Source organism: Pleurodeles waltl, chromosome 2_2 (genome assembly GCF_031143425.1).
Source record: "Pleurodeles waltl isolate 20211129_DDA chromosome 2_2, aPleWal1.hap1.20221129, whole genome shotgun sequence".
Classification (NCBI taxonomy): Eukaryota; Metazoa; Chordata; class Amphibia; order Caudata; family Salamandridae; genus Pleurodeles; species Pleurodeles waltl.
This window is the reverse complement of record NC_090439.1, coordinates 350,865,654-352,019,086: the sequence shown is the minus strand read 5'-3', so window position 1 is coordinate 352,019,086 and position 1,153,433 is coordinate 350,865,654. Positions and strand designations below refer to the sequence as shown.

General features: G+C 45.3%; 1 protein-coding gene across 2 annotated transcripts; it reads right to left on the bottom strand.

Annotated features, from left to right (window-relative positions):
• Window positions 1–258,536: 258,536 nt before the first annotated feature.
• On the bottom strand, window positions 258,537–1,091,901 carry GPLD1 (glycosylphosphatidylinositol specific phospholipase D1). 2 transcript variants are annotated; one of them, XM_069218887.1, is made up of 25 exons: window positions 1,091,756–1,091,901; window positions 995,495–995,550; window positions 863,805–863,883; window positions 846,619–846,716; window positions 802,658–802,768; window positions 783,266–783,314; window positions 667,056–667,110; window positions 616,463–616,570; window positions 610,795–610,822; window positions 610,439–610,578; window positions 523,052–523,117; window positions 484,754–484,868; window positions 440,319–440,461; window positions 436,726–436,912; window positions 423,225–423,335; window positions 406,699–406,773; window positions 388,503–388,659; window positions 356,631–356,760; window positions 351,887–351,989; window positions 351,701–351,794; window positions 337,719–337,895; window positions 301,619–301,776; window positions 291,416–291,442; window positions 291,276–291,326; window positions 258,537–258,809 (listed from the first exon to the last, which is right to left on the bottom strand). In XM_069218887.1, exons 1-25 carry the CDS (start codon window positions 1,091,847–1,091,849, stop codon window positions 258,732–258,734), a joined length of 2,490 nt encoding a protein of 829 aa, XP_069074988.1. In that variant the 5' UTR covers window positions 1,091,850–1,091,901; the 3' UTR covers window positions 258,537–258,731. The 2 variants fall into 2 exon arrangements, with proteins under 2 accessions (XP_069074988.1, XP_069074986.1); XM_069218885.1 differs by lacking the exon at window positions 258,537–258,809 and adding an exon at window positions 261,605–261,887 and having other exon boundaries at window positions 1,091,756–1,091,877.
• Between the last annotated feature and the right edge of the window lie 61,532 nt (window positions 1,091,902–1,153,433).

Below are 1,153,433 nucleotides of genomic sequence, written 5' to 3'. Positions count from 1 at the left end.
CAAGTCTCCAGATAAAAATGGTACCTCACTTGTGGGGGTAGGCCTAGCGCCCGCGAAAGGAAATGCCCAAAACTCAACGTGGACACATCAAATTTTTCCACAGAAAACAGAGGTGTTTTTTACAAACTGCCTACCTGTGGATTTTGGCCTCTAGCTCAGCCGGCACCTGGGGAAACCTAGCAAACCAGCGCATTTGTGAAAAGTAGACACCTAGGGGAATCCAAGATGGGGTGACTTGTGGGGTTCTGACCGGGTTCTGTTACCCAGAACCCTTTGCAAACCTCAACATGTGGCCAAAAAAACACTTTTTCCTATCATTTCGGTGCCAGAAAGTTCTCGAATCAGAGAAGAGCCACAAATTTCCTTTCACCCATCATTCCCCCATGTCTCCCGATAAAAAAAGTACCTCACTTGTGGGGGTAGGCCTAGCGCCCACAACAGGAAATGCCCCAAAACACAACGTGGGCACATCAAATTTTCACAAAAAAACAGAGCTGTTTTTTGCAAAGCACCTAGTTGTGGATCTTGGCCTCTAGCTCATCCGGCACCTAGGGAAACCTGGCAAACCTGTGGCGCAGTTTTGAAAACTATACACCTAGGGAAATCCAAGATGGGGTGACTTGTGGGGCTCTGACCAGGTTCTGTTACCCAGAATCCTTTGCAAACCTCACAATTTGGCCAAAAAAAACATTTTTTCCTCTCATTCCGGTGACAGAAAGTTCTGGAATCTGAGAGGAGCCACAAATGTCCTTCCACCCAGCGTTCCCCCAAGTCTCCAGATAAAAATGTTACCTCACTTGTGAGGGTAGGCCTAGCGCCCCTGAAAGGAAATGCCCCAAAACGCAACATGGACACATCAAATCTTTCCACAGAAACAGAGGTGTTTTTTTACAAACTGCCTACCTGTGGATTTTGGCCTGTAGCTCAGCCGGCACCTGGGGAAACCTAGCAAACCAGTGCATTTTTGAAAACTAGACACCTAAGGGAATCGAAGATGGGGTGACTTGTGGGCTATGACCAGGTTCTGTTACCCAGAATCCTTTGCAAACCTCAAAATTTGGCCAAAAAAAAACACTTTTTCCTATCATTTCGGTTGACAGAAAGCTCTGGAATCAGAGAAGAGCCACAAATTTCCTTTTACCCATCATTCCCCCATGTCTCCCGATAAAAAAGGTACCTCACTTGTGGGGGTAGGCCTAGCGCCCACGACAGGAAATGCCCCAAAACACAACTTTGACACATCAAATTTTTACAAAGAAAACAGAGCTGTTTTTTGCAAAGCATCTAACTGTAGATTTTGGCCTCTAGCTCAGCCGGCACCTAGGGAAACCTAGTAAACCTGTGGCGCAGTTTTGAAAACTATACACCTAGGGGAATCCAAGATGGGGTGACTTGTGGGGCTCTGACCAGGTTCTGCTACCCAGAATCCTTTGCAAACCTCAAAATTTGGCCAAAAAAACAGTTTTTCCTCTCATTCCGGTGACAGAAAGTTCTGGAATCTGAGAGGAGCCACAAATTTCCTTCCACCCAGCATTGCCGCATGTCTCCCGATAAAAATGGTACCTCACTTGTGGGGGTAGGCCTAGCGCCCACGTCAGGAAAAGCCCCAAAACACAACGTGGACACATCAAATTTTCACAAAGAAAACAGAGCTGTTTTTTGCAAAGCATCTAGCTGTGGATTTTGGCGTCTAGCTCAGCCGGCACCTAGGGAAACCTAGCAAACCAGCGCATTTTTGAAAACTAGACACCCCAGGGAATCCAAGATGGGGTGACTTGTGGGGCTCTGACCAGGTTCTGTTACCCAGAATCCTTTGCAAACCTCAAAATGTGGCCAAAAAAACACTTTTTCCTCTCATTCCGGTGACAGAAAGTTCTGGAATCTGAGAGGAGCCACAAATTTCCTTCCACCCAGCATTCCCCCAAGTCTCCAGATAAAAATGGTACCTCACTTGTGGGGGTAGGCCTAGCGCCCGCGAAAGGAAATGCCCCAAAATGCAACGTGGACACATCAAATTTTTCTACAGAAAACAGAGGTGTTTTTTACAAACTGCCTACCTGTGGATTTTGGCCTCTAGCTCAGCCGGCACCTGGGGAAACCTAGCAAACCAGCGCATTTGTGAAAACTAGACACCTAGGGGAATCCAAGATTGGGTGACTTGTGGGATTCTGACCAGGTTCTGTTACCCAGAATCCTTTGCAAACCTCAAAATGTGGCCAAAAAAACACTTTTTCCTAACATTTAGGTGCCAGAAAGTTCTGGAATCAGAGAAGAGCCGCAAATTTCCTTTCACCCATCACTCCCCCATGTCTCCCGATAAAAAAGGTACCTCACTTGTGGGGGTAGGCCTAGCGCCCACGACAGGAAATGCCCCAAAACACAACTTGGACACATCAAATTTTCACAAAGAAAACAGAGCTGTTTTTTCCAAAGCATCTAGCTGTGGATTTTGGCCTCTAGCTCAGCCGGCACCTAGGGAAACCTAGCAAACCAGTGCATTTTTGAAACCTAGACACCTAGGGGAATCCAAGATGGGGTGACTTGTGGGGCTCTGACTAGGTTCTGTTACCCAGAATCCTTTGCAAACCTCAAAATGTGGCCAAAAAAACACTTTTTCCTAACATTTCGGTGCCAGAAAGTTCTGGAATCAGAGAAGAGCCACAAATTTCCTTTCACCCATCATTCCCCCATGTCTCCCGATAAAAAAGGTACCTCACTTGTGGGGGTAGGCCTAGCGCCCACGACAGGAAATGCCCCAAAACACAACTTGGACACATCAAATTTTCACAAAGAAAACAGAGCTGTTTTTTGCAGAGCACCTAGCTGTGGATCTTGGCCTCTAGCTCATCCGGCACCTAGGGAAACCTAGTAAACCTGTGGTGCAGTTTTGAAAACTATACACCTAAGGGAATCCAAGATGGGGTGACTTGTGGGGCTCTGACCAGGTTCTGTTACCCAGAATCCTTTGTAAACCTCAAAATTTGGCAAAAAAAAACAGTTTTTCCTAACATTTAGGTGCCAGAAAGTTCTGGAATCAGAGAAGAGCCGCAAATTTCCTTTCACCCATCACTCCCCCATGTCTCCCGATAAAAAAGGTACCTCACTTGTGGGGGTAGGCCTAGCGCCCACAACAGGAAATGCCCCAAAACACAACGTGGACACATCAAATTTTCACAAAGAAAACAGAGCTGTTTTTTGCAAAGCACTTAGCTGTGGATCTTGGCCTCTAGCTCATCCGGCACCTAGGGAAACCTAGCAAACCTGTGGCACAGTTTTGAAAACTATACACCTAGGGGAATCCAAGATGGGGTGACTTGTGGGGCTCTGACCAGGTTCAGTTACCCAGAATCCTTTGCAAACCTCACAATTTGGCCAAAAAAACACTTTTTCCTCTCATTCTGGTGACAGAAAGTTCTGGAATCTGAGAGGAGCCACACATTTCCTTCGACCCAGCGTTCCCCCAAGTCTCCAGATAAAAATGGTACCTCACTTGTGGGGGTAGACCTAGCGCCCACGAAACGAAATGCCCAAAACTCAACATGGACACATCAAATTTTTCCACAGAAAACTGAGGTGTTTTTTACAAACTGCCTACCTGTGGATTTTGGCCTCTAGCTCAGCCGGCACCTGGGGAAACCTAGCAAACCAGCGCATTTGTGAAAACTAGACACCTAGGGGAATCCAAGATGGGGTGACTTGTGGGGTTCTGACCAGGTTCTGTTACCCAGAACCCTTTGCAAACCTCAAAATGTGGCCAAAAAAACACTTTTTCCTATCATTTCGGTGCCAGAAAGTTCTGGAATCAGAGAAGAGCCACAAATTTCTTTTCACCCATTATTCCCCCATGTCTCCCGATAAAAAAGGTACCTCACTTGTGGGGGTAGGCCTAGCGCCCACAACAGGAAATGCCCCAAAACACAACGTGGACACATCAAATTTTCACAAAGAAAACAGAGCTGTTTTTTGTAAAGCACCTAGCTGTGGATCTTGGCCTCTAGCTCATCCGGCACCTAGGGAAACCTAGCAAACCTGTGGCACAGTTTTGAAAACTATACACCTAGGGGAATCCAAGATGGGGTGACTTGTGGGGCTCTGACCAGGTTCTGTTACCCAGAATCCTTTGCAAACCTCACAATTTGGCCAAAAAAACACTTTTTCCTCTCATTCCGGTGACAGAAAGTTCTGGAATCTGAGAGGAGCCACAAATGTCCTTCCACCTAGCGTTCCCCCGAGTCTCCAGATAAAAATGGTACCTCACTTGTGCAGGTAGGCCTAGCGCCCCTGAAAGGAAATGCCCCAAAACACAACATGGACACATCAAATCTTTCCACAGAAACAGAGGTGTTTTTTTACAAACTGCCTACCTGTGGATTTTGGCCTGTAGCTCAGCACCTGGGGAAACCTAGCAAACCAGTGCATTTTTGAAAACTAGACACCTAAGGGAATCGAAGATGGGGTGACTTGTGGGGCTATGACCAGGTTCTGTTACCCAGAATCCTTTGCAAACCTCAAAATGTGGCCAAACAAACACTTTTGCCTCTCATTTAGGTGACAGAAAGTCCTGGAATCTGAGAGGAGCCACGAATTTGCTTCCACCCAGCATTCCCACATGCCTCCCGATAAAAATGGTACCTCACTTGTGTGGGTAGACCTAGCGCCCGCGAAAGGGAATGGCCCAAAACACAATGTGGACACAACACATTTTTCCACAAAAAACAGATATGTATTTTACAAAGTGCCTACCTGTGGATTTTGGCCTCTAGCTCAGGCGGCACCTGAGGAAACCTAGCAAACCAGCGCATTTGTGAAAACTAGACACCTAGGGGAATCCAAGATGGGGTGACTTGTGGGGCTCTGACCAGGTTCTGTTACCCAGATTCCTTTGCGAACCTCAAAATTTGGCCAAAAAAAAACACTTTTTCCTATCAATTCGGTTGACAGAAAGTTCTGGAATCAGAGAAGAGCCACAAATTTCCTTTTACCCATCATTCCCCCATGTCTCCCGATAAAAAAGGTACCTCACTTGTGGGGGTAGGCCTAGCGCCCACGACAGGAAATGCCCCAAAACACAACTTTGACACATCAAATTTTTGCAAAGAAAACAGAGCTGTTTTTTGCAAAGCATCTAGCTGTGGATTTTGGCCTCTAGCTCAGCCGGCACCTAGGGAAACCTAGTAAACCTGTGGCACAGTTTTGAAAACTATACATCTAGGGGAATCCAAGATGGGGTGACTTGTGGGGCTCTGACCAGGTTCTGTTACCCAGAATCCTTTGCAAACCTCAAAATTTGGCCAAAAAAACAGTTTTTCCTCTCATTCCGGTGCCAGAAAGTTCTGGAATCTGAGAGGAGCCAAAAATTTCCTTCCACTCAGCATTCCCACATGTCTCCCGATAAAAATGGTACCTCACTTGTGGGGGTAGGCCTAGCGCCCACGTCAGGAAAAGCCCCAAAACACAACGTGGACACATCAAATTTTCACAAAGAAAACAGAGCTGTTTTTTGCAAAGCATCTAGCTGTGGATTTTGGCCTCTAGCTCAGCCGGCACCTAGGGAAACCTAGCAAACCAGCGCATTTTTTAAAACTAGACACCCCAGGGAATCCAAGATGGGGTGATATGTGGGGCTCTGACCAGGTTCCGTTACCCAGAATCCTTTGCAAACCTCAAAATGTGGCCAAAAAAACACTTTTTCCTCTCATTCCGGTGACAGAAAGTTCTGGAATCTGAGAGGAGCCACACATTTCCTTCCACCCAGCATTCTCCCAAGTCTCCAGATAAAAATGGTACCTCACTTGTGGGGGTAGGCCTAGCGCCCGCGAAAGGAAATGCCCCAACACGCAACGTGGACACATCAAATTTTTCCACAGAAAACAGAGGTGTTTTTTACAAACTGCCTACCTGTGGATTTTGGCCTCTAGCTCAGCCGGCACCTGGGGAAACCTAGCAAACCAGCGCATTTGTGAGAACTAGACACCTAGGGGAATCCAAGATGGGGTGACTTGTGGGGTTCTGACCAGGTTCTGTTACCCAGAACCCTTATCAAACCTCAAAATGTGGCCAAAAAAACACTTTTTCCTATCATTTCGGTGCCAGAAAGTTCTGGAATCAGAGAAGAGCCACAAATTTCCTTTCACCCATCATTCCCCCATGTCTCCCGATAAAAAAGGTACCTCACTTGTGGGGGTAGGCCTAGCGCCCACAACAGGAAATGCCCCAAAACACAACGTGGACACATCAAATTTTCACAAAGAAAACAGAGCTGATTTTTGCAAAGCACCTAGCTGTGGATCTTGGCCTCTAGCTCATCCGGCACCTAGGGAAATCTAGCAAACTTGTGGCGCAGTTTTGAAAACTATATACCTAGGGGAATCCAAGATGGGGTGACTTGTGGGGCTCTGACCAGGTTCTGTTACCCAGAATCCTTTGCAAACCTCACAATTTGGCCAAAAAAACACTTTTTCCTCTCATTCCGGTGACAGAAAGTTCTGGAATCTGAGAGGAGCCACAAATGTCCTTCCACCTAGCGTTCCCCCAAGTCTCCAGATAAAAATGGTACCTCACTTGTGCGGGTAGGCCTAGCGCCCCTGAAAGGAAATGCCCCAAAACACAACATGGACACATCAAATCTTTCCACAGAAACAGAGGTGTTTTTTTACAAACTGCCTACCTGTGGATTTTGGCCTGTAGCTCAGCCGTCACCTGGGGAAACCTAGTAAACCAGTGCATTTTTGAAAACTAGACACCTAAGGGAATCGAAGATGGGGTGACTTGCGGGGCTATGACCAGGTTCTGTTACCCAGAATCCTTTGCAAACCTCAAAATGTGGCCAAACAAACACTTTTGCCTCTCATTTAGGTGACAGAAAGTCCTGGAATCTGAGAGGAGCCATGAAGTTGCTTCCACCCAGCATTCCCACATGCCTCCCGATAAAAATGGTACCTCACTTGTGTGGGTAGACCTAGCGCCCGCGAAAGGGAATGGCCCAAAACACAATGTGGACACAACACATTTTTCCACAAAAAACAGATATGTATTTTACAAAGTGCCTACCTGTGGATTTTGGCCTCTAGCTCAGGCGGCACCTGAGGAAACTTAGCAAACCAGCGCATTTGTGAAAACTAGACACCTAGGGGAATCCAAGATGGGGTGACTTGTGGGGCTCTGACCAGGTTCTGTTACCCAGATTCCTTTGCGAACCTCAAAATTTGGCCAAAAAAAAACACTTTTTCCTATCAATTCGGTTGACAGAAAGTTCTGGAATCAGAGAAGAGCCACAAATTTCCTTTTACCCATCATTCCCCCATGTCTCCCGATAAAAAAGGTACCTCACTTGTGGGGGTAGGCCTAGCGCCCACGACAGGAAATCCCCAAAACACAACTTTGACACATCAAATTTTTGCAAAGAAAACAGAGCTGTTTTTTGCAAAGCATCTAGCTGTGGATTTTGGCCTCTAGCTCAGCCGGCACCTAGGGAAACCTAGTAAACCTGTGGCGCAGTTTTGAAAACTATACACCTAGGGGAATCCAAGATGGGGTGACTTGTGGGGCTCTGACCAGGTTCTGTTACCCAGAATCCTTTGCAAACCTCAAAATTTGGCCAAAAAAACAGTTTTTCCTCTCATTCCGGTGCCAGAAAGTTCTGGAATCTGAGAGGAGCCACAAATTTCCTTCCACCCAGCATTCCCGCATGTCTCCCGATAAAAATGGTACCTCACTTGTGGGGGTAGGCCTAGCGCCCACGTCAGGAAAAGAACCAAAACACAACGTGGACACATCAAATTTTCACAAAGAAAACAGAGCTGTTTTTTGCAAAGCATCTAGCTGTGGATTTTGGCCTCTAGCTCAGCCGGCACCTAGGGAAATCTAGCAAACCAGCGCATTTTTGAAAACTAGACACCCCAGGGAATCCAAGATGGGGTGATATGTGGGGCTCTGACCAGGTTCCGTTACCCAGAATCCTTTGCAAACCTCAAAATGTGGCCCAAAAAACACTTTTTCCTCTCATTCCGGTGACAGAAAGTTCTGGAATCTGAGAGGAGCCACACATTTCCTTCCACCCAGCATTCTCCCAAGTCTCCAGATAAAAATGGTACCTCACTTGTGGGGGTAGGCCTAGCGCCCGCAAAAGGAAATGCCCCAACACGCAACGTGGACACATAAAAGTTTTCCACAGAAAACTGAGGTGTTTTTTACAAACTGCCTACCTGTGGATTTTGGCCTCTAGCTCAGCCGGCACCTGGGGAAACCTAGCAAACCAGCGCATTTGTGAAAACTAGACACCTAGGGGAATCCAAGATGGGGTGACTTGTGGGGTTCTGACCAGGTTCTGTTACCCAGAATCCTTTGCAAACCTCAAAATGTGGCCAAAAAAACACTTTTTCCTAACATTTAGGTGCCAGAAAGTTCTGGAATCAGAGAAGAGCCACAAATTTCCTTTCACCCATCATTCCCCCATGTCTCCCGATAAAAAAGGTACCTCACTTGTGGGGGTAGGCCTAGCGCCAACGACAGGAAATGCCCCAAAACACAACTTGGACACATCATATTTTCACAAAGAAAACAGAGCTGTTTTTTGCAAAGCATCTAGCTGTGGATTTTGGCCTCTAGCTCAGCCGGCACCTAGGGAAACCTAGCAAACCAGCGCATTTTTGAAACCTAGACACCTAGGGGAATCCAAGATGGGGTGACTTGTGGGGCTCTGACTAGGTTATGTTACCCAGAATCCTTTGCAAACCTCAAAATGTGGCCTAAAAAACACTTTTTCCTAACATTTCGGTGCCAGAAAGTTCTGGAATCAGAGAAGAGCCACAAATTTCCTTTCACCCATCATTCCCCCATGTCTCCCGATAAAAAAGGTACCTCACTTGTGGGGGTAGGCCTAGCGCCCACGACAGAAAATGCCCCAAAACACAACTTGGACACATAAAATTTTCACAAAGAAAACAGAGCTGTTTTTTCAGAGCACCTAGCTGTGGATCTTGGCCTCTAGCTCATCCGGCACCTAGGGAAACCTAGTAAACCTGTGGTGCAGTTTTGAAAACTATACACCTAGGGGAATCCAAGATGGGGTGACTTGTGGGGCTCTGACCAGGTTCTGTTACCCAGAACCCTTTGCAAACCTCAAAATTTGGCCAAAAAAACAGTTTTTCCACTCATTCCGGTGACAGAAAGTTCTGGAATCTGAGAGGAGCCACAAATGTCCTTCCACCCAGCGTTCCCCCAAGTCTCCAGATAAAAATGGTACCTCACTTATGCGGGTAGGCCTAGCGCCCCTGAAAGGAAATGCCCCAAAACACAACATGGACACATCAAATCTTTCCACAGAAAACAGCGGTGTTTTTTTACAAACTGCCTACCTGTGGATTTTGGCCTGTAGCTCAGCCGGCACCTGGGGAAACCTAGCAAACCAGTGCATTTTTGAAAACTAGACACCTAAGGGAATTGAAGATGGGGTGACTTGTGGGGCTATGACCAGGTTCTGTTACCCAGAATCCTTTGCAAACCTCAACATTTGGCCAAAAAAACTGTTTTTCCACTCATTCCGGTGACAGAAAGTTCTGGAATCTGAGAGGAGCCACAAATTTCCTTCCACCCAGCGTTCCCGCATGTCTCCCAATAAAAATGGTACCTCACTTGTGGGGGTAGGCCTAGCGCCCACGTCAGGAAAAGCCCCAAAACACAACGTGGACACATCAAATTTTCACAAACAAAACAGAGCTGTTTTTTGCAAAGCATCTAGCTGTGGATTTTGGCCTCTAGCTCAGCCGGCACCTAGGGAAACCTAGCAAACCAGCGCATTTTTGAAAACTAGACACCTAGGGGAATCCAAGATGGGGTGACTTATGGGGCTCTGACCAGGTTCTGTTAGCCTGAATCTTTGGCAAACCTCAAAATGTGGCCAAAAACACACTTTTCCCTAACATTTCGGTGACAGAAAGATCTGGAATCAGATAAGAGCCACAAATTTTCTTTCACCCATCATTCCCCCATGTCTCCCGATAAAAAAGGTACCTCACTTGTGGGGATAGGCCTAGCGCCCGCGACAGGAAATGCCCCAAAACACAACGTGGACACATCAAATTTTCACAAAGAAAACAGAGCTGTTTTTTGCAAAGCACCTAGCTGTGGATCTTGGCCTCTAGCTCATCCGGCACCTAGGGAAACCTAGTAAATCTGTGGCGCAGTTTTGAAAACTATACACCTAGGGGAATCCAAGATGGGGTGACTTGTGGGGCTCTGACCAGGTTCTGTTACCCAGAATCCTTTGCAAACCTCACAATTGGGTCAAAAAAACACTTTTTCCCCTCATTCCGGTGACAGAAAGTTCTGGAATCTGAGACGAGCCACAAATGTCCTTCTACCCAGCATTCCCGCATGTCTCCCGATAAAAATGGTACCTCACTTGTGGGGGTAGGCCTAGCGCCCACGTCAGGAAAATCCCCAAAACACAACGTGGACACATCAAATTTTCACAAAGAAAACAGAGCTGTTTTTTGCAAAGCTTCTAGCTGTGGATTTTGGCCTCTAGCTCAGCCGGCACCTAGGGAAACCTAGCAAACCAGCGCATTTTTGAAAACTAGACACCCCAGGGAATCCAAGATGGGGTGACTTGTGGGGCTCTGACCAGGTTCTGTTACCCAGAATCCTTTGCAAACCTCAAAATGTGGCCAAAAAAACACTTTTTCCTCTCATTCCGGTGACAGAAAGTTCTGGAATCTGAGAGGAGCCACACATTTCCTTCCACCCAGCATTCCCCCAGGTCTCCAGATAAAATTGGTACCTCACTTGTTGGGGTAGGCCTAGCACCCGCGAACGGAAATGCCCCAAAATGCAACGTGGACACATCAAATTTTTCCACAGAAAACAGAGGTGTTTTTTACAAACTGCCTACCTGGTGATTTTGGCCTCTAGCTCAGCCGCCACCTGGGGAAACCTAGCAAACCAGCGCATTTGTGAAAACTAGACACCTAGGGGAATCCAAGATGGGGTGACTTGTGGGGTTCTGACCAGGTTCTGTTACCCAGAATCCTTTGCAAACCTCAAAATGTGGCCAAAAAAACACTTTTTCCTAACATTTAGGTGCGAGAAAGTTCTGGAATCAGAGAAGAGCCACAAATTTCCTTTCACCCATCATTCCCCCATGTCTCCCGATAAAAAAGGTACCTCACTTGTGGGGGTAGGCCTGGCGCCCACGACAGGAAATGCCCCAAAACACAACTTGGACACATCATATTTTCACAAAGAAAACAGAGCTGTTTTTTGCAAAGCATCTAGCTGTGGATTTTGGCCTCTAGCTCAGCCGGCACCTAGGGAAACCTAGCAAACCAGCGCATTTTTGAAACCTAGACACCTAGGGGAATCCAAGATGGGGTGACTTGTGGGGCTCTGACTAGGTTCTGTTACCCAGAATCCTTTGCAAACCTCAAAATGTGGCCTAAAAAACACTTTTTCCTAACATTTCGGTGCCAGAAAGTTCTGGAATCAGAGAAGAGCCACAAATTTGCTTTCACCCATCATTCCCCCATGTCTCCCGATAAAAAAGGTACCTCACTTGTGGGGGTAGGCCTAGCGCCCACGACAGGAAATGCCCCAAAACACAACTTGGACACATAAACTTTTCACAAAGAAAACAGAGCTGTTTTTTCAGAGCACCTAGCTGTGGATCTTGGCCTCTAGCTCATCCGGCACCTAGGGAAACCTAGTAAACCTGTGGTGCAGTTTTGAAAACTATACACCTAGGGGAATCCAAGATGGGGTGACTTGTGGGGCTCTGACCAGGTTCTGTTACCCAGAATCCTTTGCAAACCTCAAAATTTGGCCAAAAAAACAGTTTTTCCACTCATTCCGGTGACAGAAAGTTCTGGAATCTGAGAGGAGCCACAAATGTCCTTCCACCCAGCGTTCCCCCAAGTCTACAGATAAAAATGGTACCTCACTTATGCGGGTATCCCTAGCGCCCCTGAAAGGAAATGCCCCAAAACACAACATGGACACATCAAATCTTTCCACAGAAAACAGAGGTGTTTTTTTACAAACTGCCTACCTGTGGATTTTGGCCTGTAGCTCAGCCGGCACCTGGGGAAACCTAGCAAACCAGTGCATTTTTGAAAACTAGACACCTAAGGGAATTGAAGATGGGGTGACTTGTGGGGCTCTGACCAGGTTCTGTTAGCCTGAATCTTTTGCAAACCTCAAAATGTGGCCAAAAAAACACTTTTTTCTCTCATTCCGGTGACAGAAAGTTCTGGAATCTGAGAGGAGCCACACATTTCCTTCCACCCAGCATTCCCTCAGGTCTCCAGATAAAAATGGTACCTCACTTGTGGGGGTAGGCCTAGCACCCGCGAAAGGAAATGCCCCAAAACGCAACGTGGACACATCAAATTTTTCCACAGAAAACAGAGGTGTTTTTTGCAAACTGCCTACCTGTGGATTTTGGCCTCTAGCTCAGCTGCCACCTGGGGAAACCTAGCAAACCAGCGCATTTGTGAAAACTAGACACCTAGGGGAATCCAAGATGGGGTGACTTGTGGGGTTCTGACCAGGTTCTGTTACCCAGAATCCTTTGCAAACCTCAAAATGTGGCCAAAAAAACACTTTTTCCTAACATTTCGGTGCCAGAAAGTTCTGGAATCAGAGAAGACACACAAATTTCCTTTCACCCATCATTCCCCCATGTCTCCCGATAAAAAAGGTACCTCACTTGTGGGGGTAGGCCTAGCGCCCACAACAGGAAATGCCCCAAAACATAACTTGGACACATCAAATTTTCACAAAGAAAACAGAGCTGTTTTTTGCAAAGCATCTAGCTGTGGATTTTGGCCTTTAGCTCAGCCGGCACCTAGGAAAACCTAGCAAACCAGCGCATTTTTGAAACCTAGACACCTAGGGGAATCCAAGACGGGGTGACTTGTGGGGCTCTGACTAGGTTCTATTACCCAGAATCCTTTGCAAACCTCACAATTTGGCCAAAAAAACTCTTTTTCCTCTCATTCCGGTGACAGAAAGTTCTGGAATCTGAGAGCCCAACAAATTTCCTTCCACCCAGCATTCCCCCAAGCCTCCAGATAAAAATGGTACCCCACTTGTGCGGGTAGGCCTAGCGCCCGTGAAAGGAAATGCCCCAAAACACAACATGGACACATCAAATCTTTCCACAGAAAACAGAGGTGTTTTTTACAAACTGCCTACCTGTGGATTTTGGCCTGTAGCTCAGCCGGCACCTGGGGAAACCTAGCAAACCAGTGCATTTTTGAAAACTAGACACCTAAGGGAATCGAAGATGGGGTGACTTGTGGGGCTATGACCAGGTTCTGTTACCCAGAATCATTTGTAAACCTCAAAATGTGGCCAAACAAACACTTTTGCCTCTCATTTAGGTGACAGAAAGTCCTGGAATCTGAGAGGAGCCACGAATTTGCTTCCACCCAGCATTCCCACATGTCTCCCGATAAAAATGGTACCTCACTTGTGTGGGTAGACCTAGCGCCCGCGAAAGGGAATGGCCCAAAACACAATGTGGACACAACACATTTTTCCACAAAAAACAGATATGTATTTAACAAAGTGCCTACCTGTGGATTTTGGCCTCTAGCTCAGGCGGCACCTGAGGAAACCTAGCAAACCAGCGCATGTTTGAAAACTAGACACCTAGGGGAATCCAAGATGGGGTGACTTGTGGGGCTCTGACCAGGTTCTGTTACCCAGAATCCTTTGCGAACCTCAAAATTTGGCCCCAAAAAACCACTTTTTCCTATCATTTCGGTTGACAGAAAGTTCTGGAATCAGAGAAGAGCCACAAATTTCCTTCCACCCAGCGTTCCCGCATGTCTCCCGATAAAAATGGTACCTCACTTGTGGGGGTAGGCCTAGCGCCCGGGTCAGGAAAAGGCCCAAAACACAACGTGGACACATCAAATTTTCACAAAGAAAACAGAGCATTTTTTTGCAAAGCATCTAGCTGTGGATTTTGGCCACTAGCTCAGCCGGCACCTAGGGAAACCTAGCAAACCAGCGCATTTTTGAAAACTAGACACCTAGGGGAATCCAAGATGGGGACACTTGTGGGGCTCTGACCAGGTTCTGTTACACAGAACCCTTTGCAAACCTCAAAATGTGGCCAAAAAAACACTTTTTCCTATCATTTCGGTGCCAGAAAGTTCTGGAATCAGAGAAGAGCCACAAATTTCCTTTCACCAATCATTCCCCCATGTCTCCCGATAAAAAAGCTACCTCACTTGTGGGGGTAGGCCTAGCGCCCACAACAGGAAATGCCCCAAAACACAACGTGGACACATCAAATTTTCACAAAGAAAACAGAGCTGTTTTTTGCAAAGCACCTAGCTGTGGATCTTGGCCTCTAGCTCATCCGGCACCTAGGGAAACCTAGCAAACCTGTGGCGCAGTTTTGAAAACTATACACCTAGGGGAATCCAAGATGGGGTGACTTGTGGGGCTCTGACCAGGTTCTGTTACCCAGAATCCTTTGCAAACCTCACAATTTGGCCAAAAAAATACTTTTTCCTCTCATTCCGGTGACAGAAAGTTCTGGAATCTGAGAGGAGCCACACATTTCCTTCGACCCAGCGTTCCCCCAAGTCTCCAGATAAAAATGGTACCTCACTTGTGCGGGTAGGCCTAGCGCCCCTGAAAGGAAATGCCCCAAAACACAACATGGACACATCAAATCTTTCCACAGAAAACAGAGGTGTTTTTTTATAAACTGCCTACCTGTGGATTTTGGCCTGTGGCTCAGCCGACACCTGGAGAAACCTAGCAAACCAGTGCATTTTTGAAAACTAGACACCTAAGGGAATCGAAGATGGGGTGACTTGTGGGGCTATGACCAGGTTCTGTTACCCAGAATCCTTTGCAAACCTCAAAATGTGGCCAAACAAACACTTTTGCCTCTCATTTAGGTGACAGAAAGTCCTGGAATCTGAGAGGAGCCACGAATTTGCTTCCACCCAGTGTTCCCACATGCCTCCCGATAAAAATGGTACCTCACTTGTGTGGGTAGACCTAGCGCCCGCGAAAGGGAATGGCCCAAAACACAATGTGGACACAACACATTTTTCCACAAAAAAACAGATATGTATTTTACAAAGTGTCTACCTGTGGATTTTGGCCTCTAGCTCAGGCGGCACCTGAGGAAACCTAGCAAACCAGCGCATTTTTGAAAACTAGACACCTAGGGGAATCCAAGATGGGGTGACTTGTGGGGCTCTGACCAGGTTCTGTTACCCAGAATCCTTTGCGAACCTCAAAATTTGGCCCCAAAAAACCACTTTTTCCTATCATTTCGGTTGACAGAAAGTTCTGGAATCAGAGAAGAGCCACAAATTTCCTTCCACCCAGCGTTCCCGCATGTCTCCCGATAAAAATGGTACCTCACTTGTGGGGGTAGGCCTAGCGCCCGGGTCAGGAAAAGGCCCAAAACACAACGTGGACACATCAAATTTTCACAAAGAAAACAGAGCATTTTTTTGCAAAGCATCTAGCTGTGGATTTTGGCCACTAGCTCAGCCGGCACCTAGGGAAACCTAGCAAACCAGCGCATTTTTGAAAACTAGACACCTAGGGGAATCCAAGATGGGGACACTTGTGGGGCTCTGACCAGGTTCTGTTACACAGAACCCTTTGCAAACCTCAAAATGTGGCCAAAAAAACACTTTTTCCTATCATTTCGGTGCCAGAAAGTTCTGGAATCAGAGAAGAGCCACAAATTTCCTTTCACCAATCATTCCCCCATGTCTCCCGATAAAAAAGCTACCTCACTTGTGGGGTTTGGCCTAGCGCCCACAACAGGAAATGCCCCAAAACACAACGTGGACACATCAAATTTTCACAAAGAAAACAGAGCTGTTTTTTGCAAAGCACCTAGCTGTGGATCTTGGCCTCTAGCTCATCCGGCACCTAGGGAAACCTAGCAAACCTGTGGCGCAGTTTTGAAAACTATACACCTAGGGGAATCCAAGATGGGGTGACTTGTGGGGCTCTGACCAGGTTCTGTTACCCAGAATCCTTTGCAAACCTCACAATTTGGCCAAAAAAATACTTTTTCCTCTCATTCCGGTGACAGAAAGTTCTGGAATCTGAGAGGAGCCACACATTTCCTTCGACCCAGCGTTCCCCCAAGTCTCCAGATAAAAATGGTACCTCACTTGTGCGGGTAGGCCTAGCGCCCCTGAAAGGAAATGCCCCAAAACACAACATGGACACATCAAATCTTTCCACAGAAAACAGAGGTGTTTTTTTATAAACTGCCTACCTGTGGATTTTGGCCTGTGGCTCAGCCGACACCTGGAGAAACCTAGCAAACCAGTGCATTTTTGAAAACTAGACACCTAAGGGAATCGAAGATGGGGTGACTTGTGGGGCTATGACCAGGTTCTGTTACCCAGAATCCTTTGCAAACCTCAAAATGTGGCCAAACAAACACTTTTGCCTCTCATTTAGGTGACAGAAAGTCCTGGAATCTGAGAGGAGCCACGAATTTGCTTCCACCCAGTGTTCCCACATGCCTCCCGATAAAAATGGTACCTCACTTGTGTGGGTAGACCTAGCGCCCGCGAAAGGGAATGGCCCAAAACACAATGTGGACACAACACATTTTTCCACAAAAAAACAGATATGTATTTTACAAAGTGTCTACCTGTGGATTTTGGCCTCTAGCTCAGGCGGCACCTGAGGAAACCTAGCAAACCAGCGCATTTTTGAAAACTAGACACCTAGGGGAATCCAAGATGGGGTGACTTGTGGGGCTCTGACCAGGTTCTGTTACCCAGAATCCTTTGCGAACCTCAAAATTTGGCCCCAAAAAACCACTTTTTCCTATCATTTCGGTTGACAGAAAGTTCTGGAATCAGAGAAGAGCCACAAATTTCCTTCCACCCAGCGTTCCCGCATGTCTCCCGATAAAAATGGTACCTCACTTGTGGGGGTAGGCCTAGCGCCCGGGTCAGGAAAAGGCCCAAAACACAACGTGGACACATCAAATTTTCACAAAGAAAACAAAGCATTTTTTTGCAAAGCATCTAGCTGTGGATTTTGGCCACTAGCTCAGCCGGCACCTAGGGAAACCTAGCAAACCAGCGCATTTTTGAAAACTAGACACCTAGGGGAATCCAAGATGGGGACACTTGTGGGGCTCTGACCAGGTTCTGTTACACAGAACCCTTTGCAAACCTCAAAATGTGGCCAAAAAAACACTTTTTCCTATCATTTCGGTGCCAGAAAGTTCTGGAATCAGAGAAGAGCCACAAATTTCCTTTCACCAATCATTCCCCCATGTCTCCCGATAAAAAAGCTACCTCACTTGTGGGGGTAGGCCTAGCGCCCACAACAGGAAATGCCCCAAAACACAACGTGGACACATCAAATTTTCACAAAGAAAACAGAGCTGTTTTTTGCAAAGCACCTAGCTGTGGATCTTGGCCTCTAGCTCATCCGGCACCTAGGGAAACCTAGCAAACCTGTGGCGCAGTTTTGAAAACTATACACCTAGGGGAATCCAAGATGGGGTGACTTGTGGGGCTCTGACCAGGTTCTGTTACCCAGAATCCTTTGCAAACCTCATAATTTGGCCCAAAAAATACTTTTTCCTCTCATTCCGGTGACAGAAAGTTCTGGAATCTGAGAGGAGCCACACATTTCCTTCGACCCAGCGTTCCCCCAAGTCTCCAGATAAAAATGGTACCTCACTTGTGTGGGTAGGCCTAGCGCCCCTGAAAGGAAATGCCCCAAAACACAACATGGACACATCAAATCTTTCCACAGAAAACAGAGGTGTTTTTTTATAAACTGCCTACCTGTGGATTTTGGCCTGTGGCTCAGCCGACACCTGGAGAAACCTAGCAAACCAGTGCATTTTTGAAAACTAGACACCTAAGGGAATCGAAGATGGGGTGACTTGTGGGGCTATGACCAGGTTCTGTTACCCAGAATCCTTTGCAAACCTCAAAATGTGGCCAAACAAACACTTTTGCCTCTCATTTAGGTGACAGAAAGTCCTGGAATCTGAGAGGAGCCACGAATTTGCTTCCACCCAGTGTTCCCACATGCCTCCCGATAAAAATGGTACCTCACTTGTGTGGGTAGACCTAGCGCCCGCGAAAGGGAATGGCCCAAAACACAATGTGGACACAACACATTTTTCCACAAAAAAACAGATATGTATTTTACAAAGTGCCTACCTGTGGATTTTGGCCTCTAGCTCAGGCGGCACCTGAGGAAACCTAGCAAACCAGCGCATTTTTGAAAACTAGACACCTAGGGGAATCCAAGATGGGGTGACTTGTGGGGCTCTGACCAGGTTCTGTTACCCAGAATCCTTTGCGAACCTCAAAATTTGGCCCCAAAAAAACACTTTTTCCTATCATTTCGGTTGACAGGAAGTTCTGGAATCAGAGAAGAGCCACAAATTTCCTTTTACCCATCATTCCCCCATGTCTCCCGATAAAAAAGGTACCTCACTTGTGGGGGTAGGCCTAGCGCCCACGACAGGAAATGCCCCAAAACACAACTTGAACACATCAAATTTTCACAAAGAAAACAGAGCTGTTTTTTGCAAAGCATCTAGCTGTGGATTTTGGCCTCTAGCTCAGCCGGCACCTAGGGAAACCTAGTAAACCTGTGGCGCAGTTTTGAAAACTATACACCTAGGGGAATCCAAGATGGGGTGACTTGTGGGGCTCTGACCAGGTTCTGTTACCCAGAATCCTTTGCAAACCACAAAATTTGGCCAAAAAAACAGTTTTTCCTCTCATTCCGGTGACAGAAAGTTCTGGAATCTGAGAGGAGCCACAAATTTCCTTCCACCCAGCATTCCTGCATGTCTCCCGATAAAAATGGTACCTCACTTGTGGGGATAGGCCTAGCGCCAGTGACAGGAAATGCCCCAAAACACAACGTGGACACATCAAATTTTCACAAAGAAAACACAGCTGTTTTTTGCAACGCACCTAGCTGTGGATTTTGGCCTCTAGCTCATCCGGCACCGAGGGAAACCTAGCAAACCTGCGGCATAGTTTTGAAAACTAGACACCCCTGGGAATCCAAGATGGGGTGACTTGTGGGGCTCTGACCAGGTTCTGTTACCCAGAATCCTTTGCAAACCTCAAAATGTGGCCAAAAAACACTTTTTCCTCTCATTCCGGTGACAGAAAGTTCTGGAATCTGAGAGGAGCCACACATTTCCTTCGACCCAGCGTTCCCCCAAGTCTCCAGATAAAAATGGTACCTCACTTGTGGGGGTAGGCCTAGCGCCCGCAAAAGGAAATGCCCAAAACTCAACGTGGACACATCAAATTTTTCCACAGAAAACAGAGGTGTTTTTTACAAACTGCCTACCTGTGGATTTTGGCCTCCAGCTCAGCCGGCACCTGGGGAAACCTAGCAAACCAGCGCATTTGTGAAAACTAGACACCTAGGGGAATCCAAGATGGGGTGACTTGTGGGGTTCTGACCAGGTTCTGTTACCCAGAACCCTTTGCAAACCTCAAAATGTGGCCAAGAAAACACTTTTTCCTATCATTTCGGTGCCAGAAAGTTCTGGAATCAGAGAAGAGCCGCAAATTTCCTTTCACCCATCATTCCCCCATGTCTCCCGATAAAAAAGGTACCTCACTTGTGGGGGTAGGCCTAGCGCCCACAACAGGAAATGCCCCAAAACACAACGTGGACACATCAAATTTTCACAAAGAAAACAGAGCTGTTTTTTGCAAAGCACCTAGCTGTGGATCTTGGCCTCTAGCTCATCCGGCACTTAGGGAAACCTAGCAAACCTGTGGCGTAGTTTTGAAAACTAGACACCTAGGGAATCCAAGATGGGGTGACTTGTGGGGCTCTGACCAGGTTCTGTTACCCAGAATCCTTTGCGAACCTCAAAATTTGGCCCAAAAAAAACACTTTTTCCTCTCATTTCGGTTGACAGAAAGTTCTGGAATCAGAGAAGAGCCACACATTTCCTTCCACCCAGCGTTCCCGCATGTCTCCCGATATAAATGGTACCTCACTTGTGGGGGTAGGCCTAGCGCCCGCATCAGGAAAAGGCCCAAAACACAACGTGGACACATCAAATTTTCACAAAGAAAACGGAGCATTTTTTTTCAAAGCATCTAGCTGTGGATTTTGGCCACTAGCTCAGCCGGCACCTAGGGAAACCTAGCAAACCAGCGCATTTTTGAAAACTAGACACCTAGGGGAATCCAAGATGGGGTGACTTGTGGGGCTCTGACCAGGTTCTGTTACCCAGAATCCTTTGCAAACCTCAAAATGTGGCCAAAAAAACACTTTTTCCTAACATTTCGGTGACAGAAATTTCTGGAATCAGAGAAGAGCCACAAATTTCCTTTCACCCATCATTCCCCCATTTCTCCCGATAAAAAAGGTACCTCACTTGTGGAGGTAGGCCTAGCACCCGCGACAGGAAATGCCCCAAAACACAACGTGGACACATCAAATTTTCACAAAGAAAACAGAGCTGTTTTTTGCAAAGCACCTAGCTGTGGATTTTGGCCTCTAGCTCATCCGGCACCTAGGGAAACCTAGCAAACCTGCAGCGCAGTTTTGAAAACTAGACACCTAGGGGAATCCAAGATGGGGTGACTTGTGGGGCTCTGACCAGGTTCTGTTACCCAGAATCCTTTGCAAACCTCAAAGGTTGGCCAGAAAAACACTTTTTCATCTCATTCCGGTGACAGAAATCTCTGGAATCTGAGAGGGGCCACAAATTTCCTTCCACCCAGCGTTCCCCCAAGTCTCCAGATAAAAATGGTACCTCACTTGTGGGGGTAGGCCTAGCGCCCGCAAAAGGAAGTGCCCCAAAACACAACGTGGACACATCAAATTTTTCCACAGAAAACAGAGGTGTTTTTTACAAACTGCCTACCTGTGGATTTTGGCCGCTAGCTCAGCCGGCACCTGGGGAAACCTAGCAAACCAGCGCATTTGTGAAAACTAGACACCTAGGGGAATCCAAGATGGGGTGACTTGTGGGGCTCTGACCAGGTTCTCTTACCAAGAATCCCTTGCAAACCTCAAAATGTGGCCAAAAAAACACTTTTACCTATCATTTCGGTGACAGAAAGTTCTGGAATCAGAGAAGAGCCACAAATTTCCTTTCACCCATCATTCCCCCATGTCTCCCGATAAAAAAGGTACCTCAGTTGTGGGGGTAGGCCTAGCGTCCACAACAGGAATTGCCCCAAAACACAACGTAGACACATCACATTTTCACAAAGAAAACAGAGCTGTTTTTTGCAAAGCACCTAGCTGTGGATCTTGGCCTCTAGCTCATCCGGCACCTAGGGAAACCTAGCAAACCTGTGGCGCAGTTTTGAAAACTATACACCTAGGGGAATCCAAGATGGGGTGACTTGTGGGGCTCTGACCAGGTTCTGTTACCCAGAATCCTTTGCAAACCTCATAATTTGGCCCAAAAAATACTTTTTCCTCTCATTCCGGTGACAGAAAGTTCTGGAATCTGAGAGGAGCCACACATTTCCTTCGACCCAGCGTTCCCCCAAGTCTCCAGATAAAAATGGTACCTCACTTGTGTGGGTAGGCCTAGCGCCCCTGAAAGGAAATGCCCCAAAACACAACATGGACACATCAAATCTTTCCACAGAAAACAGAGGTGTTTTTTTATAAACTGCCTACCTGTGGATTTTGGCCTGTGGCTCAGCCGACACCTGGAGAAACCTAGCAAACCAGTGCATTTTTGAAAACTAGACACCTAAGGGAATCGAAGATGGGGTGACTTGTGGGGCTATGACCAGGTTCTGTTACCCAGAATCCTTTGCAAACCTCAAAATGTGGCCAAACAAACACTTTTGCCTCTCATTTAGGTGACAGAAAGTCCTGGAATCTGAGAGGAGCCACGAATTTGCTTCCACCCAGTGTTCCCACATGCCTCCCGATAAAAATGGTACCTCACTTGTGTGGGTAGACCTAGCGCCCGCGAAAGGGAATGGCCCAAAACACAATGTGGACACAACACATTTTTCCACAAAAAAACAGATATGTATTTTACAAAGTGCCTACCTGTGGATTTTGGCCTCTAGCTCAGGCGGCACCTGAGGAAACCTAGCAAACCAGCGCATTTTTGAAAACTAGACACCTAGGGGAATCCAAGATGGGGTGACTTGTGGGGCTCTGACCAGGTTCTGTTACCCAGAATCCTTTGCGAACCTCAAAATTTGGCCCCAAAAAAACACTTTTTCCTATCATTTCGGTTGACAGGAAGTTCTGGAATCAGAGAAGAGCCACAAATTTCCTTTTACCCATCATTCCCCCATGTCTCCCGATAAAAAAGGTACCTCACTTGTGGGGGTAGGCCTAGCGCCCACGACAGGAAATGCCCCAAAACACAACTTGAACACATCAAATTTTCACAAAGAAAACAGAGCTGTTTTTTGCAAAGCATCTAGCTGTGGATTTTGGCCTCTAGCTCAGCCGGCACCTAGGGAAACCTAGTAAACCTGTGGCGCAGTTTTGAAAACTATACACCTAGGGGAATCCAAGATGGGGTGACTTGTGGGGCTCTGACCAGGTTCTGTTACCCAGAATCCTTTGCAAACCACAAAATTTGGCCAAAAAAACAGTTTTTCCTCTCATTCCGGTGACAGAAAGTTCTGGAATCTGAGAGGAGCCACAAATTTCCTTCCACCCAGCATTCCTGCATGTCTCCCGATAAAAATGGTACCTCACTTGTGGGGATAGGCCTAGCGCCAGTGACAGGAAATGCCCCAAAACACAACGTGGACACATCAAATTTTCACAAAGAAAACACAGCTGTTTTTTGCAACGCACCTAGCTGTGGATTTTGGCCTCTAGCTCATCCGGCACCGAGGGAAACCTAGCAAACCTGCGGCATAGTTTTGAAAACTAGACACCCCTGGGAATCCAAGATGGGGTGACTTGTGGGGCTCTGACCAGGTTCTGTTACCCAGAATCCTTTGCAAACCTCAAAATGTGGCCAAAAAACACTTTTTCCTCTCATTCCGGTGACAGAAAGTTCTGGAATCTGAGAGGAGCCACACATTTCCTTCGACCCAGCGTTCCCCCAAGTCTCCAGATAAAAATGGTACCTCACTTGTGGGGGTAGGCCTAGCGCCCGCAAAAGGAAATGCCCAAAACTCAACGTGGACACATCAAATTTTTCCACAGAAAACAGAGGTGTTTTTTACAAACTGCCTACCTGTGGATTTTGGCCTCCAGCTCAGCCGGCACCTGGGGAAACCTAGCAAACCAGCGCATTTGTGAAAACTAGACACCTAGGGGAATCCAAGATGGGGTGACTTGTGGGGTTCTGACCAGGTTCTGTTACCCAGAACCCTTTGCAAACCTCAAAATGTGGCCAAGAAAACACTTTTTCCTATCATTTCGGTGCCAGAAAGTTCTGGAATCAGAGAAGAGCCGCAAATTTCCTTTCACCCATCATTCCCCCATGTCTCCCGATAAAAAAGGTACCTCACTTGTGGGGGTAGGCCTAGCGCCCACAACAGGAAATGCCCCAAAACACAACGTGGACACATCAAATTTTCACAAAGAAAACAGAGCTGTTTTTTGCAAAGCACCTAGCTGTGGATCTTGGCCTCTAGCTCATCCGGCACTTAGGGAAACCTAGCAAACCTGTGGCGTAGTTTTGAAAACTAGACACCTAGGGAATCCAAGATGGGGTGACTTGTGGGGCTCTGACCAGGTTCTGTTACCCAGAATCCTTTGCGAACCTCAAAATTTGGCCCAAAAAAAACACTTTTTCCTCTCATTTCGGTTGACAGAAAGTTCTGGAATCAGAGAAGAGCCACACATTTCCTTCCACCCAGCGTTCCCGCATGTCTCCCGATATAAATGGTACCTCACTTGTGGGGGTAGGCCTAGCGCCCGCATCAGGAAAAGGCCCAAAACACAACGTGGACACATCAAATTTTCACAAAGAAAACGGAGCATTTTTTTTCAAAGCATCTAGCTGTGGATTTTGGCCACTAGCTCAGCCGGCACCTAGGGAAACCTAGCAAACCAGCGCATTTTTGAAAACTAGACACCTAGGGGAATCCAAGATGGGGTGACTTGTGGGGCTCTGACCAGGTTCTGTTACCCAGAATCCTTTGCAAACCTCAAAATGTGGCCAAAAAAACACTTTTTCCTAACATTTCGGTGACAGAAATTTCTGGAATCAGAGAAGAGCCACAAATTTCCTTTCACCCATCATTCCCCCATTTCTCCCGATAAAAAAGGTACCTCACTTGTGGAGGTAGGCCTAGCACCCGCGACAGGAAATGCCCCAAAACACAACGTGGACACATCAAATTTTCACAAAGAAAACAGAGCTGTTTTTTGCAAAGCACCTAGCTGTGGATTTTGGCCTCTAGCTCATCCGGCACCTAGGGAAACCTAGCAAACCTGCAGCGCAGTTTTGAAAACTAGACACCTAGGGGAATCCAAGATGGGGTGACTTGTGGGGCTCTGACCAGGTTCTGTTACCCAGAATCCTTTGCAAACCTCAAAGGTTGGCCAGAAAAACACTTTTTCATCTCATTCCGGTGACAGAAATCTCTGGAATCTGAGAGGGGCCACAAATTTCCTTCCACCCAGCGTTCCCCCAAGTCTCCAGATAAAAATGGTACCTCACTTGTGGGGGTAGGCCTAGCGCCCGCAAAAGGAAGTGCCCCAAAACACAACGTGGACACATCAAATTTTTCCACAGAAAACAGAGGTGTTTTTTACAAACTGCCTACCTGTGGATTTTGGCCGCTAGCTCAGCCGGCACCTGGGGAAACCTAGCAAACCAGCGCATTTGTGAAAACTAGACACCTAGGGGAATCCAAGATGGGGTGACTTGTGGGGCTCTGACCAGGTTCTCTTACCAAGAATCCCTTGCAAACCTCAAAATGTGGCCAAAAAAACACTTTTACCTATCATTTCGGTGACAGAAAGTTCTGGAATCAGAGAAGAGCCACAAATTTCCTTTCACCCATCATTCCCCCATGTCTCCCGATAAAAAAGGTACCTCAGTTGTGGGGGTAGGCCTAGCGTCCACAACAGGAATTGCCCCAAAACACAACGTAGACACATCACATTTTCACAAAGAAAACAGAGCTGTTTTTTGCAAAGCACCTAGCTGTGGATTTTGGCCTCTAGCTCAGCCGGCACCTGGGGAAACCTAGCAAACCAGCGCAGTTTTGAAAACTAGACACCTAAGGGAATCCAAGATGGGGTGACTTGTGGGGTTCTGACCAGGTTCTGTTACCCAGAACCCTTTGCAAACCTCAAAATGTGGCCAAGAAAACACTTTTTCCTATCATTTCGGTGCCAGAAAGTTCTGGAATCAGAGAAGAGCCGCAAATTTCCTTTCACCCATCATTCCCCCATGTCTCCCGATAAAAAAGGTACCTCACTTGTGGGGGTAGGCCTAGCGCCCACAACAGGAAATGCCCCAAAACACAACGTGGACACATCAAATTTTCACAAAGAAAACAGAGCTGTTTTTTGCAAAGCACCTAGCTGTGGATCTTGGCCTCTAGCTCATCCGGCACTTAGGGAAACCTAGCAAACCTGTGGCGTAGTTTTGAAAACTAGACACCTAGGGAATCCAAGATGGGGTGACTTGTGGGGCTCTGACCAGGTTCTGTTACCCAGAATCCTTTGCGAACCTCAAAATTTGGCCCAAAAAAAACACTTTTTCCTCTCATTTCGGTTGACAGAAAGTCCTGGAATCTGAGAGGAACCACAAATTTGCTTCCACGGAGCGTTCCCACATGTCTCCCGATAAAAATGGTACCTCACTTGTGGGGATAGGCCTAGCGCCCGTGACAGGAAATGCCCCAAAACACAACGTGGACACATCCAATTTTCACAAAGAAAACAGAGCTGTTTTTTGCAAAGCACCTAGCTGTGGATTTTGGCCTCTAGCTCATCCGGCACCGAGGGAAACCTAGCAAACCTGCGGCACAGTTTTGAAAACTAGACACCCCTGGGAATCCAAGATGGGGTGACTTGTGGGGCTCTGACCAGGTTCTGTTACCCAGAATCCCTTGCAAACCTCAAAATGTGGCCAAAAAAACACTTTTTCCTCTCATTCCGGTGACAGAAAGTTCTGGAATCAGAGAAGAGCCACACATTTCCTTCCACCCAGCGTTCCCGCATGTCTCCCGATATAAATGGTACCTCACTTGTGGGGGTAGGCCTAGCGCCCGCATCAGGAAAAGGCCCAAAACACAACGTGGACACATCAAATTTTCACAAAGAAAACGGAGCATTTTTTTTCAAAGCATCTAGCTGTGGATTTTGGCCACTAGCTCAGCCGGCACCTAGGGAAACCTAGCAAACCAGCGCATTTTTGAAAACTAGACACCTAGGGGAATCCAAGATGGGGTGACTTGTGGGGCTCTGACCAGGTTCTGTTACCCAGAATCCTTTGCAAACCTCAAAATGTGGCCAAAAAAACACTTTTTCCTAACATTTCGGTGACAGAAATTTCTGGAATCAGAGAAGAGCCACAAATTTCCTTTCACCCATCATTCCCCCATTTCTCCCGATAAAAAAGGTACCTCACTTGTGGAGGGAGGCCTAGCACCCGCGACAGGAAATGCCCCAAAACACAACGTGGACACATCAAATTTTCACAAAGAAAACAGAGCTGTTTTTTGCAAAGCACCTAGCTGTGGATTTTGGCCTCTAGCTCATCCGGCACCTAGGGAAACCTAGCAAACCTGCAGCGCAGTTTTGAAAACTAGACACCTAGGGGAATCCAAGATGGGGTGACTTGTGGGGCTCTGACCAGGTTCTGTTACCCAGAATCCTTTGCAAACCTCAAAGGTTGGCCAGAAAAACACTTTTTCCTCTCATTCCGGTGACAGAAATCTCTGGAATCTGAGAGGGGCCACAAATTTCCTTCCACCCAGCGTTCCCCCAAGTCTCCAGATAAAAATGGTACCTCACTTGTGGGGGTAGGCCTAGCGCCCGCAAAAGGAAGTGCCCCAAAACACAACGTGGACACATCAAATTTTTCCACAGAAAACAGAGGTGTTTTTTACAAACTGCCTACCTGTGGATTTTGGCCGCTAGCTCAGCCGGCACCTGGGGAAACCTAGCAAACCAGCGCATTTGTGAAAACTAGACACCTAGGGGAATCCAAGATGGGGTGACTTGTGGGGCTCTGACCAGGTTCTCTTACCAAGAATCCCTTGCAAACCTCAAAATGTGGCCAAAAAAACACTTTTACCTATCATTTCGGTGACAGAAAGTTCTGGAATCAGAGAAGAGCCACAAATTTCCTTTCACCCATCATTCCCCCATGTCTCCCGATAAAAAAGGTACCTCAGTTGTGGGGGTAGGCCTAGCGTCCACAACAGGAATTGCCCCAAAACACAACGTAGACACATCACATTTTCACAAAGAAAACAGAGCTGTTTTTTGCAAAGCACCTAGCTGTGGATTTTGGCCTCTAGCTCAGCCGGCACCTGGGGAAACCTAGCAAACCAGCGCAGTTTTGAAAACTAGACACCTAAGGGAATCCAAGATGGGGTGACTTGTGGGGCTATGACCAGGTTCTGTTACCCAGAATATTTTGCAAACCTCAAAATATGGCCAAACAAACACTTTTGCCTCTCATTTAGGTGACAGAAAGTCCTGGAATCTGAGAGGAACCACAAATTTGCTTCCACGGAGCGTTCCCACATGTCTCCCGATAAAAATGGTACCTCACTTGTGTGGGTAGACCTAGCGCCCGCGAAAGGGAATGGCCCAAAACACAATGTGGACACATCACATTTTTCCACAGAAAACAGAGCTGTTTTTTGCAAAGCATCTAGCTGTGGATTTTGGCTTCTAGCTCAGCCGGCACCTAGGGAAACCTAGTAAACCTGTGGCGCAGTTTTGAAAACTATACACCTAGGGGAATCCAAGATGGGGTGACTTGTGGGGCTCTGACCAGGTTCTGTTACCCAGAATCCTTTGCAAACCTCAAAATGTGGCCAAAAAAACAGTTTTTCCTCTCATTCCGGTGACAGAAAGTTCTGGAATCTGAGAGGAGCCACAAATTTCCTTCCACCCAGCATTCCCGCATGTCTCCCGATAAAAATGGTACCTCACTTGTGGGGATAGGCCTAGCGCCCGTGACAGGAAATGCCCCAAAACACAACGTGGACACATCCAATTTTCACAAAGAAAACAGAGCTGTTTTTTGCAAAGCACCTAGCTGTGGATTTTGGCCTCTAGCTCATCCGGCACCGAGGGAAACCTAGCAAACCTGCGGCACAGTTTTGAAAACTAGACACCCCTGGGAATCCAAGATGGGGTGACTTGTGGGGCTCTGACCAGGTTCTGTTACCCAGAATCCCTTGCAAACCTCAAAATGTGGCCAAAAAAACACTTTTTCCTCTCATTCCGGTGACAGAAAGTTCTGGAATCTGAGAGGAGCCACACATTTCCTTCGACCCAGCGTTCCCCCAAGTCTCCAGATAAAAATGGTACCTCACTTGTGGGGGTAGGCCTAGCGCCCGCAAAAGGAAATGCCCAAAACTCAACGTGGACACATCAAATTTTTCCACAGAAAACAGAGGTGTTTTTTACAAACTGCCTACCTGTGGATTTTGGCCTCCAGCTCAGTCGGCACCTGGGGAAACCTAGCAAACCAGCGCATTTGTGAAAACTAGACACCTAGGGGAATCCAAGATGGGGTGACTTGTGGGGTTCTGACCAGGTTCTGTTACCCAGAACCCTTTGCAAACCTCAAAATGTGGCCAAAAAAACACTTTTTCCTATCATTTCGGTGCCAGAAAGTTCTGGAATCAGAGAAGAGCCACAAATTTCCTTTCACCCATCATTCCCCCATGTCTCCCGATAAAAAAGGTACCTCACTTGTGGGGGTAGGCCTAGCGCCCACAACAGGAAATGCCCCAAAACACAACGTGGACACATCAAATTTTCACAAAGAAAATAGAGCTGTTTTTTGCAAAGCACCTAGCTGTGGATCTTGGCCTCTAGCTCATCCGTCACCTAAGGAAACCTAGCAAACCTGTGGCGTAGTTTTGAAAACTAGACACCTAGGGGAATCAAAGATGGGGTGACTTGTGGGGCTCTGACCAGGTTCTCTTACCCAGAATCCTTTGCGAACCTCAAAATTTGGCCAAAAAAAAACACTTTTTCCTATCATTTCGGTTGACAGAAAGTTGTGGAATCAGAGAACAGCCACAAATTTCCTTTCACCCATCATTCCCCCATGTCTCCCGATAAAAAAGGTACCTCAGTTGTGGGGGTAGGCCTAGCGCCCACGTCAGGAAAAGCCCCAAAACACAACGTGGACACATCAAATTTTCACAAAGAAAACAGAGCTGTTTTTTGCAAAGCATCTAGCTGTGGATTTTGGCCTCTAGCTCAGCCGGCACCTAGGGAAACCTAGCAAACCAGCGCATTTCTGAAAACTAGACACCCCAGGGAATCCAAGATGGGGTGACTTGTGGGGCTCTGACCAGGTTCTGTTACCCAGAATCCTTTGCAAACCTCAAAATGTGGCCAAAAAAACACTTTTTCCTCTCATTCCGGTGACAGAAAGTTCTGGAATCTGAGAGGAGCCACACATTTCCTTCCACCCAGCATTCCCCCAGGTCTCCAGATAAAAATGGTACCTCACTTGTGGGGGTAGGCCTAGCACCCGCGAAAGGAAATGCCCCAAAACGCAACGTGGACACATCAAATTTTTCCACAGAAAACAGAGGTGTTTTTTACAAACTGCCTACCTGTGGATTTTGGCCTCTAGCTCAGCCGCCACCTGGGGAAACCTAGCAAACCAGCGCATTTGTGAAAACTAGACACCTAGGGGAATCCAAGATGGGGTGACTTGTGGGGTTCTGACCAGGTTCTGTTACCCAGAATCCTTTGCAAACCTCAAAATGTGGCCAAAAAAACACTTTTTCCTAACATTTCGGTGCCAGAAAGTTCTGGAATCAGAGAAGAAACACAAATTTCCTTTCACCCATCATTCCCCCATGTCTCCCGATAAAAAAGGTACCTCACTTGTGGGGGTAGGCCTAGCGCCCACAACAGGAAATGCCCCAAAACATAACTTGGACACATCAAATTTTCACAAAGAAAACAGAGCTGTTTTTTGCAAAGCATCTAGCTGTGGATTTTGGCCTTTAGCTCAGCCGGCACCTAGGAAAACCTTGCAAACCAGCGCATTTTTGAAACCTAGACACCTAGAGGAATCCAAGACGGGGTGACTTGTGGGGCTCTGACTAGGTTCTGTTACCCAGAATCCTTTGCAAACCTCAAAATGTGGCCAAAAAAACACTTTTTCCTAACATTTCGGTGCCAGAAAGTTCTGGAATCAGAGAAGAGCCACAAATTTCCTTTCACCCATCATTCCCCCATGTCTCCCGATAAAAAAGGTACCTCACTTGTGGGGGTAGGCCTAGCGCCCACAACAGGAAATGCCCCAAAACACAACTTGGACACATCAAATTTTCACAAAGAAAACAGAGCTGTTTTTTGCAGAGCACCTAGCTGTGGATCTTGGCCTCTAGCTCATCCGGCACCTAGGGAAACCTAGTAAACCTGTGGCGCAGTTTTGAAAACTATACACCTAGGGGAATCCTAGATGGGGTGACTTGTGGGGCTCTGACCAGGTTCTGTTACCCAGAATCCTTTGCAAACCTCAAAATTTGGCCACAAAAACTGTTTTTCCTCTCATTTGGGTGACAGAAAGTTCTGGAATCTGAGAGGAGCCACAAATTTCCTTCCACCCAGCGTTCCCGCATGTCTCCCGATAAAAATGGTACCTCACTTGTGGGGGTAGGCCTAGCGCCCACGTCAGGAAAAGCCCCAAAACACAACGTGGACATATCAAATTTTCACAAAGAAAACAGAGCTGTTTCTTGCAAAGCATCTACCTGTGGATTTTGGCCTCTAGCTCAGCCGGCACCTAGGGAAACCTAGCAAACCAGCGCATTTTTGAAAACTAGACACCTAGGGGAATCCAAGATGGGGTGACTTGTGGGGCTCTGACCAGGTTCTGTTAGCCTGAATCTTTTGCAAACCTCAAAATGTGGCCAAAAACACACTTTTTCCTAACATTTCGGTGACAGAAAGATCTGGAATCAGATAAGAGCCACAAATTTTCTTTCACCCATCATTCCACAATGTCTCCCGATAAAAAAGGTACCTCACTTGTGGGGATAGGCCTAGCGCCCGCGACAGGAAATGCCCCAAAACACAACGTGGACACATAAAGTTTCACAAAGAAAACAGAGCTGTTTTTTGCAAAGCACCTAGCTGTGGATTTTGGCCTCTAGCTCATCCGGCACCGAGGGAAACCTAGCAAACCTGCGGCACAGTTTTGAAAACTAGACACCCCTGGGAATCCAAGATGGGGTGACTTGTGGGGCTATGACCAGGTTCTGTTACCCAGAATCCTTTGCAAACCTCAAAATGTGGCCAAAAAAACACTTTTTCCTCTCATTCCGGTGACAGAAAGTTCTGGAATCTGAGAGGAGCCACACATTTCCTTCGACCCAGCGTTCCCCCAAGTCTCCAGATAAAAATGGTACCTCACTTGTGGGGGTAGGCCTAGCGCCCACGAAAGGAAATGCCCAAAACTCAACGTGGACACATCAAATGTTTCCACAGAAAACAGAGGTGTTTTTTACAAACTGCCTACCTGTGGATTTTGGCCTCCAGCTCAGCCGGCACCTGGGGAAACCTAGCAAACCAGTGCATTTGTGAAAACTAGACACCTAGGGGAATCCAAGATGGGGTGACTTGTAGGGTTCTGACAGATTCTGTTACCCAGAACCCTTTGCAAACCTCAAAATGTGGCCAAAAAAACACTTTTCCCTATCATTTCGGTGCCAGAAAGTTCTGGAATCAGAGAAGAGCCACAAATTTCCTTTCACCCATCATTCCCCCATGTCTCCCGATAAAAAATGTACCTCACTTGTGGGGGTAGGCCTAGCGCCCACAACAGGAAATGCCCCAAAACACAACGTGGACACATCAAATTTTCACAAAGAAAACAGAGCTGTTTTTTGCAAAGCACCTAGCTGTGGATCTTGGCCTCTAGCTCATCCGGCACCTAGGGAAACCTAGCAAACCTGTGGCGCAGTTTTGAAAACTATACACCTAGGGGAATCCAAGATGGGGTGACTTGTGGGGCTCTGACCAGGTTCTATTACCCAGAATCCTTTGCAAACCTCACAATTTGGCCAAAAAAACACTTTTTCCTCTCATTCCGGTGACAGAAAGTTCTGGAATCTGAGAGCCCAACAAATTTCCTTCCACCCAGCGTTCCCCCAAGTCTCCAGATAAAAATGGTACCTCACTTGTGGGGGTAGGCCTAGCGCCCACGAAAGGAAATGCCCAAAACTCAACGTGGACACATCAAATCTTTCCACAGAAAACAGAGGTGTTTTTTACAAACTGCCTACCTGTGGATTTTGGCCTGTAGCTCAGCCGGCACCTGGGGAAACCTAGCAAACCAGTGCATTTTTGAAAACTAGACACCTAAGGGAATCGAAGATGGGGTGACTTGTGGGGCTATGACCAGGTTCTGTTACCCAGAATCATTGGTAAACCTCAAAATGTGGCCAAAAAAACACTTTTTCCTCTCATTCCGGTGACAGAAAGTTCTGGAATCTGAGAGGAGCCACACATTTCCTTCGACCCAGCGTTCCCCCAAGTCTCCAGATAAAAATGGTACCTCACTTGTGGGGGTAGGCCTAGCGCCCGCAAAAGGAAATGCCCAAAACTCAACGTGGACACATCAAATTTTTCCACAGAAAACAGAGGTGTTTTTTACAAACTGCCTACCTGTGGATTTTGGCCTCCAGCTCAGCCGGCACCTGGGGAAACCTAGCAAACCAGCGCATTTGTGAAAACTAGACACCTAGGGGAATCCAAGATGGGGTGACTTGTGGGGTTCTGACCAGGTTCTGTTACCCAGAACCCTTTGCAAACCTCAAAATGTGGCCAAGAAAACACTTTTTCCTATCATTTCGGTGCCAGAAAGTTCTGGAATCAGAGAAGAGCCGCAAATTTCCTTTCACCCATCATTCCCCCATGTCTCCCGATAAAAAAGGTACCTCACTTGTGGGGGTAGGCCTAGCGCCCACAACAGGAAATGCCCCAAAACACAACGTGGACACATCAAATTTTCACAAAGAAAACGGAGCATTTTTTTTCAAAGCATCTAGCTGTGGATTTTGGCCACTAGCTCAGCCGGCACCTAGGGAAACCTAGCAAACCAGCGCATTTTTGAAAACTAGACACCTAGGGGAATCCAAGATGGGGTGACTTGTGGGGCTCTGACCAGGTTCTGTTACCCAGAATCCTTTGCAAACCTCAAAATGTGGCCAAAAAAACACTTTTTCCTAACATTTCGGTGACAGAAATTTCTGGAATCAGAGAAGAGCCACAAATTTCCTTTCACCCATCATTCCCCCATTTCTCCCGATAAAAAAGGTACCTCACTTGTGGAGGTAGGCCTAGCACCCGCGACAGGAAATGCCCCAAAACACAACGTGGACACATCAAATTTTCACAAAGAAAACAGAGCTGTTTTTTGCAAAGCACCTAGCTGTGGATTTTGGCCTCTAGCTCATCCGGCACCTAGGGAAACCTAGCAAACCTGCAGCGCAGTTTTGAAAACTAGACACCTAGGGGAATCCAAGATGGGGTGACTTGTGGGGCTCTGACCAGGTTCTGTTACCCAGAATCCTTTGCAAACCTCAAAGGTTGGCCAGAAAAACACTTTTTCCTCTCATTCCGGTGACAGAAATCTCTGGAATCTGAGAGGGGCCACAAATTTCCTTCCACCCAGCGTTCCCCCAAGTCTCCAGATAAAAATGGTACCTCACTTGTGGGGGTAGGCCTAGCGCCCGCAAAAGGAAGTGCCCCAAAACACAACGTGGACACATCAAATTTTTCCACAGAAAACAGAGGTGTTTTTTACAAACTGCCTACCTGTGGATTTTGGCCGCTAGCTCAGCCGGCACCTGGGGAAACCTAGCAAACCAGCGCATTTGTGAAAACTAGACACCTAGGGGAATCCAAGATGGGGTGACTTGTGGGGCTCTGACCAGGTTCTCTTACCAAGAATCCCTTGCAAACCTCAAAATGTGGCCAAAAAAACACTTTTACCTATCATTTCGGTGACAGAAAGTTCTGGAATCAGAGAAGAGCCACAAATTTCCTTTCACCCATCATTCCCCCATGTCTCCCGATAAAAAAGGTACCTCAGTTGTGGGGGTAGGCCTAGCGTCCGCAACAGGAATTGCCCCAAAACACAACGTGGACACATCACATTTTCACAAAGAAAACAGAGCTGTTTTTTGCAAAGCACCTAGCTGTGGATTTTGGCCTCTAGCTCAGCCGGCACCTGGGGAAACCTAGCAAACCAGCGCAGTTTTGAAAACTAGACACCTAAGGGAATCCAAGATGGGGTGACTTGTGGGGCTATGACCAGGTTCTGTTACCCAGAATATTTTGCAAACCTCAAAATATGGCCAAACAAACACTTTTGCCCCTCATTTAGGTGACAGAAAGTCCTGGAATCTGAGAGGAACCACAAATTTGCTTCCACGGAGTGTTCCCACATGTCTCCCGATAAAAATGGTACCTCACTTGTGTGGGTAGACCTAGCGCCCGCGAAAGGGAATGGCCCAAAACACAATGTGGACACATCACATTTTTCCACAGAAAACAGAGCTGTTTTTTGCAAAGCATCTAGCTGTGGATTTTGGCTTCTAGCTCAGCCGGCACCTAGGGAAACCTAGTAAACCTGTGGCGCAGTTTTGAAAACTATACACCTAGGGGAATCCAAGATGGGGTGACTTGTGGGGCTCTGACCAGGTTCTGTTACCCAGAATCCTTTGCAAACCTCAAAATGTGGCCAAAAAAACACTTTTTCCTCTCATTCCGGTGACAGAAAGTTCTGGAATCTGAGAGGAGCCACAAATTTCCTTCCACCCAGCATTCCCGCATGTCTCCCGATAAAAATGGTACCTCACTTGTGGGGATAGGCCTAGCGCCCGTGACAGGAAATGCCCCAAAACACAACGTGGACACATCCAATTTTCACAAAGAAAACAGAGCTGTTTTTTGCAAAGCACCTAGCTGTGGATTTTGGCCTCTAGCTCATCCGGCACCGAGGGAAACCTAGCAAACCTGCGGCACAGTTTTGAAAACTAGACACCCCTGGGAATCCAAGATGGGGTGACTTGTGGGGCTCTGACCAGGTTCTGTTACCCAGAATCCCTTGCAAACCTCAAAATGTGGCCAAAAAAACACTTTTTCCTCTCATTCCGGTGACAGAAAGTTCTGGAATCTGAGAGGAGCCACACATTTCCTTCAACCCAGCGTTCCCCCAAGTCTCCAGATAAAAATGGTACCTCACTTGTGGGGGTAGGCCTAGCGCCCGCAAAAGGAAATGCCCAAAACTCAACGTGGACACATCAAATTTTTCCACAGAAAACAGAGGTGTTTTTTACAAACTGCCTACCTGTGGATTTTGGCCTCCAGCTCAGTCGGCACCTGGGGAAACCTAGCAAACCAGCGCATTTGTGAAAACTAGACACCTAGGGGAATCCAAGATGGGGTGACTTGTGGGGTTCTGACCAGGTTCTGTTACCCAGAACCCTTTGCAAACCTCAAAATGTGGCCAAAAAAACACTTTTTCCTATCATTTCGGTGCCAGAAAGTTCTGGAATCAGAGAAGAGCCACAAATTTCCTTTCACTCATCATTCCCCCATGTCTCCCGATAAAAAAGGTACCTCACTTGTGGGGGTAGGCCTAGCGCCCACAACAGGAAATGCCCCAAAACACAACGTGGACACATCAAATTTTCACAAAGAAAATAGAGCTGTTTTTTGCAAATCACCTAGCTGTGGATCTTGGCCTCTAGCTCATCCGGCACCTAAGGAAACCTAGCAAACCTGTGGCGTAGTTTTGAAAACTAGACACCTAGGGGAATCAAAGATGGGGTGACTTGTGGGGCTCTGACCAGGTTCTCTTACCCAGAATCCTTTGCGAACCTCAAAATTTGGCCAAAAAAAAACACTTTTTCCTATCATTTCGGTTGACAGAAAGTTGTGGAATCAGAGAACAGCCACAAATTTCCTTTCACCCATCATTCCCCCATGTCTCCCGATAAAAAAGGTACCTCAGTTGTGGGGGTAGGCCTAGCGCCCACGTCAGGAAAAGCCCCAAAACACAACGTGGACACATCAAATTTTCACAAAGAAAACAGAGCTGTTTTTTGCAAAGCATCTAGCTGTGGATTTTGGCCTCTAGCTCAGCCGGCACCTAGGGAAACCTAGCAAACCAGCGCATTTTTGAAAACTAGACACCCCAGGGAATCCAAGATGGGGTGACTTGTGGGGCTCTGACCAGGTTCTGTTACCCAGAATCCTTTGCAAACCTCAAAATGTGGCCAAAAAAACACTTTTTCCTCTCATTCCGGTGACAGAAAGTTCTGGAATCTGAGAGGAGCCACACATTTCCTTCCACCCAGCATTCCCCCAGGTCTCCAGATAAAAATGGTACCTCACTTGTGGGGGTAGGCCTAGCACCCGCGAAAGGAAATGCCCCAAAACGCAACGTGGACACATCAAATTTTTCCACAGAAAACAGAGGTGTTTTTTACAAACTGCCTACCTGTGGATTTTGGCCTCTAGCTCAGCCGCCACCTGGGGAAACCTAGCAAACCAGCGCATTTGTGAAAACTAGACACCTAGGGGAATCCAAGATGGGGTGACTTGTGGGGTTCTGACCAGGTTCTGTTACCCAGAATCCTTTGCAAACCTCAAAATGTGGCCAAAAAAACACTTTTTCCTAACATTTCGGTGCCAGAAAGTTCTGGAATCAGAGAAGACACACAAATTTCCTTTCACCCATCATTCCCCCATGTCTCCCGATAAAAAAGGTACCTCACTTGTGGGGGTAGGCCTAGCGCCCACAACAGGAAATGCCCCAAAACATAACTTGGACACATCAAATTTTCACAAAGAAAACAGAGCTGTTTTTTGCAAAGCATCTAGCTGTGGATTTTCGCCTTTAGCTCAGCCGGCACCTAGGAAAACCTTGCAAACCAGCGCATTTTTGAAACCTAGACACCTAGGGGAATCCAAGACGGGGTGACTTGTGGGGCTCTGACTAGGTTCTGTTACCCAGAATCCTTTGCAAACCTCAAAATGTGGCCAAAAAAACACTTTTTCCTAACATTTCGGTGCCAGAAAGTTCTGGAATCAGAGAAGAGCCACAAATTTCCTTTCACCCATCATTCCCCCATGTCTCCCGATAAAAAAGGTACCTCACTTGTGGGGGTAGGCCTAGCGCCCACGACAGGAAATGCCCCAAAACACAACTTGGACACATCAAATTTTCACAAAGAAAACAGAGCTGTTTTTTGCAGAGCACCTAGCTGTGGATCTTGGCCTCTAGCTCATCCGGCACCTAGGGAAACCTAGTAAACCTGTGGCGCAGTTTTGAAAACTATACACCTAGGGGAATCCAAGATGGGGTGACTTGTGGGGCTCTGACCAGGTTCTGTTACCCAGAATCCTTTGCAAACCTCAAAATTTGGCCAAAAAAACTGTTTTTCCTCTCATTTGGGTGACAGAAAGTTCTGGAATCTGAGAGGAGCCACAAATTTCCTTCCACCCAGCGTTCCTGCATGTCTCCCGATAAAAATGGTACCTCACTTGTGGGGGTAGGCCTAGCGCCCACGTCAGGAAAAGCCCCAAAACACAACGTGGACACATCAAATTTTCACAAAGAAAACAGAGCTGTTTCTTGCAAAGCATCTACCTGTGGATTTTGGCCTCTAGCTCAGCCGGCACCTAGGGAAACCTAGCAAACCAGCGCATTTTTGAAAACTAGACACCTAGGGGAATCCAAGATGGGGTGACTTGTGGGGCTCTGACCAGGTTCTGTTAGCCTGAATCTTTTGCAAACCTCAAAATGTGGCCAAAAACACACTTTTTCCTAACATTACGGTGACAGAAAGATCTGGAATCAGATAAGAGCCACAAATTTTCTTTCACCCATCATTCCACAATGTCTCCCGATAAAAAAGGTACCTCACTTGTGGGGATAGGCCTAGCGCCCGCGACAGGAAATGCCCCAAAACACAACGTGGACACATAAAGTTTCACAAAGAAAACAGAGCTGTTTTTTGCAAAGCACCTAGCTGTGGATTTTGGCCTCTAGCTCATCCGGCACCGAGGGAAACCTAGCAAACCTGCGGCACAGTTTTGAAAACTAGACACCCCTGGGAATCCAAGATGGGGTGACTTGTGGGGCTATGACCAGGTTCTGTTACCCAGAATCCTTTGCAAACCTCAAAATGTGGCCAAAAAAACACTTTTTCCTCTCATTCCGGTGACAGAAAGTTCTGGAATCTGAGAGGAGCCACACATTTCCTTCGACCCAGCGTTCCCCCAAGTCTCCAGATAAAAATGGTACCTCACTTGTGGGGGTAGGCCTAGCGCCCACGAAAGGAAATGCCCAAAACTCAACGTGGACACATCAAATGTTTCCACAGAAAACAGAGGTGTTTTTTACAAACTGCCTACCTGTGGATTTTGGCCTCCAGCTCAGCCGGCACCTGGGGAAACCTAGCAAACCAGTGCATTTGTGAAAACTAGACACCTAGGGGAATCCAAGATGGGGTGACTTGTAGGGTTCTGACAGATTCTGTTACCCAGAACCCTTTGCAAACCTCAAAATGTGGCCAAAAAAACACTTTTCCCTATCATTTCGGTGCCAGAAAGTTCTGGAATCAGAGAAGAGCCACAAATTTCCTTTCACCCATCATTCCCCCATGTCTCCCGATAAAAAATGTACCTCACTTGTGGGGGTAGGCCTAGCGCCCACAACAGGAAATGCCCCAAAACACAACGTGGACACATCAAATTTTCACAAAGAAAACAGAGCTGTTTTTTGCAAAGCACCTAGCTGTGGATCTTGGCCTCTAGCTCATCCGGCACCTAGGGAAACCTAGCAAACCTGTGGCGCAGTTTTGAAAACTATACACCTAGGGGAATCCAAGATGGGGTGACTTGTGGGGCTCTGACCAGGTTCTATTACCCAGAATCCTTTGCAAACCTCACAATTTGGCCAAAAAAACACTTTTTCCTCTCATTCCGGTGACAGAAAGTTCTGGAATCTGAGAGCCCAACAAATTTCCTTCCACCCAGCGTTCCCCCAAGTCTCCAGATAAAAATGGTACCCCACTTGTGCGGGTAGGCCTAGCGCCCGTGAAAGGAAATGCCCCAAAACACAACATGGACACATCAAATCTTTCCACAGAAAACAGAGGTGTTTTTTACAAACTGCCTACCTGTGGATTTTGGCCTGTAGCTCAGCCGGCACCTGGGGAAACCTAGCAAACCAGTGCATTTTTGAAAACTAGACACCTAAGGGAATCGAAGATGGGGTGACTTGTGGGGCTATGACCAGGTTCTGTTACCCAGAATCATTGGTAAACCTCAAAATGTGGCCAAAAAAACACTTTTTCCTCTCATTCCGGTGACAGAAAGTTCTGGAATCTGAGAGGAGCCACACATTTCCTTCGACCCAGCGTTCCCCCAAGTCTCCAGATAAAAATGGTACCTCACTTGTGGGGGTAGGCCTAGCGCCCGCAAAAGGAAATGCCCAAAACTCAACGTGGACACATCAAATTTTTCCACAGAAAACAGAGGTGTTTTTTACAAACTGCCTACCTGTGGATTTTGGCCTCCAGCTCAGCCGGCACCTGGGGAAACCTAGCAAACCAGCGCATTTGTGAAAACTAGACACCTAGGGGAATCCAAGATGGGGTGACTTGTGGGGTTCTGACCAGGTTCTGTTACCCAGAACCCTTTGCAAACCTCAAAATGTGGCCAAAAAAACACTTTTTCCTATCATTTCGGTGCCAGAAAGTTCTGGAATCAGAGAAGAGCCACAAATTTCCTTTCACCCATCATTCCCCCATGTCTCCCGATAAAAAAGGTACCTCACTTGTGGGGGTAGGCCTAGCGCCCACAACAGGAAATGCCCCAAAACACAACGTGGACACATCAAATTTTCACAAAGAAAACAGAGCTGTTTTTTGCAAAGCACCTAGCTGTGGATCTTGGCCTCTAGCTCATCCGGCACCTAGGGAAACCTAGCAAACCTGTGGCGTAGTTTTGAAAACTAGACACCTAGGGGAATCAAAGATGGGGTGACTTGTGGGGCTCTGACCAGGTTCTCTTACCCAGAATCCTTTGCGAACCTCAAAATTTGGCCAAAAAAAAACACTTTTTCCTATCATTTCGGTTGACAGAAAGTTCTGGATTCAGAGAAGAGCCACAAATTTCCTTTCACCCATCATTCCCCCATGTCTCCTGATAAAAAAGGTACCTCAGTTGTGGGGGTAGGCCTAGCGCCCACGTCAAGAAAAGCCCCAAAACACAACGTGGACACATCAAATTTTCACAAAGAAAACAGAGCTGTTTTTTGCAAAGCATCTAGCTGTGGATTTTGGCCTCTAGCTCAGCCGGCACCTAGGGAAACCTAGCAAACCAGCGCATTTTTGAAAACTAGACACCCCAGGGAATCCAAGATGGGGTGACTTGTGGGGCTCTGACCAGGTTCTGTTACCCAGAATCCTTTGCAAACCTCAAAATGTGGCCAAAAAAACACTTTTTCCTCTCATTCCGGTGACAGAAAGTTCTGGAATCTGAGAGGAGCCACACATTTCCTTCCACCCAGCATTCCCCCAGGTCTCCAGATAAAAATGGTACCTCACTTGTGGGGGTAGGCCTAGCACCCGCGAAAGGAAATGCCCCAAAACGCAACGTGGACACATCAAATTTTTCCACAGAAAACAGAGGTGTTTTTTACAAACTGCCTACCTGTTAATTTTGGCCTCTAGCTCAGCCGCCACCTGGGGAAACCTAGCAAACCAGCGCATTTGTGAAAACTAGACACCTAGGGGAATCCAAGATGGGGTGACTTGTGGGGTTCTGACCAGGTTCTGTTACCCAGAATCCTTTGCAAACCTCAAAATGTGGCCAAAAAAACACTTTTTCCTAACATTTCGGTGCCAGAAAGTTCTGGAATCAAAGAAGACACACAAATTTCCTTTCACCCATCATTCCCCCATTTCTCCCGATAAAAAAGGTACCTCACTTGTGGGGGTAGGCCTAGCGCCCACAACAGGAAATGCCCCAAAACATAACTTGGACACATCAAATTTTCACAAAGAAAACAGAGCTGTTTTTTGCAAAGCATCTAGCTGTGGATTTTGGCCTTTAGCTCAGCCGGCACCTAGGAAAACCTAGCAAACCAGCGCATTTTTTAAACCTAGACACCTAGGGGAATCCAAGACGGGGTGACTTGTGGGGCTATGACCAGGTTCTGTTACCCAGAATCCTTTGCAAACCTCAAAATGTGGCCAAAAAAACACTTTTTCCTCTCATTCCGGTGACAGAAAGTTCTGGAATCTGAGAGGAGCCACACATTTCCTTCGACCCAGCGTTCCCCCAAGTCTCCAGATAAAAATGGTACCTCACTTGTGGGGGTAGGCCTAGCGCCCACGAAAGGAAATGCCCAAAACTCAACGTGGACACATCAAATGTTTCCACAGAAAACAGAGGTGTTTTTTACAAACTGCCTACCTGTGGATTTTGGCCTCCAGCTCAGCCGGCACCTGGGGAAACCTAGCAAACCAGTGCATTTGTGAAAACTAGACACCTAGGGGAATCCAAGATGGGGTGACTTGTAGGGTTCTGACAGATTCTGTTACCCAGAACCCTTTGCAAACCTCAAAATGTGGCCCAAAAAACACTTTTCCCTATCATTTCGGTGCCAGAAAGTTCTGGAATCAGAGAAGAGCCACAAATTTCCTTTCACCCATCATTCCCCCATGTCTCCCGATAAAAAATGTACCTCACTTGTGGGGGTAGGCCTAGCGCCCACAACAGGAAATGCCCCAAAACACAACGTGGACACATCAAATTTTCACAAAGAAAACAGAGCTGTTTTTTGCAAAGCACCTAGCTGTGGATTTTGGCCACTAGCTCAGCCGGCACCTAGGGAAACCTAGCAAACCAGCGCATTTTTGAAAACTAGACACCTAGGGGAATCCAAGATGGGGACACTTGTGGGGCTCTGACCAGGTTCTGTTACACAGAACCCTTTGTTTGCAAACCTCAAAATGTGGCCAAAAAAACACTTTTTCCTATCATTTCGGTGCCAGAAAGTTCTGGAATCAGAGAAGAGCCACAAATTTCCTTTCACCAATCATTCCCCCATGTCTAGCTCAGCCGGCACCTAGGGAAACCTAGCAAACCAGCGCATTTTTGAAAACTAGACACCCCAGGAAATCCAAGATGGGGTGACTTGTGGGGCTCTGACCAGGTTCTGTTACCCAGAATCCTTTGCAAACCTCAAAATGTGGCCAAAAAAACACTTTTTCCTCTCATTCCGGTGACAGAAAGTTCTGGAATCTGAGAGGAGCCACACATTTCCTTCCACCCAGCATTCCCCCAGGTCTCCAGATAAAAATGGTACCTCACTTGTGGGGGTAGGCCTAGCACCCGCGAAAGGAAATGCCCCAAAACGCAACGTGGACACATCAAATTTTTCCACGGAAAACAGAGGTGTTTTTTACAAACTGCCTACCTGTTAATTTTGGCCTCTAGCTCAGCCGCCACCTGGGGAAACCTAGCAAACCAGCGCATTTGTGAAAACTAGACACCTAGGGGAATCCAAGATGGGGTGACTTGTGGGGTTCTGACCAGGTTCTGTTACCCAGAATCCTTTGCAAACCTCAAAATGTGGCCAAAAAAACACTTTTTCCTAACATTTCGGTGCCAGAAAGTTCTGGAATCAAAGAAGACACACAAATTTCCTTTCACCCATCATTCCCCCATTTCTCCCGATAAAAAAGGTACCTCACTTGTGGCGGTAGGCCTAGCGCCCACAACAGGAAATGCCCCAAAACATAACTTGGACACATCAAATTTTCACAAAGAAAACAGAGCTGTTTTTTGCAAAGCATCTAGCTGTGGATTTTGGCCTTTAGCTCAGCCGGCACCTAGGAAAACCTAGCAAACCAGCGCATTTTTGAAACCTAGACACCTAGGGGAATCCAAGACGGGGTGACTTGTGGGGCTCTGACTAGGTTCTGTTACCCAGAATCCTTTGCAAACCTCAAAATGTGGCCAAAAAAACACTTTTTCCTAACATTTCGGTGCCAGAAAGTTCTGGAATCAGAGACCAGCCACAAATGTCCTTTCACCCATCATTCCCCCATGTCTCCCGATAAAAAAGGTACCTCACTTGTGGGGGTAGGCCTAGCGCCCACGACAGGAAATGCCCCAAAACACAACTTGAACACATCAAATTTTCACAAAGAAAACAGAGCTGTTTTTTGCAGAGCACCTAGCTGTGGATCTTGGCCTCTAGCTCATCCGGCACCTAGGGAAACCTAGTAAACCTGTGGCGCAGTTTTGAAAACTATACACCTAGGGGAATCCAAGATGGGGTGACTTGTGGGGCTCTGACCAGGTTCTGTTACCCAGAGTCCTTTGCAAACCTCAAAATTTGGCCAAAAAAACTGTTTTTCCTCTCATTCGGGTGACAGAAAGTTCTGGAATCTGAGAGGAGCCACAAATTTCCTTCCACCCAGCGTTCCCGCATGTCTCCCGATAAAAATGGTACCTCACTTGTGGGGGTAGGCCTAGCGCCCACGTCAGGAAAAGCCCCAAAACACAACGTGGACACATCAAATTTTCACAAAGAAAACAGAGCTGTTTCTTGCAAAGCATCTACCTGTGGATTTTGGCCTCTAGCTCAGCCGGCACCTAGGGAAACCTAGCAAACCAGCGCATTTTTTAAAACTAGACACCTAGGGGAATCCAAGATGGGGTGACTTGTGGGGCTCTGACCAGGTTCTGTTAGCCTGAGTCTTTTGCAAACCTCAAAATGTGGCCAAAAACACACTTTTTCCTAACATTTCGGTGACAGAAAGATCTGGAATCAGATAAGAGCCACAAATTTTCTTTCACCCATCATTCCACAATGTCTCCCGATACAAAAGGTACCTCACTTGTGGGGATAGGCCTAGCGCCCGCGACAGGAAATGCCCCAAAACACAACGTGGACACATAAAGTTTCACAAAGAAAACAGAGCTGTTTTTTGCAAAGCACCTAGCTGTGGATTTTGGCCTCTAGCTCATCCGGCACCGAGGGAAACCTAGCAAACCTGCGGCACAGTTTTGAAAACTAGACACCCCTGGGAATCCAAGATGGGGTGACTTGTGGGGCTATGACCAGGTTCTGTTACCCAGAATCCTTTGCAAACCTCAAAATGTGGCCAAAAAAACACTTTTTCCTCTCATTCCGGTGACAGAAAGTTCTGGAATCTGAGAGGAGCCACACATTTCCTTCGACCCAGCGTTCCCCCAAGTCTCCAGATAAAAATGGTACCTCACTTGTGGGGGTAGGCCTAGCGCCCACGAAAGGAAATGCCCAAAACTCAACGTGGACACATCAAATGTTTCCACAGAAAACAGAGGTGTTTTTTACAAACTGCCTACCTGTGGATTTTGGCCTCCAGCTCAGCCGGCACCTGGGGAAACCTAGCAAACCAGTGCATTTGTGAAAACTAGACACCTAGGGGAATCCAAGATGGGGTGACTTGTAGGGTTCTGACAGATTCTGTTACCCAGAACCCTTTGCAAACCTCAAAATGTGGCCAAAAAAACACTTTTCCCTATCATTTCGGTGCCAGAAAGTTCTGGAATCAGAGAAGAGCCACAAATTTCCTTTCACCCATCATTCCCCCATGTCTCCCGATAAAAAATGTACCTCACTTGTGGGGGTAGGCCTAGCGCCCACAACAGGAAATGCCCCAAAACACAACGTGGACACATCAAATTTTCACAAAGAAAACAGAGCTGTTTTTTGCAAAGCACCTAGCTGTGGATCTTGGCCTCTAGCTCATCCGGCACCTAGGGAAACCTAGCAAACCTGCAGCGCAGTTTTGAAAACTAGACACCTAGGGGAATCCAAGATGGGGTGACGTGTGGGGCTCTGACCAGGTTCTGTTACCCAGAATCCTTTGCAAACCTCAAAAGTTGGCCAAAAAAACACTTTTTCCTCTCATTCCGGTGACAGAAAGCTCTGGAATCTGAGAGGAAACACAAATTTCCTTCCACCCAGCGTTCCCCCAAGTCTCCAGATAAAAATGGTACCTCACTTGTGGGGGTAGGCCTAGCGCCCGCGAAAGGAAATGCCCCAAAACACAACGTGAACACATCAAATTTTTCCACAGAAAACAGAGGTGTTTTTTACAAACTGCCTACCTGTGGAGTTTGGCCTCTAGCTCAGCCGGCACCTGGGGAAACCTAGCAAACCAGCACATTTTTGAAAACTAGACACCTAGGGGAATCCAAGATGGGGTGACTTGTGGGGCTATGACCAGGTTCTGTTACCCAGAATCCTTTGCAAACCTAAAAATTTGGCCAAACAAACACTTTTGCCTCTCATTTCGGTGACAGAAAGTCCTGGAATCTGAGAGGAGCCACAAATTTCCTTCCACCCAGCGTTCCCCCAAGTCTCTCGATAAAAATGGTACCTCACTTGTGTGGGTAGACCTAGCGCCCGCGAAAGGAAATGGCCCAAAACACAATGTGGACACATCACATTTTTCCACAGAAAACAGATATGTTTTTTAGAAAGTGCCTACCTGTGGATTTTGGCCTTTAGCTCAGTCGGCACCTGAGGAAACCTAGCAAACCAGTGCATTTTTGAAAACTAGACACCTAGGGGAATCCAAGATGGGGTGACTTGTGGGGCTCTGACCAGGTTCTGTTACACAGAATCCTTCGCGAACCTCAAAATTTGACCAAAAAAACACTTATTCCTATCATTTCGGTGACAGAAAGTTCTGGAATCAGAGAAGAGCCACAAATTTCCTTCCACCCAGCGTTCCCGCATCTCTCCCGATAAAAATGGTATCTCACTTGTGGGGGTAGGCCTAGCGCCCGCGTGAGGAAAAGCCCCAAAACACAACGTGGACACATCAAATTTTCACAAAGAAAACAGAGCTGTTTTTTGCAAAGCATCTAGCTGTGGATTTTGGCCTCTAGCTCAGCCGGCACCTAGGGAAACCTAGCACAGCCAATGTTTTCAATCGTGCTGCAAGAGTTTTGTCTGCCCTGGTGAAACACATGTGCAGCTACATAGCTTTCCCCCAGGTGGAAGATTTGGCCACTGTGAAGGCCGGATTCTATGCAATGGGACATATCCCCAATATTTTTTGGAGCGATTGATGGGACACATATAGGGTTTGTCCCCTCGACAGAATGAACAGGTGTTCAGGAATCATAAGAATTTCCACTCAATGAATGTGAAAATGGTGTACCTGGGTCGGATCATGATGCCTTTGTCTGAGGAATAGCAGCATCCAAAATGTGATGACCGAACTACAGAGGCACAGGGTGTGGCTAATAGGTGAGCCAGGGTCCCCACCCACTGTACGTTAGTGTATGCCATTAGGTGTCATCCACATAGCATTGTGTAAGTCTAAATGTTGTCCCTCAATACTTGCAGATGACTGTGGCTACCCAAACCTATTGTGGCTGCTGATCCCTGTGACGAATGCTAGAACAGGGGCTGAGGAACGTTATAATGAGGCACATGGGTGAACCAGAAGGATCATCGAGAGGACCTTTGGGCTCCTGAAGGCCAGGTTTCGGTGCCTCTATCTGACAGTTGGATCCCTCTTCTACTCACCCGAGAAGGTCTGCCAGATAGTAGTGACATGCTGCATGTTGCACAACCTGGCCCTCAGATGGCATGTACCTTTTCTGCAGGAGAAGGAGACTGCAAATGTCCCTGTGACAGCAGTGGACCCTCAGGACAGTGAGGATGAGGAGGCAGAGGATTAGGATGAGGAAAACAGAATATCAGTTACACGTCAATACTTCCAATGACACACAGGTGACACAGTGCAACTAACCATTCCTCTGACTATTGATGTTTTCTGTGTGGCTGTAGCATGATGGCATTAACTTCCATTGCATCTCAACTTGCTGTCACCTAAAACTTGTCATTTTACAGATGTTGGTGATATGACAACAGTGTCCTGTTGTGATGACTACAGACAGCTACAGGTCATTATTTTATGCTCTCACAGTGTTCAGATCATTTGCACTAGATGTGACTATTCCCATAAATGCACATTTTCAACACATAAAATACTGATAGTCAAGTTGTGTTCAAGGGTGTTTATTGTAGTGCTATGAAATTGAGGGAAAAGTGGAATGGAATGGGGTGATGATGAGGTAACTTCAGGGTATTGTTCAAGTCTGATTGTAGCACAGGTGCAGTATCCAAGGGGAAATAGGAAGGGGAGCAAAGGCAGTTCAGATTGAACAAGGTGACATGGTGGGACACAAGGGGGACAATCAGGAGAGTCACATTTTGTGGCATTGGACTTTGCAAGTGTCTCTGGCTTCTTTCTGAGTCACAGGGAATGTTTGTGGGATGGTACACCTTCTTCAGGGGCAGGGGTGATGGTGGCCTGTGGGTCCAATGGTGGGGCCTCCTGCCCACTAGCTGCAGCGGAAGTGGAGAGCTGGTCAATGGACTGGCTAGTGGTAGGGGCCGACTGCTGTGCTGTTGCTTCCCTCATTAAGTTGACCATGTCTGCCAGCACCCCTGCTATGGAGATCAAGGTGGTGTTGATGGTCTGCAAGTCCTCCCTGATCCCCTGATACTATTCGTCCTGCAGCCGCCTGTTCTCCTGCACGTTGTCTAGGATCTGGCCCATCGTGTCCTGGGAATGTTGGTAGGCTCCCAGGATCTTGGTGAGTGCCTCCTGGAGAGTCGTTTCCCTGGGCCCGTCCTCCCCCTGGTGCACAGCAGTCCCCCAGTGTCCCTGTTGTCCTGTGCCTCTTTTCCCTGAACAGTGTGCCCACTGACCCCAGGTCCCTGATTTTCTTGGGTGCGAGATGTGCCCTGGGGTCCCTGTAGTGATGGACACACAGCTGATTGACGTGTCCTGAGGACAGAGGCATGGGTAGACTGGGTGGGTGCTGTGTTTCCTGAGAGGGGAAGCTCTGTGGTGGTGTGGACTGTGCAACCAACTGTGCTGAGGTCCCTGATGGGCCAGGTTGGTCATCCAGATCCAGGGGACCAGAGTTGTTGTCATCACTGTGGGCCTCTTCTGTGGGGGGACTGGAAATTGCTGGCACCTCTTCTCCACTGACATTGGCTGGGATACCTATGGGGATGTATATGCAGTGTTATTGTTTCGGTGTGTGACATATTGTGCATGGGTGGGTTGCCCTCTTTTGTTGTATTTGCCCTAGCAGCTTTAACTTGTGTGAGTTGGTATGCAGTGGGCTAGCTGATTCTCTCTAGTGTGCATGCTTTAGTGATAGGTGTCCGTGCAGGTCTGTGGGTGGTGTCCATGCATTGGTGGTGCATGCAGGGCTTGGCATTGGGATGAGTGATATGTGATGGGGGGGTGGGAAGTGGTAGAGTGATGGGAGTGAGGGTGAGGGTGCGGGTATGTGATGGCATGCAGGTAGGGGGGTGATAATAGTATAGAGTTGACTTACCAGAGTTCAGTCCTCCTGCTACTCCTGCCAGGCCCTCAGGATGCATGATTGCCAGGACTTGCTCCTCCCATGTTGTTAGTTGTGGGGGAGGAGGTGGGGGGCCACCGCCAGTCCTCTGTATCGCGAGTTGGTGTCTTGCTGCTATGGAACGTACCTTCCCCCGTAGGTCGTTCCACCTCTTCCTGATATCATCCCTTGTTTTGGGGTGCTGTCCCACAGCGTTGACCCTGCCCATGATCCTCTGCCATAGTTCCATCCTCCTAGCAATGGATATCTGCTGCACCTGTGCCCAAATAGCTGTGGCTCAACCCTGATGATTTTCTCCACCATGACCCTTAGCTCCTCCCCAGAGAATTGAGGGTGTCTTTTTGGTGCCATGGGTGTTGGGTGTTGTGTGAGTATTGTGGGTGAGGGTGTGTGGGGTGATGTGCTGGGGTATGTGTTGTAAGGTGCATGGGTGGTGTATAGGTGATGGTGGTGTGTGGCTCTGGTCTTGTCTGTGGTGTCTATCTCGTGGCAATTGTTTGTAATCGTAAAGGGTTGTGGGTAGTGTGGGTGTGTGTTTTATAGTGGTGTGGGTGTGTGGGTGTGGTGTGGGTATGTGTGTCAGGTGTGTGTAGTTTGAATTGACCAATGTAATGTTGTTTTGTTTGAGTGTGTGTATTTTGAGTGCAGCGGTATGCACCGCCATTGGTGTACTGCCATTGAATGTCCACCGTGGTGATTCGTGGGTCATAATGTGGTGGGCTTAGTTCTGTTGGCGTAACGGTGTGGGGTTTTGATACCACCAGTTTATCACTGACCTTTGGTGTGGCAGACTTGTGTATGTGGCTGAATAGTGACGGATTGGTGTGTATGTCATAATATGGTGAATGGATATCCACGGCTGTGGCGGTATGTTGGTGACAGTCAGCGTTGCGGTAAGTGGGATTTACCGCCAATGTCATACTGAGGGCCTAAGTCTGGAACAGGTGTTAAGTGTCTTGGATAACCTGGCTTTCTCTGAACATTGGTATAAATATAGAACACCATGTGCAGTGAGGGTTAACCACATATCTGTGGTTGATTGTTAATTTGAATTTGCTACCCATGAAGTATATGGTATAGGGTCAATCTTGAACAGAACAAATGCTTGCTTTCAGGCTTCTGATGCCATGCTAGTTAAACGGGTAATCTGTATACAATAAGCTTGGATGATGTCATCAGTGATGCCATCAATGATGTCATTTGAAATTTCATCAGTGATGTCATAAATGACGTAATAGAAAATGTCATGAATGATGTAATATGTGAGGTCATAGGCACTTCTAGCAGACAGCCACCTGGAGACAGCCAACATCATGCCCTTGACGGCCTTTGCTCCTTTGTGGCATGGGGTTAGCTGTATGGCCTGTGTTGCAGCTGTGTGCCCCACCTTCCCAGCCCTGAAAAGTGCCTGTGGACCCCAATCCCCAGGGCTGTATTTATTTTTCAAGGGGAAGGGGAGCTGTGTGCCCCCTACCACAAACCTCATTAGTAGCTGAATATCCCCCAGGGCCTTCTTTATTTTAAAGGGGAGGGGGGCCTCATGGCCTCCTTCCACAAGCCTCATTAGGCCCTGGAAACCCCATGCCCCAGGGCTGCATTTTTGGTAATGGGGAGGGGACCGCACAGCCCCCCTCGTCAAGCCTTCTCAGGCCCGGGTACCGTATCCCTTTGGGCTTTCTATTTATTTGTAAAAGGAGAGAGAGGCCACATGACCTCACTCCCCCATTCTCACTGTATATTTTTTAAAGGGGAGGGGTGCCTCCCCTCCCTGATGCTCATTAGACCCTGGACACACATTCCCCAGGGCCTTATGTATTTTAAAGGGCAGGAGGGTCTCATGACCTCCCTCCTGGAGCCCTATTCGGTCCTGGGGACACTCTGCCCCAGGCCCTTGTGTATCTTAAAGGGGTGGGGAGCTGTGTGGTCCTCATCACCCAAGACTCATTAGGTCCTGGGGACCGAAAACCCCAGGACCTTATCTATGTTAAAGGCCAGGGATTCTATGTAGTCCCCCGAGCCATTTTCGTCCCCTGGGGAACCCATCCCGCAGGCCCAATCCATATAGATTATTTGTGGAATAATTTCTGAAAATGAAATAAAAGACTTTGCCACTCATGCTGGTTTTGGTGCAACTGTGGAAAGGAGACGAACAAAACATATAAATGCACACACTTGAATATAAAATATATATATTCACTGAAAAAAACAAAGATTAAAGGGACATCATAGTTTGGTGACAGTGTCATAAAATAACAAAACAACTGAAATTCACCAGTTATAGTTTTCTCAAGTAACTATAACTTGTGCCCAATGTAACTATAATTTGTGCCCCTACCATGTAGAAGGTTTTTATCATTGATGTAATATCCCATGTTGCAGTGATGTTATCAATGGTCTGACAGAACATGTCATCAGTAATGTGATATGTCAGGTAATTAACAGAGCATGGTTACTTTAGAGCACGAGTTATAGTTACTTGATATAACTATAACTGATGAGTTTCAGTGGTTTTGATCACTTAAAATAGTATGTTTTAATGATATTTTCACATGAATATAACGTCCCTTTAACTTTTGTTTTTTCATTGAATTTCAAAGTTTTTTTTTTGCAGTAAAATTACCCTTGTGCCACAGTGGAAGGATGTCAGGAGAGTTTTTGCACATAAAATACGTCCCTGCGTAAAAGCTATCCTTTAAGACTATTTCCTCTTTGTATTTGTGTTGTATTGTGTATTGTGCTGTAGAATGCATCACACATGCATGGAGGAAATATTGAGCAGAAATAAAGGCATTTCTCATTTTTACACCAGCCTCGAGCAAACACAGGAGGTTGGCCCAGATCCATGTTTACAAGTCTTTGTAGATATGGGTTTGCATCAAAATGAATAGAAGGATGCACGGATTTACTCAGGAACCACCTATTGAATGCCTCTGGAACGCAAACTAATGCAAGGTAGTGCAAGGTGCTGCTTTGCATTACTTTTTTTTGTTACAAAGCAATACAAATAACCATTGCCTTGCTTTGTAAATACCAAAAAGGATTTTGTGCCATGTCTTGTTAAAAAGTAAGGCAAATCCAATGCAAAACCTTTGTACATATGGGCCTATATTTTTAGGTTGAGCATACCAAAAATCGGAAGCTGTCTGGTTGCAAAGGACCTAATGTGGACTCACCAAGAACATACAGGCCTCCCACTGCCTGCTATTGGTATAGCTTTATTGTCACACTCAAGTGTTTGCTTCTTATTCAATGGCTTTCCTTTTCCCAGCATGTACACCTTGTGCCTATCCCTCCTCTGCAGCATAGTCTCTTTACCTTCTCTTTGATTGGCTGGCTTCTATCCTTCAACTGCATATTTACAGATCTGCTATTTTCTTTTTTCTAAAACACTCCAGGAGAGTGCTTGTTTTATAGCTCTCTCCTGTGCTTCTCGTCCTACCAAATACAGATGCTCCTGTGCTTCATGTTTCTTTTTTGCTCACCCCATCTCCACCTCTCCTCTGCTTACCTCATTCAGTCCTTTTATTTTTTTTATGCATTTGTTTTTACATTCCCTTCCAAATGGCCTGCTATCAGCTCTTGGGGCTCTCTTATCTAGCAGCCCAAGGTATCAGTTTCCAGTGTCTGCTTGACCTGCTCACACAGCATGAGCAAATGCTAATCAGTTGAATCAGATAATCAGCATTTGTGTTCTTACAGTGGTATGTTTTCTTTAAGGTTTTGGTGAAAATTCCACTTTCATCTTAAAACATAAACAAGATTTAATGGTGTTGTTTAGTTTTTATATAAATAAAGCTAATCTTGAGCACGTCTCAAATATATCATCAGTCCAGCTGATAAGAATTCATTGAATTGTCCCAAAGGCAGGGGAATATAAAGAGTGTGATCTGTTTTTATCCAAACTCCTATTAACTGATTACATTTATGCAAGAATCCCTTTGAACTGTGCCTTCAGCTACTGCAAAAGGAGTCTCTCAGAGCATGGCCTGGGCCCTCATTACCTTTAGGGTGTCAGCTGTAACTTTCATTGCTGTCATTGTTCCAGGATCTGTGCCCTGCCATTGTGACAGGAAGTAGTCCTCAAACGATTTAATGCCCCGTGTAGAAAACAAAAATCATCATGCCCCAGAAGTTGTCATTCTGGTCAAAACACTGTTATCAGCATGATGCTTTTCTTTTGACAATACTTCTCTGCCTATCATGCTCGTGCCTGCCCACAAGTCTGATCCACAACTCTGCTGCCACCTCTGGGAGCATAGCAGGTAGTCTCTGAAGCAGGAAGTCCTTGGGAGAGTACACATGATTCGCAAGCTGTGTGCTGCAAACTGTAAGCTGCTCCAAGCTGCTCAACTAAGGGGGCAGCTGGGGCCCACAGTGGGGTTTTTCAGCAGGGTTTTCATGGTTGTCTGCATATCCATCAGCAGATAGCACATTGGTGTAGTGTTGCGCCTGAGAAAAAATGGGGTCGCAAGCGCTACCCTGAATCCCTGATTGAACAGGGGTATTTGATGATTTGTGTGCGTATTATTATGTTTCAGCCCTCTGGCCAGCTGACCCAAGGCCAATAAAAAGTGACTAGGCCAGCAGGTGGGGCCAGAAGTACATCGAGTGGAGTGACCTGCCAGTCTGGAGTTGTTAAAATACATTGTGTGTGGCCTGAGGATTTTTTTCTAAGCGATGGCGACTCTGCAGCACCCATGCTACATGAATCGCCGAGACAACACTGGCGACAAGTAAGGCTTACATGTGGTCAGGTTCTGACGTGGCAGCTGCTTGCCAGAGGACATGGCCTCAGGTGTTCATGCACATCTGGAGTAGGGCCTGCTGTCTCTGTGGTGGTGGGATCAGAGCTCACCCGATCGCTGTTGCAGTTTTTCCCACCAGCGGAGCTGTTGAACCGTGTGTATGCCCCGTGAGAAAGAGCTGACACTAATTACTGAGAGAGACACGTTCTTAGGAGAACACCTAGGAGTTTAGCGTGGCCCCACCCCCTGCCTGCACGTGCAGCAGGCCACTCGGGGAAGCATCTTAAAGTGCTATATACACCCTGTGTGCCACACTATGTGGAACATCACCATTTTGCGAAGTCAGAGGAGACTAAAAACAAGAGAATCGTAACACAAAAAATAACTTAATCACCATAGGAAGGTGGGAAACAAGAAAACACTCAAGGAATCAACAAATATATATATTTTTTTTAAATACACCAATGAAGGCAGGCCCCACCATAAACAAAGGGACTATCCACTCATAGTGAAAGTACAACCATGGAGGCGGCACAGTTGAGTGATGCTACAATTAATAACACATCACAATGACCACCATACTCTCCTTTGAGCCGTTCATTGTAGAAGGTGGTCCATCAGCACAGGCTTCAAGATGGAAAGATTAGGTAGAGAGAGTGCTACTGTTTTTCGAAGCCACAAAAATTGAAAGTGTACGGAAGAAAGCCATGATATTACATCTCTGGGTTAAAGACATACACCGAATATCCCAAAAAATTGTGGAAGCTGAGCTGAAGGCCCACCTCACTCTCACTGCGGCCCTAAAGGCACACTTCCTACCCATGACTAACATTGACTATGAAAGGTTTGTGTTCAGACAAACCAAGCAGCAACCTGAGGAGTCAATCGATATGTTTTACATGAGGCTCAAAGAACTGGCCAGCATGTTCTGGTCTCAATAGTGAGAACAAGGAAATCAGGCGACAAATTATCTAAGGGTGTGCTTCACCAAAATTAAGAGAACTCATTCTAGAAGAGTCAGGGTGAGGTGAGGATATGTGTGGATATGAGGTTACCCACTGCTGCGATGAAGAGGGAGCCGCACCTTTCAGTGGAGACTAAAAGAGTACCCCAGCAACCCTGGATCTGAGTCAGCCTGGACTTCGGAAGTCTCCCTGATGGTAGATGCATGATGGTGCTGATCGATGATTTTTCAAGAGAAACAGAGGTGGAAATAGTTACTTCATTAACCACCGGGGAAATAATACCGAAGATTGAGAAAATCCTGGCTAACCATGGTCTGGTTAAAGAGCTCAAAACTGACGATGGTCCTCCATTTCAGAGTTGCGAGCTTGCTGAATATTTGAGTTCACTCAGAATAGTGCATAGAAATTACTCAAAGGTGGCCTCAGGTGAATGGAGCAGTAAAAAGGTTTATGAGATCTCTAAATAAGGTAATAAGAATTGCTTCCACCAGTCAGGTAGCTCCTGATCTCGCCATATATTCATTCCTGCAAGACTATTGTCAAACCCCACACTCTACCACTGAAAGAGTCCTGAGTCACCTCTCCATGGGCCACGTCATGGCTGATGCCATTTTTCATCATGAGTCTTGGAAGCCTGACCCTGTAGATGATAGGATAGCATAGCACAAAAGGAAGAACTCCAATGAGAAGGCCAGTCACCATCTGCGTGCACGCCCTTCCGACCTGCAGATTGGATATCAAGTTTTGATTAAGGACTGGTTCCCGGGAAGCAAGTTCCGGCTACCATTGGAGTACCATCTGTGGGTTATTATTAGGTGCCAAGGATACTTGGTGGTTGCTCACCGATGGCCTGAACAGGCAACTCACAGGCAACTCGTAACATTTCTTGGTTCAAGAGGTTTTACTGCCTGTCCCTGGTAACTGGGATTGTCAGTGGGGATAATTCAATGCCAGATGATGCTGACTTAAGGTCTGAGGCAGGGCAGTCTGATACGCCTGCACCCTGGCTTGACCAGCCTGGCCCTGACGTGGAGGATCAGGAGAGGGATCTTGAGCCTAGTTCCCTCAACTGCTAGTCTGCGTCACCCGTAAGTTGTGCCACTTGCGCCCAATATGATCTACAAAGTAATCCTGCACCTTCAGTCCATTTGTAAGATCACCTGTTGTGACTGGTGGGTGGGTATTTGTGGACTGGACGGTGGTATGTTGTTGGTTATTTTTGTTACACTGCCTACAATCGCTGAGGTCAATTTCATGTCACTGCTTAATTTCTGTCAGCCATACCTTTTGGTGAGATGACTAGGATGAAAAAAAATTGTAATGAAATAGACATATGTGAGATAGAGTTAGACCGTTTGGAAAATATATTTCTACAAAGAGGATATACTAGGAAAGTTGTATCTGCAGCTAGACAGAGGATTAACAGAATATCTAGGACGTCCCTATTAGATAAACAGAGAAAACAGAAAAGGCAATCATCACACAATTTTGTTACTTTCTGTACACCTTTCAGCCAAAATAGCGATGACATCTATAAAATATTACGTAAACATTGGAATGTCCTATGTATGGATGATACCTTATTCCGCATAATCCCTCATAAACCAAAGATGATACATATAAGAGGAAGAAGGATATGATTTGTAATAGCTACCTACCCCCCATGAAGGATAACATTGTAATGTGGCTACACACAAGACCTTTTGGATTCTATAAATGGAGTTGTTGCAATATGTGTAGCATAGCACTACATAGGACTTTCAGTTTTAGTTTTAATTGTAGCAACACTTACAAAATAAATACCTTTATCAATTGCAGTACAAGATATGTGATTTATATTCTACTATGTGAATGTGGTAAAAAATTATTTGGGCAGTACAATTCGGGCTCTGAAAGAGAGAATACAAGAACATATGCGCTCACTGAGGAATAATGACCCATCATCTCCCATGGTACGTCATTTTAGTGAGGAACATCTGACATCAGAAATCCCATTGATCAGCTATATGGGAATTAGCCTTACTACAGCAAACCCTAGAGGTGGAAATCGCACTTTGGAATTAAGAAAAAATGAGGCGAGATGGATCATTAGATTAAAAATGTTGGAATTAGGTTTGAACATAGATAACAAGATGCATCACTTCTTGTAACTATCTACTCAGTAGTTGTATCCATCTAATTTATATGTGACATGTTGGTTGTTTAACAATTTTTTTAAATATGTGACAAGGAACAAAAACTACTGAGGGTGAGAAAATATCAGTTAAAACTATATACAAAAACATGTTTTGGAAAATAAAGTATTGAATGTAATATTTACTTATGATATGTTTCATCTATGACTCAGACATAAGGCATGCCACATAATTTGGCTTTCCTATCTATATGGTAAGGGTGTTCCATCTGTTGACTAACCACTAATACTAACAATGTCAGTGTTAATCCATTATCTTGTCATCTATAGTCCCTATTATAGGTTTTTGAGCTAATCTTATTTTACTAAAGATGTAGTATTATGACATGTTTAACATCACAATTTAGTTTCACAAATGGTGATATAAACGTTTGTTTCCTGTTTGAAATATCTACACATTAATATTTTATAACGAGGATAATCGGCTGCGAGGTGTGATCACTCGTCCATATTATGATACACTTTTGAGAAGAATTGGATGCAATGGATTATACATATGGGTTAGAGTGTGTAATGCTATTTGAGTTAAGTTTATGTTGCCATTTAGCTACAATGATGGTGTGCATGCCTTTGTAGTTTTTAGCGATGGTTTTGGCAATTAACATATGTCATTTGACGGAGGTATGGACTTTAAAAATCGATACAAGATGACGATTGTACGGTATGTACGATGTGTGGCTATTTGTTTGATACGATGTCATGTTCCTGACATTTTCTTTGATACAGTTGGTGACACACAAGTTAGGAATTATATATCAGGATTTGGATCAATTATACAACAATTGATAATGAGTGGGTTCAATTTGGCTGTGGTATTCACATTTGCTCAGGAATATACTATATAGCAATAAAAGATGGATATACCAACGTATTACAAGATTGCAACCGTTTACGAACCTCAGCCACACTGGTGCAATCGATCTATGTCTTGAAGAAATTGTGACATGATTGGTTACTTGATGCTTTAAAGTGTGGTTGATGGAGACAAAGTTTTGCCACCCAACTGTGGAGACGCTGTGTATGAGGTTAATTCCTCATTTGGTTTGCGATGTTCAGAACAATACGGGAAAGAGTATTACCACACACATACATATGGTTATGCACTGAATAGCTTTATTTTTTCTATGATAGTGTTGCAACAGAGAGTAATTCAACACGTATGCAAAAGATATGGTAATGTTTCAAAGCCCAACCAGCCCTGAAGAAGTCCTATTGTAGGACGAAACACGTGTCGGCTATAATTTCCAACTGATTGGTCTGAGGATTTAATCCACAACTGATTGGACTGAAATTTAAATCAATCGTTGAAAATATATGTTTAGGAAATTACTTTTATCTTGTTGAATATGATGATGGTGACCGTAATTTCCAACTAAATGGCTGAGGATTTGATTCACAACGAATTGGACTGAAATTCACAATGATTGGAGTGCAAATTACAATAATTGGTTGTGAATATCTTTTTAGGAAATGGGCTTATATTTCTTTTTTTTAGATGATGGTACTGGAAAGTACAAAGTGATACAAATAATGTAAATAAAAGGCAAATGGTAAAAATATAATGCAAATAGATGTTTGTAATTATCCTTGACATACAAAGAAAATAGTGAATAACACCAGGATGTCCCGAAATAATCTGTAATGGAGGATTTAACGATTACACCAATGGTTTGAATTGGATACATAGCTATTTACATATGTGTGCCTCACAGTTTTTTTGTTTTGAAATGTACTGGTCTCTTTCGGTTCCAGTTTACCCACGTTGGCAGCAGGTGTGATATAGTGTTTAGAGCACCATATGTATTAATATTACAATCCCATAAAATTGCAGGGATGTGCAACTGAGGTAGTCATTGTTGCCTATATATGTCTAATACGTCCAAGGATGACTGCTTTCAGAAGACTCTGCAAGCGGTCAGCTCAAACCAATGGCATATTTTCAAGAAGCAATTGACATCACTCACACCAGCCTCGAAACGGATAATGGAAAGCCTTTACCATGTTCACAATGAACTATCTGTTGACCCTGATGGGTGTTTGCTGCGTGGCTGCCGGGTGGTCCAGTTAGCACACCATGGACACCAGGGAACGGTGAAACCTAAGAGTCATTTACGACCAAAAATATGGTTTCCCCTAATGGAAGAGCAGGTTCAGAGTGTAGTAAGGTCATGCTCATGTTATCAAGCTTCCGGGGATCCTAGCAGGCCTGTCCCTATAGAGACCGAGCCGGGACCACAACAACCATTGGTTTCTATCTCGATTTTAGGAGTCTACATGACACACCATGGAGATGATTGAGGATTTCTCCAAATACCCTAAGGTAGAGATCATCCTTGCCCTCACAACTGATGTTGTGATTCCCAGAATTGAAAAGATTACAGCCACTCACGGTCTCATCTGTGAAATAAGGATGGACAACGGTACTCCCTTCCAGAGCAAGGAGCTTGCATCGTACTTTGAGAACACTGGTATCCGGTATAGGCGGATCATACCGAGATGGCCCCAAGCGAATGGGGAGGTCGAGAGATTCATGAGGACCTTAAATAAGGTTGTTCGGATTGCTGCAGCAAGTGGACTGTCAAGTGAATATGCCATATATTCATTCTTACGGAACTATTGACAGACTCCACACCCCACTACTGGTCAAGCTCCTGGACATATTTCTCTGGGTAGAGTAGTTGTGGACTCTGTCCCTCAGCACCGGCAGTGGGTGCCTGAGGCCATTGATGGTTTTCGGGTTCACCAGAAACAGATCAATGTCAACCGGAAAGCTAGCTGCAGACGTCATGCATTAGAGTCAGATTTGCAAGTAGGAGACACTGTCCTATTATGGGAGAATTCCTTTGGAAGCAAATTCTGCCTGCCGTTCTACAAGAACCCTTGGACCGTCATCCGACGGAACAGATCCATGATTGTCGCTAAGAGAGGAGATTCCAATGTTACACAGAACATCTTCATGTTGAAGAAGTTTCACTCTTCGCTAACCGCTGGTGACAATGAATCCCATTCAATTTTGTCCGGGGGTGATCAGGCGGCTGCGCTTGATTCAGATGATGAGGCCTCAAATTCCCCCATCCGAGCGGGGTGCAACTGAGGTTCCACATATAGTTGCTTCTGACTGGGTTCTTGATGTCGAGAGGTCTACTCGTACACGTCATAGACTACGTGATAATCCTGCCCCATCTTAGCGGTTGAGTGATCATCTAGTATGAACTGCTGTTGTGTAACGTGGTTAAGTTTCTAGTCATTTGTGCTGTTTGTTTTTGTGAAGAATGTAGTGTCGCACCAGTGACCTAACTGGTCGCGAGGCACTGTCATCCTGAGGTGAGAGATAACCTGAGGGGAGCCTCTCCGACTCCCCTCCGTGTATGTGCTGTGTGGTGGTGACCACCAGGTCACGTGAATACTGTTATAAATAAACTAACGTCAAATACAAAAGGCCTCCGTGATTTATTTACTGCACCAGCGATAGCGCATGCACTAACTGTATAATACAGGCCCATGACACAAAACAGGGGGCTTTCTCATATAAATGGCAGACAATTGAGCGATCACCATTCTAATGCAACTTTCAAACCGACAAGAAAATAATCAATCATTGATTTTACATTTCGGCATGTCAACGATTTTGAAATATTACAGAATTTAAAAATAATACCTAGACTTGAAAGCGGCCACAATCCACAACACATCACCTTAAGAATTAGAACTGTGGAATTTAAAGCAGCAAGCACTTAGACTTGGAAGATTTGATTGTGAGGAAGGGGAGAAGAAAATAATCAATCATTGATTTTACATTTCGGCATGTCAACGATTTTGAAATATTACAGAATTTAAAAATAATACCTAGACTTGAAAGCGGCCACAATCCACAACACATCACCTTAAGAATTAGAACTGTGGAATTTAAAGCAGCAAGCACTTAGACTTGGAAGATTTGATTGTGAGGAAGGGGAGAAGAATAGTTGGGAATTACAGATGTAATTAGTTACAAGATAAGATCTGTAGTCAACCACAATTTTACAAACGTTTTGTCAGCTATAAAAACCCAACTTGGGGGATTTAGAAGTGATATTGATTCTTTACCATTCTTTTCACCCAAATATTCGACTTCCTAGCCACAGTCCCTTTAATAAATACTAGTAAGAGGAAATGCTGAAGTGCAATAGAGTTCGAAATTAACCTTCAAAAGACACAAGACAGAAAGGAATAAAACCAGCTGTTGAAGGTAGAAGGGAATCTACGCAATATACCCTCCATAAAAATTAAAATCCAAGCTAGGAAAAAACAGAACAAGAACGCAAATGGACAGAACTGTATTTAAAAAAGTCACACCAAAAATCAGAATTTTTGGTCCATTTTTGGTAAGGGTATCAAAACCCATAAACCTGGGTGTGACTATCAAATAACATATAATCAATGGGAAGAGCATTTGACATATATGGGTGTTAGAATCAGACACAACATGTAAGGCAGGCAAAGAACATAGGTAACAACTTAGAACCAGCCATGTAGACATTGTGAAACTAATTAAAAATTGTAAAACCACATGTGCACCTGACTCTAATGAGCTCCCCATTGCCCTAATAAAGTCTAACCCTGAAAAATGGGTCTAACTCCAATGTTCAACCCGATCGTACGGTCAGGCCTGTTATTACTTTCATGGAAATTTTGAATGCAGATGGGAAATTATTTGCTAAACACCTCCTATCTCACCTTTAGGTATGAGCTGGACAATCAAACAGAATACATTTCGACCAGTCAGGCTTCTGCCCTAAATGCAGTACGATAGACAATATCATAGCTTTAACTATGATCGGGCAGAAAGCCCACATTATGAAAAACAACTTTTCTACCTGTTTCATAGACTTTTCAACAGCCTTTGATAGGGTGGAAACCTTACAGCTAGCAGTGATTGTGACGGAGCTGCTCATTGCCCCGGAAGTGCTGCCCCGGAAACGCTGACCGTATGCCTGTGCGCTCTCTGTGTCCTCGGTGCCGCTGTAGCGGTTCTGCGGTGCTGAGGTTGGAAACCTGAGCAGGGGGCTTGAACCGGGAGCCAGATCCAGTGCGGAAACCCTGGGAGACCAGCGCTGCGTCACATTGTGGCAACGTCACATGCTGCATGACGCAGCAAAGTTAGTCCTCTCGCCCCCTTCTCCACCTCCAGCAGCATTGCATCTGGAACTGCACTGGAGTATTGGAGCTGTGAGTGGAGAGGGCAGGGAGCAAGGGGAGCAGGGAGCAAGGAGCTTCGGGTGTTGTGGGGGTCTACTGAGTGTCTCCTCGCTCACACGTTGCTGTCGTTTGCTGTCCTCTGCCCCTGGGTCTGGCACGTTTGACTGGGGAGAGCGGCCCGTAGGGGTCAGTACAAACACTAATGAATATAAAACAACCTTAAGTGACCTTAAGTGGTGCCCAGAACTTCAGATTCCCCATAAATGTGAGAGTGAGGGATGAGGGAAGAGAGTCGAGTAGTGCCAACTCAACAGGTTGAGCCCTGCAGTCTACAGAAGTGACCCATCTAGGTCTGGGTGCAGCTTGCGGTTAGGGGTGCGTTTCCGCCTTTCTGAACTCCTCTCCGAACTTCTTTTCCTTTCTCTTTTCAAAGGTGAAGGTTTTATTCCTAGTGTGAGCGGCAAAATCACTTTCATCGTTGGGATTAGTTGTTGTCAGCTCATTTTTGTCCCAGTTGTTGTCATGAATTTTGGCTTGCACTGGGATGGCAGCCAAAAAGTTGGGATCGGTAAGACTGATCACCACAAGATGTTTCCAAAAAACAAAATCTAGTCCATTAAGAAATAATGCACCCTTTCTTGGAATCATAAAGGAGAAATCATTGCTTCAATCCTATTTTTTGCACTGTAGAGGGTATTAGGGTAAGGTGGAAGCTGATTTGGCATCCCCAAGCATCTGACTGGTAAAAGAGGGAGCAGAGGGAGCAGGGGGAGGAGAACAGATGGTGATTCTTTATAGCTCTCTTATTAACTCACTGGGAGACAAGGCTCTATCCAATATTCTGTTGCTTACTTGGTGTAATATTCATCAGCAGATAATGACCAAAGAGCGTCTTAGTGCTGGTCCTCAAGGCCTGTACAGCTTGGGGTTTTTGTGTGAGAAGAACCAGATGTCTCCACAAGTATCCTGCCTTGGAGAGGCTTCGCTGAAATTTGGTTATTATCTCCCTTCACGGATGGTCCCCCTTCAGCCCCCTCTTCTACTACTAACATTGTGCCACCCTCACAGAGGAAGGGAAAGTCCCTGGAATTCTTTAGTAGTACTCCTAATATTAACCTCTCTTCCAGGTTGATTCTACTTTCTGGCTCTGGTCCTGAGCTATCACTTAACCCAGCTTGAGTCCGTTCACCGACTATGGACCTCATTGTGACCCTGGCGGTCCGAAGACCGCCAGGGCCATTGTGGTGGTCCCACTGCCGATTGGTCAGCGGTGAAGACCGCCACATTCTGAGTGTGCCAGCTTGGCCTCTGCCAACCCATAACATCCCTGCCTGTACCGCCAGGGCTGTTGGACAGCTGGGCTGGAGATTAGCATCTCTGACCCAGGGGTCCAATGAAGACCGCCTGCAGTATCAAGAGTTGGCTTTTCACCAGGGTTTCCGTGGCGGTATCACCGCCTCGAAAACCCTGGCGGAAAGGCTACCGGAGACAGGAAATTTATTTTCTGTCATCAGCAGACGACTCTCCCACCTCCCTGCAATCCCGACCCACCCTTCCATACCAGAACTCCCCACCCCCTGCCAGTACAGCACCCCCTCCCCACCTTCCGTCCAGAACAGCACCCTCCCACCCCACTACCAGATCAGCACCCCACTCCCCCAACCCCATTCCACACAAGCACCCCCACTAACAGAACAGCACCCCCCTTCCACACCAGCACCCCCTCCCCCCACATACACACACACCCCGCATACACTCATTCACTAACACTTACATACACACATTCACTTACACGCATCCATACATGCATTCACACAAAAGCATCCATACATGCATTCACACACATGCGTTCATACACGCATTCACATACATGCATCCATACACACATTCAAACACATGCATCCACACAGGCATTCACAGAAACTTTCCAACACGCCTTCAAACACCCATACACACATACATACACATGCATACACACTTCCATGCACACATGCAGACAACACCACCCACCCTCCTACCCTGTCGGATAATCGACTTACCTTTTACGACGAGGAGGTTGTCCGGCAGGGAACGGGAGCAGGCACTTCCACTGCTGGCAGAGCACTGCCATCAGCATACCGCCAGGCCATATTACAGGTCATAATACAGCTGGTGGAGTCCTTTTGGCGGGGTGGGGGCAGGTGGTGGAACCGCCTATGCCCCTCCAACTTTCAGCACTACTACTGGAAGATTTCCACCCAAATTGTGGTGGAAATCCTTCAGTACTCATGATATGGTGGTTGTAAGATCGCCAGCATTGGCAGTCTTCTGGCGCCCGTGACTTTGGCAGTCTGCTGACAAGAGAGCCGAAGTCATAATGAGGGCATATGTTTGTTTCTCTAGGACCCTTCGGTGTCTCAAGAGAATTTTGTCTTCTATTTTGCAGCTGCTGTAAAAAACTACTGAGAGTTCTGATGATATGCTGGACAACTTAACAATAATTTTGAAATAGCTGCTAATGAAATGTGAGGGGGATGCATCTGGTGGTGTACAGGTCGGCCCTGTTAATTGTGGCCCTGTTAATTGTGATGTAACAGTACAAGTTGCAGTCACAGCTCGCTGACCTGTAAAGGGGTGTGGCGAGTGCAGTGCACGTGCATGTGGGTAAAATTTAATTTAAAAAATAATAAAATGAAAACTTACCTCCTCTGTTGCCACGCCACTCCTCTCTCCCTCATCGTCTCTGCAGGCAGGCACAGGCTCCCTGCCTGCCCTGTGGCCAATTCTGATGCTGCTTAGAGCCAGGGCGCACCCAGGCAGACTCGGAGCCTGTGCCGGCTCTATCCAGCCCGGCAATACAGTGGGGCTGGAGATAGCCTACTGCGCATGTGTGCTTGGCCGGCCAGGGACGGCCAGCTAAACACACATGCGCTCCGAGGGGAGTGCTCTGTGCACTCCCCTTACTGCCCATCACCTCCATGGCCCACCCCTTTCACCACGAAGGGATCACCCTCGTGGTGAAAGGTTTGTAGGGGGTGGCGATACTCCTCCGCCATAATGGAGGAGCCGCCCCTGACAAGTTGGTTGTCTAACATTGAAATTTTTAGCTCCAGTTGATGAGTTTAAATCTGGGAATGGGAATGGTGAAATGGATCAATCATCTTTGGAGCTCCTTTTTAGGGAGGAAGATTGTTCCACAGCTGATGCTCTAGAGGGCGTGGGGAACTTAAGTCCCCTTGCACTTATTCCAGTGCTAACACAGTGTTCCCAATGTTAAAACCAAAGGGAATTGTGAAAGAAACAAACCATATTTATTCAGAGCTTATGGTAACTCCAGGGAAAAGATAAAAAAAGGTTGGGGGAATAGCCTGAAAGAAAGTTAAGACGCTTTAAGAAAAGAGGACCTAGAAAATTTAAATTACCAGATGAGTCCTCTTTGTCAATCGTTCCTGGGGAAAGTGAGCAGGCCAACTCGGAGTAGGAGGTATACAATTGGTTACCCGCTCTGTGAAAGGGGGGGGGGGGGTAATAGCAACAAAGAAAATATGAGTGCCCATGTTGGGGAGTTTGGGGTGGAAAAGGAAGTCATTTTGTCTTAAGATGCTGAGATTGACCCTCTCAAAACTATGGCTACAATACTGAATATTTTTACACAAAGGGATGACAAAGGCCCTAAAAAGGTGATAAGGTCCCCTCTGGCGATTATGAATTCCATCCTGCCAGTTTTGGTGCCCCAGAACATATCAGATAAGGCAATTAATAGCAATCAAAAATATCAAGTTTCTCATAGCACAAGTTTTAATAACTTAAAAGAAATTACATCTTTCGATTTTATTGCTTTATTTGTTGATGATTGTTTTTTTTTTAACCATTTGTTTGTGTTAAATCCTCTAATCCAAGATGCCAGGCAGTGATGGCAGGCCTCGACGCAGAGGGTTTACCAAGCAGGAGACAAGGTGGGGAAAGTGCTGTATTGGTTGGTGACCCGAGATGTTTTTGCTCGGTGGTGCCCCTCGTTAGGGACCGGGCTGCTGTTGCACAGGAGGTCCTAGAGGAGATAGCATGCACTTTTGCCTCCTACTATGAGGACCTCTACTCCTGAGTGCCCCAACACCCGGCGGAGCAGGAAAATCCCATTCTGAAAGATATTCCACTCCCCTCTATTCCGGCGTCCTTAGCCGTGGAGATGGACCTGCCTCTGATGGAGGAAGAGGAAGACTGTGCTATATCGGCCCATTAGGCCGGGAAGACCCCGGGCCCGGAAGGCTACCCCAAAGAATATTATCAGAGGTTTCGTTGGCACCTGGTTCCCAATTTGTGAATGCCTATGAGAAGGCAGCTCGACTAGGCGCGTTGCCCCCCCCCCCCCACGGTTATGGACTGCGCCACCATTGTGGTCATACCAAAGAGTGACCTACCCCGAGACTGGTGCTCCTCATACCGACCCATCTCGCTGATTAACGCGAAAGTTTTGGCCACTGCCCTTCCTTGTTCACCTGGACCGGTTTGGCTTCATGCCGGGTAGGGGCACGTGTCACTGCCTGAGACTGGTCCAGGTGGCACTCTCCCAGACGGATAGACTGGAGGGGGATTTGGCAGTCCTCCTAGTGGATTTCCACAAGGCCTTTGATACCCTGCTGTGGAACTTCTTGGAGGAGGTGCTAACCTGCATGGGTCTTGGCCCAAATTTCAGAGAGATGGTACACCTCGTCTGTCCAGACCTGTGTTGGCAAGTACAGGTCAATGGTATCTTGTCAAACCCCTTCCCGATCAGGAGAGGAACACACCAAGGCTGTCCTCTTTCGCCCTTTCTATTTGCCTTCTGTTTGCCGTGGCCATTGAGCCGCTGGCCCACCGGCTATGGGGGAGTGGATGAGAGGACCGTGTATCCCTGTACGTGGATGATGTTGTGGTGTTTCTAGGGAGGCCTTGAGACTCTGTCCCCGATGCCTTGATCTCCTGATGCTGTATGGCAAGGCATCGGGCCTGCACCTGAACCCAGTGAAATCATTGCTGGTGGACGTGCGGGGACATGTGGGGGGAAACAAATGGTGTCCTACCGTCCCAGTGAGGCATAATGGCTTTAAATACGTGGTAATGCACTTCTCGACAATACCAGAGCTAGCCTGGGAATTAAACTTCCAACCCCTTGCGCTAACCCTGTCTGGGGACCTGGCATGTTGCGATACCTCCTCCTAAACACCCTGTGCCGCTGCGCTCTTTTCAAGATGATCTGTCTTCCCCAATACTTGTACATCTTGACAAACTTCCCGTACTTAGTGCTTCGGGCCTGGTTCCGATCCCTTACTTCCAAGCTTATCTCCTTTATATGGGCTGGAGGGAGACATAGGGTGGCCTTTAGCTCGGCGTGGAACTCTCCATGTGAAGGAGGATGAAAATGATGGACTTGTGCATCTACTACCTGGCGGCCCAGATGGTCCCCATTAATGAATAGTTCAATGGGGGTTGTGCCGATCCGGCTTACCGGCTGGAGATCTGGCATGCGGATTTTGAGGGCCTTCTGGGACTGCTATACGGGGGCCGGATTCCCTGTGCTGCCCCTCACTGTACACAGGTGGCGGTGAAGTGCTGAAGGGCGGCACTGCGGTTGATAGGGTGGGAGCAACGCCTCACTAAATTGACACCCTTATAGCAGGGTACGTGGCTCTGGCAGGTCACTGAGTTAAAAGGATTTAAACAATGGGACAATATCGGAATTACTTATCTGGGTGACGTAACTAACACAGAGGGGCTTATATCGTTCCAACAGCTGAAGGACTATTATGCACTGGTTAACACTCAATTCTTGCGATTCCTCCAGCTGCCCCACGCCCTGTGAACTCATCTGTCTCCGGCCTTGTCCCTCCCTGACTACAGCCATCCTGAGGCAAAACGCTTGATGGGTAAACTGGGAAGGGGTGCCATTACCCAGACTCACCGATCACTAGTCACTAATGCACCAGATGGACTTGCCGGGTTACGAGATGGATGGGCGACCTGGGTGGGGGATTTGGATAAGGGCGACTGGAGGGAGGCCTACCTTGCATCCCGGGAGCTGGCTATACCAGCGCGTTTGAGGATGGTGCAGATGAACTACCTTCACATGACATACCTCACTCTGCGGCACTTGCGACACATGAGTTCTGGAACTTCTGTGGGGTGCGCGAGGTGTGTTCAGGTGGGGGCACCTTTTTTGCATGTCGCCTGGGAGTGCCCAAAGGTGCGCCCCTTCTGGGAGGGGATGGGAAGTTTCTACAGTACTGAGGTGCTTGATCGATTTGAATGTGAAGGTTGCGTTACAGGGCCTTTTGGAGGAGGTGGGAGGGGCCTGAACTGACAGAACTTTCATTGGGCTAGCCTGCCTAGTGGCCAAATGAGACATTGCGCAACAATGGAAAAGTCCCGAGATGCCGTCCGTCACGAAGTGGCGAGTGGAGATGGACTGGTGCTCTCAAGTAGAAAAACGGATTTATGAGGCGAGGGGCTGGCCTGGGAAGTATGAGGCGATCTGGGGGAAGTGGAGGGCACATCGTGGTCTGAACTACTAATTCATGTATTTGACCTGGGCTGCAGTGGTGGGTATTTGGTTAGCAATCGCAAATCATGTACGGATCCATCCAAAGTACTTGTGCTATACTGTACTCACTGTAATGTTGTTGTCTTTTGTTCCCTATTTCAAAAAAGAAATAAACTTGGATATCAAAAAGAAATCTTCTAACCCAGGTACATCAACTTAGATTGGTCAGGAGTAGTGACTTAGAATGAGTAGAACAGCTAGATTCTGGTAGATTCTGGTAGGGAGAAGAAACTACATGTTAATTTTAAGTCTCCTGTAATTGCAAATCTGATTTTGATGAATGGTGACCTTTTTTTGTCCCAAGCAATTGATATGGTTCCCTCTCCTCTTCAGTGGAAAGATTTGATGGAGGGCCTGGGAAAGTGTGTGTAATTGCCGTGTGCTCTTGAGGAGAGTTTAGCGTCAGAAATGAAGGTTACTGCTAAATTGACTGTGATCTCTTTTAAAGATGGCAGGCGACTGGTTGAATGTACTGATCAAAAGTCAGGTTTGTTATCCAAAAATGAAGATGTTTCTAAATGGGCTTGGCATGCTGGCTGTTCAAATATGAGAAAAACCTTTATTTCGAAGGTATTGAAGAGTGGGGTTTAGTAGTATGTTGGATAATAATAGAATACTATCATGGAATATTGCTGACTGTTGCACTAAGTTAGGGAAAATCTGGAATCTAGATACATAGGATCTCGCAATAATCTGCCTTCAAGAAACTTGGGCTCTTGCCCCTTTTGACGTTGAAAATCATTATGTTATTAGCAATCAAGCGAAAAAATCTAGGAGTGGCCATGCTAGTGGTGGCATAGCTACACTTCTGTCTACAAAATTTTCTTGGGTGTATCATGTCTTTAATCATTATTCCAATTTGTTACATTGTATTGGTTTACCTGAACAGAACGGGGATAGATGTCGCTTTGCTCCTTTTATCTTAGCTAATTTGTATATTACACCAGGTCAAGAAAACACTTATTTGCTGAATTATTTTTTTGATTACATTACCATGGTAATGGCTAAGGTGGGAACTTCTAGGGTCTTAATTATTGAAGAATTCAATGGCACTATTTTTAATCATTCCCTTGCTCTTTTTGCAGACAAAGAAAGGCAGCATGCGTTAAATATTCAGGTTGCCGTGCTCCCACAATCTTGTAGGACAAAGAGAAGGGTTGCTCTTCTGGAATGTTGGGCCATTTATCTATCTGAGATTTTTTGTTATAATTATTCAACAGGGATGGTTCCAAACTCCTGGAGGGGATGTATTATATTGCCGCTCCATAAGAAGGGATCTGTAAATTCTCAAGGCAACTATAGTCAGAACACCTTATTAGATGCCTCAGAAAAAATCTTTGCCAGATGTATTTTAAATAACATGCTAGACAAGGTAGAAGAAAACAATATCATTCCGTTCAAACAGGCTGGGTTTAGAGCTGGGCACTCGACCCTCGATAATATAATGGTGATTCATCTGCTGCTGAAAAAATATGTGAAGTGGAAGAGAATGTCTGCCTAAGCGGTCCTTATAGATTTATCAACTGCGTTTGATCGAGTAGACAGGCAGATTCTTTGGAAGAAGTTGAATGCCATGGGTATTCCCAAGGGTCTTTTAAAATGTATTATTGCCCTTCATACAGGTACATGGTGTCCTGTCATGTTAAGGGGTAGGTGAGGTATGACACCAAAAATTGCAACTAGAAAGGGGCTTAAACAGAGCTGTTAATTGGCCCATTTAATTTTTTCATTACATATGGCGGATTTAGCATTGGCATTGAGTATGATTGGCATTGAGTATGGTGGGGATGCCACAAAATTAGGTGGTTACCCTATGGGGACTCTGCTTCATACAGATGATATTGTTTTATTAGATTTGACTCCTAAAGGCCTTCAGAAGCATCTAGATGCTCTACCAATCTACTCTGATGCCCATATTCTGAAGGTCATTATCAATAAGACTAAAGTTTTGAGGTGCTATTTAAAAGGTTGTCAGAGGGGTAAAGGATATAGTTGGTCCTTTAAAAATATTCCCCTAGAGGTAATAAAATTGTACCCCGTACCTGGACAGAACCATCTCAGCAAATTTAGTAGATAAAGACCATATTGCCCATATCTCAAACAAGGTTTACTCTCATGGAAAGGCACTAAAAACCCTTTATGAGGCAAATGGCTATAGGCATTTTAAACATCTTTTAACAGTTTATAAAATAAAGGTTCCTCCCAATCTTCTTTATGCTGTTGAAATGATTAAAGTTAGTGGTTGGCATTTTATGAATAAGGTGGAAGGTAAGATTTTAAGTTCTATTTGCACTTTAAATTCCATGGACTCAGTGGAAGCTTTAGGATTAGAACTAGGAATGGTGAATAAGTATATTAGAGGATTAACAGCTATTTTGAGGTGGTATCATTGTATTTTACATGCTAATACTAATACTCAAAGGGGTTTTATTGCTTTGGAAATTCTTCTTGACTATGCATGTTCTGGGCCATTTCTATCTAATGTTCAATCTGCACTGGAGCACTTTACATTGTCAAAAATAGACATTCAGATTATAAACTATGTTCATTTTAAGTAATTTTTAAAATGGAGAATTCTCCCATGCTGTATGATATGAAGGTTTGTAACACCAACTTGTGTTTTGCTAATGTGACTCATTCATGTCTTCCAGCTATTACCCAGCAATATTTAGACCCTCATTATGACATTGACGGTCTGTCCTGAAGACCAAAAGACCCCAGCGGCGGAGGCAATCCGCCTGTTCAATTACAACGCATAAAAACAAAATCGCCAGAACACAAAACTGATACCGTCAGACCGAACAACAGTGGCAGAGATGCGGAGCCACCACCCACACCGCCATGGCAGAACAAGCCCGCACCCCCTAACATGACTCACAAATCAGCACAGAGGACATAGCAAGGCGGTAATCCATTAGTGGTTGGGACCGCGGTGGTCAAGATGGAATCTCCACTGCAACACCACATAGGCCAATTCGAATACCCAACACCTAAAACACATACACACAACACATCCCCCTCTTTAAAACACACACACAACCCACAACCCCTTACCACGACAAACAACTGACAGATATTGCACGTCCAAGCTGAAGCCCACACTGCACACAGACATCACAGGCACCTGCACACCTCTCACACATCACACTTCACATATCTATTTATCACTCACACACACATCACACTCATCATGTCCTGACAAAAGAACCTCCATTTCACTGATGATGAATTAAGGACCATGGTGAACGAAATCATCCGGGTAGAGCTACAGCTGTTTGGGGCACGAGTCCAGCAAACTTCACTGGCAAAGAAGATGGAGTTATGGTGGAGGATCATCGACAAGGTGAACTCAGTGGGAAGCCACCCACACACAAAGGACTACACACGCAAGAGGTGGAATGACATGAGGGGGTAGGTTCGCTCCATGGCGTCCAGACACCAAATCGCCCTCATGAAAACTGGTGCTGCTGGAGCTCACGTCATGGGAGAAGAAGGTCTTGGCGATCCTGCACCCTGAGGGTCCCAGTGGAATCACCGGAGGACTGGAAACTGGTAAGTTAGCTTTAGTCTCCTTGTATGAAGTATACCTGTAATGCATGCATCCCCCATCCCCTGCATGCCCACCCTACCCCACTAACACCAATCCCAAAGTCCACACTCCCAAATGCACCCAATGCATGTACAGCATGAGGCACTACAACTCCTACAATGCATCACCCTGTAGCCACCTAACAATGCAAATTCCCCTAGCACAACTATACCTGAGTCCTGAAGCATGACACATAGCACTCACCCTGCAGCCCCTGTAAAGTACATCAGGCAGATGCGAATAACAATCCCTGTCAGCCACATGTGCCACTGAGAATGTTGTCAGACAACCAGTGGCACTTACAGCCAGTCCCCGACCTGATGAAGACCCCAGTGATGACAGTGACACAGGATGTCTAGAACTGGAAAACCTTCTTGGCCCATCTGGGCTCTCTGGGCAGTCCACCTCTACCAGCCTCACCCAGAACACCATGGAGCCCCCACAACCGCTGCCACTACAACACCTGTCATCCAACACCTCCACACCAATGTCTCAATGTCACGTCAATCCACAGTGTGCCCACCTGTACAGGGACCTGAGTCAGCACCCACCAATACAAGACGATGAAGGTCCTGGTGTAAGTGGGAGTGGGCACACCATGCCGGGGAGACAGGTACAGGGCACTAGTGCCAGTGGGAGTGCACCTAGGGGTCACAGGGCGGGTCAAACTTGCCCATGAGGCTATAGCACAAGTCCTGGGAGCATACAACCTATCCCAGGACAAGATGGGGCAGTTAGTACACCTCTTGGGGGGAAAACCTGACCCAGCAGAGGGAGTACCACCAGGAGGCCATGCAGAAGTGGCATGCCCTCAATGCCAGCATGGCCTCCATAAAAGGCTTGATGCAGGAGCTCATCACAAACCTGCGTGAGTCCTCCATCCACCACCAGGTCCCATCCACTAGCCAACCTACTGAAGAGCGCTCTACATCTGCTGCAGCTAGTGGGATGATGGTCATGCTTGGGGAGTCACAAGCCACCACTGAGCCAAACCCTGTTGCAGAGGAACCCCACGCAAACATAGTCGTGGACCCAGACATCCTGTAGGGACAGAAGCGAAGCCAAGCCCACCCCCACTGCCAGGAAATGAGCCTCTCAAGAACTGTCTCCCTTGTGTGCCACTGAGACACCTTATTGACTTCCTACTGCCATAGCCCCATTTTCAAATGCCACATGGATACTGGACCTGTGCTACCAACTGCTGGGCCTTACAGACTGATGGAATCGATCCCCATGGTCCCACTGCTGTGCACCCTATCCACCCTTTGGTATACACAATACATTCACATAGACACAAGTTTTGGTGTAATATGTGTAATCATTGTAAAAGTGCAACAAATGTGTAACATGTCACAGAAATTGAGTCCTAAAACACATTGAATGTGTATGTATCATGATGTCATCCGGCTTCCTGCTGCAAAGTCTGTGTCCACACAACCCTGGGCCTCAGGTAGCAGACTGGGAAGAGTGGTGATACATAATCCATAGTACATCTGCAATTGATAGCACAGAATGTTCAACACTCATTATGTTCACCTTCGCCAACAGTATGTACCAGCACATCATGATGATTAAATGATTCACACTGTAGGTCCACACACTGATAGACAATCCAATGCTATTGCACACATGACCATAACCCTGTTCAGGTACAATTTTACTAGGTAATTGTTGGCTATAACAGCAATAACCTAAGCAATAGGCACTCATTGTAGTAGGACCACACAGCTCACACCCTTGGATGCCAAGTGTTGACAGCACTTGAAGTCACAAGAAGCTGCAAACTATGCCAATCAAAATGTGATTCCAGAATGGAGAAGTGACAAATATGTGGAGAAGTAGATAGGATATCAAAACTATAGGTAACCCAGACAGATGGACTAGCTAACATCACAGTGGCACTGTAGCCCTACTTGTCAGACCACTCCTGTATACATTCATCTGAAACCCAAATGGGGTCAACACCTACTGATATCAGGGATGTATAATGAAGTCACACAATCTGTACACCAACATGTGACATGTCAAATGTAGTGAAGTACCTACCAGAAGCTTAGCTGAAGTACTGCTGGATGAGATCTGTCCTTGTACCTACATCTTCCTCATCCCCATCATCGTCACTCATGCTTCCTCCCTCCTCTGCCACCAGATTGTCACCAACTCCTACCCCCTACAGCAATGAGATGTTCCTCCTTAGTGCCAGATTGTGGAGCTTGCAGAAGGCCACCACAATCTGGCACACATTCTACAGTGAGTACTGCAGGTAACCCCCAGAGATCTGCAGACATCTGAACCTTGCCTTCGAGAGACAAAATGTCCTTTTGACCACCCTTCTTGTCCTCCCATGAGCCTCATTGTACTGTTCCTCAGCCCTGGTCCTTGGGTTCCTCACCGGTGTCAGTAGCCAGGAGAGAATGGGATAACCTGAATCACATGTGGATAGGGTAAATCAACATTTACATTCCACACTGTCACATACAGACTGAGTAGTAAGGCTGGGGTAACAGTGATGACATATTCACTCATCAAACTCACCGATGACGTAGGCCCTCACTCTTTGTAGAGGTGCCATCAATCATGGAACACTGCTATTCCTGAGCACATACACATCATGGACAGACCCTGGGAACCTTGCAGTCACCTGGGAGATGTACTGATCAGCTTAGCAAACCATCTGCACATTCATGGAGTGAAAGCCCTTACGGTTGCTGTACACTTGCTCATCAGCCCTTGGTGGTGTTAATGCAATGTGTGCCGTCTATGGACCCAATCACATGAGGGATATGTCCCAATGCAGAGAAATCAGCCTTCACACTGGGCACATCTACAGGTTTAGGAAATTGAATGTGTCTGTCCATATGTTTGACTAAGGCGGACAAGACTTTCCCCAACACATTGCTGAACATAGGTTGAGACATGCCTGTTGCCATTACCACTATCCCCTGGAATGAGCCAGTGGCCAAGAAATGGAGGACAGAGACTACCTGCACAGTTGGAGGGATGGTTGTAGATTGTGAAATGGCTGGCAGCAGATCAGACTCCAACTAGGTACACAGCTTCCTGATTATAGCGCGATTCAGTCGATAGTGGGAGATGATGTGGCATTCTTCCATCATTGCCAAGTCAACCAGGGGCCGGTACACAGGTGCACACCTCACCCTCCACAGTGGTCGGCATCTACACATGGCATCCAACACAAGTATGTTAAAGATTACCATTCATGCATCCTATTGCAGGGTGACAAACGGTGAATCAACATCACATATGCTGCCAATTGTTGCATGCAAAGCAGACTTCAATATGTTGAGACGTTGTAATTCCCATGTCAGTTGCTCATACATCTGGTATTTACAATGGGTGACAATAGTGAGATGCTTGTCTGTCACGGCTACTGTACAGTCACAATCAAAATGTAAGAACATTCCCACAATGTCATGCTGTCAAGTTTATACTGCCTAATAGTAATTTTTTGTTCTTTTTTTTTTGTTAATATATTTTTATTAACATTTTGTTGTCTAATAAAACATTATTACAGTTGCAGAATCACTTAGTATGCATTACATTTGTACATGATAGTCTTAACATCACCCCTGTATCTGTTGTTTAACTGTACTACCTCGTAGTCAGTTAGCTTAAGTGTTTTATTCCTTTTATACGAGCGTTACAATGGTAGTTCAACTTTCCTATGGGATGTTCTGTAAGCTGGGTGTTATGATTCTGTGTAATTCTAGGAGTCATGCAACCCGGTTGGTGTCTATTCAACAGTTATTAACTCAAACTAAAAACTAGATGGTACTGTGGGGGGTGGTGGTTGTTGATGTAGGGGTTTGCTGTGTCTCTTTCCCTTCTCTCTTTGGGGATTTATGTGGCATTAGTACTCCTAGCCTTGGCCTGGTTTCGTGAGGGTGGGGTTCTTTTATGTCTGATTTGTCTGTAACTCAATGTCTGAACTCTGTTCATTGGTGGCTCGTCCCTTATTCAGTTCCCGTCTCCCTCTTGCCCAGTCTATCTGCATTTTGGTGAGTGTGGTAACGTCCGTTGATTCTCATTATTTACCCAGTTTCCCCTTCTGTCGCTGCGTATACGTCAGCATCCGCGTCTGTAACCCTTACTATGTCGCTCCATTTTGTCACCGCTATTTCCCATCCCTGTGCAACAGGGTGGCGTCGTAGACCTTTCCCCTCCTCGCTCTTAAGGACCTGGAGTTTAGCCCTAGCCCACACTGCAACATCTTGTCTCCATCTGACCCGGGAGGGCGAAGCTGCGCTTTCCAGTTCTTCGCAATTTGTCTCCTGTACAAGGCCAAGGCTAGGCTCAAGAATCGGATCTCGGCCCTTCCCTGTGGCAGTTCATCCCCATAGCCCAGCAAGCACACGTTGGGGGTTGGGCTCAAGTTCACACTTAGCAGTTTGGACAGGTCAGAGATCACTTCGCCCCACCCCTGCTGAATCTCAGGGCAGGACCATACCATGTGGTCAAAGTTTATGTCTGTGTTTTTACATCTGGGACACTTCCTAGGGTCTCCCCCATAAATTACTGTTAATCAGTGTGGGTTAAGGTACGTTCTAAGTAAGTAGTTGTATTGTATATACCGCAACCGTGTGCTGCGGGCAACATTCCGGGGATAAGCCAGGGCCCTGTTCCACTCCGTATCAGTCGGTTCCCTGCCAACTGTCCTCCCCCATCTCTCTCTCAGTGGTCCCAGGGAGTCTAGTGCATCCTCAATTTGAGCGCGGTTTAGTTTAGTGAACAAATTGGTCTCTTCGCCTGATGTCAATAGGAGATGCAATATTCTATGGGTGGGGGGCTCTACATTGACAGTGGTCCAGTGCGTTTTCAGCGTGTGTATCAATTTATGGTGTAGGAGGAACTGCCCCGGGGGGATTCCATCCATGACATGGTTTGCGAAGGATCTCAATATTCCCTCATGGAACAGGTCTCCAACTGTTTCTATTCCAGCTCTCCTCCAGGGACCAATACCTGGGTCCCTCAAGTTCCTCCCTTCGGTTTCAGTCACAAGTGCTGCTAGGGGCAAGGCTGGGGAGTACGGGAGACCCACTCCTACCCTTTTTGCGCATCTTTTCCAACATGCCAGTGCCACTCTTGTCATCTGGCTGTGCGTGTGAAGGGTAAGTTTCCTACATGTTAACCGTGCTACGAACCGGTTAATGTCCTCGGCCGCTGGTTCGATTAATCTCTCCAGTTGGCCCCTACCTATAAGCCACCTGGCTACCCACTGCAGCTGTGAAGCTAAGTAATAGGCTTCGAAATCAGGGGCTCCCAATCCTCCTTGATGGGCTAGTCTGCATAATATCGAGAGCGATGTGCGTGTCCGGCCATCATCCCATATAAGCTCCCTGAGTAGGGCATCAAGCTCCCGGAACCATGCTGTCGGAATCAGAAGGGGTAAGTTGGTGAAGTAATATAGGAGACGGGGTAGCATGATCATTTTAGATAATGCTATTCTGGCCATTATCGTTAGTTTTAGCGATCGCCAGAACCCAACTGAGGACTTCAGCGATCGTAGCGCCTTACCCAGGTTACCCTCGCGCAGATCTGTCTTGTCATGAAACAGCTGTATACCCAAGTATTTGAATGTTCGTGGGGCCCAGATCAGGTCCTCGGGGCAAGCTGTCGGCCGTTCGCCACACGGGGACAGGGGGAACACATATGTTTTGCCACGGTTAAGGCGTAACCCAGAGATGTTCCCATAATGTTCCAGCACTCCCAGGGCCCACGGGAGGTCTCCCTCTCCGTCCCGGAGATATACAAGTATATCGTCCGCATATAGCGAGATGATATGTTCTTGGTGTCCCCATTCCACTCCTCTACCCGCGCCATCCCGTCGCATCTGGGACGCCAGCGGCTCAATGGCCAGGGCAAACACCAGCGGGGACAATGGGCAGCCCTGTCTGGTTCCTCTATAGATTGGGTAAGTGTCAGATACTGTCTTGCCTGTTCTTACTCTCGCTAGAGGAGACGTGTATAATAGGTCAACCCATCTAACCCAATCCTCACCCATTCCCATACGAAGCATCCCTGCTCTTAGGTAGTCCCATCTGATCGAGTCAAACGCTTTCTCAAAATCTACCGCTAGTAACACCCCCACTGCGGGTCTCGCGTTACTAGGCATATTCAGGATCGCAAATAGGCGCCTCAGATTCAGAAAGGTGTTGGGGTTCGGGACGAAACCATTCTGATCTTCATGTACAAGAGTTGGTACATGATCAAGCAGCCGGTTAGCCAGGATCTTACTTAGTATTTTAAAATCACTATTTAGCATTGACGGGGCGGAAGTCAGTCACTGATGGTTGTTTTGTTTTGGTCTTAGGGAGCAGAATCACTAGCGCCTCTCTCATGGTGCCCGGCATTATTCCGATTCGTAGCGCTTCTGAGTATAACTCTACCAGCTGGGGAGCTAGTTGTTTCGCATATTTCTTGTAGAAATCCATGGGGAGGCCATCTGTCCCAGGGGTCTTCCCAGGGGCCAGTTGCGCTATGGCTTCGCTAACCTCCACCAGTGTTACTGGGCCTCCCAAGCAAGCCCTATCTTCAGCCGTCAGGCTTGGCACGGGTATCTGCCGTAAGTAATTATCGAAGATTTCCGTGCTAATTTCATCCGGCTTCGCATAGAGATAGGTGTAGTATTCCTTGAAGGCGTTATTCACTGTACATGGTCCACTTCTGCCTATCCCTTCCTTATCTAGTACATTTGTTATGGGCTCGGCCTCTCCCCCCGGTCTTACCAACCATGCTAGCATTTTCCCAGACCTACCCTCTTCTGACTGTAAGGAGGCGAAATATTTTTGTGTATGGTGGCATCTGAGTTGTTCTTCGGTCTGTGAGTGTTCCTTTCTTGCCTGATTGTACTCTTCATTCCCTGTTGTGTCCGCCCCCTGTCTCAGTTCCCTCTCATGTATTATCTTCTCTAGTCTGGTCAGTTCTCTTTCGAGTGTTCGACGAATTCTGACTGATTGTCCCATACAAAAACCCCTTGTTACCACCTTAAGGGCTTCCCATTTGGTTGCTCTAGTGGCGGTGGATCCGTTGTTAGTTTGAATGTGGTCAGTCAGGTGCTGCCTCAGGGTGTCTCTATATGCTGGGTCTTCAAGCGCCGACGGAGTTAGTCTCCAGGTCAGTATGGGGGCCTAACCTCTGTCGCTCTCCATGTTACTAGCAGGGGATTATGGTCAGATAATGTGCGACCTAAATATTCTGAGTGGGTCATCCCCCGCATAAGGTCTGCTGTACATACCACCCTGTCAATTCTGGTATGGAGTCGGTGGAGACCCGAGTAGAATGAGTAGTCCCTGTCGTGCAGATGGTGCTCCCGCCAGACATCCGATAGTCCCCATGAATTCAACCATTCACTGAGCTTCCAGGCTATCTTACTTGTCATTGCACCATGCAGCGGAGGAGTGGACCTGTCCAGGTCTACATCTAGTATACTATTGAAGTCCCCTCGGATCAGGAGCTCCGCTCTCCTTTGACGGGTGAGGTGGCTCAAGAGTTTTGTTAGGAAGGGGATCTGGTCCTGGTTAGGGGCATACATGCAGCACAGAACTATCGGTTTACTGTGCAATCTACCATCCAGAATCACAAACCTCCCCTCCCGGTCTATTTTGTAGGCTTCAATCTCTAGCAGGACCCCTGCTCAAACCCAGATCATTACTCCTCTCACGAATGCTGAGTACTCTGTTGCGTACACCCGCCCCCTCCATCTCCGTCTTAGTCTCTCGGGTTCACCTATTGCCAGGTGGGTCTCCTGCAACATTGCCACCTGTATATTCCTCCTTTTTAAGTAAGCCGGTATTTTGTGTTGTTTATTCGGTGACCCCATCCCCCTAACGTTCCACGTTAAGAAGTTGTATTCTGCCATTTTGCACTTTACCCCTTTTACTTTCAGCTCTCCCCTGTTCAGTAATGGAATACCACTATTTTCAAACCATTCACCACCCCTTGCCATCTTAACTCGTAACTGTTTCTCCCAACTCCCCCTCCCCAGGGCACCTCTCAAACAGTAGGCTGCCCATAACAGACAAACCTGTGCAACAGTGCAACTTGTGTCAACTTTTGGTTGCTGTTCTCGCCAGTCTACTTGTACGGACAAGATTCTAGTGGGGGGGTGGCCCTGCACGGAGGGGCCTCTCGTACATCAAGATCAGCCGCCTGAGGTTGTCCAAAAGAGCCTTGGGGGTCAAAGTTTGTCTGCAGTCTGTGGGGTCACTATTGGTGCTGGTACGTAGCTGCCCGAGCCCCCCGCCGACGACATCACAGTCTCGTCTGACTCTCCTCCAGAGCACTCCAGAGGGGACCCTTCTCCACTCATACGGGCCGCCGCCTCCAATGCCGCTCTTCTGCCACTCTCTTTTTGTTTTCGGGAGGGTGCCCCCCGGTGGCGACTTCGGGTACGTGGCCCTCGGGGGGGTCGAAGTGATCCCCCCCCAAGTGGTCCTCCCCTCACTTGCCGCTCCGTCTGTACTCCACGGGCTTCCAGTAATTCCCATGCCTCCTCAGGGGACTGAGGAAATGATGTTTTACCATCTAGTATTACCTTCAGTCTGGCTGGGTATAACAGTGAGTATTGAATGCCTTCATTCCTTAGGGCCCTTTTGACTGCGATGTAAGATGCTCTTTTATTTTGTACTTCTACAGTAAAATCCGGAAAGAGTGTGACTTCGCCATTTGCCACCTTGAACGGGCCTTCCTCTCGTGCTCTTTGCAGTAGTATGTCCCCGTCTCTGTAGTGTAGTAATCTTGCGATCACCACCCGTGGGGGCCTGCCCGGAGCCAAGGGTCTCGAGGGCACCCGGTGTGCCCTTTCCAGAGTGTAGAAGGGGGTCTGCCCATCTGGCGCCACTACAGTGCTCAGCCATTTTTAGAGGAATTTTACCATATTCGATCCCTCGGTCCCCTCCGGAAGTCCAACCACACGCACATTATTCCGCCGACTTCTCCCCTCTGCGTCCTCTTCTCTTTGCTCTAGGCGTGTCATTCTGTCCCTGAGGTGCGTCATTTCAGCTTGCAGGTCTTTTTGTTTTGGTGATTCTGTGTGACAACTTGCGGTGGTCAGCCCTCAGGAGGCCCAGCTCAACCGCGACCTGATTGATGTCGTGTTGCAGTGTCAATTTAGTATCTTCAATCGCGCCAAGGATTTTATCTAGGGTGTCCTGCATTTGGGTCTGCGGTGGGCTCTGCGCATCTCCCCCTCCGTGAACGGGAGCCGCCGCGTCGTCCATATCTCTGGCCTTGTGGCGGTTCTTAGGGGACATTTGGCTTGTGGGTGACCGCTCCACTAGGGGACGAACCAGAGACCAGCTCAACAGGTCCTAGTCCAAGCGCTATCCAGGGCCCCTGTGGCTCCCAAGCCCGATCCCAGTGGCATCAGAGTCGATGTTCTCGCTCTCCAGTTCACCAGAGGCCTAGGGATGCACCCCGCCAGCCCGAGGGGGTATCACCAACCCGTTTGCAGCAATCTCTGCCCCATGGCTTGATACGGGTCACATAAACAAGGCTCACGTTACAGGTCACTGCCCAGTGGATCTTTTGCAAGGGTGCACAAGTCCATGCCATCTGTTTCCAACGAGTCACCACGCAGCGCCATGCCACTATACCTTCCTCTTGGATCAGGGGCTGACCGTCACAATTCAGTTCCCGAGTGTTTTGTCCGCACCGGGGAAGGTCCGGCTACCCTCACCATTGGGATGTCGTTGGGCCTGTTCCGATGCCTCTCCTCTTAGGGTCCGTCAAGTAGGGCCCGGCCTCTAGTCAGCCCCACCGCTCTCACGCGGTGTCGCCCCAGGCCCTACCGCAAGATAGGCAGTTCCTCCTGTTCGCCTTTCTCGCCCCGGTCCATGCCCAGCGTTCTCCTCCACCAAGGGGGGCAAACCTGTTTTGCGTTCGCCGCGGCAGGGACCCCAGTTCTCCGCTAGGCCCCCCCCCCGCCTCGGTCCTCAAATCTCTTCGCGGGCCAGAGCAGCACGTCCCTTCAAGTCCCGCTCGCGGGGCCGCAAGGGCCACTATCCCGCAGGCCCCGCCCCTCTCGCCAGCGGCTCCCCCAGGGGCACCTCAGGTTCCGGCTCCGGTCCGGGATGCCCCTCCAAAGCGTCGTACAGCCGCATGGGTGGGCGCGCACCGGTCCTCTCTAGGGCGCGGCCTGCGAGGACAGCGCAGTGGCAGGTCCGAAGGCCCAGGAGTCTGCCGGAGGTAGGTAATGTCCCCAGGAGCGCTCGTCTCGGGGTCAGCTGATGCCCAGCGCCCTCACTTGGGTCCCCGCTCCTTTCCAGGCTTAGACTGCCCCGGGGACGGTATAAATGAAGGATAAAGTTCCGGCCCCTCCGGAGCAGCAGAATTAGGCGTGCGCCATTTTCAACCGATTGGCCACGCCTCATACTGCCTAATAATACTTAACACTGTCCCAGGGTGTAACTCATTACATGTCCATGTCGGAAATGAGTAGTGACTTCATTAACAAATGTATTCACTACAGTTGTATTGCAAAATGGCTGCTCCCTGTCCTGCATGCAGGGGACAGATGTCAGTGAGTTCATTCCACTGGTGTATGCCGTCATAACGGTAGGTGGTCAGAACCGCTGTGCAACTCCTCATTGGTTAACATTGATGTCTATGGCATACAGGGACCAATGAAGACTACCTCCGGTGGTGACAGTGCAGACCGCTGCGACCATGACTGCCATTTTCTACAGTTTTCTCACTTGACTCCTCACTCTCCAGCCATTAAGACCTCCACTGAGTGTGCTGCTGTGTAGTGTTCCTGGGAGCCACGATGGTGTGTGTTACAGGGGATAGGTACCCCGCTTTCACCTTGGAAGAACTAGAGAAACTTGTGGATGGGGTCCTACCCCTGTACACAAAGCTGTATTGGGCTCCAGAACAGCAGGTAGGTCGTATAATGGTTATGTATATTGCTACATGGCTGTGTAAGTGTGTAATAGTACGTGTATGCAGGACGATACAGTGGAGGGTGTACCTACGGATATGACTGCCAAGAATGTTGTGGAAGTGTGAAGTTGTGTACGATGCTGATTAGTGTACTGTTGGTAGGCTGATGAATAGCGTAGGTTGTTGTGCCTACATTAATGTTCCTTTCCTTCTGTGTCTCCCATGCAGGTAGGCTCCCATCAGAAGAAGGGATTGTGGAAAGCCATCGCCAAGGAAGTGCGGACCCTGGGGGTCCATACCCGGCAGAGCACCCACTGCAGGAAGTGGTGGGAGGACCTAAGACGCTGGGCCCTGAAGACCGCAGAGGCCCAGTTGGGGCTGTCCTCCCAATGAGGAAGGGGTGCCTGTTGGACCCTGACCCCCCTGATGGACGGCATACTGGCGGTGGCCTACCCGGAGTTGGATGGGCGCTTGAGGGCAACACAGCAGCCACAAGGGGGTGAGTGAAATAGTACATGTCCTCTACAATTTGCAATAGACTGGATGGGTGTGTTAACAATGGGATCAAAGATGTAAACTGTAGCTATAACAGTTATGTAGGTAGGATACAGTTGTGCTGTGAACAGAAGTAGCTGTGCCTGTGAGCATCTGAGCATCAGGTGTCCATGGCATTTTTACAGTGCAAAATTGTTTGACTTCACATGGACATAAGGGATCTTCCGTTGGTATCCAGACCCATCTATACATGTCCATAATGGGTGCCACAGGTAGGTATGACAATGTAACAAATGTCACTCATTGACCGGTTTCTCACAGTAATGGTCCTGTATTCAAGAGCCCTAACAGTGCAGAGTAGTACCTGAGTGTAATTGTAGTGGTATCATGATCGTGCATGCACATCAGAGTGTATGCATAGTGGGTATAGGGAAATCTCCATTGACATTGTAGGGGGTGTATTCAGGAATGTACATGGAAGCATGTTGTTGTGATGTACATACATGCAATGTGGATTGGTACTGACCCTATACTCCCATCTGTTTCACCCTGCCCCTCCTTTTTGTACAATCCTATCCTTGTGTGCATTAGCATCAGCAGGCGAAGGAGTAGGGGCACCAGCAAGCGGGGAGGCTGCAACCCACAGGACCCAGGACACAGAGATCACCGAAGCCGACGGGACCAGTGGGATGGAGAGTGAGGGGAGCACTATGGGGAGACTGCAGCTGAGACCACTGATACAGATTCCCCCTCCAATGGAAGCTTCCTGGTGGTGGCTGCACCTTGTGGAACCATCCCAGCACCATCCTCGTCTGCCATCCCCATTACCAGCACTGCCCTCCCAGTAGCTCCCCACCCAGTTACCGCCTGAGGACCATCTCATTAGGGCAGACAACCATTGTGAATGCCATCGAGGGCCTGGCACCACAGATGCAGCAGACTAATGCCTACCTGGAGGAAATTCACGGTGCCTTGACTGGCCTATAGAGATCATTTCAGGCTCTGGCCTCTTCATTGATGGCAGCCACTGTCCTTAGTACTTCCGTCCTCCCTCCTGCTACCTATGCCCCATCCTAAAGCCCTCTCACCTTTCCTAGCCAAGCCAAACATACAGACAAGCACTCACCCACATCAACAAACAGGATACACAAAAACAATCACAGGCACCACAAATCACATCACAAGAATGCACACACTCAACACAAAAGCAGACACAACATCAGCCACTACCTCCGCTGTCTCTCTCAGCACCTTCTCCCTTGCTGTCACAAATTCCACTCACACCTGCCAGCACTGCAACCTCACTCCCAGTCCCTGTCACCACTTTGCCCTCAGTCACCACAACAGCAGACACTCATGCATGCACACCATGCACCACATCCGCACTCACCACAACCACCATCAGTCACACATGCAGCACACCCACCTTACGTGCAGACACCACCCCAACATTCATCCACACAAACTGTCTGTCCACGCCCACCCTCCCTCCGACACCTCCTCCAAGGACGCATAAACATCCAAACTCAGACACTCATCATTCCTACACCTCACACATACATACTTTACATACATCTGCACCCATATCCAGAAACCTACACGTCCTACGACTACTCCCTCTACCTCCACTCCCAAACCTGTTTCCCATCCCCCTTGGTCCTAAGAATCTTTTCCTTTCCCACCTTGACCTGTTCTCTGTCCTACTCCATGTTGCACCTCACCCTCATGTTTGCCTCCCCAAACCATGTCCCTCCACCTCCAAGTCCTCCCTTGACCCCCTTCTACCTCTGCTGCCCTTCCACCTGCGAAGAAGCTGTCCGCTGTCCCCAAGAAGGAAGCTGGCCAAAAACATGGTTCCAAGGCCCTGCCCCTCCGTCAAGAGCAAGGGTGAAGCCCCACCCCTCCCAAGCCAAAGTCCAAACCCAAACCCCCAGCCCCAGACCCTTGAGGTGTCTGTCTGCCCCATTGATGCCCCTGCCTTGTGAGGCCATTAGGCTGTCAGGAATCAAGTTGGGACCATTGACAGGCACAGTTGTGCCCAATGGACTTTAGAATGCCTGACAGGCCTTGATGCTATATGACTTCGTTCACCTGCATTTGCCATTTATATGTTCATGTTTCCAATACAGGATTCCTGTTGTTTTACTTCACATACAGTTGTCGAGTATTTTTGTTCTCTGGTGAGTTTTCATCTATCTATCATGTGCTGTGAAATGTGCATTTCTAGGCATTTTTTATTCAGATTAACTGTTCTTTATTGTATTTGGGCATTGTATGTAGTGTTGTGCTTTTGTGTTGGTTTGTGTGTCTCTGCTTGTTGGTGCTATTGGTGTGGTTGTGTAGTTGTACTCCGGGGTGTGTGCATGTGACGTGTGTGTTTGGTGTTGCTGTGTTCTGTGTGTGTCTCGGTACGGGTGTTGTGTTGCGTGTGTGTAAGTGTGTGAGCGCTGGAGTTTGTGCATGGTATGTGTGTGTCACTCTCACCTTCACCCCTTGTATTCTTTGCAGTGTTGTATTAGGGTGGGCGGTGCAGTGACTACCGCCAGCCTGGGGATGGCGACCACCGGTGGCAGTGGTCTAGCCGCACTGGTGGTACTGTTGGCAAACTGGCTTGGTTTCAGTGGGTTGACCGCCGTGGTCGTAATATGGCGGTCTGCACCGCTGGCTTGGTGGCAGTCCATCCGCCATCACCAGCGTGAAGGACCTGTTGCCGCCAATGTCCTAATGAGGACCATAATGTGGAATTTGGAGCATAGGGTATGAAGGTGTATGTTGCTTTTCAGGATGAATTGTGTGTTGGTAAAGGTTATAACTGATGAAATGGAAGGGCGTTCCTAGAAAAGAAAGAATTCGTAACATGGTATTTAGATATTCAGACTATTGAGCATGTTATTTTTGTTTGCCCAGTTTTAAGGATACTTCAATGAAGATTTTTAAAACCATTGTTTAAAAGGTATGGAGTAAGAACTGCTAAGGCTGCTATGGATTTGTTAAATTACCCGATAAATGAATGAATGTGTGGAAAACGTTTAAAATGTGTTAATTCTTCTATGACTCTTTTTTGTTTCATATACTGTAGATCTCGATATAAGATATAAATCCTAAATAAAAACCTGAAGCAGACTGTGAGGGAAGCTTCCCCCCCTAGTAATTTTGATGTTTCTGCTCTGAACTGTTGTAAATTGCACACTTTTCTTTTGTGTCATTGTTTTGAAATACACTGGATCTGCCAACAATCCAGCAGTGCTGCAGGTGCATGATCCAGTGGCTTGGAGGCCCATTACTTCAGGAACTAGACTTTGACTGGTCACTGTTATTCCAACTGGCTTGGTTTTCCTGCATTCAACCCGTGCTCCGCTGCCTATGGTGTCCCTTTGAATGGGCACCGAACATCTACCTTGCTCTGCAACCTCCTGTTCCTGTGGAAATAAATCTGTTCACAAGTTCAGTAATGACCAATTTTGGGAGTTGTCCAATAAACTTGCGTTTTCTTGAAGTTGGCTAGTGTGGGTTTCTTCCCACTGGTGAGATGGGTGTATCAGCACCAAGGTAACTAATTTCTGACTTAGATAACACGGAGGCAGCTCAACCAACATTTCCTCAGCATTGGTTGATAATGAGGATCATATCTGTTCTCTTGAGCTTTTTCATGGCGCTTTTTGGCAATTATCTGCAGAGACGGAATCCATCCTGGATTCACTAACCATTGACTTGGTGGAAGAGATCTTGGATGCCTCCAGCTCCAACTAATTTGGTCAATTTTTTGAAAATCTCACTGGCCCTTTTTTAAATAGTTTTTATATTTTTTGTATATTACCCCTTCTAGTATTGCATTTTGTTCGCTTGGCTTATAATTTTGTTTTGATTCTATGTGTGTGCTATATTGCTCTTCCAACCATGGGAGGACATCATGGGGCCCATTCATGGGCTCACTATTGTTATGCCTCATTTCGCTTAAAATGTGTTAATTCTTCTATGACTCTTTTTTGTTTCATATACTGTAGATCTCGATATAAGATATCAATCCTTAATAAAAACCTGAAACCTGAAGCAGACTGTGAGGGAAGCTTCCCCCAGGTCTTTTACATCTGATAGAACTCGCAGCAGTACACTGTAATGCCACTTGTCATGAGATCCATTCATGGATTCACTATATTTATGCCTAATTTCGTAGCACTCTAGTAATTATGATATTTCTGCTCTGCACTGTCATACTTCGCACATTTTTCTTTTTTGTCATTCTTTTGAAACACACTGTAATGTCCCTTGTTGTGCAGCCACTTTTCTGGGATTCTGTCTGTACATTCGCTGACTGCTCAGTGGGCACAACATGTACCAGGTGTTGTTTTCTATTTGTCCAACATTTGTTCCCAGGCTCCGATAGACATAACACAGTAGCTTTTCACTGTATCAAACTAATGTTATAAATTAGGTACCCTGGTGTTTAGCTTTAGAAAGGAGGATTCTGGCAGAGCTGAACCGTCTGTGGAACAGGTGCCCAGCAGGCCATGCATCCTGTGTAAACTGGCTTTCCTATGAGGACCACTTGACTAATCAAACAGAAGTATGGGGTTTGCGGCTCCCCGAAATTACTCATAATATTAATTAATAGTCTTCCTGCGCATACTACAACAGGATAGGCTTAGGGCACTAGATTTGCATTATGGTGGCACTATTTGTGTTATACAGTTTAACTGCTATTCTGATTTTTATAATTATTGCCAGTATTGTAGTTGCATCTAAGTTGCTTCATAATAGATAGTTTCAATAAATATATTGTGTACTTTCATGGTGTCTGTTGCTTTGAGTATGTATGCCTGGAATAATGTACAAAAAGGACTGACCAGTTTCACCATGGTTCCCTTTAGGTTGTCACAGTTTCTTGCCACTCTGTGAGGAGTGCAAGTAAAACACTGTGAGCTAGCTAGGTATTGTGGTATGACAATACTGATTTGGCAAAAGTGGCACAGCCTCTGCATTCTGATGTTCTGTTGTCCCATGGCACAGTTCTGCAAAAGCAGAGCACCAGTGACATGGCGCTACTAATGATGTGTCTGGTATTAATGTACTGGTCACCTGAGTAGCACTCATCAGTATTCATAGTGCCCTCAAAATTTCAATGGACATGTCCGTGTTGTGTGGGATTTTTCATTCGTGGTATTTTTTAATTCAGGTGGTTGTCTGAGCTCAGACGTTTAAAAGGATTACCAATTTATGGTGTTACCACTTCTGTTTTTAAGATGGCAGCTCCACCACAACTGGTTCAAATTGCAGTAAACTGCAGGCTGGCTGTGTGCCAACATGTTACATTTCACTGCTTCACTAACACTGGCGATAATTATATTTCGTGGTTGAGGGACTCAATGGTTACAGAATGGACACTTTTTATTCTTGGGTCAACTTCCTGGCTGGCATGAATACACTAATATTGCACCACCTAATGCATGCAGAGCATATGCACTCTTAGAGGTACCATTTACACACTGGGAACGTAGAAATTGGTTCTGAGTCGCCCTCGAAAATGTACTTGCCTCAGTTTGCATGGGACTTTTTAGTAAAGAAGGGGCACTTGGCCTGCCATAGTTAGTTATACACCTTATCCTGATTTAGGCAACTTGGCTGATGCTGATCTTCAACAGTTACACACAAATCTTGTTCAACTTTACTGATGCCCAGTTCAGTTTGTTAAGCGCACTTTGGTGGCTGCTCCTGCACAAGTGGCAGCGGTGGGTGTATAACAGTTGCCTGCTGTTCCGATAATTAGTCCTGCGATTATCAATGCAATTTTGGAAATTCCCTTTCGTATCGACAAAAAAATAGACCAGATTGAGGCTGTCTTTCCCCTTACAGGGCCACAGGACAAGCACAGAATAATAACTATGTGTTTTACACTTGGGATGGTACCCCAGATAATGGACTCTAACAGCTGCTTCTCTTAGCCACAGTCTGTGCCCCCTTGGGATCAATTAAGGGCCCCCCAGTTTGAACACCTCTGGCCTAAAGTGAACCCTTTAAACCCTAAAACAAAACTGTTAAATTTATGAAGGAATTCTTTCTGGCACAAAAACGTGATCCTTTATTAGCCCATTACATTTAGTGAAAGAAAATAGATTTTGCTGTTCAAATTATCCTTTATTTATTTTTGCAATTTTTATGTAGCACTAAGCGAAACCATGGGCTTTAGAGCGTTTTACATGAGCACCAGATTACACATTGAATACGGCCACCATGGAACTTGACCGGTGTGCACGTGCACAGACACATCATTCAATTATTTTTCATTTATTTTATTTTTTTGCTGATGCTGCACAGCAATGGCAAAAAGCATTTTATTTTGCCAGTGTTGCATAGCATCATCAAAATCATTGGCAGGATAGCAGTTTGCAACAGGAAGGCTTATCGACTTTGCCAAAGCATGTTTCTTTCTTCATCCATCACGTGTAAAGGATGAATGCTCGTCTATTGGACTGTGCTCAATAGCCCATTAGCAGTAAGCTCAATAAGCTTGTAAAACATAAATCAGGACAACACAGAGTTGCTGGTTGAAGAAGAGGGGGTAACTAAGCGGGAGTAACTAACAAAGAGAGAGGGGTTATAAAACAACACAGATTCAGTAGTCCAAGCAAATTGTCAAGTCGTAGCCAAAACTGGGACAGAGGCGCCAAGACTGGGACAAAGGCGCCAGCTTTTCCCAGAAGTTTTCCTTGGCAGTAAAATGTAAGCAACAAAGGCAAAGGGTAACTTAAAAAGGGCAAGTGGACTGAGTTATGTTTGCTGTAACCTAACGGATCGAGTGAAACTTCTCCGCTCCTTGATCAAAGGCTTTCTTTGCTCGTCGCTTCTGAATATTTACCAAGTAAAACAAGTCTAACTGAGCCCAGTACATCGACGCCTTGTAAAAATCCAAAGCCTCGCAGGTATTATTGCTTGTGTTTCACATGAACGCTTTCTAGTATTTCCAATACAGTGCTTTGTTTTGTTGTTTTAATTATTTTGGAACAGCTAGTTAATACCGACATTTTGTTACTTAGCCATTTTAATCATCTCTCCGCCTAAAGAGGACGAATTTGGACGTCGGGTTCGAGTCCTTCCTTGGCTGAACATTCTGGGACTCTGAGCAAATCACTTAGGGCCATATTTATACTTTTTGACGCAAAACTGCGCTAACGCAGTTTTGCGCCAAAAAAATTAGCGCCGGCTAACGCCATTCTGAAGCGCCATGCGGGCGCCGTATTTATTGAATGGCGTTAGCCGGCGTTAGCCGACCGGCGCAGCCTGGTGTGCGTGAAAAAAACCACGTACACCAGGCAGCGCCGGCGTAGGGAAAAATGGCGTTTGGGCGTCTAAGAATGGGGCAAGTCAGGCTGAGGCAAAAAAAACGTCTTAACCCGATTTGCGCCATTTTTTAACGACGCCCATCCCCCATTGAAATGACTCCTGTCTTAGCAAAGACAGGAGTCATGCCCCCTTGCCCAATGGCCATGCCCAGGGGACTTCTGTCCCCTGGGCATGGTCATTGGGCAAAGTGGCATGTAGGGGGGCACAAATCAGGCCCCCCTATGCCACAAAATAAAATAAAAAAAATACTTACCTGGACTTACCTTAATGTCCCTGGGGTGGGTCCCTCCATCCTTGGGTGTCCTCCTGGGGTGGGCAAGGGTGGCAGGGGGTGTCCCTGGGGGCAGGGGATGGCACCTCTGGGCTCATTCTGAGCCCACAGGTCCCTTAACGCCTGCCCTGACCCAGGCGCTAAAATCCGGCGCAAATGCGGGTTTTTTAGACCCGCCCACTCCCGGGTGTCATTTTTGCCCGGGAGTATAAATACGACGCAATAGCATCGCAGTCATTTTTTAAGACGGGAACGCCTACCTTGCATATCATTAACGCAAGGAAGGTGTTCACGCAAAAAAATGACGCTAATTCCAGGAACTTTGGCGCTAGACGCGTCTAACGCCAAAGTATAAATATGGAGTTAGTTTTGCGTCGAATTTGCGTCGAAAAAAACGACGCTAATTCGGCGCAAACGGAGTATAAATATGCCCCTTAATGTGCCCATGCCTAAAAATATGTAATGTAATCTGGCGCACATGTAAAGCGCTGTAGTACTTGTGGGCTAAGTTTGCGCTGTAGAAAAAAAAACACACTACAAAAAATGACAAGATCCGTTAATACCATTCCTATCACTACAAAATCAAAATGTCTGGTTGTAAATAGTAGTTGCCTGACATAATCCATTACCATCGTTGTTTAAAGAACCATGAAGGAATATGTTTCATTTCTATTTGTGCTTAGAATACCACGCAGAGCTTCATTTAACTTTTTGTCAGTTTCATTATTATTGTTTAATACCTAAATTGTATAAGTTATTGGTTCCAGTATTGGTAGTCTAGATATTTAATGAAAGCCAAGACTGTTGTGGAAGACCTACTGAATATAAAACCAATACTTAGAGTGGGCTGTGGATCAGTTGATTGCTGGTCATTTGTTAGCTTTTTTGTCAATCTTATTTGCTTGCTTCTTATTCAAAGGCTTTCTCTTTCCTCTTCTTGTGCTTGTCCCTTCCCTTAAGCATTATGGGGGTCATTACAACCCTGGCGAACGGTGTTAAAGCTGCAGTAATACCGCAAACAGGCCGGCGAAAAAAAAAAGGCAATTATGACCGTGGCGGAAACCGCCAACATAGACAGCCACTTTAACACTCCGACCGCCACGGCGGTACAGACAAGCAGCGCGGCGGTCACCGCCAACAGACAGGCGGAAGACAAAGTACCACCCACACTATTACAACCCACCAATCCGCCACCTTTTCCAGGGCGGATTCACCGTGGATAAAAACACGGCAGAAACAGCTTTTGCAATGGGAAAACGCTCACCTTAACACACTCCACGAGGAAGGAGGCCACCATGGAGCCGGAACTCCAAATACTCCCTGCGCTTGTCTTCCTGCTCCTCTATGAACACCAGCAACGGCGGCGCCGAAGACAACGGTGAATACTGAACCTATGACATAGGGGAGGCAAAAGTCAGGGACACACAAACGCAACACCCCCACCCCCACCCCGACCCTCGCACACTACAACACACACACCAATGCATTTCCAAACATCACAGTAACAACCCCCAACCCCCCGGAAGAATGCAAAGACAAAACCAAATTACTTGAACCATTGTAATGTATCCAAATACAGTAAGCTCATATATACAGAAATATATACAAATTCCAAATATATAAATCACGATTAGTAGTGCAGGTATGCACATTTCAATGTCTGTGGACCACTGGGCCCACAATGCATGGGCGAGGCCCACACTAGATACCTGTCCACAAACGGAGAGAACACTGCAGGGGCATCAGATAGAAATACAACAGGCACCTCAGGGGGAAGGGAAGGGGGGCACCTCAGCCGGATGAGTGCACCAGGCCAGATCGACGACGGGGCTCTGTGCCCATTGATGTATCCTGGGGAGTGCAAAGCCACAGTCTCTCAAGTCTCTACAGTGGGTGGGTTGCCCACTGTACCATCCTTGGGAATGCAAAGCCGCAGTCTCTCAAGTCTCACAAGTGGGTGGTTTGCCCACTATACCATCCTGGGGAGTGCAAAGCCACAGTCTCTCAAGTCTCTACAGTGGGTGGCTTGCCCACTGTACCATCCTGGGGAGTGCAAAGCCACAGTCTCTCAAGTCACTACAGTGGGTGGGTTGCCCACTGTACCATACTGGGGAGTGCAAAGCCACAGTCTCTCAAGTCTCTACAGTGGGTGGGTTGCCCACTGTACCATCCTGGGGAATGCAAAGCCACAGTCTCTCAAGTGGATAACAGTCTCCACTGGTGCTGGAGGGGGACTGGTGCCCAGAGTGCTTCATCCTATGAAGGATTCAGGTAGTGGATGCAGTTCTCCACAGGTTCTGGAGGGGGACTGGTGCGCAGAGTGCTTCATCCTGTGAAGGATTCAGGTAGTGGATGCAGTTCTCCACTGGTTCTGGAGGGGGCCTGTTGCCCAGAGTGCATCACGCTCCCCGTGACGGTCCCAGTTCCGTCACTGTCCCAGCTGCACATGGGCTAACGATGCTTGAGTTGCCGGTCTTTGCCCTGTTCAGCGGTGCTTGACTTTGCAGTTTCTGATCTGTTCAGCAGTGCTTTGCCATGGCGGTCTTTTCCCTGTTCAGCGGTGCTTTGCCAGGGCGGTCTTTGCCCTGTTCAGCGGTGCTTTGCCATGGCGGTCTTTGCCCTGTTCAGCGGTGCTTGACTTTGCAGTTTCTGACCTGTTCAGCGGTGCTTTGCCATGGCGGTCTTTGCCCTGTTCAGCGGTGCTTTGCCATGGCGGTCTTTGCCCTGTTCAGCGGTGCTTGACCTTGCAGTTTCTGACCTGTTCAGCGGTGCTTTGCCATGGCGGTCTTTGCCCTGTTCAGCGGTGCTTTGCCATGGCGGTCTTTGCCCTGTTCAGCAGTGCTTGACTTTGCAGTTTCTGACCTGTTCAGCTGTGCTTTGCCATGGCGGTCTTTGCCCTGTTCAGCAGTGCTTTGCCATGGCGGTCTTTGCCCTGTTCAGCGGTGCTTTGCCGTGGCGGTCTTTGCCCTGTTCAGCGGTGCTTGACTTTGCTGTCTCTGACCTGTGCAGCGGTGTGTGGCATGATGGTCCCTCAGTGCCCAGTGGGGCTGTGGTTGCCGGGGCCCTCCTGGGCACGGACTCTGGCGGTGGTCTCGGGACCAGTGACGATAATGCTGCCCTCCTGGGCACTGACTCTGGCGGTGGTCTCCGGACCAGTGACGTTTGTTCTGCCCTCCTGGGCACTGACGCTGGCAGTGGTCTCCGGACCAGTGACGATTGTGCTGCCCTCCTGGGCACTGACTCTGGCGGTGGTCTCCGGACCAGTGACGATAGTGCTGCCCTCCTGGGCACTGACTCAGGCGGTGGTCTCCGGACCAGTGACGATTGTGCTGCCCTCCTGGGCACTGACTCTGGCGGTGGTCTCCGGACCAGTGACGATTGTGCTGCCCTCCTGGGCACTGACTCTGGCGGTGGTCTCCGGACCAGTGACGATTGTGCTGCCCTCCTGGGCACTGACTCTGGCGGTGGTCTCCGGACCAGTGACGATGGGGCTGGCGGTGGCGTCCTGGCCAGCGGGGAGGATGGCGGCCTTCTCCGCCGTGTTGCTCTTACCAGACTTTGGAGACTTCTTCTGCCCTTTCACCACCTTGGGAGGAGTCACAGCTAACTCGGCACTCCCCTCGGGACCCTTGTGAGCGGCTTTGCCGGCAGGATTCTTCACCCTCTCCCGTCAGGCACTGTCTAACTTCTGGTGCTTTACAGGGGGTGGACTGCCAGTGCTTTGGCTCCGTGTCACACTAGCTGCCCTGGTGCCCGCTGCACTCCACATATCTTTAACACGCACCACTGGAACCGGACTTTTTTTGGCTGAGGTGCTACTACGGGACCTATGAATTGGAGGGGGGGTGGTGGGAAAGAGGTCAATGTTGCTCAGGAAAAGTTTCTGACGAACACTGGGATGGGTAGCTGGAGGGGGTCTGGGAGTGGAGGAAGAGGAGGTGGTTGTAGGAGGTGTAACTTTAGATGATTTGGTTGCAGGTGCATGTTCTGGAGGCTGTCGTGAGGTGGATGGATGTTGGGTGTGTGGGTGCCCGCGTTTGTGTACTTTGGGGGGGGCGTCAGAGACACACTGGGAGAGGACACAGGGGATGTGTAAATGGTAGTGGGGGTGGTGAGTGCAGGTGAGTGGGGTGTGGTGCTGGGTGTTCTGGTGCGAGTCCTAGTGGCTGTAGATGTAGTGCATGCAGGTGAGACGGTAGACGACACTGGGAGGGAGGAGGGAGACAGTGGAGGCAGTGGATGTTGCTGTGTCTGTATGTGGGTGATGCTTGTGTGAGTGCCTGTGGGATGTGTGGTGCCTATGTTTGCCTGAGCCACTTTTGTGTGTTGAGGTGTGTGCATGCTGGTCTGATGGTGTGCTTGGGATAGGCTGGGGTACAGGGGATTGGGTCTGGGTGGAGGAAGTTGGAGGGGGGAGGCTAAACACAGGGACAATGGCTGCCATCAGTGCTGAGGCCAGAGATTGCAGGGTTCGATGATGGGCAGCCTGACCAGAATGAATGCCCTCCAGGAATGCATTAGTGTGTTGCAACTCCCTTTCTACACCCTGGATGGCATTCACAATGGTAGACTGCCCAACAGTGAGTGACCTGAGGAGGTCAATGACCTCCTCACTGAGGGCAGCAGGGGTGACAGGGGCAGGGGCTGAGGTGCCTGGGGCGAAGGTGATGCCCACCCTCCTGGGTGAGCGGGCACGTAGCGAAGGCTGAGGGGCTGCTGGGAGGGCGGTGCTGGTAGGGGGGATGGCGGTTGTACCTGTAGAAGTGGGGAGCACAGATGGTGCCGCCACCACAAGGGAGCTCCCATCGAAACGACGAGTCCATGTCGCTGTTTGCTGATCCGGTGACCGACGTGAAGCTCCCCTCGCCCTCCATCCCACTGGTGTATTCGGAGTCCGTTGTGTGGCCCTCCATGGCCATGTGGGATGCAGCTCCCTCGTGCTCTGGTGCCACTGTACCTCCGCCTGATGATGCTGATGCACAAAAGAACAGGGAGAGCACAAAAAGGGGGGGGTGACAACAGAAGAAAGACAGGTTGAGTGCATGGCTTACCGCTACCGTTCGCGGACAATACAGACACAGCAGCCCCCTGCACTATGCTGCGCTGTTGGGCTCTCCTGGGATATGGCCTACATGGCTATGGTGGACATCAGCACCCATAGATGATACAGGGGCATGTATACCTGTACTTGGCACTCTACAGAGGTGGGGTGGAGTGGCACATGGCCTGCATTCTGGAAGGGCCTAGCCTACGGAACTCGCCCTGGCCTAGGGAAACCCACAGCCCTCCTCCCCCACCCAGACCCTTCCATTGCGTGCAAAGTCATCAGAATGATGTTGTACTCACCCCCTTGTGTGTGCTGTGATGCCCTCCAGCACCCATCCAACTCAGGGTAGGCCACCGCCAGGATCCGGAACATCAGGGGGGTCATGGTGCGACGGGCACCCCTCCCACGTTGGGAGGCCATCCCCAGCTGAGCCTCCGCCGTCTTCTTGCTCCAGCTGCAAATGTCCTCCTATCTTTTACGGCAGTGGGTGCTCCGTCTCTGGTGGACCCCCAGGGTCCGGACATCCTTGGCGATGGCATGCCAAATATCCTTCTTCTGGTGGGCGCTGACCTACATGACATGTACAGGGGAAGAAGAGAAGTCATCAGCAACAGCACCGTCGAAGTGAGTGGCCCACATCCCTGCCCTTGCCATGTGGCGCATGCATTCACACTCCTTCATGCTCGCATTACTCTGCCCCCTTCCTACTTACATCCAGCCCTCTCCACCCAGGCATAGCCCATACAACTTGCACCCTATGTACTCACCTGTTGGTCTGGAGGACCGTAGAGTAGCGTGTACTTGGGGAGGACCCCGTCCACGAGCTTCTCCAACTCCTGTGCAGTGAAGGCAGGGGCCCTTTCCCCAGACGAACGTGCCATTGTCTCTTCCAGACCGAGGTCACAGCAGCACTTGCAGTGTAGGTCCTCTCCTGTCGAAGATCAGGTTTCGAGTGATTGAACAGATAGAAAATGGCGGTCACGTCCGCGGCGGTTACGTCCGCGGCGGTTACGTCCGCGGCGGTTACGTCCGCGGCGGTGCGTATCATCACCGCCGGCGCACTTCGTCATTGGATCCTGGAACCCATAGGGTCCTATGTTAACCAATGCAGCATTGCGCCGCGGTCTTCGACCGCCTACCGCGACGGTGTACAACACCAGAGCAGTTACCTCACATCCCATCGTCCCAGTTTAGAGGCCAGGCAGCCGCCATTTCAGGGGCCCACATGGCTTCATTTACAACTGCGTCACACATACCTAGGCCTGGACTCAACACACTTACAGACAACTTTTTGGATTATGTTTCGTGTACTGTGTAGTTGTGGGTACATACCTCTGAGTTGGTTGACTCTGTGGTCGGTGTTGTCCTTCCTAGGCACCGTCAGCTGGGACATGTGAGGAGATTGCGGAATCCTCCGGTGTACCAACCGCTGGTGGACCTGTTGACAATGGAGGAGCGACATTTAATCATCACCTACAGGTTTGACCGTGCCACAATCCAGGAACTGTGTACCCGGTTGGAGCCAGATCAGGTGGAGGATTTGGCTACAGTGAAAGGTGACTTCTATGCCCTTGGACATATCCCCAACATCATAGGTGCCATTGATGGGACCCATGTGGCTTTGGTCCCCCCCCCCCACAGGAGTGAACAGGTGTACAGGAACCGGAAGAGTTATCATTCGATGAATGTACAGATGGTATGTTTGGCAGACCAGTACATCTCCCAGGTAAATGCTTTGTTCCCTGGCTCAGTGCATGAAGCCTACATCCTGCGGAATAGCAGCATCCCTTATGTGATGGGTCAACTCCAGAGGCACCGTGTGTGGCTATTAGGGGACTCTGGTTACCCCAACCTGTCATGGCTATTGACCCCAGTGAGGAATCCCAGGACCAGGGCAGAGGAACGCTACAATGAGGCCCATGGGCGGACTAGCAGGGTGATCGAACGCACCTTCGGCCTCCTGAAGGCCAGGTACAGGTGCCTCCATATGACAGGTGGTTCCCTATTCTACTCACCAAAGAAGGTGTGCCAGATCATCATCGCAAGCTGTATGCTTCACAATCTTGCTTTGCGACGCCAGGTGCCTTTTCTGCAGGAGGATGGTCCAGATGACGGTGTTGTGCCAGCTGTGGAGCCTGTGGACAGTGATGAGGAGGAAGCAGAGGAAGAAGACATTGATAACAGGGACTCTGTCATACAGCAATATTTCCAGTGACACACAGGTGAGAATTTATTTTTTACTATTACATTTACTTTCACACTTCTACCTCTATCCTGTCTGTCAATTTGAAGCAGTATATCCTAACTGAGTGGTACATTTCCATTATGGTTTCACAGGTGTGGTTACCAACGTGTGTCATCTGCTTGCATCCTTCATGGGCTTGTGATGTGTGACATAGGTATGTTGACATTACATTTTCGAACTGATTTTGTCATTGTCATAGATAATACACATTTTCATAATCACAGACTGACTCCAGATTGTTTTGTGGTTCAAGGGTGTTTATTGAAGTGCTAATTATTGGAGGGGTTGGCAAAATGGTGATGGATGATGGTGGAGGAATGTCCATGGCAGAGTCCAGTCTATTAGTCTCACAGGTGCACTGCCCATATGGGCATAGGAAGTGGAGCTGGAACAGTTCCAATCTGGACAGGTTAACAAAGTGGGACAGTGGGATGACAATCAGGGTAGTCTCATTTCCTGGCGGGGGTATTGCCATCTTGCTCTGTCCTGTTCCTGGATCTCAGGGACCGCTTGCGGGGTGGTTCTCCGTCTGCAGGGGGTGGGGTGCTGGTGGGGTGGTCCTGTGGCGGGGCGTCCTGTCCACTAGCACCGGCAGAGGTGGTGGGCAATTCATCGTCCAGGCTAGTGTCAGGGGCCCCTTGGAGTGCCACGGTGTCCCTCATGGTCTTCTTTATGTCCTTCAGCACCCTTACGATGGTGCCCAGGGCGGAGCTGATGGTTCTGAGCTCCTCCCTGACCCCCAAATACAGTTTGTCCTGCATGCGCTGGGTCTCCTGAAACTTGGCCAGGACCGTCGCCATCGTCTCCTGGGAGTGGTGGTATGCTCCCATGATGGAGGAGAGGGCCTCGTGGAGAGTGGGTTCCCTAGGCCTGTCCACCCCCTGTCGCACAGCAGCCCTCCCAGTTCCCCAGTGTTTCTGTGCCTCCATCCCCTGGACCGTGTGCCCACTACCACTTCCCCCAGGTCCCTCTTGTTTTTGGGGTGGTGGGTTATCCTGGGTTCCCTGTAGTGGTGGACACACAGCTGATTGACATGTCCTGGGTACGGAGGTATGGGCCTGCTGGGTGGGTGCTGTGCTGGTGTTACCAGAGGGTGGAAGGTCAGTGTTGGGCTGTGCCTGTGCGAGGGGAACAGACTGTCCCGAGGCCCACGATGGTCCGGGCTGGTCATCTTGATCCAGTTGGCCAGAGCTGCTGTCGTCACTGTGGGCCTCTTCTGTGGGTGGGGTGGAGATGTCTGGACCCTCCTGTGTGGTGACGTTACGTAGTGGTCCTGCAGGGGTATAAGAGCATGATTATTGCATGTGTTTGTGTCATGGTGTGCAATGGGTGGGTGTGCGTGTACCACAGTGCAAGCATTCCTGTGTGTGGGCTTGTGTGATGATGGTTGAGGGGTTGTTATGTGAGGTGGGCATGCTTTAGTGATGGGTGTCCATGCTTTGTTGTGTCATGCAGGGCTTGGTGTTGGGATGGGTGGTTTGTGTTATTAGTACATTAGTGAGGAGTTGGAGTGATAGGGGAGGGGGTGAGGGTGGGGGTGTGTGATAGCATGCAGGTAGGGTGGGGGATATGATAGTTAAGATTTGACTTACCAGTGTCCATTCCTCCACCGACTCCTCCAAGGCCCTCTGGATGCATAATGGTCAAGACCTACTCCTCCCATGTTGTTAGTTATGGGGGAGCAGGTGGGGGTCCGCCGCCAGTACGCTGAATCGCAATGTTGTGCCTAGAGACCACGGAACGCACCTTCCCCCGTAGGTCGTTCCACCTCTTCCTGATGTCCTCCCGATTTCTTGGGTGCTGTCCCACTGCGTTGACCCTGTCCACGATTCTTCGCCATAGCTCCATCTTCCGAGCTATAGAGGTGTGCTGCACCTGTGATCCAAATAGCTGTGGCTCTACCCATACGATTTCCTCCACCATAACCCTGAGCTCCTCCTCCGAAAACCTGGGGTGTCTTTGGCGTGCCATGGGGGGGTAGGTGATGTGTGGGGTGGTGTATGTGTTGATGAGTGTGGTGATGCGTGGTGTTTTGTGCGTGGATGTTGTGTGGGTGATGGTGTTGTGTGCCTCTGTGTGGTGGGGTTGTCTATTGCTGTGCTCTCTCTGTCTCCTTCGTCTCTATTTTTTGGTCGTAGGGGTTTGTGGGTGATGTGGGTGTATGTTTTATATAGTGTTGGGTGTGTGGAAGTGGTGTTTGTATGTACTGTATATCAGGTGTGTGTATTTGGAATTGTCCAATGTGGTGGTGTTTTGGAGATGTGTGTGTATTTTGAGCGCGGCAGTGTGTACCGCCAATGGAATACCGTGGTTGAAAGACCGCCGCATGGATTCGTGGGTCATAATAGCATGGGCGTGTTTCTGTTGGCGTGACGGTGGAGGTTTTGTTTTCGCCAGTTTATCACTGACATTTGGTGTGGCGGACTTGTGTGGGTGTCTGAATTTCGGCAGATTCCGAGATGTGGGTCATAATAGCTGTGGCGGAATTCCGCGGCGGTGTATTGGCGGTCTTCTGCATGGCGGTAAGCGGCATTTACCGCCGATGTTGGAATGACCCCCTATGTCTTTACTATTCCTTTCTTTGAATGACTGTATCCAGCTCACACCAGGGAACTGCTTTTTACTTTTTCTTTGAGCACTTCATGGGAATGCATGTGTTTTCTTGCTCTCTTCCCAAGTGTTGCTTCCCCATTACATCCCTCATCCACCGACACTTTCGCTTTCATTGTTGCTCCCTACCCCTCCCATTTCACCATGAAAGTACAGCAACAGGTATATTTTTGCCAGGTTTGAATATACAGCACACGTTTTCATTCATCTCCTGCCTTACACATGTTGGATGAAAGCTCAGGCTTTGGCACAAAGAGGCATCAATTATGGTGCTGTAAAGGGGTATGCTGCTGCACTCACTCTGCCTGCATTTGAGGAAGGTTTACTTAGAGTTGAGAGAGGTCTCCCAGAGCCCCATAAATGTGCTCCAGGCACCAGAGCATTTCTTCCAGTTCTGAGTCATTTTAAAAGTAAATGGCACGTTTTCTTTGTATTCCTTAGCTGCAGAGGCTACCTCCTCCGGCCCCCACCCATCAGCACTCAGCTGTGTTTCGATGTTTGGGGCACTGCACGTAAGCCTTCAGATTTCTTTTCACAGAAGGTGTCCAGGCAAAATATGCACCATTTTCCCCCCATTTTGGTGATTCTAAAGGTTAACAAGGTTTGTGGATTCCCCAGGAGGGAACTCGGAAAATAGCAAAATATAGCAAAACGTGTGCTTTAGAAAAAGAAAACTGGGAGAAATGCTGTGCAAGAAAGTATGGTTATATCTTTTTACCCCAATTTTTGCATTTTGTACATGGTAGTGGATGTTTCTCATTGTTTTTTTGGTTTCTACTTACTTGCAGTTTGTGATGCAAATAGGTTGGAAATCCATTGGTGAACCTGGAAAGCTATACTTTTCTGAAAAGTAGACAACTCTCCAAATTTAACAGAGAATCATTTATGACATTCTGCCTCACGATGTTCCAAAAAACATAACTGTTGAAATGAAAAATAATGAAAATAGGTAGGAAGATTAAAAATTCGGTGACAACATTCTCATGTATAATATTTTGCGCCGAAGGTCAATTTACAAAAGTAATGTATTGTTACGACTGAGAGACCCTTCTGGTTTCACGGTTATTTAGTGTTTGATGTCCATAAGGATGTGATACTCAGAACCAACAACTGAGCTGCTGCTTATAATGATATTTTATGGTGTTCAATCATACCACAATTCATATGGTAAAATCTAATAAATGAAAAGTGGGTATGCAAGAAACCTATGTATTTTTTAAATGTGCCTAAGATTCTGAGTTTAGAAATAGTGGTTATGTGTACAACTCCAAATTTGGGGGCTATCCATACTACCATACGATTAAAATGGCATTTTGCAAAATGTTGTATTTCTTGAACACTGGCTTACATTTAGAAGCCAAAAATAGAAAAAAATGCCAATTTCAAATTTCTAATATTCTGTATTCAAACATTTCTCCGGCTAAACACGGTATCCCACTTGTGAGGCATGGCCTGTCAACTTCAACAGGAAAAGTGACAAAACACAATGTGGAGACATCAAACATTTTGTGTTACAAGTTGATCCATTTTGGCAATGTAGGTAGCTGCAGTATTTGGGGTCAGACATGGCCACATAATGACAAACATACTAAACCGTGACATTTCTGCAAACTAAACAATAAGGAGAGTCCAGGGTGTTGTGACTTACGCGCATACCACAACATTTTCTTACCACTGCAACTTTGAATTTTAGCAAAACCACATTTTCCTCACATTTGTTTGAAGGAACGTTCAGGAATCTGTGTTGATGAACAAACTTCCTACCATCCAGCATTCCCACGCCAATAAAAACTGCACTTAAATTATGTGGTGGAGCCTATCACCCGCAACACAATAAGCTCCAAAATGCAATGTGAAAAGATCAAAATTCTTGCTTTGCAAATTGAACCATTTTGGCAATGTGGATATCTTTAATATTTGGGTCATGGGCAGCTGCCTCCAAGGTAATCCTACTAAACCAAGATCTAAAAACTAGATGCTCAGAGGAGTTCAGGCTCCCAGAACGTTTTCTTACCTCAAAAGGTCTGCAAACTTCAAGCTTTGACTAAAATCTTACTAGTCATCACATTTTTGTGAGGAAAAGTTGTGGAATCTGTGGTGATACGCCAACATACCTATCATCCAGCATTCCCACACCTTTTCTGATAAAAACAGTACTTCACTTGTGTGGCTGGGCATATCATCAATGACACAATAGATGCCAAAAGGCAATGTGCAACATTATTCTTTTCAAGAAAAATTGACCCATTTTTGCAATGTGGGTATCTGCAGTGTATGGGCCCTGGCTCAGCCACCACTCAAGGAAGCCTATTAGTCCTAGATATTTCTGAAACCTAGCCACCCAGGAAAGTCCAGGGTGGTGCAACTTGTGTGAATCTCACATTTTCTTACCCAGCATCCTCTACAACTTCGGCTAGTTCACACATTTTCCTAACATATCCGAGGGAAACGTCCTTCTATCTTGTGTTTTCACACTTCTCCTGATAGAAACAAAACCCTGTTTGTGTGGCTGGTCCTATCATTTGCTATGCAAAATGCAACATGGAGACAAAAGAATTTCATGAAAGATCCATTTTTGCGATGTGAGTAGCTGCTATATTTGAGCCTGGGCTCAGCCACTGCCCAGGGAAATCTACTACATCTACACATGTCTGAAAACTAGCTAACCAGGAGAGTCCAAAGTGGTGTGACCTCCATGGATGCCTTGAGGTTTTCCTATCCAAAATACTCTGCAAACCTCAAACTTTGGCTAACATCAAACATTTCTTCAGGTTTCTGTAAGGGAAAGTTCTAGAATCTCTAGGGATCCATAGAATCACCCCAAGCATTCCTACACTTCTGTAGATTATGTCAGAGCCCCACTCGTTGGATAGGGCCTACCGCCACTACAGGTACAGGTGAAATTGTGACCATTTAAAGTCAATGTGGTGATCACATGGTCCCTAATTTGGTCTTCTCTTTTCTCAGTTGATCAGCTCAGCCACAAAAGGGGGTACTGTTTTTATCAGAAGAAGAATGTAAACTCTGAGTGTTAGGAAGTTTGGTTATTCCTGCAGATTGTGTGAGAAAAATGATCTTAGCCAAATGTAGACGTTTGCAGAGCATTCTGGGTAAAACAATGTAGTCAGATCCAGACAAGCCCTATCACCCTGGAGTCACCTATGTCTTTTGATTGGTTCATAAAGGCCCAGGACTTCTAGGGTTCTCTGGTTGCCATCATACACTTGGCAACTGAGAGGAAATGAACATTTACCACCTCTCTGCTAACCCATATATCAACAATATGCCCCAAAAAATCCAGATGACTTCCAACTTCTTATGGGGACGGGGATGCTGTAGACCCAAGGTGCAGAAGATTATTGAGGTTTAGATGTGAGGGTTCAGCCTGATGTCAGGAAGGGTGGACCAAAACCTCATTTTTATATTTATAAAAAAATTCTTGGCATCTAGTGGCCTTTCTACCCACCCATTCGCATGGGGGCAGAAAGATTGTTGAGGCTCTAGGGGTGGGTGGTATAGCCTAATTTGAACTGGCCCCCACCTCTTTCTTGTTTTATTAAAAACACCAATGTGTGTAGTGGTATTACCGTCACCCTCTGGGCAACATTGTGAGTAAACCACCCAATCTGGCTAACGGGGGGCAGAAAGACTATTGGGACAGTTATGGGGTGGGAGCACAGCACAGTGCTTGCGTGGGCTGCCCCTACCGGATATTATTTTTTCCACTTTTTTCTTGGTGTCTATTGAGCTTTCTGCTTCCTCCAAGGGGGCAGCTTTGGGGTAAACGCCCTTCATTCTGGGAGCGCTATCCGATCTTTTCTTTAAAAAAAAAATATATATATCCCTGGTGTTGAGGGAGCAAAATATGAAGGGTTCATTATGGGTTAAGGCACAGCAAGAAGCCTAGACGTGCTGCCACCACCCCCTCTTTTCTTTTTTGCTCCATTCTTCATGGTGTCTAGTAGACTTACTCCGTTTAGTAGGCTTACTTCACCCCGGAAGTCAGACAGATTTGTGGAACTGTTATGAGGTAGTCCCTGGTTTGATGCCAGGGTGGGATTTCTCAGTTTCTTCTTTTTTTACTTATTTTCTCTTCTGGCTAGGGCTAGTGAGCTTCTCATGTAATACAGGTCGGAAATAGAAGGCAAGGTCTGCCTGATTGTTTTTCTGAGGTGTGCTGTTTACTGATAAAGCACTAACTCAGAGAACTGTTGGGTTAAATTAATTCAGTTATGCACAACAGGTGCATTAAACCAGCAGTTGGCTGTGTACAGAGTTTGCAAAGCTCATCACAAAATGGCCCCTGAAGAGGGCTGCCCAAACAGAGGTGAGCAGAGTGATTATTCTGCCTTGTGAGTACACTGCATCCTTGTATTGCTTTTTCACCATTGTGGGGTTTCATGGTGCCATTTAAGTTCTGCCTTTTTTTATTTATTGTCTTTAACAAGGAAATTGTACTGCTCACAGAAATTCCCAAATTGTAGAGACAATCAGCATGGCCAGGGGCAACATATTATACTATGGGGGGGCATATGCAGAATATAATATTAAGAAATAACCTATCCTAAGGCACATCTCCCTGTGACAACAATAGCAAAGTGGGCAATCCTTCTCCGCATTAGGGATTAAGTCCTATGTTGCAGCAACACCAGTTTCAGCTCGACTAAGATATGCTTGATAGGGTTACCAAATGTCTCTGGGTCTGGAAGCTAGCGGCTTCTCCTCCACATATTGATCTGCTATGTCGCCACAATATGCAACCACTCAAAATCAGTATATAACCATGGGTTCTGTTATATTCATCCACACCGTATTCACCTGTCTCTTGGCTAGGACCAGCAGTATGGACATAAGACAGCTACATATGGCTCTGGAATTGCAGATGTGTCCCCTTGTAAACCAATCACAAGGGAGAGGAGTTCTTCCATTAATGCAATTTCTGTGAGTACTTGAAATACATATATCCATAAATAAATGGTGGACATCTATACAGTTGAAGGATAAATGCATAAAGTTAGCGTTTTCCATACAGGAGCTCTTGCATACACTAAATTCTATACCCCCAAACCTAACTAATCGTACAGTTGTGTAATAATATTGATGGAGATGTTTCAAGTGTATACCAATGTGTGCTTATAATTGAGAGGGGTGTATTTGACCTTTGCACAGCAATAGGCCCAGGTTCAGTCAGAAATTAGGCAACCCAGGGTGGCTTCCCAACGCAGCTTGGTGTCCCTCATGGGGCCATGAGCAGCCAAAATAGTAGCATGGAGAAAGGAAAAGGAGCGTCCCTCCTCCTTGCACAGGATGTATGCTGTGAGGGGCTGCCATTCAACAAGTTCTGCTGGATAAGTAGAGAAGCCGGTCTTAACAGCCAACTGTAGTATGTGGTGGGCTAAGGTCATAAGGGCAGAGTTGCCTCCTTTGTGCAAAAAGCTATTTATGGCTAAAACACTGTCATTCTCAAAGGATCACTCAGGGTGTCATTACGACCTTGGCGGTCTTTTCGCAAGACCGCTGAGGTACCGCCGTGCTGAAGACCGCCAGTGGTGGCGGTCTTCCGCACCGCGTATAATGACCACTGGCAGGCCGCCGTCCTTTTTCGTATGGAAAGCCGCCATACTGGCGGATGGCGGGAAAGTGGAGGTTGCTCAACCTCCACCGCCACGCCAACAGAACACCGCCCACTGAATCACGTCCCATGATTTGGTGTGGCGGTGTTCTGGTGACGGTGTTCTGGTGGCAGAGCTGCCCCCATGGATCTCGTCTCCTCCTGGAGGATCAACGGACAAGGTAAGTTGATCGTCCGTTAGGGAAGGGGGTAGGGGGTGTTGTGTGATGTGTGCGTGCATGGGGGTGTGAGAGTGTAGAGGGGGTGAGTGAGTGAGTGTATGCATGCAGGGGTGCTGTGTGTATGGGAAATGTGTGCGGGTCGGACGGTGTGCATGTCTGTTTGTATGTGTGTGGGTATGTGTTGTCGGGGTGTATGTGTGCATGTAGGGTTGTGTATATGTGCATATTCGGGGTGTGTGCGTGTCGGGGTGTATATGTGCATGTTCAGGGTGTGTGCGTGTAGGGGTGTGGGGAGACCCCTATCAGTGCCAGGGAAGGAATTCCCTGACACTGATAGTGCCTACCGCCATGGATCTCATGGCGGTTCCCAACCACCCGAGATCCATGGCGGTATGCAGGGTCCTGATACCGTCGGCGGTCTAGTGACGACCGCCGGGCTGGAGACTGCAATATCTAGCCCAGCGGTCTTCACCGCCATGGCGGTCCGGATGGTGAAGTGGCGGATGAATTTTTTTTCCGCCGGCCTGTTTGCGGTCTTACCGCCGCTTTACCACCGACCGCCAGGGTTGTAATGACCCCCTTAGTGTTGATAACCCAACTTTTCATAGCAGAGATTTACAGGTTGGGGTCAACAAAGTGTTATCACTAAGAGAAATAAGTGGAGAATATGGGTACTCCACTAAGAGTTTACCCACCTGAAGCCACCAAGCCTGGCATGTATTTGCGATCACTTCTATATCAATGCAAAATGAAGGGATAGTCTGGCTGAAACATCTCTAGATCTAGCAAGTGCCTGCTCAACTTGAACATGCGCTGCAGGTGGGGCAACAAGAATTCAGTAGCGTAAGTGGTGTGCCTGCGCGTCTCAATAATAAAGATAAAAATCTGGAAGAGCCAGTCTGTCCTGCCACAGTTGATCAACAAGAATCTTTCACCTCACCTTTGATTATTGTGCTCATCATACTAGCCAAAAAAGAACCTGCTGAAGCTGCTTAAAGAAACCCTGCAGAAGCAAAACCAGAATATTAGCGAATATGTATAAAAACTTCGGCAGGACCACCATTTTAACTTAGGATATATGACCCATCTTAGATGCGAACACAAAAGGATGATGGACGGAGTGCTGAAACTTATCAAACACTCACCCCCAGTCACCAATCTGGGTTTAATCCATCGTTCTTTTGCTCACCATGCCACCCCAGTTTGGACCCAGCCAAAGGCAAATCAGTCTTGACCCTGTTCCCCATGGGAACTGTCCAGCCTGAACTGCCAAGCCATGTCCTCCCTGGACCAGAAACAAGCATCCTGGGACCATGTAGTGCTTTCCTCTTATCTAGTTTCTAAGCACTAACATAACACAACAGAAATGCACTTCTGAGGTCAAAGAAGACTTTTATTGTTGTTAATTCTTCCCCAACCACAATATTTATGAATGACGAATTAGTAGCTTTCAAGCCTGCGTTAATCAAACAACGTTAATCAAACAAAATATATCAGTTTGCAATATACACAGCAGGTTATATTTATAAGATATTGATTGCAAAGCAAAACAAATACTTCAACGTGTGGGAAACTATTTACAGCTTCATCTTTCTAAGGTCTGCAAGCTGATGACCCCTGTCAGCCGCGAGAAAGAGATTCATCTACCCACACGGGATTGCTGGCAGCTGGCGCCAAGCTCCAGCACGAGGTCCGGCAGATTCGAATCTGACTCTCTGCAGCCTGTTACATTTGTTACAAAGGTGTGCCCCCTCCTCTCAGACCTGGGAAACTGAGCAAGCCTTTTGGAGACTGGCCAGGTCTCCAAGACTACTCCTGTTCCCAAGCTCAAGCGAAGAAAAACAACACCCATGTACTCTCTCTTATCATGTCTAGTCTACTGTGAGAAAAACATCTTGGTTCTCTGGTGCAAAAACACAGCTTGGAAAAATACAGCTTGGATTCTCAACTGCAATGTCTAACTCCACGTTAAAGGCAATGGGCAGCTAACCTAAATATCAAATGCAATGTCTAGTGTCATGTCAAAGCCAATAAGCATCTAAGCTGAATACAAAATGCAATGTCTTATATCATGTCAAAGCCCATAGGCAGCTGAGCTGAATACAAAATGCAATGTATAATATCATGTCAAAGCCAATAGGCAGCTGAGCTGAATATAAAATGCAATGTATAATATCATGTCAAAGCCAATAGGCAGCGGAGCGGAATACAAAGTGTAATGTATAATATCATGTCAAAGCCAATAGGCAGTTAAGCTGAATACAAAATGCAATATATAATATCATGTCAAAGCCCATAGGCAGAATATCTAATGGCATGTCAAAGTCAATAGGCAGCTAAATTGAATACATCATGTCAAAGCCAATAGGAATGCAATGTCAAAGCCAATAGGCGGCTAGACTGGATACAGCATGTCAAAGCCAATAGGCAGAATACAGAATGTAATGGCTAATGCAATGTCAAAGCCCATAGGCGGCTCAACTGAATACAGAAAGTAATGGCTAATGCCATGTCAAAGCCAATAGGCAGAATACAGAATGTAATGACTAATGCAATGTCAAAGCCCATAGGCGGCTAAACTGAACAAAACATACCATGTGCTACTGGTGAACATTGAGCAACTAATATGCGCAGTGGTGAAACACAAAGTCATTGGTCAAACAAACTCCATCAAATGGCAGTACATTCCGCCCTTTGACCAATGAATTTTTGTTTCACATATCTCTTGTTTCAAACAAAAACAAAAAACATCAGCACAAAAAAAAAACATTATCAGCAAATCAGATTTGAATGATCAAAGCAATCCCTGTAAAGCAATAGAAGTGAATTAACACATTGATCTCATAACCTTTCACATCAGATACATCTACATAGAAAAGACTGGGCAATTTTTATACTCTGAATGAGTCTCTAATTCAACAGTGTTAGCAATTTGATGTGGCATGAGTTCTACTCATGTAAAGGGGCACGGTCCACCTGAAAGGTTTGCTGGAAGATAAGCAAAAGTCAGAGTTCCATACGAGAGGGAAAAAAAAAAACACAGCTTAGTTCCAGTGGAAGAATGCAATCAAACAAGTTGAACTTGAAATGAAGGCGCAGTTTGCGCAAAATGGATCCATGGTGCTGGCACTTTACTCAGCCAGGTTCAGGTTGGGGATTCGGTCCCTTCCCCGACCCCACACGCACACACCGGAAGGGGGACCACACAGCACACTCAGGGACAGTGGCGAAACGTGGTAGGATCTGCAAAAGAAACAAGTATGACTTTTCTTGCAAATAACATTTAAACTGCATCCTTCCTCTTTCTTTCCCTGTATTATAATCAGCAGGACGTTTTTGGGGCCCTTTGTTATATTTTCTGCAGGTTCTGGAGGGTCACTTAGGGCTTCAGCCCACACATCAGCACTGAGGTTTTTATCTGCTGCGCCACAGCTTCCCTTTTCTTGCACTGTCAGAAGGGCTGGGGCAGACTCCTTCTTTACCAAACCTCCATTCACTGCATTTTTGCCAATTTGGGCCATTCTGTCTCCAATTTGTATGAATGAATCAGATTCTTTTCTAGGTATCAGCATAATTTCGATTTTTACTTGGTAATTTGCAGCAATCACTCTCCCTAAAACCTGATCACTTTCCCATTCCTGTCCTGGTAACTTTCCTCTCCCCAACTGCTCTGTGACTGCTTGCATGACAGATTGCTTTTGTGCGTGCTGCACAGTTTTTATCAAATCTAGGGGAATGTGCATCTCTCTCATCTCTGCCCACCTGTAAGTGGCTTTTTCTCTCAGCTGTTCACATTTCTGGGGCACCCACTTAGCCATCCCCACTAAGGCAGAATTCTGGGTGTACACTTCTCTCCCTGAATTTTTCTCATTAACATCTGCAAGGTAATTGAACCAGTTAGGTGCTAAAACATTAGCAATGAACCAAAAATCAGCGTAAAAATGACACATCTCACGTAGCTCTTGCTTTAAAATCTGACACACATTATACAACGCTGTTCCTTCTACTGTGCCAGAAAACAACATTTCAGTCAATGAATCATTAGTAAAACAAACATGCTTTTTATCTTCAGTGGACACGAATTCAAATGGTGCACACAATTTCATTGGTAATTCTTTTATCTGTGGTACTCTAGCCCTGTCTTGCAAGTACCAGATCCATTGTATGATTCTAGCTAGGGGCACTATTTTCTTCCCTTGTTCTTGAATTACATGTACATCAGTTTTTTCTTCTTGCACTGCGCAGAAACCTAAAGTCTGCATTATTTCATTTGCCAAATCACAAGCGCGCAACTGCATATAATTTTTCACAGTGACCATATACAAAAGTGTTAGGATTTCTCTCAAATGAGGGCTATTCTTTTTCCAAAAATCAAACAAGCTAATGAAACTCGGGGTGTCTTGCTCTAAAATCCTTCGTTTTACTTGTGCATTTTGCAACGGTAACTCGTAAATCACATTCTGGTCTCTCTCCTCCGTGTTATCAGTTAAGGAATGCATTTTGTCTGCCAAAAACCCTGGCTCACACGAAAACTCAGTGCAGCTCGGAGGTGTCTTAACCCCTTCATTACTGGAATGGGGAACAAAAGATTCTTCTAAACCAACATTTTTATGACTTTCAACATTATTTTGAATTATTGTATCCTGGCTAATTTGCTCATGTAAATTCCTATTTTCATGTTCCAACTTCCTACATTTCTCCTGCATTTCTCTGTAAGCAGATAAAGGTATCCAGACCTTTCTGTCATCATTACTTCCAAAAGACACATTTTCTACATATGTACAACAGAAATTATTTCTCAAAGCATTATCAGGCATTTTAGCTACACATGCATCTTCAGACATGGTCTGCAGTGCTTCTGTAATTCCCCAAACAGAAAACAATTCACAGTTTCTCCGAGCACCATCGGGCAGTTTACCAACACATGCATTCTCAGACATGGTCTGCCGTGCTACTGTGATTCTCCAAAAAAAAACAATTTCTGTAATTCTCCAAACAACAAAAAAACAATTACACTTTTAAAGTGTGCACTTAGAAATCTACCAACTCGTCAACACCCTCTTAATCACCTCTTAATGACCGACCCCACGCCTTCTGGTACCAATTGTAGTGCTTTCCTCTTATCTAGTTTCTAAGCACTAACATAACACAACAGAAATGCACTTCTGAGGTCAAAGAAGACTTTTATTGTTGTTAATTCTTCCCCAACCACAATATTTATGAATGACGAATTAGTAGCTTTCAAGCCCGCGTTAATCAAACAACGTTAATCAAACAAAATATATCAGTTTGCAATATACACAGCAGGTTATATTTATAAGATATTGAATGCAAAGCAAAACAAATACTTCACCGTGTGGGAAACTATTTACAGCTTCATCTTTCTAAGGTCTGCAAGCTGATGACCCCTGTCAGCCGCGAGAAAGAGATTCATCTACCCACACGGGATTGCTGGCAGCTGGCGCCAAGCTCCAGCACGAGGTCCGGCAGATTCAAATCTGACTCTCTGCAGCCTGTTACATTCGTTACAAAGGTGTGCCCCCTCCTCTCAGACCTGGGAAACTGAGCAAGCCTTTTGGAGACTGGCCAGGTCTCCAAGACTACTCCTGTTCCCAAGCTCAAGCGAAGAAAAACAACACCCATGTACTCTCTCTTATCATGTCTAGTCTACTGTGAGAAAAACATCTTGGTTCTCTGGTGCAAAAACACAGCTTGGAAAAATACAGCTTGGATTCTCAACTGCAATGTCTAACTCCACGTTAAAGACAATGGGCAGCTAACCTAAATATCAAATGCAATGTCTAGTGTCATGTCAAAGCCAATAAGCATCTAAGCTGAATACAAAATGCAATGTCTTATATCATGTCAAAGCCCATAGGCAGCTGAGCTGAATACAAAATGCAATGTATAATATCATGTCAAAGCCAATAGGCAGCTGAGCTGAATATAAAATGCAATGTATAATATCATGTCAAAGCCAATAGGCAGCGGAGCTGAATACAAAGTGTAATGTATAATATCATATCAAAGCCAATAGGCAGTTAAGCTGAATACAAAATGCAATATATAATATCATGTCAAAGCCCATAGGCAGAATATCTAATGGCATGTCAAAGTCAATAGGCAGCTAAATTGAATACATCATGTCAAAGCCAATAGGAATGCAATGTCAAAGCCAATAGGCGGCTAGACTGGATACAGCATGTCAAAGCCAATAGGCAGAATACAGAATGTAATGGCTAATGCAATGTCAAAGCCCATAGGCGGCTCAACTGAATACAGAAAGTAATGGCTAATGCCATGTCAAAGCCAATAGGCAGAATACAGAATGTAATGACTAATGCAATGTCAAAGCCCATAGGCGGCTAAACTGAACAAAACATACCATGTGCTACTGGTGAACATTGAGCAACTAATATGCGCAGTGGTGAAACACAAAGTCATTGGTCAAACAAACTCCATCAAATGGCAGTACAGACCAGTTTCAGGGTATCACTCTTCATCATTTTTTCCATCCCAGATAGGGGCAGGCAAAGCCACCTATCAACTTGGGCCTGTTTTATCCAGTGCCACCCCAAAATTGGCTTGTAGCAGCTCAGCATGATCATGCTTGTCCCACATTCTTACATTTTTAACTCCTTCCGGGCTCCACCTCAATGGTTAGTCCACAGTGGGCTCTGCAGTACAGTCAGAGACTGGAAACATTTCAGAATTGGCCAAATTGACATGGATGCCAGTCTACCTCTCTAAGAATGGGCGTCAGATTCCCCTCCAGTTTTTGAACACACAGGATGACATCATCCACATATAAGGAGATGATAAGGGAACCACTGCGGAGGCACAGCCTTCTATGAGCATTCCACTCTCTTATGCTACATGCTATGAGTTCTATTGTGAAAGCAAATATCAGGTGAGACAACTGGTGGCCCTTGCTTGTTCTGCAGGCTATCGTAAAGTTGTTAGAATGAAATACTTGAACCTTGAGCTTGGCGCTATGCACAGTGTATAGCAAGGAGATCAGAGAGAGGAAATAAGAACTGAGGCAAAGTTGCCGCAGTACCTTCATCATGTATGGTCATTCCAATGTGGCGAACACTTTTTCTGCATCAAGCAGGATGGCTACCGGGGCTAAGTCAGGATCAGTTCTGTGCAGTACAGGCATTAATGTTTGCAGATTGAAGATCTTTGGATTATAAAGCCAGACTGGCCTGGTAAAACTAGAAACTGCATGAGAGGCTGGGACAGTATGTTCACCAATATCTTATTATACATTTTTAACTATGAAAAATGTGTGTACGAAGAGGAGAGCTCAGGGTCCCTATCAGGTTTTAGTAGAACAGTAACAATGGCCTCACTTTGTGAGAGAGGAAGACAGCCTTTCACTATTGAAGCATTGTACGTACCCAGGAGTCTAGGGGCCAGCAAGTCAATGTACATTTTATAAAAATCAACAGGAAGTCCATCTCCACCCAGTGCTTTGCTCTAGAGCAGGATCATGATAACCTTCTTCACATCCAGTAACGTAATAGGGGCATAAGTGGGCCCTCTAACCAAGCCAAGGCAACCCTTTTGAGATGCAAATAAGTCTCTGCTATGTCACAGGCAGCCTACACAGAGAATAGACCCTCATTGTAAGTCCGGAACACCAACAAGATCTCATAAAGGGTCAATGGTAAGGGACCCATCACTTCCAAGAATAGCAGTGATGTTACCAAAAGAATGGTCAAGTTGGAGAGTAAATTGTGCTGCAGCAGACAGTGGTAGAAAATTATATAAAATCATATGTTGTGAAAGAGCAGTGTAGACCTAGATTTTGTGTTGATTCCAGAGTGGTGAAGAGTTCACTTGAAAACAGAATGCATGATCAGCAAGTTCATCTCTAAATGAAACCCTGTTTTGTGAGCCTGAAGGAATTTATAGTCTTAAAGCACACAGGCGTGTATTCTGTTGTCTCAGTAAATTACAAACGTGATTGAAGAATGTGAGCAGGAAATTGAATTAACCTGCAGTATGCAAACACTGATAAGAGAGCTTGGGAGCAGAGTGATAAGGCACACATAAATCCACATGAATTCAAGAGTAGTGAATAGTTAGTTTGTTAAGCATTGTTGGAACTGAAATAAAGAATGTGTAAGAAATAGGTTAAAGGTTAAGAATCGCCGATAATGTGATTTTGCAACAAGAATGTATTTGCTAAACTTACTTATTAACCTTTTGCAAATGTTGGTACTGCTATATATATGTTTTTATCTTAAGTCCCCCCACAAAATTTAGCGTGCCAGCCATGAGTCCCTTTTGCTCTCAACCGACTGCTGTCACTGGAATCCCACCTATCCCCGCTGCATTGATCATTGTGTATCTCTGATGAGGTAAGCAGAGACTGTGTTGTCTCTAAAGTTCTGTCTATTCATGGGGGCAGGTAAGGATCCGGTGATGAACATCTTTTAATGTGAGGACAGAGGCAGACTTCGTTCCATGTTTAGTATATATTGTATGACCTGTCTGTCTGGGAATGATAAACACAAATGCAACTTAGATATAAGGACATAAGAGTATTGCATGCAAGATTGTGTACATGTGTTGCACAATATAGTTAAGGTGCTGCATAGTCGGTGTTTATATCAATCTAATAAATTGGTTGTGGTCAATGTGGGTGATTCGAAGTTGTGTTTCCAATATATGTTCCAATATTTTGACATAGAAGGACAGCTTAAAAGCCAATGTTACTAAACTTTACCTCCAGATACAATCTGAACACTCGAATTACTGTCCTGGACCTAATGTCCAGAAGGCACTCCCTGGTCTGAGGGTTATCCTCTCTTTGAGTGCGGACTGGCTGCCAACAGTATTTACCATTAGGATTCAGAACAATTGTGATTCACCTTTAACAGTAGTTGAAATGTTCATATTTTTAAAATGTTGATGATGAGTGTGTGTATATGCATGTAAATAGAAATGTGGCCACAGAGTTATTGTTAATATTACTGTAACAGAGGGTCAGTTATGGAGATGCATAATGATATTTGTATAATGGTTTATTGAGTGAAATAAAGGTTTTACAGTCTTATAATCCTTTTCTTTCTTCCTGTTTATTTGGGTCTTTGTCTTTGCCTTTCCACAGGTCTTCACTTTTTCTCTCTCTTTGTATTCTTCTTTACCCAGATGGAGACTCAGGAGGCGCATGAAAAGAAAGAAGAATACAAGAAGGTTGGTATGTAGGTATGTATCACCACTACTGTTTCCTTTCTTTTGTTTATTTTTTTCCTTTCTCTTGTTGTCTGACTCTCCTCTCTCTGGTATTTTATTTCCTTTCTTTTCTGTGCTTTTTTTTCTTTTTTCCTTTTCTGAAGTTTTCTTCTTGTCTATCTGGTTGCCTTTGTCTGTCTCTTGTTATGATCCTTTTCTGTAGCCTCTCTGTCTTTGAATTCTTTTTCCGACCGAGTTTGTCTCTTTCTCTCTCTTTATTTTTCTGTCTGCAATAGCCCGCATTTCATACAACCAAAAGAAATAATCGAAGCAAAACCTGCTTTTAGTCTAATAAACAAACCCCAACAAAAGATTTATTAAGGGAACGAAAATAATATTGAGGCCAAATAGGACGGTGCCCTTTTAACTCAATTCCCCCCTCCCACCAACCCTGCTCTTTTGTTTCCTGTTTTTCCCTTTTTTTGCCGCAGTATCGTACCTGGTCAGGCCACACTCTTCCTAGAGCACGGCTGGTCTATGCGCGTTGTCGCCTCCAGCTCGTCTCGCCGGCAGTATCTCTCCGGGGTTCCTGGTTCCGGCGTTCTCCTCGGTCTTCTTCATTGCGGTCTGGCACTTTGGCATGCGTGGCGTTGAAGGAGTCCGGTGACTTCTCTGTGCGGCTGTCAGGTGATTTAAAAACCCCTCCTCCAGCTATCCGCTCCCTGCCATAGGGTGACGGGAATTGTGCTTCTGTGTTACCGAGTGGTGAACCGGAAGCACCCCTGGGGCATCGTAGGGCTGCGCTTGCAGGGAACGACCCGTCACAATTGCATTGTGGTATTAGGATGTATCATTTTCAATATTTAACTAAGAAGACACGTTGACGGATTTCTTGTTTGTAAGCACTAGTGTTAAAATTTTAAAAGGAGACATATTGAGTACACAGATAAAAGTTAAATAGCAAAAGTTGTTAGAAATACAGTGGGATTACGGAGAGTCCTTTAGAGCATATGCAAAAGACCTTTTCAGTTGACCAGAAAAAAATATTAGAATACATTGTGACAGACCTTGTTACAACTCTGTCCTCCCATCTCTAAGGGGCGCTGTAAACGGACTACCTGTAGCCTGAGAATTACCTTTCACACTCACCCAGAGTCCCTTTCTGACTCCTGTTTGCTTTCCTTTTCGATATGGTATGCGATTGAAGATCTACATTTGCTTCCATGAACTTCAGGCCCCATAATGCACTGCCTGGTAGTCAGTAAGACCTGTAATCTTCTTTCCATTGTTTCCTATGAGAATAGTCCTGAGGTCCTTTGTACTGGATTCTCTTCTCCAGGACTTGTGAGAGACTGGAACTGCACACACCTGTAATCACTCTTGTGCAGCCCAGCCATGTGACTCCACCCTGAGCTTGCTGCTGCCTAGAACTGCTTATAAGCTGCAATTTCCAGAAGCTCCTTGTCGTGCATTGGAGTTTATTTCCTTTGTGTACCATACCGCTTGTTGGCTAGTGTTCCAGTCCTGTTCCTGCTTTGCATCAGCTTGAACCTGCTCTCTGTTTCCCTGTCCTGTTCCTGTTAGTTCCAGCTCCCTGTGTTCCAGTCCTGTTTTCGCTTGCTTCAGTCAGAGCCTGCTCTCTGTTTCCTAGCCCAGTTCCTGCTTGCTTCAGCCAGAACCTGCTCCCTGTTTTTCAGTCCTGTTTCTGCTTTGCTTCAGCCTGAGCCTGTTCCTTGTTCCTGCTTTTGCCTCCTCGTTTATTCCTTCTGTTTCTGTTTCCTCTTGGGTTATTGTGTCTGGTAAGTCTACTAACAGTCCACTCTTGTGTATGAGTGTTTCCTTTGCACTGAGGTTGGCTCCGTGTTCCTAGTAGGCAATTCCTGGTGACTTCTGAAGAGCTTCCAGTTCTATTTGGGCCCCCCTACATGACACTATGCCGAATGGCCATGCCCAGGGGACAAAAGTCCCCTGGGCACAGCCATTGTGCAAGGGGGCATGACTCCTGTCTTTGCTAAGACAGGAGTCATTTCAGTGGGGGTTGTGCGTCAAAAAATGGCGCAAGTCTGGTTTTAGGCATGATTTTTGCCTCAAACCTGACTTGCACCATTTTTTGATGCACAACCCCCATTTTTCCCTACGCCGGCGCTGCCTGGTTTGAGTCATTTTTTTTTACTCTGACCAGTCTGCAGCGCCAGCTAGCGTCATTCCTTAAATAAGGCACCCGCATGGTGCATAGGAATGGCGTTAGCCGGCGGTAAAGGTTTTGACGCAAACCAGCACCGGCGCTGGTTTGCGTCAAAAAGTATAAATATGTGCCTAAATTTAGGAGGGATCCCAGGGCCTGACAAATGCCCAGACCAGTATTGGCTAGACAAATGGGCAGAAATATGTTGGCCAGTGGGATTAGGGTGACACTATGAGTCATTATACCCAATAGTGTCCCAACTGTGTTTTTAATCTTATCAACAGAAACCATCATTAAAGGTGTAAGATACACTGGTGATCTGTTAGGTAAATGAATTTTATTTCACACAAGTGGATCCCCACATTATCCAGAATAATATCATCTCAGCACTCCCTCAGAGTTCATTTAATGCCGAGGTTGAGTCCGCCCAGGTGGTATTATCCTACCTGGATGGGGATAGGTGGTCAAATGATGAAGCATGACACTATAATGTGTGTGAGACCACTTATTCCATAAGGAGGATTCCCCCAATAGATTCCCTAAACACGGTCATCACAACCATACCCCATCTTTAATTAGATCACGGAAAAGAGTGATCTCATGACAAGTCGAACTGGCCTTGATGAGTTGTTTGCTAGGTTCCCCTTATTGTTTTGTGTATATTGCTTTTGATTCAGGGAGGTAGTATGAGGACTAGACCCTCCCTTGTCTCTCTCTATGTGGAAAACATAAAAAGGGTTTACCTTGTGATGTACAAGACAACATTTATAATATAGTGGCATTGGAACCCAAGCCCTGAACAGAGATAGAGGCACACATAATCAATTTCTGTAGAAAGAATCAAGAGAAAGAGAGAATTAAGCAGGAGGTGACAGAGAAAGCAGCAGCTAAGTTAGTGCAGCAAACGTTGGCAATGAAAGAGGCAGTGGAAGGAGCTGTAGTAGCAGCTACCACTCAGATGACTGCGATGTCTATTGGATCAGTCCCAGGGACCACCCAAAAACAGTACCCACAACAGCAGCAGAATAATGTAAGGGCAAAAGGAAGTAGCAGAGAAGGACAAGGAGGAATAGGATGATGCAGGATTGGTCCTTAGAGGATGGCCAAACATGCCACTGCTGCCACAGATATGGACATTTCATTAACGATTGCAGGAATAAGTGATGGGATGAACAAAATGGAAGGACAGGAGTTTACAGTTGGCTAGGAAATACAGTAATGCAGCTATAGTCAAACCTTCAAATAACATACATTCCTCAGATGCCACCACAAAATGTGTAGCAACCAGCAATGCCTCATGTGCAACAAATATCACCACAGCACAGTTACCAAGCACTCCCAAGGGCAACTCCACCTCAAAGTAGACAGGGAGTTGGGATTGTGAGTAGAGGAAATCCTCTCTAGACAAATTATGTTGCGGTATACACACAATGAAACTGCCCACGGGGTAGTTCCATGTGCTCAGCATTGTCAATGATGCTCAGGCCAGATGAGGAACCCACTGTGATGTTAGTTATCATGACAAGAGGTATGTATTCCTCATAGATACAGGAGCAATCTGATTTTAGAGAGGGAGGCCTTCCAATTTCTAATAGATCAATAGACACACATGGATACTCTGGGGGAGTAATGTGGATTATGATAGATAACAGAGTATGTGTCAAACACTAGTACAACATAGGCAAAATGCATATTACCCCAGTAAGTCTTAATGTCAAGCAGAATGTTGCCCTGCCAAAGAACACCGCAGTGTAAAAACATGCTAGAAGGGTTGTAACAAAAGAGAAAAGTATACAGAAGTATCTAGACATTTGGCTCCAGGAGCTGGAAGATCCATTAATGTAGTAAAAATTATTGATACAATACCCAGAGTAATTTCGCTATTCAAATTTAAGGGTTCCTGAGAAACCTTAAAGAATGACTACCATATTAGTATATACAATAACAGCAGTGTGCCAAATTGATTGTGCCAAAATAAAACACTTCTGCTGACACTACACAAAGGACTTTTGCGATGTGTTTTATTTAAGATAGAAGCGGCCAGAGCAAATTCTACTCACCACACAGACAGACATTAGATGCACTGACCATCAGTATTACATATACCATTTCATATGAAGAGAATAGCACCATCCACAATGGTATCACTATTAGGCACCAACATAACAAAGACATCAGCACTAGTATCAGAACCTCTTAAGGACTGAGGAGGAACTTTTGAAAAGATCTCTGTGATATCTTCGGGTCTGGTGAAGGTAACTTTATTTTGCTTTAGACAAAGTAACTGTAAAGATTGACTGAGCGAGACAAATGTCTCAACAGTCAGCGAGTGATCAATTGCAGCAGAACCCTGAATTAATTTTCAATCTTTATAATGGTCAGATTGTCGCCCTCTCCAAGTGCACTGACCTCAGCAAAGTACCAATACCAGCACTATCTAATAATACATTAATTGGAGAAGTCCTTGAACGCCAATGTATTGACTGTACATTACCTTCACGTACCTGGACAACATACATCAAGATAACTGCACCCCCTCTGGATTGGGGGCTAGAATAATTAACACCCCAAAACACACAGATAGAGGAAGAATTATTGGACAGTATATGCAGGGATATAGATAACAATCTTGAGGGTGATTTTGAGTGGGACTTGGATACAGCTGGCATAGAGGAGTTCTTAAAAAGGATAACTAAATGAAACTTTGATACCACTAGAATAGAGAGGTTTGTTGCAAATTGTACAAATCATGTTGCTATTGTCCAACCGATTGTGAGGTATCCTCCAAAGGAGCCAAAGAATTAGTAATGGTGAGGAAGGGTATATATGTTAATTAATCCACCCACTCCTGTGTCACCCTGACCTGGAACAGTGGCCATCCTGGCCACTAAGATGCGGTTAGAAAGGATATTGATTATAACAGTACTGATATGGCTACTCTTCAATAATTGTGTATGTTGACCTCTTGTTCAAAGGGCGGATACATTTAGGTTTAGAGCACATGAATACAATTTTTTGGGGTCTCAAATTTCTCTTACTGACAAATGTATTGTTGACTCTTATCTGCAAGGGCACATGTGAGCTAATATTGTGGACAATAGATATTGTAACCAGTGTGTTTGCATTTATTAAAGTTGTGTGTGAATCTCCCACTTAAAGGCTATATAACTATCCTAATACAATTTTCACCTCTTTGTTCATGAACCTAAAAGATGTGCTTTTGTAGTCCTAACTCAGCAGGAGGGTGACACAAACTATATATATTTATATATGCACAAATTTCTCTAACACCGTAGATAAAAGTGCCAAAATTGCCTTTGTAGATGAAGTACCAAGGATGTGTACAGTACAGCATATTTGTCTGAGCTAACAATGGCTGCTAAGTTCTTCCTAAGTACCCAACAATGACCAGGAGGTCCACCCCATGACAACTAGCCAAGAAGGTTACATTCATAACCATGCCCTGAAAGGATCCCAAGTTCGACAAACTTTTTTTTGTAACAATGACTACTCCCACAAGCAGTCAAAATCAGCAGCAGGAAGCCATGGATCCACCTATCAAGCTACGTCAAGCTACCACCAAATTTGAATGGCCTATGTACCATGGCCACATTGCACGCCCCTGTTTTGGTAATGCCTGGATTCAATTTATCAATGCTTTATGGACACCCCATGAGCTGTCCAACAATTTTCTTACATCATTGCCAAAGGAGAAGAACTGCAGATTCTTATGGCACTACCACTTGTAATGATGTTCCCCTAGAGTACCAGTTGTTTAATGATACACAGTTGTTCTTTGGAAGCATTCTGCCATTTGTTCAGGCAACTGCTCGATGACTACAGATGGCTCGATGGGAACTTATGAAGTCCTCAAACACTACAAAAGATTGATTCAACACAAAAAAGGAAAAGTTGCATGCTATGTGGATGATGGGAATGCAACACCGTTATGTACTTGATCTTATGACGGCCATGGAAGGAGGAATATGTGGAAAAAATTGAACTGCTTGTACTTTAGTCCCAGCAAATGATGCGGACAATGGAACTTTGTTAGAGGCCATACAGACTTTGCATAATCCGAAGAAGAAAATGAGAGATGGAGTATCCCAGATAATTGGCTTAGTGGGTGATTTTCTTTACTACCATCCTGGATGTCGGGACTGTTGGGAGCCTTGTTGCCATCCCTTATGGCTCTGCTGATATGTTTTGGTATTCAATTAAGTTTAGCATGTTGTAGAAGGATTAGTACAAAGGTGGGAGGGATGTTTCCATTTAGGACACCAACACAAGTAGTAGATGCTCAGGGTATTATATATCACTTAGCGCCAAGTGCAGACCAAGGTTTAGATTAGTTGAAATATCAACTAGAGAGGGGAATGTTGGAGAGGATTGAAATGTGAAAAAAAAATTGAGCTACATCAGATACTGGTAGAAAACAATATATAGAATCATATGAGGTGAAACAGCAGTATAGGCCTAAAGTATGTGTTGACCCCAGAGAGAAGAAGAGTTCACTTGAAAACAGAATGCATGATCAGCAAGGTCATAGTTAAAGGAAAACTTGTGTTTCTGACCCTGAAGGAATTTATAGTCCTAAAGCATACAGGCACATATTCTGTTGTCTCAGTAAATTACAAATGTGATTGAAGAATGGGAGAAGGAGATTGAATTAGCCTAGGATAAGCAAAAACTGATAGAAGATCTTGGGAGGAGAATGATAAGGCACACACACAAATTCACAGGCTTGCAAGAGTAGTGAATAGTTAGTTTGTTAAGCATTGCTGGAGCTGCAATAAAGAATGTGTAAGAAATTGGTTAAAGGTTAAGGGACATCGGTAATGTGATTTTGCGACTAGAATGTAAATGCTCAACGTACTGTTTAAACTTTTGTAAATGTTGATACTGCAATATAAGTGTCTGCCTGTGAAGCAGCAAATTGAGACCAGCTGTCTACCTGTGTGGGGATAGCTTATCTCCCTGCTGCAACAGTAAATTAAAAAAGCTGCGTTTTGCCTTGCCAAGAGGAGTCTTGTCTTTTTTATCTTAAGTTTCCCCACAACAGTCACACTTAGTGACCCAAGCAGGGGTTTCCCCAGGACTATCACCCTCCCTGAATTGCAGTACTCTGGCTTTTTCGCCCAACTACAGTACCTCTCTCACAGCCTCTTTTCGAAACTCCCCTAGCACCTCTTTAGCTGCACTAATGTGCCCTTATCACCTGTGATTGCATAATGGATTTCAAGCACATGCAGCTCAGTTTTGAGACAATCATGTCTGCCATGGATAGACCTGAGGATCACAGTACCTTTTGGAATACACCTTCCCCCAGTGTTCTCCTTGAACGCTTCCCAGAGGTTTCAACATCAGCAACTGTGTTTCCATTCAATCTAAAGTATTTCATGATAGCTTCCCTTATTTCGTTGTGAAAGGCTAGATCCTGCAGTTCAGTGCTTTGTAACTGCCAGCTTTTGAAACAAGGAGAAGGAGTCAAACTAGAAAGTGTCATCAGGACTGGGGAATGATCCGTAATTTCTGACGATCGGAGCAAGGAGCCTAGCGATTTTGAAAAGAGGCACATGTACAGCTGAGAAACTACATCGTGCAGTTAAGAACGATAAGTGTACTCTCGGTCTCTCAGGAGGGGAGTATGCCAAGGGTCCACCATGTTGCATGGTTGAAATACCTGCTCAAGAGCCAGGCTGACCCTTTGATTCGGATGGGGCTTCTCCAAGGTTCTGTCCAACCACGTGGGTAGAGTTGTATTAAAGTCTCCCCCATATTGCTGCCCATTCCCTGTATTTCGAACAGAGGGTGATAATCTCATTGAAGATTTTTTGCGGAGTCCTCATTAGGACTCTTGCTGCTATTGCAACAAGTCTACCCATCGTGTTTTTCAGGATGTCTGCTATATTAAATCAATCTTCTTACGAGTATAACAATCCTATGTGCATCGGTAGAATACGAAGAGAAGTACCTGTGTTTACCCCAAGCAGAGGCGAAAGTAAGGGAGCCAACTAAAGAACAGTGAGTCTCCTGTACAGAGTCACTTCCACTCCACGTCGCTCTAGATAGGCAAGAACCTGCTGTGCTTCACTTGAACTACTCAGGCCCTGGACATTCATTGTAAGAAAATTAACCAGTATAATGATCTATTGTTGCGTAGGCTCATATTATTCTAATGAGACTACTGGATTTGAGCTGCAGAATTGCCTGCAGTGTGGGGGACTGAGCTAACCCACTGCATGTGACACCTGTCGGCCTAATCCAGGTTTTACTCCAGCTAACTAGCAGTGCCTCATCTCTACCCTCGAGCAGGGATGATTGGGCAGCCAAGCGCATGACACAATTGACTCCTCAGGGAAATCGTGGTCACTCAGATCGCATCCGTTTCTCTCATTTGCATTAGTCTCACATATGCAGGGACAGTCAGAGGCAGTATATGTTTCAATAAGGTTTTAATGACGCAACTGCATCTTAGATAATAAAGCATGTACTGCAATAACGAGGACGATGAAGCATGACAGGATTAAAATTGTGACAAGGAGAGTAAAGCATAAAAATAACGCTACCATGTTGTCACTAGAATCAATAAAGTAATGCCTACGTAGGCTATATTAAAGCACAGCATGTTAAGCTCTAGTTCTGCCCTTCAGGTTCCCCTGGGAAGAAATTGTTCCCCATACCTGAGCAAGAGGCCTGTAGCCTACAGAAGCAGCTGTAGCGAAGCGATCAGCAATCAGCATAAAGTCGTGGTCATCTGGCTGGAATCTCGCTCTAATGTGTATGGGACAGAGAAGTGTTTTTATAATAAAACAGCTGATGTTCTGAGAAAATGTGTATGTTTCTATGAACACTAGAGACAAAACTTTACCACGTTTACCAGCAACCTATCTTACTGCAGCCTTGAGAAAAGCAAAGAGTGAAAGAAATGTCTTGTTTAAGAACGCAGTGCTGGTCTAGGCAAAGAACAGCTAGATAGAGAGAAATAAAACAAGACCGCAAATGTGGCTATTGCTAAAATAATAAACGAAGCTGAATAAAATATATCTATGTTAAAGTGCACAACGAAAGGCCTAGTGTGCTAAAATAAGGTGCAGGGAGCTATAACTAAAATGGCTACACAACAATATCATACACGTTATGCCAAATAATGCCACAGTACATCATCTCCCCCTTAGCCAAATGTGCAAAAAGTGGAGCCTCTGATATGGTGTGCAGGAATAATTGAAAGAGATGCAATACAAACATAGAAAAAATAACCCCCCCCCAATCCGCCCCTTCCCCCTGACATCCCCAGTCATCAGTGAATACCCCCGCAGTACAAATCAAACCAAACTTAAAGTCCATGGGCTTAAAGGTTCAGCCCATGTGTGCGCTCCACACTTGTTGGGCCAAGGAGCACAGCCAGGTCACTGGCAAAGGCCTGCTGGAATGTGTAATATGACATTATTATCCAGTTCCCAATACCAGCTTCAGATAACAGTCTGCTCCGAGCTGAGGCACAAATCTGCCGACGTGGTGCTGCTGAAATGCAGGTATTTTAATCCACTGCAGGATTGTGAGAATTACAACAGATGTCGGAAAATGTCAAGCATCTCTCTGGGTGCACATAGTCAACCATTATCCATCTTTGTAGGAACATCTCATGACCGCCTGCCCTGGGGGACGTCAAACCCCTCTCCAGTGGAATATGCTGCTCAATAGAGCCCAACACATGTTTTGGCTTAAGGAAAAAGTGTGTTTTTCCTTTATATTCTAGTTGATGCTTGGCATGTCATTGAATATTTGAGGCTTCTGTTGCAAAGTATTTTCTTGACTTCAATGGAGGATCGTCTCACCTCTTAAAAAGACTCCATGAAGTCAGGGTAAAAAGAAATTGGCGAATTTTCAAACCGGAGCTTTAGATTAGCACCGTTTAACTTCAAGATGAGGCCCCTATGTCTCTAGCGGAGGAGTCTCTCAATTCTAGGTTTAGGAAATTACCCAGGCTAACGGACAGGGTCTAGTATACAATGCAACCTTTCTACAGTGACGGCAGTAGAGAATTAGGAGCGATCACAAAGGTATATCAATAGCTCCTCAATAAACAATTCTATATTGACCACTGTAGTTGATTTACAAATGGCTAGAATTTGAACATTATTCCACTGTGAGCACCCCTCCGGATTTTTGTTCTTGGCGTGGATTGCTTTTACATTACATAGCAGCAATGTCAATGACCAGTTTGCCTGGTGCTGGGTGTCCTCTATTTCTGATATTTGAACCTCAACCTGGGTGAGTCTGGTAACATGTCTATCAATCGGCTCCTGAAACTTGTCAAGGCAGGGCCGCCAGTGGGTTGATTATGGTCTCAATTGCTCACAAGCACACCTTCACATCATGCAGTGCAAACATTATTGGGTGAGCCTAGACATCTGGTGGGGTGAGGGAGCCCCTCAGAAGAATGAGCTGACAGGGGTTTCTTATCTAAAGGCAATTTGGATTGCCTATTATCAGCTTTACCCATGGTGAGGTTTGTCAGCCCAGCTCATTATGGTATCCTGTAAGGCATCCATCTCAGGGGCAACACAGAGGGCAGTAATGATGTGTTGGGTACCACCCTATGCTGAGCAACTGCAAAGAATTGTCCTGTTCCAAGCTGCCCACTATCCAGCTAGCAGGCAGTGGCAATCACTGACCCACTACCATCCAGCTCATCAAGGCCCCAGGTGCCTCCGAACCCGGGACTGCATTGTGGGGCAGCATATACTCCACTACAATACCAGCTTGTCCAACAAAAGTGAAATCTCTTGTACAGGGGCTGATTGCCCAATGGCAGTCAAGACCTCGATATGCCCCAGCTTGCTCCAATGTGCAGCTTCCACCCAGGGCAGAAAATGTGTAAAGGCCACAACCCAGACCCACTACTCAAGCACGCCCTTGCAAGGCTAAGGGGGCCACAATGGGGCAAGAAGTGCCCGGCTGCTGGCTGCTGGATAGCGGTGCAGGCCCAGACAGGCCCTAATGGTACCTTTCACTGGTTGACCCCAGCTACTCTCTCCACCAGCAGGCACCAGCGAGTGCCCCGTCCTCCAACACCGCCAGCATGGCAGATCATCAGGGACTGGCCACTACCTAAGGAGCGTAAGGAGGACCCAAAGCACCAGGTCCACACGTGGGCCGAAGTAGGCCACAAGCAGTATCCCCCCGTTCAATGAAGGTAAGCCCTGGGGACAAAAACAGCGGGAACTGGGCAGAAGTGCACAGAGAGCCTCAGGAGAGAGATTATACACCACAATGCCTGTCTCTGTGGAACTGGAGGAGCTATGTTACCAGTAGGGCACCAGAGACCAATAACTAAGTGGCCATCTTAGAAGCTGGCTCTCTGGGGCTTACCCTTCAAAATTCTGTCAGTGGTGACATTACACAGATGTTGCAAAGAAATGCCCAGAACGTAATTTTCCACTTCCCAGAGGAACTGGTAAGGGTCCCTGACTCTGCCTTCTGGTGCAGATCTTCAGCATCTAGCTGGCTTCTTGTTAGCTGGATCCAGAACTCAAAGTGTTAAATAAAAACACTCGCTCAGCCTACTCGAAAACTAGAACATGTTTATTACCAAAAGGTCAAGAAGTTTTTGATCACGAAACAACCCAACAAAGTGAATGCTAAGACCTCTAGAAACTGCATTACATTTATACATTTTCTTCACAAAGCAAAGAAGAAGTCACATGGTTGAAATGAGAATGTGGATAACATGAACCAAAACAAGTGCTCCTGGTTGTCCTGAGAATTTTTTCGAAAGAACCTTAGCAAAGATGCACAGCAGAGGCTTCTCTGATGAGCCAACAGGATTCCAATTATATCCTTTGGAACTCGTAATACGGCTGGTGGTATATCCGTCACTTTACCATCACTTTTGGCATGGATTAACACCTCCTCCAAAGTTGTAATCAGGCCCTTAATGTTTGACAATATTTTTCAAGCAACAGCACATAGGAGTTGTTCTGGTACACATATGGTCTCATCTCAAGGACAGGCGCAGTGCAGCTTGGGTTTACATCAAAATCTCCTCTGTTTCTTTTATGTGTTCCAGAGAAAGCCATAGAGCAAGAGCAGCAGCAAAGAGAAACAGACAGACTCATAGTCGGATCCAACATCGGAAGGTCGGTTTTCACTGCAGATGGAAATGGTAACTCCAAAAACGGAAGGAGGCATCTTGCAAGAACTCTCCAAAACTGGGAGAGATAAAGACAATCCCCTGGAAATGCTCGGTCCAGGATCAGGTCTGGAAATGGGAGCATAAGCGGTATCCAGCGGGCAGGTGTACACTTGCAGTGTGATGAGTGGATCCAGGAGGTCAGCCCGACACTTGACAGTGGTGTTCGTGATCAGCATTGCCTGGTAAGGGCCCTTCCATAGTGATGACAGAGAGGTTATCTTTTAAACAACTTCACATACACCCAGTTCTCAGGCTCTAAGTTATGGCAAGGATTGGATAGGCACCTTGGAAGGGCAGATGAGACTTGAAAATGGAAACTGCAGAGATAACGAGTAAATTGACTGCAAGCACTGCAAGACTTGCAGTACCATGTCATTATTTAACTGTAAAGTCAGAGCTGATGGTGGAACAGACAGATTGGAGGCCACTAAGTGTAGTTGGCCCATGGTTATTTCAAAGAGGCTCAGTTTTGTTTTGTGGGAAGGACTAGCAATGATCAACTAAAATGGCAAATGGTAGGTCATCATGCCACTTAATTTCAGTCTTTGAACATATTTTCCCTCATTTGTCTTGAGTTTGGAGTTGTTGCAATCTACTTTTTTGCAGATTTGAGTAATATGCACACTGCAAATATTTTCTCATTTGTAAGGCTTTGTAGGTGCACCCTGAACTATGGAGGAAATTAAATGTCACTGGGCAGTTTTTGTGGTACTTCGAAAATGGGAAAGAAGGCTAAATAAAATACAAACAGTCATAACATATATGATTAAGGGCATTTGGATAAAGTCCACCTGCAGATGGAAAAAGGAGCCCCAAGAAGGACGGTGTACAGTGGATGTGGTTTTTATTGTTGTCAACATTGTGGGCTTGAGAGATAGCACATGCATGGAAGTAATTTTGTGTGATGGAGGGAAGGAAAGGTGAAAAACAATGTATAGTCTCAGCCCATAATATACCATCCTTCCTGACATAGGGAAAAATATGGGACAATCTCATTAGGTTGGAGAGCAAATATTTTGTTGGGGTGTGTTAATCAAAAGCAATATTAACATGAAAAGCTTACAACATATTGTGTAATGAAGTTGCGTAGAAAATGTGTTAACATAGAAATAATGCACGCGTTTGAAATGTGCCCATGGGGAGTGTCTACCAATGTATTCGAAGACTAATAAAAGCTTGTTAATTCTGAATTATTATGCAATAATGTTTTGAATTGTATTAGCATATTATAATTAGAGTTATGTGGTAAGAAGTTGCTATTAATTGATAGGCCTTAGCTTAGCGAGGGTCTGTGCCTAGTTGCCTGGTCTTGTATTAAACTGCATTTTCTAAACGTGTAATGTGCTGTTTTCCCGAAGGACACAAAGCTGTACTTTTCCAGAAGTTAGATGTGTGTATGTAACCGTAGTAAATTATTTCTCATGAGAACTGACTTGCTCAAGGAGACATTCTTGCTGAATGCAACAGTGTAATTCGTAACATGTGCAAGGACAACAGGAGTAGGAGAAAACAAGGGAGACACTGACTGGAGCGCAAAGTGTAACTTTTCTTACCTGTCATTCCAACCGATGAAGACGTCAATAACATGGACCAATCAGCGACATGAGAACTGTGGTTTGTGGAAAATTCTGGCAAAGTGCGTGGAGAATTATTGGACAGAGATAATGATGCATCAATTATTATCCAATGAGGAGTTAAGGGCAAATTAGGCAGTTTTGATTTAACCGCACGACCCAAGGAGAAAGAAGGCCTTTTTCTTTTGAGACTTTGCTGTTTATTCTTCCTGTTACCTTAAACCATCCTCTACCCATTTCTTACTTATACTTACTTCTCCTCCCTATGAGGGAAGATCCTATTCCTTAGTTATGCTATATTGAGATGTTGCCCCATCCTATCTCTGCTAAGGATGAATTGACTGATGTCCTGAGGACAAAGACTGAAGCTGTTTGCAGATATGTTGGATTGGTAACTATCTGAAGCAAAATAGTCATTGTCTGTTTGCCTTTCCTTTCTGGGTACCAACTGCTATTTTGAGAGATTCCATAGTTAGGTGTTTTCCAAATTCGTGTTTGCTAAATGTTTTGCATAAAGCCCAACATGCTAATGCTAATTTGAGGTTAGTTAAGGCGTTCACAAAAAACCTTATGCAAATAGACAAGTGACTGAGTTCTTGCTTTGTTGAATCATGTATTGCTGAGACGTTGCTAAGTTGCTTCATATTAATGACGTGCCTAACCACTGAATAAATATTCTCTATGCATTGATTAATTGCGTTCTAATTGCTAATTAGATGAGTTCTTAATGAGATTGATTGCTAATGAGATTAACAGAAATGACATTAGATTGTAACCAATAGGGAAATAAATATCCTAACACTAAATTGAATTGGTGTGGTTATTTGTGTCTGAAAGGTCATGGTGTGGTAAATTTATTGATTTAGTCACTAAGAATATCTAGTGGGTTATTGATCCATTGATTTGTGATGCCAAAAAGATACCTCGTACTGGGAAGTCCTCGAACGTGGTCCAAAGGTTCATCGACCTATGCGTGTTCATCGACCTAGGCGTGTCTCCTTGTAAGTTTACTTATCAAGGCTCTGACGCGCTATCACTATCACTCCACCACTGCCATTCCTCCACACTTTTTCTGGGTTACTTTTACAATTCAATTGAATCCAATTATGTTTTCAGTATCTTGAGTGTGTGCCAGTTATAAGGCTAGGGACCCAATTTAGATGTCAGCAGAGGGAATACTCCGTCACAAACGTGACTGATATCTTGTCTGCCATATTACAGTTCCCACAGAATAGAATGGGATCATAATAAGGTGGGCGGGATATCTGTCCTGTTTGTGAATGAGTATTCCCCTCTGCCAACTTCTAAATCAGGCCCTAAGTCTTTATAGGTGGACACAGGGAACACATCAGACTATGAAAGATACATTTTAGACTCACAGGTAGGCGAAGGAGCAGTTTCCTTAGCCAATTGATCTGTGAGGGAATTTTCTCAGGACACTTCATCTGCGATGAGCAACACATTAAACAACAATGAATCTAGTAGACAGCAAAAGGAAATTCAGCAAATTTTCACCTCTGTGCCTTTAATGATAGGGGTCCCTGCAGGGGTCATGATTCCTTGTTGCATCCCAAAGCTGCCAAAATCATGGGTCACTCCAATACCATACTTGGAGTCTGTGAATATGGTAACAATCTTTTTCTGAGAGAGGATGCATACTCTGGTCATGGCTATAATTTCAGGAACTTTTGTAGGGTGAATGTGTGGTCAGCGTATGAATTCGACAACTTCATTAACAGAACGCACAGCATAAACAGCTGTTAGATTTCCAGCATCATCTCTATGACGAACCATAAATATAGTAAACAAGTTCCCTATTGGGTATTGATGTGTCATTGAGATCAGCGCAGGCCTTTGTGACATGCTCAGTGACAAGCCAATGTTGGGGTTCTCCCTCTTGGGAGGTGAACATCAAAGGGGATGGGTTCTGTGTGGTGCAACAACTTAGGGTGATATGAGAGGCAGACAATAAGGCAATAATAAGTCAATCTCGTCTTGGGCTAACCAAGCAATAGACAAATGTTGTGTTTTGATTATAAGGAGTAGAGCTGCAACTGAGTGAGGGACAGCTGTAGTCAGGAATTAATCCAGCACAATGTTTTCAGAGTCTGCCACAAGATAGGCTACTGCCGCCACAGAGTGCCAGTATGGAAGGAGCCATGCTGCTATGAGGTCTGTAGTGGACAAGGGATATGCAATTGCTATTTTCCAATGCTCATGATTTTGCACCAAGAGAGCACCCACTTCTTTTTTGGCAGTATGACTTAAATGGATTACTGTAGACCGGGAGCCCGAGTGCAGGTGCAGTAGCCAAACCTTCCTTCTCTTTCACAAAAGCACTTTCTGACATCTCTGACCAAGGCAAGGGATTTAGAGTGCTTTTCTTTACAACATTTTGCAATGAGGGCACAAAGGCAACATATCTTAGGATCCGCTGTCAATAGTTCCCAGCCATTCCCAAGGAAGTGCATGTATGAAACACGGTCATAGGGCAGAATAACTTACTGGTGGTGCTTGCCAGCAAACATTTTGTGACCTAAGGATTGCACACAAGAGAGATACAATTGTAATTTCCATTTAGAGGCTTGTACTCTTCATTTAGTGAGATAGAAATGAAGGCAGAACAAAGATCTGCTACCATCAATAACTGGACTGTGGCTAAAAATGCTGGAAAGGATAGTGGGGTGGTTAGGGACTTTGGGAAAACTTGGAATCACTACACTATTGATAGTGCACAGATTTCGAAACTGGGTTATTAGTTGGAAAGGGTGAGGGCACCCCTCAAGTAATAAACATAATTGTTGTCTCAGTGAACCACAAATGTCACTAAATAAACCTGTGTCTAACCCTCTAATAGGGTGGCACAAAATAAGTCAGGTTTAACTCAGAGGGAATATCTAAAGTATTTATGCAGCACTCAAATAGTAAGTAAGTGAAAAATCAACACAAGGAAAATCCCAAACCAACCTAGAAAAATAGAGTGAATTTTAATAAATAAAATGACACTAAAAAAATAAACAATCTAATCAATAGAACTGCAGTTATGAGTTTTAAAATGTTAAGGAAAAATAGCTCAAAAAGTCATGAAGCACAAACTGTGGGGGTATCTGGTTGCGCTGGACTGGGTGAAAGTCACAAGCCAATGGAGCACGCAACCCGTGATACAGGGCCAAGTGCGGTCCACTGAGAGTTGTTCCTTCTGTCCTTGGTGTGTGGGGGAGGCATAGAGCTGCAATGCAAGGGTCTGCATCGTTCTGCATCGGTTCTGGTGCAGTCACCTATCAGGAGCTGTAATGTGCTGTGAAGGAAGGTCCTGTGTCGGTCTGTGCCACACTGCATTAGCTCCGGTGAAGCTGCTAATCAGGAGCTGAGAGGTACTGGGGTTCAAGGTCCTCCGTTGGTCTGCACCATGCTGCATCAGTTCAGTTGGATCCGCTGATCAGAAGCTGTGAGGTACTCTTTTGTGAGACCATGCTTTAGTCTGCACCATGCTGCTTCAGTTTAGCAGGGTAGGAGTAAACTCTGAGCCAGAGTCCAGGGCCGAAAGGACAGCACTTTGCGCATCAGGACTCACTTCCACAGAGGCTAGCAGAGGTGCCCAGGTCAGAGCCAATTGAGTATAACAGCTGGAAGCAGGAGAGGCCTCTGGCAGCATGTGTATCCCTGTAGGTCCAACAGGAAGGCAGCAAATGACCCTTGGAGTCACTTCTGAGGATCCTGGGTTCAAGGCAAGCAGGTACAGTCCACCTTCTTCAGGCAGCAGGGCAGTCCTTCTTCTGAATTTTCCACATGTTCAGAAGTGTTCTAATGAGACATTCTAGGGTGACATTTCTTAACCCAGCACCAGCCTGTGGGTGGGGATGCACCCTTTAGCTAACCTTCCTCCTTTACTGGGTTCGGCTCAAAACCATCTTGGGTAACAAAGGACAGAGAGGCCTAAGTGTGAGCTACATTTGTCACTGGAAGGGCAGCCAGACACACAAATCAGGTGGGGTGGGGACGTCCCACAGGCTATCCTTTGAAGCTCAGGAAGGGCTAAGTCCATCCACTAGGCTATCCTGTTCAGGAGTGGGACACCCTGTTCCACACCCAAGGCCTGTTTGTCCCCATGTCTGGAAATAATACACAACATACCACAGAGCAATGGTCACTAAGCTTGGTAGCCATATTTATTTATATTCCACCCTCCCTTGAGGGCAGATTGGGTGTTTTTAGGCCAATCTGCACTCTGAGGTTTGATGGAAGGCCACTATACACGGGGGATTTTGTATGGTAGTACCCCCTTGGGCACAGATGGTTCTCCTTTGGGGCTATATCATTTTTGCCCCCTTGATTTGTGGTCTCTTTTGAGCGGATCGGGCCTCACTGTGGGTGGTAACACTTGAGTAACCTGGGAATAAGGCTATATATGTGGTGGGGGATTTACTTCTGTGATAAGGTTTACTTTTATCTGGCGGTGTCTTTTTTTGCATTTGTCACGCCTGCTTTCAGATGAATATCAGTGTCTTTTGATTGATAGATTGTTATCATTTTTATTTTATTTTTTATTTTATTTTTATTGTAGAGCCAATCTTTTCCTTTGTCTTGTTGGCAAATCCTGTTTGTGAGTGCAGCTTTAGCAGATATGTAGTTTGTGGAGTTGTGGTTGGTAAGCAACTCATTTTGGAATCTGTTCATCTAATGTATATCCTTGGCCTGTTTGTATAATTATTTTTGACTGCTGTACTAATGTTTAAATCTTTAGGTTTTTGTGTGATTGTCTTTCAAAGTAACGTATTGCTTTGTGCACATTCGTTACTGCCTTTTGATGTGCGTATTTCTTTCCTTTCTAGTGGGACTTCTTTGGTGCTTGATGTGTCTGTGACATGCAAGGTGCAGTTGAACCCCAGTCTTGCTGTCTCTGACAAGTGAGTAGGATGTATCATTTTTGAGTACAGAGGTCTTTGTGTGCTTTGTATTGAGTGACGTTTTCTTCCAGAATACTAAATGGCAATAGATTGACTCTCTGTTTGATAAAGCCACAGTTTATATAATACATATTTTACACAGTAATGCTTATTGTTGACTTATTTGTTGTGTTACTTTTATTAGTAAGGATTATGGCTAGCTGCAGGACGACCACTCAGTAGGTTGTTGGTTTGCTTTTTAAATCTCCTCTGACCATGGTTCTGAGACTGATTCTGCATCAGAAGAGGGAGTCCAAGATTTCGGCAGTGAATTTTCTGTTGAAAGGAATAATCTGATGATGAAGTCACTCTCAGTGGGGAGGAAGTGCCTCTTGTAGAGGACACTGATAGGCAGATAGTGCAGCAAGAGGCATCTGGATTGCAGCCTGGGGCTGAAAGGCTATCAATTGGAAGAGATGAACTCTAGGTTGCCCCAGGGTGGTGTCACAGGGAACAGAGTAAATACTGATAACATTTTGCTTATGAATATCAGTTGTTTATGGACAATGTAGACATTGTTGACCAGAATACTTTGTAAGCTGTACATCATTTGAGTGACAATAGTGCCACACTTAAGCCCAACTTTAGACCTACCCAGTGGACTCCCACCTATCTGGATGAGTTGAAGAAGTTCTTGGGTTTAACATGTTTGATAGGATTGATTAGGATGCTGTTGCTTGCTTCCTATCGGGCTACTAGTCCCTTTATGGCAACTGCTACATTTCCTGCAACCATGAGTCATGATTGGTATTTACTTCTGCTTGGGATGCTGCATTTTGTTGATAATGCTTCAGCATTGACACAGGATGACTCCGATTGTGACCGCCTCTTCAAGATTGGGGCTGCCCTTGACCATTTTGTAGATCGTAGTTCAGAGATCTATGTTCCAGGGAAAGAAATAGCTGTGGATGAGTCTTTAGTCCTGTTCAAGGGCCGATTGGTTTTAGGCAGTACATTCCTAGCAAAAGGGCACATTATGTAGTTAAGATGTATATGCTGTCGGAGAGTAGTACTTATTAGGTCTATAATTTCAGGATATACACTGGTAGTGATTCTACTATTGACCCCCCTGGTTGTCCATCCACTTTTGGGGTCAGTGAGAAAATTGTGTGGAAACTTGGTAGTGGACTTTTTAACAAAGGGCACCATTTATACATAGGTAACTTCTACACTGGTGTGCAATTGTTCAAGGAATTGCTCAAAGAGGACACTGTTACATGCAGCACAATCCACTATAACCATAAAGATTACCCTAAAGAGCTTGTTTGTGAAATAAAACATCAGCAGGGACAGTGCAGTGTCTGGCGTAGTGATGAGCTTCAAGCTGTGAAATTTTCAGACAGGATTGATGTCTACATGCTGACTACCATTCATGATGAAAGTACTTCACCTGCGACTCTTTGAGGTCAGGTTGCTGACGTGCGCAACCCTGTGTGCATTTTAGACTACAATAAGCACATGGGTGGTGTAGAGTAAATCAGAGGTTGGAACCTTACAGTATTGTTCATAAGTCATAGCTTTGGAAAGACTGACCATTTGTCTTTGATAGGTAGCCTTGATGTAGTGGGGCAGGCACGTGTTCCTAGAGCTGGAGTGGTGAAGGATGTGACTAGATTGAAAGATCACTAGTTCCTGATTGCATTCCTGCCACACAAAAATAACTTTCCCTGTAGGAGATGTAGAGTCTGTGTTTGAAGAGGTGTGCAGAATTTAAGTCATATATGCTGCCCCGAATGTCCTTCTAATCCTGGGCTACGTGTGACCCCATGTTTTTGATCATACCACATGCAATTCAAGTTTTAGGAGCAACCGTGAACTGACTAGTCTGTATCGTTTCATATTTTTTGTTCATATTACATGGTTGGCAGTGGTGTGATGTACTTAGTTAGAGCTGTTGTGTTTGTAGTCATAGTTTTTGTCTACTTCCAACTGGTTTGTGTTTTTTTGTTAAAAAAATATGATAGTTGTGTATGTGGGCTGGCGCTTGGATGGTGAAATGTGTAGACTGGTGCCTAGCTGGCGATGTGTGTGGACTGGCACCTGGCTATTAGTGTGTGGACTTTCGCTCGCTTGGATGTTAGTGTGTGTGGACGTGTGTTTGGCTGGCAGTGTGGATGGACTGGCGCTTGCCTGGTGGTTTGCGTGGACTGGTGCTTGGCTGGTGATGTCTGTGTATTGGCACTTGGTGGGCAGTGTGTGTGAGCTGGCATTTGGCTGGTGGTGTGTGAGTAGTGACTTACTGCAGGTAAACATGCTGCTAGACAAATGCCAGTCCACACACTCCGTCAGCCACCAACCGGTATGATAGCTGTGTTGGTTATGGTCATATGGGCATATGAAAGTGATGGGCCCTGGAATGGCACTGTCTGTTGATGTGAGTATTGTAATGTGCTGGGCCCATGGCTTGCGGTGTGAATCTTCTTGTATGTGTGACGCATGAAAGGTGTGTTACAGCCTATAAAGTGGTTATTGTCTTGACACGGCTTCACAGCTCACAGGCAGTGAGTCATTGGTTCCGTTTTTTGAACTTTCAATTATTAACAGTGTATTTCATTTTTGAGTAATTTCTTGTTAATTTAATTTATATTTGAAACTTTTCACTCACCCTTGTGCCATATCCAACCATTATGTGTGTGTACTTGTGGAATAGATGACGGTGCAGTAATATTTGTCTTTTCTGTCTTTCTATTCCAGGGTGTACATTGTCTCCACAGAAAGTCTACCAACTCTAGATATTTTTGCAAACTAGACACCCAGGGGAGTACAGGGTGGTGGACCTCTCATGGATCCCATCACGTTTTCTTACCCACAATACCCTGCAAGCTTCGAAATGTGACTAAAATTACATATTGTCCTTGCATTTCTGTGCTATATTCTTCCAGAAGCAGAAGGAAACCACAAACTTCCTACCACACAGCATTCCCTTGCTTGTCTCAATAAAAGTGCTTCTCCACTTGAGTGGCTTGGCCTTGTGCCCGCAATAGGAAGGGATCAAACTAACATCAATGGAAGTCTTTGCAAGACGACCCTCAGTAACCTTAGTTTGATTTGTTCTGTCACAGGCTCTAGGCCGAGCCACACAAGTGAGGTACCATTTTTATCAGAGGACTTGGGGGAATGCTGCATGGAAGGAAGTTTGTGGCTCCCTGCAGATTCCATAACTTTCCATCACAGAACTGTGTTGAAAATGTGTTTTTTAATTACATTTTGAGGCTTGCAAAGGATTCTGGGTAACACAGCCTAGTGTGAGCCACGTACGTCACCCCATTCTGGATTTCTAGGTGTCTAGTTTTCAAAAGTGTGTAGGTTTGCTAGGTTTCTCTAGGTGCCGGCTGAGCTATGGCCTAAAGTCCACAGCTAAGCACATTGCAAAAAAAAGGTCAGTTTCCAGTGGAAAAATGTGATGTGTCCTTGTTGAGTTTTGTCCTGTTGTGGACACCAAGCCTACCCACACAAGTGAGATACGATTTGTATCAGAAGACTTGGGGGAGTACTAGGTGGTTGGACGCTTCTGGCTCCCTGCAGACTCCAGAACTTTCCATCGCAGAAATGTGAGAAACTGTGTTTTCTAATCAAATTGAGGTTTGTGGGGATTCTGGGAAGCACAACCTGGTGAGAGCCACAGGATTTCTAGGTTTTCCTTGGTGCTGGCTGAGCTAGGGCCCAAAATCCACTTCTAGTGGAAAAATGTGATGTGTCCATGTTGCGTTAGGCCTACCCATACAAGTGAGGTACATTTTTTATCAGGAGACTTAGGGGAACACAGAATAGTAGAAAAATGTTATTACAAATAGTAATGCATTGCATTTGCACTTTCCAAATGTAAGACAGTGTATAAGAAATAATTAATTTTGAGAAATGCTCTTTAATTCACCTCAGTATGGGTGCCTACAAATTCAGAGATATGTAAATAATCACTGCTTCTAAACTCCATATATTGCGCTCCTTTTGGATATATATGGGTTACAGTGGCATCTCCCCCGCAATGGTGGAGGAGCGTCACCCCGCTGGCTAAAAGCCAGCAACTGAAAAATAAAATGATATTTAATTTTATTTTTCTGTTGCTGAGTCAGCTGAGCCAGGATGTGAAGGGAGCAGTGGGGTTGAGCCATGCGAGTGGGGAGGGGAGAGGAGCAGTGGAGTGCCCTAAGTATGCATGTTAGTTTGGCCGTCCAAACAGACATGCACACTTATGTTTCTCCAACTCGGCATTGTTACACAGCTGGGTTTGAGAAACTGCACAGACTCCATTGCAGTGTCTGAGCGGCAGACCATACCACTCAGACCAATACTGGCACTGCTCTCATGCTAAATATAGTATGAGAGCAGTGCCAGGATTGTGTGGAGAGCCTGTGCTGGTGCCCCAGGGACTGCTGGGACACAATCAGAAGAGGAGCGTAAGGCGGACGGCAGAGTTGGGAAAGGTACATTTATTTATTTTATTTTTTTATTTATCACCGTCCCGCACCACCCTCTGCCCCCACCCCTGTCCACCCCTTGAGATTTGCAGGGGGCACTCCTGATAGGTTTCTTTGATACTTATTTTTTACTGTTTATATTTTACTACATGAATTGCGGTATACCCAGTACACCATTGCACGGTGCAGTTCAGTTATTGCCTCTTTGTGCCTCTAGTTCTTCGAAAACCCATAAACTCTATATATCCCCACAAGCAGATGTGTCAGATGTAGTAGTATAGTGCTTTTGTAGATCAGCCATCCTGAGTGATGAGAAGTTACAAATAAAAACATCATCACAAATGCTCTTCTTTTTCAACTAATTTTCAATATATTTTTATTTCAACACTTAGGGCTAGATTTAAGAAAAGTGGCGCTACATTGCATGTAGCGCCATTTTTCTTGTGGCCCCTTGCACCTCCCTACTACCACCGCATGTGCGCGGTATTTGAAATACAGCACATCATGGCGCAGGGTAGGGGACAATAGCGTCAGATTTTCTGATGCTATTGATGTACTCTTCATGATTGGTGCTCAACAGTACATAGGGGTCCATTGAAAACAATGGCATACTCCCTTTTAACGCCTGCTCTGAGCCCCTCATTTTCTAGCCCCATAGCCTCCTCTTTCTGATTTCTGATTCCTATGGTTTCTTAAACTTTTCACTGTTTGTTGCATTTGTTGCTATTGTAACAACATGAACTTAGATCCATTACAATCATTCTTACACTCAGCACCTAGGGAGGTAGGAGGTCACACAAGTTCACAATCATCTTATGCCCCTTGGTCAAGGTAAGCGGCTCACCTTATGAGGTTGCACTTTTTTTGCAGCTTTTGTTGTAGCTTTTTTGGGGCATTCAGGATCAGTGAGCTCGAGGGCAACTCCAAGATGGATCAAGGTGGTGGCCTTTCATTAATTAATGCCCACAACTTCCTTTCTTCAGGCTGAGAGTTCAAAAACTGACCAGTGTGCACAAGGGGTCCTTCACTGTACTCCAGACAGGAGAGGGTTCCTCCATTTGTCCAGTCACCTGTATGAAAACTTACCTAGCCTTATGCCCAAACCCAGGGAACCCAACTTTATTTATCCATGCAAACACCAACTGCCTGTCAAGCTACCAGTTTTGAATGGTATTTGCTTCTGCCCTTAGGTCGATCAGGAATGATCCATCTAGATACTTGTCTCATTCATTCAGGATAGGAGTGGCAGCCTCCATGGCAGCAGCAAGTTATCTCCAACAGGAAATCAGGCATATTGGGCAAAGGACATCTGCACACCTCAAATGCTACATCTGCCCTGACATTGTTGTAAAATGTGCCTTGACCCTGCTGCAGCTGATTGCACAGCTTGCGGCTTATCTGTTGCAGCAGCTCTGTTGGCTGGAGCCACTAGCCTTGAGCACTGTCTTCTTTGGGCGGTTTGGAGTTGGAGGTCTCTGGATCCTTCAACTGAAGGCCACAAGGAACTTCAGTTCCTGGACCTAATTTAAGTACATTTGGGTGGTAATGAACTGATAAAAATGGGCCAGAAGTAAGTTAGGGAATCCATTCCGGTGGAGTTTGCATGGTTGGATTGGTCATTCCCTGGTGCACTCATTGCATAGTCCCACATGATTCCTTATTGCAAGTGGGGTGAGGGCACTAGGCCCAGGGCCATCAATGCATCTGTGTGGCGACTCAACACAGAAATGGCCAAACTGTGTCTGGGACCAGGCCATTTTAGTAATATTCCCCTTAAACTCATAGGAGGTGAGCAGATGTTCAATTGTGATAAAGTACACCTTTCTGACTCAGGGACAGATCTCTTCATTGAGAACATTTGGACAGTCACTCAGTCTGGTTCTTTTTTGGTGGGGAGGGTGAAGTACCTCATTGCCTTGGTAATTCTTGTGGTGGACTAACACCAAGCAACACCGACTCCTCCCAGGAATAGAAAGTTTTTCTACACAAAAATACCTCATAGGAGAGCACTATGGGAATGGACAGCAATCCTTAGTTCTGCAAAGGGACATCCACAACAGCTTGTGGGATTAGTCTCACAGTCACCAGTGCAGAGCAAAGGGCTTTATCCCATGTTCTTGCAGTCTGCCCATTTAACAGCTTTGTGTGGGGATGGCAAGACCATGGAAGGCAGTCCAGAGCACAAAAAATTGGGACTGCTCTCCAGGACTCTCAAAATTGTTTATATATACTGTTTGAAGTTTGTGATCGTCATGTTTGTAGGGGATAGTTTATAAACATGACCTTTTACCCATGGCGGGTAGTAGTGTCTTGTCACTGATTCATTTGAGTTGGAGGGTGGGGGGGCACTGTAGTTCTCTAACCTATAGGGGATGGGGTTACATGTTTTAGATTGATATCATTCCATGAGAGTAGTCCACCTTGTAATCATATGCAGCACGGATAATACAATGCAAGTGTCGGGGGTTTCTTCCTTAAGCCATAACCTTGAGATATCAGTGTTGAGACTGCTTAAATAACATTTATGGGACCCTTGTCAATTTTTGTAGAGAGGCTGCATCATTTTTTGTTAAACCCCTGCACAATACATGTCTAGTATGCCTTCTTTGTAATCTCTCACTGGAGATTTATACACATAGATGATAGTGGCAGAGAATGGCACATAGAAGTGCAACACTTGATGTTAATTTCGGATTAATCTCCTGAACAATAGTCCTCCTCGTTACGGTCCTATATGCCCTCTCTCCCACTTTCATTTGATTTCCCACCTAAGTGTGAATTATCCTCGCAGGAGGTTGGAGGTTGGCGAGCTGTGATGTGTTTTTACACTTGAAAAGAAGGAGTGTTATAGAAGTGGAGAAAATATTCTTCTGGGGTGTTTTATCTTATTAATGGGCTTGGGAAGTAAACTATCTCATGTAGGAGGAGCCAAACTCTAGAGTAACGACTGGGATCGGAATTATGTTTAGCAATTTGGAAGGGCTGCACTGTGTGCACTCTGTTGCCTGCCAAACAAAGCAAGACTAGGATACAAACTGCACTGTGTGCTGGCTTATACTAGACAAGGGAGAGCTGTGAGGTTTTCCGGCACCATGTGTCTTGTACTCTTGGTTTTCTAATGGAATGCTCTAGTCTACTAGTCCCAGAATTCAAAGAAAAATCTTGGACAGGAGCTATCATCATGCATTGGCCTGGCAAAATTGCATGGCTGCACAGGCAACCTAGGTAGTAGACAGCACAACTCCATGATTTCGACTGCTTCCGCATGCTGTGTTGCTTTCTATAATCCCCTGTGGCTGTGGGAATGATAGCTTACTGGGCCTTCAGAAGTGTCAGCTGCATAGGATATTGTGAAGAGCCCAGTACAGGTCAGGACGACTCTGCGGCAGATGTGTAGCACAATTCCGGTAAGGAGCGGCCCGTCATAGCTGAAAGTAGCTGATGGAAAGTGGTCCAGTAATGTGGCTCACCTGATTATGGTCTTCATCCAAGCAAGGAAACGTTGGAAGAGACACAGGTATCACTGGTGGTGGACGGGCCACTGAAAACTGGAACCAAACTCTAGCCTGAAGCCTCGCAAGTCGAGGTCCTGTTGGAACCTTGAGCCCATAATGAGCCGACCTTTCATGTGGCTTCTGCCTGCTTCCCTCCCTCTACCCAGGATGTGGCATTAATGTCATTACTGCTGACCGTGGAACTAGAAAACCAGGTTCGAGTCTCAGCATATTCTCAACATCCTGTGATTCTGGGCAAATCAATTAATGTACCCGTGCCTAGAAACAATGCAGGTGACCTGGTATAATGTAACTGATGCTCATGTAAAGTGCTTTAGTATCTTTAGATGTTTTTAAAAATGCACCTATAGGGATAAACAGAGCCTTAACAAGAAAAGACAATTAGACACCCATTTACTGGCTCACATTAAGTACTGCCCATTTAGTGATTGATTTGCACAAAGTGAAACCAGAAAACCTGGGTAAATCAAGGCTTCCCTGCTTAAATTGTGTGGTATTAGGAAAAAATGTATTTCACCAAAACACTTTTTTTCTTCATTATAGCGCATGAAAGCCTTTTCAAATATATGAGTTCAGAATACCAGTTGTACAAAACTATAACTTTATATGAGTACTTCTCAGTGCAATGCTATAATGTACCCTGTTAAAGTTTCCACATGTTAAAGAAATCCGAAGAAACTTTATCATATTTTAGGTGATGTTTGTCGGAATTGTAATTGTATTTATACAGCGCTTACTACCCCAAATGCTACTCCGGAATCAAACAGGAATTCGTGGTGGATTAGTATAGGAAATATGAGTACAGTATTAGTATTATTATGAGTTTGTTTGAGCAGAGGATATGTGAGTTTGTTAGTTGGATTGACTAGAGTAATGGAGGGTTAGAGGAGGAAAGAATCCAGAAGTGTTAATTGGGAGTTTATAGTAATAGAATGACGCTTGGAATAAGTAAAGGAGAGACAGAGGAGGGAAGAGTCTGTGGAAAGGGGTTAGGGAGATCATAGTAGCAGGAGGTGTTTTGGATGAGTCAAAAGTGAGGTAAATGAGGGAGAATTTAGTAAGGTTGTTTGGGAGATCATGGTAGGAAACTGAGGTTTGGGGTGAGCTTGATGCAGTAGAGGAGGGAAGAGCTTAGGCAGGGTTATGTTGGAGATGAAAGTAGTAGAATGGGTTTGTTATTAGTCAGAGTGGGGGATGGAGGATAGGTTGATAGAGACACAGGGTGATGGGGAGACAAAGTAAAGCTTACGAGAGAGTAAAATTTATATTATTTGTTATTTATTTATTATTTACATTTTTGGTTATTGATTTTGTATTTAATTTATTTATATTTTGAATTTGATTTATAGATTTAATTTTATTTATTTTTATTTATTTATTTCTAGTACAGTAGGACTAGAGTGATAAATAAATAGATATGTAAATACATAGTAAGAGAATATATGTGAAAGGAATATAATAATGGGTATAATAATATTAGAAGAAAAGTAGTATTGTATAAACACAGATTTTCAAGATTTGTAATATTTGAAGTTAATTAATAAGTGTACGTTTTGAACATTCATTTATCTTTCCTCAATTTTTGAATAGCGAAATTCTTGCTGTTAAGTAGTTAAGATAACATTTCCTCATTGTGATATAAAAAAGAAAGCAGGGATTCATATGCATCTAATATAACAACTTATCTAGGAGCTATGTAATGACCTATAAACATGTTAAGCATAGAATAATATACACATATGTATGTATAAACACAAACATATGTATATACACACATGCACACATACACATATACATATTTTTAACTGTGAGAAAATATACATTTGTTAAACATGCTTAAAGAGTATGTGTATAATTTACTATTATGAAATAGTAACAATGCATATTTCTTAAAGAACTATACATATCAAGAATATACACAGAATCAGATTATAAATATTTATCAATATAGGCATATGCAGTCCATTGCTGTTTGAATTTGGTGGTTATGAAGGAAAGGTCCAAATCTTGAGTAGTCTTTTGAGACAAGATAGTTTTCCGTGGATCTTATATAAGGGGGTAATGAATTCTATTGTTTGGCTGCTTGAACAAAGAAGGATGTACCACATATAGGGGCATATTTATAATCTGTTTGCGGCGATTGTGCGTCAAACATTTTGACGCACAATCAGCGCAAACATTGCCCCATATTTAAACGTTGACGCCCGAGCCCGCGGACGACATAACTCCGCCGTGTGCGTCATTTTTTGGATGGGGCAACCCGCCCTGCGTTAATGATATGCAAGGTAGGCGTTCCCGTCCAAAAAATGGCTTAAACGGCCGTGCGTCGTATTTATGCTTTTGGGCAAAAATGACGCACGGCCGGGAGGCAGAGCCAGAAAATTACGCACAGCCCGATTTGCGTCAAAAATTACCGCCTGGGTGAGGGCAGGCGTTAAAATGGGGCAAACACACCTGTATTTAATCAGAACACACAGAACAAACAGCAGAGCAGCAGAACAGCAACAGGGAGCCATGGAGGTCATTCTAATCCACCGTGCATGCAGACGCAGAGCCCAGCAGCAGCAACAGCAGCTACAACAACACGAGCAGGGACCCCCAAAGGCAGCGCAGAAGGCAGGAGAGGATATTACGCCCAAGAACAACCCTTCAGAGCCTCAGGGAACACAACATCATACAGAGGTACCGGTTGAACTGGCAGGCCATTCAGCAGCTGCTGCGAAACATTGAACAGCAGTTGGCCCCCACTTTGGTGACACCCCACACCAAACCAACAGAAACAAAGCTGCTTGCCGTACTCCACATGCTAGCAAGTGGCTCATTTCAAACAACTGGTGCCCTGGTAGGCGGAATATCACAACCATCATTCTCCGCATTTCTGCCCAAAGTACTGGATGCCATCATTCGCCTGACACCCCGCCACATCTGCTTCCCTAACACACTGCAGAAGCAGCAGGAAACTAAACAGGGGTTCTACGCAATCAGTGGTTTTCCACACATCCTTGGTGCAATTGACTACACACATGTACGCCTTGTGCCACCTGCTGCAACTGAACACCTCTACCGCAACAGGAAGCACACACATTCAATCAACGTGCAGGCCATATTAGATCACCAAGGAATGTTCACCAACATCGTGGCTAAATATCCTGGGATTGCACATGACTTATTCATCTTCCATCACTGCACCATCAACCAACACTTCCAGGATGGACGGTATGGCAATGGACTACTTGTTGGTAAGTACAAAAACCTACTTATATACACACTGCACAGCAACCCTCTAGAACACAACACATACACCACAACAGCAACATCTACACAGGAACACACTGAGGTCCTTACATCACTAGCCGTGTTTCTTAAGTCACCATTGAACCTGTCACACATCGGAATTTACTGTACAGCCTAATGTGAAGACATCAATGAGTGTGGTTGCCAAAATGTCACCTTGCAAATTGTAAGTGTCCCAATGACCTTTACATTAATACATTGCATAAGCCTAAAGGTATGGGATGTCCAGGGTACTTTAATATGGATGTGTTAACAACACTTACAATTTAAACTCTACATTGAACTATCAATTCACCCCAAGTGAAGACACAAGGACACCTGTATCACAAGTCACAATGCTAGGGAGGGCACACTGCACTGAAAATCCCAAAACATACTGATGACAAACGGTTAGCAGACAAACACTTGCTCAGCCAAGGAAACAACACAATGCAGATGGTATAGCCTACAAGTATAGAATGTCACATCAGTACACAAAAGAGTCAAAGACAACACAAGACAACTACTGCCATGAAAGGTCTTTTCAATAGTGCCAGCTACATCAACATGATCCCATTCTTTTTCTCTTTCAGCTGATCAGGGGTATGGCATCCAGCCATGGATAATGACACCATTTGGCAACACGAGTACTGCTGCAGAGCTTGCATACAACGAGGCCCATAAGAGGACACACAGCATTGTCGAGCGGAACTTCGGCATCCTCAAGTCAAGGTTCCGCTGCCTTGACATCACTGGTGGTACCCTACTATATTCCCCCGAGATGGTCTGTAAGATCATACTAACATGTTCCATCCTGCACAACATTTGCATCAAAAGGAACATTCCCCTCCTGGAACCAGACCCATACATGCCTGAAGACGAGGAAGAGGAGGATGCAGCCCTGCAACATGAGGGGGAACAACCAAACACGGCTGCTGGAGTGCGTAGGCGCCAACACATTGTGAACAATTTGTTTTAAATATTATCACCATCACCACTTAATGAACTATTGTAAATAAACACTGATAAGAAACACCACATCATGGTCTGGCTATTCATTTCTGCACACCTTTAGCTCTAAATATCAGAAGAAAAGTGTCGCCTCATGGAGCATTAATGATATAACAATCAGGACACAGAAAATTACACTACAAATGTGATGCCTATCATACAACAGTCACATACACACACAATGTAAATGACTGACATCCTGTACAGTTCACCTTTGAAGGGCAATAGCTGAGGACAACACCTATTACACACATACATGTTGGAAACATGGTTCATCGCAGAATATGGCACACAACTAAAACATCATCACTCAACTAGGGGAAAACAGGCCTCATACATCAGGCAGTTGACATGCTTTTGCTTCAGGGACAGGAATGTATGACCAGACTCTTGGCAGCAGTAATTCCAACTACATACAATCTTTGCAAAGACTATCTGTCACTAGAGTTATACATAAGCAGAACGTGCACAGGACAAGTGCCACACATATGACAATCATCCAGTACATCACATCCCATCTACATGTCAGCCCTTTTCTAAAAACCTTACACACCCATGCGCCTGGTCACACCCCACCTGTCTGAAGCGGTCCCTGGAATACTAATATGTGTACCCTGAGATTCCGTCATCTACACACACACACTCACAAGAGTCATCCAGTATGCCACACCCTTTCCTTTGGTCTACCATTGTCATAGTACTATCTCACTGCATGGAAGTCAGCTCAAATAATACACTGGCTTGGAGTTTTTAAGGCCTGGTATCACCTGTAGATTGCTTCCCGTGTGAAAGGTACTGTAGGCCATTTTAAAGCAAATCTCATCCGACAGGACTTGTGAGACACTGATGGAGGCTACACCAGTGATCACCTCCATGCACACCACCCAAATTTACATGCACCGTCCCTGCTGATGCCTCCTACAGCATAGATGTTGTCATTTGGACAATTACACCGTTAAGCATTGCTACTAATGTTGCCGTGTAACACTGTATCAGGGTTCATGTGTCACCTTCAAAACAACACAGGACATACACAGTGTGACATGTCAACTGTCTACTGCTCCCTCTGACCTGTCTTAGCCAGACCACTGATCATGTCAATTGTCAAAGAGCTGGCTCCTGATTGACCCAGCATCCTGTCAGCCTGACTGGCACCTGTCCGTGGGTCACCCTAAAGATATCCGGTGGCCACCTATGGACCACACTTGCTGTCCAAAACCTTTCTTTCCTCAGAGGCTAATTTGTCATTTGCCTCATCAATGTATACTCAAATACATTGTATTGCATCATCTGACTTTTCTTTGTATCATATTTGTGACAGTGCCCTTGAATAGCTAAATCATGGCCCATACGTTGTGTGGGCCTCATTAATGCCTAAACGACAAAGTGTGACAGTGTACCTGGGCCATTGCCTTTGATGGTGTACGTGGCCTCCAGCAGAACCAGCAACCTCAGATAATGTTCATGAAAAGTAGACTCATATGAGGACCCTGACAGTTCACACGCTGAGTAACATTGTTCAAATAATAGAGATGGCTTGTGTGTGGTGAATACCAGCCATTTTATTCTGCACAGAGGCTATGATGTTTCCAGATGCATTTCCATCCACAGAGGCCAACTTGAGTACAATTGTTGCAATGACACAGGTCGGATCCAGACACCTGAGACATTCTCTCACTCAGCACACCACGGTTGCCCAGTTGAAAGTCTCATTACACTTCTTCAGTGACAGGGTGGGACCATCCACGTGTAGGTTTACTTTACTCACATTTAGCTCCAAAGGATACTCATTAGATACACGATTAGCTGCCACTAACTCATGATGAGACCTGGACGTTACAGTGACAACATACACCTTAACAGATGATACAGGATCAACATTGGACCACACACAAGTACATGTACCATCCAATCAACAAAATGGTTGCAAGTAGCCTATCACAGTAGTGTCCCAATTGTAACCTAGCATGAGGATTGAAACATGCCACTAAACCAGGTAATGCATAAAGGGCCACATACATCAAAAACCTATTTGCTATCATGACATAAGGAACGTTGAGAATTTGCTATTAAATCAATGCTAAATGGTATGTCAGAATTCTCTAAAGAAGTAATAGTGCAAACTTCAAATGGGCAAATGGTATTACAGATTTGCAAAAAGAGAATCATACTCAATTTGCATCTATGGGCCTGCTGCCAATGGTTTAGCATTACTGAATTTGGGAAAACCTTTGATAAATTTGCAAGTCAGGAACAGCAAACCCCAGGGTGCTGGGGGCCTAAGTCCCCCTCTGCTGCACCCCAATGAAACAATTTTTACGGACATGTGAAGCACACACATGCTTAAGGGCCATGTGTGCCCTACATGTCAATAGTGAAACATATTTTAGCTAAATTAACTCGTAATTAGCACATGGTTACCCCCAAAAAATGTTTAGGCGACAATTGCATTACCTAAATGGGCATTTTGCTATTTGGATTAGCTTGATACATGTGCTCACAAATTAGCTAATGAAGACATCCTGTTAGCTCGTTCAAATTTTGAAAGTTGCAATCAGCAATTACCTACATTTGTGCGCAATTATGAGTAATATCCATTATGGCCAATCATTACTATTGCACTGTGAATACCTTCTATACATCCTATAAGGCACATTTGCTTTAGCTAACCCCAGTGTTTATCACTTAGCACCGTTTGGTAATGGAAAATTCCATTACTCATTTGGACATATGAAATACATATTTGTCATTATGCGTCATATTTTCACGCATACAGCTTGTGCGTCATAATTTTTGACGCACAGGAGTGCAAATAATGCAGAGTCAAATTATTTTTTAATAATTTTAAATATTATTTGGATGCGGCTTAATTTTCACCTCTGGAACTGTAAATTATGCCGCAAACAAATATTATTTACCAATTATTAAAAATAATTTGACTCAGCATTATTTGCACTCCTGTGCGACAAAAAATATGACGCACAACCTGTATGCGTGAAAATATGACGCATAATGGAAAAAAACGGCAGCCATGTTATGCAGGATGTGATGTAATAGGATATCCTGTTTACAGAATCTGTACAGTGGGTGTACTTTCACTTTCACTTTGCAGTCTCTGATTATTCTAGACTGTGTGGCTGTGTGCAAAGTGTTGTCCTGTGAATTTGTGCTTTTGTGTCCAGAGTGCCATCTTACTTGTTGTTTTGTCATCAATATATTGTTGTAGAATACTGTCTGAGTGTGTGTTGTATAAATTTGTCCAGTCCAGTGTTGTATTTATTGTCTTTGGGAGTCTGCTGTGGGTACTGTTATATAGGGGATAGTTGGGCTCTTCTATTTGTTAAGTTTTCTTTGTATTTCCTCACTCAAACTTTCCCCATTTTCCCCTTTATTTATTTTTTACCACAACTTTTCCCCTTTTTCTGTGCCTAAATGTCTGGTAGGCCACGTCTTTCCAGGATGGGTGAGGAGGAATTGGGGGGGTTCATATGGCTGGTTTGCCATTTCCTCCCACTGATACTGGAGGCTGGGGGTAGGGTGATACAGGGGTATCACACTGAGGCCCGAAAAGTCCGGTGGGGGAAGGTGTGCCATCACCTGGTGCGTCTGTATGGGAGCCAACGGAATGAGCATCAACTGAAGCACCGCTGGGCTGACCTGATCTCCAGGGAGCAAGATCTGCTGGACCACCTGGGAATCATGATTGGTGGCCATGTTGGTGAGTACAGATCATGTAAATGTGCACAATTAAAAGCTGGGTAGTGACATGAGATGATTGGTACCCAATCTGCCAGATAAGTAGCTGACTGTGTGTAATGCTGGGGAAACATACAGGGTAATTGATGCACTATGTGAAGGATGACAAATGCTAGCGGTCAGGCAGCTCATGTTTTTCACACTTACAGGTTGCTTGTTGCTGAATGTAATGTAGTGCCGCCTTTGTGTCAGACAAGCGAAACATTAATGACGCAATCAGGACTCTACAGGTCACAATTGCCAGTGAAGTATGGATGTAGTAACATCATACCTACATATGTTGACACTATAGCTAGAGTGACATTGGAAACCCTACATGATGCAGAAAATGAGTGCTGCCTTCACGTCAATTGATAATAGCAATGTGGCCCAGACATATGTCTCATGTGTGTCTGGTGAGTGTGTAGGGAAAGTGTTCACGGAAGTGCTATGCCTGTTCGGGATTAATGTGCTCCTTCATATTTTATTGATACATGCCAGATCTGAATATGAACAATATTTGGAAAGGAGTCAGGTGCCCTCAGCTAACATCTTAGACAGGTATTTTTTGTTACTTGTGCCAAAATCCGATTAGGGATGGCAGTCCAAAGGTATGGACTAGGGTGCAAACATCTATGTTTGGTGCCAATCACCTTTGTTTGGACACATCAATTTATGAAACTGTAACAACATGAGGTATTGCCAAAGTACCTGGCCCTCTGTACCATGTACCTATCTGTCACAAATGTGTCATGACCAAATAGGCTGTTTGGCAGGTCATGTAGTCCTCAAGTAACCAGCCTTTGGATGTCTCTCTTGGATGCACATGATGAGATGAATACACACCTATATTGTTGCTGCACACTAATGGAGGTGCATGTTTGCCACCACATGACAGTCAGGGCCACTGCATGTGTGTAGAAGTGTGTGTAACTGTAGCAGGAGACCCATCCTTTGTAAATGTTGGCCAGGAATTATTCCATGCAGTATGAGCATGTCTGAAAGTGATTCATTATCCATGTCAGCTTATCACATTGTATTTGTATTTGAAATTGTTTGTCAGTGCACTGATTCTGAGCATATTCTTCCTTCCTTGCTTTACAGGTGGACCTGCACCGTACACAGTGGGAGAGGTGGCTCATTTTGAGGACCCCGACACCTACAGTGAGTGTTGACATGTGTGTTATGTTTTGTGTTTGCTGGTGATGTGTGATGGACTCCTGTGTGTTGAACACATTGCAAGGTGTGATGCGCTGCCCAATCATTAGTCTTGTTCCATTAGTGGGATTTCAGTTATTAGAATATTTTGAGTTGACCAATGCTTATCCATTTGTCTGATCCTGGGTTTGTAGGCCTTTCCTGTAGGGCCTGCTATGGGAACTGGGGTGAGTCATGTGGAATACACTAGTTACAATAAGAGTTGCACTGGGACTCGTCTCGGACTGAGTCTGCATGTCAGACTGACATTCTCCCAGATAGCTTCTGCAAATGGCTTGTCTGAAGACTGCTGCTTCCCTATTAACCGATGTACTCAGTACACTGTAGGTTGGACCTTCTGGGAGCATGTACTTCCACAAGTTGTACTAGAAGTGTGTGGGACTAGAGTGCAACGGCCTAGGTGTGCATGCTATTCATGATCATGGGTGTTCTTGCTCCTCTGTGTCTGTTGAAAATTATGCCTCACTGGAAGTATGTGATGTTGACCTAGGTCAGTACATTTTGACATGTGTGGACCTTGGATAGGACAAGGTTTAGCTGACTCCAATTGGTTGATAGCCCTTACTGGTGGTGTGTGTGTGGAGCCAAAAACATGTTGAGCTTTCTATACACTCCTGGGTGTGCATGTATTTTGGGATTGTTTGTTGTTCTTCCCCCCCCCCCTCAAACACAGGCATGGGTTTGTGAATAGGGTACCTAGGACTGAAGTAACCAGTATGTTACACATACTTGTGATCATATGAAAAATGGTTTTGAACCTAGTGTACACACTCAGGTATGGCACATGAGTACTATACTAGCAAATCCCATTACAAATTGCAGACCTTGAAGTTTGTGATTGTTATCACATACACTGACATATGTAGTCCAGGCAATAGGTGGAGGAGGTGCAGCATGATTGTTAGCTGCAACTGTCAGTACTTTGATGATAAGTTATTGCCAGTTGTTACCCATCATGTAGATTTTGTATGTGCTATGTGTGAGATGACCTTTGTAGGCAGGCTTTTCATGTACTGCCTCTGAGACTTTCAATGATTTGTATGGTGATATGAGCTGTAACAAGTACAGTAGATGTATTGCCAGATTGACCACTTGTGCTATTCCACACAATGCAGTTCCTATGGTAAATAGTTGCCCTTTGTCTTCACAGCTGCAAACATGACACCCGCCCAGAAGCATGAATTTGAGAGGCGGGCCATGAGTTACCGACACATCCTGCAGGTGCAGTCGGGGTTCCGGAGGATGGCCCATAAATACCAGTCTGATCAGGCCTCCGGAGCATGGTGGGCTTCACCACAGGGTGGCCCAAGGTTGCCCACTACAGCCACCACCACCACAACCACCGGTTCTCCCCAGGTGGCCCCAGCCACAGCAGGGACAGTTGTCCCTACATCTGCAGCACACCCAGGCCCCAGCAGTGTGACAGCTGCAGGACAGTCTAGTGGGCTAGGCTCAACACGTCCACAGAGCACCTCTGCCGGGACCCAAACAGCAGCAGCACCACCAATCGATCCTGCGGCATTCCTGGCTTTGGAACGTAAAATGGACAAAGTTCTAAGGAAGGTGAACAATCTTAACCAGGATGTCGGCTACATCAAGAAGCGGGTCAAGTCTATCAGGCGGACCCTCCGGAGGGCCAACCTCTAGGAATAATTTATTGAATGGACATAATTCCCTCCCTCCTCTTTCCTTGTTATCATGATTAGTAGGCTTGGGGGATTAGTGTTAGGTTAGTATAGGTTGTTAGTTTAGTTAGTGTTAGGGAGGAGGGTGGGGGGTCCTGATTCTTTCTACTTGTCCTTATTAAGTGTGTGGGTGGGTGGGGGTCAATGTTGGGGATCCTGTGTGCTAGCAAAAAAAAAAAAGAATTCTAAAAATTACAAAAAAAAATATATGATTGTTTAGGATAGTATAGTATGTGTGTAGGTTAGTATGTGTTGTCCTGCATGTGTCCTGTCTCATAATGGTGGGTGGGGGGTTGATGTTTAGATCGATTCGTTATATGTGAAGAGTAAGTTTAGCTTAGGTTAGTTAGGGACAGTTGTGGGTAATGAGTAGTCAGGTTAGATTAGTGTAGGTATTAATTTTCCCTTAGTTGCCGCTGGTGTGATTAGTTTTGAATAAATATATAGATAACCCTTTGCATTATGTGTTAACTGCTACTTGATCATGGCCTTGCCATCAGTGTAGATGATTGTTGTTCTATGACATTTGTGTCCTATGCTACAAACAAATACAAACTGAGGTGTAAAATGGCAGCTACCCCAGTGCTACCTTGGTAAGTATCCACCATTTGTTAGAACCACCAATCGGAGTTGACATGGATCACAAAGGATTTTTGTCGATGAGTATGTTTTGTACGTCACAAAGTGTGCTTCTAGACTTGGTATTGTGGGGACAATTTTAGGTCGGACTGCAGTGTGATGTTCAGGGACATCTTTGAAGATGAGGTCTTGTTAACACTCTTGTCTTCATAACTGACATAGATCATTTGTGCAAAAATTCTGCATGATTACCTATTTGGATGTTTACTCAGAAAGGTTGATTGATGCTGTGTTTTGTAGTGTTTGCTTAGATTAGACTGCACAGTTCAATGTGTTAGTATTGCAAGGTGACAACATTTATCAGCCACTATTAGTTGACTTTGATTTCTCTTGATGAAGCATTATTCTGTCCAACACAGCATGATGGTGTGTGGTTTCTCACTTCATCAGTTATTCTCCTCAGGATGGGCAGGCTATGATGCAATCCTGGACACTGCACAGATGTATCTGACTACATGCTGTCAGCACAGTTGTATTGACAAGCTACATGATTGTCACACAGGCACATTTGTGTTATCTACTTCACAGCTGATGTGTCAAATTACACAGAGACATATTTGGTGTGCAAGTGCTATTTATTGATAGGTGCTGTAGTGCAATATGTACATTGTCCATGTCTGCTGAGTCCGTTCTAGTGAAATCTTACATGGTGATCCGACAGAAGGGGTGTAGATAATGCTACTGACATGCTGAGCTGATGTTACAGACAGTGCAGAGGGACAGGATTTGCCGATTAGTAGGAGAGTGTCATTAACTGGGCATGCTGACAAGTTATACAGTGGTTAGCAGAACAGTCATTGAGTATAGTTGTTGTAAGACTGGCATTTGACAAAACGTAGGACCTTGGTCAAAGTAGGCCATGGTGCAGGAACTAGTGCTTCCGGGTACTCTTCCGTGTGAATGTGATCTGTTCCATGTCTTCTTCTTCTGATGTGTGTGTTGCCTGCTTTGTCCTTGTTGTTGTTGGTTGTGAAGGGGCAACACACACCTCAGTGTTAGAAGACGTGGAGTCAGACATCCCGGTCGCTGCTCCCTGTGAAGGTCTTAAGGGCAGTACTGCAGCAAGGAGGGTCTGCTGGTTTTTGAGAATAGCAGCCACATCACAATGGTAGGCAGCCAGGTCAGCCCTGAGGGAGTCATGATTGCATTTGTGCATGCAGTGGAATGTTTGGGATGCTAGGTGTTGTGGCAACTCCCTTACTGCAGTGGTGAATTCCTTGACAGTTTCTTGTAGTCCTTGCAGTATGGATGTTAGGGCTTGCATAGCTGCTGCCTGATCTGCAGATGACATCATGCACGAACGCACCCCCTCAAGGCTGGCTGCCATAGTTTGCATCCCCACCCGCACCTCCTTGGCCAGCTCCCGCTGTACTCCAACTACAGTTCTTTCAAAGCTGGTGCCAGTGTCGTCAGAGTCCTCAGCTGTATTGGAGCTGGCAGTTCTTGCAATTGGGGTGGTGGGTGGTTCCTCTGCGCTGGCTGCTTGTTCTGTGCTCCTCCTTGTGACTGAAGGTGGGTCTGGAGGGTTTCAAGGACCTTTTGGATGGTCTCTTGGGGAATGTTTATGGGCTCGTCATCCATGTCATCAGGGAAATCTGGGACAGGCATATCGGCAGGAGATCCATCTTCCTCTGCAATGAAACAGGGTACAATTAGTGTGTCTGTGTTGTGACAATTTTGATGTGACGTGCCTGCCTTTTGATGAATTCACTTTGTGATCTTGTTTTGTATTGATATCTGCTGTCCTTCAGATGGGCATTGTTTCAGGCCTATGGCCCACCTGTGTGTCACATGTATGTTATTGAGTTATCAGACTTGTCAGCCTCATTGCCTCTAGGTGTTGCTTTATGCCAAATAGAGAATAGCCACCTTTTTGTCCTACTCGACCCTCCGTGTATATCCATTCTCATGGTGAGACCTTTCACTGGCTGTGGGTGTTCTGATGGTCCTGGCAGCACACTTGACTCTCAGGACCTGCCCCAATCCCTGAGCGTTCACATCGACTTAATTGTAATTGACATGTAGCATATCCTATGCATGGCAATGTTATGATGTGATATGGATGTTGATATTGTTAATGTGTCCTGCTGATGTTGGGTAATGTGTGTTACATTGGATTGCCCTGATAGTCGTATCAGTGTCCTATTTTGTCCTCTGACTGTGCAGGTGTATTTCATTGACCAGTTACATGTGTCCCCTCCTCAATGCTGTTGTCTGAGCAGTACATTTGTAATGTTGCCTTGTTTGCCAGGCACGGGATGGACCCTGACATATGCAGCATGGGTGTGTTCTTAGTGCTGTGTCACTCCTATTGTTGTTTACATTGGCTGATGTTTGTGACACCTATGGGCATTGACATTTGCGTGTACTGGGGCCTTTGTCTTGTTTCAGGAGATTGTTGCAGATGTCATCCTCACCCCCTAATTTAGGTATGTATGTTCCATGGGGAGGTTACTGCCATTGGCTACTAGAGCTGCACACAGATCAGAGGTGATAGTGGCAACTGTTGTTGCAGTTACATTGCAGTTGTCATTTTGGCTAGAGGATTGCTAATAGGGCCCTAGTTACTGTAGGAGATATGTTGGCTGACGAGTGCCAGGATGTAAGTTTGACGTAGTGGCCTTCCCTCCTGTCAAGGCTTTCCCTTTGCTCCATTGTTGGCATGACAGCATGCCCCCATGGGACTGTTGTTGATGTAGTGTAATGTTGTGCCCCAGCTTATGTTTGTGCAGGCCATGCCCCCCTGCAGTACCCCTTTACCCATGCCACTCCATGTATATGATGACTTACATGCAATGTGTAGTAGGTATTTACCCCCCTGCTTACAGTCAACATTATTGTATTTTAATTCCCCATGCGACTTACCCTGCATGTGCGTTGTCTCGTGGTAGTCTGCACTGTCCAGTCCTTGAATCCCTGTGATGATCTCCTCAGGGATGACGGCTGCGACCATCTCCTCCATGTGGTCCAGGGCCTCCTGGTGTGCTGGACTCCCACCTCCAGTCTGCAGTGCTGCCTTCCTGTTCCTGGCCATCTTTTCCTTTGTCCTGCGTTTGCAGTCATGCCAGCGTTTCTTACACTCGTTGTCTGTCCTGCGTACTTCAGCCACACTGTAAATCTTGTCAACAATTTGTTGCCATATGGCCTCTCTCCTACTGATTGGCAACTATGAGGTGATAAACAGTTGGTGCTGGTGTTCCGTCACCTCTTTAACCAGGATTTCCTGCTCCTCTGCACTGAAGCAACACTTTCTTTTCTTTCTATAAATGTCCTGGTTCTTGTATGGATCATCCTGGCTGGTTCCTGGTCTGCTGTCATCTTCCTGGGGTCTGTAGTGGCATCTGGGATCCATTTTGGCTCTCCTCTGGTGCACTTGCAGTGTTTTTTACGCTATTGCGTCAAAAAACGGCGCATATCCGGGTTGCAGTGTCGTAAATCGACCCACAGTCATTTCCGCTGCGTTAACGTCGTTTTCCTTTCTGACTTGACGCCGCGGTGTGCGTCAAAAATAATGACTCCCACCTGTTGATTGCGCCGCCGTGCGTCAAAGTATAAATATGACGCCCGCACGGCGCTACGAAATGGCGTTAGCCGGCGGTACATTTTTTGACGCAAAACTGCGGCGGCGCAGTTTTGCGTTCAAAAAGTATAAATATGGCCCATTGTCTTTTTCTTGTATGGTGGTGTTTGAAGACGGGGTGCCAATCTTTAGAGGAGGTTTCTTTGTTGAATTTATTTGGTTATTTTGTTTCTGATGAAAAGTGGTCCTGTTCCATGTATAACTTTGTGGGTGATACAAAGGAGCTTTAAGGTGGATCTTCTGGCAACATGTAGCCTGGAAGTGCTCTCAAGGCAGGGGAGATGTGGGCTTGTGGTTTTACATATAATAGTAGCCTGGCAGCTGAGTTCTGAATACGTTGTAGTTTTTTCATAATAGATCGAGATGATCCAAGGTAGAAGCCATTGGCATAATCCAATTTGGATAATACAACGCAGATAGTAGCCTGCACCTTGTGTGGAAATCCGAGGTGGGGGAAGATGCGTTGTATGAAGCTTGATGAAGCTTGATCGTGCTAATTTGTCCAATTGGGCATTCATCATTAACTTGGAGTCCATGGTAATTCCAAGGTTTTTACTTTCTTGGATACTTGAGGAAGTGTTTCGAGATTGTCAGGCCAGGCGCACAGTGGGTCATAATGCTTCCAGTCGCCGCATGTGGGTATTTCCTTTTCAGAAGCATTCAGTTTGATATGGCTCCAAATCATCCACTGATCAACGACTCTGAGGCACCTGAAGATTTGTGAGTTTTCAATGTCTTTGGGGTATTCCAATTTAAGTCGTATTTGTGTGTCATCTGCATAGTTGTAGCATGTGAGATGAAAATCTTTTATCAGTTCTGGTAATTACATCATGTGGATGTTGAAAAGCATAGGTGAGATGATTGATCCTTGGGGGACCCTTGCTTTTGTGAGGTAGGGTTTGGACGAGAAGGGGAGGGAGAATAGATAATATTAGTTCTGTTTTGAAGGTAGGATGTAATCCAGTTAAGAGCAGTCCCTTCTATGCTAGCTTCATGGAGTCTTTCAATTAGGGTGTCATGGTCAACAGTATGAAAGGCAGCTGAGAGGTCCAAAAGAAGTAGTGCAGCAACTCCTTTGCAGTTGACTGTGTTTTTAAGATCATCCCAGATTGCTATGAGTGCCGATTCAGTGCCTCTTCCTGGACGGAATCCAGTTTGGTAATCTGAAAGTATGGAATTGTCTTCAATGAATTGTGACATCTGGGTGAATGCTGCTCTTTCTATCAGTTTGTCCAAGAAAGGTATATTTGTGATTGGTCTGTAGTTGTTGGGGTCCTGTGGGTCTAGGTTTGTTTTCTTTAATTGTGGAAGTATGTATGCCTTTTTCAGGTCTTCAGGAAATGTTCCTGTAGTTAAAGAGTTATTGATGATTCTTTTTACAAGTGTGGCGGCAGATGTAGATGAAAGAATGTATTTGAGGATGTGTAGTGGACAAGGGTCAGAAGGCCAACCGGAAGGCCTGCTTGCTTTGACCAAATCCATAAATTCACCTTGTGATATTTGTTTGAAGGAGTGCAGAGGCTGGGTTAGTTTACTCTTGAAGGGGATTTTAGGAAAGGGGTGGTGCTGAAGGTTATTGTTCTGTTTTAAATAGGAGTCTAATGGTTCCGCCTTGGGTGTGTAGTGACTTGACAGTTTGTGAAATCTTGAGTAGTGGGATGACTTCTTTCCATGCATTTAGGTTTTTGAAATTCATTGAGAATTTTATAAAATTCTTTAGTTGCAGTTTTATCATTTTGAATTCTGTCTGTGTAGTACCTTTTTTTTAACCTTTTTGATTGATGATTTATATATTCTGCTAAGGTTGTGTGGCTGAAGTCTGTCCTGAATGTTGTTTGTTTTGAGCCAGGTCCGTTGCAACCTTCTGATTTGTTGCTTTATCTTTTTAAGTTCTGTGTTTCTCCAGGGTTTTGATTTTATATCGAAAGCTTCCTGTAGCCACTCATAAAGTTTTTGAACAGAATTAATTGTGTCTAGATCTGTGTTGGCTATTAGTTGTGTTTCAAAGTCTTCAAAATTGAGTTTGCTCCATGTTCGATAGATGTGTGTATGTAAATTGCTATGGGGTGTGTTGATTTGTGGTGTTTTATGTTGGAAAGATATCAAATGGTGGTCTGACCATGTGATTGCCGTGATGCTTTGAATGGTAACTAGTTCAGGCTTTGCAAAAATGACATCTAGGATGTGTCCAGCAATGTGTGTGGGATTGTGTTAATCTGATATAGATTCAATGTGACTAGGCCAGTGGTGATAGCTTTTGGATGGGGCATATTGTGTTTGTCATATCAAATGTTTAGGTCCCCATGAATGCATGGGTTAGAGTATATTGTTTTAAGGTTTGAGGCTATATCTAGAAAAGTGTCTGGGAATGTTGAGTTGTTAGGACAAGGTCTGTAAAGGAGGCTAAAGTTACAGGAGGAAGATGATGTAGGGTTGCATCTGGTGAGGAGGGCCTCACAACCTTGTACGGAAATGTTGTCTGTTTCACTGAGATGTATTGCTTGTTTGATTTTAATAGCTAGTCCACCTCCACTCTATACAGTTTTGTGTGATGGTGTGATAGCCTAGATGAACAGCTTCATGCAACACCGGGGCCATGTCATCTCCTAACCATGATTCGGCTACGAATAGTAAGTCAGGTTGTGTGTCTGTGAGGAGGTCGTAGATATGGTGCTTGTCTTTGGAGAGTGATCGAGCATTTTTGAGCAGGCAGTTTAGAAAATGTGTGTTTATGACGGTGTTGTTTTGTTTTGGAGAAGAGAAGAGTGAGCAGTATATTTTGAGCTTGTAGAGGGTGTGTTGTTAGTTGTGATAACTGTGTGAGGGTCACAATAGTCCTGTTTTTCAATATAGTGTTAATTTTTCAAGAGGCTTAAGAGGCATTTTGTTGGGTCTGTGTGTGTTGATGGTGGACTTAGTGGCTGAGAGTGACATGATAAGTGTAGGTTTTGTAGAGTAGCCTTATTGTTTAATAGACAAGGGGATGCGATGTTGTTAAGAGTTACATGTTGTCTATTTTGTTTGTGTCTGTTTTGTGTGGAAGGAGTATGGGTTAGGAGTGGTGGAAGAGCATGTGGACCATAATTTAAGGTCTAAATTGTGCAATGGATGAGAGGTGAATGAATGAATGTTGCTGTGTTGGGGTGCTTGTGGTAGATGTTTGTGAAGAGTGAGAATGTAGGAGTGAAGATTGGGCAGGATTTTTATTCTTTGTGTAGTCATGAGGGTGGGAGTGGGTGTAACGGAAAGTATTATGACAGTTTGCCTTATTTTGATGTGCTGATGTGTGTGGTCTGTTTTGTTTTTGTGGAATAGTGAGAGGAGATATTGATGTAGTGGTTTTCTGTGAAGGATTTGAATGTGAGTTAGTGCTGGTGAGTGGTATTAGAATATTACAGGGGGTGTTGATGTGCTTTGAAGAAGATTGCATTGGGTGTGTAAGAGGGGATGGATGTGGGTTTGGGGTACTTGTGTTAGTTTTGACCACTGGAAAAGGTAATATGTTTGGTGGAGTGGAGTGTAAGGATTGTATGGTTGTGTGTAATTGGTGAATAGAGGGGGAGGGTGTTTATAGATGGTGTGTTGAAAGGCTGGATTTACGTATTGTCATGATAAAAGGTGGGCTGGCAGGAGCAAATAGAGGATAGCGAGGATGGTTTGTATGAACAGGGAGTGTGTATCTGGATGGCTGAAAGTAATGTATAATGTGGGTTTGTGCTATGTTTTGGCGATGGCAGGTTGTGTTAGTGGGAATACACAGTGTATTGTTTGGTGTGAGAATGAAGGTGTCTTACTGCTGTGGGTGTGGTCGATATGTGTATAGGTGTGGAATGTGGGGTTTTGTGTTGGTTGATCAGACATTGCAATCTGTATTAGGTTTGTTTGCGGTGCATGGGATGTCTTTGCTGATATTGTGTTTGGATGTTGGAAGATGTGTAGTGAATAATGTCCTTTTTGGTAAAAGGAAACTTGGGAAGCATTTCTGGCTCTAGGCCCGACCAGTGCTGAACAGGTAACTGTCCTTGTCCTCTCCGCCCTTAACCTCAACACCGGGGCTGAGATGCCCTGAGCCCTAGGCTTAAATAGTCCTATTGGCTAATAGAAGCCTAGTCCCAACCCTAACCAATCAGATTTGTAATCCTAAACCCTAGAGCTTATGGGAGACCTAGCCTTATTAACCAGTCACACCCTTAGTCCTGACAACCAATCGCAACACTAACCCTAAAACCATGAACCAATAGGGATCCCAACCCTAGTACCAATCACAACACCAACCCTAAAATCATGAACCAATAGGAATCCAAACCCTAGTACCAATCACAACACCAAATAGGAATACCAACCCTAGCGCCAACCACAACACCAACCCTAAAATCATGAACCAATAGGAATCCCAACCCTAGTACCAATCACAACACCAACCCTAAAACCATTAACCAATAGGAATCCCAACCCTAGTACCAATCATAATGCCAACCTGACAATCATGAACCAATAGGAATCTCAACCCCAGTACCAATCACAACACCAACCCTAATTCTTAAACCAATAGAAATACTAATCCCAGCAACCAATCACAACAACATATGCAACAACCAATAGAAATGTTTATAAGGGCCAAGTTAACTGAAGCCCAAGCCCCTGTGGAAAGGAGGAGGGAGCTGCTGCTCTATTAAAAAACTCCTTGGATACAGACAGGATGAATCCACACTGCCAAGCTAGCAGAGTCTACTTTCCAGGTAAGGCAGAGATTGAAAAACACAGAAATACTGCTTGCCGTGCACTCAGATATTTGGCTTTTTCAAGGCAAAAACAAGTGATGCAGACACTTTCTAAACACAATTTAAATCACAGAAACAGATTAAACTAAACACACTCTAGTTAGCCACTGAGGTGTATGTAGCCTTTTTTCTTTAAAAAAGAGGGGGGATTGCCTTTATGCAGTCTTTTGCCACAAACTATGAGGGAAATGTCAAATATGTCAAACCGTCATGGCTAAAAGACAACAGGTTAAAAAGGCCAAGCTGGCTGAAACACAGGCAGCACACAGTAAACAGGCACAGGTAGCAGTACAAATACTTAGATGTTTTAGGGCGCAGGGAAAAAGCTGGGCTCACAACATGGGGGTGGCTGTCTTGAAGTTCTCTCCACAAACTTAAAGGCCCAGTGCAGGTGTTAAAGGAGGGCTCAGGTTGTCTGGGAGTTAGAGAGCTAACCAGCAAGACCAAGCCCCTGTGGAAGGGAGGAGGGAGCTTCTTTACTAGTTTACTGGTTACTGGTTTACTAGTGTTAGCAAATCTGGGAATGTGCCAAAAAACATGGGTGGATTTGTGGGAAAACCCATGCTCGGCCCATGGAAGGCATTCCTATGTAAGAGTAGGGCAAGTCAGTAACTTGCACTGCCCTGCATTACTCCAGATTTACTAAGCCATGCAGAGCCACACAAGCTGGCTTTGCATAGTCTAGTAAATCTCACTGAATCAATCAATCAAAGCATTTGTAAAGAGCAGCAGTATCACCCCTAAGGGGATCTGGGTGCTAAAATCCTTGCATTGCCTTGAGCTGCCTTGCATGACGCAATGGCAACACAAGGGTTTTGTAAATCTGAGCCATAAAGGGGACTGTCAATGTTTTGCTAAGGTGTCCCTTAGTTCTCTTGGTATCTTGGCTGAGCTCAAGGCTCTATACTGCTAATACTGCTGGGAGATTCAAAAAGGACACCAAAACAATATTAAAACAGTTACAATATGCATCCTTCAAGGTCCACGCCTGATTCACAAATGTTTTGCTGCACGTAACTAGATGCTGAAAACAGCAATTTAAGAATATAAAGCACCCATTCACAGAATATGGATTTGTGGATTTTTTAAATTTATCAAGTTTATTCTAGCATGCTGAAAATCTAATGGTATGACGGTATTGCTGGTTTCCAAAGTTATAAACTAAGGGTAAGAATGTGGGTAATCGTGACATTGCAGGTAGATTCTCACCCTAGGAACACCGGGAAACGTATTCCTGAAAAAGGCAGGAGTAATTACTCTTCCAGGGTAGTAAAGGGTGGGGAGCAACTCTTATTTTTAAGAACATAGGAGGAAGGAAAAGGTTTTTTCCTCAATAAGGAAAAATAATTTACGCAAAAAAATTAGATTTGAATTTTTCACACAGTAGTAACTTTTCATATATACTTTTTGCGCATTGGAGTAGTCCTGGAAATCTATGGATGTTGTAGATTTCCTGAAACACTCCTAGGATCCTTTGCAAATTTCAAAACATATGGAAATCTACTGACAACATAGGGGAAGCTCCTGGAAGCAGATTTGAGACCTTTCCAAATGCAGCATTGTGAATCTGGCTTGTGACAACAAGATGCCACTGAAAAGGTCAGGGATGGAAAAAGGAGCAACCAGGCAAAAATAAAGTTTATTATTGTAGATGGAGACTGACATGATAAGCACTAAAGGAGTTTATTAAGGTCCGTAGCTATGAAAAGTGATTCAATAGTTTATAAAGAGACAAACTGAGTCTTTCAGAGAGCACTGGGGTTAAAGAATATGCCTGGTTACTGGCTGGCCAGGTCAACAATGATATACATGCATCCTTCTACTTCTTTCAAAGGATCAGTGAAAATAAGTCCTGGATTCAATGCAAGTGTTAAAGGACATTTAGAAAACCTTGGCCCATATTTAGGTAAAAGTGGTGCATCAGAGCTGATCCGCCACTTTTTCTGCGCCCCCTTACTGGCACCTAACGACACCGTAGTTGCGCTGTATATATAACACGGTGCACCATGGTGGTCATTAGCATAATAGTGTAAAAAATATTGACGCTATTGTGACGCATTGCTACACTAACACCAAAAATGTTGACACTAGTGTAGCAAAGTGAAAGGAGGCCCATAGGTTTCCATGGGAGCATCATTTTAATGACTGCTCTGAGGAGGCGTTAAAAATGATGCCAAAAATGACGCAGTGAAATCTGTTACATTTCACTGTGGCATTTTTTGCAGGCCTCTTATCACCAGAACACCCCTTTGCATACATTATGCCCGGCGCAGACATAATGTGGCGCAAGGGTTTACAAAGTGGCGCAATGCTTGCATTGCACCATTTTGTAAATATGGTTAGTGGAAAAAGCCACTTTGGCACTAGGGGTTCTTATATATGCCCCCTTGTAAGCATAAAAAGCAAAATGAATGCATCTTGCCTTGACTCCGCTAAAATATTTGATCCCTTCACAGTTCTGGATTCATTGGGGTCATTAAGAGCTTGGTAAAACTGCAGCACCACAATAAATTGCCAGGATGAACGTGGTTCTCCAACCACATTTAGAGGTAGCAGAAACCCTTGTCCTGAAGGCCCATCTACCTCTGGGCCACCAGGTCACAGCTAGTCTCATCAAGCCGCAGGGAGGTTGGGGTCAATGTCGCTCATTTTCCACTACTGGTCTTTCATGGGAGGCATGGGGGACCATGGCAGGGAAAACTCCCAATGACTCTGTGTGAAGAGAGAACACTGTGTGCATCAGGGACATTGAGTTTTTTATTTCTCTTCTCTGAAAAAGAAAACAATTAGCGTGCAGGCTGAAAAGACACCTACCAGATCGGTCAGCACTGGGAAAGGGAAAAGTGCCTCATTCAGACTGCAAGGTGCGCTTCAAGGCAGGTGGAGCTCTCTTCATATGGCAGGTGGTCTTCTACCAGAGTAAGCACGACCAGGGCCTCGCCCACTGGGCCGGCTACCAATTAAGTCTAACTGACCCTGAATATGCACTTCCCAGTATGTTAATGTATATTTTGATACAGTTTGATATGTAAAACAGGCAAACGTTTTTAGTTAAATATGAGTTACAAAACCTCTGGAATTCTGTGGTCTTCTCTTTTCACGCTCATCTGTGCCCTAGAAAGGGTTTCAAAAGGCTTAAGTTACAAAATTCCCTAACTCTGGAGTCAGTCAGAGTGATAGCACACAAAGTGGTGCTTGTGAAAAAGGTAGGAGCACTTTGCCATAATAAATTGCTTGTCATGTGACAGTCTGTCCTTGAATGTACAGTAAATGCATCAAGAAAAATAAAAAATAAACGAGTGCCTCTTTATTTCTCCTTCTCCATCTGAAACCTATCAAGGCTATCTGGGGATGCTGTGGCAACCCAGCACATGTAGTTCCAGCTTCACTGGCTGCCTTCTCAAAAATGCTGTCTGTGCTACGCCATCTTCCCACAGACAAAGGCTTGAATGTGACTTCATTTACAACAGTACTACCTGCTGTCAAAAAGTACAGATCCAAGTTGTGGCTGACTTTGCCACAGCCATACCAACCTTTCAGAGGTGCAGGCCTGACTTATAACTGACTCTTCAATATCCCTACTTATATTTCAGAGGCCCAGACCTGTCTTTTGTGATTTTCTCCACTAGTGAACTTTCAACTGCTAAATCATGACTTTTAACTCACTCTGATGCTTCTATACCAATGTTTCTATGGTCCGGCCCTGTCGTATGATTGACATGCTACAACTGTACCTGTCTTTCAGAGGCCCTGACCTGTGATTTACTCCACTAGAGCACTAGTGAACTTTCAGTTGCTAAAGCCTGACTTGCAACTGACCCTGAAGCATCCATTCCAATGTTTCTGAGGTCCAGACCTGGCTTGTGATTCACATGCCACAATTGTACCGGTGTTTTGAAGCCACAGGCCTGACTTATGACTTACTTTGCTGCAGCCACATTAGACTTTCAGATCCACACTGATGACATGTGCCTCACTCAGTAACCAGGATGTAGCATTGGAGCAGAACTGTTTTAGGCTTTATTGCACTTCGTAGATGGGATTGTGGACCAGGCAGACCTAATTAATCATCTAACGGGGTGGACGACACATTGGGCCAATCAATGCAATTGGCATATGTGTATGACCCCCTAGACGCAGTTTTGAATTCTGGTAGGGCTACTCATACAGTTATCCTCCCAAGGTCAATAAAATGAGAACTCATGAGTTGCAATAAACATCTGCTAGATGGCCCTCAGCAATCCTTGGCATAAATGGGCACCGTGTAAATACACATAATGATGCATATATACAGAGTATGTTTTTTTGTTAGCACTTTGTACTAACCTGGCCACATCCTGCCTTCATCAACTCATTATATTTATGGCGCCTTCAAAGCTACACACCATTGTTGGTTCCAGGCTAAAGTTTGCTCTCGTTGAGTGTCTAGCTCTGTATTCTTGAGGATCCACATTCACTTTTGGGACTTGAGCCATCACAAAGTAGAATTTTAGCTTCCATGCTAGTTTGAAAATTTAACAAGGAATGGAGATAACTGCAAACAGGTATCAGCTCCCCTATTCAGTCAAGGTCAATGAATAACTTTGAGATATGGAAGACTCGGGGTCCCTCATCACACTCTACAAGGGTACTCATCATTTTGCATTATGCCACTGGACTGGCATGGGCTCTCCTTTCAAAAATACAGAAATTTTGTGTAATGCATTAAATGTGTACTTACATAGCATCAACTTGCATGCTTCTTGGTATAAGAAAAAGTAAGACCCCAGTGGATTTCTAAGAAATATCAAGGAAAGGTACACCCAAACCTGCATAAACATCACCAAAACCTTCCAAAAAACACATGGGACTGTATTTAAGAACTCAGTTGCACCTCACTTGAGGTGTGGCCTTTTGTTGTTGAGCTATTGCATATATTTTAATTGAACATTCCAATCAGTGGTTGGACCAGTTAGATGGCGTGTGATCAAATATACAGTGATTACTTGTGAATTTTACAGCATACTATTTTTGTCAGAATTTAATTTTATAATTTTAATCTCTCCTCTGTGCCAGGGCATTGGTAAATAATATTTTGAGTTAAATGCTAAACCCGCTGCCCTAAAAATGTCTTCCTCATTAAGTTGACTGCTACTCTCTGGAAAAGGTTGGACCATTCTCAATTCTACAAAAATAGTCCTTTCAGACTGCACAGTGCACACTGCAGCAGATCTATCTATCTATCCATCTATCTGTCTGTTAGACTTGGCATCCTTGGCGTGGTCTCTCATAACTTTTTGCCTCTATTTCCCAGGTTGTTGATGTGTGCTGGACTCTGTTTTTGCTGCTTTTGTTACTCTGGATACTTAACCAGTGCTAAAGTGCAAGTGATCCTATATAAAATGTGTATGTAATTGGATTTCCATGATTGACATATTTGATTTACTGATAAGTCCTTGGTACAGTGCACTAGAGGTGCCCAGGGCCTGTAAATCAAATGCTACTAGTGGGCCTGCAGCACTGGTTGTGCCACCCACATTAGTAGCTCTGTAAACATGGCTCAGACCTGCCACTGCAGTGTCTGTGGGTGCAGTTTTAAACTGCCAATTCGACCTAGAAAGTGTACCCACTTGCCAGGCCTAAACCTTCCCTTTTTATACATGTAAGACACCCCTAAAGTAGGCCCTAGGTAGCCCCATGGGCAGGGTGCAGTGTATGTTAAAGGCGGGACATGTATTTATGTGTTTTACATGGCCTAACAGTGAAAATTCTGTTTTCACTGTCACAAGGCCTATCTCTCTCACAGGTTAACAAGGGGGCTGCCTTTAAATATGATTAAAGCTTAGAACCCCTTTGGGAGCAGATAGACAAGTGGAGTGTAGGGTCTCTGAGCTCACAATTTAAAAACACACATTTTAGTAAAGTTGGTTTCTAGATTGTGTGTTTGAAAATGCCACTTTTAGAAAGTAGGCATTTTCTTGCTTAAAGTATTCTGTGACTCTGTGTGTTTTGTGGAATCCCTGTCTGGGACAGTTTGACAGTTGGGCTGCTTGCACCTCTCCCTAGACAGTGACACAAAGGCGGCTAGTGTGTAGCCTACATATTCTGATGAGCCATCTGTGCTAGATCACAATGCAGTCTCCGACCTCCTGGTGTGTGGCTGGGGCCTGGCCTGGACAAGAAAGGATCTCACAGACACTTGAGACTTTACTTTGAAGTAGGCCTACTTCAAAGGCAGAAAGGGGTATAAGAAGAGCACCCCCAAACCCCAGATTTTAGATCACTTCAAGGATTCAAGAGGAACTTCTGCCTGGAGAAGAGCTGAATAGCTGAGTAGATGTGCTGCCCTGCCTCAGACTGCGCTTTGTGGAGCTATCCTGCAGTTGCTACTTCTGACTGTGTAAGGGGACAGAGAATGGACTTTGTTGCATTCCTGCTTGAGGAGAGACTCCAAGGGCTTGGAGTAGAGCTTGCCTCCTATTTTGAAGCCTCAGGGACAGCAAAGGCTTCACCAACCAGACCTGAGTCTACTTGTTGTGGACTCTAGCTTGTCAGAGGGTGCCATTCCATTTCCTGGAACCCTGAAAGTACATTCCTGGTGAAAAAAGTCTACCGACTTTGGACGACACTGTGCGGTTTCGTAAAGGACACCGCTGCCCGAAACCGCAGCGCCGCTTGCCCCGAGGCCGTGGACCTCGCTGAAGTGCGAATCAGATGACCCTGTGAGCTGACGCCGCTACCCCAGAGCTGCGACGCCACCTGCCCAGAGGCCGTGGACTTCGTAGAAGCTCGACGAACCTGTAGACCTCGTGTCGCTGCAACCGCTGATCCTGCCCAACTTCCTTGACATCGGAGTGTCGTAAGTCCAATGATGGTGACCTTCCGACGCATCGCAGCGCCTGCGGCCCTGTGATGTCATAGCAACCCCGTGAGGTTGCTCCAAAGCATCGTAACTCTGACGGACCTCACAAATGCTGGAACCAAGGGACCAACTTTGCATCCGATGCCGCCTCAGCTCCATCGCCGTGTAGAGAGGATCCAACGCTGCTGCGAAACACCACAGTCTTCCTGCCCCGTGGCACCAGAACCAACGCCACATCGAATTCAGCGAAGCCGCTCTCCCCAACTCCGTGCACTGGCTTGTTTTCTGCTTGTTCAAAATGTACTGTACCTGGGGGGTGACCGCCTCCGTGAACGACGGCGTCACAACGCCGTGTTTTACCAACTTGCAGTGTTTACACCGCAGATCACTGTTTTCTTGCGTTTAAGTGCTAAATTCGTATTTTTAACTGTATATTGTGGAATTTTATTGTATTTGGTCTTGTTTATTTAGATAAAATATTTACTGTTTTTCTAAACCTGTGTTGTGTCATTTTATAGTGGTTCACTGTATTACTGTGTGTGTTGGTACAAATATTTTGCACCTAGACTCTGAAGTTAAGCCTGCCTGCTCGTGCCAAGCTACCAAGGGGGTGAGCGGGGGTTAACTGAGTGTGATTCTCCTTTACCCTGACTAGAGTGAGGGTCCTTGCTTGGACGGGGGTAACCTGACTGCCAACAAAAGACCCCATTTCTGACACTATCTACCAGGTTTGTAAATTGCAACAGCTACTCAATGAGTGTCCCGGCACTGACTGTACGGCTGATCCCAGTATGACTTGTGGATTAGAAACCGGACCCAAAGAGCCAGATTTTGAGGAGTCACTTAAATGTCTGGATGTCCTTTGTGACCCAAAGCAGTTATGAGAGGCATTCCAATCCCCCACAGCGAGCTAGGAATAAGAACTGCCACCCCACTTTTACCTTTTGAATTGAGGGATCACCACCAAGAGGGAAATGGAGGACTGGAGTGAACTGAAAAGTTGGTAGGGAATAGGGCCTGATTATGAGTTTGGCGATCAGACAGCCAGTCTGCCAAGGTGGCGGTCCCAAACAGACCTCTGAGTTGACGGTCTCTCGTTTGCCATATTACAATGTTACCGCTGGCCCAGCTGCGGTGTTTCTGACAGCGGTGGACCAACGGGGGACGCTGTCAGCAATAAGAGGTATATTTTTGCATTTGAGTCAATGCAGGTGTGTACATTTTGACGAAAAGGTACACAAATGTATGGCTCGTGCAAAAATACTATGTGCATGTCCACTCAATTGCTGGAGACTGGGCCCTATATGCCCAGCCCAGTCCAGTCATGGCAGAAAAATGATAATCATAATTACCTGTTTTTTGGGGGATTTTGGTAGAGGTGACATTGTTGCTGTGAAGGGGGGCCTGCACGAAGTGGCCCACATTGGAGACTGAAGGTAAAAGAAAGGAATGGGGGAGCTAGCACCCCATTTCCTTTGATTCCGCCACCTTGAAGTAGGCAGTCTCCCCGGCACAGTCTGCTCCATGGAAAAGCACATCATAATGTGGACGGCAGTACCCTTGTCTATATCACGCCCCGGCAGCTGCTTTTCCACAACCGCCGTCACAGGGGTCGGTGGTGTTGGCTGGACTCCGGCGGTCTCTTATTCAGCAAACTGCCAACATCATAATTCGGCTGATGGACTGCCTAGTCAGCTGTTGGGGTTTCCACGCTGCTGTTACGGTGGTGACAAGACTGCCAAACTCATAATCAGGCCCTAAGCCTATTAGATAGGTACTGAGGGCCAATATGATAAAAAGCTCTGTGTTTCAAAACCAAGCCTTTAAACCTAACACATTCCTTGAGAGGAAGCCAGTGTAATTCTTTCAGTTATGGTTGGATGGGGACTCTCCTAGAGAGCCGTAACAGAAGCCATCCAGCGGCAGTCTGAACCAGCTGTAGTCTCTTATAGAGATAGGCCGGAAGACCCCAATATAGTAAAAGAGTCAAGCCTAGAGTTGCAGTTGTTGAAAGTAATACATCAGGCTTTGAAGAAATAGTCTGGAAAATATGGCGGAAGTGATCAGTCTGGATTTAACATTAAAGGTAGCATTTCCCACAATATTTTGAACATGTCAAGAGATTTTGGGGAATAACTTGCCGATACATAATTTGTACTGGTCAGTACACATATTAAACTCTCAGTAAAAACTGCAATTGTAGAGTATTTCTGTGGCTACAACACATTTGTTCACCACGTATGCACTTTAATTTTCCACAAGCCAACCTTGCTGGAGACCAACTGAGTGCTGATTGAGGGGGGAGCAATAGGTCACGATTCAGGATTGTTTACATGAAACAAGATGCTCAATGGTCATGAATCCCATTCTGAGGATAAGTGAATGGCTTCAGCTCCTCTGTGAATCACAGAAGGGTGGGAGTAGGTCTGATGGCCAGGGGTGGGCTGTTCCAGGTTTTGGAAACATAGATGGAGAAGACTTGTTCTCACAAAGACAGTACCAGCACACCCTTGTGGTGACCTCCACAGGGGTGTGGAATTCCTTTAGCCCTACTCCTAGGACATTGTATGGGGTCAAGGGCAACACATTCTCATGTTTATTTTCTCCTTGGGGCAAGTAGGTCCACCACCTGCAACACACACCCTTTGGCTGCTAGTTTATAGTACTGCATTATGAATCAGAAAAGGGCATTGTCTGCAGTTAAGGTACTATTTCTGGTCATATGTTAATGCTGTTCAAACTTGTGTTTATGTTTCATTAACGCAAAGTCTTTATTATTAGGGTGAGCGCTCTAAGGAAATATTGCACACTCGGACTGCACTACTGACAGTGGACCCAGTATAAAGATGAGTATACATGTTTGCAAAGTTTAACAATATGAGGCTATGTACAATGCTCCCAGAAGGCTCTCTGGTTAGATGCAAATATTTGCAGAAGCTTGAAAGTAAGATTGATGAGTCTGCTTTCAAATTAAATGTTCACAAAAATGCATCTAGGGAAAAGATTTTTTCCTAAACTGCTGTGAAATGTCAAATGATTTACTTAACAAATATGTTCTGGACTCTGTGTGCGCAGGGGCTTCAAGATTCGAGCCAGACCCCTGGCTCTTCCTGTTAATTTGTGGGCTCGCCCACCTCTAACTTTCATCTCATGAGCCTCCCGTTGGCACAGCAGACCGAGAATTGCTGCAAAACTGTTTTAGTAATCAGGAGGCAGCATTGCGGGCAGTTTGAAGGATCGGCCCTCTAAATATTTAATTGCGCCTGTCGTGATGGTTATAATAACAAGGCCACTGAAACACACATTATTGAAAAATATAAATAAATTTAAAATAAAACACACGTTCCGATGTACGGAAATCACATAAAATCAAGTACAAGTTAGATTTTCATGCATTTTCTACTGTAAGTTGAAGGCTGGGCAAGAGAGAGGGAAATAGGGAAAATTCGGTATCTCCCAACCCTGTCACGTTGTCCGCCTGTGGCTAAACCACACTGTACCGTTTTTCACTTCACTTGTGACCCAAAACATCCTCTTTGAAGACATTAGGTGACTCTAAAGCTTTTGTTTAATGCCGCATTTCCCCTTCAGTTCTGCCCTGGGCTGATCAAAAGGCTGTTAGGTCACATAACCTACGGATTTCTCTCTTCAGGGCCCCTTGAAAGGCACAAACCCAATTTCAAGAATTCCACAAGGTTTTTAATGAAGTGCCCATGTCAATGGCTTATTTACACCATAGGTGACTGCAGTGTCACACACCTTTAAGCACCAAGATCACAAGAGGACAATGGCATTCACAGCATGCATTAAATCCTCGGAGGAGCGGCTTTGCTCCCGGAGGTCTCAGCTTTGTCTCCTAGAGCCTCGCATATTCTTGGGCTGATGGGGGAACTGTAGCCTTTAATTGGCCGGCTTAGTGCATTTAGTGTTGGCCAAAAGCCCTCTCCGCTCACACAAATTAGAAAGAATGAATGCACCGCCAGTGGCGTAACAGAAAATTATGCACCTTCTCCTGCAGAATGGAGAAGGGGCACCTGAGCTCACGTATCTCGCTGTTATTCAAAGATTTTATGCTGAATAGATGTCCCTCAAAGCGTGGGGGACCTCCTGCACCAAGGGGCGTGTAAGGCCCCGCGTTACGCCCCTGTGTGAAGAAAGTGCTGGTAGCGAATGATGCTTAGCAAATGTGGGCGTGCGGCATCCTCGGGTAGTCCAGTCTTCCAGAACGCTCTACAGTCTTCATTAGCACCCCGCGCCTCGTCACGGGTATTAAGCGCCACATAATACAAATACAATAATCCTCGGGTGGACGGCAACTGAGATTGTACGTATCACAAACATTCTGACAATGTAGATGTTGTCCGTCTCATAAATCACGTGCTCAGAAAACTGTTGCCAATAAAATGGGGAATGAAGTCAAAGGCTGGGCACGTGTCTATCTTGCTGACCTTCACTAAGATTGTAATGGTGCACAGGATGGAAGCCTTCGTGGGAGCACCTTCTGGCCCTGGAGGCATTGTCAGCCTTCGTCGAGGTAGGGAGTCAGAGGGCAGAATGGCACAGGCACAAGAAATGTAACTTGCAAGCCAGAGAATAACCGAAACCCTGTCGTCTGCTTAGTAGACAGCCTTCCAGTGATAGGGCGTCAGAATTTCTAACAATCACGATGGTACATAATGTTGAAACACATTATAACGCAAGCATGGCGCACAAGAGGGGCTGAGGGGCAGCGTAAAGGAAGAAGAATACAGATTGGTAGGGGCACTGGGTGAGAGAAAGCACATTATTTTGTGAAATAACCAGCATTTTTGAAGTATTCCCAAACAGAGTGAGTGAGTGAGAGAGTGTGTCTGTGTTTTTGTTTGTGTGTGTAAAATTCCTGGTGAAATCCAACAGACTCCTCACCACACCTGACTAAAAGCCCCTGTACCCAACTATTTATCACAAGATACATTCGTTAGAGGGTTTAACACCACACACTCCCTCTGAAGCTACTTCCCTGATTCTGCATCACACCAGGAGACAAAGCGATAAGAGAGAAACATACTTTTCAAAAGAAAATGAAGAAGGCCAGTGCAGCTTCTTAGGACCTCCTCACATCAATGAAGAATTACATTTCCTTATCTGTTCTATGGTGATGCTAAAGCTGTGCAGCCCATTTTACTATGGTCAATAATGCTAGTAGCATCACTACTACTGCTAGTACATCTGTTCCTGCTTCTGCTACTTGAATATCTACTGCCTCTACTACAGCTACTACTAACCCTATTGTTACAAGAACAATTACTACATCTACTTCTACTGCTACTTTTACTGGTATTACTACATCTACTTTTACCACAGCTGTTAGTGCTACTACTACTAACACTAACACTAACACTACCACTACTACTTCATCTAATACTACAACTACTACCATGGCTACATATCCTGATCCTCCTATATCTACTGATGTGACTACTATTACATCTTCTGGTGGTACTGCTTCTAACACTACTGATACAAATACTACTGCTGTTAGTTTTATTGTTATTACTACATCTGCTTCTACTACATCTGTTAGTGCCACTACTACTAACACTACTACTGCCACTACATCTCCTACTACTACCACTTTTGCTACATCTACTGATCCTCCTACTTCTACTGATGTGACTACTACGCCTGCTGTGGTACTGCTTCTAACACTGTTGATACAATACTACTACTGCTACTTTAACTTTTATTACCACATCTACTGCTACTACTACATCATTTAGTGCTGCTACTACTAACACTACTGCTACTACTACATCTACTATGTCTCCTACTATTACCACTACTGCTACGTCTCCTGGTCCTCCTACATCTACTGATACAACTACTACTATTATGTCTGCTGGTAGTACTGCTGCTAATACTACTGATATAACTACTACTACTATTGCACTCATGTTTATTTGCACTGTTTACTGTACAAATAAACATCAGTATAACACTGCTAATCATAACCACAAAGCAGTAATTGTAATTCTACTAGCAATGACTTGATAATGACCATAATCATGATGTTTCTTTATATCACCTAAAGCCTCACATTCTGTCATTGCTACGCAGTGTAACTGTGCAGTTTTACTTCAGACTGAATCCCTGCAGGGCAGGGATGGTGCCTTGTCTGGAGCCCCAGAAAGGGATTTCCTTCTCTCCCCAGTTCCGAGTTCAACAACCACCAGAGCACAGGTGAGACAACATCACTATTCTCACCTATGGAGGTCGACTGAATATTTGAACTTGGTGAAGAGTTTAATAGTCAGAATAATTCAATCACAAATCAATAAGATTATATAAAACAATACTAAACACCATAAACAATTAAAACACTCAATCAGACTCCAAGCCGACTAAAGTTTCAAAGCTTTATTATAATCCCAAAATAAATGTCACATATATGGTGCGCAAAACTAATTATAAACATACATGAAAACCAAAGTCTGAAAAGATTTAACCTACTAAACATCAATACTGTTAGACTCTCCAAAAGGATAACTACAGCACAATATGAACATTATTGTAAGAATTCAAAGCAGATAATGGAGACATCAGTAAATCATCAAAATACAGTTTAACATTCAATTTCAGATTTCAGGTTTCAGAGCTGGGGCATCCCTATCGCTAACACAAATTTGGACTAACATGTGTGGGAACGGGCTAACACATGCAGACAAAAGCAAAATAGAAAAGAAGGACAAAATTAATTTGGAAAAACATCTTACTAGGATATCTTACTATAAAAATATGCTGGTGTACGTCACAAATTGAAAAAGAAACAAGAAACCACATTTAGTTATACCTCTCCTCATGGGACAGCAGACAGTAATAGTTCATCATGGGACCTAGAGAATAGGACAGCAGATTTAAACGTTCTAGACAACTTTGAGGCAGGAGAAGAACTAACACAAATTTTCAAAGCCTCTCACTAATTAAAAATATGCACAATCCATTCATTGGCCCTTCAGGTGGATGCACTTCGGACATCAGTTTCAGCATCCAGTCACTGCAGATGGCACCACCAGTTCTGTTACTTTTCTGGATCTTCTCAGCAAAAGTGAATAGTCATTGAACGATTTCACATATTTCTTACAAAATATTATATTCTTGAATTATTTGTTACTGGAGATCTCCTCTCACGACACACAATAAACTCAACTTTTCACATGAAAACTACAAGTTTCCTGTCCCGCTTGACAGCTAGAACAAATAATATAACATGGTTGCATCTAAAACATGTCTCTTGCCTACAATACCATAGGACATTCAACATTCACACTAACAACCTAGGGAAAGAATTCAGGTCAGAGGGGAATGAATAAATAAAATGATTTTCCATTAGTGCTGCTAAAGGAATCCCTGGCATAGTCAAGCTAAAAAGCCTTAATACACATTAATACATTTAATACATTAATAAACCTATTGCACACCTTACAATTTATATATGCAAAGCAAATCATTTAATTACAAACATTATTCAAGACAGGTTAGAACTAATTTTAAACGTGTATTTATTTTTCTGCCCATGTGTCACTCATAATAATAAAATTCATTTAATTCAATATAAGTATGATTAATTCATATTCATTTAATACTTTCGATAACATTGGTAATATCAATTCACATTAGTACTTCATTTAATATGAATGCAAAATTCTCATGTTAAAACGTGGTGTGCAATACAAATGGTGGCAACATGGTTTCCCATAATTCAAATGTACACATTTTACAACTCATGTTACTTTAAATATAGATGAATTCATCACCTTATGCTAACTTGTATGCCACTAATATGTTAATAAAACTTGGTCTTTCTCGGCAGCCCAACCACAGGCCCGCTTCAGCCCTATTCACAACTTCTGTTACCAAAAGCTTCCTCTTGGATGGTATTGTACACCTAGAGAGAGGGCTTTAATGACGCCTTTCCATCAAGTGTTGCGTCAGGCTACTCAAGGGGCTGTTGAGTCACACAGTCATCAGTGCTCTCCTCAGGGCTCCCGGATGTGTGATGGCTTCTCATGCAGATAATGTCCCCACCAGCCTGGGACTGACCATCCCCTGCACCTCGCCCAGGTCTAATGCATCCTTACACTTCAGGTGTGCTCACTGTCTCATAGTATTGCTCATGAGGAACATTACAAGAAAGGAACCACGTTAAATTCTCAGGGGGGACTTTGCTCGCGGCGGCCACAGCTTTGTCTCCACAGGTGGAGGAGGGGATGAGGCCTAACAGCTGGCGCTGTCAATCTTGTAACTGGGGACCCGTGCTAGAGACCCGGACTTGACTTCACGCCATGTAATTATGGGGAAATCTGTAGCGTAGTTTGGATGCTATGGGCTCTGGTGCACATAAGGAACATGCAATCCTTGACTGCTTTTGGAGCAGTGAAATACAGCAATTATCAGGGTTCAATGAGCCTCTCAGTGCCCTGGTGCCTCTGCACCTGTTGCACCAATGAAACCTACATCCCTGCAGTTAACCTCCAGTGCCAGAAAGAAACATATGGTGCTGAGAGAAAATGGGATGAAGCCCCTGGGCCAAGTTCGTGCTACATAAAAGCAAGCCCTTTACACTATGGATGATGGTGGTACAAAAGACAAGATTTACGTCTTTGCTGACAATGAACATCTACATATTCCCTTATCTAACAGTCCAGAAGGTAATACATCAGTGACCCTGTTCAATGTGTAGGGTACCTCAGTAGCTTGTTAAACATATTGGGGTTTATACACAAAGGCATACGTACAGCAACATTAGTACTATTTACTACTCTTTTATGAATTCTACACTAATTTCTGAATTGGCCCGAAACATATAAAATAGGAATGAAATGAGAATATTCTGGGCATAATTATATATAGTTAATACAAATAGGAAGGAGGGCATCCATTTTGCACTTTTAATATTAGGGAGCAAGAAGTTTGAGAGCTGAATAACAAAGGCATGCAATAACACATAAAACAGTACTGCGAGAGTACTACTCATAACTGCTCTTGTGCATTGGCCTCATTAAGGATATCTTCCATCAGTAGCTTAAGGAATGTGTCACAAGGCCTAGTGCAAGGAAGGAAGGAAATGCCACCTTTACTGCTCATTGAGTTATAAAATGCAGCAATAAGGGTTCAGTGGACCAGTCAGGTGTCTGGACCCTGGTGCCACTGCATCTGCTGCACAAAGGGAAACTTCTCTTCCTCCTACACACGGCATGGAGCTCTTTCTTGCCTGTGTCCTTTTTGCTCTAGTGTGCTTTTCCCTATGCTGGCTTCTAACCCATGTGCTTATCCACTCCCAGTTCCAAGTGGCTATCTCTCTGGCCTGTTTGTTTATTTCACCTGCATTCCATATTACTATCTCTCTCTCACCCATTTACTTTTCTCTGACCCCCACCTGTGTTACTTCCTCCACCCATGACCTCTGTGTTACTTCCCCCATTCACACCCTTGTGTTGCTTCTGCCAGACTTAGGTTCCTTTGCTACTTCTGCCCTAGTACTGCTTTCATCCCTGTGTGCTTCCCCCACCCGTTTAAAAAAAAGCTTTTTGCATGTTTTTTTCTTTTTATTTATCAATCCAACTTGGATCGCTAAATAAAAATTAAAAAAAGCATCCATATCATTTTGTGGGTGCGCATGTGCACTGTATGCATGCCTTAAAAATTACATCACCGGCCACATCACAGGACTTATTTTATTATTCTTTAGCCATGCTGCACAGCATTGGGGTTTCTGTACAGCACCACTAAAGACACTAGCAAAGCCAATAGGTCCTAAAGGGGAGAACTATGGGCTTCAACAATGCTTGTTACTTTGTGTAGTAGAGCAGTGTGTGGGTGGGGCACAGAGACCTGTATTTTGCTGTGGAATGGTAGTCTTTGTTCAGGTATCATTAGCTCTTTTAGTTGCAGTACATGACACAGGATCTCTATAACCATTCATTGCACAAAAACGTTTGTGGATAGTTACTGCTTGATAAGACTGTGACGTTGATTGGTCTATTTTAATAATTTGTTTTTTCTCCGGATTTGGATTTTGAATGATCAAGACAATATGATCCTCATTACAAGTTTGTCTCAATAGGGTGGGCTATTTACAGGGCACAGGTCCTAAAACAGAAGTGGGGGGACTAACCTCGTTAGGCAGTTTGCAAGTGATATCACAGCACGTGACATCATGGCGTGTGACATCGCACATGGCATCACAGGAATTAACATCACAGCAAGTGGCATCACAAACAATTACTTTTCAGGATGTAGCATCACAAGAAGTGACATTAGATCTTAAGACCTCACATATAATGTTTAGCAGGTCTGTCATCAGTACATTTGAGCACATTACAGGTATACATGCAAACCATCCTGATTTAAGTAGAAGAGTCACACTTTTCTAAGCTACATCTAAAACAATGTTGCCTTCTGTCAGCATAAAGTTTCCTTTACCCAAGGATGAATAAACTATCTCCACCCCAGCCTACTCAACCAGCCATAATATTCCAAATGCAGCACAATTCCATGTAGATGTTATTGCTTTAGCTGCCTGCACTCTCCAGAGTGAGACCGATCTCCTATGCGCAGTATTCACACTCCGCTTTACCCACCTTCACTCATTTTAGGAGATTGAGGCTCATTTTTCACCAGAAAACCATGACCCAAAGCAAGATGGAAAAACAGAAAGGTAAGAAAGAGAGACAAAACACAATGGTGAAGGCACAAAAGGGGATGAAAAAAGAACCTACAGGAATAAGCAGTTGGAGGGTAGTGAAAGAAAAAGGTTATGGAAACCATAGCTTTCAACAATAGGATCCTAAGAAAAGGTTTGAGGCTCTGCATTTATGTTTTACAAACAACACACTGCTCCCCAAAACATCATCTTCACATTTAGCAACAGACATCTCTCATGTTCTGATTGTTGGCACCCTCACATTTACCAGCAGAACTCACCTTGGAATCAGTACCACCAGGATGCCCACACCAAGAATGGACCATCGATTTCACAGTAAGAGGTATCAGCTCTACATCAAACTAAGTGTAAGCCATACACTATCCAAGGATGAGAAGGGTGTGGTGATAAAGGTAACTCATAAGAAAAAGGCACATGCAATTCCAGTCCCAACTAGGACTTACAAGAAAATATTGGCCTTCGGAAATAAATATTACTAGTTTGCATAAAAAAACAACCCAAGTGGGGAGATGTAGGAACAGCGAGAGACACCACAAAGTATGGGCGGCAATCAGAATCTACACTAGACTATGCTTGCTAATAAGAACTATACATATCCTTGACATGTTACACTGTCAACACAGTGCTCTGGAGATGGCTTACTTGACCTACTTGTTTCCAGGTAACACTGACCTGTGGACTCACCTATTCACTGTAAACTCATCCTAAAGGAGCCAGCCCTAAGTAAACGCATTCTGTTTTTTCATTTCATACACAGCATAACACTGAATTTCATCAGTCTCCCAGACCTAACAGCATCAAAACAACAAAGCTATCCTTTACTGTGTTATAATACAGTGCATTGCAAACTTTGTACCATTGCTTTAGTAGGAAGGTGTGAGAAGCGCAAAAATGAAGACCGCCCATTCCTCAGCAGGGTAACAACCTGGCAAAATTTAACTCAGCCATATCCAGCGGTCTCGAATTTCAAGGGAATAAGCTCTTCAACACTTAGTGAATGGAACTGGTAAAAAATGTGTACAGATGCGGCATCTGCCTGCCACAGAAGCTTCAACCTCATGTGCCAAGAATTAAAGACAAAGCATTAACCTTTGATGTAAAGCAGAAGAAATAGGAGAAATAAAGCAAAGTCCATCTAATGAATGAAATGAACAATGTGAATTCCAAAATCATAGGATCAATCTCGGCTTCCCAGCCTGACCAAATTCTGTGATCCTAGGCAAATCTCTCTCTTGCATTTGATTTAATAAGCTTTAATATTGCACCATGTATAATAAGACTCTAGGATGCAGGGGAAAGAGGAACCAAATAGGTTCATGGTCGGGAACAGACCTTTGTTGAAAGTTTGACTACAAGGTCAACCTACCTCCTTCACTACATTGACCTAATTAGGACACTTGTAAAGAAATACGAACATAGGAACCAAATGGGTCAGTATATATGACATGTATGAGTATGGTGAATTGAAGTTTCACAACTGAATGCAAAGAACTTGATCCTGGTGAGGCCCTGATGAAAGGTAACTAGCCTGGTGAGGTACTGGTGTGATGGTTGAAACTTGTTGACCCAGGAATACAGAGGATACTGAGAAATTTTCTTGCTCCCCTTAGCACTCCCCTAACGCCACCATGTGTGCACCTTATTTAATATATGGCACACCATGGCGATAGGGAACTAGCATCAACATTCTTTACGCTAGTTTGGCGCTTTGCAGGATTAGTGTGAACATTTTTTATGCTAATCCTGCAAAGCACCCAGAGGCCCATTGAAATTAATGGGTGCCTCCTTTTGACGCCTGCTCTGAGTAGGCATTGAAAATACCGGTAGAAATTACACAAAGAAATCTGTTAGATTTCTTTGCGCCATTTTTACGGCCCCCCAATGGGGGAACACCCGCTGTGCATACATTATGACTGGCGCAGGCATAATGCAGTGCAAAGGGTTACAAAGTGGCCCAATGCATGCATTACACCACTTTATAAATATGGTGTGGCTTTTTTGACCTTCTAATGCCACATTAGCGTAAAAAACCTACGCTAATGTGGCATTAGGATGGCGCTAGGCCCTCTTGTATCTGGGTCTAATTTCCCTAGTGCAACCCACCTGTTTTTACCTCCATCAGGGTGCCCTTTAAAAATAAAAGCAAACCTCAGGACACCCTAGAGAAGTGGTCTTCAAACTTTTTAATTCCGCATCACCCAGTGGAAAAAAATCATCAGGCCCCCCTCCACATTTTTCACAATTATTCTATTAAATTGGCAGTGTTTAAATATGTCTAGACATATTTAAACATTGCAGTTAAGTTATGTTACCTTTTTAAAAATGCAATCAAATACATGATGCCATACATACTGTTCTGGTCAGGCAGGCCTTACTAACATGTAAAAGTATCCACAGGGTGATTGTTGGGAGTGGGTGTTTTGAAGAGTATTTGGAGTCCCTTCCCTTTTGACACATGCTCCCATTTTGGATATAAATGACAAAATTTGTTAGTGAAGACCCATAACAGATTGGTTTACTGCTGCTCATTTATATCAGCTTAAACAAAGCCCTGCCTTTCAGACTAAATACTGCTTAGCCTCGTTTAACTTGAAAGCGACGCTTACCTGTCTCCAGTCTTCGGCAGCCTTCTCTTCGCAGTAGCAGTCGTCTCTTTGCAACGGCATCCATACCTTCACATTGACAGGTTCCTCCTTGCCATGACGCGCTTCCTGAGTTCCAGTCTAGTATTTCCAATTTTCTCTGCAGTTACCACAGTACCTGTAAACGGTGGGCAGCTTGCAATTCATCTCTGGCATCGCGCTTTCTTGCGCTGGCAAAGATACACGAGTAACCCAAATAAGGTAATACAAGTTTTTCTGTTTAATTTGAGATCATGATCAGCACTGATTAATCAAACTTATCTAAAGCCAGAAATAATATTCAGATTTCCTGGATCTTGTGCTAATAGTTGGTTTTGAATCTGTGTTTTCTAAATCAGAATCTGATGTTGGTGTTCTAAAGACCTTTGGGACAATTGAGAACTATAATATGATTGCCACTACATACTTGAATACGAACCTTGAACTCTGAGACTCTTGAACTACTGAAGAATTTGAAATAGTTCTGTTGTGATTTACCCAGTTATTTTCTCTCAGTGGCAATCCTTGTACATGATACTTCCCGTTCATGATAATTCCTGGATAATTCTTGAATCCCACTGAGGAATGTTTCTAGTGTGAATTATTGGTTTGTTGATTTGACGTTAGTTAATGCCAAAGATCTGTTTAGTTCTTCCTGATTTAAAGTGTGGTTTCATTACAGGGAAATCCGAGTCCATATCCTTGTATATGAATAATCATGATTGCCAGTATCTTGAATCCAGAACCAGAATCAAGATATCCTTGAGCCCAGCAGTGCCTAGAGTAGAGAAATCCGAATACACAGAAGTCCTGGTATTTCTCTCTTTCTTTCTCATCCCAGCCTCCCTCCCCTTGGAAACTCCCAGGGTTGCAGTGTGTCCTTCATTGCTGCCCTCTCAGTTGTTATTGGGATTCGGGGATTATCGTCGCATCATCAGAACCACTTGGAGGTCAGGTGAGTGGCTCCCAACAGAAGGCCATTCCAAAAAAAAAAAGTGTTCCCGTTGGCGAGGACGTCACCATGGACACCTTACTCCAAGTCTTAGCAGAGAACCCTTCTGACACTACCCAGATAACTGATATGCTGCGCACGTTTTAGATAGAAGCACAGCACCTAAAGGAAGAGAATGCAAGGTTAAGGGAGAAGATAACCAGAAGCAAAACTGAATTCACACAGTGGAGGGATACTTTATAGAAAGAGAATCGCCCACTCTTAAGCCCACCTATATTTGGTAATACTTACAAACCCTCTGTGGCACCACATCCCTCATATCGCCCAGACCAAAACGTACATGTTACAGTCATGACTCCTAGTCCGGTTCTTCTGGCTAACCCATAAAGCTTTAATGGAGCTAGCCCGCAGTATTCGTGAGTCAGTGCCAATTACATTTCATTTGCAAGCCCCAGATTTTTAACTCCGATCTAGCCAACCTTGCCTTCTTTATTTCTCATCTGGGTGGTGTGGCTGCTAATTGGGCCATTCCGCTGATAGAAACTAAGGATCCTATCCTTTAAAATTTCACAGCCTTTAAGGCAGAGATAGATAGCCTCTTTGTGCGACATGTTTTCATTCAGTCCAGTGACAATGAGCTATTAAATTTGTGACAGCGCTCTAAAGATCTTTTGACCTACATTGCTCATTTTAATCAACTTTGTTCTGAAACACATTGGCCTGAGGAAAAACATACATGCTCTTTTTATGGAGGTCTTAAGGACAATTTAAAGGACTAACTGGCACACATTGTAGAATTACCTGAGAACTGCACATAATTAATTGATCTGGTTGTTAAACTGGATCATAGAGTACGTGAACGTAGAAGTGAGCGGCCACAAATGAAACAAGAGTAGTAGTCCTGAAAACACAAAGAAAAGACAAGGATGATAAGGCATCTAAAATAGAACCCATGCAAATTGGAGGTGTCAAGGGTCCCTTACCATCAGAAGAAAAGGACAGATGACATAAGGCTAACCTTTGTTGTTATTGTGCCAAGCCTATTCATTTTGCCCAAGATTTTACTGCCATACCCAAAAAGAAAAATACCGTAGCTTGAATAAATAAAGATGACACAGTGCAGGAAAACTAACCCTCTAGAAGAATGACAAGATCACCTCTTCAAGAGTTATAGTTCCTCAGATCTTGAAATATGTGACTAATGTTATTAATTGAGTCCTAAGACACATAACCACTAGAATGACTTTCATTCTATCTCCATAAAAAGTACATAATCTTCCTGTTCTCATTATCTCTGGGACCACTGGAAATTTCCTTGATCCATTCCTGGCTGAAAAATTGGGTATCTCCTGAGTGACAAAATCAGAACCAGAACCTGTAAGAGCAGTTGATGGTTCGGCTCTTTCCTGTGGTCTGATACTGTTTAATGCCACACCACTGACCTTTGTTGGGGATAACGGTCACACAGAACACGTAATCTTTAATCTTATTGACATACCGACTTTTGTTGTGATTCTAGGCATCCCCTGGTTGGCGCATCACAAACCAAAGATAGATTGGGTCCTGAGAACTATAATCTTGGATTCCACCTTTTGTAAGACAACATGCTATCAAGAATCTCAGGAACCAGTCACAACAATTCATTGTGCGCTTGTACATCATTCTCACTCTAACACATTACACAGGAATATCATGACTTTTCAGACATCTTTGATCCTATCAAAGCTACTCAGCTACCACCTCACAAAGTACATGATCGTAGAATCAGTCTCATTCCTGGGGTAGTACTCCCATGAAGTAGAATGTATGCTCTTACAGAGCCAGAAGCCCAACATTTGCGTAAATATTTGGATGAGATGCTAGAACTAGGATTCACAAGGCATTCTACCTCACCCATTTCCTCACCTCTCTTTTCACCCCAAAACAGATAAGGGAATTACAGGCCTGCATCGACTTTCGCGCAGTTAACAAGTCCATGATTAAAAATCGTTACCCATTACAACTCATTCACGTGCTACTAGATCACATACCTGGCTGTACTATCTATACAAAGTTAGATCTACTTGGTGCCTACCACCTCATACGTGGTAAAGCTGGAGATGAGTGGAAAACGGCTTTTAGAACAAAATGTAGCCTATTTGAGTATACTGTAATGCATTTTGGTCTCTGTAATGTCCCAGTGGCATTTCAGTATTTTATCATCAAAGTTCTCCATGGCTTCTTGGACGTTTGTGGCATTCTCTGTATGTTAAATTAAGTAAATGTGCATTTCACTCCAGGTCAGTGGAATGTTTGGGTTACTATCTGTTCCTGGAAGGTATAACAATGGCCCCAAAAAAGGTAGAAGCCATTCTTTCTTGGCCGTCGCTTACTTCTGTTAAACAGATTCAGAGAGTTCTTGGTTTTTCCAACTTTTATTGGAGATTTATTGCAGGTTTTTCAGATATTGTGGTACCAGTTACTCAGTTGTTAAAGAAAGGACAAATATTCTTGTGGTCAGAAGCGGCTGAACACGCCTTTGAAATCTTAAAGCAGAAATTTACTAGAGCCCCCATTTTTTCACCCCCAGAACATGATCAGCCATTCTTTGTTGAAGTAGACGCTTCACAAAAGGCCATTGGTGGGGTGTTATCTCAGAGTATTCCCAAGACTGGCCATCTGCACCATTTAGCAGGTTATTCTCGAAAGCTACTTCCTGCTGAACAAAACTAAACAGTGGAAGAGAGAAAGTTATTGGCCATCAAGCCGGTTTTTGCAGAAAGGTGTTATCACCTATTGGGGGCAAAACACACAATTACAATTTTCACAGATCATAAGAACTTCCAGTTCTTTACTTTAATAAAAGCTCTCACACCTCGCCAAATGCATTGCCCACACTTTTTTAGTGATTTCAATTTCCTTATTACTTATCGTCTTGGATCAAAGCAATTACAATCTGACATTTTGTCTAGGTTAGGGCAGAAAGAAGACAAGAATAACTCTACACGTCCCTTAGTATTATACCCTCCAAAACATTATGGCAGTGACAATAACCAATACCTTCTTGACTGAAGTTAAGAAGGCACTACAAACAGTTAGGACCCAGAATTGGTTGCTTAACCCAAATTACAGCATAGAAGAAGGTTATCTTTTTTCATGACCAAAAATATGTTTATACCACAAGGAGATTTGAGAAACCAAATCATAGAATAACACCATGACTCGGCCTTTGCTGGGCACCTGGGTATCCAGAAGACCCTAGAGAATGTTTTGAGAAATTTCTGGTAGAAAAATATTCAAAAAGAGGTTCAGACATGCAAATTCTTGCCCTGAATGTGCTTGTAATAAGACTCAAAACTTAGAACTCTAGGGTCTTCTACATCCATTACCTTTCCATCAGCTCCTTGGCACATGATCAGTTTGGATTTTGTCACTGATTTACCGGAATCTGACAAATTCACCAACATTCTGGTAGTGGTAGATATGTTATCCAAAATGGCCCACTTCATTCCCCTCAGAAAGATAACTTCGACTGTTTACTTTAGTGATATATTCTTACAACAAATTGTTAGGTTACGTGGATTACTACCTAAGATTATTTCAGATCACGATTCACAATGCACGTCAAAATGTTAGACAGTCCTATGTACTACATTAGGAACTGAGTTGGCTCTTTCAACATCCTATCATCCCTAAACAGATGGTCAAATGGAGAGTGTCCACCAATCTTTAGAGCAGATCCTTAGATGTTTAACCTCCACTCTTACCACTCTTACTAATCAATGGGACCAGGCCCTACCATTGGCAGAGTTCTCATATAATAATAGTGTTCATACCACCTTGGGGTGCTCTCCTTTCTTTTTCCTCACAGGTTATCATCTACGGTCCCTTCCAGTGATGTTACCCAAAACACCAGAACTAATGCGTTCAGTCTCTGAAAGGTTACTGACATTACAAGACACACAAGAACAAGCCTGTAAATGTTAAGCACAAAACAAACTAATCATGAAAGCACAAGCCGATAAATGTAGAACTCCCCAACCTAAATATAAGAAAAGAGGGCCCAAGGAAACTTCAACCACGATTCATACGTCTTTTTCTGATTATTGATATTCTGACACTTGTCACTGTACATTTACACTTACCAGATGAATATGCTATATATCCAGTTTTTCACGTTTCTCTTATTAAAACAAGTCATCCACACACACAAAAGGATATACCTCCTCCCCCATGGTAGTAGGAGATTGTTAGAAATTGGGTTTTCTGATTGGCAAGGGTATGCCCCTAAACTAGACAGAACCCACCCACTCTAGTCAGAGCAAGGGAGTTACACGTCCAAGAAAACCCCTGCTCACCCCCTTGGAAGATTGGCGCGAGCAGTCAGGCCTATCCCAGAGGTAATGTGTAAAGCGTTTACACAACACACACAACACACGTGATGCTCTATCCCCACCACAAAGGAAACACAACACTAAGTTATATAAAAATAAACTGCATTGTACACAACATAATTAGACCAAACACAACATGTCAGTAATACCCTGCTACTTAAGCAGTTGTCAGAACTTTACACAATAGTTACTCTGCAGAAACCAGCAGTAGTCACACATAACACACAGGGTACTTATTATTCTGCACAGAAAGTACTAAGGCACAATCCTCCTTCAGAAATGAGTTCCTACCATACGGAATCACAATGGTTAACAATATATAAAAGAGGAAGAAAAAAATGAGAAAAGAAAAAGCAAAAAGGAAAACAAAATGTTTTTTTTTTAAAATAGGAAAAATATGAAAAATACAAAGAATAAGAACGAGGAAAAATAAGCAAACAAACACAATCACTAATAACCCCAACAATATTGTAAACAATTAAATATTTATTTCAAAATACATTTATGTGTATCACACTTTAATCTATAGAAATGATATAAAGATGTTTTTATATATATCCTGGGAAACAGAACACTAAAAAAGTAATATGCACTCACGCAAATCCATCATCCAATTAAAAAGGATAACCAAGACAAGTAGCACAAAACAAGGACAAGGAACACAATCAGAATATATTTCCCTTAATTACAGACCACTTCCCAATATAGCAAACTATCAAATGGCACAGTAACAATAATATTCTACCATGACAGGATAATAGTATCCATATAATGTGTTTTGATGATATTTATATTGCTTTATATTTACATTTACCTTTATAGAATATTCTGAGATGATCTCCTTAATCCCGTGTCCAGGAAAGGGTTCATAAATGTGTGTTTATAAAACAGACCACGGATTTAGGTGTAGTTAGCTAACATACTCTAGTGCATGTGTTGCCAAAAGGCACTTACTACTCTCCAACAGGGCTCTTTAGGCTCCACTCATAATGATATGATGAGGGGTCCCTAATGAATCATTTGAGAATGTACCTCCTAGACAGAGGAAGCAAGAACAGCAAAACACATTGTTAAGACTTAGCTCGTCCCTATGTAGTCCCAATCAAATTCCTTTATACTAGGACTTCTTGTACTTATACTGTAATCAATTCTTCATAAGCCCTACCTCATAGGTGCTAATCCGAAGCATACTGTATGCTTTAAAGACATGGCCCGTTCTCGTAAACTTCCTCCTCTTCCACTCCGACTGACACAAGGGTCTGCAGTTGACGTGGAGTTGACTTCTTGTGTTTAAGCGATCCAGCAAATGCCGCAAACAAAGACCGGCTCACAAAATGCTATGAGCCTCAAATAAAAGTTTACAACCAGCGCCAGAAATGTAGGACCTCCATAGACGCCTACACCAAGAGGGCTTGTGATTTGGAACCAACCAATAGTGGAAATAGATAGTGAACTAAACAAGCTATTCTAAGCGGCGCAAAACCAAAGTCACCATGCTTGAGTGGTTCCTCATAGACGTGATGTTAACGATCAATCATAGAGTGGAGAAAAAGTCTACGCTTACATAGGCTCGAGATAAAGAAATCAGCTCGAACAAATTCATAAGACACAGACACCTAATAACAATCAAACAAGGACAAAACAAACTTGATTGTTATATTTTTGTAGTTTTAACGGAGCAGAATTCAAGTAAGCAAAAAGAGCTGGGAATGAATGTAGCTCGGCACCCATTCGCCATCTAGAAAGATTCCTTACAGCGCCAACTGTAATGATTAATGCCTCAAAGGTAACCGAATAGTGAGATTTGAACCGGGGCCTTGTTTGCAAAATAATGCCCTAGATACTTCTATCTAGGGATGAGGAAGAATTTTTTTTTGAAGATGTTGAAGAAATGCCTTTCTTCTCTTTTTAAATCTCTGCTGTCACTTCGTACCATACTCAATGTAGATCGCAAATATAGAGCCACTCCTCCACCACATAAGTTCAAAAATGTAAGAGGGCTAATTTGGCAAGAGCTAAGCCCATCTAAACAAAAGCTATATAGAGAGGGGCTGTACAGCCACTTACAAGCATAGAAGTACTGTATAGTTCTTCCAGAAATATTACATGATGGTTTATTAAATAAGTCAACCAAGGAGTATTCAAAGCAAAGCATTTCCCCAAGGTATTCTATCATTTAATCCTTGATGGACTGTATCCAAAAAGTATAATCAAAATACTTCTCTTTTCTTCCTATACTGTTCAGTATCTCCTTGTGATTTTTTAATTTTCATTAATATTGTCCACCTAAGATGTTCTTACTGGTGACCCATTTCCAAACAGTGATCAACTAGAGGAGATTGGAGGCGCCTATTTTTAATCACTGACTTGTGCTCACTGAAGGGTGTTCTAAATTGTCTTCCTGTCTCACCTACATAGCTTAGATGTCAGAGACACACAATGCAATATATTACATTAGAACTTTGACAGTTAGTCATGGTTCTCAACTGCACAATTCTTTTTTTGTATTGGAAAGTGTTAGAAACCATGGCTTGAGCACATACATGGCATACCCCACATCGATGATTGCCTAATACAGGATTGCTACCCGTAATGTTTTTTTGTATGAATGTGTTGTCATTTTTCAGTCGCGCTTGTACCAGTTTATCTCGCAGGTTGTAATTCCTTTTATAGGCAAACATGGGCATAAGGTGGGGTGTAGACTCTTCATTAGTGTTCAAAATATTCCAATATCGATTAATGACTCCCTGTATTTTATTATTGATGTTAGAATGTCCAATGACACATACCATCCAAGCTTGTTTGATCTTTTGGTTTTTCTGAGATGGTCCAAAAAGAGTGTTACGTCATAGTATTTAGATCTTTTGTACACTTCCCGAATTACCTGATATGGGTAACCTCTCTGAGGAAACGTCTTTCATTGTCTTAGCATTCCTATCATATTCACTTACATTGCTACAGTTCCTTCGAATCCTAAGGAACTGGCTAAACGGAATACTTTGTCGTTGACAACTGGGATGATAACTGTTGAAGTGTAATAATGTATTTCTGGCAGCAGGTTTTGTATATAAAGTCACTTGGCAATGTCTTTCTACTTCAAAAATAAGGATGTCTAAGAATTCTACTTTTTGGTTGTCTATGTGTGCAGTAAATTTAAGATTGTTATCGCATAAATTGAGCCATTCAATAAATTCATAAAGACAGTCCAAGACGAAAAAAATATCATCAATGTATCGTCTCCATTGAGTGATGTTCTAAAAAAATGAGGCAATTTCATTACAGATGTATTTGGTCTCAAACAAACCCATATAGATATTGGCTACACTTGGGGCAGAGGCAGGTCCCATGCTAACTCCTTTGATCTGTTGGTACATATCCCCATAACATTCAAAATAGTTCTCTTTCAACACTATTTTGAGACAATTTAAAACAAAATCCACTGGGACATTAGTAGTTTCCTCCAACAGCAACTGTTGCACTGCCATATAGGCTTCCTCTTGGGGAATATTAGTATACAGTGCTTCAATATCCAATGTTACTAAAAATGCACTGTCTGGATTGAATTGTAGTCCTTCCAATTTCATTATAATATGTCCAGTGTCTTTAATGTAAGAGGGAAACTCAGCAATCAAAGGTTTGAGAAAGAAGTCGATATACTTAAAAAGTGGTTCTATGGCAGAACCTATGGTGGAGTGTAGGCGGCTGGCCTGGCTTATAGTGGGTACCTTGTGGTACTTACACCTTGTGCCAGGTCCAGTTATCCCTTATTAGTAGAATAGAGGTGTTTCTAGCAGCTTAGGCTGTTAGAGGTAGCTATGGCAAAGCAGCTTAGGCTGAACTAGGAGACATGCAAAGCTCCTACTATACCACTTATATCATATAGCACAATATCATAAGAAAACACAATACTCAGAGCTACTAAAAATAAAGGTACTTTATTTTAGTGACAATATGCCAAAAGTATCTCAGAGGATACCCTTACTTAGGAGGTAAGTAATATACACAAATTATATGTACACAAACCAAAATCAGGTAAGTAACAGTTAGAAAAGTAGTGCAAACAATGTAGAATCACAATAGAATGCAATAGGTAGGCATAGGCCTAGGGGCAACACAAACCATATACTCCAAAAGTGGAATGGGAATCATGAATGGACCCCAGGCCTATGGGAAGTTGTAGAGGGTCGCTGGGATTGTGAGAAAACAGTAAGGGTGTCCAAAATACCCCACCCCAAGACCCTGAAAAGTAGGAGTAAAGTTACCCTACTACCCCAGAAAGACAGTATATTCGTGATAGGGGATTCTGCAAGAACCACAACTGCTACAAAAGCACTGAAGACGGATTCCTGGACCTGAGGATCTGTAAAAGAAGGGGACCAAGTCCAAGAGTCACGCAAGTGTCCAGGGGGGACAGGAGCCCACTAAATCCCGGATGAAGGTGCAAAAGGGCTGCCTCCGGGTGGAAGAAGCCGAAGATTCTGCAACAACGGAAGGTGCCAGGAACCTCTCCTTTGGTCAGAAGATGTCCCACGGCGTGCTGGAGGATGCAGAAGTGTTTCCCGCAGAGATACCGCAAACAAGTCTTGCTAGCTGCAAGAGTCGCGGTTGAGGATTTTGGATGCTGCTGGGGACCTGGAAGGACCAGGATGTCGCCCCTTGGAGGAGGAGACAGAGGGGCGCACAGCAACTCAGAGAGCCCCCACAGAAGCAGGCAGCACCCGCAGAAGTACCGGAACAGGCACTTAGAAGACCTGAGGACAGCAGTCGGCTCAGAGTCACAAAGGAGGGTCCCATTGGAGTCCAACTCAGCGAGTTGGGCACTGCAGGATGGAGTGCTGGGGACCCAGGCTAGGCTGTGCACAAAGGAAGACCTGGAAAAGTGCACAGAAGCCAGAGCAGCTGCAAATCACGCAGTACCCAGGTTTGCTGTCTAGTGTGGGGAGGCAAGGACTTACCTCCACCAAATTTGGACAGAAGGGCCACTGGACTGTGGGAGACACTTGGACCCAGCTTCTGTGTTCCAGGGACCATGCTCGTCAGGATGCGAGAGGATCCAGAGGACCGGTGATGCAGACGTTTGGTGACTCTGTTGGCAGGGGGAAGATTCCGTCGACCCACGGGAGATTTCTTCTTCGCTTCCAGTGCAGGGTGAAGGCAGACAGCCCTCAGAGCAAGCACCACCAGGAAACATTCGAGAAAGCCGGCAGGATGAGGCGCTACATTGTTGCTGGTAGTCGTCTTGCTACTTTGTTGCGGTTTTGCAGGTGTCCTGGAGCAGTCAGAGGTCGGTCCTTGGCAGAAGTCGAAGAGGGAAGTGCAGAGGAACTCTGGTGAGCTCTTGCATTCGTTATCTGAGGAATAGCCCAGAGGAGAGACCCTAAGTAGCTGAAAAAGGAGGTTTGGCTACTAAGAAAGGAGGCTTGGCTACTGAAAGAGGTAAGCACGTATCAGGAGGGGTCTCTGACGTCACCTGTGGCACTGGCCACTCAGAGCTGTCCATTGTGCCCCAACACCTCTGAATGGAAGAGGGCAGAGGTCTGGGACACACTGGAGGAGCTTTGGGCACCTCCTCTGGGGGAGCAAAGCCAACAACAACACTTGGGGCCACAAGGGACCTTGCAGTGTCAGGGGCCTCCAGTGAGGCTTCTGCCACACCCGCTGTCTCTGAAAACACAATTAGGGCTCCAGTGGGGCGGGGAGCCTCCAATGAGGCTTCCATCTCTGCCCGTCTCGCAACACACAACAAAGGGCCCTGATGGGGCATGGGGGAGCCTCAGATGAGGCTTCCTTCCCCCGCCCGTTTCCAAGGCAGCTGAGGGGCCCACTGGGGCGGGGAGTCTCCGTTGAGGCTTTCTTCCCTGCATGTTTCCTCCAGACACAGTGCCTCATCTGTGAGCAGGCACCAAAGTGGGTGCCTGCTTGTGCCCCGGGGATGCTCCTCAGAGCATACTTCGCCCCAGGGGCATGATAGGAGCTGGCTTGCTCCTTTTCTTTACTTTAGGGGTGCCCTGGGTGTCCCAGGGGCAGCCCATCTCTGACGTGCTTGGGTTTCCAGAGAGCCCGGTCGAGGCGGTGACCACTTCACACAACAATGCGCTTACCGAGCACTGGGGCACCAATTAAAGCGCTCATGAGGCGCTAGGGGCCTGAAAATAAAGCACATCACAAGGCGCTATGGTCCAGCAAGGACCACACAGGCAGAGCTCCTCCAGTGCCACCGCAGGCAGTTGCAGGGGTCAGGGGCCACAGCACCCAGCCACTGGGGGACACCGCAGATGGAGCACAGTACAGCAGGCCCCAACAGCAGGCCAGCACAAAGGGTAGCAGACAGTGACAGTTCCTTCAAGTCACCAAGAAGGTCACAGGTCAGCACAGTAGCAGCAGTCCCAGGTGGTTCCTGGTGAGTCCCTCCAGCAGCATTCTGTGTCCAGTTACAAGTAAGTTCAGAGTGTCTCCAAATTTTGGGGAAAAATCCCCTGTACTTGTACTCAGTTTTGCAGTGTGGTAACAAAGAAGGGAAGGTTCCAACCAGTTATAACTGGTTTGGGCGTGCCCCCTCTCTCCTCCACCACAGGCTCCAAACATCAGTTGGGGGTAAACAACCCTTTTGTGTGAGGCCGGGGCACAGCCTTTACAGATGCATGTGTGCCCCACCTCTCCCTTCTCTCAGCCCAGGAACACTATTCAAAATGCAGACGCACTTCTGTGACACCTTCACCCTCCCTGTGTATAGGTTGTCTGAAAAGTGTGCACAAAGCCCAACTGTCACTCTTCCCAGTTGTGGATTGGAGTCAAGCTGCAAAACACCAGTCATAAGCACAGGAAATGCTCACTTTCTAGAATTGTCATTTCTGTAATATTAATAAAAACATCCACTTACAGCAGTAAGCAGCATTTCTCACTACCATTACAACCATACCAACCATGCCTATGCTACCCTAGACATAAGGCAGGACATTTCCAATGCAATCCTATGAGAAGGCAGCACTCACAGCATTGAGAAACTAAATAGGCTGTTTGTTGCTACAGGCCACACTCCTAGGCACATGTCCTTCCTTCTATATACATGGCACCCTGCCCATAGGGCTAGCTAGGGCCTACCTTAGGGGTGACTTATATGTACTAAAAGGGGAGTTCTGGGCCTGACAACTGAATTGATATGCCAGGTCTCTGTGGCAGAAAACTGAGCATGCAGGCCTTGTGCTAGCAGGCCTGAGACAGGTTTGAAAGGCTACTTCAGTGCTGCAGGCCCACTAATAGCATTTAATTTATAGGCCCTGGGTATAGAGATACCACTGTACAAGGGACTTACAGGTAAATCAAGTATGCCAATTATGTATAAATCAATCATACTAACTTTTGAAGAGAGAGCACCTGCCCATTAGCACTGATCAGCAGTGATTAAGTGCTCAGAGTCCTAGAGTCAACAGCGAGAGGTCAAAAAAAATTAGGAGGAAGGAGGCAGAAATGTCAGGGGATGAACCTACCAAAAGGGCCAGGTCCAACACGACCCCCCCAGCCTAAAGTCAGAGGAGACCAATCAATGCCTTGATGGGCTTCCCTGTTTGGGGCGACAGAACATGGACGCTGGCCTGCAACTGCAGGGGCACTTTCCAGATCTATGCCACTCTGATCCCAGTTGAGTCTCTCTGTCAATGCTTCTCAGGCAACCTAGACTAACCTAATGGGGCTCCCTAGCTGCCAATGGCCAGAACCAGGCCCCAGGCCATCTAGGAGCTTCTAGTCTCTGAAACCACAATGAGTGGGGGGTGGTAACCCCAGGTGCATAGCAACCTGTCTCCACTCCAGTTTCAATCAGTTCAGGGAGTCTACCCTGCCACTGATCCACCAACCTAGGGTCCGCACTGTAGGAGGCTGGCCTGCCTTGTAGTGGGTACAAATGGTACTTACACCTTATACCCGGCCCAGTTATTCCTTATTAGTAGATTGTGGTAGTGTTCTAGCAGCTTAGGCTGATAGAGGTAGCTATTAGCAGAGCAGCCAAGGCTGAAGTAGGGAAACATGCAAAGCTCATGCAATACCACTTATATAAGTACTATATCATAAGAAAGACAATACTCATAGTTACTCAAAATAAAGGTACTTTATTTTAGTGACAATGTGCCAAAAATATCTCAGATGATATACTCTCTTGGGAGGTAAGTAACATGCACAAAATATACACAACTAACCAAAGGTAAGTAAAACAGTCAGAAAGTAGTGCGAACACTGTAAAACACAATTGGATGCAAGAGGCCTAGGGGCAACACAAACCATATACTAAGAAAGTGGAATGCGAACCACGAATGGACCCCTAAGCTACTGTAGTATGTAGAACCACAAATGGACCCCTAAGCTACTGTAGTATGTAGAGGGTCACTGGGAGTGTAAGAAAACACTAAGGGTGTAAAGGAGACCCCACCCCAAGAACCTGGAAAGTAGGAGTAAAACTACTATTTCCCCAGAAGCACACTAAAGTCGTGATAAAGGATTTTGCAAGGACCACAACAGACTGCAAAGCACTGAAGACGGATTCCTGGACCTGAAGACCTGCAAAGGAAGGGGACCAAGTCCAAGAGTCGCTAAAGTGTCCGGGGGGCAGGATCCCACTAAACCCCGGATGAAGGTGCAAAATGGCTGCCTCCGGTTGGAAGAAGCTGCAGGTTTTGCAACAACGAAAGGAGGTAGGAAGTTCTTCTTCATGCAGAAGATGTGCCACGGCGTGCTGGAGGATGCAGAGTCGTTTCCTTGGCAAAATACTGCAAAGAAGCCTTGCTAGCTGCAAGAGTTGTGGTTAAAGAAAAAGGGTGCTGCCTGGGCCCAGAAAGGACCAGGATGTTGCCACTTGGGAGAGGAGACAGAGGGGACTCTCAGCAACGTAGAGAGTCCTAGGACGGGAAGGAAGCACCCACAGAAGCCCTTGAACACGGGTTCAAGAGGTCTGAAAACGGCGGTCATCTCAACACTGCAAAGAGAGGTCCCACGACATCGGAGATCAACTCAGGAAGCTGAGCATTGCAGAACGAGTGCTGGGGACCTAGGCTCGGCTGTGCATGCAGGATTTCTTGGAAATGTGAACAGAAGCCCTTGTAGTTGCAGATCACATAGTGTACAGGATTACTGTCTGTGAAGGGGAGGCAAGGACTTACCTCCTCCAAATTCGGACAGTTGGACCACTGGACAGTCTGGGTCACTTGGATCCACCACATGTGTTCCAGGGGCCACGCTTGTCGGGATGAGAGGAGACCCAGAGTACCGGTGAAGCTGAAGTTTGGTGCCTGCTGAAGCAAGGGGAAGATTCCGTCGACCCACAGGAGATTTCTTCATGGCTTCCAGTGCAGGGTGAAGGCAGGCAGCCCCCAGAGCATGCACCACCAGGAAACAGTCGAGAAAGCTGGCAGGATTAGGCACTACAATGTCACTGGTAGTCTTCTGGCTACTTTGTTGCAGTTTTGCAGGCGTCCTGGAGCAGTCAGCGGCCGATCCTTGGCAGAAGTCGAAGAGAGAAGTGCAGAGGAACCTTGATGAATTCTTGAAAGTCGTAATCTAAGGAAAAGCCCACTGGAGAGACTCTAAATAGCCCTCAGAGGAAGATTGGCCACCTAGTCAGGTATGCACCTATCAGGAGGGGTCTCTGATGTCACCTGCTGGCACTGCCCACACACCTCTGGAAAACAAGATGGCAGAGGTCTGAGACACACTGGAGGAACCCTGGACACCACCCCTGGGGTGGTGATGGACAGGGGAGTGGTCCCTCCCCTTTCTTTTGTCTAATTGCACGCCAGAGCAGGGACTGGGGGTTCCCTAAACCTGTGTAGACTGGCTTAGGCAAGGAGGGCACCATCTGTGCCCTTCAAAGCATTTCCAGAGGCTGGGAGTGGCTACCCCTCTCCACCCTTGAATGCCTATTTCCAAAGGGAGAGGGTGTAACACCCTCTCTCAGAGGAAATTCTTTGTCCTGCCTTCCTGGGAAGGCAGAACCCTGTCTCTGGGATGGCAGCAACTGTAGCTGCAGAGAAAACCCCAGAGAGCTGTTTTGGCAGTATTGGGGGTCCATAATGGAGCCCCCAGGATGCATGGAATTGGCTCCCCAAGACCAGATTTGGAATGTGGGGACAATTCCATGATCTTAGACATGTTACATGGCCATATTCGGAGTTACCATTGTGAAGCTACATATAGGTATTGTCCTATATGTAGTGCACGCGTGTAATAGTGTCCCCGCACTCACAAAGTCCGGGGAAATGGTCCTGAACTATGTGGTGGCACCTTTGCTAGTGCAAGGGTGCCCCCACACTTAGTAACTTTGCACCTAACCTTCAGCAAGTGAAGGTTAGACATATAGGTGATTTATAAGTTACTTAAGTGCAGCGAAAATGGCTGTGAAATAACATGTGCGTTATTTCACTCAGGCTGCAATGGCAGTCCTGTGTAAAGGTGTGTACGAGCTACCTATGGGTGGCAAAAGAAATGCTGCAGCCCATATGGATCTCCTGGAACCCCAATACCCTGGGTACCTAGGTACCATATACTAGGGAATTATAAGGGTGTTCCAGTGTGCCAATTAGAATTGGTAAAAGTGGTCACTAGCCTATAGTGACAAATGTAAAGGCAGATAGAGCATGAACACTGAGGCTCTGATTAGCAGAGCCTCAGTGACACAGTTAGGCACTACAAAGGTATACACATTTAGGCCACAAACTATGAGCACTGGGGTCCTGGCTAGCAGGATCCCAGTGAGACAGGCAAAAACATACTGACATACATGTAAAATTGGGGGTAACATGCCAAGAAAGATGGTACTTTCCTACACGCACCCATAGGTTTCACAGGGGCTAGAGGCAAGGCGAGGCTCTCCTCCCTCTACCCCTTCTTCTGGGATCCCGCCCTCCTCTCCTAAGAGGGGTATCACCTGAATCCATAATTGCCAGGGTGCTGGGTACAGCCATCCTGCACAATTCTCCCACCAGCCCAGGATCACTACCTGGTGACTGGCCACCCAACCCAGGGTCACCACCCATGGATTGCACCGTGGTCCGGGGTGAGTTTCCCCCTCCTTGAATCCCACTTCCAGAGCGCAGCACTTCCCCACCGCGGGAAGTGTCTCCAGAAGTCACACACAGGAGGGGTGAGCACACCAACTACCCCCTCCAAACAGGTCAGAGTTTACCCCCTGAACCTGTCTCCCCAGTCCAGAGTCAACACCCTCAGGCTGGACCGTTGCCCGGTGAACCTGGACTTCCTGGTGAGCCAGGTCAGAGTTTACCCCCTGAACCTGACCATCCAACCCAGAGTCACCACCCTGCAGCTGAACCACTGCCTGGCGCACAAGGACTTCCTTGGGAGCACACCCACTCCCCATCAGGTCAGAGTTTACCCCTGAACCTGACTATCCTACCCAGAGTCACCACCCTGAGGTTGAACCACTGCCTGGCGCACAAGGACTTCCTTGAGACCACACCTACTCCCCATCAGGTCAGAGTTTACCCCCTGAACCTGAGCATCCAACCCAAAGTCACCACCCTGAGGTTGAACCACTGCCTGGTGCACCAGTACTTCCTGGGGCGGCACACCTTACCCAAGGGCCACACAAGAGTCTGGCCAGCGCAGGTCTCCTGACCTCTGCCCATCTGGCAGAGTATGGATACCCGCCAACTGAAAAATTGTCTCACCAAGGTCATTCCTGGGGGGCTCTTGCCTCAGAGCTCACCCCTGACCCTCCAGGTTCTCCACTGGGGCCCACAGCTCCCTCTCAACCGTATGCCTGGGTTTCTGCCTCTTCCACTCTGGAGTGAGACTACTAGACACCAGGACCGGTGGAACGCTATCACTAGCCACCCACCCTAGTCCTACAGGTAAAATGGGATCCCTCTGAGCAGCTGGTCCTACGGTGCTGTAGGAAAGTACCCTCTTTTTACCCCCATTTTCTGCCTGATGTCAATGTGCTTGACTGTGTTCACTGGGATCCTGCTAACCAGGACCCCAGTGATTATGCTCTCTCTGCTATAACTTTTGTCACTACATACTGGTAAGCCAGTATTTCATCCAAAATTGGCATACTGGTGCCCCTTATAAGTCCCTAGTATATGGTACCTAGGCACACATCCACTCTGAGGACAACACCCTAGATAGGGAACTCAGAAAGCTGAGGTTGGAGGAGGCCGGACTGAGGATGCAACAGCAACAGTTGGCCTTATCTAGGGAATCCCTAGCTGTGGAAAGGGACAGAGAGGGGTTGGGGTTAGTTCCCCATGGTAGCAACAGCAATAGCAGTTTTAGAAGATACAATGTCAGAGAAAACACATTTGACTCTAGACACTTGCATAAAAATGTTCCCCTTTACAAGGAGGGGGATGACAGATACAAGTGGTTTGCTGCACTTGAGAGGGCCTGTTATGTTCAGAGGGGGCCTCAGGGGCAGTGGGCTGCCATTCTCATGGTTTGGTTGTCCTTCTCTGGCAAGGGGAGAGACAGACTCCTTATTGTCAGAGAAAATGATGCAGACAAATACAATGTTTTGATGACATGCACTCTTAGATGGATTTGGGTTAACCACTGAGCAATACAGAATTAAGTTCAGAGAAACCAGAAAAGAAGCTTCACAAGATTGGGCAGACTTTGTGGACTGTTCAGTGAAGGACTTAGAAGATTGGTTACATGGCAGCAAGGTGTCTGATTATGAAAGCTTATATAATCTTATCTTGAGAGAGCATATTCTTAACAATTGTGTGTCTGATTTATTGCACTAGTATCTTGTGGACTCAGATCTAACCTCTCCCCAAAAATTGGGAAAGAAGGCAGACAAATGGGCCAGAACAAGGCTGAGCAGAAAGGCTCACACAAGGGGGTGACAAGGACAACAAGAAGAATGATGGTAAGTCACATGACAAGGGTAGGGGACAAAGATAAAAACTCAGTCTTCACCAGGCCCTCATAAATCCGCCGGAGGTGGTGGGCCCAAATCCTCTTCTAACCATCAGAAAAAGCCTTGGCATTATTTGTGTAAAATCAAATGGCATTTTGCAAGTGACCCCACTTGTCCCAAGAGAAACACCAGACCCCTCACCACTACAACTCCCTCTGCTTCCACTAGTGCCCCTAGTAATAGCAGTGGTGAGAAACCCTACAAATAGCCAATCTAAGGGTGTAGCTGGGCTCACTTATGGTAATGTAGTGGGGTTGGTATAGTTAGGGAGACCACTGAGGCTGTTTTAGTCTCTGATGGTGGCATTGACCTTGCCACTTTGGCTGCTTGTCCCCTTAATATGGATATGTACAAGCAACTACCCCTAATAAATGGTGTTCAGGTTGAGGCCTACAGGGACACAGGAGCCAGTGTCACTATGGTGATGGAAAAACTGGTTGCCCCTGAGCAACACGTACTTGGTCATCAGTACCAAGTTACTGACGCCCATAACAACACTGTTAGCCATCCCATGGCTGTTGTGAATCTCAACTGGGGGTGGGCTACTGCTCTTAAAAATTTGTAGTATCCACTGACCTACCTGCAGAGTGTCTACTGGCAATGATTTGGAAACTTCAGCTTGGGCTGAAGTGGAGTTGGAGGCTCATGCAGCAATGCTGGGCATTACAGGGCACATACTTGCTCTTATCAGGGCTCAGGCCAAGAAGCAAAGAAGACAGGGAAACTTGCATCCTGGAACAATGGACCAGGTGCTCCCAAAAACTAGGGGTAGAAAGGGCAAACGCTTGTCCACTTTCTCTCCCTCTCCAGAAGTTTCCCCTTTTGATGAGGAGGAGTCAACTCCTTGTGCAGAACCTACACCAGAGGAGCTTCGGGCTGACACTGCTGACATCTTGGGTGCAGGGGGGCCTGCCTGGGAGGGACTGAGTGTGGCACAGCAGACCTGTCCCACTCTAAAGGGGTTAAGACAGCAAGCTGTATAGGAACAAGCTGGGGATATCAGTGACTCACATAGGAGTTTACAGGGAGAAGAATCTTCTTTATACTGAGGCAAGGGACCCAAAACCTGGTGCTACTAGGAGACTGTTCATTCCCTTGCAGTATACGGAATTCCTCCTAACTCTTGCACATGATATTCCCCTGGCTGGATATCTGGGACGAAGTTAAACTTGGGACAGACTTGTCCCTCACTTTCACTGACCTCACATGTCAGAAGACACAAAAGAGTTTTGTCACTCTTGTGTCACTTGCCAGGCCAGTGGCAAAACTGGTAGCACCCCAAAGGCCCTTTTAATCCAACTGTCTGTGGTTGGGGTGCCCTTTGAAAGGGTAGAGGTTTATATTGTTGGCCGCCTTGACCCTCCAACTGCTTCTGGAAACAGATTCATGCTACTGGTGGTGGACCATGCCACAAGATACCCAGAAGCAACCCCATTAAGGACCACTACAGCCCCTGCAGTGGCAAAGGCCCTCTTGGGAATATTTTCCAGGGTGGGCTTTCCTAAAGAGGTAGTATCAGACAGGGGTAGTAACCTCATGTCTGCATCCTTAAAAGCAATGTGGAAGGAATGTGTTTTAACCTATAAATTCACCACCCCCTATCGTCCACAAACAAATGGACTGGTTGAGAGATTTAACAAAACTCTCAAAGGCATGATCATGGGACTCTCTGAATGACTCCGACGGAGATGAAATGTCCTTCTGCCATGCCTACTTTCACCTACTGGGCGGTACCCCAGAAAGGAGTTGGGTACAGCCGCTTTGAACTCCTTTTTAGTCACCCTGTTAGATGTCCACTTGCACTTGTCAAAGAACTGTGAGAGCAAACCTTGAAGTCCCCTAAACAAGACATTATGGATTATGTGCTTGGCCTAAAATCAAGAATGGCTGAGTCCATGAAAAAGGCCACTAAAATCCTTTAGGCCAGCCAAGAGCTTCAAAAGCAAAGGCATGCCCAGAAGGCTGTCCTAACTGAGTACCAACCAGGAAAGAAGGTGTGGGTATTGCAGCCTGTAGCACCAAGAGCACTCCAAGACAATGGACTGGACCATATTGTATTGTGGAAAAGAAGGGTGAGATCACCTATTTGGTAGTCCTTTGCACTCTCAAATGTCCCCTCAGGGTACTTATTGTCAACTGCCTTAAACCCTACAAGGTAGGGCAGATTTGACCCTACTCATGGCCACTGATAAGGGGCAGGAAGAAGAGAGTGACCCTCTCCCTGACCTTTTTACCAATACTGCAGCTGATGGCTCAGTGGAGGGGGTTGTCCTTGCAGACTGCCTTACAGCAGAGCAGAAGGAGGACTGCAAAAACCTCCTAGGCCAATTCTCTGAACTCTTTTCACTAACACCTGGTCAGACTACTTGGTGTGAGTATACCATTGATATTGGAGACAGTTTGCTTGTCAAAAGTAAGATTTATAGGCAGCCTGAAGATGTCAGAGGCTGTATTAAATCTGAGGTTCAGAAGATGTTTGACCTAGGAGTAATTGAGAACTCAGACAGCCCTTGGGCCTGCCCAGTGGTGCTTGTCCCCAAACCTCATAGTCAAAATTGAAAAAAAGGGAAATGAGGTTTTGTGTAGACTACAGAGGGTTCAATACTGTTACAAAAACAGATGCTCACTTAATACCCAGGGCAGATGAGCTGATAGATACACTGGCATCTGCCAAGTATCTGAGCACTTTTGATTTGACTGCAAGGGTGTTGGCAGATCAAAAGATGCTAAACCAAAATTGGCATTTTAAACCATTGGAGGGCATTATCAATTTATCCTTTGATCTGAAAAATGCACCTGCCCTTTGGTCTGCAAAATGCACCTGCCACTTTCCAAAGGCTGGTGAATACAGTCCTCCACGGTCTGGACACATTCAGTGCAGCATATCTAGATAATTTTGCTGTGTTTAGCTCTACCTGGGGTGACCACCTGGTCCACCTGTGGCAAGTTTTGGAGACCCTGCAAAAGGCAGGCCTTACTATCAAGGCTTCTAAATGCCAGATAGGGCAGGGGAAGTGGTTTATCTGGGACACATAGTTGGTGGGGAACAGATTGAACTACTACAGGGGAAGATCCAGACTATTTTAGACTGGGCTCCCCCTACCACTCAGACCCAGGTCAGAACCTTTTGGGGCCTCACTGGGTATTACAGGAAGTTCATTAAGAACTATGGCTTCATTGTTGCCCCTCTTAATGACCTCACCTCAAAGAAAAAGCCCAAGAAGGTATTGTGGACTGCCAGCTGTCAAAAAGCTTTTGAGGAGCTTAAGCAAGCTATGTGTACTGCACCTGCCCTAAAAAGCCCAAATTACTCTAAAAAATGCATTGTCCATACAGATGCTTCTGAACTGGGGTTTGGGGCAGTGCTTTCATGACTAAACTTAGAGGGCCAGGATCAACCTGTTGCTTTTATCAGTAGGAGGTTAACCCCTAGAGAAAAGCGTTGGTCAGCCATAGAGAGGGAGGCCTTTGTTGCGGTCTGGGCCCTTAAGAAGCTGAGACCATACTTATTTGGGACTCACTTCATAATTCAGACAGACCACAAATCTCTCTTATGGTTAAAACAGATGAAAGGAGAAAACCCTAAATTGTTGAGGAGGTTCGTTTCCCTATAGGAGATGGACTTTACAGTGGAACATAGACCTGGGAGTAACCACTCCAATGCAGATGGACTCTCCAGATAGTTCCTCTTAGACAATGAAAACTCATCTGGGCAGGGTTAGCCTTATTGTCCCTTGTTTGGAGGGGGGTTGTGTAGGAAAGTACAATTTTTCTTGGCATGTTACCCCCAATTTCTGCCTTTTTGTAAGTGTTTTTTTACGGTCTCACTGGGATCCTGCTAATCAGGACCCCAGAGCTCATAGTTTGTGGCCTATATGTCACTATGTCTTACTGTGCTGTCAGTGTGCTTGACCGTGTCACTGGATTCCTGCTAAACAGAACTCCAGTGCTCATGCTCTCTCTGTTTCTAAATTGGTCACTATAGTCTAGTGAACCCATATTTCACTCCAAATTGGCATACTGGACCCCCTTATGTGTCCTTATTATTTGGTACCTAGGTACCCAGGGCATTGGGGTTCCAGGGGGTCCCTATGGGCTGCAGCATTTCTTTTGCCACCCATAATGAGCTTATACAAACACTTCTTCAGGACTGCCTTTGCAGCCTGAGTGAAATAGTGCAAGAACTATTTTCACAGCCCTTTTCTCCACACCAGGTAACTTAAAAGTTACCTTTATGTCTAACCTTCAGTTCCTGAAGGCTAGGTGCAAAGTTACTGTGTATGAGGGCACTCCTGCACTAGCAGAGGTGCCCCCACATTGTCCAGGACCAATTTCCCAGATGTCGTGAGTGCGGGGACACCATTATAAGTGTGCACTACATATTTGTCAATACATATGTATAGCTTCACAATGGTAACCCCGACTATATCCTCCCAGAGTCTCTGGAAATGCTTTGAAGCCCTCCTGATATAAGCCAGTCTACACCGGTTCAGGGACCCCTAGTCCCTGCTCTGGCGTGAAACTGGACAAAAGAAAGCGGAGTGACCACTCCCCTGTCCATCGCCACCCGAGGGGTGGTGCCCAGAGCTCCTCCAGAGTGTCCCTGGGTTCTGCCATATTGTTTTCAGGATGGGCAGAGAACTCTGGGGGCATCTGAGTGGCCAGTGCCAGCAGGAGATGTCAGAGACCCCGCCTGATAGGTGCTTAAATGATTAGGTGACCAATCCTCCTCTCAGGGCTATTTAGGGTCTCTCCTCTGGGTGTTTCCTCAGATTCAGTTTTGCAAGACTCCAGCAGGAATCCTCTGCAATCTCTGCTTTATCTTCTACCATCGGATCACCCGCAGAACTTCTCCAGGAACTCTACAACTGCAACAAAGTATCCAAGAAGGCTACTGCAACTCTGTAACTTCAGCTCCTGCCAGAAACTGCAACAGTTTCCAGGTCGTGCATGCTCCGAGGACTGCCTTTCTTCATCCTGCATCAGAAGGACCGAAGGAATCGCCAGCGGAGTGACAGAGTCACTTCCCTGCTTCAGCAGACAAATCTCTGCAGTGACAACCGGTACTCTGGGACCCCTCTCCTGATGATGAGAGTGGATCCTGGAACACAGGTGGTGGACCGAAGTGACCTTGACCGTCCAAGGGTCCAACTGTCCCAATTTGGTGGAGGTAAGAGCTTGCCTCCCGAAGCTAGAGAGGACCCCTGTGCACCACATGTTTTGCAGCTCCTGGGGCTTCTGTGCGCTTCTCCAAGGAATCCTTTGGGCACAGCGTAGCCCGGATCCCCAGCATTCTATTCTGCAATGCTCAGCTCCCTGCGTTGTTCTCCGGCGGGGTGGGATCCCTTTGTGTAGTGATGTGATGACCATGATTTGCAACTTCATTGTCCCCGTGTCCTGGGACCCCTGTGGGTGCTATCTGGTCTTCTGAGGGCTCCCTGAATGCTGAGACCCACCTCTGTCTCCTCAGTCTGAGGTGAGACCCCCAGGTCCCTCCTGGGTCCAGGTGGTGCCTTTTCCTGCCAAATGCGTCTTTTGTGTGAGCCAAGGCTTGTTGGCGGAATCCAATGATGAAAATCAGTCTGCATTGTTCTACTCCACGTGGGACATCTCTTGCACCAAGCAGGAACCCGCAGCTGTCTTCTTTGGTGCATCTCTGACTTTTTCTTCTAACCGAGAATCCACTTTTGAACCTTCATCTGGGTTAGCAGGGGCTCCTGTTACTCCTGGACTCCTCAGCTGTACTTCGACTTGGTCTTCTCTCTCCACAGGTCTTCAGGTCCAGGGATTCATCATTGGTGTCTTGCAGTGTTGCTTGGTTTTTGCATAATCCTTCATCATGACTTCTAGCGTGTTCTGAGGAAACTTGCTGTATTTACTCCTGTTTTTCTGGGTTCTGAGTTGGAGTAGTTTACTTACATTTGGTGTTTTCTTACACTCCCAGGGCGCCTCTACACACTACTGTTGCCTAGGTGGGGAACTGACTTTCACATTCCACTATTTTAGTATGTGGTTTGTGTTACCCCGAGGCCCATTCTAGCCTATGGTGATTTTCACTATTTGTACTATTTTATGACTGATTTTGGTTACTGGTGTATATTTTGTGTATAATACTCACCCCCTAAGGGAGTATAGCCTCTAAGATATTTGTGGCCGTGTGTCACTAAAATAAAGAACCTTTATTTTTGGTAACACTTTATTGTATTTCTTGTGTGTGAGTACTGTGTGACTACAGTGATGTTGCAAGAGATTTGCATGTCTCCTAGTTCAGCCTTGGCTGTTCTGCCTACAGCTACCTCTAGATAGCCTGGCTTTTAGACACTGACTACATTTCACTAATAAGGGATAGCTGGACCTGGTATAAGGTGTAAGTACTTGTGGTACCCACTACAAACCAGCCCAGCCTCCTACACCCCTTTACTGCCATTCACACTGTACCAGGTCACTTATAAGTCACCCCTTCCATGCCCCCAACCCTGAGGGCAGGGTGCCGAGTACCTGTATGTGAGGACACTTCCTGCACTAGCAGAGGTGCCCCCACGACCTCAAGTACCATTTTTCCGAACTTCGTGAGTGTGGGGATGCCATTTTAAGCATGTACTGGACATAGGTCACTACCTATGACCAGCTACATAATGGTAACTCCGAACATAGGCATGCTTAGTATCAAACAAGTTGGAATCATACCCCAAGGCTTTTGCAATCATTGGTCTTATGATTCCATGCACTCAGGGGGTTCTTAGAGGACCCCCAGTATTGCATTCCAGCCTTCTGAGATTTTTGAGGCAGCCCCAGCTACTGCCACCTCTCAGACAGGTTTCTGCCTTCCTGTTGCTTGAGCAGCTCAAGCCCAGGTAGGTATAACAAAGTATTTCCTTTGGGAGAGGGGTGTTACACCCTTTCCCTTTGGAAATAGGTGTTACAGGCTTGGGAGGGGTAGCCTCCCCAAACCATTGGAAATGCTTTGAAGGGAACATTTGGTGCACTCCTTGCATAAACCAGTCTACATCAGTTCAGGGACCCCCAGTCCCTGCTCTGGCATGAAAATGGACAAAGGAAAGGAGAGTGACCATTCCCCTGTCCATCACCACCCCAGGGGTGGTGCTCAGAGCTCCTCCAGATGGTACCTGGGTTTTGCCATCTTGGATTCCAAGTTGGTAGAGAACTCTGGGAACATCTGAGTGGCCAGTGCCAGCAGGTGACGTCATAGCCCTCCCCTAATAGGTGCTTACCTCTGTAGGGGACTCTCTTGGGTGGTTCTTCCAAGACTCCAGCAGGAATGCTCTGCATCCTTTACTTCACCTTCTCACTGAAGAAACTGCATCTAGACCCTCTATGAGCTTCACAACCTCTAACAAAGAAGCAAAGACAACTTCAGAAACATTGTGGCCCTCATTACAACTTTGGCGGGCAACTGCCGCCCGCCAAGTTGTAACTGCCGTCTCACCCCGCGGTGGCCATAAAGACATCCCGCTGGACCGGAAGACGAGTTTCCGTCCGCCGGCCCAGTGGGGATGTTGGCCGCAACATGGGAGCCGGCTCCAAATGGAGCCGGTGGTGTTGCGGCCGTGCGACGGGTGCAGTTGCACCTGTCGCGCTTTTCACTGCCTGCTGTGCAGACAGTGAAAAGCTTTATGGGGCCCCCAGGGGCCCTGTGACTCCCCTTTCCACCATCCTTTCCATGGCGGTTCCTACCGCCATGAAAAGGCTGGCGGGAAGGGGACTCGTAATCCCCTGGGCAGTGCTGCAAGCAGCGCTGCCCTTGAGGATTAAATACGCCGTGACCACTGTGGTGGAAAACCGCCGGTCCTGGCGGTACGACCGCGGTGCTTCGTGCAACCTTCAAAACAGCCTGGCGGTCTTTGATCACCAGGGTTGTAATGAGGGCCTGTATCTTCAGCTCCTGCCAGCAACTGCAACTGTTTCCTGGTCGTGCATCCTCAGAGGACAGCCTGTCTTCAGCCTGCACCAGAAGAACAAAGGAATCTCCTTGGGAATGGAGGAGTCACTCCCTTGCTTCAGCAGCCACCTTTCTGCAACGACAACCAGCGGCATGCATCCTCTCTCCTGATGAGCTGCGTGAATCCAGCATGACGGGTGGTAGACTGAAGTGATCCCAATGGTCCTGACGTCCTACTGTCCAACTTTGGTGGCGGTAAGAGCTTGCCTCCCCACGCAAGACAGTACCCCTGTGCACTGCGTGTTTTTCAGTTGCCAAGGCTTGTTGGCATCCTTCCAAGAAGTTCTTCGTGAACCGTGTAGCTACCCCCCCCCAGCACTCTATCCTGCGATGCAAAGCTTCCTGGGTGGTTCTTCAGTGGCGTGGGTTCCTTTGTTGTAGTGCTGGTGGGCCTCCTTTTGCACCTTTTTTGTCCCCATGCTGTGGGACACCTATGTGCACTGCCTGGTCCTTTGTGGGCTCTCTGAGTTGCTGAGAGGACCCTCTGACTCCCCCTCCTGGGCAGAGTCCACCAGGTCCCTCCTGGTCCCGGGCAGCGCCATTTTCTTCTAACCACAAGCTTTGCGTGTGCCAAGGCTGGTTGGTGTAATCCGGCGATGCAAACCAGACTGCAATCTTCCATCCAGCATGGGACATCATCTGCACCAACCAGGAACCCACATCTTGGGTGCAGTACTGACTGTTGTACTTCACCGGTGGTTCCTCTTTTGCACCTTCATCCGGGTTAGCAGGGGCTCCTGCTCTCCCTGGACTCTTCTGTGCTTCTTGGCATTGGTCCTGTTCTTCCACAGGTCTTCAGGTCCAGGAATCCATTGTTTGTGTCTTGCAATCTCTTCTGGTTCTTGCATTCTCTTCTTTCTCATGTTCTTGTGTGTTCTAGGAAAGTTACTTGTGATTTACTCCGGATTTCCTGGGCTCTGGGGAGGCTTCTGTTACTTACCTGTGGTGTTTTCTAATACTCCCAGTGCCCCTCTACACACTACACTTGCCTAGGTGGGGAACCAACATTCACATTCCACTTTCTTAGTTTATGGTTTGTGTTCCCCCTAGGCCCATTTCTAACTATGGTGATTTTCACTAATTGCACTGTTTTATAACTGTTTTTACAGCCATTTCTGCATACTAGTGTGTATAATTTGTTTATTACTTATCTCCTAAGGGAGTATAGTCTCTATGGTATTTTTGGCATTTGTGTCATCAAAATAAAGTACCTTTATTTTTGTAACACTGAGTATTTTCTTTCATGTGTGTGAGTACTTGTGGTTTTGCATGAGCTTTGCATGTCTCCTAGATAAACCTTGGCTGCTCAGCTAAAGCTCCCCCTGCAGCCTCAGCATGGCCTCCTCCAGTCTCAGTTTCATGAGCTCCCTACCTATGGTTTCATCGCCTGGAGTGTGCCATAGGATCCCTCAGTCACTGAGGTGATATGGGAATGGGCAGAAGTAGATCTTTCCCTAACGTTTGTGACCCTAGTGACCTGACCTCTAAGTGTGAAGGGAGCCCTACCTGAGTGACTACCCCCCCACTACCAACTACACTAGTGGGTCTGCTAGGTACTAAGGGCCAGATGTATGAAACATTTTTACACTCGCAAATGGTGCGAATCGCAAAAATCGTCCGTTTGCGAGTGCAAAAAAGTGGTCTGCGATGCATGAAAGGCATTCGCAGACCAAAAATAAGAAAGCTTAAAATTTGAATTTTTTTGCGCTGCGACCTGGTTTTGCGACTCGCAATTTGCGAGTCGGTATTTCCAGGAGGAAATTGCGAGGCGCAAATTGCGAGGCGCAAAATCCAAGTCGCAAATCGATACATCAAAAAATCGCAAATTGCGATTTTTCGCAGAATGGCATTTTGCACATGCAAAATAACATGGGGGTCATTACAACATTGGCGGTAAAAGGCGCTTACCACCGTGCAGAAGACCGCCAATACACTGCGGCGGCGGCGGCATTCCGCCACAGCTATTATGACACACATCTTGGAATCCGCCGAAAATCAGACACCCACACAAGACCGCCACACCAAAGGTCAGTGATAAACTGGCGGAAACAAATCCTCCACCTCCACGCCAACAGAAACACGCCCATGCTATTACGACCCACGAATCCACGCGGCGGTCTTTCAACCGCGGTATTCCATTGGCGGTACACACCGCCGCGCTCAAAATACACACACATCTCCAAAACACCGCTACATTGGACAATTCCAAATACACACACCTGACACACATACAAACAACACACCCACACACCCAATACAATATAAAACACACACCCACATCACCCACAAACCCCTACGACCAAAAATTTGAGACGAAGGCGACAGAGAGAGAGCACAGAATAGACAACCCCACTACACAGAGGCACACAACACCATCACCCACACAACATCCACGCACAAAACACCACACACCACTACACTCACCACAACCATCACCACATACACCACCCCACACATCACCCACACCACCCCATGTCACGCCAAAGACACCCCCGCTTCTCCGAGGAGGAGCTCAGGGTCATGGTGGAGGAAATCATCCGGGTAGAGCCACAGCTATTTGGCTCACAGGTACAGCACACATCAATAGCCAGGAAGATGGAGCTATGGCACAGAATAGTGGGCAGGGTGAACGCCGTGGGACAGCACCCAAGAAATAGGGAGGACATCAGGAAGAGGTGGAACGACATACGGGGGAAGGTGCGTTCAAGGGTCTCTAGGCACAACATCGCGGTACAGCGGACTGGCGGCGGACCCCCACCTCCTCCCCCACAACTAACAACATGGGAGGAGCAAGTCTTGACCATCTTACATCCTGAGGGCCTCGCAGGAGTAGGTGGAGGATGGGACACTGGTAAGTCAATTCTTAACTATCATATCCCCCACCCTACCTGCATGCTATCACACCCCCCCTCCCCTATCACTACAACTCCTCACTAATGTACTAATCTCACAAACCACCCATCCCAACACCAAGCCCTGCATGACACAACTAAGCATGGACACCCCTCACTAAAGCATGCCCACTGCACATACCCAGTGCACCCCCCAACCATCATCACACATCCTCCCACTCAGGAATGCTTGCACTGGGTACACAAACACCCACCCATTGCACACCATTACACACACACATGCAATAATCTAGCTCTTATGGCCCTGCAGGAACCCTAAGGACCGTCACCACACCAGAGGGTCCAGACAACACCTCTCCACCCCCAGAAGAGGCCCACAGTGACGAGAGCAGCTCTGCCCTACTGGATCCTGATGACCAGCCCGGACCATCGTGGGCCTCGGGACAGTCGGTTCCCCTTGCACAGGCACAGCCCAACACCGACCTTCCACCCTCTAGTAACACCAGCACAGCACCCACCCAGCGGGCCCAAACCTCCCTACCCAGGACAGGTCAATCAGCGGTGTGTCCACCACTACAGGGAACCCAGGCTAACCCACCACCCCAACAACAACAGGGACCTGGGGGCAGTGGTAGTGGGCACACGGTCCAGGGGACGAGGCACAGGAACACAGGGGAACTGGGAGGGCTGCTGTGCGACAGGGGGCGGACAGGCCAAGGGAACCCACTCTCCACGAGGCCCTCTCCTCCATCATGGGAGCATACTACCACTCCCAGGAGACGATGGCGACGGTCCTGGACAAGTTGCAGGAGACCCTGCCCCTGCAGGACGAACTGTATTTGGGGTTCAGGGAGGAACTCAGGACCATCAGCTCCGCCCTGGGCACCATCGTAGGGGTGCTAAAGACATACAGCAGACCTTGAGGGACACCGTGGCACTCCAAGGGGCCCCTGACACTAGCCAGGACGATGTACTGCCCACCACCTCCGCCGGCGCTAGTGGACAGGACGCCCCGCCACAGGACCAACACACCAGCACCCCACCCCCTGCAGACGGACAACCACCACGCAAGCGGTCCCTGAGATCCAGGAACAGGACAGAGCAAGATGGCAAGACCCCCACCAGGAAATGAGACCACCCTGAGTGTCCTCCCACTGTCCCACTTTGTTACCCTGTCCATACTTAAACTGCACCAGCTCCACTTCCTATGCCCAGATGGGCAGTGCACCTGTGAGACTAATAGACTGGACTCTGCCATGGACATTCCTCCGCCACCACCCATCCTCATTTTACAAACCCCTCACATTTCAGAGCACTTCAATAAACACCCTTGAAACACAAAACAATCTGGAGTCAGTCTGTGATTTAGTAAAAATGTATTATCAATGACAGTGTCATAATGGGTTTACCATTGTAAAGCTAACATACCTATGTCACACATCACAAGCCCTTGAAGGATGCAAGCAGTTGACACGTAGGTAACCACACCTGTGAAACCGTAATGGAAGGGTACAACTCAGTTACCAAATAGTGATTTAAATCGAGAAACAGGATAGAGGTAGACGTGTGAAAGTTAATGTAATGCTAAAAATGAAAATGTTCTCACCTGTGTCTCACTGGAAATATTGCTGTATGACTGACTCCCTGTTGTCGTTGTCTTCTTCCTCAGCTTCATCCTCATCACTGTCCACAGGCTCCACAGACTCCACAGCTGCTACAACACCGTCATCTGGATCATCCTCCTGCAGAAAAGGCACCTGGCGTCGCAAAGCCAAATTATGGAGCATGGAGCAGGCGATGATGATGTCGCACACCTTCTTCGGTGAGTAGAATAGGGATCAACCTGTCATATGGAGGCACCTAAACCTGGCCTTCAGGAGGCCGAAGGTGCATTCGATCACCCTCCTAGTCCGCCCATGGGCCTCATTGTACCGTTCCTCTGCCCTGGTCCTGGGATTCCTCACTGGGGTCAATAGCCAGGAAAGGTTGGGGTAACCAGAGTCCCCCAATAGCCATACACAGTGCCTCTGGAGTTGACCCATCATATCAGGGATGCTGCTATTCCGCAGGATGTAGGCGTCACGCACTGAGCCAGGAAACATAGCATTTACCTGGGAGATGTACTGGTCTGCCAAACAGACCATTTGTACATTCATGGAATGATAACTCTTCCGGTTCCTGTACTCCTGTTCACTCCTGTGTGGGGGGGACCAGAGCAACATGGGTCCCATCAATAGCACCTATGACGTTGGGGATATGTCCAAGGGCATAGAAGTCACCTTTCACTGTAGGCAAATCCTCCACCTGAGGGAAAATGATGTATCTCCTTACGTGTTTCAGCAGGGCAGACAACACTCTGGACAACACGTTGGAAAACATAGACTGGGACATCCCTGATGCCATGGCCACTGTTGTCTGGAAAGAGCCACTTGCAAGGAAATGGAGCACTGACAGCACCTGCACGTCAGGGGGTATTCCAGACGGATGGCGGATTGGTGACATCAGGTCTGGCTCCAACTGGGTACATAGTTCCTGGATTGTGGCACGGTCAAACCGGTAGGTTACGATGACATGTCTCTCTTCCATTGTCAACAGGTCCACCAGCGGTCGGTACACCGGAGGATTCCGCCATCTTCTCATATGTCCCAGCTGACGGTGCCTACGAAGGACAACAGCGAAGAACCAGTCATTAATCCTCCAGGTATGTACCCACAGTTACACACAAGACTACACCACTCACAAAACCCTTCCTGTATGTGTGTTGAGTGTAGGCCTAGCTATGTGTGATGCAGTAGTAAATGAAGCCATGTGGGCCCCTGAAATGGCGGCTGCCTGACCTCTAAAGTGGGACAATGGGATTGTGGGGTAACTGCGCTGGTGTTGCACACTGCATTGGTTAACATTGGACCCTATGGGTCCCAGGACCCAATGAACAGGTGCGCTGGCGGTGATGATGCGCACCGCCGCGGACGTCACCGCCATTTTCTATCTGTTCAGTCACTAGATACCTGACCATCGACAGGAGAGGACCTACACTGCAAGTGCTGCTGTGACCTCGGTCTGGAAGCGACGATGGCTGCTGCGTCTGGGGAAAGGGCCCCTGCCTTCACTGCACAGGAGTTGAAGAAACTGGTAGAAGGGGTCCTCCCCCAGTACACGCTACTCTACGGTCCTCTAGACCAACAGGTTAGTACACAGGGAGCACGTTGTATGGGCTAGGCCTGGGTGGAGAGGGCTAGTTGGAAGAGGGAAGGGGGCAGAGTTCATAGAACATTAATGCATGTGAATGAATGGGCCAAATGGCCAGAGTAGGGAGGGACATCCCAGGAGGGCCCAAGTATCGTCACTGGTCAGGAGACCACCGCCACTGCCGGAGTCATTGACCAGGAGGGCACAAGTATCGTCACTGGTCCAGGGACCACCGCCAGAGTCACAGCCCAGGAGGGCACAAGTATCGTCACTGGTCAGGAGACCACCGCCGGAGTCAGTGCCCTGGAGGGCCCCAGATGCCACAGCCCCGCTGGGTAATGATGAAACGTCATGCAACACACCAGTGTCCAGTGTAGAGAACGTCATGCCACACACCAATGTCCAGTGTAGAAGACGTCATGCCACACACCAATGTCCAGTGTAGAGAACGTCATGCCACACACCAATGTCCAGTGTAGAGAACATCATGCCACACACCAATGTCCTTATCAGAACCGCCATGGCAAAGCACCGCTGAACAGTCCTGAACCGCCATGTCAAAGCACCGCTGAACAGGGCAAAGACCGCCATGGCAAAGCACCGCTGAACAGTCCTGAATCGCCATGTCAAAGCACCGCTGAACAGGGCAAAGACCGCCATGGCAAAGCACCGCTGAACAGTCCTGAACCGCCATGTCAAAGCACCGCTGAAAAGGGCAAAGACCGCCATGGCAAAGCACCGCTGAACAGTCCTGAACCGCCATGTCAAAGCACCACTGAACAGGGCAAGCACCGGGTAGAAATGAATAGACCGCCACATCAGGCATCTTTATCCCATGTGCAGCTGGGACAGTGACAGGACACGATCTTTCATGGGGAGACTCATCCAGTCTGGGCACCAGTCCCCCCCAGTACCAGTAGAGACCTGCATCAACTTGAGAGACTGTGGCTTTGCACTCCCCAGGATGGCACAGTGGGCAAACCACCCACTGTAGAGACTTGAGAGACTGTGGCTTTGCACTCCCCAGGATGGCATAAATGGGCATGGAGCCCCGTCGTGGATCTGGCTTTGCACTCCTGAGGTGCCCCCTTCCCTTCCCCCTGAGGTGCCTGTAGTATTTCTATCTGATGCCCCGGCAGTGTTCTCTCTGATTGTGGTCAGGTATCGTTTGGGGGCCTCGCCCATGCATTTTTGGACTGATGGTGCACGGACATTGTTATGTACATATCTGCACTACTACTCGTATTGTATATAATTATGACTGATTTTCAAATATATATCTGTATATTTTTGTATGACATGTATATTGGCACATTACATTGTTTGACCGATTTTCGCTTTGTGTTTTCATTCTTCCGGGGGAATTGTGGGTTGTTACTGTGATTTTTTGTGAATGCATTGGTGTGTATGTTGTAATATGCGAGGGTGGGGGTGGGGGTGTTTGGTGGGTGTCCCCCTAACTTTTGCCTCTCCCCTCCCCCGTGTCGTAGGTGCAGTATTTTCCGTTGTCTTCGGCGCCTACGTAGCTGTTGGTCATAGAGGAGCAGAAACACAAGGGCAGGGAGTATTTGGAGTTCCGGCTCCATGGAGTCCTCATGGGATATGTTCAGGTGAGCGTTTTCCCATAGCAAAAGCTGTTTCCGCCGTGTTTTTATCGACGGTGAATCCGCCCTGGAAAAGGCGGCGGATTGGGGGGTTGTAATACTGTGGGCGGTACATTGTCTCCCGCCTGTCTGTTGGCGGTGACCGCCGCGCTGCTTGTCTGTACCGCTGTGGCGGGCGGTGTGTTAAAGTGGCTGTCTTTGTTGGCGGTTTCCACCAGGGTCATAATTCCCTTTTTTTGTCCGCCGGCCTGTTTGCGGTATTTCCGCAGCTTTAACACCGTCCGCCAGGGTTGTAATGACCACCCATGAACTGTAACCAGGTGGTAACCAGGTGCAACCTATATAGAGAGGCCCAGAATGCCTCAGACTCTTTTCCACAATGGCTGCACTCTACGTAATGGCGAGTAGGATGAGGATCTTGGCAGGTCTGAGGAGAGGGAGGAGGAGACAGGAGCGCATTTTCAGAGTGCGCATTACACTTTTTAACCTGACAGAGGAGGAAATATATGAGAGGTATAGGTTGAACTCAGCCATGATACTTGATCTGATAGCTGAGCTACAACCCATACTGCAGTGCAGAACACTAAGGACCCACAGCATACCATTTGCAGGTATTATGCTCCCTCCACCTACTCGCCTCAGGGAGCTATCAAGGGGTCATAGCAGCAGCTGGAGGGGTCTCACAGAGTACCCTCCCCAGATTTTTCAATGCATTCATCAACGCCATGCTGAGCAAACTACAACAGTACATCAGATTCCCCACACCCCACAGGAATTACAGCAAACTAAAATAGATTTTTACCAGATAGCACAGTTCCCCCACGTCCTAGGTGCCATAGATGGGACACGTGGCAATCTGTCCACCATCAGCCACAGAGTATGTGTACTGCAACAGGAAATACCAACATTCGATGAATATACAGGTCATATGCAATGCCTCCTACATCATTACTGATCTTGTGGCCAGGTACCCAGGGAGCACACATGATTCATACATCTTTCGCCACTGCAGGATTCACACAAGACTGCTAGCTGGGGAGTTTGGAAAAGGATATCTACTAGGTAATGTCCCTCTGTACACTGGCGCATTGATGGAGTGCCGATGTGAGATGGCTCAGTTACTCATCATACCCTCTGTCCCTTCCAGGAGACAGTGCCTACGCAGTGCGCACCTACATGATGGCGCCCTGGCTCAATCCTGCAACACCTGCTGAACGGAGATACAATGCAGCACACAGGGCAACCCGCATTGTGGTGGAGCGCACATTTGGACTGCTGAATAGTCACTTCAGGTGCCTCCACAAAAGTGGAGGGGCACTACAGTACAGCCCAGAGACGACATGTAGAATAGTGGCTACTTGTGCAATCTTGCACAATATAGCTACAACCAGGGGCATACCTGTAGAAATATGTGATACTGAATCTGATGAGGATGATTATCCCATACCACCCCTACATCCAGCAGACAGGACCAGTGCAACAGAGGGAAGGCAAAGGCGTGCTGACATCACACACACCCATTTCAGACGTGAGTGTAAATGACAGAAATCCTCTGGCAACTGTACCTGTAGTGAAATAAATTTATTACCTTAAGTCAGGTAATGTACATGTGAGTAATAACAAAAAACAGGTTATGTGAGAAATTCAAAAAAATGAAGGACCAGAGTAATGCACTATTACTTCATAGTGTCAACAGAAGTCCAGTGGCAGCTAGAGTCATTTTTTGCGCCCACGCACACCACTCGGGTGCCCAGTTACATCACTGGCACCTCTATTGTCACCCTCAGTGGCAGTTCTGTGCCTGGCACTGCGCCGTCTGGTGTCCCCTGCTGGTACAGCAACACTGCTGAGGCTGGATCTGTCCTCAGTGTCCCCCAGTGTTAGCTCACTCGGAGTGGCTGACCTTGGTCCCAAGATGTGTTCGATCACCTTAGTGATCTGCACAAGTCCATTCACAACGTCCCTGCTGCTGTATGCTGCTTCAACCTGCGCAGCCACTGCACGACGGGCAATCAGTGCTGTTGAATTTGCCACCCTGTTAGACGAACGACAGAAGCTGCCAAACATGTTATGAAATCTGCGCTTCTGTCTGCGCTGGCTCACCCTCTCATGGCGCAGCTCCTGGCAGAGTTCACGGACAGCACTTGTGAGGTCCCTGGTGTCCTGTGATGCCTGCACCTGTCCCTCATGCAGCTGTACAATGTTATTATTAAGGGAGTCAAGTTGCCGATGCAGGCCCACCATGTTGCGGTTATGTTTGCGCAAGTTCTTATCTAATCCGAGGATCTGCTTATTTTGCAGACTCTGCTGCTGCAACATAGCAGCTTCTAGGCCACCAAATAAGGAGGGACCCTCACCTGCCTCATGCGGCTGTGCCCAGGAATCTGTCGCCATCCTGTGTGGTGCTGTGGTCTGATGACACCTGACCTCCTGCATCTGGCTGCGCCTGCCTGTTGCTGATGGGGTACTTGGCCCTTCCTGCTGCTCATCAGAGTCGTTGCTGAGCTCTGGCAATGGCAGTGCCCTGGGCCTGCGTTGGACAGTCGCAATGTTTATGGATCCACTGGTGTTTGAATCGGAGGCCAGATGGGTGTCTGTCACGTCTACCCGTGCTGATGTTAGTACCCCATGGTGGCAGCAGCAGCAGTTTCAGGAGTTATGGAGTCAGGGAGGACACTTTTGATTCCAGAAACGTGCACAAAATTGTTCCCCCATACAAGGTGAGAGATGACATTTACAAGTGGTTTGCTGCACTTGAGAGGGCCTGCAAAGTTCAGAGGGTCTCTGAAAGGCAGTGGGCTGCTCTTCGGTGGTTGTCCTTTTCTGGCAAGGGGAGAGATAGGCTTCTCCCTGACAGAGAAGAAGACTCAGACAACTACACTGTTATTAAGACTGCACTCTTGGATGTTTTGGCTTAACCACTGAACAATACAGGATTAAGTTCAGAGAAACCAGAAGCCTCTCAGGATTGGGTTGAGTTTGTGGACTGTTCTTTTAAAGCTTTAGAAGACTGGTTACATGGCTGATTATGAGGGCTTATATAATCTTTTTTTGAGAGAGCATATTTTGAATAACTGTGTGTCCGACTTGTTGTACCAGTACTTGGTAGACTCAGATCTGACCTCTCCGGAAGAATTGAGAGAGAAGAAAGACAAATGGGTCAGAACCAGAGTTAGCAGAAAAGCTCATACAGGGTGACAAGGACAAGAAGAAGGATTGTAAGTCTCATATCAAGGGTGGGGACAAAGATAAAAACAAAGAGTCTTCATCAGGCCCACAAAACTCTTCTGGGGGTGGATCTAAATCATCTTCACACCATCAGAATAAAAAGCCTCGCTGCTATATCTGTAGGAATAAAGACCATAGGGCAAGAGATAGTGCTTGCCCCAAGAAAAGCACCAAGCCTCCCGCGACCACAACCCCCACTGCCTCAACTAGTGCCCCTAGCAATAGCAGTGGTGGTGGGGAAAATAACACTAACAATATTCAATCCAAGGGTGTAGCAGGGCTCACTCTGGGAAGTGTAGTGGGGTTGGATTTGTTAGGGAAACCACTGAGGCTGCTTTAGTCTCTGATAGTGGAATTGACCTTGCCACCTTTGTTGCTTTTTGCCTTACTATGGATAAGTACAAGCAACAACCCCTAATAAATGGGGTTAAGGGTGAGGCCTACAGGGACACAGGTGCCAGTGTCACAATGGTGACTGAAACACTGGTTGCCCCTGAGAAACACCTACTTGGTCATCAGTACCAAGTGACTGACATCCATAACAACACTGCAAGCCAACCCATGGCTGTTGTTTAGCTCAACTGGGGGGGTTACTGGTCCTAAAAACAGTCGTGGTATCCACAGACCTACCTGTAGAATGTCTACTAGGAAACAACTTGGAGACTTCAGCTTGGGCTGAAGTGGAGTTAGAGGCCCTTGCTGCCATGCTGGGCATTCCTGGGCACACCTTTGCTTTGACAAGGGGTCAGGTCAAAAAGCAAAGAGGACAGGGAAACTTGGATCCTGGAGCAACGTACCTAGAGCTTCCCAAAATTAGGGGTACAAAGGATAAAAAGTTATCCACTATCCCTCCCTCCACTGATGATTCCCCCTTTGAGGAGGAGGACTTAACTCCCTGGACAGAACCTGCACCTGAGGAGCTGCAAGCTGACACAGCTGAGCTTTTAGGTGCAGGGGGGCCTGCCAGGGAGGAGTTAAGTGTGGCACAGAAGACCTGCCCCACACTTGAGGGTTTAAGACAGCAAGCTGTCAAATGAGATAGGGGATATCAGATGCACCCATATGGTGTCCTAGTAAAAAAATCTCTTGTATACTGAGGAAAGGGACCCAAAACCTTGGTGCCATCAGGAGACTGGTCCTTCCCTTGCGGTACAGAGAATTTTTGTTGACCTTAGCTTATGATATTCCCCTTGCTGGACATCTGGGGCAAAGTAAGACCTGGGACAGACTGGTCCCTCACTTTCACTGTCTACATGTCAGAGGACACAAAGGAGTTTTGTCGCTCCCCAAAGGCCCCCTTGATCCCACTGCCAGTGGTTGGGGTTCTCTTTGAAAGGGTAGGGGTTGACATTGTTGGCCCCCTTGACCCTTCCACAGCTTCTGGTAATAGGTTCATTTTAGTGGTAGTGGACCATGCCACTAGATATCCAGAAGCTATACCGCTGAGGACTACTACAGCTCATGCAGTGGCCAAAGCCCTACTGGGAATCTTTTCCAGGGTGGGGTTTCCAAAAGAGGTAGCAACTTCATGTCTGCATAGCTAAAAGCAATGCAGAATGAGTGTGGGGTAACTTACAAGTTCCCTACACTTTACCTCCCCAGACAAATGGGTTGGTTGAGCGTTTTAATAAAACACTCAAAGACATGATTATGGGACTCATTTTTGCCTACAGGGACGTACCCCAGAAAGGAGTGGGCTACAGCCCCTTTGAACTCTTCTTTAGTCACCTTGTTAGTGGTCCATTAGCTCTTGTGAAAGAGGGGTGGGAGCATCCCTTAAAACCCCCTAAACAAGATATAGGCCCTCATTACAACCCTGGCGGTCGGTGTTAAAGCGGCGGTAAGATCGCCAGCAGGCCGGCGGTAAAAATAATGGAATTATGACCGCGGCGGAAACCGCCAACATAGACAGCCACTTTAACACTCCGACCACCACGGCGGTACAAACAAACAGCATGGCGGTCACCACCAAAAGATAGGCAGAAGACAATGTATCGCCCACACCATTATGAGAGGCCAATCCGCCACCTTTTCCGGGGGCGGATTCAACGTGAACAAAAACACGGCGGAAACAGGACTTGGAAGGGAAAACACTCACCTCTACACACCCCATGAGGAACCAGGACGCCATGGAGCCGGAACTCCAAATTCTCCCTGCAATAGTCTTCCTGCTCCTCTACCAGGAGCACGACCGACGGCGGTGACGACCACGGTGAGTACTGCACCTACGACACCGGGGAGGGAAAAGAGAGTGACTCACACACGCAACACCCCCACACACAACAACACACACACCAATACATGCTGAAACGTTACATTTCCCCCCAACACCCCCTGGAAGAACGTAAGGACAAAGGGAAATTAGTTGAACGTTTGTAATCATGAAAAACCCATTACTCAAAAATATATATACACTATTAACAAATATGTACACCAAGAATTCAAGTCCATGTACTGCACCTACATAGTCCGTGGACCACTGGGCCCAAAATGCATAGGCGAGGCCCACACAAGATACCCGATCAAAACGGAGAGAACACTGCAGGGGCATCAGATCGAAATAAAACAGGCACCTCAGGGGGAAGGGAAGGGGGGCACCTCAGCCGGATGAGTGCACGACACTAGCTCCACGAGGGGGCTCCATGCCCATTGATGTATCCTGGGGAGTGCAAAGCCACAGTCTCTCAAGTCTCTACAGTGGGTGGTTTGCCCACTGCTTTATCCTGGGGAGTGCAAAGCCACAGTCTCACAAGTGTCTTCAGTGGGTAGTTTGCCCACTGCTTTATCCTGGGGAGTGCAAAGCCACAGTCTCTCAAGTGGATAACAGTCTCCACTGGTTCTGGAGCGGGCTTTGTGCCCAGAGTGCTTCATCCTGCCAAGGACAGAGGTAGTGGATGCCTTTCTCCACTGGTTCTGGAGGGGGCTTTGTGCCCAGGGTGCTTCATCCTGCCAAGGACAGAGGTAGTGGATCTGACACTCCACTGACGGTGGGGCAACATGGAAGCTGTCCAGGCCCCTGGTACTGACCACCAGCCTCGTACGAATGACCACTGGGGATGGCAGCCATGTCTGCGGTGGTGTCACTGGCACTGGATGTGGCATGGCCGCTGGCTGCGGGCTCAGTAGCGGTGGTGCTTGCGGCGATCATTTGGCAGCGGTGCTGGTGGGGGGCTCACTAAGCGTGCTGCTGGCGGCGGCGTCCTGAGTGGCGGTGCTGGTGGGAGGCTCACTGAGCTTGCTGCTGGTGGCGGTGCTGGTGGCGGCCTCACTGAGCTTGCTGCTGCTGAAGGGCACAGTGTCTGCGGTGCAGGTGAAGGGCACAGTATCCTGGGTGGTGGCGGAAGTGCCCGTGGCGGCGGTGCATGTGGCGGTGCCCGTCTTGTCCATCGTGCAGGTTGGCGGCGACTTCCCTTTCTTTCTCTGGCCCTTCCCCACCTTGGATGGTGGCACAGCTGTCTTGCCACTACCAAATGTTGTCCTGGCTGAGCCCTTGGTGGCAGGTGTTTTGGCCTTCTCCCTACAGGCTGTGGGCAACTACTTTTGTTTTGGAGGTGGGGGAATGTCCTTGGCCTCGCTCCTTGGGACACTGGCTTCCCTGCTGCTTGGAGCACTCCAGAAGCCGGTTACTGCTGGCACCACTGTTCCCGGTGATGTGGTAGCTGAGGTGCTGGGTTGGGACCCGGAAAGGCGGGCCCTAGGGGACAGAAGCAGTGGGGGAGGTGAAGGGAAGAGGTCAAGGTTTGACAGGAAAAGTTTTTTAGACACACTGGGACGGGTAGATGGAGGGGGTTTGGGAGTGGAGGAAGAGGTAGTGGTTGTAGGAGGTGTTCGTTTGTGACTTTGGGTGAAGTTGCATGGGCTGGAGGCTGTCGTGAGGTGGATGGCTGTTGGGTGGGCGTGTGACTGCATTTGTGTAGTTTGGGAGGAGGGTTCACAGACACACTGGGAGAGGACACAGGGGATGTGTGAATGGTAGTAGGGGTGGTGAGTGCACGTGAGCGGTGTATGGTAATGGGTGTGCTGGTGATGGAGGTAGTGGCTGAAGATGTAGTGCATGCAGGTGTGAGTGGAGACGTGACAGGGAGGGAGGAGGGAGACGTGGAGGAGGGGGACACAGTGGAGGCAGTGGATGTTGGTATGTGTGCATGAGTATGATGCTTGTGTGAGTGCCTGTGGGATGTGTGGTGCTTATGTTTGCCAGAGCTACCCTTGTGTGTTGAGGTGTTTGCATGCTGGTCTGATGGTGTGCTTGGGATAGACTGAGGTAATGGGGATTGGGTCTGGGTGGAGGAAGTTGGAGGGGGGAGGTTGGACACAGGGACAATGGCTGCCATCTGTGCTGAGGCCAGAGTCTGAAATGCTTGCTGTTGGGCTGCCTGGCCAGAATGAATGCCCTCCAGGTATGCATTTGTCAGTTGCAAAAGCCTCTCTACACCCTGGGTGGCATTCAGAATGGTAGACTGCCCAACAGTGAGGGATCTGAGGAGGTCAATGGCCTCCTCACTGAGGGCAGCAGGGCTGACTGGGGCAGGGCCTGAGGTGCCTGGGGTGAAGGAGATGCCCATCCTCCTGGGTGAGCGGCCACGGGGCACACGCTGAGGGGCTGCTGGGATGGCGGTGCTGGTAGGGCGGGTGGCGGCTGTACCTGTAGATGTGGTGGGCACAGAGGGGCCCTCCACCGCAATGGAACTCCCATCAGAGGAGGAGTCGGTCTCGCTGGTCTCAGCTCCTGTCCCCGCTGTGGAGCTCCCCTCGCCCTCCGTCCCACTGGTGAATTCTGAGTCCGTAGTCTCGCCCTCCAGGGCCATGTGGGATGCAGCTCCCTCCTGCTCCGGTGGCACAGCTCCTCCGCCTGATGATGCTAATGCACACAAGAACAGGGAGACCACAAATAGGGGGGGAAAGAAAGTAGAAAGACATGTTCAGTGCATGCAATACCGCTACCGTTGGCGGACACTACAGACACAGCAGCCCTCTGCACTACGCCATGCACTTTGAGTTCCCTAATTGATCACAGGGACATGGGGTACAAGGCCTATGCCCGATTGCTGCACACCTGCAAGTCACAGGAGCCTGACTAGGTGTAGATGGCTCTTACCACTGGGGTGGATGGGGTGCCACTGAGCCTACCTCACAAAGGGTCCTTGCCTACAAGGCTCGCCCTAGCCTAGGGGAACCCACAGCCCACCTCCCCCACCCAGATACCCCCAATGCGCGCTGAATCAGATGGATGTGAGACTACTCACCCCCTTGTGGCTGCTGTGATGCCCTCAAGCGCCCATCCAACTCCGGATATGCCACTGCCAGGATCCGGAACATCAGTGGGGTCATGGTGCGATGGGCACCCCTCCCACGTTGGGAGGCCATCCCCAGTTGGGCCACCGCCGTCTTCTTGCTCCAGTGGTGAATGTCCTCCCATCTTTTCCGGCAGTGGGTGCTCCGTCTGTGGTGGACCCCCAGGGCCCGGACGTCCTTGGCGATGGCACGCCAAATATCCTTCTTCTGGTGGGTGCTGACCTACAGGAATAATACAGGGGAAAAGGAAAAACAATAACCATCCGGACCGTCACAGTCATTGGCCCACGTTCCCAAACTTGCCCTGACGCACATCCACTCACTGTCATTTCATGCACGCCTCATTCCCCCAACCCTATCTCCCATCCACATCACTCCAAACAGGCATTGCCCATACAGCATGCTCACAGTGTACTCACGTGTTTGTCTGGAGGACCGTAGAGTAGCGTGTACTGGGGGAGGACCCCATCCACTGGTTTCTCCAACTCCTCCGATGTGAAGGCAGGGGCCCTTTCCCCAGGCACTTGAGCCACTGTCACTTCCAGACTGAGGTCACAGCAGCACTTGCAGTGTAGGTCCTCTCCTGTCGAAGATCAGGTATCAAGTGAGTGAACAGAGAGAAAATTGCGGTCACGTCCGCAGCGGTGCGTACAGTCACCGCCGGTGTACAGCGTCATTGGCTCCTGGGACCCATAGGGTCCAATGTTAACCAATGCACGATTGCGCTGCGGTCTTCGACTGCGACGGTGTACAACGCCAGCGCAGTTACCTCATATCCCCTTGTCCCATATTACAGGTCAGGCAGCCGCCATTTCAGGGGACCACATGGCATATATTTTAAATGTGTAACACATATATAGGCCTTGCATACACACTAAGACAGACACATTGCGGATTGACAAATGTGTGCAATAAAGTTTTTATTTCGTACCTCAGTGTTGGCTGACCCTCTGATCGCTGTTCTCATCCATAGAGCACATCCGCTGGGGCAGGTGAGGAGATGGCGGCATCCTCCAGTGTACAGACCGCTGGTGGACCTGTCGACAATGGAAGAGCGACATGTAATAGTCACCTACAGACTTGATCATGCCACAATCCAGGAACTGTGTGCCCAGTTGGAGCCAGACCTAGGCCCATATTTATACTTTTTGACGCAAAACTGCGCCAACGCAGTTTTGCTTCAAAAAAATTAGCGCCAGCTAACGCCGTATTTATTCAATGACGTTAGCCGGCGTTAGCCACCGGCGCCGTCTGGTGTGCGTTCAAAAAAACGACGTACACCAGGCAGCGCCGGCGTAGGGGAAAATGGAGCTTGGGCGTCAAGAAATGGGGCAAGTCAGGTTGAGGCAATTTTTTCGCCTCAACCCGATTTGCGCCATTTTTTTTCACTCCCAACCCCCATAGAAATGACTCCTGTCTTAGCAAAGACAGGAGTCATGCCTCCTTGCCCAATGGCCAAGCCCAGGGGACTTCTGTCCCCTGGGCATGGTCATTGGGCATACTGTAGTGGCATGTAGGGGGGCACAAATCAGGCCCCCCTATGCCACAAAAAAAAAAAAAAACACTTACCTGAACTTACCTTAATGTCCCTGGGATGGGTCCCTCCAGCCTTGGGTGTCCTCCTGGGGTGGGCAAGGGTGACAGGGGGTGTCCCTGGGGGCATGGGAGGGCACCTCTGGGCTCCTTCAGAGCCCACAGGTCCCTTAACGCCTGCCTTTTGAGGCGCTAAAAAACGGCGCAAAAGCGGCCGTACGTCATTTTTTTTGACCCGCCCACTCCCGGGCGTGAATTTTGCCCGGGAGTATAAATCCGACGCACATGCCTCGGAGTCGATTTTTTAGACGTGAACGCCTACCTTGCATCTCATTAACGCAAAGTAGGTGTCCACGCTAAAAAATGACGCAAACTCCATGGACTTTGGCGCTAGACGCGTCTAACGCCAAAGTATAAATATGGAGTTAGTTTTGCGTCGAAATTGCGTCAAAAAAAACGACGCAATTCCGGCGCAAACGGAGTATAAATATGCCCCCTAATGTCAGCTATCCGCCATCCCACAGGAATCCCCCTCTAGTGCAGGTCCTGTCAGTATTCCATTTCATGGCAAGTGGGTCCTTTCAAACAACAGTGGCCATTGCATCAGGCATGTCCCAGACAATGTTCTCTAACGTATTGTCCAGAGTGTTGTCTGCCCTGCTGAAACACATGCGCAGCTACATCGTTTTCCCTCAGGTGGAGGATTTGCCTAAAGTGAAAGGTGACTTCTATGCCCTGGGACATTTCCCCAACAGCATAGGTGCCATTGATGGGACACATGAGGCCTTGGTCCCCCCCGCAGGAGTGAACAGGTGTACAAAAACCTGAAGACTTACCATTCAATGAATGTGCAGATGGTGTGTTTGGCCGACCAGTATATCTCCCCTGTGAACGACAAGTTTCCTGACTCAGTGCATGACGCTTACATTCTGAGGAATAGCAGCATCCCTTATGTGATGGGGCAATTCCAGAGTGTGGCTATTAGGTGAGGACATGGACCCGATACAGTGTGAATAGTTGTCTGGGTCTGGGGTTGTCCCTAAGGGTTAGTGTGTGTTTAACAGTTGTCCCTCGACATTTGCAGGTGGCTCTGGCTACCCCAACCTGTCATGGCTACTGACCCCAGTGAGGAATCCCAGGACAAGGTCAGAGGAACGCTACAATGAGGCACATTGGCAAACTAGGAGGGTTATAGAGAGGACCTTCGGCCTCCTGAAGGCCAGGTTCAGGTGCCTCCATATGACAGGTGGTTCCCTATCCTACTCACCAAAGAAGTTGTGCCAGATCATCGTGGCCTGCTGTGTGCTGCACAACTTGGCTTTCCGAAGACAGGTGCCTTTTCTGTAGGAGGATGGTCCTGAAGGAGGTGTTGTGGCAGCTGTGGAGCCTGTGAACAGTAAAGAAGAGGAGGCAGAAGAAGAGGACATAGACAACAGAAACACAGTGGTCCATCAATACTTCCAGTGAGACACAGGTAAGAAGATATCACTGCCTCCTACATCTGATAAAATTGTTCGACCTCTCATCTGTCTGTCACTTTCACCCAGTGTATGGACGCTGATTTGTCACTTTCCCTTTCGATTTCACAGATGTGGGTCCCACTGTGTGACCTCTGCTATGTTACCTCATGGACTAGAGCTGTGTGACATAGGTATGTTGACAATACAATGGGCATTGCTATTTCCCTCAGTTATTGCAAATACACAATTGTGAAAGCACAGACTGACTCCAGATTGTTTTGTGATTTTAGAGTGTTTATTTAAGTGCTAAATGGTGGAAGGGGTTGTAAAATGGTCAGGGGTGATGGTGGAGGAATGTCCATGGCAGGGTCCAGTCTATTAGTCTCACAGGTGCATTGTCCAGAGGGGCATAGGAAGTGGAGCTAGGGCAGTTTAAGGATGGACAGGGTGACAAAGTGGGACAGAAGGATGACATTCAGGGTGGTCTAATTTCTTGGTGGGGGTCTTGGCATTGTTCTCTGTCTGTGTCCTGGATCTCAGGGACTGTTTGCGGGGTGGTTCTCCATCTGCAGGGGGTGGGGTGCTGGTGTTGTGGTCCTGTGGCGGTGCATCCTGTCTACTAGCGCCGGCGGAGGTGGTGGGCAGTTCATCGTCCGGGCTAGTGTCAGGGGCCCCTTGTTGTGCCACAGTGTCCCTCCTGGTGTTCACGAGGTCCTTCAGCACCCCTACAATGGTCCCCAGGATGGTATTGATGGATTTGAGTTTCCCCCTGAACCCCAAATACTGTTCCTCCTGCAGCCGCTGGGTCTCCTGAAACTTGGCCAGTACCGTTGCCATCGTCTCCTGGGAATGATGGTGGGTTCCTATGATGTTGGAGAGGGACTCGTGGAGAGTGGGTTCCCTGGGCCTGTCCTCCCCCTGTCGCACAGCAGCCCTCCCAGTTTCCCGGTTTTCCTGGGCCTCTGTCCCCTGAACCGTGTGCCCACTACCACTGCCCCTAGGGCCCTGCTGTTCTTGGGGTGGTGGGTTAGACTGGGTTGCCTGTAGTGGTGGACACACTGCTGCTTGACGTGTCCTGGGGACAGAGGTATGGGCCCGCTGGGTGGGTGCTGTGCTGGTGTTTCCTGAGGGGGGAGGCTCTGTGGTGGCCTGTAACTGTGTCAGGGGAACCGACTGTCCCGAGGTCCCAGATGGGCTGGTCATCTAGATCCAGTTGGACAGAGCTGCTGTCATCACTGTGGGCCTCTTCTGTGGGTGGAGTGGACATGTCTGGAACCTCCTGTCCGGTGACATTGGGTAGGGGACCTGCAGGGGGGTAAAGGCATGATTATTGCATCTGTGTGTGCCATGGTGTGCAATGGGGGGGTGACCCTGTACCCCAGTGCTTCCATCCCAGTGTAGGACCTTGTGTGATAATTGTTTAGGGGTCTGTGTGGGTCTGTGTAGTGGACATGCATTGGTGATGGGTGTCCATGCTTTGTTGTTGCATGCAGGGCTTGGTGTTGGGATGTGTGGTTTGTGATAGTGGGACATATGTGAGGAGTTGGAGTGATGGGGGTGAGGGCGAGGGTGGGGATATGTGATAGCATGCAGGTAGGGTGGGGGATGAAGTAGTTAAAGATTTAACTTACCAGAGTCCATTCCTCCAGCTACTCCTGCGAGGCCCTCAGGATGCAGTATAGCCAAGACCTGCTCCTCCCATGTTGTTAGTTGTGGGGGAGGAGGTGGGGATCCGCCGCCAGTCCTCTGAACCGCAATGTGGTGTCTTGAGACCACGGAACGCACCTTGCCCCGTAGGTCGTTCCACCTCTTCCTGATGCCATCCCGTGTTCTTGGGTGCTGTCCCACTGCGTTGACCCTGTCCACGATTCTGCACCATAGCTCCATCTTCCTAGCTATGGTGGTGTGCTGCACCTGTGATCCGAATAGCTGTGGCTCTACCCGGATGATTTCCTCCACCATGACCCTGAGCTCCTCCTCAGAAAACCTGGGGTGTCTTTGCGGTGCAATGGGGTGGTGTGGGTGATATGTGAGGTGGTGTGTGTTGTAATGTGTGGGGTGATGTTTAGGGGTGTGTGGTGTTTTGGGCTTGGATGTGTATGTGTGATGGTGTTGTGTGCCTCTGTATGCTGGTGTTGTCTTTGCTTTGCTGTCTCTCTGGCCTTCTTCAAAAACTTTGGTAGTAAGGGTTTGTGGGTAATGTGGGTGTGTGTTTTATATTGTATTGGGTGTGTGGGAGCGGTGTGTGTATGTGTATCAGGTGTGTGTATTTGGAATTGTCCAATGTGGTTGTGTTTTGTAAATGTGTGTGTATTTTGAGTGCGGCGGTGTGTACCGCCAATGGAATACCGCGGTTGAAAGACCGCCGCGTGAATTCGTGGATCGTGATAGTGTGGGCGTGTTCCTGTTGGCGTGACGGTGGAAGTTTTGTTATCGCCAGTTTATCACTGACTTTTGGTGTGGCGGACTTGTGTGGGTGTCTAGATTTTGGCGGATTCTGAGCAGTGGGTCGTAATAGCTGTGGCGGAATTCCACGGCCACGGCGGTGTGTTGGCGGTCTTCTGCACGGCGGTAAGCGGCATTTACCGCCAATGTTGTAATGAGGGCCATATTGGACTATGTGCTTGGCTTAAGATCAAGAATGGCTGAGTACAAGAAAAAGGCCACTAAGAGCCTTCAGGCAAGCCAAGAATTCCACAAGCAATGGCATGACCAGAAGGCTGTCCTGACAGTGTACCAACCAGGACAGAAGGTGTGGGTCCTAGATCCTGTGGCACCCAGAGCACTTCAAGGTAAATGGAATGGACCACACATCATAGTGCAGAAAAAGGGTGAGATCAATTATTTAGTTGACCTAGGCTCTCCTAGAAGTCCTCTTAGAGTACTTCATGTAAATCGCCTGAAGCCCTACTATGACAAGGCTGACTTAACCCTGCTTATGGCCACTGATGAGGGACAGGAAGAAGAGAGCGAGCCTCTCCCTGATCTCTTCTCCAACACTGCAGCTGATGGCCCAGTGGATGGAGTTGTCCTAGCAGACTGCCTTACTGAGTCTCAGGAGGACTGCAGGAACCTCTTAGGTCAATTTTCTGAACTCTTATCTCTGACACCTGGTGAGACTACATGGTGTGAGCACACTATTGATACAGGAGACAGTGTACATGTCAAGAGTAAGATTTATGGGCGGCCTGACCATGTCAGAGATTACATTCAATCTGAGGTTCAGAAAATGCTTAACTTAGGAGGGAATGAGCACCCTGATGGCCCCAGGGCCAGCCCAGTGGTGCTTGTACCCACACCTCACTCTCAGAATGGGAAAAGGGAGATGAGGTTCTGTGTAGATTACAGAGGGCTCAACACAGTCACAAAAACTGATGCTCACTCCATACCCAGGGCAGATGAGCTCATAAATACACTGGTATCTGCCAAGTATCTAAGCACTTTTGATTTGACTGCAGGGTATTTGCAGATCAAACTATCAGAAAATGCTAAACCAAAAACAGCTTTCTCAACCAATGAAAGACATTATCAGTTTACTGTAATGCTTCTTGGTTTGAAGAATGCACCTGCCACTTTTCAGAGGTTGATGAACACGGTCCTTCAAGGTCTGGAAGCTTTCAGTACAGCATATCTTGATGATATTGCTGTCTTTAGTCTACCTGGGATGACCACCTGGAACACTGTTGGAACGTTTTGGGGGATCTGCAAAAGGCAGGCCTCGCTATCAAGGCCTCAAAGTGCCAGATAGGGCAGGGGAAGGTGGTTTAACTGGGACACCTGGTAGATGGAGAACAGATTGAACCATTACAGGGGAAGATCCGGACTATTTTAGACTGGGCTACTCCTAAAACACAAACCCAAATCAGAGCCTTTCTTGGTCTCACTGGGTATTACAGGAGGTTCATTAAGAACTATGGCTCTATTGTTGCCCCTCTTAATGACCTCACCTCAAAGAAGATGCCAAAAAGGTATTATTGACAGCTGTCAGAAAGCTTTTGAGGAGAGAAAGCAGGCCATGTGCATTGCACTTGTCTTAAGAAGCCCAAACTACTCCAAGAAGTTCATAGTTCAGACTGATACGTCAGAGGTAGGGGTTGAGGCAGTGTCATCATAACACAATACAGAGGGCCAGGATCAACCAGTAGCTTTTATCAGCAGAACGTTGACCCCTAGAGAAAAATGTTGGTCAGCCATGGAGAGGGAGGCCTGTGCTGTGGTCTGGGCCTTGAAGAAGTTGAGACCATACCTCTTTGGGGCAGACCACAAACCTCTTTTATTACTAAAGAAAATGAAAGGAGAAAACCCTAAATTGTTGAGGTGGTCCATTTCCCAAAAGGGGATGGACTTTACAGTGGAACATAAACCTGGGCGTAACCACTCCAATGCAGATGGACTCTCCAGATATTTCCACTTAGACAATGAAGACTCATCTGGACAAGGTTAGCCTTATTGTCCATCATTGGGGGGGGGGGCGTTGTGTAGGAAAGTACCCTATTTTTGCCAGGGTTACCCATTTTCTGCCTGATGTCAGTGTGCTTGACTGTGTTCACTGGAATCCTGCTAAACAGGACCCCAGTGTTTATCCTCTCTCTCCTCCTTAATTTTGTCACTGCATACTGGTAACCCAGTATTTCACCCACAATTGGCATACTGGTGCCCCCTTAAAAGTCCCTAGTGTGAGAAAGTAGCCTCTTTCTAGCATGGTTAACCCCACTTGTGGCCTGTTTGTGAGTGTGTGTCAGTGTGTTTTTTCTGTCTCACTGGGATCCTGCTAGCCAGGATCCCAGTGCTCACAGTTAAAACCCCATTTGTCAGTGTGTTTGCCTGTCTCACTGGGATCCTTTTAGCCAGGACCTCAGTGCTCATAGTTTGTGGCCTAATGTGTGTGTTGTCAGTAGTGCTTAACTGTGTCGCTAAAGTTCTGCTAACCAGAACGTCAGTGCTTATGCTCTCTCTGCTTCCAAATTAGACACTATAGTTTAGTGACTTCATATTCTAATTCCAATTGGCACACTGGATCCCCCTTATAAGTCCCTAGTAAACGGTACCTAGGTACCCAGGGCATTGAGGTTCCAGGAGATCCTTCTGGGCTGCAGAATTGTTTTGCCACCCACAAGGAGCTCAGACAAACCCTTCCACAGGACTGCCACTGCAGCCTGTGTGAAATAGTGCACACACTATTTCACAGTCATTTTCACTGCACTTATGTAACTTATAAGACAACTATATGTCTAACCTTCATTTACTGATGGCTAGGTGCAAAGTTACTAAGTGTGAGGGCACCCTTGCACTAGCAAAGGTGTCCCAATGCTGTCCAAGGCCAATTCCCCGGACTTCGTAAGTGCGGGGATACCATTACACGTGTGCACTACATATAGGTCAATACCTATATGTAGCTTCACAATGGTAACTCCGAATATGGCCATGTAGCGTGGCCCCCAGTACTGCCAAACCAGCTCTCTGAGGCTTGCACTGCAGCTACAACTGCTGCCACGTCACAGACAGGGTTCTGCCCTCCTGGGGACTGAGCAGCTCAGTCCCAGGAAGACAGATAAGAGCATTTCCTTTGGGAGGAGGGTGTTACATTCTCTCCCTTTGGAAATTGGTGTTACAGGCTTGGAAGGGGTAGCCTCCCAGAGCCACTGGAAATGTTTTGAAGGGCACAGATGGTGCCCTTCTTGCATAAACCAGTCTATACCAGTTAAGGGACCCCCAATCCCAGCTCTGGTGCGAAACTGGACAAAGGAAAGGGGAGTGACTACTCTACTGTCCATCACCACCCCCAGGGGTGGTGCCCAGAACTCCTCCAGTGTGTCCCTGGCGTTAGCTATCTGGTTTTCCAAGGTGTGGGGACACGCTGGAGATCTCTGCATGGCCAGTGACAGCAGGTGACGTCAGAGACCCCTCCTGATGCATACATGGTTAGGTAGCCAATCCCCCTCTCAAGGCTATTTAGAGTCTCTCCTGCGGGTTCCTCTTCAGATATAGCTTGCAAGTTTCCACCAGGAATCATCTGCAACTCCTGCTTCATCTCTGACCATCAGATCAACCGCAGACTGCTCCAGGAACCGCTGTTACTGCAACAAAGTATCCAAAAAGGCTACTGTGATTCTGCAACTTCAGCTCCAGCCAGCAACTGCAACAGTTTCCAAGGTGTGCATGCTCTGAAGACTCCCTGTCTTCACCCTGCACCAGAAGCACCGAAGAAATATCCCAGTAACGGAGTCACTTTCCTGCTCCAGCAGGTACCTTCCAAGAAGATGTACTGTTCTCTAGGACTCCTCTCCTGACGACGAGCATGATCCCTGGAACACAAGTGGTGGACCCCTTTGACCCAGACTGTCCTAAGGTCCAGCTGTCCAAATTTGGCAGAGGTAAGAGCTTGCCTTCCCGGTTTATGACAGTACCCCTGTGCACCACATCATCTGAGGCTTCTAAGGCCTCTGTGCACTATTTGCAAGAATCCTTTGTGCCCAGCGTGGCCAAGGTCAACAACACTCCATTCTGCGACACATAACTCGCTGAGTGTTTCCCCGGCGGAGAGGGACCTTCTTTTATAGTGCTGCAGCAACCGCAATTTGCACCTTCTTTGTCCCCGTGTCCTGTGACTCCTGTGGGTGCTGCCTGGTCATCTGTGGGTTCCCTCCAGTATTGGGAGACTCCTCTGTTTCCTCAGTCCAAGTTGAGGCCCCCAGGTCCCTCCTGGGTCCAGGCAGCGCCATTTTGACGCAAACCGCAACATTGCTTGAACCAAGGCTTGTTGGATGAATCCAGCGCTGCAACTTGCCTGCATCCAACATTTCGACGTGGGACACCTCTTACATCACAAAGGAACCTGCAGCCATCTTCTTTGGTGCTCTTCTGCAGACTTCTTCTAACCGGAGAATCCTCTTTTGCACCATCTTCTAGGTTGGCAGGAGCTCCTGTCCTTCCTGGAATCTTCTGCGACTTCTGGACTTGGTCTCCCCTCTTCACAGGTCTTCAGGTCCAGGAATCCAACATTTGTTGCTTGCAGTCTTGCTTGGTTCTTGCAATAACTCTCATCATGACTTGTAGGGTGTCCTGAGGAAACTTGCAGTACTTTACTCCTACTTTCCTGGGCTCTGGGGTGGGGTATTTTACTCACCTTCGTGGTTTTCTTACACTCCCAGTGCCCCTCTACACACTACACTTGCCTAGGGGGGAATTCGTGATTCACATTCCACTTTCTTAGTATGTGGTTTGTGTTGCCCCTAGGCCTATTGCTTCCTATTGCATTCTATTGTATTTTCTACTGTTTGCACTACTCTGGGACTATTTACTTACCTGATTTTGGTCTCTAGTGTATATATTGTGTATAATACTTACCTCCAGAAGGAGTATTGCCTCTAAGATATTTTTGGCCTTGTGTTACTAAAATAAAGTACCTTTTAATTTTGGTAACACTGAGCATTGTCTTTTATTATAAGTACTGTGTAACTATAGTGGTATTGGAGGAGCTTTACATGTCTCCTAGTTCAGCCTAAGCTGCTCTGCTACAGCTGCCTCTAACAGCCTAAGCTGCTAGATCACTGACTACATTTCACGAATAAGGGATAACTGGACCTGGTTGAAGGTGTAAGTACTTAGGGTACCCAGTACAAACCAGGCCAGCCTCCTACACCTAGTATATGATACCTAGGTACCCAGGGCTTTGGGGTTCCAGGGGATCCCTATGGACTGCAGTATTTCTTTTGCCACCCTTAAGGAGGCCATGCAATGGCATCTGCAGGACTGTCATTGTGGCCAGTGTGAAAAGGTGCATGCACCCTTTCACTGCCATTTACACTGCATCAGGTCACTAATAAGTCACCCCTATAGCAGGCCCTCTAGCCCTGAGGACAGGTTGCAGAGTAGCTGTGTGTGGGGGCACCCCTGCACTGTCAGAGGTGCCCCCACAACCTCCGGGACCATTTTCCTGGACTTCGTAAGTGCGGGGATGCCATTTTACAGGTGTACTGGACATAGGTCACTACCTATGTCCAGCTACATAACGGTAACTGCAAACATAGGCATGTTTTGTATCAAACATGTTGGAATCATACCCCAAGGCTTTTGCCAGCATTGGTTGTATGATTCCATGCACTATGGGGACTCCTTAGAGGACCCCCAGTATTGCCATTCCAGCCTTCTGAAGTTTTTCAGGCAGCCCCAGCTGCTGCCACCTCTCAGACAGGTTTCTGCCTTATTGTTACTTGAGCAGCTCAAGCCCAGGTAGGTATAACAAAGTATTTCCTTCGGGAGAGGGGTGTTACACCCTCTCCCTTTGGAAATAGGTGTTACAGGCTTGTGAGGGGTAGCCTCCCCAAGCCATTGGAAATGCTTTGAAGGGCACATTTGGTGCCCTCCTTGCATAATCCAGTCTACACTGGCTCAGGGACCCCCCAGTCCCTGCTCTGGCGTTAAACTGGACAAAGGAAAGGGAAGGACCACTCCCCTGTCCATCACCACCCTAGGGGTTTTGCTCAGGGCTCCTCCAGAGGGTCCCTGGGTTTTGCCATCTTGGATTCCAAGTTGGTAGGGAACTCTGGGAGCATCTGAGTGTCCAGTGCCAGCAGGTGACATCAGAGCCCTCCCCTGATAGGTGCTTACCTGTGTAGCAGACCAATCCGCCTTTCAGGGGTATTGAGGGTCTCTGTCTTGGGTGGTTCTTCAGATTCGGATTGCAAAACTCCAGCAGGAATCCTCTGCATCCTTTACTGCACCTTCTCACCAAAGAAAGAAACTGCATCTGAACCCTCTAGAAACTCTACAAACTGCAACAAAGAAGCAAAGACGACTTCTGAAACATTGTATCTTGAGCTCCTGCCAGCAACTGCGACTGTTTCCTGGTTGTGCATCCTCAGAGGACAGCCTGTCTTCAGCCTGCACCATAAGAATGAAGGAATCTTCCTTGGAGTGAAGGAGCCACTCCCCTTCTTCAGCAGGCACCTCTCTGCATTGACGACCAGCGAAGTGGGTCACCTCTCCTGCAAGTTGCGTGAATCCAGCATCACTGGTGGTGGACTGAAGTGGTCCCGATGATCCTTACTTCCTACTGTCCAACATTGGTGGAGGTGAGAGCTTGCCTTCCTACGCAAGACAGTATCCCTGTGCACCACATGCTTTGCAGTTACCAAGACTTGTTGGCATTCTTCCACAAAGTTCTTCGTGCACTGTGTAGCTCCGGCCCCCAGCACTCTATCCTGTGACGCACAGCTTCCTGAGTGGTTCTGGGGCGGCGTGGGATCCTTTTTTGAATTGCTGCACAGGCCTCCTTTTGTACCTCGTTTGTCCCCATACTGTTGGACTCCTGTGTGCACTGCTTGGCCTTCTGTGGGCTCTCTGATTGCACCCTCTTACTCCCCCTCCTGGGCAGCGTCCACCAGGCCCCTCCTGGTCCCGGGCAGCGCAATTTTCTGCTGACTGCAAGCTTTGTGTGTACCAAGGCTTATTGGCGGAATTCAGCGATGCAAACCAGACTTCAGTTTTCCATTCGACGTGGGACATCATATGCACCAACCAGGAACCCACATCCATCTTCTTGGGTGCAGTACTGACTGTTGTTCTTCACCGGTGGTTCCTCTTTTGCACCTTCATCCAGATTAGTAGGGGCTCCTGTTCACCGTGGACTCTTCTGTGCTTCTTGGACTTGTTCCCCTTCTTCCAAAGGTCTTCAGGTCCAGGAATCTACCGTTGGTGTCTTACAGTCTCTTCTGGTTCTTGCATTATCTTATTTCTTGTGTTCTTGTGTGTCCTAGTAAAGTTACTGTGATTTACTCCTGCTTTCCTGGGCTCTGGGGAGGCTTCTATTACTTACCTTTGGTGTTTTTTAATACTCCCAGCACCCCTCCACACACTGCACTTGCCTAGGTGGGAAACCAACATTCACATTCCACTTTCTTAGTTTATGGTTTGTTTTCCCCCGGCCCATTTCTAACTTTGGTGATTTTCACTATTTGCACTGTTTTCTAACTGTTTTACAGCTATTTCTGCATTCTAGTGCATATAATTTGTGTATTACTTACCTCCTAAGGGAGTATAGTCTCTATGGTATTTTGGAATTTGTGTCACCAAACTAAAGTACCTTTATTTTTGTAACACTGAGTATTTTCTTTCATGTGTGTGAGTACACTGTGACTACAGTGGTATTGCATGGCTCCTAGAGAAGCCTTGGCTGCTCAGCTACAACTACCCCTAGAGAGTCTGGTTTCTAGACACTGCCTACATTTCACTAATAAGGGATAACTGGACCTGATATAAGGTGTAAGTACCTTAGGTACCCACTACAAACCAGGCCAACCTCCTACAGGTGCAGGCTAGGCTTCCCTCCTGGCTTTCATTCATGGAACCAACCAGGCTCTGAGACTGGGTCTCAGACATCCTGGGACACAGCCCACCTCCACTCCCTCTCCTTTGAGACAAGACATGGAAACCCAAACCCATCCCACTATACTGGGGCCTACCTGGGACACACGCATCTCCCACCACACCTGGCTGTTAAACACCTAGACCACTCTCTTTAGGGACACCCCCTAATGCTACACCAGACCCTCTGGCACTCAACCAGAAGTCTGCCTCCTTTGCAAGCTCCCTGGGGTGAGAGAGCTCACAGACTGACAGGTGTTGCCTGTAACCCTCAAAAACAACAACAAAGCAGTTGCTCTCTGACAATCAGATTAAACAGCCCTTCAAAACTGTTTACTGTGCTACCCTTCACCCATCCATCTAGTGCCATGCAACAATTCTCCACAAACTCCTCCCAAGACTGGTGGGACAGTTTCTTACAGCCCCTGAACCCCTTTCTGTATCCCTCAGGGGAAAAACCATACTTCCCAATCAGTGTGTTCTTCATAGTGGAATACCCCTTCCTGTCACTCCCTTCCAGAGCCAGTAGGACATCCCTCCCCTCCTCAGGAATATAGCTCCCTAGGGCAATCCTCCAGTCCTTTTCAGGGATCCTGCGCTCTACCAAAGCCCTCTCATATTTCTTCAACCACTGACGTATGTCTCTCCCTTCTTGGAACCTAGGTACCAGATGTGTGGGTATGTGAGGAACATCTTTACTACTGCACTCTACATTGCTGCCACCACTGACCTCCACCTGCAGTGCTGGTGACTCCAGAACCTTCAGACTGCGCCCAACAGCAATTCTCTCTCTGGCAGAGGCCTTCTCTGCCTCTTCCATCCTCTCCTGCACTAAGGTATTCTCCACCTCAGCCCTTCTCTGCACCACAGCTAGGAACGCAAACTGTAACTTCAGGTCTCTCTCTGCACACCTATCTCTTAGCTCATCAGGTGTCAAGGAATGAGAGGTAGCCCTGCTACTTACGATGGACCCAGCAACGGGCTCCCTCTAACTGGGGCCTTCCTGTCAACTGGCGTTCCCGCCAGTCATTCTTACCCTCCTGATCATTCTCTCCACCGCTCTCTGGGGATGAGGTCTGTGAGCCCTCCACTTGGAATCTTCACTACACTTAGGGTCCTTTGGGTACCCCCTAAGAATACTCTTCCCCTTGGCATATGTCACAAACCTTTCAAAGAAATTCAGAGATCTCCTGAGGTCTCCGCTCACTGGAAGTCCTCTCTCTCTACAGAACCCATCTAATTCCACATGCGTGTAAAATGGCAGGTCCACTAAATTAAAGGCTGGCCCCATTTTGAAAAGGTACAGTAAACACAATGTGACAACCCATATACCCAAGTGTCAGAACTGAAAACAGGAAAAATTACTAGTGAGAAAAAGTTAAGAGAAGCAAAACATGTGATGGTCTAAATGCAATTTTTGTGGTGCAATAATGAGTCACAATGGTATTTTGCAAGTACAAGTCCTATCCTCACCACTGCCACCAATGTTAGAAATGGGGTTTTCTGGTTGGCTAGGGGATGCACCTAAGCCAAGCAGAGCCCACCCACTCCAGTCAGGGCAAGGGAGTTGCACGGCCAAGATAACTCGAGCTCACTCCCTTGGAAGCTTGGCATGAGCAGTCAGGCCTATCCCAGAGACATTGTGTAAAGTATTTCCACAACACACACAACACATGTGACAAACTATTCGCACCACAAAGGAAACACAACACCAAGTTATATAAAAGTAAACTGTATTGTACACAACATAATTAGACCAAACACAATATGTCAGTAATACCCTGCTACTCAAGCAGTTACACAATAGTTACTCTGCAGAAACCAGCAGTAGTCACATATAACACACAGGTTACTTATTATTCTGCAACATAAGCAGTAGTCAGGAATCACATTACTAGAGAAATGCACTTGTCATAAAATTATCATGAATGCCCATACCAGGAACATTAGAAAACATATGGCAAGTCATAAAAATATATTAGCAGGCCATGCCCATAACAGAAACATCAGCCCATATATGTCAGATCATCAGAGAACCAGGAAAACATATCAGTCCATAATGTCCAAACTAGGAACATAAGAAAGGAATATGCGTCCATTAAAAATACCTGTTTCCATGATGGCACTGCACCTCTAGTGCCACAAAGCACAACAAAGGGGGCTCCCTGCACTCCTCTGTGCCAAATGGGGGCCTTGCTGTAATTTGGGGGAGGGTAGCAGCATGCATCCCCTCTGGTTTCCATAGCGGGCCCCTCCTGGGGCCTACAACCTCTGGACCCCAATGGGCCCTCCAAGAGGGGGGGGGCAAAGCAACAACAACACTTGTGGCCACAAGGGGGTCTTGTGGTGCAGGAGTCCTCCGGTGAGGCTTACACCCCGCCAGCGGTCACTGAAAACACAATTAGGGCTCTGGTGGAGCGGGGAGTCTCTGACAAGGCTTCCGTCCCCGACCGTCTTGCAACAAACAGCCCTGGTGGGACGGGGGGAGCCTCGAATGAGTATTCCTTCCCCCTGCCCGTCTTCAAGACAGCTGTGGGGCCCGGTGGGGTGAGGAGCATCCGATGAGGCTTCCTTCCCCACCCTTCTCCTCCAGAGACAGAAAGGCCTGTCCTGCCCGCAGCAGTGAGCAGGCACCAAAGTGGATGCCTTCTTGTGCCAAGGGAGTGCTCCTCAGAGCATACTTCATGCCCAGGGCATGCTAGGAGCGCGCTCGCTCCTTTTATTTACTTTAGTGGTGTCCCGGGGCTCCCAGGGGCAGCACGTCTCAGATGCATTCGGAGTTCCAGAGAGCCTGGTCGCGGCAGTGACCTCTTCACACAACAATGCGCTTACAAGTGCTGGGGGGCCAATTAAAGTGCACACGAGGCACTAGGGGCCCAAAAATAAAGGACTTCACAAGGTGCTATGGTCCAGCAAGGTCCACACAAGCAGCGCTCCACCAGTGCCACCGCAGGCAGTTGCAGGTGTCAGGGGCCACAGCACCCAGCCCCTGGGGGACACAGCAGATGGAGCACAGTGCGGCAGACCCCAACAGCAGGCCAGCACAAAGGGTAGCAGACAGCAGCAGTTCCTCCATGTGACCAGGCAGGTCACAGGTCAGCACAGCAGCAGCAGTTCCAGGCGGTTCCTGGTGAGTCCCTCCAGCAGCATTTTGTGTCAAGTTCAGTGTCTCCAAATTGTCTGGAAAAATCCCCTGTACTTATGCTCAGTTTTGCAGTGTGGTAGCAAATAAGTGGAGAGGAGGTTCCAACCAGTTAGAACTGATTCTGGGAGTGCCCCTCTCTTCTCCAGCACAGGCTCCAAACATCATTTGGGGGTAAACAACCCTTTTGTGTGAGGCCAGGGCACAGCCTTTACAAATGCATGTGTGCCACGCCTCCCCCTACTCTCAGCACAGGAAGCCTATTCAAAATGAAGATGCACCTCTGTGACACCTCCACCCTCCCTGTGTACAGGCTGTCTGAAAAGTATGCACATAGCCCAACTGTCACACTGCCCAGACGTGGATTGGAGTCAAGCTGCAAAACACCACAGTCATGTGCACAGAGAAATGCTCACTTTCTAGAAGTGGCATTTCTGTAATAGTAATAAAAAATGCACTTACACCGGTAAGCAGCATTTCTTACTACCATTATAACCATACCAAACATGCCTATGCTACCCCTCATAAATCAGACAATACCCCCTAGACATAAGGCAGGGCATTTCCAATGCAATTGTATGAGAAGGCAGCACTCACAGCAGTGAGAAACAAAATAGGCTGTTTGTCACTACCAGGACAGACCCCGCTCTTAGGCAGATGTCCTGCCTTCTCCATACATGGCACCCTGCCCATAGGGCTAGCTAGGGCCTACCTTAGGGGTGATATATATGTTGTAAAAGAGGAGTTCTGGGCCTGGCAAGTAAATTTAGATGCCAGGTCCCTTTGGCAGAAAACTGCACACGCAGGCCCTGCTCTAGTAGGCCTAAGAGAAGTTGAAAGGCTTCTTAGTGGGCGAGCAAGCAGCGCTGCAATCCCACTAGTAGCATTTAATTTACAGGCCCTGGGCATAAAGATACCACTGTACAAGGGGCTTACAGGTAAATTAAATATACCAATTAGGTGTAAGCTAATCATCCCAACTTTAGAAGGGACAGCACCTGCACTTTAGCACTGAACAGCAGTGATAAAGTGCTCAGAGTCCTAGAGCCAACAGCGAGTGGTCAGAAAAAAATAGGAGGAGGGAGGCAAAAAGTCAGGCGATGAACCTGCCAAAAGGGCCAGGTCCAACAGAGATCATAAAGGAAATTAAGTACAGCGTATCCTAGACACAAAACGCATTTGAGGATAAAAGTATTTTTTGATTGATTGGAAGTGTTACCCTCCCTTCTGAACGCTGTTGTTAACCAGCCTCCTTTGTCCATGACCCTTGTCTGATACAATGTTTCTATGCTCTGAACCACACTAAACCTGGGCTTGTTGGTCAGGATTTGGGAGGGACAACTGTCATGGTCCCAGCTGTGAGCAGGGCTAGTCATACCTTAGTCATGCCTTATTCCCGCCTTATAAGTGATATCAGAGATGTTGTTATTTTCATTTTATCACAGTACCAGCTTGAATCATGTTATGTCTTTGAAACCTTGTGTATCTTGGCAACTCAGTTAGTAACATAATGGCAGTGTTTAAAGCAGATCTAGACCAATGGTTGTTGGCAAGATAACTTCTGAACACCTGGGCCTCACCGAGGTAAGCCAGGAAGCACATGTCAACTGTTGACAACTGCAGGTTCTTTAATTGATCCTCCTAATGGAAAAAGACAGTTGAGAAACATGTGAAATTACAATAATGACTACTGAGTTCCTCTGTTTTCCCCATGCGTTTCCTTACACCCGGGTCAGGCCAGCAATAAAAAGTCCCTGTTTCAGACTAAATCCTCCTAGGCCTTGATAAATTGGAAGTGACGCTTACCTGTCTCCAGTCTACCTGCCTAAAGAGAGGCATTCCTCTCTTCACAGCGGCATCCATACCTTCACACTGACAGGCCTCTCCTCGCAGTGATGCACTTCCTGAGTTCGGAGCTCGTATTTCTGATCTTCTCTGCGGTTACCCCAGTACCTGTAAAAAGGTGGGCAGCTTGCAATTCATCTCGCACATTACACTTTCTTGCGCTAGCAAAACGACACAAGCCATCCCATATAAAACAACACGCTGGCAGTGCCGAGGCAAGATGGTGCTCACTTGGCAACGGCCGTCGGGCCCCGCCCACCACAGACACCGTCAGTTTCGGAAGCAGCAGCTGGGGATGGACGCGGTTGGGAACCTCAATGCACGTCTGAATTTCTTTTCTCTTGAGGGTTTCCCTTCCTTCCTGATACAGCTGAAGGCCCCTGGATCGGAGCCCTCCCCTCCCCGCTCCACCTCCCGAGGACCATGTCGCAACTGCCCGAAGTGATTACAGAGGGCAGGGAGGTAGCGCAAGCTTGGGCAGATTTGCCGGAGCGCCGTTACTATCGAGATGAGGCTGGGATTTTGGCCAGCAGTGGAGGCTTCTGAGGCACACCGTGTGAGACGCTGTCAACAATGGAATTGCAGCGCGACGCGGCCCCCCTCTTGTTTGTTTTAATGTGCAGTACCCTGACCTGGCTTGGCTATTAATGGGACACAGGAAGTGAGGAAGAGTGAGGTGAGGTGCCATATCTCCCAAATGTGATATTTTTGTTAACAGCAAGGTGTTTTTCTAAACGGATGGTGAATACTTTAGGAGCACACATAGTACTTGAACCAGGATAAGTTTAATTGGACATGTATGGCCAAGCCTTCCTACAGTTAGTGAACTTTCATCTCACAAGTACTTTTCGATTGTTCGTATGGAGTGTGGAATCTTGGTTAACGAGATTTGGTGAACTTTGTGACATATTTTACAGCAACTTTAGCATAATTATGGCACCAAAAAATAGCCGAAACTTCGGTGAGAAAGGGGAGGGTGCCCGAGCGGCGCGGATTAAGAAACTTAATGGGGAAATGATCCCCAGAAGTAGACGTCCAACCTCAACATTAGGGAAATTGAGTGGGAAATTCTCAGCAGAGCAATTAAGGAGGTCACGAGCATCATGCCCCCATCATGTTCCCTAGCGGAAGATAAGACACAACCCATGATTACGGGCTTTTGGAAAGGGGGGCCGCAAGAAAATAATCCTGAGCATATCGTGCCCCATCAAGTCGACACTCAACTAACACTAAATGGGAAGCCTGGGGCAGACAGCGGGGGGAAGATGCATTCTGACGGTGCAAGCAAGGGAATGGACTCTCTTCTAACTTGGTTGCAAGCTCCTGAAGTTCCTGAGGTCGAGTTGCTCGAGAATTTGTGATATTTTTTTACGCAAATTTGGCGCAAAACTAACTCCATATTTATATTTTGACGTTAGACCCGTCTAACATTAAAATATTGGAGTTTGTACCATATTTTAGATGCGTTAATCTACCTTGTGTCAATGAGATGCAAGGTAGGCGTTCCCATCTAAAAAAAGGTGATAACCCCATAGGACCATATTTATCCCCCGTGCTAAAATGACACACAGGTGGGAGGAGGGGGTAAATAATAGTGCCAAGCTTGCTTTACACCATTATTTAACGCCTGGGTCAGAGCAGGCGTTAAAGGACCTGTGGACCCATTTCCATGATTAAACCCCATGGAATGGGTCCACAGGTGCCCTCCTCAAGCCCCAGGAACACCCCCACCCACACCAGAGGGACACCGAAGGATGGGGGACCTCATTCCAGGTAACTAGGGTAAGTATAGGTAAGTACTTTTTTTATTTATTAAAGTGCCATTGGGGGCACAAGTTGGGGCTCCCTGTATGGCACAGGGTGCAATGGCAATGCCCAGGGGACACTGGTCCCCTGTGCTGGCCTTTGGTGTGGTGGGCATGACAGGAGTCATGTGGTATGGATGGTTTTGCATAAGAAAATGATGCTAGGCGGGTTAGAGTCATCCTTTTTTTACTCTAACCAGCCTAACATCATTTTTTGGTGCAAAACCCCCGTCTCCCATACTACCAGCCCCACCCGGCCAACGTCATTTTTTTTTACCATAGCCCACCCTATCCACTGGCTTGCGGCATTCCATAAATATGGTGCCCAGCTTGTGTTCAGGAATGGCACAGGCCGGTGGTAAACTTTTTTTGGTGCAAAAATGCGTTAGGGCAGTTTTGCACCAAAAGTATAAATATGCCCCTTAAAGCCTGATTTAGACTTTGCTGGATAGGGTACTCCATCTCAAAGGTGACAAAGTACCCTCTCTGTCAAACCTTACACTGCCCGCCTCACTGCAAGGTGGGCAGACCTTAAATTTTCCATTGACAGAGCCCTTATTAACTCAATTGATGGAAAACATCCTACGACAATCTGAAGGTATTTATAAAAATACTCCCACACCCTGAGAAAAAACTCAGAAGTTTGTGGGGGGTCATTAGTTTATTTGGAGTATATTTCTGACTAACAGTAACTTTGAAACAGCTTAGTGAATAGCTGTCAAACAGACAGTGGCCAGCAACCATATTTATTGTACATTGAAAGGAACCACCGTTAGTACGATTCTTTTCAATGTAAAGAGATGACCGCTTGGGTGGCAGTCATCTCTAAAGTTGACAGATGGTAAATCATCAAGATGGTGGAGGTAATGTCCTTCGTCACCCTATTGGACTTAGTACCCCCCTATCAACTCTATATCAGCTCCTTAGAAATATTAAAGGTAATAACATGAAAATAACACCCACCCTCTTTTGGCCATACGGCTTGGTAATGTTTTCAACTTTCAAAGAACTTCGTATTTCTGAAAATGTTGAAACCTTCTGGAGGATTGCTGCAGCTATGATGTATTAACGGCAGGGTAGCTATTTAAGTTATAGAAAGAAAACACAAATACACATGATTTAAGGTTTTAGCAAATAGCAGTAAGTAGTTGTACAATTGTAGCACAGTCACCCTAAAAAATTCAACCGGACCGGTCCCCGTAGCTGCTCAGCCTGCCTTTCTTATGTGATCCCACAACGCCCTTTCAGGGCTCATTTTGCTGATCACTCCAAGCTATGAATTAACTGCAATGACTGCACTTTTGTCCACTCTTTATGTGTCTGAAATTATCTTGGTACTTTCTTCCACCAATGTCGGCATTCATTAGTGAAGATAAGGCTGTAATTGAGGCAAGCAGTAAGTATAGGATGGCCATTAGATGCCGCACCCTATGGCATGCTGCTCTGGAAGCTTAGTGACTGCAGGTCACCAAAGGGCCTGTACAAACGCGTCCAGTGCGAAGCACTAGGCCCTGGGAGCAGGTTACCCCTACACACTCAACTCTGCAGGCGCTGCATTAAGCCCTTAACGGAGTTTAAAACGATAACAGCGGCATTTAAATCACTACATCATTCACGGTGCGAGACAGTGAGAGGAAGACTTCTTCACAACAACCATAAAAGCACGGCTGTCATTAGCCTTGAGGCCTGGATCAGTGCCTCCTCCTTAAATATCTGGTTTATGCCTAACCTGTAACTTTCCAATCGTTTGCCGTCAGACATTTGCTTGGCCTTTAACCTTCCCCCATTTGCGGAACTGCCATTTTTCTAAGAAAACCATTTGCTTCTTGTTTTTTTTAGTCTGTTCTTTCCTGCACTTGCCAAAGTCCTCGCAGCCTGTTCTGACGTAAAATGATATAGCACTTTTCACACACTTGAGAAGTATACTGTTGGCCACGGAATACAATACAAAAGGGGACATAGAGGGCAATTAACAATACTGTTTGCCACAGAATGCAAAGGGATAAGTAGGTTGGTTCAGGATGATGGCACTGGTAGGCGTATGAAGCAATGGTTGCAAAACTGGCAAAATATATTCAGAGCAACAGGAAACATTTAGCAGTCTCACTTGGTAGGCGTGAGCTAGGGGGAACATACTCATGAAGGAGTGGAAGGAGAATGAGGGACAAAAAGCAGACTGCGGATTCAAGTCTGGGCTATGGTCAGTGGACAAAGCTTTAGCCGCTCAGCATGATTACAGAAAACTGGTGAGAGAATCCAGACTATCAGAGCTGTGATTGCTATGAGGCTGGGGACAGCAGGGTTAGTGAAAAAATAATTGTAAAGAATTGACTTAGAGGTATAGGGGGTCATTCCGACCCTGGCGGTCATGGACCGCCAGGGCCGGGGTTGGAGGATGCACCGCCAACAGGCTGGCGGTGCATCAAGGGCAATTCTGACCGCGGCTTTACCGCCGCGGTCAGAATTGCCCTTGATGCACCGCCAGCCTGTTGGCGGTGCATCCTCTAACCCCGGCCCTGGCGGTCCATGACCGCCAGGGTCGGAATGACCCCCTATACCTCTAAGTCAATTCTTTACAATTATTCAGAAAAGGGAAACCTTCCCGCCGGTTTTCCCCTGCGAATCCTCCATGGCGGCGCTGCAAGCAGCGCCGCTATGGGGATTCCGACCCCCTTCCCGCCAGCCTGGTTCTGGCGGTTTTCACCGCCAGAACCAGGCTGGCGGGAACGGGTGTCGTGGGGCCCCTGGGGGCCCCTGCAGTGCCCATGCCAATGGCATGGGCACTGCAGGGGCCCCCTAACAGGGCCCCACATTGATTTTCAGTGTCTGCCTAGCAGACACTGAAAATCGCGACGGGTGCAACTGCACCCTTCGCACACCAGCAACTCCGCCGGCTCCATTCGGAGCCGGCTTCCTCGTTGCTGGTGCTTTCCCGCTGGGCGGGCGGGCGGCCTTTTGGCGGTCGCCCGCCAGCCCAGCGGGAAAGTCAGAATGACCGCCGCGGTCTTTTGACCGCGGTACGGTCTTCTGGCGGTTCCCGCCAGGTGGGCGGCTTCCGCCGCCGGCGGGGGTCAGAATGACCCCCATAGTCTTGAGTACTTAGAAGTAGCAATTTAACAGTGGCTTCACTTCTTTATGAACATTTAGGGTAAATTAGGCAATAAGCCATTAGGTGATACACATAATGGTCAGAAGAAATACCCAAATCAATCAAACAAGAATGAGGTCCATGTATGGTTTGATCATCTTATTATTATGTTGAGTGCAGGGCAAGCTTCTCTGCGCCTACCACTCTTTGAAATGTGCGATAGTTGGACTATTACATACAGAACCACCTCTCAGTGCGCACCCACATACCCTTGACTGCATTTAACAGATACTCATAGGGCTCCCACTATCCTGATGCTGTTTCCAATCACACCCATATGCTTAGAGTCACTCTTAGGATCTTCCAACTTCTCCATCTAACTGAGAATCTTGGCCATTGCATTTTTTAAATCATGCACAGAGTGAACTAAAATATGCTCTCTGGCTCATTCTAAAGCTAGCTGGCACAGCTCTCTAAAGAGCAGTTTATTGCCTCGATTACTTGTGGTAATCTTTCTTGCTCTTACTTCATTATTTCCTCATATCACTCCATGGCAGCGAGATATTTGTCTTTTCATCAGACATTATTAGAAACCGGAGGGATTTTTTATCAAAACAGCCTTAGGTCTATGTTTACTTCTTCATGAGTTACACTTCCTCGGAGCAACTCTGTCTCACTTCCTGTCGAAAGGAGTGGGTATTCTACCTGTAGGTAAGCATACTCACTCCTTTCAGCTCCTATGTGTGGTGCGGCAGTATCACCAAGACGCCTTCGGGCATTCAAGCACTTTATAAAAGTAAAAATCAAATCAAATCTTCATTACCTCTTCCTACCTTCATCCTCCTATCATTCCTTATCAGTGCGGATATACCTAATGTAGGAATCAGGCCTTTTATCTGGTATATGAATACTGTGTAAAGGGTCCAGGGGTTCCCCAGTGGGTGGACAGGTCTTGCTATGCAATCCCAAAGAGCTCTATTTAGGTATAGTGTGGTTGAGTAGCCTTAGACTTAACAGAGAGGTGTGCAAGACTTCTACAAATACACACAATAATCAATAAATAAAACACATGACCAGAGGAGAGCCACACCAATTCCTAAAAATAGCAAGTATCTTTATAAATGTTTAGGCATGAGAGAAAAATCGTTCAGGTAAGTACGTTTTTAAATAGGAATTCTTTTCACTTTAAAAAGAGGACACAGTGCAATTTCTGAGTCTTGCAATGTTATCCTGACAAGTAGAGACATACAAGACCAATCTCCAAGGGCTAAGGTGAGTAGTGGGAAAGGTCCAAGGCAGCACCCATAGTACATCATCAGCAGCACGGGGGCAGAGCGCAAAACACTGTTGGGTGCCCAATGCATTCCTATGGAGGCTGCAGGATCTAGTCAGGAGGCCAGTCAAGCTGTACCAACAGCGGGCTCAGGCCTTATGAAGGTCGGGCACAGGTAGGCCCCTTTGGTCCTCTTCTCCATGGCTCAGGAATGATGGGTGCAGAGGTATCCTTAAGTGTCAGGTTCCTCTGACCAGAGATGTTGTGGTGGACGGGGACTGTGTGCAGAGGCTGGAGGGATTGTCGGGGAGTCCAGGAGGGGTGAAACCGTAATGAACTCAGATTCTGGAGGCCTGGGGAACCTTGATAGCACCAGTGGTCCACTTCAACTCACGTCAGAGACGGCAGGTGCAATGGTGACTTCATGTGTCGGTTTTTGCGGTTCCTGAGGCTTCAGAGTCTCTTCTTTTGGATTTTGTTGGAGAATAGGTCTACTCTACACAGGAGGTCTGGAGTCTTCTTCAAAGGCAGTCAGTCCTCCCTGGTTTCTGGATTCACAGCTGCAGCACAAGTTGACTTTGGTGCAGATTTTGACGAGGGATGCAGACAGTTCGATGGGGTTGGTACTAGGTCAGCTGCTTCTTTTCTCCTCTTCCGCTGACACAGCTCTTCGGTGTCCTTGGTCTTCTTAGATCATCTGGGTCTGCGTTTCTGGTGCAAGTGGCTCCCCTAAATACTGAATTTAGGGGAATTAGGGATATGTAGGGTAGTAGCCAGTGGGGTACTCACCCTTGGGGTCACTATGCTCCTTATATGGACACTTCCTGTGGTAAGTGGGAATAAGCCTGTCCCAGAATTCCTACGTATGACATCCCAAAGATGGCTACCTCTGAAAAATCATGTCCACCTTGTGGTAGCTCACCTTAGGGGTAGTACTAGCCTGGAAGGGGCACGTTTACCTGACTAGCAAATTTTCTACGCTTATCCAGGTGTAAAATGGGCTCTGGACGGGGGCAGGGTGGTCCCCCTTTCCTGTGAGGCGATCCAGATTCACATTTCAAAGGTGACAGCCTTTGGCAGAAACTGGTCAGCGAGTACCCCAGAAGCCAGTACAGTTTTATGGGGCACCTCTAAGGTACCCTCTAGGTACATGCATTGATAAATCTCACACAGGCATCAGTGTGGATTCACCAATACGAAATATTTGATACCGAATGTCCCTATCTTCAGTGAAGCCATCATGTAGCTGAGTAGCTCGTGTTGACCAGTGTCCAGCAAATGCATTGAAAATGGCTTCACTGGTCACTTACTATGTCTGAAAATGGATAGAAATATAGCAAGGGCATATCTGCTCATCTAATACAAAGCACCCTGCCTTAGGACTGTAATGCCTGCTAGAAGGGTGACTTACATATATTGCATGCAGTGTTAGGGGACATAGCACAGAGGCTGTGTGCCGGGTCGTGTCTTCACTTTTGTCTGCACCAAGACATGCAGCCTACAATGGCAGCCTGTCGTGTTTGGTTAGGGGTGCCTTAGGGTGGCACAATTCATGCTTCAGCCCTTAGGAACCCGCTTTAGTACCCTAGGCCCTAAGTACCAGGAGTATCATTTACTAGGGATGTACAGACGGTGCTAAAGGTTTTGACAATTGGGGAAACAACTGTGCAGTTTTGGGAAAGAGCTCTGGCACTAAGGACCTGGTTAGCAGGAATGCAGTGCACTTTCAGTCAAAATAACATCTTGTTCCAGGTAAAAAATGGGGGGCAACCATGTCATAAAGAGGCACCTTCCTACACCCAAGTTCTGTGGTTGAAGGAACAACCAATAAAATAGAGAAAACTTAAACCACACTAGAAATTGAAATGCATTGAAATACAGGCAGATTAAGAGTACAAGGAATTCAGGCCATCATTACAACATCCGCCCGCCAAGGTTGAGCCGCCAAGCGGCTGCCTATGCGGCCGCAAACCCGCCAGCCACATTAGAACATCCCCGCTGGGCCGGCGGGAGGAAACAGAGTTTCTGCCCGCCGGGCCAGCGGGGATGTCGGCCATAACATTGCAGCTGGCTCCTTATGGAGCCGGTGGTGTTGCGGCCGTGCGACGAGTGCAGCTGCACCCGTCGCGCTTTTCACTGTCTGCTGTGGGTCAGCACCAACTTTCTTTGACTAATCATGGTGACTATTTCAATACTCCTTGCGATTTTTGTATGAGCCTTATTGAATTTAGGTTTTTACGCAGAATTTACATGGTTCAATATGTTTGTTTTGGCCAACATGAGTGAGCTATGGGCCATATTTTGTTATATCTCATCTGTTTGGGAGATTTGGGCTCTGCAACTTGATATTTTTCAATTAATTTTCTCTGTTTAGCCATGTATACCTGTTTCAGGGACGATGATTCCTATGAAGCCCATTCTCTAATTGGGGATGGTAAGCATGTTTTTTCCTTGAATGTTTGCAATTCTCACGCACACAGAGGTTACCTGCCTGAGCCATACGATATTTGTAATCACCTCTGCATGACACAACATTTTTATCAGCATATGTACTACTGATTTTTATATTCTACAGGGTGACTTGCTGACCGTGACTTGTTTTGACGAGTAGCTGGCATGAGTAAGTGATCAGCCATTTCTTTATTCTACTGTATCCTAACGTGGGTCTATACACTACTACTAGGAGAGGTTAGTTATTTTTCTTTGGTCCTGACGAAGCGTCACTGGATCATTTTATGGCCATTTGGACGTGAAACATGTCGACCTAGTTTTATAGGAATTTGGATATTGTTCATTTTCCTGACACTTTTTGTGTGTGAGTGCGGCCGAGCATTACCTCCAAATGCACTTCCCTTGTTTTTAATCTTGGCCTGGACCATTCTCTGAATTATTAAATCATGATGGTGATGGTTTAGAGTCAATTTTAAGTTTCACATTTTTTTCCTCTCTCCTATTTACACTTTCAACTTGTGTTCATTACGGGCATATTCTCGATGAGGAGCAGATCCTCGGGCTAAGAGCTACCCCCAGCTTAGATGGGGGTGGCCCGTCAGACATTGCACTGCCGGTCTGATGAGGAGCTAGCCCAGTGATGAAGCTTGACATCCTATTGGATGTGTGAGGGCTGTTCTGCTCCTGACTATTCTCGCTTTCCTGTAGAGTAGTTGTATCACTTTGGAACAGTGTACTTTTTTAGTTATTGAGGTAGGACCTGGCCAGGCAGTTTGGGCTGGACTGTTCCTATTGGAGCAGGGTCAAAACCGATTTTCATAAGACTGGGTCCAAACTGAAGTGGCATTGTGGACAAAAGAACAATGGTCTGGAGTGCTACTGCAAGTGATGCCAGTTGTTGGACTGATTGAAAGCATCTGCTCATCATTTTTTTATGTTTAATGTAAGGCACTGAGTGGCCAAGGGTAATTCTGGACATGGGTCCCGTGCTCACTCTGCCACTGTAATCAAACTAAAGTGTCTGAAGAGCCAAACAGGTCTTGGGTTGCTCGTGTTCCAACTTGGGGGAGGCGGTCTGGCTTGGCAGTACGGGCTGGACTGTTTCTATTGCAGCAGGGTCAAAACTGATTTTCATGTGGCTAGGTCCAAATTGAGATGGCATTGTAGGTAAAAAAAACAATGCGCTGGAATGCTATGCCAAGTGATTGCCAGTGGTTTCACTTATTGCTAGCATCCTCTCTTCACATTTTGTGTGCTTTATTCCTATCAAAAGACATATGGCTAGTCACAGTACTGTTGAGCGTTTACAGTGAGACCCAAACTCTGAGGTCCTATCTAGCAGTATTGGACCTGAAAAGTGGGACTGGAAAGGTACATCTTGAACATGTTTCATTTTGTGTGCACATATTTATAATATGACAATATCAAATAAAGATTCCCATTGATTAATGATTTCCTGAAATGGACAATGTCTTAATAAAGAGTTTGTGATTTCCTATGATATCTTATTGTGCTAAGATTGTTTAATATTGGGCAAACCCTTGCTCCTACTTTATATCCTTAACCCTAGCTACTACTTTATGTCCCTTACTCTAGGTCCTTCTTTATATCCCCTTCCTTAGCTCCTATGTTATATCACTAACTCTAGATCAATCTGTGTATCCCTTAACCCCCAGGGTGCCGCGGGCGAGCTGGTCTCGTCCAGGCACACAGTTCCCATGTGCCCTGGATGAGACCAGCTCATCCTGCACACGACCCACACCCCCCAGTCGAGGATGGAAGGGGAATTGCTTCCCCTTCCACCCCGACCCCCCCGGCAATTTGATGATGTCAGTGCACTGACAGCGCGCCAACGTCATCAGAAGCTGCCGAGGACGTGCTGGAAGCCACTTGCTTCCGGCGCGTCTAGAGAGAGGACGTCAGAAAGGTGAGTCTTTCTCTTTTTGGGTTTTTTTGGGTGAAAATAGACACAAGGGGGAAAGGAAATAGTTTTTCCTTTCCCCCTGTGCCAGTTTTCAGTGGATTCCTGCTCCACAATCACGGACGGGGCCCGCAATCATGGAGCAGGAATCCCCACTAGGCACCAGGGATTCTTCTTGAATGTTATTTAGGGGAGCGACCCCTTGGGCAAGGGTTGCTCCCCTGGGGGGACAATTATAAATCCAGGCACCAAGGCCAATTTCTAAGTTCTTGGTGCATGGTGTTTGTCAACTGGCGAAGTATTTGTATTTGTGATTATAACAGTTTATTTCTTCTTTTTGTTCTTGTTCAAAGCTTTTGCTTCCTTTGCTGTGGATCCTTGCGGTTTTGGCAGTAGTAGTCCTGTGGTTTGCATAGTTGCATGTTTTAGGTAAGTAAAAGCAATTTACTCCAAAGGAGTATTGTTGACATGCATGAATGGCATGTTTATAGGTGGTGTACTAAATGCAGGATTGTGTGTGAAATTGTCCTTAGATTTGTGCACAATGATATTTGTGTTGTCGTATGTCTAATTTGTTTTTTTCTTTTTAGTGGGATGTCATTGGTGATTGCTGTGTCTGTGCAGAGTAGTTGCCAGTGAGTAGCTTTTTCAGGCAAGTGAGTGGTATCGTTTTTTAGTACATAACTCTTTGTGATAAAGCTACACTTTGTTTATTACTTATTTTATTGCTGGTTGTTTTTGGCAATTCATTTGTTGTTAGAAAGGATCACGGCTAGCTGCAGAGTGACCACTCAGCAGGTTGTTGGCATGCTTTTTGAGTCATCTTCAGACCAGGATTATAAGACTGACTCTGCATCTGAGGCAGAGGAGGAAGTGAGTGTTCTGTCCGAGAGGATTCTTCTGATGAGGAAGCAACTCTCGGTGCAGATGAAGGGCCTGTTTTAGAGGAGGACATTGATGTGCCAAGAGTGCAGCAGCCTGGCGCTGAAGGGTTTCCCATTAGAAGACCTGACACCTGGATTGCTCCAAACACGGAGCAGCCACAGTTACCTGCCTTTACTTGTCTCCCAGAGTCAGTACGGAACACTTTTTGCCTTTCAATTTCTTTCACTTGTTTATGGGCAATGTATTTTTGGAAGAGATTGTGGAGCAGACTAATTTGTATGCAGAGCAATATTTGAGGGACAATGCTGCCAGGCTTAGGCCTCAGTCTAGAGCTACTCAGTGGGTTAGACATATCTGGAAGATATGAAAAAGTTTTTAGGTTTGACTTTTTTGATCACTGGCTTCTTATTGGTCTACTAGTCCCTTGATGGCAACGGCTATATTTCCTGTAACTATGACACATAATAGCTATTTGCTTCTTCTTCGTATGCTGCATTTTGTAAACAATGCTTTAGCCTTGCCACAAGATCACCCTGATTGTGACCGTCTTTTTAAGATTAGGCCTGTCCTTGATCATTTTGTAGATCGTTTTTCAGAGGTCTATGTTCCAGGCAAAGAGATAAGTGTGGACGAGTCTTTGGTCCTTTTCAAGGGGCGTTTAGTTTTTAAGCAGTACATTCCTAGTAAGAGGGCACAGTATGGAATAAAATTGTATATGCTGTCAGAAAGTAGTACAGGATACGTGTATAATTTCCGGATCTACACTTGTAGAGATTCCAGTATTGACCATCCTGGTTGTCTGCCCACTTTTGGAGTTAACGAGAAAATTGTGTGGGAACTTGTTAGGTGACTGTTTAACAATGGTTACCATTTGTACGTAGATAATTTCTACACTGGAGTGCAGTTGTTCAAGGAGTTGTTTAGAGTGGACACTGTGGCTTGTGGCACAATCGGTTCTAACCGGAAAGGCTATCCAAGGGAGCTTGTCTGTAAAAAACTTGAGAGGGGACAGTGCAGTGCCTTGCGGAATAATGAGCTGCTAGCTCTGAAATTTTCAGACAGGAGGTATGTGTACATTCTATCTACCATCCATGATGAGAGTACTTCCCCTGTGGCTGTTTGGGGTCAGGTTGCCGAAGTGCACAAACCTGCGTGCATTTTGGACTACAATAGGCACATGGGGGGTGTTGATAGAGTAGATCAGAGGTTGGAACCTTACACTGCTCTTCGTAAGTCTTACTTGTGGTATAACAAGTTGGCCCTACATTTATTACATTTGGCAACTTTTAATGCTTTTATTGTGTTCAAGGATTGTTCACCTGAGTCAAGGATGAAATTTGTAAAATTTCAGGAGTCAGTGATAGAGAGCTTTATTGTGGTGGAACAGGCAAGAGTTTCTAGAGTAGCAGTGGTGGAGGATGTGGTTAGATTGAAAGATCGCTACTTTCCAGATCACATTCCTCCCACTCCCAAAAAAGACTTGCTCACTAAGAAATGTAGAGTATGTGCCCGAACAGGGATCCGGAGGGAGAGCCGGATGTACTTCCCCGATTACCCTTCAAAGCCTAGGCTGTGTGTGGCCGGCTGTTTCAGAAGTTACCACACGAAGAAACATTTTTGGGAAATACTGTGAGCGTAAACTGCCTAATTTATATTTTCATATGTTCGGTTTCACGGTTGGCATTACTGTCATGTATTTAGTAAGAGCTTTTGTAGTTTTGTACTTATTTTATAATTAGTTAGTGGTTTCGTAGGGTCACCGCTCCAGCACAAAATTCCTACTCCCCAGTGTTCCCCTCAGTCTCCCAAGTAAAATGACACCTCACTTGTATGGGTCCCCAAAACAGAGTCAGCCTAAAGATGTATAAAAGAAGAATATGAGCTTATCAACTTGCTGTGCTATCCCCTCAATCTCTACAAGTTTTTGGCCTTTTTCTGTTGCAGGCACCTGGCCCATCCACAAAAGTGAGGTATCATTTTTATCGGGAGACTTGGAGGACTTGGGTGGAAGGAAATTTGTGGCTCCTCTCAGATTCCAGAACTTTCTGTCACTGAAATGTGAGGAAAAAAGTGTTTTTTAGCCAAATTTAGAGGTTTGCAAAGGATTCAGGGTAACAGAACCTGGTGAGAGCCCACAAGTCACCCCATCTTGAATTCCCCTAGGTCTCTAGTTTTAAAAAATGCACAGGTTTGGTAGGGTTCCCTAGGTGCCGGCTGAGCTAAAGGCCAAAATCCACAGGTAGGCACTTTGCAAAAAACACCTGTTTTCTGTGGAAAAATCTAATGTGTCCACATTGTGTTTTGGGGCATTACCTGTCGCGGGCACTATGCCCACCCACACAAGTGAGGTATAATTTTTATCAGGGAGACTTGGGGAACCCTGGGTGGAAGGAAATTTGTGGCGATCGGAAGGAGAAATTTTTTCACTTCTCCAACTTTTCACGCATCGAATGTGTGCTGCATTGTACAGCACACGTGTGGAATGTTTAAAAATCCTTCTAGGCATAGGAATATTGGAGAGTATGCTTCCAGTACAAATAGGATGCTAGACAGCACCTCTGTACTGTGGTGCAAAGGTTGCATTTGGCGCTACGACGCCCGTGTGCACACCAGCTAAGGTGCAGCAGGGAGCTTGTTCCCAAATTTAAGAAGGGCCTAGCGCCAACTATAGCTACATTAGGTTAATTTCTTTACGCTAATGTTGCGATAGTGTGGCAAAAAAGCAGAGCCATATTTACAAAGTGGTGCAATTCACGCATTGCGCCACTTGTAAACTCTTGCAGCACATTGTACCTGTGCTAGGCATAATGTATGGAAGGGGGACTTTCCCCCGTTAGGGTGTCCGCAAAAATGGTGCAGTGGAGTGGAAACTATGAGATTCCACTGTGCCATTTTTAGTGAAATTTTTAACATCTGCACAGAGCAGGAGTTAAAAGGAGCCACACCATTATTTTTATTGAGCCTCCGTGTACTTTGCAGGATTACCGCCAACATTTTTGGCACTAATTCTGCAAAGTACAACAATAGCATAAAAAAATATGACGTTATTGTCCTTGACCTGTGCCATTGTGCACACATGGTGGCCTTAGGGGGGCGGAATGGGCCACAAGAAAAGTGGCGCTTCATAAAGTGAAGCGCCACTTTTCTTAAATCAGGGCCTTTGTTTAATAAAAACGGCTATGTGTTGTTTTCTCTCCCTTGAACAAGGCAGCATAGTAATTATGGTTGCTGTGCTGCGTAGTGCTAAATTGTAATACATCCGCCCCTTCCAGTTCAGAAAGTATCTTATCTTATATCTGCAGATGAAATGGTGTGTATACAAATCATAGAGCTGATATGTCTAATAATACCTCTATTTATTTCAAAATTAAAAGAGGTGATATTCTGGCATCCACTGACTTAATGTATTAGTAAATAAGTATAATCATTCTATCAATCAAAATGTTGTTTATGATCCACCCTAGTTTTTTTTTGCTTATTTGTTTGTTTTATAATGTGTTACAAATTTGTAATATTGTATATATTTTTCCTTTTCCTTGTTTAAACTATCACTGTATATTATTGTCTTCTTTGTTTTCTCCCTATTTTCTCTACTTTAGCTTTTCTATTTTTCATGTTATTTACCATCTTTGCTACGGTTTTATGAATTATTTTATTCTCTTCAGTTGTTTAAACAGGTTGCACTATGTACAGTTAGACTTCTTAGATTCACAATATATTTTTCATTTTTACATATTTTATTTACGACTGTCATAAAGCACGTTGTGTCAGATTCTATTAATCTGTCAATGCTTATCATAAAATAACAATTATAGTCAAACTATAAATCGATTAAACTGAAAATCATCCCTCGGTACAGCAGTACAACAATCAGGAGCAGCGATTGGGTGAACTGAGTAACAGAGAGCGGCACTCTGGAGAGGTTTCAAAGGCTGTACACATGAATAACTCCGGCAAGTCTGGCTTTCCACGAACTTCTCTCAGCTGCTACCACCACTTGACTCTGAAAAATTACAATCAGAACATGTCAAAATGAGGTCTTCATTATGGTGTATTAATAATGCAAATGTGTACTCGGGCACATAACAGAAACATGTTTTTTGCCTTTTTGATATACTTTTTTCTTAGAAAATACAGCAATATTACTCTATCAAATGTGATAAACCAAAGTATTTGTTTGATATAACGTTGTTTTAAAGTAACTTTCTACTCATAATCTGTTATTAAGATGCAAAGGGAGAAAGGAAAATGTGAATCAGGAGCAATAACAACTTGTACTAAAGTTAGACATTTGGAGTATAGGGCCCCTAACCCAAATGATGTGTGAATGTTTGCCTATAATGTGGGGAGTAATGGGAAGTGTTGGAGAGAGGCGAATTTATGGTTGGGGAGGAAGGCCTCGGCGATACCAGGCCATATTTCTTTAACATGCAGAAGCTTTTCAACCTAATAATCAGATTATATATCTGCATTGAGAAGTATTTATGAAAAGGGAGTGTTTTCAAGCATGTACCAAAAAACATTCTTGCCCCGAAATTAATGACAATGGTTAGTGAACTAAGAGGCAAGTCAGTTGTCATGTCATGTGTGCAGCATAGTTGGGCTATGTTCTCATTATAGACAGAGCAACATAAAAGGCTATTAATCAAAACACGACAGTTTTTGTACAGTGCACATCTTCAGTTCAAGTATTTGAATGTTCTCTTGTATGCGATAATAAACAAAAGGGATGCTTGGTGAACTAAAGTATTTGTCTAGAATCACACAATTTGGCTAAGCAGGGAAGCTGGAATTGATCTCAGAGATTCCAGTTTGACAATGTGCGAATCAGCCATTAGGTGAGTATCTCTTTATGACACCAAAGAATAATGCTTTGCAAGCAGACCCCACATTGTTTTGGCATTTTTACTTAGCACAAACCTTGTCCAAAGGCATAAGAGCACTTCACAACAGACACACCTGAAAGCAACATTTTTGTTTCAGCCCAGGGAGATTTGCTGTGATTCATAGGATGCTTAGCCAAGGCCAGAATTTGAATTTGGTTCCCTATGTTGCTTGGTCGGCATCTGTAACCACTAGGCCATCATCCATTCTAGAATGGAATGTCTGTGAGTGGGTTGGCTTTTCTAGGGTGGCAGTTGTCATTGGAGGCTGTGGCTGAGGTGGCATTAAACAGAACCTGCTCTCACTGTTATCTTGGCTGGACCTGCTTTATTATTCCTAGCCCAACCTTTCTGTAGCTTTCCCAAACACTTCTTTCTATTAGAATCTATTTCCATCTCTATTTGCTGGCCACCATCCATGGTGCTGATCAGCACTCAAGTGCTGTGCAAGCAGGACTGTTGCAAATTGTACTGATTGGTACGTCCACATTAGACTCCCCTCTGTTGACACAATTATGAATTTTGCTTCAGAAACTCTGTTGACTCTCCCTAGACAATCACCAACTACACTCCTTATGCTCCATGTAGGCTGGCTCTTCCTGAAGCACATAGCCCAGTACACCCTGCTTACCCTAGTAATATAAACAACTTCTTCTAAGTCAATTTCCAGCGCCTTCAGAGCTCTTACCTAGTTACTATACACTGGAACGTGCTGAACATCTCAGGCAACAACTAAAATCCTGATCAGGGTGAACTACAAAGTTACTAAATTAACCTATGTTTAACCCTCTGGTAGCTTAGATCAAAACAGCCAGGGTTAACTTAGAGGCAATGTGTAAAGTATTTATGCTGCACACAAACAATAATTAAGTGAAAACATAACACAGGACAAAAGTCCCACACATTTTAGAAAAATAGAGTAAATTGCAATAAATAAAATGATACCAGGACAAACAAAATACAATGAGGAGAATCAGAGATATTACATTTTAAATTTGTAGGTAGATATAGCACCTAAAAACACAAAGCACTGTTAACGCGTCCCTTTATGTTAATTTATACACATTAGGACTCGTTTTAGGCCGATGAATCTTTTGACCCAGTGGTGAGACACCGTAGAACGAGATAACTGATCAATATGTCAAGCAATATGTCAATGATGTTATCAACATATATCACCACAATATATTTCACTTTAGACATTGGTTAAACTACTGACGCAACCATGACCTTTCAGTCATGAATAACCACACCTTTTTTGGAGTTTTGTGAATTTTTATTCCCTATTGATTACAATCTAATAGCAACAGCATTAATCTCAAAACCATGAAGCAAAGAGCATAGTCACGATATGGCAACTGTGATAAGATTTTGACAACGCAAAGATCACAAACATAAGACACCGATATATGAGGCACACAGATCAGAATGCATAGCACATTATATACGCCTTAACTCAACATAGCACAATGTCAGTCACGTCTGTTGGCGTCAGTCAAAGTGAACACCTAATCTAACCACTAATTGGCATCAGCATGTTGGACTTCATGCAAAACAATTTAGAAACACCAATTTGGAAAACATCTAACTAGGGTCTCTAACCAAAAATACAGCAGTTGGTACCTAGAAAGGAAAAGCACATAGACAAATTACGATAGCAATTGTCATAGTTACCCTCCTCGGAATGAGTCAGCATACAGGATCAGTCTTCGTCCTCAGGACATCAGTTAGAGCGCCAACAGTCTATTTCATCTAAGGACAGGGGACACTTCCCTCATAAGGAGGGAAGTATAATGGGGCAGTCTATGGATGAGGATGGTTTTGTCTAAGTCTCAAATCACCAAATAGAGTGACAGAGTTTCTGAATGCAATTAATATCATTCCCCAACTAATTCCCAGAGTCTCCAGTGTCATGAGTTTTTATCCCTTTTTCATAATACATTCCCCCAAAATTCTATTGGATAGTCACTACACCCCACTATCTTCAACCTATCAAATTATACATTAAGTAATGCATTTGTCATTCCATGATAAATTATAACACTTTGATTGGTCTTCATAATTGACGTCTTTGTAGGTGGCACATCCGGGGTTACTTCATTTTCTGGCACGTTCATCAGGTCAAAAGTTCCTTTGCCCATGGTCGAATGTCCTTGAAAGAACAAATGCTGAGTCATGGCCTTTTGCGAGTCAGCACACTGAAGAAACAGAAAAATATGCTTTAATATGAGAGCTACATGACTAAGTTTTCAACTCACGCTAACTTAAGACTCATGGATTTTAATAAACATAATCCTCGTAGATGTTAACTTTTTCAATTAATCATAATGCAAGCAATTATTTCTTATAATCGACATTAGTGTATGAGTAAAATAGCAGCTTCACACTTATAATTGCGTTAAGAATACATCCAAGCGAATAATATTTTGTTATCGTTTTTGTATGCAACATTGTTAGGTATAAACATTTCACGTCTAATATATAATATTTAAACTACGCTCTCTCAGTCCCTCCTCTGATGAAGCTCGTCATCACACAAATTTCTCTTCTTTGATCTTAATTTTTCACCTTGCGCATAATACGCATTTCAACATCTTGCCCTTTATGTGAGCTTTCCCATATCTCATTGAACATTTTCTCTCTTTCACTTTCTTCATTTCTTCTGGCTCTTTTGGTCCAATTTCTTTTTACCTTGTCATTAATTTTACATGCCCCCCATAGTCCTAATAGACAAATCAAAACAATCAGTAAACCCATGAGAATTTTTGCAAGTACCCCATTCCAAATGTTGGTAAACCAGCTTCCGACACGCGCAATTCCCTTTCCAAATTTCTCCCAAACAACAGGTTCTTTCAGATCTTTCAAATCTGTACTATCTCTAGTAAGGTTAGTAAGCATGCTTCTAATTGTCTTACTGTTATCCGGGATAAATGAGCAACAATGACGCTCATTAAGCATTTTGCAGACTCCTCCACTCTTTGCTAAAAGAATGTCTAAAGCAAGCCGATTTTGAAGAGTCGTAGCTCTTTCTGCAGCAAGTTCAGTATCCATCAGGAGTATAGCTCCTGTAAAATTTGTCAACATGTTATCCACTATAGTAGACAACTTTTGAATTTTCATGGAATTCAAGATAACCCCTACTGATGGGATTATGGCTCCAAATATATCACCAATGACAGCCGCCACTGATTCTCGTTTTTGTCTAGGATGTTGTAATTCAGACGTTTTAGGTATTTGTTTTAAGTCATCAAGCTGGTATATCTTTGGGAATACTATTCCCAAATAACATGTTCCATACCATCCCTTAGGGAGACGGTAATAAGCACTTAGCCCACAGATGTAATAGATTCCAGGAATTGCTGGATCTTGTCCATTCAACATAAAGGTCCACTTGCTCTGGAACAAAAACACATGTCTGCATTCACTCGTTCCCACAAACAAATGATCCTGTTCAGATTTTGGCCTATATATACAAAGCCTACCTACATGTAATGCATCTATAGATAATTTGCCTTGTGTTTTGATTGCAGTGTAAGCATAATCATTTGCATATGTACGTTTCTCTAATCCTTTTTCTAATCTTTCTTTCAGTGCTTTGCGTCTATCATCTGTGTGGTCTAAAAATCTTTTCTCTACAGGCGATAATAAGCAAGTCAAATTATTGCGGTGTGCATAAGCAGTGCCAAATGTAAGTGTTGGCTCAAAGAATCCTCTAACTATTTTTATATCGTGCTCTTTAGCTAATTTATTTAAGAACTCAATCACAGGCACAAAGGAAAACACAACATCCAAATTTGAATAAAAGTATTGCACATGCTCTTGATTATAGAATCTTGTTGGTAGCAAGCTGAAACTAATTCCATAAGTAAGAGGGAGGCTATGATAAGTAACCCCCTCCTGCACAGATGAAGGAATTTTAGTACATGCATAACAATCTTTCGCATCCATAGTTTCCACATACTCATTTAGTAAGCGATAGAAGACGTTAGTAGAGAGTTCCCCTTTTGCATTAGTTCCCTCATGCATGTGTCTTGCATCCTGCTCAAATCTCTCCCACGGTGTTAGTGCAGTAGTAGTTTCAGGTTTTGCAGTAGCGCTAATAGTTTCTTTCTCTATCCATGGCATTCCTACAATCACTTCCACTATTATCACTGCACACACAACACCTATTATAAGACCTAACCAACCACACACCTTACTTCCCTTGCTACTATTTCTATTGTAAGCCATGTTTGCATAGAATCAGAATAGCAGATCAACAATCAACTCGAGGATAAACCCTTTTTTTTTTCTTTTTCTTTCTGCGTATATTACCCTTTTCGTCAATTCAGGTTAGCAGCTTGTCGTAATCAGGTTTCTTTAAAAGTCAAATCCAGTTTTCTAGTGTCACTTCCGGTAGTTTCTAAGTCTCTTTCTTTCTAGTTTTCCATTTAGGCAAAAGATTTTCTTGAACTCATTCAGGTGCCGTAGTATTGGCCTGGTACTTCTCGATCAAAACAAAATGCTAGGAACTCTTGTTGCCATTCAGAGGTTGTAGCATATGCCCATTCGGGACCTGTTTATCTTCTGTTTGCAATTCTTTTTCTTTTTAATCTTCGTTCACCTTGTTGTTCTCCCTCACTCAGATCATCTGCTTGTGAGGTATCACTTTCTTCTATTATGGTGTCATTCGATACCTCCCTTATCTCAGGATGCGACTTGTCTGGCCAATTATCGCATCTATGTGTCTTGGTTAGATGTTTTCCTTCAGGACGTTGGACAGCACCCTCCTCTTGTGATATGGTGTTTTCTCTTGACGGACCTGCAACTGGTTCGAGAAACTCTGACACGTTTGTGTTTACAGTTTCTCCTTCTCCTTCTTCTTCCGGTTCTAAGTTGGGTTCGGGCTCTAACCCGTATTCGTCTACTTCTGGGAGAACCTCTCCTTGGCTTAGTCCTCCTGCTGCCTCTACTGAGATAGGCACTCTGTCACCTCTCTCGAACTCATTGACTGTTTGAGGGACAAGGCTGTTCTCAGTGGGCCCTCCAGTAGTCTCAGTTCCTTCTTGACTGTTCTCTGACCCTGAGACCTCTCCCTCCAAAGTTGCTGTGCCGGAAACTTCAAGTTCCTCTTCAACAGGACACGTTACCTTTTTCGTGTGACTGGCATGTATCCATTTGGGAACCCCGGCACACTTCACAGCAGTAGTAGTCGTCAATATTACTTGATATGGCCTTTTCCAGCGTGGTTCTAGACACGATTTTCTTACGTGCTTCTTGACAACCACCCAATCACTGGCTTGTAGAGAGTGGCCTGGATCGCCAATCGGCGGCAACGTGTTAGCTTCCACCTGGTGAGAAAAAGAGCGAATCACGTCAGCCAAACCTTTGCAGTAGTCCAACACCATATCATCTGTAATATTCACTAGTGCATTTGCAGGTACTGCTGGTAATCTTATAGCTCTGCCCATGAGGATTTCATGGGGGGACAGTCCTGTTTTCTTGTCTGGTGTGTTTCTCATTGACATCAACAATAGAGGTAAGGCATCTGCCACTTCATATTAGTTGCTGCGCACATTTTTGCCACTCGTGATTTCAAAGTACCATTCATCTGCTCTACTAGTCCTGATGCTTCAGGGCGATAGCTACAATGCAGCTTTTGTTCAATGTTGAGTGCGGCACACAGGAGTTTAATCACCTCATTGTCGAAGTGTCTCCCCCGATCTGATTCTATAGCAACCGGAAACCCGAATCTGGGTATCAGTTCCCTGAGTAGTAGTTTTGCAACTGTAAGACTGTCATTCCTACGTGTGGGATATGCCTCAATCCAATGACTGAAAACACACACAATCACCAACATGTACTTCAATCCTCCACAAACAGGCATTTCAATAAACTCCATTTGCATTTTGTTGAATGGACCTCCAGCTCTCCCAATGTGGCTCAAAGTTACCACAGTTCCTTTTCCAGCGTTCATCTGTTGACAGATGACGCACCTTTGGCAACTGATTTCCGCGGCATGTCTGAATTTTGGGTTAAACCAATCAATTTTAAAGGACCTGATCATGGCATCCCTTCCCAGGTGTGCCTGCCCATGGTAGAGCCGGGCAAACTGTGACAAAAGGCTATTTGGCAAGACCAATTTTCCCTCGTCTGAAACCCATAGATCATCAGCTCTTTGTACACATTGCATTCTTTGCCAGGAGCATTTTTCTTCCTTGCTAGCACGACCTTGTAATGTTTTCAGTTCGTCTAAGGTATCAACCACTCGTAATGCTAGATTTAAGCATGTGTCGTTTTCAGTCTGTGGTAACAATTCCCATTGCTCCTTAAACGATATACAGTTTAGTGCACAAAATCTTGCGACTTGATCTGCATAGCCGTTTCCCATAGACACAAAATCTTGTGATCTGGTGTGAGCACTGCACTTCACCACGGCAATTTCAAGAGGTAACTGAATCGTTTGTAACAAATCTCTTATCTGTTCACCGTTTTTCACAGGGGAACAAGAGGAAGTCATAAAACCCCTCTGTGACCAGAGTTGGCCAAAATCATGCACAATTCCAAATCCATATCTGCTGTCAGTATAGATAGTGACTTTCAAATTTACAGCTGTGTGGCATGCTTTTGTAAGAGCAATCAATTCTGCCACTTGCGCAGAAAACACTTTTTCGAGCCAGGAGGCTTCGACAATGCCAGTTATAGTACATACTGCATATCCAGCTCTCAGTGTTCCTGTAGAATCTCTTAGACAGGACCCATCGACAAACATGATGCAGTAATTTTCTTTCAATTGGGTGTCCTGAATATCTGGACGAGGTTTGGTACACAGTTCAGTCACTTCAAGACAATCATGTTCAAATTCTTCACCATCTTTAATTTCTGTATTTTCATTTGGAAGCAAAGTTGCCGGGTTCAGTACAGTGCATCTTTTAAGAGTGACATTAGGCTACCCCAGTATGGTCATCTCATACTTAGTGAGACGTGCATTTGTCATGTGTTGAGTCTTAGTTCGTGTCAACAGAATTTCAACTGAATGTGGGACCATTACTGTCAGAGGGTATCCCATGACTATGCCTTCACATTGTAAAAGGCTCTGACCAACTGCTGCAACTGCACGCAAACAACCCGGTAAGGCTGCTGCGACAGGGTCCAAGGTAGCTGAAAAGTATGCTATAGGGCGATTTGCATCTCCGTGGACCTGTGTCAAGACAGACAAAGAACAAGCATCACGTTCATGACAAAACAACAGAAAAGGTTTCTCGTAGTCTGGCATTCCCAATGCTGGTGCCCTGCACATGCATTCTCTTAATTCCAAAAATGACTCAAGTTCTTCTTTTGATAGTATATGGCTCATCCTTGACTTCCTTTCCTGTCAGTTTTATTAATGGCTTTGAGATGATTGAGAAGTTGGGTATCCACTGACGACAGTGGCCCACCATTCCCAAAAACATCCTGACATCTCTTTTTGTTGTTGGGGGATTCATTTGCAAGACAGCTGTTATCCTTTCTTTTGATATTCTTCTGGACCCTTTCTCAATCAAATGTCCCAAGTATTTTACTTCCTTGTGACAATATTGTAACTTTCTGGGTGACACCTTGTGTCCATTCTTTCCCAGATGATTTAGTAATGCAATGGTATCGTATTTACAACTGTCTCTGGTTTTAGACGCAATTAGCAGATCATCGATGTACTGCACAAGAGTTGAATTCAAAGGCAGCACAAGAGGTTCCAAATCCTTTTTCAATATCTGATTGAAGATGGATGGTGAGTCAGAAAACCCTTGAGGAATTCTGCACCAACTGTACACCTTATCCAGGAATTTGAAACTGAACAAAAATTTACTGTCCTCATGTAGTGGTATTGAAAAGAAGGCTTGTGATAGGTCTACTACGGTAAACCATTCAGCATCACAGGGAACCTGGAACATTATTACTGCTGGGTTAGGTACCACAGGGCAGCATTTTATCACAATTTCCTTTATTTTTCGCAAATCTTGCACAATTCGAACTTTTCCACAGGGCTTCTTTAAACCCATTATGGGAGAGTTAAACGGACTGCTCAAGACTTCTTTCAGAACTCCCTGTCTGAGAAAATCTGCGATTATTTGTGACACCTCAATGAGGACGTCTTGTGTCATGTGATATTGTGACACCTGTGGGAACACTGCATTCGGCTTGATCTGAACTTTGACTGGTTCTACCCCTTTTATTAATCCTACTTCTTTCCCGGTCAAATCCCACACTTTCTCTGTCACTGTTCCTTGCAATTCGACAGGCAGGTCAATCAAAGTATGCATTGGGAATAAGGTAATCAATGGATAGTCTTCATTTGTCCCTGCTTCCTCCTCTATAAATTGACTTTCATCTCCTTCATCGTCGCTATTTGTCTGTACTTCAATTCCATCGTTGGAACAGGTAATTGAACATTTTGTCTTACAGAGTAAGTCCCTTCCCAATAGGGATACTGGACTTGAATCACATACTACAAATCTATGTAGCCCTTGGAAGTTGCCAATTTCAACTTGAACTGGATCTGTAATCTGGTTAGTCAGGTACTGATTTGCTACTCCAACCACCCGTATAGTACGCCCTGAGAGAGGTAATCTTGGAACTTCTGCACTTCTAACTGTGGAGCGCGTAGCTCCTGTGTCAACCAGGAATGAAACCTTATAGCCCATCACCTTCCTTTCTACACATGGGCCTCTCTGATCCACCTCTAAGGATGCTGCAAGCCTGTACTCCTCACTGTCTGAGCTATCATCTGACCAATCCTCATTCATGCCATTTTCACCTCGTAATGGGAATTGTTGCACAGTATTGTTTTGATTTGTTACCTGACCTGTGACCTGCTGAGGAAGCATCACCTGTTGCTGTCCCATCGGAGCCATTGGTAATTGCATTTGCTGTCTAGGCGCCATAGGAATCTGCTGCTGCACTGGTTGCATTGGTATTGATTGGAAACGTGGCATTTGCATCTGCTGCATGGGCTGTACCCCTTGCATTTGTACCTGATTATTCTGAAAATTCGGGTTTTGATGTCTTATTTTTGGTGACATCTTTTTCACCCCTTGAACATCATTTTGGACAACAACATTATTCATGTCCAAACCACGGTTCACAAACCCTCGACCTCGGCCTCTCGGCTGTGCCTGAAACACACCATTCATTTGCGGTTGAAGCTGTATCATCTGTTGAACTCCATTTCCCTGTATTCCAGCCTGTGCAGCCTTTATCTGCATCACCATCACCTTTTCCCCTAACTTTTTCTGCTTCAACTCGATCTCATCACTACAGTACTTTGCATACTGCAATACCTCATCAATCGGTTTAGCTTACCAACAAATCAAATGATTCTTAATCATTTGGCTAACCTCTGGTCTCAACCCTTCGACGAATCTAAACACAAGGTGATTCATGTCCTTCAGTTCGATAGTCTCAGTACCACTGTAATGTTTGAACGCTTTTAACAATCTCTCGTAATAAGCATGTATTGACTCCTTAACCTCTTGAGAGGTCCGGTCGATTTTCTGCCAATCGGTCACCTTCGGCGACACCTTTTGTTTCAAGAACTCAATTACTTTATGATAATATTTCATCACCTCTTCTGAAGGTGCTCCAGTCACTTTATCTCTTTTCAAGTCCTCCCAAAGACACTTTGCAAGTTTCACAAACCTGTCCGTTTGTTGATACCACTCAACCGGCTTCTCTCTCAATCTAGGATAATCGTTCGTAAAAGATAAAATATCTCCTCTAGTCCACGGCACATGTACTAAAACACCGCCAGCTGTCTCTCTCATTGGCAATATTTTCACTGATTCCAGATCAGGCGAGGTCTTGGCTTGATTAGATCCTGGACTATCACCTTTTCCCTTATCCCTTTTCTTTGCCCATCGGCCTTCCCATTTTTCTAATGCACCCCAAATTTGTGCACTCTGCAACAGTTCTCTCAGATGTGCCTTCATGCCTGCAGATCTCATGTGTTCAAAATCTTTTGAGTCAAAATCTAGTCTGTAACTCCTTTTCAAATGCTTAGTGTTTCCGATATCAATATTGTATTTGTCTATCAAGTTCGCTAATCTCTGATGTACTTTGCCTACCTCTTTGGTAATCTTGGGACACAAGTATCTCAATTCTGCCTCAGTGTATGATTCCAATCTATTTTCTCCCATTGTCCCTTCCACTAACTCGGCAGCTTCTGCCCCTAGTCGTACAAAATTCAAGTATTCATCTTGTTTTTCTTTCTCAGGTTCAATTGTAGCCACTGCAGTCTTTTGTGAGGTATACGTTTTTTCTAACCATTCGTTTAACTGCTGTACTGTAAAGCCCTGCAGTGAAATATTCCCTGCATGTATCATTGGGGAGTGTGAGGTATTTGTACTCATGGTTTGGGTAGTTAAAACTCCATGACGCATCGCTTTGAGAGGAGCCCCTACTGGACTAAGGTCCATCAAGGGCCTGGGCTGTTCAATTACTTGTTCTCCAGGAGCTATTATCTGTGGAGTTCCCATAGACCCTCCTCTTATCGCTTCCTGTGTCATCACTCCCTGATCACACACCCCTGTTTTACCTTGTGCATACAATGGTACGGGGGACCAAAAGTAATGGGTAACGATATAGCGGCAGGTGTCTGACCTGGACCCAGACTTCTTGGGCCTCAACACCGTAGGTCTGTTCCAATGTACCCGGAACAGGTACTAACGGTGGTCCCGCTACAGGGTTATACCCTGGTATCAGCTGTGGTGGTGGTTGAGACATTAATTTCGGAGTCGATTCAATCTGTATTAGCTTTGACTTTGTGTATATCGGGTCTGGCTGCACTATCAAGTTTGTAGTAGTCTCAAGCACTGGAACATCAGGGTAGATTTTCTTTATCTGCGGTGGAGGCTGCAACTGTATCGGCAAGTCTGGTGCAGTGGGTACACTGACACCATTCTGTATCAAAGCTGTATCGCTAATCTGTACTGTATCGGTAACTCTCTTTTCCTGCGTCTGGTTCCCAGGATCCAAGCTAGTACTTGGAGCACTGTCGCTCACAGCATATGGTGGCGGACGATCATGTAACAATCTATCCATAAATTCCTCATCATCTGAATCATCTTCCTCTTCCCAGGACCTTTTATTTTCTTTAGTTTTGCCTGAATCTTTGTCGGTTTTACAGGAGGCTTTCTTTCCCTGCGTCTCTTCTCCCTGTGTTATTGCTGGGAACAACTTCAACCCGTCTACAATTCCCCGTCTCCACATTTTGCTCTCATTGTCCCATCTAGCCTCTGCATAGGATTTCTCTGCCCTTCTCAGTCTTCTCTGAAACCTTTCTTGTCTATGTTTAAGAGCCATCAAGTCCCAGATCGCCAAAGCCTCGTATTGTGCCGGTCTCGGAGGTGGTTTCTGCGTACTTAACATCCACCTCAAATTTTCTAGTACCTTTGGATTAAATGTCCCATGTTCTGGGAACGCTAAACACCCCTCTTTCTCTGTTAATTTGCGCCTCTGTTTCATCCATAAACAAGGTGCAACACCCTTTTCTTCCATAACCGTATAAGCTGGAGTACCCTCAGGTGGTGTAGGTTCCCCATCGGTTGCGACAATATATACATCTCCCTTTAGAGCGCTCTTGAATGCTTTGACAAAATTCATTTTTGTGATTCTCTTATTTCGTATTTAATCAGAAATGGCTTAGTTCCCAGGACACTCTTCACCCGCCCTTTCTCAACCTATTGCCTCTCACGGACGGCAGCCAATCCATGCGCGACCCCTCTCGACATCTGACCTATCTGACGTCACACTCACACACACTGCAACTGACAAAGTCTTGTGGCTTGTCTGCTCCTCACTGACCCCTACAACTCACACATATTAATGCAAATTATTGCGAGCACCTTAAAATGACAACACAAATCTGTCGGTTTACTACAGGAAGGGTAACACATTTGCTTCAGTGCTTTACAGAGATTTCACTTGAAGCCTCAGCCGCTACTCTCTCCTTATCAGCTCCCACATACGCAAGCAGAATTAGACCCGCAAATTCTACTCTCGACTTGTCAATGACTCCTTCTAGTGTACTTTAGAATTTGTCAAATCTCCATCGAAGGTTTCATACGTGCATTATAGCTCAAACTCGTCTTGTCAACCACGCCCGATTGACCTATTAAACCGCACAGATTACAACATAGACCACATTTATATTCATACTCCGGAGTCTTAGACCTCAACAGGTCCGTACACAACAACCAACCACGTGGATAATTTTGAGCAACAAGCGCTACATTCACATGAAGTACGCCGACTTCCCTACTCTCATACTGTGGAGTACACCCACTCCTGCTAAACAACACTTAATTTGACCTAAATACACCCAAATCTTCACAACCACCTGCAAGATGCATAAGCTTTAGGCAAGCGCAAAGACCCTAACCACGAACACTATGGCGCCGAGAACATTCTCAACTCATTTAGGCAGGCTCCGAGATCTCGGGAAAGCCATGGCGAACTTAGAAACCCATCATACCTCCGAATTGCATTATTACAGAAGAACAAATTAAACAATGAATCTCCGTCCTAGGGCCCCCAAGGGCCAAACCGTCGCTCTGCTACCAGAACTGTTAACGCGTCCCTCTATGTTAATTTATACACATTAGGACTCGTTTTAGGCCGATGAATCTTTTGACCCAGTGGTGAGACACCGTAGAACGAAATAACTGATCAATATGTCAAGCAATATGTCAATGATGTTATCTACATATATCACCACAATATATTTCACTTTAGACATTGGTTAAACTACTGACGCAACCATGACCTTTCAGTCATGAATAACCACACCTTTTTGGAGTTTTGTGAATTTTAATTCCCTATTGATTACAATCTAATAGCAAGAGCATTAATCTCAAAACCATGAAGCAAAGAGCATAGTCACAATATGGCAACTGTGATAAGATTTTGACAACGCAAAGATCACAAACATAAGACACCGATATATGAGGCACACAGATCAGAATGCATAGCACATTATATACGCCTTAATTCAACATAGCACAATGTCAGTCACGTCTGTTGGCGTCAGTCAAAGTGAACACCTAATCTAACCACTAATTGGCATCAGCATGTTGGACTTCATGCAAAACAATTTAGAAACACCAATTTGGAAAACATCTAACTAGGGTCTCTAACCAAAAATACAGCAGTTGGTACCTAGAAAGGAAAAGCACATAGACAAATTACGATAGCAATTGTCATAGTTACCCTCCTCGGAATGAGTCAGCATACAGGATCAGTCTTCGTCCTCAGGACATCAGTTAGAGCGCGAACAGTCTATTTAATCTAAGGACAGGGGACACTTCCCTCATAAGGAGGGAAGTGTAATGGGGCAGTCTATGGATGAGGATGGTTTTGTCTAAGTCTCAAATCACCAAATAGAGTGACAGAGTTTCTGAATGCAATCAATATCATTCCCTACCTAATTTCCCGAGTCTCCTGTGTCATGAGTTTTTATCCCTTTTTCATAATACATTCCCCCAAAATTCTATTGGATAGTCACTACACCCCACTATCTTCAACCTATCAAATTATACATTAAGTATTGCATTTGTCATTCCATGATAAATTATAACACTTTGATTGGTCTTCATAATTGACGTCTTTGTAGGTGGCACATCCGGGGTTACTTCATTTTCTGGCACGTTCATCAGGTCAAAAGTTCCTTTGTCCATGGTCGAATGTCCTTGAAAGTTTCCAATTTTGTTGCAAACGTATAAATCTTATACTGAAACATCTAGCAAGTGGATGGGAATATAACTAGCATTGTTACATATAGCGGAGAAAAGAACAAATGCTGGGTCATGGCCTTTTGCGAGTCAGCACACTGAAGAAACAGAAAAATATGCTTTAATAGGAGAGCTACACGACTAAGTTTTCAACTCACGCTAACTTAAGACTCATGGATTTTAATAAACATAATCCTCGTAGATGTTAACTTTTTCAATTAATCATAATGCAAGCAATTATTTCTTATAATCGACATTAGTATATGAGTACAATAGCAGCTTCACACTTATAATTGCGTTAAGAATACATCCAAGCGAATAATATTTTTTGATCATTTTTGTATGCAACATGGTTAGGTATAAGCATTTCACGTCTAATATATAATATTTAAACTACGCTCTCTCACCAAGCACCATACTCGATCATCTGGTCATACAAGACTTAAGTTTAAGCTGACCGCGATGGAGTGTAGGCTGGGTACAGGGACCAGGTTAGTCCTGGTGAAAAAGTTACCTTCTCAAAGTCATCCAGTGTAGCTGGTCAGCCTGACAGTTGCAGGGAGGCTTTTGGATCCTGTTGTGTCTCTGTAGTTGAGATTGGAGGTCAGCCAAATGACCATTGGAGTCACTCAGGTTAGCATGGGATGTAGGGAGCAGGCCCAGTATTCTTGCTCAGAGAGTGGGGCAGCTTCAAGCAGCAGGGCAGTCCTCTGGTAGTAGCAGGGCAGTCCTCTGGGGAGCAAGGCAGGCCTTCCTCTATAATGTCCACAGGTACAGGAGTGTACTGATAAGTGGCTTTGGAGGTCCAATATTTTACCCGGTGTCAGCCTTTGAAGTGTGGGGGTGGGATTTCCTATTGTTCCCCAACATATGGCTCTAAAAGGTTCTACTCTTCATCTGTCTAGGCTCCAAGAAGCCTGGGGTGTCTAAAGACTAGTGTCAAGTTCCTGTATGTGTGATGGAGGCAAAGCCATTTGAAATGTAAGTGGGGCTAGGTAGAGGTCCACTCCAACCCATCCTGGCAGGATAGCCCATTCTGTCCACACCTTATTCTCTTTGTGTCACTGTCTGGAACGAATATACAAATCTTAACAGTAGAGCCATTTGCAGTCATATGACCCAAGACGCAGACAAACAACACAAATAATTAGGACAAAAAAATGCCAACTTTCTAAAAGTGCCATTTTCAGAACTGAAACCTAAAATCCAATTTTACCATTAAAGAGGATTTTGAACTACAATTCATTTGAGTTTAAACACCATATCTCCATTGTTAAACCTGACAGCCTTTTTGCCCACCTCCCTCCATTTTTCTGACCCTGTTTTCGCTGGTTTTAGGACTCTGCTCTCTTTATCACGGCTAACCAGTGCCAAAGTGCATGTGCTCTCTCCCCCAAACATGGTAACATTGGATTCTTACCCAATTGGCATATTTATTTTACCTATAAGTCCCTAGTGAAGTGCACTATGTGTCCCCAGGGCCTGTAAAATAAATTCTACTAGTGTGCCTGCAGCACTGATTGTGCCACCCCCCTAAGTAGCCCCTTAACCATGTCTCAGGCCTGCCATTGCACGGCCTGTGTGTGCAGTTTCACTGCCACTTCGTCTTGGCTTTGAAAAGTACTTGTCAATCCTTAAAATCCCCCTTTTCCCGTATACTTTTAAGTGATAGATTCAGATCTGGAACAAGTAACCCTGTCACAGTGGCGTAGCGTGGGGGGTGCAGGGGGGGCCGGCCGCACCGGGCGCAACATCTTGGAAGAGACTAAATCCACGGGTTAGGGGGCGCAAATTACTTGCCTTGCCCCGGGTTAGGGGGCGCAAATTACTTGCCTTGCCCCGGGTGCTGACAACCCACGCTACGCCACTGCCCTGTCATGTTTAGTATTGCCAGAATGGTAATGGAAAATCCTGCTTACTGTTAAAGTTAGATGTAATATTGCTATTTTAGAAATGCTACTTTTAGAAAGTGGGCCTTTCTCTGCACTTCCGCCCCATGGACCTCCCTGCACACAATGACCGTGGCCTGAAAAGCAAGTCCAATGTTGCCGCAATGCAGCTGACGTCATGCACTGTGAAGTCGACTTATCAAGTCTTCACCGACTGGATTCCTTAACACCGCCGGTACACAAGAAACCGCCACCGATGCCGCACCGGCTCTCCCTGCAACTGAACGGATGCCTCGCCTCCCCTGCCTGACAGTGTGGAACCAAACTCCTCAGCTCCCTGGACGCTGTAAGGGACTGATGCCGCACTGGCTCCAGCGATTATTCATCTCCTTGACTCCATGCAATGCCTTTGTTTCTTCATTTTCAAAGGTACTGTGCTTGGTGGGGGGGTTCATGCGACTCCGTAACTGGCACACGTGGTGTTGGAGTATTGGAAATGACTCCGTCAATGATGCCGTGATAGCCCCAGTTGGAGCTGTTGAGTTTCTAAGTGCTTTAGTGGGATTTAATCTTTAAAAAATCATAACATTGTTTGTGTACATTGGATTTTCATTGTTTTGACCTTATTTTACTCAGATAAATACTCTCTATTTTTCTCAACCTGTGTGGTGTATTTTTGTGGTATTTTCACTGTGTTACTGTATGAGTTATTGCACAGATACTTTACACATTGCCTTCTAGGTTAAGCCTGACTGCTCTGTGCCAAGCTACCAGAGGGTGACAGGATAATTTGGGTTGTGTTGTGCCTTGCCCTGACTAGGATTGTGGTCCCTACTTGGACAACGGTGTATACCTCTGCCAACTAGAGACCCAAATTCTAATATGTATCAGCTCCCAATAAAATTCTTTATCCCTTATTAAATTTATTAAGGTAACAATCTTATCAATGGGAGAGATACCTTGCAACAGTGAAAAACGACTTTTTGAAATATGTTCACTGCAAAGACATGTAAAATGAAAATCCACATGCTCTACTCTCTTTAAATGCAATACACCCTGCTGCATGAGCCTTTAGCACCTACCTTAGAGGTGATGTACTAAAAAGCAAGGTTTAGGTCTGGCAAAAGGTGTATTTTGCCAATTCAAAATGGCAGTTTTAAAATTGCACCACGAGCTTCAGAGACATGGGTTAAAAGACTGCTTTTAGTGGGAGGCACAATGAGTGCTGCAGGCCCATTAGTAGCATTTAATTTACAGGCCCTTGGTGTATGTAGTACCATTTACTAGGGGCAAATAAATAAATTAAATGTACCAATTTTACACTGTTTTAGGGACAGAGCACAAGCACTCTAGCACTGGTTAGCAGTAGTAAAGTGCACAGAGTTCTAAAAGCCAACAAAAACGGGTTCAGCAAAGGAAGGGAGTGAAGGTTAAAAGTGTGGGGTCAGGTCCAACCGGCTGACACTTTTACTTCTGAATAGGAACCCAGTATTTCTGTTTAGTACTTTAAGGTTTTGGACACTTGAATGGCTCTCTCCATCCTATGTAATGCCTTTCTAAGTCAGTCCTATACCTCCCTCTTCCTTTCAGAACTAAAGCACATCATCAAAACCCACTTGCAAAAGTCTCACAAGCACGGTTTATTGCCTGCCACCACATTTCCTTGGTCAGGACTGGCATGTTAATAAATATACTGTACAATATGCTCTACATTTATTGTCCTAAGTCTCACCACTCACAAACAGATTTAAGGACCCTATCTCGATATAACACCTGACTACATTTTGTAGGACCCCTATGTAGCTCTATCAATAAATCTGAGGAAAAGGACCTTTCACCTTCAGAAATAGAAGCACAAACACACACATAAAAACCCCTCTCGATCAAAAAGTTTAAAGTAAGAACTGGAGACAAATATAAAGTCCCTGCCTCCCAAATGCATACCAATTCAGGAGCAGACAAATCTTATCTTTAGAAAACGGCCCCAGTGTTTCCTTTTCACATTTGTTCAGCCAAAATGATTGGAACAATCTTCAGGACTGTGTATATGTATAATGTTCCAAAACTCATGTCTTCGGTTAGAGAAGATGGGGATTCATTGGCCAATAAGTATTAAGTAAGTCTAACATTGTTATGATGTGATTTGTTCTGACATTGGGAAGGCATCAGGACAGTCTACTGACTACGATGCATTTGACTACATTACAATAGTGGTGAGAGAGCGTACCTTATATAATATATATTAACATGAAATGTTTATGAATTAATGGTGATAATGCCACATAGAAACTGCTTAGTAATGAATTTTGCTTAAACGTGCACTTGAAATGTGACCACGGGGAGTGGCCGTCAATGTATACGAGAACTAATAGAAATGACTAATATTGATAAAATATGATATTAAAGTGTGGTTTGTACTAATTATTAATGATTGCGTTATTGAATTTGTGCTGAAATCCTTGTAGGCCTTAAGTTAGCATGAGCCGAAGCTTAGCTACTGGGCTCTCATATTAAATGTATTTTTCCTATCTTGCAGTGTGCTGACTCGCAAAATGACATGACCCCTTGTTTTCTTCAAACTAGAGGCTGAATGTAACCATAGTAGATCCGTTCTCACAAAATCTACATTGCTTGTAGAGAATATTAGTCAAAATGCAACAGTGAAGATTAATGTAATGTACAAGGTCGTTTAAACCGGTGAAGACAATGGAGCTACTGACCAAAAGATGTGCAAAGAATTACAGAAGGATGAAATCATACTGGACGTGCTACCTCTGAAGACGTCAATCATGAGGACCAATAAAAAGCTTGTAAAATAATATGGGGTGAAAGATTAATGACATAATCCATTTTCTAATTGGGTAAAGATAGTGGGGTATAACGTTCAACCAATACAAATGTAGGGGAATGTACAACGAAAAAAGGGATAAAAACCCATGACACGGGGAGCCATTTAGGTGGGTTAGGGAATGCTATTGATTTTATCCAGAAACTTTGTCACTCTGTTTGGTGACTTTGCTGATTTTCTTAGAACCATCCTTTTCCTTAGACTTGCCCATTTACACTTCGCCTCCTTATGAGGGAAGTGCCCCTTTTGCCCAGAGCTGAGTTCTGACTGATGGTGAATCAACTGATGCCCTGAAGACGAAGACTGAACCCGAGTGCTGACCTAAACCTTGGAGGGTAACTATGACAATGATATTGTGATTTGTCTGTTTGCTTTTCCTTTCTATGTACCAACTGCTTACTTTTGACAGAGACCGTAGCTGGATGTTTTCCAAATTGGTGTTCTAAATTGTTTTGCATGAAGCCCAACATGCTAATGCTAATCAGTGGTTAGGATAGGGGTTCACTAAAATTTATGCAAATAGACAAACTACTGAATCTATGCTTTGTTGAACTGACACGTTATTGACACTCTCTGCTAATTGATCTATGTTCACCCCATGTTATATTTAGATGTGTGTGATTCTCGCCTTAATGAAATCTTATCAAAGTTGCCATATCGTGACAATGCTATTATGGTTCTTGGCTTTGAGATTAACACATATACTCTTAGAATTGTAACTAATAGGGAATAAAACTCATAACATTCTACTAAACTGGTGTGGTTATTCATGACTGTAAGGTCATGGTAGTGTTTTGAATTGATTAATGACTTTGACTAAAGTGAACTGTATTGTTGTGATAAATATTGATGACATTATTGACATATTGATTGACATATTGATTAGCTATCTCGTCCTAAGGTGACTCTCAACTGGGTCAAAAGATTCATGGGCCTAAAACGAGTCAAATTCTTCAGTATCATGGACCTTGCAAAATCTCGCAGAATTTGTAGAATTACATAGGAAGTGGTTTTAATTTAACTTTTAAACCAGCTCTGGCCCTCAAGGACTAGACTAAAGATGAAGATGCATATTGGGGGATTCCGGAATTGATCCCCCCTCCTAGAAAACCGCTCTCGCAGAATGCCTTGCAACTCATTGATATATAATTAACGAAAGGCCTATGTGCATGTAATGGCTGCTCCTATGATATTAATGTTAAACGAACTTTCAAAAGGGGGAACTGTAGAAGTTATATTGACTACATTTTAATAGATTTATGACTGTGGCCGTAAATAGAAAGGTGGAGAGTGACCATGATCCCATTAGGTTTAACTCTAAATTGTAACATCATTAAGGACCTCTTAGCTCTAGCATACCAGTGGGGAGAAGACATAGGGGGTAATTACGACCCTGACGGTCTTCAGAGAAATGAAAACTGCAAGATTCAAACCTAGAGCACAGTGAGTCACACCCTCCTCACACAGCTAGCAAACAAATGAACCTAGAACCCTGCCTGTAGGCTGCCCAACCACCATGTCCAGTAAAGAAGACCACCTTTTCAAAATCTGTTAAGACGCTTACAAAGACTCCAATCTACAAAGAAGGCATGCTCATTTATATACCTCTTTGAAGAAAACATACCATTGTTTGACATCGTCAAAAAATAGAAGGGACCCCTCCCCCCATTTTAACAAAGTCTCAGATAGGGAGGTTTTGCCAGCATTGAGGGTCACTTTACAACCGGATGGCACTTCAGCCATTAACAGCTGGCACTGCCACACAATATCACAACATGGTGAAAAAAACACAGTATGATTGCATGTCATGAATAACAGGTACAGCAAAATTTGTAAAAAGATACAATTTTGTAAAATAGACCCACGTATGTCCTCCTTATGCTCAAGCTGAAAAGAGAACACAACCTCATGCCATCTTAAAGAATCTCTCTGACACAGTCGAACATGTGTTTTTATCGCACAATCCTGCCTCATACACTACCGTTGAACGTAACCACATCACTCAGCTAGGTACTCTGTGCACAGATAACTACAATGCACCCAATTAAAGAAATAGCAAGATGATACTCTACCTCCACTGCGATAATCACTCATTGTGTCCAATACTTTCCTTCCTCAAAATCCTTGGGCTTAGTAACAAACAACAAAGCTTTTCCTGATGTTTTCTTTTTAATTTAATTACTTATGTCCTAATATTTGTGCCGGATTATTTAGGTCCTCTGTTTAGGAAGATTTCACTCTAAAATGGGGTATGTGCAGTGGTGCTTCCTTAATGGTAGAATGTTGACCATTCTCAGCCCATCTTCAGCATTAAACAGGGAATAACAGTAATCTCATACTAGCCTGCACCAGTCTCTGCACTGTTTACTGGAAACACCATTGTTGCTATTTCAGCCTACCGTGGATGTGTATGGGGGTTGGGTAAGACTGAACCCATCCCCACATAGGGGCTGGAATGCCAAAGGTCAGAATTCAAGATCCCACTAGAGTGCAGGGCTCTGCAGCCCCCTCCATTGCCTCAGTTTTTTCTTTAACCCCCCTTCTGTTTCATTTACGTCACAGGCTACACTGAGGTCAAGGCCACTGATCCTAGCCCTCACCTTTGACAAGATGGGAAATTGGGATGTCAGAAGAGGTGTGTTTCACACCACCCTCTCCCATCTTGTCAAGGACTGGGAGAGAGACCAGTACACCTGACTCCACCCATTCTTGTGACGTACCAGGCACAGATGTGGAAGGGTGTGGCTAAAGGCAGCTCCAGCACTGTCATGGACCTACCCCTGTTGCTCCGGAGATCCACACCAAAGACAATATTGTAGAGCTTGATCTGACAGGAGCCAACAGTTTATGATAAGTGAGCAGTGATTTGTCACAAAGGACCACCTCACAGGAAATGCAGCCTTATTTCAAACAAAAACAGTGACAATACCAGGCAGTCTCTTTTCTGGATAAGAACCCCCTCATTTTCATGAATCTCGCCTGAAAAGTTAGGTATGCGCGTTCTGAAAATCAGGTTTACCTCATGTAATGTTCAGTAGCAATGTAACTGGGTGCTGCTCCTTAAAGATTTGAAGACGTCTAGTTATTTGCTTCACAACGAAGCAAGAGCAGGTAGTCATTAAAACTCAGGAAAATAAGATGGTGAATTGGGAAATGATAGAGTATTTCCAGAATCTGGAAGTAGTGAACTGGATCATATGATTGCCATAGGTAATAAGTCCACAAAACAACTAGTGATTGGTTAGTAAAGTCAATCGATGACAGAGCGATATGAGATGATAACAACAGTTCTGAGCAAGGCAAACATGGGAACCACATATGAACAGTCTGTGCTTTATTATATGCATCAACTGAGCACACTGGGAAATTATGGTGTATGTTAAACTTTTAATGCATATCTCCATGAAATAGTGGTTCAAGTATCCTATAAAACAGAACAGACCACTGCTCTAATTGGTAAAGACAGCAAGCGTTGGTGTTTGATTTAGTGTGGATCTGTTCATAAATCGCATGAGCTGCTGTAATAAAGAAGGAGTCAGAATACTTTGTTAAAAATAATACATTCATGATATACTGCCTGACTTCTGGTCCCCGTGATAGGAAACTCTTCTGACTCTGTGAGCAGTTGGATACCGCATTGCATGTTTATCAAGACATTCACATTTCCTCTCGATATTTGTTGCTGTGCATTGTAATTCTGAAACTTATTTAAATATTCAATTTGAGGTTTCACAAACAGTTTTGAAGTAGACCTAATAGCAAGGTATGGAAGGTGTAAAATCACAAAGCTAGTATTGCTTGTTGGATAAAGGGACGTAATCACATAGGTAAATTATGCTGTGAACGTAAGTCTAAAAGACAAATGTATCTTAGTTACACCTGCCAGAAATCTACAAAAAAAGGATGCAGGGTAGGTGTACATTTTTTTGCCTGGTAGAAGATCTCTGTCTCAAGTTTGGAATCTCTGCACCTATAAATCCCACTCAAAGTGTGGGAGTGAGGGCTTTCTGGGAATTCAAAGGCGCGATTAGCCTTGGAAATTCGTGAAGGTCTAAAAGCAAGTACAAATATAGGCATTCACAAGGTACCACCTGCTTCCTTTCCAGCCTGAAAGGATTGTATTAACGGCTTAAATTCTCTTATCAGGGTTAGAATGGAAATGCCCCCCACCCCCCAAATTTGGTGGGACTTTAGGGGAAGAAGTTTCTCCACAAGTAAATATATTTTCCCTGTGGAGAAAAAAGAAAAATCAATGTACATTTGAAGGGAAACTCTGTACCCCCTGCACTGAGTACACCGCCTGGGTGAACTCCAAACACAGGAAACATATTACTAATAAGAACAGTGACCCCATATTTATACTTGCTTTGCGCCGAATTTGTGTCGTTTTTTTTAAATGCAAATTCGGTACAAACCTAACTCCAAATTTATACTTTGGCGCTAGACCCGAAATTTTGGGAGTGAAAATCATTTTTTGCTAGTAGGAAACAACCTGCGTCAATGAGATGCAAGGTAGGCGTTCTCAGGCAAAAAATTACGACATGGCCTTAGCGCCATATTTATCCCACGTGCTAAAATCAAGCACGGGGGAAGGGGGCTTTAAATAATGGCGTTACGCTTGCTTAGCGCCTTGATTTAATGCCTGGGTCTGGGCAGGCTTTAGGGGACCTGTGGGCCTATTTCCATGGTCAGAGACCATGGATTGGGCCCACAAGTGCCCTTCCCTTATCCCAGGGACACCCCCACCCACGCCAGAGGGACACCAGAGGATGGGGTACAGGTAAGTATTTTTTATTTTACTCCAAACTGCCATAGGGGGGGCCTAATGTGGGCCCCCCTGCATGGCACTGGGCCCAACGGCCATGTCCAGGGGACAAATGTCCCCTGAGCATGGCCATTGGGGTGGTGTGTATGACTCCTGTTTTTACTAAAACAGGAGTCATGTCCATGGAGGTTTTACGTAAAAAAATGATGCTAGTCTGGTTAGAGTTATTTTTTATGCCTCTGCCCATACTAGGGTCATCCTTTGATGCACAACCTCCTATTCCCCCTATGCTTCCCCCACCCGGCTAGCGTCCTTTTTTATGACGCTAGCTGGGCCTTACCGCCGGCTACCGTCATTCCATAAATATGATGCCCTGTCGGCCGGGAAAAAGTATAAATATACCCCTATGTTTTCTACCAGGTGCAGCTTTCCCCGTGGATTCCTTGGGGAATTTGTGAATTCAAAAAATGGAAATCTACACTCAGGTGTAAATGCAAATGTCCAAGAGTACATTTCCTACTTTTAGCATAAAGGCTCCTAAATACCTTAGCTAGATTCACCACTTCTAGCTTGTAACGTATCATGCCCAGGTCAGTACCCATAACACCCATGTAGATTAAACACTATCCCTAGACGTGTACCCATATTGGCCCAGTCTATATAGCACAATCCCAAGGACATGACCTGTAGTTTTGCAGTTTGTAAATCACCAGTCCCCAGGTCAGTACCCCTAATGCTTCTATACCCAAAGCATCATCCCTGGGCCAATATTCTTTATTTCACAGTATGTAAAACATTGTTCTTATTGTCAGTATCCACCGTGCTCCAATAAGTAAAACACCATCCCCAAGTTCCCAGAATTTCCCCTGACCAGTATCTGTAAGAGAAACATTATCCCCTGACCAGTATCTATAATGATTTCTTTATGTTAACACCATCCACAGACCAGTACCTGTAATTCCCCTATCCATACAACACAATTCACCAGTCCTGCCAGCAATGTAGAAAAGAAGCAGTCCCGACAGAGAGTGTTTGAAGCAGCTGGCAATATGTGTTACAGCTTGGTAATATATGGTCAGCCACCTCAAGCTGAGACTGTGCAGTATTTGTGCAGATGGGCAGATTCTGTGGCTCTCTTAGAAAGGTTGCCCATACTATTGTTGCCAAGGCAGTCTTTGAAATGCATGTTGGTTCTTCATCGGAACAACCAAGCCTTGTCTAACTAGTAGGCACCGTGGTCTTCTTTTGTGGTGGTCGTCGGCCTGAAAACTTAAGGGGGTGGCCATCTAGGTAAAGGTTAAACCGTACATGTGTACACAAGACACGACTGGTGGTCAGGTCATGCAGGGGCCAGAGAAGTAACAGAACACAGAGGAACATAAATAGGCAACAATGAGTAGTTGCAAGCTGCACCATGTGTGCATCAGTCAATGCTAGTCTAAGGAAGTACTAGGCATCCATATTCTGAATGTAAAAAGCTAAACAAAAGGTTTGGGGTGGGTATTGTAGTAAAATGTTTAGTGCCCATGTAGGCATGTGTGCCAACTTTAGCCTCAACTTTTGTAAGACACTGAGGTTGTAGTGCCAGCAATGTTTCAGCTGAGGGGCTCCTGCATATGTATATATCTGTAGTTTTCCTTATGAGAAAGAGGTGCCAGAAGCAAGACTATCTTCATCTCATTTCAAAATGCTCTATACAGGTGCTATTGCTGCATCACATCCAGACCAGTGATGATTTAAGGGATGCTGGCGGTGCTGTGACACACCCCCTCTACACCATGATGCCCTCATTGTGGTGAAAGTAGTTTTTAGCAAGCAAGCTCTACTATTTTAGAGGAGTGTGAATGTTCGCCTGTTAGCACTGGAATTACATTTGCACTGTGGGAGCAAATGAATTACTAATTGGGCTGAAAGTCAAACATTTTCTAAGCCTCATAGCCTTTCAGAGATGGTTGAAGTCCAGTTAGAGCCAAGAGTCCCAGGACCTATGCAACAGCAGTCAGGGGTCAAGTGTAAAACCAGCAGAGGCCACCAACAGAGTCTAAACCAGGTCAGGTGGGTACTTCAAGGAAAAGGCCTCTTGTAGCTTGTTGAGTCTCTGTAGCCACACAAGAGTGCAACCAACTGACTCTTGGAGGAGTCCACTTCTTTGTCCTGGTACACATGAGAGCACATCTAGCCCTTCAGGTTGTTATGTGGTCATTTTAGCTGTAGCTTTATACATGTTAGTTTAGCAGACTATGCCTGCCATTGTGCACTTTAACCTAGACATGTTTTATTCTAGCTTTGTTATGTTATGTTGACAATAGCCACATTTGCGGTCTTGTTTTATTTTCTCTATCTAGCTGTTCTTAGCCTAGGTCAGCACTGTGTTCTTAAACAAGACATTTCTTTCATTCTGTGCTTTTCTCAAGTTTGTAGTAAGATAGGTTGCAGGCAAAAGTGGTACGCTTTGTCTCCAATGTTCACAGAAACATGCACACTCTTACATGGGCATCCTTTCTTGGAACATCAGTTGTTTTATTATAAAAACACTACTTTCACCCATGTACGTTAGAAGGAGATTCCAGCCAGATGACCACGACTGTATGCTGATTGCTTCGCTGCAGCTGCTTATGTAGACTACAGGCCTCTTGCTCAGGTATGAGTTATGATGTCTTCCCAGGGGGAATCTGAAGGGCAAAATTAGAGCTTAACATGCAGTGCTCTAACATAGCCTAAGTAGGAAGTATCCTTCACAATCTTAGTGACACCATGGTAGAGTTATTTTTGTGTTTTACTCTCCTTGTCATAATCTTAATCCTATTGTGCTTCATCGTCCTAGTTATTGCAATACATGCTTTATTATCTAAGATGCAGTTACTCCAATAAAACCTTACTGAACTATACTTTGCCTCTAGTTGTCCTTGCATACGTGAGACTAATGTAATTGAGAAAAACAGATGACATCTGAGTGACCACGATTCACCAGAGTAGCCATTTATGTCATGCACCCGGTTGCCCCAGTCATCCCTGCTCTTGGGTGGAGATGAGGCACTGCTAGTTAGCCAGAACAACTGGCATGGCAGTTCGGGCTGGACTGTTCCCATGGGGAACAGGGTCAAGACTGATTTGCATATGGCTGGGTCCAAACTGGAATGGCATGGGCAGCAAAAAAACGATGGATTTAGACCCAGATCTCTGTACTGGGGGTGAATGTTTGACATTGTTCAGCATTCCGTCCATCACTTGTTCTTTTTGCATTTGTTGCCCTAAGTGGGAAGGGTATGCCCAGACATGGGTCCCGTGCTTCCCATGCCACTGGATTCAAGCAAGCCTGCCTGATGAGGGGTGAAACCCCGAAGCCGGTCCCTGGATGCTTGTTTCCAGTCCAGGGAAGACCTGGCCTGGCAGATGGGGTCAAGACTGATTTGCATATGGCTGGGTCCAAACTGGAATGGTATGGGCAGCAAAAAAACGATGGATTTAGACCCAGATCTCTGTACTGGGGGTGAATGTTTGACATTGTTCAGCATTCCGTCCATCACTTGTTCTTTTTGCATTTGTTGCCCTAAGTGGGAAGGGTATGCCCAGACGTGGGTCCCGTGCTTCCCATGCCACTGGATTCAAGCAAGCCTGCCTGATGAGGGGTGAAACCCCGAAGCCGGTCCCTGGATGCTTGTTTCCAGTCCAGGGAAGACCTGGCCTGGCAGATGGGGTCAAGACTGATTTGCATATAACTGGAATAGCATGGGCAGCAAAAAAACAATGGTTTTAGGCCCAGATCTCTGTACTGGGGGTGAATGTTTGACATTGTTCAGCATTCCATCTATGACTTGTTCTTTTTGTCTTAATCTCCATGTCAGTAAGGTAAAATCACATGAACAATTGGTTTTCTGAATTAGGTCCAACAGCTTGATATCAAACATTATGGCACTGTTCTCAAAATACACCCAATAAAATAGAATGTCAAAAAGGTGCCTTAAAAGAAAATTGAACAAAGTAACAGAAGTTTGGAGCAAACTAAATGAAAAGGGGATCAAATTGGACTTGCATTTGCTTTGCTCCTGAGCAGATGCTAATGCCACCTGAAGTTAATGTAACTTTCATGAGGAGGTGAGAGCACACATTGTAATCAACTTACTGCTGTGAAACAAAGAGTGAAAGTAATGGTTCAGCTCACGTTTTTACACAATTAGAACATATACAGAGTATTCAGACTGTGCATGGGTATATGCACCCATTTAATATTTGTATTTATAATCATTTAAAGAATAAACTCTATCCAGCAGTGTTTCGCAGAGCTCTATAGTGCGTGTTTAAGAACATAAACAATCATATGTTGACTGTGGCAGCATATAAACATTTGTCACATTTTTTTATAGTAGATGTATGACCTCGTTGCAGAACTGCCACATAAATGCAAAACAGACAACATGGCATAATTCCACAATATGTAATAAGGTTGAGACTGGGCAAGACTAAAATAGATGGATAATCAATGGAAAGCAGGAAGTGGTTATGAGGGACTAAGGCAAGGAACAAAAGCCTGTCACTTGAGAGAAATTAAACATTATACCACAATAGACATAACCAAGTGAATCATGTGAGTGGCAGAGTGAGGGAAGGAAAGAATCGTAACATGAGAGAATAGGCATGCTCTGCATTATGAGTTAAAAAAAGATTAACCATAAAATGACTGTGTGAGAAACTGGGTTGTTGGTTGGGGGGTTGAAACCCTACTCAAGCAACAGCCAGAATCCCTGACAAAGGAAAACTAGAAAAATAGAATAAAATGTAATAAATGATTTGGTACAACACCAACACAACAAAAATTCAATCAGTAACACCCAAGATATGCGGTTTTGAATACTTAGGTAAAAATAGTGCTGAAAAGCACAGAGTGCTAACTGTGGGTATCTATTTGGGCCAGACTGGGACTAAATCACAAGCTCAGGCGGACTGCAGTGGCCTGGGTACAGGGATCAGGCTAGGCCTTCTGAGAATTGTACTCTATGTCCTTGATGCTGAATGTTGCACTGCACAGCGGTGGTTCTGAGGAGCAATATGCATTCCTTCGTTGATTTGCACTGTGCTGCATCAGTTCTGATGACGAACTGCAAACGCTGTGATGTAAGTTGCATCACATTGTGTCGGTTCCGATGAGGAGCTGCGAGGGCTATGTTAGATTGCATCATGCACGCTAGTTTTGATGGGGACCACAGCTGGGCTGGCAGCGCACCTCTATCCTTCAACACAAAAAGTTTATGGTAGAAACAGATACTTCTTCCCCTATTTGGAAATACAAGTCAGAACCCTATTAGGACGTTGCAGGAATCCTGCCAGGTCACATGGGAACGCCATTTCTTTTGGGAGAGAAAGCCTCACGCACTTTTAATGTCATGCTTCATCATAGGCAACATCTCCCCACCAACGGCTGGGAGACAGCACAGTCAGCATTTGTGGTCTGGCATGATTGTGTCTTGACTAATATGTGACTATAGGAGACATCGTCCACTGCTAGACCGGGGAGCTGGTATCCCCTAACATTAGGGTGCAACATACTAATATCCAGGTAGGATTAATCTGGATGCTTGGTTTCACCAAGTTATTGCTGTTGGCGAATAGCCAAGTCCATTAGGGATCCTTGGGCCTGACAAATGCCCAAGACCAGTTAGGCTACCTATAGAGGTAAAGACATGTTGGCTTAGGGAGATGGTTTGAGCCATTGTTCTCAGTGACCATCTGTTTGAGGGTTTTAGATATACCTGGGGTGCCAATATTAAAGGTGATATGCCTGGATACCCCAAGGTATTTATAATGTATCTGGATCTCATCACCTGTCCAGTTGAACTTTATTTAAGAACTCCCTCCATCTTTTGAACCAGCCAGGAGGTTGAGCCTTCCCTGGTGGCATTGCCCTACCAGGGTGGGGAGAGGTTGACTATGATGAAGTATGACTGTATCTTTTTGTATTGAAGTATCTAGTTCAGGGAGGGCGAACAGTGGCACTGATCGCCCCTCTCCATTATGCGTGATTTAGGAAGAGCACTTTTATCTACACTTATAAGGGTCCAGAATTGGATAGGCACTGCTTTGGGGAGGGGGGGGTCTTTTCTGTCCCTGAGGCTCTGATAAGGAGGCCAGCCAACTAGCCTCTGGAGTCATTCTGGTGGGTCTGGATTCAAGGTGCAAGTCCAGTCCTTCTTACTCATACAGCTGTGCAACAGAGCAGTCCTTAATGCAGCAGAGCAGTCCTTCTATATGTCCAGAAGTGATCTGAAGAGTGGGTCAGAGGGCCCTACATTTGTACCCGGTGCCACATTTGAAGTAGGAGAAGTTTATAGAAGTCCCTCTTTCATAAGTGCCCGAAATGTGCCTGTCTATAGGCATAAAAGGCTAGTGTAAAGATCTTTGTGCAATGACAGGGCACACCCCATTGACATGCAAATGGGACTGTCCCAATCCCCTCACCTCCATCCTGCCTGGGATGGCCCATCCAGGCACACCTCATACCACTATTGTGTGGCTTTGTGGGAGGAATATACAAAAGCCAACTTCCAGCTACACCTAGTCATGTGACTCAGGAACAGGCTGCAGGCATAAAATAGTTGGGACAGGAAAATTCCAAAATTCTAAAAATGGCATTTTGAAAACTGTGACTTAAAATCTGACTTTACCATTAAAAAGGTTTTAAATTACAACTTCTCAGATACCAATCAGGATTCTCATACCTTTTCCAAATCAAATGTTAGACCCTATTAAATGTAATAAGGTAACCCCATGTTATCCTATTTGAGACGTAGGCTTCACAGTAGTGAAAAATAAATGTAGGAGTTTCTCACTACCAGGACATGTAAAACTTAAAAGTACATGTCCAACTCTTTCTTAACAAATGTACCCAGCCCTACCAGCTGTTTAGGACTTATCTTAAGTGTGAAATATGTATTAAAAAGGGAATTGTAGGCTTGGTAAAGGGGTTACTTTGCCAGTTCGAATGGACAGTTTAAAACTGCTGAAAGGCTGAAATGGCAAGCCTTTGCCCTGTTTTAAGGGGCTACTTGAGTGGGTTGCACAATAATAGCTGCAGGGACAATAGTTACATTTAATTTGCCAGCCCTGGGTATATGGTGTACCACTTTACTTGGGACTTATAAGTAAATTTAATATGCCAATCAGGTGTATCCTAACTGTACCATGTTTTAGGGAGTGAGCACAAGCACTTTAATACTGGCTAGCCGTCCTAAGGTCAACAAAAACTAATTCCACAAAAATAGGAGGTGTGAAGATAAACAGTTTAGGGGAAGACTACCCCAGGCTGACAGATCTAACAGGCTGCAGCAGCATCCAGTTACATTTGCCATTTTTGTAGGTAAGTAGTAAAAAAATAAAAATAAGAGCTGATCGTATATAATATACAGGAGCACAAACAACTAATAATTAGAAGGGTAGACAATATACAAGGACTAGTAACTTCTGTGGGACAAAGTGATATCAAACATTCAATTTTACATCTCAATACAGAAATTCCATTTAAGATTTAGAGGTAAAGTAGTGTGAGAGCAATAACAAAAGACACAAAGGCACTACTGCATTCTGAGACCTTGCTTGCCATGTGTAACTGTGAACAAGACCTACTGTTACTAATTCTTCAAAATATACATGGAGAGGGCTCTGGATCTACTTGTAGGGAGCATTATTCTCTCACAGTATTCTACTGCTTAGTTTGAGGTATCATTCCCCACTAAACGGGTACTTGCATTGCTATGCCCAAGCGACAGCTCAAAAATACACTGAATAATCAAGCATGAAATTCTTAATCTCATAAATTAACTGTATGCAGAAAACATGTTTTTTCTCCCTGCTGCAAACGTTTTAAAAGATTTACTCAGTACCCAAAATGAAAACCAGTCTTATTGGCTTTTCCAATACCTTACATGTGAAAATCTTTTGAGTGCACATGGAATTTCTTAGTGTCACTACCCCAAATTCTAAATGGATTATATGATCCAGAAATGTATTAGCGGAAAATATTATTCCGGATTACAAGCCTAATGCAAAAGGACATTCACAGAAGGAGGGAGATGTGGCCTAGATGTGCTGACTTCTTCACTGGGGAACCAGATTCAAATCTTGGCACTGGCTCAACATCCTGTGGGAAAATCACGTAATCGCCCAATACCACTTAGCGCGCTTCTCTTGTAAATTGCTCAGTCAAATGTCTTCAGGTCTCTTTCGCTCCATATTAAATTAAAAAAAGCCTTGCATTCCAATGCTTTAAAGTGGGTGAATAATGTATCTATGCAAAGCTGTTAATACTAACACACCAAAGTTAATTTGTATAACAAAGCTAAATTTCCCACCTTTTGTCTTGATTTTACAGCAACAAGAGATCTTCCAAATCTTGATTTCTTCTGAAATTTAAAAAAGTCTGTAAAGTATCCAAGGAGAACAGAGAATTTATACTAACACAGGTGGGCGTCAACTGAATATGAAAACATACCTCTGGGGAAATTAGCACGTACTGGGCCTGAAAGAAATATTAAATACAGTCAAGCAATTGAAAAATTTGTCGCTGTCACAACTGAGCAGAAAATTTTAATTTAATGTGACACATTAGGGTCAATCAATTAATATCTGAGAGAAGAGGTCTGTTTTCTACGATTTATATGTGCTTTCAGCATGATATAAGCACAACGGCCCAGATGTAAGAGGGCCTAGTGCCTCCTTGCGCTACATTAGCATAATCTTTTATGACGCTAATGTGGCCCAGCGAAGCCAAATTCACTGTGCCATATTTACAAAGTTGTGCAATGGAGGCATTGCGCCACTTTGTAACCCCTTGCACCACATTATGCTTGTGCAATGCGTAATGTATGCAAGGGGGGTGTTCCCCCGTTAGGAGGACCTAAAAAATGGTGCCGTGGAACCTAAGATATATTTATCGCTTGCACAGGGCAGGCATTAATAGGGGGCGTCCCACTGTTTCCATGGGCCCCTATGTACTCTGCAGGAATAGCGGCAAAACTGTTGGCACCAATCCTGCACAGTACACCATTAGCATCAACAATTTTGACGCTATTGCCTGTACCCTGCACCATAGTCACCATATATTAAATACAGCGCACACATGGTGGCAGTAGGGGGGCTGCAAGAAAAGTGATGCTACATGCAATATAGCGCCACTTTTCTTAAATCTGGGCCAACATGTTTTAGAGTGGATATATTATTGTGCTCCAAGAGGAACTTCATACATTTGAAATATTCAGGTTTGAACTTGAAAAACTGCAATGATATGAGTACTTTGAAGTTCAAAGTTTGGTATTTTTGCATAGCATACTGGCTATCTTGCCATAATGAGACGTCAATATTCAAATTTATGAACTTTTAAATGTAGCCAATTAAGGCCCAGATTAAAGAAAGCCTAGCACCACCTTAGCATCATTTTATTGAAGCTAATGTGGCATTAGGCTTGCAAAATCGCCACACCATATTGACCAAGTGGAGCAATGCATGCATTGCGCCACTTTGCGCCACATTACGCATGCGTCATGCATAATGGAAGCAAAGGGGGCGTTCCGGCACAAGGAGGCGCACAAAAATGGCGCAATGAAATCTACAAGATTTCATTGCACCATTTTTTCCCCTCATTTTTAATGCCTGCTGAAAGCAGGCGTTGAAAGGACAACCCATTGGAATCAATGGGCCTCCTTGCACTTTGTTCAACTAGCATCAAAATGTTTACCGCTAGTGGGGCAAAGCGTCACAAATACCGCCATGGTGCACTGTATCTTAAATATGGTGCACACATAGTGGCATTAGGTGGGTGCAGGGGGGCGCAAGAAAAGTGGTGCTGAATTGGATGCAGCACCACTTGTCTTAAATTCGTCCCAAAATAATTCTGATAAGTGCAAGCAATTTCGTCCAACATCTTATTTTGGAGGTAATATTGAATAACAGAAAATAAAACTGACAAATCTGTTTTGGGAGTTGACATGAATATTGATTACCAATTTTTGTGCCCTCAAAATCCTTTTTTTATACATATTTATTTAAGCATGGCACCAACTGTTAAATGGTTCACAAAGGAGTGACAGTGTTGGGCTCAAATTCAAACTACACCGGCTTGTTATAGCAAAGTATCACAGTTTTCTACAGCAAAAGAAATCCTTTGTAGCAAATAATTATATACACATGTTTTAATGACACAAAGGTAATAGCTTTTTTGCAATGTTTCTCTCACATTAACTTTTCTTTATTTTACTTTTCTTAACTAAGTTTCTAAGAATTCCTCTTCCAGATCTGCTTTCTGATGGAAAATGCTGTTCAAAACTAACTATGTTCTTTGGTATGCAATCTATAGCTGTCAGGAGACCTCAAGTTAATTATTATATTTTAGTCATTCTCAGGACGAGTGGATGAAGACACAGGACTGGCTAAGCACATCACATTATATGAGTCGATTTGACAGGTACAAAGTACAAATGTAATAATATGTGATATACATTCATAAAGCACATCAAATGCATAGCTTCTTGGTGCTAAGAGAAGGTAACATAAAGGTAAGACAAATGAACCAGAAAGGGAGATATTAGAATAGCCAGCTTTTTATAGCTTTTCTAAATGTGGTAATAGGGTGGCAATTTAGTGTGAATAGCAATCGGTAGAGAATTCCCAGTTTTTCTGCTGAGACCAAGAAGGCTCTATCCCCAAAGGTAACCTGTTGTGCGTAGGCCACTGTTAGTAACAAAATGGACTAGCTGAGTTCAAAGATCTATTCAGCTGATAGAGCTGGAATGTCGATATCAAAAATTGAGAGTTGAATTGATGTACAAGTTACTTACCTTCGGTAACGATATATCTGATAGAGACACATCCTAGTTGCAGACTCCTCATCTTTGAATTTCCCCAGGCGTCAGACTGGATCCGGAGATTTTTCTTCGAGCAGTACCTCTGCGCGCCGTCAGGTGCCATCAGTCGACTCCGTGTGTGTCGTTGGCATCATGTTCACTGTGATGACGTTGCGGTCGTATATAGACACCACCCCGGTGTGCTGACGTCAGTTTCTTTGCACAACTTTCCACGCTAGTAGCGTGCAGCCATGACGAACACTGAGAGTGGTGCGCCAAAACTAGGGCCCTTAAGGGGACGTTCCTGTCCCTAGAAATCAGTTTGAAGTGGGGGGAGGATGGGCGGGTCGGTAAGGAATCTGCAACTAGACTATGGCGGTCATTCTGACCCTGGCGGTCAAAGACCGCCAGGGCGGAGGACCGCGGGAGCACCGCCGACAGGCCGGCGGTGCTCCAATGGGGATTCCGACCGCGGCGGTAAAGCCGCGGTCGGACCGGCAACACTGGCGGGCTCCCGCCAGTGTACCGCCGCCCCATTGAATCCTCCAAGGCGGCGCAGCTTGCTGCGCCGCCGAGGGGATTCCGACCCCCCCTACCGCCATCCAGATCCCGGCGGTCCGACCGCCGGGATCCGGATGGCGGTAGGGGGGTTCGCGGGGCCCCTGGGGGCCCCTGCAGTGCCCATGCCACTGGCATGGGCATTGCAGGGGCCCCCGTAAGAGGGCCCCTAAATGTATTTCACTGTCTGCTGCGCAGACAGTGAAATACGCGACGGGTGCAACTGCACCCGTCGCACAGCTTCCACTCCGCCGGCTCGATTCCGAGCCGGCTTCATCGTGGAAGCCTCTTTCCCGCTGGGCTGGCGGGCGGCCTGAAGGCGACCGCCCGCCAGCCCAGCGGGAAAGTCAGAATTACCGCCGCGGTCTTTCGACCGCGGAACGGTAACCTGACGGCGGGACTTTGGCGGGCGGCCTCCGCCGCCCGCCAAGGTCAGAATGAGGGCCTATGTCTCTACCAGAAGGGCTTGGACTTCCTCGAGGAGAAGCACCATATGATCCTCGGATATTTGATTGCATGAAGGTGGCAATGCTGGAGGAGGTGTCTCAAAGGGGAGGGAGTAACTCCTTCGGACAATCTGGAGGACCCACCTGTCCGAGGTAATGGATTGCCATTGGGGCAGGTCATAGCAAATCCTGCTGCCAACTGGTTCCTGGTGTACCCGCGGACTAGGAAGGTTTGGAGGCTGAAGCGGGGGCTGGGGTGGACTGGGTGACCTGTTGGCTCCCTGATCCACGGGGCGTGGGATCCCGCGTCCGCGCAGGGGCTGTACAGCATGCGCTGGTCGATGGCCAGGGTGGAAAGGACTCTGTTGGGTGTCCCTCCTGTAGCCACGAAAGGGGTGAAAGGTGGACTGCTGGGGTCTAGAAGTGGGCGCAAGGCCAAGGGACCAAGCCGTGGCTTGGGAATCCTTAAAGCACTCGAACGCCAAGTCTGCCTTGTCTCCAAAGAGGTGTGTGCCATCAAAGGGCATGTCCATCAAGGATTGCTGGACATCCCCTGAAAAGCCAGACGTTCTCAGCCAGGCGTGGTGTCTCAAAGCCACCGTCGATGCAACCGATCTGCCCCGAGAGTTGGTCGTATCCAGTTCACAACAAATCATGAACTTCGCTGCATCCCTCCCATCTGTTACGGCCTGGGAAAGGATAGCCCCGGCCTCCTCTGGAATTCTAGGCAGCACTTGCATGACCGTATCCCAGAGAATATGGGAATAGTGGCCCAAAAGGCATGCGGTGTTCACGAACCGCAGCGCTAGACTGTTCCAGTCTTTTTGATTCCCTATCTGGGGGTGCAGCAGGGAATGTGCCAGATGAAGGGGAAGCCTGGATGACAAGGCTCTCAGGTGTGGGGTGTTGGGTGAGGAATTTTGGGTCTGTCTGCGCAGGCCAATGGCGGTGGGCAATCTTCCTATACAAAGGAGCCCCTGTGCTGGGTCTGGACCAAGTACCCAAAAGGATGTTTGTCAGTGCCTCATTGAAGGGAAGAAGGGGCTTGGAAGAGGAAGACCACGGCTGAAGCACGTCGGTTAGGATATTAGGCCTAACCTCCACAGAAGGTAGCTCGAGGTCCAAGACCTCAGCCGCCCTTCTCACCACCATGGAATATGAAGCACCCTTGTCCGTAGCCACGGTAGGAGGAGACAGCATACCAGTGTCCGAGGAGGTGTCTAGACCACTGGCATCACCCAAATCCTGCACCCAGTCCATTTGGGGGTGTAAGTGTTGGATAAGAAAGTATTCTTATATTCAGTACACTGATTGATATTAGAATTTGAGAAACCAAATACAATTTGGTTATCACCGCCATGGATGTTAAAATGGAACCCCAGTTGCACCGCAGCAAACAGTAATAAGAGACAAAATTGAACCCTATGGGAAACCCTAGTTCAGATTTTTAGGCCTTCATGAAAATGGAGGTAAAGCGGTATTTTGTTGATGATAAGATAAGAAGAAGGAAATTGATGACAATTGCTCCAAAACCAGCTCTCAACACAGCTTTTATTAATATAGAGTGGTCAGTGGTATCAAAGGTCACCAAGAACTTTAATAGTACCAGAACTCCTGTATCCCTGTTGTCTATCAAACCGCAGAGATCATCAAGAAGGGAGAATACCACTAATCATGTAGTAAGGCATGGTTTGAAACTTGCCTGAAGAGGTTATAACAACTTGTTTTCTTCCAAAAAGTGATAGCGTTGTTAAAAGATCCGCTTTTCAATTACTTTCCCAAAAAAGGTAGCAGGCTATTAAGTCTGAAATTGTTATGATTTTATGGATCTGGAAGCAAGGTTTTCAGGAAGAACTTGAAAACTGTGTTTTTCAGGCATTGGGAACAAACCCATTTCCCAGCAAGACATTGAGTAATTCTAATAACTGGACCTTAAAAAATGGTTATAGCAATGTTATAAATTTAGCAGGACAGAGATCAAGAGAAGAGCAATTAGCTCATAGTGGTGTCAAGTGTTGATAAACCTAAGGAAGCTAAAGTGAAAATGACCTTAGTTAGCATTGCTTGCATCAGAACCCGGGCATGGACTATCCAAGGACCAAATGTCAGAAATTAGTGTATTTTTGGTCCGAAGATTTTATTATGAAAGAAATTAGCAAAATTATTACCAAGATTTTGGGAGTGCAGAAGCACCATGTAGGATGTCATTCGGTTTCGTAATTTCAAAATACAAATCACAAAGTAGGTTTTCTGTGCCCCTAGTTTTTATTATATAAGTAATCATTAATGGAGTGTAGTTGGTTGCTATATTGAAGTAGTAGCTGTCATGTCACTGAGACATTGTCACTGCTTTGTGCAAGCGTTCAACACTGTAGTCTGCCACTGACCCTGACAGGCAGTGAGGTAGAGTGGCCAGGAAAAGTGAGTGAACACAAATGAGGATGAAGGGCAATGAAGAGAATGGATGAGAGGATAGCTCTTGCATCAGCAGGTTACATGTAATTAACCAGTGTTACCAGAAACAACAGGAACAATCTGTCTACCAAGCCTCCATCCCACGTGCTTCTGCACTTTCACAACTTCACAACTAGGGACGAAGGTTGTGAGATTATCCAATCTATTAAAAATGAACTAAAGAGAACACAACGAGGAAGAAAGAAGTCTAAGAGCTCCTACAACAGATGCTTGGCTTTGTCATCTTGGAAAGAAGATCAACTGACTCTAGAAACAGGGACAAAGTGCACTCCAAGGCCCATATTTATACTTTTTGACGCACAACTGCGCCAACGCAGTTGTGCGTCAAAAATGTTACCGCCGGCTAACGCCATTCCAACGCGCCATGCGGGCGCCTTATTTATGGAATGACGTTAGCTGGCGCTGCGGACTGGTGTGCGTAAAAAAAAATGACTCACACCAGGCAGCGCCGGCGTATGGGAAAATGGGGGTTGTGCGACAAAACATGGGGCAAGTCAGGTCTGAGGCAAAATTCAGGCCTCAAACCGGATTTGCGCCATTTTATTTTACGCCCAACCTCCATTGACATGACTCCTGTCTTAGCAAAGACAGGAGTCATGCCCCCTTGCCCAATGGCCATGCCCAGGGGATTTATGTCCCCTGGGCATGGTCATTGGGCATAGTGGCATGTAGGGAGACCCAAATCAGGCCCCCTATGCCACAAAAAATATCGGAATAAAATACTTACCTTTACTTCCCTGGGATGGGTCCCTCCATCCTTGGGTGTCCTCCTGGGGTGGGCAAGGGTGGCAGGGGGTGTCCCTGGGGGCAGGGTAGGGCACCTCTGGGCTCCTTTAAGGCCCACCCCCTCCTGTGCGTCAAAATGACGTCAGAGTATAAATATGGGGCACAGGCCTTAAAGTCATTTCTTGGAAGGGAACGCCTACCTTGCATATAATTAACGCAAGGCTGGTTCCCCCTTCCAAAAAATTACGCACATGGTGGAATTTTGACACCTGTGGGGTCGGACGTCAAAGTATAAATATGGGGCAGGGTTTGCGCCGATTGTGCGTCAAAATTTTTGATGCACATTCGGCGCAAACAGAGTATAAATATGCCCCTAAGAGACACAGCAATGTCTGAGGGTCTACCTAATGTACACTCGATTCCCTAATCTTAGAAGGAAGGGCTACACAATTCTGAGGCCTTGTGAAACACAAGCAAAGAAACAGAGAAAGGGCACTGTTAGAAATCAATTTTTTTTTAGGATATTTAGTAAAGACATGCATGAAAGGTGTTTTCACTGAACAAAGATAGAAATGCCAGGGACAACGAAACATCACAACCATGTCCACAGAGACAAAATCCGGGAAAGAGTCAACTGCAATTTACGACTTTCAGGGACGCTTCTCCTGACATCCAGCAGCAGCATGGGACCAAGATGGCTTAAATGTCTAAATGATTTTGACAGCTTCATTGAGGCAGTTGAAGAAAAAGACGTGAGTAAAATAGTGTCAACAATGAAAAAATTACTAGGCAAAGAAGTTCAGTAGATAATCAACAAACTAACACCTGACTAATCAGCCACATATCAACAGGTATGAGAAGCCCGCTATGCAAAATTTCTACCTAAGAAAACCATAGACTACAAATGTTACATGTTTAATCTGACCCAAAACAAAGGAGGAAACCATGGGCGAATTCATCACCAGACCTATTTGCCTGGTCAAATACTGAAAATTAGACAAATTCACAGATGAAGAAGCCATCAGCCTGTGGATCACAGAATGTTGCCAGACAGAACCACTTCAACACTGTGTGCTACAAACGAGTTACACACTGGAAAGAACTGAAGAAGAGATATGCTTATGCACTTAAGTTGAAACTCAGGCAATGAAGATCAAAGATCAAACAGGGGAAGTAGAAAGACAGAAACAAGCTTCCTGGCTGTAGAGTCCTACAGAAGAAATTCTGCAAGTCACTCTTGGCAAACCAGACTAAGGGGGTCATTCCGCCGTCAGGGCCGGGGACGGAGGAAGCACCGCCAACAGGCTGGAGGTGCTTCTGGGGCAATTCTGACCGCGGCGGTAAAGCCGCGGTCAGAAAAGGGGAACCGGCGGTTTCCCGACGGTTTTCCCCTGCCCCAGGGAAACCTCCACGGCGGCGCTGCAAGCAGCGCCGCCATGGGGATTCCGACCCCCTTCCCGCCAGCCTGTTCCTGGCGGTTTACACCACCAGGAAGAGGCTGGCGGGAACGGGTGTCGTGGGGCCTCTGTGGGCCCCTGCAGTGCCCATGCCACTGGCATGGGCACTGCAGGGGCCCCCTAACAGGGCCCCATACAGATTTTCAGTGTCTGCAAAGCAGACACTGAAAATCGCGACGGGTGCCACTGCACCCGTCGCACACCAGCAACTCCGCCGGCTCCATTCGGAGCCGGCTTCATCGTTGCTGGGGCTTTCCCGCTGGGCGGGCGGGTGGCCTTTTGGCGGTCGCCCGCCCGCCCAGCGGGAAAGTCAGAATGACCACCGCGGTCATTGGACCGCAGTGCGGTCTTCTGGCGGTCTCCGCCCGGCGGGCGGCGCCCGCCGCCCACCGGGGTCGGAATGACCCCCTAAAAGATCGGGGAAGATGCAAAGGAAAACACCAAGAAGAAAGACTGCTTTCCCTGTGGCCAATTATACCGAAATTCGGACACATGCTCTGCTATGGTACAGGAATGCCACAAATGCAGCAAAGACAATCACCTTTAAAATATGTCTACAGGTTTACATTACAAAACACAGGAAACACCATGCAAAAGCAATGCGGGACAATATCAACAGTTCAACCAGGTCTCTCACGACATTACACACCACAATTAGTTCAAGGAGGTCATCTCAAGAAGCTCAATAAGCAGTTAGACATGTCATATTTCCAGGACAGTGACAAACACATGGTTGCACAGTGGAAAAAAGAAATACCCATGTCTACATCTGAAGGGCATTCATCTTGCTTATTTTGTATTGATAAAGGAGCTTCCTTGAACATGATAACATGGACTCAAAGTTACACAATACATGTATTGATAAAGAATTGTTCACATGTCATGGTAACTTCATGCCAACACTTGCATACAAAGATTCCACCGCAGATACTGAAATACATGTCATAGATGACCCAAGTCCTTCTGAATATCACTTTAGATTGACCACAGCTGAACAGTTGAAACTGATTACTATACATTTAAGAAGACATTCCCCCAGACACCAGAACCTGTTCACTGGACTTGAAGAAATAAAACATTTTACTGTACAACTATACATAAATGGACACATCAATCTGATAGCACAGTATCACAGACAAAAGGTATTTCATCTTCAAAAGGCAGTGGAAGGAGTGTTGCAAGAACTGATAGCAACATTCATCACTGAAAAATCTCAAGGCAAGACTCCTCTGGTTGTGGTACCCAAAATGCAATATGAAGGGGAAGATGCGCCTCTGTGTCGACATGACACTACAGAACACTGCCATCCATCGCAAATGGCACAACATGCGTCATCTGTCAGACATGACCACAGTCCTCAATGGTGCGCAAACCTACTCCAAAATCCTATCTCAATAAAGGTCATCATCAGTTGGAACTTCACAAATATTCATGGTACATCACAACATTCACCACACATCTGGGTTTGTTTTAGTACAAACACCTCAGTTTTGGGGTGTTTGCAGCTGCTGAAATATTCGAGGAAGCAATTTGAAGGGTCATCAGCTCAATGATCAATGCCCCCAGCTACAGTGATGACATCAGAAGAACATGACCAGACCCTATAACAAGTGTACTAAAGACTACACAAAGCAATCCTGATTCTGAATTATGACCAAAAGTAAATTTCACAAAACTTAACTGAAGTTCTACAGGCACATAATCTCCAACAAGAGCATGCAGCCCGATTCTGACAAGAGCAACACCTTCAATCACACACTGACAACCAGAGACATCAGCGATGTCAGATAATTACTGGGAATAATTCCTGGGCATGTCCCTCAAAACAAGAGTTGGCTGGCTGTACATTTGGATCTAATAAATCAATAAAGATGCATTTGAGACACCTGGCATCATATGAGAAAGAGAAATGAGAGAAAAATGAGGTACGATGAAGGTTGATTCCATACTTCCATTTGATGGATTTAAATTAAAACGCAAGCAGTGGGGCTAGTTAGGAGGTGAGGTTGTGGAACCATAGATCCCTAACCCCGAAACTATCCTGTTATTTCTATACCTTTTCTCTCCCTGTTTATTATCTTCATTCCTATTGTATGGATACAACTACAACATTATCTGGTTAGGCCAGGCTCAAAAATATTTTCATAAGTACACTTTAAGACTGAAGAATATAAGTAGACATCAAGTAGCTTACCATTTCTTCTGGGCAGGGAGAAATCCAAGATTTGCAATGGTCCGTCACATGACCAGAGGAGGTTTTGTTTCCATTGTAAATATAAACACGGCCAGCCTCTGCCCCAAACAGTAATGTGAAGTCCGAACTTCTCATGGGGGATGCCACAATCACTTCATCTTCATGTTTTTCAAGAACAGAATAAGCATTGTGGAAAGGCAACACAATTAAAATAAAAGTAAAAGTAACAAAAATAAAATGTAATAAAATGTATTAACATCACACATAAATTATGAGCACATTTATTAATAGAGAAACTATGAAGAAACAGATGGGGGACTATTTCATTTCACATACAGTTGACACATACTTGGTGAAAAAGTAATCATTAGGTTTGGCATGTGCTTTTTTTGGGAGGAGTTCTGCTGCTCTTAGGCCCTAACTCAATATTGGTTGGGTAAATGCAGATCTTTGTCTAAAGTGCACATATATAATTCAAACACCAATGTTCAAAATTGAGTTGTACGTAAGTAAGGTTGTAAATATTTAACATACATTACCTTACATTAAAATAAACCTTAGAAATTCACAGAAAAACACAAAGGTTTAAGTGGAGTTATATGCAAGTCTTTTAATAACAAAAATACTAATTTCTAAAACCAAAATACCACTGAAATTCAACTGTTATATGTAACTAACGTAAGTATAGCTTGGTCTGCCATAGGTTTCAGATATCAATAGTGATGTAATACGTGCGCTCACATATCAACAACCAACAAGGAGTAATCTTTCACTGACAAAGAGGACAGGGTTTTTCTCAAACACAACACATCCTAGGTTTCGCCATTTATGACAGATAAAGCTACAGATAAATGTTGTACTTCCTGTTAAATAATGTTGTTACGTTACACCATAACAAATATACTCAAAAATAAATTATGCAAATATTGGGGGCTATTCTAACTTTGGAGGAGGTGTTAATCCGTCCCAAAAGTGACGGAAAAGTGACGGATTTACCACCAGCCGTATTACGAGTCCATTATATCCTATGGAACTCGTAATACGGCTGGTGGTATATCCGTCACTTTACCGTCACTTTTGGGACGGATTAACACTCCTCCAAAGTTAGAATAACCCCCATTATCTGATATTTATTTCATATTACTAATCCATAGTTATCTGTATAGTAATTAAAAACAGGCTATAACTCAAACATATCACCAGTTATTGCTATTTAACCTTACAAAAAAATGTTATGTATCAATAATTAAGATCTTTAAAATTGAGTACAAAAACTGTCTTAGTTAGTGGTATGTTTGGATTTTAGCATGTGTTTATTATTATGTATATGATTATGTATTAGAACTATTAAATAAATATGAGGTACCTCTACCAATTAAATGAACACAATCGGGTTGAGTTACAATACATTTCTAAGAGAGTATGTGGTCAGCACTGGCAGCTGTGGCACAAGCAGCAGGACATTTCCCACAGCACTATTTGTTAAGTACAAGTAGTACCAAATAATTTTAAACTCAATAACACAGCAAAATAAAGTTCCCAAACCAATTTAGAAAAAGCAAGAAATATTTCATGAGTAATAAGTCATGCATATGATTAAAATCAGATGACGGACACTAAGGACCATATTTATACTTTTTGACGCAAAACTGCGCTAACGCAGTTTTGCGTCAAAAAAATTCGCGCCGGCTAACGCCATTCTGAAGCACCATGCGGGAGCCGTATTTAATCAATGACGTTAGCCGGCGTTAGCCGCAGGCGCTGCCTGGTGTGCGTGGAAAAAAACGACGTACACCAGGCAGCGCCGGCGTAGGGGGATATGGAGCTTGGGCGCCAAAAAATGGGGCAAGTCAGGCTAAGGCAAATTTTTCGCCTCAACCCGATTTGCGCCATTTTTTTCGACTCCCAACTCCCATAGAAATGACTCCTGTTTTAGCAAAGACAGGAGTCATGCCCCCTTGCCCAATGGCCATGCCCAGGGGACTTCTGTCCCCTGTGCATGGTCATTGGGCATAGTGGCATGTAGGGGGGCACAAATCAGGCCCCCCTATGCCACAAAAAAAAAAAAAATGACTTACCTGAACTTACCTTAATGTCCCTGGGATGGGTCCCTCCAGCCTTGGGTGTCCTCCTGGGGTGGGCAAGGGTGACAGGGGGTGTCCCTGGGGGCATGGGAGGGCACCTCTGGGCTCCTTCAGAGCCCACAGGTCCCTTAACGCCTGCCTTTTCCAGGTGCTAAAAAACGGTGCAAAAGCGGCCGTACGTCATTTTTTTTGACCCGCCCACTCCCTGGCGTGAATTTTGCCCGGGAGTGTAAATACGGCGCACATGCCTCAGAGTCAATTTTTTAGACGGGAACGCCTACCTTGCATATCATTAACGCATAGTAGGTGTCCACGCTAAAAAATGACGCAAACTCCATGGACTTTGGCGCTAGACGCGTCTAACGCCAAAGTATAAATATGGAGTTAGTTTTGCGTCGGAATTGCGTCAAAAAAAACGACGCAATTCCGGCGCAAACGGAGTATAAATATGCCCCTAAGCATCTACATTTTTCTAAGTTCTGAGGCAAACCCTGCCAAAAAAACTCAAAGCGACAACTGAAAACAATTCACCGTTGACTAGGATCTACAAGTGATTTGAGGCAGATGGCGATGGAGTAGAGATTGGATAAGACAAACAGGTTGCCACAGTTAAAGTTTTTACATTGGGACTTGTAAGATTTTAAGGAACTCAAAGTTTTCCAATGGGATAAGGCAGAAAGCTGAGGCTGTCAAGGGCTCCTCAAAATCAGATACATTATAGTCAAGCTCATGGTGAAGCCTTCAGTTTTGGTACCAAAAGCTTTGAGTTGGTAAAGCAATATTTTGTTGTCATTGAGATCGCTGCACTACTGGGGTAGATTTATTATCTTGGCTCTGGTCAGGGTTTTAACTGTGCTGTTATTCACTTTTTTAGTTTCAAAAATCTTCATCGCACCTTCTTTATTGAACTTCATCCAGCTCCTCATCACCCCAGCTGGGGGACTCCGATGAAGTGACCCAACATCTCTACCAGAACGGGACTGGTGGTGGCAGGTCTGGGAGAACATAGGGTTTCCAGATGCTGGCTTTCTCTGCCTGTTGTGTTGCTACTAAGCTGATGGTGTTGTGGGGAGATAAGCCTGGTCATTGGCCGCTGGGCCCAATTGATCACCGTTGGGACTCCAGGGGCAGTTATGTTTATGCCTGGGTGGGGAGGAGCTGGAAAGAACACTCGTCCTGGGAAATGCTCATGAGGACTACAGCAGCAAAGCGTGACTCCACCACCATACATGGGCTGGAGACAGCTGAGGAAGTGTTCGCAAGCATAAATAACACTAATAAGGCAGACTCCCCCATTACCCTGTCTTGCAGAGAGGTAATGTTCTAGACTCTGAGAGAAGGTTTCTACTTCCTAAATGTAGATCTGATAAAGGAGGTGTAGGACTCTCAGCTTGTGATACCATATATTTGGGATAGAGTCTCAACACATCTGGGACACAGGCAATGAGGAGATGAAGGCTCCTAGACAGGAGGTAGTGACAATCAAGGACTATAACATGGATGTGGCCTGTAGAACAACATGGAAGACCTAAAGAATGGATCACGCTGCCACAACATTCAAAGTAGGGGATCCTCACTTGAGCTGAATCCTTCAACATAAAAGCCTGCATGCAGCTACTCAGATTGGGCATTCAGCTTACCCTTGCCAATATTTATTTTTCATGACACTCCGGTGGCGCTAATCACTGCTCCATATTTACAAGGAGGTGTAACGCCTCTTTTTGTGACGTTACACCTCCTTGTAAACATTGGCCCCTCCGACACAGTTTTCTGCATCAGAGGGGAGTGCAATGGATGCAGAAGTGGGCATTCCACCGCAACACCCATTGCTTTTGACGATGCCCCAGATTTACGATAAATTGTAAATCTGTGGCAGCACCAAAAACTAACGCCACCTCAGGGGTGATGTTAGCGTGGCAAAACGAGGAGGAATGCTTTTATTCCTCCTTGTTTTTTGCTTTTTTAAAAAAAAATAGAGCAAAATGCTATGAATCATTGGGCAAACCACAGTTCCTATTTTCTCTCAAGCATGAAGGGAGCACCTAGACTAGCCAATAAATCCTGTAGCAGTAATTGCTAATATATCATGCTTGAGAACTGTCAGAGCTGCAGTATCAGGCAGCTTTACGCCATTATTCTACATACTGTTCTGCCAAGAGCATGGCCCAATTCTGTCTAAAGTCCACAACAATTGTGCTGTGACAAGCTCTCTCACAAAGTTAGTGCTCAAAGCCTCTATTTCGGTCATACCGAAACAGGGGAATTACTTCTCACAAAGGATGCGAAGAAGGCATTTAAGCAGGGACAGTGACCCTACCTTAATGAAGATCTGGTAAAATAGGGCTTTGGTCCAAAATTCGGAACATTGATTAATTGCAGCTGTAACCACACAAAAGAGACAGTGATGGTAAATTGTTTGTGTACCACCAACCTACCAATCCAAAGAGGGACTAGGCATGGGATGCCCACTCTATCAGCTACTCCTTAAGCTTTACATGGAGCCACTGTGGGGGAAAGTGAGGAGAAATGAAGGAATCTCAGGGGTCAGGATTGTCTCCAACAAACACACACTTCACATGTACGCTGGTGATGTCCGAGCCATGCTGACTGCCCCAGTGAGGTCGCTAATTGTGTTATTTGAGGGAGTGAGAACATTTGGTACAGCTTCAGAATGTAACTTAAATCTTCAAAGAGATCGAGGATGGATGAACAGCAAATGCATAGGTACTCAGTTGAGGGTGGTCTGGCTGTCCCAGATGTCATCGAATATTGCGAAAGCTGGACAGCTCCCCTACATATCTGAGTGGCACAGGAACGAGTCAGGAGGCACTGGTGTATCATCGACCAAATGACTGCAGGCACCCATATCTGGAAAGTGCTATGGTCATCTAGAAAACATCACTCATGGGGCAGGTGCTCCTCGCCAATGTCAAAGGCCACAGTGGCACAGTGGGACTCAAAAGCACCATGATATGGCCTGACCACCTTTCCTGCAACTCTAACAGACGTACAGAATAATGTGGCATGCTCCCTGACCAGTCGAGGCGAGGACTGTGTGATGTGGAAGGGAAGAAACATACTGGGAAACTCATAGGTGCCTTATTTGATGACAGTGGGATCAAAACTTGACCAAATCAGGAGGGAGTATAACATTTCAGAGAGGGAGGGAAAGCACTATTACTAGATTAGACACTGGATGCTGCCTGTACCAGTTAAGCCCAATACCTTAAATCAGTTGACCGCTTTCAAAAATGACTCCTGTCTAAAGAGAGGGAGAAGTGAATACTCTCTGAGATATACCAATTGGTCTTTCAAGTGCATAAGACCAGTTTGTCTCTCAGACAGAAAAGATGGGAGAAAGAAACATGTATGTTATACAACCGCATGAAATGGTGATTGATATGCCAAAGAGGTAGATTGTCAATATGCTGCTCATACAGCAGAGGGCTCCTTACACACATTTTTCCTACTGTTGTAGACTCCTGTTGTACTAACAAGACTGCTGGATTTTGGGCGGCAGCACCATTGACTATGGGGTGCTGAGCCTGATCCTACACCGTGTGACAGCTGTTTACCTAACTTTTCTGGCTAGCTAGCAGCACCTCACCAATACCAAAGGTAAAAGGAAGCTTTGCTAAAATAATTTAAAAAATAAAAGCAAAATGTAACTAGATGCGAGGGCACAGGCCTCAGTCCCAGAGCTCAGTTTTACAGTTCAAGCATCAGCAGCTCCTCCTTCGACTCTGAAATCTTCCCTGGTTTCTGAGCTTTGGGGGCATCAGATATTTATGGGAAAGGGATACACAGCTATCTGCTTTGCACATGGCATGGGGTCTCTTTGCAGCCATGCGGTGAGGAGAAGAGTACTTAGCAACTGGGGAACCAAGCTCGAGTTCCAGCATCGGCTCACCATCCTGTGATTCTGGGAAAATCAGTGAATCTCCCTGTACCTAAAAATAATCTGAACTTATTTAATGTAATCTAATGCTCATGGTAAGTGCTCTGATACCTTGGGCAAGGCTGTGCTATACAAAAAACTCTTCTAAGATCAGCATTGATGCGCCACTTTTCTTGTGCCCCCCTAATGGCACCACAGGTGCGCCGTATTTACAATACAGGTGCACCATGACGCACAATACCAGAATAGCGTTTAGCTAAAAATCAGTGGTGGAGAGGAGAGTGGCATGGAGTGGCATAGAGTGAGATGGCAAAGAGTGGAGTAGAGTGTTGTGGAGTAGCAGCGAGTGTCGTGTTTAGGAGTGGCATAGTGTGGAGTCATGTAAAGTGGTATACTGTGAAGTGGCATACAGTAGAGTGTACGGGTGTAGAGTACATTGGTATAGAGTGTTGCAGAATCTAGTGGTGCAGAATGCAGTGGCATTAAGTGCAGTGGCACAGAGTCCAGCAGTGTATAATGCAGTGTCATAGAATACAGAAGCATAGATTAGAGTGGTGCATAGTAGAGTGCAGTGACGCAGAGTTGAATGGTGCAGAGTAGAGTGGCATAGAGTAGAGTGGTGTAGAGTGCAGTGTTGGACATTGCAGAGTAGAGTTGAGTGACATAGAGTGCAGTGGTGCAGAGTAGAGTAGCATAGAGTGATGCAGTGCAGAGTATAGTGCTGTAGAGTGCAGTGGCATAGACTAGAGTGATGCAGAGTAGAGTGGCATACAGTGTAGTGCCATAAAGTGTATTGGCATTGAATGCAGTAGTGCAGAGTAGAGTGTCATAGAATGCAGTGACGTAGAGTAGAGTGGCATAGAGAACAGTGGCATAGATCACACTGGTGCAGTGTAGAGTGCAGCGGTGTACAGATCAGTTGTGTAGAGTGCATTGTCATAGAGTACAGAGGTCTTTTAGTGCAGTGGCGTGGAGTGGGGCAGGATGGAGTAGAGTGGCATAGAGTGCTGTGGCATAGAGTGCTGTGATGCAGAGTAGATTGTTTCAGAGTAGAGTGAAGTTGCGTGGAGTGGTGCAGGGTAGAGTGCAGTTGTGTAGAGTGGCATGGAGCGTAATGGCATAGAGTAAAGTGGTGTAGAGTGCCGTGGTTCAGAGTAGTTTAGAGTGATGTACAGTGGATTGGCGTAGAGTGCAGGGACATACACTTGAGTGTTACAGAGTAAAGTGCTTTAGTGTAGAGTGTATTGGCATAAAGTGTAGTGGCGTAGAGTGCAGTGTTGCAAAGTGGCATAGAGTGGAGTTGTGCAGAGCAGATCGGTGTGGACTGGAGTGGTGTAGGATGGAGATGCACAGAGCACAGTGATGTAGAGTAGTGCAGAGTGCAATGGCATATAGCATAGTGGTACAGAGTAGAGTAGAGAGGTGTAGCGTGAAGTGGCATAGAGACCAGTGGCGTAGAGTGGAGTGGTTCAGAGTGCAGTGTCATGGAGTGGTGTAAAGTGGAGGGGTGCAGAGCAGAGTGCACTGGTGTGGAGTGGTGTAGAGTCAAGTGGAGTGGTGTAGAGTGGAGTATGCATGGTGTGGTAACAGACTACCATTACAGACACCTTTTTGATTGAAATGACCATTACATTTTCGCAGATATACAGTTTTACGAATAAAGCTATACAGTGCAAGGACAATGTGTGGAAATTGCATCACCTATTATATTGATTTGTTTTATTCATAGTAAAGTATTTATTACCAACACAGTTTAGTATTAACAGAAATGTGCTTCATTTGTGTTCTTAATTCATATATATTGTTAAACACATGCACAGTTCATTTAAATGTTATCACGTGATAGAACAAATCTCTTTCCTACCCCCGTACCGAGCAAGATTGTCACATAAATCCTCTCCCTTTGAAGTCAGAGAAAGAAAGTCCGGAAGGGCTAATCCACCAGCAGTCACATGTAGATTTAAAGTGGAAAGAGCTTTCCAACGGCTCCCCAGTGACCAAATCAGGTGTGGGTCATGTCTGAAGAAGGAATGAAGGATGAGCAGGGGAAGGTTTGCAAAATAATACAATAATTGGGGGAGCACACCATCTTCACTGGTGCCATGTGGCCCATTATAGAAAGCAGAAGAGAAGACAAAAAGCAAATTGGGCTCAGAGGGACCATGTCACTCTGCCCAAATGTCCATTGTGCAGATCAATGAGGAAGAAATGGTAAATATTAATCCATAGGTATCAAAAAGTAACTAGGCCCCAGTTCAACCTAAGGCCTAATTGTAAATGAATGGGAATACATTGCAATTTGGCAAAGAAAAACTAATTGCACTTTAAAATCTTTCTCATGTTCTTAAATTTTGTTTGTGCAATTTACATCCCAAATATTTTGAAGATTCTATGTGTACTTTGACACCTAGGCATAAGCCAGGTCACTGGGTTGGCCTTCGCTCAATTGCAAAACCATTTTATGACATAGACAGAGTGAGCAACGACCCAGCACAAGCTTATAAGGGGTTTGACCCCGCTCACCCTTCACAAGCACAAACAGCTTACCGATGCACCAGAAGAGTTCACCAGTGGGGTTGTGTGGTGCTGGTTCAATGACTTGACAGTCTCTCCTCTATTTCTCTCCTCTCTGCTGAGACAACTCCCCAGGTACACAGTACCTTCCTGTATTCTTGGGCCATCCATCCTGTCTGATTTTAGGAACTTTCCCACCTTGCTCTTCTCTTCCTTATTTATCTAGTTCGTAGCAACAACCCTTTGAATAAGTTGCCATTGATCCCCCATCTGATTTAGATTTCCCATCCTCCTCTTTTTTTCTCTTTGATTAGTAGTCTGGGCTTTCAGCTCTGAGATAAATGTAGAGTCCCGGCCTAGTGCTGTGAGACTACAGACAAGTCGTTGGTACCTCTATATCCCCACCATCAGCTCTACCTCACTAAGGCCCAGATTTAAGAGGGCCTAGCGCCTACTTTCACCACATTAGCACCACTTTTTACGCTAATGTGGCCGAATGAGGTCAAAATCGCCACGCCAGATTTACAAAGTGGTGCGATGTATGCATTGCACCACTTTGTAACCCCTTGCACCACATTATGCCTTCGTCAGCATAATGTATGATAGGGGCCATTACACTGTTAGGGGGCGCTGAAAAAATGGCGCAAAGAAGTCTAAAAGATTTATTTGCAACACTTTTTGCAACATTCGGAACGCCTGCTCAGAACAGGCGTTAAAAGGGTGGACACCATTGGTTACAATGGGCCCCTATGTACTGTTCAGGGTTAGCGCCAAGATTTTGGTGCTAACCCTGAACAGTACATCAATATCGTCAAATATTTTGACGCTACTGACCCCTACCCTGCGCCATGTTTCGCCATATTTTAAATATGGCACACACATGGTGGCGGAAGGGAGGTGCTAAGGAATGGAAGAAAAGTGGCGCTGAACTGCGTGCAGCGCCACTTTTAATAAATCTGTCCCTACATTTTGGAGGTTTTTGGAGGTTTAGGTGAGCAGATTTTTTCTGATCAACTTGTTTAAACTAGCATAAGGTTACTTATCTTAATGATTCACAAACAGTTTGCCATGGGTTTTAAAATGTTTAGAAACATAGTCAACATGTTGCTTTCTCTCCAAGAAAGATTGGGTATATTTGTGTAGGGGTGATGGCCCTTGCACCGTGCTCAAGGTCATCAATTGACTACTGAACAAGGACATAATGTGCCAATTGAATGTAGCATACCAGAAGACAATCAAAAAAATACCATATTGAATAATTAGTTCCATGGCTACAATAGTAATTAAATGTACTAATAATATAGTGAGGTATGGCCTCTCCTTGGATGTGTCTTTAAAACTGAGGTTTGTTCTTGAACTTTTGTCCTGAATTTTGACACTTCTCCTGACTTTTTGACCTGAATGTTGACCCTTTGTCCTGAATTCTTTACAATCCTGGTCTGAATTTGCATCCATGCCAGGTGGTCGCCCTACTGCTGCACGAAGAAGTTATTAACAAAAGTTGGCCTCACCCGCTGCGGCGCAACCGGCATGTTCTGCATAAAGGGGTCGTTCAGAAGGCTCACTGTTGCCGAGCACAATTTTAATGATCGTTTTCATCGTTTACAATTATCCACTGCCATCTAGTGGCATGAGAGAGAATCACCAAATTCCTTCTGTGTTTATTAGATTCTGCGATCTCCGCACGTCTTACTGAAATGTATGCATATTAATTCAATGTCGGATTTCTAAAATAGCAGGGACCGCCTCTCTGGGAGTCAGTTGTGTGGATGGGATTCTGCATTGCTTGGCTCATTGTAACAGGAGGGGATTTAAACAACATACATAAAGAAAAAGCAAACACCTACATCGGCATCATGCGGAATCGGCGTTTAAACTTTCCCTGGCACCGGTTGCAGATCATTGGATCAGTGGTCTCAGCAATATCTCCAAAAAGTACAATTCACAGAAAATGCTTTCTTGTTAAATTCGTTTGCATTTATGACCATATTAGAATATTTGCTCGCAGTTGAACCTGGTTTGGGAGTGAAACAACCTTTTCTGTCTGACACCTATGGTTATTTTTAAAATAGCTTTTTTCTACGTTGCCTTTTTAAAGGACAACAATAACTGGCTAGAACTCGAAAACAAAACTCAAACTTCGTGGAACGCTATTCTTTCACTTGAATGTTGTAAACAATTGGCATTTGGGCCCCACTGCCATTATGTCTAGAGGCACCATTTAGGCTTTGTGGTTTCGCAATATGTTCAGTCTAAGATCAGAGTGCTATCTAGACCACGGCTCACTGCAACAGAGTGACAGCACTTCTGAATCCCCCCACCCCGAGTACCAGATCTTCCACTTGGCTGTGGAGAGCACTGGTACACTGAGGTGCAGCTGCTTGGCTCATGCTAGCTACTTTTGCAAGACCAGGTACTGATTTGCTGCTGACAGAACTGTCAGTGAAGGGAATGTGGGCCAGAGCTACAAGAAACTGACACAGCCTGATGCTGCACCAAAAATAGCTGTGCCATGCAGCACCAGTATTGAAACGCAGGGATGCGCCATATTTACAAAAATAAAACAATCGACAATGGCAATTTGGCACTTTTATGTGTACTGCAGAATGCAGCAGACATAGAAGTACCAAAGTGTCATTTTTGAATGATTGTTTATGTGCAGGAAGGGACACCTTCCTGCCCATAAACAACCATTCATGGCCTTTTGCTCTTTCTATGTGTGCTGCAGAATGGAGCACACATGGATAAAGCAAAAAACAAGAAGAAATAAAAGTATTCCTCCTCATTGTGCCATGCTAGCACCATCCCTGGGTGGGGGGTGTTATTCTTTGGCGCTGCCACAGATTTACGCCTTCTAGTAACTCTGGTGCAATGTCAAAAGCAATGGGTGTTGCAGTGGAATGCCCACAGCAACACCTTTTGCACCCCCATCTGGTGCAGAAAATTGTATTGGAGAGGCCCACATTTACAAGTCGGCGTTAAGTCACAAAAAAGTGGCCTTGTAAATGTGGTGCACTGCACAGCACCATAGGGCAGTCACTAAAATTGATGATCCGGATGCTCTAGGGCCTTGTAAATCTGGCCCTATGTGTGCCACTGACAGCAAGAGTTAGCATATCTGTGTGTAACCAAAGTGAAACAGAACTCAATCCTGGCTTGCGTAGTGAGGGACAGTTACTTGTATGTTTATATTGCTACAATGTCCCAACCTTCACCTGAGAAGGCACAGCAAATATAAAGGTCATCATTTTAAAATTGCATTACAATTAATATGTGTCACTCGAACAGTCACACCTCTGGCTGTACAACATCACTCATAAGTAAACTGTAACCATTGAAATCACACAAATATGCAAATTGAAAACTTGGCAGCTATGGGCTTCTCATCCGTGGTCTAATATGTTGGAGTGGGTTGTGACCTAATGTCTGCTGCTCGATGTCATGTCATTGCTGAAAAACAGAAAGAGAAGAAGCCAATGATATAGTAGGAAACAAGGGCCCTTCACTCTGACCTCCTAGACAGCATTTCTTGCATGTGGGCAAAGACAGAAGCTGAAGGAACGAAAAGACACTTGGAGACAGACTAGCAAAGAGGACACGTGGTGGGAGGTAGGCTCCCTTAGAAGTAAAGTGCTAATCATATTCACACTGAAATCTATGCATTATAGCCCTCATCACTGTCAGGAAGCTTTGCGAGCAGAAATACAACGTGGAAAATCTGATGCAAATCAATGAAATTCCCCTCGTTATCAGAGACTTAGAATCCTTTTCCCTGGAGACTCCAACAAAAAGTATGAACCAGAGAGAATGCCGTTGAAGGATTTAGGAAGCGCAGTCTCCAGACGAAGGGCTGCATCATCAAAACTGACGGGAATGATGGCTGGTGCTTAGCCAGTACTTCCAGGTAGGTGAAACATACATATCAATAGACTCAATTCAGGCGGCAGATTCACGATTTTCTAAGCCAAAGTGACTTTATTTTGGCTGTCTCCCGCCTGAAATTGCCTCTTTTTCAATATAAATCTGTAGGAGATATACATTCAACATTTTTTTAATCTCACACATTCCTCTTATAAAATGTTGACATTTATGACGAAGAAGCGAATCTGCTTTCTGAGTTAATGAGAGAGCAGTCAAACGTTCCTCTTCCATGTCAGAACCCTGGTGCGCAAAATAATTAGAATAATTTGAAGGCTACAAGAATTCCTAATTCTAAAGATATCCACTTAAGGTCGCACTCACCCTTTTTCACCGAATATCGAAGAAAAAACTAGATACAAGTTAATGAACGGAGAGCCTGACTGATTCATAGTGAAGCCCCCTCTGAATCTTCTAACCCTTCAACAGGTAATTTCCTCAGGAAAGACCAAACGTAATTGACTGCATAGGGCATCTCAGAATTAGAGGCCTGAAAAACTGGATGTCATCAGGGGCCTAATGAAAGCCACTGCGGCAAAATGGGGCCCTCATCCTCCAGCCCATCAAGGTGTGCTAAATAAAGCCCAAGGCCGATAAATATCTGTGAAATTCTGCAGGGGGACCCCATTATTCTGTGTGACGTCACTGGTTGCAACACCTTGTAGGAAGCTGGCCTGGTGTGATGTGGGTACCTGAAGTACTTACACCTTATACCAAGTCCAGGTATCCCCTATTAGTGTAGTATAGGCGGTGTCTAGAAGACAGGCTCTCTAGAGGTAGCTGTGGATGAGCAGCCAGGGCTTATCTAGGAGACATGCAAAGCTCATGCAATACCACTCTAGTCACACAGCACTTACACACATAAAAGAAAACACCCAGGCCCTCATTATGACATTGTCGATAAATGCTGCTTCCCGCCGCGGTGACAGCTGCCAACATACTGCTTCGGTGGCAGATATCCGTTCGCCATATTATGACACACACACATCAATCTGACAGAATACTACCATATACATAAATCCACCAGCCGAAAGGTCAGTGGTAAGTGGTAAAGTGTTGGTACCAACACCCGTACTGTTACACCAACAAAAACAACGCCACCATATTATGACCCACGAATCACTACGGCGGACATTCAGTGGCTGTAAACCATTAGCGGTACACACCAGCACACTTAGAATGGACACCCAAATACAAAACAACACTACATTGGCCAAAACCGAAATCACACACCTGAGACTGATACACACACCACACCCACCCACTGTACCAGAAAACAACCCCCCACATTACCCACAACCCTTTACGAACACCAATTATTGCCACCAGACTGAAACCAAGACCACTGAGACAACTACACAGACACACACCACAAACACCCACACATCCATCATGCACCCCACATCCCACATCCCACCACAATACTCAACACCCTCCCACCAACACACACCACACAACACCCATGTCCCCACTAAGGCACCCTTGTTTCACTTATGAGGAGTTGTGGGTCATGGTGGAGGAAATAGTCAGGGTGGAACCACAGCTGTTTGGAGCACAAGTTCAGCAAATATCCATTGCCAGGAAGATGTAGCTATGGCAGAGAATTGTGGACAGGGTGAATGCTGTGGGACAGCATCCAAGAACAAGGGACAACATCAGGAAGAGGTGGAACTACTTACAGGGGAAGGTACGTTCCGTGGCAGCAAGGCACCAGCTCGCCATACAGAGGACTGACAGTGGACCCCCCACCTCCTTCCCCACAACACACAATCATGGGAGGAGCAAGTCTTGGCAATGCTGCATCCTGAGCAACTCACTGGAGTTGCGAGAGGACTGGACACTGGTGAGTCAATATTTATTACTTATCACCCCCATACCTGCATGCCACCACACCCCCGCACTTCATGCTATACCAATGCATGGACAGACCTCCCAGCCCTGCAAGGATACCCATCACAAAAGCATACACATCATGGAGACCTAGCAAGCCCACAATACATCACCATACACAAACAAAGTTAGCAGGGCAACAGCAACGATAGAGGGGAGCCAAGGATGTACAATTTGTCACAGACATGAAGTATAATACATCACTTACATCTCCACAGGTGGACCAGCCAATCTCAGAGGAGAGGAGGTGCCACATCTAACCAGTCCCCCAACAGAAAATGCCCCCAGTGATGACAGTAACTCTGGACTTCAGGATCTGGATGAACTACCTGGCCCACCAGGGACCACTGGTCAGTTGGACACCCCAGCCCACTCACAGTCCACAACAGAGCCTCCCCCATCAGTATCCACCACCACAACACCCACCCAACATCCCCACACCTCTGTCCCCAGGACACGTCAATCAGCAGTGTGCCCACCTGTACAGGGACCCCAGTCCATACCTCACCCATAAGACAATCAGGGTCTTGGGGTCAGTGGCAGTGGGCACACCATTCAGGGGACAGAGGCACAGGGGTACAAGGACACTGGGAGGACCTCTGTGTGTCAAGGGGAGGACAGACCCAAGGAACCGTCTCTCCAGGAGGCACTCACTAATGTCCTGGGGGCTTACCAACAATCCCAGGACAAGATGTGTCAGATCCTTACCAACATGCAGGAAAAAAAGCAGCTGCAGGAGGAACACCATCAAGAGATCAGGGAGGATTTTCAGGCCCTCAACACCACCATGGCAGACATGGCCAACACCATGAGGAAATGGACAGCGCACCAGCGGGCCCCTACCACTAGCCAGCCTACTGACCAGCCCTCCACTTTCGCTGCAGCTTATGCGCAGGAGGCCCTGCCACATGACCCTCAGGCCACCAGCACCCTTGCCCCTACAGAAGGTGAACCACCCTGCAAACATTCCCTGCAACCCAGAAAGAAGCCAGAGACACTTGCCAAGACCAAGACCACCGCCAGGAAATAAGACCTTCCTGAATGTTCCCCTTGTGTCCCACCCTGTCACCTCGTCCACTTTGAACTGCCTTTGCTCCCTACCTATTGGACACTGGACCTGTGCTAAAAACAGAATGGAACCATACCCTGGACTTTCCTTCCATTGCACTTTCCCATCAATTATTTGCACTACAATAAACATCCTTGAACAAAACTTGACTGATAGTGTTTAATGTAATGAAAATGTGCATTTATGGAAACAGTCATATTGAATTGAATTGAGTTATTTATAGAGCGCATTCCGGCGGGAGCATCGAAGCGCTATGCAGACCTAAATGCAAAAAAAAAGTTAATAAAGAAGGATACTACTAATTAGTTTGCGAAGAGCCAGGTTTTCAAGCACTTCCTAAAGGCCAAATGATTCCGTATTTGTCGCAACGGAAGCGGCAAGCCATTCCAAAGTCTGGATGCTTGCACAGAAAAAGCGCGCTCTCCCCATCTCGCTTTTTTGCAGCGTGGGACTTTGATCAAAAATCTGGAAGCTGATCTCAGAAGTCTAGGAGGTTGATAAAACGAAAAAGTAGATTTTAAATAGTCACATCCAGATGGCTGAAGTGCTTTATGCGTAAGGCAAAGTGTCTTAAACATAATTCTCTTCCGGATTGGGAGCCAATGGAGGGATGCCACGCACCTAGAAGCAGAGGCAAAATTGGGCATATTTAAAGTTAGGCGGGCCGCCGCATTCTGGATAGACTGTAATTTATCCAGCGAGGACTTATTCGCATTAAGCAGTAGAGAATTACAGTAGTCTAATCTAGAGGTGACCAACGCCAGTACCACCGCGTGTCTAAAGTCTTCCTCCAGAAGATGGAGAATTTTCTTGAGGGTTTTTAGTGCCCAAAAGCAAACCTTAACCAACTGATTGATCTGTGATTTAAAAGACAATAAGTCGTCAAACATAATACCCAAATTTTTGGCAGCTGATACTGGTGAGGGGCAGCCCCCACACACGAGAGGCCACCAGTTATTATCCCAAGGGGACACTTTGCCCCCCAAGTACATGATCACTGTTTTATCCCCATTAAGTTTCAACCAATTGCAGGTCATCCATTTATTAATCGCTGTCATACAGCAGTGAAAGTTTTCCTTTGTGTCCTTCACATTATGTGAGATGGGCACAATCAGCTGAGTATCATCTGCTTACGAGACGATCTGAGCCCCGAATGAGCGCACCAGGTTAGCTAATGGAGACATATAAAGATTAAAAAGTGTCGGACTAAGGGAAGAGCCCTGCGGAACACCACAGGGTAGTTGGAAAGGAGGGGTCTTATAATCCCCGCATGCTACCGTAGTGGTTCGGTCTGACAAAAAAGAACTAAGGATCTGCAAGGCCTTCCCTCTTACTCCAACTTGGGCAAGCCTATTACCTAGAGTAGAGTGAGAAATGGTGTCAAAAGCTGCTGAAAGATCTAATAAAACCAAAATCGAGCCCTCCCCCCATCTCCTCTTCTCCGGATCATATCTGAGGTGGAAATCAGTGCCGTTTCCGTGCTATGATCTCCCCGAAAACCATGCTGTGATGTGTCTAATCCACCATTCTCCTGTAGAAAAGCAGACAGCTCCCGGTTAAGATGTTTTTCAAATATTTTAGAAATCCCTGGTAGTAACGAAATAGGGTGAAGATTGGACAAATCTGCCACATCTTTCCCTGATTTTTTAATGAGAGGAATGACGGTTGCCTGCTTCCAGATAGCCGGAAAGATTCCTTCCTGGAGAATCTCGGCATACAACGGTTCCAATGCCTCAGCCATCATCTGGGGGCTAGCTTAAGAACCCGGGGAGGACAAAGATCTGTGGGTGCCCCTGATTTAAGAGTCAGAAGAGAATCTCTAATAGAATTAACGGAGAGCGGCTGAAAAATATCCAACGTGTTCCGAGGTTTAGCCGTACCTACGGAACCTATATTCACATCCTCTGTCCCAACGGGGAGTGAGGGACTAAAATTATTTAGCAAATTAGTAATTTTGTGATGGAAGAAGTTTGCCACTGACTGACAGATTTGCTGTGAGTTCTCCAGGGGGGTAGCTCCTACAGAAGGAGTGGTTAACGTACGCACTGTCTTAAAAAGTTCCCTCGGGCATTCAAGGCCCCTCTAATCTTTTTGGAAAAATAAGTCATTTTAGCTATCTTTGTGGCAGTTTTATAATTCCTCAGGGATTACCTCAGAAATCCCTTTTCAAGAGGGGATTTATTCAAAAGCCATTTTCTCTCTTGCTTACGATAATTTCTTTGTAAGATTTTCAGTTCCTCGGAGAGCCAGGGGGCAGAATAAGTCCGATGGCCATTTAAATTAGATATAGTCCTGGGAGCAAGCTCATCAATGGCCCTTTCCAGGCCGTATTCAAAACTCTCCAGTTTAGAACCACCTAATGGCTCAGCCATGTCCCAACCTGTTTTCAAGGCCTGAGGAAAATTGTTTTTATTAATCTTGAACCATGGTCTTTTTAAGGACATGTTGACTAGGGGTCTAGCTGGAGGGAGAGACCGCGCTAGCGTAAAAGATAGTAAAAAATGGTCCGACCAGTCTACTTCCCGAGATTCCCTCCTAGAGATCAAGTCAGGCCTGGAAAAAATGGCATCGAGCCTATGGCCTGCTCGATGAGAAGATATATTATCTCCAGATAGCCAATCCAGGCTCTGCATGAAATTCATAAAATCTTCCATGCTAGAATCCTCAAGGTCTTCTAAGTGGAGATTAATATCACCAAGAACCAGGGCATTCTTGACTAGCAGCAATGGTTCCACCATAGATGGCCATGCTGCCAGAAAGCTATTTTTGGGGCCTGGAGGTCTATACAACAACAAGCCTTCGAAGTCCTGGCTGTTCTGGGTTTTAATTTTAAAATAAGAGCTTTCACAGGTCTGGTTATGGCCTTCTGTTCCTCTAATGTGCAGCACAGTTCCTCTTTAAAGATAATAGCGAGCCCTCCCCCTCTTTTTCCTACTCTATCATGTCTTACGTAGGAAAAACCTGGAGGGGAGGTAATAAGGAAATCTGGATTAGAGTCTTCGCAGGCCCATGTCTCAGTGACAAACAGACAGTCCAAATTGTCAGTCTTAATTAATTCACTGATTTCCAGAGCATGTTTCACCAGGGAACGGGCATTAATCAGCCCCCATACCATGCTGTGCTTAGGAGACTTAACATTCCTCCGTGCGTCCAAGCTAACTACCTCTTCTGAATGAGTAGCGGCTTTCTAGAGACAGTGTTCGCAACTCTGACTTAAGACCTCAGCCGGGTCAATACGCCTTCAATTAGAGTCCCTGGGGGTTTTATTTAAGTAGCGCAAGTCACAATTAGAATATTTAATCAGCTGTTTTGTTCCATAGTAACCGGCCCCTGGCCTCTTCCAGGCGCGGACGGGCGCAGACGGGCTTGCCTTAGGCGCGCCTTCGGCGTGCCAGCGGCGCGTCCGCTTTCCTCGCAGCATTTATGCAGAATGGCCCTCAGAGACCCCGGTAACAATACACGTCAGCAGACAACTAGACTGCTGACCTCCGAATCCAGTGCCTACACAGAATGTCTGCTGCTACAGCCGCTAAGGAGGTGGGCTCTTACAGACCCAAACCTCACGGCAGGCAGCAACACCCCGTGGGACCAGGTGAGCACTCGGCACACCTCTATTAAAAAAAACACCGTTTTGAAAGCGCTCCATCGCTATTAAAATCCAGCCCTCCTCTGCCTTCCCTTTAAAAGCCCCCTTATAGGAGCGCCGAATCCAGCAGGATATACGTCAATAAGAGCCCCCAGCAGATTTATAAAAAGCTTTAAAAGTCTAAAAACCCTAGAGATGTGCAAATAAATAAAAACAGTTTAAAAAGATAAATCACCCAATTTTCACAAATTCAGTCCGCTGCGTGTCCAAATCATGTGCAAATGATCTGAATACTGTGATAGCATACAATTAATGACCTGTAGATGTCTGTAGTCATCACATCAGTACACTGTTGTAATATCACCAACATCTGCAAAATGAGAAGCCATAGGTCGTGGGACGCGCTGAAAGGAGACCAGCTGACACTTTGGCCCAGGAGGAGGAGGGGCTGCACTAGGGCACGGAGCCCTTTAAATTTCACTTTAGCGCTCCCGCTCGCTCGTGGTACGCGCTGAAAGGAGACCAGCTGACACTTTGGCCCAGGAGGAGGAGGGGCTGCACTAGGGCACGGAGCCCTTTAAATGTCACTTTAGCGCTCCCGCTCGCTCGTGGGACGCGCTGAAAGGAGACCAGCTGACACTTTGGCCCAGGAGGAGGAGGGGCTGCACTAGGGCACGGAGCCCTTTAAATTTCACTTTAGCGCTCCCGCTCGCTCGTGGGACGCGCTGAAAGGAGACCAGCTGACACTTTGGCCCAGGAGGAGGAAGGGCTGCACTAGGGCACGGAGCCCTTTAAATTTCACTTTAGCGCTCCCGCTCGCGGGACGCGCCCGGGCCAAGGGCGGGCCCGTCCTTGCCCGTCATTGACAGGAAGAGGCAGGGCTGGGCCTCCCTCCTGACATCCCCCTAAAGGATCTTGGATAGGCATCACATGGGAGTTTGGATGCCCGAAGGTACTGTTTGGCACTTTAATCCTTGTTCTGTAGTAAATGGACTCGGCTTTAGGTTGAGGACCCAAATTACCAGCTTTTAATTATTGTTATCAGGCTAGGTTAAATTTTCATATATCGCCGTAGCAATCGCACCTTTCCTTTCTTCCCCGCACATTTTTGGGACATTGAACTTGGGAAAACTTTTAACTCCAACTAGGATGGGGAAGAGGAAAGCTAGTGGCAATCCCACTGAGCAGGGAGGGGCAAAGAAAGTACCTCAGCACTCTGCTGAAAACTGTACACTGTCCCAAATTGACGTCCTCATAGAGGAAGTGGAAAGTTTGTTAGCTACCAAACCTTCAAAATCTCATAAAAAAGGTGGTAACAATACTACGAAGGATATAAAATCTTTCTTTACCCCTGTGGGTAGAGTACCACAGGCACCTAATTTACAGGTGCCTAATCTAGAACTCAATAGGTCAGGAAATCTCAATCATTCAACAGAGAGTTCTATTTTGTGTTCGCCCCCCCAATTGGGTGCTGTATCCCCTCTACTAAATTGTACTAATCCCTTTTCACCTCTCGCGTCATTGGTGCCTTGTGACCATGAGAGGAGTATCCTAAGGGAGACCGAGTAGACGTCAACATCTGCACCCACTCAGAGGGGAAATTCAGCGGAACAGCAACTAGTACAAATAAGAGCAGAAATATTGAGTCTCAAAGAATATCTTACATCCTTTAGCCATATGATATATGAGAAGTTGGATGGCATCTCGGCTATAGTTGGGGGACATAAGGAAATCAATACCTAAATCTGCCTTTAATCCCCCGGTGAAGAAAACCCACCTAGCCGAACCATCCATGACAGAATTGCTAAGGGGGAAAAGGACCGAAATGGTAATTCAGAATTCACATGCGGGCCCAAGTACTCCTTCTGGTGTGGACACTTCCAATAACTGGGAGAAAACCAGGAATAGAGATGCAAACCGTGAGAAGCATAGACTTCAACTTTTGGATAAAAGATCAACAGACCCTGGGAGTATTGTTCCCCCCCCACAAATTGGTCATAGTGGACATGATATATACATGACAAATGTTCCTAAGCTAAGCAACGGGTATAATGAGCCAGGGGATTCCCTTATAAACAAAGTAATCCACTGGATAAGGGGGACAAAGAAATGTAGATCCATCATAAGGGACGATATAGTCACTGCGCAAAGATATTCAAGAGCAGTATTGCCAACTGATCTCATAGGGTTTAAACTGAGGAGTCAGACCTTAGTTAAGGGCCTTCTGTCATTAGACTTAAGAATGAGACCTGGCGTTTCGTCACAAGTGTCACTTACCCAAAAAATCCCTCAATCATTGGAAAATCATTTTCCGCTAGAGAGACATAATACTCCAACAACTCTGTATACAGACACTTCCAGAAGGCTCCAAAGGAATTCAAAGTGCAGTCCAACTTCGGATATAGATTGACGTGAAGCCCTTATGAAAAAGGGTGGGAGAGAGGATAGATCCAGCACAGACTTCACTACAGCAAGCAACCAGACATTGTACACATGGAGAGTGGAGCCAAAAGTACATTGTAGTGCTCCAGCAGAGGGGACTGCGCATGGCCCCACGCTTCGCCTAAGTAAAAATGGAGAGAAACAAAATAGATAAAGGAGACGAACTTGATCCACCGTTTAGGCTCTTATCCTGGAATGTGGCAGGGCTGCTCCAGAAAACAATTAGCCCTGACTGGTGCAGTTTTATAGATCAACACCATATTATTTTACTTCAGGAAACATGGGCTTCATCTGTGATCAATAGAGAAGGTTATTGGACCTTCCAGAAGACCGCGCTTCCTTCACTGTCTGGAAGGGCAGCAGGGGGGTTGACAATTTGGTTAAAACATGACTTGTTTCCTAAAGTTAGGGAGCTAGTAACCCCTTCAAGGGATTTGCTAGCTGTGGAGGTTGAACTTAGTACTGCTAGAGGGTCCTTTAGTATGGTAATCGTAAACATATATGTCAGGCCTGGCACTCATTGGACCAAGACAGTACTGATCAATATTCTAACTGACTTTCTTAATTCGCTTTCGGGTGAGCAGGGCCTAATCATCGCAGGAGATTTTAATATGTCTTTAAATTGTATTGATGATATCCAACAAAAAGGAATTCAGTGTGCAGAAACATGGGACAAATCTGGGCCGGTCAGGGTTATAAATAAGAAAGAAGGGGGAGCGGTAGACGTATTAGAAGACCTAATAGCATTAAAGGGGCTAAGAATAGTAAATGGGAACACCAGGTCAGATACTCCGGCGTCACCCACATATAGGAGAGGATCATACTCTAGTCACCTTGATTATGTATTGGTAGATGATATTCTTTGGAAATCGCTCATAGATATGGTCATTCTCCCTCGTAGTGACAGTGATCATTATGCTCTGAGCAGCACCTTTTTTTCTACTCTATTCACCTGTAAAACTATGACACCATGGGCCAAAGGTTATGTTCTAGAAAAGACAAATGATTTTAAAAATGTGATATGGGAATGGGTGGAGGGTGATGTTAAGTTCCAAATATTAATCTATCAAATAGTTGCAAAAACATTATCCCCACTGAAGCATGCAAACATTATATTGGTGGACTTGATCAACTTGCACGGTGTCTTGACAAACCGGTTAAAATCGCAGTTTCAGGTAGTAAGGAGGAGGACACAGAATGGGACAAGAACGATAAGCTGGTTTTCCAACTCCTGCCGTCAGGCCAAATCACATCTATTGGGAGCACTGAAGGCAGGGAAGTCCAGAGAGATAAGAGAATGTAGGACTGCGTACAAAGTTGTACTAAAAAATGCAAAAAAAGAGTGGGAAACCAAATACTGGAATAGCTTGGTAGAGGCACTTCATGGGAAAGACTCCAAATTATTCTGGAAATTAGTGGCAGGTAAAGGTAACTCACAAGGTATGGAGAATCACCCTGGAATCCAGCCAGAAATTTGGGTGACACATTTTAAAAATGTATATAGGAAACCTCATACCAGCAGTGCAACTATCTCTCTATTAAAACCCAACGATTCTTACCCTAATTCATTAAATTCATCAACTTTGGGGGGTCTTCCATCACCTAAATTTGCCCTGGACCTTTTCACTTTGAAAGAAACTACTCTGGCTCTCCAATCTGTACGCAAAGGGAAGGCCCCTGGGTTGGACGGCTTTCCTGGAGATCTATTTCTGTCCAGACCTACAACTTGGTCCCTGTATCTTAATGCGCTTAGCAACGAGATATTGAGGGGGGGGGACTTCCCCCCTCGTGGCAAGGAGCAATAATAGTCCCCATCTATAAGAAAGGGCCAAGGGAAGAACCTACTAACTATAGGCCGATCAGCCTGCTTGATGTTAGTCAAAAAATATTTAGCAAGCAGGTGCTGAATAGATTACAAGTATGGATAGACGAATCCCATATTCTTTCCGACTTTCAGGTAGGCTTTAGAAAAGGAATGAGTACAATAGACCAGGTATTTAGATTCAATCTCCTTTGTTGGAAATACTTGTCACTAAAGAAAAGTCACATGTATGTAGCCTTTATCGACCTGAAAGCTGCTTTTGATATGGTCCCAAGGGACCTATTGTGGAATGTGTTGGAGAGCTATCAACTTGATGGCGAACTACTAGGCTTGATAAGGTACTTACATGAGGGGACGTATGCTAAAGTATGCTGGTCCCAAAGTGGTGACTTAACACAAGCTATACCTGTTAATAGGGGGGGTGAGACAAGGGTGCATCTTGGCCCCAACATTGTTTAACCTCTACATTAATGGCGCAGCGGACCAACTACTAAACTGTAACCATGATGCCCCAAAGCTAGCTGGATCTTCTGTTCCCATTTTAATGTTCGCCGACGACACTTTATTAATCTCAAGAACACCTATGGGCTTGCAAAATGAATTGAATGCTTTTTACCAATTCTGCATTAAAAGAGGACTTGAAATAAACCCAACCAAATCAAAGTTCATGGCTTTTAATCCGCACAAATCTTTTAGGGGGAAAATTAGTATAGCAGGTAAATTAGTAGAGAGAGTTAGTCAATTTGATTATTTGGGGATTAGATTAAGTGATGATCAAGGATGGTTGGCGCAAATTGGAAAGAGTTTGAAGGCCCTTAGGCAGAGGTCAACAGTGAATAGGGAGGAAAATTGCCAATATTTCAGAAGGGGAGATATCGCCTGCTATTACTGTTTATAAAGCAGCGGCAGTTGCAGCTTCAATCTATGGCGCTGAGCTTTGGGGACACACAAATTCTAGGTGTTTGACTGTAGTAGAAAATCGCTTTTTAAGAAACTTTTTACGACTACCAATGAGCACCCCTCTCATCCCCCTTAGACTTGACTTAGCTATAAATGAGATACATAATGTTATTGCATTAAGACCACTCAAGTATTGGGTTCGGCTTTGGACTTCTGAGCATTTATCAACTCTACAGACAGCATTAGAAGAGTTTTTAGTAGATGGATGTGTATCAAAGATCCCTTGGCTTAGACACATTAGAGATATGTGCAAATTTCTTAACATGGAAGAGGTGTGGAGTGCTCCTCAGAATCTGACCAAGGAAGTAAAAGAGCGCATAAATAGGTGCTATTGGGAGAATATTCTGGTCCAAACATGGTATATTAATAAAGGTAGTCGGACCCTGCAGTTTCTAGATCATAAATGTACTCCCAAATTTGAGGCCTATATGGACAATGTTAATCCTCCCTATACTAAAGCGCTCTATATTAAGTTCAGGCTAGGAATCCTCCCGCTCAAGTCATTCACTGCGAGATGGAGAGCGGAGGACCGGAATTCAATATTTTGCCATTTTTGTAAAAAAAACACAGAGTCACTCGCGCATTTTATGTTCTTTTGCCCTAGATATGTGGCCCCGAGGAAGAAGTGGATTGCCCCATTATGCAGATTATTGGGGATAAGGGAATGGAATATAGCATTGCGCCTAATGATAACTGATACAAATGATAAAATAGTTTTTTCAGTTGCAAGATATTTGCAAAGTGCATGGGCCATAAGAACTAGAGAATTGTTATAATTGTATGGTTTTAACATATTGGTCATAGTTATTTATTATAATAACTTGCTTTTTGATCTGATTGGAATAAGACATTGAGCCATTAACCTTTTATATTCAATATGACAGGATTTTAAGATTTTAAGAATAATAATGTTTGTATTGTATTTTCTTAAAATTATTTGATTTTAAAATTCATTTAGGGTTTTTAAATGTATAATGTGGTATTTCTTTTATTCTTCCTTTCTACAAACTGATATGTTGTCGAACTATGATATGGTGTCAAATTGTTCACTTTTATGGCTTTTTAGCCGAAATAAAGTACTATTGTTGGGAGAAGCCATAGGTGACAGTAAGTAGAGATGCAAAGGAAGTGAAGGCCATCTTGCTACAGCCACATAGAAAAAACAATAGTCAGAGGAATGGTCAGTTACACTGTCTCACCTGTGTGTCAATGGAAGTATTGACATATAACTGATGTTCTGTTGTCCACATCATCATCCTCCTCATCCTCACTGTCCTCAGGGTCCACTGCTGCCACAGGGGCATTTCCAGCCTCCTCCTCCTGCAGATAAGGCACATGTCTTCTGAGGGCCAGGTTGTGCAACATGCAGCATGCCACTACTATCTGGCAGACCTTCTTGGGTGAGTAGCACAGGGATCCACCTGTCAGATGCAGGCATCTGAACCTGGCCTTCAGGTTTGGGTAGCCTGAGTCACCTTCAAGTATTGAGGAACAAACATTAGCCTTACACAATGGTATGGGGTTAACACCAGAAGGCATACACTGACATACATTGACATACATTGGGTGGGCACTCAGGCTCACCTATTAGACACACTCTGTGCCTCTGTAGTTGTGCCAAACAAAGGTGTCATGCACCTATGCAGGATACTTGGCAGTGATGTGGTAGATGTACTGGTCCGCCAGGCACTCCATTTGCACAGTGAGTGAGTGGAAACTCTTCTGATTCCTGAACACCTGTTCATTCTGGCGGAGGGGACAAACGCAATAGGTGTTCCATCAATCGCCCCAAGAATATTTGGTATATGTTCCATTGTATATAATCCAGGCTCCAATTAGACACACAGCTCTGTGATTGTGGCCCTGTCCAGACTATAGGTGAATATTATGTGCCTGTCCTCCAGTTTAACCAAGTCTACAAGGGGTCTGTACACGGGGGCTTGTCTCCTCCTCCTATTCACCCGCAGCGGTAGGTATCTAAGGGACACAAGAGTGAGTAGGCTGTCACAATCTGAACAATGGAACCACCACCTCAATGCACATACAGCATTAATGTGATGGGACAGTTGGAATGGCAATGTACGTGCAATCATCAGCAATGACGCAGTTATGGATTATCTGAATGTTGTCCACCACCATTAAATGGTGACCCCCTGTCCTGTATGTAGGGTCCGGTGGAAGTGAGGTAACTCTGCCGACGTTAGGCGTTGTGGCAGGAGGTGGTCTTGCACACCTGTGCAATTCCTCATTATCTAATATGGGGCTCTATGGAGTACAGTGGCCAATGGGGATCAGCAGCGGGTGTGATGGTGCACACCGCCGCGGACGTGACCGCCATTTTCTATCTAAATCTTCATTTGATTCCTGACTTTCCACAGGACAACACCTACACTGCATGTGCTGCTGTGACTTGTGTCCGGAACCTACCATGGCTCCTGACTGGGGAAAGGGCCCCTGCCTTCCCTTCGGAGGAGTTGGAGCGTTTGGTGGAAGGGATCCTGCCCCAGTATGCACTGCTGTTTGGGCCTCCAGACCAACAGGTGAGCACACCTTGGACACAATGCATGTGCCAAGGTAGCATGGAGAATTGCGTAATTTGGGGGGGCATGGTATGTCTGTTGGCAGTGTACATGGTGGGCGCCGGGTGATGTGTGTGCCAATGGAGATGGAAATGGGATTTGTGGGCCAGCCTTGCTTGTGTAATGGTGTCCTTCCATCTGTAATTCCTCTGCAGGTCAGCGGCCACCAGAAAAAGGGATTGTGTCACGCCATCTCCAAGGACGTGGGACCCTGGGGGTCTACGGCAGGCAGAGCACCCACTGTCAGAAAAGGTGGGAGGACCTCAGACGCTGGGCACAGAAGGCCACGGAGGCCCAGCTGGGGATGGCCTCCCCATGAGGAAGGGGTGCCCGTTGGAACCTGACCCCCCTGATGGACCGCATACTGGCGGTAGGTTACCCAGAGATGGATGGGCGCTTAAGGGCATCACAGCAGCCACAAGGGGGTGAGTACAGTGGGCGTAACTACAATCATTGGTAGGTGGCATGGGATCCGGGTGGTGGTTGTGAGTCAGTGGGTGCCCCTTAGTGCCAGGTCAGACATTGCAGTGTGACCCAGCTCAAGGGTAATGGGTGTATAGCAAATTCAGGAAACCTAGCTAGTTTGTATTCCATGTCAGACATGTCTTAGTGGGTCCCAGGAGTGCTGCAGTTGGTGGTGTTTGGCCTCATCTTGCTGTGGCACCTAGCCAATTGATTGTCAGTGTGGTGCATAGTGCTCAATCCAGAACCCTGTGTGTGATGGTAATGTGTATGCCAACTGTGGTGTTGGCGCTGTAATTGACCCAGTCTTCCCTTTCTCTCTCTCTCCCCTTTTTTCTTCTGTCGTCCTGTCCATTTGTGCATTAGCATCATCTACAGAGGAGCAGGGGCACCGGCGACTGAGGGAGCTGCATTCCACAGGACCCAGGAGGCAGAGTCCACCGATGCCGAGGGAACCAGTGGGACGGAGGGCGAGGGGTGCACCACGGCAGAGACAGGAGGTGACAACACTGACTCTGATTCCTCCTCCGATTGGAGCTCCCTGGTGGTGGCGAACACCTCTGGAGCCACCCCAGCCCCAGCTCCAGGTACAACGACGTCTCCGTACCAGCACCGCCCTCCCAGTAGCCCGTCACCGAGTTGCCCATGCCCGCTCACCCAGGAGGGTGGGCATCTTCTTCGCCCAAGGCACCTCAGGCCCTGCCCCAGTGAGCCCTGCTGCCCTGAGTGAGTTGGCTTTTGACCTCCTAAGATCCATCTCTGTACGGCAGTCAACCATTATGAATGCCATCCAGGGGCTGGCAGCCCAGATGCAGCAATGCAATACCATCCTGGAGGGCATTCACAGTGGCTTGGCGGCCTAACAGAGACCATTCCAGGCTCTGGTCTCCTCTCTGAAGGCTGCCATTGTCCCTGTTCCTACAGTCCCCACTCCAACTACAACTTCCCTGTCCCAGTCTCCTCAACCCCAACCCATCCCATGCACACATGCAGACAAGCATGCACACAAAACATCAGACAAGTGTGGCACAGTCAAACACAGGCAGCACACTTCAGGCCACAAGCACTCACACAAACAACAGACAGTTGCACACAACAGCATCCACTGCCTCCACTGTCTCACCCTCCTCCTCCTCCCTTACAGTCACATCCGCACTCACACCTGCATGCACTGCTTCTGTGTGGTGTTTCCGCCAGGCTTTTGATGGGGTTGGTACCGCCCCGGAAATCGTGGCGGTGTGCTGTGCCATAATATGGTGGGCGGTACCTTGTCTTCTATCTGGCTGTTGATGGCTACCGCTGTGAACAGTGGTGTTTACACCCTGGCGGTTGGTGTGGTACATTGGCTGTCTATGGGAGTTATCACCCCCATGGTCATAATTCCAGTCTGTTGGCGGTATTACCGCCTCCTTATCACTCATCATCAATGTCATAATGACCACCTCAGTGTTACAAAAATAAAGGACCTATATTTTAGTGACACAATTACCAAAAAGTACTAGAGAGGCAGCCCTCCAATAGGAGGTAAGTTACACACTAGATATGTACACTAGTAACCAGCAATAGGCATAAAATTGATAGAAAACTGTGCAACTAGCAATAGACAATAGTGACTGTAGGGGAGCCCAAACCATATACTAAAAAAATGGAATGCAAATGCAGGACCCCCACCTAGGTAAGTGGGATATGTAGAGGGGAGCTGGAAGAATTAGGAAACCCCCAAAGGAAAGTACCACAGTGCCCCCCAGCGACTAGGAAGAAAGTAGTAAGTTGCTGGATTTTCCCCAAACCACCCAAAAGGACAAAAAAGAAGAAAGTGCAAAACCCAGACAGGACTGCAAGTAACCAGCGTTGGATTCCTGAAGAGGAAGACCTGTGGAAGAAGGGGACCAAGTCCAGAAGTCACAGAAGATTCCAGTGGGGGCAGGAGTCACTACCCACCCAGCTGTGGTTGCAGGAGTTGGTCAATGGTAGGACGAAGACGGCCACCAATGCAGTCCTGGAGTCGGTGAAGAGTTCCTGAAGGATGAGTTTGACATCGCATGCCAGATGGATGATTGCAGTCAGTCAGTGTTGTGGAAAAGCCAACAACAAGCCTTGGCAAAGACAGAAGTTGCGATGAATCCAAAGTGGAGCTGCCGGGGACCAGCAAGGTCTAGGAGGACTCAACCCACGGGGGAAGTCCTAGGGTGACCCTCAGCAATGCAGAGAATCCACAGAAGAAAAGGTATCCCCCACTGGAGGCCTATTGGAAGAGAGAACCAGGAGTCGCAGAGGAGCCCACGCAGCACAACTGGAGACGCCGTAGGAGAAGCACTCAGAGGCCTGTGCGTTGCAGGGTGGGGTGCTGGGGGCTATATGGAGCCTGAAGATCTCCTGGAGGAGATGCCAACAAGCCTTAGTAGCTGCAAGAGACACAATGCACAGGGGTACTGTCCTGTGTGGGAAGACAAGGGCTTTCCTCCACCAAAGTTGGACAGCTGGCAGAGAGGACCAAGACGAGTACTCCGGACCTCCACCTGTGGTGCAGGATCCACAAGAGGAGATCCACGCAGTCGGTCGTTGTTGCAGTTGGTGCCTGGGGATGCATGGGAGTTACTCCTTCACTCCAAGGGAGATTCCTTCTTCCTTCTCATGCAGACTGAAGACTTGCCACCCTCAGAGGATGCACATGTGGGGAAATGTTGCAGAAGCTGTAAGGAACCGTGGAAACAATGTTGCAAGCAGAGTCTTCATCGTGGATGCAGATTGTCGGTTCCTGGAGGGTCCAGTCACAGTTCCAATGGCTATAAGTCAAAGTAGAGGTTGCAGAGGAGTACTGTTGGAATGTTGCAAGCCGAATCTGAGGATCCACAAAAGAAGGAGACCCAAAATAGACCTATTAAGAGGGGGTCTGACCTCACCTGCCTCACCTGCCCACTCAGATGCTCCCAGGGGTCTCTGCCCTCCTTGGATTCAAGATGGCAGTATCCAGGGACCCTCTGGAGGAGCTCTGGGCACCACCCCTGGGGTGGTGATGGACAGGGGAGTGGTCACTCCCCTTTCCATTGTCCAGTTTTATGCCAGAGCAGGGACTGGGGGTCCTTGAACAAGTGTAGACTGGTTTATGCACAGAGGGCACCCAATGTGTCACGGATTCGGGCGGGTCTGATCAGGACTCTGGTTGGAAAACCCCTTGAGGTCACTGAATATCCTAAAGAGGTAGTATACTGGGGCAGAAGAGCAGCTAAAGGCATACACAGAAAGGACAGCTATGGACAGGCTCAGGAAAGTAAAAGCAGAGCAACCCTTGTGTGAACAAACAGGAAACAGATTACTAATGGAAAAACATGCTGGGGTTGTACACAGAGTAAGGCGCAGAACCTCCCACAGTGACAGGGAATGTCAATGCCTCTGTGCAGTCTGCTCTTCCAGATAGTCACCCTGCCAGCCCCATAGAAAGGAGGCAGCAGAAGTGATTCTGTCTCTGGACCCTAGAGCACAAACAAGGATACTACTTACATACAAAAGACACGCTCTTGTGGGTCCAGCTGGAAACACAGTGGCGATTCCTGAGAAAACAGCAATAGCACACTTTTATTGTTAGGCACGAAAGACAACGTATAACACTAGACAAGGATGGGGGCTGGAATTGCCCCCTGGAAACCAGGAGCCAACCCCAGTACAAAGGAGGACACTTATACACTGGTGAAGGCTAATAGAACACTTACCAGACACAAATAACCAAGAAGAAACAGAAACAGAAGAGAACAAACTAAGAGGCAGAGGCAAGAACTGGGAACAGGCTCAGGCTGAAGCAAAGGCAGGACTAGGACTGGAAAACAGGGCGCAAACTTCTGGCTGGAACAAACAGAGATAGGCCTGGGAAACTGAGAGAAGGCTCTAGCTGGAACAGGCAGGAACAGGAAAGGACAGGGCTGGAATACAGGCTGTAGAAATAAGCAGAAAACAGGACTGGGAAACAGAGAGCAGGTTCAGGCTGAAACAAGGCAGGAGCAGGACATAGAAACAGGGAGCAGGCTCTGGAAGAAACAAACAGGTACAAGGCTAAGAGACAGGTAGCAGACTCTGGCTGGAACAATCAGCAGCAGGGCAGAGAAACAGGAAACAGGAAACATGATAAAGCTGGAACAGAACAGGAACAAAACTGGAACACCATCCGATAAGGGGTCCGTAACACAAAGGAATCGAATTCCAATGCACGACGAAGGATCTTGAGAAAATGGCTGCTTATAAGCAGTTCAAAGCTGCAGAAAACCCCAGGTGGAATCACATGACTGGGCAGCACAGGAGAGGTCTCAGTTGTGTGTAATTTCAGACACTCGCAAGTAATGGAGGAGAGGATCCGGTGAAAAGGAGAAACTGGACTTCTCCCATGGAAAACAATGGGAAACAGAATCCAGGCTGTGCATTATGGGATTTGCAGTCCCAGGAAGCAAATGTAATATGACAAAAGTATACCATGGCGAAAAGAGAAACAAACAGGAGTCAGCAAGGGACTCTAGATAAGTGTTCAAGGTGATTCAAAGGCTTCCGACAGTCCCCTTACAGCGCCCACTAGAAATGGGACGACAGAGTCGTAACAAAATGTGCCCATCAAAGCATACAAGTGACTTGGGGAGGCTACCCCTCCAAAGCCATGTAAAACCTTCTTCCAAAGGGAGAGGGTGTCACCCCCTGTCCCAAAGAAAATCCTTTTTTCCGCCTTCCTGGGCTTCAGCTGTTCAAGCAGCAGGAGGGCAGAAACATGTCTGGGGGTGGCAGCAGCTTGGGCTGCCTGGAAATCTCCAAAAGGCTGGTAGGGAGAATGCTGGGGGCCTTTAAGGAGCCTCCAGAGTGCATGGAATCATACTTCCAACACTGTTCTTAAAACTTTCCGGGTCTGAGACCCAGAGGGACCCAGCCCACTTAAAGCCCTCCTAACAAACAGGTCATTCTTTCTCATGCAAAGTGAGTTATTCATAATTTAAACAATAACTGTAGCAGAGACAGGGCCGGACAGGCCATAGTGGCCAAGGGAGGAGGTTGGTTTCTCAGTGGTGGGGGCAGGTTTTGTTACTGGGGGCAGTGTGGCAGGAGTGCTGCAACATCGGCTCCTAGCAACAAAATAACAAAAGCAGCAGTGCTTTGCCACTCCCCTCCCCACACCCCTGGGCTGGTCTGGCAGAAACAAAATTGCCAGGGCTGCTTTGGGTTCCCAGACCAGCCCAAAGCAGGGAGCCCTACCCAGCAACAAATATTCCAGAAGAATTATTCTGATTTCATGCTTTAGTGCACTCCAAAATGTGATTGGAGATTAATAGGATGAGTTAGGTTGGCTTCAGGATGTAAGAGACTCAAAAACACAGGAATATACAATGCTTTGGACCCAAAAGGCAGATGGGGCGTGAAAAGGCCACAGAACAGAACTTTCTCTAAGCGCTTCATACATTATTGTCTGTAACAGTGCTGGTGCTGGAAAAATAATTACTCAGTGAACACATAAATTGCGCAGTCAGGCTAGTGTTGTTTTAAGGGTTTTTTGGGGCTCATATCAAGATATATTTTGGGCCCTCGTTCGTTCTTTTGCTGCACATTTTCTGCAAATTGAAGCCCACATGAATCCAAAAGAAACTTTCAGAAATGGGGTTCACACATAAACAACCAAGATATGTCTTTCCAGGGCCCCCAAAAATCCTTAAAATGGCACTGGGCAAAGCATAACATGCAGATCAGAGATTTTATTTTAAAGAGATAGATACGTGGCTTTCTGCTTTTGACACAGATCATTTTCGTACTTGCAGTTTATGAATTCCAATATATCCTAATATAGCACATAACAACAGCATCGAGGAACCACTGACGAACTAAGGCACAGACTTAGTACCTTATTTTTTCCGATCTTTCGTTGTTTAAAGGCTAACTAATAAGAGTTACTTTAGGTAGTAATAGAGTCTTAGTAGTATAGACAACCTCTACCACTGCATTACGTTTTGAAAACTCACTTTGTGTTTCTCCCGAACCAGGGTCGAACTGGACTTTAGGATAATCAGGCAGTGCCTGAAGGGCTCCTCCTACAGGTCAGTCAGTGTATGGGCCAGTTTTGTTCTGCCTCTGGGCCTATTTTGAGATCACCTGTGACCCATTTTACAGCTGATTTCCTGATATAAAAATTCATTGTCTGCAGCAATCTTAATTCATGCAGTCTTCAATATCATACTTATACAGCACGTCTTTACCAGTTCCAAATTGCCCCAATTCTTCAGCTATCTAGTTAACTAATTGGGGACACTTTTATTTTGGTACCCAAGCCTATTTTCTGTCCCAGTCCGATGCTGCTCTTAACATAAATTGCCTACCAGTAAGAAAGATATGTCTCCTACACCTTGTAAACTTTGTCTTAAACAACATTTTCTGTACATTAATTTACACATTTGTATGATACACTGAATCTGTATAATTTGTGTGTGACGTAAAGCTCTGTGGCACCCTACAATGAGATAAGTAGCACTCTAAAAATTTAAATAAAAGACATTAAGCACTAGTTAAATTGTAATTTGGGGTATTACTTATACAGACAAAGGCACCTTAGAAAGTCTTGCATTGCACACATTTCTCTTAAGTACATAGATTGAACAATGTCAAAAACCTACTTCCAAACCTTAGTTTCTCTTAAGAACTTCGGCCCATATTTATACTTTTTTAGCACCGCATTTGCGTCATTTTTGTACGCAAAAGCAGTGCAAACCTACAATATACAATTATATTTTGTTAGTTTGTGTCGCTTTTACGTAAAAAATTACGCAAATGTGGCGCTAAAAAAGTATAGACATGGGCCTTGAAATGATAACAAGATGTGTGTGGGCGCTAAAAAGGATAGAAATGGGCCTTGAAGTGATAACAAGATGTGTGCCTCTGTTTCCATCCAGTGCATTGGCATGTAGGTATTAGGTTTAGGATTGCTTTTAGCCAGTATGATGGGCTGGGTGCACTTTAAAACAGGCCTTTGTTTTGTGGCTAGCTGGAAAACAAAAGGGCATATTTACAGTAGACTTGTTTTCCAACATTTTAGCATCATTTATTTTGAAACTAAAATGGTGCAAAGTTAACTCCATATTTATATTTTGACGCTAGACCCATCTAATGTCAAAATATAGGAGTTTGTGACATTTTTGGGATGCGTGAACCCACCCTGCGTCAATGAGATGCAAGGTAGCAGTTCCGATCCAAAAATTGACACTAAGCCCTCAGCGCCATATTTATCCCCTCGTACAAAAATGAGGCAAGGGTGGGAGGTGGACCCAAATAATGACACTAAGCTTGGTTAACGTCATTATTTAACTCCTGGGTCAGACCAGGCGTTAAGGTACCTGTGGACCCATTTCCATGGCCAAACACCATGAAACTGGCCCACAGGTGCCCACCTCAAGCCCCAGGCACACCCCCACCCGCACCAGAGGGACATCATAGGATGGGGGACCCCATCCCAGGTGAGTAAGGTGAGTATTTATTTTTTTTATTTTTTTTATTTTTTATTAAAGTGCCATTGGGGGCCCTTATTTAGGGCCCCCTGCCTGGCACTGGGTGTAATGGCCATGCCCAGGGGACACTGGTCCCCTGTGCTGGCCATTGGGGTGGATTCCATGACTCCTGTCTTTCCTAAGATAGGAGTCATTTTTGGGTGAGTGTGCATCAGGAAATGACGGTAGGCTGGTTACCAGCATTAATTTTGCCACTAACCAGCCTTCTGTCATTTTTTGTTGCACAACCAACCTCCTTTCCCCATACCGCCACCCCCACCCGGCTAGCGTCTTTTTTTGTGACGCTAGCCCAAGCTTAGCACTGGCTTGCGCCATTCCTTAAATATAGCGCCCGGCTGGCGCTGTAGAATGGTGCAAGCTGGCACTATACTTTTTGATGCAAAACTGCGTTAGCGGAGTTTTGTGTCAAAAAGTATAAATATGGGCCAAAGTCCCCTTTCCACCTGCACTTTGCTGTTTTGAGCGGAAAGCAGACAATATGCAGGGGCTGCTAAATGTGACCTGGTGTCAGCAAATTACACTGGGGCAAATTCCGCATATTTTACTGGGGCCAGCCAGGATCTCGGATCCTGCTCACTAATAGCTGGCAGATCTGGAATCCCACTGGATTCCTCTCATTTCATGCAGTGGTTTGTAACCATCAAGAATAACAGACTCATACATGGAGAGGGTAATTAATGTGTCTACTTCTGTTCATGTCTGTCAGCTTTGTGTTGCCCTGCCCTTTCCCTTCCCACCTGTATCTTGGATCAGACACGCTGGCGAAAGGAATATCATGACGAACACGCTAGAAGGATATATATATTGTACAGGACATAGCATCACTTTTTTTTAAACTGGCCACAAAGTGATAAGAATAAGCCATGAGCTTTGCCCTTTCGTCTAAGAAATGGCCTAATTAAAGAACAATTGAATTCAGCTGATAGTTCAGGACATCTTCTGATTGTGGGGAGCAGAAGAGGGGGTGTAGATTATTTTCACTTTTAAATTGTTTTCCATTACACAGTTGATTGATATTGGAAACTTTCAAAGATAACTGACCAGTTTAAGAGTTTTGTGCACCAATTTTTCTACAAGCACAAAGCAAGCTGAAAGTTATTGAGACAGTAACACTGGGTAGTGGCAAGTGGAAGAAACCCACGGAATGCTGGCTACTCTAAATCACAAAACAAGCAACTCGAACACAAGTAAACAGACAAAGATTGGGTACCTACTAAAGACAAGCGATTCACTGCATCGCCTTCATGGACCCCTCCCACAACTTTCATGCCACCTCTGGGTAAAAGCCTCTGTGATATATTTAGTGAGTTCCAGTCATCCCAGTCCTGTGCTTGATGATTTCAAGATGTTCCTTACCAAGTCCATCATTCTCCAGATCACTTAAAACAATTTTCTGTCCAAATCGAGAGAATCTCCTGTCCCCGCTGAAAGTGCTGAGCAGTGATGGTTCTGTGTTCCCTCTCAGCCCATACAGCCGTGCTTTCCCCGCCTGGGTCAGTCCAACGGAGATGTATGCAAACGTGGAGGTACTGCCTGAAAGAGAAAGAATGGCAGAGGTCAAAATGGCTGAACAAAATCTTTTAAATCTTGTGTAAGCGACAGATTTACTCATCCACAGTTTTGGCCTGCAATATGGCATGTGCTTCAGTGTGAGTTATTCTCAGGTGTATCAAGTAGTAGTTTTAAACTGGTGCGAAATTTTCACTTGGAATTGTTCGGGGCACAGCATGAGCCCATTAGTTATTCATCAGCAGTTTGGAATCAAGAAGTCAAGCAAAAGGGGAATGTACGGATACCTTAAATCTTAATGGTATATCGTGTTCAGTGGGTGTGGAAGGGGCCATGTAGTGGTCCGATACCTGGCGAGGGTTGCAGGTTGCGTGCCAGCACTGTCTGGGCAGTCACACCTACCCACCCCAAAATACAAACTTAACCATCAGAGGTTGCCTCCCATACCTGGAGAAGTGAACAAATGCATGGAGTGCAAAGGTGAAAACCCACCACTTCCCTCATTCTGAATTGTGAGGTCTGTCCGGACTCAGACTCAAACAGTGTTCGAGGATTTGAAACATGTAGACAGCAAGTGCTCTGTTATTCAGTACTTCTTTACTCAATAATTATCAAAGAAATTAATCTACACATTTTCGCGTGCAATCTGGATATCTGGTATTGGCAATATACATCATCTTGGGCTTTGGTAATGTGGACATGGGATGATGGCCTCCCACTGGATAGTGTTTGGAGCTGAACCCAGTAAACAGAGCAAGAAGCCACGGGAACCAAAACAAGCACAACCCATTTAACAGACTTGAATCCCACCCCGTATGATACTTTTTATGCTCTGCAGCATACTGTCAGCCCGAGATAACGTGTCGGCTACGATGTCATTGGAGGATACATAAATAAAATAAGAACAATTCTCGATTTGCGTACAAGACTATTTTGCTTTGAAAAATATGCAACAAAGAAGAACTGAATGTGAGAATACTGGGTTAAGATAATTTTCCCTGTTAGATTTAAGAAATAGGCGGAGAGGCCACTTAGGCAGCACTGTAAAAATTCAGGTTTGACATGACAGAGGACCTCCAAGAAAGTTTTGCCTACATTTCCTCATCTATTTTTGCGAAATTGTGCTTGAGTTCACATCCAGATTATGAGATATGTACAAAGGGGCATATTTATACTCCGTTTGCGCCGGAATTGCGTAGTTTTTTTTAACGCAATTTCAACGCAAAACTAACTCCATATTTATACTTTGGCATTAGACGCGTCTAGCGCCAAAGTCCATGGAGTTAGCGTCATTTTTTAGCGTGGACACCTACTTTGCGTTAATTATATGCAAGGTAGGCGTTCCCGTCTAAAAAATCGACTCCGAGGCATGTGCGTCGGATTTATACTCCCGGGCAAAAATCACGCCCGGGAGTGGGCGGGTCAAAAAAAATGACGTACGGCCGCTTTTGCGCCGTTTTTTAGCGCCTGCAAAAGGCAGGCGTTAAGGGACCTGTGGGCTCTGAAGGAGCCCAGAGGTGCCCTACCATGCCCCCAGGGACACCCCCTGTCACCCTTGCCCACCCCAGGAGGACACCCAAGGCTGGAGGGACCCATCCCAGGGACATTTAGGTAAGTTCAGGTAAGTGTTTTTTTAAAAATTGTTTTGTGGCATTGGGGGGCCTGATTTGTGCCCCCCTACATGCCACTATGCCCAATGACCATGCCCAGGGGACAGAAGTCCCCTGGGAATGGCCATTGGGCAAGGGGGCATGACTCCTGTCTTTGCTAAGACAGGAGTCATTTCTATGGGGGTTGGGAGTGAAAATAAATGGCGCAAATCGGGTTGAGGCGAAAAAATTGCCTCAACCTGACTTGCCCCATTTCTTGACGCCCAAGCCCCATATCCCCCTACGCCGGCGCTGCCTGGTGTACGTCGTTTTTTTTAACGCACACCAGACGGCGCCGGCGGCTAACGCCGGCTAACGTCATTCAATAAATACGGCACCCGCATGGCGCTTCAGAATGGCGTTAGCCGGCGCAAATTTTTTTGACGCAAAACTGCGTTGGCGCAGTTTTGCGTCAAAAAGTATAAATATGGGCCAAAATGTCCTCTGACTCACGGTTTTCCCCGCACAAATTCCACCATGTTTTTAAAGGGCAAAGAAACACTCAAATGGAGGGGAAAAACGGTTACAATTTAGGACAGTAAATCTCATTTCTCAAGTTATCCCTCTTTTTGGATTGAAAAAAAGCAGGTGGCAAAAATCGTACCGGGGAAAAACCCAATAGATGATTTTTCCCTGGTCCAATTTACTTATTAAATAAATACAATAAACTCAAAAATGAGCGGTTACTATGTAAGACGTTCCTTTTCACTTTAATTTTCACTAAGTGATAATTTCCTTTTACGGCGAGGTAGTGAAAATAGTGCCAATCCGGTGGCACTTTCATAAGAAGATGTAATAAATAATCTTGTAGCACCATCTAGTGTCAATGCGCAATTACTGCAAGTAAGGGCAAAAAATGTTTTTTTATTTTCTGTTTATGGAAAGCTCTTCAGCTGGTAAAATACCTGGGGCATATTTACAAGCCCCTTGCGTCACCTTAGTGCCACCATAGCGTCATTATTTTGACTCTAAGGCGGTGCTAAGCTGGCTTTTGTACTGCACCATATTTACAAAGTGGTGCAATGCTTGCATTGCGTGCTTTGCGACCCCTTGCACCACAATATGCCTGTAACTGGGGTAATGTATGCTAGGTGGCGGTCCAGCGAAGGGAAATTTACAAAATTTCACTGTGCCATTTTTTCCATAATTTGTACTGCCTACTCAGAGCAGGCATTAAAATGAGACACCCATTATACTCAATGGGCCTCCCTGTGCTTTGCTGCCCTGGCCTCAAACTATTTGACGCTAGTGTAGCAAAGATTCACAATAGCATCAAAAATGTGTTGACGCTATTAGGCTAACGACCGCCATGGTGCCCAATGTTGTAAATATGGCGCAACCATGGTATCGTTAGGTGGCAGCAGGGGGGTGCCAGAAAATTGGCGCATCGCCTATGATAGCCCACTTTCTTGTAACTATGCCCCCTGGAGTGCAAACAAAACCCTCTCACCTTTCCTGCCTAAATGTTCCTTGTATCCCAGATATTATAAATGTGGGATGCCATAACTTAATTCTACAATACCACTTGACTTCATGCTAAAAAGGTAAACATAATTTATAGTTGTATTTATTTTGCACTTTATATCCCTTCCGAATTGCTGACACACTTTGGGGCTAGTTTAACAGCCTCCTAGAGCCTCCTTGTACCACATTAGCATCATTTTTTAAATGCTAATGTGGCCCAACGAGGCCAAAATCACTGCGCCAAATTTTCAAATGCATGCATTGTGCCACTTTGTAACCCTTTGTGCTACATTATGCCTGCAGCAGGCATAATGTATGCAAAGTGGGCGTTCACCCATTAGGAGTGCTGAACAAATGGCGCAAACAAATATTTTCGTCATTTATTTTGGCACTTTTAACACCTGCTCAGAGCAGGCATTAAAAGTAGACACGCCATTGTTTTCAATGGGCTTCAATGGGCTTTGCAGGATTAGCGTCAACATTTTTTATGCTAATACTGCAAAACTCTGAACTAGCGTCAAAAAGTTTGACACAAGTTCCCCTAACTACCACCATGGTGCACCGTATCTTAGATATGACGCACACATGGTGGGATTAGAAAGGCGCTAGGGGGAGCAAGAAATGTGGCGCTACATTAGCTGCACTGCCACCTTTCTTAAATCAGGGCCATTGTGAGGTGAGGAACACGCTACACCATGAGGGCGTGCCTGGTTGGAAGGATGTTCCAGTTACAGTATGACATTTGTGGGACTTGTTTTGGTGTGATGCTTGAATTGCCAGAATTGTTCTTTTATCCGGTCTTGGGACATGGTGCTTAAAGTTTGGTTTTGAGACTGATCAGAGTTTACAGAAATTATTACACCTAAGTATATTTATCACAGTAGTTTTCTATGAGGTGGGGCTCCATTTTGTTATTTATGAAGTAGTTTTAGTGATCCTTGAATAGTGGTTGTGTGCTGTTGAATATTTTGCTTGCAGCTGCTTTGTTGAATGTAATGCCCCCTTTTGCGCATATGGTTTGGTTATATTTGAAGGCTTTCAGTTTGTGTCGGTCTTACACCAGGTGCTGGAGTTGTCTTTGACTCCATATTAGTCTATGAATTTCCATCCGTTGAGACTCCTGGGTACACTGAGTGCTCTGTTCTTGATGCAGAGCTAAGTGGGTAATTATGGTCTCAGTACCATGGGGCAGATTTAAGGAAAGTGGCGCTGCACTGAGTGCAGCGCCACTTTCCTTCCGCCCCTTAGCACCTCCCTACCGCCACCATATGTGCACCATATTTAAAATACACCACACCGTGGCACAGGGTAGGGGGCAATAGCATCAATTTTTATAACGCTATTGATGTACTCTACAGGAGTAGTGCCAAAGGTTTGGCGCTACTCCAGCAGAGTACATAGGGGCCCATTGTAAACAATGATGTGCCCCCTTTTAACGTCTGAGCTGAGCAAGCATTAAAAGTGCCAAACAAAATGAGACAAGGAAATCTGTTAGATTTCCTTGCACCATTTATTCGCCCTCTCTAACAGGGGAACGCCCCCTTTGCATACATTATGCCTGGCGCACGCATAATGTAGCACAAAGGGTTACAAAGTGGTGCAATGCATGCATTGCGCCACTTTGTGAATATGGCAAGGGGATTTGGGCCATCTAACGGAACATTAGCATTAAAAAAATGACACCAATTTGACGGTAGATTGCTCAAAGGGATTTTAAATATGCACCCACGTTTTCTTTCTGAGGACGGAAGCAGACACTTCTGTAAACTCCACACAGTCCAATCTTGTGATGTAGGCATACCAAAGAACACCAAAGACTAACCACCATATCAGCCTGCTCACAGATCAACACTCAGTACTCCTATCAATATGGCACAATCGAAAGACAAGGCGACCAAAGAAACCTAAGAACAAAAAGTAGGCCAAGAAAGATCCAAACATGATTCCTCGATACCAGACACTTCCATGGAAGGAAAACTCGATTTTTCGAACAATATGGAATTAATACTTCAATGACTCACCTCACTATTTGACCAAACTTAAAGCAAAAAAAACAACATAGACATCCTACAGGCATAAATGATGGGCCTAAGAAATGACATGAAAACTTTGTCGAACACGAAGAAACTCAATCGTGAATCTGCAGAGGTAAGGGCGAACAGAAATGCCAGAAGAAAACCTCTAACTAATTATCCAACAAGGCGGATACTCCGGAAAAAGAAAAGTGTGATTGTGGGAAAAGAGTGAAAGATAGAGCAAAGGCTGACCACCAGATTTTAAATAGTTTTAGAGTGTCCAATCTTGAAACTTGTGGGTGAGACCAGATGGGTACCTCCAAGAATGGATTCTAATAACGTGTTCCAGGATGCCAGCCTTTCGAATTATAGTCAGGATTTATAATATTTTGCAGCACCAGTCGAAATGACAGGTGGCAGATCTCTCTGTTGATTGGAATCATGACCTCTCGGTATTGTGTTGATTGTTTTAGTGACGTGATGGTGGTTGTCTGAATATATACATGTCCTGTGGCTTTCCTGATTACAGGCTGCCCTGGTAATATTGTTTCTGCAGGTCCAATCTGATGTAAGAGATAGATTCGAGTGTGCTCTTGACTCAGGCTACCTAAACATGTTGCTTAAGGAGGAAATGTTGCTTCTCTATTCATTGGCACAAAAAAACTGCATGAAACCAGAGGAATATATTTCTTAAACTCTGCAAGGTCACATCTGTTTGGAAAAGCGTTAAAAAATTGGTAATAATTTTTATTGTCAATAACACAATTTATTTGTTCCAGGAAAGCACAAATAGACTTTTCATGGACATTGCTTTTTTATATCATCCACAAAGTATTAAAATGAATTTATATTTAGTAATTCAACTGACTTCCATTTTGGTTAGATTAAAGCACTTCATGGATCTGCATATAACCATGCCTCTTCTTACCCTTCACGTATAGTTCCATATGGGTTGGGTAGAACCCTATCTAAGTATTTTTTTGTTATTATTGCCACTCCGTGTATTGTAAGTTCTAAGAAGTTTTTTTCTATGCTCCCTTCATATTTACTCCTTTGGGGTAAACACCTCAGGGGCTACAAGGATTCACTTAGGGTGATACGGCACTTCCGTTGGGGTAGATGGCGCTCCTTTGCTTAGTTTTCACTTGGGGTGATGTTTTTGGCAGCTTTCAAATCAGATAAAGTGTTCTAAGAAGTGTGTTCTCTCTGATGCACTCTCTGAAGTGGTTTAGACCGTAAAATGGGCAAACTCAACTCAAAAGCAAGTCATTTGAATTTGCTGCAGTCACAACTCAGATCAATAGACTTTCCGTAAGTCAAACAAGTAAGACTAAAACGAATTAACACTAATTCTAGTTGAACTAACTTCTATCTACAGTTCTCTCTTCTGACCAATAACAATTTCAGGCTAGTGCCCTTTCTGACTGTGAGGTCAGTCTGTCTCAATTTGAGTTTGAATAATGGTTGCCACGCACCTGAGAGACAATCTCTGTAGTGAGAGAATGCAATCCGTCATGTCCTGTTGCGTGTGGCATACCTTTTAGAAACATTTAATAACATTAAGGCCCATATTTATACTTTTTTAGCTCTGCATTTGCGTAATTCTTTTATGCATAAACATCTCAAATCTACAAAATACAATTGTATTTTGTACGTTTGAATCCCTTTTGCGTCAAAAATCGGCGCAAATGTGGCACTAAAAAAGTATAAATATGGGCCTAAATGTGTCATTGGCCTTGATGTGTGTGAACTTGGTCATTGTTTTTTCACTGAATAAATTGGAGAGTGCAACGGAAAGGTAGGTATAAGACCAAGGCTTTCAGTAACATTTGCTTCCTGTCCTCCTTTTTGATAACAGAGGCTCTACATGCTAAATTGTTACTGATTTTTGCTGCTCCGGTCGTAGAAGTCAGATAATTTTTTTTCCATTCTCTGGAGCATTTCACAGCAGTTATAAATCTGTTTGGAATTTGACCTAGTGGCTGTTCGTTGCTGGCAGAATTAAAACAAGCAATTGCAATGCAATAGGTCTCGCATTTGCGAGTTAGAGCTATTGGCGTTGTAAATTACAATGTATTTTACCCATGTATTTTGGTTTGGAGTGGATGTATGTGGTGTAGAGAGGAATTATGGGTTGGATTGTAATTGTTAGTTGTGGAATTGTATGGTATATAGTGGATTTGTGTAGGGGAATTTTGTGGTATGGTGAACAGATAGGGGTGATGCTGCACAGAATAGAAATGAAGATAGAGAGGGATAGCTAGCTTGTGGGATGGTTTTGAGTGGTATTATGTGGCATGGTGTGGAGTAGTATTATATGGTGTGGAATTATGTGGCATGTTGTGAAGGCAACACAATTACTTTTGTTCTGCACACATGTAGATGCCTCCAAGTACCAGCAAATAATTACTGGAAAACAGGGATGCTTAAGTACTTCCAGGTAGAATGCGAGAATACGATATGAATCTGTGTTTTAAATTTGTGTTTAAATACATGGGCCCATACTTATACTTTTTTAGCGCTGCATTTGCGTTGTTTTTTTATGCAAAATCGTCACTAACTTACAAAATACAATTGTATTTTGTAAGTTTGCGTTGCTTTTGCATCAAAAAATTACGCAAATGTGTCGCTAAAAAAGTATAACTATGGGCTATAGTACTTTGAAATGAAGAGACTTTAGCATGAGATTTTTAAATTTGTGTTTAAATGTTTAGGCCCATATTTATACTTTTTGACGCACAACTGCGCCAACGCAGTTGTGCGTCAAAAATTGTACCGCCGGCTAACGCCATTCCAAAGCGCCATGCAGGCGCCTTATTTATTGAATTACGTTAGCCGGCGCTGCGGTCTGGTGTGCGTAAAAAAAAATGACTCACACCAGGCAGTGCCGGCGTAGGGGAAAATGGAGGTCGGGCGTCAAAAAATGGGGCAAGTCAGGTCTGAGGTAAAATTCAGGCCTCAACCCGATTTGCGCCATTTTTCTTGACGCCCAACCTCCATTGACATGACTCCTGTCTTAGCAAAGACAGGAGTCATGCCCCCTTGCCCAATGACCATGCCCAGGGGACTTATGTCCCCTGGGCATGGCCATTGGGCATAGTGGTATGTAGGGGGGCCCAAATCAGGCCCCCCTATGCCACCAAAAAAAAAAGAAAAAAAATACTTACCCCAACTTACCTCAACTTCCCTGGGATGGGTCCCTCCATCCTTGGGTGTCCTCCTGGGGTGGGCAAGGGTGGCAGAGGGTGTCCCTGGGGGCATGGGAGGGCACCTCTGGGCTCCTTCTGAGCCCACAGGTCCCTTAAAGCCTGCCCTGACCCAGGCGTTAAAAAACGGCGCCCATCAGGCTGGGCGCCGTTTTTTAAGGCCTGCCCCCTCCTGTGCGTCAAAATGACGTCAGAGTATAAATATGGGGCACAGGCCTTAAAGTCATTTTTTGGAAGGGAACGCCTACCTTGCATATAATTAACGCGAGGCTGGTTCCCCCTTCCAAAAAATGACGCACATGGTGGAACTTTGACGCCCGCGGGGTCGGACGTCAAAGTATAAATGTGGGGTAGGGTTTGCGCCGATTGTGCGTCAAAAATTTTGACGCACATTCCCGCGCAAACAGAGTATAAATATGCCCCTTAGTACTTTGAGCTAGAGACTTTAGCTTTTAAACCTTGCTCTTATGCAGATCTCCAGATCAGTTTTAAAAAGTCCCTTTTAACTATTTACTTGGAGCTGTGAAGTCCCTCCACTAATGGTCAACATCAAATCTTTAAGTGTCCGAGGCTACCAAGTGGTGACGTCACGCAGCAGGTCATCAGAGTCATCTGCAGAAAATGGATTTTCATAATAGCAGCGACCACAAAGGCAGCCTAATGGGCATGAATCATTCTGTTACCTGAAGCCTTGGGAACTAAGAAGGTTTTCCACATTTAAGAGGCATTTCCTGCTCTTCAGTGTAAAAAAACAGAAAAGAACTGTATAACTCTCGCTTTCCCTTTCAGTAATGTGTTGATGCACCAAAGCATATCAAAAGGACCGAATATTCTTTCACAAAAACGCGTATTTTTTGTTAGACTGATGGTTTGTTGCAGGCACAGCATATTACAAAGATTCGTCTTTTTACATTGAAATGGACACATTTTCCACGCAGTGCACACAAAAGAGATATGAAATAGTTGTATCTGTTTGCAATATTTTTTTACATCATATTTATAACACTGGCTCCGAAGACCACACCCTATATCTATGAGTAATCATTTGCACGGCCAATCCAATAAACACCTTAGCAGACAAAGGGTCTCGCTTGAATCCTTTCCTGAAGCCGCTAGAGAAAGATTTTCTCTCACGGTTGCACCAGGGACATTTCCACAATTCAGTCCAGAACACAGGTCGTCTTCGAAACCCATGTGATCTGCATTTGGCTGCGTGAAATGTTAGCAGAGATAGGTCCCCCGTTCGCAACAAGAGACAAGAAATACCATGACATCTTCTGTGCCAGTTACAGAGGTGTGGAGTCGGGTGAGAAGCTTACAATCCACACATGCTTTGATTTGTAAGAAGGCTTCTTTCAGACATTAATACGTTTTTGCTTCACCCTCTGTCCCCAACAAAACTCCAGTGCAGTGGAGATGGGAATGGGAATGTGATCGGGAATGACACAATATTGTGCACAGAGCATGGGCCACAGCCTGCAGTATGGCGGTTAAAGAAATATTCTTATTTTATTGGTACTCTATGCTGGACGGGTGGCTAGATGGAAACCAAATGGGGTCCCTACATGCTGGAGAGGCTGTGGGCAGATTGGTACATTAACCCACTTACTCAGGCACTGTTGTAAAATTCCGCATTTCTGGACAGAAGTCCTGACCTACGTTGACAGAATGTATGATACTAGCTTGCCTCACTCTCCTAGCTGCATCCTGTTGGGCCTCCCAAATGCTCTGACGGATATTTTGAAATCTTCACGAGGTCGTGCTACAACGTTAGCTCAGGGCTGCCGAACAGCTCCTATTAACCCGAGGGGACACAGATACAGTACCGACACACATGGATTGGGTTTATGAACTGTGGGGACTCCTGGGGATGGAGAAATTAACAGCTGTCGCCGGCCATGCTCTTCTACAGTTCGAAAAATCCTGGGGTGGTTGTATATAGTTCTTATCTGGGGAATCTGAGGAAATCCTACCCATCTCCCCGTACAGCATCTTACACGCCAACCGATTCCAGATGACCGACCCCCCAAGCAGGGTGCCCTGGCTGAGTGTCCTCCATCAGGGTAGTGCCTCCTCCTTCTGTACAAGGGCTAGTAGAGCTTTCCTTTCCTTCCTACCCCACCCCACATTCCCTCCCAGTTTTTTATTGTACTGCTTGGAATGAAGGTTATTTTTCATTCTCTACCGGCCAGTGGATGTAGGTGGGAGTATGTTGTATTAAATGATGGTTAACATAAATAAATCAGAATTACACCAATATAATATTTATATAAGAATAACACATATTAAACTCTAGATTATGAAGCATCAGTATGTGTTCAATCTGGGATATATCACTTGCAGATATAAGAATTTCTCTGACATGTTTCACTTCAGCATAACTCCATGTAGGGATAAAAGGTACCTAGATTTTTTCCATTTCACATTTTTCTTCTGTGGCCCAGGAAGTCTGCCAAGTGCGAATAAACAAATTTCATGGTAACATAACACTGCAGTCCAACAACCTAAGGAACCAAAATTCAATACTTCCATATACTATATTTTTAAAATTACCGAAATCATTCCATTTAGACATTTAAGTCACTATGGTCTCTCAACGTCCATCACAAACGGGAGCATGCCAAATATCTGTTTTGTACTCGGAAGTTTTCACAAATAACAGGGGCTTACCTGCACTGAGGAGGCTCTATCTCCGGTGATAATTTTCTTAAATTGTCATAGCCAAGCTAGATTACAGGCTGCTTTTCAGAGTGCAGTAGCTCCAGCAGTCATACAGGTGTTGCTACTTCTATAATTGTTAAAGGAGCGACACTAGAGTTCATAATATCATACACATGCTCCTTTAACGTGATTTTTTTTCAGCCGATAGCAACCAGTTTTCCACTGGTGGCGAAATGTGCTGTTTTCATTATTTTGTGGCATTCCCGCAATAATTTCACCAGCAACGTTTTCTGGACTCCAAGGTCAGTCTGGTAGTAGCTCAGAGATACATAGGCACTTTCAATTGCAATAATAAACTTCGGGCCCTATAATGGTCTAGTTTATCATAGCTCTTTCTAATACAGGAACAACCAAAGACGTTGTGCTTTTGCAATATTAATTCTTTAACAAACATGATCCATAACATTTTAACTCATTGTGCCGAAACTATTGTAGTCTTTCCTCCACTAAGGGTAAGACAATTTGGACTATTCAATACTAGACGTTCACATAGGGGTTGCTTGTTAGTGTATCCTGCGCATGATCTCCGGCTACAGGGATAAAAAAACGTCCTTTCATCTGGGTAGGCAGAAAATCTATTAATCATCGGACTAGAAATTCATACAATAGTATCACACAAATATGACTGAGTGATTTATGGGGAAACAGTCTTTTCTATGGGAGCGGAACAACGTGCACCATAGCCACGCAAGCGTTACCACGCTTGCCTGAACCACGCATGTGCCCGAACCAAACAAATGTGTGGTTAAGGCAGCATGCATATGCGTGGTTCAGGCACACAGCAGGAACAGCCGAGAGTGAACACAGCAGCGGGGTAAGTGGGGCTGGGGTGGGTTGGGTATGTTTAAGGACAGGGTGGGGTAGGTTTTAAAGTTCAGGGCAGGGGCGGGGGTTGGGCTACTTTATAGGACAGGGTGGGGTCACTTTTAGGGGTCAGGGCGGGGGAGGGGGCTTGGGTAGTTTTTAGAACAGATCAGGGCAGTTTTTAGGACAGGGCAGGGTAGGTTGTGGGGTTCAGGACAGGGACAGGGGATGGGGTAGTTTTTAGTACAGGATGTGGGGAGGTTTTAGGGTTTAGGTGGGGGTTTGGGGTAGTTTTTAGGAGAAGGTGGGGTAGGCTTTAGGGTTCAGGACTGGGGTAGTTTTTAGGACAAGGTGGGGTAGGTTTTAGGGTTTAGGGCAGGGTGGGGTGGGGGTCAGGATAGTTTTTAGGACTGGGCAGGGTAGGTTTTAGGGTTTAGAGCAGGGGGTCGGGGTAGTTTTTAGGATAGGGTGGGGTAGTTTTTAAGACAGGGTAGGTTGTACGGTTTAGAGCAGGGGTCAGGGTACTTTTTAGGACGGGGCTGGTTAGGTTTTAGGGTTCAGGGTGGGGATGAGGGGTTGGGGTAGTTTTTAGGAGAGTGTGGGGTAGTTTTTAGGACAGGGCAGACTAGGTTTTAGGGTTCATGACGGGGGTTAGAGTAGTTTTTAGGACAGGGTTGGGTATTTTTTAGGGTTGGTTTAGGATAGGTTTTAGGATTCAGGGTGGGGGGCGGTGTAGTTTTAGGACAGGGCGGGGTAGATTTTACGATTCAGGGCAGGGGTGGGGGTCAGAGTGTTTTTTAGGACAGGGTGGGTAAGTTTAAGGGCTTAGGGTGGGGGTCGGGGTAGTTTTTATGACAGGGTGGGGTAGTTTTTAGGACAGGATAGGTTGTAGGGTTGAAGGCGGGGGTCATGGTCATTTTTAGGACAGGGTAGGTTTTAGGGTTCATGGTGGAGACAGGTGGTCAGGGTAGTACAACGAAATTTGTAGTAAAAGCATGCATGGCAAATGCGTTTGTGGTAAAGACGTGGTCCTGGTTCCAACCACATTGTTCAGCCATGTGTGGTTCTGCCATGTTTGGTTCTGTCATGCAACCGATTTATGTAGGTGAGTGAATACTGTCTGTGGGTGAGTGATGTGAGTGTGAGCATTTGTGAGGGTGGAGATTTGCCAAGCAAAGTCCACTACAGTGGCAGAATCTCTGACCTACGAGTTTACTGAAATTTGGATTGACTATAGAAGGGTGTGCCGTAAGGTACATGACTGCCGGGGAGTATCTACATGTTGCCATTTTCCTTCTGGCGTTTGTGAGTGGCAAAGTTAGACTGGACATTACTTGTGATTTTGATGACATTATTTAACCATATTGCAGTAGTATTTTTATTTACCTATTATTGTTGTACTTAGCAAAAGTAGTACTCCAGCATACAACAGCAGTGCTTGAGACTTTGATGGCTGTACTTGATCATACATTGGAGGACCCTGGACATATGATACCGGCATCCAGAGCATATGGTGGCTGCACAAAGGCATGTAGCAATTGTACCCCAGCCTGATCATGTTGTATCTCGCAGATGATGGTCGTTCCTTGTATATGAGGTTATGCCAAGCACATGGTGGCAGAACCTACACATGTGAACTGCTGTAAATAGGCCTCCTGGTGCTGCACCAATTCAAATGATGGCAGCAGTGGGGTGTATGGCTAATGATAGTGGTACTAGTCGATATGGCAGTGGCTGGGTTTACGAAGGCTGTATGTGTGCATGAACTGTAGTCAAAAGCCATGTTATATCTGTAGCATCAGAATAGAGTGCAGACACAAGGCATGCACTGTCTAAGCAATTGACATACATGAAACGCAGTTCATTACAAAAGGGAGGAGGCCATATTCGCAGCATTTCAGTGGTTTCAAACAGAATTTACAAAACATTTTTGGTAAAGTTACTATCAACAAGTTTTGGTGAACACCTACCCTCTGTGGGCGCGCCAGTGCCAAGCACGTGAGTAACGGTGCCATCAATGGATAGGATTCCACTTGCAATCGATGACCCCAGTTTACTCTGTTCCTTTTTCAAACACAAGGGCAAATATTAAACTGAGATCAGCTGATCAGCGTTTCGTGCATTTCAACCCCCTAGTCACTCAAAAAAGGTCTTACCTTTTCTCCAGATATGGAAAAATAGGGAGATTTACTTGGTGGCTGATAGCCATACACTTTGCCAAGGCTTTGTTTTTCATCTGGTGAGGAGTCATCCCCATTACTGAAATAAGAAATCACATGTCTTTTTTAAAAGCAAGTTCGTGTATATGTTTCTTTCCAGATTAAGGGTAAACGCAAGGGGAGAAAAAATGACAAAAAGGAAGCACGGTATGCCACCAGCTAAATTTGATTTTGGAACCAAAGCCAGAGGATGCTCAAACATTTTTCATGGGATTGCCCAATTTATATTTTACAAATCAGCCAGTGACACTGCACTGCTAAATTCATATTAGCTCGCAGAATGATGTTAAAACATTGTCCTAAACTAGCATCAGCAGAGGAGAAAGTGGCCGCCGCTGCACCCAGTCTCAGGTCATCAATTAAGACCTCCCAATTAACAGAAAAGGCAGTTTAACCTGGACATGGACATCACAACCATCAAAAGGTCAATTCAATTGAATCTTTTGGAAGAGAGTGCAAACTAATACCAATGTGTGTCATTGACTGGGGGCTTTATTGATGTTTATTTGTTTACAAATCGTAGCATTTCCATCAGACGTCACACTAAACAAACAATGACATTACACAGACCAGTGCTTTCCAAACTTTTTAGAACCATGATCCATTTTTTAGAGTGACAAACTTACACAAACCACCTAGCTACCAGGCAGGCGGTTTTTGAATGTAACTAAAGCATTATGTAGTAGTAAAGTGTCATTTAAAGACTGCACATCTTCCACTGAAATTGCACACAAATGATATAAATGTAGTAATCGGTTTTCAGTGTATATTTGCTATTTGTACATAATCAAGCAAAATATCTTGATTTGGTCTGATCCTATTTAAATCTTTGTTCCAGCACACTTCAGAATTACAAAAAAGGCTTAATTTTTGCTTTCCTTACTGCTGAATGTATACAGTTTATTTCCAGGTATTTATAATTTGTTGAGTGTGACAGAAAAATGAGGTTCCCACAGCCCTTTATTTCACACTTGAGCACTCCAGCAAGATTGCCACATAATTGACTTTGACTTTTCTTGCTCCAACCGCAAAGTGAGATGAGTTTGTAAACACTAGCCCCTATGTCAAAAACGTAAGCAGCAGTTTGGCGACCACTTAGCTTGACATCAGACCTCTGTCTTTAAAACTCAGCAAATGTGATACTGCACAATTTAAGGGCATTTTTATTTATTGCTTGGACATTCATGAGCACCCAAAGATCTCATCTCGTCCCACCAGTGGAACTTGACCCATAGCTTAGGAAACATTGATATAGACCAATGTGACATGGTGATTGACAATAAAACAAAGTGATGGTTTGTGATGGGGTAAATTGAACCAGTAGCATTGATTTCATTGGCAAATACAGAAACATTTAATAGCAGGTCTGTATCTGATGTCTAATAGGGCATAAACATCAAAACATTTTACATATTTACAGTGGTGTAGGACAACTGGTTACTTGTTACTTGTAACTTTTCGTGTGTGACATGATTTTCAAATGCTTTCTTGAAGTTTTGGAGAAAATGATTTGGAGAATCTTTTGTTTCAAGAGAATCCTAGTGTAAAATGCATAGTAGATTAAGGGTAAGGGACTTGGAAATAACGTCCACCGACTCTAATGGGTCTGGGAGATTATAGTTGGTCGACAAAGATCCAGCAGATATGGATGTTTGAGGAGTAGTCAGCGTAGTTGTGGTCACAACTTTAAATTAGAGTTTTAGTAGCTTATATAAGGCCTGTTTTTGGTATCAGCTTGGTCGTGAAATAATGAATAGCAGGCAATAAACTAGTCGCTTGACAAGTATTTTAGCTGTGCTGAACAGGACATGTGGGCAGATCTTCTGTGTTCAGCATTTGAATTTGTGCTTAAATGGTTATGAAAGTATCTGTGACATAGAAGAGTCCATTGTCACACCTGGACTAGACTGCCAAGATCAGGTAAGAAAAGTTGTTCCTTTTCCAACTTTATACTCCTAACTATAGAGGAATGTGAGGAACGTAAAGCCTCCAGCAATCCTGTGGGTACTCCATTAGTTGCATGTCCTGCCCAGTGGATAAAGTCTATTAAAGAAGCTGTAACATCATCAATCACTTAAACGATTAATGAGTCACTAACTTTAGGCATGATCCATTGTGATGTTAAAATGATGCAAATTTGTCCAGTATTAAAAAGCCACTGGTATGCTCTGAATACCCAACACATTTTAATCCTTTCTCACTTCCACCATGCTTTACAAGGCTATTGGAGAAATCAGAAACATCACAATTCCAAACATTAATGGAAAACCATGTTGTTTTTAAAAGAAGCTCACGCTGACTTTAGATCAGGCTTGTGGTCAGAACCAGTAATCAACTGGGCATTATATGCTGTCTGGATGATGGTTGATGATGGTGGCTGAAAAGTGGTGATTCAATTGGATCTCTTGACAGCCTTGACACCATTGATAATGACATCCTATTACAATGTCTTGAGTACCATGCAATATAAGGCACCATCATTTATTGTGTCACAGGAAGAACCCAGACGCTTCAAGTTGGTTCATTCTCTTTTATACCAACATGAATTTGCCAAGTTGTTCTTCATGGCTCGGCTCTCTACTCTTACTTATTAACCTGTATGTGAACTCCCTAACTTTGCTCCTGCGACCGTTTAATGCCAACCTATTTTACATGCTGATGACACACAACTGATTATCAATTTGAAGGATGGAATAGCCAACTCCTTGACAGGTCTGGCACCTTTTTTTGATACACTTTGATGCACTTTGTTTGTGTATGGATTGCAGCTATATTAAATGAAATGCCCCCAAGTCAGAAATAATTCTGATCCATAATAAGATAAATTGATAGTGCTCTCCTTTATGGCTAACCTCAATGGCTAGCTGTGCTGAATTAGCATCCACATTATGGAATCTAGGAATGCTGTTGAGTACTGAATTAAATTTCGAACATCAAGTTTCAGTGGTTTGAAAAACTTGCTTCTCCCAGTTAAATATACTGTGCCACATTTTTCCATGTGTATCCTTTCCTCACAGAAGAACAACATTTATTCAATCCCACACTGATAATGGAAATTCAGCTTTTCTTAGTCTCCTCAAGAAAAGTATTCAGAGAGTATACAAAGTCAAAAACACGCTGACCGGGACAGTGTCTACTTTTACATTTTTTTGTACCACATGATCAACCATATTCACCAGCTTTACTTCGTCCCATTACACGAGAGAATTCTCTTTAAATCAGTCTGTATGATACACAATCATTTTTGACTATGGTTCTAAATACTTAAATGAAACTTTCCAATATATCCATCTCGAAATCTGAGACCGAAATTTCAGCTTCTTTTTTAAATTCTCCATATAAAGTACAAAAATTGGGTAGCGGAGCTTTATAAGTTCAGGTTGCACAAGTCCGGAACAGCCTACCATTCACACTGAACTTTGAGACCACTTTTTTCTGAAATTTGGAGAAGCGTTAAAATCTTGAATTTTTAATGAGATGTCTTGTCTCTCTGTTTAATAATTCTTATATCTACCTGCATACGTAGGAGTTTAAAAAGCACCAAGAGACTCATTGTGTAATTCACATTCAAAACATGACCTACTAAAATTTAGATATGGGCCCACCTAGCCCAGTTTTGCAACATTGAAGTGGTAGAGGTGTTCACAATCTAACAGCTTTTGAGCTTCTCCTCATAAGGGCCCACCGAGGTGTGGGTTCGGCTAAATAGCTGTCATCAGCATGTCTACTGCAGACCTGTTTGCCAGGCACAAAATTCTGTAATAAGAGCAGGCACAAGAGCAAAGGAGATTCCTTAATTTCCATGATGCATGCCTCATGTAAATAAGAGAGCACCTATGTATTTGGTGCTTTAGAAGGATGCACCAGGGTACACATCTCCACAATGCATAATGTATTTTTATACAGCGATCCCACTTTCCATGATAGAGTATTGAGCAGTGCATATTTTCATTTGGCCAAGCTCCCATGCCAATGACTTCCTTCTCTTTCATAGGACTCAATGCAAATGCTGTATGAAATGATGCTATTGTGGTATTGTGGTGGTCTCACGGATATCCTATGCCTGTGCTGCAGGTTTGTAGTGGGGGCTTTTATAGAAACAGAAAGGTTTAGAGCCCTATGGATTCCTGTTGTAAGAAAGTATCATGAGGGACTGTATCACTCTTGTGGTATCACTGTAGCCCATTCCCCAAAGCCAGGGAAGATATCAGTCAGCTGACAATACTGTAACACAATACATGGTACTGCTCTGTCGGCCTGTTTGTGAGATGGTCGGGTAATGCACAGAATCTCATACAGAATAAAAGAAACGTGATTTTGCGCCCAGGATATTGAGACTTTTGCCCAGTATTACTTTAAAGAGAGCAATTGATCTAACTCAGAGAAACAGGATAATTGATTTCCATGTGCTACTTACAGAAGTACATTTGGAGAACTTCTAGAAGCTGTTTGCAGATTTTAATGGCAAATTATCTTAAAAGGTTGTGCATCTATGGGTAGGGGCTGCATTCACAACCGAGACCTCAGGTTTACATTTCCTTTTGTAAATGATGAAACAAATAATACCAGATCATATCTAATTCAACTAGTGTGCATAAGCATGTTAATTTTATATACCTGAGCTTACAATTATAATTGCTCAAACTGATCATTGCATTTTATAGAAAACATTTGAATATACCTCCAGGTTGGACTTCCAATGAACAGTAATGTCTGGTTCTCCAGTTTGTGGCTGTTAAGAGAGTACCCGAACCAGGCATAGTCCTCTTCACCATTTAACATCCACTCAGCTTCCTCTAGTGACAAGCGATCTAAAATATCAAAAAATGAAATTAATTACCTGTAACTATAGATCACTTAGCCTTGTGGTACATGCATCTTGCAGATATTAATAAAGGATACTTTAATCCCTGAATCTATTTCTCAAGCTCACTATCCTGCACTGCATTTAATTACTTGATAGTCTAAGAATGTTGTCTCTTATTCGGCTAATTATTAAACCTAAGCACTTCAGACTTCATGTTTTGTTCACGTTTTGTTAAAGCAATCATGGTTTCTTAAGTGATGCTGCATTCAACCTAAAACCAACTGTATTTTGTTCTTTGTATTCCCCACACAACCGAATAGAAAAAGAGATCTAGTATTTAAAAGTCAGTGTACATTATGGTAGTTAAAAACTCAATCGATCGACTCACTGAAGTACTTAGGGAGTTTTGAATGAATGGTGTATAAATCACAGTGTGCCCAGTATATACCAAGAAATAAAGTCATTAAAGTAAATTGGATAACAACATAAACCAAGTGCGGGAAAAGGTACATGCATATATTCAGGAATGATGAGTTGCTACAACTGTTGTGTCCCTAAGAAGTATGAGTGAAGTCATTGATGATATCAGTGGTTATATGATGTCACCAGTTATGTCAAGTGTGAGGCCATAGAGGTTGCATTGTAGGTTTAGACGTAAAGGTTGTCTAGCTAATTTGTCTGGCACATTTAAAATGTTTTATGGTTAGTGTGGTAAACACAGCCTCTTGACACTTCTTTCAGATACTCCAGTATTTCCAGTGATTACAAACACTTATGTTGATAGACAGCACTGCGCATGTTCATTGAATGATTGTTTTTTGCTTAATGATTCCAAAACAACTGGATTAAAAAAACACAAAAGAAAGATGACTGATTGATGGAATACCCAACATACATGGAAAATGTAGTTTGACTTAAATTTGACATTTTTTTTGTTACTTTTGATGAAAGTCACCTACTGTATTCCAAATCACATTTTATGTAAAAAAGTGACCAGTTTCAGGACCCCTGCTTATTACTAATCTGCACCACACTAAGCATGCTGATGTGCTGAATATTAAAAACCCTTTTTTCCTCTAAACTGCGGGTACATCCTGAACCCCTAAACTGTCATTTATATTCTCCCATCTTCCTTTTGTTGACCTTATTTGAAACTATTTTGTTTTCTTGGCTTGTTCTCTGTTTTTTTGCACTGTTAACTAATACACTGAGGGCCTCATTTACAAGAACTGATGTATCAGCATTGATGCACCAGATTTCTTGTGCCTGCCGCAAATGCCCTAAAGAGGCCATAGATGTGCAGGGGCATATTTATACTCTGTTTGCGCCGGAATTGCGTCGTTATTTTTGACGCAATACCGACGCAAAACTAACTCCATATTTATACTTTGGCGTTAGACGCGTCTAGCGCCAAAGTCCATGGAGTTTGCGTAATTTTTTAGTGTGGACACCTACTTTGCGTTAATGATATGCAAGGTAGGCGTTCCCGTCTAAAAAATTGACTCCGAGGCATGTGCGCCGTATTTACACTCCCGGGCAAAAATCACGCCCGGGAGTGGGCGGGTCAAAAAAAATGACGTCCAGCCGCTTTTGCATCGTTTTTTAGCGCCTGGTCAGGGCAGGCGTTAAGGGACCTGTGGGCTCGGAAGGAGCCCAGAGGTGCCCTTCCATGCCCCCAGGGACCCCCCCCGTCACCCTTGCCCACCCCAGGAGGACGCCCATGGATGGAGGGACCCATCCCAGGGAACATAAGGTAAGTTCAGGTAAGTAATTTTTTTTTTTTTTTGGGTGGCATAGGGGGGCCTGATTTGTGCCCCCCTACATGCCACTATGCCCAATGACCATGCCCAGGGGACATAAGTCCCCTGGGCATGGCCATTGGGCAAGGGGGCATGACTCCTGTCTTTGCTAAGACAGGAGTCATTTCAATGGGGGTTGGGAGTCGAAAAAAATGGCGCAAATCGGGTTGAGGCGATATTTTTGCCTCAGCCTGACTTGCCCCATTTTTTGGCGCCCAAGCTCCATATTCCCCTACGCCGGCGCTGCCTGGTGTACGTCATTTTTTTTTACGCACACCAGACAGCGCCGCCGGCTAACGCCGGCTAACGTCATTGAATAAATACGGCGCCCGCATGGCGCTTCAGAATGGCGTTAGCCGGCGTTAGATTTTTCGACGCACAACTGCGTTGGCGCAGTTGGGCGTCAAAAAGTATAAATATGGCCCGCAGTATTTACAATGCAGAACTCTATGGCACAAGTTTCCACAGATGTGTCAGATATTCTGATGCATCTGTTGGTGCTAAAGTTATGCATTGCTGGAGTTGTGTTGTAAAACTGATGCAACTTCAGCAATGCATCAGAGCACAGAGCAGAGGCCTATGTTAAAAGCCCTGCAGGAAAGCCTTATCCCTGGTTTGGGCAGGCACATGAACTTTGACGTACAAGTCGCAGAGTGAAGCAGTGAAAAGCTGTAAATTTCACTGTGTCAGTTCTGCACGGCTTTTAACGTGGGAATAACTACCCTGCATACATTACACCTTGCACATGTATAATGTGACGCAGGTCTCTACAAACTGATGCATTGGTCCCAATGTGGCAGTCTGTAGCTATGGAGCACTGTGGAGCACTGATTGCGCCGCCTCTGTATGAACAAATATGACACAACGGCAGCACAAGCTCCTTGTAAATGGGAGACTGTGTTTTTCCTTTAATCTGTGATAGAAAAGGGGTCTTTAGGTGGCCATTAGTTTGCACCCTGTCCAATTAGGGATCCCCACTCTAGTCAGGGTAAGGGAGATACACAGGTCAGATAACCCCTGCTCACCCCCTTGGTAGCTAGGAACAAGTAGTCAGGCTTTATCACAGAGGCAATGTGTAAAGTATCTATACCCACACACAGTAATGCAGTGAAAACGCTACAAAAGTACTTGAGAGAGCGTAGATTTATATAACCTATATTAGAGTAGAATATCTATATTAATGTGTGACGATACTGCATAGAAAACTGTAATAATAGCAAACTTGCTTAAACACGCATCTGATTTGTGACTACGGTAAATGGCCACCAATGTATACCCAAACTAATAATAATGAATAGAATGTTTATATTAGATTAAATTAAGCTTATATTAACGTTCGTATTAATGGAACTGTATTAAATTTCCTCGTAGGCCTTAAGTTAGCGTGAGCTGTAGTTTAGTTGCTCAGCTCTGATATTAAATGCATTTTTTCCTGTTTTCCAGTGTGCTGACTTGCAAAGGGCCATGACCCTGTAAATGTTATTCTTCTTCAAACTTGGAAAGTAAATGTATCTTTGTGATTCCGTTCCCAAGCGCATATTTGGTGCCTTGGTTTAAGTTTATTGAAACAAGTGTAGATTAATGTTATATACAAGGTCACTTAGACCGGTGAACTACGAAAACTGCTGACCAAAGGACGTGCCAAGAGATACCAAAAGATGAAGTAACTCCGGATGTGCCACCTCCGAAGACATCAATTGTGAAGACCAATCAAAATGTCATGAATAATCGTGGGGTGACAATTGGGATTACCTAATGTTTAATTTGATAGGTTAAAGATAGTGGGGTATAGTAAATGACCAATACAATTTTGGGGGACTGTACTATGAAAAAGGGATTAAAACCCATGTCACGGAAGAATCGAGGAACTAGGTAGGGAATGCTATTGATTTTATCCAGAAACTCCGTCACTCTGTTCGGTGACTTGAGAATTATTAAAACCATCCTCATCCATAGACTGCCCATTTTTTTACACTTCTCCTCCTTATGAGGGAAGTGTCCCCTATGCCCTTTTAGTTGAGTCCTGTTTGATGGCGTTTGACTGATGTCCTGAAGACGAAGACTGCACCTGTGCGCTGACCTAAACCTTGGAGGGTAATTATGACAATGCAATCTGTAATTTGTCTGTTTGCTTTTCCTTTCTAGGTACCAACTGCTCATTTTGATAGAGACCATAGATAGATGTTTTCCAAATTGGTGTTCTAAATTGTTTTGCATGAAGCCCAACATGCTGATGCTAATCTGTGGTTAGGACAGGAGTTCACTTAGACTGACGCAAACAGACAAATGACTGACATTATGCTATATTCTGATCTATGTTTACGCCGTGTTATGGTCAGAGGTTTGTGATTCTCGCGTTAATGAAATCTTATCACAGTTGCCATATCGTGACTATGCTATTATGCTTCTTGGTATTGAGATTGACCCTTTGGCTTGTAGATTGTAACTAATAGGGAATAAAATTAATAAAATTCTATTAAAAGGTGTGGTTATTCATGGCTGAAAGATCATGGTTGCGCCGCTAATTTGATTAATGTCTTTTTCCAAAGTGAAGTGTATTGTTGTGGTAAATATTGATGAAATTATTGATATATTGATTGACATATTGATCAGCTATCTCGTCCTACGGTGTCTCTCAACTGGGTCACAAGATTCATTGGCCTAAAACGAGTCCTAATGTGTAATAAATTAACATAAAAGGACGCGTTATCAGTTCTGGTAGCAGAGCGATGGTTTGGCCCTTTGGGGCCCTAGGACGGAGAATCATTGTTTAATTTGTTTTTCTGTGATAATGCAAATTAGAGGTATGATGGATTTCTAAGTTCACCATGACTTTCCCGGGATCTCAGAGCCTGCTTAAGTGAGTTGGGAATGTTCTCGGTGTCATAGTATGTGTGGTATAGGGTTTTTGCGTTTGCTCAGCTTATGCCTTTTGCAGGTGATTGTGAAGTTTGTGCGTATCTAGGCCAGGTAAATGTTGTTTTAGTAGGAGTAGGCGTACTCCGCAGTATGAGAGTAGGGAAGACGGCGTACTTCATATGAGTGTGGCGCTTGATGCTCAAAATTATCCACGTGGTTGGTTGTTTTATGTACGGACCTGTCGTGGTCTAAGACTCCGGAGTATGTTGTTAAGTGTAGGAGACACTTGGTGTAGCGTTCCTGCAGGAACCGCAGCTTCTTCAGTCCAGTCGAAGCTTCTTTGCACCCGCAGCTGGCATTTCCTGGGCATCTGCCCATCTCCGACTTGCTTGTGACTTTTGGACTTGGTCCCCTTGTTCCACAGGTACCCCAGATTGGAAATCCAGCGTTGTTGCATTGTTGGTTTGTGTCTTTCCTGCATTATTCCTCTAACACGACTTCTTTGTCTTTAGGGGAACTTTAGTGCACTTTGCACTCGCTTTTCAGGATCTTGGGGAGGGCTAATTTTCTAACTCTCACTATTTTCTAATAGTCCCAGCGACCCTCTACAAGGTCACATAGGTTTGGGGTCCATTCGTGGTTCACATTCCACTTTTGGAGTATATGGTTTGTGTTGCCCCTATCCCTATGTGTCCCCATTGCATCCTATTGTAACTATACATTGTTTGCACTGTTTTCTAAGACTATATTGCATATTTTTGCTATTGTGTATATATATCTTGTGTATATTTCCTATCCTCTCACTGAGGGTACACTCTGAGATACTTTGGCATATTGTCATAAAAATAAAGTACCTTTATTTTTAGTATAACTGTGTATTGTGTTTTCTTATGATATTGTGCATATGACACTACGTGGTACTGTAGTAGCTTCACACGTCTCCTAGTTCAGCCTAAGCTGCTCTGCTAAGCTACCATTATCTATCAGCCTAAGCTGCTAGACACCCTATACACTAATAAGGGATAACTGGGCCTGGTGCAAGGTGGTTTCACAGGACTTACAAAAATCTTTTGTGTCCTCAGACATTCTAGGCCAATGAAACAATGGAACCAGTCTGTCCCAAGTTTTCATTTGACCCAGGTGCCCAGCTAGGGGAATGTCGTGGGCAAGAGTTAGGAGGAACTTTCTGTACTCCTGAGGAATCACTAGTCTCCTGGCAGCTCCAGGTTTAGGATCCCTGTGCTCAGTGTACAAGAGGTTGTCCTCCCAGTAAACTCTGTGAGAGTCACTGACATCCCCATTAGCCTGTTTGACAGCTTGCTGTCTGAGACCCTCTAATGTGGGACAGGTTTGCTGTGCCACACTCAGCTCCTCCCTGGCAGGCCCCCCTTCACCCAAAAGCTCAGCAGTGTCTGCTTGAAGCTCCTCTGGTGTAGGTTCTGCACAGGGAGGGAATTCTTCTTCCTCAGAAGTAGAATCCACTGTAGAGGGAGGGATAGTAGGAAGTGGTTTGCTTCTACTAGCCCTAGCTTTAGGGAGCACTTGGTCCATTGTTCCAGGATCCAAGCTTCCCTGTCCTTTTTGCTTTTTGGCCTGAGCCCTTGTCAAAGCAAAAATATGCCCTGGGATGCCCAGCATTGCTGCATGGGCCTCCAACTCCACATCTGACCAAGCTGATGTCTCCAAATCATTCCCTAATAGACAGTCTACAGGTAAATCTGAAGCTACCACAACTTTCTTTGGACCAGTAACCCCCCCCCCCCCAGTTGAGATTAACAACAGCCATGGGGTGGCTAAGTGTGTTGTTGTGAGCATCGGTTACTTGGTACTGGTGACCAAGTAGGTGTTGTTCAGGGTGGACCAGTTTCTCAATGACCATAGTCACACTGGCTCCAGTGTCCCTGTAGGCCTGAACCTCAACACCATTTATTAGGGGTAGCTGCTTGTACTTATCCATATTAAGGGGACAAGCAACTAAGGTGGCTAAATCAATAGCCCCCTCAGAGACTAACACAGCCTCTGTGGTCTCCCTAACAAGACCAACCCCAACTAAGTTACCAATAGTGAGCCCAGCTACTCCCTTGGATTGGCTATTAGTAGGTTTGCTCCCACCACCACTGCTATTAGTAGGGACACTAGGTGTAGCAGTAGGGGTTGTAGTGGTAGGAGGCTTGGTGCCTTTCTTTGGACAACTGGGATCTGTTGTCCAATGGCCTTTTATTTTACATAAATAGCACCATGGTTTCTTTTCCTTGTTTTGATTAGAAGAGGATTTGGGCCCACCACCCCCACCAGAGTGTTTTTGTGGGCCTGATGAAGACTCATTTTTAGATTTGTCCCCACCCTTGTCTGAAGACTTACCATCCTTCTTCTTGTTGCCATCTTTGTCACCCCCTGTATGAACTTTTCTGTTCACCCTTGTTCTGACCCATTTGTCTGCCTTCTTTCCCAATTCTTAGGGAGAGGTCAGATCAGAGTCCACCAAGTACTGGTGCAACAAATCAGACACACAATTATTAAGAATATGCTCTCTCAGGATCAAGTTATACAGGCTGTCATAATCAGTAACTTTACTGCCATGTAACCACCCCTCCAAGGCCTTCACTGAATGGTCAATGAAATCAACCCAGTGTTGTGAAGACTCCTTTTTGGTCTCTCTGAACTTTATCCTGCATTGTTCAGTGGTTAAGCCATAACCATCCAGGAGTGCATTCTTAAGAACTTTGTAATCATTAGCTTCATTTTCTTTTACAGTAAGGAGCCTATCCCTACCTTTTCCACTAAATGATAGCCATAGGATAGCAGCCCACTGCCTTTGAGGGACATCCTGTACAGCACAGGCCCTCTCAAGTGCAGCAAACCACTTGTTAATGTCATCCCCCTCCTTATAAGGGGGAACTATCTTGTGCAGATTCCTGGAATCATGCTCTTTTGCAGGATGACTATGGGGAATACTGCTGCTGCCACCATGGGTTTCTAAACCCAGTTTCTGTCTCTCCTTCTCTACTTCTAAAGTCTGTCTATCCAAATCCAGCTGTTGCTTCTTGAGCTTCAGTCTGGTTTGTTCCACTCTCAATCTATTGAGCTCCCTTTCTAACAATCTGTCATCAGGGTGGGTGGGAGGGACATACCTTGAAACAGAAGTATGGTGAGAATGGACAGAAGGAGACCTGTCCCTTACAGAGGGCACCCTAACAGCTTGGCTAACAGAAACATCAGTACCACTGTGGTGTGAGTAAATGCTTTTGCTATGATGTGAGACAACACTATTTGTATGGTGTGACCCAACATCATTACCAACTATGCTAGACTGTCTAGTAATGGGCAGGCTAGGAAGTTTCTTTCCTGAATCTTTTCCTGGGGGAGTCCCTGGATCAGATTGGGAACCATTAGCTACCTTTTTTGAACAGATGGGGCAATTCTTGCCTTATCTTGTTCTCTAAGCATGTTAAGTAACGATTCCAAGGAAGGATTCTTCCCTACACTCAAACCTCTCTCTATGCAGAGACTCCTTGCTCCTTTCCAGCTAAGATGATCATATGCAAGTTTGGACAGATCAACATTTTGGCCTGTGCCAGACATTTTTAGAGAGAGTTAAAGTGATAGAAAAAGAGAAAAAGTTTGTTAGAGCTTTTAGAAAGACTGGAAAAAAACTTTTAAAACTTTTTAGAACTTTTTAGAAAGTTAGAAGTACTTTTCAGCACTTAGAAAAGAGTGAAAAGGGGAAATGCAAAATTGTTTGGCAATGTGTATATACACTGAACTTGTTTTGTATATTTTTCTCTTATGAAAAGTACAATGACAAGAGTGGTAAGTAGTCTCAAAGCACTTATCCCACCGCTGCACAACCAATGTAGGAGGCTGGACTGGCTTGTAGTGAGTACCTAGGGGTACTTGCACCTTGCACCAGGCCCAGTTATCCCTTATTAGTGTATAGGGTGTCTAGCAGCTTAGGCTGATAGATAATGGTAGCTTAGCAGAGCAGCTTAGGCTGAACTAGGAGACGTGTGAAGCTACTACAGTACCTAGTGTCATATGCACAATATCATAAGAAAACACAATACACAGTTATACTAAAAATAAAGGTACTTTATTTTTATGACAATATGCCAAAGTATCTCAGAGTGTACCCTCAGTGAGAGGATAGGAAATATACACAAGATATATATACACAATAGCAAAAATATGCAATATAGTCTTAGAAAACAGTGCAAACAATGTATAGTTACAATAGGATGCAATGGGGACACATAGGGATAGGGGCAACACAAACCATATACTCCAAAAGTGGAATGTGAACCACGAATGGACCCCAAACCTATGTGACCTTGTAGAGGGTCGCTGGGACTATTAGAAAATAGTGAGAGTTAGAAAATTAGCCCTCCCCAAGACCCTGAAAAGTGAGTGCAAAGTGCACTAAAGTTCCCCTAAAGACAAAGAAGTCGTGTTAGAGGAATAATGCAGGAAAGACACAAACCAACAATGCAACAACGCTGGATTTCCAATCTGGGGTACCTGTGGAACAAGGGGACCAAGTCCAAAAGTCACAAGCAAGTCGGAGATGGGCAGATGCCCAGGAAATGCCAGCTGCGGGTGCAAAGAAGCTTCGACTGGACTGAAGAAGCTGCGGTTTCTGCAAGAACGCAAAGGGCTAGAGACTTCCCCTTTGGAGGACGGATTCCTCTCGTCTTGTAGAGTCGTGCAGAAGTGTTTTCCCACCGAAAGAATGGCAACAAGCCTTGCTAGCTGCAAATCGTGCGGTTAGCGTTTTTGGATGCTGCTGTGGCCCAGGAGGGACCAGGAGGTCGCAAATTGGACCAGGAGGTAGAGGGGATGTCGAGCAAGACAAGGAGCCCTCTTAGCAGCAGGTAGCACCCGGAGAAGTGCCAGAAACAGGCACTACGAGGATGCGTGAAATGGTGCTCACCCGAAGTTACACAAAGGAGTCCCACGTCGCCGGAGACCAACTTAGAAAGTCGTGCAATGCAGGTTAGAGTGCCGTAGACCCAGGCTTGGCTGTGCACAAAGGATTTCCACCGGAAGTGCACAGGGGCCGGAGTAGCTGCAAAAGTCACGGTTCCCAGCAATGCAGTCTAGCGAGGTGAGGCAAGGACTTACCTCCACCAAACTTGGACTGAAGAGTCACTGGACTGTGGGAGTCACTTGGACAGAGTTGCTGGATTCGAGGGACCTCGCTCGTCGTGCTGAGAGGAGACCCAAGGGACCAGTAATGCAGCTTTTTGGTGCCTGCGGTTGCAGGGGGAAGATTCCGTCGACCCACGGGAGATTTCTTCAGAGCTTCTAGTGCAGAGAGGAGGCAGACTACCCCCACAGCATGCACCACCAGGAAAACAGTCGAGAAGGCGGCAGGATCAGCGTTACAGAGTTGCAGTAGTCGTCTTTGCTACTATGTTGCAGGTTTGCAGGCTTCCAGCGCGGTCAGCAGTCGATTCCTTGGCAGAAGGTGAAGAGAGAGATGCAGAGGAATTCGGATGAGCTCTTGCATTCGTTATCTAAGGAATCCCAAGAGACAGAGACCCTAAATAGCCAGAAAAGAGGGTTTGGCTACCTAGGAGAGAGGATAGGCTAGCAACACCTGAAGGAGCCTATCACAAGGAGTCTCTGACGTCACTTGGTGGCACTGGCCACTCAGAGCAGTCCAGTGTGCCAGCAGCACCTCTGTTTCCAAGATGGCAGAGGTCTGGAGCACACTGGAGGAGCTCTGGGCACCTCCCAGGGGAGGTACAGGTCAGGGGAGTGGTCACTCCCCTTTCCTTTGTCCAGTTTCGCGCCAGAGCAGGGCTAAGGGGTCCCTGAACCGGTGTAGACTGGCTTATGCAGAATTGGGCACATCTGTGCCCAACAAAGCATTTCCAGAGGCTGGGGGAGGCTACTCCTCCCCTGCCTTCACACCATTTTCCAAAGGGAGAGGGTGTAACACCCTCTCTCAGAGGAAGTCCTTTGTTCTGCCATCCTGGGCCAGGCCTGGCTGGACCCCAGGAGGGCAGCTGCCTGTCTGAGGGGCTGGCAGCAGCAGCAGCTGCAGTGAAACCCCAGGAAGGGCAGTTTGGCAGTACCAGGGTCTGTGCTACAGACCACTGGGATCATGGGATTGTGCCAACTATGCCAGGATGGTATAGAGGGGGCAATTCCATGATCATAGACATGTTACATGGCCATATTCGGAGTTACCATTGTGAAGCTACATATAGGTAGTGACCTATATGTAGTGCACGCGTGTAATGGTGTCCCCGCACTCACAAAGTTCAGGGAATTGGCTCTGAACAATGTGGGGGCACCTTGGCTAGTGCCAGGGTGCCCTCACACTAAGTAACTTTGCACCTAACCTTTACCAGGTAAAGGTTAGACATATAGGTGACTTATAAGTTACTTAAGTGCAGTGTAAAATGGCTGTGAAATAACGTGTGCGTTATTTCACTCAGGCTGCAGTGGCAGGCCTGTGTAAGAATTGTCAGAGCTCCCTATGGGTGGCAAAAGAAATGCTGCAGCCCATAGGGATCTCCTGGAACCCCAATACCCTGGGTACCTCAGTACCATATACTAGGGAATTATAAGGGTGTTCCAGTAAGCCAATGTAAATTGGTAAAATTGGTCACTAGCCTGTCAGTGACAATTTGAAAGAAATGAGAGAGCATAACCACTGAGGTTCTGATTAGCAGAGCCTCAGTGAGACAGTTAGTCACTACACAGGTAACACATTCAGGCACACTTATGAGCACTGGGGCCCTGGTGAACAGGGTCCCAGTGACACATACAACTAAAACAACATATATACAGTGAAAAATGGGGGTAACATGCCAGACAAGATGGTACTTTCCTACACTTGGGTTTATGTTGTAATCTGTACGGTTTAATAGGTCAATCGGGCGTGGTTGACAAGTCAAGCTTGAGTCGAAATGTATGTGTGAAACCTTCGATGGAGATTTGGCAAGTTCTAAAGTGCACTAGGACGAGCCATTGACAAGTCGAGAGTAGAATTTGTGGATCGAATTCTGCTTGCATAAGCGGGAGCTGATAAGGAGAAAGTAGCGGCTGAGGCTTCAAGTGAAATCTCTGTAAAGTTCTGAAGCGAATGTGTTACCCTTCCTGTAGTAAACCAGCAGATTTGTGTTGTTGTTGTTTAAGGTGCTCGCAATAAATTGCATTAGTTGTGTGGATTCAGTGAGGTGCAGACGAGCCGCAAGACTTTGTCAGCTGCAGAGTGTGTGAATGTGACGTCAGTAGTGCCGCGCTGATAGGTCAGTTGTCGAGAGGGGTCGCGCACGGATTGGCTGCCGTCCGTGAGAGGCAATAGGTTGGGAAAGGTGGGTGAAGAGTGTCCTGGGAACTAAGTCACTTTCTGGTTAAATACAATTAAGAGAAAATCGCAAAATGAATTTTGTCAAAGCAGTCAAGAGCGCTCTGAAAGGAGACGCATATATTGTAGCAACCGATGGGGAGCCTACACCACCCAAGGGTACTCCAGCTTACCTGGTTATGGAAGAAAAGGGTGTCGCGCCTTGTTTATGGATGAAAAAATGGCATAAATTAACAGAAAAAGAGGGATGTCTAGCATTTCCAGAACATGGGACATTCAATCCGAAGGTGCTAGAGAACTTAAGGTGGATGTTAAGTACACAAAAACCACCTCCGAGGCCAGCTCAATATGAGGCTTTAGCGATTTGGGACTTGATGGCTCTTAAACATAGACAAGAAAGGTTTCAGAGAAGATTGAAAAGGGCAGTAAAATCCTATGCAGAAGCTAGTTGGGATAACGAGAACAAAATGTGGAGACGAGGGATTGTTGATATATTGTAGCAATATATTGTAGCAACCGATGGGGAGCCTACACCACCCAAGGGTACTCCAGCTTACCTGGTTATGGAAGAAAAGGGTGTCGCGCCTTGTTTATGGATGAAACAATGGCATAAATTAACAGAAAAAGAGGGATGTCTAGCGTTTCCAGAACATGGGACATTCAATCCGAAGGTGCTAGAGAACTTAAGGTGGATGTTAAGTACACAAAAACCACCTCAGAGGCCAGCTCAATATGAGGCTTTAGCGATTTGGGACTTGATGGCTCTTAAACATAGACAAGAAAGGTTTCAGAGAAGATTGAAAAGGGCAGTAAAATCCTATGCAGAAGCTAGTTGGGACAACGAGAACAAAATGTGGAGACGAGGGATTGTTGATGGGTTAAAATTGTTCCCCGCCATAGCTCAAGGAGAAGGGTCACAGGGAAAGAAAGCCTCCTGTAAAACAGATAACGACTCTAGTAAGTCTAAAGAGAATAAGGGACCTTGGGAAGAGGAAGACGATTCAGACGACGAGGAATTCATGGACAGATTATTACATGATCGCCCGCCACCTTATGCGGTGAGCGAAAGCGCTCCAAGCACTAGCATGGGTCCTGGGAACCAGACGCAGGAGAAGGGAGTTGCTGATACAGTACAGACTAGTGATACGACTTCGATACAGAATGGTGTCAGTGTACCCACTGCACCAGACATGCAGATACAGTTGCAACCTCCACCGCAGATACAGAGAATCTATCCAGACGTTCCAGTACTTGAGACTACTACAAATCTGATAGTGCCGCCAGACCCGATGTATACGAAATCAAAGTTAGTGTTAATTGAGTCAACTACGAAATTGCTGTCCCAACCGCAACCACAGCTGATACCAGGGTACAACCCAGTAGTTGGTCCGCCATTAGTGCCTGTCCCGGGTACTTTGGAACAGACATATGGAGTTACTGCTCCACGGAGTTTGGGACCGGGTCAGACTCCTGCTGCCATATCGTTGCCAATTACTGTCGGTCCACCAGTGCCATTGTATGCTCAAGGCAAAACAGACGTATGTGATCAGGGAGTAATGACCCATGATGTGAAAAGAGGAGGGTCTATAGGAACCCCCCAGATAATGCCCCCAGGAGAACAAGCAGTTGAAAAGACCTTAGTCCAGTGGGAGCACTCATAGAAGCAATGCGTCACGCAGGGCTAGGGGTTTTAACTCCACAGACGATGATTACGAACGCCTCACAGTCACCAATGATACATGCAGGGAATGTCTCGCTGCAGGGTTTCACAGTGCAACAGCTGAACGAATGGCTAGAAAAGACATATACTTCACATGACTACAGTCGAACCAGGAAAGGAAAGGCAAGATGAGTACCTAAACTTTGTAAGGTTAGGGGCAGAAGCTGCTGAATTAGTGGAAGGTACAATGGGAGTAAATAGATTGGAGTCATACACGGAAGCAGAATTGAGATTCCTGTGCCCCAAGATTACCAAAGAAGTATGCAAGGTGCATCAGAGATTAGCGAACCTGGCAGATAAATACAACATTGATATCGGAAACACTAAACATTTGAAAAGAAGTTACAGATTAGATTTTGACTCCAAAGATTTTGAGCACATGAGGTCTGCGGGAATGAAGGCACATTTAAAAGAATTGTTGCAAAGTGCGCAAATCTGGGGTGCATTGGAAAAATGGGAAGGCAGATGGGCAAAGAAAAGGGATAAGGAAAAAGGTGACAGTCCAGGGTCAAATCAAGCCAAAGCCTCACCCGATGTGGAATCAGTAAAAATACTACCTATGAGAGAAACAGCTGGTGGTATCTTAGTTCATGTACCATGGTCCAGGGGAGATATCCTATCCTTTAATAATGATTATCTCAGATTGAGGGAGAAACCGATCGAGTGGTACCAACAGACAGACAGGTTTGTGAAACTTGCAAAGTGTCTTTGGGAAGACTTGAATACCTTGTTTGAGATCATTGTTTCACCTGATTTATGGCTCGAGTGCAAAAGAGGGGTAGATTGGCAGACGAAGGAGCCGGCAAGGGATAAGGTGACCGGGGCACCCTCTGAGGAGGTGATGAAGTACTATCATAAGGTGATTGAGTTTTTTAAAACAAATGTGTCGCCGAAGGTGACTGATTGGCAGAAGATTGACCGGACCTCACAAGAGGTTAAGGAATCAATACATGCTTACTATGAGAGATTGTTAAAGGCATTCAAACACTACAGTGGTACTGAGACTATTGAGCCGAAGGACATGAACCATCTTGTGTTTAGATTAGTTGAAGGGCTAAGACCAGAGGTTAGCCAGATGATTAAGAATCATTTGATTTGTTGGCAAGCGAAGCCGATTGATGAAGTGTTGTAGTATGCGAAATACTGTAGTGACGAAATTGAGTTAAAGCAGAAAAAGCTGAAAGAGAAAGTGATCGTGATGCAGATAAGGGCTGCACAGGCAGGAATACAGGGAAATGGAGTTCAACAGATGATACAGCAGCAACCGCAAATGAATGGTGTGTTTCAGACACAGCCGAGAGGTCTAGGCCGAGGGTTTGTAAATCGCGGTCCAGACTTGAATACTGTTGTGGTTCAAAATGACATACAAGGGGCGAAACAGATGTCACCATGTCACGCGTGCGGGGGCGTGGGGCACTGGAAACGGGAGTGCCCGAATGTGGTACAGGATGGTGTTGTTCAGCAAAGCGCTAATGTCGGTACATTGCAAAATGTGAGCGGTCCAAAATTGAGACATCAAAACCCGAGTTTTCAAAATTACCTGGTACAGATGCAAGGGGTACAGCCCATGCAGCAGATGCAAATGCCGTGTTTCCAGCCAGCGCAAATGCAACCAGTACAACAGCAGGTTCCCATGGTACCTAGACAGAAATTGCAATTACCAATGGCTCAAATGGGACAGCAAAAGGTGATGCTTCCTCAACAGGTCACAGGTCAGGTAATGAGTAAAAATAATACAGTACAACAATTCCCATTACGAGGTGAAAATGGCATGAATGAAGAGTGGTCAGATGATAGCTCACATAGCGAAGAGTGCAGGCTTGCAGCATCTTTAGAGGTGGATCAGAGGGGTCCCTATGTCGAAGGAAAGGTGATGGGCTACAAAGTCTCGTTCCTGGTTGAAACCGGAGCTACGCGCTCTACAGTCAGAAGTGCAGAGGTTCCAAAATTACCACTTTCAGGGCGTACCATAAGGGTAGTCGGAGTAGCAAACCAATATCTGATAAACCCGATTACGTATCCAGTACAGGTTGAGATCGGCAACTTCCAGGGGCTACATAGGTTTGTAGTCTGCGATTCAAGTCCAGTATCCCTACTGGGAAGGGACTGTGTAAGACAAAATGTTCGATTACGTGTTCCAATGATGGAATCGAAGTACAGACAAATAGTGACGATGAGGGAGATGAAGGTCAGTTTTCAGAAGGGGAAACAGGGACGACTAATGAGGATTATCCTTTGATTACCCTGTTCCCGGTGCTTACCATGATTGATCTACCTGTCGAACTACAGGGAACAGTAACATCGAAAGTGTGGGACCTGACAGGAAAGGAAGTGGGACTAATAAAAGGAGTGGAACCAGTTAAGGTACAGGTAAAGCCAAATGCAGTGTTTCCCCAGGTGCCTCAATATCATATGGCACAAGATGTTCTCAATGAAGTCTCACAAATAATCGCAGATTTTTTGAGACAGGGAGTCCTGAAGGAAGTTTTAAGCAGTCCTTGCAATTCACCGATAATGGGTCTGAAAAAGCCTTGTGGGACAGTCTGAATTGTGCAGGATTTGAGAAAAATAAATGAGATTGTGGTAAAATGTTGCCCCATAGTGCCCAATCCAGCAGTAATCATGTTCCACGTTCCATGTGATGCTGAATGGTTCACCGTTATAGACCCGTCACAAGCTTTCTTTTCGGTATCTCTTCATGAGGATAGCCAATTTTTATTCAGCTTCAAATTCCTGCATAAGGTGTACAGTTGGTGCAGAATCCCTCAAGGGTTTTCTGAATCACCGTCCATTTTTAATCAGATATTGAAAAAGGATTTAGAATCCTTAGTACTGCCTTTCAATTCGACTCTAGTACAGTACATCGATGATTTGCTGATCACATCCAAAACAAGGGACAACTGTAAATACAATACCATTGCCTTACTGAATCATTTGGGAAAGAATGGACACAAGGTGTCACCCAAGAAGCTGCAGTACTGTCAGAAAGAAGTGAAATACTTAGGGCATTTAATCGAAAGAGGGTCCAGGAAAATATCAAAGGAAAGAATAACAGCCATATTGCAAATGAACCCTCCAACGACAAAAAGGGATGACAGGATGTTTCTGGGAATGGTGGGCTACTGTCGCCAGTGGATACCCAACTTCTTGATCATCTCAAAACCTTTGATAAAACTGACAGGCAAGGAGATCAAGGATGAGCCATATACCATAGCTTAATCCAAAGAAGAGCTTGAGTCATTTATGGAATTGAGAGAGTGCATGTGCAGGGCACCAGCGTTAGGTATGCCTGATTATACGAAGCCTTTTCTACTGTTTTGTCATGAACGTGATGCTTTTTCTTTGTCTGTCTTGACACAGGTCCATGGAGGTGCAAATCGACCTGTAGCATATTTTTCAACTACCTTGGACCCCGTCGCAGCAGCCTTACCGGGTTGTTTGCGTGCAGTTGCAGCAGTTGGTCAGAGCCTTACGCAGTGTGAAGGCATAGTCATGGGATATCCCCTAAAAGTAATGGTTCCGCATTCAGTTTAAATTTTGTTGACTCGAACCAAAACTCAGCACATGACAAATGCTCGACTTACTAAGTATGAGACAATCATACTGGGGTCACCGAATGTTTCACTCAAACGATGTACTGTATTGAACCTGGCAACTTTACTTCCTGTTGAAAACACTGAAATTAACAATAAGGAAGAATTCGAACATGACTGTCTTGAGGTAACAGAATTATGTACCAAACCACAACCAGATATTCAGGACACACAGTTAAAAGAAAACGATTGTATCATGTTTGTCGATGGGTCCTGTTTAAGAGATTCTGTTGAAACACTGAGAGCTGGTTATGCTGTATATACCATAGCTGGTATTATTGAAGTTTCCTCGCTCGAGAGAGTGTTCTCTGCACAAGTGGCAGAATTAATTGCCCTTACTAAGGCATGCCACACAGCTGTGAATTTGAGAGTCACTGTCTATACTGACAGCAGATATGGATTTGGAATTGTACATGATTTTGGCCAATTATGGTCACAGAGAGGTTTCATGACCTCTTCTGGTTCTCCCGTGAAAAATGGTGAACAAATAAAGGATTTGTTACATGCAATTCAGTTTCCTCTTAAAATTGCCATGGTGAAATGCAATGCTCATGTTAAGTCACAAGACTTTGGCCCTCATTCTGACCCTGGCGGTTTGTAACCGCCAGGGCAGAGGGCAGAGGAAGCACCGCCAACAGGCTGGCGGTGCTTCCGGGGCAATTCTGACCGCGGCGGTAAAGCCGCGGTCAGAAAAGGGGAATCCTCCATGGCGGCGCTGCATGCAGCGCCGCGATGGGGATTCCGACCCCCTTCCCGCCAGCCTGTTCCTGGCGGCGCTAACAGGGCCCCATTAAGATTTTCAGTGTCTGCTTGGCGGACACTGAAAATTGCGACGGGTGCAACTGCACCCGTCGCACCCCAGCAAATCCGCCGGCTCCATTCGGAGCCGGCTTCATCTTTGCTGGGGCTTTCCCGCTGGGCCGGCGGGCGATCTTTTGAAGATCGCCCGCCGGCCCAGCGGGAAAGTCAGAATGCTACCCGCGGTCATTTGACCGCAGGGCGGTGTTTGGGCGGTTTCCGCCCGGCGGGCGGCGCCCGCCGCCCGCCGGGGTCAGAATGACCCCCTTTGTGTCCATGGGAAACGGTTATGCAGATCAAGTCGCAAGGTTTTGTGCATTGAACTGTATATTGTTCAAGGAGCAGTGGGGATTGTTACCGCAAACTGAAAATGACACATGTTTGAACCTTGCATTAAGGGTGGTTGATACTGTAGATGAGTTAAAAATATTACAAAGTCGCACAAGCAAGGAGGAAAAACGTTCCTGGCAGAGAATGCAATGTGTACAGAGGGCTGATGATTTGTGGGTCTCAGAGGAAGGGAAATTAGTCTTACCAAACAGCCTTCTGTCTCAGTTTGCCAGACTATATCATGGACAGGCTCACCTTGGGAGAGATGCAATGATCAGGTCATTTAAAATTGACTGGTTCAACCCAAAATTCAGACATGCTGCTGAGGTTATCTGTCACAGGTGCATCATCTGCCAACAGATGAATGCTGGAAAGGGAACTGTGGTAACTTTGAGCCACATTGGGAGAGCTGGTGGTCCGTTCAGCAAAATGCAAATGGACTTCATTGAAATGCCTGTTTGTGGAGGATTGAAGTACGTGTTGATGATTGTGTGTGTTTTCAGTCACTGGATTGAAGGCCACCTCACACGTAGAAATGACAGTCTCACAGTTGCAAAGCTGCTACTTAGGGAACTGATACCAAGATTCGGGTTTACGGTCTCTATAGAGTCGGATAGGGGCAGACACTTCGACAATGAGGTGATTAAACTCTTGTGTGCCGCACTAGGCATCGAACAAAAGCTACATTGTAGCTACCGCCCTGAAGCATCAGGACTAGTAGAACAAATAAACGGTACTCTGAAATCGAGAATGGCAAAAATGTGCGCAGCTACCAATATGAAATGGCCAGATGCGTTGCCCTTAGTGCTGATGTCGATGAGAAACACCCCTGACAAGAAAACAGGACTGTCCCCCCATGAGATCCTCATGGGTAGAGCTATGAGGTTGCCTGCAGTACCTGCAAATGCTCTAGTGAATATCACAGATGATATGGTGTTGGTCTACTGCAAAGGCTTGGCTGATGTGATCCGCTCTTTCTCTCACCAGGTGGAAGCTAACACATTGCCACTGATTGGAGATCCAGGCCACACCCTACAAGCCGGTGACTGGGTGGTTGTCAAGAAGCACGTGAGAAAATCGTGTTTGGAGCCACTCTGGAAGGGGCTGTATCAAGTAATTTTGACAACTACCACTGCTGTGAAGTGTGCAGGCGTTCCAAATTGGATACATGCCAGTCACACAAAGAAGGTAACGTGTCCTGCTGACGAGGAACTTGAAGTTTCCGGCACAACAGTTCCAGAAAGAGAAGTCTCAGGGCCAGAAAACAGTCAAGAAGGAACTGAGACTGCAGGAGGGCCCACTGAGAACAGCCTCGTCCCTCAAACAGAGGCAGCAGGAGAACTAAGTCAAGGAGAGGTTCTCCCAGAAGTAGACAGATACGGGTTAGAACTTGAACCCGGTGCAGATCCAGAAGAAGAAGAAGAAGAAGAAGAAGAAGGAGAAATAATAGACAAAGATCAGAGTGTGCCAGCATCCCCTGAACCAGCCGCAGGTCCATCAAGTGAAAACACCATATCACAAGAGAGGGTGCTGTCCATCGTCCTGAAAAGGCACAACGGAAAAAGACGCTTAAAGGTGATAACTGGCCAGAGAAACCACTCTTAAGGATAAGAAACATACCAAATGAAACAATAATAGAGGAGACCGATACATCTCAAGTGGAAGATCTAAGTGAAGGAGAACAGCAAGGTGAACGAAGGTTGAAAAGAAAAAGAATCGCAAACAGAAGATATACAGGTCCTGAATGGGCATATGCTACAACATCTGAATGGCAAAAAGAATAGCAAGCATTCTGTTTTGATCGAGAAGTACCAGGCCAATACTACAGTACCTGAACTGATTTAAAGGAAAAACTTGGTTAAAAATCGAAATTGAAAACTGAGAAAAGAGACTTATAGATTACCGAATGTGACATTAGAACCGGATTTGACTGGAGAAACCTGATTACGACAAGCTGCTAACCTGATTTGACAAAAGGGATCCTGGTGCGAGTGAAAATGCTGTAAATACACGCAGAGAGCAAGAAAGAAGAAAAATAAAAATAAAAGAGTTCTGAATCATCCTCTAGTTGATTGTTATTCTGCTATCTGATTCTATACAGACATGGTTTATAATAGAGGTAGTAACAAGGGGAGTAAGGTGTGTGGTTGGTTAAACCTTATAATAGGCATTGTGTGTGCAATAATGATTGTAGGAGTGATTGTGGGAATGCCGTGGTTGGAGAAAAAGACTATTAACGCTACTTCAAAACCTGAAACTACAACACTAACACCGTGGGAAAGATTTGAGCAGGATGCAAGACAATTGCATGAGGGAACTAATTCAAAGGGGGAACTTTCTACTAATGCCTTCTATCGCTTGCTAAATGAGTATGTGGAGACCATGGATGCGAAAGACTGTTGTGTGTGCACTAAGATTCCTTCATCTGTGCAAGAAGGGGTTACCTATCATAGCCTTCCTTTAACATACGGGATTAGCTGTAGTTTGCTACTAACCAGATTCTATAATCAAGAGCATGTGCAATACTTTTATTCAAATCTGGATGTTGTGTTTTCTTTTGTGCCTGTGATTGAATTCCTGAATAAGCTAGCTAAGGAACACGATATAAAAATAGTTAGGGGATTCTTTGAGCCGACGCTTACATTTGGAACTGCTTATGCACATCGCAATAATCTGACTTGCTTACTATCACCCGTAGAGAAAAGCTTTTTAGATCACACTGATGATAGACGCAAAGCTTTGAAAGAAAGATTAGAAAAAGGGCTAGAGAAACGCACGTATGCAAATGATTATGCTTACACCGCAATCAAAACACAAGGCAAATTAGCTATAGATGAATTACATGTAGGTAGGATTTGTATATATAGGACAAAATCTGAGCAGGACAGTTTGTGGGAACGAGTGAATGTAGACATGTGTTTTTGTTTCAGAGTAAGTGGACATTTATGCTGAATGGACAAGATCCAGCGATCCCTGGGATCTATTACATCTGTGGACTTAATGCTTATTACCGTCTCCCTAGAGGATGGTATGGGACATGTTATTTGGGGATAGTTTTCCCAAAGATTTACCAGATTGATGACTTAAAACAAATACCTAAAAAGTCTGAATTACAACATACTTGACAAATGCGAGAATCAGTGGCTGCTGTCATTGGTGATATATTTGGAGCTATAATCCCTTCAGTAGGGGTTATCTTGAATTCTATGAAGATTCAAAAGTTGTCTACTATTGTGGATAACATGTTGACAAATTTTACAGGGGCTATACCCCTGATGGATAATTAACTTGCTGCAGAAAGTGCTATGACTCTTCAAAATCGGCTTGCTTTAGACATTCTTTTAGCAAAGAGTGGAGGGGTCTGCAAGATGCTCAACGAGCGCCATTGCTGCTCATTCATTCCGGATAATAGTAAAAAGATTAGAGGTATGTTTACTAACCTAACTAGAGATAGTGCAGATTTGAAGGATTTGAAGGAACCCAGAGTTTGGGAGAAATTTGGAAAGGGCATTGACAGAGTAGGGAGCTGGTTTACCAACATTTAGAATGGGGTACTCGCTAAAATACTAATGAGTCTATTAATTGTTCTGGCCTGTCCATTAGGATTATGAGGAGCATGCAAAATCAATGATAAAATTAAAAGAAATTGGACCAAAATAACCAGGAGAAATGAAGAAAGTGAAAGAGAAAAAATGTTCAATGAAATTTGGGAAAGCTCACACAAGGGACAAGATGTTGAAATGCGCATTATGCGCAAAGTGAAAAATTAAAGTGAGGGGTCAGGAGAGAGGTTTTGTGTGATGACGAGCGTCATCAGAGGAGGGACTGAGAGAGCGTAGATTTATATAACCTATATTAGAGTAGAATATCTATATTAATGTGTGACGATACTGCATAGAAAACTGTAATAATAGCAAACTTGCTTAAACACGCATCTGATTTGTGACTACGGTAAATGGCCACCAATGTATACACAAACTAATAATAATGAATAGAATGTTTATATTAGATTCAATTAAACTTATATTAACGTTCGTATTAATGGAACTGTATTAACCTCTTTACTGCGGGCGTCGGCCACTGGCCGATGCCCACACTACCTCCCTGGTGCAGGTCTCGACCAGTGGCCGATACCAGGAATGGGGTTAATAAATCCTCGGGTGCATCGCACCTGAGGATTTATTTTATTTATTTTTTGTCCCTGGGAGACACCGAAGCTTTTCCGTGTCTCCCCCCGCCCATCACCCACCCACCCCTTTGTGGCGTCAGCGCGCCGCAAGGCGTGCTGACGTTACAATGTTGATTTCCCCATCGGAGCAGGAAGCAACCTTGCGGCCGCTTCCTGCTCCGATGGGGAAAACGCCCTTCCCCACGTTCGGGAAGGCCTCGTAAGAAAGGGGAGACTCTCCCCTTTCTTACAAGGCCTTCCTGAAAGTGTTTCCTGGCCCCAGATCGCAGCTGCAATCTGGGGCCAGGAAACACTTTCAGGAAGGCCTTGTAAGAAAGGGGAGAGTCTCCCCTTTTGTATGAGGCCTTCTGAAAGTGTTTCCTGGCCCCCGATCGCAGCACAGCTGCGATCGGGGGCCAGGAAACACCACTAGACGCCATTTTGGCCCCCAAGGAAACCATACAACAACAACAACAAAAATGTATATATATATATATATATATATATATATATATATAGATCTCTATGGATATATCTATGTAGATATATCTATCTACATGGATATGTCTATAGATAGATCTATAGATATATGTATATATATATATATATATATATATATATATGTATATATATATATATATATAGATCTATCTATAGATATATCTATGTAGAGATATATATATAGAGAGAGATAGATCTATATATATATATATATATATATATATATATATATATATATATATATCACTTTTGTCAATATGTGTGTGGTTTCCCTGGGGGCTGCGATCGGCCCCCAGGAAAACCAGACCCACATATAAAAGTGATATATATATATATATATATAAATATAGATTTGCCACCAGTTGTCTTGCAGTTGCAGCTTGCGTCTTCAAAGCAATGCACATACTTCAACTGACACTTTTCAGTTGTAGCTTTTAGGCAGCAATAAAAAAGTCAAGTAAGTATTGTGATTATGTTTCTGCTACAAAAGGGTCAGACTTGTCTAGTGGCAGTTTTAGTGCCATAAAGAAGCGCAGAAGGTTTATATGCCTACTGCAAAGAGCAAATCTGTATTTTATGACAATAGCTGAGTACATTAGTAAAGTCAGCCATTACCTGCGCTATAATACAAATGAAATGTATGTGCGGGGTGGAGGGCGGCTATGGAGAGATGAAGGGCACTTTTGCTGGGTGGTAGTGAGGGAATCCGAGGAGGAGGGAGTGGCAGCACCAATAATGATTGTTGGACTGGGCGCAGGAGGCGCTAAAAGACTGTGACGAATGGTATGTGACAAGGTGTTTTTTGAGTGTCTTGAAAGAACGTGCTGATTGAGGGAAGAAGCGCAGGTAAGGTGGCCTCTACTGTTGCAGGTATCTCACACACACCATCGATTTTGTGACTGTCTACGTAGGCTAGTGTTTTAGAGCAACAGTTTAGCCAATAGCAGAGATGGCATCTTGATGGATGACTGCTGCCGTCACTCGTGTTATAGAGGACAGCTCTGACATAGGATCAGAGACTGAGACATCAGATACTGAGACACCATCTGAGGGATAGGACAATGGCGCAGACTCTGGGAGTGATTTTTGAGTCGGAGGAGTCCCATTCGATAACTCCTCTTCCAGTACATTATGAGGGAGGTGATGAGGACAGTCCTGCTGTCCCTTCGTAAGCAGTCTGTGCAACTGGGTAATAGTGGGTTAGCCCAACCCAGAGAGCAGGTGAATGCGGCGGCAAGCAGAGAGAGAGAGAGAGAGTGCTCTCTTGGGAGCTCCCCGATTTAGTTCAGCCCCAAATTCCACCGCCCAAATCGTATTGTGGAGACATCAAAATTATCTATTGCAAAACAAACTGGTTTTGTAAGGCAGGCACCTGTGTTTTTGGTCCTGGGTTCGGCGGCCATATAGAGAAACACACTAAACCCAAACATTTCTGGAAACTAGACATTCGGGGGAGTCCACAGAGGTGTGACTTGTGTGGATTCCCCAAAGTTTTCTTACCCAGAATACCCTGCAAAGCTGAAATGTTGAATAAAAACTCTATTTTTCTCGCATTTCTGTCACACAAACTACAGGAATATGCTGGGATCCACAAAATTCCTGCCACCCAGTGATTCCTCACCTGTCCTGATAAAAACACTACCCCACTTGAGTGCCTACACCTAGTGCCTGCGTCAGGAATGGATCACCCCAGGATCAACAGCTGCCTCATGTAAGGATCAACATTGACCGTTGTGTGATCTATTCCTGTCGCGGGCACCAGGCCTACCCACACAAGTGAGGTATCATTTTATCGGGAGACTTGGGGGAACGCTGGGTTGAAGGAAATTTGTGGCTCCTCTCAGATTCCAGAACTTTCTTTTACCAAAATGTGAGGAAAACGTGTTTTTTTAGCCACATTTTGAGGTTTGCAAAGGATTCTGGTTAACAGAACCTGGTCAGAGCCCCACAAGTCACCCCATCTTGGATTCCCCTAGGTCTCTAGTTTTAAAAAATGCACAGGGTTGGTAGGTTTTCCTAGGTGCCGGCTGAGCTAGAGGCCAAAATCTACAGGTAGGCACTTTGCAAAAAACAGCTTTGTTTTCTGTCAAAAAATGGGATGTGTCCACGTTGTGTTTTGGGGCATTTCCTGTTGTGGGCGCTAGGCCCACCCACACAAGTAAGGTATAATCGGGAGACTTGGGGGAACATAGAATAGCAAAACAAGTGTTATTGCCCCTTATCTTTCTCTACATTTTGTGCTTCCAAATATAAGAGAGTGTGTAAAAAAGACGTCTATTGGAGAAATGCCCTGCAATTCACATGCTAGTATGGGCACCCCGGAATTCAGAGATGTGCAAATAACCACTGCTCCTCAAAACCTTATCTTGAGCCCATTTTGGAAATGCAAAGGTTTTCTTGATACCTATTTTTTCACTCTTCATATTTCAGCAAATGAATTGCTGTATACCCAGTATAGAATGAAAACCAACTGCAGGGTGCAGCTCATTTATTGGCTCTGGGTACCTAGGGTTCTTGATGAACCTACAAGCCCTTTATATCCCCGCAACCAGAAGAGTTCAGCAGACATAACGGTATATTGCTTTCAAAAATCTGACATCGCAGGAAAAAGTTACAGAGTAAAACATAAAGAAAAATGGCTGTTGTTTTCAGCTCAATTTCAATATTTTTTTATTTCAGCTGTTATTTTCTGTAGGAAAACCTTGCAGGATCTACACAAATGACCCCTTGCTGAATTCAGAATTTTGTCTAGTTTTCAGAAATGTTTAGCTTTTCGGGATCCAGCACTGGTTTCACACCCATTCCTGTCACTAACTGGAAGGAGGCTGAAAGCACCAAAAATAGTAAAAATGGGGTATGTCCCAGTAAAATGCCAAATTTGTGTTGAAAAATGTGGTTTTCTGATTCAAGTCTGCCTGTTCCTGAAAGGTGGAAAGATGGCGATTTTAGCACCAGAAACCCTTTGTTGATGCCATTTTCAGGGAAAGAACCACAAGCCTTCTTCGGCAGCCCTTTTTTCAAATTTTTTGGGAAAAAACGAAATTTTCACTGTATTTTGGCTAATTTCTTGGTCTCCTCCAGGGGAAACCACAAACTCTGGGTACCATTAGAATCCCTATGATGTTGGAAAAAAAGGACGCAAATTTGGCATGGATAGCAAAAAGTTATGAAGGCCTAAGCGCGAACTACCCCAAATAGCCAAAAAAGGGCTCAGCACTGAGGGGGTTAACGGCCCAGCAGCTAAGGAGTTAAATTTCCTCGCAGGCCTTAAGTTAGCGTGAACTGTAGTTTATTTGCTCAGCTCTCATATTAAATGCATTTTTTCCTGTTTTCCAGTGTGCTGACTTGCAAAGGGCCATGACCCTGTAAATGTTCTTCTTAAAACTTGGAAAGTAAATGTATCATTGTGATTCTGTTCCCAAGCTCATATTTGGTGCCTTGGTTTAAGTTTATTGAAACAAGTGTAGATTAATGTTATATACAAGGCCACTTAGACCGGTGAACGATGAAAACTGCTGACCAAAGGACGTGCCAAGAGATGCCAAAAGATGAAGGGCCATATTTATACTTTTTGATGCAAAACTGCGCTATCGCAGTTTTGCGGCAAAAAGATTAGCGCCGGCTAACGCCATTCTGAAGCGCCATGCGGGCGCCGTATTTATTGAATGGCGTTAGCCGGCGCTAGCAGACCGGCGCTGCCTGGTGTGCGTGGAAAAAAACCACGTACACCAGGCAGCGCTGGCGTTGGGGAAAATGGCGTTAGGGCGTCTTAAAATGGGGCAAGTCAGGTTGAGGCAAAAAAATCGCCTCCACCCGATTTGCGGCATTTTTAACGACGCCTAGACGCCATTTACATGACTCCTGTCTTAGTAAAGACAGGAGTCATGCCCCCTTGCCCAATGGCCATGCCCAGGGGACTTATGTCCCCTGGGCATGGTCATTGGGCATTGTGGCATGTAGGGGGGCACAAATCAGGCCCCCCTATGCCAAAAAAAATTATTACAAAAAAAAAAATTATACTTACCTGAACTTACCTGAATGTCCCTGGGATGGGTCCCTCCATCCTTGGGTGTCCTCCTGGGGTGGGCAAGGGTGGCAGGGGGGGTCCCTGGGGGCATGGGAGGGCAGCTGTGGGCTCATTTTGAGCCCACAGGTCCCTTAACGCCTGCCCTGACCCAGGCGTTAAAAAGAGGCGCAAATGCGGGGTTATTTGCCCCGCCCACTCCCGGGCGTGATTTTTGCCCGGGAGTATAAATATGACGCATTTGCGTTGCAGTCATTTTTTTAGACGGGAACGCCTACCGTGCATCTCATTAACGGAAGGAAGGCGTTCACGCAAAAAAATGACGCTCATTCCTCATACTTTGGCGCTAGACGCGCGTCTAACGCCAAAGTATAAATATGGCGTTAGTTTTGCGCCGAATTTGCGTAAAAAAAAACGACGCAAATTCGGCGCAAACGGAGTATAAATATGCCCCGAAGTAACTCCGGATGTGCCACCTTCGAAGACGTCAATTGTGAAGACCAATCAAAATGTCATGAATAATCGTGGGGTGACAATTGGGATTACCTAATGTTTAATTTGATAGATTAAAGATAGTGGGGTATAGTAAATGACCAATAGAATTTTGGGGGACTGTACTATGAAAAAGGGATAAAAACCCATGTCACGGAAGAATCGAGGAACTAGGTAGGGAATGCTATTAATTTTATCCAGGAACTCTGACACTCTGTTCGGTGACTTGAGAATTATTAAAACCATCCTCATCCATAGAATGCCCATTTTTTTACACTTCTCCTCCTTATGAGGGAAGTGTCCCCTATGCCCTTTTAGTTGAGTCCTGTTTGATGGCATTTGACTGATGTCCTGAAGACGAAGACCGATCCTGGGTGCTGACCCAATCTTTGGAGGGTAATTATGACAATGCAATCTGTAATTTGTCTGTTTGCTTTTCCTTTCTAGGTACCAACTGCTCATTTTGATAGAGACCATAGCTAGATGTTTTCCAAATTGGTGTTCTAAATTGTTTTGCATGAAGCCCAACATGCTGATGCTAATCTGTGGTTAGGACAGGTGTTCACTTAGACTGACGCAAATAGACAAATGACTGACATTATGCTATGCTGATTTGATACGTATATGACATTTGCTGTATTCTGATCTATGTTTACGCCGTGTTATGTTCTGATGTTTGTGATTCTCGCGTTAATGAAATCTTATCACAGTTGCCATATCGTGACTATGCTATTATGCTTCTTGGTATTGTGATTGACCCTTTGGCTCGTAGATTGTAACTAATAGGGAATAAAATTCATAAAATTCTATTAAAAGGCATGGTTATTCATGGCTGAAAGGTCATGGTTGCGCCGCTAATTTGATTAATGTATTTTTCCAAAGTGAAGTGTATTGTTGTGGTAAATATTGATGACATTATTGATATATTGATTGACATATTGATCAGCCATCTCGCCCTACGGTGTCTCTCAACTGGGTTACAAGATTCATCGGCCTAAAACAAGTCCTAATGTGTAATAAATTAACATTAAAAGGACGCGTTAACATACTCAACAGCAGTTTAGAAAAACAGCCAATATGTAGCTGAGTAAAACAAGACCAAAACAACAAGAATCCAACTTACACAAATAAAGTTAGCACTTTTCAAAAGTTTAAAAGAGTTTTTATCCTGAAAAATCAGCAGCTCTATCCTTATAACACACAGTACCGTAAGAGATGCATCAAAAACAAAGATGATGAGGACAGCAAAGGAGGTGATGCATCAGAAAAGCAAGCAATGTGTCAATTATTTCCCTGCTGTATGGGGAATGTGTGGATTCTTTTCCTGCTAGGTTTGTGATGTATGTATTCTTTTCCCCCCAACTGGTGATGTGTGTATTCTTTTCCTGCAGGGCTGGCAGTGCCTCAATTCCTTACTGCGATGCAGCATTGATGAAGAAAATGGCACCCAGGAATGATGCATGGAAAAGTCCGATAATCTGTGCAGAGGGTCCGTGTTGAGAACATGCACTGCATTGTCTCTTCCACCAAGAGGCAGGCGCTTCATTGAATTTTCAGCCGCGGGACAGATGCTGCGTCGATTTTTCTGAGGCACACACAGCTGTGCGTGGATTTCCCCCGCAGGTTACCAGCTTCCACTTCTGCAGGCCCGGGGACTGGATTTGGCACCACTTAGCAAGTCAGGACTCTCAGCAGAAGAGACCTGGCACTGGCAGATGAAGTCCAATGTCTCTGAGACTTCACAATGTAAGGCAAGCTCAGTTCAAGCCCTTGAAGAACCTTGGAAAGCAGGATGTAGAAAGCAAAGTCCACTCCTTTCACTCCCAGCGCAGAGGCAGCAAGAAGCAATCCAGTGCAGCAGAGCAACAGACAGAGAGACAGATCCTCCTTAGCATGAAGCTCTTTTTCCTGGCAGAATATCCTCAGTCCAGAAGTGTTCTGAAGTTTTGGGGTCAGCAGTCCAATACTTACACTCATTTCTGCCTTTTAAGCAGGCAAACTTTGAGGGAAAGTCTTTGTAGTGCACAAGACCCTGCCCTTCCCTGCCCTGGCTCAAGACACAATCTGTGGGGCTGTGTGAGGACAGGCAAAGCCATGTTCAACCCTGCCTTTCCTTGTCCTGATCCCGACACAATCTAGGGGGTTGGAGACTGCTTTGTATGAGGAGAGGTACAGCCCTATTCAGGTGCAAGTGTCAGCTCCTCCCTCCACTCTAGCCCAGGAAGACCCATCAGGATATGCAGGTTACACCTCAGCTCCATTTGTGTGACTGTCTAGTGTGAATTCACAGGCAGCCCAACTGACCCAGACATGTATTCAGCAGCCAGGCAGAGGCACCAAATGGCTAAGCAAGAAAATGTCCTCTTCCTAAAAGTGGCATTTTCAAACTTACAATCTAAAAAACAACTTTACCAAAAGATGTATTTCTAAATTGTGAGTTAAGAGACCCTAAACGTCATATCACTATCTGCTCCCAATGGGAAACTGCACTTAAAAGAAATTTCAAGGCAATCCCCATGTTACCCTATGGCAGAGATAGGCCCTACAATAGTGAAACGTGAATTTAGTATTATTTCACTATCAGGACATGTAAAACACACCAGTACATGTCCTACCTTTTAAATACACTGCACCCTGCCCATGGGACTGTCTTGTACCTACCTTAGTGGTGATTTACATATAATAAAAGGAAAGGGTTGGGCCTGGAAAGTGGATGCACTTGCCAGGTCAATCTGGCAGTACAAAACTGCACACACACAGACACTGCAGTGTCAGGTCTGAGCCATGTTTACATGGCTACTCATGTGGGTGGCACATCAGTGCTGCAAGCACACTAGTAGCATTCAGTTACAGGTCATGGACACACATAGTGCACTTTACTAGGGACTTACCAGCACATCAAATATGTCAATCATGGATAAACCAATCACCAATCCAATTTAGACAGAGAGCACTTGCACTTTAGCACTGGTCAGCAGTGGTAAAGTGCCCAGAGTCCTAAAATCAGCAAAAACAGATCAGAAAAAATAGAAGGATGGAGCCAAAAATTCTGGGGATAACCTTGCAAAAAGGGCCATTTACAACAACATGGATAATAACCTGCTGTTTTTTGTGCTGAAAAGACCTACACAGTTAGATTAGACTAGCTTCAAATATGTTTTATTAGCTAAACAGTGGTTGGTGACTGAAAAATAGGACTAAAATGTTAAGAAACGACTGACATAAGAGGGTCCGGTTTTCAAAGTTGTATAGGAAACAGCTTTGTTGGACATATGACATTACAGGAAAATCTACATTTTTCGTTTAAATGTATTTCAATTTTGTAGCTTTGTTCTCTTTTTTCGCAGTCTTTCTTTTTCCCCTATACATATCCACACTGCAAATAATGGGTAACCATGTAACACTGAGGTATTCTCGTGACATCATAAATCATGACGCTGAAGGCTGAGGGGGTCTGTAAGTTTCATCATAACCTAGAAATGGCAATAGAGGACCACATTGTGTAATCCTCTGTGCACACTGCATTACATATTTCTTTTGTGGTAGCTTTAAAAGAGGATGTTTTCAAACAGAGAAATGTTTTAGAAAACAGAGAGTAAAAACTGGACTAGTCCGTAGAAAAACAAGAAAATAATTATACAGGTAAGAATGTGGAACTTTGTTTACATAAGTCATTGCTTTGCTAAAGAAAGCACGTTGCCTGTTTAGGAGGGAGTTATGGTTGAAGCTGACCCCTAGAAGGTGCGGCTAACAGCGGGCACTGGCTGGAATTAAAATGATCAGAAATGAGTCACCTTTCATGAACAGAACGCAGGTTGAACAATGTTAGTTAGTTATAGTGTGAAGAACATTTTCGTGTTTTAGGCTTTCAATCTCACGATGAACTCCATTCACTTACACATTGTGTGTTTCTCTTTTTATTAACCCAAACATGTTCGCAAACGCTAATAGCTTGTTAGGTGCAATTAAAACATTTTTATGACCAGTTAAGGTGCAGTTAATACCTATTTAATACCTGGATTTATTTTCAGCTTATGTTATGTGGTGCGCTGATACAGTGTCTATTTACATTTTATCCAGAGTCATGAAGTTATGCATCAATCCAACAATAATCAAAGACATCAAGTCAGTATGCATGTTTCACCTTTGTTATTCCTACTGGCGCTAGAATAAAAGGCAGCCACCACTCCTCTTTGCTTCCCTCCACCAGGTGCATACGGGGATCCGATAACAAGGTCCTTTAGACCATCGCCATTGACATCAGCAGACAGGAGTGTCCATCCGAGGTTACAGTATGTATCCTGTAAAACAGCAGTTAGTCTACTTATGCATTAGCAAGTATACATCGGTACCAGGGCCAGTACAATACATGCAGTATTTACTGATGTGTTCATCGTGTATAGTGCTTTCTACATTCTACAGCAGAACAGAGACCTATAGAACAAAGCAGACACATACGAGTAATCGTATCGCTAGTTTCAAAGTTTTTTTCTCGTGGCATTCTCACATTTTGCACAAAAACTATTAAATTGAGAGTTTACAAAGTCCTACATGTTTGAGCTTTCGTTTGACTACAGTTTGTATTTGCAATTTACGATGAAAATCTAAACAAGTTATGCACTCAGGTATAAATGCTTGCCGTGTAACCCCCTCAAGAAATATACTGGTAAGGAAAAAATGCTGCTTGGGCATAAGCAGAGGGAACGTGGGAAATTCCATGACCAGTGCGAAGGTCAACGATCGGGATACTAGCAAAAGTTTGCTCATGCACTGTTTAAACAATAGTAGATCAAAATTACTTTGTACCTTTTGGGATGAGAAGCGAACAAATAGGCTAATAGTGAAGATCAAAACATCGACTTTCTAGGTGCTCTTTTCGCAAGGCAATGCATTGAGCAGTGTTGCACAAAAGAATACATTTACCAAAAATAAGGGTAACGCTGGAGCAAGAAAAAATGTAATTTATCTGTCTTTTTTCGCTGATACATTAAAGAAATTTTGTTCTTAAGCTTCCACAACTTGAAGTGTCACCAGCAGAAATTAGGTTCATTCATTTATATATTTGCTTACACATGTCAGGCATGTTACAGAGTGATGCCTGCAGCTCATGATTAAGCACTGAGGTTATTACTGATCTTGTGTAAGTTCCAGGTGGAGGCACATCCATATTGCCTTCTGTATGGCACCATCTTAATTCTAATTCCTGCCATGTGTCAAGTATAGATACTTCTGGAATATCATGGCAGCATCTTATGTTGTAATTCCTTTTTGATGTTTTCGTGATTCTAACGTGTTGTATTTATATTCTCATCTATAATGTTACTTGGGTCAAAAGGCATGTGCTGGGCATGTGCCAAAGAGGATGGCAGCAGACCGACCGAGCTCTACACTGCATTGGAGACCTATTAATTTGAGTGCTCCATCCCAAGCAACCCAAATGTGACCAGAAAAGAGGCACATCTTTATGAAGCCTTAGGGATAATTGGTATGCCACTTCCGTCCTCTCCTGCCCGGCTGTAAATGTTGATTGTGTGCTGCTTGCGCTTCTCTTCAGAGGCATGGTGGCCATTTTCTTGTGTGAGATGCCTCGTTTTTGTTTTTCCCTCACAATGCAGCTGTTTTCTAACAAGACATTTCTCTTCAACCTGTTATGCACATTGGATGTTTTTTCACATATTCTTCAACTTTTCGCTTTCACTGCTCTGTCACTTGTAGCACCTTTACCCTCTTTGGATTCATCACTTTGTTCGTGCAATATTATGAAAAATTACATTGCAGAATCTCAAATATCATCTTTTGTCATAGAAAGTTTCTAAATGATTACCCTTGGAACATCGTTCTATTTCTGGCCTTCAAACATTCTGAAGCTTAACTCTACAATGAAACTTCAACAAGCTGGTTCTTCTAACAGACTTAAACAAGATCATCCCTCCTGACAAATCCACCTCCTCCAGAGCTATGGAGACTTTTTTGGATGAAATACCAGCCCTTTGTCTTTTTGTAGAAGATATATATATATATAAGAATCCAAAACCTGGCTGCAAAATGGTCTTCTATGGAATTTAAAGTTACTGAAGCTGAACAAATAATTAGCCGTCTTCAAGATGAAACTTCCAAGATAGCTACTATGCAGAAAGGAATCCAGCTTTTCCACAAACATGCTGAGGATTTGAAAAATAGGAATCAGTGTTATAAACTCTGCATTTATGGGCTTCTGGAGGAAATTGAAAGCAAAGAACCAGTTTCCTTCTTTGCCACTTTTCTACCACAAATTGAGGAACTTCCTAACTCTACAGTTTTCAACATTCAAAGAAATCACAGACTTCGCTACAAATATTCTACGCAGGTTTCTTCATTTAAACCCAAAGGAATTATCTTCTTATTTATAGAATACATAGATATTATAAAGTTTTACATGATGCAAAATCTAAGAATCAATTACTCTGGTCAGCATCCAAACTCTTCTTTACACAGAATCTCCAGCAAATAGACAGATTTTCTTTCTTTTCTCCCAGAATTGAGATCCTTGGGTGCTCGTTTTGGTATGCTTCATCCACGCACTTTCAAGTTCACTTATAAAGACAAATTCCATACCTTTGAGCATCCTTTGGAATTGAAGAAATTTCTACAAAAAATTCTAGTGCTTCCACAGAGATTGCTGGTCCTTCTAGTTGTAGAATTCAACTTTTATGATTTGAGCCAGATTTATAAGGCCCTATCGCCATGGAGCATCACTTTTTGTGATGCTCCGGTGGTGCTAACCACATCTCCTTATTTAAAAGGAGATGTAACACCACTTTTTGTGGCTTTACGCCTCCTTGTAAATATGGGCCCCTCCAATGCAGTTTCCTGCTGCACAGGGGCATGCAGTGGGTGTTGCAATGGGAGTTCTATTGTAACACCCTTTTCTTTTGACGCTGCCTCAGAGTTACCAGAAATCGTAAATCTGTGGCAGCGTCAAAAGTTAACACCACCCCAGTGGTGGCATTAGCATGGCAAAATGAGAAGGAGCACTTTTATTCCTCCTCGTTTTTTGTTTTTTTCCATGTGTGCTGCATTCTGCAGCACACATATAAGAAGCAAAATGTCATGGATCATTGTTTATGTGCACAAAGGTGTCCCTTCCTACACATAAACAATCATTCAAAAATGATGCTTTGGTACTTCTATGTGTGCTGCAATGTGCAGCACACATAGAAGTGCCAATGCACCATTGTAGATTGTTTATTTACAGCAAGGGACACCTTCCTACACATAAACAATCACTTCTCTTAATGCAGACACCCTTGCACTATGGTGCAAGGATGCCTGCATTGGCATAGGCAGCTTAATTCAGTGCCGTCAGAGGGGGAAAGGAAGAGCTACACCGTATTCTTGTAAATACAGTGCAACCCTGTGTTTCAAAACTGGTGCAGCACTGCGCTGCTGATTTTGGTGCGGCATGGCGCTGCACCAATTTCTTGTAAATCTGGCCCTTAAAGTTTTGCAGTGCCAAGCCTTTGGCTAAGACATTCTCTCCTTAATCTCTGCTCTATATGACTCCCTGAAAGCATCTGCTATAGTCAATGTTGCAACTTGTTGCTATTCTACACTTCACATAGGTGTTCATCAAGGTTGTCCCTTGCCCCCAGCATTATTTATAATTGCCTTAGAACCTTATTCTAAGATTAGGCAAAATCCCCTGATATCTGGCTTTTAAAGTGACACATATAATTTCAAACTTTCAGCTTATGCTGATGACATTCTTGTTTATCTCAAATCCTTAGCTTTTGCTTTCTGCTCTACCCCAGGATATTCTTACTTTTTCACAAGTCTTTAGGTATAAAATCAACTTACAGTGAAATCCTACCCTTAAACAAATATTGTACTAAACAACTATTTGTATCCTCAGGTTTTATTTGGACCTCTACAAAAACCAAGGCCCATACTTATACTTTTTTAGCGCAGCATTTGCACTGCTTTTTGACGCAAAAGCAGCACAAACTTGCAAAATACAATTGTATTTTTTAAGTTTGTGCCGCTTTTGCATCAAAAAATTATGCAAATGAGGTGCTAAAAAAGTATAAATATGGGCCCAAATATCTAGGTATATGGTTCTCTAACTTCATTGACTTTTGTGTTTCCCTTAACCTTAAAGACCTTTTACCTAGAACTGAAACCCTACTTTCCACTTAGACTTCCTTATTCTCATCCTGGTGGGGTCATCGTGACTCAATCAAGCTGGTGATTTCGCCAACTGTTCTTTATACATTATCTATGATGCCTGTCCATATTCCGCAAATGTACTTCCATAATCTTGATTTCTTTATGGTCTAAGATGAGACTGCATATTTCCTTACTTAACCTTAAACATATTAGAAGGGAGGGTGGAGTCAGCTTCCGGGGCTTTCAGCAATGTCATAAAACTTATTGTCTTAAACAGGCAGAATCTTGCCTGTTGAAAGGTTCTTCCTCTTTTTTTACCACTTTGGTGCAATGTAGCAAAACCTCCTTTCTCGTTCCAAAAATATATTTCTCATTCCTCTAATCCTTCATATCTTTTTCCTGCCTATCCCCAGTCCAGCATCTCTGCACACCACTGTGACACCCGTGGGGGTGCTGTAGCTTTCCAGCGCTTGGTTAGTAAGCGTTTTGCTAGTATGAGTGCTAGATTCGTTAGCTGTGGGAGTGCTTTTCCCTTCTTCCGGCGTGGGAGCAAGCCCAGCAAGCAGGCCTCCACCGTCAGGTTCACAGGGGCGCCTGTTACTTTTCCCAAAACATTTGTTATACTATTCCAATATTGGGCAATGGCCGGACAGCTCCAGAGCATGTGTAATAGGTCTGCCTCCTCAGTGCCACATCTGGGGCAGCCTGGTGACGCGTCGTGATATAGCAAGTGTATCTTGTGCGGTGTGAGATATGCCCTGTGTAGAAAAGCATACTGTATAAATTTAAATCTAGTATTACGTGGTATTTGACTAGGGTATTTCAGAATTGTCTCCCAATCATCCTCTGAAAGTTCTTTTCCAACATCTGTCTCCCATCGAGTCTTTACTCGGGTTAGGGGCGGTGATAAATGAGTCTTCAACCCACTGTACAGCCATTTTATTAAATGTCTGCCATGTCCTACTGAGTAAACAGCGTTTACAAGTTCATGCGTAGGGGGTTCCTTACTGTCTTGGTCCCAGTAGTTTTTAATATAATGCCGTATGGCGGCATGTAAGAGAAAGAGCGATGTAGTCAAGTTGTGTTCATGTGTGAAATCTGTGTGTACTAATAGATGCTGGTCTTTGAAGAATGCCCCAACCGTGTCCATGCCTTCCTGTGATCATTTCTGTAGTTGTCGTTGGGACAGTGTACTTGTGTTTACTGGTAGTCCCAGAAGTGGAGTATTGGGGGAGTATGGGATTGTTTTAGTTGTATATTTGAGCGCTGTTTTCCAGTATTGCAAAGCTATTCGTAATAAGAGTGGTAGTTGCTTCGGGGCTTGGAAACCAGGACATAGCAGGGGATGTATGTGACCTTCATCTAACATTTCCTGGGTGTACTCGATTTCTTGTAAATTTCTTCCGGCTAGCCAATATGCCAGCCATTGCAGTTGACCTGCCATACAATAGGCCTTAAAGTCAGGTGCTCCCATGCCTCCTTTCTCTGTTGGCATCAGCAGCTTGGCTAGGGCTATACGGCGTCTACCCCTCCCCCAGGTCGACCAACATCGAGTTAAGGGTTTTGAAGTGTATTTCTGGGATTTCCACTGGTAGATTCATAAAATAATATAGCAAGCGGGGTAGCATTACCATTTTGGCCAGGGCGAGCTTACCTGTGACTGATATTGGTAGCGATGTCCAAAATTGTATCTGTGATCTAAGAGAAGCCATTGCTTTTAATAAATTACCTTCCATTAGATCTATTGGGGTGCGATAAATTTGTATGCCGAGGTATCGGAATGTGTCTGAGGCTAACTGTAGGTGTTTGTCGCCGAATGTTATTGTATTTTTCGGATCTTGGCCAGTGAGGGAGAACGCCACTGATTTGTCAAAGTTTATAACTAGTCCTGATAGTGGCGTGAATTTTTGGAATATTTGTACTATAGCATCTAGGTTATGTCTCATATCCTTCACATATAAGATAATATCGTCCGCATATAGTGATACTGTGTGATTGGTCCCAGGTGTGCCTATTCCCCAGTCTATACCGTCTTGTCGTAGCTTGCAGGCTAGTGGTTCTATCACCATAATGAACAGTAAGGGGGGTAGCGGACATCCTTGCCTGGTGCCCCTTTGTACATGGTAGGTATCTGAGATGTTCTGACCAGTGCGTGCTCTTGCTGTCGGGGAGGTCTATAATAATCGAACCCAGCGTATGTAGTCGTGGGGGACGTTGAACCTCTCTAATACTTTAAACATATATTCCCAGCTCAGGGAGTCAAATGCCTGTCTGAGATCTAGTGACAGGCATCCTGCATGTGGGTAATGACTCTTAGCAGCATCCATTACATGGTACAATCGACGAATGTTCAGAGAAGTGCTACGGGACAGGACAAATCCGCATTGGTCCGTGTGTATCAGGCTATCTATGTAATTAAGCAGTCGTTGCGCTAGTATTTTTGCTGATATTTTATATTCTGTATTTAACAGAGATAAGGGTCTGTAAGATGACATATCAGTTGTGGCTTTTCCTGGTTTCAATAGTGAGGTGACTATTGCCTGTTTAGTTGTGTCTGGAAGAGCTCCATGTTTTAGAGAGGAATAGTATAATTGTTCTAACTGTGGGGAAAGTTGTGAGCAGAAGAGGGAGTAAAATTCAGATGGTAACCCGTCTGAACCCGGTGCTTTTTTTTTATGCGCCATGCTTTTGATTGTTTCCTTTATTTTGTCTTGTGTTATCTGCATGCTTAATTGCAGCTTGGCCTCCTCTGTCAGTGTTGGTAGCCTAATGTCAGCTAGGAAGACATCTATCTCGGCTCGATTTATAGTTGTAGGGGCTGAGTATAAAGTTGTGTAATAATCATGGAAAGCATTATTTATCCCCAGTTGTGTATTTATTGTATCTTGTTGTGGCGTAATAATCTGCAGGATAGGAGTGGGGGGGGGTTCAGCTTTAATCAGGCGCGCTAATAGAGTTCCTGCTTTGTCTCCTTTGCTATGGATACATTCACGGTATTTTATATAGTCTATTTTCCGTAATCTTTCCACAAGCTCTGTATGTTCGGCTCTTGCTCCTTGCAGCTGTTGAGTCGATGAGGGTCTTAGTATCACCTCTTTTTCTAGTGTGTGTAGCTTGTTTGCTATTAGTTTTAATTCCCTGGTTAGTACTTTACGTACTCCAGTTGTCGCTCCCATCACCATACCCCTTATCACCACTTTAAATGCTTCCCATTCGAGTAATGGAGAGGATGCTGAGCCCACGTTGTCGGAGAAGAAGTTTGTGATCGCTTGGGATATTTCTGTTCTTAAGGTATCATCTTCTAGTATTGATGGCTGCAAACGCCATGTGGGGATCGGCGTAGATCTCCGCCCCCACAATAGCGTCATCTCGAGGGGGTTATGGTCTGACAATGTTTTTCCTAATTATGTGGTTTGTGATATCTGAGTCTGCATTGAAGTAGTGCACACTACCCGGTCTAGTCTCATGTGTACTTTATGCAGATGCGAATAAAAGGAGTATTCTCTTATACCTATGTTTCTAGCTCGCCAAATATCTGTCAGTAATCATCCCTGTAGCCAATTACGCAATGCTTCTGCCTGTCGTTGTGCATTGGTTCCTGACAATGGGGGCGTGGTGCGGTCTGTTATGATATCTAGTACCGTGCTAAAGTCTCCGCCTATTATCCATGGGATGTGAGCCCATTGCAATAGCACCCTCGACAAGCGCTCCAGGAAGATATCCTATGCAGTATTCGGGCATATATGCTACCTAGTATTCTATGTTTCCCATCTAGATTACCTTTGACCAGTGTGTAACGGCCTTCATCATCATTTTTGGTCTCTAGTATTTCAAATGGTACCCCAGCACGTATCCATACCGCCGTTCCCCTTGCGAACGCAGAATCTGTTGTGTGTAGGAGTTGGTCCCGCCACTTCTTACGGAGTTTCGTCACTTCATGGGTAGTAAGGTGGGTTTCTTGCAAATAGGCTATATGTATGTTCCGACGATTTAGTTGAGCTAAAATTCTATGTTGCTTTTGAACGGATCCCATTCCCCTTACATTCGAGGTGATAATATTGTATTCACGTAATGCAGTCATATCGAGATATTGATGTAGTGGTCTCTTTAGAAGTCTTTGTTACTGGGTGTCCTTCTTGGTATAATATATATGATATGTGTGTTGATGTCAGTGTTCTAAATCTACTTCCAACTTTACTTTTGAAACTGAATACTGGGCGAAGCTCAAACTGGCTTTGCCAAAACATCGTGCTATATAGAACCATTATTGTTGCCACCAACGGGGAAGCGTCTACGAAGAAAGGGGGCCTGCGCTCTGGGGTTCTAACTGGTGTGCTGCTAATAGTTCTCGCCTGTGGCCAACCAATTATTTGGTAGATGGCGAGGAGTACAGATCTCGACCGTCTGGGCCCGCCCTGTATAAAGGAAGAGGCAAACTCAGCGAGCACCGGGCGCACAGCGGCAGCCATGGAGTACTGTGTCCCTCTTCAGAGGTCGTGGGCTGACTGCGGGGCAACAGCAGTGAACAACACTGAGCTGCCTTCTGAATCAGATGCCGCGGTGCTGTCCATGGATGAAGTAGGTCCATCCGGGGAGGAGTCTGTTCCTTGCAAGGAATATGCTGATTGCAGTTCCCCATTTCAGCCCTCCAGGACCTGCAGCATAGTTGGGCCAGATTTTTTTCGAGTCGATTGCATCCTACCACGTCCGCTCCTACGTGATTGATGGGGCTGCCTTGGGGGAAGGGCATCACGCTCCTTGTTTCCCAAGTGAGGAAAGGTCGCATCCACCCAGTCGCATGCAGAGTATGGTTTGTAAAAAAAATGTGTTTTCTGATTAAATGTGACACGCAACCAGGCCAAGAATAGTAGTGCGAATTTCAGTCCTTCACTTTGTAGCCTCTTTTTCACTACCTGAAAAGAGGCTCTTCACCTCTGCACCATTAATGTGTAGTCAGGGTATAGAGAGATTCGAGTGTTGTTCACCGTGATAGGGGCTAGATCTCTTGCCGCCTGTAGTATGAGGTCCCTGTCCCTGAAATTTACGATCCGGGCTATCAAGGGACGCGCTGGTGCGCCTAGAGGGGGTCTCTTTCCTGGTATACGGTGCGCCCTTTCTACTGCAAAGTGGGTTGACAGTTTGTCTGGCATTATTTTCTTAAGCCAGTGTTCTATGTATTGCGTAGGAGTCTTACCCTCTGTCCCCTCCGGGAGACCTATTATGTGTACATTATTGCGTCGGGATCGCCCCTCCGCATCCTCAACACGTTCTTGTAGCATTTGTACCTGTTGTTGGAGGCATTCAACGGCCTTCTTGTTTTCTTTGTGGGTCGGAAGAATCTCAGCGACATTGGATTCTGCCTGTTTCAATCTGTCCGACAATTTTTTCTGGTCATCCTTCAGGATATTTAACTCAATCGTTATTGATCCTAGTTTTTTCTCTATTGCTTGCCCTGAGTCTCTGATCTCCTGGAGAATAATGTCTAGTTGATCTGCTTGATCCCCGGGTGGCGTTGCTTGCATTGGGTCATCAGGGGATGGTCTTTCCATGTCTTCTGATTGTTTTCCCTTGGTGCGGCCCATTGTTACTTGTGTCTATGCTAGTATTTGCGTAGAGGGGCGGTTATTATATGGGGTAATTGCTAGCTGTAGTCTGGAGCTTGTGGGCCCTCTTTCTGTGTGTGTCTTCAGCTGCCAGGCTTAGCAGGTCCGGTCTTGCGGTCGATCCAGAATCTTGTGTTGGGCTCCGCTGGTATTGGGGCAGTATTTCCTTCTCGAGCTGACTGTTCCCTCCTGTGTGCCCTCTGGTATCAGGCCAAAGGGGGTTCAACCACCAAGTGGGGGCGGGGCTCTAGTAGTTCCTCGGCGTAGCACTCTCTGTCGGAGGGGTGCCGCCGCTCCCCTGCTTCTGTTTCCCGTGCACGGACGGGTTGTTGGTGCGCCTGGTCCCCGGGCCACTACCTCGCTCCCCACTGCCAACCCGCGCCCCCGTAGGTAAGATCGAAGGTGCGGAGAGGGGGGGGGGCGCTGAGGAACGGACTCCCCAATTTCTCCAGGCACACCGCGTCGACGCGCTCTCTTCCCCTCACTCACCGCAATGCAGCCTCCTCCAGTCGGAGCTCCATCTACGCTGTGGCCGTGGCGCGGGCCCAGATCAGGCCCAGGTCCGCCAATCTATTTCTGCGCCCAGTCGAGCGCTCCAACGCTCTCCGGGGGTGCCCCGTCGGATCCCACATATTCCGGATGACTTATCACCACATAGCGGCTCAACCCCGCAGCAGAATCTGCATTTTTGGGGGGCCCGGGACGGGAGCTCCGGGATTAGACGGCCACCATCTTAGGCGGGAGACCACGCCCCTGAGACTTATTTATTGATAATGCTCAAATTTAACTGTCCTTCATCATTTCTATTCAAATTGTCTCTCTTAATTACTGCACTTTTAGATGTTTTTAAACCCTTGCATGAGAGTACTTCTGACAATCTTGCAGGCCAGTCACTACTTCAACTGTTATCTACTAAATCCAAAGCCTCTCCTCTTTATAAATCTTTGATCTCCACTTCATATTCCTGACCTAAAACCACTTTAGAAACCCTTTGTGAGGATGACTTAGCCCTTTGTGAGGATGACTTAGGATACTCCAGGCCTACTTTCCTTTGCAATAAGCTTTGGCAAAAAATTAATAAAACCTCTAGGACAGCTATCTTTACCCAGACATTGTTTTGGTCTATAATATACTTCATTTCAGCCCATTCTGCTTCTCCAAATTTTCCTGAACCACTGATGCGCAAGGTTGGCATTGCCCATGTTCACACAGTGATCTCAAACATGTTGTTTGTATGTCCAATACACTATGTGGGTCATTACGACCCTGGTGGCCGGCGGTATGTTGGTGGTAAAACCGCCAACAGGCTGGCGGTGTTCCGCCAGCAATTATGACCGTGGCGGAATTGCCATGGCCATACCGCTGGCCCCTCCACTTTCCCGCCAGGATTCCGCCTGGCGTTCATAATCCCCAGGGCAGAGGTGCAAGCACCGCTGCCCTGGGGATTATGAGTCCTCGACCGCCGGCTTGTCCATGGCGGTACACACCCCCATGGAAAGGCTGGCGGTAAGGGGGCTTGGGGTGCCCCTGGGGGCCCCTGCACTGCCCATGCACTTAGGGGCATATTTATACTCTGTTTGCGCCGGATTTGCGTCGTTTTTTTACGCAAATCCGACGCAAAGCTAACTCCATATTTATACATTGGCGTTAGACCCGTTTAGCGCCAAAGATCTTCGAGTTTGCGTCATTTTTTAGCGTGGACACCTACCTTGCGTTAATGATATGCAAGGTAGGCGTTCCCTTCTAAAAAATTACTCCAAGGCATGTGCGCCTTATTTAAACTCCCATGCAAAAATGATGCACAGGAGTGGGCGGACCTTAAAAAATGACGTCCAGACGCTTTTGCGTAATTTTTTAACGCCATGGTCAGGGCAGGCGTTAAGGACCTGTGGACTCGGAAGGAGCCCAGAGGTGCCCTCCCATGCCCCCAGGGACACCCCCTGCCACCCTTGCCCACCCCAGGAGGACGCCCAAGGATGGAGGGACCCATCCCAGGGAACCTAAGGTAAGTTCAGGTAAGTATTTTTATTTTATTTTTGTGGCATAGGGGGGGCCTGATTTGTGCCCCCCTACATGCCACTATGCCCAATGACCATGCCCAGGGGACATAAGTCCCCTGGGCATGGCCATTGGGTAAGGGGGCATGACTTCTGTTTTGCCTCAGACCTGACTTGCCCCATTTTTTGACGCCCAAGCTCCATTTTCCCCTACGCCGGCGCTGCCTGGTGTGGGTCATTTTTTTTTACGCACACCAGTCCGCAGCGCCGGCTAACGTCATTCAATAAATAAGGCGCCCGCATGGTGCTTTGGAATGGCGTTAGCCGGCGTTAAATTTTTTGACGCACAACTGCGTTGGCGCAGTTGTGCGTCAAAAAGTATAAATATGGCCCTTAGCATGGGCAGTGCAGGGGCCCCCAGGCATAGCCCCGTCGCGCATTTCACTGCCCGAATTCGGGCAGTGAAATGCGCGACGGGTGCTACTGCACCCGCTGCACATCAGCATTGCCGCCGGCTCTATTACGAGCCGGCAGCAATGTTGATGTGACATTTCCGCTGTGCCAGAGGACGGTACTGTTACCGTCCGCTGGCCCAGCGGAAATGTCATAATAGGGAGACAGAAATACCGCCTGCAATGGCGGTATTCTGTCTCCCGCGGCCTCGGCGGTCTTTTGAAAAGACCGCAGAGGTCGTAATGATCCCCTATATGTCCTAACATCTTTAAAGCTTTCTGAATTGTTTGAACAATAAAGGTTTTATGTATAATGATTCCATTGTCTTTAATGAAATCAAGATTCTCTCTCCATCTATTTTAGAATCGCCCTTCTCAGCAATTTTTTAGCAAAACATTTATGCTCATGGTTTAATTGCATGTATTTTATTATTATTCGTTTTCCTATGTTTCCATCATAATGCATTTCTTACTGACCAATCTATTCCATTACTGTACCTATGATTCCCTCCTATTCCCCTCTACTTCCAAAAAAAGAAAACGTCCCAGAGAATAAGCTTGTGTTCTTTTATAAAAATTGTGTAACTCTATTCTATGCATATTCCTTAATATACTAATTTACTAGTCAATATGTATGATTTCTAATTTTGTAGACTACTTTCTCTACAAGCTTGGTACTTCACTATTGTATTTCTCAAAGTTTCTACATTGGTATGTTCTATATTATATTCCCTAATAAAGTTTTTTAAACACAGCTCTCATGATAACACTAATGTTAATGTTTATGTGATGTAATCAGACCTGCTTAGGATCAGCTGAACCTGTGAGTTCTAGCAGAAGGATGTTGAAGTTGGCGTGGGATTGTAGCTACAATGGTCCAAATGTATTAAACGTTTGTGTTGTCCTTGTGTCGCACAATGCGATGCAAGGACAACACAAAAGCTTCAGTAAGATTTACAGAGCCATGCAAGGGGTGATTTGCACCATCTTGCATGGCTTTCTAAAGAAATGTAAAGCAGCACAGCGGCTTGCGCTGCTTTATGTTATATTTCAAGCTGGAAGGCTTTCCACAGGTGGGGCATGGACTTTCCTGTGCATCTATCTATGAATGTGGTGCACTTCCAGATTTACAAAAGTTTGCAAACCTGAGATTGCATGCAATTGGTACACCTTCTTGAGGATGGCATAACTTGAAGAAAAATCATTTTGTCTCCTTGTTATTTCCTCCTTCTATGCATGTTACATTCTGCATCACACATAGAAAGAGGAAAACGCCTCTTTGGATTATTTTTGTGCAGAAAGGGAAACAACACTGCCCATAATGTAAGCACACTTTCACAATTGTGCAAGGGTGCCTGCACTGGCGCTAGGCAATACTCAGATCACCAGCAAGAGGAGAGGGCAAAAATGCTCTATATCTTTGTAGACGCAGATCATTTCTGCTCTCTCCCTTTCATGCAATGCAGTGCAGTAAGCTCCCTTACTGCGTTGCATTGTGTGAAATAATATTAAATATGCCCCCAAGTCTTTTTCTGCAGAAGACTTCCTCATGGCATACAGTTTTAAGTGTAAACATTTGTTCCAGTGGGAACCTGACATGTGCCTTCAAGGTGGGAGTGATGTGATCTTGTCTTTTCCGGTGTCTGCATATTGTGTCACTTTTCTTCTCCAATGTATTTTCTGGTTTTATTTGTTGTTTTAGAACATGAACAATGGCCACATTAGTTCCATGTTTGACTATAATGGAGCACTCCAAAAATCAATATATATTTTCTCTTTTACAAGGCAAAGCAAAGGGGACTCTCCTTCATGCATCAGAATATAGGGCCTCAGCACGAGTCTGGCGGTCAACAGATGGCCAGACTCGCTGTGGAAGTCATGTCCGCTGCCGGTTTGGCAATCCGACCACCAAATTAAGAGCCAAACAACCACCTTCTTCACTGGGAACAATGTTCCCAATGGGTTGATGGTGGTGCAGATCATAATCAGCCAGGGCAGTGCTGAAGTAAGCGCCATCCTGCTGATTACGACCTGGTTCTCTGCCAGCCTTTTCATTGTGGTTCCACTGCCATGAAAAGGCTGGCAGAGAACAAGTGCAGAGGGCCACAGGGGGGTCTCTGCATGCTCCATGCCCATGGCATGGGCAGTGCAGGGGTCCCCCTGCCCAGCACCCTTGTAATGCGCACTGTCTGCCTTGCAGACAGAGCGCATTATGAGGGTGCTGGTGCCCCCTGCAGGCAGCAGCATTGCCATCTGCTCTATTATGAGCCAGTGACAATGCTGCCCCTACTTTCCCACAAGGTTTCCGCCTGTCAGCCCAGTGGGAAAGTCGTATTAGGGCTGCAGGGAGGCCACCAATAAGGGGTCAACCTCCCCGTCGGAAGTGGCGCCTCATAATCAGACCCATAGTGTTCATAAAATCTACCTGACTGGTTTGACTCACAGAGTTGCTGTTTAACCAAATGCTGACCTGAAAATCACAAACCTACATCTGGATTTGAAGATGTTGCAGTTGGATAACTTGGGCTCAGAAGGTCATGTATATGTGCAAGAACAAGAAGTGATGATTATGATCTGTGTGACACCACAAGTTTTATCCTATTCATATTTGAGAGGATTGTCTCTTCTTTTGTTATCTGCAGTTAGTTAAACGGGGCAGAATCCATCTGAGGTTAGTTCCAGAGATTCCCAGCAATTCTTGGAGGAGTAGGATTTAATGGTGTACTTGATCGATCCTCAGCTGCAGACAAGTTGAGAAATAGCATTGCTATATCACTCTAATCAGGTGAGTTGAAACCATTGTAGAGTCTGGTTGGTTGAAATCTTTATTTGATTATAAAATAATAATCACAAAAGAGAATAAGACACAATAAAACCAAGCATATATTAAAACATGTTTAAAATGTCCCAGCAAGTTAAAAGAAATATATAAATAACCCTATGTGTTAAAAATTCATAACCTTGTTACAGGCTAACCCACCCTTCAAAAATGAAAGAACTTCCTAAGCCTCCACCTCAGAATTTAACAATTGTAGGAACAGGAAGGCTGGTTTAAGCTGCCGAAAGCACCTGGCCTTCAGGATTGGCAACAAAAACCTATATTGTAAAAGGTCATCATAACTACAGAAAAGGAAAAAGTGCTCCAAGGTCTATGGCGAACAGCTATCACAGGGGATTTCCAAAATAATTTGGGTCATATTGACCCGGTGGGAAGCATATGTAAGTGTGAATTGAGCCCAACCGAAACATAGTTAAAAGAGATCTGTCCCCAGGGCACCTAACATAACTAAGATAGGGTTCAGGGCCAGCCACTGTTTTCAAAAGCAGGAGAGGGCAGATAGCTGGTTTTGCAAGCGCATACATTTCCCTTACTTCCCTTGCATGGGTCAAGAAAGATTCCTTAATTATCTTTATTTCCCTCTTATTGATACACAGTGGCTTGTTAAACAAATTAGGACAAACTTAAGACTGGGTGACAGAATAAATATACCTTAACCAGGGGATCTTAAGCCTGCACACACACCCAAGATAGTCTTCAATAATGTCCTTATTCAGGACTGTGGAATCCCCACTGGACACTGAAATCCATAATGGCAGCGGGCTAGTTTCACATGGTCCTCTACAAAATCCAAGCCCAGTTCTTCATGAACAAAGAATATCGAGCTGGAGGGGCCCACACCCATGTCATCTAGCATTCTATTTATAAAGACAATAAGCACTGCTGTTAGACTTTCTACCTCAATCTGAGCCAGACCTCAATGAAGCAGTCTCCTTTGATTAAACCTGCGGCTGACTTTAGTATCTATTTGTGAAGGCAACACTAAGAGAGCATCTTAGTTAACCCTTAGACTTTATAAAACCTTTTAAACAGACTGGCAGATGTTTGTATTTAAATGGGATTCTAGCACCCAAGGACATTCAGGGTCCTCTCCTGTATCATTTTACATTTTTACAGGCTCCCTCATGGCCCATCTTTTGAAGCATATCCTGTGAGGTGCAGGTCAGAAAGCCACCACTTCTCCAAAAGGCTAGAAATCCTCATGGTCAGGATACAATGAATTTGCCTCAAGCCTACGTTAGGGCCATTATATATTTTTGGTTGGCAAACACATCACCAATCCATTCCTCACTTTTACAACCACTGCCATGAACCCAGGAGTACTCCATAACAGCAACCAGTGAATAAACACACAGGTCCGTGCAGTATTTTTCAGTTTAAACAACCTAGCACTAGTGGCATAAAGTCACTGGAGGGAGCCCCACCTCCAGACTCACTCAGGCCAGGTGCTGTGCTGAGGGGGGCGCCAGGAGCTGCCCCCCTTACCACATGGACTTCAGGGACCTTTGTTATTCCACTGCCTAACATTGAAGGCAGCAGTGCAGAGTGATCAGTTCCTCATTTGGATACACAAATGCTATCCACATTAGTTGTCCTGAATACTGTGTAAGGATACTACAGGATGTATGAAAACTGTTCTAATGCCTTTAACTGGCTTTAGAAGAAGTGACCTGTAATAGCCAATATGAAATGCCAAACTTTAGACTCTTCAATAAGGGTCAATTCCCTTCAGGGACTTATTACCTTCAGAAATACCATCAAGAATCAATGTATCCAGTAATCTGTGACTTCAACCACTAGACAATCTTAGATGTTTTACCAGGCTGTAATAATGAAGTATGAGTGAAAGGTGAGCTCAATGTACCCAGAGGATACAGCACCATCCTATAAGCATGCCACATTCCTGGACTCCATGTGAGCAGAGCATGATATTTTAAGTGCACCTGAGATATAAAAAGGCATGGTGTAAGAGAGAGTATGATGTAACAAGCAAGCACGATGTATCAAAAGTGTGTGATGTAAAAAACATGCACAGTGTAACAAGTGAGCATAATGCTACAAACATTCATGATGCAAAAGCTAAGCATGAAGTAAAAATATGCTTAAAATAAGAAAAACATGATTTTATAAAAGGCCATCTCATCTTAAAATGATCATTTTGATAATATATATTATTTGAATAACATACAAAATCATTATTTACTTCACAGTGTATATTTCACTTGGTTAAAAATGTATTTCCTGCATCTTCATGGAATTTCATAGAACAGCACATAGAATTCTTGAAAGAATTATGTCTCTAGATGTACAAGGGGTATTGCTCACAAAACTACTTTGTATGGATAGTTTGTTTGCAGCCATGTGGGACTTAACTGAGGTACTTGCCTGACCAGAAGTCACTGCACCAAGCAGGCGCCAAAGTTTCAGTACAGGGGAAGGCTGCCACACCTCCTTTTAGCGCAACATAGCACGACAACAGCATCCCGCTTTGGCGGACAGTTTGTATACAGCCAGGAGGGACTTACCTGCAAGACTTGCCTGACCAGAAGTCCCACAAAAAAAAGAAAAATGAAAAAAAAACGCATTTGCAAAACCAGTGCAAATGATTTTGTGAAAGCAAGGCACTAATATGCAACCTACTGTATGCATTGCAATTTCCAGTGTGAAATGCGGTGGATAAATTGCAAGAGTTTGAGAATCGCATGGGGAGGAGGGCATCAACATTGCACACATCCATTGCTTTAAACAAAGCAATGCACAAATGCTTAGCAACAGCTCCTAACGTCCATTCAGTAAGATGTAGCTGTTGATTTTGGGCAGTTTACAATTTGAATTTGAAAACGTCTTGAATGGGGATTAGGAGACAGCAGTCTTCCTGTGACATGCCTCTTTTTGGGATAGTGTGACCTCCCGCCTCAACAAGAGGTAGATAGCACAGCACAGTGCTGGCACATTCAGAAAGTGTATTCAGATACAGGTGTCTGCTTTAATTAGAAGGCCTCATTAATAATAATGATGGGGGCATGGTGAGATTCAAGAGACATGGTCCCTTTGTACAGAGAAGGACTAGTGAATCCTTCGCTGCACACAAGGTTAAGATGAAAACAGCTCACTGAAAGCTATGCATTGCACACATCCTTTCTGTAAATCTGGCCTAAGCCTTGGATACTTTGGGCCTGATTTAGAGCTTGGCAGATGGGTCACTCTGTCACAAACATGATGGATATCTTGTCCACCTTATTACAAGTGTCATAATATATAACACACTAAAGCACTAAATCAGGCCCTTTGTTCTTAAACTTACCCAACAATTTATTGTAATATTAGGCTGGACCGCCACTCCACTTCCTTCTGCACCGAAGTATACATATACTGAACCCTACAAAAATGAAAAAAAAAATGCTAAAACATCAGAAATGTACTGTTGCATAAAAAAATCACAAAATGTTGAAAAATGGGTTATTGGTAAGGGCAGGTAAGTACCTACACTTAGCAATAGGCCAATAACCTCCACTTAGGTCCAGTTAGGTCTCAGTAAATTAAACCCAGCTCAGCCCTTGGTAGCTTTCAACGAGCGACAAGGCTTAACTTAGGAGACAAAGGGCCATATTTATACTTTTTCACGCAAAACTGCGCCAACGCAGTTTTGCGCCAAAAAAATTAGCGCCGGCTAACGCCATTCTGAAGCGCCATGCGGGCGCCGTATTTATTCAATGACGTTAGCCGGCGTTAGCCGCCGGCGCTGTCTGGTGTGCGTTGAAAAAAACGACGTACACCAGCCAGCGCCGGCGTAGGGGGAAAATGGCGTATGGGCGTCCACAAATGGTGCAAGTCAGGCTGAGGCAAAAAAATCGCCACAACCCGATTTGCGCCATTTTTTTTACGACGCCCATCCCCCATTGAAATGACTCCTGTCTTAGCAAAGACAGGAGTCATGCCCCCTTGCCCAATGGCCATGCCCAGGGGACTTCTGTCCCCTGGGCATGGTCATTGGGCATAGTGGCATGTAGGGGGGCACAAATCAGGCCCCTCTATGCCACAAAACAAAATAAAAAAAATACTTACCTGGACTTACCTTAATGTCCCTGGGGTGGGTCCCTCCATCCTTGGGTGTCCTCCTGGGGTGGGCAAGGGTGGCAGGGGGTGTCCCTGGGGCAGGCGTTAAGGGACCTGTGGGCTCAGAATGAGCCCAGAGGTGCCCTCCCCTGCCCTGACCCAGGCGCTAAAATCCGACGCTAATGCGGGTTTTTTAGACCCGCCCACTCCCGGGCGTCATTTTTGCCCGGGAGTATAAATACGACGCATATGCATCGGAGTAATTTTTAAAGAAGGGAACGCCTACCTTGCATATCATTAACGCAAGGAAGGTGTTCACGCAAAAAAATGACGCTAACTCCATGAACTTTGGCGCTAGACGCGTCTAACGCCAAAGTATAAATATGGAGTTAGTTTTGCGTCGAATTTGCGTCGAAAAAAACAACGCAAATTCGGCGCAAACGGAGTATAAATATGCCCCAAAGTGTAAAGCATTCTAATATCACAAATAAAACACAGGAACCAGTTTAAAAATACAAAATTTATAAAAATAGGGAATATTTTTAGCTTTAAAATGACACCAAAACGAATGAAATCGGATAAGGGGAACTGGAGATATGAATTTTTAAAGAATTAATGCTTTCTAGCACTAGAAACAAAAAGCGCCAATCTGGTCATCTGGTTGCACCTCGGCCGAGGCAAAGTCAAAGTTTAAGGCCGACCTCGATGGAGTCCGGCCCGACTACAGTCCGTGGGAGGCCTCAGTCAAAAGTTTACCTTAGGACTTAGTCGTTTTTCTGGAGATTTTTCTCCAGTGGGACAAACCTGCCAGTCCAATCCGACCTCCTGAAACTCTTCCTCGCATATGCGTCGCAGGAGCCCTTGGAGGGGATTTTTTACTTCAGACTTAGTCATTTTTTTGAGGTGAAAATTCGTCGACCGGGGAAAACCTGAATCTTGATCCGATGTCCTTGGAGCCCTCTTTGGATATACTGGCTGGGAAGTCCTGGTCAACTTCCTACGTTCAGACTTAGTCACTTTTTTTGAGATTTTCTTCACCGGGACGAACCTGCAAGCCAGGCCCGGTCGCGGTTGAGGCAAGCCGGCTAGAGTTGCTGCGGCGGGTCAGTCCCTCTATGGAGCTTTTTTCCAAAAGTTCTCCAAACTTCTCCAAACTTCTGGATCTTCTTCCAGATGTTCTTTTAAGGTTCTTTTGAGGTCCACAGTTCACCCCAATGTTCCAGAAGCTCTGAGATGATCCTTGAGGGTGTGGACTACAACTCCCAGAATGTACCTGGTGCAAACTTCTTTTTTGGCCACTGGGCAGTGGTCAGCTGGTTGTTTTCTTCAGGAGTTGGTGCAGGGGACTCTGGTTAGCAAGTTTTCACCTGTGGCAAACAGGGAGTCCCTCATTGAACCAGTTGAAGCCAGGGAAAGTCCTTCTTGTGGTGAAGCCCAACTGTGCAGCTGGTGCAGTCCTCCAGAGTGCAGTGGCCAGGTGCAGGCCAGGGGTCCAGCAGGGCAGTCCTTCTTCTTCTGTAGTTCTTCCTTGTAGGGAACTTAGGTGTGGGTGCAGGTCTGCCAGTTTTATCCTTGCTCTTGGGTGAAAAACCGGGGGGACCTGGTTCTCCAATTAGGGACAGGGTCCTTACCCCTGTGATGACCACTTCCTGGGAAGTGTGGCAAAAATCAATCCCAGGGAGCAACATTCCTCAAAAATTAATCATGGCTGAAAGTGATCTTTGGAGGTTACATCTGGCTGAGCCCACCCACTGGTGTGGCTAAAAATCCTAAACACACCCCTCTCCTGCCCTCTTCCAATCTAATCAAGGGGGCACCTAATTGTCTGGGTTTTCAGGATGTGAGGGTGTTGCTTGGTTGCACTAAATGTCCTTCCCTGCCTTTGAAGACCAGTTTGGCACCCTCCCCACTTCCTGCTTCCCAATCTGCTGAGGGGAGATCTCCTCCCCCAGGCACATCTCTTTGTGTTGAGCCAGGCGACTTCACACCTCTTCAAGGCAGCCTGGCCAGGCTGCCAGAGGCTGGCCAATCAGAGCAAAGCAGCAAAAACACTGCAGGGCTGAAGTTGGCAACTTTTCAGGTAAAGTTTAAAACTCTTTACCTGAACAAGTTATATTAAATCCCACAACTGAAAGTTGTGGGATTTATTATAACAATTAATTTGATACCAAACGTCTGGTATCTGTTACTTAAGGGGACCTTTAAAACTAAAATAAAGTCTCCCCATTCTAGCCTATGGAGGCCATTCACTACAATGAGGGAAAAATAAATTTGGCTGTTTTACCTCACCAAGGCTTATAAAACTATTTTTATAAGGTCCCTGCTTATAGTTACATGGCACCCAGCCCTAGGGGTACATAGGGCACACCTTAGGGGTTACTTATGTGTGAAAATAAGGTAGTTTAGGACTTTGGAACTACTTTTAATTCGAAAGTCAAATTTGCATCTAACTTTAATTTAAAAGCAGCCAGCAAGGCAGGCCTGCCTTTAAAATGACACTTGGCACCGCAGTAGTGCACCTACGGGTGGGTGCACTACCTATGCTAGGGTCCCTAAACCTACATGCCCTACCATATACTAGGGACTTATAGGTAGGCTGACTTAGCCAATTATAATTAGACTACTTTGCATACTGATTTTACACAGAGCACTGGCCCTGGGACTGGTTAGCAGTTCCCAGGGCACCATCAGAGTCAGGAAAACACCAGCAAAAAGTGAAAAATGGGGGCAAAAAGTTAGGGGGCCTCTGCAATCAGCCCTGTTCTCTCACACAAAACATAGTAGTGAAGTTAAATGAGGTGAAATAACAGGAGCAGCTTCTCTGGCCTCTTGCAGAGAACCAGGATGTTTTGGCTGTCTGTGTGTCTTTTTTAAGTGGCATTCTCCAAGTAGTAAACATTGAAATAATGTGATTTTTATACAGCGCCTTAATCCAAAGCACTTCAGCTAGAAACATTCTCTATACAAATATTATTCTCCATTAGAAACGAGTATTCAGTTTACTTACCTCAGAAAAATGACTGGGAATGAAGACCTACCTATCACACAGGGCCTGCAAAAATGAGCACTAAAAGCACTGCATCATCTTACCCGTGTATACTGGCAGCCCCATACCACTTAATGGATCTCAAAGAGGTACATTTCCTTTCAACCCAAACCGAAGATAGCCCTAATTCTCCGATATTGAGAGAATTACAGACAGATCTGACTCTCTTGAAGTACAAGTCTTATTGTTGGTTTGGTGGCGGAAGAGAGGTAAATCTGCCTTGTCTTTAAAAAATGTAGGTGTTGGTTAAAGTTAATCATTCACCAGAATAGCCTTGAAAAAACAATTAGCAGTTCTTGAACACACCAGTCAGTTAGCAAATGGTGAAAGATTGAAATGTGAATGACTATGCCCAGTCGTTTCGGCCTTTTAAACCTGATACAGTAAATGATACGCTCAACTGTGGCCCTCATTCATAGGAGAGGCAGCCATGTTGATAGCCGGTTTTTCAGAGGTGTCAGCTTATCAAAAACCTGCATTAGCTCCGTAAGAGTCTTGCTCTAGGATTGTTTCTTTAAACGAAATGTTTTCTGAAAATTTGGTAAAATGTTCACGTAAAACTTCATGAGTGGTTATGAAGGCTCTGAGATCTGACATCAGAAGTAGACTCATGAGAGGACAGGGCAGCCTACCAGTGCCATATGAGTCAGGGCTTTGACTGTCAGTGCAGGATTCACAATGTCAGAATAAGGGTTTCTGTTAAATGTAAGTTTACAGTTCGCAGTAGAGTGACGTTTTTCATTTCAGTTAGCATTAAGGTTCAGCAGTGGTTGGTACCAACCTGTCTACAGCAGAGGCACTAAATAGGAGCAATTCTGAGTCAAATGTATGTGCTATAGACCATGCAGTCTCATACAAATACTTTCATCTGTGTCGTGTGCAAGAGAACTTGTTTAATATATGGCCCCTAATCCCTGAATTTGAAGCTGGATATTCACCTGAACTGCAAATGCTGAAATCTTGTACAAGCTTTCAAAACCTGCCGGTAACCTTGCAAAGGGTTTTGTCAGCAAGGTTGGATCCCAAGATGACTGATGTACAAAGATTCCTAATAAGAAATCATGAATTGCATTAAATAATGATTTGCAATTTGCAAATTTCTTATTAGAAATATAAAAGGGGTTCAGTAGAAATGGGTACAATTTGGAGATAAATTTCTACCAAATGCATTGGTGCTTGTGAACCAACCTACGTATTAAAATGTTGTTTCACAAATACTGATTCATAGTGGGCCACAATTTGAGCTACCTCATTAATATACAGGAGGTAGGTTGGAAATTGAGATCCACTACGACTGGTCAGAGTCACAGGCATGGTGGCCTGCTGCTTTCAGTAGACCACCATGTCTGTGACTGCATTTAAATGAAGCAATATATATATTTGTTTACTTGAATGCAGCCCGTGTCTATCGAAAGGAAAACGGGATGCGTTTAAAGAAGAAAATAAATAATTTAACAAGCATTTTTGAGGAGCAGACAGGGTTCGCATGGACACTGCCTGCTCCTAATAAATGCATGGACGTCAGTTAAGGGTTGCCAAGGGTCGCAGCTGCGGCCACCGGCTTGCCCCTTGTGGGGCCTGACACTGTCTCTGCAACTCCTGCTTGGCCTGGCAGGCCATGGCTTGCATTCAGCATCTCCTCTGGGCGCTTCTTAAAAGAGTACTGAAAAGCAAGGCCCAGCAAGGCCTGCACTTGAAGGGGTTAATTCATTTCAGAGTGTATCTGAAGTAGGTCTGTGCGAGCAGAAGGCAGCAAAGAGCAAAGATCGTGGAGGGTTCATGCACCTTAGTAACTATTCTCACTTCAGTCAATAAGCTAGCTGCTCAGACTGTAGGACACCTGGCTGTGTCTCTCACCTCTAAATATGCCAGGCAATAAAAAAAATTCTAGCTTACGCGTCAAGAATTTTCAATTCTATTAAGGACACAGAGGCGAGGATTATGCTTCTTTTTCTTTACTGATCCAAAAAACAGCAGCCAAAGAGTTGACAACATTAAACTACAAATCCCATCAACCCTAGTAGTCCATAGTGTCCAATCCCAGGGTATCCCCAACTATAAGAGTCTCTATGACAACAGCTCCTCCTCTTTCTTTGCGATAGACGAACATACATCAATCCTTCAACTTGCCACTGAACATGACTGCGAACTCAAACACAACAGGAATCTTCGAATTCTCATCCTGAAATTTCAATCTCCTTTAGAAACGGAACCTAAATGAAAATAATAATAATATCTTTTGAAAAATTTCAATTTAAAGGGGGGGAAAAACACGAATTTGAATACATCTCATCATTACGAAGTTATACGTTGATAATTAAACATCAAACAATTACCATTGTTAAAATCTGGGTGGGATAATCCTCGCCTCCGTGTCCTTAATAGAATTGAAAATTCTTGACGCGTAAGCTAGATTTTTTTTTATTCTATGTCAGGACCGGAGGCTTCGGATTATGCTAGTTTAAAGTTGATCCACCACATTAGATGCTATATCCACAATGGGTTTATGATAGAATACCTTAAATGTACTATCTGAAGACCAATCCGCAGCTGCCATGATATCCTCAAACCTGGAACCCACACCAAAGGATTTGAAAGCCATAGCTCCCCTTATGGAGTGAGCCCCAAATACTGAGGTATCAATACCAGCTTCTCCCAAAAGCCATTTGACCCATCTAGCCAAAGTTGCTGACGAGACCGGGCCAAGGGCTTCCGAAGGGAGATTAACAATTGACCTCCTGCATCTCTTCGAGATTCACGGGTAGAATTCTCATAAGTTTTGAGACATTGAATCACACACAGTTTTTGATTATGAGGAAAAGCAGGGTATGAAATACATCTTGATGCAGTTTTTGTTCTTCTGGAAATAGAGAAGGAGACTCCCGTAGGAGTAAATACTCTACCTGTCAAATCCAAGGCTTTCACATCAGAAACGCGTCTGCATGAAATAAGGCATAATAGAACCGTCAATTTAGCCGCTAATTGTTTAGGTGATAAATCTTCATTGCAAGGCCACGACCTAATAAAACGAAGGACGACATCCACGTCCCACAAGACTGCGTAGCGTGGCTGAGGAGGTTTTACCATTCGAATACCTCGCAGAATTTTGGAAATTAAAGGGTGTTCCCCCACAGGCTTACCATATACCTGGGGGTGACCTGCTGAAATTGCAGATCTAAAATTATTAACCGTTCTGTAGGCTAGACCCTATGTAGCTAGCTCTGAGAGGAAGTTAGCTATCATGGGGATCTGGGTCCCCACGGGATCAATATCCCGTTCACTGCACCAACCCACCCATCGTTTCCAGGCTGACTCATATCGTTTATGGGTGGAGGGGGCCCAGGATTGAGATAAAAAGAACAAAGAGTCTCTTGAAACTCCCGGCACTTGCCATTGTCTCCTGAAAGTCTCCAAGCCACGAGGTGTAGTTGATTCTGAACAACTAGAGGATGAGGGGATCCCGACGGGTCTAGAAGAAGAGACGGAAATAATGCCAGAAGTATTGGGGGGGCACATGATAATGCCATCGCTACCGGAAACCATACTTGGGCCTTCCAGAGCGGTGTCACTAACACTATTTCTGCTATTTGCCTCCTTACTTGAGCAAGGACCCTCTGAATCATAGAGAAGGGGGGGAAAGCATAGTGAATGTTGTGAGACCAATCTTGGAGAAAGGCGTCTGTTCCCATTGCTACTGGATCCGGTCTCCAGCTGAAGAAGTTCGGGAGATGGGTGTTGAGCCGAGAGGCAAACAGGTCTGTTACAAAAGGACCCCATCTCTCTGACAGTTTCTGAAACAGTGAATGATGGAGCATCCAATCGCTGTTGTCCTTCAGAAAACGTGAATTCCAGTCCGCCACTACATTGGCGCGACCCGGAATATATTCTGCTATCACATGTATCTGATTCTGGAGGCAATAATGCCAAAAGTCCTTGGCAATCTCCGCTAGCATATGAGATCTGGTGCCTCCCAGGCGGTTGATATATATCACCGCTGACACATTGTCCATCCGCAAGAGGATGCAACATCTGACTTTGTCGGACGAGAGAGAGCGAATTGCAAATGCTCCCGCTAGTAACTCTAAGCAATTGATGTGGAGATTCAGCTCCTCTGGAGACCAACGCCCCCCCATCTCTACTGATCCACAACGAGCTCCCCAGCCCCATCGACTGGCATCTGATTCGATGATCATTTCTGGAGAGGATGCAAAGATGGCCTTGCCATTCCAAGCTTCCATGTGCTGAAGCCACCAAACAATCTCCGTCCTGGCTTCCTTTGATAGCGGAATCTGGTCTGTGTAAGAGAGACCCTTGCGCAGGTTTAATATCTTCAAGCGCTGAAGGGCTCTGTAGTGTAGTGGGCCCGGAAAGATCGCCTGAATGGAGGAAGCCAGAAGCCCCACCAGTCGGGCTAGAGTCCGTAATGATATAGTCGGAGAGACAAGGGCTTTTCGTAACTCTTTCTTGATTGAGACTCGCTTCGCTAAAGGAAGTCTGAGCTGAGTCTGAATAGAATCTACTTGGAAACCTAAGAATTCTATATTTTGAGAGGGAACCGTGACTGACTTCTCGCTGTTGATCAAGAAACCTAGATCCTGAAGTATTTGTATTGCCCAGGAGAGGTGTAGAGAGACTAATTCTCTGGACTGTGCCATGATCAAAATATCGTCCAGATAAAGGATGAGGTGAACACCTCTTTCCCGAAGGAACTGGGCTACTGGGCGGAGGAGCTTCGTGAAGCACCACAGGGCTGAGGATAGACCAAAAGGGAGCACTTTGAACTCGTACCAAAGGTGTATCCACTGAAACTGAAGGAATCGTCGATGAGGTGAAAAATGGGAACTGACAGGTAGGTGTCTTTGAGATCTAGACGTACTAACCAGTCTTTTTCTTGAAGAAGGTCTCTCAACATATGGATACCTTCCATCTTGAAATGGTGATAGACTATCCAATGATTGAAATCCTTCAGATTTAGTACCAATCGAAAACCTCCTCCTTTTTTCTGAACTAGAAAAATGGTACTGATGAAGCCGTTTGGATGAGGACATGTGGGTATAATTGCTTGTTTGTGCAGAAGACTTTTGATTTCTGCGTCTATGAAATTGCTCTCTGCAAGGGAAAAAGAGAGGGGAAGAGGGGGGCATTCCTGTCGGGGGGTGTCGTAAAACTCTAGTCTGTAACCCTTGACCGTCTGAAGAACCCACGGACCTTGGGAAATGCGACTCCATGCTGGGGCATGTTTCTTTAGTCTCCCCCCAAGAATCACCTCTGAAAATTGAATCATTCTCACCTGCGTTGGAGGAATCTTGAGCTCGATCTGAGCCCCGGTTCCTGAAGCCACGTCCACGACCTCTGCGGCCTCTGGAGGGGTAGAAACCCGTAAGTTGGTAATATCCTTGACCTCTGGGGGCATAACCGGCAGAGGTCTGTTGGAAACCACGGCCTGGCACCCAACCTCTATAACGCCCGTCCCTGGTAAAAAGGCCACCTGTGAACATTCGTTTCATGGAGGATTGAGCCTTGTCCAGGGCTGTAAAGGTGGAGACGTACTTGCCCAAGTCTTTCACGAATTTCTCTCCAAATAGAAGACCATTAGCTAGGGGGCCTGGTTCCGTGGTTGCCAACTCTGCTAATTTAGGATCTATTCGCATGAGGAACGATTTTCTGCATTCGGATGACATGGCACAATTTGCATTGCCCAAAAGGCAAATGGCTCTTTGGGCCCATTCTAGAACAGTTTGAGAGTCTAAGGTCGAATTTTCTACTTTTGCCTGAACGGCTAGGTCTAAAATCTTAGTAATGGGACCAGACAAATTTAGCAATTTGTCTTGACATCCCTTCCAGGCGCGATCCAGACCTTTTTTAGGGTCTTTAGAAAATTTCTTTAGAAAGGTAGCCACATTGGGGTCGGGTTTGGGGTGTCTGCCACTTTGCCCACCAGCGAGGGGCGGGGGCATTCCGATCTAAGAATGCTACGAACCTCTTTATCAAACCCTTTGCGAAGTCTTTCTTGAACATACTGGGCTACTTCATTGCAAGGGACCCATTCCGTTGACCTGGGATGAATGATGTTGTCTGGGTCGAAAAGCAAATTTCCTTGAGGAGATACTTCTTCACCGATGTAATGTTTCGATTTTCGTTTGCGTTTGCCTGAAGGTTTAGGCTCCGAGGCATCGGAATCCGATTGCGAGTCGGATGATTGAGAGAGATCTTTAAGTCCTGCAGAGAGGGTGGGAAGACCCTCGGAAGAAGGAAGATCCGAACTATACTCATGGTCGTTGAGTACGGCCGAGGCCATTTGGGAGAGAATTTCTCCTGAGGATAAAGGGTTTTTCTGTCCCATATTGATGAGATTAGGGTCTCTGGAATGAGATTTGTTATTTCGTGACCCCGATGGTAGGGGTCCCATTAATTCTCTTTGCCCATATCTGACCAGAGGTCTGGTAAATGGTTTAAGTGCTTTTATTGGCGCTTGGTTAACGGAATCTTGAACATGATAGCCCAAGGCTTGCACCAATCTTTCCTCCACCTGTTCAGGGAAGGGACCTTCCACTTCCTCCTGATAATATTCATCCTCCCCAGCAAAATAAGCCATGGCAGGATACAGATGAAGTTCAAGGGGGGAGGCAACCCCAGCAGGTAAATATTCTTTTGAAAAGAGTGGATCAAATTTTATGCACCCAGTGCAATTTATTGTGGGCCTGCAGTAATGTGGAGGGAGCACCTGCAGAAAAGCCTCCTAGGCGAGGCCTGATCGTTTACTCGCCCCGTCGGGTTTTCTGTAGGGCAATAGCACTTCTAATGCGCTTCGCGTGCTAACGAGACGGAGACTCCGATGAAAATCGGAATCTCCGGCTCCGTGCCTGCGCGAGCGCAAAAAGTGTAAAAATAGAGAGCAGACTGCTCTCCGATGCTGCACTCGCTCGGTCTCACTCGGAGACCGAGTGAATCAATATCCTCCGCCCGGCGCGCACAGCAATATTTCACAGCTGTGTCGCGGGAGGAGATTCCATTCCCCCAACAGCGCGATCGGGAACGAGCGAGGGACGTTCCCGACGCGCGAATCGTGGAATAAAAACAAAACGGGAAGCCTGAACAGAGTCTCCCGCTTATCGAGTGCCGCTTGCCCAGCTCCCACTCCACGGCCCAGAAACCATAAATTAGATAAACTAAACAGTACTTATCTCACAGAATATAGTTGAGGCAAAAAACGAGGGACTTAACTTCGGCTGCGCAGCAGCAAAGAAAGAGGAGGAGCTGTTGTCATAGAGACTCTTATAGTTGGGGATACCCTGGGATTGGACACTATGGACTACTAGGGTTGATGGGATTTGTAGTTTAATGTTGTTAACTCTTTGGCTGCTGTTTTTTGGATCAGTAAAGAAAGAGAAGCATAATCCGAAGCCTCCGGTCCTGACATAGAATTAACAGCCCATCCTGTCTGAAGCACCCCGATTTCCCTTGACATACACACAGGGTTGCCTTTCATGTCGGACCCTGCCTGGTGTTTTTAGCAAGAGGCCTACTCAGAATTAGCTCCTGCTCCCTCAGTCCAAAGTAGGGCCCTGCTTTGCTGTCTTTTCAGATCTATGCCCCCCTTTGTCCCTTTTTCGATTCCTGTCAGAACCTCAGCAGCCAAAACAGCTACTAAAGACAAAGGACACACAAATTACCCTGGCAGACGTCAGACATGAACACAAGGACAGCTCAGGTAAAGGGGAGAGCGGGGCTGTGGGTGACCTTAGCTGACAGAGAAAGACAAGGGACATTATATATGTACAACTTTGAAACTTTAACTACATAAAAAGCTGCTAGAAGAGTTTGGTTCACTATCTTAAGCCAGCTCAGTTGGGCAATGCTCCAGCTGATGAGAACTGCCTTTTTTGCCAATTGTTAAAATATAAACAAAAGTGATTTATCTATTTTATTACTCATCATTAGCAGACAGTGACACAGTGTTATGTACACCAAAGAAACACTTCTGGCACAGACAAATATGGGTTATCATTCTTGCCACATTGTGAAAATCCATGCCAGAGAAAGATGGTAGCCACACTTGGTTTGTTACTACAGGTCCGGTATCACAGTGGCAATGGCTGTAAAACATGAATATGGTACCTCTTTTTGTCAACACAGAATGTTGGCAAGTCTGCCCCCTGTTGATGGTTGTGGACTTCACATGTGACTCTGCTGACTTGCTCCTCACTCTTCGGTGTGTTCTGAATTTTGAAATGTACAATTGCGTATGCTGCCTAAAACCTGTGCTTACAAGTGTGGTTAAATATCTATTATAGGATACGTACTAAATCATTGCTGACAATGCATAAATAAGCCAATAAAAATTGTACCAATTCTGTGAAGATGTTCATACAATTTGCAGCAGTAATACAGCACAAAAATGAAGGCACAGTCCCATTATAATAAAGCATAATTGCTATCATGTTCAGCACTGTTCCACTAAGTAAACTGCTAACAGATAGTCCTGCTGCCCCTTTAAATAATAACAGCGATGACAATTGTAGGTAGTGACCAATTAAAGTTGCAGAAACATTGTAAGACAAGTCTGAGGTATGTCTCTTGAAAATGTAGCATCACTGTAGGTAAATGCAAATACTGCCCCATTAGATATCAGCATTGTTGACCGATGCAGGCAGAGCTCATTACCGAGAAGCTCGGATGCCACCTGTTTATTCGAAGTACAGGCTTTAGGAAGCATACACAATGTAAGCCCTCAAGTAAAGCACATAGAGGCTAAAATCTGGTCTCTGCTAAATCTATATAGACGGCTGTTGCTGCAGTCTACTTTTACATCCCTTGCCTCACTATTTTCTGTTTTTTAACCCACACACGATGTCTGCTGGCATTTAATGGTTTCAAGTTGCTGTTTTAATTTAGAAAACAGAACTTCTCTTATATTTTCCTGCTTGTCATTAAACATTTGCAACAGGTATTATGGGTAACCTCCCTATCTATTGCGATTATTTACTTACCAATATTATGCTGTCTCCAGATCTATCCTTGCATTTCTATCAATACAATTCCCTCAATGTGAATTATGGCCATACAGTGTCCAGCCTGTTCATATTGTCAAACTCTATATGACTATCAAATCCAACCTGCCTCACTTGAGCACAGGTCTAAAGCACTACCTCTGTTGCTAAGTACATGTGCTTTTATTGATTTAGAAAGGAGAAAGGCGTAATGGGAGAGAGGACCAGAAAAAGGCAAAGACGAGGTAAGATGAAAAAGTGCGATGAGGAGGGATGTGATGGGAGGAAGAGAGGGGTAAGGTATACAGAGAAAGAAAGAGAAAGGATGGAGGAAGCGAAGGAATGATGGTTAAAGGATTAAAAATCATAGGGAATGATGACAGAAAGTAATGGGAGCAATGAAACCGATACCAGGAGAGAGAAGAAAGAGGTTGGCAGTAAAAACAGGAGAATGATCGTAAAAAGGAGGAGAGATGAAGAAAGAAAGATTGAGAGAAGACACTATAGAAAAAAGGATGAGAGAACAAAAGAGGGAAATTCGGAAAGGAAAATAAGGATAATAGTATATGATGTAGCTGGTGTGGTATGCACCAATTTCCCCATTTTTCACAAGTTTCACTGGTGAGAACTCTCCCTATGCTTCCCTTGCAGCTGTTGGGATGGCTCACTATACTTACTTAGCACAGTATGTTGGCTGGTATAACATTATTACCAGATCTGCCTTTGGTTCCCACTTGACTGGCACAGATGTGGAACAATCAGTACCAAGAACAGAGGTGTGGCTTGCCCTTCTGGGCATCATAGTGCTACTCTCCATTTTTGCATGTTTTCTATTAAATAAAAATGTACCTTCACTGGCAGCTGAGTAATAAAGTGCTTTTAAATGTAGGTTGTGCATGTGCTTGTTGGTAAGAGTGTGACTGTGCAAGTGAAAGCTTTTGTATGCATTTGTGTCTGTGTATGTTTGCATGTGTGTGTGTGAAAGTGAGACTCACTGACAGATAGTGAGTGAACATGGCTGAGATTGAGCATGAGACAGACTAAGATTAAGAGTGACTGCAGGAGACTGAGAGTGGATGAGTGAGAGTGTATTAGCAAGAATAAATGTGCGGGAGAATAAGAGATTGTGAGTGAGAATTACTGAGCGACAAGAATTACGAGTGAGTGTGGACCACAAGTGAGAATGAGTGAATCAGTGAGAGAGAATAAGTGAGAGTGAGTTAGAAAAAGGTATTGAGAGTAAAAGGGAGTGTGAGTATGAATGAATCAGAGTAAGAATGTGTGAGAGTGAGTGCAAATGAATGAAAGTAAGAGAGTGCAAGAAAGTAAGAATGAATGAGTTCAATGAGAGAGAGCAAGTGTCAATGAGCGAGAATATGTGAGTGAATTTAAATGAGAGATACTGGGAATGTAGTGTTATGCTTTTGAGGCTTGGCATGCACATGAAATCCTTGGCTTTGAGAGGCGACCATGGCAAACACTTGTTCTGGTGTACTGAAAGTAAATTCTGATCACTACAGATTCCTTTGATTAAAAAAAAAAAAAAAAAAAAAAAAAAACTTTTACTGGCAAACTAGAGTTAAATCTTGGCATAATTGGTCCATGGTAAAATACTGGTGCTGGCATACTAGAAGTAATTCTTAACATGGGGCACCCTTTGAAAAAAAAAGGTGTTGTCATACTTTAGGAAAGTATTGACATAAGGGGAAGCCATGTCAAAATGTGGGCATTAGCACATTGAAAGTAATACCTGGCATATGAGAGGGTAATAGTGGGATACGGGATGGGGCAACCATGATACAATGCTGGTCCTGACATGCTAGAGATGTGTTTAGCATATAGGGGGCCTAGAGCACATTTTGAAAGAATGGGGTTGATTGGCTTGGCACAACATAAAAAGACATGAATATTCAGTAAGAGCCCTTTCAGAGTCTATGACGTTTTAGCTAATCTATGTGAAAAATGTGCTTTTCAAAGCACTATTTTACCCAATATTTCAAAACATTTTCTCAATGTTGGAACCCCTCAGCAGGCTCCGAACAGGAGGTGTGGCTCATTTGCTCCACTTGCTACAATTCAGAGCAAGTATTATGTCCCGACACTTTTGAAGATCATGTCAGCACCATAATATATGTTGCATTTAAAACAGACATTTGTTTGTGTTGTATTTTTATACTAATCATGCAGTTATTATGGAATGTCAGTGATGCCAATTATTGTGATGTCCTCAGGCTTAAGGTGACATGACATAACCTCCTGGAAAGACTCTGGGCAAAGACCATATTATGTAACTTTCTGTGATGTCATTAATGTCAAGGATGTGTGATGTCACTTCCACTTACCCATGCATTTTGGTAAAGTGACGTCCATGGAGAAATGTTTTGTGGTCATTCACAAATGAGAAGGGGTTCCTTGGAGACTTCTTCATGTATGCGAATGGTTACCACCAATTTTGACTTAGTGGTAAATATTGATGCTTTGCAATCCCATTTCAGCTGCAAAACGTTATTGCATATGCTAATGAATATGTAAATAAAAGTTGAGGCCTTTATACACTCCTTCCAAATACTGATTCTGTATTTAGTCTGAAATGCAGGTTGTTATTCAGTAACGTGTTACTGAATTGTAATTTGGGTTTTGTGACGCTAAAAATGCAATTTTGAAGTCACAAAGGATCAAATATAGCCTTTAAGGCTGGACAATTGCTTTGTACATTAAGCCCATGGTGCTTATCCCGAGTATCCTATCTGCTTTCTCAGGGATGTTTCCACATGCCTATGTGAGACACCGGACTTAAGAAATGAAATCGTTGCTGCTTCGTTTAAAGCCTTAAAGATCTGATTTTCATTTATACATGTGTGTAGAAAGGTTTTCAGCATGTGTCATGTGTGTTTTTCGGTAAGCATATATGGGGTGTTTTTTTGCACTGGAAGTTTGAACTGAACATGAATTAGAGTATTTTTTTTGCTTTCAGTGTTTCCGTACAACGATGGATGTTTTTATGCAAATCTGTGATGGGGATTGGTGGGCTTCTAATTACTGTACCGTTGTATCCAGACACTTTCGTATATCTGATAATCTACACACACGTCTAGTGGGATTTGATATTGTCCTCATTCCTGGTTTTCCCTGCCCAGAAATAGGTTATAAAGTATATAAAGTGCAACACAAAACAAGCATTTGCAATAGAATAGCTCTCACGTTTGCTCGAGTTAGCGCTGTTAGCGTTGTGAATTCCTAACTGGACTTTTCTTGCCACATAAATTGAAAACTAAAAGTGAAACAATTGACATAAGGAACCGATTCACAGCTCCATGACCGCCATGAGTATGAGTGCGAAGGAGAGACACAAAAGGGAAAAAAAGTTTGCTTGCAGTCAAACATATCGGCAAATGTGCAATTATCCATGTAACAGGGTCGATGGCCAAGGCGGTAACAAAACTGCCCCTAGGAGTGACAAATGCAAAACATTTACCAGTGATAACAAAGGATTTTTGAAAGGCAAGCCAAAGAACGAGTGATATTGATGGGCGTGCGGTGGGCATGGTTAAAAGCCCACAGATAGATTACAACAGGTCAGAGCGTTTGCACCCTTGACCTAAATATCATAAAGTTTAGAGTAAAAACAATACCATGTACTGCGTCAGGTAATGTTAGGTTATTCTAAATATGAAAGCGCCATTTCTTGGGAGGCACATTCTAGCCCAGAAAAAAAAAAATATATATATATTGTCTTACTTTGTAGGTGAGCTGTTGTGATCCAACAGAGGGCGCTCCAACAGCAACATCCATTATTCCATCATTATTGAAATCCAATACTGCCACTGCAGAACCAAACCTAGCCGAGGGCTGAAGAACAGTCATGGATTAATGTGTGACATATCATACTTTTTAAGTTTATAGTAAATATAGTGCAGGGTACAGGTAACCAGTGCATACAGGGGCATAGTGTAGTCAATAAGAATGGGGGGGGGCGGGTGCGAGCTTCAAGATTTGCCAACAATCAAGCTGGCATACCATGGTAAAATACATTATCTGAGAAACAAGACATGAGGGAGACTTAAGGGGCAGAGTAAAAGGAGAAACAGTGCAGATTGTTAGCACTAATTAAAACAAAATATTTTTTGGTAAAATAACTAACTTTTAAGAACGTCAAAACAGAGAGAAGAGAGAGTGTGTGAGTTTCCTTTAGTGTGTGTGTAGGCATGTAAAAATCCTAGGTGAAATCTGACAGACACCTTACCATACCCAACTGAAAGCACCTGTACCCAACTATTTACTAGTTAATACATTTATTGGGGGGGGTGTAACACCCGAAAAACCCCTGAAGCTACACCCCTAGTGCATATTTGTTTCCCTTTGCGATCTGCATTGCAGAAGGCTGCGGAAGTGCAAATAAATTACACAGTGATAGAAATGGGGTCTTTGTTTGGCAGTCAGGTTACCCCCCCTGTCCAAGCAAGGACCCTCACTCTAGTCAGGGTAAATCATACACAATCCAAATTATCCTGTCCCCACCCTCTGGTAGCTTGGCACTGAGCAGCCAGTCTTAACTTAGAAGGCAATGTGTAAAATATTTGTGTAATAAATCATGCAATAACACAGTATAAGCACCACAAGAATACACCACACAGGTTTAGAAAAATATAGAATATTTATCTGAGTAGATTAAGGTCAAAATGAACAAGATTTGATAAGTACAAGTTGAAATCTCAGTTTTGTAATGATAAGATGAGGTTTAAGTTCTTAAAAAGGAACAAGTGTCTCGTGCAAGCACAAAGTATCTGGTTTGCATCTAAGTTATCCGCACAAGACTGCAGAGTAGGAGATGCGTTGGAAACGCGGAAGTGTGCGTCGGGTTCTCCAGGTGCACACAGACGATGTGTCAATGCTTTTCCACGCAGCAAGGGCTTTGCGTGGATTTCCGGCACGCAGGCTTGGATCCTCTTTGGGTTGCGGGTGTTCGGACGACCCAGGGACGATACGGAGAAACCTGGGCGTGCAGGACGAAGTCACAGGAGCTGCGTTAATCCGGTGGGTGATGCAGGGAAATGTCTGTTGCAGGGCAGGTGCTGCATCGATTCCTCTTGCAGGAAGTTGGGCTGCATCATTCCAGTTCAGTGATGCATCAATCCGGTGGGCTGCACATCGAAGTTACAGTCACAAAGCGGGCGCTGTTTCAATCTCCACTCGGGAGCCGGGCTTCGTCATTCCGGTTCAGTGATGCAGTGATTTTCTCACCGCAGGGTAGGCTGTGCATCGATTCCAGCAGGCTGTGTGTCGATTTTCTCCACATATGGAGTTCTTTTCAGAGATGAAGAGTCTTTTTGGCCCTGAGACTTCAGGAAACAGGAGGCAAGCTCAATCCAAGCCTTTGGAGAGCACTTCTCAGCCGGGTCAGAGGGCAGCAAGGCGGCAGGGCAACAGAAAGGCAGCAGTCCTTTACGGGCAAAGCAGTCCAGGTGAGTCCTTTGAGCAGCCAGGCAGCTTCTCTTGGTAATTTGCACGTTCTGGTTCAGAGTTTCTTTCCCAGGAGGTATCTTGTTAGGAAGTGTCTGAGTTGGTAGGGTCAGGGACCCAGTTTATATACCCAAATGTGCCTTTGAAGTGGGGGAGACTTCAAAGAGTGGCTTAGAAGTGCACAAGGTCCCTTTTCAGTACAATCCTGTCTGCCAGGGTCCCAGTAGGGGGTTTGGCAGTCCATTGTGTGAGGGCAGGCCACTGTCCTTTCAAATGTCAGGCCCTCCACCCTTCCAACCCAGGAAGACCCATTCAGTATGCAGATGTGTGCAGGTGTGACTGAGCATCGTGTGTTTGTGTTTGTCTGGGTGAAATGCACAAGGGAGCTGTCATCCAGCCCAGCCAGGCGTGGATTGGAGACAGGCTGAAAGGTTCAGAAGAATTTGAGTGTAGAGAAATGCTCACTTTCTAAAAGTGCCATTTCTAGAATAGCAATATTAAATCCAACTTCACCAATAAGCAGGATTTTCTATTACTATTCTGGCCATACTAAACATGACCTGATTACCCCTTTCAGATCAGAATCTACCACTCAAACAGTATATGAGGGTAGCCCTAATGCTACCCTATGAAAGGAGTAGGCCTCACAGTAGTGGAAAATGAATTTAAGAGTTTTACACTACCAGAACATATAAACTACGCAGGTACATGTCCTGCTTAAACCTACATAGCACCCTGCACTATGGGTTACCTAGGGCCTACCTTAGGTGTGACTTATATGTAGAAAAAGGAGAGTTAAGGGCTTGGCAAGTACTTTTAAATACCAAGTCAAAGAGGCAGTGAAACCACACACAGGCCTTTCAGTGGCAGGCCTGAGACGTAGTTAAGGGCTACTTATGTGAGTGACACAACCAGTACTGCAGGCCCACTAGTAGTATTTCATTTACAGCCCCTGAGCACCTGTAGTGCACTTTGCTATGGATGTACAAGTAAATTAAATATGCCAATTGGGTATGAGCTAATGTCACCAGGTTTTAAGGAGAGAGCATATGCACTTTAGCACTGATTAGCAGTGGTAAAGTGCGCAGAGTCCTAAAGCCAGCAAAAATGAGGTCAGAAAAAGAGAAGCAGGAAGGCAAAAAGTTTGGGGGTGACCCTGCAGAAATGCTGTTTTCAACACCAGGTTTTGCTCTGCTGCAACAGAGGAAGTGTAAAAAAGTACCAGAGTGTGTTTACAATGTGCTGTCACTGCACCAGTGTGGGACTGTTATATAAGCTTTTCTGGACTTCGATCACCAGGTGGAGTCACCGTAATTTGACCTGGCATCTGCTTCCGGACGTACTAATAATACTGGGGTCATCGGTAACTACTGGGGAAGGAGGGCAGCCATAGTTACTAGATTTTTAGGGCACAACATGTGTAAATCTGTTTTCCATGCAGTATCGTAGCCAGTGTATCATGGGCCCTATTACGTTAAAGGAAACGGGCCTCCTAGCAGCTGTGTCAATTATTTTAAAAATAAAATAAAAAAAATAATCAGGGTTCAGTGGGTACCTCAGACCTCTGGGACCCGGTGTCACTGCACATGCTGCACAATGGAAGATGCGCCTCTGTTTCCACGTCACTACATATTTGCCTCCAGTGATACATTAGCGAATTTCGGCTGCATTCAGTCATCACAAATTCCGTGTGAAACACGGCAATTTATAGTTCCAATGGGACCGACCACACCAAAATTAACGGCCTTTCCGAAAGAGGCCTAAGTATGTATCGGAAGTATGATGATGCTTCGTTTCCCTGCCGCACAAATAACACCGTGACCAGGAATGTGAACTCATTATATATGCTGCTCATGGAGAGGATTCACTGCAGATCTGAGGAAGCAAGAACTCCACAGAGGTAGATAGTCAAATAGATGGATTTGAAGAGAGGAAAGGGGAGCGACAAACATATGGATTTTAATACATAAACAGTATATGCCATTTGCATTTGTTTCAGTAATAATACTATTTAAGAGACACAGTGATCCAACACTCCAATTATGTTCCACTAACTCAAGGTCCACGTTTCTGTGCGGTGGGTTTTTCCAGAGCAGTCAACTTGATATAACGTCCTGGAACTGTTTATAGACTTCCTGTCAGAGCCAATGAAGACGATACAAAGAAGGCCTTGGAGAGTGGCTTGGAAGGAATGGGAAGGACTGTAGCAATGGAGGCATTGCCTCACATGAATGGAGATTACAAGTAAACATCAAGTAATAACCCTTGTCCGCCTTCTTTACCCCAATCCTTACCTTTGAGGATATACCAAGTAGTTGCGTTATTGTCATTTATTAGTAATATCTTGTTTTTATATGACACACTGCTGGCATTTATAAGTGCTGTGAATAACAGATTTTACTATTAAGCAACATATGAAACTGAATTTAGTGACCTCGGATGGATATGTGGCTGAGTGTGCCTTGCCTGGGATCAAACTCTTGGCCTTCAGATCACATTATTAGTCAGGGGCAAGCTTACAGTTCAATCAGAGCAAACACCTCCAGGATAAAACGTTCTCCAAAACTGGTGAATTCGCTCTAAGGCATATCCAGTATCACACAGCTTAGAGCATATCTCCTAACAGAAGTTGACTCAGTTTCATCAACGGATTCATGTAGAACTCTCTATCAAGCCACTGCCTTCTATCTTGGAGGCAGCCATGCCATTTATGTACCTACCATCAGTCAAACCGGGAAGAGCTTCTCCCAGCATCACGCATGCCTTGGGCATGGCATGGCATAACCTAGTTACCATGAGTGAAAATGTAGAGTTTACTCACTTAATATGCACTCTCTAAGGTAACAAACAGAGCTGCAGTATATAGAAGGTCTCTGTATGGGTCACATAGACAGAAAGGACTTGAAAAGTGTCTGGATTCTGAAGAAGCATTCTTGCAGACAATGTGGATACAAAGAAAACACAGAAAGCATAATATCTTGGCCAACATGTAGAGATGAGGCCATCTAGAGAAAAAAGTCCTGATTGAAATGCAGGGTCACTTTATTAGGGAAAGATGGAAAATAAGACTCTCGCCACACCACAAACCCTGGTTCCTCCACCCACCAGCCAAGGTAACTGCTTTATGACAATCTATGTTAGTCAAGGTAGATCCAAGGATATCTTCTTCAGAAGCTCAAAGGAAATGTTCGAACCTCAACCCACACAATCGCCATGCACTGCTCATGACCCCATACATCACAAATACAATCCCATTGACATTTTTGATGACATTACTGATGACACCATATACCGATCAAGACAGCTGAAGGCACAAGTGATTGTCTTGTACCTGTGTTCAGTTTCGTTTTACAAATATGTTCTGAATGGCCCTTCGAAAGCTTAGAAACCTCCTCTGTATTCTTTTTCCAGCATTCTGAAAAGGTACTTCCCTATCAGATCAGGTTTACTCATGATACAGCTTTCACAATATGTTTAAAAATCTGCAGCTGACAACTCCACACCAGCCACACTGAGTGTCAAATCTGCAGTATTACAGAAATTTCAATGTACATAGCGCTATAGCTTAAAACACATGGCCCAGGATTCTAATTGGCTCACTAATTTGGCACCTACATTTTAGTCCAACTGCGACTCAGGGTGGCTGTTAGGAAACATCTCGCCCATCTTTTAATTTCGATATGGAAATTTAGATGGTAAGCATGGTCATCTCCACAATCCATTTGACATGAATATACATCACAGTTAACCCACATTTTCTCCTTCTTGGCAGAGAGACCAATAATTTAAGAAGGTAAAGCTAGACCTTCTTGTATAACTTTAGTAGTTTATGTATTGTGGAGTATAGGGTAGATTTCCCTTTCAGTCGTTTAACAAAAAATGGTGATGGATCTCCTTGCAAAATGTGGCAGTTGCCCAGAGTAATTCCAGCCTTGCTATTAACTGGCCAACAACTATCAATGGTGCATTGAGCTAGGGCCACCTCAAAGTTTAAACAAGTCCTTGGGCCAAACTCAGTTCCCCCGTGAGTGATAAGACTAAACTGTAAATAGCTGTATTACATCTTGATTATGCGTTTTTTTGTTTTTTGTTGCTGAATTATAGCTGAATTATAGCTGGTGGTATTTACTGCAACCAACCTATGATGGCTAACTGTAATTACTCCGCCAAAAATCTAGGGGCTACTACGCTTGATAACTACCTGGTTAAGGTGGTTAAAAAGATTAATAGCGATCGCAGAGTCTCCTTAGGGAAAGGAGGTTCCCCAGTTCAGACACTCCCTAGTTCCTCCACACATATAGTGTCTACTTTTGAGGATCTGGGCGCCAACACTGATAAGGATATGATACTAACTGAGGCACAGATACACTCTAATCCCTTAGACTCAACGGGTATAATTGGCGTGAGCCCATTCAGCCCCGTGGTTATGGCAGAGACTCCCCCCCAACCAGTAAGAGCAGTTAGGGCTTGTAGAAAGTCGTTGGGCAAAAGAGGAGTGGGGAAGGTCAGCAATTCTCGAAAGCCCCTCGAAGCAAAAGCCCATACTACTAAAACGAAAGGTTTAGACGGGGGATCTGATAAGCCAGTGGGTTGCTGTCATAACAGGCAGTATATAGAAAATATACTGGCAACAGTAGAGGATAAGTTAGCGACAAAAATGGCTGAAATTTTTAGCACATTTTTGTTGAAAATTGAAGTACTTACCCAAGAGGTTCATAGTCTGAGGGTACAAGCAACTTCGACACCAGCAGATGTACTAACGGTACCTCTAGATTCACCATCTGGAAATTGTGTTGAGCAGGCAATACCCGCGGGCAGCAGTGTAAGACATAAAGCCCCATGTAACGAAACAAGTTTGGAGGCGGAGCCCACTATACCTAGGGTACCCGCAGTGATTCGAGGGTCCCTAGAGGGTAGGCCACAACCAACTCGAGTCCATCAGGAAGCAAGAGAGTACAACAATGATTATAATGTTAGGATTGATCTCCCACCGGAGGCCGCTCCATTCGTATGTATATTGTCAGGAGTCCCAGAACTTAGTTCAGGCAAAAAAGAAGGTTACAATGATTTAAAAAACAAAGTAGCCTTCTGGCTTACTAGGAATAGACCCCTCCCCCCTACCATTGATGGTAAAATCCTAAATGTTAGAAGGGTGGGTTGGCTAGGCCACATGACTAAAGATATCCCAGGTGATCTGGTAATTGTTAATTTTAGGAGTACTAATGTGGTTCCATTTTTGAGAGGCTGGTGCCCGCAACTTGCAGATGGACCAATAGTTACGTGGGAACTACCAGATTTTTATCCTACGGTGTATCCCGAGGTGAAGGTGCCTTCCCAGATTAACAAAAATGTCATTAACCCTCCAAGGGGTTGGTTCGCATCAGAAAGCATTGAACCCTTGATTACTGCCGGGAGATATGGGCCGTTATCCTGCCTAGATGAGAATGATTGACTCATCGGTAGAGAAGAAATAGTTAACTTAACTTTATTTAAATCCCCCCACATAGAAGATATAAGTTGGAAGGCTATTGTCACAGATCAAAGTAATAATCCTGACACTACCCCTGCTGGTACAGTGTCTGCATTACCCAATTTTAGTATGGACTCACCCTCTGCTCTAGCTGAGCCTGTTGATATGTTATCAAGGTATATATCCTGGAATATAGCCGGTCTGGAGTCCAGCCAGTGTATTCCTGATTGGAGGGACTTCATAGATCAGGGCGATATAATTGCATTCCAGGAAACATGGGCTATCACACCGATATTTCGGGTGGGGTATCTGAACTTTAGCAAGCCAGCAATTAGGGGCCAGAAAGGGCGTCCTGTTGGAGGTCTTACCATTTGGGTCCGCCAAAGTGCGGGTGTAAGAGTTGAAGAAGTGACAATTGATAGTCCAGACATAATTGCCTTAAAGATAAAGTCCAACCAAGGTACAAACATCCTGTTGGTTAATATTTATGTCAGGGGCCTCCAGGGAGGAAGGGTCTCTCCGACCCTCCTCCTGTTGGACGACACTCTATCAGGAACAACGACCGATGGCCACAAGATTGTGATGGGGGATTTTAATACTTGTTTTGAGCCTTTGGGTATTGAGGATGGCCCGCTCACCGAGGATGAGGATCTATCCTGGGGTATCCCCCAACTCGAGATACCTCCGATTGCTAAGAGGTCGAGCTCAGCCACCTATATCAAGGGGCTATGCCTGGATATGGGTCTAAGAGCTGTTAATGGTAGGGTCAAGTCAGATAGGAAGGGCAGGCATACGTTCAACAACGGCAGACACAGTAGTCGTATCGACTATATTTTGGTCGATGTGAGGCAGTGGTCTGCAGTTGTTGATATGTTAGTTACGGAACGCCCAGAGAGCGATCATGACCCGTTGGTTTTGACCTTAAGGGATTCCAGCTTTCAGAGGTCTGAGGGCAGTGGTCCTAATATAACAGAAAAAGAGGTCATTGTGAGCAATGATACGCGCAGGGTACGCTGGCCCAAAATAGCTGTGGACGCTGGGGCCCGCAGGGCGATAAGAACCTTAGTGTCTAGTTCTGTGGAGCTTTTAAACAATTGTGGCTCACAGGACGAGATTAACAGCGAACTTATACGTACCCATTCTGACTTGTTTCAGGAACTCAAAAAGTTGTTCATTAAATTTATCCCTAAACAACCTAGGACCAAGAAATACTCATCCACTACCTGGTTTGATAAAGAGTGTAGCAAGACAAAAAGAGTTCTCTTCGAGGCTATTAAAAACAAAAATTATAGCCAGATTAGATCTTGTAGAAAACTCTATAATGAGGCAAAACGCAAAGCAAAACAAAAGTGGGACGAGGAACGCTGGCTTATGTTGTCAGAAGCCTGTGGTAAACGCAATATGCAACAGTTTTGGTACCTCATAAAATGGGGTATCTCGCAGGATGCCCACTATAGCCCAGCATCTGTCTCTAATCATCAGTGGGTAAAAAATTTTGAGGATCAGTTTAAGTGTCATACAGTAGAAGTGACTATACCCTACTGTCTTGAGCCCGTCGAGCCGTTAATGTTCTCAGTTACTGAAGTTATCAATTGCCTGCAAAACCTTCCCAAAGGGAGGGCCCCTGGCCCTGATGGTATTCCAGCTGACATTTTTTTGGAAGACCAGGACCTGTGGGTACCTTATATATTCCACCTGGCAAATGCAGTTGCAGCTGGCGCTAAAATTCCTGACTCATGGTATGGGGCAGAAATACTTCCTATATACAAGAAAGGCGATCGCTCAGTACCCTCAAATTACCGGCCTATCAGCCTTATTGATGCGATCCAAAAAATCATAGCGCGCCTCATTTTAGGGAGGATACAGGAATGGCTAACAGACTCAGATATTTTGACTCCGTTGCAGGCGGGTTTTAGACCTCACGTAAGCACCCTTGATCAAGCCTTTCGCTTTGCCCTTTTATATTGGAAAACAGTTTTTTTGGGTAAGGGCAAGTTGTATGCAGCTTTTGTGGATCTAAGATCTGCATTCGACTTGGTCCCTAGGACTAAATTATGGGATTGCATACTGGAACAGGGAATGCCCAGGGCTCTAGTGCGACTCTTAATGAATCTTCATGCACACACTTATGCCCAAGTCCGCTGGGGTAAGCCTGGCGAGGTTACGGACAGGTTCCATGTTTTGAAAGGTGTTAGACAAGGATGTGTCCTGGCTCCCACTTTGTTTTCCCTGTTTATTAACGGGGTTACCAAATATTTTGCAACACATCCCACGGATGCTCCCCAGATAGCGGGAATGAAAGTACCATTGCTCATGTTCGCGGATGACACCTTGTTATTATCAAAGACTAGGCAAGGGCTCCAGCAGGCCCTACTCAGATTTGAGTTATTTTGTGTCGAGCATGAGCTAGAAGTAAATGTTTCTAAAACAAAATTCATGGTACTAAGAGGTCGAACAAAAACTGTGGCAAAGGTTAAAATGGGTGGTGCTATTCTTGAGCAAACTAATGAATTTACATATCTGGGTGTGCATTTTAGTGATAATTTTAGTTGGAAACCCCAGATTGATATCCAAGCACTTAAACATGTTCAATTAGGTGGTGCCCTTCTTAAGGAATATAAAAGATCATTTACCCGCCCGATGTCCCCACTTATGGAAATCTATGGGTCAAAAATTCTTCCCTCAGTCTTGTATGGGGCTGAGCTTTGGGGTTATAGTAATCTGGACCGACTGATGCTGGCCCAAAACAGATTTGTAAGAGGGGCGGTTGGTCTTCCGAGGTCATCTCCACGCATCCCGCTCCTTTATGACCTTGGGCTCCAACCGGTGGAAGATCAAGCCAGATTTCGGCCCTTGGCCTTCTGGCAGAGGTTGTGGTCTACCCCAGAGCTGTTATTATATGCGAAAGCATGCCTCGAGGTAAGGGACACCCTAGGATCTGATAAGATTGGTTGGTTTAAGGGTGTTAGAACCACCCTTTGTGCCATGGGTCTAGGTGCCCTTTGGCACAACCCAGACTCAGCTACTTTTCCTTCAAAAAAGGAGCTGAAACAACTATATTGGGAATGGGTGATAGGCATAAGACACTCATCCCTTATAGGTAGTTCCCTTACAACAACATTTGTACACGTGAAAGATGTCTCTGCAATTGAAAAGTACTGGGATGTTATTACAAAACCTATGGACCGCAAATTATATCACCAAGTTAGAGTGGGCTCAATACCATTAAGGTGTTTAACCTCAACCTGGGGCACGGGAGGCCCAGATAAATGCCCATTGTGTACTGAAATGCGGGAAAATGTGAGCCACTTGTTCTTTGTCTGTCCATTATATGCTGCCCCAAGGAAGAAGTGGTTGGTTCCCCTATGTAAAAGTCTGGGCACACATTCGGCCGAGACTGCTTGTAGGATCCTTACAACTGATCTTTCACCTACTATAGCAATAGGGGTGGCCAAATTCCTGGGGTGGGCATGGATAATTCGTTCTGAACTATTAAAACAGCTACATGTTTTAGATAAGTAAATTATCTTGAACCTTAGAACTGAGTTTTCAAAGTAATGTACTCTTTTTTCTTTTTAATATGTTAAAATATTTAACAAAAGAAGCATTAGTAGATTTAATACGTTCTTAGTAGCTTTTATGAAATATTGTATTTATTGTTTTTATCGTTAGCACTGATAATTTTATAAGTATTATGACGTGTAGCATGTCTTTTATGATGAAATATCGAATAAAGACTTCATTTACTTGACTTTATAAGACTAACCTGCATAGGATTACAACCTGTGATCCTTCGAAGATCATATCAGTTTTTAGTGCAGTGGTGCCAGAACAATTGTTTTTAGAGCCTTACATTAAATACGTGTTTTTTTAAATATAAAATCACATAAACACATAGGTGATATGTAGTTAATGGTGATCACTGACTCACCTTCCCATCAATATACGGACAGCCTAACCCCCTCTAAATCACATATTCATCCATTGTCCTGCATTAAGGACAGGCAGTCCTTAACTCATCAAACAACTGAAGATGAGCCAATTCAAACCAACTTGCTAACAATTTTCTCTAATCTGCTAACCGTATGCAGCATACCTGACCGTCTCCCTTGAAAGTCCACTCTGGTCAATGCATTGCAAAGGAGAGTAAAAACCTGACTATCTTCCTGACCTGAAATGTCATTCTTGGAAATATTATCAGTTTTATTATTTGTTTATTATTTGTAAAATCTTTAGTAATTATTTTTATTATATTTATATTGTTTTATATTGTTTAGCAGTATCATTACTATTATCAGTTTTTTTTATTATTAACATTATTATTACTATTGTTATTATTATTATTACTAGCAATAATCATAGTATTTCTCCTAATAATTTAAATCATTAAAACATTACAAAATGAAGATGATAAAACTGCATTGTTATTGGTAATGTTATTGGTGTAAATATCACAATTAATAAATTACCAATGACAATAACAGTGATAATAACAACAATAAAACTAGTATCGCTGACTTCAAGAATAATCATGTTTAACTGCAATATAAATAGTCAGTTACTGATAAACGTATGAGAGAGCGTACCTTAAATATTACATATATTAAATGTGAAATGCTTATATAAATGCCTAACAATGCTGCATATGAAAAACTACCATAAATAATAGTTGCTTAGTGTGTATTCTCAATATGATTATAAGTGTGAAGTTACTATTGTGCACATAAACTAATGTTGAATATAAGAAATAATTGCTTGCACCATGATTAATTGAATATATTAACGCTTACGAATATTGCATTTGTATTAAAACCCATAAGCCTTAAGTTAGCGTGAGTTGAAGATTTTTAGCTGTGTAGCTCTCCTATTAAAGCATATTTTCTGTTTTTCAGTGTGCTGACTCGTAAAGGGCCATGACCCAGCGTTTGTTCCTTTTCTTTGTTTTATGTTGCTAACTCATCCTGTTCCCATCTGCATGCTAGCTGCCTTAGTATAAGTTTTATACAGAATTTGAAACAAAAATATACCAAAGGAATGTGCAAGGCCATTTGACCATGGATAAAGAAGCTCATGACCCGAGAAACGTGCCAAGATGATGACACGACACCCGGATGTGCCACCTACGAAGACGTCAAATACGAAGACCAATCAAAGTGTTATAAATTATCGTGGGGTGACAATTTGGATTACCTAATGTATAATTTGAGAGGTTAAAGATAGTGGGGTATAGCGAATATCCAATAGAATTTTGGGGGAAGGTATTGCGAAAAAGGGATAAAAACTCATGACACGGAAGAGTCGAAGAAATAGGTAGGGAATGCTATCAATTTTATCCAGAAACTCTGTCACTCTGTTTGGTGACTTTGAGACTTAATAAACTATCCTCACCCATAGACTGTCTTTATGCTTCTCCTCCTTAAGAGGGAAGTGTCCCCTCTCCACTAGACTGAGTTAGATTGATGGCAATACGACTGATGCCCTGAAGACGAAGACTGATCCTGTGTGCTGACTAAATCCTTGGAGGGTAATTATGACAATGCTATTGTAATTTGTCTATTTGCTTTTCCTTTCTAGGTACCAACTGCTGTATTTTTGATTAGAGACCATAGTTTAGATGTTTTCCGAATTGGTGTTCTAAATTGTTTTGCATGAAGTCCAACATGCCAATGCTAATTAGAGGCTAGGTAAGGTAAATCACCCTGACTGACACAGACCGACATGACTAACATTATGCCATGCTGAACTAAGACTTACTTGATATTCTATGTGTTTTGATCTATGTTTACTTTATGTTATGCTCTCATATTTGTGATATTTGCATTATTGAAGTCCTATTGCAGTTACCATATTGTGACTATGCTTATATGCTTCTTGGTTTTGAGATTGACACTTTGCTAGTAGATTGTAATCAATAGGGAATAAAACTCATAAAATGCTATCACAAGGTGTGGTTATTCATGGCTGAAAGGTCATGGCTGCGTCGACAATTTGATTAATGTCTTTATCCAAAGTAAAGTGTATTGTGGTGATAAATATCAGCGACTTTATTGATATATTACTTGACATATTGATTAGTTATCTCGTTCTACAGTGTCTCACCACTGGGTCAAAAGATTCATTGGCCTAAAACGAGTCCTGATGTGTATAAAATTGACAAAGAGGGACGCGTTAACACGTATTTCTAGAGTATAGCAATGTTCAGTCTGCTCCTAGTTCAGAGTTCCATTGTATGGGAATATTAACGTTCCTTCAGCTATTTATTGCAAGTGGTACCACACTTTTTTTAACTTGGACAGAATTTTGCCTCACCTGAAATCCTTGTAATATACTGGTGGCTTCTTTATCAAGGTCCATGTTGCCTGAAGGCAATCCCGATTCGTTACTGTACACTATGTACACTCTCCCTATCTGAAAATGACCCAATGTACTGTACCCTGGTGCTCCAACCAGCAGATCCTCGTATCCGTCTTTGTTTAGGTCAGCAGACGCCATGGCCCTGTGGAACACAGAAATGAAAATACGTAATTATATATTTCACTCCAAACTAGAATTTAACTTGCTTCTTAGAGCTTCCAATACCGCGAGATAATGAAAATTAGAACATTGGAATGCTGGGAGATCCACTGGATGTGCCTAGGGGCTTATAATGGCTAATATAGACCTCTAATCAACATTCTAATGCTTGTCTTTTTGTTTCTCCCGTTTTATGTTACAGCATTCTTTCCTCAGTGGGTGGAATGCTCTAATGGCATTTTAGCCCTTCTGTCTCGGGCTGTACCAGATGTTAAAGGCTCTCTCCCTTGGTACACGACCTCATCTGCGGTCGAGGCCAAAAACCCGGGCACATAGCCATTTTACAACACTTATAGCCCTCAGCAGCGGGCTATAATGTTTAATGAAACACATGAGATAACAGGACATAACTCAGAAAAAGTAGTTTGACAGCGGTAGCTTGAGACACAGGCCATTAAGTGATTACTGGTCTGATTAGCTTCATGTAAAGATGGAGAGATAGTTCTATTTGTTAGCACTGAACTAATAGAGAGGGCTACTTTGAGATGGAAAGAAGCAGCTTTTATTGAAGTCTGTAAAACAGATACATATATAGTGATAACAGGATACTACTGCAACACAATACAACACATATTAATACAACACGTCCACATAACAAACTTCACAAAACATCAGAACACAACACAACTAAAAGACAGCAGAACATTACAAAAATAACCACAAAATAAGACAACAAATGGCAATAAACTATTACAACAACAAATAGTAATACACTACAAGAACAAAATAATACAAATGTACAACACAGTAACACAACACAAAATCATAATACAATTGTTTTGTACTGATGTTCTATTTTTAGGTGCATAGATGTTATTGTGTTATGTTTATTTATTTGCTTTAGATATGTAAACAAATGCTTCTATATTTCCAGCTAAAAGCAGCATGTCTTGAAAGTGTATGGGACAAGCAGCCATTTACTACTGTTTGAGGTAGTAACATTGCACTGCTCCAGGTCTTCAACTACCTAGGACACCAGTCAGCCCAAAACCATGGCTGACGCTGGTGCTCACTTTATGTGATACTGCCCCTGTACATTACTTTCTATGAAACATACACACAGGTGATCACCACAGTTTACCAGGATTTCCATTAGATGGGGAGTCAAATGAGCTCCCAAAAGAACCCACCTGCCTCAGGTAAGGACGCTGCCTCTGATAGGAATGAGCTCAGGCAATCACCCAATCAAAAGTTGGCATCTCTTTGAATGTTCAAATCCAAGCTAAAGGGCTAGCCACTAAACCTGACCTAATAATTCATTCACATTGGTACGGCTATAAACACACACTGGTGATGACATATATACCATCTATATACCTTTCCACTCTATCGCTGCTGACTAAAATCTATAAATATTTGTATTTGTGCTAGTACTGTACACAATATTCTCCTATGTATGACATCCTCCATAAATCATAAGGATATTGCAAGTCAGTAAGGAGTTCTATGACCATATAAATTAACTAAGCCAAATGCAGAGTTCCATTTCTAAGGCCATCAAACTCAGAGGTGGCTTGCAAAATCCTTTTAGTGTGTAGAAGATTGTATGTATTCCTTTATAATACCTGGTCACACCTCCATCCTTCCCACAAACTGCTTATATCATTGCCAAATTGCTATTTCATGCTCACTGAATATCAGAAGAACAAAAGCAGAATCTTTACTGCAAAGTGAAACCCACCAAAAAGCTGTTAGAATTTTTTGCAAAAAGATATCAGCATCATTTTAATGTGTTTCAGGTAAAAACTGCCATGGATCAGATTGTGTAGAAACATACAGAGACTCTACCTTCCTGGTAATGATATGAAAAATAAAACCATGTTGCATAGATGTATACTTTCTGCTATTAATGTTTTTATTTTTAGAAAAACACATCAGAAAAAGAAGAAATTCCAGTTCTCCTTGTTTAAACTGCAGCTGTACTTTTGCTTCATGACCTGCCTTCCACCTTGGTTGGAGGCTCTTGCATCAAGCATTGCGGTGTAAGAAGTCTTTTGTAGCTTATTACAGGTAAGCAGCTACATTTCTTTACTACAGGTGACTACAAATGTCACAACTCAACTGTAATTAGGACATTAGAAACAGGCTTTTAAACAGGGATTGTAGTCTCCCATGTATTATTTGCTAATTATATATCCATCTCCTGTTACCAAGTTCCTGCTGGCTACAAATATATGTTTATTTTACCTGCCTCAATGATGCACGCCTACTATCTACACATTAATGTAGCATCCACCAGACTTTCTATGTACTATATTATGCCAATGAATCCATTTAGATGTTGCAAAGATCTCACGTAATGACTCTTCTTGTAAATTCTCTTCTTTCATTTGGAGTTTAGTAGTGCTACTTCAAAAATGATTAACACAATATATGATGGTGGTCTGTATCTAGGCCTAACTATCTATTTGCATTACAAATCTAAAGAATGCATACTATTATTGCTCTTGTGTTGAGAGATGCCAAATGAGGACATTCATTGCCCCATCATGAAAAGCTTTCATTGGCTAACTGTGGTTTACAGGTTGAAATAGAAATGTATGTAAAGCTCAGCAAACATTTCACCATGTAGTTTCCCCCTTCCTTTCAAGTTCTGTAATACAGCTTGTACCCTCAGATCAGCCTCCCATAAGCTGTAAATTGTTCCACCTTTCAGGAGAGCCAGAGTTTCCTCTGTGAGGTGCCTTACAACGGAATCTCTTCTTCAATACACTAAGGAAAGAATTACCATCTCAAACTATAAAAACATCTTTGTTCCCCTGTTGATCTCTGGCATTCTCCCTTGATATCTTCTGCGTAATATAGTACACACAAGACATATTGTGAGAACGCTAATATAGTTTGGTGAGCCAAGGAACAACATAAAATAGATAAATCACAGAAAAAAGCAGATTTTTGTGTATTTATGAATGACTTGCAACTGTCCCCGGCCATTTTGTTCTTCACATTTTATGATCTCCTCAACTTGGTTTTCTGTATTATTTCTCAAGTATCGCTCCATATTCACCTTCACTAATGTCTATAAAACTCGATTTAGCACTTTAGTTTGTCCGCTCCCTGTACAAAACACAATCTGTTTTGCTTGAGTATTCATCCCATCCTCAGATGATTCCACTGGTATCTGCACACAACCTACAATGATGGTGACATACCTTAGAATAAAAACACAAGTTTTAGTAAAGTGCTTCCCATAAATGTGCATACTAGTCAGGTGGGGGCCCTGCATGGGACTGTCAAGCCAAAAAGCTAAAGATGATTTTAGGATTTGTGTCTATTTCCACTGCTCCTGCAACTATGCAATTAAGTACAAAGTTGGAAAATTCACAAACCATCCAAGTTTGGAATAGGGTGATGTCACATAGTAGGAAGCAGTAGGCTTGGTGACGTGAGTATGATGTTCGTCTATTGCACTTTCCGCAGTGTTTTTCATGCTCAGTGCGTTGGCTGCCTTAATTACAGAAGACACAGAGTCCTGCAAAGAAAGAAGCACAGAAGTAAATTAACTCACAGTACATGGTCGTAAGCTGATAAAAAAGATATAGGTTAGTAGCAACCAATGTGGGAACCAGATGTTGGACAGAATTAGAAAAATAAAAGCCTTACATTGCTGGCTAACAGGATGTAGCTGGTGAAGCCCACTTGAAATGGATCAACACTTTTAAGACCTGATGACAAGAGGCCCCTTGTGAAAACAGTGCATGCTATTCCCCAAAATGCCAGAATCATTATCACATCCTACAGGACCTCCTTATCATCAGGCCTCTCGCATTATGTGCCACAGTTATCCAGGTCAAGCTTTTTGGAAGCAATGCTTAAGTACTTTCTGGATTTGGTGCTATTCATCACATCATCCTCCATGCTCCAAGTCCAAAAACATTGGCTAAATCAATAAGCATCTCATTTGGAACCTTTTGGCTTTGCCAGTGGTTTTCGTGATATGTTACTCTAGATGCATTACATATTTTGTGTGAGTAACGACTTTCAATTTGTTAAAATGTGTTAACTCTTTCTTTGCTTTAGTTCAATTTTGTATTGCAAGTGCAACTTCTTTTACCTAGTACCGGCAAAACCAAGAGGTCTTGGCTCTAAAAAGCCGAATAATTTGGTTTTCAAATGTTTCTATGTTACATGTGAGCTGAGTCGCATTTAGATGTCTGGTTGAGTTCAGCTTATGAGAGGTTTTCTTAGTGGGGCATGTCAGAGAGCTCTGAAGTGGAGGCTGAAAAGAGTGTGAGTCAGGGGCTATAACAGTGTTTAGATTACATGCTCGTCCAATCTTTAGCTTCTCTCCAGTGCACACATAGTGATTGTAACATTTGTACCATTTGTAATTACCAATTCTATTTATCTACAAAAGAATCATTGTAGTTACCCATTTACTTCAAACTGCTAACAAAGCACTCACAAAGCCAAGAGTGTGGCTTACACGTGTAACCTACATTTCTGTGATTTACATAGTTTTTCACCCGACTGATATTTAACTTAACAGATATACAACATACTGACATACACATAATGCCAGCCAAGACTATTGGCTTTGTCAGTTGTTGTTATCTGTTGAAGATAAATGAGTAACAAAAATAATTTTGCTGTAAATAATTAATATTCAAAATGTTTTCATTCAGAAAATATGAGACTGTGAATTAAACCTTTCAGAGTGCTGTGGAAGAGGTAGTAGTCTTCAGAGTGTCTCAATCACTCATGTAATGTTCACTCCATGTTAGACGTCTATGCCCTTTTCTCTCCACATCTTCAGCTGCATATCTTACACCTCATCTCTCTCCTCTTCAGCACTCTCTTCTGAATGCACTTCACCTACCCCAAACCACGCAACACACCAACTCATCTTGTAAGCACTGCATTTTCTTTGACTTTCACCTTGTTAATATTTTGTGTCCCCCCTGCATATACATTTGCCTAGAATAACAATTGCAACTGGAATAAGAGTACATTTCTCTATGCGCTTAGTGCAAATCCAAGGCTTGAAAGACCATGCATTGTGAAAAACTTTCTGGTCACTGAGAGTCACTATGAGACACTGCCTTCAACCTCAACTCCAGAGCTCCGAATTGTGGTTATAATTACCTGTAGGGTAATCAGTGCAAAATATGCCCTATGCAATAGTAATGTGCTACATGAAAAAAATACAGAAACACAACAGCTTAGAGATAGCAAACACTCTAAAGGATTGCAATATTTAGTAAAACATGAAATATAAACAGGAGCTAAATTGCTGACATGGATTCCCTCAATGTTTTTTATGTTAATTGCTCAGAACGCATCAATGTTTTTCCCTCTTAATTTGAGGACATGAATATGGGGCCTGTTAGAGACCTGTTTCAGTGTCTGTTTATAATTACTACAGGGTCTGAATCCCAGCGGGAGTGGGCCCACTTAAAGTCCTGACTGTGGTCGACGATAGCCGTTTGTCTACAGACAGGAAAAAGTTGTCTCATATCTGAGATTTCAAAATTGTTAGGTTGTAAAATCGTGCAGTCCACGAAGTCATACCTAAAACTTACTGAGCAGAAAGAAGGGGCGAGAGACTCGCTCATTTGTGACACTCACTCTACATCATCTCTAGGAGGCAGGAGCACAGCTGGTATTACGTGTCAGAGAGGGGAGGCATGCACTTCAGTAAAAGAAAGACGAGGGCCTAACCTCCTCCTCTGTTGTACCTGAGGCTGTGATTGTAGGTCTTCGGGCTCTTGAAGCCACTGCACCCCTATATAAGTGGAACTGCAGTACTTGTTACCTGGTGAAGTTGCTTCAAAAGTCACGCAGGTAATTTAATCCCTGACGAAGCAGATCCAAATATCCTCAGTTTCTCTGAGTGTCAACCACAAAGGGAAAAACACAGGCAAGAAACAACAATGTGGAATGTGGGGGCGGAAGCAATACAGAATGCCGTGGAGGTGGAATCATAGACAACCGCAGAGGGGGAAAGCAACAGGAGGGTGGGGGGAAACAGCACAGTATCATGGGGTAAGTAAGCTAATGGGGCATGAGAGCAATGCAGTATGTGGTGGGAGTATAATTATGTAGGCGAGAGAGCAACAGGAGAGGGAAAGGCAGAAGCACATGGGAAAGAGAGAGAGTGCAAGACATAGGGGGTGATTCTGAGACTGGCGGGCGGCGGAGGCCGCCCGCCAGGCTTCCCCCGACAAAATACCGCTCCGCGGTCGCAAGACCGCTGAGGGTATTTTGAGATTTGCCTTGGGCTGGCGGGCGGCCACCAAAAGGCCGCCCGCCAGCCCAGGGCAAATCTACCTTCCCACGAGGACGCCGGCTCAGAATTGAGCCGGCGTAGTGGGAAGGTGCGACGGGTGCTGTTGCACCCGTCGCGTATTTCAGTGTCTGCTTTGCAGACACTGAAATACTACGTGGGGCCCTCTTACGGGGGCCCCTGCAGTGCCTATGCCATTGACATGGGCACTGCAGGGGCCCCCAGGGGCCCCGCGGCACCCCCTACCGCCATCCTGTTCCTTGCGGGAGACCCGCCAGGAACAGGATGGCGGTAGGGGGTGTCAGAATCCCCATGGCGGCGGAGCGCGCTCCGCCGCCATGGAGGATTCTCCCGAGCAGCGGAAAGTCGGCGGGAGACCGACGACTTTCCGTTTCTGACCGCGACTGAACCGCCGCGGTCAGAATGCTCGAGGGAGCACCGCCAGCCTTTTGGCGGTGCTCCCGTGGTCGGTGACCCTGGCGGTCACCGACCGCCAGGGTCAGAATGACCCTCATAGAGTGGAAAAGGGAAAAGAAACACAATTGACAGCTTGAAAACTCATGCACTCTCGTGGGGTTCTCAAACAAAAAAAGAGCCTAAAAAATGAGCAGTGGAAGGACACAAGGAATGCATCTATGCTCCAGGGGCGGGACAAACACAAGAAGAGGAAGGAAAACCCACTCAGCTAAAAATTAAGAAGCATGTGTGAATGACATTAAAGCCAATGAATGGTAAGTAAGGGGCTCATTCTAAACCCACCGTTTGTTGACAATATGTCTCGCAACAGACAGCCCATACAATGTCCTGTAAGCGAGACCTAAAAATATACATTATTAAAAAATAACTGTTAATAGTTATAATGAATGGCTAAATGCATGATATCACAAGTACATTTTTCTAAATCTGTGGATTGCAGACCCCAAAAATCAAGGCGCATATTTATACTTTTTGACGCAAAACTGCGCCGGCAGAGTTTTGTGTAAAAAAAATTACCGCCGGCTAACACCATTTTGGTGCGCCGTACGGGCTTCATATTTATACTTTGACACACGGCGGCGCAAACAACAGGTGGGAGTCATTGTTTTTGACGCACACCGCGGCGTCAAGTCGTAAAGGAAAACGACGTTAACGCGGCGGAAATGACTGTGGGTCGATTTACGACACCGCAAACCGGATATGCGCCGTTTTTTGACGCAATGTTTCGCAGCAGCTGCTGAATGGCCTGCCAGTTCAACCGGTACCTCTGTATGATGTCGTGTTCCCTGAGGCCCTGAAGGGTTGTTCTTGGGTGGAATATCCTCTCCTGCCTTCTGCGCTGCCTTTGGGGTCCCTGCTGGTGTTGTTGTAGCTGCTGTTGTTGTTGCTGGGCTCTGCATCTGCATGCATGCTGGATTAGAACGACCTCCATGGCTCCCTGTTGCTGCTCTGCTGTTTGTTCTGGGTGTTCTGATTAAATACAGGTGTGTTTGCCCCATTTTAACACCTGCCCTGACCCAGGTGTTAATTTTTGACGCAAATCGGACTGTGTGTCATTTTCTGGCTCCGCCTCCCGGCCGTGCATCATTTTTGCCCGAAAGCATAAATACTACGCACGGCCCTTTAAGCCATTTTTTGGACGGGAACGCCTACCTTGCATATAATTAACACAAGGCGGGTTGCCGCATCCAAAAAATGACGCACACGGCGGAAATTTGTCGTCCGCGGGCGTCAAAGTTTAAATACGGGGCAACGTTTGCGCTGATTGTGCGTCAAAAAGTTTGACCCACAATCGGCGCAGACGGAGTATAAATATGCCCCCAAATGTTTTGGATCAAACAGTAGAGTAGAGCTCTTTGACTAATGATATCACTGGACCTCAAAATTGAAAAGACAAATGCATCTAAATGGTTTTAAGGTGAGATGCCTGTGGTGATCGAAAATACATGCCTTATTCTTGCAAATGTCCATTTACTCTGTGTCTGCTGTTTTTATATTGTGTGAACTTGGCTCAAAGTATTTAGGCCCATATTTATACTTTTTGACGCAAAACTGCGCCAGCGCAGTTTTGCGTAAAAAATATTACCGCCGGCTAACGCCATTTTGGTGCGCCGTGGGGGCATCATATTTATACTTTGACGCGCGGCGGCGCAAACAACAGGTGGGAGTCATTATTTTTGACGCACCCCGCGGCATCAAGTCGTAAAGGAAAACGACGTTAACGCGGCAGAAATGCCTGTGGGTCGATTTACGACACCGCAAACCGGATTTGCGCTGTTTTTTGACGCAATAGCGTAAAAAAAAAACGCAAACACTGCCAGTTCACCAGAGGAGAGCCAAAATGGATCCCAGATGCCACTACAGACCCCAGGAAGATGACAGCAGACCAGGAACCAGCCAGGAGGATCCACACAAGAACCAGGACACTTTTAAGAAGAAAAGAAAGTGTCGCTTCAGTGCAGAGGAGCAGGAAATCCTGGTTAAAGAGGTGACGGAACACCAGCACCAACTGTTTGTCACCTCAAAGTTGCCAATCAGTAGGAGAGAGGCTATATGGCATCAAATTGTTGACAAGATTAACAGTGTGGCAGAAGTACGCAGAACAGTCATCGAGTGCAAGAAACGCTGGCATGACTGCAAAAGCAGGACCAAGGAAAAGATGGCCAGGAACAGGAAGGCAGCACTGCAGACTGGAGGAGGGAGTCCAGCACACCAGGAGGCCCTGGACCACATGGAGGAGATGGTCGCAGCCGTCATCCCTGAAGAGATCGTCACAGGGATTCAAGGACAGGACAGCGCAGACTACCAGGAGACAACGCACAAGCAGGGTAAGTCGCATGGGGAATTATAATGCAATAATGTCAACTGCAACCGGGAGGGGGGGAATACCTACTACACATTGCATGTAAATCATCATATACATGGAGTGGCATGGGTAAAGAGGCACGGCAGGGGGGCATGGCCTGCACAAACATAAGCTGGGGCACACCATTACACTACACCAACAACAGTCCCATGGTGGCATGCTGTCATGCCAACGATGGAGCAAAGGGAAATCCACGACAGGAGGGAAGGCCACTACGTCAAACTGACATCCTGGCACTCATCAGCCAACATACCTCCTACATTAACTAGGGCCCTATTAGCAATCCTCTAGCCAAACTGACAACTGCAATGTAACTGTGACAACAGTTGCCACTACCACCTCTGATCTGTGTGCAGCTCAAGTAGCCAATGGCAGTAACCTCCCCATGGAACATACATACCTAAATTAGGGGGTGAGGATGACAACTTCAACAATCTCCAGAAACAAGACAAAGGCCCCAGTACACTCAAATTTCAATGCCCATAGTTGACGTAAACATCAGCCAATGTAAACAACAATAGGAGCGACACAGCACTAAGGACACACCCATGCTGCATATATCAGGGTCCATCCTGTGCATGGGTAACAAGGCAACATCACAAATGGCATTCTGCTCAGACAACAGCATTGAGGAGGGGACACATGTAACTGGTCACTGAAATACACCTGCACAGTCAGAGGACGAAATAGGACACTGATACGACTATCAGGGCAATCCAATGTAACACACATTACCCAACATCAGCAGGACACATGAACAATGTCAACATCCATATCGGATCATAACATTGCCATGCATAGGATATGCCACATGTCAATTACATTTAAGTGGATGTGAAAGATCAGGGATTGGGGCAGGTCCTGATAGTTAAGTGTGCTGCCAGGGCCATCAGAACACCCACAGCCAGTGAAAGGTCTCACCATGAGAATGGATATACACGGAGGGTCGAGTAGGACAAAAAGGTGGCAATTCTCTATTTGGCATAAAGCAACACCTAGAGGCAATGAGGCTGACAAGTCTGATAACTCAATAACATACATGTAACACACAGGTGGGCCATAGGCCTGAAACAATGCCCATCTGAAGGACTGCAGATATTAATACAAAACAAGATCACAAAGTGAATTCATCAAAAGGCAGGCACGTCACGTCAAAATTGTCACAACACAGACACACTAATTATACCCTGTTTCATTGAAGAGGAAGATGGATCTCCTGCCGATATGCCTGTCCCAGATTTCCCTGATGACATGGATGACGAGCCGATAAACATTCCCCAGGAGACCATCCAAAAGGTCCTTGAAACCCTCCAGACCCCACCTTCAGTCACAAGGAGGAGCACAGAACAAGCAGCCATCGCAGAGGATCCACCCACCACCCCAATTGTAAGACCTGCCAGCTCCAATACAGCTGAGGACTCAGACGACACTGGCACCAGCTTTGAGAGAACTGTAGTTGGAGTACAGCGGGAGCTGGCCACGGAGGTGCGGGTGGGGATGCAAAATATGGCAGCCAGCCTTGAGGGGGTGCGTTTGTGCATGATGTCATCTGCAGATCAGGCAGCAGCTATGCAAGCCCTAAAATCCATACTGCAAGGACTACAAGAAACTGTCAAGGAATTCAACACTGCAGTAAGGGAGTTGCCACAACACCTCGCACCCCAAACCTTCCACTTCATGCACAAATGCAATCATGAGTTCCTCAGGGCCGACCTGGCTGCCTACCATCGTGATGTGGCTGCTATTCTCAAGAACCAGCAGATCCTCCTTGCTGCAGTACTGCCCTTAAGACCTTCACAGGGATCAGCGACCGGGATGTCTGACTCCACGTCTTCTAACACTGAGGTGTGTGTTGCCCCTTCACAACCAACAACAACAAGGACAGAGGAGGCAACACACACATCAGAAGAAGACATGGAACAGATCACATTCACTTGGAAGAGTACCCGGAAGCACTAGTTCCTGCACCATGGCCAACTTTTACCAAGGTCATACGTTTTGTCAAATGCCAGTCTTACAACAACTCTACTCAATGACTGTTCTGCTAACCACTGTATATCTTGTCAGCATGCCCAGTGCATGTCTCTCTCCTACTAATCGGCAAATCCTGTCCCTCTGCACTGTCTGTAACATCACCCCAGCATGTCAGTAGCATAACCTACACCCCTTCTGTAGGATCACAATGTAAGATTTCACTAGAACGGACTCATCAAACATGGACAATGTACATATTGCACTACAGCACTTTTCAATAAATAGCACTTGCACAACAAATATGTCTCTGTGTAATGTGACACATCAACTGTGCCGTAGATAACACAAATGTGCCTGTGTTCAAATCATGTAGCTTGTCAATACAACTGTCCTGACATCATGTAGTCAGATACATCTGCACAGTGGGCAGGATTGCATTATAGCCTGCCCATCTTGAGGAGAATAACTGATGAAGTGAGAACCCACACACCATCATGCTATGTTGGACAGAATAATGCTTCCTCAAGGGATTTCAAAGTCAACTAATAGTGGCTGATAAATGTTGTTACCATGCAATACTAACACATATAACTGTGCAGTCTAATCTAAGCAAACACTACAAAACACTGCATGAATTAAGCTTTCTGAGTTAACATCCAAATAGGTAATCATGCTGAATAGTGACACAAATGATCTATGTGAGTCATGAAGACAAGAAGACAAGAGTGTTTACAAGAACTCATCTTAGAAGGGGTCCCTGAACATCACACTGCAGTCAGACCTAAAACTGTCCCCCCAATACCAAGTCTGGAAGCACACTTTGTGACGTAGAAAACATACTCATCAACAAAAATACTTTGTGATCCATGTCAACTGTGATTGGTGGTTCAAACAAATGGTGGATTCTTACCAAGGTAGCTCTGGGGTAGCTGCCATTTTACACCTCAGTTTGTACTTGTTTGTAGCATAGGACACAAATGTCATAGAACAACAATCATCTACACTGATGCCAAGGCCATGATCAAGTAGCAGTTAACACATAATGTAAAGGGTTATCTATATATTTATTAAAAACTAATCACACAAGAGGAAACTAAGGGAAAAGTCATACCTACCCTAATCTAACCTGACTACTCATTACCCACAACTGTCCCTAACTAACCTAAGCTAAACTTACTCATCACATGTAACGAAACGTTCTAAACATCAACCCCACACCCACCATTATGAGACAGGACACATGGAGGACAACACATACTATACTATCCTAAACAATCATATATATATGGTTTTTTAATGAAACACACAGGAACCCCAACATTGCCTAACACACACTTAATAAGTAAAAGTAGAAAGAATCAGAACCCCCCACCCCCCTCCCTAACACTAACCAAACTAACATCCTATACTAACCTAACACTAATCCCCCAAGCCCACTAATCATGAGAACAAGGAAAGAGGAGGGAGGGGAGGAAATCATGTCCATTGCAAGAAAGATATTTCTAGAGGTTGGCCCTCCGGAGGGTCCGCCTGATCGATTTGACCCACCTCTTTATGTAGCTGACATCCTGGGTAAGATTGTTCACCCTCCTCAAAACTCGGTCCATCTTATGTTCCAAAGCCTGGAATGCCGCTGGGTCTACTGTTGGTGCTGGTGCCGTTTGTGTCCCGGCCGAGGTGCTCTGTGGCCGTGTGGAGCCTAGCCCACTGGACTGTCCTGCAGCTGTCACACTGCTGGGGCCTGGGTGTGCTGCAGATGTAGGGACAACTGTCCCCACTGTGGGTGGGGCCACCTGGGAGAACCGGTGGTTGTGGTGGTAGTGGCTGTGGTGGGCAACGTTGGGCCACCCTGTGGTGAAGCCCACCATGCTCTGGAGGCCCGATCTGACTGGTATGTACGGGCCATCCTTCGGAATCCCGACTGCACCTGCAGGATGTGTCTGTACCTCATGGCCCGCCTCTCAAATTCATGCTTCTGGGCGGGTGTCATGTTTGCAGCTGTGAAGACAAAGGGCAACTATTTGCCATAGGAACTGCATTGTGTGAAATAGCACAAGTGGTCAATCTGACAATACATCTACTGTACTTGTATCAGCTCATATCACCATACAGATCATTGAAAGTCTCAGAGGAAGTACATGGCAAGCCTGCCTACAAAGGTCATCTCACACATAGCACATCCAAAACCTACATGATGGGTAACAACTGGCAATAACTTGCCATCAGAGTACTGACAGTTGTCAGCTAACAATCATGCTGCACATCCTCCGCCTATTGCCTGGACTACATATGTCAGTGTATGTGATCATAAACACAAACCACAAGGTCTGCTATTTGTAATAGGGTTTGCTAGTACAGTACTCATGTGCCATACCTGAGTGTGTACACTAGGTTCAAAACAAACTTTCAAATAGTCACAAGTATGTGTCACATACTGGCAGCTTCAGTCCTAGGTACCCTATTCACAAACCCATGTCTGTGTTTGAGAGGGGGGGAGAACAACAAACAATTCCAAACTACATGCACACCCAGGAGTGTATGGAAAGCTCAACATGTGTTTGGCTCTACACACACACCACCGGTAAGGGCTATCAACAAATCAGAGTCAGCTAAACCTTGACCTATCCAAGGCCCGCACATGTCAGAATATACTGACCTAGGTCAACATCACATACTTCCAGTGAGGCATTATTTTCAACAGACACAGAGTAGCAAGAACACCCATGATCATGATTAGCATGCACACCTAGGCCTTTGCACTCTAGTTCCACACACTTGTAGTACAACATGTGGAAGTACATGCTCCCAGAAGGTTCAACCTACAGTGTACTCAGTACATCGGTGAATAGGGAAGCAGCAGTCTTCAGAAAAGCAATTTGCAGAAGCTATCTGGGAGAATGTGAGTCTGACATGCAGACTCAGTCTGAGACGAGTCCCAGTGCAACTCTTATTGTTAATAGTGTATTCCACATGACTCACCCCAGTTCTCATAGCGGGGCCTACAGGAATGGTCTACAAACCCTAGATCAGACAATTGGATAAGCATTGGTCAACTCAAAATTTTATAAGAACTGAAATCCCACTAATGGAACAAGACTAATGATTGGGCAGCGCATCACACCTTGCAATGTGTTCTACACACAGGAGTCCATCACACATCACCAGCAAACACAAAACATAACACACATGTCAACACTCACTGTAGGTGTCGGGGTCCTCAAAACGAGCCACCTCTCCCACTGTGTACGGTGCCGGTCCACCTGTAAAGCATGGAAGGAAGAATGTGCTCAGAATCAGTACACTGACAAACAATTTCAATAACAAAAACAATGTGTAAGCTGACGTAAGTAATGAAACCCTTTCAGGCATGCTCATACTGCATGGAATATTTCACGGCCAACATTTACATAGGATGGGTCTCCTGCTACAGTTACACACACTTCTACACACATGCAGTCTCCCTGACTGTCAGGTGGTGGCTAACATGCACCTCCATTAGCGAGCAGCAACAATATTGGTGTGTATTCATCTCATCATGTGCATCCAAGAGAGACATCCAAAGGCTGGTTACTTGAGGACTGCATGACCTGTCAAACAGCCTATGTGGTCATGACACATTTGTGACAGATAGGTACATTGTACAGAGGGGCAGGGACTTTGGCAATACCTCATGTTGTTACAGTTTCATAAATTGATGTGTCCCAACAATGGTGATTGGCAACAATCATAGATATTTGTACCCTAGTCCATACCTTTGGACTGCCATCCCTAAACGGATTTTGGCACAACAAACACCAAATACCTGTCTAAGATGTTAGCTGAGGGCATCTGACTCCTTTCCAAAAATGGTTCATGTCCAGATCTGGCATGTATCAATAAAATATGAAGGAGCACATTAATCCCTAACAGGCATAGCACTTCCGTGAACACTTTCCTTACACACTCACTAGACACACATGAGACATATGTCTGGGCCACATTGCTATCATCAATTGACGTGAAGGCAGCACTCATTTTCAGCATCATGTAGGGTTTCCAAGGTCAGTCTAGCTATAGCGTCAACATATGTAGGTATGATGTTAGTACATCCATACTTCACTGGCAATTGTGACCTGTAGAGTCATGATTGCCTCATTAATGTTTATCTTGTCTGACACAAAGGCGGCACTAAATTACAAAAAGCAACAAGCATCCTGTAAGTTTGCAGAGCATGAGCTGCCTGACTGCTAGCATTTGTCATCCTTCACATAGTGCATCAATTACCCTTTATGTTTCCGCAGCATTACACACAGTCAGCAACTTATCTGGCAGATTGAGTACCAATCATCTCATGTCACTACCCAGCTTTTAATTGTGCACATATACATGATCTGTACTCACCAACAGGGCCACCAATCATGATTCCCAGGTGGTCCAGCAGATCTTGCTCCCTGGAGATCAGGTCAGCCCAGCGGTGCTTCAGCTGGTGGTCATTGCGTTGGCTCCCATACACACGCACCAAGTGATGCCGCACCTTCCCCCACCGGACTTTTCGGGCCTCAGTGTGATACCCCTGTATCACCCTACCCCCAGCCTCGAGCATCAGTGGGAGGAAATGGCACACCAGCCATATGAACCCCCCCAATTCCTCCTCACCCATCCTGCCAAGACATGGCCTACCCGACATCTCAGCACAGAAAAGGGGAAAATGTAGGGGAAAAAAAGAAGAAAGGCGAAAATGGGGAAAGTAGGATTAAGGAAATACAAAGTAAACTTAACAATTAGAAGAGCCCAACTATCCCCTATATAACAGTACCCACAACAGACTCCCACAGACAATAAATACACCACTGGACTGGACAAATGTAAACAACACACACTCAGACAGTATTATACAACAATATTTAAATGACAAAACAACAAGAAAGATAGCACTCAGGACACAAAAGCACAAAATCACTGGACAACACTCTGCACACAGCCACACAGTCTAGAAGAATCACAGACTGCAAAGTGAAAGTGAAAGTACACCCACTGTACAGATTCTGTAAACAGGATATCCTATTACATCACATCCAGCATAACATGGCTGCCATTTTTCCCCATTATGCGTCATATTTTCACGCATACAGCTTGTGCGTCATATTTTTTGACGCACAGGAGTGAAAATAATGCTGCCTCCAAATATTATTAATAGACGGTAAATATAATTTGGATGCGGCATAATTTTCACTTCCAGAGGTGAAAAATACGCCGCATCCAAATATTATTTACCAATTATTAATAATATTTGGATGCAGCATTATTTTCACTCCTGTGCGGCAAAAAATATGACGCACAAGCTGTATGCGTGTAAATATGACGCATAATCGAAATTATGTATTTTTTATGTCCTGATGATTCATGCAAATTTGCTTTACCTAACGGTGCTAAATGCAAAATACTGGGCTTAGCGAAAGCAAATGTGCCTTTCAGGATGTATGGAAGGCATTCACAGTGCAATAGTAAGGATTGGCCAAAATGGAGATTACTTATAATTGCGCACACATTTAGATAATTGCAAATTGCGACTCTCCAAATGAAAGAGCTAATAGGGTGTCCTTATTAGCTAATTTGTGATTATATGTATTAAGCTTTTCCTAATTGAAAAATGGCCATTCAGGTAATGCAATTGACGCCTAAACAATTTTTGGTGGTAACCATGTGCTAATTACCAGATAATTTTGAAGAAAAATGTTTTACTATTGACATGTAGCGCACCCATGCCCCTTAAGCATGTGTGTCCTTCACGTGTCCGTAAAAAGTTTTTAATTGGGCTGCAGCAGAGGGGGACTTAGGCCCCCAGCACCCTGGGATTTGCTGTTCCTGACTTGCTAATTCATCAATGGTTTTCCCAATTTATGTACTACTAAACCATTGGCAGCAGGCCCATAGATGCAAATTGAGTATGATTCTCTATTTGCAAATCAGTAATAGCATTTGCCCATTTGAAGTTTTCCATATTACTACTTTTGAAAAATCAGACATACCATTTAGCATTGATTTACTTGCAAATTCTTAAAGTTCCATATGTTATAATAGCAAATAGGTTTTTGATGCATGTGGCCCTTAATGCATTACCTGGTTTAGTGGCATGTTTCAATCTTCATGCTAGGTTACAATTGGGACACTACTGTGATAGGCTGCTTGCAACCATTTTGGTGATTGGTGGTGTATGTTCATATGTGAGACATCATACTGCAGCTGACAATGCACCACTACTTCCTTAGCTGGAGTTTGACGGTTGGCTGATGCACTAGTTGACCAAATGTGTGGGCTACATATATGTCTTGCAGAATTTGGCCATGTTTGCCATCAGGAGAAGATAGCAGTGTGACGTACATGGGTACGATACCTCAATGCCTATGGCTCACTGTGTGTGCAGTGGCCACTAATGTAGTTGTAGGCCCAGTGTGTGTGCATCACAAGATGCATTATAGTAAATTTGCTTGTAGTATGTGTAGTCAATGTGTCCATACCATAGATGCAAGTCAATGTGGAAATGCATTAGGACATGTGTCAGTCATACATGTGGCAACATCCATTGTGTGGCCTACCAAGGTTTTGGGTAAGGTAGACACCACAAATGGAAAAACATGCACCAGATGGATGGCTGACATTTGGTAATGAGAATTGCCCAAAGTCGGACCTTCCTATTGTCCTGGATATTTGTAAACTTCTTCGTAGGCACTTGTTGGCGACTCTAACAGTGAGTCAGGGAAAAGCCTTGATGAAGTGGGTACCTTGTAATTGTGCCAGAGAGCCAAAGGTGAAGCAGAGATGTATTATGAGGCCACAGTTGATGACATATAACTGAGCCACACCTCTCCAGTGGATGTGGTGTACCAGCATCCGAGGCAGCCCGTGTCCACATATTTCCTGTGGTCAATTGCACAGCGGTGTCATGTTCATGTGTGTGGTCCAATGTTGATCCTGTATCAACTGTTAAGGTGTATGTTGTCACTGTTACGTCCAGGTCTCATCATGAGTTAGTGGCAGCTAATCGTGTATCTACTGAGTATCCTTTGGAGATAAATGTGAGTAAAGTCATTGAGGACATGGGAACCTACACGCGGATGGTCCCACCCTGTCACTGAAGACGTGTAATGAGACTTTCAACTGGGCAACCGTGGTGTGCTGAGTGAGAGAATGTCTCAGGTGTCAGGATCCGACATGTGTCATTGCAACATTTGTACTGAGGTTGGCCTCTGTGGATGCAACTGCATCTGGGAACATCATAGCCTCTGTGCAGAATAATATGGCTGCTATTCACCACACAAGGGCCATCTGTATTATTTGGACAATGTTACTCAGCGTGTGAACTGTCAGGGTCCTAAAATGTGTAGACTTTTCATGAACATTATCTGAGGTTGCTGGTTCTGCTGGAGCCCACGTACACCATCCCAGGCTATGGCCTAGGTACACTGTCACACTTTGTAGTTTAGGCATTAATGAGGCCCAGACAAGGGATGGGGCATGATTTAGCTATTCAAGGGCACTGTAACAAATATGGTACAAATAAAAGTCAGATGATGCAATACAATGTACAATGTACAATGTACAAATGACAAATTAGCCTCTGAGAAATGAGAGGTTTTGTACAGCAAGTGTGGTCCAAATGTGGCCACCGGGAATCTTTAGGGTGACCCACGGACAGGTGTCAGTCAGGCTGACAGGATGCAGGGTCAATCAGGATCCAGCTCTTTCACAAGTGACATGATCAGTGGTCTGACTAAGACTGGTCGGAGGGAGCAGTAGACAGTTGACATGTCAAACTGTGTATGTCCTTTGTTGTTTTGAAGGTGACACATGAACCCAGATTCAGGGTTACACGGCTACATTAGTAGCAATGCTTAACGGTGTATTTGCCAAAATGTCAACATCTATGCTGTTGGAGGCATCAGCAGGGACGGTGCATGTAAATTTGGGTGGTGCGCATGGAGGTGATCACTGGTCTGGCCTCCATCAGTGTCTCACAAGTCCTGTCGGATGAGATTTGCTTTCAAATGGCCTACAGTACCTTTCACACGGGAAGCAATCTACAGGTGATACCAGGCCTTATAAACTCCAAGCCAGTGTATTATTTGAGCTGACGTCCATGCAGTCAGATAGTACTATGACAATGGTATACCATAGGAAAGGGTGTGGCACACTGGATGACTCTTGTTAGTGTGTGTGTGTAGATGACGGAATCTCAGGGTACACATATTAGTATTCCAGGGACCTCTTCAGACAGGTGGGGTGTGACCAGGCGCATGGGTGTGTAAGGTTTTTAGAAAAGGGCTGACATGTAGATGGGATGTGATGTGCTGGATGATTGTCATATGTGCGGCACTTGTCCTGTGCATGTTCTGCTTATGTGTAACTCTAGTGACAGATAGTCTTTGCAAAGATTGTGTGTAGTTGGAATTACTGCTGCCAAGAGTCTGGTCATACATTCCTGTTCCTGAAGCAAAAGCATGTAAACTGCCTGATGTATGAGGCCTGTTTTCCCCTACTTGAGTGATGGTGTTTTAGTTGTGTGCTTTATGCTGCAATGAACCATGTTTCCAACATGTATGTGAGTAATAGGTGTGGTCCTCAGCTATTGCCCGTCAAAGGTGAACTGTACAGGATGTCAGTCATTTACATTGTGTGTGTATGTGACCGTTGTATGATAGGCATCACATTTGTAGTGGGATTTTATGTGTCCTGATTGTTATATCATCAATGGTCCATGAGGCGACACTCTTCTTCTGATAGTTAGAGCTAAAGGTGTGCAGAAATGATTAGCCAGACCATGATGTGGTGTTTCTTATCAGTGTTTATTTACAATAGTTCATAAAGTGGTGATGGTGATTAAATTTAGAAGAAATTGTTCACGATGTGTTGGCGTCTACGCACTCCAGCAGCCGTGTTTGGTTGTTCCCCCTCATGTAGCAGGGCAGCATCCTCCTCTTTCTTGTCTTCAGGCATGTGTGGGTCTGGTTCCAGGAGGGGAATGTTCCTTCTTATGCAAATGTTGTGCAGGATGGCACATGTTAGTATAATCTTACAGACCACTTCAGGGGAATATAGGAGGCTACCACCAGTGATGTCGAGGCACCTGAATCTGGACTTGAGGATGCTGAAGGTCCTCTCGACTATGCTGCGTGTCCTCCTATGTGCGTCATTGTAAGCACGCTCTGCTGCAGTACTTGGGTTGGCAAATGGTGTCATGATCCATGGCTGGATCCCATACCCCTGATCAGCTGTAGGAGAAAGAGAATGGGATAATTTAGATGTAGCTTGGCCCATTAATATCAGCTTGCATGTCAGTAGTTGTCTTGTGTTGTCTGTGTCTCTTTTGTGGTATTGTGTTGCATCCTGGGCTTATATGATGTACCATCTGTATTGTGTTGTTTTGTTGGCTGACCGAGTGTTTGGCTGGTGAGTGGCTGTCAGCAGTATGTTTAGGACTTTGCAGTCCAGTGTGCCCTCCCTTGCACTGTGACTTGTGATCCAGGTGTCCCTGTGTCTTGATTGGGGGTGAGATGATAGTTTCATACACAGGTTAATTTTGACAGTGTTGTTAACACGTTGATATCAATGTACTATGTACATCGCATACCTTTAGACTTCTGCAATGTTTTGTAGAAAACATGATTTGAGGCTTACTATTTGCAGGTGACATTTAGCCGACCCACTCCAAATGTTGTGCCACAGATGTATTAACATTAGGCTGTACAGTATTGTCAGATGTGTGACAGGTTCAATGGTGACCAATGAAACCTGGCTAGCTATGTCACGACCTGAGTGTGTTCTTGTCGACATGTTGCAGTTGTGGTGTATGTGTTGTGTGTCCTAGAGTGTTTCTGTGCAGTCTGTATGTCAGTAGGTTTTCTGTACTTACCGACAAGTAATCCATTGCCATATCGTCCATCCTGGAAGTGTTGATTGATGGTGCTGTGACGGAAGATGTATGAGCCATGTACACTCCCAGGATATTTAGCCACGATGTTGGTGAACATTCCTTGGTGATCGACAATGGCCTGCACATTGATGGAATGTGTGTGCTTCCTGTTGCGGTAGAGGTGTTCAGTTGCAGCAGGTGGCACAAGGCGTACATGTGTGCAGTCGATTGCACCAAGGACGTGTGGGAAGCCACTGATTGCGTAGAACCCCTGTTTAGTTTCCTGCTGCTTCTGCAGTGTGTTAGGGAAGCAGATGTGGCGGGGTGTCAGTCGAATGATGGCGTCCAGTACTTTGGGCAAAAAGGCGGAGAATGATGGTTGTGATATTCCGCCTACCAGGGCACCAGTTGTTTGAAAAGAGCCATTTGCCAGCATATAAAGTACGGCAAGCAGCTTTGTTTCTGTTGGGATGGTGTGGGGTGTCACCAAAGTGGGGGTCAACTGCAGTTCAATGTTTCGCAGCAGCTGCTGAATGGCCTGCCAGTTCAACCGGTACCTCTGTATGATGTCGTGTTCCCTGAGGCCCTGAAGGGTTGTTCTTGGGTGGAATATCCTCTCCTGCCTTCTGCGCTGCCTTTGGGGTCCCTGCTGGTGTTGTTGTAGCTGCTGTTGTTGTTGCTGGGCTCTGCGTCTGCGTGCATGCTGGATTAGAACGACCTCCATGGCTCCCTGTTGCTGCTCTGCTGTTTGTTCTGTGTGTTCTGATTAAATACAGGTGTGTTTGCCCCATTTTAACGCCTGCCCTGACCCAGGTGTTAATTTTTGACGCAAATCGGACTGTGTGTCATTTTCTGTCTCCGCCTCCCGGCCGTGCATCATTTTTGCCCGAAAGCATAAATACTACGCACGGCCCTTTAAGCCATTTTTTGGACGGGAACGCCTACCTTGCATATAATTAACACAAGGCGGGTTGCCGCATCCAAAAAATGACGCACACGGCGGAAATTTGTCGTCCGCGGGCATCAAAGTTTAAATATGGGGCAACGTTTGCGCTGATTGTGCGTCAAAATGTTTGACCCACAATCGGCGCAGACGGAGTATAAATATGCCCCCAAATGTTTTGGATCAAACAGCAGAGTAGAGCTCTTTGACTAATGATATCACTGGACCTCAAAATTGAAAAGACAAATGCATCTAAATGGTTTTAAGGTGAGATGCCTGTGGTGATCGAAAATACATGCCTTATTCTTGCAAATGTCCATTTGCTCTGTGTCGGCTGTTTTTATATTGTGTGAACTTGGCTCAAAGTATTTAGGCCCATATTTATACTTTTTGACGCAAAACTGCGCCAGCGCAGTTTTGCGTAAAAAATATTACCGCCGGCTAACGCCATTTCGGTGCGCCGTGCGGGCATCATATTTATACTTTGACGCACGGCGGCGCAAACAACAGATGGGAGTCATTATTTTTGACGCACCCCGCGGCGTCAAGTCGTAAAGGAAAACAACGTTAACGCAGCAGAAATGCCTGTGGGTCGATTTACGACACCGCAAACCGGATTTGCGCAGTTTTTTGACGTAATAGCGTAAAAAAAAAACGCAAACACTGCCAGTTCACCAGAGGAGAGCCAAAATGGATCCCAGATGCCACTACAGACCCCAGGAAGATGACAGCAGACCAGGAACCAGCCAGGAGGATCCACACAAGAACCAGGACACTTTTAAGAAGAAAAGAAAGTGTCGCTTCAGTGCAGAGGAGCAGGAAATCCTGGTTAAAGAGGTGACAGAACACCAGCACCAACTGTTTGTCACATCAAAGTTGCCAATCAGTAGGAGAGAGGCTATATGGCAACAAATTGTCGACAAGATCAACAGTGTGGCTGAAGTGCGCAGAACAGTCATCGAGTGCAAGAAACGCTGGCATGACTGCAAACGCAGGACAAAGGAAAAGATGGCCAGGAACAGGAAGGCAGCACTGCAGACTGGAGGGGGGAGTCCAGCACACCAGGAGCCCCTGGACCACATGGAGAAGATGGTCGCAGCCGTCACCCCTGAGGAGATCGTCACAGGGATTCAAGGACAGGACAGCGCAGACTACCAGGAAACAACACAGATGCAGGGTAAGTCGCATGGGGAATTGAAATGCACTAATGCCAACTGCAACCGGGGGGAGGAATCCCTACTACACATTGCATGTAAGTCATCATATACATGGAGTGGCATGGGTAAAGGGGCACGGCATGGGGGCGTGGCCTGCACAAACATAAGCTGGGGCACACCATTACACTACACCAACAACAGTCCCATGGGGGCATGCTGTAATGCCAACGATGGAGCAAAGGGAAAGCCACGACAGGAGAGAAGGCCACTACGTCAAACTGACATCCTGGCACTCGTCAGCCAACATACCTCCTACATTAACTAGGGCCCTATTAGCAATCCTCTAGCCAAACCGACAACTGCAATGTAACTGCAACAACAGTTGCCACTACCACCTCTGATCTGTGTGCAGCTCAATTAGCCAATGGCAGTAACTTCCCCATGGAACATACATACCTAAATTAGGGGGTGAGGATGACATCTGCAACAATCTCCTGAAACAAGACAAAGGCCCCAGTACACTCAAATGTCAATGCCCATAGTTGTCACAAACATCAGCCAATGTAAACAACAATAGGAGCGACACAGCACTAAGGACACACCCATGCTGCATATGTCAGGGTCCATTCTGTGCCTGGGTAACAAGGCAACATCACAAATGTCATACTGCTCAGACAACAGCATTGAGGAGGGGACACATGTAACTGGTCACTGAAATACACCTGCACAGTCAGAGGACGAAATAGGACACTGATACGACTATCAGGGCAATCCAATGTAACACACATTACCCAACATCAGCAGGACACATTAACAATGTCAACATCCATATCGGATCATAACATTGCCATGCATAGGATATGCCACATGTCAATTACATTTAAGTGGATGTGAACGATCAGGGATTGGGACAGGTCCTGATAGTTAAGTGTGCTGCCAGGGCCATCAGAACACCCACAGCCAGTAAAAGGTTTCACCATGAGAATGGATATACACGGAGGGTCGAGTAGGACAAAAAGGTGACAATTCTCTATTTGGCATAAAGCAACAGCTAGAGGCAATGAGGCTGACAAGTCTGATAACTCAATAACATACATGTGACACACAGGTGGGCCATAGGCCTGAAACAAGGCCCATCTGAAGGACTGCAGATATTAATACAAAACAAGATCACAAAGTGAATTCATCAAAAGGCAGGCACGTCACGTCAAAATTGTCACAACACAGACACACTAATTGTACCCTGTTCCATTGCAGAGGAAGATGGATCTCCTGCAGATATGCCTGTCCCAGATTTCCCTGATGACATGGATGACGAGACGATAAACATTCCCCAGGAGACCATCCAAAAGGTCCTTGAAACCCTCCAGATCCCACCTTCAGTCACAAGGAGGAGCACAGAACAAGCAGCCATCGCAGAGGAACCACCCCCCACCCCAATTGCAAGACCTGCCAGCTCCAATACAGCTGAGGACTCCGACGACACTGGCACCAGCTTTGAGAGAACTAGTTGGAGTACAGCGGGAGCTGGCCAAGGAGGTGCGGGTGGGGATGCAAAATATGGCAGCCAGCCTTGAGGGGGTGCGTTCGTGCATGATGTCATTTGCAGATCAGGCAGCAGCTATGCAAGCCCTAACATCTATCTTGCAGGAACTGCAGAAAACCCAGAAGGAAATCAGCACAGCTGTAATACAGTTGACCCAACACCTACAACAGCAATCCTGTCAACGCATACACGAATGCAACATTGAACCCTTCAGGGCCGACCTGGCTGCCTACCATCATGATGTGGCTGCTATTCTCAAGAACCAGCAGATCCTCCTTGCTGCAGTACTGCCCTTAAGACCTTCACAGGGAGCAGCCACCGGGATGTCTGACTCCACGTCTTCTAACACTGAGGTGTGTGTTGCCCCTTCACAACCAACAACAACAAGGACAAAGCAGGCAACACACACATCAGAAGAAGAAGACATGGAACAGATCACATTCACAAGGAAAAGTACCCGAAAGCACTAGTCCCTGCCACATGGCCGACATTTACCAAGGTCTTGCGCTTTGAAACTTGCCAGTCTCGCAACAACTGTACTCTAGCGCTGTTCTGCAAACCACTGTATATCTTGTCACCCAGCCCAGTGATTGTCTCTCTCCTACTCATTGCCAAATCCTGTCCCTCTGCACTGTCTGAAACAGCAACCCCAGCATGACAAAAGCATTTTGGTAAACCCTTGTGTTGGATCCCAATTTAAAATGTCACTATAATGGACTCACAGTCATGGACAATGTACATATAGCACTACAGAACTTTTCAATAAATAGCACTTACACCACAAATCTGTCTCTGGGTAATGTGACATATCAACTGCGCGGTAGGTAATTGGAATGTCCCTACTGTCAAATAATGTAGCTTCTCAATACAACTGTCCAGATACTATGTAGTTAGAGAAATCTGCACAGTGACCATGATTGCATCATACTCTGCCCATCCTGAGGGAATAATCTGATGAAGTGAGAAACGCCATGCTGCGTTGGACCTTGCTTTCAACATGTATGTATGAAATAGTTGTGGTCCTCTGCTATAGGCCTTCAAAGGAGATATGTACATGATATATTTCATTAAGAGTGTGTGTGTATGTGACCATTGTTTGTTAGGCATCACATAAGCTCTGGGATGCTCCGTGTCCTACTCAGTATCTCAGCAATGCTCCATGAGGCAACACTCTTATTCTGATAAGTAGAGATGAAGCTGTGTAAAAAGGAATAGCCAGACCATGATATGGTGATTATAATAGGTGTTTATTTACATTAGTTAACTAAAGTGGTGAAGGTGATCATATTCAGAAGAAATTATTTACAATCTGTTGCCGCCTGCGTATACCAGCAGCTGTGTTCTGTAGTTCCCCCTCCTGTTGCAGGCCATCATCCTCATCTTCCTCCTCTTCAGGCATGTGTGGCTCTGGTTCCAGGAGGGGAATTTTTCTTCTGACACAAATGTTGTGCAATATTGCACATGTGAGGATGATCCTACAGACCATCTCGGGGGAATATAGGAGGCTACCACCAGTGATGTCGAGGCAGCGGAACCTTGACTTGAGGATGCCGAAGGTCCACTCGACAATGCTGCGTATCCTCCTATGGGCCTCGTTGTATGCACGCTCTGCAGCTGTACTCGGGTTGCCAAATGGTGTCATAATCCATGGCTGGATGCCGTACCCCTGATCAGCTGCAATAGAAACTGAATGGGATCATGTTGATGTAGCTGGCACTATTGAAAAGACCTTTAGTGGCAGTAGTCGTCTTGTGTTGTCTGTGTCTCTTTTGTGTAATAATGTGACATACTATGCTTGTAGGCTATACCATCTGCATTGTGTTGTTTCCTTGGCTGAACAAGTGTTTGTCTGCTAACCGTTTGTCAGCAATATGTTTTGGGATTTTCAGTACAGTGTGCCCTCCCTAGCATTGTGAGTTGTGATACAGGTATCCGTGTGTCTTCACTGGGGGTGAGATGAAAGTTCCATGCAGAGTTAAAATTGAAAGTGTTGTTAGCACGTTCATATGAAAGTACCCTGGACATCCCATACCTTTAGAGTTAGGCAATGTATTAATGTAAAGGTCATTGGGACACTTACAATTTGCAAGGTGACATTTAGGCAACCACACTCATTGACGTCTTCACATTGGGCTGTACAGTAATTTCCGATGTGTGACAGGTTCAATGGTGAGTTAAGAAACATGGCTTGTGATGTCACAACCTCAGTGTGTTCCTGTTGACATGTTGCTGTTGTGGTGCATGTGTTGTGTGTCCTAGTGGGTTGGTGTGCAGTGTATATATATGCAGTGTATATATATGTAGGTTTTTGTACTTACCAACAAGTAGTCCATTGCCATACCGTCCATCCTGGAAGTGTTGATTGATGGTGCAGTGACGGAAGATGTATGAGTCATTTACACTCCCAGGATATTTAGCCACGATGTTGGTGATCAATCCCTGGTGATCGACTATGGCCTGCACGTTGATGTAATGTGTGTGATTCCTTTTGCTGTAGAGGTGTTCAGTTGCAGCAGGTGGCACAAGGTGTACATGTGTGCAGTCGATTGCACCAAGGACGTGTGGGAAGCCACTGATTGCGTAGAACCCCTGTTTAGTTTCCTGCTGCTTCTGCAGTGTGTTAGGGAAGCAGATGTGGCGGGGTGTCAGTCGAATGATGGCATCCAGTACTTTGGGCAAAAAGGCGGAGAATGATGGTTGTGATATTCTGCCAACCAGGGCACCAGTTGTTTGGAAAGAGCCACTTGCCAGCATGTGAAGTACGGCAAGCAGCTTTGTTTCTGTTGGGATGGTGTGGGGTGTCACCAAAGTGGGGGCCAACTGCTGTTCAATGTTTCGCAGCAGCTGCTGAATGGCCTGCCAGTTCAACCGGTACCTCTGTATGATGTTGTGTTCCCTGAGGCCCTGAAGGGTTGTTCTTGGGCGGAATATCCTCTCCTGCCTTCTGCGCTGCCTTTGGGGTCCCTGCTGGTGTTGTTGTAGCTGCTGTTGTTGCTGCTGGGCTCTGCGTCTGCGTGCATGCTGGATTAAAATGACCTCCAGGGCTCCCTGTTGCTGCTCTGCTGCTCTGCTGTTTGTTCTGTGTGTCCTGATTCAATACAGGTGTGTTTGCCCCATTTTAACGCCTGCCCTGACCCAGGCATTAATTTTTTACGTAAATCAGGCTGTGCGTCATTTTCTGGCTCTGCCTCCCGGCCGTGCGTCATTTTTGCCCGAAAGCATAAATACGATGCACGGCCGTTGAAGCCATTTTTTGGACGAGAAGGCCTTCCTTGCATATAATTAACGAAAGGCGGGTTGCAGCATCCCAAAAATGACGCACACAGTGGAATTTTGTTGTCCGCGGGCTCGGGCATCAAAGTTTAAATACGGGGCAATGTTTGCGCTGATTTTGCGTCAATCAGCGCAGACGGAGTATAAATATGCCCCTTAGAGTGCTTTTCATGAGCACAAGTGTACATTAAACAAGGTCAGATAATTTTTTTGGTTTAGGCAGAGGAGATTAAGGGGGTCATTCTGACCCCGGTGGGCGGCGGGAGCCGCCCGCCTGGAGGGAACCGCCAGAATACCGCTGCGCGGTCAAAAGACCGCCGCGGGTATTCTGGGTTTCCCACTGGGCTGGCGGGCGACCGCCAAAAGGCCGCCCGCCAGCCCAGTGGGAAACACCCCTCCATGAGGATGCCGGCTCCGAATGGAGTCGGCGGAGTGGAGGATGTGCGACGGGTGCAGTAGCACCCGTCGCGAATTTCAGTGTCTGCTAAGCAGACACTGAAATTCAGGGTGGGGCCCCACAACACCCCATACCGCCATACTGTTCCTGGCGGCCGAAGCCGCCAGGAACAGGATGGCGGTATGGGGGTCAGAATCCCCATTTCTACAGGGCAGCGGAAAACCGGCGGGAGACCGCCGGTTTTCCCTTTCTGGCCGTGGCTGAACCGCCGCGGTCAGAATACCCTGGGGAGCACCGCCAGCCTCTTGGCGGTGCTCCCGCCGACCCCGGCGGTCCTTGACCGCCGGGGTCGGAATCAGGCCCAAAGTGATTAAGGCCCTCATTACAACCTTGGCGGTAAATGCTGCTCACCACCATGCTGATGGCCGTCACCATTCCGTGACCATAGCGTATACCGCTACGGGTATTATGACTCACACAGAAAAATCCGCCACTACACAGACACCCACACAAGTCCGCCAGACCAAAGGCCAGTGATAAACTGGTGGTACCAAAACCCACACCGTTATGCCAACAGGAATACACCCACACAATCAGGACCCACAAATCACCGCGGCGGTCTTTCAACGGCGGTAAACCATTGGCGGTACACACCGCTGCCCTCAAAATATACACACACTAACAAAACTACACCACATTGGACAATTCAAACTACACACACCTGACACACATACACACACCACACCCACACACTCATACCACTATAAAACACACACCCACATTACCCACAACCCTTTCAACGAAACAAAAGATTGCCAACAGAGAGAGAGACAAGCCAGGAGCCCCCACTCAATCTGAGCCACAGAACACCATAAACAATACACCATCCACGCATCTCACAGCACACACAACAACACATTACCCCACACATCACACCACACATCCTCACACATATCACTCACACCACGTCCATGTCACCCCAAAGACACCCCAGGTTTTCAGAGGAGGAGCTAAGGGTCATGGTGGAGGAAATCATCCGGGTAGAGCCACAGCTATTCAGATCACAGGTGCAGCAGACGTCCATTGCAAGGAAGATGGAGATATGGCGGAGAGTCGTGGACAGGGTCAACGCCATGGGACAGCACCCCAGAACAAGGGATGACATCAGGAAGAGGTGGAATGACCTACAGGGGAAGGTACATTCCGTGGTAGCAAGCCACCAGATAGCAGTACAGAGGACTAGCGGTGGACCCCCACCTCCTCCCCCACAACTAACAACATTGGAGGAGCAAGTCTTGGCGATTATGCATCCTGAGGGCCTCGCAGGAGTAGCAGGAGGACTGGACTCTGGTATGTCAAGTCTTTACTACTATATCCCCCACCCTACCTGCATGCCATCACAAACTCCTACCCCTACCCTCACCCCCATCACTCCACCACCTCAAATATACCCCACTATCACAACCCACACATCCCAATACCAAGCCCTGCATGCCACACTAATGCTTGGACCCCCATCACAGACCTGCATGGACACCCATCACCACAGCATGCCCATTAGAGAGAATCACCTAGCCCACAAAATCACCATGCACCCAAGGCAAAGCTGACAGGGCAATCACAACCATACAGGGAAACACACCCATGCAAAAGATGGCACACGCAGATACAATAACACTGCATTTACATCCCCACAGGGCCCCCACTCAGCGTCACTGGAGAGGAGGTGCCACCAACATCCAGTCCCCCCACAGAAGAGGCCCACAGTGATGACAGCAGCTCTTTCTGCCTGGATCACGATGGCCAACCTGGCCCATCAGGGACATCTGGACAGTCGGTTACCCTGCCACAGTCCCATACCACCACAGAGCCTACCCCCTCAGGAAACATCACCACAGCACCCACCCAGCGGGCCCATACCACTGTCCCAAGGACACGTCAATCAGCAGTGTGTCTAGCACTACAGGGACTCCAGGCAACCCCACAAACCCAAGAAAATCAAGGACCTGGGGTCAGTGGCAGTGGGCACACGGTTCAGGGGACAGAGGCACAGGACAACAGGGAAGCTGGAAGGTCTGCTGTGTGACAGGGGGAGGACAGGCCCAGGGAACCCACTCTCCACGAGGCACTTGCAGGAATCCTGGGAGCATACCAACATTCCCAGGAGACCTTGGGCCAGATACTGGCCAAGTTGCAGGAGACCCAGCGGCTGCAGGAGGGACAGTACCTGGGGATCAGGGAGCACCTCAAACACATCCACACCATCCTGGTCACCATTGCAAGGGTGCTGGCTGACATGGCCAACACCATGAGGGAGGCAGTGGCACAACAACGGGCCCCTGACACTAGCCACACCAATGAACAGCCCTCCACCTCTGCCGGTGCTAGTGAACAGGAGGCCCCGCCACTGGAACAACAGGCCACCAGCACCCCCACCCCTGCAAAAGGAGAACCACCCCACAAACGGTCCCTGCAATCCAGGCAGAAGCCAGAGAACATTGCCAAGAACCCCGCCAGGAAATAAGACTCTTGATTGTCACCCTTCTGTCCCACTCTGCCACCCTGTTCACCTTGGACTGCCATTGCTCCCCTTCCTATGCCCCATTAGACAATGCACCTGTGATACCAAGAGACTGGACTCTAAATGGACATTCCTCCACCATCACCCCAGCCCATTGCACATCCCCCTCTACTTATTACCACTTAAATAAACACCCTTGGAACAAATACAATTCTGGAGTCTGTCAATTGATTGAAATATGTATTTGTACAACATTGTGAAAACATTGCAAATCTTATGTACAGTAATTTATACATTGGTATGACCCGTAGTGGGCAGCAGTAAATATACCAGGAGCCAGAGTGGGGCACAGGGATCTGAAAATAGAGATGCCAAAGGGTACCGTAAGTGGTCATAGACATTGGGAAATCATGCTGCCATGTACAATGTCCAACTGAAAAGAAAAGTGAAGTTACAGTGTCTTACCTGTGTGTCACTGGAAGTACTGCTCTATGATATTACTTCTGTTGTCCACATCTTCTTCCTCTGCCTCCTCTTACTCACTGTCCACAGGCTCCACTGCTGCCACAAGACCATCTCCAGGCTCATCCTCCTGCAGAAAAGGCACCTGGAGTCTCAAGGCCAGGTTGTGCAACATGCAACATGCAACAATGATCTGGCACCCCTTCGTGGGTGAGTAGTACAGGGATCCACCAGTCAGATGGAGGCACCGGAACCTGGCCTTCAGGAGGACGAAGGTTCTCTCAATAATCCTCCTTGTTCGCCCATGTGCCTCATTGTAACGTTCCTCTGCCCTTGTCCTGGGATTCCTCACTGGGGTCAGTAGCCATGAGAGGTTGGGGTAACCAGAGACACCTGCAAATATTGAGGGACAACCGTTAGACACACACTAACCCTTAGGGACAACCCCATACCCAGACACCAAAATATACTGGGTTGGGACCTTGGACTCACCTATTAGCCACACCCGGTGCCTCTAGAGTTGAGCCATCACATATGGGATGCTGATTTTCCTCAACATAAAGGCATCATGCACAGAGCCAGGATGCTTGGTATTCACATGGGAGATGTACTGGACAGCCAAACACACCATCTGCACATTCATAGAGTGATAGCTTTTTCTATTCCTGAACACCTGTTCATTTCTCTGGGTGGGGGGGGGGGAATGCTACATGTTTACCATCAATGGCACCAATGATGTTGGGGATATGTTCCAAGGCATAAAAGTCAGCTTTTACTGTGGCCAAATCCTCCACCTGGGGGAATACGATGTAGCTGTGCATGTGTTTCAGCAGGCCAGACAACATTCTGGTCAACATGTTGGAGAACATTGGCTGAGACATCCCTGATGCCATGGCCACTGTTGTTTGGAAGGAACCATTTGCCAGGAAATGGAGCACTGACAGAACCTGCACTAGAGGGGGATACCTGTGGGCTGGCGGATAGCTGACATCAGGTCTGGCTCCAATTGGGCACACAGTTCTTGGATTGTGGCCCGATCAAGTCTGTTTGTTAGGATAATGTGTCTATCCTTCATTGTCGCAAGGTCCACCAGGGGTCTGTACACTGAAGGATGTCTCCATCTCATATTCATTCTCAGCGGTTGAAGCCTAGGTAGGAAAACGGTGAGCAGAGGGTCATATTCACACATCAATTACTATAATGATGCATCTCTTCATTTACAGAACTGGTATGTGAATCCGAGAGTCAGTTGATGTGCCAATGTCTGTTGTGATTCCGTTAGGTGCCATCGCCTGTGCCGCCCTGAAATGGCGGCTGCCTGACCTGTGAGGAGGGACAAGTGGAAATGAGGTAATTCCGCTTGCGTTGTGCGCCGTTGCAGTAGGCGGTCGATGACCGCCGCGCAACTTCGCATTGCTTATCATTGGGCCTTATGGGTTCCAGGAGGCAATGGCGATGTACATAGGCAATGACGGTACGCACCGCCGTGGACGTGACTGCCAGTTTCTATCTCTTCACTCACTTGCTACCTGACCTTCAACAGGAAAGGACCTACACTGCAAGTGCTGCTGTGACCTGTGTCTGGAAGCGACATGTGTCATGTGGCTCATGTGTCTGGGGAAAGGGTCCCTACCTTCACTGCGGAGGAGTTGGAGAGACTGGTGGATGGGGTCCTATCCCAGTACACTTTACTCTATGGTCCTCCAAACAAACAGGTGAGTACAATGTGGCCATGATTGTATGGAGTGCTGTGTGTGTAAGCCACATGTAGGGAGGGGCTGAGGTGTCCTGGGCAGAGTGCTGCATGTATGGTGGTCAATGTATGTGCCTTAGTGGATGGGAGGGATATGGTGGGCCATGAGTGTGACGGTCCAGACGGTATTACTAATCCCCTTACTGCTGTATTTTTCCTGCAGGTCAGCGCCCATCAGAAAAAGGGTATTTGGCATGCCATCGCCAAGGAGGTGCAGACCCTGGGGGTCTTTGACAGGCGGAGCACCCACTGCCGCAAACGGTGGGAGGACCTGTGCCGCTGGGCAAGGAAGACGGCTGGCCTCCCAACGAGGAAGGGATGCCTGTCGTTCCCTGACACCCCTGATGTTCTGCATCCTGGCGGTGCCTATCCGGCATTGGATTGGCGCTTGAGGGCATCACAGCAGCCACAATGGGGTGAGTACAAATTCAGATTCATGAGTTTGCGCGCGTTAAGGTTTTACCTGGGTGGGGTATGTGGACTGTGGGAGCCCCTAGGTCAGGACGACCATGGGATGGTAGGTCCCTTGTTGGGCAGGCTCTGAAGCACTCCAAACCCAATGGTATTAGTGGGCATCTACTGCTGGACAGGGTCCTGTGGGTTTCAGGTGTGCAGCTGATGGCGTTATGCCATGTCCCCCATGAACTGGTGATTCGCATTGTAACTGGTAGTGCATGGCCTAGTTGGCGTACAGGGGGGAATAACTATAAGGGGGTTCCCTAGAAAGATGCAAGTAGCTCAATCAGGGAAAAATGAGTGTGAGAATAAAACTACGGCGTGAGCTACAATAATAATATATCTGAAGATATAATAAACTTCAGAAGTAAATCCGTATAGGGACTGATTCATACATTATGATAAATTCAAGTCGGTAAATAAATAATAAATAATAATATCTGACTGCTAAACCAAGACGAGTAATCACAAGGAAAAGGGAACGAAGTCACAATGTGAAAAACTTTAATCAAATCATGTGAATGAACAAATGGTCATAAAATATAGAAAATATCTAAATACATGAGCAAAAAGTCTAATTCAGGCACACCACATTCGAACTACCCAACAATAGACAATGTAATGTAATGAAGAGAGATCATAATACAAATACAACAAGATGAATACAGAAATTAATAAAAAATACAAAATATATATACATACAGGAAAAAACAATACTCGATAACTGATAGATATATATAAGTGATAGTCTAATACAAAAATAGTCTATATTTAAATTTATATTTAAAAAAGAGAACGAGTCAGAGTGGCATCGATACAGCAAGGATGTGCTGGGGGAACCGACGGCCTACACGCATTTTGGTGTTCCTAGTGATTGTAGGTCACCTTCTTCAGGGCCATTCCCATTAGTATAATACGATAAAGATCAAGTTTTAGCAGCCAGATTTTAAGGTTGATTGAACACTAAACGCTTGATATGTTTGGATCGCATAGTCATGTCATCTGATAAAGAAAGAATATATGGGTATGTACTCAAATGATGCTGTTATCGGTTTCGATTTTTATATATATATGTGGATATATATTTCTACATATAGGTAGAATAGAGACTAGAGAGCAATAAAAATAGTAGTTAAAAAAGAAAAGAATAAAAAAATAGAAAAATAAGAAGAAGAAGATAGAAAGTTAAATGAAAAAATGTATATTAATATATGAAGGTAAACCAAAAAGACAGATAGAGGGTGTAGGTAGAGAAATCAGGAAAGGTAGCTAACAATAGGTGTATTAATGATGTTAGTTAGTGAAGTAGTTAAAGTAGGGTGGAATAGTACTCTATGTACTGGTGCTTAGATCTTATGTCTCATAGCTGTGGGAACATGCACCCAAGTGTATTGTGAGGTTACTTCCATAGGATAAATGTTTACTAACTTACTTGAGTTGTCTTGGCTGGAAGCTCAGACAATACTACTATTATATAGTTGTTCTAATCTTTTATAAAGACATGCAACCATCTGGTGTAATAGGAGAGGATGATCTGGCTACAATGTAAAACAGTGAACAAATATATATAAGTACAAAGGTGTATGCTTACATCACCAATGAGAGAAGCTAAATGGCAAAATATACAAGATTTTAATAGTATTGATTGTTAACTCTAGAGTCTATGATGAAATAAGATCTTTATAGCAAAGATATATAAGTGCTTCTGGTTACCTGCCGTAACTGAGATAAGTTGAACTAATAGCCTTTATTCGACGATCTTTTCTCAGTCTCCGGGTTAGTGAGGCTTTGGATGATAGTCCTAAACATATAAACATAGTTATAGTTAGGCTAGCCTAAAGTTGTTAAAAATTGTTTAAAAGTACCGCATTAGTCGGATACAAGTCTTCCGAAACGGGGAGAAGTCCAGAAGGGCTTTCTCCGAGCTCGGGTAACCTAAGACGTATTGCAGAGTGAAGAGAAAGGACTCACCGATATGCTAATACACTCCTCGCTGGTCAATGAACATCGGCGGCCGTGGTTCCACGGGGTTATAATAGTTTAGCTAATTGGTGTCTAAGCTAAACTGGACCGCGGCCTCGCGATGCACCGTTGCGGACTCCTGGAGCCGCCATGTTGGAATTCCGACGTCCCGTATCTCAAACGGGACGCAAAGCATACCTATCAAGGACCTGAACGATGCAAAGCGCTAAGAGAGAAAAGAGAACTTAGCTGACCATGGAAATGTACTGTCGACAATATTATCTAGTAAGGATGGAAATAATTAAGGTAACAGGTACACTTTACTAGAAAGCATTAATGGCTAGGTTAACTACTATATAGAATGAGCCGAGTGAATAACAAAAGGTACTCAAGTTCTCTTTTATATAACAATGGGATACTAATAGACAATGATAATAATGATGAAGGGAAAAGGGGGATATGTAAGTATAGAAAAGATTAATGGAATAATATATAAAAGTTAGGAATTGAGAATTAAAGTAAAATTAAAATTAAAAATAGATGGAAATAAGAGATAAAAAAGGAAGCATAAATACAGTAAAGGGGACATGTTGTAGAATAAAGTAAGAAAAAGAAAAAAATGAAAAAATTAATGAACATGTGTGTTGTGTACGCCAACGGTAGTGTTGTTGCTGGCATTGACCAAGGGTATCCTCTGTCTCCCCCCCTTTTTGTTTTGTCACCCTGTCCTTGTGTGGATTAGCATCATCTGGTGGAGGAGCAGAGGCACCGGCGATGGAGGGAACTGCATCCCACATGGGCCTAGTGGCCGAATGCACCGACGGTGAGGGCACCAGTGGGACGGAGGGTGACGGAAGCACCACGACAGAGACAGGAGGGGACACTACAAACAGCATCTCCTCCTCTGATGGAAGCTCCCTGGCGGTGGCAGACAACTCTGTGCCCACTCCATCAACAGGTACAGCCACCACCCCCCCTACCAGCACCGCCCTCCCAGCAGCCCCTCAGCGTGTTTCCCGTGCCCATTCACCCAGCAGGGTGGGCATCTACTTCACCCCAGGCACCTAAGGCCCTGCCCAAGTCAGCCCTGCTGCCCTCAGTGAGGAGGCTATTGACCTCCTGAGATCCCTCACTGTTTGGCAGTCAACCATTCTGAATGCCATCCAGGGTGCCGAGAGGCATTTGCAACAAACAGATGCATACCTGGAGGGCATTCACTCTGGCGAGGCGGCCCAACAGAGAGCATTTCAGGCTCTGGCCTCTGCACTGATGGCAGCCATTGTCCCTGTCTCTAGCCTCCCCCCTCCAACTTCCTCTACCCAGTCCCAATCGCCTCAACCCCAGCCTATCCCAAGCACACCTTCAGACCAGCATTCACCCAAATCAACACACAAAAGTGGCTCAGGCAAACACAAGCACCGCACTTCATCTCACAGGCACTCACACAAGTACCATCCCCATGCAGACACACCAACATCCACTGCCTCCACGGTGTCCCCCTCCTCCTCCTCCTCCTCATACACCTCCCTCTCAGTAGCATCTCCACCCACACCTGCATGCACTAAATCCTCATCCACTACCTCCATCACCAGCACGCCCATCACTACACACCCCTCACTGGCAGTCACCACCCCCACATCCATGCACACGTCCCCTGTGTCCTCTCTCACTGTGTCTGTGACCCCCCCTCCCAAAGTACACAAACGCAAGCACACACGCACCCAACAGCCATCCACCTCACAACAGCATCTAGCTCATGCACCTGCACCCAAACACAGCAGACTGACACCTCCTAAAACCACTCCGTCTTCCTCCACTCTCAAACCTTCACCATCTTCCAGCCCCAATGTCCCTAAGAAGCTTTTCCTAGCCAACATTGACCTGTTCCCTACGCCCCTCCCCACCCCCTGTCCTTCCCCTCTGGCCAGGGTGGCCAATACCCAGCCCAGCACCTCAGCCACCAAGTCCACGTCCACTGTGGTTCCTGCAGCCGTCAGAGGCTCAAAGGGGGCACCCGTCAGGCCAGCCAGTGTGCCACCAACCCCTGCCAAGGCAAAGAACAACACTGTCACCTGGCAAGGTGAAGAAGAGGACAGCATCCAATAAGGGGAACAAGCCACAACCACCCAGCAGGGCCACCTCAAAGACTCCAGCTGCCAGACCCAAGGTGACACCACCATCTGCCAACGGCAGGAAGGGGCACAAAACACCAGCCAAGGCACTGCAGCCGTCCGAGCCTGCAGGTGAAGGCCTGGTGGCTACCAGCAAAACCGCCAGCACCGCCACCGGCACCGTGGCCAGCACCGCCACCTGCACCGCTGCAAGCACCGCTGCAAGCACCACTACTGCCAGCAGCAGAAGCCCCAGTGGGCAGCCGTCCGAGGCTACAGGAGAAGGGCTGGAGCCTCCCCCCACCACTGGCAGCACCGGCACCTCCACTGCGACCAGCACCACCACCTGCACCGCCGCAAGCCCCAACACAAGCACCGCCACCTACACCGCTGACAGTAGCACCACTGCCAGCAGCAGCCCCCCCATTGGGCAGCTGTCCGAGGCTGCAGGAGAAGGGCTGGAGCCTCCCCCCACCACTGGCAGCACTGGCACCTCCACCACGGCCAGCACCGCCACCTGCACCGCCGCTATACACTATAACACTATATGGTTATGTACTCAAATGATGCTGTTATCGGTTTCGATTTTTATATATATATGTGGATATATATTTCTACATATAGGTAGAATAGAGACTAGAGAGCAATAAAAATAGTAGTTAAAAAAGAAAAGAATAAAAAAATAGAAAAATAAGAAGAAGAAGATAGAAAGTTAAATGAAAAAATGTATATTAATATATGAAGGTAAACCAAAAAGACAGATAGAGGGTGTAGGTAGAGAAATCAGGAAAGGTAGCTAACAATAGGTGTATTAATAATGTTAGTTAGTGAAGTAGTTAAAGTAGGGTGGAATAGTACTCTATGTACTGGTGCTTAGATCTTATGTCTCATAGCTGTGGGAACATGCACCCAAGTGTATTGTGAGGTTACTTCCATAGGATAAATGTTTACTAACTTACTTGAGTTGTCTTGGCTGGAAGCTCAGACAATACTACTATTATATAGTTGTTCTAATCTTTTATAAAGACATGCAACCATCTGGTGTAATAGGAGAGGATGATCTGGCTACAATGTAAAACAGTGAACAAATATATATAAGTACAAAGGTGTATGCTTACATCACCAATGAGAGAAGCTAAATGGCAAAATATACAAGATTTTAATAGTATTGATTGTTAACTCTAGAGTCTATGATGAAATAAGGACTTTAAAGCAAAGATATATAAGCGCTTCTGGTTACCTGCCGTAACTGAGATAAGTTGAACTAATAGCCTTTATTCGACGATCTTTTCTCAGTCTCCAGGTTAGTGAGGCTTTGGATGATAGTCCTAAACATATAAACATAGTTATAGTTAGGCTAGCCTAAAGTTGTTAAAAATTGTTTAAAAGTACCGCATTAGTCGGATACAAGTCTTCCGAAACGGGGAGAAGTCCAGAAGGGCTTTCTCCGAGCTCGGGTAACCTAAGACGTATTGCAGAGTGAAGAGAAAGGATTCACCGATATGCTAATACACTCCTCGCTGGTCAATGAACATCGGCGGCCGCGGTTCCACGGGGTTATAATAGTTTAGCTAATTGGTGTCTAAGCTAAACTGGACCGCGGCCTCGCGATGCACCGTTGCGGACTCCTGGAGCCGCCATGTTGGAATTCCGACGTCCCGTATCTCAAACGGGACGCAAAGCATAGTTCAAGGACCTGAACGATACAAAGCGCTAAGAGAGAAAAGAGAACTTAGCTGACCATAGAAATGTACTGTCGACAATATTATCTAGTAAGGATGGAAATAATTAAGGTAACAGGTACACTTTACTAGAAAACATTAATGGCTAGGTTAACTACTATATAGAATCAGCCGAGTGAATAACAAAAGGTACTAAGTTCTCTTTTATATAACAATGGAATACTAATAGACAATGATAATAATGATGAAGGGAAAAGGGGAATATGTAAGTATAGAAAAGATTAATGGAATAATATATAAAAGTTAGGAATTGAGAATTAAAGTAAAATTAAAATTAAAAATAGATGGAAATAAGAGATAAAAAAGGAAGCATAAATACAGTAAAGGGGACATGTTGTAGAATAAAGTGAGAAAAAGAAAAAAATGAAAAAATTAATGAACATGTGTGTTGTGTACGCCAACGGTAGTGTTGTTGCTGGCATTGACCAAGGGTATCCTCTGTCTCCCCCCCTTTTTGTTTTGTCACCCTGTCCTTGTGTGGATTAGCATCATCTGGTGGAGGAGCAGAGGCACCGGCGATGGAGGGAACTGCATCCCACATGGACCTAGAGGCCGAATGCACCGACGGTGAGGGCACCAGTGGGACGAAGGGTGACGGAAGCACCACGACAGAGACAGGAGGGGACACTACAAACAGCATCTCCTCCTCTGATGGAAGCTCCCTGGCGGTGGCAGACAACTCTGTGCCCACCCCAACAACAGGTACAGCTGCCACCCCCCTACCAGCACCGCCCTCCCAGCAGCCCCTCAGCGTGTTTCCCGTGCCCATTCACCCAGCAGGGTGGGCATCTACTTCACACCAGGCACCTAAGGCCCTGCCCAAGTCAGCCCTGCTGCCCTCAGTGAGGAGGCTATTGACCTCCTGAGATCCCTCACTGTTTGGCAGTCAACCATTCTGAATGCCATCCAGGGTGCTGAGAGGCATTTGCAACAAACAGATGCATACCTGGAGGGCATTCACTCTGGCGAGGCGGCCCAACAGAGAGCATTTCAGGCTCTGGCCTCTGCACTGATGGCAGCCATTGTCCCTGTCTCTAGCCTCCCCCCTCCAACTTCCTCTACCCAGTCCCAATCGCCTCAACCCCAGCCTATCCCAAGCACACCTTCAGACCAGCATTCACCCAAATCAACACACAAAAGTGGCTCAGGCAAACACAAGCACGGCACTTCATCTCACAGGCACTCACACAAGTACCATCCCCATGCAGACACACCAACATCCACTGCCTCCAATGTGTCCCCCTCCTCCTCCTCCTCGTACACCTCCCTCTCAGTAGCATCTCCACCCACACCTGCATGCACTAAATCCTCATCCACTACCTCCATCACCAGCACGCCCATCACTACACACCCCTCACTGGCAGTCACCACCCCCACATCCATGCACACGTCCCCTGTGTCCTCTCTCGCTGTGTCTGTGACCCCCCCTCCCAAAGTACACAAACGCAAGCACACACGCACCCAACAGCCATCCACCTCACAACAGCATCTAGCTCATGCACCTGCACCCAAACACAGCAGACTGACACCTCCTAAAACCACTCCGTCTTCCTCCACTCTCAAACCTTCACCATCTTCCAGCCCCAATGTCCCTAAGAAGCTTTTCCTAGCCAACATTGACCTGTTCCCTACGCCCCTCCCCACCCCCTGTCCTTCCCCTCTGGCCAGGGTGGCCAATACCCAGCCCAGCACCTCTCAGCCACCAAGTCCACGTCCACTGTGGTTCCTGCAGCCGTCAGAGGCTCAAAGGTGGCACCCGTCAGGCCAGCCAGTGTGCCACCAACCCCTGCCAAGGCAAAGAACAACACTGTCACCTGGCAAGGTGAAGAAGAGGACAGCATCCAATAAGGGGAACAAGCCACAACCACCCAGCAAGGCCACCTCAAAGACTCCAGCTGCCAGACCCAAGGTGACACCACCATCTGCCAACGGCAGGAAGGGGCACAAAACACCAGCCAAGGCACTGCAGCCGTCCGAGCCTGAAGGTGAAGGCCTGGTGGCTACCAGCAAAACCGCCAGCACCGCCACCTGCACCGTGGCCAGCACCGCCACCTGCACCGCTGCAAGCACCGCTGCAAGCACCACTACTGCCAGCAGCAGAAGCCCCAGTGGGCAGCCGTCCGAGGCTACAGGAGAAGGGCTGGAGCCTCCCCCCACCACTGGCAGCACCGGCACCTCCACTGCGACCAGCACCACCACCTGCACCGCCGCAAGCCCCAACACAAGCACCGCCACCTACACCGCTGACAGTAGCACCACTGCCAGCAGCAGCCCCGCCATTGGGCAGCTGTCCGAGGCTGCAGGAGAAGGGCTGGAGCCTCCCCCCACCACTGGCAGCACTGGCACCTCCACCACGGCCAGCACCGCCACCTGCACCGCCGCAAGCACCACTACCAGCACCGCTGACAGTAGCACCATTGCCAGCAGCAGCAGCCCCAGTGGGAAGCCGTCTGAGGCTGCAGGAGAAGGGCTAGAGCCTCCCCCCACCACTGGCAGCACCCTCATCAGCAACGGCACTACCACCACTGTTCAGCTGTAGCCGCCGGCAGATGGACAGTAGCCCTGACACCATGGACTATCATGCACCCTGACCACTGCAAATCTTGTGGGTCTGACACCCAGATGAGGGACTGTGACCTGACACCCCCCAAGTGCTGAATCACCGGGCACAAAGCCTCCTCCAGAACCAGTGGAGAAAGGAATCCACTCACCCTATCCTTGGCAGGATGAAGCAAACTGGGCGCAAAGCCCCCTCCACAACCATTAGAGAAAGGCATCCACTCACCCTATCCTTGGCAGGATGAAGCACACTGGGCACAAAGCCCCCTCCAGAACTAGTAGAGAAAGGCATCTACTCACTGTATCCTTCCCAGTGTGACGCACACTGAGCACAATGCCCCCTCCAGAACCTGTGGAGAAAGGCATCCACTCACTCTATCCTTGGCAGGATGAAGCACACTGGGCACAAAGCCCCCTCCAGAACCAGTGGAAGAAGCAATCCTCTTGAGAGACTGTGGCCTTGCACACCCCAGGACCAGACAGTGGGCAAACCATCCACTTGAGAGACTGTGGCTTTGCACTCCCCAGGACCAAGCAGTGGGCAAACCACCCACTTGAGAGACTGTGGCCTTGCACTCCCCAGGACCAAGCAGTGGGCAAACCACCCACTTGAGAGACTTGAGAGACTGTGGCTTTGCACTCCCCAGGACCAAGCAGTCGGCAAATCACCCACTGGAGAGACTTGAGAGACTGTGGCCTTGCACTCCCCAGGACATCGCTGTGGGCATGGAGCCCCCTCCAGGAGCAGTGGCATTGTACCATCTTCCGGCTGAGGTGCCCCCCCTTCCCCGTTCCCCTGAGGTGCCTGTGTGTTTTTGACCTGATGCCCCTGCAGTGTTATCTCTGTTTTGAGGCAGGAGTCAAACATGGGCTTGGCCTATGTGTTATAGCCCAGTGGGCCACGGACTACTTTTTGTGGACATTGTCCCTCATTTTGTATATATTGCAAATATTGTACATACTGTTTATTTATTTATGAACGTATTTCTCTAGAATTCTAATATTACACTAATATGACTAAATTCCTTTTGTCCTTGTGTTCTTCCAGAGGGTTACGGGGTGTATATGTAATGTTGTTGCATGTGTTTGTGTGTATGGTGTTGGGGGTGAGGGTGGGGGTGGGGATGTTGCGTGTTGCCTGTGCGTGTCACTATCTCCCCCCCCTGTCTACTAGGTGCTGTATTCACAGTGGTCGTCGTCGCAGCCGTTGGTGCTCCTGATATTTGAGAAGATACACCGTCATGGGCAGGACGTGCAGCTCGGGCTCCATGATGTCCTGGTTCTTCCTTGAGTGTCGAGAGGTGAGTGGTTTCCCTTCCATGTACTGTTTCCGTCGTGCTTTTGGTGGCGTTGGTACCGCACAGGAAAAGCTGGTGGATGGGCGTGTTGTAATGGGGTAGGCAGTACATTGTCTTCCACCTGGCTGTTGGCAGTTACTGCCGTGGTGTTTGTTGCTACCACCGTGGCGGTCGGAGTGTTAAAGTGGCTGTATGTGTTGCCGGTTTCCACCGTGGTCATGATCCAATTTTTTTGACCGCCAGCCTGTTGGCGGTATTACTGCCGCTTTAACACCTACCGCCAGCGTTGTAATGAGGGCATAAGTGATCTGCACAGATTCACAGGATTTTGAGCAAAAGGCTGAACTCTGATCTGGTACCTTCTTTCCCACATTGACAGCTTTGGTTGGTAGGCCACATCTATTTCATTTTGTATTGAGCAGTTAGAATGTCAGCAAAACGTGTATTTGGTGATACATTTAAGCAAATTATATCATAATGGGTGTGATTTATCTGAGACTACAGTTCACCGTTTTGCATTCCTGCAAGGCTGAAAGGCTGGTTCAGACTTTCTTTCTTCAGTGGTGAAAACATTTAGCATTATTATACTGTTCACTAGTGACAGCCGGTGTTTACAACAGTATGACATAGCAAAAACATGTTTTTGATACAGGCATTCATTTTAAATGATTGTTATTCTCAAATTGCGCCCTGTCCTCGTGACTATCCTGGCAAGTTACTAATGCTCTGTGATGCTTCACCAAAATTCCACTTCACAAATGGCATGCTCAGAAATTTACTGCAGTGAGGTCTATGACTTTCTTGCACCCTGCAAAGAGTTCCATGGGCAGCCCTGAAAATCAACAACAGTCACAGATGTCTATCCTTACTCACATGCCTACATATTTACACACAAAGAAATGTAGAAAGTCAATATTTTCAGACCTGTAAGTATAACACACCAGTGCATTTGTGAATGTCAGCTACCTTCAATAGAGTGGGGGCAAGGTTAGCCTAGCAGGTTACAACAGTCAAGATTTGTTCTTGAGACTTTTTTTATCCCTTGCTCCTTCAGTGGGATAAGGCAGGAAGCTGAAGCTAGCAAAAATCCCCCACAGTCAGATACATTATTACTGAGCTCCTATAAAAGCTGTCAGTTTTGGTGCCAAACTGGTCAGAGCGAGGCAAGGCAGGAGGCTGCAGGCAAGGAGGGGACCAAGGTGTCAGATGCACTTCTTTGATGGACCTCTAGTACCCTCAGATGCTGGATGAAAATCACTGAATATAATAAACCAGCAATATGTAGTTGGCTATACCGAACCTTCCACTAGATATTTGTTGCCTTGTCCAGGTCTTCAAAAGTGAGAAAAATAACTAAGTTCCAAAGTTTTTGTGATGTTAGAAAAAACACTCCTGGTCTCCCTTACTTAGCCCAGGTCATCAAGACAGGCCTCTAGCAACAGCTTCCTTTAAAGTGGCCTCTCTGTCAAGGTCCATTTCATTCCACTCACAACTGGCCAGCTGTATCTTCTTCGGAGTAGGTCTACATTTGTTTGCCTGCAGCAGTGAACAGAAAACCAACATGATGACCCCTGAAGAAGAGTTCCAGTGGCTGTGTGCCCTTAGAGATAATGAGACCTTTTTACCTCCTTTTCCCAGAAGTCAGGCAAAATGTTTGTTTTTCTTTATGTGTTCTTATTGGACGAGGAATGTAGTGAGGGGGCAATAATGAAGTACCATTCTTTTAATTAGTGTTTGAAGAATTCCCTAAAACCAATCTTGGCAATTTTCAGACAAAAATTCAACCTAATTTTGTGGTACTTCCTTTTTCCACTAAAAGTAAACCTTCACAGAGTCCCTTATTCAAGGTGTGCTAGCTTGCTTCCTCTTGCAGGAGCTTTCTATCCCTTTTTATATATTCCCCTTCATATTACCTCCTTGGAAAAGAAAGCATATCCCACTCCTTGTTATGGAAGTAGTTTTCCTTCCTGCCATGGACAGAGAGTAGTGCTTGAAAAGGTTTTTGGCCTAAATAGGTTTCTGTCACCTGGCTTCCCTGCTGAAACCTCCACTGGAACAAGGAATCTGTTGTGGCAGTCCTTTGTGTTGCCACCTGTTTTGTACACAGATATTTCACACAAATCTACTAAGAGGTATATAGTCACTCTACTTCATGCTTCCTGCTCGTACAGAAGCCTGCATTTCCTTCCAGGAGACCAGAAGTTCACGCCTAATTAAGGTGCTTATTATCATCACTGGAAAGAAGAAATACAGCTGTCAGGTCACCAGTTGAGAAGCAACATAACAGACTTCATGTTTGGAGGAGATGGAGAGAAGGGCAGTGCAAATTACAAACAAGCAGGACAATCACTTTTAGAGCAATACAGTTAAATATGCTACACCAGCCCCCATAGGGCCAGCCAAAGTGAAGAGCCTTTCCTGGTCAGTTTAAACAGATTTGTATGAAGATATTCCACATGCATAGGAGAAACCTAAGACACCACTCTGGATTCCACTGAACCAGGTAATTACCATCATCTATCAGGTCCACCTTTCCATTTGAAACTTGAGAAAGCAATATTTGGTCAGATCCACGTTTTGCTTGAAAGTGATGAATAGACTGGCAACCATCAAGCTGAGCTAAGATGAGACATACCAGTAGAATACGTGTGGATCTGTGTAGATGAATTAAAGTTCTTTGTGGGTAAAGATGATGTTGGGGCCCAGCTTCTTCTAAACCTACCAGCAGTATTTTCCCTTGTCAACTATCAAATCCTTCTGTCTTCTTAAAGCCACATATAGGAGTTAGAGATGCAGTCCACAAGTAAAACGGAGCTTTCCTATTGGGTAACTCTCATTGTAGTTTTTTTTCTCCATTTCAATTGGCAGAGACTAAGGGCCATATTTATACTTTTTGACGCAAAACTGCGCTAACGCAGTTTTGCGTCAAAAAAATTAGTGCCGGCTGACGCCATACTGAAGTGCCATGCGGGCGCCGTATTTATTCAATGACGTTAGCCGGCGTTAGCCGCCGGCGCTGCCTGGTGTGCGTGAAAAAAAACGACGTACACCAGGCAGCGCCGGCGTAGGGGGATATGGAGTTTGGGCGCCAAAAAATGGGGCAAGTCAGGCTGAGGCAAATTTTTCGCCTCAACCCGATTTGCGCCATTTTTTTCGACTCCCAACCCCCATAGAAATGACTCCTGTCTTAGCAAAGACAGGAGTCATGCCCCCTTCCCCAATGGCCATGCCCAGGGGACTTCTTTCCCCTGGGCATGGTCATTGGGCATAGTGGCATGTAGGGGGGCACAAATCAGGCCCCCCTATGCCACAAAAAAGCAACAAAAAAAACACTTACCTGAACTTACCTTAATGTCCCTGGGATGGGTCCCTCCAGCCTGGGGTGTCCTCCTGGGGTGGGCAAGGGTGACGGGGGTGTCCCTGGGGGCATGGGAGGGCACCTCTGGGCTCCTTCAGAGCCCACAGGTCCCTTAACGCCTGCCTTTTCCAGGCGCTAAAAAACGGCGCAAAAGCGGCCGTATGTCATTTTTTTTGACCCGCCCACCCCCGGGCGTGAATTTTGCCCGGGAATGTAAATACGGCGCACATGCCTCGGAGTCACTTTTTTAGACGGGAACGCCTACCTTGCATATCATTAACGCAAAGTAGGTGTCCACGCTAAAAAATGACGCAAACTCCATGGACTTTGGCGCTAGACGCGTCTAACGCCAAAGTATAAATATGGAGTTAGTTTTGCGTCGAAATTGCGTCAAAAAAAACGACGCAATTCCGGCGCAAACAGAGTATAAATATGCCCCTAAGATTCACTATGGAATCCCAAAACGCTCCCTGCATTTTTTGTATCTGTTTTACTATTTATTTAGTATATTTGTCTCCTCAATTTCCTCAGTTTTCTTTTGATTTAATTTAAGGAAATTTCAACTCATCTAACTGATCAGGGCAAGCATATCCAGGATGAAGGATGCCCTCCCCTCTTGCGGCCGGGACATCCTTTAACCCATTAGTGGGCGGGTTAGTGACCCTATATCACACATTCATGCTTTCTCAGGGGATTTATGATTATGTAATGCTGTCTGAGTTTGTATCTACTGTCCTAGTGGTCCAGATTAGTGTGCACATGACCGGATATTCCCAAATACGCCAAAGAAATGTCAGATGTGGCAAATTTCACTAACCTGCGTGCCTGCTCTCTGAACTTACAGTGTGGGTGGTTGTCAGCAGGTAGTTGAGAGAGAGAAAATGTTGGGAATATCCAACAATGAAAGGGAGTGGTGGAAGAAGAGGAGGAGCCTTTGTGGAGTGAACGTGTTCCTACCAGAAATATGCAACAACACATTGTCACCCTAAAATAGTAAATCTGTGTATTTGAAACATAATTGTGTTGTCTTCTGCAAATAGGATACAACAGAACCTACAAAACGTTTAGACAATCTGTGCTTTTAGAGAGGAACTATTGACATTGCCAAAACTCAAGTGATGGTGTGAAGTGACCTGATTCGTATTATATATATTTTCAATTATATTGTTGCAGAGTATGTGGTATGAGCAGGAAGTCTATAGCACTAGACGCAATAATTAGTCCTACCGGAGAGAAACTAATGTCAAATAGTACAGCTAGAGAGGCTTGGAAATTAAACAGAATCTTGCCTTTACCCAAGAATTCATTCGAAATTGCACTCCTTTTCCTGTTGAGATGATATCCGCTCCCACTTTTTTCATGAGTGAAGAAGATGCAGAGCTGTGGTATCCATTTCTTTGCGGCTTAACTCTTTTGAGAGAAAGAATATATTATTGAATTCTAAGCACATGCTAATACTCGGTCACATACATTGCTTTTACCACCATTAAACAGTTTTTTATTTTTATGGGCAGGGACAAAAATCAAAAGGTTGCACAGAAAGATGTCTCGGTTTCATCTAAATAAAGAGAACCACTAAAGGTTTTGTCGTACAGGACCTTTTTCCCTTTGTCTCCCTAATTTTTTTGTTGAAGAAGACATATAATAGAGCACACAGTTCTTAATTACTGGCACCCACACTAGATTCGAAAGACTATTTGGTATCTCTTGGAGGGTTTCTGAAATGAAGTGTCAAAGAAACATTGATAGATTTGCCACTTTTATATGTAAATCATGCAGGTCTGACTTATGGGAAAATAATTTACCATGAAAAGCTATAGCCAATGTTTATGTTGTTTTATTGATCCTATTATAGAACACACAGGTGAGTATGTTTTCCTGAAGGGTGTGTTTTCATTACATATATATTAGTCATCTCTAATATTTACAACAGTACCTACTATTAATTAATGATCCTCATCACTATCCCTTCACGAATGTCCAGGCTGATTTCTAGGAAGCTTCAAATAGGAGTAAAATATCGAATGTATGTTGATATCTGTACAGATATTGTTGTTACTAGCACATCATGAAGACATGGGAGATCCTTATAGCTTAGTTGCCATATTGTATTAAATATTGTGATTGCCCCTCTACCAAGAACTGAACATGCACGTTGGTGACCCCTCGAATCAAGTGAATATGTAATTGAACGAGACAGACATGGATCTTGCTGCTGTTCTTCCTGAATGTTGTCGATTTGTTCAGAGGTTAGACTAAGCTTGAAGCCCTGCCCAGGCACTACTAGCCTGAAATGCTGCTAATGTTGCCTCCGTGGAAGCATAGAGCCAACTCGATGAATCCAGAGAATGGAAGACAGAGTGCCAGAAACCCATCACTACCCTCATCAGAGATAGGAGGAGAACAACCAATCTCATTGTGATGATGCCTGGCAAGCACACTCCCTAAGAGTATTTTCTTCGTTAACATTTGTGAAAGCTGTCGCCTGCCCCTATTTGCCATTTCCAATTGCCCATTAACCTCAGTTTATCATGGGCTGAGCAGAGACGCATTGTCACTCCCAGTGGCCTAGGTTCCATCTGTATTGTGCACTAGCTAGATCTAAATGCTCAAAGAGGTTCTGTGTGGTCCTACCATATGCCCTTTAGACACATGTCCCAGCTTCCCCAAGGGTCTGATACGTGTCTGACTATTTCCCCCAAAGGAACAAGATCAACTGAGGGGGAGATGGCCAGACAGATCTTCATCTTCTGGATGGAAAGCAATCGATATGGTATTTGTAGCAGACATGGGTTATGATATACCTACTTTACTAATACACTCTAATCGTAAACTAGGAGGCAAGGCAAGCTTTCCCAGTCTGATCACATTTAAACAAAAAACAGTGAGATACTTATTTTATTGTGCTACAATCTTGTTTTATTCCACCACAGATTGCATCATGTATACACTTTGGGGCATAGTTACACGCCCCTAGTGCCACAGGAGCGTCACATTTTGTGATGCTCGGTGGCACTATGCACTGTGCCGTTTTTTCTAGGTGGCATTAAGCCACTTTTTGTGGCTTAACATCACCTTGTAAATATGGCCCCTTCACATGCATCACTTTGCGTGGAAGGTATGTGCAATGGGTGGTGTTGTGGGCATTCTGCAGCAACACCCATTGCATTTTGACACTGCCCCAGATTCACAAGAATTCATAAATCTGTGGCAGCGCCAAAATGTAACTCCACCCCATAGGTGGCACTAGCATGGCGCAACGAGGACAAAGTCTTTCATATCTCCTTGTTTTTACTCTTTCTATGTATGCTGCATTCTGTCGCACACATAGAAAGAGCAAATTGGCGCAGGAAGAAACACAGGGATGCGTTGTATTTTTGTAAATGCAACTCATCCCTGCATTTCAGAACTGATGCAGCACAGCGCTGCCAATTTCATCGCAGTGCCATGCTGCGCCAGTTCTTTTTAAATATGCTGTTTGTTGTTATTTTCCTAGTGTTTGCTATTTTGTAGTGACTGCAAACAGTGTTTCAGGAGTTACTATTTTGGCAGCTGACGGCAACCTTCTGAGTTCCCACTGTGATTATGGTAAAAGCAGGATTTATAATCACTTCCACATCATGAAAACTTCACATTGCTTATGTGGTATTAGATCTTTATTGGTTTATTATCTTATTATTTTTACTGAACCTATATTTTATATGTAAATGTATTAATGCAGTGTTCTACTTTTTATTCAAAACATCTTTTGGTTGACTATTATACTGTATTATACTGCATTTAGTTTTAATTTGTACACCACGTACCTTGAGCTACAACTCCACTGCTTGGATAAGCAATTGTGTAGAGAGATTAGAAATCTCAGAAGGTACGCTTTCATCACAAACTGAGTACCCAATGTCCTGGTAAATGCAAAGCACCTACAATTTCACGTGTTAGACCTAGCATCCTTGGCGTGGTCTCCCCTGTCTTTTTGCCTCTGCTTCCTATGTTTTGACTGTGTGCTGGACTTTGTTTTTGCTGGTATTGGTACTCTGGGCACTTTACCACTGCTGACCAGTGCTAAAGTGCAAGTGCTCCCTGTGTAAATTGTATGTGTAATTAGCTTTTCCATGATTGGCATATTTGATTTACCAGCAGGTCCCTAGTAAAGGGCACTAGAGGTGCCCAGGACCTGTAAATCAAATGCTACTAGTGAGCCTGCAGCACTTGTTGTGCCTCCCACATGTGTAGCCCTGTAAACATGGCTCAGAGTGGCCACTGCAGCGTATGTATGTGCAGCTTTAAACTGCCAGTTCCACCTTGCGAGTGTACCCACTTGCAAGCCCCAAACCTTCTCTTTTTATACATGAAGGCACCCCTAAGGTAGGTCCTATGTAGCCCAAGGGCCAGGGTGCAGTGTATGTTGAAGGTAGGACATGTACAGATGTGTTTAACATGTCCTGACAGTGAAATACTGCCAAATGTGGTTTTCACTGTTGCAAGGCCTATCTCTCTCATAGTTTAACCAGGGGGCTGCCTTTAAATGTCTTTTAAGTGCAGTTTCCCTTTGGGAGCAGATGGAGATCTGGCATTTGAGGTCTCCGAACTCACAATTTAAAAATACATCTTTTGGTAAAGTTGTTTTTTAGATTGACAGTTTGAAAATGCCACTTTTAGAAAGTGGGCATTTTGTTGCTTAAACCATTCTGTGTCTCTGCCAGCTTGTTTATTCCCTGTCTGAGTCAGACTCACAGTTGGTCTGTTTTTGAATCTCCAATAGACAATGACACAAAGAAATCCCAGATTTTTTTAACACTTCTGGATCAAGGGTAACCTCTGCCAAGGAGAAAAGCTGAAGAGTTGGAGGAGGAGTACTGCCCCTTTGCTGTGTGTGCTTTTCTAGGTTGGCCTGCAGTTGATGCTTCTGCCTTAGAGAGGGCAACACCTGGACTTTGCTGTGTATCCTGCTTGAGAAGATATTCCAAAGGCTTGGACTAAGCTTGCTTTCTGTTAAGAAGTCTCTGGGACAGCAAAGACTTCACCTACCAGCTTCTGGGTTCACTTGCTGTGGACTCTAACTCGCCAAGTGGCGCCTATCCCAGTTTCTAAGCACTGGGGAGTGAATGTCTGTGAAAAAACAAGAACACCAAGTGCACCAACTTCAGACGACCCCCAGACTGACGCCGCTGCCGGATCCCATGACACCGCCTGCAATTGAAGCCGTGGTCCCTGCTGGAGTGCGAAGACCTTGACCCCGCAGGCCCGACGCTGCCACAGCCTCACCAAAGTCCACGACTCCATGAGTTCTGAAGTGCATTGCCACTAACATCTGTGACACCTGACTCCGTTGCGGTGCCTACAGGCTCGTGGCAAGACCACAACCCAGTGAGGTCGCATCTCCGCAGCAAGGACTAGACACCTCACACTGATGCCTCCGCTCCGCAGCACCGAAACCAATGCCGCATCGGATCCAGTGACGCTTCGATTATCCGATTTCGTGCACCGGCCTGTTTCCCCCTTTTCACAAGGTACTGTACCTGGGGGTTCATGTGACTCCGTGACCGGTGCCATTGGCGTTGGATATTGGGAGTGACTCCATCACGATGTTGTGATACCACCAATTCGAAGCATTTGAAATTTTAAGCACTATCTTGAAGTATAATCTTTAAAAATTCTGCTTGTGTATGTTGCATTTTTGTTGTTTTGGTCTTGTTTTACTCAGATAAATAATGGCTATGCATCTAACCTGGTCATGAGTCCTGGTGCTTGCACTGTGTTACTGTGTGTGATTGTACAAATACTTTACACATTGCCTTTGAGAAAAGCCTGACTGCTTGTGCCAAGCTACCAAGGTGGTGAACAGGGGGTATCCTAAGTGTGTATCTCCATTGCCCTGACTAGAGTGAGGGTCTTTGCTTGGACAGAGTGCAAACTGACTGCCAAGCAGAGACCCCATTTTCAACATGATACTACAAGGTTTCCTCTGGGTCTACAAAGATCACAGGAATAGTCTTTCACTTTAGCTGTCAGTATCCACATGGTTACATAGTTGGTGCATATTTTTTTTTAAATAGCTGCTTTTAGTTATATTGGTATCTCCACTTGTTACCCAGTGAATCTTATTATATTCCTCTGACCAGAAACAAGGAATTCAGTTTCATCGAATCAATGTTGAAAAATATTTTTCAGCTACATTTCCAATAAATATTAGAAGTAAAAGCAGGTTTTCTGCTGGGACAACCAACTGGATAAATCAAGGTTCTCATTCATTTCAAAGGGTTGTATGTCATGACAATTAAAGATCATGACAGAAAACTGTGATTACATAACATACTAAGATTTAAGAGGGCCTAGAAATACATTTAGCGCCACCTTAGCATCATTTTTTCAGGGCTAAGGCGGCACTCAGATGGCCTTATCCCCATGCCAAATTTACAAAGTGGCGAAATGCATGCATAGCACCAGTTTGGAACCCTTTGTGCTACATTATGCATGCGCATCTTTGCATCATTTTTTTCTACACTTTTCACACCTGCTCAGAGCAGGCGTTAAAAGAAGGCACACAATTGTTTACAATGGGCCTCAATGGGCTATTAAAGATAGCCCGCACCGGGGCGGTAGTTAGGGAACTAATTTTGGATGCTAGTTCGGAGCTTTGCAGGATTACTGTAAAGTATTTTGACGCTAATCCTGCAAAGCCCATTGAGGCCCATTGTAAACACTGGTGTGCATCCTTTTAACGGCTGCTCTGAGCGGATGTAGAGAAAAATTATGCAAAGATTTATTTTAGATTTCTTTGCACCCTTTTATCAGCTCCCCTAATGGGGGAAGTCCCTCTTGCATACATTATGCCTGGTGCACGTTGGGCCGCATTAGCATAAACAAAATGATGCTAATGTGGTGCAAGGAGGTGCAAGGGCTCTTAAATCTGCTCCTTGGTGTCTTGAGTGTAGTCACAGAGCGCACACAAATGGATTGGAATGCAGCTGGAGTAATTAGCAGTGTCTGAAATTATTTGAAGTAAATCATCTATTACTTTTTAAGCGTGTCTCCCAAGAAACAAATATCCCTCCTTTATTTGTCTTCTAAGTTTTCTGAATGTGCTTCATGAAAGTGAGAATGAATACTGTGTGGACAAACCACTTCTGTAAGGTCCAGCCCCAGCCTTGTAGTGGCAGGGAAGTGAAAGGTCAAGATCAGGGATAGGCAGACTCCTATACATTAACAGTGAGTGAGGATTGCTAAATGTATGATCCATGAAGGGACGAAAGCATAAGACCAGCACAGTGGTTGTGCCACCCTGCCATTATTCCTTTATACGTAGTTGATGTCTCTTCTGATTTTTATTTTTTGCTATTGTGTGTGTGCCCCCTAATTCACAAGTATTTATAAATAGTAGCTCTGATGCCTCTATGGCCATCTTTGATGGGAGCTTATTAATTGTGTTTAGAGTGATGTAGTGATGCCCAAGGGAGTTGTCTACTGCAACCCATGTAAGTTAAGTCGACAGTATTAAGGTGGACGGGACTTTACAGGTTTTTAGTTAACTCAATGTTTGTCAGAGGAAGTCCCCAGTTAAGAGTTCCAGTATGTACCAGTGAAGCAGGACCTGGAATGAAGCATGTAACTCCGGTTTAGAAGGCACTTAATTTCGATGTCCATCATCCCCACGATGCCATTGAGCATACCCAGTCTCACAGTGAGCATCTGGGAAGATTATCGTCTCCCACGAGTGTCTGCCATGATATTTGTGTTGAGAGGTAGCTGCAATAAGTTTTTGTCAGAAATTTGGAAAGATGAGAGCACAACTAGTATTTGCTGATAGGAAAGATAAATCTGTATAGTAATTAGACTTGATTGCAGAATGATTCTACACAATTCAGAGTTGTCCTGTGTTAGAGATAGTTGTGCTCTGTGTTTTAACTCGTGTGACTGGGGCACTTTAGTGCCACTAGTGAAAATCCATTTGCATGTCATAGAACTGAACCACAAGCAAGAATCATCTTGGTTTACAGTAAATTCTTCCGTGTTGCCTCTGCATCTAATCAATGCGACTCTTTATATAATACCCAAATGCCGATTTCATTGGAAAGAGCATGTTGATCATGATGGAAAAGGGGCTAAAGCCACTGTAGTCCCTTTTATAACAGAGCTATCACCTGCCCAGAATTTTCTTAGAGATTCCACTCTTTGAGACTAAGGGCCGGATGTAGGAAGTTGGCAAATTGCGACTTGCAATTTGCGAGTCCGAGCGACTCGCAAATTGCAACTCGCAATTTGCTATGCAGAACGGTGTCTTAGACACCGTCTGCGAGTCGCTATGGGGTCGCAAAGACCCACCTCATTAATATTAATGAGGTGGGTCGCAAATTGCGGCCCCATAGCGACTATGGGCACTCACGGGTATGGAGGCCTGCTGTAGTCAGCAGACCTCCATGTCCGTGACTGCTTTTAAATAATGCAGTTTTTTTTTTCAAAGTGTAGCCCGTTTTCCTTAAGGGAAAACGAGCTGCACTTAGAAAAAAAAAAACGAAACCTTTTGTTTCTGATTTTTTCAGGGCAGGTAGTGGTCCCTTGGACCACTACCTGCTCTGAAAAAATAATTTGGGGTCCAGTCACAAAGGGGAAGGGGTCCCATGGGGACCCCTTCCCGTTTGCGAGTGGATTACCATCCACTTCAAGTGGATGGTAACTGCGACTCCATTCGCAAATGGAGTTGCATACCACTGCGACTCGCAAATAGGAAGGGAACACCCCTTCCTATTTGCGACTCTGAAATGCATTTTGCGAGTCGGTTCAGACTCGCAAAATGCATTTCTGCATAGCAAACACACGTTTGCGACTCGCAAACGGCGATTTTCGCCATTTGCGACTCGCAAACTGTTTGCTACATCTGGCCCTAAAATCCTTCTCCAATACTAAGGATATCTCGTAACTATCACAACCAGGTCCAAAGTTTGTTGCATCCAGGTGCACACAATGATTCAGATATGTAAAAATATATTTTTGGGAAAAGTCCCATGTGATTGGCTTGGGAAATCCTTGTCACGTAGCCATTGACTGTGGGGCCCACAAACTCAGATGCTGCTAACCAATGGAAATCCGTTCAGTGATGTTGATAAGATTTGTGTTCAGGAACCACTATCGTGGGCTCTGTGACCTCAACTAGTGCTTAATTTGTTAGAAAAAAAGCGTCAGGGCCCTTCTCAGAGGACCACTGCAGCCTGCACCACCCATTGTCCCTGCCAGCCCTTCCATTCACAGTACCAGTACAACTACTAACCACTGTACTGCTAGAAGTGTAACAATGCAGTCAATTCCAGGCCACCCAAAACCGTAGTAATGGATTGGAGTAGTTTGAATTGTCATTTTAGTCTATATTGAATTATTAAATACCATAGTTGTGCTCATCTCAAAATTAGGCAGGAAGCACCATTATGTCTCATTAGTGCCGGTGTTGAGAGTGAAGTGCCAGATCTCGGCCCTGACCTCTAGGTACCTCATAAGCCCATCATCTTCTGGGACCGTCGTCTTTCCTTCGTGGTATTGTAATATGGTATTTGCATAGCATTTGCTACCCATAGATGGGGCACAGACGGACGTATCCCTGCGGGTATCATACTAACACCATATGGTTGGAGGAGGGTCGTCTTTGCTTTCAGGCTTTGTGGAAAATTCTTCCCTGTCATGCTGATTATCACCTAGGTACATGTTTTGTGTTATGTGATGCAGTGCTTAGCGGTGAGATGTGTGAGGATTTTTATAATTTGCATTATGCTGGCATTTCGGATTAATTCTGTTGGACCCTTTATTCTGTTGGTAGTTTGCATTGTATGTTCCCAATCCTATTTCCTATGCACGCAGTGGCAAGAAGTTGTCCCATCTATGATCGCATGGACCCATAATAGGCAACAGGCGTCCAAAAAGAGTGCGTGAGTGTGGCTCCGCAAAGGACCAAACCTTCACTCATCCGGATGCGCAGTAGCCTGCTTGTAAAGCCAACCTCCCTGGCGTGTGCTACGCTCCAACCCATGCTAGGAGCAGTGAGTAGGAGGCAAGGTCACTTTTGCCGGCCCTCGTCACCACTCTGCAGGTTGCCTACAAAATGCACATTTACTACTGTATGATGACTTGAGTGCATTGCTAGTGTGATTGTGTCTAAGTTATCTTGCGCTCAGCTACACCCAGTGTTTGCCTGCGTGCTTGTGTATGAGTGTATGTGTGCGTGGGTGTGTGTATGTGTGTTGGTGTGAGTTTAGCATTTCATTTTGCTGCTTGTACTGCACATGTTAAGGACCAATCAGCTACCCAGCTCTTCTCCATTGAGCCTCAAGCCCCAAAATACTGCATTATGGTTTTAGAATGGGTATGCCAGTGTGCAACCAGAATATGTGACAGGCGCAAATGTTTTAAGGCATCTACAGAAATCTGCAACTGTAATACTAAAGTTCTGAATATATTCCTTGTTATGTGTTTAACTGCTTTTTTAATAATGGAAAGGAATTTAACTTTAGTGAGAATCAGATCTTCAATTACTTCATTTCAAAATGGCACTAGTTGTAACTTCTTTTTAAAGTCTTGAAGACTTAAGTGAGTTACGAATCTGGCCCATGGGTGCAAAGCACCCATTCAACTCTGGCAGGAACTGGCCAGGATGTTTCCATTTCGTCTTGGAAATATTCTAGTGCTAAGGTTAAGTTATGGTATTCAACAGTTATTACGTGCAAGTACACCCTGAGTGGGCTCTTGGTGGTAGCAAGAGAAAAACTGAACAAAAACAAGGAATCAAAATTTAAAAGCAAAGGGCCTCATTTACAAGAGGCCTGCGCTGGCTGGAGAGTCACCTTTTATGACGCTCCGGTGGCGCAGGCCTCTCAATCATATCTGTTAGGCGAGGCAAAGTCACCTTGCTTGTCTTTGCATGGCTTCATAGATATGGAGTAAGGCAAGGCAGTCCAAAGTATTGCCTTGCCTTATTCTATTTCAAGGAGGTGTTCCACGGGCACTGGGGTGGGTTTTCGCACGCAACACCCATGGGGTTTGGCACATTTCCTGATTTCCAAGAATCAGTAAACCAGGGAATGCAGCAAAACTCTGCGCCTCCTTAGGGGGAAGGTGTAATGAGGAGAAATAACTTTATTTCACCTAATTTGTTCCTCTTTCTATGTGTGCTGCGTCCTCTGATTGTTTTTGTGCAAGGTGATGTCCCTTCCTGTACAAAAACAATTGTGCCAACAACGCATACACCCTTGCACCATCGTGCAAGATTGCCTGCATTGGTGCTTGCCAGCAACTTCTGCACCGGCTGAAAGTACAAGACTGGACCATATCAGGTACATACGGTGCATTCCTGCCATTTTAACTTGCCGTTGGCCAGCACAGCTAAAAGTTTTTTGTTCCTCCTGCTACAGGCAAAGTGAGTCATTCATTGCAACTTCAGATGCAAGAAATTCCTTTGATGGGTGGCTAAAAATGAGAAAGTTTGTCAACCAGTCTGCGCTTTCCTAATATGAGGCACAACTAATATGAGGCACAACTAAATGATTAGTATTCACTGAGAAGAGAATCTATAAGGCATGGTACAATTTAAAACATGCTCTTAGGTAAATGAGGGGGGGGTAATCCAAGCAGATAGTTATGTATAGTACACGTAGACTTGAACATGATCCATTTCTGAAGAAGCATTATACTAGCTGAGGCAAACATAGGAGTTTGCACAATCTCTCTGCCTGGTTTTATGACGGAAACACAGCTGCCTTAACATCAAATTCCTTTACAGTGATGCTGGAACAACGAATGCATCTTTACAACGAAAGTATTTACAGTGACTTAGTTTTGCCACAAATGTTCCTTTACCATGCATGCCTACAGGTATATAGGTATATACAAATAATGGGTTTATATTTACCTGTGAAATACTTCATCATCATCAACAAATGTTTTTCCGACTCATAGAAATACAATAAAAAAACAAAATCAATATAAAAATGCATATTCACCCCATATTAAAACATGGTTAAAACCTAGTGGTTAAAGTGCTAATATACTGCCCACTATTTTAGAGAGACCACAAGGTGACCTCTCACGATCCCCCTTTCGACTATCAGGGAGTTTTCCAGATAAGCGGGGCTTGGCAAGTCGCTACTAGTAACCCAGATAGCCAAAAACTTCTAAGCATAGACAGAAACACCATAGAAGGGTCACCATGTCACTAGGGTGTCTAAATATACAACCTAAATTGCAAATCGCAGCAAAAGCACTTGGAGAGGAGAAGAAAGAACAAGCATTTGCAATGCAAAAGGTCTCGCATTTGCTCGAATTAGAGTTATTAACGTTGTAAACTCCTAATCGCACTTTTCATGCCACATAAATAAAAAATTAAAAGTAATACAGTTTCACATAAGCAAGCCGATTCACAGTGCCATGTCCATCATTAGTATCAGCGTGAAGAGACGCACAAAAGGAAAAAGAAGTTCCCTTGCAGTCAAACTTATTGGCAAAAGTGCAATCAGCCATGTAACAGGGGCGATGGCCAAGGCGGTAACAAACCCTCCCCAAGGAGGGACAAATGTAAACCATTTACCAATGTCATCAAAGGATTTTTGAAGGGCAAGCCCACAAATGAGTGGTAGTGATGGGCATGAGGGGGGTGTTGTTAAAAGCCCAGATACATACCAACACTTCGGAAAATCAGCGCTTGCACACTGCTTTGCTCGACCTAATAAGTGATGGTGTGTCCCATGGTTTTCGAACATGACTAGAAGAGGCAAGTAGCGGGCATCAGTGAGTCGTTGTATTGGCAAATGAGTTCATTCATATGGAGAACTGGTGGGCAAGTCTGCTTGATCTGCAAAACAAAACAAGTGCAAGGGACAAAGGATATTTGTTTCAGAACCCCACCACTGGCACTGTAGAACACCAGGGTTTCTGAATACCAAGTTTGTCCAGTCTTGATTGCACCTCATGCCTCTTTTTTCCATTGTAGGAAGTTGGCTCTGTATATACTATCTCCAAGTGAGAGATAGCGTGCACAGAGTCCAAGGGTTCCCCTAAGAGGTTGATAGTGGCAAAATTAGATAACACTAATGCTCTATTTTGTGGTAGTGTGGTAGAGCAGTAGGCTTATCAGAGGGTAGTGTTAAGCATTTGTTGTACACACACAGGCAATAAATGAGGAACACACACTCAAAGACTTAACTCCAGGCCAATAGTTTTTATATAGAAAAATATATTTTCTTAATTTATTTTAGAACCACAAGATTCAAGATTTGAAGTAAATACATAAAATGCAAGGTACTTCACACAGGTAAGTAAGGAACTTTGAAATAAAGGAGTAGTACACACAGTATAGGTTATAATGGCAATAAGCTATTTTAAAAGTGGACACTGCAAAAATTAACAGTTTCTGGGGGAGGTAAGTATGGTTAAGTTTCTGAGGTAAGTAAAGCACTTACACAGTCAGTCTCCCGGGCATAGGCAGCCCACTGTTGGGGGTTCAAGGCAACCCCAAAGTCACCGCACCAGCAACACAGGGCCGGTCAGGTCCAGAGGTCAAAGGAGAGCCCAGAACACATAGGCGCCTATAGAGAACAGGGGCAATCCGTTTCCGGTCTGCTGGCAGGTAAGTACCCGCAACCTCGGGGGGCAGACCAGGGGGGTTTTGTAGAGCACTGGGAGAGCCACAAACAGGCACACAAAACACACACTCAGCGACACAGGGGCGGCCGGGTGTAGTGTGCAAAGTTGGGATTGGGCTTGCTATTGAAAGCAATGGAGGGACCTGGGGGTTACTTGGGCGATGCAGGCAGGGCATGGGGGCTTCTCGGACCAGCCACTGACTGGGCTAGGAAGAGGGCTGCCTGCTGGTCACTCCTGCACTGGAGGTTGGTTCCTTTTGGTCCTGGGGGCTGTGGGTGCAGTGCTTGGTCCAGGCGTTGGGTTCTTTGTTACCAGGCAGTCACAGTCAGGTGGAGCCTCTGGATCCTCTCTGCAGGCATCGCTGTGGGGGTGCAGGGGGTCGTCTCAGGTTACTCATGTCGCAGTCGCCTGGGAGTCCTCTCTGCAGTGTTGGTTCTCTGGAGCTCGAGCCGGGGACGTCGGGTGCAGAGTGTGAAGTTTCACGCTTCCGGCAGGAAGAGTGAGTTCTTTAAAAGTTGCTTCTGTGTTGCAAAGATGTTGTTGTTGGTGAACAGTGCCGCTGTTCCCGGGAGTTTCTTAGTCCTTCGGTTCAGGGCAGTCCTCTGAGTCCTTGGAGGTCACGGGTCCCTGTCAAATGCGTCGCTGTGCAGGTTCTTTGAGTTTGAAAACAGGCTGGTAGGGCTGGGGCTAAGTCAGTTGTCGTCTCCGTCGTCTCTGCAGAGCTTTCAGGTCAGCAGTCCTTCTTCTCGTTGTAGGTTGCAGGAATCTAATTTCCTGGGTTCTGGGTCATCCCTGAATACTAAATTTAGGGATGTGTTTAGGTCAGGAGGGCAGTAGCCAATGGCAACTGTCCTGGAGGGTGGCTACACCCTCTTTGTACCTCCTCCCTGAGCGGAGGGGGGCACATCCCTAATCCTATTGGGGGAATCCACTAAACTCAAGATGGAGGATTTCTAAAGGCAGGGGTCACCTCAGCTCAGGACACCTTAGGGGCTATCCTGACTGGTGGGTGACTGCTCCTTGTTTTTCTCATTATCCTCTTCTGCCTTGCTGCCAAAAGTGGGGGCAGTGGCCAGAGGGGCGGGCATCTCCACTAGCTGGGATGCCCTGGGGTGCTGTCACAAAAGGCATGAGCCTTTGAGGCTCACTGCCAGGTGTTACAGTTCCTGCAGGGAGAGGTGAGAAGCACCTCCACCCGGTACAGGCTTTGTTCCTGGCCAAAGATGACAAAGGCACTCTCCCCATGTGGCCAGAAACTCGTCTGGCCGTGGCAGGCTGGCAGAAACTGGTCAGCCTAGCACTAGGAGTCGGACTGGTTTTCAGAGGGCATCTCTAAGATGCCCTCTGTGTGCATTTTACAATAAATCCCACACTGGCATCAGTGTGCATTTATTGTGCTGAGAAGTTTGATACCAAACTTTCGAGGTTTCAGTGTAGCCATTATGGAACTCCCAGACCATATACTCTTTATGGCTACCCTGCACGTACAAAGTCTAAGGACACTGTAGGGGCATAGTGCTCATGCACATATGCCCTCACCTGTGGTATAGTGCAACCTGCCTTAGGGCTGTAAGGCCTGCTAGAGAGGTGACTTACCTATACCACAGGGAGTGTGAGGTGGGCATGGCACTCTGAGGGGAGTGCTATGTCGACTCAGTCATTTTCTCCCCACCAGCACACGCAAGCTGTGAGGCAGTGTGCATGTGCTGAGTGAGGGGTCCCCAGGGTGGCATAAGACATGCTGCAGCACTTAGAGACCTTCCCTGGCATCAGGGCCCTTGGTACCAGGGCCCTTGGTACCAGGGGTACCATTTACAAGGGACTTATCTGTGTGCCAGGACTGTGCCAATTGTGGGAACAAAGGTAAAGTTTAGGGAAAGAACACTGGTGCTTGGGCCTGGTTAGCAGGGTCCCAGCACACTTTTAATCATAACTGGCATCAACAAAAGGCACAAAATCAGGGGGTAACCATGCCAAGGAAGGAATTTCCTTACATTCATCACTTTACAATGTCTCTTTTCCTCAGTCTTGCAGGTTCTTTTTTCACTCGGCTGTCTCCCTTTGTCACTGTTTTCCTACCACGTCATCCTTTCTCTGTGTTCTGCCTTTCTCCATGTTGCTCTGGGTCAATGTCTGATGATGAAAAATCAAGTCCTGGTCCCTAAAAATTAGTGCGGTGCTCACCACCTCCAGGCAATAGTACGAATTAAGCACTAGTGATCAGTGTTGAGTAGGACTGCGCTGCTTTAACAGACAAGTTAATAAGCCTTTTCAAGTGATAAAGGGATTTAAAAAAGAACACTCTAAGTGGCGGCCAGGAAAGGAGAATAAATATGAGGAATGTATTCAATTCGACAGGAAAGGAGCACTGCGAATGTTACACATGCATGTGAGTGGGTTTATATAAGCTGATGAACTGCAAAACGATGTTGTGAAGCCTTTGCCTCTGTGATGCTCCATGTTATATATCCAGCTCTGAAATCATGGGCCGGCATTAATGACAACTTACATTTGATAGCGCTTCATACCACTCTTTGCTGTTTGGAGTGGATGTTGATGATAGGTGTTATTATTGACAATTCAATAATACCCAATTGGCGAAACCTGGAAGGAAGCCAAGCTTGAAGGCAATCCAAATGTGTCCCTTGAAGATCACCACATGTGTCAGTGTTGAGCGTTTAACTCACTGAGGCCTTTTACTGCCTTAGTGGTATGTGGCAATCATCCCAACACCAGCAGGGTATACACAAGAGTAAAAGAGGTAAATAAATGCCAGTGACAGCGCTGTTGGACACATATTACGATTGTAGTTGCTAGTGCGTTCTAGTGACCTAAAAAGTGTTCATGTGGAAACTGTATCATTATTTTAATATCACAGGACACATGAGCTAATTAAGGAAACACCAGGTGCCACGTCAGAACTGCTACACTGCATTTACCAGGGAAATTTGGTTCTACGACTGGTTCCCGGACAGCTCTACAGCATCAGAAAAGAATCCTAGGAAGTGAAAAGAAAACGTGGTACTGTAACTGAAAAGAAACCATGCTCCTGCCATGGAGTGTTAGTAAACAGTGTGTAGTGTGTGTCACTTTCATTTTTTCTGTTAATTCTCATATTAATGCACTGGCATTTGCCAGTGGTGCATGGAAGCAGCAACCACTGTGACAATTAGCAATGTAAACTCCTAACTGGACTTTTCTTGCCACACAAATTACAAGAAAAAAAACACAGCATGATTGCGCTATGTAAAATGCAGCATGATCACGCTGAAATTGAAAACGGAAAAACCGAGCACGATTGTGCTATGGAAACCCCAGCGCGATCGCGCTGGGTGGGAATTAAAAAGATAAAGTAGTCCAATCATGCTGAAAAAATCGAGCCTCGAATGGTTTCAGTAGTTTACTGGTGCTGTGTAGATGGGCTAAACACCGGAAAAGGCATGACGTATGCATGCCTTTCTCAAATGAAAGCAAGCGGATTTTAAAAGGCAACTCCACGAACCAATGAAAGTGACTGACGTGACATGGGCATGGTTAGAAGCCCAAAGAGAGATTACAGCATGGGACGGAGTGCTTTGCGCTCGCCCATAAAGAAGAGTTGAGATATATCAATAAGATTATGAAGGCCAATTGAATTCTCTTCCTAGGGTCTGCTAGCCCCAACTGCCTTCAATCTAAGAAACCAAGTGAAGAGCAAGAAATTAGAGACTGAGTGGAGGATGAAGCTCCTATTATCTGACTTGCAGATCCTCAGAGCTATATGCTGATTTTCAAGATGAAAAAGTCTACAAACAGGAGCGATCCAGCATGCAGTGTTTTGCATAGGCACTACAAAAAAACCTGAATGTGTTCATTCTCTGAATTTGGGCTGCCCATGGGACAAAAGCTACTGAACGTCCCAGTACCTCCATTCCATGTGGCAGTGTTAGAAATGTGGTCTCTGGTTGGCACTCAGCTTGCACTCTGCCCAAGAAGGGACCCTCACTCTAGTCAGGGTAGGGAGATACACACCTAGGATAACCCCTGCTCACCCCTTTGGAAGCTTGGCACAAGCAGTCAGGTTTATCTCAAAGGCAATTTGCAAAGTATTTGCACCAACACACACGCAGAGAAATACCACAAAAGCACTCAACACCAGTTTAGAAAAATAGCGAATATTTATCTGAGTAAAATAAGACCTCAACAACAAAAATCCAACATACACATGCACAAGCAAAGTTATGAATGTTCATAGATTAAACTTCAATATGGCACTTAGAAACACAAATGCTACAATTTGGTGTTATCCTAGCATCGTGACAGAGTCGTTCTCGACAATCTGATGCCAATGGCTCTGGTCACGGAGTCGCACGACCTTCAGGTACATTACCTTTTAAAAGTGAGGAAACAAGCTGGTGCATGGAGTCGGGGAAGCGAGCTGTTGCTTGATCCGGTGCGGCATCAGTTCCAGTGCTGCGAAGCAGTGGAGCGGAGGCGTCGGTGCGAAGAGTCGGATCCTTGCTGCAGAGCAGTGGAGGTGAGACGGCATTAGTGTGAAGCTCCGGCGGGGTTGCTATCCGGTGGGTCAAGACAGAGTGAAGTGACATCACAAAGTCAGTGCACACAGGTGTCTCGGCGGAGTCAGGTGTCACGGATGTCGGTGGCACAGCACTCAGGACTCACAAATTCACTGAATGCCAGTGGCTGTTGCAGCGTCAGGCCTGCGATGTCGGTCGGGGTCGTCGCACTTCAGTGGGGACCACTTCTTCAGTTGCAGGTGGCGTCATAGAGTCAGGAAGCAGCGTCAGTCCGGGCATTGTCCAAAGTTGGTGCCCTTGGTTTTTCTTGTTTTTTCACCAGCTTTCACTCCCAGGGGCCCAGAATCTGGAGTAGGCACCAACTGGTGAGTTAGAGTCCACAGCAAGTGAACGGAGGGGCTGGTAGGTGAAGCCTTTGCTGTCCCTGAGACTTTTTAACAGGAGACAAGCTCAATCCAAGCTCTTGGAGAACCTTCACAAGCAGGATACACAGCAAAGACCAGTCTTTGCCCCCTCTAAGGCAAAAGCAGCAACTGCAGGCCAACCTAGCAAAGCACACACAGCAAAGGGGCAGTACTCCTCCCCCAGCTTTTCAGCTCTTCTCCTTGGCAAATGTTCCTCTTGATCCAGAAGTGTTATTAAAGTCTGGGGTTTTTGGGTCCACAGCTTATACCCAGTTCTGCCTTTGAAGAAGGTAAACTTCAAAGGAAAGTCCCTGTTGTTGACAAAATCCTGCCTTGGCCAGGGCTGACTCCAGCCATACACCAGGGGTTGGAGACTGCACTGTGTGAGGACAGACACAGCCCTTTCAGGTGTGTGTCAGTTTCTCCCTACCCACTCTAGCCCAGGAGACTCATCAGGATATGCAGGCTACACTCCAGCTCGATTTCCCTGTCTAGAGGGAATTCACAAACAGCCCAACTGTCAGTCTGACCCAGATGTGGATTCCACAGGCAGGCAGAGGCACAGAATGGTTACGCAAGAAAATTCCCACTTTCTAAAAAAAGTGGCATTTTCAAACTGACAATCTATAAACCAACTTTATCAAAAGATGCATTTTTAAATTGTGAGTCCAGAGACCCCAAACTCCACTTCTCTATCTGCTCCCAATGGGAAACTGCACTTAAAAGATATTTAAAGGCAGTCCGCATGTTAATCTATGAGAGAGTTAGGCTGTGCAATAGTGAAAACCGAATTTGGCAGTACTTCACTATCAGGACATGTAAAACACATAATTGCATGTCCTACCTTTAACATTCACTTCACCCTGCCCATGGGGCTACCTAGGGCCTGCATTAGGGGTGCCATTCAGGTACAAAAAGGGAAGGTTTGGGCCTGGCAAGCAGGTACACTTGCCAAGTCGAATTTGCAGTTTAAAACTGCACACACAGACACTGCAGTGGCAGGTCTGAGCCATGTTTACAGGGCTATTCAAGTGGTTGGCACAATCAGTGCTGCAGGCCCACAAGTAGCATTTGATTTACATGCCCTGGGCACCTCTAGTGCATTTTACTAGGGACTTACTAGTAAATCAAATATACCAATAATGGAAAAGCCATTTACACATACAGTTCACACAGAGAGCACTTGCCCTTTAGCACTGGTCAGCAGTGGTAAAGTGCCCAGAGTACCAAAATCAGCAAAAGCAAAGTCTAGGACACAGTCAAAAACACAGGAAGCAGAGGCAAAAAGACAGGGGAAACCACGCAAAGGATGCCAGGTCTAACAGGCAGTAAATGCAGTCAGCGGGAGAATCCCAAACTTAAATTTGATGTAAAGGGATCTCGTCAATGAGGCACTCACGTAATCCATAATTTCCTCGAAGTGGAAGTCACACTTGCTGTATAAGTAAAAATCAGTGAGGCTACCCGAAGGCACAGTCACAATCCTACTGCAGAAAACAGGTTCCCAGTAACTAGATTTAACAAATTCGCAAGCATTACTGGCTATGGAAGAAGGATTCGTCGAATAATCAGAAAGATGCAGTCTGAGCAGCCAGGTTTTTACCCCGCGGATCGTAGAAGCTAAGCGATTATCAATTATCACCTTTAGTTATTCTGTGTACGGGGCCAGGTCCTCTGTGGCTCATAGTCTGGCACCTCCCCGCAGATTTGGGCCTTATAGATCTCTACTGCTGGTGTGAAACTGCCAAACTGTCGAGTCTGAGTATAGAGGCGGCTACATGCTTAAGAGTCAGGGAGCTTTTTTTCAGTCTGGACCAGCCAGAAAGGTGAGGTGGGGTCTCATGCCGCAATCACATTTGATAGACAATTAATGTAGGGGCCCTATATTAATGGTTCTGAATGAAACATATCAGCGAGAATTCTGACAAGGCCTGCGGCCTTCCTCGCTTTTTGTATAGTAAGTGCCTCAAAAGTTTCTTTGATGCTAAAGATCACTAGTTCTCGGCTCACTTCCTGGATTGCGACTATGGAGCCGCTGCTCACTGTCTATGGAATCAGGGTCAGCGTAGAGGGTGGTAAAGTATTTTTCCCATGCCCCTGCAGAAATGTGACACTCAGGACGGGCTCTGTGTGCCCTGTTTGCCACCAAGTGCCAGAAAAGTCAACTGTTCTTCTTCCTTTCAGCTTCCAGCATGTCTTCCAATATCCTGTGTTCCCACTTAGCCTTGCTGATTTTTATAGCCCTGCGATACATCTTCCTTGCTGCGGTGCTATCACCCTTAATATTGCTGTTGAGGGATTTGCCTCTCTACACTGATGCTCAAACCAATCATGTGTTTTTAAATCTATTTTATAGGGTCTGATTTCTTTTTCAAAGATTTTTTTAAAGAGGAGAACAAATCACCATGCACCTCTAAAATCTGACAGGGAGTATACTTGCATTTAGCAAGTACTGTCAGGGCTTCACTTGTTCTTTCATAAATATCTTTCTGGATCTGCTGGATTTTGCAAACATCTGCCCACCTCACATTGTGCCTATTATTGGTTAGAACTGTATTGGTAGAGGTAAGGGGTATAGGCTGGGAGAGATTTTTCCCACAAGACCTTCACTAACATAAGTACAAGAGGGAAATGATCACTTTCCAAGTGACAATTAACCTCCATAACAGACATTTCGTTCCAAGCCCTAATGTCCAATAGTACAGAATTAATATTACTCCTATAGTCTCCCCTTCTAAAAGTTGGTTTTAGCCCCTAGAACTGGTGACGAACAGCCATTGCATGTACTTAAGCCGTGAGCTACAAATAGGTCAACTAACTGGAGAGCAGCAGGGCTCATCCTCACCTACGTTCTAGAGCCTATAAACTGGAAATTCCCAACATTCATTTTCTTCCCTAATCAACTCAAGTCAGGGGAGGTAAGGTTTGAAAGACGTGTTAAGGTCAGCAGCAATTATTAGGAATGAGTTGCTTCCATGGGTTTTTAAGAAAGCAGCTAAATATTTTAAAGTTGGGGAGAGTTTGTTAAAGGGGGTAGATCTACTATATACATTAATCACAAGGCATGGAATCCCACACTAGGTGCCAGCTTGAGTGCTAGAATGTCCTAACAGTCGGTGTTGAGGACCTTCACTGAACAGTCAAGGGCAGTTTTAACCCAAACAGTAAGCCCGTCCGAGGGCCTGTCTGCCTGGAGGGTGTAGCGTCAATAAAGTGCGTTGCGAACCCCTGCCTATGAACTGTGTCTACTGCCCATGTTTCTGGAAATAGGCATATATGAAATTTGTCAATATAATCTCCCCACTCACGGTCGAGCAGCTTTGATTTAATTCCCGCTATGTTCCAGCTAACTAGCTTTATACTAGGTTGGGACTGTGGGACCTGACAGCTATTGCTTTGATTATAAATCGGCCTGACTGCCAAATTTTCAAGAGTCTCAGGTGGGGAGGGATGGAACAACGAGGTCTCCTTTCTGCAAGGTATGGAAATGTACACACCGACTTTAGGAAAGCCTGAATGTTAAAATCAGAAATTGCCGGGGCCCTTTCCACCCCACCTGAAGGATGGCAATTACATAGTCAATCGATCTCTGTTAGAGTACTGTCACTATCAAGGAGGCCGGGGCCCTTTGTCCTCCCAAACTTATTATCCAAGGGGCTTAGTTTAAAGTGAATTTCAGACCCAGTGGAAGGGGAAGGGGAAGTGCGCAGGTCCAAGGCGATCAGGCCGTCTACTAGCTCCTGTGCAACTAGCTTAACCGCAATGCAATCCCATCACCCCTCCCACAAAGGAAAGCGCCCCACAGAAACAATATCAGAATAAATGATTGAATGGCAATGTCTGACATTTTGGATCCCATCGAGCTGTCCTGGAGGGCACCAGGTCTCAATTTAGGAACATTGGTCATAAAGACAGTATAAGCTGCCGAAGAGTGTGAAATAAAAGAAGCTCCTGTTATGCGAGCATCATGGCAAAGCCTTTGTTGGACAGGCATAATATTTCCCAACTGAGTTATCTTCCTTTGTGCAGGACAAGGGAGCTGGGAGGGGATAGATATCATATCCCTATGTGCCAAGGAAGGTCCTTGGCGACACCTTCCAGAATGGAGATGCAGTAAAGGTCGAGAATGTCCATGGCAAATACCAGACTGAGTGGGTAGGTGTTTAGTGGTCCCTTCAGCACCACTCGTAACGTTATAAGAGGGCATCCATATGCCAGAAAGAGCCCCAGGATGCATACTAGTAGACAAAGACCCCTTAGGCCATAAAGGCAGCACAGGCGGAAGAAGGGTTTTCACTCCCATTATGTTTACAAGCATACTCTTTACATTGAGGATCACTAGTTTCAAATCCTTGACTTCTTCTCATAGCAAATTAATAAGAGTAAGAACATCTTCCATGTTTGGAGGATTATATCCAGGAGCAAGAGAGACTCTGGGAGGCTGTGATGGGCAGGTGTGAGGTTGATCGTTTGCAGGATTCACCAGTTCAAGAATCTCAAACTTATTTGCACATTCCACCTTGGAGATAACTAGGTCAGACTCTCCCTCCGCACTTACTATTGGTTCGAGGGCATTTTAATGGTGGGAAACAGTTAAGGGCTCCTTAGAATGCTGTATTATACTTGGGGGGTCCAGTTTGGATCGTTTAGATTGTACCAAAGATTTTCTTTTAAAAATATATGCCAACCTCCCCCCTTTTGGAGCTCAACTTGTTTTTGGAGCATCAGTTTTTGGCATACTTTCGACCTCTTCAATTAATGAGTCTATGTTGCTAGAGACACAGTTTGTGGCCGTGTGCTTTGGTTGTTTGGGAGGGGGGTTTGTTAGAGGCAGGACTCCCCAGCGGCTAGCCGCCGCTTTCCTTTTTCCCATAGCAGCCAAAGAGCATGTAAATATGTTGAAGGAATGGGAGACTGGCCCTGCGACCGTTGGCTAACAAAAAGGAGGAAGTGTATCAATACAGTACCTTGAGTAGGCGAGGAGTCTTGGACTCCTAGTTATGCATCAGGTTGAATTGAGGGAGGACACTGTGCCAGGATCAAGGTGTGGTGGACCTGCCCTTGGCCTGGGCTTGCCCAGGTGTGACCTGCACTCGGCTCACACAGCTGGAGTGAGGGCAGCGCTTTGTAGAGCTGGTTCTGCCCCAAAAGGTGAGTTCATGCCTCCTGGTACAAGGGTTCCAGGAACTTAGAGTCCACCAAAGACATTACCACGGCCTCCCTCGCAGCAAGAGTGAGGGCAGCACTTTGTAGCGCCGGAGATGGTGCTGCCCCAAAAGTGAATAATGGAGCCTCCTGGCACAAGGGTTCCTGGAACTTGAAGTCCCCCAAAGACAGTACCATGGCGTCCCATGCAATGGGAGTGAGGACAGCTCTATGTAGTACTGGAAATGGTCCTGCACCCAAAGGTCAGTGACAGCGCCTCCTGGCACAAGGGTTCCTGGAACGTGGAGTCCCCTAAAGACATGACCACGGTAACTATACCTACCAAGGTAACTATAAGTTGTGCCCCCGTCATGCACAGTTTTCTCATCAATAATGTTACTGCAAATGGGACAGTGATATTATCAGTGATGTTATAAAAGAAGTGCTGTAATATTTCGGGTAATTAGCAATGCATGGCAAGGGTATAAGTTATAGTTTCTTGAAATATTTCTAACAGCTGAATTTCTATGGTTTTGTATGTTTGAAATGTGAGCCTAACTATAATGTCCCTGTAACCTTTGTTTTTTTTTGTGAATTTCTATGGGTTTTCTAAATTCTATTTTGCAACTGTAACATTTCTGTAACCTTTGTTTTTTTTCAGTGAATTTCTATGCTTTTTTTAAAGTAAATTAATTTTTATTACTATATGTTAATCCAACCAGGCCAGACCCTGCAACCAATCCCCCTACCCACCCAACTCCATACTGTGTATGGTGGGAGTTGGCCACTGCCTGTCTCTCTGGGTGTGGTAATCGGTGCGAGAAGGTATATCTCGGTGTGAGAGTGCTGTGAGAGTGTCTGTCTGAGTGTGAGACTGGGTGCATCAGTGTCTTAGTGAGTCTGTGAGTGGGTATGTCAGTGTATGTGTGGGTCTGTGAGTGGGTGCGTGAGGATTTCAGTAGGTCTGTGAGTGGGTGTGTCAGAGTCTGACTGGGTCTGTGAGTGAGTGTCTGAGTGAGTGGGTGTGTGAGGGTCTGATTGGGGCAGTGAGTGGGTAACAATAGCTCGCGCCCTGGTCATGCACAGTTTTCTCATCAATAATGTTACTGCAAATGTGACAGTGATATTATCAGTGATGTTATAAAAGAAGTGCTGTAATATCTTGGGTAATTAGCAGTGCATGGGAAGGGTATGAGTTACAGTTACTTGAAATATTTCTAACAGCTGAATTACTATGGTTTTGTATGTTTGAAATGTGAGCCCAACTATAATGTCCCTGTAACCTTTGTTTTTTAAGTGAATTTCAATGTTTTTTTAAAATTCTATTTTGTAACTGTAACATTCCTTGAACCTTTGTTTTTTTCAGTGAATTTCTATGCTTTTTATAAAGTACATTGATTTGTATTACTGTATGTTAATCCAAACCAGGCCAGACCCTCCGACCAATCCCCCTGCCCACCCAACTCCATGCTGTGTATGGTGGGAGTTGGCCACGGCCTGTCTCTCTGGGTGTGGTAATCGGTTCAAGAAGGTGTATCTTGGTGTGAGAGTGTCTGAGTGTGAGACTGGATGCATCAGTGTCTTAGTGAGTCTGTGAGTGGGTATGTCAGTGTATGTGTGGGTCTGTGAGTGGGTGCGTGAGGATTTCAGTAGGTCTGTGAGTGGGTGTGTCAGAGTCTGACTGGGTCTGCGAGTGAGTGTGAGTGAGTGTGTGTGTGAGGGTCTGATTGGGGCAGTGAGTGGGGAACTGTAGCTCGCGCCCTCGTCATACACAGTTTTCTCGTCAATAATGTTACTGCAAATGTGACAGTGATATTATCAGTGATGCTATAAAGGAAGTGCTGTAATATCTGGGGTAATTAGCAGTGCATGGCAAGGGTATGAGTTACAGTTACTTGAAATATTTCTAACAGCTGAATTACTATGGTTTTGTATGTTTGAAATGTGAGCCTAACTATAATGACCCTGTAACCTTTGTTTTTTTAAGTGAATTTCAATGTTTTTTTTTAAATTCTATATTGTAACTGTAACATTCCTGTAACCTTTGTTTTTTTTAAGTGAATTTCTATGCTTTTTTTTAAAGTAAATTAATTTGTATTACTATATGTTAATCCAACCAGGCCAGACCCTGTGACCAATCCCCCTACCCACCCAACTCCATGCTGTGTATGATGGGAGTTAGACACGTCTTGTCTCTCTGGGTGTGGTAATAGGTCTGAGAGGGTGTATCCTGGTGTGAGAGTGGCTGTGAGAGTGTCTGTCTGGGTGTGAGACTGGATGCATCACTGTCTTAGTGAGTCTGTTTGTGGGTATGCCAGTATATGTGTGGGTCTGTGAGTGGGTGTGTGAGGATTTCAGTAGGACTGTGAGACAGTGTGTGAGAGTCTGACTGAGTTTATGACTGGGTGCTTGAGTGTCTGAGTGGGTCTGTGAGTGGGGGTGTGAGGGTCTGATTGGGTCTGTGAGTGGATACACAAGTGTCTGTGAGTGGGTGTGTGAGTGTCTGAGTGGGTCTGTGAGTGGGTGCGTAAGGGTCCGAGTGTGTGTGTGAGTGAGAGGAAGAGATTGAAAAAGAGAAAGGTAGAGGAGAGATACAGAGTTTTTCAGGCTTGATGAAAGATATACTTAGAATAAGATATTTCTAGACAAATTGAAAATAAAATGTATTTGTCAATAAAAAAGAGTCAGATCACCTTTTAGAATGAACTTTAAACTTTTGACGGCCATCGCCGCGGCGGTAGACGGTTTTTACCCCCATTGTCATAATGAGGGCCTTTGTCTTTTTCTAGCTCGGCCTTCCACCACGACGCCCAACATCGGCAGAGTTACCTCACTTCCACTTGTCCCTAGATACAGGACAGGCGGTTGCCATTTCATGGTGGCGGACAATGGTCATATCAACCTTAACTGCGTTGCAGCCTAGATTAGCACATACCTCGCCATTCCCACTGTCCCATCACCTAAATGCATTATGTACACAGAGGTTGGGGTTCCATTGTTCAAGTTGTGACAGCCTACTCACTCTTGTGTCCCTTAGATACCTACCGCTGCAAATGAATAGGAGGAGGAGACATACCCCCGTGTACAGACAACTTGTGGACTTGGCTACACTAAAGGACAAGCACATTATACATACTTATAGACTGGACAGGGCCACACTCGCAGAGCTTTGTGCCCAATTGGAGCCTGACCTGATATCTCATATCTGTCATTCGACAGGGATCCCCCCTCTTGTGCAAGTGCTATCAGTGCTCCATTTCCTGGCAACTGGTTCTTTCTAAGTGACAGTGGGCTTGGCAGCAGGAATGTCACAGTCAATGTTCTCAATTGTGCTGGCAAGAGTTTTGTCTGCCCTGGTGAAACACATGTGCAGATACATAGCTTTCCCAAAGGTGGAAGATCTGGCCACTTTGAAGGCCATATTCTATGCAATGGGACATATACCCAATATTGTTGGGGCCATTGATGGGACACATATTGCGTTAGTCCCCCGCCAGAATGAACAGGTTTTTAAGAATCAGAAGTGTTTCCACTCACTGAATGTGCAAATGGTGTGCCTGGCGGACCAGTACATTTCCCACATCAATGCTAAATATCCTGGGTCAGTGCATGATGCCTTTGTTTTGAAGAATATCAGCATCCCAAATGTGATGGGCCAACTACAGAGGCTCAGGGTGTGGCTAATAGGTGAGTCATGGTCCCCACCCACTGTATGTTAGTGTATGCCTTCAGGCGTCATCCCCAAATCATTGTGTGAGGCTAATTGTTCCCCCTCAATACTTGCAGGTGACTCTGGCTATCCAAACCTATTGTGGCTGCTGACCCCTGTGAGGAATTCCAGGACAGGGGTTGAGGAATGTTATAATGAGGCACATGCGTGAACCAGAAGGATCAACGGGAGGGCCTTCGGGCTCCTGAATGCCAGTTTCTGGTTCCTCCCTCTGACAGGTGGATCCCAGTGCTATTCACCAGGGAAGGTCTGCCAGATAGTAGTGGCATGCTGCATGCTGCATGTTGCACAACCTAGCCCTCAGATGGCATTTACCCTTTTCTGTAGTAGGATGAGACTGAAGATGCCCCTGTGGCAGCAGTGGACCCTGAGGACAGTGAGGGTGAGGAGGCAGAGGATGAGGATGAGGACAACAGAATATCAGTTATATGTCAATACTTCCAATAATACACAGGTGAGACAGTGCAACTGACCATTCCTCTGAAAAGTGATGTTTCCTGTGTGGCTGTAGCATGATGGCATTAACTTCCATTGCATCTAAACTTACTGTCACTTATAGCTTGTCATTTTACAGATGTTGGTGGGATAAGAACTGTGTACTGATGTGATGACAGCTACAGGTCATTATTTCTATGCTCTCACAGTGTTCAGATCATTTGCAATAGATGTGACTGTTTCCATAAATGCACATTTTCAACACATAACATACTAGTAGTCAAGTTGTGTTCAAGGGTTTTTAGGAGAAGTGTGGCTCAATGGTTAGAGCGGCAGACCCTGAGGCAGAGATCTGGCTCAAGACCAGGGTTCAAGTCCCGCTTCGGCAGGTCTTGGGCTCAATTCCCCTTGACCAGATAATTCTCGCCTCGGTGCCTAATCTAATTCATGGGTGCAACTCTGGGCAATAGCTTGCTTAATCTCCACAACGGCCCCAACAGCGCTTGGATGCCTGGCTTCACCCTGGGGGTGCTCAGGAGTGGGTGCCTCACAGGGAAAAGCCAGGAGGGGTTCCATAGCGGTATGAGTACAGCGCCTGGAGACCCTCACGGGTGAGTAGTGCGCTATACAAGTGCTAATTTACATTTACATTTACATTGCAGTGCTATGAAAGTGAGAGAAAAGTGCAATTGAATGGGGTGATGATGGAGGAAAGTCCGCTGTATTGTTCCAGTCTGTTTGTAGCACAGGTCCAGTGTCCAAGGGGTCATAGAAAGGGGAGCAAATGCAGTTCAAAGTGGACAAGGTGACAGTGTGGGACACAACGGGGACAATCACAACAGTCCTATTTCCTGGTGGTGGTCTTGGCAAGTGTCTCTGGCTTCTGTCTGGGTCACAGGGAACATTTGTGGGGTGGTTCACCTTCTGCAGGGGGAGGGGTGATGGTGGTCTGTGGGTTCTGTGGTGGGGCCTCCTGCCCACCAGCTGCAGCAGAAGTAGAGGGCTGGCCAATGGACTGGCTAGTGGTAGGGGCCTGTTGCTGTGCTCTTTCTTCCCTCATAATGTTGGCCATATCTGCCAGCACCCCTGCTATGGAGATCAAGGTGGTGTTAATGGCCTGCAAGTACTCCCTGATCCCCTGATACTGTTCCTCCTGCAGCTGCCTATTCTCCTGCGCGTTGTCATGGATCTGGCCCATCGTGTCCTGGGAATGTTGGTAGGTTCCCAGGATCTCGGACAGTGCCTCCTGGAGAGTCGGTTCCCTGGGCCTGTCCTCCCCCTGGCACACAGCGGTCCTCCCAGTGTCCTTGGGCCCCTGCCTTCACTTCGGAGGAGTTGGAGCATTTGGTGGATGGGATCCTACCCCATTAGGGACTGCTGTATGGGCCTCCAGACCAACAGGTAAGTACACCTTGGGCATGATGCATGTGGGAAGGATGCGTGGATATGTGTGTGTAAGCATTGTGTCATCGGAGGGGGGAAATGTCTTGTGGAGGTGTGCATGGAGTGTGCCGGCCGATGTGTGTGCCAGTGGTGACGGAAACTAGATTTGTGGGCCATATGTGTGACAGGCTGGATTGTATGTGTAATGCTGTCCTCCTGTCTGTATTAGTTCTGCAGGTCAGTGCCCATCAAAAGAAGGGATTATGGCGTGTCATCGCCAAGGACGTGCGGACCCTAGGGGTCAATGGCAGGCGGAGCACCCACAGTTGGAAAAGGTGGGAGGACCTGAGACGCTGGGCTCGGAAGACCGCAGAGGCCAAGCTAGGGTTGGCCTCCCAATGAGGAAGGGGTGCCTGTCGGAACCTGACCCCCCTGATGGCCTGCATACTGTTGGTGGCCTACCCAGAGATGGACAGACGCTTGAGGGCATCACAGCAGCCACAAGGGGATGAGTACAGTGTTCATTACTACAATAATTTGCAGCTGGCATGGGATTCGGGTAGTGGATGTGAGTTAGTGGGTGCCACTAAGGCCAGGCCAGACATTGCAGCGTGATCCAGCTCAAGGGTAATGGGTGTATTGCAAATGCAGGTAACCTAGCTTGTTAGCATTCCATATCAGTCAGGGCTTGGTGGGTCCCAGGAGTGGTACTGTTGGCGGTGTGTGGCCCTCATCTTGTTGTGGCATCTAGCTAAATCACTGGCAGTGCAATGCATAGTGCTCAAGCCTGATCCCTGTGTGTGATGGTGCTTTGAATGCCAACTGTGGAGTTGGTGCAGTAATTGACTCAGTGTTCCCTTTCTCTCTCTCCCCCCTTTTTTCTTCTGTTATCCTGTCCATGTGTGCACTAGCATCATCTGGCAGAGAAGCAGGGGGACCGGAGACAGAGGGAGCTGCATCCCACAGGACCCTGGAGGCAGAGTCCACCGACGCCGAAGGAACCAGTGTGACGGAGCGCGAGGGGAGCACCACGGCGGAGACAGGAGGTGACAACACAGACTCAGATACCTCCTCCGATGGAAGCTCCCTGGTGGTGGCGGACACCTCTGTGACCGCCCCAGCTGCAGGTACAGCCGCCACCCCACGTACCAGCACCACCCTCCCAGTAGCCCCTCAGCGAGTTGCCCGTGCCCGCTCACCCAGGAGGATAGGCATCTCCTTCGCCCGAGGCACCTCAGTCCCTGCCCCAGTGAGCCCTGCTGCCCTTAGTGAGGATTATATTGACCTCCTGAGATCCATCTCTGTAGGGAAGTTAACCATAGTGAATGTCATCCAGGGGCTGGCATCCCAGATGCAACAATGCAATACATTCCTGGAAGGGCATTCACAGTGGACTGGCGGCCCAACAGAGATCGATTCAGGCTCTGGCCTACTCTCTGATGGCAGCCATTTTCCCTGTCCCGACCGTTCAACCTCCAACTACCACTTCCCATTCCCAGTCTCCTCAACCCCAACGCATCCCATGCACACATGTAGACGAGGATGCACACAAGAAAACACACAAGTGGCACAGTGAAACACAGGCCCCAAAATTCATCCCACAAGCACTCATGCAAACACCAGACAGTTGCAGACACAACCTGTTGGAAAATGGGTTATTGGTAGGGCAGGTAGGTACCTACACCTAGCAACAAGCCACAAACCTCCACATAAGTACAGTTAGGCCTCAGTAAATTAATCCCAGCTCTACCCTTGGTAGCTTGGCATCGAGCGTCAAGGCTTAACTTAGGAGACAAAGTGTAAAGCATTCAAATATCACAAAACAGTAATTAAATAAAACACAGGAAACAGTTTAAAAATCCAAAACCAATTTATAAAAATAGCTTATATTTTTATCTTTAAAATGACACAAAAACGATTAAAATCGGTTCAGGGGAACCGGAGATATGAATTTTTTAAGTATTATTATTTTCTAGCGCTTAGAAACAAAAAGCGCCAATCGGGTCATCTGGTTGCACCAGGACCGGGGCAAAGTCAAACTTTCAGGCCGACCGCGATGGAGCCCTGCTCGGCTACAAGTCGCGGGAGGCCTCGGTTAAAAAGTTACCTTCTGACTTAGTCTCTTTTTTGATGTTTTTCTTCCCCGGGACGAACCTGCCAGTTGGATCCGACCTCCTGGAGCCCTTGTCCGGATACGCGAAGTCGGTTTCCTCGGTGGTGATTTTTACCTTCGGACTTAGTCGTTTTTTCGAGATGAAAATCCTTCGACCGGGGTAAACCTGGATCTTGATCCGACGTCCGTGGAGCCCTTCTCGGATACGATGGCTGGAAGGTCCCGGTCAACTTTTTACGTTCAGACTTAGTCTCTTTTTTGGATGTTTTTCTTTACCGGGACGAACCACGAAGTCAGGCCGGGTCGCGATTGAGGCAAGCCGGCTAGAATTTCCGCGTCGGGTCGGTCACTTTATGGAGCTTTTTTTCAAAAATTCTCCAATCTTTTCCAAACTTCTGGGGCTTCACCCAGATGTTCTTTTAAGGTTCTTTTGGGGTCCACAGCTCACCCCAAGGGTCCAGAAGTTCTGTGATGGTCCTTGGGGGGTGCGGACTTCAACTCCCAGAATGCACCTGGCGCAAACTCCTTTTTGGCCACTGGACAGTGGTCAGCTGGTCGCTTTCTTCAGGAGTTGGTGCAGGGGACTCTGGTTTAGCAATTTTTCACCTGTAGCAAACAGGGAGTCCCTCCTTGAACCAGTGGAAGCCAGGCAAAGTCCTTCTTGTGGTGAAGCCCAAGTGTGCAGCTGGTGCAGTCCTTCTGAGTGCAGGGTCCAGGTGCAGGCCAGGGGTCCAGCAGGGCAGTCCTTCTTCTTCTTTAGTTCCTTTCTTGTTGAATTCTGGAGGGGATCTGAGGCGTGGGTGCAGGTCCGCCAGTTTTATCCTTGCTCCTGGGTGAAAAGCAGGGGGGCCCTGGTTCTCCAATCAGGGACAGGGTCGTCCCCCTGTGATGACCACTTCCTGGGAAGTGTGGCAAAAATCCATCCCAGAAGGCAACAGTCTCTAAAAATCCAAAATGGATGAATCTGATTTTTGGAGGAGAGATCTGGCTGAGCCCACCCACTGGTGTGGCTAAAAATCATAAACACACCCCTCTCCTGCCCTCTCCTAATCTAATCAAGGGGGCACCTAGCTGTCTGGGGTTGCAGGATGTGGGGGTGTTGCTGGGTGCTCCAGATGTCCTTCTCTGCCTTTGAAGACCAGTTTGGCAGCCCTCCCCCTTCCTGCCTCACCATCTGCTGAGGGGAGATTCTCTCCCCCAAGCACATTCCTTTGTGTGAAGCCAGGCCACTTCACACCTCATTAAAGTAGCCTGGCAGAAGCTGCTGCAGGCTGGCCAATCAGAGCACAGCAGCAAAAACAATGCAGAGCTGAAATTGGCAACTTTTTAGGTAAAGTCTAAACTTTTTACCTGAACTGGTTATATTAAATCCAACAACTGGAAGTTGTGGGATTTATTATAACAATCAATTTGATACCAAATTCTTGGTATGTAACATTTAAGGAGACTTTAAAATTTAAAATAAAGTCTGCCCATTCTAGCCTATGAAGGCCATTTACTTCAATGAGGGAAAAACGAATTTGGCTGTTTTTACCTCACCAGGGCTTATAAATCTATTTTTATAAAGTCCCTGCTTATAGTTACATGGCACCCAGCCCTAGGGGCACATAGGGCACACCTTAGGGGTGACTTATATGTAACAATAAGGTAGTTTAAGACTTTAGAAGTACCTTTAATTCCAAAGTCGAATTTGCATATAACTTTAATTTAAAAGCAGCCAGCAAGGCAGGCTTGCTTTTAAAATGACACTGGGCACCTCAGCAATGCACCTAGGTGTGCACCACCTATGCTGTGGTCCCTAAACCTACATGCCCTACCATATACTAGGGACTTATAGGTAGGTTAACTTAGCCAATTATAATTAGCCTAATTTGCATATCCATTTTACACAGAGCACTGGCCCTGGGACTGGTAAGCAGTACCCAGGGCACAGCCAAGAGTCAGTAACCACCAGTACCTATCCAGAAAGAGTGGGGGTGATCAGGCAAAAAAAAAGGACTTTCCTACACAACCACATTCACTGCCTCTACTGTCTCCCCCTCCACCTCCTCCTCCTCCTCCATCTCCCTCACAGTCATGTCCACACTCACACCTGCATGCACTGCATCAACATCCACCACCAGCATTACCACACCAAGAAGCACACACACCTCAGTAGCAGACACCTCCAAAATATCCATGCACGTGTCCCCTGTTTTCTCTCCCATCTTGTCTGTCCCCCCTCCTAAAGGACACAAATGCAAGCACTCAGACACCCAACAGCCATCCACCTCACATCAGCATACTGCCAATGCACCTGCACCCACGTCCAGCAGACATACACCTCCAACAACCACTCCCTCAACCTCCACTCCCATCCCTCCTCCCTCATCCCGCCCCACCGTCCCTAAGAAGCTTTTCTTTGCCCAACTTGACCTCTTCACTCCCCTTCCCCCTCCCCCCCAAACCAGCCCGTAAGAGCAGGGTCCCAATGACCCAGCCCAGCACCTCAGCCAAACAGTCCATGCGGACAGCGGTGGCACCACCTAGTCGTGGTAGCAAGTCAGTGAAGGATCCCACTCCACCAGCCAGGAAGGTCAAGGATCCCACACCTCCTGCCATGAAGGGGAAGGAGCCTGCACTTCCTTCCATGAAGGGGAAGAAGCCCTCGACTCCTGCACGGAAGGCCAAGGAACCCTCACATCCTGCCTTGAATGGGAAGACGCCCTCAACCCTTGCCCAGAAGGATCCACTGCCTCCTGCCAAGAAGGGGAAGAAGTCCTCGACTCCAGCGAAGGCTGTTAGGGTGAGACCACCACCACCACTAGTCACGCGGCACCCACTGCCAGCTAAGGAAGTGGACCCCTCACCTCCAGCAGAGGCTGCCCAGGAGGCACCTCCACCTGCCAACATGGTGCACCCCTCACCTCCAGCAGAGGCTGCCCAGGAGGCACCTCCACCTGCCAACACAGTTTAGTCCTTACCTCCAGTGGAGCCTGTCAGGGTGACACCACCACCACCACCAGTGGTCACGGGACCCCTCACTGCCAGATGAGGAAGTGTATCCCCCACCTTCAACAGAGGCTGCCCAGGAGGCACCTACACCTGCCGAGACAGTGCAGCCCTCACCTCCAGCAGAGGTTGACCAGGAGGCACGTCCACCTGCTGAGACAGTGCAGCCCTCACCTCCAGCAGAGGCTGCCCAGGAGGCACCTTCACCTGCTGACACTGTGCAGCCCTCACCTCCACATGACACAGTGCAGCCCTCATCACCAGCGCAAGCCATGTAGGCCACTCTCCATGGACTGCTGTAAAAAAGGCCTCCTCCAGGAGCAGTGGGCATGTTCCCCACCTGAGAGATTGTGACCTTGCACTCCCCAGGACAGAGTAATGGCATGGATCCCCCTCCAGAACTAGTGGGAAAGTCTCCCACTCCAGAGACTGTGGCCTTGCACTTCCCAGCACAGAGTAGTGGGCATGGAGCCCCCTCCAGAACAAGTGGGAAAGTCACCCACCTGAGAGACTGTGACCTTGCACTCCCCAGCACAGAGATGTTGTCATGAAGCCCCCTCCAGAACCATTGGGAAAGTCACCCACTCCAGAGACTGTGGCCTTGCACTCACCAGCACAGAGTAATGAGCATGGAGCCCCCTCCAGAACCAGCAGGCTTCTTCCGGTATTCGGCTGAGGTGCCGCCCACCCCTCATCCCCCTGAGGTGCCTGCCCACTTGCAAACTGATACCCCTGCAGAGTTCTATCCGGATGAAGTCAGGATTCAAGTTGTGCCTTGGACTGTGCCCTGTGGCATGTGGGCCCTTAGTATATTGGACTGGGCATTGGCCTTTTGTGTACATTTGTACATATCTGTTTTTCATGCAATTGGTTCATTTGGCAGCTGTTTATATCAATACATTCTCATTAATACATTCTTGTTGTCCTTGCATTATTCTGCTGTGTGTCGTGTGCCATTGTTTTTCATCTGTAGCTGGTGGTGTGTATGGTGTATGTGTGAGTGGTGTGTGTTGTGCGTGTGTGTGTGTGTCACTCTCGTTTTCCTCCCTCCCTTGTGTGCTAGGCGGCTGTACTCACCGTCATCGTCTTCATCGTCGTTGGTGCTCGAGGTGTAGCATGACATAGATGAGCATCAGGAAGACTTGCAGTTCCGGTTCCATAGCAGCATTGTTCTTCCTTGTTTCTCCGATGGTGAGTCTTTGCTCTTCTTTGATGTGTTTCTGCCAGGCTTTTGATGGCGTTGGTACTGCCCCAGAAATCGTGGTGGATTGAAGGGTCAAAATATGGTGGGCGGTACTTTGTCTTCTGCCTGGTCAGTGTTGTTAACCCCCTGGTGGTTGGTGTGGTATATTGGCTGTCTATGGGAGTTTTCTCCGCCATGGTCATACTTTGACGGTAATTACCGCCAGCCTGTTGACGTTATTACAGCCACTTTATCACTCACCACCAGGGTCATAATGAGAGCCCTTGTCTTTTTCTAGCTCGGCATGGATGGCACTTTGCTAATCCTATGCTTAAAAACTTGACTAGAAAAACAGACCTTTGAGGTGAGCAAATGTAGAGTGTTGCTGGTGTTGAAGAGTTCTTCCTTCTCTTATGGACAATTTATGTATCACTCTAACCCTGAAAGGATATTGTCTTGACTTATACTTGGTGCTCACTTGTGTGGACAGAGCTAAATCTCTCAAAAGAGCTATAATGATAGCAAACCATGTGTCAGGGGTTGTTTTTGCTCATTCCAGGTTGTCTTGGATAGTATTTTTCCAATTCAAAGCTGCAATACTGTGCCTGGAGTGGTGGAAGATTTTTATCATTTATAACTCAGCAAGGGTGCTACTCTGCTAATCATATGCTGAACGACTTTGATGTATAAATGGCAAAAGACTTTGGGCCAGATGTATGAAAGCCTTTTCCCAGTCCGTTCTTTCAAGTAACTATAACTCGCATCCTAAGGTGACTATAACACGTGCCTTCGCCATGCACTGCTAAATACTCTGCATATTATATCATTGATGAGATCTATTATGACATTTTTTATATCACTGCAACATTTGCAATAAAATTATTGATAAGAAAACTGTGCATGGCAAGGGCCAAGTTATAGTTACCTTAGGGCGCGAGTTATAGTTACTTAAAAGAACTCTAACTATAACTGCAGAATTTCTATGGTTTTGTACGAGTAAATTCAGAACCTAACTATATCGTCACTGTAAGCTTTGTGTTTTTCAGTGAAGATATATATATATATATGTATATTACCTAGTGGCAGCTGCCACTAGGTAGTTATAGTCAGGACCATGTTCCCATAGAAAAAGTGTTCATATATATATTACTCTTACCTGTAGAATACTTAAATTTTCGTTGTGAAGTCGTTCACAGCTAGGACATATTTATTGTCAAAAAGTCGCTGTAAAGACTCGTTGTGAAGATGCATTCATTGTTCAGGCATTGTTGGAAAGGCATCGTTGTAAATGCTGTTTCACTCTCTGCCCACTTAAGTTTGTCTGTCCGACGTCTATTGAGTTGTTGTTTGGTTACTAAACAATATAAAAAGTTAGGGTAATTCAGTCAAGACGAAATAAGAACGGAGATGACACTTCTGTGAGTTTCTAGTGATAACAGCGTCAGTAGGATCTTAAGTCTTCTTATAGTCTTGAGGCAGTTCAAAACAACAACGGAGATTTTGAGGACTGAATTTCAGCTCATCATCAAATTTTACCCTCATAGGTTTGACAGTAAAACTAGGAGTTGGATGTTCATCAAGATCTTCTGGCCACGAAACTGCCTGCCAGGAAAAGAGAACTTTAGTCTTATCAAAATGTATCTAAAGCCGATTGCTTTTCATCCTTCCTCTCGTGTCAGTAATGCGCACAGGTAAAGTGAAGAGGGACTGATCCCCCTCAGGCAACTGGAAGATAAGCTGCGTATTATTGGTGTAAGAATATAGTAGGCATCCTGATCTTCTAGTGATAGACATTAAAGGTCCAACATCAATGTAAAAAAAAAACAAAGAAAGTATGAGCTTTGAGGTACCCGAGAGAGACTATTGGGATCTTTCACTGAGAAAGGATTTGAACAACTCAAGAGCCACCTTCTCTACATTGCATTTAGCCAGGCAGATACGATTGTCAAAGGCTGCTGACAAAATTGATGAGGATTAAAAAACTTGTGATGTTCTCGTGATCAGCCCTTACAGGTTGTCTTGTACTGCAAGCAGGGTTGATTCCATGCTACATAACAATCTCAAACGAACTTAAGCATCACCAAGGTGCAGATTGTGCTCCAGGTAAATTATTCAGTTGACTGGCAAACACGTTTTGGCAACTGTCAGCAACATAGTTATAGGGGAATTCGGGGTTTAACCGCACGTTTATCTGGCCTTCAGAACAATTCCATGGTTCGAAGAGGATAAAATGATCTTTAAAATCAAAAGGGTCAAGTTGTATAAAGCAAGAGAAAGATTTTTGAGGAGAAGAATGCCGAACTTTGACCTGGATTTGCACAATTTAGTTGCAGAGAAAGGTTCTTCCAAAGTCAGACTTAGAACTAATTCAAGAGGCCTCTTACCGCTCAATTCATTGACTTGTCAATAAACAATGAGTCATCTTACTTTCGTGATGCTGTTAGGTCAACATCAACTTTGAACTTTAGAAGCTCTGTTAAAAAAACAGGGGATAACTGATTGTAAAAGTTCTGTGACATAATCTTATGTACTGTGAAGAAGTTGCTGGTAATATCATTGATGACAGTGAAAAGCTCTCTCTGTGAGTTCACTTTCTTTATGGCTGCTTTGTATATGTGTGATTATGGCTTGTAGGCAACTTTGAGCAATTGATCTTTCAATCTAAGCCATTTTCTTTAGGCCTGCTTTAACTCTAATTTGGCCTCCTGCAGCCAGTGGCGTAATGAAACTCCAAGCCTCCCCCCCTGCAAACTACATGGAGGGGGCCCCCTTCCAGACTCATTCAGAAGCACTCAGGCCAGGGGCTTTCCACCCATGCACAGTGCATTGTGTACTATGCTGAAGCGGTTCCCTGGAACTCGGAAGCCTCCCCCCACAACCCAGGAGCTCCGGGGGCTAATGTTACACCACTGCTCGCAGCTCTCTGTTAAACCAAGAGACCATCTGATGGATGGTGGCCACATTACAGCACTTCAGCTATCCGTGTTTTACTAGTCTTCTGCTAGACAAGCAAATAGTTAATCTTAGGCAGCATATCCAGGTCAGCAGGGGTTCAGATTTTGCCAAATCTAGATTAGTATCAGATTGACTTTGTCTAGTGATCAAAATGAACACAAACCCCTCCCCTCCCCCAGTTATCAGTTCGGATGAAGGCAAAAAGGGTGCTTTTATATACTCTTGTCTGGAGAAACAACCCTTAATATGACAAGCTTGACTGCCATATTGTCTGTAGAATGGTTTAATACACTCAGGGCCTCATTTATGAGGAGGCCTGTGGTGCAGGGCAACACAGCAAGTGCCTTGCTGCACCACCCTGCACCACTGGGAATGGCAGAAGTGTGACATATCTACAAGATTTGGCACATTTATGTCCTCTCTCCCTGTGCTGGTACACAAATTGCTGCCTGGAGCCAATGCAGGCACCCGAGCAAGGAAGCCTGTGCTGCGGGGATGAATGTTTGTGAGCACGAAGGTACACCTTCCTGCACAAAAACAATCACAAGAGGTGTTTTCCTCTTTCTATGTCTGCTGCAAAATGAAGCGCACATAGAAAGAGGAGAAAAGAGGATAAATAAAGAGATTTCTCCCCTTTGTTTCATTCTTACACCACCACTGAGGTGGCATGGGAATCTGATGCATTCCCGACTTGTAAATCTAGGAATGTGTCAGATTCCTTCGTGTTCCATGGGTGTTGTGAGGGAACACCCCAAGCAACAATCATGGAATGCTCCTTTCACGCAGTGTTGTACGTGAAAGGGGTCCGTATTTACAAGGCCATGAAAAGCCATGGAAGGTGGTTTTGCACGGCTTTGTAAATATGGGATGGCACACTACCCCACCAGAGTGTAGTGGTGCAGTGTGCCGCTAGGGCCTCGGCCCTCATTGTCGTATTCACAACACCTTGGCCTCCTCTCTCCATTTAATTGTTGTGAACTTTTATTTACGATAAAATAGACTGTGTGCAAGTCAAAAATAAAACTGCAACAAATGAATTGTGAATGTTCATCTCATAATCATGTAACAAACCTTATAAACTAGAACAGAGTTTGAAAAAGCTTATCAAGTAACTTACATGGAGCTGTTCCTCTCTTCTCCCGTACACTGTATGAACAGTGGGTTTTCTGGGATGTAGCAGCCACTAGAGAAGCACAAAATACCTTTGAAGCATATACTAAAAAACATGCATATTTAAAAATGAGATCCTTAGTGAACATTCTTTGTTTTTCTGGAATGCTTTCCACCCTGAAAATGAACTTAATATTTGGAACTTGTCACAAATAGCACAAACACATAAGCACATAAGTGCAGATGAAATAAATATGAGCATTTCTAATTCTCAGTGGCTTAGTGTTGCCTTTCAGATGCTCTAACAGAACAGACGTCTCGCCAGGAGAAGAGCAACACAGAGGGCAGGGGAGTTTGGGGTGAAAAGCACACAAGAGAGAGCGAGCAACAAAAAACAGAAAACAACAGAGGTAGTGGGCGGGTGGCATTTCTTAAACTGGCACCCCTTGATTTAAATTGTGGTGCCTGCGACAGGGAAAATACTTAAGAAAATATTGACCAAGAATCCCCCAGGCCACCTGTCCTGGTTACTCTGCACTCTGCAGTCTCTATTTATAAAAAATAAATCTAAGTCTCCAAATATTTTCTTTTAACATTTATTATTCAATCCAACACAATATATCACAGGCAGATACAATCTAAGAATCATAGAGCCACATAAAACCCTTCTCAACAACCTGATATTGAAGACAAAAACATCTGCACTAGAATCAGACCTCTTGTTTCACCATTCATTCACTCATTCTCTCACAACCAGCCACACTTTCTTACATACATATTGTTCACATGTTAGCAAGCATTACTACAAGTACTTATTTTGCATTCATTACTGTGCATCAACTCACAGCCTAAATATATTTTATTGGCAAAAATGTATTTACAAATATTGCCATTCGAAATATCAAATTCTGTAACTTTCTTTGGACTTTAACTAGTCCCTTACAGATAAAATTCAGTTCAAATATCCATTGTTTTGGCCCAGATTTCGGTTATGCTGAAGTTTCAGTGTAACTCAATTTCTCATTATTGTGGCTCCAATTGCATATTGTAGTGATCTCTAATTAAATTTCGAATTTTTGTGGCTCAAATTTGATTTCGTTTCACTTTCTACGCGCTTTTCTGCACAGCGCCTTCTTCAGGAATGCCACAACCATACAACTCCAAAAGATGGGTTGGCCTTGTAGTGTTGGGGGCCCTAGGCCCTTATGCTACTATATTAATGCATGACACAGACACATTATTCTTGGTATTAGAAATGGCCCAGGGCACGCCCATTTTATTAGCAGGGTCACCTAACTGGTGATGCCTGTGATGGATGGGTGCGGGGTGAATGTAAAAGCCAGCCCTCAGCAGAGTGGCTGGTAGAAACACTAGAATGTGTTCAGGATACTAGAGACCTGACCCGGAATTATATAATAGTCTTTACTAAGCCTTGCATGCAACTAATACTCCTCATTTTTCTACACCCCAAACCATGCTTGTCAAGTCTATTCCTTGACATCTGGTTGTACATCCGCCTTGCAGTGTCAAGCACCCTCACTGGAATCATTGTGACAGTATCATTTCGTGAGTTTCTTCGTTAGGCCCACATTGCCCAGACTGCATCATCCATGCAAACATGCAGAGTGATACTGTGTCTTAAATCGATTTGGCATATTTAAGAGCTACTAGCGCCCCCTTAGCACTGCCATAGCGTCAGTTTTTTATGCTAAGGTGGCGTCAAAGTGGCTTTTCTGTCGCACCATGTTTAAAAAGTGGCATAATGTGTACCTTGCGTCACTTTGAAACCCGTTGCACCACATTATGCCTGCGCCAGGCATATTGTATGCAAGGGGGGTTCCGGCGCTAGGAGGCCCGAAAAAATGGCACAGTGAAATTTAAAAGATTTCACTGCACCGTTTTTGGTGTTATTTTTAACACCTGCTCAGAGCAGGTGTTAAAATGACGCTTCCATAGTAACTTATGGGCCTCGCTGCACTTTGCTGCACAAGTGTCAACATTTTTGGTGCTAGTGTAGCAAAGCGCCACAATAGCATAAAAAATGTTGACACTATTGTGCTAACGACCACCATGGTGCGTCGTATTATAAATACAGCACAACCATGGTGTCATAGGGGGGCGCAAAAAAAGTGGTGCATCATAGCTGACTTTTTCTTAAATATGGGCCTATGTGTGGTAAACACATGCAACCAAATGGGTCCATTAAACCTTATCCTCTGTGGGCGAGTATATCAGCATATGTTATTTAAGGCATCCCAGGGGTAACTCATAGGTCCAGTCTTATAAACTAACGCAGTCTCAATAACTCTCATTCGCAGGGGCCAAAGTGAGTTAAAGTGCAAATGAACTTCCTGCTGAACAAAAGGATAAAAAAAAAATTATATAATTCAGTGCTCTAAGTATATCATTCTACCAGATCCATGTCGGGTATATCTGAGAACTAAATTTACTCACTTGATTGAAAATCATATACAGAATATAGTGGCATTTTTCTTTATGGAGTGCCCTTGTTGCATTTGCCCCAGACTATGGGGGTTATTACAACTTTGGAGGAGGTGTTAATCCGCCCCAAAAGTGACAGTAAATTGACGGATATACCACCAGCCGTATTACGAGTCCATTATATCCTATGGAACTCGTAATACGGCTGGTGGTATATCCGTCACTTTACCGTCACTTTTGGGACGGATTAACACCTCCTCCAAAGTTGTAATAACCCCCTATGTGTGGAGCTGATGCTATAAATAAACAAATAAAACAAAAAGGAGGCCTTACATCTCTAAAATTCTCTTGGTGAGCCCCCTATGGCTACCCATCACTCCAGATATAGCAGCAAACTAACTTGCCTGAGTAGATGTTTCAGATAGGACACTGCCATAGTGAGCTCCCTAAAGGAGCTCATGTACCCCCACCGAAACCAGTACAATGAATAATCCTGTCATTCAGGCATAGGTTACCAGTATCCTAGGGGTCTCATGACGACAGTACCATATTTATATTAAAGAGGGCACACAAACAATGAGGACCAAGTTCTTGGAGACTTTTTATCCACAAACTCATGATAACCTGCCACGTCCCATTTGTGACTTTATGAATCTCAATCATACAGAGGGGGTGATTCTAAGCTTGGCGGGCGGCAGTAGCCGCCCGCCAAGCGGGAACCGCCAGAAGACCGTACCGCGGTCAAAAGACCGTACCGCGGTCAAAAGACCGCGGCGGTCATTCTGGGTTTCCCACTGGGCTGGCGGGCGACCACCGAAAGTCCGCCCGCCAGCCCAGCGGGAAACACCCTTCCCACGAGGACGCCGGCTCAGAATGGAGCCGGCGGAGTGGGAAGGTGCGACGGGTGCAGTTGCACCCGTCGCGAATTTCAGTGTCTGCAAAGCAGACACTGAAATTCTTTGTGGGGCCCTCTTACGGGGGCCCCTGCAGTGCCCATGCCATTGGCATGGGCACTGCAGGGGCCCCCAGGGGCCCCACGGCACCCCATACCGCCATCCTGTTCCCGGCGGGCGAACCGCCAGGAACAGGATGGCGGTATGCGGTGTCAGAATCCCCATGGCGGCGCAGCAAGCTGCGCCGCCATGGCGGATTCCCATGGGCAGCGGAAAGTCGGCGGTACACCGCCGGCTTTCCGCTTCTGGCCGCGGCTGTACCGCCGCGTTCAGAATGCCCGGCGGTGCACCGCCAGCCTGTTGGTGGTGCTACCGCCGACCTCCGCCCTGGCGGTAATTACCGCCAGGGTCGGAATGACCCCCATAATGTATAACTGCAGCAAGCCCTCTGACTGAAATGTAGCTAAGGCTCTTTTAAGGAATCTGAACCACAACAATGGATAATTGCACTGAATTCTATCTGTGACGGGCTAATTGAAGTCCAAAGAAAATTATAGAATTTAATATTTCTAATGTCAATATTTGTAAATACAATTCTCACTATGCCAATATTATGTATGTAGGCTGTGAGTTGATGTACATTAAAGATTGCAAAAGAAGCACTTATTGTAATGCTTGATAATACGACATGAGCAATATGTATGTAAGAGAATGTGGCTGGTTGTGAGAGAATGGGTGAATGAATGGAGGGACGAGCAGTCTGATATCAGTGCAGATGTTTTTGTCCTCAATATAATGGGCGGTTGACATTGGGCAGGGAGAATAGCACATGAGAGGGAGAACTGCAAAATACATTCACTCTCATGGATTGCTTAACTAAGAAATAAAAACGAGTTCACTAAAAGTGAGCAGAGTAAGGATACAAGTCACCCAATCAAAACGATTGTAAAGGGGATATACTTCAGGGGAAAGACAAACACAAGAAGAAGAAGAGTGAGTGTTTGAAAGGTTTCAGCACTCCATCCATCATCCTTTTGTGTTGCTAAAGTTGCACTAAGTGGGAAGGGTATGCCCAGACATGGGTCCCGTGCTCACTGTGCCACTGGATTCAAGCTAGCTGGGCTGATGAAGGTTGATACCCTGAAACTAGTCTCAGGATGCTTGTATCTGTTCAAGGGAGGACATGGCCTGGTAGTTCGGGCTGGACTGTTCCCATGGGGAACAGGGTCAAGAGTGATTTGCATATGGCTGGCTCCAAATTGGGGTGGCATGGTGAGCAAAGAAACGATGGATCAAAACACAGATCTGTGATGGGGAGGGAGTGTTTGAAAAGTTTCAGCACTCTGTCCATCTATCCTTTTGTGTTGCTAAAGTTGATATAATTGGGAAGGGTATGCCCAGATGTGAGTCCCTCACTCTGCCACTGGATTCAAGCTACTGTGGCTGATGAAGGGTGATACCCTGAAACCAGTCCCAGGATGTCTGTTTCCGGTCCAGGGAGGTCCTGGCTTGGCAGTTCGGGCTGGACTGTTCCCATGAGGAACAGGATCAAGACTGATTTGCATATGGCTGGGTCTGAACTGGGGTGGCATGGTGAGCAAAAGAACGATGAATAATACCCATATCTGTGACTGGAGGTGAGTGTTTGAAAAGTTCCAATACTCCGTCCATCATCCTTTTGTGTTGCTGAAGAAAAAGACAAGCCTTTAAATAAGAACCAATCAAATGAGTTAAAATAAAACCAACCAATGATAAACGATAGGTGGTTTGTACGCCTATAGTAATTTCACAATAGATCTTTTACACACAGTCAGCTTGTGCTGCCTGGGAAACAAAATCTAATAAAAACTAATATACAGAGTTTTCTAGCAATTGGTGTAGAGACCTTTTTCTCTCAAACTATATGATTATCTTTCATTGATACCCCATGCTTGAGGGGTTGTCCAGATATTTCCCCCACCAACTTCACACATAGCTATGTTTTGTAATTAAGCACTGTTAATCTACACTGGGTCCTGCAAGGAGTTGTTGATCATGTTTGATGCACAATTAGAATAAGAAGTTCATAGAAGGAGGCAAAGAGGGGTTGTAGAAACAAAATGAAAAAAAGGAAGAATAATAGGTCCTTTTATAATGAGGGCGATGTCTTAAGATATGTAGCCTTCCAAATCTTGCACCTATGCAGGCCGAAAATAACATGTTTAGGGCATAGAGTTTTGAAATCAGTTTATGTTTTTAGTGTCTCATTATGCCTTTTAATCAGCTTACCTTGTGAGCTGCCTTCGTTTAGCAATATTCTCAGAACCCACATATATCAGAGGCAAGTGAGCTCTCTGAACTCTGAAAATAAGTAGTCCATGAAAGGCACCCATGCCTTCACAAACTTGTCCCTTCTTTGATTCAATACCATTTTGATTTTCTAACATTTCCAGATGATCCCAGAGGATCCTAATCCATCCATTCTCTATGGTTTGGTCGACTTTCCATTTCTTCAATGCCATTAAAGCCTGTTTTGGTGCACCCAAGGTCAGTGACATTGATATTATTTGTGTTCATCTGAAATTTATATATTTCTCATATGAGGTTTCTGTGGCTCTCATTTTTAATTATTCAGCTTTCAAACTAAGTCAGGTGTCGGCTGCTTGGGGCTTGACTGACCTGTGGGACCCAATGCCAAATCTGTCATTAGTGGTATCATTTCATCTCAGGCTGGCTATAGCCTTTTTTAAGGTTCTGAAATGACTTGATACCTGATTCAGTGAAGAGGTCTTTTACTCTTAGGCAGTCTCTCGTCTTCCATATATGTGCTGTCTTCTGTGGCTGGGGAGAATTGGGATTGCCTGCTATATCAATGAACAGAGAGGAGAATGTAGTCAGGCCAAACTGCACTGCCACCTTGTACCAAACTTTAGGGTCATCTTGGTTATGGGTGAAAAATCTCACAACTCTACGGTTCCTAGCAATCCATCCATAGAACTTTACAGATACTGGACCATGCAACCAGTTAATCAATAGAGCAAAGTTTTTCTCAGCCTGATCCCACTGTCTGACGGTATCTGACTATCCAATACAGTCTCAAGACTGTTTCTTTTGGGAATGTGTGCATTATGTGCCTGGCTAATCTTGGCTTTCATCCTGAATGTTTCTTTTTGCCTCCTGTTTCATTCAAAGAGTCAAAATCAGGACCCGTAGAAATATGGTTTTGAAGAGAATTCTAGAGAGGAATGTTTTTTGACAGCTGCCAGGCTTTGACTGCAGTTTCTGCATTTCATGGGGCTCTTCGAAGGCAATCTGATACTCATTTAGGTCAGCATTACTGTTCAAAAATTAAGTCAGTTTAGGGCCTGAGTACTTCTCGTTTGGTTCTCTTAACCTTCTTGGTTTCTTGACTTTTGGATGCCCAGTGTCAGTTCTTCATCCTATTCTTCTTGCTCACTTTCCTCTCTAATGGTCTCCGGCCTTTGTGATCTTGTTAGCTCTCTCCTTTTCGTAGCTCTCTTGCTTGTGTTACTTGTGACTTCTGCTTCATGGAGCAGAGCACATTTTCACTTTCTGACTCTCAGAAACTTCCAATTGAACTGGACTCTGAGAATCAGTGGTTGTTGTCCCCACTGCTTCTTCTTCTCATCTCACTCTCTTTGTATACAAGGCACGTATCCAGATTGGTAAGCTTGCACATTTCACAGCAGTGTTGGTCACAAGGATTACTTAAAGAGGTCCTCTCCTGTGGGCTTCTAGACCCAATTTGACCACATTCTTCTTCATTAGAACCCAGACACGTGTGTTCAGATCATGGCAAGGTTTGGATCTCGCAGCTGGAGAACTAAGCCAATCTGATGAGAGAGAGAGCGTACCAACCAGTCCTTTGCAATACTTGGAAACCAATGGAAGGCATTTTCATCCTCTCCAGTGGGCTTCCAGACACAACCTGCATGCATGCTTCTTCATGAGAACCCAATCCCCTGGGTTCAGATCATGGCAAGGTTTGGATTTCGCTGCTGGGGTATTAAGTCAACCTGATGAAAGACAGAACACACCAGCAAGTCCTATGCAATATTTGAAAACTATTTTATCTGTAATATTAAAAAGCGCAGCTGCAGCAATGGAAGGAATTTTAATGGACCTCCCTATCACGATTTTGTGGGGGGGAGAATGCTCTTCAGTTACTTCAAAAGCTCATAAGTACTAGCAGGAGTGAATTTGTACATTATAAAGATGTGGAGCACTCTGCTTTTCCCACAGTGTGGACATAGTTGTTTTTCCTGCACCTGGATAGGACTCAGTCCCCCGGCAGTCTCCACTGCAGGAAAAAGGAGGAGCACGTTGCATCTTGTGCTCTTAAGCGCTTTGCTGTTCCCGTGCCGTGGTAGCCAGATATTGCATTTTTCCTGCTGCTGGGGTAGCATTATGGGGGTCATTACGACCCTGGCGGCCAGAGACCGCCAGGGGTAATGTGGCGTCCGTACCGCCAACAGGCTGGCGGTACGAAGGCCCTTATTACGACCGCGGCGGTAGCGCCACGGTCGCACCGCCGAGGCCGGCGGTTTACCGCCGTTTTAGCCCCGGCGGTAATAATCCGCCAGGGCAGCGCTGCAAGCAGCGCTTCCCTGGGGATTATGACCCCCCTACCGCCAGCCTGTTTCTGGCGGTTTGCACCGCCAGGAAGAGGCTGGCGGTAAGGGGTGTCCTGGGGCCCCTGCACTGCCTATGCCACTGGCATGGGCAGTGCAGGGCACCCCTAACAGGGCCCCAGCCAGCTTTTCACTGTCTGCTTAGCAGACAGTGAAAAGCGCGACGGGTGCAACTGCACCCGTCGCACGGCCGCAACTGCACCCGTCGCACGGCCGCAACTGCACCCGTCGCACGGCCGCAACACCGCCGGCTCCATTAGGAGCCGGCTCCTATGTTGCGGCCTCATTCCCGCTGGGCCGGCAGGTGCAAACTTGGTTTGCGCCCGCCGGCCCAGCAGGAATGTCATAATGGGGGCGGTGTGAGTGCGGCCGCATTGGCGGCCGCACGGCGGTTACCGCCAAGGTCGTAATGACCCCCTATGTTTCTCAGCAACCTACACTGCAGTGAGGAGAAGGGCCACACTGCATTCTGTGCTCTTAAGCACTCAGCTTTGCCTACGGCATGGGAGCTGGACATTGTTGTTTTATCTGCTGCTGGGGTGGGAATAAATTCCCCAGCAGTCTACACTGTAGCGAGGAGGAGGGGCATGTTGCATCTTTTGCTTTTAAGCTCTCTGCTGTTCCTGAAGCGCGGGACGTATCCATGCACATGTCCGAGCTAAGACCAGGCCAAGAGCAGGCATGTCCCCACCCATCAGAGGCTGAAAGAGCCTGGGCTGGGCCCCTTCTTTTGGCACCAACATGAAAGGTACTAATTTTAACAGCCTATTGTATACGGCTAGGTCAAGGTTGATAAGTCACAGTGGAACCAGTTACTTTTGAACAGTACTGCACCCCAAAAACGGCCAATTTGAATAGCCTTACAGTGTGCCCTGGTTTTCATTGGTTGACCAGAATTTCCGTTTTGTGACTGAGCCACAATACTGGTTTTACAGTCACATTCTTTATTTATATTTTATCTCTTTTTGAACCCTGTTCCGAATAGTATAAAGAATTTTTAGGTATTGTTGTTGAATACACAAGTATACTGACTATAAATCTTTTAGAATCAAGATTGTGCAAAGGGCCAGGTTACAAAGTATTTTGAATGTTTTCTGTTTGGTAATATAGTCCTAACCCCTGCTTAGGCCATGAGCCAGGACCCCAAATTTAGGCCATTGGTCCACTCAGGGGGATGGGTTCTAACACGATTTGTTTGCAAGGTATGGATGCCTAGAGATGGAAAATATGTGATAGCAAGCATTCACTCTTTGGGACATAATTATACTTTTTGACGCAAAACTGCGCCGGCGCAGTTTTGGGTCAAAAATATTACCGCCGGCTAACGCCATTTTGGTGCGCTGTGCGGGCGTCAAATTTATACTTTGACGCACGGCGACGCAAACCACAGGTGGGAGTCATTATTTTTGACACACACCGCAGCGTCAAGACGTAAAGCAAAATGACGTTAACGCGGCGGAAATGACTGTGGGTCGATTTACAACCCAGCAAACCAGATATGCGCAGTTTTTTGACGGAATAGCGTCAAAAAAACCTGCGAACACTGCCATTTCACCAGAGGAGAGCCAAAATGGATCCCAGATGCCACAGTGTGGCAGAAGTACGCAGAACAGTCATTGAGTGCAAGAAACAATGGCATGACTGCAAGCGCAGGACCAAGGAAAAGATGGCCAGGAACAGGAAGGCAGCACTGCAGACTGGAGGTGGGAGTCCAGCCCCGCAGGAGGCCCTGGACCACATGGAGGAGATGGTCGCAGCCGTCATCCCTGAGGAGATCGTCACAGTGATTCAAGGACAGGACAGCGCAGACTACCAAGAGACAATGCACATGCAGGGTAAGTCGCATGGGGAATTAAAATGCAATAATGTCAACTGTGAGCAGGGGGGGGATACCGACCACAAAATGCATGGAAGTTATCATATACATGGAGTGGCATGGGTAAAGGGGCACGGCATGGGGGCATGGCCTGCACAAACAGAAGCTGGGGCACACCATTACACTACACCAACAACAGTCCCATGGGGGCATGCTGTAATGCCAACGATGGAGCAAAGGGAAAGCCACGCCAGGAGTGAAGGCCACAACGTCAAACTGACATCCCGGCACACGTCAGCCACCATACCCCCTACATTAACTAGGGCCCTCTTAACAACCTCTAGCCATACCGACAACTGGAATGTAACTGCGACAACAGTTGCCACTACCACCTCCGCTCTGTGTGCAGCTCAAGTAGCCAATGGCAGTAACCTCCCCATGGATCATACACACCTAAATTAGGGGGTTGAGGATGACAACTTCAACAATCCCCTGAAACAAGACAAAGGCCCTAGTACTGTCAAACGTCAATGCCCATAGTTGTCGCAAACATCAGCCAATGTAAACAACAATAGGAGCTACACAGCACTAAGGACACACCCATGCTGCATATGTCAGGGTCCATCCTGTGCCTGGGTCACAGTGTAACATCCCAAAAGTCATACTGCTCAGACAACAGCATTGAGGGGGGGACACATGTAACTGGTCACTGAAATACACCTGCACAGTCAGTGGAGGAAATAGGACACTGATACGATTATCAGGGCAATCCAATGTACCACACATTCCCCAACATCAGCAGTACACATTACCAATGCCAACATCCATATTGTGTCATAACATTGCTATGCATAGGATATGCCACATGTCAAATACATTTAAGTGGATGTGAAAGATCAGAGATTGGGGCAGGTCCAGATTGTTAAGTGTGCTGCTAGGGCTATCAGAACACCCACAGCCAGTGAAAGGTCTCACCATGAGAATGGATGTAGACAGAGGGTTGAGTAGGACAAGAAGGTGGCAATTCTCTATTTGGCCAAAACCAACACCTACAGGAGATGATGCTGACAAGTCTAATAACTCAATAACATACATGTGACATGCAGGTGGGCCATAGGCCTGGGAGAATGCCCATCTGAAGGACTGGAGCAATGAACACGAAACAAGATCACAATGTGAATTCATCACAAGGCAGGCATGTCACATTACCCATGCCACAACACAGACACACTAATTGTACCCTGTTTCATTGCAGAGGAAGATGGATCTCCTGCGGATATGCCTGTCCCAGATTATCCTGATGACATGGATGACGAGCCGATAAACATTCCCCAGGAGACTATCCAAAAGGTCCTTGAAACCCTCCAGACCCCACCTTCAATCACAAGGTGGAGCACAGAACAAGCAGCCATCGCAGAGGATCCACCCACCACCCCAATTGTAAGACCTGCCAGCTCCAATGCAGCTGAGGACTCAGACGACACTGGCACCAGCTTTGAGAGAACTGTAGTTGGAGTACAGCGGGAGCTGGCCAAGGAGGTGCGGGTGGGGATGCAAACTATGGCAGCCAGCCTAGAGGGGGTGCATTCGTGCATGATGTCATCTGCAGATCAGGCAGCAGCCATGCAAGCCCTAACATCTATCTTGCAGGAACTGCAAAAAAAACAGAAGGAAATTAGCACAGCTGTAATACAGTTGACCTAACACCTACAACAACAATCCTGTCAACGCATGCACAAATGCAACATTGAACCCCTCAGGGCCGACCTGGCTGCCTACTATCGTGATGTGGCTGCTATTCTCAAGAACCAGCAGATCCTCCTTGCTGCAGTACTGCCCTTAAGACCTTCACAGGGAGCAGCGACCGGGATGTCTAACTCCACGTCTTCTAACACTGAGGTGTGTGTTGCCCTTTCGCAACCACCACCAACAAGGACAGAGGAGGCAACACACACATCAGAAGAAGAAGACATGGAACAGATCACATTAACAAGGAAAAGTACCCGGAAGCACTAGTTCCTACCACATGGCCAACTATTACCAAGGTCCTGCGCTTTGTAACTTGCCAGTCTTGCAACAACTCTACTTAATGACTGTTATGCTTACCCCTGTATATCTTGTCAGCCAGCCCAGTGATTGTCTCTCTCCTACTCATTGGCAAATCCTGTCCCTCTGCACTGTCTGAAACATCAACCCCAGCATGTCAAAAGCATTTCCATAACCCCTTGTGTAGGATCATAATGTAAGATGTCGCTATAAGGGACTCACAATCATGGACAATGTACAGATAGCACTACAGCACTTTTCAATAAATAGCACTTACACAACAAATCTGTCTCTGGGTAATGTGACATATCAACTGTTCAGTAGATAACTGAAATGTGCCTACTGTCAAATTACGTAGCTTGTCAATACAACTGTCCTGATATTATGTAGTCAGATAAATCAGCACAGTGCCCATGATTGCATCATACTCTGCCCTTCCTGAGGGTAATATCTGATGAAGTGAGAAACCATACTCCATCATGCTGTGTTGGACAGAAGAATGCTTCCTCAAGGGATATCTAAGTCATCAAATAGTGGCCGCAAAATGTTGTCACCATGCAAAAAATAACACAATAAACATGCCACACTAATCTAAGTAAACACTAAATAAACTGCATAAATGAAGGTGTCTGAGTTTACATACAAATAGGTAATCATGCTGAACTGTGTCACAAATGACGTATGAGAGTCATGAAGACAAGAATACAAGAGTGCCTATGAGAACTCATCTTATAAGGGTGTCCTTGATCATCACACTGCAGTCAGACCTAAAACTGTTCCACCAATACCAAGTCTGGAAGCACAGTTTGTGACGTAGAAAACACACTTATCAACAGAAACACATTGTCATCCATATTAACTGTGATTGGTGGTTGCAACGAATGGTGGAAACTTTGCAAGGTAGCTCTGGGGTAGCTGCCAATCGTACAGCTCAGTTGGGATTTGTTTGTAGCATAGGACACAAATGTAACAGTACAAAATTCATGTACACTGATTCCAAACCCAGGATCAAGTACCATTTACTACATACTGTTAAGAGTTAACCAAATATTTATGAAATGCTAATCACAGAAAAGGAAACTGAGGGAAAAATCTTACCTACCCTAAACTACCCTGACTACTCATTATCCACAACTGTCCCTAACTAACCTAAGCTATACTTACTTATCACATGTAATGAAACGTTCTAAACATCCACCCCCAACCCCCCTTATGAGACGGGACACATGGAGGACAACACATACTAACCTAAACACATACTATACTATCCTAAACAAATATATATATATATATATATATATATATATATATATATATATATATATTTTTTTTTTAAACACACAAGAACCCCAACATAGCCCCCCACCCACCCACCCACACACTTAATAAGTAAAAATAGAAAGAATCAGGACCCCCCACCCACTAACACTAACTAAACTAACAGCCTATACTAACCTAACACTAAGCCCCCTAAGCCCACTAACTATAAGAACAAGGAAAGAGGAAGAGGGGAAGGAATCATGTCCATTTCAAAAACAGTCTAGAGGTTGGCCCTTCGGAGGGTCCTCTTGATTGACTTAACACGCCGGTTAACATGGCGCACATCCCAGCTCTGGTGGCTTAACTTGCGCAGCCCACGGTCCATCTTCCGTTCCATGTTGTGGAAGGCTGCAGGGTCAACAGATGGAGCTGTGGCAGTCTGGGTACCGGTGGAGGAGGTCTGTGTGTGTGTGGAGCCAGGGCCAGTGGGCTGTCCTGCACCTGTCAAAACACACTGAGAGAGAAAATGTGGGAGTAAGGGGGCAGACAGGGAATACAACCGTACTCTGCTCCCAAAATACACAAACACAACTGGGAGTACGGGGTTCTTGTAACGGGGGCGAATCACTAGTATATCAATTATAACACTAGGCCCCTCGTAGTCCTCAACTAGAGGCGAGACATGGGTGGACTGTGGGGTATGGTCTGGGAGGGGAATTTCCTTTACGGACTAGGTGGTCTCACACACTCTATGGTGTCATGCTTCATCATATGACCACCTAGCCCCACCCAGGTAGGACAGTGCCACCTGGGCGGACTCAACCTCACTGTTAAAAGAACAGGAGGGAGTGCGTGAATAAATTCTGGTTCTGGAAGAGGGATCCAGCTAGACTAAGAAAATAAAAACACCTAAACAGATGCGCATGTGAGTTTTTTAATGGAAGGTTCTGTTTGGTGTGATTAAAAAGAAGACTGGGACACCAATGTGAGAGCAATGACTCACTGGGTCGCCTATCTAAAAGAGAGACGCCAACATGTTTCTGCCCTCAAAAAATGAGCCTAGGAAGGTCTCGGGACATTCATCAGGGCGAAGGATCCCTGCTATTCATGCTCAATGAGCACTGAATCGTAAAAATAACAATAGTGTAGGAAATAGTGATACCCGAGTGGGCGGGGGGGCCTACCTTGCCAAGGAAATACTCGGGGAAGACCTAAAGGAAATAGAACAAATCAGACCGGTACTGAGAGTGACAAGATGACACAGCAATACACAGCAATCCACAACACACGTGCGCGAATTCATGCAAGACGCAACAGTTCTGGGTACATAAGGAAGAAATGTGCTCAAAATCTGTGCACAGAGCAACAATTTCATAAACATATACAATGTGTAGGCTGAACAAGGAAATGGCAGCCATTCAGACATGATGATACTGCATCTGATATATCACGGCCAACTTGTGCATAGCATGGGTCTCCTGTGACAGTTACACACATATCTGCACACATACATTGGCCCTAACTATCATGTGGTGGCAAACATGCCCCGTATTGGTGACCAGAAAAAAATATGGAGTGTAATCGTCTCATCATGTGCATCCAAGAGAGACATCCAAAGCCTGGTTACTTGAGGGCTGCATTACCAGTCAAACATGCCTTGTGGCCATGACACATTTATTACGCATAGGTACAATGTACAGAGGGAGGGGCAGGGACTTTTGTAAGCCCTCCTGTTGTTACATTTGATTCAATTGATGTGGCCCAGCTATGGTGATTTTCACCAACCATGGAGATGTGAACCCATGTGCATACCTTTGGACTGCCATCCATATTTGGAATGTGGCACAACTAACTCAAACAAACATTCTAAGATGTTAGCTGAGGGCACCTTACACCTTTTCACGATGTTTTCAAATCCAGATCTGACATGTATCCAAAAAGATAAAGGACCACAATAATCCCAAACATTCATAGTACTTCAGTGAACGCTTTCCTTCCACAATCACCAGACTCATATGAGACATATGTCTGAGCCACTTTGCTATAATCAATTGGCGTTAAGCCAGCACTCATTTTCTGCATCATTTAGTAATTCTAAAGTCAGTCTAGCTATAGCATCAACAAAGTTAGCCAATATGTTGGTACATCTTTACTTCTCTGGCAAAAGTGCCCTATATAGACATGATTGGCTCCTATTTTGTTTGGTTGTCTGACACAAAGGCCGCACCAATTTACTTCATGGAAAAGTATCCTGTACGTTTGCTGACCACGTGCTACCTGACAGCTAGCAATTGTGATCCTTACCATAGTGCATCAATTATCCCTGTATGTTTCCCCAGCATTACACACAGTCAGCAAGTTAGCTGGCAGACATACTACAAATCATCTGATGTCACTACAGAGCATTTAATCGTGCACATTTACATGATTAGTACTCACCAACAGGGCCACCAATCACGATTCCCAGGTGGTCCAAGAGATCCTGCTCCCTGGTGATGAAGTCAGCCCACCGGTGCTTCAGCTGGTGGTCACTCCTCTGGCTGGCATACACACGCTGCAGGTGATGCAGCACCTTTCCCCACCGGATTCTGCGCACCTCTGTGTGATACCCCTGAATCACTCTGCCCCCTGCCTCGATCATCAGTGGCAAGAAATGGCACACAAGCCAGATGAAGCCCCCCAACTCCTCTTCACCCATCCTGCCAAGACGTGGCCTACCAGACATATTAGAAATGTGAAAGGGAATAGGTGTATAGAAATAGAAAGGGGAAAAGGGGGAAAGTAGGGGTACAAATACAGAAGAAAAGTAAACTTAACCACTAAAAGAGCCCAACTATCCCCAAACTATCACTACCCACAACAGACTCCCACAAACAACAAAAACACTAGGTAAACGGACAAATGTACACAAAACACACTAGGACAGTATATACCAACAATATTTATTTCACAAATTGACAATAGAGACAGCACACAGGACAAAAAAGCACAAAATCTTAGGACACCACTCTCTACACAGCCACACAGTCTAGAAGAATCATAGACTGCAAAGTGAAAGTGAAAGTACATCCACTGTACATGATCTGTAAACAGGATATCCTATTACATCACTTCCTGTATGAAATGTCCACCCTTTTTCACGTTATGTGTCATTTTTTGTCCACCATTACTGTATTTGCGTCATTTTTTTTGATGCGCAGGAGTGAAAATTAGCCCGCATCCAAATAATAGTACCTGGCCTGCACAAATATCTGGATGCGGCCTAATGTTCACTCCTGTGCGTCAAAAAAAATGACGCAAATACAGTATTGGTGGGCAAAAAATTACGCATAATGTTAGGAACGTCAAAATTTCAGTGCATGAACTGGTTTTGGAATTTGTTTCTGTTTTTATGCTATGTTACATTTGGGACACATCAGAGATAGGCTGATTGCACCCACTATGGTGTTGATGGTGTATGTTCACATGTGTGACATCATATTGCAGCCGACCATGATCCACTACTCCATTCACAGTATTTTTACGGTTGGCTGATGCAATAGATGGTCATATGTGTGGCCTACATATATGTGTTGCACAAACTGGGCATGTTTGGCATAAGGAGAGGATAGCAATGTGACACACATATGTACAATACCTAAATGCCTTTGGCTCAAAGTGTGTGCTTTGGCAACTAATGTATTTGTTGACCAAGTGTGTGTGTATCACATGAAGCATTATTGCACATATGCTTGTATGAATGTGACGTCCATGTGTCCAGTCCTTAGATGCAAGTCATTGTGGAACTGAGAGAGGGCATGTGTTGGTCATACATGTAGCAACATCTGTAATGTGGACTTCCAAGATTTAGGGTAACGTAGACACCACATGTGACAAAGCATGCACCAGATAGATGGCAGACGCTTGTTCATGTCAATGGTCCACATTTTCAACATCCTATGTCCTAGAGTTTTGGTAACAGCTTCCTAGGCACTAGTTGGTGAATCCCACAGTGAGTCATACACATGCATTGAGGAAGTGGGTACCATGTAGTTTGCACAGACAGACAAGGGTGAATCTCAAATGTATGATGACACCACAGTTTAGGTCATAGAAGTGAGCCACAACTCTCAAGTGGCTGTGGTGGACCAGCATACGAGGCAGCACGTGTCCACATATCCAGTGATCAATTGCACATAGGTGTCTTGTTCATGTGTGTGGTCCAATGATGATCCTGTATATTCTTTGGAGTGTAATTTGTCACAGTTCGGTCCAGGACTCATCATGAGTCAGTGGCAGCTATTCCTGTATCTACTGAGTATCCTTGGTTGATCAATGTGAGTAAAGTGGATGAGGACATGTGAACCTACATGGGGATGGTCCCACCCTGTCACAAAAGACATGTAATGAGACAGTCAACAGGGCAACCTTGGTGTGCTGAGTGAGATAATGTCTCAGGTGTCATGTTCCGGCAGGTGTCATTAAAACATTTGTACACAGGTTAGCCTCTGCAATTCCCACTGCATCTGGGAACATCATAGCCTCTGTGCTGATTATTCTCGCAGCTATTAACCACACACGGCCCATCAATATGTTGTGAGCACTGTGATTCTGTGTGTGAACTGTCAGGGTCCTGACATGTGTGGATTTTTCATGTACATTATCAGCGGTTGCTGGTTCTGCTGAAGGCCCCGTACCCAATCCCTGCATACGGCCCTGGGACACTGTCACACTTTGTCAATCAACCATAAATGAGACCCAGACAAGGGATGGGCCATGAATTTTGCTTTTCACAGAGGCTTTAACTCAAATGGTACAGATAAAAGGCAGATAATGCTATACAATGTATTTGTGTATGCATTGAAGAAGCCCATGCCCAATATCCCCTGATGAATGAGAGGTTTGCGAACACAGGTGTGGTACATAGACACAGGGATACTTTAGTGTGACGCACAGACAGATGCCAGTCAGGCTGACAGAATGCAGGGTGATTCAGGATCCAGCAATTTGACAAGTTACATAATCAGTGGTCTGACTCAGACTGTTTGGAGGCGAACTAGACAGTTGACATGTCAAAATGTGCATGTCCTGTGTTTTTGAAGGTGACAAATGAACCCAAGGGCTGTGTTACACGGCTTATTTAGTATGAATGCTTAACGGTGTATTTGACATAAAGGCAACTCATATGCTGTTTCAGGCATCAGCAGGGGCAGTGCTTGTTGAAATGGGTGGTGTGCATGGAGATGATCACAGGTGTGGGCTGCATCTGTTTCTCACAAGTCCTGTAGTGAGATTTGCATTCTAAGGGCCAACATACTTTTTCACATGGGAAGCAATCTATAGGTGCTAACAGGGCTTAGAAACTAGAAGACAGTGTATAAATTAACCTGACGTCCATGCAGTCAGATGTTCTATGACAACGGCATACCATAGGAAAGGGTGTAGCACACTGGATTGCTATTGTTAGTCTGTGTGTGTAGAGGAGGTAATATCAGGGTACACATCTTAGTATTCCAGGGACCTCTTCAGACAGGTGGGTTGTGATCAGGTGCATGGGTGTGTCAGGAGTTAGGAAATGGGCTGACATGTACATGGAAAGTCATGTGTGCAATGCTGCTATTATGAGTGGCACTTGTGCTGTCTATTTTCTGCTTCTATGGAACTCTAGTCACAGATAGTCCTTGCAAATATTGGATGCAGTTGGACTTACTGCTGTCAAGGGTCTGGTCAGACATTCCTGTTACTGATGCAAAAGCACATTGACTGCCTCATGTATGAGGCTTGTTTTCCCCTTATTGAGTGATGGTGTCTTAGTTGTGTGCCATATGCTGCGTTGGACCTTGATTTCAACATGTATGTGTGAAATAGGTGTGGTCCTCTGCTATTGGCCTTCAAAGGAGAAATGTACATGATATATGTCATTTACAGTGTGTGTGTGTATGTGACCATTGTATGTTAGGCATCACATTAGCTCTGGGATTTTCAGGGGCATATTTATACTCCGTTTGCGCCGAAATTGCGTCGTTTTTTTTGACGCAATTTAGACGCAAAACTAACTCCATATTTATACTTTGGCGTTAGACGCTTCTACCGCCAAAGTCCATGGAGTTAGCGTCATTTTTTAGCGTGGACACCTACTTTGCGTTAATTATATGCAAGGTAGGCGTTCCCGTCTAAAAAATCGACTCCGAGGCATGTGCGTGGGATTTATACTCCCGGGCAAAAATCACGCCCGGGAGTGGGCGGGTCAAAAAAAATGACGTACGGCCGCTTTTGCGCCGTTTTTTAGCGCCTGCAAAAGGCAGGCGTTAAGGGACCTGTGGGCTCTGAAGGAGCCCACAGGTGCCCCCCCCATGCCCCCAGGGACACCCCCTGTCACCCATGCCCACCCCAGGAGGACACCCAAGGCTGGAGGGACCCATCCCAGGGACATTAAGGTAAGTTCAGGTAAGTTTTTTATTTTTATTTTTTGTGGCATAGGGGGGCCTGACTTGTGCCCCCCTACATGCCACTATGCCCAATGACCATGCCCAGGGGACAGAAGTCCCCTGGGCATGGCCATTGGGCAAGGGGGCATGACTCCTGTCTTTGCTAAGACAGGAGTCATTTCTACGGGGGTTGGGAGTGAAAAAAAATGGCGCAAATCGGGTTGAGGCGCAAAAATTGCCTCAACCTGACTTGCCCCATTTCTTGACGCCCAAGCCCCATATCCCCCTACGCCGGCGCTGCCTGGTGTACGTGTTTTTTTTTAACGCACGCCAGACGGCGCCGGCGGCTAACACCGGCTAACGTCATTCAATAAATACAGCGCCCGCATGGCGCTTCAGAATGGCGTTAGCCGGCGCTAATTTTTTTTACGCAAAACTGCGTTGGCGCAGTTTTGCGTCAAAAAGTATAAATATGGGCCTCAGTGTCCTAATCAGTATATTAGCAATGCTCCATGAGGCAACACTCTTATTCTGATAAGTAGAGATGAAGGTGTGCAAAAATGATTAGCCAGACCATGATATGGTGATTATTATAGGTGTTTATTTAAATTAGTTAATTAAAGTGGTGATGGTGATTATATTTAAAAGAAATTGTTGACGATATGTTGCCGCCTGCGTATACCAGCGGCCGTGTTCTGTAGTTCCCCCTCATGTTGCAGGCCAGCATCCTCCTCTTCCTCCTCTTCAGGCATGTGTGGCTCTGGTTCCAGGAGGGGAATGTTCCTTTTGATGCAAATGTTGTGCAATATTGCACATGTTAGGATGATCTTACAGACCACCTCCGGGGAATATAGGAGGCTACCACCAGTGATGTCGAGGCACCGGAACCTTGACTTGAGGATGCAGAAGGTCCTCTCGACTATGCTGCGTGTCCTCCTATGTGCGTCGTTGTAGGCACGCTCTGCAGCAGTACTCAGGTTGCCAATAGGTGTCATTATCCATGGCTGGATGCCGTACCCCTGATCAGCTGCAAGAGAAAATGAATGGGATCATGTTGATGTAGCTGGCCCTATTGAAATGACCTTTTATGGCAGTAGTTGTCTCATGTTGTTTGTGACTCTTTTGTGTTATAATGTCGCATCCTAGGCTTGTAGGATGTACCATCTGCATTGTGTTGTTTCCTTGGCTGAATGAGTGTTTGTCTGCTGACCGTTTGTCAGAAGTATGTTTTGGGATTTGCAGTACCGTGTGCCCTCCCTAGCATTGTGACTTGTGATACAGGTGTCCCTGTGTCTTCACTGGGGGTGAGATGATAGTTCCATACACAAGTTAAAATTGTCAGTGTTGTTAACACGTTCATATCAATGTACCCTGGACATCTCATACCTTTAGACTTATGCAATGGATTAATGTAAACTTCATTGGGACACTTACATTTTGCAAGGTGACATTTAGGCAACCCACCCCACACGTTGTGATCATTGACCTCTTAACATTAGACTGTACACTCATTTCAGATGTGTGACAGGTTCACTGCAGACCTATCAAACATGGCTAGCGATGTCACGACCTCAGTTAGTTCCTGTCCACATGTTGCTGTTGTGGTGTATGTGTTGTGTGTCCTAGAGGGTTGCTGTGCAGTGTGTATATAAGTAGGTTTTTGTACTTACCAACAAGTAGTCCATTGCCATACCGTCCATCCTGGAAGTGTTCATTGATGGTGCAGTGACGGAAGATGAAGGAGTCATGAACACTCCTAGGATATTTAGCCACGATGTTGGTGATCAATCCCTGTTGATCGACTATGGCCTGCACATTGATGGAATGTGTGTGCTTCCTGTTGCAGTAGAGGTGTTCAGTTGCAGCAGGTGGCACAAGGCGTACATGTGTGCAGTTGATTGCACCAAGGACATGTGGGAAGCCACTGATGAGGTAGAACCCCTGTTTTGTTTCCTGCTGCTTCTGCAGTGTGTTAGGGAAGCAGATGTGGTGAGGTGTAAGTCCAATGATGGCATCCAGTACTTTGGGCAAAAAGGAAGAGAATGATGGTTGTGAAATTCCGGCAATCAGGGCACCAGTTGTTTGAAATGAGCCACTTGCCAGCATGTGAAGTACGGCAAGCAGCTTGATTTCTGTTGGGATGGTGCGGGGTGTCAGCAAAGTGGGTGCCAACTGCGGTTCAATGTTTCGCAGCAGCTGCTGAATGGCCTGCCAGATCAACCTGTACCTCTGGATGATGTTGTGTTCCCTGAGGCCATGAAGGGTTGTTCTGGGGCGGAATATTCTCTCCTGCCTTCTGCAGTGCCTTTGGGGTCCCTGCTGGTGTTGTTGTAGCTGCTGTTGTTGCTGCTGGGCTCTGCATCTGCGTGCACGCTGGATTAGAATCACCTCCATGTCTCCCTTTTGCTGCTCTGCTGCTCTGCTGCTCTGCTGTTGCTTCTGTGTGTTCTGATTAAATACAGGTGTGTTTGCCCGATTTTAACGCCTATCCTGACCCAGGCGTTAATTTTTTACGCAAATCGGGCTGTGCAAAATTTTCTGGCTCCGCCTCCCGGCCGTGCGCCATTTTTGCCCAAAAGCATAAATACGACGCACGGCCGTTTAAGTCATTTTTTGGACTGGAACGCCTACCTTGCATATCATTAACGCAAGGCGGGTTGCCGCATCCAAAAAATGACGCACACAATGGAATTTTGTTATCCGAGGGCTCGGGTGTCAAAGTTTAAATACGGGGAAACGTTTGCGCTGAATGTGCGTCAACATTTTTGATGCACATTCAGCGGAGACGGAGTATAAATATGCCCCTTTGTCTTTTGTCTGATATTATTGAGTTAACAACCATAACCGAAAAAATTATGGTTTTCATATTTTTGATAAATTGCATACAAATTCATCATGATATGTGGAAAAAGAAATCAAATTCCACCAGATTGGTTAAATTTAATTTAATTTAAAAATAATTATGATTATTAATTGTAAATATAACAATACAGGGCCTGGTTATGACCTTGGCAGAGGTTATTACTCCGTTACAAACTTGACAGATATCCTGCCTGCCATATTACAAATTCCATTATATCCTATAAAACCTGTAATATGGCGGACGGGATATCCGTCATGTTTGTGACAGAGTAATCCTCTCCACCAAGGACATAATCAGGCCCAAAAACCTTCAAATAATAACAATAAAACTTCATTGTATTCCTCATATATTGATTTAGATTGTATGCACAATTTTCACTACAATTTCAAATAATATTTGTTGTTACATCTTACATAGGCAATGTATGTCATGAGTGAACATTAACACAATTTTATCATTCCCATTCATCATCGTCTTCTTCTTCAGAATAGGTGTTATCATTCTCTGCATCAATTTGATTTTCAAAGGTGGGAAGGCTGCACATATCAGTGCGCTTGATGTCATTTAGACAGCAGACACATCTTGGCAGTTTGCACTTCCTAATGCAGTTGCAAGCTAGTAGATCTAACACGGCCTGAGGTGCTGGCTGCCCCTCATCCAGTCCACTACCAGTTGCTCTTTTCCCTTGTGTTTTTCCAACTTCCACCCTCTCCTAATAGGACTAGGTGTCTGTGGACCATTCAGAAGTCATCTCTTGCTTATAGCGGCTTGATAATTCACACGTTCAGCATGTTTCTTCAGATAGTCTCTGCAAGGTGGAAGTTGATGATTGTCTATCTCACACTTCTTTGCATTGAATAAGTGATATCTCAATCATTCATGTGATGAACCAAAAGTTTTGACACATACAAGAAGGATGAGAATTGCTTAAATTTGTCGATTAGTAGATCCCATTCATCTCCGAGCTTCGAAAATGTTTCCTGTGTATGTCTGTTGGTATACAAGATTTTGAACGCACTTACTTTTCTTTTTTCCACAAATGTGCTTACTGTGTCACATCCAGTAAATGTATGGAGACCTATCATAGCTCGACAAACATTTTCACCAAGAGTTGAAGCTATGTTCTCAATCTTAAGGACTCGCCTGTGTATTTTAGTACCACATTTCAGAAACAATTTAGCCATGATTCTGTCATGGAATCTCAAACACATAATAAACACATCTGTGTCATTTTAGCTTATCGTTATGCTTCATAACCCTCATTTGCAGCGTGTGCAGCATGCAGGAACAAACGACCACCTACTTCTTCGTGTGTACCCGTGAGATCGGGCACTTCGTGGCTCCCTTCAGATGTGATTTTGTAGAATTTATTTTCACAGTTCCCAAACAGTGTTTTATTCTAAAGTTTTACAAAATACTCTGGATTCCTCCATTTGTTAACAAGAAATGCAATGAGTGTTGTTTTATTTCTTTTGTGGCTTATGAAGTTCCTCCACTGTCTGACAAATCTGGGAAAGTGGGATGCTCCCTTAACTGGTGCTCAAGGTCTTCCCCCTGATTGTTCTTTCGCTGTTCTTAATAGCTGTCTCATTGTACATTTCAAATACAACATTGATTCTTTTAACATTATTTCCTTCCCACAAAGCCATGGACAAGGCAGACAGAGCCACCTTACCAAAGTTTGATTCCTCTCTTTTTACTATCTGAACAAGAACCATCAATCAGCGTGGATTAATTTCCAGGTATCTCCTCAGCAGGGGTAATGGTTTTCTGCAAGTATGTTGCTGAAACAGCTTTGTTTGTCTTTCACAACAGACCTTCTGGAGTTGCTAAGGTCCATGATAAAGGTCCTAAGGGATGAGAGTGTACATCCTTCATTTGAAGGTTCCGAGTCTGTGCTGTCACAATGATTCAACCAAATAGTGCTCTATCTGCATTCATGATGATTGCCCTGCCATTGCTGTACACTGCCTTCTTCTTGGACGTGTTAGTGAAGGTTTCTAGTTTGTTCATTTTCAGTGGGTCATGAAACTTCTTTATAGGTGGATTATTCTCAAGTCGCTCAAGTTTGAAGTCTGTATAGCACTGCTAACCTATTTCATGTGCCTTCATTATGTTGGATTCTATGTCTTGAGATTACTTTTTAGCTGTGGAGAGACTAATCAGATCATTTGGCCCAACAAATGGGTTTAGCCAGCTTTGAACAAGATTCGTAACAGTATGTTCATCTTTTTCAATTTGTGACTTATGTAGGTCTGTGTGAGATATGATCTGTTGTTATGAACCATTTCCCTTATCAGACCCAAAAATGCACTTCTGTGTTCAGCCGTCATATAATATCTTTTCACATCACCCGCCTTGAGGTTGAACCTTGTTGTACCACCCAGAGTCGGGGTGTCTTTGTTGACTGTGACCTCCTTCGTTTGATTGACCGGAATTCATCCAAATAGATTAACATTTGACTGTTGAACTGAAAAACATTTGTTAATTAAGTTGTGGTGTATCTCTGGTTGTTTCACTACAAGTAATGTAATTTCTTCATAGTATACAGCAATATATCTAGCATAGTTCAGTCTGTCATACACAAAACACCATGGGATCATAGAGCAGTATGGCGGTAAGATGTAATTGCCAATTTCCTTCTCAAGCAGCACGCAACAGAGCCAGCAAGACATTTTCAACAATGTCCACATGCAACATCCAAAATGCAGAGAGATCTCCATTGTCATGATGAAGATGTTCCAGGAGTACATGCCAAAGCTGTTTTACTTCTGCAAAGGCATCATTCTGCAAGATGTTGTCTAATCTCTGTTCGCATAGGTCTTTCGCAACGTCATTAACATTCTCAATGAAGGAGTAAACTACCTGAATGTTCTCTTCGTAATTCTTCTCCACCCAGGGGGTAAATTCCAACCAAGCCAGTCTCAACATAGTTTCATACATGCAGTTGTGTACTTGAACTGCACAATTGTACATGCAGCCTACTAGTAATGACTATATTGATCCTACTGCTATCATGTCTGCTTCAATGCAAAGGTCATGAAGGCCAGCATCTTGAAAGCGTTTTCCAAGAATGGACATGACATTGCAAATGTTGTGAAAGATGCCCATTTGAAGAATGATTCTGTCGTATGTTGCTTTACGCTTCTATATGATCTGAGTTGGTTTTGCGCAGTGAGCTAGATCCATGACCACTAAAATTTTCACCAAATGCAGTGGTTCCCTTATCAGCTCTGACTGTTTCAAAATTTCAGAAACAGTTCTCAACTCGGTTGCAGGGGTATTAATGGTGGGCAAGTAGCCATTGGAATCCAGTGATACACCAACTAGGACTGATGTTAAATCTTGCCCAACTTGGTATTATCTGTGCAAGGTTCACTTCTTGTTTTGTAACAACCCAGATCATGTTCTCATTATTTTTAGCAAGCTTCAATTTGGCAACATATTCCGGCATGACTTTGTTACTTGTTATCAATGGCTGAGGCCCAACTTGTTCACCAGAAACATAAATGAACAAATTTCCAGTATTTGTGGGGGTCAATGTTCTTTGTTTTTGTTTCTCAATGCTTGGGACAGGAGCTTTAAGAGGTTGTGGTCCAAACAACTTGGGCTGCACAGCTATACCGTTAACTTGATGAGTTGTGCCCTTACCACTAAGACTATCTATGTTATCACATGCTAAGTTAGTGAAGACATGAGGCTGAATGTTTGGCTGGAAGAACAGTTTGCTCATTTAAGGTAGCAGCAAGTTTCTGAAGATACAAGGTATCATTTTCTTCCAGTTGTGAGTATGAAATCCCATGATCAAGTCTGTTTAGAGTGCAAATGATTTCAACATTGCCTGTCAGCATTTTTACGGCGAATGGGAGCAACAATTGCTTGGGGGGTTTCTACTGACCATTTGTGACTGCATATATACTGTCCTGACTAAATCATTGCATAAGTAAGGCACTTCTTTTGGATAGACTGGTATTTTATGGATCTCCAGTTAGAATTCCTAATAGGAACCGTTTAAGGTAATCAGGCACTGTAAATGAATCTTTATCAACGTCTGATGGATGATATGGCCATGGTGTTGATGTCAAGTTTGTTTTAAACATTGTTCTTATGTGTGATGACGTTTGATCTAATATCTTGTTCATGTCTGTTGCCTTAGCCTTTAAAACTGATAAGTCTCTTCCCAAACTCTGGTTTTCTCTTACAAAGTCCTGTAGCATGACTCTAGCAGGTTGGACCAATAATTTTCCTCGATCGTCTGGGAATATGTGGAGACTGTCACCGAACTCAGAGTCCAATTTTCTTCTAAAACGCTTGTCGTCGATTTGTCTATTCCCTGTTTTCCTCTGCGTGTCATGAAGATTTCAAACCTTTCAGTGAGAGTCGTCACATGTATTATCTCTTTGTTAGGAATAATCACAGTTCTAATGTATTGAAATAGTTCATCATATGCTTCATCTCTCTAGATGCATGATTTTCTTCCTTTGCTTTAACCCTTGTATAGGGAACTATACCTATACCAAGATACATGATAATGGGGTTCTGCATCCATTATGCCCCTACTACAAACTGCTGAGATCACAATTAACGGTTGCACACTCTCGAAGCCTTTTGTCTACTCTAAGCTCCATGGCCTTGATTAATTTCTCACGTGTTGATGTTCCCTTGTAGCATTTTTTCTTTCCACAAATTATACATTCTTCAGCATACACATTTGACTTTCATGATGCTCTTCTGTTTAAGCGTTTACTTGTGCACTCACTCGTTCCAGCAACATCACTGATACTTGCTTCAGCTTTGTGCTTAATAGTCTGTAAATCTCTCATCATAGTGAACAGGCTTCTGCACTTCCTGGGGTTAAATGCGTGGGGAACTGTGTTGCTTTCCACATTTCTCGCAATGTCTAACAGTGGAATGTGATTCCTTACCTGAGCTGCCTCTAACAAAGTTTTCCATGATCAGTAGTACTGCGGGCTTGTCAGTGTAACTCCATTTTGGACATTTGACCGTAAATGAACTGTACATTGGGGATCAGAGAGACAGGATGTGCTTGTTTCAGTCTTCTTCATAATGCTACACTGTAATTCACCACCAGCTTCGGAAAAAGAAATTTATTAACAAATGTATACATTTTACTTGGAGTACTTAAAATAATCATAATTACTAATACAATTATTGCCAATTTATATTATCACATTTACTGTAATTGTAATTTTTAATAATAAAATTTACAATAATAAAAATTATGAAAACATTTGCATTTACATCAAGGTATCTTGGGAGTAGAGTGGTAACTCACAAAAAGCAAAGAGTTATGACTTGCTTTCGCACATTTTCCATCTTCAGGCATCCATACCTTGCCAATAAATCACATTAGAACCTATGCCCCCAATTGTACCTATAACACGGTTGGCTTAAGGCTTAGCTAGATTTTGCAGATTGGTCAGGCTCATTCTACAGCAACTAATGTGGCAGAAATTAAATTGCTGCCCTTTACAGCCCTTAATACCAATAAATATTGGCTTGACAATTAGCTACACTTTAAGAGTGCTTCTACACGTGAGAGGGCCCCAATTACCAAAATGGGGAAATGAAAAGCAGCAGATAACTCAGCTAAACTAGGAAAGGCCAGGAAGGCAGTAAAACATGCAGCCACAAAGTGCACGTTAGATGAGATTGATGTTTTAGTTGAGGAAATGGATGCTTACTAAGCACAAAGGAGAAGGGGAACATGAGGATGAAGAATAAAGGGAAATGGGGGGCCATCAAGCCTTATTTAACAAACCACACAGAAGGGAAAAGTGAGTATTAATGGGCCAGATCAATAGTGCACAAAGATAGCGTTAAGGACTCAACATACGAACTGCTGGCCTTGGGAATTCATGAGAGGAAGTAGACAGAAAGATCCATAATGTCTACTATGGTCAATGTGAAGTGCATGAAAAGATTCTAACCCCAGGACAGGTGGAGGGTGTTAGACATGGCAACCTTGGTGTGGTTTCCCCTAACTTTTTGCCTACTGACCTCCAGTTTTGCTGGCCTTGTCTTGCTGGCTTTAGGACTCTGGGCACTTTACCACTGCTAACCAGTGCTAAAGTGCATGTGTTCTCTGTGTAACACATGGCAACATTGACTTAGCCACAATTGGCATATTTAATTTTCATATAAGACCCTAGTAAAGTGCCCATGGCTTGTAGGGTAAATGGTACTGGTGGGCCTGCAGCACTGATTGTGCCACCCACTTCAGTAACTCTTTAAATGTAGCTGAGGCCTGTCTTTGCAGAGCCTGTGTGTGCAGTTTTAAACAGCCATTTCAACCTGGCAAGTTAGCCCTCTTGCCAGGAACAAACCTTCCTTTTTAATACATATAAGGCACTCCCAAGGAAGATCCTGGACAGCCCTAGGGGCAGGGTGCAGTGTATTGAAAGAGTTAGACATGTATTTTTACGTTTTGCATGTATATGGAGAAAATAACTCTTAAATTCATTTTTCACAACTGCAAGGCCTTTCTCTCCCATTTATTATATTTGGTATTATCTTATTACATTTTATAAGTGTAATGTCCAATTGGGAAGAAATGGACTCACAAGTTTGGTGTCTCTGGAATCACAATTTAAAATCACAACTGATGGTGAATTCGGATTTTAAATTGTAATTTTGAAAAGGCCACTTTTAGAAAGTTGGCATTTTCTAACCTTAAATCATCTAGTGCCTTCTGTCTGCCTCTGAATTCACATCTGGTTAGGTGACAGCTAGGCTCTTGTGCATATCCCCCAGCCACACACAAAGGGACCTTAGGTGTGACTGATTGACCATCAACCTCCTGATGCCCAATCCAGGGCAGTATGGGATGAAGGTGCTTACACTTACACCTGAATGGCTTGGATCCTGATCCCACACATAGGGCTGCATAACCTTCTGTAGTGGGTCTGGAGTCAGGACAGGAAGGGCAGGGACTCAGTGAACTTTAAATCCTCTCTTCGAAGTCTCCCCCAATTCAAAGGCACCACCTGGTATAAGAACTGGACTCCAGACCCCCACCAAATCAGTCCACTTCTGGACCTATGGATACGCTGCCAGGAAGAAAGGCTGCTGTGCTGCTGCAAGGACTGCCCATCTGCTGATCAGCTACTCTGCTGGACTGATACTTTGAAGGAGTTTCTGCCTTGCTTTATTGACCTGATGCCTGCTGCCTTCCTCCCTGGGGAAGAAGAACTGGACCTGCATTTCCATCTTGCTCTGAGGACTAAAAAGTAGCTCAAAGAGTTATTTTGCTGGCCTCTTGATCTCAGTTCAAGGGACATAACAGGCTCCCCACAGCTCCCAGACCCATCTTCAACAAGAGGTGCCTCTCAGGTCCTGGTCATTTGAAGTGATTTTGTGGCTCCCGAAATCAAGACTTTTGGCTCTTTGTTACCACGAACGGGCCCGATTGTAAAGTGACCTCTTCAATCACATGGAGAATCAGCACAAGCCACTGCAAGTTTCATCTTTTTGCACATCATCGCCGCTCGCGACCAGTCCGCCCATCCACCCTGCTGACTCTTCGCACCCACCGACCACTGCCAGAGAAGCTCTCCTTGCTCCCAGTGGACTTCTTCCCTGTGAATGAGAACCTCGACGAAACTTTTTGTGAAGGTAAAACTTTTTCAGGACTTGTCTGGGACTGAGTCCAACCCACACGACATTACGGTTGACCTGAACTTTTGGATTTCCCCCAGTCTAGTGCGACCAGAGAGCCCCGGTTATCACTTTATGTTTTTAAGCATTATTGCATTTTAATCTTTAAAAATTCATATCTCGACTTCTACCCTGTTGGATGTTTGTCGTGTTGGTCTTGTTTTGCTCATAAAATGAAGCTCTATTTTTCTATCCAGGTGTGGTGTCTTTTTGTGAGGTGTTTTCACTGTTTTACAGTTTGAAATGTTGCACAAATACTTTACACATTGCCTCTTAAGTAAAGCCTGATTGATCTGTGCAAAGCTACTGAAGAGTGGGTACAGGTTCATATATGGTGTGTGTCTGGCTTACCCTGACTAGGATTGTGGTTCCTGCTTGGACAGGGTGCATACCTTTGCCAATCAGAAACCCTATTCTTAACAGAGGGTGTTTTGATCTCAGCTGTCTCTGCACAAAGTGGCCTTCTAATAGCTAACCATTCACAACAACTAGCAGGTGGCGAGGTTGCTGCACAGTTTTTAATATCTGAAAGTAGAGATTCCTAGGCTATAAAATGCTATCACTACTTTCACACAACTATTAACTGCAAAAGTAGAGAAGTTGAGCAAAATATTAAACAACCTCATTAAGGAGGGGCAGAATAGACCCACTAGTAGTCCTGAGCAAAACCCACTGGCAAGTGATAATTCAAGTAGTCTAAGTGATACAAGGACAAGCACCACTCTTCCCTTAGGGCAGTGAGGCAGGGGTCCAGGAACATGCAACAAAAGGAAGACAACATCAAGGAATATGATGGTGTCCATAAAGGTCGGGAGAAAAGTCCCTTACATCCGTGGGACACAAGGCACCCTCCGAATATGAAGGTGGGCACAGATAATTCTGCTAGACTGATAATGCAGGTGTTTGGCATCCATGTTGTGGTCTTCCCTAACTTCTTGCCTCTGTTTCCCAGATTGCTGATGTGTGCCGGACTCTGTTTTTGCAGTTTGTGATATTCTGGGCACTTTACCACTGCTATCCAGTGCTAAAGTGCAAGTGCTCCTATGTAAATTGTATGTGTAATGAACTTTCCATGATTGGCACATTTGATTTACTAGTAAGTCCCTAGTACAGTGCACTAGAGGTGCCCAGGGCCTGTAAATCAAATACTACTTGTGGGCTTGCAGCACTGGTTGTGCCACCCACATTAGTAGCCCTGTAAACCTGGCTCAGACCTGCCACTGCAGTGTCTGTGTGTGCGGTTTTAAACTGCCAATTCGACTTGGCAAGTGTACCCACTTGCCAGGCCTAAACCTTCCCTTTTCTTACATGTAAGGAAGTCCTAATGTAGGCCCAAGGTAGCCCCATGGGCAGGGTGCAGAGTATGTTAAAGGTGGGACATGTACTTATGTGTTTTACATGTCTTGGCAGTGAAATACTGCCAAATTCGTTTTTCACTGTTGCAAGGCCTATCCCTCTCATAGGTTAACCTCTCATAGGTTGCCTTTAAATATTATTAAAGCGCAGATTCCCTTTGGGAGCAGATAGACATGTGGGGTTTGGGGTCTCTGAACAGACAATTTGGAAATACATCTTTCAGTGAAGTTGGTTTTTGGATTGTGTGTTTGAAAATGCCACTATTAGAAAGTAGGCATTTTCTTGCTTAAACCATTCTGTGACTCTGCTTGTTTGTGGATTCCCTGTCTGGGTGAGTTTGACAGTTGGGCTGTTTGCACCTCTCTCTAGACAGTGACACAAAGGGAGCTGGGGTGTAGCCTGCATATCCTGAGCCATCTGTGCTGGGAGGGAGAGGAGAAGTGGTCACTTACACCTGAAAGGGCTGTGCCTGCTCTTGCACAATGCAGTCTCCAACCCCCTGGTGTGTGTCTGGGGCCTGGCCTGGGCAAGGCAGGATCTTACAAACAAGAGTGACTTTTCTTTGAAGTTTGCCTACATCAAAGGCAGAAAGGGGTATTAGAAGAGCCCCCGAACCCTCTAAAAATTGGATCACTTCTGGATTCAAGAGGAACCTCTGCCAAGGAGAAGAGCTGCAGAGAAGTGCTGCCCCTGCCTGTGGCTGTGCGTTGTTGGGCTAGCCTGCAGTTGCTCCTTCTGCCTGTGAAAAGGGGGCAAAGACTGGGCTTTGCTGTGCATTCCTGCTTGAAGAAGAATTTCCAAGGGCTTGAACTGCGCTTGCCTCCTGATGATGAAGTCTCAGGGCCATCAAAGACTTCCCCTGCCAGCACCTGGACTCTCTGCTGAGACTCCTACTCTGCCAAGTGGTGCCCTATCCAGTCCCTCTGCCCTTGAGAGGTGAAGCTGGCAGGCAAGAACTGAAAATCCACGCACCGACCACCGTGCAGGGAAATTTTCAACGCACCTTCCGTAACGCAGCTCGTAAATAACACGCCTCCGGCTTCGCGGCTGATATCAATGCTCCACCTGCATCGTGGCTGGAAGATCAACGCAACGTGGCGGGAAAAATTACGCACAACACCCGCTACCAGAGGCTGATAACAACACAAACCCCACGCATCGTGGTTTCCTACACCGTATGACCGGATTTCTACGCAACATCGTTGGGTGCGGAAAATCAATGCAATGCATGCCCAGACCCGAGGTGCCCATCCGGATTGACGCATTGCTCTCTTGTGGGAGAGAAGAAACGATGAATGCCGACCCGACCGGAAGAGGAACGACGCACATGCTCGCTTGCGAGTGAGAAATCAATGCATCACTGGCCTTTTCCGATGCACACTATCTGCGGTTTTATTTTGACGCTACCCAGGTACTTTTGCACGCTAACAGCGTTCCCACTGTTTTCTAAAGGATTTAAGACTATTTTGATTTTTAAATTCATAACTTGACTTGTGTATGTTGGATTTTTGTTGTTTTTGGTCTTGTTTTGTTTAGATTAATATCTATTTTTCTAAAACTGTGTTGTGTCATCTTGTAGTGTTTTCACTGGGTTACTGTGTGTGTTGGTACAAATACTCTGCATCTTGCTTCGGAAGCTAAGCCTGCCCGCTCTCGCCAAGCAACTAAGTGGGTGAGTGGGGGTTAACTAAGAGTGATTCTCCTTTACCCTGACTAGAGTGAGGGTCCCTGCTTGGACAGGAGGTAACCTGACTGTCAACCAAAAACCCCATTTCTAACAGCAGGCAATGAGCCTGTGACCTCGAAAAGAATAGAAATTGAACAGTGGCCCTTTGCACATAGGGAGAACACTGCTTGTAGCCAGTTAAGCAAATAACTCTCTAGGATAAATGTGCCAGAATTGCCTCCTAGGATGCTTGAAAGTAGAGAATTATTAACCAATAAAATTATTCACTGGCTTCAGCATGTCCATAATTGCAGATCAGTAATAAGGGAGGATATTGCTGCTGTGAAACATTATAAAAATAAGCACAGTAGAATGGACCACACTGGGGTAAGATTTGGTGGTAAGGAAATAACCGATGGCCTAATTGGTGTGCAGCATGGAGCAACATTAACTAATGGCTCACATATTTGTCTAAAACTGAATCCGCCTTCCCAAACACTCCCAGACAGTCTGAATTGCCCCAGATCACTGCTTAATGAGGTGCGAGGGATGCGAAAAGAAAGATCTTGCTCCTTGGGGGCTTCAGATATAGATTGACTCAACCGGGCCCAGTTGCTTAAAACTGGTGATAACCATCATTCAACTCATACTCTTAAGGAGGCAAAAGCCACTGAACTCCAGTGTAACTTAAGTGTAGCTGGTTCCAGTAATTGCAAAAGAGGGCAGTTAACCCATACAGCAAATGCACAGACTTTGCCTTCAGCATTTTCCTCCCCTGAAGAGTCTACTGTGACTGATGTTAGGACAGGGCTAGCATTTAATCTAATGTCATGGAGTTTGGCTGGCATCCAGGCAAAGCTCACTGATTTAGAGTGCGAAGAATTAATTGATAACCATCACATTATCCTCCTTCAGGAAACTTGTGCGATAGACCACCATATAGACCAGGATACCTCTGTTTTTATATCAGTTCTACTCCCACCAATTCTAAGAAAGCCTCGGGGGGCGGGAGAGGTTTACTCATCTGGATAAAAACAACAATCCTGTGTAAGGTTAGAATACCTCTTCGCAGACATATCACTGTGGCAAATAAAAATACTCGTTCAGTTCCGGATAATATATAATCCCTAACATTATATGCCCTGCAAACTCGCAAATCGACTCAATAAGGGTGAGAAAGTCTTACAAGAAAATTTTGAGTAAAAAAAAGAAAAATTGGGAAGTGACCAAGGGGTGTATTTACAAGCCCCTGTTTGCTGCTGGGACGTCACTTTTAAGGATGGTCCAACAGTGCACAGTGCAGAGTCATATCTTAAGGACCACATAAAGCCATACTGTTTGGCTTTTTGGCCTTGTACATATAGAGTAAGGCAATGCAGCACAATTCGCTGTATTGTCTCACACCTCGATAGGCAGGCGTGAGATAGGCATTACTGTGGGTGTTCTCACTTAACACCCTTGGCATTTGACACATTCCCAGATTTACAACATGGTGTAAACCTGGGAATGCGTCAAAAGCCTCTGCCTCCCCAGGGGAAGCATTAGGGAGGTGGAATGAGAGAAATAACATTATGGGGGTCATTTTGACCTCAGCGTCTTTTTGAAAGACTGCAGAGGAAGCGCCGTGCGGAAGCCCGCCAGTGGTGGCGGTTTTCTGCTCGGCCTATTATGACCGTTGACAGCTCTCTGTCCTTTTTTGGACAGAGAGCCACCAACAGCCATACTGGCGGGAGGTGAGGAAGTGGAGGTTGCTCCACCTCCACCGCCACGGCAACAGAACACCGCCCAGCGAATCATGTCCTGTGATTCGCCGTGGCGGTGTTCTGTTGGTGGTGTGGTGTCGGCGGAGCTGCCCTCATGGCTCCCATCCCCTCCCGGAGGATTGTCGGACCAGGTAAGTCGATCGTTTGTGAGGGGAGGGGGGTGGGTGGGTGTTGGGTGTTGTGTGCGTGCATGGGAGTGTGCGTATGTGAAGGGGGTGAGTGCGTGTATGCTTGCGGGGGTGTTGTGTGTATGGGAATGAGTGCGTGTATGTCTGTGGGTATGTCAGTATGGATGTGTGCGTGAATGTTTGAATGTGGGTGTGGGTGTCTGCCTGTGTATGTGTATGTAGGCATGTATGTTGGCGTGTGTGCGTGTAGGTGGTGCCTGCGTGCGCGTCGTGTGGGAATGGGTGATCTAATGTTGGGGGTCGGGGTGGGGAGGGGGGCCTTGCCACCTTTGGGGGGTGGCAGGGGTGGTGCGGGGTGTAGGGAAGGGAGTCGGGGTGGGGGGTGGGGGAGACCCCTATCAGTGCCAGGGAAGGAATTCCCTGGCACTGATAGTGCTTACCGCCATGAATTTCATGGCGGTTCAAAGCGCTGGAAATCCACGGCGGTAAGCCGGGTCAAAATACCGCCAGGGGTATAGTGACGGCCGCCCGGCTGGAGACCAAGGTCTCCAGCCCGGCGGTCGTCTCCGCCATGGTGGGCGGAACGGAGAACTGGCAGATATAATTCCATGAAGGGAGACCGCCAGCCTGTTGGCGGTCTTACCGCAGGTTCTCCGCCTTCCGCCAGGGTCGTAATGACCCTCTATATCTTCTCCCTTTTTCCTCTTTTTATGTGTGCCTCATTCTGCAACACCCATAGGAAGGTGTCCCTTCTTGCCCAGGAACAATCATTCCTACAATACAGACACCCTTTGCACCATGGTGCAAGGGTCCCTGCATTGGCGCATGGCAGGCAATTGTGCACCAGCCCATGGAAGAGGACAGGAATGTGTCATATCTTATACATACAGCACATTAATGACATTTATTTTTATGTGGGGCAGCACTGGAAGAAGGCTTGCAGTCCTGCCCTGTGCCACAACATTGTAAATGAGGGCCATAGTGGGTTGAATTGAAACACAAATTGCAAAATAAGGAAACCAGAGCCTTCTTGAGAATCATTGGTAGCAGGTTGAGGCTATTTAAACTGGATTAAAATCTTCTGGTGGAGCAATGGGTAGCCCATTTCCCTACCCTTTATGAAGAAAGGGACAAACCTAGGCTTGATCCCTAGTTAGTCAATTAACATAGCCTAATCCCTTCAGGGATGCAACAAATTAGACTTAATCTATCCACAAGTTGTTGCGTTCAAGGAAACTGAGTCAGCAATTCAACCTTTGAAAATAGAAAAAGCACCAGGCTCTGATAGCATCCTAGGGGATTTCTTTTTTTCAGGGCCTGCCATGTGGGTTCCTTATTTGAACACACTTAGCAATACCAAAATTGGTGAAGAGGAAATTCCAGAGACATGACGGGCCAATAGTGTCCCAATTCACAAGAAGCAGACAAAAGACAATCCAGCAAACTATAGGCCTATTAACTTAATTGATGATATCCTGAAAATGTTTTGCAGACAAGTTCTTTACTGACTCCAGGGATGGATGAGTGATCAAAAGGTTTGTCAGATTTTCAGATGTTCAGGCTGGCTTCCGGGAGAAAATAAGTACCATTGACCAGATGTTCAGTTTTACAACTATGTACTGGAATTACCTTACCCTAGAAAAGGATCATCTGTATCTAGTCTTTATGAATTTGAGGGCTGCTTTCAATTTAGTACAGAGGGAATGTCTATTGGTGGTACTTGGATAGTAGGGTATACCAGAAGATCTTTTGCAATTGTGATTAAATTGCGCATTGGCACATACCCACAAATAAGGTGGAAGCGCCAAGGGGACCTGACCAGTAGGATTCCCATAAAACAAGAGATGAGACAAGGGTATGTCCTGCTGTCCACACTTTTCTGTTCATGTATAAACAGTGTGGCGGTGTGGTTGAACAAATGCCAGCATGATCTCCCAAAGCCAACAAATGTCAGCACTCCGGTGCCGTTGTTTGCTTATGACACTTTGGTGGTCATTACAACCCTGGCGGACGGTGTTAAAGGTGCGGTAATACCGCAAACAGGCCGGCGGTCCAAAAAATGGAATTATGACCCTGGCGGAAACCGCCAACTAAGACAGCCACTTTAACACACCGCCCGCCACGGCGGTACAGACAAGCAGCACGGCGGTTACCGCCAACAGACAGGTGGGAGACAATGTACCGCCCACAATATTACAACCCGCCAATCCGCCACCTTTTCCGGGGCGGATTCACCGTGGATAAAAACACAGCGGAAACTGCTTTTGCAATGGGAAAACGCTCACCTGAACAAATCCCACGAGGAACGAGGAATCCATGGAGGCCGAATTACAAATCCTACCTGCCCTTCTCTTCCTACTCATCTACGACCAACAGCTACGTAGGCGCAGAAGACACCGGTGAGTACTGCACCTACGACACGGGGGAGAGGGGAGGCAAAAGTTAGGGGGACACCCACCAAACACCCCCACCCCCACCCTCACATAGTACAACATACACACCAATGCAGTCACAAAAATCACAGTAACAACCCACAATCCCCCCGGAAGAATGAAAAGACAATGCGAAATTCGGGCAAACATTGTAATGTGCCAATATACATGTCATACAAAAATATACAGATATATAACTCAAAATCACTCTTATTTACACATACAATCCGAGAAGTTGTGCAGATATGTACACAACAATGTCCGTGCACCAACAGTCCAAAAATGCATGGGCGAGGCCCACAATAGATACCTGACCAAAATCGGAGAGAACACTGCCGGGGCATCAGATAGAAACACTTCAGGCACCTCAGGGGGAAGGGAAGGGGGGGCACCTCAGCCAGATGAATGCGAAGCCAGATCCACGACGGGGCTCCATGCCCATTGATGTACCTTGGGGAGTGCAAAGCCACAGTTTCTCACGTCTCTACAGTGGGTGGGTTGCCCACTGTTCAATCCTGGGGAGTGCAAAGCCACAGTCTCTCAAGTCTCTACAGTGGGTGGGTTGCCCACTGTTCAATCCTGGGGAGTGCAAAGCCACAGTCCCTCAAGTCTCTACAGTGGGTGGTTTGCCCACTCTTCAATCCTGGGGAGTGCAAAGCCACAGTCTCTCAAGTTACTACAGTGGGTGGTTTGCCCACTGTTCAATCCTGGGGAGTGCAAAGCCACAGTCTCTCACGTCTCTACAGTGGGTGGGTGGCCCACTGTGCCATCCTGGGAAGTGCAAAGCTACAGTCTCTCAAGTAGATGCAGTTCCCTACTGGTACTGGGTGGGACTGCTGCCCAGACTGGATGAGTCTCCCCGTGAAAGTTCATGTCCTGTCACTGTCCCAGCTGCACATGGGATAAGGATGCCTGATGTGGCGGCCTCTTCATTCCTACACGGTGCATGCCCTGTTCAGCGGTGCTTTGCCATGGCGGTCTTTGCCCTGTTCAGCGGTGCCTTGCCATGACGGTCTTTGCCCTGTTCAGCGGTGCTTTGCCATGGCGGTCTTTGCCCTGTTCAGCGGGGCCTTGCCATGGCGGTCTTTGCCCTGTTCAGCGGTGCTTTGACATGGCGGTTCTGGACTGTTCAGCAGTGCTTTGCCATGGCGGTCTTTGCCCTGTTCAGCGGTGCTTTGCCATGGCGGTTCTGGCTGTTCAGCGGTGCTTTGCCATGGCGGTCTTTGCCCTGTTCAGTGGTGCTTTGCCATGGCGGTTCTGGACTGTTCAGCGGTGCTTTGCCATGGCTGTCTTTGCCCTGTTCAGCGGTGCTTTGACATGGCGGTCTTTGCCCTGTTCAGCGGTGCCTTGCCATGGCGGTCTTTGCCCTGTTCAGCGGTGCTTTGCCATGGCGGTCTTTGCCCTGTTCAGCAGTGCTAACACATGGCGCTTCTGGACTGTTCAGCAGTGCCTTGCCATGGCGGTCTTTGCCCTGTTCAGCAGGGCCTTGCCATGGCGGTCTTTGCCCTGTTCAGCGGTGCTTTGACATGGCGGTTCTGGACTGTTCAGCGGTGCTTTGCCATGGCGGTCTTTGCCCTGTTCAGCGGTGCTTTGCCATGGCGGTTCTGGACTGTTCAGCGGTGCTTTGCCATGGCGGTCTTTGCCCTGTTCAGCGGTGCTTTGACATGGCGGTTCTGGACTGTTCAGCGGAGCTTTGCCATGGCGGTCTTTGCCCTGTTCAGCGGTGCTTTGACATGGCGGTTCTGGACTGTTCAGCGGTGCTTTGCCATGGCGGTCTTTGCCCTGTTCAGCGTTGCTTTGACATGGTGGTCTTTGCCCTGTTCAGCTGTACTTTTCCATAGCGGTTCTGATACGGACATTGGTGTGTGGCATGACGATCTCTACACTGGGCATTGGTGTGTGGCATGACGATCTCTACACTGGGCATTGGTGTGTGGCATGACGATCTCTACAATGGGCATTGGTGTGTGGCATGACGTTCCATCATTGCCCAGCGGGGCTGTGGCAGCCGCGCCCCTCCTGGGCTGTGACTCCGGCGGTGGTTTCTGGACCAGTGATGAAACTTGGGCCCTCCTGGGCTGTGACTCCAGCGGTGGTTTCTGGACCAGTGACGATACTTGGGCCCTCCTGGGCTGTGACTCCGGCGGTGGCGGTGGTCTCCTGACCAGTGACGATACTTGGAGCCTCCTGGGCTGTGACTCCGGCGGTGGCGGTGGTTTCTGGACCAGTGACGATACTTGGGCCCTCCTGGGCTGTGACTCCGGCGATGGCAGTGGTTTCTGGACCAGTGACGAAACTTGGGCCCTCCTGGGCTGTGACTCCGGCGGTGGTTTCTGGACCAGTGACGATACTTGGGCCCTCCTGGGCTGTGACTCCGGCGGTGGTGGTCTCCTGACCAGTGACGATACTTGGGCCCTCCTGGGCTGTGACTCCGGCGGTGGTGGTGGTCTCCTGACCAGTGACGATACTTGGGCCCTCCTGGGCTGTGACTCCGGCGGTGGTCTCCTGACCAGTGATGACGGTGCTGGCAGTTGTGTCTGGCCCACCCTCACTACAGGCTTGGCAGACTTCCTCTGGCCCTTCCCCACCTTTGTTGGAGTTACACCTGACTGACCAATCGCCTTCGAACCCATGTCACTTGTTGTCCCACCACGAGTCTTAAGACGGTCACTTTAGGTGTTTTGGGTGCAGGTGCAGGTACTGGAGGCTGTCGTGAGGTGGATGGATGTTGGGTGAGTGATTGCCGGCGTTTGTGTACTTTGGGAGGGGGCATTACAGACACACTGGGAGAGGACGCAGGGGACGTGTAAATGGCAGTGGAGGTGGTGAGTGCAGGTGAGCGGCTTGTGGTGCTGGGTGTCCTGGTGCGAGTCCTAGTGCCTGTAGATGTGGTGCATGCAGGTGTGTGTGTAGATGAGACAGGGAGGGAGAAGACGAGGAGGGAGACACAGTGGAGACAGTGGATGGTGCTGTGTCTGTATGTGGGTGAGGCTTGCGTGAGTGCCTGTGGTGTGTGTGGTGCCTATGTTTGCTTGAGCTACTTGTGTGTGTTGACTTGTGTGCATGCTGGTCTGTAGGTGTGCTTGGGATGGGCTGGGGTACAGGGGATTGGGTCTGGGTGGAGGAAGTTGGAGGGGGGAGGCTAGACACAGGGACAATGGCTGCCATCAGTGCTGAGGCCAGAGATTGCAGGGTTCGCTGAAGGGCAGCCTGACCAGAATGAATGCCCTCCAGGAATGCATTACCGTGTTGCAACTCCCTTTCTACACCCTGGATGGCATTCACAATGGTAGACTGCCCAACAGTGAGTGACCTGAGGAGGTCAATGGCCTCCTCACTGAGGGCAGCAGGGGTGACTGGGGCAGGGCCTGAGGTGCCTGGGGCGAAGGTGATGCCCACCCTCCTGGGTGAGCGGGCATGGGGCGAACGCTGAGGGGCTGCTGGGAGGGCAGTGCTGGTAGGGGAGGTGGCAGCTGTACCTGTAGAAGTGGGGCGCACGGATGGTGCCGCCACCACAGGGGAGCTCCCATCGGCGGACGAGTCTGTGTTGCTGCTTGGTGATCCGGTGGCCGACGTGAAGCTCCCCTCACCCTCTGTCCCACTGGTGCATTCTGAGTCTGTGGTGTGGCCCTCCATGGCCATGTGGGATGCAGCTCCCTCGTGCTCCGGTGCCACTGTACCTCCGCCTGATGATGCTGATGTACAAAAGGACAGGGAGAGCAGGAAAAGGGGGGGAAACAGAAGAAAGAGAGTTTTAGTGCATGGCATTCCGCTACCGTTGGCGGACAAGACAGACGCAGCAGCCCCCTGCATTACGCCGTGCTCCTGACCTCTGCACATCCAATATCTGGGATATGGCTTACATGGCAATGGTGGACATCTGCGCACATGGATGCCACAGGGGCAACTATACCTCAACTTGGCACTCTGCTGAGGTGGGGTTGAGTGCCACATGGCCTACATTACGGAGGGGCCTTGCCTACCGAATTCGCCCTGGCCTAGGGACACCCACCTCCCCCACCCAGACCCCTCCACTGCACGCAGAGTCAGCAGAATGAGGTTGTACTCACCCCCTTGTATGTGCTGTGATGCCCTCAAGCGCCCATCCAACTCCGGGTAGGCCACCGCCAGGATCCGGAACATCAGGGGGGTCATGGTGCGACGGGCACCCCTCCCATGTTGGGAGGCCATCCCCAGCTGAGCCTCCGCCGTCTTCTTGCTGCAGCGGCGAATGTCCTCCCATCTCTTCCGGCAGTGGGTGCCCCGTCTCTGGTGGGCCCCCAGGGTCCGGACCTCCTTGGCGATGGCACGCCAGATGTCCCTCATCTGGTGGGCGCTGACCTACATGACATGCACAAGGGAAGAGGAACAGTCATTACCAACTGCACCGTCAATCTGAGTGGCCCCCTCCCTACTCTGGCCATGTGGCCCATTCATTCCCATGCATTAATGTTGTATGAACTCAGCCCCCTTCCCTCTTCCACCCAGCCCTCTCCACCCAGCATAGCCCATACAACGTGCTCCCTGTGTACTAACCTGTTGGTCTGGAGGACCGTAGAGTAGCGTGTAGTGGGGGAGGACCCCATCCACAAGTTTCTCCAACTCCTGTGCAGTGAAGGCAGGGGCCCTTTCCCCAGACGCAGCAGCCATCGTCGCTTCCAGACCGAGGTCACAGCAGCACTAGCAGTGTAGGTCCTCTCCTGTCAAAGGTCAGGTATCTAGTGATTGAACAGATAGAAAATGGCGGTGACGTCCGCGGCGGTGCGCATCATCATCGCCGGCGCACCTGTTCATTGGCTCCTGGGACCCATAGGGTCCAATGTTAACCAATGCAGCATTGCGCTGCGGTATACGACCGCCTACCGCAACAGTGTGCAACACCAGCGCAGTTACCCCACAATCCCATTGTCCCAGTTTAGAGGTCAGGCAGCCGCCATGTCAGGGGCCCACATGGCTTCATTTACTACTGCGTCACACATAGCTAGGCCTACACTCAACACACGTACAGGAAGGGTTTTGTGTCTGGTGTAGTCTTGTGTGTAACTGTGGGTACATACCTGCAGGAATAGTGACTGGTTCTTCGCTGTTGTCCTTCGTAGGCACCGTCAGCTGGGACATTTGAGGAGATGGCGGAATCCTCCGGTGTACCGACCGCTGTTGGACCTGTTGACAATGGAAGAAAGACATGTCATCGTCACCTACAGGTTTGACCGTGCCACTATCCAGGAACTATGTACCCAGTTGGAGCCAGACCTGATGTCACCAATCCGCCATCCGACTGGAATCCCCCCTGACGTGCAGGTGCTGTCAGTGCTCCATTTCCTTGCAAGTGGATCATTTCAGACTACAGTGGCCATGGCATCAGGGATGTCCCAGCCTATGTTTTCCAACGTCTTGTCCAGAGTGTTGTCTGCCCTGCTGAAACAGATAAGGAGATACATCATATTCCCTCAGGTGGAGGATTTGCCTACAGTGAAAGGTGACTTCTATGCCCTTGGACATATCCCCAACGTCATAGGTGCCATTGATGTGACCCATGTAGCTCTGGTCCCCCCGCAGGAGTGAACAGGTTTCCAGGAACAGGAAGAGTTATCATTCCATGAATGTCCAGATGGTCTGTTTGGCAGACCAGTACATCTCGCAGGTAATTGCTATGTTCCCTGGCTCTGTGCATGACGCCTACATCCTGCGCAATAGCAGCATCCCTGATATGATGGGTCAACTCCAGAGGCACCATGAATGGCTATTGGGGGACTCTGGTTACCCCAACCTTTCCTGGCTATTGACCCCAGTGAGGAATCCCAGGACCAGGGCAGAGGAACGGTACAATGATGCCCATGGGCGGACTAGGAGGGTTATCGAACGCTCCTTCGGCCTTCTTAAGGCCAGGTTCAGGTGCCTCCACATGACAGGTGGATCCCTATTCTACTCACCGAAGAAGGTGTGCGACATCATCATCGCCTGCTCCATGCTCCATAATTTGGCATTGCAACGCCAGGTGCCTTTTCTGCAGGAGGATGATCCAGATGACGGTGTTGTGGCAGCTGTGGAGCCTGTGGACAGTGATGAGGATGAAGCTGATGAAGAAGAAAACGACAACAGGGAGTCAGTCATACAGCAATATTTCCAGTGACACACAGGTGAGAACATTTTCTGGTTTAACATTACATTAACTTTCACACGTCTACCTCTATCCTGTACCTCCATTTCACTCACTATTTGTTAATTGAGTTGTACCCTTCCATTTCAGTTTCACAAGTGTGGTAACCTACGTGTCAACTGCTTGCATCCTTGAAGGGCTTGTGATGTGTGACATTGGTATGTTAGCCTTACAATGGGTAACCCATTATGACACTGTAATTGATAATACAAAGTTCCAAATCATAGACTGACTCCAGTTTTTTTAGTGTTTCAACAGTGTTTATTTAAGTGCTCAAAAAATGAATGGGGGGTTGTAAAATGGGGATGGGTGATGGTGGCGGAATGTCCATGGCAGAGTCCAGTCTATTTGTCTCACAGGTGCACTGCCCATCTGGGTATTGGAAGTGGAGCTGGGGCAGTTCCAATCTGGACAGGGTGACAAAGTGGGACAATGGGGGGACAATCAGGGTGGTCTTATTTCCTGGCGGGGGTCTTGCCATCTTGCTCTGTCCTGTTCCTGGATCTCAGGGCCCACTTGCGTGGTGGTTGTCCGTCTGCAGGGGGTGGGGTGCTGGTGTGGTGGTCCTGTGGCGGGGCGTCCTGTCCACTAGCGCTGGCGGAGGTGGTGGGCAGTTCATTGTCGTGGCTAGTGTCAGAGGCCCCTTGGAGTGCCACGGTGTCCCTCATGGTCTTTTGAATGTCCGTCAGCACCCCTACGATGGTGCCCAGGGTGGAGCCGATGGTCCTGAGCTCCTCCCTGAACCCCAAATACTGCTACTCCTGCAGACGCAGGGTCTCCTGCAACTTGTCCAGGACCGTCGCCATTGTCTCCTGGGAATGGTGGTAGGCTCCCATGATAGAGGAGAGGGCCTTGTGGAGAGTTGGTTCCATTGGCCTGTCCTCCCTCTGTCGCACAGCAGCCCTCCTAGTTCCCCTGTGTTCCTGGGCCTCCGTCCCCTGGACCGTGTGCCCACTACCACTACCCCCAGGTCCCTGTTGTTGTTGGGGTGGTGGGTTAGCCTGGGTGCCCTGTAGTGGTGGACACACCGCTGATTGACCTGTCCTGGGTAGGGAGGTTTGGGCCCGCTGGGTGGGTGCTGTGCTGGTGTTACCAGAGGGTGGAAGCTCGGTGTTGGGCTGTGGCTGGGCAAGGGGAACCGACTGTCCTGAGGCCCACGATGGTCCGGGCTGGTCATCAAGATCCAGTGGGGCAGAGCTGCTGTCGTCACTGTGGGCCTCTTCTGGGGGTGGAGTGGTGTTGTCTGGACCCTCCGGTGTGGTGACGTTCCTTCGGGTTCCTGCACGGGTATAAGAACATGATTATTGCATGTGTGTGTAATGGTGTGCAATGGTTGGGTGTGCGTGAACCCCAGTGCAGGCATTCCTGTGTGGGGGCTTGTGTGCTGATGGTTGGGGGGTGTTCTGGGTATGTGCAGTGGGCATGCTTTAGTGAGAGGTGTCCGTGCTTAGTTGTGTCATGCAGGGCTTGGTGTTGGGATGGGTGGTTGGTGTTATGGGTACATTAGTGAGGATTTGGAGTGATAGGGGAGGGTGTGAGGGTGGGGGGTGTGATGGCATGCAGGTAGGGTGGGGGATGTGATAGTTAAGATTTGACTTACCAGTGTCCCATCCTCAACCGACTCCTCCGAGGCCCTCAGGATGCAAGATGGTCAAGACTTGCTCCTCCCATGTTGTTAGTTGTGGGGGAGGAGGTGGGGGTCCGTCGCCAGTCCACTGCACCGCGATGTTGTGCCTGGAGACCGTGGAACGCACCTTCCCCCGTAGGTCGTTCCACCTCTTCCTGATGTCCTCCCTATTTCTTGGGTGCTGTCCCACGGCGTTCACCCTGTCCACTATTCTGCGCCATAGCTCCATCTTCCTGGCTATTGATGTGTGCTGTACCTGTGAGCCAAATAGCTGTGGCTCTACCAGTAGGATTTTCTCCATCATGACCCTGAGCTCCTCCTCAGAGAAGCGGGGGTGTCTTTGGCGTGACATGGGGTGGTGTGTGTGAGGGGTGGGGTGGTGTATGTGTTGATGAGTGTGGTGATGTGTAGTGGTATGTGGTGTTTTGTGCGTGGATATTGTGTGGGTGATGATGTTGTGTGCCTCTGTGTGATGGGGTTGTCAATAGCTGTGCTGTCTCTCTGGCCTTCTCTCAGAATTTCGGGTTGTAGGGGTTTGTGGGTGATGTTGGTGTGTATTTTATGTTGTGTTGGGTGTGTGGGAGTGGTGTGTGCATGTGTATCAGGTGTGTGTATTTGTAATTGTCCAATGTGGCGGTGTTTTGGTGCTGTGTGTGTATTTTGAGCGCAGCAGTGTGTACCGCCAATGGAATACCGCGGTTGAAAGACTGCCGCGTGGATTCGTGTGTGGTAATAGCATGGGCGTGTTTCTGTTGGCGTGGAGGTGGAGGAGTTGTTTCCGCATGTTTATCGCTGACCTTTGGTGTGGCGGTGTTGTGTGGGTGTCTGAATTTCGGCAGATTCCGTGATGTGTGTCATAATAGCTGTGGCGGTCTACCGCGGCCGCGGCGGGGTATTGGCGGTCTTCTGCACGGCGGTAAGCGCCTTTTACCGCCAATGTTGTAATGACCCCCTTTGTTACTATCATGCACCCCAATGGAATTGCTAAATCATTTTTGTAAGGTTCTGTAAGAGCAATGGTTTTAAATCCCCACCACTCATTTAATAACAAAATGGTGGTGGAAGAAGCTCCAATAAAGGAGGTAAAGCACTTAGATTATTTAGGAGTTAGGTTTACTGATATTCTCCCTTGGAATGTCCAGCTCGACAAAAGCAAAACCACTTTACATCAAAGATCAACAGCTATCCTGAAAAAGTTTAAGCTGACATCAAGTAGGATTGTCTCCCCATTTCTTGAAATATACAGAGCAGTGGACTGGGGAGGGGGCTTGTATGGGGCTGAAATATGGGGCCATAGGGATGTCACTCAGTGTTAATCACATGGAAAAAAAACCTGAGTTCCCTACTCAATTTACCAAAGAGTACACCTCTATTACCTATAAGGTGGGACTTGAACCTTCAAAGGATAGACCACATCACTGTACTAAGAATTCTAAACTATTGGGTCAGTCTTTGAACAAAGCTACATCTGGACTCTTACAGAGCTGCCCTGAGGAGCTAATTGTCTGAGACAAGAGTTGTTCGCCTCTCTGAGGGCAGTAGAAGTTCTCAGTGGGAAGTTAAAGATAGAGGATGTTTAGAATGAGCCAAGCAAAATGAAAATAAGCACACTCAATCAGGTGAAGGGACTATAATGGGGTTATATTCTTTCGGAAGTGTGGTGTGAGCCCTGGTGTGATGGTATGATTGACAAATTCTTATACCGTAAATGTTACCCAACGTTTGAAACATTCCTCACTAGAGTTAATCCCAGTAAGGCTAAGACATCTACATGCATTTTAGAATTGGAACATCACCTTTCAGGGTGCTCACAGCAAAGTGGGACAAGAACAGAGACACAGAGGGGTAATGTCCATTTTGCCCTAAAATTATTGAAACAGAAGATATTTTTTTTTATATTTCTGTTCCAGATACAATAATTTGAGATCTAAGTGGATTGTCCCACTATGCCTGTCTCTGGGTTTTAGGCAGCACCTGGAGGAAATGAGGCTACTCAAAAATGACACAACAGAACCAATTGGTTTACCTCTATCTAGGTTCTTATTTTGGGCATGGTACTTAAGTCTAACATCTGTGAAGTAATATGTGCTGCACTGAAGTTAATGATGCAATACTTTGTTGATGGAGGTCATAACATAGGACACCTGAATCGGACCTCCACATGTGGCCCGCTTGTTAATATCCTGTCCCCATGAATGTCACATCAGCCACTTTATAACAATTGGCTTCTTATGCCGGCGATCTCTTATAAATTCTGATATTTACTTGACCACTACACCTGCCCCTTCATATTTTTCTGATTTTTGCACATCAAAGATTGATGATTTCTGATGCTCTGTGATTTTTAATTGTTTGATTTTTGCCCCACAAGTGTGATGTTGAATTATGATTTTGACTCTAACAAGACTGTTGCACTTGTCACTTTTGAACTGTTTGGGCTTTGCCCTTTAAAAAAGACGCTGCTTAAAGACTTGTGATTTTATTGTACTTTTTTGGTTATTCATCCATCAACCAAAAAAAAAAAAAAGTAAAGACTGCCTATACTACTCAGTCGCGGGTCGCAGAAGGGGTGAAGAGGAGCACGCGGGGGCGAGGGACACATTACATTATAAACAATATTTTTTTTAAACACTAAACTCGCTCCTTGACGTGCCGCTCCTCTGTCTCGCTGGAGACACAGGATCCCAGCCTGCCCTGCAGCCAATCCTGACTCTGCAATCCTGACTCAGGATTGGTTTGAAGTGACTAGCCATGGCACTCCCAGGCAGACTGGGAGTCTGTGCAGGCTCTCTCCAGCCCGGCAACTGTGTTGCTGGGCTGGAGAGACCCTTCTGCGCGTGTGTGTTTGGCCGGCCTGAGAATGCCGGCTAAACATACATGCGCAGTGAGGGGAAGTACTTAGCATTGCACGTCACCCCCGTGGCCCGCCCCTTACCCCAATTTATTATTGTTTTTGGGGAAACGCTTTGCAGCTGCTGGCTGAGGGGGGGGGGGTGATGCTCCTCCGCCCTTATGGAGAAGCCACCCCTGATTTTACTTCAGATACTTTTGGTGTATATCTGTAGTGAAACATCAGTGCACAACAACTGCATCACATCATTTTTAAAATGACTGATTCAGTCTGACTCAAAATAAACAGGCATGCCAAGCTTAGGGATCAACTCTCTCATCTATAGTTTGGCCGCAGTCAGACTACAGTATTGCACCTCCTAATTAGGTATGCCCCAACCTAGCATGAGCACACTACAACTAGGATATACCGCAGATTGTTACAGTAGTGCATTTTCAGAAAAACAGATTTCGAGTTGGTTGATTGGGCTGTCTGACATCTTTTTGTGACTCATAGTCACAGTAGGGTTTCTTCTTAAGTTTATTTCTGATGCATAATACATCTTTCACCTAAGTTCTCACCTGTCACACAAAAGTGCGGGTCGTGTCAATACTCTTTGTAGGTCTGCACCACTCCATCCCTGCTGACGTGGATCAGGCCATGCAGATGTCAAACCATAGCCAGCAACATAGAATAGGGCAGAACAGGTTTCCAATCACTAGACACCAAGATTTCGGTGGCATCCTTCTTACAACATTCCCTTTCCCATTTTTCTTCCTCAATCTCAGACACTTCAGTTAGAAGCTCACAGAAGGTATGCACAGAGCTTAATAACATATTCAGGACACTTTCATTTTCAACACTGCACGGTTCATCCAAGTGAAATGTGCTGCACTTAAGGGCAGAATTACTGGCAATCTCATCTGCGTAACCATTACCAGTGGTAACACAATCATTGCCATTCTTATGGGCAGCACATTTCATGTCTGCTATTTCACAGAGTAACTGGAATGCATGACATGCAAAATGTTTCATAGAGGGGAACCAGAGAAGGTCAAGAAATCTCTTAGCGACTATAGCTGCCTAAAGTCATGCACCATGGTGAATCTCTACTAGATGTTTCAATAAGTGGCAATCCTCAGCCCAACTGATGTAAAGCATGCCCTTATTAGGGCAATTAAATCATCTACTTGTGTGAAGGTTAAAGTGCACAAGTAAGAAGCTCCCACAACACCATTTGTGGTGAAAACAGCGTATGGTGCTTGCAAAATTCCACGTCTGTCTCTCAACCAAGAGCCACCTACAAATAGTGTGTAATCAAACTATTTTAGTGGTACTTCCGGAATATTTTGTCTCACTGTAGTGAATGACACGGTTACATCAACACAACTATAGACAAACTTATCCTCCCAGGAATGGGCAAAAGAATAGGAAGGTTGAGTTTATTACAGCACTTTAATGCCAAAATCAACTATTCATACTTAGCAAGGTGGATACTAGTCATGCTTTGAGTTTGAGTGATAGTCAAGAGGATTTCAATTGAATGCCGGATCCATCACAATGAGTGGAGAAACCATCACAATGCCCTGACTCTGCTGCATACTCAGACTGACAGCAGCAATTGATTTTAGGCAACCTGGAAGTGTGGTGGCCACTTGATCAAGTGTACCAGAGACCTATGCCACTGGCTGTTTCACTTCCCCATGGGTCTGTGCCACCATAGTCAGTGTGCACCCACCGTGAAAATGACAATACAAAGTAAACTCCTTATTGTAGTCTGGCTTTTCTAGAGTAGAAGCACTGCAAGGTAAGTTTCTGAGCACTATGAAGCCTTCAATACATTCCTCTTCACACTGTGCCAGAGCGCTGAGCCTCTGTAAGTTCTTCCTCGCTAAAGAGAAGTTGGAAATTGACTGGTGACAGTAGTCCATCATTCTCAAAAACATTTCCACCTCCTTTTTGGTGGAAGGGTGCTTCATTTTTAGAACTGTGGAGATTTGCTTCTGGGAGACTCACCTTGCTCCTTTCTTAATTTGGTACCCTAGATAACAGAGTTACTACCTTCTGACAGTCCTGCAATTTGTCAGGGGAATCCTTGTCCCTGTTCTCAGGTAAATGGTTAAGCAGGACAATGAGCTCCTGCCTGCATGCTTCTTTGGGCACAAATTCCATGAGCAGGTCATTGATGTACTGCACCAATGTCAAACTATAGGGCAGCTATAAGGTCTTTAGATTTTCCTTCAGTATTTGGTTGAAGAATGAGGGGCTTTCTGTATGCCCCTTAGGAGTCCGATCCCACACAGGGGTTTTATCTTGGAATCTGAATGCCTAAATGTATTGGCGTTCCTCATGTAGAGGAATGAAAAAGAACGCTTGCCACAAATCAATGACTGTAAACCACTCAGCATCTGGGGAATCTGTAAATAGATAAAAGCAGGATGAGGTACCATTGAACAGCATAGAATGATAATTTGTTTTAATTTGCTAATTTCTTTCTCTATCCTCCATTTTTACTTGGTTTCTGAACAGCCATTATTGTAGAGCTACATGGACCCCCCAATGACTTCCTTTAGCATGTCCTATTCTCACATGCCTTTAATGATAGGTGTTATACCAGCTATTGCGTCTGGTAAGGGTTTGTACTGTGGCATCAGGGAAAGATTGCATCTTGTCTCAATGTGATTTTTAAGGGTTTTGAATTTGTGGTTTGTCCAATTTCATTTCATGTAAAACGCCATGCCGCTCCCTTCTTTTTATAGAGAAAATCCCTTCCTAGTAGGTCCATAGGACTGGAATTGCATATCACAAATTGGTGATTGCCTGTGATCAAACCTATTTTCACTAGAACTGGGTCTGAGATTTTGCTTGTACACTGCTGTTAGAAATTGGGTTTCTGGTTGGCTAGAGTATGCACCTAGCCAGGCAGAACACACCCACTCTAGTCAGGGCAAGGGAGTTACACTTTCAAGATAACCCCTGCTCTTCCCCTTGGTAGCTTGGCACGAGCAGTCAGGCCTATCCCAGAGGCAATGTGTAAAGCATTTGCACAACACACACAACACCCGTGACACACTAGCCCCACCACAAAGGAAACACAACACCAAGTTACATAAAAATATACTGAATTGTACACAACGCAATTATTAGACCAAACACAACATATCAGTAATATCCTGCTACTCAAGTAGTTGTCAGAACGTTACAGCATAGTTACTTTGGAGAACCAGCAGTAGTCACATATAACACCCAGGTTACTTATTATTCTGCAACAGAAGCAGTAGTCAGGAATCAATCAATCAATCACTTGTTAAGCGCGCTACTCACCCGGAAGGGTCTCAAGGCGCAGGGGGATGTTGGGGGGGTTGCTACGGCTCAAATAGCCAGGTCTTGTGACATTTCCTGAAGGTCACGAGGTCCTGGGTTAGATGTAGGTTGACGGGGAGGGAGTTCCAGGTTTTGGCGGCGAGGTGGGAGAAGGATCTGCTGCCGGTTGTGGTACGGTGGATGCGAGGGACGGTGGCGAGAGCGAGATTGGTGGAGCGGAGCTGGCGGGTGGGCATGTGGAAACTGAGACGCTCATTGAGGTGAGCAGGGCCTGCGTCGGGGAGTGCCTTGTGAGCATGGATCAGGAGTTTGAAGATGATCCTCTTGCTGACGGGTAGCCAGTGAAGGTCTCTGAGGTGGGCTGAGATGTGTTCATGGTGAGGAAGGTTAAGGATGAGGCGTGCGGAGGCGTTCTGAATGCGCTGAAGTTTCCTCTGGAGCTTGGGCGTTGTTCCAGTGTAGAGTGCGTTGCTATAGTCCAGTCTTCTGCTGACGAGGGCGTGGGTGACCGTTCTTCTGGTTTTGATGGGGATCCATCTGAAGGTCTTGCGAAGCATGCAGAGGGTGTTGAAACATGAGGATGAGACAGCGTTGACTTGCTGGGTCATGGTGAGCGAAAAGTCCAGTATGAAGCCAAGGTTGCACGCATGGGTGGTGGGAGTTGGAGGAATCACATTACTAAATAAATGCACTTGTCACACAACTAAAAACGCCCACATCAGGAACATTGCAAAACATATGGCAAGTCATGAAAACATATCAGCAGAGCATGTCCATAAAATGAACATCAGCAAACATGTATGTAACACATCATAAAAAATACAAGGAAAACATAATGATCCACGATGTCCATACCAGGAACATTTGAATTATGTATGTCCAATGAAAGTACCTGTTTTATGATGAAAAAGGCAGTTCCAGTGCCAAGAAGCGAACAAAGGGGGCCCCCGGCACTCCACTGCGCTACACAGGGGTAATTTCAGAGGAAGGGGGTGGCACACACCCCTTCCGGTTTATATAATGTGCCCCACCTGGGGACCGCGATCTCTGGGGCCCACCTTGGGCTTCAACTGTCTCTCCAGGGCGGGGGCCCAAGCCAACAAACAACAAGTGTGGCTACAGATGGGGACCTGAAGGGCAGGGGGCCTGCTGCGAGGCTTCTGCCTGCCCGTGGTCCCAGCAGATGACAATCAGGGCTCTGTTGGGGCCGGGGGGAGCCTCTGATGAGGCTTCCTTCCCCCCCCCACCCGTCCACAAAGACAAAAAGGGCATGGTGGGGTGGGGGAGCCACCGATGAGGCTTCCTTCTCCCCGTCGGGCTTCCGAATGCAGAGTGGGTGCCTGCCTGTGCCCCGGGGGCGCTCCTTAGAGCGCGCTTCACCCCGGGGGCATGGTAGGAGCGCGCTTGCTCCTTTTCTTCAATTGATGGTACCCCGGGGGTCACAGGGCCAGCACGACGCTCGCACTTGGCAAAAAACAGCCCGGGTTGCGGCAATGAATCCTGGCCACAACAGACATGCTTCCATAAGCGCTAGAGCCCCTCAATGAGAAAAAAATCCACTTATACCAGTAAGCAGCATTTCTCACTGCCATTACAACCATACCAAACATGCCTAGGCTACCCCTCATAAATAAGACAATACCCCCTAGACATAAGGCAAGGCATTTCCAATACAATCCTACGAGAAGGCAGCACTCACAGCAGTGAGAAACCATATAGGCTGTTTGTCACTACCAGGACAGGCCACGCTACTAGGCACATGTCCTGTCTTTTACATACATAGCACCCCTCCCATAGAGCTATCTAGGGCCTACTTTAGGAGCGACTTACATGTGGTAAAAGGGGAGTTCTGGCCTGGCAAGTAAATTTAGATGCCAGGTCCCTGTGGCAGAAAACTGTACACACAGGCCCTGCGCTAGCAGGCCTGAGACAGGTTTGAAAGGCTATTTCAGTGGGTGGCGCAAGCAGCACTGCAGGCCCACTAGTAGCATTTAATTTACAGGCCCTGGGTATAAATACCACTGTACAAGGGACTTACAGGTAAATTAAATATGCCAATTAGGTATAAGCCAATCATACCAACTTTAGAAGGGAGAGCATCTGCACTTTAGCACTGATCAGCAGTGATAAAGTGCTCAGAGTCCAAGAGACAACGGTGAGAGGTCAGAAAAAATAGGAGGAAGGAGGCAAAAAGTCAGGGGATGAACCTGCCACAAGGACCAGGCCCAACAACTGTTTTTTAGTGATGCCTACAACTTAGATCTCTTTTTCTGAGAGATGTAAGTTTGAGAACTCAACTGTCCTAACGGTTGAGCGAGTAGACCAGTAGCAATCAAAAATGATATGGGGTAGCCATTCACTTTACCTTCTACATATGGGCCACTTTGGACTACCTCTAGAATAGTGCTAAGCACAAAATCCTTCTCCCCACTCAGGTATCATCACTGCAACTGATCGTACCCAAAGGAACCTTCGAACATCAAGAGCACTTGAGAAGCATGATTGTTAAATAATGAACAACCTCTGCTGAACTCTGGGATGAAGCTAGGAATGTAACCCTCCATTTTGCATTTGTGGTTGTACAATAGAGCTCGTAGCATACTTGGCCTCAGGCATCTCTGGATTTGCATTTTGTGGATAGGGATTAGGGAGTATGTGCATAGGGATTAGGACTTCTAATTGCATTGCCCTATTGTGTGGCATGACATTCTGTATCTGAGCATCAGATTGCACTCTGTGAGGATTCAACCCTCATTCTCTCTTCAAATGGCCAACCATTTTGCAGATGTGGCAAGGGGTAACCTACTTCACAGCACTAATATTCACACCACCAACGTTGCCTCTGCTCCTCCCCTGTGGGACTACATTCCCTCCTTTCACGTGCTGAGTACTGACTCCTTGCATGTTCACATTCACACCAAGGGGCATATTTATACTCCGTTTGCACTGGATGTGCATCAAAAATTTTGATGCACATTCGGTGCAAACCGTGCACCATATTTAAACTTTGACGCCCGCGGACATAAAAATTCTTCCTTGTGCGTCATTTTTTGGATGCAGGAAACTGCCTTGCGTTAATGACATGCAAGGTAGGCGTTCCCGCCCAAAAAATGACTTTAAGGCCTGTGCACCTTATTTATACTCCTGCGTCCTTTTGACGCACAGCAGGTGCCGTGCCTTAAAAAATGGTGCACAGCCTGATGTGCGCCGTTTTTTAATGCCTGGGTGAGGGCAGGCGTTAAGTGACCTGTGGGCTCACTTCCATGGTCTCTGACCATGGAAGGAGTCCAGAGATGCCCTTCCCTGCCCCCTGGGACACCCCCTGCCACCCTCGCCCACCCCTGGATGACACCCATGGATGGGGGGACCCATCCCAGGTAAGTACAGGTAAGTTGAGGTAAGTTTTTTTTTTAAAGTGGCATAGGGGGGCCTAATTTGGGCCCCCTACATGCCACTGTGCCCAATGGCCATGCCAAGGGACAGAAGTCCCCTGGGCATGGCCATTGGGCAAGGGGGCATGACTCTTGTCTTTCAATGGGGGTTGTGCATCAAAAAATGGCGCAAGTCCAGTTTGAGGCATGAGTTTTGCCTCAAACCTGACTTATACCATTTTTTTAGGCACAACCCCCATTTTCCCCTACGCCGACACTGCCTGGTTTGAGTAATTTTTTTTTACTCTGACCAGTCCGCAGTACCGGCTAACGTCATTCCTTAAATAAGGTGCCCGCATGGCGCGTAGGAATGGCGTTAGCCAGCGGTAACATTTTTGACGCAAACCAACGCCGGTGCTGGTTTGCGTCAAAAAGTATGAGTATGGGCCCAAGTGTAGAATCAAGGCCTGAATCCACTATCACTGAATGTCTTGCACCAACATTCAATGCCAACTTTGTTTGTGTTATCATGTACCTCTCCTTCAATTTCCTCTATTTTGCATCTTGAATATCACTGCAATATTTTGTATACTGATTGATCTCATTAGGAGAATTTGTTTGTCAACAAATCACAATCTGCTGTATCTGAGAAGTAATTTTCAAGAGTAAACCAAGAACAAAAGTCAAGACAAATCTGTTCAAATTCTCATTTATCAGATTTTCAGTTCCAATAAGGGCCTCACTTATAAGGTCCCTGGTGCAGGGCGGCGCAGCAAGTGGGCCACCCGCAACCACAGAGAAAGGGCAGAAATTTGCTGTATCTACAAGGTATGGTGCATTTCTTTCCTCTTCCCCTGCGCTGGTGCACAAACTACTGCATGGACTCCAACGCAGGTACCCTTGCACTAAGGTGCAAGGGTACCTGCATTGTGGGAGATGATTGTTTTTGTGCAGGAAAGGTCATCTTCCTGCACAAAAACAATCACACCACCTCTGAAGCGGCATAGGAACCTGATGCATTCCCAGACTTATAAACCTGCGAATGTGCCATATTCCTTCCAGTTCCATGGGTGTTGCATGAGAACACCCCAAGCAACACCCAAGGAAAGCCCCTTTCATGAAAAGTTATGCATGAAAGGGGTCCATATTTCCATATTTACAAAGCCATGAAAAGCCATGCCAGATGGCTTTGTGTGGCTTTGTAAATATGGGCTGGCACACTGCACCACGAGAGCATAAAAAAAAGACGCTCCGGTGGCCAGTGTGCTACTAGGGCCTTGTAAATTAGGCCCTAAGTTCCCTGCAAAGCTATATAAATCTCTCTAAAAAAGCATGTACTGATCCCTTCAGTTTCTGCATCGTCCTCAAACCTTTTATCCAGTTTACTTACTGTGATACCTGTGTTTTCAAATGTGCAATCACAGCATAATATTTAGCTTTGACCAAGGGAGACTACCTTGGGTTCCTGGGTAGTCCAGTCTACATCTCTGCTACACTCTAACCACAGATCCTTGGAAACCACCACTTCAAAGAACATGTCTAGATCCTCCAAGAAGACCTTCAAGGTAGTCACAATTCTATCCACCTGGGGGTACCATTTGTCCGAGTTCTCTGTCAACTTTCGAAGACTGTTTGTGAAATGGAAAATGTCTACTAAAAGTCCATAGAATGTGCGCGCATGCTCCTCTATGAACCTAGCTCAAAGGATACTCTCTTGATTCTTATGCAACGGGTACCGCCACATTGTTTACCTTCTGTCTCTACCTTCTTCTTTCTCACATTTTCCCTTTCCTTTTTTGACCATTGTTGTCTGAATGTTTCTAAAACTCCCCACTCCTTCCTATCATCAACCAATTCCTTGACATGGTTTCAAGCCTCTCAATTGAATTGCCTTCAAATCCTTGTCACTCATAGTCAGTCTGAAATTCTTTCATAACTTCTTAATTTGCAACAAATGAAACCCAAACTTCTCAGTTAAAACCTTCATCATTGCATTTGCCTTGCACACAATTCTAGCAGCTTCCTTGCTTATATACACCAATTCACTCTCGCTTTAGTGGTTCAGAAAATCTAGGCTAAGATTTTTCTTCCAAATCTTCTCAACCTCAGTTTTGAACTACACAACCTCAGTCTTCTGGGGGCACTTTCTTTAGGCTGAGGTGATGATTCAGGTGTTGCAACCACAGAGACCATATCAGTGCCAAAATGCCAGTAGACTCTCTTTTTGCAGTCCTGAGTGCAGGGTGAACAACTACACTTGTGTGTGTTTTATGGGGAGCTAGCAATTACTTTCTCCTGGGGGTGCAGATAGTTACTAGCATTTGGGGAATTCTGGTGCTTTCAAAAATCTGGGGAGTGGCGGAGGCTGCTGCCATTGGGTGAACCACTAAAATCTCTAAGGTAACTATAACTCACACCCCTGACATGCACAGTTTTTTCTTCATTAATTTGACTGCTAAAGCTTCATTTATATTTTTAATAACGTTAAAGAAGTTGTCATGAGTGCTGTAATATCTGGGATAATTAGCAGGGCAACAGCTACAGTTACCTTAGCGCACGAGTTATAGTTAGTTGAAATAACTCTAGTTGCTGAACTTCTAAGGTTTTGTACAAGTAAATTCAGAACCTAGCTATAACATCCCTGTAACCTTTGGTTTTATCATTGAATTTCAACATTTTGTTGAATTCTATTTCCTAAATATAACGTCCCTGCAACATTTGGTTTTTTCAGCAATTTTAATTACTAAACGTTATTACAACCACTGCCATGCACATCATTTGGTGGTGCACTGCGGGTTTGGCTGCAGAGTCTGTCTCTCAGGTTTTGAAAATAAGTGTGAGAGGGTGCCTCTAGGTGTGAGAGTGCAGTCTGGATGTGGGAGTGGGTGTGAAAGGGTCTATGTGGGTGTGAGAGTGTCTGTCTTGGTGTAAGAGTAGATGTGGAAGGCAATCACTGGGTGTGAGAGCGTCTCTGTGAGTGGGTGTGTGAGTGTCTGTGTGGGTCTGTGAGTGGGTGTGTGAGAGTCTGAGTGGGTCTGTCAGTGGGTGAATGAATGTCTGAGTGAGTCTGTGAGTTGGTGCATGAGTGTCTAAGTAGGTCTGTGAGTGAGTGTCTGAGGGGGTCTGGGAGTGGGTGCGTGAGTCTTTGAGTGGGTCTGTGAGCAAATGCAAGAGTACCTGAGTGGGTCTGTGAGTGGGTGTGTGAGTCTTTGAGTGAGTCTGTGAGTGGGTGCGTGAGTGAGGGGGTCTGTGTGTAGGTGTGTGAGTGAGTGGGTCTGTGTGTGGGGACATGAGTGTCTGAGTGCAACTGTGAGTGAGTGCATGTGTTTCTGAGTGGGTCTGTGAGTGAGTGTATGAGTCTCTGAGTGGGCCTGTGAGTGAATCTATGTGTCTCTGAGTGGGTCTGTGATTTGGCACATGAGTGTCTGAGAAGGTCTCTGAGTGGGTGCGTGAATGTCTGAATGGATATGTGAGTGAGTGCATGAGTGTCTATGTGGGTCTGTGAGTGGGTGCATAAGTGTATGAGGGGGTCTGTAAGTAGGTGCATGAGTCTGTCAGTGGGTCTGTGAGTGGGCGCATGAGTGTCTGAGTGAGTGCCTGAGTGTGTTTGTGAGTGGGTGTGTGAATGTCTGTGTGGGTGTGCCAGTATCTGTGAGTGACTCAGCCACAAAGAAACCTTACCTGCCCTTTTATCCAACAAGTGTCCACAGATTTGCACAAACTATCTACTGAAGTGGAGTTCTTTCCGCCTCCTTGGGTAAATGTACAGTATGTTTTCTACAGTACAGCTGCGTAATGGAGCACAAGGAAATGTCACAAGTTGCGTTAGGTGCATTTTGGCAACATGATTGTTCCTGGAGTGTATTTTTCTAGAATTCTGTGATGACATGAATCCTCCTATTTAGAGGCCAACAAGACTACAAAGACATAAATCTCCACTAAACCACGGGCCTTCCTTTTATCCATATGAGGTAAGTGCTTCTTTGTTTTGTGGAGACGTCCTAATTTTCCTCGGAATCAAAAACGTGCCACCAAAATCTATGGCAAACGCACTGGGTCCCCTTTGATAATCTGTCCATCATCCTGGCAAAATGTGTGAAGAACTTTGCCTACCACTAAGGTGGACAGTAAGGAGCCAAGTGGGTGCAGCTTACAGGTGATTTGCACATTTGCATACTCATAGGAATTTAAAGGGAGAACCATGGACTCTGCTCACACCAGGAGAGGACAAGAAAAAACCCACTTGTCACAGTCACAGATTGCGCTCTAATAGATCAGCGATGCAATCACCTCCACAAAGGATTTCAAATTCTCATAGAGGAAGACCATATCCCGAGGCCTACTCTTATATATTATTTTCTATTTGGGAGGGGGTGCCCGCACGGTCTCTGTTTCCGGGCCAATCTTGGTCCTGGGGGCTCCAACCCCCAGGTCCCGGCCTAAAATATATTACTTTTTATTTGGGAGTGGGGCCCTCCCTGGGCCAATTTCAGCCCCTGGGGCCCGAACCCCTTGGGCCCAGCCATGTCACCTGGGTGCCCCCACGTGTTTTTATGAAGCCATTGGGTGGTCCAGGTCCCAGGGGCATGTAGAAATAAAGGAGGGGCCGCAAGGTGCCCTTGCCATGCACTGCTTATCATGACAAGTTTTATAATGTCATTAAAAATATCACTGAAGCAATAGCAGCCAAATTAATGAAGAAAAAACTGTGTATGCGGGGGGTGTGAGTTATAGTTACCTTAGTGTGTGAGTTATAGTTACCTTAGGGAGTGAGTAATGGGTACTTGAAATAACTCTAACTGCTGAATTCCAAAGGTTTTGTAGGAGTAAATTCAGAACCTAAGACCCTGTGTTTTTAAGTGAATGTACACACACACATATATATATATATATATATATATATATATATATATATATATATATATAAACATATATATATATATATATATATATATATATATATATATATATATATATACATACATGTATTTATTTTTACTCAAGTATTTGCTGTAACTGTGTGTGAGCTATGCTGATTGCAGAAGCCCCCTCACTTTTTTGCCTCTGTTTTTAGCTTATACTGGTGGTTTCTGACTCTGACTTTGCCATAGACACTTCTAACCAGCCCCAGGGCCACTGCTCTGTTTAAAATGGTATATGCAAATTAGGCCTTTTTATATTGGCTCTGACAACCTACCTATACGTCTCTAGTACATGGTAGAGCATGTAGGTTTAGGGTTCCCAGTATAGTTAGTGCACCCATAGGTGCACTGCTGTGGTGTCCAGTGTCATTGTAAAGGAAGGCCTTACTAGCTGTTTTTAAGTTAAATTTAACCCCAAATTCGAATTTCAAATTAAGAGTACTTCCAAAGTCTCAAACTACCTTATTTGTGCATATGTCACCCCTATTTTAAAATATTAAAGTATTATTTCTGACGGACAGGAGAAATAAATGCTACAATAAATTCAACAACTTGCCAAGGTTGAATTTATTATAACTGGCACAGAGACAGAGTTTTAGAACTCTTTCTGAAAGTTACCAAATTCAGACCTGTAGTGCCCTTTCCTGAAGGGCCAGACTTTGGCAGCCTCAGCTAAGCTACCTTAATGAAATGTGAAGTAGCCTGGGCTGAGAAAAAGGAAGCATCTGGTGGGAGGAGAAATACTGCAGCAGATGGCAGAGCAGGATGAGGAAGAGTAGCCAAACTGGTCTTCAAAGGAGGGAAAGCCACTTGAGACAAAAACTGGACCTCCCCCATTTTCTGCTCCTCCAGACAGATGGGAGCCCCAGTGATTAGATTAGGTTAGGGACTGGAAAGGGTGTGTTTGGGAGACTCAACCACACCAGTGGGTGGACTCAGCCAGATCTAACCTCCAAGGAGGAATTTTCTCCATGTTGGATTTTTAGAAAATGTTGCTTTCTGGGATTGATTTTTGTCACACTTCACAGGAGGTGATCACCCAGAGGGTGGTGGCCTGCATCAAATTGGACAGGAGCACCCCCCTGATTCCCAACCCAGGAACAAGGATAAATATGGCATAGCTGCCCCACAATTGAGATCCCTGCTGGAAGAAGATACTGGAGGAGAAGGACTGCCCTGTTGGGCCCCTGGCCTGCACCAGAGGAACTACACTCACAAGGACTGCACCAGTTGCACAATTTGGGTTTCACCAAGAAAAGGAATTTGCTTCACTTCTGCAACTCTAAGAGTGGACTTCCTGTAAGCTACATGTACAAAGGAGCTGACCTAAGTCCCCTACATCAAGTCCTGCAACAAGAGCCCAGCTGATCTGCGTGCAGTGGCCATATGAGGATTCTGACCAGGCGCATTCTGGAAACTGTAATCCCAACTTTCAAGGAGCAAGTCAGAGCTTCTGGAACCTTGGATCAAGTTTGCAGATACTTCAAGAGCCCATAAAGGGCTTCTGAAAGAAGATTCAGAATTTTTGAGAAGTTTTGGGCAACTTTGGAAAAACGCTCCATAAGTGGACTGACCCGAAGTCGAGAGTCAATTTGGCTACCTTCAACCGCAACCCGGCCTGAATTTCAGGTCCGTCCTGTGAAAGCTCCGGAGCTCCAGACTTCCAGGATTTGACTGGGGGCTTGCAGAAAGGCAAACCGACGACATTGCATTGAAATCGGCTTGCTGAGGAGGACTGCACAACGTTGAGGAAGAAAAGCAACAGAAAAGTTTCAAAGTGTGAAGGTAAAACTTTGACTTAGGCCTTCTGCTCAGTGTATTTGAACAGGGCTCCATTGCGGTCAGCCTCAACTTTTGACTTTGCCCCATTCAAGTGCGACCAGATGTCTCTGCTTGGCGCTTTAGTTTTTTAGGCGCAAGAAAGCATTTTTTGTTAATTTAATCTTTAAAAAGTAATATCTCCAGTTACCTACACTGGGTTTTTGTTTTTTTGGTGTCATTTTGAAGATAAATATATTTCCTATTTTGATAAATTGGTGTTGGATTTTTATTGTGTGTTTTGCTTTACTTATTTACTATTTCGTTGATATTAAATGCTTTACACATCTGTCTAAATTAGGCCTAACTGCTCCTGGGCCAAGCCACCAAGGGTTGAGCAAGGATTAATTTACTGAGACGTTGGCTGGACTTAGTAAGGGTTTGTGGCCTATTGCTAAGTGTAGGCACCTACCTGCCCTTACCAATAACCCACTTTCCAACACTATGTCGGTCATTATGAGTTCCGCTGACTGTTTTTACCGTCTGCCCAACTTCCGATGGGGAGGTTGCCTCCACACAGGCTACCTCCTTGCCAGCCCCATTAAGAGTTTCCCACTAGGTCAGCTTCCGGAAACCTGCGTTTCTGCCCACTGGCCTAGCGGGAAACAGCCTACAGCATTGTCTATCGGTCGTAATCAAGCCGGCTGCAATACTGTAGCGAGCAGGGTGTACCAGCACCATTGCAATTTTCACAGCAGACAGTTAACATTGTGATTGTGCTAGCCAGGGGGGCCCCTGCACTGCCCATGCCAAGTACATGGACAGTGCAGGGGCTCCCCTTGGGCCCCATGCGCCCGTTCTCCACCAGACGTTTTATGGCAGTGGTACCACCATGAAACCATTTGTGGGGAAGGGGGTCATAATTCCCCAGGGCAGTGCTGCTTGCAGAGCTGCCCCGGCGGCTTAGGATTGTCACCACCTCCAGACAGCAGGGTTCTCTGATCCTGGCGGAGCTGGCGGTTACCTGGCAGCTCGACCACCAAGGTTGTAATGTGGCACCTGGACTGCCGCATTGGCAGCGGTCTAACCCCCATCCATGAGTCTGGTGATCTAGTGTCTAGTAGACTCGTCATGAGGCCCTGTTTGTCAGCACACATTGGATTATTGGTTTAAATGGTGAGTGTAGAACTTTCCACTTTTATTATGCTGTGATTTACAGTATATTGTAAAATATTTTATACTGGTCGTTTTTGCATATTGCAGCCCTGAAGAAGTCTGTGATTGGGTGAAACACATCAGCTGCGCTTTTGCATACACTGACTGAAAATAAGAATAAAAAGATACAAAAGAGGAAGAAACCATCTCTTTTGGCTTGTTTACTTGATTGTCCTTATGATGTATACACTTGATTCATGTTGTACATATTTTTAAATCTATCTAATATTGGACAATTTGGTAGCTGTTCTATAGAGGTGAGCAATAAGTTGTCTGTATTGAGTTGCAATTATGGGTTGGTCAGTAATACATTTCCTAGCAGCCAATATTTGTTTAGAATGCCTTTGTACATATTTATCAATCAATCAATCACAGACATTTATAGAGCGCGCTACTTACCTGTTAGGGTTCCAAGGCGCTGAGGGAGAGGGGAGGGGGTGGTGAGGAGACTGCTACTGCTCGAAGAGCCAGGTCTTGAGGAGTCTTCTGAAGGTGATTTATGTGCATGTTTTTCTCCAGCTTTCTGAGGGTATGAGAAATGAAGAGGCAATATTTTTGGTTGGTAATGGACATTGCAATTTCCTGTATCTTCCCATCGAAGTTTATTTCTTGGTTCTGCTTTTGTCTCACTTTTGAGCTCTCAGACTAAAATGAATGACAAGAAGATCTCGCCACAAATGTAAAATAGATTGACTCGACTTACAATTTAGAAAACTGTAATCAAGGGGAAGTTCTGCACGATTTGTGACCCCCTTTATTTGTCAGAGAAAGGTTAAATATTTTTATTTATTTTTTAAAGCTAAAGATAGAGGCTTCTAATTGCTCAAGCCAACAGTTAACATTCCCCAGAGCAAAGGTATAGTTGGAGCTCAGTTTCAAAGGTCATCAGTATGGCAAGTGATTTTGTGTTTGCTTCATGGAGGCCATAACTAAAGGCACTATGGGCCTCATTTACTAAGAAGTGGTGCAGTGCAGCGTTGTGCCAAATTTAGCAGTGCTGTGCTGTGTCGCTTCAGAAACCTATTTAATACAACATGGCACACCCCTGTGTTGACCCTAGCACTGGCGCTACAATTAGATGCTTATCACCAACATAGGTACGCTGGCACCATAGCCAAGGTTGCCAGCGTTGCAGGGAATAATTGTTTATGTGCAGAAATGTGTCCCTTCCTGCACATAAACAATCAATAATGGTGATTTGCTAGTCCTATGTTTGCTGCACAATGCAGCAAACATAGGAGTAGCATATCGTCAATATATAATGATTGTTTATGTGCAGGAAGGGTTACCTTCCTTTACATAACGACTCATTAACGGTGTTTCGCTCTTCCTATGTGTGCTGCAGAATGCAGGACACATAGGAAAAGCAAAAACGAGGAGAACTAAAAGTAGTTCTCCTTGTTGCACCAGGATAACACCACCCTGGGGTGGCGTTAGTTTTTGGAGCTGCCTCGGATTTACGAATCCTTGTAAGTCTGGGGCAGCCTTAATATGTGTCTGGAATCCCCAAGGTGCCTTCTACGTTATCTGTCAGCATCCCCAGGGATTAGGGTTAAATCATATCTCTGTTCTTGGTTAAACCTTCGTGTTTCTAAGTTAACATAATTATGTCTTTAGTGAACAGAAGGCCACCCAGCTAGCGCCACATAGGTCATACGATTGTTGTATAGACTTGGTTCCAGGGGCAAAGCTACCATGTATGTCTGTATGCTCTTTCTGAGCCTGAGAATTGATAGCCTGCAAGACTACCTGGATAATCTACTGGCTAAGGGTTTCATTTGTCATTTAACATCACCAGTATCATCGTCTTTGTTCTTCATGCCCAAGAAGAATTGCGAGCTGCGCGTCTGTATGAATTATCTCGCAGTGAACAAAGTGAACATAAAAAATCTGTATCAACTTCCCTTGATCCCGGTACTTTTAGATCAGGTATGTCAGTTGACCATTTATACTAAACTCGACCTCCGGGGCGCCTACCACTTGATCCAAGAGATGTAGGGGGATGAGTGGAAGACGGCGTTCCGAACTAAATTCGGACTCTTCGAGTACACAGTGATACCCTTTGGGTGTTGTGACGCTCCTACAGCGTTTCAATTTTTCATCACTGAAATGCTGCAGGAGTTTCTGGATATCGGTGTAGTGCTAGACGTAAACGACATTTTGATCTATTCATCTTCCACTGAGGAACATATAGGGCATGTAAGAGCAGTTTTATAACAGATTTGTGAGCATCACCTCTTCGCCAAGCTGGAAAAATGTGTTTTTCACGCTACAACTGCAGAATTCCTAGGATATGTGATCACTCCTGATGGAATTTCCATGAATAGATCCAAGGTACAGGCCATCCTGGATTGGGTAGCCCCAAGATCCATCACGGAAGTGCAACAGTTTTTGGGCTTCGCAAATTTTTATTGGAGATTTATACCCCACTTTTCTACTGTGGTATCCCCCATAACTCGTCTCCTACGAAAGGGGGTTAAGTTCCTCTGGGATGCAGAAGCTGAGAAACCCTTCCAACATCTTAAAAACACATTCACTGAAGCACCCATTCTCCATCATCCCGACCCGGATCAGCCATTTTTCGTAGAAGCAGACGCTTCCCTAATGGCAGTGGGTGATGTATTGTCCCAACGAGATCCTGAGTCTGGGCATTTCCATCCAGTAGCTTACTTCTCAAAGAAATTGCTTCCCACAGGCAAAATTACACAGTGGCGGAGCGGGAACTTCTGGCCATCAAGCTTGCCTTCCAGGAATGGCGTCACCACCTACTAGGAGCTAGACACACCGTAACTATTTACACAGATCACCGTAATTTACAGTTTTTTCAAGCGACCAAGGCCCTGACACCTCGTCAATTACGCTGGCTTCTATTCTTTAATGAGTTTGACTTCGTAATCACCTATAGGCCCGGTACTACACAACAAAAGGCAGACACGTTGTCTAAGATGGGTTTCTCCTCTGATGTTGCACTAGAACAGGTCAGAAGCATTATACCCCTAGAACAAATCGTGGCTGTGTGCTCTTCCCAAGATTTCCTTGAGAAAATACGGGTACCCTAACACAAGGTTCCCTATTCAACTGATGTGTATGAAAGAGAGGGTTTACTATACCATGCTGATCAGTTGTACGTCCCTACCAAAGAATTACGGGATACAGTGTAACATTGGGGACATGATTCTGTCCTCGCAGGTCACCCGGGTGAGAAAAAGATGTTAGATCTCTGTCAAAGATGGTTTTGGTGGCCCACACTTGTGCAGGATGTCAGAAGCTATGTCCAGACTTGTTCCACCTGTGTTCGGGCTAAAACCCCACATACTCCAGCCACAGGATTGTTACTTCCCATGCCAATTCCGGTGGCCCCATGGCATACCATAAGTATGGATTTTATTTCTGATCTCCCAGCTTCCAATGGACACACTGTCGGTGGCTGTAGATTACCTAACTAAAATAGCTCATTTTGGTCCATTAAAATGCCTCCCTACGGCTTCCAAGCTCTCTGATTTGTTTGTCCAACACATTGTACGGCTTCAAGGATTGCCCACCACAATTGTTTCCAATCGTGGCCCCCAATTTATATCATGGTTTTGGCATGGCTTCTGTTCCTCTGTCGGTATGGATGTCCACTTGTTCTCTGCATATCATCCACAAACAGATAGGCAGACGGAACGTGCCAACCAATCGCTGGAGCAAATCCTGAGATGTTACATTGACACATTGTCTACTGAGTGGGATAAGGCTTTACCTCTTGTTGAATTTGGATATAACAACAGTGTCCACATGGCTACAGGAGTATCCCCATTTTACTGTTTGTTTGCTCTGCACCCAAGAATGCTACCTATAACTGGGTCCCAAACATCCACCAGAGTCCCATCAGTACAGAAACACCATAAAGAGTTACAGGAGATTCAAAAACAAGTACAACACCATTTAAAACCCTACCAAGCTCAAGTAAAAAAAACAAGCATACAAAAGAAGGAGACCTGCTCCCTCTTATCAGATAGGAGAGCAGGTGCGGCTCTCATAATTTTTTTTCCATCTTGCAGGATCCAGAAAATTAAACCCCCGATTTTTAGGCCCCTTTCCTATTGCCAAAATCATCAATCCTGTGGTAGTAGAACTGACATTGCCAGATGATTTCAAGGTACACCCTGTGTTTTATGTGTCGTTACTACGTCCCTATTCCCCTGATACCTCACCACCTCCCCCAGTAAAAGTACATGGGTAATGGGAATTTGAAGTGCCCAAAATTCTTGACTCCAGGCGCGTCCGTTGTGTTCTACACTAGTGTTTGGCTTGGAAAGGCTATGGGCCTGAGGACAATTCCTGTGAACCGGCGTCCACAGTTCATGCTCCACGTCTTACTAAAAAATTCCATCTCCTGCACCCTTTCAAGCCCCGCCCTTTGAGAGGTACCTTGGTGGGGAGGACTGTCAGGAATCCCTAAGGTGCCTCCTGTGTTATCTGTCAGCATCCCCAGGGATTAGGGTTAAATGATATCTCTGTTCTTGGTTAAACCTTCATGTTTCTAAGTAAACATAATGTGCTGTGTTACAAAACTGGTTTTATCAATGGTAGTTTATCAATGCTTGTTTGCTAATGTGAGCAGGTGTAGACATGTGCTTCTAATTTGGTGTGGTGTAGACATGTGCTTCTAATTGGGTGTGATGACTCATCCACATGTGGAAACTCAACTGCTTTCCTGATTGGCTATAAATAGCAGAGTGAAGCATGCCTCCCTGCTTGGCTTTGTTTTGCTTCCTGATCTCAGCATCTGATTTGGCAGTCCAGTCCCTGCTGTCATCCTTGTATTCAGGTCTTTTGAGGCAATTCTTTTCTTCGTTCCTGTACCAGCTGATACCAGGCATTCCTGCAGCACTCCGGAAATGACTGCAGCTAAGTGACTAGTATTCTCCAGGGAGTTTGTTCTTTGAACGCTGTGCTTTCCTAGAACAGCTGGTGTATTTCAGACCTCTTATTTTGGCAGAGTGCTTATCTTGAAGAGACAAATGCATTTCTGAACATTCTACATTATAATTGTAGTTACTTGCCTAAATGTGCTTCAGGAAATCTGCTTGAGCTCAAGTACTACAAAAAGTGACAGTGCAATTTTAAAAGAGCATTTATCTAATAGCATAACTCTTGGATTTAAATTGTGTCATTCATGCCTGTGTTTCAGGTTTGAGGAATTTGCTTTTGAAGGGTTTTTCACACGCACAGTGAAACCAAACCAAACTGTGCCACCGTAACTGTTTAAACCCAGAGTGGACATTTGTATTTCTTGGATTGTTTTTGTTCCTTTTAGTTTAACCCTATGCATGCAGGAAAGTTACACGTGATGTAATTAATGCCCTTGTTTGTCTTTCTTGTAAATGATAAGTGCAACCACAGTTCTAATTGTAGTGTGCAACAGTGAATCTCTGTGAAGCCAGCCCTATTGTCGCAGTACTTATTGTTATGGTACTCAGTTTGGGTTTTTGGTAATGCAGTGTTAATAATTGTGCCAGCAGTTATTGTTATCCAAGAAAAGTGCTGGAGCATCCCAGTGTTCTTCTACCGCTCCCGTGCCCATATCAGAAACAGAGATTCAGTTTCAAGGAAGTTGAGTGCACTGACTCTACTATCAATCTGTCAACAACTACCTGCCCCCAGAAAAAACATGGTGCCTGGCTGGACCGCCAAGACGTGGCAGTGTTTAGTCTCTTTCTCTTCCACTCCCCCTTTCCTTTTGGGACGCCTGCCGGGGTTTCTGTGTCCACCAGGAAATGCCGAGAGGTGACCCTGGAGGTCGGGGGCATACCAGCGCCCCTGCAGACATCCTGCTTTTCAGGTGAGTGGCCCGGTCTCAACAATATGCAATGGATGTTGCAGTGGAATGTCCACAACAACATCCATTGCACGCCCCTTTCATGCAAAATGATGCTTGTAAAAGGGCCGTATTTACAAAGCAGTATTAAGCCACAAAAAGTGGCTTAACTCCGCTTTGTAAATATGGGGCATGGCATTCCGCCACCCGAACGTCGGTAAAAGTGACATTCCAGTGGCACAATGGTCTTTTAAATGAGGGCCTATGTGTTGATATTTGCATACGATTGCATTCATATGCTAATATTTAACCCAGAAAGGAGTGCTCAAAAGACTTCTTTCGTATCCCAAGATTGTGTTTCTTCTGCCCTGCCCTTTCTTCTGTGTTCTCCAATCAAAACTGTTGAACGAATAGTTTTGAGGTACCAAAGCATCTAACAGATAATCAGATAACCTGTAACCAAGATTCAATGAGACAGCGCAAGTCTGTCATGGGTTTCAGATAGGCCAGCTATTTCTACACACTAGCGGCTATCAGCTGACCTGATGTTACAGAGCACCGCCTTAATGATATAGTTAGAGGATTAGAATTTTTGACAGCTCTGTATGAAAACCAATGGACATACTCACAACTGCACTTTGCAGTAAGTAAAGTAGCACCACAGTAAAAATACTCATTTACTACAAAATGCTATTCACAAACTGACGGATGGAGATCTCTATCTCCACCTCTTCTATCGTCTCTCTGCAGATGTTTTCACTATTTCTTTTTGTAAATGTGGGAGGGACCAGGGGAGTGGCTGGAAAATTGGGCAACTTTCTACAAAAAGGGATGGGGGTAAGTGAATTTGAGGGGGGTTTATTGGGGGACATGCTGATACAATACACATGCAAAAAAGTAACACCACTGCTACTCACAAAGTAGCTAAGTTACTAAAGCCATAAGGTGTCACAACAGGCTCAAATGTACTTCTGCCCAGTCAAGGAGTAAGCCAAGGCCCATATATCGCCATTAAAGTACTACAGCACATTCTCTTGAAGGAAATGGAGCTAAATTGAACTAATGTTAAATTAAATGATTTCTGCATTTAAATGATATATATATATATATATATATATATATATATATATATATATATATATATATATATATATATATATATATATATGTACACACATACACACACACACACACATATTTAGTTATTTAGGGCCTTATTTAGAACTCGGCCGATGGGTTACTCTGTTGTATGATTAAGCTATCCCATCCGGCAAAATCTAAATCCCATTGCAGATAATGGGATTTAGATTTCGGCAGACGGGATATTCGTGCCTGTTGTGATGGAGTAACCAGTCCACTGCGTTTTAAATCAGGCCCTTAGTGCAAAAACAAAAATGTATTATTACTTGCTTATTTTATTATGTTAAAATGTAATAGTAAACACAACTGAAAAAATTCAGCTTTTAAACTTAAAAAAAACAAAACATATAGGTGGTCATTATGACATTGGCGGTAACTGTTAAAGTGGTGGTAATACAGCCAATAGGATGGAGGTAATTACCGCCAAATTATGACCATGGCGGTGGTAACTCCCATAGTCAGCCAATGTACCACATCCACTGCCAGGGTGTTAACACCACTGACCACGGCGGTAGCTATCAACAGCCCGGCGGAAGACAAAGTACCGCCCACCATATTAAGACTTTGCAAACCGCCATGATTTCCGGGGCAGTACCAATGCCATCAAAAGCCTGGCATAAACAGACCACAGAAGGCGGAAGACTCACCATCAAAGACACAGAGAAGATCAACGCTGCCATGGAACTGGAACTTCAAGTCTTCCCGATGCTCTTCTAAGCCATGCTCCACCTGAAACACCAATGCCAACGAAGACGACGACAGTGAGTACAGCCGCCTAGAACACAAGGGAAGTAGGGAGGAAAAGGATTGTGACACACACATGCACAGCACACACCATTCACACACACACACCATACACACAATCAGCTGCAGAGGAAAAAACAATGCCACAAGACACACGTCATAATAATGCAAGGACAACAGTTAGGCAGTACTGATGATTTTATGCTAACAGCCACCATATTGTCCATATGACAAAAAATACTTGATTCACTGTTCCAAAAGGGCCAATGGCCAGTCCAAAGTACAAAAGGCCCACATGGCCACAGGCCACAGTCCAAGGCCCAACTCGTTCCCTGATGTAATCCACACTATACTGTGCAAGGGCATCATGTTGTGAATAGCCAGGCATCTCAGGGGGGAAGGGAGGTTGGGGGGCACCGCAGCTGAAGTGGGGGACTTGCACACTGGTTCTGAGGGGGGGCTCTATGCCCATTACAATTAGCCGGGGAGTGCAAGGTCACAGTCTCTGAGTAGGGGGACCTGCCCACTGTTTCTGGAGGGGACTCCATGCCCATTACAATAAGCCGGGGAGTGCAAGGTCACAGTCTCTGAGTTGGGGACTTGCCCACTGGTTCTGGAGGGGGCTGCATGCCCATTACAATTAGCCGGTGTAGGAAGCTGGCTCTATATATACTATCTCAAAGTGAGAAATAATGTGCACAGAGTCTAGGGGTTCCCCTTAGAGGTTGATAGTGGCAATCATAGATAATACTAATGCTCTATTTGTGGTAGTGTGGTCGAGCAGTTAGGCTTATCAGAGGGTAGTGTTAAGCATTTGTAGTACACACACAGGCAATAAATGAGAACACACACTCAAAGACTTAACTCCAGGCCAAAAGGTTTTGAAATAGAAAAATATTCTGTTCCTAATTTATTTTAGAACCACAAGATTCAGATTTCAAATAAGGACATACATTGTAAGGTACTTGGCATAGGCAAATATAGAACTTTGAAGTAAAACAGTAATGTACACAGTTTGGCATAAAATGGCAAAAAGCTATTTTAAAAGTGGACACTACAAAATTCAACAGTTCCTGGGGGAGGTAAGTAAAGGTTAGTTTGTCAGGTAAGTAAAGCACTTACAAGTTCAGTCTCTGGGGGCATAGGCAGCCCACTGTTGGGGGTTCGAGTCAACCCCAAACACCCGGCACCAGCAACATAGGGCCAGGTGCAGAGGTCAAAGAGGGGCCCAAATAACATAGGTGCCTATGGAGACGAGCGGTGCTCTGGTTCCAGTCTGCTAGCAGGTAAGTACCTGTGTCCTTAGGGATCAGACCAGGGGGGTTTGTAGAGGACTGGGGGGGTCCCAAACAGGCACACAAACTACACCCTCAGCGGCACAGGGGTGGCCGGATGCAGTGTGCAAAGTAGGTGTTGGGTTTTGTATTGGTTTCAATGGAGGGGCCCGGGGGTCACTCTGATGATGCAGGCAGGGCACAGGGGGGATTCTCGGGCCAGCCACCGACTGGGCAAGGATGAGGGCCGCCAGCTGGTCTGTCCTGCACTGGTAGTCAGTTCCTCTCGGGCCAGCGGGTGCAGTGCTTCTTCCAGGCATCGGGTTCTTTGTTACCGGGCATTCGCAGTCAGGGGGAGCCACTGGATTTTCTCTGCAGGCATCGCTGTGGGGGTGCAGGGAGGTCATGTCAGGGTGGCCACGTCGTGGGAGTCTCCTGGTGGTCCTCGCTACGGTGTTGGTTTCTCTGGACACAGGCCAGGGGCGTCGAGTGCAGAGTGTTGGGGACTCACGCTTCAGGAGTGAGGTGAGAGTCCCCGATTTCTTCTTGTTGCTTTTGGACACAGCCACTGTCCACTGGAGTTTCTTTGTCCTTTGAGTTGCAGGGCAGTCTTCTGAGTCGGCAGACATCGCTGGTCCCACTGGATGCGTCGCTGTTGCATGTTGTCTGAATCTGGAGACAGGCCGGTAGGGCTGGGGCATAAGCAGTTGTTGTCTCCGTCTTCTCTGCTGGAATTTCAGGTCAGCAGTCCTTCTTCTTGTTAGGTCATCAGGAATCTGATTTCCTGGGATCAGGGTCGCCCCTAAATACTGAATTTAGGGGGTCACAGGGCAGTAGCCAATGGCTACTGTCCTTGAGAGTGGCTACACCCTCCTTGTGCTCCCTCCCTTTGGGGAGGGGAGCACATCCCTATCCCTATTGGGCTAAATCCTCCAAAGCAAGATGGGGGTCACTTCACCTTACAGGTGGACCTGGCTGAGGGGGAGACGCCTCCTTATTTTTCTCATTATCTCCCCGGAGTTGCTGCCAAAAGTGGGGGCTGTGTCTGGCGTTGAGCATCTCCACTAGCTGGAGTGCTCTGGGGCACTGTAACATGAAGCCTGAGCCTTTGAGGATCACTGCTAGGTGTTACAGTTCCTGCAGGGGGGAGGTGTGAAGCACCTCCACCCAGTGCAGGCTTTGTTTCTGGCCCTCAGAGAGAACAAAGGCTCTCATCCCAGGGGGTCAGAAACTCGTCTCTCAGTGGCAGGCTGCCACAGACCAGTCAGTCCTGCACTGAACGATAGGGTAAAATACAGGGGGCATCTCTAAGATGCCGTCTGTGTGCATTTTTTAATAAATCCAACACTGGCATCAGTGAGGGTTTATTATTCTGAGAACGTTGATACCAAACTTTCCAGTGTTCAGTGCAGCCATTATGGAACTGTGGAGTTCCTTTTGACAAACTCCCAGACCATATACTTAATGTTGCCACACTGTACTTACAATGTCTAAGAATGGAGCTAGACACTGTAGGGGCATATTTCTCATGCAGCTATGCCCTCACCTGTGGTGTAGTGCACCCTGCCTTGGGGCTTTAAGGCCTGCTAGAGGGGTCACTTACCTATGCCACAGACAGTATTTTGTGTGCATTGCATCCTGAGGGGAATGTCAAGTCGACTCTGCATTTTTCTCCCCACCAACACACACAATTTGCAATGGCAGTGTGCATGTGTAAGGTGAGGGGTCCCTTTGGGTGGCACAACACATGCTGTTTCCCTTAGGGACCGTCCCTGGTCACAGGGCCCTTGGTACCACTGTTACCTTTTACAAGGGACTTATCTGTGTGCCAGGGGTATGCCAATTGTGAAAAAAAATTATATTTTGGGGGGAGGGGGAAGGAAGAGGTCAAGTTGGGCAAGGAAAAGCTTCTTAGGGACCATGGGGCGGGATGAGGGAGGAGGAATGGGAGTGGAGGTTAAGGGAGTGGTTGTTGGGGGTGTATATCTGCTGACTTTGGGTGCAGGTGGATGGGCAGTGTGGTAATGTGAGGTGGATGGCTGCTGGGTGCCTGAGTGTGTGTGTCTGTGTCTCTTAGGAGGGGAGCAGACAAGGTGAGAGAGGACACAGGGGACGTGTGGATGGGTGTTGTGGAGGTGTCTGCAAGTGAGGCATGTGTGCTGCTTGGTGTGGTGATGGTGGTGGTGGCTGTTGATGCAGTGCATGCAGGTGTGAGTGCAGGTGTGACTGTGAGGGAGGAGGAGGAGAAGGGGGAGACAGTGGAGGCAGTGGATGTTGTTGTGTGCATGCTTGTGGCCTGAAGTGTGCTGCCTGTGTTTGCCTGTGCCACTTTTGTGTGACTTTTGGGTGCATTTTTGTCTGTATGTGTGCATGGGATAGGTTGGGGCTGAGGAGATTGGGACTGGGAAGTGGTAGTTGGAGGGGGGGGGGCGGTTGGAACAGGGACAATAGCTGCCATCAGAGAGGAGGCCAGAGCCTGGAATGATCTCTGTTGGGCCACCAATACACTGTGAATGCCCTCCAGGAATGCATTGCTGCATCTTGGATGCCAGCCCCTGGATGGCATTCACAATGGTGGACTCCCCTACAGAGATCGATCTCAGGAGGCCAATAGCCTCATCATTCAGGGCAACAGGGCTCACTGGGGCAGGGCCTGAGGTGCCTAGGGCGAAGGAGATGCCCACCCTCCTGGGTGAGCAGTCACGGGCAACTCAGTGAGACGCTACTGGGAGGGCGGCGCTGGTACAGAAGGTGGCAGCTGCACCTGTAGCTGCGGTGGTTCCAGAGGTGTCCACCACCACCAGAGAGCTTACATCAGAGGAGGTACCTGAGTCAGTGTTGTCACCTCCTGTCTTGCCATGGTGCTCCCCTTGCCCTCCGTCCCACTGGTCCCCTCAGCATTGATGGACTCTGCCTCCTGGTTCCTGTGGGATGCAGCTCCCTCTGTCACCGGTGCCCCTGCTCCTCTGCCAGGTGATGCTAACGCACACGTGGACAGGAGAAAAAAGGGAGAGAGAGAGAAAGGGAGCACTGGTTCCATTACAGCACCAAACCACAGATGGCATACGCATTACCGTCACACACAGGATTGAGCACCATGCATCGTACTGGCATTACTTTTGCTAGGTACCACAGCAAGATGAGAGCAAAACACTGCCAACTGTACCCCTGCTGGGAGTCACTAAGCCATGTATCAGAAGGAATGCAACCTAACTAGTTTATCAGATTTAGCAATACAACCATTACCCTTAAGCTGGATCACGCTGCATTCTCTGAGCAGGCATTAGGGGCACCCACTGACTGACACCCACCACTAGGTTCCCATGCCACCTACGGATCACAGTTGTGATGCACACTGTACTCACCCCCTTGTGGCTGCTGTGATGCCCTCAAGCGCCCATCCAGCTCTGAGTAGGCCACCGCCAGTATGCAGGCCATCTGGGGGGTCAGGTTCCGATGGGCACCCCGCCCTCGTTAGGAGGCCATCCCCAGCTGGGCCTCCGTGGTCTTCCAGGCCCAGAGTCTCAGGTCCTCCCACCTCTACCTACAGTGGGAGCTCTGCCTGCTGTAGACCCCCAGGGTCCACACGTCCTTGTCGATGGCATGCCACAATCCCTTCCTCTGATGGGTGCTGACCTGCAGAGGAAAGACAGACAGGAGGACACCATTAACCAGACAATACAGCCTGTTACAGATATGTCCCACAAATCCCTTTCCATCCCCATTGGCACAAACATCACCCAGCGCCCACCATGTACACCACCACAAGACATACGAGCCCCCAAATGACACAATGCTTGCATACACACCTCCATGAAACCTTGTCACATGCCTCGTGCACAAGGTGTAATCACCTGTTGGTCTGGAGGCCCATGCAGCAGCCCATACTGAGATAGGACCCCATCTACCAACTGCCCTAACTCCTTCGAAGTGAAGGCAGGGGCCCTTTCCCCAGTCTCACAGGCCATGGCCGGATCCAGACACAGGTCACAGCAGCACACGCAGTGTAGGTGTTGTCCTGTGGAAAGTCAGGAAACAAGTGAGGTTCTAGGCAGAAAATGGCAGTCACGTACGCTGCGGTGTTCACCGTCACCGCCACTGGTGATCCCCATTGGCCACTGTACTCCATTGAGCCCCATGTCATTCAAACAGGAATAGCATGGCGGTGCAAGACCCCCTTCCGCCATGACGCGCCACGCCGGCGGAGTTAGCTCACTTCCACCTGTCCCCACATACCGGACAGGCGGTCGCCATTTTATGGTGGTATACAACATTCAGATAATCGCGAACTGCGTCATATCTATATTTTGCACATACGTTGCCATTCCCAATGCCCCATCATGTTACTGTTCTATGTACATTGAGGTGGTGGTTCCATTGTTCAAATTGTGACAGCATACTCACTCTTGTGTCCCTTAGATACCTACCACTATGGAGAAATCAGAGGAGGAGGCAAGACCCAGTGTACAGACCCCTTGTGGACTTGGCTAGACTGGAAGACAGGCGCATAATACTCACCTATAGACTGGACAGGGCCACAATCATAGAGCTGTGCGCTCAATTGGAGCCTGATCTGATATATGCTATCCGTCATCCCACTGGGATCCCCCTCTTGTGCAGATTCTATCTGTTCTCCATTTCCTGGCTCTTTTCAAGTGACAGTGGGCTTGGCAGCAGGACTGCCACAGCCAATGTTCTCAATCATGTTGGCAAGGGTTTTGTCTGCCCTGGTGAAACACATGTGCAGCTACATTGCTTTCCCCCAGGTGGAAGATTTGGCCACTGTGAAGGCTGGATTTATTGCAATGGGACATATACCCAACATTATTGGGGCAATTGATGGTACACATGTTGCATTTGTCCCCCCACCAGAATGAACAAGTGTTCAGGAATCGGAAGAGTTTTCACTCACTCAATGTGCAAATGGTGTGTCTGGCGGACCAGTACATCTCCCACATCACTGCCAAGTATCCCGGGTCGGTGCATTTGCCTTCGTCCTGAGGAATAGCAGCATCCCAAATGTGATGGCATAACTACAGAGGCACAGGGTGTGGCTAATTGGTGAGGCTGACTCCCCACCGAGTGTATGTCAGTTTATGTCTTCTAGTGTTGACCCTGTACCATAGTGAAAGGCTAATGTTTGTCCTTCAATACTTGCAGGTGACTCTGGCTACCCAAACCTATTGTGGCTCCTGACCCCTGAGAGGAATGCCAGGACAGGGGCTTAGAATCGCTATAATAATGCACATGGGCAAACCAGGAGAATTATTGAAAGGACGTTCAGCCTCCTGAAGGCCAGGTTCAGATGTCTCCATCTGACAGGTAGATCCCTGTGTCCTATTGACCCTGAGAAGGTCAGTAGTGGCATGCTGCATGTTGCTCTACCTGGCCCTCAGACAACATGTGTCTTATCTGCAGGAGGAGGAGGCTGGAAATACCCCTTTGGCAGCAGTGGACCATAAGGACAGTGAGGATGAGGAGGCAGAGGATGAGGATGTGGACAACAGAACATCAGTTATATGCCAAAACTTCAAATGACACACAGGTGAGACAGAGGAACCGACGAATCCTCTGATTAATTATGTTTTCTGTGTGGCTGTAGCTGGATAGCTTCACTTCCTTTGCATCTCTACTTACTGTCCCCTATGACTTCTCATTTGTCAGATGTTGGTGGTATGACAACAGTGTACTGATGTGATGAGTACAGGCACATACAGGTCATAAAATGTATGCTATCACAGTGTTCAGATCATTTGCACATGATGTGACTGTTTCTGTATATGCACATTTTCATAACATAAAACACTTTCACTTAGGTTGTGTTCAAGGGTATTTATTGTAGTGCACATTATTGAGGGAAAAGTGCAATGGAAGGGATGATGGTTGAGGGAAGTCCAGGGTATTGTTCCAGCCTGTTTGTAGCACAGGTCCAGTATCCAAGGGGCCAGTGGAATGGGAGCAAAGGCAGTTCAAAGTGTACAAGGTGACAAGGTGGGACACAAGGGGGACATTCCGGAGGGTCTCATTTTCTGGTGGTGGTCTTGGTCTTGGCAGGTGTCTCTGGCTTCTGTCTGGTCGCAGGGAACGTTTGGGGGGTGGTTCACCTTCTGCAGGAGGAGGGGTGCTGGTGGCCTTTGGGTCCTGTGGCAGGGCCTCCTGCCCACTAGCTGCAGATGAAGTGGTGGGCTGGTCAATGGACTGGCTAATGGTAGGGGCCCGCTGGTGTGCTGTCCATTCCCTCACGATGTTGGCCATATCTGCCAGCACCACTGCTATGGAGATCATGGTGGTGTTGGGGGTCTGCAAATCCTCCCTGATCTCCTGATGGTGTACCTCCTGCAGCCGCTTGCTCTCCTGCATGTTGGTGACGATCTGGCCCATCTTGTCCTGGGAATGATGGTAAGCCCCCAGCACATTAGTGAGTGCCTCCTAGAGAGTCGGTTCCCTGGGCCTGTCCTCCCCCTGGCACACAGCGGTCCTCCTAGTGTCCCTGTTCCCCTGTGCCTCTGTCCCCTGAACGGTGTGCCCATTGCCGCTGACCCCAGGTCCCTGATTGTCTTGGGTGAGAGGTGTGGACAGGGGTCCCCGTACAAGTGGGCACACTGCTGATTGATGTGTACTGGGGACAGAGGTGTGGGTAAGTTGGGTGGGTGCTGTGGTGTTGGATACTGATAGGGGAGGCTCTGTGGTGGACTGTGAGTGGGCTGGGGTGGCTGACTGACCAGTGGTCCCTGATGGGCCAGGTAGTTCATCAAGATCCTGAAGTCCAGAGTTACTGTCATCACTGGGGGCATCTACTGTTGGGGGACTGGTTAGTCGTGGCACCTCGTCGCCGCTGAGATTGGCTGGGGCACCTGTTGGCATGTAAGTGATGTATTATACTTCATATCTGTGACATATTGTACTTCCCTAGCTTCCCCTCTCTTGTTGATGTTCCCTCCCACCTTTGTTTGTTTATGTTGATGTATTGTGGGATTGTTAGTTCTTCATGCTGTGCATGCTTTGGTAATGGGTGTCCATCCAGGGCTGGGAGGGCTGTCCATGCATTGGTATAGTATTCAGGGGTTGGCATTGGGGTTAGTCAGATGTGTAGGTGCAGTGTGTGGGATGGAGTGGAGTGATGGGAGTGAGGGTGTGTGATGGAATACAGGTATGGGGGTGATAAGTAGTAAATGTTGACTCACCAGTGTCCAGTCCTCCGGCAACTCCAGTGAGTCCCTCAGGATGCAGTATTGCCAAGACTTGCTCCTCCCATGCTGTGAGCTGTGGGGAAGGAGGTGGGGTCAACCGCCAGTCCTCTGTATGGTGAGCTGGTGCCTTGCTACTACGGAACATACCTTCCCCCGTAGGTCGTTCCACCTCTTCCTGATGTCGTCCCTTGTTTGTGGATGCTGTACCACGGCGTTCACCCTGTCCACGATTTTCCGCCATAGCTCCATCTTCCTGGCAATGGATATTTATTGTACCTGTGCTCAAAGCAGCAGTGGCTCTTCCCTGACTATTTCCTCGACCATAGCCTGCAACTCCTCATCAGTTAAATGGGGTGCCTTAGTGGGGACATGGGTGTTGTGTGGTGTGTGTTGTGCAGAGGGTGTTAAGGGATGTGGTGGGGTGCAGGATGTGGAGTGCCTGACAGATGTTTGGGTATTTGTGGTGTGTGTGTGTAGTTGTCTCACTGGTCTTCGTGTTAGTCTTGTAGCTCTTTTTGGTATTCATAAAGGGTGGTGTGTAATGTGGGTATGTATTGTATAGTGCTATTGGTGTGTGGGTGTGGTGTGTAAAAGAGTGTCAGGTGTGTGTTTCTGGTATTGGCCAATGTTGTGTTGTTTTGTATTTGGGTGGCCATTCTGAGCGCGCCAGTGTGTACCACCAATGGTTTACCGCCATTGAATGTCCACCGTAGTAAATCATGGGTCATAATGTGGTGGCATTGTTTTGTTTGCGTAACGGTATGGGCGTTCATACAGCCACTTTAGCACTGACCTTTGGGCTGCCGGATTTGTGTATGTGGCAGTATTCTGTCGGTTTGGTGTGTGTGTCATAATATGGCGAACAAATATTCACCACTCCGGCGGTGTGGTGGCGACCATCACCGTGGCGGTATGCGGCATTTACCCCCAATGTCATAATGAGGACCATAATGTTAACCAACACTTTCGTAACTATTAAATAAAAACTATGGTGTTAGTGAGGGTGAAACTTTTTTGCAATTACTGTTGAAAATTAATATCCATATATTCAATTACTATACTTAAATTGATTAATTATTCCACACATAGTTAATTTGATGAGTTGATGTGACTTATTTTGTTAGTTCTTTGATAATAATACATGTGCAACATTCACATTTCTTCTATAACTTAACATATTTTGAAAGAATAATGAAATTTAATCAGTTTTTTTCTGCTTTCCCATAAGCAGATCTCAGACATGGTGGTGGAGGCCTCCACCTACACATGCAAAGTTATTAGTAGTAACTGTACAATAATAAATCCTGTTGTGGGAGAATTCACTTCCTGATTTGAGGGGTGTTGATACATGTAAGACTACACCAACGTGGAAATCTACACTCAGAAATTGTGAATATCTTAAAAGTGTAGAGTTACAGCTAGGCATAGTAGTAAAATAGACAAAGGTAACACGCTAACCGACACCAAAGGGACTACATATCCTAGACTGCTTTGTGGCCCCAGGATGCAGCTATTTTCTACATCACCTGGTCCCACTTGCCATTTCCAACGAGCGCTATAATGCGTGAGGGGGCATACCGCAGCACGGGACATGCTAACCGAGACCAGAATGCCAACATATCCCAGGATGCTTGCGGCCCCACTTGCCATTTCCAAAGAGAGCTATAAAGTGTGAGGGGGCATTTACGTGCTAACTGAGACCAGAGGGACTACATATCCCAGACTGCTTTGTGGCCCCAGGAGATGGCCATTTTCTGCATCACCTGCTGCCACTCGCCATTTCCAAAGAGAGCCATAAAGCATGAGGAGCATATCGCAGTGTGGGATGCGTGTGGGATGTGCCCAGGCCCATCTGTGCCCATCTGCTTTCCGACCGAGGCTGGGCTGGGCCACCCCCCTGAGTCTGGTTCTTTTTTGGGCACTTTTGAATAGCTTTGCCTTCCTCTAGTTCCTCCTTAACGTATCATCTCAGGCCCCTTTTTCCATTATAACATATTGCCATAGAGATGGGTAAAAGACAAGCGACTGAAAGTGGTGCGGGCAGTGGGGGAAAAGCACAAGAAAAACTAAAACGTTGGGCTGTAATGATGTGCTTGATCGCATTGATAACCTCCTGGCCGATTGCGGGGAAAGACAAGCCCCACCATCTGGTATAGACCAACCAATGAGTCCCAAACTGTGTTTAGCAATCCAACCGCTGACCAACAAGCAGGAAAGTATATCCAATATGTTTAATAAAGCTAGGGTACGGATGAGGAACAAGACCAGTATAGCGCCCCAAAACCCTGTAGATCCAGTTCCCAGTTCTGGCTCCTCTCATGATACAGCAATAGTGCCTCCTCCTTCTCCCATCCCCAGTACCAATCGCTTTCTACCGCTAACATTCCTCTTAGATCCACCCACAATTCAGGATCTTGTAATTTCTCTCACTCAAGTTGGGGCAAAAGTCACAATTTCATACTCCCTACACTAGGGGAGGGTCGTCATTTTAGTAGAACACATGTTGCTAAGACCACCCCCCTCCCTCCTCGGAAATTTGTTTATGACTAATATACCTAAACTTAACTCTCGGGGGGAGGGAAGGGGAAGAATCCTTGATTAAGAAGGTCACCCATTGGATTTGACATAGTAGAGGATGTCTCTCAGTAATTAGAAAAGATATCCTTAGAGTCAGACATCATAGGTCTCTGAACTCACCGTCCGACCGTATTGAGCTTTTTTTAAAAGAAACGGAAAGTTAGCTTATGACTAAGTGACCCTAGACCAAAAACACAATCCTCCAGACGGGTCTGTTATACAGTTCAAACTCGATCCACCCATTCCTTTTTGTGTGTCACCCCCCACGCTGTTCTAGATGATGGAATTGTTTGTTCTAGGATAGACTGACCCCTAGAGCCCGAGGCACAGGCCTCCAACGACAGATCCAATAGCTGTGCAAGCTCTGTTCATCTGTCTCTGCACAGTTACTCAGCGGACATGCCTGACCAGAGAGACAGGAAGGCCCCTACCGTACCACCTAATGTCGTTGCACCAGCCACCAAGGAAGCCTGTTGATTTTCTATAGGTTCCCTAGATTTCCAGGCAAATCTTCCCCCATAGCTTAACTCCATGACCACCTGTCCGAAAGCAAACATTGTTTCCTGGAATGTGGCAGGTATTAAATTAAACTTCCATTGCCTCACTGGAATACTTTGATCGACCAATATGACATATGTATAACCTGCCTACAAACCTGGCTATGCAACCTACCACATACCTGCTATTCCCAGTAAGGTGGGTTGTTCATCAGGGGGGCCCCTAATATGGGTGAAAAGCTCACTACAGTGCATAGTGAAATTGCTACCTCCCGACAGCTCTGATATTCTTGGTATCAGTCTCAAGGGATCTGGGACCACTGTCACTGACATATTCAACATCTACACTAGGGGGAAAATGGGGCCCAACCACTCAGCCACCTTGCAGTCCCTTGAGACCCATTTGGGTGAAAGACCCTCTAAACATGCCCTCATTGTAGCGGGGGACTTCAATGCCACTTTCAAACCCCTCGGTCTGGATAATATAGGCGATTTCCTGGAAGAAGATAACCTATGGCATATACCTAGGCTTGAGCTCCCCTCCCATTAAGAAGTGGCACTGTGTTGCCCTGCAATTAAATGCCTTGACCCTCGGCCAAGGCCTGAGGGCAGTCAATGGAAGAACCAAATACAACAGACATGCTGCCTACACGTTCTTTGGCACACAGGGGAAGAGTTGCATTGACTACATCCTGATGGACCTCAGGCACTGGCATTTGGCAGATGACATGGTAGTCCGTACCCAAATGGACAGTGACCACAATCCACTCTGTTTTAGTTTAGAGCCCCCTTGGGGAAGGGCGCTTATTGCGACAACTACCGCCAAAGTAACAAAGGTGGTTTAGCTGAGAACAGCAGACGGCGTCTAAGATGGAGCTAGGTCATCCTGCAAGACAAAATTCTCTCTACAGTCAATCAAGATCTGACACACTGCGTAGCGTTGACATCCACGATGAAAGAGGAAGAGGGAAACTGTTCCTCTCTACTAGATGTACACACTGGGATCTTCAAAAGACTGGAACAGCTACTAACCATATCAGCTACCCACAATACTTGTAGCGCTCTACCCCGCGAGGGAGATAACTGGTTTAATCGAGACTGTCTGTTGGCCCAAACAAATCTAGTTAGTGCAATCAAGCAAAAAGATGTTGCCCGAGTTAGGACTCTGCAGAACCTGTATAAGCATACGCAGAACAAGGCCAGGAAGGACTGGGAGGAGGAAAGGTGGGGACTTATGAAGGTCGCTTGTGAATGCAGGGATTCTAAACCCTTTTGGCTTATGGTAAGCAAAAGAAACCAAAGGGGAGTTCACGTAATTGGCAATAACATTCAGCCCTCAGACTGGTTCCAATATTTCAATTCCCTCTATAATGACGAAAGCCAATTCACAACCACCTCTGCCCCTTTACTCCCACCCCAGCTGAATACCATCCATTGGGACGGTTTGTTTAACCTGGGAGACATCCGAGATGCAAATAATTACATAGTACGTTTGAAAGCTGCTGGCCCCGATGGCATTCCTGGTGACCTTTTTCTCCATAACATCGACAAATGGGCCGAGTACATCCTCCTTTTATCCAAAGCAATTGCTAGGGGAGCCCCCATTCCCGAGTCATGGAGGGGTGCTGCGGTAATACCCATCGATAAGAAAGGCGATAGGTCCCTACCTGCCAACTATAGAGCTATAAGCCTTATTGATACAGTGCAAAAGATATTCTGTTGTGCCCTACTATCAAAAATCCAAGACTGGATCTCTGAGAATAACATCCTGTCACCATTTCAGGCCGGTTTCTGCTTCTGTATTGGAAGTTTGTAGTGATAGGGAAGGGGAGTTCCCACAAAGCCTTTATAGACCTTAAATCTGACTTCGACCTGGTCCCCATAGGTAAACTCTGGGAGGTCCTCAACAAGACTGGAATGCCTCCAGGGCTCCTGACCATAATCATTTGATTACATGAACCCACTTTTGCAAAAGTACGTTGGGGGAACCTAGATGACCTCACCGTTCCGATCAAGGTAGTCAGGGGCATTCGGCAGGATTGCGTACTAGCTCCAACTCTCTTCTCCCTATATTTGAACCAGGTCGTTCAACACCTCACATTGCAGCCCTCTGATGCACCAGCTCTATTCAACGAAAAGATTGCACAGATGACTCACTGATAGTTTCTAAAACCCTGACTGGCCTCCAATACTTGCTGAATCGATTTGACGATTTCTGCCTCAAGAGAGGCTTCGAAATAAACACCTTCAAAACCAAGTTCATGGTTATTAACCCACACAGAATATACAGGGGGTACATTTCTCTAGGTGGGTCTAAATTAAAATGAGTTAACACCTTTGAATATTTGGGGATCAAACTATCAGACTCATTGTCCTGGAAAACCCATATTAATTCTATATCATTAAAATTTAGCCAGCTGGTGGGCGTACTTCTAAGGGATCACCATGCATTCTCTACACAACCAATATTTGCTGCTCTCCAGATTTATAACATGAAGTCTGTCAGCTCAGTACTTTACGGGGCTGAACTCTGGGGCTTTGAGGATGTAAAGGAGCTCACCCGTAGAGAAAACACATTCATGAGAAAGCTCACCTCCCTGCCCTGAGTTCTCCGCTTCTTCCTTTGCATTTGGATCTGGCCTGTAAACCATTAGCTGCCATAGTTGGTCTTAGAGCGTTGCTGTTTTGGAGGAGAACCATGGCAACTCCCGAACTTTCCTCCTATGCCACAACGTTCAGGGAAGTTTGTTCTTTTGATACCTCCAATAAGAGCCAGTGGATCAACTCAGTCAAGTTATCATTGATTGCGATTGGGCTGGGAGACTCATGGAACTCCATACACAGGGTCATCACCGACTAAAGAGAGTGAAGTCTTGTTACTGGGAGTGGTTAATGCAGTCTATACCTCACTCGCTCTCATTAAGGTGACTAACTAGCGAGTTTCTGGACTTTAAGTCTACTTGGTTGCTAGAACCTTACCTGGATAGCATTCTATATCTGACTGACTGGATGCTCTATATGTAATTTAGATTTGGTTCCCTCCCTCTTAAAACTTTTGCTACTAGATGGCAGAATAGGGCCCCTACCAATAAGTCATGTCCTAGCTGCAATCTGTTCCAGGAGTCAACCACCCTTGTTTTCTTTGTATGCCCATCTTACACTCCTTTATGTAGGAAATGGCTTGTGCCAACCTGCAAACGGCTGTGGACCCGAAATCATGTTGCAGCCATGAGGATTTTAAAATCAGTCTTGAGTCTGTCCATTGCTGTTGCAGTTGCTAAATTCCTTGGAGGAATGTGGCACATCAAAAGGAAATTGGTCAAGATTGCCTAGCTCCTATGTCTCTGTAGTCCTAATTGCACTTTCCAGCTCCCATGCTGTATTTTGGGACTGTTTTTATTGTATTGCTCTCTGTGGATCGTTTTTATTTATTGTAATCACATTTTTATTTTGTGATTCTTAATTGATTATTTATTGTGGTGTTATATGACTTTTATGGTACTTGATGCCGAAATAAAATTTTATACATATACACAAAGGTAAATATAGACATGCATATTTACTTTTGTAATTAGTTCCCAAATTGAGTGGTCTATTGAAGCTATTTCTATTGACAGACTGGATGGACATGATGGGTTTTAAACTTGTGACTTTGGGGTTAAACCACTACTTCTCAGAGGGGCTACCATAAGTTTGGGGAGTATGATAGTATCTTCCAGGTCTGCTACGGTTTAAAATACATCACCAGCACGTGGCATGGACAGTAACACAGCTCCTCATTAGGACTGTCACCCTGTGCATTGGCAGTATCAATACATTTGCCTGAAATATTTTTAGGGTGGAGGTAGAATAATATAACTAAAACATATTATTAAAATACTGTGTACAACTTTTTAACCGAATTCTTCAGAAAAACTCACCCCAACCTTCTTCCAAAAACCACTTGCATTGTTGTCATGTGCAATCCTCCTCATTAACCTATACTCATGGCTACGGATCTCCTGCTAGGCTACAGTGAAACTCTTATGGCGAAAACAGCTTTACATTACATTAGCTTGGATTGCCAAAGCATGGAGGCTTTGAGGAAACCATATATGATAAATGTATTCACATTTCTAAAAGGAATAGATGCAGCATATAAGGCAAATATCTTTGTGTCGAAGAGTGCTCCAAGAGCTAGGAGATATATTTTAACTACAAATTTGGTGAATCTTTAAAAGGAGTGGCTAAGTAGCATACGTGCTTGAGAACACCCAGTGAACCAGAGTATAACTGGGCTGTAATTCCCGATGAGATAATAATGAGATTTGCTGTCCCCATCAGGAACTAAAATACTCCAAGAAAACCTGGGCTCTTAAGTTTTTCACATGGACATTCTACCTGCCTTACTCAGCCGAATTGTCTCTTTATAAACTGACTCACAAGCAAAGACTACCATGCAGATATATCGATTCCTGAATACCATGCACAGATATCCACTCCTGCATAGAATTTCTAATTTCTCAGGGACAATCTAGTAATGGTCAAGAATACCCTCTGCCTGGAAGTATCAACAGCTGTGGTATCAGTACTTAGGAGTGCAGGAATACTGATGGAATGTTTCCTCACTGCTTGTGATGTAGGCTTGTGTGGCTGAATCACACAACTAAAATCAGTAAATCTACACAATCCCTCTATGATTTTAGAGATTTTCTCATTTTAGAGGATCCACAAAAAGTATGTCTAAAAATCAACACTATCAATATTAATCCATATTAATTTTGTCCCCACTCTGGTACCTGAGAATTGTCTGCAATGCAAAGAACCCACAGAAGAAAGTATGAAGGAGTCATATACTGGTGCCTTTTACTTTTCCATAATTTTTGGCTCCACAATGAAACTATTATCCATACATAGAAAAGCTTTTCACCATGTTAACATCCGATTTCCAGACCTACTCCTACGCAAGCATATTTTTGCCACAAAAGTTGACTCTGTGAGTTCCGTGTGAAAATCTACTTTTATTGTTTGCGATCTCCTCCCCCTTTCGTAATATTCATGTTCCATCCCCTCAACTTATAGTTATTAAATCAGGAATCCATGTAAATTGTAGATTTTACACAAACCTTGAGTAGCATTAGGTAGAAAATAGGTCAAATACTGATTCTTTAAATCGGAACTTTCGAGTTATGTAACTAGGAAGCTTTTTTTGCAATCGAAAGTGTAATTTATGTCCGTAAAATAGTTTTAATGAGGCAATTCAAAAAATAGCTGGAATAGAATCAAGGAGCAATACCTGGAATAGAATCAAGAGAGCAAATGGCACACAAATGGAGGCTATCAACAGGTGGGTGATGGGGATTCTGAATGGGCCTATTGGTCCTAATCAATATCTGATTTCTGTTTGTCTATATTTCTATAATCACTCGCAGACTGTAAGAATGACCACAGAGAAGCTAGGGCCAAATAAAATATATGTCTTTTCAACTGTGCTGACACAGAGACACCTGGCGAGTCTGAGATTATCCACATGTGCACTGTGGATCTTCCTTAAACACAGCATTCCTGGCGACTGTCAAAGGTGAAAATACTCCCTAACTTACCTTGTCCCATTTTCCAACATGAAGCTTGTTAGCTGATAAATCTGTGTGGCCCAAAACGCCATATCATCTAATCCACCAAGAAAGTAATCATGAAATCTATCCACCAAAAAGGTGGATTTCTTGGCGTAGATTGGGAAAAGCTAGAGTGAGGAAGAAAGGAAGAAAGTACAAGATCAGAAAGCCCACCCTTTCTTCTGAAACATATTTTATTACAAAAGTGCATTGTTATGTTTATTTTGTTATGTTAATATTACATGATTACATAATGAAAATAACGGGATTAAACCCGGCTTCCACGTCAAAAAAATGTAAATATGCTCTTGTGTTTCTACTAAGTCATGCCGAAGTGTTCTTACCGTGGAAACAGCAACCATTTCTCCTTTCCTGTAACACAATAAAAATGTAATCAATGTCAAAAAGTAGCACACAAAAATTCACAAGTATTCCACAGCCACAAAGAGGATGATGATACACGTTTAACAACCTAACGTAGAGACAAGATCCCGTCCTTTCAGAATTGTAAATCGACACAGACGAGCGCATCTGACATTTAGCCACATTATTAGTATTGAGTAATTACCCATTTGACCAGTAAAATAGTTGCTAGAGCTAGCTAAATCAGGATTACAACTGTTAGGACAGCTAAAATAGCCTTTGCGTGGAGAATCAATTGAAATAGAGAATTACCGTGGCAATCGGGTGTTAAAACTTTTCCTGCAGTAATTCCCCACATTCTAGGGATTACTAAGGGTGTTAGTAGAAAAACGATCATATTACAAAATCGCAGACTGGATTTTTCACTTTAAAAAAAATCTTTTTGTTTATATCCAATCCATCAAGCATACCAAAGCTACAGTCATGCTGTACCACGTGCCAGATTTAACAATACCCGTGTAACAGTCATTCTCATTGTGGGAATAAAGCATTGGTATTTGTGCATTAGGTAGAAGAATGAGGACAACGGAGTGGAACAATCAGCCACAAAAGGTATGATGAGGGAAGCAGAGAAAATAAAGAGCCTCATTCTAAATTCCACGTTATCTCCACTGTAAAACGCCAAGGATGGAATTTACATTAGCAGCTGGTATTTTCCCTGAGATAACGGGATTAAAAATGTTTTTCCTGGAATGGAGAATAACATGTGGACCTAATAACACCGAGTTCAATTCTGGATGTTTTTCCCTCCCCAGGAAAATTACAGAGTCAAATCCACAAACGTCTATGACGTGGTTGGAGTAGGTGGTAAACATTATAGAAACGTTAACCTTGGCTCTAGTGTGATTCAAGCAGGCGCAGGGCAAGTGTGGCAGGAGAGCACAGTTACTTTAACTTCAGCTGAGGGGAGCTTTTATTTCTCCCCTAAACCCCAGTATAAGGACAGGTGGGGGCAGCTGGTTGCACAACCCACATTTTCTCTGAAGCGTTTGAGTTCAGGGCCAATGAGCCTGGAATTGTCAGATCTGGATTTTGAGGATGATTCCAGGTTCATAGACATTAGTGCCATCAAAGCGTCACTTTTCATCACTCTGGTGCTAACCACTGGTCCACATTTACAAGGAGGTGTAATGCCACTTTTTGTGGTATTAAGCCTTTTTGTAAATATGGGCCCCTCCATGCAGTTTTCTGCATCAGAGGGGCATGCAATGGGTGTTTTTGTGGGTGCTCCATTGCAACACCAATTGCTTTTGATGCTAGTCCAGATTTATGAGAAATCGTAAATCTGTGGCAGCCCCAAAAAATAGTGCCATCCCTGGAAACGAGGAGAAAAGCTTTTATTCCTCCTTGTTTTTTTGCTTTCTCTATGTGTGCTGCAATATGCAGTACACACAGAAGAAGCAAAATGCCACAGATGAATGTTTATATGATAAGGTGTCCCTTCCTGCAAATAAACAATCATGCCAAAATGAAGCTTTGGTACTTCTATGTGTGTTACATTTTTTCAGCACTCATAGAAGTGCCAAATCTGCCAATATTGATTGTTTATGTGTAGGAAGGAACACCTTTCTGCACATAAACAATCTATCTCCTCAACACAGACACCCTTGCACGGTGTGCAAGCATGCCTGCGTTGGTGCAGGCTGCCTAATTCAGCACTGATGCAGGGGGAAACCCAGGGGTGTGCTGTTTTCCTCTAAATACGGCACATCACTGCATTTCAAAAGTGGCACGGTGCTGCTATTATTTGTGCAGCACCGCACTGTCGCCACTTTGCCATAAATCTGGGCCTTAATGAGGGTCAAAGAGTAATAAACACCCAGAATACATATTGACATAAGATGACCTCAGGCTTCTATAGCACTCTATAACAAGATAGGGCCACACATTCACTTTGACTCAGCAGCCGGTCTTTTGGATATTTTATATGCTTCTAGGCTCTATTCTGGGCAAATGTATTGTCAAAATCTCTGTTGAGTAGTGATCATCCATAGATAATAATAATATACAAATAGTGGATTCCATACATTTCACACTGGACGGATACACTTCTGGTACAATCCTATGCTTAGACACTTTTAAGTACATTTTGCACACTGTGTGATGCACAGTACAGCACACAAGAAATTAGTGAAATGTTTGGAGAATTTCTATTTGTATTTGTATTTTGCATTATAAGGAGCATTAAACCTGAAAACATCAAAACGCTGCACCAGGTAAAAGGCAGGAACAAACTCAGTAAGGAGCGCCAAAGCAAGGGAATATCAGTAGCCCTTACACTGATGAAAACAGACAAGATTTTACCAGCCTTCAAAAAATCATTTGGGAATCTGTTCCTCTAATATAGCGCCAGGCAGCTTAATCCATATCCTGGCCACATCTACAGAAAAGGCTCTTCCCCCCATCTTGCTTGCTGACCCTAGTTACATTTACCTTCTTCTGACTGGTAGATCTCAATGACCTGCTGGGGATGTACCAGGTAAGGGCTAACCTAAGGTAATTAGGGCCCAGCTGATGGAAGGTTTTAAACACCTACCAAAGAGCCTTAAACCTAACACGCTTCCTTACCAGGAGTTAATGAAGTGTCCTCAACTCTTCCCTCACTAAGTGACTTTTAAGGAATACGTAAGACCAACATGTTTCTGCCCTCACTAAGTGCTGGTAGGTCAGGGGCATTCGTCAGGGTCGGAGCACACGCGATAGGTGAGGTGCCCTTGTAGTCACACTCACTCCAAAGGGAATACCATGGGGGGGTACCTATATGCCGGAGCGGCCTGGCTCCGGCATGTAGGTACCCCCCATGGTATTCCCTTTGGAGTGAGTGTGACTACAAGGGAAACCCCCCCCCCCGGCACTAGCCAGACCAGAGGCAAATCGCCCCCAACTACGGGCTATTTTAGACCTACCCCACTGTGAACTACCTGTTCAGGTAGGCCATACATTTTTCACTTTGAGCACCTCACCTATCGCGTGTGCTCCGACCCTGACGAATGCCCCTGACCTACCAGCACTTAGTGAGGGCAGAAACATGTTGGTCTTACGTATTCCTTTTTAGACTCTAAGAGACATTATCATCGAACGAGCCTTCTGTTCCCCCTTGTTCTTAACCTTACCAGCATACACCCTCATTAAAACTAGCAGTAGTAATTGGTGACTTGCTTGGTAATTTTATTTCTCACCCCATCTGGATCTCTGTAATTATCCAGTTAGTTTAATTTCAGCACTCCCTCTGGTTCTTTTAACCAAGAGGTTGAGTCCGCCCAAGTAGTATCATCTTACTTGGGTGGGGCTAGGTGGTCAAATGATGAAGCAAGACACTATTATGTGTGTGAGACCACCTAGTCCGTAAGGGAACTCCCCCCCTCCACTTGTTGAACTACATAGCACCCCCTGACCTGAAAATTCCCTACCATGACTTCCCCAATTTAGAATCTAAAACAATTCAAACACGGTGCACTGAGAGAATCAACCCAGGCACACCCTCAGTTCCTACTACCCCACTCCTTTAGTGATGATATAACCCTCTGCCTAGCCCAGGTAGAAGCTGTCCCGTGAAGCCCCCCCTGTGCCTGCCTGCACTGCTACAGTGACCCCCGGGTCCCTCCATTGTTTCCTATCTAAAACCCGATGCCTGCTTTGCACACTGCACCCAGCTGCCCCTGTGCCGCTGAGGGTGTGTTTTGTGTGCCTACTTGTGTTCCCCCCCAGTGCTCTACAAAACTCCCCTGGTCTGCCCCCCGAGGACGCGGGTACTTACGTGCTGGCAAACTGGAACCGGAGCACCCCTGTTCTCCATAGGCGCCTATGTGTTTTGGGCACCTCTTTGACCTCTGCACCAGACCGGCCCTGAGCTGCTGGTGTGGTAACTTTGAGGTTGCCTTGAACCCCCAGCAGTGGACTCCCGATGCCCAGGAACTGAGACTTGTAAGTGTTTTACTTACCTCACAATCTAACCATTACTTACCTCCCCCAGAAACAGTTGATTTTTGCACTGTGTCCACTTTCAAAATAGCTTATTGCCATTTTAACAAAGACTGTATATGATATTACTTTAATTCAAAGTTCCAAACTTACCTGTGTGGTGTACCTTGCATTTTATGTATTAACTTCAAATCTTGAACTTGTGGTTCTAAATATAAACGAAGAAAGGATATTTTTCTATATAAAAACCTATTGGCCTGGAGTAAGTCTTTGAGTGTGTGTTCCTCATTTATTGCCTGTGTGTGTACAACAAATGGTTAACACTACCCTCTGATAAGCCTACTGCTTGACCACACTACCACAAAATAGAGCATTAGAAATATCTAATTTTGCCACTATCTTACCTTTAAGGGGAACCCTTGGACTCTGTGCACACTATTTCTTACTTTGAAATAGTATATACAGAGCCAGCTTCCTACACAGCGTAATCCTGAAGCCATCTTGGGCCTCTTCAATCCATATAAAGCCACTCCCTGCCCCTTCAGCTCACTCTTGCAGCTTTCTACTTTCTCCCTTTGTGACTCTTTTTAATTTTTCCCTTCCTCCATCTTTCCCATATGTATCTTTTTCTCACAGCAAAGGCTTGAGGCAGAAGAATAAGCCCCGGCCCTCAAAAATAAGTGCCGGTGCTCAGCACCGGAAACAACAAGCACAAACTAAGCACTGGGTGTGGGTTTAGAGTCTCAAAACGCCATGAAACATCCAATACGAAACAATAATTCAAGGTCCAGTCAGTGCTTTTACTTACAAAGGGAAAGGTGGTTTACTTTTAACACACAACACAATACTGTACATAATCATCAGAGGACGTAATAATTCACTGTTTTTATTAGTTGTCAAAAAGCCTATGAGACATCCAGTTAATTTTAATGAACACTCCCAATGCCACTGGCACTACAGCTTCCTTAGTCACAGCAGTGACTTTGACTAGTTATATCTCAATTCCTTCATTGTGCCCATCTTCCAGGCAACGTCTTTCTCCTTCACGGGCAACTCAAGTGCACCTCTCAAGTAGACGGTCTGCTCCTTCCTTTAAGGTAGGCCTTAAGGAAGCTTATGTCATGCCTGTAGAATTCCTAAGGTTTCTGGTCCAAAATGTAGATTAAACAGGCAATTCCCTAAACCTGGAGCACAGATGTTTTTTGCTCTCCACTTATGTGAAACCCCAGACTTTGTTACAGAAAACGTGGCACATTGGCTGTAACTGTGTTTCCCATCTGGATACCAGGGTTGCAGCAAGAACTTGTGTATTCCAAAAGTCTAGCTCTGAGACCAGTTCCTCCCTTTGCGTATTCGTCCTAGACTGGTAGAAGCATAATTTGTGTATTCAGGTGTCAGCTGGATGGTGAGGGGGAGTTAGGCTTCTCCTGACAAGGGAGACTCAAACCAAAGGCATAACATAGGGAGATCCTGCTGAACAAGTTCATAAATAACCTAAAAATGTTTTCATTTTTGCATTGACTAGTCAATGTGGTTTGTTGACCATCTTTTAGAAATACCTAATTTATTTTCTTACATTTTGAATCGTTTTATCTATGAGTTTAACTGATGCTTTTGTTTTAAATAGGGAAACATAAGAAAAATGACTCAAAGCCTGGTTTAACTTACATTTCGAGAAACAGTAAATATGTGCAGTCGATAATTGCGCCTTCAGTGATGGACCTCCGCCCATAGAATTCTTGATAGATGTTCATTAGATCTGCGACTGGAACATACCTAAAACAAAAGAATCCGTTTTTGTATTGGCTCCGGAAGCACACAATTAATTCATAAATTACTACAATATGCCTCTGTTATCTGCTCCTGGGTCCTCAATATTGTACCAAAGCTAAGAAAGAAAGAATATCTTCCGAAATGTCAAACAAACCGTCAGGGTTCACTGAATTAGGGGCCATTCCAAACTGGCTGGTGAGATGAGATGATGCTAATACTAGTGCGAGTGTTGCCTACTCTGGCTGGTATCACCACCCCATTTATCGCCATCAGAACGTAGATGCATGGAATTGAGAGTAGCAGGCAGGTGTTGGACTCAGCTGACCCTTCACCCCGTGTTTTCTCGGAATGTGCGTTAATTTCCTTTCACATTTGCCACTTCCTTTCAGCAGATGAAAAAGGTGAGTAGAAAAGCAAGTGACATTACCGTGTACAATCCCACACTTGGTAAAACCTGTAATTTTGAAGGACGGTAGTTCCATAAAAAATGGTCTGTGCATGAAAATGTACATTTTTCAATGTTACTCTAGATGGGGTCCGTGGGGTGAATGGGTTTAGGCATTTGCACCTGATACATGATACAAGAGTTAAAATAGCCAGAAAGAACAACACACCAGAGACAAATAAAGAACACAATAAATGACTGCTAACCCTAATGCTCGATATCAGCAATGAGCCAAGGGGAGAGGCCATTCCTACCCATTAGTCATCAACAGACAGTCTAACTCGAAGGAAGAACTTTCAGCAGTAATTTGGCAAGTGGCTCAAACTGCCCCTGTCTGAGCAAAGGTTGATTGCTGGTTTGATTGTGTCAGTTTGTGTGATTCCTGTTGATTTAATGTTACTTGTGTCTTCAACTAGATCCCCAGAACTGATTTTATGGCGAGACTAGGAGGCCAACATTATGAAATTTCCTTTAACTGTGACTACTCACCGCAGCTCCTTCAAAGAATTTAGAACACAAGAATTCCAACATTATTAAAACACAGAACCCTCAACTCTCCTCCTTCTTTTTCGCTGCTGCTCCTGCAGATACGTAGTGGTGCGATGACAGCAAAGTATAAGTTGATATTGTGTGTTATGTGTGGTCTATGGAAGTTAATTGAGGTTATGGTACAAATTTGAATGATCAAAATGTTAAACAGGAGATATCATGTTTTTTAGTTAGTATTGTGGATTTGTTAATTATTTTCTATGGGAGCTTTGAGTGATTCAGAAGTACTTATATAGTGCAGTTAGTTTAGTTAAGGGATTTAGGTATGTGTGAGGTAATTTGTATTTTACTTCTTTGGTAATAGTTTAATCTTTGCAGTTTTGTTCGTTGCTCTACGTGAGCACTCGGGGGCTACGTGGGTATGGCAGTTGAAGGTCTCGGCAGCGATTCCATCAGCGCAAGGCTGGAGCAGGAGTCTGCCGCGTGGACAGTCTTCTTCATCTTGTTAGCATGTGCATTCTTTAAAGCGCATGAGTTAGCCTTGCAGACTTCTTGACGGAGGCTGTCAGCCTCACATTCCACATTGTGAGCTTCGCATTGCACGTTGGTTTTGTACCACATGCATTCTTGATGCATGTGGGGCATATTGTTCTTGACGGGCGAGACTGTTTTGTAAGAAGGCAGATGATGGGTGTTGTTCTCTACTTTCGAGCAGTGGCGGTTTCTGTACATGGGCGTCAGGGCTCCCCCATTTAAACAATCATTTTTTTTAAATTAAAAAATAATACATCTATAAAACTTTATAAAACGGGGCACTATCTACCCCACTCACCCAACACCAGTATTATTGTTGCTGGACAAGTGAAGTGACGTGAGGTCACGTGCTCACTTCTACTGCTCCCGTGTACGTGTAGGCAAGCCCAAAGTGAGTCTATTGCCGGGCTGATAATCTCACAGCCCTGAGGCCTGTGAGGTCATCTGCTCAGCAAAGACCCAGCATTAAGGCATAGTCTCCACCCCCTGATGACGCAGAGGCCAAGTTAGCCCCGGGCGTTTTTATTCAAGCCCTGAAGCGCTTAGCCTCCACGTCTATCAGGGAGTGGAGAGCATTTGTCACCCCACCCTTTCCCAACTTGCCAGATGCAGAGGGCGTGGTGGGACCTCTCACCCCGTGACAAGCTGGGAAAGGGTGTGGCAGGCGGGAAGACTCCCATCGCATCAATCTTTCACGAGAAAAACAGTGCATCGATGGATTGACTGAATCACTGAATGGAGGTATGTGAATATCATCAATATTAGCCATAAATGTCTCTGAGAATGCCCTTTCGCAGGTTGTCTCAGCTTTTTCTCCCTTTCTTTTCTGCTCACAGTTTCCTCTACGATGAGTCATTATGAAACTGTTCACATTAACGTTCTTCAGCAGAAAGACTCGTTATTAATCAATAGATATATATATGGTCACGAAGACAGACTGCCACAGAGTCGTCGAGGGTTCCCCCAGTGTCTCCTGATTTCACCCTCATCTCCTGATTTCATCCTGGTGACTCGTATAGAGCTTCCCTGGCTACATCTTTACAGTCTCCTGATTTCACCCTCATGACTCGTCTCCTAATTTCACCCTCGTGCGTCTCGTTCATTTGACGACCCCCCCAAGTTGCACCATCGCCTTCTCCTGATTTCAACCCATGCTATTCCCCCTTCTTCTCCTGTCTCGTCGTCGGTCGGCAGTGTTGCACCTGAGACCCCAAGGTGAGTTCACTCCCAGTCTCGGGGCTGGTGATCCCGGGGGTGCATGGATAGTAGTTACCAGGTGACTCCCAGTTTGGAGGGGTCACCATCTTCCAACAAAGCCGACCAAGACACCTACGAGTTTCATTTTTTTTTCCGTTGCAGTTTTATATAGCGCTAACTCGACCTGCAGGTATTGGAGCGCTTTACATGAGCACCAGTTATATTAAACAAGGTTGCATTCAGGCAAAGGGAAAATGAAGTGATTTGCCCAGAATCACCGGCTGCTGAGCCGATGCCGAGACTCGAAACTGGTTCCCCAGCTCCAGGGTGGGCAGCTCTGGCCGTGGGGTTATCTAGTGATGCTCAGTGTAAATGGCTTCTTGTTGCTTGTGGCAGCCAAGCGTTGTTTGTCCAGGACTTGTGTGTCTGATACGTCCCACCTCCAGTAGATTACTGCCACAGTTTGCAGGGTTAAGTTGCTGAAAGACCTGTTTTATTTGAAGATTTTTTAGGGGCTGGGCAGCTGGCGGAGTTACACGCTAGCCGCTGACACATGCTATTATGTGCAGACCGTGGTTTCAGTGTTCGCCTCAGACTCAGGGCTTTTGAAGACCTTAAATCACGCGCTGGTGAAACAAGAGGGGAGATCGGTGAAGATATCTATAAATATATATATTATGGACGATTCCTCTTGCAGAGCACTGCTTTTTGGCCCACCTGGGACACCGAAGATTGCACAGAGGGGGGGGGCCCCAAACCAAGCGCGTATAGCGTTCAGGTGATTCCCGCAGCGCGGGACGTTTCTTCCTACAGACCACTGCTTTTTGGCCCACCTGGGACACCGGAGATTGCACAGAGGGGCAGGGCCCCCCGAACCAAACGCGTATAGTGCTCTGCTGATTCCCGCAGCGCGGGACGTTTCTTCCTGCAGAGCACTGCTTTTTGCCCCACCTGGGACACCGGAGATTGCACAGAGGGGCGCCCCCCAAACCAAGCGCATATATCGCTCAGCTGATTCCCGCAGCGCAGGATGTTTCTTCCTGCAGAGCACTGCTTTTTGGCCCACTTGGGACACCGGAGATTGCACAGAGGGGCGGGGGCCCCCAAACCAAGCACGTATAGCGCTCATCTGATTCCCACAGCGCGGGACGCGCCCGGGCAAAGCCCGGGCAAAGGGTGGGCCCATCCTGTGCCCGTCCGTGACTGATTGAGACCGGGCTGGGCCTCCCCTCTGACGTTGTAGCCCTGGAGGTCTGAGCTAATATTACATATGGAAGAAAGGTGAAGTAAGTTACAATTCAGATCTGTTAATTGAGTCGTTTTCTTGCTTTGCATTCTATTTCTGTGCCTTTGGTGCCTTACCACTATTCTGAACTGGTATAATCTTGGGCATCTTGCTCCCTACTATAATCTGAGACGATGGGCAAAATAAAGAATATTACATCTGGGGCTGAAGGAGTACAGGGTATGCCTGTTCAATCATCAATAACTCATTACTTATCATCAGTTATTGGAGCCATTGAAATGGAAATTGTCCAAGTAGAAGAAAGGATTGGGGCTGCTAATAGTTTAACTCAAAGAATCCCTTTAGAGCCTTTGGTATATATCCAGTCTGCAGATCCTCTAATAGCCACCTCTAACCTTGGTTTGCCACAATCTAAAGACATTATTAATGACTTGGATTCTCTGCAGTCTCCTAATGTATGCAATGAAGCCACCATGGACCATTTGGTTGCGATCCCTCCTCCCCCTAAGAAAAGGAAAGCAGGAGGTCATCGCAAATGTACCAAGTCTTTAAAACAGGCGCCGAAGGCAAAGGAATCCACTTCCTCATCACTGGATGTCCCAGTTGATCTTCTCTCTACGGCAGGTCCACTATCAGGCGCATTGGGCTTTGAAAATAGAAATTTAAGATTTTCTCATGGTAACCATTATCCCAATCTGGACCTAATGCTCAAACCGCTTTTTTTGGCACTAGAGTAGAAACTAATCCTGGAATGTGATATAGCCTCCAGGCCTAGACCTTTAACTACCCAAAAGGAGGTTTTACAGCTTCCGCCAGACAGTATGCCGTATGTTTTAGTCTTAGCCAATGTGCCCCCTCTTGATTGTACCCAGAAGGAAGACACTCGGTCTTTAATAAGGAAATGTGCACATTGGCTGAGACAAAAGCTTAGACACCAAGATGATCTAAATAGTAGAATTATTATGGCAAGAAGGTTGAAGAGGGTAGGTCTGTCTAAAAAAGTATATGAAGGAGACTGCATAATGATTAATTTTGCCAATCCTCAATTGGTTAATTACTTATTGATGACTTTGCCACTGTGTGTGAAGGGGGACGGTGGGATTAAAATTTTGCCTTTAAGCTTCTTTTATGATCCAACTGTTTTAACAGTTCCCTTCATGAAGGTTCCCTGTGGAGTAAATGTAGCACTGTCAAAGGTAGCTCCACAGAACCCCATTTTGGACTTTGATGGTAATCCAATTCTGTCATCTCTTGATGTTAACGATTGACAAGTGGAGGGGATGGGGAACACGATTGGTACTCCGCAGGAAATTGAGATGGTGGGAGGGCATATGTCTTCGGCAATATCAACAGGGTCTGATGAGTCAGTTATTTTATCCCAAAACATAACAGACACTGCTATAATTAAGGAGCTAAGGAATAGGTCCTCGGAAAGCACTGAATCTTTATCTTTAATCAGCTGGAATATCGCAAGGCGTCGATCTAAAGCCGAAAACTTAGAATGTTACACTGAGTATGCTATGAACTATAGATATCAAACGGCAGAGAAATTGAAATCTTTTGAGTCATATGTACATATTTTGACTTCAAACTCGAAATAACCTTATTTTATCTGGTTTCCGTTTCCCTGCCTGTATTCCTTACTTGTACTTTTTAGATTTAATATGATTCATTTTAGAGTGGCGTTTCCAACAAAATGCATGTGGAAAAAAATATTACCACCATGCCCCTGTGACAATGTTTCTAAACAAAGCACTTGTAACTTTGTCTTATTCTGCTCACTTTAGTCAGCTCCAAGGAAAACTTTTATATTGCCAAGTTTGCGTAATTTACACACTTCTTCTCACAAGGAAGCATTGATTGGTATTCAAAGACTTTCATCCAAACAAATGTGTAGCTCAATTTTAAGTTTTATCAAATTAGCTATTATCATTAGAAATTGATATGAACTAGTTGACGTGACTGTTTGCTAATGTAATTTTTAATGTTGCTTTTATTGTTGTTTAGGATTTTATAAGTATTAAATATTATTTATTGATTTAGAAGGCATAAGGGATATGTTTAGATTTTTAGTTCTGTGATATTAGTAGATTGAAAGAACTGGCCTTCTGAAGTAAGTAATAAGGATTGTATTTTTATGGTGATATATATGTATGCATGTGCACTTTTATGGCATTATGCCGAATAAAGATTTTTGACTGACTGACTGACTATATATTTATGATATAGTGGTGCCGTGCAAGGAGCCCTTTAAGGCGGGTTTGGACATGCCAGCGAGTTCTGCCGTTGTGGTGTTTTTCTAAAATGTCGCAGTCACGAGTACTACGTGTTGTGTTACACACTTGTACAGACCTTGGGAGTTTGGGCGCCAATGTCTCCCTCTCTAGTGCACCACAGAGTTTCAGAGGAGGGCAGCTGCAGGCTCTCCTAGAGGAAGTAAAGCACTGAAAGGGTGGATGGATAGATTGATGACCATTGGATGGATTGATGAGTGAAAGGGTGGATGAATAGTTGGAGGATGAGTGAAAAGATGAATGGATGAGTGACTAAAAAGATGGGTGAGTGAAAGGGTAAATGGAAGGGTGGATGGATGAATGAAAGGATGGATAGCTGACTAAAAGTGTGGATGGATGAGTGGAAGGTAGGATGAATAAATGAAAGGATGATGTAAAAATGGATGAGTGAAAGAATGGATGAATGTGTGAAAGGGAAGATGGGTGAGTGAAAAGTTAGACTGATGGATGATGAGTGAAAAGCTGAAGAGATGGACGAGGGAAAGGCTGAATGGATGCCTGAAAGTATGGATGGCTGAGTAAAAGGATGGGTGGATCGAGGGATGGATAGGTGGAAGGATGGAAGAGTGGATTGATAGGTTTGGAGATGAGTGGGATATCAATCCCAAAACATCTTGATGCTGTACACATTGCAAGAAGGAAGTCAGGCTTGCCTACCAAGCCTGGCCAATGAAAGCTATTTTGATTCTTTTTATTTTAAAAAATGTATCTCAATTTTGTTAAATAGGATTTGCAGAAAAAAAGGAAATTGCTACTAACCTCCCAAACAAATGCACACGCCCATCCCCCTCGCCGCCAAGCCCAGCCCCACCACTCACAAACCTCACCAGCCCCCACTGCTTAGAGATGCACCAAAATAAATGTTGAAATTGAAGAACTGCGCTTTGAGGAGCGACGGCTGTCGGACACGGATAATATTCCTGGCTGAGAAGCAGTGTGACATCATTAGGTGGCCATTTTAGGAAATTGGGGGAGTTTAACATTGTTTTTGATGAGCTTTTTTGTTCTGACAGTTGGGCTTTACTGTCAGGAGTAAGTTACAATCAACATTTACAGCTGTGGTGTAATTACAGCTGAAGTGTTTTACATTACAGTGAGAGATTGTTGGGTGTTGGTGGGTGTGCTAGGAAACATGATTTTTACATATTAAATACAGCCTTTTGAATATGTGTATTTAAATACTTCTTTTAGGGAAAGTTTCTGGCGTTTCATTAAGAAAGATGAGTGAAGATAGAAATCAGTTGGGAGAAGAAGCATTGTTAGAGGGGAAGTTGAAGGTGGCTTTAGAAAATATGTCATCTGAGATTTGTAGTAGAATGGAGAGGAAGTAAGAATCTATGATGTTGAATGAAAAGGTAGATTCAGAAGAGGATACATTTTGGCTCACAGGTGAGACTTCCCATACTGTGAAGAGGGGCAAATTGTCTAGAAAAGAAAACACCTTTGGTGGATGTCTCTCAGACAAAAAGGAAAAAATCTGCGGTGGCAAAAATGGTGGCTGTGGAAGCACAAGACATGGAAGTGTTGAGGACACTCATGGTGGGCTGACCAACGGCCCAGAAAAAGAATCATAAAATGTTAAAAAGGCTTGTAAGCACTCAGTAGTACAATAGAATGAGTCCTCATGGAGTACCAAGGTTGAGTTGCTCATCTACATTTGACTCAGATGCATCAGAGTGTAATTACAAAGAAAAAGGAGATTAAAGAAAGTGTAAAGGGTAATGCCCCTGAGATATTAACAGTCCCTTTAGGGGACTGCATGTTTGATTAATTTTTAATTAAACACCCTCTTTCTCCAGGATGGTCTCCAGTGGAACATGTTGCAGATTACGTGCATACTTGGCTTTGGAAGCAAATCCTTAAGGAAGTCAGGGTCAGGCTGACATCTGAGTGGCCTAGGTCTTTATTAGAATATAAGGTTGTGGCGACTCCAGAGCTGGATTCAAAGGTTTGTCTTTTAATTGGCAAATGAGGTTGCGAGCTGCGTAACGGCCTGGACAAAGTAAAGTCCAGTACAAAGAAGAGAGTACATGCACTTTAGCACTGGTTAGCAGTGGTGAAGTGCTCAGAGTCCTAACACCAACAAAAGGGAGGTCAGAAAGAGAGAAGGCAGGCAAAAACTTTGGGGTGGCTCTCCAAAAAGGGCCATTTTCCAACAGTGCTTATTTCATTAAATCAATGTGTAAGTTTGTATGGGCATACTCATCTATCTAGAAGTCCCAAAGTATTATTTAAAGGGACTTCAATTAAAGATTTTTTGGTTGGGCCAGGAGAACAAAGGGTTGTTTAACTGTCAGATCTCACCTTATTTTCCACAGTAGCGATATTGAATTCATGACGTGAGTTCCCAACTTCCTACACCATCTGAGTAAGCCCAACAAAGTCAAAGCCAATCAAGGATGAGTGGGGGACGAGGGGATGGAAGGGAGAAAAAAAAGTCCCACAAATGCAGTACAGATAAGTGTGTGTGCCCAGATGAGTCCTGTATGCCTTCCTGAGTGAAACCCCTCTTCTGTTATGTGGTAGACAATTAGTTCCATAAATAAAAAAATACAAAAAACAATTATAAGTCTTTCTTAGAGTTCATAGTACTATGTCCTTTAAGTCCAAAATCAACACTGATATATCCTGTTGGAGCCCACACGGCTTTTACTTCAAAATCAAGACAATGAAGGTCCTAGGTGCAGGATGCCAATATTTACTTGGTACTTAGCAATCCCAGGAGCCTGAAACAGGAGAAAAACTGACTGAGATACCGCTGACAACAACCAACATGGCGTGCTCTGCATCAGAAAAGGAAGGAAAGTGCCAGATGACAGAAACTGTAGATGTGTAGCCAGAACGCTAAGCAGTTTCCTGCCAGGTGAGAGCGGCTTTTATGCTGCTGCACTCCACCCCTGCCACACCGGCTAAGCAGATGATAGCAGGCATAACATTTCCTGGCCGAGGACAAGGAATTGTGAGGAGTTTGTTTCCCTATGCATATGACCCCTCTCAAAGACAAGGATCGTGGATATCATCCAGTTTCTACACTCAATGGCTGGGGCCTAGGGGTTGAGGAGGTTGTGGAGAATGTGGGGATCAGTTAAGATTAGACCTTACTGCTATTCCGTTAGGATTGGGGGAGGGGCAGACTTGCCCAATTTTATCACAAATACATTCAGATAACAGGGGATCCTTGGTTCTAGGATCGGTGCATGGTTATCTCATCGATTATAATAGAAAAGCCAGTGGAAACATGGATTCTCAATGGGGTATGATTCAGTGCAGACTTATCAAAGTTAGAAGACAAAGAGGTACTAGAGCTCAGAAAGAAAGGTTCAATTGTGGAAGTATCTCAGAAACAAGGAGGATATTTGTGAGCAATATATTCTGTGCATAGAAGAAAGACAAAGGGATGAGGCTAGTAAAAATTTGAGAAATTTAAATATTTGGTTGTTAATCGCCATTTCAAAATGAAGGGAATGCATATTTTAAGAGACATATTGCAGACAATTTGTTCACTCAATTGGATTTAAAGGTTGCTTATCTAACAATTTCAATTTGGGAACCTCATCAAAAATATCTCAAATTCAGATGGGACGGAAAGATGTGGAAGTTTGTTTCTCTTCCATTTGGTTTTTCGTCAGCCCTGTGGTGTATTACAAAGATTATACGTCCAGTGGTGTATTTTTTTCTGAGATAGAGGTGTCAGGTTGATCGTATATCTAGACCTTATTCTGATCATGGATCAGGACAGGGCAAGAGTAGAGGATTATTTGATTTTGACAGTGAATTTAATAGACAATTTGGATTTTGTGGTATAAAGAAAGAAGTCTTCTTTAATCCCGAATCAGGAAACACAGTAGCACAGTGAGCACAGTATGTGGGGGATTGAAACTCCAGAAGGAAAAATTGAAGAGAATAAGGAAGGAAATTCGGACAGTACTGCAACAAGATCAGATTTCACTGAGGATCCTGGGATGGGTGGTCAGTCTTTTATCTTCAATGATCCGGGCAATTTTTCCTGTACCTTTGAAATATCGTGCTTTACAGGGGTGAAAGGCAATGCATCTGAGATGGGGTTTGAGATATTCAAGGGAGGATGTTCTTTTGAAGGAAGAGAGAGAAGAGTTCAGATGGTGGTTGTTGAATATGGAAGCTTGTAATGAGAGAGCAATTTTCAGGGAGAATCCATAGTTGATAAAAGAGTTGGATTTAAGTTCAGATGGTTGGGGTGCTCAGTGTGGTGGAGAGAAGAGGAGAAAAAGAAGCATGCACATTATCTGCAGTTACTAGTAGGAACATTTTCAATAAAAGGCTTTGCAAAGAGCAAGGTGAAATGTTCAGTGCTCCAATGATGGACAAAGTGTCAGAAGTCTGGTATGTAATGTAAACAAACTAGGGGGTCTGATATCAAAGGAATTAGCATACTTAGCAAAGGTGTTTTGGGGAATACATTCTAAAAAGGAGGGTTTTGTTCAGATGGGACACATTCCAGGGTTAAGCAATGTGGTGGTAGATTTGTTTTCATGGAATTTCAAGGATACCAGCGATTGGAGATTGAACAGGACAGTTTTCTTACAGATAGACAGAATCTGGGGGCCATTTGGGGTGGAACTGTTTGTAAACAGGCTAAATTCTCAGGTGAACAGGTATTTCAGATGGGGTCCAGATGCGAAGTCAGCAGGGATAGATGCTTTTGGGCAAGATTGGAGAGGTCTCAGTACTAATGCTTTTCCCCCTTTCTCGATGATTGCTTGAGTGGCCATGATGGTTCACAAGTTAAAGGAGATAACAGTGGTGATAACTCACTTTGGAGAGCACAGATGTGGGTCCCTGTTCTGCTGGAATTGTCAATGGATTTTCCAATTCTAATACCAATGTTTCCAGAAATCTTGGAGAGCCCAGCTTGGGAAATCCGCATCCTGATTCTCACAGACCAATTGAGGCTGGAAGCATGGAGAATTTTGGGAGAGTTTGAGAGGTGCCGGGCCTTTTGCAACAGGCGTCTGCACTTATTAAAGAATCCTGGGCGTCAGGAACAAGGAAAATGTATAGACTGGCTTAGCAGAAATGGGTTTGTTGGAGCTTGGAGAGGGATTCTCATCCAGTTTCAGTGTCCATAATGGAAGGAGTAAATTATTTATCAGAAACGAATGAAGGAGGATTGTCCTATAGGACTGTGAATGTATACAGATCAGCAATTTCTGCAGGTCATGTGTTAGTCAATGGTCTATCCGTGGGGCAGGATGTTTTGGTAAGAAGTATAATGAGAAGTATTAGAATTGCAAAACCCCAAGTATCTAGTTACAATTCGGTTTGGGATGTTTCCAGAGTTTTGACTTACTTCGATAATTGGGGATCAAATGAGATATTTGGCCTGATTACAACTTTGGCGGAGGGTGTTAATTCGTCCCAAATGTGACGGACATCCTGCCCACCGTATTACAAGTTCCATAGGATATAATGGACTCGTAATATGGCGGGTGGTATATCTGTCACATTTGGGATGGATTAACACCCTCCCCCAAAGTTGTAATCAGGCCCATTGTCTTTAATGGATTTATAGCTAAAATTGACACTTTGTTGTGTTTGATATGATTCAAGAGGTTATCAGATGTAAGAACTCTTGTTGACACAAACAGAAACGTATTTCCCCTGAGGGTATGTGTTTTTATCTGACTAAAAGCACAAAAACGAATTATTTTTCAAAACGTTTTCATCTTTCAATGGAACTGAAAATGTATGCGTAGTGAGGTGGGTAAAAGAGTATGAGAAGAGAACTTTGGTGGTCAGACTGCATAGAGTGGCCCAGTTGCTAATTCCTTTTACAAAAACGTATAAGGTGGTGTCTTAGCCAACACTTGCAAGATGGGTGAAGGAAGTGATGTGTGCAGTGGGTGTTGATGTGAGGATGTTTGGAGCTCATTCAGTGAGAGGAGTGGCTGCGTCTAAGGCTTTAATGAAGGGAGGGTCATTGCAAGACATTTTGAGATGTGCTGATTGATCAAATGATGTGACTTTTAGAAGATTTTATTTCAAACTTGTTGAGAAGGTGGCAAGTTGTTTGTTAGAAAAGCTTTAAACTTGCACAATGTTAGCCTCTTTGTCGTGTCATAAAATGTAGATTTTCTACAGCCTGGTGGGCAGAAAATCTGGATTTTATTAAAGACACAGAGGCTAATGACTGTTGTCTGTCTACTGCCTGAATCCCTTCCACAAGGTCTCCAGTTCTGGTTTTTAAGTTGCACTCATCGGTTTCAATTCACCAAAATGTAAGGGGTAGCAGAAGTGACATCATGCACCCTTTGACCTTAATGATGTCACAGGATGTGATGTCACATGACCTGGACCCTCAAGACATCACAATAATTGCACTCACTTTTACCATCACTCATTCATTCTCACTCTCTTTCTCACTCCTACTCTGACCCACCAATACATTTTGTAGGAAGGTATACTCTTTCTTGGCATGATTACCCCCTTTTTCTGCCTGATGTCAGTGTGTTTAACTGTGTTCACTGGGATCCTGCTAACCAGTACCTCAGTGATTATGCTCTCTCTACCAAAACCCTGAATTTAACTCAGAAATGGCCCACTGGTGCCTCATTATAAGTCCCTAGCATATGGTACCTAGGTACCAAGGGCATAGGGGTTCCAGGGGATCCCTATGGGCTGCAGCAAATATTTTGCCACCTATAGGGAGCCCATGCAAAGGCTTCTGCAGGCCTGCCATTGCAGCCTGTGTGAAAAGCTACAAGCACCCTTTCATTGTCATTTTTCACTGCACCAGGTCACTTATAAGTCACTCCTTTGGCAGCCCTTCCAGCCCAGAGGGCAGGGTGCAAAGTACCTGTGTGTGAGGGCACCCCTGCACTAACAGAGGTACCCCCACAAACTCCATGCCCATTTTCCCAGACTTCGTGAGTGCGGGGATGCCATTTTACGCATGTACTGGATATTGGTCACTACCTATGTCCAGCTACATAATGGTAACTTCAAACATAGGCATGTTTGCTATCAAACATGTTGGAATCATACCCCAAGGCTTTTGGAAGTATTGGTTGTATGATTCCATGCACTCTGGTAGTTCCTTAGAGGGCCCCCAGCATTGCCATTTCAGCCTTCTGAGGGTTTCCAGGCAGCCCAAGCTGCTGCCACCTAACAGACAGGTTTCTACCCTGTTGTTGCTTGAAAAGCTCGATCCCAGGAAGGCAGAACAAAGGATTTCCTTTGGGAGAGGGGTATTACACCTTCTCCCTTTGGAAATGGGCGTTACAGGCTTGGTAGGGGCAGCCTCCCCAAGCCACTGGAAATGCTTTGAAGAGCACATTTGGTGACCTCCTTGCATAAACCAGTCTACACCAGTTTAGGGACCCCCAGTCCCTGCTCTGGCCCGAAACTAGACAAAGGAAAGTTGAGTGACCACTCATCTGTCCATCACCAACCCAGGGGTGGTGCTCAGAGCTCCTCCAGAGGGGCCCTGGGTTTTGCCATCTTGAATCAAGGTTGGCAGGGAACTCTGGGAGCATCTCAGTGGCCAGTGCCAGCAGTTGATGTCAGAGCCCCCTCCTGATAGGTGGGCACCCAGCTAGGTCACCAATCCCCCTTTCAGGGCGATTTAGGGTCTCTCTTTTGGGAGGTTCCTCAGATTTGGATTGCAAGACTCCAGCAGGAATCCTCTGCATCCTCCACTTGGACTTCTTACTGAAGAAACTGCATTTGGACTCTTCAGGACCCTACAAGCTGCAACAAAGAAGCAAGACACCTTCTGTAACATTGTATCCCCAACTCCTTCCAGCAAATGCAAAATTTCCCTGGTTGTGTATCCTCTGAGGAAAGCCCGTTTTCAGCCTGCATCAGAAGAAAGAAGGAATCACCCTTGGAGTGAATGAGTCACTCCCGTGCTTCTGCAGGCACCAGCTGCGACAACAACTGGCTGTGTGGATCCCCTCTCCTCCGAAGCTGCATGGATCCTGCTTCACAGGTGGTAGACTGAAGTGGTCCCGATGGTCCTCTCTTCCAGCTGTCAAACTGTGGTGGAGATTAGCCCTTGCCTGTCCACACAGGACAGAAGCCCCATGCACTGCGTCATTTGCAGCTGCCAAGTCTTGTTGGCATCCTTTTCCCAAGATCTTTGTGTATCTTGAAGCTCCAGCCCCCAGCACTCCTACCTGTGACACACAGCTCCCTGAGTGGTTCTCCATCAGCGTGGGAGCCTTTCTCTTAGTGCTGCATTGGCCTCTTCTGTGACTCTCCTGTCCCTGTCCTGAGGGACTCCTGTGGGTGCTGCCTGGTATTCTGTGGGTGCTCTGTGTTGCTGAGGGCCCCCTCTGACTCACCCTCCTGGGTAGAGTCCACCTGATCCTTCCTGGTCACGGCAGCTCCACTTTCAGTTAACCGCAAGTTTTGCATGTGCCAAGGCTTGTTGGCGGAACCCTAAGACTCAAACTCAACTGCAATCCTCCTTCCGGTGTGGGACATCACCTGCATCCTCTAGGAACCCGACTTTGTCTTTTTGGGTGCAGTGCTGACTTTGTTTCTTCACCGGTGGTTCACCTTTTGCACCTTCATCCTGGTGGGTATGGGCTCCTGCCCTTCCTGGACTCTGCTGTGCTTCTTGGACTTGGTCCCCTTCTTCCACAGTTCTTCTTGCCCAGGAATCCACTTTTGGGCCCATATTTATACTTTTTGACGCTAAACTGCGCTAACGCAGTTTAGCGTCAAAAAATTTAGCGCCGTCTAACGCCATTCTGAAGCGCCATGCGGGCGCCGTATTTATGGAATGGCGTTAGCCGGCGCAAGCAGACCGGCGCTGCCTGGTGTGCGTGGAAAAAAACCACGTAGACCAGGCAGCGCCGGCGTTGGGAAAAAATGACGTTAGGGCGTCTTAAAATGGGGCCATTTCATGACTCCTGTCTTAGTAAAGACAGGAGTAATGCCCCCTTGCCCAATGTGTCCCCTGGGCATGGTCATTGGGCATAGTGGCATGTAGGGGGGCACAAATAAGGCCCCCCTATGCCACCCAAAAAAAAAAAAAATATATAAAAAATTATACTTACCTGAACTTACCTGAATGTCCCTGGGATGGGTCCCTCCATCCTTGGGTGTCCTCCTGGGGTGGGCAGGGGTGGCAGGGGGGGTCCCTGGGGGCAGGGGAGGGCACCTGTGGGCTCATTTTGAGCCCACAGGCCCCTTAACGCCTACCCTGACCCAGGCGTTAAATAGTGGCGCAAATGCGGGCTTTTTTGACCCGCCACCTCCCGGGCGTGATTTTTGCCCGGGAGTATAAATACGACGCATTTGCGTCGGCGTCATTTTTTTAGACGGGAACGCCTTCCTTGCATCTCATTAACGCAAGGAAGGCGTTCACGGAAAAAAATGACGCTATTTGCCCATACTTTGGCGCTAGACGCGTCTAACGCCAAAGTATAAATATGGCGTTAGTTTTGCGCCGAATTTGTGTAAAAAAAAACGACGCTAATTCGGCGCAAACGGAGTATAAATACGGGCCTTGGTGTCTTGCAGACTCATCTGGGTTTTGAAATATTCTTCTTTACTTGTCTGTGTGTGTTCTGGGAAACTTACAGTGATTGACTCCTGCTTTCCTGGTCGCTGGGTTGAGTTGTTGTACTTACACTTGGGCTTTCCTAGTACTCCCAGCTCCCTCTACGTACTACACTTACCTAGGCGGGGGACCGACTTTCGCATACCACTTACTTAGTATATGGTTAATGCTCCCCCAGGCCTATTTCTAACTATTGTGATTTTCACTAATTGCACTGTTTTCTAACTGATTTTATGCCTATTTCTGTATAATAGTGTATATAATGTGTGTATCACTTACCTCCTAAGGGAGTATAGTCTCTATGGTATTTTTGGTATTTGTGTCACCAAAATAAAGTACCTTTATTTTTGTAACAGTGAGTGATTTCTTTAATGTGTGTAAGTACTAAGTGTGACTACACTGGTATTGCATGAGCTTTGCATGTCTCCAAGATAAGCCTTGACTGCTCATCCACAGCTACCTCTAGAGAGCCTGGCTTCTAGACACTGCCTACACTACACTAATAAGAGATACCTGGTATAAGGTGTAAGTACCATAGGTACACACCACACACCAGGCCAGCCTCTTATGTTGGTGTTGCAGCAGTGGGATAAGTACTTGCAATTGCCTTATCACTCTGTCACCTGGTGCTTTCCAAAGGAAAGACCACTCCTTACCAAGAGATATACATAGTACCTAGTGCGGGAATCTAGTCTCTAAAGTTTAGGCAAGCTAGGGTATAGGCATAGCTCTTGCTCCAAACTTTTCTCTGAGAGACTTGGGGTTAGGTGGGTTAAGTACACCCTACACTATCCTAACAAACACCACGTCTACAGCTGGACCTAGCTCTGAGGTCATGGACTCTCCTTATGAGAACCTGACCTTCAAGGAATTGAAGGGGCTATGTGCAGAGAGGTAGCTGGGCATGGGGAGGAACCCTAACAAGAGTCTGCTCTTAAGCCTTCTCCTCCAGGATGACCAAGATTAGGCTGGTGCCCAGGAGGAGGAGGAATAATTAGACCCTAACCTGAGGTAGAGAATGACATTCTAGGCCTACGGGAGGGTTCCTCTAAGGATCTTAAGGTCCCTAGCAGACCAACTAGCATAGCTGGTAGTGGGTGGGGAAGTCATACAGGTAGGGCTCCCTTTACACCCAAAGGGCAAGTAGAAAGGGTCACTAAGACTAGGGAAATATCGACCTCTGCTCACTCTCATGTCACTTCAGTGTCTGAGTGGTCACATTGCACAACCCCAGGGGATGACTCTATAGATAGAGAGCTCAGGAAACTGAGACTGGAGGAGGCCTGGCTGAGGCTGCAGCAGCAACAGCTAGCCCTAGATAGGGAGGCTTGGTAGTGAAGAGAGAAAGAGAGAGATGGGGTTTTTATCCCATGGTGGCAGCAGCAACTCAAGTTTCAGGGATTACAGAGTCAGAGAGGACTCATTGGATTCCAGAAACTTATACAAAATTGTTCCCCCATACAGGGTGGGAGTGATATTTACAAGTGGTTTGCTGCACTTGAGAGGGCCTGTAAAGTTCAGAGGGTCCCTCAAAGGCAGCGAGCTGCTATTCTCTGGTTGTCCTTCTCTGACAAGGGGTGGGATAGACTTCTCACTGTCAGAGAAGAAGATGCATACAATTACAACATACTCAAAACAGCACAGCACTCTTAGATGGTTTTGGTCTCACAACTGAGCAATACAGGATCAAGTTCAGAGAGACCAGAAAAGAGGCCTCACAAGATTGGGTTGACTTTGTGGACTGTTCTGTTAAAGCTTTAGAAGGCTGGTTACATAGCAGCGAAGTGGCTGACTATGAGGGCTTGTAAAATCTATTACTGAGAGAGCATATTTTGAATAACTGTGTGTCTGACTTATTGCACCAGTACTTGGTAGACTCAGATCTGACCTCTCCCCAAGAATTGGAAAAGAAGGCAGACAAATGGGTCAGAACAACGGTGAGTAGAAAAGCTCATACAGGGGGTGACAAGGACAAGAAGAAGGATGGTAAGTCACATGAAAAAGATAGGGACAAAGAAAAGAAAGAGTCTTCATCAGGCCCACAAACATCTTCTGGGGGTGGGTCTAAATCCTCTTCACACAACAATCAGAGCAAAAAGCCTTGGTGGTATATATGTAGAAATATAAGCCATAGGGCAGGAGACAGCTCCTGTCCTAAGAAAAGCACCAAACCTCCCACCACCACTACCCCCACTGCTACAACTAATATCCCTAGCAATAGCAGTAGTGGTGGGAAGACTAATACTAGCAATAGTCAATCCAAGGGTGTAGCAGGGCTAACTCTGAGAAGTGTAGTGAGGGCTGGTTTAGTTAAGGAAACCACTGAGACTGTTTTAGTCTCTGATAGTGGCATTGACCTTGCCACCCGTGTTGCTTGTCCCCTTAATATGGATAAGTACAAGCAACAACCCCTAATAAATGGTGTTCAGTTTGAGGCCTACAGGGACACAGATGCCAGTGTCACCATGGTGACAAAAAAACTGGTGTCCCCTGAGCAACACCTACTTGGTCACCAGTACCAAGTGTCTGATGCCCACAATAATATTGTGAGTCACCCCACAGCAGTTGTTGATCTCAACTGGTGGGGGGGGTTACTGATCCTAAAAAAGTTGTGGTGTCCACAGACCTACCTGTAGAATGTCTACTAGGGAAGGACTTCAGCTTGGGCTGAAGTAGAGTTGGAGGCCCACACAGCCATGCTGGGCATTCCTGGGCATATCTTTGCTTTGACTTGGGCTCAGGCCAAGAAGCAAAGAGAACAGGGAAATGTGGATCCTAAAAATATGGACCAAGAGCTTCCCAAAAGCAGGGGTAGAAAGAGTAAGACATTATCCTCTATTCCTCCCTCCACTGACGAAGGAGGAATATACTCTTTGGACAGAACCTACACCTGAAGAACTTCAAGCTGATACAGCTGAACGCTTACGTGCAGGGGGGCCTGTCAGGGAGGAGTTACAGACACACTTGTCCCACACTTGAGAGTTTGAGACAGCAAGCTCTCAAACATGAAGCAGGGAAAGTCATTGCCACCCACAGGTTGTACTGGGAAAAACCCTTATGTATTCAGAACCAAGGGAACCCAAATCTGGTGCCACCAGAAGATTGGTAATCCATCTGCAATACAGAGAGTTTTTGTTGACCTTAGCCCCTGACATTCCCTTTGCTGGTGACCTGGGGCAAAGTAAAACTTGGGATAGACTGGCCCCTCCCTTTCACTGGCCCCATATTTCAGAAGACACAAAGGAATTGTGTCACTCCTGTGTCACCTGTCAAGCCAGTGGCAAGACAGGTGGCACTCCAAAGGCCCCCTTAATCCCACTTCCTGTGGTTGGGGTACCCTTTGAAAGGGTAAGGGTGGACATTGATGGACACCTTGACCCTCCCGCAGCTTCTGGAAACAGATTTATTCTGGTGGTAGTGGACCTACTGGGAATCTTTTCTAGTGTGGGGTTCCCAAAAGAGGTTGTATCAGACAGAGGTAGCAACTTCATGTCTTCATACATAAAAGCAATGTGGAAAGAGTGTGGTGTAGCCTACAATTTTACCATACCTTACCATCCCCAAATAAATGGGTTGGTTGAGTGTTTTAATAAAACACTCAAAGGTATGATAATGGAACTCTCTGAAAAACTCAGGAGGAGATGGGATGTCCTGTTACCATGTCTCCTCTTTGCCTACAGGAAGGTAGCCCAAAAGGGAGTGGGATACAGCCCCTTTGAACTCCTTTTTGGTCACCCTGTTAGGGGTCCACTTGCACTTGTGAAGGACGGTTGAACCCCCTCAACAAGATATAGTGGAATTTGTACTTGGCCTCAGATCAAGGATGGCTGAGTACAGGAAGAAGGCCATTAAGAAAAAAGCCAAGAACTGCAAAAGTAATGGCATGACCAGAAGGCTATCCTGACTATGTACCAACCAGGACAGAAGTGTGGGTCCTGGAGCCCGTGGCACCAAGAGCACTCCAAGACAAATGGAGTGGACCACACATGATAGTGGAAAAAAAGATGAGGTCACTTATTTAGTAGACTTTGGCACTATAAGATGTCCTCTCAGAGTACTTCAGGTGAACCGCCTGAAGCCCTACTACAGTGGGACAGAAAGATGAAAGTGACCCTCTCCCTGACCTCTTTTCCAATTCTGCAGCTGATTGCTCAGTTGAGGGGGTAGTCTTAGCAGATTGTCTTTCTCAGTCTCAAAAGGAAGATTGCAGAAATCACCTGGGACAGTTCTCAGAACTGTTTTCCCTTACACCTGGTCAAACCACATGGTGTGAACACACCATTGATATGGGGGACAGTCTTCTTGTCAAGAGTAAAATCTACAGGCAAACCAATCATGTTAGGGACTGCATCAAAGCAGAGGTGCAAAAGATACTTGACCTGGGAGTTATTGAGCACTCAGATAGCCCCTGGGCTAGCCCATTGGTGCTAGTCCCAAAACCACACTCCCAAAAGGGGAAAGAGAGATGACGTTTTGTATTGACTATCGAGGGCTCAATACAGTAATCAAAACATATGCTCATCCAATCCCCAGGGCAGATGAGCTCATAGATATACTGGCATCTGCCAAGTATCTTAGCACTTTTGACCTTACTGCTGGCTATTGGCAGATTAAGTTGTCAGAAGGTGCTAAACCTAAAACAGCAATCTCCACCATTGGAGGGCACTACCAATTTACAGTAATGCCCTTTGGTCTGAAGAACGCACCTGTCACTTTTCATAGGTTGGTGAACACACAGTCCTCCAAGGTCTGGGAGGCTTCAGTGCAGCATACCTAGATGATATAGCTGTCTTTAGCTCTACCTGGGAAGATCACCTGGTCCACCTTTAGAAAGTTTTAGAGGCTCTATAGAAAACAGGCCTTATTATCAAGGCTTCAATGTGCCAGATAGGGCAGGGGAAGGTGGTTTATCTGTGACACCTAGTAGGTGGAGAACAGATTCATCCACTACAGGGGAACATCCAAACCATTTTGGATTGGACTCCCCCTACCACACAAACCCAGGTCAGAGCCTTCTTAGGTCTATGTTGTCACCTCTGAGGCCAGGGGTCGCAATGGCAGTGCTTGGGGACACAAAGGGCAAGACAGCAGATTGCAGGTGCGACCCCTGGTGACCCCTAAATGACGGTCATGGTTTCAATGTGTCTCCTTTGATTGTAGAAAACAGGGACATTCCCTTGGATTAGCTTCAACAATTTTTTATCTGGTTGACCTAAGTGTGCATATTTCAGGATGGCGTCCATAGTAAAGAATTTGGTAAGAATGGGCTTTTCATATAAAGTACCATGTTGTTGTACTGTACGTAGGTTTCATTTTATCTTTTATTTTCACAAGTCTTTTTTTATGAGTAAAGTGTTCTTAATAGCAAACGGTGTGGCATGGGAAGTGGTGCTACCCTGCCCCTGATTGGCTTATGCTGTGCCTTTCACCCAAGAGACTAGGGTGAAAAATACGAAAAGTGCTCCATAATTCAGTTATGCTCATTAACAGAATAAAGGCTCTGTTTGCCACAGTGTTCTTCCACCCACAGACAATTGTGGTTCTGCTCCCTCATACCAAACTACATTGTGGCTGATGGTTTATGAGAGCTGATCATATGTCAGAAGAACATGCATTTCTACCATATCCCTGAATGAAAGTGGGCCTTTTTAAATGTAAAACTGGTGCACTCTCCAATACCTGGGGTCCTGTTTTTCCACTCATGGTCTTGTGTACTGTGTGTTGTTATTTGCATGCTAAATGTCAAAAGTGTATATGGGAGACTGTCAGCAGGGTGAATTATATCTTGTGAAGGAGAAGGAGCATGCCTGTGTAAAATGGTGCTCCCCTCTGCTTTGCCTTTTCCCATCTCTCTAGAAGTGACAATCTGTGACAACATAAAAGAGCAGTATCCTTGGGCTTTACTCCAAACCTAGCTGGTATTTGTTGAGCTGGCAGCTGCCAGCAGGTCTCTCTGGTTTGCTTGCTTGAGTTGCACTGGATATTTACTAGCAACAAGGAGGATTTGGATGAGGGTGTCAAGTTTCTGTAGAAGTCAACACAAATATAAAAATGTCTTGATGAGTTGATTCTAGTCTCTCCTCCGTGCCCTCTAGAAACCATGGGAAGATGTAGCCCATCAATATTGGGAGGGATTTCAAATATTGAGCCAATAATGAATCTTTCTTTAGATATGTCTTTGTGTTTTTGTGCCAGTTCTTGTAAAGCAGCACAAATACTATTCTCAAGTCATCTGCTGCACTTCATATGGCCTTAAGAAATATAATTTGTAGTTCAACCGTGAATAATATCTGCCAGTCATAGCAACCTTTTAGTTGCTGTTTTCTTCATGGCAAGTACTACACTTAGGACTGTGAAGACTTTCTTCGGTTGTGACCTGCCTTGGAAAGAAATAACCTGTGTTGCCTGAAAAAAGATCAAGGAAAAGCTGACTAGAGTTTTTATGGAGATGGTTTAGAGGGAGTGAGCCCCAAAAGAGTCACAAAGACCTTGCAGCTCACTTGGCCAAAGCTGATCTATGAATCATCTACATGACCAAGATGAGAACCTACATTGATCACCAGAACTGTGACTGTGGTGATTGTTTTTTGTCTGCAACCCACACAGTTCTCTCTTGGTAGAAGCAGGTATTTGCTGTTTTCCAGCCTCAGGGGATACAAAGACTGTAAGTTTTGGCAAATCATATATAGTCTTGTGTTCTTGTGGACTGATAGTTAAAGAATAATAGTCACTTTGCAACATGCTAGTATCCACTTTTTTACAGTGTTCAGCTTGACATGGTTCTGCTGCATCTTGTGGTTAAGCAAAATACACCTCAACTAATGGTACAAAAGTCAAAATCTAATGAATCAGCAAGCTTTAGTTTGATTTATGTCTTCTCAGTATAGTTGTTTCAGATGAGATATATTAAGACATGAGCAAAGGTAAAGGGGAGAGGAAATCATTAAACAACAGAGGAGCAGTGGTCGATCCTCAGGGTGTGCCAGCTGTTGATTTAAATTGCAGTGAGGGATGAGGCCTCCCATTTTAGCATTATTCATTGAATTTCTATATTTTCAAGTCTGTTTGAGGTTAGGCTCAAAAACTGTATGAAAGCCAGCAGAAAGGCTAAGTGGAAAGATGACCACTTCTCCACTTCATTGCATAACTGAACATAAGCTTTGATATAATTGCATGCCAAACAGTACTGTTTCAGTGCTATGTCAAGGACTGCATCCAGTTTTGAAATTAGGTTAATATCTTCTATTAATACAGATACATTATTGAATGTGGTTCAATTAAGTTGCCTAAGAATAATCCTTGAACAATCAGCCAGCAACTAGTATTTGTGGTAGAATTAAGGCTTTACATAACCAGGATTTAAGCTCACTTGGGAAGCCTCCATTCAACAAGGAGTGGTTGATAATGCTTATGGTCAGGATGGCAGCAGAGGTTTTGATGAGGATAAACTAGAATATATGGCCTGCTACCTATCTGGCTGATCCATAGCCTTTCGAGGTGTTGGTGGATTCTTTGGGATTTACGGGGTTGAAGCAGAGTTGCTTTGGATCCTGTCTTGTTTTCTTAGTAAGCGATCTAAGTGGACAAGTTAGGTCATCCTGCTTTTTCTTTCCAAGGTCACTTTCGGAGATCTTTGGGAATTGCGATGTCAGACAAAGAGTTGCATAGGTCCTAAAAGGGTTGCTTATAAGTTGATGCATTCAGGCTTCTGGAATTCATTAATAAGTTTAAGTTGTTCTGTTTGTGAATACTTGGCTTTTGATGCATGTTGCTTTTTTTGGTGACTTTATAGATCTTGGAATGTTGTTAGATTAAAAGCTGTTTTTGTTGCGTGTCGGTTAAAGATGGCTGCAAGCTAACATGGCTCTCGAGCCAACTACAATATCACCCCCCAAAATCCATCCTGAAATTCTGCACTCACCAGCACTGCTCAACCCCAGAGCAGAACCTTGCACTATCCAAGTGGTGATGGAGCTCAAAACTGTTGGGAGCTGCCAGGCTGCGCTATTTGTGAGGTAGGGCCTGCCAAGTAGACAATCGGACTAGCCCTTGTGTGCCCGGGATGCCCGCTGCCACAGGGGAGAAAAGGGGGCGACAGCTAGTGCTAACCGGCATAACAGGGGAATCGGTGGCAATGCTTTTTAAAGAGCCATCCGGATGCGGACACAGACTGAGGCCACAACCAGCAATCATCACTGTGAGGCTGTCTGAATAGACTGGGTGGCCCTCCATCACTTGTGCGGACTGGAGCCCTCCCAGGACCCGCTCAGAGAGGAGCCGTTGGGAGGCTGGTGGTAACACTGCTAGGGGATGGCACAGTTGGGCTCCCTGCCACCTCACTGGAAAGAGAAGGCCACACGGAGGAGTGAATTGAAGCTTCAAGGGCAGGAACCACCAGCTTGGAGAGAAACCACAAAAGCTTGTAGTGTTCCTTCAATAGTGCCAGGCCCTGCTGCACCCCTCCTGCGGATTCACAGACTAAACCTGCCTTAGGGGACCAGTGAAACCTGACAGGCTATAGGCAGAGTTACTCTCCCTGCAGGAGAGCCCTCTCTAGTAGATGGAGGTGAGTAACACCCGAGCCAACCTCACCTAGATACTAAAGAAAGAGACAGCAAGCGCCAACACTCAAGGAGGGACTCACCCACACCACCCAAGAGCAACAATGGTGGGTACAATGGAGGGCGAGACCATTCACCAGTCAAAACTAGACAAATGTACATTATTGACGGTGGACCCTCTGGCCCCACTTTGGAATCCTATGGGCACTTGGAGCCACAAAGCCCTCATTTAGGACATAAAGGCACACTAGAGCCCAAAATAGAATCTGTAACAATGGAGGTGACACTCCTAAGGGTAGAAAGGGTAGATCACAGAAAACTAAATGAGAAAATAAATGAGAGAGTGTCAGAGATGGAAACAACTATACTAGCCTACAAACAGAAACAGGGACCTTACGAGAACAAATGAGTCTCCTCATGAGAGAAAGTGCAGTCATGGAGGCCAGGCTGGAGGACTGTAAAGGACACTCCAGGTGCAATAATAGACATGTGGTTGGGTTCCCAGAGAGAGCAGAGGGGCAGAGTGTGCAACTCTTTATGGAGGAACTAATTAGGCAAACCATGCAACCAAAGGGACTGTTAAAATTCTTCTATTTGTCATGGGTGCACAGAGCCCCGGTTCCACCGCCCAGACTGGGGGATCCACCCAGCAGTATATTTGCAGGCATCTTTAAGCCCTAGGATCAAGACACAATCCTCCAGGCAGCCCAGTAATGGGGAGATATAAGATATGAAAACACAACAATCCATCTCTTCCCAGACTTTACCCACAACCTACAGCAACAATGAAGAAACTTTGAATGGTTAAAGAGGGAACTACGAGTGAAAGAACTCAAATATATGATGCTATGTCCTGCTAAACATTGAGTAGTCATGGAAGGAAAGATCTCACACTTTGGAACAGTTAGAGGACTGCATACTGGTCGCCTCCCAGTGTGAAGAACAAGAAGGGGCCCACTGTAAAAAGGATGGCGCCAATTCTCCCCCTCGGAGCCAAGAAGGAAGGGTCATCAGCAAGGCCCCAAAAAGAGGATAAATGGGGACCTGGGATATAATGAGGAAGTGACAGCAGTGGAGAGAGAGCTCACATCCAGAGAAGGTGAAACCTTATGGGCAGAAAAAATTAACGTGTGAGGAAGCACTAGGACAATAGCTTGGAGGCGTATATGACATACTCTTCACAGCCTTAGCCAGGCCACCTGCGAGAAACTTACATGATTTGGGGCAACAGGCACTATGTACTGTTGGGGTGGTGGGTAGTTCTAAGCTGACCATGTGGAGGAGCGGGGACTGGGGAGTTCTGGGAACACTTAAAGTTAATCTAAAAAGTCTTCATGTAGGCCCAGTCCCCTAGATTTCTAACTTGGCTGAATGATAATCAGGTGACATGAGAAAAAGTCCCAAACCCCAATGGCAAACTCCAGACATTGAAGATACTGTGCTGGAAGGCTCAAGGGGTGGTGGTCCTGCAGTACCTCAAGAAACAGGTCCCAGATATTGTACTGCACTACGAAACATACCTCAAGGGGAACCACTGCAGAGCCTTAGACAGATACAGGTACATCATTCGGGCACTTACAGCCTACACATCAGACTTGCAGGGGGTAGGTGTCTTAGCACACAAATCAACACCTTATATCCTAGGTAAAATATGGACAGACTCACTGGGATGATATGTTGTGAAAACAGGGCAATGGGATTGGCTGACAGTAAGCCTCTGTCAGTAGACATTACTCTCAGGCTACATACTGTCACATTCCCTGAGATAGCTGCATTGCTACTACAGCTCCCAGAGGGAATCTTGGCACTTGGGGGAGGTGGATATGATGGAGTTGGCCTCAGAGGAATTGGATAGATGCCCTCCTGGGAGAGGGAAACAGGGGGAAATGCAGCTGTTCACTTCCTGGATGCTCAGCGTCTGATAGATATCTGGAGGGCACACAACCCCCAGAATTAACAATACACATATCACTAAGATGCATATGGCACCCTTTCCAGGCTGGACTATCTTGTGACACAGCAGACATTACATTTTGTGGGCCCGACACCAAGCAAGGGATATATCAAACCACACGCCAACTTGGGTGATGCTTGAGAGAAAGATGGGCAGAGAGCACAGACAGTGGGCGCTCAACATCTGGTACCTCAAAAGTGAGGAGATACCAATGAGTCTATGCCTAGGTAGCAACAACTACTTCATTTACACTGGAGGAACAGAGGACTCCCCAACTACGCTATGGCATGCATATAAAACATTAATAAGTGGAACAGATGCTGAAACTAGAAAATTAAATTGAGGGACTAGTAAGGTTCACTGTTTCCCAAATGGGCTCACAAACCACTCATAGATGAGCCATAAAGCACCAGGAAGTAGAGACATATCAGAGGAAGGGGTCTAGGAAACTTACCTCACATCACAACCTTGTCTCTACAAAGTAGGTAAACCATTAGACCAAAGGGAATGACTGACCAACTAGGTCAGCTCCACACAGGAAACTGATGAGCAGTAAACAAGTTTGCAAACTACTTTGCCAAGCTATACATGCTTGAGACTACTAGATCCTCAGCTGAAGCAGCTGTCCTCCTGCAGGATCTAAGGATAACCCAGTTCGCCTCAAATGACAGTTATGAGCTAAAAGCAGAAATAACGCCAGATGACAAAATTGCAGCAATCAGAAAGTTACAACCAGGAAAAGTGATGGGACCCAATGAGCTTCCCCAAGACCTAAATAAAAGACTAGCTACTAAACACCTGTCACACCGGACCATTTATGAGGAGGCAAGGGAGGTGGGCCATCTCCCAGTGGACCAACAACTAGCCACCATGAATCCCTGACAGCTGTGACTCTTACAGGCCAATCTCGCTGCTAAATGCAAAAATGGAAATATTGGCCAAGATATTGATGAGCAGGTTGAAAAGAGTGATCAGTACTTTAATACAACTGACCATGCAGGTTTCTTACTCAATAGCAGCACAAGGCTCAACCTGGTGCACCTATTTTGTGTGCTGGGCAAAATAAAATGGATAAAGGATAGGCAATGTTAATGTCACTCAATGCCATAATGTCATTTGATATGCTGGAATAGAACTATATGTTCACAGTACTAGACAGGATAGGCTTCTGCCCCAACTTCTTGAACTGGATTAAGCTCCTGTATAGCAGTATATTGGCCCAGGTAAGTGTTAATGACACATACTTGGAGGTTTTCAAACTGCAAAGGGGTACCAGATAGGGCTGCCCACTATCACCTATGATATTTGCACTGGTGTTGGAACCCCCGGCAGCGTGGTTCAGGCAGGACCCAGTAGTCAAAGGGCTAAATAGGGAGGGAGGATGGGATGACCACAAATCTTTATATGTGGACGACATACTGTTTTACGTGACAGAGCCTGAGCTCATCATAGACAGACTCATGCAAATCATGCATAATTTTGGAAAATATGCTGGATATAGGATTAATTGGAATAAACCCCTAATATACACCCTGACTGGAACCATACTACAATTGCCACAGACTGCAAAATATCCTTAGTAAGCCCTGGCTTTAAATATCTGGGAATATATATCACCAAGGACCCAAACAACTTTCTAAAACACAACCTATATGCACCTATATGCACTTCTCAATTGCTTCAAACAAGATGTGCATCACTGGCGGGTGCTTTCACTGTCACCAATGGAAAAGGCAGCAATGTGATGGCCCTTGTCAGATTTCTATATGCACTCTAAAACACATCCCACAAGGTTCCAACACAATTCTTAAAAACAGTTGCAGGGGAGGTGCAGCTGCTAATATGGAATGGGGCCCCTAGAAGATGGCACTGGCGAAACTAACAGGAGTAGCATACAAGGGAGAACACTACTGGGTGGCCCAACTGAAAGCCATAAATGAATAAGCACACACACCCAAACTAAACGAGCGGGAAGAATGGACAGACACAATCGGTGTCAAGAGATACCCTGCAGCACTACATGGAAGGGAGCTCCTGGGAAGGTAAAATGGTCTCCCCGGGCAAACTCCAGGAAACGTTCTATCAAGGAAAGAAATATAATTCACACACATAGTGCACGGCACTCCTATCCCCTTAGCCTAGAGCTCTTAATCTAAGAGTCTGTGTTGTAACCCTTCCTACCCCGGAGTTCCCAGAAATCCTAAAGATTTGGACAAGGTGAGCTCACCCACGTAATGTGACATGCTTCTTCATCGACCACTTAATGAAGGGCATAATATCCATCAGAACCTCATTGTTTACTCCTTGCTGGAGTTATTTTAATCATATCAAGGATACCACCTTAATAAAATAGACATTTTTATCCTTAGATATTTTTAGATGTGTATCTAGACCTGAGTTCCATGAATGCTCGGCTGATGCTCGGTCCTGACTCTGAGGAAGGAGACCTGGTGTGTTTGATTCATGGTGGGCTACAAGTGTAAGTTCTTCCACAACATACTATAGAGAGGGACAAATGTGGTGTCCTGAAGACACATCTCAGTAAAATAATGATGATGCCAGACACCTGACAAGGAGCGTGTTTCCTGGGCGATGAAACATGAGAATCTACCACTCAACCAGCAGACTGCTTTGTGGCCCCAGGAGGCGGCCATCTTGTGCATCATCTGCTCTCACTTGTCAGATCCAACGAGCGCTACCAAGTGTGAGGGGGCATATTGCAGCACGGAAAGCGCTAACCAGGACCAGAGGGACTCCACATCCCAGACTGCTTTGTGGCCCCAGGAGGCGGCCATCTTGTGCATCACCAGCTCCCACTTGCCAGATTCAACGAGCACTATAAAGGACGAGGGGGCATACCACAGCATGGGACACTCGCAGCCCAGGCTAAGCCCCGGCCAAGGGCAGGCCCATATGTATCCGACTGAGGCCAGGCAGGGCCGCCCCCCTGAATCTGGCTCTCTTTTTCTGCAACCCCGAATACTGTTGTCCCCCTTCGGCCTTCCTCCTAACACCATCCCAGGCCCCTTGACCCATCCCAATTCATCGCCATAGATATGGACGAAAGAAAAGCAACCAAGGGCAGGTCAGTGGTTGGGGGAAAAAGCATAAGAACGCTTCCAAAAAGTTGGGCTGCAACAAAGTACTTGACCGCATTGATGACCTCCTAGATGAATGCGGGGGAATATTAGTTCTACCATCCAGTGCAGACCAACGACTGAGTCCCAAACCATGCCCGACAACCCAACCATCGACCAGCAAGCAGGAAAGCACATCTAATATGTTTAACAAAGCCGCGGTAAGGATGAGGACCAAGATAAGCACAGCGCCTCATGACTCAGCAATGGTGCCTCCTCCCTCACCCATACCCTGTACCAATCGCTTTCTTCCGTTATCACGTCCCTCAGACCCACCTACAACTCAGGATCTCGCAGCTCCACCTGCCCAGGCTATGGCAGGCAGTTTCCCTACTAACCATCCCCCCCCCCAAATTACAACTAGGTAGGTTGCATACAAACACTCAGGACAGAAATAAAAGCCCTTAAGTGTATGATAGGTGACCTTGCAGTTACAATGGGGTGTCTTATGGAAGAGAGAGGGAGAATAGCTAGGTAAAGTTGTGCCACCCCAGTTCAGACCAACATCGCCACTCTGGCACCATCTGTTTCCACAATGCTGCAACATACAAAACACCATGGAGCCCAATCAGGTCTACAACGGGAGGACTTTTTTTCTAGGACCTCGTCAGAGACTGTACATCTGATCCTCATACACTAGTAGTTGTGCAAATTGAATCTCCCTTCACCAACTCCTAGAACAAAAGTTTCAATTTCACACCTCTCACACTAGGGGTGGTTTGTCACCTTGGCAGTACACATGTTCCCAAGACCACCACTCCTCCTCCTCGGAAAATCTTTATGACCAATGTGCCCAGATCTAACTCTCAGGGGGGGAGGGATGGGTAAGGCTCCTTGATTAACAAAGTCACACACTGGATTCAACACAGTAGAGGATGTCTCTCAGTAATTAGGAAAGATATTCTTAGGGCCAGGTGACACAGGTCTCTGAGCTCTCCGTTTGACTACATCGAGCTTCTCCTAGACAAAGGCATATAGCCTATAACTTAGTAGCCCTAGACCAAGAACTAACCCCCCGAATGGTTCCACTATACAGTTCAAACTCGAGTCACCCACCCCATTTTGTGTGCCACCCTCCCAAGTGGGTTTAGATGATGCCACAGTCTGTTTCAAGATAGATTGACCAACAGAGCCCGAGGCGCAGGCTTCCTATGATAGACCTGATAGCAGCACAAGCTTTGACAATTGCCTCTGCACCATCAGCCACCCAGAGGACATCTCCGATCAGAGAACTAGGATGGCCCCCACCGCTTCTCCCAATATCATTGCACCAGCCACCCTAGATCTCCAGGCAAACCTGCTCCCATTGCCCAACCCCATGACCACCGGTTGGAAAGTAAAGATTGTCTCCTGGAATGTGGCAGGTATCAAATCCAAATTCCCTTTGCCTCATTGGAACACCTTTATTGACCCCCACGACACATGTATCTTTCAGGAGACCTGGCTAATCGAACCTGCCCAGAAACCTATCTATGCAATCTACCACATACCCGCTGTTCCCAGCAAGGCGGGTCGTCCATCAGGGGGCCTCCTAATATGGATGAAAATCACACTACAGTGCATAGTGAAACTGATACCCACTGATAGCCCTGATATTCTTGGTATCAGTCTCAAGGGAACAGGGTCCACTGTCACTGACATTTTCAACACCTATGCTAGGGGGGCAAGGGAGCTCAACCTCTCTGTCACCTTGCAGTCTCTAGAGACCCAATTGGGTGAAAGACCCTTCAAACATGCCCTCATTGTAGCAGGGACCTTCAATACCACCTTCGAACCCATCGGTCTGGACCACATGGGCGATTTCAGGGAAGAAAATATAGGGCACATACTTAGGCTGGAGCTTCCCCCTATCAAGAAGTGGCATTCGGCTGCCCTGCAACTAAACGCCCTGACCCTCGGCCATGGCCTGAGGGCTGTAAATGGAAGAACCAAATCTGATCTGCTTTTCACTCACACAATCACTGGCACACAAGGGAAGAGCCGCATCAATTATATACTGATGGACCTTAGATACTGGCACTTGGTAGATGACATGGTTGTTGGACCCAATTGGACAGTGACCATAATCCACTTTGTCTTACGTTGGAGCCCCCATGGGGTAGGGCGCCCATTGCAACAGCCACTGCCAAACTAGCCAAGGTGGTCCAGGCTGAGAACAGCAGACGGCGACTTAGATGGAGCAAGGTGATCCTGCGAGACGACATTCTCTCTCTCATCGATTTAGACTTGACACATTGCGTAGCATTGATATCCACAATGGGAGAAGGCGTCGGAAACAGTTCCTCTCTAATCAAAGTACACACCAAGGCCCGTATTTATACTTTTTGACGCTAAACTGCGCTAACGCAGTTTAGCGTCAAAAAGTTTAGCGCCGGCTAACGCCATTCTGAAGCACCATGCGGGCGCCGTATTTATTGAATGGCGTTAGCCGGCGCTAGCAGACCGGCGCTGCCTGGTGTGCGTGGAAAAAAACCACGTACACCAGGCAGCGCCAGCGTAGGGAAAAATGGCGTTAGGGCGTCTTAAAATGGGGCAAGTCAGGTTGAGGCAAATAAATCGCCTCCACCCGATTTGCGCCATTTTTAACGACGCCCAGACGCCATTTACATGACTCCTGTCTTAGTAAAGACAGGAGTCATGCCCCCTTGCCCAATGGCCATGCCCAGGGGACTTATGTCCCCTGGGCATGGTCATTGGGCATTGTGGCATGTAGGGGGGCACAAATCAGGCCCCCCTATGCCAAAAAAATAAATAAAAAAAAATAAAAAATTATACTTACCTGAACTTACCTGAATGTCCCTGGGATGGGTCCCTCCATCCTTGGGTGTCCTCCTGGGGTGGGCAAGGGTGGCAGGGGGGTTCCTGGGGGCATGGGAGGGCAGCTGTGGGCTCATTTTGAGCCCACAGGTCCCTTAACGCCTGCCCTGACCCAGGCGTTAAAAAGAGGCCCAAATGCTGGGTTTTTTGCCCCGCCCACTCCCGGGTGTGAGTTTTGCCCGGGAGTATCAATACGACGCATTTGCGTCGCAGTCATTTTTTTAGACGGGAACGCCTACCTTGCATCTCATTAACGCAAGGAAGGCGTTCACACAAAAAAATGACGCTCATTCCTCATACTTTGGCGCTAGACGCGTCTAACGCCAAAGTATAAATATAGCGTTAGTTTTGCGCCGAATTTGCGTCGAAAAAAACGACGCTAATTCGGCACAAACGGAGTATAAATATGCCCCCAAGTTTTTCAAAAGATTAGAACAGCTACTATCTTTGCCAGTTGCCCACAACACTGGAAGTGCTTCTCACTGTGAGGGTGATAACTGATACAATCAAGACTGCTGGATGGTATGAACAAATTTAATCAGTGCAATCAAGCAAAAGGATGTCGCCCGACTTAGGACTCTGCAGAATCTGTACAAGCAGATGCAGAACATGGCCAGGAAGGACTGGGATGAGGAAAGATGGAGACTCTTGAAGGTTGCATATGAACGCAGGGATTCCAGATCCTTTTGGTTTACGGTAAGCAAAAGAAACCAAAATAGAGCCCCTGCAATTGGCAACAATATCCTGCCCTCAGACTGCTTCCTACACTTCAACTCTCTCTATAATGTCGAAAGCCAAGTCGCAACCATCTCCGTCCTTCTACTTCCACAACAGCTGAATACCACCCACATGGATGGTTTGTTCAACTTTGGAGATATCCGAGATGCAATTAACAATATAGTTTGACTGAAAGCCACTAGCCTCAATGGCATTCCTGGGGACCTTTTTCTTCACAACACAGATAAATCGGTTGAGCACGTCCTTCTCTAATCCAATGCAATTGTTAGGTGAGCCCCCATTTTTGAGTCCTGAAGGGGTGCCGAGGTAATACCCATTTACAAGAGGCGATAGGTCCCTACCCACCAACTATAAGCCCATAAGCCTCATCGATACAGCGCAAAAGGTATTTTGCTGTGACCTACTATCGAAAATCCAAGAATCGATTTCTGAGAATGGCATCCTATCACCATTCCAGGCTTGCTTCAGGTCTAAAACAAGCACCATAGATCAGGTGTTTAGGTTTATGCTTTTGTATTGGAAGGCTGTAGTGTTGGGGAAGGGGAGTCTCTATGTAGCCTTCCTAGACCTTAAGGGGCATATTTATACTCTGTTTGCGCCGAATGTGCGTCAACATTTTTGACGCACAATCGGTGCAAACCCTGCCCCATATTTATACTTTGACGTCCGACCCCGCGGGTGTCAAAATTCCACCATGTGCGTCATTTTTTGGAAGGGGGAACCAGCCTTGCGTTAATTATATGCAAGGTAGGCGTTCCCGTCCAAAAAATGACTTTAAGGCCTGTGCCCCATATTTATACTCTTATGTCATTTTGACGCACAGGAGGGGGCAGGCCTTAAAAAACGGCGCACAGCCTGATGGGCGCCGTTTTTTAACACCTGGGTCAGGGCAGGCGTTAAGGGACCTGTGGGCTCAGAAGGAGCCCAGAGGTGCCCTCCCATGCCCCCAGGGACACCCCCTGCCACCCTTGCCCACCCCAGGAGGACACCCAAGGATGGAGGGACCCATCCCAGGGAAGTTGAGGTAAGTTGGGGTAAGTATTTTTTTTCGTTTTTTTTTTGTGGCATGGGGGGCCTGATTTGGGCCCCCCTACATGCCACTATGCCCAATGACCATGCCCAGGTGACATAAGTCCCCTGGGCATGGCCATTGGGCAAGGGGGCATGACTTCTGTCTTTGCTAAGACAGGAGTCATGTCAATGGAGGTTGGGTGTCAAAATAAATGGCGCAAATCCGGTTTGAGGCCTGAATTTTGCCTCAGACCTGACTTGCCCCATTTTTTGACGCACAACCCCCATTTTCCCATGTCTTGACCCAGTGGTCTGCCTTCTTTCCAATTCTTGGGGAGAAATTGGACCTAGGTCTACCAGATACTGATGCAACTTTTCATTGAAGCAGTTACTTAAAATGTGTTCTTTCATAAACAAATTATAAAGCCCAACATAGTCATGCACTTCATTTCGAGTTACCCAACCATACAGTGTTTTCACTGAGTAGTCAACAAAATCAACCCAGGTCTGGCTCGAGGATTTTTGAGCCCCCCTGAATCTAATTCTATACTCCTCAGTGGAGAATCCAAAGCCCTCAATCAGGGTTCCCTTCATGAGGTCATAAGATTCTGCATCTTTTCCAGAGAGTGTGAGGAGTCTATCCCTACACTTTCCAGTGAACATTTCCCAAAGGAGAGCACCCCAGTGAGATCTGTTAACTTTTCTGGTTACACAAGCCCTCTCAAAAGCTGTGAACCATTTGGTGATGTCATCACCATCTTCATATTTAGTTACAATCCCTTTAGGGGTTTTCAACATGTCAGGAGAATCTCTGACCCTATTTATGTTGCTGCCACCATTGATGGGACCTAGGCCCATCTCTTGTCTTTCCCTTTCTATGGCTAGGATCTGTCTTTCCAAAGCCAATCTTTTGGCCATCCTGGCTAACTGGATGTCCTCTTCACTGAGGCTATCCTCAGTGATTTCAGAGGTGCTGGCCCCTCCTGTGAGGGAAGCAGCATCTCTGACTATCACAGTTGGAATCAGGGATTGAGGGTCCCTGGGTTCCCTAGTTAGGACTGGAAGGTGGGAATTCTCCTCCATGTCACTAACATTATCCTCTGGGTTGTCATCCTCAGAGGGGTTGGCTTTTTCAAACTCTGCCAAAAGCTCCTGGAGCTGTTGTTTGGAGGGTCTTAAGCCAATTGTGATTTTCTTTATTTTGCAGAGTGACCTTAGCTCCCTCATCTTAAGATGGAGGTAAGGTGTGAGGTCGAGTTCCTCCACATTCATCTCTGCACTAGACATTATGCTTCTAAAAGTTGGAATACTTTTTAAGAATCTAAAACTAGTTCTAGGTTCTAATTCAAACTTTCACAAACTTTTAAACTCTAAAAAAAAAATACTAAACAGGATCTAACACAAGGCCCTAGCGGGTCTTTTAAGAATTTAGAAAAATAGCTCAAATTGCAAAAATCAATTTCTAATGACAATTTTTGGAATTTGTCGTGTGATCAGGTATTGGCTGAGTAGTCCAGCAAATGCAAAGTCTTGTACCCCACCGCTGATCCACCAATGTAGGAAGTTGGCTCTGTATGCACATTTCAAAGTAAGGAATAGTATCCACAGAGTCCAAGGGTTCCCCTTAGAGGTAAGATAGTGGCAAAAAGAGATAATACTAATGCTCTATTTTGTGGTAGTGTGGTCGAGCAGTAGGCTTATCAAAGGAGTGGTGTTAAGCATTTGTTGTTGTACATACACACAGGCAATAAATGAGGAACACACACTCAGAGACAATTCCAGGCCAATAGGTTTTTGTTATAGAAAAATATATTTTCTTAGTTTATTTTAAGAACCACAGGTTCAAATTCTACATGTAATATCTCATTTGAAAGGTATTGCAGGTAAGTACTTTAGGATCTTTGAAGAATCACAATAGCATATATACTTTTTACATAAAACACATTCAGCTGTTTTAAAAGTGGATACAGTGCAATTTTCACAGTTCCTAGGGGAGGTAAAGTAATGTTAGTTCTTGCAGGTAAGTAAACCACCTACGGGGTTCAAATTGGGGTCCAAGGTAGCCCACCGTTGGGGGTTCAGAGCAACCCCAAAGTTACCACACCAGCAGCTCAGGGCCGGTCAGGTGCAGAGTTCAAAGTGGTGCCCAAAACGCATAGGCTTCAATGGAGAGAAGGGGGTGCCCCGGTTCCAGTCTGCCAGCAGGTAAGTATCCGCGTCTTCGGAGGGCAGACCAGGGGGGTTTTGTAGGGCACCGAGGGGGGACACAAGCTCACACAAAAAGTACACCCTCAGCGGCACTGGGGCACCCGGGTGCAGTGTGCAAACACACGTCGGGTTTCCAATGGTTTTCAATGGGAGACCAAGGGGTCTCTTCAGCGATGCAGGCAGGCAAAGGGGGGGCCCCTCGGGGTAGCCACCACCTGGGCAAGGGAGAGGGCCTCCTGGGGGTCACTCCTGCACTGGAGTTCCGATCCTTCAGGTGCTGGGGGCTGCGGGTGCAGGGTCTTTTCCAGCCGTCGGGATTTTAGAGTCAGGCAGTCGCGGTCAGAGGGAGCCTGGGGATTCCCTCTGGAGGCGTCGCTGTGAGGGCTCAGGGGGGACAACTTTGGTTACTCACAGTCTCTGAGTCGCCGGAGGGTCCTCCCTGAAGTGTTGTTTCTCCACCAGTCGAGTCGGGGTCGCCGGGTGCAGTGTTGCAAGCCTCACGCTTCTTGCGGGGATTGCAGGGGTCTTTAAATCTGCTCCTCTGGATGCAAAGTTGCAGTCTTTGTTGAACAGGGCCGCTGTTCTCGGGAGTTTCTTGGTCTCTTGGAAGCAGGGCAATCCTCTGAGGATTCAGAGGTCGCTGGTCCTGGAGAAAGCGTAGCTGGAGCAGGTTTCTTTAGAAGGCAGGAGACAGGCCGGTAGGACTGGGGCCAAAGCAGTTGGTGTCTTCTTTCTTCTTCTGCAGGGGTTTTCAGCTCAGCAGTCTTCTTCTTCGGTAAGTTGCAGGAATCTAAATTCTTAGGTTCAGGGAAGCCCTTAAATACTAAATTTAAGGGCGTGTTTAGGTCTGGGGGGTTAGTAGCCAATGGCTACTAGTCCTGAGGGTGGCTACACCCTCTTTGTGCCTCCTCCCAAGGGGAGGGGGATACATCCCTAATCCTATTGGGGGAATCCTCCATCTGCAAGATGGAGGATTTCTAAAAGTCAGAGTCACCTCAGCTCAGGACACCTTAGGGGCTGTCCTGACTGGCCAGTGACTCCTCCTTGTTTTTCTCATTATCTCTCCTGGACTTGCCGCCAAAAGTGGGGGCTGTGTCCAGGGGGCGGGCATCTCCACTAGCTGGAGTGCCCTGGGGCATTGTAACACGAAGCTTGAGCCTTTGAAGCTCACTGCTAGGTGTTACAGTTCCTGCAGGGGGGAGGTGTGAAGCACCTCCACTCAGAGCAGGCTTTGTTTCTGTCCTCAGAGAGCACAAAGGCTCTCACCGCATGGGGTCAGAAACTCGTCTCTCAGCAGCAGGCTGGCACAGACCAGTCAGTCCTGCACTGAACAATTGGGTAAAATACAGGGGGCATCTCTAAGATGCCCTCTGTGTGCATTTTTTAATAAATCCAACACTGGCATCAGTGTGGGTTTATTATTCTGAGAAGTTTGATACTAAACTTCCCAGTATTCAGTGTAGCCATTATGGAGCTGTGGAGTTCGTTTTTGACAGACTCCCAGACCATATATTCTTATGGCTACCCTGCACTTACAATGTCTAAGGTTTTGTTTAGACACTGTAGGGGCATAGTGCTCATGCACCTATGCCCTCACCTGTGGTATAGTGCACCCTGCCTTAGGGCTGTAAGGCCTGCTAGAGGGGTGACTTACCTATGCCACAGGCAGTGTGAGGTTGGCATGGCACCCTGAGGGGAGTGCCATGTCGACTTAGTCGTTTTCTCCCCACCAGCACACACAAGCTGGCAAGCAGTGTGTCTGTGCTGAGTGAGGGGTCCCTAGGGTGGCATAAGACATGCTGCAGCCCTTAGAGACCTTCCCTGGCATCAGGGCCCTTGGTACCAGGGGTACCAGTACAAGGGACTTACCTGGGTGCCAGGGTTGTGCCAATTGTGGAGACAACGGTACATTTTAGGTGAAAGAACACTGGTGCTGGGGCCTGGTTAGCAGGGTCCCAGCACACTTCTCAGTCAAGTCAGCATCAGTATCAGGCAAAAAGTGGGGGGTAACTGCAACAGGGAGCCATTTCTTTACACCAGCGCTGCCTGGTGTGAGTCATTTTTTTTGACGCACACCAGTCCGCAGCGCTGGCTAACGTCATTCCATAAATAAGGCGCCCGCATGGTGCGTTGGAATGGCGTTAGCCGGCGGTAAAATTTTTGACGCACAACTGCGTTGGCGCAGTTGTCCATCAAAAAGTATAAATATGGGCCTAAATCTGCATATGATCTGATCCCTAGAGGTAAACTTTGGGATGTCCTCAATGAGATGAGTATGCCCCCAGGGCTCCTGACCACAACAATTTGACTACATGAGGCAACTATGCAAAAATACGGAGGGGGAAACAGGGTGATCTCACCGATCCGATCCAAGTAGTCAGGGGCGTTCGTCAGGGCTCTGTACTAGCTCCAACTCTCTTCTCCCTCTGTTTGAATCAGGTAATCCAACACCTCACCTTGCAGCCCTCTGACGCACCAGCCTTAGGCAACGAAAAGATCGCAACACTTTTATTCGGTGATGATACCCTGATAGTATCCAAAACCCTGATGTGCCTCCAATCCTTGCTGAATCGATTTGATGATTTCTGCTCCAAGAGAGGCTTAGAAATAAAAACCTCTGAAACCAAGTTCATGGTCATTAACCCTCACAGGTCATATGGGGGGACCTTTCCCTAGGGGGGTCTAAATTAGAACAAGTTAACACCTTCAAATACCTGGGAATTCAACTATCTGACTCAATGTCTTGGAGAGCCCATATCACCTCTGCATCATTAAAATGTAGCCAGCTAGTGGGTGTCCTTCTAAGGGAGCACCATGCATCAACTACACGACCAATAGCTGCTGCTCTTCAGATTTATAATATGAAGTCTGTTAATTCAGCACGTTACGGGGCCGAACTCTGGGGCTTTGAGGATGCAAAGGAGCTTACCCGTACTAAGAATATGTTTATGAGAAAGCTCACCTCCCTGCCTCCGAGCACCCCTCTTCTTCCTTTGCACTTGGATCTGGCCTGCAAACCACTAGCTGCCATAGTCGGTCTCAGACCAGTGTTGTTTTGGAAGAGAATCATGGCAACTCCCAAACTTTCCTCCTCTGCCACTGCGTTTAGGGAAGTTTGTTCTTGGACACCTCCAATAAGATCCCGTGGATCCATTCAGTTAACACAGCATTGGTTGCCATTGGGATGGGAGACTCATGGAACTCTTTATACACAGGGCCACCACCCACCAAAGAAGGAGTGGGTAATCCAGTCTATATCTCGCTCACTGTCATTAGGGCAACTAACTTTCTAGTTTCTGGACTTCAAGTCTACCTGGTTGCTAGAACCTTACCTGGACAACATTCTTGATCCAACCTATAGGAAGCTCTATATCCAATTCAGATTTGGTTCCCTCTCTCTCAAAACCTTTACCAGGAGAGGTAGAATAAGGCCCCTAGTAACAAGTTATGCCCCTGCTGCAATTTGAACCAGGAGTCAACTGCCCATGTCCTCTTTGCATGACCATTCTATGCTCCCTTACGAAGGAAATGGCTCACACTAACCTGCAAATGGCTTGGGACCCGAGCATGCTGCAGCCATGAGAATTTTAAATCAGACTCCAGTCTGCCCATTGCCATTGCAGTTGGCAAATTTCTCGGAGGAATGTGGCGCATCAGAAGGAAATTGTCTAAGACTGCCTAACCCTAGGTCCCAACAGTCTCACATGTTCATTTCTGCACCATTACTGTATCCCGGAACTGTGTTTTGCCACACTCCTCTTTTATTGTACTGCATTTTGTGCATTATCATGTTTTATTTATTTTTAGCCAAGTTTAATTTTATGAATTTTAAGTTATTATTTATTGTGATGCGATGTGACTTTTATTGCACTGTATGCTGAAATAAAGTTTATGATGATGAGTTCCTTGTCTAGTTAGACAATATCTAAGAACTCCTTCAAGATAGCCCCACTTGAGGTTGAGTCCGCCTTGGTATTATCATCTTACCAAGTGGGAGGAGGTGGCCGATGATGAAGCATGTTACCTTACGTGAGTGAGCCTACCTCGTCCAAATCTTTAGAATTTCTGTGAACTCCAGAGTAGGAAGGGTTAGAACACAGACTCTTAGATTAAGAGCTCCAGGCTAAGGGTATAGGAGTGCGACTTGGATCACAAAGGGCTGAGCGGTGACGAAATGGAGCATTGCCTGGAAATGGGATGGGCAGGAATATCCAACACTGGAAGAATGGAACAGAACCATGGAGTGGTGTAAGCTAACTATACAAAAACAATCTATGAGGCAGCGGCTGCAGCATAAAAGGAATAAAATGTGGTTGGCATGGGGGGCAAACAGTGTGTACTGAGGGAATCAAAAGAAAGGAGGAGAATTTGATGTGTGCAACTAATGACTAGATGTGCTCCACTCATTAATGGTTTTCTGACCAACTGTGTAATATTGTGCAACCTACTAGTTTCTAAAAATACTAATAAAAACAAGTTTCAAAAAAGAGGAAAAACTTGTTTTTTGTAGCATTTCTTCCAGAGTCTTCTGATTTTTCTATGTGATTTTAGGGATTTTACTTCAGTATTTAGCCAGCCAAATTTGTGGCTTTGATGGATTTCATTTTTTTTTTTTTATTAAATTCTTGAGAAACAGGTCCCTACAAGATACAATGAGAGAAAGTATAAAAAGATTAAGTGACAATTTGATAATACAAATACATCCTATAATTAATTTAAGGCATTGCTAAACTATTTCATTAACCCTACACCAGAACGAGATACTATAACCATTATTTATCAAGTGAGCTCTATTTATTCACCACCAGGTGTTGTTTCAATAGTTGCCAACTGCTGAGACTTAACCCAATCTTCAAACAAGCCCCATATCTCTTGCCCCTTGTGCCTGGCTTTTCTGCCTTTGCGTAAGTATAGGGCCTTCTCCAGATGGTATATGGAAAGAAGGTGTCCATACCATTGTTGAAAGGACGGGGGTTGCAGGTTCAGCCATGCAGTAGCTAGACATAAGTGGTATACGGCCATTGATAGAAACATAAAGGACATATACCTGCTGTTCCTGTCGTCTCTGTAACACTTAAGAGAATGGTGCTTAGAGTGAGTTCAGTATCAAGTTTCAATACTTCCTTTAAAAATCTTGTGCCTTCGGAGGGTCTAGTCTTATACAAATAGCAAACATATGAGTTAGATCTGCTGCAAACTCGTGGCATCTCGGGCAGTGTGTCTCCTCTGTTCTCCCCCACTTAACTATTCTAGATGGGGTATAAAATAAATCAAAACATGTCTTATAGTATTGCATCTGCAATCCTGATGATACAAGTATAGTTTAGCTTAGCTTAGCTCAAGAGATTCATAAAAGTGGGTATCCCTGATACCTAACTGAGTTATCCATCTGGCTGTTCAGACATTAAAATTAAATACAGAAGGCTTATTGAGGGTCAGGCTCTCCCTGTCAATAATTCCAGAAGGGGAATCTTTCCAAATCTACCCCCCCCCACTTGTTTTTCTAAGTAAGAAGTCTCTCATTTCAGGTACGGTGCTTGAAAAACCCGTTTTGGTCAAGCCCGTACCTCTCCAGAAGATCCTCAAATGTTCTCACCCCAGTACCCTTTAAAAAAATCTCCAATTTTCAAAGCCCCTGCTGACTCCACTTTGCTATGCATCTATCTTGAAAAATTTCTGGGAGGGAGACATGGTAATAGATAAGGGTGTATCTATTGAGCCGTCCAAGACCTGCTTTCTTTCGCCTAAAATTCCAACATTTGAAAGCAGCCTTTAATACCTTAAACCACACTTTCATGAAATAACTGGGGTCCACCAGGGCTAGCAGTCTGCCATTAATCACTGAGCCAGCTTTGTTGGATTTCAATAGAATAAGGTTGCTAAGGTCAGTTCTCAGACACAAGTACAGCACTTGAACTATTATTGTGAGACAGATGATTAAGATAGTAGAGGAGGATAAATCCCGCTTCGTCCATGGTCTCATTCTTATTAGGTTGTTTGTGGTGGTCCTAAATTTCATTGCCAGTGGAATGGAGCAAAAGATCATGATCACGCATTTAGCTATTTAGCAGATAGAATCATTTTGAGTCACTAAGATGATATGAGAAGAGGCGAATATTACCACAACTGTATTTCCAGCTTTATAAGTGAGCCCACAGAAATGTGCCTAAAAGTAATTGATTCAGTCCTAGAAAGTTGGCATTTTGATGGTGTAGGTGAAGCTTGTCCAACCGTTCATTGAAGTCTCAAAGTGGGAATAGGACTAATTTTTCTTTATGTCTATTTGGGTTTCTGTCTTTCCCACATTGGAGAACACATTGGGGTAAACTCCTCAATCCTGTCCCCTGTTGGGTAGAAAGACCGCTGGGCACATTAAAGGATGGGGCATGGCCTAAAGTCTAGGTTAGCCATCCATTAAAAAAATATATATCATCCCAAGTATCTAATGGGCTTTAAGCTTGGCCAGTTATTTGGATGGAGGAACAGGCTGATGCCTGGAGATGCCACCTCAAGAGGCAGATTGGGGTAAACCCCCTAACCTACCCCTCTAGGGGAGTAGAAAGACTGTTGGTCCTATTGTGGAGCAGGGGCATGGCAGAATATATGGCTGGGCAACTCCCACCTCTTTTTTTTGGCTAATTTCACCTGGTGTCTAGTGAACTTCCTACATCCTGGAGAAGCAGATTGGGGGTGCCCCCACCGAATATCAGGCCCAGCAGTCTTTACGCTCTCTCCTCCCCTCCCCACAATGAAAAGCAAATAGTCCACTCAACACCAGTGATATTTTTTTTTTTCTGAAAACTACCGCACCCCTATGCCCCAGACTTTCTGCCCTGCATGGGGCCTAGAGCATCTCCATCGCCTAACATGTAAGAGGAAAGTTGGATTATTTTAGTGTAGTTTTGATATGTGGCCTGGAATGCTGGAGATGGGGTACATCCCAATTTCCTCTCCAATGTCATGGTGAATGGTTGCATTATTTGTGTTCTGGATCAGCTGGAAACTGGGGAATCCTACAAGCACTTGGTATTCCTGAAACTTAAAGACCCAAGCAAATCTAGCATGGCTTGACTTACATTGAACTCACTATATTTGCATACCCAGAAAACCCAGAAAGCTTCAAACTTTGGCTACATAAAGCATTCCCTTATATTTCTGGGAGGGAAAGTTAACAACAATCTTCTCTCAGCAAACTCCAATTGATTGATTATGATTCTTAACTTTAAAGAAATTGAGATCCACTGTTTGATGGCTGTCTGTACAGAGAAAGAGGGCCCGGATGTACAAAGCATTTTTGAGGCTGCAAACGGGCTTATTTACCGAATCGAGCTAATTTGCAACCTCAAAAATGCTTTTTGGTAGGTACAAGCACCAAACTGTGATTCTACGGAATGGCAGTTTAGGTTTGCAAATCAGTATTATGAAGGAGCATGTTTAGGACGTCCTTTTCAAATACCAATTCACAGTAGTATGTACTAATGTTTTGTGACCAAATTACTGTGAAACCTCACAGGTGGGGAACCTCTGATCAAAGACCTTAGATGGTGTGACAACCTCAGAGCCCAGAATTCTTAACCGTCTTTGCCTGCCAGCGATAGGTGTGACCCTTTCCAATAGCCACGATGCTGCTGACACGTTTAGTACCCTACACAGATAGTGACTTCTAAAAGGAGCCCAAAGAGGAAAAACCCCAAAGAAAAAAAACCTCTGGGCAAGATGGTATGGCTCCAGATGATAAGGGCTGAGACAAGGAACCCAGTGGACAATTACTGGACACAGGGGTACTACTAGAGACACAGGCTTGAAGGCAAAACACCAACAGCAGGGAAAGGACAAGGTTAGGAGCAAGGAACCAACATGAGTTTTGGAACCAACAGGAGCAAGGAACACACCAGCAGGAATCAAAATGAGCTAGAAAACACACCAGCGGGAACAAGGAATGCTCCACCTCAAGACAGTGAGTGCATCAAAAACTACTGCTGCCACCCAGGATTGGGAAGAGGCCTAAAGACTTCATAGAACGGTTGTCATTGTGCTTGAGGGAAGACAATACATAGAGCTCCTTCCAAAAAAATCTGGGAAGGAAAAGAAAGGCTATGGTGCCCACCATCGTGGCCCCCATGGAGAGAGCCATCATAGGCCATACAAGCAGGCCAGCTGCCTTTAAAGGAATGCCCTTAGGCCTTTGCGGCAGCCTGCCGGCAGCACTATTGCCCCTAGGTAAGAAGTACATGCACCCCGCGCAATGCAGGGCGATGCAAGAGAAGCAGCCTGCTATGTAGCAATTACAGTCACAAACATTAATTTTTTACTGACTACTGAAATGAAGTGGTACCCAATGACAAATGGGCAGTGGCCCCAAGTGGACAACTTCAATTCTGAGAATGTTAAAAAAACAATGGAGCAATGCTTACTCTTAAAAAATTGATTTTAAAGGCTTAATTTTGTTTCTTAAAAAAAAGATTGCTTTATATAAAAGCAAACAAGGACATGGTGATCTGCTGACCTCAGAAAGCCACCATCCCTGTGCTGGCTATCATACATTTTAGGTCACAAACAGCAACCTTCCACATTAATATTCATGAGGTAGGACAATTTGCGACCCACTGAGATTCACTAATTTAAAAGTTAAAGTTTCATATATTAAGAATAGTGATTATCTAATAGCAATTCGATAAAAATCACCATTTGGAAAACACTTTTCTTAGTGTTCTTACATCTAGCCCAAGATTCTGTCATCACACTTTTTTGAAGTGAGGGATTGCCTAGAACATAAATGTCATGCTGGACTATTGATGCAAAGGCTTTGCTGGAGGGAAAAATTACCAGTTCTATTATTTCTTGATGTGCCATGTACATTACTTAAAAGTTACAACCAGATAATTTCATGACTGTAGAGCTCCCGAGAAGCAAGTTCAAATGGAGATGAGTATGAGCATTGCCAGAATATTCTGCACTCTTTGTAAATAATGAAGTCGAAAAAGTTATTATCCAATGTATAGTTGTTTATTAGTACATATCTGGTAGCGCAATGCCCTGCTCCATATTTACAAGGCGTCATTAAGCCACTTTTTGTGGCTTAACGCCACCTCGTAAATTCTGCCACTTTACCAGTATCAATTAGCGTGAAAGGGGCGTTCAATGGGTTTTGCTGTGGGTGTTCCCCCGTAACACCCATTGCATTTTGACGCTACCCCAGATTTATGAGAAATCGTGAACCTGAGGCAGCACCAAAAAACAATGCCACTCCAATGGTGGTGTTAGATAGCTGTACTCTCCAGCCAGGCCTAACAACAAGTGTTAATTAAAAAAACACAAGGTTTGTTAGAAAAAGCCATTGCCTAATACTGTAATCTGTGGGAATCTATGTTTGATAATACTTGTCAACTTGCTTTAAGTCTTATAACAATCTACCCCTAAAGGCATATTTGCTTTTCACAATAAACAATTTGGGCCTACTGCCTCTGTCATAACTATTTTCAGAAAACGGATCTAATATATTGCATCCAACCTAATTTTTCCCAATGAACCGTTGAGGTCTACAGCCTTGATTACTGGCTTGTCACCATAGCTAACTCAGGCCTGATGTGGTGACCATAATCTGCGATACAGTAACTTTTCTTCTACAGAAGCACACAACTTGTGCCCAATTAAATCAACTAGGGAGAAAGATCAGCATGCAAGCAGAGCCTCTGACCCTCGCTTAATAGTGCTTCTTAATGCTCTTTTTCTGTTGATGACATAGGGAGTTATTACAACTTTGGAGGAGGTGTTAATCCGTCCCAAAAGTGACGGTAAGGTGACGGATATACCGCCAGCCGTATTACGAGTCCATTATATCCTATGGAACTCGTAATACGGCTGGTGGTATATCCGTCACATTTGGGACGGATTAACACCTCCGCCAAAGTTGTAATAACCCCCATAGTCTTTCTGCAGCTGCGCTGTCGAGCCAGCCCTAAAAAGGGGACAACAAGGAAACAGCTTTTTTTCCACTCCCTCTCTCTGCAATGACTTCCCTTACACCTGAGAATGTATACTCATATTAGACCTTCAGGAAAGAACTCAACTTCCTCTTCTGAATAGCTGCTCACTAGTATCCATTTGGCTCCCTCTTCCTTGAATCAGAATAACTGATATGCAACGATTTGAGCTGTATTACATTACTTGAGATTTATGAAGCTTTGCAGGACCATGCAAGGTGGTCTTGTGTGGCTTCATAAATCTCACTTAAGTTTTGTGTTGCTCTTTCATCATGGTGTGTGGTGCAAGAGCAACAAACCAGGCCATAAATATAAAGTGGTGCATTGCAATACAGCAAGCCACCTTCTGCGCTGCGTCATTGGGAAAGGGCTGGAATGGCCAGTATTTAAAAGAATACTGCACATTCCTGTCCTTATCCCTGCACTGGTGCCTTCTAGGCAGCCTAGCCCCATTGCAGGCCCCTTTGCACCATGGTGTAAAGGTGACTGCATTGCATGCAGGAATGTTTTTGTGCAAGAAGGGGTACCTTCCCGCACAAAAACAGTCTTGAGGGGAGAAATTAACATATTTCTCCTAGTCACAGCTCTCCTGGGGAGGTGTATCTTTTTGGTGCATTTCCAGGTTCAAAATCCATGGATGTTGGGTGGAAACACCCACGCAACACCCATGGAAACACATCCCTGGTGCATAGTACTGTAAAGCAGCATCTTGAACTGCATTACATTACTCTAGATTTATGAAGCCATGCAGGGCTACGCAAGGTGACCTTGCATGGTTTCATAAATCTTACGAAAGGTTTGCAGCACTCTTGCACCAGGTTGTGTGGTGAAAGAGCGATGCAAACAGGGTCACAAATATGGCCATAGGAGTTTAAAATATTAGGTGGCATATTTAAGAGGGGGTTTTACATGTTTGCACCACACAACATGGTACATGCATGGCGCAAACCACTAGGTCATATTTTTGAAGCCACACAAAGCCATTTTGGGTGGCTTTAAATGGCTTCAAAAGGATTGAGTAAGGCAATGCCGCGCAAATCGATATATTGCCGCATTCTGTGCTACGGAGGTGTTCCATGGGCGTTGCATGAGTGTTCCCACCCAACTCTCATGGTTTTTGATGCATTCCCAGATTTATCAACCTTCATACATTTGGGAAAGCACCAAAATCCTACACCGCCCCAGATGAGTGTTTTTTCCTCTTTCTAAGTGTGATGTATTCTGCAGCACACTTAGAAAGAGGAAAATGCCTCTCAGGATTGTTTTTATGCAGGAGGTGTCCCTTCTTGACAAACACAATCCTGCATGCAACACAGGCATCAAAAACCAACTAAAAGAGGGGTTTGGAAAAAGGGAGATTTGGATAGAAAAATCCTGGTCCTGTGTATAGAGCTCCCAATACATGTACAAAAACAAGGTATACACAGTTCCACAACGTAAGTATAATCAGGAAAACTACATTGGGTCCTGATCTAAGGAAAAGATCGTAAAAAAGAGAGAAGAAAGAAGAAAGAAAGCCAGGTCCCTGGAAAATTAATTATTTTGGAACAAGAGCCCTCACTCACCAAAGGTGACATGCTTCATTCTTTGCTCCACGTCAGGCCGGCGCTGCAATGCCTGACGGGCCCCTCAAGGGGGGCTCTTTGCCAGAGATCTTTTGAGATATATGCCCGGTTTAGAAAGAATAGGGTATAGGATTGGAAAAATTCTATTTAAAAATATCTAGAGGTTAGGCAAATTTTATTAAATAATCCAACCACTGTCATGATTAAAACCAAAGAGCGGGGAGAGAAAAGAACAAGGTCTACGCTCCCCAAAAAATTATTCACTTCCTCACTCAATTTGAGGTTAGGAATTGTACGCACAGGATCCCCTGTACGATTCACCAGAAGGTCAACATGTTTCTCGCTATTGATGTCCTATGGATCTAAAGCGATTCTTCAGGACCTAAACTACCTAATCCTATGTGTAAATATAACCTATAGTAAGGAATATTAGTACAATGCAGGGACCCTCCTCATACTAGTGGATGGGCCGCATCAGGTAAAGCACCAAGTAACAGAGGTCCTACTGAGTTGGGACCTGTCCGAAGTTTGCGGCATCACCTGCCCCGTCTCGGTGTTCCATGATGCAAGGGTGCCAGCTATAGCAAAAGGCAGCCAAAAATGCACCAGCGCATTGGGAAAGGACCGGAATGCACCGTTGTGAATAAATATGGTGCATTCCTGCCCTTTCTCTGTGGTGCCACAAAGCCCATAAATATGGTTCCTCCAATCTCTGTAAGCAGTAGCAATATTTCGTATGTAACTATTCCAAAATATAGATAGATATGTCATACTTGCTGTTCTACATTTCCCTGCACCACAAACCCCATAAATCTGGGTGTCAGGGCATATTTATGAAAGGGTTGCATCATTTTTTCCCCACGCAATGGGGTGCAAAAGTGAGGCAACCCTTACGTTTGATTTATGAAGCCACACAAGGCCACCTTGCATGGCCCAGAGTGGCTTGATAATTCCAGAGTAATGCAATGCAGCGGAAATCGCTGTCTTTCCTCCTACTGTGTGTGCTGTATTCTGCAGCACACATAAAAAGAACCTTTCACCATGTTGCAAGGTGCCTACATTGGTGCTAGGCAGCACATTGTGCACCAGGACAGGTAAAAGCCAGGAATGAACCGTACAGTGTTAAGTATGGCGCACTCCTGCCCTTTCCCTGTCACGCAGTGCAGCAAGTGACTTGTTAGGTGATTTGTATTTCAAAAGCACAGTCTCTTTCCATAATTTTTCCCAAAAGTGTAGGCAACATAGATGAGGTGGCATGAAAGTCTGTCAGATGATATAGGCAAAAATTTCATGGATGTCTAAGGTTGCCTGCCACTGCCTTCTGGTGGCTAGAAGCTCATAGGAAGCAGTTCCAATGACTACACAATGTAGGCATGTTGGAAAAATCTTCCGTTCCTCATCCAGCTCTGTGGAATGCATGCACAATGGTTGGCCGTCGTGACAATCACCTCCATTTGTGACACAATCCTGTGGCGTTTTGCGCATGTACGTTCAATTTAGGTGGCTGAAAGTACAGTTTGTGGCGAGAAATGCTAAATCACGATTCACTAAATCAGAGCAACCTGAACTGCTCATGTACAAATTGCTTTTATAAATACAAAAAACAAACAATATGCTATCATTTCTACATTTAAGGGCTGATTTTGCATCGGAAATGTAATGAGTAGGAAGTATGTCAGCCTAGTGAACTTCGCACCCGCAATTTTCCCCAGGTGTATATTGGCAGGTCCAGCATGATGAAATATACCAAGGACAGAAGCCCGGTTAATACTGGGGCATGCAGAGTTGGTGCAGGAGGAGCTAAAATCCACAATTTAATCCTCATTTTTAGAGCACAACTTGTAATAGGCAGAGTTTATTACACTTGATAAATCCCAAGGACCAGGGCATCAGATTATATCAGGTGCAATAAATAATGCATGGTGTTCTGAGACTCACAATGGCGGCCTAAATGTTACAGGTGTCTTTGTTGCTCTTTGTTCCTGGAAGGTCAGGGTAAAACCCACATACTAATATACCTATGGGTGTTCATGTAGCTCATCAATGTAATTTACTGCCCTAGAAACATAGCTAACTTTAGTCCAGTCAATGGCAAGAGGGCGTTTGAAAGGTGGGATTGGGGAGGAAACACCTCATGTTTACTGGGGACCCAGTGGCAAACATGGAATACTTACCACATTGAGTAAACAAAGTAAGTGTTGAAATTCACGTCATATATTTGCATACCATTTTCCACCTACTGAAAATCTACGTTTGTAAAAGTTTGCATCAAAGCTCTCCTGGAAATCTATGATTGTCAGCATTTTTTACTGAATCCCTTGAAAGTCGAGACTTTTCTAAAATGCTGTTGTTGATTCAATAGGAGGGACTTTCCAGATTTCAAAGTTCACCCCTTGCGAAATAGAATGCACACGTGGATTTATTATACAGGACACACAATACACAGACGATGAACCCCAAAAGTAAAAAAGCACAAAAATATATAAGAGCTACACAGACTCTAGTCCTCTTTCCCTAATAGTACCCCTTGTTCTCTTAGTGCCCTACTCATAAACGTTTTTGCATCCCTAAATCTAATTTACAGGTTCAAAATAGTCATATTTCCTTCAGAAGTCTTCTTTATTCTTCACAGATTCAACAACTCACAAAAAGTAGTCAGTAGTCACTAATACTATGTCACACCTTCTTGCTATCTGTTATCTATCTGTACTCAGAGGAGTCTACTTTCTCTTGCACAAAGAGTTATACCATATTCTTACCAATGGCCTTGAAGGTAATTTAAGTCAAGTTCATACTGACTTAGGACATCTGCACCTGTAGGTGTGATAAAGAAAACACGTTCAGTGCCTGCAATTATTTTAATATGTAACATCAAACTTTATTGCACAGATCACCCTTTACTGGTGGACGCCCTCATCGATATGTTAACTATTGAGTCATTCAATTTGCAAAAACCTTAGGGTAAACACGGTGGTGGCAGCCTCCAATCTAAAGTGATGGGGCAGAGGTGTGTGCTAGGGCAGGGTTCAACAATCCTGGAGAGCCGGGTCTATGCCAGGTTTTTAGCATATCCAGATTTAAAAAAAATATGTTTCAGAAATCTAAATTTTTCTAACTGTGGATATGGTAAAAACCTGGCATGGATCCGGCTCTCCAGGACCAACTTTGCAGAACACTGTGCTAGGGGAATAATGATTTTAAAAAAAAATGTGCCTGTCGCTCCCGCTGCCGGACACCTTGGTGCTCCTCTCCTCCAGGCAGTCACTGGGGCACAAAGCACAGGCTCCCAATCCAGACGCTGCTCTCATGCTATACCAAGCATAACAGAAGTGCCAGGATTGACCAGAGCGGGCCAGTCTACGTTCGCTCAGGCACAGGGAGCCTGTGCCATTTCTCCACCGACTGTAACACAGCTGGATTGGAGAAATGTAAGTGTGCGTGTTGGTTTGGCCATCCTAAGACGGCCGACTTAAACCGACATGCGCACTTTACAGTGCTCACCACTCCTCCTCCCTGCCATGGCCCGGCCCGCCTTAGATTCAATGGCTCAGTGAGACAGTAATAAAGAAAATTATAATACAATTGTTTTATTAACATTTTTTTTCACTGCCTGACTGAGCAGGGGGGCAACGCTCCTCCACTATTACAGAGAAGCTGCCAAGGGCAAACATTGAAACAACGAGGCAGACTCTTGAGTTCAGCTTTATTCATGTGGCAAGTGCACAGCATGTGGTACTCAGCCTCACAGGCAAAACTGTTGAAAATGCTTAGAGGGCTGCAGGAGCCATATTTACTTATTGATATTGACGTCATCACCTCTCCCCTAACCATTTAGAAGCAAAAAGGAGGCTATGAAGGACTAATGATAAAGCAAAGTGTCAGCCCTTTGATGTGTTTTGGAGTCAAAGGGTGCATGATGATGAACATCTGCTAAACCTATCATTTTGGTAAACCAGCAACCAGAGTGGCCTAAACACTGTCCTGAATCCGAATGGAAGATACAGTTGTCTTTCTTTCTTCTCTTACTTGTCTGATGGACTGCTCAGTAGCAGTCTCTGCTGTGGCCTATAGTGTGGCCCAAAAAAGACCAGAGTTCAAATGGAGTGGGGTGAGTCCTGTGCCCACAGAAATTTCCTGACTCAAACCCACTTACAGATATAGCTGAGCTGACATAGAGCCCTGAGTAAGAATAATTAGGCACTGAGCTGACTACTCTATCAATGCCATGTAGATGTCAGTTTCTGCCGTGCTCGTGACTCAGGCCTGGTTCTAGACAGTGAGTCAGGTGGACCAGGCCTACCAAAGGATGATCCTGGCCCACCCATGGCCGTTCAGAGTGGAACAGCAGGCCCACGTACCTGGGACGTCTTTCCTGCTGGTGCACAACTTGAAAGACTGCTACATCTCAAGTGTGGCTGAGCAAACCAGCCAGGCCTCTTCATTGTCATGTGTAGCATGACACTGGGTCAGTCAAAGAGGTAGAGCATGTGGTGCACCTCCTGCCATTAGAGTCCTCAGGAGGTGACAAGGAGTCCTGTGGAGAGCAGCTGCTGATTTTGAGCAACAATTAACAAGTCTTAGGCAGGGGACATTGGCTCAATTACCTCACAGCAGGAAACAATGATCAGATACAAAAGTTATAAGTGCCTAGTGCCAGTCGTATTGGTTTAAAAACTCTGCAGTGACATGCCAGCTTGAAATTGGGAGTTTCATTCTAATGAAATTTCCTCTCAAGAGTGACTGGACTTCAGAAAAAAAAAAGAACTGAAATAACTTTACAGTTAAAGAACAATGGGGCATATTTACAAGAAAGTGGCGTACCAGTCCTGATGCGCCACTTTTCTCCCAAAATTCTGGTGCTAGTGCAGCAAAGCACAGGGAGGCCAATGGGCCAATACAGGAGCATCACTTTAATGCCTGCCTTGGGCAGGCATCAATGATGATTGAAAAAATGGCTCTGTGAAATCTTGTAAATTTCCCTGAGCCATTTTTTCAGGCTTCCCTGAGGGGGACCGCCCCCCTTGCATACATTATGCCTTTCACAGCATAAGAGGAGAGAAGGGCAATGACAAAAGGAGAAAAAGGACAGTGAATGACTGAAGTGTCATAGTATTGTTTCTTGTTAGGGATGTCACTACGGTTTTACCACTTATGTCCTGAGGGGACCCTGTACTCGAGGTCCCCTCAGGTATGTATGTCACTGATGTCAGCTGCATATTCTGGAACGTTGAGAGAATGGCACTGGCATCTGGTGGCACAAGATCCTGCTCCCGATTTATAAGTGTGCTGGATTAATGAAATAAAGTTGGAAATATACAGTACCTCTAATGTGTAGAGTCGTCTTTACCATGGCAAAGCGAATGATGAATGCAGAAGAGGATGTTAGAAGTTTCCTGGTCAGTAATAATATTTGTATTTGCACCTGTTTAGCACTTACTACCCTTGCTGAGGCATTGAAGCGCTTTAGGGTGAGTAGGACAGTAGTCCGGAACCCAGTGTTAGTGGTTAATGTTAGGTTGCAGGTATTGGGTTTTAAAGAGGAGAGGTTGTGATTCCTGAAATTTGGCATCAGCCAATTTCAGCATTAAAACATGAAGAATTAAGGTAGCACACTATGAAGGATTAAGGTATCCATGGGATATAGGGGAGGCTATTCTCAGAAATAGAGGGCATGCAGAGAATGGAAGGTAAGAAGAGGGTCACTGAAGAAAGAAAGGAGAGGAATAAAGCAGAAAGCAATGAAATGTCAAAGCCTCACACACACTACTCAATTCTGAGATGCTAACAGTCTACAGCTTAATTTAGAGGTTGGCAATACCTCGAGGAAGTGCCAAAATCAGACTAAAACTCAAGACAGGGATAGTGTGGTACTCTACCTTCAAGAAATGGATTGAAAGGTAAAAGAAATGTCACATGTGAGATCTCCACTGTTTCCAACACTTTCTCCAGAAATAGGGGGATTTTCCTCTACAACTCAACTCTAAATCATTAGTCTGTTCTCTACTAAAGGTAGAACAAGACCCCTTCACTTTCCTGGATAACCCTTGGAAGCATGCAGAACTAAAAACACTCACATGGACGCAAATCTATGTAACGTCTACAGAGAATGGTCTTCAGCAAATCTCAAGGTTTGATAAAGCAAGTAGTTACTGACAGCAACAAGTTATTAAATGGGACACAACAAAATATTAGGTGTAGAACACAAAAAAGTTCAATGGTCAGAGAGAAATGAGTGTTATCAACTTCAGAAAACACAACTGAGGAAAGAGAAAATTTTCAAAACAGGAAAAAGAAATAAAGTACAACTCACGCTTCCACAGAGGCAATAGTAATTGAGAGAACGGGAAGTAAGGACATTGTAGGTAGAAAAAGAACAAAGGTTAGAGAGTAAACGGGGGACAAAGGAGTGAAGGAGAGGGGGATTCATAGACTGTCAAAGGAAGGGATATAATGCAGGGATAATGGAAATGGGGGAAATGAGAGAAAGGCAGAGGGAGAAAAACAGAGAATGAAAAGTTGTGGTGATAGATGGATAGACCTACAGAAACTGAAAATGCAATAGATGTGGTGGGTGAGAATATTACAGTGTAGGTGAAATGAGAGAAGGAAGCAATGGGAGAGAGGAATATACACTAGTGGGAGGAGTGAAGTGCTATTTATAAGTGAGTGAGCGAAAAAAGAGCAAGGACACAGAAAATATATAGAAAATGAAATGAAAGGCTATAGTTGAAGTTTTTTCCTAGAGCATGTCAAGCAGATTCAGATCATGTCTCTTCCAGTAGCATAAAAATCATTAAGTACCAGGCTGCATTACACCCCCTGAGACATCACACGTAGAGAGACGTCTGTATGGCAAACAAAATGGTCTATGGAACACTTAACCCCTTAGGCTGCTGGCCCGTTTCCCCCCCCAGTGCTGAGCCCTTTTTTGGCTATTTGGGGTAGTTCGCGCTTAGGCCTTCATAACGTTTTGTCCACATAAGCTATCCACGCCAAATTTGCATCCTTTTTTATAAGGGGCAATAACACTTGTTTTGCTATTCTATGTTCCCCCAAGTCTCCCGGTAAAAAAGATACCTCACTTGTGTGGGTAGGCCTAGCGCCCACGACAGGAAATGCCCCAAAACACAAAGTGGACACATCCCATTTTTTGACAGAAAACAGAGCTGTTTTTTGCAAAGTGCCTACCTGTAGATTTTTGGCCTCTAGCTCAGTCGGCACCTAGGGAAACCTACCAAACCTGTGCATTTTTTTAAACTTGAGACCTAGGGGAATCCAAGATGGGGTGACTTGTGGGGCTCTGACCAGGTTCTGTTACCCAGAATCCTTTGCAAACCTCAAAATGTGGCTAAAATAACACGTTTTCCTCACATTTCGGTGACAGAAAGTTCTGGAATCTGAGAGGAGCCACAAATTTCCTTCCACCCAGCGTTCCCCCAAGTCTCCCGATAAAAATGATACCTCACTTGTGTGGGTAGGCCTAGTGCCCGCGACAGGAAATGGTACAAAACACAACATGGACACATTACATTTTTTGACAGAAAAAAGAGGTGTTTTTTGCAAAGTGCCTACCTGTAGATTTTGGCCTCTAGCTCAGCCGGCACCTAGGGAAACCTACCAACCCTGTGCATTTTTAAAAACTAGAGACCTAGGGGAATCCAAGATGGGGTGACTTGTGGGGCTCTGACCAGGTTCTGTTACCCAGAATCCTTTGCAAACCTCAAAATGTGGCTAAAATAACACGTTTTCCTCACATTTCGGTGACAGAAAGTTCTGGAATCTGAGAGGAGCCACAAATTTCCTTCCACCCAGCGTTCCCCCAAGTCTCCCGATAAAAATGATACCTCACTTGTGTGGGTAGGCCTAGTGCCCGCGACAGGAAATGCCCCAAAACACAACATGGACACATCCCATTTTTTGACAGAAAACAGAGCTGTTTTTTGCAAAGTGCCTACCTGTAGATTTTGGCCTCTAGCTCAGCCGGCACCTAGGGAAACCTACCAACCCTGTGCATTTTTAAAAACTAGAGACCTAGGGGAATCCAAGATGGGGTGACTTGTGGGGCTCTGACCAGGTTCTGTTACCCAGAATCCTTTGCAAACCTCAAAATGTGGCTAAAATAACACGTTTTCCTCACATTTTGGTGACAGAAAGTTCTGGAATCTGAGAGGAACCACAAATTTCCTTCCACCCAGCGTTCCCCCAAGTCTCTCGATAAAAATTATACCTCACTTGTGGGGGTAGGCCTAGCGCCCGCGACAGGAAATGCCCCAAAACACAACATGGACACATCCCATTTTTTTACAGAAAACAGAGCTGTTTTTTGCAAAGTGCCTACCTGTAGATTTTGGCCTCTAGCTCAGCCGGCACCTAGGGAAACCTTACAACCCTGTGCATTTTTAAAAACTAGAGACCTAGGGGAATCCAAGATGGGGTGACTTGTGGGGCTCTGACCAGGTTCTGTTACCCAGAATCCTTTGCAAACATCCAAATTTGGCCAAAAAAACACTTTTTCCTCTCATTTCGGTGACAGAAAGTTCTGGAATCTGAGAGGAGCCACAAATTTCCTTCCACCCAGCATTCCCCCAAGTCTCCCGATAAAAATGGTACCTCACTTGTGTGGGTAGGCCTGGTGCCCGCAACAGGAATAGATCACACAACGGTCAATGTTGGTCCTTACATGAGGCAGCTGTTGACCCTGGGGTGATCCATTCCTGACGCAGGCACTAGGGGGCATATTTATACTCCGTTTGCGCCGAATTTGCGTCGTTTTTTTCGACGCAAATTCGGCGCAAAACTAACGCCATATTTATACTTTGGTGTTAGACGCGTCTAGCGCCAAAGTATGAGGAATGAGCGACATTTTTTTGCGTGAACGCCTTCCTTGCGTTAATGAGATGCAAGGTAGGCGTTCCCGTCCAAAAAAATGACTGCAACACAAATGCGTCGTATTTATACTCCCGGGCAAAAATCACGCCCGGGAGTGGGCGGGGCAAAAACCCCCGCATTTGCGCCTCTTTTTAACGCCTGGGTCAGGGCAGGCGTTAAGGGACCTGTGGGCTCAAAATGAGCCCACAGCTGCCCTCCCATGCCCCCAGGGACCCCCCCTGCCACCCTTGCCCACCCCAGGAGGACACCCAAGGATGGAGGGAACCATCCCAGGGACATTCAGGTAAGTTCAGGTAAGTATAATTTTTTATTTTTTAAATATTTTTTTTTGGCATAGGGGGGCCTGATTTGTGCCCCCCTACATGCCTCAATGCCCAATGACCATGCCCAGGGGACATAAGTCCCCTGGGCATGGCCATTGGGCAAGGGGGCATGACTCCTGTCTTTACTAAGACAGGAGTCATGTAAATGGCGTCTGGGCGTCGTTAAAAATGGCACAAATCGGGTGGAGGTGATTTTTTTGCGTCAACCTGACTTGCCCCATTTTAAGACGCCCTAACGCCATTTTCCCCAACGCTGGCGCTGCCTGGTGTACGTGTTTTTTTTCCACGCACAACCAGGCAGCGCCGGTCTGCTAGCGCCGGCTAACGCCATTCAATAAATACGGCGCCCGCATGGCGCTTCAGAATGGCGTTAGCCGGCGCTAAACTTTTTGACGCAAAACTGCGTTAGCGCAGTTTAGCGTCAAAAAGTATAAATACGGGCCCGTTTGCGCCGAATTTGCGTCGTTTTTTTCGACGCAAATTCGGCGCAAAACTAACGCCATATTTATACTTTGGCGTTAGACGCGTCTAGCGCCAAAGTATGAGGAATGAGCGACATTTTTTTGCGTGAACGCCTTCCTTGCGTTAATGAGATGCAAGGTAGGCGTTCCCGTCCAAAAAAATGACTGCGACACAAATGCGTCGTATTTATACTCCCGGGCAAAAATCACGCCCTGGAGTGGGCGGGGCAAAAAACCCCGCATTTGCGCCTCTTTTTAACGCCTGGGTCAGGGCAGGCGTTAAGGGACCTGTGGGCTCAAAATGAGCCCACAGCTGCCCTCCCATGCCCCCAGGGACCCCCCCTGCCACCCTTGCCCACCCCAGGAGGACACCCAAGGATGGAGGGACCCATCCCAGGGACATTCAGGTAAGTTCAGGTAAGTATAATTTTTTATTTTTTTAATATTTTTTTTTGGCATAGGGGGGCCTGATTTGTGCCCCCCTACATGCCTCAATGCCCAATGACCATGCCCAGGGGACATAAGTCCCCTGGGCATGGCCATTGGGCAAGGGGGCATGACTCCTGTCTTTACTAAGACAGGAGTCATGTAAATGGCGTCTGGGCGTCGTTGAAAATGGCGCAAATCGGGTGGAGGCGATTTTTTTGCGTCAACCTGACTTGCCCCATTTTAAGACGCCCTAACGCCATTTTCCCCAACGCCGGCGCTGCCTGGTGTACGTGTTTTTTTTCCACGCACACCAGGCAGTGCCGGTCTGCTAGCGCCGGCTAACGCCATTCAATAAATACGGCGCCCGCATGGCGCTTCAGAATGGCGTTAGCCGGAGCTAAACTTTTTGACGCTAAACTGCGTTAGCGCAGTTTAGCGACAAAAAAGTATAAATACGGGCCTAGGTGTAGGCACTCAAGTGGGGTAGTGTTTTTATCAGGACAGGTGAGGAATCCCTGGGTGGTAGGAATTTTGTGGATCCCAGCATATTCCTGTAGTTTGTGTGACAGAAATGCGAGAAAAATAGAGTTTTCATTCAACATTTCAGCTTTGCAGGGTATTCTGGGTAAGAAAACTTTGGGGAATCCACACAAGTCACACCTCTGTGGACTCCCCCGAATGCCTAGTTTCCAGAAATGGTTGGGTTTAGTGTGTTTCTCTATATGGCCGCCGAACCAGGACCAAAAACACAGGTGCCTGCCTTACAAAACCAGTTTCTTTTGCGATAGATAATTTTGATGTCTCCACAATACGATTTGGGCAGTGGAATTTGGGGCTGAACTAAATTGGGGAGCTCCCAAGAGAGCACTCTCTCTCTCTCTCTGCTTGCCACCGCATTCACCTGCTGTCTGGGTTGGGCTAACCCACTATTACAAAATTGCACAGACTGCTTGCTAAGGGACAGCAGGACTGTCCTCATCACCTCCCTCATAATGTACCGGAAGAGGAGTTATCGAATGGGACTCCTCTGACTGAAAAATCACTCGCAGAGTCTGAGCCATTGTCCTATCCCTCAGATGCTGTCTCAGTATCTGATGTCTCAGTCTCTGATCCTATGTCAGAGCTGTCCTCTATAACCCGATTGACGGCAGCAGTCATCCATCAAGATGCCATCTCTGCTATTGGCTAAACTGTTGCTCTAAAACACTAGCCTATGTAGACAGTCACAAAATCGATGGTGTGTGTGAGATACGTGCAACAGTAGAGGCCACCTTACCTGCGCTTCTTCCCTCAATCAGCACCTTCTTTCAAGACACTCAAAAAACACCTTGTCACATACCATTCGTCACAGTCTTTTAGCACCTCCTACGCCCAGTCCAACAATCTTTATTGGTGCTCCCACTCCCTCCTCCTCAGATTCCCTCATTACCACCCAGCAAAAGTGCCATTCATCTCTCCATAGCCGCCCTCCACCCCGCACATACATTTCATTTGTATTATAGCGCAGGTAATGGCTGATTTTACTAATGTACTCAGCTATTTACATAAAATACTGATTTGCTCTTTGCAGTAGGCATATAAACCTTCTGCGCTTCTTTATGGCACTAAAACTGCAACTAGACAAGTCTGACCCTTTTGTATCAGAAACATAATCACAATACTTACTTGACTTTTTTATTGCTGCCTAAAAGCTACAGTTGAAAAGCGTCAGTTGAAGTATGTGCATTGCTTTGAAGACGCAAGCTGCAACTGCAAGACAACTGGTGGCAAATCTATATATATATATATATATATATATATCACTTTTATATGTGAGTCTGGTTTTCCTGGGGGCCGATCGCAGCCCCCAGGGAAACCACACACGTATTGACAAAAGTGATATATATATATATATATATATATATATATATGTATATATATATATATATATATATATAGATCTATCTCTATCTCTATCTCTATATTTGCCAAGTCAAATCAAAGAAGTGCATGAGAAAAGCAAAGAGATATCCTCAGTGGCGACAACAAAGCCCAAACTGGAAGAAGGTTTGCAGAGTAATCTTGCGCTTATTTCAAAGGAAGAATCAAGAAGAGAAGATCCAAGATGGCCGCTGTGAGTCCTGAAGGTTAGTTACAGTTCTAGTCTTGCAATCGGTTGGTTGCTAGGTTACGAGCTCTCCAGCTGGAAGCCTTGCACTTCAACTGAGGTCTGACAGGAATCAGCTGTGTGGAGTGAGAGAGAGCGCGCTTCAGAACAGAAACTCCTGTGAGGTAAAATTACATTTGAAGATTATATTACAGAAAACTGATAAATATTGTCAAGGTTTATTCGAAGAGTTTGATAGTAGACCGTTCCGTGGAAGTCGGCAAGGCTACAGAGTTAATGTATGAATTAACCTTATGTTTACAAGGTTCTTGTTTAAGATATTAAAGTCAAAGAAAAAACGAACTTTAAAAGAGCACGTATCTACAAATGTCAAGGTTATAAACAAAGGCCAAGTTTAAAGGAGAAACGAACTGTTAACAAATAAGCATTTACAAATTCAATGGTAATAAACCAAAATAGAGTTTAAAAGAAAAACAAACTTAAATAAACAAGCATTTACAACTACAAGTTATCGACAGATGTCGAAGTAAGGAAGGAGAAACTAACTGTAATAAACAAGCATTTACAAATACAAGTTATCAACAAATGTCGAAGTAAGAAAGGAGAAACGAACTTTAATAAACAAGCATTTACAAATACAAGCATTGACAGAAGTCACAATAAGACAGGAGAAATTAAATAACATCAGCTGATTTGAAGAACGCATTATCACCAACTATATATATATATATATATATATATAGCAACATAAAACCAATCTCTAACAAAGGTTGAGAAGTTCTTCCAGAATCAGTAATAAGCATTTTTTAAGAAGAGCTATCATTTATAGAGAGAAGCAAGGCTACAGAGAACTCAGGGTGAGTGAAGAAATAATAGAATTAAAGAGAATTAAGTGTTGAGAGTAGAAAGTGAAAAACTGATGTTGTATGTCCCTAGTAATTGCGACTGTGACTCTTCCAGGTGCTGTATCCAATCTTTGATGTGAAGAGGCAGACTGAGTACTGGCGTTCATCATCTCTATGGCAGTCTCTCTACCATCCCATTCCCCTTTCCCCCTCCGGGGTACTCAGCATGAAGGATTAATATCCATTGTGAGTAGTTCGGGTCGGGACTGAGGAGTTATCTTCTGCTTCTGAGGAAATCGAATTGAAGTATCCTGACAGATTGAAGTGCCATCACCCTAATTTTAGGGAAAAAACTGATTTCCTCCTGAGCAGAATGGCAGAAGGAATTGATATAAAAGCATTAGCCACCGTTTTGGAAGGGTTACAGAAACAATTAAATAACACCATAGAAGAAACAGTCCAAATAAAACAGCGAATAAATGAGTTAGGGAACACCGCTAAATCAAATGAATCTGTGTTTTCACAAATCCCTAGCCCTTCACAGTCTGCAGGTATATCCACTCAAGTAATTCATGCGGTTTCCCCTATTATTCCTTTGGCTCAACCCGAGCGCTTCGGTGGGGATCCAAGTAAGGCGCAGATTTTTCTGACCCAATGCTCATTGCATTTTTTATGTAGACCAGTCATTTTTTCCGAAGACCAGTCCAAAGTGGCATTTATATTGTCTTATCTGACAGAAGATGCGGCCGCATGGTCCATGCCAATAATTTCCAGAAATTATCCTGTTTTATATAATTTCCAAAATTTCAAGGAAGAGTTCTTAAGAATATTTGATCGGCGAACTGCAGCTCAAGCCACTGACAATGAACTACTGGAAATCAGGCAAGGTAATAAAGATCTAGTAGCCTATCTGGCTCATTTCAATAAACTCATTGTAGAGACTGCCTGGCCGGAGTCAAAAAGAGCCAACATATTTTATCGTGGACTGAGAGATGAATTGAAAGATGCCTTAGCACAAGTTCCAAATAGACCCACCGAAATTTCGGAGTTAATTGATCTTGTGTTACAGATTGACCACCGGTTAACTGAACGAAGAGCAGAAAAGAGAAGAGAGTATCGACCATTTCCCCTGAGAATTGACTGTGTAAGAAATGATCATACGAGAGCCGGAGAAGGGATAACGATAGAAGAACCAATGCAAATTGGTTCCATTCGAGGTCCTTTATCTAAGGAAGAAAAAGAGAAAAGAAGAGTGAATCAACTATGTTTATATTGCGGTGCATCTGGGCATTTTGTTAAAAACTGTCCCAAGAAACCCAAAGCTCTTCAGTCGGGAAAAGGCCAGCTTCATCAGTAGAGGGAGTTGCCCTGATGAAAGCAGAACCCAAGACAACTACTTTAGATCAACAAGTGGCGAATACCTTACAAACCGCAGTGCCACATTTGGTACAAACAGTATCAGTTAAGACCCTTGAGAAGGAAATTCAAGGGATCTCAGTTATGATAGACTCTGGAGCTACGGGCAACTTCTGTGATATCAAATACGCTCGTAAAATGGGTATTCGATTTATCAAGAAATCTACTTTGGAAGTAGTAAGAGCTGTGGATGGAACCAATCTTTCTTCAGGACCCATTTCCCATGAGACCGAACCAATTCAGATGCAAGGTTTTGGTGGACATCAGGAGCAGATAATATTTAATTTGATAGATGCTCCACAATTTCAACTCATTTTGGGTCTGCCCTGGCTTACAGAACATAATCCACAAATTGATTGGAGCAAAAGAACGATCAAGATGAATTCCTCTTACTGCAAAGAGAATTGCTTTCATGATGGAGTGGAAGTGTCCACCAAGTCCCAAGCAGCCTGTTTATCATCACACTCTTCAATGATCTGTGCACTAAAGACAGCAGAAATCCCAAAAGAATATGAGGATTTAGTCGCCGTTTTTGATGAAAAGGAGGCTGAGAAATTGCCATCACATCGACCCTACGACTGCAAAATTGAACTGGAGCCAGGTGCGATATTGCCATGTAGCAGAATATACGCATTGACCGAAGCAGAGAATCAACATTTAAAGGAGTATTTGGATCAATATCTTGCTAATGGTTTTATTCGTCCTTCTGAATCTCCAGTGTCATCCCCACTATTTTTCATACCAAAGAAGGATGGGAGTCTTCGAACTTGCATTGATTATCGAGCCCTCAATCAGGTTAACATCAAGAATCGATTCCCACTGCCTTTAGTGTCAGTTTTATTAGATCAAGTAAAGAATGCTAGAATCTACACCAAATTGGACCTGCGAGGAGCATGTAATTTGATTCGAGTGGCTTCAGGGGATGAATGGAAAACCGCTTTTCGGACTCGATACGGATTATTTGAATATCAAGAGATGCCTTATGGGTTATGCAATGCTCCCGCTGCCTTCCAGCATTTCGTTAATGATATATTACGAGAATTCCTCGACCAGATTGCCGTGGTTTATATAGATGACATTTTAATCTTTTCCGACAATCTACAGGAGCACATTTCCCATGTTCGATCCATCCTCACAAGGTTGCAAGAAAACCATCTCTATGTAAAATTGGAGAAGTGTGCATTTCATGTGGAACGAGTTGAGTTCTTAGGATTCATTTTGTCACCAGAAGGAGTTTGTATGGATCCTGCCAAGATAAAGACAGTGCAACATTGGCCTTCTCTTTGCAATGTCAAAGAGATCCAGAGTTTCTTGGGGTTCGCTAATTTTTATCGAAGATTCATATCCAATTTTTCTCAAACACTTACACCCATTACTCGATAGTTGAAGAAAGGAGTGAAGTTTGAGTGGACAAAAGAAGCTGAAAATGCTTTTAATTTTTTTAAGAATTCCTTCGTCTCAGCTCCAATCTTGCTCCACCCCAATCCAGATGAGCCATATTATGTGGAGGCAGATGCTTCAGATGTTGCCATACGAGGTATCCTTTCCCAGCGTCATAAAGATGCAGGTCAATTACATCCAGTGGCCTATTTCTCTCGAAAATTAACACCACCAGAGATAAATTATTCAATTGCAGATAAGGAGCTATTGGCAGTCAAAGAAACTTTTCGTGAGTGGAGGCATTACATTTTGGGAGCTAAGCATAAAGTGACCGTTTACACGGACCACCGAAATTTACAGTTTTAAAAATCAGCTCGAACTCTAACAGCTAGACAACTGCGTTGGTCCCTATATTTTGCAGACTTTGATTTTGTTATCACTTTTAGACCAGGAAAAGTAAATGGGAAAGCAGATGCTCTATCTCGAATTGATACCGGTGCAGTTAAAGAGCCTCCAGAAAAATAATTGATTATTCTACAAGAGAAGTTCATATCTGCCATATTGTATGAAAATTTAACCAAAGAAATTCAAGAAAACTTAACATTCGAAGGAATGCTGAAGTGGTCCAAAGAAGGCCAAGGAAGAGAAATCAAAAAAGGTTTGCCATACTTTAAAGGTGCACTGTATGTTCCGACTGTGGAGCTGCAAGTAAAAATTCTTCAGGCTTATCATGACGATCAATTGGCTGGACACAAAGGAATTCAAAAGACTCAAAATCTAATTCAACGAGAATTTTGGTGGCCAAAAATGTAAACTCAGATAAGACAATATGGTGGTCATTCCAACCCTGGCGGTCCATGACCGCCGGGTTGGAGGACCGCGGGAGCACCGCCGACAGGCCGGCGGTGCTCCAATGGGCATTCCGACCGCGGCGGTAAAGCCGCGGTCGGACCGGCAACACTGGTGGGCTCCGGCCAGTGTACCGCCGCCCATTGGAATCCTCCAAGGCGGCGCAGCTAGCTGCGCCGCCGAGGGGATTCCGACCCCCCCTACCGCCATCCAGTTCCCGGCGGTCCGCCCGCCGGGAACCGGATGGCGGTAGGGGGGGTCGCGGGGCCCCTGGGGGCCCCTGCAGTGCCCATGCCACTGGCATGGGCACTGCAGGGGCCCCCGTAAGAGGGCCCCTAAATGTATTTCACTGTCTGCTGCGCAGACAGTGAAATACGCGACGGGTGCAACTGCACCCGTCGCACAGCTTCCACTCCGCCGGCTCGATTCCGAGCCGGCTTCATCGTGGAAGCCTCTTTCCCGCTGGGCTGGCGGGCGGCCTGAAAGCGGCCGCCCGCCAGCCCAGCGGGAAAGTCAGAATTACCGCCGCGGTCTTTCGACCGCGGAACGGTAACCTGACGGCGGGACTTTGGCGGGCGGCCTCCGCCGCCCGCCAAGGTCCGAATGAGGGCCTATGTGTCAACTTGTGACAAATGTCAAAGAGGGAAATCAAATAGAACAGATTCACAAGGTCTGTTAAGACCTTTGCCCACTGCACCCCATGCCTGGCATACTGTTACTATGGATCTTATAGTGGACCTCCCTAGTAGCCAAGGTTTTAACACTATCCTAGTTTTTGTAGACACTTTCACTAAAATGGCACATTTAATTCCTTTGAAAGAAATCCCTCGAGCCCCACAGGTTGCACAGTTGTTTACACAACACATAGTACGCGCCCATGGTATCCCAAAAATTCTAGTTTCAGACAGGGGGTCCCAATTTGTTTCTCGCTTTTGGAAGGCCTTTAGTAAAAGTTTAGGAATTGATTCTCGTTACTCTACCAGTTACCATCCTGAAACCGATGGGCAAACAGAGAGAGTGAATCAAGAGTTAGAACAGTATTTAAGACTCAATTTATTCGATAAAGAGAAGGAATGGCCCGAGTTGATGTGGGCAGCTGAATTTGCTTACAACAATGCTGTTCATTCCACCACTGGGTTCACCCCCTTTTATCTGAACCATGGTAGACATCCTAATGTAATGTTGGGTAAAGAAGATGATTCAGGTCCTGCAGTAGAAGAGATGGTGAGGGATTTGCAGACCTCGTTAGTTAGGGCTTCGAAAAAACATCATTCAAGGAAAAGACTCATATAAGACTCAGGCTGATAGAAAAAGAAGAGAGAGCCCCATTTATTCGAAAGGAGACAAAGTTTGGTTATCCACTCGTCATGTACGTCTCAAAGGAAATCGCAAATTTCAGCCACGATTTATAGGCCCATTCAAAGTTGACAAGATGATCAATCCAGTGGCAGTTAAATTGCAGTTGCCAGCTCATCTAAAGATACACCCTGTTTTCCATGTCTCCTTGTTAAAGAACAGTCCTCCAAATTTACGTCAAAACTCCCCTCCAATTCCTATCCAGATTAGCTCTGCAGAAGAGTATGAGGTCAATCAAATCTTAGATTCCAAAATCCGTAATGGCCAGCTTTATTATCTATTTGATTGGAATGGTTATGGTCCAGAGGAACGATCCTGGGAGCCGCACGAGTATGTACATGCTTCAAGATTAGTGAGAAACTTTCATAGAACCTACCCAAGCAAACCTAAATTGGAGAACTGTTCCTTGAGGGGGAGTACTGTCATGACCACACAAATTTGCCAAGTCAAATCAAAGAAGTGCATGAGAAAAGCAAAAAGATATCCTCAGTGGAGACAGCAAATCCCAAACTGGAAGAAGGTTTGCAGAGTAATCTTGCGCTTATTTCAAAGGAAGAATCAAAAAGAGAAGATCCAAGATGGCCGCTGTGAGTCCTGAAGGTTAGTTACAGTTCTAGTCTTGCAATCGGTTGGTTGCTAGGTTACGAGCTCTCCAGCTGGAAGCCTTGCACTTCAACTGAGGTCTGACAGGAATCAGCTGTGTGGAGAGAGAGCGCGCTTCAGAACAGAAACTCCTGTGAGGTAAAATTACATTTGAAGATTATATTACAGAAAACTGATAAATATTGTCAAGGTTTATTCGAAGAGTTTGATAGTAGACCATTCCCGTGGAAGTCGGCAAGGCTACAGAGTTAATGTATGAATTAAGCTTATGTTTACAAGGTTCTTGTTTAAGATATTAAAGTCAAAGAAAAAACGAACTTTAAAAGAGCAAGTATCTACAAATGTCAAGGTTATAAACAAAGGCCAAGTTTAAAGGAGAAATGAACTGTTAACAAATAAGCATTTACAAATTCAATGGTAATAAACCAAAATAGAGTTTAAAAGAAAAACAAACTTAAATAAACAAGCATTTACAACTACAAGTTATCGACAGATGTCGAAGTAAGGAAGGAGAAACTAACTGTAATAAACAAGCATTTACAAATACAAGTTATCAACAAATGTTGAAGTAAGAAAGGAGAAACGAACTTTAATAAACAAGCATTTACAAATACAAGTATTGACGGAAGTCACAATAAGACAGGAGAAATTAAATAACATCAGCTGATTTGAAGAACGCATTATCACCAACTATATATATATAGCAACATAAAACCAATCTCTAACAAAGGTTGAGAAGTTCTTCCAGAATCAGTAATAAGCATTTTTTAAGAAGAGCTATAATTTATAGAGAGAAGCAAGGCTACAGAGAACTCAGGGTGAGTGAAGAAATAATAGAATTAAAGAGAATTAAGTGTTGAGAGTAGAAAGTGAAAAACTGATGTTGTATGTCCCTAGTAATTGCGACTGTGACTCTTGCAGGTGCTGTATCCAATCTTTGATGTGAAGAGGCAGACTGAGTACTGGCGTTCATCATCTCTGTGGCAGTCTCCCTACCATCCCATTCCCCTTTCCCCCTCCAGGGTACTCAGCACGAAGGATTAATATTCGTTGTGAGTAGCTCGGGGGAGGAGTTATCTTCTGCTTCTGAGGAAATCGAATTGAAGTATCCTGACAATATCTATAGATAGATCTATATATATATATATATATATATATATATATATATATATCAAAACAAATCCCTTTCAGGGTTAGAGTGACGCATAAATTATGCAAAAAAGAGAATAGAGAACTCTGGGTAGTTCCCAAGTTTAGGTGGAGAGCAGCTCTAGTAAGGAGCACCCTGCAACACCAGCGACACTCTAGATTTGCTCACCTCAAATGTCTGTTTATCGAGCTAGATAGTGACAAGTCTTTGCTGTATAAATGGCAAAAGACTTTGTCACTATCTAGCTCGGCGTGGATAGCACTGTGCTGATCCAATGCTTAAATACTTTGCTAGATAAACAGACATTTGAGGTGAGCAAATCTAGAGTGTCGCTGGTGTTGCAGGGTGCTCCTTACTAGAGCTGCTCTCCACCTAAACTTGGGAACTACCCAGAGTTCTCTATTCTCTTTTTTGCATATATATATATATATATATATATATATATATATATATATATATATATATATATATATATGTATATATATATATATATATATATTTAAATATATACATATATCTATAGATCTATCTATAGATATATCCATGTAGATAGATATATCTACATAGATATATCTATATAGATGTATATAGATAGATATATATATATATATATATTTTTTTGTTGTTGTATGGTTTCCTTGGGGGCCAAAATGGCCCCCAGGGAAACCCTACAACAAATAAAAAATATATTCCCCCCACAGGGGGTCGCCCTGCCCACGGGCTACCCCCTGTCCATTTCTTTTCTTTTTGTTTAAAAAAAATAAAAATGCCCCCCCCCCCAGGGGGCACCTACCTTTTTTAAAAAAAAAATATGGCCCCGGGGGGAGGAGGCCGGCCCGTTTTCCGAGGTGGCGAACCCCCCCCAAGTGAAATCCCTGGCGTCTAGTGGTGTTTCCTGGCCCTGCGATCGGGGGCCAGGAAACACTTTCAGAAGGCCTCGTAAGAAAGGGGAGACTCTCCCCTTTCTTACGAGGCCTTCCTGAAACTGTTTCCTGGCCCCCGATCGCGGCACAGTTGCGATCGAGGGCCAGGAAACATTTTCAGAAGGCCTCGTAAGAAAGGGGAGACTCTCCCCTTTCTTACGAGGCCTTCCTGAAACTGTTTCCTGGCCCCTGATCGCAGCTGCAACCTGAGGCGCCAAAGGTGAGCTGCAAAAAAAATTTCCCTGTGAAGGAACCACTTAGCACTTTAGTATGTCTAAGAGCCACAACTAAATGACCCTGAGTAGGAGCCTTAGCACCTCCTGGTGAGGAAGATCTATTGGGACAAGCAGGAGCCTTAAAAGACTTAGAGTGAGGAGGGTTTGGGCAATTAAGAGTGATCATGAACCTCAGGACCCTGAGGGTGAGCTTGGGGCTCAGGGAGCTTATGTTCACCATCGGTGCCCACTGCAAGGATTGAGGGCGAGCAGAAGTTTCAACACTCTGGTGGTGACAGAGGACCCTGTGCCCTTTGGGTGAGCAGAACATCAAGTAAGCTATATGGAAATATAGGTTTTGTGGAATCTCATGGTAAACATTGTCCTCAGGGAAATGAGTGTGTCCTGCAGCTTTCAGGCAGGAGTGAGCAAGAGCTAGGTGGCTGACAAGGAACAAGGAAATCAGGTGACCAGATGATGAACTGGAATCTAAAGGCACCTGAGAGTGAGCTGAAACCTTGGGGATCTGAGCGTGAGCAGGAGTCTCAGAGGTCTGAAAAATGGCAATGAGCTCCAGGGTCCTTTTAATAAGTGGGTAGTGTAGAGACCATCTGATGGTGAGCAAGTTTCTCAAGGCCTTAGGATGAGCAGCACTCAGAGATTCTAATGGGTAAGGGGAAGCTTACAGCTAAGAGGATATGCATCAGCTTCTGGGGTCATGTTGGTTGGGGGCAAATAAGGATCCCTAAGAAGGACCAAGATGTGTAGGACCTGATTGCTGAGAGAGGATTCAGAGACTGGGGGGTGAGTCAGAGCTTGGAGGATCTATGAGTGAGCAACTGATTCAGGAACATATTTGTTGTAAGACGTAAGGGTGGTCTTCAGTGAAATTATGGCATTTGCAGTATTGGATAATGCTAACAGTCCTAGAGTATTTAAAAGCTTAACTTATCACAAATTTCTTCCCAAATTAGCACCTTGATGCTAACAAAGCAATGATTCATGAAAGGATGAGATCTGCAAATATGGGACACCTTTTTTGGGTGCCCAAGCCAATTTTTGGTCCCAATTCAACCCTGAACGTAGGCTACTTCAGGCCTGGGGACAGGTATGATGTCAGCTGGGATGGTAGCTGCCATCATGCACAAATGAACAGCACAGATATCCTGAACACTCTCACTCACTCATACAGATGAGGCTGAAGACTCAACCACAAGGAATTTAAGGCCAGATTTACAAGGCCATAGTACCTCCTTGTCCCACATTAGCATCATTTTTTTGCTAATGTGGCTCAATGAGGCAAAAATTGCGGCACCATATCTACAAAGGGCGCAATGCATGCATTGCACCACTTTGAGACCCCTTGCGCCACAGCACAGGAATAAGCCTGCACCAGGAATAAGTTATGCAAGGAGGCATTCTGGCATTAGGAGGCCCACAAAAATGGTGCAATGAGATCTACAAGATTTAATTGCACCATTTTTGGCGTCATTTTTAACACCTGCGTTGAGCTGATGTTAAAAGAATGCACCCATTGAAATCAATGGGCCTCCTTGCACTTTACTCCACTAATCAATGGACCTCCTTGCACTTTGCTCTACTAGCGTAAAATGTTTTGACGCTGGTGGAGCAAAGCGGCACAATAGCATCAACAATTTGACGCTATAGGCCTATCGTGTGCCATGGTGTGCTGTATTGTAAATACAGCCCAGCCATGGTGTCGTTAGGTGGTGGTGTTGAGGGGGGGTGCCCAAGAAATCTGGCACATCAGTACTGATGCACCAGATTCGTGTACATCTGGGCCTTAGTAGCTGTAAACAGAGATAGGACAGAAACACTCTGCAAAGGATTTCCCCATTTTCAGGAAAGTAAAAATGGGCATGATGATTGGGGTTTGTTTTATGTTCCTCCTACACTGAGGCTATTCCTAACTTGCAGCATTATATGAAAAATACATTCATGGAAAAGTCAGCAAAAAATGTTTCATCCTATCATTGGGTCAAAGAAAGGACATTCTGTGCATCATGACATTAGTTCACACCACGTTCATATGCAGCTAGATGATTACATCTGATAGAATGGTGCTTTGTGTTGGAACCTATGTGTAACTGCCAGGGCACCATTTTGATTCCTATCAGGGTCATCTCAGGTTTTCATTCCTATGATGCTGATAAGATGGGTGTCTCTTGGTTGACTAATAGGAACATGTGTGAATAAATATGAGGTAGCAGATTCCACATAAAACAAGTGATTATATATTTATTTTAGGATTTCAAAAAAGCACCATTTTCAATAGATATTGAAATTACAACTGCTGCAAGCAACCACACAAGAAAGGACACCTTAACAGTACTGAAACACATTGGTTGAGGTGTTTTGAAAAAGAAAACACATTATAGCATTATACAAATACCTTGGTTATTACTAAATTATACAAGAATTCGTATTGTATAATAGTGATGATCATTCAGAATTAGGCAAGCATTTTGTGTACCACTATTATGATTTTTTCAAAAGCACCATACCTGATGTATTGGAGTGCCTTGAAGATATGTGTTTTATGGTTCATAGTGCACATCTGTCTTACCCTTAACTCTTGTTGAAGTCTTTAAAGGAGTGGCTAAGCAGAGCTCTTTTGTGCACAGTATAGTGTCATCGAGTCGGAACATGTTTTTTAGTAAAAGACACTGCAGTTTTGTTTTCTTGAATACAAAAGCTTATTTTATTACTTGGTATATGCTAAGAACAATTTACACATTAGCAAACCAAATACATGCTATCAAAAACCCGGACAGCTCAATACTAGCAGCTCAAGCACATTGTTACTTTTTTCATTAAGGAAGAGATGCGAATGCTGGAAGTGTCACCACTACAGGGAAGGCTACTAGAGGCTAGAATTTCCAAAAAAGCAATAGCTAAAAAAAAACCTGGAAGACCTCAACACAGACGGGAGAAAGATTCTGGCCCAGTAGAGAATGGGTTTTGAGCATCACGGGCAACATGAGTTATGGCCTGTATTGTGTGCTCTGGTTACTATAACTGGTATTTTCATTGTTTTCGTGCATTTGTCAAAACCATAAAACAGTTTTTAACTGTGTCTTTTAGTCTACGTGTGCATATAAAGGGAGGATAAATAATGATAAAGTCTGCATTATGTTATTGGGTAGGGCTGTGCAAAGTAGTCACAGGGTTTACCGTACTACTTTTTTACACTTCAATGCTTTGCAAAGTGCAAAGATGCCAGTTTAAAAAAACAAAAAACAAAAAACATGAAAGCTGCATTGGGACATGTGGCGCCTGGAACGCCTATGCTGCTGCACATGACCACGAGCATGCTACAGTCTATCTGCATGTTGCGTCTCCCCCTTCCATAAAGCCGGAAGCATGTCCGGGATTGCGAAGTATGTACCTCCTTGGCTAGTGATTATGGTGTTAGAATGCCACACAGAAGGCAGTACCTAAAATATCAGCCCACTGCAATACTTTGGGCATGTTTAAAAAAAAAGTGGTGCTGCATCCAGTGCCCCCTAACGCCACCATGTGTGAGCCGTATTTAAGATACAGCGCACCATGGTGATAGTTAGGAAACTAGCGCCAAAAAAGTTTGGTGCTTTGCAACATTAGCATAAAAAATGTTGACGTTATTCCTGCAAAGCACATTGAGACCCATTATAAATAATGGTGAGCCTCCTTTTAACGCCTGTTCTGTAGGCATAAAAAATGCTGCAAAAAATGACGCAAAGAAATCTTTTAGATTTTTTTGCTCAATTTTGATCGGCCCCTCTAACAGGGGAACGCCCCTCTTGTATACATTATGCCTGGTGCAGGCATAATATGGCACAAGGGGTTACAAAGTGGCGCAATGCATGCATTGTGCCACTTTGTAAATCCGCTGGGCCTGCTCATGCCTGCCTTCATGCACAGACAGTCAGGAACTGATCCCCACTGCGAGACTGAAGCTAGCCCAGAGCAGCATAATGCAGAGGACTTGGCGAGTGGCTTAAGGTTTGAAAGTGCAAACGGAGAGGTTGTCCTCCCTGATGAGATTCGGTGGATGAGCATGGTTCGGGGAGGCTTGGTGCCTGAGTGATGCTCGAAGTAAGCATGCTCTGGGGGCCGAGGGGTCAAGAATGCAGCGTGTGTTTTGCTCCTTGAGCCAAGGCACCAAGAGACGTGACAGCTTCTAGGACACCCTTATTGCCAATAGTGCAGGTTTGTGTTCCACTATTTTGGATTGTAAAAGCAGAAAGACTGTGGGTCACCAGATGGAAGCAGCTGCAGCGGAAACAAAGTAAGGGAGAAGGTAATTCTATGCCTCTTAAGGTGTGGAAGAAGGCTGTAGACTCAATCCTCCCTGTAAAAAGAAGCTTAATGGAGTGGTTGTGGATTACTGTGGAACAATAAATAGTGAGGGGATGCAAAGGGTATCCGGTATTGTATATTTTTATCAAAGGCATTTAAGCAGTTGTAAGTGAACCATTTTAAACCTTTGTTTTAAATCGGATTGAGAAGTTTATGTAATGGGGTATTTTTGTTCGGCTTTATTTAGTGTTTTGGTTGGTTAGACAGAGAAGTTGTGCGATTGGGAAATCTGTCAGCCTGACAACCTTGTTACACTATAAAGGGTCTTCACCTCATAAAGATGTTCCTTTGAAAGAATACAGTGAAGAGACGATACAATAGAAAGAAATATGTCTTTTATTATAGGTATAGGGCAAGTAGAGTAAGACCTACACATCAACCATACAGCCCTGAACACAGTCACAATGTGTGAAATGGGCGCATTACGAGATCTCCCCTCAAAAAGACTCAGGTGAGAATGTTAAGTTTTGGGAGCAGTCCAGCTGTTAACGATTAGGACTGTGCTTGACCGAACTTCAAATCAGTTAACCTGGTGAAGGTGATGGCGAAGCAGTGTGCGGAGGCTGCAGCTGCATTGGCAATTGCGATTTCTGCTGAATGTGACAAAGTCATCTTGAGTGTAACTAAAACCTCAGTTACTTGGAGTTACCTCTACATAAACTCAGTGTAAACAAGGTAGCAAGAAAATGCCCTTCAATAGGAAAAGGCGAGGGAGACAACCTAAAATTGATTTACGAAGCAAAACCCCACTTAGGAAGAAAGGAGGGAGTGAGGTGGTGCATGATACAAAGGAAGCTGGGAGGAATGATGGCATATTCTTGGAGCCCCCTATAATGAAGTGGGTGCGGAATAAAAAAAGGGGGAAAGTAACATCAGAGAGCCAGGAAGAAACTGAAAGGGTCCATGTCAACTCCATCTGTAATAGCCTTAAATTTATCAATTAGACAATGTGTAGGGAGCCATTTCAAGAAAAGAGAGGATGTAGATGCATCCAAGGTGGATAAGTATAGCATGGATAATGTCCCTGTCATACGGACTCTTGCAAAGTAATGAGGCTGCTGGATTTGGGGTGGCACCACCTCTGTGTTGTAGGCAACTAAGTCACTGCTACACCAGATGGAAACTGTCTGTCCAGCCCTCCTGGCTCACTAGCAGCACATCACCAAAACCCAACCGGTGAAGGTGATTTGTGGCAGCATTGCATGGACTTTGAAAACCCCTCAGCGAAATCATGGTGGAAACAAGTCTTATCCTTTCTCTTCACATCAAGTTTTTTACGAACACAGGCAAGAAAAGAGATGCAGGACTGCAATCTACGATATCATGCATGAGATGCAATAATTAGGATAATAAGGAGTAACAAAATTAGGATTGTGAAAATCAGAGATGTGAATATAAACACCCCCAACATATTTGTGATAACACAAATACACGTTTCCTATTTAAAACGCCTAATCTCTAGCCCCTAAGCGAGACCATGGCGCTGTAAGCCAGGTCTGTCCATGCACTGTCCATGAGAAACACACCTAACCCCCATTACCTTTGGTACGAGGTCAGACCGCCAGTCTCCAGATCAGGATCCATGGAGACTCAAAGGATGACATTGACCGGAAAACTGGTATGAAGCATAGATGGAAATTCTGGCTGGAACCCACTCTAATGCCCTTTTTCCTACAAGATGTTTTTATAGGGGACATGTTTACATTCATGCACAGTAGCCTGATGCCGGTATATACTTAAGCACTGGACTGTTTATGCAGGCTAAGGGCCAGCAATACAAAATATTATTCTGTGTGCCTCACATTCTGTTCTTGTGATTCCGCCCGAGAAGGAGAACATGATGTCGGGTATGTCATTCATAGCACTGATAATAACACTTTTGCAGTATAACAGCTGACACTGAAATTAAAACAATACCACTAAAAGTTTAAGAAACATTAAATGAAGAACATAAACGCCCAAGTAGACCTTTGAATCTAGGTATACCCAATGGGTCTAACCCATTGGATGAAATAGACCTCCTAGTTAAAGAAGTTGAGTCTATGTTAGGTACGCAAACAACTATAGGGGCAAATAATTCAAAGAGAGGCCCCCCTAAGGATAGGAAAATCCCAGAGATATTTAAAAAGAAGGGGTCAAGGGATTCTATAGACACTATAACAGGGGCTGATGGAGATGGGGGCCCGCATAACTGTAGGGGCCCCTTCCCAAAACCCACTCATAACATAGCGAGTCCTCCAGTATCCCAGTGGGGTCTCCCACATGTACCACATACACCAACTCTCCTACCACTGACTCCGGTGATCAAGGTGGTCCCTAGCTTATTCTGTACTAATCGCTTTGAACCTCTATTAGCAATAGAGGATTCGCCCGTGCCCACGAGTGTGCCCAAGTGCAAGCCAGTAGTTGGAACACCCAACCCTAGTGTTATCTCACCGATCCCCCAGTTCGAGTCGGAAGGCAAAGAACCAGCAGCTAGTAGAGACAACCTGGCTACAGTCCTTCAGAGAGTCGATGAAGTTAAGGGATTGGTTTTAGTACTAATAGATCTTATGTAGAGCAACCGTGCTTGTGCAGGGATTTGTAAAGTTTGTGGGGAGGTCAGGGGGTAAGAAGCTTTCCCATTATCTGCCCCAACAAAGGGGACGGAGTTAAGGGATAATTTTTGTCTCCCCATTAGAGGGAGGACAGCTCTTCAAGGGAGGGAAGATTACCGCTGTGATCCCAATATTGACAATATGAGGCCCAGAAGGAGGTCTACAAATGTACCTAGACACGGAGACCGTCAAGATAACTGGTCAAGTAATTTAACCAGTGACAGAGCTAGAGGTAGGACCAGTAGACCCGACCCACCGGAAACTGTCCAAGATTCCAGTTTTACACAAACCCCTAACAGGTCACACAAGATCCCCTATAATAACATCACTCTCTCTCGCTACAATATTGAGAGTACAGTTAATAAAGAACAGGACCTGCTTACAAGTCAGGGAACAAACAAAATCTATTTGACTAATGTTCCAAAACTATCGTCAGGGTTAGCTGAGAACCAAGCTTCCTTGATTAACAAAGTCATACACTGGATACGCTGCCGACGAAGTTGTCTCTCTGTTATTCGTTCTGACATAATATCGGCCAAGAGAAGCAGCATCACAGGGACCAATTTTGACACAATAACTATTTATTTTGAAGACAAGTATATGGTGACACAATTAATGGACTTTGATTCTCGTACCCACTTGGATAACGCAACAACCAGGGGGGGAATAAGACTCATGTTACACCCACATAATTCTGGACCAGCCATGGGACCGGCAGGATTCGATGGTTTAATTAATTCCCGTGGAGGTGCTGCACGAAAGGAAGCTAATCCCAGGCCGCTGCCTAATCCTGTATGACTGACTACTGAACTAGTAACTAATGTGACGGCCCGCTCCAAGGCCTCACATTTGACGGGGGATGATAAAGCACCATCATTAAACATTTGTAGTAATGACCCGAGCGCGGTAGATGCTGGATGCACAATCGTGGTGATAAACCAAGATAAATGTACGTTAGAACTTATGTCATGGAATGTTGCCGGCCTGGCAAAGAAATTAGATGATGGTGAATGGGCCTCTTTTATTAAAAAAATAGACATATGTTTGTTTCAGGAAACTTGGGCGGAGGATGCTACTAATATAGATGGATTTCTCTCATTTAGTGCACCTGCTATACCTCCAGAGAAGGGGAGGGGCCGGGCAAAAGGTGGGCTCTTATTACTTGTTAACAAGAATCTGCAGTGTGACTATAAGCTTTTGGAAATTGATTCTGTAGATCTAAAAGCCATGTGTATTACGTTCAACAGAAGATTATCAATTGTTATTGTTAATGCTTATATACGATCGGTCCCATATGGCTCCGAGTCCCATACCCTGGCTATTCTGTCTGAATTTGTAGGAAGCCTCCACCCCTCAACTATTCTAATCATAGCTGGAGATTTTAACTGTACCTTCAAGCCTTCTATTCTCATAAGTGGTTTAACTGATGAAGAAGATGAGCAGTGGGGGATCCCACAATTATCTATTACCCGGCCTTGCAAAAAATCTCGGGTGGCCATGCAATTAGCCACATTATGTTTAAACCATGGCCTTAGGGCCTGTAATGGTAGAACTCCATCCGATATGAACAGCGCACCTACTTTTAAAAGGGGCATGTCGATAAGCACTATTGATTACTTCTTGGTCGATGTTAGGTTGTGGCCCCATTTGGTAGATATGAAAGTAGAAGTGAGATGTGATAGTGACCATTTCCCCTTGCTCCTTACCCTTTCTGGAGAAATGTTCAGGAGAACACTTAACAACTATGCTACAATAATTCCGCCACCTTGCTGGAACAACAAATTCACCAAGATTACTTGGCCAAAAGTGATGTCCAACCCTCACCATATTAGAGCAATATATCAGATTTTCTTAAATAGTTTGGCTGAGTACGAAGATCAGGCTGTGGGGAATATTCCGATTCTCAAAATACATGACAGCATGACTACTCAGCTACGGGGGTTCTTTTATAAAACAAGGCAGTCAAAGCCACATGAAGGGAAAGGGGCACGCAAGGGATGGTTTGATGAGAGGTGCTCAAAGGCTAAGTCTGGGTTAAGAGTAGCAGTAATGTCTGGTTCCCAGGGGGAAATTAAACAAGCTAGGTCCCTATACAAAGTAACTTTGTCTAACGCAAAAAAGCGGTGGGAGGATTCCCTGTGGCAGGAATTATTAGATGCTTCCGGTGAGAAGAATAACAAGCGTTTCTGGGAACTTCTGTCTAAAAGAGAAAATGGAGGTAGGAGTTGTCCCAGCAACCATATTCAACCAGAAAGCTGGGTAGAGCATTTTACCACTCTTTATGCCCTACCAGAGGGCCCAATGGACACCAATGTGGTCCACTCTCCAACAAAATTGTTGGAATCAAATTCCAGCATGGCCCTCCAAGTGGAGGCCCAGTGTGTCCCTGAGGGTTGCCTCATCTTTAAAGTAGAAGAGACCCTTGAGGCTATAAATAGCCTAAAACCTGGCAAAGCACCTGGACCAGACAAGCTTCCTGGAGATCTTTATAGATCGGAACCATATATCTGGTCCTGGTATATTAATGCCATCTCAAATAGCATAGCTGCAGGGGGCCAAATTCCAGGTACATGGAAGGGGGCAGAGATCATACCCATTTTTTAAAAAGAAATGCTAATCTTCCAGCTAACTATAGGCCAATTAGCCTTATAGACAACCTACAAAAGATCTTTGCTAAACAAATTTTGCAGAGGCTAATCAATTGGGTTGAGGAGTACCAAATCCTTTCCCATTTACAGGCAGGGTTTCGTGCAAAAACTAGCACGATAGACCAGGTCTTTCGATTGGCCATATTGCATTGGAAATATGTTCTTGTGGCCAAGCAATGCCTGTATGTGGTATTTATAGACCTGCGATCGGCTTTTGATCTGGTCCCAAGAGCCAAACTGTGGGAAGTGCTGGGTAGATTGGGAGTCCCAGAGGATCTATTACTCCTGTTAAAACGACTACATGAGAACACTTATGCCCAAGTGAGGTGGGGTGAACAAGGCGAACTGACGGAGCGGATCCCAATTAGAAGGGGAGTTCGCCAAGGTTGTGTGCTAGCCCCCCTACTGTTTACCATATTTATCAACGAAGTAGTAAAGGCTGTGTCCATAGGCCAGAATGATGCCCCTTCCCTGAATACACAAAAAATCCCCATCCTGCTCTTTGCCGATGATTCACTCCTCATTTCTAAGACACCAATGGGGTTGCAAACCCTTGTTGACCGGTTTAACCAATTTTGTAGCGATCATGGGTTGGAGGTTAATATTAACAAAACAAAACTGATGGTGTTATCCAAGGGACCTAGGAAAAAATGTTCCATTCATATTGAGGGAGTACCGTTGAAGGAAGTAAGCTCTATAGATTACCTGGGAGTTAGGCTAACCAGCAAACTATTATGGGAAGAGCAGATTACAAAAAGTGCAGGGCTCCTACAACACAGAGCCTCATCTATATTGCGTTTCTATCAAAGCACCTCTACAAAAGTTGTTTCCCCAGCAATAAAAATTTATACAGCTAAGGCTCAAAGTGCAGCCCTGTACGGAGCGGAGGTATGGGGTTACGCTAACTGTAACAAGATCAGTGTGGGGCAAAACAATTTTGCAAGGGCTTTAACTGCATGTCCACGCACCACACCCTTGCTTCCATTATTTCTAGATCTGGGGTTAAGCCGAGTAGCAGATCTAGCTACTCTAAGACCTCTCCTTTATTGGATCAGGTTATGGATAACCCCCGAACTAGATATATATAAGACCGCATTACTCGATCTATTGAAATGCCAAAACGCTAATACTCTTCCCTGGATTCGCCATGTGGCCCATTGGCTTCGGCTATTGGGTCTGGGTGATTATTGGGAAAATCCCCATAAATTAGAGAGACGGCATAAAAACGTTTTAAAGTTAACCTATTGGTCTTATGTTAAGGATAACTACATAACCCACAAATCCCATGGTCGCTTAACTAATTCCTTCATTGATATTAAATGGTCCCCAAAGTTTGAATCCTATTTGGATGTTATACCGGATTTGCAGGGCAAGAGCTTATATGCAAGGTTTCGTTTTAGCTCTCTGCCCCTGATGTCATTGATTCATAGGTGGGGGTCGATTAATCTTCCCGATATATGCCCTGCCTGTGGCAGTACTTTCGAAACCATTGAGCATTTCATGTTCTTCTGCCCAGCCTATGCGATTCCGCGATTAAAATGGATCCGCAATATTTGCAGGGACATGGGATTCAAGAACTGCTCTTTGGCTCTACGGGTTCTAAAAAGCCATAATTCAGCCGACGTAATTCTTTCAGTAAGCAAGTATTTAGCAACAGCTAGGCGCATACGATGCCATCTCCAAAAAGTAATTTAAGGTCTCATCTCTTTTATAGATAAGTTTTAGAGTCATATGTGCAATTCAAGTTATTGTTTTAATGTTTTTACACCAATTTATAGATGTGTATTTATTTATTTACTTAAGAATTATTTATTATCTTGTTTTATGTGCTTTTATGGTCATTGATCGAACAAAGTTGATGATGATGATGATGATGAATTATTGACCATGTGGTTTGGACAGGGCTTTGGAATAGATTTTTCTCAGACAATATGTGGGTAATCATCCTGTGTTTCTGCTATTTTATCACTAGTGTTAGCCGCAAAGAGTTATTTTTATGCACCTGTCTGGTATTCGTGCCATTTTAACATGAATCCGATATCCATTTTAAGTTATTATATAAGCTTTTTATCACACTGTGCTTGTGTCTTTAATGACTTGACAGTGCCTAAATTTGCCTATATGATTGTGCCGGTAGTAGGCTCTCTTTGTCAAAGTATGCTATCTAAATTATCAAGAAACTGTATCACTATGTAACATCAACTTAGCACTTTAAATCTTTAAATCTTGGGTCGGATAGTTTGCATTTATCTTGATAATGGTATCACCTGGGAAATTTGAATCTGAAACCACCTCATATTGTTTTAAGAGCTTTTAAATATTTGTATTATTCTAACATTATGAAGCAGACGTTTTAGAAACCTTGGTATCTAAATGTTAAGTTATGTATCGGGAATAATGGTGGACTATAGTAGGCCATGGCCTATGACTGTTTTTTTTTTTTTTATTGTTAGAATTTGAAGGTTTTAGAGAAGCTATTTTTATTCTAAACTTTATTTTAAGCCAGTGTGAAAGCATAATGAAACAAACGCACCTTCTTTGTACAATTTAATGTGTAACTTTTATGACCTATGGTCGAAATAAAGTATATGATGATGAAGAACATATCATAAAAACATAACATCAGACATGTGAGAAACATAAATAAAGGAGCATAGGAATTGGGACAGGAAACTCAGTTAATGAGTGGTAAGAAGCGGGTGAATCAAAGCCCTGTCCAAAGAAACAGGAAGTGAAACTGTGCCTGTATATGGCCGTATTAAAAATGGAGAAAATGGGTGTAGGAAGTTGGCTCTGTATGCACTATTTCAAGGGTTCCCCTTAGAGGTAAGATAGTGGCAAAAAGAGATAATTCTAATGCTCTATTTTGTGGTAGTGTGGTCGAGCAATAGGCTTATCAAAGGAGTAGTGTTAAACATTTGTTGTACACACATAGGCAATAAATGAGGAACACACACTTTGACAATTCCAGGAAATAGGTTTTTGTATAGAAAAATATATTTTCTTAGTTTATTTTAAGAACCACAGGTTCAGATATTTCATGTAATACTTCAAATGAAAGGTATTGCAGGTAGGTACTTTAGGAACTTTGAATAATCAAAATAGCATATACACTTTTCACATAAATCACATATAACTATTTTAAAACTAGACACAGTGCAATTTTCAACAGTTCCTGGGGGAAGTAAGAGTTTGTTAGTTTTTGCAGGTAAGTAAACCACCTACGGGGTTCAAGTTTGGGTCCAAGGTAGCCCACCATTGGGGGTTCAGGGCAACCCCAAAGTTACCACACCAGCAGCTCAGGGCCGATCAGGTGCAGAGGTCAAAGTGGTGCCCAAAATGCATAGGCTTCAATGGAGAAGTGGGTGCCCCGGTTCCAGTCTGCCAGCAGGTAAGTACCCGCGTCTTCGGAGGGCAGACCAGGGGGGTTTTGTAGGGCACCGGGGGGGACACAAGTACACACAGAAAGTACACCCTCAGCAGCACGGGGGCGGCCGGGTGCAGTGTGCAAACAAGCGTCGGGTTTGTAATTGAAATCAATGGGAGACCAAGGGGTCTCTTCAGCGATGCAGGCAGGCAAGGGGGGGGCTCCTCGGGGTAGCCACCGCCTGGGCAAGGGAGAGGGCCTCCTGGGGGTCACTCCTGCACTGAAGTTCGGATCCTTCAGGTCCTGGGGGCTGCGGGTGCAGAGTCTTTACCAGGCGTCGGGATCTGAGGAACAGGCAGTCGCGGTCAGGGGGAGCCTCTGGATTCCCTCTGCAGGCGTCGCTGTGGGGGCTCAGAGGGGGCAACTCTGGCTACTCACGGTCTCGCAGTCGCCGGGGAGTCCTCCCTGAAGTGATTGTTCTCCACAAGTCAAGCCGGGGGCGTTGGGTGCAGAGTAGCAAGTCTCACGCTTCCGGCGGGAAACGCAAGTTGTTTTAAAGTTGCTCCTTTGTTACAAAGTTGCAGTCTTGGGTGAACAGAGCCGCTGTCCTCGGGAGTTCTTGGTCCTTCTAGAGCAGGGCAGTCCTTTGAAGATTCAGAGGTCGCTGGTCCTGGGGAAAGCGTCACTGGAGCAGTGTCTTTTCGAAGTGGGGAGACAGGCCGGTAGAGCTGGGGCCAAAGCAGTTGGTGTCTCCGTCTTCTTCTGCAGGGTTTTTCAGCTTAGCAGTCCTCTTCTTCTTAGGTTGCAGGAATCTGAGTTCCTAGGTTCTGGGGAGCCCTTAAATACTAAATTTAAGGGTGTGTTTAGGTCTGGGGGTTAGTAGCCAATGGCTACTAGCCCTGAGGGTGGGTACACCCTCTTTGTGCCTCCTCCCTGAGGGGAGGGGGGCACATCCCTAATCCTATTGGGGGAATCCTCCATCTGCAAGATGGAGGATTTCTAAAAGTCAGAGTCACCTCAGCTCAGGACACCTTAGGGGCTGTCCTGACTGGCCAGTGACTCCTCCTTGTTTTTCTCATTATCTCTCCTGGACTTGCCGGCAAAAGTGGGGGCTGTGTCCAGGGGGGCGGGCATCTCCACTAGCTGGAGTGCCCTGGGGCACTGTAACGCGAAGCCTGAGCCTTTGAAGCTCACTGCTAGGTGTTACAGTTCCTGCAGGGGGGAGGTGTGAAGCACCTCCACCCAGAGCAGGCTTTGTTTCTGTCCTCAGAGAGCATCTCTGAGAGGCCCTCTGTGTGCATTTTTTAATAAATCCAGCACTGGCATCAGTGTGGGTTTATTATTCAGAGAAGTTTGATACCAAACTTCCCTGTATTCAGTGTAGCCATTATGGAGCTGTGGAGTTCGTTTTTGACAGACTCCCAGACCATATACTCTTATGGCTACCCTGCACTTACAATGTCTAAGGTTTTGCTTAGACACTGTAGGGGCATAGTGCTCATGCACCTATGCCCTCACCTGTGGTATAGTGCACCCTGCCTTAGGGCTGTAAGGCCTGCTAGAGGGGTGACTTACCTATGCCATAGGCAGTGTGAGGTTGGCATGGCACCCTGAGGGGAGGGCCATGTCGACTTAGTCATTTTCTCCCCACCAGCACACACAAGCTGGTAAACAGTGTGTCTGTGCTGAGTGAGGGGTCCCTAGGGTGGCATAAGACATGCTGCAGCCCTTAGAGACATTCCCTGGTATCAGGGCCCTTGGTAACAGGGGTACCAGTTACAAGGGACTTACCTAGGTGCCAGGGTTGTGCCAATTGTGCAAACAATGGTACATTTTAGGTGAAAGAACACTGGTGCTGGGGCCTGGTTAGCAGGGTCCTAGCACACTTCTCAGTCAAGTCAGCATCAGTATCAGGCAAAAAGTGGGGGGTAACTGCAACAGGGAGCCATTTCTTTACAATGGGCAAAACTTTTGGGAATTGTAAAAATAAATTACATCCGATGACATAAGCAGAGTGGGTTTTGTGACAACATATGAGGGGAATTAAATCACAAAGATAGTATGTCGTTCTATGCTATTTGAACATTTGATAACCAGAAAAGCACATGAATTGAAGGGAATTAGAATTAATTTAAATATAGCAACTAACTTTTCTTCAGTGCCATGCAGGATAGTCATTAGAACAAGTTAGAAAAGTACTGCAGGAGGAAAAAGGACCAAAAAAGGATTAGGTAGAAAAGTAAAGGTTACATATTATAATAGCTAACAACAGGAACAAGTAAAACATGCAGGAAAGGTCAGTTCGAACAGTCCAATTACGGGCTAAATAAATCCGGGGGAGAGAAGGGGTAAGCTTGAGCGACATAGTCAAAATCAATTCAAATTCACTTTATTTCAGGCACAAATGTGACGATAAAAGCACAAAATAGACATTTAAAGTAATACATATAAAGTGACATTTTTGAAGAGTTATTATAAAAACGAACTGCAGGCCAGGCTCCACACTAACAGGAGTTAATCCCAACATAACCCTGCAGTCACACACTGGCTTTTATTTTAGGTTACAAAGTCAAATGCAATGTATAGTGCCAACATCACAGAGTGAATCCATTAAAATACAAATCATTTTCATCAAGGAATTTATTTATCCAACTAAAACATTAATGACTTTCTTCTGCTGACTGCACATTAAATAAAGGAGCAAATTTTAATGCAGTTAAAGGGGGAGTCAAGTTGTTGTAAATGCACAATAGCTGATCTTGAAGATCTACAGCAACACCCATCCATTCCCCTCACCGCCTCGGGGGCTTTGAGCGACATAGATTAGGTGAAGGTATCCTCCTTACATGGCTTAAGAGTGACGAGCTGGAATGGTCATGGACTGAAAAGTCTAAGAAATACTTGAAATCTAGATTGTATCCTAAAAGCAAATGAAGTGATACACGGAATAAACTTGGCTAAGTGGAGAGGGGTTCAAATTTGCGAACTTCTTACAAATTACCTCTGCGGCTAAAGAAAATGTACAGGGGTGACCCTCGGATAGGCTGAACTAATGCCAGCAAAAAAGTGATTGGGTATAAATATGTAAACTAGAACTTTATCAATTACTTAATAGTGGTAAATGTGTACATGCAAAGGGCATGTAAGATCTATAACAAAATTCAACAGATATGTTCTTGTAGAGAATATTTAGGAATGTATCCATGCCCACTGAAAGGGTTTGTTACTAATAACGGGCGATTTTAATGCCAGGATCAAACCGAAAAATCAGGAGCAGAATGGCAATGAGCTGCTTAATGCATACAATGTATCTAAGGTAATTGTCCCAGACGGAACTTGTAACAAGATGAATAAGATGTGGAAAGAAATGTTGCTTAATTTAGGTTTCATTTGTTTCAATGGCCGTTTTCTGAGAGATACTTCAATCTTCCAAACCTTTCATATTGAGTCACAGAAATGCCCAATTGATTATGGATTTGTTCCAGCTTGGTATATTTACGTTGTCACATAATTCAAGGTGTTGCAGGTGAGGGCAGTGAACGTCTTCCATTGCAAGTCCATTCTCAACTTAAATTAGGAAAAAGAGGGCAAGTCTTGTGATATCAGGGGGCATATTTATACTCCGTTTGCGCCGGAATTGCGTCGTTTTTTTTAACGCAATTTCGACACAAAACTAACTCCATATTTATACTTTGCCGTTAGACGCGTCTAGCGCCAAAGTCCATGGAGTTAGCGTCATTTTTTAGCGTGGACACCTACTTTGCGTTAATTATATGCAAGGTAGGCGTTCCCGTCTAAAAAATCGACTCCGAGGCATGTGCGTCGGATTTATACTCCCGGGCAAAATTCACGCCCGGGAGTGGGCGGGTCAAAAAAAATGACGTACGGCCGCTTTTGCGCCGTTTTTTAGCACCTGCAAAAGGCAGGCGTTAAGGGACCTGTGGGCTCTGAAGGAGCCCAGAGGTGCCCCCCATACCCCCAGGGACACCCCCTGTCACCCATGCCCACCCCAGGAGGACACCCAAGGCTGGAGGGACCCATCCCAGGGACATTAAGGTAAGTTCAGGTAAGTGTTTTTTTTTTTTTTTTTTTGTGGCATAGGGGGGCCTGATTTGTGCCCCCCTACATGCCACTATGCCCAATGACCATGCCCAGGGGACAGAAGTCCCCTGGGCATGGCCATTGGGCAAGGGGGCATGACTCCTGTCTTTGCTAAGACAGGAGTCATTTCTATGGGGGTTGGGAGTGAAAAAAAATGGCGCAAATCGGGTTGAGGCGAAAAAATTGCCTCAACCTGACTTGCACCATTTCTTGACGCCCAAGCCCCATATCCCCCTACGCCGGCGCTGCCTGGTGTACGTCGTTTTTTTTAACGCACACCAGACGACGCCGGCGCCTAACGCCGGCTAACGTCATTCAATAAATACGGCGCCCGCATGGCGCTTCAGAATGGCGTTAGCCGGCGCTAATTTTTTTGACGCAAAACTGCTTTAGCGCAGTTTTGCGTCAAAAAGTATAAATATGGGCCCAGATATTTCATTCCTAAAAAGGTTAAAACCAGGCTAGAGGAAAGAGAGATGGCAATGCTTGCAAAAATTCAACTAGATTCCATAGAACTTCCACAAAAGTCAAACTCTTGGAGGTATTTAATTAAGATAATAGGAAAAGTTAATAATTGCATACAACTGGAACATAGTAAAAAAAGGAAGGTGGTAATAATCAGTGGGAAATCAAGGATCATTCAGAAATACTGATTTGACTCAGAATCTCAGAAATTGAAGACTCAGTTAAGGAAGATACAATGGACCATGAAGAAAGTACAGGATGGTAATATGACAGGAAATGTGTGTAAATTACGGCAAAATATAAGTAAACTGTTATAGGAGAAAAAAAGGCATACTTTAAATCCAACTGGGAAGAAATGCTGGATGTAATACGCACAACAGATGTAAGGAAATTCTTGAGATTGGTACATTTGTGTATAGATTGTATGGTTCCAGAAGGAGCATGGAAAAACTACTTGGAGAATACTTAATGTAAAGGGTTATCCAGTGTTGTGAACAGGGAAATACACTGTAGATAGAGAGCAGTTAAACATTTTAACTGTTAAAATAAAAAGAATGTTATTGAAACCCTTTCTCTATCGAGAGCAGCAGGTCCAGATAATTTGCCAGCTCTAATGATAAGAATGAATTTAGATTGGTGGAGTTAGATCTTTGTTGCACTATTCAGAACAATAACGATGGAGGCTCTGTACCAGAAAGCAAGGGGACAATCCTTCAACCGATACATAAAAAGTGCCTTGTTCTAGAGCCAAAGAATTATAGTCTCATGGATTTGAGAGAAACATTTTTGGTAAATTAATACTAAAAAGATTGGACGATTAGTGTGATGAGAAGGCATTGAGCCACATGATGCAGGGTGGCTCCAAACAGGGCATTGGACTATAAACCAATGCTTCACAGTATGGGCTGTTGTGAGGAAGGCAATCGAGCTTCAAAAAAATTGCTAATGCTGCTTCGTAGACTTTCGGGTGGTTTTCGATCTAGTTAACTGTGAGATTCTATGGGATAACTCAGGGAAGTTAGAATTGCCAGGAGGCTGCTAAGTATACTCAAGGAACTCCACCAGGGGAAATAGGCACAAGTGGAACTAGATAAAGATGGGTCTGATAGTATTGAGATATGAAATGAGGTAAACCACAGGTGTATGTGGGCCCAGAAATTGTTCGCTTTATATCTAAGAGATCTCCATGAAACACTAATGGGGTCTTCCCTTTTTCCCCCAAGATGAGTGGGTCCCATGTATCCTGTCTGCTTTAAGTGGATCACTGGGGCCTGATTTAGCTACTGTCTGAGAGGTTACTTCATCACAACAGTGACAGATATCCAGTCTGCCGAAATCTGAATCCCAGTGAATATAAATTGATTTCGATTTTGTCGGACGAGATATCTGTCACCGTTGTGACTGAGTAATTCCTCCACCAGTGTCTAAATCAGGCCCTTAGTCATTATGTATATGACACAAATCGGGCTATGGCAGAAATGATATGCCTTTCAAAGGTAGAGCAAGAATAAACAACTCATGGTTAACATGAAAAAACAAAAATATTATTCTTTGGACAGAAGAAGAGTTCAAATGGTACTTGGGGAAGACGAGAGAAAAGGTAGAGATATACTGATGTCTGAATATATATTGTACATCAAATTAAGATAGAAAACACACTGTGAAGCAGTTAAATCAAATGCTTTGCCCACTATAACAGGGCAAAAAAAAAATGCAGGAAGGAGTTTCATTTTTCAAACGAGTTTATGGAAATATGGACTGTCCATCCATGGGGAAACCACTAAATTCTTACCCACATGCATATTTCTAGATGTGATCTGTGAAACTGGTGGTTTTTGTTAGCAAGCAGGAAAATATGGGAGAAACGTTAATGGGTTAGGGATGTATGTGGCCCCTGGAACTATTGTGGTACATTTGGAGTTGTGAAGTATTAATTAGATTATTTGTGCTCGATTTTAACCAGTTTAGGCATTTTAATTGCCAGTGTTATACTATCAATGTGCTGTGAAGTATTATGTAGATCAATTGTTGTTGTATTTTAATCTGTTATGCTTTTTAACAGTTAATTTATATTTTTAATGGGATGTGTTTTATGGACCACGGTCTAAAATAAATGTATTTATGAATTGAAAAACTGAATAAACATACAGTTACTTTGATTCAGCTGATGTAAGATGTCCATCTGCCCATCTAGTTCTCTAAGATATTTATTCACACTTTTACTAAATATGAGCAACTCAGGAACCAAGCTGCATCTGATTGAGGAGGCCCGAATAGGACAACACCATTCTTGGGCTGCTTGTTTTTCGATTTGGAAAGTGCCTAGATTGGCGGTTCAGGCTCAACTGTTCCTCCTGGAGCAGGACCAAGGCTGATATAACTATGTCCTAGCTGAGCTGCCGTGATGACAGTTAGACCTGATAGCCCTAATGGTGGTCTTCCCCCCAAATGTTTCTGAGAATCGTTTTTGTTGGCTTTAGGACTCTGTGCAATTTACCACTGCTAACCAGTGCTAAAGTACTTGTGCTCTCTCATTTAAATATGGCAAACTTGGCCTACACCTGATTGGCACATTTATTTTACTTATAAGTACCAGGTAAAATGGTACCACATGTACCCAGGGCCTGCAAATTAAATGATACTAGTAGGCCTGCAGGACTTATTGTGCCATCCACTTAAGTAGCCCTTTAAAATGTGTCTCTGGGCCTGCCACTGCAGTCTGTGTGCAGTTTTAAACTGTCAATTCAAGCAGGCAAAATACAACTTTTGTCAGGCCTAATCCTCCCCTTTAAATACATATAAGTCACCTCTAAGGTAGGACTTAAACAGCCAGATTGCAGGGTGCAGTGTATTTAAAAGCGTGGCATGTACCTTTAGATTTTATGCATGGCCTCACAAATTCATTTTTCACTAGTGCAAGGCTTACCTGCCCAAGGAATAACATTGGGTTACATTCTGACATTTAACAAGTGATAACTTGTGATTGTGAGCATGTAAGAATGTCATGTTTACATACAACAAACTGTAATTTAAAACCCTCTTTGATGGTAAAGTCAGATTTTATGTCACAATTCACTTTTAGAAAGTTGGCATTTTCTTTCCCTGACCATTTGGTGCATGAAGCTTGTGTCCTGGGTCACATGACCGTTGTAGTTGTTTTGCAGTTTCCTTTAGGTATCCTGCCCAGATAGTGAGGCAAAGGGAGACAAAGTGTTGGTAGGATGGGTCATCCTGCCCGTATGGGGGGGTCAGATTTTCCCTACCCCACTTGCATTTCAAAGGGACTTTCTCAGTACACTCACAAAGAACTTGTCACCATTCCATTACCACCCTGGACCCCTAGGAGCATTGGTAGGGAAAAAAGGAGATTCGAGAACCGGATGTGGGGTGAGTCTCTAAAAGTTTCTCCCATTTCAAAGGTTGGCACTGAAACTAGGTATAAATATTGGACCCTTATACCAACTCTTTAGTACACTTCTGGACCTGCTGTGGACCTCCTGATGGACTGCCTTGTATTTCAGAGGACTGCCCTGCTGCTTGAGGCCTGCTTTGTACACATAAGACTGTCCTGCTGCTACCATAGGACTGCCATGCTACTTGAAGTATGCCTAGTACCCTCAGGACACTTCCCTGCTGTTTGAAGCCTGCCTTGCTGCTTGATCACAGGACTACTAGGGTGACTCCAAGGGTCAAGTGACCTCGTGTTCTGAGCTACAGGGACACAACAATATTTAGAAGCCTCCCTGCAACTGCCAAGCTGACCTGCTGCACTGGACCTGCCTGGACCTGCAACTAGACCTGCTGGAACTCTGCTGGCCTCTGCTGGAGGGACTTCCTGATCCTGAGGAGCTGCCTCTTCAGGTCCTGAACCCTTGGCTGGTGTCAATTGAGCACCTGCTGTGAAGAAACTGAGAAATCCGAAGTTTTGAGCTCTTTACGACTGCAAACAGGCTTGTTCGCGGTGACATCTTGCCACCCATGAAGACCGCCAATGCAAAACTCTGGTGAACCCAACTCTTCAAGCTACAGTGACAGCCAGCGGCAACCGACAACATGAGATCTGTACTTCACGCTGTAGCAATGGCAACCTGCGGTGACTATCAATGTGAAGCTCCAGTAATGGCCATTTATCATGCCCGACCAGATCTTCATACTACAGCGATGACCGTCCATGCCGCCATGTCTGCTGCTCACGCTATAGCGACAACTATCCGCAATGCGCTCCTCGCAGAGTCCTCCACTGCGAACTGAGCTCTTTGCGCCGGACTTTGAGAAGGTAACTTTTTCATCAGGACCAACCTGGCCCGTGCTCAATGGCAATCAGCCTGAGCTTGTGACTTTCCCCTGGTCTAGGAGGACAAGATGAACATGAGTGGCACTTTGTGGTTTTACATGCTATATTTATTAACATTTTTGAAATTCTTGGGTCCTACTGATTAGATTTTTAGCCTTTTAGTCTCAAATTATTTATTTCATTTTACTTTATTATTCTAAAGTGCTGTGGAATTTTTCTTGTGCTGTGTTTTTACGTTGTTACTCAGAGTGTTGCATAGATAATTTACACATTTCCTCCAAGTTAAACATGACTGCTTTTATGTCAAGCTACCAGAAGTTTAAGCACAGGGTAAATAAATCACTTTAGCGGTTCACCCTAAAGGGGATTGTGATTGTTGCTTGAAAAGGGTCTTCATCCACTCAATCAAAAGTCCAATTTCCTATAATGACTAAAAAATGATAGTCTGTGATGCGGACCTAACTAATTACTAATGAAATTATTTCAAGTACTACACCCATCCTTGTTTGTATTCCTCAAGTAGTACAGAAAGGATAAAGGCCTACTCCAGCCCATTTCAGATGTGCTATCTATGCAGTTCTAATTTTTTGTAGACTCAGGGTTCATCCTTCATCAACAGTCAAGTACCCTACTTCCCTCAAATTGTTTTGCTTCCAGTCAGTGAACTGGGGATAGAGGATTTGTGGTGTGCTGCAGTTTTGAATGCAGTGTAGTGAACTGTTTCTGCAGTTTTTGCCACTCTGATGTAATTGGCTCCACGTTCACTGTATTATACAGCTCCTGTTGGCATGACAGAACTCTTCAGTGGTGGGCTTAGATTTAAACAATAGAGTTTTGGAGATCAGGAATACCCTCCCATCAGTCTGCACTAATACCCTTTCTACATGGTTTGCCCTTTTCCTTCTTTAGGCGCCTGCGAGTGGACAACTCTAGGCCAGAAAAAGACTCAACACAAACCCTGATATGTGCTTGCAAGGGAAACAGACCATTAGGTTATGTCTGGCTGCTAGCAGTATTATGAAAAATAATGCCCAATTCCGCCCCCTCAGATCCTCAAAGTTAGGCTGGATGAAGTTAATACACTAAAAGGGATTTTTGTCTGCAACTTCTCACACCAATGATCCAGCAGGGATGTTTTTTGTTCAAATTTTCAAGATCCACCCTTGCCAAAAGGGCTTGCTACCCAGATCACAAATTGTTTGTAAAAGGTCAGAAACCATTACATCAGAAATTTCAGCATAGGTTTTTCCTTCACATCTGCATTTTTGGAAATTCACATACATTACCAGGTCAAAGGATGAAAATCTACATAAACAATCAATTTTAATGATATTTGTCTTGCACTAAATTAACTCATGTGGACAATCAACAGAAGTAGGCTATTGTGTACAATTGCACTTACATTTGTTTTCTTCTTTACAGAATCTTTTTTTTTTCTGATGAGAACCCCATCCTTAATACCTTACCACCATGGAAATGGTTATTCTAATCTTTATCGGCACAGGGTAGAGGCTTAGACCGCAGAGAGGATGCTGTCAACAGATATTGGTCCTAAAACATTGGCACATGCTGTTGCACCTTTTAACACATGCCTGACATTTCGGTGAGCTCACAAGGGCTGTCAGCATTACTTTTGGCTCTATAACCAAAGCAGAATGATCTACAAAAAAGTTGTCTGTATACAAGGACTGAACAGAGTAGTGTAAGAATTGATGATTCAGATCAGCTCTCAGACTGCAGAATAGACATCAAGGTCCAACCCTGAAGGGTACCTGACCAACTGCAGGCCAGAATACTGTGAGGAGAAGGCCTGTACATTCCTGTAGACTTTTTCAGGACTCCCCTGAGAATTGTTATTTGTACAGTTGAAGGGCAGATTGTTGAATTAATTTTCATTAACCAATGTATCATTCTGAAGGATCAACATTGTTCTGTCCCCAATCTTCATTGAGCCATGGAGTCTCTTAAAAACACTGTAGTTTAGATATCCACTTGTATAACTGCACCTAGAAATAACTAAGATTATTGTGCCATTTTGTAACTTTTAGTTTTTCAAACAGAAGGAAATGCTTTCATGTTTTATAGTTTGTCTAGTTGAGTGGTTGAGAACCAAGTCAGACAGTGAAGGGGCACACTGATCTGATGTAATGCTTGGTGATGATTGCTAAGTGCACTGGTGTGCATTTGTGGGTGAATGAGAGTGCATCTACGGAAGTGTTTTCTACTGTAGTGAGGGTGTGAATGATGCATAGTTTAATACTTTCTGGCAGGCTTTGTATTTGGGCTGTTGGTAAAGCTGTTTTGTGGTTAATGTAACGTTCTTTGTACAGATGTTAGATTCTTAAATTGAAGTTTGGATACCTTACAGAGTTTGAGAAAGTCTGGGCAGAGGTGCTGAAACTATTTTCAGAGTTGGGGTGCTGCCATCCGTGTTACATCATTGAAGTCATAGGAATTGTGAAAAATCCAAGCGTCACACAATGAACATGTACAGCAAATGATCCCATGCCTATTCAGCAGCAGAGTGGTAAGGGTGGTGTATGTAGCTAATGGTGTATTTTGGAGCACACTGTCCCAACAACAGAATTTGCACTGACATGCAATTTTACTGATAAACATACAAAATGCACAGACTATGTGTGGAAATCTGTTTTCAGCAAATATTTATCATTTGCACATCAGCACGTAAAGTGTAGTTTCTTGATTTTCTTGATGCTTTTAAATCTTTGTTTCCATCACACTTCAGAAGTACAAGAAATGTGCTTTGTTTGTACTGTTCTAACAGCTGATATGTTCTGAAATATTTCTAGAATTCATTTACAGATATTTAAATGTTGTGTGTTGTGATATCCACACATCCTTTCCTTTCACACTTCCTGCACCTCAGCAAGATTGTCACATAGTTCACTTCACAAAATCCTCTAACTTTGCAGTAGACCAAGGACAGATTCGTTCCACTTGATTATTGGCTATCAACTGTGATGCAGGCACTTTTTCTTCTACAAAACAAAAGGATGATGGACGGAGTGCTGAACAATGCAAACACTCACCCCCAGTCACAGATCTGGGTTTAATACATCCTTTTTTTGCTCACCATGCCACCCCAGTTTGGACCCAGCCATATGCAAATCAGTCTTGACCCTGTTCCCTCATGGGAACAGTCCAGCCCGAACTGCCAAGCCAGGTCCTCCCTGGACCGGAAACAAGCATCCTGGGACCAGTTTCAGGGTTTCACCCTTCATCAGCCAGGCTAGCTTGAATCCAGTGGCACAGTGAGCAAGGGACCCATGTCTGGGCATACCCTTCCCACTTAGGGCAACTTTAGCAAAACAAAAGGATGATGGACGGAGTGCTGAACAATGCAAACACTCACCCCCAGTCACAAATCTGGGTTTAATCCATCGTTCTTTTGTTCACCATGCCACCCCAGTTTGGACCCAGCCATATGCAAATCAGTCTTGACCCTGTTCCCTCATGGTAACAGTCCAGCCTGAACTGCCAAGCCAGGTCCTCTCTGGACCGGAAACAAGCATCCTGGGAGCGGTTTCACCCTTCATCAGCCAGGCTAGCTTGAATCCAGTGGCACAGTGAGCAAGGGACCCACGTCTGGGCATACCCTTCCCACTTAGGGCAACTTTAGCAAAACAAAAGGATGATGGACGGAGTGCTGAACAATGCAAACACTCACCCCCAGTCACAGATCTGGGTTTAATCCATCATTCTTTTGCTCACCATGCCACCCCAGTTTGGACCCAGCCATATGCAAATCAGTCTTGACCCTGTTCCCTCATGGGAACAGTCCAGCCCGAACTGCCAAGCCAGGTCCTCCCTGGACCGGAAACAAGCATCCTGGGACCTTCACCCCCAGTCACATATCTGGGTTTAATCCATCATTCTTTTGCTCACCATGCCACCCCAGTTTGGACCCAGCCATATGCAAATCAGTCTTGACCCTGTTCCCTCATGGGAACAGTCCAGCCCGAACTGCCAAGCCAGGTCCTCCCTGGACCGGAAACAAGCATCCTGGGACTGGTTTCAGGGTTTCACCCTTCATCAGCGAGGCTAGCTTGAATCCAGTGGCACAGTGAGCAAGGGACCCACGTCTGGGCATACCCTTCCCACTTAGGGCAATTTTAGCAAAACAAAAGGATGATGGACAGAGTGCTGAACAATGCAAACACTCACCCCCAGTCACAGATATGGGTTTAATCCATCGTTCTTTTGCTCACCATGCCACCCCAGTTTGGACCCAGCCATATTCAAATCAATCTTGACCCTGTTCCCTCATGGGAACAGTCCAACCCGAACTGCCAAGCCAGGTCCTCCCTGGACCAGAAACAAGCATCCTGGGACCAGTTTCAGGGTTTCATCCTTCATCAGCCAGGCTAGCTTGAATCCAGTGGCACAGTGAGCAAGGGACCCACATCTGGGCATACCCTTCCCACTTAGGGCAACTTTAGCAAAACAAAAGGATGATGGACGGAGTGCTGAACAATGCAAACACTCACCCCCAGTCACAGATCTGGGTTTAATCCATCGTTCTTTTGCTCACCATGCCACCCCAGTTTGGACCCAGCCATATGCAAATGAGTCTTGACCCTGTTCCCTCATGGGAACAGTCCAGCCCGAACTTCCAAGCCAGGTCCTCCCTGGACCGGAAACAAGCATCCTGGGACCTTCACCCCCAGTCACAGATCTGTGTTTAATCCATCGTTCTTTTGCACAGCATGCCACCCCAGTTTGGACCCAGCCATATGCAAATCAGTCTTGACCCTGTTCCATCACTTGTTGTTTTTACTATTTTTTCTACTCCACCCCCACCCATTCCCACTGCCCTCTTTGCAAGGTGTGTTATTTTGCTTTTAGGTGATAGCAATTTATTTTCTGATCTAGTTTTCATGATTTTCAGGTGCTGCTCACTGGCTTTAACAGTGCTTGTTTGAATCACCAGTACAGTGAATTCTAGTGCTACAGTGTGTTGCTTTCGTTCCATGGAACTAAGTCTTCCTCTCCTGGGTTTTATAGCTGTACTGTGGTGTATTTCACTTGAATATCACAGCACATTTAAAAAAACATAACACACCATTAACTTGGGTAACTGTAACATCTATTGTTTCAGCGCTTAGAAACGGTGAATGTGTGGTATGTGATGCTGTATGGTATTAAAATGAGCTCTTCTTGACTTCATGGCCTTTCTTCTACATATAATGAAATGCAGGCACTTTTCCTGGGAGGAAATTATTTGAATGCAACAAAGTATTGTAGTTTGCCTGCCCCTGCGAGCTCCTTGCACAAAAGAAATGTCCGTAAAGTGCAATGTGACCCCCAGCCTACCCTACACCTTGATGTCAAAGGACAGAAATTGCTACTGGAAGGTAAGGGGTCCCAGCTCCCTCCTTCCCCCAGGCACGCTTCAAGGAAATCACGGTCAGTTTTATCTGAGGTCCATTCCATTCTTCGGTAGAGCCGACTGCCACAGTCAGAATAAAAGATTATTTTGATGTCTTAAATTGGGAAAGATTTGAGGCACACATTGCCAGAAAGTCGAATCGAAACAGTTAGGACAGTGCTGTGTACCTTCAAAGGCTTTAGAAATGTGAGACTTCTTTTTAAGTCATGTTAAAACATACACAGTATATTTAGAGGAGACGGGTGGGTGCAACGGCAAAGTGTTTCCTGTGGTGAGTGAGGTGAGGAAAGGTCAATTTTGTAATAATACTGATGTGGAATAATCCAAACCACATTTTTGTGGTCATGCTTTCTGTGTCATTAAAGAATCAAACTTCATTTTTGTGATGTGAGGAGATATTCATGCTGTGACAAAGCCAATATGTGTTTTTATGAATTGTGACAATGTTGTGTCCTGCCAAAACATCAAACAAATTTCATGAGTTTGGACAGCTGATGTATATTACATTTGTATGTATGTTTGCAGTATTTGGGGGATGTGATGATGTTGTATAAACAACATGCGTCCCATGACTACTATCCACATAATTCCACTGCACACCATGCTACATATTTCCACTACACAAGTCCACACTACACCACACAATCCCACACCACACAAATCCTCAACAAACAATTACAATACAACCCATCTCTACATCACACTTCCCCCAACCCTGCCATCTCTCCCCCACACACCCTCTGCCCTTCTCATTGCTCCCTCACACTTCCACTACCCCCTCTCATCTCACAATTCCACTGCCCATCTCATCTCTCCCTCACGCTCCCTGTCTCCTTTCTGTGCTGCCTGCTCACACATTCTACCTTCCTGTACCTCCTCCTGCTGTGCAGTGGTCCACAAGGACACCCTATTTATGCATCTGTGGCCTCCTTTCTCTCTTTCTCATACACTCTTTCTGCTCCTCTGTCTGGGGTTCATTCAGCACATCACGAAGAAACTACCTATCCCTCTTTATCTTCCTATCTATTCTGTGCAGCTCTCACCAGTATCTATTCACCATGTCATGTAATTCCACTGCACAAATACACTACATACCACACAATTCCACCCCACACAATTCCAAAACTAACAATTCCAATTCAACCCAGATAATTCCACTCCACACCACACAATTCCACTCCAAACCAAAACACATGGGTCAAAAACATTGTCATCAACAACACCTATAGTTTTAACTTTTGCAAATGTGAGACCAATTGCATTACAAATGCTTGTTATTGTGGGTGGCATGCTGATGTGGTGCACAGTTCTACCAGTGTCATGGCTAATACAAAGGTGGGGAGCAAAGGGATACATCAAATAATATGAATCAAAAAGGCAAAAACATGGGTTCTGGCAGCAAAAAAGGACTTGGAGCACATGTGGCGGCATGCTGATGTGGTACACAGTTCTACCAGGGTCATGGCTAATACAAAGGTGGTGAGCAAAGGGATCCATCAAATAATATGAGTCAAAAAGGCAAAAAATGGGTTCTGGCAGCAAAAAAGGATTTGGAGTACTAGGGCGGTACCTTTGGAAATCACCCACATTACCCAGCCTTACTTCTACATAGTTTCCATGCCCCTGCCACTGTCTGCTCCCTGTGGAGTCTATATAGATTACCTCACCAATGTTTTTTAGAGTTGTGTCGACAGCCAAAATAATTAACTAGAGGACTCTTGGAGCTATGTCTATATAGAGATATTGTAGATGCACTCTCTTCTGAGTGATGTTCACATCCCATTGGCTTGTGTGGTACTCTCTTGGACCGAATAGTACACAGCCACATTCTTCATAGAACCTATTCTCAAGGTTTAGTCAACAAAGCAAGATTCAGTTTGGGCAAAGTGCTGCATGATTTATGGTTATTCAAATAAAGTCACAAGTCATCTTCGACTTAAAATCAAAATGCCTAGACATTATGGTCAACCTGGAAGCGGTCATAATGTTATGTTTAAGGTCACAAAAGCCTCAAATGTTATGGACTTTCAGAAGTAAGTCACAGTGGTGCACACACAATCTCTGAGAGTTAATGTCAAGAAACAGGGAGCAACTATTTTAAGTGCTGAGGCTTACTGAAGGTCTTCTTAGTGTGTCAGTGAACTGTCCAAGACAGGTCCAATGTGTAAAAATGTATTATGCAATAAGCACAGCTAAGCTGAACTGGTCCTGTGCTGTGCAGAGTCCACCTAGAAGCCGTTGAACTTCAGAGGTGAGGCATTGGCGTGAAGAACTACACACAAGTACTAGAAGACCTGATGTAAGACTTCCCAGCAATAAAAATATCAGCTGGAGAGTAGTGCTGTGCACATGTGTGCAGTTTTTATACACAAGATGGCCCCTGACTCTGCACCACAAGATTAGCTATGAGGGTCTCATTGAGCACTCTGACCTCACAGTCTCACACCAGACCAAGAATGATACCCCACAGAGAGAAGAGTGCTCTGTGAGGGCACACGCAAGGAAGCCAAGTAGGATAGCTGCTTCTGTAATGGAAGATCCCCAAGCAACAAAACAGTAACCAGTGATCTATAGCAACAAATCAGTGAAAACAGCACACTGGAACACATCACCCTTCAACAATCAAACATGCATCAGCTGGGTCTATGTCACTGGGGCATACCTGTTACTGTTTAAAGAGGTGTACCGGGTATGCCAACTCCTGGAAACAGGTAGGAGGGTGTTCGACCTGTCAGCGATTGTCATGGTTACCCCTGTCTTTTTGGCTTCTGACCTCCTGTTATGATCCTGTGCTGAACTTCGTTTTTGCTGGTTTTAGGACTCTGGGCATTTTACCACTGCTGACCAGTGCTAACGTGCAAGGGCCCTCTGTGTAAATGATATTGGTAATTGGTTTATCCATGATTGGCATATTTGATTTACTAGTAAGTCCCTAGTAAAGTGCACTGGAGGTGCCCAGGGCCTTTAAATCAAATGCTACTAGTAGGTCTGCAGCACTGATTGTGTCACCCACATGAGTAGCCCTGTAAACATTTCTCAGGCCTGCCACTGCAGTGTCTGTGTGTGCAGTTTTCCACTGCTAGTTCGACCTAGCATGTGTACTCACTTCCCAGGCCCAAACCTTCCCTTTTACTACATGTAACACAACCCTAAGGCAACGTATTTAAAAGGTCCTGGTGTGTTTTACATGTCCTGATAGTAAAATACTGCCAAATTCAGTTTTCACTATTGCAAGGCCTATCTCCCCCACAGGCTAACATAGGGATTGCCTTTAAATATGTTTTAAGTTCAGTTTCCCATTGGGAGCAGATTGAGTTTGGGTTCTCTGAATTCACAATTTAAAAACACATCTTTTGGTAAAGTTGTTTTTTAGATTGTCTGTTTGAAAATGCCACTTTTAGAAAGTGGGCATTTTCTTGCTTAACCATTCTGTGCCTCTGCTTGGCTGATGAATCCACATCTGGGTCAGACTGACAGTTGAGCGCTTGAAAGGGCTGTGTCTGTCCCTTCACAATACAGTCTCCAACCCTCTAGGGTGTGGCTGGGGCGGGGCAAGAAAGAGGCATGGTTTTGTGCACTACAAAGACTTTCCTTTGAAGTTTGCCCACTTCAAAGGCAGAAATGACTATAAGTAGTGGACCGAAAACCACAGACTTTTAGAACACTCCTGGATTGAGGACATTCTGCCAGGCAGAAGAACTGGATGCTTGATGAGGACCTGCCAGTCTGCCTGTTGCTTTGCCCTGGGAGTGAAAAGATTGGCATTTGCTTTCTACATCCTGCTTTCCTAGGTTTTCAAAGGGCTTGAACTGAGCTTGCCTCCAGTTGTGAAGTCTCAGGGACATCAAATACTTCATCTGCCAGTGCCTGGGGTCTCCTACTGAGAGTCCTGACTTGCTAATTAGTGCCAAATCCTGTCTTGAGCCCCTGGAAGGAGAAGCTGGCAGAACCTGAGTGAAGATACACACACCGGAGCAGAGTGGCAGAAGAATAGGAAGTGGTAGGATATTTTTCTGAAGATGGGCAGTGGTATAACTTTTGGCTTTCATTTGAATTTTAAATGGTTGAGGCAACATGAGCATTTATACCTTATATTGTTACAAAACTGAGGCTAGTAGGTTGTTGAAAATGCCCAGCTTTGGTTATCTTGGCCTTCACTCTCAGAAAGTCAGAAAGTCCAGGTTGGAAAGTGAGTGATGGTGGCATGATCGGAGAGAATAGGTTTGATTGTGGAATCAGATGTGTTTTGGAGAAGAGAAGCGTGAACTAGAACATAATCTATCCTCTGGAAACTGTTGGGCGGAGGAGAAAAGTCATTGGTCATGATGAAGCCTCCAAAAATATTTTAAGCCAAGCGCAGTGCAAATATCATGCATGGCTTTATGAGTTTTGAGAATTCTATATTTGAAATCAGATTATCTGTCAATAATGGTATCTATTGGTAGGTTAAAATCACCATGTAAGATAATACAAGCCTTTTGGGGTAAACTTGCCAGTTTGAGACCAGAACCATGGTTCGTCATTATTAGGGGTACATATGTTTACAGCATATAGTTCAGCATTGTCTCATTGTAAATGGGTATCTGACCATCTACCTTCATCGTCTTGTTCACCTGCGATGATGAATAGACCTGGGGCTATATGAGTTATTATACCATTTATTTTCAGATATTTCACCACAACGCAAGGATGAGCCTTCTTTGTACCCAATTTTAGCCTTTTCAAGGAACATTATGCCCCCTTTAAGTCTGCTATAGTACTCAGCAATCTTTTTCCATTTCACCAGGTGGTTGAGCCCTTTGATATTCAAGGATAACACCTTCAGGGATAACATGATTTACATCTCAGTGCCATTGATGGTCGAATTGATGATGAGAAAGTTCAGCTGAGGATTAAAAATGTCACAAATACAGTATAGGCCTAGGGGACCACATGACAAAAATTACTCAGACCTAACTCAGAGTAATAAGTTGAAAAATATGACAACAAAGAAGAGAAACACCTTGAATCAAAGAATTCAAAACAATGGAAGTGATTCACCATTTTTGAGTGTAGCTTTTTACCTATGTGTGGACAATCATGCCTCACAAACTGAAATGCTGGGGTAGAGTCTCCTACAACAGTATTTAAGAGATCATTAACACTGTAGTGGAGATCTTCCTGCTGTAATGCATATGGACAATTATTAAAGTTAGTTATTCTTTTACAAAAAATATTAAAAATACTTTAAAGTGCAAAATAAATATAAATTAATTAAAAAAATAATTATTTGTCATGTAGATCAAATAAAATGTTACAGCGCAATAATTTGTTAAATTAAGTGTGTATTAAATATTTAATTTATTAAAATATGTTAATTTAATTTATAACTAAGATTTTCAAAAAATCATTTAAAAAAGACTAACCTCTCTAAAAACTAATAGATGGAAAAATATATCACAAACTATACTTAAATAACTGAAATAATTTTTAATGTTTCAATAAACATTTGAACACTTTTAAAGTTATGTTTAAACATAACCGTTCAAAAAACTACATATTCAAATATATATTTTAACATTAATTTCAAACATTAGTTCATAGGGGCTGTTTTATAGGAGGTTGCAGCAATAATTATTAGTGGCAAGTGTGGTGCTTGACTTACACCTACGCTGGGATGGAGTACATATATAACTTTTTGACAACTTATGAGCTGCAGTAACTTGTGTAGTTTGTGAATGAGCAGCGTAGTTGTGGCTTCACTCCTACACATTGCAAAAGTAGTACAAATGTGCAATCAACATCATATACTCTGTTTCTTAACATTATGAGTGTAAGGTGAAGTATCAAACATATTATTGAAGGTGTATTCACTGTAGAGGTCAGAGTTTCATATATACATGTGTTCTAATGTTTAACCTTAACATGGCGATTTGTAGTTCTCATTCATGTTTACGCTTGTGGTTTGAAATATCAGCTCATGTGATTATGAAGTCATTTAGTCACATTTTGCATTTATTTTGACATCATGTTCACAACTGCAATTGTGTATTAGTAGTGCAATAGACAATGATCTATTAAGTTAGCTAAACTAGGCTTCCATTTTATTTTGCATTGTATTTTTCTGTGCTCTGCATGTGTTTTCTTTTACAGGTTTGCATTTCTGATTTCTTAGATAGAGAAAGGAGTATTGTGTATTAGAGATAGAGAGACCTGAGAAGACAAATCTTGGCACTGACTGAATTATTTAATGAGCAAAAGAAGCATCCTATTCTTTCCATATCTGAAATTAAGACACTCAAGGTTAACCTGATCATTGGAGCTCTCTGGGGTGGAGATGTGTCCAATGTTGCAAGTGTGCTCTGTGAGAAAGAGAAATAAGTGGGTCTCCGGTGACATGTTCATAGAAATGAATGCTCCTTGAACTTTCCACTTAAGTTAGTATTCACACTGTTAGAGTTACTGCAGATTCCTTTGGACTTTGAGAGGTACAGGCATGCTAACATGGATTCCCATCTTTTTATCTTTTGAAGACTTCTACTGGAGTCCCTATGATGCTGACAACTGCCTTGCTTCATTCCAGAACCCTTTGAGATCCTCTAACTTAAATGTTCCTATCTTAGAGAGAGTCTGAGCTAGATGACCTTAAATCTGTTCATGTTTAAAAGAAGTAATCTGAATTTCTTTAAGGAATGTCAATTCCTTTTTCTTGGTATCTGCTTTGGTGTGACTGTAATTTCTGTATGCCTTATGCCATTGAGATTGAAATTATTCCAGCGTTTCAGTTTTCCGGTTTTGATTCCATACCTTTATGATTTGATCTTGAGTTGCGCACATATTGGAGTATTACTAATTTGAAATAAACCTACCAAACTTTCCATATTGGTTCCTTGTCCTCATTGTGTAGCCAAATGGGCTTCACAAGTTTTGAATTGCAAATGTGTTGCTCCCTCCTTTGTCTCAAGGTCTACTGCAATATCCAAAAACATGTACTATCATTATCCACTTCCATGTGTGCTCCCTCAGATGGCAGCTTATCTGATGATTAGTTACTGGAACAGGGAGTTAGAGTACCCCACTCTAGACTTGCCCAAAACCCAGTCCAATACCCCAAATCCCATTGTTTAAATAAGAGGACTGATGACGTTCCAACAGTTCAAGAGAGAGGTGCAACAGTGGAGGAGTAAATATTAATATGGTCGTGTGTTGCAATTGTTTAGGTCTAGCTTGTGGTGGTTTGCAGATGTTGGGTGGTGTGATGCGGTAACATTTTAAATTGTTGTGCGAGTGTGGTGATTGATGCAGAGACGTTGAAGTTGTTATTTAGCTCAACGTAGCCTAAAATCCCAAGACAGTAATATGTTATTGGTGTAGAAGACACCACGTTGTAGTTGTCTGTTAAGTTTGTCATGAGACATTATAGCTGGCACAAATGAGATAAGGACATTTATCTTTGTGTGAGAGTAAGGTGTGGTTAGTGTGGCAAATTTCTTGTGCAATGGGAGAAGCAACACTAATCTGGGTGATTCCCTGCTGAGTATGAGTCAGGGTGGATTGTAAAGCATTGTTCTGGACTGTTTCTTTTGTAATGGAGTACTTTCATTTATTTAGTGGAGCAGACAAGATTATTTGTTGAATTTGCTTTGCATTTTTGTTATGCATGTCTAGTGTTGAGAGGCGTGCATTTGTGAAAACCTGTAAAGAAGGTAGAGCCTTTGCGAGGAGTGTGATTGACATCACAGTTTGTCACACTGGTATTGGTAGGTTGGTGTTGAGCTGTGCTGTTAATAGATGTCTATGGCATAGAGTATTGAGCTGCTATTGGCTGATATTGTCGAATGAAAACATTGGGTAAAGAGTTATTTCCTGATTTGAAATGGAGTTCCAATTGTGATTGCTGAAAATATTGTTGAAAAAATGAAATATCTTAAGGATTTTCGAGATCTAGTAAGGAGAGATGTGAAAATACCCGTTTGAGAGGGGAAGAGGCACCACCGAAGATGGGCCTTGCCACCATGTGGCTATAACTGTGGGTCTTCATACATGTATTTGGTTGAACCAATGTTATAAGATCACAGAGAAATAAGGTACATTGTGGTTTCCACGCTACGGCCCCTTTAATTTGAGAATATTGAAAATGTGAGGAGAGTATTACACGAGATGAAACCACAATCTAGACCCACACAGTAAGAAGCACTTAATGCTTGGGAATGTGCAGCTCTTGCTAGACAGAAGGAAAGATATCAGGGAAAGGTCCAAAAGGCAATGCGTATTTGTGCAGATGTTAGACAGGATGCAGAGCAAGAAAGGTGAAGGACTATCATGATAGAAGGAGCTAGATTATACCCTGCATTGATGAGTGAAGAGACTGATAAGGAGAAGGAGAAAAGAACAAAAAGGAAAAAAAAGAAGCCATAGACAAAGATAGTGAATCTAGCAATGATATTTTGGATGTGTTGCTATTGAGAGAAATCTCATTTTATTAATATATTAGTCACATAGAAGTTAGCATATTGTGATTAATTAACCTACACTTTAAAGTCATAACAGAGAAAATAACATGAGTTGTAAAATGAGCACTTTTGAATTATGTTTAACCATGTGGCCACCATTCGTATTAAGTACCATGCTTCAGCATGAGAGTTTTGTATTTATATTACATTAGGTAATAATGTGATTTAATATTAAGAGTGGTTTATTAAAATGTAGGTGATAAATTGAAAGTATTAAATGAATATGAATTACTCCTATTTTTATTGAATAAATGAGTTTTATTAACATGAGTTACATGTATGCCGAAAAATAACTGCACTGTTAAAATTGCTCTAACATGTTATAAATAATGTTTGCAATTAAATAATTTGCTTGGCATATATGAAATGTAAGGGTGCACAATAGGTTTATTAATGTATTAAATGTATGAATGTGTATTAGGGTTTCTTAGCTTGACTAGACCTGAAAGATTCATTATGCAGCAGTAAGGGGAAATCACTTATTTATTCTGCCCCCTCTGACCTGAATTCTTTTCCCTAAGATGTTAATCTGACTGTTGAATGTCCTATTGTATTGTAGGGAAGAAACATGTTTTAGAATAACAATGTTGCTTGATTTGTTCTAGCTGTCGAAAAGGACAGAAAACTTGTAGTTCTCATGTGAAAAGTATTGGTTTAGTTTATTGTGTGTTGTGAGAGAAAACTCTCAAGCTACAAATAACTAGAAAATGTAATATTTTGTTAGAAATGTGTGAAGTCATGGAAGTAACAATGCACTTTTGCTGAGAAGCTTCATAATGGCTGCAAATTCGATGGTGCCAGCTGCAGCAATTGGATGCTGAATATGACGTCTGGAGTGTGCTCACCTGAAGCACCAATGAATGGATTGTGCATATTTCTAATTAGTAAAGAACTTTGAAATTGAGGTCAATCTGTCTTGAGGGACTCTTGAGTTAGTTCTTGTTGAAGTCATCTTCTCTTAGTTCTTTTCCTGCCTCCAAGCTGTTCAGAACCCTATCTAAGTCTGCTGTCACACTCTGTTTATTCAAGTCCCCACATGAGTTTTCTCATCTTAGTCTTAACTGCCCTATGATGTTATGTGGTTCAGTACTAATAAGGCCAACTAATTCTGGTTGCTGATTTGTCCTATGTGCAGCTCGTGTTCTGCACTGTCCTGATGCGGCTGTCGACTCATGCCAAAGAAGGTGACATTCCTGCCTGATGAACTACTGCTGTTTGCTGTCTCATGAGGAGAGGTATAACTAAATTTGGTTTCTTGTTTTTTTCAGTTAGCTACTTACACCAGCGTATTTTTAAAGTGAGTTGTCCTAGTTAGATGTTTTTACAAATTATTTTTGTCTTTCTTTTATTCTTGCTTTGCCTGCATGTCTTAGCCCGTTCCCACACATGCAAGTTCAAATTCATGTTAGTGATAGGAATGACCCAAATTGTTTGTGAAAACTGTAATTTGATGATTTACTGATGTCACCATCATCTGCTTTGAAATCTAACAATAATGTTCATATCATGTTTTTGCTAATTTACATTATTCTTTTGGACTGTTTGAAGTGCTGATGTTTGGTAGACTAAGGGGGTTATTATAACTTTGGAGGAGGTGTTAATCCGTCCCAAATGTGACGGATATACCACCAGCCGTATTACGAGTTCCATAGGATATAATGGACTCATAATACGGCTGGTGGTATATCCGTCACTTTACCGTCACTTTTGGGACGGATTAACACCTCCTCCAAAGTTGTAATAACCCCCTAAATCTTTTCAGATGATTCGGACTGCCTATGGTTTTCATGTATGTTTATAGCTTAGTTTTGTGCACCATTTATATGACATTGATTTTGGGATTGTAATAAAGCTTTGAAACTTTATTCAGTTTGGAGTTTGATTTAGTGTTAAATTGTTTATGGTGTTTAGAATTGTTTATGGTATAATGTCATTGATTTGTAATTGAATGATTCTGAGTACTACACTCCAAGTCCAAAGATTCAGTTGACCTCTATAGGTGAGATTAGTGATGGTGTTTAATCTGCGCCCTGGTGGTTGTTGAACCTGGAACTGGGGAAAGTAAATACTTCTCCGGGGCCCCTGCGCGCCCACACTATCAACGTATCCACCCCATACAATGAAACCCAACTTAGATGAATGGGTGGTGCAGTTCCTTACGGAAATTCATAAGTACCCACTGCACCAGTAAATGCCGGAGTAAATGTGGGTCAAACCCAGACAAGAGGGAGTTCAGGGATTAATACCCTGCTGTTCATAGTGCCCCAGGTGCAATTACTGTTTCAGTCACTTTTGGTCCCACACACATGCTTTGACAGTTTCTATTGGGATAAATTCATCAAATGTTGTACTTGTCGCCCCCAGAGGGTTAAGCAATGGAAGGACCCTGTTGACTCAGACTAAGGCGAATACTCCCCATGATGCTTCTGTGTCCACAGCTAGCAAATCAAGTGAGATTTCCCCTATAGGAGAATCAGCCCAAAGATCACAACCTTTTGACATGTCCTTCTGGAATTCACCTCTGAATGTTAAACATAGAACTCCCCGAGAACGGATAATGTCTAATGCCCCTGCAATGCCAGTTGGTCTTAATTCTAAAAAAGTATGATGACTGGCTTAGAAATGTAATCGAGACTTTGAGAGGAGGTCCGAGCCTTGTATTTAACTGTGAGATGTCTCAGTCCACAGGTAGAGAAAATACTGTTGCTGCGGTCAAATGAAAGTTAGAATTGAATGAAATGATATCAGAAAATGAACTTGTGTTTATGTGTAGGGATGTCACAAAGCGTGCAGAACAAGCACATGGTAAATTGTCTGAATTGGCTCAAAAATATAATGCAGACATAAATAAAACAAAATCATTGCAGAGGAGCTACCGTGTTTGTTTTGACGATAATGACATTTGCAGCACAAGAATTTCAGGAATAAAAACACAGATTAAGGTATTGTTCTATAACATTCAGCAATGGAGATAATTAAATAAGTGGAAAAGCAGATTGGAGAATAAGAGAGATAATAAGAAAACAAGGGATGAACCTACACCATCCACAGTGAAAGGAGAGGGCACGTCAGCTTATCCATTGGAGGAAGTGCCAAGTGGAGATTATGTCCATGTACCTTGGAGCAGAAGTGATCTTGCGTCATTCATAAATAACTTCCCTAAATTGAGAGAGAAACTAGTGGAGTGGTCTGCCCAAGTTGAATAGTTTGTGAAGATCTCACAGGTCATGTCGGTAGGCTTGATTACTGTTTTTGATGTTGTGGTACCGAGTGATTTGTGGGTACTGAATGGGTTAAGATTTACAGGACAATCCAAGAGCCTAAGGAATCAGTGCATGCCTTTTACAAGAGTTTGTTACAAATGTTTAAAAAGCACAGTGGGATGGAGACTCTTGAAGTGAAGGACATGGAAAATTTTGTGTCTAAATTTGTGGCAGGTTTGAGATCTGAGATTAGTTTGATGATCTAGCAGCATTTGATTCATTGCCAGAATAAATTGATGGATGAGATTTTGAGATATGCTAAATATTGCAGTGATAAATTAGAAATGAAGCAGTAGAGACTTAAGGAAAAACTGATTGTGGCTCAGATGAAAGGCGAACAGAAAGGAGGAGGACGGAATCAGTCTTTTGGAGGGAATGTTGGTCCTAAGCAAGGAGCATATCAGCAGGGAATGCTGATGATGCAAGGTGGAAGTGGGTTTCCACAGCAGGGTAGAGGAGGTGGTGTTCTGATTCATCTGGGTACTGGTATTGACGTGGGAACTTTGAAAAACATGAATCCTAGTCATTATTGCAATACAGTGGGGCACTTGGAAGCGGGATTGTCATCTTAATCCTTAGAATTTAGGGCCAGATTTATGATAGCCTTGCGCCATTCCAACTCCACTTTAGCATCATTTGTTTTATGATAATGTGCCATTGGAAGGGGAAAAATCGCAGCACCATATTTACAAAGCAGCGCAATGCTTGCATTGCTTCACTTTGTAACCCCTTGCACCACATAATGGCTGTGCCGGGCATAATGTATGCAAGAGGGTCGTTGCGGCGCTAAGGGGGGCGTAAAAATGGTGCAAATGAATCTATGAGATTCCTTTCCACCATTTTTACTGGCATTTTTTTAATGCCTGCTAAGCCCAGGCATTAAAAGAGGCTCCCATTGATTATAATGGGCCTCTGGGTGCTGTGCATGATTAGCATCATCATTTTTTACGTTAATCCTGCAAAGTGCCGGACTATCGTCAAAAAGTATAATGCACGTCACCCTAACTACCGCCATGTTGAGACGGATTTTAAATATGGCGCAACCATAGTGGCGTTAGGGGGAGCCACTAGGTGCAGCACCACTTTTCATAAATCTGTTAGGGTTTCCATAACCCCAGGGCAATAATCCTGGACAGTCACAGACTATACAGAGACTGAGAATGCAAAATTTTAAAGTGCCCCAGGTCCCAGTGATAAAAGTTCCACAAGCCCGATGCCACAGCAAAATGTAAATAGTTACTGACTGAATTCATATCAAGTCCTGAATCTGAATCAAAATTGTTCCCAAAATCAGGGTGTGTTCCAACAGTTCCCTATTTTTTAAGCAGTTTAGGATTATGGTTCTGACTTGTCCTTATGATGGTGCCTTGGGGGGAGGAAGATTGCATTCTTGATGCAGTATTAGAGGTACACCTGAGTTTTCCATTAGTAGATGGTGAGGTGAATGGCCATCCCATATTGTTCCTGATGGAAACTGGTACTACCCTCTCTACTGTTAGAACAGTGGAGTTTCCAAACCTACCCCTCTCAGGAAAAATAATCCATGTTGTAGGAGTTGCAAATAAACAGATGACAAACCCTGTAACAGAAGAAGTACCTGTAAGAATAGGGTCCTTTGAAGTGAATCACCAATTTGTGGTATGTGATTCTAGTCCAGTGAGTCTTTTGGGGAGAGATCTTTTATGCAAACTGATCTGTACCATCTATTGCACACACAGAGGTGTTGAGCTACAGACTCATGATGCGAATGTTGCCTTTATACTGGCAATAGATGGCCCTTATGATGCACTGCTTCCCATGATGACCATTGATGAGTTACCACCTGATCTGAGAGATATGGAGAAGCCTGAAGTCTGGGACTTTTAAGGGAAGGACATACGTCTCACCAAATATTGAGTACCCAAAGACCTCACAGTACAATTTGACCCCTTAAAACAATTGCAGGGATCACTCCAGTGATTGAGACAAGACACCCTTGCCCTGTTGAACCACCTAGATGAGAATGGACATAAAATGTCCCCAAGTAAGTTGCAATACTGTCAAAAAGAGGTGCAATATCTTGGAAATCACATTGAGAAAGGAGCGAGGAAGTTGTCACAAGAAAGGATTTCAGCAATCCTGAAATTGAATCCGCCAATTACTCAGAGAGATGTCAGGATGTTTTTGGGGGTGGTGGGCTACTGTTACCAGTACATACCCAACTTTCCCCTAGTGGACAAGCCTTTGCAGAGGTTGACACAAGGATAGGTCTGATCCGGTACCCTGGAATAATGATTGTTTAGTCACCTTCCTAGAGCTGAGAGAATGTCTCTGTTCTGCCCGGCACTAGGCATGTCAGATTACAACAAAGGATTTTCTCTCTTTTGCAGTGAGAGATTGGGCTGTGCTCTCTCAATGCTTACACAGATGCAAGGGAACTCGCAGAGGCCCGTGGCCTATTTTTCTGTTACTGTTGACCCCGTAGGTGCTTCTTGAATGCCTTAAGGCTGTGGTGGGTGCCGGTATCAGCATCGAGAAATGTGAGAATATTGTGATGGCTCATCCCCTTACTGTGTTTGTACCCTACTTAGTCAGGTTGTTATTAACCCATACCCAACATTTGGCTAGTAGCTGTTTTAACCTGCTGTGAGCATGGGTTTCTGGCCGCAACAAAAGTGAGTCTGAAATGCTATACTATCTATACTACCCTAAACCTTGCTACATTGCTACTCCTTCTTGAAGCCGAGGGGAGGAGAGAGAAGTAGAGCATGACTGTCTAGATGTCACTAAACTTTGCACCAAGCCAAGACCAGACATTAGAGATGAGCCACTAACTGAGTCTCATCTCATACTGTTTGCGGCTGGGTCTTGTTTGAGACACCATGGAGGAATTCTAAGAGCTGCCTTTGCAGATTGTATAGTCTCAAGCATAGTTCAAGCCTCCTGGGTTGATGGAGTTCTCTCCACACAAGTGGCTGAATCGGTTGCCCTTACTAGAGCATGCTGTGTTTCTGAGGAACAGAGAATGGTGATTTTCACTGATAGTCAGTATGGCTTTGGTATGGCCAATACCTTTGGACAGCTATGTTCACAGTGAGGTTTCATGACCTGTTTTGGCTCTCCCCAAAGAAATGGGGAATATATAATGAATCTATTCAAAGCCTTGCAGTTGCCTACCCAGATTGCAGTTGTAAAATGTTCTGCACACCGCTGTGGAGATGACTATGTGACAGTGGGTAACAAATATGCACCTTAAGTTACAAAATACTGTGGCCCATGCAGCATGTAATGTAAAATGAATGGTGAATACTCCAACAGGTCTACAGATGAGACCAATTACAACCTTTTGTTAACCACAGCTGATACATAGGAAGAAGTCAAGAGGATGCAAAAAGAAGTGCCAGAGGCAGAACAGCAAGGTTAGAATAGAGCAGGTTGTGTCAAAAGAGATGTTGACATCTGGGTTTCAGCAGGTGGAAGACATGTGTTAATAGATAGTCTGTTGCCCCCTATGGCTAGACATTTTCACAGTCCTGCCCGTGTAGAGAGGGATACCATGGTGCATTTGTTTTGGCGGACTTGGTGTAACCCCAGATTAAGACTGACAGCTGAAGGGCTGTGCCACAGATGTGTTTTGTCCCAATAGAGGAATTTAGAGAAAACAGCTGCAGTAACACTAAGCCACATAGGAAGATCAGGTGGTCCCTTTAACAGGGTGCAGTTGGATGTCACTGAAATGCTTGTGTCTAATGGGCTGAGATATGTCTTCGTGATTGTGTGCATCTTCTCACATTGAGTCAAAGCTTACCTAATCAGAAGACATGACGGTCTTACTGTAGGTAAATTATTGTTGAAGGAACTCATCTATAGGTTTAGATTTCCAACTTCTCTGGAGTCAGACTGCGGGATCCATTTCAAGAATGTGGTCCTAAAACTGTTGTGGTTAGCATTACAAGTGGAGAAGAGACTACATTGCAGCTATCAACCTCAGGCTTTAGGGATAGCAGAACAGGTGAATAGCACACTAAAATCTAGACCAGAGAAAGTGTGCATTTCAGCATCTTTGAGGTGGCCTGCTGCTTTGCCTCTTGTGTTGAGGAGTTTTCACAGCGTTCCTGACTGGAGGACAGGACTATCCCCCATGAGATAATCATGGGCAGAGCAATGAGACAGCAAACAGCTGTGCCTGCAAATGGGCTTGTGAACATTACAAATGATATGATTCTTTATTACTTGAAAGGAATAGCTGATGTGGTGCGTTCTGTGTCTCACCAGGTTGCAAAAGCTACAGCTTCGCCACATCAGGAGCAGTGCCACTACCTCAGTCCCCGTGACTGGGTTCTGGTGAAAAAGTAAGTGAGGAAATCATGTTTGGAACCTTGTTGGCATGAACATTAGCAAGTTATTCTGATAACAACTACTGCTGTTAAATGCAGAGGTCTCCCCAAATGGATTTGTGCTTCCCATACTGTCAGAATTGAGTGTCCCATTGATGATGTGAGAGCACAACTCCCAGAAGTGCCAGTGCCTGTCAACAGCTGAAGTTGAGACAAGAAAGTCTCATCCTGTGGTGGTGGATGAGTCAGATTCAGACCCAGTCGAAGGACCAACTGCTATGAGAATCCGGGTGGGAGCTGGAGACCTCTGACCAAGAAGGCAAGAGAGAGAGAGACTGAGTTTGCCTGAGGGATGTGTACTTGAAACTATTTCAGAGAATACTGAGGATTCTGGCCTTATGGACAGTGAGGAAGAAGGATCCATGCTAAGGAGTATGAAAAGAGTAAGCATACACTGTCACAATTACTCTTCACCTGAATGGACATACTTTGCTGCTAATGCCAGAGAAAGAGAATTTTGGGAGTTTGAGGATAACAGTGCAAATCCAACTGAACCTCCCTGAACTGAACTTTATGTCTGGACTGTGTTTTGAAATTACTTTGCCTCTAACTAGACTGACCCGATTTGGTATTAGTGCGGTTTCTCAACTGTGTACATATTAAGACATTTGAACAAACTTTGTTAGGGAATTAAGAAGATTACCAAGGCCTGGGGCAGCTGAAGGAGCATAGGTGTGTCATTTAGAAGTACACAGAGTATGGCTAAGGAAGGCTCACAAAAATATTGTAAGTAACATCATCACATGTATTGAACTTTGTTTTGCCATTTGCATAGGTGGAACCGACAGAGTAGACTCTGCTACTGCTAGTTTCCGTTCAACAATCTGGTTTTAGAGAAGTTATAGAAACTAATAACACAAGTAGATGTAAAACTATATTAGTAGGTGTATTGCTTGTCAATATTTTTGTACTCATGTTTCATCTTGTAGGACTATCTACACCTACACTTTCCACAGAGGTCAACCCCAACCCTCGTATTTCCCCATGTGCCCTGAGCCCAATAGGTAACAGTTTACACAGACTAATTGCTTGATGAATACATTAATACTATGAATGCAAGGGATTGCTACGTCTGCACACATTTACCTGCATCAGCTACAGAAGTTATTATATTCCACCATATTCCTTTAACATATGGAGGCACATGTAGTCTTTTGTTGAGTTTGTTTTATCAGACAAGACATTTTCATTATTATTATTATCGAACTATTATTAGGTTCTTTCAGAGATTCCCACATTGGAGCATTTGTATAATCGTCCCACTCCTAAAGAAATAGGGATAATTGCAATATTTCTAATACCCACCACAACACTAGATTCTGTTTATGCACATCAAAATTATTTGACTTGTAGTTCGACAGATGTTGAAAAGAAATGTGTAAAGTTAGTTGAGAACAGGAGAGATTTGGAGTCTAAGGGCCTCATTATAAATTTGATGGTCCATGGTGGTAGTTTCGGCCCAACTGCCATCGGTTTGGCGGTCGGACCACTGAGTTACAAGTCATGTGGGCCTATGGAGCAAACACCACTGTGGTCATGTCGGCACCGCAGGCACCACAAACTGCTGCAGCCGCAAGGCAGCACAAACAGGCCGGTGGAGTTTCCGCTGGACAATATGGCCGTGGCGGGCAAACTATCATGTCCCAGCAGGTGGAAACGGAGAGTATAAAGGAAGCAACTCACCTACAGGCAGCCTTACATGTCCTGTGCTGTCATGGAGCCCATCACACACTTCCTGCTGCTCATCGATGGAGCCCAAAATCCACACTGCCATGTACGCAACCAACCATAAGTACACACACCTACCTGTGTTGTTATGCTCAACAACAGATCATTGTGCCATCATCCACACCATATGGGGTTTACGCAACGGGCACCAAGTACACATGTCATTGTGTACACAGTCAAAGTTATTCACAAAGAAGGACACATACACAGCCATTAAACACCCCCTTTGGACAAGTCACTCACACTGCACCACAACACTACACAAAACACATGTATGACCATCTCAGGCACATGGACAGCAAAGTGTACACAACATTAACAACACAACAACATCACATCTACAAATACAACCAACACACTTACATTCCTCACATGGCATGGACTGTTGTCAGATACAACACACATATGTATGGATGTGTCAAATAACACAAACACCACTCCCATTTAACAGCCCTGCAATAGACCCAACCATCACCCACATTGCAACACAATGAAAGGTCAATGGGGTGCAAAATAGTCTGAGAGACAAATATCCAAAGCTCATTATGCAAACAATACCTGCACAATAGGGATGTGGCCATCAGAAGCACTCAAGGAAGGATGCTGCACTGGGACACATACCACTTTGCACATGCTCATAAAACAACATTTGCACGGGAACAGGCCCTTCAGGTATCTCTGGAACAAACAATACCAGAGCCAAGTGACATGCCTATCTGCACAATGTGGAAGTGCAAGTCAAGAAAGCACATACAACTGCATCAGCATGGGCCATACACCTAGATGAAGTAGCTGCAAGGTACACACAGTAAAATGGACACATGCACAGTCAAATGCAAACAAGGGTAGCACAATTGAACACCCTCTATGTTCGCACAAAGAACACTATAGCTGCCACACATATGATGAATCTACAGACCATATCAGGGGATAGGTCTAACACCATTCAGGCTCACATCGGTCAACACAAGATTAAATAATTACCATACCAAACAGAACACAATGCTATAATTGCATTTACACCCACATATACATCCATTCAACAGCTACCCTTGTCTTGGGTGACACCAGCACTGCCCACAAAGTCAGATTTTGCAAACAACAGCAAATGGATCAGCAAGCAGGATGAAAAACACACAACTGTAGGCAGACAACACAAGGTACTCAGGAACAATAAAAAGGTAGAAAAGGAATTGCAGGACAAATGTGTACTCAAAAAAACAAGAACTTGGGTTTATTTACAAGGATTGGGAAAATGTCCAAGGCCATTGGACAGTCTATTAGGCTATCATTGCACAGTACTGTGCCAACACTTGATTCCTATTACTGCCAGGGAACCTCCACAGGAAGGGGCACCAGGTCGACAGTCAGGCACCTCAGGGATCATCCTTGGGGAGGTAGAACAGATTTCGGATGGACAGGTTTGGGTTTGGGAGGGGTGGACTCTTTCTTAGGAGGTGTGGGCTTTTTCTTGTGGGGGAGGGTTATGGGTGCTTGCGGGGGCAGGTGTGACAGGGGAGGTGGAAGGGATGGGTTGGGATGTGGGTTGAGGCCTTTTGGGTTTGGGATGAGGGGTGGAGGGAACAGGGGAAAGGGCAAGCTAAAAAAACCTTTCCTTAGGAACACAGGGACGATAATCAGAAGGTGGCAGGGATTTGGAGGTCAAGGAAGTGGTTGTCTGGTGTGTCGGTGTAGATGTCTTGGGTGTGTGCATGTGTGAGGTATGCTTCTGTTTGGGTGGTGCCTGTTGTGTGTGTGAATGTGGGTGTTTGCGTGTCTTGGTGCCTGGGAGGTGAGCGTCTGGGCAATGTGGGAGTGGTAGATGTGTGTGTGTCTGTTGGGTGTGTCGTTGCCTGTTGCTGTGGTATCTGCGGGTATGCTGCATGTGGTGTGTAGCTTGTGGGGGTGGTGGGGGTGTCTGAGGAAGTGGTGGCTGATGTTGTGTATGTGGGTGTCTGTTGAGTGCGTACGTGCCAGTGTGTTTTGTGGTGTTTGTGTTTATGTGTGCTGTTTTCGTGTGTTGAGGTGGTTGCATGTGGATCTGTCTGTGTGCTTGGAATAGGTAGTGGAATTGGGGTCTTCGTTGGGAATAAGGAGGAGGAGGAGGATGGAAGGTAGGGGGTGACTGGCTGCCATCAGTGAGGAGGCCAAAGCCTTAAAAGATCTCTGTAAGTCAGACATGGCGCTATGAATACCTTCCAGGTAAGCATTGGTCTGCTTAAATTGGCATGCCAATCCCTGGATGGCATTCACAATGGCAGTCTGACTTACAGAGATACTCCTCAGCCGGTCAAAAGCCTCCTCACTCAGGGCAGCAGGGGTAACAGGGGCTGGGGCACAGGTGCCTGTGGCAAAGGAGATTCACACCCTCTTGGGTGAGCGGGCACAGCCAACTGGGTGGGGAGCAACAGGGAGGCTTGTGACAGGACTGGGGGTGGCAGACAAGGATGGTACTGGAGTATGTCCCAACGGGTCTGCCACCACTAGGGAGTAGCCACTGGAGGAAGAATCCAATGATGGTACGGTAGATCATGTCTACTCTGTGGCACTCCACTTACCCTCCAGGCCACTGGATCCCTCTGTGTTGGTGGTGTCTTGACCTGAGGTCCCATGGCCAGATGTTGCCCCACTGTGCCCTGTCTCCTTCACCTACCTGGGCTGATGCTGCAAATCACATGTCCCTGATCACATCTGGACAACAGTTGTGATTAGCAAACATTACCGTGATGTCAAATAGGCCCCAGCAACAAAACTTCACAAAAGTGGCCCCCATATGTACCATACCATATGCATGCAGGCCATATGCACTGTTAACAGTTGCCCAAAAGAAAATCAGGATCTCAGACAACTTAAATTCCATGGCTAAAGATGTGCAATCACAGTAACCATTGAATAAGTAGGAGACCACAGCACCTTCCATGCTTTGCCTCATGGAGCGTACCTCAGTTATCTGTTGTCATACATCAGTAGGCCAATGCCAACTACATTCCCACAAATCCCACACAAGGTCATGCAGATATACACTTGTCACATACACAATTACACAACAATGTGAAGTGATACTCCCGGAACATGCCATTTGCTGACAACAGTGCAATAGCCTGGAGAAGGTGACATGGAAATACTCATGTCATACTGGAAACATATCAACAATGCACACTTCACCAAGTGAAATTTGTCCCAATGGTGCCATGGAGGTAGTACTAATGTTGCTCTGATATACTACACATTTGGCATGGAAATGTACACTGTAGACATCATGTGCAAAATGGCAGGGAGATATGTCCCTAAAATCCACAACACTATGAATCAGTAGGTCCCAGGGAAACCACCACTAATGTCTGGCACCTGTTAGAATGACATACCCTGATTGCACCAGTATATGGCATTGGTCACTTGTATGTTGGAATGGCCCAGAGATTTACAATTACTTGCAAAAGGCCCTCTACATATTGCCCCATGGGAAGCTACATCACTGTCTCCATTTTGGTCATGCAAACCCAGATGTCTGTGGATGAATGGTTGTACCCAACCAAATGTGATTTCAACATAAATGCAAGTCAGTCCATGATGCATGCCAACAGTCAGGTTAAAATCCTTACCCTTTACACATGTACAGTGCAATTTGTTACATGATACCACATTGTTGTGGCAATACCTAGTCATACACGTCTTGTCCCTCATCGCTACTGCAGGTGTACATACCAAATGACATGCTATGACGGGTGACGGGTGAGGGTATGTGTCAACCAATAATCAATGGTGACACACTCCTGTATGTAGCACCACATGAAATGCAGTCCCATTGTGAATGCCTGTTCAATACACAGATTGGCATGCACATATATGTGAGGGAATACAGAAATTATACTATTAACACAGGTAGACCATGCATGAAACAGCAGCTTAACAATGTTTTCCAAAAGACAAAGGGACATCTATAGTGACATGTAGGCGCAAGGAATGTTGGCAGCAATGATGGCACATAAATCATGTCAATGGACATTCCCCACTTACCAAGGGAAAGTATTGATCTGTAGCTGCACCCCCCAAAAAGTATGCTCTGTCACATGCATGATGGACACCTTCACATTACAGACAATAGTGAGGCACCAGCATCCATCACACCCTGAAGACAAGTAGCCTCTGGGTGGTAGATGCCTCCATACTCATTTCAACAGACACATGGCTGAGGACAGTGATCCATCACTGCCTTTCTTTTGGCCTGTAACACTGAGGAGTAGTGGTCTGTTGCATAGAATTTACACCCACTACACCACCAGTCCTTTATTGATCAATGTACACAGCCATGTTTTGTCCCTGGAGACCAAAATGTTTGTGGATTGTACACAGTTGTGTCCTATGTCCCCAGGCCAATAGGCAAGGCACATCAGTATGTACCACATGATATGTCTACACAAACAATCACTCATCTACTGTGTTACACATGGCTCATTCCTAATCATCAGGGGGAGCTGACAGAACCTAACACATTCCCTTGGCAAAGTGACAGGCTGGAAAATGCTGTGTACTCACCCCTTTGTGGCTGCTATGCTGTCCTCAGATGCCCACCGCCAGAATGCGTGCCGTTGGGGGGGTTATGGTCTGAAGTGTGCCGTGTCCACATTGGGCGGACATCCACAGCTGGACCTCTGTGTTCTTCATGGCCCAGCGTCTCAGGTCCTCCCACCTCTACCGATTGTGGGTGCTCTGCTGGGTGTGGAGCCCCAGAGTGAATACCTTTCGGGCGATGGATCTCCATATTTCCTTCTGATGGGTGTTAACCTGCATGGATGAAAAAGACAAATCAAGAGATTACAGTCACAAGTTTTTACCCAAAGGTTGAATCACACACATGCCAGAAACACCAAGCTAGATTTTTTCAATTTGTTAACACTCCACAAGTGTGAAACACACAAGCAAATAAGTACAGTGACATGTCTACAGACATTTATATTTCCATCTGCAGACTAACCCACTACCCTGCTCATGGCCTACAATTGATTAAGCAACTTACTGACATCAGGTAGCCCGTGCTCCAGCAACATGTACTGTGATGTGAGCCACAGTTAAACACATATGTGAATTTTGAAGAATAAACTTGCTAGGCCTGATTGGACCAACACATTCACACTCATTGATTCACTGCATACAGTCCCAGAGGCAACTAACATAGAGCAGACTTCACTATTACACTTGAGTGAAATGAAGGGGCTGGCATGGTAAGTAAAGGAAGTATCTTCCTTCTCTATGTGTAGACATCTGAACTAACAAATGCAGACTCATACCACTTCAGGGGGTGGGTTCTGTGGTATGTACCTGCACCACGGAACACTTCCTAGGATATATGTGTCCATCCTACAGAGATGGCACCCAACATAAAAAAGCATGCATTGCACAATTACTGCTATGTGGACAAGCTACTGACACACATATCATGGCCTCCCAGGAATCAACAGTGTCTGGTCCGTGGGACTGTCATTTGTGCAATAAGCCAACACAGGACAAACATGACTTTTGTGAAGATGACAACAGAGCTGTGTGAGAAAGGGACCTGTCATGAGTCAAAGACACACATTGACAATGACGCAAAATGCACTTATGGACTACTTCAGGGATGTACATCGGTATCCATTCCTAATCTAGTCAATGGATTGAGGCGTTCAGGGCAGGTTTTGCAACTAGAGCATCATATTGGCCATGTGACAGGATCTACTGGTGTACAGGGAGTGGACACAGTGCCACAGTTGAATAGCCACAGTGACTCTCCCACAGCCTAGCCCAGGCCCCATAGTGGGAGATATATTTGACAGGCTTTGTTCTCTGCATCATTTTCATGCATGACAGTACATAATGTGGCCATCAGTAATTTGGCATGTGGTGTGTGTGGCAACCTAAAGGACAGAGTGAGTCAGGATATGGATTCCAGATTTCAGATTGGAAAAGCCAGAGGTGGTTTGAAAGATTTGTGGTAATATTCACATGGCTTACAAGATTCATACAAGATGCATACACAGCTCATGCTGTCATGCACATACATGTTGTCCGATATTTAAAACAACCATAAAGAAAGAGATGTCTTTAGATGCCAGTAAAGTATCCTTACCTAGTTGTGGGCATCCAACACAAGGAGGATCTAGGACCCCAAAAACCTCACACAGCACAATGTGACTGAACTTAACATAAAGTCCTAGCCACCAATACCTGCACCTGTACATCCCATTGATGCCACACAGACTGAAACAACAGGCACACAAGAAGTCTAACTGGCACACAGGGGCATTATTGTAGCCTGTTAGGAGGGAAAGGATGGCGAACTACAGAGAAAATTGTGCACAAGAGATACTTACCTGCTCCTCTGGGGAGCCATAGAGCTGTCCATACAGAAGTAGGACCTCATTAGCAAGCATTTCTAGCTCCACTGGATGGAAGGCAGGGGCTCTATCACCTGTTTGGTGTGGCTTAATTGCCCCCAGAGGCGGCACACCACAACTCAGGTCCTGGAGGTGTTGCTGGCAGCAGTGTCTGGAGTCAAGTGAGTGAATCTGCACAACATGGTGGTCACGTTCCCCACGGAAACGGTTATCATTGCCAGAAGAAACATCCGTTGTGCTGCAACCGCCACTGGCAACACCGTTAGCCTGCAGCTGTGTCTGCAGTGGTTGCAACCGCCTACCACCATGACGACTTCTGCTTGCAGTCATGGCTGGTTAATGTCCAGTGGAGCAGGTCGGCGTGTGCCATTTTGATGGCTGGAAATGCTGTATTAGGCTTTCTAAACTGAGTCACACCTACAATACCTGTTGTTTTGCATCCCAAACATCCTTGTCATGTCTTTTCATGTAGGTCCTTCTAATCAACCACCATTGTAGTATGTTACAGAGCAGCGGTGGCATTTTGCAGCAGTCCAAGGTCCACCACTGCAGACAGTTATTTTGGCGGTCAAAATATACAGTTACTTTTCGGGAGGCAAATGTGTTGCACATCTATGGGTTTTGTTCAAATCTGTGTTTTGGACACTTTTTGGAAACCATGGGGTTCACATATGACCCTTGTGTAGTTTGCAGCTGTGATGTGCACTGTGTGTCATGCCTATCCAGTCAGAAATGATCTGTCACCTGACATCATTGACATGCATCATGTATGTTGCTGTTGATAATCTGGCTAATGTCACATCTCATGTCTTGTCACACATAAGTACCCTGGGAGATCGAGGTTGTGACAACCTCCTGTCTTTCATCCATTGCCAGACATTCAGATCATGGAAGAATGACATATCAAAATGCACTACTGTCTGAAGAGGCAAACAATAGTGGACTTATACCATTAGTTGGAGCCAGATCTGAAGACAGTTATTAGTCATCCAACCTGCATATCACCCATTGTAAAAGTCATGTCAGTATTGCACTTCCTGGCCACAGGGTCCATCCAACATACAGTGGCCCTAGCTGCTTGTATGTCCCAAACTTTGTTCAGCCTGGTGTTGAAGAAATTCCTCTCAGCAATGTTGAAACATATTGACAGGTATATCAGGTTTCCCTGACGTGAGGAACAAGCCAATATGAAGGCTGACTTTTATAGTTTAGGCCACCTCCCACGTGTGGTGGGGCTATTGATGGCACACATGTTGGATTTGTGCCATCGGAGAACACTGAACAACTGTATCGTAACAGAAAAACTTCTGTTCCATCAAGGTGCAAGTTGTCTGTTTGGTCGATCTCACATGTCTATGCCTGTTATCCAGGTTCAGCCCATGATTTTCTTATTATACGGAACAGCACCATACCCCAGCTGATGTCACAACTACATCCAGAGAGGGCCTGGCTGGTTAGTAAGTGACGTCTACCCCGATTGTGTGTGTGCAATGTCAGGTGCTACAATCATGAAGTGAGTGACTCATTTTGCACTTATGTCCCATTCATTGACATATCCAAACCGTTCTTGGTTATTGACATCACTGAGGAGTCCAAGTATGCCAGGGGAAGTTCACTTCAATGAGGTGAGCTGTGAGCATGCATGACATGGCATTTTGGTGACATTTCTTTTGTTGGGACTTACCAGACTCCACTCCCAAGGGTATTCCTGTCAAGCCCTGATGTCCAAGAACTGCTCCTCCCAGGGAGAGAGATGTAATGGAGTACTTGGAGGGCCATCCCCAGTCTTCTTGGCCTGCAGCTAATGCCTGGCAGCCAGAGAATGGACCTTGCCCCTGAGGTCATTCCACCTCTTCCTGATGTCCTCCTTTGTGCGCAGGCTGGTGTCTACAGCATTGACTCTGTTGGCTATCCCACATTTTGAGTTTCCTACTGAGAGGAGTATGCTGGACTTGTGCTCGAAACAATTGTGGCTCTACTCTTATGATTTCATCCACCATAACTCTTAACTCATCTTCTAAAAAATGGGGAGTTTTTAAACATGTGATAGTTGAAAAAAACTACGGGTAACAGTGACTCACAAAATAGGGGAAGTGCAAAAGTGTGTGAATGGACAAAAGTGTGTGCAGGGAGTTCTATAGGATGGTGAAAAAAAAAGTGTGCATAATCTATGGAGTATTTGTGAAAAAAGTCGCTCTTGCTTCTACGTTTGGCATTGTAAATACAAAGCATTGTGGCCTGTGAAGGGATGTGTTTTATAGTGTTCTTTGCAAGTATGTCCACTGGGGCCATGTGTTTTCTTGTGTGTCCTCTTCTACTTTATTTTAAGGTATTTAAACGTTGAACAATTGCCCCCATTTTCCCACAGAGGGACTCGGAAGAGACCAAACTCCCGTCCTTGAGTAAGCACCCCCAATCCAGAAAATCTGCCTCCCTCAAAGGAAGAGCCAACTTGTCCCTCAACCATTCCGGGGAGCCTGGAGAGTTCCATACTGGCGCATACTTGCTATAATATTGTAGTTTAATGGCTTTCCTCACACTCCACCAGATTTTTAACGAATCCAAAAGCACCTTAAATCTTTTTTTTTTTAAACTGAGGGTCACAAAACTTATATGAAAAGCCTTTCTGGGATACACCATTTATTTTCATCATAGCTTTAAAGATTTGTCCTTTATCAGACTCCCCTGGCTCATTCATTAGCTCCCTTGAATTCTTCAGAAAGAAGGCCCACACATAATACTGTATATCTGGTAACGCCAACCCACATTTCTCTTGCTTTCTTCTTAACTTCTTCCAAGCAATGAGAACCACCTTTGAGGCCCAGACAAAACTGCTAATTTCTCCTTGAAGTTTGCACAACCATTCTTTTCCAAAACACAAAGGGACCACATTAAAAATAAATAGAAACTTAGGCAAAATCACCATCTTGATTAAGTTAACCCGTCCTATCATAGTAAGGGGAAGACTGACCCATTTCTTTATTAACCGGCTAGACTCTCTCAAAACCTTCTTGAAATTATTTTTGGCAAATTTGTTTATATCTTGGGTTGTTGTGATCCCTAAATATTTCACTTCTTTCTTAACAGGAATCCCTTCCACCTGCATATTCCATACCATAACTTCAGATTTTTCACTGTTAACAACAAACCCACTGATTTTCCCAAATTCCTTTGTGAATTCTTCCAGTGCTACCAATGCTTGACCCAAATCTGCTGTATGTTCTAACAAACCATCCGCATGTATGGATATCTTCTTACTCCAATTCCCACACTGAAACAGGAGTATCCTCTGGTCTTTCCTAATTTTACATGCCAGAGACTCTATATATATGTTAAAAGGTAATGGCGACAACAGACACCCTTGTCTTGTTCCTCTTTGAATTTTAAAATGGTGAGTTAACACCCCATTAACTAGGACTCTCGCTACAGGGTCTTGGTAAATCTTCTGCAGCATCCCAATAAAATTCCAGCCCAGCTTAAAAAACTTGCAGACTGCTTTTAAGTAAACCCGTTTCACCCTATCAAATGCTTTAGTGGCATCTACCATTACTACTGCCAACGGATCCTGGCACGTAATGGCCAAATCGATAGAGCCAATCAGGGTGTGTATCAACCTACCCTTCATAAAACCCTTTTGATCCTTATGAATAAGCTTTCCTAGAACACCAAATCATCTGTCTGCCATAATCTTTGCAAAAATTTTGTAATCACTATTTAATAGGGAGATTGGTCTGTATGCATCGCAGGATCTCAGATCTTTCCCTGGCTTCAGAATCACTGTAATACTTGATTCCTTCCAAGATGGTGGCATCCTACTTCTCCCTTCTAAAATGTAATTACAGAGCCCAACAAAAAAGTTCTTTACACTACTTCCCAGGGACTTATATACTTGGAAAGGGAGACAGTCCGGGCCTGGTGCTTTTCCAGCCTTTCCTGATTTTAAAACCTGATCCCATTACTCCAACTCAACTTGCTCATTAACGCCTCTACTATCTTCCTCTCTCAAGGAGTCCAAGCCTAAGTCTTCTATCCAGGTCCTCACCTCCTCCAGGGGTACCTCTAGATCTTCTGCATATAATTCTGGAAAGAAAAACTCGGAAAGCTTCTCCTACCTCCTTGTCACCTCTCTTCAAACTTCCTGAGACTGGATCTTGTAGCTCCATCACCCTGTTCCTCTGTCTATTAGCTTTTAATTTCCATGCCAGTAATTTACCAGAGTTATCACCATACTCAAAAAGTGCAAGCCTGTTTGCCTCACATCTTTTCTTAATCCTATTCTCAATTACAGCATTAAGCTCAGATCGCAATCTTCTATCTACTCTATGCAGCTTATTTACTTCTTCTTCCTTAAGACCAGCCTGTGTCAATTTTGTTTCTGTTTGCTGTATCTGCTTTTCTAAGTTACCAATCTCTTAGTTGTACAATCACCTTTTAACTGAGGCCATTCTAATAAGTCTCCCACGTAGAAACGCCCCAAAGGCCTTCCATACCAAAGCCAGGGAGGTTGAGCTCATTTCAGGAATGAGGAAATTCTTTACCTCAGCTTGTAATTTTTGCAACCACTACCTCATCCAATAGCAAGGTTCTATCGAGTGTCCACCTACCGCGATCCCTATTTCCTGTTAGCCCAATATTCGTCCAGATGGCGGAGTCATCTGATAAATGAGCTCCCATATGAACTATCTCCTTCACAGTTCGTGCCAGGTTCCTATCTATTAAAATATAATGGATCCTGGATTGATGTCTGTATTTTTTGTTATTAAGGGGCATATTTATACTCCGTTTGCGCCGAATTTGCGTCGTTTTTTTCGACGCAAATTCGACGCAAAACTAACTCCATATTTATACTTTGGCGTTAGACGCGTCTAGCGCCAAAGTTCATGGAGTTAGCGTAATTTTTTGGCGTGAACACCTTCCTTGCGTTAATGATATGCAAGGTAGGCGTTCCCGTCTAAAAAAATGACTCCCAGGCATGTGCGTGGTATTTATACTCCCAGGCAAAAATGACGCCCGGGAGTGGGCATGGCAAAAAATCCCGCATTTGCGCCTGAATTTAACGCCTGGGTCAGGGCAGGCGTTAAGGGACCTGTGGGCTCAGAAGGAGCCCAGAGGTGCCCTCCCCTGCCCCCAGGGACACCCCCTGCCACCCTTGCTCACCCCAGGAGGACACCCAAGGATGGAGGGACCCACCCCAGGGACATTAAGGTAAGTTTAGGTAAGTATTTTTTTTACATTTATTTTTGTGGCATAGGGGGGCCTGATTTGTGCCCCCCTACATGCCACTATGCCCAATGACCATGCCCAGGGGACGGAAGTCCCCTGGGCATGGCCATTGGGCAAGGGGGCATGACTCCTGTCTTTGCTAAGACAGGAGTCATGTTAATGGGGGATGGGCGTCGTAAAAAAATGGGGCAAATCGGGTTGAGGCGATTTTTTTTACTCAACCTGACTTGCCCCATTTTTAGACGCCCATACGCCATTTTCCCCTACGCCGGCGCTGCCTGGTGTACGTGTTTTTTTTTCACGCACACCAGGCAGCGCCGGTCGGCTAACGCCGGCTAACGCCGGCTAACGCCGGCTAACGCCATTCTATAAATACGGCGCCCGCATGGCGCTTCAGAATGGCGTTAGCCGGCGCTAATTTTTTTGACGCTAAACTGCGTTAGCGCAGTTTAGCGTCAAAAAGTATAAATACGGGCCTAAATGTGTACCTCCGAGTTAACCCCATCCTTTCCCTCCATATATCACATAATCCCAACTGGGACTTTATAAACAATACGTGGCGTCACATTTTCTCAATAAATCTGTACCTACTCCCCGATGACCTATCTAAATCATAATTTAACACCACATTGAAATCCCCCATCTATATAATAGGATCTGAAGTAAGCAACAGGTGCTGAAATAATTCCACTAATGGTGCAATGTCATCCTTATTGGGCCCATAGGAACCCACCACCGTGAATGCCCTATCGAATTCAACCAGTCTCTCTATGGCCCAACTTCCAGCGCTATCTACCGGTCCCTCCTGAAGGGAGATATTAGGATGATTTTTAATGAGAACTAACCACAACCCCTTTTCTGCCGCCAGTCTGGCCTGAAAATAATATCTGTTGCACCCATCTGCATGACCTGAACAACTCCAAACTCTCCTGTATAGAGAGGTGGGTCTCTTGCAACACTACTACATCTGCTCTAGCATCCTTCATGTATTGTAGCAAATTAATTTGTCTATTTACTACCTATAAACCATTAACATTCCAAGAAAGCACCCTCAACTCCTTTTCAAGCATCATCTACCCCTTGTTAGTGTAAGAACTATTATCCCCCTTTAGCTCCCCCTAACTACCGTTACTATGAGGACATTTTGTTTTCCTTTTTTCCCGCATATTCCCCACCCTGTGCCCTGTTCTCCTCCCTGCCTCTCACTTTCCCACCCCAATCCTCCCTGGGAGAATCCCCCATACTTCTTCTAGGCATAATGCCTCGAGGGGGGTTCAACTGCTGGGGCTTTAAAATTGTCTATATGCAAACGAAATTCGACAACTGAGCGAGTGGAAAGGTGAAAGAAGGAATAAAGTGGGTGATCAGTATAGGGAAAAGTGCGGAAGACATTGTGCCGCGAAGGGTTAATTAGTTTGAACTGTGTAGATGAGCGTGATGCCTGCTGAAACCTGAAACAACGTGGAAACGGAGTACAGGAAAAGGACGGAAAAAACAATGGCTAGGGAACGGGAGAGCAGCCAAGGGACATGTGCTGATAACATAGCTAGAAGATGACAGAAAGTGATAGAATCCAATCTACAGGTTATTTAAGCACTGAAGCGCAGGAGAGGGGATTGAAGCTCACAGAAGGGGTTGTATAAGCTGCCATTGCCAAGCCCACAGCGCTGCCTCCCTGGTTTTGCTGTTTCAGAGACCGTGACGCTCGAGGGGGAGAGCGGTCCAAGCAGGCGGTAGAGGGCTTCCCAGCATTTGTGGATTAAATTAAGTTCCACCCAGGGATGAAAGGCCTTTGTTTCACTGCTCTATTATGATTGATTATTATGCTTGCACTATGTTTATTATCTGAAGTATTCTGCTCATTTATATTTTGTCTCCTGAACGTCTTAATGTGAGCATGCTGCAGTAATTGAAATATGCGTTTCGTATACAGTTATCCAAAGCTTATATCTGTCAATGAACTCTTTGCTCATATATAAATAGATGCTCTTTATTGCTGGTTTTCATTCTACTTCGTTGATTTGCCAAATACATAAATTTTTCCTGAAAATCTAGTAAAGCTAAATTGTGTTTATAATTGGCGTGTGGTCCTTTATTGACCGTCCTTATTGACTTATATCAAACAGATCAGGTGTCAATCAGTCCCCTGGATAAGACAATTTGGTACCAGAAGTGGGGTATAAGTCAATAATACCTCTTTGGGGACATAAGAAAAGTAGGGCAGAGAGCGGAAGGCAGCATGGGGCAGAAGCCAGGTCTATTCCCGGGTGGGTAGCAACTGACCCGTTCTCTGGTGTGGCAGGACTCCTGAACCGGTGGGCAGTGACGGTTTTATGGGAAGCACTAGATGAGAAAGTGACTCCTCTCTTAGTGGAAGATGCGGTCAAGAGTGTGAAACTAAGAGGGGTGAAGCTGGAGCTGAAAGCAGCCGGGCAGGTGGGGTGGCTTTTCCTGTCTGTGCTCCATACGGTATACAGGAAAACATTAACCCAAGATGCAGAAATAAGAAAGCTGCGGGATGAGGTTGCTGCCTTGCAGGAAAGGCAGTTACTTATGAAAGAAACTACAGAAAGTGCAGTGACTAATCAAATGGAGGCAAGGTGCACTGCATTAGCAGTACGAGTAGCAAAACAGAAGAGTATACAGAAGCCTAAAATACCCTCAGCTGTGCAAGTGAGGGCATTGGTACACAAAGAAAACTGGGATCCTTATACTTGGGATGGAACAGTCTCAGATAATGATGATGAATGGAATTGGGAGGATGAGGTGGAAGTAAATGTAGCAGAACTAGGTGGAGTTGAAAGTAGAGAGGGAAGTGTAGGTGATGTTGAAGGTGGAAGGGGAAGTGTAATGGAGGTTCGCCCACTCGTGCAAAACAAATCAAAGGGAGTGAATGGTGGGCAAATACAGAATTCTCGTTTAGTAAGAGATTATACACAGAGTGAGTTGTTGGAGATAACCCGTATGTTTAGGCAAATGCCTGCAGAGCCTTTGTTTAAATGGTTGGTGAGATTGTGGGACACTGGAGCAGATGGTACATATTTATCACCAACTGAACTTTTGAAAATGGGATCAGTAACTACACATGCCATGTTGGGGCAACGGTTACGAGGTGCACAGGGGCAACAAGCTTTCTCTCTAATGAGTTGGTTGATGGAAGGAGTGAAGCAATTGTATCCAACTGCTATAGATGTGGAAGAGAGTTGGGGCCCTTGGCATACAATTTCAGAGGCAAATGAACAACTACGAGAAATGGGGATGCAGAACGCAGTGTATTCCCAACTGTTTTTAGGGCCTGATGTTGAACCTGTGACAGCAGGGATCAGGGCACGATTGATCAGGAATGTCCCTCCGCATATGAAAGGGGCCTTGTTGGCTCTTCTAGGACCCGCTCAGGGAAGACCAGTGGGGGATGTGGTATTATTAATGGCACAATTGGAAGGGCTTGTCAGGCAAAAATCAGCAAGAGCTGTGGGGCAAGACAATAAGTATAAGGGAGGAGAGTTTACAATAAAAGTGACCAGACGACAGATGTGGATAGATTCATTGAATGCTGGGGTGAAGAAAGAGGTGATAGACGGGTAGCCTACCCCTTATCTGCTTAATAAATGGAAAGCATTGCAGGGTAGACAGAAAGAAAAGGAGGCATTCGATGAAAAGCAGCCCTCAGCACCACCAATGGAAGAGTCTGAGAACAAAAAAACATAGTCAGGGAAAAATAGGAAGGTGCCTGTCTCAACTCTATATCCCGACTTGTCCAGCGATGGCTGGGAAGTCCCAGATCCCTTATTATGAAGGTCAGGCCAAACCCCGGGAGTCAGAGCAGTGCAAGAGGTAAGCCCCGGGGACAGGCAGCCATATTTATCTCTTATTATTTATTGGCAAAAAGTAACACAACATGTTATGGCACTGCTCGATACTGGTGCGGAAGTAACTCTGTTAAATGGGAACCCTAAGAGGCTGCCAGGAAAGGGTGTGATTATTAATAGTTACGGGGGTGCTGAGAGTGAGGGCAAACCCGTTAAACTCAAATTGTCAATTGGTAAAGGACCCCAGTTCTCGGCAGAGGTATTAATAGCTGAAGTACCAGAATACACTATTGGCATGGATTTGTTACTAGGCAAGACTATTGATATGCAATGGGGAACATTTACTTTTGGTGTGAGGAGCGTAGATATAAAGAAATCTATGACAGTTTTGATTGGGCATGCAAAGTGGAGCCCATTACATGTGCCTCCTCCAAAGGAGCCAGTGTGCATTAAACAGTACCGCATACCTGGAGGTCATAAAGAGATTTCAGAAACCATTCAAGGGCTGTTAGATGCAGGTGTGCTCAGGCCCGTAAAAAAAACAGATAATACTTTTAGAATGACTGTTGACTATCGACAACTGAATAAAGTGGCTCCACCCTTGGCAGCCACAGTCCCAGACATCATTACGATATTGGAGTAGTTGAGCAAAGATGTGGGGGAATGGCATGCTGTAATTGATTTAGCAAACGCCTTTTTCTCAATCGACATTGATGAGGCAAGTCAAGACCAATTTGCAATAAGCTGGCAGAACAGACAATTCACATTTAGGAAGTTGCCCCAGGGATACATACATAGTCCCACCTTGTGTCATGGACTAATAGCCAGAGATTTAGCCAACTCCTCGGCAGGGAACACCCGACTTGCACATTACATTGATGACATCATGATCACTGGGGAAACCAAAGAACAAGTCTCAGACACACTGGAAAGGTTAATTGAGTACTTACAGCAGAGAGGATGGGCTATTAACCCGAAAAAGGTCCAAGTCCCTGCACAAGAGATGAAATTCCTGGGCGCTATTTGGTCAGGACCGGTAAAAAGAATACCACAGAAAGTGATTGATATGGTACAGCAGCTAAACATTCCTACAACTAAGGCAGAGGCACAACGATTTATTGGTTTGATGGGATTCTGGAGACAACATATCCCTCATTTAGGATTAATACTGAGACCATTATATCAAGTCACACGAAAAAAGCACGCTTTCCAAAGGGGACCTGAACAGCAAGAGGCCTTTGAGGGGGCAAAAGATGCATTACAGAACTATTTTGCGCTAGGTCCCATCACAGAAGGAGACCCGTTTGAGCTCGAAATGATAGTACAGAATGATGTAGTGATGTGGAGCCTATGGCAGAGGCAAGGGAAAAAGAGGGTGCCACAAGGATTCTGGTCAAAGAGATTAACACCATCTATGAGCAATTACACCCCGTTAGAGAAAGAGCAAGCAGGGGCATATTGGGCATTAGTGGAAACGGAACGAATAACTGGTGACCGGCCGGTTACCTTAAGAACACAGGTCCCCTTACTGGGCTGGATAAGAGAAGGAGGGGCTGGCACTAAAGTAGGCAGGGCGCAGGAGTCTACCATCGTAAAGTGGAAATGGTACCTACAGCAGAGGGCAAAGCCGGGGCCAGCAGGAGTGTCGAAGTTACAAGAAGATATGTTAGAGGCAGTGGACTTGCAGGCAATGGCCCCCTCGCCAGAACCTCCTGAAATGGAATCCTCACCGTTTAAAACAGCCCCACCTTTTGAACAACTTACTGAAGAGGAACGACAAAATGCATGGTTCACAGATGGCATTGCCCGGTACCATCAAGGAAAAAGACAATGGCAAACAGTCGCATTCCAGCTTGCTATAGAAACGCTGTTGCTGAGAGGAGGATATAATGGATCAAGCCAGCTTACAGAACTGCAGGGGGCAGCAGCAGTGATCGAACAGGCCCTTATCGATGGGAAAAACATTTGTGTATACCGACAGCTGGGCCACTTACCAAGGATTAGTAAGATGGGCCCCGACTTGGCACAAGGATGGATGGAAAATGTAAGGCACCCCATCTGGGTAGGCGAGCAGCTATGGGAAGAGATGTGGGGGAAAGGGCAAAAATGTCAAATCCATGTGGGACATGTGGATGCCCATTGCCCATCGGACACCTCGCTTGCATCTCTATTCAACAATACTGCAGATCAGATGGCCAAAACACGAACAGTGGTCATCAATGAGAAAGCTGAAGCTGCTTTAGCAAACTGGGCCCATGCAACATCTGGACATCTAGGAGAGACTGGCACTTATGCATGGGCACAGCAACGACAAATTCCAGTTACCAAAAAACAAGTGCAACAAGCAGTAAAGGAGTGCCCCACATGCAACCTGATTAGACAAATGCCCCTGCAAAAGAAACCTAGCGGTCATATCAGAAGAGGAACTGCAGCTGCTATGGTGTGGCAATTGGACTATATCTGGCCGCTACCAAAAGAAGGGGGAAAAAGCTACGTATTGACCATGGTGGACACCTACTCTGGCCTTATGCTGGGTATGCCTTGTAAGTCTGCAGACCAGAAGTCCACTTTGCGAGGGTTAAACTACCTGATAAAACATTATGGAGTACCTGATGAGATCCAAACAGATAGGGGCACACATTTTTCAGGGAAAGCAGTGCATGATTGGGCCCAGAAACAGGGAATTTGGTGGATATTACACCTTAGTTAGTATCCACAAGCTGCAGGCATGATTGAGAGATGCACCGGATTGTTGAAAGAACAGCTAAAAAAGTTATCAGCACATCAGACTCTATAAGGGTGGAGTAATAATGTAGACAAAGCCTTATTCGAATTGAACAACAGACCAGTTGGGCAGCACTCCTTTCATTTGGATGACAGGGCATGATAGAGAAACCACCCATACAATGATTGTCTGGAAAATGATTCCTCAAGCTTGATTACCTTTGCAGGCTACTTCTGGCAGTATAGGACTGGACCTGTTTGCTCCAGAATATGGAGAAGTACCTGTAGGACAGGTGAAAACTGTTCCCCTAGGAATAGGAGTAAGAGTACCACATATGGTACATATGGTAGAATTGCCACTCGATCCAGTTGAGCCATTAAGGGAGTGTCAGTACTTGGGGGATTCATAGACCCAGATTATAGAGGAGAAGTTAAAGTAGAATTGTTGAACCAAGTAAATGCTGCTGTATCATATCAAGCACATGACAGACTTGCACAATTGATTTGTGAACAAGCATAGACCCTCCATATTGAAGAAAGATCTGCCCCCCTGATAACACCCAGAGAGGCGAGGGAGGATTTGGAAGCACAGGAAGAAAAGTATGGGTGCATCATCCAGGGAAAAAGCCAGAGGCAGTAGAAATATTGAGTCAAGGGGTGGGGGCATGTATATTGTACTTTTAAAGAACTCTAATGTACCTGTGTTTGTACCTGCAGTGAGACTTACCCCAAAGTCGTAAATGATGACATCTGAGTCGATGACGTGGTTCCTGTTTGCAGTCATAATTGCGACCGGAAGAGGTGTTTGGGTTCGAACGAATGTAGCAGAGAATGTCCTTAGGGACCTTCATGTCACTTGTGCACCTCAAGCCACTAACGTAACTGATGACCAGGGAAAGATTTAACTTTGCAACGTAAAGGTACCTGGAGGCAAGTGGATGGCTGCCAAAGCTGTGACCTGGAAGGTAACCGGACAGCAAATCCGACATGCTAACTGACTAAACCAGTTGCAAGGGACTCCAGCAACAATACAGGCTTTGAATTATACCCTGAACATGATATGTAAATATTGTGATACCACTGTATCTTTTACACCAGCACAGACATATCCCTGCAAACCCTATGATTGTTCTGACAAACAAAATATTTTACCAGGACATATGGTGGTTGTTACAGTGAACAATGGAACCAAAGGAGCTCGATATTCTAAACCACCAGCCTTCATGTTTTATGTAGCTGAAAGACGCATGGTTAGCAACTTAGGCAACGTTTCCATAGTTCGATATAGAATAGGATGTAAGCAAGCTTTGCATGCAAGCATAATTAACCGCATTGTGTTGCAGATAAATATTGCTAAGGGAAATGTCTCAAAGTATGATTCATTATGCGCACCATGGACACCACAGTTATGGCCCTTGCCAAAGCTACGTATTAGAAGAGATCTAGGATCCTTGATAGCCAGGGCCACCAGAATAGGGGTAGGAGCTCTGAATTCTTTTGATATTGAAGCCATTAGGAATAAGCTATCCTCTGCAGGATATAGTACAGGAGAGGCCATAAATGTAATTTCTCAATGGGGGCCCACACACTCACAAGAAGTATGGAAGATCCTACGAGGGTTGTTTCATGATTGGCAATGGCATAACTTCACTTATGAGCAATTTGGAAAAAGCTTTCAAAACACACAAACAGTGTCCAAGGGCATCCAGTGCATACTATGGCAAAGTATTGTTAATTAACAATATGCAGACTTTAAAGAGGAATGGGGACAGCCTTTAGAGTGAATATTGGAGACAACAATTGCATTTGCCCGAGGAAATATCGGTAAAGCCCATACAGGTTCATTGTGAAGGAGAAATGTGTTATGCTCATTTTGATATAGCAAGAAGTGATCTTCCTCTTGAAATATGGTGCCCCTTTCTATTGCTCCCCATAGTGATAGGTAAAGAGTGGTGGATATCTCATACTGACAAAAAGTGGATTGATCAAACAAATCACACTGTAGATCCCACTAGATGTGCAGATTGGTCTAAGGGGTAGGTGTATACCCACACTGGACGGGTGCTAGATCCATGCCTTCACCCAATACCAGGAGAATGTGAATGGTTACCTTATCCTATTAATGGCACAGACTTATATCAGATAGGGACAGAGAGTATATGTTACGTTACTAATCATCAGTTACTCATTAACAGATTTGTACAAACCACTGGAGAGCAAGTAATGTGTATGTGCAATATTACCAGCATTATTGACATAAGTACTCACATCCTATACCGACCGACTAAGTTCACCACAACCACATTACAGACGCAAATGCGAGCACAGTTAGAAAGGAACATCCCGCTTGTTGTTAAGCTACCCAGACTAGAAGCAATCAGGCACTACGCACAAGTCACATTTGCTAAATTTGATATGGCATCTAAATACACCAAGGATACCGCCATACAGATGACCATAGGCGCCAAACAGCTTATGCACACAGCTTCACGCATCCAGCAAGTAACTGAGCACCAGTGGTATGATATTTTCTTGGGCTGGGCACCAGGAGCTATAAAGACGCTGAATATAATGTTACATCCTTTAATTTGGTTATTGATTGTTTGTGTTACGTTAATGACTGTACTATGTAGACTATATGTACGCACAAAACAGCTTTACACTAAAATGCAAGCGCTTAGTATAACGCTGACAAGTATTCGTAGCAACCTAGCTAGCGAAACATCAAAGTAAATGATTTTGTTTCGCATGCATCGCGCTCATCTAAGGGGTGGAGTGATCAGTATAGGGAAAGGCACGGAAGGCATTGTGACACAAAGGGTAAATTAGTTTGAACAGTGTAGATGAGCGTCATGCCTGCTGAAACCTGAAATAACGTGGAAAAGTCCACGATCTCGTTTTCAAGCTTGTTTTCCAACATTCCATAGATAAAATTATCTGCAGCTGCATGTGTAAGAAGCAGGATGTGTAGGAGAGACACACGAAGGTCATTCAAACCCTGAGAAAAGGAGTACAGGAAAAGGACGGAAAAAACAATGGCTAGGGAACGGGAGAGCAGCCAAGGGACTTGTGCTGATAACATAGCTAGAAGATACAAGAAAGGGATAGAATCTAAGCTTCAGGTTATTTAAGCACTGAAGCGCGGGTGAGGGGATTGAAGCTCACAGATGGTGCTGTGTAAGCTGCCATTGCCAAGCCCACAGCGCTGCCTCCCTGGTTTTGCTGTTCAGAGACCGTGACACTCGAGGGGGAGAGAGGTCCAAGCTGGCGGTAGCGGGCTTCCCAGCATTTGTGAATTGAGTTAAGTTCCACCCAGGGATGAAAGGCCTTTGTTTCTCTGCTCTATTATGATTGATTATTATGCTTGCACTATGTTTATAATCTGAAGTATTCTGCTCATTTATATTTTGTCTCCCGAACGTCTTAATGTGAGCATGCTGCAGTAATTTAAATATGCTTTTGTATACAGTAAACCAAAGCTTATATCTGTCAATGAACTCTTTGCTCATATATAAATAGATGCTCTGGTTTTCATTCTACTTCGTTGATGTGCCAAATGCATACATTTTTCCTGAAATTCTGGTAAAGCTAATTTGTGTTTATAATTGGGGTGTGGTCCTTCATTGACCGTCCTTATTGACTTATATCGAACAGATCAGGTGTCAATCAGTCACCTGGATAAGACAGTGGGCAACAAATTTCCCCAATGTAGTCGACTTCTTCTAATGTTTTTATTAGGTCATCAACCTCTTTTGCCTCTTTAAAGTTATACATTTTCTTATTTGCAATCACTCTCAATGAAGCTGGGAATTTTAACTGAGCCGTAGCACCTAATCTCGTCAGGGCGTCAATTCTTTTGCCAAGCTCCCACTGCTTGCCTAAAGTTGTACTTGAAAGATCTGACCGGATTTTGAAAGAAACTCCCTCTACTGTGAGTGATTTATTTTTCAATGCTGCTATCAATATTCTTTCTTTAACCGCATATGTGTGGAAATACACCAAAATTTTCCTCGGGGTCTCTCTGCTTGTAGAGTTTTTAAAGGGATCCCGGTGTACTCTTTGTATGTCATTCGCAATGTCAACATCTGCCTCCTCTAACTGTAATCCTTGTTTAATCATGCAAACCATGGGGCCTTTCAAATCATTGCCCTCTATCCCTTCTGGGACTTTCAGAATCCTCAGGTTATTCCTTCTCTGCTGATTTTCCAAAGTCTCCAGCTTACTCCTAACACTTTCCTCTACAGCTTTCAAGCTTTGGATAACCTTCTTATTTTTCTTCACAGCTACCTTTAAGCTGCCTACTTCCTCTTTGAGTACAGCTGTCCTACCTGCCAGATCATCGATTTTTTCCCACAGAGTCTCGCATAGGCCCCTGATCTTGCGTTGGATGGAACTTGATTTTTCAAACCCCTCTTTAATTTCCAGCACCATATTTTTCAACATTTTTTAAATAGACTGACTCAGGGTCTATCCGCCTCCCTCTGACCCTGGCTTTCCCTGGTACCAACTGAGGTAGGGGGCTCACCTGACGGGGGACCTGCTTGCTTTTGCTAATGAGTTCCCCCCAACTCTGCTAGTTCCTCTTCTGTAATTTCCAGGGACTTATTGTCCGGAGACCAGCCATCATAGACACCGAAGCACTTTCCTCATCCCCTTCCATCCTTTCCTTATCGGCCAGAGGTAAAAATCCATTTGAAGTACATACAGTCTGAGTTGCTTGAAGCTCCCCCAAGATTTTACAGTCTCTAGAAGTAGCCATATCAGTGTCAGCAACTCGTTGCCCCGCTTGGTCTAGGAGGTCCTGCTCATTCATTTGATTCCTAGGTAGAACCCTTAAGTATGTTCTTAGTGAAAGGGGTAACTTTGGGCCTATTAGAGCTGTTAGGGCGTACTCTCACACCTTTAGTACCCCCAAAAAAATCACCTTTGTAATTGCCATTGTCACCAATGTCTTTTTGGGCCTCAAATATTTCATCCAGAGTTTCTTTTACTGGGAGATCAATCAGTCTCTCCTTAGCCCCATAAACCTTCCTACCACTCCTCAAATAGTACACAGGGCTCTTTCCGAAGTGCCTCCTAACCACAACCTCCCCTTTTAATTTTATAGGAGCCAGGCTCTCAATAGACCTTGCTGCATTTAAACTCTGCCCCCCAAAAGACTCAGGGGGTGATTCCAACTTTGGCTGGCGGCGGGTATTCTGGGTTTCCCGCTGGGCGGGCGGGCGACCGCCAGAAGGCCGCCCGCCAGCCCAGCGGGAAACACCCTTCCACGGGGATGCCGGCTCCGAAAGGAGCCGGCGGAGTGGAAGGTGTGCGACGGGTGCAGTAGCACCTGTAGCGATTTTCAGTGTCTGCATGGCAGACACTGAAAATCTTGGTGGGGCCCTCTTACGGGGGCCCCTGCAGTGCCCATGCCATTGGCATGGGCACTGCAGGGGCCCCCAGGGGCCCCACGACACCCCATACCGCCATCCTGTTCCTGGCGGCCAAAACCGCCAGGAACAGGATGGCGGTATGGGGGTCGGAATCCCCATGGCGGCGCAGCAAGCTGCACCGCCATGGAGGATTCCCCTGGGCAGCGGAAAACCGGCGGTACACCGCCGGTTTTCCCTTTCTGACCGCGGCTGAACCGCCACGGTCAGAATGCCCAAGGGAGCACCGCCAGCCTGTTGGCGGTGCTCCCGCGGTCCCCGTCCCTGGCGGTTTTCACCACCAGGGTCAGAATGACCGCCTCAGTGTGCCTCAAACGGTGCTCCCCTAGACACACAGGGGTTTGTACAGTACCTTGGACATCCAACTGTGAGCTCACTGCCTCTCCAGCTTTCCTCGGTATAGCACAAGCACTTGTGCTGCTTGTGTTGTCTCTGACACTTTTCCCCCAGAGAGGAATTCTTGTAGCTGCTTCCCTTCCTCTCCTGACTTGCGTTGCAGCTCTTTCCCTGAGCACTGCTCACTCTGGACCTCTGAAGCTCTGGGCCCCCTCCACTGCGGCTCTTCCACCCTCCACCTTCCCAGGTAAAATACCCCCAAATGCCACCATCGATATCCGCTGTACTCCCTCACCCCTCCATTTCCCGGCTCACGCGCGGCCCCCAGAGCCCCTCCCACGGCCCGCTAACTAACGGCTGCCATGTTATCCCTCGGCTTCGATGTTTTCAAATTCATTCAATGTACAGTTGTGTATTGCTTTGCTGACACAAACCGCCGTGGTTTGGACTGACATTCGATAACCCCCATGGGGGACTTCCACGGCGACTGTGGGTTTGTAATACGCTCAGTGGTTGGTCGCGGTGCTGTCGGCACTGGAGGTCGGATGGCGTATTTCCAGGCCACCACTCCGCTTGTGGTCTCCCATTTTTGCTTGGTGTTTGGCAGTCCTGCATGTCAAACTCGTAATAAGGCATTCTGAAAGACCACCAACATGCCGCCAACATGGCGGTCTGACCACCAAACTCATAATCAGGCCCTAAGTCTAAAGCAGAAAAAGACATCAAGAGTCAGCATAAGTCAGCTAAGGAAGAGATTGCACATCAAGTTGCAAGAAATCTAACTGCTTTGACTTTGTACTGAAACACAAAGGGAAACTGTGTATACTTACAGATAAATCTACAGAGGACTGTATTTGTGGGAAGGAATGAATGTTTGAGGTTAGTGGAAACTCAAGGTTGTTTTTGGATAGAGAAGATCCTGTTATCCCTGGAGTTTCTTATTTTGGTAGAGAACATGCCTATTCTAAGTTGCCTAAGGGATGGTATGGCATATGTTATATAGCTGTTGTTTTCCCAAAGATATACCATGTGGAACATTTTAATGGGCTTGTATGGAAAATGAATTACATAAATATTAGAAAGCTACCTACCATAGTGGATAAATTGTCCACCAGTATAGCAGGAACCTTAATGGTTGTAGATACTGAAATTGGAGCTATAAGATCTATGGTTTTGCAAAATCATCTCATGCTAGACATTCTTCTTACCAAAAAGGGCGAAGTCTGCAGGATGATAAAAGTTCAACAATGTTGTACCTACATACTTGATATGAACAAGGATATGAAGGCATATATCAAGAACATTCCAGGTTTGAAGGCAGATTTGAAGGAGTTAGAAGCAACATGTGCTTGGGAAGCTATTGGGAATGGGTTGATGCAACTGGGAGATGATTTGGAAATTTAGGAACTGGAATAGTGGGTTCCATTTTCAGACAACTTGTGATAATTGCTCTGTGTGTGATAACTTTAGTTGTAATCTTTAAGGTGCATAGGAGGATACAGGCAAGAAGGAGAGTGAAGAGGAAGAGAGAGGATTTAGAGTTGGAAGACAGTCAGTGTAGATTCTATGACGAGATGAAACATCTGAAGGAGACTAAGTAAAAATACATGATACATATGAGGCTTTGATTGGACCATCACATAAGAGTCTTACCTCGATTGTGATGGCATGATTTGCCATCAGAGGGGGGATTGGAGCAGTGTAATTGTGGCTTCCCCCTAAGTGTTACAAAAGTAACACAAATATGTAATCGACATCCTATACTTTGTGTGCCTTAACATTATTGATTAAGATGACGCATCAACTGTATTGTTGAAGGTGTATTCACTGTAGAAGTTAGAGTTTTATATATATGTGTTCTAAAGTTTAACTTAAACATGAAGATTTGTACTCCTCATTCAAATTTATGCTTGTGTTTTGAAATATCGCTTTTATTGAAAGCACATTGCATATGTAATCATGAATTCATTTATTCACTTTTTGCATTTATTCTGACATCATGCTTGCACCTACAATTGTGAATTAGAAGTGCATATTGACAATAGTTTAATGAGCAGAAGAAGCCTCCAATTCTTTCTGTATGTGAAGTGAAAGCACTCAAGGTTAACCGAGGCCATTGGCGCTCTGTGGGATGGGAGATTCGTCCAGTGTTGCAAGTATGCTCTGTGAGAAAGAGAAATATTTGGGTATCGAGTGGCGTGTTTAGAGATATGGATGCTCCTGGAAATTTCCATTTTAGTTAATGTTCACACTGTTAGAGTTATGGGAAATTCCTTTGGACTTTGAGGTACAGACCTCTCTACTTTTGTTTGCACTTTGAGAGTATTTAGCTTAAAGCTAACACTGATTCCTGCCTGCTTAAAGCTTCTAGTGGAGTCTCTATGATGATGACACCTCCATTGCTTCATTCCAGAACCTGAGACCCTTTAGCTTGAAATTTCCCAACTTAGTTAGAATCTGAGCTAGATGAATTTAAATCTGTTCATGTTTCGAAGGAGTAATCCAAATTCTCTCAAGGCATGTCAATTCCTGTTTCTTGGTATCAGCATTGATGTGACTGTACTTTCAGAATGCCTTATGCTATTGAGATCAAATTTATTCTGGCATTTCATTGTGAAGGTTTTGATTCTGTACCTTTACAATTTTATCTTGATCTGTGCATATATTTTGCAGTGATTTCTAATATAGCCTTATAGCCCACATAGCAGACTATACTAACCATTGAAGGTCTTCTCCAGTGTTAAAGGCCTGAGGCAAAGGCAAGGGCCTTTAACAAGGGAGCAGGACTTCAAAGGCTGGTATAGCCCAGCTACGAAGGGATATAAGGCTACTAGAACATTTGGCCTCTAGAAGGCAGAATGTTTTGATAAGTAAAACAAAGGCATCACAAGCCAAAGATTCTAGTCGCGCTGGGCTCTGTGAGGCATGTATGCACAGCTGTTGCTGTGTGAAAATCATTGGAATGTTGAAGGTCTAGGCTTCTACCTGCCATTAGAAGCCGGAGTTCGCCATTGTCTTAAATGGAGCCAACATTCCAATGATGTAATTTGAAATAATCCTAACTAAACTTTCCAGATTGATTCCTGGTCCTCACTGTGTGGGCAAATAGGCTTCACAAGCTTTAAATTGTTCATTTATTGCTAACTTCTTTGCCTCCAATTCTAATGCAAGATAAAAAAAACTGGAAACCACTGCCCGCTTCCATGCGCGCTCCCTCAGAAACAGTAATGCTCTTACTAATTTCTGGTTTCATATTTGTATTTTGATGCCCCCCCTAAATTTCTTTCCAGCCACAGCCCCTTGTCTAACCCAAATTTACTACTGAAATATGTAGGTACAGGTGCATTTCCAGCACTGTGGCAGTGATCTTTGCACAGACAAGACAGCAGAGGCAGATATCTTCACTCATAGGTTTATGAATAGAAAGTTTGTAGTTCACATGTAGTAATACTGTAGAACTATTTTTAATGTTCTGAAGAATACAGTTTGTGAATAAGCCCCACAGAGTGGAGTTTCTAAGTATTCGTCTATCACAGCAGACTGTTTGTGGGAGCATTCTTCGGATGGAAAAGTCCAAATAATTTCTGCATCTAAACATGAATTTTCTTGTCACGTCCTTCAAAAGAATGAACCTTATTATGCTATGGTGCTGTACTAATGAGCATTTGGGTGCACACTGTTGCTTCCTACTTGACTTTGTCACAGCATCACCTGGATTGTGGGAAACTGAGTCCAGTCCCACACAATGTGACAACTATTGGCCTAATCTGTTTCTGGCCAGCTAGCAGCACCTCATCTCTGCCCAATGATGATGATTTGTGGCAACCATGTACATGACACAATGACTTCTCATGGAAATCGTGGTAGATCAGATTTCCTTCTATTCTCTCAGTAACATTAGTCTTGCACATGAAAAGACAAACAGAGGTAAAAAATTGTTCAATAAGATTGATTGAATCAGCTGTATCTTAGATAAAATGGCATGAAATGCAATAATTAGAATGCTGAAACATAATAGAAGCAAAATGGTGACAAGAAAAGTGAAACACAAGAAAAGTCCCACCATACTGTCACTTTGCGTAATATATGTGATTGCTACCTAAGCTATATTAGAGTGCAGCATGATAAGCCCTAATCTGCCCTTCAGGATTCCCCCCTGGGAAGGCATCATTCCCCCATGCCCCAGCAAGGAAGCTTGTTGTCAATAGAGACATCATCCCCATGTAGGCCAGGTAACCGGTGGTCAGAGTAAGCAGCTGTAGCAAAGTCAATCAGCATGCGGTTGTGGATATCTGGCTGGAATCTCTCTCTAACATGCATGGGACAAAGGACTGTTTTTCTAATAAAACAGCTGATGTTCTGAGAAGTTGTCCCTACGGAAGGATGTGTGTGTTTCTGTGAGCATTAGAGATGTGTTGTACCACTTGAGCCAGTAACCCTATCTCGCTGCAGCCTCGAGGTAAGCACAAAGTGAAAAGAATGTCTTGCTAAGAAACACAAAGCTTTCCTAGGCGAAAAAACAACTAGATAAAGAAAAGAAATTAGCACCACGAATGTGGCCGATTCTGAAATTATAAAATCAAGCAGAATAAAAATGTTACTAGGCTAAAGGGCACAAGCAGTAGGTCTAGTTGCTAAAATGACATGCCCAGAGTCATCACTAAAATGGCTATACAACAACCTGGTATCCTGGAGAGGTTTCTGAAAACAAAGAAAGTTTCATAGATTTTTTGCTGACAATGAACTAAGTTGCAACGGAAGAAATAATGTGAAGAGGGGAGCCCCCTGTAATATATCTATTTTTTTATTTTGGCTAAAAAAATTGGAGAAACATTGATTAGGGAAATAGGGCTAAAGGACTCCCAGAACCTGAGACTATTAGCACAACATCTCATTGAGAATTAGGGAAAGAAGGCAGTGGCTTTTCAAGAAATAATTTATGTTGGAGTCTAACCTTTGAGACAGCTTTAGCTGTTTCATCTCACCGCTTTTGTTTCTCCTAAAAAATCATACCTACTATACATACATGGAGGAGCAGTTCATCAGTGGCCTTCTTCTATTTTTCTATTGCAATTGACATTTTGCTTCTGCTTAGCCCACTTTACCCATTGGCACACTTCACTTTGAGTGACTGCACAAAGCCTTTGCACATTGTCCACATTTGCACTAAAGTAGTTAATTTCTCTTCATTGAGATAGCTGTTACAAAATGTGCCTTTTTATTTATTTGTTTTTATGATTAAATAGCTACTAATTCTTTCACCTGTACATTGGGTGCCCGGATTGACAGAGTTAATTTTCCATCTCCTTTCTAACGTTGGTGTTATACACTGCATAAGTGACAGCATACCATTGCCTGCAATTCCACAAATAATAATAAAATGCATGGCACAACTGAAAGGCTAACCATTTAAAAAATATAACTAGTAACACAGCCATCTCAGTGAATGTCTTTCAAGTTTTAATTTTTTATTACATGCATATGGCAGGCACATTTATTTGGCAGCACATATTTCTTTTTATTATTGTGGCTTGTGTTTGCAGTAAAAAGTAACCACCCCACCAGCTGTCCAAGGCCAGATCTTTTTTGTTTTTCATATACAGATAAACCATAGTTTCTCTTATCTGTGACTATAGGGAGGGTCAAGGACTACTGGGAAAAGGGAAAAAAATTGTTGCAGGCAAAGTATGACAGATACCCTCAGGGAGGCAATTGCGTTGTAAAATTATATACTGCCTATGTCAAACTCTCTTTGACTTTATGACTGACATGGACAGTACCTCTTTATTCAGAAACTTGCATTGCTTATAGAACTATGAAAGGAACAAGTACCTATCATAAGTCAGACATGTTATATGCGTTTTTAGAATAATTCAGTTGAAATGTCTGTCTTGTGAAAGTGCAAGCTTTTTTAATACTGTTCATGCCATAGCTCAGTTTTCTCTAAGCATTCTGCCTAGGTGTATTCTGATGGAGACTACATCCATAGTGATAGAAATGCAGCTGGGGCATGGGACCATAGTCACACAGCTGTCATTTGTCTCAGAAGCTCAGAGAACGAAAGAAAAGCAGGGAAAGAGAATATCTGACTGTTCTGGAGAAGGCAAGATCTAGTAGGGCATACCCACATTGAGTCAGGCTAGTTCAGACTAAGAGCACAGTAAACAATAAAGAATAGATTGTAATCCTAAAGCATTGCCAAATAGATGTTTAAATATAATAGGCTGAAGTCTGTGTCTTAAGGTATACATCAAGATGTAGCAATGTAATAGTGATTGTTACTGATCTGTAGGATTGAGTCAAGAGCAAGAGAAGTCCAGGCAGCTGTTTCAGATGTCAGCATTGTCACAGACTCTGTATTATGAATGTGATGGTGATGAAGCCAACCCATTTCTTTCCCTTTAGAGGTCGAATCATCCCCTTGTAAGTCGCAAAGATGACAATGAAGACCTATGCTGAGGGAAAAAGGCATTGATTGAACAGAGAAAGAGAGAGATTCCTGCAGGTAGGTTGCTGAAAGATCCGGAGTGGATTTCTAGACACAGTGGGCCAGATTACAACCTTGGAGGAGGGGATTACTCCGTCCCATAGGTGACGGATATCCTGTCTGCCGTATTACAAGTTCCATAGGTTATAATAGAACTTGTAATATGGCGGGCGGGATATCCGTTACGTTTGTGACAGAGTAATCCCCTCTGCCAAGATCATAATCAGGCCCAGTGTCTCAAGTCAGACTTACTAAGATTAGGGGCCTCATTTATATGTTTTCAGTATGTATACTCTGTCGCAATAGAGTGTACATTCTGCCAACATTATAGTCCTCCTGCCCAATTTAAATGCGGATAGACCTTTGGTTTGGCCACGGTGTACACTACTCCATTACTGTCATAGCCAAACCTCTCCAAAGGCCAGATGCAGTCTGCCCGCCAAATCAGGATAGGTGGACTTGTAGCAATTTTTACAGTCTGTCACCACCAGGCAAACACTGGTGGTGAGTGACAGTAAAAACCAAATAATGCTTCCCCCCCATTGGAGATGACTCAGACGGCAAGGAGACCACAACTTCTAGAATTTTCAAAAAGAAAATTCAGTCTCTGGACTTTCTTGTTGAAAATAATAAAGAATACTGGGTGGTGCAGAATTGCATCATGATGACCCAGCCCTGAACCGAACAGCAGATTGCATTGACAGGAACCACCATGACTGCCAAATCCTTATAAATGATCACCTGCTTGGTGGTCATTTATAAATTTAGTGGGTTGTCCCTCCATCATGGAGATGGAAGTATTTACTTTCTCCCCGTGGAGGTATAGCGGTCCACCACAAATTATTGAGAGAACACAAGTTACTCAGAAGTCTACACCTCTGTTATATCACAAACCCAACATAGGAGCTGAAGATTAATACCACTGCAGCACAAGGAATGAAGGATACAGGATGGGAAATATAACCACAACAAAGGGAATGGAAGAGAAAAATAAGACACCAAAGGAGAGGAAACAATGAAACCAAGTAAACCTAAAAGGGGAAAACAGCAAAGTAAAAGTACGAGTTAAGCTGGATGCAAATTAATGCCAGAAGTCACAACAAACATTGTTGCTAGACAAGTTTTGGCCCTTCACAAAGTAAGCATGGCCAAAGTGTCTCACATTCAGGAAGCAGAATGTGTGAGGTGTGATGAGGGAAACAGCACACAGGAGAGAGGAACACAAAGTAAGAAAACAAGCATGTGCATTCCTGTTGAATGCTAAAAGAAAAAAGTAGTTCCCTGAATAGAAGCAGTGGAAGGACAAAACTCATTCAATTATATCAAAGTAAAGAAGTAATCCACCAAAAGCAAAACAAACAAAAAATAGGAAGGAAAGCTACTGTATAAGCAGCAGTGTAATGATTTAGTAATGATTTAGACAAGAGTGTCAATGAATAAAGAGAAGGATGGGGACAAAAGCCCACTATATGTGTATTTTAATGCATTAGAGGTAATGGATCTTCAAAAACCGAAAACTAAAACTAAGACTGTCTGCAGTTGAGACCTAAGAATGGGGCTATGTTAGCTCCACACCTCTGATGATTCAACTGGGAATACTTACATTTGAGGGACCTGCCTGCAGGCCATAAAACTATGCTTTATTTCCTGGAGATGGTGGACAAAACTTGCGGGTAAAACTCAGCCTTTTTGTTGATGCAACTTTTCAAGCCAAGATTAAATAGAAACTCTGTGGGCAGTTCACAAATAAATCTCACAATTATTTTGGATCTTTCTTCTGGGCCCTTATGAGAGACAACCAATGTAATGATGCTCAGTAATATTCCAAAAAACATTTTCCTTTTATGTTTTGTATTGGAAGTTTTTTTTGTATATTAGTACATCACTACATTGTAAGGTATTAAAAACAGCTTCTACCATTTTGCTCAAATTAGCGTGGTGTGGGAATAGTGAATCTAACTGTGTTTGGAAAAATAAGATGTGGGCAAACAAATCATGGGCGAAGCCCACACTTCACTTCTGCCTCAAAATGGAGAGAACACTGCAGGGGCATCAGGTCGAAAACACACAGGCACCTCAAGGGGAAGGGGGGCACCTCAGCCGGAAGATGGTACTACGCCACTGCTCCTGGAGGCGGCAACATGCCCACAGCGATGTCCTGTGGAGTACAAAGCCAAAGTCTCTCAAGTGGGTGGTTTGCCCACTGCTTGGTCCTGGGGAGTGCAAAGCCACAGTCTCTCAAGTGGGTGGTTTGCCCACTGCTTGGTCCTGGGAGTGCAAAGCCACACACTATCAAGTAGGTGGTTTACCCACTGCTTGGTCCTGGGGAGTGCAAAGCCACAGTCTCTCAAATGGATGCCTTCTTCCACTGGTGCTGGAGGGGGCCTTGTGCCAAGTATGCTTCATCCTGCCAAGGACAGTGATAGTGGATGCATATCTCCACTGGTTCTGGAGGGGGCCTTGTGCCCATTCTGCTTCATCCTGCCAAGGACAGTGCTAGTGGATGCATATCTCCACTCGTTCTGGAGGGGGCCTTGTGCCCAGTGTGCTTCATCCTGCCATGGACAGTGATAGTGGATGCATATCTCCACTGGTTCTGGAGGGGGCCTTGTGCCCAGTCTGCTTCATCCTGCCAAAGACAGTGATAGTGGATGCATATCTCCACTGGTTCTTGAGGGGGCCTTGTGCTCAGTGATGCTGCATCTGGGATGTGGCAGTTCCCATTCCCTCACCTGGGTGTCTAAGGCACGAGATGTGCAGGGAACAGGTAGCATGATACTTCATGGAGGCAGACTCCATCCTGCGGTGACTAAGGCTGCAAACTACTGGTAGTGGCGGTGCTGGTGCTTCAAGTGGTGGGTGGAGGGTCCAGGCCGCCTCCTGCATCCCCGGACAGCTGGCCACTGGGGATGCTGCTGATGATAGATGTAGTGGCACCGGCTGGGCACGTGGCAGTGCAGATGGTGGTGCAGGTGGCAGTGCTTGTGACAGTGTCTGCGTCAGAGATGCTGCCGGTGCTGGCTGTGTTGCAGGCGCTGGTAGTGGTGGAGGGAGACACCAGGCCGTCTCCTGCAGCCTCGGACGGCTGCCAACTGGGGATGATGCTGCTGGCAGTTGTTGTAGCAGCGGCGGTGCAGGTGGCGGTGCAGGTGGCGGTGCAGGTGGCGGTGCAGGTGGCGGGGCAGATGACAGTGCAGGTGGCGATGCCTGCGGTGGTGCTTTCCGCGGTACAGGTTGAGGGCTGTCGTTACTGATGGTGGGCACCAGTCCCTCGCCTGGAGGCTCTGAGGCCTGAAGTGCCTTGCCTTGGGTTTTCTTTCCCTTCCCCACCTTGGCAGACACTGCTGGGACCTTGGCACTGGCAGATGCAGTTTTGGAGGAGGCCTTGCTGGGTGGGTTGTGCTTCTTGGCCGTGCTGCATGCTGGCACATTCTTCACCTCAGCAGGTGGCGGAGTGGGTTGGTCCTTTGCAGGGGTCGGTGGCACACTGGCAGCCCTGACGGGCGCCCCCTTTGATCCCCTGGGACTTGCAGGTACCACAGCGGATGCCGACTTGGTGGTTGAGGTGCTGGCCTGGGATCTTGACACCCTAGCCCAAGGGGAAGGACGGGGGTTGTAGGGAAGAGGGAAAAGTTTGCAAGGAAAAGTTTTTCAGACACACTGGGACAGGAAGATGGAGAGGGTTTAGGAGTGGAGGAAGTGGGAGTAGTTGTAGGAGGTGTACGTCTGCTTAGTTTGGGTGAAGGTGCATGGGCTGGATGCTGTTGTGAGGTGGATGGCTGTTGGGTGGGTGGGTGCTTGCGTTTGTGTACTTTGGGAGGAGGGGTCATAGACACACTGGGAGAGGACACAGGCGACGTGTGCATGGTTGTGGGGGTGGTGACTGCTCATGAGGGATGTGTTGTGATGGGAGTGCTGGTGATGGAGGTAGTGGATGAGGATGTAGTGCATGCAGGTGTGAGTGGAGACGCTACTGGGAGAGGGGTAGACGAGGAGGAGGAGGGGGACACAGTGGAGGCAGTGGATGTTGGTGAGTCTGCATGGGGATGGTGCTTGTGTGAGTGCCTGTGTGATGAAGTGCGTTGCTTGTGTTTGCCTGATCCACTTCTGTGTGTTGATTTGGGTGATTGCTGGTCTGAAGGTGTGCTTGGGATAGGCTGGGGTTGAGGGGATTGGGGCTGGGTTGAAGAAGTTGGAGGGGGGAGGCTGTACACAGGGACAATGGCTGCCATCAGTGCTGAGGCCAGAGCCGGAAATGCTCTCTGTTGGGCCGCCACGCCAGAATGAATGCCCTCAGGTATGCATTTGTTTGTTGCAAATGCCTCTCTACACCCTGGATAGCATTCAGAATGGTTGACTGCCCAACAGTGAGGGATCTCAGGAGGCAGATGATGAGATGGCGGCATCCTCTGGTGTACATACCCCCGGCGGACCTGGCAACAATGGAGGACAGACAGATTATCATCACATACAGACTTGATCGTGCCAAAATCCAAGAACTGTGTGCCCAATTGGAGCCAGACCTGATGTCAGCTATCCTCCAGCCCACAGGAATACCCCCTCTAGTGCAGGTTCTGTCAGTGCTGCATTTCCTGGCAAGTGGTTCCTTTCAAACTACAGTGGCCATGGCATCAGGAATGTGTCAGCCAATGTTCTCCAACGTGTTGTCCTGAGTGTTGTCTGCCCTGCTGAAACATATGTGCAGCTACATCGTGTTCCCCGAGGTGGATGATTTGGCCACAGTGAAAGCTGACTTCTATGCCCTGGGACATATCCCCAACATCATTGGTGCCATTGATGGTACACATGTGGCATTTGCCCCCCCCCCAGAGAAATGAACAGGTTTACTGGAACAGAAAAAGCTAGCACTCTATGAATGTGCAGATGGTGTGTTTGGTGGACCAGTACAATTTCCATGTGAATGCCAAATATCCTGGCTCTATGCATGACGCCTATACCTTGAGGAATAGAAGCATCCCTTATGTGATGGGTCAACTACAGGGGCACCGGGTGTGGCTAATAGGTGAGCCCAAGGTCCCCACACAGTATATGTAGGTATCTGGGTATGTGGTTGTCCCTAAGGGTTAGTGTGTGTCTAACAGTTGTCCCTCGATATTTACAGGTGACTTTGGTTACCCCAACCTCTCATGGCTACTGATCCCAGCGAGTAATGCCAGGACAAGGGCAGAGGAACGTTACAATGAGGCACATGTGTGTACAAGGAGGATTATTGAGCGAACCTTCGGCCTCCTGAAGGCCAGGTTTCGGTGCCTCCATCTGACAGGTGGATCCCTGTACTACTCACCGAAGAAGGTGTGCCAGATAATCGTGGCATGCTGTATGTTGCACAACCTGGCCTTGAGACGCCAGGTGCCTTTTCTGCAGGAGGATGAGCCTGGAGATGGTCTTATGGCAGCCTGTGGATAGTGAGGAAGAGAAGGCAGATGAAGAAGATGTGGACAACAGAACAAACATTATACAGCAGTACTTCCAGTGACACACAGGTAAGTCACTGTAACTCAACTTTACTTTTCAGTAATCTTTTGGACATTTTACATGGCAGCCTCTTATCCTCTGTCTATGGACACTGACTGTACCCTTTGGATTCTCTATTTTCAGATCTCTGTGCCCCATTCTGGCTCTTGCTATATGTACTGCTGCCCACCAAAGGTCATCCTGTAGTATATTTCACTGAACATATATGTTGCAATGCTTTGATAATGTTGTACTAATACATTTTTCGATTCATGACACTGACTCCAGTATGGTATTTGTTTCAAGGGTGTTTATTTTTGTGCCAATAAGTATGGGTGTGTGTGCAAGGGGCTGGGGTGATGGTGGAGGACTGTCCAGTTAGAGTCCAGTCTATTGGTATCACAGGTGCATTGTCCAAGGGGACATAGGAAGTGGAGCAATGGGAGCTCATGGTGGACAGGGTGACATAGTGGGACAGAAGGGTGACAATCAGGAGAATCTTATTTCCTGGTGGGGTCTTGGCAATGTTCTCTGTCTTCTGCCTGGATTGCAGGGACCGTTTGTGGGGTGGTTCTCTTTCAGGGGGTGGGGTGCTGGTAACCTGTTGTTCCTGTGGTGGGGCCTCCTGTCCACTAGCGCCGGCGGAGGTGGAAGGCTGTTCCTCGGTTTGGCTAGTGTCAGGCGCCCTTTGTTGTGCCACTGCCTCCCTCATGGTCTTGCCCATGTCAGCCAGCACCCCTGCTATGGTGACCAGGATGGTGTATATTTTTGTTATGTCCTCCCTGATCCCCAGGTACTGTCCCTCCTGCAGCCGCTGGGTCTCCTGCAACTTGGCCAGTACCTGGCCCATGGTCTCCTGGGAATGGTGGTGTGCTCCCATGATGTTTGACAGTGCCTCCTGGAGAGTCGGTTCCCTGGGCCTGTCCTCCCCCTGTTGCACAGAAGTCCTCCCAGCTTACCTGGTGTCCTGTGCCTCTGTCCCCTGAACTGTGTGCCCACTGCTACTGACCCCAGGTCCCTGATCATCCTGTGTTAGTGGCGTTGCCTGGGGTCCCTGTAGTGGTAGACACACTGCTGATTGACGTGTCGTGGGGACAGTGGCATGGACCCGCTGGGTGGGTGCTGGTGTTTTCTGAGGGGGGAGTCTCTGTGGTTGTCTGTGACTCTGGCAGGGGAACCGACGGTCCAGAGGTCCCTGATGGGCCAGGTTGGTCATCCTGATCCAGGCGTGCAGAGCTGCTGTCATCACTGTGGGCCTCTTCTGGGGGGGCTGGATGTAGCTGGCACCGCCTCTCCGGTGATGTTGGGTAGGGGTCCTGTAGGGATGCAAATGCATTGTCAACGTATCTGCATGTGCCATCTTGTGAATGGCTGTGTTTCCCTCTATGAATGTGATTTCTCTGTCAGCTTGGCCTTGCGTGAGTGGTGATTTTGTGGGCTGGGTGAGTCTCTCTATTGGGCATGCTGGGGTGATGGGTGCCCATGCAGGTCTGTGATGGGTGTCCATGCATTGGGGGTGCATGCAGGCCTTGGTATTGGGATGGGTGGGTTGTGATGTGGGGTATATGTGAGGTGGTGGGGTGATGGTAGGGGTTGTTGTTTGTGATGGCATGCAGGTAGGGTAGGGGATAAAGTAATAAAGATTTGACTTACAAGAGTCCAGTCCTCCTGCTACTCCTGCGATGGCCCTCAGGTTGCATGATTGCCAAGACTTGCTCCTCCCATTTTGTTAGTTGTGGAGGAGGAGGTGGGGGTCCACCGCCTGTCCTCTGTACAGCAATCTGGTGTCTTGAAATCACGAAATGCACCTTCCACCGTAGGTCGTTCCACCTCCTGATGTCATCCCTTGTTCTTGGGTACTGTCCCACGGCGTTGACCCTGTCCACGATTCTCCGCCATAGCTCCATCTTCCTTGCAATGGATGTCTGCTGCACCTGTGATCCGAACAGCTGTGACTCTACCCGGATGATTTCCTCCACCATGAGCCTTGGTTCCTCCTCAGAAAACCTGCGGTGTCTTTGGGGTGCCATGGATGTGGTGTGAGTGATATGTGTGAGGATGTGTGGGGTGATGTGTTGTGGTGTGTGCTGTGAGGTGCATGGATTGTGTATGGGTGATGGTGTTCTGTGGCTCAGATTGAGTGGGTGCTCCTGGCTTGTATCTCTCTCTCTCTCGTCGCAATCTTTTTTTGTTGAAGTGGTTGTGTGTAATGTGGGAGTGTGTTTTATATTGGATTGGGTGTGTGGGTGTGGTGTGTGTATGTGTGTCAGGTGTGTTTAGTTTGAATTGTCCAATGTGGTGTAGTTTTGTTAGTGTGTGTGTATTTTGAGCACAGAGGTGTGTACCGTCAATGGTTTACCGCGGATGAAAGACCGATGCGTTGATTCATGGGTCATGATACTGTGTGCGTATTTCCGTTGGCGTAACGGTGTGGGTTTTGGTACTGCCAGTTTATCACCGACCTTTGGTCTGGCGGACTTGTGTGGGTGTCTGTATTGTGGCGGTATTCTATGTGTGGGTCTTGATACCCTTGGTGGATTACTGAAGCAGTCACGGTAAGTTGGTAGCCGTCAGCACAGAGGTAGGCGGCGTTTACCACCAGGGTTGTAATGAGGGCCTTAATTATTTAATACTTTACCCTATCCGCAAAACTCTAAATAAGGGCCAAAATCTTGCAAGCAGGACTTAAGTGTAGGCAACCACCTTTACACTCAGCGTTTGGCAACCTGCAGTGGCAAGGCAATAAGGGGCATTTTTAAGAGCCCCCTAGCGTCACTGGAGCTTCACTTTTAGTGATGCTCCGGGTTGGGCTACTCACTGCATGGTAATTACAAGGTGGCGTTAAGCCATTTTTCGTGACTTAACGCTACCTTCTAAATACGGCCCCTTCACACGCAGCACTTTGCATGGAAGGGGCTTGCGATAGGTGTTAGTCTGGGCGTGCCACAGCAACACCCATAGTATTTTGACACTGCCCCAGATTTACGAGTTCTCGTAAACCTGAGGCAGCACCAAAATCTAACGCCACCACAGGGGTGGCGTTAACAGGGCACAACGAGGAGAAATGCTTTAATTTCTCCTCGTTTTCTGCTCTTTCTATGTGTGCTGCAGTTATTTGTGTCCCCCTCAATGCAGCCATCCTTGCACAATGGTGCAAGGATGCCTTCGTTGAAGCACGACAGCAAATACAGTGCCAGCGCACGGGGAAACACAGGTATGCACCCTATTCTTTTAAATAGGGCGTATCCCTGCTTTTTGAAAATCACAGTGCATGACGCTGCCAAATTTGGCGCAGCGCCACGCACCGTCAGTTTTTTGTTAAATCTGGCCCTAAGTTTACTATTTGTTTTAGGTAATGCTTTAATCTATCCCAGAGCACGATCCTCTGTTCCAGTTAAACAGTGTGTTTGGTCATTTTAGCGACAGTCTCCCTATTCTTCTGCCAGTAGTGATTTATTCTGGAGCATGGCTGTGCTCAGTGTACAAAGTCTGCTTCTGCCTGGTTGCTGCATTGGCAATTAGAGCTGTGTATGAGGCTGTACTTCCACATGCTCCTAGTGGTGAGATAAACCCTGTGGAGATATCAAAAATATTTCATGTGTAACCTGCTATTTTGCAATAGAATTTGTGAGCTACAGAGCATCCAGTCTTCTTCCACCAATGAGTGCAGTAATTCTGTGTTACATTTGCCTCTTGATTTAGGAGAGCATATAGGTGCTCAATAGAGCTATGTAGGATGATGATCAAGCATGTAGGTATTTTGGCAGTGATCAGTAAGTTTAGGGGTGTAAAACATGGAGGTTCCTGGGGGAAGGCGAGTGTGAGTGCTTTGCTAGCCTCTCAAAGGCTGTGATACAGGAAGATGCCTTTTGCTTTGTGGGTGTTGATGTTAATAATCTTGAAGAGCACTATGAAATTGCCTTCTTTGTAGAAAGTACCCCATTTAGTTATTTTTATTTTCATGAGTTGTGATGCTGCTTTACTATCTGTAGTAGGTGCTATGCTTGATTGTCCTATAAGGAAGATGGATGGAGAGTGCAAGAGATTTAGCAACCCACATAGGGTTAGTAAGCACTAATTAAATTTAGCAATACAATTCTGTACAATATTGTCAATCCTAATCTGGTTTTCAATTTTGTCTAGCCCACGAAGGTGTATTCTATTGCACTAATTTCAGAAGCTGACTGGAGCTATGATTACATATAATAGTTAGCAATGGTATTGGATGCACAATAGTTATTTCCACCACTAGATGTGGGATATGATTGTGGATGGAACCAGAAGTAGGAAACATGCGCTCGCGCAAAGAGGTAGTAAAGCTTGAAGTTAGGAGCAGCAAACTTGTCCTGTTGATGTGGGAATGTAAGGGCCAAAGTTTCAAGGCCCTTGCGCCTCCTTGCACCACAATAGCATCATTTTTTTACGCTAATGTGGCTGAAGGAGGCAATTTTCGCCGCCCCATATTTACAAAGTGGCGCAATGCATGCATTCCGCCACTTTGCGAACTCTGCAGAACACTATGCCTGCGTCAGGCATAATGTATGCAAGGCAGCGTTCCGGCGTCAGGAGACCCGCACAAATGGTGCACTAAAATCTTCACTGCACCATTTTTGGCATTGTTTTTAATGCCTGCTCAAAGCAGCGGTTAACATGACACACTCATTTTAATCTATGGGCCTCCTTACACTTTGCTGCACTAGTGTCAACATTTTTTACGCTAGTGCAGCAAAGTGCCACAATAGCGTCAAAACGTTTGACGCTATAGGCCTAACGTGCACCATGGTGAGCCATATTGTACATACGGTGCACCCATGGTGTTGTTAGGTGGGGCAGGGGTGAGGCAAGCAAACTGGCGCATCAGCACTGATGGTCCAGTTTCTTGTAAATATGCCCCTCAGTGTTTCCCACTTAAGATGGGAACGTTTACCTGCCATACTAATTTAACCATGAGTGACTTTAAGTTTTGAAAGTATCTCTTTGTCTGTATTTCTGCATTTCTTTGAGATATTAGTTTGCCTACATTTTTGATGGATTATGTACTTTTTGGATGTGCCATATTGTGTATGGAGAACTTCAGCTAAAAAATCATAAGTGCATTGTTTTATCTTCTTTATTTGTTGGGTGTGATTGATTTATTGTATTGTGTTTTATATATTTTGCTTTTCTGTAATTATGTGTTATTTTACTTTGTTATATTCGGTGGAGTTTTTGATCCATGTGTGATGTGCACTACTGTATGTTTACTGTGTTATTTTGAGAAAATACTTTTATAAATAATTCATATTATTATGTTTATCATTCTCAATTATAGCTTCTAATTTTTTTAAAAATTTTAGAGTGAAAGGACAAAAGTTACATTTTATTATTATACAATTATTTAGGTAGCTGTTAATTAATTTTTTAGATCAGTTTTTATTTGTGGTATTTGTGTGGTAGTGTTCTGGCTATTGTTTTGAGCTAGAATAGTGTGGGGTGGTATCTTGCAAGTGTTCTTTGGAAGGAATCATGCCAACTTTCCACTGAATTGCTAGTTTTTGCTTCTTAAGAGATGGTGCTATCATGCTCATTTCATTATGGAAAGTGAAATTTAGTTTCGGCCCTGAATCCTGATTGGTGCAGGCTGCCAACCCTTTCTTTCTTTGCCAGTATTCTGTTATATATATTCTAGTGTTTGGTTAGTGTTGTGACAGGGTCATAGGCTAATTCTATTAATGTTTCTATTTGATGTGTGAATTCTGAATTTGGGCCTATTCTATACTGATTGTAGATTAAAATGCTAATATCACCGTTGTATTGCTTTGTGTGTGGGTACACCGTCAGATTTTATTAAATCATAGCTTGTCCAATATCAATAATGATTTTATTTGGGATTGTAATTATTTGCCTTTTGTTTGACGTTATTTCAGGATTGTTAGAGGTTGCATTTTGCTTGTTAGGCAGTAGTGTATTTATTAAGAGGACATATGTCTTATGATATTTTCCATGTATAGATTCTATTTGTGTAAATGGATGTGCTGTCAATTAACCATGTGTTGCGTTATGTTATGATTAGTAAGGTATTGTTAGTTGCATAGGCAATGACTCTTTTTTCATTATTTTCATTGTCTTGCAGTAGGGAAATTTAGGTAATATGTGTTACTGGTAAATGTTGGGGGATTTCTATTTCTTTGTTCAGGGTACTCTTGCTGTTTCCCTGCCAGCCCTTCTTGTCCTAGTTATTAGTCATTTTAGTTTTTATACAGCAGGGAGCTGACTGGTTGCTTCTTTAGGAACTTGAGGAATAATATCTTTAGGATAGTTCCTGTGGGCTCTTGTGAACTTGTGCGTGCTTCTCCTATGTCCTGCAGTATGTTACAAGCTTGAATTTCAATCACATTTGGAATGTGATTGTGTTCCCTAGCATTTTCACCACTCTCTTCTTTGGTTGTGACCCTACCATAGCATGCATTTTAATAATGGGTTGTTCTTTTTCTTCTTTTTAATTTTTCCATTAGGAAGGAGAAATGTTTTAGTTATTGAAATTTGATAATTTTTGAAAGATTTCATTGACAATTTTTAAATTAAAAAAGGATTGTCATTAATATATTTTAGGGATTACGCTTTATTTTTTAAAATTTTGTATTTATTATTGTTAGTTTTTGTTGTGTAGGTGGTATATGATTCTTCTAAAATATTGTGGCTTGTCTACTTTTTTTGTTGTGCGGTACAACGTTTGTGCAGTCTTGGGTCCTGCATTTTAGAGATATCACTTTTAAATAGTAGTAAGTTTATTTTGTGTATAAAAAATATTGAAATTCATTTTATAGTTAAGCTTAATCTAAGTTTAAATTCAGTGCTTCAATTGTAACTATAAAGGCTTTTGGCCTGATTATGAGTTTGGCGGTCTAGGGCACACCATGGAGGCGGAAGTCCAACCGCCACCGTGTTGGAGGTCTGACTGCCATATTACGATGTTGGTGTTGTGCTGAACTAGAGACCACTGGAGTCCCGTCGACTCCGCCAGCCATCCCCTGGCTGCCTTGACACCGGCTGGGGAAAAGCAGCTGTCACAGTGCAGTTTAGGCAAGGGGACCACCATGCACATTACGATGTGCTGTTTCACGAGCCAACTGTGGCGGGAGAGACTGTCTGCTAAGAGTTGGCGAAAAAAAAGAAATAGGGTGCTAGCTCTCCCATTTCCTTCTTTTCTTTTCAGTCTCCAAGGTGGGCCCCTTCATCCAGGACCTCCCCTTCACAGCAGCATCTTCACCCCTGAAAAAAAAGAGAAAAATTCAGGTAAGCATTTTCCTGCCATTGACTGGACTGGACATATATGACCCAGTCACCACCAATGAAATGGTGCACACACAACATATTTTTACACATTTCATGCATATGTGTACCTTTTGGTCAAAATGTACACACCTGCATCAACATTAATGTAAAATTATACCTTGTATTGCTAACTGAGTTCCCTGCTGGGACACCCCCGTCAAGTACTTCACTGCTGGGGCAGCGGTAACATTGTAAGAAGACTCTGTGGTCTTTTTGGAACCACAGCCTTGGCGGTCTATTAGGCCGACCACCCAAATCGTAATCAGGCCCTTTATGTTATGAGAGTACCGCAGCCTTTCTGTCTTAAGCTTCAGCCAGATATAGTGAGGCTTTCCACCAGTGGTGGGTTCTTCTCCAGCAGATAGTAGCACATATTAATTTCCAGTTTATGGGGCTTATTTAATAGGGAAAGTATTTTTATTTGCTAAGTGTTTCTGAGTTTAAAGTTATTAGTTGCAGGGACAGTAGTTTTTTTTTTTTAAACCTTTTGTATCAATTATTTTTGTTGATATTGGTATATGTTTAAAAAATTATAAATATGTAAAATGTTTAAAATGTAAATATAAACATATATATATCACTACCAGTAGGTAGTTACAGTTAGGAACTAGTACCCATAGACAGAGTATTTTTTGTTTTGCCTATAACTTTGGTGCCACTTGTTGAAACTTCACAAAATTTTCAAAATGGATACTATGGTCAGTTCCGCTTCTGTCTTGAATGCTTTGGGGTGATCCATCAATGCGGGAGCTGAGAAAATTCGGGCTCCCATTTTGTATTTTCCCCATTCATTTTCCCCCGGGTCTTTAGGAACACCTACAGCCTAACATTCTAAACGGAATTACACCAGATTTGTCAGGAAGCTAGATCTTGTTCCTCAGATTAGGCTTTTTGTAGGTTAGTGTAAATCCATTAAGTAGTTTCGGAGTAATTTAAGGCCAAAAAATATAGATATATAGAGAAGCGGATCCTCAGTGGATCCAGACCCGCAGATCTGGCTCCGGATCTGCAAATCCAGGGAAAAATAAAGTCCCTGAATGACTGGCTGCAACCTGACAGAAAAGTTGCAGCTGACATTTTGTTTGCCAGATCATCTCGGGGAGAGAAAAGAAGAGTGCAAAAACACATAAGGGGTCGGGATTCAGGTATCCTGATCCCACAGGACACATAGAGGGGTCCTCATGGGCTGAAAATGCCTAATCATTATTTTTTTGTATGCTCTGCAGATCCTCGGATCCACTGGTGGATCCACAGATCCCTGGATCCGCAAATCCACTGGTGGATTCACGGTTCCAGAGAAAAATCTTTTAAAATCACACCCACTGAATCCAACTTCATGCTGCGCATGACCTTTGGCCATGTGCAGGTTGCCTTTGGGTGCATGTAGGAGGGCTGGCTGTCGACTGATCATAGGCTAGGCCCTGCGGCCAACCCCCACTGTGCATGGCCGAAGGCTGTGTGTGGTGCTGGATATATTTACGTCCGTGCGTGCTAAAAAAATTCTTAGTAATTCACTGAAAAAAACAAAGGTTACAGGGACGTTATAGGAAGGTTCTGAATTTCCTCACACAAAACCATTGAAATTCAGCAGGTATAGTTTCAAGCTTAGAATACAGCATATATTATACAAAGAATGAATTAGGGAACTCTGGGTAGTTTTAAAGTTTAGGTGGAGAGCAGCTCCTTTACATGAAGTACCCTACAACGCCACTGACATTCCGAATATGCTCACCTCAAATGTCTGTTTCTCTAGTAGAGTTTTTAAGCATTGGATGAGCACACTGCCAGCCACACTGAGCTAGGGAGTGGCAAATCGTTTTGCCAGTTTTACAGCAAAGTCTTGGGGCACAGGATTAGTAAGTGTTATCCGTGCTGAGCTGAAAAGTGACAAAAGACTTTTATTACAGCTTTGGATTGGTAAAATACCATCCATGCCAAGCGGAAATGAAGAAAAGCAACTCTTGAGATGTTCTTGCACTAGTTAAAGCTCATCAGAGAGATGTAACTTTGTTCAGACACAAGGGGGCACTCAGTATAAATCAAGTCAATGCCCTTTCAGGCTTATAGTGCTGTATACATTATGCAAAAAAGGAAGCAGGGAACGCTGGCATTTTCCGAGATTAGGTGGAGAGCACCTCCTTTCTATGGAACACCCTACAAAACCACTGCCTCTCTGAACCTGCTCACCTCAACTTTCTCTTTCTCTAGCAGAGATTATAAGCATAGGATTAGCTCAGTGTCATCAGTGCAGAGCTAAAGATTGTCAAAGCCTTTTGGTATTGCCCAAAGATCTTCACATTCACTGTCTTTGAACACATGAATGAGAGAATATTTTAAGATTTAAGATTACTTCCAAGTAGTATCTAATCCAGAGTATCCTCAAGGACAAGGGACAAAACAGTATCCAAAATATTTACCTAATTTTGAATCATTTCTACTATCTAGGGGTAATAATGTTTAGAAGCAAACAGTGCATAGGTTTAGGCAGCACATGATTAATAAAGGTCAACCACAGCCCCAGAATATTTCTGTGCTGGACAAAGATGTGTTGGCAGTATGCAAAGGAGGCATTCCCCCGTTAGGAGGGCCAAACAAATGGTGTAAAGAAATCTAAGACATTTCTTGGCGTCATTTTTTTCAGCACTTTTAATGCCAGAGCAGGCATTATAATGAGGCACACCATTGATTAAGATGGGCCTCAATGGACTTTGCAGGATTAGCATCAACATTTTTTACACTAATCCTGCAACGCTCCCGACTAGCATCAAAAATTCTGATGCTAGTCTCCTAACTACTGCCATGGTGTGCCGTAGTTTAAATATGGCGCACACATGGTGGCGTTAGGGGGGTCGCTAAGGGGTGAAACAAAAATGGTGCTGCACTGTGTGCAGCACCACGTTTCCTCAATATGCCCCCAAATTTCTTGAACTCAGATAACATCTGCACCTGAGTACCGCAACAACTGAGGTTTGTCAGGATTTCATAATAGGCCTACTAAATTCCAAGCAAAATTTTCAAATGTGTGGCAATAAAATTGCAGTTTGTTACAGGTTAGTAATTTTCTAGAGTTCATTTCCCCTGCAACCCAGGCCCAGGACGTCATTTTCTGTCACATAGAATGAGTGCCCTGAGGTAGGTATATGAACCGTAAGTTTATGGAGACCACAAGTAAATGAAAGGGACCGGGGAACTCAGAAATTATGGGTGCCTTTGTAGAATATATGAGGTTTGAAGGTAGCTTAGTGTTTTTCCTAATGTTAGTGCAATCACTGAGTAGTAAATCATACTCACTCAGGGACAGTAACTTTTCTTGGGACATACATATGTACCTTCACAGTGAAAGAAACCACTTGTACTCAAAAGTTTGGAAGTGATTAAGTTTGAATGGAATACTATCTCAGATATTGGTTGCTCCACATCTTTCCATATTCTTTTTAATTTCACATCAGTCGAGCGCATCCCCTGAAGCTGTAGATGACAGCGTAATAAACTCAAGAGGCTCCCTTCCAATCCCGGTTCAAGTACACATCACTTGATCCAAATATGTCTTGATCTTCAATTGTTGGAAGATTCTCACTTGGTTGATCTGAGTTATTGTTCTTCTATAATAGACATTGAAATATCTGATTTCTTTATTTCAGTTAAGTGTCCTGCATGCTATTCTTCAGCAATGGGATTTAAATTGAAATTTGATTTCAATGTTGCAACCATAGATACAGTCTCAGATGCACACTGAGGAGAGCAGCTGGACTTTTCTTCCCCTCCTGTTACAGTCTCTGATTAGAATTTCAGGTGTCTGACATTTTTTTTGTATGCCTGAGATTTTTAGTATTTTTCTTGCTGTGCCTCTTGCTAATGGTTCCCAAGGAGCCAATGAGTTTGTAATGAGGTAAGAGGATTGTTCATACATTTCATAGCAGGTTCATCAGGAATTAATATCCTCTCTACAAGACTCCTCTCTTCTTCCGTTTGAGGAGATGGGTTTCTTCCAGAACATGGGGGAATCGAGGGTAAGCACTCTCCACTAGTCTATCTTTAAAAGAAGCTACTTATATGAAAGTCATAGAGGGTGCCACTCCCACCACCTCTTTTAGGATGTCTTCATTTAAAAGCACCTCCTAATCATTCTTCAAAATCCCCCTTAGGTTGTTGACCTGTGTGTTAATTGTGGTGATAAAACGAATGGGTTCCTTCAGTCTGTTTGCTCCTCCATTTCCTATGGGGTCTGATTTATAAAGAATGACTTCTCTACTCATGTTGTCCACTCTATTGGTGGCTTGTCTGAGCATTCTGATTTCTGATGGAGTAGCCACTTTGTTTAAATCTAGCCATCATCTCATCTCAGGTTTTTCAAAGACTCATCTGTACTACAGTTTCTTTTGGCTCTCACAAAATTTGCTATATAGAATGCTCCATCTGAAATGAAGAGGGATGGCTGTGTGCATACAATGTGGAATTGTCTGCAGTACACTTTCTGAAGAGAATGGCAGAATGTGCTATTGATATCTTGAGGTCAAAAACTTCCTCAGTTCCCATATTGTAATTCAACATGAATGTCAAATTCAGTGTGCTATTGTTAATGGTAGAAACATTTATTTTCAATTCATTATGAAAAACGCTTTGTATCTGAGCCAAATTACCATGTCCTCTGTGCTATGTTCCACCCTGTCAAGTTGTTTCAGGCCTCTCCACACATCTTTCTGCATTGAGTCAAGACCTGGAGTCCAGGTAGATAAATGTCTTGCACATCTCTGAAGGTATTCCAATTTCAGAACGTGGCTAGTTAAAGCAAGAAGAGGATATGGATTTCACAAAGGGCCTGTGCATCTTAATAGGTGGAGCTCCATTTTTTCCTCTTCAAACTCCAACAGGTGTTCTCTTCCTTAGTGGGTAGGTAAAGTAAAATGACTTAAAATATTGACTAGTTTACCTTAGTTACCATGTCCTCACTCCCAATTCTCTTCCCAGAATGATGTCACATGGGCATGTCAGACAGTGTCCTCATGGAAAAATCCGAAATCGTGAACATTCTTTCTGTCTGAGATACCTGGTCTCCCACAGAATAACAGTGAAGTACCACCTAATGACATCCAGGGGTGACCACAGACAAACGTTCTGGAGTCCCTCCCACTTTGTTGGCCATGATCTGCAAGCAGAGACCTGGAGAGCTAAAAAGGCCAGTCACTCCCTGTACTATTATGAATAAAGCATATAAAGGCCTCAACCATGCTTAAGTGATTCCTGCAGCTCAGGTTTAAAATGTAATGAATTTACCAGTAAGAGTCAGGTACAAGCAAATCACCTAAATTCATAATAGCAAAGGTAATTTATGAAATCTAATTCTGATTTTCTTCTAATTTGATGGTTAAATTATTTAAACTATTTATCACTTTTGTGACCACTATATTATCTTAATAATACTTTAATCAAGCTGTTAATTTTTATCCTCATGATCAAGAACGAACATGGAGATGTCAGACTGCAGTGACAAGAGACAGTTATGGATTGTTAAACATGATTGGCCACAGGAGCAAAGAAGACACATAATGAAAAATAAAATAAATGGTGGTCAACTGCTCTTCATACTCCCAGACCCATTTTACAGCATAGCTTATCAATAAATATTATACATACATGTTATATATATATAATTGAATTTCACACACAGCAAGCCAGCCATACAGCGGCAGGTGGAGAATTTCCACAGCAGAGATAATTTCTTACAGCATTACACGGACTGGCTTGTGGAAACTATAATTGAGAGTGTTAACCTTTAGTATATTTCCTAGTGTAAAGAAAAACTTTTAAATGTTTTTTTTAAATAGTTTAAAATGGTGATGTACAAAAAAGGTTATCAAGAGGGTCCTTGCTGAGTGTGTGTAATTATTTCATCAAATCAGATGTTTGTGTCAACTTCTAATCAGATGTTCAGAATAGATGGTAAGAATGCAATATACCCATTCAGATCCATTGTATGCCAATTTATTATGTGAATAGCAGTGTTTCAATGAAAACGAAGTGATCAGGGTAATTTTGGTAATTCTGCATCACTCTTTGATGCAGAATTACAAGTAGTTACATGATTACGCCTCCTTGTTTAATTAGGAGTAATTTTAGGGGGAAAATCCTACTTGAGAGCACATTTAGCGAGTGCGAGCGGCAGCTGATGCTTGCTATTCATGTTTTGCTGAATTTAGCACTGTTTCTCAGCACTAAGGGCCACATGTACGAACATTTGGAATTGCAATTTCCTATTTGCAATTCCATGCGAATCGCATTTAGGAAATCACAATTCACACTCCATTGAGTTTCTTTTGCGATTCCTGGTGGGTCGCAAATAGACCTACTTCATTAATTATGAGGTAGGTCGTATTTTGTGCCCCATGACAATCGCAAAAATCATAGGGGTGGTGGCCTGCTGGGATCAGCAGACCACCATGTCTGTGATTGCTTTTAAATAAAGCAATCTTTTTTTTAAAACACAGACTGTTTTCTTTAAGGGAAAACGGGAAGCGTTTAAAAAGAAAAAAATTAAACGTTTCAGTTTCATTTTTTTAAAAGCAGGCAGTGGTCTGTGGGACCACTGCCTGCTCTTAAAAAACTTTTTTTCTTGCATTCACAAAGGGGAAGGGGTCCGTTGGGGACCCCTTCCCTTTTGGGAATGGGTTAGCACCAATTTGAAATTGGTGCTAACTGCAATTGTTTTGCAACCGCATTCACAGTCACAAAACAATCATATTTACCATTCAGATTCGGTTTTAGGAAGGGACGTTCTGAACCCGCCCCTTCCTAATGCTGAATCGCGGAACCGAAATTGCGATTCGATAACAAGTTACTGAATCGCAATTTGGGCTTTGTACGTACCAAAAGGCATTTTTCTCTAGTCGTAAACGGCCCTTTTGCGACTAGAAAAATGCTTTGTACATGTGACCCTAAAAGCATATTCGCCTCCATGTTGAATGTGATGGGTAATTTTTACACTATAAAATAGCACTAAATGTAGATTTACTCGTCTTGTGTATTGCAAGCATTGTGTCACTGAATTCTTAGGTATTCCTCATGATTACACTACATGGAATTATTTGGGTTACACCCACCCCTAGTGAATAGTAATTGAGAAAATTCAGCCTGAATGGATTTCTCACTCATGGATTATCTGTGAGTACTCATTGGGTTGGCAAGTCTCGAGACCCATTATGTAAAACTGTATCGATGAACTAATGGGAGCTCTGTCTACGACCTGGTGGGATGAACTACAAATTGCAATAGAAATAGCTTTGGAATGTGTTTAGTTGAGATGGAGGAAACCGACAAAAAGGGGGCAGATGGTTTATTAACTTCAGCTGAAAGCCAGATGGCTAGTGATGGAATAGCATGAGGAAGTGCCCAATGATATTGTGATCTATGTCTCCTGGCTTAACTGTCAGTCAGGAATTGGAAAGTTGGCCAATATAGATTGCCAAACAGAACTCACTTTCCCTGTGGGCCCCAGGTGTTGAAGGCAATTTTAAGTGAGCTCCGATGAGACCTCCACCACTGACACATGGGGCACATATGTCGTGCTGGACTGCTGTGGGTCAAGGCACGGTAGACTCACTAGTAATAAACGGTATTGCTGCAGCAACTCCTATCTTGTCAAAGGACTTGGAGGCGTGGAAAAAGTCAAAGCATAACTATTTGCTGCATGGGCTACAATGACCAGCATCCCAGATCTCCATATGCATGAACAATCCACCCAAATATGCTAATCAGAACATCTGAACCATATTAAAGGGTCAAATGGCATGCTGCACTGTAAAATATGACTGCTGCACCACGATTTTGGTCATTTTATGCCAGCAGAAAGTTTGTTTCCGTATGTAGAGAGCTGACAGTCTCACAATTCCCATTTGAAGTTTACTTTTCAATAGTTTTTCCCTCTTCCTCTCCGTTTAGTATGGTAACTGAACTTCAGTTATGAATTATTATTAAGGTTATTACATGGCCTTGGCCTGCTCCTAGTTCATCACTGTACAGCAAAGGCAACGAGATTCTCAAACATGGGTTCTGCAATACTCCTGCTTATCTTCCTGCAGTGAGCACCAACTGGTTACACAGGCCTCCAGGTTTGCGCCACTTTCGGGTAAAGTATTTAGGATTGTGCAGAGTGCATAAACTGCATTTACCCTATTCCCATAGTCTTGCCATGTATATCCTGGAGGGGTTACACTCTATTCCACCTGTGTCCCAACTCAATGAGTGATGCACCACTACCATACGTGTGCATGCCACCTTTCCCTAGCTACGCATGGACTACTCTATCACCTATAACTGGCACAATTGGGAGTGGTGTGACATTCAGTTCTTGATCAAGTTAACAGAATTCACAAAAGTAGATCAGCATTTAGCTCACTTACAGCACAGCCTGGGATGTGCAATGTAGGCCCAGTTGGCTGGGTACCCTACACACAATGAGCGGCACTGTCCTCCTCCCCAGCCAACAGCGAGGGAGCAAAACACAAAGCCCTTTCCTCAGAAAGGCACAGATATTTCAGTCACGGCCTAATGTGCCTCCTGACCGTAAAGGGTGGGTTGTGTCAAAACGGACCCACCCAACTGAAATATGAGGCTTGAGCAATGAGAAGTCAGACCTTCCTCTTACCAGCTGAGGCTATGGTATTCCTGTAATCTTAGACTGTGTTGATATTAAATTCTGAAAATGTTCTATAGCTTGGAGCAAGGCTTTGTTGCATCTATGCTAAACCTAATTCAACACCAATTTGTCTGTAGTGCGGTGATATTGGCATTGGCCTCTGTGCTCTACCCTGACTAACCACAGAGGGAAATACATTACTAAACTGATTTACGTGTTAATGGTGAGGGGTACTTTGCCATGTCAATCTTTAGCTATGTCAACCTTTAGACTGCAGTATCTCACTAGGCAGTACGAATATATTTGGAATCCACGAATATTTCTCATGCTTAAGCTCTGTATCTTGGAAAGATCTCCTGTTTTTTTCTTTTTTATAAGACTCAGCGTTCAATAAGCGATGGAAGAGTGTGAACCTCAGGTTAATGTTTTTGGAAGCAAATACGATTTCCAGGCGTGAGGCTCCAATGTATTTATTACTATGATAGGCAGTGGTCAAGCAAGAGATCTTAAAAGGAATTGTGATACACACCCAATGATTGAGAATCAAGGATCTGAAAACATCAGTGTAAGGATGTAAAGAGATAACGAAACCCACAGGTCTTACCACTTTTTGTAAATTGTAGGATAAGAACAGCATTTTATCACGTGCATTGCAGATTGAGATAGACAACATATAACACATGAATCAAAAGTGAACTGCTTCACAAATACTTTTGCTTTGCAAACTGCACGCTAAATTCTAATTTTGTATTATCTTAGTCCATTTATAAAACGATTCATGAGACGCTGACATAGCTTGTTGTACTTTGTGACATTGTATAACATTTTGTTACTATGACATTCCTCTGGGCAGTACTGCTAGCATTGTCTGACACGGGAGTGATTCCAGAAAAGGCCGGCCCTGATGCTTGGGGGATGAGTGGCAGGGTAGATGCGGCTCATAGTGTCAGATTTTTTGTGGGTCTGTTCGTATATATTTGTTCTTGCATGCGATATTTGGAGTTGGTATAAACACACTTAGAATAATGGTAGTGCTAGGAATAGAAATAGGCAGTAAATACATTTCTTCTCCGTTAATAAACATAGAAGTACAGATAAATCTTTTTGTTCTTACCAAAATCGCCAACACTATGAGCGTCTGCATATGATCCATGAAAATCAATCTGTGAAAAGAAAAGCAGACACATTATGCAAAGGGAACTTTCAGACTTTGGCGATATAATAAGTTATGTATTGTTATAGAGTTCACCCATAAGAGACAGTCAAGGTTATAGCTTTCACAACCTGACAACTACATTTATGTATGTATGTAAGTATGTATGTATGTATGTTTGCTTGCATGTATGTATGTTAATAAGTCATTATTTGGTACAGGGGCAGATACATCAGCTTTTTGAAGTATTGAAACCAAGGTACCTTGAAAGACCGAGGTGAGTACACATAAACCTAGTTGAGGACACAGACAAATGGATGAAACATCAGTACACCGCATTTTTGTTCCACCAGATGATACGTCTATTAAAGGATGTGGATAAATATGTAAGCCTTCATTAGAGGGGATAAAGCCAAGATTTGTATGATCCCATCAAACTCAATCTTAAGGGCATGTGTCTCAATACAGCGTTGAATTCCTTTGGATAAATTCCAGCGATGAGGACCAGTAAATAAAATGAATTGAGTGAGGTGGTGTACAGGTAGGTTTCCGTAATCGATGAACAAAGGGTTGTATTTCAAAATATTGCATGAAGAAATATTGCTTGATATAAATGTCGTGTCTACATATTTATTTTAGAAGGCATGTATTGTGTGGGCAGAGAAAAAGGGGAGTCTGGGTATGGTTTCCGTCAGAGAGGGCGAGGGGGGGATAGGCCATTAATTGTCTTGAACACCTTGGCAAGGAGTTTGAAAGCAGCGCTACTGCTAGAAGATAAACAATTAGATATTTAATGAAGCTCACACCATGTGATGAGATAAACTTAAACTTCTTGTGAGTCTCTATTAAAAAAATGAACACAATAATACTTAATGCCTGGGGTGTGGTGAAGAGAAAAGAAAGGGTCTCAAAGGCCAGTCTCTCACGATACAGATTACAGATAAGTAGGAGATACTTAATTGTCCAGCATCTCTGCTCCGCACTATCTTTTTCTCCCTTGAAGTCTGCTTTCACTAACAAAAAACAACTTCAGAGTTAGAAAAGTATCTCTTGTACTCAATGGGACATACCACAGAGCAAGCTGTATATCCCTGTGTTACACAAGTAGTGCTTGTCTTAGTCGATTTGTGAAATGTCACCTCTGTTACTGCTTTTATTGTTCGCTTCCACTTGTGATGCTCTCACCTGTCCCTCTTGGTCATTCGGCGGCTGCCTGGCCGTAAAGGCGAGCACTACTGGCGTAACACAGACTAAAAGCAAAGCAGCAGGGATGAGCTGGAGTCTAACTAGTGACGGAAGGCCTCGTAGGATACTCTGGTTTACAATCCCCAAGCTTTCTCTCTTGATTTTATTCCTCTTCCACCATTTCCTTCTTGCCAGAAACCCTTGGTTTTCCCTATAAGCCTTGAAAACATTACTGTTGGAATGAAACGCGTTGGTTGTGCTGAAGTTTTTCCGATTGGAACATTGAAGCAATAAAGATGTAGGAATGTATGGATAATATGTGTGAAGTTGGCCACCAATAGCTCCTCCGATTCTGACACAAGGCGTTTACAGTATTCATTGGTGCTTCATTTGTGTTCATGAATGTTTTCCTAGGTCAATAATAAGCAACTTAGTAATAAAAAATAAAAAATAAAAATAAAACAATATTTTTTTCAATCATTGCATATTTTTGTTTTTGCTGTATGGGAACACTGAGTTAGAAAGCTGACGGTCAGCTTTTTGCTACTTCTTTTTGGAAGACAACACAATCGGAAAATAGACACTCAGATCAGTTCTCCTGGGCCCTCTGGACTAGTGGATTGTGAAAATAATGAATGAAGGAGGGAGTGACAGGTGTTTCTATAAGCGAGAAATTGCATAGAAACCCTTGGCGGAACATTTGCAGACCGTCAGTCCTCCGTAAAACATATGCATACCCAGAATCTTGTGTACATTTCCAAACGTATTTTGTTCTTAATGGAAAATATACATTCCTTAGTAGTATTAAGTCCCAGGAAATATTTTCATCTTTTCGGTGTTATTGTTTTTTGGAAAAGCATGGTACACAAAACTCAGGAAGCCTTAATTTTCTTTGTCAGTCTCCTATGCAGATGTTAATTTTTAAAGATGACACAGCAGATAAAGAAATATGAACATAAAAGTGTGGCAAGACGGTTGAGAAATGTCATGAAAAAATAAAACATGCAGCTTGAGTCTTTGAAAAAACAGAAAGAGAAATAGACGGCCGAGAGGTGTTCTGTTTACGCTGCCCACAAAGATGAAAATGGGAACGTCCACTCTCACTCTGTGGAGGGCTTGTGGTGGAGTGTATTAGAAGGGGGATGTCTGAATAATTAATAAATGAGGGGGCACAAAGGCCTAAAGACGAAGGGGCATAAACATAAATTGGAAGTTTAAAGCATCATCCTGTGTTGCAAGTTAAATGGTGGCCAGTTCAGGTTGAGTTTTTATCAAGATCACTAGCAAAATACATTCCAAAATGGCCACCATTTTTAATTAGAACGATATCTTGCATGATTAGGGTAGTGGTGAACAGTCACTGGCAACTGTAGTTGTCCTCAACATGTCACGCTGCAGTCCTGTAGTGTCGATTTCTAGTCCTGTCTGTTAGACACTGAAGGTCAGGAGGTCCAGTGAGTTAAAAGCATTTTTCCAAGTGATCACTTTAATCCTATTAACCAGCGTAAAAGGTCTATGGCAAAGATGCAGGCAACTCTGAAATTACATCGGAGAAGAGCAATTTAGGCCCATATATATACTTTTTTAGCTCCGCATTTGCGTCATTTTGTGACGCTAACTTACAAAATACAATTAGATTTTGTAAGTTTCCGCCATTTTTGCGTCAAAAAATTACGCAAATGCGGCGCTAAAAAAGTATAAATATGGGCCTTAGTGTGTCACCTCTTTAAATGCAACTTATGTACGCAATGTGCGTTGAACTACATCAATCTGTGTGCATTTTATTATCAATTGTACTTTGTAGTGTGGTTATGCTTTCATTTTGGCTGAGAGCCATCCTCATATTTATTGGAATTATAATAAATATATTTGTAATAAAGGGAACCTATACCCATCTTAAATGTACTCAATATACTCGCTTATGCTTCCTGCATTCGTTTAAAATGTATTTTCAATCTACTGTTGGCCTATCTTGTAACCTGGCCTGCACATGTTACATTTCACAAAATGTCTATCAAGTGTCTTGTTTTTCATTCCTCTGCAGGTGTCTTATCCACTTGCAATGGTAGGACAATATTATCTTCTTATGTGGGGAGACTCTTCATTCGTGAAGATACTACTTGTAAAATACCTTTGTGAATAGCAAACAATTGTGAAGGTACACAGAAGTTTCAGTTTATCTTTGTGAATCAGGCCCTTTGTTAGCTGAGACCACTTGATACCCTTTTGGGTGTTATATGCACTGCTATAACTAGACATCAGAGAGAGGTGACGGTCATGGAGAGATGTTGATAGTGTCAGTGCAGAGAGAAACCATCTATCAGAAAATGGAAATTGTTAAGATGACAAGTCCCATGAACAATAGGAGGAGAGGACTAAAGATTGATGGAACGTGATGGAGAATGGGCATATGGAAACTAGAAGCACAACCTAGACCATTAACTCACTGTGTAGCCCTATCCAGGTTAAGCCCACCGCTTTCAAGACTTTAAAGGCTGTGGGAGTGCATAAGGTCAACAATAGCACGCATTAGGTTCCTGGCAAACAGTATTTTGAGTATACTGACATTATTGGCTAATACCTCGTTTTACATACCATTGTACAATTATACTCTTGTTTCTTCTAGCATATGTAGCTCTAGAGTCATAGTAGAATGCTTAGGGTTGAAATGGGCAGTTAGATGGAAGAACACTGTGAAGCTGGATGCTGTTGTACACCCGGGCTGCAATGAAAATAACTTGAACCTTTATACTGTCTTTGAATTACCTTACACTTCTTCTCGAATGCCTATATCTCCATAGTCCAATCTCCCTCTTTTTAATTACACTCATCACCTCCTGATACTCTCACATCTCTCAAGTCCCAAGGGACCACCATTCAGCCCCCACTGTTATTCCCTTTACATAACCTTTTAAGCACCAATCTATTTTAGCCTGTGACCAGATTTGTTTACTTTGTTTCTTTGAGAACCATGAAGCTTCAGCATATGTGCACGTTATAAATAATAAATACAAATTGTACATGCAAGGCCATTGCCTTTTCCTACAGCAAATCTTCCTTTGGTATTTCATCATATCATAATCTTATACCATGCTATTTGCACATATATGCATGGTGATGTCAGACATGCCACACAAGCTCTACCATCTACTCTGTCACACTAGATCCACACTTTGTTACAGAATTTAGAATTAAGTTCACAGTCATAGCCCCTCTAATAAGTTCCTGTGATATCTTAAAGTGAAATTCCCAGTGTACAGCAGCCATCAAATTTGAACTGTTCCAAGATCATAGGAAGCATATGGCATTCTCCTTCTCAACTCCTCAGTTGTCAGTCAGTCAAAAATCTTTTTTCAGATCTTTTGTAGATATCCATAAAAGAGAATATGTACAGAGGTAATTAATAGGTTAAAATGATAAAAGACATCAATACATAGCAATAGAATATACATGCATAAGATGATCAGTAAAAACAAAAACAATAAATAAAACTGACAGTAATTGGAACCATTTCAAATTTGCATACCTAGTCAAATAGTCATTAGGTCATCTAAAATGTATTTTTGCCGAGCATAGCAAATGTGCTTAGTATTTAGATTCAAGATTTTTCCTTTCTTTTTATCACTGCAGCAATATAACGATAAATAACCATATAGCATAACAGACTGGGGTAACTGCAGATGAAAAATAGCTTCCTTACACATCCTGAAATTTAGTGATTTAAGAACTGGCATTAAAAAAAACCTTCCTCTGCTCTTTGTACAGCTTACAGAATAAAAACATATGCATCTGTGATTGTTCTGAACACATATCACATGGACAGGATATTAGGTTCCTATTGTGGTACACCTTCGGGGTATAAGCCATGGAAAAATGGTCCAGGCCCAGGCGAAACCTTGTCATGAAAAATCTATGGTGCAGCGAGACAGTTAAAAGCTAGGGTTCGATATTAGATGTGGTACATAAGGGAAGATAAGCTGCCACCATGCCTTTCCCCAAATCGTGGCTCTCTCTGTCGGTAGCCAATTTCTCTTGGAGTTCGTTTTTTACTACTGGGATGTCCCGCTTGAATGTGGCCCTAGGGTTAAAAAATAAGACTGATTCTGTTAAGGCTGCTCAGGGTCTCTTTAATGTACATAACCCAGTTGCATCTCTGTACTCCATCCAGCCTCATACAGTCCATAAGCAGTGTCTGTGTGAGAGCTGCTTTTGGCCTAGTCCAAACAGACATCCAGAGGGCTAATGGGGCTAACATAATCAAGTCCTCCAGAAAAGGAAGGCCTAATTCTGCATTTGGAATAATAGCGGAAACACTCTAAGAGAGTGAAAGTATACTTCTCTGAAATTTGTTTTCTCTTATTTGCAGAGATGGTGCTCCCATGTTGCCCCATACCCCAGCTCCATATCTGACAATTAAAATAGGTCTTGCCTTATAGATGGTGATAATGGGCTTTAGTGGTGCACAACCTAGTTTAATAATGAATTTGCATAGAGCTGCCACTGCTTGATTGTATTGTATAATCCTGTTTTCTCTAAGGTGCTTCCAGTAAGGCCCATTATCAAAGTATTCACACTACTCAGTTGGATATCTTCGATATAAAACTGTGGGGCTCTGGTTCTTGGACGGCTACAAATCATAGTATATGATTTTGTTTTATTAGTGGACAGTCCCAACACCGTCATGAAGTCAACAAATCTGTTTAAAAGTTTTTGGAGGCCCCTCCCAGTTGTTGCCATCAGAACACAGTCATCGGCATACATTAGTACCGGTTTTGGTCTGTCAGTGATCTTAGGGTGATCTGCTTTTTCGTCAATCAGAGCTTCCTGTAGGCCATTTATATAAAACGTAAAAAGGAAGGGTGCGAGAACACAGCCCTGTCTTACCCCATCCTGATCTTAAAGGGGCTGGTGCATTGCCTCTCTTGCCCAAATCTGAACTTAGCTTCCACATCATTGTGAAGTTGGGCCAACATGGACACTATCTTTGGATTTACACGTTTATTACTAAGCATTGCCCAAAATTTGCTTGTGGCCACATTGTCAAAAGCTGCCGTTACATCCATAAATGCCAAATAAAGACACCTTTGCTTCACCCCCACATACTTTTCTCTAATCAAGTGGAGGTTCAAACATTGGGCGTCCGTCCCCACTGCCTTCCTAAAGCCAAACTGTGACACAGAGATGATGTTATTGTCAAGAGCCCAGGCTTCCAAATGGTCCAGGAGGATTCTCCCCAAAATCTTTGCGGTGGCATCAATCAGAGAGATTGGACGGTAATAAGCAGGATCATTCCGGTCGCCCTTTTTAAAAATTGGGACAATGATGGCACTAGACCATGATAGAGTAAGGACAGAGGTTGACGCAGTTCTAAAAATGTTTACCAGAATTGGTGCCCAAAGATCAATGTTATACTTAAAGAGAACAGCTGGGACGCCACCTGGCCCTGGAGCCTTATCTGGCAATGAGCCATTAATTGCCGGTATGACATCGTTCAGGTGTATATCCAATTCCTCAATGCCAAATGTGGCATGATCATTTACAACAGTCACTTCACAGTCATCCGAACGACCTTCATACAGCTTTGTAAAATGACTGACCTAGCTCTGCTCTGGGATGTGTACCTCAACACCTTTGTTTATATCAGAGCTACAAACCGGGGTATTGACAACTTTCCAGAATTGAGCCCCGTCATTGGTCACTGAGGCCATGGTCAATTTCTCCCAGGCCTCTTCTCTAATCACTTTCTTCCTAGCTGAAACTGCCTTCTTGTACTGAGCCCTGCATCTCGTGACTTCTGATTTGTTTCTCAGCGTGGATTTTAACACCTGTATGAGTTCGGAATGGGCATGAGTAGTTGATTTATCAAACTACTTTACAAGTTTAGTTTTGGCAGATTGAGTTGGAAGAGTTAGAGGTGCCCTAACTGCCATGCAGATGTCTGCAAAAGCTCTCAGAACCTGGGGTGGGGGTAGCTCGGTGTTTCAAAGGTGACCACATTTTTGCCCACAACCCTACTTAAGGGAGTTTCTTTGTCCATTTTTTGCCATGTGCATAACACACCTTTTTTCATATGGTATTCAACAGGGCCTACCATTTTTTGCAAACTTCTCTTCTTGAAACCATATTGGAACGATAGGATCATTGGATAATTATTGCTGAAGCCACTCGGCACGACCTGAAAAGCACCCAGTTTGTCCCGCCAGGACCTTGACATAATTACGTGATCAATTACAGATCCGCCCCACTTCCAATAAAGGTGATATCGGGGGGAGTAAAGGTCAGTGAGATGCCACTTGCTAATACTAAATCATGAGTCCTCATCAGGTTATTTAGCTTGTCCCCACAGGGATTATGTGTAAAGTGGAAATAGTTGCAATCATCTTCATCATATAGTCCACAGATCCTATCGTCCCCTATAGAGCAAAGGAAGACATTAAAATCCCCACCCCATATAATTATAAAATCCTTATCCAAGCAACATACCATTTCCACAATGGCCTTCTCTGGAGCTTAAAATCTCAACGTTAGATCTCACGAAATTGTTGTGGTAAAAGTTAACCAAGAGCACTAACAGGCTACCCTTCATAGACAGCAATACTAATTGATAGTAAGGGGAGTCAGTTCTGCATTTAGTTACCTTGGCGTCTGAGGTGATGTTAATCAGTGTCATCAATCCTCCACTGCTGTGCCTGACAGGTTTTCGCGTTGCCACGTCGTGACTGACTGAAACCCATTGATATGGATTGCTCTATTGGCCCATGTTTTTTGGAGGCAAACCACCTGCTTTCTTTCTATCAAAGCAAGCCAATCATTGTTGTGGTATTTTCCCCAATACCTGCTACGTTCCAAAAAAGTGTCTGCCAGTGCTGTGTAGAGGACCCTTCAGCCCCCATAGGCTGCAATACAGAATTTTGCCCCTGTATATCAAAGCTCACATATTCTGAGTTGTGGTGGGGAGGATTTTCCTTCCTGAATTTATTTTCTCCTACACCCTCACTAGCGGCACTAGTCTGTGGATGACTTCAGTTATGCTCGGCTGTATCAGCATTCATCATTTGTGCCAGGGTAAGGGAATGGGTCAAGGTCGAAAGCCCGTCACTCTCTCTGAGTCAATCAACTTCATCTAAATAGTGGCCCAGAGAACTATAATGATTCTGGGTGGGGACAGAAAATTTAGAAATATTACCAGGTTGGCTACAGTCGACCTTGGGTGGCTGGTAGAAGTAGCCCAGCGGTACAGCCTGGATGTTGACATTACTCTCCTGCACAGTTTCACACTGGTTCAGTATTCATTCTACCTGGTGTGGATTTGTAAAATTTACTACCACACAATCACCACAGATGCTTTTCTTACTGTTACCCAGCCAATGTACGCTCCTTACTCCAATGATACCACTCCAGAGACACTCACTGCTCCCCCCCCCCAGTGTTTTGTTTAGCCACTTTGTTTTTTAGTTGATAGTCCTGCTCATTAGTTTTGTGTGACGGGGACATTTTTTAACACAATTACGCAAGGGGTGCATTGAGGTGGAAGTTGCAGGGTTTGTAGGTTCTTTCTCTTAGTGAGTTATGTGCTTTAAACCCCATCCTCCCTGTACTCCCAGGGGCCTGTCCTCTCCCATTATTCTCTAGAGGTGCAGATAAGGATTTAACTGGGATTTCACCGCTATCGGCGAGCCGCTCCATAGGGGTGTTTGTCAGCTTGTTCGGTCCTCCTGATCTAAGATTATGGACCTTATGACGTACCCCAGCACAGTGGTCTCCTGCTGGGCCCGGGGGACAGATCACCATGTCCGGCTCTGTGTTCAAGATAAGGAGTAGGTTACACTTTGTGGATTCTAGTAAGTGTTTTAGTGAGGAGTCAATACTATGCAACAAGTTCACTAGAGGTTTAAGGGCTTCCTCTAACATGGTTTCCATGTAAGCTTTGTCCCCACAGATGGCCTCAGGATCTAGGGGACCCACAGGCTCCACCATCTGTTTTTTCCCAGCTACAGTTGGTTTTCAGACCAGGGAATTGCCTCACTTAGGCCTGTTAGATTTGGAGGCTTTCAGCTTAGACATGCCCAAATTCCCAGGGATGGGCTTCTTCCCATTTATAGGGGGCAAAGCAATATATTCCACACATACAACGGTGTCTTTATCTTTAACCAACAGGTTATCTTCTCTACCAGAAAAGATGTTTAGTTCGCCCTGGAGGACACACCCCTTTTGAATGCTCGATATCTTGCGCCCCTGCTTTACCTTACTATCCCCCAGGAGGGTTCCGCCCTCCTCCCCTCCTGTAGTTGTGGTGTTACTTGTCATGGACATGGGAGGGGGCAAGAAAACAAGTGATTTCCTTGCTATCCCCAATCTCTCTTCAACCGATTCGATTTCGGTATTTAATGCAGACATGGCCGTGGTAAGGAATGATACTATGGAGACTGTGGGGTTAGTATCTTTAGAGGAGGTCATAGTGCTCACCTTTCTTTTGCTCGTTTTGACTTGAGTGCAATAACACCCAGAGGGAGAATACAGGAGTAAGAGGGCTTGGAAAATCCACAAAAAACTAGACCACGGGACGGGGCCCATCCTAGCCTCCTCCAGGCTCTGACACAAGGCAGTCTGGGATATGTAGTCCCTTGTCAAAGTTGCTAGCGCGTCCTGCGCTGCGAAATGTCACCACGCGCTTTTGAGCGCTCATTGTTCTGGTCAAGTGGGTGCAGGTGCTGGAGAAAATGGCCGCCTCCTGGGGCCACAAAGCAGTCTGGGATATGTAGTCCCTTGTCAAAGTTACTAGCGCGTCCCACGCTGCAAAGTTCCCCCACGCGCTTTATATCGCTCGTTGTTCTGGTCAAGTGGGTGCAGGAGAAAATGGCTGTCTCCTGGGGTCACAAATCAGTCTGGGATATGTAGTCCCTTGTCAAAGTTGCTAGCGTGTCCCGTGCTGCAAAATGCCCCCACGGGCTTTATAGCATTCGTTGTTCTGGTCAAGTGGGTGCAGGTGCTGGAGAAAATGGCCACCTCCTGGGGCCAGAAAGCAGTCTGGGATATGTAGTCCCGTGTCAAAGTTGTTAGCGCGTCCCGCACTGAGAAGTGCCTCCATGCGTTTGATAGTGCTCGTTGTTCTGGTCAAGTGGGTGCAGGTGCTGGAGAAAATGGACGCCTACTGGGGCCGAAAACAGTCTGGGATCTGTAGTCCCTTGTCAAAGTTGCTAGCGCGTCTCCTCCTCAGTTATTAAGTGGTCCCAATTACTTATTTATTTTAGTCTGCTAAATTGATGTTGGGGAGGGTGCCTTTTTGTTGAAGATCAACACAGGTCAGAGCTGTCTGAGGTAAATGTTGGGTGTTCTGAATTTTTGGGGTGTCCTGAATATTGGAGTACAGTTTATGATTGCACATTAAAGAGTACCTCCAATTTCTAAGGGACTCCAAAAGATTTTTCTTGGTCTCTAATGGGCAATCCAAGAGAATAATGAAATTATCTGGTGCTCCACCAGTAGTTCCGGTGCTCGAGTTTCGAGCTGCAGGATCCGGGTTGAAAGGAGGTGCAAAACGCAGTTGATGCAGCACAACAAAAGAAGGTCCCACGCCCCCGGAGAACAACTCAGCGAGTTGAGCGTTGCAGGGTAGAGTGTTGGGGACCTGGGCCAGGATGTGCATGAAGGAATTTTGCAAAGAGTGCACAGAGGCTTCAGGAGGCGAAGAAGACACAAAACACAGGGGTACTGTCGTTCTCTGGGAAGGCACCTCCTCCAAATTGCGTGAGCAAGACCTCAGGACAGTCTATGTCAATGATGTCCACCCTCTGTGTCCTTAGGAGCACGCTTGTCACAGTGAGAGGAGTCCCAGGGTACTGGTCGACGCCTTGGAAGGTGCCTACTTGGAGCAGGGGAGTGATTCACTCACTCCACGAGAGATTTATTTGGTTCTTCTGATGAAGGATGAAGACAGGGAGTCCCCAGAGCGTGCACACCGTGGAAACTGTTGCAGTTGCTGACTCGGAGGGGAGGTTGCTGAAGAAAAGTGTCTCTTGTAGACACTTTGTTGCAGTTACAGTGTTTCTTGGAGCAGGCTGCGGTTGATCCGAGGTCAGAGGATGCTGAAGTTGTTGCAGAGGATTCCTGAAGGAAACTTGCAAGCAGAATCAGAAGAGAACCCACAGGAGAGACCCTAAATAGCCCTGAGAGGGGGATTGGCTACCTTATCAGGTATGGACCTATCAGGAGGGGTCTCTGATGTCACCTGCTGGCACTGGCCACTCAGAGCCCTTCACAGTGCCCCTACACCTTGCAAAGCACAATGGCTGAAGTCTGGGACACACTGGAGGAGCTCTGGGTACCACCCCTGGGGTGGTGATGGACAGGGGAGTAGTCACTCCCCTTTCCTTTGTCCAGTTTCCCGTCAGAGCAGGTGAGAAAGGGTCCCTGAACCGGTGTAGACTGGTTTATGCAAGGAAGGCACCATCTGTGCCCCTCAAAGCATTTCCAGAGGCTGGGGGAGGCTACCCCTTCCCAGCCTGTAACACCTATTTCCAAAGGGAGAGGATGTAACACCCTGCTCTCAGAGGAAATGCTTTGTTCTGCCTTCCTGGGACTGGGTTGCCCAGACCCCAGGAGGGCAGAACCCTGTCTGTGAGGTGGCAGCAGCTGTAGCTGCAGAGAAAACCCTAGAGAACTGGTTTGGCAGTACCCAGGGTCCATAGTGGAGCCCTGGGGGTGCATGGAACTGGCTCCCCAATACCAGATTTGAATTGGGGGAACAATTCCATGATCTTAGACATGTTACATGGCCATGTTCAGAGTTACCATTGTGAAGCTACACATAGGTATTGACCTATATGTAGTGCACCCTTGTAATGGTGTCCCCGCACTCACGAAGTCTGCGGAAATGGCCCTGAACTATGTGGGGGCACCTTTGCTAGTGCAAGGGTGCCCTCACACTTAGTAACTTTGCACATAACCTTCAGCAAGTGAAGGTTAGACATATAGGTGACTTATAAGTTCCTTAAGTGCAGTGAAAATGGCTGTGAAATAACGTGTGCGTTATTTCACTCAGGCTGCAATGGCAGTCCTGTGTAAAGGTTTGTCTGAGCTCCGTATGGGTGGCAAAAGAATTGCTGCAGCCCATTGGGATCTCCTGGAACCCCAATGCCCTGGGTACCTGGTGTAGGAAGTTGGCTCTGTATATACTATTTCAAAGTAAGGAATAGTGTGCACATAGTCCAAGGATTCCCCTTAGAGGTAAGCTAGTGGCAAATGTACATAATTCTAAAGCTCTGTTTTGTGGTAGTAGTCTTATCAGAGGTAGTGTTAAGCATTTGTTGTACACACACATGCAATAAATGAGGAACCCACACTCAAATACTTACTCCAGGCCAATAGGTTTTTATATTGAAAAATATATTTTCTTAGTTTATTTTAAGAACCACAGGTTTAAGATTTACATTAAACACTTTAAATGCAAGGTACTTCACTTAGATACTTTAGGAACTTTGAATGAAAGCAATATCATATACAGTCTTTGTAAAAATGGCAATAAGCTATTTTCAAAGTGGACACAGTGCAAAAATCTGCAGTTCCTGGGGGAGGTAAGTAAAGTTTAGATTAGGAAGTAAGTAAAACACTTACAAGTCTCAGTTCTGGGGCATAAGAAGCCCACTGTTGGGGGTTCAAGACAACCCCAAAGATACCACACCAGCAGCTCAGTGCCGGTCAGGTGCAGAGGTCAAAGAGGTGCCCAAAACACATAGGTGCCTATGGAGAATAGGGGTGTTCCAGTTCCAGTCTGCAGCAGGTAAGTACCTGCGTCCTCAGGGCAGAACAGGAGGGTTTTGTAGTGCACTGGGGGGGGACACAAGTAGGCACACAAGGCACACCCTCAGCGGCACTGGGGCGGCCGGGTGCAGTGTGCAAAGCAGGCGTCCGGTTCTCAGGTAGAAAACAATGGAGGGACCCAGGGGTCACTCTAGCGGTGCAGGCAGGCACAGGGGGGCTTCTCGGGACAGCCACCACCTGGGCTAGGCAGAGGGTCGCCTGGGGGTCACTCCTGCGTTGAAGTTCAGTTCCTTCAGGTCCTGGGGGCTGCGGGTGCAGTGTTGGTTCCAGGCAACGGGTCCCTTGTTACAGGCAGTCGCGGTCAGGAGGAGCCTCTGGATTCTCTCTGCAGGCGTTGCTGTGGGGGCTCAGGGGGGTCGTCTCTGGTTACTCACGGGCTTGCAGTCAGGTGTTTATTCTCTGGATCTCAAGCCGGGGGAGTCTGGTGCAGAGTGTGAAGTCTCACCCTTCCGGCGGGAAACGTGCAGTCTTTGAAAGTTGCTTCTTTGTTGCAAAGAAGTAGCTGGTTTTGAACAGGGCCGCTGTTCATGGGAGTTTCTTGGTCCTTTAGTCCAGGGCAGTCCTCTGAGGCTTCAGAGGTCACTGGTCCCTGTCGGATGCGTCGCTGGAGCAGGTTTTCAAAGTTGGAGACAGGACAGTAGGGCTGGGACCAAAGCAGTTGTCGTCTTCCTCCTTCTCTGCAGGCTTGTAGGTCAGCAGTCCTTCTTGTTTCTTCAGGTTGCAGGAATCTGATTTCCTGGGTTCTGGGGTACCCCTAAATACTAAATTTAGGGGTGTGCTTAGGTCTGGGAGGGCAGTAGCCAATGGCTACTGTCCTGGAGGGTGGCTACACCCTCTTTGTGCCTCCTCCCTGTGGGGAGGGGGGCACATCTCTAATCCTATTGGGGGAATCCTCCAAAACCAAGATGGAGGATTTCTAAAGGCAGCGGTCACCTCAGCTCAGGGCACCTTAGGAGCTGTCCTGACTGGTGGGTGACTCCTCCTTGTTTTTCTCATTATCTCCCCTGGACTTGCCTCCAAAAGTTGGGGTTGTGTCCAGGGGGCAGGCATCTCCACTAGCTGGAGCGCCCTGGGGCATTGTAACACGAAGCTTGAGCCTTTGAGGCTCACTACTAGGTGTTACAGTTCCTGCAGGAGGGGGGGAGGTGTTAAGCATCTTCACCCAATGCAGGCTTTGTTTCTGGCCTCAGAGAGCACAAAGGCTCTCACCCCAGGGGGTCAGAAACTCGTCTCTCAGCAGCAGGCTGGCACAGACCAGTCAGTCCTGCACTGAAGGATTGGGTAAAATACAGGGGGCATCTCTAAGATGCCCTCTGCATGCATTTTTTAATAAATCCAACACTGGCATCAGTGTGGGTTTATTATTCTGAGACACTTGATACCAAACTTCCCAGTATTCAGTGTAGCCATTATGGAGCTGTGGAGTTCGTTTTGACAAACTCCCAGACCATATACTTAATATGGCCACACTGTACTTACAATGTCTAAGAATAGACTTAGACACTGTAGGGGCATATTGCTCATGCAGCTATGCCCTCACCTGTAGTATAGTTCCCCCTGCCTTAGGGCTGTAAGGCCTGCTAGAGGGGCGACTTACCTATGCCACAGGCAGTATTTTGTTGGCATGGGATCCTGAGGGGGATGCCATGTCGACTTTGCCTTCTTCTCCCCACCAACACACACAATCTACAATGGCTGTGTGCATGTGTTAGGTGAGGGGTCACTTAGGGTGGCACAACATATGCTGCAGCCCTTAGGGACCTTCCCGGGTCACAGGGCCCTTGGTACCACTGGTACCTTTTACAAGGGACTTATCTGTGTGCCAGGGGTGTGCCAATTGTGGAAACAATGGTACATTTTAGGTGAAAGAACACTGGTGCTGGGGCCTGGTTAGCAGGGTACCAGCACACTTCTCAGTCAAGTCAGCATCAGTATCAGGCAAAAAGTGGGGGGTAACTGCAACAGGGAGCCATTTTCCTACATCTGGGTACCATATACTAGGGACTTGTAAGAGGGGTCCAGTATGCCAATTGAAATCGGTAAAGGAAGTCACTGGCCTACAATGACAAATTTAAAAGCAGAGAGAGCATACGCACTGAGTTCTGATTAGCAGAGCCTCAGTGACACAGTTAGGCACTACACAGGCATACACATCAGGCCTCAAACTATGAGCACTGGGGTCCTGGTTAGCAGGATCCCAGTGAGACAGGCAAAACATACTGACATATAGGTTTTTATCTATGAGCACTGGGGTCCTGGCTAGCAGGATCCCAGTGACACAGTAAAAACACACTGACACACACTCACAAACAGGCCAAAAGTGGGGGTAACCATGCAAAGAGGCTACTTTCCTACAACTATGATCCAGAAAAGGTAGATAGACCTGAGAGACAATTACATTCTGAAACTAGTGGGAGCGACTCACCTGTGGCCAACAAGAAGGAGAATTCCAAATAAAAAATATCCTTCACCTGAATAGTTATATCTACCTACAGTATCAGAAGAAGAAGAGGAAGTAGAGTTGGAAAATTGAAATCTAGTGAATCATTGTCAGTATAAAATTAAGGCCCATATTTATACTTTTTTAGCGCTGCATTTGCATAATTTTTTGACTCAAAAGCGATGCAAATTTATAAAATACAATTGTATTTTGTAAGATTGCGCCGCTTTTGCGTCAAAAAGCAGCATAAATGAAGCGCCAAAAAAGTATAAATATGGGCCTAAGTGTGAATCTGAGAGTGGATTAGAGACAGAAGAAGAGCCACCTTGAAATTATAAAGAGACTTTTAAGACAAAGTCAAAGTGAAAGATAGTGTTGAACAAGATAAGAGAATAATGATTATATCTGAAAATTGACAATTGAAAGACTTGAAGAAGATTATTTTGATAATTGTTTTAAAGAAATAAGAAGAAAATAAGAACTGTATTATATATTTCAAGTAAAGTTTTGTTGTTTTAAAATTTTGAGCCTTACAGTATTTTTTTTCTTTCAATTAGAAGCAGGACTACAACAAATGCAGTAAAAGTGTCAGGTTAGCAATGATAGTGATAATACTATTAGTTGTAGCTGGACTTTTGGTGTGCTTACTCTTGCTGATGGGGCACACTTTTGTAAATGGTGAATGAAGTACTGTTTGATATAAATCGAAACATGACATGTTAGAGCATAAAGATAATTTAGATAGTAGATTTCAGGTTAATACCTATACTAGAAGCTACAAAATAATGTAAATATTATAAAAAATAAGGAGTGCATTATTTGTACTTTTCTTTCTATTCCTACTGGTGAGGGCCCTACATAAGTTCAGCTTCCTATTTTGTACATTTTATCATGCCATGTGTATGTTGCTACATTCAATAATAATGATTTTCTTTCCATATCTAATGGATTTCAATGTGTCTTTAGAAGATTTATCTATAAAAGAAGATAACTAAGACTTTAAATATGGTCAATTTTTGAGAGAGGTTGCACAAACTAAACACAAAACTACAATTATTATACCTAGTTTGGGTTATGTGTGTGGGTTTGATGAAAGAGGAAAACTGGGTTATAAAAGAATACCGGAAGAGAGGAGTGAAGATTGTGAGGGATTGGAGCGTAGGGAAAGTCATAATGGAACAGGCAAAGGGAGAGGAAAAATTTAGATGGTAGAATAGACATCACAGGTTGAGAATGGATCAATAACGAAAGGAGGAGTTGTGTATGATTCACTGAAGACCTTCAAAAATGATAAGGCTGAATACATGGGATAGAGTATGTGTGAAAGAAGTTATGAGGTAATTGGAAATTATTTTCTTGGTGGAGAGCCAATTCTGAGAGGGATTTCCTATCCTTGTGGTAAGAGTGCTTATGTCAGTTTGCTTCATAATTTGTTTGGATCTTGTGATCTTGCTTTGGAATTTTCTAGAGGTGTGAATGAAATAGAGGATGCAATGGACCTGAAAAGAGGGAAAAAGAGTTTTGGAAAGTAGTTTTAGATACGTTAGGTGCTATGATTCCTTCTATAGGTGTGGCTATGAAAGATGTGAAAATTGGATGTTTGTCCACTTTCGTAGATAAACCTGCAGTAGATACAGCTGGAGCCTTGACACGAGTAAATGCAGAAAGGGTTGCTATGGTTATGCAGAATTGTTCAGCATTAGATAGTCTCCTGGAGGAGGATGGAACCTACAAGGTAATAAAGGCCAAAAAGTACTGTACCCATGTGCCTGAAAACAGAAGAGATATTCATTTTTATATTACTAATATTACTAACATTTTGCATGGTCTTCAATCTTTAGAAGAGACTGGCTTGTGGGAAGCTGTAGGTTCCTGGTTTAGTGAGTTAGGAAAGGGTTTTAGTAAGGCTGGTGATTAGATAAATAATTTGGGTGGGGGTACACTGAAGCTAATTCTAACCCCTGTAATAATTGTAATGGATTGTGCAATTGTTCAGAGGGTTAACCGCAAGTTAATTTAGTGGCTTTTGTGACTCACCCTGACAAGGATTGTGGTTGTTGGTCGAGTGGGGCTTCCACCCTCTCCACTAGCATACAAGTTTTCTTCAATTACCATAGTACACTCCTCACACAAATCCCCAGCCCTCAGAGCCCACGTTTAGTGTGGCCTAAGGCTTTCATCATCTTGAAAGTGCCAAAAATGGGTAGGGTTAGCCGTGAAAACCTTTATTCCATTGGTTGGAGAGTTCCCTTGGGTCATTCCCACCCACTAGCTCATGTCGGTCATAAATGCGTCAACGCCAGACACCCACTGCAGAACATCTCAGGACTTGTGGAGGATTAGAAGAGGGCTCAACCTGGTGTGTGGGACCTGAGAAGATCCTAGAAGACTGGACCTGCTCTCTCACTTATACCCAAGACAAAGATGTGGACTCCAGGGCTCTTATGGCTGACCTACTGTTAAAGCTACAGGTACACAACAAGTACAAGAGGCCATATTCTGCAACTGCCTGGCGGACCACTGGCAACTGGACCTGGACTGGACCCAGGAGCCTAACACAAGCCTCAGGATCCCCTGTGGTGCTGAGGGGCACCTACCTCTCCAGGGTAGCAAACCTCAAAGGTATCCTTTGCAGGCCAACGACAATTAATATCTGTGAGATATGTGAGACTCAGGGGCTCCTCATCAGATTCTGCAGTGGGGCCCCATCATTTTGTGTTACGCCACTGACTGGACCCTCTTGTAGGCCTCTGCCTGACACCCTGTGATTCTCTGTGAGGTCTTGGGGGGCATTAAAGGGTTATTCCTGTGGTGGATTGGGACTTACAGGACTAAAGGCCTGATTTAGTGCTCTGTGGATTGGTTACTCGGTCACAAACATGGCGGATGTCCCGTCCGCTGTACTACAAGTCCATTATATCCTATGGCACTTGTAATACTGTGAACAGGATAGCTCTCACATTTGCAATGGACAACCCCATACACTGAACTCTAAATCAGGTTGTAAGTCGGAAGGTAAAATATTTTGCGCTGGAGGAACATGGTTTGTGTATCTGACTCCCCACTCTATTTTAGTCAGTATCAAATTGCACATAGTTCCTGTTCTACTGGGACCAATGACTATCATTGGCACTTTTTGGTTCTTGGTGCTATTTCTACTTAAAACTTTAAAAAAATCACATCTCAAGTTCCCCTTATTCACATTTTTCTGGTCACTTTGATGTCGTTTTGTTTACAAAATTTTACTCTATTTTTATAATTCAATTTAGGTGTTTTATTGTTTTATTATTTCAACTTTATTAGTGTTTTAGTAATGCATGAATACTTTGCACATTGCCTTCAATGTAAGCCTGTCTGCGCAGTGCCATAGCTACCAGGGGGTTGAGCTCAGGTTAATTTAGTAACTTTAGTGATTCACTCTAACTGGGATTGTGATTATTACAGGAAGTGGGTACTTACTCTCTCAGGTAACAGCCTGATTTCTTACACAGTTTTACACATTTGATGGAGGCAAAAATATCTCTCTTAATCCCAAAGAGTTGTAGGGTATCATCAGATTGACAGCTGTCGAATACCTACCAAGTTACTCCAATTCATGTCTTCTGGTTTCCTTCATCATTCTCAACAAATGGAAGCATTGATGAAGCCCTTAACCCTTTTTCTGAACAATATTTTTCTGCTTGATCTCCAGTACTGAAAGTGATTGTATTTTTCTAGCACAGGGAACACCCGTTTTCAATGCATGTAGTGTTCAAATTCTATACTTTCTGCATTTGGATTTTTGCTCTTCACCACCAGTATGTACTATCTTGATCATTTATCATCATTTTCCTTAGTTTAAATCGGCAGTTTTTTGTACTTAAAATAAACCATGACAAAAACAGATACATTAAATAATGTGCACCTACTGATCCCATTGTTCTCAGAAATCCTTGCTCAATACCCAAACTGTGCCAGCTGACATCTGCTACCATGTGGGAGGCAATTCCGAATAGAAAGGCTACCAGCTTCTCTGTGTCCTGTAGAATAATTAAAGCCTTGTTAAGGTAGCTTGAAACAACACTGCCTAGGCCTAAAGAAACTCATAAAATATCTGATATCATTTCTGGTGAACAATACACATAAGATACAAGTATTTGTACACGTTTTACAAATGTCAGCAGGTAACATGCCCTCCAGGTAGATAAGGAATCTACACCGGGAATCCAGGCTATGCCCATCATTGATTGGATGCTCTTTTCCTCAACACATGTTCTGGGTGATCTTTTTAATATGGCCCTTTTCATCAACAAGCATTTTAATGGTCTTTACATTATGGCCTTGTATTAACAAGTATTGTTGATGATCTTTAGAATATGCTCTTTTTCTCAACAAATATTCTTGACTATCTTTGTAATTGTTATACATAAGATTCAAAACCCATTCGCCACTGCTCTCAACCAAGACAAGTAAAAACAAAGCTTGATTTAATTGCTCGGATGTCTGTCTCAAGAAGTGGTCGCTTTCTACTAATTTACGTTGGTCCCAGGAGATCAAAAAGAATAAATGGGAGAGGATGTGGCTTCACGGCCAGAGCTGCAGATTTTAGAAGTGGGGAACCAGTTTCAAGTCCCGGCATCATGATTCTGGGCAAATCGCTTTATCTATCTGTCCCTAAAAACAAAAAAAGATTGTGTCCTTGTGTAATGTAACTCATGCTCATGTAAAGTGCTCCAATACTTTTTGGTTGAGTTCGCAGTATAGAAAACTGCAAAGACAAGTGGTAGAAAGGTGGATGATGATCTACAACTCAGCAGGGTTTTCAAGAGACTCAAACTAATTAGGGGAACAATGGATGCCAAATTTCCATCTCTCTTACCTTCCATGGACATCGTTTAGGAGTCAGCAGGAATCGCAGCTGCAACCCCTGGCTTGCCCCTTGATACCCCTAGCCTTAGAGGTGGCAAAATCAGTATCATGAAAACAGGGGCAACACATTATCCAGTTTCCTTGTTTTCTGGTAATTTTTAATTACACTAATGGTGAATAGTATTATATTATTCACTGTTAGTGTAATAAAGAAAGGAGTACAATTAGCTGCAATATGACTTTCCCTGGCAGCTGAAGCAAGTAAAATATGTGCTTAAATGCTTGTGGGTGAAAGTGTGTTTATGTGAGAGAATGTGTGAATGTGTGTGTGTATCCCTAAGCGTGTGTGTGAGTGAAAGTGAAGGTCAAATGGCGTGTGATGTCACTTCTGCTACCCTTGGCATCTTGGTGAATTGAGGTTCATTCCACCTTCCTCATCTCCCTCATTCCTCCATAGACCTCAGGGATGCGGGTAATTGACAAAAAGTTATTTTTGGCCTTTCTCCCACTTCATTCTCAAGATCCATGTTCTCCACCCTGTGAGTGAATTGAGATCGGATACTATTCTGGCAACAGCTTCAGGGTGGATACAAAGCATATGAAGAAAACATTTCTCTATGATAGGTCTGCATTGAGCCAAGGTCTTGGGGGGGGAGTAGTAAGTAGAGAATGCAATTGGCATCATCACATACCATTATTGGTTATAGACTGGGGCTAGTGAGGGAGGTCTAAAGTCTGGCAGTGCGAAGTGGCAGGATGTTAGTTTGAAATGCCTGCAATGGGAAAAAGCTAATGAGTGACAATGAGCAATGTAGCAGGGTCAGTTTAATATTTTAATGTAATATATGAGAGTGGAAGGGAAATGAGGAATGCGGGAGTGTGCTTGGAATTCTTTTTAAACAGACTTTATTAGTTTTGTACCAACATAATCAGCCAGCAATGAAAGGCAGCAAATAGGCTGTTACCTTGTATGGTGCATACATAATGAAATATGGACCATATGGCCTTTATTGATACAGGAAAAATCAGGGCACCATTAAAATAGATAGATTCTACAACCCACCTTACCCTATTACTCCACCTGGAGAATGTACGTGCTATTGCTCTAAACTCACAAGCCCCTCCTCCCACCCACCAACTCAGCACCAAGATAGCAGGCCCTTTACACTTATGGAACACAAGAAAGTAAAAATGGAGGTGTGCCTATGGCAATGTATAGTATATATTTAAAGCATATCATGTGACATCAGATGGAATGGGACCGAACCACGCCCCTAGACTCGCCCACAAAACTCCTGTCTGCACGGCAGTCATCAAATGTTATCTGTTCCCTGCAGCCAGAACTGGTCCAGCAGCATATGCTACACAATAGGAATGTGTTGTTTATGTAACCCCCGATACTTATCTCTATGCAGTGCCGAACTCTCAGCAACCCCCACCTGGACACTTCCTCCCGCCACATCAACACCGATTGTGGGTTAACGATTTCCAGCTGTATGTTATCTGCCCTTTTGCAATTAATAATGCAGGTTCACGAAACTTGTTACAGTGCAGGAACCCTTTGATCTTGGGTAAAGTCCCAGTATATTATGCTCTAACATATCCCAATATGTAAGTTCTGTCACTGACCTAAGTGAGTCGCGGATATTTTCCAGTAAGGTAGGGAGTGGCATGCCCATATCATATGGAGTAGGTCTGCGTCCCCAGCATGACACCAGGGACACAGGTACACTGCAGAGGGAAATAAAATGGAGCATTTATTACATTTGAATTGTGTGTTTTGGGGTATGAGGGTTGCATACTCCGGAGGAACCACCATTCCTTATTATGGAGGGGGCGAGCTAGGTCTGTTTTCCACTTATCACGCAAAGGGCTCAATGATATCTGAAGGTGGGAATGGAGACCTTTATAAAACCACATTACTAGGTGCCTACCTGTGCCCATTTCATAAGTTTTTCCAACTAGCACGTGTGTTTTTGGTTCTTTTCTGGTTGATGTCCAGTGTTGACACATGTACCACAGTATATTGGCATTTGTAAAGAAGGTCTCAGGTAGATCATGTGAGTATATGAATTCCCAGTTTGAAATCAGCATTCCCTACTAAATAATATCTCCCATTGTAGACACTCCCTCTTCCTCCCAGTGTATCACTTTGGCTAGTGAGAGTACACCCAATGGTGTGGGAGGCCACACAATGGAATATTAGGAGAATGGAGTTATGGCTCGAACAAGGCGAAGCACAGAGTGTCAGTATACCAATGCATTATTTAGTAGTAATGGAAGTGTGTGGAAATGGTGAATCTTTCATGGCAATAGCAGTGTGTGCAGGTCCCCGTTACATAATTGAGCTGGTGTATAGCCTATTTCTTGAGGCTGTACACCCACTAGCTAGTAAGAGAGCCACTGCAATTGTGCCACTAAATAGAATGGGTGAAAGTCAGGCGTTCCCAAACCCCCCTCATCAGTAGGTAACTGTAGCTTTTGGAGACTAATATGGTGTCAACCTGAGGCCCAGATAAGGTTGATTAGCAGTGAATGTAATGCTATGAATATCGTATGTGGAATAATATTATGGAGATTAACAAAATAATAAAAAACATTCAGCCAATCCAGAATTTCACAATGGCTCTTAATGCTGCTATCACCCTCAATAGGTTCTAGTCTAGCAGATCTGAAGATGTGCTGGGCTACCCGGATATCATGTGTTATGTGGACTGTATTATGAGACAAGGCATCTCGGAAGGAGAATACCTGCTATTTTGCATGATTAACCCACAGGCCAACAGATCTCCAAATAGTTGGAGGGTTCTAGCTATATGTGTGAGGTCCATTGTAGTGTCACAGGTATATATAAGTATGTCATCTGTGTATAGGGAGATGGCATGTAATTGATGCCCACATGGGATACCCCATCTCACCCCGTCTTGGTGCAATCATTGCATGAGGGGTTCCACAAACAGGAAGAATATTAATGGTGACTGTGGGAAGCCTCAGCACGTGCCCCGGGACACTGGATAGGGTGTAGAGACATATGCCCCTGTCTTAGCCCTGGCCACTGGATGTGTATAGTGGACCCTAATCCACTGAATATAGGCATTTGGGAGTTCACGTTTCCGTAATACTGAGAATAGGTATTCCCATTCCAGCAAGCTAAAAGCTTGTTGTGTGTCTAATGAGAAGCAGCAGCCCGAATTAGGAAAAGAAGCATGTGCTATCTCCATTATTTGATAGAAGCGCCTAATATTTAAGGAAGTGGTCCTTGACATTGACCAGTATTCATCAAATCCAGGAGTAGAAGAAGCACCTTCTGTGCTAGTTCCTTGCTGAGGATTTTGTAATCTGTGGTCAGGAGAGACAGTGGTCTATAAGTAAGACTACAGGAGCCCTAACAGGTTTTAATAGGGAGATGACAAGGGCCTGACCTTATGTGGCTGGCAATTCACTGATGTCTTGAGCAGGTTGATAAAGCTTCTCCAGCCGAAGTACTAAATGTGTGGCAAATGTAGAATAGAACTCTATGAGCAGACCATCCACTACAGGCGTTTTATTAAGTGTCATTTCACGAAAGGCCGCTCACAGTTCTTCCGACATAATAGGTGCTGCCAATGTGTACTACCATTTGATAAAGTTTGTTTTGACCAATGACTTTGTGTTTCACCATTGCGCATATTAGTTGCTCAATGTTCACCAGTAGCACATTGTATGTTTTGTTAAGTTTAGCCACCTATTGGCTTTGACATGGCATTAGCCATTACTTTCTGTATTCAGTTGAGCCGCCTATGGGCTTTGACATTGCATTAGCCATTACATTCTGTATTCTGCCTATTGGCTTTGACATGCTGTATCCAGTCTAGCCGCCTATTGGCTTTGACATTGCATTCCTATTGGCTTTGACATGATGTATTCAATTTAGCTGCCTATTGACTTTGACATGCTATTAGATATTCTGCCTATGGGCTTTGACATGATATTATATATTGCATTTTGTATTCAGCTTAACTGCCTATTGGCTTTGACATGATATTATACATTACATTTTGTATTCAGCTCCGCTGCCTATTGGCTTTGACATGATATTATACATTGCATTTTATATTCAGCTCAGCTGCCTATTGGCTTTGACATGATATTATACATTGCATTTTATATTCAGCTTAGCTGCCTATGGGCTTTGACAGGATATAAGACATTGCATTTTGTATTCAGCTTAGATGCTTATTGGCTTTGACATGACACTAGACATTGCATTTGATATCTAGGTTAGCTGCCCATTGCCTTTAACGTGGAGTTAGACATTGCAGTTGAGAATCCAAGCTGTATTTTTCCAAGCTGTGTTTTTGCACAAGATGAACCAAGATGTTTTGTTCTCACAGTAGACTAGACATGATAAGAGAGAGTACATGGGTGTTGTTCTCTCTGCTTGAGCTTGGGAACAGGAGTAGTCTTGGAGACCTGGCCAGTCTCCAAAAGGCTTGCTCAGTTTCCCAGGTCTGAGAGGAGGGGGCACACCTTTGTAACGAATGTAACAGGCTGCAGAGGGTCAGATTCGAATCTGCCGGACCTCGTGCTGGAGCTTGGCGCAGGCTGCCAGCAATCCCGTGTGGGTAGATGAATCTCTCTTTCTCGCGGCTGACAGGGGTCATCAGCTTGCAGACCTTAGAAAGATGAAGCTGTAGATAGTTCCCACACGGTGAAGTATTTGTTTTGCTTTGCATTCAATATCTTATAAATATAACCTGCTGTGTATATGGCAAACTGATATATTTTGTTTGATTAACGCGGACTTGAAAGCTACTAATTCGTCATTCATAAATATTGTGGTTGGGGAAGAATTAACAACAATAAAAGTCTTCTTTGACCTCAGAAGTGCATTTCTGTTGTGTTATGTTAGTGCTTAGAAACTAAATAAGAGGAAAGCACTACACAATGTCACAAACAACTCGTCCGCAAAATGAGGGAGTCATAGGTCATCCAGGAATCTATCTAAAAGTGCAGAAAGAGGTACTAGGCCTGCCTCATACAAGGTAGCATAATACACCGGGAAAGTTTCATTAACTGCTAACTGCGTAGTACATTGCCTCCCTGTGAACAAGGTGATATTTAGGATCGGGTGTGGGGCCCTGTGGGTTGTATCATACATGATAATAGTGTACCAGCCATGTCGCCTTCTGGGTGAATCCCATGCGAATAGGTGGTATAGTCAAATAACCTCAGCTGCTCTAAGGTTTCCGTGTGCTGTACTCTAGCTATCTGCAAGTCTGTCAAGCACGAGGAATCATATACTGCCTCCTGCTCAGGGATGCCCAGGCAGGCCGCGATCAAGAGTAGGTTTGTTAGGGTACTGTGTCTAGTCCCTGCTGCTGCTGGTATAGACACCCCTGTGATTACCACCTTGAATGCCTCCCACTCCACCAGCGCCTTCGAGGCCCTACCTTCGTTAGTAGTAAAGTAACCTACAATGGCAACGCCTAGTGTTTCCCTAAAAGCCACATCTTCTAAAAGGGACTGCTGCATTCTCCATGTTGGAACTGGTGCAGCGTCTCAGTCCCACAACAGGGCTATCTCCAGTGGATTATGGCAGGACTACATTGTGTACCCTCCACACGTCTGCCAGGGCCCAGTGGGACATCCAATTCGTAAGGGCTGTGCATGTCTACTTGAATTAGTGCTAAGCATTGGGGGGGTGGAACGATCCAAAGCGGCATCTAGTACTGCATTAAAATACCCGCTTAGGAACCAGGGGATATGCGACCAATCTGCCAGGACATGGACAACTGCCATAGAAACACATCCTGTTCAGTACTGGGGGGGTACACACTTCCCAAAGCAACCTTAACCACATCTAATTGACCCTGTACAAAGACATATCGGTCCTGTGTGTAGATTTTGGTAGCCTGAACTTGGAATTGAACTCTGGCTCAGAGCCAAATGGCCATCTAAGGGCAAACCCTGAGTATGTTGTGGCAAACAGCTGTCCCCTCCACTTCATCTGCAGTTCAACCGCCTCAGGTGCAAAGAGGTGAACTGTGCCAGGACTCTATGCCTCTTATGTAAGGAACCCAATACCCTGATGCTCCATGTCAATATTTTGTAGTGCTGTAACACAGACGCCATAGTATTACTGTGATGACAATCATAGCCATAAGGATCCAGCGGACCTTATCACATATCTGTAGAGCACTATGACATATGTGGTGTGAAGTAGAACAAATCAGAAATACAAGGTACAGCAAGGAACATCTGTTCGACCAAACAATAACAATACACCTAAACATAAACAACCAGATACTGGGTGCAATTGCTGAAGGGGCGGACCAAATGTAAGAGGAAACCCACATGTCGGTCTCTGCAAAGCTGGTATGAAAACAACCTTTACATTCCCCACCTACCACCCGAGAGTCTCTAACTCAACCCACCGGAGAATGTAACTCAAAATATACACAAAGCGCGAGAAGGCTACAACCACACATAGGCCTATAGCATGCATTGGTCAGGCTAGGAACTGCAAAGGAAATTCCTCCCCCCAAGAAAGGAGAGAGGAAAAGACGGGAGACAGAAGGACAACAGGTAAAAAATTAAGGCAGTAAGGAGAGTAGATACTGCTGAAAGACCACCTCAATATGCACACCGCTGCCAGTCCCATGCAATGTCATGCACTCTTCTGCAAGAAGGATAACATGATTCAACAAGATGGGAAGGCTAAATCCAGGACGCAACTTCAATATAGATATGTATGCTGCGGGTGTGATTAGTCATAGTTAGGATTCCAGGTGCACTCACAACCACTTGATCCACCCTGCAGGCTCCCAAAGGGGCCAAGTCTGCCACTGTCACTGAACAGGCTTGGGCACTAATGCTTCAGCGATCCATGGATGTCATCACCAGGTCCGGAAAAAGCCGGGTGGATCTCCCCTTCCTCAGCCACACCTGACAGCATGGGCACCCTCTCTCCTACCACGCTGCACCTCGCCCGGCAGACGGTCCGAGGTCTCCGGCCCGGCTCTACACTGCAGGATGGGCATGTGCGGACTAGGCCCTATGGAGCAGGCAGGCATCTGCGAAGGAAGCCCATGGCCTCCCGCACTCTACCACTGCAGCGGACTCGAGTACAGCATGCAGTCAATCTAGCCCCATAAGGCAGACAGTCAGGTCCCCTCGCAGCCCTTGGGAGCTTGATCTTAGGGGAGCCTTCGTATCACCGGCTGGGACCCTCTCCACTGGGAGAATCTTGGCACAAATCCCCTCCTCCTCACTCACCAGACATCACAGCCCATGCGGGAGCCCCCACAGGCCTCTGCAATCCTCAAAAGAGCCAGCATCAGGACTCTCAGGGTACAGCAGCAAGTAGGTGTCAAAATCCCCCAAATATCTTGGGTGTTGGAAGACAGGATTAGTGATGGATATTGCTAGCTTCTCAGGCAGATAGGTAAAGCTCTAGAGAAACACGTCTTCCAGGTTCGGTGGTTGGCCACGCCCCCTGAAATTGGATTTTTGTTTATAGCTCTGCACACTTCCTTAACCCTGCACATGGGTCGGTTCATTCACAACAAAACATTCCAGATAGTGTAATTAAATGATAACAGGCTTCAGACCCTAGGGGTGTTAATTGACATCACAGACATTCCAGCTCGTTTCTATGCTGTCAGAGCCCCTGGAAGAAAAATAACTTCACTAGTCATGCATGTCAATTTAGCATTTTCTATATTGTGTCTGGTGCACATACACTATCAGTAACACAAATATATTTTCTAAACTCTGTGGGCCTGATTCACAAATGTAAACACAAGATTTTGTAAGTGTACTCTTTTTTAGTAGTTGCAAAACTGTGATTTAATAGTAAGGTTGCGAGTGCAGGGGCTCTGCAATCAAGGCGGAGAACTCAGCACATAAAAATATAGACCTGTTTTATCCTTTTATGTGAGGTGTTTCCCACTCTGACTGCTGAGTCTCCATACCGGTAGAGTTATTAATAAATATCAGTTTTGTGACTTACTAAAGCACACGGTGCATTAAATTGTAGTAAACACTCAATGTATCACTGTCACAGTGCCTTTATCTTTCTAGAGTCAAGGGAATCATCATGATACACTTCCTTTTCCGACGTCCTACACACAGTTGTATAAGCTTCACAGCTTGAGGCACTGAACAGAAACAAAGGTTTACTCAGAATTTGTAACAAAAACTGAGAAGGCCAAAAAGAAAGTTGTAACAGCACAAATTACTAGGTGCAGCAGGGTTCCAGTAAGTAGGCGCAAGGGGCAGATCGTCCATCCATAAGGAGTTTTACAGTCCAAGCAAATTAATCTAACTCCTCATAACTAATCACTAACCTGAGGTAACTAAAACACCTCTAAAACAGGTTGAAGAGTCCAAAGGGTAAAAGGACATTCTTTGAACAGTTCAGAAATTGTGAAGAAATTCTTTGATTTGATGCTGCAGAAGTTCCAAAATGCGCCACAAGCAGAAAACAGTTGAGAATATGAACTCAAGATCCAGCTGGCAGATTGTCCCATGTGGAGAGCCAGGAATAGAGATAAAGAGCACAGCTCAAGCTGAAGCTTCTACTCATCATGGGGGAGGAAAGCCAAGCACCTGGCCAAGCCCTGTGTGTGGTTTTAAAATGTCATAAACAATGAGATGCTCAAATACTGCAGTAGATCCTCCAATCCCGTGGCAGATCCTCAAATCCCACTGTAGCCTGCAATTTAGATTGGGCATACTGTCATGACTTTAGAAGTGACTTTAGAAGTGCCGTCATGGGGACAGGAGAGATTGTACTACTAATTGGGGGACTCGCAAATGGTAGTGCACACATGGCTAACACAATCTTGGGTAGCATGACACCTGTCACAACGGTGCAGATGATATCCTGAGGGGCAATGCCTCAAACAAAGGACAGAAGGGAAGGGGCAGTTCTTAGTACAAAAGACCAAAGGTGAAGAATAGTGGGAGTGAGCAGTTGTGGCAAGCCATGGGAATTTGCAACATTAGGGCAGAATAATCTTCACTAATCACATGCAGGACATTTAATTGCTAGACAATTGATATAATATAAACAGACAAAAGTGAAGTTTTACTATTATTTTCAGTAAATTGTTTATAACCACTTCTTTTCTTTTCACCAATAACCAGGTAAACGATTAAGTTATTTGCACAGGATAGCCGTGTCACACATCCAACACTATTATCAATATGACCAGTTCTTGAAAAGAGAACCGAGAAAAATATTATGATATTTTTGTAAATGTTGAATATATTTGTAAAATAAAGCTATAACTTTAAAAAAACATATCTCCACAATTTTGATAAAAAAAATAAAAAATGTACATAATTAGAAAATGTTCTTTAAAACATCTAAATATTATTTTCATGAAAAAAGTAATAATTTTTATTTTTTTAATGTTTTCTAAAACCATTAATATATGTCTTAATGAAAAAAGGTTTATTATATATTTAAATAATAAAACAGTTTTTACAAAATCTAATATAATATTGTATATTTTCAGAATTATACAAATATTTTAATTTTAAAATATACATATTTCAAAAATCTCCCCAACATTATTTCCTAAAAACCCAATATCAGGCTTCTAAAAAAAATGAAGCAACTATTTCTATTTATTCATAACACTAAATACACGTTTCAAAAATGTCATAATGAAACATTTAGCTTACTAAAAACACTAATCTGAAACAAATTCAACAGACGAAAAACACTATTCAATAAATTACATACAATATTTTCCACATCAATATTTTTGACAGCATATTGGAAACAACACTAAATACAATATTTTTACGATCAACATTCCTGTCGACGATATTCTTGACACAATATTTCTGTATCACAACATTTTTTTTCCAATATTCTGTCCAAACACCATCCATCACAACCCGAATCTGATGATTTTGCTTTGCTGTAACAAAAGCAACCACAGCATGCTGACATCAGAGCAAAACTAAGTGAAAGTAGCAAAATTAAGTAGAAGTAGATTGTGCTGAAGGCACAATCTACTTTCACTTTTGATTGATAACTGGGGCACAACTATGCCCCTAATCACTGATCTCTGTGGGAAAGACAGTGCTGGAAAGGGGGCAATGTTCCCTTTCCACTGCTCTCCCTTCCTAGTGGATCATTGTCTGTGTATCACCCTCATAGGATGAATCCCAAGCAGTGCTCCACCGCACTAGACATCACCATTTTTTTTTAAAGCTGCTGTTTGGCAAAACCCCTCAACTAGGGTAATACAGTCTTTCTGCTGCTGGATAACTCCTCCAATCTGCCCCGTTCTGGGTGGGTGAAGCCCACTAGACAGTAGAGGTTTCCACATAGCAAAGTAAAAGGGGTGGCTTGACCCACCTTGGCATATGGTCATGCCTATGTAGAAGGGTTTAATATCTTTCTTCACAACCCCCAGGTGATGTGGGGAGCTTGTCCACAATGTCCTTCCTGGGGAGTGGCGGGGTTAGAAAACCCACTAGACGCCAGGGATTTCATTTTTTGGGGGAGAGCTGCCCCTTTGGGAAGGGTCAGTGTTACATCTGCCCACCAAGGCAAGAGAGTCTTATCTGCCCAAGGGGGCAGATTTGAGGGTTTGCCACGAAACTAGCTTCAGCTGGAGCAGAAAACCCAGTAGACACCAGGGATGCTAATAATTGTTATAGTTAGGCTCACATTTTAAACGTACAAAACCATAGAAATTCACCTGTTATAGTTATTTCAAGTAACTATTACTTCACCATGCAGTGCTAATTATCCCACAAATCACAGCACTCATGACATCTTTGATAGCATCATTGATAATATTAATGTAATATTTGCAGTAACATTTTTGACCAAAGAGCTGTGCATGGTGGGGGTGCGAGTTATAATGACCTTGAAGCAGGAGAAGTAGTTACTTGAGATAACTATAACAAGTGAATTTATATGGTTTTGTACATTTAAAATGTGAGCCTAACTATAACGTCCCTGTAACTCTGGTTTTATTAAGTGAATTTCTATGTTTTTTTAATTCTATTTCCTAACTATGACAACCCTATGACCTTTGTTTTTCTCAGTGAAAATATATGTACATATATAAAAATAAATGGGATAGGGATGGGCCACCCAGACATCAGACCCATCCCTCATCCCTAAAGCCCCAACAATCTTTCTGCTCACCTGGACCCTACAGCGTTCCCATCCTCTCCTCATGCCAATGGAAAGGAAATTTAGGTAATTTTATGTCTGATTTTGACGAGTGGAGGAAAATCACCATTTACTCTTACTTGTCAGGCTAAATGGTTGCATTATTGAGACTTGGAGCTAGCCGACAACCAAGGAACCCTACTAAACCCAGGCATTTTTAAACTAGACACCCACCCAGGGGAGATCAAGATGGTGTGACCTGTATGGATCCCATTATGTTTATTTACTCAGAATGCCATCCAAACATCACACTTTGGCAAAAATCACACATTTTTTTCATATTTCGGTGTAAAGAAACCACTGGAATCTGCGTGTGTTTTGAAAATTTCTATCACCCAGTGTTTCCACAGTTCACCTCATGAAACAGTACCCCACCTGTGCTGCTGGAACTAGTGTGCCCTACTGGAAAGGTCCCAAAGTTAAACATGAAGACAGAACATTTTCCCCATCAAAATCATTCCATTTTGGCGTTGTGGGAAATGGTGTATTTGGGCCCTGGCTTGCCGGGCACCCAGTGAAACCTATCAAACCCATACATTTATAAAAACTAAGGGCCATATTTATGGCCTGGCTTGCTTTCCTCTTGCACCACTCAGCATGGCGCAAGAGTAATGCAAACCTTATGGAGATTTATGAAGCCATGGAAGGCCACCTTGCATGACCCTGCGTGACTTCATACATCTCCAGGAATGTAATACAGTGAAAATTGCTGTGTTGCGTTACTCTGAGCCAGGGAGACATTTCCATGGGTGCTGCATTTCAAGAATTACAAGAACTTGTAAACTGGGAATTACCCAAAACGATATGCATCTGCAGGAGAGGCATAAAGAGGAGAAATATGTTTATTTCTCCATGTTCTTTCCTCTTTCTACGCGTGCTGCAGAATGGAGCACACATAGAATTAGGAAAAAGCCCCTCAGGATTGTTTTTGTGCAGGAATGTGCCCCTTCCTCCGCAAAAGCAACCCTGCATGCAAGGCAGGCACCCTTCCACCATTCTACAGGGGAGTCAGTGTTGGCACAAGGCTGCCAGAAAGGCACCAGCACAGGGGAAAAGGACAGAAATGTGCTGTATTGGAGAAATACAGTACATTCCTGCCCTTTCTCTGTGGCACAGGGCAACAAGGTGACTTGCTGTGCTGCCCTGCGCCACAAAGCCCATAAATATGGGCCAAAACACAAAGGGGAGTCATGGGTGCTGTGACTTGCATGGATTCCACTATGTTTTCTAACTCAGGATGCCTTGAAAAAAATCAAGCCTTTGCTAAAATCACACATTTTCCTCACATTTCTTCACACCACTTTTCCCCAGTTTTTCACCAAAAAACGTAATTTTGCTATATGGTGGCTATTTTGTACGTTCTCCCCAGGGGAATCCAAAAAACCTGGGTACATTTAAAATCCAAAAGATGTTATGTTATTTTGATCGATAAAGTGTGCAGTCAGCAATGGTTTCTTGGCACTGACCAAATAGTGTACTTCTTAAATAAAACTTCTGCAAAGGTTGAAAATCTCAATAGGAGACTGCTAAAAAATGCATTTTCACATGTACAACCTGAGGCAGCAGTTAACGGCTTGCATGAAGACCCAGGTCTTCACTTCTTTCCTAAAAACAGTAGCTTCGTTTTGGTCCTAAGTGAAAGCAGAATTCCAAACAGTAGGTGCACAGACTAAAAAGTTTTAATCTCCTAATCTTCAGTTAGAAATTCTTAAAACTGAAAAGATGATGTGGTGCAGAGGACCACAAGGTGCATGAAGCAATATATCTTCTGATGCGTTTCAAAACAAATGATGGGGCTAGTCCATGCAAGACCTTAAATACAATGCTCAGAGTTTTAAATTGCACACTGTATCTCACTGGCAACCAGTATAAGATTTTCAGACATGAGGTTCCATGAGCTCTTTTTGGCGTGCAAAGCAGGAAGCTTGCTGCTGCATTTTGAATGACTTGTAGCCTGTGTAGCACTGTAGACAGGTTTCCCAGGTACAAAGTATTGGTATTTTTGTAGCAGCTTGATGGTTAGTTTCCTTGGAAAACTAGTTATGTGGTGACCGATGGTCATGGTGGTAGTTTAAATTAGGCTTAGTTATTCATTTTTATGAGATTTGAAATATTTTTTTCTGAAATGGCACTTGTAGCAAAGTTGATGTCCCCTTAAGCCCAGAAATGAATTTCCCAGGGCCTGGATCCTGCAAGTAGAGTTGAGTATGTTCTCGGCATTTTAGTGATAGTGTGAAAGGGGTAGATTGCACTTGCAAAGGCTTATGCAAATCACAGGTGACTTGTAATGTATGTGAAGGAAGTAGGGAGTCTGCGTACTCCAGTTGAGGTTTAGTAGGAGTGTGCGTACTCCACGGTATGAGAGTAGGGAAGTCGTTGAACTTCATATGTGTGTGGCGCTTTGTGCTAAACAATTGTCCACATGGTTGTTGGTGATGTATTGACTTTGCGTGGTCTAAGACTCCGGAGTATATTGACAAGTGTAGGAGACACTTGGTTTTATGTTGTAATCTGTCTGGTTTAGTAGGTTGATCGGGCATGGTTAAACAAGTCGGTGTGTAAAGTTAAGTGAGTAAGAGAAATTTTCGACTGAGATTTGACGAGTCCTATATGTTACGTACTGCGCTGGACTTCTCACCTCTGGATACCGGGTTGGCGAATACACCAAGGGCCAGATGTAGGAAACGTTTAGCGACTCGCAAACGGCAAAAATTGCCGTTTGCGAGTCGCTAAACGCGTTTCCCAATGCAGAAATGCATATTGCGAGTCGGTACCGACTCGCAATATGCATTTCGGAATCGCAAATAGGAAGGGGTGTTCCCTTCCTATTTGCGAGTCTGAGTGGTATGCAATACCATTTGCGACCGCGTACGCGGTCGCAAATGGTGTCGCAGTTACCATCCACTTCAAGTGGATGGCAACCCACTCGCAAATTGGAAGGGGTCCCCATGGGACCCCTTCCACTCTGTGAATGGACCCAAAAAATTTTTTTCAGGGCAGGGAGTGGTCCCAGGGACCACTCCCTGCCCTGAAAAAATACCGAAACTAAAGGTTTCGTTTTTTTTTTTAAGTGCAGCTCGTTTTCCTTTAAGGAAAACGGGCTACACTTAAAAAAAAACAAAATGCTTTATTGAAAGCAGTCACGAACATGGAGGTCTGCTGACGACAGCAGGCCTCCATGTTTGCGAGTGCCTATACTCGCTATGGGGCCGCAATTTGCGACCCACCTCATGAATATTCATGAGGTGGGTCATTGCGACCCCATAGCGAGTTGCAGTCGGTGTCTGAGACACCGTACTGCATACCAATTTGCGAGGTGCAAATTGCGATTCGCATGGACTCGCACTTTGCACCTCGCAAATTTTTAAGTTGCTACATCTGGCCCCAAGTCTTCTACAAGTTCTGGATACTCCCAGATAAGGGCGACCCCTTCTAGTAGCCATGGTGCCACTTGACAGGCTACGCCAAAGCAGACCGTACCCTTCAGAAGGAGTCCCAGAGGGAAAAAAACATCAGCACTGGGGAAAAAACCTCAAACAGGAACTCCTGAAGAAAAACAAGAAAAAACAGGACTTAGCAACAGGTAACAAAAATAGGCAAATCTCCCAAGGCAAAAAACAGGAACAAAGAACAGGCAAAAATCTCCCAAAGCAAAAAGCAGGAACAAAGAATAGGCAAAAATCTCCCAAGGCAAAAAGCAGATACAAAGAACAGGCAAAAATCTCCCAAGGCAAAAAGCAGGAACAAAGAACAGGAGCGAACAGCACAACCAGAAGGAAGTGTTTGCAACGCAAGGTGGAACAAGACTGACTGACTTACATACTGAGAAAAGGGAAGTGACATCACAGGAAAAGGAAAGAACACCATCTTGAATTGGGAAGAGCCCATAGACCAGTATAGGAAAAAGAAAGTAGTATAAAAGAAAAACAGAGCATGCTGGGACAAAAACACAAAGAAGACAAGATGAACACAACATGGACCGAGACAGGCAAAAAGACCAGACAAACCCACCACCAACAACAAAAAGAAGAAAAAAGGGCTGCAGGTAAGTGTAGCGTGACCGAGAGCGAAATATATGCTTCCCAGAATGTGCAGTCAAAAAATGCGGTGAACGGCGCTCCGAGTATTAGTTGCGCGTTCCATCCGCGAGGACAGAAAGAGATGCCACGTCAGAACGCGGCGTTACAGTAGGTCCCCTCCCCGAGGCACCAGGTTTATCAGGATGACTGTCAAAAAACAGGCAGACCAAACGGGGAGCATGGACGGAGGAAGCATCCTCCCAAGAACAGTCACTGAGAGGGTATCCTTTCCAATGGACTGTAGTTTGTGTTAAAAAATTCTGGAATCACAGATTTCCTGGACTTCATACTCGGGCTGTCTGTTAATAGAAAGAGGAGGCGGACGCTGGAACTGGCGATGGTATGGATGAGGAACAAAGAGTTTTAACTGGGACACATGGAAAACAGGATGAACCCTCCAGGTATGAGGTAAGCGGAGACGCACAACTACAGGATTCAGGACTTGCGAAATCCAAAAGGGTCCATAAAAACGTGGCTTGACCTTATTGGTGGAAAACCGGGAAGGTAGAAATCTGGAAGAAAGCCATACGTTGTGGCCTACTTGATACAAAGGTGCGGCTTGTCGATAACGATCCACCTTTCATTTCATTGCTTGTTTCGAAGCTAGGAGAGTTGTGTGAAGTAGGCCCTGGATTCAACGGATCTGTTGTGAAAAAGAAGTGACAGCAGGCACAGAAGAGGATGTTCAGGAAACAGTAGTGAAAGTCCTCGGATGAAATCCATAGGCACAATAAAAGGGTGTGGTCTTAGTCACACTATGTATTATGTTGTTATAGGAGAACTCGGCAAGAGCAAGATACTCCGACCAATTGCTTTGTGTGGCATTACAGTAACATCTCAGATACTGCTGAAGTTCTTGATTCACTCTTTCAGTTTGCCCATAAGTTTGTGGATGGAAACTAGAAGATAAAGAAATCTCAATGTTAAATAAGGCACAAAAGGCTCTCCAGAAACGTGATACATATTGTGGCCCTCTGTCTGAAATTACCTCTTGCTGAAGACCATGGAGGCGAAAAATATCCAGCAGAAAAATGCGACTCATTTCTGGGGCCATCAGTAGTTTCTTCAAGGCTGAGAAATGGGCCATCTTGATGAATGAACTTACGGTCACCATGATTACTTGGTTACCAGAGGAGGTAGGTAGAGAGCATATGAAATCCTTGGCTAGAGTACACCAAGGAGTAGAAGGAACCGGTAAAGGTCTTAATAAACCTGCCACCTTAGTTCGGGGCATCTTAGTCTGTGCACAGACTGGGCATGCTGACACATAGGTTTCAGTGTCTGTCTTAAGCGAAGGCCACCAAAAAGATCGCTGAAGCAGCTCTTGGGTCTTCCTGATGCCTCGATGACCGGCTGTAGGAGAATCATGGCACATTTGTAGAGCTTCTGTCTGCACTTTCTTGGTAGGTAGGAAAAGAGCATGTTGATGATAGAAGTAGTTGTCCTTCTTCTGCAAAAAAGGAGTCACTCTATCCCATTCTGAAGCAGACAGAAACTGGTACTCAGATTGAATGCGTTTTTGAAAAGATTGAGTAGCTCCGATTATTCTGCTAGACTCTATAAGATGTGGAGAGGAGTTCTGGGCTATGTCAGGATATCTGCGGGATAAGGCATCTGCCACTGAATTCTGGGAACCAGGTATGTACGTGATCACGAAATCGTACTGGCTAAAGAAGAAAGCCCATCGAGCCTGACGACTATTGCAACACTGAAAACTCTGAAGACATTGGAGATTACGATGATCAGTCCTGGCTTCAAAAGGCTCTCTGGAACCCATCAAGAAATGCCTCCATTCTTTACAAGCTACTTTGAGAGCGAGTAGTTCTCGTTCCAGTACAGAATAATTGTGTTCAGCCTCTGATAGGATATGAGACAGATAAAAGATAGGATGTTCCAATCCATCGTTGTCTTGTTTCTGTAGCAGAACTGCCCCAATAGCTCTGTCTGAGGCATCAGTCACAGCGATAAATTTCTTGGTATTTTCAGGATGACGCAGCACGGGTGCTTGGGTAAAGGCTGTCTTCAATTCTTGAAACATGCATTCAGCATCCTTGGTCCAAACGAAACCCTTCTTCAGGTTCTCTTTTGTAATTGTTTGTGTTATGAAACTTTGTAGGTGGGCAAAGTTCTGAATAAACTGATGATAAAAGTTTGATAAACCAAGGAAACATTGCGTTTCCTTAATGGACATTGGAGAAAGCCAATCTAATATGGCACTGACCTTGTCAGGATCCATGGATATTCCATGTTGATTAATACAGAACCCCAAATACATTAATTCAGATTTATGGAACTCACACTTCCGAAGTCTACAAAACAATTGGTTTTTCTTGAGTCTTTCCAGGACTTGCAGGACATGATCTATATGTCGCTCAGGATCACGGGAATATATCAAGATATCATCCAAATAAATTACTACATATTGGTTGAGTACATCAGAGAACATCGAATCCATAAATCGTTGAAAAACAGAAGGGGCTTTGGTCAGTCCAAAAGGCATAACACGGTACTCAAAGTGCTCAAAAGGGGTACGGAAAGCGGTCTTCCATTCATCTCCTTCTTTGATTCGAAGGAGATGATAGGCACCCCGTAAGTCTAATTTGGTAAACATCTTGGCTCCTTGAATGGCATCCAATATATCTCAGATTAAAGGCAGCGGATATCAATCCTTAATCGTTATTCTGTTGAGTTCACGAAAGTCAACACAAGGACGCAGATCCTTAGTCTTCTTTGGGATGAAGAAGAGAGGAGCCCCAGCAGGGGATGCGGAAGGAGCAATCAAACCATTGTGTAAGTTATTTCTGAATATTCCTTTAGCATCTTCTTTTCTTGGTCTATCAGAGAATGCATTCAACCAAAGGGGACGACTTCATCAGGAATTAAAGGAATAGCACAGTCATAATTGCGATGAGGCGGCAAAATAGGATTACTAGGTTTCTGAAAAATCGTTAGGGATATAGTTCTTGTTTCACAATTGATATAGGGGTTGTGTCGGGCTAACCAGGGTATTCCCAAAATCATGATGTGATTTGGTGAGGCTATGAGATCAAAGGCAACATGTTCTAGATGCCCCCCAAATGTCAAACAAAGAGTAGGAGTTGAGGCCACCACAGGTCCTGAGGTTATCGGAGAGCCATCCACTGTGTGAACCTGCTCAGGAGTCTCTTTAAGAATGTGGGAAATTCCTTTACTCATAGCCCAGCTCTCATCCAGATAGAGTCCACTGGCTCCACAATCAAGGAGAGGCAGAAGGTGTTCTTCTTGATCTTGTGAACTTTGTAACTTGACCGAGAGGATAAACAAGGTGGACATGCTTTCTTTGGAGGAACATATTGATGGTAATTCAGCTCCTCCTGTCTCCTTCCTCCTTACAGGGGACGGGAGCTGGAGTTTCCCGCAGGTCTTGAGGGACGTACCAGACAACTACGGATCAGGTGGCCAGCCTTACCACAGTACAGACAAAGGGCCTGATTACAACTTTGGAGGAGGTGTTAATCTGTCCCAAATGTGACGGATATACCACCAGCTGTATTACGAGTTCCATAGGATATAATGGACTCGTAATACGTCTGGTGGTATATCCGTCACTTTTGGGACGGATTAACACCTTCCTCCAAAGTTGTAATCAGGCCCAAAGTCCCTTTCATTGTCGTTCCTCCCTTTCTGACTCCGTCAATGGCCCACAAACCAGATCTATCTGCATGGGTTCTTCAGGGGGAGGTGGAGAGGCTTCGGATGGAATATCTTCTGTTCGCCAATTGCTAGCACGAAAGGTACCAGACTGGTATGGAGCTCGCGTTCTACGTCTCTCCATCTTGCGCTCTCGAAGTCTATATCCAATGTTCATAGATTGATCCATTAATTCCTTCAAAGAACAAGCTGGAGAAGAATGTACAAGCTCATCTTTAATTTCTTCACGCAGGCCTCGGCAGAAAAGGGTTATGAAGGTGCGTTCCACCCAGGAGGTTTCAGCTGCCAGCTGTTTGAAGCGGGTTATATACTGCAGAAAATCCTGATTACCCTGCTGAATGTCACATAAGGCTTCTTCAGCTGCTGCTTCTACCCCAGGTCTCTCAAACATTTGTTTGAAAAGAGTCAGGAAAGCGGAATAGTTAGCCATGACTGGGTCTTCTGCAGAAACCAGAGGAGTAGCCCAAGCAAGCGCCGGACCAGACAAGGCGCTGATCAGATAGTCCACCATAGCTGTATCCGAAGAAAACTGGAGTGGACGAAAGGCAAAGAAAACCGCCAGGGCGTCCAAAAATTCCTTCCTCTTTAGAGTATCTCCAGAATATTGAGGAGTAGTGGCAGATACGGGTAGTATGTCCATTGATCGGGAAGACAAGACCTGTCGTAGCGCAGTGTTCTCTGTCCGTAACTGTTGTAACTCTTGGGCTTGCTGTTGGACAGTCTGCAACATAGCTTGAGCATTTTCTGACGCTTCTCCCTGTGGATCTTCTATGGCGATCTCACTACACGGAATCTTTTGGCGTTGCAATCTGTTACGTACTGCACTGGACTTCTCACCTCTGGATACCGGGTTGGCAAATACACCAAGTCTTCTACAGGTTCTGGATACTGCCAGATAAGGGCGACCCCTTCTAGTAGCCACGGTGCCGCTTGACAGGCTACGCCAAAGCAGACCGTACCCTTCAGGAGTCCCAGAGAGCAACAAAAAAAACAACACTGGGGAAAAAACCTCAAACAGGAACTCCTGAAGACAAACAAGAAAAAACAGGACTTGACAACAGGAAACAAAAATAGGCAAATCTCCCAAGACAAAAAACAGGAACAAAGAACAGGCAAAAAATCTCCCAAAGCAAAAAGCAGGAACAAAGAACAGGCAAAAATCTCCCCAGGCAAAAATCAGGAACAAAGAACAGGCAAAAATCTCCCAAGGCAAAAAGCAGGAACAAAGAACAGGAGCGAATAGCACAACCAGAATAAAGTGTTTGCAACGCAAGGTGGAACAAGACTGACTGACTTATATACTGAGAAAAGGGAAGTGACATCACAGGAAAAGGAAAGAACACCATCTTGAATTGGGAAGAGCTCATAGACCAGTATAGGAAAAAGAAAGTAGTATAAAAGAAAAACAGAGCATGCTGGGACAAAAACACGAAGAAGACAAGATGACACAAAATAGACAGAGACAGGCAAAAAGACCAGACAAACCCACCACCAACAAAAAGAAGAAAAAAGGGCTACAGGTAAGTGTAGCGTGACCAAGAGCGAAATATATGCTTCCCAGAATGTGTAGTCAAAAACCGCGGGGAACGGCGCTCCGAGTATCAGTAGCGCATTCCATCCGCGAGGACAGAAAGAGACACCGCGTCAGAGCACTGTGTTACACTATATGCACCAGGACAGACCCATTGATCAGTTGAGAGTAAAATTTGCTGGTCAAATCTTGCTTGCGTGTGTGGGAGTCTGAGAAAGAGGAATAGCTGCATTAGCGAAAAGGGTCATCAGTGAAAATCCGTACGGTCTCTGAAGCGATTGTGTACCTTCCTGTAGTAAACTAGCGGATTTGTTTTGGTTATTGGTTTTTGGTTAGTGCTCGCAATAATTTGCATTAGTTTTGTGTGAGTTGGAATTTAGGAGGACAAGCCGCAAGACTTTGTCACCTGCAGTGTGTTAGTGTGACATCAGAGAGAGCTGTGCTGGGATAGGTTGGTTAGTAAGAAGAGTCGCGAGCGGATTGGCAGCCGTGCGTGAGAGACAATTGGTTGAGAAAGCGGGTGAAGGGAATCCTGGGAGTAAAAGTCATTTGCTTATTGAATTGAATAAATACAACAGAGAAAGATTACGTTTTTCAAAGGGTTTAGAAGTGCCATGAAGGGTGGTATATACATTAACGCAACAGTGGGGAGCCTACCCCACCGGAAAATTCTCCGGCTTATATTGTGATGGAAGAGCGAGGTGTTGCGCCATGTTTGTGGTTAAAGCAGTGGTGCAAAGTGACTGAGAAACAGGGAGCTTTAGCGTTTCCAGAGCATGGAACGTTTAATTTGAGAATTCTGGATCAATTGCAAATGACATTATATGAGACAAAGGGGCATATTTATACTCTGTTTGCGCCGGAATTGCGTCGTTTTTTTTGACGCAATTCCGACGCAAAACTAACTCCATATTTATACTTTGGCGTTAGACCCGCCTAGCGCCAAAGATCTTGGAGTTTGCGTCATTTTTTAGCGTGGACACCTACCTTGCGTTAATGATATGCAAGGTAGGCGTTCCCGTCTAAAAACTGACTCCCAGGCCTGTGCGCCGTATTTACACTCCCGGGCAAAAATGACACCCGGGAGTGGGCGGGTCAAAAAAAATGACGTCTAGCCGCGTTAGCATCATTTTTTAACACCTGGTCAGGGCAGGCGATAAGGGACCTGTGGGCTCGGAAGGAGCCCAGAGGTGCCCTCCCATGCCCCCAGGGACACCCCCTGCCACCCTTGCCCACCCCAGGAGGACTCCCAAGGATGGAGGGACCCACCCCTGGGACATTAAGGTAAGTTCAGGTAAGTATTTATTATTATTTTTTTTTTGGCATAGGGGGGCCTGATTTGTGTCCCCCTACATGCCACTATGCCCAATGACCATGCCCAGGGGACAAAAGTCCCCTGGGCATGGCCATTGGGCAAGGGGGCATGAATCCTGTCTTTGCTAAGACAGGAGTCATTTCAATGGGGGTTGGGAGTCTAAAGAAATGGCACAAATCGGGTTGAGGCGATAATTTTGCCTCAGCCTGACTTGCCCCATTTTTTGACGCCCTAGCTCCATTTTCCCCTACGCCGGCGCTGCCTGGTGTGTGTCATTTTTTTTGACGCACACCACTCCGCAGCGCCGGCTAACGCCGGCTAACGTCATTGAATAAATACGGCACCCGCATGGCGCTTCAGAATGGCGTTAGCCGGCGTTAAATCTTTTGACGCACAACTGCGTTGGCGCAGTTGTGCGTCGAAAAGTATAAATATGGCCCAAAGCCTCTTCAGAGTCCAGCACAGTTTGAGGCATTAGCAGATTCGGAGCTCATAGCGAGACAGCAGCAAGAAATCCAATTCCAGAGAAGAATAGGGAAGGTAGAGAAGTCTTTAGCAGCGGCAAGATGGGATTGGGAGCAGAAAAGGTGGAGAACGGAGACGTTGCAGGGTGTTAATTTGTTTCCTGCTATCACAGAGGAAGATGAGTCAGAAGGGAAAGAGGAAAATAACAAGAGTGATAAGAGTTCGTCAGGGGGTAAGAAGAAGAAAAAGACCTATGTAGAAGAGAAAGATTCAGATGTTGAGGATCTTATTACTGAGGTGTTGAGAGACCGACCTCCACCATATGCGATGCATGAGACGGGTCCAAGAACTAGTACTGCTGCAACTGCCCCAGCTCAAGTGTCGGGGACAGCGGGACCAATGCAAGCTGATAATGAACAGGTACAAAGGGTAGTGCAGAGTACCACAAATGCAGATGCACCCACCACCAGTACAGAGAATTTATCCAGAGGTACCGATTCTCGAGACAACCACGAATTTGGTGGTACCTACGAAGCAAGTGGTTTGAAGACCGATGTTAGTTCAGACTGAGCCAACACCAATGTTGATGCCTCAGGCACAGCCACAGGGTTTGCCGAAGTTCACACCAATGATGGGCACACAGTGAGATGTGACACCAGTAATGAATCAGAGCATGGGAATAACCCTTCCACAAAATGCGGGTGTCAGAGCGACACCAGATGCAGTATCACTGCCGATTACAGTTGGTCCAGCTGTACCAATGTTTGCGCAAAAGAAGCCAATTGCAGGAGAACGGGGTGAAATGTCACAAAGCCTTGTGTGGAGGAGGGGGAGAGAACATGTGCAGGTGGTTTCATCTATGGGTCAGACCTTTGATGGATCTAGGCCATTAATGGATCTTAGTCCACTTGTTGCACTTCCAGATGCCGTAAATGGCCCGAGTGTAAGTGAGAGCTTGAAGCTTTTGACGCCGCAAACTCCAGGAGCAGTGGTACAACAGGTCCCATTGTCGAATGTGAGTAATATTTCATTACAAGGTTTGACAGAACAGCAGTTAAATGAGTGGTTAGATAGTCTGAATACCCCATGAAACACATCCAAGGGTGAAGAGCAAATTGATTGTGTAAGGCTATATACAGAAGTGACTGAACTGGTTGAGGGATCAATGGGAGTGAATAGATTAAAATCCTATACTGAAGAAAAGCGGAGATGCTTGTGTCTGAGAATCACAAGAGAAGTGGGCAAGATACATCAGAAGTTGGCAAACTTAGCAGAGAAGCATGATGTAGAAATTGAGAAAACGAAGCATTTGAAACAAAGTTATAGATTAGATTTTGAGCCAAAGATTTTGAGCACTTGAGGTCAGCTGGGATTGCTCAGATCTGGGGAGCATTAGAGAAATGGGAAGGCAGATGGGCAAAGAAGAAGGATAAATGGAAACAAGATTCACAGGAAGTATCCAAAAGGGTTCAGAAAAAAAAGATCCAGTAAAAATATTACCAATGTGGGAAATACCAGGAGGGCAGTTTGTTCACGTTCCATGGCACAGGAGTGATATTTTGTCATTCACAAATGACTATCAAAAGCTGAGGGAGAAACCGGTTGAATGGTATCAGCAGACAGATAGATTTGTGAAAGTTTTGAAATGTCTGTGGGAAAATCTGAATACTCTGTTGGGGATAGTGGTTCCAGCTGATTTTGGGTTGAGTGCAAAAGAGCAGTAGATTGGCCAGCGAGTGAACCGGAAAGAGATAGAGTTACAGGTGCACCATCACCGGAAGTGATGAAACATTATTATAAGGTGATTGAGTTCTTGAAGACAAGAATCTTGCCGAAAAATATTGACTGACAGAGAATTGACAGGTCAGTGCAGTAGGTAAAAGAGTCGATACATGCGTACTATGAGAGGTTGTTGAAAGCGTTAAAGGAGTACAGTGGCAAGGAAGCAATTGAGCCGAAAGACGTGCTACACTTTTTCAGATTCATGGAAGGCTTGAGAGATGAAATAGGTCAGATGATTAAGAGTCATCTAATTTGTTGTCACGCAAAGCTGATTGATGAGGTGTTGCAGTACGCGAAATACTGTAGTGATGAGATTGAATTGAAACAAAAGAAGCTGAAGGAGAAAGCAATGGTGATGCAGATTAAGGCAGCTCAAACAGGAGTGCAGGGGACTTAGTTCAGCAGATACCGCAACCGCAGGGAACTGTTATGTTCCAACCCCAGGTGAGAGGCAGAGGTCATGGAGCTGATATGAATCGTGGTCCAGATTTGAATACCGTAGTGGTTCAAAATTATGTGCAAGGGATGAAAAAGATGTTGCCGTGTCATCTTTGCAGAAACGTGGGATACTGGAAGCGGGAGTGTCCGATGATGGTGCAGGATGGTGTTGTTCAGCAAAGTGGTAATGTCAATACATTTCCAACTGTAAAAGTCCCTAGAATGAGAGGACTTAATCCGAATTTTTAGAATAATATGAATCAAGTGCAGAATTTTCAACCCATGCAGCAGATGCAAATACCTCGTGCACAAATGACACAGTTGCAACCAATGCAGCAGCAGGTTCCTATGGTACCTAGACAGCAAACGCAGATACCTCAAGCCCTGATGGAACAGCAACAGATGATGTTTACTCAGCAGATCAGAGGTCAGAGACAAGACAGAAGTGGTGACACAGTGCACCAATTCCCATTACATAGTGAGAATGAAATAAACGACAAATGGATGTGTGAGAGTTTGGATGAGGAGCCATGCACGCTTGCAGTGCCCCTAGAGGTAGATCAGAGAGGACCTTTTGTGAAAGGAAAGGTAATGGGTCATAGAGACTCATTTCTAGTGGACACAGGAGCAAAGCGCTCTACAGAAAGAAGTGCAGAAGTTCCAAACTTACCTCTTTCAGGCAGGACAGTACAGGTTTCAAGGGTAGCGAATAGACAATTGATAAATCCAATCACAGATCCAGTGCAGGTTGAGATTGGCAATCTTCAGGGACTGCATAAGTTTGTAGTCTGTGATTCAAGTCCAGTATCTCTACTGGGAAGGGACTTGTTGTGTAAGACCAGATGTTCGATTAATTGTTCAACTGCTGGAATAGAGGTTCAGACGATTAGTGATGATGAGGAAGAACAAGCTCCTGAAACTGAGAATGAAACCATTAATGAAGAGTACCCGTTGATTGAGTTTTTCCCGATGTTTACTGTGAAAGAGTTACATGCAGACTTGCAGGGAACAGTGCAGGAAAATGTGTGGGACCTGACAGGTAAAGAAGTGGGCTTGATTAAGGGAGTGGAGCTGATAAAGATCACTTTGAAGCCAAATGTAGTGTTCCTGCAGCTTCCACAGTATAACATGGCACAAGATGTTCGGATGAAAGTGTCACAGATAATTGGAGATTTCCCGAAAGAAGGGGTTTTGAAGGAAGTGTTGAGCTGTCCATGTAATTCCCTGATAATGGGCCTGAAGAAACCTTGTGGGAAAGTACAAATTGTGCAAGACTTGAGAAAAGTGAATGACATGGTGGTCACGTGTTGTCCTGTGGTGCCGAATCCAGCAGTAATATTGTTTCAGATTACATGCGATGCAGAATGGTTCACAATGGTTGATTTGTTGCAAGCTTTCTTTTCTGTGCCTCTTCATGAGGATAGTCAGTTTCTCTTTAGTTTCAATCTCTTAGATAGTCTACAGCTGGTACAGGCTTCCTCAAGGATATACGGAGTCACTGTCTTTGTCCAATCAGATTTTGAAAAAGAATATGGAGTCATTGGAATTGCCCTACCAATTGACTCTGGTGCAGTACATTGACGACTTACTGATTGAATCCAAAACAAGGGACAAGTGTAAGTACGACTTGATTGCCCTGTTAAATCACTTGGGAAAATTCAGACATATGGGTGGTCATTCTGACCCTGGCGGTCTTTGACCGCCAGGGCGGAGGACCGCGGGAGCACCGCCGACAGGCCGGCGGTGCTCCAATGGGGATTCCGACCGCGGCGGTAAAGCCGCGGTCGGACCGGCACCACTGGTGGGGTCCCGCCAGTGTACCGCGGCCCCATTGAATCCTCCGCGGCGGCGCAGCTTGCTGCACCGCCGCGGGGATTCCGACCCCCCCTACCGCCATCCAGATCCCGGCGGTCGGACCGCCGAGATCCGGATGGCGGTAGGGGGGGTTGCGGGGCCCCTGGGGGCCCCTGCAGTGCCCATGCCACTGGCATGGGCATTGCAGGGGCCCCCGTAAGAGGGCCCCTACAAGTATTTCACTGTCTGCTGCGCAGACAGTGAAATACGCGACGGGTGCAACTGCACCCGTCGCACAGCTTCCACTCCGCCGGCTCGATTCCGAGCCGGCTTCATCGTGGAAGCCTCTTTCCCGCTGGGCTGGCTGGCGGTCTGAAGGCGACCGCCCGCCAGCCCAGCGGGAAAGTCAGAATTACCGCTGCGGTCTTTCGACCGCGGAACGGTAACCTGACGGCGGGACTTTGGCGGGCGGCCTCCGCCGCCCGCCAAGGTCAGAATGAGGGCCATGGTGTCACCACTGAAATTACAGTATTGTCAGAACTCAGTGAAATATCTGGGACACCAAATTGAGAAGGGGTCAAAGAGGAAGGATTACAATGATACTGCAGAGAAGTCTCCCAACTTCACAGAGAGATGTCAGAATGTTTCTGGGAATGGAAGGTTATTGTCGTCAATGGATTCCAAATTTTGCTGAGATTGCCAAACCATTGCAGCAGCTGACACATAAGGATGTTACAGATCCCATTACCTTAGATCAGGCTCAGATGAAGGCATTGACTGAGTTGAGAGAGAGTTTGTGCAGGGCTCCAGCGTTGGGAATGCCTGATTACACAAAGCCATTCATATTGTTTTGTCATGAATGTGATTCTTGTTCTTTGTCTGTCTTGACACAGGTCCATGGAGGTGCTTATTGCCCAGTAGCCTATTTTTCAGCTACCTTGGACCCAGTTGCAGCAGCCTTACCAGGTTGTTTGCATGCAGTTGCCAGAGTTGGTCAAAGCCTTTCACAGTGTGAAGGAGTAGTGATGGGATACCCTTTGACGGTAATGGTACCTCACTCTGTTGAGATCTTACTGACAAGTACAAAAACACAGTATTTGACTGGTACCAGACTGACAAGATATGAGACGAGCATTCTAGGTGCTCCAAATGTAACATTGAAAAGATGGACAGTGCTGAACCCGGCAACATTACTTCCATGTGGTACTGTTGAAATTGAAAAAGAAGAAGACATTGAGCATGATTGTCTTGAGGTAACTGAGTTATGCACAAAACCCACACCTGATATCAGAGATACTCGATTGGAAGAAAATGACCAAATTGTCTTTGTCGATGGCTCATGTCTCAGAGATGGTACAGGAACATTGAGCGCAGGATATGCTGTGTGCACAATTACAGGTACTTTAGAAGCTTCTTGGCTTTGAGGTGTATATTCTGCACAAGTAGCCAAATTGGTAGCTCTTACTAGAGCGTGCCATGTATCTGCAAGATTGAAAGTTACCATCTATACAGATAGCCGATATGGATTTGGAATTGTCCATGATTTTGATCAGCTGTGGTCGCAAAGAGGTTTCCTAACCTCTACTGGTACACCAGTAAGAAATGGCAACAGAATAAAAGAGCTGCTGTATGCAATACAGTTACCTGAAGAAATTGCTGTGGTGAAATGCAGTGCACATCTAAAGTCACAAGACCACATCTCACTAGGAAATGGATAAGCGGATCAAGTCGCAAGGTTTTGCGCATTGAACCGTATATCGTTCAAAGACAAGTGGGAACTGATGTCAGAAGAAGATAATACATGTACAAGTTTTGCATTGAAAGTGATTGATACTTTGGAAGAGTTGAAAACACTGCAAAATAATGTTGAGAAAGAGAAGAAACAACTTTGATCTAAACTGAAATGTGTTCAAAGGCCTGATGAGATATGGGTTTCTGAGGAAGGTCACATGGTCCTGCCAAATAGTTTATTGTCACAAATGGCCAGGTATTATCATGGGCAGGACCACATTGGGAGCTATGCAATGGTTCGGTTGTTCAAGATTGACTGGTTCAATGCTAAGTTTAGGCAGGCAGCAGAAGCAGTATGTCGTCGCTGTATAATCTGTCAGCAGCTAAATGTGGGACAAGGGACAGTGGTGAATTTGAGCTACATTGGAAGAGCAGGAGGTCCATTCAGCAGAATGCAATTGGATTTCATTGAGAAGCCTGCGTGTGGATGTTTGAAGTATGTGTTGGTGATTGTATGCATTTTTAGTTATTGGATTGAAGCATACCCCACAAGAAGGAATGACAGTCTCACAGTAGCAAAATTGTCGCTTATGGAGTTGATACCATGTTTCGGGTTTCCGATCTCTTTAGAATCAGATAGGGGAACTCACTTCAATAACGAGGTGATTAAACTCTTATGTGCAACACTTAACATTGAGAAGAAGTTGTATTGTAGTTGCTGCCCTGAAGCATCAGGACTAGCGGAGCAAATGAATGGTACTTTGAAATCCAGATTTGTTAAGATGTGTGCAGCTACGAATCTGAAATGGCCAGATGCATTGCCTTTGGTGCTGATGTCGATGAGAAATACACCTGACAGGAAGACAGGGCTATCCCCGACGAGATCCTTATGGGCAGGGCAATGAGATTAACAGCAGTTCCAGCAAATGCACTTGTAAACATTACAGATGATATGGTGTTGGACTACTGCAAGGATCTGGCTGATGTGGTTTGCTCTTTCTCTCAGCAGGGGCAGGCCACTACCCTGCCACCCATTCACGCTCCAGGACACAATCTGAGAGCCGGTGACTGGGACGTTTTTCGAAAACATGTTCGCAAGACATGTTAGAGCCACGCTGGAGAGGGCTTTACCAGGTGGTCTTCACAACTACGACAGCAGTGAAGTGTGCAGGACTTCGGAACTGGATTCACGCGAGTCATACGAAGAAGGTGGCATGTCCACTGGATCATGAAGAAGTGTTGTTGAGAGCACCAACAACAGTGAAACAGGTTGTTGCACCTCAGCCAAAAATAGAACCAAGAGAGCCTGAAATTGAACGAGAGCTTGTGTAAGATAGTTCTATGACCCCTGTAAGAGATGAAAGTGAAGAATTACAGGAGGGTGTGGAAGAATCAATCTCCACGGATACAGCAGGAGAACCTAGCTCAGCTGGGGTTCTCCCAGAAGCAGATGGTGCTAGAAAAGCAAACAGAGCAAGTGCCAGACCACAAAGGAGAGGGAGTTGAGATGGAGCAAAGTCAAGGTGATCCGACTCCTCCTGAGCCTGTTGCAGGTCCATCCAGAGAGAACACCATAGAAAAGGAGAAGGAGAAAAGTCCAATCTTGAGAAGAATATTAACCGAAGTATTGAGAAAAGGAGATAGTTGGCCTGAACCACAAGTAGAGAAAAGAAAGGCAGTAATCATAAATGAAACAATAGAGGAAGAAATAGATACCACGAGAAAAGAAGAATTGAGTGGAGGAGAAAAAAGTGGTGATCGAAAGCTAAAAAGAAAGAGAATAGCAAGTCGGCGTTACGCAGGTCCTGAATGGGTGTATGCAACTACTAATGAATGGCAACACAAGTTTATGTCCTTTTGTTTTGATAGAGAGGTTCCAAGTCAGTATTTTGATGTAACCTGAAGGTGAACAAGAAGCTGAATTGTTGAGCAATTTGAAATACTTAAAGAGACTGTTGAAAAAGAAACCAAAAGAGACATTGATAACTTGATTTGACATAAAACTGGATGTGACAAGCTGCTGATCGATTTTGACAAGGAAAAGGGTTCCTGGATGTGAGACTGAACTGTGAGAGAAGAATTTTTCCTTATTTTTGATTTTTTTACTGCACTTATATGAGAGTTTCCCCTGCTTTGTGATTCTTTACAGATCATGGCTGAGTTGAATATTCAAGTTAGGGATGCTAGGCACTGTAGATATATGAGCATTGTATTGGCGATTTTGTGTGGGATTTTGTTTATAGTAGTGATTGTGGGAATGTCTGTTCTTGATACGAAAGAAGCCAATCGTACTTCTGTTCCTGAAACTACTACACTAACGGCTTTAGAGAGGTTTAAGTTAGATGAGAAAAATGTGCATGATTATACTGATGCTCAAGGAGAGCTTTCTTCTTACGCCTTCTATTGCTTGTTGAGTGAATATGTTGAGACGATGGATGCAAGGGATTGTCTTGTGTGTACGCAAATTCCTTCGTCAGTAGAGGAAGGAGCTACGTACCACAGCTTACCATTAACCTATGGAATAAGCTGTAGTCTGCTAATAACAAGGTTCTATAATCAAGAGTATATACAGTATTTTTACTCTAACTACGACGTGGTGTTTTTGTTTGTTCCTATTATTAGGTATTTGCGTAGAATAGCTAAGGATCATGATATAGTATTAGTCAGAAGATTCTTTGAGCCTACACTAACATTTGGAACTGCTTATGCGCATAAGAATAATCTCACATACTTGCTTACACCTTTTGAAAAAAGCTTTATAGAGCAAACTGATGACAGGAGGAAAGCACTATAAGAGAAATTAGAAAAAGGTTTAGAGAAGAGCACTTACAAGCATTATTATGCTTACACTGCAATTAAGACGCAAGGGAAATTACCTTTAGATGCATTACATGAATGGAAGCTTTGTATATATAGGCCAAAATCGCGCACTGACACTTTATTTGTTGGAACGAGTGAATGTAGGCATGTGTTTCTGTTTCAGAGTAAACAGACTTTTATGTTGAATGGTCAGGACCCTGCGATTCCTCTTATGTATTATATTTGTGGACTTAGGGCATATTTATACTCCGTTTGCGCCGGAATTGCGTCGTTTTTTTTGACACAATTTCGACGCAAAACTAACTCCATATTTATACTTTGGCGTTAGACGCGTCTAGCGCCAAAGTCCATGGAGTTAGCGTCATTTTTTAGCGTGGACACCTACTTTGCGTTAATTATATGCAAGGTAGGCGTTCCCGTCTAAAAAATCGACTCCGAGGCATGTGCGTCGGATTTATACTCCCGGGCAAAAATCACGCCCGGGAGTGGGCAGGTCAAAAAAAATGACGTACGGCCGCTTTTGCGCCGTTTTTTAGCGCCTGCAAAAGGCAGGCGTTAAGGAACCTGTGGGCTCTGAAGGAGCCCAGAGGTGCCCTCCCAGGCCCCCAGGGACACCCCCAGTCACCCTTGCCCACCCCAGGAGGACACCCAAGGCTGGAGGGACCCATCCCAGGGACATTAAGGTAAGTTCAGGTAAGTATTTAAAAAAAAAAAATTTGTGGCATAGGGGGGCCTGATTTGTGCCCCCCTACATGCCACTATGCCCAATTACCATGCCCAGGGGACATAAGTCCCCTGGGCATGGCCATTGGGCAAGGGGGCATGACTCCTGTCTTTGCTAAGACAGGAGTCATTTCTATGGGGGTTGGGAGTCGTAAAAAATGGCGCAAATCGGGTTGAGGCAAAAAAATTGGCTCAACCTGACGCCCCATTTCTTGACGCTCAAGCTCCATTTTCCCCTACGCCGGCGCTGCCTGGTGTACATCGTTTTTTTTAACGCACACCAGACGGCGCCGGCGGCTAACGCCGGCTAACGTCATTCAATAAATACGGCGCCCGCATGGTGCTTCAGAATGGCGTTAGCCGGCGCTAATTTTTTTGACGCAAAACTGCGTTGGCGCAGTTTTGCGTCAAAAAGTATAAATATGGGCCTTAATGCTTTTTATCATCTTCCAAGAGGATGGTATGGGACACGTTATTTGGGGATAGTTTTCCCAAAGATTTATCAGATAGATGACTTAAAGAAGTTTCCGAAATTGACTGAATTACATCATAAGCGACAGAGGAGGGAATCCTCTTTTGCTATTGTGGGAGATATATTTGGTGCAGTGATTCCTTCACTGGGAGTCATACTGAACTCAATCAAGATTAGGAAGTTGTCTGCTATTGTGGATAACATGCTGACAAATTTTACAGGGGCAATACTCCTGATAGATACAAAATTAGCTGCAGATAGAGCTATGTCGCTTCAGAATCGCCTTGCTTTAGACATCCTTCTAGCGAAGGACGGCAGAGTCTGTAAAATGATTAACTCTAGGCATTGCTGCTCATACATCCCTAACAATAGTAAAGAGCTAAGAGACTTACTTACTAACCTGACTAACTCAAGTAAGGAATTGAAGGAACCTGGTGTTTTGGAAAAGGTTGGAAAGGGATTTGCTTTATTGGGAAAATGGCTTAGTAACATTTGGAATGGGGTATTATTAAAAATCATAAAAGGAATTTTAATTGTGATTGCTTGCATATTAGGATTATGGGGTTCATGTAAATTGTGTCAAAAGATTAAATTGAAAAGGTCTAAAAATAATCAGAGGAGGGAAGAACGAAACAGGGAAAGAATTTATAGGGAAAATTTGAGAAGGAGACAAAATACTGAAGAAACCGAGCTGTGAAATTATCGATGGGAAAAGTAGTGTGATGACATATTTAGTCATCAGAGGAGGGACTGTTGAAGCCAATATGTTAATTAGAAATATTAATGAGTGTTTATGCATTGTGAATAATAATAATACAATGTAGAGAATAATATTGTAGAAAATAATGTGTACATTTGAAAATGTGCCCTCGGAGAGTGGCTACTAAGATTCACAAAATGTACTAATAATATGAATAACATGAATTAATTATAGAAAATGTATTAAAATAATGTAGTAGTATGTCATATTGATATATATAACGTATGTTTTGCATTATATTGTAGAGTTAACTTAGCCGAAGTTGTGGCCTAGTTTTTGCCAGGCCTCATGCAGAAGCTGAATTACTAGCATGATGTAGAGAAGCTAATGTCCTGAACTGCTTATTGCTTAATAAAATCTGCTCAGCAAAAATCCTATGTGCGAACCGATGGACAGGAGACGGTGGAATCATAATTGTAACAAGGACTGTATAAAGCTGGAGAGGTGTACTTTCCCAGGTCTCAAACAATGGAGACACTGACTGGAGAAGAAGATGCAAAGTTTTTGATACCTGACAAGCCGGATGATGAGGACATTGTATATTGAACCAATCAACAGTCTGATAATCATGAAATACTAGAATCTATAGATTTGGTGTGTTTTATCCATTGGTTATGAAAATAAACGCATGACTAATTGACAAATCAGGAATTGGGGGATAGGCTGGGTGCCTTTAATATAATGTCGTGACAAAGGGGAAAAACTTCAGAGAACCGATGGAGAGAATAGATGTTCGAGGTTAGGCGTGGACGTCCGAAGAGATTCAAGATTCTAGGGGTCATTATGACCCTGTCAGAAGGCGGAGAAGCGGCGGTAAGACCGCCAACAGGCTGGTGGTCTTTTTTTTTGTATTATGACCATGGCGGTTACCGCCATGGTCATCCGCCGGTTCTCCATTCCGCACCCGCCAGGGCGGAGACGACCACTGGGCTGGAGACCTGCGTCTCCAGCCCGACGGCCGTCACTATATCGCCGGCGGTATTTTGACCCGGCTTACCGCCGTGGATTTCCTGCGGTTGGAACCGCCATGAAATTCATGGCGGTAAGCACTATCAGCGCCAGGGAATTCCTTCCCTGGCACTGATAGGGGTCTCCAACCCTGACTCCCTCACCTACACCCCCACCACCTCTGCCGTCCCTCAAAGGTGGCAGGGCCCCCCTCCCCACCCCGACCCCCAACTTCACAGAACACACACACACACGACACGCACGCAGGCACCACCAACACACACACACCGACATACATGCCTACATCCACACACACAGTCAGACACGCACACCCACATACAAACATACATGCACACATCCATGCAGACATACATACACGCATTCATTCCCAAAACACGCAACACCCCCGCAAGCATACACGCACTCACACACCCCCTCTACATACACGTACGCACAACCCCATGCACCCACACAACACACAACACCCCCAAGCCCCCTCCCCTAACGGACGATCGACTTACCTGTTCCGTCGATCCACCGGGAGGGGACGTGAGCCATGGGGGCTGCTCCGCCGACACCACACCGCCAACAGAACACCGCCGCGCCGAATCACAGGACGTGATTCGGTGGGCGGTGTTCTGTTGCCGTGGCAGTGAAGGTGGAGCAACCTCCACTTCCACGCCGCCCGCCAGTATGGCTGTTGGCGGCTCTCCATCCGAAAAAGGACGGAGAGCTGCCAACAGTCATATTACGCCGAGCAGCAAACCGCCACTACTGGCGGTCTTCCGCACGGCGGTCTCTCGGCGGTCTTGTAAAAAGACCGCCGAGGTTGTAATGACCACCTCTGTCTTTGGACTCATGCACTTGAGAGCCTGATGTGATGCTGATTGATTGATGACCTGAAGACGAAGACTGACTTTGTTGCTGATTCATACCGTGGATAGGTAGCTATGACAATGTGACTGATTATCTATCTGTGCCTTTTCTTTCTAGGTACCAACTGCACTGTTTTATAGTTTTTCTCCTAGCTAGATATTTTTCCTAATTCATGTTCTAAACTGTTTTCGCTTGAAGTCCCACATGCTAATGCTAATCTGGGTTAGGTAGGGCTCTTATTCTGAGACGTTGACAAAAATGGTGACAAATGATTGACAGGCTGATTTGCTGAACTCTGCTACTCATGTTAACATATTCATCGTCATTGGCTTACGTTGAGACATTAGAACGCATGTTTTCTCAAGTTTTGATTAGATGATGTTATTGGTGGTCACTAATTAATTAATGTTGAGTGAATTTGACTATGTTTGAATTAACCTCATGGCTTAGTATACAATAGGGAAATAAAATTGTTAAACATATACTGAGTTGTGGTTTTTCATAATTGTTGACTAATGTTTTGCTTATTGGTTATTGGTTTGTGTATGGATTATTGATGCAGTTTGGTTACACCGTAGCTAGGATACTCCATGCGAATCAAAAGGTTCATCGACCTATTCGCATCCCCTTGTAAGTTTACTTACTAAGGACCAGGTGCGCTAGCAGTATCATGTAGCCTTGAGCCAATTAAAGTCACCATCATTGTTTTGAGAGCATGTTAAAAAGGTACCACTCTTTATGATCTCTGCCAATATGAATACACATTTTGATGTCGCTGATGAGAATCAGGGTTTCATTGAAAGCTTAGACTCTATAACCACCCCAGACATTTAGCCAACTTTAAGGGGTTTGGTAATGAGCCCAGCTCATGGGGCCAGTATAGGCCATGCCTAAGATTCAGAGCCATATTTACAAGAAATTGGTGCATCACTAGTGATGCGCCACTTTTCTTGCAACCCTCTTGCGTCCCCTAACGCCACCATGGTAATGCAGTATTTAAAATGTGGCACACCATGGCGCATGTTAGGGGCAATAGCGTCATTTTTTGTGCTCTATTGTAATAATATACTGGATTAGCGTAAAAATAAAGGAATAACAATTCAGCATAAAATTAGGAGGTCCATTGAAATCAAGCTATGCGTTAAAAATTACCCTAGATATGGCGAAATGGAATCTTGTAGATTCTGTGCCATTTCTAACGACCCTCTATTGAGGGAACCCCTCCCCCTTTGCATACATCATGCATATATTATGCATGATGTGGCACAAAGGGTTTACTAGGTGGCACAAACCTAATTTGCACCATCTTTTAAATATGACACTATGGTAGTGGTCTGTTAGCGTCACATTTGTGGCCAAAAAAATTGCCGGAAATGTGACGCTAAGGGGAGCAAGAGTCTTGTAAATCTGGCCCTCAACTTCTTATTAGAAAGTACCACCTCAGTTTTTTTCTGCATTTAGTTTTAAGCATGTGTTCCTCATCCAGTTCTAGATAGAGTCCTCCAAATGTAGTTGGATCTTAGAGTCATCTGTAGAGATAAATCAATTGAAACCCTTATCGGTCAGTTTCTTAATCAAAGGTTGAACATAGATGTTAAACTAGGGTGGGGAGACATAGGATCCCTCAGGGACCCCAAAGAGAACATGGTGTCTTTCTGCCACAAAAAAATGGCAGATGTGGAAAATAAAAATTATGCAAATATGGCCTGGATGTCTTTTGTGGAAAAATGTAATGCAGACCAAAGGGCAAAGTGCTCCAAACACTAAAACACAGTTACGCATGAGGGTAGAAAAGCCTCAGTAGATAAGGGTTTGAGAGAATAATCCCATTAAGGAAAATGGGGAGTGAGACAGAATGAATCCAACCCCCCAGACTGTGTTGCCTCCCATGATGGACTGGGCTGCTAACAGGATTGTGCCCACTTATCCTCCTCCACACATTTGATCACAGGACATCAACAAGAGACCCTGCACTCTCCTGGGCCAATTACAAAAGGGTATGGCCCACCCTCTCTCCTCCCCCTCCCTGGAATCATCTTTAACATGTACTCATATGTTGATAGAATCCTCTGGCTGCCCACGTCCACACAGTCCCACAAGTGGCAGTGTCGTCAGAGGGTTTCCAAAGTTACTATTTTGCTTCTTTTTACTCTGTGATATACACATTGACTAATTCTCAGCACAACAGGGCACAATATGTTGCTTTAGGTTGTCATCCTATCCTTCTTTCTCTCATTGTTGTTTGCTACCCGTCTCATGTTAATGTATGGCCTGCTACCAAAATATTGTTAATGTTGAATTCATGAGGGGTGTCCATCTATCCACCTCATGATCATGTTGATTATTGTATCCTATTCATTATGTGGTGATTCACAGTAAATGCCAATAAATACATTTGGGGAAAAAAGGTCAATGGGGAATGAACACTTTTTTGGAGGGTGATAAAAGTTTGAAAAGTGGGTGACTCAATTAAAGTCTATGTAGGCATTTTTTTGTCTGTCAGGCGGGTGAATAGAAGTAAACAGCTAGTAAGAGCTTCCAATGGTAGATGACCTGACATGTATTCTAACATGTCAAATTCCTTTGTATTATCTAATGCATGTGTGCAGGGTATTTATCACACTCGTCGAAAAGAGCACCATGAAGTTTTCTACTCATTTTCTTAGAGACGTTCCTAACTATTATAACTATAAATTACTTTGGGCCTGATTTAGAACTCGGCAGATGGGTTACTCCGAGACAATGGTGATGGATAACCCGTCCGTCGAAATCTAAATCCCATAGGATTGAATGGGGATATAGATTTTGGCAGATGGGATATCCGTCACCATTGTGACGGAGAAACACGTCTGCCAAGTTCTAACTCAGGCCGTTTATTATTAGTCTAGACTAACAGTCTGATTTATATTTGGGCAGACAACCTGTTATTCCATCAAGAAGACGGAGTAAAATACTCCGTTGCCCAGGTGGCGGGACCGCCTACCTGATTTATAAATGACTGCCAAGGTAGCAGTTATTTACAAAGCATTGACAGGAACTGCCATTACAGTAGTTCCTGTGAATGCATTTTTCTGTTTGGTGCAGTACTTAGTCACTGGGACAGAGCCCTGTACCAAACAGGTTTCTGTTTTTATTTTCAAGCAGAAAACCCCAAAACAGAATTTTCTTTTTGAAAATGAAAAATGCAGTGCTCACCTCACCATGGGAGTCTTCTCCCATGGCGAGGAGAACATTTAGCAGTTTTGCCTGCCCCTTACCTCCAGGGTTTTCCTGGCGATGACAAGCAATGAAAGCTGACCTGTCATTCCACCCATCTAAATTAGGTGGCTGGAATGACAGGTCAACCTCTGACAACCCTTACTCTGCAGTGCTGTTGGAGAAGATTGTTTGTGGCCAAACTTAAGTTCCACCCATATATAAATCTGGCGCTTGGACCACTATGTTGGTGGGGAAGAAACTCCATTGCCCCTGCAACAGATTTCCCTTCTCGCCAACATATAAATCAGGCCCTAATCATTTTTCTTTGCTGACTACCACTTTTATTGGGGCCTGAGTCAGAAATTCTTTGAAGGATCATTATGAGAGGAGCCTTTCTCTTTGGGGAGCATTTGAGATGAGAGTTAGGCTCAAAATGGAAAAAAAGTGCATAGACACTTGAATTTCGGTCAGTGAAAAGTTAAGTATTTGTGGACTTTCTCTGCTACAATAGAAGGAGAAAATGCAAGGCGCATGGGATGATTCTGATGGTCAATCTCTGTTCCTGCACAAAAACAATCCTGGGAGGCTTTTTCCTCTTTCTATGTGTGCTGCAGAATGCAACACATATAGAAAGAGGAAAAAAGAGGAGAAATAAAGATTTTTCTCCTCATTGTGCCTCCCCTGGGTAGATGTGGGATTTTGGCACATCCTCAGGTTTACTAGTTTTGGTAAATCTGGGGATGCATAAAAATCTAAGCTGTCTCACTGTATGCTGCCTAACGCCAATGCAGATACCCTGGTGTCATGGTGCAAGGGGGCCTGCATCACAGACATGATTGTTTTCCTGCAGGAAGGGATGCCTTCCTGCACAAAAGCAATTCTCAGACACATTTTCCTCTTTCTATGTGCGCTGCTAAATGTGTGACACACTGGCAACGCAAGGGCTTAGTAAATATGGGTCTTTGTGCTGTTTCCGCAACCATAGTGAACGCAGAGCAGTAAGGTTTTTTTTGTGATTACCAAGGACTTGTGTGCAGTACTCAAGAGGAGTCAGTCAGGATCACGCAATTTGAAGAAATAAATAATGCAGGAATTGCTTGGGAGCAATTTTAATGGATGGCGATGATATTGCTGTGTTACATAAAGTAAACAGGATACATGAATTATTGTGCATCACCAATTCATTTTTTTGTGAATTGGAATGTTAATATATTGCTGCAAGCCTTTTGCCATCAATAAAATCAAAGAAGGAAGCCCTTGTGCAGTCTCATCTAGTTGCTCTATTTTGAGCTTAACGTCCTTGTAGAAGCAAAGGGTCCTTAATACAGTTCAAACCAATTATCTACTGATAATCCTTATTGAACTTAATATGATTTAGTTATTTGATATCCTTCATACGCCTTTAAAGTGTGTCCAGTGAATGTATTATTCTTTTGCATCCCCCAAGATAAAATTTGTGTAGCATCTATTAATTCCTCATTTCCCAGGGGTGAAAGTGGGGGCCCTACGTTTCTTCAGTGTAATTTGAAGAAAACACTCATAAAAAAAGTCCATTCACAATGGTTTATCCTTGGGAATAACATTGAGGGCCTATTTACATATGAGTGGTACCAAATCCACCCCCGCAAATTGGCAGATGTTTCGATAGTCCACCTCTTGCATCTCCTGCTTCAGTTAAAGACAGAGAATGGCAGTTTGTCTGATGACAATACCATATCAGGAAAACCCTTACTGAGGGTTGCCCACTGGTGGACATGGAGCCAGAAGGACCACTCTGTCTTGGGCTTACTTCCGACGCCATTTCTGCCAGGTTTGTTCCTGTCTGGAATCACCTTGGCAGATGTGGACAGGAAAAATACTGACATGTCCACCATGCACTCTGAGAGGACACCCACGATGTCAGGTGAACTGCATTTTCATGTTCCAGAGACATACCCCTCCTTTTGTAGTCTGTAGTCAGAAGATTAAAAAGTGTTGATAGGTCCACCATGCTCCCATGACATGGTGGACTGGCCTCCAGTTTTTCTGTTTTTGATAAAAAAAAGGTCCCACCAAAGGAGCCATGTAGGAGGCTGGCCTGGTTTGTAGTGGGTACCAATGGTACTTACACCTTATACCAGGTCCAATTATCCCTTATTAGTAGAGGGTAGAAGTGTTCTAGCAGCTTAGGCTGATAGAGGTAGCTATAGCAGAGCAGCCAAGGCTGAACTAGGAGGCATGCAAAGCTCCTGCAATACCACTATATCACATAGGTACAATATCATAAGAAAGACAATACTCAGAGTTACTAAAAATAAAGGTGCTTTGTTTTAGTGACAATGTGCCAAAATATCTCAGTGGATATGCTCCCTTGGGAGGTAAGTAACGTACACAAAATATACACAAATAACCAAATCAGGTAAGTAAAACAGTCAGAAAGTAGTGCAAACACTGTAGAACACAACAGAATGAAATAGGCCTAGGGGCAACACAAACCATATACTAAGTAAGTGGAATGCGAACCACGAATACACCCCTAGGCAAGTGTAGTGTGTAGAGGGTCACTGGGGGTGTAAGAAAACACCAAAGGTATAGAGGAGACCCCACCCCGGGACCCAGGAAAGCAGGAGTAAAGTACTACTATTTCCCCCAAAACACACTAAAGTCGTGATAGAGGATTTTGCAAAGACCACACAAGACTGCCAAGCACTGAAGACGGATTCCTGGACCTGAAGACCTGTAAAGGAAGGGGACCACGTCCAAGAGTCGCTAAAGTGTCCAGGGAGGGCAGGAGCCCACTAAACCCCGGATGAAGGTGCAAAATGGCTGCCTCCAGTTGGAAGAAGTTGTTGGTTCTGCACCAACGGAGTGAGGTAGGAGGTTCTGCTTTGTGCAGAAGATGTCCCATGACATGCTGGCAGATGCAGGGTGATTTCCTTGGCAAAATACTGCAAACAAGCCTTGCTACACGCATAGGTCACGGTTGAAGAAAAATTGTGCTGCTCGTGCCCAGGAAGGACCAGGATGTCGCCACTCAGGAGGGGACACAGAGAGGGCCCTCAGAAACGTAGAGAGCCAGCTGGAAGAAGGAAAGCACCCGCAGGAGTCCTCAACAGGTGTTCAAGAAGACTGAACACAGCGGTCGTCTCAACACTGCACAAAGAGGTCCCACGACGCCAGAGGTCAACTCAGGGAGCTGAGCATCGCAGGATGGAGTGCTGGGGACCTAGGTTCAGCTCTGCATGCAGTATTTCTTGGACATGTGCGCAAAAGCCCTTGTAGCTGCAGATCACACAGTGCATGGTGATACTGTCTGGGAAGGGGAGGCAAGGACTTACCTCCTCCAAATTCTGACAGTTAGATCTCTTGACAGTTTTGGTCACTTGGGTCTACCACCTGGGTTCCAGGGACCACGCTCCTCTGGATGAGAGGGGAACCAGAGTACCGGTAAGGCTGTAGTTTGGTGCCTGCTGGAGCAGGGGGAGGACTCCGTCAACCCACTGGAGATTTCTTCGTGGCTTCCAGTGCAGGGTGAAGGCAGACAGCCCTCAGAGCATGCACCACCAGGAAATGGCGCTACAATATCGCTGGTAGTCTTCTGGCTACTTTGTTGCAGTTTTGCAGGCATCCTGGAGCAGTCAGCGGTTGAGCCTTGTCTGAAGTTGAAGAGAGAAGTGCAGGGTAGCCCTGGTGGGTTCTTGCAAGTCGAAATCCAAAGAGAAGCCCACGGGAGAGACCCTAAATAGCCCTGGGAGGAGGATTGGCTACCTACCCTGTTATGCACCTATCAGGAGGGGTCTCTGACGTCACCTGCTGGCACTGCCCACTCAGAGGCCCCCAGAGTGCCCCCACACCTCTGAAAACAAGATGGCAGAGGTCTGAGACACACTGGAGGAGCTCTGGGCACCACCCCAGGGGTGGTGCTGGACAGGGGAGTAGTCACTGACCTCTCCTGTGTCCAGTTTCACACCAGAGCAGGGTCTGGGGTTTCCTAAACTGGTATAGACTGGCTTATGCAAGGAGGGCACCATCTGTGCCCTTCAAAGCATTTCCAGAGGCTTTGGAAGACTACCCCTCCCAAGCCTGTAACACCTGTTTCCAAAGGGAGGGGGTGTAACACCCTCCTTCCAAAGGAAATACATTGTTCTGCCTTCCTGGGACTGAGCTGCTCAGATCCCAGGAGGGCAGAACCCTGTCTGTGGGGTGGCAGCAACTGTAGCTGCACAGAAAACCCCAGAGAGCTGGTTTGGAAGTACTGGGGTCCATAGTGGAGCCCCCAGGGTGCATGGAATTTGGAATGGGGGGACAATTCCATGATCTTAGACATGTTACATGGCCATATTTGGAGCTACCATTGTGAAGCTACATATAGGTACTGACCTATATGTAGTGCACGCGTGTAATGGCATCCCTGCAATCACAAAGTCCGGGGAAATGGCCCTGAACTATGTGGGGGCACCTTTGCTAGTGCAAGGGTGCCGTCACACTTAGTAACTTCACACCTAACTTTCAGCAAGTGAAGGTTAGACATATAGGTGACTTATAAGTTACTTAAGTGCAGTGAAAATGGCTATGAAATAACGTGTGCTTTTTTTTCAAGCAGGCTGCAATGTCAGTCCTGTATAAGGGTTTGTTTGAGCTCCCTATGGGTGGCAAAAGAAATGCTGCAGCCCATATGGATCTCCTGGAACCCCAATGCCCTGGGTACCTAGGTACCATATACTAGGAACTTATAAGGGGGTTCCAGTATGCCAATTAGAATTGGTAATTGTAGTCACTAGCCTATAGTGACAAATTTAAAGGCAGAGAGAGCATGAACACTGAGGTTCTGATTAGCAGAGCCTCAGTGACACAGTTAGGTACTACACAGGCATACACATTTAGGCCACAAACTATGAGCACTGGGGTCCTGGCTAGCAGGATCCCAGTGAGACAGGCAAAAACATACTGACATACATGTGAAATTGTGGGTAACATGCCAAGAAAGATGCTACTTTCCTACAAGCCACTCCAGAGAAAGAAATCTGCTGACCTGGCAGAAATCTGTAAATACGGCAGGCGAGCCCACCAGGGTTTAAATGATCTGTGTGTACAGCTTCTTTCCACTACACATTTGCTATAAAAAAAGTAATGTACGAGTTATATCATAAGAGAAGCATGCTAAGCCCTTCAATATAGTAAATCATTGGCGCTTGTAAAATGACTGTAACATCTGACAGCCTCATGTCGTACCTCTCCCCATGGCTGTGGATAATTTGATCTGATGTAATTGACGCTGGTGTTCAGGAAAGGTGCCCAGTGAGTGTCTTCGGAAACATCATGATAGCGCCCTAGAGAGGAAAAACACGACAGCATTGATCTATTTTTAAAGAAAGCACATCGAAAGATGCCCCATGTGAATCACGTTGTTGCTGGTTGCAATCAGTTTCCCAGTCACAACTAACATGGTGGCCGTGATAAAAGTGATGCAAAGAATTCATCGGGGTTCCACCTTATAATGTCTAGGGTGCATCACCAGAGCAGAAATGAGTAACAATGATGCACTCGGTACCTTGGAGAACGTCTAAAACTGAATGCATGTATAAACATGTCAGTCATAAAAAGAACTGACACAAATAATACGTTGTAATATTATTTGATGATTTGAGACTTCTTCGTGCTATACATTTTGGGGCATACTTACAAGCCCCTAGCTCCACCTTGTGCTGCCATAGTTTCATTTTTTTATGCTAAGGAGGCTTTTAACCTGTGCTGTATTTACAAAGTGGCACCATGCTTGCATGGCGCCACTTTACAACAGATTGCACCACATTATGCCTGAATCGGGCATAATGTATGCAGGGGTGTTCTGACGCAGAGAGGCCCAAAAAAATGGTGCAGTGAAATTTACAAAATTTTACTTAGCCATTTTTTCCATCATTTTTAACGCCTGCTCAGAGCAGGTGTTAAAATGACACACCCATTTGTGCTTTGCTGCATTAGCATCAAAAACTTAGACGCTAGTGCAGCAAAGCGCTACAATAGAGTCAAAAATGTTGATGCTATTGTCCCAATGAACGCCGTCGTGTGCCACATTGTAAATGTGGCTCAGCCATGGTGTCATTAGGTAGGGCAGGGTCGACACAAGAAAAGTTGCACATCTGGACTGATGCGCCATTTTCTTGTAAATATGCCCCTTTGTATTCAAACTTACTGCTTTGCCAGTACATGCAACTTTGAATCAGTACCTTAATGTTTTTGAAGGCTGAGTCTCATGTTTGAGTGGGACTGGAGGAGCATACTGCTGCTAGCAATAGGAATATGCTCTGAGTGCACAGAGTGGGAGAGCCACCCACAGCTTTTTGGGTGAGCGCCAGCAGATTTGGTACCAGAGAAAAAGCCTGAGGAGGGCGTTTGGGTCTAAGACAGCAATACCCAAGGGGGACAGCATGCAAATGCAGCTGGAGCCCTGGCTTGGGAAAGACACCTTTAAGGAGAGATACAAGATTCTCAGAGACTCAACGATGAAATGAACTGATGTTAGATTGGTTTGGACTGCTCTCAAATAGATTCCCTACATCTGTCCTGGCTGCTAGCACCTCTGCAGCCTGAAATGGGAGCAGGAAGAAGAAAGCATTAAAAAAGGGTCATCAATGAAACTCTCTTTGTTAGAAATTGGGTTTCTGCTTGGCAGAGGTATGCACCCTTTCCAAGCAGGAACCACAATCCTAGTCAGGGTAAGTAAGATACACATCATAAATTAACCTGTGCTCTCCCTCTGGTAGCTTGGCAGAGAGCAGGAAGGCTTAATTTAAGAGGCAATGTGTAAAGTATTTGTGCAACAGTAACCCAGTGAAAACACCACAAAAGACTCCATATCAGGTTAGAAAGATAGATTATATTTCTATAAAAGAACAAGACCAAAATGATAAAAAGCCAGTCAGTAGAAGTTGAGATATGAATTTTTAAAGAATTAACTTTATTTGTAGTTCATAGAAGCATAAAGTGCCAACCACTGTTATCTAGTCGCACAAGACCAGGCTAAATCTGAAAAATCAGGGCAACTGCGATGTAGCCCGGGTCGGATACAGGACCAGCCTTGGCCTGCTGAAACAGTACCATAGTTAGGGGTTGTGTTAACGACAACAACATCCCACAGTGATACTCATTTAGGGTATTCCTAATGTGAAACAGGTGTGCAGGTGCTCTAGAATTGGTGCAATCGTGGGTAGGCTGACCTCCTTCTGGCGGTGTGGCCACACACAGGCCAATCTCTGACTGGTGGTGTGGCAAGCACTAACCAATTTCTTCTGAGCAACAAGGCAGCCCACCTGCCTAACTTATTGTGAACAACATGGCTTAGTACAGACTGTGCTTTTTTTGAGCGCTACAGTTGAGTACATACTGTGTTTTTTCTGGGCACTAAGGGTGAGAACAGGCCATGCTTATTCTGGGCAGTACTCCTTAATATAGGCTGTGCTGGACTCAGATCACAGCTGTTGGAAATGGCCCTTTTTGCTGGGTCATCCCTAAACTTTTTGCCTCTTTCCTCCTAGTGTTTCTGACCTGTTCTTGTTGGCTTTAGGACTCTGGGCACTTCAACACTACTAACCATGGCTAAAGTGCATGTGTTCTCTCTGCAAATTGTATTGGTTGTGGGTTTGCATATTTGATTTACTAGTAAGTCCCTAGTAAAGTGGACTAGAGGTGCCCAGGGCCTGTAAAAGAAATGCTACTAGTGGGCCTGCAGCACTGGATGTGTCACCCACATTAGTAGCCCTGTAAACATGGCTTAGGCCTGCAACTGAAGTGTCTGTGTGCAGTCCTGCACTGCCTATTCGACCTGGCAAGTGTACCCACTTCCCTTTTTATACATGTGCGGCACCCCTAAGGTAGGCCCTAGGTAGTCCCCTGGGCAGGGTGCAGTGTATGTTAAAGGTGGGACATGTACTGATGTGTGTTAGATGTCCTAACAGTGAAATACTGTTAAATTCAGTCTTCACTGTTGCAACGCCTATTTCTCTCATAGGTTAACATTGGGTCTGCCTTTAAATATTATTAAAGTGCAGATTCCCTTTGAGAGCAGATAGACATATGGAGTTTGGGTCTCTGAAGTCACAATTTAAAAATAGTTCTTTTAGTGAAGTTTGTTTTTAGATTGTTAGTTTTTAGAAAGTAGGCATTTTTTTGCTTAAACCATTCAGTGAATCTGTCTGTTTGTGGATTCCCTGTCTGGGTCATTTTGACAGTTGGGCGGTTTGTGAATCCCCTGTAGACAGGGGGACAAAGGGAGCTGGGGTGTAGCCTGCATATCCTGATGACCCATCTGTGCGAAAGTGGAGGGAGGAGTGGTCACATACACCAGAATGGACTGTGCCTGCCCTCTTGCTGTCTCCAATCCCCTGGTGTGTGTCTGGGACCTGGTCTGGGCAAAGCAGGATCCTGTAAACAATAGAGACTTTTCTTTGAAGGTTGTCTACTTCAAAGGCAGAAAGGGGTATAAGTAGTAGACCCAAAACCATAGACTTTAGGGCCCGTATTTATACTCCGTTTGCGCCGAATTAGCGTCGTTTTTTTCGACGCAAATTCGGCGCAAAACTAACGCCATATTTATACTTTGGCGTTAGACGCGTCTAGCGCCAAAGTATTGGCAAAGAGCGTCATTTTTTAGCGTGAACGCCTTCCTTGCGTTAATGAGATGCAAGGAAGGCGTTCCCGTCTAAAAAAATGACGGCGACGCAAATGCGTCGTATTTATACTCCCGGGCAAAAATCACGCCCGGGAGGTGGCGGGTCAAAAAACCCCGCATTTGCGCCACATTTTAACGCCTGGGTCAGGGTAGGCGTTAAGGGGCCTGTGGGCTCAAAATGAGCCCACAGGTGCCCTCCCCTGCCCCCAGGGACCCCCCCTGCCACCCCTGCCCACCCCAGGAGGACACCCAAGGATGGAGGGACCCACCCCAGGGACATTCAGGTAAGTTCACGTAAGTATAATTTTTGTTTTTTTTCAATTTTTTTTGGGTGGCATAGGGGGGCCTTATTTGTGCCCCCCTACATGCCACTATGCCCAATGACCATGCCCAGGGGACAGAAGTCCCCTGGGCATGGCCATTGGGCAAGGGGGCATGACTCCTGTCTTTACTAAGACAGGAGTTATTTAAATGGCGTCTGGGCGTCGAAAAAATGGCGCTAATCGGGTTAAGACGATTTTTTAGCGTCAAGCCGACTTGCGCCATTTTAAGACGCCCTAGCGCCATTTTCCCCCTACGCCGGCGCTGCCTGGTCTACGTGGTTTTTTTCCACGCACACCAGGCAGCGCCGGTCTGCTTGCGCCGGCTAACGCCATTCCATAAATACGGCGCCCGCATGGCGCTTCGGAATGGCGTTAGACGGCGCAAAATTTTTTGACGCTAAACTGCGTTAGCGCAGTTTAGTGTCAAAAAGTATAAATACGGGCCTAGATTTCTTAAGATCACTTCAGGAACCTAGAGGAACCTCTACCAAGGAGAAGAGCTGAAGAGCTGAGGAGGAGGGCTGCCCCTGCCTGTCATTGTGCTTTGTTGGGCTATCCTGCAGTCCCTGCTTCTGCCTATGAAAGGGAACAAAATCCTGACTTTGTGGTATATTCCTGCTTGTAAAGAATCTCCAAGGGCTGAACTGAGCTTGCCTCCTGTTTTGAAGTCTCAGGGTCATCAAAGGTTTCCTCTGTCAGCACCTGGACTCTCTGCTTAGACTCCTGCCCTGCCAAGTGGTGTCCTCTTCAGTACCTGGGCCCTTGAAAGGTGAAGTTGCTAGAACAAAAGCTGACACACAGAACTCTGTGCAGGGGAATTTTCGACACACCATCTGCAACGCGGCTGATAAACGTCGGCCGCCGGCTTCTCAGCTAAAATCAATGCTCCACCTGCATCGCGGCTGGGAGATCAACGCATCACGGCTGGAGAAGCAATGCACAACACCCGCTTGCGGCTGCTGATAACGACGCAAACCCCATGCAGTGCAGTTTTCTAACACCGTGTGACCGGATTTTCCACGCATCATCCCTGGGAGTCAAAGACAACCGGACTCTGCGCGGATTCGAGGTGCCCCGCCTGGAAATCGATGCACCGCTCTCTTGCGAGGGAGAAAAAAGACTCATCTTCGACTCGACCGGAGAAGAAACAACACACGGTTCCCTTGCGAGGAAGGAATTGACACATCGCTGCCTTTTCCTATGCACCCTCGCCTGTGAAGCTTTATTTTTTACGCTAACCAGGTACTTTGTGCGAAATCAAAATTTTGCATTGTTTTGTATGGAGTAAGACTCTTATTCTTTTGAAAATTCATATTTTAATTTGTGTAAGTTGGATTTTTGTTGTTTTGATCTTGTTTGATTTAGATAAATATTACCTATTTTTCTAAAACGGTGTGGTGTCCATTTTGTAGTGTTTTCACTGTATTACTGTGTGTGTTGGTACAAATACTTTACACATTTGATTCTGAAGTTAAGCCTGCCTACTTGTGCCAAGGGGATGAGCCGGGGTTGACTAAGTGTGTTTCTCTTTTGCCTTGACTAGAGTAGGGTCCTTCCTTGGACAGGGGGTAACCTGACTGCCAACCAAAAACCCCATTTGTAACAACAGCCCTTACTAGGCTTCAACACTCTTCAGGTTGAGTTGTTATGGTTCTTGCATGTAATTGCTGCTGGAAAGACTGTTACTTGCTGACATTAGGGTACACAGTCTGTCTCATTGTTCTTTTCTGCTCGAAGCCTCATCAGCGTGGGGTAACCCTGTACCTTACTTCTCCTGTTCCTTCCGTCTTTCAGTATGTAGGCTTCTAGGTGTGTCAGGTCAGGTATACTGCTCTTCCAGCAAGGTTAAGACTCAGGTGATATCCCTCACCTCTGGGAACCTAGCTGTTAGGCTGACACAGCTCAGGTTGCACAGCAGTCCCCCAAGTAACCTGCCATGAACTCCTTTCCTTGGTTATAGATAATTTGAAACTGTAACAACATATAGGTCAGTGAGGTGCCATTTTTATACAGAAATAGCAGACAGGAGATATGTATCCACATTCATAACCTGTTTAGGGTGGTTATTTTTTCCAGTGTCCTCTTCAGTCTACTTTTTAGACACTACTTTTTTCAACCTATAGCACTCATAACAAAGACACAAAGAGATGCAAGCTTTATGCACCTAGCTTTCATGAGTCAAAGTAAAACTGTACTAAGAGAAATACAAAAGGCTAGGGCTCACCTATGGGCTCCCCTTCACCTTGTACAACAGAGCCTTTAGCCCCACCCTTTACCCATATCACCTACAAGGTGGCAGCTCTTCATAGACTGATGTCAGCAATATTCCCCCCAGTGTCCAGGAAAACAGGGGTATCCAAAATGTATCCAACAGGGTTTTTTTTTACTCTCGTTCTTATACATACATGGGTATAAGTACTGGACCTCTAACCCTACCAACTCAGTACACTACATGACCTCTGAAGAATACTGCCAGGAGGAAAGACTGACATGCTGCTATAAGGACTGCCACTGTGGACAGCTGCTCTGGAAGAACTGCTTTTCCGCTGTGCTGTCCTGCTGCCTGCTACTCTTGGCCCTGCTGGGGAAGGACTGGACACATCTCACTTGAAAACAGACTGACTTTAAGGGCTGTCTGGTTTGCATCATGTGCTTCTGAAGTCTCAGGGACAAAAAATTCTTCCACATCATCACCAATAGCACCTGCACTTTGCTTGCTGCCAGAAATGCCCTGCTAAGTGGTGCCAAACCAGCCCTGGGCCCTTAGAAGTGGGTATAAAGTGATGCAACTGCCAGAGACTGTGCATAAACGCAGTTGCACTGATTAGAATCAGAGCATCTCCATCAACACCGACTCATCACCGTAGCTACGAGTATCGAGGACACCACATTGGAGTCGACCCCGTGCATTGCCTCTGCTGCGAGGATCGGGAGCATCACATTGCAGACTGTGTGATGCATCGCCTCCATTCGATGCATTACCTAAATACTTGGGATCAACACCAACGCATTACCTCCTTTGCTCCTCACGGCTACCCCATGTTGGCCCATTTAATTACATTATTTTTATTTTGTGGTCCTGAGGAAGGCGGATTGTCATTCCTTCTTAACCACTGAAATGCATGTTGACTGTCTTTTCAAGAAATCCCAGAGATTCCAGTCCACAACACCACAACAGCAGATATTTGAGATATTTTCCCATTGTGTATGCTACATGTGGATGGGAATGATTGGAGGATATGAGAGGATGTGTGTTGTGTGCATGAATGAGAAAGTGGAGTGTGATATTGGGGTGGTAAAAAGTTATTATTGTAGATACAACTGACATGTACATTGCAAAGTGTTTTTATGTGAAATGTATATGAAAGGTATGAAATAATCCTTTTCGTCTTTTTTCTGAATAAATTTATTTTTGATAAATCCAAAAATTGAAACATATTTGAATGGTGTTTTTTGGTCACATGTGGGATTTTGTATTTTGTTTGTGAAGGGGAAGGTTGTTCCAGGACTTGGCAGCGAAGTTGGAGAAAGAGTGTCCTTTGCTGTTGCTTCAGCAAATGCAGGGGATGTGAGTGAGGGCAGCAAGTCTAAGGTGTCTGGAAGGTTGGTGGAAGTTTAGGGAGTGTTTGATATATGCTGGTCCTTGGTCATGAATGGCTTTGTAAGCGTGTATCAGTATTTTGACTTGGCGTCTCTTGTGGACCGGGAACCAGTAGAGCTTCTTGAGGTGTGGGGTGATGTGTATGGAGTCTCTTCATGGGTTGGGTGGAGATTCCTGCATGGAGTGTGTTACCATGTCCCAGGCAGCTGGTGACCAGGGTTTGAGTGAAGGTTTTCCTGGTGTTGACGGTGAGCCATCTAAAGGTCTTCCAGAGCATATGAAGAGTGATGAAGCAGGCAGAAGAGACTGCATTGAGCTGCCTCTTCATGGTGAGTTTGCTATCCAGCATGATGTCAAGGTTGCAGGTGTGATCTGTTGAGATGGGTAAGCATTCATGTTTGGAGGGCCATCTGGAGTTGCTCCAAGGGGCGGTATTGTTTCGGAAAATCAGCACTTCAGTTTTGTCTATGTTGAGTTTTAAGCAGTTGTTCCTCATCCAGTCGGCAACGTGCGTCATGCACTTGTGAAAGTATGCCCCAGTTGTGGAGGGGTCTTCTGAAAGCAAGAGGATGCGCTGAGTGTCATCTGTGTAGGATATGATGTTGAGGCCATGGGTTCTAACGATGTTGGTCAGGGGCTTCGTGTCAGTATTGAAAAGGGTGTGGCTGAGGGTTGAGCCTTGGGAGACAATGCAGAAGATGGTCATTGGTTCTGAGGTGACTTATGATAGTCAGATTCTCTGGGTTCTTCCTGTGAGGCGCAAAGTGATCCATTTGATGGTGTCTCCCTGGATCCTCATGTAACGAAGTCTCTTAATAATGGTGCGCCAGGATACGGTGTTGAACACTGCTGAGAGGTCAAGGAGGATCAGGGCCACTGTTTCTTCCTGGTCGAGGAGGGTTCTGATGCCATCAGTGGCAGCAATCAGGACAGTTTCAGTGCTGTGGTTGTTGTGGAAGTTGGACTGGGAGAAGTCCAGCAGTTCGTTGCTCTCAGGTGTTCCGTGAGTTAGCAGTTTAAGGCTTTCTCAAGGAATTTGGCGGGAAAAGGGAGCAGAGAGATGGAGTGGTAGTTCTTGAGTTTGCTGGGGTTGACGAGGGTTTCCTTCAGGAGGATATCACCTCTGTGCGCTTCCATTCTTCATGAAGGTGGCCATGGTGATGAATGTGCTGAAAATAGAGGCGAGTTTGATGCTGATTTTCTTGCTCCCGAGGTTGAAAAAGTGGTGGGGACTGAGGTCTGTGTAAACTCCTGTGTGGAAGGAGTTCATGATGGTGAACTGTTCCCATGTGGTGGGTGGGTGGTTGGAGTTGGCATAAGTGGTAGCGAGGAGGTTGTAGAGGTTGGTGGGTTGTAGTTCGAAGTTTTTGTAGATGGTATATGTCTGGTTGTGGAAAAAGTGCAGCAGGGTGTCGCAGAGTTCTGGGAAGGAGTGATTGTGCTTTCGGTGGCTGATGAGCCAGAGAACTCTCTAATGATGTTGAAGAGTTTCTTGCTGTGATTGGAGCTGGCTTCGATGTATTTGACCGAGCCACAACTTTTCATGTCTGTCAGGCATTGGTGGTATTTGTTGAGGGCTGTCTTGAAGGTGGCTTGATCTGTGGAGTCTTTGCTGGTGGGCCATCTCCTTTCTAGATGCTTGCAGTTCGTCTTCATGGTTGGCGCAGTTGATGATCCAGGTGGAGAAGTTCTTGATGGCATGTTAAAGGTTGGTTGTGGGATCAGGGTGGGTGGTATTGAAGGTGTCAGTCCACTGGCTCTCTGTCACTTTGTTCCAGCTGTGGTGGGAGGTGCTATGAGGCTTCGTGATTGTGTTTGGGCATCCTCTGATGGTGAAGTGGACAATGGCATTGTCCATCCAGGTGAGCTCAGTGACATGACTGTACTTGATTCTATCATTAGCCGTGAAGATAGGGTCAAGAGTGTGACCTGCGCTGTTTGTAGGGTTGGTGACCAGTTCAGTGAGGCTTCTGTTGCTCATGTTTCCAGAAGGGTGGCAGTGTTTGTGTCATTGAAGTCGTCAAGGTGGAAATTGAGGTCCCTGAGGAAGATATCATGTTTGGAGTCAATGGCGACAGGGGCTATGATGTCAGGGATGATATTGCAGATGTCGGGAGTGGTCTTGGGGGTCTATTGGCAAGGGTTCCTCTAATAGTTGCTCTGCGTTGGTTTGGAGTTAGAAATTAAGGTGTTTCATGATCAGCGTGGTGTTGTCTTCGGTGGTGGTGCAGCAGGTGGTTTCTTTTGGGATGATGGTGATGCCGCCTCTGTGTTTGTTGGTTCAGTCCCAGTGAACCATCTTGTAGCCATCAGAGGTTGCAGTGGTGATGCCTGGAGTGGAGGCGGGGTTGAGGCAGGCCTCAGTGATAAAAATGACATCAGGGGTTAGGGAGATGATGGTGTCCCAGATTTTGGTCGAATGCTTGGAGAGTGATTGTGGTTTTTTAAGTAGATTAAGTGTTGTTTTTTTGTGTGCGTGGGTGGTCTGAAGTTGCAGGAGAAGAGACAGTGCTGAAAGGTAAAATGTCTAACATTTGATTGAGGAGAGAAAGTAGCTGTCGTTGCAACTTTTGGGGTTGAAGGCCTGCCGATAGGCAGCAGAATTTCTGTCAGTGGTAGGAGGGCAGGGGTTCCTGGTGCTGAGTGCAGTCCAGGCACGGACAGGCACAGATGTGTTTGCCTACATACTGCATGCATGCACTTCGTGACTGCACTGTGGCCTCCATTAAGTAGGTCCTGGGAGGAGAGTGGAGCACTGGGTGGTGGAAAGCAGGAGCGGCAAGTGGACGGGGAAAAGGAGTGGGCAGCGAGGCAAGCTGACTCCAAAACCAAAAATGATGCAAGGAAAATAATAACAGTGAGTGAGAATGTGCAAAAGACTATAGGTTAATAGGTTGAGAACAGGAAAAAAAATTGATAAGCAGTGAGGGACTAAAATTAACAATACTAAAGACGTTTAACAGAGAGCAAATATAAATTACTACAGTGAAAGGACTAGAAATTACATAACAAATGGAAACAGAGCAATGCTATCAGACAGGGGAGCAGAGGGCAACTAGGGGACAACAAGCAGCAGAGTCAGGGAGACCTGCTATTCACTGTTGGGTTGCAGAAAAACCCTGCTTTGCTCTGCCAGACCTCTGTTTCTGGGTTTATTTGGAGCACAGTGATTGCCCCAAACTGGATTTTAGTCCTAAACAATGGAGGACACTTCAGTTATGATAGTACACTCACCACACACCTCAGGGCCCAAGTTTAGTGTAGCCAGAGACTTCTGCCATCTTGATGTCCGAAGTGGGTAGGGTTGGCTCTGGCACCTTTTACCCAGGGGTTAGGGAGTGCCTAGTAATCAGTCCCACCTATTAGCTCATGCCAGACATAAATGTGTCACCTCCAGGCACCCCCTTCAGAACACTCCCAGACCTCTGGAAGATCAGAGGAGGACTGCACCTGCTGTATGAGACTTGAAGAGAGCCCAGATGATAGCAGCTGCTCTCCCTCTTGTACCCTGGACAAAGGAAAGGACTGCAAAGGTCATAAGGCTGAAATCCTGTTAAATCTATAGGGGCACAACAATCTACATGAGTTCTTTTCCTGCATGTGGCCAGCTGACCAGTGGCAACAGTACCAGGACTAGACTGTGCTGTTTGGCCTCATGTCTGACCTGTGAGTCTCTGAGTGCCTCCCCTAAGGTGCAAGGGACTTTACAGGTGTGTACACCAGTGATAGCTTCAGGATGAAACTGATTGCTGTATTCGATCCGCCGTTCATCGCTGACAGCATCAAATTGCACCTAGGTTCTGGTCTACTGCGACCATAGACTATCACTGACTACGACCATTGAATTTATGCTTCTTGACATTATTCCTACTTAAAACTTTAAAAATGTATATCTTCAGTTCCCCTTATTAGATTTGTTTTCATTTTGGTTTATTTTGTGTATGAAATTCTAATCTATTTTCTAAAACAATTAGGGATTTTTATTATTTTAGCATTTCAACTTTATTACTGTTTTGGAACTGCATAAGTACTTTACACACCACCCTAACCTAAGCCTCTCTGCTCTGTGCCATTGCTACTCAGGGGATGAGCTGAGGTAAAGTTAGTTACTTTGAAGATTCACCCTGAGAAGTGTTGATTTTGTTCTTTGAGGTGAGTAGTGATCCACCCCAAATATTAATCCAGTTTCTTACAAAGATCTACCTTGAGTCCTTTACCAGTTTATGAAAGGACTGGAACACAGCCCTGTCAGAAACTAGTAGAGGTCTTGTGATTCCAGTCCTACTGCTCTGTGCAGATACTAATTGGGATCAAGGATGTACATGTTAGAGCAAAATAGTGACATTTTAGCAGAACAGATGTGCTCTCTAAGGTATGTGTAGTGCACTTGCTAAATGTGGGTTGCTTCTTTGTCAATGGACATAAATGACAAACTCCCTCACCTATGTGCAATCAGATGTTCACTTACAGAGAGCTGTGTTCTTAAAGATTATTCTGTAGATTTTTAGTTCAGTCCCCCCAGGCCTCCTCCTTTTCCTGTCATTAGTAGGAGAGATCAGAAAGGCCAAGAGGCTTTACCTTCAGACTAGCAGTGTTCATGAAAACATGAACATTGTGTTTACATGAACACCGCTGGAGAAAAGCACACCAAATGTGTGCAGAGGTCAAGGACATTATTTGGGGGGGATCATAGGTGGTATTGCAGCACGTTAGAGCTCCCTTTGAGAAAACGCAACTGCCCATACACAAGTGAACTGCATCAATGTTGTGTAAACTGCCCATTAATGGTATTTGCTGATGACATTATGGGGTCATGAACCTGGATTATGTGCCCCATACTGAAAGCTAAGAATACTGCAGCAGGTGCTTGGAACTAGAGCCAATAGGTAATAAGGGCACATTACACCCCAAATATGGGTGTCTTTACTACATGAACACTTAGTAGTGGGCCCATTCTACTTTTACTAGCATTAGGACCCATGTTAGCCTTCCCATGCCACTGGTCCGCAAGCCTGCAAAAACAATATCAACACACCCCAGTCTACAACTGCTTGGATGCTGAGTTTGGCTGATGTCAGATGTAAGGAGAAGGTAGTGAGGTGGGGCAGGTGAATTTGATCAGGCAATAATTTGGAGGATCGGAAGGTGAGGAGTGAGACCAAAAAAGACAAAAAGCAGAGTCAGCCTGGGAGGGGAAGCCAAAGAACCGGGGCAAACATCAAGAAAAGGACCAGCAGGACCAAAGCCATCTGGAGGACCAAAATTGCCAGGACCACCACAAAGAACAGCAGGAGAAGGACGAGACCAAAGAGGATGAGGAAGTGGGTCGGTGGTGAAACAAAGGGAAGGGTGACCAGGACCATCAAGAGAGCCAGAAATACAATGACATGGCCCAGAAGGAGGAGGTGGAATAGCAAGATGGTGAATTGGCAGACTGGGGAAGTAGGAAGGCCAGGAGGGTCAGGAGTATAAAAGGGAAGAGAATGAGATATAGGCAGCATAGGAGGGCTACCAGGAGGACACTAACCACAAGGAGCCAAACACTAGGAGGAAGAGGACGAGGAACATTAGGAGGAAGAGGAGTAGAATCATGAGGAGGACAAGGACCTTAGTGAGCAGAGGAGATTTTAGGTCATGCTCTACTAGTTAGAGACCAAGCCTTGTATAAGGGAGCCTACATATGTTTCCTAGGCCATGCCCTTTTTAGAGACTACCACCCTGTAGGAAAGTACCATCTATCTTGGCATGTTACCCCCCAATTTTACCTGTATGTCAGTATGTTTTTGCCTTTCTCACTGGGATCCTGCTGGTCAGGACCCCAGTGCTCATAGTTTATGGCCTAATGTGTGTGCCTGTATAGTGGGATGACTGTTTCACTGAGGCTCTGCTAACCAGAACCTCAGTGCTTATGATTTTTCTGCGTTTAAATTTGCCACTGTAGGCTAGTGACTTCATTTACCAATTTCAATTGGCACACTGGGCCCCCCCTTATAAGTCCCTAGTATATGATACCTAGGTTCCTAGGGAATTGGAGTTCCAGTAGATCCCTATGGGCTGCACCACTTATTTTGCCACCCAAAGGGAGCTCAGACAAACCCTTTCACAGGACTGCCACTGCAGCCTGCATGAAATAACGCACACGTTATTTCACAGCCATTTTCACTGCACTTAAATAACTTATAAGTCACCTATACGTCTAAACTTCCCTTGCTTTTTTTTTGGTACTGTGTCACCCAAATAAACTACCTTTATTTTTGGTAACACTGAGTATTGTCTTTACTTGTGTACACGTACTGTGTAACTATAAGTGATGATGCATGAGCTTTGCATGTCTCCTAGTTCAGCCTAAGCTGCTCTGCTATAGCTACCTCAATCAGCCTAAGCTGCTATAACACTACTACTTCACTAATAAGGGATAACTGGACCTGGTATAAGGTGTAAGTTCCCAAGGTACCCACTACAAACCAGGCCAGCCTCCTACACACCCGCCTTTATCAGCACAATTAAAGCACTGATGTTATCAAACTAACTGGATGGGGTTGATATATATATATATATATATATATATATATATATATATATATATATATATATATATATATATTGCAAATGTCAATATGAATTACAAAATGTGAGCCAATTAAAAAGCTGCCTATGGGCCTCTACTTCTGGGGTTAAAAAGAGGTATTAGCATGACACTAAGCCATCAGTACATAAGTATGTATTAATAGATTTAGGGTCTGGACCAGGTCACCAAATGCAGGCACAATTTGCAGATCGACACCAAGAACTCATTTAGTGTAGGCTGACACTTGTAGGGTGATTGGGGACATGGGTGCATAGCTCAATAAATGAATGAATAATTGAATGGGTGAGGAGTGAGTGGATGAAATAATTTAAGAATGAATGACAATTATTAAAGACTGTTAGTCACATGGAGCAAGCAGTCTCCATACACTGACCAAAAGTGGATGCCCTGGTTTTCATTTTGGCTTGGCATTAAAACATCACCCACAGTACCTCCAGCAGTCCTTAGGAAACACGCATAGCCTGGATGAATTTAACAAAGTGCACTGATTTGCTGCCTCAAAGAATTAAACATGAAGCATTAAGCTTTGATCTGAAATGGGAGAAAGGAAGAGATAACGATCCAGAGGTCGGATTGCACAATGTGAAACCAGGATATCTTACATCAGTCCCTACTTCCACCTCACCACATTATGTGATCTAAACCAATTACTGTTTTCACAGTGCCACCTTTTTTTCATCATCACGCGGGAGAACTTTTAAATAGATCAGTTCAGGACATGTGCTACACAAAAATAAAAGACTGTAAAGTTACTCCATTTCTGGTAATACCGTAGGCCACATTTAGAGGGCAAAAAACAGCTGACTTAATAGCATCGTTGTCAGAGCTGTGACCAAGTGGCATGAATGTTTCTAAGTTCATTTTTACAATCACTTCTAACAATTGCCACTCAGTGTAATGTTATAATGTAATATACTAAACGGAATTGAATGTGTAATGGCCAAATAATGAAGAAATACACGTTTTTGAATTTTTAAATGTCTTAATCATTTATAGACTAGAATCTCTGAGCTAAGCATCAGTGGAACCCTCATGTCCCTTCTCCTTGAATGTCAGCGCTGCTTGTGGTGACCATGCAGAAGTCAGGAATCAAACAAATGCAAAAGACAAATGATTTCGAAGAGAACATTGTGTAACTGGCATGTTTTAAAACAATTTGTTTTGATTTGTTTTGGTAAGGGCTGAAGAACCGCTTGCAGGAAACATGGCTGGCCATGACCCCAGCAACGAAACCGGCCCCGCCAGCAGTAAAAATGTTCTGCCCTGCCTGCCAATCGCGAAAATACGAGTGCCTGGTATGACCAGTTACAGACCTGGCAGTCGAATGTCTTTGTTTTCTTTGCTCACAGACAGGTAAATTCTGGTGCTAAGGGCTATCAAAAAGAAAAATATTACCACCACCCAGGGAGAGAAAACTCTCATGCGCTGGGGGGGGTCAATAGTTATGCTTTTCTTTAAAACACTTCGCTTTGGCAGTTTTTTTATAAAAGTAAAACTTTGTTTGACTGCGGCTGTCATGTTTTGACATCACAATCTCTCAATCTTTTGCAGCGTTGGATGGAACCACCATGACGGCAGTTCCCGACAATGTTAAGAGATGTTGGACATCTGAAAAATTTGGAGAACAGGATGTCCAGCAGGGCCCCGGAGTAATTTACTCTGTCTTCCAAAGGCCCTAAATATAGAAAGGCGACTGTACATGGCATATAGATCAGCTGAACATTGGCTGCAGCCTTTTTTTTTTTTTTTTTTTAATTCGCAATTGTGGCCCCTTTTCTGTGTGAATGGATTACTGCTCCAACTCTGGAGTAACTTTTCACCGCTTTGCGACTACATTACAATCACAAAGCTTAAACCTACGGTTACAACACTCCCCTTCCAAATAGCCATTTGGCATGTGGTCATAAAACCATTTCAGCAGTGCATCTAGCTTATAATCGTGTATCATATCCCATTTAGTGAAAAATATACCTTTATGCATCAAGATAGGAATTATAAGGTATTCTAATGCCTGAAAATCAAATGCTAAATTAAAGGCAACTGTTTCAAGAATTTATGCAGCAAATACAGAAGCATAGAACAAAGGGGCACCTAGTGCAGCAGCACTTTTCTAGCGCCCCTTAGCGCCCCTCTAATGCCACCATGTGTGCGCCATATTTAAAATACGGAGTATCATGGCGGTAGTTAGGGGACTAGGTGAGAATGTTCTATACTAGTCCGGCGCTTAGCATGATTAGTGTTTTGACTCTAATCCTGCAAAGCACCCAAAGGCCCATTGTAACCAATGGAAGCGTCCTTTTAACACCTGCTCTGAGCAGTCATTAAGGGGCATATGTAAGAAAAGTGGCGCTGTACACAGTGCAGCGTCACTTTTCTTGTGCCCCCTTAGCGCCCCCCTTAATGCCACCATGTGTGTGCTGTATTTAAAATATGGCACACAATGGCAGTAGTTAGGAAATTACCATCATCATTTTTTACATTAGTCTAGAGCTTTACAGGATTAGCATTTAGAAATTCTGAGGCTAATCCTGAAAAGCACCCAGAGGCCCATTGAAACCAAGGGAAGCCTCCCTTTAATGGCTGTTCCGAGCAGGCATTAAAAGTGCTGAAAAAAATTAAGCGAAGAAATCTCTTAGATTTCTTTACACCATTTTTTCGGCCCCCCTAACGCCCCCTTTGCATACAGTATGCATGTCACAGGCATAATGTAACGTAAAGGGTTACAAAGTGGCGCAATGCATACACCTTGTGCTGGTATTTTGGCCTCGTTGGGCCACATTAGCGTAAAAAAAAAATGATGGCGATGTGGCACAGGGAGGTGCTAGGGGCTTTTAAATATGCCCCTTAAAGTGCCGAAAAAAATGACGGCAAGCGCCATTTTTTTGGACCTCCTAACTAGGGAACGCCTCCTTTTCATACATTATGCCTGGCGCAGGCATAATGTAGCGCAAAGGGTTACAATGTGGCACAAGTAATGCATTGCGCCACTTTGTAAATATGGTGCCGTGTTTTTGGCCTTCTAACACCACAATAGCGTAAACAAATTATTCTAATGTGGCATTGGAATGGCACTAGGGGCCCATACTCTCTTGCTGCACACTTCAAAAGTCATATCTATAGTGTTATATTCTTTTAAGGGTGGTAGCTATTTTGCCATCCTGTGTTTGATTACGCTTTTGTAACTTCAAAATTCTCCCTCTTTCCTTACGTTTTATCATTTCTTTAAATGCATTTTACCTTCTTTACAGATGCTGGGATAGAAAGCGTCCGGGTACACACTTCCAGCTTGATACGCATCCTGGTGTTTTAATATTAGCTGTAGGTAGGACAGTAAAAAAAATGAAAATAAACAACTCATTTTAATTGGAACGGCCTTCTTTTGCTCCTTTTCACAGATCAACATTTAAACAGTCTAAAAATGTATTTCACATTATATTTAGGGTCTTTAATATAGTACCGTTCAACTAAAACAGTGCATGACAGGAAAAAAACAGTGCTAAAATATTAATAATCCCACACAGGCCAGCAAATATGCAGTTGCACAGGTCCTGAGCTCAAAATATAGCCAATTTTGAAGTGGAGTGGAGTGGCGAGCTGCATGGAATGAGACATCTGGTGTGGTGGCATGTGGGGTGGTTCACTCTACTGGTAAGGAAAATCCTGCTGACCATGGTAAGTTAATAAAAGGACGGGTAGTTTGACGAATTGTACTGTGTTATGCATCTTGCAGTCTAAACTTGGAATATTTAACTAAAGGTAATGTTTGAAAAAAGCACAGCGCAGCAAATGGAATGGGGGCTGTAATATGATGTGTTTGGATAACATATTTTCGAAAAAGGGAGCTTAAGTAACAATTGTTGGTTTAACATATTACAAGTTGGTTTATGTCAATTAATGCAACTTTAATTGGTTTATAATGTTATAAAAGGAACCAGCAAATTGGAACTGTGCGCAGTTTATTGTAGAAACGTTTTACAGTGACTTTTAGTCAAATGGTGCTCAATCTGGAGTATTAGAACATTGGAATGTTGGGAGCTCCATTGAAAACAATGGCGTGCTATGGGCTTCCCATGGCCGGTAGACGCCATGGGCACCAACATTCCAATATTTTGCTGTTGCTGTGAACAAAAGCCTTAAGGAGCCGAGGGGATTTCAATTCCCTCGAGCGCGTGAGGCTTTTGTTTTATTTATTGGAACATTCTGCTCTCTAGTGGCAGAATGTTCTAATAACCTTATACCCCTTCGTACCTGGGCTACACCGGCATTAAAGTTCCGTTCCCTTTGGCTCAGACCTTTAATGCTGGAGCGGACCTTTAATGGCCACTACAGTGGGCTATACGGCTATGCTAAACACTTAACTATGGGCCAGATGTGCAAAGCTTTTCTGCGCTTGCATTCGGGCCAATTTGTGAACGGAAAAATGCTTTTTTTGTATGCACCAAGCCCAAACTGTGATTTTTGCAGATCAGAGTTTTTGTTTGGTTGGCCATTGCAACTCACAATTCTGAAAGGCCATGTTGAGGGAGCCCCTTCCAAATTGCGAGTCTCACTAGTATGTACAAATATGTTGTGAGGAAAAATGCAGTCGTACAACATTTCCATTTTACCACCAACTCAAAGTTGGTGATAATACAGTTGCATAAGAGAAGGTGTCCCAATGGGACCTCTTCCTGTTTGAGAATGAAAAAATATTTATATGTTTAAGAGCCAGCAGTAGTCCCACAGACCACTGCCTACTTTTAAAAAATGAAACAGAAAACTTTTCATGTATTTTAAACATATCCAGTTTTCTTTAAGGAAAATGGGATGCATTTAAAAAAAAAAATGCTTTATTTAAAAGCAATCACAGACATGGTGGTCTGCTGACCCCGGCGGACCACCATCCCTGTGATTTTTACAACGCCCAGTGGGTCGCAAACCGAGACCTACCTCATTAATATTCATGCGATAGCTCTATTTGCAACATACTTGGAATAGCAGAAAGTGTAAAAAACACTCTTTGTACATTAGTGTGTGCAGCTACAAAATAGCGAAAAATGTGCATTTTGGAAATCGCAAACACTAAGCTTCGTACATCAGGCCCCACTTGAATATAAATGCAAATTCATTTGATTACTGTCTGAAAACACCCTTGAATTTTATCAGAATGTGTGTGTCACCCAAAAGTATGATTCACTCTTTTCAGCTCGAGATCATGGACATAAAACCGTACTGTAGAAAATAATCTAGACTTTTACCTTTAAGTTTTCATGCATTTTAATAGGGTCTGGAGTGGGTCCTAGGGTAAAACAGCAGGAAAAACACACAATACATGTCTTTGCTTACTCCACGTCTGATACTGTTTACTTTTCATTTCTTTGACTGTTGTCCATTCTGTTTGATCAATATACCTATTATTTCATACTTGCATAAATTATATATTTCTGGCATCTGCCTGAGACATATTTTTATCGTTTGAGCCCATTCTTTAAGGTATATTTTCAACCCCAACTCTTCTGCCAATATTTTTCAGTACCTTTTTTAAAAACTCTGCTGGTGTGCTTTCTGAGGTGTTTTCCCACCTCTGGTTCAGAAACCATAAGCACGCTGTGAGACACCATCACTGTTCCCACCAACTAGAGGTCAACTAGGTCTTTGGACTTAGTAGAGAGTTTAGTAGTAAGATTCAATCAATCACAAATCAATGACATAAAACCAAAACCAATTCTAGACATCATGAACATTTTTTTTAAAAATCTTTATTATAAATCAGAAGGCATTACAGAGAATATAGAGAGAGGCTATATTGCCTGTAAATATCATAACAAGTGTAATGAGTAGGACTTTACAACTCAAAGGACAGTATTCGGGATCCTATTGTCATCCAGAGCAGAGTATAGTATCTTATAATAAATGAAGCCAGGGGAAAACAGGGAATAGATCTAAGGGAGACGAAAGAGGGGGGGAGGCGGGAGATTGCGAGGTTGGAGTGGGTAGGAAGAAAGAGGAAACAATTATAACCTTCCTGAAACATTGTACAATGTCCAGGGTGTTAGAGGAGGACCATACAGTCATTAGGAGTAGGGCATTCTTAATCACTCGGGAGCCCTAGGGGGCCCGATATATTTAGGCATAGAAGAGTGCGTACCTCGGGGTGTAGAGGGTATGGATTTCCATAGTGTGGAAAGTATCGCCAGTCGTGGATACTACAGAATATAGTGGTTGCATCCTGACCTGTTCTGTTATTGCTCATCATGGCGGTGAAGAGAGGGACAGGAGAGGTGGTTTAGGCATAAATCAGTAGCATATAGGACGCATTATGATCGGGTTATCCTCTATTGGTAGCGCCTAAACTCTAGAGCCTGCTCCCCCATCGGCTGCGGAAAGGGGGGGGCGGCTATGAATGAGATGGATCTCTCCCTGAGAGTTTGAAGTTGAATGTTGTCCCCGTTAAAGCAGGTCCAGTGGTCCTGCACTAGTCGGACCGGGAGTGATAAGTAGTAGAAAAGGGATTGTTGGGTGGGTAGAAAGAGGGGGAGAGAATGCAGGCAGGAGAAAGAGCGATGGGCAGGGAGGTCGGATCAGAGTCTAGGTGGGGGTCAAAAGAATAAGTAGAAGAATGAGGATAGCCATAGCCGGAAGAGTACGGAGCAAAGCCAGGTTGGTGGAAAAGGGTATAAGACTACAGGATTCGCAGAGAGTAGATGGTCTGGAAGCCGGGTTAGAAGAAAGGATGTACGAGTGCGGGGAGTGAGCAGGTAAGCAAGAAGTCCAGGAGAGGGGGTGGGGAAAGGGGGGAGCAGGCGAGAGAGGTGGGGAGAGGGAAGGAGGGGTAAAGTGCAGACTGTCCACCAGCAGAGGTGGGGGGAGAGGGTAGGAAAAAGTGGGGGAGAAGAAGAGAAAAGTAAGACAGGTCACACGTGAGAAAAGATTTATGGCGGGCATGGTACTGTTAGAAAAGGGCTCCAAACTTTGGTTAACAGGGCCGCCTGGTCCTGTAAGTTGTAGATTACCCGTTCATGCGCAGCAGTGAGGATCATAGCAGTCATCCATTCCGCCAGAGCTGGGGCAGTGCTAGATCTCCAGTGCCTAGGAATGCAGATTTGAGCCGTATGGAGGAATCGCTGTTGCGATCGTGGTGGGGAGGGGATAGTTGTAGATCGTGGAGGAGGATGAGTGATGGTGAGAGCGGATGTTGTAATGGTAGGGAGTCCTCTATTGCACAATGCACCGTGTCCCATAGAGGTCACAACGATGGACAGTGGCACAAGATGTGTAGTAGGTCGCAGCAAGGCTCTGCACAGCGCCAGCAGTTCGCATGCACCAGAAAGCCCGCCCCATAAAGTTTCAGCGGAGTCCAGTACCAATCATGAAGGACTTTAAAAAGGCAGAACTTCAGTCGGGCCTCTCGGGTGCCTCTATCAAGGGCATCCATGATATCGGACCAGTCCGTTTCAGTGTAGGTGATCCCCAATCGGGATTGCCACTTGTGTCGTAGCTTCCCAAGGAGAGGTTGCAGGTAAAGATGGCTCACCAACACTTCATAAAGGCCGGCCATTACACCTTTATGTCGGGCCCACGTTTGCAAATAGGTGACGATTGGTGAGGCCTTGATCACCCATGGAGGGGTTCCCAACCTTCTATGCAGACAATGCTTAAGTTGGAGGTAGCGTCATTTTTTATTACGGTGAAGGCCAAACTCCTTCCTTAATTGAGCAAATGGCTGGAGGTGATCCCCTTCCAGGTTCTGGGCTATACGACCAATGCGGGCAGTACTCCATTGGGGCCATCTCAGAACAGTTCCTCCAATTTTGATACAGTCGTTACCCTCTATGGGGGCCTGGGTGTGCAAGAAGGGGTGTACTCCCAGTAGACGGTGGGCCTTTCGCCACTCTTTGCTTGTTGCCCTTAGAATCGGGTTGGTCGGGTTGGGTTGTGAAGGGCCCGCACTATACAAGCCCCTAGTCCTTCGTGACGGGCCCGCAAAAGTTTCTCCATTGACACCCACTGCGGGGGTCAGGTGTTCCGAGGAGCATATAGGCCAGTTGGGATAGCTGTAGGGCAAGGGAGTAGTGTTCCACTGAGGGGAGTCTTGGATCCCGCAAGATCGCTGCACAAGTATTTTTGCCAGTGTCAGTCACGGGCGAGTAGCTCCCCAGACAAAGGCTCTCACCAGGGCATCTATCATCCTGAGCGTGGAGAGGGGCACTGTCAAAGGAAGCATACCCAGGATGTATGTGAAGCGCGGGAGTGTGACCATTCTAACCGCCTGTACTCTGCCCCACATGAAGAGGCCCAAGAGCGACCACTTCGCGAAGTCCTGCTTCTTGCGAGACACAAGAGGTTCCAAGTTGTCCCCGATCATGTGCTCTAAGCCCCGATTAACAAGAGTTCCTAAGTACTTAAGGCGGGTCGGAGTCCAACGGAAAGGGAGGCCGTGGATTGCAGCCTTTGTCGTTATCCAGGAGAGGGGCAGCGCTTCACACTTATCCCAATTTACCCGGTATCCAGACAAGAGGGCAAAGTCATCTATGGTTGCCGGTAACGATGGGAGAAATCTCTCCAGGTCGGTTAGAGTTAACAAGATGTCATTGGCATAAAGATACATTTTCGAGGTGCCGCCAGGAAGTGGGACGCCGAATATCTGTTGGGAGTGTCATATGGTGGCCACCAGAGGTTCCACAGCCAGTAAGAATAAGAGCAGCAACAGGGGGCAGCCCAGCTTTGTGCCCCTTCCGATGGGGAAAGGATCCAAAAGGAAGCCCTCACAATTGACCTGTGCCGTAGGACAGTCGTAAAGAAGCAGGCTTTGGAAATTAATTGTTCTCCAAGACCAAAGTGTGTCATAGTGGCGAACAAGAAGGGCCATTCATTGCGGTCGAATGCCTTCTCTGCGTCAAGGGAGAGGGCAAGGGTTTCCTCCGGCATGTTTAGGGATTCATGTAGAGTGTGCCAAAGACTACGCATGTGGTTTCCAGAGGTACGGCACAGGACAAATCCCACCATGGGTATTATGGATCAAAGACGGAATGACTTTGCCTATGCGCCACCAGGACACTGGCCAAGAGTTTGATGTCTCCATTTAGGAGGGATATAGGTCGGTAACTGCCACAAAGCAGGGGATCTCTGCCCGGCTTAGGCAAAACTACTATTGAGGCCTTGTTAGACATTGCTTCTAGAGAACCCTCTTGGCACGCCTCTGTAAGCGCCTCGTGGACGGCGACAAAAGCCTCCTCTCCTGACCATTTGTAGAATTTTGCAGGGAAGCCGTCCTCACCTGGAGATTTGTGGTAGGGGAAATCTGAGATGGCTTGGGCTATTTCAACCCTACTTGTGTCACCGTCCAGAAAGGGCCCGGCCCTCAGCCGAGAGACGGGGTAAATTGGCTGCGGTGAGGAAGGTCTCAATTTGGGCGGTATTTGTCGCTGTTTCCGAAGTGTAAAGATGTTGGTAGAAGGCCGCAAATTCATGTACTATGTCCGGTGGGTGCATTAGTACCTCTCCTGTAGAGAATGTAATGGCCGGTATGGCAGAGAGGGCTTCCCTTTGACAAAGCTGCGCCGCTAGCAATCAGCGACCTTCTCGCCTTATTCATAGTGGTGGCCGGGCAGGCGTTGTAGTGTGTACTAGGCCTGTGAGGTGTAGAGCTTGTTGTGTGCCATGCAAGCTTGTTCCAGAGAACAGCATAGCACAAGGGACGGCTGGGCAGTGTATTGCCTGGTGAGGCTCTGTCTTCAAGGGTTCTCTGGCGGACCATCCGGTCTCTGTTGGCCAGTGCTGCATCGTGCATCATGTGGCCTCTTAGGGTCGCCTCGCTGACGCCCAGAGGACCCGCTTGGAGGTCACGGATCCAGCATTGTCGGCCATATATGTAGACACATGGGACTGTAGTTGTTCCTTCCCTTGGGGGGAACGGTAACGGTGCACCGCAAAGCGCCATGGTTTACGGCCAGGAGAGGTGTGACCTGTTAGGAACGACAGTAGGATAGGGGAATGGTCGGAAAGCCCGCTATCTAATATGTGGGCATCTAGAAGTTTGCAGCCATAGTGTGCGACACCAGAAAGTAGTCCAAGCGGGATTGGGTGCCGTGAACAGACAAGAGAAAGGTGAATTCTTTGTCCGTTGGGTGGGTTAATCTCCAGCAATCGACTAAACCCATGTCAGTCATCACATCTGCTAGCAGCGTTCTGTCATGATTGTTACCCGTGTCTATGGGGCCTGTCCTATCTAGTATTGCGTCCCGTGCTAGGTTCCTGTGATATAGCGGGTCGTCCCAATTTCGGTCAGGAGACGGTTAAGTTGCAGAATAAAAGGCCACTTGGAGCCGGATGGCGCGTATACCGAGCCCACACAGAAAAACGTGTCCCCCACTTTCAGTTTTGCAAATACATATCTCCCTCCGGATCATCCCATGTTTTGACGACCGTGACAAGAAGGGTTCAACGTAGTAATATCGCTACTCCACACTTGAGGGGTGTGCCACTGCCGGTCTCACGTGGTGCCGGGCAGCAGCTAAAAAGGAGCCGTCCCACCCAATCCCGGTGTAGTTTGTTGGTTTCCGTGCTATCGAGGGGTATCTCCTGAATTAGAGTTATGTCTGCCCTTTTCGATTGGAGATAGGACAACACTTTCTTTCGTTTAACGTGGTTTGTCAGGGCATGCACGTTCCAAGAGAGGATCCATAGTGCGTGTTGCTCATGGGGTAAGGAACCCGACATATTGGCTATTGGGGTGGGTATGCCAAAGAAGAAAAGAGGAGGGAGAGGAGAGTCACCACGCTAACCAGGACTATACAGATCGGGGGGGATTCACTGTGTGAAGCTGGGATAGAATCAAAGGCCGGAGTAAAGGTGGGGAAAAAAGGGGGGGGGAGGCTAGTGGACGTTGGGTGGACCGTACAAGGGGGGAGGTAGGGGTGAGAAAAAGTAGGAGAAAAGGGTGGCGAGGTGGGTAAGAAAAAAAGGAGGGTGAAGGAGAAGAAGAGGGATAAATGGGGGACGGAGGGGAGGGAAGGAGGAGGAGAAAGAGTAAAGATCAAAGAAGGGAAGGAGAAGTAAAGAGGAGGAGGGAAACTAAGGGGAGGTTAGGTAAGCTAGGGGACAAGGTCCCCTGAAATCCGGTCTGTAGGCTGCGGGTCCTGTCCTACGGGAACCCCAAGTGCAGTCAGCTGGGCCCCGGCCGGAGGGACGGGGAGCACCTCCCGCCGCTGCACCTGAGAAATCATATATGAGCTGTCTACGGAGCGAGGGGCACTGTAGAGGGGCAGAGGAGAGGCTCACAGGGCAGAGCAAATCCATCCTGTGAGAGGCAATTGAGCGATAAAGATAAAGAAAGAGAGGTAGGGGGGAGAGGGAGCCGTCCACACTGCCCAGTCTGGTTAAGGACTCATGAGAATAGCGGGGACATTTTGATGAGATGGGACACTTTGGGTACGGAGGAATAGGTTGGTCTATTGGTAGTGTTGCAACATATTAGTATGGCAAAGAACAGGTAGCAGTTCGCAGGGAAGGTCGGCAATCTGCCAGAGAATAGCACACCCTCTATAGCGCAGCGAAGAATGGTTAGACATGGCGGCTTAGTGCACATTGGGGTTCTATTTCATATGAATTATAGGCCATAGGGAGTATGGCGGGGAAGGAAGGGGGAGGGGGTGAGCGCAAAAGGGGAATGGATTGGCATTGAGCAAGGCGGGACATGGCGGGTAAGCCCTTAAGCTATGGTATCTGTAACAATAACATATGGGACACATCAACCGAAAGAGGTGTGACTGACTTATGCATGAATAGTATTAGCTAACAAGAATCAAACATAGCGCCTGTATCAGGGTAGCATGCAGTACGGAGGCTGAAACAGAATAACAACAGTAAGAACAACAAAGAGAGAGAATCCAGACAGGTACTCATCCGTCCGACGGGTCAGCAGCAGCTCTCTTGGCCCTCTCGATTGTACTCCCAGGTCCCGGTCATCGCAGCATGCAGCCACTGTGTCTGGAAACAAGTGTCAGGTAGGGGCTGAGGTCGGTTTTAAAGGAGATTGAGATTTGTCCCTCTCCGAGAGTTGGGTGTGGAGCACCACAGCCTGCAGAATTTGACCCCTGTCATCGTGTATTTTTGTGAGCCTCTCTAAGTCTCTTCCCCTGGGACGGTTGTCGAGGTTGCATCGTTCTGCCCCTCCCTGGTCTGGTCCTGTGGGGGCACAGCTGCTGCCCTCTTTGTATGTTCTGACGGCCAAATCGAGGTTGCTGTGTCCATGGGTTGATGCTGAAAGGAGTCTAGAAAAAGCCTCAGATCCTCAGGGTCATAGAAGTCTTTGGACACTCTGTTTTTAGTGATCCGCATTCTCGCAGGGTCAAAAAGGCCATATTTTATCTCCAGCTGGCGCAGCCGAGGTCGAAGAGCCAGGAAAGCAGTCCGACATTCGTTAGTGTCCTTGGAATAGTCAGCCATGATGCGGACGGTATACCCATCCATCCGGAAGGGGCCGTGGGCTCTAGCTGCTTGGAGGAGTTGTCGGCCCTGGCCGTGCTGCAGAATACATGCGATAATCGGGCGGGGTCTGGAGGCCCTGTCCGGACGCTTCGGACCCACCCTATGTGCCCGCTGGAACTCCAATGGCAGGTCAAAGATCAGCAAAGTCATTTTGGGAAGAACAGAACATCCGGCCCCTCCTCATTTTCTGGGAATCCAAAGAGCCAAATATTATCTTGTCTGCTTCTATCCTCTAGGTCTGTTATTTTGCTACGGAGGTAGAGGAGGTTCTGATCCCTATCCTGGGCTGAAGTCAAATGAAATTCCAGGGTCTCCATCTGGTGATCCAACCCCATTACTCTAGATTGGAAACCCCCTATTTCTGACTGCACGGATTTTGTTTCCAGAGTCAAGAAGGAGATGGAAGCATCCATCCCCTCGATCCGGCGACTGACCGGGGTGATCTTCTGAAGTATCCAGTCCATGGTGGTGGGCTGTTCCTTATCAGACATGGCGGGAGGCAAAGCGGGTGTAGAGGGGGGGTGGTGTCCCACTGCGGGGGAAGGCGGGCGCTTGCATTGAAGAGCTTCAGAGAATAGTAGCTGTTGCGCCGGTTTGCCCGTGGATTTGTCCGTGACCTTGCCACCAGGCATCTCAAGGTTAGCCAGCAAGAGTAGACCAGTGGGGTCCTGACCCGAACAAGATCGTTCCCCTCATCCAAGAGTCGGTGGTGCAGGTGCCGATCTAGGATTAGGCCCCATGTCCTTACTCCATTCTGAACTGGCGTTGTCTGCAGAATGCTGGGGTCCTCTGGTAGCACCGGCTGAGGATGGAAGAGCTGAGTTGGAGGGGGAGATGAATGATGGCAGTGTAGGAGGGAAGCCCAGCGGGATAAGAGGAGCTATGCAGTAAAGCGACGTCAGACGGTTGTGGCTCCTCAGTAACAGGCACAAGACGAGGTGGCAGGCTAATCCCGCCCGCCAGTGTTGAGCAGCAGTATGGGAGAGACCTATAGATGCAGGGCCTCAAAGGAATAAAGGTCTTGAACAGAGAAGCTTCATGTCTCATTCGAGGCCACGGGCTGGATAGCAGTGCTGCTGGACTCCAAGTCGTTGGGGGAGGGGCCGGATTCCGTATTTCAGCGCCACTCTCCCCGTCGCTGTGGCTGGCCTGTCAGGTTACTGTGTGGTTTCTCCAATGACCCCTCTTCTTGGCCTTAGGTCCTGCGTGCCCTGGTGCACTTCAATAATAGGGCAGGGAAGATTGGGCCCAGACCTTCATAATTTCAAGGGCGTCGGCTGCCCCCCCTTATAAAGATAGGTGGCTTGGCTGCAGGTCAGATGGCAGCCAGAGGAAGAGGGGAGAAGAGGAGGCGGTGTGGCAGCAAGGCGACAGTGGAAAGGTGAGGTGGAAAGGTGAGGCGACCCCGCGTGGCCTCCACCAGTGACGCGATCCGTCCCTGCATCTGCGCCTAAGCTCGCAACAACACGGCGCTGCTCCGCCCCGTCCTCCATGCCCCCTCCGTCAGGGAATGAAGCGGCCTCACCTCATTCCTCCCGATTTGGGCAGGTGCACACGGGCAATGGGGAGTCTCCGAGGCTCAAGCATACGTGTTTGCGGCAGCTGCGGCGTCCTCACCGTCTGCCAGAACCCACCGCCGCATAGAGCTCCCAGATCAGGCGGCCATTATCCACCATGGCCTGACCATGCCCCCACCATGAACAATTTAACACTAAATCAAACTCCAAACTGAATAAAGTTTCAAAGCTTTATTAGGCTGACCGAAATGTCTACATTCCAAAAGAATAACATAAATTAGCAACAACACAATATGCACATTAATATCAGATTTCAATGCAGATGATGGTAACATTAGTAAATCATCAAAATACAGTCAATAACATTCAGATTTCGGGGCTGGGCCGTTCCAGTCACTTATATGAATTCAAACTTGCAGATGTGGTGACGGGCTAACATTTGTGGGCAAAAACAAAAGAAGAGACAAAAATGATTTGGAAAAATCATCATCTAGCCAGGGTTACTCGCTATAAAAATAATGCTGGTGTAAATATCTGAGCTAAAAAGAAAAACAAGAAACCACATTTAGTTATAACTCTCCTCATGGGACAGCAGACAGAAATACTTCATCAGCTAGAGCGTTCACCTTCTGCTGGCACCAATAGACAGCAGCATCAGGACATTGCAGTTCAGAATTAGTTGGGCATATTAGTACTGAACAGCAAAAACACATGGGGAAATTGAGATTAGAAGAAACTCATGATATAAAGGTCAAATATGGCAGAAGACTTTGAGAGGGACAGAGGGTAGAGATGACAGCAGCAGCCTTCATCAATCATCAACAGACTCTGACAGGAATGTAGTAGAGACGCGGCAGAAGTAAACTAACTGGGGCAGAGTTCTGGACAGACTAACTCAAACTAATCGTAACTCAAAATAACTCCAGATTTCCACAGTATCTCACTAATCAGAAATATTCATAGTCCGTTGATTGGTCCTTTAGGTGGGCTCATCTTTACGCACAAGATTCAGCGTCCAATGGCTGCCGGTGGCACCATCAAGTTTGCAACTATTCTGGATTTTCTCAGCAAATGTGCATTGTTATTTCAATGATTTCACACAGTTCCGACCAAATATTACATTTTCTCGTTGTTTGTTACTTCAAATCCTTTATCACGATACACAAAATAAACTAATCACATTTCACATGAGAATCATGAGTTTCCTGTCTTGTTCGACAGCTATACCCAATATTGTTACATAGTTAATACTGAAACATGTTCTTCGCCTTCAATACACTAGGACATTCAATATCACGTCAGCAACCTAGGAAAAGAATTCAGGTCAGAGAGAACAGAATAAGCAAGTAATTTTCCTCTACTGCTGCAAAATTAATCTTTCAGGCTTAGTCAAACTAAGAAAGCCTTAATACACATTAGTACAATTAATACATTTATAAAACCTATTGTGCACCTTACAATTCCAATCAAACATGCAAGCAAATTATTTTTTTGCAAACATTATTTACATGTTAGAACTGTTTTAAATGTGCATTTATTTTTCTGCACACATGTAACTCACATTAATAAATCCATTTAAATCTGTACAAGTACAATTCATTCGTGGTCATTTCATACTTCATTTCTAATATCCATCTTAATAAACACTCTTAACATTAACTCATATTAGTACTTCATTTAATATAAATGCAAAAATATCTTTCATGTTAAAACACGATGTCTAATATGAATGGCGACCACTTGGTCCACCAAAATTCAAACGTGGACATTTTGCATCTTGTATTATTTTCTCTGTTAGGCCTTTAAATGTAGGTTAATTAATCACCATATGCTAACTTCTATGCCACTAATACACTAATGCAATTTGATCAATTCTCTTTTTAGTCTGATAACACCTGTTTCTCATATTCTCCTTTCCCATTTCTTCCCACCTCTGTCTATTCTTTACTCTTTGTCTTTTCCAGAAATTGTAAGCCTTGTAAAACTCAAGTACACAAATAATGCACACTGTCGCAATCAATAAAGGTTTCAGGATCATTCTCACAAATCCATTTCCCAGGTCTCCAAACCAAGGCCGTACCTGTGAGAATCCTTCAACTTTTGTCTTCCAAACATTTGTCTGCTTCAAGTCACTCAAGGCATTCTTCAGACTTGTCAGATTAGATGGGTATTTCCTTATCTCCTTAGTGTTGTTTGGAATGTAAGTGCAGCAGTGCTGTGACTTTAAAACTCAACAGACTCCACCTTCCTTTACTAAAAGGATGTCTAACACAAGGTGATTCTGCAAAATCATGGACCTTGCCACAATCATTTCTGTGTCCATTAGGAATATTGCTCCAGAAAAATCAGTTGACATCTTATCTACAATCGCGGATAACTTCCTTATCTTTACGTCATTCAAGATCACACCCACTGATGCATTAAAAACTCCAAACATATCTCCTGTGATCTCTGAACCACTTGCTCCACTTTTAAATCATCTCACTTTAAGTCTTTCAATCCCTGCTGGATTGTGAATGTTGTCTACTTGGTAGATTTTTAGAAAAAACACTCCTAAATAGCATGTGCCATACCAACCTTTTGGTAACTTGTAATACACAACAGGCACAACGGGGTCTTGTCCATTCAGCATAAAATCCCATATATTCTCACACAAAAACACATCTCTGCATTCACTCATTCCAACAAACTTAGGGGATCATTACGACCCTGGGGGTCGGCGGAGAAGCGGCAGTCTTACCGCCAACAGGCTGGCGGTAAAAATTTTGAAATTGTGACCATGGCGGTTACTGCCATGGTCATCCGCCACTTCTCCATTCTGCCTGCCAGGGCGGAGACGACCGCTGGGCTGGAGACCTGGGTCTCCAGCCCGGCGGTCGTCACAATACCGCCGGCGGTATTATGACCCGGCTGACCGACATAGATTTCATGGGGTTTGGAACCGCCATGAAATCCATGGCGATAAGCACTATCAGTGCCAGGGAATTCCTTCCCTGGCACTGATAGGGGTCTCCCCCACCCTGAGTCCTTCCCCTACACCCCCCACCACCCCTGCCATCCCCCAAAGGTGGCAGGCCCCCCCCCACCCCTACCCCCAACATTACCTTACACATACACACCCGACACGCACGCAGGCACCACCAACACACATACACGCACACACACCAACATATATGCCAGCTGCCACACACACAGTCATACACGCACACCCTCATTCAGACATACACTCACACATCCATACAGATATACATACAGACAGACACTCACTCATTGCCAAACACACAACACCCCTGCATGCATACACGCACTCACACACCCCCTCTACATACACACACGCACACCCCCATGCACGCACACAACACACAACAACCCCCCGCTCCCCTCCCCTAACGAACGATCAACTTACCTGGTCAGTTGATCCTCTGGGAGGGGACGGGATCCATGGGGGCTGCTCCTCCGCCAACACACCGTCAACAGAACACCGCCACGCCGACTCACAGGATGTGATTCAGTGGGCGGTGTTCTGTTGACGTGGTGGTGGAGGTGGAGCAACCTCCACTTCCCCACCGCCCACCAGTATGGCTGCTGGTGGCTCTCCGTCCGAAAAAGGAGGGAGGGCTGCCAGCAGTCATAATATGCCGAGCGGAAAACCGTCACCACTTCAGCACGGCGGTCTTGTCTAAAGACCGCTGAGGTCAAAATGACCCCCTTAGTGTTAGACCTGGCATCCTTGGCATAGTTTCCCCTGTCTTTTTGCCTCTGCTTCCCTTATTTTTGACTGTGTGCTGGAATTTGTTTTTGCTGGTTTTTGGTACTCTGGGCACTTTACTACTGCTGACCAGAGCTAAAGTGCAAGTGCTGCCTGTATGAATTGTGATTATGATTGGTTATCCCTGATTGCCATATTTTGTTTACTAGTAAGTCCCTAGTAAAGTGCACTAGAGGTCCCAAAGGCCTGTAAATTAAATGCTACTATTGGGCCTGTAGCATTGATTGTGCCGCCCACATGAGTAGCTCTGTAAAAATGGCTCAGACCTGCCACTGCAGTGTCTGTGTGTGCAGTCTTGCACTGCCGATTCGACCTGGCAAGTGTAAACCTTGCCAGGCTCAAATATTCTCTTTTACTACATGTAAGTCACCCCTAAAGTAGGCCCTAGGTCGCCCCATGGGCAGGGTGCAGTGAATTTAAAAGCTAGGACATGTACTGGTGTGCTTTCCATGTCCTGATAATGAAATACAGCCAAATTCGTTTTTCACTATTGCAAGACTTATCTACCTATAATTTAACATGGTGACTGCCTTTAAATGTATTTTAAATGCAGTTTGCCATTAGGAGCAGATAGAGATATGGGGTTTGGAGGTCTCTGAACTCACAGTTTAAAAATACATCTTTTGGTAGAGTTGTTTTTTAAGTTGTTTGAAAATACCACTTTTAGAAAGTGGGCATTTTTTTACTTAACTATTCTGTGCCTCTGCTTGCCTGTGGAATCCACGTCTGGGTCAGACTAACAGTTGGGCTGTTTGTGAATTCACTCTAGATAGTGACACAAAGGGAGCTGAGAAGTGTCCTGCATATTCTGATGAGTCTTCCTGAGCTACAGTGGGAGGGAGGAGCTGTCACCTGCACTTTAAAGGGCTGTGCCTGCCCTCACACAATACTGACCCCAACCCCCTGGTGTATGTCTGGGACTGGCCTGGGCAAGGTAGGATCTTGTGAACAACAGAGACTCTCCTTTGATGTTTGCCTACTTCAAAAGCAGAAATGAGTATAAGTAGTGGACCAAAAATACCAGATTTTTAGAACACTTCTGGATCAAGAGAAACCTTTTCCAAGGAGAAGAGCTGAAGAGTTGGAGGTGGAGTAATGCCCCTTTCCTGTGTATGCTTTGCCGGGCTGGCCTGCAGTTGTTGCTTCTGCCTTAATGAGGACAAAGACTGGACTTTACTGTGTATCCTGCTTGTGAAGATTCTCCAAGGGCTTTGACTGAACTTGCCTCCTGTTAAAAAGTCTCAGGGACATCAAAGACTTAGGGCCTGATTACAACTTTGGAGGAGGTGTTAATCCGTCCCAAAAGTGACGGTAAAGTGACAGATATACCACCAGACGTATTATGAGTCCATTATATCCTATGGAACTCGTAATACGGCTGGTGGTATATCCGTCCCTTTTGGGACGGATTAACACCTCCTCCAAAGTTGTAATCAGGCCCTTAATCTGCCTGTGCCAGGGCTCTTCTGCTGAGAGTCCTGACTTGCTAAGTGATGCCAAATCCAGTCTCTGGGCTATTAGAAGTGGAAGCTGGTAACCTGCAAGGGAAAATCCACGCACTGCTGTGTGCGCATCAAACAAATCAATGCAGCGCCTGTCCTACGGCTGAAAATGAGATACAGCACCTGCCTCACAGCTGGAGAATCAACACAGTGCCTGTTCTCAGTACGGACCCTTCACACAGCATTGGAATTTCCCACGCATTGACCCTGGGTGCCAAAATCTTCAACATCCCTGCACAGACCTGAGGGTGCTTGTCCAGAAATCAATGCATCCCTTCCCTTCGTGGAAAGAATCCACGCATCGCTTACCCGGCGGAGAAAGAATCGAAGCACCAACTCACTTACAACCAAGGAATTTGACGTATCGCTTGCTTTTCCGATGCACGCTCTCCTGTGCTGCTTTATTTTTTTGAAGCATACCAGGTACTTTGTGCTGAAACAACTCATCCATTGATTTCTATGGATTAAGACTCTTTTTATTTTACAAATTCATATTGTAGCTTGGGTATGTTGGATTTTTGTTGTTTCGGTCTTTTTTGATTAGCTAAATATTGGCTATTTTTCTAAGCTGGTGTGGAGTCCTTTTGTGGTGTTTTCACTGTGTTACTGTATGTGTTTGTGCAAATACTTTACACATTGCCTCTGAGATAAGCCTGACTGTATGTGCCAAGCAACCAAGGGGGTGAGCAGGGGTTATCTGAGGTGTGTATCTTCCTGACCCTGACTAGAGTTAGGGTCTCTACTTGGACTGGTTGTAAACTGACTGCCAACTAGAGATCCCATTTCTAACACTTAGGGCCTCATTGCGGCCCTGGCAGTTTTGCCCGCCCACTGCCATGCTGGCGGGAGCCAGTTGACCACAGAAACACACACTGCCAGTATACAGGCAGTGTTCACAAACCGCCAGGGTGAACGACGGATGAAAATCGGCAGTCAGCAACACAACACCGCCATGCCAGAAATACTCCACCCACCGGAATACGACCCACAAGGCAGTACAGTGGTGTGTCGACGGCGGAAACACGTCAGCGGTGTGGGGCCGCCTATTCACAACATAGGGATCCCTCCAGGGGTGACGTCCAAACCCCGAGGAAGGTAGGGTAAATGCAATCAATGGGTGTGTGCGGGTATCCCTGTGTGTGCCCTGTGTGTTTGGGGTGTCTGTGTGTGTAACTGTGTTGTCTGGGTGCGTGAATGTGGTCCATGTCGATAATTAATTTATGTGTGTTTGTCTGTGTAAACGTGTGTGGGGGCATGCTGTGAGGGGTGTGGGGACATGTATGTTTGTTGGTGGTGTTGTATGTGTGCATGGGAGGCGAATCTGGTGTTCTGCGTGAATCCCCCATACCAATAAAGGGGACCGGCAGGCTTTTCGCAACGGTGTTACCGCCACGGAAAGCGTGTCGGTGCACCGAGTCGTAATGACTGCGGCGGTATATGGCTCCAAAACTAGCTGAAAATGCCTACCACCGCCACCAGCGGTGGCTAAACCTTGGCGGTACAGTCAGTGAACTGAATGTTTTACTCACAGTTCACTGCCGCGGTCATATTACGGCGGTCCGCACTGCCAGCCTGTCGGCGGTGTTACCACCGGTTTTGCACCCACCGCCGAGGTCATAATGAGGGCCTTAGTGTAAGTTTTAAATTGCATCCTATATATACAAAGCATCCCCACATGTTGCCAATCTAAAGCTAAGCGTCGCTGTGTATCAGTTGTGCTGTGAACTGTTTTCTTCTTGGTAACTATACCCTTATCATCTATCTTTTCTTTCATTGCTTTTCTTCTATCATGTACTTGGTTAATGAACTCCATTTCTACCTGTGTAGGAAGACATGTTAAGTTATTCCGATGTGCATATGTCGTGCCAAACTTCAGTGTAGGTTCAAAGAACCCATCTATGTTCTTAGCCTTTGCAATGCTGCTCAAATGCTGATTAATGGGAACAAAAGAGAAAACTGAATCAAAGTTAGAATAGAAATACTCAATCTATGCCTGGATGCACAAGTGTGTTAACAATTTGCTGTAACTAATGCCATTTATCAATTGTAGGCTGTGATAAGTGATTCCCTCTTGTACTGACAAAGGAATTTGTGTACACATATGAAAATCACGCACATTCATTATGTCCATGTATTCATACAGCAAACTGTAATAAAGATTGGAAGACAAATCTCCCTTTGTAGCATCTAAATGAAGCAATCCCTCATCCTTTTAAAACTTATCCTGCTTTGATGTCATTTTATGCACTGGAGTTCCTGTATTTTACATCTCTCCTTTCATTGAAACACTAATTTCCCCAATAAATAAAATGCATGCAATCATACATATTATAATTAAACCAATGCACACATATTTACATTTACTGCATTTACCCTGTCCTGGGTTGATGGCTTCTGTAGAATCAGAGAAGAAAAGGAAAAATATAAAAGCAAAAATCTAGCAAAAATCAAAAACAAAGCAACTTTTCTAAGCTTTTTGCACTACTTACAGCAGTTCTCCATCTTCAAGAAAGTTGTTGAAGATTCAACTAACAATTCTCAAAAATAGTTCAAATGTTTGTTTTCAATATATACAGTCTGGTGAATGCTTATGGTCACTTCCAGAATGTAATGTCTTTGTTTATCAATTGGCAAGGTTAATTAAAAACTCAGTTCAAATACAATTGCAAGTTCCAGAATGTTTTAATGAATTCTCACGGTCAAGACAAAAGGCCATAAACTCGCTCTCCCATTTATTTGTGACAAGATCGATCCATTCAGGTGAAGAGTATCTGCAACGTCTCCTTAAAGCGCCATTTTCATCTTCACTCTGATTTAACTCTTCAACTGCTTCTGTTATTGAAGGGAGTTTATCAGCAACCAGTTCATGTGAGCTACAGGCCATTTATCTAATTTCACAGTTCTCCTTTGTGGTGCAACTGGGTTCACACTGTTTGCTGTGCTGGCAGGAATCAGTTGACTTTAACTTTACTCTCCTGGACTTTTGTCTGCATGCAGGCTGCTTGAACTTTGACCACTTTGTATGATTCCTGCTTCAGCCACTTGTTCAGTCCTCACAAGTTGTTCGAGCTGATCCCCTTCTTCTTCTGTATTTGCTCTTGCAGGATCAGACTCTCTGTTTTCAAGAGGATACTGAACTATGCGTGGGCGGCTTGGGTGAATCCAATTCAAAAGACCAGCACACTTCACAGCTATTGTCATCACCAAGGTAACTTGAAACAGTCCTTTCCACCTTGTCTCTAGGCAAGTCTTCCTTATGTGCTCCTTTACTACAATCCTATCTCCAGCTTTCAAGCTGTGACACTGTTCTTGAGCCATTTAAACTGTTGCTGCTTCAACCTGATGAGACAAAGAGCGAACCACGTCAGCCAGACCTTTGCAATATACCAGCACTAAGTCATCTATTATGTTCACAAGTGCATTTGCAGGTACTGCTGGTAACCTCATTGCACGCCCCATAAGAATCTTGTGGGGAGACAATTGTGTCTTCCTGTCAGGGGTGCAATGCATGCTCATTAGGACAAGTGATAATAAATCAGGCCATTTCAAAGCTGTAGAGGCACAAACCTTTGCCAATCGAGCTTTCAGTGTTTCATTCATCTCTTCCACCAATCCAGACGCCTCTGGTCTGTAACTATAGTGGAATTTTTGCTCAATGTTCAGTGCTGCAAACAACAACTTTATTATCTCACTATTAAAATGAGTTCCTCAATCTGATTCCAAAGAAGCCGGGAACCCAAACCTTGGTATTAGTTCCCTGAGTGGCAGCTTAGCTACAGTAAGACTGTCATTCCTATGTGTTGGATATACCTCAATACAGTAGGAAATCACACATATACAACAACCAATACATACTTCAATCCATTACAAACAGGCATCTAAATGAAATCATGTTGCATTCTGTTAAATGGACCTCCCGATCTGCCTATGTGGCTCAAATTAACCACTGTATGTTTCCCTACATTCATCTTTTGACAAGTAACACATCTGTGACAGACTGCTTCTGCAATCAATCTAAATTTGTGGTTGTACCATGTCAGTTTGAATGTGCTAATCATTGCATCTCTGCAAGATGAACCTGACCAAGGTAATATCTAGCCATCGAGTTCAACAAACAATCTGGCAACACAACTTTCCATTCATTTGAAATCCAGACATCATCTTCCTCCCTTTGAACACCACCTGCTTTTGTCCAACTTCTGTGTTCTTCCTCTGTTGCCTCTTCCTGCAACCTTTTGATTTCAGCCCAGGTATCAACCACTAACATTAAAAAACTTTGATTTGTCTCACCCGTGTTACTTTCACCACCCCACTCTTTGTTGAAGGTGATGCAATGGAGTGCACATTGTCTGGCAATTTGGTCAGCATAGGCATTGCACAACAATACATAATCATTTGATTTTTGATGGGCTGTGTACTTCACAACCACAATCCTCTCAGGTAACTGCACAGCATTTAACAAACTATGAATTATTTCACCATTTCAAATGGGTGATGAGGATGAGGTTCATGAAACCTCTTTGGTGCCATAACTGCCCGAAGTCATGCACAGAGTCAAATCCGTATTGCCTATCTGTGAATATTGTCACTTTGAGCTGCTCTCAAATGCAGCATGCTCTTGTAAGAGCAACCAATTCAGCCACTTGGGCAGAAATGACTCCTTGAAGCCACGAAGCTTAAATTACTCCTGAGATGGTGCAGATTGCATAACCAGCTCTCAGAGTACCTTTGCTGTCTCTGAAACAGGAGCCATCAACAAATACAACTTGATCATTTTCCTATAAAGAGGTATCCTGAATATCAGGTCTGGGTTTGGTGCACAGTTCCGTGACATTGAGGCAGTCATGTTCCATTTCAATAGCATCATTTGAGTCATTAACATTTACATGCAATAATAACTCATAATGGGTGTGACAGGCACTGGTCAAATATTGTGTTTTAGTCCTGGTCAAAAGTACTTCAACTGAATGTGGGACATAACCAATTAAAGGGATCCCTTCACAATGCCTTGGCATTTACCTATACTTAAAGAGGGGGCTCTCAGCACTTTAGAGAGCACTCAGGATGCCAGACAGCTCCCACTGGAGTTCCAGGCCACAGGGACAAAGGAGGTGCAAAATGCGGTTGGTGCAGCACTACAAAAAAGATTCCCAGGCCACTGGAGGTCAACTCAGTGAGTTGAGCATCTCAGGATAGAGTGCTGGGGACCTGGGCCAGGCTGTGCACAAAGGAAGTTTGCAAATAGTGCACAGAGGCCTCAGGAGGTGAAGAAGACATGGTGCACAGGGGTACTGTCGCTCTCAGGGAAGGCAAGGTCTTACCGCCTCCAATTTGTGTCAGCAGGACCTCAGGACAGCCTATGTCGATGGGGTCCACCGTCTGTGTTTCTAGAAACACGCTCGTCGCTGTGAGAAGAGTCCAGGAGTACCGGTCGTCAACTTGGAAGGTGCCTGCATGAGCAGGGGATTGACTCCGTCACCCCATGGGAGATTTCTTCGGTCCTTCTGGTGCAGGATCAAGACAGGGAGTCCCCGGAGAGTGTGCACACTGTGGAAACTGTTGCAGTTGCTGGCTGGAGCTGAAGTTGCAGAAGAAAAGTATCCCTTGTGGATACTTTGTTGCTTTTACAGCTGTTCCTGGAGCAGGCTGCGGTTGATCCGAGGTCAGAGGATGAAGTAGTAATTGCAGAGGATTCCTGCTGGAAACTTGCAAGTAGAATCTGAAGAGAACCCACAGGAGAGACCCTATATAGCCCTGAGAGGGGGATTGGCTACCTTATCAGGTAAGGACTTATCAGGAGGGGTCTCTGATGTCACCTGCTGGCACTGGCCACTTGGAGCCCTCCAGAGTCCCCCCACACCTTGTAAAGCAAGATGGCTGAAGTCTGGGACACACTGGAGGAGCTCTGGGCACCACCCGTAGGGTGGTGATGGACAGGGGAGTGGTCACTCCCCTTTCCTTTGTCCAGTTTCACGCCAGAGCAGGGGACAAGGGGTCCCTGAACTGGTGTAGACTGGCTTATGCAAGGAGGGCACCATCTGTGCCCTTCAAAGCATTTCCAGAGGCTGGGGGAGGCTACCCCTCCCCAGCCTGTAACACCCTGGTCTCAGAGGAAATGCTTTGTTCTGCCTTCCTGGGACTGAGCTGCTTCGACCCCAGGAGTGCAGAACCCTGTCTATGAGGTGTCAGCAGCTGTAGCTGCAGTGCAAGTCTCAGAGAGCTGGTTTGGCAGTACTGGGGGTCCATAGTGGAGCCCCCAGGATGCATGGAATTGGCTCCCCAATACCAGATTTGGAATGGGAGGACAAGTCCATGATCTTAGACACCTTACAAGGCTATATTCGGAGTTACCATTGTGACGCTACATATAGGTATTGACCTATATGTAGTGCACATGTGTAATGGCATTCCCGCACTCACAAAGTCCCGGGAAATGGCCCTAAACTATGTGGGGGCACCTTTGCTAGGATGCCCTCACACTTAGGGCCATATTTATACTTTTCGACGCACAACTGCGCCAACGCAGTTGTGCGTAAAAAAATCTATCTTAGCCGGCGGAGCTGCCTGGTGTGCGTGAAAAAAAATGACGTACACCAGGCAGCGCCGGCGTAGGGGAATATGGAGCTTGGGCGCCAAAAAATGGGGCAAGTCAGGCTGAGGCAAAATTTTCGCCTCAACCCGATTTGCGCCATTTTTTTAAACTCCCAACCCCCATTGAAATGACTCCTGTCGTAGCAAAGACAGGAGTCATGTCCCCTTGCCCAATGGCCATGCCCAGGGGACTTCTGTCCTCTGGGCATGGTCATTGGGCATAGTGGCATGTAGGGGGGCACAAATCAGGCCCCCCTATGCCACGGAAAAAAAAAAATTACTTACCTGAACTTACCTTATGTTCCCTGGGATGGGTCCCTCCATCCTTAGGCATCCTCCTGGGGTGGGCAAGGGTGACAGGGGGGGTCCATGGGGGCATGGGAGGGCACCTCTGGGCTCCTTCCGAGCCCACAGGTCCCTTAACGCCTGTCCCGACCAGGCGCTAAAAAACGACGCAAAAGCGGCTGGACGTCATTTTTTTTGACCCGCCCACTCCCGGGCGTGATTTTTGCCCGGGAGTGTAAATACGGCGCACATGCCTCGGAGTCAATTTTTTTGACGGGAACGCCTACCTTGCATATCATTAACGCAAAGTAGGTGTCCACGCTAAAAAGTGACGCAAACTCCATGGACTTTGGCGCTAGACGCGTCTAACGCCAGAGTATAAATATGGAGTTAGTTTTGCGTCGAATTTGCGTAAAATAAAACGACGCAAATCCGGCGCAAAGGGAGTATAAATATGCCCCTTAGTAACTTTGCACCAAACCTTCATCAAGAAGGTTAGACATATAGGTGACTTATAAGTTACTGAAGTGCAGTGAAAATGGCTGTGAAATAACGTGTGCATTATTTCACGCAGGCTGCAGTGGCAGTCCTGTGAAAGGGTTTGTCTGGGCTCCTCATGGGTGGCAAAAGAAATGCTGCAGCCCATAAGGATCTCCTGGAACCCCAATGCCCTGGATACCTAGGTACCATATACTGAAGTCAATAGTCTACAGTGACAAAATTAAAAGCAGAGAGAGCATAAGCACTGAGGTTCTGATTAGCAGAGCCTCAATGACACAGTCAAGCACTACTGACACACACATATTAGGCCACAAACTATAAGCACTGGGGTCCTGGCTAGCAGGATCACAGTGAGACAGGCAAAACACACCGACATGTAGGTTTTTATATATTAGCACTGGGGCCCTGGCTAGCAGGATCACAGTGACACAGTAAAAACACACTGACACACACTCACAAACAGGCCAAAAGTGGGGGTAACCATGCTAGAAAGAGGCTACTTTCTCACAGGTGGCACCTCAGCCGGATGTGGAAACAAGACCACTGGTTTTTGAGGAGGCAACATGCCCATTACTCTGTCCTAGGGCATGCAAGGCCACAGTCTCTCAGGTGGGTGACTTTCCCATTGGTTCTGGAGGGGGCAACATGACCTGTGCTTGGCCCTGTGGAGAGCAAGGCCACAGTCTCTCAGGTGGGTGACTTGCCCACTGGTTCGGGAGGGGGCAACATGCCCTGTGCTTGGTCCTGTGGAGTGCAAGGCCACAGTCTCTCAGGTGGGTAACTTGCCCACTGGTCCTGGTGGGGCAGGCTACACAGCAGCCCATGGAGCCTGGATCATATGGCATCCGCCGACGGTTACGGCAGCACTGTGGTGGTGGTAGTGAGAGGCCTCTGCTCAGCACCTGCTCCCCCGATGGCTGCACTGTGGTGGTGGTGGTAGTGGGAGGCTTCTGCTCAGCCCCTGCACCGTCCGATGGCTGCACTGTGGTGGTGGTAGTGGGAGGCTCATGTTTAGCCCCTGCACTCACTGATGGCTGCACAACCACGGCTGGTGGTGGGGGCTCTGTGACAGCTGTTGGTGCAGGCTCCTTCCCCTTTTTGCTGGCTGGTGAAGGCTCTTTCCCCTTTTTGCTGGCTGGTGAAGGCTCCTTCCCCTTTTTGCTTGCTGGTGCAGTCTCCTTCCCCTTCAGTATTTGTGGCCTGGAAACCACTTGTAGGCGCTGATGAAACTGGGCCCATGGACTATTTAGCTGAGGTGCTTGGCTGGGTTCTTGATACCCTGTCCATACGTGCAGGACGGGGGGAATGGGTAGGGAAGAGGTCAATGGTGGAAAGGAAAAGCTTTTTAGGGACATTGGGGCGGGAAGAGGGAGAAGAAATGGGAGTGGAGGATGAGGGATGTGTTTGCCTGCTGGATTTGGGTGCAGGTGCATGGGTTGTATGCTGTTGTGAGGTGGATGGCTCTTGGGTGTCTGAGTGCTTGTGTTTGTGTACTTTAGGAGGGGGGGACAGACAGAGTGGGAGAGGACACAGGGGACGTTTGCATGGATGTTATGGAGGTGTCTGCCAGTGAGGTGTGTGTTCTGCTTGGTGTGGTGATGATGCAGGTAGTGGTTGATGATGTAGTGCATGCAGGTGCGAGTGTGGACATAAATGGGTGGGAGGTGGAGGAGGAGGGGGAGGCAGTGGAAATAGTGGATGTTGTTGTGTCTGCAAATGAATGGTGTTTGTGTGAGTACCTGTGGGATGAAGTGTGGTGCTTGTGTTTGCTGTGACACTCTTGGGTGCTGTCCTGTGTGCATTCTGTTCTGGCTGTGTGCTTGGGATGGGTTGGGGTTGAGGAAAAGGGGACTGGGAAGTGGAAGTTGTAGGGGGGACGGTTGAGACAGGGACAATGGCTGGAATCAGAGAGGAGGCCATAGCCTGGATCGATCTCCAATCCACTGTGAATGCCCTCCAGGAATGCATTAGATTGCTGCATCTGGGCTGCCAGCCCCTGGATGGCATTCACAATGGTTGATTGCCCTACAGAGATGGATCGCAGGAGGTCAATAGCCTCCTCATTCAGGGCAGCAGGGCTCACTAGGGTAGGGCCTGAGGTGCCTGGGGCGAAGGAGATGCCCACTCTCCTGGGTGAGTGGGAACGGGCAACTCGCTGAGGGGCTGCTGGGAGGGTGATGCTGGTACGGGGGTGGCGGCTATACCTGTAGCTGGGGTGGTCACAGAGGTGTCCGCCACCACCAGGAAGCTCCCATCGAAGGAGGTATCAGAGTCTCTATTGCCCCCTCCAGTGTCTGCCGTTGTGCTCCCCTCACCCTCCATCCCACTGGTGCCCTCAGCGTCAGTGGACTCTGCCTCCAGGGTCCTGTGGGATGCAGATCCCTCCGTCGCCGGTGCCTCTGCTCCTCTGCCAGGTGATGCTAATGCACATAAGGACAGGATGACAAAACAAGAAAGGGGGGAGCGAGACAAAGGATACACTGGGTCAATGAATGCACCAACACCACTGTTGGCATACACAGCACCCTCACACACAGGGAATAGGCCTACGCACTATGCATTGCCCTACTAGTGATATATCTAGCCACTGCCAACTGCAGCACACCTGGGACCCATGCAGCTCTGACCAGTAGTGGATGCTAACAAGCTAGGTAGGCAGTATTTCCCCTTTAAACCCTTAGCCACCAGATGACCTATGCTGCTATGTCTGGCCTGGCCTAGTGGCATCCACTGACACGCACCCACCACCCAGATACCATCCCTCCAGCCGTTTCTTTCAATGATGGCCACTGTACTCACCCCCTTGTGGCTGCTGTGATGCCCTTAAGCTCCCATCCAGCTCTGGTTCTGCCACCGCCAGTATGCAGGCCATCAGGGGGGTCAGGGTTCAATGGGCACCCCTTCCTGGTTGGGAGGCCATCCCCAGCTGGGCCTTCGCTGTCTTCCTTGCCCAGAGACTTGGCTACACTGGAGGACAGGCACATTATAGTCACCCATAGACTGGACAGGGCCACAATCACAGAGCTGTGTGCCCACTTGGAGCCTGACCTGGTATCTGCTATCCGTCATCCCACTGGGATCACCCCTCTTGTGCAAGTGCTATCAGTTCTCCATTTCCTGGCAACTGGTTCTTTCCAAGTGACAGTGGGCTTGGCAGCAGAAATGTCACAGCCAATGTTCTCAATAGTGCTGACAAGTGTTTGACAAATACTCCTGGTGTGATCACAACAGCCAGAACAGGTCATCAATTCTATGCTCATTCTACAGTATGTACAGTTTATTGGCAATGGTTGTACCTGTTTCAATCAATACATGTTTGAAATACATGACATACTCGAAATTTATTTTTGTCAAAGGGTGTTTATTGAAGTGCTAATATGTAGAGGGGGAAATGCAATGGGATGGGGTGATGATGAAGGAAGGTCCAGGGTATTGTTACAGTCTGTTCGTAGCACAGGTGCATTGTCCAAGGGGACATAGGAAGGGGAGCAATGGCAGTTCAAGATGTACAGGGTGACTGAGTGGTACACAAGGAGGACAATCAGGATAGTCTCATTTCCTGGCGGGGGTCTTGGCAACTGTCTCTGGCTTCTGTCTGGATCGCAGGTAACGTTTGCGGGTGGTTCACCTTCTGCAGGGGGAGGGGTGCTGGTGGCCAGTGAGTACTGTGGAGGGGCCTCTTGGCCACTAGTGGAAGTGGAAGGCTGTTCAGATGACAGGCTAGTAGCAGGGGCCAGCTGGTGTGACACTGCGTTCCTTATAATGTTGGCCATGTGTTCCAGCACCCCTGCTATGGAGATCAGGGTGTTGTTGATGGGCTGCAATTCCTCCCTGATTCCCTGGTACTGTCCCTCCTGCAGCCACCTGTTCTCCTGCACGTTGTCTAGGATCTGGCCCATTGTGTCCTGGGAATGTTGATAGGTTCCCAGGATCTCGGAGAGTGCCTTCTGGAGAGTTGGTTCCCTGGTCTTGTCCTCCACCTGGCACACAGCAGTCCTCCCAGTGTCCATGTTGGCCTGTGCCTCTGTCCCCTGAACCGTGTGCCCACTGCCACTGACCCCAGGTCCCTGATTGTCTTGTGTGCGAGGTGCGGCCTGGGGTCCCTGTACAGGTGGGCACACTGCTGATTGAACGTGTCCTGGGGACAGAGGTTTGGGGGTGCTGGGTGGATGCTGTGATGATGGTTCCTGATGGGGGAGGCTCTGTGGTGGTCTGTGACTTGGCTTGGGTAACCGGCTGTCCAGTGGTCCCTGATGTTACTGTCATCACTGGGGTCCTCTTCAGTTGGGGGACTGTACAGTGCTGGTACCTCCCCTCCAGTGACATTGGCTGGGGTACCTGTGGGGATGTACATTATGTGTTATTGTTAATGTGTATGACATATTGTACAACCCTGGCTTCCCCTCTATGGCTGGTGTTGCCCTGCCAGCTATTACTTGTGTATGTTGGTGTATGGTGGGATGGTTAGTTCTCTATGCTGTGCATGCTTTAGTGATGAGTGTCCATGCAGGGCTGTAAGGGGTGTCCATGCATTGGTATAGCATGCAGGGCTTGGCATTGTGATTGAAGAGATGTGATGGTGGAGTGTGTGGGATGTAGTGGAGTGATGGGATTGAGGGTGAGGGTATGTGATGGCTTGCAGATAGGGGGGTGATAATAATAGAGAGTTGACTTACCAGAGTCCAGTCCTCCTCCGACTCGGACCAGGCCCTCAGGATGCAGTATTGCCAAGACTTGCTCCTTCCATGCTGTGAGTTGTGGGGGAGGAGGTGGGAGTCCACCGCCAGTCCTCTTGGATAGCAAGCTGGTGTCTTGTTCCACCTCTTCCTGATGTCATCCCTTGTTCTTGGGTGCTGTCCCACGGCATTGACCCTGTCCACGATTCTCCTCCATAGCTCCATCTTCCTGGCTATTGATATCTGGTGCACCTGTGCTCCAAATAGCTGTGGCTCTACCCTGACGATTTCCTCCACCATGACCCTTAACTCCTCCTCAGTGAAACGGGGTTGCCTTTGTGGTGCCATGGGTGTTTTGTGATGTGTGTTGGTGAGGGTGTGCTGAGTAATGTGTTGGGGTGTGTGAAGTGGGGTGCATGAGGAATATATGGGTGTATGTGGTGTGTGTATGTAGTTGTTCCAGTGGTCTTGGTGTGAGTCTCGTGCCAATGTCATGTGTTCGTAAAGGGTTGTGGGTACTGTGGGTGTGTGTTTTATAGTAGTGTGGGTGTGGTGTGTGTATGGGTGTCAGGTGTGTGTCTTTAGTATTGGCCAATGTAGTGATGTTTTGTATGTGGGTGTCCATTGTGAGCATGGTGGTGTGTACCGCCAATGGTTTACCGCTGTTGAATGTCCGCTGTGGTGATTCGTGGTGGGCGTTGTTCTGTTGGCGTATCGGTGTCGGTTTTCATACCACCAGTTTATCACTGACCTTTGGTCTGGCGGTTTTTGTCTGTGGCTGAATTCTGTCAGATTGGTGTGTCTGTGTCATAATATGGTGAACGGATATCTGCAGCCTGGTGGTAAGTTGGTGGCCGTCAGCTTGGCGGTAAGCGGGATTTACCACCAGGGTCATAATGAGGGCCTAAGTTCTTCAAAATACGATTAGAAATAGACAGATTCTGAAAACCCCTGTGGAGTATGGCCCCATGAATACATACAGTTGCCAAATCGGAAGGAGAAAACAAACTAACTATCCTTATGTAAAGGCACTGAGAAGAATGCTTGTGACAAATTGATAACTGAAAACCATTCTGCTTCACATGGAATCTGAAATAAAATTACTGCCAGATTTGGAACGATGGGACAATAGGATACCACAATTTCGTTCATCTTTCTCGAATACTGAACTATGCAGTTTTTTCCATTTGGCTTTTGCAATCCCATATTTGGAGAATTACATGGGCTGTCCATCACTTATGTTAAAACTCCCTGCTCAACAAAGTCTCCAATTACTTGAGTAATACCTTCAATGACTTTTGGAGTCATGTTATATTGTGGCATTCTGGGAAAGACTACATTTGTCTTAAGTTACTTTGACTGGTGAAACACCTCAAATGAGTCCAATATCTTTTCCAGAGAGATCCCAAACTCTCATTGTTACTGTGTCTTATAATTCATCAACTGTAATGACAGGAAACAGTGTAATGAGAGGATACATCTCATCAGTCTAACTGGAAGTTTCATGATCACTATTTGTTTGGATTGCTATCCCTTCATGAGTACAAGTAATGGAACATTTCAATTTGCATAGCAAATCTCTTCCTAAAAGACTTACAGGACTGGAATCGCAGACTACAAATTGGTGCAAATCCTCAAAAGTTCCTATTTTGACTGGAATGAATTCCTTAATGGAGTTGACCAAATGCTGATTTGCTATTCCTACAATCTGAACTGTCCTTCCTGAAAGGAGCACATTAGGGTCTTCTGCAGATCTGACATTTGAACGAGTTGTTCCAGTGTCAACCAGGTATAAAACATCATGATCCATAACATTCGCTTTCACATAAGGCCCTCCTGATCTCCAGTGAGGCAGCCGACATGCATTCTTCCTCTTCTGAACTCTCACTCCTATATTCTTCACTTCTCTCATCATCACTGAAATCTATCAATGGGTATTGTGTGATTAACAGATTTACATTTGCATTTGTTCTATGGTTCGCGTTCTGCTGAGGAACCGTTACTTGTTGCTGCGCAATCGGAGATTGTGATATCTGCATTTGCTGTGGGGCTTGAATTTGCTGTTGGGGAAATTGTACTTTTTGCTGGAAACCTGCACTTGTACTGCTCCTGTAGGAACATTCATGATTTGATTTTGGGCCTTTGAACTCTTTGATTTTGAAATTGACTGTTGTCAACCATATGCGCAATACCACCACCTTGCACCAAATTATTTACATTATTAAATGGACACTCCCATTGGAAGCATTTTCTTCATATTCTGAACATCTGTCACATTCACAGTAGGATCTATTCAAATTCCACTACCTCTACCTCTAAACTGAGGCACCATATTTCCTTGCTGCTGTGTTCCCTGCACTCCTCCTAGTATCTCCATCCCTTGAGAACCCTGCATTCTTGCTGCTTGGGGAGACTTGCATCACCATTGCCTTTTCCCTTAACGTTTCTGCTTCAATTCAATTTCGTCACTACAGCATTTTGCGTAAACCAATGCTTCATCAATCGGCTTTCCTTGCCAGCAAACCAAATTATTTCAAACCGTATTGCTTATTCAGGTTTCGATCCTTGAACAAATCTAAACACAAAATGAATCATGTCTCTCGGTTCAATAATCTCTGTGCCACTGCATTGCTTGAATGCTTGCAAAATCTCTCATAATTAGCATGATCAGACTCCTTAGTCTCCTGAGATGTTCTGTCAATCCTTTGCCAATCAATATCTTTAGGGGAAACTCTAGTTTTCAAATACTCAATCACCTTGTCATAGCTTTTCATCACTTCTTCAGATGGCACACATTTTACTGCATCCCTTGGCGTCTCACGCGTTGGCCAATCAAGACTCTGCTTACACTCAACCCACAAATCTGCTGGAACCACACTTTCAAATAAAGTGTTCAAATCTTTCCACAAACATTTTGCAAGCTTGACAAACCTCTGTTTGCGGGTACCATTCCACTGGTTTCTCCCTCAACTTTGAGTAATCATTTGTAAATGACAGTATGTCACTTCTGCTCCATGGGACTTGAACAAAATTCCCTCACTGAATTGATCTCATTGGCATCATTTTTACAGCTCCCTCAGCCTGGTGTACATCATTTGAAAAAACATCTCCTTTCCCATTTATCTAATGCTCTCCATGTTTGAATGCTCTGAATCAACTCCTAATGTGAATTTTCTTTCCAGGTGATTTCATGTTCCCAATGTCTCCCAAATCGAGTTCTAATCTGCAAGTTCTCTTTAACTGTTTAGATTTATTCATCTTGTTTTCATATTTCTCAGCCAAGTTAGTTAATTTCTCATAAATCTGTCCTGCTCAAAGTGTAACATCTTTGTACATGAAGCGCAATTCATTTTCATTGTAAGAAGCTAATCTGTCCAATTCAAGTGTTCCCTCAATCATTTAATTTAATTCCAATTTTAATCTAGCCATGTTCAATGTCCTTTCTCCCACAGGTGTATTTTTCAAACCCGACCCTTCATTTAGATTAGCTAACCATTCAGTCAATTGTTGTGCTAATAACCCTTGTAAACTAATGTTATTTCCTCACGGTAGGGGCTGTGGATGAATACAGGATGTTCTCATAGCCTGCTCCTAAACTAATACAGATGAGCATGTAGATCATGGGGAACATGTCACATCAATCATTGGGCCTACTCTGTTATATGTCTGAATCAAACCAAATGAATTCATAGCGGTCATGGCTAGCACAGTAGTGCTCAGTCTTTCCATTTCTGCATTAGTTCTAAAAGATGAATTCATTGCTGATACTGGATTTTGAATCTGGTGATTACTCTCATTAATACCCTGGGCATACAATGGGATTACTGGACCTGTTGTCACATAAACTGTTAATGCTATTAGAAAAAAGGTGGTTGATGCTCACGTCGCACATCTGAAACAGGAAGCTCAAAGTCACATAACGTGTGTAAAGTCTTAAGCATGGTGCCAACCTGGTAGGGAAACCTACCACCAAGGGTTTCAGAAGTACACAGAAAACACAGGCGGAAACCCAAACAAGGACCACCTATGTCCCGTGCTGTGAAGTACAAAATGCAAGAAAAAAAGACAAACCAGGGCACTCACAAACAATATAATAAATGAAAAGTCCAAGATGAGTAGAGTTGCAGAAGATATTTTAATCTTTGATAATGGGAAAGAAGACACGGTATTCCAAAGTAATCGTGTCCTTAAGTGAGACAAAACATATGAGGAATCAGAAAACAGCCAACACGTGTTTCGTCCTGATGGACTTTTTCAAGGCTCATAAATTGGGGTTCGGAGAAAAGCCAGTTCAAATCAAGCTTCTGTAAAATCTCAGAAGTAATTCTGTATCCACAAAATATGAATAGTCCCGCCGAAAGTAAGGCTGACACTCATGTAGAGAAGATACGTAGCTTTCCGAATTCAAGGAAGTGTAGCATGAAGTGTGTCCGTGGTCCAAACTCCTGGAGTTTACATACACCACGGCAGCGTTAGCATGCGCTGCGTTCGACCACTTGCACCGTCTCTTCTCCCTGACTCTCGGAGCCTTGTGGGTTTAAGACTGGGTCCATCTCGACCCTCATGGTAGCATTAGTTTGGACCACGGACACACTTCATACTACACTTCCTTGAATTCGGAAAGCTACGTATCCTTGAGGGTGTGCGTTTGTGCGTGATGTCATCTGCAGAACAGGCAGCAGCCATGCAAGGGCGAACATCTATCCTGCAAGAACTTCAACACAGTGTAAAGGAGATTAGCACTGCAGTAAGGGAGTTGCCACAACACCTCGCACACCAAACCTTTCACTGCCTGCACAATGCAATCATGACCCCCTCAGGGCTGACCTGGCTGCCTACCACAGTGATGTAGCTGCTATATTTAAGAACTAGCAGCTCCTCCTTGCTGCAGTACTGCCCTTAATAGCCCCACAGTTGGCAGCTACTGGGATTTCTGACTCCACGTCTTCAAACACTGAAGTTTGTGTTGCCCCTTCAAACCCACCACCACCAAGGGCAGAGGAGACAACACACACATCAGAAGAAGAAAGCATGGAACAGATCACCTTCACCCGTAAGAGTACCCGGTAGCAGAAGTCCATGCCAAATGGGCAATTGAATCCTAGGTCCTGTGCTTGTTAGCATGCCAGTCTTGCAACAGCTGGTCACATGCACTGTTCTCCAGCCCACTGTTTACCTTGACATTATGTTCTGTGATTGTCTCTCACTACCTCATTGGCAATTCATGTTCCTCTGCACTGTATGATACTTCACCCCAGCATGTCCAATGACATGTCCCATTGTACCTGTGTAGTATCACAAACTAATGCATAACACTAATGGACTCAAAATCTGGACTATGTAAATATTGCACTACAGCACTTTAAAATAAATAGCACTTACACAACCATTTTGTCTCTGTGTAATGTGACACATTGATTGTGTAGGAGATTAGTGATGTATGTCACATGTCAAGGGCCATAGAATTTCAATACACCAGTGTCGAAAGAATGTGGCCTGATAACTATGCACTAAGGTCTGGATTGTATCATCATCTGCGCTTCCTGAAGGTTATTTCTGTAGTAAAGAACAAACTACAGTATAATGCTGTGTTGGACTGAAAAAGTCTGCTTCAAGGGATGTTTAAGCAGAAAATAAATGTGTTCAAAATTCAATTCTAGACAATCTTTATGTATGTGACATCTGACTATACACTTACATCACACACACACACCATACAGCAGGAATGGATGTGTACGAGTGTATGCACAAATACGTTACCTGGGAATACAATGTAAGAAATGATAGTTGTGAGTTATGTATACAATACTACATAATATTATACCATCGCTCACCTTATCAGGGTTCACATGAACATCAGGCTGCAGGCAGACGTACCACAGTGCCCAAGATTCCAAATCAGGTCTCAAACGATGACAGATTGAAAACACACATCAAAACTTAACAACACATTGGAAACCAGAGTAACCTTGAGTGGTGGGTGCAATGGATGGCAGTTGCATAGTGAAGTCGCTTTGGTGTAGCTGCCAATGTGACAGCTCAATTGGAATTGGGAATAATCATGTCAATAATGGGATTTGGATGCAGGATGGAACACAAATGCAAATACTAAATTGACACTGTTCACCCATGCCAAGGCCCTGATCCCCAAGCATATGACACACACTGTAAAGGAGTACCTAAATATATATTTAACTGTAAAAAAAGGATAATAAAACTAGGGGAAACACCTTAACTAACCTAACCTATCTTAACTACACATTACCCCCAACTGGCCCTAATTACCCTAAGCTAAACTTACTTATCACATTTAACTAAACACTCTAAACATCAACCCCCCACCCCCCTTACATGATGGGACACATGGAGGACAACATATACTAACCTAAACACATACTATCTTATCCTAAACAATTATATTTTTTTGTATTTGTCTTTTCATATTGTTTTGTATTTTGTTTACACAAAAACTCCAACATCACCCCCCCACCCACTCACAAAAAAATACACATGTAAAAATATAATACCCTCCACCCGCCAACCCACTTATACTAACTAAACTAACAGCCTATTCTAACCTAACACTAAGCCCCCTAAACTCAATAAATATAAGAACCAGGAAAGAGGAGGGAGGGGAGGGAATCATGGCTCAGGGTCCAACAGTTACAAGTTTGCCCTCCGCAGGATCTTTTTTATCCCACGCAGTCTCCTGCTATTGCGGGGCACCTCCTGCTGCAGGCTGTCCATCCTGTGCAACAACCGTTGCATGTCACGTTGCATCTTCATAAATTCCGCATTGTCAATGACTGCAGCAGGGGTGGTCTGTGTGCCACTAGTGGAGGCTTGTGCTGGTGCCAGTGCCATGCTTGGAGGGGGAGGTGCAGGGGCTGCTGTCAGTGGTCAAGGAGCGGATGATGTTGAGAGACCTGCAATGGTGGCTGTCATCCTTGCTGCCACTTGGGTCGGAGTGGTGGTGCTGGTGGTGGCAGCTGTTGTGGACATGGATGGGCCCCCTTGGGCAAATGCCCTCCAGACCCCTGTGGCTCTCTCATGGCGATAACGCCATGCCATATGGTGGAACCCAGACTCCACATCCAGAATGTGGCGGCAATGCATCGCCTTCCTCTGGAATTTTCAGATCTGATTGGCATCCATATTGGCAGCTGGAAAAAAAGATAAAGCCAAGAATTAGTTACATCATTGTGTGATACAGCTACTGATGATATTCAAACACTTCCTCAAAATTAGCTTAAACAGGCCAAATCACAGTACAGATCATAGATTATCCCTGAGGAAGTACATGCCAACGCAGCCTACACATCTCCTATCTAACAGCACAGCAATGCTCAAAAGGGTGTGCAACTACTTAAATGATCTATGCATCATTGTTCTGCCGTTAGTCACATAATAAATGCTGCAAGTACTCCACATGTGACAGTCCAACTAATGAATATCTTGTGGGCCACAAGATCTGTGATTTGTAAATGGAATTGCCAGGATGGCATACAGTTTCTAATCATGAGGGGGTATACTAGGTTAGAACAAATTAATTTTTGAATTACATGTCTGTGTTCTACACTGGGAACCTCACTCCTAGGTACACATATTTCATAACCCTAACCCTGTGCCTCAGGGGATGATGGACATGCAACACATACTTTCAAACATCAAGGACAGCGAGGAAGCTGTGGACAGATGTCCATGGTTTTAGTCAGTCCACCACAGGTAAGGAAGGCGTCCAACTAGGATAGACACAAACATTGGACAATCACATCCACATTTATGTTCCTAATTGCGGACAATTGTCCACATCATTTGATATCACTAATACCTTTCCAAAAACAAGCACATAGATGCAAGCACCCATCTGGGCTTGAGCTGCATGCACACCTATGACATTCTATTCAAGTGCCACATAAACGTAGCACAACATGTGGAGCTAGATGCTGCTAGGAAGTCAAACATACAGTCCTACATGTTCATTAGTTAACAGGGAGGCTCAAGTCTGTGGGTAATACTTCGGCATCCCAGCTCTGTGTGATTCAGGGGATGACTTGCTGACTAAATCATGAAAATGGCTACCTCCAAAATTTGCATTACAATAAATGTAGCAACAAATGTCACCCTGTTCACCTGCCCATGCCTACAGCGCAGCATTAGATTCCCAAATTATGACTCTACGCCACTGATTGTCTAACTCAAATATGGAAAAACAAGTCAACCTCCAGTCAAGTCATATATCAGATCATGTGCCAGCACATCATACCTTGCTATGTGTCCGACACAAGTGAGTCAATCACACAAGAGCTGCAAACACAACACAGAACAAACATATCAACACTTACTGGATATGTCTGGGTCCGCAAATCGTGCCACTTCTCCAATTGTGTAGGGGGCAGGTCCACCTGTAAAACATGGAAGGGTGAAATGTGCTCAATGTCTGTGCACTGTACAACACGATTGGAACAACAAAATTATTGTGTGTGACATTATAAATGATAGACCAGCACCTCAGGCATGTAGACACACCAACAGACATACCACTGCAAACATGTATTGACCCTGTCACTCCAGTGAGTGATACACACACATATGCACACATGCAGTGGCCCTAACAATCATGTGGTGACAAACCTGATTACTCAATTGGTTGCAGATTCATTTATAGAGGGTACTCAATTTCTTCATTTGTTGTTATGAGAGACATGCAAAGCCACATTCATGGTGCACTGCAATACCAGTCACTCAGGTATTGTGGCTTGTGCACCAAGGGACAATCATTTACTGTGTGATGCTCTAATGGGTTGAGTTTAGCTCATGAATCATTATGCTTTCTATGGTCCATTAAATGTGGGCCTTTGTTGTCTGTAGGTTACATATGCCACATTGCCAGTGTACCCAGAGCCAGATATGCCCCCTATGACACCATGATGGCAGGGATCCTGGGTGTTACTTGATGACAATCTTACGCTAAACATGGATTGGCCATTTATCTAAATCAAAACAACAAAGAAATATATGCTGACTGTGTCTATTTTGATCATCCGTGACAGAATGCATGGGCACAGGTGTAGTCATTACACCTGCAATGTGTCACTCATTGCCCTGTGTACCTATATCGGGTATCGGAAATCACAGTTAGCCACATTCATCATCTTACATTAGCCAAGTTGGGTGATCTGCGGATATACAACAAACTGACACTGGCCCCTAATTGAAATATGGTTTAGCAAATGTCCTACTGTGGCAATCTTGATGAGGTAGGTCTCAATTTGTATGCACCTTGGGAATGGCAGCAGTCACAGGAATGCTGGTCTGCTGATCCTAGCATACACCCATGTCTGTGATAGCCTTCATACTGGGACGTTAGCTATTGTACATATGCTGCACAAGATCAGCAGGGGAGTACAAAACTTAAACTAGCAAACTATTGTCACTTTATATGTATGATGGAAGCGGTCAGTGGTCCCTTGCCCAACATCATGCAAGTAATAATTTGTGACCATGCATTCACCAAGTTCAGGTATCCCATGATGACCCATTAATTTATGAGAATTGCATGGCTATAAAGTGACACAGATGGCAAATGCATCAGCTCTGTTCCAGCAATTGTGCCCAAGGCAAATTAAAACACACAGGAACAATGAACAGAGGGCCAGAGATATTTTTTATCTTCAATTTGTAGCATTTGCTTCATGTTTAATGCTACAGCTATGGAAAGTAGCACCAACCATTTAGATATTATCCTGTGTGCATTACTTTGGCATCCATTTCTAATTTAAATGTTGCACAAACCAAATCAAAGTATCACCCTAAGATATTACGAGAGGTTAGGAAGAACTTTTCACGTATGGCCATGAATACAGTTCAGACATGTATTCCAAATAATTGTGGACTACATTCATTCCTTGCTTTAGCTTGTGAAATACATCTCTTTCCTGGTACACTCACAGACCATGAATAAAACATAAGTTTGAGCAGCATTACCATCATCTATTGACATTGAAGCAGCACTAATTGACAAGATCAGCTTGTGTTTGTAAGTTTGTGTAGCTTTTGCGTCAACAAATGACGGTAATGTGTAGCAAATATTGTATAAATCAGGGCCACTGTATATTTAACTTTCATTCCACATGTCCACAAACGTTGCATGCAGCATGTCAACAAATCTGCTACTGTCACTACAGAGCATTTAAATGTGCACATTAATCTGAATTGTACTCACCAACAGGGCCACCAATCACCACACCCAGGTGGTCCAGCAGCTCTTGCTATCTGGCAACAAGGTCATCCCAGTGATGCTTGAGTTGGTGGTCGTTGCGCTGTGTTTTGAAAATTCTCTTCAGATGGTACAGCACCTTGGACCACCTGCTCCTCCTCGCCTCCGTGTGATACCCCTGTATCACCCTGCCACCATCCTCTAACATCAGGGGGAGGAAGTGGCACACCAGCCAAATGAATGCCCCCAGCTCCTCCTCCCTCATTCTCCCCAGACATGTCCTAACCAACATGACAGAAATAATAGGAATAGGAAAGGGTACAGAGGAAAATACAGGGAAAGGAGGGAGGAAAATGAAACTTAAATAACCCACAAACAGCCCAACAATACCCCAACTAACAATACCCACTACACACTCCCAACAGTACAAAGACAAAATTAGACACCAAAAATGACAAAAACACACTTACACTGAATAACTGAGACAACTACAAAAACAACAGATGCCAATTAGAATGGCACACAGGAGACAAAAGCACAATTTGGACAGACAAAACTCTCAGCACAGCCACACAGTCTAGAAGAATCACAGACTGCAAAGTGAAAGTGAAAGTACACCCACTGTACCATTTCTGTAAACAGGATATCCGGTTACATCACTTCCTGTCTCAAATGCGGTGCGTTTTTATTATGATGTGTGAACAATTTATGACGCTTACGGGGTATGCGTATTTTTTTTTTTACACAAATGCTTCAAAATTCCCCCGCATTCAAAGTTCAATTGATTTTTCAGTGATAACCAATTACATAGGGTGCAGTTTAGGAATTACTGCTAGGGACCAATGGATGTATAATGGCTGTGAGCGTCATTTTTCAAAGCATAGGTGGCAAAATCTGACGCATATGTGTCTTTTTTTACGCTTTTTTGTCAAAATATCTGTCTTTAACTGTATTTGTGGCATTTCTCTCATTTTTAACATACATGAAAGCTGTAACTATACAGAGGTAGGCTGTTAGGACCTGCATTGCGTGTTCCAGTGTTTGGGCACATGTGGCAGACCACACTACTGCGGACCATAATACTCATGTTGTTGTGCCGGATTAGCACTCTTAACTGACGCAATAGCAACCCAAACATTTGGAATATAAATTGGTATTCCCAAGTTTGAGCAGGTGGTGCTTCAATAGAGGATAGCAAGGCTACGTAACTTAATACATTCACTCATTGCCTGTGTGTTTATGTCTGTGAACTGGCTATTTCTATTGTTGTTGTGACTCTGTGTGAACATCACAAGACGTGTTTTGAATAATGTGTTTGTATGCATGTTTTGTAAATGTGGATAACCATCAGATGCCATTCAGTGTGGTACATCAGTCAGGATATGTGTTTGTCATACCCGTAGCATCTAATGCTGTGTGAACTTCCCAGATTTTGGGGACCAAACATCTCCCATGACAAACTGTGCACAGGATAGATAGAGGACGGTTGATGATGGCAATGTTACAAGGGTAAGCCATCACATGTACTGGAATGTTGGATAACACTTCCTGGTCACTTGTTTGTATACGATCCATGAGTCAGGCATTTGAACATGCTAGGTAGGTACAGTGTTTGTGACACAGAGTCCCAAAACCAATCCAAAAATGTAATGTTACACCACAGTTTCAGTCATATAAATGACCTATGTGTCTCCTGTGGCAGTGGAGGACCAGCAGACCATGCTACATGTGTTCACATATTTCCAGTGGTTCATTGCACAAAGATGTTGAGTTCAAGTATGTGGCCATGTGTACCATGTGTACCAGTATTGGCCTCCATGTTGTCACAGTTACGTGCAGGTCTAGTCATGAGTCTGTGGAGCCATTCCCTGCATTAACAGAGTATCCTTCAAAGCAGAATTGACCGAAAGCCAAAGAGAAATTGACAACACACATGGGGATAGCCCAGCTATGGCACTGCAGAACCTTTATGAGGCTGACAACAGGGCAACCTTGGTGTGCTCAAAAACTTTATGGATCAGTAATATGAAACAGGCAGGTTTCATCACAACATTTGTACACAGGGTGGCCTCTAAAATTCCCCCTGCAACAGGGAACATCAGTGCCTCTGTGCTGATTAATCTCACAGCGAGTCACCATGCAAGAACCATCAATAGGTTGTGGCCAATGTGAATCGGTGTGTGGACCGTCAGGGCACAAACGTGTTTTGTCCTTTCATATACATTAGCAAACGTTGTTTGTTGTGCTGGAGGCACCGTATCAAATCCATGTGTACAGTCATAGTACTCTGTCACTGTTTGTCACTCATGAATACATGAAACCCAGACAAGGGATGGGGGCTGGATTAGGCTATTTGAATACATGTCCCAGATCATGATACAATAAGTAAACTGATTACACTATACAATCTATTTGAGGATTCATTGTAGACCTACCAGACACAATACCCCAAGAGGAAAGAGAGGGCTTGGAAAGCAACTATGAGACAAATGTAGCCACAGGGAACCTCTATGGTAACGCAAAGACAGGAACCAGTAAGGCTAACAGGATGCAGGCTCTGTCAGGAACAAACATGAACAAGGCAAATACACAGTGAGCAGACTCTGACTGGGAAAAGCTGGAACAACACTGTGGCAACTAAAAACTGTATTTGTGCTGTGGGCTGCAACGTTACACAATACTCCAAGGCCTATGTTACACAAGTGATTTATACGGCAATGCACAACACGGATATTCATAAAATGGCAGCTTCTAAGCAGTTCCAGGCAGCAGCAATGGCAGTGCAGGTTCAAATGGCTGGTCTGTATGGAAGCGCTCACAGGTGTGTGCAGCTTCAGTCTCTCACAAGTCCTGTAGGTGAGAATCAAGTTCAAAGGGCCAACAGTACCTTTCACATGGGAAGCAATGGACAGGTGATTACAGGTCCTACCGACTACCAGGCAGTGCATTATCGGACCTGAAGTCCATGCAGACAGATGAACTATGACAATGGCATGCCATACTAAAGAGGGAAGCACACAGGAGTCAGAATGGGAGTCTGGGTGTGTGTAGATGAATGTTATTAGGGTACAAATAGTCCATTTTGAGGGCCCCCTAGAGAAGGGATGGGAGAGACTGAAAACTTGGCAGTGGCAGAACTTATTACCTGGGATGGCATGCGCAGGGCATGTCTTGTGAGCAATGCTTGTCATACCTGGGGCTCTCATGCTATCCATGTTCAACTTAGATGGACTTCTTGTCACACATGCTTCTTGCAGAGATAGCTGATGTCACACTTACTGCTGTCAAGGGTCTGGTCATACATTCCGGTTAACAATAAAATTGTACATCCACTGCCTCCTGTATGAAGCACTTTTTTAACTTATGATTGATGGTGTCTTAGTTGTGTGTCATATGCTGCAATGGACCATGTTGGCAACATGGATGTGTCTCATAGCTGTGGTCCTCTGATATTGCCCTTCAAATGTGAAATAGACAGGATATATGTCATCAACACTGTGTGTGATGTTGGGTGTACATTCATACCCATCAAATGTGATGTGGCTTTTTCAGTATCCTAATCTGTATTTCTGCAATGCTCCATGAGGTTAAACTCTGATTATGATTCCCAGGGATCATGTGATGCATAAATAATTACACAGACCATGACTGAATGATGAAGTGAGGTGTTTAATGACATATGGTAAGTAAGTGGTGATGGTAACTAGAGTTAAAAGAAGTTTTGTACAATGTGTTGTCTCTGACGCAATCCTGCTGCAGTGTTTGGATGGTCCCCCTCATGTTGTTGGACAGCATCCTCCTCTTCCTTTTGCATTTGTGGGTCTGGTTCATAGAGGGGAATGTTCCTCCTTACACATATGTTGTGCAAGATGGCACAGGTCAAAATGATCTTGCAGACCATTTCAGGTGAATATAAGAGGCTGCTTCCGGTGATGTTGAGGCATCTGAATCTTGACTTCAGGATGCCAAAAGTCCTCTCTACTATGCGTGTCCTCCGATGTACCTCATTATAGGCACGCTCTGATGCTGTGCTTGGGTTGGCAAATGGGGTCATGATCCATGGCTGGATCCCATACCCCTGAATAGCTGAAAGAGAAAATGAGTGTAAAAATGTGGATGTTGCTTGCACCATGATTATAACTTTGCATGGCAGTTGTTATCTTGTGTCGTCTGTGACTCATCTGTGTTTGAGTTATTGTGTGGAAACCTAGGCTTCTAGGATGTTCTATCAGTATTGGGTTGTTTATTTACCTAAACTGGTGTTTGGCTGATTGACCCGTTCTATGCAAACCTATTTTTGTGCCCTCACCGAGTTGGTTCATGTGCAAACATGTACCTACAGTACTGAACCTGGTCCAGGTAAGGTGGCTAACTTAGTTGTGGGGTGAAGGTTTAATTGTCAGAAGGTCCATATGCCTGTACATCTGTTGTGTATATGTGTAATTGTTTCAATCCGTATGTGTAGCAATGTGCACTGTGCAATAATGTCACATCAATATGTCCACTTCCTTATTGGTAGCGGGCAATGTAACCCCAAGAGTGATGTGAGATGTCCTCTTCATTAGAGTCAGCATCATCATGCTATGTGTCTCATGGTGTTTGACCTGCAGCGAAACACGTTACACACCCTGTGGGAAAACAGGGCTGACTGCAGAGGCCGCCTAACTTTTTGCCCCCATTTTCCACCTTTTGCTGGTGTTTTCCTGACTCTGATGGTGCCCTGGGTAGTGCTAACCAGTCCCAGGGCCTGTGCTCTGTGTAAAATGGATATGCAAATTAGGCTAATTATAATTGGCTAAGTTAACCTACCTATAAGTCCCTAGTATATGGTTGGGCATGTAGGTTTAGGGACCACAGCATAGGTAGTGCACCTATAGGTGCACTGCTGAGGTGCCCAGTGTCATTTTAAAGGCAGGCCTGCCTTGCTGGCTGCTTTTAAATTAAAGTTATATGCAAATTCGACTTTGAAATTAAAAGTAGTTCCAAAGTCTCAAACTGCCTTATCTTTACATATACGTCACCCCTAAGGTGTGCCCTATGTGCCCCTAGGGCTGGGTGCCATGTAACTATAAGCAGGGACTTTATAAAAATAGTTGTATAAGCCATGGTGAGGTAAAAACAGCCAAATTCGTTTTTCCCTCATTGTAGTAAATGGCCTTCATAGGCTAGAATGGGGAGACTTTATTTTAATTTTTAAAGTCTCCTTAAATGATGCATACCAAGAATTTGGTATCAAATTAATTGTTGTAATAAATCCCACAACTTCCAGTTGTTGGATTTAATATAACTTGTTCAGGTAAAGAGTTTTAAACTTTACCTGAAAAGTTGCCAATTTCAGCCCTGCATTGTTTTTGCTGCTGTGCTCTGATTGGCCAGCCTCTAGCAGCTTGGCCAAGCTGCCTTGATGAGGTGTGAAGTGGCCTGGCTTCACACAAAGGAATGTGCCTCTGGGAGGGAATCTCCCCTCAGCAGATGGTGAAGCAGGAAGTAGGAGGGCTGCCAAACTGGTCTTCAAAGGCAGAGAAGGACATTTGAAGCAACCAGCAACACCCCCACATCCCGCAACCCCAAACAACTAGGTGCCCCCTTGATTAGATTAGGAGAGGGCAGGAGAGTGGTGTGTTTATGATTTTTAGCCACACCAGTGGGTGGGCTCAGCCAGATGTAACCTCCAAAAATCAGATTCAGCCATGATGGATTTTTAGAGAATGTTGCCTCCTGGGATTGATTTTTGCCACACTTCCCAGGAAGTGGTCATCACAGGGGGAAGGACCCTGCACCTGATTGGAGAACCAGGCCCCCCTGCTTTTCACCCAGGAGCAAGGATAAAACTGGCAGACCTGCACCCACACCTCAGTTCCCTACCACATCCAACAACGAAGGACAACAGAAGAAGAAGGACTGCCCTGCTGGACCCCTGGCCTGCACCTGGAACCTGCACTCAGAAGGACTGCACCAGCTGCACACTTGGGCTTCACCACAAGAAGGACTTTGCCTGGCTTCAACTGGTTCAAGGAGGGACTCCCTGTTTGCTACAGGTGAAAAATTGCTATCGAGAGTCCCCTGCACCAACTCCTGAAGAAAGCGATCAGCTGACCACTGTCCAGTGGCCAAAAAGGAGTTTGCGCCAGGTGCATTCTAGGAATTGTAGTCCGCACTCCCCAAGGACCATCTCAGAACTTCTGGACCCTTGGGTTGAGCTGCGGACCCCAAAAGAACCTTAAAAGGACATCTGGGAGAAGCCCCAGAAGTTTGGAGAAGTTTGGACAACTTTTGTAAAAAAGCTCCATAGAGGGACCGACCCACCGCAGCAACTCTAGCCGGCTTGCCTCAACCGCAACCCGGCCTGATTTGCTGGTTCGTCCCGGTAAAGAAAATCTCAGAAAAAGAGACTATGTCCGAAGGTAAAAAGTTGACCAGGACCTCCCAGCCAGCGTATCCGAGGAGTGCTCCATGGAGGTCGGATCAAGATCCAGGTTTACCCCGGTCGAAGGATTTTCACCTCGAAAAAACGACTAAGTCCGAAGGTAAAAATCTCCACCGAGGATTCCAGCATCGCGTATCCGGAGAAGGGCTCCAGGAGGTTGGATTGGACTGGAAGGTTCGTCCCGCTGAAGAAAATCTTCGGAAAAGAGACTAAGGGGGTCATTACAACCCTGGCGGACGGTGTTAAAGCGGCGATAAGACCGCCAACAGGCTGGCGGTCTTTTTTTTAGTATTATGACCATGGCTGTTACCGCCACAGTCATCCGCCGCTTCCCTGTTCCGCCCGCCAGGGCGGAGACGACCGCTGGGCTGGAGACCTGGGTCTCCAGCCCGGCGGCCGTGACAATACCGCTGCCGGTATTGTGACCCAGCTTACCGCCGTGGATTTCCAGCGGTAAGAACCGCCATGAAATCCATGGCGGTAAGCACTATCAGTGCCAGGGAATTCCTTCCCTGGCACTGATAGGGGTCTCCCTCACCCCCCACCCCCACCCCGACTCCCTCCCCTACACCCCCCACCACCCCTGCCACCCCACCAAAGGTGGCAGGGCCCCCCTCCCCACCCGACCCCCGACATTACCTGACACATACACACCTGACACGCATGCAGGCACCACCAACACACATACACGCACACACACCGACATACATGCCTACATCCACACACACACTCAGACACGTACACCCACATTCACACATTCACGCACACATCCATACAGACATACATACAGAGAGACATGCACACATTTCCGAAACACGCAACACCCCCGCAAGCATACACGCACTCACATACCCCCCTACATACACAGACGCACACCCCCATGCACCCACACACCACACAACACCCCCCACCCCCTCCCCTAACGGATGATCGACTTACCTGTTCCGTCGATCTGCCGGGAGGGGACGGGAGACATGGGGGCAGCTCCGCCAACACCACACCGCCAACAGAACACCGCTGCGCAGAATCACAGGATGTGATTAGCTCGGCTGTGTTCTGTTGGCGTGGCGGTGGAGGTGGAGCAACCTCCACTTCCCCGCCGCCCGCAAGTATGGCTGTTGGCGGCTCTCCGTCGGAAAAACGATGGAGGGCTGCCAACGGTCATAATACGCCGAGCTGCAAACCGCCACTACTAGCGTTCTTCCGCACGGCGGTCCCTCGGCGATCTTCTTAAAAGACCGCCGAGGTTGTAATGACCACCTAAGTGTGAAGTTAAACTTTTAACCGAGGCCTCCCGCGGCCTGTAGCCGAGCAGGGCTCCATCGTGGTCGGCCTGAAACTTTGACTTTGCCCCGGTCGAAGTGCAATCAGATGACCCGATTGGCGCTTTTTGTTTCTAGGAGCTAAAAAAAAGATAATTCTTTAAAAATTCATATCTCCGGTTCCCTTATCTGATTTTAATCGTTTTGGTGTCATTTTAAAGATAAAAATATAATCTATTTTTATAAATTGGTTTTGGATTTTTAAACATTTTCCTGTGTTTTATTTCATCACTGTTTTGTGATATTTGTAAACCTTTACACTCTGTCTCCTAAGTTAAGCCTTGACGCTCGTTGCCAAGCTACCAAGGGTTGAGCTGGGTTTAATTTACTGAGACCTAACTGGACCTTAGTGGAGGTTAGTGGCCTATTGCTAAGTGTAGGTACCTACCTGCCCTTACCAATAACCCATTTTCCAACACACCCCTTACACAGTACATATTGCTTGGAAGGGTTTGTGATTGAGTGTCATTGATGTGATATTGGAAGGTTCATCTTCAAAGTTGTACTGCCAGTTAAGGCCATGTCATTGTCACTGTGTGGTTTTAAATTGGTTCCTTGTGTCTCTGGAGTGGCATCTGTTGTTATTTGCATCTTTCATTTGTCCATAGGTGTGTATCCCATTGGGTCAGCATATCAAGCATGACTAGCAGTGTCACAACTCCAGTGTCTTCCTGGCCACTTGTCCATGTAGTGGTGTATGTGTTGTATGTCCTACAGGGTTGCTGTGCTGTGTGTATATAAGTAGGTTTCTATACTTACCAACAAGTAGGCCATTTCCATATTGTCCATCCTGGAAGTGTTGATTGATGGTGCAGTGGCGGAAGATGAATGAATCATGTACACTCCCAGGATACTTTGCCACTATGTTCTTGATCAATCCCCGGTGATCCACAATGGACTGCACATTGATGGAGTGTGTGTGCTTCCTGTTGCGGTATAGATGCTCGGTTGCAGCAGGTGGCACTATCCGTACATGTGTGCAGTCAATGGCACCAAGCACGTGTGGGAAGCCGTTGATTTGGTAGAAGCCCTGTTTGGTCTCCTGCTGCTTCAGCTGTGCGTTGGGGAAGCTGATGTGGCAGGGTGTGAGGGAGATGATGGCATTCAGTACCTTAGGTAGGAAGGCAGAGAATGAGGGTTCTGAGATCTTGGCAACCAGGGCCCCAGTGGTTTGAAAAGAGCCACTTGCCAACATGTGGAGGACAGCTAGCAGCTTGGTCTCTGGTGGAATGATGTGTGGTATCTGCAAGCTGGGTGGCAACTGTGGCTCAATGTTGCGCTGCAGCTGCTGTATGGCTTGCCAGTTTAGTGTGTACCGCTGAATGATGTCATGTTCCCTGAGGCCCTGAAGGGTTTTCCTGGTCTGGAATATCCTCTCCTGCCTTTGGCGTTGCCTTTGGGGTCCCTGCTGGTGTGGTGGAAGCTACTGCTGTTGGTCCTGTGCTCTGCGTCTTCGTGGTTGCTGGATGAATAGCACCTCCATGTCTTCCTTTTTGAGCTCTGATGTTGCATCTATGTGTTTTCCTTAAGTACTGGTGTGTTAGCCCCATTTTAACGGCTGCCCTGACCCAGGCGTCAATTTTTGACGCAAATCGGGCTCTGCGCCATTTTCCAACTCCGCCTACCAGCCGTGTGGGATTTTTGCGCGGTTGGATCAATATGGCGCACATGTGTTTAAGTCATTTTTTGGGCGGGAACGCCTACCTTGCATGTCATTAACGCAAGGCGGTTTGACGCATCCAGAAAATGACGCACACAGCGAAATTTTGACGTTCGCGGGGTCGGGAGTCAAAGTATAAATATGGTGTTAGGTTTGCGCTGAATTTGTATTAAAAAAAATTACGCAAATCCGGCGCAAGCAGAGTATAAATATGCCCCTAACTGTTTTGCTTTTCACTTATGACCGAGCTTAACTACTCATACACTGACAAAATATCTCTGGAATGCACTTCTTAGTCCAAAGAAGACATTTATTATTTCAGTACGCAAAGTTCCTAAAAGGAGATTAGCATGTTGAAATCGCACATTTAAAAATAGTCACAACAATGAAATGAAAACATACCAAAATGATTCTTCACTGCAATATACACAGCAAATATATGTAACTATATTATAATGCAAATCAAATAATTAATAAAAATGCATCACCGTGGGGCCTGTCAGGTGCTTCATCTTTCTCATGCCAGCAAGCTGATCACCCCGTTGGACTGCGAGAAATAGAGATCTCCGCCCTCATGGGAAATCTATATCAGGCATTCGACGTCTGAATCCTGATTGAGGTCCCTGAAACTCTCACTGTCGCACTGGGTCTGGTTTATATCTTAAAAAAACAAAAGGAGCTTTCTGGAAAAACCCTTCCTTTTGCTATTCAAACATGCTGGCTAGTTTAGGTATTCTTTGAAAATAACACGTTGGGGTTTGGCCACAATCACAATATGTCAAGTCAAAGCAAGGCCATTCCCTGCCGTCTGAGTACATTCTTATCAACCAAAGCCCTTGGTGAGAAAAAGCACGAAAACAAGACAGTATGCACAGTTTACAAAGTGGAAAATTACAGGCAGCCTTTCACGTGGCAGTGTCTAATACTACGATAAAGTCAATAGGCAGAATGAAGTTAAGGCTAAACTGAATATAAAAGGTGGTCTGTAACTTGTGAACACTGATGTGATGGTGGGCAGCTAAGCCAAATACAAAGTAGTGCAACACAAAATCAGTGATCAAAACACATATTTCACTACACTAACATATCCCACTGCCGATAAATGTATGGTTTTTGTGCAAGTGGGGAAAGCTACACCAGGCTACATGGAACAAGACTATATTGCTGGGGAGTTTAAAATTCACAAAAGTTGCTTTCACGTAATCATGCAAAAGTTCTGGAACATAATGTGAAATTATGCTCAAGTATTCAAAATTAAAATCCGTCATTTAGTGCTATATTTGAGGGAAAAATGTGTCCTCACAACAGCTTTTGATACATGGCAATCTGGTGGGAATCTCTGCCCAATTCTATTTAATGCCTGCACTTAAAGGTCCATGGACAACCACACCTGGCTCGTAGAGCATGATGTATGAAAAACTTTATTGCCTGAACTTAGAATGTGATGGTTCTCCCTCACTGTATTCTCTTGAACCCCATGTTATATCGGAGACTAAAATACTACCTATTGAGGGACTCAAAGCAATACTACTAAACACTGGATCCCTACCTCATCATAAGGGTGATCCTCTCACTGCCCTTAATGATTAAATGTTGACCTTTTGATCCTCACAGAAAGTTGGTTAAATTAGACTTTCCTCCTTGATATTGTAGCGGCCATACCTTCTGTATATAGCCTTGTTCATGAAGATCACAGTATGTTATCTGTGAGGGTGTGGAGTAGCAGTTATTGGCAAATCCGCTCTTTAACTTTAAATAGGCAATAGGTCTACTTTTCATAACGTCCTTAATGGAATAATTGGATGCAAGGTCCCTATTTCTGCTATCTTTTTTGATCTCACTGTTGGTTATTGTGAAATAAATTTACGAGTCTCTTCTTGTTAGAGGCTGAATCTGCACAAGATAGAATACAAGGATTCGGATTATGCTTCAAGATAGCATTTTATTGGCTGCAGCGGTCACCTCCAAAGAGTATCAAAATGGAATTATTTGGTCAAAGCAAGCAACCTTTCCCTTACCCTTTGATGTCTTTTATTGCAAATCCCCCCACTTAACCACACTATACATGCGTCACAATTTCCAGACGCCTTCAAGCAAACATTTCCTGTAGCACCTTTAAACAACAAGAACAGGATGTTCAAACACAGAGATAACATTTCTAGAACATAGGGCGGTTTAACATATATACAAAGTTTCGCATCTGCAACAAATGAAATTAAACAGGTGATGAAGGCATACAATTTTGTTAGTAATACAGAACAAATGGACAAAATGGAGCCCTCACGCCAAGTTAAGAAATCCATTTTTCACATATTTACAGACCTCCAAATGCCCCAGCACTATTTTCAGAAAACAATGATGGAAGCAATGTGTTTTGATCGATCAATTACTCTAAGTTAATTGTGTTGAGTGATCCTAAGTTCTGCTATGATTTCCCTCAGGGATTCCCATGAATTTCAAAAATTAATGTCAAATTAGGTCTCATGGAGAATGTAAATCTTCCCACACAACAGGTGGGCCATACCTGTCAGGAGTGTCAAGTACTGAACAGATTGATTCCTCAAGAGCAGAAGCTATTCTCAACTCCCCTTTATTAATATCCACACTGACCTTCTGACTATTACCAGTGTGAAATATTAACAGGGGAAAGGGGAAGCGGCTAGAGAAATAAGAGAGACTGCCTTGCGGCGGAATCTTCGCTCCATACTTCGTTTTTGCCTAATGTTATAATTGACAGCTGCCTGTGAGAGAAGACAAACACAAACATGCAATTCGTATTTCAAATCATATTCTAATGTTACTAAATTCAAAATTTCTATTACATGTACATTAATGTTCCATATCCCAATAGAGCAAGACGTGTGCTCTTCTCTTTTAAATAACCTCTGTCGCAAATAAAATAAGATTTTGAATTGTTTCGTCTATAATTTTAACACTGCGACAGTATGCCAGTATTGCGGTTGTAGTATTTGATTGAGTGAGTAGATACAGCTCGATAGTGAAGAAATCTCTTGTTTTTCATAGTTTTGCTCCAAATGATATGTGAATAGATGTTTGCGTTGGAGAATGAGCAAACTCAATGTATTTTCGATTATTCACAATATATTAATTGAGTTGTGAAAATTATCTGAGAAAAGTTTCTCGTAATGTAGAAAGTCTTGAATTTTCCTAAAACGGTATACCACTTGTACAGGTATCTCTTATCTGACCTTTGCAAAGTTAAATGTAGAGCTAGCACTCGAACACCCTTTGAACTATGAGTGCTGCAGAGAGCTGTAATACTTGCTGTAAGACAAAGAAGAGACTCTACTCCAAGATGCATGAGTTGCTTTCCATGAAGGCCGAGTAGTACCCTTTCTGTTGAGGAATCTTCTGTGAGGTAAATCTGTGCTCTGTAGAGACGCCACCAGTGCCTCATGAGTTCACTTAAGTGTACTGCCTTCCTTGACAAGTGCTTGCATGTCGAGGTGAGATTTCATCTCGTGTGCAAATACTAGAACGCTAACCTTCCCGGAATGTCTGCCGTTTTGCAGATCTCAAAGTTGGAGCGTGTAGCAAACACGCAGAGGATGGCCTTCAACAACAGTTTTGCAGATGGTTCATCTTGCCACCAATGTGGATATCGTCGGTCTCTTGACCAACTCTGGCGTTTGGTCTTTTGCACAAGTAAGTCTTTGTTCCTGCTCGTGAATTCCTGACAAAACCCTTGACCTAGGGGGTCATTACGACATTGACGGGCAAAGCGGTAACCGCCGTGCGGCCTCCAATGCGTCCGCACTCCCGCGGCCCCCATCACGACATTCCCGCTGGGCCAGCGGGAATGAGGCCGCAACATAGGAGCCGGCTCCTAATGGAGCCGGCGGTGTTGCGGCCATGCGACGGGTGCAGTTGCACCCGTCGCGCTTTTCACTGTCTGCTATGCAGACAGTGAAAAGCTGGCCGGGGCCCTGTTAGGGGGCCCCTGCACTGGCATGGGCAGTGCAGGGGCCCACAGGGGCCCCAGGGCACCCCTTACCGCCAACCTCTTCCTGGCAGTGCAAACCGCCAGAAACAGGCTGGCGGTAGGGGTGTCATAATCCCCAGGGCAGCGCTGCTTGCAGCGCTGCCCTGGCGGATTATCACCGCCGGGGCTAAAACGGCGGGAAACCGCCGGCCCTGGCGTTGTGACCGCAGAGCTACTGCCGCGGTCGTAATAGGCCAGGAAGCACCGCCAGCCTGTTGGCGGTGCTTCCGTCATTTTAGCCCTGGCGGTCTCGGACCGCCAGGGTCAAAATTACCCCCCTAAACTTTAACACCTCAGGTTGGGTTTATTTTGAATCCTCCACCTCTCTATGATGGTAAACTATCCTCTTTTCCAGTGTATTATCAGAACTGTCAATACCTCCAAATTTGTCAAAATTCATTTCAAAGACGTACCACGCTTGCTGTGCAACTAAAGGAACACTAAAGAGACTGCACAGCTTTTAGCAAACTTTGGACAAACAGGATACTTGATTCTGGCCTTGAAGCATTACTTATGGACTGATTACAACCTTGGAGGACGGATGCTCCGTCACAAACATGACGGATATCCCGTCCGCCATATTACAAGTTTCATTATATCCTGTGGAACTTAAAAAACAATGGGCGGGATATCTGTCACATTTGTGACAGAGTATCCCATCTGCCAAGGTTGTAATTAGGCCTTTAGTCTTTTCAATGAAGCCCTGTCAACCAGTATCAATGCTACTGTTCCTAAATCTGAGGGAAATGAGCACTATTAGAGAATCTCACAGTCATGGTTCTCATCAGAATTGAGATCTGAAAATCTTAATCTTCGACAGACTGAAACAGCCTGCCTCCAGTCCTATAGGGAAGATGATGTTCACCTCTATGAAACAAAATTACATCATTATAAAGACTAGTTACAGAAAACCCAAATCATCTCCTTCAATGTTTTAATCTCAGATTCATCCAATTCTTCTCAAACTCATTAAATGTATCTCCTCACTCTTTTCTTTGTACACTCACTGCTTCCCAACAGTTTTGCAATAGACTGTTGGATTATTTAATTGATAAAATTCTGAAAATCTATGATGGCATTCTGTTGTCTTTTAATATTATCACACTGCGTTCTCTCACTAGGTTGGAGCCGGCTGATCCCCCTGTTATAAATTCTATTCCTAATATCAATGAGGCTACAACCAAAAATCCAACCAAATCTGGCTCCCTAAGTGATCATTGTTCTGCCAGAGTATTCCAAAGACTGGTGGATACTATTTACCTGGCTTTAACTCACTTGCTCAGCACTTTCAATTCTGTTGAGGTCCCCAACACCTGGAAAGAAAGCATATTTAGGCCCTCATTACAACCCTGGCGGTCAGTGTTAAAGCGGCGGTTATACTGTCAACAGGCCGGCGGTAAAAAAAAAGGGAATCACGACCATGGTGGAAACCGCCAACACAGACAGCCACTTAAAGACTCCGACTGCCACGGCGGTAGAAATAAACACCGCAGCGGTAACCGCCAACAGACAGGCGGAAGACAATGTACCGCCCACTGTCTTACAAGGCACCAATCCACCACCTTTTCCGGGGCAGTACCAACCTCATCAAAAGCACGGCAGAAACAGTACTTGGAACAGAAACCACTCACCTCTCGACACCCAACGAGGAACCAGGACGCCATGGAGCCCGAGTTACAGGTGCTACCAATGTTGCTTTACCTCCTCTTCTACCCGGAGTAGCAAAGATGGCGGCGACGACCACAGTGAGTACTGCACCTAGTACACAGGGGAGGGGGAGGAAAAAGAGAGTGAGAAACGTCCAACACGCAACACCCCCACCCCCACCCTCACCCACAACACCATACACACAAATACATGCCGCAACATTACATATACACCCCGTAGCCCTCAGGAAGAACGCAAGGACAAAAAGGAAATGATTGTAACAAGTGTAATCATTTAAAATTCAGGTATGGAAACAGGTCTGTAACAGATCAGTATGTACAAATATGTACAGCACCTACACAAGTCCAGATAGTGTTCCATTTATTGTCCGTGGACCAGTGGTCCCAAAATGCATGGGCAAAGCCCACACATGATAACTGCCTCTAAACGGAGAGAACACTGCTGGGGCATCAGGTCGAAAAAAACACGCATGTCAGGTGGAAGGGGGGGCACCTCAGCCGGATGAAGGTACGATGCCACTGCTCCATGAGGGGGCTCCAAGCCCACTGATTGGTCCTGGGGAGTGTAAAGCCACAGTCTCTCTAGTGGATCCTTTTCTCCACTGGTTCTGGAGGGGGCTTTGTGCCCAGAGTGCTTCATCCTGCCAAGAACTGGGATAGTGGATGCTGTTCTCCACTGGTTCTGGAGGGGGCTTTGTGCCCAGAGTGCTTCATCTTGCCAAGGACTGGGGTAGTGAATGCTGTTCTCCACTGGTTCTGGAGGGGGCTTTGTACCCAGAGTGCTTCATCCTGCCAAGGACTGGGGTAGCAGATGCTGTTCTCCACTGGTACTGGAGGGGGCTTTGTGCCCAGAGTGCTTCACATGGTGTGTGGCAGTTCCCATTCCGGCACCTGGGTGTCAGAGCCACGAGATTTCCTAGGAACAGGTAGCATGATACTCCATGGAGGCACACTCCACCCTGCAGCAACTCAGCCTGCCAAATGCTGGTACTGCCAGTGCTGGTTGTGGTGCCTCATGTACGCTGTGCAGGGTCCCGAACATCTCCTGCAGCCTCGGACGACTGCCCACTGGGGATGATGTCCATGTCGGCTGTGGTGGCACAGTCTGAGTACGTCGCAGGGCAGGTGGCGGTGGTTGCGGCAGTGGTGTCAGCGGTGGACATGCTGGCGGTGGTGCATGTGTCAGCACCTGTGGAGGTGGACATCAGGACGTTTCCTGCAGTCTCAGAGGGCTGCCCACTGGGGATGATGCTGGGGCCTGGAGCAGAGGCAGCAGACGTGCAGGTGGGCGTGCAGGTGGCGGTGCAGGTGGCGGTGGTTGCGGCATTGTACACCATAGTACAGGTTGCTGTTCTGACCTGCAGAAGTGGTATCACCAGTCCCTCACCCGGAGGCTCCGTGCCCTGAGCTGACTTCCCTTTCACCTTGTGTCCCTTCCCCACCTTGAAAGTCACTGCTGGGACCTTGGCACTGTCCTCTTTAGTCTTGGAGGAGGCCTTGCTGCTTGGTTGGTGCGGATTGTCATTACGGCATGTTGACCCCTTCTTCACCTTGGCAAGTGGCGGAATAGGGTGATTCTTGGCCTCATTAGGTGGCGCACTGGCAGCCCTGATGGGTGCGGCCCGCAATGTTATAGGACTTGCAGGGACCACAGTGCTGGAGGATTTTGTGGCTGAGGTGATGGGCTGGGATCTGGACATCCTGGCCCTAGGGGAAGGACGACGGGGGAGAGGTGTATGAAAGAGGTCAAAGTTAGCGAGGAAAAGTTTTTTAGACACCCTGGGACGGGAAGATGGAGGGGGTTTGGGAGTGAAGGAAAAGGTAGTGGTTGTAAGAGGTGTCTGCAGAATTTGAGTGAGGGTGCATGGGCTGGAGGATGTTGTGAGTTGGATGGCTGATGAGTGGGTGTGTGCTGGCGTTTGTGTAGTTTGGGAGGAGGGCTCACAGACACACTGGGAGAGGGCACAGGGGACGTGTGAATGGTAGTGCGGGTGGTGATTGCACGTGAGTGGTGTGTGGTGATGGGCGTGCTTGTGATGGAGGTAGTGGCTGAGGATGTAGTGCATGCAGGTGTAAGTGGAGATGAGACTGGGAGGGAGGAGGAGGACGTGGAGGAGGGGGACACCATGGAGGCAGTGGATGTTGGTGTGTCTGCATGGGGATGGTGCTTGTGTGAGTGCCTGTGGGATGTGTGGTGCTTATGTGTGCCATGTCCACTCTTGTGTGTTGATGAGTGTGCATGCTGGTCTGATGGTGTGCTTGGGATAGGCTGAGGTACAGGGGATTGGGTAGTAGATTTTGGAGGGGGGAGGCTGGACACAGGGACAATTGCTGCCATCAGTGCTGAGGCCAGAGCCTGAAATGCTCTCTGTTGGGCTGCCACGCCAGAATGAATGCCCTACAGGGATGCATTTGTTTGCTGCAAATGCCTCTCGACACCCTGGATGGCATTCAAAAAGTTGATTGCCCAACAGTGAGTGATCTCATGGGGTCAATAGCCTCCTCACTGAGGGCAGCAGGGCTGACTGGGGCAGGGCCTGAGGTGCCTGGGGCGAAGGAGATGGTCACCCTCCTGGGTGAGCGGGCACGGGAAACTCAATGAGGGGCTGCTGGGAGGGCGGTGCTGGTAGGGGGGGTGGTGGCTGCACCTGTTGTTGCGGTGGGCACAGAGGTGTCCACCACCGCAAGGGAGCTCTCATCAGAGGAGAAGTCGCTGTTGCTGGTGTCTCCTCCTGACCCTGTCATGGAGCTCCCTTCGCTCTCCGTCCCACTGGTGTCTTCAGAATCCATACATTCACCCTCCAGGGCCATGTGGGTTGCAGCTCCCTCATGCTCCGGTGCCACTGCTCCTTTCCCAGATGATGCTAATGCACACAAGGACAGGGTGACAAAACAAAAAGGGGGGGAAAGACAGAGGAGAGACATGGTCAATACTTGCAACAACACCACAGTTGGCGGACACAACACACAGGGAGCAGCCCTATGCACTAGGCCATGCACTAACAGTTCAGGGGAAAATCACATGCCCATGGTGAAATGTGGCTATACCCATTTGATGCACACCTGGAACCCACAGGAGCCTGACTAGGTGTAGAGGGCCACTACCACTTTTGGGATTTGTACTGGCACTGAGCCTGCCTAACAATGGATCTACCCTGGCACACTTGCCCTGCCCTAGGGGAACCCACAGCCCTATTCCCACACCCAGAAACCTCATAAAGCATGCAGAGTCAGCTGCATGCAGACAGTACTCACCCCCTTGTGGCTGCTGTGATGCCCTCAAGCGCCCATCCAACACCGGATATGCCATCGCCAGGATCCGGTACATCAGGGGGGTCATGGTGCGACAGGCACCCCTTCCACGTTGTGAGGCCATCCTCAGCTGGGCCTTTTGCGACAGTGGGTGCTCCATCTATGGCAGACCCCCAGGGTCCGCACTTCCTTGGCGATGGCACGCCAAATACCCTTCTTCTGGTGGGCGCTGACCTAGAGGAAATGTAAAGTAGGAATGGATTTTACTCCCCCGTCCGGTTATTCTTACTCATTGGCCACAACCACCCACCCTGGCCCACAAACACATACACTGACCATCCTCACATGCTGTCCTCTACCCACCCCCACCTGTATCTTCCATCGACGCCACTCCATACATTCATGTCCCATCCATCCTGCTCACAGTGTACTCACCTGTTTGTCTGGTTGACCGTAGAGTTGCGTGTACTGGGGGAGGACCCCATCCACCAGTTTGTCCAACTCCTCCGCAGTGAAGGCAGGGGCCCTTAACCCAGACACTGTAGCCATTGTCGCTTCCAGACTCAGGTCACAGCAGCACTTGCAGTGTAGGTCGTCTCCTGTAGAAGGTCATGTATCAAGTGAGTGAACAGGAAGAAAATGGCAGTCACGTCAGCGGCGGTGCATACCGTCACCGCCGGCGTACATCGTCATTGGCTCCTGGAACCCATAGGGCCCAATGATAACCAATGCTGAATTCCACCGCGGTCTTCGTCTGCCTACCACGACGGTGTACAATGCCAGCGCAGTTACCTCATTTCCCCTTGTCCCTCCTTACAGGGCAGGCAGCCGCCATTTCAGGTGGCTACAGGGCAGGCCAACTAACTGCATCACAGCAGTTTTGTGCAGGAATACGGACATACAGCGCTAAACACAGATTACATCATATTTGTTCTAAACACCCTTGTGCAAGCTATGTGGTGTATGACCCTCTGCTCACCCTTCTCCTCCATAGACCACATCCGCTGGGGCAGATGATAAGATGGCGCCATCCTCCGGTATACAGACCCCTGGTGGACCTGTTGACAATGGAAGACAGACACATCATCATCACCTACAGAGTTGATCGTGCCACAATCCATGAACTGTGTGCCCAGTTGGAGCCAGACCTAATGTCAGCTATCCACAATCCCACAGGAATCTCCCCTCCAGTGCAGGTCCTGTCAGTACTCCATTTCCTGGCCAGTAGGTATCAGGGATGTCATAGCCAATGTTCTCTAACGTGTTGTCCAGAGTGTTGTCTGCCCTGCTGAAACACATGCGCAGCTACATCGTATTCCCCCAGGTGGAGGATTTGCCCACAGTGAAAGCTGACTTCTATGCCCTGGGACATACCCCCAACATCATTGGTGCCATTGATGGTACACATGTGGCATTTGTCCCCCTCCCGCAGAAATGAACAGGTGTAAAGAAACCGCAAAAGCTACCATTCTATGAATGTGCAGATGGTGTGTTTGGCAGACCAGTGTGGATGCCAAGTATCCTGGCTCAGTGCATGACGCTTACATTTTGAGGAATAGCAGCATCCCTTATGTGATGGGACAACTCCAGAGGCACTGTATGTGGCTAATAGGTGAGCCCAAGGTCCCAACACAGATTACATAGGTGTCTGGCTATGGTAGAGTCCCTAATGGTTGGTGTATGTCTCACAGTTGTCCCTCTATATTTGCAGGTGACTCTGGTTACCCCAACCTGTCATGGCTACTGACCCCAGTGAGGAATCCCAGGACAAGGACAGAGGAACGCTACAATGAGGGACATGGGCGGACTAGGAGGATAATTGAGCGTACCTTCGGCCTCCTGAAGCCCAGGTTCCGGTGCCTCCATGTGACAGGTGGCTCCCTATACTAATCACTGAAGAAGGTGTGCCAGATCATCGTGGCATGCTGTATGTTGCACAAGCTGGCTTTGCGACGCCAGGTGCCTTTTCTGCAGGGGGATGGGCCTGATGTTGGTCTTGTGGCAGCTGTGGAGCCTGTGGACAGTGAAGAAGAGGAGGCAGAAGAAGAAGATATTGACAACAGAAACAACATCATTATGCAATACTTCCAGTGAGACACAGGTAAGAGACTGGCACTGCTCCTCTCACGCCAGACTACTATAGGATATAGCATGATTCTGCCTTTTCGCCTCTGTGTATGGACCCTGACAGTTCACTTTGGCTTTCCATTTTACAGATCTGTGTACCACTTTCTGCCTTCTGTTATGTTTACTGCTGCCCAACAACTGTCTAACATTGGTATGTGAAAATGAACATTGACATTGCTATTTGCAGTAACACATTTGTGAAAGTACAGACTGACTGCAGATTGATTTTTGATTCAAGGGTGTTTATTTCTGTGCTAATAAGTGGAGGGTGCTGTGCAATGGGCTGGGGTGATGGTGGAGGAATGTCCATGGTGGAGTCCAGTCTATTGGCATCACAGGTGCATTGTCCAAGGGGGCATAGGAAGTGGAGTAATGGCAGTTGAAGGTGGACAGGGTAATAGAGTGGGACAGAAGGGTGACTATCAGAAGAGTCCTATTTCCTGGCGGGGGTCTTGGCAATGTTCTCTGTCTTGTGCCTGGATCGCAGGGACCGTTTGCCGGGTGGTTCTCCTTTTGCAGGGGGTGGGGTGCTTGTGGCCTGTTGGTTCTGTGGCGGGACCTCCTGTCCACTAGCGCCGTCGGAGGTGGAGGGCTGTTTATCGTTCAGGCTAGTGTCATGGGCCGGTTGGTGTGCCACTGTGTCCCTCTTGATGTTGGCCATGTCTGCCAGTACCCCTGCAATGGTTACTAGGGTGTTGTTAATGGACTTCAAGTCCTCCCTGATCCCCAGGTAGGTTTCCTCCTGCAGCAGCTGGGTCTCCTGAAACTTGGCCAGTACTGTGCCCATGGTCTCCTGGGAATGATGGTATTCTCCCATGATGTTTGAGAGTGCCTTGTCGCACAGCAGTCCTCCCAGCTTCCCTGTTATCCTGTGCCTCTGTCCCCTGAACCGTGTGCCCACTGACACCAGGTCCCTGATTGTCTTGGGTTAGTGGGTTTGCCTGGGGTCCCTGTAGTGGTGGATACACTGCTGATTGACGTGTCCTGGGGACTGTGGCATGGGCCCGCTGGGTGGGTGCTGTGCTGGTGTTTCCTGAGGGAGGAGGTTCTGTGGTTGTTTGTGATAGTGGCAGGGGAACCGACTGTCCCGAGGTCCCTGATGGGCTGGGCTGGTCAACTTGCTCCAGGCGTGCAGAGCTGCTGTCATCACTGTGGGCCTCTTCTGTGGGGGGACTGGATATGGCTGGCACCTCCTTTCCAGTGACGTTGGATAGGGGTCCTATTAGGGGGTAAATGCATAGTTATCGTATCTGTGTGTGCCCTCTTGTCCAATGTGTGAGTTACCCTCTACTCCTGTGGTTGGCTTATTGACTTTGGCCTTGTATGATTGTTAATTTTGGGGTCTGGGTGAGTACCTGTACTGGACATGCGTTGGTGATGGGTGTCCATGCATTGGTGTGACATGCATGCCTTGGGATTGGGATGTGTGGGTTGTGATAGTGGGGTATCTGTGGGGTGTTGGGGTGATGGGTGTGAGGGTAGGGGTAGGAGTTTGTGATGGCATGCAGGTAGGGTAGGGGATATAATAGTAAAGATATGACTTACCAGAGTCCAGTCCTCCTGCTACTCTTGCAAGGACCTCAGGATGCATGATTGCCAAGACTTGCTCCTCCCATGTTGTTAGTTGTGGGGGAGGAGGTGATGGTCCACTGCCAGTCCTCTGTACTGCTACCTGGTGTCTGGATACCACTGAATGCACCTTCCCCCATAGGTCGTTCCACATCTTCCTGATGCCATCCCATGTTCTTGGATGCTGTCCCACTGCGTTGACCCTGTCGACAATTCTCCGCCATAGCTCCATCTTCCTTGCAATGGATGTCTACTGCACCTGTGATCCGAATAGCTGTGGCTCTACCCGGATGATTTCCTCCACCATGACCCTGAGCTCCTCCTCAGAAAACCTGGGGTGTCTTTGAGGTGCCATGATGTGGTGTGGGTGATGTGTGAGGTGCTGTCTGTTGTAATGTGTGGGGGGATGTGTTGGGGTGTGTTGTTTGAGGTGCGTGGATGTTGTATGAGTGATGGTGTTGTGTGCATGTGGATGCTGGTGTTGTGTTTGCTATTCTTTCTCTCTGGGCTTCTGCCAAACAGGTTGTTGTAAGGGGTTGTGAGTAATGTGGGTGTGTGTTTTATATTGGATTGTGTGTGTGGGTGTGGTGTGTGTATGTGTGTCAGGTGTGTGTATTTTGAATTGTCCTATGTGGTTGTGTTTTGTAAGTCTGTGGGTATTTTGAGTGCAGCGGTGTGTACTGCCAATGGATTACGTTGTTTGAATGACCGCCGCGTTGATTCGTGGGTCGTGATAGTGTGGGCGTAGTTCTGTTGGCCTGACGGTGTAGGTTTTGCTATCGTCAGTTTTTCACTGACCTTTGGTGTGGCAGACTTGTGTGGGTGTCTGTATTGTAGCGGATTACGAGATGTGGGTCGTAATACCTGTAGCAGATTTCCGCTGCCGCTATGGTATCTTGGCGGCCGTCAGCACGGCAGTAAGTGGGATTTACCACCAGGGTTGTGATGAGGGCCCTAATCTAAAAAAAATCCCCACTCAGGGGGTCATTACGACCCCAGCGGTCAGTGCTATAGTGAAGGTATTACCGTCAACAGGCTGGCGGTACCTACCTCCACTATTATGACATTGGCAGTTTGGCCAAAGCCAAACCGCCAAGTCAACATACCGACGGCCACAGCGGTAATGACCGCCGGGCTGGAGACTTCAGTCTCCAGCCTGGTGGGTGTCACTAGGCCACCCATGGCATTTTGGCCCCGCCCACCGCCATGGTTTCCGTGGTTACTGTACCGCCACGGAAACCATGGCGATAGACTCTATCAGTGCCAGGGAATTCTTTCTGTGGCACCAATAGGGGTCTCCCCTGCCCCCTCCCCCTCCCCAGAGTCTTCCCCTACCCTCCCCAACCCTACCCCCCTAACCCCATATACACAAATACACGCAAATACATACACACCCATACACACATGCATACACACATTCACCCATGCATGCACACATACATACACACTCACAGCAACACTCACAAACATACATCCAGGCACACACGCAAGCACACGACACAACATGCACGCACACACACACACTCATGCACACACACATTACACATGCATGCACGCATTCACAGTCACACACACCCTCTCACATGCACACAACACCCCCCACCCCCACTCTCCTGTCGGAGATCCCGACTTACCTGCTTGCAGTGGGTCCTCCAGCAGGAGATGGGACGTGTCGCTGCTGCCAGCAGCAGCGTCCGCCAGCAAGACACCACCAGGCCACATCATGGAACATGATACGGTAGGCAATGTTTTGCTGGCGCGCCACCTTACCGCCATCTGCTGCCATGACCTTCGCTGGAATTCCGCCAGCCTTCTGGCGGAATTCCGGCTACGGTCATAATGGCAAGGACGGTCGGTAGCCATGGCAACGGTATGTTGAAGGCCGTCGCCGTGACAGTAGGCAATATGTGCCGCCAATCTCATAAGGGCCTCAATTTCTTTCAACTACAGGCCCATTTTGTTGCTTCTACTGGTCAGAAAGATTGCAGAAAAATATCTTGCTCAATGGCTGTCTGGCTATCTCAGCTATCACAGCCTTCTTGATAAGTCCCAGACTGCCTTCAGTCCCTGCATGGGAATCAAGATGGTAATAGTTTCCATCCTTAATGACCTTAGACTTAGGCCCTCATTATGAGTTTGCCGCCAAACTCGTACCTCCATCAGGCTGCCTGTGCAACCAGAACACCGCCGGCCCTATTAGGAGTTCACTGCAAGGCCGGCAGGCGGAAACAGCATTTCTGCCAACCGGCCCTGAGGTGAACAGGACCTCAACATTGAGGCAGTCCGGCGGGTGCAGCAGCACCCATCACGCTTTCCAATGACCGTAATTCAGGCAGTGGAAAGCACAATGGGGATGTCCATGGGGGCAACTGCACTGCCCATGGCAAGTGCATGGGCAGTGCAGGGGTCCCTGGGGGCGGAAAGGGGACTCGTTGCCACTGCCCTGGAGGATTACAACCGATGAAACTGGCAGGCTGTCGACTGGCAGCAACTTGGCGGTGCCAGCGGTCCGAATACGGCGCATTTGCCACAGTTATAACGTCAACTTTGGAGGTGGTCCGACCGCGACCGTGACCCTGGCGGTCTGGTGACCGCCAGGTTCATAATGAGGCCCATAGAGTGTGCCTGCAGGACTTTTGTTACTTGACTTCTGGGCTACATTCAACACAGTCAATCATTTAATTATGGTTGAATCTTGAAATGTTTTATGGCTAAGAGTGTGTGTGTGGAGCTGATGTAACTGTTTTCTTTGGGACTGCAGTCAGATCTTGCCCTTTGGAACTTTTTACTCTAAGAAAAGACAGGCTAACTTTGGAGTTCCACAGGGATCTTTCCTGTCTTCTGTACTTTTTAATAGTTATGTCCACCCCTAGTCCATTGATCTGTTCTTAAGATTTGAAGTGTGTTTCATATGTGGATAATGCCCAACTCTAGATTGGTTAAATAAGCCAGTACACAAGCTCAAGAATCAAATTCCACCTTACTGCTACTCAAACTTGGTGGCGCGTTAATACATTAAAGCTCCATAGCAATAAAATGTAAATTCTGATTTGTGGTTCTGGTTAACTTTGCACCACTCAAATGTGCCTCCCCTGCATTGGGCCCTCCTTCCTTGCCTCTTGTTCCGATCAACAATAGCGGCTTAAAATTGTACAAACAATTGACCTTGGAGACTTAAATTACTGCAACTGTGTTGTCTTCCTCCTTCTAGCTTCAGCTTTTAAAGCAGTCAAGCGGAGTACCGTCCCATTGTTGTTAGCAGCCACAGTCCACTCCAGGATCGATTATGCCAAGGCATCTTATTTAGGACCTCAAATAAACCTAATTCTCATCTACATCTGATCAACACTACCAATACACTTGGCTCTGGCCTTTGCAAATCCTACCATATTATAGAAGCCAGACATAAGTTACATTGGCTTCCCATCCCTCTTCATATACCTTTTAAGGCACTGTACCTTGTTAAAGAGGCCCTTAACTTGTTTAGTGCCCCTGCCATCACAGTCCACATAAGAAGGTATGAATCTCCACTCATTCTACGTTCCTATTCTAAAACCCTTGCTGTGGGTCCTCACTTCAGATTAGCTCACATGGGTGGAAGATCCTTTTCAGTGTTAGCAATCAAGATCTATCTCAGTTTCCTAAATACGTTCAAGATATTGATGACCATGCTATTATTCAGAAAAAGCTTAAAACCCACCTTTTTGTCTGATTGTTCCTCTGTTATCCTTCATTGGGGCTTGTTTCTTAAACTGAATCTTCATATGTCTTTCTGTGCCTCTGTTACACCTTCCTTTTAACAGGGCATTTTTCCACAACTCCTCCTTATGCAGGACCTTTATTCAGGATTTTTTTCAAATCTCCCGGCCTAGCCGATATAAGAGTATCTGCTTCATGCAAGTCAAATATATAAATGTGTACACAAAGTCATGTGGGACTCATTTAGATCCAGAGGGCTCATCAATAGGTATGAGGGCTCTGTAATACACTTTATGACATTATGACATTGGCGGTAAATCCCGCTTACCGCCGCGGTGACGGCCGTCAACATACCGTCGCAGAGGCGAACATCCATTCGCCATATTATGACACACACACACTAAACCAACAGAATACTGCCACAAACACATTTCCGGCAAACCAAAGGTAAGTGTTAAACTGTTTGTACGAACACCCATACTGTCACACCAACAAAAAAGCCCCCTCCTCACAATTCACCAAAGCGGACATTCAACGGCAGTAAACCATTGGCGGTAGACAATGACGCAGTCAGAATAGCCACCCAAATACAAACCAACACAACATTGGCCAAAACTAAAATCACACACCTGACACTAATAAAAACACCACACCCACAGCACTATTAAACACACACCCACATTACCCACAACCCTTTACGAACGAGGAGGTGCTTCTTGACTTCTGGATCTGGATGAATTTCCTGACCCATCAGGGACCACTGGTCAGTGGGATACCCCAGCCCACACCACCACAGACCCTTCCCCATCGGTATCCAACATCACAACAGGCACCCAATGTTCCCACACCTCTGTTTCCAGGACACGTCAATCAGCAGTGTGCCCACCTGTACAGGGACCCCAGTTTACACCTCACAGCCAAGACAACCAGTGTCCTGGGGTCAGTGGCAGTGTGCACACTGTTCAGGGGACACAGGCACTGGGGGCCAGAGACACTCGGAGGACAGCTGTGCACAGGGGGAGGACAGGTCGACTGTCCTGGAGGCACTCACTAATGTCCTGGGGGCTTACCATCAATCCCAGGACAAGATGGGTCAAATGTCAAACATCATGTAGGAGAACCAGAGGCTGCAGGAGGAACACCACCAGGAGATCGGGAAAGAATTGCAGGCCCTCAACACCACCATGGTCTCCATAGCAGGGGTGGTGGGTGATATGGCCAACATCATGAGGGACTACACTGCACACCTGTGGGCCTCTTCCACTAGTCATTCAACTGAACAGCCCTGCACATCTGCTGCAGCTAGTGGACAGGTGGCCCTATCACAGGACCCACTGGCCACCAGCACCCCTTCCCCTGCAAAAGGTGAGCCACCCCACAAACGTTCCCTGCGACCCAGACAGATGCCAGAGACACTTGCCAAGACCACCGCAGGAAATGAGACCCTCCTGAAGGTCCCCCTTGTGTTCCATGGTGTCAGCTTATCCTTTTTGAACTGCCATTGCTCCCCTTCCTATGGCCCCTTGGACACTAGATCTGTGCTACAAACAGACTGTACCAATACTCTGGACTTTCCTCTACCATCACCCCATTCCATTGCACTGTTCGTCCTATATTTTTCACTTCAATAAACACCCTTGAACACAACTTGAGCGATAGTGCTTTATGTGACAAAATAATTTTAACAGTTTAATCTTGTGAAATTGTCCAGAACTTTGTGATTCCATACAAAAAATGGCCTGTAGCTGTCTGAAATTATCCCATCAGTACACAGTTGTAACCACACCAACATCTGCAAAATGGGAAGGCATAGGTGAAAGTCAGTTGGGATGCTGAGGAAGTGACTGCCAGCATGCTACAGCCACACAGAAAAGATAACTAATCAGAGGAATGGTCAGCTCCACTTTCTTACCTGTGTTCCATTGGAAGTACTGCTGTATGACTAATGTCCTGTTGTCCACATCCTCATCCGCTGCCTCATCATCCTTACTGTCCTCAGGGTCCATTGCTGCCATAGGAGCATTTCCATCCTCCTTCTCCTGCAGATAGGGCACATGTCCTCTGATGGCCAGGTTGTGCAACATGCAGCATTCAACAACTATCTGGCAGACCTTCTCAGGGGAGTAGCAGAGTAATCCACCTGTCACATGGAGGCATCTGAATCTGGCCTTCAGGAGGCCGAAGGTCCTCTCAATTATTCTCCTGGTTCACCCATGAGCATTATTATACATATTCTAAGCCCCTGTCCTGGCATTCCTTACAGGGGTCAAGAGCCACAACAGGTTTGGGTATCCAGAGTCACCTGCAAGAAGTGAGGGACAAACATTAGCCTTGCACAATGGTGTGGGGGATGACTCCTAAAGCCATAAACTGACATGCATTGGGTTGGGACTCACCTATTAGCCACACCCTGTGCCTCTGTAGTTGTACCATCACATGTGGGATGCTGCCATTCCTTAAAACGAAGGCGTCATGCAACGACCCAGAATACTTGGCAGTGACGTGGGAGACGTACTGGTCAGCCAGGCACACCATTTGCACATTGAATGAGTGGAAACTCTTCTGATTCCTGAACACCTGTTCATTGTGCCGGTGGAGGGGGGGGACAAATGCCATATGTATGACAGGCAGGATTGTATAGTTAATGGTGTCCTCCTGACTGTGTTTACTCTGCAGGTCTGTGCCATTCAGAAGAAGGGATTGTGGCATGCCATCTCCAAGGACGTGCGGACCGTGGACGTCTATAGCAGGCGGAGCACCCACTGCAGGAAACAGTGGGAGGTCCTGAGATGCTGGGCCCGGAAGACCGCGAAGGACCAGCTGGGGATGGACTCCCAATGAGGGAGGGGCGCCCATCGGAGCCTGACCCCCCTGATGGCCCGCATTCTGGTGGGGGCCTACCCAGAGCTGGATGGGCACTTGAGGGCAGCACAGCAGCTACAAGGGGATGAGTACAGAGTGTGTAACACCCATCTTTGTTGCCTGACATAAGATGCTGGTGGTGGGTTTCAGTAAGTGGGTGCCCCTTCATACCAACTCGTACATTGCCGTGTGGTCGAGCTCAGGGCAAATGGGTGAATAGCAAAATCTTGTTAGCTAGCTATGTGGCATTCCATGTCAGACAGGGCTTAGTAAGTCCCAGGAGGGGTGAGATGGCAATGGTTGGCTGTCATCTTGCTGTGGTACCTAGGCAATGGAATGCCAGTGCAGTGCATAGTGCTTTATCTTGATCCCTGTGTGTGATGGTGAGGTGTATGCCATCTGTGGTGTTGGTGCTGTAACTGACCCCGTGCTCCCTTTCTCTCCCCCCATTTTCTTCTGTCATCCTGTCCATGTGTGCATTAGCATCATCTGACGGAGGAGCAGGGGCACCAGTGACTGAGGGATCTGCAGCCCACCTCTGTGCCAGCACTGCACTCCCAGTAGTCCCCCACCAAGTTGCCTGTGCCCGCTCACCCAGGAGGATGGGCATCTCCTTTGCCCCAGGCACCTCAGGCCCTTCCTCAGTCAGCCCTGCTGCCCTCAGTGAGTAGGCTATTGACCTCCTTTGATCCATCTCTGTAGGGCAGTCAACTATAGTGAATCTGATGGCAGCCAGTGTCCCTGGTCCTACCGCCCCCCCTCCAACTACCACTTCCCAGTCCCAGTCTCCTCAACACCAACCCATCACATGCACACATACAGACAAGCATGCACACAAAACATCACACAAGAGTGGCACAGACAAACACAGGCAGCAAAGCTCATGCCACAAACACTCACACAAACAACAGACAGTTGCACACACAACATTCACTGCCTCCACTGTCTCCCCCACCTCCTCCTCCTCCCTCACAGTCACATCTGCACTCACACCTGCATGCACTCATCAACAGCCACCACCACCACCACCACATCATGCAGGACACCCACCTCACTTGCAGACACCTCCACAACATACATCCACATATCCTGTTTGTCCTCTCCCACCCTGTCTGCCCCCTTCCTAATAGACACAAACGCTCGCACTCAGACACCCAACAGCCATCCACCTCACACATGCACACTGTCCAGGCACCTGCACTCAAATCCGGCAGACGTACACCTCCTACAACCACTCTCTCTACCTCCACTCCCATCCCTCCTCCCACATGCCGCCCTATCGTCCCTAAGACATTTTTCCTTGCCCAACTTGACCTCTTCCTTCCCTCTCCACCCTTCCGTCCTGCCCGTAAGAGCAGGGTCCCAACGACCCAGCCCAGCCCCTCAGCCAAACAGTCTGCCACTGCTCCCACCAAAAAATCAGCTGCTGGCACAAAGGGGCCCCTGAGTGTGACAGCAGCCACTCCTAGTGTGTCCACACCTCCGCCTCAGAAAGGGAGGACTAGTGTGGCAAAACCAAAGGGCAGAGGACGGGGTCAGTGGAGGCACATCCTAGACCTGGAGGCCAGGACACACGTCACATGACAAAGGCCAAGGGGGCCCGTCACAAGAGGGAACACAAGGATCCCCCTCCAATACCAAAGAAAGCCAAAGATACCCCTCCACCACCAAAGAAGGCCAAGGATACCCCTCCACCACCAAAGAAAGCCAAGGAGCCCCCTCCACCAGCAGAGGGTAAGGAGCCTCCAGAACCAGCAGACGAAACCATGGAGCCCCCACAACCAGCAGTGGAACCCAGAGAATCCTCTCCACGAGCTGAGGGCAAGGAGTTCCCGCAACCAGCAGTGGAACCCAGAGAACCCCCTCCACCAGCTGAGGGCAAGGAGCCCCCACAGCCAGCAGAGGAACCCATGGAGCCCCCTCAACCAGCAGTAGAATCCAATGAACCCCCTCCACCAGCAGAGGGCAAGGAGCCTCCACAACCAACAGAGGAACCCATGGTACCCCCACAACCAGCAGAGAAACCTGTGGAGCCCCCACAACCAGCAGTGGAACCCAAAGAACCCCCACCACCAGCTGAGGGCATGTAGTCCACCCTCCAGAGGCTGTTGGGGAAGGAGCCCCCTCCAGAACAAGTGGACATGTTCCCCACTCCAGTGACTGTGGCCTTTCACTCCTCTCCACTGACTGTTGGGCAAGGAGACCCCCCCAGAACCAGTGGACATGTTCCCCACTCCAGTGACTGTGGCCTTTCACTCCCCTCCAGAGACTGTTGGGCAAGGAGCTCCCTCCAGAACCAGAGGACATGTCACCCACTCAAGCTGAGGTGCCCCCATCCCCCTTGCCCCTTTGCCTGACCATTTCCAACATGATGCCCCTGAACAATGGAGTCTGGAAGTTGTCAGGAGTCAGGTTGGGCTTTGGACTATGCCCTGTGGCCATGTGGGCCTTTGGAACTTTGGACTGGCCATTGGCCCATCTGGACATTGACGCCTGCATTTTCATTTCCTTTTTTTTTATGGTGGCTGTTGGCAGCAAATTACAGTGTTCGTATTTCAGAATTGTAGTCCTTGAATTATTTACTTGTGGGTCCTGTGACAGTTGTTTTACTCTGCAGCTGGTTCTGTGTATGGTGTTTGTGTGAATGGTGTGTGTTGTGTAGGTGTGTCACACTCCTTTTCCTCCCTCCCTCCTTTGTGTGCTAGGCGGCTGTACTTACTGTTGTCGTCTTCGTCGGCGTTGGTGCTCCAGGACGACCATGGAGTGGTAGAGCATCGGACTTGGACTTCCGGTTCCATGGTGGCCGCAGAATCCTCTGTGCCCCTGATGGTAAATCTTTCATTTTCCGTTAAGTGTTTCTGCCAGGCTTTTGATGGTGTTGGTACCACCCCGGAAATCCTGGCGGTTTGCTATGTCAAGATATGGTGGGCGGCCTTGACTTCTGCCTGGCTGTAGGTGGCTACCTGCGTGGTCAGTGGTGTTAACGCCCTGCCGGTTGGTGTGGTATATTGGCTGTCTATGGGAGGTATCACCGCCATGGTCATAATTTGGCGGTAACTATTGCCAGGCTGTTGGCGGTGTTACCGTCACTTTAACAATCAACGCCAATGTCATAATGACCACCTTAATGTCATTCAGTTCAAACTTAGGGCCTGATTTAGAATTTGGCAGATGAGGTTACTCCATCACAAGCGTGACGGATATCCCATCCGCCATATTATGATTCCATTATTTTCTATGGAAATCGTAATACGAGAGACAGGATATCTGTCAAGTTTGTGGCGGAGTAACCCACTGCCAAACTGTAAATCAGGGCCAAAATTCTATAGGGACATTACAATAAACAACAATGAATAGTGAATAATGTGCTGGACAAAGTGAAAATTTATGTCACACGTTTTGTATTCATACATATAAAAGCAAGGTGTGCAAATGTAAATAAATAATGCAGTACCATTACAGCATTATTGCATTAGTCTTACCGTTTCACCTTAAGGGCGGGAGACATCTGCACTCCAAGTAAGACCATTCTGCTCCAACAGTGCTGCAATGGTCTACACCACAATTACCCTGGAATTAATTATTGTTTGACAGATTGTTGGGAGTATCTACACCAAGGTGTTGTGGCAGTTGGGTGGCAACGTCCTGTGGAGCCCCCTCAAATATTTTGGGGTTAACATAAAGGGATTGCAAATTCATTGAATCTTCCCTAGATCTACTTGAACTTGGAAGATTACATAACCATTGGGGATTGTATAGAGTCCTTGTGTATTGAATGTTGCTTATTTAATCACCAGGTGAGCACTGCATGGTCTGCAATATCTATTCACATTTGAGCCCACATGACTTTTTGTGCAAATTGATATTTATATTTTCCTGTCTCCCATTGGGATACTGGCTTGTCCTGGTTATAGATACTGTGTCATACAGGTTAAAACATGAGAATGAGGTGGGGTTTAGCAGTTGTACAGGATCTATATCCGTTTTGTTGTCTTGTAATATGTTTATGTAGTCAAGATGTAACAATTTAATCACAACAATTGGTGTTAATTGGGGAGACAGACACTGACACGGAACAACATACAAGCCCTCAAATGCTTTACTTTCAATTTTGAACTTGTTGATTTTTCTGCATTTGTGTGTTATAAAGCCATTCCAGACAACTGTTGTTATGGCCAACATAATGCCTGAGTCAAAATTCAGCATACTACATCTGTTAAGGCAAACTATCATGTGCCATATGCATATGGCCAAATGATGAGTTCAAGTGCAATTTACTTGTGGAGAACAGTGGTTCACACAGAACTAATTCAAAAGAAAAATATTTATATAGAACAGCAAAAATTACTGTAAAAGGGATCTATATAGATATGTCACATTTCACAGGCTCTTCTATGGTAATTTATTACAGCATAAGGCAAATTGTTCATAAGTGTGCATACGAGTGAAATAAAGTGACCCCTGTGCAAAGCCTGCTTCCAAAACTTTGCGAAACAGTAGTACAAGCATTACCAAGGTGGTGTGTATAATATACAAACAACTGCAAAAGTATTTTTCAGTCCACTGGAATAGGACCACAGTCACTTTTTTTTTAAATCGTGTGCTCTGCACGGTATTCACAAAGGTCTTCATCATATGTTGCAGCCTGTTTTCCCCCTATGCAGCTCCAGGATCGTTTTAAGAGAGTGATAGCCTAATTTGTTTGTAAAGCATCCGTAAAAAGTGCCATTGTCTCTGTGGTCTTGTTTCTTTGCTGGACATACGTTGATTTACCATGAAGTCTGATTTCAAGTAGTCCAAAAATTACTTTATCAAGGGGAATGCTTCTGGCCCTGGTCGTTTTTGTTAATGGGGACTTCAGATTCACAATCACAAGTTTTGTTTTTGGTTGGATTTAACATTCATGTTTAGCCTGACGCTGTGCTTCAAAGCGCAAATCAAAAACAGCTTTTCCAGAGGCTGTTCAGTGCCGTTAGCTGCAGTTAGGGTCAGGGTCAGGTATATGTAGAAGGATAGTAATAAAATCTGACCTTAGATGTGCCAGGGAGTGATACATACGTATATCGTTTTGAACCTAAAACTGAGTTCATTGACACCCTGGACATTGTTTCTAAATAAAACGGCAATTCCCACTCTTTTGGGAATTGCATCGGCCTCACGTGGTGATAGTTTGTGCACAGGTACTCTCTTTGGCCGCACATAACTATTTTTTTATAACAATGGGGTTCGTTCAAATAACTTCTAGAGCTATTGTCAGTGACATGCATAAAAGGACAGATCAAACGAAATGCAGTCCTTAATGTTCATTCAATTTGAGTAATGGCATCTACTTATTTCAAATTTAGCCTTTCTTGTCTGCTTCTCTCTATTAATTTTGTGTGAGGATATCTGGCTGTTAACAGTGGTACTTCTTATGAACTACATATAATTTCCAAATAAAATAGAATTACAAACCTGTGTCCCTATGGGCTGATTCTCAAACAAATGCATAACCTTACTACATATATGTATGCCTTCATTTGGAACATGTCTGCCTTTTTTTGCATTCACAGAGAATTCCAGGAGGAATCACGGGAAACCCTGACAGTTGCAGTTAACCATGAGCAATTCTGGGGCTCATTTGTAAATTCCAAGTTACTCAAACGCGAAGACATTTTTTCACGGGCAGCTGTAATGGTTCTATATCTACTCCTGCTTCAATGTGCCATCCAAGTTAAATTCCGCTAGCAACATTTTTATTTTTCAACAAGAACAATCACACTGTCCTAGACCCCCGATTTTGAGGATGTTCTCTCCCCATTACCATCCTGAGTGTGGATTTACTGTACTAGAGGACATCTTCGACCATATGCAGGCTGTTAATGTTCCTTCCATGAGCTTGTGAATGTCCTAATAATATGATAGGCCCAGACATTTATCTGCGGATGGGCAAGATATCAGGAGTGGTAGAATAATTTAGTTAAATGAAACAATTTCATCCTACTTAGATTACATCACTGGCAGGTTGTATGTATTCTTTGAAGAACATGTCAAACCGACCGCCATTGTCAAGGCTGCTATTGAATGCACAAATAAGCCTCAGCACGCTGTCACAGAAAACAATAAAAATGCACTGTTTATATGTTTTTTAGAAAGTTAATGGGTTTGTGTGTCTCACTGTTCACACACAAATCTATAATCCTCCATTCCTCGGGCTAAGATACATAAGGGGTCATTCTGACCCTGGCGGTCATGGACCGCCAGGGCCAATGACCGCAGAAGCACCGCCAACAGGCTGGCGGTGCTTCCATGGGCATTCTGACCGCGGCGGTACAGCTGCGGTCAGAAACGGGAAACGGCGGTGTCCCGCCGGTTTCCCGCTGCCCCAGGGAATCCTCCACGGCGGCGCTGCAAGCAGCGCCGCCATGGGGATTCCGACCCCCTTCCTGCCAGCCTGGTTCTGGCGGTTTTCAACGCCAGAACCTGGCTGGCGGGGAACGGGTGTCATGGGGCCCTTGGGGGCCCCTGCAGTGCCCATGCCACTGGCATGGGCACTGCAGGGGCCCCCTAACAGGGCCCCACATAGATTTTCAGTGTCTGCGTGGCAGACACTGAAAATCGCGACGGGTGCAACTGCACCCGTCGCACCCCTTCCACTCCGCCGGCTCCATTCGGAGCCGGCATCCTCGTGGAAGGGGGTTTCCCGCTGGGCGGGCGGGCGGCCTTTTGGCGGTCGCCCGCCAGCCCAGCGGGAAACTCAGAATGACCGCCGCGGTCATTTGACCGCGGTGCGGTCATTCGGCGGCTCCCGCCGGGCGTGCGGTTACCGCCGCCGGCGGGAGTCGGAATGACCCCCATAATGTTGTGGTAATTCTGTACCTACGAATTACTGCACAAAATAGTAATTCATGCTGCAGGTGCACAATTATCACCACAATTGTCTGCACCAGTGCCGGGAATAGAAAGATAACCTACATGTAAAACAGATGCATGTCATTTTCAGGAGGTGGGAATTACATTGGATTTTCTGGTGTGTTATGTGGCTGTATGAATGGAACAATATGTGCAAGTTTGCGGGAGAGTGGCGGTGTGAGGGAACCTATTTTCTTTCAGCATATCAAAATTTAAGGGGCAGCCCCTGGGCATCTCTGCCATGAATCACCTTCCCCCTTACAACTGGAGTTGTTTATTTATAAAGCGGTAATTTTGTTAGGTGGTTTCTGAATCCAGTATTTTTAAAATAAACGTTGAAGAAGAAAGAAACTTTATTCGGTATGAAAAAAATTAATCTATTACAACAAATAATCACCAATACATTATTAAAATACCAATAAATACCATATATAGTAAAAACACCCATCATAAATATAAACATATACATATATATAAAAACAAAAGAAAAGAAGATAAAAACCTCATTCATAAAAACAGAAAAAAATAGAAGAAATCACTAGAAATTCTACATTTTTGCGCCAAGTAGTAGCTCCCTTCAAGAATGATCCCAGGCCCTTCCATACCAATACATCTGAGGCCATTTGCAGCCACATAAAAGCAGGACGGTATTGCACGAAACCCTTGGGCCTTAGGAGCGGTAATAAAAATTGAGTTCTAAATGGTGCATAAAAGACACAGAACAGTGTAAAATGGATCAAGGTCTGATGGGACACCCCATCACAGGGGCAGGGTCTAATACATTCTTCCCCATATTGACCTAAAGGGAAGCACAAATTACTTCTAATGATGCCCAAGTGAAATCGAGTTATGAGAGACCTTTCCCTCACATCCTTAATTTCTAAGAGATATCGCTCAGGACTGTAGGAAAGTACCATCTTGCCTGGCATGTTACCCCCATTTTTCACTGTATATATGTTGTTTTAGTTGTATGTGTCACTGGGACCCTGGTAACCCAGGGCCCCAGTGCTCATAAGTGTGCCTGAATGTGTTACCTGTGTAGTGACTAACTGTCTCACTGAGGCTCTGCTAATCAGAACCTCAGTGGTTATGCTCTCTCATTTCTTTCCAAATTGTCACTGACAGGCTAGTGACCATTTTTACCAATTTACATTGGCTTACTGGAACACCCTTATAATTCCCTAGTATATGGTACTGAGGTACCCAGGGTATTGGGGTTCCAGGAGATCCCTATGGGCTGCAGCATTTCTTTTGCCACCCATAGGGAGCTCTGACAAATCTTACACAGGCCTGCCACTGCAGCCTGAGTGAAATAACGTCCACGTTATTTCACAGCCATTTTACACTGCACTTAAGTAACTTATAAGTCACCTATATGTCTAACCTTTACCTGGTAAAGGTTAGGTGCAAAGATACTTAGTGTGAGGGCACCCTGGCACTAGCCAAGGTGCCCCCACATTGTTCAGAGCCAATTCACTGAACTTTGTGAGTGCGGGGACACCATTACACGCGTGCACTACATATAGGTCACTACCTATATGTAGCTTCACCATGGTAACTCCGAATATGGCCATGTAACATGTCTATGATCATGGAATTGCCCCCTCTATGCCATCCTGGCATTGTTGGTACAATTCCATGATCCCAGTGGTCTGTAGCACAGACCCTGGTACTGCCAGACTGCCCTTCCTGGGGTTTCTCTGCAGCTGCTGCTGCTGCCAACCCCTCAGACAGGCAGCTGCCCTCCTGGGGTCCAGCCAGGCCTGGCCCAGGATGGCAGAACAAAGAACTTCCTCTGAGAGAGGGTGTGACACCCTCTCCCTTTGGAAAATGGTGTGAAGGCAGGGGAGGAGTAGCCTCCCCCAGCCTCTGGAAATGCTTTGTTGGGCACAGATGTGCCCAATTCTGCATAAGCCAGTCTACACCGGTTCAGGGACCCCTTAGCCCCTGCTCTGGCGCGAAACTGGACAAAGGAAAGGGGAGTGACCACTCCCCTGACCTGCACCTCCCCTGGGAGGTGTCCAGAGCTCCTCCAGTGTGCTCCAGACCTCTGCCATCTTGGAAACAGAGGTGCTGCTGGCACACTGGACTGCTCTGAGTGGCCAGTGCCACCAGGTGACGTCAGAGACTCCTTGTGATAGGCTCCTTCAGGTGTTAGTAGCCTTTCCTCTCTCCTAGGTAGCCAAACCCTCTTTTCTGGCTATTTAGGGTCTCTGTCTCTGGGGAAACTTTAGATAACGAATGCATGAGCTCAGCCGAGTTCCTCTGCATCTCCCTCTTCACCTTCTGATAAGGAATCGACCGCTGACCGCGCTGGAAGCCTGCAAACCTGCAACATAGTAGCAAAGACGACTACTGCAACTCTGTAACGCTGATCCTGCCGCCTTCTCGACTGTTTTCCTGCTTGTGCATGCTGTGGGGGTAGTCTGCCTCCTCTCTGCACCAGAAGCTCCGAAGAAATCTCCCGTGGGTCGACGGAATCTTCCCCCTGCAACCGCAGGCACCAAAAAGCTGCATTACCGGTCCCTTGGGTCTCCTCTCAGCACGACGAGCGAGGTCCCTCGAATCCAGCGACACCGTCCAAGTGACCCCCACAGTCCAGTGACTCTTCAGCCCAAGTTTGGTGGAGGTAAGTCCTTGCCTCACCTCGCTGGGCTGCATTGCTGGGAACCGCGACTTTGCAAGCTTCTCCGGCCCCTGTGCACTTCCGGCAGAAATCCTGTGTGCACAGCCAAGCCTGGGTCCACGGCACTCTAACCTGCATTGCACGACTTTCTAAGTTGGTCTCCGGCGACGTGGGACTCCTTTGTGCAACTTCGGCGAGCACCGTTTCACGCATCCTCGTAGTGCCTGTCTCTGGCACTTCTCTGGGTGCTACCTGCTTCAGTGAGGGCTCTTTGTCTTGCTCGACGTCCCCTCTCTCTGCAGGTCCAATTTGCGACCTTCTGGTCCCTCCTGGGCCCCCAGCAGCGTCCAAAAACGCCAAACGCACGATTTGCGTGTAGCAAGGCTTGTTGGCGTCCATCCGGCGGGAAAACACTTCTGCACGACTCTCCAAGGCGTGGGGTATCCATCCTCCAAAGGGGAAGTCTCTAGCCCTTGTCGTTCCTGCAGTATTCACAGTTCTTCAGCCTAGTAAGAGCTTCTTTGCACCAACCGCTGGCATTTCTTGGGCATCTGCCCATCTCCGAGCTGCTTGTGACTTTTGGACTTGGTCCCCTTGTTCCACAGGTACCCTCAGTCAGGAATCCATCGTTGTTGCATTGCTGATTTGTGTTTTCCTTGCATTTTCCCTCTAACACGACTATTTTGTCCTTAGGGGAACTTTAGTGCACTTTGCACTCACTTTTCAGGGTCTTGGGGAGGGTTATTTTGCTAACTCTCACTATTTTCCAATAGTCCCAGCGACCCTCTACAAGGTCACATAGGTTTGGGGTCCATTCGTGGTTCGCATTCCACTTCTGGAGTATATGGTTTGTGTTGCCCCTATCCCTATGTTTCCCCATTGCATCCTATTGTAACTATACATTGTTTGCACTGTTTTCTAAGACTATACTGCATATTTTTGCTATTGTGTATATATATCTTGTGTATATTTCCTATCCTCTCACTGAGGGTACACTCTAAGATACTTTGGCATATTGTCATAAAAATAAAGTACCTTTATTTTTAGTATAACTGTGTATTGTGTTTTCTTATGATATTGTGCATATGACACTAGGTGGTACTGTAGTAGCTTCACGCGTCTCCTAGTTCAGCCTGAGCTGCTTTGCTAAGCTACCATTATCTATCAGCCTAAGCTGCTAGACACCCTATACACTAATAAGGGATAACTGGGCCTGGTGCAAGGTGCAAGTACCCCTTGGTACTCACTACAAGCCAGTCCAGCCTCCTACATTGGTTGTGCAGTGGTGGGATAAGTGCTTTGAGACTACTTACCACTCTTGTCATTGTACTTTTCATAAGAGAAAAATATACAAAACAAGGTCAGAGTATATACACATAGCCAAAAAGTTTTGCATTTCCTCTTTTCACTCTTTTCTAAGTGCTGAAAAGTACTTCTAAACTTTCAAAAAGTTCTTAAAAGTTTAAAAAGTTTTTTTCTGTCTTTCCAAAAAGTTCTGAAAACTTTTTTCTCTTTGTCTATCACTTTAACTCTCTCTAAAAATGTCTGGCACAGGCCAAAAAGTTGAACTGTCCAAACTTGCATATGATCACCTTAGCTGGAAAGGAGCAAGGAGTCTCTGCATAGAGAGAGGTTTGAGTGTAGGGAAGAATCCTTCCTTAGAACTGTTAATTAATATGCTTAGAGTACAGGATAAGGCCATAAGTGCCCAATCTGTAGAAAAAGTAGCTAATGGTTCTCAATCTGATCCAGGGACTCCCCCAGGAAAAGGTTCAGGAAAGAAACTTCTCAGCCTGCCCATTACTAGACAGTCTAGCATAGTTGGTACAGAGGTTGAATCACATCATACTGATGATGTGCTCTCACATTATACTGGTAGCCAAGCTGTTAGGGTGCCCTCTGTAAGGGACAGGTCTCCTTCTGTTCATTCCCATCATACCTCTGTATCTAGAAATGTCCCTCCCACCCACCCTGATGACAGATTGTTGGAAAGGGAGCTCAATAGATTGAGAGTGGAGCAAACCAGACTGAAGCTCAAGAAGCAACAGCTGGATTTGGATAGACAGTCTTTAGAAATAGAGAGGGAAAGACAGAAGATGGGTTTAGATACCCATGGTGGCAGCAGCAATATTCCCCAAAGTCATCCTGCAAAAGAGCATGATTCCAGGAATCTGCATAAGATAGTTCCCCCTTACAAGGAGGGGGATGACATTAACAAGTGGTTTGCTGCACTTGAGAGGGCCTGTGCTGTACAGGATGTCCCTCAAAAGCAGTGGGCTGCTATCCTATGGCTATCATTTACTGGAAAAGGTAGGGATAGGCTCCTTACTGTAAAAGAAAATGAGGCAAACAATTTCCAAGTTCTTAAGAATGCACTCCTGGATGGTTATGGCTTAACCATTGAACAGTACAGGATAAATTTCAGAGATACCAAAAAGGAGTCTTCACAAGACTGGGTTGATTTCATTGACCAGGCAGTGAAGGCCTTGGAGGGGTGGTTACATGGCAGTAAAGTTACTGATTATGACAGCCTGTATAACTTGATCCTGAGAGAGCATATTCTTAATAATTGTGTGTCTGATTTGTTGCACCAGTACTTGGTGGACTCTGATCTGACCTCTCCCCAAGAATTGGGAAAGAAGGCAGACAAATGGGTCAGAACAAGAGTGAACAGAAAAGTTCATACAGGGGGTGACAAAGATGGCAACAAAAAGAAGGATGGTAAGTCTTCTGACAAGGGTGGGGACAAATCTAAAAATGAGTCTTCATCAGGCCCACAAAAACACTCTGGTGGGGGTGGTGGGCCCAAATCCTCCTTTAATCAGAACAAGGAAAAGAAACCATGGTGCTATTTATGTAAGATAAAAGGCCATTGGACAACAGATCCCAGTTGTCCAAAGAAAGGCACCACAGCTCCTACCACTACAACCCCTACTGCTACACCTAGTGTCCCTACTAATAGCAGTGGTGGTGGGAGCAAACCTACTAATAGCCAATCCAAGGGAGTAGCTGGGCTCACTTTTGGTAATTTAGTTGGGGTTGGTCTGATTAGGGAGACCACAGAGGCTACTTTAGTCTCTGAAGGGGCTATTGACTTAGCCACTTTGGTTGCTTGCCCCCATAACTTGGAGAAGTACAAGCAACTAACCCTAATAAATGGTGTTGAGGTCCAGGCCTACAGGGACACAGGTGCCAGTGTCACAATGGTGATTGAGAAACTGGTGCACCCTGAACAACACATACTTGGACACCAGTACCAAGTAACCGATGCTCACAACATAACACAAAGCCACCCCATGGCTGTTGTAAATCTCAACTGGGGGGGGGGTATCTGGTCCAAAGAAAGTTGTGGTAGCTTCAGATTTACCTGTAGACTGTCTATTAGGGAACGATTTGGAGACATCAGCTTGGTCAGATGTGGAGTTGGAGGCCCATGCAGCAATGCTGGGCATCCCAGGGCATATTTTTGCTTTGACAAGGGCTCAGGCCAAAAAGCAAAAAGGACAGGGAAGCTTGGATCCTGGAACAATGGACCAAGTGCTCCCTAAAGCTAGGGCTAGTAGAAGCAAACCACTTCCTACTATCCCTCCCTCTACAGTGGATTCTACTTCTGAGGAAGAAGAATTCCCTCCCTGTGCAGAACCTACACCAGAGGAGCTGGAAGCAGACACTGCTGAGCTTTTGGGTGAAGGGGGGCCTGCCAGAGAGGAGCTGAGTGTGGCACAGCAAACCTGTCCCACATTAGAGGGTCTCAGACAGCAAGCTGTCAAACAGGCTAATGGGGATGTCAGTGACTCACACAGAGTTTACTGGGAGGACAACCTCTTGTACACTGAGCAAAGGGATCCTAAACCTGGAGCTGCCAGGAGATTAGTGATTCCTCAGGAGTACAGAAAGTTCCTCCTAACACTGGCACATGACATTCCCTTAGCTGGGCACCTGGGCCAAATGAAAACTTGGGACAGATTGGTACCACTGTTTCATTGGCCTAGGATGTCTGAGGACACAAAAGAATTTTGCAAGTCCTGTGAAACCTGTCAAGCCAGTGGCAAGACAGGTGGCACCCCAAAGGCACCCCTTATCCCACTGCCTGTGGTTGGGGTTCCCTTTGAAAGGGTAGGGGTTGACATAGTTGGCCCCCTTGACCCTCCTACTGCTTCAGGCAATAGGTTTATCTTGGTGGTAGTGGACCATGCCACAAGATACCCTGAAGCTATTCCTTTAAGGACCACTACAGCTCCTGCAGTGGCAAAGGCCCTCCTGGGAATATTTTCCAGGGTGGGCTTCCCAAAGGAAGTAGTATCAGACAGAGGAAGCAATTTCATGTCTGCATACTTAAAGGCCATGTGGAAGGAGTGTGGTGTAACTTACAAGTTCACAACACCCTATCATCCACAAACAAATGGACTGGTGGAGAGATTTAATAAAACTCTCAAAGGCATGATTATGGGACTCCCTGAAAAACTCCGCAGGAGATGGGATATCCTTCTACCATGCCTCCTTTTTGCCTACAGGGAGGTACCCCAGAAAGGAGTGGGCTTCAGCCCCTTTGAACTTCTTTTTGGACACCCTGTTAGGGGTCCACTCACACTTGTAAAGGAGGGTTGGGAACAACCTTTAAAAGCTCCTAAGCAGGATATTGTGGATTATGTACTTGGCCTCAGATCAAGGATGGCTGAGTACATGAAAAAGGCCAGCAAAAACCTTCAGGCCAGCCAAGAGCTCCAGAAGCAATGGCATGATCAGAAGGCTGTTTTGGTTCAGTACCAACCAGGGCAGAAAGTGTGGGTCTTGGAGCCTGTGGCCCCAAGAGCACTCCAAGATAAATGGAGTGGTCCACACACAATTGTTGAAAAGAAGGGTGAAGTCACCTACTTGGTTGACTTAGGCACTGCCAGGAGTCCCCTTAGGGTGCTCCATGTCAACCGCCTGAAACCCTACTATGACAGGGCTGATCTCACCCTGCTCATGGCAACAGATGAGGGACAGGAAGAAGACAGTGATCCTCTACCTGATCTCTTCTCTTCCACAGAACAAGATGCTCTTGTGGAAGGTGTAGTTTTGGCTGATTGTCTTACTGATGAGCAGAAAGATAATTGCATAAATCTCCTAGGACAATTTTCAGAACTCTTCTCCATTGTGCCAGGCACCACTTCTTGGTGTGAGCACACTATAGATACTGGAGACAGTTTACCTGTCAAAAGTAAGATCTATAGGCAGCCTGACCATGTCAGGGACTGCATAAAGCAAGAAGTTCAGAAGATGTTGGAACTAGGAGTGGTTGAGCACTCTGACAGTCCATGGGCTTCTCCTGTGGTACTGGTACCAAAACCCAATTCTAAAGATGGAAAGAAGGAAATGAGGTTTTGTGTAGACTATAGAGGTCTCAACTTGGTAACCAAAACAGATGCTCACCCTATACCCAGGGCAGATGAGCTAATAGATACACTGGCATCTGCCAAGTATCTAAGCACTTTTGATTTGACTGCAGGGTATTGGCAGATCAAAATGTCAGAAGATGCTAAACCTAAGACTGCATTTTCTACCATTGGAGGACATTACCAGTTTACTGTAATGCCTTTTGGTTTGAAAAATGCACCTGCCACTTTTCAGAGGTTGGTGAACACAGTCCTGCAAGGGCTGGAAGCTTTCAGTGCAGCATATTTGGATGATATAGCTGTCTTTAGCTCCAGCTGGGATGATCACCTGGTCCACCTTTGGAAAGTTTTGGAGGCCCTGCAAAAGGCAGGCCTCACTATCAAGGCTTCAAAGTGCCAGATAGGGCAGGGTAAGGTGGTTTATCTGGGACACCTTGTTGGTGGGGAACAGATTGCACCACTTCAGGGGAAAATCCAAACTATTATTGATTGGATTCCCCCTACCACTCAGACTCAGGTGAGAGCCTTCCTAGGCCTCACTGGGTATTACAGGAGGTTCATTAAGAACTATGGCTCCATTGCAGCCCCTCTTAATGACCTCACATCCAAGAAAATGCCTAAAAAGGTATTATGGACAGCAAACTGTCAGAAAGCTTTTGAGGAGCTGAAGCAGGCCATGTGCTCTGCACCTGTCCTGAAAAGCCCTTGTTACTCTAAAAAATTCTATGTCCAGACTGATGCATCTGAATTAGGAGTAGGGGCAGTCCTATCACAACTTAATTCTGAGGGCCAGGATCAACCTGTTGCTTTTATTAGTAGAAGGTTGACCCCTAGAGAAAAGCGTTGGTCTGCCATTGAGAGGGAGGCCTTTGCTGTGGTCTGGGCTCTGAAGAAGTTGAGGCCATACCTGTTTGGCACTCACTTCATTGTTCAGACAGACCACAAACCTCTACTTTGGCTAAAACAAATGAAAGGTGAAAATCCTAAATTGTTGAGGTGGTCCATATCCCTACAGGGAATGGACTATACAGTGGAACATAGACCTGGGAGTAGCCACTCCAATGCAGATGGACTCTCCAGATATTTCCACTTAGACAATGAAGACTCATCAGGTAATGGCTAGTCTTATTGTCCTTCGTTTGGGGGGGGGTTGTGTAGGAAAGTACCATCTTGCCTGGCATGTTACCCCCATTTTTCACTGTATATATGTTGTTTTAGTTGTATGTGTCACTGGGACCCTGGTAACCCAGGGCCCCAGTGCTCATAAGTGTGCCTGAATGTGTTACCTGTGTAGTGACTAACTGTCTCACTGAGGCTCTGCTAATCAGAACCTCAGTGGTTATGCTCTCTCATTTCTTTCCAAATTGTCACTGACAGGCTAGTGACCATTTTTACCAATTTACATTGGCTTACTGGAACACCCTTATAATTCCCTAGTATATGGTACTGAGGTACCCAGGGTATTGGGGTTCCAGGAGATCCCTATGGGCTGCAGCATTTCTTTTGCCACCCATAGGGAGCTCTGACAAATCTTACACAGGCCTGCCACTGCAGCCTGAGTGAAATAACGTCCACGTTATTTCACAGCCATTTTACACTGCACTTAAGTAACTTATAAGTCACCTATATGTCTAACCTTTACCTGGTAAAGGTTAGGTGCAAAGTTACTTAGTGTGAGGGCACCCTGGCACTAGCCAAGGTGCCCCCACATTGTTCAGAGCCAATTCACTGAACTTTGTGAGTGCGGGGACACCATTACACGCGTGCACTACATATAGGTCACTACCTATATGTAGCTTCACCATGGTAACTCCGAATATGGCCATGTAACATGTCTATGATCATGGAATTGCCCCCTCTATGCCATCCTGGCATTGTTGGTACAATTCCATGATCCCAGTGGTCTGTAGCACAGACCCTGGTACTGCCAGACTGCCCTTCCTGGGGTTTCTCTGCAGCTGCTGCTGCTGCCAACCCCTCAGACAGGCAGCTGCCCTCCTGGGGTCCAGCCAGGCCTGGCCCAGGATGGCAGAACAAAGAACTTCCTCTGAGAGAGGGTGTGACACCCTCTCCCTTTGGAAAATGGTGTGAAGGCAGGGGAGGAGTAGCCTCCCCCAGCCTCTGGAAATGCTTTGTTGGGCACAGATGTGCCCAATTCTGCATAAGCCAGTCTACACCGGTTCAGGGACCCCTTAGCCCCTGCTCTGGCGCGAAAGTGGACAAAGGAAAGGGGAGTGACCACTCCCCTGACCTGCACCTCCCCTGGGAGGTGTCCAGAGCTCCTCCAGTGTGCTCCAGACCTCTGCCATCTTGGAAACAGAGGTGCTGCTGGCACACTGGACTGCTCTGAGTGGCCAGTGCCACCAGGTGACGTCAGAGACTCCTTGTGATAGGCTCCTTCAGGTGTTAGTAGCCTTTCCTCTCTCCTAGGTAGCCAAACCCTCTTTTCTGGCTATTTAGGGTCTCTGTCTCTGGGGAAACTTTAGATAACGAATGCATGAGCTCAGCCGAGTTCCTCTGCATCTCCCTCTTCACCTTCTGATAAGGAATCGACCGCTGACCGCGCTGGAAGCCTGCAAACCTGCAACATAGTAGCAAAGACGACTACTGCAACTCTGTAACGCTGATCCTGCCGCCTTCTCGACTGTTTTCCTGCTTGTGCATGCTGTGGGGGTAGTCTGCCTCCTCTCTGCACCAGAAGCTCCGAAGAAATCTCCCGTGGGTCGACGGAATCTTCCCCCTGCAACCGCAGGCACCAAAAAGCTGCATTACCGGTCCCTTGGGTCTCCTCTCAGCACGACGAGCGAGGTCCCTCGAATCCAGCGACACCGTCCAAGTGACCCCCACAGTCCAGTGACTCTTCAGCCCAAGTTTGGTGGAGGTAAGTCCTTGCCTCACCTCGCTGGGCTGCATTGCTGGGAACCGCGACTTTGCAAGCTTCTCCGGCCCCTGTGCACTTCCGGCGGAAATCCTGTGTGCACAGCCAAGCCTGGGTCCACGGCACTCTAACCTGCATTGCACGACTTTCTAAGTTGGTCTCCGGCGACATGGGACTCCTTTGTGCAACTTCGGCGAGCACCGTTTCACGCATCCTCGTAGTGCCTGTCTCTGGCACTTCTCCGGGTGCTACCTGCTTCAGTGAGGGCTCTTTGTCTTGCTCGACGTCCCCTCTCTCTGCAGGTCCAATTTGCGACCTTCTGGTCCCTCCTGGGCCCCCAGCAGCATCCAAAAACGCCAAACGCACGATTTGCGTGTAGCAAGGCTTGTTGGCGTCCATCCGGCGGGAAAACACTTCTGCACGACTCTCCAAGGCGTGGAGTATCCATCCTCCAAAGGGGAAGTCTCTAGCCCTTGTCGTTCCTGCAGTATTCACAGTTCTTCAGCCTAGTAAGAGCTTCTTTGCACCAACCGCTGGCATTTCTTGGGCATCTGCCCATCTCCGAGCTGCTTGTGACTTTTGGACTTGGTCCCCTTGTTCCACAGGTACCCTCAGTCAGGAATCCATCGTTGTTGCATTGCTGATTTGTGTTTTCCTTGCATTTTCCCTCTAACACGACTATTTTGTCCTTAGGGGAACTTTAGTGCACTTTGCACTCACTTTTCAGGGTCTTGGGGAGGGTTATTTTGCTAACTCTCACTATTTTCCAATAGTCCCAGCGACCCTCTACAAGGTCACATAGGTTTGGGGTCCATTCGTGGTTCGCATTCCACTTCTGGAGTATATGGTTTGTGTTGCCCCTATCCCTATGTTTCCCCATTGCATCCTATTGTAACTATACATTGTTTGCACTGTTTTCTAAGACTATACTGCATATTTTTGCTATTGTGTATATATATCTTGTGTATATTTCCTATCCTCTCACTGAGGGTACACTCTAAGATACTTTGGCATATTGTCATAAAAATAAAGTACCTTTATTTTTAGTATAACTGTGTATTGTGTTTTCTTATGATATTGTGCATATGACACTAGGTGGTACTGTAGTAGCTTCACACGTCTCCTAGTTCAGCCTGAGCTGCTTTGCTAAGCTACCATTATCTATCAGCCTAAGCTGCTAGACACCCTATACACTAATAAGGGATAACTGGGCCTGGTGCAAGGTGCAAGTACCCCTTGGTACTCACTACAAGCCAGTCCAGCCTCCTACAAGGACCCACCCACATCTTTAGCATAATAAAATCCCTAATCGATTTTTTCTCTAGAGCCTCCCCCTCCCTCTTGGTCTCCTGGGTTCTCAGAAAGTTATCCTTAACCCATTTCTTATCGTAGATAGTCAGGTCCTCGGGATAATCAAACAATTCAGGCCGCCCCAGATCATAAGCCATCTTCCTTATGTGCGACAGCCAGGGAATATGCTTTACATTGTCGCAAGCCAGACAATCCCTTAGGATATCCCTATTAAGAGTGGCATGTTCGTTACTCCAAACTGAGATCCATAACAGAAGGGGAGCCAACTGGATAGTGTCCTGTACATACTCAAGCTCGAGTTCCCAGAAGCCTTCTGCAAAAAAAATTTCTTCCACCATAAGGGCTCGGGTATCCCTAAACCCCCAGAGTGCCGAACCATACAGGAGGACAGGTAGGCATTTCCGCCTATAAATTTCAAGCAGGGGTTTGATAGGTTTACTTCCTACCCTAGCTGCAAAGTCAAACGTTGCACCAACTGTTGCATGACAAAGCACAATCCTTCTGGCAATACAGGGTTTCCTAGATCCTTTCTCATCAAAAATGACCCCTAAGTATGGGAACTCATGGACTCTGCTAATAACTTGATCCTCCACCATTAGCGCCCCCACCCTGCTCATAGGTTTACCGCAAACCATAAAATGTGATTTCTTAAAATTGACCTCCAGTCCCAAAGCTGACATAAAGATGACATAATCTCTAACTAATACTCGGAGACCATTCATCGTGCGGGCCATGAGGACCGCGTCATCCGCATACGTCAGAACAGGGATATCTATACCCTTCACCATCGGGACATCCCTACAGTGTTCCATCAGAAAATCGGACAGTCCATTTGTATATAGAAGGAACAAGGTAGGGGCCAATACACACCCCTGGCGCACACCCCTTGAAAACTTAAAGGCCTCCGAGCATTCCCCATTTGGGCCCACCCTCACATTTGCAACTGTCCCTGAATGGAGATATCGGAGAAGCTCTACAATTTTAGGATCCAACCCTGACTGAATTAGCCTCTTCCATAATAAAGACCGGTTCACTTTATCAGAAGCACAGCTAAGGTCCATAAATGCAAGATAAAGGGTACCTTTCCTGGCCTGCGTGTATTTACCGATCACCATCAGTAAATTGAGACATTGTTCTTGCGTGCCGAGGCCTTCCCTGAAGCCATACTGTTCCCGACTTAAAATATCATTTCCTATCATCCAGGCCTCCAGACAGCCTAGGATAATCCGTCCCAGAATCTTTGCAGAGGAGTCCAGGAGTGATATAGGGTGATAAGACTTAGGATCATTACGATCACCCTTTTTAAACACTGGGACTATACATGCCAGTCTCCAAGAGGCAGGAATGCCCACAGTGACGGCTGCATTGAGGACATTTAGGAGAATGGGTGCCCATAACTGAGGGTTAGCTTTATACAGGTCCATGGGGATCGAGTCCGGGCCCGGAGCTTTATTACGCGCGCTACTCTGTATCGCATCAATAACCTCCTGTAACGAAAACCTGATTGCTAGGTTAGGAGCCACATCATACACGCTCTCACGACTATTTCTTAGAGGGGTACCCTCAAAGATTCTACAGAAATTAGTTACCCAGGCCTCCGGGGCGATGTTACAGCCAAGGCCCTCGGAGGTTTCTGTTTCAAAGGAACCTCTATTTACCACCTTCCAAAACAGGCCAGGGTCCTTCAAAGCTGTAGCACGCTCTAACTCTTCCCAGGCTTTATCTTTGTATTTTAGCTTACTAACCCTCAGTGCCCTTTTATACCTTGTTCTAGCTTCTTTTACGAGAACCCAATCTCTAGGGTGAATCTTGGTAGCCATCTTTAAATTTGCCCTTGCATCATAGCAGGCTTTGTCGTACCAGCCACATTTGCGTTTACTAGGGTGGCTGCCTACAGAAAAGAGGCAGTCTCTGACTGCTGCATTTACTACTGTTATCGCATCCATAACAGTCGTGGGATTTGGCGCTTCTGTTAGGAGTATTTCCATAAATAGATGTAAATTATCCCCCACAACCCTTCCTACGATTTTTTGAGAGTCTACTTGCTTCCACCCAAGCCTCCTACCCTAGTCCTTTGTCACCACCACTACAGGCCTACCTCGTCCTAGTAAACGTAGGGCCCCAGGGAGTTTAAAGGACAGTATAAGGGGATTATGATCTCTAAAGCACTCGCCTAACACTTTACCCCCAATCACAAAATCTCTCATAGGAGGAGACACAAAAATGTAATCAATGGTGGATCCAGACCCTCTTCCCACATAGGTTGGAAGTTGGTGGGTGCCTACTACTTCAATATCATAAAAATTCAAGAGGCCCATCTTCCTGAGTTCCTTTAGTAGATCCCTGCCTCTAGAGTCCTGCAGGCCATGCACTGAATAGTCTTCGAAGTCACAAATAAAAGGATTAACCACAGTACTGAACCTGCCCAACTTGGCATTAAAGTCACCAGAGATGATGGCACGAAATTCCAATCCCACCTTCTCCATTCTATATTTCATAACCTGGAGAACGGAGAACAAGGCCCCAATTTGGCACCCCACATCCCACACGGCATTATAAAAGTTGACCAATAATGTATTAAAATGATTGGAGAAGAGTACCCATACCAGCAATATACCTTGATGGTTACAGTTAATTTGAAAGGCACCCACTATCTTTGAGAGGCGAATTAGGGTAACCAGGCCACCTTTTGAGCGACCACCAAGAGACTGCACAGCTGGAATTGCATATCTGTCATACCCATCCCACACAGACAGCCCCTCCGACCAGGTTTCCTGAAGCATGATGACATCATAGTTAGCCACACACCCAACCCATGCTTGATCAGATAACTTAGCATCATAGCCCGCAATGTTCCATGAGATAAGATTGCACTGTGTGGGCACCTCTTCTTGTACAGTCAGTGCCTCGGCGCATTGTCATTCCACCCCCTCCAAGGATAGGTTGCTGTTGGTTCTTCTGCTATTTACCTGCAGGCTAATCTGACCCAGGGGGAGATTCCTCCCAGAGCCAAGAGACACCCCAGTACTCAGACGCATGTGATCGTAGAAATAGCCCAAAGGAACCATACCCATTTTACCTGCTCTAAGGACAGGAGAACGAAGGCTGGAGAGAAGCCTTTTAGTCAGGGCAGGATATCTGACATTTATAATAATACAGTCTTCATTTCCCACCTTATTTTTAGGGCCAACCCAGCCAATTCTTCTGGCAAACAGAATATCCTTGAAGTCCTTACATGAAAAATCACAGTTGTTGTTCAGTCAATGGCCAAACTTATTTATGAGTTGGTTTGTAGACTCAGTTGCCCCAGAAACAAGAGCAGGCACATTCGTCAGGACTACCACGTAAGGGGCACACCCTGGGGGGAGATCCAACCAGACCGGGGAAGCCCTGGCCGTTGACAGGTTTAAAATATCGTTTCCAGACAGCAGTCGGCCACCCCCCGGCTGCCACAGAAACCGTATCAGGCTGCCTCCTGCAGCTAAACATATTGACAGTCCCCTCTGTCCTCAATGAAGAGGTTGGTGCAGTCGACGCAGTCTCAACACAGGCACCCTGACCCCCAGAGTTTACAGGATTCTCCAAAAGGTAAGATGATTTACCCATGGGCCCCAAGGGTCCTGCAACTACCTCTGGAAGGGGCAACTCCTCACCAGCACAGGGATGCCTAGTCGAAGCCATACCGTGCCTTCCTTGGCTTCCTTGCGCACAAATCAGGGATACTGTTTTTTCTATGGCTGATAGTTTCGCCACCACGGGAGACAAAATCTCCTGGATAATTTCTCTGAATTTGGTCAGTATACTAGTTGCATCATACCCCAAATGCTGGCAAGATGCAAGGCCACTGCTCACATCCTTAGGGAGCTCCAGGAGAGGTGTTTTCGTCTTGGGCATCAATTTCTTTAGGGCTTTTTTTTTCCTCGGAGGAGGACTACATTTATCCATGGGACAGGCTGGGGGAGAAGATAATAAAAGTCTTTTACTTCTTCTAGAGGGGCCAAGACCCCCAGAATCCACTATTGACTCTGTTGGCTCAGCCTGGACAGGCTCAGCATCAGCCACACCAGCACCTTGCCCCCCCCAGACAATCCACCTCCACATCCACGGCCTCACGAAGACCATTATCTATTGGGGCCTGGTACTAATCCTCCAATCCCATGGATAACCTCCTCTCTGCCAAATCAATTTCCTTTGTAACAACCCTGACAGCTCTTGCAAGAAAGGAGTCTAATGTGGTGGTGCCACAACCCTGTCTGCTACTGCCTCCACCCCCCCCCCCAGATAATGGTCCTCTTTTCCTGCCCATTTTTGCAATAGTCAAAACAACACAACAGTGTAGCAACAAGCAACAGGCAAGACAGACTAATTAAGACTAATTAGGCTTTTTAGAAGACCACTAAAAACAAAATGAAAGACTCCAAGTTACGCACCGGGATTTAAATAGATTTAAGCAGTCACTCCTCACTGAGAACAAAAGAGGGGTGGCCCAGCCCAGCCTCTAACGGGCGATGACGGGTGCAGGACGGGCCCGCCCTTGACCCGGGCTTTGCCCGGGCGCCGCCCCCGCGCGTCCCGCCCGAGCGGGAGCGCAAAGTTCTTTTGAAGGGCTCCTGCCCCCCTGGCAACCAGTGACACCTTCCTCCGATATGCACTTCCTGCGAGAGCGGGAGCGCAAAGTTCTTTTGGCAACCAGTGACGCCTTCCTCCGATACGCGCTTCCAGCGAGAGCGGGAGCGCGAAGTTCTTTTGAAGGGCTCCTGCCCCCCTGGCAACCAGTGACGCCTTCCTCCGATACGTGCTTCCAGCGAGAGCGGGAGCGCGAAGTTCTTTTGAAGGGCTCCTGCCCCCCTGGCAACCAGTGACGCCTTCCTCCGATACGCGCTTCCCGCGAGAGCGGGAGCGCGAAGTTCTTTTGAAGGGCTCCTGCCCCCCTGGCAACCAGTGACGCCTTCCTCCGATACGCGCTTCCAGCGAGAGCGGGAGCACGAAGTTCTTTTGAAGGGCTCCTGCCCCCCTGGCAACCAGTGACGCCTTCCTCCGATACGCGCTTCCAGCGAGAGCGGGAGCTCGAAGTTCTTTTGAAGGGCTCCTGCCCCCCTGGCAACCAGTGACGCCTTCCTCCGATACGCGCTTCCCGCGAGAGCGGGAGCGCGAAGTTCTTTTGAAGGGCTCCTGCCCCCCTGGCAACCAGTGACGCCTTCCTCCGATACACGCGTCCAAATAAACGTTGGTTAAACGTTGGTTCCAGATATCTCAGACATGACATGATATGCCATCTTGGAATGGGCTATAACTCTTTTAGAAGCACAATTCAAAAATTCTTCTTGTAAACGTGAAAATGATGAATATGCTCTGATGATGCCCACCAAGGCCCTTATTATGAGTGGCCTGGCAAACCCCCTAGTAACTTTGAGCCTGATTACGAGTATGGCAGTCAGAAAACCCAACTGCCAGACCCGTAGTGAGGAGAGCTGTGCAGCTGGTGGTCTCCCCACCTGGCATATTAGAAGTTTTCCACTGGGCTGACCGGCGGAAACACAGGTTTCCGCCGGTCAGCCCAGTGGAAAACTTGCAGCGGCATTGGACTCGGCTCCATGTCCTATGCAGTCTCAAAGGATGGCCGACCAGCACCCTCAGAATGCTCACTGTATGCTGACGGTCTGCTGGCGGTGCTGTGGAGGAGAACTCCTGCACTGCCCACAACAATGTCATGGGCAGTGCAGGGCCCCCTGTGGCCCCCAGCACCTGTTCTCCACCAGCCTTTTCATGGCGATTGAACCACCAGGAAAAGACTGGTGGAGAACATGGTTGTGATCAGCAGGGCCGCGCTAACTTCAGTGCCAGCCTGGCTGATCACAACCAAGACCGCTGTAGGCCCGTCGGGATCAGAGAGTTTGACCATGCACTGTAGGGTTTGTTTTTCCTTTCTATGTGTGGGCGATTTTAATATTCACTCATGTAATTGAGCTGGCCCAGTGATGTGTGGCTTAAGCGACATTCATGGTGAACCATTAATGCACTTTACTCACAACCCTTATGGGAATGTTCTTAACAAACTCATAGCTAAGTATCCATTGCACTTTACCTTCGACTCTCTCATCGATTGGGTAGTTCTAAAGCCAACTTGTACAGATAGAGACTGCCTCAGCATTATTGATTTTATTTTGTTTACAGATGTTATGCTAGGACTTTTCACAGGGTATAATGTTCAAGAAAATGTGTTCAGTGATCACAACTACTTGCTTCTATCCTTTCAGGTTACACACAACCTCTGAATACCTGCAAGGTATCTGTGTTTTACAGAAATGGGACATGATTGATAAACTAAAGCTGGGGTGAGGATTTTAAAGAGGTTTCTGACAAACTTAATTCATTAAATCATCTCACTGGCACCATGGTAGAAGGCTGACTGGAATTTGGCACAGGAATGATGATCGAGTGGAATGAAGTTATAGTTTCTATAAGTAGATGCCGTTTAGGGACGGACCCTGGCCCTAGTGAAGTTCCCACTGGTTTATTTAAAAATAATATTGATTTTTGGACATCACTTATGACTAATGTTTTGAATGTCATCTCTAAAATAGGGCCGCCAAAGTCCTGGTCCTACTCGGTCATTGTGCCCATGTTCGCGAAAGAAGATAGAAGTAGTCCAAAATGTTATCACCTGATCTCCTTGAACAGTTCAACCATTTGGATTTAGGGTGGGATTAGACACTTTTGGACACGCCTAAATCCACAGCTATTATAAATAAATACAGTATGGCTACATCAGGGCATGTTTGTCTGATCCTCATGGCTCTAAAGTATGCCTTTGATCATGTAAATTGTACCAAATTCTGAAGCATCCTGATGGGTATGGGTGTTGAGGCTAACATTCTCAACTTCCATAGAGAGCTCCGCAGTGAGGTTTCAGCCGGCGGGAGCTATGGCCCTTTGGGGGAAACCACCAAATGTTTTTTTACCTTCTCTGGGTGTTCGATAGGGCAACGTCTTGCCACTACTCTCATTTACCTTCTATATAAATGGTTTAGAACAACAACTGGTCAACTTAAATGCAGATGTGCATCTCTTAGGTTTTAGCAATGTCCCTGTATTACTTTATGTAGATGCTGTTATTTTAATTTACAGGATGAAACTTGGATTACAGAAGCTCCTTGCTAATTTTCTGGACTTGATAAATGGACTGGTGTTAACAATGAAACACTCTAAAACTCACATCATGACTTATGGGCCAGGTCAAACAGGGAAAAGTATTTTTTCATTAGGCCCACAGAAATTGTACCCTCCCCAACTTTTCCCTATCTGGGAATAATTTTTAATGATCATGGTATATGGAATTAATTTGGTGTGGTAATAATTACCAATGGGTTCTGTGTACCAGAGTATGTACTTTACATTGTATGGAGGTCGCTCCAGACCCAGTTGGGCATCCAGCGACTCTTGATGTGTGCCTGTGTGATGATTAATCTGCACAATCCTCTCTGTATTTGATGTTATTTTGTAAATATTGTACATTCACTTCAGGAAATCCATTTCAATGCCACTTTTAAAGGATATCGATGTCAGACACTACAGGTTCGCCATGCTCTACTGGCAGTCCCCTCCATCTTTAAGGGTATGCTCGAAAGTAGTGAGATATAGGCAATGCGTAATTAAGCATAGGAATTTTGGCCTTCAAAGAAATGTCTTTGTTTGATGGTTAGATGCATTTTCATATGTTATATCTTCCTATGCTTTAAACCTGAATTTATCTTGCATGTGTTTTATTATAGAGGCTTATATACATTGTTTGGTAAGTATAGGAATTTTGGCTCGCATAGAACATGATATGTTGATGCTCTGTTGCACTATGCACTTGTCACTTTATGATGTCAACTATAGCTGTTTTTTATCTTTAAATATGTCCTTATTTTATATCTGCTTTCTTCAATTGATTAAAGAGAAAGGGCGAGAAACATGGGAAACCAGCTTCTAAACAGATACCAGATCAGATCCCCACTCCTCAAGGAGAAGACCTGTCAACCCAGGAGGGAACTGAGCTTCAGGAACTTGGGCCTTACAGGGAAGAGCCCACGGGCCCAGGAGGACCTTCAAGGGAAGATCTGTGCCAGGTGTAGAGGACCTGTCCCACTCTTGAAGGCCTGAGACAGCAAGCTGCTGATCAGGAAAAGGGATATGTCAGTGGTTCCCACAGTATCTATTGGGAGGAGGGATTATTTTCCACTGATGCCAGAGACCCCAAACCTGGTGCTACCAGGAGAGTGGCAGTGTCTCAGCAGTTTAGAGAATGCACCCTCACATTGGCCCATACCATCCACCTAGCTCGGCATCTTAGTGAATCACTTCTACTCGCCAGGTATGTCCCAGAAGGTGAAGGGGTTTTCTATCTCCTGTGCCACCTGTCAAGCCAGTGGCAAGACAGGTGGGCTCCCAAAGAGTCCCTTGATTACAATTTAAGTGGTTGGGTTCCCCTTTGAGAAGGTTGGGATTCACATTGTTGGTTCCTTAGATCCTCCAACGGCATCAAGAAACTGATTTATACTGGTTGTAGTGGATCATGCAGCCAGGTATCTCAAAGCAATTCCCCTAAGGACTACTCCTGCCAAAGCAATAGCTAGGGCCCTCATTGGTATTTTTACCAGAGTGGGCGTTACAAAGGAAGTGGTGTCAGAGAGAGGTACAAACTTAGGCCCTCATTATGACATTGGCAGTGACTGTGAAAGTGGAGGTAATACCGCCAACAGGCTGCCAGTAATTACTGTCAAATTAAGACCATGGCAGTGATAACTCCCAAAGACAGCCAATGTACCACACCATCCGCCAGGGCGTTAACACCACGCACCACAGTGGTGGCCATCAACAGCCAGGCGGAAGACAAGATACCGCCCACCAAATCATGACACTCCAGCGATTCCCGGGAAGGTACTAATGCTATCAAAAGCCAGGCAGAAACACATCACAGGAGACCAAAGACTCAACAACAGAGACACAGAGATCAACACCGCCATGGAACCGGAACTTAAAGTCTTCCTAATGCTCTTCTATGCCATGCCCCACCTGGAATACTAATGCAGACAAAGACAACAAGGGTGAGCACAGCAGCATAGAACACAAGGGAAGGAGGAAAAGGAGAGTGACACACATAACACACACCATTCACACACACACACCATACACACAACCAGCTGCAGGTGTAAATCAGCAGCACAGGACACACAGTATAATAATACAAGGACTACAGGTCAACAGTACTGAAATTGTAATTGCAAGGCAAAAGCCACCTATGAACCAATTTTAGAGCAGAGATACATAAACAATTGTCCAGATAGGGCCAATGCCCATTCCAAAGTCCATAAGGCCCGCATGGGCACAGTCCAAGCCCCAACTTGATCCTGGCTAACTATGCACAAAATTGTGCAGGTGCAACATCACGGAAGTGGACAGGTACCTCAGGGGGAAAGGGGGTGGGGGGGCACCTCAGCTCCAGTCGGGAACTTGCCCATTGGTTCTGGAGGGGGCTCCATGCCCATTTCCTCAATGCTGGTGAGTGCAAGGACACAGTCTCTGAGGTGGGGAACTTCCCCACTGGTTCTGGAGGGGGCTCCATGCTCATTTACCAATGCTGGGCAGTGCAAGGTCACAGTCTCTGAAGTGGGGAACTTGCCCACTGGTACTGGAGGGGGCTCAATGCCCATTTACCAATGCTGGGGAGTGCAAGGTCACAGTCTCTGAGGTGGGGAACTTTCCCATTGATACTGGAGTGGGCTCCATGTCTTCGTCTCTGAGGTGGGGAACTTACACACTGGTTCTGGAGAGGGCTCCATGCCCATTTCCCAATGCTGGGGAGTGCAAGGTAACTGTCTCTGCTGGGGAGTGCAAGGTCACAGTCCTTGAGGTGGGGAACTCGCTCACTGATCCTGGAGGGGGATCCTTGTACATCAGTCCCAGAAGGGTGGCCTACATGCCCTCTGCTGGAGGTGAGGGCTGCATTGTCTGTGCTGGGGGAGATGTCTCCTGGGCAGCCTCTGCTGGAGGTGAGGGCTGATGTGTCTCAGCTGGAGGTGAGAGCTCCATGACCACTGGTGGTGGTGGTGGTTCCATGCTAGCCTCTGCTGGAGGTGAGGGCTGCTGTGTCTAAGCTGGGGAAGGTGCCTACTGGGCAGCCTCTGCTGGAGGTGAGGGCTGCATTGTCTCTGCTGAGGAGGTGTCTCCTGGGCAGCCTCTGCTGGAGGTGAGTGTTGCTGTGTCTCAGCTGGAGGTGAGGGCTCCATGACCACTGGTGGTGGTGGTACCCTGCCAGCCTCTGCTGGAGGTGAGGGTTGCTGTGTCCCAGCTGGAGGTGAGGGCTTCTTGCCTGTCATTTGCGGTTGAGTGTGAACCTTTTCTTGCATTGGTGGTTGAGTGGGAACCTTTTCTTGCATTGGTGGTTGAGTGGAAACCTAACCCCTACTGGCTGGTGGAGTGGGATCCTTCACTTTCCTGGCTTGTGGAGTGGGATCCTTCCCTTTCCTGGCTGATGGAGTGGAATCCTTCCCTTTCCTGGCTGGTAGAGTGGGATCTTTCCCTTTCCTGGCTGGTGGAGTCGGATCCTTCACTGTCTTGCCTCCACGACTTTGAGGTTCCTCCACTGTCCCCGTAGACTGTTTGGCTGAGGTGCTCGTTCGGGTCATTGGGACCCTGCTCTTATGGGCAGGATGGGGGGAGGGGGAAGGAAAGAGGTCAAGATGTGAAAGGAAAAGCTTCTTAGGGGCTTTGGGGCAGGATGTGGGAGGAGGGATGGGAGTGGAGGTTGAGGGAGTGGTTGTCGGAGGGGTAAGTCTGCTGGACTTGGGTGCAGGTGCATGGGCAGTGTGCTGATGTGAGGTGGATTGCTGGTGGGTGTCTGAGTGTCTGCGTTTGTGTCCTTTGGGAAGGTGGGACAGATAGGGTGGGAGAGGACACAGGTGACTCGTGGATGGATGTTGTGGAGGTGTCTGCTAGTGAGTCGTGTGTGCTGCTTGTTGCGGTGATGCTGGTGGTGGCTGTTGAAGCAGTGCGTGCAGGTGTGAGTGTGGATGTGACTGGGAGGAAGGTGGAGGAGGAGGAGGGGGAGACAGTGGAGGCAATGGATGTGGATGTGTGTGAAACTGTCTTTTGTTTGTGTGAGTACTTGTGGACTGAAGTGTGGTGCCTGTGTTTGACTGGGCCACTCTTGTGTGATGTCTTGTGTGCATGCTCGTCTGTATGTGTACATGGGATGGGTTGGGGTTCAGGAGTCTGGGACTGGGAAGTGGTAGCTGGAGGGGGACGGTAGGAACAGGGACAATGGCTGCCATCAGAGAGGAGGCCAGAGCCTGAATCGATCTCTCTCTTGGGCCGCCAATCCACAGTGGATGCCCTCCAGGAATGCATTGCATTGCTGCATCTGGGATGCCAGACCCTGGATGGCATTCACAGTGGTTGACTGCCCTACAGAGATGGATCTCAGGAGGTCAATAGCCTCCTCACTCAGGGCAGCAGGCTCACTGGGGCAGGGCCTGAGGTGCCTGGGGCAAAGGAGATGCCCACCCTCCTGGGTGAGCGGGCATGGGCAACTCGATGAGGAGCTGCTGGGAGAGCGGTGCTGGTATGGGGTGGCGGCTGTACTTGCAGCTTGGGTGGTCATAGAGGTGTCTGCCACCACCAGGGAGCTTCCATCGAAGGAGGTATCTGAGTCAGTAATGTTACCTCCTGTCTCTGCCGTGGTGCTCCCCTCGCCCTCCTTCCCACTGGTTCCCTCGGCGTAGGTGGACTCTGACTCCTGAGTCCTGTGGGATGCAGCTCCCTCTGTTGCCGGTGTCCCTGCTCCTCCGCCAGATGATGCTAATGCACACATGAACAGGATGACAGAAGGAGAAAGGAGGAGGAGGGAGAGAAAGGGAGCACTGGGTCAATTACAGCACCAGCACCACATTTGGCATACACAATACCGTCACACACAGGGATCAGGAATGAGCACTATGCATTGCAATGGCATTCAATTGGCTTGATGCCACAGCAAGATGAGGGCCAACCACCGCCAACTGCACCCCTCCTGAGACTCACCAAGTCCTGACTGACATGGAATGCAACTGAGTAAAGTTACCTGAATTTGCTAGACACCCATTACCCTTGAGCTGGATCACGCTGCAAACTCTGACCTTGCATTAAGGGGCACCCACTAACTCACACCCACCTGGATCCCATGCCACCTACCAATGGTTGTAGTAACACCCACTGTACTCACCCCCTTGTGGCTGCTGTGATGCCCTCAAGCGGCCATCCAGCTCTGGGTAGGCCACCACCAGTATGCGGGCCATCAGGGGGGTCAGGTTCTGATGGGCACACCTTCCTCGTTGGGAGGCCATCCCCACCTGGGCCTCCGTGGTCTTCCATGCCAAGCGTCTCAGGTCCTCCCACCGTTTCCTGCAGTGGGTTCTCTGCCTGCTGTAGACCCCCAGGGTCCGCACATCCTTGGCGATGGCATGCCACAACCCCTTCTTTTGATGGGCGCTGAACTGGAGAGGTAATACAGCTACGAGGAAACCATCACACGTACAATCCAGCCTGTCACACATATGGCCCACAAATCCCATTTCCAACTCCGTTGGCACACACATCGTCTGGCGCCCACCATGTACACTACCAACAGACCCCCCACAAATGCATGATGCCTGCACACACACCTCCATGCATTCTTCCCACATGCATTGAATTTTTTTTTACATAAAGTTAATCATACACCATAGCTGCTAGGCATCTGTTTATCTTTATTATGTTGCCATGTGCTCAATAAACCTCCTGAACATTGATTATTGACCTTGTGTTCACAGCCTTGGGCTGCAATCTACTTATCACTGTAATTTACTTGTTCTAACCGTAGTCCTGAGAATGTTTGTGCTTAATCAGTAACTGCCAGAAAAGGTTCGTACAGGTCGTTAACACCTCCTGCCAGCTGCATCTGTACCTTCTCCCACCACACGTGTATCCCTGAAATATTCTGAAGGCCGCAGAGGACCTTGAATACACTGGGGTGGAGTTGTCCTCTGACTAAGCAGTTTTGTGTGTATATAAGGTTGGGTGCCCCAGAGTGAAGGGGCAGCCTCCGTAGGATAGTCACTTGACTGTCCTGGGACTCTACTAGCTCGGGCTAGTAAACCATCTAATAAAACTTATCTTTTCTCCTACAGTTGGTGACTCCGTCTGGTTTGTGTAATATATGACTATATACCCTGAGGACTTAGGGTGTCCCTCCACCGCTGATTTCTCCCGGTTCCTCAGTTGGCGCCCGAACAGGGACACCATCCAGGCATCCAGGGGGTTGTCTCGGTGACAGAGGACTCATTGACGAATTTCCAAGGGAGGCGCCCCACATCTCATCCTGAGCACCGTTCTCTGTTGTGGACCTGCAGACTTCGACTACTGGGTCTTTCGGTCGCCTGAGACACCTCCTGGCGCTCTCTGGACTGGTGTCTTTGTCTTCTGTGAATAATCGGAGTCCCTGACTGATGGAGAAAATAGAGTGTCAGGTAAGGACAGGAATTTGAAATTCCTGTCTAAAACTGTCTGTATCTGTTTCTTTTAAAAAGGTAAAATCGTTCTATGCAAAGATCGACGTCGGTGGTAAAATGGACCTAAGTTGTCTGATATATATTATGATATAGTAGGAGAAAGCATATTTGCATTTGAGTTGTTTTGAATACCACTGATGTAAGTAATTGAACGGTTTATTTCTGCAATATTTATCGTACTATATACATAATGCCGGTACTGAGTCGTTTTAGAAAATGGTGTTGTTGTTGTTGTAACAAGGACTCCCGCCTGGAGGAAACGTGTCCTGCTCCTCCGACCGGGACTCCAAATCATGACATGTATGTTAAATATGGGATAGACCCTATTGTCTGGTCTGACATATGGAGGAAAAGAACGAGAACTAGTTCAGACCTACAATGGCCTATTCATGGCAACTTTGAAGAAAGTAAACTTAATTATTTACAGGAATGATTGCTTGCAACTAAAAGTAGACCAGGCATGTTCGACTCTTTGTGGATCTGGCAGAAAGAAGCAGACCAGAAACGCAAAAAGGCGGAAAAGGACGCTAAAAGACATATGACTAGGACACTGACTGATAAAGCAGGTGAATTAGACAGGACAGAATGTGAACAAGGCATCATGGCGTTTGACAGGACACACCGCTTGAATACTGATAAATGTTACCCTTCCCAGACACTTCAGGAAAAAACGACGGAAGAAGACCCACTTGTGAATGACTTGTTAGATATGCCACCAATATACACGCCCCCATTATACTCCGTTTTACCTAATTAACCACTGGTGCCAGGCACGCCTATTGTCACACCTCCCGTTGGGTCTAATACACGCACCCTACAGCCCCTTACCACTCCCTTGATACAGACACCTCAGGAATATGGTCCCCACGGTCCCACTGCTCCTCCTGCTACTATTCTTCCCTCTCTGAATAGATTACCTGTCTCATGGTCCGCGGAACGCCCTACGACTTCTGGGTCAATAGTTTCTCCATCCCTTCGAGACACCCCGCGTCCCACCACTCCACGAAAGAGTACTTTACAGAGTCAGTTGTTCTCCAGTCCTCATGAGGAGGATGTGGTGGACGAGCTGACTCGCCGATGGATGACTAACTGGAATGGGTATGGGGCACGGGATATTTACCAGACCATAAGGCAGTGGAGGACCCAAGTACAATTTCACGCGGCCTCTCTTATGTGTGAATTAGTCATCACCGAATACGAAGATACAGGAATACCGACCCCGGAAGGCCTGGTCACCCTCTGAAACCGTGCCTCCGGCGGAGTCCCCTTCGGGACAGACCTTTTTTTCTTATGTTGTCACCCTTTTTACGTTTCGGTACCGTCTGTATTTATGCAACTCCAGTCCCAACACCAGCATGTTCCCAATGAGGGAGGTCCCACCCGTCTGGCACGCACCAATACAGGCGGTTGGGAACAACGCAGCAGTACGTGGCCTCTTCCAATAAATATAGGTCCATACCCCATGGAAGAGGACCGAAACGTATGCATTCAAAGCAGCGTTACCCGACCCCCGAAAGAATCCAGCAGGTTATTATAAGGAGTTGAAACAGTCGTTAGACTCCTATGTAATGACATTGTCCGATATTGACATGTTGATGGCTGCGGTAGTTCCCCCGACATTTGGACACGTATACGCCGTGCTGACCATGTTGCTGAACTCGGGGGTTCCTGGGCAGCATTTGAAGGAGCTGAGCGTACACGAACAGCGGGAGCAAAACCTGAACCAATAATATTAGCTCTCCCAGATCGCATTGTAGATTTCATGAAAACAATGTTAACGCCGCATAGAATAAATTGGGATAAGTTGTCAGCTTGTAAGCAGAAAAAGGGTGAGAGTGTTTCAGACTTTTTCACTAGGTTTGAGAATATATTCTCTGACTTTAGTGGGCAGGATATGGCCACCGAAGGTGGACTCCGATTGTTTGTGGACAAATTTGTTGCTAACCTGTTACCTGACATAAATGCTAAATTGAAACTTCGTGAAAGTACTTGGCCAGTGACAACATCCTCTGGTATTCTGACAATGGACCAATATTACGAGAATAGGGAAATAGAGGAACAAGAGAAAGCGGACAAAAAGACTAAAGATTTGGAGACAAAAATGTTAATTCAACTGGCATATCCGCCGTCCCGTCCACAGCCTTCCAGGTCCCATTCCCAGGGCCCATCTAACAACAAACAACTACTACCACCTTCCCGTCCGTCTCTAGGGTATTACCAATGTGCGTACTGTAAAGAGGAGGGCCATTGGAAAAATGATTGCCCAAATAAAGTTGGCCCCTCCCGAAATATCGCCCACCCGGATAATAGAGTACACGGGCGCGCAGGACCCTCCCCACAGAATACTGACAGAGACAGACAGCAAGTGGGACCACGCTCGCACAGTACTCCGCGACAGAACTATTTTGACAATCCCTCCTCCAAAATTCCACAGCGCCAATTTTTTAATGATGACTATGACCCAATGGAGGGACATGGTTCCTCTTTTGATTAGGACAGCGTAGGACAGAGGGGGGTGGGACCAGTCTCTATCCCCGTTAAACAGAATGGCCCTCACGTTGAAGTACAAGTCAACGTTACTCCTCGTAATTTTCTAGTGGACACAGTGGCCCTACTACAGCACCTTGCTCACCATAATCACAAGGTTTCTCTCCCTAAATTGCAGTATTGTAGACAGCAGGTCACCTATCTCGGTCACCTCCTGTCTAAGGAGGGACGTACCTTGACTGCTGAACGAGTACAAGCCATTCGAAACATACCTGTCCCACGGACTCAGAGAGATGTGAACGCCTTTATAGGCATCACTTCCTTTTGTCGTCAGTGGATTCCAACTTATTCCCTTCTCATCAAACCATTTTTGTCTCTCACACGTAAGGATTGTTCTGAGAACATCGAGTGGAATGATGATTTCCAATCCAGTTTTGACGACCTTAAGCACGCACTCTGTACAGCACCTGTGCTAGGCACACCTGACTATCGTAAGCCCTTCCAGTTGTATGTCTGTGAGAAGGACGGATGTTCCCTGTCAGTATTGACTCAGGAACATGGGGGGCAAACAGCGCCCATGTGCCTATTTTTCGGCCCTGTTAGATCCTGTGGCCCGTGCTCTCCTGGGATGTTTGCGCGCAGTAGCTGCGGCTGCAGTTGTGGTGCGCCAGCCTGCTGGGATAGTAATGGACTCCCCTCTCATGTTACTGGTTCCACATACTGTTGATGCATTACTGAATAAGACAAAAACGCAACATCTCACAAATGCCCGTTTGACCACGTATGAATTGACACTTCTGGCTAGCCATATCACACTTCAGCGGTGTAACACACTCAACCCTGCCACCCTGCTGCCCCTCACGGAGGAGCTTGAGGATACCCACACTGATCTACATGACTGCATCCTTCATACAGAAGATGAGACAAAAGGCAGAGTAGACTTGCAAGATACTCCATTACATGATCCTGATGGAACACTGTATGTGGATGGTTCATGTCTTAAATTACCCAATGTACCACCTACCACCTCTGCAGCCTATGCTGTAACAACAATGGAAAAGATAATAGAGGCTGCTAGGATACCACAGAATTCGGCCCAAGCTGCAGAATTGATAGCTCTGACGCGAGCTTGTGAGCTGAGTAAGGGACTGAATGTCAACATCTACACAGATAGCCAGTATGCATTCGGGGTGGTACACAATTTTGGTCGATTATGGGCAGAAAGAGGTTTTCTGACCTCACACGGTAACCATATTCAACATGGGACACTGATATCGAACCTCTTGTCCGCTCTTGCACTTCCCCAGACCATGGCCATCATCAAGTGTAGCGCACACAAAAAGGTGACCGATGATGTCGGCCGAGGCAATGCCTTTGCTGACCAGATAGCGAAAGAAACAGCACGTGAAAAGATAGGATGTATGTACATAGTGGAAAATAGAAAGGAGGTCTCTGAGCATGAGATATTTGGGAACAAACTGAAAAGTGTACAAAGGATTCAGGCAGAGGCTACTGACAAGAGCTAATTTCATGGAAGGGAGGAAAGGCCGAGTTTGACGAGGACATACAGTGTTGGACAGATCTGTCGCAAAACAAAAGATGGATGCTCCCTGATGCATTTATCTTACCAGTAGTAACGACGGCCCATGGTCCAGCCCATATAAGTGCCAAAAGTATTTGTGACATACTTGACCCTGTTTGGGCTAATGATAGTATCAGGAAGACAGCAGACCATCTGGTTCGAACATGTATGATATGTTTACAACATAACCCAGGAAAAGGTACACCAGTCCCACCTGGACATTTTGGCCCCCCAGATTATCCTTTTGAAGTGTTACAAATGGATTATACTGAAATGGAAAGGTTTAACAATTTGAGATACGTCCTGGTCGTGGTATGTATGTTTAGTAAATGGGTGGAGGCCTACCCAACTAAAGACAACACTGCTATTACTACAGCTAAAATACTCTTGAAAGAATTCTTTCCCTGATTCGGGATCCCTCGATGTGTATGGTCAGACAACGGAAGACACTTTACTGGACAGGTCATGAGGAAGGTCTGCGAAGGTCTAGGTCTCCTCCAGAAGTTTCACGCAGCCAATCACCCCCAATCAGCAGGCTTAGTAGAGAATTATAATGGTGCACTCAAGTTGAAAATATCAAAAATATGTGCTGATCGCGGAATTACATGGCCAGACGCACTGCCCCTAGCATTATTATCTGTTAGGATGACACCCCATTCTAGGTCAGAGTTGTCACCACACAAGATAGTGATGGGGAGGACGGTGAACGTTTGGAGTGTTCCACGTCCTCGTAAATACTCTGACATTGAGCATCCTGTCTAGCTGGATTATCTCGCTGAATTTACTAATTCTTTACGTTTGATTTGTCAGCAGGTACACGAAGCACTACCCTCTGTGCCCACCGATCCAGGCCACAACTTGCAACCTGGTGATTGGGTCCTCACAAATAATTTTCAACGGAAAAAGAGTCTTGAACCCCGCTGGAAAGGTCCGTGACAGGTCCTTCTTGCTACTCGAACAGCAGTTAAAGTCGAGGGAGCCAAGAATTGGATACATGCTTCACACTGCAAGAAAATACCTCTGTTTGTATCCTGTGAAGGCATAAAAGGTGGTGACTGCCCAACAAGGAAGGACAGTTCCAATAGAAATACAGAAAGAAATAAAGAACAGAATGACAGTGCACTGCAGGGGGCCTCTCCAGATCCTGATCCCACTGAACAGTTGTTTCCTGACCATACCGTACCGAATTCCACCAGATACAATTTTCGCCCACGAAAAATTAGAAAATAAGAACATGAACTAATTGCTTGTCCCCTGTACTAAGTCTGACAATAGCTGCAGGGCCGTGATTTTGTCTGTTGGGGCGGACCAGAGTGTGTCAATAGGACTGCTGGAATCACCCCTCAGTGAAGAAACCAACAGTTACGGGCAGCACCTAGGTTGGACTGAACTGCTAGTGGGACAAGCAATAAACAGAAATGGGCGTTATTCAGGAAGACAAGAGGAAAATGCAGAAAATAAAATATCGGAAAAGACTATTGGGCCCGCGTATCGCTTGCCTCACCATAAACAGTGCTATGTCTGGTACTTCTGGCCTGCATTGGATGGTTGATACATGATTCTGACTCAAAGGTCTCTCCAACTCTGTCCCCGCCTCCAGAACACAGCCATTTTTCCTTACCACCCAATGAGGAAGGTCGATGCAAGGAATATGAAAAAAATACCTTCATATCTATGTTACATCCACATCAGCTGGCTGTAAATAGAAAAAATATTCCAAATATACCAAGTTCCGTGCAAAAAGGGTTGCCATATATTTCATTTCCTTTTTCTTTCGATGGCTCCTGCAGCGCCTGGTATGAACTATCAGCCATCTGGGCTACCTCAATGGATGCTACTAATTCTGGACTATTGGTCACCCACCTATACCGGTTATGTTGGCCTACTGGAATGAGAGTCTATGGAACAAAGGAAGAAAAGTCACAGTATGCTGACCGATGAAATAGGTCTACTGACATATATTTTTTATCCTTTAATACCACAGCCCGGATTGGCCGAAGATTTTTTGTAACACAGGTCAAGGCTCCACTTTGTTTTCAGAAAAATGGTCATAGAAGTGTAGGTGCCAGCAACTGTAATGCTACAATAATATTGAATGGAACTGATTGGCCTACCATGATACCGTCACGAAACACGTATTTTGTTTGTGGTAATAATGCCTACACCTCCTTGGTACCCACCTGGACCGGTACGTGTTACATTGCTTGGTTACTACCAACAACTTACACAGCTGGCCCTCAACACCACAGGACTCGGAGAAGGGTAATATCTGCAGAAGATACCTCAGCACAAGAAGCATTGGACTACTTTAAAGGAGTCCTTCTATTTTGGGGCCCTATGACGAACAGTAGGGATATCAGATATCTCACACGAGTTGTGGAGGCAAGAACTAACAAGACTGCTGGGGCCCTGAGCAACATCACTGCAGAACTCGCTGCTGACCGCCTTGTTACTCTTCAAAATAGAATGGTACATGACATCATACTAGCAGACCGTGGTGGAGTCTGTACTTTGATCGGATCGAGCTGCTGCGTTTATATACCAGACAATGCCCCTTCAATGTATAAAGCTATTCAAAGGTTGCATATGATAGCTTCCACAATACACCAAGACGAAGGAACATGGTCCTTAACCGACTGGTTTTGAGGTTTGATTTCCCAATGGGGCTGGAAGATACTAATATTCCTTTTTGTGCTCACTGCTGTATTCCTCACCTGTTGTCTTTGTGTACAGTGCCTACCTGCTTTGTGCGGTTGCTGTATGGCATCCCTTGCCCCCTGGCCTGTTCGCCCTCCTCAACCCACGGCTATGCTGTCCCTTGAGCAGGAAATAAAAGACCTTATGTCCATTAACATAGACACTGAATGATGTTCAAACTTGCCTCACAATGGCAAAAGGAGGGATTGAGAAAATATACATAAAGTTAATCATACACCATAGCTGCTAGGCATCTGTTTATCTTTATTATGTTGCCATGTGCTTGACAAACCTCCTGAACTTTGATGATTGACCTTGTGTTCACAGCCTTGGGCTGAAATCTACTTATCGCTGTAATTTACTTGTTCTAACCGTAGTTCCGAGAATGTTTGTGCTTAATCAGTAACTGCCAGAAAAGGTTTGTACAGGTCGTTGCCACCTCCTGCCAGCTGCATCTGTACCTTCTACCACCATACGTGTATCCCTGAAATATTCTGAAGGCCGCAGAGGACCTTGAATACACTGGGGTGGAGTTGTCCTCTGATTAAGCAGTTTTGTGTGTATATAAGGTTGGGTGCCCCAGAGTGAAGGGGCAGCCTCTGTAGGATAGTCACTTGACTGTCCTGGGACTCTGTACTGGCTCGGGCTAGTAAACCATCCAATAAAACTTATCTTTTCTCCTACAGTTGGTGACTCTGTCTGGTTTGTGCAATGTATGACTATATACCCTGAGGACTTAGGGTGTCCCTCTACCGCTGAGAGAGAATCAGCGACATTTTCTCCCGGTTCCTCAGCATCATGCCCAAGGTGTACTTACCTGTTGGTCTGCAGGCCCATACAGCTATCCACACTGGGTTGGACCCCATCCTCCAAGCACTCCAATTCCTCCAAAGTGAAGGCAGGGGCCCTTTCCCGGGTCACATGGGCCATGGTAGGTTCCAGACACAGGTCATAGTAGCACACGCAGTGTAGGTGCTGTTCAGTGGAAAGCCAGGAATCAAGTGGAGGTTATGGACAGAAAATGCCGGTCACGTCTGCAGCAGTGTACACCATCACCACTGCCGCTGATCCCCATTAGCCACTGTACTCCATAGAGCCCCATATTAGCCAATGACGAATTGCACGGCGGTGCAAGACCACCTTCCACCACAATGCCCAACGTCGGAGGAGTTACATCACTTCCACCTGTCCCTAGATACAGGACAGGCGGTCGCCATTTCATGGTGGTGGACTACATACAGTTCTTCCATAACTGTGTCATGTATGAAAATTGCACATACATTGCCATTCCCACTGTCCAATCACATTAATGCTGTATGCACACTGAGGTGGTGGTTCCATTGTTCTAATTGTGATGGCCTACTCACTCTTGTGTTCCTTAGATACCTACCACTGCGGATGAATAGGAGGAGGAGACAAACCCCTGTGTAAAGACCTCCGATGGACTTGGCTACAATGGAGGGCAGGCACATTATACTTACCTATAGACTGGACAGGGCCACAATCACAGAGCTGTGTGTACAATTGGAGCCTGACCTGATATCAGCTATCCGTCATCCCATTGGGCTCCCCCCTCTTGTGCAGGTTCTATCAGTGCTCCACTTCCTGGCAACTGGTTCTTTGCAAGTGACCGTGGGCTTGGCAGCATGAAGGTCACAGCCAATGTTCTCAATCAGGCTTGCAAGGTTATTGTCTGCCTTGGTGAAACATATGTGCAGCTACATTTCTTTCCCCCTCATGGAAAATTTGACCACTGTGAAGATTCTATGCAATGGGACATATACCCAATATTATGTGGGCCATTGACGGTACAGAAATTGCATTCGCCCCCGCCAGAATGAACAGATGTTCAGGAATCGGAAGAGTTTCCACTCACTGAATATGCAAATGGTGTGCCTGGTGGATCAGTACATCTCCCACGTCACTGACAAGTACCCTGGGTCTGGGCCGCAGGGAACCTTCTGCAGGGGGAAGTGTGCTGGTGGCCTTTGGGTCCAGTGGCAGGGCCTCCTTCCCACCAGCTGCAGGAGAAGTGGAGGGCTGGTCAATAGACTGGCTAGTGGTAGGGGTCCACTGATAGGCGGTCGATTCCCTCATGATGATGGCCATGTCTGCCAGTACCCCTTCTACGGAGATGATGGTGGTGTTCCTCCTGCAGCCGCTTGTTCTCATGCGTGTTGTTAAGAATCTGGCCCATCGTGTCCTGGAATTGTTGGTAAGCCCCTAGGACATTGGTGAGTGGCTCCTGAAGAGTTGGTTCCCTGGGCCTGTCCTCCCACTGGCACACAGCGGTCCTCCCAGTGTCCCTGTTGCCCGTCGCCCTTGTCCCCTGAATGGTGTGCCCACTGCCACTGACCCCGGTCCCTGATTGTCTTGGGTGTGAGGTGTGGACTAGGGTCCCTGTACCGGTGGGCACACTGCTGATTGACGTGTCCTGGGGATAGAGGTGGGGGGACGCTGTGTGGGTGCTGTGGTGTTAGGTACTGATGGGAGACACTCTGTGGTTGACTGGGAGTGGGGTGCGGTGACCGACTGACCAGTGGTCCCTGATGGGCCAGGTAGTTCATCCAGATCCTGAAGTCCAGAGTTGCTGTCATCACTGGGGGCTTCTTCTTTTGGGGGACTGGTTAGTTGTGGCACCTCCTCTCCGCTGAGATTGGCTGGGGCACCTGTGGGGATATAAGTGATGTATTATGCTTCATGTCTGTGACATTTTGTACATCCCTAGCTTCCCTCTGTCTTTGTTGTTGCCCTGCCACCTTTGTTTGTGTATGGTGATGTATTGTGGGATTGTTAGTTCTCCATGCTGTGCATGCTTTTGTGATGGGTGTACATGCAGGACTGGGAAGGCTGTCCATGCATTGGTATCGCATGCCTAGCTTGGCATTGGGGTTTGTCATATGTGTAGGTGCAGTGTGTTGAATCGAGTGGAGTGATGGGAGTGAGGGTGAGGGTGTGAGATGGCATGCAGGTATGGTGATAAGTAGTAAATGTTGACTCACTAACGGGAGGCGCAGTGTCCACAAACAAAACCCTTGGTTCAATAACGCCTGCGGGAGGGCCAAAGATGGCCTTGTGGATGTGGTTAGACAACAGGATAGATCAGCTATAACGTTGGCAAGGCGAGACTATGTTGCCGCAATCAAGTCTAGTAAGGCACAGTGGGTGGAGGAGATATGGCAGGACTTGTTGGCAGCAGCAAAGGACTCAGATGCTAAGTGCTTCTGGTCCTTGGTTTCCCAAGAAGGACGAAAATTTAGTTCCAGGCCTGATTGCCATATTTCTCCAAAAACCTGGATCTCACATTTTACCAAACTCTACAGTCGGGACCTTGCTATTGCAGCTGACATAGAGGGTGCACATACGGATAAGATCGACAGGACAGGTGCTATTTCACCGTTCACTAAGAAAGAAACAGAGATAGCTATCATGGCCCAAAAATCAGTGAAGGCTCCTGGATTAGATGGGATTCCATCTGACCTTTATAAGTCTGATTTGAAATTATGGGGCCCTTACATTAACCAAGTTTCAAATGCTATTCTGGAGAGTAACATCCTGCCCCATTCCTGGAAGGGTACAATAATTGTCCCTATTTACAAAAAAGGGGACAAATTGGCTCTGGGGAAATATAGCCTTTTAGATAACTTCCAAAAGATCTTTTCTTTCCAGGTTTGGGGTAGGCTTAGAGCCTGGATAGAGGATATTGGGTCCTTAAGTCTTTTGCAAGCGGGTTTTAGGCGGAAGACGTCCACGGTGGACCAGGTCTTTCGCTTTCTCACAATTAAATGGAAGGTGGTGGACCTGGACGCCGGTAGACTGTTTGTTGCCTTTGCTGATCTTAGATCCGCCTTTGATTTGGTTCCTCGTGCCAAGCTTTGGGAGACCCTGGCTAAAATCGGAGTTCCGGGCCCCTTGTTAAATTTGATTAGGGAACTGTACTCAGGGAGTATTGCTAGAGTAAGGTGGGGAAAGCATAGTGAGTTATCTGATGAGTTAACCATACAGAGAGGTGTTAGGCAGGGCTATGTCTTGGATCCCACCCTCTTTCTACTTTTCATAAATGCTTGCATCCTGTATCTATTTGATAGTTCAAATGATGCTCTGAAATTGGGGGGGATTAAGACACTGTGGGGGTCATTCCGACCTTGGCGGCCGGCTACCGCCGCCCGCCAGACGGAAACCGCCATGCGGCCGCCAATGCGGCCGCACTCACGCAGCCCCCATTCCGACATTCCCGCTGGGCCGGCGGGCGCAAACCAAGTTTGCGCCCGCCGGCCCAGCGGGAATGAGGCCGCAAAACAGGAGCCGGCTCCTAATGGAGCCGGCGGTGTTGCGACCGTGCGACGGGTGCAGTTGCACCCGTCGCGCTTTTCACTGTCTGCTATGCAGACAGTGAAAAGCTGGCCGGGGCCCTGTTAGGGGGCCCCTGCACTGCCCATGCCAGTGGCATGGGCAGTGCAGGGGCCCCCAGGGTCCCCAGGACATCCCTTACCGCCAGCCTCTTCCTGGCGGTGCAAACCGCCAGAAACAGGCTGGCGGTAAGGGGGTCATAATCCCCAGGGCAGCGCTGCTTGCAGCGTTGCCCTGGCGGATTATCACCGCCGGGGCATAAACGGCGGGAAACCGCCGGCCCCGGCGGTGCGACCACGGCGGTACCGCCGCGGTCAGAATAGGGAAGAAAGCACCGCCAGCCTGTTGGCGGTGCTTTCGTCATTTTTGGGTCAGAATGACCCCCTGTGTTTGTTGTTTTCTGATGACACCCTGCTATTATCCCAGACTGCCTCTGGATTATCTAGGCTTCTGGGGAAATGTTTGGGTTTCTGCAGGGACTACGGCCTACAAATAAACAGCTCCAAAACCAAATGCATAGTATTTGGTGACCCAAAATTTGGAGCAAAGAAAAGCATAATGCTGGATGGCGAGGCCCTAGAACGTGTTACTGCTTTTGACTATTTGGGAATTAGATTAGAAAATTCCCATAAATGGTCTTCACACATGACAAAGGGGGTCATTCTGACCTTGGCGGTCCATGACCGCCATGGCGGAGTGCGGCGAAAGCACCGCCAACAGGCTGGCGGTGCTTCCTTGGCGATTCTGACCGCGGCGGTAAAGCCGCGGTCGGAAAAGGGGAGCCGGCGGTTTCCCGCCAGTTTCCCGCTGGCCCAGGGAACCCGCCATGGCGGCGCTGCTTGCAGCACCGCCATGGGGATTCCAACCCCCTTACCGCCAGCCTGTTTCTGGCGGTGTCCACCGCCGGAACCAGGATGGTGGGAACGGGTGCCGTGGGGCCCCTGGGGGCCCCTGCACTGCCCATGCCACTGGCATGGGCAGTGCAGGGGCCCCCTAACAGGGCCCCACAAAGGTTTTCACTGTCTGCTTAGCAGACAGTGAAAATCGCGACGGGTGCCACTGCACCCGTCGCACCCCTTCAACTCCGCCGGCTCCATTCCGAGCCCGCTTCATTGTTGAAGGGGCTTTCCCGCCGGGCCGGCCGGCGGTCTTCTGGCGTTTGCCCGCCGGCCCAGCGGGAAAGCCGGAATGACCGCCACGGTCATTTGACCGCGGTGCGGTCTTTCGGCGGGAACCGCTTGGCGGGCGGCGACCGCCGACCGCCGCGGTCAGAATGACCGCCAAAGTGTCCTATGTCCCTTAAACAAAAATCATGGGGTATTCTGAGATTTGCTGCTAGAACTCATACCTTCCCCATCACACCTGCAGTGGATATTTATAAAATGCAGGTTAGAGTGTGTGCTTGGTATGGCGCTGAGTTGTGGGGTTATGGCAAACTTTACGATATGGAGAGAGCAGAGATCCTTTTTATCAAAGCCCTGTTAAGGGTTCCCTTGAGCTCTCCTACCCTGACTATTTGGATGGACCTACATTTGTATTCTATTATAGACATTGCTGCTCTGAGACCGCTGCAATATTGGATTCGGATTTGGTCCACAGCAGCTTTAGATCCTTATAGGATATGGCTAGGAGCGCTCTTGAGAGTCCCCCAGGTGGAGAAAATCCCATGGTGCCAGTATGTAAAAAGAAGTTTCCTCAAACTTGGATTGGGCTCTTATTGGGCAGATCCTTTGCATCTTCCAAAAAATGCCTTGCAGATTTTCAAGGATGCTTACTGGGTGAGTGTACAAACATCAACTCTAGCAGCTGTCCCGTCAGGTAGCATGACGGACAGTTTTTTATCATTCAATCTCATTATGAGTTTGAGCACTTTCTTGATAATATTTCACATCCTGTGGCACATGCACTTATCTTTACCAGTGCCTGATCTTACCTCTGGATGGAAGCTATCAGTTAGTCTAACAGATCTCTGCCTGATGGGGTGCAATACTAGGGAATCAATCAGTCATCTTTTATTCCACTGCCCTGCATATAAAAAACAAAGGGCCAGTTGGATAAGACATCTCTGTAACTACATGGGCATTAGGGATCGCCACTCGGCCCTTAGGATTTGTAGTACTAGCACCCATGGGCCGGCGGTGTACGCTGTGGCAATGTTTTTAGCAGCAATATGGCGTATTAGAACAAGCCTTATGTACTGATACAATATCTACTTAAGGATAGAGACTGTTTTTTAAAATTGATTTAGTATTGTTATTTTAGATTCTTGATTATATATTTGTACCTAAATAGACCTCTTTGCAATATGGGGAGGAGAATATCAAGGTTCCAGGAATTCAAATCTACTTGTCAAAGTTTTAGGTGTTATTTGTTTGACTTAGAACATAAGTATGGTCAATTATTTACGCTATAGGCTCATGGAACTCAAGTAAATCCAGCCATATGTATTTTTTATAGAATAACTCAGTGTTTGACTTGTATGCCCTGGGCCTTGGCAATGTAAAAGCTTTTTAAGTATTGTATCCAAATGTTATACGTTGTATTGTGAATTGTGATCCTATGTGTGTATTTGCATTGCTTTTATGGTCTTTGCTGCTGAAATAAAGCTCAAATGATGATGATGATGACTCACCAGTGTCCAGTCCTTTGGCAACTCCAGTGAGTCCCTCGGGATGCAGTATTGCCAAGACATGCTTCTCCCATGCTGTGAGCTGTGGGCGAGGAGGTGGGTGTCCACCACCAGTACTCTGCATGGCGAGCTGGTGCCTTGCTGCCACACAACGTACCTTCCCCGTAGGTCGTTCCACCTCTTCCTGATGTCGTCCCTTGTTCTTGGATGCTGTCCCACGACGTATACCCTGTCCACTATTCTTCGCCATAGCTCCATCTTCCTGGCAATGGGTATTTGCTGTGCCTTTGCTCTAAACAGTTATGGCTCAACCCTGACTATTTCTTTCACCATGACCCGCAACTCCTCATCAATGAAACGGGGGTGCCTTTGTGGGGACATGGGTGTTGTGTGGTGTGTGTAAGTGTGTGGGTGTTGGGTACTGTGGTTGTGCGTGTAAAGTGTGGTGTGTGAGGGATGTATGGGTGTATGTGGTGTGTGTGCGTGTCTTGTTGTCGCAGTGGTCTTGGTGTCAGTCTGGTGCCAATAATTTGTATTTGTAAAGGGTTGTGGGTAATGTGGGTGTGTGTTTTATATTGCTGCTTTGTGATGTGTGTATGAGAGTCAAGTGTGTGTTTTTGGAATTGGCCAATGTTGTGTAGTTTAGCATTTGGGTGTCCATTTTGAGCGCGCCGGTGTGTACCGCCAATGGTTTAGCCACAGTGAATGTCTGCCGTGGTGATTCGTGGGTCATGATGTGGTGGGCATTGTTCTGTTGGCGCAACGTTATGGGTGTTGGTACCAACACTTTAACACTGACCTTTGGGCTGGCAGATTTGTGTATGTGGCAGTATTCTGTCAGATTGGTGTGTGTGTGTCATAATATGGAGAACGGATATTCGCCACTGTGGTGGTATGTTGGCGGCCATCACCGCGGCGGTAGGTGCATTTACCACCAATTTCATAATGACCACCTTAATGTATGGCTACCTGAAACACATGTGGGCCGCATGTGGTGTGACCTGTAAGTTCACTAGCCCACATTACCCACAAACCAATGGCCTTGCTGAAAGATTCAACAAGACATTAAAAAGTATGATTGGAGGACTCCGTGAAAAACTCAGAAGGAAAAGGGATGTCTTACTTCCATACCTTCTTTTTCCCTACAGGGAAGTGCCACAGAAGGGAGTAGGTTCTTCCACATTTGAACTTCTGTTTGGGCATCCTGCAAGGAGACCACTTTGCCTTGTGAAGGAGGGATAAGTGGGACCTCTCCAAGACAAAAACAGGATGTTGTGGACTATATTCCTGGGCTTCGTGATCGAATGGCTGAGTACGTGGAAAAAGGATCTAAAAATCTTGAGGCCATCCAAGAGCTCCAGGAGCTCTGGTATCACCAAGAGTCTGCACTGGTGGAGTTCCAGGCAGGACAGACGGTGTGGGGTTGGAGCAAATGGCTCCTAAGGCCCTCCAGGACAAATGGAGTGGACCCCACTCTATCCTAGAAAGAAAAGGGAAAGTAACCTACCTGGTGTACTTTGGATCTTGGAGGAACCCCAAAAGGGTTATACAAGTCAATTGCCTTGAACCCTATCATGACAGAGCTGAGATGACCATGCTCATGGTCACAGATGAGGGACAGGAAGCTGAGGGTGAACCCCTCCCTGATCTCCTCTCCAGCAACCCCAAAGGTGGCTCCATTGAAGGAGTGGTCTTTTCAGAAACCTCACTGACCAACATTAGACTGACAGCAGGCAAATCTTGCATCAGTATGCTGAGCTCTTCTCTTTGACCCCTGGTCAGATTACCTGGTGTGCACATGATATGGACACCGGGGACAGCATAGTGTCAAAAATAAAATCTACAGACAATCTGATAATGTCAAAGAAAGCATCAAAGCTGAAGCAAGCGTGATGCTGAAAATGGGAGTCATTGACCAATCTGAGAGACCCTGGGCCAGCCCAGTTGTCTTAGTCCCCAAGCCTCATTCCTATGGTAGAAAGAGAGAAATGAGGTGTTGTGTGGACTATAGGGCCTCAATGCTGTAACCAAAACAGATGCACACCCAATTCCTGGGGATGATGAACTTATTGACAGGTTAGGGGCAGCAAAATATCTAATTTTTTTAAATCTCTCATCAGGGTACTGGCAGATAGGTCTGGTCCATGGAGCAAAAGAGAAATCAGCATTCAGCATTCCTGATGGGCATTATCAGTTTACCGTTATACCTTTTGGACTGAAGAATGCCTTAGCCACCTTACTAAGGTTGGTGAATAAAGTCCTAGCTGGATTAGAAGACTTTAGTGCATCATATATTGATGATATTTCTGTCTTTAACTCTATCTGGCAGGATCACTTGATGAGCATTGGCAAGGTTATTGAGGCCTTGAAGAGTGCAGGTCTCACTATCAAGGCAAGCAAGTGCCAGATAGGGCAGGGTCAGGTTGTATACTTAGATCACCTCATAGGTGGAGGCCAAGTTCAACCACTAAAACCCAAGATCCATATACTTCTGGACCGGGTAGCTCCAACCAACCAGACCCAAGTCAAGACGCTCCTTGGCTTGAGTGAGTATTACAGGACGTTTATAAAATGATGTGGCACCATTGTGGTACCTCTCACAGAAATGACCTCCAAAAATATGCTCAAAAGAGCAAACTGGGCAGTGAGCTGTCAAAAGGTCGTTGACACTCTAAAGGAAGGAATGTGCTCAGCACCTGTTCTATAAGCTCTAGATTACACCAAGCAGTCCATAATGCAGACAATGCCTCTGAACCAGGGATAGGAGCAGTCCTATCCTAAATTAGTGATGATGGCCATGACCAACCTGTTGCTTTCATTAGTAGGAGGTTACTCCTAAAGAGAGCAGCATTGGTGTGCCATTGAGAGGTAAGCTTTTGCTGTGGTTTGGTCCCTGAAGAAGCTGAGGCCATATTTGTTTGTCTCTCACTTCCTTGTTCAAAATGACCACAGGCGTCTTAGATGGCTAATGCAAATGAAAGGTGAAAACCTCAAAATGTTAGGGCGGTCCATCTCCTTACAGAGAAGGGACTTGACAGTAGAACACAGACCTGGGACTGACCATGCCAATGCAGATGCCAGGCTGACACTGCAGGAAGCATTTCTTGGTGAAGACAAAGGTGAAAACACAACATGGCACACACAGCCTGTGTGCCATGTTTCCTAACACTGCATGCAATAGATGTAAGTCGCGCTTACAGCAGGTCTGACAGCCCTAAGGCAGGGTGGTTTACATTACATGTGGGCCCTTGCTATGCCTTTGTCAATTCTTAGACATAGGAAGGAGACATGGAAGCCATTTTAAATGCATGTGCTGGACACTGGTCAATAAGAGTTCCCCAGCTACATGAAGGCCTCACCCAAAATATGGGAGATTTGCCTGGAGAGTGTGTAGAAGGAGAGGAGGTGGTTGAGGTAGGCAGGTCCGAGGTTGTCAAAGGCCTTGTACATATATGTCAGAAACTGGAAAGTGATGCGTTTGTTGATGGGGAGCCAGTGTAGGTCTCTGAGGTGGTTGGAGATGTGGCTGTGGCGGGGATGTCCAGAATCAGTCTGGCCATGGAGTTCTGTATTCTCTAAAGTCTAGTTTGGCGTTTCTTGATGATTCCAGCATATAGTGCATTGCCGTAGTCAAGTTTACTGCTGGCAAATGCGTGAGTGACTGTCCTTCTTGCGTCAATGGGTATCCATTTGAAGATCTTCCAGAGTAGGCGGAGAGTGTGGAAGCATGTAGATGAGACGGTGTTGACTTGGCGGGTCATGGAAACTGATGAGTTGTGGGTGATGCTGCAGTTGCATGCGTGGTTGGTAGGAGAGGGGGCAGTTCCGAAGGCTCTAGGCCACCAGCAGTTGTCCCATGCAGTAGTGGTGGTGCCCAGGATAAGGATCTCTGTCTTGTCCGAGTTGAGCTTGAGGCAGCTGTCACTCATCAAGTCAGTGACTGCCTTCATTCAGTTATGAAAGTTCTCTTTGCCTGTTGATGGTTTGTCGGTGAGGGAGAGAATGAGCTGGGTGTCGTTGGCATACGAGACAATGTTGAGCCTGTGGTGTCTGACGATCTTGGCGAGCAGAGTCATGTAACGGTTGAAGAGAGTGGGGCTCAGGGAGGATCCATGCGGCAGTCCCCTTCTGGTTTCTATCAGCATTGAGGTGAAGGGTGGGAGTCTGACTTTCAGGGTTCGGCAAGTGAGGAAGGATCGGAATCTGGAAGAATCCGCAGCAAAGTCGACTTGTCCTGCAGCTGTGACTTCAGAAACCCAGGAAGACTGCCTGCCTTCAATAGTGACTCAAGACCTCCCATGAACAGTGGACCTGTTCCCCAGCAAACTCCAAAAGAAGGGACTCTGAAGCCTCGGGAACCACCAAAATCCGACACCTGAAGTCAACATTACACCTGCCTTCTCCGACCCTAGTTGAAGTGGACCACCATTTCCAACAAGGTTCCTCAGCCTCCCTGAGTATGAGTCTGAGTCTATCGTGGTTTCACCCTTCTTGGATTCCCCAACAACACCTGCAGCCTCTGCACGTAGTCCCCTCTATTGCGACCACTTCGGTAAACAAAAAACTGACAACTAAGGTAACCTCTGCACCTGTCGCCCATGGAGAAGAGGACCAAAGCATTGTGAGGCCTGTTGGTTCAGCCCAACTGGCCTCCTGGCCAGAGCCTGCAGCCTCTTTCCACAATGACCGATCTCCATAGAAGCGCATTGGGCACCCAATGCTGCTTTGCACTCTGCAGCTACACGTCCCCATGCTGAGGGTCTACTGCTGGTGCCACCTTGGACTTTGCCCACTACTTACCTTAACCCCTGGAGATTGGTCTTGTAAGACGCTGTACTCGACCTGTTTGCAGAACTTGTTTTTACTCCCATAGGATAAAATTGCAGAACTTAGAAATTGTACTGTGTCCACTATTTAAAGTGAAAATAATTCCTTTTTAAAAGCGTACTTACCTGAATGATTTTTCTCTTAAGCCTAAACATATACAGAGCTACTTGCTATTTTTATAAACTGGTGTGGATCTCCATCATGAGTAATGTGTCCTATATACTGACTATTGTCTATTTCTAGATGTCTTGCACTCCTCTATGTTAAGCCTAAGGCTGCTCGCCACACTACCCCTAAATAGAGCACTTGGGATTGCATAGCAAGCCCTGTCTACTCACTGGGAAACCCCTGGATAATTTACACGGTATTCACATACCACAGAAAGGGCCAGCTTCCTACATTAATATATTTTTATTTTTTGGCCTATTGGCTGAATGAATTTTTCCTGATTGACAGAGTAATTCACCTCTGAATCAGGGCTGTTGAAGAGAAAAATACTACCCTCTCTTCTCCATCAATAACCTTTAATAACACCAGTACCAGGTCTCCTAAACTGGTATCTGTGGTCGTAATGTTTTCCCTTGGACATCAAGGGGCAGATTTATGAAAAGTGGCGCTTCATAAGTGCAGCGCCACTTTTCTTGCGCTCCTTAGCTAGACCTTAACACCATCATGTGTGCGCCGTATTTAAAATATGGTGCACCATTGTGGTAGCCAGGGGTACTGGCATCATATTTTTTTACGCTAGTCCGTCGCTTTGCAGGATTAGCATAAAAAATGTTTACTCTAATCCTGCAAAGCACCCAGAGGCCCATTGAAACAACAGGAGCCTCCCTTTAAAGCCTGCTCTTAGCAGGTGTTAAAAATTGCAATAAAAATGATACAAATAAATCTGTTAGATTTCATTGTGCCATTTTTTCAGCCCCCCCCAGCGCTTTAACGCCCCCTTACATACATTATGCCTGTTGCAGGCATAATGTGGCGCAAGGGGTTGCAAAGTGGTGCAATGCAAGCATTGTGCCACTTTGTAAATAAGGCGCAACATTTTTGGCCTTCCAAATGGCCGTAGGCCCTCTTAAATTAGGGCCCAAATGACCTAACCTTGGCATACATTCTAGTTATTCTTTGATTTTCTAATTACCCTCATCACAATCCGCAGACCATTCAAATACCATGCCCTTCATCAAGTAACGTTAATAATGGACGAACTACAAAATCAAAATTGTTACTAAACTTGGAGTAGTATTCCGCTAGACCTAGAAACAACCTCAACTGTTCTATGTCCAATAACACAGGTGTTTTAACAATAGCCTCTGTCAAATTCTGCTTGGGGCTGACTCCTGCACCAGAAATTGTGTGTCCAAGATACTTCACTGTTCCAACCCTAAACTGGTACTACTTGCGTTTCACTGCAAGACCATTTGCTTGTAATTTATACAAGACCTTCCTCATTGTCCCATTGTGTTCTTCCTTTTTTTCCTAAAAATCAAACCTTTATGGCTTGCAAAACTTTCCTCATTATTCAACAGAAACACACAGCAGCAGATGGTAATCCAAATGGCATCCTAACAAAATGGTGTGCACCTAAAGGGGTTAAAAAAGACATCAATCTCTTGGACCTATCACTCAACATGACTTGATGAGAGGCTGAGGATAAATCCATCATGCTGAACATCTGTGTCCCATTCAAAAAGAGGAAGTTCCTCAGAAATATTGGGTAATGGTTGTCGGTCCACCCATATATATCTATTGAAATTTCTCAGACCCACGCACATGTGTATATTTTTACCCCCATCATTAGGGGATAAAACCACTGGTGCCAACCACTTCCTGCTCTCAATATCTTTCAATCACTCCAGCAGCTTTTAACCTCTCTAACTCACACTTAAGCAGCTCAATCAATTTAAGTGGCACCTTATGCACCTTGTGCACAACAGGTCAGGCCCATTTCTTTAGCTCAATTATTTGTTCAAAATTGCACAACCGCCCAATATTGTCCTCAAATACATTAGGGAATTGTGCAACTATGTCATGACCATCAATTATGTGAGAAATCATCAGAACTCGGGCAGGAGTATTAGGATTCACAGTTATACCCAGGTCCTGTTGATGTATCCACCCCAACAAATTGACCACACCTTTTAAAACATACACCTTACTAAATATTTCCCTTCCCCTGAACTTAATCCTCATGGGCACATAACCAATCAAGTTAACCACTACACCACCATAACCCTCCAAACGACTAGGATAAAAAGTGGTTGCACAGCCTGGCGCTTCTTTCATGAAATATCAACATGTTTGCAAAAATGTAAAACTCAGAAAGGTTCAAAGAGATAAAGGATTAATATGGGATGGTATGTTTTCTGGAAACTTGGTTGTGCGATGAAACACCAACAATTGATGGGTTTGTACCAGTAAATAGACCAGCACAGAAGTGTCTGCAGAGGCACCAATCGGGGGTTACTGATTTTGGCATCTACCAAGACTGCAAAAAAGGTACTACTAATAGAAGTAAAATGTAAATGAATGGTAGCTTGCAGAGTGCATCTTTATACACCAGACAAAAGATTTGACTGTATATTAATAATTAATGTCTACATTCGGATGGGGAGTGTGGAAGAGTACAGGTCTGAACCTAGGAGATTTAACCGGTTCTGTGCAGCGGACGTAACAGTTACGTCCTGCGGCACAGTGCTCGTGTGCCCAGGACGTAACCATTACGTCCTGGGCCCAGAGCTCAGAGGGAGCACTAGCGCTCCCTCTGTGGTGTTCCCTCCCACCCCCCAAAGGCAGGGATGGAAGGGGAAGCCCTTCCACCCCCGAACCCGCCTACCCTCCCGTGACGTCAGCGCACGATGGCACACTGACCTCACAGAGGCCCCCTCCCATCACGCTGGAAGCTCAGCTTCCGATCATGTGATGGGGGACCTGAGAGGCTTCAAAGGGAAGGAAATGAATTTCCTTCTCTTTGAAGTTTCTCAGAGCATTTCAAAAGCCGGATCTTAAAGCGATCCAGCTTTTGAAATACCCACTAGACACCAGGGATTTATTTATAAAACATATATCGGCATGAGGGGAGCGACCCCTTGGGCAAGGGTCGCTCCCCAGAGGGGTATTTTTTTTCAAAGCCTTTTCTGCCCCCAGGGGGGCAGAAACGTCTAGGCGCAAGGGCTAATTTTTTTTTTTTTTTAGAGGTGGGGAGCGACCCTTTAGGCAACTAGATATCTTGGAGTTTTTTTTTTACGCGAGTTTCACGCATGGGGACTGACCCCTTAGGCAAGGGTCACTCCCCTGGGGGGCAAATTATATTTAGGCCATTTCTGCCCCCCATGGGGGGCAGATTGGACTATTTTTATGAGGCCAATCTGCCCCCAAGGGGGGCAGAAACCACTAGGCACCAGGGTTTTTTTTTTGTTGTTATTTCACAGATGGTGAGCGACCACTTAGACAAGGGTCGCTCCCCTGGGGGTGGGAGGCAAATTGTATTTAGGCCATTCAGATACCACTAGACACCAGGGATCTTTATTTGTTTGTGTCAATTTCATGCAAGGGGAGCGACCCCTTAGGCAAGGGTCGTTCCCCTGGGGGGGGGGTTATTTTAGGCCATTTCTGCCCCCCTAGGGGGTAGATCAGCCTATTTTTATTAGGCCAACCAGCCCCCAAGAGGGGCAGAAACCACTAGGCACCTGGGATTTTTCTTTTTAGCCAATTTCACGAAAGAGGAGCGACCTCTTAGGCAAAGGTCGCTCCCCTGGGGGGGGGGTGGATTTATTTTAGGCCATTTCTCCTCCCCTTGGGGGCAGATCAGCCTATTTCTATTAGACCGATCTGACCCCAGAGGGGCAGAAACCACTTAGGCACCAGGGATTGGTGTGTGTGTATGTGGTTGTTTTGTTTGGTTGGCAGCCCCTTGTGCAAGGGTCGCTCCCCATGGGGGTACATTACTGTTGGCCATATCTGCCCCCTTGGGGGCAGATTGGCTTATTTTCGGAAGGCCCATCTGCCCCCAAAAAGCCCAGAAAGCCCACTAGAGACCAGGGAAGATTTTTTTTTCAAAATAAAAGGGTGGGGGTATGGCCATACCCCCACCCCAAATAAATGGGGACAAAGTTGTTCTGCCCACCAGTGGGCAGATGGGACAATTACCTCGATCCACACCCTGGGGGAGCAGAAAGTCTACTAGATGCCAGGGAATTAAAAAAAAAATAAATAGTGGGGTGATGGCTACCGACCAGTATTGGCCTGGTTATGCCCCCACCCCAACTGAAGGGGGTAACAGTCTTTCAGCTCTCCCCTGCACACTAAAATGTCTTATCCCACGGCAAGCAAGAGGACATTTGATTATTTTGGGTTTTCGTTTTACATTTGGGCCATGAGAGCTTGGCTAACTCTCTAAATCGTTCCACTTGGAATGGTGAGGGCTGCACTTTATGGACTTTGGGACTCTGCCATGTAGAAAAATCCACGAGACCTAGACACATCTGAAAATTAAACATCTGGGTGATTCCAGGGTGGTGTGCTTCATTTTCTTACACACAATGCCCTGCAAACCTCCAACTTTGCTGGAAATCACAAATTTTCCCACATTTTTGTGATGGAACCTTCCAGAATCTGCAGGAATCCACAAAATTCCTACCACCCAGCATTGTCTTGTCTATACTGATAAAAATTCTGCTGCACTTGTCAGCCTACACATGTTTTTTTTTCAAACTGCCCTTTTGGACCTGCTTTGGTTCCCCCTCAATTTCAACATGTTTTTGCCTCTTCCCTGTCACAAGCACTTGGCCCACCTACACAAGTGAGGTACCATTTTCATCGGGAGACTTGGGGGAACGCTGGGTGGAAGGAGATTTGTGGCTCCTCTCAGATTCCAGAACTTTCTGTCACCGAAATGTGAGGAAAAAGTGTTTTTTTGGCCAAATTTTGAGGTTTGCAAAGGACTCTGGGTAACAGAACGTGGGGAGAGCCCCACAAGTCACCCCATCTTGGATTCCCCTAGGTGTCTAGTTTTCAAAAGTACACAGGTTTGCTAGTTTTTCCTAGGTGAGGGCTGTGATAGAGGCCAAAATCCACAGCTAGGCACTTTGCAAAAAAACGGTCTGTTTTCTTTGGGAAAATGTAATGTGCCCATGTTGTGTTTTGGGGCATATCCTGTCATGGGCGCTAGGCCTACACACACAAGTGAGGTACCATTTTTATCGGGAGACTTGGGGGAACTCTGGGTGGAAGGAAATTTGTGGCTCCTCTCAGATTCCAGAACTTTCTGTCACTGAAATGTGAGAAAAAAGTGTTTTTTGGGGCAAATTTTGAGGTTTGCAAAGGATTATGGGTAACGGAACCTGGTGAGAGCCCCACAAGTCACCCCATCTTGGATTCCCCTAGGTGTCTAGTTTTCAAAAATACACAGGTTTGCTAGGTTTTCCTAGGTGCCGGCTGAGATAGAGGCCAAAATCCACAGCTAGGCACTATGCAAAAAAACGGTCTGTTTTCTTTGGGAAAATGTGATGTGTCCACGTTGTGTTTTGGGGCATATCCTGTCACGGCGCTAGGCCTACACACACAAGTGAGGTACCATTTTTATCGGGAGACCTGGGGGAACTCTGGGTGGAAGGAAATTTGTGGCTCCTCTCAGATTCCAGAACTTTCTGTCACCGAAATGTGAGAAAAAAGTGTTTTTTGGGGCAAATTTTGAGGTTTGCAAAGGATTCTGGGTAACAGAACCTGGTGAGAGCCCCACAAGTCACCCCATCTTGGATTCCCCTAGGTGTCTAGTTTTAAAAAATACACAGGTTTGCTAGGTTTTCCTAGGTGCCGGCTGAGATAGAGGACAAAATCCACAGTTAGGCACTTTGCAAAAAAACGGTCTGTTTTCTTTGGGAAAATGTGATGTGTCCATGTTGTGTTTTGGGGCATATCCTGTCACAGGCGCTAGGCCTACACACACAAGTGAGGTACCATTTTTATCGGGACACCTGGGGGAACTCTGGGTGGAAGGAAATTTGTGGCTCCTCTCAGATCCAGAACTTTCTGTCACCAAAAAGTGAGAAAAAAGTGTTTTTTTGGGCAACTTGAGGTTTGCAAAGGATTCTGGGTAACAGAATCTGGTGAGAGCCCCACAAGTCACCCCATCCTGGATTCCCCTAGGTGTCTAGTTTTTAAAAATACTCAGGTTTGGTAGGTTTCCCCAGGTGCCGGCTGAGCTAGAGGCCAAAATCTACAGCTAGGCACTTTGCAAGAAACACATCAGATTTCAGTGTAAAAATGTGATGTGTCCATGCTGCGTTTCCTGTCGTGAGCATTAGGCCTACCCACGCAAGTGAGGTATCATTTTTATCGGGAGACTTGGGGGAACACAGAATAGCAAAACAAGTGTTATTGACCCTTGTCTTTCTCTAAATGTTTTCCTTCCAAATGTAAGACAGCGTGTAAAAAAGACGTCTATTTGAGAAATGCCATGTAATTCACATGCTAGTATGAGCACCACGGAATGCAGAGATGTGCAAATAACCACTGCTTCTCAACACCTTATCTTGTTCCCTTTTGGAAATACAAAGGTTTTCTTGATACCTATTTCTCACGTTTTATATTTCACCAAATTAATTGCTGTGTACCCGGTATACAATTAAAACCCGTTGCAAGGTGCAACTCCTTTATTGGCTCTGCGTACCTAGAGTTCTTGATGAACTCACAAGCCCTATATATCCCAACAACCAGAAGAGTCCAGCAGACGTCACGGTATATTGCTTTTGAAAATCTGACATTGCAGGAAAAAGCTACAGAGTAAAACGTGGAGAAAAATTGCTGTTTTTTTCACCTCAATTTCAATATTTTTTTATTTCAGCTGTTATTTTCTGTAGGAACCCCTTGTAGGATCTACACAAATGACCCTTTGTTGAATTCAGAATTTTGTCTACTTTCAGAAATGTTTAGGTTTCTGGGGTCCATCAATGGTTTAACACCCATTTCTGTCACTAACTGGGAGGAGGCTGAAAGCACAAAAAATAGTAAAAATGGGGTATGTCCCAGTAAAATGCCAAACTTCTGTTGAAATATGGGGTTTTGTGATTCAAGTTTGCCTGTTCCAGAAAGGTGGGAAGATGGTAATTTTAGCACCACAAACCCTTTGTTGATACCATTTTCAGGGAAAAAAACACAAGCCTTCTTCTGCAGACCTTTTTTCCCATTGTTTTGAAAAAAACTAAATTTTCGTTGTATTTTGGCTAATTTCTTGGTCTCCTTCAGGGGAACCCACAAGCCAGGGTACCTCTAGAATCCGTAGGACGTTGGAAAAAAAGGACGCAAATTTGGAATGGGTAGCTTATGTGGAGAAAAAGGTATGAGGGCCTAAGCACGAACTGCCCCAAATAGCCAAAAAAAGGCTCGGCACAGGAGTGGAAAAGGCCTGGCAGCGAAGGGGTTAAGGAGAATGTGCAATGTATGTGTACAAACTTTCATAAAGATATGATTATATTGTTGCGAGATTTTAACCATAAATTGGACCCAAGAAAGTTGGTTACCTTATTCAGAGAGATATTGCCATCCTTTAACATCAATACTGCCAGTTTCCCAGCTAGTCCGCTAGCTACGCGTGACATTGCATTAGGAAAATTCGTGGGTTCCAAGGGTTTATTTTGTATTAATGGGTCCAGGGATCCAGACCAGCCTGCATGCCAGACATTTAAAAATGGGTTACAACTTTGCCCAATTGATTATATTTATATGCAGGCCTGGTTCTTTGATAAAATAGAGAACTTCCAGGCATTGCAAGTAGAGGGAAGTGAACACTATCCCCTGAAACTGGAAATAAACATGGGTGAAAATAGAATTAGAGAAACTGTTTTACCCATACAGATCCCCAAGCATCTCACCACCAGAATCTCGGAGGTATTTCTGATGAAATTAGCTAATTTCCAGCAGAGCCATAAGCTGACACAAACCCCCGCAAATAGTATAAAATGGCATGAAAATATAAGATTAATGAGGGTGTTCATTGCCTAAGGTAGATCGAAAGGGTAACAGGAAGATAAAGAAAAGGATCCGGGCTGCATTAGGAAAACTAGTGATTGGTTTGAAGGGGACTGTAGAACGGTAAACTCCCTGATTAGGAAAGGATCATAAAGTCTTAAGATGAAGTTTGACAAGATCTACCTCAGCCTCCAGAACATCAGGAGGGTATACAAACAATTGGTTAGAAATTGGAAAATAGCCTATAAGGAGAGCTGCTGGGAAAATCTGTTGGAAGCTATAGAAGGAAAAAAGGTAAAAAAAAGATTTGGAAGCTCATGCAGCTGGGCACAGGCAAGGAGATGGAGGCAACGAAATTTATGGTGGAAGATGAAGCATGGGTCCAATACTTAAAATAAATATATATAGTTGGACCGGAGTCCGAGAAAACAATAGCAATAGAATGGAATGGGGTGTGTGAGAACATCAGAACTCAGTGCTAGTTGAATAATTTTAAACACACCATCTCGTCACTTGTATTAACTAGATCCATTGGGCCAGAGAACCTCCCTGCCGTTATAGTCAATACCACGGCCGATTCGTGGGCACAATTCTTCTATCAGACGTTTCAAGGAATTTTAACCATGGGCCAGTTCCCAGACATATTGGAAAGGGGCTATTATTAACCCAATAAATAAGAGTGGGTGGGATACAAAGGATCCAAAAAAATTACAGGTTGATTAACCTGCTGGATGTGGGTGATAAACATTTCGCAAAATTAATCCTAGGTAGACTTAAAGAATGAGCTGGATTACATCACATTGTGCCCCACGAGCATGGGGGCTTTTAGGAAGGCCACTCTACGATAAATTACTGTTTCTGTTCATGGTCCCTTGTGCAGAAGTCTATGGATCAAAGGGACAGCTTATTTTGCTGCTTCACAGACATGTGTCACAGGGGGCATGGCTCGCTCACCTCTGTATGATAGGAAGATTCTGCATCAAATAATGGATACATAGGTTAAAAAAAGGGAGAACTAAGAGAGATTTACCTCTCCTTCACATTCTGAATTCCACACATGTAAAAAACAATATATATTTGTGTGGCAGCATTGAAAAAGAAAATGAGTATTGCTAAGACTTTACATTTTTCACTGCACAAGGCCACATTATTTTTGAAATATGCAATTAAATAAGGAATAAATGAATAAACTGTGGTGAGGTGATGCTATCAAGCATGTACCACTGTTTTAAAGATCGTAAATATACTATGGTGCATTATGCGAATGAAGTATTATGTAGTAATGGCACGTGATTGAAATGGATTTAAAGCACCTGTCTAATTCCCAATTACTCACCTGTGAACAAGGCAGCAATGCTGAAACGAGTCAGGATTACTATCTCTGCAGCCAGTTTATTATTAAGAAATAAATGTGTGGTTTGACCAGAAACTGGGGCTCCGTCCCGTGTCTTACAGCCGCCCTGCAGGCTTGGAGGGCCCCTCTTGATGGAGAGTGCATTGTTGACATGTGTATCAGGGCGCATGGGTCGCTTGCCTCTGTATGATACAAAGGATTCAGCCTCAAATAATGGATACATAGGTGAGAAAGGGAGAAGTAAGAGGGATTTACCTCATTCACGTTTCTGGATTCAATACGTGTGAGAGACAATATATATTCGTGAGCCAGCATTGAAAAGGCAAATGCGTGTTGCTTAGACTTTAAATGTTGTACTGCACTTGGCCACTTTATTTTGGAAATATCATGAACCTAAATAAGGAATACAAATTAATAAACTGTGGTGAGGTGATGCTATCAAGCAATATTAAAAGACTGCACCACCGTTTTAAAGATCGTGATGATACTATGGTACATAATGGGAATTGAAGTACTATGTGGTAACAGCATGTGATTGAAATGGATTAAATGCACCTGTCTAATTTGCAATTACTCACCTGTAAACAAGGCAGCAATGCCAAATGTGTCAGGATTGCTATCTCTGCAGCTAGTTTATTATGACATAAACGTGTGGTTTGGCAGAAATCGGGGCTTCAACACTTTGTGGATTAGTTACACAGGATACTTCGTCCCCCTGTATTGAAGCCACCCTGCAGGGTTCGAAGCCCCCTTTTGATGGGGAATGCAGTGTGGACATAAATATGAATCCAATAGTTTTTTTCCACCTCTTCCAGGACAGAAGAGGGTCACCAGCCTCATTCAAGAATGGAAGATAATGAGACAATCTTATAGATGCTATTCTATAGCAAAATTTGAAACACTCTTAAAAACAACAAATTGAAGCAACAAACTGGAGAAAAAAAAAATTCAAAGAATTAACTGTTAGACCTGACTGCCTTAGGGTGGTCTTTGCCCAAAGTTTTGCTTGTCTTGCCTCACTTTTGCTAATCTGTTTTTTTGGCCTTAGGATTCTGGGCACCTGATTGTGCCACCTACTTAAGTAGCCTTTTAAACATGTGTCAGTCCTGCCACTGCAGAGCTTGCATGTGTAGTTTCAGTGCAATGTCGGCTTGGCATTTAAAAACCCTTTCCAAGTCTTAAACTCCACTTTTATTACATATAAGTCAGGCCAGCCAATAGAGCAGGGTGCTGCATAACTAAAAGGCAAGACATACGTTTAGGTTTTAGATGTCCTGGTAGTGAAAAACTCCCAAATTCATTTTGTACTACTGTGAGGCCTACCCTTCTCAAAGGATAATATTGGGAATTCCTTAATACACATATTAAATGTAATTCTTAATTGAGAAGGAGTGGGACGGTTGTGCTTGGTGCCGATGGACTTGTAACAATAAATCCTCTTTTAATGGCAATGTTGGATTTATGATCACAATTCTGAAACTGTTTAGAAAATTGGCTCTGCTCATAAGCCCTGTGTGCATGCTACCTGCTTCCAATACACATCTGGGTTGGGTGACAGCTGATATTTGTGAATTACCTCTAGACAGGCACACACATAGGGAGCTAAGGTATGCCATTTACCTGCTGATGGCCCATCAACAGCTTGATGGGCCTTCCAGAGCTAGATGGGAGGGAGGAGCTGACACTTGCACCTGTATAGGGCTGTGCCTGCAACCCCACAAAGAACTGCATACCCCTTGTAGTGTGTCTGAAGCTAAGGCAGAAAAGGAAGGACCCGTGTGCATTTCAAAGCCCCTCTTTAAAGTCACCCCCGCTTCAAAGGCACACTGGATATAAGAACTGGACTTCTGACCCTACCAAATCGGTACACTTCTGGACCTGAGGATACTCTGCCTGGAATAAGGGCTGCTGTGTTGCTGAAAGGACAGCCACTTTGCTGGAACTCTGCTGGTCTTTGTTGAACTCCTGCTTTGCTTTGCCTGCCCTGCCACCTGCAGCCTGCTGCCTTCCTTTCCTGGGAGTGAGTAGGACTGGACCTGCATCACTTCATCCCCAGAACCAAATGACTCCATTGGCTTTCTTCCTGTGCTGAAGTATCAGGGACGTCAAAGACTTTGTTGGCCTCGGCTATAGCTTCTGGACTCTCCCAACTGTGAGTTCTATCCTGCCAAGTGGTGCCAATCCAGTCCTTGGCCCTTGGAATTGGGTTCTACAGTTGTGTCCTAAAAAAATCCAAGCATCTCTGCCAGTGCACCGATCGGAACCACTGTGACGCAGCGACACTGCGGCTGAGGATGAGGACTTCACATCACCGATTGCATGGCTCAGATTCGATACATCACCATTAGCCCCAACACATCACATCACCTTCGCATCGCCGGCTGCGTGGCTCAACAATGAAGCATCGCCTTCATCGTGAAGATTTTGATACCACACCTCTACACGTAGATCGTCATCTGCATGGCTCAATGACAGAGAACTGTGTGAATCGGACCCAATGCATTGCCTTTGCATTCTGTCCTCTGCTACTTGCATCGGAGTTTCAATGTCAACACAACCCTCCATACAAGGAACTGTTTCAGAGGGACAAGGTTGGTTCCTGAAGCCAGCCTGTACTCCAACGTGGCTGATCCGAACTTTGGATTTACCTCAGTCGAGTGCACCAGATGGCACCATTTGGCACTTTAAGCTTTTTCAGCCCTTATCTCATAGATTTTCTTTAAAAATTCAGATCTTGACTTCTACGTATTGGATATTTGTCATATTGATCTTGTTTTGTTCATTAAGTTCAGGCCTACTTTTCTAAGATTGTTTTTGTGTGGTGCTTTAACTGTTTTGTTGTTTTAAGTGTTGCACAAATACTTTGCACATTGCCTCCTAAGTTAAGCCTGCCTACTCTCTGTCAAGCTACCAGAGGGGGAGCACAGGTTAATTGAAGGTGTGTATCTGACTTACCCTGTCTAGGATTGTGGTCCCTACTTGGATAGGGTGCATACATGCCAACAAGAGACCGAGGTTCTAACATTAACTAATATAACAAGCTAACACAAAAACATCCAGCTTAGAACTGTCTCAAAGTCTAGAACTTCATCAACCCTAAAGTTACCAAATACACATCCAGGTCATTTACATAAAGAAAATTCCAGTTAAAGAGCAGGTACCTCACCTCAGAAAAAAATATTATTACTATCCTCTTGACATGTAGTTTGGGCGACTATGTAGGGAGGCACAGGATTGCGGCTTACAATGAAGCAAGCACTGTGCGATGGGCAACAAAGTAAAAAAAGTGTTGCGGCCAGTGCCAGTAAGATGTTATGGCCAATGCTGACTACCTTCCAAACAACATAGCCACTGGTGAGACCTTACTAAGCCAAGTATGCGTAAGCTCAATAGAGCTGATGATCACGCCTCAGAATGCTAAGCGCAAAAGGATACAACCATAAGGTGAGGAACTGCAGCACTCCAGAATGCTGCGGTAGTTCAAAGGAAAACCCAGCATAAAGGCAACCAATCGCCAGGTAAACAAGTATGAAAATTGAGCTGTTGATGCTTGAGCTTGTAAGAAGGTTGAAACATTGCTAAAAGCAAAACACTGGTTCTCTGGGTATCCTCAGGGCGATGGTGCAAAAGCAAAATTCTGATTAACGGTGTATCTTCAGGGGTGATGGTGCGAAGTAGCCTGCTTCCTGCAGAGACCCTTGTTGTCAATTCTGTTGTGTTACTCGAAGAGGTGACACTCTAAGCATGCCCAAGTGAAAGGATGCATCACAAAGTGCACCATCAATGTAGAATACACGATACCCAGTACAAGCAGCTCCGCCTCGTAGAGTCTACACAGCAACTGTCCCCTGAGAATTCTATCTGCTACCTTTCAGAACTTTCACTGGTGACATCAACAACATTCCCGACAAGAGCTCACAACAAACTTGATGAAGGAAATACATAAACATTTGCTGCTTATTGTCACGTGTAAGCAGGCAATGTCTACACCTCTCAAAAATGCTACACGGAACGGTATTCTTCTGTCTGTTAGGAGTCTATAATATGTACAAATCTCATCATTATTGTTTTTGGACTATAGGGTTATAGCTAGATTGAGTGTTTGGAGGTACATGAAAGAAAAGAACATAAACACGAATACCAGCTCACCAAACATATACCATGAACAATGTCCAAACACATAGGCTTGGCCTCAAGCATGAGTGCTATACTGCTAGGTAAGGTAATGAATATCGAGCAAGAAACAGTTGTTGAAAGTTCCTTACCTGCTTAAAATTCACGCTCCCATCAAGTCTGCTGTAAAATTGCAAAGCCCGGTGTGCTGGAAAATAAAGAAAGGATCAGAAACTTGGGGATATCTAAGGATGAAATTGAGTCAGCCTCATTCACTTGCTGCAACCATCCCTGTGATTTAACTGGACTATCTTTAATGTGTAAGTTCCTGTTTGTGTTTGAATACTGTTTTCTGTTTTTTACTATAAGCAGTATCTCGCTAGCGCTGCTTCATTGGAAATATCAAAGAAAGTGATCCTCCGCATGTATATTCGACCTCTCCTCCTCATATAGTTGTCGCCAAACTGAGGCCAAAGAGATAAAGGCATTCACCCACATGATAAAAAAAGGTCGTGTAGTGGCTTGCATTTTTATGTAGCCAGGGGCGTGTTTGGTGGGTCGATGGTGTTCTGATTTTCACCTGATGAGGGGGTGGTGGAATAATAGCTGTTGATGTCCCATCCCTTTCTTTGGTCAGTGAGTTGAATTGAAATGGAGCCATGTAGTTCTATGTATAGTCCACTCAGTATGATTATTTTACGCCAATGTTATGTGGCTGTATGTGTGACTATATCTTTTAGAATAAATTGCTACCTGTGTAGGTGTGTACTTGTAATGAATGTGCTGGCCCAGTTTGTGCTTGTTTTTCTGCCCTTGGTGTTGATAGTGCTATCAGAGTCAGACTGGGACAGAAAATAGGCCCAGGCACCGAAATACAAATGTTCCCCATTTGTGAATTAGGTAGCTAAAAAAAGTGACCTAGGGTTGAAAATTGGGGCAGTTCTGAACTTTTAAAGACACACTTTATAAATGTTTTGGAAGGTATGGAAGACTACATGGATTTGTGCTTGCTGCAGGCATTATTAGTGGGGACCTCAACAGTAAAGATCCGCTCACCAGACCATAAAACAGGCCTACTAACAGCCAAAAATCAGACCAGCCATTTGGGTGCTACCTGATTGCATTACAGGCCATTCTGACCATGAGTGTTGCTCCCTAAGTATGATTCCACTTCAGTACATGTGAGTGGTTACGCATTATGTTGACATGTTAATGATTGGTAACGCGCAGCTCTTACTATGAAGGGTGTCCTGGTGGCAAAGGATTAACATAATGAAAATGTTGTCACCAGTGAGCACTGAAAAAAGAGTGCTGTCTTCATAGATTTTATGAAGTTCAGATGATCCAATATGAGTCTGAAAGAGATTGGGAGAGCTGTTGACAAATGTTCTGCCTTTTACTGAAATGAGTGGCAGTCCGGGCATTCCTTCCTACGCTGGACTGACTGAAAGGGCAGCTTGAAGGAACCTGGGAGGAGTATATTGCATTAATTTTGCTTGTGTAAAATAGGTCCACGTGATGGAAAGCATGATGAGTTAGATAGAGTGTCTATTATTTGTTCAATAGGAAGTCAATAAAGGTGAGCTCTAAAAGGTGAAATGAGATCATCCTGGGAAGTTGAAACTACTGGACAATGGCCAGTTTGGACCCATATTCCTCGAGTGGTTTGTGAATCATATTGAACATCTTAGGGTGCCCTTTATCCAGCTAACAGTGGGGGTTGTACAGTTTTTTGCAGAAGGTAGTCTGAATATTAGCCAGTAATTAAATCACAGTTTCCGACCTATAGCATTACAGTTCTAGATTCATTTTGTATAGTCACCACAGAATCTGAAATTAATGACAGATTAGTGGAGAATGAAGAACTTTTAGTCTTTCTGAGCTGAGAATTTGATTTAAGGTGCCTCCATTTAGGCCAGAGGTCTTCAAAACTGTGCGTGACATGCTCTCTGAGTGTGTGCAAATGTATGCCAAGGGGGCACGAGGCTCTGGCAAAGAGGAACACTTAAAATGACCATTCAATTGGCCTCCTAGCATCTTATAGCACAGATCAAACCTACTACATTTATTTATCAAGAGACTACAAAATGGACCTTTAAATTGGCATGTTGAAATTTGTACTATACATTGAAGGACCCTAGCATTGAGGTCACACGTTAGTTTTGGTATAGTGTTGGAGTGGCTTTCAACTAATCCAGTGGGATGCAAAATCTATGTTGAAGGGTGAACAGGCCATACATAGGGCCAGATTTACTAAATTTTCACTCAACACAGAGCAGCAGCCATAAATGCTGTGCTGAGTTGTGTGAGAAGGATAGAGCAGGAATGCGCCATATCTACAGAGATATGGCTCTCCCCTCCCCTCTTCCTGCTGCCAAGTGCCACACGCACACACACACACACACACACACCAACACCTTTTGCACTATAGTGCAAGGGTGTGTGCTTGAGTCTAGCATAGGTTTTGTACTGGAAGTGTTCCCTTCCAGCACAAAATACTATGCCTAGCCAACTTTTAAAACTGTTCCTCCTTTCTATGTGTACTGTACAGGAAAAGAAAGGAGAAATGAAAACATTTCTCCTTTTAACAACTGCTTTCAAATGGCATTCATTTTTGATGCAAAACCCTGCCCAAAATTTTTGATAGATAGGGTTTTGCGTCAAAAACCTTGGATGGTTGCATAGGAAAGCCCCTTTGATGCTAGATAATGCAAAACAGTGCTTTGCTCTACTTTGTATTACTTTTAGGCAATTGCCAAGTTTTGTGCTGGAAAGTAAATAACAAAAAAATATTTTGTGCTGATTTGCGTCACTTTTGTGTCACAAAAACAGCGCAAAATATTGATAAATGTTGCCCACACCCTTTTTGAGTCTTTTTGTGTGTTTGCACAATTGTTTCTCTTCATCAGTAAACATGCTGCTTCAGAAATATATTTGGCAGAAAAAATGGTAGAGGTAATAGTCAAGTTTTGCTCCACTTATCTGGTATTGTAAATATACTGTGGAATGGCATGTTTGCAAGTACGCACATTTACAATGTGTAGTGGTAAAGGACCCATAAGGTTGCCTGTTCACATTCATTTTGATACAATGTGCAAGGCCTGATTTATCAACACTTTTCACTGGTGCAAATTTACTAAACGAAATGCAAACTAGTGCAAAGTTTTGATAGATACTTATTTTCGACCCTAAAAGTAACACAAATAGTGCTTTGTGCTACTTTCTGTTAAGGTGTGTCTCCTAGGTTGAAAACAGGTTCTTCGGTGCTTTCACCTATGGCTTATGAGGCAAAGCCCTATCTACTAACAATGGCAAACTACTTTACACCAAAAAATGCTTCCTAAAGGTAGCTGCTAACAAGGAGAAATGTTTTTATTCTCCTAACGTTTCACACATTTTGAGTGTTGCACTGTGCAGCACGCAAACAGTATGAGAAACTATTTATAATATGTTTAAATTTAGAATCTTGCACTGGAAGGTTAGCACGGGTGTTTAATAGGAGCATTGTGGCTCCTCCCTTCAATTATTGACAGAGATTAACAAGCACGAAGACCCAGACGAAAGAGCAGAGTTGTCGACATGCAGTGGTCCAGCACCTCTGTATGTGTTTGAGGATGGGCGGTGGGCATATTCTTCGGCAGTCCTCGGCCTCCGATGATGAGTGCGGTCAGTCTCTCTGGTCCACCCGCTGCAATGCAACATTGTTTTTCTCTCCTTACCTGCTTGCCCAGACCTGATAAACTCTTCCTAACCTATGATGAGCTGGGAAAAGTTGTGAGCAGAGGTGCCACGTCACACTTGAGCAGCCATAATGTCTGCGATAGGGCTTTCAACGACCTTGTCCTGCGTAAGGGTAATTGTATAGGCAAAATTCAATCTCTTGGTGCTTACATCCAGAGCTAAGCCTTGTCACATAGCAGGCAGCGGGTCCGAGGAGGATAGGGATTGGGAGGAGGGGTGCATGGTCAAGGATGGGGGGATCAGTGGATCAAGCAAGGCTCTGGATGCCTGGAACACTATAGCTGGAAGTTGGAACTGTGTAAGTAGGCCGCCCCCTGTTGGGGGCATTATTGTTTTAAAAAAAATGTCTGGCTTCTCCTGGGGGCGATCGCGCCTCCCAGGGACTAAAATGTTTTTGTTTTTTTAAACAAAATGGCAGGGTCGGCCCTCCTCACACGGTCCGACCCCCTAGGGAGGCAATCTATAGTTTAAAAAAATAATGTTTTCACATGGGGGATATTTAAAAAAAATGAAAATGTCGGGGTCAGCCCTCCTGACACGGGCTGACCCCCCTATTGGGGCAAATATATATATATTTATACATGTATGGTTTGCCTTAGGTTCGAGGGTGGGGGTGGATCAATAGATTAAGCAAGGCTATGGATGCCTGAAACACTATAGCCAGAAGTTGGAACTCTTGAAACTCCAGATTTTGATGGTAAATCCTGACAGCACAGGTATATTTCTTTTTTTTTTTTAAAAGCTGACTTATGACCTTTAATTTATGGTAAGTCAATTTGCTAATCATTTTGTCCTGTAACAATGCCTAGAAACCAGTCAAATTGTTGAAGTGTGGTATTATTTTATGAAGAAACCTACAAATTAGTGTTCTAAGTGAATCCCCATACGAGTTTGTAATTAACTACGAAACCCATCTTCTGCATTCAGGGAACGTTTCTCAGGCATCTGATTGGGCAGCTGTTTTCTGAGAGCTGCATGTGTCAGACTGAAGCATTTTAAGCTACTTTGGGGGTCATTCTGATCCTGGTGGTAAAATCCGCCAGGGCCAACGACCGCGGGAGCACCGCCAACAGGCTGGCGGTGCTCCCATGGGCATTCTGACCGCGGCGCTACAGCCGCGGTCAGAAACGGAAAACCGGCGGTGTACCGCCGGTTTCCCGCTGCCCTGGGGAATCCTCCATGGTGGCGCAGCTTGCTGCGCCGCCATGGGGATTCCGACCCCCACACCGCCATCCTGTTCCTGGCGGTTGTGGCCGCCGGGAACAGAATGGCGGTAAGGGGTGTCGTGGGGCCCCTGGGGGCCCCTGCAGTGCCCATGCCAATGGCATGAGCACTGCAGGGGCCCCCGTAACAGGGCCCCACAAAGATTTTCAGTGTCTGCCATGCAGACACTGAAAAATCACGACGGGTGCAACTGCACCCGTCGCACCCCTTCCACTCCGCCGGCTCCATTCGGAGCCGGCATCCCCATGGAAGGGTGTTTCCCGCTGGGCTGGCGGGCGGCCTTCTGGCGGTCGCCCGCCAGCCCAGCGGGAAACCCAGAATACCCGCGGCGGTCTTTTGACCGCGCAGCGGTATTCTGGCGGTCCCAGCCAGGCCGGCGGCATCCGCCGCCGGCCGGGGTCAGAATGACCCCCTTTGTGTCACCATCATTGTTTAGCAAACAATTGTCCCTCAGTATGGTAGCCATACTGTTACAATAGGTCTGCCTTCCTCGCAGGCTAAATATTCAATTTAGTGATAGAGGAATACAGACAATCATTTCCTTCAAAGCAAGGCAAGCATATTAGCCATGGAGGCTTCTCTTAGATCTACTTCAAAGTTGTTTTTTGTTAAAAGTATGTTAATTGATACAGCAGAGGGCTCCACCAAGTGCCTTGTCTCATTGGTGGATACATTATTAGGGTTTTTTCAGGACGGACACTGTGAGATGAATTATAAGAGCTTAAGCTTGTAGGTTTTTATGAATTAGGATATAGTTCCTGCTAGTCCAGGCACAAGTCATAAAAAAAAGAAGTGGGGGGTCTTACCAAGTTAGGCAGATGCAAGTGACATCACCAGAGACGTTTCTTCTGCAGTGACTGTGGGGCGTCGCACTCATGGCTGAGGCAGCAGATGAAAAATAAAATGAAAGCTTGCTTCGTTTTATTTTTCATCACTTTTCTCCTCAGTTTTTGCTCTTTCTACGTGTGCTGCATTTTGCCATCATCTCTCCATAGCCCCCCTCACACATACATTTCATTTGTTTTAAAGGGCAGGTACACCCTGGCTTTACTAATCCACGCAGCTAAATATATATTTATCCTTTGCTTAGTCAGGACTCTGATGAGGACAGAGACATGAACGGGTAAGGAAAGCTTATGGTAGGTGTGCTTTCACAGGGATATTGCACAGGTTGAAGGCAGATAGTAAAGGTAGCACAGATGCACATCATCTACGCCAATTAATTCAAACCCACTGGTGCCACCCCAGCACTGAAGGACAATGACACATATGGGTTTGTGTTTGACCTGCTTGCCATGTTCATCTTCCATCAGAACTTAGTTCATGTTCAATTTGTTGTATGGTAAGTGCGTTACAGTCACAGCACTGCACATAATATTGGCTGGGACATATGCTACGGTCTCATGGACTACCCTGTGTGCCAAACACTACCCTTTGTCATAGTCTATGACTTTCTATGAACATTGTGAAAATTCCCCAGTATGTCTGCCTAAGTTTCAAAGATAAATATGTTCGCTCAGTTTGTGTAATGTCCTTCCAAGGCATACTCAGACATCCCCAACTTGCATCCACAAACTGGAAGGAGTTGGATTTAGCACAGCGAGTGCAGCAATGCATGTCAATGGATGTCATGGAAGTCATTAGAAAAGGTTCCTGTTAGAAATGGGGTCTTTGGTTGGCAGTCAGGTTACCCCCTGTCAAGCAAGGACCCTCTCTCTAGTCAGGGTAAGTCACACACAATCCAAATTATCCTGTGCCCACCCTCTGGTAGCTTGGCACTGAGCAGTCAGGCTTAACTTAGAAGACAATGTGTAAAGTATTTGTGTTAGAAATCATGCAATAACACAATATAAACACCACAAAAATACACCACACAGATTTAGAAAAATATAGAATATTTATCGGATTAAACGCAGGTAAAAAAACGATCAAGATTTGACAAATACATGTTGAAATATAATTTTAGAAAAGGATAAAAGAGTCTTAAGTTCTTAAAAAGCAATAATCGTCTCTTGCAATTCCAAAGTACCTGATTTGCGTCTAAATTATCCGCAAGGGACCGCTGAGGAAGAGATGCATGGAAAACGGGGAGATGTGCGACAGTTTCTCCGGGTGCACATGGACGATGTGTCAATGCTTTTCCGAGCAGCAAGGGCTTTGCGTTCATTTCCGGCACACAGGCTTGGGTCCTCTTCAGGTTGCGGGGTATTTGGATGCCCCTGGGACGATGCAGAGAAATCCTGGGCATGCAGGACGAGGTCACAGGAGCTGCGTCGATCCGGTGGGCGATGAAGAAAATGTCTGTCGCACGGCAGGAGCTGCGTTGATTCCTCTTCACAGGAAGTCAGGCTGCGTTGTTCTTACTCAGCAGTGCATCGATCCAGGGGGCCATGCGTCGAAGTTCCAGTTGCAATGCTGTTACTGCATCGATCTCCACTCGGGGAGCTGGGCTGCGTCATTCCAGTTTGATGTGTGGTGATTTTCTCACTGCGGTACAGGCAGTGTCGATCCCGGGAGGCTGTGCGTCGATTTTTGCCGCACAAAGAGTTCTTTGAAGAAATTAAGGCCCTCATTACAACAGTGGTGGTAAATGCCGCTTACCGCCGTGCAGAAGACCGCCAACACACAGCCGCGGCCCCGGAATTCTGCCACAGCTATTACGACCCACAGCACGGAACCTGCCAAAATCTAGACACCCACACAAGTCCGCCACACCAAAGGTCAGTGATAAACTGGAGATAACAAAACCTCCACCGTCACGCCAACAGGAATTTGCCCACACTATCACGACCCACGAATCCACACGGCCGTCTTTCAACTGCGGTATTCCATTGGCGGTACACACCGCTGCGCTCAAAATAAACATATAGTTACAAAACACAACCACATTCGACAATTCCAAATACACACACCTGATACACATACACACACTACTCCCACACACCCAATACAATATAAAACACCCGCCCACATCACCCACAAACCCTTACTACCAAACATTTAGATGAAGGCCAGAGAGACAGCACAGCAAAGACAACACCAGCATACAGAGGCGCACACCACCATCACACATACACATCCACGCACAAAACACCACACACCCCTAAACATCACAACACACACCACCTCACACATCACCCACACCATCCCATGGCACCGCAAAGACACCCCAGGTTTTCTGAGGAGGAGCTCAGGGTCATGGTGGAGGAAATCATCCGGGTAGAGCCACAGCTATTCGGACCACAGGTGCAGCACACCACCATAGCTAGGAAGATGGAGCTATGGCGCAGAATCGTGGACAGGGTCAACGTAGTGGGACAGCACCCAAGAACACAGGATGACATCAGGAAGAGGTGGAACGACCTACGGGGGATGGTGCGTTCCGTGGTCTCAAGACACCACATCGCAATTCAGAGGACTGGTGGAGGACCCCCACCTCCTCCCCCACAACTAACAACATGGGAGGAGCAGGTCTTGGCTATACTGCATCCTGAGGGCCTCGCAGGAGTAGCAGGAGGAATGGACTCTGGTAAGTAAAATCTTAACTATTACATCCCCCACCCTACCTGCATACTATCACATATCCCCACCCTCACCCTCACCCCATCACTCCAGCTCCTCACATATGTCCCACTATCACAAACCACACATCCCAACACCAAGCCCTGCATGCAACAACAAAGCATGAACACCCATTACCAATGCATGGCCACTACACATACCCACACAGAACCCTAAACAATTAGCACACAAGGTCCTACATAGGAATGCAAGCACTGGGGTACGAGGTCACCCATCCATTGCACATCATGGCACACACAGATACTAGAAACTATGCATTTACACCCTTGCAGGACCCCTACCCAACGTCACCGGACAGGAGGTTCCAGACATGTCCACTTCACCCACAGAAGAGGCCCACAGTGATGACAGCAGCTCTGTCCAACTGGATGTAGATGACCAGCCTGGCCCACCTGGGACCTCGGGACAGTCGGTTCCCCTCACACTGGCACAAGCCACAACAGAGCCTCCCCACTCTGGAAACACCAGCACAGCACCCACCCAGCGGGCCCACACCCCTGTCCCCAGGACACGTCAAGCAGCAGTGTGTCCACCACTACAGGGAACCCAGGCTAACCCACCACCCCAAGAACAGCAGGGACCTGGGGGCAGTGGCAGTGGGCACACGGTTCAGGGGAGAGAGGCCCAGGAACACAGGGGAACTGGGAGGGCTGCTGTGCAACAGGGGGAGGACAGGCCCAGTGAACCCTCTCTCCACGAGGCCCTCTCCAACATCATGGGAGCCTACCATAATTCCCAGGAGACGATGGCAATGGTACTGGCCAAGTTTCAGGAGATGCAGCGGCTGCAGGAGGAACAGTAGTTGGGGTTCAGGGAGGAACTCAAATCCATCAATACCACCCTGTGCACCATTGTAGGGGTGCTGAAGGAACTCGTGAACACCAGGAGGGACACTGTGGTACAAAAAGGGGCTCCTGACACTAGCCTGGACGATGAACTGCCCGCCACCACTGCCGGTGCCAGTGGACAGGAGGCACCGCCACAGGACCATGACACCAGCACCCCACCCCCTGCAGATGGAGAACCACCCCGCAAACGGTCCCTGAGATCCAGGACAAAGACAGAGAACAATGCCAAGACCCCCGCCAAGAAATGAGACCACCCTGATTGTCATCCTTCTGTCCCACTTTGTCACCCTGTCCATCCTTAAACTGCCCCAGCTCCACTTCCTATGCCCCTTTGGACAATGCACTTGTATAGACTGGACTCTGCCATGGGCATTCCTCCACCATAACCCCTGACCATTTTACAACCCCTTCCAATATTTAGCACTTAAATAAACACCCTTAAATGACAAAACTATCTGGAGTCAGTCTGTGCTTTCACAAATGTGTATTTGCAATAACTGAGGGAAATAGCAATGTCCATTCTATTGTCAACATACTTATGTCACACAGCTCTAGTCCATGAGGTTACATAGCACAGATCACACAGTGGGACCCACATCTGTGAAATTGAAAGGGAAAGTGACAAATCAGGGTCCATACACTGGGTGAAAGTGACAGACAGATGAGAGGTAGAACAATTGTATCAGATGTAGGAGGCAGTGATGTCTTCTTACCTGTGTCTCACTGGAAGTATTGATGGATCACAGTGCTTCTGTTGTCTATGTCTCTTCTTCTGCCTCCTCTTCTTCACTGTCCACAGGCTCCACAGCTGCCACAACACCTCCATCTGGACCATCCTCCCTCAGAAAAGGCACCTGTCGTCGCAAAGCCAAGTTGTGCAGCATACAGCAGGCCACGATGATCTGGCACACCTTCTTTGGTGAGTAGTAGAGGGAACCACCTGTCATATGGAGGCACCATAACCTGGCCTTCAGGAGGCCGAAGGTCCTCTCTGTAACCCTCCTAGTTCACCCATGTGCCTCATTGTAGCGTTCCTCTGCCCTTGTCCTGGGATTCCTCACTGGGGTCAGTAGCCATGACAGGTTGGGGTACCCAGAGTCACCTGCAAATGTTGAGGGACAACTGTTAGACACACACTAACCCTTAGGGACAACCCCAGACCCAGACAACTATTCACATGGTATTGGTTCCTATCCTCACCTAATGGCCACACACGGTGCCTCTGGAGTTGGCCCATCACGTAAGGGATGCTGCTATTCCTTAGAATGTTAGCGTCATACACTGAGCCAGGAAACTTGGCGTTCACATGGGAGATGTACTGGTCAGCCAAACACTCCATCTGCACATTCATGGAATGGTAACTCTTCCAGTTTCGGTACACCTGTTCACTAGTGCGGGGGGCACCTGTGATGTTGGGGATATGTCCCAGGGCATAGAAGTCACCTTTCACTGTAGGCAAATCCTCCACCTGAGGGAAAGCGATGTAGCTCCGCATGTGTTCAGCAGGGCAGAAAACACTTTGGACAACACGTTGGAGAACATAGGCTGGGACATCCCTGATGCTATGACCACTGTCGTTTGAAAAGACCCACTTGCCAGGAAATGGAGTACTGACAGGACTTGCACTAGAGGGCGATCCCTGTGTGATGGCGGATTGCTGACATCAGGTCTGGCTCCAACTGGGCACACAGTTCCTGGATTGTGGCATGATCAAGTCTGTAGGTGACAATTACATGTCGCTCTTCCATTGTCGACAGGTCCACCAGCAGTCTGTACACCGGAGGATGCCGCCATCTCCTCGCCTGCCCCAGCGGATGTGCCCTATGGACGAGAACAGCGAGCAGAGAGTCGCCCAACACTGTGGTATTAAATAGAATATTTATTGTACACATTTGTCAATCCGCTATGTGCCTGTCTTAGTGTGTATGCAAGGCCTAGATATGTGTGAAGCATTTACAATTAATGCCATGTGGCCCCCTGAAAATGGCGGCTGCCTGACCTGTAAGGTGGTACAAGGGGATATGAGGTAACAGCAATGGCGTTGTACACCATCGCAGTAGGCGGTCGAAGACCGCGGAGCAATCCTGCATTGGTTAACATTGGACCCTATGGGTCCCAGGAGCCAATGACAATGTACGCTGGTGGTGACGGTACACACCGCCGCGGACGTGACCGCCATTTTCTCACTGTTCACTCACTGGATACCTGATCTTCGACAGGAGAGGACCTACACTGCAAGTGCTGCTGTGACCTCAGTCTGGAAGCGACAATGGATCAAGTGTCTGGGGAAAGTGCCGCTGCCTTCACATGGGAGGAGATGGACAAACTAGTGGATGGGGTCCTCCCCCAGTACACGCTACTCTACGGTCCTCCAGACAAACAGGTGAGTACACTGTGAGCATGCTGTATGGGCAATGCCTGTTTGGAGTGGTGTGGATGGAAGATTAGGGGGGGAATGAGCTGTGTTTGAAACAACGGTGAGTGTATGTGCGTCATGGCAAGGGTAGGAACGTGGGCCAATGACTGTGACTGTCTGGGTCAGCGCCCACCAGAAGAAGGATGTTTGGCGTGCCATCGCCAAGGAAGTCCGGACCCTGGGGGGTCCACCACAGACGGAGCACCCACTGCCGGAAAAGATGGGAGGACATTCGCCGCTAGAGCAAGAAGATGGCGGAGGCCCAGCTGGGGATGGCCTCCCAACGTGGGAGGGGTGCCCGTCGCACCATGACTCCCTTGATGGTCCTTGATCCTGGCGGTGGCGTTGGATGGGCGCTTGAGGGCATCACAGCAGCCACAAGGGGGTGAGTACAGTCACATTCAGATGATTCAGCGCGCATTGGAGGTGTCTGGGTGGGGGAGGTGGGCTGTGGGTACCCCTAGGCCCGGGCGAGTTTTGTAGGCAAGGTCCCTTCGTAAGGCAGGCCATGTGGCACCCCACCCCACCAGTGTTAAGAGCTATCAACCCCCAGTCAGGCTCCTGTGACTTCTATGTGTGCAGCAATCGGGCATAGGCCTTGTACCCCATGGCACTGTGATTAATTAGGGAACTCTAAGTGCATGGCATAGTGCAGAGGGCTGCTGTGTCTGTAGTGTCCGCCAACGGTAGCAGTATTGCATGCACTGAACATGTATTTCTACCTTCTTTCCCCCCTTTTTGTGGTCTCCCTGTTCTTGTGGCATTAGCATAATCCCGCAGAGGAGCAGTGCCACCGAAGCAGGAGGGAGCCGCATCCCACATGGACCTGGAGGGCGAGACTATGGACTCCGAATTCACCAGTGGGACGGAGGGCGAGGGGAACTCCACGGCGGGGACAGGAGCTGAGACCAGCGACACCGACTCCTCCTCTGATGGGAGTTCCCTTGCGGTGGCGGGCCCCTCTGTGCCCACTGCATCTACATGTACAGCTGACACCCCCCTACCAGCACCGCCCTCCCAGCAGCCCCTCAGCGTGTGCCCCGTGGCCGCTCACCCAGGAGGATGGGCATCTCCTTCGCCCTAGGCACCTCAGCCCCTGCCCCTGTCAGCCCTGCTGCCCTCAGTGAGGAGGACATTGACCTCCTCAGATCCCTCACTTTTGGGCAGTCTACCATTCTGAATGCCATCCAGGGTGTAGAGAGGCAGTTGCAACAGACAAATGCATACCTGGAGGGCATTCATTCTGGTCAGGCAGCCCAACAGCGAGCTTTTCAGACTCTGGCATCAGCACTGATGGCAGCCATTGTCCCTGTGTCCAGCCTCCCCGGTCCAAATTCCTCCACCCAGCCCCAATCCCCAGTACCTCAGCCTATCCCAAGCACACCATCAGACCAGCATGCACACACCTCAACACACAAGGGTAGCTCTGGCAAACATAAGCACCACATATCCCACAGGCACTCACACAAGCATCATACCCATGCACACATACCAACATCCACTGCCTCCACTGTGTCCCCCTCCTCCTCGTCTCCCTCCTCCCTCCCTGTCACGTCTCCACTCACACCTGCATGGACTACATCTTCAGCCACTATGTCCATCACCAGCACGCCCATCACCACACACCATTCACGTTCACTCACCACCCCCACTGCCATTCACACATCCCCTGTGTCCTCTACCAGTGTGTCTGTGAGCCCACCTCCCTAACTACACAAATGCAGTCACACACCCACCCAACAGCCATCCACCTCACGACAGCCTCCAGCCCATGCACCTTCACCCAAAGTCAGCAAACGAACACCTCCTACAACCACTACCTCTTCCTCCACTCCCAAACCCCCTCCATCTACCCGTCCCAGTGTGTCTAAAAAACATTTCCTGTCAAACCTTGACCTCTTCCCTTCACCTCGCCCACCCCTTCCGTCCCCTAGGGCCCGCCTTTCCAGGTCCCAACCCAGCACCTCAGCCACCACATCACCGGGAACAGTGGTGCAGCAGTAACCGGCTTCTTGAGTGCGCCAAGCAGCAGGACAGCCAGTGTGCCAAGGAGCCAGGCCAAGGACAGCCCCCCACCTCAGAAACATAAGAAGTTGGCCACAGCCCGGAGGGAGAAGGGCAAAACACCTGCCACCAAGGGCTCTCCCAGGACTACATTTGGGAGTGGCAAGACAGCTGTGCCACCATCCAAGGTGGAGAAGGGGCAGAGAAAGAAAGGGAAGTCGCCGCCAACCTGCACAGTGGACAAGGACACCGCCGACACCAGCACCACCGGCCAATGAGCGCCGCAAGCACTGCCGCTACTGAGGCTGCCGCAAGCACCCCCAGCGGCCACGCCACATCATGTGCCAGTGGCACCACTGCAGACATGGCTGCCATCCCCAGTGGTCAGTCATACGAAGCTGGTGGTCAGTTCCAGGGGCCTGGACAGCTTCCATGTAGGCCCACCGTCAGTGGAGTGTCACATCCACTACCTCTGTCCTTGGCAGGATGAAGCACTCTGGGCACAAAGCCCCCTCCAGAACCAGTGGAGAAAGGCATACACTACCTTTGTCCTTGGCAGGATGAAGCACTCCGGGCACAAAGCCCCCTCCAGAACCAGTGGAGAAAGGCATCCACTCACCCAATCCTTGGCAGAATGAAGCACTCTGGGCACAAAGCCCCCTCCAGAACCAGTGGAGTATCACATCCACTACCTCTGTCCTTGGCAGGATGAAGCACTCTGGGCACAAAGCCACCGCCAGAACCAGCGGAGTATCACATCCACTATCTCTGTCCTTGGCAGGATAAAGCACTCTGGACACAAAGCCCCCTCCAGAACCAGTGGAGAACTGTTATCCACTTGAGAGACTGTGGCTTTGCACTCCCCAGGATAAAGCAGTGGGCAAACCACCCACTGGAGAGACTTGAGAGACTGCGGCTTTGCACTCCTCAGGATAAAGCAGTGGGCAAACCACCCACTGGAGAGACTTGTGAGACTGTGGCTTTGCACTCCCCAGGATAAAGCAGTGGGAAAACCACCCACTGGAGAGACTTGAGAGACTGTGGCTTTGCACTCCTCAGGATACATCAATGGGCATGGTGCCCCCTCGTGGAGCTGGCATCATGCACTCATCCGGCTGAGGTGCCTTCCCCCTGAGGTGCCTGTTTTAGTTTGATCTGATGCCCCTGCAGTGTTCTCTCCATTTTGATTGGTTACACTGACTATGTAGGTGCAGTACATGGAATTGAATTCTTGGTGTATATATTTGTTAATAGAGTATATATATTTTTTAGTAATGGATTTTTATTGATTACATTCGTTCAACTCATTTCCTTTTATCCTTGCGTTCTTCCAGGGGTGGGTTGGGGGTGTAAATGTAATGTATCAACATGTATTTGTGTGTGTGTTGTAGTGGGTGAGGGTGGGGGTTTTGCGTGTTGCATGTGTGTGTGTCACTCTCTTTTCCCTCTCCCCCCTGTGTCGTAGGTGCAGTACTCACGTGGTCGTCGCCACCGGCGTTTGTGCTCCTGGTAGAGGAGCAGGAACACAATGGTAGGTAGAATTTAGAGTTCCGGCTCCATGGCGTCCTGGTTCCTCGTGGGGTGTGTAGAGGTGAGCGTTTTCCCTTCCAAGTCCTGTTTCCGTTGTGTTTTTATTCGCGGTGAATCCGCTCCGGAAAAGGTGGCGGATTGGCCTCTCATGATACTGTGGGCGGTACATTGTCTTCCGCCTGTCAGTAGGCGGTGACCGCCGCGCTGTTTGTTTGTACCGCTGTGGCGCTCGGACTGTTCAAGTGGCTGTCTATGTTGGCGGTTTACGCCACGGTCGTGATTCCTTTTTTTTTACCGCCGGCCTGTTGGCGGTTTTACCGCCTCTTGAACACCAACCGCCAGGGTTGTAATGAGGGCCTCAGTCTTTTTGGCCCTGAGACACCAGGAAACAGGAGGCAAGCTCAATCCAAGCCCTTGGAGAGCACTTCTCAGAAGAGCCAGAGGGCAGCAAGGCAGCAGTCATTTACAGCAAAGCAGTCAGGTGAGTTATTTAGGCAGCCAGACAGCCTCTCTTAGCAGGTTGCAGGGTCTGGTTCAGAGTTTCTTTCCCAGAAGGTATCTTTTCCAGAAGTGTCTGAGTTGGTAGACCCAGTTTAAATACCCAAATGTGTCTTTGTAGTGGGGGAGTCTTTAAAGAGTGGCTTAGAAGTGCACAAGGTCCCCTTTCAGTTCCATCCCGCCTGCCAGGGTCCCTGTAGGGGGTGTGGCAGTCCATTGTGTGAGGGCAGGCCACTGTCCTTTTACATGTAAGTGTCAGGCCCTCCACCTCCCCAGCCCAGGAAGACCCATTCATTATGCAGATGCGTGCAGGTGTGACTGAGCATCCTGTGTTTGGGGTTGTCTGAGTGATATGCACAAAGGAGCTGTCAACTAACCCAGCCAGACGTAGATTGGAGACAGGCTGTAAGGCATAGAAGGATCTGAGTGTAGAGAAATGCTCCCTTTCTAAAAACAGCATTTCTAGAATAGTAATATTAAATCCCACTTCAACAATAAGCAGAATTTTCTATTACCATTCTGGCCATACTATAATAATATGACTTGGTTACTCCTTTCAGATCAGAATCTACCACTCAAACAGTATATGAGGATATCCCTAATGGTATCCTATGAAAGGAGCTTCACAGCAGTGTAAAACAAATTTAGGGGTTTTACACTATCAGGACATATAGAACACACATTTTTATGCCCTACCTTTTACCTACGTAGCACCCTGCCCTATGGGCTACCTAGGGCCTATCTTAGGCGTGACTTATATGTAGAAAAAGGGGAGTTTAAGGCTTGGCAATTACTTTTAAATGCCAAGTCGAAGTGGCAGTGAAACTACACACACAGGCCTTGCAGTAGCAAGTCTGAGGCATGGTTAATGGCTACTTATGTGGGTGGCACAACCAGTGCTGCAGGCCCATTAGTAGTATTTAATTTACAGGCCCTGGACACATGTAGTGCAGTTTGCTAGGGACCCACAAGTAAATTAAATACGCCAATTGGGTATGAGCCAATGTCATCATGTTTTAGGGAGAGAGCATATGCACTTTAGCACTGATTAGCAGTGGTAATGGTTGCAGAGTCCTAAAGCCAACAAAAATGAGGTCAGAAAAAGAGGAGGATGAAGGCAAAAGGTTTGGGCGTGACCCTGCACAAAGGCCATTTCCAACAGTTCCTTACGCATGCCTTCGGTATTGTTCAGGAAGAAGGAGGCGGTTATTTGACAGGTGGTAAAATGTAGTTAAACTTATTCTGCCCTGTGGCGTATGAATGTGATGGGCCCTTGTCTGGCAGCAGGAAGTTGATGTGAGTGCAGTGATTGGCTGGATTGAGCCCATGGCCGCCGGTATGAAAGTGTTGTTTGTTTTACGTGAAGGGCCTGTGAATGTACCTAAGGTGGTTGGTGCCTTGCAGTGGCTTTATGGCTCACCTTCAGAAGGCTTGGTTCCAATGTTCAGATACTTTGATAAATATTCATGCTTTAAAACTGTAATTTCTGAAGGTGCTAAAACCAACCGGTGTGAGTGGTGGATTTACTTCAATATACTAGTACTAGGGGATTCCAAGGGTGCAGGACTTGCGTGGTTCTCACCAGTTTTCCTTCTCCTAGAATCTTCTTAAAAAAACATATTTGCCTTACGTTTCCGTGAGGCGGAGCCCTGGAATATGCAGGCAGCCCCAGATTTTCTACCACCGAGTGTTCCACTAAGTCTCCAGAGAAAAACATTGCCTCACTTGTGTGGGTGAGCAAGTGACCACGACAGGGAAGTGCCCAAAACGGAGTGTGGAGATATCAAAACTACCTACCACAAAACAGCCTAATTTTGTAAGCTAGTCACCTGTGTATTTGGCCCTGGGCTTGGCAGCCATATAGGTAAACCTACCGAACCCAGACATTTCTGAAAACTAGACCCCTGAGGCAGTCTACAGAAGTGTGGCGTGTTTGGATTCCACAATGTTTTCTTACCCTGAATGCCCTGCAAAAGCAAAATGTTGATTAAAAAAACTATTTTTCCTTGTTATTTTGTCACGTAAATTACAGGAATGTGAAGGGATCCACATAATTTCTACCACCCAGTGTTTCCCCATGCATCCTGATAAAAACACAAATCCACTTGTGTGCCTGTGCCTAGTGCCTGCATCAGGAATGGATCGCTTCAGGGTCAACAGTAGACCTCATGCAAGGACCATCACTGACCCTTTTGTGATCCGTTCCTGTAGCATGCACTAGGCCTACGCACACAAGTGAGGTACTATTTTTATCGGGAGACTTGGGGGAATGCTGAGTGGAAGGAAATTTGTGCCTCCCCTCAGAACCCATGACTTTGCAGCACTGAAATGTGAGAAACTGTGTTTTTTAGCCAAATGTTCAGGTTTGCAAAGGACTCTGGGAGACAGAATCCAGTGTGAGAGCTGCAAATCGACTCATCCTGGATTCCCCTAGGTGTCTTGTTTTCAGAAACACACAAGTCTGGGAGGTTTCCCTAGGTTCTGGGAGGTTTCCCTAGGTACTGGCAGAGCTAGGGGCCAAAATCCACAGCTAGGCGCTTTGCAAAAAACACACCTGTATTCATTGGAAAAATGTGATGTGTCCATGTTGTGTTTTGGGGCATTTCCTGTCACGTAGGCCTGCCGACACAAGTGAGGTACCATTTTTATCGGGAGACTTGGGGGAATGCTGGGTGAAATAAGGTTTGTGGCTCCCCTCCGACCCCTGAACTTCGCAGCACTGAAATGTGAGGAAAAAGTTTTTTCTTTACCCATTTTTCAGGTTTGCGAAGTATTCTGGGAGACAGAACCCAGTTAGAGTCCCACAAATCAACCCATCCTTGATTCCTCTAGGTGTCTAATTTAAAAAAATGTACAGGCTTGGTGGGTTTCACTAGGTGCCGGCTGAGCTAGATGCCAAAATTCCCAGCTAGGCACTTTGCAAAAAACACATACGTTTTAATTGGAAAAATGTGACGTGTCCACATTGTTTTTTGGGACATTTACTGTTGCAGGCACTAGGCCTAGCCACACAAGTAAGGTACCATTTTTATCAAGAGACTTGGAGGAATGTTTGTGGCTCCCCTGAGATCTCTGAACTTTGCAGCACCGAAATATGAGGAAAGCATGCTTTTTTTAGCCAACTTTTCAGGTTTGCAAAGGATTCTGGGAGACAGAACCCTGTGAGAGCCCTACAAGTCACCCAATCCTGGATTTCCCTAGGTATCTAGTTTTAAAAAATCCACAGGTTTGGTAGTTTTCCCTAAGTGGCGGCTGAGCTAGAGGCCAAAATCTACAGCTAGGCACTTTGCAAAAAACATATCTGTTTTAATTGGAAAAATGTGATGTGTCCACATTGTGTTTTGGGGAACTTCCTGTCGTGGGCACTAGGCCTACCCACTCAAGCGAAGTACCATTTTTATTGGAAAACTAGGGGAAATGCTGGATGGAAGAACGTTTGTGGTTCCCCACATATCCCTGGACTTTACACCACCGAAATGTGAGGAAAATGTGTTTTTAAGCCAAATTTTCAGGTTTGCAAAGGATTCTGGGGGACAGAACCCAGTGACAGCCCCACATGTCACCCCATGCTTGATTCCACTAGGTGTCTTGTTTAAAAAAATGCACAGGTTTGGTAGGTTTCCCTATGTGCTGGCTGAGCTAGAGGCCAAAATTCACAGCTAGGCACTTTGCAAAAAACACATATGTTTTTATTGGAAAAATGTGACGTGTCCACATTGTTTTTTGGGGCATTTACTGTTGCAGGCACTAGGCCTAGCCACACAAGTAAGGTACCATTTTTATCAAGAGACTTGGAGGAATGTTGAGTGGAAGGAAGTTTGTGGCTCCCCTGAGATCGCTGAACTTTGCAGCACCGAAATATGAGGAAAGCATGATTTTTTAGCCAACTTTTCAGGTTTGCAAAGGATTCTGGGAGACAGAACCCTGTGAGAGCCCTACAAGCCACCCCATCCTGGATTTCCCTAGGTATCTAGTTTTCAAAAATCCACAGGTTTACTAGTTTTCCCTAAGTGGCGGCTGAGCTAGAGGCCAAAATCTGCAGCTAGGCACTTTGCAAAAAACATATCTGTTTTCATTGGAAAAATTTGATGTGTCCACATTGTGTTTTGGGGCACTTCCTGTCGTGGGCACTAGGCCTACCCACTCAAGCGAAGTACCATTTTTATTGGAAAACTAGGGGAAATGCTGGATGGAAGAACGTTTGTGGTTCCCCACATATCCCTGGACTATGCACCACCGAAATGTGAGGAAAAGGTGTTTTTAAGCCAAATTTTCAGGTTTGCAAAGGATTCTGAGAGACAGAACCCAGTGACAGCCCCACATGTCACCCCATCCTTGATTCCACTAGGTGTCTTGTTTTAAAAAATGCACAGGTTTGGTAGATTTCCCTATGTGCTGGCTGAGCTAGAGGCCAAAATTCACAGCTAGGCACTTTGCAAAAAACACATATGTTTTTATTGGAAAAATGTGACGTGTCCACATTGTTTTTTGGGGCATTTACTGTTGCAGGCACTAGGCCTAGCCACACAAGTAAGGTACCATTTTTATCAAGAGACTTGGAGGAATGTTGAGTGGAAGGAAGTTTGTGGCTCCCCTGAGATCGCTGAACTTTGCAGCACCGAAATATGAGGAAAGCATGATTTTTTAGCCAACTTTTCAGGTTTGCAAAGGATTCTGGGAGACAGAACCCTGTGAGAGCCCTACAAGCCACCCCATCCTGGATTTCCCTAGGTATCTAGTTTTCAAAAATCCACAGGTTTACTAGTTTTCCCTAAGTGGCGGCTGAGCTAGAGGCCAAAATCTGCAGCTAGGCACTTTGCAAAAAACATATCTGTTTTCATTGGAAAAATGTGATGTGTCCACATTGTGTTTTGGGGCACTTCCTGTCGTGGGCACTAGGCCTACCCACTCAAGCGAAGTACCATTTTTATTGGAAAACTAGGGGAAATGCTGGATGGAAGAACGTTTGTGGTTCCCCACATATCCCTGGACTTTGCACCACCGAAATGTGAGGAAAAGGTGTTTTTAAGCCAAATTTTCAGGTTTGCAAAGGATTCTGAGAGACAGAACCCAGTGACAGCCCCACATGTCACCCCATCCTTGATTCCACTAGGTGTCTTGTTTTAAAAAATGCACAGGTTTGGTAGATTTCCCTATGTGCTGGCTGAGCTAGAGGCCAAAATTCACAGCTAGGCACTTTGCAAAAAACACATCCGTTTTCAATAGAAAATTGTGATGTGTCATTGTTGCGTTTTAGGGCATTTCCTGTTTGGGGCACTAGGCCTATCCACACAATAGAAGTAACATTGAACAATCGTTATTGGCAATTGTCTTTCTCTACATTTTTTCCTTCCAAATGTAAGACAATGTGTAAGAAAGAAGTCATTTTGAGGAATGCCCTGTAATTCACATGCTAGAATGGGGACCCACCAATTCAAAGATGTGCAAATAACCACTGTTTGTAAACTCCTTACCTTGTGCCCATTTCGGAAATACATAGATTTCCTTGATAACTATTTTGCACTCTTTATATTTTACCAAATGAATTGCTGTATACCCAGTATACAATGAAAACCCATTGCAAGGTGCAGCTCATTTATTGGCTGTGAGTACCTTAGGTTCTTGATGAACCTACATGGCCTATCTGTCCCTGCAACCAGGAGGGTCCAGCAAACATAACTGTATATTGCTTTCAAAATCTATCATAGTTGAAAATCAAGTTATGGAAGAAAACTTAGTCAGAAAGGGCAGTTTTTTTCAACTCAACTTTCTGGAAAATCTTGAAGGATCTACACAATGACCCCTTGCTGAATTCAGAATGTTGTCTATTTTTCAGAAATGTTTAGCTGTCCAGGTTCCAACATTGTTTTCACACCCATTTCTGTCACTAACTGGAAGGAGGCTGAAAGCAGCAAACATAGTAACAAAGGGTTATGTCCCAGTAAAATGCCAAAACTGTGTTGAAAAATTTGTTTTTCTGATTCAAGTATGCCTGTTCCTGAAAGCTGGGAAGATGGTGATTTCAACACCGCAAACCCTTTGTTGATGTCATTTACAGGGAAAAACGCAGATGCTTTCTTCTGCATCACTTTTTTCCCATGTTTCAAAAGACCAAACAAACTTCAGCTGTATTTTGGCCAATTTCTTGTTCTCCTCCAGGGGAACCCACAAACACTGGGTACCTTTACAATCCCCAGAATGTTGGATAAAAAGGATGCAAACTTGGCATGGATAGCTTGTGTGGACAAAGAGTTATGGGGATCTAAGTGCGACCTACCACAAAAAGCCAAAAAAAGGCTCAGCACTGGGGAGGGAAAAGGCCCAGCAGTTAAGGGGTTAAGTCCCACAAAAGTGTTTAAGAACACAATGGTTCCAACTGGGACTATCACAACGTCGTTGATGGAGTCGCTCCCAATAGTCCGACGCCACACGTGCCCCGGTCATGGAGACGCACAGACCCTCACGTACAGTACCTTTGAAAATGAAGAAACAAAGGCGTTGCATGAAGTCATGGAGTTGAGGCGTCGCTGAGACCAGTGCAGCGACAGCCTCTTACGGCATCCAGGGAGATGAGGCATAGGTTCTGTATTGAGAGGCAGGGGAGGCAAGGCGTCGGTTCCGTCCGGTTGCAGGGGGAGCTACTATGGAGTCAGTGGTGAGGCGTTGGTTCCTTGAAACCCGGTGGGGTCGATGGATCCAATTGGACAAGACGTGATGCATTAACTTCCCAGTGTTGGGATAACACTGCTGAATGTCAGCAGCGTCATGGCACTGTGGGACTTGCTTTGCAGGATGAAGTTATTGTAGGCAGCAAGGCCCACGGGGCAGGAGCAGGCTGCGGGGTCGGTGCTGTTGTCGCTGAAGTTGTTCCTCGCATTGCTGAAGTTGGAAAACTAGCTAAAAGCTAGAAGATTTAGGGGGTCACTCCCGCGGTGCCCATTATGACATCCCGGCCGGCCCAGCGGGGATGTGGGCCACAACATGGGAGCCGGCTCCAAATGGAGCCGGCGGTGTTGCGGCCGTGCGAAGGGTGCAGTTGCACCGTCGCGCTTTTCACTGTCTGTAGAGCAGACAGTGAAAAGCCGCATGGGACCCTGTCATGGGGCCCCGCGACTCCCCGTACCGCCAGCCTTTTCCTGGCGATAGGGGTACTCGTAATCCCCTGGGCAGTGCTGCTAGCAGCGCTGCCCTGGTGGATTACCACCGCTGGGGCCGTTGTAGCGGGAAACAGCCGGCCCCGGCGGTGCAACTGCGGTGCTTCCGACACGGTCGTAATGACCAGGGGAGCACCGCCAGCCTGTTGGCGGTGCTTCCGTCATTTCAGCCCTGGCGGTCCTGTACCGCCAGGGTTGTAATACCCCCTAAGTCTTTGTTGGCCCTGAGACTTCAGAACAGGAGGCAAGCTGAATCCAAGCCCTTGGAGAACACTTTTGAGGGCAGGTAGAGTCAGAGGCCAGCAGGTAGCAGGGCAAGAAGCAGAGCAGCAGTCCTTCTCAGAAAAGCAGTCCAATAAGTCCTTTGGGCAGCCAGGCAGTTCCTCTGACAGAGTTCAGGTGTAGATCCAGAAGTGTCTGATTTGGTGGGTTCAGAGATTGAGTATATACCCAAAAATGCTTTTGAAGCAGGTGAAACTTCAAAGAGTGGTTTTGAAGTGCACAAGTTCCCTTTTCAGCCCAGTCCTGTCTGCCAGGATCCCTGTGGGGAGAGTTATCAGTCCTTCGTGTGAGGGTAGACCACTGGCCTTTGAAATGTAAGAGGGAGTCCCTCCACCCCTCCTGCCCAGGGAAACCCATTAAGTATGCAGATGAATCGAGATGTGAGGGAGTGTCCTGCATTTATGGCTGTCTGGGTGGAATGCACAAGGGGAGCTGGCAACCAGCACAGACCAGACATGGAATGGAGACACACTGTAAGACACAGATGTCAGTAAGGGCAGGGTAAAGGCCACTTTCTAACAAGTGGCCTTTCTAAAATAGAAATATTAAATCCAACTTCACAGCAGGCCATACTAAACACGACAAGGCCAATCCTTCCAGATCAGAATCTACCACTCAAAAGTATATGAGGGCAATTCTAATGCTAGTCTATGAGAGGAGCAGGCCTCACAGTAGTGGAAAACGAATGAATGAATTTTTCACTACCAGGTCATGTAAAACACGTAAGTACATTTCCTGCCTCTTACCTACTTAGCACCCTGCCCTATGGGTTACCTAGGGCCTACCTTAAGGGTGACGTATATGTAGAAAAAGGGGAGTTTAAGGCTTGGCAAGTAGTTGTAAATGCCAAGTCGAAGTGACAGTGAAATTGCACCCCCAGGCCTTACAGTGGAGGCCTGAGACATGGTTAAGGGGCTACTTATGTGGGTGGCACAATCAGTGCTGCAGGCCCACTAGTAGCATTTAATTTACAGGTCCTGGGCACATGTAGTGCACTTCACTAGGGACTTACAGGTAAATTAAATATGCCATTTGGGTAGGAATCAATATTACTATGTTTAGGGGAAAGAGCATAATCATTTTAGCACTGGAGAGCAGTGGTATAATGCGCAAGAGTCCTAAAACCGGCAACAACAGGGTCAGAAAAATGGAGGGAGGTAGGCAAAAAGTTGGGGGATGACCACCCTAAGGCTGTCATGTCTAACAATTATCATTAGGCACATTATTTATTTGGGAGAAACAGATTTACACTACATTGATGACTAGGCCTCCCATTCATAATTTGGGTTTTATAGCTGGTTCTGTAGTATGTAATCCAAGGTAAATCCATCAGACATATAACGGCTTCCTAGACTGCGTTTAAGGGCACCACTATGCAATAAATTTGTAATTCATTAACCCGGGCATCCCTAAACACATTTAGAAATAATTTTAGATTATTGATGGAAGAAGTAATTCAGCTGCCTTTGGTGCTTCAGAGGTAGAGGGTCACTGATGAAGTTAGTCATGATTGTAATACATTTATAGGTGAATAAATGTATGCATTCAGATTTTTTAAGCTGATTGTTTGCTTGGATATCGGCTCATTAAGTAATGACCTTGACAGGGAAAAGGAACAATGAGGTAATAGCTTGTTCTTGCCAGTAATCTTCATTACTTCAAGATTTACTTTTCTTTGTCAAAGTCCACATTACAAATCCCTCCCATTGTAGGGGATTGGTGACTTTGCATTACTTGGAATGAGACAATGTGAGGTTAGTAGCCTTTCCCTTTATGCCACATGACAGGAAGTGCAATGGGGACCACGTTGGAGGGATGGAAAGTACATAAATTAAAGCTTGGTGTGGATACTGGTGGGCAACAATGTGCTCCTTAGGTAAGGATGGTAAACTAAAAGAGTCATGCTTGGAGTAATGAAAAGTACTGGTAAGTAACCGTCCTTTGCTGTCCATGTCAAATATATTGAAAGATGACCGTGCCTTATTTAGCACATTATATTTCTGTTTCTCTTTTTAATGTTTGATACATGTTTGGTGCCATTATCGTTTGCTAAGCGCAGCCATGCTCTAGCCAGCTCATTGTTGATGTTGTGATTATTTATGCACAAGCGGCCCTGTTCCATCCAGTTAAGATGTGGCACTGTGAGCCCAGGACCCACGTCTGGTAATACCTGGCATACTTAGGGATCACTGTGCCAACGGTACCAAGCTATACTTGGTTGAAGAGTACTAACAAGGGCAAAAACTGTTCTAGGTTGCTTGTATTCTGGTTCAGGGTGGACCTGGCCTCGCAGTTTGGGCTACATTGTTCCCATGACGGCCAGGGTCATGACTTATTTTCATATGCCTGGGTTCAAAGTGAAGTGGCATGGTGGAAGAAAAAAAACGATGATTGGGATGCAGCCCAAATGATTGCCAGGTGGCTGAGATTAATTCAAGCATTCCATCATCACCTTGTTGTTTTTCCATTTGATACCATAAGTATGCCATGTATGCCAACTCATGAGTCCTGGGCTCACCGTGCCACTGGAACCAAGCTATACCAGGCTGAAGAGCCCATAAGAAGGGAAAATCCAGTCCTGGTTTGCTTGTGTTCTGGTTCAAGGAAGACCTGGCCTGATATTTCTGACTGGACTCTTTCCATGAGGATCAGGGTCAAGACTGATTTGCATGTGGCTGGGTCCAAACTGAGGTGGCATTGTGGTTAAGAAATGATGGATTGGGATGCAGCCCAAATAATTGCCAGTGACTGAGATTAATTTAAGCATGCCTTTTATCACCTTGTTTTTTTGCATTAGATGTCGTAAGTGCACCGGGTATGCCCAGACATGAGTCCGAAGCTCATTGTACCACAGAAACTAAGACATACCTGGCTGAAGAGCCCATAACAAGGGTGAAAGTGGTCCTGGGTTGCTTGTGTTGTGGTTCAGGGAGGACCTGGCCTGAGAGTTTGGACTAGACAGCTCCCACGAGGAACAGGGTCAAGACTGATTTGCATATGGTTGGGTCCAAACTGAGGTGCTATGGTGGGCAAAAAATGATGGATTGGGATGTGGCCCGAGTGATTGCTAGTGGCTTAGAATAATTCAAGAATTCCATCCATCACCTTGTTGCTTTTTTATTTGATGCCCAAAGTGTGCTGGGTATGCCCAAACATGGGTCCCTAGGCTCAATGTGCCACTGGAATCAAGCTATACCTGGCTGAAAACCCAGAACAAGTGTGTAACTGGTCCTGGGTTGCTTGCTTTTTGATTTAGGTAGGACCTAGCCTGGCAGATCATAGTGGACTGTTCTCATGAGGAACCAGGTCAAGACACATTTCCATGTGACTAGGTCCAAACTGAGGTGGCATGGTGGCCAGAAAATGATGGATTGGGGTGTGGCCCTGGTGATTGCCAGTGGCTGAGATTAATTCAAACATTCCATCTTTCACATTGCTGTTTTTACATTTGATTACCTAAGTGCGCAGGGTATGCCCAAACGTGGGCCCTGGGAGCAATGTACCACTGGAACCAAGATAATCCCGACTGAAGAGCGTATAACAAGGGCAAAACCGTTCCTGGGTTGCTTGTGTTCCGGTTCAGGGAGGACCTGGCCTGGCAGTTTGGACTGGACTATTCCCATGAGGAACAGAGTCAAAATTGGTTTGTGTATGGCTGGGTCCTAAAGGAGGTGGCATGGTGGGTGAAAAATGATGGATCAGGATGCGGCCCGAGCAATTTCCAGTGACTGAGATAAATTCAAGAATTCCATCCATCATCTTATTGTTTTTGCACTTTTAGGGTGTTGGCATTTTTCTGTCCTTTGCCCTTTTGTGGCTGTAGCCAGTTTTTAGTCACAGGAGTGGGTGTAACTGACAGTTAGGCTCTGTGAATTCCTCCCAGATATTCATACCATAGAGCGATTAAGTGTGCATTGATGGGCCATCTGCTGGTAGGATGAGGGGGGCAGCTGAGCACTGCCCCATTTGCAACAGAATAGGGAATGTGATGCCCTCACACAAAGGACCTAACACCTCCACATTGTCACTGCAGACAGCTTGGAGTCAGGCAGGGTGGTCAGGAAATTCCATGCACTTCAAAGCCACTGTCTAGAAGCTTCTCCCAACTTCCAGAAGGAGGGCCCCAGGGTCTAAAACAGGGACCTTAGACACCAACTCCTCAGTGCACTTCTCGACCTGTAGGTACTCTGCCAGGAGAAAGGGCTGCTGAGTTGCTGAAAGGACCACCACTCAGTTGAACTGCAGACCTGCTGCTGCCTTGCTGAATTGCTGCTTTTCTGCCCTGCTGCCCCCTTGCCTGGTGAAGAAAAACTGGATTCGCAACTTGAACCCAGGACCACCAGAGTGACTTCAAGGGCTAGGTTGCTAGTCTCCTGATCTGAGCCTCAGGGATACAAAAGTATCACTTCACCTTGGACCCACACCTGAACCCAGCCTAAGTGACTCTTTACCCTCCAAACGGTGCTCCACCAGTCCTGGGCCATTGAAAGTGGTGCTGAAGGTGACCAGTTAGCTAAAACTCAAACAGTTTGCACTGAAACTGCTCTGTGAGCCAGTAGGACACCAGGGCCAACCTGCTTGCCTATCCCCCCGAGGTGCATGACCAGTCACATTGACATTGTGGCTTTTCCCTCTATGTTCTTCTGCCCAGCAATAGCATTTTTCAGCGGTCCTTTGCCAAAAAGATATCCAGCCTCATAGAACTGTCTTCAGCTACTGCCCTCTGCCTCATCTGGCTGGAGATTTTCACCTTCCATTTCAGTGTCTAAGTCCAAATGTAGGAATCTTCACAGTGGCTTAGACCGATGGCTATCTGACAATCATGCTCTCTCCCCAGACACCTCCTGCAGTCTTGCCCCACTGAACCTTACCTTCTCAGAACATTTTTCTTAAAATGTCTTCTAAGCCCAAAGTTAAGCTCTCACTGGGCCCAACCCACTGAGGGCATGTGACCTGCTAAATCAGGCTAAGGTGACATGTAAGAGGGAAGTAACATCTACTACCCTCAGATGTCGACTCACATATTTTGACTCAGACCAAAGTAATGAGATCATCAAATCAATTGATGAGAGCCAATACAATCAAAATATACAATAATGAGCCAGTAATTTCTACACACTATTACCTATGTGGTCATGAATAACCACACCAATTTAGTAAAGTTTAAACATTTATTGCCCTTGAACTGACGATGCTAAGGTCAAGTAAATGATGCAAAAAAACTAATTATAGCAATACAGAAACAACACAAGCTGTCCAAAAAGTCTGAAGAATCTCTGTCTTGCAAGTACAATCACCATTAACCACTCCAAGAGAATTATGCAAAATAACAAGAAGATTATTTGGAAAATAGCAGCAAACTTCATTTAGTTGTGCAACTGAAATAATTACAATCAATTAATAAACATTTAAATGAATTGTCATATCAGACATCTTAACTACCAAATTCTAATTTGAAAAGCATGTGTCGGCCGGGCTTTGTCACATACAAAAATTTAAAATAAGACAAAAATTAATTTGGAAAACATCTAACTATCGCACTAACAAAAACACGGTTAGATTTCTAAAAGGAAAAACCTGCAAAGGAAAAATAAATGCACATTGGTTAAAACCTCTCCTAAATGAGACAGTAGCTTGCAGAGTCTTCATCAGCTGAGCATAGAAACAACACGTCTTCAGAGATCAGGAACATGAAAAGGGAAAACATTTCAGTAATGTTGGGCCTAATGTAACTGAACTGTTAAAATCATAAGTCAGTAAACAGAAGACCTGAATAGCAGAACTGAGCATAATTGAACTGGAACTAAACAGAATCTGAGTGCACTGAAAGTTAAACAGAAAACTGACTTATATCACCTAAAACATGCTAAAATAAAGTCCCATAAGTTACTAGCTAAGCTCTATTGGACAAGACTATGATGTGGGTTAGTGCACAGCCAATTACATTTCATCTTGGCTTCAGATGTATCTTTCTTTGTTCCTTTTTCAAGATAGAGTTACATTCACGCTCCTCTCCGTTTGGCAGTTTCCATGTAACAATTTCATTATTCAGAAAACAACACAGATCACGACATTTAGCCAACATTGCTTCCTTTAAAAAAATAAGGCTTATCGTTAAAACTTGCAACTTTTATCACCAGGAAGTGTAGTATGAGCAGGACAGACAAAGCAGTCGCTTTCCACTTTGCACTTTTAACAGGATGTCTAATAAACAATGTTTGCAAAGTATTTCAGTAAAATCATCATTAACGTTTAAACACACTAAAACAGAGGCCTTTTCACTAAAGCTAAAACATGAAGAATAAAACATTTCTAATGATTTCAAACCATTAGTTTTACAATACTATTATTTATGTTTTCTGTCAGTACATGTAGTTATAATTAATCAAAATACATTTTCACAGACATTTATTCTTTCACATTGAACTCGAGGTGGCTGACACCATATCAGCCACATTTTTAAACATACATGTATTATTTCTCTAACAAGCATTTCTCTATTCTTGCCTTTTAGTACATGTTATGTGTTAGAATTTTAGTTCATCATTTTTATTCATTATGTTTGCTCTCTAACAATCCCTCCTCTGAAAGCAACATGTGCAGTCACAAAATAACATACACTAATGAAACAATTTAAAAGTTAGTTTTTTTAGTATAACAACATTTAGGCTTTCTCGTTCTTCAAAATTTCTCAAATAACAAAAGTGTCTGCTTCTTATCTTTTCCATTTCTATTTCTTTCCTCCTCTGTTTATGTTTCATTCTTTGTAATTGTATGAATCTATACAGTTTGTAAAGTTTGATTATACAAAAGAGACAGATCACCACTCTTAATAATGGTTTTAGTATCATTCCCACAACATACTGACCAAGATTTCCCAACCAATTTCCTATTTTAGTAAAACGTTTGCCTATATTTTACCACACTGTTAGAAATGGGGTCTTTGGTTGGCAGTCAGGTTACCCCCTGTCCAATCAAGGACCCTCACTCTAGTCCGGGTAAAAGAGAGTTACCCTCAGCTAAGCCCCACTCACCTCCCTGGTTGCTTGGCACAAGCAGACAGGCTTAACTTCAGAGTGCAAGGTGTAAAGGATTTGTACCAGCACACACAGGGGCATATTTATACTCCGTTTGCGCCGGAATTGCGTCGGTTTTTTTGATGCAATTTCGACGCAAAACTAACTCCATATTTATACTTTGGCGTTAGACGCGTCTAGCGCCAAAGTCCATGGAGATAGCGTAATTTTTTAGCGTGGACACCTACTTTGCGTTAATTATATGCAAGGTAGGCGTTCCCGTCTAAAAAATCGACTCCGAGGCATGTGCGTCGGATTTATACTCCCGGGCAAAAATCACGCCCGGGAGTGGGTGGGTCAAAAAAAATGACGTACGGCCGCTTTTGCGCCGTTTTTTAGCGCCTGCAAAAGGCAGGCGTTAAGGGACCTGTGGGCTCTGAAGGAGCCCAGAGGTGCCCTCCCATGCCCCCAGGGACACCCCCTGTCACCCTTGCCCACCCCAGGAGGACACCCAAGGCTGGAGGGACCCATCCCAGGGACATTAAGGTAAGTTCAGGTAAGTATTTTTTTTTAAATTTTTTTGTGGCATAGGGGGGCCTGATTTGTGCCCCCCTACATGCCACTATGCCCAATGACCATGCCCAGGGGACATAAGTCCCCTGGGCATGGCCATTGGGCAAGGGGGCATGACTCCTGTCTTTGCTAAGACAGGAGTCATTTCTATGGGGGTTGGGAGTCGTAAAAAATGGCGCAAATCGGGTTGAGGCAAAAAAATTGCCTCAACCTGACTTGCCCCATTTCTTGACGCCCAAGCTCCATTTTCCCCTACGCAGGCGCTGCCTGGTGTACGTGTTTTTTTATAACGCACACCAGACGGCGCCGGCGGCTAACGCCGGCTAACGTCATTCAATAAATACGGCGCCCGCATGGCGCTTCAGAATGGCGTTAGCCGGCGCTAATTTTTTTGACGCAAAACTGCGTTGATGCAGTTTTGCGTCAAAAAGTATAAATATGGGCCACAGTAACTTAATGAAAACACTACAAAATGACACAACACAGGTTTAGAAAAATAGAAAATATTTATCTAAACAAAACCAGACCAAAACGACAAAAATCCAACATACACAAGTCAAGTTATTAATTAAAAAGCAAAAAGAGTCTTAAATCCTTTGGCAAACAGATAAAACACTGTTAACGTGGAAAAGCCCCAGGGTCGTGTTAAAATAACACTCACGGGCAAGTGTGCGTCAAAAACGGTAAGCGGTATGTCTCCTGCGTCGTTTCTCCTTCTCCGGTTGGACCGATGCATCGATCCAAGCAGCACTTGGGTCTGGGCAGGAGTTGTGTCATTTTTCCATGCCCAGGTTTGCGTCGAAAATCCTGCCGCACGGTGATTGCAAAACCACACTGTGTGGGTTGCGACGTTACCAGCCTCCGTCAGCAATGCGGCGCACCGTTTCTCCAGCCGCATGCGTCAATCTCCCAGCCTCCCTGCAAGTGCTGCATCAATTTCAGACATAGAGCTGGCGGCACGTCATTTCTTCAGCCGCTCTTGGAGATTGCGTCGTAATTTTTCCCTGCACGTCAGTCTGTGCATGGATTTTCAGGCTTGGTCTGCCAGCTTCACCTGTTAAGGCCCCACGAAACTTGATAGGGCACCAATTGGCAGGGCAGGAGTCTCAGCAGAGAGTCCAGGTGCTGGCAGGGGAAGTCTTTGATGGCCCTGAGACTTCAACAACAAGAGGCAAGCTACAGACAAGCCCTTGGAGATTTCTTCACAAGCAGGAATGCACAACAAAGTCCAGCCTTTGTCCCCTTTCACCAGGCAGAAGTAGCAACTGCAGGATAGCTCCACAGAGCACAGTCACAAGTAGGGCAGCTCTTCTTCCTCAGCTCTTCAGCTCTTATCCAGGCAGAGGTTCCTCTTGATTTCCAGAAGTGAACTACAGTCTGTGGTTTTGGGTGCCCTTCTTATACAAATTTTGCCCTTTGAAGTAGGCTTACTTCAAAGAAAAGTCTCTCTTGTTTATGAAATCCTGCGTTGCCCAGGCCAGGCCCCAGACACACACCAGGTGGTTAGAGACTGCATTGTGTGAGAGCAGGCACAGCCCTTTCAGGTGTGAGTGAGCACTCCTCCCCTCCCTCCTAGCACAGATGGCTCATCAGGATATAGGCTACACCCCAGCTCCCTTTGTGTCACTGTCTAGAGAGAGGTGCAAATAGCCCAACTGTCAAACTGACCCAGACAGGGAATGTGTGTGCATCCAAAAAGGTAAGAGGTGCGTTGATTTCTCACCAGCAAGCAAGCTCATGCGTTGTTTCTCCTTCTCCCGTCAGACCGGCATGTGTCATTTTTCCTCCCCGCAGGGGAGCGATGCATCGATCCGGGCAGCACTCGGGTCCGGGCAGACATTGCGTCGTTTTTCCACCCCCAGCAAGGTTTGTGTCGAAAATCCTGCCGCACGGTGATTGCAAAACCACACTGTGTGGGTTGCGACGTTACCAGCCTCCGTCAGCAATGCGGCGCGGCGTTTCTCCAGCCGCATGCGTAAATCTCCCAGCCTCCCTGCAAGTGCTGCATCAATTTCAGACATAGAGCTGGCGGCACGTCATTTCTTCAGCCGCTCTTGGAGATTGCGTCGTAATTTTTCCCCGCACGTCAGTCTGTGCATGGATTTTCAGGCTTGGTCTGCCAGCTTCACCTGTTAAGGCCCCACGAAACTGGATAGGGCACCAATTGGCAGGGCAGGAGTCTCAGCAGAGAGTCCAGGTGCTGGCAGGGGAAGTCTTTGATGGCCCTGAGACTTCAACAACAAGAGGCAAGCTACGGACAAGCCCTTGGAGATTTCTTCACAAGCAGGAATGCACAACAAAGTCCAGCCTTTGTCCCCTTTCACCAGGCAGAAGCAGCAACTGCAGGATAGCTCCACAAAGCACAGTCACAGGTAGGGCAGCTCTTCTTCCTCAGCTCTTCAGCTCTTCTCCAGGCAGAGGTTCCTCTTGATTTCCAGAAGTGAACTACAGTCTGTGGTTTTGGGTGCCCTTCTTATACCAATTTTGCCCTTTGAAGTAGGCTTACTTCAAAGAAAAGTCTCTCTTGTTTATGAAATCCTGCGTTGCCCAGGCCAGGACCCAGACACACACCAGGTGGTTAGAGACTGCATTGTGTGAGAGCAGGCACAGCCCTTTCAGGTGTGAGTGAGCACTCCTCCCCTCCCTCCTAGCACAGATGGCTCATCAGGATATAGGCTACACCCCAGCTCCCTTTGTGTCACTGTCTAGAGAGAGGTGCAAATAGCCCAACTGTCAAACTGACCCAGACAGGGAATGTGTGTGCATCAAAAAAGGTAAGAGGTGCGTCGATTTCTCACCAGCAAGCAAGCTCATGCGTTGTTTCTCATTCTCCCGTCAGACCGGCATGTGTCATTTTTCCTCCCCGCAGGGGAGCGATGCATCGATCCGGGCAGCACTCGGGTCCGGGCAGACATTGCGTCGTTTTTCCACCCCCAGCAAGGTTTGTGTCAAAAATCCTGCTGCACGGTGATAGCAAAGCCGTGCTGTGTGGGTTGCGACGTTACCAGCCTCCATCAGCAACGCAGTGCATTGTTTCTCCAGCGACATGCGTCGATCTCCCAACGCGCTGCAAGGTCGATTTCCTAGCACAGATGGCTCATCAGGATATGCAGGCTACATCCCAGCTCCCTTTGTGTCACTGTCTAGAGAGAGGTGCAAACAGCCCATCTGTCAAACTGACCCAGACAGGGAATGCACAAAAAGGCAGGGTCACAGCATGGTTTAAGCAAGATAATGCTCACTTTCTAAAAGTGGCATTTTCAAGCACACAATCTTAAAATTAACTTTACTAAAATATGTATTTTTAAATTGTGAGCTTAGAGAACCCAAACTCCACATCTCTATCCTCTCCCAAAGGGAATCCACACTTTAATCATATTTAAAGGCAGCCCCCCATGTTACTACAACATTCTAGGGGACCTAGTGTCTCAGGAGCAAGAGCCCTCACGCATCACAATGGATGACTGGCATCATCATCGGGAATGCTCCTCGCCATGCCGGCGCTGCAACGCCTGATGGGCTCCCCAAATGGGGGCTCTAAGCCATACTGCTCTTATAGTGCCTGGTGGGTTCAAACTACACAGAGAAGGATACCTGAATCCAGGTACCAGCACAGGTTGGAGAGACCAGGAAAACTTAAAATTGGTTATTCATCTCACAAGACACATCATAATTTTAATCAGTACATCTCAGATGAAGACCAAGAATAAAAACCTAGGGTGAAAGTAACAAATTGAGTTGTAATGCTCAATTACTCTAAAAAAACAAAAAACCATCAGGGGACTGCAACTACTGTGGTAACTCTAATCTAGGGTCATCATGTTTCGCGTCTGGTGGTCCAGCCAGATCCATTGACGCTTCATCATGACCAAAGAAAAAGATAGCAGCTTCTCCAAATAACAAAACAAAAATTAATACCCTAATTTAGGACTGAGAAACAGTCACTTACTTTATGTGAACTGGCTAAGTCAAAGAAAGGTCGCCCTAGAAAACAAAAAAAGTATAAACACCAAAAATACCCAAATTGTGGTTAAAAAAGCGCACTTGTGGAACACATGTGTGATAAGTCATTACTAAAAGACATAGAAAGTTATGTTTACCATCCCCAATTTGAGACAGGATCTAGTCCATTTAGCATAAAGTCTGATGTATTCTTAAATACAAATACATGTCTGCATTTACTTGTTCCCACAAATGTAGCATCAGTTTTGGATTGAGGCCGGTATGTACAAAGCTTCCCTAAATGTCGATAATCTGAAGCAAGTTTTCCTTGTGTGTTATTCACTCTATATGCATGGTCATTCCTGTAAATTTGTTTTACTAAATCCTTCTCTATTTTCTCCTTCATTGCCTTTCTTCTATCATCAGCCTGCTTCAGGAAACTTTTCTCAGTTGCTGAAAGTATACACGTTAAGTTATTTCAATGTGCATACGCCTTACCAAATGTCAGTGTAGGCTCAAAGAAACCTCCTACAATGTCCATGTTTCTAGCTTTAGCAAGAAAAGACTAAATTAAAATTTGAATTAAGATACTGTATGTATTCTTGATCAGAAAGCCTTGTTAATAGAAGACTACAACTAATTCCATGTGTTAATGGTAAGCTATGATATATAATCCCTTCTTGTACTGAGGAAGGAATTTGTGTACACACATAACATCTTCTCACATCCATAGTGTCAACATATTCATACAGCAACCGATATAAAACATTAGAAGAACGTTCTTCTTGTGATCTGTCTACGTGTATGCAACTCTCATCTTTATAAAACGTATCTAACTCAGAAAGTGTAGTAGTCTCTTGTACTGAAGAAGTTGTATAAGTAGTTTCAACAAACTTATCAACACACATACTCTGCCAATCCAATATACACATACTTGCATCCAGTGTTTCTATTGTGATTGGTATTCATGGCCTGTAAAGAATCAAAAAGTGGAAGGAAAGAAAAATATAAACTGAGCTATGTAGCCACAACAAAATCAAAAATGATCTTCAGTTTTCTTTGTGAATATCTATAGCACCTTTCAGGCTCTCCAGATCTTGTCAAAAATCAGTTTAGCAGCTTTGTCAAAATCAATTTCAAATGTCTCTTTAGTAGATCACAGTCTGCTCATCATTAACTATTACTTCCAGTGTATAATGTCTTGTTCATTTGGCAACACAATTTCAAAACTCAGCTCGTTTATGACTTCAAGTTCCAAAATGTAGAACTGGAATCTCACAGTCAAAACAAAAGAACATAAATCTGTATTCCCACTCATCAGCTACAAGGTATGCCCATTCAGGGCCAGAGTATCTTCGACTACCAATTCTCTTTATCTTTGATTTTTGACTAGTATTTGTTTCTTCTTCACTCAGATCTGGTCCTTCTGTTGTTTCTGCTTCCTTACTTATGCTGCACATCAGGAACTTTTTCAGTTTGCAGGAACAGTTGGCAATCACATTAGTATTTCATGTACCGAGAGACCAGTTTTTCTGTCAGATGTACTTTGCATGCTTATCAGAACCAGTGGTAAAGCATCAGGCCATTTCAGATTTGTGGATGCACACATTTTTGCCAGTCGAGCTTTCAGAGTGCCATTCATTTGTTCGACTAATCCAGAAGCTTCATCACGGTAGCTACAGTGCAGCTTCTACTCAATGTTTAAGGCTGAACATAGTATTTTGATCACCTCATTATTGAAGTGACTTCTCTATCTGATTCTAAAGAAGCTGGAAAAACGAACCTTGGGATCAACTCTCTAAGTAACAGCTTTCTCTGCTGTGAGGCTATCATTTCTACGAGTAGGGTAAGCTTCAATCCAATGACTAAATATACAGACACCCACCAACACATATCTCAAACCACCATACACAGCCATTTCAATTAAATCAATTTGCATTCTGTTAAATGCACCACATGATCTTCCAGTGTGACTCAGAATGACAACAATTCTCTTTCCCACGTTAATTTGCTGACATGTAATACATCTGTGACGAATTGCTTTAGCAGCTTGACTAAATTTTGGACTGCTTGACCATGATAATATCTAGCCATTTGCGTCAATAGACGATTTGGTAAGACTACCTGCCCTTCATCTGAAGCCCAAATTTAATCAATTTCTCTTTGGATACAATCCAGTTTTATTCAGCTTCTTTTTTCATCTTCTGGAAGCTCATCTTGTAATCGTTTAATCTCTTGCCAAGTGTCAACCATTGTCAGCAAAAAGTTTTGACTTGTCTCATCTGTGTTTGTTACATTTTTCCATTCTTCATTGAAGGTGGCACAATTAAGTGCACAAAATCTAGCAATCTGGTCAGACTATGCATTACCCATAGAGATACAATCATTTGTTTATTTGATGCACAGTGCATTTCACAACTGCAGCTTTCTCAGGGATTTCTAAAGCTTCTAGCAATTCATGAATCCTGTCATCTTTCCTGATAGGTGAGCCAGAAGAGGTCATGAAACCTGGTTGGGATCATAACTGCTCAAAGTCATGCACAACACCAAATCCATACTGGCTGTCTGTAAAATTGTAATTTTAGGCTGTGATAAAAAACAGCATGCTGTAGTAAAAGTCACCAATTGAGCCATTTGTGTAGAAAATACTCCTTGAAGCCATGAGGCTTCGAGTACACCAGAAATGGCATAGCCAGATCTCAATGTTCCTACATTGTCTGTTAAACAGGAACCATCATTAAAAATGATATGATAATTTTTCATTAATGGTATATCCTGAATATCAGGTCTGGTTTTGGGGCACAGTTCAGTAACACCCAGACAGTCATGTGCCACTTCATTTACATTTTCAGATTCAGCAGTGTCTACAGGTAACAAAGTAGATGGATTAAGTACTCTGCATCTTTTGAGGGTAACATTCAGGGAAACTAAAATCAGCAACTCATAGTGAGTCAACCGTAAGCAAGCCCTCAACAGAGTGAGGGACCAGAAGAGTTAAAGGATGTCCCATCACAATGTTTTCACTTTGGGCAAAGCTTGCACCAACCGCGACTACATGCTTTAGGCAGCCTGGTAAAGCGGCAGCAACCAGATCCATTGTAGCTGTCAAATATGCTACAGCACTGTTTACGCCACCATGTACCTGTGTCAGGACAGAAAGAGCACAACAATCACATTCATGACAAAACAATGAAAATGGTTTTGTGTAGACAGGCATTCCCAGGCTTTCTCTCAGTTCAGTAAAAGCTTTCATACAATGGGACAGGATCATTAATATATTTGTGGGTCGAGCAATGACTTGGAATTACCAGAAAAATTGGGAATCTATTGGCGGCAGTAACTCATCATTCCCAAAAACATTCTGGGATCTCTTTGAGTAACAGGAGGGTTCATTTGCAACATAACTGTAACCCTTTCTCTGGATACTTTCCTTGCACCTTTCTCTTTTTGATGTCTGAAGTACTTCATCTCTTTCTGACAATAATGAAATTTTGATGGAGACACCTTATGTCCATTTTCACCCAGATGATTCAATAAGGCAAAAGTATCTTGCCTGCAGGCTTCTCGTGCCTTTAAAGCAAATCATCAATGTACTGATCTAATGTAGTTTGAAAAGGCATTTCCAATGCTTCCAAATTCTTTTTCAACACTTGATTAAAGACTGACGGGGATTTTGAAAAGCCTTGAGTAATCCTACACAAGGAATGCACACAATTGCAGAACTTAAAACAGAAGAGAAACTGGCTATCCTCATGTAGAGGCACTGAGAAAAATGTTTATGACAAGTCCACTACTGTGAACCATTCTGCGTCACATGGAATTTAGAACAGAATCACTGCTGGATTAGGCACCACTGAACTTCATTTGACAACTATGGGGGTCATTCTGACCCTGGCGGTCCATGACCGCCATGGCGGAGGGCGGCGGAAGCACCGCCAACAGGCTGGCGGTGCTTCCTGGGCGATTCTGACTGCGGCGGTAAAGCCGCGGTCAGAAAAGGGGAGCCGGCGGTTTCCCGCCGGTTTCCTGCGGGCCCAGGGAATCCGCCATGGCGGCGCTGCTTGCAGCACCGCCGTGGGGATTCCGACCGCCTTCCCGCCAGCCTGTTTCTGGCGGTGTCCACCGCCAGAACCAGGATGGCGGGAACGGGTGCCGTGGGGCCCCTGGGGGCCCCTGCACTGCCCATGCCACTTTATAGCATCTTGCAGCATGCCTAGAGCTAAGGTATATAGTCGTAAATCAACTAGCAAGGCAGCCGCGGAGTCTATGAGCCCTATAGGCCAAATAGGTCCCTGTAAATCGAGGATGAACAACTTTATAGTAATGGCTGTGGGTATAATTGACAAAGAAATTGAGCTGGCAGAACGTCAGCACTCTGTATCTTCTCTACGTTCTCCTCCACTAGGGGCCCCATTATCATGTACCATAAATGACGGAGAGTCGGTTGGGAGGGGAGAATGTAGGGGTGAGATGCTCCATGTCGACCTTAAGACAGACGAGATCCAGGGGGTGCGGATGAGCATGTACTGGTAACAGAGCAGGTGTATGTACCCCCAGCTTTCCCACTAAGTTCAGGTGAAGATATGGCAATGGGTGGAAAGAGAAAATGATCGGACCCAGTTAGGAGTCACAAGTACCCAAGGTGTGGTAGTAGACAGTTGGTGGTCCATTGTTCCTCTAAACCCAAAAATGGGGCTGGGCAGGGATTTACGTAGGATCAAGGGGTGACAATAGAAGAGATAGAAGATAAACTTGGCTGAATCCTCGATTTAAAACTGCAGCCGCTGATTGAGCGACTTAACTCGATTGAGGCAAAGATCCAACAGTACCAACTTACTCACAACAGTAGGAACCATCTCTTTAAACTAAGGGAGGGGTGTAGCGATGAGACCAAGGAACCATGTGTGATTTCTGATGAACAGAGAGCAAGCGTGAGAGGAAACGATGAAGGACTGCTCATCCACCGAGTAACAAGTATGGGGGAGAGGACAAGCAGTAACCAATGGACCTATAAAGGGAACCTTCCAATGCCCATGTAGTGACCATCTTGAGGGTGAAATGGAAGGGGCAGTTGATCCAGTTAGAGCTACAGAGAAACCAGGGCCATCACGTTCATATTCAGATATCCCTGACATACCCCCGGAATGTACCGCTGACATTACCATCTTAGAGAACGCCCCACAGTTGCCAAGAGGGACAAGTGAGTCACATAACTCACTACTAAATAAAGCTGCACACTGGCTACAGAAACAGTCAGGCTGACCTCAGAGCCTTTGCGGGGAAATTATCACTACATGAAGGTGGCTTGGGTGTGTCCTACGCCAAAATCCTCACAGGCTGACTGCAAAATTATGAATTTTAAGACACCAGGTTGTGTTCGATCATTGTTAAATCTGATTAGCCTAAAAAGCCATGAGAAAGGGGGTATTAGAGTGCTACCCTTGGGGTTCTTTTATTTACCAGTAGCAGGGGGTATTGAAATTATTCCGTTAGTTAAATCCGGCCATCTCAAACTTGGGACATTCAACACACTACTTTTAGCATACCAACTTGCAATCGATATCATTCACTGACCTTGTTAGACCAGCTGAACTGACTAGGTTCAATGGAGCTACAGCCCGACAGGAGAGCTCCTACTTTCTCCGGCCCTGTTGAAAATGAACCAACTCTGGAGTTTGTACGGGCATCCAGCATACTGGTGGGAGGCGCACTAATGAGTGTCCCTCCTGAAACGTCGTCTGATTGCAGGTCAAAGCTGTCATTCCTCTCCTGGAATGTGGCGGGAGTGAAACCCAAGGTGGTAGACAATGAGTGGATCTCCCCAATAGGGAAATATGACGTCTGCGTGTTCCAAGAAACTTGGGCTAGCAACAAGGTCTTTGTCTGTGGATTTACCACCTATAATGTGGAAGCCCTGCAACCTAGGAATAGGGGTGTGCAATGGGAGGTCTTATGATCTTGGTGAGAAATTACATAGTTTGTAGGCACAAATTGCTGAGGATAGACTCCCCTGATTTAATGGATATTAGATTAATATTCCTCAGGGGGTTGGCTCTAGTGATATTAAATGTGTATGCTCACTCAATGCCAACAGATAGAGAGTCCCTGGTTCTGGTCATGCTTGGAAAGTTAGTGGAGACTTATAAATGCAAATCAAGAATAATAGTGGCTGGTGATTTTAATGCCTCATTCGAACCTTGCCTTGGTTTTAACCTGGTAACCAGGGAGGAAGACGAGCAGTGGGGAGTCCCCCAGCTGATTGGCATGCCATTAAGCCATCTTTCTGAAAAGACCCTACAGTTAGTGGGAATGGTGGTGGCACACAGGTTACGCGCCTGTAATGGGAGGACTAGTTCCGACCAAGTGCAAGCAACTACATTTAGAAGAGGGCATCAGAGGAGTGTTATTGACTACATCCTGATGGATGTGCGGTCCTGGCCGGACATGGAGGATATGGGGGTGTTGAGTACCAGAGAGAGTGATCATTGTCCACTAGCTGTATCACTAAAGGGAAGGAACTATCTTAGGTCTACTGCCCAGGAACTTTCAACTTTGCCGGAACCCATCCTCAAGAATTAAAGCATTAAATGAACAAATTAATTGTACCTATATTGATTTAAATTAATTAATTAATAGCAGTTACCTGTGTGCAGAAAAACAGATGCACATTTAAATTGTTTCTAATATGTCGTAAATAATGTTTGAAATTAAATAATTTGCTTTGCATAATTGATTGAAATTGTAATTTGCGCAATAGGCTTTCTATGTAATAAGTTGCATTAGAATGTATGTAGGCTTTCTTAGCTTCACTATGCCTGAAGATTCATTTCTGCAGCAGTAAAGGAAAATTACTTGTTTATTCTGTTTCTCTCTGACTTGAATTTTTCCTAAGTTGCTGACGTGATGTAGAATGTTGAAAGTCCTATTGTATTAAACACTGAGAACACGTTTTGAGATTAACAAATTAACAATATTTGTTCTAGCTGTCAAACAAGACAGTAAATCTTATTAACTTTGACTGAGAAATGTACAACTCATCCTAAATGCATTTCTCTGAGAAAATCTGGTATAGTTGTAAACTTGATGGTATCAGCGGCTACTACTGGATGCTGATGCTTGTGCATATGATGTGCCACCTTGAGGATCAATTTGAAACTGATAGACATTTCTAGTTAGTTATAGACTTTTGAAAGTTTTAGTAAGTCTGCGAGAGTCTGTCTGTGAGTCTGCTGCTGTCATCTCCACCTCCTGACCCTCTCTAAGTTTTCTGCCAAATTTGATCTTCATATTATCAGTTTCCTTTTATTCTAATTGCCCTACCTGCTTATGTTCTTTAGTACTAATATGCCTAATCAATTCTGAACTGCTAACCTGTCCTACGTGTAAGCCCTAGTTATCGTGTTATGCACTGTCCTGATGCTGCTGTCTACTGATGCTGCGCAGAGGTGAATGCTCTACTTGACAAAAACTTCCTCTCTGCTGTACCATGAGGAGAGGTATAAACTTAAAGTGGTTTCTTGTTTCCCTTTCAGCTTAGATAATTACACCAGTGTATTTTTGTTTATAGTGAGTTTCCCTAGTTAGGTGACTTTTCCAAATTATGTTTGTTTTTCTCTTGTTTTGCCCACATGCGTTAGCCTGTTCCCCAAAAATGCAAGTCCTAATTCATGTTAGAGTTAAAGGTGGCACAGCTCTGAAATTAGATACCATTAACTGTATTTGATGATTTACTGACTTCACCTTCATCCGCTTTGAAATCTGACTTTAATGTGCATATTATAGTTTTGCTAATCTGTGTTATACTTTTGGAGTGTTTAACAATATTGATGTTTGGTGGGCTTAATCTCTTTAGACGTTTTGGTCAGCCTATGGTTTTCATGTATGTTTATACTTTAGTTTTGCGCACCATTTATGTTACCCTAGTTTTGTGGTTGTAATAACGCTTTAAAACTTTATTCAGTTTGGAGTTTATTTTATGGTTGAATTAGCCATGGTGTTGAAGTATTTATGTTTTCTATGTTATTTATTTGTGATAAATGAATCCAATTATTACACTCCTCGCTGAGGCCCAAGATCCAGTCCACTTCTAGTGGTAGGATAAGGTATAGTGTCTCACTGGAGTGCTTGCAATTTCTGAACCCGAGGAGGGATGAAAACCTCTGCGGGCACTACAACAGTTTTGGTGGCAGAGTTACGGTTTTGCCTTATGAGGGAATTGGAATTTGCCCACATTGTGAGTTGTTCTTGATGAAGCGTAGGGGTTGATAAAATTCCAGCATTGTGTTACAAGTGTACTGTATGTTTTCTGAGTAGGGTTTGCACTTGCAATGCTTTTGGCTAAAATTGCGGTGAAGTGTAGGGTATGAAGTGAATAGGGAGTTTGTGTACTTTAGGTAAATGAGTAGGGAGTTTGCGTACTCCAAGTAAGAGAGTGGGGAGTTTGCGTATTGCAAGTGAATGCCACACTTTGTGATAAGAATTGCCCACATGGTTGCTGTTGTTTATGGGTACTGCAAGGCCTAAGACTCCAGAGTATCACACAAGTGTATGGAGACACTTGGTTCACTTATTGTCTGCGAGAGTCGCTGGTCTATTGAGCACTGTTACCAATGCCAGTAGATTCCTTGAGTGTTTGAATTGTGGTTGCTTTTAGGTGAATCCTGAGTGCACAGGGACAATCTGTATCAACCAGAGTGAGATTTACGGGTCAAGTCTAAATTGCGTATGTGCGAAAGCCACAATCGGAAGTGTAGCCGTACAGCTTTCAAAGAGTTTGAGTCTGAACCCGTAGGAAGCAGACAGGTTTGGTTTAGGTTCTCGCAATATTTGCATTTAGAGTGTATGTGTGAGAGGTGTAGAGATGGCTCTGAAGTGAGTCACAGTTGCAGAGTGAAGTGTGACTGACGTCATTTGGTTTGTGCTGGGTTTGGTCGATTGTGAGGAAAGATGCGCATCGGCTGGTGGAAAAGGCTGAGCTGTTATAGGTTGAGAACAGCTTGTGAATAGGATTGTGTTATTGGAATTACTTCCTAGTTTCATAGAATTTACGTTTGTGAATCAAATTTGTCTAAAAATGAAGTTCTTCAAAGCTTTAAGGAGTGCGCTGAGAGGAAATGTGTTCATTCCAGTTACAGAGGGTGAGCCTACTCCAGCTGAGGGTACACCAGAATTCGAGGTAATGGAGGAAAGAGGAGTTTTGGCATGTCTATGGGTAAATCAATGGTGTAAAATAACTGAGAAGGAGGGTATGTTAACGTTTCCCTGTAACTGATTCTTTAATTTAAGAGTAATAGAGAATCTGAGGAGGGTGTTGTATGAATCAAAGCCCCTTCCTTGACCTGCACAATTTGAAGCACTTGCCATTTGGGAATTAGTTGCGAGGCAGAAAGAGGCTCAGAAATTTAAAAGAAGAATGAGGAAAGCAGAAAAGACATTAACGGAAGCTAGATGGGATACAGAGCAGAGAATGTGGAGAGCAGATACATTGCATGCAGTGAAACTATTTCCAGCAATAACAAAGGAAGGTGATGGGAGTGTTAGATCTAAAGTCAAGAAATATTTGCAGAAGAAATAGACCAGATGTCAGATGAACATAAAAAGGTAACAGCCACCGAAAATGATTCGGATGATGAATTTATAGCTCAGTTGTTGCAAAATATTCCCCCAACATATAGTGAAGTTGCGTCAGTAAATCAGAATGTAGTCCCGAATATAGCTCCAGCTCCAGTTGTACAAAGCCAGATTCCGACAACTCCAAATGTACCTACTGCTAATGTTGCACAGGTGCCAGTGATTCATCTGACAGTTCCAATTGCTAATACTGCTCAGAATGTTACAGTTCCGGTTATTCCACAGTCAATTCAGGGTATTGGAATGACTCAAGTTGAGTCCACACCTAGTGTACAGATATCTGCACAGTGAGTAAACCAGAGACAGACAATGTCCATGTATTCCCCAGTGACTACACCACAGAATGTTGCCCAAATTGGTTGAATCAGACTTTTGGTACGGTATTAACTGCTCAAGGAAACGGATTAATGTTCCCATCCAGTCATACAAATTCATCAGGAACAGATGCATTGACTGTTCCTGTGGCAATAGGTCCAGTTGTCCTGTTGTATGCCCAGGGTAATAATGAAAGTGTTTCACAGATTGCAAATCCAGTATCCGCAATAATTATCCTTTTGGGACCAATACAGAAATGGAGAGATTGAGCACTACTGATGACAGCCGTGACCCCTTTGAATTCCTTCGGTTTGAACCAGACACATAATAGAGTATGTCCATTGATTGAAATGACATGTACCCAAGGCTCAATAGGTTTCTTCTGTACTGACTAAGGAACAAGCCTTAAGAGCTCCATGTAATATTGCACAGCTTACACTCCGAGATAGTAGTGACAATATTAGTTTACAAGGATTGACAGACCAACAACTAAGTGAATGGTTTGCTAATTTGAGTGGAGTATTGGTTGCAGGAAACACACTTGGAGAGAGAAGACATTGAACATGGCTAGATTAAAATTGGAATTGAATGAAATGAGTGAGGAAACACTCAAACTGGACTCTTAGTTGCGCTTCATGTGCAATGATGTTACACTTCGAGCAGGACAGGTCAATGGGAAATTAGCTGATTTGACAGAACAGTATGAAGATGAGATGAAAAAATCAAAGAAGTTAAAAAGAAGTTGCAGGTTAGAACTTTATTCGAGAGACATTCTGAACATGAGATCATCTGGAATTCGTATTAAAGAATTGATCTAGATCATCCAAACATGGGAAGCATTAGATAAGTGGGAAGGGAGATGGGCAAAGAAAAGAGTTCAGAAGAAAAAGCTGACTGCATCTTCAAATGGTGTAAAGCAAGCTGAGGGAGCTATAAAAATGATGCCAATGAGAACATTCTAGGAGGGAATTTTGTTCATGTCCCATGGGGCAGAAGTGACATATTGTCATTTACTAATGACTTCCCAAAGTTTAGGGAGAAACCAGTTGCATGGTACCAGCAAACAGAAGCGTTTGTCAAGCCTGCAAAGTGTTTGTGGGAAGATTTGAACAATGTATTTGAAATTTTGGTTCCAACAGATTTGTGGGTTGAGTGTTAGATAAGTGTTGATTGACCAACGTGAGAGCCACCAATGGATGCAGTAACAGGTGCGCCATCTAAAGAGGTGATGAAAAGCTACTACAAGGTGATTGAATTTCTGAAAACTAGAGCTTTCCCCAAAGATGTTGATTGGCAGAGGATTGACAGGACATGTCAGGAGACAAAAGAGTCTGTTCATGCTTAGTATGAGAGATTGTTGAAAGAATTCTAACAGTACAGTTGAACAGAGATCATTGAAGCCTGAAATTAGCAATATGATTCAGAACCATTTGATTTGCTGGCAGGGAAAACTGATTGATGATGTGTTGCAGTATTCAAAATACTGTAGTGCCGAAATTGAATTGAAGCAGAAAAAATTTATGGAAAAGGCAATGGTGATGCAAATTAAGACTTCCCAGGCAGCAGGCAAGCAGGAATCGCAAGGAATGGTGAATGCAGGAGGAATTCAGGGAGCACAACATCAGGGCAATATAGTGCCTCAGTTCTGAGGTAGAGATTGTGGAATTCATGTAGATCTGAATGTTAATGTGGCTTATTTCAGAATATAAAGAAAATGTTCCCTTTCCATGCGTGCAGCAATGTCAGACATTGGAAACAGGAGTGTCCATAAAATAATGTGAATATTTTGGTGCAAAGTGGTGGTGTTACGCACATGGTTGACAATCTCAAAATCAGAGTTCAATAGCCCCGAAATCAAAACAGGAATGTTCCTGTTGGATCAGTAGACAATGTCCCCAACAGCAAATTCAAGCCCCACTTCAAATACAGATACCACATGCTGTGATTGTACAGCAACAGGCAATGCTTCCTCTGCAGAAAGCAAACCAAAGAGCAAATGCAAACATAATTCAGATAATCACGAAGTACCCATTGATGGATTTCAGTGATGATGAAGTGAGTGACGAATATTTGAGCGAGACTTCAGAAAAGGAAGAATATGTGATGGCTGCCTCACTGGAGATAGATCAGCCTTGGTCCTTCTCTGAATGCAAGTGTCATGGGTCACGATATTTAATTTCTGGCTGACACTGGAGCAGCTCGTTCCCCAGTCAGATCTGCAGAAGTTCCTAATATGCCCCTTTCTAGCAGGACAGTTCAAGTGGTAGGAGTAGCAAACCCGCATTTGTCAAACCCCATTACAGAGTCCAGTCCAGTTAAAATAGGAACATTTGAAGATTTTCACCAATTTGTCGTGTGTGATTCAGGTTCTGTAAGTCTGTTAGGAAGAGATTTTCTATGCAAATTAAAATGTTCCATTACTTGTATTCATGAAGGGATAGCAATCCAAATGAATAGTGATGATGACATTTCCAGCCAGATTGATGAGATGTATCCTTTAATATCAGTGTTTCCTGTCATGACAGTTAAAGACTTGGCTGATGAATTACAAGACACAGTAATGTTGAGAGTTTGGGATCTCTCTGGAAAAAATATTGGACTTATACAAGATGTTGAGCCAGTCAAAGTAACTATAAAGCCAAATGCAGTCTTTCCCAGAACGCCACAGTATAACATGATCCCAGAAGTGATTTGAGGAAATTACTCCAGGAATTTCAGACTTCGTTAAACAGAGAGTTCTAAAAGAAGTGATAGGTCGTCAGTGTAATTCTCCAGTTATGGGCTTGCGAAAGCCAAGTGGAAATTACTACATAGTACAGGATTTGAGAAAGGTGAATGAAATTGTGGTATCCTGTTGTCCCGTAGTGCCAAATCCAGCAGTAATAATATTCCATATTCCATGCACAGCCGAACTGTTTTCAGTAACTGATTTACCACAGACGTTCTTCTTGGTGCCCTTGCAAAAGGATAGTCAGTTCCTTTTCTTGTTCAGATTTGGCAAACGTGTGTGTTCATGGTGCCATACTCCACAGGGTTTTCAGAATTATCATAAATTTTTAACCAGATCCTGAAAAATAATTTAGAGCCTGTGAACATGCCATTTCAGTCTGCTTTAGTGCAATAAATTGATGATTTGATGGTTGCGTCTAGAAAGCGTGAATCTTGCAGACAAGATACCATAGCATTGTTGAATCATTTTGGAGAGAACAGATATAAAGTGTCCCCTTCCAAATTACAGTATTATCAGAAAGAAGTAAGATATTTGGGTCACCAAATTGAGAAAGGTGCAAGGAAAGTGTCCCGAGAAAGAGTTACGATTATCATGCAGATGAATCCCCCAGTTAAAAAGAGAGATGTCAGAATGTTTTGGCGCATGGAGAGCTAATTTCTCCAATGGATCCCAATTTTTTCAGTAATTTCCAAACCACTGCAGAAGCTAACTCGCAAAGAAGTTACTGACCCAGTCCCCTTTGATGAAGAACGTATGAAAGCTTTTACTGAGTTGAGAGCGAGTTCAGAGTGTAGAGCTCCAGCCTTCGGAATGCCTAAAAAAGTGTTTCTTTGTTTTGTCACGAATGTGATGGATGTGCTATTTCTGTTTTGACACAGTCGCATAGAGGAACGAACAGACCAGTGGCATATTTTTCCACCACATTGGATCTTGTCGCTGCAGCTTTGCCTGGCTGTTTGAAAGCCGTCGCCAGCACTGGTGTAAGCATTGGTCAGTGAGAAGGCATTGTGATGGGACACCCTTTAGCTGTTTATATCCCACATTCAGTTGAGATTCTTTTCACCTGAACAAAGACCCAATATTTGACTAGTGCCCATTTTACCTGTTATGAGTTGCAAATTATTGGCTCCTCAAGTGTGACAATCAAGAGGTATTTAACCCTAAACCCAGCCACATTGTTATCTGTTAATGTTAATGATGCAAATGATGTTAATGAAGTGGAACCTGACTGCCTCAATGTTACTGAACTATGCACTAATCCCAGACCTAATATTCAGTATTCCTTTAGAGGAGAATGATCAAGTTGCATTTGTTGATGTCTCCTGTTTATGAGACAATGAGTGTACTCTGAAAGCTGGCTATGCAGTCTGTCCCATCTCAGGAGTAACTGAAGCTTCATGGCTTCAAGAAGTCACTTCTGCACAAGTAGCTGAATTAGTTGCCCTTACAAGAGCATGCTGTGTATCTCAGCAGCTTACGGTGACAATATTAACAGATAGTCAATATGCATTTGGTGTTGTGCATAGCTTTGGGCAGTCATGGAACCAGCAAGTTTTTTTTACCTCTTCAGGATCACCCATTCAAAATGGTGTGAAAATTCATAGTCTACTGAATGCATTGAGGTTACCTGATAAAACTGCAGTTATGAAGTGCACAGCCCATCAAAGGTCAAATGATTATGTTTCGTTGGGTAATGCCTATGCTGACCAAATTGCCAGATAGTGTGCACTCCATTGCATCACCTTCAATGAAGAGTGGGGTAGTGGAAGTGACACTGGTGAGACAAATCAAAATTTCTTGATGTCAGTGGTTGATACCTGGGATGAAATTAAAGATATTGCAGGAAGAGGCAGCAGAGGAAGAACACAGAAGTTGGAGTAGAGCAGGTTGTGTACAAAGCGAGGAAGATAATGTCTGGATTTCAAATGAAGGGAAAGTTGTGTTGTCAGATTGCATGGCTAGGTATTATCATGGTCAAATTTATCTTGGCACAGATGCAGTGATTCACACATTCAAGCAGACATGGTACAACCCCAAATTTATGTTGATTGCAGAAGCGGTATGTCACAGATGTGTCACATATCAACAAAAGAATGTAGGAAAAAGCACTGTGATTAATTTAAGTCACATAGGCAGATCGGGTGGTCCATTTAACAGAATGCAGCTTGATTTCATTGAGATGCCTGCTCCCAATCGATTGAAGTATGTACTGGTTATTGTGTGCATGTTTTTCCACTGGATAGAGGCCTATCCAACACCTAGGAATGATAGTCTTACTGTAGCCAAGCTGCTGCTCAGGGAACTAATACCAAAGTTTAGCTTCCCAACTTCTTTAAAATCAGATAAAAAAACTAATTTTAATAATGAGATCATAAAAATGTTGTGAGCAGCATTAAACATTGAGCAAAAATTGCAATGCAGTTACAGACCAGAGGCTTCTGGATTGGTGGAACAAATGAATGGAACACTGAAAGCTCAATTGACAAAGGTTTGTGCCTCTACAACATTAAAATGGCCTGATGCATTACCACTTGTCCTGCGTAGCACCCCTGACAGGAAGGCAGGACTATCACTGCACAAGATCCTTATGGGGCGTACAATGAGGTTGCTAGAAGTACCTGCAAATGCACTTGTGAGCATAACAGATGATTTAGTGGTGGATTATTGCAAAGGTCAGGCTGATGTGGTTTGCTCTGTCTCATTAGGTTGAAGCAGCTACAGTCAAATGGCTCAAGAACAGTGTCACAGTTAGAAGGCTGAAAAGTGGGTTCTTATTAGAAAACATGTGAGGAAGACTTGCTTAGTGCAAGGCGGAAAGGAAAGTATAAAATTATCTTAATAACAGCGATAGCTGTGAAGTGAGCAGGTCTTCTGAACTGAATTCATGCAAGCCACACACGCAAAGTTTAGTGTCCTTTTGAAATCACAAGGTCTGATCCTCTAAGAGTGAATGCTGAAGAAGAAGAGGTTCAGAATGAACAAGTACTGAGGACTCAACAAGTAGCTAAGACAGTACTTGTGCAAAATGATGAAAATTTAAGCAATCTGAATGCAGACAAGGGTGCAGGAGAGCAAAGTCAAAACCAACTGATTCCTGCAGTCACAGCAAACATTGTGAGTTCAGTTGCACCTGAAAAGAAAACTGTAAAAGGAGATCAATGCACACTTGAATTGATTGTTGATAAACTCCCAATAATAATAGAAGTTGTTTAAGAGCTGAATCTGAATGAAGGTGATGTTTGTGCTGGGAGAAGAACTAAAAGGAAAAGAGAGCCAAGCCGCAAATACTCTTCACCTGAATGGATGTATCTTGCCGCAAATGAATGGGAGAACAAGTTTATGGCCTTTTGTTTTGACCATGAGAATTCAGTTAAACATTCTAGAACTTGAAATTGCATTTGAATTGAGTTTTGAAATAACCTTGCCAGCTGATCAACAGAGACATTACACACTGGAAGTAAAAATAAGAGATCATCGGCTTATGATGTATTGAAAATGAACATTTTGAACTATTTTTGAAAAATGTCTATTTGTAAAACTTGAGGAACTTTTTGGAAGATCAGGAATTGTTGTAAATAAGTGGAAAATGTTTTATTTTTATTTTTGAAAGGCTGTTTTGGATTAGATTTTTGTTCGTGTTTGCTTTTGAATTTTGTTTTATAATTTTCCCTCTCTGATTCTGCAGAAGCCATGAACCCAGGACCTGGTAAATGCAGTAGATGTAAATATGTATGCATTGGTTTAGTTATAGTATGTATGATTGTGTGCATTTTATTGATTGTGGGAATGAGTGTTTTAATGAAAGGAGAGATGCAAAGCACAGCAACTCCAGTGCAGAGAATAATACCATCTGGGCAAGATAAGTGACACAAAGATGAGGGTTTGCTTCACTAAGATGACACAAATGGAGATTTGTCTTTCAATGTTTATTATAGTCTGTTGTATGAGTATGTGGATTCAACAAATGTATGTGATTGTTATGTGTGTACACAAATTCCTTCATCAGTACAAGAAGGGATCACCTATCATAGCTTACCACTTATTTATGGCATTAGTTGTAGTTTGTTGTTAACATGTTTGTACAATCAAGAGTACATTCAATACTTTTACTCAAACTATGATCTAGTTTTCTCTTTTGTTCCCATTAATCAGCATTTGAGAAGCATTGCAAAGGCTAAGAACATAGATATGATAGGTGAGTTCTTTGAACCTACACTAACGTTTGGCACAGCATAGGCGCATAGAAATAATCTAACATGTCTTCTTACACAGGTAGAAAAGGAGTTAATTAATCAAGTTGATGACAGAAGGAAGCTAATGAAGGAAAAGATAAACAAGGGCATACTTTCTCAAGATTACATGAAGAAAACTGTTTGTAACATGCCTCATACACATGGATGCTTAGCTTTAGATTGGCAACATGTAGAGAAACTTTGTATATATAGGCCGCAATTGAAAACTGGCAATAAGTTTGTGGGATCGAGTGAATGCAGACGTGTTTTTGTTTATGGAAGTAAGGGATTTTTTGTTAAATGCACAAGACCCCACTGTGCCTGGTGCGTATTACATCTTTAGAAAGAGTGCCTATTACAGGTTACGGAAAGGTTGGTATGGCACATACTATTTAGGAGTGTTTTTTCTGACAATTTACCAAGTAGATGAAAGTGACAATCCAGCAGGAAATAAGAGATTTAAAATGAGGATTAAAAGAGGAGAGAGTGGCTCAGAGATTACTGGAGATATTTTTGTAGCTTCTATTCCATCAGTAGGTGTGATCCTAAACGACATTAAGATAAGGAAGTTATCAACGATTGTAGATAAGATGTCAACTGATTCTGCAGGTGCAGTGCTCCTAATGGACATGGAAATGGTTACGGTAAGATCTATGGTTTTGCAGAATCGTCTTGTGTTAGACCTCCCTTTAGCAAAGGAAAGCGGAGTCTGTTGAGTTTTAAAGGCTCAGCACTGCTGCACTTACAAACCATATAACAGATAATAAGGAAATACCTATCTAATCTGACAAGTCTGAAAGATGACCTGAAACAAACAAATATTTGGTAGAAAGTAGGCAAAGGATTCTCTAAAGTAGACTCCAGGATGTGCGAGAATAATACTGAAACCTTTATTGGTCGTGAGAGTGTACATAATTGTGCACTTGGATTTTACAAGTTTTACCATTTTTGGAAGAGACAAAGAGTACAGAATAGACAAAGGAGTTAAGAAATGGATTGGAAAATATGAGAAATAGCTATTACCAGACCATGAAAAGAATTGACTTAGATTTATGCGTTATCAGACTACGAGAATTTGAGTTGTCTCATTGTAAATGGGAATGTCCTTTTGTAACTTCACAAATTGCCATCAGACGAGGGACTGAGAGAGATCAAACGTTGCTAATACATTAGTGGCATAGAAGTTAGCATACGGTGACTTACAAACCTTCATTCAAAAGCCTAATAAATGAGATAACACAAAATTGCAATATGTGCACGTTTGAATTATGGTTGACAATGTTGTAGGAAGGAGGATCTGTATGTACTATATCAAAATGAGATATAGTGTGCACAGAGTCCAGGTGTTCCCCACAGGCTTAACAGTGTCTAAAGTAGATAATACGTATACTCTCTTTTGCGGTAGTGTGATTGAGCAGTTAGGCTTATCAGAGGGTTGTCCAAAGCATTTGTTGTCTACACACAGTTACAAAATGAGGCACACACTCATTAACTAACCCCAGCCCAATAGTTTTTATATAACAAAAAAACATATTTGTACTTTATTTCTAGAACCAAAAGATTCTCGTTGCAGGTAAGTACAGTTGTAAGTATGTCTCAAGCATATGTATCAGTTGTTTAGGTTTGTCAAATAAAACAGTTTACAGGCAAGTATGCAGTGTAGTTTTGAAGTAGGTACTCGACTTACAGTTCCAGTTTCTGGGGGTAGCATGTCCACTGGTCAAGGTCCAAGATGACCCCAAACATACACTACCAGCAACATGGGCAGGTAGGGTGCAGAGGTCAAAGCAAATAAGTACCCACGAATTTGGTGGGCAGACCTGGTGGGTTTAGGTGAGCACCGGAAGGGGGTCACAGGTGATCACCAAACACACACCCTCGGTTGTACAGGGGCAGCCAGGTGTAGGGTGCAAACACAGCATTGAGCTCCCAATGCTTTTCAGTAGGGAGAACCCAGGTGTCACAAAGATGCTGCTAGCTGGGTCTAACTCTGGAAAACCAAAGGCTGGACAAGGAGGAGGGCCGCCTGATGGATGTTGCTGGACCGCTGGTCGGATTCCCCAAGGCCAGGGGGCTGCGGTTGGAGGAGTACCGTTGGACGTCAGATATCTATGTCTGGTTCTCTGCAGTCAGGGTGGTCTTCTGGATTTAGGCTGCAGGCATCATCGTGTTGGCCAGGAGGGGTCAACCCAGGGTGGTCTTGAGGTCAGAATCGCCTGGGGACCTCCTCTGGACTGGTGAGCCACCTGGACTCAGGCCGTGGGCGTCGGGTGCAGAATGGCTAGGGCTTGCGGATCTGTGGTGGTTCTGGAATCCTTTGTTGGTGTTTCTTCTGGACAGGGCTGCTGTCCTCAGGAGTTCTTGGTCCTCTGGTGGGCAGGCAGTCGTCTGAGAGTTTGTAGAGGTTGCTGGTCCTGCTGGATGTGTCACCTTTTTGTAGCAGAGTCCTTGAAGCTGAAAACAGGCCTGTTTGGCTGAGCCAAGTCGGTTGTCATCTGGAGTCTTCACTGTTGGAGGATCGGTTTAGAAGTCCTTCTTTTTTCTAATTGTTTTTAACACTTTTATTTTATTGGTATTTCAAAGAGTACACTTAAGTTATGTCACGTAATTTCCAACCATTACATAAATACTGTTGGTATAGGTATACATTGTGCCATGACTAGAAACATGTATATCATATAATGTGTCCTATCAAGTATGTTATGTTATGAGATCTTATATATCGCAAGGCTACCCAAAGGCCTCCCAGTGCTGAAATAGAAGACTTCAAAGCAGCGGCTGTAGATAAGGATAAAAAAAGCCAGGTCTTAAGCAGGCGACGAAAGGAGAGTTCGTGGCTAGTTTGTTGTAGGCTCATTGGCAGTGAGTTCCACAACTTAGCACCAAGGAAGTCCATTGATCTTCTACCCCATTTAGCCTTCTTTGTTAACGGGATTACGGCAAGGGTCGCAGAGGAGGACCTGAGATGCCTAACAGGAATATGGAAGGAGGCAAGGGTTCGTAAAAGTGGGGGACCTTTGTTGTGAAGGGCTCTGTGGATACAACACAATGTTTTAAATTGTATTTGCTGCTCAACTGGAAGCCAGTGCAAAGTAGATAGGGCTGGTTTGGCCAATTCATGTCTAGGTAAGTTAAAAAGAAGGCAAACAGCAGTGTTTTGCACCACTTGCATTTTCTTTTTAACATATTGTGGGGCACCAATCTACAGGGCATTCCCATAATCCAGGAGGGAGATAATAAGAGCCTGGATCATGAGTCTCTTTGTGATAAATGGAAGTATTTTAAATACCTTTCTGAGGAGTCTTAGCATCCCAAAGCAGATGGAAGAGATTTTCTTTGCTTGATGATCCATCGTTAACCATGGGTCAAGCCATACTCCTAAGCTTTTGATGTATTCCTTAGGAGGGAAAAATCTCCTAAGGAGTGATGTAAAGGGGAAATGATGTTCAGCCGAGCAAGGTGTCCTAGGATCATGACCTCTGTCTTATTTCCATTTAACTTGAGTTTATATTCAGACATCCATTTGGATACTGCCCTTAAGCAGGGAGCAAGTGCAGTCTCCAATGAGTCTTGCCCAGTCGTCAAGGAGACTACAAGTTGTGTATCATCTGCATATAAAACTACTGATAGACCATATGGCTCCACTATTTTTGCCTAAGGTGACATATAGAAAGTTAAATAAGGTAGGGCTAAGTGAAGAGCCTTGTGGTACTTCCCAGCTGCTATTAAAGCACGTGGAGAGAAACAAACGATCTACTACTTGAAATGATCTTGCCTCTAAATAAGAGGAGAGCTAATTGAGGGCCTTACCTGTAATTCCAATCTCCTTCATTCTTTGACAAAGGATATTATGATCTACAGTGTCAAACGCAGTGCTGAGATCCAGAAGAATGATCGTTGAGACCAGCCCCTGATCAAGGCGTTTTCTGACCCCTTCTGTAATGCCAATCAATGCTGATTCAGTGATATGTAGCGGTCTGAAGCCCATCTGGGAGGGATGGGGGGTATTGTTTTCCTCAAGAAAATTAGAGAGGCAAGAGTTAACGTGTTTTTTCAGTATCTTGGAGAGGGCGGGCAACATGGAGATGGGCCTATAATTATTAAGCACAGACACTTCTAAATGAGGTTTCCCAAGCAAAGGTTTCACTATAGCATTACCACTGATAAGGAATGCTGCTGCTGGACAATGACAGATTCAACACGTCAGTCAAAATAGGGGCTATAGCGGATGACGCCAATGCTAGAATAGTAGACGGTGCTGGGTCCAATGGGGAGCCAGATTTAAGAGTCTCCAATAGAGTTGACACCAATTTTAGGGAGATCGGTGGAAACTGCGAAATCACAACTGTGTGGTTGGTACGTTCCCCTCTCAGGACCTGGGTAATGAGGGTCCCTGTCGGGAAGGTCGTATAGATGTCTAGGATTTTTTGCTGAAAGAATAAACAAAGATTATTACTATGTTTATAGGATGCTTCCACAGAATAAGTGTAAGAGTGTGTGTCAGTGATTTGTCTTAGAAGATGAAAGATCTCTTCAGGAGAGTTAGAGCTCTGTTCTATTTTAGGAGAATAATAGATACTTTGTGCTGATTTTATTTTTGCACAAAACAGCCTAATAGCTTTCGTATATTCATCTTTCATGGAGATATCATAAGTTTTTCTCCATCTTTTTTCCAGGCGCCTGCAATCCCTCTTTAATAGACGTACGTGGGGGGAGAACCAGGGAGCACCTTTTTTCAAATTACCTCTTGCATTCACCATATATGGGAGGAGGATATCTAAGCTTTTAGTGATCTAGTCATTAAATAACTCCAGGGAACAGATCACATTTGCCCTTAAGGCAGGTTTCAGGGTCTCTACTGTACTTATCCAGTCTCTGGCTTTGAGCAGGTGCCAGCACCTATATATTACTGCAGTTTCTAAGCATATACCAAGTGTGGAATCTGTTTGGTAATTATGGCGTCTGGGGGTTGGCATATTTGTTTCTATGGTTGGGTTAGGGTCGGGATGGGGCCAGTCTGACAGGAGGGTATTACGTGTTACTATAGCATCTAATCTATTTTTGCCCGGCATACAAAACTTAACAACCTGGAAAAGTAAAAACTAGGAACTTGCCTGTGGCGGAGACACAGATAGGTGCCATACTTATCCATACCCAGTCATATTATGTCAGCTATTCAACACTGGGTACAGTAGTCGCATGGGGTTGACAAAGGGGGGGAGGCCAGGGGGGCATCCGCATCGGCTGGTCTGAGAACCATGTTCTCAATGGGGACCTCACCTCTACGCAATCATCACTATCTGGCTCCGTCAACAGTCCTTGAGGCACCTCTCAAGACTGAGTCTGATTCCTCCCTCCAGATCCAATGTTTCCCACTCATCTATCACTTCAGTCCACCGTGGAGCAACCAGCTTACGTCTGATCCCCCTATTCTCCTCCCTCCCCAGGGCCCTCTCCTCTGCTCTGGCCCAACCTGTCACATCCATAATCCACGTGGCTAGGCTTGGTCCGCTTCTTTGTTCCAGGCCAATAAAATTCTGCATTTAGCCAGGGTCAAGGCCAGGTCCACAAATTTGTTACCAGCTTTCTTGGTGCGTGGCCTACTGTACAATCCCAGCAAGCAGGTTGCTATGGAATTCGAAAGTCTTTTATGTAGCACCCGGTTAATTTTTTATATGACCCCGACCCAAAAATCTTGAAGTCTCGGGCATCCCCACATCATATGACTGAAGCCTGCGTATTGTAGATCACATCAGGGACAGCTCATTGTATCACCATTAATAAGCCTAAATCGATGTGGAGTAAGATAAGCCCTGTGGGTGTAATTATATTGAATTTATTACAGCTTGTATTTCGGGATACTGGGGGAGCATAAGTTAACACCTTGCTCCATTCTGCATCAGTGAGTGTCCTATTCAGATTAGACTCCCATTAGGTCTGAAGGGCATGTAGTGGGCTTTGCATCATGCCAACAATGCTTTATAGAGCCAGGAAACAAGGTGAGAGCCCCCATGATGGACTACATGGTCTGAAGAATCGTATGTGTAGTTGGTTCTCCTGATGCCTCACTCCAGAGGTCACAGATAGCCCTCACCACTGCTTCATATATGAGGACTTGCCCTTGAGGTAAGCCAGCCTGCTCCACCAGTTTGCCAAATGGGATCAGCATTCCCTGGCAGTACATCTTGAGAAGTGTTTGTATTCCTGCCATCGACCAGTGACGTAGCTGTCTCACTGTGAAGCAGGAGTGTGATTCACCAAGGGGGAGTCCTACCAGGGTAATAGTTGGTGCATAAAGAGCCTTTGTCCTGGTTTTCCTGAGTGTCCCCCGCCAGCTGGCGAGGGCCGACGACAGCAGTACACTTGGCTTAGGGCACCAGAGGCTAGGTTGCAGCTAGGAGACTGTTTAGATTAGAGTCTCTCGCATGCCCTTCTTTCTTCTTGTCTTGTGATTGCCAGGAATCTGGTGAGCTAGGTTCAGAGGTGCCCTTCCAACCTAGATATAGGGGTGCTACAGGGGTCAGAGGGCAGTAGCCAATGGCTACTGTCCCCGAGGGTGGCTACACACTTCCTTTATAAAATCATAAAGAAGTCCCCCACGGGAAAACCAAACCAGTCACACCTCACTCATACAAGCAAAGAATCTCTCTATTGATCAGCTAAAATCAAGGGAATCAAGGGTACATTTTTAATAAAATTCCAAATAAAAACCCAAGTCATACAAAGACAAAACAACCACATAAATACTAAAACATCAATATCACAGAATAAATATCAAGTGAAATTCAATAAAAGGGAGACAAACACAAGACATATACGATAGTCTATAAAAACGAACTGTCCCAGTATTTATAGCAGTAGGCTTATTGATGATTATCAACACTCTTTATTTGATAAGAGCCTCCTTCTGTGGGCCCAGTAAAGGTAATGCATCGACGCATTTGGACCATGGACCATTTGACAATTTTTTCCCCACAAATTGAACACTAAGCGGCAGTGAAAGGAAGAAAAATAGAAGAACGTCGTTTTAAAGAAGTAAGGCTTGAACCAGTAGATTTATATACGGTTCTGACCTAGTTGAATAGATTTGGATTCCATTAAATATACTTAACAAAGACTGTGGATGTGAAGGAAAGTATCTATATGTATCAGTGTTGATGGTTTGTATTGACCTTTATGGAGGTTTTATCGAACCATCTTGGGGAGCATAATATATAGACCTGAAGAAGGTGGTGAAAAAAGTCTGGAAGCCCACCGAAACGCGTCAACGCATTACCTTTACTGGACCCACAGAAGGAGGCTCTTATCGAATAAAGAGTGTTGATAATTATCGATAAGCCTATTCCTATCAATACTGGGACAGTTCGTTGTTATAGACTATTGTTTATGTCTTGTGTTTGCCTCCCTTTTATTGAATTTCACTTGATATTTATTCTGTGATATTGATGTTTTAGTATTTATGTGGTTGTTTTGTCTTTGTATGACTTGGGTTTTTATTTGGAATTTTATTAAAAATGTACTCTTAATTCCCTTGATTTTAGCTGATCAATAGAGAGATTAATTGCTTGTATGAGTGAGGTGTGATTGGTTTGGTTTTCCCGTGGGGGACTTCTTTATGATTTTACTGTGCTACGGTACCCTACTCCCCCTGGTATACTGGTTATAGGAGGGTCCCCTCTCTATATTTCTGGTTACACACTTCCTTTACCCACTCCCTTTGGGGAGGGTACACACTCCTGCCCTATTGGCCCCTGTCCTCCAAATCAAGATGGAAGATTCTGCAGGGAGGGGGTCACTTCAACTCTGGACACCTTAGGGGTGGTCCTAGCTAGAGTGGTCACTCCTTCCTGTTTTACCTAATTTTCCCACCGGACTTGCCGCCAAAAGTGGGGCTTCATCCGGGGACAGGCATTTCCACTAGCTGGAGTGCCCAAGAGCACTGTAACAGGAGGCCTGAGGCTTTGAGGCTCACTGCTAAGTGTTACAGTTCCTGCAGGGGTGAGGTGTGAAGCACCTCCACCCAGAGTAGGCTTTGTTTCTGAATCCAGAAAGCACAAAGGCTCTCATCCCATGAGGTCAGAAACTTGTCTTTTAGTGGCAGTCTGGCACACACTGGTCAGCCTTACACTAAAGGGTTGGTTAAAATACAGGTGGCATCTCTAAGATGCCCTCTGGGTGCATTGTACAATAAATCCAACACTGGCATCAGTGTGGGTTTATTGTACTAAGACGTTTGATAACAAAATTCCCAGCCTTCAGTGAAGCCATCATGGAGCTGTGGAATTCGTAATGACAAACTCCCAGCCCATGTATTTAAAATGGCCACACTGCACTTACAATATCCAAGAATGGACTTCGGGGCATATTACTCATGCAGCCATGCCCTCACATGTGGTATAGGGCACCCTGCCTTAGGGTGGTAAGGCCTGCTAGAGGGGTTCCTTACCAATACTACAGGAAGTGGTTGGTGGGCATGGCACCCTGAGAGGGATGCAATGGCGACTTTACCTTTTTCTCCCCACCAGCACACACGGTGCTTGGTGAGGGGTCCCTTAGGCGGGCACAATACATGATGCATCCCTGAGGGACCCTCCCTGGTCACAGGGCCCTTGATACCACTGAAAACTTTTACGAGGGACTTAGCTGTGTGCCAGGGGTGTGCCAATTGTGGGAACAATTTTACAGTTTAGGGAAAGAGCACTGGTGCTGTGGCCTGATTAGCAGAATCCTGTCACACTCTCAGTCAAGTGAGCATCAATATCAGGGAAAACGTAGGGGGGGTAACTATGCCAAAAGGGGCACTTTCCTACAAATGTGGCATCCATTCGTATTTGACATCATGTTTTAAGATGAAAGATATTGGCCCATATTTATACTTTTTGACGCAAAACTGCGCCAACCCAGTTTTGCGTCAAAAAAATTAGCGCCGGCTAACGCCATTCTGAAGCACCATGCGGGCGCCGTATTTATTGAATGACGTTAGCCGGCGTTAGCCGCCGGCGCTGTCTGGTGTGCGTTAAAAAAAACGACGTACACCAGGCAGCGCCGGCGTAGGGGGAAAATGGCGTATGGGCGTCCAGAAATGGTGCAAGTCATGCTGAGGCAAAAAAATCGCCACAACCCGATTTGCACCATTTTTTTATGACGCCCATCCCCCATTGAAATGACTCTTGTCTTAGCAAAGACAGGAGTCATGCCAACATGCCCAAAGGCCATGCCCAGGGGACTTCTGTCCCCTGGGCATGGTCATTGGGCATAGTGGCATGTAGGGGGGCACAAATCAGGCCCCCCTATGCCACAAAAAAATAAATAAAATACTTACCTGGGCTTACCTTAATGTCCCTGGGATGGGTCCCTCCATCCTTGGGTGTCCTCCTGGGGTGGGCAAGGGTTGCAGGGGGTGTCCCTGGGGGCTTGGGAGGGCACCTCTGGGCTCATTCTGAGCCCACAGGTCCCTTAACGCCTGCCCTGACCCAGGCGCTAAAATCCGGCGCAAATGCAGGTTTTTTAGTCCCGCCCACTCCCGGGCGTCATTTTTGCCCGGGAGTATAAATACGACGCATATGCATCGCAGTCATTTTTTAAGACTACCTTGCATATCATTAACGCAAGGAAGGTGTTCACGCAAAAAAATGACGCTAACTCCATGAACTTTGGCGCTAGACGCGTCTAACGCCAAAGTATAAATATGGAGTTAGTTTTGCGTCGAATTTGCGTCGAAAAAAACGACGCAAATTCGGCGCAAACGGAGTATAAATATGCCCCGTTGTGCATTTATTTTCAAGTAAATTACTGACATGAATTAAAAGTAAAAGTATTTTATTAATTAATATTACCATTGAAGTATCAAATGAACAAATTAATCATACCTACATTGATTTAAGTAAGTTTATTAACGTGAGTTACATGTGTGCAGAAAAATAAATGCACATTTAAATTGTTTGTAATGTGTCATGAATAATGTTTGCAGATAAATAATTTGCTTTGCATAATTGATTCAAATTGCAAGGTGCCCAATAGGGTTTATATATACTAAGTTTTAGAATGTATTTAGGCTTTCTTAGCTTGACTAGGCCTGAAGATTAATTTCTGTAGCAATTAAGGAAAAATACTTGTTTATTCCTTTTCTCTCTGACCAGAATTTTTCCTAGGTTGCTGATGTGATGTTGAATTTCCTGTTGTATTAAACACTGGGAACATCTTTTGTGTTGAACAAAGTAACAATATTTGTTCTAGCTGTCGAACAAGACAGGAAATCTTGTTAAATTTGTGTGAAATTGTACAACTCATTCTGTGTGGTGTAAGAAAGGATCCATCAAATGAAATGTTATAATATTTCATCGGAACTATATGATTTCATTGAGATAATTCTGTAATTTCTCTGAGAAATCCAGAATAGTTGCAAACTTGATGGTGTCAGCAGCTAACATTGGATGCTGATCCTTGTGCGTGCGATGAGCCCACCAAGAGGACAATTGGAAACCAATAGACATTTCTAGTTAGGAGAGACTTTTGAATGTTTTAGTAAGTCTCCGAGAGTCTGTCTGTGAGTCTACTGATGTCATATCCACCTCTTGTCCCTCTCTGTCTACTGATGCTGCACAGAGGTGAACACTCTACTTGACGAAACTTTCCTGTCTGTTGTATCATGAGGAGAGGTATAAATCCAATGTGGTTTCTTGTTTTCTTTTCAGCTTAGATAATTACACCAGTGTATTTTTATAGTGGGTTACCCTAGTTAGGTGACTTTTCCAAATTTTGTTTGTCTTTCTTTTGTTTTTCCTACATGGGTTAGCTCCTTTCCACACATTCAAGTCCAAATTCATATTAGAGTTAAGGATGGCCAGGCTCTGAAATGAGATGTTATTACCTGTATTTGATGATTTACTGATGTCACCATAATCTTCTTCGAAATCTGACTTTAATGTGCATACTATAGTCTTGCTAATCTGTGTTATACGTTTGGAGTGTTTAGCAGTATTGATGTTTGGTAGGCTTAATCTATTAGGCGTTTTGGTCAGCCTATGGTTTTCATGTAGGTTTAGCACTTAGTTTTGTGCACCATTTACATGAGGTTTTTGGTTGTAATAAAGCTTTGAAACTTTATTCAGTTTGGAGTTTATTTTATGGTTTAATTGGCCATGGCCATGGTGTTGAAGTGTTCATGTTTTCTATGTTATTGATTTGTTATAAATGGACCCAATTACTACACTCCTTACTGAGGCCCAAGATCCAGTTGATTTCCAGTGGTGGGATGAGGTATAGTGTCTCACTTGCGGTTTCTGAACATTAGGCAGGAAGAAAACCTCAACGGGCGGTAAGGCACTTCTATGTGACACCTTCAGCAAGTCCACGATTTTTATGAGTCAGCACTTTGTATTCTAGGAATCTTTGTTTCACTTTTTCAGGCTTAGCAGTCCATGTTTAAAAATAGTCATATAGCCCGCCATAGCTATACCGGTCATTAAAGGCCCACTTGAGTGTTAACAGCCCGAGCTTAAGGCAAGGGCCTTTAACAACGGAGCCGGACATTAATGAAAGTATAACCCAGTTACGGAGGGTTATAAGGCTTTTAGAACATTCAGCCACTAGAGGGCAGAATGTTCTAATAAATAAAACAACAAAGGTCTCACAGAGACCCCCTCGGGCTCCGTGAGGCCTTTGTTCACAGCAACAGCTGTGAAAGAAAACATTGGAATGTTGGAGCTCTGGTTCATCTGGCTCTGAAGCAATAGACGAGAATGGCATGGAAGGCAAGAGTGTAGTGGGAGATACTTAGATGACATTGTTGGTCTACCATAATAAAATAGTATGCCATTTCATGTAAGGAGTAAAATATGCTGCTTTGAAGAATATTCCATTTGTCCTTTGAAGCGCATTTGTTCACATTCTGGGAACATTTGGGGCAGTGTTGTGAACAATACACACCTCAAAAATATTGGTGTGTGCACCTCCATTGGCAGTGGTGTAAAATCTGCATAATTTGCTTTAGTGCAAATCTGTAGAATGTCTGGGAATTACTACAAATTTTAGAACGAACTGCGTGACTATGCAATGTGACTTAATACAGCACAATTTTAGGCACTTTGCGTAACAAGTGTAACATGAAATTCCCAGCATAACACAAATTACACCAATCTAATTTAAATTTCACCGAAGCCTACTGTAGATATTTTTCTTTAATTTCAACACCTAATCATCATTTGTTTACCTACGCTCTTATGTGATAAGCAAAGAGGGATATATATATATATATATATATATATACACATATATATATATTTATACATATATATATATATATATATATATATATATATATATATATATATATTAATTGTTCATCAATTAGTGCACAGAGTATACACAGATCTGCCCTGATCACAAAAGATTCAGATATAGGCGAGAAAATGACAGAAAATGTGGATGATGTGCTACCCACTGTTTGCACGGGACACTTGAGGTCCTTTTGAAGTCAATCCATGCTGGGATTGTAAACCTTTCATGGGTTTGTTTAAGGTCATAATTGGGCAAATGCCAGTTGCATTTGGTCATTTTATGGTGTTGACTGCACGTATGTGATAATACCTGAGTATTTAAGGCTACACGTGGGCATACAATAGCTGTTTGAAGGTGACTGGGCATTTGGGGCTGTGTCAGGATGTAACCGGTTCAAACAATGTATTTCAATCTGTAACTAGGGATTTAATTATGTGCAAAGCGCATATGGAAGCTGTGTCTGGGCACACAAGGCATTCATTTAAAGTAGGCTTGTGACATAGCACAGGATCGTGTCCTGTGGCTAATGAGGCTGGGTATCTGAGACTAGGCCCCAAATTTAAGAGGGCCTAGCACCTCCTTGCGCCACACTAGCGTCATTTTTTATGGCGCTAAGGTAGCTCAGCGAGGCCACATTTGCCACGCCATATTAGCAAAGTGGCGCAATGCATGCATTGTGCCACTTTGTAAACCCTTGCATCACATTATGTTTGCGGCAGGCATAATGTATGCAAGGGGAACATAAAAAATGGTGCAGTGGAATCTAAGAGATTCCACTGTGCCTTTTTTAAAACATTTTTCAATACCTGCACAGCACAGAAAAGGCATTAAAAGGAGGCACACCCTTATTCATAATGGGCATCCGTATACTTTGCAGGATTAGTGTCAAAATGAGAGCTAGATGGGAGATGAGTGATGTAGCATAATCCAACTGACACACGAAAGGTAGAGTCAGAGCAGGGTGGAGTTCATATAAGCATAAATATGAGTCTTTATTCCTGAGCTTGCATGAATGTGTGTGCCTGTGCGGTTGAATATTAAGTTGTCTGTGTATATCTGTGTGTATAGATGGTGCTAAGTCTGTATGTAATGCTGGGCCAGGCATATTGGTAGCAATGCTTGGCATTTTGTGTCCGTTTGTGGTAGGATGAAGCCTAGCTCTGGTGTTGGAAAGTGGATTATTGGTAAGGGCAGGTAAGTACCTACACTTAGCAATAGGCCACTAACCCCAACTTAGGTCTCAATGAATTAAACCCAGCTAAATCCTTGGTAGCTTGGCAATAAGTGACAAGGCTTACCTTAGAAGACACGTTTACAAAATCACAAACCAGTAAATAAGTAAAGCACAAAATACATGAACACAATTTATATTAATAGATTATATTTTTATCTTTAGAATGACACCAAAACGAATAAAATTGGATATGGGGAACCGGAGATATGATTTTTTAAAGAATTACTGTTTTCTAGCAGATAGAAATGAAAAGCTCCAATCTGGTCAAGGGGCAAAGTCAAAGTTTGAGGCCGACGGCGATGGAGCCCTGCTTGGCTACAGCAAGCAGGAGGCCTCAGTCAAAGGTTTATCTTCGGACTTAGTCATTTTCTTGAAGATTTTTTTCAGCGGGATGACGTTGCCAGTCTGATCCGACCTCCCTGGAGCCCTTCCTTGGATATGCGTTGGGAGAGCCCTAGGTGAAGATTTCTATGTTCAGACTTGGATGATTTTTCGAGATGAAAATCTTTTGAACGGGCCGAACCTGAATCTTGATCCAATGTCCCTGGAGCCCTCTTCGGATACACTGTGCAGGAGGTCCCGGTCAACTTTCTACATTAGGACTTAGTCACTTTTTAAAATATTTTCTTCAGCAGGATGAACCTATAAGTCAGGCTGGGTCAAGGTTGAGGCAAGCTGGCTAGAGTTGTTGTGGCGGGTCAGTCCCTTTATGGAACTTTTTCCAAAAAGGTCTCCAATCTTCTCTAATCTTCCGGATCTTCATCAAGAAGGTCTTTTAAAGTTCTTTTGGAGTCCACAGCTGACCCCAAGGTTCCATAAGCTCTGAGTTCCTCCTTGAGGGTGCCGGCTACAACTCCCAGAATGCACCTGGCTCAAACTTCAATATGGCCACAGGAAAGTGGTCAGCTGGTCTGTTTCTTCAAGATCTGAGGCAGGGGATTGGTTAGCAATTTTTCACCTGTAGCAAACAGGGAGTCCCTCCTTGAAGCAGTTGAAGACAGGCAAAGTCCTTCTTGTGGTGAAGCCCAAGGGTGCAACTGGTGCAGTCCTTCAGAGTGCAGTGTCCAGGTGCATGTCTGGGGTCCAGCAGGGCAGTCCTTCTTCTTCTGATGTTCTTCCTTCTAGGGATGTGGTGGGGATCTGAGGTATGGGTGCAGCTCTGCCATATTTATCCATGCTCCTGGTTGAAAAGCAGGTGGGTCCTGGTTCTCCATTCAGATGCAGGGTCCCTCCTCCGTGATGACCACTTCCTGGGAAGTGTGGCAAAAACCAATCCCAAGGAGCAACATTCTTCAAAAATCCATCATGTCTGAAACTGATTTATAGAGTTTACATCTGGCTGAGCCCACCCACTGGTGTGGCTAAAAATTCTGAACACACCCCTCTCCTGCCCTCTCCTAATCTACTCAAGAGGGCACCAAATTGTCTGGGGTTGCAGGATGTGAGGGAGGTGCTGGGTTGCTCCAAATGTCCTTTCCTGCTTTTGAAAAACAGTTTGGCAGCCCTTACTGCTTCCCGGTCTGCTGAGGTAGTTCCCCTTCCCCAGGCACATCATTTATCTTCAGGCCAGGCCACTTCACACCTCATCAAGACAGCCTGGCCAGGCTGCCAGATGCTGGTCAATCAGAAAAGGGCATTACAGAGCTGAAGTTGGCAACTTTTTAGGCAGAGTGTAAAACTCTTTACCTGAACTAGTTATATTAAATCCAACAATTGTAAGTTGTGGGATTTATTTTAACAATTAATTTGATACCAAGCTTGAGGTATCTGACTCTTAAGGGGACTTTGTTAATTAAAATAAAATCTCCCCATTTTAGCCTATGGAGGCTATTCATTACAGTGAGGGAAAAACAAATTTGGCTATTTTCACTCACCAGGGCTCATAAAACTATTTGTATAAGGTTATATTATAATATAGTTATATTGTACTTAACCCTAGGGACACATAGGGCAAACCTTAGGGGTGACTTATATGTAAAAATAAGGTAGTTTAAGGCTTTGGAAGTACTTTTAATTCCAAAGTTGATTTTGCATTTAAATTTATTTTAAAAGCAGCCAGCAAGGCAGGCCTGCCTTTAAAATGACCAGGGGCACCTCAGCAGTGCACCTATTGGTGCACTACCTATGCTGGGGTCCCTAACCCTACATGCACTACCATATAGTAGGGACTTATAGGTAGGTTGCCATAGCCAATTATAATTAGTCTAATTTGCATACTCATTTTACACAGAGCACAGGCTCTGGGACTGGTTAGCGGTACCCAGGGCACCATCAAAGTCAGGAAAACAACAGCAAAAAGTGAATAATGTGGGCAAAAAGTTAGGGAGCCTCTCCAATCAGCCCTGTTTTCTCACATCTGGTATAATACTGGTCCTATAAAAGTGGTGGCAAAATATAGTCTTTGGGGGTCATTCTGACCCTGGCGGTCTTGGGCCCCCAGGGTCACGAATGACGGAAGCACCGCCAACAGGCTGGCGGTGCTTCAAATGGCATTCTGACCGCAGCGGTAAAGCCGCGGTCGCCCTGCCGGGGCCGGCGGTATTCCGACGTTTTTGCCCCAGCTGGGAGAATCCGCCAGGGCAGCGCTGCAAGCAGCGCTGCCCTGGGGATTCTGACCCCCGTACCGCCAGCCTGTTTCTGGCGGTTTTCACCGCCAGGAAGAGGCTGGTGGTAAGGGGTGTCCTGGGGCCCCCTAACAGGGCCCCGGCCAGCTTTTCACTGTCTGCTTAGCAGACAGTGAAAAGCGCGACGGGTGCAACTGCACCCGCGCACCGCCGCAACACCGCCGGCTCCATTCGGAGCCGGCTCCTGTGTTGAGGCCTCATTCCCGCTGGGCCGGCAGGCGCTAACTTGGTTAGAGCCTGCCGGCCCAGCGGGAATGTTGGAATGGGGACCGCGGAAATTTGGCCGCATGGCGGCCAAATGGCGGTTTCCGCCTGGCGGGCGGCGGTAGCCGCCCGCCAGAGTTGGAATCACCCCCATAGTGTCTGATTGAATTTTTGGCAGAGAGGGAACCCTTTGCAATGGCGACGGAGTTCCCTCCCTGCCAAGGATATGCTTTGCCTTTCCGTTTTTGATTGGGTGGACCATAGTTTGATGACGGTGGAGGCCACTTCATCTCCACAGTGGTCAAGTGGTCAAACTTCTAAGAAGGCCTGCCAAATTTGGCTATAGGTCCAGCCACCTAATTTAGATGAGCAAACATATAACTGTTTTTCAATGCATGTCATTACAAGGAAAAAACTGGTGGGAAGGGACACAGAAACGTACTCAATGCCACTGTATCCATGGAAAGAAGCTCCCATGGTGAGGGGGCGGCTTTGATTTTTTTTTTACAATTTTCAAAAAAAAGCTTTGGGAGTTATTTTTGTTTTGAAAATGAAAACTAAAATGTAACTTTGCTTGCTCATTTATGTTTTATGGAGCCATCCAGCAAACGTACAATGCATTGGCAGGAGGCCTTGAGGGTAGTTGCTATTGATGATTGGAATATCAGCCAGGTCAGCAAACCTTTCAAAATTTGGTAGTTGCCACCTCCATCAGGGTGGCAGAATAATTTAGTATGTAACCCTGAGGAAGAATGTGCTGACCACTTAAATATAAATCAGCCCCATAATGTGGACATCCATGACATAATCCTGCATATGAGGGGTATCCACTTCTGATAAAAGATTGGCCATTGCGTAATTGTGTGCAGTCTTCACATATTGTGAGAATATTGGCACGATGGTGCATACACTTATATAATGGCCTTCACATAGTTGTTGTAACTCTTGCAACAATGTGGGCAGTCATTGGAGGATGTTGCCCATTCTTTGTTGTATTATATTAGCCTGGTGTTGGAAATGGCCCTTTCTACAGTGTCACATCCAAACCTTTTGCCTTGCTCCTCCTACTTTTTGCTGGATTTATTCTTTTAGGTCTTGAAAGCTGTGCACTTTACCACTTCTAACCAGTGCTAAAGTGCTTGTGCTCTCTCTCTAAAACATTATTTGATTGGCATAAGCCTGATTGGCATATTTAGTTTACATGTAAGTCCCTTGTAGAGTGGTACACCATGTACCCAGGGCCTGAAAATTAAATACTACCGGTGGGTCTGCAGTACTTACTGTGCCACCCATTTAAGGGAGTGCCTGCTGCTGTGACCTTCTGTGCATTCTGGCAGACTGCTGCTGCATCTGGATTGACTGCTTTGCTGCCTGGAGCCTGCCTTGAACCATCACAGGCCACCTCTGCTGTGGAGCCCTGCATCCTCACCTGCACCCACGACTTGCAGCAGTGACTCCAAGGGCTAGTTGTTCTGGCATCTTGTTCAGAGCCACAGGGACATAGCAGGCTCCCACCATCTTGAACTGACAACTGGACACAGTTTGAGTGAGTCCTGAACCCCCAAGTGGTCTCCATCCATTCCTCGACCCTTGGCTTTGGTGCTAAAGGAGCCTAGATAGTCATTTTCTAAAACTTAGGGCTTGCTATTTTGAACCTTAAACCTTTAAAATTCATAACTCTGGTTCTACTAATTGGATTTTGATAGTTCTGGTGTCAAATAAATAAACAGTACTCTATGTTTCTTAATAGGTTTGGGATGTTTTGTGTTGTGTTTTTACTATATTGCTGTTTATGTTTACTGCTTAAATGCATAACACATTGCCTCTAACTTTAGTCTGACTGCTTTTTGTGCTAAGCTACCCAGGGTTAAGCACAGGTTAAATTAGTGAATTTGTGAGGTTCACTCTGGAAGAGATAGTGGCTGTTGCTTGCCTGGGGCTCATACCCCAACGGAAAACCAAATTTCTCAAACCCGGCATGATAGTGGTACTTGCTGGCTGTGGCATAACTGTCATATTATTGGTATATTGTGAACAACCATTGCATGCTGGTGCAAGTCCATTATTTAATGCTGTTGCACTTGGCCCTTTTACAGGGTCATCCACAAACTTTTTGCCTTCCTCCTCCTATTTTTTCAGACCCATTTTTGTTGACGTTAGGACTCTAAGCACCTTACCACTGCTGATCCGTGCTAAAGTGCATGTGCTTTCCCTTCTAAACTTGGTATGATTGGCTTACACCTAATTGGCACATTTTATTTACTTGTAAGTCCCTTGTACAGTGGTATCCCTTTACCCAGGGCCTGTAAATTAAATTCTACTAGTGGGCCTACTGCACAGCTTGCACATCTAACAGAAGTAGCCTTTCATACCTGTCTCAGGCCTGCCACCGAAGAGCCTGCGTGTGCATTTTAGTTTCACATTAACTTGGCAAGTCACACTACTTACCAAGGCCTAAACTCCCTTTTTGCTACACCTAAGTCACCCCTAAGGGAAGCCCTAGCTGTCCCGATTGGGCAGGGTGCTGTGTAGATGAAGGGTAGGACATGTATCTTTATGTGCTAAATGTCCTAGTAGTGATAAACAGCCTATTGGGTTCCTCACTACTGAGTGCTGCCTCACTCATAGGATTGCATTGGAAATGCCCTAACATATCTCTAAGTGGTAGTGTCTAATCTATGAAGGGTGGCGTAGGCATGTTTGGTATGGTTGGAATGGTAGTGAGAAATGCTGCTTACTGGTGTAGGTAGCTTTTTAAAATTACCATTATAGGAATGTCACTTTTAAAAAGTGAGCATTTCTCTGTGCTTATGACTCTGGTGTTTTACAGCTTGACTCCAATCCACGTCTGGGGCAGAGTGACAACTGGGCTTTATGCATACTTCACAGACAGTCTGTACACAGGGAGGATGGAGGTGCCACAAGAGTGCATCTGCATACTGAATGGTCTTGGGACCGTACCTCTGCCAGATGGACTGCCTGACTGCACAGAGGACTCATCTGGACTGCTCTTCTTTTGTTGGCCTGCTGCCTAGTGGTTGTTGGGTGGCCTAAAGGACTTATCCGGATTACTTTTCTGTATGTTGCCCTGCTGTCAGCCTTTCCCCTGACTTGGTACTGCCAAGGTTCTGTGGGGCAGCTACAGGGAACCGCCACTGGAACTTCTTGCTGGATGTGCTGGCCTGTCTGTCCCCCCATGTCCCCTCTGTGCCTCCTGAGGAGACCAGCTCATGGGGAGCACTGCATCCTGCTCCTCTGTCCATTTTACCAAAGACAAGCATGAGAGGAGTGCTTTACCCTTATTGAATTAGACTGTGGAGAGCACTATGCTGGAGTCCTTTGGAAGGACATGACTTGAGGAGCTTGCCCCTAGTTTTGAGTTTGACTCTCTTCACTGCAAAGGGTGTGAAATGGCACTTCCCAGCAGCGCGGACAGAGAGCAACTTTTAGTGCCACGGGGGCACCAGCAAGCCAGTGCCTCTGCCGTCGGAATCCTGACTAGCGCTGCAGCTCACCAAATAGCTGTGTGCTCATGCCACCGCAGCCTCAGCCTTTATCCCAGAGCCCATTGAGGTCGTCATTGCCCATGAAGGGCAGAGGAGAGGTGTGGCCAACAATGGCTCCAGAAGGGTTGAAGCCTGCGTCCTAGGTAGGAGACCGCACCCAGGACCCGCATGACCACACTTCAGCAGAAGGTACCTATTGCAATGTTGGCGGTGAATAGTAAGAGGATGCTGGAAGCAGGTCAGTAGTTTAAGTTTGTGTGTTTATTGTAAGAAGAACAGGTTCATACCAAGAGAAAGCATCCCAACCTCCGTCTCCCTCTGCAACCGTCCTTCATCCTGATTCCCCGCATGCTCATGCAACTCCACCAACATTCTCACCACATGCACACTCATTCTAAGAACTTGAATTTAACACCTTGCCCTCCCTTAATATGAAACAAAAAAAACACATAAATATTTGAAATACAAACTCATAACAACAGACGACAATACTTGAAGAATAGTCTCTTTACAACAGATCATAGTCCTTGAGGTGTGAAGGTAGCTTGACAGACCTGTTTGATTTCCGTACACCCGAACTCCTTGACAACTCTTCAGTGGTATCCTTTGGCCTACTTGAGTCTGGGTTCTGTGAGGAACCACTAAAGACATTTCTATGCAAAACATTTTTGTGCAAATAAATTGGGTCACCACTATATTTGACAACCCTATTCAAGTTCCAAATTCTATCATCATCCGTTTTCACTGCATTGGTAAGTAGTTCTACAACCTTCACGGGACCAGAGAGTGTCTTTTTCATGAGGGCATTCTTGATAAGGACCCAATTATCAACCTTAATCACAGTTTTCTTCACAGCATGAGTCTTATCAAAATGAATTTTACTTCGCACACTCCCTGAGCATCCAATTATCATTGACCACCACTCTACCTCTACCATCAAGTTGATCATTAACCCAATTAGGTTCCAACTCAGAGTTACCACGCCTATCCCGAAACAGGGCAAAAGGCGTCTCACCCGTAGACGCGTGAGGAGTGTGCCTATTGACATAGGCTTTTTTCAACACTTCCTCCTTCCAATTCAATTGATTGTTCTTAGCAATGGAGATGGTTTCTTTGAGGACCCAATTGAACCGTTCCACCATACCCTTACTTTTAGGATGGTACAGGGCACACAGTTTGTGTTTGATTCCACACCCATTCAAAAGATCATTCATTGCCCCAGAAACAAACTGTACCCCATCATCAGTGAGAAGAGTAGAGGGTATACCTTCTTGAAATATCAATTTCTTAATGAATTCAATCACTTTGTTCGTCTCAATACTTCCAGTAAAACCTACTTCAGGCCACCTTGAAAACATATCGATAGCCACAATCACAGATTCGGCCATGCCACTACTATGAATGGGTCCCAAAATATCTAAAGCAATGTCCTACCAAGGACCTTTCGGTGTATTCCTAGTTACCATTGGCTGGACTTGAGGTTTCAAAGCCTTCTCACTCACAGCACACAGTAGACAATCTCTCACCACCCTCTCAGCCTGAATGTCCATCCCCGGCCACCAGTAGGAGGAACGCAACCTTTTTTTAGTTTTTGAGATGCCCATGTGACTGTTGTGAGCTTAATTTATTAACTAACCTCTCACTTTTGAGGGAGGGACCAATCTTGTACCCCTCAATAGCAGATCATCAACACATACCAATTTGTTCTATACATTCCAAAATTCTCCACTTCCATCACCACTTTGGTTCTTCGTTTTCCAACCATCTTGTAACAACTTGATGACTTCTTGTAACGCAAAATCTCTCAAGGTCTCTTTGTGCCTTTGGCCTCGGGAATTATTTCAAAATTAACCTAACACACACAATCAAAGCATTCCGCATCATCATCATCCAAATCCTCACCCTCACAGCTTTTACCTTCCGTTGGAACCAATCTTGAATAGACATCAGCCGACAGATTGTGAGAGCCAGGAACATATTCTACAACAAAATCATACTCCTGTAGTCCAACAATCCATTTAGTGATCCTACTAGACACAGCATCAATACACTTGGAATAGAAGACTTGACATAATAGCTTGTAATCAGTCCGCACGACAAAAGGACCTCCCCACAAAAACTTTTTCAATTTCTTAATCGCCCAAAAGACTGCAAGCCCCTCTCTTACAATCACAGAATACTTGGTCTCAGCACCTTTAAGACTTCTAGAAATGAAAGCAATGGTGTTTTCAGGATTTAAACCTCCTTGTTGTAGGACAGCTCCTAAACCTTTACCACTGGCATCGGTTGTCAAAATAGAACGCACGTCAGGATTAAAATTTCTGAGAGTGGGCGCAATCGCGAGAGACTCCTTGAGGCCACAAAACTCCCTCTCACATTCATCATTCCAAGCATAATCAGCTCCTTTCTTCCACAAACTCCTCATGTTAAAACAAGAACTAGCAAAATTCCTGACAACCTTATTGTAAAATTCGACCATGCCAAGAAACCGCATCAATTCTTCTTTCGAAGTGGGAGAAGACAGACTACGAATGGAGTCAACCAGCCCTTTCTTGGGTAAAACACCTTCACCAGAAATGGTGTGCCCTAAATAATTAATGGCATCCACAACAAGCTTGCACTTCTCAGCCTTTATGGTCAAACCGCATTCTGTTATTTTTACTAGAACCTCTCTGAGTCTCATCATATGTTCCTTAGCATTTTTACCACATACCAGTATGTCGTCTTGATACACGCACACACTACACAACCCATTCAATACACGCTCCATCAACCTTTGAAATACGGAGGCAGCAGAAATCATACCAAAGGGTAGACTTACAAATCTGAAGGTACCATATGGAGTAATAAAGGCCCTGTAGTTCCTACATGACTCATCTAATTCAACTTGGTGGTAAGCCGACGTGAGGTCAATTGTGGAAAAGATCTTAGCTCCTGAGACCGTGGACAGCAATTCAGAAATGTTGGGAAGGGGATACCTGTCAACAACAAAACACTTTTTGAGCTTGTGAAGATCCACACAAAGCCTAATCTGGCCATTAGCTTTTGTTGCAATGACAATGGGAGCAGCCAACCATTCCGTGCCCTCCACTTCTTTGATTATGCCTTGGCCCTTTAACTTCACCAGTTCAGCTTGAAGATCATCCCTTATGGAGAAAGGTACACTCCGAATCTTACTGCAGAAAGGAACGGAACCAGGGTGCAACTTGATCTTGTGTGAATAGCTTCACATACACCATATTTTGTCACTAAAGAGATCTCTAAAGTCACGATGAAGAGTAGTAACCATATCAGGGCTTTTTACCGTATTGCTCACTTCTCCAACACACAGCTGTTCTTTAAGGATGATAGGAGGAGAACTGTTAGGGTCAAGCATCACCCCCAAATCTCTTTGATGCCACCAACTAATTATGCTATCCCCCTTTTTAGAGACATAGACCTTGCCTGAAGCGAAACGTTGACTGTACTCAAGAAAATCTCGGAAGTAACCATGCAATTCTATCGGTTTTCCACCATTAGCGCATGGTCTGATGTCAGGCTTGGATAATTGAACCTTGCCTCTTAGATGCTCCTGAAAAAATTGATTGGATACTATTGTGATTTTGGCACCAGAGTCAAAGAGCATCAAGGTCTTCACCCCTTCCACCAAAACATAATCCATGGGACCATTAACCTTGCAGTCGGAGATTTGTAAAACAATCTGGCCACACTGAAAGTCATCAACAACTTGTGTCTCATCGGTGTGATTATCAATGGAGTTGACTGACTGTTTATACTTCTGTTGATTGCACATCACAGAGAAAGGACCCTTCTTCTTGCAGTATGAACAGGAACTACCAGAAGCAGGGCACGTCTTATCATGAACAAGATGCCCTTCTTTACCACATCTAAAACATCTTTTCTTTTTCTGTGGAACCCTGAGTGGAGTTAACAAATGTACTGACTCTCACCACAGACAGCTCCTTGGACTCATGTTTCCTCATATCCTCAACGCACTTCAAGGAGTGTATAATTCTTTTTGCAAGGAGAATTACCTCATCTAGATGGGAATCTTCTAATAACCATAACTCATCATGCACTTTATCAATTTTACATCCTAGCATAAATTGGTCGTGAATTTGTTCATCAAGAGATGAACCAAACTTGCATGAGGAGGCTTAGGCCCATATTTATACTATTTGACGCAAAACTGCGCCAACGCAGTTTTGCGTCAAAAAAATTAGCGCCGGCTAACGCCATTCTGAAGCGCCATGCGGGCGCCGTATTTATTGAATGACGTTAGCCGGCGTTAGCCGCCGGCGCTGTCTGGTGTGCGTTAAAAAAAACGACGTACACCAGGCAGCGCCGGCGTAGGGGGAAAATGGCGTATGGGCATCCACAAATGGTGCAAGTCAGGCTGAGGCAAAAAAATCGCCACAACCCGATTTGCGCCATTTTTTTACGACGCCCATCCCCCATTGAAATGACTCCTGTCTTAGCAAAGACAGGAGTCATGCCCCCTTGCCCAATGGCCATGCCCAGGGGACTTCTGTCCCCTGGGCATGGTCATTGGGCATAGTGGCATGTAGGGGGGCACAAATCAGGCCCCCCTATGCCACAAAATACATTTTTTTAAAAATACTTACCTGGACTTACCTTATAGTCCCTGGGGTGGGTCCCTCCATCCTTGGGTGTCCTCCTGGGGTGGGCAAGGGTGTCAGGGGGTGTCCCTGGGGGCAGGGGAGGGCACCTCTGGGCTCATTCTGAGCCCACAGGTCCCTTAACGCCTGCCCTGACCCAGGCGCTAAAATCCGGCGCAAATGCGGGTTTTTTAGACCCGCCCACTCCCAGGCGTCATTTTTGCCCGGGAGTATAAATACGACGCATATGCATCGCAGTCATTTTTTAAGACGGGAACGCCTACCTTGCATATCATTAACGCAAGGAAGGTGTTCACCCAAAAAAATGACGCTAACTCCATGAACTTTGGCGCTAGACGCGTCTAACGTCAAAGTATAAATATGGAGTTAGTTTTGCGTCGAATTTGCGTCGAAAAAAACAACGCAAATTCGGCGCAAACGGAGTATAAATATGCCCCTAAACGTCTCAAATCAGTTAAATAGTTCTCGACAGTTTCTCCTTCCGTTTGTAGTCTTCCACTGAAATAGTACCTCTCTAAAATGGTGCTGACTTTCGGAAGATAATGTAAATCCAATTTTCTAATACAAACTTCATACTCGTTTAAACTGATGGCTTCACTATCAGAAATGTCAGGGAGATGGTCAAAAACCTCTTGACCTTCCGTACCTAGGCAGTGAAGTAATAAAGCAGTCTTCCTTTCGGTACGAAGTGGAGTCCCACAAACTCTAGCGTACCTCTCGAATACTTTCTTCCAATTGCTCCACTTGATTGGGGGATCTCCGGGAGTGGAGAGGCACAAAGGAGGAGCAGCAACATTCTACATTGTTAGGAAAAATGAAAATGTAATCAATCTGTAATGGGAAGGAAAGAAACTGTGTAGCACTAGTATAGAAGTATGTGATATGACACAGTAGGATATTGCGTGCTTGTCGCAGTAGATGAAGATCGCCAGACACAGGATGCGTGGCTTCATGGTTGTTAATATTGCGTGCCAGTCGCAGTATTGCCTGGAACCTCCTCAGTGACGTGTTGACATTGAAGGCGTAGTCGCGGTGAAGATCAAGCGTGAGAAGATTGCTTGAGATTGCCAGCAAAAGGTTATGTTTTGGAGGAAGAGGGCGGCATCCTGGAGTCCAAGCGTCAAGGTTGCCTTGGAAAGAGGCTGTTCACCTGCTGCGCTGGTGAAAGTTGCTCTGGAAACGGGCTGTTCAGCCGCAGCGCTGAAATCTAAGAATGAAGGTTGCCTCGGAAACAGGCTGCATGAGGAGCAGCTGACGTCGAAGAGCGTCTTGACAAGACGATTGTCCTGGAAACAGAGGGCTCGAGGGAGGACTAGCGCTCGAGCTGAAAGGAGAGAAACGCAGCGCAAGTAAGATGAAGTAATTGAAGAGACGAAAGCAAAGGGTAACTCACAGTTACAGCCCAAACAAGCCCAGCTCTGTTTCTGTAGAGTCTATTTCCACCGAGGCCACCGGTCAGGGTCAGGATGCTTCCCGATATACGCGTAGGGAAGTCTCTCGTCACCAGATTTGCACTGTTGGTGGTGAATAGTAGGCTGATGCTGGAAGCAGGTCGGTAATTTAAGTTTGTGTGTTTATTGTAAGAAGAACTGGTTCATACCAAGAGAAAGCATCTCGACCTCCGTCTCCCTCTGCAACTGTCCTTCACTCCTGATTCCCCCGCACGCTCATGCTACTCCACCAACATTCTCACCACACGCAAACTTGTTCTAAGAACTTGACTATAACAGTACCTTTTCAAGGCAGACAGCTGCACCGCACTCTTGCGGGCAGCCATGGTGGGGGGTCTCTGAGGCAGGGGACCCAGTGAGCTCTCTGACCTGGTCCCAATGCCAGGAGAGGCTTGGCTTGCAAATACTGTATCTCCCCTAGTGGGAGAGTCTGAAGCTGCCTAATATTTCCCTCCTGGGAGATCAGGAAGAGATCTCCCTACTGGTGTTGGAGTTGTGTGAGTGTCTTCCGCCTGACCTTATGAGCCCACTTGTGGGGGCACTCGTCAGCGGCCTGCAGGACATGGAGGAAACCTTGATGGAGATCCCATGCCTGCCAAGTCCTCTTTTCTGCTTACCATAATTATGGAGGAAAAGGGGACCAGTAACCCAGGCTGAGGACCACACAGTCTATAATATTGGCGCAGGTGTGCTAGATCAGTGAAAGAATTTCAGTTGTCGGTGATGCAGGGTGATTCCCCTGTCTTCTTCCTTATGAACTGCATGGTTAGGGTCCAAATCTGATGTATATCATGCTTCTTCTGATAAGAGTACCGGTACTGTTTTCACGGACTGCAACCTTCGCTCAGTAATATTGGGTTTAGGACATATGCCACATGCAGACATTCCTTTTATGGGTACTCACCAGGATGTGTTTATTCTGTCATGTACCTTTTGGTGATAATGACAACCTGACTACTAGCAGACACCTATATGTTTACCTGACTACTGAAGGTGAGGCAGCGGATGAGATGCTGTCGCGCATTTACTATTTACTATTTTATCCTTCTTATCACTGTTTTAAAGTATTTTATGCTGCCTACAGTTTTCTTTCTTTAAATACAAATATCTTTTAGAGAATTTTAGATAACGGTATAGAATTTTACCCTGTGTGCTTTACTGTTGTTCTTTCCCATAGGGGGTTAAAGGGCCAGTTAGAGCCCTGGTTCTATTTCTATTGCTGCCATTTTAGGTGTACTGGTGGGGTGGGGCTTGAGCGGACAGTGAGTGGACCAGCCTCTTTTGTTGGGGGTATGCACCCTATCTCCTCATGTACCGACAGATGGCATTTAGGCTGGTCGGGCCACAGACGCTGGCCCATGGGTCAATGATGCTGCCAGTGGGAAGGGACACTTCCCCCAGGTACAATACACAAGGGAACAACTCATGAACTTTCTCCCTAGAACGCCTGTGAGACACAGGATATGTTCCTCCTTCCCCCAATAGAGGGCGGATCCTGGAGATGCCGGTGTTGTGCCTGAGGCCCCATGAAAAAGACCTACATGTGCCCTTCATCTAGGCCTAAAGAATCAACCTTGGGAGTATCCTCTCAGATAGAACTGCAGGAACCTGGGCTAGAGAGGACTTTAATCTCAACTTTGTCACTGCCTTTCCCGTGGGATATGGAGTGGAAAGGCTAGATAAACAACACAAGAGGGGTGGAGGGTTCGCAGCTATATTTAGAGATAGACTCTGTTGTAATTTTGATCCCCTGGGTACCCCCTCCGATATTTGCAAAGAAGCCTATTTTAAACTAAAACAAGGAAATTTGATAAGGCTGAAGGACTCCTAGTCTACCACCCAACAGGTCTCAAGAAGATTTTCCTAGAGAACTGGCCTCAAATCACTGAGCCTCTCATCTCGCTTGAACGGTGTTTGGTACTGGGAGATTTTAATTTCCACCTGGAGGATAGAGAGGATAAGGACACTCTATCCCTTCTGGATTACATGCCCTGTTTTGGCTGGAGTCAATTGGTCATCTCGAGCACACATGCAGCAGGTCATGTACTTCATGGTATGTTCCCCATACAGGAACTGGTCACAGTGGGCCAATGTCAGCAGTTACAATGGTTGGATCATTGTCTGATCCCTTTCAGAATTACACAGAAGTTGTCCGCACCCCAAGAACAAACCTAATATTTGAGTCTAATTGGGGGCGAGTCAAAAAGGAAGACTTGCATCTGGCCTTATTGGGGTGTCAGGAGAGGCTTGAAGGGGGACAGGGTTCTCGGGAACAGAACTTTGACTACTGGATGAGGGAAGCCTTTAAGTAAATTGCACCACTTAGGGAGATTAAAATAAAGGCAGAAAAAAAGCAGCAGCCCCGTGGTACACGGATGATCTCAAGGCCCTTCAGAGGCAAAGTATAAAACAAGAAAAAAATGGAAATTAGATTCTGGGCCATTAGAAAAAGTGAAGCTTAGGGAGCTTTGTAGAACTTACAAAGGGGCCGTTAGAGCTGCCAAATCATGCTTTTATTCCCAGAAAATCAGATGTGCTTCCAATACCCCAAAATAATTGTTTAAAGTGGTTAAGGCACTTGCTGCTCCCTCTCAGGAAATACACAACTCACAAATATTTTGCAATAGACTGGCCAAGTTCTTTTGAGGTAAAATCCTAAGAATTAATTCTGAATTTTCTTCCCCAAGCATAGATCAGGGGACTTTTTGATCCATCACCAGAGATTAAACTGATAGAGGCCCAATACTGACAAAATGTGCTCCTCTAGGCACCAGCAAACTTTATTCCCTTCTAGCTGGAATTCACTTGGGGTCCCGCAGAGACCCCTGCCCGCCAAGAGTACTTCAGTTAGTGAGTGACTCTATCACTGTGCCACTGGTGATTTTATTTTTGCAGAGGTTCTGGATTCCAGGGGGTTTCCACCCACTTGGAAGGAAACAATAATCATGCCCATTAAGAAAAAACCTGGAGGGAAACCAGACAACTTTAAAAACCCATGCCCCACTGCCCTCCTGCCTACCCTTGCAAAAATTCAGGAAACAAATATCAACTAAAAGCTGGCCACTTTCTTGCTTAACCCTGACTGGTTGGATGCCTCCTAGCATGAGTTCCGGAAAAACCATAGCACGGAATCCACTTTGATTGCCACCACAGATTCTATTAGGAGACAGGTTGACCAGGAAGGTGGTGCCATCCTGATACTATTGGACCTGTCGGTGGCGTTCAGCACTATCTCGCCCCAAATTTTGCTACACCGCCTACATCAGGCAGGACTGAGTGGTCCGGCTAGGAGTATCCTGGAGTCTTTTCTCAAAAACAGGACAATGACAGATAGCTGTGGGCACTACAGCTCAGCCCCTTTTCAGCTTCCTTGTGGAGTCTCTTAGCCCCACACTCTTTAATTTGTACATGACTCCTGTGGCTAAAATCATCAAATCTTTTAACTTCCAGGTATCGTCATATGCTGACGACACCAAAATTACTGTCAATGTTCATGACAATATACATATCATGGCAGTCAGATTTCAATCCTGCATGAAAGAAATCAGCAATTGGATGAACCATAATTGGTTAAAGATGAAAGGGGATAAAACACCTACATTTGGAATCATAGCTGGTGACCTGAGGTCTGTGGGACCCTTTCCACTCCTATTCCCAAAGCCAAGAACCTCGGGGTCATCTGCGGTTCAGATCTGACTTTTAATTCACAGATAAATAAAGTTGCCAATACCTGCCTTTGGATAATTAGAATTCTAAAATAAGTTCTGCCATTCATTCCTCCAGACCTCAGGGCGACAGTGGTGCTAGCCCTCATAATCTCCAGACTGGACTACTGTAATGCCTGGTATTAAAATATAAACCAAACATCCCTTCACAAGTTTCAGCTAATACAGAATGCTGCCGCTCGACTGGTGCTTGGTCTGCCAAAACTCTCCTCCATTACAGAAGGTCTGAAGAAACTACACTGGCTTCCCATCAGAAAATGCATTACCTTTAAGGTACTGTCCATGACTCATAAGGCCCTCCACTCTCAAGGATCAGGAATCCTGCAATCTGCCATTAATTGGTACACTCCCAACCGTCCTTTAAGATTGGCCCAGACAGGAAGAAGTAAAAAAGCTGAATGGGGAAACAAAGCCTTCGCAATGGCTGTCAGGTTCTGGAACTCGCTCCCTCCAAAAATTAGAGGGATTTCGTCCCTCCTGCCATTTCGAAAGCATCTAAAGAATTAGCTGTTTGTATTATAGGTGGCTGCTCCTCTTCAGCCTCTTCTTACCTCCTTAGTGCTTCGATATCGCTGATCTGAATGCGCTTTTACAAATAACATAAATACTAAATACAAATACTAGTAACATGTGTGATGTTCTGACAACTGCTTGTGTAGCAGGGTATTACTGATACATGTTGTGTTAGGTCTAATGATGTTTTATACAATACAGTTTATTTATTTTTATATAACTTGTTGTTGTGTTTCCTTGTGGTGTATTTAGTGTGTCACATGTGTTGTGACCTCTGGGATAAGCCTGACTACTCGTGCCAAGCTACCAAAGGGTGAGCAGGGGTTATCTTGGGTGTGTAACTCCCTCGCCCTGACTAGAGTGGTGGTTTTGCCTGGGTTAGTTACATACCCTAGCCAACCAGAAACCCCATTTCTAACACCAGCTTTAATTTAATTATTGCAATATTGAGCTGTGTCCTAATACAGCCCTGTGATTAAGGAATCCTAGGAGACCTAGGTAAGGAGCCCCAGAGCTTCTGGGAAATCTTGGTATTTCTTGAAAAGTGTTTTGTACTGCTACCCGTGCCTGTTTACTGTAGGCTCCCTGTGTTTCAGGCAGCTTGACTTTTTTAAACTGCTGTTTTTTTTTGCCATAACTGAAATTTCCCTCCTAGTTTGCAGCAAAAGACTGCATAAAGTCAACCTCCCCCTCTTTTTTAAGTACGAAGGCTACATACACCTCAGTGGCTAACCAAAGTGTGTTGAGGAGGCTGCTTATTCTTTTTCTGTGATTTAAATTGTGTTTACAAAGTGTCTGCATCACCAGTTTTTGCCTTAAAAAAGCCAAATATCTGAGTTTGAGGCAAGCAGTATTTCAGTGTTTTACAGTCTCTCCCTAACCTGGAAAATATACTCTGCAAGCTTGGAAGTGTAGATTCGGCCTTTCTGTATCCAAGGAGATTCTGAATAGAGCAGCAGCTTCCTTTTCCCTTCCCCCAGGGGCTTGGGCTTGCTGATTAGCTCTCCAACTCCCAGGTAACCTCAGCCCTCCTTAAAAACCTGCACTGGGCCACCACACATATTACCTCTTCCAGTGCTCAAAACTAACACAAACACCCCTGACCCACATCCATCCCCTCTTACATACCTCATAAACTCTTCTTTAAAATACAACGCCCACTGTAATATTCTAATAGCACTCACCAGTACTAACACACATACAAATCATTAACAGAAAACCAGTACATCAATATCTCCTCTCACTATTCCACAAAAACAAAACAGACCACACCCATCAGCACATCAAAACTTTCATAATACTTTGTCATACCCACTCCCACACTCATGATTACACAAAGAATACAAATCCTGAACAATCGTTGCTCCTACATTCTCACTCTTCATAAAACATCTACCACAAGCACCCCAACACAGCAACATTCATTCATGCGCCTCTCATCCATTGCACAACTTAAAGCCTTACATTATGATCCACATGCTCCTCCACCACCCTTAACCCATATTCCTTTCACACTAAATAGACACAAACAAAATAAATAACATGGCACTCTTAACAACTTTGCCTCCCATTGTATATTACATTATAAGGCTACTCTACAAAAAAAGAACACTCTTCATGTCTCTCACAGCGACCTTGTCCACCACCAACACACACAGACCCAACAAAATGCCTCCACAGCCTGCTGAAAGAGGAACACTATGTTGAAAAACAGGACTATTGTGACCCTCACACCATTAGCACAACTAACAACACACCTGCTACAAGCTCAAAATATACTGCTCACCCTTCTCCAAAACAAAACAACACCGCCACAAACACACATTTTCTAAACTGTCTGCTTATGAATGTTTGATCACTCTCTAAAAACAAGCACTGTACCTACGACCTGCTCACGGACACACAACCTGACTTACTATTCATAACAGAATCATGGTTGGGAGATGACATTGCCCCAGTGTTGCATGAAGCCGTTCCTCCAGGCTATCAAACCATCACACAAAACCGTATAGGACAGAGAGGAGGTGAACTAACTATTAGTTTAAAAAGCAATAAATATCAGTAAAACAGACAACATTTCCATACAAGGTTGTGAGGCCCTCCTCACCAGATGCAACCCTACAGCAACTTCCTTCTGTAACTTTCTGCTCCTGTACAGACCTCCACCTAACAACTCAACATTCCTATACACTTTCTAGGTACAGTCTCAAACCTTATAACATTATACTCAAACCTATGCATTCTTGGGGACCTAGACATTTGGTTTGACAAACCGAATATGCCCCATCCAAAAGCTATCACCACTGGCCTAGTCACATTGAACCTACATCAGATTGTACATAATCCCACACACATCGCTGGACACATCCTAGATGTAATTTTTGCAAAGCCTGAACTAGTTACCGTTTATAGCATCATGCCAATCACATGGTCAGACCACCATTTGATAACTTGCCGACATAAAACACCACAAATCAACACACCCCATAGCAGCTTACATATATGCACTTATCAACCATGGAGCAAACTCAATTTTGAAGACTTAGAAACACAACTAACAGCCAACATAGGTCTACATACAATTAATTCTGTTCCAAAACTTTATGAGTGGCTACAGGAAGCTTTTGATATCCTAATACCACTCAGAAAAACTAAACATGACAAAAGAAAACCAACATCCTGGAGAAACACAGAGCTTAAAACGATAAACCAACAAATCAGAAGGTTGCAATGGACCTGGCTCAAAACAAACAACATTCAAGACAAACTTCAGCTACACAAACTTGACAGAATATACAAATCATCAATCAAAAAAAGCTAAAAATAGCTACTACTCAGGCGGAGTTCTAAATGCTAAATCTGCAACCGCAGAATTTTATAAAATTCTCAATGAAATTAAAAAATCTAAATCCATGGAAGGAACTCATCCCATTACTCAAGATTTCACGGACAAACTGGCAACTCATTACACAACCAATACTGACACATTGGACTCATATTTAAAACAGAAGAAAAACATCATCACCAACTCCTTTCCTAAAATCCCCTCCAAGAATAAACCAACCCAGCCTCTGCATTCCCTCAAACAAAATCACAAGGTGAATTTATGGATTTGGTCAAAGCAAGCAGGCCTTCTGGTTGCCCTTCTGACCCTTGTCCAACACACATCTTCAAGAACATTCTTTTATCTACTTCTGCTACCACACCTGTAAGAAGAATCATCAATACCTCTTTAACTACAGGAACTTTTCTGAAGACTTAAAAAAGGCATACATACGTCCGTTATTAAATAAAACAAACCTAGACCCACAGGACCCCAATAACTACAGACCAATCACAAATGGACCTTTCCTGGGCAAACTGATAGAAAGAGCAGCAGTCGCCCAGATGTCACAATTCATTGAAGACAATTCCATACTTTCAGACTACCAAACTGGATTCCACCTAGGAAGAGGCACTGAATTGGCACTCATAGCAATCTGGGATGATTTTAAAAACACAGTCAACCGTATTGGAGTTGCTGCACTACTTCACTTGGACCTCTCAGCTGCCTTTGATACTGTTGACCATGACACTTTAATTTAAAGACTCCACGTAGATGGCATAGAAGGGTCTGCTCTAGACTGGATTACATCCTGCCTTCAAAACAGAACTAATATTGTCTATTCTCCCCCCTTCTCATCCAAACCCTACCTCAGAAAAGCAGGGGTTCCCCAAGGATCAATCATCTCACCTATGCTTTTAAACATTTGCATGATGTCATTACCAGAACTGATCAATGATTTCCAACTTGCATGCTACAACTATGCAGATAACACACAAATACTACTTAAATTGGAATACTCCAATGACATTGAATACTCAGAAATCTTCAGTTGCCTCAGAGCCATTGATCAAGGTATGACTTGGAGCCATCTCAAACTAAACGCTTCCAAAACAGAAGTACTCACATGTGACGACTGGAAAAATTATGACCCACTGTGCCTGACGATCTCGGACCACCTCCTCAGGTATCCAAGGAAGTTAAAAACCTTGTAATTACCATGGACTCCAAGTTAACATTGAATGCCGAAGTGGACAAATTAGCATGATCAAGCTTCATCACGTTGAAGACTCTGCGACGCATCTTCCCCCACCTTGGATTTCTACACAAGGTGCGCACTACCATATTTCTTGTACTATCCAAACTGGATTATTGCCAATGGCCTCTACCATGGATCATCTCTATCTATTATGAAAAAGCTACAACATATTCAGAACTCAGCTGCCAAGCTACTATTACATGTAAGGTCACACCTCACACCTCCCCTGCCTTGAGGGCACTACACTGGTTACCCTTTGCCAGAACATCCACCTTCAAGCTGCTTTGCATCACCCACAAAGCTATACATGGAACAGGACTGCTTTTCATCAGAAACTAAATAATCAAATATATTCACCAAAGAGACCTCCGCTCAAGATTGGCACAAACTTACGTTTGCGTCGTTTTCTGACTCAAAATTGGCGCAAACTTACAAAATACAATTGTATTGCGCAGCTTTTGCGTCAAATAAATGACGCATATGTGGTGCTAAAAAAGTATAAATATGGTCTCAAACGTTTATGGGGGGGTGGGTGGGAGCTAGTCACCAGCAGATGGCCACCGTCGTCTAGGATTAAAACAATGTAGAAAAACTCCTTCAAACGTGTCTTAGTAACTTGGAGGTGTTTTTCTTTGCCTTTCGTCCTTTCTTTCCATTGTGAACTTTATATATTTTGTGGCTCATTTAAAGTATAGCAATGAGTTGCAAATGTGATGTACCAGATCAATTGCAAAATATAAGTCTAGAGTGCACAATTTGATGTAAGAAAGGTTGTGAAAGTCACCTGATATACCTCAAAATGATTAAGACATGTTTGAAGGAGTGTGGCTACAGTCTGAGTTTTGGATTTCATTTATGCTAATGGCCACTTTGGAAAAGGACATTTGAGATGAAGCCAAAAATGATGTAGAGATACCTTTAGGAAAGCCTACCTTTGCTGCCAAGGAGATGTAGTTGCAATGAATTCACTTGTGTTAGCTTTCCTTCTCTTTGGTGGATGTAATTAGTTAAACAATGATATGTGTAGTGCATCCGTGCTCAGAGAAAGTAGAGCTGGTACACTAATAAAATTAATCACTGGTTGATTTTTATCGATAGTGGGATCTCGATTGTACAAGAAAAAAAAATCACAAAAGACCATGCTGGGACTGGCCCGACCAACATGTTTGCTCTGAACAGGATTTATAATGAGGAAGGCCTTTGAACTCACGAAAGCCCTCCCAAATATTCTGTCTCTGATGATAGTTTGGAGACACCTGTTTCTAGAGCCAGTCAGGGGAGTTTTGCCAACTGTGGACCATTATTTTAATAATGCGGGCTCTGGGAGGAGTTTAGATGTTCCGAATTCTGGAGCGACCATCCTGTCATCTTGGAAGACCCTATATGAAAGTACTCTGGGTCTTGTTTCTAAGAAAGGAAACACAAACCTACAGATAAAGTAGGTAGGCGTGGCTCTTGGAATTATTTTGGAATGGATTAATATTACCAATAATCACTGGCTAGTGTGCATTATAAAACAGGCTTCCAACCATCCACCCCTTAATGCATTACTGAATGTGGGAGAAACAAAAAATAAGAACAACTGCTGCTGTCTGCCTGAATAAATACGAAAACCTAAATCTGCATCTCCTGGTACACGTCGTTTTGGCAGTACTCTCATGGGACAGATCACCTGGCCTCCTGTTGACTTCAGAGAGTTGAATAATTAATTTAACCATTGAGAGTGAACTGACTGAACCTTACTGGAGCACTGAGTGAGTGGTTGATCTTGTCTCCCACAAGTATGGCCTGGAGCATAGAAGCTTTTCATAGTTGTTTAGGAACTGTGGGAGTGACAAACATGTTGTTATGTAGCCTCTTTAAGAAACAGAGACTCTTGAATGTGGAAGGACAATGGGTAGAGTCTTAAGTCTCCATTAGATCTTGACTCGCGCCACCAGGAAGAGCCACGAAGTTTAAAAGTATTTGAGTATACCAGCCTGAATGGCAAATGTTGGACCTGACCCCTTCTGCGTTATTATCCAAGAATTTTTTCCATCTTTTGCCTTTCTTTTCTTAACGTGCTTTTGTTGACTTTTAAGACTCTATGCAACTTTTCCCTGCTAACCAGTGGTAAACTGTAGGAAAGTACCATCTTGCCTGGCATGTTACCCCCATATTTCACTGTATATATGTTGTTGTAGTGTATGTGTCACTGGGACCCTGCCAGCCAGGGCCCCAGTGCTCATAAGTGTGCCCTGTATGTGTTCCCTGTGTGATGACTAACTGTCTCACTGAGGCTCTGCTAATCAGAACCTCAGTGGTTATGCTCTCTCTGCTTTCTAAATTGTCACTAACAGGCTAGTGACCAATTTCACCAATTCACATTGGCATACTGGAACACCCTTATAATTCCCTAGTATATGGTACTGAGGTACCCAGGGTATTGGGGTTCCAGGAGATCCCTATGGGCTGCAGCATTTCTTTTGCCACCCATAGGGAGCTCTGACAATTCTTACACAGGCCTGCCACTGCAGCCTGAGTGAAATAACATCCACGTTATTTCACAGCCATTTACCTCTGCACTTAAGTAACTTATAAGTCACCTATATGTCTAACCTTCACCTGGTGAAGGTTGGGTGCTACGTTACTTAGTGTGTGGGCACCCTGACACTAGCCAAGGTGCACCCACATCGTTCAGGGCAAATTCCCCGGACTTTGTGAGTGCGGGGACACCATTTCACGCGTGCCCTATACATAGGTCACTACCTATATATGGCGTCAAAATGGTAACTCCGAACATGGCCATGTGACATGTCTAAGATCATGGAATTGTCACCCCAATGCCATTCTGGCATTGGGGTGACAATTCCATGATCCCCCGAGTCTCTAGCACAGACTCCTAGTACTGCCAAACTACCTTTCCCGGGGTTTCACTGCAGCAGCTGCTGCTGCCAACCCCTCAGACAGGTTTCTGCCCTCCCGGGGTCCAGCCAGGCTTGGCCCAGGAAGGCAGAACAAAGGACTTCCTCAGAGAGAGGGTGTTACACCCTCTCCCTTTGGAAAAAGGTGTCAGGGCTGGGGAGGAGTAGCCTCCCCCAGCCTCTGGAAATGCTTTGATGGACACATATGATGCCCATCTCTGCATAAGCCAGTCTACACTGGTTCAGGAATCCCCCAGCCCTGCTCTGGCACGAAACTGGACAAAGGAAAGAGGAGTAACCACTCCCCTGACCTGCCCCTCCCAGGGGAGGTGCCCAGAGCTCCTCCAATGTGCTCCAGACCTCTGCCATCTTGGAAACAGAGGTGTTGCTGGCACACTGGACTGCTCTGAGTGGCCAGTGCCATCAGGTGATGTCAGAGACTCCTTCTGATAGGCTCTTACCTGTGTTGCTAGCCTATCCTCCTTCCTAGGTAGCCAAACCTCCTTTTCTGGCTATTTAGGGTCTCTGCTTTGGGGAATTCTTTAGATATTGAATGCAAGAGCTCATCAGAGTTCCTCTGCATCTTTCTCTTCACCTTCTGCCAAAGGATCGACCGCTGACTGCTCAGGACGCCTGCAAAACCGCAACAAAGTAGCAAAGACGACTACTGCAACCTTGTATCGCTGATCCTGCCGCTTTCTCGCCTGTTTCCTGGTGGTGCATGCTCTGGGGGTAGTCTGCCTCCTTTCTGCACCAGGAGCTCTGAAGAAATCTCCCGTGGGTCGACAGAATCTTCCCCCTGCAACCGCAGGCAACAAAAGACTGCATCACCGGTCCTCTGGGTCCCCTCTCAGCACGACGAGCGTGGTCCCTGGAACTCAGCAACTCTGTCCAAGTGACTCCCACAGTCCAGTGACTCTTCAGTCCAAGTTTGGTGGAGGTAAGTCCTTGCCTCCCCACGCTAGACTGCATTGCTGGGTACCACGTGATTTGCAGCTGCTCCGGCTCCTGTGCACTCGTCCAGGATTTCCTTCATGCACAGCCAAGCCTGGGTCCCCGACACTCTAACCTGCAGTGCACAACCTCCTGAGTTGTCCTCCGGCGTCGTGGGACTCTCTTTTGTGTCTTCGGGTGAGCTCCGGTTTACTCCTCTTCCAAGTGCCTGTTCCGGTACTTCTGTGGGTGCTGCCTGCTTCTGTGAGGGCTCTCTGACTTGCTGGGCGCCCCCTCTGTTCCCTCATCCAAGTGGCGACATCCTGGTCCCTCCTGGGCCACAGCAGCATCCAAAAACCCTAACCGCAACCCCTGCAGCTAGCAAGGCTTGTTTGCGGTCTTTCTGCGTGGGAACACCTCTTCAAGCTTTTACACGACGTGGGACATCCATCCTCCAAAGGGCAAGTTTCTAGCCCTCTTCGTTCTTGCAGAATCCACAGCTTCTAGCATCCAGTGGTAGCTTCTTTGCACCCTCAGCTGGCATTTCCTGGGCATCTGCCCACTCTCGACTTTGTCGCGACTCTTGTACTTGGTCCCCTTGTTCCACAGGTACTCTCGTCCAGAAATCCACTTTGGTTGCTTTGCTGGTGTTGGTCTTCCTTGCAGAAATCCCCTATCACGACTTATGTGCTCTCTGGGGAATATAGGTGCACTTTACACCTACTTTTCAGGGTCTTGGGGTGGGCTATTTTTCTAACCCTCACTGTTTTCTTACAGTCCCAGCGACCCTCTACAAGTTCACATAGGTTTGGGGTCCATTCGTGGTTTGCATTCCACTTTTGGAGTATATGGTTTGTGTTGCCCCTATACCTATGTGCTCCTATTGCAATCTACTGTAACTTTACATTGCTTGCATTAATTCCTTTGGCTATTACTGCATATTTTTGGTATTGTGTACATATATGTTGTGTATATTTGGCATCCTCATACTGAGGGTACTCACAGAGATACTTTTGGCATATTGTCATAAAAATAAAGTACCTTTATTTTTAGTATATCTGTGTATTGTGTTTTCTTATGATATTGTGCATATGACACCAATGGTATAGTAGGAGCTTTGCATGTCTCCTAGTTCAGCTTAAGCTGCTCTGCTATAGCTACCTTCTATCAGCCTAAGCTGCTAGAAACACCTCTTCTACACTAATAAGGGATAACTGGACCTGGTACAGAGTGTAAGTACCCCTTGGTACCCACTACAAGCCAGCTCAGACTCCTACATAAACTGCTTGTGTTCTCCTTTCTGAACAACGGTAAAGTCGCCCTAAACTTACTTGGTAAATTTGATTTACTTGTAAGTCCCTAGTAAATGGGTCTGTCTGTACCCAGGACCCGTAAATTAAGTTCTTCTAGTAGGTAGTAGCACTCATTGTGCCATCCGCAAAGTACTCTTTAAAACACGTCTCAGGCCTGTCCTTGCAGCTATAGTGCAGTTTTAAACTGCCAATTCAACCTGAAAAAATAAATCTTCTGCCAGACCTAAACCTTCCTATTTAGTACTTATGAGCCACTCCTATGGTAAGCTTTAAAGGTTCATAGGGCAGGGTACACTGTAATTAAAAAGTAGTGCATGTGTGACTAAGTTTTACATGTCCTGATGTTTTTTTACTGTTTTGAGGTCTATTTCTCCTATAGGCTAACACTGCGTTACCTTATTTCATTTAAAAAGTGCTAACTTTGGATTGAGAGCAGATGGAGGTAAGCTCTTTACACTTAAATTTATTGTAATTTAAAATTATCTTTAACAGTGTAGGTGAAGTTTAGTTTGGGATTTTGCTTGTGTTTATACTTTATACTTTATATATCGCCTCTAAGTTAAGCTTGACTGCTTTTGTACCAAGCTACCAGTGGGTTATGCAAAGGTTAATTTAGTGACTTTTGTGGTTCAATCTGACAGGTTTGAGATTGTAGCTTGAGTGGCGCTTCCACACAAGGTCTTTTGAGACAGAGGAGTTTTCTGCTAAGTTTTTCTTCTTTTTGTCGAATTGTGACCTCTAGTTGCAGCTTTTGCTGGCACAGACTAAAATTAACATTCATACTCATTGCTGTCGTGGCCATTCCCCCTCTTAAAAATGTTTAAAAAATTGCTTCCCTGGTAACCTTAATCCAATTTGGACTATTTTGTGTAATTTCTTTATTACCTTATACTTAACTTTACTGAATTGGTTTGTGAATATTATTGTCTGCTGTCCTGGCTTTACTATTGTTTTGGTGCTGCTTAACTACTTAATATTTAACATACATTGGCTTGAGTTATATGTGCTATTTAGACAATGCCTGGAAGCAATCACGATGCTGTGGATTAACAGAAAAAAATATGATTCCAACATTCACAGTGCAATTTCAAGCCAGAAAGAAACCCAAGATTGGCACTTGACTTGAGGGCACAATAGGAGCAAGATTTGGGAGCCTTTGGAGACAATGAATGGCTTGACGCCTTGACATTCCTTTGAGAAGTTGCAATTGAATCTGGGTTCCACCTGGTACAATTAAAAATACTCCATAAGTCCTATTTTACATGCACCGTCAAAGTAAAATTGGGCAGGACAACTGACGCATGCTCCCTTAGGAGTTGTGGTCACTACCACCAGGTAGTCCCATATTATATTTAAGAAGGACCCCTCCTTCTTAAATATAATATGGGACTACCTGGTGGTGCAGCAGTACTGGGTATCAGAGGTTGAGTGCGTGAATGAAGTGTGTGGGAGTAGGATGTAGGGCTCAGCAAAATGGTGTTTGCTGAATATATGGTATGCAACAGACCTTAACAGAATGGAGAACGGCCAAATGCAATATAGCACAGCTGTGGGGAGCGGCACCCCTATTGAGAGACTGGAAACACAACATGGATTGGTGCATGCTGGCAAAAAGGGTAATTTATTAAAGCCGGGGCTGCCCGCAAAAATGGACAAAAAATTGGGGACAGTGGAATGCTCATAGAGGTAGTCCTTGCACCTCGAACATATCAAACAATAACGCCAGATTCACTGCTGTTCAGCTAAGCCTGATTGCTGTTGTGGATGAGAAAGGGGGGGCTGGGCGCCATATGCAATAAGAGTAATATTGCAAGTACTTTCTTGAAACCTGCTAGTTCATCAATGGTATGTACGTATGGTGTTTTTATGCACTTGCTTTGTTTCAAATACAAAGATCTCATAAAAAAATTGGCACTTGAAGTAAGGCTAGATTGATGGACTGTGACACATGACATGTTTTGGGCAAAAGCACACTAGTTTGTAACCTCCAAACGTGAAGAACTAATCTCATGCTGCTCTACTGAAACACACAATTCAGTGGATGGTGCATAGATCCCTAGAAAATCTCACTTGATAATACAAACACTGCAAATGGAGACACCTGAAAATGGTGGGTGACTTGCAGGCTTTTCTTCAGCTCTTCATCTGTCCATGGCTACCTATTTGCTGCTGAAGCAAAGGTGGACTAGACAGCATGGAAGTGAGGGATGGAAATGCTTGCATTAATCTGAACAAATGGTGATCACTCCCAGTGTATTTCATGCCATGGTTTCTTAACTATTCTGTGTCGTTACAGACAGACACCAACCATTTCCAAATAGGCTTTGGTCCTGCTATGATAGATACAGCATAGTCGAAACTTTTAAACCACTTCGCATCTGAAAGGGAGCTTAGGCAAGCTCAAAATGGTTTTGCCTTATTGGGTTTCATCAATGAGGAGTAGCTGGAGTTCCTGTTGAGAAGTCATTAAGAGATCGAAGGCCCCATTTTCAAAGAGTTTTAGCATTCGCAAACCCTCTGATTTACGGACTTGTGAACGTTAAAATCCATTTTTAAATGTACTAAACCCATTTAACAATTCAGAAAGGAATGTCCAAATTGTTAAATGGGTTTAGGAAACCATTAGGAATCACTATTTGGGGGAAGAGGGTGTGTTAAGGGTATCCCTTTCAAATACCGATGGTATTATGGTAAGGTTTTTTCAACCCCAATTTTAGTACAAACTCAAAGGAGTTGGTAACCCATTTGCAAACGGGAAGGGGAAAGGAAGGGACCCCTTCCAGTCACTGCTTACCAGTAAAAAATATTTGTAAATCTTTACATTTTTATTTTATCATTTCCCATTTTAGGAAAACAGCTGCATTTAAAAAAAGACTGCTTTATTTAAATGTAACCACAGACAAGATGGTCTACTGGCCTCGATCAGGCCATCATCCTTGTGATTGTGGCCAATTGCTGTGAGTCACAATTTAGGACTTACCTCACGCATAGTGATGAGGTCAGTTCGCAAAATACAAGTGCATTTGGTAAAGGTCGGAGCGCAAATTGAGACCACTTTTACAGAATTATTTTTTTCTACATGATGCCCTGGTCTCTTATAAACACTCTACCTGAATGCAGCATAACATTGTGTATTTTTTTGGGTCAGATGTATCAAAGCGTTTGACCCATTCTGAGTGTATGGGAAAATGTGTTCGTACCTATTGCCCTTTATTTGTTAATAACTATGGTGCTATTTGACAAATTACTTGTAAATAAGCTAAAGCTTCCCAAAAAGCATCTTCGGTTCAAGCAGAATCGTTCTCCATATTTATCATAATATGCATTACTAGATGAAAAGAGCAAAGTTAAATACATTTTTGGTGTGCGTTGTCTGTCACTGGACTTTGAACAAAACTTTAGTGGGAAGGGAGCTGACACTAAACAGTACTGGTTTCAGGGCATGGCCTCTCTTCTATCCTTCCCAATAAGGACTCTGAGAAACCACATTAACATCAAAGCTGTCAAATGTCGTAGGAGAATAATGTCAACATTCACTTCTTGGTCTTAGGCTAATGTAATTTGAGATATGGTCAGATCTACGGAAAGAAACAAGAAGCCAACACAAAACACATTTTAGGTAGTACCCTCTCAGATCATGCCATTAAAAGGGCAGTATCTTATGACACACTCAAGAAATGAAATTTAATTTTAGTGCTATAATGTCAGTTTGATGAACAATCATTATATCCAAATGCTGCTCCAAAAATGTAGAGCTCATTTTCATTTACTAACTTTAATTATTACATAAAGACTAAGGGCCTGGCTTTGAGTTTGATGGATAGGTTACACCATTACAACTGTGCGAGATATCCCGTCTGCCTTATCAAGAGGTGCATTTAATATTAGGGCATTTGCAATAAGGAAGGCGGAATATCCATCATGTTGCCCTAAGAGCCCAATTTATAGTCTGAAGAACGGTACTCCATCAAAAATGTGATAGATAGCCATACCCCTTTGTAAGTGCATTTTACGCGAGTGCTCTTGTAACAAGGCAGACCGGAAAGCCAGGGTTGGACTGTAACAGAGAATAGGCCTGGGCAGTAGAAATAAAAGCGGCCTCCACCAGTGAATTATATAGCTACAAAAAGTGGTCCATGTTTTCAAATTGAGGCAGTTTTGAACACTATAGGACAAGCTGTATAAATGTTTTGCAAATATTTGAAGACTGCATGGATTTGAGGAACAGTACAAATCTGCCCAGTAGACAATAAAACAGGCCTATAACTAACCTTTCAGACCAGCCCTTGGAACATTGCCTGATTGCCCTAAGGGCCAGGCTGACCCTGGAGACATCCGTCGAGTACCCTTTTACCAAACTCTAGATTAAACAGCAGGGGCTCATTCACTATGGCTGGGGATTTAGTTAACATGCAGAACCTTTTTGCCTTAGTAAAAAATATTTTATCAGTGCATTGAGATGTATTCCTTTAAAAGTGATAATTTTCAAACATACATTTTGAAGCATTAATTATTTCCCTTACCCTGAGAACACCACTAATAGTAAGTTAAAGAGGCAAGTCACTTGGAATGTGCACTTTATGGGTGGCCTGGGTTCCTATCATACATTAACAACATTATAGTTTATTAAATCAAACATAGAAGCAGGATTCGTACAGCACACACCATAAATCATGTATTTCAAGGTCATCTTAAATGTGATAATCCAAAAAAAGGAGTGAAAGTGAGACTAAACAATTGCCTAGGATCACACAATTTGGAAAAGTGGGTACGCTGGGATTCATTTCAGGTTTTCTGGTTTCCCATTGTTTATTTCAGCCACTAGATGTATATCATTTGCTTCTCCTACACCTACCTTGCTACCAATCCCCCAGCCACCCCACTTGACCCCACTGCCCTGGCATCAATGCGGCCCCCAGGCCCGTCACAGACCAAACTTTTTTGGCCCCTGGGAAAATGTTGCGAGTACCCATGATCTAGATTAAGGTCGGGAACACAGCTCCCCATTTCAGGAAAAGCAGAATAGAAATCCCTTATCCAAGACAAAAACCAATCTTCTTTATTTCAGGTTTTTTTTCTCATCTGACAAAATAATCATGTATTCCCCCCCACTATAAAAAAATGACAAATCAGATATATGTGCTCCTTTTTTCCTGGTTCCAATGTACTGAAGGAAGCTGATCTGCAGTCTCGTGAATTTTTTCAAAGTACGTTTGGCATATGCACGAAGAAAAAGCATGCTGTTCAAACCCAAAAGAAGGAAACTCATTCTCAAACATAAATCTTACCTATTTCCAGGTGGGTAGAAATACCACAGAAATCACCTCGTAGAAACAAATCGGAGAACAAAGTCAGAAAAATAGCAATCCGGATGTTGGACATTTTACAGGGATTTTAAACGCCACACTACGTGGAAAGGAAAACAGCCCCTACTGGCTCAATGAACTTTGTAGTTTGCATTTCACTTGTTTGCTTTTAGTCGCGTTACTGCCCACAATGAAATCTGACCTACCAAATTCCGGTAAAGTATGCAGAGGCATTTGATGTTCCATGTCGCAATGCCCAGTGAGGTAATTAAGTCTGTTTCTGCTCATTTTGCTGTATTCTTGCCCCTTTTAAGAGCTGTATATTAATAAAAGTCAAGCAGGGGTGTTAAAACTATCACATGTTGCAGCGCATATATTGAAAGTGACATCAACCAATTAGGCCACCAGTTAGGTCTAGTGGGGAAAATTCTGGCCCATGTGCAAACAGGAGCTTGTGCAGGGGTCGAAATCTTGAGTAGGGACTCAATTACTGCAGGCGGGGGCAGATTTATGTTTTTTTTTTTTTGTGCAATGCAGCAACCAAAGTTGCTGTCTTGCGCAAGGGGAAGAAAGCAGAGCCATGTTTATTAAAAATTGCCTGCTGCTGCTATCATCCTCTGTGCTGGAGCACTATAAAGTCCATCTAGGTCCAGGCACAACTTTGGCACCATGTTGCAGGGGTCTGAACTTGCTGTCTAGCACAGGATGTGAACTGGAAGCATGCCCTTCCAGTACGAAATCCCATGCCTACACACATTCTGAAACACTCCACACATTGTGTGTGTGCTTTGCAATGCAGGCCACATGCAATGCGTGGAATGTTTAGAGAAATTAAAACATTTCTCTTTATTAGCATCTGCTACAATGAGGTGTTAGTTTTTCTTTGTTGATCAGGCTTTGCATCAAAAGCTATTGAACAGCTGTATACTTTCACCAACCCACCAGCCACCCACGCACCTCCTCACTCTCACTTGCACTCATTCCCCACATCCATTAAAGCAAAACTGGAGGTCGCTCATTCTCCTACATCGCACCCAAGACATGGAACAACCTCCCTCCACACACCAGACCCTACTCCTTACTCATTTAGTTCCGGAGGAAGTTTAAGACCTGGCTTTTGTACAGGCACAATGGGGACCACACACTACTCACCTGCCAAATCGCCTGGATAACGCCTTGGGTGATTAGTGTGCTATACAAATCAACATAACATAAAATAACATGACCTCATGAAGTAATAACAATACCACTGACAGATTTAGCTTGCAAAGCTCTCTTCAATCAAAAGTTATTGAGAAAAATGAGTGGAAGAAAAGATACAAGTAGGCTTTGTTGCCGTCAGTAGCCAGTCCGCTTGTTGACTAGATCTGGCATAATGGTATATAATAGGTGATATAAATTCCACCCCTCTTCCTCTCTCTACCTGGACCAGTGGGCTTAAAAATAAACAATAACACTGCTACAGAAACAGACACATATTGACTTAATCAAATGGGACCTGTGTACCAGAAATTGGACCACAATTTGGAAGGCAAATCTTATGCATATAAAAGCTCAAAATTATGACTAGAGGTGGATCCCAATGGGCATGATTTCTACGCCTCAAAGCCCACTAAATTGGTGTGCCATTACTTGCACTAACAGTTACATTAGTCTTGGCATTCGTTTGACAGTGCACATTTCCTGTTCTCATACTAAACCTTCTACTTATGAAGCAACGAAGAATGCCTTTTCTAAGCATTGTAAATAGGTCTTACTGTTGCCTATTTTGATAATCAATATTTTGACCTCCAAAGGATGGAAGTCTAAGTAGGGATGCTGGGATTCAAATTTGAGACATGCTGACAACACTGCTTTTAGCACCAAAGACCTACCTCTCTGAGACACCTTGTTGCGCCGATTTTGCATAAAAAAAGTACGCAAATGTGGCGCAAAAAAAGTATAAATATGGGCCCTTGCCTTTTCTTGCCGTCAGAGTGACTAACACCAGTCTTAGCGTATTTAGTAGCAAAAGCCATGGCCTATGGTGACTCTACTTTCTTTTCATGTCAGCAGCCATCAGTGTCTAAGACCAAAGGAGGAAGATCATTCAAATGTGAACACTGGAGCAGACTGCTGGAGGTGTCCTTGTGGAGCTGCTGCTGTGCCAGCCAGCTGACCATGTAGAGAAGGAGGTGGGGTTGTCTGACTGAGCCTCTTTGAGAAAGATAGCTCCCCTGTACCCCATCGAACTGCACACATCAGGTGAATCCATGCACCTCAGACACACTAACTGTGAGCTTTTGGCTAACAGGTTTCAGTGGGATATTTTATTGAACATTGCTTCAGTCACAAAAACTGAATAGTCATTTTCTACAGAATGGCCTTGGGGGCACATAACTCCAGGAAGCTGTTTCATTGAAACACAGTGAGACTACACCTGAAATTCAATCGTGATCACTTCCATGATTTTATTTTGTAGGGTGCCCCGAAGATCCCATAGTGCATCCCTGTAGATTTTCTTTCTCCATTTTTACTGTATGAAGATCTGCCTTTGAATGAAAAGCATTTGTTTTTAATAAAAAGACAAATACTGAGCTGGGCATTACATTACAGCGCCTATTGTGTGATTGCTTGAGTTCTGGGTCTCTTCTTCTAACCTCAGTATCTCCTGGCGATGCCTTGGACTGCTCATGCTCGCTACTCTGAGTTTAGAGTACGGAAAGTGTTGACTTGGCAGTTTGCAGAGCCATAGTAGAACAGTCCCCAGGGATACCAGTGGCAAAAGACAGAAACACAACTTTAGGGGCCCTGTATCCTTTGTCTACACTGAAGCCCCCAAACAGGGTCTGACATCAGGTGTCTATCATTCTTAGACAAACCTTTAGGAATGATGCATAATGTGACAAAGTATTTGTTTTCAGACGTCTTTGGACATGGCAAGACCTCTAAAATATGATATTTGTGTTACCATGCATCTAATTCTGCTTAAAAATGTATATACAACGCCACAAACTGTTTAACTTTAACAAGCTTCCAGGTTTGCTGCCAAAAAGATAGCATCCTAAAATTCTAAAGCTCTGCTCCACATCTTCCTAATATAATATTCTACAAGTCCAATGTATCCACTACAATGAATCACTACTAAAAATGAATTCATAACAACTAATTTATCACTACAACAAAGTAAATTACCATAAAGTGACAACACTTTACATTTACAATGCATAAGTCACTGGGATTTAAAGTACTTAGGGATTAATAGTTGTTAGAAATTACCATCTTTCCCAGATTTTTGTATTGACTGTTTTTGCTGGCTATAGAACTCTCTGCACTTTACTCCTGTTGACCAGTGGTAAAGTGTTCATGCTCTCCCTTACAACATGATGAAATTGCCATACCTCTAATAGGCATAATTAACTTATGTTTTAATCTCTTGTTTATGGTACTCACCGTGTACCTAGTGCCTGTAAATTAAATGTCATGCGTGGGCTGCAGCACTCGTGCCTCAGTGCAGTGACAATGAAAACATGACTGCAGGCCTGCCATCAGTATTTTGGTTGTGCAGGTTTAAATAGCAAATTCAATCTGTCAAAAAAAAAACTTTTTGGCAGGCCTAAAACCGTCATTCTAAATATTAATAAGTCACCCCTAAGTAAGTCTCGTTGCAAATTAAGACATGTAAAGAGAAATTGGTAAACCCCTTCCTCTTGGACTTCCAATGGAACTTCAAGACATGGCTCTTCAAGATGAAACAGGCCTGATTCCCTCCTCCCCACTCAGGCCTGCCCTGCTCAGTGCCCAGATACCCTCACAGGTGATTAATTGTGCTCTACAAATCCACATAATATACCATAACAACATGTCCTTGCAGTGGAAAGTTCTTAAAATACAGTTCACAGTTTCACCATAGCAGGGTTAACTGCTACATAGGAAAGCATTGGGGTTCAAAAGTACATTTCATTTAGCTATCTCAGCTTAGGATACAGCTATAGAGTTCATTCTTTGACTTTTTAAGATATTTATTTTCAAATTCAATGCAATGCTAAGGTCTGATTTGTGATAAACATTTTAGAACAGGTACTTTTCATTAAAAAGTTGCCTGTTGGTGATGGCAAGGTGCTCTGTTTTTCTGGCAGGCTGACAATTTGGACTGCATCCAAGAGTTTAACTTCAAAGAGGCTTACCCTGCCCCAGGCAGATGTAGCTAATACCTAGGCCTGCCCTCTTACTTTGTCCACCTACTCAGCCAGTCACCATGCCCAGCAGGAGAGGAGCTATCCCCAGAACGGATTTTCAGTGGCTATAGAGCAGGGGATGTTTATTTCCATGGCCACATATTTAGGATAGGCGCAGACCTCTGCGCAGGGGAAGAAATGTTCTGCCATGTTGGGTTTGGACAGAAAGGGGCACTGTGGGATTATTTGCAGCAGGGCATTCAGGAAGTTCTGCAAAAGAGGGTACAGTCACTTATGAGAACGTTTACCCCATTAGTAGAGTCCAGGGTTTTCCCTACAAAACGGGCTGGTGTGAGGTATACATGTGACACCCACAATACCCTCCTCAGATCACTTCTGGACTTTTGGAAAAACAGAAGAGAACTGGACCTGCTGTTTGTGACATGAAAAGACCCCTGAAGACTAGGCCTGATCTCCCTCAACCCAGGGCAAAGAAGTGGATGTCAAGGGTCATAGGCCTGACCTACTGTTTGGGCTGGAGACACACAACAAGCTTCAGGAAGCTTTTTCCTGCATCCCAAACGGACCAGTTCCAAATGAACCTCTCCTGTACCCTCCTACTGGGCTCTGCTGGAGTAAGTCTTGACCCCAAGTGCTGTCCTCAAGGTCCTGGACCATTGGCCTGTGGCACAGTGCACTCCTCCTAATGTTTCCTGAAACATGTGACTGTAATGCTATTTGTATTTAACCATCAGCTCCATCTTGACCACTGACTCCATTTTGTTCTTAGCTTAGCTTCATTGTCAGGTATTTTTCTGTGCACAGCTTGTGCAAAGTGTTTTCGCTCTTTCTCACTGGACGATGATACATAACAAGGAGGAGTGAAGAGCACTGATGATAAGATGTACCAGGCAGAGAATGTTTATGATAAGGCAGGGAACAGCTCAGTCTTGGGAAAACACTGTGAGAGGTGGCCAGTCTCATGCGTGCCCCTTTCCAACACTGACCTGGTGCGGCAAGCGTTTGAACAACAACATACCTTATGGGAGGGTGGTTTCTAGAATTCTCCTCTGCAGCTTGTTAAAAGTATATAAGGGAAGGAAGATTGACAACTGGGTTAGAAGGAACTTATTTCTGAGGTGAAATGCCTTGCTCGGCGTCCGATTGTGGTTAGTTATCTCTTTTTCCGGTCATCTGGGTTTCACGGCTTGAAGCTGGCAAAGAGATGATGTCAATGTCGAGCCCCATGGTGATGCATTTTTAATTCGTATTTTTAGCTTTGCGTTGTGCATGAATACATAGTCACCATATATATATATATATATATATATATATATATATATATATATATATATATATATATATATATATTTTCATATATATATATACCTATATATATGTATATATACATATATATATATATATATATACTTCACATGTATATATGTATATACATATATATTACTACTCAATATAGATATATACATATATATATGTGTGTGTATATATACCTGTTACCTGTATAACAAAATAAATTCATGAACTAAATACGAGCGCATTGGATTTAATCGATTTCGAGATTTGGGAGATACTTGATGGGATCGGTGCAGCCGTCAGATGGCTATCTGTCCATCTGTTGAAGAAATATTTTTTAAACGTGGTCTCCGGTACGCCGGTTGAGTGCGCGTGGTTGTACTACTGGAGGAACTTGGATATTGTTTCTCACGCAGCACCGTGCCTTCGACAATCGAAGGAAAACGCAGCCGGACTGACACGGTAGGATTGTTACCTTTCCCCGGGGGGTTGGAGAACGCCCGTGGGGTAATGAACGCGGTCCTCCGAGCAGTTTGACAGGCTTGATATCAGCGTTTCTTCGTTCGTATGAATAATTGGCACACGGCCCGGAAAATAAACGGAAAACGAACGGCAGGAAAGAATTTACTTTGACGTTTGACACACGGCTTTCCTGTCCTACAGAAGCAGATTAATTTAAAATGTGAAACAATCCACAAACTACACAGTATTTAGCAGTTGAAAGGTCTATATCTACACAGAGTCCTGTTTTATAGAATTTTTGTCCATATCCCTCTATTCTACATTTTTCACTTTCTCTGTTAGGAGTTAGAAATCTGACATTTGAACAGTAACAAGACATTGTTAAACCCTATGCAAAATGGCTGAACGGAGAAAATTGTGGGAACAAGCAACAGCCGAGCTGTTTGACAACTCGAAAATTAGCAGTGGACCCATGGGGGTTCAGATACAAACTACCTCCAATATTATACATCAATTAGAAAAAGCACGTATTTCTGAACTTAAAAAATGGTGGGAAATGACCTCATTAACTAAATACATCGAAAGTGGTAGAATACCTAGAGGTCTACGTATTTTAATCTTACCCACCTTAGGAGATATGGACTCAGATTTATTGGAGGAATGGAGAATGCAAACAGCAGACTGCTCAACCAAACTCATGGGAACCCTAATCACTCAAGCCAAGAGACGCATGGAGGAACAAATCATTAAAATTGAACAACTTACAAAAGAATTAGAAAAGATGCCCAACCAACAAGAAATTTCTAATCAGTTAGCGAAAATGGAAGAACGGATCAAATACAAGGAAGAAGAAATTAAATCACGTAAAGCACATAAATTCAACAGAGACAAGATGGACTATGAGCATGGAAGAATTTATACATTTGCTCGAAAATATGATACTGCAAGAACCAAAGATATGTCCAAGAGTGGGGCTGATTGTGCTGTACCACAGATATCTGCAGATGACAGTTCAGAAATAGAGTCCTCTGCTGACGAGTTACCACGTAATAAGCTGGATTTTCAGGGGGAAATGCGCCTCATGCAAATGGTCACGCCACCTCCTGGGCAAAATCGCAGGCGTGGGCGGGGAAGCGGAAGACGAGGCGGGGCAAGAAGAAGAAGCAACCAACAATCAAATTAGAACTTAATCCCGGATCAGTCAATAAATTGAATCACTTGAGCACTGTGGTGAACATTTCGCACAGTACCTTGACTGATAATCAGCTTTGTATACTTGATTTAGGATTAAGCTTTTGCCCTAATATTCAATGGGACTATGTTAACACCCGTATTGAACTGTATAAATTTGTTCGCAAACTACGTCTCATTAAGCATTTCTCAAACAAAGATATAAATCGAATGGTAGACAACGTCAACCAGAGGGCTGGACTCTCTGGATTCAATATTGCTGATAGCTCAGAATTGATAGCTATCAATGAGTTAGATCATGACAGCAATGAAGCTAGATGTTCCATACACGATGATACAAACAAGAGTACAGATACGCTTAACCAGATGGGATTTATAACTAACCTTCATGATAAAAGTAATCTAAAATTGTTGAGCAGATTTAATCCCCCACTACCCAGTGGCAATTTGATAGACATATTTCATGAGTTAGTGATTAATGACATCGACAAATTTCGTAGTAAGGGCTCTTTGAAGACATCGAGAAAGACGAGATCTAACTTTACGCAACGAGATTGGCAGGATCTAAACACACTGAGGTCGAACTCTTCAATTGTCACTAAGCCCTCAGACAAGGGTGGCAACATTGTTGTCATGGATACAACTGATTACACTAAAGAAGCGTATCGGCAATTGATGAACAGAGAGCATTACGAGAAATTAAAGATCAACCCCTTACCCCAATACCAAGGGACATATCATGATATGCTAAATGAATGGTATACTAAGCAATTGATGGATTATGATGAGTTTATGTATTTGAAAATTGATCATCCTAAAATTCCATGTATTTACTTCCTACCTAAAATTCATAAGAACAAAACCCATCCTCCAGGTAGACCAATAGTCAGTATGAATCAATCATTACTCGAGAACACCTCACGATATTTGGACCTGTTCTTATGTACCTTTGTCACAGAACTACCTTCATACCTTCGTGACACCAATGATTTTTTGACCAAGATACATGACATCCCATGGCATAAAGACTACTTGCTGGTCACCATGGATGTAGCATCTTTATATACATCCATTAAACATCAATATGGATTACAGGCCTGTAGGTACTTTCTACAAACACGATCCATTGAATTCCTGGAGCATACTAATATGCTCCTATCGATGCTACTATTCTGCCTTACACACAATCTGTTCCTTTTCGATAATGAAAGCTTTTTACAAAAACAAGGGACAGCTATGGGGGCATCCTTTGCTCCCACCTATGCCAATTTATATATGGGCTGGTGGGAGAAGGAGGTGGCATGGTCAGAAAGTAACAACATCTATATGGATAGAGTGATATTGTGGGTCCGATATATCGATGATTTGTTCATTATTTGGGACGGCACAGAACAACTGTTGTTGGAATACATAAATGTACTAAATAACAACCAACTTAACATCTATTTAGATGCTATCTTTAGTAGAGATACTATCTCCTTTTTAGATGTCCAACTAAAAGTAGAAAAAAATCATCTTGAGACAACTATATATCGAAAGCCCACGGCCTGTAATTCCATATTACATGCTAATAGTGGGCATCCTCATGCACTTAAATGGAGCATACCATACAGCCAGCTACTGCGGGCTCTCAGAATATGCTCTGATGAGAACCAATATGACTTGGAATCCAAGGCAATGGTGGACAGGTTTCGAAGTAGAGGTTATCCTCCAAAAATTTTAAGTGATGCACTATACAGAGTAAGGAATAAAAGTAGAGATGAGTTACTTTTTAATAACACAGTGACCAGCAATGATTCCCAACACTCAGCACCTAGAGTATTCTTTCAGTATAACCAACAACATGACTCATTAAGAACTATACTCCCAAAAAATTGGCACGTTTTACAGAACGATCCTATTATCAATGATCACATAGAAACTCATCCGTCCATAACATTTCGCAAAGCACGTTCCTTGGGAGATTATCTAACTAGAAGCTACTTTTCAGCAAAAACCAACACATCTTGGTTGAGCCAAAAAAGTTTGGGATTTTGGAAATGTGGCCATTGCAAGGCCTGTAAATACGCTCAAAATACATACAAATACCAAACTTTTGATGGTCGTCAGTGCGAGATCAAGGATCAAATCACATGTGACACTGAATTTGTGATTTATGTAATTGAATGTGGATGTCATAAAAAGTACAATGGAAGTACCATTCACAAGTTAAAAGTCAGGTTCTTACAACACTTCAGAGCCATAAAAAATCATGACAAAACCTATCCTTTGGCCAAACATTTCTGGGAGGCACATAAAGGAGAATGTAGTACCTTATCCTTTTATGGCATCAAACATATCAAAAACAATCCCAGAGCTGGCAACAGAACGCTTGAGCTCAGACAAATGGAATCCAAAATGATTTTACTATTGGGTTCCGAATCCCCTTTGGGGCACAATCTTGATGCTGAGCTCTATGTCCATCTTAGATGATAATATACCGTTTACTGCTTTTATTCTCATTTTAGAAAGAGACTCTCTATGTTTTCTAATTCTGAAAATAGTAGTGCTATTTTAGCAGTATTTTATTTACATTCTCTTTTTAAGGATGGGTGAGAAGATCATAATTAACTCATATGAACATGCCATGATAGAATTTGTAAAGTAGATATGACTGAGTAATTTTCTTTATTCTGAGTTCACACTATAGTTTGATGAAATTTAGGTGTCATTAGGTCCTATGAATGATTATATAGATCTGTACTGTGCTATTGATGATGATTGTTTAATTTCACTTCCCTGTAACTTGGCAAATGCAGAATAGGTAATATCACATATAGAGATACATATATATATAGGGAACATGATATGGGACCAAGAAATCAATAGAATTGGTTGTTTTAATTGGAGTTTTGTAACACTTTGATGCACTTTATATGCTTTTTTGCACTTATTATCAGTATAGATTTTTAGCACTTTGTACTTTATGCTGCGGCCTTACTTGAATACAACCTATCTACATGTGTCCATAGAATTACCTGCTATACAGATAAGGATAGAGATGAATCAGATTTGATCATATAGGCATTAGATATATACTCAAGCACTACAATATAGTCAAATAGAATTTTAATACAGGATATTAATTAGTTATTAATAATTATATTTATATATAACGAATGACAATCGAAATATTTAAAAATATGATACTACAGTTCCTTCGTTTATATTTATATTGTTACTTTTCCTGTCATTTGAGTAATGTCTTTATATGACCGAACATTATGAATTATTGGAAGCTATTGCCTTTTCTCTATTATATTTGATATTTATGACTTTTTAATTCTAATTTTTTCTGAAAGTATTAGCATTAATGTAGGTTCATTCTCTTATCAAGTGTTGCATTTAAATAATGATCATTGCATGCTTCAAAATGGCCGCCGCTTTTTCAGTACACTAAAGTGTTATGGAAATAAATGAAGGACTTAAAATTTGTATGTAAATGATGTTGGCTGAGCAGCCAAACTGTCCAGTAGAAGGCGTTTTGCCGAAACGCGTCGACAGACATCACCCTCAGGACTCTGTGTTACCTGTATAACAAAATAAATTCATGAACTAAATACGAGCGCATTGGATTTAATCGATTTCGAGATTTGGGAGATACTTGATGGGATCGGTGCAGCCGTCAGATGGCTATCTGTCCATCTGTTGAAGAAATATATATATATAAATATATATATATATATATATATATATATATATATATATATATATATATATATATATATATATTAAGTAGTATATTTTTCTGTTTGTTTCTATGATCGTTGTTATTCTACTGCTGTGATTATTTTCAGAAGTTCACTTGTGTTGCTGCAATGTTCCCTGTACAAACCTTGGGAAGTGCCTTAATAAATCTGTTACTCAGACTAACAGTGCTGCATTCTTGGCATTCCTTTCATTTTGTCTCCTCTCAGTCTGAAGCAGGAAAAACAGTGACTTCAAATTTGTTGTCAATGTTTTGCTCTAAGGACTGATGTGGGACTGCAATGAACATGCCAAGCTGATTCACTGAGGATACATCACCACAGGGATTGAGCTCCCCCTACATTCTCCTCCCCCACAGCATATCTGCTTTAGGTGGTCCACTGTTGAATGGCATCCAATGACATTGAACCCTCCATGACCACAGCCTGTAGCCTTGCATGCCTGAGGAAATTCAAGCTCCAGAAAGGTTTCTAGGTATGAACGTAGAAAGCTGCACACAGGACCAAGTTACTCTCTGTATCCAATCAATGTGAAAGGCTGTTCCTCTTTGGAGCTTTCCTTCCTTCGTCAATGACATCACCAAGACATCATACTTTAGTCTCCAATGATCATTGAGTCCAGTTTGGGCCACAGCCTGCTGCATTGCCTCTCTGAAGACTTTTTGCTCCACAAAAGTTTCTAAGTGTGAAGGTAACTTTTTTAATGTCATCAACCTAGTCCCTGTATCCAAACAGCCCTCCATGTGGTCTGCCTTAAAACATACCTGTGTCCCAATCAGGCAGAACCAGATGACCACAGTTGGCCAGTAATGCTTCTTGTTGCTTTTTGTAAAAATTCATAATCTGAGCTCTAAGTATGGGATTTTTGTCATTTTTAGTGTCATTTTATTTAGTGCAATTTACTTTATTTTCTAAAATTGGTTTGTGATTTTTCTTGTGTTGTGTTTTGACTTTATTACTGTTTGAGTATTGCATAAATACTTTACAAATGTCCTCTAAGTTATGCCTTTGTGCTCTGTGTCATAGTTAACTGGGGGTTGGGTTCAGGCTAGTTTAGTGATTTTAAGGGTTTACCCTGACAAGGATTGTGGTTATTATTTGAGGTGGGTACTCACCCTTAAACTAATACCCCAATGTCTTACAGTTCTTAATAGGGGTGAGGGTTTTGGATTTTTTTGTGTTCAGAGGAGTAGTGTTAAAGAGTACTAAGGGTTTTTTAGGGTTTAGAGGAAGGAAGTATTAAAGGGTAGTAAAGACCTTAGAGTTTAGGGAACGGTAGCATTAAGGGGTATCAAGGAGTTCCTAGGGTTAAGGAAAGGTTAGCGTTAAATGTTAGTAAGTGCCTTTTGGGGTTCAGAGAAGGAGAGCATTAAAAGATAGTAAGGGTTCTTCTCCATGCACTGGTTATGCCATTTTATAATATATTACTAATGCCATTTAAAATAGTAGCATTTACAATAACACTTATGACATTGTAAATCACATCATTTGACAGAACACAGCTGCAAAGTATTGTAAATGTGGTGTGACTGTCAAGTTCAATAGACTTTGTATAGAGGTGTGTGAGTTAAAATAGTTAAAATAATTTGAAAGTCTTGCATAAATTAAAAACTGAAGGTACAAATATGAGTTTAGTATTTATCATTTTATGTAGTGGAAGTATGTTTTATATGCAAATAATAAATAAAGATATAGTAATTTAAAGGTGGTGCATACATTATAAAGTTAAGGTATAACTATAACTTATGAATTTATGATCTTTGTGTTATTTAGGTTTTTGTATAGAAAGAATAAATAGAATAAATAACATGTTGATAGCTATACCCAAGATTTAACCTTTGTTTTTTTATAGAATTGTAAATTTCTTTCATTTTAACGTTTGTTTTGTGCTGTCAACTGGAGTGTCATTAAGTGGAGTGTTGTATATATAGTACAGCGGAGGACAGTGTTGTAGTGGAGCTGAGTGCAGTGGAGTGGAATGCAGTGGAGTATAGTGAAGTGTGATAAAGTAGAGTGGTGTAGAGTAGAATAGCATACAGTGGAGTGGTGTAGAGTGATACAGTAGAGTGGCATGCAGTTAAGTAATGTACAGTCAAGTGGTTTACAGTGGAGTGGCATAGAAAGTAGCATGGTGTAGTGCAGTGGTGTTAGGTGGAATCCTGTAGAGTGGAGTACAGTGGAGTGGCATATAATGGAGTGGCGTAGAGCTGAATAGCGTAAACTACAGTGGCGTAGAGTGGAGTGACGTAGAGTGCAGTGGCATAGAGTAGAGTGAGGTAAAGTGCAGTGGTGTATAGTGGAATAGCATAGAGTGTAGTGGTGTATACAGCAGTGGCTTACAGTGGAGTGTTAGACAGTGGAATAGGATACAGTGGAGTGGCGCACTGAGGATTGGCATAGCGTTGAGTGGTGTAGAATGGAATAACATGAACTGTAGTGACCTACAGTGGCGTGACATAGAGTGGAGTGGCATATGTGGAATAGGGTAAACTGGAGTGGTGTAGAAATGAGAGGTGTACAGTGGAATAGCATATAGTGGAGTGGCGTAGAGTAGAGTGCCAGAGCAGCATACACTTGAACAGCATACAGTGGAGTTGTATACCATGGAGTGGGGTAAAGTATAGTAGCATGCAGTGGAATAGTGTAGAGCCTAGTGACCTAGAGTGGAGTGGCGCACAATACTATAGCGGGGAGTAGAATGGGGTGGATTGGTGTGTTGTAAACCGGAGTGCCATAGAGTGTGGAAGCTTGCAGTGGAGTGCTGTAGACTGAAATAGTGCACAGTGCCTTGGCATAGAGAGGAGTGGCATACAGCGGAATAGTGGAGAGTGGAGAGGTGGAGAGTAGAGTGGAATAACAAGGAGTGGTGTAAACTGGACTGGTATAGAGTGTAGCAGTATGCAGTGGAGCACCATACAGTCAAATAGTGTAGAGTGGATTGCATAGAGTGGAGTGGCATAGAGTTGAATAACGTATGGTGGAGTGGTGTGTAGTAGAGTGGAATAGCACAGAGTTGAGTAGCGTTCAGCAGAATACTACACAGTGTAGTGGCATAGAGTGGAGTTAGGTAGAGTGTAATAGCATACCGTAGAATAGTATAAAATCTAGTGGCATATAGGCCCTCATTACGATCCTGGCGGTCAGTGATAAAGTGGCAATAATACCGCCAACAGGCTGGTAGTAACTACTGCTAAATTATGACCATGACGGAAAGATCTCCGAAAGACAGTCAATGTACCACACCTACCACCAGGGCGGAAACAACAGGCACTACGTCTGTAGCCATCTACAGCCAGGCGGAAGTCAAAGTTCAACCCACCATATTATGACCAGACAATCTGCCACCTTTTCCGGGTCGGTACCAACAACATCAAAAGCCTGGTGGGAACACTGCACAGAAGTGAAAGGACTCACCATTGGAGACATAGGGAAGAACCACGCCACCATGAAACCAGAACTGCAAGTGTTCTCGATGATATTCTACATCCTGCTCCACCACCAACAGCAACACAGGCGAAGACGACTACGGTGAGTACAACCACCTAGCACACAAGGGAGGGGGGAGGAAAACGAGAGTGACAAATACACGTACAAAACACATCCCACACATAGACACCAAACAAAAAAGGGACACTGCCCAGTCCCCGGTTTGCGTGGGCCACATGGCCACAGGGCAAAGTCCAAGGCCCCACTTGTTACCTACATCAATACGGAGAGAACACTGAAGGGCATCATTTAGCAAATATGCAGGCACCTCGGGGGCACCTCAGCCGGTGTCGGAGACAAGACCACTGGTTCTGGAGGGGGCAACATGCCCATTGCTTTGTCCTGGGGAGTGCAAGGCCACAGTCTTTCGAGTGAGTGAATATCCCACTGGTTCTGAAGGGGGCAACTGGCCCGGTGCTTGGTCCTGGGGAGTGCAAGGCCACAGTCTCTCAGGTGGGTGTCTTTCCCACTGGTTCTGGAGGGGGCAACATGCCCTGTCCTTGGTCCTGGGGAGTGCAAGGCCACAGTCTCTCAGGTGGGTGCCTTCCCACTGGTTCTAGAGGGCGCAACATGCCCTGTGCTTGGTTCTGGGGAGTGCAAGGCCACCGTCTCTCAGGTGGGTGTCTTTCCCACTGGTTCTGGAGGGGGCAACATGCCTCGTGCTTGGTCATGGGGAGTCCAAGGCCACAGGCTCTCAGGTGGGTGTCTTTCCCACTGGTTCTGGAGGGGGCAACATGCCCTGTGCTTATCCTTGGGGAGTGCAAGGCCACAGTCTCTCAAGTTGGTATCTTTCCCACTGGTTCTGGAGGGGGCAAAATGCCCTGTGCTTGGTCCTGGGAAGTGCAAGGCCACAGTCTCTCAGGTGGGTGTCTTTCCCACTGGTTCTGGAGGAGACAACATGCGCTGTGCTTGGTCCTGGGGAGAGCAAGTAACACAAAAGGATGATTGATGGATTGCTGACAATGCAAACACTCACCCCCAGTCACAGATCTGGAATTAATCCAGCGTTCTTTTGCTCACCATGCCACCCCAGATCGGACCCAGCCATATGCAAATCAGTCTTGACCCTGTTCCTCATGGGAACAGTCCAGCCCGAACTGCCAGACCAGGTCCTCCCTGAACCGGAAACAAGCATCCTGGGACCGGTTTCAGGGTATCACCCTTCTTCAGCCAGGCTAGCTTCATTCCAGTGGCACAGTGAGCAAGGAACCCACGTCTGGGCATACCCTTCCCACTTAGGGCAGCATTAGTAACACAAAAGGATGATGGATGGAGTGCTGACAATGCAAACACTCACAGATCTGGGTTTAATCCATCGTTCTTTTGCTCACCATGCTACACCAGTTCGGACCCAGCCATATGCAAATCAGTCTTGACCCTGTTCCTCATGGGAACAGTCCAGCCCGAACTGCCAGGCCAGGTCCTCCCTGGACTGGAAACAAGCATCCTGGGACCGGTTTCAGGGTATTACCCTTCTTCAGCCAGGTTAGCTTGATTCCAGTGGCACAGTGAGCAAGGGACCCACGTCTGGGCATACCCACTTAGGGCAACATTAGTAACACAAAAGGATGATGGATGGAGTGCTGACAATGCAAACACTCACCCCCAGTCACAAATCTGGGTTTAATCCATCGTTCTTTTGCTCACCATGCCAAACCAGTTCAGACCCAGCCATATGCAAATCATTCGTGACCCTGTTCCTCATGGGAACAGTCTAGCCCGAACTGCCAGGCCAGGTCCTTCCTGGACCGGAAACAAGCATCCTGGGACCGGTTTCAGGGTATCACCCTTCTTCAGCCAGGCTAGCTTGATTCCAGTGGCACAGTGAGCAAGGGACCCACGTCTGGGCATACCCTTCCCACTTAGGGCAACATTAGTAACACAAAATGATGATGGATGGAGTGCTGACAATGCAAACACTCACCCCAGTCACAGATCCGGGTTTAATCCATCGTTCTTTTGCTCACCCTGCCACCCCAGTTCGGACCCAGCCATATGCAAATCAGTCTTGACCCTGTTCCTCATGGGAACAGTCCAGCCCGAACTGCCAGGCCAGGGGAGAGCAAGGCCACAGTCTCTCGAGTGGGAGAATACCACACTGGTTCTGGAGGGGACAGGCCACACAGCAGCCCATGGAGGCTGGATCAGATTGCATCCGCCAGCGGTGATGGCTGCACTGTGGTGGTGGTGGAGGTAGTGGGAGGCTCCTGCTCAGCCCCTGCACCCTGCAATGCATGCACTGTGGTGGTGGTGGAAGTGGTGGGAGGCTCCTGCTCTGCCCCTGCACCCTGCGATGCCTGCACTGTGGTGGTGGTGGAGGTGGTGGGAGGCTCCTGCTCTGCCCCTGCACCCTGCGATGCCTGCACTGTGGTGGTGGTGGAGGTGGTGGGAGGCTCCTGCTCAGCCCCTGCACCCTGTGATGGCTGTACTGTGGTTGTGGTTGAAGTAGTGGGAATGCACCTGGTCAGCCCCTGCACATTTCGATGGCTGCACTGTGGTGATGGTTGAAGTAGTGAGAGGCTCCTTCTCAGCCCCTGCACCCTGCGATGGCTGCACCCTGGATGGCATTCACAATAGTTGACTGCCTGGATCTCAGGAGGTCAATAGCGTCCTCACTCAGGGCAGCAGGGCTCAATGGGGCAGGGCCTGAGGTGCCTGGGGCAAAGGAGATGCCCACCCTCCTGTGTGAGCGGGCACGGGCAACTCACTGAGGGGCTGCTGGAAGGGCTGTGTAGGTACAGAGGTGGCGGATGAACCTGTAGCTGGAGTGGTCACAGAGGTGTATGCCACCACCAAGGAGCTCCCATCGGAGGAGGTATCAGAGTCTGTATTGTCCCCTCCAGTCTCTGCCACGGTGCTCCCCTTGCCCTTCGTCCCACTGGTGCCCTCAGCATCGGTGGACTCTACCTCCTGGGTCCTGTGAGATACAGCTCCCTCCGTCACCGGTGCCTCCGCTCCTGGCAGATGATGCTTATGCACATAAGGACAGGATGACAAAACAAGAAATGGGGGCGAGAGAAAAAGGATACAATGGGTCATTGACTACACCAACACCTCAGTTGGCATACACAGCACCCTCACACACAGGGAACAGGCCAACGCACTATGCATTGCACTACCAGTGATATTGCTAGCCACCATGGCATGAGAAGGAGCACACACCACCAACTGCAGCACACCTGGGACCCATGCAGCCCTCTCCAGTAGTGGATGCTAACAAGCTTGGTAGCTATCATTTTCCAATCAGATCCATAGCCATCAGAGGACCTACGCTGCTATGTCTGGTCTGGTGTCGAGGCACCCAAGGACACACACCCACCACCTGGATAACACCCCCCAAGGCATAAGCTGTAATGATAGCCACTATACTCACCCCCTTGTGGCTGCTGTGTTGCCATCAAGTGCCCATCCAGCTCTGGATAGGCCACCGCCAGTATGCGGGCCATCAGGGGTGTCAGGTTTAACGGGCACCCCTTCCTCATTGGGATGCCATCCCCAGCTGGGCCTCCGCCGTCTTCTGTGCCCAGCATCTCAGGTCCTCCCACTGTTCGTGGCAGTGGGTGCTCTGCCTGCCATAGACCCCCAGGGTCCAAACTTCCTTGGCGATGGCACGTCATGCACTCTTCTTTTGATGGGCGCTGACCTGCAGAGGCAAGACAGACAGGAGAACACCATTATACAAACAGTCCAGCCTGTCACACACATGGCCCACCATAACCCTTTCCATCACCACTGGCACATACATAGGCCAACTCCCAACATGTACACTGCCACAGATAATCCCCCCTTGTACAATGCCTTCACACACATCTCCATGCATCCATGCCACATGCATCGTGCCCACAGTGTACTCACCTGTTGGTCTGGAGGCCCATACAGCAGTCTGTACTGGGGTAGGACCCGATCCACCAGTCTCTCCAACTCCTCCGAAGTGAAGGCTGGGGCCCTTTCCCCGGTCACACGGGCCATGATAGGTTCCAAACACATGTCACAGCAGCACACGCAGTGTAGGTCCTTTCCTATTGAAGGTCAGGTAACAAGTGAGGAATATGATAGAAAATGTCGGTCACGTCCGTGGCGGTGCATACCGTCACTGCCGGCGTAGATCACCATTGGCCACTGTAACCCATAGGGCCCAATACTCACCATTGAGGATTTGCACTGTGGTTCCCGGCCACCTCCCGCCATGGCGCACAACGTCAGTGGAATGACCTTACTTCCACATGTGCCTCCACACAGGGCAGGAGGATGATATTTCAGGTGGAGCAGCAGCGCTATGGGATTATGCTGCATCACAGGAGAAATAGGCACATACTGGACATATCACACAGCCCCATTACATGTTCACAGAATGCTAACTACTGTGGTGGCTCAAATGCAATGTAGAGTGTAAGGTCTTAGAACTGAGTTGCATAGAGTGGAAGAGCGTAAATTGGAGTAGTATACAGTGGAGGGTTATATAGAGGAGTGGTATGGAGTGGAATGCAATAGAATGGAGTAGCATACCAGGTAGTGGTGTAGAGAAGAATAATGCTAAGTGTAGTGGCATGCAATGGAGTGACATAGAGTGCAGTGCCATATAGTGGAATAGTGTAGAGTGGAGTGGCGTAGAGTGGAGTGTTGTTCATTAGAATAGCATAGACTGCAGTAGTGTACAGTGGAGTGGCATGGAGTGGAGTGGTATGCAGTGTAAATACCATACAGAGAAGTGGTGTAGAGTGGAGTGGCATCTACTGAAGTGGTGTACAATGAAGTAGTGTACACAGGAGTTGTGTACAGTGGAGTGGCTTAGAGTGGAATAATGTAGAGCGTAGTGTTTTAGAGTGGCGCTGTGAAGAGTGGAATAGTACAGAGTAGACTAGTGTAAAGTGGAAGGGTGTACAGTAAAATTGTGCACACCACACTGTGATAGGATGAAGATGCCTAGAATGTAATAGAATACAATAGAGTGGTTTACAGTGTAATAATGTAGAGTGGAGTGTGGTAGAGTGGAGTGGAGTGGTGTGCAGTGGATTAGTGTAGATCAATGCTAACATATTTAGTAATATATTGTGCTGTGGTACACTGCAGTAACTTCATGGTATAGTGTAGTGCATGCCCATAAGAAGGCAGAATCGGATTGGCTAATGATGGTCTTTACAATACGTAAAAGGCAGCCATGTAGTTTTAGCACACTTTCACTGTCTTCTGGGTTAGGTAAGACCTAATAGGACATATTAGGTTTTACCGTTGTTAACTATTACCACTTTATGAAAGTGATAATAGTTAGAGAATGTAATTATAATTTTCTATGTATTTTTCCAGCAATTTAGGGAGAACTGCAAATAATTTTTAAGCAATGCGATAGTTTGTAGGTATTACTGCAGTACTCTGTAAACTTTTTTTGGGAAGATTTAAATATGTTAAAAAATGAAAATACACTATAGTACACTATACGTTTAAAATATAGTGTAGTACAGTGTATTTTTAGTTTAAAAAAAAAAATAATTATTAAAAAAGAAATGTTTTTTTAAGTACAGCTGTCTTTCCTAGGAAGAACTTCAGTACTCCGTACATTCAAATAAAAAATAAACAGAAACGTATAAATAAGTTTCTCTACCTATTACCACTATAACAAAATGGTGTTAGGTAGAGTAAAACACTAATGCTAGTGCTTCCCTATATCTAAGGGAGTAATGTAGAACACAGTCAAAGCGTAGCTCAAATCAACATGGCTGCCTTTAACTTTTATGAACACAGTCACTAGCCAATCACATAATGCCTTCTCATTGCTATGTACAGCAGCCATAGACATCACTAAGTAAAATTACTTATATCATACACTACTTACCTGTAGTATCCAAATGTCTAAACCATGTCTAATCCTGCCACATTTTATGGAAATCCGTTCAGTTGGTTTCATGTTACATCCAATATAAATAGATTAGTGATACAAGACAATATGTTTCACCACAATCTTTGAAGACAGAATTAATCTTTCAATTGGAATACATGTATGTCAATATAATTTGTAGCAACTATTTATCAGTTCTCAGCAACACTAGTTTAAGGAATGTTTGCACAAAAACTGGAAAGATCTGATGTAAATTTAGGTAGTTATCTGTAAAACATGCTGAGGAAATTTATCTTGTAGGTATAAAACTGCTTTTAATTCTGTGTTTTAGGAAAAAAATCAACAACATTAAGGTTTTGAAAATTTGAGTTCATGCCCAACACTATGGGTCCTAAAGATAGGTGTTGAAATTTTAGTGAAATTTAGATGTCATGTACTGTACTGGAATGACTGGAGTTTGCATCAAGAATATTTTTATGTTCTTCATAATGCAGCCATTGTCAAGGGTTTTATTTATAGCCATCTATATGAATTCTTTATATTTATATGTGTTATCACCCTTTCAATTTGATTTTAATGGAGTAAAAGCATGTTTCTTCTGATTGATAAGCTAGATTGAATTATTGAAGTGTCATATTCAACAAGTTCGAATTCCTTTGTTAATTTATCAAATAATTCCATAATTCAGGGCTGCAAACAAACTGATTCATGGCGAACATATCCTTTTCAATTCTGTTTATTTATTTTGTTGAGGAAAACAATATTTTAATTTTTAAGATGCATACAAATTTAAACACTTCTTACATTGTATCAAAGCAAGTAGTAGTTTGATGGGGAATATATTTCTTCTTTTTTACAGTTTTCTGGTGAACTGTAGATAATGAAGAGTCTTCCTTTGTAGTAGTTTCTTTACTCTTCTGGGTTCTTCTTTCTAACCTCTTTTCATCAGTGTTATGCTCATTTGACCATGTATACACTTCATGTGATATTCAAATGTATTGAATCAATATGTTCGATGCATGTGTGGCTGTAGATACACATATTTAGCATACTCCTGCCATCTAATGGTGGGTCCAGATGTGTGCAAGTTGCTTTTCTTCGAAGAAAGTCGTTTGATCCATGTGGTTGAGTGACTCTCCCTCCTTGGTGAAACTGTGCATGGGCATCAACTACATTGCTAGACTGTTTTTCTCCGCAGGCCTGTTCGGACATGTGTGCTAACACTCCGAGTCACGACCATTGTTATTTTTCTTTCGGTCCTATCCTATTTCCGTTGGTATTGTTGCTGATTGCATTTTCTTATCTTGCGCATGGAGCCACAACCAAATATTGACCCAAAGCAGGATTGTTGTTGACTGTTGAGGGATTCACCCCTCAGGACCTTCCTCCTTCATCTCTGGATCCATCTTCCACATCATGACCTCCCCATGATGGAACAGACACCTTTCAGATCATGCCCGCATTGCCACGTAAAATACCAAAGGACAGACTGCCACCAGGTCTGTGACCTCTGTCTCTCCCCTGAGCATAGGGAGGCCGACTGCGAAGCCTGTTGAGCTTTTCACTCAAAAAAGAACCTGCGTGATCTTCGAGCACATCGCCTCAAAATGCAACACAGATCAACCAACGACACACCAGACCTCTTTAAGCAACAGGATGTTCAAGAAGAACTCAATCCAGAGACTTTGATGGCCGAAGAAGAGGACCTTTCTGTGGAGGCAAAATTGGAATCACATCCCAAATTCAAATTTGAGATCTCCAGTATCTCAATAAAAATTGACACAATGAGTACTATAATCCCTGCCCTCTGCCTCAAGTTGAAACCACCAAAAGACTCATGCCTCCGTAACATGAGGTCCTCTGTTCATCAATGTCTCTAGGCCATGGTCGGCACCGCAAATCCACTTCGGACACCCCGCCCTATAGCTCGGCACCAAAACACCATTTGAAGCCAAAAGCTTTGAAGCCTAAAGCTTTGGTGCCGACAACCTCCTCGGCTTCAATTTCCCCTGAATGGGCACATTCCTCTGCGCCAACTCCTTCAGTGCCAAAACACAGGCTCAGCTCCAAAACGGTAACATGGAAATCGGTCCCGAAAAAGACTGCTGAGGTAGCTGTGGAACTCATTCTCCACAAAATGCAGGAAAGACTGAACTCAAAACAAAAGCAGATCCAGATCCAACCAAAGACTGGAAAGATATTGTCTATACCACCGCCTCCTCAGCCACCGCCTTCCAAGAGTCAACTTTCTTCTCAGGAGGCCTTAAACACACCCATTCAATCCAAGAGGAAGAAGTCAGACAAGGCTACCAGCCTTCTACTGCCGATTCTGCCTTCTCCACCTCCACTACCATACCGCCTCCACCTTCAACATAACCTCATCCACCTATACCAGACATTTCTCATTCACTGCATTCTGACCTGGAGCCACTGAACATCTCCCCTTTAGGCTCCACTGCACATGACACTGGGTTACCAGACCAAGTAGATGACACCTTTCACATGACCCAAGATACTGACCCTTGGGACACAAATGATCGGACATATATGATGCAGATCCTCCAGGAGAAACAAATCTAGACCTGTACCCAGCACACCCATCACCCCCTGATGACTCAACAACAAATCAGCAGATTATAGTGAAAGCAGTTAATTCTGATGGGGTACAGTTACACAAAGAACTTCTGGAAGAGAAATTTTTGGTTTTAACAATCTCATCCATTCATAGAGGCACACAATACTTGCCAATGATGAAAGACATGCTCCACCATACAGAAGATATCTTTAAAGACCTAGTCAGGGCTTGAGTCATCATCCCTATGGTCAAAAAGAAATATTAGGCCTCACTGACTGAACCAGTATACATAAGGGGCAAGTACCACCAGATTCCGTTGTGGTAAATAGTGCCAGAAAGCGGGCTAACTCACAAGCATCAGGTGACACTCCACCGCCTGATAAGAAAAGTAAGAGGATTGATGCAGCAGGCAAACGGGTTGCTGCTCAGTCGGCTAACCAGTGGCTAATCAATGCAATCTCCATGAGGCTGTTAGCGTGCTACAATCATGCTCACTGAGATGAGATGGAGGAACTCCTCCAACATCCCCCAAGATGAGCACAGGAGAAGGGGTCAGGAATTAGTGACAGAAGGGAAACTAATTTCCAACACTTCCATCAGATGTGCCCTAAACTCTACTGACACTGCAGCTAGGAGTATCAACACAAGTGTGCTCCTCCATAGACACGCATGGCTGTGTATTCCTGGCTTTAAGTCTGATGTTCAGCAGAACATCCTTAACTCTCCCTTTGATAAGAACATCTCTTTAGCCCACAAGTTGATGAGACATTAGAATAAATCAAGAAGGACACTGAAAACAACTAAGTCCATAGGGCATTTCAACCCCCTGCTTCTAGAGGGTCCTTTTGACACTCCACCTACAGAAGTGGCTCAAAAACCACCCTCCCTGAGCCTTCCACCTCATATCAGTGTGGACAGAGTCAGTACTCTCTCACAAAGATGTACTATAGGCACGCCTATAGAGGAAATGACTTAAAGGGAAGGGACAAGAGTACTTCCTCACATGGTGTTACTACAACTCGTTAGCAGTGACTCCCTATCCTTTCCTCTGATCACACTACAGTGGTCTGGGAATTCCTACAACATTTCCCCCCCTCTGACAACAAACAGGCCAGTGGGTATTGGACATTATCCACCATAGTTAATGTCTGGAGCTCACTACCATAACTCCCAACATTCCACCTCATATTCATTGACTCTCCTTGTAACATCAGACATTACTCAAACAGGAAGCTCAAGCGCTCCTTCTCAAAGGAGCAATGGAACCCATCTCTCTCCAACACTAAGGTGGTCATTACAACCCTGGCGGTCGGTGTTAAAGCGGCGGTAAGACCGCCAACAGGCCGGCGGTAAAAAATTAGCAATTACGATCGTGGCCGAAACCGCCAACAAAGACAGCCACTTTAACACTCTGACCGCCACAGCGGTACAAACAAACAGCGCGGCGGTCACCGCCAACAGACAGGCGGGAGACAATGTACCGCACACACTATTATGACAGGCCAATCCGCCACCTTTTCCGGGGCAGATTCACCGCGGATAAAACACGGCGGAAACAGGAATCCGGAAGGGAAAACGCTCACCTCTACACACCCCACGAGGAACGAGGACGCCATGGACCCGGAACTCCAAATTCTACTTGCAATAGTCTTCCTGCTCCTCTACCAGGATCACGAACGCCGGCGGCGAAGACCACGGTGAGTACTGCTCCTACAACACCGAGGAAGGTTGGGGCAAAAAACAGGGACATACACACGCAACACCCCCACCCTCACCCACTACAACACACACACTAATGCATATCAATCCATCACAGTTACATCCCCCAAACCCACCGGAAGAATGCAAAGACAATAGAAAATGAGTGTAACCATTGTAATATATTAAAAGCAAGTAGGCAGAAATATATATATGTACATCATGTACATAATATATACCAAGCATAGTAGTCCAGGTAGTGCTCTAAGAAAGTCTGTGGAACAGTGGGACCACACCGTACGGGCGAGGCCCACACAAGATCCCCGACTAAGACAGAGAGAACACTGCAGAGACATCATAGAGCAACTAAACAGGCACCTCAGGGGGAGGGAAAGGGGGGGCACCTCAGCCGCTTGAGTGCACAATGCCAAATCCACAAGGGGGCCACATGCCCATTGTTTCATCCTGGGGAGTGCAAAGCCACAGTCTCTCAAGTCTCTACAGTGGGTGGGTTGCCCACTGTTCAATCCTGGGGAGTGCAAAGCCACAGTCTCTCAAGTCTCTACAGTGGGTGGGTTGCCCACTGTTCAATCCTGGGGAGTGCAAAGCCACAGTCTCTCATGTCTCTACAGTGGGTGGGTTGTCCACTGTTCAATCCTGGGGAGTTCAAAGCCACAGTCTCTCAAGTCTCTACAGTGGGTGGTTTGCTCACTGTTCAATCCTGGGGCGTGCAAAGCCACAGTCTCACAAGTGGATGACAGTCTCCACTGGCTCTAGAGGGGGCATGGTGCCCAGAGTGCTTCATCCTGCTAAGGACAGAGGTAGTGGATGACAGTCTCCACTGGTTCTGGAGGGGGCATGGTGCCCAGAGTGCTTCATCCTGCCAAGGATTTGGGTAGTGGATGCTTTTCTCCACTGGTTTTGGAGGGGGCATGGTGCCCAGAGTGCTTCATCCTGCTAAGGACAGAGGTAGTGGATGCTTTTCTCCACTGGTTCTGGAGGGGGCATGGTGCCCAGAGTGCTTCATCCTGCTACCGCTGAACATGGCACCGCCATCTCAAGCACCGCTGAACAGCACACCGCCGTCTCAAGCACCGCTGAACAGGGCACCGCCATCTCAAGCACCGTTGCACAGGACACCGCCATCTCAAGGGCACCGCCATCTCAAGCACCGCTGCACAGGGCACCGCCATCTCAAGCACCGCTGCACAGGGCACCGCCATCTCAAGGGCACCGCCATCTCAAGCACCGCTGCACAGGGCACCGCCATCTCAAGCACCGCTGAGATGGCGGTGTCCTGTGCAGCGGTGCTTGAGATGGCGGGCCCTGTTCAGCGGTGCTTGAGATGGCGGTGCCCTGTTCAGCGGTGCTTGAGACGGCGGTGCGCTGTTCAGCGGTGCTTGAGATGGCGGTGCCATGTTCAGCGGTGCTTTAGATGGCGGTGCCCTGTCCAGCAGTGCTTGAGATGAAGGTCTCCATTGCAGGGTCTCAGCTGCTGGCAGTCCTTCATGGCCCAGCGGGGCTTTTGCTGGTGGTCCTTCATGGCCCAGCAAGGCTTTTGCTGGCGGTGGCCTCCTGGGCAAGTGGGCTGGTGCTGGTGGTGGCCTCCTGGGCAGCTGGGCTGGTGCTGGCAGTGGCCTCCTGGGCAGCTGGGCAGGTGCTGGCGGGCCCCTCCTGGGCATGTGGGATAGTGCTGGCGGTGGCCTCCTGGGCAGGTGGGCTGGTGCTGGCGGGCCCCTCCTGGGCAGGTGGGCTAGTGCTGGTGGGCCCCTCCTGGGCAGCTGGGATTGTGCTGGCGGTGGCCTCCTGGGCAGGTGGGCTGGTGCTGGTGGGCCCCTCCTGGGCAGGTGGGCTAGTGCTGGCGGTGGCCTCCTGGGCAACTGGGCTTGTGCTGGCGGTGGCCTCCTGGGCAGCTGGGCTGGTGCTGGCGGTGGCCTCCTGGGCTGGTGCTGGCGGGCCCCTCCTAGGCAGGTGGGCTAGTGCTGGTGGTCCTGTCTTGGGCAGCTGTACCTGTGTTGGAGGTGGCCTCCTGGGCAGCGGATATGATGGCGGTCTTCTCCGTCGTGCTGCTCTTCCCAGACTTTCTGGGTTTCTTGTGGCCCTTCCCCACCTTGGAAGGTGTCACAGCTGACTCCACACTCCCACCGGGACCCCTGGGAGCGGCTTTGGTGGCTGGACTCTTCCCCCTCTCCGCCGGGCACTGGCCAACTTCTGATTCTTCACAGGTGGGGGAATGTCTGTGCTGTGGCTCCGTGCCACACTGGCTGCCCTGGTGGCCGGTGCACTCCAGATTCCGGTGACTACAGGCACCACTGGTCCCGGAGATGTTGTGGCTGAGGTGCTAGTTCTGGACGTAGGAGCCAGACGGGGTGGGGGAGGTGTGGGAAAAAGGTCAAGGGTGGACAGGAAAGGTTTTTGGGACACACTGGGACAGGTAGCTGGAGGGGGTTTGGGAGTGGAGGAAGAGGTGGTGGTTGTAGGAGGTGTCCGTTTGGTGACTTTGGGTGAAGGTGCATGCGTTGGAGGCTGTTGTGAGGTGGATGGCTGTTGGGTGGGTGTGTGCCTGCGTTTGTGTATCTTGGGAGGGGGTGTCACAGACACACTTGGATAGGACACAGGGGACGTGTGAATGGTAGTGGGGGTGGTGACTGCACGTGAGCGGGGTGTGGTGGCGGGTGTGCTGGAGAGGGACGTAGTGTCTGTAGAGGTAGTGCATGCAGGTGTGAGTGTAGACGAGGCTGGGAGGGAGGAGGGAGACGAGGAGGAGGGGGACACAGTGGATGTGGGTGTGTCTGCATGTGGGTGATGCTTGCGTGAGTGCCTGTGGGATGTGTGGTGCTTATGTTTGCCTGAGCTTCCCTTGTGTGTTGACGTGTGTGCATGCTGGTCTGTAGGTGTGCTTGGGATAGGCTGAGGTAGAGGGGATTGGATCTGGGTGGAGGAAGTTGGAGGGGGGAGGCTAGAGACGGGGACAATGGCTGCCATCAGTGCTGAGGCCAGAGTCTGAAAAGCTTGCTGAAGGGCCGCTTGACCAGAATGAATGCCCTCCAGGAATGCATTTTTTTGTTGCAACTGCCTTTCTACACCCTGGATGGCATTCAAAATGGTAGACTGCCCAACAGTGAGGGACCTGAGGAGGTCAATGGCCTCCTCACTGAGGGCAGCAGCGGTGACTGGTGCAGGGCCTGATGTGCTTGGGGCGAAGGTGATGCCCACCCTCCCGGGTGAGCGGGCACGGGGCGAAGGCAGAGGGGCTGCTGGGAGGGCGGGGCTGGAAGGAGTGGGGGCAGCTGTACCTGTAGATGGAAGTGGCACAGATGTTGCCGCCACCAAAAGGGAGCTCCCATCAGAGGACGAGTCCGTGTCACTGGTCTCAGCTCCTGTCCCTGCCGTGGAGCTCCCCTCGCCCTCCGTCCCACTGGTGAAGTCCGAGTCCGTAGTGTGGCCCTCCATGGCCATGTGTGATGCAGCTCCCTGGTGCTCCGGTGCCACTGCTCCTCCGCCTGATGATGCTAATGCACACAAGAACAGGGAGACCACAAAAAGGGGGGGGGGACAGAAGAAAGACATGTTGATTGCATGCATTACCGCTACCATTGGCGGACACGACAGACAGAGAAGCCCCCTGCACTACGCCGCACTCTTGGGCTCCACTGTTCAATTCCTGGGAAATGGCCTACAAGGCTATGGACGACATCTGCACACATAGATGACACAGGAGCATGACTAGGTGTACTTGGCACTCTACAGAGGTGGGGTGGGGTGCCACATGGCCTGCCTTACGGAGGGTCTTGCCTACGGAACTCGCCTTGGCCTAGGGAAACCCACAGCCCACCTCCCCCACCCAGACACATCCACTGCGCGCAAAGTCAGCAGAATGAGAGTGTACTCACCCCCTTGTGGCTGCTGTGATGCCCTCAAGCGCCCATCCAACTCCGGCTAGGCCACCGCCATGATCCTGAACATCAGGGGGCTCATGTTGCGACGGGCACCCCTCCCACGTTGGGAGGCCATCCCCAGCTGAGCCTCCGCCGTCTTCTTTCTCCAGCCGCGAATGTCCTCCCATCTTTTCCGGCAGTGGGTGCTCCGTCTGTGGTAGAACCCCAGGGTCCGGACGTCCTTGGCGATGGCACGGCAAATATATTTTTTCTGGTGGGTGCTGCCCTACATGAAATGTACAGGGGAAAAAGAGAAGTTATTACCAACTGCACCGTCCAAGTGATTGGCCCCCGTCCCTACCCTTGCCATGTGGCACATGCATTCACCGTCTTTCATGCACGCAGCACTCTCCCCCCTTCCTTCTTACATCCAGCCCTCTCCACACAGGCATGGCCCATACAACATGCTCCCTGTGTACTTACCTGTTTGTCTGGAGGACCGTAGAGTAGCGTGTACTGGGGGAGGACCCCATCCACAAGCTTCTCCAACTCCTCCGATGTGAAGGCAGGGGCCCTTTCCCCAGACACTCGAGCCATTGTCTCTTCCAGACCGAGGTCACAGCAGCACTTGCAGTGTAGGTCCTCTCCTGTCGATGATCAGGCATCGAGTGATTGAACAGATAGAAAATGTCGGTCACGTCCGCGGGGGTGCGTACCGTCACCGCCAGCGTACATCGTCATTGGCTCCTGGGACCCATAGGGTCTAATGTTAACCAATGCAGCATTGCGCCGCGGTCTTCGACCGCCTACCGCGACGGTGTACAACGCCAGCGCAGTTACCTCACATCCCATTGTCCCACTTTACAGGTCAGGCAGCCGCCATTTCAGGGGCCCACATGGCTTCATTTTCAACTGCATCACACATACCTAGGCCTAGACTCTACACACATACAGGCCATCTTTTGTGTATGAATGGTGTTCTGTGTAAACTGTGGGTACGTACCTCTGAGTTCTTTGACTCTGTGCTCGCTGTTGTCCTTCATAGGTACCGTCCTCTGGGACATGTGAGGAGATGGCGGCATCCTCCGGTGTACCGACCGTTGGTGGACCTGTCGACAATGGAGGAGCGACATGTGATTATCACATACAGGCTTGACCGTGCCACAATCCAGGAACTGTGTACCCAGTTGGAGCCAGACCTGATGTCAGCAATCCGCCATCCCACAGGAATCCCCCCTCAAGTGCAGGTGCTGTCAGTGCACCATTTCCTTGCAAGAGGGTCTTTTCAAACAACAGTGGCCATAGCGTCAGGGATGTCCCAGCCTTTTTCCAATGTATTGTCCAGAGTGTTGTCTGCCCTTCTGAAACACATGCGGAGCTACATTGTTTTTCCTCAGGTGGAGGATTTGCCTACAGTGAAAGGTGATTTCTATCCCCTGGGACACATCCCCAACATCATGGGTGCCATTGATGGGACACATGTGGCTTTGGCCCCCCCACAGGAGTAAACAGGTGTACAGAAACCGGAAGAGTTATCATTCCATGAATGTACAGATGGTGTGTTTGGCAGACCAGTACATCTGTGAATGCCATGTTCCCTGGCTCAGTGCATGATGCCTACATCCTGCGGAATAGCAGCATCCCTTATGTGATGGGTCAACTCCAGAGGCACTGTGTGTGGCTATTAGGTGAGCACCTGGGAGCAAGACAGTGGGAATGGTTGTCTGGGTCTGGGGATATCCCTCCAGGTTAGTGCGTGTCTAACAGTTGTCCCTCGCCATTTGCAGGTTACTCTGGTTACCCCAACCTGTCATGGCTACTGACCCCAGTGAGGAATCCCAGGACAAGGGCAGAGGAACGCTACAATGAGGCCCATGGGCGAACTAGGAGGGTGATCGAGCGGACCTTCGTCCTCCTGAAGGCCAGGTTCTGGTGCCTCCATATCACAGGTGGATCCCTATTCTACTCACCAGAGAAGGTGTGCCAGATCATCGTGGCCTGCTGTATGCTTTACAACTTGGCTTTGCGACAACAGGTGCCTTTTCTGCAGGAGGATGGTCCAAATTGCGGTGTTGTGGCAGCTGTGGAGCCTGTGGACAGTGAAGACGAGGAAACAGAGGAAGAAGACATGAACAACAGGGACTCAGTGATCCAGCAATATTTCCAGTGAGACACAGGTAATAGTACAGACCTGCCTACTACTACATGTACTTTAACACTACTACCTCTCTACTGTCTGTCGTTTTCACCCAGTGTATGGTCACTGAGTTGTCACTTTCCCTTACAATTTCACAGATGTGGATCCCACTGTGTGACATCTGCTTAGATTCCTCATGGACTAGAGCTGTGTAACATAGGTATGTTGACATTACAATTGAAAGAGCATTTTGTCACTGTAATTGCTAATACACTATTTCAAAATCACAGACAGACTCCAGATTGTTTTGTGCTTTAAGTGTGTTTATTTAAGTGCTCAGTATTGGAGGGGGTAGTGAAATGGTGAGGGGTGATGGCGGAGGAATGTCCATGGCAGAGTCCAGTCTATTAGTCTCACAGGTGCATTGCCCATATGGGCATAGGAAGTGGAGCTGGGGCAGTTTAAGTATGGACAGGGTGACAAAGTGGGACAGTAGGATGACAATCAGGGTGGTCTCATTTCTTGGCGGGGGTCTTGGCATCGTGCTCTGTCTTGTTCCTGGATCTCAGGGACCGTTTGCGGGGTGGTTCTCCCTCTGCAGGGGGTGGGGTGCTGGTGTGGTGGTTCTGTGGTGGGGCGTCCTGTCCACTAGCTCCGGCAGAGGTGGTGGGCAGTTCATCGTCCATGCTAGTGTCAGGGGCCCCTTGTAGTGCCACAGTGTCCCTCCTGGTGTGGAGTACTTCCTTCAGCACCCCTACGATGGTGCCCAGGGTGGAGCTGATGGTTCTGAGTTCCTCCCTGAAGCCCATATACTGTTCCTCCTGCAGGCGCTGGGTCTCCTGAAACTTGGCCAGTACCGTTGCCATTGTCTCCTGGGAGTGGTGGTAGGCTCCCATGATGGAGGAGAGGGCCTCGGGGAGAGTGGGTTACCTTTGCCTGTCCGCCCCCTGTCGCACAGCAGCCCTCCCATTTCCCCTGTGTTCCTGGGCCTCCATCCCCTGGACCGTGTGCCCAGTGCCACTGCCCCCAGGTCCCTGTTGTTGTTGGGGTGGTGGGTTAGCCTGGGTTCCCTGTAGTGGTGGACACACAGCTGATTGAGGTGTCCTGGGGACGGAGGTATGGGCCCGCTGGGTGGGTGCTGTGCTGGTGTTTCCAGAGGGGGGAGGGTCTGTGGTGGCCTGTGACTGGTTGAGGGGACCCAACTGTCCAGACGTCCCCGATGGGCCGGGCTGGTCATCTAGATCCAGTTGGACAGAGTTGCTGTCATCACTGTGGGCCTCTTCTGTTGGTGGTGTGGACATGTGTTGACCCTCCTGTCCGGTGACGTTGGGTAGGGGTCCTGCAGGGGTATAAAAGGATGGTTATTACATCTGTGTGTGGCATGGTGTGCAATGGGTGGGTGACTGTGTACCCCAGTGCTTGCATTCCTGTGTGGGATCTTGCGTGATGATGGTTTAGGGGGTTGTATGGGTATGTGCAGTGGGCATGCTTTAGTGATGGGAGTCCATGCTTTGTTGTTGCATGCAGGGCTTGCTGTTGGGATGTGTGGTTTGTGATGTTGGGACATATGTGAGGAGTTGGAGTGCTGGGGGTGAGGGTGAGGATGGGGGTATGTGCTGGCATGCAGGTAGGGTGGGGGATGTAATAATTAAGATTTGTCTTACCAGAGTCCATTCCTCCACCTACTCATGCGAGGCCCTCAGGATGCAGAATCGCCAAGACCTGCTCCTCCCATGTGAGGGAGGAGGTGGGGGTCCGCCGCCAGTCCGCTGAACCGCCTGGTGGTGTCGTGAGACCACGGAATGCACCTTCCCCTGTAGGTGGTTCCACCTCTTCCTGATGTCCTCCCGATTTATTGGGTGCTGTCCCACTGCGTTGACCCTGTCCACTATTCTTCGCCATAGCTCCATCTTCCTTGCTATTGAGGTGTGCTGCACCTGTGATCCGAATAGCTATGGCTCCACCCGGACAATTTCCTCCACCATGACCCTGAGCTCCTCCTCCGAGAACCTGGGGTGTCTTTGCCGTGCCATGGGGTGGTGTAGGTGATGTGTGGGGTGGAGTGTGTGGTGATAAGTGTGCTGATATGTAGTGGTGTGTTGTGTGAGGTGCGTGGAAGTTCTGTGGGTGATGGTGTTGTGTGCCTGTGGATGCTGTTGTTCTTGCTGGGGCTGTCTCTCTCTGGCCTTCTTTCGGAATTTTTGATTGTAAGGGTTTGTGGGTGATGTGGGTGTGTGTTTTATATTGTAATGGGTGTGTGGGAGTGGTGTGTGTATGTGTATCAGGTGTGTGTATTTCGAATTGTCCAATGTGGCTGTGTTTTGTAAGAGTGTGTGTATTTTGTACCGCCAATGGAATACCGCGGTTGAAAGACCGCCACGTGGATTCGTGTCTCGTCATAGTGTGGGCGTTTTTCTGTTGGCGTGACGGTGGAGGTTTTGTTTTCGCCAGTTTATCACTGACCTTTGGTGTGGCGGACTTGTGTGTGTGTCTGAATTTTGGTGGATTCCGAAATGTGGGTCATAATAGCTGTGGCGGAATTCCGCGGCTGCGGCGGTGTGTTGGCATTCTTCTGCACGGCGGTAAGCGGCTTTTACCGCCAATGTTGTAATGAGGGCCTAAGGGCCTGGTTTAAGGAAAGTGGTTCCTTGCATCCCATAGCACCCCCCTAATGCTACCATGTGTGCACTGTATCTAAGCTACAGCACACCATAGTGGTAGTACGGGAACTAGCGTCAAAATATTTGATGCTAGTTTGGAGCTTAACAGGATTATCGTAAAACATTTTGATGCTAATCCTGCAAAGTTCATTAGGGCCCATTGCAAACAATGGTGTGCCTCTTTTTAAAGCCTGCTCTGAGCAGGCGTTAAAAGTGCCGAAACAAATGATGCAAAGAAATCTATTAGATTTCCTTGCTCCATTTTTTCGCCCCCCCAACAGAGGAATGCCCCATTTGTATACATTTGACTGGCACAGGCATAATGTAGTGCAAAGGGTTACAAAGTGGTGCAACGCATGCATTGCACCACTTTGTAAATTTGGTGCAGCGATCTTGGCCTTGTTGGGCCACATTAACGTAAAACAATGACGCTAATAGGGTGCAAGGAGGCACTAGGATCTCTTAAATCTGCATCTACGTTTGGGGTGTATACTCTACACTTCCTCATACCCAAAAAGGATGGTAGTCTCAGGCCAGTCCTAGATGTATGCCTGCTCAATGAGTACATCCTTTCAGAGCACTTCCACATGGTCATTCTACAAGATGTAATTCCATTACTTCAACAGTGCAACTTTATGTCCACTCTAGATTTCAAAGATTCATACTTTCACATTCCAATCCGCACATCCCATCGAAAATTCATCTCTCAGGTTTGCGGTGGACGCAAAAGACTACCAATTCAAAGCCCTCCCATTCAGGGTTACACCTGCTCCACAGGTTTTCACCAAATATTTAGCAGTAGTAGTGGCCCATCCCCGCAGACAACAAATGCACATCTTACCCTATCTGGACGACTGGCTTTTAAAAGCCACATTCCAGAATCATTTTCAGCAGAGTACCCAAGAAACAATAAACTCACTTCACATCCTGGGTTTTATAATCACTATTCGCAAATCCCACATGCAACCTCTACAGATACACCCATATCTAGGTGCAATTCTTGACAAACTTTAGGGATAGCTTATACCAATTCCACCAGAGTTCAGAATTTTCAAGCCCTATTACCTCTCTTTCAACTGATCCAGCACATAACAGTGAAAACAGTCATGTGTCTGCTAGGGGTGATGGCTTCCTGTGTTGCTATAGTACCCCATGCATGTCTACACAAGCATCCATTTCAACAATGTCTAGCTCATCAATGGCCTCAGTCACAGAGTCACTTACAAGATCTTGTGTTGGTAGACCGCCAAACTTATCACTCTCTGCAATGGTGGAATCCCAACGACATGTTGGAGGTGCGGCCTCTTCTGGACTATGTTCCCCAGATAACTCTCACAACAGACACCTCACTTATGGTATTGGGTGCACATCTGTGTGATCTCACAATACAATACAGGGTGCATGGGACACCAAACACCAGGGTCTCCATATCAACTTTCTAGAGCTTCAAGCTTTTCACCTAGTCTTGAAAGCTTTCCTTCCTCACCTAATTCACAAGTGTGTCCTAGTCCGGATGTCAGATATACAATATAACAGCCATCTATTATCTGAAAAAAATGGTTGGTGGGGAGGCACGGTCTCTACAACTTTCACAAATGTCACAGACCATCTGGAAGTGGGCTCTCCGTCACAACGTCCACCTGAAGGCAGAGTATTTCCAGGGACCTGCTATGCAGGATGCAGCAACAAGTCCACAAATGGGAACTCAACCCACAAGTCCTACTTATGTAATTCCAAAGATAGGGGTTCCCTCACATAAACCTTTTCGCACCCACAGAACACGCAAAGTACCCAAACTTCAGATCCAGGTTCTCACACCCACTATCCAAAGACAACTCACTATGGAGGAGTTGGTCAGGGATATTTGCCTATGCTTTTCCTCCTCTCCTGCTCCTTCCATTTCTGATGTATAAGATCATGCAATAATCCTGGTAGCTCCCACATGGGCTCGCCAACCTTGTTTCAAAACCATACTGGACCTCTCTGTAGTTCCTCACAAGAAGCTCCCCAACAGGCCAGACCTTCTCACTCAAAACCATAGAGCTGTCAGGCACCCCCATACCAAGGCTCGGAACCTAGCAATTTGGCTCCTGAGATCATAGAGTTTGATTACCTGAATTTACCAACAGAATGCACAGACATTCTTAAGGAAACATGTAGACCTCCCCATAGAGTTTGCCATGCAGCAAAGTGGAAACGGTTTGTCTGTTACTGTCACTCAAAACAAATCAACCCTTTTATAGCCATTGTACAAAACTCTGTCTGTGACCTGCTACATTTACACAAGTCTGGGTTAGCATTCACATCTATAAGATTACATCTTGTTGCAATGGCTGCCTATCTACAAAGTTTTTGTTCAAGGTTCCAGTGAAAAAAAGCCTTCGTAAAGGGGCTCAAAAAGAGTTATTCCACCACTGGTAACAGCCCCAGTGCTATGTAAACCCCACAGGTTAGCCACCGCTTTTGAGGAGGACTGCTTTGCAGTCAATAAAGAGCATGTAAATCTACAGCCACACATGCCTCGAATGGGATACCCTGTAAGCATCTGTTTGAGGCATGTAGAGGTGCAGATTCACATGCCCCCTTCCTCCTCCCTGGACAATTGGTGGCCATGACAGTTTATTCTACACTTTCGCACATGTACATCTCATGACTTGAACTGCTTCTACACTCCATTCTCACCCTCCTGTGGAAAACATTCTAACAATGGAGTCGATGCCAATGCACAGTATCACTGAGAAAAAGGAGTTACTCAACCTCGTGACTTCAAAGACTTTCTATGAAGAAAAACAACTTGCACACGTCTGCTAGCGCGTCAAGCCTCAATAAGTTAACTTACATAGGGACGCAAATAGGTCGATAAACCTTTTGACTCATCATAAGAAGTTCTTACCATAGATCCTGTACATAAATCAATAATCAATACACAATAATCAATAATCATTAGTAATCAATAAAATCAATATTCAATGGAGTCAGTAAATGTCACGCACCATGACTTTTCAGCCATGAATAACCACACCTTTAGTAAAAGTTTAGTAAATTTATTTCCCTTATATTAACAATACTAAAGTCATGTAGATTAATCTCAAAATCAAATGAAACACATATATGAACAATACTGGTTGTCCAAAGCAGTGGAAGAAACACAATGTAATAAAAGCTTGAATCATGACACGTTCTAGATCTACAGTGCAAATCAACAGCAGAGTCAGCTGCGACAAAGTTATAACATACATAGAATTCAGCAAAATAATTTGTCAATCCTTTGTCCCTGCAATTCGTCAATCAAATTTGAGTGCCCCTAACTAACGTCCAATTAGCATCAGCATGTTGGGCTTCATGCAAACAATTTAGAACACAAATTTAGAAAAACATCTAGCTACGGATCTGTCAAAACAGCGCAGTTTGTACTTTGAAAGAAAAAGGCATAAAATGCTAAAGTCACATTTCGTTATATCTATTTTACCCAATAATATTTTAACACCACATCTATGAATTCTAATATTTCACTCTTCACATGAAGTTGCTTGGGTCACTTTACGATGTCCTCATCATCCTGCTCGTCAGGCAACAATATTGTTGCATCTTCAGCTCCAGTTAGTATCTTCATTGTTCTCATCCTGGGAAAGTACATCTCACACACATTACACATAAGGTGTTACACTAGCGGGTACATCATCTCCTTGAAGTCGGTTTTCACAAAAAGCTTCTGTTAAGCACTCTTAACAAGACAATGGACATTTCACTGTTTAATTCACTCTGTCAGCATTTTTATCAAGCGCTAAGAAATACAGCTTTTGCATGAGGCCTGGTAAGTCTAGGCCAAGACACTTGCTAAGTTAAGGCCTATAATTATTAAAGCTAGAGCATACTTCATAACCCTTAATATGACATATTACTACATTAGTCAAATACATTTCAATATTTCGTAAATATTAATCATTAATTATTAAATTTCGTGAACACTGGTGGCCATTCTGCGAGGTCACATTTTCAAATGCGAGCATTATTTTTCTACGTTATTCATTTTCTACATAATCCATTATTCAAATTACATAAACACTCATTAATAAACTTCTAATTAGAACACCTGCACTAGCACGTTGAGACCCAATACTAGATGGTAGGAGTATTCAAAGCATGTGAATCTACAGCAATACATGCCACAAACAGATGCTTAAAGAGTAAGTAACATATTCCTTTCTGATTTTCCATGGTTCTTCTTCAAAGTTATGTTTATTCAAGCGAATATTGATGTTTACTATTATTGTATCTATTTAACTCTGATTCTTTGATGGGCCAAAGTTTTTAACATTCCATTCAGCCTGTGGGGTTGACAGATATTTAAAATCTATGTGTGTATAAGGGCAATTTCATTTAGATACATACCTAATGTTTATTTTGATTTGTTTTCTATGGATTTCTTAACGGTATGAATTATTGTAAATGTATTAATGTCTATGTAGAAAATATTTTACTTAGCTACTTTACTTTCAAATGTACATGCATCTGGCTTAGGGTATTATACTCACTTTTGGTTATGTTGTTACGAAGATGTTCAAATGTTTATGCATTTGTCAGAAATGGCAACTTGTAAACGGGCATCACGCATTGGTAGTTCAGGACATTTAACTACAGCAATCCCTTGATATATGGTGTATAAGAAAACTGTACACGCAGTTAATTTCCTATGACATGATATGGTGTATCATTTGCTAACTAGCTAAAAGGTTGTTCTGAATTTTCTAGGCTGATTGTTAACAGAGCCTGTTTAACACTATTTCAAATAATCAGTTAGGCAACCCAAATCTAATTTAAGCTTTTACCCCACATTTTAAAATGTATATAGATAGCATTACTGTGTTTGCTCACCTTTCAATTGAGCTATGCTTGGAGGAACATTTCTTTCTGTAGTAATCATATTTTCAGACCTTGGCATAATTAATACACCAATGCCATAGCAACAGTTGGCATCATTTGACAGGTTTGTTGTACACCCCCACTAATGCTGGTCATGATTATAGACCAACAAGAATTAATTCCTGATTTTGTATCCGTGTGCAGGGTTTACCAATGGTGCAGAGGGCATGGTGGAACTGTACTCCAAGGCTGGTGGCGCTCATCGCTTCTTGGAATGGCCTGGCAAAAGGCTTTACACTCATTTTCGGAATGGAAAATAGAGTTCCTGATAGTCCCCAGACTCATGTGGGGCTTAATGAAAAGTATCCTGAGAAGTATTCTGGAAGCCAAGATGTTTAGGAACAAAATAAAGGTTAAACTATTTTTTAAATACAATTTGTAAACTATTTAGCTTTTTTGAAGGATAGAAAAGATTCTTTCATTCACAGATCAGAGATTATTGTATGTATATAATATCTACAGAAGGTACAGGTGATGCAGTTAGCAAATGATACCTGTGACATTCAAAGTAGAAATCAAAGACTGTTAACAAGTGTACATGACATGAGTTAATCCAAAGACAAGAACAGACATTAGAGGTAGGGCCTGATTTAGATCTTGGTGGTTGCACTGCCAAACTGTGTTGGTGGCTGACCTAAGAAGACTGTCAAGTCAACGGTGTTCCGCCTTTCCTATTTAGATGTTACAGATCTGCAAACGGTGGACTGGCGTCAGTTTCCTGATAGAGGGAGAACACTGCGGACCCAGTAGACAGCAAACATGGCAGTGGCTGTGGAACAGAGATAAGTGACATGTGCACACTTTACTTTTGTCATATGTGTCCCTCTGCCCTACACACAGTACAACACACAACATACAATTATCCATTGCAAAACCTACACAATTATCCATTGCCATTGCATTACAACACAACATGTACATTCCACAAACAAACATTGATGTACATCCACAACACAACATACATTCACCATTGACACTGCACCCATACATGACACAACCACAACAACCAACACAATTACACACTTATCTTCACAAACACACTCACACACAAGCACAACTGCATATATCACAAAATGACAACCACACAACACCACTCACCAGAATATTGCACCAGCAACACAGCACACCAGGTTAGATAAATAGGTAATATTTATCTAAATTAAACAAGACCAAAACAACAAAAATCTAACATACACAAGTCAAGATATGATTTTTCAAAAGAATAACAGTCTTACTCCATAGAAAGCAATGAGAATATTGATTTTACACAAAGTAACTCGTTTGCATCAAAAATAAAGCCACATATGCGAGAAAAGTCAGTGATGCGTCAATTCCTTACTCGCAAGTGAAGCTGCACGTTGTTTCTTCTCCGTCGGGTAGGCGATGCGTCACTTTTCTCCCACGCAAGAGAGTGATGCGTCGATTTCCAGACAGGGCACATCAGATTCGTGCAGGTTCATGATGACTTTGACGCCCGGGAACGATGCGTGTGATATGCGTTCGCACGGTGTTAGAAAACCGCACTGTGTGGGGTTTGCATTGTTATCAGCAGCCTCAAGCGTGTGTTGCATCGTTTCTCCAGCTGCGATGCGTCGATCTCCCAGCTGTGATGCAGGTGGAGCATTGATTTTTGCTAGCAAGAAGCTGCAGGTGGTGCATCAAAAATCTTCCCACAAGGCATTCTGGGTGTGAATTTCAGCTCTGGTTCTGCCAACTTCACCTTTCAAGGGCCCAGAGACTGGATAGGGCATAATTTGGCAGGGCAAGAGTCTTATCAGAGAGTCCAGGTGCTGGCAGAGGAAGTCTTTGATGGCCCTGAGACTTCAAAACAGGAGGCAAGCTTAATTCATGCCCTTGGACAGTCTTCTTCAAACAGGAATGCACAACAAAGTCCAGTCTTTGTCCCCTTTCACAGGCAGAAGCAGCAACTGCAGAATAGCCCAACAAAGCACAGTCACAGGTAGGGGCAGCACTTCTCCTCAGCTCGTCAGCTGTTTTCTTTGGCAGATGTTCCTATTTGTTCCAGAAGTGATCTAAAATCTGGGGTTTTGGGTCCACTACATATACCCTTTTCTGCCTTTGAAATAGGCATATTTCAAAGGAAAGTCTTTGTTGATCACAAGATCCTGCCTTGCCCAGGACCAGGATACACACCAGGGGGTTGGGGACTGCATTGTGAGAGGGCAGGGACAGCTCATTCAGGTGTAAATGACCACTCCTCCCACCACTCTAGCTCAGATTGCTCATCAGGATATTCAGGCTACCACTTAGCTCCCTTTGTGTCATTGTCTAGAGGAGATTTATAAACAGCTCAACTGTCAGTCTGACCTAGATATAAAATCCACAAACAGGCAGAAACCCGGAATGGTTTAGGCAGATAAAATGCCTACTTTCTAAAAGTGGCATTTTCAAACTAACAATCTAAAACCCAACCTCACTAAAAGATGTATTTTTAAATTGAGTTCAGCCACACCAAACTCCAGATTTCTGTCTGCTCTGAAAGGGAATCTGTACTTTAGGAATATTTAATGGCAGCTCCCATGTTAACTTATGAGAGAGATAGGCCTTTCAACAGTGAAAACGGAATTTGGCAGTATTTCACTGTTAGCACATGTAAAACACATCAGTACAGGTCCCACCTTTATCACCTTGCCCATGGGGCTACCTAGGGCCTACCGTAGGGGTGCCTTCATGTATTAAAAGGGAAGGTTTAGGTCTGGCAAGTGGGTACACTTGCCAAATCGAATTGGCAGTTTACAACTGCACACACGACACTGCCGTGGCAGGTCTGAGCCATGTTTACGTGGCTACTAATGTGGGTGACACACCAGTGCTGCAGGCCCACTAGTAGCATTCGATTTACAGGTCCTAAGCACCTCTAGTGCACTTTACTAGGGACTTACTAGTAAATCAAACATGCCGTTCTGGGAAAAGCCAATTCCCATACACTTTACACAGGAGCACTTGCACTTTAGTACCAGTCAGCAGTGGTAAAGTGCCCAGAGTACCAAAAACAGCAAAAACTGAGTCCAGCAGACAGTCAACACATGGGAAGCAGAGGCAAAAAAGAAAGGGGAGACCACACCAAAGAGGCCAGATCTAACAGTGTGAAATATGTGCTGTGTACCAGTATGTCCCCATCCATATCTGACCCATTTGTGTCCCTGACATATGCAGATCACAGTAACTTCAAAAAGTTACTGGGACATGTATATTTGTTTGCAGTGGTCCCAGCCTCCCATGCCGGTCCCACCCAACATACCCTGGCAATATGGCGTCACTACTTTTGAGTCAGGTGACTGAGGGTTGTGTTTTCTCCATTGGTTGGTGGCAGCAGTAACGGCAGGTGTTATCCAGTCATGTCCAGTCACAGGCAGGCTGGATTGGGGAAAAAGGGTGAGCTTTCAAACCCTTTCCCCCACAATCCTCCAACTCAGACATGGAGGTCAGACTGTCACTTTTTTCTTAGTGGTAAGGCGCATCCAAATCTGCACAGCAGGAAGAGTGGTTGGGCTCCTGCCAGCATATCCTTTTCCCTCTCCCAGGATCGACGCAGGCGGTATTTCTTGGCGAAGACGGCAGTTCAAAAGTGGCCTTTTGTCTATGGGACCACCAACATCTAAATGTGGTGGACGGACCGTCACGGAGGCGGATGGGTTTTCAGTCAAAAAAGTTGGCGCAGGACCGTTACCGCCAACATCTAAATCAGGCCATTATTTATCTTATCATATGGGTGGGAGTAAAATCAGCAGTTGTAAATTTTTTGTATTTCAGTATCAGGAAAACTAGCTTCACACAAAAGGTCAAGAGAGTTGGTTACACAGTGATATTATTACGGTATATCTTGTCACCATGGAATTAGAAGCAGGATGTTTGAAGCTGATTTTTAGAACCCATATTATTTTCAATTTGACATCCACATCAGTAAGCAGACATCTCTGCCAAGCAAAGTCATGAGGTATAGAACAATATCCACCATCTATGGTTTCTCTGTTATCCAATTCACTTTTGCCCTTTTCTATTATTTGTTTCACATATCATACAAAGGGGCATATTTTCAATGAATTGAGGTAGGGTCGCACCGCAAGTCTTTTTTTCTGCTCTGCCTTACGACATTTCAAAAGGGCAGAAATGCACCATATTTCCAAGACATGATGCATTTCTGTCCTTTCCCCCGCTTTGGTGCACAGTTTGCTGCCTAGCACCAACGCAGGCACCCTTGCACCTTGATGCAAGGGTATTTTGTGTTGTTGGCAGGATTTTTTTGTGTGCAGAAACGGCCACCTTCCTGCAGAAAAACAACACAGAGAGGTGTTTTCCTTTTTCTGTGTGTGCTGCAGAATGTAGCACACATAGAAAAAGGAAACAACAGCGAGAAATAAAGATATTTCTCCTCATAGCACCTCCCCTTGGAAGGCGTACAGTTTTGACACATTCCTAGGCTTACAGGTTCTTGTAATCCGGGAATGGGTCAAAACCCCTGGGTGCAACACCCATGGAATGCCTCCCTGATGTAGCGACTTGTGCTGTGTTGCCTGACACCATATCTACAAGGCCATGAAAAGCAATGTTACGTGCTTTGCGGGGCCTCATAGATATGGGTTTGCACACTGCACTGATAGAGCATCGCAAAATATTATGCACCAGGAGCACAAGAGGCTTGAAAATATGCCCCTAAGTGTGGTTTCTGGTGGTTGTGGAGGGGTTGGAACAGTGGATTGCTTCTATTGGATCCAGAATGAAAGGATAGTGCTTTCTGACATTGACTATTCCATGTTAATATCCAATTAGAATGTTGTATTTTTACATTACTCAGTCTCAAATGTCTGATATTTTAAATTGCAGGAGGTCATTTCTATGAGTTAGAATTTTTTGCAGCAAAACTAGAAATGGGCACAAGTACCCTTGCAGAATACCCTTGCCTTCAAATCGAAAGGATTCAGATCTTAGGCATTATCAACCTCCCAAGCAAGATGAAAAAGACAAGCCCAGATTAATGTGAACCACTGTTGTAAAGTGATGCAACGCGATGCAGAGAAATGAATTTATATTCACTCTGCCATGCAAAAGATATTTTGTACTGGAAAGATGTGCTTTTCTGAGCACATAAAGAGATTTGCACTGCTGTGAGTCACTTTGCATCAAGGGTTTGTTACTTTGGCAGAGCAGCACAAACACAATCGGTTTTGATGCAAACCCCGACCTACAAAAATAGTCAGACTGGTCTTGGTATTAAAAAAAAACATTTCCCTGAAGCAGGCATTAGCAAGAGAAAATGTGTTCATTTCTCAAACAAAACCCCAAGCATTGCATGTCTGCTGATACACAGCCCACATCCAGTGCCTGGAACCCTCTTAAGTATGTTTAGGTGTAAGAATTTGTACTGCAAGGTATGCTTCCAGTACAAACCTATAGTAGACAGGGCACACTCACCTCTGCACCATGATGTGAGCCTTTGCATCACGCAAAGTAGCCTTATTAGAGTGCCAGTGTAAGGGATGGCAGAAACAGCCCCTACTTCATAGATATGGCTCTGTGCTGTTCCATGTGTAGCGCAGCACAGCAACTTAGGTTGCGGAACTGTATTGCATGAAAAATGAGTAAATCTAGCCCTAGGACACTCATATATTAATATTCAGTAGTGACGCCTACTATACCCTTGTCATCTCCTGACAGATTCTTTGCAGATGCAAAGAAATTTGCATTACTTCTCAATCAATGTAGGTTCCATGTTTTGTGTAAGCCTAAATCCTTCTTATGTGACAAAACTAAGGGCCTGATTTAGAGTTTGGTTGATGGGATACTGTGTCACAAATGTGATGGGTATCATGTCTGTCGTATTACAAGTGCTGTGGGTTATAATGCACTTGTAATTCGGCCGACGAAATATCCATCACATTTGTATCCCATATGCCAAACTCTTAATCAGGACCAAAGGTGGAGAAATCGTCCTTTATTGTAGATTTTTTAGCTTTCTGTGACTAGATGCAGAGGTTGTTTAATAGAAAATAACACACTTTCTTTTATTAATAATGATTGTTAAACTTATGGCAGGACCGTCAAGACTTGTTGGGTAAATTACCACATTCAGTTGGTTAGTGATGGACACATGGTAGCCAGAAGAAAAAAGAACATCATTATGTTATGAGCATGTACACAAAAAATTTAAAGATGTTCTTCCACACATGGTTAAGCCACCAACCAAATGTGCAAAGCTCATAGATTTAGTGGTGCGACTGTCAATTATTTGAGCATCGTTCAGAAAAGACAAAAAAGTGTTACTATGTCAATCATTGCCTAAATCCAACATGGTTATAGGAGATTTAGAATCCATGCAGTTAGGCAGTCTAATATGGTCTATACCTAAAAAAGCCAGAGAAAAAATATGTACGCAAAATATGTGCCTATATTGTAGAAGATCAGATAATTTCATTATGGATTGTAGAAGTAAACCCGGATTTAAGAGTCAGTTTAGTTAACATTACCTGCAGAAAGGGTGGAGCCAGCAGAAAACTACATTTCTCAACAACGAAAGGGGCCGCTGTGTTGAGTCAATGATGTTGTCAGATGGAGACAAAAAGACAATTTCAGGGCTTTTGGATTTCAAAACCTCAATATTTTATAAATCTACTTTTTGCTCAACTTTACACGTTCTGGTAATCTAGAAAACTGTTCCTGGAAAAGTGGAGGGCAATGAATGGTTCAATTTTACTTTCAGGTTCTCTAGTTATCTTGGAACCATAAAGAGAAGGTTTATTTTGTTTTGCTAGACGTTCCTCAATTCAAGGTTGTCTTGGATACGGTGTGGTTGACATTACATAGCTTGCATTGATTGGGCAGAAAGAACTGTTCAGTTGAGTTCAAATTATTTTCCAGTTAGTTGCTTGGCTCCTTGTGACAAGTCTGGGAACAAACCTTCTAATGCCTCAAAAAGAATTTCTGTGCATCTAGTAACTGGTTGGGCAATACACTTACATTCTTGTTTGGGCAGTTTAATGATGATTTTTTATAATATGAAATCAAAAGCGCCACTTACTTTTGAAGTTATGATTGTAGGACAGATTTGGAGTCTGCTACTTCAATAGCATATAGTTGGGTTTTTCGACTCACTGCATCAGAGACTGAGGGGCAGATATATCAGTATTTCACGCAACAGAATGCAGCTGCTCTGCTCTAAGGGAGAGGGCAAGAATGCACCATATTTAACATCATATGGCACAGTCATATCAGTTCCTTGCACTGATACACTTTTGGCTGCCTGGCGCTAGCGCAAGCACCCTTGCGTCATGGTGCAAGGGTGCCTGCGTTGCAGGCAGGATTGTTTTTGTGCAGGAAGAGACACCTTAACGGTTCTGAAAAACATTAACTATCCAAGCAAAATCCCAACTTAAGAATCAGAATGATGTATAAATTAAGATTTATAACAATCATAAAAGTAATAAAGATCAAATTTAAAACGTATTTTAGAACATTAAAAACATAACCAATTCTTAACAGCTCTTTATATTAAACCATAATAAAAAATATCTGTTACAAAAAAAAACCTACAAAATAAATAGCAAATTTAAAACAACTACATTAGAACAAATTAGAAAACACCATTCCTCTACGTAAATAACTTAGGAGCCGATTTAGATCTTGGCAGTATGACTGTCACTTCGGTGTTTACCCTGCCGCTGCATTTAGATGTATTGAGCAGCAGACTTCCACAACAGAGTGCTCTCCCTAGCTGTCAGGCTGGCGGGTTCCCACCAGCTGTATTTAGATGGTACAGTTGGACAGGGGGTGTACTGGTGGTGGTTTTCTGAGGGAGGTAGGACATCGCTGAACCCAATGAACACCAGACAACGGCAGTGGAAAAAGGTAAGTCTCACACACATACTCTACCCTTCTCATATGCACCCCCCTGCATCAAACACAGCACAACACACCACATACACATGAATATCCATTGTCATTACACCACAACACAACACCTACATGCAGCAAACACACATGCACATACTTACATTGCACAACATACACACACTAATGACACTACACCCACACACAACCCAACCTCAACAACCAACAGAATCATCTACACAAACACATGCACACACAAGCACTACATACATCACAACAGCAACCACAGCACAACATGCACCTGAGATCTGTAAGTAACAACACAATACACAACAAACAAAACAACAAACACAACAACATCAATGCCATGTGCAGGTGGCACACATACTGACACAACCACATCACCCACTACACCTCCCTTCACCTCACCCAGCCAATCGCATTGCATACACATATACACATACTAACTCACACACACAACTCAAGCACAACATGACAGGTACATGCCCCCTTTCAGTGTGCACACATCGGTACAGTTGAAAAATGTGAATGTACCGACAAAAATGCAGCAAGCTCAAAGACAATGCATCAATCCCTATAAGTACCCAGTAAACCACAATAAAAAGAATAATAACTACTAGTATCTGTGGTGTGCAACTCCACCAAGGCCCCTGCTGCAAAAAGTCCAATACTCCTATATTAGTGATGGTACAAGACTTCTGTTGATTTCTTTCCGAAGACTTTTATTGGCGCAGAAAACTTGTTGCGACATGAAGTACATGGAAAAGACACAGCCAACGCGTTTCGCCCTTCACCATAGGGCTTCTTCAGGGCTGGAAAGTGACATACAACAATAGAAGGAATAATATAATAACACAAAATACAGAACATACTGACATAAAAGAATATTTTGGTTACAGACACGAAACACGATTGTTATGCGAAAAATAAATAGTGTGAAGATACATCAATATTACAAAAAAGAAGTATGTTAGTGATATATTCATCTTCGCAAGTGCAAAGTCAGATATGGGCAAGGGAACCGGCAACGAAAAAGGGTCAAGAGAAGAGATCGAAGAAGGGAATCCAGAGACACAACGTGTCTCTGTTTACTGTGTTCTATTTAGTTCCTTGGAGTGGTGCACCCCCTGTATGTTTTGTAAGTGTGAATGTACCGTCATTGTGGTGCCAGCATTAATTTGTCAATGAATAATGATGACATATTGACAGTTGTGTATGTGATCGATATATGTTGTGTACCAGTGTGTCCCCATTTGTTTCACCCCCACCCGTGTCCCAAACATATGCATGTCGCAGTAATTTAAAAAATGACTTTGACATGTACATGATTGCAGTCATCCTGTGCCCATGATCAGTGACCCCTCAACGTATACAGCCAAAGCAGGTTTCCTACCTTCGTGTCCAGCGATGAGGTGGGTCGTGTTTTCTCCAGGGTTCTGTGGCAGCAGCGACAGAAGTTCCTGTCAAGTCATGTCCAGCCAGAAATGGAAGTTGAATAGGGAGAAACATTAGTTTTCACCCCACTTGCCACCCAATCCGCAAAATGAAGTGGAGGTCGGACCGCCATTTATTGCGTGGCAGTGTGGCACATCCAAATCCAAATGTGGTGTAACTGAAGTCCCACCATCAGACACTCTTTACTATGGCGCCTTGGAGGTAGATGGGATTTCTTGGCAGAGTCGGCAGAACTTGGGCAGTTTAAAGTCTATGGGATCGCCAACATCTAAATACAGTGGGTGGACCGTCATTGGGGCAGGAGGGTTTTCAGTCAGAAATCTGATGGCTGGACCGTTACCGCCAACATTTAAATCAGGCCAGAAATTAAATAATTGAAATCTATGCCACCCAACATTTAAATTTTAACAAAACATTATAAAGTACTTACAGGTTGGGAGCTGAATAGCAGAAATCTAGTTTAGTATCCTGTATCCTGTATCCTGTTAATATTGAAAAAGTCAATGTTGATGTGTAAAATGATACGTTCACATATAACATTTAACAATAAAATTGCATCACTATTAGCAAACTCACCCAACATGAACTCTCCATCAACCCTGACTCCAACATACGTGGTCAGGCAGACTCTGAGACCTAGACCTGAGGTAATTGACCTGCAGGTCACAGGTGGGGCAGCACATAGCCGGCAGACAAACGAGCGATCAGGAAACTCAGTTCAATACCACAGATTGGTGCAGTGACACAACAGTGGTCCCAGGCGATTGGCCCTGAAAAAGCACACATGACCAGAGAGGTGAGTGCATTCCCAAACACAATAAAGTCAGATGTCACATGTCATTAGGCACACTTAGCCAATCAGAACACAACACGCACAGTAACACACAGTGATCATGCGCTTCTCTGGCCGGACATCTGGACATGTTATCAAAGCTTTATTCATGACTCCAAGACAACTGTTCACATTCTTTAACCTAAAAAGGATTGCAGTAATTGTTTTATGGTTCCAAAAGAAATGTATATAACGGTGCTTAGAACAATTGTACTTTGAGATAGACCTCATATCCCATTTTTGTAAACTGTTTCACATTTGAGCAACATTTTGTTGAGCCAGCCAGGAGGTGGTTGGTTCCTCTGTGGCCGTCTAGGGATACCTGCCAAACCCAGACATTTCTGAAAACTAGAAACCTGTGGGAGCACAGGGAGATGTGCTTAGTGTGGATTCCCAAACAGTTTCTTACCCAGAATCCCCTGCAAACCTCTAATTTAGCTAACAAAATCAAATTTTCCTCACATTTCTTGTGGAATCACTGTGACGGAACAAATCACAAGTCACCCTTTCCTGAATTCCACTTGGTGTCTAGTTTGAAAAAATGTACAGGTTTGCTTGGTTCCCCTAGCTGCTGGCTGACCTAGAGCCCAAAATCCACAGCTAGGCACTTTGCAATAAATACCCCTGTTTTCAGTGGAAAAATGTGATGTGCATATGTTGCATTTTGGGGCGTTTTCTGTCACGGGTACCAGGCCTACCCACACAAGTAAGGTACCATTTTCATTGTAAGACTTGGGAGAACACGTAATAGTAGAACAAGTGTCATTACCAACTGTTTTTCTCTGCATTTTCACCTTCCAAATGTTTGACAATATGTAAGAAAGAAGTCATTTAGAGAAATGCCCTCTAATTCACATGCTAGTATGTGCACCCCCAAGTTCAGAGATGTGCAAATAACCACTACTTCTAAACTTCATAGCTTGTGCCCATTTTGGAATTTCATAGGTTTCCTTGATACCGATTTTTCACTCCCAATATTTTACCAAATGAATTGCTGTACACCCCGTATACAATGATAACCATTGCAAGGTGAAGTTCATTTATTGGCTCTACGTACCTTGGGTTTGGTGAACCTACAACCCAGCAACCAGAAGAGTCCAGCTGATGTAACGGTATACTGCTTTTGAAAATCTGCCAGAGCTGGAAAAAGTTACATATGAAAATGTAGACAAAAATGGCTGTTTTGGTAACTCAATTTCATTTTCTTTTTATTTCAACTGTTACTTTCTATAGAAAAACCTTGAAGAATCTACACAATGACTCCTTGATAAATTTGGAATTTTGTCTACTTCTCAGAAATGTATAGCTTTCTGGGATCCACCATTGATTTTACACCCATTTCTGTCACTAACTGGAAGGAGGTTGAAAGCACAAGTAAAAGCAAGAGTGGGATATGTCCAGTTAAATGCCAAAACTGTGTTGAAAAAATTGTTTTTTATGATTCTAGTCTGCCTGTTCCTAAAAGCTCGGAAGATGGTGATTTTAGCACTGCAAACCATTTCGTGATGCCAATTGATGGGAAAAACTAGATGGCTTCTTCTGCAGCCATTTTTCCCCAAAAACTCCAGGTGTAGCTGCATTCTGGCTAATTTCTTAGTCCCCTTCAGGGGAATTCACAAACCCTGGGTATGTTTAGAATCCCCAGGATGTTGGAAAAAAAGAATGCAAATTTGACATGGATAGCTTATGTGGACAAAAGAAATGTATCCGTCCCCCAAAAACTGCCAAAACTTATCATGGAATCACCACTAAAGTTTTTACACAAATTGTACACATACACTAAAGCACACGCATTTCCCTGGCCAAAAGAGGGATCCTTTGACACTAACATAATGGAACACATGCAGGTATACATACGGACCAAGTACGTGGGGCAATGAAGGACAAAAGAGAAGCACTATTAGAACTATGGGCCATCTTCGAGGAGACCCAGATCGATAATCCTATCCTGCAATCACCAAGCAAGGTGTCTACACCTCACCCGCCATATGCAGGAATAGAAGTGCTCTCCCCAATGCCTGCTATCCCTGCATTGGATTATACCAATCTGCCGGTCGAGGGAGCCGAGGGGTCCCCTTACAAACAATAAACTGTTAGGTCTAGGCATGACAGACTAATGCACTAGCCGGGCAAGCAACCCTAGCACAACCCCAGTCCAGCACTAGAGATCCCCAAAGTTTGGCCACACCAAACCTAAGCGGCACGGAGAACACACACTCCCACTGGTTCCGGGGAACACACCTGAGTGACAGGAATATTCATAGCAGTTCTGAAGAGTGACACAACTAGCGGGGGAGAGGAAAGGTGTATCAATCCTTTGGGATCTGATCACGAGGGGAAGCCACAGGGATTGTTCAGGTAGCTGAAGAAACAACAGAAAGTGAGTTTCAGGGCAAGTCCCAACTAAAAAGGACAGCACATAGCTAAGAATGAAGGAGGCAATCTAGGTGGGACTAAGAGGAAAGGTGCAAACTAAGGAGAGAGAGAGAGAGCTTGCGCCCTGGAAGCCCAATAAGAGAGTAGAGCAGGAGTAGGTACAGAGCCTCGTTTGAGGAAGTGTCTGAGGCAGAACTAGAGGAGAGACTTTTTTGGCTGAGGTCTGAACCTCATCAGATCTTCAAAGTAGGAGAGGGGCTGACCAGGAAATAAGAGAGCAAGGTAGCCTGATGCAAACTTAACTCAGACGCAGGAGAACCAAGATGGCACCTTTGCGTGAGCATGAGGGGAGCAGCAACAAAGAGGACTGTTGCTCCTTTTGAATGTGCAGGACAGACAACTAACTCCAAGAGAGATAGTGGCATGAAAGGAAGGCCAGATCTTTGAGCGACCATTTGTCGCCTGCTGGACAGAGAGAAATAACCAGTACAATAGACCCTGGCAGGAGGAGGGATCCTTTGAGCTAGAAGACATAGCTATTGCAGAAGACTGCATCCGGCAATTGAGGGTAGATCTCAAGTGGAACTTCCCCTAATGCAGTATTGTCTAAGAAAATGGGAAAACTATGTTAGGGAGAAACCAGCAGAGCTACCCAAAGCTAACATAGTCTACTACTGCAGAAGGGCACATCAGGGACCATCTATTTGCCATGGGCTCAGATGGATAAAGAAGGGCTAAGGACCAAGTTGCTAGCATTGTTGGATGGGGCAGGGAAATAGATCTCATGCTTTGAGAAAAACACTGTGGGGATAAACCTAGCGATAAGTGATGTAAAAAGTTTGTTAAGTAGTCTTATCGAAGAACAGACTAACACAGTGTTCACCTGAGCTCCTATTCAAGCAATCACACTGACAAACACCAAGCATGACGGGCCAGATTCAATTCGTAGAGGCACCACAAATGGACAGCCCAGAGGGAAATGTTCCCTGATTGCCCAGATGTAGGAGGGTTAATATTAGGAACCATGAAACTTGGGGAGACCACAACCAATTTTCTGGATAGGATGAGAGAACGATTGGGACAAGAGACAGGACAGCCATGGACCTATACAGGCCCCCGAGTTACATTGTTTTGCATTGCATTGCATTTGCAGTGCAGCCAGACACAAAACCCTGGTGGGAAATATAAGCTCATATTACACTATCACAAAAAGAAACAACAAAAGGATAGGGAAAGACAGGAGCAAGCTCAGAAAGACATCGCTGAGTTGGTCCAACACAAATTGTAAAAAAACGCCCTAAAGGGGGCTGCATTGGCCACTAGTGTGCAAATGGCACCAGTTCTGAAGGAAGCTCTGCCTCAAAATTCCAGAGGGTTTCAACCTAGTGACAACAATAGAAACCAGGGAGGTTGGCAGCCGCCAGACGCTATAGAATACTACTATTGCCACAGAATGGGCCACATGGGAGACAGATGGCAGCTAAAGGCATATCACTAGCAGAGGTCGATGAGCCAGGGCCACGCCCAGAAAAAAATTCATCCACAAAACTAAGCCCAGGGAAACCTGAAGGCACCTTACACTCAGCTGCAGGGAAGTCGATCCACTGCCGCATCAGTGCAACAGGGGTCAGGTAGCTGAACAAACACATGGAAACTGCAACCACAGACAGGGAACCCAGCCCAACAAGGACCGGAGCCACAACCATGGCAGGGAGACGTAACTGTTTGGGGAAGTAATGCCTTCACACAAACGTAGAACCCGAATGTGCAGTAAGTTAAAACCCCCAATGCGATGCATCCATTTAACTCACACCTCAAAATTCACTGTACCAAAAATCAAAAGAAGGACGAAACAAGACAACATTGGGGATTCAAGCCTTTACTTGTTTTCAGGAACCTCAGGGCTGATGTATGTTTTATTTCAATGGGGTATCCTCACTAGAGTCTGCCATTCAGGGTGCCAGCTGGAGCATAGGCCCTGCTCTACTGCTGATTCCCAAGGATGGGGTTGGCTGGCCACAACCAAGGCGGGGGGTGGCTCCCTGACCAGTGCTTAAAAGCAGGCACTCAGGTGCCGGCAACCACAAGTCAAATGGAACGAGTTCCAATCACCAGCTCAGAAGGTCCCCATTCTCGTGTACCCAGCCGGGACCGAAATTTCTTTATGTCATGTAATATCAACAGTAACAGTGCTTCAGAAAGTTAGAGGTCTCCAGCCATATGGAGGCCCCCTTTTAGTTCCAAAATGAAGCTGTCCTCCAGTGTCGGGAGCCATGTTTCGAATATGCTTGGGATAGGGAAGACCCTATAACCTCCAAAGCACATGTACGAGCTCTGACAGATTGTCAAGCACTGCATGATGCTGAGTCAGCAGAGGGGGTTCCCCAGAGCAACCAGCTGTCCCAGTCCATTGTCATCATTTGGGCAAACTTCAACAAGTTCTTGGCCTTGCACCAGATTCCCCAGGCAGCAATATTTTGACTCCTCCTTTCCCTCAAAGTTTTGAACGATATGGTCAGAGAGAGGGGGGTGCTAGGGAAAAGGGAATCCAAAAAGATCCATCACAGCTGTGAGCAGAATAGAATGCAAAAATACGCTCACCCCTTAATCAGGCCTAGCCATCAGCCAAGACACACCGGGGGTCATTCTGACCCTGGCGGTAAAATCCGCCAGTGCCGACGACCGCGGGAGCACTGCCAACAGGCTGGCGGTGCTCCCATGGGCATTCTGACCGCGGTGGTACAGCCGCGGTCAGAAACGGAAAACCGGCGGTGTACCGCCGGTTTCCCGCTGCCCTGGGGAATCCTCCATGGCGGCGCAGCCATGGGGATTCCGAGCCCCATACCGCCATCCTGTTCCTGGCGGTTTTGGCCACCAGGAAGAGAATGGCGGTATGGGGTGTCGTGGGGCCCCTGGGGGCCCCTGCAGTGCCCATGCCAATGGCATGGGCACTGCAGGGGCCCCCGTAACAGGGCCCCACAAAGATTTTCAGTGTCTGCCATGCAGACACTGAAAATCGCAACGGGTGCAACTGCACCCGTCGCACCCCTTCCACTCCGCCGGCTCCATTCGGAGCCGGCATCCTCATGGAAGGGTGCTTCCCGCTGGGCTGGCGGGCGGCCTTCTGGCGGTCGCCCGCCAGCCCAGCGGGAAACCCAGAATACCCGCGGCGGTCTTTTGACCGCGCAGCAGTATTCTGGCGGGCCCCGCCAGGCTGGGGGCTACCGCCGCCGGCCGGGGTCAGAATGACCCCCACCGTCTGGAGGAAGCAATAGTCACAATGATGGACACTGCAATATCAAAGGCACATTGGGCCGCTGAACAACTCTCCGATGTTCTCTTGTTCACAAAAGTTGAAGATAACAGATCATGTGAAGATCTAGGAAAGCACCCAAAGACCAATAAATAGAAGCTCAAAGCTAGCCCAAAAATGCCTCTAAAAAAGGGCGTAGTCAAGACACCTGACGCCACTAAGTAGGGTCACATTGCACACCACATGCCGGGACTAGAGGGGTATGCACGTGTCCTCAGGGCATGTTGCAATTGCCAAACAACGTCCAAATGTAACACGCATGCCCTTTATACATCGCCCGGGCGTATGTAAGTCGAAAAACACTGCCCACACTGATGGCACCCCCATGCACACTAGGATACTGGAGGTCTGGCGATGCCCACAGAGCGCCAGTTAATAATTCAAATTTTCCACATGCTCATGAGGTCACTCTGTAAAAGATGCTTTACCACTATACAACTAACCAGGCACATAGCAGGGAAGGACCAACAACTCATAAATTAATACGTTCATGAACAATAAATCAAATTAAGTACCCCGAGTTGGGACACCTTCTGGTGCCTCACTAAAAAGCACAAGAATTCTGAGGAGATAATTGGCGACGGCACATGCAAGAATGCAGTGTTTTCTAAAATAACAAAAAAAACTAAGGGGCATATTTATACTCCGTTTGCGCCGAATTTGCGTCGTTTTTTTCGACGCAAATTCGGCGCAAAACAAACGCCATATTTATACTTTGGCGTTAGGCGCGTCTAGCGCCAAAGTATGAGGAATGAGCGCCATTTTTTTGCGTGAACGCCTTCCTTGCGTTAATGAGATGCAAGGTAGGCGTTCCCGTCTAAAAAAATTACTGCGACGCAAATGCGTCGTATTTATACTCCCGGGCAAAAATCACGCCCGGGAGTGGGCGGGGCAAAAAACCCTGCATTTGCGCCTCTTTTTAACGCCTGGGTCAGGGCAGGCGTTAAGGGACCTGTGGGCTCAAAATGAGCCCACAGTAGCCCTCCCATGCCCCCAGGGACCCCCCCTGCCACCCTTGCCCACCCCAGGAGGACACCCAAGGATGGAGGGAACCATCCCAGGGACATTCAGGTAAGTTCAGGTAAGTATAATTATTTATTTTTTTTATATTTTTTTTTGGCATAGGGGGGCCTGATTTGTGCCCCCCTACATGCCACAATGCCCAATGACCATGCCCAGGGGACATAAGTCCCCTGGGCATGGCCATTGGGCAAGGGGGCATGACTCCTGTCTTTACTAAGACAGGAGTCATGTAAATGGCATCTGGGCGTCGTTAGAAATGGCGCAAATCGGGTGGAGGCGATTTTTTTGCCTCAACCTGACTTGCCCCATTTTAAGACGCCCTAACGCCATTTTCCCCAACGCCGGCGCTGCCTGGTGTACGTGTTTTTTTTCCACGCACACCAGGCAGCGCCGGTCTGCTAGCGCCGGCTAACGCCATTCAATAAATACGGCGCCCGCATGGCGCTTCAAAATGGCGTTAGCCGGCGCTAATCTTTTTGGCGCAAAACTGCGATATCGCAGTTTTGCGTCAAAATGTATAAATATGGCCCTAGCTGTTTTCCAACAGGTCTGCGATTGAGCCTCCAACTGCACCACTTTTACAGAGGACCATCACCTTTTCAGTGACCACACCAATAAACAGAACCACCTTACTGTGAACCAAATTGTGAACTTTTTTATGTTGAACAGTACCACAGCAATATCACAACAGGATCAAGAACCACGAACTACACCACACACTTTTTGAACTGTTAACACTGACATCTCGCCTGGATTCATCCCAAGACCTGCAATGTTCAAAACGTTATGTATTTTTGCACATGTGAATATCCTCTGTTTATTGTTGGTACTGCCACATCCATTCATTACCAAGGAACAGCCTAGTTTAATGGAGCCCATCCAGAAAATGTCACCTTGCTTGCGTAAGGAGCTCTCCTGTGTCACTTATAATTACACCAAAACAATACCAGCATTCCATACACACTACACATCTCCCTCTTACATAGCACATGGTATCAGCACATGACTGCTGTGGGTTCAAGGACATCAGCCAAGTCATGTTACACCTGTTCACTGATACCGCATGCATAGGCACAGACAGGCTTTTCTTTTTCCAAGAGGTAGCCCCTGAAAATTCTAAATGCCTTCTTCACATATACCTATGTAGGATTAGGGCTAAGATACTACCCAACAGATGAACCCCATAGAGTAGTAGTGAACTGGACCTGATATGAGAACAAACCCACAGCACTGTACCTTTTCACCGAACCTAGAGATATTAAAACTGACCTAGACCGGATGAGCAGGAGGAGCACCACAGGGGAGGAGGATACTGTTTGGTCTGAGACTTTCCAGAAAAGAGATTCTTGAAGGTAGCAAAACCATGTAACCAATGCACAAACATGTCTGCTCACATTTCCTTCTGTGGTGCCAGGGTGGCCCTTAGCATATATGGGGCTGTCTTCATTAACAACAAGTGGACCCCAGATATGGAGTTTCAGTGAAGGCCATTCACCTCAATTACATGAAGAAAAATAAGACTCATACGAGGGGTGAATAACAGCATAGATACCCCACATCAGGAAATCTGGTATACGCCAATAGATAGGTATACGTGGATAGAAGTGAAGGTGCAGACCCCTAATTGTCTGGAAACTCACACTGTATTCCTTGTCTTTCAGAGGCAAAGGAACCATTTTAATGGGTACAAGGAAAACTGTGGCACAATCCTGCAGATTCCAGGCAGGCAATGGGACACCTCCACAATGACGGACACTTATTGGCAATGCAGCGAGTTTGCCTACACTCAGCTCACCCCCAGAATGGCATAGCCTCTGCTCCCGCATCACCATACACACCCGATCCTGGTCATTTCCAGAAGATCAGTCGGAGCTGTAAAACCTGCTAGGGAAGAAGAAGTTCCATCAGGCTCAAGAGAAAAGAACTGCTGATTATTTTGGTTAGGCTCAGTACAAGGACATTCCAGATGAAATCAGACTGTTCTCTGATGCACAAGTATAAGCGGGAGGGTACATACCTTTTTTCCCCATTGTCATACAAAAGCAAATGCCTGTTGGTTGCAAATCACCAGGTGGGAAATGCTTAAGGTGATGAACAGCACTGAGCTCGGCCTTAATTCAATCAAGGAAGAAATGAGAGTCAACTGCCTCATGGTGATGGAACAACAATAGGTGTGAGACTTAGGCCCATATTTATACTTTTTGACGCTAAACTGCGCTAACGCAGTTTAGCGTCAAAAAGTTTTGCGCCGTCTAACGCCATTCTGAAGCGCCATGCGGGCGCCGTATTTATGGAATGGCGTTAGACGGCGCAATCAGACCGGCGCTGCCTGGTTTGCGTGGGAAAAAACCACGTAGACCAGACAGCCCCGGCGTAGGGGGAAAATGGCGCATGGGCGTCTTAAAATGGGGCAAGTCAGGTTACGTCGAAAAACTCGTCTTAACCCGACTTGCGCCATTTTTTAACGACGCCCATCCCCCATCAACATGACTCCTATCATTGTAAAGATAGGAGTCATGCCCCCTTGCCCAATGGCCATGCCCAGGGGACTTCTGTCCCCTGGGCATGGTCATTGGGCATAGTGGCATGTAGGGGGGCACAAATAAGGCCCCCCTATGCCACCAAAAAGAAATATAAAAAATAAAAAATTATACTTACCTGAACTTACCTGAATGTCCCTGGGGTGGGTCCCTCCATCCTTGGGGGTCCTCCTGGGGTGGGCAAGGGTGGCAGGGGGGGTCCCTGGGGGCATGGGAGGGCACCTGTGGGCTCATTTTGAGCCCACAGGCCCCTTAACGCCTGCCCTGAGCAGGCGTTAAAAAGTGGCGCAAATGCGCCGTTTTTTGCCACGCCAACTCCCGGGCGTCTCTTTTGCCCGGGAGTATAAATACCACGTAAAGGCCTGGGAGTCATTTTTTAGACGGGAACGCCTCCCTTGCATATCATTAACGCAAGGAAGGGGTTCACGCTAAAAAATGACGCACATTCCGGGAACTTTGGCGCTATTCGCCTCTAACGCCATAGTATAAATATGGCGTTAGTTGGCGTTAGTTTTGCGTCGAAATTGCGTCAAAAAAAACGACGCAATTTCGGCGCAAACGGAGTATAAATATGGCCCTTAATGATCGCAATGGAGCGAGGGTTGCTTACGAAGATCAGTGTATCCTGCTGCACGTTAATATCAGGCAATGACATGGACAATGGGACTCTGACTCTTGCCATCCAAGCTTGTTCTCCTGGCTCCTTCGGTGGCTGACCGGTCTGTGTCCAGCAGGCCACCATCCCTGTGAGTGCTGCGAATTGCAAGGGGGTCACAAATTGTGACCCACCTCATTAATATTAATGAGGTGGGTCTTTGCGACCCCCTTCTGATTTGCAGATGGTGTCAGGGACACCATCCTGCATCTGGGTTTGCGGATTGCAAATTGCGAGTCGCTCAGACTTGCAATTTGCAAGTCGCAAACTCGGACTTACCTACATCTGGCCCTTAATCTCTACTCTAAAGAGAGCTAGGTGTGTTAAACCCATTCTGCCAGTAACATGTCCATGAGAAGAGCCTCCCAACCCTTGTTACCTTGGAATGAGGTCTCTAGATCAGACTCCGTGGGGGCACGAAGAGTGGTTCAGCATTAAGGTGACGTGCAGCATAGATAGCGTCAATGGCATCTGGTAGGAATACCTCTGATTATCTTGTCTGTGTGAGATGTATTTATATAGTTCTGGTAGGACCCCTGACACAGGTATGTTCCCAAAAAATAGATAAGAAGGCATGCTTGGGGCGGCAATTATATAAACAATTCTCTAAAAAGGTACATTATGATACTGTCACATGAAAGTGGGAAAGTACATAATGTGAAAACCTATGTATCTTATTTATCTTTGACGCTGATAGTGATGCCTTTACAGAGTGGCATTGATAACGTGAAATTAAAACATCTTCCTAACTATAAACATGGCAGCCATATTGGAAGAAATAATTAAATAAATGTGCCAAAACAGAGCAAGCTAAGTAGGTTAAAAGTCACTAGGTGACAGGGGCACAGGCCTGCAAGCCAAAGGCTAAGCTAAACTCCTGATTCCCATTAAAACTAAATAGGATCCACTACACCCTCTCCATTGCCGGAACAAGTATGACTCCATTATGATGATGCAGGAGAAAGCGAATGAACCCAAGCTAAAAGGCTCTGGAGTAAAACAAGCTAAAATCATCTTAAAACATAACTAAAATCTAATTAAAAAGTGTTAAAAATAGCTAAAACACACAAAGAGACATAGGCCCTCATTTTGACTCTGGCAGTCTTAATGCGGCGGTTACACTGCCAACAGGATGGCAGTGTATACCGCCACATTATGAGTGTGGCGGGTTAGCCGCTACCAACCCGCCACATCACCACTCATACCGCCATGTAGGTATGGCCCGCCGGGCTGGAGATGTTCATCTCTGACCCGGTGATCCACAGAAGACTGCAGGTGGCATTATGAGCCAGCCTACCGCCATGGTTTCCGCGGCTGTAGCACTGCCACAAATACCATCGCAGTAGGGCTACAGGTGACAGGAAAATCCTTCCCTTTTACCCGTAGATGGCTCTCCCACCCCCCCCCCCCCAGCAAGCACAAGACCCCTCACCACCCCTCCAGCCACATCGTCCCCCACCCCCTCTTTAGCCACATCGTCCCCCTCCCCCACCCTCTACTCTACCAGTAATCACCTGGCACCCCCAAACCCTACAGTCATAGCACCCACACCCCCTTCCCGCATACATGCACACACACACACGCACCACGCATTCACCCATTCACCTCCACTTCCATACACGCATTCACTCACACATACACACACGCATTCAGGCACGCATCCACACTAATATGCTCACATGTATACACACTGACAAGCAGACACACACTCACTGCAACATTCATACACACATTCACTCACATGCATATAGCCACGCATACACCACAATACTCACAGATGCATTTACACACGCACACACATAATCAAACACACAGGCAGACACTACACACAACCCCCCCCCATTCCTGTCGGACTCCCGACTTACCTTTTCTGGCAAGGATGTAATCCGGCAGGGAAGGGGCACTGCTACCACCGGCAGAGCCCCACCAGCAGAACACCACCAGGTGGTATTAACGGTCATAATACTGCTGGCGGCGTCTTTCTGGCAGGGCAGTGCAGGTGGTAGCACTGCCCAGGCACCCCGACTGACAGCATGGCTACTGATGGATATCCGCCCTGAATGTGGTGGAAATCTGGCAATAACCATATTAAGGCGGTGGAAGACCACCAGCACTGGCGGTCTTCTGACACCTGTGGCTTTGGCGGTCTCGCTCTGAAACCACCAAAGTCATAATGAGGGCCTTAATGTCGACCATGACAAGCACAGCAGGCCAAAGTTAAAGGCAATGTTGGCAAACGTCAAAACTTTAGAACAGGCCAATGGTCAAATGTATTTAACAGTAGTGATGATCTTGAGGAATGTCTTCAAAGCCATCAAAAGGAAAGGCATTCAAGAAAGAAGCCACATCATCAGATGTTAGACTGATGACAGGATTGGCAGATGGATCCACAGAGCAGTAGAGTGCAGCAGTCTCAGGCACTCCTGCGAAAGCAGCACCATCCAAAGTGCCCAAGGGAGCCAGACAGCCCACGAAGGGCGGCTTGTAAGTGACCTCGCGAATCAGCCTCAGTGTCATGGCGCACGCAATCAGCAGTTCTCTTTCCACAGGAGGCACTGGCTGACCAGCAAGGCACACCAAACGTAGATGTTCAAACAGGCACCAGGTCAATGGAAGACAGTCCTTTGGTTGCACACACCAGAGGACTGGTCGGAATGACAATGACCAATCATGCTCCAATTCCTCCAGCAGTGGACCACCAAAAAACGATACCATGCAATCACAGCAAAGCTGGGCTGGTGGTAGTAGCTCCATCACCCTGCTTAGCTGGGAAGGCACAACCACTGCGTATCAGGAGCAACAGCAGTAGTATCCCGCCGATCAATGCCACAGTCACAGGAAAGCCACTAAACACACTGGAAAAGAGTGAATGGATAGCTGAAGGAATGACTCCAAAGACAGTCTGGAAGATGGACATAGTTCAAGACCATACAGCTTTAAAGAAATGGACAATCCCTGTAGTGCTTGCAGTGTTGAATATTCTGGATACCAGCTCTCAAAAGTACCTGGGGAAGATAGTATTTAATAGGGATTGTATCTCAGCTGATGATCTCGCTATCTTGAGACACTTCCGCTGCGGTCGTAATACCCCAGTTGGCGGTGCTTCCGTCATTTTAGCCCTGGCGGTCTCGTACCGCCATGGTCAAAATGACCCCCTATGTTATTAAGGGAGTAAATCCTGTTCGACAGAGTGTTCATACCATTATCGACAACAGCTAAAACCTTTTCCAAATTCTCTTTCTCTATCTGCCTTAAATGCGCAGCAGCTTCTATTTGAGAAAGCTTCCAGATCTCATTGTACATTGGGTAGATGAATCTTTCAGAGCGTGGTTTCCTTGGACCTAACAAGAAGTCCTGTAAGTCTATATCTTCAAAAAGAGCATTAAGATGTTCCTTAACTGCTGCTAGGGTGTTAGTCAGTAACCATTGTTGGCACAGTTTACCCACTCTGTGTGTAGTAATTATACCCAAGTGTTGACCCGAGACAAAGTGAAGGTCTGACTGGGTAATCTTGAAACCCCCAGAGGAATTCACTAAACG

What these genes read in the sequence shown, in the direction of transcription:
- GPLD1 (XM_069218885.1), bottom strand. Translation starts at nt 1,091,849, where the DNA reads ATGTCCAACATCCGGATTGCTATTTTTCTGACTTTGTTCTCCGATTTG. An exon ending in CGCCAGTAGGAATAACAAAG is followed by an intron (nt 356,761 to 388,502) that starts GTGAAACATGCA and finishes TTGATATTTTAG; the next exon opens with ATCGCTTGTCACTAGAGGAA. An exon ending in TTTCCATATCTGGAGAAAAG is followed by an intron (nt 351,795 to 351,886) that starts GTAAGACCTTTT and finishes TGTTTGAAAAAG; the next exon opens with GAACAGAGTAAACTGGGGTC.